Source organism: Schistocerca piceifrons, chromosome X (assembly GCF_021461385.2).
Source record: "Schistocerca piceifrons isolate TAMUIC-IGC-003096 chromosome X, iqSchPice1.1, whole genome shotgun sequence".
In the NCBI taxonomy this organism is placed as follows: Eukaryota; Metazoa; Arthropoda; class Insecta; order Orthoptera; family Acrididae; genus Schistocerca; species Schistocerca piceifrons.
This window is the reverse complement of record NC_060149.1, coordinates 721,222,167-722,375,599: the sequence shown is the minus strand read 5'-3', so window position 1 is coordinate 722,375,599 and position 1,153,433 is coordinate 721,222,167. Positions and strand designations below refer to the sequence as shown.

At 43.2% G+C, this 1,153,433-nt stretch overlaps 1 protein-coding gene, 3 non-coding genes and 3 pseudogenes across 4 annotated transcripts; 1 reads left to right on the top strand and 6 right to left on the bottom strand.

Moving 5' to 3' along the window:
• Positions 1–314,665: 314,665 nt before the first annotated feature.
• Positions 314,666–314,740, top strand: Trnas-cga. The gene has a single exon. It is a non-coding gene; the product is annotated as a tRNA-Ser (tRNA).
• A 219,834-nt stretch (positions 314,741–534,574) lies between these two features.
• On the bottom strand, positions 534,575–1,046,783 carry LOC124722674 (protein tipE). The gene is made up of 3 exons (XM_047247818.1): positions 1,046,419–1,046,783; positions 835,353–835,841; positions 534,575–535,304 (listed from the first exon to the last, which is right to left on the bottom strand). The coding sequence occupies exons 1-3, from the start codon at positions 1,046,781–1,046,783 to the stop codon at positions 535,253–535,255; spliced, it is 906 nt and encodes a 301-aa protein (XP_047103774.1). The 3' UTR covers positions 534,575–535,252.
• On the bottom strand, positions 637,902–637,976 carry Trnap-cgg. Its single transcript has one exon. It is a non-coding gene; the product is annotated as a tRNA-Pro (tRNA).
• LOC124723918 lies at positions 887,855–887,960 on the bottom strand. Its single transcript, XR_007006577.1, has one exon. It is a non-coding gene; the product is annotated as a U6 spliceosomal RNA (small nuclear RNA).
• On the bottom strand, positions 934,320–934,438 carry LOC124723834 (annotated as a pseudogene).
• Positions 982,468–982,585, bottom strand: LOC124723819 (annotated as a pseudogene).
• A 9,836-nt stretch (positions 1,046,784–1,056,619) lies between the features above and the next one.
• On the bottom strand, positions 1,056,620–1,056,737 carry LOC124723492 (annotated as a pseudogene).
• Between the last annotated feature and the right edge of the window lie 96,696 nt (positions 1,056,738–1,153,433).

Here is a 1,153,433-nt window from a genome sequence, read left to right as displayed (position 1 = left end):
GATTTCTGTGGCTTCCATCATGTGGTTAAGTCTTCTTGTTTCCTCTAGATGCTTCTGGGAGTTCTCTGCGTTCTTCACTTCTCTGGCACTAGCAATAACCACAGCGCCACCAGCTAGTGAACCCATCACTGAGAGACCTGCGAGGGCAGCAATGAGAAAGGGGATAATTGCACTTGAAGTCTTGGGTATCGGCAGAACCATGGATGCCTTAACCGGACCTTTATACTTCAGGGCACTTTTAGCTGCATACATCGCTGCCAGGATACAGTTTTTTAAACACCCCTTCTTCTTCTGCTTCTTCTACAATGCATGATGTTCAGCATTCATAACGTGCTTGAAATTCACACCGAAGCCCAACTTAATTTTAATATGCATGCCTTTATCAACTACAAATGCTGCAACGCGCTCTCCTGTACCAATATCGTTTCTCACACTTACTGCCTTGGCCTTATCAGCTAAAATTCGATCTGCAGTGTGACTTCCTGGGAGATCTTTATGTTTTGCATATTCAGTGTCATGTTCCAAACATGCCTCATCAATTATAACGCATTATCACCACAAGTCTAACCCTTTTGAAGCTTTATACCAGGTCCACGATAATTATGTCTTCGAATGAGCAGTTCGATGGGACGTTTGTCGAGAATACCACCACCTCCTATGATGTATCTCCTATCATGCATGTTATGGTACTGTGCTGGTCTGTGTGCCCCATTATATAGCCTATCATCAGCGTCACTCCGACTGTTTGTATTCCAGGTAAACCAAACCATTTAACTAGTGATCTGTTCCCTCTACGTCTTATGACACACTCTATGAGAAACATGTATGGTTCTGGGTCTTCTGCATTTGCTTGGTGTAAAAGTATCCTGAAATTTTGGTGCTTGTGCTATCATTTAGGATGTATGTTTCGGGATTTGTTCTCTGCGTCTTTAAGATGTAAGTTTTGGGATTTTTCTCTGTACTTTGGAAACTGTGAAACCCACTCGACCAGTTGAGGAAGCATAACTTCTCAAATACTGTATGTGTTTTGTGTTGATGTGGATCGAACGTTTTAATATGATAACACACTGTAAACGTGAGTTCAAAATCATAAACATCAATTGGTCTCATTTTTGTGGTGATATGTTTTATTGATTATTCTGTGCAGTTATTTCTGGGAGGATATCCGTCCATTTATATGAGCTGTGAAGATTAAAACAAATCTGCATTTGACCTTTCATTGTTCTGTTCAGACATACCACGATAGTCGCCGTAAGGTGGGTAGTGATGTATTCCACACCGCTGCATTACAATTTTGAAATACATTTGGAAAGCTCTACCCTGTTTGTCAGGGCGTCGATTCGTCCCTGTCTACAACCAACCATCAAACACTTTCGTGACATTTTTCCTCATTTTTGTTTTAACAGGTACCGCCAAGGTAAATTTGGAATAAGTATAAATACTCATTAATATATATTTGAATCAATTATTTTCATGCAAATATTCCCTCATCAGCACAAGATCTGCCTGCCATAAGTTATTCAAACCCTTAATTATAACATGCCTACAAGGATATGTTTTGTGTTGTAAGGCGTTTTACGGACCTTACATGAGCTTGATCCATAATGACAAGACGATACAGTATGAGATCATCACAAACTAATAATTATATTACATCAACAAAAGGCAACTGCAGTTAATCTCATATACCGAAAACTAACATAACAATATCCACCAATATATGGACTGGCATGAACAAACAAGTTAAAGTGAAACGCATTTTGAAGGCGAACCAAGCAGGTGGTTAATGATATCGTAAAAATACCATGTAGCAAGAGAACGGCGAGCTTCAGCACAGAAAGGGATAAGGCAAGAACAATACATTATTCCTTTTCATGTAAATAAGGCCGGAACCAAGGGTAAGTGGCTGCACGTCATTAACAGGGATAGGCTGTGACCCAGCAAGAAAGATAAAGATGTTTATTCACCTCTAGTGACATAGTGATTGGCTGAAGGCATACTTGGCGACACAGACATAACATGGTGGGGAGATCCCCATTATATAAAAGCATTTGAGACCTAAAATTAAGGTACTATCTCTCTTTAGGCTCGCAGTGGAGCACACAAGTTTGTGGAAATAAGCAGCGGAATTGAGAGCTTTGCTTTCTGCGAAGTGAGGACGATACGCTTCATGTATCGTGGTGACGGATAGCAAATTGGCAGTTAATCATTCCTGCAGGAATTTTTGTGGGCAAAGAAATTGTGCGTGTCGCTCCAACCCATAGGGAGTGTGCAATAGCCATTATTTCGACTAGGGAAAGATTAACATTCTTTGGAACGTAGGAAAGTGACAACAGAGTGAATTCAGTCAAAGCCACAGTAGGAAATCAGCGTTTCAGATCCAGAGACAACAACATTGCAGATGCCACTTTGTAAAGTACCATTGTGCATTAGGCCACAGTAAATGCCGAGTATTCATTTTGCGCACTACAACTTGCATACACTTTGAACATTGAATATCAATACCTAGGATACTAACATGCCCTCACATTGAGTACATTAGAGTTTTTTCACTGGTTGAAACAAGTAAACTTATTCTCCACCAACAGTGTGCATTGACCAGCAACGACAACATAGATTTAAATGAGCTAATGTGGATTTTTAATAATCATTCTTTCCTGTGATAAAAAATTTTCATGTGTAGAGATAACAGTTTCAATAATCGTCGTTTCAATATGTCCAAGAATTAAATATTTTGTTATTGAGTGTCAAAAGTAATTGAACATGATTGTGTTTTATCACTTGACGCCTCAATGAACAGTTGATAAATTATATGTAGTATAAAAAAGGGATTAGATGTTTTGTCATTCTATAATAGACACCAAACTTCCACTTTTATTGATTCATGCATTCTATATATGTGACAGCAGCATTTCTAATGATTTTTGTTATGATTCTCACCTGATATTAGCTGCCTTACATGGCCAGGATCTTATTTATTTAGAATGTCTGTTTGACACCCTCGGCTTGAGATGACAGTTCAGATGTTTTGCCCACTTGTGCGCTAAGTGATAATCTAAGTTTGCTCACGTTAGTACACTTACTTTGCAGATACAAAGGTCAGACATACGACAAAAGTGGCGACTCTGCCAGGATAAGAAATTATAGCATTCTGATAGATTGAGGATTTGCTTTTGATAGGTATTTAACACATAAACCTCCCAAACAATAAGCTGACGCAAATTGGAGCAAAAAAAAAAAAAGAAATGTAAATGTGACTTAACTGTGTAGTAAGTGTAGATAGAATTGTATACATGTATTTCTTATTACCACATCGTTAAATTGGATTTTGTTGAGTTCTGACTCAACTCCAGTAACCAAAAGGCTATATAAAAGACGAGGAAATGGGTTCAAATATTGAATATAGGACCGTGGAGGACAGTTTGGCGTAGAATCAAGTCTTATTATAAGATGTTAACGCACAGTCAGGTTCGGAAAATTCGCTTAGTAGAACACTCAAAAATGACAGAAAATAATTGTTTAAGACAAAGGGAAGTGATGGAAGATCTTAATAGGATCGAGATGGACACGCTACAGGTATATCAGCGTGAACAACACGAGATAGAACGCGTATAAATACCGAATGAGACCAAAAATGCAACACATGATGTTCAACATGGTCCACAGAACGGACATGAGGACGGCATTGTTAATCAATCAGGCACTGAGTCTGTAGATAGTGATTTACAGTATATTGAACCAAACGTAATCATAATGAATTAGTCAGGCTTGCAGTTGCATGAAAGAACGAGTGTTGGTGCTCCAACGCTATGGAAACGGTTCACGAAAAACGAGATAGGAAACGGTTTCATCAGATGGCAACTGGCGAAAATGGTGTAGATGGAAACGCCAAATATTAGGAATGTTGAAGCATTTATTACAACAATCTTAGGAATCAGAAAAGCGTATATAGGGGCACATAACACGTCAAAACAACACAGTTTCAAGAATCAGAAAAGCGTATAGAAGGGCGCATAACACAAGGGCAAAAAAAATTAGAAGGGCGCATAGCACTGAGGCTGAAAGAAACTAACAAGGAAATACATAAAACGCGTGATAATATTCAAGGCCAATTAGATCAAATACGAACTGAAGCTAAGGAAGCGCAAATCACGCTTCAAACGTTCGTTACAAGGCGCAAACAATTGAGAACAGACGTTGACACTGTCCAAAGAGACATGATTACGTTGCGTGAAGATACGCAACAAAGTGTCAAAAAGGTTAAACAAGAAGTCGAAACTTTTGCCATCAAAGCGAAGACGAAGGTGAAACATGTTACTGCTTAGACTACGTCTCATAAAAGAGCAACAAAAGCAGCATTGAAGAAATTCAATGCTCGTATTTTAAAAATACAAGAGAAAAACGAAAACCAATTTTAACGGCTGAGATCGGAAGTTTTACGTTCGATCGAAAGTCGTGGTGACATAGAAAGCGTTAGCGAGGAGCCGCAGACGACAACAGAATCTACTTTAGTGTCGGTAGATATTACTGTGAATACTGCAAAATCAACAGTTGCCTAGAATACGACAGAAACGGTAACCAAAATTACGTGTGACGTAAGACGTAAAGGCACATGTGGATGCCCGTGCGAAACCGCAAACTGCGAACGGGGAATTAGTCCAAAGCAGCGTAAGCCAGAACATCACGGTAACCGTAGGGAACAGTTTGGAATGCGACCACTTGACCAAGAAAGAATAACAGGTCACTCTGGAACATAAGAGCGTGGTTTGCAGCGAGGTTCAGTACGTCAAGCACAAAGCGTGACACACGCTGATGAAACCATAGAGACGTCTTACACAACGCCACATCCTGTAGGACGAATACCGACGGGTTACGGTTCGGTGCATAACGAGCCAGAATTGCTTGCACGTCAAGATACAGAGCCGGTAGCGGGCGTTATGCACGAGTATTGCGCAGTGAGACCTGCAAGTGATTCTAAGGCACAAATCTCGCAGAATGAACCAAGTTACACACGTTTGTGTAGATTTGACGCAAACCAAGGACAGAATTCAAGTCTTCAAAACCCATCAGATACATCACAGAGAGAAGCGAGAAGTTTTGATGATAACCACTTTCTTACAGTGCGGAAATACCAGCACTAGAAGGAAGATGCAAATATTCTCCACCCCGCACACTTATTGACCAATTTATATGAGAAATACCGACACATTCTCCATTGAAACATAAGTTAGATTTTAATTGCGCACATATGGAGGAATGTGTTCCTGAAACTATGCAGAAGATAGCAGAAACTTGCGATTCGTATGGTTCGTTTAGAGCTGCCTTTATAGCAAGGTATTGGTCTCCTGAGGCTTAGATGAGAATAAAATATGGATTATTACAAAATGTCTCATTCGAAAATTCGCGTGAGAAAACAGCAGTCAAATTCTTTGAGAATATGGCTAAAGAGAACCAATACTTTGATAATCCATATAGCGACGGAGAATTGATTCAAATATACAAAACGAAACTGCCAATAAAGTATCAACAAGCCTTGATATGACGTGGGGGCGATAATGTAGAAACTTTAAAAAGTATTTTGAGAGAAGTAGAATTCATGTATGAAAACGACGCTCAAAGACGTCGCGATTCAGGACGGAGTAATTCTAAAAGAACACGTAATAGTAAGGAGAATAACAGTAACGGTAGGGATGGTAGGCCAGTATTGGGATTAAATCTTGGACGAAATGGGAACAATTACAGAAATGGGAGTAGGGGAAACACTAGACCACAAGGTAATGGAAATGGTTTTAATAGTGGTTAGAACAGGTGGAATATAGACGAAAACAGGAATGGAAACTGGAGAACTCGGGATAACCGACAGACTGACTTTAATCAGCGATCTCCAGGTACCTGCAGAGAAAGCAGATGGGGGGATGGTGCGAGAACGCAGCCACAGGCAAATACTTCGGGTAATTACCAGAGAAACGAAACACAGATGGAGGTTGAGTTACGGCGCCAAATCCTGGGAAACGTGAGGATTGTCTGATGTTAGGTATTGCAGGAATTCAAGCAGATAACACACTTTCTACAGAAACGGATGACAAAGTGTCCACAGCAATAAATAGGCTAAGGTGTGACGTACAAGAGTCGGAATTGGGAACAGGAACGACAGAAAGATCATCAAAGGAATCTGCACAGATACTACAAATAGGGAGGAAGTCACAACTGAAGTGTTCGGACGAGATAGGCTGGATTGACACTGACGATGAGGATGAATTCCCATCATTACCTAGTAATGAAGCATTTGATTATGACGAAGCATTAATGTATATGGTGCATATGTTTGATCCTGCACAAACGAAAAATACCTACGAGGGTACGTTTTGCGTTGTAATGCATCCGGATTTTACGGACCTTACATGAGCTTGATCCATAACGGCTGGACGACACAGTATGAGATCCTTCGAAAATAATAATTATATCAACAAAAGGCAATTGCAGTTAATCTCATGTACCGAAAACTAACAAAACAATATCTACCAATATATGGACTGGCATGAACAAACAAGTTAAAGTGAAACGCATTTTGGAGACGAACCGAGCAGGTGGTTAATGACATCAAAAAATCCTATTTCGTAAGAGAATGGCGGGCTTCAGCACAGAAAGGGTTAACGCCAGAACAATTCATTATTCCTTTTAACATAAATAAGCCTGGGACTGAGGGTAAGTGGCTGCACATCATCAATAGGGCTAGGCTGCGACTCAGCAAGAAAAATAAAAATGTTTATTCACCTCTAGCAAGATTGCGATTGGTTGAAGCCTCCTTGGTGATGCAGGCGTGACATGGTGGGGAGATCCCCATTATATAAAAACATTTTGAGACGTAAAATTAAGGCTCTATCTATCTCTCGTCTCGTGGCGGACCGCACAACTGTGCGGAAATAATCAAGGGTATTGAGAGCTTTGCTTTCTGCGAAGTGAGGACGATACGCTACGCGTATCGTTGTGACAGATGGAAAAGCGGTAGTTAATTATTTCTGCGGGAATTTTTGCGGACAAAGAAATTGTGCATGTGGCTCCAACCTATAGCGAGTATGCAACAGCCTTTGTTTTGACAAGGGAGAGATTAACGTTATACGGAATGCAGGAAAGTTGTGACTGAGTGAATTAAGTCAAGGCCACAGTAGTAAATTAACGTTTCAGATCCAGCAAGGAGACAACGCCATTTCAGATGCCGCTTGGTAAAGTACCATTGTGCATTAGACCACAGTAAATGCCGAGTATACATTTTGATCAACTTGCATACGCTTTGACCATTGAATATCAATAGCTAGGATGCTAACGTACCCTCACACTGAGTACATTTAAGTTTTTTCATAGTTTCAAAAAGTAAATTTATTCTCCACCAACTCAGTGCACTGACCAGAAACGACAACGTAGATTTAAATGAGCTAATGAGGATTTTTAATAATCATTATTTCCTGTGATAAAAAATTTTCTTGTGTAGAGATCACGATTTCAATAATCGCCAGTTCAATATGTCCAAGAATTAAATATTTTGTTATTAAGTGTCAAAAGTTATTGAACATGATTGTTGTTTGTCACTTGACCCCTGAGAGAACAGTTGATAAATTATATGTAGAATAAATAAGGGATTAGCTGTTTTGTCATTCTAGAATAGACCTCAAACTTCCACTTTTATTAAATCATGCGTTGTAGTTACGTAACAGCAGCATTTCCAATGAATTTTGGTATGGTCCACACCTGATATTAGCTGCCTTACACGGCCAGGGTCATATTTATTTAGAATTTCTGTTTGGCACCGTGGGCTTGAGAAGACAGTTCAGATGTTTTGTGCATTTGCACGCTAAGTCATAAGCTAAGATTGCACACATTAGTGCACTCACTGTGCAACACTGTGATGGTTTGTGCAGTTCCTGAACTACTATCCCATACTCATTTGATTATACCTCTCTCTTTAAGCTCTGAAATTACTGAGACAACATCATTCGAATGAGTGGTACAGCTGGAAGCAGCTAATGCCATGAGCAGTCGTAGTCGATCTATTATCCCACTAGGGTCGTCGTAGTATATATACTGAGGGGGCTCATTAATCACTGTTTTTGCTAACTGTCAGTACCATCACCACTGCTGTAACGACTGTCTAATAATAATGGTTTTATAATGTCTCTGAATATCTATCCTCTCCGGCTGAGTGCCTGACATACATGCGAACTTGCTCATGGTATTGTGTATACTCGTTACTCTTTTCATGGCTATATATAAGTAGAAACTCCTGGAAGTACCGTCTATACCTATCATCATGAAATTTTCTTGATTAATCAATAACGAGGGACTCATACTGTTCGTGATTCCAGCAATCTGTACACATCGTTAGAAAATCGTTGAATGACATGTCAATTTTGTACATACACCTGGTAAATGTGTTGTAAATTCACATTGTCTTATCAGAAAGCTATAATGTGATTTGCATTATTTCTCAGCATCTGTTTTGTTATTCTGGAACATATCTGTCTCAAATAAAATACGTCAGTACACATGTAATGACCAAAGCACAAATATCATAGACTCTGATCTTGGTTTTCCACAGCGACATTCTCAAATATGAACACTGTGTTTAGATAGATAGTGTGTGAAATCTTATGGGACTTAACTGCTAAGGTTATCAGTCCCTAAGCTTACACACTACTTAACCTGAATTATCCTAAGGACAAACACACACACCCATGCCCGAGGGAGGACTCGAACCTCCGCCGGGACCAGCCGCACAGTCCATGACTGCAGCGCATAGACCGCTCAGTTAATCCCGCGCGGCCACTGTTTTCAGCTTTAGGTTTTCTAGCTAACGGTTTTTGACTGCTTTGGCTGAATGCCGTGTACGTTACACGAACTACACCCTGCAGTATATTTTGCAGTAGCTGGTACTTGGGTTGAAACAGCGTTTTTGAAAATATACATACGTGCTCAAAGCAGTCCTCATCCGTGTGTGTTAGTAGTGACATGACAAAATTTGTCTTGCCGCGGTTGGATAGATCCACGATTATAGCACTTATGCCTATTAGGGAGGAGTACCCCTTTCTTTTTCTTCTCCCAGTCATCTTCCACATCATCATGGGACCAGTCACTTTCAACAAAGTTCTGATGTTTCAACCACCCTGCCATTATGCCAAGTATACCAGCTCATGATGTGGAATAGTCTTTTATAGAAAAATGAACACTTGTAGTTATAACAATATGTGTAGCCACTTCAGTGTAATAATCTTACCGACTGAACTACCATATTTACATTACATTGAGCGGGTTATGAAGTACGAAATAGTATACAGGATTTGCGGATATATCTCCTATCGATATTTTTGACTATCACAACCACTATTGTGGGGTCGTCAGTGACCCCAAAACTCGCTAGTATCTCAATTTTTTATAGTGATTGTTTAATGCACATGCGTTTCAACTTGTTTAAAACTGCTTTAAACTAAATATGAGGTATAAGAAAGCCAGAACTCATTAACTCTACTTTTTTGCTTCATCTGCCTAGTTGATTAAGGTCCAAATTAATCTCTGAAAGGTGAAATGCAATTTTTAATGAGTAATAAAGAAATTAACAGCCATTACTTTGCATTTAAAAAAAATTTCAATTCCTAAAATATTGTTGTTCGTAATAAAGTTACTTTTTGTTTCATTGTACACATAATGTCTTCTGCTGAAAGTCGTTCTTTCAGACATATTTGTTGCGTCTTGAACACGTGATTGACACTTTTTTGTCATGATTTCTTGTGCAAAAGTTACATCTTTGGCGCTTTTTGGGCTCACATGAACTTGATGGATGGAACTGCTCTTCCAAACGAAATGCTGAATTAATTAATGTTTTCAAAGTTGATGATAGAGTTGGTACAGTAGCACGTTGTTTCATGTGTTTTTCAGTTACAATTGTCGACAGTTCTTTCATAAATTGACAACTTGACATCTTTGTGTTAGGATTGGAGTACTTCCATATTACGTAACTGTTAACAATAGCAACATCCATTACAGCCCACCATGTGGCTAGTGGTCAACTTTTACATCTTCTTCAACATTTATAGAGAGCACATTTCTGAACAAGAGCATCCACGACCCGCTTATAGAATTCTAAAGTAGAATAATATCAGGCTTACCACTCTGTTGATCAATGCGCTTGTCATGATGCGTTGATGATAGTTTAACTACTGATTTACTTTTCTTGGGGACATAGAGAATATTGTTAAACCTTTTGTGAAACAAAATTTTGTATGTCCCACTTCATATGATTTATTGGGCAAGAATTCTGCAAGAATTTCAAGTTTCTCTTTCCGAAGTGTACCGACGTATTGTTGTGAAGTCGAGAAATTATTTTGTGACATCAGGTACTATGAACATTACCCATCAGGTCGCCCCACGTTGGGCGCCAAAAATGTAGTGAACTGTGAATTCTACTCTCTGCTGTCTTACATGAAATGACGAGCAGATAACTGATGATATTGGCGCACGTTGGGCGCCAAAAATGTATTGATCTCGAGAGATTAAATGAAATCAAACACAAAGTGTACAAAATTAAGGGGTTCATGTAAGAATATAAAATATTGCTTATATGATCAAATTAGGGAAGAAATGCATTTATTTTCGTGCTGTTTACACAAACTAGAACAAAATAATTAATCTCAGGTCCGATTTGACTGGGCGTAGACACGACTCAGTTATTACGAGGAAGGAGGAGAGAACGAATCGTCTCGCCATTCTTCATTATCGTTCGTCGTATACTGCTGTCGACGGCATGCGCTGCGTCTGTGCGGCGCGTCGTGTCGGAGATGTGCTGCACGCGTTGGTTGCCCTCATCAGAAATTGTGGCTTTGCGGCGGGGCCCAGCTACCATCTCCGCGTTATCTGCCCGTTGTCAGTGGCGTGGCCGAAGCTGTGCTGTCGTAGTGTCGGAAGGCAGATGTCCCTCTGGATGAAAGAGGGCCCATGTCCTCTCACTTCCGCTGTATCTCCAAGACCCTCTCTTTTCGCTTCTCATCCATCTCTCAGCTCGACTCCTCTTCGAAATATTCCTCCTTTCGGCGTTGTCATGGGTGGACTAAATTTTCAATGCAGCCCATTGACAGATCGCTGTTTCATCGCCACGCCTCTCCGTGCCAGTTGGAAATTTTGTATCTGGCGTGGACTGGCGGGTGCCTCGTGAATCGGTATATTTCTCACGATTTCATATTCTTAAGATGTTTTCCTGCATTCCGAGGCTGTTGGGAGAACAGCTACACAACACTTCTTTACAACCATTCTCTCTGCATGAGCCTTAGACAGACTCACGTTTGGGCTCTGTCTGAAACCTGCCGGCGTCCGTCATTTACAAAGAATGTCCTCACTGTTGAGGAAAACATCTTCTTAAAAATGCTGGTTTCTTTCACATGCCTCCCTGCGCCAATTCACCGTGCTTTTTGCACGCTGCTCCCTGTGCCCGTGCGGTGCTGGAATTGTCGGCACATCCCTGCTTTCTAAGGCAGGTAAAATGCCGGCCCGCAGCGAGAAGAACTCAGATGATTTCGTGTGTACATTCTTGGCGTCCCGTCCTAATCGCTGCAGGTGTCCATTAATTCTGGGCACATTTCTCACTGTCAGACCGGCCCTTCGCATTGTGTCCGTCCTTGAGCGAGGTGGATGCGTTAGTCCCGGCTTTGCGCTGTGTCCTTGCAGAATGACTGCACCCAGGGCTCGCCCTAGGGTGTCCGGCTCGGCCGCTCGTGGTGCGCTGGAGAAAGTGACCGTGGTCGGACGAATTACACAGATCCTTCTCATGACTATTAAGCCTCTGATATGGGATGTTGAATGTCATGGCAGAGTGGCCCATCTATGTTCACTTGGCACGTTGCACACACACTCCAGAACAAAACGAAAGTCTTCACTCCCTAACAGCTACACTGACACTCATTCACTGATGTGGAGTACTGTGGGGATATTACGTTTTCAGTTGCGCCCTAGCGTGTCAAGCCCAATCGACCATTTACTTATATGGTTGCTCTTAGTAAAGAGGTACACGGTATCTACAGATATATAAATTTCCTTACAAATAAACTGTTCGTGAAAACCACAGCTACATTGAACTTCGCATATGTACACAAGACAAGACATGCACAAATAAATGAAAATCAAAACAAGTAAACAATACATGAGGAACACAAATAACATTGAACACAATGAACATGTTGATAACGACACAGAAATACGCAAGATGTATGCAAAATAAACATGTATTCAAGACGATTTATATCAAAGTAAACTGCTCACAATAATACTGTTCAATTACATCGCAGACGGGAATACTATACATCTATACGACACATAGAGTTAAGACATTTGACACTAAAATGCACTTTACATAGCAACAATGTTTATTAAAAGTTTATTTGTCTGAAACGTCAACATGGAAAATAAATAAGACAGAATTAAGGCAAGTGACATAAGAGTTGGTCTTAAGTGGCGTTGTTCATCGAAGAGCTCTATGAAATTGATACAGAATAGATGTCAGTTCAAACATCTGGTGACACAAAACAATAAATTTTCTAATGACACTCTTTGTTGAACTGATAAGGATATCATAGATAGGATGGGACGGGTAGCACCTTCACGTTTTCGTCAATCGTGCACGTGTTTTGTTACCTTATAAGATGCACAAAAATAAGATTTGTACCTTTCCTTCTTCCACAGAACCCACACACAATATGTATAAAACACTCATTACTGATCTTTGGGAGGCCTTCTTCTCATTTACTAGGCTGCATAGCGTCAGTTATGCCAGTTGCATGGACTGACTCTGATGTCAAGAAAAAAAATTGTTCATGTACTTAACTTTCTATTCCCTTAACTTAAGCACGCAACATTTTTTTTAAACTAAATTAAATAGTGTCAGCTGTGTGAGCCGTGCCGACGCCTGGATTGTCTACAACCTAAAAATAAATCTTTCGTGTATGTTACTTTCTACATCTACATGTACTTCCATACTCCGAAAGCCACCTGACGGTGTGTGGCAGAGGGTACCTTGAGTACCTCTATCGGTTCTCCCTTCTATTCCAGTCTCGTATTGTTCGTGGAAAGAAGGATTGTCGGGTTGCCTCTGTGTGAGCTCTAATCTCTCTGACTTTATCCTCATGGTCTCTTCGCGAGATATACGTAGGAGGGAGCAATATACTGCTTGACTCCTCGGTGAAGGCATCTTGGCGAAACTTCAACAAAAGCCCGTACCGAGCTATTGAGCGTCTCTCTTGCAGTCTTCCACTGGAGTTTGTCATCTCCGTAACGCTTTCGCTATTTCTAAATGATCCTGTAACGAAGAGTGCTGCTCTCCGTTGGATCTTCTCTATCTCTTCTATCAACCCCCTTCTGCTACGTATCCCACACCGGTGAGCAGTATTCAAGCAGTGGGCGAACAAGTGTACTGTAACCTACTTCCTTTGTTTTCGGACTGCATTTCCTTAGGATTCTTCCAATGAACCTCAGTCTGGCATTTGCTTTACCGACGATTAATTTTATGTTGTCATTCCATTTTAAATCACTCCTAATGCCCACTCCCAGATAATTTATGGAATTAACTGCTTCCAGTTACTGACCTGCTATATTGTAGCTAAATGATAAAGGTTCTTTCTTTCTATGTATTCGCAGCACATTACACTTGTCTGCATTGAGATTCAATTGCCATTCCCTGCACCATGCGTCAATTCGTAGTAGATCCTCTTGCATTTCAGTACAATTTTCCATTGTTGCGACCTCTCGATATACTACAGCATCATCCGCAAAAAGCCTCAGTGAACTTCCGATGTTATCCACAAGGTCATTTATATATATTTTGGATAGCACTACCCTGGGGCACACCTGAAATCACTCTTACATCGGAAGACTTCTCTCCATTGAGAATGACATGCTGTTTTCTGTTATTTAGGAACTTTGTGCACTCGCGATATTTTACCCAATCCTTAAATTCTGACATGCAAAATAATCCTAACATGCTTCGATGAACCTTTCATGCACTAATTTGCAAGGGTAAAATGTCTTCTTCGCCAACTGTTAGGTGCCTTTGTTATGCCTCTGTATGCTGCAACAGAAATCTCATCAAGTAATGGAGCGTTCACTAAACATCTTGCAAGGTAACTCGATAACACATAAATTCATCACACTGCATTCCAGTTAAATATATACAACAAACAAACAAACAAAAATTGAATGACATGGAAGTGGCAGTGCGCATGCGTGAGTTGCGTGATAATCCAGAGCTATGGGAAGTATCAATCAGTCAAATACGAGCGGCTCCTCTCAGCCGTGCGCTGCGACTCAGGTTTAATTTGGACTGTTCAGCAACTACATCTTCTGAGTCGGAGGGTCGGTAAAATGATCCTGTTAATAGTTTAGTCCGATTGTCAAGTATAACATCTACGCATACTATTTCGCAGGCACTATCTACTTCAGTTTCACTACAAGGCAAACTACTTCTGGCGGCAATAAATACTCCACCAAAAAAAAAAAAAAGTTCAAATGTGTGTGAAATCTTATGGGACTTATCTGCTAAGGTCATCAGTCCCTAAGCTTACACTCTACTTAACCTAAATTATCCTAAGGACAAATACACACACCCATGCCCGAGGGAGGACTCGAACCTCCGCCGGGGCCAGCCGCACAGTCCATGACTGCAGCGCCCTACACCGCTCGGCTAATCCACGCACGGAACCCAGGCACACCCACATGCAACCGTCATATCATCTCTCCACATTCACAGCAAGTGTCCCACGCTTTAGGTACACATAAAATGACTTTCTATGGTAAACATAATAATAAGTACTAATTACTACAACAGAACATCTATTCACAAGGTACAGTGTGCTGTTAACAGACATTTACAATTTTCTGTACCACTACTATTGCACAGTACTCTACTGAGCAACATACGCTAACAGGCTGCGGGCGTTAAAATATCAACCTCGTTTTAGTCATCATAATAGCTTTTTTTTCTCGCCACTTGGTAGCATGGAAACACCTGCGACCCTCCGAAAACCGTCTGACTTTTGCACATATTGCGACTGTGGAGGGAACAACATTATCTTCTACTACTGGCGAGTTGGCGTTAGTACTTCTGTGGAACTTCTCTCCAACTCTGCAATCACTTTCGCGTTTTATAGTCCACAAGAACTTCTGTGTTGCTGTGGGGGCTTCACTTTCAACCTGTTTCATTTTCTCGGCGCGCTCATCATTACGGTACTTGACTGTGGTCTCTCTGTGCGTACAATTACGTTCCTTTTGGAGCGTATCGTTCATACCCGCACGGGCGGGTTGCAGTGTCTCGGGAGCGTACTCATTTACGGCCTCTGGCTCTCTAAACCCTAATAGAACACGTGCGAGGGTCTCTAACCCACGACCAGTCGCATTATGTCCGTGAGATTCACTTTCGTTGGCTGTGTACGTGGAATTCTCGTCACGACTTGTGGACGGCAAACTGTCTTCATCTGGAACCCCTGTTCCCTCTAATAAATCACCTTTTAGCTCCCGTGGTCCATCTATGAAAATTTCCTCGTTCTCCCTACATTTTAATAAATTAACTGCGCCCTTTGTGCCCTCTGCGCCCCATTCGATCGGACCTTCGAACAAACTGATCACGGTTTTAGTGGTGCAATCCATGACCACCGCTCTACTCGAGAGCATGTCATTCCCGACTATAAAATCGAACGACAACACACAGATGACGATTGTATTCAACTAAGAGGTACTTCTGCCGTCACTTAACGACACCAAGACATGTTTCTCTACATTTTTTCTTTTCGCTCCAAAAGCGGCAATTAGTGAAATTCCATTTACGGGTATCTCAGCTAATGTACTACCACTTTCTACCAGCTTTCAGTAAAACGACGTTGAAAGTGCTGTCACTTTCTACCCAGAATCGAGACATGCTCTCGTCTTAATTCCTTCCACAGTTATTTGAATGAGGGGACACCGATTGTCCGCTTTTTCCGGCAACTCTGAGTCATCACCGTACTGGTCAGCGTCGTCTTGCGCTTGTGATTGCCAGTACCGCACACGGCGTATGTGCGGTGGTGCGCCGGGGCGGAAAATAAGTGTGGTTGCAGAGTTCACACGAATGTGCATATACAAATGTTCGTTAAGAAATGTTAGTGCAAATTTTGGCTTTCATGTAAGTCTCAGGGGATGATTTTCATACTCTACTTTTCCACACCCGCGCATTAGTTATAGTCTTTGAATCAATATTCACTCAGGCATGAATACAGTTTATGCTAGGGAACAAAAATTATTATTATAGCTAAATCATTTTTCACGACACAGCTCAATCACTATTTATTGGCGTCTTCCTTTCCTTTCACACAATGAAATTAGCACTGGTGAGACGGTTTACAGTTTCACTTTAATAATAATTTGACTCCGAGCCCCCAATAGCAGTAATGTAGGCTGCTATAATCGAAAATTACTCAATCAATTCGAACAGAACAACAAGTCCCACTGTCCTCCTTGATCTAACAGTTTTGGCGCGAAATCACAGGTGGACACATGTTCACTTACGACACTGTATACCTCGTAATTCGTACTCGCACAAATAATCGTAGCACTTCCAGTTCACCAAATATTTGCTAGCACACTTGCACTATTAAACAGTACTCTTTGTCGAAATAAATCGGCGCGAAAAAAGGCAGGATTCGAACCTGCGACCGTAGCGGTCACGCGGCCCCGGACTGAAGCGCCTAGAACCGCACGGCCACACCGGCCGGCGATGGTGGATCATGATAGCAAATATCCTTCAACTTTCCCCACAGAAAGAAATTCAGTGATGTCAGATCTGGTGAACGTGCGGGCCATGGTACGGTGCTTCAATGACCAATCCACCTGTCATGAAATATGCTATTCAATATCGCTTCAAATGCACGCGAGCTATGTGCCGGACATACATCATGTTGGACATACATCGTCATTCTGTCATGCAATGAAACATCTTGTAGTAACATCGGTAGAACATTACATAGGAAACCAGCATACATTGCACCATGCAGATTGCCATCGATAAAATGGGGACCAATTATCCTTCCTCCCATAATGCCGCACCATACATTGGCTGGCTCTGAGCACTATGGGACTTAACTTCTGAGGTCATCAGTCCCCTAGAACTTATAACTACTTAAACCTAACTAACCTAAGGACACCACACATATTCATGCCTGAGGCAGGATTCGAACCTGCGACTGTAGCGGTCGCGCGGTTCCAGACTGTATCGCCTAGAACCATTCGGTCACCACGGCCGGCGCACCATATATTAACTCGCCAACGTCGCTGATGTTCCACTTGTCGCAGCCATCGTGGATTTTCCGTTGCCCAGCATATTATGCCGGTTTACGTTACCGCTGTTGGTGAATGACATTATCGCTAAATACAACGCGTGCAAAAAATCTGTCATCGTCCCGTAATTTCTCTTGTGCCCAGTGGCAGAACTGTACATGACATTCAAAATCGTCGACACGGAATGCCTGGTGCATAGAAGTATGGTAAGGGTGCAACCAATGTTGATGTACATTCTCAACAACGACGTTTTTGAGATTCCCGATTCTCGCGCAGTTTGTCTGCTACTGATGTGCGGATTAGCGACGACAGCAGCTAAAACACCTACTTCGGCATCATAATTTGTTGCAGGTCGTGACTGACGTTTCACACGTGGCTGAACACTTCCTGTTTCCTTAAATAACGTAACTATGCAGAGAACGGTCCGGACACTTGGATGATGGCGTCCAGGATACGGAGCCGCATACATAGCATACGCTCGTTGGGCATTTAGATCACAATAGCCACACATCAACACGATATCGACCTTTTCCGTAATTGGGAAACGATCCCTTTAACACGGGTAATGTATCATGAAGCAAATACCGTCCGCACTGGTGGAATGTTACTTGATACCACGTAGTTATACGTTTGTGATTATTACAGCACCATCTATCACAAAGCGAAAAAAGTGGTCCAACTAAAACATTCATATTTCGTTACATACTACACGGATATGTAATAAAAAATGGGGGTTTCTATTTTAAAAAAACGCAGTTGATATCCGTTTGACCTATGGCAGCACCATCTAGCGGGCCAACTATAGCCCCACCTGGTTTCCCCCTCAAGCTAGACCAGTTTCATTCTGTGTAGTTTTTCGTTTGATGCTTATTTCATGAGATATATAGCCCACTCACTATCAATGGACCACCCTGTATATATAATCCATGAGATTATGGCTAAGCCATTTCACACAAATGTCTTTGCTTCGATGAATGTTAGGCACGAGTGGTGAGGCAAAGTTCATTCTGGCACATATTTTTTACCAAATATATATATCTTGGATACAATGCATCTGAAAAATCAACAGGTTCCTTCTTCACCTTGAGCCTTGTACCAAATAACGATTTCTTGTATGTGTGGAATTCAACTTGAATTTCTCTCAAATTTATTGGTTGTCCTTTAGTTACTTTTGGCACTCTATTGACACATTGGTGTAAATAGTCAGCATGCACACAATTTACTTGGATATAGCCTACAATAGGTTGGGTGTATTCATCACTGAGTGGTGTATACAACAACTCATTGTTGACTTGTTCCAGTATGCTGACAATGTGTTCTACAGGATCCTATGGTGCCAGTGCTTATGCTGGTCCTGACACGTTGGAATTCTCTGTAGACACTGACAAGTTGGTGGTCATTGCTGTTGCTGGTCTGGACACATCGGATGACTCTACTGAACAGAGAAGGTGATACAATAAGCATCCACTCAAACAAAGAAATTGGAATTGAACAAAGGAAGAAATGTTATTACAGAGAAGCTAAATAAATATATTTCAGCACACCTCAGCAGCACGATAGGAGAAGTTGCAGTTCCTCCTATTGTGCTGCTGTTGTGTGATGCATGATCTCGACTGCTGCTGGTGACACTTCACGATTCTTCTTCTTCCACAGACTGACTGAGACTGGTGAGCTGCCATGTTCGCCTTTTACCCTGTACATCACGATCATGTGACTGGATATAGCGTTCCTGAACTCCTATTCGTTCCTGAGGGATGTGGTGGGGCTGGACAACACCATCCTCTGGTGCTGATATTATGAACTAACTCAGCTGAGACGCAAATACCTTTGGCAATGTCAGGAAAGGTAGGCAATTCTAGCAAGAGCATCTATCTTTGTGACCTCTGAAATGCGTCTTCACCCCATCTCGTTGCATTACCATTTTTTGTTCAAAAGTATTCAACCTACGCTCATCCATTATCTTTTCATTCCAATCTTTGTATGGGAGGCTGTGGGGGCGGTCCTCAGTTCCATGCTTGCACGTAGTTCACTTACCAAGCTTCACTCTATTCATAACAAACATCTCCTCAAGTGAACACATTTTGCAAAAAAATGGTTCAAATGGCTCTGAGCACTATGCGACTTAACTTCTGAGGTCATCAGTCGCCTAGAACTTAGAACTAATTAAACCTAACTAACCTAAGGACATCACACACATCCATGCCCGAGGCAGGATTCGAACCTGCGACCGTAGCGGTCGCTCGGTTCCAGACTGCAGCGCCCAGAACCGCACGGCCACTTCGGCCGGCCGCATTTTGCATATAAGGGTGTTTGCGTCACAGTGGGTGAACGTTTTCCCTCTTGCACTTTGGAAGACTGATTGGGGTTTTCACGAGTGATCTACAGTTCCAGCTCAAACATTTATTTGTATGAGTTGTGAAGGGTAACTTCACCCCATCCTGCTCTATCTACATTATTTGATGAAGTGTATTCGTGTTCTTCATACGATCGTTAAGTATCATCACTTTCGAAGCAGTGTGTAGGGAGCTATGGGCACAGTCCTCAACTACATGATTACAGCGAATATAACTATTCAGCTCCTCCTAGAGCGACACAGACGTCTCACCCATTGAACCCATAGTACACAGTAAAGAATTATGTCAGTCCTGTGAGACAACTCAGCGCAGACTGATCCTCCCTCCCAAGTACAGGAGGGTAGGAGATGTGGAGTAGTGGGAGAGGTGTGGTGGTAGAGTTGGAGAGGGCCAACGATGTCCTCTAGTGATGGTGTCGTGAACTTGTTAAGTTGGTCTCCAGACCTCAAGGTGAGCATACAGAATTTTGATATTCCCGCCTATAAATATGAATTTCATACCAGAGTTTCAATTTCCCACTATTTCCAGAGGAGGGAGGAAGGGAGGGGAGGGGGGAGTGATCCACGTGCTAGCTGGGGAAAGCCTATAACATCGTCAAGGTTGGCGTCTTTATTTGATCACTTAATTAATTTGCATAATTAATTTTACATAAATTTGGTGCCAGAACGAGCTTTGTCTCACTACTCACGCCTAGCATTCATTGAAACAATGACAATGGCGTGACATGGCTTAGCCACAGCCTCATGGATTACTTCCAGAGCGATTATCTCTCTCTGCAGCGCACTTACAGTTGATATGTAGCTTCCTGGAGGGTTACAGATGTATGCCAGACTGATACTCGAACCCAAGACATTCCCCTTTAGAGGACTATTTCTCTACCATCTGTGCTACACAGGCACGACAGACGAACAGTCCTTGCAGCCAATACCTTATCTCCTCTCATCCAAATTTCACAGAAAATACTCATGCGTAATGTGAAAGCTTAGCATTCAGCGAAGCAACGACACTGCGGTTACAGGGCTTAGCCACAGCTTGAGAGATTTTTTCTAGAACGAATATTTTATTTTGCAGCGTAGAGAGCGTTGATACGCAGCTTCCTGGCGGATTACCGCTATTTCTCGCCTCGGTACTAGAAACCAGGACCTTGCCCTTTCGTGTACTTGTATTCTATGAACTGTGGTTTACAGCTCAACAGACCTCCCGTCCTCGCAAGTTAACATTGGCCATACCTCATCTCCCAACTTTGAGATATTGCAGCAGGACTCCTGCGCAATTTGAAAAAGTAGCAAAAACTGGTTCAAATGTCTCTGAGCACCATGGGACTTAACATCTGAGGTGATCAGTCCCCTAGAACTTAGAACTACTAACTAACCTAAGGTCATCACACACATCCATGCTCGAGGCAGGATTCGAAAGAATGAATATTGCACTCTGGAGCGGAGAGAGCACTGATATGTAAATTCCTTGCGGATTACAGTTGTGAGCCAGCCTGGGACTCGAACCAGGGATATTCACTTCTCATTCGCTAGTTCTCAACGCACAGTGTAACACAAGCACGACAAATGACCTGTCATCTCAGCTTTACATTCGCCAGTAACTCATATTATCCCTACTCCATATCAAAGATAAACTCCTGCATACTTTGCACACCTAGCATTCGTCGAAGCAATGACATTACAAAGACATTTCTTAGCCACACACTGGGAAATCGTTTCCAGAAAGAATGTTTCTCTCTGCGGCGGAGCGTGCCCAGCCGGATTACAGCTGCTTGTCGGTCAGGTACTGCAACCCAGAACATTCGCCTTTTGTGGACTAGTTCTCTACGAGCTGTATCACACCCACGACAAATTAGCCGTCCTTGCAGCTTTACTTCCACCAGTACCTAATCTCTAACTTCCTAATATCACATAAAGACTCCTGCCTAATTTTCACTCCTAGCACTCATGGAAGAAATTACATAGTAGTGACATGGGTTAGCCATAGCCTAGAGGACTGCTTACAGGATGACAGGAGAAATATTTAACTGTGGAGCTGAGGGTACGCCGGTATGTAACTTGCTGATGTGTGCCAGCGTAGGATTCGGTCCTAGGATCTTCCCGCTTTTGCGGTGTAGTTCTCTACGTACAGTGCTACGCAGGCACGACGGACGACATATCCTTACAGTTTTACATCAGCCAGTTCATTATCTGCTCCCTCTCTAATATCACAGAAAGACTCAAACGTAATTTCCACGTGTAACATTCATGGAGGCAATGACATGCTTTATTCACAGCCTGTAAGATTGTTTCGAGAACGAATATTTCACTATGCAGCAGAGGCAGTATATGTATCTTCCTGGCGGATTACTCCTGAGTGTCGACCTATGAGTAGAACCCAGACCCTTCGCCTTTTCCAGTATAGTTCTCTACGTTGCAAATTCACCCTGCTCGTACTAAACCTCGAGAAATTAAAATTGAAACAAATTAGCCCTCGGTCACAATTATTTTTAGTCTTATTGACCGGGTTTCAACACTTCTAAAAGTGCCTTCATTAGAATTAAAACAATTAAAATGGCCTATAACATAGTTACAAATTTACAGGAAAAGACATTTTTTACATAAAAAGTGTAAGTACTAACAATAAAAGACTGAGGCAGTAGTTACACGTCATATATAAAATAATTAACAGGCCAGAAGGGCTTTAGCCACAAAAGAGTCCCTTGCAACTTGTGGCTGTAAAAGTACAAGCAGCCCACAGTAGCTCGCTTTCACGCATTCCCTTTTTAAATATTTTATGACTAAAGCCCTTCTGGCCTGTTAATTATTTTATACGTGACATGTAAGTACTGCCCCTGTCTTTTATTGTTAGTCAGTACTTACACTTTTTATATAGTTATTATTTTCCTATAAATTTGTAACTACGTTATAGGCCATTTTAATTCTTTCAATTCCGATGAAGGCACTCTTAGAAGTGTTGAAACCTAGTCAATAAGACTAAAAATAATTTTGACCGAGGGCTCATTTGTTTCAATTTTAATTTAGAAACTGTCACTGAACCAAGCAGCCATGTTTAAAACTTTGCGACCTCGAGAAATGTCTAAGCTTAGCCGATGAGTCTGTAGCTGTGGTATGATGTGCGTACAGTATAACTATCCACGGTTTCCCACCCGAGTTTTGCGGTAATTAAGACAGTCCGCCCATTAAATGACTTAGTGAGCCGTCGCATATGAATTCTTCTTACCTGTTATGTGGAGATGCTCTCGTAGTTTCGTGTCCCCTTGCAGAGCGTTAGTGGCGCCATCGGATTTTGAAAGTGCAGTACTGCTGTCTATGTTTTACGTAATGAAGCGGTAAGAAGATTTTACACGAAATGCCATTATGATGCTTTTATTTAAGAAACACCGTAAAATGAACTTGTTCACACTTATTATAGGCTAACAATATTAATAGTCGAGTGCATGGTCTTCTGTATAAGTAGATAGAAAGGCAGCCTATCGACGACTGACGTCTATGGGGCACAATCTCTAACTCGAGCGTACAATCGGTATAGTTCGTATAAGATCGTAGATATAACGGAGCATTTACGATTTGTCGATGTTTGGTACATCACAGAACTGACACACTTATTTGGCGAGGTGCACTATTATTCGCTGGCCGAAGCTGTTGGTCTTAGGTGACGTGCTTGCATTGCTTGATGACTGCAGCCATTATTTGCACATATGCCAACAGCGTCTTTGTTTGCTGATAGATCATCAGGCCCAGTTACCAGTGCATTTAATCTGGGTAGATATTCTGAGAATTCCCTGTGTTCCTATCATCAAGACATGTAGTATGGATACATGAACTAAAACAAATATTTTAGAATAAACATAGTAATAATAAGTTACATTTCCCTAGCACTGGATTGTTTCTTCTAACTAACTCTACTGGCTCTGTCCAAGTGGTCAAAAATTCAAAATTTTTAATTAACTACTACCTCATGAATTAGACAATACCTTGCGAAGCATCATCATGCAACAAAGAGTTCTAAAGTTACATAATGTCTTTAATTTCATTAATTCTTAAAAAATTATCCTGTTTCAGTTACTTTATTCTTTAATTAGTTGATTCTTTAAAAACATTTATTAAGTCTTATTATTAAATTATTTAGGTTTACATTGCTGGTTTATTTATACTTCATAAAGCATTTCTATGTTTACCAACGCCGTAGTAGTGATGTGCCTCTGATTACATCACGCTGGTCACGTCACATAATGATTTGGCTCGGCTATTTCAGCCGCCAGTTGTGCTGTGCTCATGTCATTACCCTCTCGCTGCCTGTGCAATCCCTTTAATGGCTTTGCTGACCTCACAATAAGACAGCACACCACGTCCTCTCGAGGTTCATTTAACCACTACCTTCTGTTTATAAACAGATAAACTGGACGTACGTTGTTTCAAAATGCTTACAACTACTCTTTGCAATTAATTTCATGGTCATGTCTGTGTCTTTCACAAGGTATATTCTTTGTTATCTTACCAGAGAGATATTGCTTCTGGTAACTGATATTCAGATTCGTCAGTGTTTAGAGACATCCCTTTAATTACCACAGATCTCTTAATATCAACTACAGTGTATATGTGCCTTACTATATGGGACTCTTGATGTGGTACATTAATGTATAGCACCCTGCTAATTACATAAGGTACATCCTAAGTTTCGGACAATTTGTTTATTTCAGCATCTATTTTAGATGATTTCCTGTGCACCCTTATCTGTGCCAAATCACCCATAATGTATTCCTTAGGTGTTATAATCTTCTTATGCCTCGCCTTGAAAGACTCTCCCTTTGCTATTATCTTTTCCAAACTTAATTTATGATTTTCATTCAAACTCAAGTCAGTTCTTCGTTCGATCATACAGCCATGTTTTTCACCTGTCAACAATTCATATGGCCATATTTCTGTTGTTAAATGTGGAAGCTAACTAGGTATCTCCTCAAACTCTTTAAAATACATTCCCCAAGTTGCACGGTGTTCATAGTAAAAGGCTCGCCGTAGTCCTTCTAGCCCTTTCTTAATTAACTCCACAGGTATCAAGGATGGATGAAACATATATATATATATATATATATATATATATATATTTAGAATTTCAAAGTAATCTTCCAAGATTTTGATTAAAACAGGGGCCCATTATCACTAAGTATTTGTTTAGGTCTACATACTGTATACTAATTTAGTAGCTACACTACTGGCCATTAAAATTACTACACAAGACAAATGCAAATGATAAACGGGTATTTATTGGACAAATATATTTTACTAGAACTGACATGTGATTACATTTTCACGCAATTTGGGTGGACAGATCCTGATAAATCAGTACCCAGAAAAACCACCTCTGGCCGTAATAACGGCCTTGATACGCCTGGGCATTGGGTCAAACAGAGCTTGGATGGCGTGTACAGGTACAGCTGCCCATGCAGCTTCAACATGATACCACAGTTCATCAAGAGTAGCGACTGGCGTATTGTGGCGAGCCACCACTGACCAGACGTTTTCAACTGGTGAGGGATCTGGAGCATGTGCTGGCCAGGGCAGCAGTCGAACATTTTCTGTATCCAGAAAGGCCCGTACAGGAAACGCAACATGCGGTCGTGCATGATCCTGCTGAAATGTAGGGTTTCGCAGGGATCGAATGGAGGGTAGAGCCACTGGTCGTAACACATCTGAAATGTAACGTCCACTGTTCAAAGTGCCGTCAATGCGAACAAGAGATGATCGAGACGTGTAACCAACGGCACCCCATACCATCACGCCGGGTGATACACCAGCATGGCGAGGACGAATACACGCTTCCAATGTGCGTTCACTGCGATGTCGCCAAACACGGATGCAACCATCATGATGCTGCAAACAGAACCTGGATTCATCCGAAAAAGTGACGTTTTGCCATTCGCGCACCCAGGTTCATCGTTGAGTACACCATCGAAGGCGCTACTGTCTGTGATGCAGTGTGAAGGGTAACCGCAGCCATGGTGTCCGAACTGATAGTCCATGCTGCTGCAAACGACGTCGAACTGTTCGTGCAGATGGTTGTTGTCTTGCAAACGTCCCCATCTGTTGACTCAGGGATCGAGACGTGGCTGCACTATCCGTTACAGCCATGAGGATAAGATGCCTTTCATCTCGACTGCTAGTGGTTTGAGGCCGTTGGGACCCAGCACGGCGTTCCGTATTACCCTCCTGAACCCACCGATTCCATATTCTGCTAACAGTCATTGAATTTCGACCAACGCGAGCACCAGTGTCGCGATACGATAAACCGCAATCGCGATAGGCTACAATCCGACCTTTATCAAAGTCGGAAATGTGATGGTACGCATTTCTCCTCCTTACACGAGGCATCACAATAACGTTTCACCAGGCAACGCCGGTCAACTGCAGTTTTCGTATGAGAAAACGGTTGGAAACTTTCCTCATGTCAGCACGTTGTAGGTGTCGCCACCGGCGCCAACCTTGTGTGAATGCTCTGAAAAGCTAATCATTTGCATATCACAGCATCTTCTTCCTGTCGGTTAAATTTCGCGTCTGTAGCACGTCGTCCGCAGCTCGTGGTCGTGCGGTAGCGTTCTCGCTTCCCACGCCCGGGTTCCCGGGTTCTATTCCCGGCGGGGTCAGGGATTTTCTCTGCCTCGTGATGACTGGGTGTTGTGTGCTGTCCTTAGGTTAGTTAGGTTTAAGTAGTTCTAAGTTCTAGGGGACTGATGACCTAAGATGTTAAGTCCCATAGTGCTCAGAGCCATTTTTTTGTAGCACGTCATCTTCGTGGTACAGCAATTTTAATGGCAAGTAGTTATAATTTTTCCAGCACGTTTCCTCATAGGGTGAACCTAAACTAAACCGTTTCTGAACAGGCCTTGAAGGTCCAGCAGTCCAACCATCAACCGTCCCTTTCTCAGCCCTTAGGCGTCACTCGATGCAGATATGGTGGGGCATGTAGTTAGCACACCACTCTCCCAGCAGTTGTCAGTTTTTGTAACTGGAGTCGCTACTTCCCAATCAAAGAACTCCACAATTGGACTCACAAGGGCTGAGTGCACCCCACTTGCCAACTTGCCAACAGAGCTTGCCAGACTGGGTGGTCACCCATCCAAGTGCTAGCCAAGCCCAAAGTAACTAACTTGGGTGATTTGACAGGAATGGCGTTACCAGCGTGGCTAGGCCGCTGGCCCCTCATAGGAAGCAATCTTACAAATTTAGAAAACACGTCCATTATTAGCAATACATGTTTAAAATCTCCTATGGTGGTTGGGAGAGGCTCAAACACATCAACTGCCGCTAGCACACCTAATTATTTTGGTATGGTACAATACATATGCCCTTTACTGTTGTTTGTAGGTGTTTTCCTTTTCTGACAATTTTTACATCTTTCTAGTATTTATCCAGCCCTCTTTGACCTACTCTTAAAAGTGCAAGTTTTTTTCAACTTTTACGCATTTTTTCGGTCCAAATGACCACAACTCATGTTTATATACCATATGAACTCTTCCTTGGTATGTTCAGGTAAACATAACTGGCAATTTCCCCACACAAAATTTGTTCTGGGGTACAATACCCCCTTTTCCATCAAATAACATTCCCTTATTTGAGGTCCTGATTTTCTTGCCACTTCTGCTTTACCATAGCCAAATTTTTTTTCTTATTCTTTCTTTGATATTGATATTATATGAGGTCTCCACTGAAAAGGTTGATGTACCTTACTTTAAATTCATAAGGTTTTCCCTTCATTAATCCTGGTCTATCAGAAAATACTTCTCTATGCTTTAACAACATATTTTCTAGCTCTCTTTTCCCATCTGTATCAATAACATTAATATTCTTTACTTTATTCTTTATTTCCTTTACTATACCTGAACCAACCTCGCTCTGATTCTGATTCCCATTTCCCTGTGGACTACCTTCCTCTTTACCTACATGCCAGTGAAGACACTAATGCATTTTTTAGGTAGTACTTATCCTGCAATTTCTATTTGGGACCAACCATGTTACCAAATTTAATTTACCTCCAATAACATTCCCTGAAAATTTACCTCTAATAACACTTGATTCTTTATTTTCTGAATTCTTTCCTCCTTCTTCACCTGTAACTGTAACTCTTTGTATCAGCAATACTGATACCTCACTTCTGCCTCTTATTTAGCCCCTCTGTTCTAGCTCAAAATTTTGTCAATAACAGTAACTGCTTTAATTCCATTAATTTCCACATCTACAACTGCCTGGTATTCCTCATTACTATCTATTTCATCTTCTTCAAAATTAACTTCACTAATATCTCCAGGACTTTCCCTTTTCAATCTCTCCATGGTCAATGATCCGTAACTTATCTGAGCGTGTTTTCGGACCTGACACAAACTCCTTTCTTCCCTTTTGTGGTTCCTTTCTTTCCTGTCATCATTAAGTCTCTAATTTTGTTCTTGATATCGCCTGTTACTATATCCTCGGTTCCAGACTTCTCTGTTACGTCTGCTGAACCTATTGTCATGCCTCTCATCGTTTGTTCAATTCTGATTTCTGCTGTGTTCCCTCTGCTCATTATGGATTCTCTCTTGTTTCCTCCAATTACCAATTTCTCTCGCTCTCCAGTTTGCTCCTCTCCAACCATGGCTGTATACTTTCTCTCCACAAATTGCATCCAGCAGGTCTAAGGCTTGTGAAATATTTTCTGTTTTCTTTTTCAATATCCCTATTAATTCTTCCTGAACACCCACTGGTAGTTTTTAACAGTGCTACAGCAATAACGCCTTCCTCACTAACTGGGTTATCTAAATCTAAGTTATCCTTGCAGAAGCTGTGGAAATAATCTTTATAGCTATCATATCCACTTTCTAAGAAATTTCTCCTTTGGAAGATGCTGTTTGTAAAGTTGCATTCAATTCTGTTAGACCAGTACTTATCTAAGTTCTTTTTTTTTTAAATTGTCATACGTTTGACATGAATCGCCGGCTCTCTTACCACATGAAAGAGAAGCTCCTTCCATTCTACTTGTAACACATCCTATTTTCCTCCTCTCACTCCATTTTTTCTGGTAACAGACCTTGCATATGTTTCACAAAGGCTTGTGGATGAAGTTTGCCTTACGCCGAAAGATTATGAACAGCACAAAATTTAAAATAGTAGTCTTTATTCGTGTTGCTTACACTATTATTTTCAGTAATATTATCGTTTAGTTTCGAATCTAATTTCTTTTCAACCCTTCTAGCAAAGTAATGAGTGTTCTCTCAGTAAAATCACTTATCTATTTCTGAATACTACCTACATTTGTGAATAGTTCTTTAGTATTTGTTTGTAGTGAACATAGTCTAATAGGTAAAGCTGTCTCTGTTTCATCTACTTTTTTATTTACACTGGAGATCGACGAATTACATTTTTAATAGCTTTATCAAAATTGTTATGTAAAAGTTTAACATTCTGTTGTAATTCTTTAGTAAATTTACTGTGGTTTACTGACCCTACTTCCCAAGTGTTGAGTCTTTATTCCACATTTTGAGCCACTACCCGCTGTTCCGTGGTTATATTCCAAATGTGTTCATCTACCACTTTGAAATTTTAGTTAGTATCCCTAATACAGTTATCCAACATATCAGCTGTGTTCTTATTAATTTATTTCATAGTTCTTATGAACTGTTCTTTAGTGTCTGTAGCACTTTCCTCTATTCTCTTATTAGTTGCTTCGACTTTTTGGTTATTTTCTTCTAGTTTCTTGTTAGTCTTCCTAGAAATTTCTTCTATTTCGTTATTTGTGGTTTCCAGTTTAGCTTAGTTGTTTAGTTCCCCTAGCACTTTCCTTTAGTTTGATCACCATACCTGAAAACGTGCCTTGTATATTAAATACTAAACCATTAACTTTTTTGGGTTCATTATTTGTCGTCATACTTACATTAACCACTGTCTGAGTGTCTGACTCCAGCCGCATTTTCTGTGGTATCTAAAGAATTTAATGGTTCTTTCTGCTCCTCATTACCTACAATATCATTCCTCCCCAGTCCGCATACTCAGCTGAGTGGTAATGTGTTTGCCTACCATGCAGTGGGCCCCGGTTCGATTTCTCGCCGGGTTGAAGATTTTCTCCGCTCGTACACTGGGTGTTGAGTTGTTGTAATCATCATTTCATTATCACCGAAGCACAGGCCATGCAATGGGGCGTCACCGGAAGTAAGACTTGCAACCCAGCTGGCGAACCTAACCGGATAGAAGTTGTGTGAAGATATCCTGTTTTTCCAAAGTGAAACAGGTAAGAATCACTTCTCATCTTCGTTGATGTAGTTCTGGTACTCTGTTGCATAATTGTTCACAGGATGTACAAGCCATAACCTTTAATACCTGATTGCATTTTGAAAGGCTGTCTTGCAGTCTACTATACTGCGGCCACTTATTTTGCTCTTGCAGTCTACTATACTGCAGCCACTTATTTTGCAAATGTGACATGTGGTGCCATCTCTTGACTTCACTTGGAATTATTGATTTCGTACAAAAGAGCGCACATATGACGTCCCCAAAAAGTGTGTGCGTTACCATTAGGGCAAATCAGCATATTTGTACCTCTTGAGTCTGTTGAGGAGCCCGAATGTTAGGTTTCGTTTCTGAATGACTTCAAATTAGGTTGCCGCTGCTCTTGGTTTGAATGAGTCTGTTTTAAGGAAAAGACTGAAAGCTGTCAGTAGACAACATAGATTTTGGTATTTCCAGAGGACTTAAAAATTTTGGAAATTTGTGGTAATGTCTTGTGGGACTAAACTACTGAGGTCATCGGTCCCTAAGCTTACACACTACTTAATCTAACTTCATCTAACTTACTCTAAGAACGACACACACACCCATGCCCGAGGGAGGACTCGAACCTCGGACGGGGGCAGCCGCGCGGACCGTGACAAGACGCCCCTGACCGTGCGGCTACCCCGCGCGGCAAGAAGACTGGACAAATGGTTCAAATGGCTCTGAGCACTATGGGACTTAACATCTATGGTAATCAGTCCCCTAAAACGTAGAACTACTTAAACCTAACTAACCTAAGGACATGACACACATCCATGCCCGAGGCAGGATTCGAACCTGCGACCGTAGCGGTCACGCGGTTCCAGACTGAAGCGCCTAGAACCGCACGGCCACACCGGCCGGCTAAGAAGACTGGATTCAGTGCATTAAGTGTGGGAGATGGTGACACGAGGGTGATATTGTGTTCATTTGTGACGTTCGCTAAATATGTACGCTTTGAGCATATTTTGCGTACTCTTTAGCGCAGGTGAACGAAAGAGAGCGCATTTTCTGTTTTTTTGTATTTTTGAAAAGTTCAATAAAATTATTACCTCTCTGCTGCTGTACTTTTCTGGACATGACGTTTTTGTGTTAATAAATATAAACCTAAAATGATTTTCTTTTCCTATTGATAATAACACAGATATTTAATGGTACTCCTCGACTGCCACTCTTAGGTATGGATCCCCTAACGATATGCAACACTATTCTACCATTTTAACTTACTTTGAAAATTGTATATTTTAGCGAGCTCACTAATGCTCCGCTGCAATTCCGTGCGTCGTACTTCGGACCTCAATAAGAGCGCCCCAGTGCACCTCTTCTCTGCTACTGTGCTACGCTGAGTTGCTAACAATGCGATGCCGCTGCGTCGCGTTGGTTCTTCTGGTTACGCGGCTTGCCTTGCCACCATGGACATCGCTACCTGCTTTCTTCTGCTACCATGACTTCTCGGCAGTCGCTCGCTATTCTTCAGTCCCGACATGTTCGTACTCCAGTGACGGGAATTGCACATTTCGCTATGCGAAACTTATTACTTTACATGACACACTTCCTGCATCACTTGACTTCCACACTATTAATGTTACACGTTGTAATCATTTCTAACAGTTATTGTTCACTTTACGCTCCTTTTATCGTCTCGTTTTTCATCGAAATTGTACTTCCTATTTTGCCCATAATTTTGCAATAAATAGTTTCTTCTGTCGCAAGTTATTTCTCGACTGTCGTATTTCACTCACAAGATGGCAAATGCAAGACGCATCCACTGTAAATTATTCAAATTGCGACGAAGTGCAAGTATCATTTACTGTAATCTATCAAAATTTGCGAGAAATTGATCCCCACAAGGGATTCCAAATGTAAGAAACACCGACCCATCTCCTTACTAAACCTCTTGAAATGTCACAATATTTAGCCAGTCCGTCCCAGTGAGCCATCGCATAGGAATTCTTCCTATTTGTTATGCGGAACTGCTATCGTAGTTTTACGTTCCCTTGCAGAGCCGTAGCAGTGCCGTTGGATTTAGGAAGTGAAATACTGCTTCCAATGTTTTACGTAATGAAGCGGCAGAAGTTTCTTGTGCAAATCATTTTCACACGGGATGCTATCATGGTGCGTTTATTTAAGATGTTCTGTTAAATGAAATTGTTGATACTGATTATAAGCTATCTATTAACGATACGAGAGTATGGACCAGATCGAGAGGCGTCCCATCGACTACTGCCGACTATGGTGCACGGACTTTAACTTGAGCGTACAGTTGGTATAGTTTGTATAAGACCTTTCTTCGTCGGTTATGCCAAAGCTATTCAATTATTTGTTAATATCATCGTTTCCTGGCACTGTAAAATTACTTAGGGATAGTATTTACGGCACGTAGACTGCGCATACTCTGAATTTCAAAAGGAAACATTTGTCAGCAAATATTTAGTAATAACACTTACTTGTTTCGCGCCAGAATTAATTAACATTCCCTGCGTATCTCTTTACTGACGTCACGATCTATTTCTGCATCAGCGCCTTATTCCACTGGCTATGAAGGCGCCAAATGGCCAACCGCCTACGCTAGCCAGCGTGTCGAGCTACCACAGGCTCCATACACCGAACGTATTGCAAAGATGATACATTCAGTTAACGTATGTGACGTAGCAAAATTGGCAATAAATTAAAACACGCTCCTATCTGCAAGTCAGGGGTAGCTAACAAATTACTGTGCTACACAGGCACGAACAGACGATTCTCTAACGCAGCTTTACTTCCACCAATAGCTAATCTCCTGCCTTCCAGATATAACTGAAGGACTATTGCGTAATTTGCACGATTAGCATTCATGGACGCAGTGACATTGCGGTAACAAGGCTTAGCCATAGTCTGGGAGATTCTTTCCAGATGGAATATTTCACTATACAGCGGAATGAACGCAGATATGAAACTTCCTGGCGGATTACAGCTGAGTGGTGGCCTGGGAAACGAACACACGACCTTCGCTTTAAGCGTGATATTTCTCTGTGAACTGTGTTACTTAGGCACGTCATACGACCATTCTTCGCATTTTTGCTTCTGCCAACACTTAATTCGCTCTCTTCAAAATGCCACAGACCTCCTCCTAGTAATTTTCACTCCCAACCCTCATGGAAGCAACTACATTGCAATGACATGGCCTAGCTATGGCCTGCGGAACTGTTTCCAGAACCCATATTTCATTCTGCAGCGGAGCGAGTGGAGACATGTAATTTCCTGACGGACTGAAGTTGTGTGCTAGACTGGGACGTGAACCCAGGATCTTCACCCGAGCCGGCCGGAGTGGCTGTGCGGTTCTAGGCGCTACCGTCTGGAGCCGAGCGACCACTACGGTCGCAGGTTCGAATCCTGCCTCGGGCATGGATGTGTGTGATGCCCTTAGGTTAGTTAGATTTAAGTAGTGCTAAGTTCTAGGTGACTGATGACCTCAGAAGTTAAGTCGCATAGTGCTCAGAGCTATTTGAACCATTTCTTCACCCCCCATGGAATATTTGTTGGGTTCTGTGGTACAATGGCACGACACAGGACCATTCCTCGCAGCTTTGTTTCTGCCCATCCCCAGACTAGTCCCTTCCTGATATCACAGACGTCCTCTTGCGTAGTTACCACGCCTAATACTGAAAGCAATTACACTGCAGTGGGATGGCTTCGCTACAGGCAGGGGGATTGTTCGAGAAAGAATATTTCACTCGGCAGCAGACAGAGCGCTGATATGTAACTTCCTGGCGGATCATAGTTGTATGTTTGGCCGGGACTCGCACCAACTATCTTGGCCTTTCCCGGAATAATTCTCTAGGTTCTGTGGTACACAGACGCTACAGACGATTCTTTTAAGCAGTTTTACTTCCACCAGTACCTAATCTCGTGCCCTGAAAATTTTCGCGGAGGTCTGCCTGCGTAATTTGCACGGCAGGCTCCCATGGAAGGAATTACATTGCTCTGGCATGGCCTAAGGACAGCCCGGGGGTTGTTTTCGGGACGAATATTTAACTTTGTTGCAATAATATAATGCCACCCCAAAACAGCAGGGAATCTCCACATTGCTGCAAAAATATTCAAATGGCTCTGAGTACTACGGGACTTAACTGCTGAGGTCATCAGTCCCCTAGAACTTAGAACTACTTAAACCTAACTAACCTAAGGACGTCACACACATCCATGCCCGAGGCAGGATTCGAACCTGCGACCGCAGCGGTCGCGCGGTTCCAGACTGAAGCGCCTAGAACCGCTCTGCCACAACGGCCGGCCACATTGCTGCACTTGCTGGACAGTGTGTCTAAGCGTTTAACCTGGCCGGGTTGCCTCCAAACACATCTCCGACGATTCTCTGATTGAAGACATACGCGATAATCATCGGTGAAGAAAACATGATGCCAATCCTGAGCTGTCCATTTGGCATGTTGTTGGGCCCATCTCTACCGCACTGCATGGCGTCGTGGTTGAAAAATGGACCTCGCCATAGACATCGGGAGTGAAGTTGCCTATCATGCAGCCTATTGTGTACAGTTTGAGTCGTAACACGACGTCCTGTGGCTGCATAAAAAGCATTATTCAGCATGGTGGCGTTGCTCTCAGGGTTCCTCCGAGCCATAATCCGTTGGTAGCGGTCTTCCACTGCAGTATTAGCTCTTGTGCGGCCTGAGTGAGGCATGTCATCGACAGTTAGTGTCTCTCTGTCTCTCCTCCATGTATGAACAACATCGCTTTGGTTCATTCGGAGACACCTGGACACTTCCGTTGTTGAGAGCCATTCCTGTCACAAAGCAACAATGCGAACGCGATCGAACCGCGGTATTGACCGTCTAGGCATTGTTGACTCTCAGACAACACGAGCCGTGTACCGCCTTTCTGTTGGAATGAATGGAACTGTTCGGCTGTCGCCGCCCCCCCCCCCCGCCCCCCTTCTAATAGGTTAAAAATGTAAACAAGAACATAAACAAACAAAAGGTACATGTGTATTTATATATTCATACACGCCTTGTAAGTACTATGTAAATATATATATCAATGCAACATGTAGGTCATTAGCTTTTAAGTTTCCCCTGCCGCTTGCTGATTATTGTAGTTATTCAACCTGCGCTATTGGAACTGTATAATTTAGCTGAAGTAAAAAAAAAAAACGTATCTCTGCCTTAGTTTTTATCGTAGATTTACGTATCCTTTCATATCCTCACTAGTTATTGGCAAGGTAACGGTGTTTCGCCATTGAAAACCTGTAACAAAATTCTACCTCAAGAACTGAATTGTAATTTAAAATTATTGATTTAGCAGTAAATTATTCTCAATGTTTACTAGTACCTCTGCATTGAAATATTAGAATCAAACTGTAATTGAGATTATTTGTTTGCTGCAGAATATTCTCATTGAAATATCAGACCTATATTGTAATCCCAAGAAGTGAATTGTAATCTCTAGAACTGAAGTGTACATCAAGAACTAAATTGTAATATCGAGAACTGGATTTTTGCTTGCTGTAATGTATTCTCACTGAAATATCAGAATCAAATTGTAATCTCAAGAACTGAATTGTACTCTCAATAGCTGAATTGCCTCTCTGCGAATTTAATAAAAGAAGCTCTTCGTTAACATACTTCTTCGTCGTTATTTCACAAAACGCTACCCTCGCAAATGTATTTAAAGTCTGTGCAAGATGCATATTGTATCAATTTGAAGCATGAGGGAAGAGAAATTTAAAATGGAGAAAAACGAAATACATAAAATGGTGACATGGGACTTTGCCTATCGTGTTGCCTGTATTTGGTATGTGAGCAGATGGCACGTGACCGTGTCCATTTAAAAAGATGTGTAGCAAACATGTCTAAAGTTATATCACCAGTACTTGAGGAAAATCACAGGCGCAGTATTTGGGATAAACTACATGAATCAGGCTGAAATCAGCAAAAGGAAGCACACACATATCATGGGGTGAAGTCTGGTTTATTTCTTATCCAACTCAAAAGTAAATTTACATTTTCATGAGCAGACCCAACACTACGTTCACACATCTTCTTCTTTGTCTTGAGTCGATAGAGAGCAGGAAACCCATAGAACTGCAGGTCTTGAATAGCAGCAAGCTTGAGGTTTCGATGCATTCATGCGATCTTCTCCTTACCCTTCACGTTGATAATGGTAGTCATGTGGTCTAATAATAGAAACGAGGTCACCATATCTTTGTAGCGCATACCAGGATTATCCCAGTGAATTCCATGGTAGAAATGTGTTAACCGCTCTGCACTCCTCAGTGTTTTGGCACAATTCTCATCCTGGAAATACCTCAGTGATGCAATGTTTGGTGAGAATGTCTCAATTCTTCTGGCATCTTCTGTATTTGCTACAAATGCAACATCTTTAAATACGAACTGTCTACGCTCATCATCATAAAAACTGTGAGCATCCACAATGATGTTCACACACAGAGATACCATTGGGGAGTGCTCAGGGTATGCCGCTGTACCTGGTAATGTATACAGCTCATTCCACAATATCGGTGACTGGGCAGTACTTAACCACACGGTCATGTAAAACCAGAGAGTACACTGCAGTGTATTCCAGGAAATTTTCTGACGATTCAGATTCAATTCATACATCTATAGGTCCAGATTTTATTATTTCATTCTGTTTTTAGCAGTCTATTACGATGACTGGCGCCAGCTCCTTGACTTTTCGTGGGCAGGGTAGACATCCTTCCTCTTCCTAGTATGAAGCACAGAACATCGTGTACATGTCATATGCTAGACTTACACATTTTCATCCCATTGCTGGTTTAAGTTATCATACGGGTATCATTTGGAGTTCAGGTAGACTCTGGCATTAGTTAACTTGTGTGTGTAAATTCCTAAGGGATCAAGCTGCTAAGGTCATCGGTCTCTAGACTTACTTAATCTAACTTAAACTAACTTATGCTAAGAACAACACACAGACCCATGCCTGAGGGAGGACTCGAACCTCCGGCGGGAGGGGCCGCGCAGCCAGTAACAGGACACATCAAACCAAGACATTATACCGAACACCAATTACCAAATTTGGTGGAATTATTTGCTACATTCCCTCTTCTGTTGGTCTGAAATGCAAGTATGATACACCTGGGCGTCTCCAGTTGAGCAGAGGTTTCAATAGACCGCGTTTGTGTGCTTGCAGTTGGTAGCACTGGATAACCGAAAAACTTCCACGAACAGAAAGATAACGGTGGAAATACACCGGTATTCAAAATCTTTAATAGCTTCAAGCGCTGCTCATCTGATACTGTGATGTGTGGCATTTTCCATGTTTCCAGAATGAGATTTTCACTCTGCAGCGGAGTGTGCGCTGATATGAAACTTCCTGGCAGATTAAAACTGCGTGCCCGACCGAGACTCGAACTCGGGACCTTTGCCTTTCGCGGGCAAGTGCTCTACCATCTGAGCTACCGAAGCACGACTCACGCCAGGTATTCACAGCTTTACTTCATTTTCCATATTATTTTATTGGTGGTGATGTCGTTCTTCTCTTGAGCTCCTTGACTATATGAGTTGTTATCCGTTCCACTCTGTACCAGAATAGTTTCATATGTAGCATTCATCGTGGAGCATAACAATTCGCCGCATGTCTTCAAAGTATCCCACAAGCTATTTTAAGGGTATACACGCAGTAAATGTCTTGTACTCTTCCACTGTCCTATCGACTGGCTCGTCTATGCATTTTTTAAATTGTTCAAATCCGAGGGACAAACAGAGACATGACTTTTAAAACATGATGTTATGCCTACGTTGCACGTATGGTCAGTCTCGACCCCATTAAGTTCGAATCGTATCTCATGAAACAGGAACGTCGAAACATTACATGTAAGATTCGATGCTACTGTAGCAGTACTATCCCTTTTCGTAATGATCCTTCAAGACATACAGAATGAAACTCTTACACTGCAGGGTTAAAGCGTTCCGGTGTTGGCTGACAATCCTAATTTAATCATTCTTGTTAAATGTGGTTGATGCATAAGAAGTATTCGTGGCCTATAATACTTTCTTCATATTCCACTGGGCAAAGTATACCGAACGACGTCACTGAATAGCTTCAGACCCCACTGATTTAAGAAACACGTAGTTTACACTTGTTAATCACGTTGCTGTTCTGTCGTGAAGTGCCACGTGCGCGTTGTGCACTTTGGTTTTATATCTTACGTCCATCCTGTCTTCGTTGACAATATAGCGAGTTTTATTAGGATTCTTCTTCAAATCCTGTCCTTTTGTGATACCCAGTAGCCGTCCTATTGATCCTTTCTGGTTAAAGTCAATCGTTGCACTCGTTGTCTCTATCAAAGATTTGGGTTTATTGATGTTTGCATGTACTGGAATCCCTTTCCCCGACCTTTTCAAAACTACATTTAAATCATCAGGTTCAATTTCCATAATTTCATTTCCACCATTAATTTCCGGATGATGTTTACTGTTAGTTTCCGTGGTAATCGGGATGCTGTTGTAACTCATCAGTCCAATCAGACCATTACTCTACTCCCCGTTGCTTAAGTCAGTTGATGGGAAGTAATTCGCGCGAAATACTAACGATCGTTCTTTTAAAGTCAGAATGTATGACTTTGCATCTGAACTCCGAATGTGGATACTTCATGCATCTCCTTATACTGATGCTTCTTTGTAAACATGAGGAGGAACGTGATACACAGATGTCGGTGTAAGTAGGTATTAATGTCTTGGTGGTGATGAAAACTGTAGAACACACGTTTTATGTCGGTGAAGTATCTTTGTAGCTCTTCTGGTGGCTGCAAATCTCCAACTGAGGTGAAAGAGTAGAATTTATTTGTATCTTTCTTAACATACGCCATCCAGTGGGTTCTTGGTCCCCCAGCAACATCAAAATTCACCTTTCCACATTCTCAAGATTTCCAAATAGTCTTCGGTAGAGTATCCCGCATAACCACATCACGGAATCGTGGAAAGCTGAATTTTTTTCCTGACGGAATTGAGCAGATTTCTTTATTAAGTGTTTCACCCGGTAGAAATGCAAACAAGCTTTCTTTTATTTATGAAGAGACCTAGACTTTTTTTGAATGGTTTCAGGTGTAGTCCTTTTCCGATGGCTGCTGCTTCCATCATGCAATTGTGTCTTATTGCTTTCTGTAGCTGCCCTGGGAACTCTGTGCGTTCTTCAGTTTTCTGGCACTGCAATAACTGCAGCACCACCAGCTAGTGAACCCATCGCTGAGAGGCCTGTGAGGGAATGGGGAAGAAATAATTTCAGCTGATGTGTTGGGTATCGGCAAAACCCTGGGTGCCTTAACTGGTCCTTTACGCTTCAGAGCATTTTTAGCTGCATATATCACTGTCAGTATACAGTTTTTTGAACACCGCTTCTTCTTCTTCTCCAATGCCCTATGTGCAGCGTTCATAACATGCTTATAATTCACATCCAAGCCCAACTTAATTTTACAACGCATAGTTTTATCAACTACAAATGTAGCAATGCGCTGTCCTAAACCGATATCTTTTCTCACACTTACGGCCTTGGCTTTATCAGCTAAAATTCGATCTGAAGCGTGACTTTCTGAAAGATCTTTATATTTTACATATTCAGTGTCGTATTTCAAACACCCCTTGTCAAGCATGTTAATCTCCTTATCACCACAAGCCAAACCAGGTTCACAGCAATTATAACCCGGAATGAGCAATTCGACGAGAAGTTTGTGCAGAATACCACCATCTGCTATATTTCACCTCCTATCACGCATGTTTTGCTACTATGCTGGTCATGCGCTATGCACCCTATTATACGGGGGGAGTCACTAACTATTGCCACCTAGAATAACTCCGAAAGTATGAAAGGAGCTGAAAATTTTGTGGGCCAAAGGTTGCATGGGAAAACGTGGGCCATAATGTGACGTTGATTTTTTGTTGCTAGGTGGGGTCGTGTTAGAGAAATGAAGGTCAACTTTTTTTTTAATGGGTGCTGTAGTTTGGTACTTATTTTCTGGTAGCGGTTATCCAATGATCTGTAACAGTAATGTCTTTGAAGGTCAACCAAGGTAAAAAAGGTGGCATGAACGTTCATTTAAAGAAGGTGTTCGAAGTGATGACCATTGGTATCAATGCAGTGCTGCAATCTTCTCATCATGGACTGAGTGGTATTCCATACCGCTTCGTCACTTATCGAAGCACATGCTCTGACTATTCTCTCTTGCATATCTTCATGTGTAGTTAGAACCTCTTTATAAACAATGTCTTTTACGAATCCCCACAAGAAAAAATCCAGAGGCACCAAGCCTGGCGAACGAGTCGGCGTCCAATCCAACGATTTGGGAATTGTCTCTGCAACTCATTTCTGGTCATCAGCGAAAAATGTGCCAAACACCCATCGTGTTGATACCACCTCTCATTCCTTGTTCCTAAAGGTATTTCTTCCAATAACGGATGTAACGTTTCTTGCAGGAATGTGATTTTCTTCCTACCATTATGATTACCTTCGATGAAATAAGGGGCCAATAATTCCGTCCTCCAGAATCCCACACCATACATTCACCGACCACGGTTTTTGGTGTGCAACTTGCCGCAGCCAACATGGATTTTCAGTTACCCAGTAATGTATGTTATGCAAATTAATATTTCTATGGTTCGTGAATGAAGCCTCGTCAGTAAATAAAATAGAATTAATAAATGTGTCATCCCTTTGAATCTGAAGTTGAGCCCATCGGCAGAATTTAGTGTGACACATACAATCCGTAACATTTAATTCTTGGTGGAGACTGACATAGTAAGGACGATATTTATGGCGACGCAGAACACGAGCAAAACTACTCTGGCTCATGCCAGATTCCCTTGCGATTTGACTCGAACTAACAGAAGGATCTCGAACCACAGTGGCAAGAGTACCAATTTCCGTTTCCTCTTTAGTAACTTTCCTTTGCCGGATATGTTTCCGATGCCTTAAAGATCCAGTTGTTCTCAATTTATCATACACTGTTGAGTGGTACTTAAGTAAATAAATTAGTGAAATCAAAGTGATGTAGAAATTAGAACATAAATGAAAAACTTAGTTTAGTTTAGAAGAATTACACACTGGCAAACAGCGGGCAGAACAGCAGAGCAGAAGAGACAATGACCATGATGTCAGCAAGTTCCACATAAGCGGACGCTGTCGATTCAGCCGTCAGGGCATCGCCCGACTGGCTCACGTGCTTCTCATTTGTCACATATGAGCAAAGGCCCTCGCCTACATTCCAAGTGCCAATGACCGTCGTTAAGAAGATTCTTTGAGAAGCTTTTCAACGTGACAGAAGAGACAATGACCGGCTCACGTGTTTCTCTGTCGTCACATGTGATCAAAGGCCCTCGCCTACATTCCAAGAGCCAATGACCGACGTTAAGAAGATTCTTCGAGAAGCTTTTCAACGTGACAGAAGAGGCAATGACCGTGAAGTCGTTCACCTCCAGTAAACTGAAGTGAATAAACACGCGAGACGCAGTGGGCCCGACAGACGAAGGAAGAAGAGAAGAGTAGCAGTAGTTTTCAGTCAGTTTCGGTGCAGAAGACCGTCATGCAAGAAGAGACTACATCATGCACAGACGCACCAAGTCCACCGCTGTAATGGAATAGCAAGCAGCAGCCTCGGCGCCAGAAGACAGAAGTTAAAAGGTATTTGAAGTCTGATTTTTACGTACCCGTGTGACCCGTGAGGACGGGAAGGAGACGACCTCACATCAGCAGTCACCTGTGAGCTGGGATGAAGATCTGACAGCCGAAGACTGGCAAGCGGGAGTCCGTTGTTCGAGTCCGGGACACTGGCCTTCCCCCGCTGCGCCGCTCCGCTGGCCGACGCACAACACACGCGGCCGCTTAGAGAAGAGAAACACTGGGACACCATATCCAAGGTATCACCATCCGATGCACGACTTTGCTCCGCTGTTCGATCGTGTGTGTCGGAGAGCACCGAATTACGTAGGGAACGGTGATGGACCTTAGGTACAGAAGAGACTGGAACAGCACATTACGTCCACATGCTAACACCTTTTTATTGGTCTTTTTCACTGACGCACATGTACATTACCATGAGGGGTGAGGTACATGTACACAAGGGGTTTCCGTTTTCAATTACGGAGTGGAATAGAGTGTGTCCCGACATGTCAGACCAATAGATGTTCAATGTGGTGGCCATCATTTGCTGCACACAATTGCAATCTCTGGCGTAATGAATGTCGTACACGCCGCAGTACATCTGGTGTAATGTCGCAGCAGGCTGCCACAATACGTTGTTTCATATCCTCTGGGGTAGTAGGCACATCACGGTACACATTCTCCTTTAACGTACCCTACTGAAAGAAGTCCAGAGTTGTAAGATCAGGAGAACGGGCTGGCCAATTTATGCGTCCTCCACGTCCTATGAAACGCCCGTTGAACATCCTGTCATGGGTCAGCCTAGTGTTAATTGCGGAATGTGCAGGTGCACCATCATGCTGATACCACATACGTCGACGCGTTTCCAGTGGCACATTTTCGAGCAACGTTGGCAGATCATTCTGTAGAAACGCGATGTATGTTGTGTTTGTTACAACACGCAACTGAACGTCGGAGGTTTCAAGCGTCAACTTTAGGTTACAATATCTCCGGATGTAATTAACATTTTACAATGCAACAAACGGCGCTGATTACTTATTTGTTTATATGTTCAGATGTGCTAACAAAACTAACGTGGTTCCATTTTAAAAAACGTAGGTTTGTGTTAAAAAACATACTTCCGTGCATTTTTTTATGGTTTGTATTAACCAATTACACTAACCCCTCTCCTCACGTTCAATCTGTGGAATCGATTCGTCAGTATTTGATGTAGTTTACGAAATATATCCAGCGGTAACGTTAGGTGACTCATCCTGTATATATATATATATATATATATATATATATATATATATATATATATATATATATATACATGAAAATTCTGTATACTGTATCATAATTGGCCTACCCTAGAAGTAGCTAATTTATCTATCATATATATATATATATATTACTTCACAACTGTCTAATTCAAAAATCATACCGTGGATGAGTGGATGCAATCCATCTGAAAAATCAACAGGTTCCTTCTTTCTTTCTGCACCATCTCTGCTGTATAGAATATACAGACTAATGGTTTTATGCAAGTGTGGAATTCTGCTTGGATTTCTCTGAAACTTATTTTTTGTCCTTTAGTTTCTTTTGGCACTGTATTGATACATAGGTGTTAATCGTCTGCATGCATACTATTCACTCAGAGATAGCTTGCAATGTCTTTATACACACTTTTAACACAATGGAGATTACATTACAACAGACATGACAGTGCCATCCCTAGGCCGAACAATTTTGTAACAGTTTAGTATCACAGATAAACGATTGTGTTCCCTGATTTCACCTCAAGTACTGAGTCATCATACACTGTTGTAACTGACAAACTTAGAGTGTGGTACAAGTTAGTTTATACTGGGTGGTCATTTGCTGATTGATATACCGTAGGCTACAGCATGTATCATTCCATCCAATTTGTGTTCAGTTAGCTGCACTTTAACACACACCAGGCATTGGCATCTACAGCTGCTTATATAACGATATTTAAACCCTTTCAACCTGTAGATGTTAATTTGTATGTTAAAGTGAGAAGTATTAAAACGCTAGAGTGAACTGCTAAGTTGTCGTCCACATTATCTGCATCTCGTTCTTCTTGCAGTGGCATAGGAATCTTCTGATATGGCTCGTATGTTGGCAGCCAGTACAGATCTGTATTACGTAGGGTAAGACAACCTAAACTCTTGTGTGAGTCAGGGACAGGCTGAGTGTATTCATCACTGAGTGGTATAGACAACCGCACATCACTGTCCTGCTCCAGTATGCTGACAATGTGCACAGCAGGATCCCACTGTCCTGATGCTGCTGCTTGTCCTGACACGTTGGAGGCCACTGAAGGCCCTTGGTTGTCGTTGCTGCTGCTGGTCTGGACATCTTGGAGGTCGCTGCTGAATAGAGAAGAAGAAGCAATAGGCATCCACATAGGCAAAGGAAATGGAGTCGAAGACAGGCAAAAAATTGGAATTGCAGTGAAACTAAACACAAACACACACTTATTTTTACAGCTCTTCCTATTGCGCTGCTGAGGTGTATTACATGATCTCAACTGCTGCTGGTAACGATTCATGGTTCTTCTTCTTCCAGAGACTGACTGAATGTGGTAAGTACCCACATTCGCTTTGTATCCTCTACATCACGATCATGTGACTGGACGTGGAGTTTCTACACTCCTGTTGACTTCTGAAGGATGTGGTGGAGGTAGACAAGAGCGCCCTCGGTTGCTGAAATTATGAATTAACTCATTTGAAACTCATATACCTCTCGCAATTTCAGAAAAGTAGGTAGTTCCAGCACAAACACCTATCTGCGTGAGTTCTTCACCTCATCTAGCTGAATCGCTATTATTTGTCAGAAAGTATCCACCCTATGCTCATCCATTATCTTTTCTTTCCCGTCTTCATGTAGGTAGCTGTGGGAGCAGTTCTCAGTCTCATGCTTGCATTTAGTGCACTTATTAAGGTATTCATGGCGAACATCCCCTCAATTGAACAGATCATGCATACACAGGTGCTTGCGCCAGATTTTGCAAACGTCTTGCATCTTGTGCTTTGGATGACTGACTGGGCTTTTTTCGAATGATCTACAGTTCCAGCACAGACCTTTATCAGCATGTGTTGTGAACGGTAACCTAACCCTATCCTGCTGCATTTTCATTATTTGATGAAGCATATTTATGTTCTTCATACAATCGTTCAGTATCATCGCTTTCCAAGCAGTGTGTAGGGAGCCATGGGCACAATCATCAGCTACAAGATTAAAGCTAATTTAACCGTTCAGCTCCTTCTTCAGTAACACAGACACCTCGTCCAAAGAACACATCGTACACAGTGAAGAATTACGTCAGTCTTGTCGGACAGCCCAGCACACACTGAAGCTCCATCCCAAGTTCAGGAGGGAAGGGAATGTGGGGTAATGGGGGGGGGGGGAGGGGGTGGTAGGAGTGGGGAAGGCCAACTGCGTCTTATAGTGGTGGAAGTATTGTGAAATAGGTCAATTGGTTTCTGGACCTCAAGATGAACACACAATATTCTGACACTCCTGCCAATAAATTTGAATTAATTGACATTTTTAGAATTTCACACCAAAATTTCCATTTTCCACCATTTCTATAAGGGGAAGGAGCCCACGTACCAGCTAGGGAAAACCCACAAGTTCATCAGGGAGTGGGGCATCATCAACTGATCAATCATTAATATGAAAAATTAATGTGAAATCAATTTGACACCAAATGTGCACCACAACGAACTTTACCCTACTTCTCACGCCTAGCATTCATCGAAGCAACGATACTGCAGTGACCTGGCTTAGCCACAGCTCGGGGTATTGTTTCCAGCAGGAATGTTTCACTATGCAGCGGCGTCAGCGCTAATATGTAACTTCCTAGAGTGTTACATCTGTATGCCGGACCGGTACTCGAAGCCAGGGTGTTCGCCTTTCACGGACTTTTCTCTACGAACTGTGCTATACAGGCGCGATAGACGACTTGTCCTTGGAGCTTTACTTCTTTCAATACCTTACCTCCTCTGTTCCAATTATCACAAAAAAGACTCTTGTCTAATTTGTACGCCTACCACTCATGGAAACAATGACATTGCAATGACACAGCTTATCCACAGCGTTGGAGGACTGTTTTCAGAACGAATATTTCACTATGGAGAGGAATGAGTGCTGATATGTAACTTTCTGGTAGGTTAGTACTGAGTATCGGCCTGTGAATAGATCCCAGTACCTTCACCTTTCCCTGTGCAGTTCTCTGCGTTGGAGGAACCTTCGCTTGTACTGAGCCTCGAGAAATGTCTGAGCTTAGCCAGTGAGTCCGTAGATGGTGATATAAAGGGCGTAAAACATAACTATCCACGCTTTCCTACCCGAGTTTTGCGATAACTAAGCCAGTTCGTCCTTCAAATGACCTAGTGAGCCGTCGCATATGAAGTCTTCCTGCCTGTTACGTGGAGATGCTCTCGTAGTTTTATGTCCCCTTGCAGAGCGATAGCGGCGTTGTCGGATACTGGAAGTGCATTACTGCTGTCTATGTTTTACGTAATGAAGCTTTAAGAAGTGTTTTCTGTTAATAATTTGTTACACAGGATGCTATTATGGTGCGTTTATTTAAGACACATCGTAAAATGAACTTGTTCACAGTGATTATAAGTTAAATATTAACGGTACGGGAGCATGGTCTGCTGCACGCGTAGATCAAGAAGCATCATATCGACGACTGCCGATAATGACACACAATCTGCAACTTCAGCATACAATCGGTATAGTTCGAATAAGATCGTAGATCTAAATTTATGGAGCACTTACAACTCTAGGTCGATTGTTTGGCACATCAAAGAACTGACACATTTATTTGGCGACGTACACTATTATTCGCTAGCCGAAATTGTTGGTCCTAGGCGGCGTGTTTGCATTGCTTTATGACTGCAGCCATAATTTGCGCATATGCCAACAGTGTCGGTTGCTCTTGACTGGTCATCAAGCTTTGTTATCAATGCACTTCATCTGGGCAGATGTGCTCATAATTCCCCGTATTCCCATCATCAAGACATCAAGTATGAATACATGAAACAAAAACACGTATTTTAGAATCACCATAATAATAATTAGTTACATTTCACAAAGAATGGATTGTTTCTTCTAACTCTACTAGATCTGCCCAGGTGGCAAAAAGTCAAAACTTTTGATTAACTACTACCTTCATGAATTAGTGACTCTTTTAGAATTAGTATCATGTAACAAACAGATACGTGATGGTCTATCATCTACATAAATTATGGAAAAATTATTCCTTACTTTATTGATTCTGTAATAACAACTGTTAAGTCTTATTATTAAATTATTTATATTTGCGCTGTTTATACTGTATAAAGTGTCGCTATGTTTACCGGTGTCGTGATCAAGTCGCGTCTCTGCATACATCACGCCGCCCACATCACATAGTCAGCTGACTCAGCTATTTGAGCCGTCACTTCTGCTCTGCACATGTCATTAGCATCTCATTGCCTGTGAGATCCCTTTAATGGCTTTATGACGTCACAATACGCATGCACACAATGTTCGAGGTTCATTTATCCATTGCCTTTTCTTTAAAACATGTAAATTGGACATAACTTTATTTCACAATACTTGAAACTACTTTCTCTCCTAGCTGTTTAGTAGAACTGCTCTTTACAATGCATTTCATGGTCATGTCTGTGTCTTTCCCAAAGTATATTCCTTATCATTTTACCAGAGAGATATTCTGTCTTGTAACTAATAATCAGGCACGTCAGCGTTTGGAGACTTTCCTTTAATTACCGTGGAATCTCTTAACATTGACTACATTGTATATGCCTCTTACCACATGGCACTCTGGATCTGTTACTTCCACTACGTTATGGTCCTTCAATAATTTTGTTAAAAAATTTTATTTCAACATCTATTTTAGAAAATTTCCTGTGAGCCTTTCTCAGTACCAGATCACCCACAATGTATTCCTTAGGTGTTACACAGGGTGTTACAAAAAGGTACGGCCAAATTTTCAGGAAACATTCCTCACACACAAATAAATAAAAGATGTTATACAGACATGTGTCCGGAAACCCTTAACTTCCATGTCAGAGCTCATTTTAGTTTCGTCAGTCCAATTGAAGGAAGGTAATGTTGACTTCGGTGCTTGTGTTGACATGCGACTCATTGCTCTGCAGTACTAGCATCAAGCACATCAGTACGTAGCATCACTAGGTTAGTGTTCATCATGAACGTGGTTTTGCAGTCAGTGCAACGTTTACAAATGCGGAGTTGGCAGATGCCCATTTGATGTATGGATTAGCACGGGGCAATAGCTGTGGCGCGGTACGTTTGTATCGAGACAGATTTCCAGAACGAAGGTGTCCCCACAGGAAGACGTTCGAAGCAATTGATCGGCGTCTTAGGGAGCACGGAACATTCAAGCCTATGACTCCCGACTGGGGAAGACCTAGAACGACGAGGACACCTGCAATGGACGAGGCAATTCTTCGTGCAGTTGACGATAACCCTAATGTCAGCGTCAGAGAAGTTGCTGCAGTACAAGGTAACGTTGACCACGTCACAGTATGGGGAGTGCTACGGGAGAACCAGTTGTTTCCGTACCATGTACAGCGTGTGCAGGCACTATCAGCAGCTGATTGGCCTCCACGGGTACACTTCTGCGAATGGTTCATCCAACAATGTGTCAATCCTCATTTCAGTGCAAATGTTCTCTTTACGGATGAGGCTTCATTCCAACGTGACCAAATTGTAAATTTTCACAATCAACATGTGTGGGCTGACGAGAATCCGCACGCAATTGTACAATCACGTCATCAACACAGATTTTCTGTAAACGTTTGGGCAGACATTGTTCGTGATGTCTTGATTGGGCCCCACGTTCTTCCACCTGCGCTCAATGGAACACGTTTCATGAATTCATACGGGATACTCTACCTGTGCTGCTAGAACATGTGCCTTTACAAGTACGACACAACATGTGGTTCATGCACGATGGAGCTCCTGCATATTTCAGTCGAAGTGTTCGTACGCTTCTCAACAACACATTCGGTGACCGATGGATTGGTATTGGCGGACCAATTCCATGGCCTCCACGCTCTCCTGATCTCAATCCTTCTGACTTTCATTTATGGGGGCATTTGAAAGCTCTTGTCTACGCAAACCCGGTACCAAATGGTAGAGACTCTTCGTGCTCGTATTGTGGACGGCTGTGATACAATCCGCCATTCTCCAGGGCTGCATCAGCGCATCAGGGATTCCATACGACGGAGGGTGGATGCATGTATCCCCGCTAACGGAGGACATTTTGAACATTTCCTGTAACAAAGTGTTTGAAGTCACGCTGGTACGTTCTGTTGCTGTGTGTTTCCATTCCATGATTAATGTGATTTGAAGAGAAGTAATAAAATTAGCTCTAACATGGAAAGTAAGCGTTTCCGGACACTTGTCCACATAACATATTTTCTTTCTTTGAGTGTGAGGAATTTTTCCTGAAAGTTTGGCCGTACCTTTTTGTCACACCCTGTATTCTTGTTATACCTCACCTCCCGAGACTCTCCCTTTGCTATTATCTTTCAAAAGTTAATTTACGTTTTTCTTCCAAATCAAGTGAGTTTTTCGTTCGATCATAGTTTTAGGTCTTTTACCCATCAACAAGTCATACAGCGATATTTCTGTTGTTGAATATGGAAACTCATTAACTACCACATCAAATTCTTTAACAGAAGTACAGCGGTCATGGAAAAGAGTTTCACATTGTCTTCCTAGATCTTTTATAACCCTCCCAATGGGGTTTGAAGATGGATGGTATCTGGATATATTTACACTCCTGGAAATTGAAATAAGAACACCGTGAATTCATTGTCCCAGGAAGGGGATACTTTATTGACACATTCCTGGGGTCAGATACATCACATGATCACACTGACAGAACCACAGGCACATAGACACAGGCAACAGAGCATGCACAATGTCGGCACTAGTACAGTGTGTATCCACCTTTCGCAGCAATGCAGCCTGCTATTCTCCCATGGAGACGATCGTAGAGATGCTGGATGTAGTCCTGTGGAACGGCTTGCCATGCCATTTCCACCTGGCGCCTCAGTTGGACCAGCGTTCGTGCTGGACGTGCAGACCGCGTGAGACGACGCTTCATCCAGTCCCAAACATGCTCAATGGGGGACAGATCCGGAGATCTTGCTGGCCAGGGTAGTTGACTTACACCTTCTAGAGCACATTGGGTGGCACGGGATACATGCGGACGTGCATTGTCCTGTTGGAACAGCAAGTTCCCTTGCCGGTCTAGGAATGGTAGAACGATGGGTTCGATGACGATTTGGATGTACCGTGCACTATTCAGTGTCCCCTCGACGATCACCAGTGGTGTACGGCCATTGTAGGAGATCGCTCCCCACACCATGATGCCGGGTGTTGGCCCTGTGTGCCTCGGTCGTATGCAGTCCTGATTGTGGCGCTCACCTGCATGGCGCCAAACACGCATACGACCATCATTGGCACCAAGGCAGAAGCGACTCTCATCGCTGAAGACGACACGTCTCCATTCGTCCCTCCATTCACGCCTGTCGCGACACCACTGGAGGCGGGCTGCACGATGTTGGGGCGTGAGCGGAAGACGGCCTAACGGTGTGCGGGACCGTAGCCCAGCTTCATGGAGACGGTTGCGAATGGTCCTCGCCGATACCCCAGGAGCTCCCTACTAAAAGCCAGCGGCCTTGCTACATTGGTAACACTGTTCCCGTCAAATCACTAAACTTAAGCAGTTCAGGCTTGGCTAGCACCTGAATGGGTGACCATCCAGTCTGCCGAGAGCTGTTGGTAAGTGTGGTGCACTCAGCCCTTGTGGGGCCAACTGAGGAGCTACTTGACTGGGAACTTCTGGTCACGAAAACTGACAATGGCTGGGAAAGCGGTGTGCTGCCCACATGACCATCTGTATGCGCATCAAGCTACACCTGTGGGTTGAAGCTGATGCGGCGGGCGGTCGGTGCCGTTGGGCCTTCATGGCCTGTTCGGCCAGAGTTTAGTTTGTTTGTTCCCTATGAGGGAATGTACTGGAAAGGTAACCTCTAGTAAATTAGGGCAAAATTAGGTGCATACAGCATGCAGACCTAAACAAATACTTAGCGATAATGGTTCCCAGTGTTAATCAAAACCTTGCAAGAATATCTTGAAAAGTCTGATATACACTCCTGGAAATTGAAATAAGAACACCGTGAATTCATTGTCCCAGGAGGGGGAAACTTTATTGACACATTCCTGGCGTCAGATACATCACATGATCACACTGACAGAACCACAGGCACATAGACACAGGCAACAGAGCACGCACAATGTCGGCACTAGTACAGTGCATATCCACCTTTCGCAGCAATGCAGGCTGCTATTCTCCCATGGAGACGATCGTAGAGATGCTGGATGTAGTCCCGTGGAACGGCTTGCCATGCCATTTCCACCTGGCGCCTCAGTTGGACCAGCGTTCGTGCTGGACGTGCAAACCGCGTGAGACGACGCTTCATCCAGTCCCAAACATGCTCAATGGGGGACAGATCCGGAGATCTTGGTGGCCAGGGTAGTTGACTTACACATTCTAGAGCACATTGGGTGGCACGGGATACATGCGGACGTGCATTGTCCTGTTGGAACAGCAAGTTCCCTTGCCGGTCTAGGACTGGTAGAACGATGGGTTCGATGAGTGTATATACACTCCTGGAAATGGAAAAAAGAACACATTGACACCGGTGTGTCAGACCCACCATACTTGCTCCGGACACTGCGAGAGGGCTGTACAAGCAATGATCACACGCACGGCACAGCGGACACACCAGGAACCGCGGTGTTGGCCGTCGAATGGTGCTAGCTGCGCAGCATTTGTGCACCGCCGCCGTCAGTGTCAGCCAGTTTGCCGTGGCATACGGAGCTCCATCGCAGTCTTTAACACTGGTAGCATGCCGCGACAGCGTGGACGTGAACCGTATGTGCAGTTGACGGACTTTGAGCGAGGGCGTATAGTGGGCATGCGGGAGGCCGGATGGACGTACCGCCGAATTGCTCAACACGTGGGGCGTGAGGTCTCCACAGTACATCGATGTTGTCGCCAGTGGTCGGCGGAAGGTGCACGTGCCCGTCGACCTGGGACCGGACCGCAGCGACGCACGGATGCACGCCAAGACCGTAGGATCCTACGCAGTGCCGTAGGGGACCGCACCGCCACTTCCCAGCAAATTAGGGACACTGTTGCTCCTGGGGTATCGGCGAGGACCATTCGCAACCGTCTCCATGAAGCTGGGCTACGGTCCCGCACACCGTTAGGCCGTCTTCCGCTCACGCCCCAACGTCGTGCAGCCCGCTTCCAGTGGTGTCGCGACAGGCGTGAATGGAGGGACGAATGGAGACGTATCGTCTTCAGCGATGGGAGTCGCTTCTGCCTTGGTGCCAATGATGGTCGTATGCGTGTTTGGCGCCGTGCAGGTGAGTGCCACAATCAGGACTGCATACGACCGAGGCACACAAGGCCAACACCCGGCATCATGGTGTGGGGAGCGATCTCCTACACTGGCCATACACCAATGGTGATCGTCGAGAGGACACTGAATAGTGCACGGTACATCCAAACCGTCATCGAACCCATCGTTCTACCAGTCCTAGACGGGCAAGGGAACTTGCTGTTCCAACAGGACAATGCACGTCCGCATGTATCCCGTGCCACCCAATGTGCTCTAGAATGTGTAAGTCAACTACCCTGGCCAGCAAGATCTCCGGATCTGTCCCCCATTGAGAATGTTTGGGACTGGATGAAGCGTCGTCTCACGCGGTTTGCACGTCCAGCACGAACGCTGGTCCAACTGAGGCGCCAGGTGGAAATGGCATGGCAAGCCGTTCCACGGGACTACATCCAGCATCTCTACGATCGTCTCCATGGGAGAATAGCAGCCTGCATTGCTGCGAAAGGTGGATATGCACTGTACTAGTGCCGACATTGTGCGTGCTCTGTTGCCTGTGTCTATGTGCCTGTGGTTCTGTCAGTGTGATCATGTGATGTATCTGACGCCAGGAATGTGTCAATAAAGTTTCCCCCTCCTGGGACAATGAATTCACGGTGTTCTTATTTCAGTTTCCAGGAGTGTATATATATATATATATATATATATATATATATATATATATATATATATATATATATATATCTTGTAAACCAGACTTTTCAAGATATTCTTGCAAGGTTTTGATTAACACTGGGAACCATTATCGCTAAGTATTTGTTTAGGTCTGCATGCTGTATGCACCTAATTTTGCCCTAATTTACTAGAGGTTACCTTTCCAGTACATTCCCTCATAGGGAACAAACAAACTAAACTCTGGCCGAACAGGTCATGAAGGCCCAACGGCACCGACCGCCCGCTGCATCAGCTTCAACCCACAGGTGTAGCTTGATGCGCATACAGATGGTCATGTGGGCAGCACACCGCTTTCCCAGCCATTGTCAGTTTTCGTGACCAGAAGTTCCCAGTCAAGTAGCTCCTCAGTTGGCCCCACAAGGGCTGAGTGCACCACACTTACCAACAGCTCTCGGCAGACTGGATGGTCACCCATTCAGGTGTTAGCCAAGCCTGAACTGCTTAAGTTTAGTGATTTGACGGGAACAGTGTTACCAATGTAGCAAAGCCGCTGGCTTTTAGTAGGGAGCAATCTTAAAAATTTAGAAAACATGTCCATTATTACCAGTACGTATTTAAATCCTCCTCTGGTGGTTGGGAGAAACCCGAACACAACATCTACAGCTAGCTCACCTAATTGTGTTGGTAAGATACAGTAAATTTGCCCTTTACTGCTGTTTCAGGTGTTTTCGTCATCTGACACTTTTCACATCTTGCTAATATTATTAAAAATGCAAGCTTTTTCGATGTTTACGCACACTTTTTGGGTCCTTAATGACCATAGCTCATGTGTACATACCATATGAACTGGTCTATGGTATGGCTGGGTAAATATAAACTGCAGTCTTCTCACACTAAATTTGTTCCGTGGTACAGTACTCCTTTCCATCAAATAATATTCCATTATTTGGGCTTCTGATTTTCTTGCCACTTCTACTTTACCATAGCAAAAATTGAATCTTTTTCTTGTTCGTTTTTTAATATTGGTATTACATGTAGTCTCAACTTGAAAGGTTGATGTATCTTGACTTTAAATTCATAAGGTTCACCATTCATTAATGCCAGTTTATCTGAACATGCGTCTCTACGTTTTAACAACACATTTTCTAGCCCTCTTTTGCCATTGTATCAACAACATCAATATTCTTTACTTTATTCTTTATATCATTCACTATACCTGAACCAACCTCACCCTGATTCAGATTCCCTTTTCTCTGTGGAATATCTTACTCTTTACCTACATCCCACTCAAAACGCCCTTGCTCTATTTTTAGGTATTACTAATCCTGCACTTTCGCACTAACCCTGTTACCAAATTTAATGTCTGTCTGAGTACTATTTACTCTTAAGGTCATACCACCCTTTCCTAAATCCATAATTGCTGTGTGTTTCTTTATTTTCTGACTTTTTTCCTCCTATTTAACCTATAACCTAAAGTCCTTCTAACTTGGTCACAGAGCCCCTATAACACATAACATAACTCGCAAATTGTATCAATAACAGCAATTGCTTTAATTCCAATAATTTCCCCATCTACAACTGGTTAGTATTCCTCTTTATTATCCATTGTATCTTAAAAAAAAAACTTTTCTAATATCCCCAGGACTTTCTCATATCACTTACAAGATGGCAAATGCAAGACACATCCACTGCAAATTATCCAAATTGCGACGACGTGCAAGAAGCATTCACTGTAATCTACACAAATTAGTGAGAATTGATCCCCACAAGGGACGCCGAATGTAAGAACCACCGTCCCACACCGTTACTAAACTTCTGGAAATGTCACAATATTAGGTCAGTCCGTCCTTGAACTTAGTGGGCCGTCGCGTAGGAATTCTTCCCATCTCTTATGTGGAGCTGCTCTCGTAGTTTTACGTTCCCTTGCAGAGCCGTAGCAGTGCCGCTAGATTTAGAAAGTGAAATACTGCTTCCTATGTTTTACGTAATGAAGCGACAGAAGTTCCTTGTGCAAATAATTTCTACACGGGATGCCATCATGGTGCGTTCATTTAAGACGCTCTGTTAAATGAAATTGTTGACACTGATTATAAGCTATCTATTAACGATACGAGACCGTGGACCAGATCGAAAGGCGTCCTATCGACTACTGCCGACTATGGTGCACGGACTTTAACTTGAGCGTGCAGTTGGTATAGTTCGTATAAGATCGTACTTCGTCGGTTATGCCCAAGCTACTCAATTATTTGTTAATATCATCGTTTCCTGGCACTGTAAAATTACTTAGGGATAGCATTTACGGCACGTATACTCCATATACTCTGAATTTCAAAAGGAAACATTTGTCAGCAAATATTTAGTAATAATACTTCCTTGTTTCGCGCCAGAATAAGTTAACATTCCCTACGTATCTCTCTACTGACGTCACGGAAACCGCCAGATGGCCAACTGCCTCCGCTAGCCAGCGTGTCGAGCCACCACAGTCTCCATACACCGAAGGTGTTGCAACGCTGATACATTCAGTTAACGTATGTGACGTATCAAAATTGGAAATAAATTAAAACACGCTCTTATCTGCAAGTCAGGGGTAGCTAACAAATTGCTGTGCTACACAGGCACGAACAGATGATTCTGTAACGCAGCTTTACTTCCACCAATAGCTAATCTCCTACCTTCCAGATCTAACTGAAGGAATATTCCGTAATTTGCACGACTAGCATTCATGGACGCAATGACATTGCGGGAACAAGGTTTAGCCACAGTCTGCAAGATTCTTTCCAGATGGAATAATTCACTATGCAGCGAACTGAGCGCTGATATGAAACTTCCTGGCGGATTACAGCTGAGTGCCGGCCGCGCACTCGAACCTAGGGCCTTACCGATTCATGGACTATTCAGTTATACTACACAGGCACAAAAAAACGACTCTTCCTCGCAGCTTTACACCAACCAGTATCTTATTTTCGTTATACAAGTATCATAGAGAGATTCCTTTGTAAATTGCATGCACAGCATTCATGGAAGCAATTATATCGCTGAGACATGGCTTAGTCACAACCTGACCCATCGTTTTCAGATCAGTATTTCACTGTGCAGTGGAGCGGCTGCTGATATGTAACTTCCTGGCGGATTACATTTGTGTGCCAGGCTGGTACTCGAACCCAGAACTTGTCATCTCGCGGAATAATTCTCTATGTACTATAGTACGACAGACGCCTCTTCCTCACAGCTTTACTTCCCCAATACCTAATCTTGTCGCTACCGAACATCACAGATATACTCCAGCTTAGTTTGCACGACTAGCACTCACGGACGCAACACACAGAGTGATTTCACTGAAGTGGTGTTGAAAGCTCCTGACAGCCTTACCAGGGCACTTCTCTACCCTCGCCGTGCGATGTTCCGACTCGTCACCAGACGTACTCGGTGGGTCCATGCACTGGCCTGCAAAACAGACCACAGGCCCAAAGAGCGCACAATCGTAAGTTCTCAGGGTGTATAATGGTACCGTGAATTGGAAATCGTTTGGCCTCATTGGCCGTGAGGCCCCTTACGGGGCAGGCCTGGCCGCCGTGGTGCATGAATACAACACAACATCCAGTCCCTGAGCGGAGAAAATCCCCGCCCCAGCCGGGAATCTAACTCGGGCCCGTAGGACGGTAATCCGTCACGCTGACCACTCAGCTATTGGGGTAGACGTACCTTGAAGTTGTTATGTTGATTATGGCCAGCTTGTGCATGATCTTGGCAGCCCTGTCAGTCGTTATTCTGATGTGTTCGTCAAAGGACAGTCGTTAATCGAGTTGCACACCAAGATATCGTGTTTTCCGTTGTCTACATATGCTAATGTCGTGTAGTGTTATGGTTGAATTACCTTGTAGTGTTCCTCTGAGTAGAATAGAAACAGTTTGGTGGAGAGCCGTCTGAAGTTTATTATGTTTGCACCACTGATACTCGTGTGTAGCTGTGTTGCCCTGTGTTCGAGTTGCGCTCTTGAGTCCGTGCAGATCACCACCAGGAGGTCAACTGCGTATGCTATCGCCCCGTTCGCAATCCATTTGATGTAGGAGGAGTTAAAGGGCGATATCCTAAAAACTAGGCCACATACTGATCCTTGTGGGCAACGTTTGGTGATTCTTTTAATTACTTTCTGACTTCACGTATGCCATTCAACCACCCTGTTCCTACAGTAGCCCGAGAGGCTATCGTGGAGGGCATAAGGTACCTGCATCTCTCTGAGTCTTGCAAAAATTGCGGGCCAGCAGAGATTATCAAAGGCGCCTGAAAACTGTAATAACAGCACCCGTAGACTATAACAACAGCAACTGCGTGATTTGCTTTATGTTATTAACAGTGTTTAGTACCTTATTTAGAGCATCATCTACATACACTCCTGGAAATTGAAATAAGAACACCGTGAATTCATTGTCCCAGGAAGGGGAAACTTTATTGACACATTCCTGGGGTCAGATACATCACATGATCACACTGACAGAACCACAGGCACATAGACACAGGCAACAGAGCATGCACAATGTCGGCACTAGTACAGTGTATATCCACCTTTCGCAGCAATGCAGCCTGCTATTCTCCCATGGAGACGATCGTAGAGATGCTGGATGTAGTCCTGTGGAACGGCTTGCCATGCCATTTCCACCTGGCGCCTCAGTTGGACCAGCGTTCGTGCCGGACGTGCAGATCGCGTGAGACGACGCTTCATCCAGTCCCAAACATTCTCAATGGGGGACAGATCCGGAGATCTTGCTGGCCAGGGTAGTTGACTTACACCTTCTAGAGCACATTGGGTGGCACGGGATACATGCGGACGTGCATTGTCCTGTTGGAACAGCAAGTTCCCTTGCCGGTCTAGGAATGGTAGAACGATGGGTTCGATGACGGTTTGGATGTACCATGCACTATTCAGTGTCCCCTCGACGATCACCAGTGGTGTACGGCCAGTGTAGGAGATCGCTCCCCACACCATGATGCCGGGTGTTGGCCCTGTGTGCCTCGGTCGTATGCAGTCCTGATTGTGGCGCTCACCTGCACGGCGCAAACACGAATACGACCATCATTGGCACCTAGGCAGAAGCGACTCTCATCGCTGAAGACGACACGTCTCCATTCGTCCCCCCATTCACGCCTGTCGCGACACCACTGGCGGCGGGCTGCACGATGTTGGGGCGTGAGCGGAAGACGGCCTAACGGTGTGCGGGACCGTAGCCCAGCTTCATGGAGACGGTTGCGAATAGTCCTCGCCGATACCCCAGGAGCAACAGTGTCCCTAATTTGCTGGGAAGTGGCGGTGCGGTCCCCTACGGCACTGCGTAGGATCGTACGATCTTGGCGTGCATCCGTGCGTCGCTGCGGTCCGGTCCCAGGTCGACGGGCACGTGCACCTTCCGCCGACCACTGGCGACAACATCGATGTACTGTGGAGACCTCACGCCCCACGTGTTGAGCAATTCGGCGGTACGTCCACCCGGCCTCCCGCATGCCCACTATACGCCCTAGCTCAAAGTCCGTCAACTGCACATACGGTTCACGTCCACGCTGTCGCGGCATGCTACCAGTGTTAAAGACTGCGATGGAGCTCCGTATGCCACGGCAAACTGGCTGACACTGACGGCGGCGGTGCACAAATGCTGCGCAGCTAGCGCCATTCGACGGCCAACACCGCGGTTTCTGGTGTGTCCGCTGTGCCGTGCGTGTGATCATTGCTTGTACAGCCCTCTCGCAGTGTCCGGAGCAAGTATGGTGGGTCTGACAACCCGGGGTCAATGTGTTCTTTTTTCCATTTCCAGGAGTGTATTTTCCCGTCCTGGAAGTGAACCGGTGCGGACTGAAGCCAAGGTGTCCTTTGTGCGTTTGCAAGCGATCGCACAGAAGTCGCTCCGTGACCTTGGGCAAGGTTTTAATGAAGCATATACGTCTATACGTTTTTGGATCTGAAGGATCCTAGTCCCCTATTTTTTTTTAAAATTATTACGGCATTTGCTGTTTTCCTGACCGCAGGAACCGGTCCCAGCCGTAACGCTTCGTTGCGTAGATCGGTAAGGTATGGAACAGCCTGTGGAACGACAATTTTCAGTGTCTCGGAATGAACACCATCTGGTCCAGGAGGATTTTGTTCATTAATTTGACAATAGCAAGCACGACTTCCTCACATGCTAAGGGAATAATGACGGTACCATTTTCATAGCAAGGGTCCATTAAGGTTCGTTGTCCAGTATGAATCTTTTCATCCAACTGCGGTTCGTCACCGGGGAGGAGTTTGTTTAGCAAGAATTCTGCAGAACTTCTCCATCCCTCTGTTATGTTACCGTCATCTCGTCTCAGCGTTGCTAAGACTAGCAGCGTCTTCAGACACTCCGTTTGTATTTTGAAGGGTTCCCCCCCAAATGTTGGTTTGGAGCTGTGATTGCACGTGTGTGTTCCAATGTCCTTCTCCTGTTTTTTGTAACTCTTGTTTGCAGCGTTTTTATGCTTCCCTGATCTGTATAAGTCTGAAATCTCTGACCCTTGCCGTTGTCGCTTTTTGATACCATTTCTGTCTGTTTGTTTCTTCTTTGCGAGACCTTATTAGTCTTCTAGCCCATGGTATGTTTAGCTTTCGTCCTGTCTCAGTGGTCTGAATTGCAGCCATTTGCGCTTTTTATAGTAAGTCAGTAAAAATATGTGCTTTATAATCCACTGACCCATCAACTGCATGAAGGGGCAAGGCCTCAATCATCTGTTTTAGTTGTCCCCAGTCCCTTATGGTTCAAACTGGCGCTGAGCGCTATGGGACTTAACTTCTGAGGTCATCAGTCCCCTAGAACTTAGAACTACTTAAACCTAACTAACCTAAGGACATCACACACGTCCATGCCCGAGGCAGGATTCGAACCTGCGACCGTAGCAGCAGCGCGGTTCCAGACTGAAGCGCCTAGAACCGCTCGGCCACCGCGGCCGGCTCCGCCTTATGAAACAACAGTAGTTGATGTCTGTCCTACGTAGGTGCGTATATTTATGTGTCTATGTCCATGATAATAGCGTTGTGGTCGCTTTGAGTAGCGTCATTCACGACCTCCCACCCCGTTATAAGCGGGAGTGCATTTGCATTTGCAGTTGTTATGTCAATCCTGCTGCTGGCTCCCGATTGCTGATTCGGGCTGTTGACGATGTGTAGGTTGCCTTCAGTTAGCACCTCATGAAATTGGCGCTCACGGTCGTTCGTTGTGTCAGAGTGCCGTATAGTCGACCTAACAATTATGTCTGCAGCTACTAATAAGTACGGATACATTCGACAACGTCTCTGATGTAACTGAGATGTGGTTCAATGTCGTACGAGTACTGCACGTACAACGACGCAACAACCCACTTCTTACCTTCTTGCACTACTTCCACTCTCGCGAGATGTTCGGTACATGGGTGCACTATCTATGTAACTGTGAAGTCTCGATTTGTGACAACAATCGCAGCCTTCGTATTGGATGTACCTGTAACGATGATTTGTTTGTGGTCAAAACGTACTAGTTTTCCATTCCTGGTGTAGGATTTCTTCACGTAGACCACATCCGCGTGCCCTTCATCCACTAGTTTAGGTAGCTCCATACTAACTATTGTCTGGTTGTTTGCATTCAGTTGTAAGAGTTTCATGGATGTCAGGTACATACACAATATTTAGATCGCTCTTCATTGTGATCGAAGTATACTCCTTCGGGGGTCTTCGTAATGTCTTTTTATACATTCTCTAGAATGAACTTTTCGCCCCTTCTAGTGCAGGCTTTGTGTAGTAGCGCAATCAGTTTCTTAATATCTGTCGATATATTAGCTGATTTCAGCAAGAGGCTATCTGTCTTCTCGGTCGCCGGATAGCAGATTGTGGCACCTTTTGAGTTGCCAATTATTGTCACAAGTCGCAGTACTGTTCGGAAGGTGTCTCTGTTTTCCAGCCTCGAAGGGTTTATGCTTCTTCCAGCTTTAAAACGTCGTCTGTTCCCCAAGTTCTGCGTTCTTTGTCTGGATCAGATTGTTCTCTTGCTGTCTTCTCGGGCTACGAGTGTGTTGTGAGTGTCTGTATTTCCTGCTTTGTGTCGTATTCTTGCTTACGTTCGAGCTTCTGTGGTTGAAGTTGTCTTGGGTTGTCTGTTTGTTTGTGTTATTTTGGAATCCTCGTGTTTTCGCTTTCTTTTCCTTCAATGCAGTTCATCATAATGCGTTGTGATATTGCGTGCTGTGTTATTTGTGTTTGTGAACCCTTCCTGAGATGAATGTCACTGGTTTGATGTAGGTTTTGCACTTCTCTGTGTTGTTTACATTGTTGTGTTTCAGTGTGTCAAGTGTGCGTCACGGTTCTTCTGCCCATGTCTGTGTTTTGGGTGTATCCTTGGGTGTCTGTGAAAGTTTCGGAGTTGCCCAGTTGTTGGTACACGTTTCATAATGAATTTCGTGTTGTTTTTGTTTATGATGTCTGCACTTTCCACAATGATCAGAAACTAATTTTATTTCTAATTCTTCTATTCTTAACAATAAGCATGTCTGCACGATAGCCCATTGGTTCATTTCACATTTTAGGTTTCTATCTACCTCATAGTCCATGGCATTTTCCATGCACAGTAGATGATGTGCTCCGTTGTCTGTAAGTAATGACGCTGAACCGCGTCGCTGGCAAACGATGAAGGTGAGGATTTCAGTGTCATCAAATGTATCCGGGAGTAATCCCATTTCTTGCCGCCATACATTTTGTTTCCAGAACAAATATTACACGCTGCAGCAGAGTGAACGCTGATATTTAACTTCCTAGAGGGTTACATTTGTGTGCCGGGCTGGGACTCGAAGCCAGGATCTCCGCTTCTCGCGGAATAATTACCTAGGAAGTGTGGTACATAGGCACGACAGTCAAATCGCCACGCAGCTATACATCAGCCGATAAATAATGTCGTAACTATTAAAAATCACGACTGTCCTCCTGCATAATTTACACGCTACGAACTCATGGAAGCAACAAACTGCAGTGACATGGGTTAGCCACAGAGTGAGAATGAAAATTTCACTCTGCAGTGGAGTGCGCGCTGATACGTAACTTCCTGCCGGATTGGAGTTGCGTCTGGGCTGGGACTCGAACTCAGGACCTTTGTATCTCGCGCTACAAGTCTCTAGGTACTGTGGTACAGAGGCGTCACAAACAACTCGTTCTCGTAGCTTTATTTCCACTAACGCCTAATCTCTTCCCTTCCAAATATCACACATGTCCTCCTGTGTAATTTGCACGCGTACAGGTTGCTCTAATGAAGGCAATTACAGTGTAGTGACATGGCTTAGCCAGGGCCTGTGGCATTATTTCCAGAACGAATACTTCACTCTATAGCAGACAGAGCACTCATACATAACTTCCTGGGGGATTGAAGTTTTGTGAGCAGCTGCTGCTCACTCGCCTCCAGCACCTTCGCTTCTCGCGGAATAGCTCTCTAGGTATTGGAGTACACGGGCACGACCGACAACCCATCCTTGCATCTTTACTTCAGCTAATATTTAACCTCGTGACTTCCAAACGTCACAGATGTCTCCTTCGTAATTTGGTTCAAATGGCTCTAAGCATTATGGGATTTAAAATCGGAGTCATCAGTCCCCTAGACTTAGAACTACTTAAACCTAACGAACCTAAGGACATCACCCATCCATGCCTGAGGCATGATTCGAACCTGCGACCGCAGCCCTAGTGCGGTTCCGGACTGAAGCGTCTAGAACCGCTCGGCCACGCCTAGTAGCAATACAAGCAATGACACTGCAAAGGCATGGCTTGGCCCATCCGGGGGACAGTTTCCAGAACGAAAATGTCACTATGCAGCGGAGGGAGCGCTGATATGTAACTTCCTGGCGGATTATAGTTGTGTGTCGGACTGGAACTCAAATACAGGACCGTCGCCTACCGAAGAATAATTCTCTAGGAGCTGTGGTACACAGGCAAGACAGACGACTCGTCCTAGCACCTTTACTTCTGTCAATACTTAACTTCGTCCCTCCCAAATGTCTCAGATGTCCTCCTTCGTAATTTGTACCCTTAGCGCTCATGAAGGCGATTACATTGCAGTGACATGGCTCGGCCATATTATTGGGGACTGTTTCCAGAACGAAAAATTCACTCTACAACCGAGGCAGCGCTGACATGTATCTTCCTGGTGAATTACAGTTGTGTGAGCAGCTGGGACTCGAACCCAAGATCTTCGCCTCTCGCTGTGGTATAGAGGCACATAAGACGACTCGTTCTCGCACCGTTACTTTCGGCAATACTTAATACTGCCCGCTCCAAATACCACAGATGTTCTCCTGCGTAATTTGCAAGCCTCTTACTTATGAAGGCAATTCCTGGGGAACGAGATCCAGAATGAAAATTTCCCTCTGCAGCGGAGTAAGCGCGGCCATGTACCTTCCTGGGGGATTACAGCTGTGGGGGCTGGGACTCGAATAAAGGACCATTATCTTGCGCAGAAAAATTCTCTAGGAAGGGTGGTGAACAGACACGACAGATGACTCGTCCTATTAGCTTTAATGCCGCCGATACCTAATCTCGTCCCTTACGAATATCAAAACAACCTCCTGCGTAATTTGCGCGCCTAGCACTTATCGAAGCAGTTACAATGTAGTGGCATTTCTTAGCAACCGCGTGGCGAATTTTTTCCAGAACAGAATATTCCAATGCGCACAGGAGTTACATCTGATATGTAGTTTCCTGGTGGATTACATTTGTGTGCAGGGCTGGGACTCCTACCCGGGACATTCATCTCCAACGGAATAAATAGCTGAGTACTGCGAAACATACGAACGACGGACGAAACGTCCTAGCAGCTTTACTTCCGCCACTGCCTAATATCGTCCATATTAAATATCACTTGTGTCCTCTTGTATCGCGCCTAGCACTCATCGAAGCAATAATACTGCAGTGACATTGCTTAGCTGCAACCTGGTGGACTGTTTCCAGAACGGATCTTTCACTCTGCAACGGAGTCAGCTCTGATATGAAATTTCCTGACTGATTAAAGTTCAGATGCGCTCTGTTACTCGAACGGAGGACCTTCGTATCACGTGTAGTTGTTCTCTAGATACTGATGTGCACACGCACAACGGACTACTCGTACTAGCAACTTTATATCCACCGATACCTAATCTCGTCAAATCCTTATCACTCAAATGTCCTCCTGCGTAATTTGCAGCCCTAGCACTCACGGAAACAATTTCATTCCAGAGACATGGCTTAGCCAGGGTCTGGGTGGTTATTTCGAGAACGAATATTTCACTCTGCAGTGAAGTGAGCGCAGATATGTAAATTGCTGGATGATTACAATTGTGTGCTACGCTGGGACTCCCACCCAGAAACTTCGAATCTGGTGAAAAGTATGTCTAGGTACTGTCGTACACATGCTCGACATGGGACTTGACCTCGAACTTTATTTCCGTTAGTCTCTAAGAGTCGCCCCTTCGAAATATTACAGATGCCGTTTGCATACCTAGCACTCGTGCAAGCAACTACATTGCTGTAACATTGGTTTGCCACACCCTGAGGTGATTATTTCCTGAACGAATATTTCAGTCTGAAGTGGACTGAGCGCAGATATGCAAATTCCTGGCGGATTACAGGTGCATTGTGGGCTGGGACACGAACCAAGGAGCTTCACCTCTCGCGGAATAGTGCGCTTGGTGCTGTGGTACCAGGCGCGATAGATGACTCGTCGTTGCAGCTTTAATTCCGCAAATAGCTAATCTCGTCAGTTAGAAAACATCACAAATATCATCCTGCGTAATTTGCACGCCTCCCACTCATGGAAGCAAAGACATTTTAGTGTCATGGCTTAGCCGTAGCCTGGGGCTTTGTATCTGGGACAGATATTTCTCTCTGCAGCTGAGAAAGCGCCGTCATGTAACTGCCTGGCAGATTACAGTTGTGTGCCGGGCTGCAAATCGAGCCCAAGACGTTCCCCTCCCGCGAACTTGTTCTCTAGGTACTGTTCTACACAGTCAATACGTAGTGTCGTCCATTCCAAATATCACGCATGCTGTACGCAATTTGCACGCCTAGCACATATGGAAGCAATAACACTGCAGTGACATGGCTTACCCACGGCCTATGGGATCTGTTCCAGTACGAATATTTCACAGCGCAGCGGAGTGAGCGCTCAATGTAACTAAATGGCTCTGAGCACTATGGGACTCAACTTCTGAGGTCATTAGTCCCCTAGAACTTAGAACTGCTTAAACCTAACTAACCTAAGGACATCACACACATCCATGCCCGAGGCGGGATTCCAACCTGCAACCGTAGCGGTCTCGCGGTTCCAGACTGCAGCGTCTAGAACCGCACGGCCACTTCGGTCGGCGCTCAATGTAACTGCCTAGAGGATTACAATTGTATGCCGAGCTAGGACTATAAAATAAACCGTTACCTCTTTCAGAATCGTACTGTAGTATACAGCCACGACAGAAGATTGTTCCTCGCAGCTTTACTTCCACCAAAATCTAATCTCGTTCTTTCCAGATATCATAGAAACCCTCCTGCGTAATTGCCTTCCATTCACGGAGGCAATTACATTGCTGTCACATGGTATAGCCACAGACTGAGGGATTGTTTCCGGAAGGAATATTTCAATCTGCAGTGGATTGAGCACAGATATGCAAATTCATGGCGGATTACAAGTGTGTTGTGGGCTGGAACACGAACCCAGGACCGTCGTATCTCGCGAATTGTTTCTCTAGGTACTGTGGTACACACGCACGACAGAGCACTCGTCCGCACAGCTTTACTTCCGCCAACACATTATCTGATGCCTTCCAAATATCACACATTTCATCCTGAGTAATTAGCATATCCAGAACTCTCAGAAGCAATTAAAATGGAGTGACATGGCCTACACAAGGCCTGGGTGATTGTTTCCAGAACGAATATTTTACTCTGAAATTACGTGAGGGCTGATTTGTACCATCCTGGCGGATTACAGCTGTGTGCCAGGCTATTACCTTCTGAAGGATTAGAGTTGAGTGCACGACGAAAATAGATACGTAACCTTATGTGCGAGGCAGCGACAAGAACCAAAGACCTCCTCCTCTCCAGGAATATTTCTCTAGGTACTGTGGTACGAAGAACGACAGACAAATCCTTCTCGTAGCTTAACTTCCGCCAATAATTAATCTTGTCCCTGCCAGTAATCACAGATGTCTCCTGTTTAAAATGCACGCCTAGCAGATATGGAAGCAACGACAACAGAGAGACATGGCTTAGCCATAGATTGTAGGATTTTTTTCCAGAACGAGTATTTCATTCTCCAGCAGTGTTAGCGCTGGTATGTAACTTCTTGCAGGAATACAGTTCTATGATGGACTGAGACTCCAGCCCAGGATTTCGCCTTGCGCGGAATAGTTCTCTACGAACTGTGGTACGCAGGCACGAGATATGTGTCGTCCCCGCAGCTGTACTTCCGCCAATACCTAAGCACGCCTCTTCCCAGTATCACAGATGTCATCCAATATCATTTGGACTCCTACCACCCAGGGAAACAGTGGCGGTGTAGTCACATGGCTTAGCCACAGACTTCTGGACCGTTCCCAGAAGAAGTACTTAACTCTGCAGCCGAATAACTGCTGGTACGTAACGCCCTGGCGGGTTAGAGTTGTGTGCTGGAGGCGGGGGGGGGGGGGGGGGGGAGTACTCGAACAGAGAATATTCGATTTTCGCTGACGAGCCCTCGTGCTGTGGCAAACTAGCACTGCCGCTTGCTTTCGCCAATACCTATTCTAGACCCTTTTATATATCACTGAGGTCCTGCTTATATATTAGCACACCTATCATTCATGGAACCAATGACATTTACGGACATGACTTAGCCACTGCTTGAGGCATTGTTTCAAGAACAAATACTTCGCTCCACAGCGGAGTGTTGCTGATATGTAACTTCATGGTGTTTCACAGTTGTGAGATGGGCTGGGACTCGAACCCATACCCTTCACCCCTGAGGAATAATTCTCTAAATACTGTGCTACACAGGCACGACAGCCGAATCGTCTTCGCATTCTTTCTTCAGCCAATACTTAATACTGCCTCTTCCAAATATCACAGATGTCCTCCTGCGTAATTTTCACGCTAAGCACAAATGAAAGTGTACAAACTGCCGTGACATGGCTTCGCCACAGCCTGGGGAACTGGTTTAAGAACGAATATTTCACTCTGCAGAGGAGTGAGTACTGCTACGTACCTCGATATCGAATTACAGTTGTGTTGTGGTCTGGTTCTCGAACCCCGGATATTCGTCTCACGCGGAGTAGTTCTCTAGTTTCTGTGATACACAGGCACGGCAGGCGACTAGTACTAGCAACTTTGTATCCGCAAATACCTCATCTCGTGAAATCCTAGTCATAGAGATGTCATCCTGCGAAATTTGCACGCCTGGCATTCATGGACGCAATTACATTTCAGTGACATGGCTTAGCCACAGCCTAGGGGATTCATCCAGAACGAATATTTCGCTCTACTTCGAAGTGAACGCTGATATTTAAATTTCGTTCGAATTGCGGTTGTGTTCCGGGATGGAATTCGAACCCAGGACCTTCGCCACTGGTGGAATAGCTCTATAGGAACTGTGGTACACAGGCACGACAGACAAGTCGTTCTCGCCGTATTATTTCCGCCGGTACCTAATACCATCCCTTCCAAATGTCACAGAAGTCCTCCTAAGTAATTTGCATGCCTAGCACTCATAAAGACAAATACATTGCAGTCATATAACTTATCCACAGAGTGGAGGTTCGTTTCCATTAGATAAAGAATGATTATTTCACTCTACAGTGGAGTGAGTATTTATACATAGCTTCCTGGTGGATTACAGTGGTGTGCCGGGCTGGGACTCGAATCCCGAACCTTCGTCATTTTGGGAAAAATTATCTAGATATTGTGGTACACAGACGCGACAGACGACTCGTCCTAGCATCTTTATTCCCACCAATACGTAATATCGTCACTTACAAATATCACGTATGTCTTCTAGCGTAATCTGAACGCCTAGCATTCATGGAACGGTCTCGTAAACTGACATACGGCCGTGTTGGATTGTTGATCACTCGCCCCTCGACATCCGCATCTAGTGACGCCAGGTTTCTGAGGATGACGCGGTGGACGGTCGGTACCGTAGGGCCTTTATGACCTGTTCAGAAGGATTTAGTTTAACTTTATCACTCATGGAAAAAAATTACATTTTAGTGAAATGTCTTATGCACAGCAGAGGTTTATTTCCAGAACGGATGTTCCACTCTACTGCGCAGTGAGCGCTGATACGTAATTCTTGGCGTATTACATTTTTATTGCACGCTTGGACCTGAACCCAGGACCTTCGCATTTCGTGTAATCATTCTGTAGTTTCTGCGGCACACAAGTACGATATACGACTCGTCCCAGTAAGTTTATTTCCTCCAATACCTAATCTCCTCCCTTCCCAATACCACAGATGTCCTCCTGCATAATTTGCACGTATAGCACTCACAGAAGCAATTTCATTGCAGTAACATGGCTTAGCTACAGCCTGCGATGTTTATTTCAAAAACGAATATTTCACTCTGCAGGGGAGTGACCGCTGATAAGCAACATTGTGACGGATTACAGATGTGTGCCACGCCGGGGGTCAAATCCAGGAGCTTCGGCTATCGCGGAATACTTCTCTAGATTCTGTGGTGCACAGTCACTACAGACGACTTGTTTCGCATCTTTACTTCTGCCAATACTTAATATGGACCCTTTCAAATATCACTGACTTCCTCTTGCGTAATTTTCATGCCTAGCAGTCATGGAACCGTCTAATAAACTGACATACGAGCCGAGAGCGGTATGCTGACCACGTACCTCTCCACATCCTCCTTCAATGACGCCGTCCGCCCTGATACATGAGTGGTCAGTGCGACGGACTGTCATGTCAAGATGCTCGGGTTCGATTGCTGCCTGCGTTGGAGAGTTTCTCCGCTCCGGGACTGTAGTTCAATTGTTTTATCTTGGCGGTTCGCGCATGCCCGCCCAGACGCGGGAGATTGCTGCGTTGCCAGTTGTACGCGCCAAGAGAAGCAGCGCCATAGTATAGTTCGCAAACTTCCGTTTAGGGGGGAGCGCGCAGTTTATGAAGTAATGCCACCACGGCTGCATTAACCATTTCGCTGGTACAGAGACGTACTCCCCGCATCCCGCGATGTGCGCGATTTTGTCATCATTGCACTGTTCGCCTGTGCAGACACATGGTGTTTCGACTGCTTTGACACACTTTATCATTCGATTTCACAAAAAATATTTGGCCAAAAAATTTGATTTTTACACATCTTCTTGACTGATACCTTCCCTCCATAAATGACCTAATTTTGTTTCGATGTTCAACGCAGTTATTGTGCAGCATTAGATGTAGTAAACCATTGCACGAAATTTTGAAGAGTTTGCAGAGGTAAAAGTCCATAGCATATACTTTCCATATGGTCGATTTTAGTTGCCACTAGAAATTTCAAAAAATTACATTCAAATGAGTAAAATTCATGAAGTAAGACACTTCGATATTGTTTTTAAAATAAAGAAAATATTAAGCACCGATCAAGGTTTTTTTTTTCATTTTGTTCGTTGGTGATCGTTGTGTTTGTTCGTTGCGGACGTCACATGACATCTGGTCAAGTTCGTTTGTTGATCGTTTCACTCAGTTTTTTTTTAATTACAGAGACCAACCAGCTCTCTGACCGAACACACTGAGCTACCGTGTCAGCAAAGGTTTGAACTCAGAACCTTTCATTTAGCAGCCATACACTTTAACCATTACGCTAACGCAGCTCGTCATTCAATTTCTGTCCCGGAGGACTTTAAAATATCACGCAAAATACCGACAAACACTGTTGGTATGATTACGAATTACTCACGTTTCGTCGAAGTACAATAGGAAATAAACAATTACCGCTGTTCTTTATTGCGAAAAAGCGGTTAGTGAGAATGATACAAATACCTCTCCTTGCTATCGCCTTAATTAGGAGGCTTATTGCTCGTTTGGTTTAATTGATTAATAGAATATGAAGCAATTGGTATAAAGAAATGTTTTTTCCAAACTTTCTATAAAAGAAAGTCTGCTACCAAGACATTGCTTTTGTTCAATTACTTTATTTATGACTGAACGTTTCTCAAAACTGAAGACACTCGTCCGTGCTCTGCACTGCAGTCGAGCTCTGGCAACATCGTTCTCTGTTCATTGGCTGCCTGTGTTTTGTGACGTCAGATGCGCAGAGCGAACCTAAACTCGGCCGCCGTCATAAATGGCGCGCACTTTAGGTGTTGTGTTGTCTTCATCATCATCATCTCATCCCCATCAACGTGCAAGTCGCCGAAGTGGCGCCAACTCAAAACACTTGGACCAGGCGACCGGTAACCCGACGGGAGGCCATAGCCAGACGACATTTCCATTTCTATCCAGTGACGCTTGTTGTCTGAGGGTGATACGGAGGACGGTCGGAGCCGGTGGACCTTCATGGCCTTTTCCGGCGAACTTTAGTTTAGTTTTAGCACACATGGAAAGAATTACATTTCAGTGACATGTCTTCTCCACAGCCTGAGGGATAGTTTACAGAACGAATATTCCACTGTACTGCGGAGTGAGCGCCGATATGTAGTTTCTTGTCGTATTACAGTTGTATTCCACGCTTGGTCCCGAACGCAGGACCTTCTCATTTCGCGGAATAGTTCTGTAGTTGCTGTGGTACACAATTACGACGGACGATTCATCCTAGGACCTCTGTTTCTCCCAATAGCTTCTCTCGTACCTTCCAAAAATCACAGATGTCCTCCTGCGCAATTTGCACGCCTAGCACTCATAAAAGCAATCACATTGTGGTGACAAGGCTTAACAACAGGTTGGGGAACTGTTTCCAGAACGAATGCTTCACTCTACAGCGGCGTGGACACTGTTACGTAGTCTCCTGGCCTTTTACAGTTGTGTGTGGGATGAGACTCAAAATCAGGACCTTCGCCTCTCGTGGAGTAGTTCTATAGGTACTAGGGTACACAGGCACGACAGACAACTTGTTCTCGCAGTTTTACCGCCACTAACACCTAATGTTTTCCATTACAAATATCACATATGTAATTTACACTTAAATCACTTATCTAAGCAATAAACTGCACAGACATGTCTTAGCCACAGGCTGTGGAACTGTTTTCAGAACGAATATTTCACTCTGCACTATTGTTATCACTGACACGTAACTTCCTGGCTTATTACAGTTGTAAGAGGAGTTGAGAATCGAACTCAGGACCTTCGACACTCGCGGAATAGGTACTGGGACACACAGGCACGACAGATAACTTGTTCTCCCAACTTTACTTCCGCTAACACCTGATCTCTTCGCCTCCAAATATCACAGATGTCGTACGGCGTAATTCTTTTGTGCATTAACATACAGCCATAATCGGCGGTGGAAATATATTTGCAGAGAAAGACACATAATGATATATTGTATTCTAGGCCAATAGACATAACTAGTTATTGTAGTGGTTTTGAATACCATTACTCGTCATTTTACGCCGACTGCGTTAGGCTGTTTGTTGTTGAATCGCCTAATCAGTCAGAAGTTGCTTTGCAGATGATGGTGAATGACTATCGAAAGTATAATTGTTTTTGGATAACTCAACACGAATTTCCTAAGGGACAGATGTTTATCGTGCATTTACTAGTAGAATAAAGTGCGGAGAAAATATTTCGCCGTATGCGTCTTTCGTCCGATTTCGACGAAACAGTTCGTGACTGTAAACCATCAAACTTTGCAGAAACATAAAAGAAAATCAGATACATATAGAGTGAGCGTGTGGGTGCTGTTCTGTCATTCTGTGCAACGGATTAATCTGAGATGTACCCTTTGCCCTTTGACTCCTGCAAGATGCAATTTCCATCCCCACACTACTACAGAAATCAGACAGTCGCTCCTAACGTTCTAAAGAAAAATGCCAGAAACTTTCAGCAATAAATATCTTCTGGAGCCATCCGCTGTAAAGAAATGACATAAAAATTCACAAAATTTCTTACGTAACTGGTAGGATACTTGGGTACTGGAGTAGTGCTAGTTATTGTAAGAAAAACATGAAACTAACGAAAATTATTATTTATTTTGCTAAAGTTCTGAGAAATCGCAATGGCACCTTTAGTTATGAACTGAACAAGTTATTTCCAGGGTTCTTTTCGGAATGTGAAGTTACCTCTCAAGGATAGGATTCGCTAATGAAATTTCTACACTAAGTTTAAGTTGTTATTGACTTGGCAGAATGGCTGAGAGCCGCGCCTACTCAACTTGAATAATTATCTGTTAGAATGTTGCTAGGTACTGTCGAGGCTGTTGCGTGTGAAATGCAGTGAAGTGTACTGTTGTGAAGGAAATATGGGGCTCGCAAGAGCTGTAGCGCACAATACCGTAAACTGCGATGACTGCTGTCTGCGCCGCTCGCTGCTGACAAATAAGATAACTCTCGTTCTATCTGTATTGATCTTCGCCAATCAAACTATCCCTACGCCTTGGTGAAGTCAAGGACTCCTATTCGCCCCTAGTCTAACTATTGGCGTGGTACACCGGTCAGATAACCACTCCACCGCGATGCCCCTCAAAAATTCGCTCGCAGGCGTTTAACTATAACTCTGTCCGTTCACACTACACAATAAGTGTGGCGGCCAACACAGTGAACAGCACTTGATCCCAAGGACTCAATACAGAGTCGCACTCTGATTCGCTCTCGACAGAGGTGCTCTCCCAGTGAAGTACTGAGGAGAGACTTGTTCCTCGCTCTTTGAGTACACGTACGAGCGCGCACGCTCTTGTTACGTGTTCTCGCTCCAAGAGCGACAACGGAACGGCCCCTCTCCACGCCAGACGTGAAGGGGTATATCTTTCAGTCTCTTCCATTACTCCTTCAGCTCAAGGCGTCAGAAATATCATCTGCCAATCAGCATTGCTCTTCTAAAACGGGAGAATAACGTTTCGTTTAAGGCGACCAGTCCGGGAATCTGTAGCATCGGCGTTTGGCGTTTGCTGTCTCCCTGTGAAAATCTCTGAAACTGCGTGCTATATTTGTAAAGAATGCGTAGGCTGGGCACTCCCACACAATGTAGCGGAATTTGCTTTTACGCCGAACACGGGGTCGTCCTTTCAGTCAGGCAAACGCTGTCTGCTCTACGGTCGGTCACCGGCCGACGTAGATAGGTTGGGACCGGACTCCTTGCGTGCGGTTGCTCTCCTGAACTAAAAGCCCCTGCGACCGTCGTGTCTTGAATGTGTGTCTGTACGCCAGCCTCGAGTATTTCAATCTCGGTGCGCATTTGCGGTTTATTAGTTATTTGAATATCGTTTACATGAATTCATACAACATTGACCTTTATCTAATCGAGTTTGGGTTCGAATGAGGCGCCTTGATGTGCGGAATACGATTGTGAGGGCGGAATATGTAAGCAATGAACGTCAGGAGACCACGACATCTTACAATAGTCATGAAGTAGTGAGACATAGGTTCTATACTAACTAAATAATTCGTACACAAGTTCCATTTAATTTTGCATTTATGGCACTCAATAGATAACGAATTTACAGTGCTCCGAATGATTAAACATGGATGCCGTTTTAACTGACACTTCTCTTCTCATGATGAAAATAAATCTTTTGACATTTTCAGATATACGTCGCACAATATATCTTCTCACATAAATCTACTGCTATGCAGTATGGCACTTTCACATTACACTAAAATAGTATTTTTAAACAATAGTAATACGGTGGCAAGACATGCATGTCCGACACAAATTACAAGAGACAGAAGAGTGAGTAACTGTTCATCGAGAATACCTCGTACATCAAAAGAATGTGTAAGAGTGTTCTTCTTTTATCCGCCTTTCGCACAACAGCTTTCAAAGTCAATAGCTTACTGCATCTCTGACGGTGCTTCGACAATAAACACATCACGTCACAGGACGTTCGTTTTTTACATTCTCGCAACATTATTTGTTAACTGTAGCTGTTGCCGAGCGACTGCTCGGTTAGTGAATGATTTACAATGGTAGGGCAATCACATAATGTTACAAGCATGATGTGGTTATTTCCAGAACGAATATTTCACTCTGCAGCGGAGTGGGTACTAGTACATAACTTCGTTTCGGATACAGTTGTGCGAGAGGCTGAGACTCGAACTCAGGACCAGCCTAATTTGCATACCTTGCACACATGAAAGCAAATACATGGGAGTGACATGGCTTAGTCGCAAACTAGGCAATTGTTTCCAGAACGAATACTTTACTCTACATGGGAGGACAATGGAAACTTCGTTGTAGCCTAGGCCTCAAAACCAGGACCTTCGCCTCTCGCGGAATAATTCTGTAGAAACTGTGGTTCACCGACACGACGGACGACTCGTCCTAGCAGCTTTACTTCCGCTAACAACTAATCTCTTAACTTCCAAATATCCTGCGTAATTTGCACCCATGGCTCTCATGGGAGCAATCACATTGCAGTGATAAGTCTTAGTCACAGGCTGTGGAACTGTTTCCAGAACGAATATTTCACCCTGCACTGCTGTGATCACTGATACGTAACTTCCTGGCTTATTACAGTTGTAAGAAGAGCTTTACTTCCGTTAGCACCTAATACCTTCAACTCGAAATATCATAGATGTCGTACGGCGTAATTTGCACTTGAATCACTCATCTAAGCAACAAACTGCAGTGACGTAACTTAGCCACACGCTGGGCAACTGTTTTCAGAACGAATATTTCATTCTGCTGCAGCATGAGTGGTGATATGAAACTTTCTAGCGGTTTCCAGCTGTGTGGTGGGCTGGGACTCGAACCCGAGATCTTCGCCTTTCGCGGTATCATTGTCTAGGTACTGTGCCTCACAGACAAGACGGCATACTCGTCAGAGCAGCTTTAATCCCGCCGTTTCCTAATCTCGTCGCTTCCTAACATCACAAAAGGCCTCCTGCAACGTAGCAACTACATTGTAGTGGCATGTCTTAACAACAGCCTCGGGAATTTTTTCCAGAACAGAATAGTCCAATGTGCACCGGAGTTACAGCTGATAAGTAACTTCCTGGCAGATTACAATTGTGTGCCAGGCTGGGGCTCCTACCCGGGACCCTCATCTCCTGCGGAATAATTCTCTAGCTACTGCGGTACACACGTGCGACAGACGACACTTCTTAGCAGCTTTACTTCCAACAATACATAATGTCGTCCTAATTAATTTTTACTGATGCCCTTCTCCATAATTTTGACGCCTAGCACTCATCAAAGCAATTAAATTGTAGTGATATTCCTTACCTACAACCTGGTGGATTGTTTCCAGAACTAGTATTGCACACTGCAGCGGAGTGAACCCTTATATGCTAGTTTGGCGGAATACCGTAGTATGCCTGCCTGGGATGGCTGGCACTTGATCCCAGAACCTTTGCCTCTCGTGGAATAATTGTCTATGTATTGTGGTAGACAGGCACGAAAGACGACTCATCCAAGCATCTTTATTCCCCAAATTCCTACTGTCTTCTGAACCAAATATCAGAGATGTCGTTTTGCGTAATTTTCACACCTAGCGTTCATCGAAACACTTAAGTTTCTGTGACGTTAGTCACCACACAGAAAGTTTTTTTCCAAAATGAGTATTTCACTCTCCAGCGGAGTGAGCGCTGATATGGAAGTTGCTGGCGGACTAGAGTTGAGTGCCGGGTTGGGACTCGAAGCCACGACCTTTGAATCTCACGGAATAATTCACCAACAACTGTGTTTCAGAGACACGACGTCGTAGCAGCTTTAGTTCCGCCGACATCTGATCTCGTACGCCGGCCGCTGTGGTCTAGCGGTTCTAGGCGCTTCATTCCGGAGCCGTGCTGCTGCTACGGTCGCAGGTGCCAATGCTGCCTCAGGCATGAATGTGTATGATGTCCTTAGGTTAGAAAGGTTTAAGTAGTTCTAAGTCTAGGGGACTGATGGCCTCAGATGTTAAGTCCCATAGCGCTTAGAGCCATTCGAACTATAATCTCGTACATTCCTAATCTCAGGGATGTCCTCCTGCGTGATTTGAACGCCTAGAACTCACGGACGCAATTACACTGCGGTGATATGTCTTAGCGACAGCATGTGGGATTTGATTCCAGAACAAATATTTCAGTCTGCAGCGTAGTGAGCGCTGATATGTAACTTTCTGGCGAAATATTAGTGTTTGCCGAGCTGCGAGACGAACTCAAGTTCTTTTCTTCTCGCGGAATAATTCTCCAGTTACTGCGCTACACAGTCACGACAGATCACTCGTCGTAGTATCTTTGCTTCCACTAATAACTAATCTCATAGCTTTCAAATTTCACAGATGTCGTCCTGCGTAATTTGTACCCCTAGAAGTAATGGAAGCAGTTTCATTGTAGTGACTTGGCTTAGCCACACCATAAGAGATTATTTCCAAGTAAATATTTCACTCTGCAACGGAGTGAGCGCTGCAATGAAAATTTCTTACTTATTACAGTCGTGTGCCACGTCCCTTCCAAATATCACAGATCTCCAACAGCGTAATTTGCATGCCTATCATTCATGGAGGCAAAGACATTGCAGTGACATGGCTTAGCAACAGCCGCGAGAACTGTTTGTGGAACAAATATTTCAGTCTGGAGCAGAGACAGCGTTGATATCTAACCTCCTGTCGGAATAAAGTACCGAGCTGGGACACGAAACCAGGACCTTCGCCTTTCGCGACGTATCTCTCTACGTAATATGGTACACAATCACGTCAGACGACTTGTCCTCACATCTTTACTTTCGCTTATAGCTGAAATCGTCACTTCTAAATATCAGAGATGTCATCCTGTTTAATTTGCTAGCATAGCACTGACAGAAGGCATTAAAATGCAGTGATAAGCCTTAGACACAGCCTGGGGTTTGGTTTCAGAACCAATATGTTGCTCTGCGCGGAGTGAGCGCTGATATTTATTTTTCTGGTTAACAACAGTTGTGTGCCGATCTGGGACTCGAACCCAAGACTTTCGCCTCTCGCAAAGTAGTTTTCTACAGTGAAGCGCCAAAGAAACTAGTATAAGCTTGTCTATTTAAATACAGATATATGTTTACAGGCAGAACACGGCGCTCCGGTCGGCAAAGCCTGTATAAGACAACAAGTATCTGGCGCAATTGTTAGGTCGGTCACTGCTGTTACAATGGCAGGTTACCAAGATTTCAGGAAGTTTGAACGTGATGTTAGGGTCGGCGTACGAGCAACGGGACACAGCATCACCGAGGAAGCGTTGAAGTGAGTGTTATCCCGCACGACAATTTCACGTGTGTACCGTGAATATCAGGAATCCGGTAAAACATCAAATCTCCGACATCTCTAAGGCTGGAAAAAGATCCTGCAAGAACCCAACGACGGCGGAAGATAATCATTCAACGTGACAGAAGTGCAACCCTTCCGCAAATTGCTGCAGATTTCAATGCTGGACCATCAACAAGTGTCAGCATTCGAACCGTTCAACGAAACATCGTCGATATGTGCTTTTGGAGCCGAAGGCACACTGTTGTACCATTGGTGATTGCACGACGCAAACCTTTACGCCTCGCCTCGGCCCCTCAACATCGACATTGGACTGTTGATGACTGGAAACATGTTGCCTGGTCAGACGAGACTCATTTCAAATTGCATGGAGCAGATGGACGTGTACGTGTATGGAGGCAACCTCATGAATCCATGGACCCTGCATGTCAGCAGGGGACAGGTCATGCTGGCGGAAGCTCTGTGCGATGTGTGATACGGGACCCCTGATACGTCTAGATACGACTCTGGCACGTGACACGTACGTAATGGTTCAAATGGCTCTGAGCACTATGGGACTCAACTGCTGAGGTCATAAGTCCCCTAGAACTTAGAACTACTTAAACCTAACTGACCTAAGGACAACACACACATCCATGCCCGAGGCAGGATTCGAACCTGCGACCGTAGCGGTCGCGCGGTTCCAGACTGTAGCGCCAGAAGCGCTCGGCCACCAGCGGCCGACACACGTACGTAATCACCTGTCTGATCACCTACAGCCATTCATGTCCATTATGCATTCTGACGGACTTGGGCATTTAGAGCAGGACTATGCGACACCCACACTACCAGAATTGCGAGTTAAAACACTTCCGCTAACCACCAGACTCCCCAGACATGAACATTATTGAACATACCTGGGATGCCTTGCAGCGTGCAGTTCACAAGAGATCTCCACACCCTCTTACTCTTACGGATTTATGGACAGCCATGCAGGATTCATGGCGTCAGTTCCCTCCAGCTCTACTTCAGACATTAGTCGAGTACATGCCATGTCTTGTTGCCGCACTTCTGCGGGCTCGCTGTGGCCCTACACGATATTAGGCAGGTGTACTAGTTTATTTGGCTCTTCAATGTAGGTTCTGTGGTACGGAGGCACGTGAGACGACTCGTCCTCGTAACTTTACTTCTGCTAGTAACTAATCATGCCCATTTCAAATATCACTGATGTTCTCCTGCGTAAATTGCATGCATAGCACACACGGAAACAGTGTCACTGCAGTAATATGGCTTAGCTACAGACTGAGATGATTATTTCGAGGACGAATATTTCACTCTGAAGGTGAGTGATCACTGATTAGCAACATTCTAGCTCATTACTGATGTGTGGCATGCTGGGACTCCAACCAGGACCTTCGGCTCGAGCGAATAGTTCTCTATGTACTGTGGTCGGCAGGTATAACCGACTACCTGTTCTCAGATCTTTAATTTCATCAACGGCTTCTACCAAATGTCACAGATGTTTTGTGTTCGAGTCCTCCCTCGGGCATGGGTGTGTGTGTTTGTCCTTAGGATAATTTAGGTTAAGTAATGTGTAAGCTTAGGGACTGATGATCTTAGCAGTTAAGTCTCATAAGATTTCACACACATTTGAGCATTTTTTTCCTCCTGCGTAATTTGCACACTAAGCACACATTGAAGCAACAACCTGCAGTGAGATGGCTTCACCACAGATAAGGGACATGTTTTCTGAACGCATATATCACTCTGCGAAGGATTGAGTTCCAGTGTATACCTTCCTCTAGAATTACAGTTATGTACTGGTCTGGCACACGAACAACTTACTTTCGTTCTCTTGGAAAACTTCTCTATATATTGTGGTACACAGGTGCGACAGACGACTCATCCTAGTACCTTCATTTCCGCCAGTACCTACTCTCGTCGCTTCCAAATGGCACAGATATCCTCCTGCGTAATTTGCATGCATAGCACTTATGGAAGCAACAAATTGCAGTGAGATGGCTACGTCACAACCCAGGGAACTGTGTCCAGAACGAATATACGACTCTGCAGAGGAGTGAGTGTTGATGTGTACCTTTCTGGCAATTCAAATTGTGTTGGATGCTGGGACACGATCCCCGAGACTTTCACCTGTCGCGGAATACTTCTCTAGGTACTGGGATATACAGGCATGACAGAAACACATTTTCACAGCTTTACTTCCACCAACACCTATTCTCTTGACTTACAAATACCACAGACGTCTTCCTGCGCAATTTGCACGCCTAGCACTTATCAACTAATTACATTGCAGGGACGTGGCTTAGGCACATTATGGGGGATTGTTTTGAGAACTAGTAATTTATTTTGCAGCGGAGTGAGAACTTACCGCCGGCCGCGGTGGTCTAGCGGTTCTAGGCGCGCAGTCCGGAACCGCGCGGCTGCTACGGTCGCAGGTTCGAATCCTGCCTCGGGCATCGATGTGTATGATGTCCTTAGGTTAGTTAGGTTTAAGTAGTTCTAAGTTCTAGGGGACTGATGACCACAGATGTTAAGTCCCATAGTGCTCAGAGCCATTTGAACCATTTTTTTAGAACTTACATGTAACTTCCAGTCGGATTTCTCGCAGAGTAGTTTTCTATGTACTGCAGTACACAGGCACGACAGACGGCTCGTCCTCGCGTGTTTACTTACGCCAATGCTTAGTATTGCCCTTTAAAATATCACACATGTCCTCCACCGTAATATGCATGCCTAGCCCCCATGGAAGCAGTTACAGTGTAGTGACATTTCTTAGGTACAGCATGGGAGATTGTTTTCTGCACGAATATTGCACTCTGCAGCGAAGTTTGCGCTGATATGTAACATCCTTTCGAATTGCAGACATATTCGGGGATGGTACTCGTATTGAGGACCTTTGCCCCTCACGGAATAATTCTATGCCGCGCAGAGTAGCCGCGTGGTTTGAGGCGTCTTGTCATGGGCTTCGCGGCCACTCCCGCCGGAGGTTCGAGTGCTCCCTCGGATAATAGTGTGTGTGTGTGTTGTTCTTAGCATAAGTTAGTTTAACTTAGTTTAGGTAGTGTGTAAGTCTAGGAACCGATGACCTATGCAGTTTGGTCTCTTAGGAATTCACACATTTGAACATTTGAACATTTCTCTACGTACTGTGGTACACAAGCACGACAGGCGATTTGGAAACGTGGTCCCTTCAAAATCTCACACATGTACTCCTGCCCAATTTTCACGCCTAGTACTCACGGAAGAATTTACAGTGCATGGGCTATCGACAGCCTGAGGTGATTATTTCCAGGACGAGTATTTCCCTTTGTATCGCAGTCAGCACTGATACGAAATTTCCTGGTGGATTGCGGTTGTGTTCTGTGCTGGGACTCAAAGCCAGGACCTTCGCCTCTCGCGAAATAGTTCTCTAGGTATTGCGGTACACAGAAAAGAGAGACGACTCCTCCTCGTATCTTTACTTCAGCTAACACCTAATATCTTCCCTTCCAAATATCACAGATGTCCTCCCACGTAGTTTTCACGCGTAGCACACATCACAGCAATTACATTGGTGCAGAATTGCTTAGCTACAGCCTGGGGGGGAGAGGGATTGTTCCTAGGACGAATATGTCATCCTACAGCGGAGTGAGTTCTGATATGAAATTTCCTGGTGGATTACGGTTGTGTGGTGCGCCCGGAGTCGAAAACAGGACTGTCGTCTCTAACGAAATAATTCTCCAGTAACTGTGGTTCATAGACATGACGGACGACTCGTCCTAGATGCTTTAATTCCGCCGTTACCTAATCTAGTCGTTTCCATATATCACAGATGTCCTCCTGCGTAATTTGCACGCCTACCACTCATGAAAGCAGTGACATAACAGTGACATGGCTTAGCCACAGTCTGGGGGATTTGTTCGAAAACGAATATATCTCTACTCAGCGAAGTGAGCGCTGATACGTAATTTTCTGGCGGATTACAGCTGCGCGCCTGGCTGGGGCACTAACCCATTGCACTCGCCTCTAGATACTGTGGTGCAGAGGCACGATAGACGACTCGTCCTCACACCTATACTTCCGCCAATACCTAATATCGTCCCTATTAAATATCGCAGATGTCCTCCTGTCTAATTTGCACGCGAAGCACTCATGGATGCAAGAAATTACAGTGACATGGATTAGGTACAGCCTGGAGAACGGTTTCCAGAACAAATACTTCTCACTACGGAGGAGTGAGTGCTGATATGTACCTTCCTGACGAATTATAGTTAGGTGGTGTGCTGGGACTCGAACCCAGGACCTTTGCCTTTCGGATAATGGTTTTCTAGTTACTATAGGATACAAGCGCGACGGAGCTTTATTTCCAACGATAGCTAATCTCGTCCCTTGTAAATATCACAGATGTCCTTGTGCGTTATTTGCACGCCTATCACTCATGAAGGCAGTTCACGTACAGTGATATGGCTTTTCCACAGCCTCATATGATTATTTCGAGAGCGAAAATTTTACTCTGCAGCGGAGTGAACGCTGGCATGCATCATTTAAGTGGATGACAATTGTGTGCCACGCTAGGACTCAAACCCTAAACATTCGGGTCTCCCGAAACAGTTCTGTAGCTTCTGGGGAACAGAGGCAAGACCGCAGACCCATTCTGACATCTATACTTCCGCTAATACTTACACTCGAGCCATAGAGGTATCACACATGTCCTCCTTTGAGATTTGAACGTTTAGCACTCATGGAAGCAATTACAATGCAGAGCATGGCTTAGCCACAGACTGGGTAATAGTTTCCAAAATGAAAATTTCACTCTGCATCGTAGGGAGCGTTGATATGTACCTTCCTGGCGATATACAGATGTGTGAGCGGCTGGGACTCGAAACTAAGACCACCACCTCTGCTCGATTAATGATATAGGAACTGTTGTACACAGGCGCGGCAGACGATTCGTCCTCGCAACTTGACTTCCACCAATTCCTAATGTCGTCCCTTCCCAATATCACAAATGTCCCCCTGAGTAATTCGCACGCCTATTACTCATGGATTCAATTGCACTGCATTGACGTGGCTTAGACACAGGCTGGACACCTGTTTCCAGAACGAATGTTACACTCTGCAGTGGAATGAGCGCCGATATGTTGCTTCCTGTCGGATTTAAGCTGTGTGCCGGGCTGGGTTTCGAACCCAAAACCTTCGAATCTCGCTGGATAGTTCTCTAGGATCTGTGGTTCTCAGACGTGACAGACGACTCTTCCTAGCACTTGATCTCGTTCACTCCCAACATCACAGATGTCCTGCTGCGTAATTTGTACGCCTAGCGCTCATCGATATAATTACATCGCAAAAAACGGTTCAAACGGCTCTGAGCACTATGCGACTTAACTTCTGAGGTCATCAGTCGCCTAGAACTTAGAACTAATTGAACCTAACTAACCTAAGCACATCACACACATCCATGCCCGAGGAAGGATTCGAACCTGCGACCGTAGCGGTCACGCGGTTCCAGACTGTAGCGCCTAGAACCGCACGGCCACACTGGCCGGCCGACCTCCGCATCTCGGGGAATAGTTCTCTTGGTACTGCGGAACACAGGCATGACCGACGACTCTTCCTCGCATATTTACTTCCACTAATACCTAATCTCGGTCCTTTCAAATATCATAGATGTCATCTTTAGTAATTTGTAAGGCTAGCACACATAGAAGCAATTATGTTACACTGACATGGCTGATCTTCAGCCTGGGGGATTCTTTCCGGAACGAATATTCCACTGTACAGTGGAGTGGGCGTTGATATATAATTTCTTGACGAATTAGAGTTCTGATCCGCGTCAGGACTCGAAACCAAGACCTTTGCCTCTCGCGGAATAATTCTGTAGTTGATATGGTACATCGGCACCAAGGACGACTTGTTCTAGCAGCTTTATTCCCGCCGATGCCTAATCTCTTCCCTTCAAAATATCACAGATGTTCTGTGTAATTTGCAAGCCATGCTCTCATGGAAGCGAACACATTGGACGGTTAGGGCTTAGTCACAAAATGAAGGATTGTTTCCAGAACGAATATTTAACTCTGTAGCGAAGTGAGCAGTGATATGTAACTTAATAGCCAACGATTATATGCTTACTGGAGCATTGTTTCCAGAACTAATATTTAACTTTGCAGCGTTGTGTGCGCTGTTATGTAATTTTCTGGCGGATAACAGTTGTGTTGTGGGATGGGACTCGAAACAAGGACGTTCGCCACTCACAGAATATTTATGTAGGCCTGTAGTACAAAGGCACAACAGACGACTCTTCTTCGCAGCTTTACTTCCGCCAGTTACTATAATCGTTCCTTGCAAATATCACAGATGTCATCCTCCATAGTTCGCACGCCTAGCACTCACAGAAGCAACTAAATTGCAGTGACATGGCTTAGCCACAAACCGCGGAACTGTTTCCAAAACGAATGTTTCACTCTGCAGCGGAATGAGCGCTGATATGTACCATCGTGTTGCATTACGGTTGTGCGCCACGCTGGGATTTGACTACAGGAACCTCGAATCTCGTGCACTATATCTCTGCGTACTGTGGTACCCATGGACGACAGACGAATCGATCTCGCAACTTCCGCCAGTCTCAAATATCGTCCCTTCGAAATATCAGTGATGTCGCACAACATAGTTTGCACACCTAGCACTCATGGATGCAGCTGCATTGCAGCGACATGGTTCAGCCGCAGCCGAGGTGATTATTTCCAGAACAAATATTTCACTCTGCGGCGGAGTGAGCGCTGATGTGTAACTTCCAGGCTGATTAAATGTGTGCTGTGGGCTGGAACAGGAACCCAGCAGCTTCGCCTGTCGCAGGATAGTTCTCTAGCTACTGTGGTAAACAGACATGACAGACTACAAGTCTTGTCCTCGCATCTTTACTTCGGCTAATATCTTATCTCTTCCCTTACAGATATCACAGATATTTTATTGTGTCATTTGCGCCCCTAAAGCTAATGGAAGCAATTACATTTCAGTGGCATAGCTTAGCCACAGCATGGAGAATTTGTCCACAACAAATATTTCACTCTGCAAGGGAATGGGCGCTGATATGAAAATTCCTGGAGGATTACATTTAGCCACAACCTGGAGGATTGTTTTCAGAACGAATATGTAACTCTGCAGCGAAGTAAGCGATGATATGCAATTTCCTGGCGAATAACAGTTGTATAGTTGGATGGGATTCGAACCCATGTCATTCGTCTCTGGTTGACTGTAGTGTGCCACACATACACGAGAGACGACTCGTCCTTACAGCTTTACTTTCGTCAATACCTAATCTCGTCCCTTCCAGATATCGCACATGCCATCATGTACAGTGTGCACGCCTAGAACTCATGGAGGCCGGCCGCTATGACCGAGCGGTTCTAGGCGCTTCAGTCGGGAACCGCGCGGCTGCTGCGGTCGCAGGTTCGAATCCTGCCTCGGACATGGATGTGTGTGATGTCCTTAGGTTAGTTAGGTTTCAGTAGTTCTAAGTTCTAGGGGACTGATGACCTCAGATGTTAAGTCCCGTAGTGCTCAGAGCCATTTGAACCTTTTGGGTAACATTTCTGTGCAGGACTGGGACTTCAACCCAGATTTCCGCCTTTCGTGGATTGGTCCTCTACATCTTGTGATAAGCAGCCACAAGAGGCGAATTGACGTCCCGGGTTTATTTCCACCTAATCTCAACCCCTGTTAACATCAAAAGTGTCCTCTTGCGTAATTATTTTGCCTAGCAGTCATGAAAGCAATGACATTGTAGACACATGGCTAATACACAGTATTGGGTATTGCTTCCAGAATAAATATTCGTCTCTGCAGCGGAATGAGTGCTGATATCTAATTTCCCGGTGGGTAACATTACTGTTCGGGACTGGGACTACAACCCAGGATATTCGCCTTTCGTGGATTGTATTCCTACGTCCGTGATACACAGCCAAGATAGGCTAGTCGACCTCACTGCTTCATTTCCATCTAATCTCAACTCTTATAAATATCACAGGATTGTTCTTGCGAACTTCCAATTCCTAGCACTCACGAAAACAATGACATTTTTAACACATGACTAAGCCACAATTTTGGGTATTATTTTCCGCTCTCTGCAGCGGAGTGAGTGCTGATATCTAATTTATTGACATGTAACATTTCTGCGCGGGGCAGGAACTCGCACCCAGGACTTCCGTCTTTCGTGGATTGGTCCACTACATGGACCTTGCCGTTGGTGGGGAGGCTTGCGTGCCTCAGCGATGCAGATAGCCGTACCATAGGTGCAACCACAACGGAGGGGTATCTGTTGAGAGGCCAGACAAGCGTGTGGTTCCTGAAGAGGGGCAGCAGTCTTTTCAGTAGTTGCAAGGGCAACAGTCTGGATGATTGACTGATCTGGCCTGGTAACAATAACCAAAACGGCCTTGCTGTGCTGGTACTGCGAACGGCTGAAAGCAAGGGGAAACTACAGCCGTAATTTTTCCCGAGGGCATGCAGCTTTACTGTATGATTACATGATGATGGCGTCCTCTTGGGTAAAATATTCCGGAGGTAAAATAGTCCCCCATTCGGATCTCCGGGCGGGGACTACTCAAGAGGATGTCGTTATCAGGAGAAAGAAAACTGGCGTTCTACGGATCGGAGAGTGGAATGTCAGATCCCTTAATCGGGCAGGTAGGTTAGAAAATTTAAAAAGGGAAATGGATAGGTTGAAGTTAGATATAGTGGGAATTAGTGAAGTTCGGTGGCAGGAGGAACAAGACTTCTGGTCAGGTGACTACAGGGTTATAAACACAAAATCAAATAGGGGTAATGCAGGAGTAGGTTTAATAATGAATAGGAAAATAGGAATGCGGGTAAGCTACTACAAACAGCATAGTGAACGCATTATTGTGGCCAAGATAGATACGAAGCCCACACCTACTACAGTAGTACAAGTTTATATGCCAACTAGCTCTGCAGATGACGAAGAAATTGAAGAAATGTATGATGAAATAAAAGAAATTATTCAGATTCTGAAGGGAGACGAAAATTTAATAGTCATGGGTGACTGGAATTCGAGTGTAGGAAAAGGGAGAGAAGGAAACATAGTAGGTGAATATGGATTGGGGGACAGAAATGAAAGAGGAAGCCGTCTGGTAGAATTTTGCACAGAGCACAACATAATCATAACTAACACTTGGTTTAAGAATCATGAAAGAAGGTTGTATACATGGAAGAACCCTGGAGATACTAAAAGGTATCAGATAGATTATATAATGGTAAGACAGAGATTTAGGAACCAGGTTTTAAATTGTAAGACATTTGCAGGAGCAGATGTGGATTCTGACCACAATCTATTGGTTATGAACTGCAGATTGAAACTGAAGAAACAGCAAAAAGGTGGGAATTTAAGGAGATGGGACCTGGATAAACTGAAAGAACCAGAGGTTGTACAGAGATTCAGGGAGAGCATAAGGGAGCAATTGACAGGAATGGGGGAAATAAATACAGTAGAAGAAGAATGGGTAGCTTTGAGGGATGAAGTAGTGAAGGCAGCAGAGGATCAAGTAGGTAAAAAGACGAGGGCTAGTAGAAATCCTTGGGTAACAGAAGAAATATTGAATTTAATTGATGAAAGGAGAAAATATAAAAATGCAGTAAGTGGAACAGGCAAAAAGGAATACAAACGTCTCAAAAATGAGATCGACAGGAAGTGCAAAATGGCTAAGCAGGGATGGCTAGAGGACAAATGTAAGGATGTAGAGGCCTATCTCACTAGGGGTAAGGTAGATACCGCCTACAGGAAAATTAAAGAGACCTTTGGAGATAAGAGAACGACTGGTATGAATATCAAGAGCTCAGATGGAAACCCAGTTCTAAGCAAAGAAGGGAAAGCAGAAAGGTGGAAGGAGTATATAGAGGGTCTATACAAGGGCGATGTACTTGAGGACAATATTATGGAAATGGAAGAGGATGTAGATGAAGATGAAATGGGAGATACGATACTGCGTGAAGAGTTTGACAGAGCACTGAAAGACCTGAGTCGAAACAAGGCCCCCGGAGTAGACAATATTCCATTGGAACTACTGAAGGCCGTGAGAGAGCCAGTCCTGACAAAACTCTACCATCTGGTGAGCAAGATGTATGAAACAGGCGAAATACCCTCAGACTTCAAGAAGAATATAATAATTCCAATCCCAAAGAAAGCAGGTGTTGACAGATGTGAAAATTACCGAACTATCAGCTTAATAAGTCACAGCTGCAAAATACTAACACGAATTCTTTACAGACGAATGGAAAAACTAGTAGAAGCCAACCTCGGGGAAGATCAGTTTGGATTCCGTAGAAACACTGGAACACGTGAGGCAATACTGACCTTACGACTTATCTTAGAAGAAAGATTAAGGAAAGGCAAACCCACGTTTCTAGCATTTGTAGACTTAGAGAAAGCTTTTGACAATGTTGACTGGAATACTCTCTTTCAAATTCTAAAGGTGGCAAGGTTAAAATACAGGGAGCGAAAGGCTATTTACAATTTGTACAGAAACCAGATGGCAGTTATAAGAGTCGAGGGACATGAAAGGGAAGCAGTGGTTGGGAAGGGAGTAAGACAGGGTTGTAGCCTCTCCCCGATGTTATTCAATCTGTATATTGAGCAAGCAGTAAAGGAAACAAAAGAAAAATTCGGGGTAGGTATTAAAATTCATGGAGAAGAAATAAAAACTTTGAGGTTCGCCGATGACATTGTAATTCTGTCAGAGACAGCAAAGGACTTGGAAGAGCAGTTGAATGGAATGGACAGTGTCTTGAAAGGAGGATATAAGATGAACATCAACAAAAGCAAAACAAGGATAATGGAATGTAGTCGAATTAAGTCAGGTGATACTGAGGCAATTAGATTAGGAAATGAGGCACTTAAAGTAGTAAAGGAGTTTTGCTATTTGGGGAGCAAAATAACTGATGATGGTCGAAGTAGAGAGGATATAAAATGTAGGCTGGCAATGGCAAGGAAAGCGTTTCTGAAGAAGAGAAATTTGTTAACATCCAGTATTGATTTAAGTGTCAGGAAGTTATTTCTGAAAGTATTCGTATGGAGTGTAGCCATGTATGGAAGTGAAACATGGACGATAAATAGTTTGGACAAGAAGAGAATAGAAGCTTTCGAAATGTGGTGCTACAGAAGAATGCTGAAGATTAGATGGGTAGATCACATAACTAATGAGGAAGCATTGAATAGGATTGGGGAGAAGAGAAGTTCGTGGCACAACTTGACCAGAAGAAGGGATCGGTTGGTGGGACATGTTCTGAGGCATCAAGGGATCACCAATTTAGTATTGGAGGGCAGCGTGGAGGGTAAAAATCGTAGAGGGAGACCAAGAGATGAATACACTAAGCAGATTCAGAAGGATGTAGGTTGCAGTAGGTACTGGGAGATGAAAAAGCTTGCACAGGATAGAGTAGCATGGAGAGCTGCATCAAACCAGTCTCAGGACTGAAGACCACAACAACATCATGTAATAAGCAGACAAAACAGGTTAATCGTCCTTGCAGCTTTGTTTCCACCTAATCTCGACAAATATAAACATCACAAGTGTCCTCTTGCGTAATTTCCGCGCCTAGTACTCGTTAAAGGTTCAGATGGTTCAAATGGCTCTGAGCACTATGGGACTTAACAGCTGTGGTCATCAGTCCCCTAGAACTTAGAGCTACTTAAGCCTAACTAACCTAAGGACATCACACACATCCATGCCCGCGGCAGGATTCGAACCTGCGACCGTAGCAGTAGCGCGGATCCGGACTGCGTGCCTAGAACCGCGAGACCACCGCGGCCAACACTCGTTAAAGCAAAGTCATTGTAGACATGGCTTAGACACAATTTACGGTGTCGCTTCAAGAATAAATATTCGTCCCTGTAGAGGAATGGGTGCTGATATCTAATTTCCTGGTGGGTAACACATGTCTTTTGATGGGACTCAAACCAAGGTCTTCCACCTTTCGTGCAATGTTTCTCTACGTCCTGTGATACACAACCAAGAGAGGCGAGTCGACCTTACAGTTTCATTTCAGATTAATCTCGACCCTTATACAGATCGCAGGTGTCCTCTTGTGGAATTCCCATGCTTAGCACTCATGAAAACAATGACACAGTTGCCACGTGGCTAGGACATTGACAGGGTGAATATTTTCAGATCAAATATTTCTCTCTGCAGCGGCCTAAGTGCTGGTATCTAATTTTCTGTTGGGTAACAGTTATGAGCAGGGTTTGAATCAATCTCAGGACTTTCGCCTTTCGTGGACTGTTTATCTACGTCCTGTGACACGCAGCCAAAAAGGTCGAGTCGGCCTCACGGCTTCATTATCGCCTAATCATGACCCTTATAAATATCACAGATGTCGTCTTGCGGAACTCCCATGACTAACACTCATGAAAACAATGACATCGTTGACATTTGGCTGAGACGCAGTCTGGGGGATTATTTTCGGAACAAGTATTTCTCTTCGCAGTGGACTGAGTGCTGATATCTAATTTCCATGTGGGACTCGACCCCAGGACTTCCGCCTTTCTTGGATTGTATTTCTACGTCCGTGATACACAGCCAAGAAAAGCTAGTCGACCTCACTGCTTCATTTCCATCTAATCTCAACTCTTATAAATATCAGAGGAATGTTCTTGCGCACTTCCAGTTCCTAGCACTCACGAAAACAATGACATTGTTGACACATGACTAAGACACAATTTTGGGTATTATTTTCAGAACAAATATTTCTCTCTGCAGCGGAGTGAGTGCTGATATCTAATTTAATGATATGTAACATTTCTGCGCTGGGCAGGGACTCGAACCTAAGACTTTCGTCTTTTGTGGATTGGTCCACTACATCTTGTAATAAGCAGACACGACAGGTGAATCGTCCTTGCGACTTTGTTTGCACCTAATCTCGATAAATATAAACATCACAAGTGTCCTTTTGCGTAATTTCCGTGCCTAGTACTCGTCAAAGCAAAGTCATTGTAGACATGGCTTAGACGCACTCTACGGTGTTGCTTCAAGAATAAATGTTCGTGTCTGCAGCGGATCGAGTGCTATTTTCCAATTTCCTGGTGGGTAACATTTCTGTGCGGGCTGGGACTTGAACCCAGAACTTTCGCCTTTCGTCGATTCTTTCTCTACGTCCTGTGATACGCAGTCAAGAAAGGCGAGTCGACGTCACGGCTACTTTTCCACCTAAATTCGACTCTTACGAATATCACAGGTGTCTTCTTACAGAATTTCCATGCCTATCACTCTTGAAAACAGTGACTTTGTTGACACATGGCTAAGACACAGACTGGAAGATTATTTTCAGATCAAATATTTCTCTCTGCAGCAGACAGAGTGCTAATATCTTATTTCCTGGTGGGTATTATTTCTATGCCGGGCTGGGACTCGAACCCAGGACTTTGGATTTTTTTTTGGATTGGTTCTCTAGATCTTGTGACAAGCAGCTACAAGCGGCGAATCGACCTCGCGGCTTTATTTCCACCTAATCTCGACCCACATAAATATCACAAGTGTCCTCCTGCGTAATTCCCCTCCCTTGCAGTCGTGACAGCAATGACGTTGTAGACACGTGGCTTACACACACTTTGGGGTGTAGCTTCCAGAACAAATGTTCGTCTCTGCAGCGGAATGATTGCTGGTATCTGATTTCCTGGTGGGTAACATATCTCTATTTGATAGAACTCGAACCAAGGCCTTCTACCTTTCGTGGAATGTTTCTCTACGTCCTGTGATACACAGCCAAGAAAGGAAAGTCGACCTGACAGCTTCATTTCAGATTAATCTCGACCTTTATACATATCGCAGGTGTCCTCCTGCGGAATTCCCATGCTTAGCACTCAAGTAAACAATGACACTGTTGCCACGTGGCTAGGACATTGACAGGGTGAATATTTTCAGATCAAATATTTCTCTCTGCAGCGGACTGAGTGCTGGTATCTAATTTTCTGGTGGATAACATTTATGAGCGGGGTTTGAATCGATCTCAGGACTTTCGTCTTTCGTGGACTGTTTATCTACGTCCTGTGACACGCTGCCGAGAAGGTCGAGTCGGCCTCACGGCTTCATTATCGCCTAATCATGACCCTTATAAATATCACAGATGTCCTCTTGCGGAACTCCCATGACTAACACTCATGAAAACAATGACATCGTTGACATTTGGCTGAGACACAGTCTGGGGGATTATTTTCGGAACAAGTATTTCTCTTTGCAGCGGACTGAGTACTGATATCTAATTTCGTCATTCGCGGACTTTTTCTCTACGTGCGGTTATTCACAGGCACGGCAGACGATCCATTGTCGCAGCTTTAACACTTCCAGTACTTCATTTTCTTCCTCTCAAAATCATAGGAGTCCTGCGTAGTTTGCACGCCTAGAGTTCATGGAATTATTGACATTGCTTAGGCAGGCACTCAGAACAAAATACCACGCAGTTCCTCGTAGATTTAAATGAATGGTGTAATTGCAATAAACCTACAATTGCAGCTAATAAAACTGTGTACTTACGACTTAAAGGCGAGGCTAAAAGAAACCCCAATATCAAGCTAAATAGCACAACGTTGCAACACAAAGGAGCAACAGGGTACACTTTGTGATCTAAGGTATCCTGACACCTGGCTGAAAATGACTTAAAGTTCGTGGCGCCCTCCATTGGTAATGCTGGAATTCAATATGGTCTTGGCCTACCTTTCGCTTGATGACAGCTTCCACTCTCGCAGGCATGCGTTCAGCCAAGTGCTGGAAGGTTTCTTGAGGAATGGCAGCCCACTCTTCACGGAGTTCTGCCCTGAGGAGAGGTATTGATGTCGGTCGGTGAAGCCTGGCACGAAGTCGGCGTTCCAAAACATCCCAAAGGTGTCCTGTACGATTCAGGTCAGGACTGTGTGCGGGCCAGTCCATTACAATATGTTACTGTTGTGTAACCACTCCGCCACAGGCCGTGCATTATGAACAGGTGCTCGATCGTGATGAAAGATATAACCACCATCCCCGAATTGCTCCTCAACAATGAGAAGCAAGAAGGTGCTTAAAACATGAATGTAGGCCTGTGATGTGATAGTGACACGCAAAACAAGCGGTGCAAGCCATTTCCATGAAAAACACGACCACACCATAACACCACCGCCTCCGAATTTTACTGTTGTCACTACACACGCTGGCAGATGACATTCACCGGGCATTCGCCAAACCCACACCCTGCCATCGGATCGTTACATTGTGTGCCATGATTGGTCACCCCACACAACGTTTTCTCACCTCCCGCCTAACTGTCATAGTACTTGCAGTGGATCCTGATGCAGTCTGGAATTCCTGTTGATGGTCTGAATAGATGTATGCCTATTACACATTACGACAGACGAGGTCAGCTTGTACGCTTTTGTGTTGTACGTGTCCCTTCACGTTTCCACTTCACTACCACATCGGAAACAGTGGAGCTAGGGATTTTTAGGAGTGTGGAAATCTCTCGTTCAGACGTGTTACGCAAGTCACACCCAATCACGTGACCACGTTCAAAGTCCGTGAGTTCCCCGGAGCACCCCATTCAGCTCTCTCGCGATGACTAATGACTACTGAGGTCGCTGATATGGTGTACCTGGCAGTAGGTGGCAGCACAATGCACCCAATATGAAAAACGTATGTTTTTGGGGGTGTGCGGATTCTTTTGATCACATAGTGTATCTATGTTTACGCATTGACGACAAACTAAAGTTCACTGAATACGTCAGATTTACAACCGACAGATCAATAGAAATAATGGATAAATTAGCAAGACTAAATAGTAAAAAAATTTAGACTACCCATAAAAACAATACGTATTATCTCGTAATATTCGATTCTATAGTATGTTTTGAAGCGAGCGCCTGAGCGAATCGACTGAGACTTGCAACACATAAAATGATTGTGAGACGCGGCCAAAGAAGTGTTTGCTTAAGATGTTGGGGGCCTTCGGCACAGCATCGGCAGAGGCACTATGCGTTGTGACGGAAGTGTGTCCACTGACATTACTCTCCGTCAAAGAGCAGCAGCATACTGGTTGAACAAAGGCAGACAGAGCGAGGTATTTGAAATTACAGGACAGGACGGCATATATAGACTCCTACTAAACATCTGGAGAAATTGTACCTGGTAGAGAGAAAGGGAAGGGACGAATGAGTCTAAAACATACAAGTCCCGCACGTCGCATGGTCCATTTCCTCATGGGATGGGCCATGGCAGAGATCGATAACACATCCATCGGCTTGATCCCAGCCGAACACCCATGTGCGCTTGCGGAGAACTAGGAACTCCTGATCGTGTCACTTTACACTGTGATAGAGAGAGATAGAGAGAGAGAGAGAGAGAGAGAGAGAGAGAGAGAGAGATGGAGAGCCACACGATCTCGACTGATACAATAACATAGGGCAAATTATACGACAGTCGGACGATTGGGGAATACTGAACGTAAAATGGTTCGAATGCCCCTGAGAACTATGGGACTTAACATCTGAGCAGTGATTAGGACACTGGACTCGCATTCGGGAGTACGACGGTTCAATCCCGTGTCCGGCCATCCTGATTTAGGTTTTCCGTGATTTCCCTAAATCGCTCGAGGCAAACGCCGGGATGGTTTCTTTGAAAGGGCACGGCCGACTTCCTCCCCCGTCCTTCCCTAATCCGATGAGACCGATGACCTCACTGTTTGGTCTCTTCCCCCAAACAACCCAACCTCAACTTAACTTCTAAGGTCATCAGTCCCCTAGAACTTAGAACTACTTAAACCTAACTATCCTAAGGACATCACACACATCCGTGCCCGAGGCAGGATTCGGACCTGCGACCGTAGCAGTCGCACGGTTCCGGACTGAAGCGCCTAGAACCGCTCGGCCACCGCGACATAACGGATAATGTGTCACGTACGTTACACGAATCATACAACCAAGAACAAACATATGGACAAATAAGAGCAAACACACAAAAATGGGAATAGGATATCTGGAATGAAACAGACACAAACACAGAAACTGACTCAGATGCTGGAACAGATGGAGATTGTGGGATTAATACACAGACATACATGTAAAATAAGACTAAATTAAGGAACACAGAAATGGATCAACTGTCATTTCAACATGTGTGGAACCGTCTTGAGTTATACGTGAAATTTAAATGATATGATTGTTAGTAACTTAGGTAAAATTATGTCTGTAATGAAAATTATGTAATATAAGAATAACACAACACATGTCTGTACACATGAATTATCAAATGAGAATTAAAGATGTATTTTGCAATCTAAATCGAATGTGACAAGCTTGGTGATTTCCAGAGCCCTCACACCCGCAATTGCTTGATGGTGAGATCTTTAATACAAACCTACATACATTATTTTCCTATTATATTACTTTTCTCTTTCTTAAATGCAATGTTCTTGTTATTTTAGAATTTTTTTCAGAATTTATAACATGTCGTAAAGTTACCCACAGCTTGGAGAATTGTTTCCAGAACGAATATTTCACTCTACAGCAGAGTGTGCGGTGCTATGTAGCTTCCAGGTGGATTACAGCTGTGTGCCGGCCTGGAATTCGAACGCAGAGCCTTCACCTTTCCCGGACACGTTCCCTACGGACTGAAATACACAAGCACGATTTCATATCCGTCTTCGCAGCTTTACTTCCGCCAATGCCTCATTTTCTAACTTCTAAATAACAGAGGGGGTCTCCTGCGCAAATTGCAGTCCTAGCACAGATGGAATATATGCCATTGCTGTGACATGTCTTAGCCACAAAAAAATGTTCAAATGTGTGTGAAATCCTATGGGACTTACCTGCTAAGGTCATCAGTCCCTAAGCTTACACACTACTTGACCTAACTTATCCTAAGGACAAACACACGCACCCATGACCGAGGGAGGACTCGAACCTCCGCCGGGACAAGGCGCAGAGTCCATGACTGCAGCGTCCAAGGCCGCTCGGCTAATCCCGCGCGGCGTCTTAGCCACAACCTGGATGATTGTTTTCAGAATGAGTAGTTCAGTCTATTGTTCTCAGAATGAGTAGTTCACTCTACACAGAAATGTGCACTTATATGAAACTTACTGGAGGATCACAACCGTCTGCCAGTCGGAAACTCGACCTCAGGAACTTTTTCTTTCGCGAACAAGATCTACAATTGCCGAGCAACAGAAGGGCGACTCACGACTCGTCCTCGCAGCCTTAATTCCGCCAATAACTCGTCTATAATCTTTCAAGTGTCACAGAGGGTAACCTGCGTAATTTGCAGTCATTGCACGTGAGGAAGATATGACACTGCTGTGACATGGCTTAGCCACAGCCTGAGGGACAGTGTCCAGAACGAATACTTCACTCTACATAGGAGTGAGCGCTTATATGAAACTTCCGAGCATATTACAATTGTGTGCCGGTCAATGACTCAAACCAAGGACCTTCGCCTTTCGCGGACAAGTTCGGTAAAGGATTTGCTACACAAGCACATCTGACGACTAGCCCTCACAGCTTTACTTCCATGAATACTTCGTTTCCTACATTCCTGCGTAATGTACAGGCCTTGCACTCATGGAAGTAATGACACTGGGGTGACATGACTTAGCCACAACCTCGGGGATTGTTTCCAGAAAGAATATTTAGCTCTGCAGCGGAGTGGGCGCTCAAAGTAACTTCTCGGTGGATCCACTGTGGGCCGAACTGCACAGAAACCCTAGGTTCGGTGTGGAGCGGCGGTGGGGTGAGTGGACTGCTGTAGCCTGTTGTGGGCTTGTGGACCACTGCGGGCTACGGCGGGGACGAAACCTCTCCGTCGTTTCTAGGTCCCCAGTTCCGTACAATACAATACAATACCATACAATTGGTGACAGTATTATTAACATTAAGATACGATGGGTACATAATTTGGCTTAAAGGGTGAAGCAATTTATTATGCCAAATCTTGAGCCTTTTCTCTTGGTAAAGTAGCCAAAGAAGGTCCGTCATGTAGTAGTGGAATAACAGTCGGCTTACGAAGGATTTTCCAAGTGATATTCAAGACAGTATTTGGACCTGGGATGATCAGTTTATGTCCATAGTGCCATTCCCCGTTCTCATTTTGCTTTATTTTTTCGGTCAGTTCCCTAGATAGCCAATTTAATTCAGTATTTACTACTGGACTAAGCGTCCATTGTCAGAATTTCGTACATGATTCTTAGTCTTCCTTAACCGAAGAAATTCGGGATGAAATTCAGGGGCGTAATTTGTGCGAAGGAAGGGGGCAAGATACTGAGGTTACCCGCTGCGGTCAAAAGTTGGATAGATAACAGACCTTGCAGTTCGAGCTCTTCAACAGTCTTTATGTGAGGGACGTCAGTCAACGATTCAAATCGTGGCTTATATAGTTCCCGGTTAATATTCCTTGGCGGCTTAATTATCTTTCTGTCTGGAGACGTATCTCCGACGGATCCTAATAACGGGTTATGATCAGAATTGAGGATACAAAGAGATTCAACAGTTACAGAGGTCGGCACATATTTATAGAGCTCGACGTCCAGAACGTCTGGCAAGACCGCAATACTTGTGCGGTAAGTTGATTCATTTGGTGAAAGAATCGCTAAATTCGAGGTATTGTAATAGGTAAACAACATGTTTCCATTAGGTTTCGTGGTCCTTGAATGCCACTAGGGATGTTTGGAATTCAGATCACCTGATAGTGTTACGGGTTCACGAGGAGAGCCTGAGGCACTACTGAGATCGGTCAGTAGAAGTTTTCTGTGGGGGGCTGGTACACGGAGACTAATGTTATGTCACCCTGAGAAGTTCGTATCTTCACAGCTGTTGCTTCTACGTTAACCGTCTGGGGCAAAAGAATTTCCCAGCGTTGTGTGTTTTGCTGCACGAGTACGCCAGTGCCACCACATTGTCGGAGCTGTCTATCAGTGCGGTAGCATTTAAATCGTGATATCTTAAACGTTTCTGAATGGCGCAAGTGAGTTTCACTTAGTAAGATTAAATCCGGTAAGATTTCACTAACGAAAAGTTTTAGTTGAAGAACTTCGATTTTTATGTCGTTTTTATTCCAGGGCCGGATGGTGTGGCTGAGCGGTTGTAGGCGCTTCAGTCTGAAACCGCGCGACCGCTACGGTCACAGGTTCGAATCCTGACTCGGGCATGGATGTGTGTGATGTCCTTAGGTTAGTTAGGTTTAAGTAGTTCTAAGTTCTAGAGGACTGATGACCTATGGGACTTAACATCTGAGGTCATCAGTCCCCTAGAACTTAGAACTAGTTAAACCTAACTAACCTAAGCACATCACACACATCCACGCCGAGGCAAGATTCGAAACTGCGACCGTAGCGGTCGTGCGGTTCCAGACTGAGCGCCTAGAACCGCTCGGTCGCTCCGGCCGGCGTTTTCCATAAGATTGTACTTCATTACAGATGACTCCATCATCTGTCTCGTCTGAATTTACTATCAATAGTATTTGCCACGTCGTTACAATACAACATGAATATTATAGACCGCATCATGCTCTGCTCTGCATAACGTATCGACGAGATATACAGGGTGTTACAAAAAGGTACGGCCAAACTTTCAGGAAAAATTCCTCACACACAAAGAAAGAAAATATGTTATGTGGGCATGTGTCCGGAAACGCTTACTTTCCATGTTAGAGTTCATTTTATTACTTCTCTTCAAATCACATTAATCATGGAATGGAAACACACAGCAACAGAACGTACCGGCGTGACTTCAAACACTTTGTTACAGGAAATGTTCAAAATGTCCTCCGTTAGCGAGGATACATGCAACCACCCTCCGTCGCATGGAATCCCTCATGCGCTAATGCAGCCTTGGAGAATGGCGTATTGTATCACAGCCGTCCACAATACGAGCACGAAGAGCCTCTACATTTGGTACCGGGGTTGCTTAGACAAGAGCTTTCAAATGCCCCCATAAATAAAGGATTGAGGTCAGCAGAGCATGGAGACCATGGAATTGGTCCGCCTCTACCAATCCATCGGTCACCGAATCTGTTGTTGAGAAGCGTACGAACACTTCAACTGAAATGTGCAGGAGCTCCATCGTGCATGAACCACATGTTGTGTCGTACTTGTAAAGGCACATGTTCTAGCAGCACAGATAGAGTATCCCGTATGAAATCATGATAACGTGCTCCATTGAGCGTAGATGGAAGAACATGGGGCCCAATCAAGACATCACCAACAATGCCTGCGCAAACATTCACAGAAAATCTGTGCTGATGACGTGATTGCACAATTGCGTGCGGATTCTCGTCAGCCCACACATGTTGATTGTGAAAATTTACAATTTGATCACGTTGGAATGAAGCCTCATCCGGAAAGAGAACATTTGCACTGAAATGACGATTGACACATTGTTAGATGAACAATTCGCAGAAGTGTACCCGTGGAGGCCAATCAGCTGCTGATAGTGCCTGCACACGCTGTACATGGTACGGAAACAACTGGTTCTCCCGTAGCACTCTCCATAGAGTGACGTGGTCAACGTTACCTTGTACAGCAACAACTTCTCTGACGCTGACATTAGGGTTATCGTCAAGTGCACGAAGAATTGCCTCGTCCATTGCAGGTGTCCTCGTCGTTCTAGGTCTTCCCAGTCGCGAGTCATAGACTGGAATGTTCCGTGCTCCCTAAGACGCCGATCAATTGCTTCGAACGTCTTCCTGTGGGGACACCTTCGTTCTGGAAATCTTTCTCGATTCAAACGTACCGCGCCACGGCTATTGCCCCGTGCTAATTCATACATCAAATGGGCATCTGGCAACTCCGCATTTGTAAACATTGCACTGACTGCAAAACCACGTTCGTGATGAACACTAACCTGTTGATGCTACGTACTGATGTGCTTGATGCTAGTGCTGTAGAGCAATGAGTCGCATATCAACACAAGCACCGAAGTCAACATTACCTTCCTTCAATTGGGCCAACTGGCGGTGAATCGAGGAAGGTACATACTGACGAATCTAAAATGAGCTCTAACATGGAAATTAAGCGTTTCCGGACACATGTCCCCATAACATCGTGTCTTTATTTGTGTGTGAGGAATGTTTCCTGAAAGTTTGACCGTACCTTTTTGTAACACCCTGCATAAAGCAACGTAACTTAGTAGCCGGCCGCTGTGACAGAGCGGTTCTAGGCGCTTCAGGCCGGAACCGCGCGACCGCTACGGTCGCAGGTTCGAATCCTGCTTGGGGCATGGATGTATGTGATGTCCTTAGGTTGGTTAGGTTTAAGTACCAGGTGATCAAAAAGTCAGTATAAATTTGAAGACTTAATAAACCACGGAATAATATAGATAGAGAGGTAAAAATTGAAAAATTGACACACATGCTTGGAATGACATGGGGTTTTATTAGAACAAAAAGAAAAAAAAGTATTGCTAGACGCCTGAAAGATCTCTCGCGCGCGTCATTTGGTGATGATCGTGTGCTCAGCCGCGATTTATTCAGTTTTCAAATTTATACTGACTTTTTGATCTCCCAGTAGTTCTCAGTCTAGGAGACTGATGAGCTCAGATGTTCAGTCCCATAGCACTTAGAGCCATTTGAACCATAACTTACTAACTACTATGTGGAAATGAATGAAAGTGCGGGAGCATGTTGCCTGGAGTCTTCCAATTGAGTACAAGAAAACTGGATGTCATACTGCGTCATGTTAGCGTGACTGTTGCACTAAATGGGGCTGTCCCCGCGTCACGAGACCGTTGGATGAAAGGTGAAAGGCGGTATGTGTCAGTCAGCGAGCAGGTACACCGAGCAGTAGTGGTGCTCTTCATTACAACATAGCGTATAGATAACGTTAAGAGGACTACTCACGAGGAGCTGTCATCAGAAAACTGGAAGAAGGACGAAGTGTGGCGAATGTAACCCACAGCACTGTTTGACATGCATGGGCGTTTTGAACCACAGTCAGACCTACCAGAAGGAGAAGAGGGGGTTGAACACGGTCAATCGCAGCGGCAGATGACCTTTACGTTGTGCAACATGCAAGAAGAGACTCATGTCAAACACTGGGTGCAGTTGCAGCACATTTAAAGGGACGAGAAGGCACATATGAGGCTCCACAGTGGCACGGCGACTGCAGGGGGTGGTTTCTTTATCTAACGACCAGAATGTTGTGTTCCGTTGACACTCGCGTATCGCCGGCGTCGTCTGCAATGGTGCCAAGCGCGTAGGAACCGGACTAATGAGTAATGGGATCGCGTGCTCTTCTCACATGAGAGCAGATTCAGTCTGAATAGTGATCCTCTATGCACCCTCATATGGCGAGAGATGGGAACATGTAATGCACCCAGGAACATTGTCGATCATGATCGTTTTGGTGGTGCAGATTTTATAGTGTGAGGAGTCATAATAGTGCATGGGCGAACATACTTCCAAATCTTTAAACACGGTTTCTCACCGGTCAACGCTGTTGTCACTCTGCTCTGTCATCATGAACGTCTTTTCATTGGTGGATTGCGCACAGACTTCATTTTCATGGATGACAATGCGCGACCGCATCGTATAGAGCAGGTAGGAGGAGCTCTTGGAACGAGAGGATATTCGAAAAAAAGGGTAGCCTGAGCGTATCACCAGCTTCAGTCCCATAAAGTACGTGTGGGATGTGGTGCGGAGAGTTACTGCAGCACGTCCACATCACCAACGACCATCAGCAGCTGTCAACCACGCGGGTAGAGGAATAGAACTCCCTGCCACAATAAACCCTTGCCCTTCTTGTGGCCAGCATGTGAGCACGTTGCAGAGCATGCACTACTACCCGTGGTGATGACACAGTCTATTACGAACCACGTAGCGCATTTTCTAAAGTAGAGAGGAGCATGATTAATTGCGGTGACTTCAATGTAATTCTTATCTTTGAATAAAAGTGTCATTTCTATTCGTCCTGTTACGAATTTCTGTACTATATTGTAGCATTTCTCTCTGTGTATGGTCCAGGTTCCATCCAGCTAAGTTACGTGCTACTTCATTTTCTTAATCCATGTCCTTTAGGATGGCATGTGAGGAGCCCGAGTTGGATTTCACATAAATGGTGTTTTCGGAATCCATGTTGGTTTGCGTGGAGGAAGGCATTTTGATCGATTTGCCTCATTATATTTAGTCTAAAATTACATTATAATATTCTACAAGAGATGGATGACAGAGATATTAGACGGTAGTTTTGGGAACCACTTTCAACCCCCCTTTTGTAGACGGTTGTGACCTGTGATCTCCCATGAGATTTCCATATTTTTGGAGCCCTGAAGAAAGACATTCGTGGCAGTTGATGTGCTGCAGACGAAGTGACGCACGCCTTGGTACAGTAATGGTTCCATACACAACTACAAACAATTTTCCATGAAGGCGTTAACCGCTTTGTCTCACAGTGGGATAAACGTACCGGGTGATCAAAAAGTCAGTACAAATTTCAAAACTTAATAAACCACGGAATAATGTAGATAGAGAGGTAGAAATCGACACACATGCTTGGAATGACATGGGGTTTTATTAGAACCAAAGAAAACAAAGTTTTGCTAGACGCGTGAAAGATCTCTTGCGCGCGTCGTTTGGTGATTATTTTGTGCTCAGCCGCCGCTTTCGTCATGCTTGGCATCCCAGGTCCCCAGACCTCAGTCCGTACGATTATTGGCTTTGGGGTTACCCGAAGCCGCAAGCGTATCGTGATCGACCGACATCTCTAGGGATGCTGAAAGACAACATCCGACGCCAATGCCTCACTATAGCTCCGGACATGCTTTACAGTGCTGTTCACAACATTATTCCTCGACTACAGCTATTGTTGGGGAATGATGGTGGACATATTGAGCATTTCCTGTAAAGAACATCTTACTTTATTATGTTAATTATTGCTATTCTGATCAGATGAAGCGCCATCTGTCGGACATTTTTAGAACGTTTGTATTTTTTTCGTTCTAATAAAGCCCCATGTCATTGCAAGCATGTGTGTCAATTTGTACCTCTCTATCTACATTATTCCGTGATTTATTCAGTTTTCAAATTTATACTGACTTTTTGATCACCCGGTATTAACAGTTACGGCGATTACCTTTGAAATAATAAACAGTTTACTTACCCTTTTTCCACCTGTCTCGTTTTCATTTGACTACCCCAGAGATTAATTTTTTCAGATACGTATTTCATCTTATTCGGTTATTTCACGCTTCAGGTGACATCCGCGGCGGTCAGTGTTTTTCGAAACTTGTAGAATACATCACAAATGTCTCATCAGGTGGATTCATGTTATCTATTTGCAGCCCGAAAGGGCCGCAGAAAGATGGTGCAGTTTCAGTTCCGCCACTGGCACGTGCGTCGCCCGGCTTTAACAGCGCCGGCCAGGAAACGCAAAGCGCGGCTGCTGTTGTGTTACAGCGCTTGCGGCCCGCACGTGGGCGGCGGCGCTTCGAACGCGTGGGTGGCAGTCTGCCCGCAGGCGCGAGCCACGCCCTCGATAGCTGCGGATACCGCGTAACCGAAGCTAGGTAGTTAGAGCGCCAGAGCGGAAAAACGTGCCAGCGCCATGATTAAATTTTTGCGAGCAACTTTAATTGATGCCAAAAATGGCTAACTTTGGAATCAGTTAACGACGAGGGCAATCAGAGCGCTACCACTTAATCTGTTTATCCTGAAGCTAAAACCGGCTGATGTAAGAGCTTCTACACGTGTCGCTATCAAATAACTGGGGCGTAAACACATATTTTTATTTTCTTATTTTTTGCTGTTATTTGTAAGCTCGACGCTGTGAAAAACCACGCTTCGCTGATCTCAATATTGACAGATAAAAATGACCCACTCGCCGAGAGTCAGCGAAAACTGTGGAACGACTTTGGAGTGCCATCTTCGGCCTCCTTTTTTGAATGGTTGTAGTTATGATTACCCGAAATCCATTGCATTAATGGTCATCGATGACTGCCGTCGGTGATCAGTAGCATCAAGCCCTCCGCTCATCCCACAGTCGTAAAACTATGCACTGCGTGCTGGAAAATAATCGAGAAATTATTGCTATTCACACTAAAACAAAATATTTGAAAATAGTAGAACTGACAACATTTCAGTGAAAATGCTATATGAATGGGTGGTGTCTGTGTTTTTGAACATGTCCGAAAGAACAGACGGCTCGGGTTCATATAATTGATACGCCTCGATGGGCAATGAAACCACAACCTTCAGTGAGGATGTACATTTACGTTCGACCTCCAACGGGAATATAAAATTATCGAGCATGGAGGATATAAACGTGGACTGCGGATAGGTGGCCCTTGGTCTGAGTGTGTTTCTGCCGGGGAGCGTGCCTAGATGGTTCCGTGCGTTTGCAAGAAACAGTGTGACTGAGTGACGCAGTGGTTAGCGCAGCTGCGTAATACACAGAAGAGTCCAGTGCTTAGGGCACATTTTCACTCCTCACCACTGATTCCGCATAAAATCCCGGAGCAGCTGCCATCATTAGTTCCTTCCCTTTCATTTCCTTTTCCCCCTCCACGCTCAGTTAAAATAATAAATGAAGACGGTTTCAAGAATGTGAGAGAGGTCTAGGAGAGAAGAGAAGTTCTGAAGATAAAATAAATGACAAAGATATTTTCAAACCGATGATCATGGTCTAGTGGCTAGCGTTGCTGCCTCTAGATCACGGGGAACCGGGCTCGATTCCCGGCCAGGTTGGGGTATTTCTGTGCCCGAGGACTGGGTGTTTGTGTTGTCTTTATCATCATCATCGTCATCATCATCACCATCATATGTGACAGTCGCTAGATTCGATTGTGTAAAAATTGGACTGTGTAAAAGCTGAGACATTGTACGGGAGCTGATGACCGCGCAATTGAGCACCCCACAAGCCAAACATCATCATCATCATCATCATCAAACCGATGGGGAAGAGCTATTAGGGTATTGTGGGGGAATCAGAACCCAAAAGACAGATGTGATTTGAGAGATCAGAGGGTCAAGAGATATTTGCAGGATGTAAAAGACGGCTGACGAACAAGATCAAGATACTAGTAATGATATTGTTAACACGTAGTAGGTGCCGGCTGGTGTGGCCGAACGGTTCTAGGCGCTTCAGTCTGGAACCGCGCGACCGCAGGTTCGAATCCTACCTCGGGCATGGATGTGTGTGTTGTCAAAAAAATGGTTCAAATGGCTCTGAGCACTATGGGACTTAACATCTAAGGTGATCAGTCCCCTAGAGCTTAGAACTACTTAAACCTACCTAACCTAAGGACATCACACACACCCATGCCCGAGGCAGAATTCGAACCTGCGACCGTAGCGGTCGCACGGTTCCAGACTGAAGCGCCTAGAACCGCTCATTCACAAAGGCCGGCTGTGTGTTGTCCTTAGGTTAGTTAGGTTTAAGTAGTTCTAAGTTCTAGGGGACTGATGACCTCAGATGTTAAGTCGCATAGTGCTCAGAGCCATTTGAACCATAACACGTAGTAGGTCGGGGTTCAGTTCGAAATATAAATGAACATTTAAGTGTGAAACTAATGACATGTACATCACTATTTCGAAAATATGTCACATCGTAGGTTAGTGTAACGCTTTCACATAAATGACCATCATGAATAATTCTCTCCCTTCGGATAGATTTCGCGGTTTGGGGCTCTGCAGTTTATAGGGGTTGGGATTTCTGGATTCAGTGTCACTCTTTTTATACGTCTGTGGTCAGAAGCCGTTCCTGATGCCTCATTGTCATTTTACCCAAAGTGAAATAGGCGTGGACTGTTTAAATGGTGCCGTAGAGTAGCCATTTTGTCTTGATGTTATGGGTGCACAAGCTGGGCTATGGGACCTTCAGTATGAGGGCAAGTTCACTGTCAAGGAAGCTTACTCGACAGGAACATTCTTTATTACTTGGTGCCTTCTATGTACATGATGGCCAAAACAAAACATAACAACATAAACTTACAGACAATTCACTCGTTTACTGTAAATACAGAATTTATTGTAGTAAATTATTACTATGGAGACTTTTGCTAACCCTTCTCGTGTGATAACCATAAGCGACATGCATGAGTAACCATTCGCAATAGTATTGTCGTTGTGCATAATCCGTACATTTTAATGCTTGCATCACTCTTACTCTGTATGCTCGCAGATGTAACAGCTTCAGCATGTTCTGGCATGACGTTCGCGTGATGTTTAGATAGACGCCTAGTTGATTTCCGCGGACTTCTTACCATAGTCTGCCGGCCGGAGTGGCCAAGCGGTTCTAGGCGCTACAGTCTGGAACCGCGCGACCGCTACGGTCGCAGGTTCGAATCCTGCCTCGGGCATGGATGTCCGTAGATTAGTTAGATTTAAGTAGTTCTAAGTTCTAGGGGACTGATGACCTCAGAGCCATTTGAACCATTTACCATAGTCTCATGAACATGTTCAAGATTTTCCGGCGAACAAAATTTCTTTACACGGTAAAGTATGACGTTACGACTGACTCTGTTGTTCTAAATTTAGTGATAAATTTCTGCACAACGGTTTTTGCAGGAGCGGCTATTTCTGGATGTTTTATCATGAACCTTTCATTTACAGTTTAAACGATTTACATCTAAAAAATATTCACCAATAAACACTCATTGTTCGACTGAAAAAGCCATTCTGCAGAAATGTAATCACAATAATCTTCAAACTGACTACTGGCAACGCAGCACTGATCAGGAAATCACCGCGCGATGTCAAATGACATCACGTAACGCCGCTTGAGCGCCGCCCTAGCGTTAAGAAATAATAACACCAGTAAACTTCAAATATCACATTCAGCATAAAATGAGGCCTCTTTTGTCTTGCCTACCCCGTAGTAATTTGATAATAGCGGCCCAGCAGCGCATGTTACCTGATTATTAGCCAACCGGTAAGCCGAAACAGCTACCTAGTAGCCACGATCCGTTCCTGGGCCGCTATTTTCCAATAACTGTATGGAAGGCATCAAGTAATAAAGAACGTTCCTGTTGAATAAGCTTTCCCCGCTGTGAGCTCCATCCCGTACTGAAGAACCCATACCAAAGAGTTGTAGCTCATTTTGTGTACCACGAGACTGGAAGTTTTTACTGCTACTTAGCCGACTGGGGTGGCCTAACGGTTCTAGGAACAGTCTGGAACCGCGCGACTGCTACGGTCGCAGGTTCGAATCCTGCCTCGGTCATGGCTGTGGGCGATGTCCATAGATTAATTAGGTTTAAGTAGTTCTAAGTTCTAAGGGACCGATGACCTCAGAAGTTAAGTCCCATAGTGCTGAGAGCCATTTGAACCATTTTTGAACTGCTACTTACACTGTGCTTACTGTTTGTCTGAGCCATATCTTTAATCAATTTGACACTATTTTGTACTTGTGAATGAGTGTCTGGTGCACTATGAACGAATGAAATGAATGGATCCTCTAAATCAACCTCTGTCGAGTCCATAATTTTTGAGATTCCACAATAGACAGAACTGCATTTAAAACAGAATTTGGCACTTTCAGAATTTCAGCACGAATGCTTGCGTCAGAGATATTCTGATTGATAGGATCACGTAACGTGACACCACTATAACTTATACCACAAGAACACTTAAACTTACAGTGCCTTGTGAGAGCTCTGGGTTCTATGATCCACTGTTTTATTCTCTGAGAAGGCTGCTGCTTCAGACGAAAAAATTTAGAACTAGAAGCTGCTACATGGATCTGACTATAAAAATATTCAGTCCAGCAATTTAACAAGATCGGCGTATGTGAGTTTCTTGGAAACTTCCTGGACAGAGTTTCACACACATACGGTATACATCGTGTCCCACCGTAGACAAAAAATAACCACCACGCTTGGTTACGGAAGCAGTCACTGTAAGAGCACTAACAAGTTGCCCAGGTTCGAATTCACCTAGCTCCAGCAAAATGCACTCACAACTACGCACGACACTGTTTTGGCCACGACCGGCAGTTGCAAGTGCAGTAGCGCATCTTACAGGCTTGGATAGTATCGGCATTTCTGTTCGAGCATGCATTTCTCACGGAGTTTCCATAGTTTTGTCGAACACCTGTAAATGGCTGTGGAGATGCTGCTGTCTGCTAAACTACGTAAACTACCCAGTCATCCAATGACGGCAGAATGCAGTATTGTAGGGTGCTGCGCCAGCAGTGTTAAAGAACGCAACTGCAGAATTACGTTGCTGTCTGGCCCGCATATGTCTCTCGGGTGCTTGCGAAACCCTGCCTGGAACATATACCGCCCCAGTGGCTGTAGTAAACTGTGCATCGCCTCTGACTTTAAGAAGTCAGTACTGTTCAAGGCTTCGACGTGCTGTAATCAGGTTCTAAATCTCGTGACATGGAATCATGGTACGCCTAGATAGATTCGTTGGTGAGTTCATTTAACAAGATTTGTTCGTGATTCCAAAAGCATCGATAGTCTTTATTGGAGGACAGTGGTGAATAAGATAACCATCGATCGTATTCTACGCATAGATTTGCAACATGTCAGGTGAACATGTATTCCAGGAATGCAACTGTCTTCGAAGAAGGTCACCTATTCCTTGACACACATGAAGGTGTTGTTCCAGTGGCATGCCAAGTAGAGCTGCCTGTAAAACGGCTACCATTTCGGGCTCTAAAACATCCGTGTTGAGATGACTGCGTACGCAGCTCGTGGTCGTGCGGTAGCGTTCTCGCTTCCCACGCCCGGATTCCCCGGTTCGATTCCCGGGGCGGGTCAGGGATTTTCTCTGCCTCGTGATGACTGGGTGTTGTGTGATGTTCTTAGGTTAGTTCGGTTTAAGTAGTTCTAAGTTCTAGGGGACTGATGACCATAGATGTTAAGTCCCATAGTGCTCAGAGCCATTTGAACCATTTTTGATGACTGCTACTCATATTTCTGTCAGTGTGCAAGAGACAGGATCACACATCCAGTTATCCGACCAGTGTATCACTTAACAATACAAGTTGCTAAATTGCGGCCACTACGGGAGTTGTTGACCATCACTACAGAGCAGACTAATGCTGCACTGGTCGAAATATATCACATATTGTCACTAACCAGCCCAACGACGGAGCAGACGTCACCACTGAAATACATTTACAGAAAAAAGATCGCAAAATCTAGAAGGAGATGTGTGACATAAAACAAAGCTTTTAGGCGTGTTTCTACATCTTAAACATGATGCCTGTTCCAGTTTCGGGCCAGTCGCATAAAAACGGCGCTAGTAGCGTCACTGTGAGAATGAAAATCGGGTTCTGCTTTAAATATAATCTGTAAAGCACATGAGCGTTAGTTACCTTTGGGATTGGACATGGAGAGTTGATGTTAGCCAAGAATGTCTTTGAGGTGACAAAGAAACCTTATGAACACCTCGCTGAGTTTGAACGATGTCGTGTGATAGGGCTACGAGAAGCTGGATGTTCCTCCTGTCATACTGCAGGAAGTCTTGGCAGGAATGTAGCCACTGTACATGATGACTGGCAGCGTGGTCAAGAGAATGTGCGGTTGCAAGAAGAGTGGGCTCCAGACGGCCATGTGGCACTACAGGGAGGGAAGACTGTCGTGTTTGGCGAATGGTTCTGGCACATCGTGCGGCATCTGCAGCAACAATTTGCGCAACAGTTGGCACCACAGTGACACAACGAACTCTTACAAATCGGTTACTTCAAGTACAACTTCAGGGCTGGCGCTCTGTAGTGTGCATTGCACTGACGCCAAACAAACGCCGTTTTTGACCTCAGTTGTGTCAAGAGAGAACTTATTGGAGGGCTGGGTGGAGATCTGTTGCGTTTCCTGATGAAAGCTGATTCTGCCTCAGTGCTACTGATGGCCGTTGAGGTGGCTAGAAGGAGGCCAGTAGAAGGCCTGTAGCCAGCCTGTCTGCGTGCTAAACACACTGGATATATGTGAATCTTCAGGTTTTCGCGGCGCAAAGACTGCTCCATCAAGTTTCGGGAATGCAGCCGCATAAATTCTGCTTCTTCTTCTAATATTTCGGCTGTATACCTTTCAGCCATCTTCAGAGTGAGCCGTACGACTGACGCTCCAGCGCTCGCTCCATCCTTTTAAACTCGCGGACCGCGCCACTGCGCATGCGGCCACAGATAAACAAGGCGCCAGTGATGTTGATCGGCGGCAAAGACGTAACATATACATGAGTTACGTCTGTGGCTGCGCATTCGATCCATGCGGGGAGGTCGATGTATTACTGGGAGCTGAACTGTAGCGACGTCTTTGTAAGTTCAATATTGAAAGTGCCGGATTCCATGATTTATCTAATGTGAAACCGCTGTCTCTATTAATTAAATTCTTCGCCAAGCGGATTTCAGTGGCCTCTTTTACTACGGAGTCCCAGAAAGATGAAACAGAAGTCCGAATTTCGACATTTTCATATACCATAGAGTGACCACAATCATTACAATGCTCTGCCACAGCCGATTCACTGGGTTGTAAGAGCCGAGTATACCTGCGTTGTTCCGTACACCTCTCTTGGACTGTACGATTCGTTTGTCCGATATATGAAAGGCCACATTCACATGGTATCTTGTAAACTCCAGGCTTGCGGAGTAGTAAGTCATCTTTAACGGAACCCAGGAGTGCAGCCGTCTTCGCCGGTGGACGAAAAATCACTTTTACTTTATGTTTAATGAGGATCCGTCCTATTTTGGATGAAAGGCTTCCCACATACGGCAGGACAGCCATGGATTTAATTGTTTCCTCGTCATCTTCTGCATTCCTTACCGACACCTTAGGTTTTATTTGTAGTGCCTTACGTATCTGTTTTGGAGAATACCCGTTGTCCTCAAAAACTGTTTTAATGTCACGTGACGACTACCATGATAAGATATACAGCTTACTGAATGATAGTATGTACCGTAAGATCAGTAAGGACCCGACCAACAAGGTGGTAAGGAAGACGGCGTCGCTTTTGAATGCCTCCCCATTTCCAACGGAAGTCATACGAAGACTGAAACCAAGTGGTGCAGTGCCTCCAAGGCTTTATGGACTCCCAAAGATCCATAAGAAAGACGTTCCTCTACGTCCTATCGTGAGCAATATTGGTTCTCCCAACTACTATTGTGCCAAGCACATGGCGTCACTATTGAGGCCGCTTGTGGGAAAATGTGATCATCATATAAGGAACTCTGCAGATTTCATTGGCAAATTAAAATCTTTGAAACTGAACACCCCTGATCTATTAGTCAGCTTTGATGTAGTGTCGCTATTTACTAAGGTACCTCTCTCTGAATCTTTAGATCTCATTGGAAAAAGTTTTGATAAGAAGATTTTAGCTTTGTTTCACCATGTGATGACCTCCACATACTTTTTATTTAATAACGACTTTTTTGAACAGACTGACGGTGTTGCCATGGGTAGTCCTTTGTCACCCTTGGTGGACAATTTATTTATGGAGGATTTCGAGGAGAAGGCCCTGGAGTCTGCTAGTTTGAAGCCTACAGTTTTTTGGAGGTACGTTGACGACACCTTTGTAGTGTGGCCCCATGGCGAGGACAAATTGCAGGACTTCTTAAACCATCTGAATTCCATCCATGGACAAATTCAGTTTACAATGGAAGTGGAAAAGGAGGGATGTCTTCCATTTTTGGATGTCTTGGTTCGGCGCAAAGAAGATGGCACTCTGGGTCATGCAGTATATCGGAAACCGACCCATACGGACTTATATTTACATGCAAATAGCTGTCACCATCCTTCGCAGACGAGTAGTGTTCTAAGAACTTTGGTACACCGAGCACACATCATATCTAATGAAATTAGTTTAAAAGACGAACTTCTACATCTGAAGAGAGTTTTTGAGGACAACGGGTATTCTCCACAACAGATACGTAAGGCACTACAAATAAAACCTAAGGTGTCCGTAAGGAATGCAGAAGATGACGAGGAAACATTTAAATCCATGGCTGTCCTGCCGTATGTGGGAAGCCTTTCATCCAAAATAGGACGGATCCTCACTAAACATAAAGTAAAAGTGATTTTTCGTCCACCGGCGAAGACGGCTGCACTCCTGGGTTCCGTTAAAGATGACTTACTACTCCGCAAGCCTGGAGTTTACAAGATACCATGTGAATGTGGCCTTTCATATATCGGACAAACGAATCGTACAGTCCAAGAGAGGTGTACGGAACATCGCAGGTACACTCGGCTCTTACAACCGAGTAAATCGGCTGTGGCAGAGCATTGTAATGATTCTGGTCTCACTATGGTATATGAAAATGTCGAAATTCGGACTTCTGTTTCATCTTTCTGGGACTCCGTAGTAAAAGAGGCCACTGAAATCCGCTTGGCGAAGAATTTAATTAATAGAGACAGCGGTTTCACATTAGATAAATCATGGAATCCGGCACTTTCAATATTGAACTTACAAAGACGTCGCTACAGTTCAGCTCCCAGTAATACATCGACCTCCCCGCATGGATCGAATGCGCAGCCACAGACGTAACTCATGTATATGTTACGTCTTTGCCGCCGATCAACATCACTGGCGCCTTGTTTATCTGTGGCCGCATGCGCAGTGGCGCGGTCCGCGAGTTTAAAAGGATGGAGCGAGCGCTGGAGCGTCAGTCGTACGGCTCACTCTGAAGATGGCTGAAAGGTATACAGCCGAAATATTAGAAGAAGAAGCAGAATTTATGCGGCTGCATTCCCGAAACTTAGTGGAGCACACTGGATATATATCTGAAGTTATGGTCTGGGGTGCGATTTCATATGACAGCAGGAGAACTCTCTTGGTTATAACACGCACCGAAACGCAAGTGTGATGATTAGACCTGTTTTTTTTATTTAATCGTATGGCTAGGGGCCCCCGTCGAGTAGGCCGTTCGCCAGGTCCTTGTCTTTCAACTTGACGCCACTTCGGCGATCTGCAGTCGATGAGGATGATAGGATGATAATGAGGACAGCACAACACCCAGTCACTGGATGGAGAAAATTCCCCGACCCAGCCAGGAATCGAACACGGGCCCAAAAGATTGACAATCCGTCACGCTGACCATTCAGCTACCACGGTTGGACAGACCTGTTGTAATGCCATCCATAAAGAATGTATATTTTTCAATGGGTGTTTTCCAAGGGATAATACTCTCTCACGTACCGCTGTTGTAACCCACCATGCTCTACAGATTGGCGACATGTTGCCTTGGTCCGTTCCATCAGCAGATTTATCTTCAATCGAGCACATATGAGACATCATCAGACGACAATTCCAACGAAATCTACAAACAGCATTAATCGTACCTGTACCATGCAACAGGCATGGAAATCCATACCACAAACTGACACCCGTCACCTGTAAAACAAAATGTATGCACGTCTGCATGCTTGAATTCGACATTCTGGTAGTTACACCGTTTATTAATGTACTAGAATTTCACATTTTAAATAGATCATCTCGCGTTTTCAGTAACATGTGATCTTGCAATGTTAATCACTTAAATATGTTACCTAATCGAATGTATTCCCAAAATATCATTACCTTACATTATTTTTTTTGTGTAATTTTTTCCGTCATTGTATAAGGAGTCTATGGTTCCCAGAAAATAGTAGCAAGCTGCGAGACGCGTACCATTAGTCCAGCCGCGGGGTGCAGCGATACCTCAATCCAGACATAGGCTCACTGGTTGCAGTGCTCGCGTATCGAGTCAACAATGTAGACGAGCTCGTGCAGTAGGTTACGATCTACGTGCTTAGATGTTTCTCAATGCTGTGGTGCGTTAATTGGCCCAGTAACGGCCTGTCGCTGGGTTTGATCCTCTACTATCCAGATACTGAACACATCTACCTCTACATCTGTAACTGCGCAAGCCATTTTACGGTGTAGGGCTGAAGATACTTCTAGTTCCACAATATTTTGCCCCCGTTCGCTGCTTCGTTAGTGAATGATGCATAGGAAAATCAGCGGTATACCTCCGCATGAACCGACAATTTCTATGTGATTCTTCAGTTTCTCCTGGCGTGTTTCTTGCTCGAACAGTCCACGGGTGTACTGCCGGCCCGTAGTGTCCAACGGGCACAATATTTCGGCGATCAGACATGTCGCCATCGTCAGGTGCGCTGACGTACTGAGCTCCTGTTGGCGGGCGGTCGTATTAAATCCCCTCCCCTCGCGAGGCGTTGTCTTCGCGATCCGCGCCCGCGCGTCAGCGGTGGCTGAGACGCTGGCGTCGGCATCTGTTGTGGCGTCGGTGTACTTGCCTCGTCCACCCTAGTCGCCCGTTCGTTTCCTTTGCTAAGCGTCTTTTTAGTTAGACTCAGTGCTGGTTCCCATGCCCTGCTGTGATAGTAGCCGCAATCTCGGTTGATGAGTCCGTCCTTGGTACGAATTTCGATAGCCTCTGTAACGACGCTGCCATAGTATTTAGATGTCTGTGCCAAGGCCCTGGTATGTTGGTAGTCCATCTCGTGATTTTCGGACAAACATTGCTCTGCGACCGCCGACTTGTTGGGGTACCCATATCGAGTGTGCTTCTGATGTTATCGGCAACGATCTTCGTTGGTGCGCAATATGTCTTCCCACATTGACACAGAATCTGGCATATGCTGAACTTCCGCAAACCGAGATCGTCTTTGGCACTTCCGAATAATGCTCCTGTTTTATTTGGTTGGCAAAAGATAGTTCCTACTCGGTGTTTCCTCAATATTCGTCCTATTTTCCCCGATAGTGCCCCAGTATACGGTATATATGCAGTGGCTATCTCTTTCTCCGTGCCTTTTTCAGTCTCCACACGCTGTACTGTAGAGTTGGGGCTGTCTGATCTGCCATTCCGTCTTTCCTGAATACAGTTTTGAAGTGTTCCAGCTCTTGGGGCAGACTCTCTGCGTCAGAGATGGTGCGCACCCTGTGCACCAGTGTTTTTAGCACCCCATTCCTCTGGGCATGGTGGTGGCAGCTATCCGCAAGCCAATACAAGACTAGAGCTCCTCTCAAGGACGCAAATTTAGCAGAGGGTGTGGCCAAGACATTGACACCTCAAGGACCTGTACCGCCAAGACATTATGGACTCCCTAAAGTCCGTAAAGAAGGGGTGCCGTTACGCCCAATTGTCAGAAACATTAGGGCACCTACATTGCTGCTGGACAAATACCTGGCAGAATTACTAAGCCCTTATGTGGGTAAATGCCCGCATCACGCTCGTAATTCTGTGGATTTCGTAAAACGTCTCGGCAACTTCAAGTTGAAAGACTCAGATATCCTGGTGATTTTTGACGTTGTTTCATTATTCACCAGGATGCCTCTTCGAGAGTCAGTTGAGCTTGTTGCACAGAAATTTGACGAGAAGACGATCGACCTTTCCAAGCACGTTCTGACCTCCACGTATTTTCTCTTGAATGGAGAACACTGCGAACAAACAGACGGAGTCGCTATGGGCAGCCCAATCTCGCCTGTGTTCGCGAATTTCTATATGGAGTATTCGAGAAAGAACCTTTGGCGTCATCCAAATGGAAACCTACTTGTTTTCTACGTTATGTGGATGACACGTTCGTGATCTGACCCCATCGAAGGGACACGCTCTGGGACTTCCTTACACACCTGAACTCCATACATCCGAACATCAAATTCACTATGGAGACCAAAGCAGAAGGAAGATTACCATTCCTGGACGTCATAGTCAAAAGAAGAGCGGATGGCGCCCTGGACCACCGGGTATACAGGAATAAAACGCACACCAACCTGTATTGGCTTGCGGATAGCTGCCACCACCCTGCGCAGAGGAATGGGGTACTAAAAACACTACCAACATACTAGGGTCTTGGCACAGACATATAAATACTGGAACAGCGTCGGTAGAGACGCTATCGAAATTCGTACCAGGGACGAACTCATCAATCGTGATTGCGGCTACTACCACAGCAGGGCATGGGAACCAGCACTGAGTCTAATTAAAAAGACGCTCAGCAAAGGAAACAAACGGGCGACTAGGGCGGACGAGGCAAGTACACCGACGCCACAACAGATGCCGACGCCAGTGTCTCAGCGACCGCTGACGCACAGGCGCGCACCGCGAAGACAACGCCTCGTGAGGGGAGGGGATTTAATACGACCGCCCGCCAACAGGAGCTCAGTACGTCAGCGCACCTGACGATGGCGGCATGTCTGATCGCCGAAATATTGTGCCCGTTGGACACTATGGACCGGAAGTACACCCGTGGACTGTTCGAGTATAATTTCTAAAATTCTCTTGCCTTGGTCATTTCACAAGACAGAAATCGGAGTAAGTTATATGTTGCCCGACGCCTCATGGAGCATATGCTCTCAAAACTTCAACATTAAACCTCTCTGTGATGCGCAGCACTTCTTTTGGAAAGTCTACCACAAGAATTTGTGAACATTTCCATAATCGTCTCACGCCAACCTAACGATCCGATGTTGAAATGTCCCATTCTTCGTTGGAACCTTTCCAATTCCTCTATAAATCTGATCTGGTATGGGCGTCTGGCCGATGAGCAACGCTCAGGAATCGGTCGAGCGAATGTTCTGCAAGCCACTTCTTTCGTGGATGAATTATATTTGCTAACGATTCTCTCACAGAATCTCAGCATGGCTATATTTTTCATACAGTTCGCTTCATTTGGTTAATCCAGTTCAGGCCGCTCTGGATGGTTACTCATAGGTATGGTATGACACATTCTGTTTTGCGAGGTTGGTCTCCAATTTCGTAAGGGAATATCAGTGCATCTCATCACCTACTTATGGGCCATTCTTTATATATATTTATGTTCAGAGTCGGTTACTACTCCCCGACCAATTGTGGAACCTCTGCAGGAGTTCTTGCAATTTGCTACAACCTTTCTGGTTTTGGACTCATGTTGCTTCCGATATTAACAATCGATAATTTATATACACTGCCTGACAAAAATGTGAAGGATGTCATGAAGCTGTTGTATCCTCTCCTGACATAAGATGGCCCCAAACTGTAGTAACTGGACCTTGATATCCTAGATATCACCTCTAAGAAGTAGTTGAAATCCGAACTCGCTCTACTCATGTTCTCTCGGGGATGGATGTGGGCTTCTTGCTAGCCACGAGAGTACCTCATCTCCCGCAAACAATTCACACAGAACACGTGCAAGTTGTGGACAAGCATTTTCCTGTTCAAAAACGGCAACAGGGTACTGCCGCATAAAAGGTAACACATGAGTACTCAGAATGTCCGCGTTATAGTTCCATCACTCACTGCCAGCCGTGACCTGAAGCCATAGCCAACAGACCCCCATATCGTAACTTCAGGAGTAACATCGTTATGCCTTGCTAAAAAAATAGAAGCATGAAACCTCTCCCCACGTCGCAGCCATACTTATCGACTACGTTCATCCAGTGGAGTTGCCGAGAGTCTAATACTCGTTCTTTCATGTCAGGCACCGAAGTGAAGGGGCTACTATGTTCTTAGTTAACAATACTGCGAGTCTCCTTTGGGGTTAAATCTGGTCGATCGGAACCTTGACGACAAGTATGGCTGCTCTCACTTTCCCATGCAGTCCATCCACTGGGACACCGTCACACCTGAATCCAGTTCAATTCTGAATATTGCACGATTCAACCAGCTGCCCAAATGGAGACGCATACTGAGGCCATTTTTAAATTCTGCCAGTGCTCATGACGCTGTCTCATACGAGTGTCTGGCCTCTCCTTGTCCTTCACGGTGATGACTCAGCACCTGATGCCTTCCACTTTCGATTGTCATGTGGGAGGACGACGGTTCAAATTCGAGTTCGGCCATCCACATTTAGGTTTTCCATGATTTTCCTAAAGTACTCTCGGCAAATGCCGATATAGTTCCTGTGAAAGGTCGCTGCCGATTTCCCTCCCCATCCTTGAAACAATCCGTACTTATGCTTTGTCTCTAATGACCTCGATGTCGACGGGCGTTGAACCCTGTACTTGCATCCTTTATCTCGTTTCATGTCATTTATATATTCTACCAGTGCTGGTAGTGACAGTAAACCCGAACAACACTATGGGCACTGGTGGCCGTTCTCCCTTCACAGAGAATTGCAACTCTAAATATCTTCATGGTGTGAACGTCTCAAAGTTATATTGACATCCGACCATATCTCCTGGGTGCTTCACTGTTTTTGTTAGGCAGTGTATATCAAATGCCTTTCGAAAGTGAACGAACATGGAATTAATCTTGGCGCCATTATCTCTTGTACTGTGCATGGGTGAACAGAATGAGTTGCCTTTCGTAAGACCTCTGTTTGCGTAATCCAAGTTGGTTTTTAAATGTCAGATTCTGCCATGTGAACTGATCGTTCTCCAACGTTCTAACTGACTTAAATGATGAGGTTTGCCTTCGAAGTTGAGGAAGCGTTATGACACTCTCTTTCTCTTTTACATTTCATATAATGCCTTGTCACTGCCCTAGGCTGGTATAAAATATCTGGGGCGTGAACAAATTACCGTAATGTTTCTGCATATAATCGTCTTCTTGTATTTTCTCTCCACCTATTCCTTCACATGGATTTGGCTGTTTATCAATAGTGAGGAAATGAATAGGTTATCATTAGGCATACTGGGACGGTCAACGATCATGTCTCAAGGTCACTAATAGGGACTTTAAGTACGAGGTCACACTTGGGAGACGCATATATAGGACATCCCCCACACCTCTCTTCCTGGGAAATCGCTGGCAACTAATCAAAGCCATTCTGGGGAACGCCTGTCTTACACAATCACATTAGCCAATTGCGCGAAATATATTTAAGGGCACCCCGGTTAACCCCCGCACTACACATCCAGCTTAGCTAACTAACATAGGTCATGTTGTAGCTAGATACCAGTCACATGGTATAAAATTGGTGGGAAGCCTCTGGACCATTGTGAGAACTTTAAAATGGTGGATAACTGCCCCCCCCCCCCATCATGGACTAATAATATTCAAGCTCCCCGTCCCATTTATCAAACTTTATAGCCAATTCACTTGCGTTAGTCTCTTCAATTGAGGTGTGTGTATCACGTGGGGAGCTTCCAGTTTGTGGTACAGAAATTAACAATAATTCTGTAGAAGCAGGGTTTGAATATAGTAACAATGATGTAACAAATTAACTAATTGTAAAATATTAACAACTTTTTTGCAATAATGTTAAGAACAATTTTTGATATTTATTAACATGTTCTTCTTTTATAGCCTTATTTAAAAAGATGTTTGTTTCTGAGGACATGCACACAGTGGTTCTTTGTACAAAGTTTTTTATCCTTGTGTACAATAATATTTTTACAGAATTTTATTTGTGTATTTAAATACCCATTGTCTTTTCCTGCATTACATCATTGGCCTTATTTACAGATTGATTTCTTTTCTGATAACTTACAATTATCAGGTACATTTATTTACATTGTAGCTAGTACAGAGAAGAAGAACTTAAGTATTACGATTTCCATTTTGTATACATATACAGTATTTACATTATGGTTTTGATCATTCTGTGTAGATTATTTACAGTTTAATAATTCTACATACAGTATTTACATTTTAATCAGCTCTCTCTGCTCATTTTTTCTATATACAATACATGGGAAATGAGGACTAGCAGCAGCATATGAAGAAGAAACCACATGCACAGACAAAAACACTCACACCGAAATGTATGCACAATATTTACATACACACGTCGTGTGCAGTCGAGTATGTGGTAGACACTGTAAATATACGCACACATATGGCGTAGCCAAGTATGCGTAGTCACACAGACGCCGTGGTATTGTCCAAAGACCACGATGCCATGCCACAGTCGGCAACTCGCATCTATACCACAGAAGTGAGCGGTGTCTCGCTTAATCCTCACCGACGGATGAGAGAAGCTGGCCGACCCATACTCTCGCTCCCAGCTCCGCAGCGCCACCGCAATGAGGCTGATGTACAGTCGAAAAGAGGAGGGCTCTGTTCAGTTCGTGACCTCCGATCAAGAAGAAAACATCGACTAGCTAGGGCTCAAGTGTTTTCATCTCTTAGATGGAACTGTACTTCTGAACTTCGTCATCTGTATACTGCGAAAGGAGAGTTTAGTAAATGTATGCATCTAGTGACGCTTTAATATTCAAAGATAGTAGTACTTATTCGGCACATCCTGTGGCTACGGACTGTATGAAGTTAAGAAAATCTTTTTATCGTTCTTGTAATAATGTGAACTATTCTTTCATCTGTCATAGCTCGACTCCACCATCTCCCAGAACAGTCAAAGAACCCACAGCTATAACCGGACGACCGTAGTTTCGTCAGGTCTTAACAAAATGCGTCGAGAAATGGGGCCTAACTAGTTCGTGTTCACCTGCCGCTGACTGAGTACGAGTTGCACATATGTTTTTGATAATTACTGTTGCTCTAACTTTGTTCTTTACGATCAGTGTGTCCTAATCCATATTTCACCATGTCTGAGTCATGTCTGAGTCCCCAGAGTTCTGTAACAGACCTGGCATAGTTTCAGCAGGCCAAATGCCTACTGTTCAGTGTCAGACAACTGAGTCATTACTAAGTACACAAGCAGCTCCACCAAAGCTGTACCAAAATTTTACACACAGCATAGCCAGGAAGAAGAATCGTTGGACTATCGGGCGCAATTGGGGGCCCATTTTGCTGCCTACAAAATAACAGGTATGAGGCGCAATGCTTATTTCTTGTCTACGATGGGATCCGACGTATACCGCCTGTGCGGGAAACGGTCCAGAAATTGTTTCCCAGAAAGTCGGGTACGCGATCTGGTTAAATTACTGGATTGAACATTTTGACAGTCAGGTCTATGTAGCAGCCGCTAGGTTTAAGGTTTTCCGCCTGAAGCAGCAGCTTGCTCAGAGAATAAAACAATGTATCATGGAACCCAAGTCTCACAAGGTATTGCAAATTTAAGTGTTCTTGTGGCATCGATTAAATCGATGTCATGTCAGTCGATTTTATCACTCAGAATGTCAGACGCACGCATTCGTACTGAAATTCTAAAAGTGCTAAATCTTGATTTAAAAACAGTTACGTCTATTGTAGAATTTCAAAAGACTGTGAACTCAACAGAGACTCCATGTATTTCAGTTGTTCATAGTGCTGCAGAGACTCAGTCTCAGGTACAGTGTTAAAGTGATTAAACATAGGTCTCATACAAACTGTAACAACAGTATAAGTAGCAGAAAAACCTTTCAGTCTCATGGTACACGGCATGCGCTACGAAACTCTGTGAGGAAATATTGTCCGCAGTGCTGTTCGAAACATGATCGGAAAGACTTTCCTTGTAGTAATGCACAATGCTTTCAACGCAGGAGTAAAGGTCACAGTCAGTCCGAGAGGGTGCAATAGGACCGCAGCTCCGCTGTCAAAAAGTGCATACGATTCAGGAAATGCCAGTCACTACGGGACATGCACTTTGTCATCACGGAAATCTTCCGCCAATATAAACAGGCAGGGGGATGAACTTTTTGTTCAGTTACGAATCGAAAAAACGACAGTTAATTACAGTTGGTCACTGGTGCTTTTGTTTCCGTGATCAGTAAAGGCATATGACAGAATCTGTAGCAAGCTGCTGCAGTAGCCTACTCCTATTTTGTCTGCCTACAACAGACAAGAAATCCAAGTCCGTGGCTATGTAGTTTGCTAGTTTGCCAGTTACTTTCGTGGAGTGACAAAGTGTATTTCGTTTCATATACTGAATTCTAAAAACAGTGCAAACATTTCAGAGTTTCATTTATAAGGTTTGTTAAATCTGTGCATACAAGACAATTTGTTACAAATCAGTGTTTCAGTGTCTCACACGAATGTTTCTGACTTGCATGGCACATGTTTTTCTTGCGCGCCTTCCGTCTCCCATGTAATTCGTGGGCAGGTAGCGCAGAAAATGCAAAGATGGAAGGACAGTGGGTTACCCAACCCGACTCTGCAAACCAATAGAGGCTTTACCCTTGATAATTGTAAATAAACGTAAATAAACTTTCAGGTGGTTTACGTCTGTGTACTGATTTTCAAGCAACAGTAATTCCACAAACTGTCGTTCATTCTTGTCGCCTTCCACGTCCGGAGGAATTGATGGACGGACTGGGACAGAACAGATAATTTTCAAAGATAAATTTGTGGTAGGCACATTTACAGCTACCACTAGACGAGCAGTCCAAACAACACATTGGGACTCGGCAGACGCTTTTCAAAGGGAGATTTATGGAAGGAATATTTACAGTGCTGCTGGAAGAGCAGCCCAAGACACACTTTGTGATAAACACTCACGTAGGTTTGTTCCAGTTTCAAAGACAACCGTTTGAAAGTGCTTCTGCTTCTGCAGTTTTACAACGATTCCTGGAACAGACGACAGTAAAAATCCCTTCCTGTGCAACCGATACAGACAATATTGTAGTCTCGGATCGTACTCCGGAACCGCGCTGCTGCTATGATCGCAGGTTCGAATCTTGCCTCGGCCATGGGTGTGTGTGATGTCCTTAGGTTAGTTCGGTTAAAGTAGATCTATGTCTAGGGGACTGATGACCTCAGATGTTACGTCCCATAGCGCTCAGAGCCATCTGAACCATTTTTCGGGTCGTACGCCTGATGAACATTTATCACGGACACAGTGTTTGATTCATCTGAGCAATCGTGTTTTCAAATCTATACCCACGATTTTGAAAGTGTTCTAAATTTTCCTCTCCGTTGTCGGCGTGTTGTCGCTGCAATTTTCTCTGATACAGTTCTGCAGGTTTTTTTGTGGGGCTGGCGTGTAGTGCAACAAGGAAATGTGCTGCTTCTTCCAGGAAGAAATGAACTACTTAGGTCAGGTAATTAATGCACGGGACAGTCATCCTACTACTTTGCACTTGGCTGCTATTAGAGATATGCCAGCGCCCCGTAGCATTAACGAGCTCCAATCTGTCATGCGGAAGCTCACTTATTATGTAAAATTTATTGATAGGGCTGTGCCAAATTGGTGCACCGTTCAACGTTCAACCGGCTGCGGCCGAGAAAGTTTCCCTTTGTCTGGTGCAACGAATGACAGAACGCATTTCAGCAAGTAAAGGACACGTTGTTGCCACGCGGGATTAGCCGAGCGGTCTGAGCCGCTGCAGTCATGGACTGTGCAGCTGATCCCGGCGGAGGTTCGAGTCCTCCCTCGGGCATGGGTGTGTGTGTTTGTCCTTAGGATAATTTACGGTTAAGTAGTGTGTAAGCTTTTGCGTGAAGAGTCTGACAGAGCACTGAAAGACCTGAGTCGAAACAAGGCCCCCGGAGTAGACAACATTCCATTAGAACTACTGACAACCTTGGGAGAGCCAGTCCTGACAAAACTCTACCATCTGGTGAGCAAGATGTATGAGACAGGCGAAATACCCTCAGACTTCAAGAAGAATATAATAATCCCAATCCCAAAGAAAGCAGGTGTTGACAGATGTGAAAATTACCGAACTATCAGTTTAATAAGTCACAGCTGCAAAATATTAACGCGAATTATTTACAGACGAATGGAAAAACTGATAGAAGCCGACCTCTGGGAAGATCAGTTTGGATTCCGTAGAAATGTTGGAACACGTGAGGCAATACTGACCCTACGACTTATCTTAGAAGAAAGATTAAGGAAAGGCAAACCTACGTTTCTAGCATTTGTAGACTTAGAGAAAGCTTTTGACAATGTTGATTGGAATACTCTCTTTCAAATTCTGAAGATGGCAGGGATAAAATACAGAGAGCGAAAGGCTATTTACAATTACTACAGAAAGCAGATGGCAGTTATAAGAGTCGAAGGGTATGAAAGGGAAGCAGTGGTTGGGAAGGGAGTGAGACAGGGTTGTAGCCTATCCCCGATGTTATTCAATCTGTATATTGAGCAAGCAATAAAGGAAACAAAAGAAAATTCGGAGTAGGTATTAAAATCCATGGAGAAGAAATAAAAACTTTGAGGTTCGCCGATGACATTGTAATTCTGTCAGAGACAGCAAAGGACTTGGAAGAGCAGTTGAACGGAATGGACAGTGTCTTGAAAGGAGGGTATAAGATGAACATCAACAAAAGAAAAACGAGGATAATGGAATGTAGTCGAATTAAGTCGGGTGATGCTGAGGGAATTAGATTAGGAAATGAGACACTTAAAGTAGTAAAGGAGTTTTGCTATTTGGGGAGCAAAATAACTGATGATGGTCGAAGTAGAGAGGATATAAAATGTAGACTGGCAATGGCAAGGAAATCGTTTCTTAAGAAGAGAAATTTGTTAACATCGAGTATTGATTTAAGTGTCAGGAAGTCGTTTCTGAAAGTATTTGTATGGAGTGTAGCCATGTATGGAAGTGAAACGTGGACGATAAATAGCTTAGACAAGAAGAGAATAGAAGCTTTCGAAATGTGGTGCTACAGAAGAATGCTGAAGATTAGATGGGTTGATCACATAACTAATGAGGAGGTATTGAATAGAATTGGGGAGAAGAGGAGCTTGTGGCACAACTTGACTAGAAGAAGGGATCGGTTGGTAGGACATGTTCTGAGACATCGAGGGATCACCAATTTAGTATTGGAGGGCAGCGTTGAGGGTAAAAATCGTAGAGGGAGACCAAGAGATGAATACACTAAACGGATTCAGAAGGATGTAGGTTGCAGCAGGTACTGGGAGATGAAGAAGCTTGCACAGGATAGAGTGGCATGGAGAGCTGCATAAAACCAGTCTCAGGACTGAAGACCACAACAACAACAAGCTTAGGGACTGATGACCTTAGCAGTTAAGTCCCATAAGATTTCACACACATTTGAACATTTGACACGTTGTTAAGTCGTCGACGTTTGATTCATTCTGACCCAGTTAAAGCTGTCGTGTTAGCTGTAGATGTGGTTTGTTATGGTATCGGAGCAGTGCTCTCTCATAAAATTGGTTCTTCTGATAGACGTATTGCTTTTGCCTCATGAAATCTTAACAGTACGCAGTGTAACTACAGTCATGTTGAAAAAGAGGCACTCGCAATTATCTACGGTGTTACGATGTTCCACCATAAGTCATAGGTCGAAAGTTCTGTTTGCTGACAGATCACCGGCCTTTGACGGCCTTATTTAATCTTGTCAAGTCTGTTCCACCTCGGTCAGTGCTAAAATTGTAACTTTAGGTAGTGATATTATCTAATTATCAGTATGAGTTGTTATACGCGTCCACTGCCAAACTTTCGAACTCCGATTTGTTACTTGGTTCAAATGGTTCAAATGGCTCTGGGCACTATGGGACTTAACATCTGAGGTCATCAGTCCTCTAGAACTTAGAACTACTTAAACCTAACTAACCTAAGGACATGACACACATCCATGCCCGAGGCAGGATTCGAACCTGCGACCGTAGCAGTCCCGCGGTTCCGGACTGCAGCGCCTAGAACCGCACGGCCACCGCGGCCGGCTTGTTACTTGGTAACCGGTCGCTACGGACACAGTGTTTGATTCATCTGAGGAATCGTGTTTTCAATTCCATACCGACGATTTTGAAAGTGTTCAAAATTTTTCTCTCCGTTTTCGGCGTGTTGTCGCTGCAATTTCCTCTGACACAGTTCTGCAGGTTTTTTTGGAACAGTGCACCATGGGCGGCTATACAGTTTAAAAGACATTCTCCACCCAGTGGCGGCACGCTACTTTTCGCGTCATCACGCACTTTCTGCGCGATCAGGTGTTCTGCTGTTGCGTACAGAGAACGACGATATACGGGTTGTGATTCCTTTGATAACATTATTTTATGTTAGATTAGATTAAGATTTCTCTACCGCGAGCATCGGAGTCAGCTAAGGCACAACAATCTCTATTGGTTTACAGTATGTACAATAGACGCTCGATGGTGAGCGCTGTGACTGGAAGAATGTGCTCAATGCCCAGCACTCCCTACAGAAGGAAATTTTGTCTTTATGCAGCGAACGAAAGTTTGTACGGAACAGCTGTCAGCCACGCCGCAACGTTTGTACGAGTGGCCACGTCCGTTCGGACTGTGGCAACGTATTCATATTGATTTCCCAGATCCGTTCTGGAATACACGATTGTTGTTACTGGCATATGGCTACTGGAAGTTTCCTTTCGTTGTCCCCATCACATCTCCTACCATGGTCGACTCGCTGGATTAAATAACACCGTCTGTTGTACAGTAGCAGGTAAGCATTCAAAACGGTAGGTCATAATGTGTGCGGTGTGGCCGGTTAAGGGCTGAGGTGACTCAAAGCACTCCATCCTGTTACCTGTTTTTCCATAAACACGCAGCCTCTGGCGATAACGCTCCATCCTAACTGTACTCCGCAGTTAGAACACACGTCACGATCTCGTGACCGTATCCTTCCTGTGATCTACGGAAACTGTTGAACATAGCACAGTGAGTTTTTCTGAAAATTTTGAATTCTAAATATGATGAGAGTGTTAGGTACCTCATTTTACTGAATTACCATCTATGTTCGTTTGTACACTGATTGATTCCAAAATGTGTTCTCTGTGCAATGTAAGGTCTTTATAGTTACCCAAAGTCTTCATTGGTTGTCCTCTTTACAGAAACTTTTAGGTCGGTGTTGTGGCAATTTGCAAAGAATGTCCTAATATTTCAATATAACTATCACGTGTGTTGTTCACCACTAAAACAAAATCTCCAATGTAACTTCACACAATTCTGATCATTTCAGCAGTTTCATACAAGGCAGATGCACAGATTCCTTAGTACTGTAGTGGTGTTTTAGGTGCGTTAATCAGTGCTGTTTTTATAAGTAGATTTTTATGGGATCTTGAGGAAACTATCATACAAGCACAATACGATTAACAGGAAACTCTGAGAAGAAGTCTACCGAGCAATAATATGATGGTGTAACAGTAATACTTATGAATTTCATTTGCACATATGGTTCTAGCCTCGCTTCAAACCTTTGTTTCAGAACTTTTTAAAGAAACACACATAAAATAGGGCAGCATTTAATTTGACTTGACATTTAACATTAACTTTCAATATTGTGTGTATGACTGTTATAATTATTAATCTGCATCTAGATTTTAATGATTGACTTTAGCAGTTTATTCCACAATATTTTCTAGTACAGTGTACATTTTGTGACAGATTCCGATAAGTGATCACAAAGTTAGACGGGGCACCCTGTATACCTTGTGGTTAGAAACTATATTAATAAAAACTTCGGCAGCCTCTTACAAAACACGTTACTTACTATATTACTTAAAGCGCGTCTGTATAAGGCACTTTCACGAAACCTTTTGCTTTCATGCATCATTTTACCACATAATATGATAAGGACAAAGCGAGAAAGGTGTCAGGGATGTCGCCACCGATGGAGGTGAGAAAACTTCTTCTCCCCTCAGCTCTCCTCTCACAACGCGAGTACCTTTGCCACTTCCTCCTCTCCCAGAGCTCCGTGAGCAGCGGAGTCAACTGAAACACAACAAACTATTGTTTTGTGTACAATTGACGCATGGTGGTGAGCCTTGTGACTGTCAAAATATGCTCAGTGTTCACCACTAAAACGTTCAAGACAGTGGTGAACAGTCATCACGAATGGGCTCGAATCTGTAAGTGAGACTGAATCGTCACTAGGCTGACAGATGTGCCAATCATTCTAACATGTAATAAAAAATATCACCTGTGCTCTGTCAACAGAACAAAGAGAACGGTACATAATAATAATAGATGCGACGTTAAGGAACATGGCCGTACCTATCTTCAAAATTATTTTCTCCATTCAGAGTGCATGAGGAAAGATACTTCAAGCCAGCGAGGCAGCGAAGCGCTAATCAGTCTTCTATTCCACGAAGCAGTTGATGCCCTCTATTCCACGAAGCAGTTGATGCCCTCTATTCCACGAAGCAGTTGATACCCAATCCTCATGATACTGATTCCGAGCTTCTGAGTGAGAGGACCATACGCGTTCCTTGCAACCTCCTTCTTCAGTGGTGCCCTATGCCGATAATATCAACGCTAAGGAGGACGATACAGTTTTAATTGCAACCGAATATACAAATCTATTAGAAAACTGTAGTTTCAGTGCATCAACATCTACGGCCGTGAAAATTGCTGATAAATTGGTGGAACTTGAGCAAGTCAAGTCACAGGATTCAAGTAGCAGTCTTAGTGTTTCAAGCGATGTAGGGTAATTCATAAATAACGATATTAGCAAAAAATGGTTCAAATGGCTCTGAGCACTATGGGACTTAACAGCTGTGGTCATCAGTCCCCTAGAACTTAGAACTACTTAAACCTAACTAACCTAAGGACATCACACACATCCATGCCCGAGGCAGGATTCGAACCTGCGACCGTAGCAGTCGCGCGGTTCCGGACTGCGTGCCTAGAACCGCGAGACCACCGCGGCCGGCACGATATTAGCGATTACATGAAATATCAGTTACTGAAGCGTCCGTGGGTTCCACCAAAAACTTATGAGTACTCACATTCCATAAAGCAGGACGAGTGGGTCTTCTAAAGGCCGTCACTTGGTGGGCTATTTTGTAGATACTGCCCATGATTCGTAGTACGTCGTGTTGACGAAAACGTGACATTAAGAAATTTCGTCACACAGCCACTAAAATCTATTATAAAACCATCAGGGAGGATGGAGCTCTTTCAGTTCATGATTAGAATCAGTACGGTGGATAATCTGTTTAGGCAGAACATAATTTCTAGCGCATCTACAAATATCAAGGGGAGAACATTATTTGCAAAATTATCCAGAAGGTTGCCTCAGAAACAAAAGAAAGAAGGGAGGGTCTTAAGCCAACTGTTGATAGTATAATATTTTTAGGTCCTCAGAATATCCCGTTAAGAGGTCACCGATACAATGGACCTAACTAACCTAAGGACTTCACACACATCCATACCCGAGGCAGGATTCGAACCTGCGACCGTAGCAGTCGCGCGGCTCCGAACTGAGCGCCTAGAACCGCTAGACCACCGCGGCCGAGCTAGCAATGCACCCCATATATTCGTAGCAGTAAAGGATACCAAGTTTATAATATCACTGCTCATTCCGGGTGAAGTGCTACATTTGTCACTTCCTCTAAGTAGGTCGTTATAAGTAAAGTCATATACTCTGCAGGAAGTTTCGAGTACCGTATAGTCTCTCGTCTCAGTTTGGAGTACTAGTCGCGAAAAAACAAAAATTCGTTTCCAACATGTCTGGAGCAGAAAAGAAAGGAAGGCTTCTAGTCTCGGAGCTGTAATCACTGCAGCTCGTCTCTGTAGTAATTAGACACCGAGGTTTAACGATGCGGCTACTTCGGATGCAGAATATTTTAGAATATCTGTATGCGTAACAGTCCTTGTCAACCTGCTGGATGACACTGGACAGAGATTTCCAAATGCAGTTTTGCAATAGAACAGCATTTCAGCTCTTGTCCCAGTCGTAACCGCTGTATTGTCAGTTTAATTAAGTAGTTATATATAAGATCTTCAGATCATTGGAAAATTCCACGTTCGGAGAGTCCGCATGAGATACAGATAAAGGCGGTACTTTCCACTCCAGTTTATTCAAGACAGTTTCGTTTCTGTTGTCTGAAATTCTTGAATGTATATATTATTATCTGTAGGACTTCCAGTTCGGCGTTCTCAGTGACAGGTTTATTATTTTCAAAGAATGCTATCAGCATTTTGAGAGGATCGCACATACTAAAGTGATTACTTTTCGATGCATCAATCAAAGATCTTGTAATTTGTGGAACATTCAGGTCCAATTTGGTTTGGATGCGTAAATTTTGAGTGTTGATGTGACTCCAGTGTTTCTTGTGTGGTTGAGTTCGACAGTATTAAGTTCGTGTCGCATTTCTTGGAACAGAAAGGTAAACGCATTACATGCAAGTCGCGATGTTTCTGCTGCAGTACTTCTGCTGCAGAATCAGAATTCTTATCTTGTCATCATTATTTAATAACGTTGAATCAAAAGGTTTGTCAGAGATATATTCCTTATTCGTTCATCGTATTGAACTGGAGTTGTTGTATAGTGAATGACGACATTGCAGGGTTTCGTTCGTATCGACTTGGGTAAGTCGTAATTTTGACGTGTTATCACATTGGCTTCCCAATCCACAGTGGAGTACTGACTGGTGTGTGGGCTGGTGTTCCCATAATTCTACTTCAAATGAAGATGAACCACAATATCCTCTGCCGGTCGGTGTGGCCGTGCGGTTCTAGGCGCTTCAGTCTGGAACCGCGTGACCGCTACGGTCGCAGGTTCGAATCCTGCCTTGGGGCATGGATGCCTGTGATGTCCTTAGGTTAGTTAGGTTTAAGTAGTTCTAAGTTCTAGGGGACTGATGACCACAGATGTTAAGTCCCATAGTCCTCAGAGCCATTTGAACCACAATATCCTCTCCGCGAAAATCAACTAGATCCCTGTCCTGATCAACGAAGTTAAACTAGAGGTGGTCAAACGTCGCTAGAAAGTACATCAGACTGCTCAGCACCTGGCTGGGTTTGTATCCTGGTCCCAGTGTAGGAAAAAGCCATATAGAGTATGTATTAATCAGTCGTTGAGGTATGAATTCATTACACTATTACACTTGACACTGATTACGCTAACAGGTAAAATTTCCTCTGATTTATCTAACTCGTTAATTTTCTTCGTATTATTAACCAAAATTGACTCCTGGAGAAACCAGTTATGCTCCTTACTGAACCTTCCTGGTGTAAGTGTACTGTGTTTTGCCCTTAAATCTCTGTTCTGACCGTTTTAACGAATGCATTTAAGTCAAATCCTTTTACAGTTACTTTTATAATTGTATTTAGCTCGTCAAGGTCATACGAGTGCGGAGGAATCTCCACAACTTTGTCACTCCATAGATGACGTTTATTGTTCACCGTGGTGATATTTGAAATTCTGTTATACGTTTACAGACCGAACAATGGATTACGAGGTGCTAATAACTGGATTTTAGGCACTTGAGAGGGCCACCATGGAAAACGAGTGAAAGTGGGAGAATGAAACTTTGTGGAAATGCTTGTAAGGACATTTGGAATAGAAATAATGAATAAACCATTGGAAGAAAGACATTTTATTCTCCATATGAATGGGTACCATTTGATAATTGCATACCATTTTCAAATTCCAGGTTACAAACGTTGCTCGATGTGACAACTGTTCACAGCACTTACCGAACGGTGGACCGTGGAATTGTCGACTGTCATGACACAGCTTTCGTATTGCTTGCAGATCGCACAGTGCACTCAGCATTCTCAGCCGTGGAAACAGTAACTTCGTCAACAAGTTGTGGCACTATTGGCCATTAGCTTCTCCAACGAGAAATTCCCAAGTCGCCAGTTTGTTCGAACTTCTGAATCATGTTCTTCAACCCCAGCGTGGAAAGAGGCTGTCTCTGCATTCCTTTAATGTGTTGATACTCGTGAAGAAGAGCAGCTCCATTGCTTTTGATAAAACGGCTTTACGAGTAAAGCCCTGCTGACCTTTCCCAGACTCATGTTGGCTGTCTGAAACTTCAAGATATGCTGATGCTTGTATTTCAACCCTGTCACCATACTAGTAAAGGCGCCTAATGGCAAATCATGACACTGACACTACTAACGAGACAAATCCAGCAGGACACAGTCTGAACATAACTCCTATGAAGATGGATACTAATACAATAAATAATATCCCATCTACACTGGCTCAAGTAGCGAAAGTTTAATTATAACCACCCGCGCACTTGGATTTATTTGGAGGAAGTGCTTTGCACTTAATACGGACAAGTGCTCTTTTAAAATCACAGTGTGCGACATCATATTTAAAGTTCAACTGACGTGTCGATATGCCTGCTCCTTATTTTTATGCATTCATCAGGAGAAAAATTAGACACATGTTTCCACAGATACATGAATCAAAGTCTCTGTAGCATGGTAAATTGTAGAACACACTGTTGTTGACGTTGACGAAGCAGCAGCGCAATTCTTCTGGTGGATGTAAATCCCTGCATGAGTCATATTAGAGCACATTCTGTTTTCTTTTAACATACGCAACACAGTGTGTTCCATCTGAACGTCCAGATTTACGATTCCACATTGCTTCCATTTCCAAAATGTCTTCGTCATAGTATTCTGCATAAACACACCACAAAATCTTGGAGTTTTGAGTTTCTTGGGGAATTTAAGCAGATCTGTGTGGTAAGCAATCTGTCTGGTAGTAAAGTTAGGAGACGTCTTTTTAATACAGTCCACGTTGTTTCTTGCATCGTTTTAAATATAGTCCTTACCGACAGCAATTGTCTCCGTCATTCTATCATTCCTTTTATATTTCTATAGTTGCTGCTGAGCGTTTTGTGCATTCTTCACTGTCTGACTTATGGCAGCAGCTCCCCCTGTTAATGAACCAGTTCCCAATAGCTCCGCTAACACTGGCACTAGAAACGATATAATTCCACAAAATGTCTTAGACATTGGCAGAATCCTAGGCGTTTCATCATGACTTACTGTAAAATCTACTTCCATAATAAACTGCATTGTGATGGAGAAACAACAGAAATTCCAACTCGTCAGTTTAATTTAAAAACCTTAGAAAAATTTATTCAATTGAAAAATCCGAATATTCACATTAAAGATGACGAAATTTTAAATAGTGTTAGTATTGATAGTGATGTTAGGGTGTATATGGACATAAGACATGGTAATGTTGCAAGTGTGCTACGATTTAATAATCAAATTGTTGAAGCTATTAAAAGGATTGTTGGTAACCATGTTCCTAAAATTATTCCATTCGAATTAATAAATAAGTTTTAATCTGATGGAATGTTTGTTAAACATACTGATCATTTTCATAGAGAAACTAATATTATTGCTTCATTGAAACCAAATGCGGAATTTGGAAGACCAATAATTCACGATCCACATTATCCTGTAGCTATTCCTATTTTTGATCCTATTCAAGGTTTAGAAATCACTATAACTGATGAAAATGACAATCTGATTGACTTTAGTCTAACGATGTCTTAACAAATTTAATACTTAATAAATCATGAAGAAAATGAAGAGTTATCAGTTTTACTCATTCCCTTTGAATGAGAAAACAAAAAATATTTTAAATACACCCAACAAGGACACAGAGATTGAAATAAATGTTGGTGATGGATGGCTTCATCCAAATCTTTTTGAATTGTACATGAAGTTTAGAACTGTTATTGAGAATCCTGATGGATCACAATCAGCTCATCCAACATATGATGGAAAATTCAATAAAAAATTAATCGATAGTTATGTGGTAAAATTGTTTGATTTTGTGACCATAAAGAAAGGAATTAATATTTTATCTAGAATCGAACATCCTTTTGGTTCATCATTAGCTATGTTATATTTGTCTTCATCTCTTGCTGATAAAATGAGCTTACAAGGACATATCCTTAATAATGAAAAACTAAAGAATAAGAAAAATGAAGTGCTTTATCCATTACCAGTGCTTGGAAGATTATAAAGAAATAATGTGGGAAGGAGATTTAACTGTAATTTTTACACATAATTAAAATTCTGGAGATATGGTTCTTAGATGGCCTGCCTGTAATGATGCTTTAGTTGAAAGAAAAGGTACACTTCTAAAAGAAGGTAAAATTGTGATAGAACAGATGGAAGTTCGAGTTCCTGTTGTTAAACATGAACCAAATTACGAGTTAGAACAATAATATAGTATCTAAAAAATCTAAGAGCTCTGATAGATTTTTATGAATGACATGAAGTAGGAGTTGCAGGATTGAGTCTCAAGAAAAATTTTGGACTTCATATCACAAATTACTATAATTCTACAGAATATGATGTGTCATATTTGAAATTTGTTACATTTCAGATAAATCGTAAAAATAATCGGTTACTTGACTCTTCATTATTGGACCGCGTTAATCTACAAAATATACACTTGAAAAATGGAAGAAACGAAATTTTCCCACAGGAAATGTGAAATATTAAATCTCTAAATAATTTTCTGAAAGATTCAATGCATTTCTCGATTTCAAACGAGTTACAACACTCAAATCAGCCACTGACATAACTCCATATAATTTGATCTCAAATCAGCTGATTTATTAATAAACATGACTCATAGAAAGAATGTTGTAGCTTCACAGACAATGACTATGAAACTTTCCTCAATTATTAATTAAAAAATTCCTTCAGATACTTTAGTATATATAACAATGTATGACAACAAAAATTTAATTTACAATGCACAGCACAGAATAGTTACTGAAAATTTTTAACTATATAAATTAATAAACAATTAGAAAAAGTTACAAAAGACTTAACTTCCTGTTTGCACTTTCTTTTGAAGTAGGTTCAGAAAGATAGAGGAAATCAAAACAAACAACAAAAATAGTGTGTCAATTAGAGTATGTTATCATTTTGAATTTTCAAGACAGATTACTAATTACATGAAATCGATGTTTGTTCCCCCACACAACCACAGAAAACAACATACGTCTTGCCTGTGTAAGCCTTCCCACGCAACTGCCAGCTCTGAGATCTTACGGCTCGTATTTATTGGGCAGCTTGTGACCTCTAGATAAGACAATACTGACCAAGTGCAACACTTCTGTTGAGTGTTGGTGTCAGAGGAAATGAGATAAGGCTGTGCACTGAATGACTCTGCTTCCTCTTGCATACACACTCTCGCGCGCCGTTCATTAAGCAGTTCATAACTTCATTCAGAGATGGTACTATAGCAGTCGCCCTTTAGAAGAGCACAGGAATATATTTCGATTTTAACAGAATGAGAAACATGTTGTAAAGAAACATTACATGTTATTTACATTTCGTATCTTTAAATACAATACGTAAACGTGAAGAAAATAATTCACTTACATCCTAAATAAACTGATGAAAATAGCATTTTCAGAATGAACTTCGTCCATCGAATACCAGCTATAGATGCAAGCTGTGATCGAAAACGTTTGCTTCCAGAACGCTCTAGAGCAGGAGTGGGCTAACCATCCAAGCCATGGGGATAATTAATCATGAAATCGCTGCTGATCGAGCTCTGCCTCTCAATTAAAGACACCAGGACCAGATGAAAATAAGGACAGCTACCTGTACTTCGAGATGGACTTCGAAAAAACACAGAGGTTCGAAATGAAATAAAGACAGTAAACACTAAGGAAAGGTCCTGCGGGTTTCCTTCATCTGGCACCGAATGTTTTAGGACTTCTCGCGGACACATTTTTTATTTAAATTCATTTCAACTACCCAGTTAAATATTAAAATACACTAAACTGGAGAGCCGGTAAATTTTTAATATGAATTATTCTTTGTGATAATGAATTAAATCTTTTTCTTATGTGCACCCTTTACAAAATATGAGATTTATTTCCTTACATTCACCTTTTGTAGGAAGAAATTATTATTTTTACATAGGTGAAAATGATAAAAAAATATTCACTTTTATTAATTTTTCCAAATAATTTATACCAAAAAAGGCGTTTTTTAAATGAAAATACCTAAAAAGTGTACTGTAGTAGAAGTATTAAACTGGTCCTGCATATCTTGGGTTGGTCCTGGGGTGAGCCTGGACGAAGCCAGCTGAACTAGGGCTGGTTAAATACTTCTACTCATCTGTCACTTCTTTGTCATCCTGCAAAACTCTTTGGGCTCCTTTATGACAAAATGTCAGCTTCAGCAACTGTTGTAGGTATAACGCAATGTTTGATTTGTTTGGCGCCCTATTGTTCTGTTTTGCATGAACACCACTACCACTGAAGCACTGTTTTGAGTTACTCGTCGACTACGCAGTTAAACTGGATTCCATAGCCTCGTGTTGTGCTCATCACTGGCTGCTTTCAGTCTTGCCCCTGTTGCCATTAGCAGCAAATACTGTAGTTGCATGGTAGACAATATGTGGGGCGTCAAATGCAGTAAACATCATTGGCCTTTTGCGACCTCGCACTCATGGGGATCCATGTTAGTTGACAATCTACAGCATGCTTTATAGCATGCTGTACATGAAATTCATAAACGTGTGTTCTTGTAGATGTATACACTCTTAAGTTAATGTTTTAATTGTTCCAGGGAAATCAACCACTGCGACTTAAGATCCCCCAGCATTACTGATGGCGAGTCAACATTACTGTGAAACAAGGCAGAAATCGGCATTGACGTAACAAAAAGTCGAAACCATATATACGTGATAATACTACTTTAGCAACACTAAATTAATGATGGCTCCAGAGTTCTTTAAACTGTAGCTAACGACAAACAACATAATTACTGTATCATGTGGCTTTCCTTCACCTCACCTGCTATGCGCCTTGATATCTTCACGCATTGCTGGTTCATTACTGGGTGAACTGTCAATACGCATTATTTGCAGCAGTGTAGGCAACTTGAAACAACATCACTGTATAAACGACTAATAAACTGGCCTCTACTGCCAGATCATCATCACAATGATCAAGGTTATGATCATTTGTGAAGCAATGGTGCTACTGTTAACTTGTGGAAGTGCAGTGAGTGTCCACTGATGTGTTGGCCGTTACCTATTAAGGGTGAACAGTAACTGTTCAACTTTGGTGTATTCAAGAAAACGATCCTCTGGATATTCCTGAGTATCAATGACGATTCAGCTCGAGGATTACGGGTTTTTTATGATGATGATGACGAGCAATTTATGGCTGCCTGTTCCATGTTCGAATGGCTGACATCAAGAAATATTTGTAAAGTTGTTTTGAATATTTATAGGGAACTCACTGGAAGATGTTGTAATTTGTATGCTGTCGACTATTACTTGTTTCAGGCACAGCTTATATCATTGCTATGTGATATTTCACACAGATCTAACTGGCTGCCTCAACTGTTTAAGAATAATGTGCTCCTTTTTATATGTGAGCCCTGCTATAGTCCACAGCTCGTGGTCGTGCGGTAGCGTTCTCGCTTCCCACGCCCGGGTTCCCGGGTTTGATTCCCGGCGGGGTCAGGGATTTTCTCTGCCTCGTGATGACTGGGTGTTATGTGATGTCCTTAGGTTAGTTAGGTTTAAGTAGTTCTCAGTTCTAGGGGTCTGATGACCATAGATGATAAGTCCCATAGTGCTCAGAGCCATTTGAACCAAGCCCTGCTATAAATATTCTGATGCGAAAGCACGTTGCCAGATTGATCGAACGCCTCCTATTAAAATGCTCTGTATAAGTTGTAAAACGGAAATTAAATGATTTTTCTGCCCATTGCATTTTCTTTTTTGCAAATAATCATGCATGTAGATACGGCACCTTAGCAAGTATGTAATAATATTTAAGACCCTACCGGCTAAGCCGTAGTCGTTACATCTTTTATCATCTCTTATTTCGTATAATAGTGACAAACTGACTGCGTCTCACTCCAGCCTTTTGTCCATTCATCCATTATGAAGCTGTGCGCACTGTGTGTGGCTATTTACCAGATCCCCAGTATGCCGCGGCTGTGAACGTACATCCGTATCGGACACTCATCCACATATGTTTGACAAAATGGAACACAGCGTTGGAGGATGAGGTGGCGGCGACAGCGGAGGCGGCGGTTGTAGCTTTATTGTCGTTGGCAGTGGAAGCGGTGCCTCGGTGCTTTGTGTTTTTCACCGGTAGCTGCATAGGACATGAGGAGTGCGAAATAGCAACATTTTGTAGGAAATATATTGTGCTTTGTAGATTTTTGTACACACAGATTTCATAGCATACTGGCATCCCAGAATTTTTTTAAATTCTGCGTTCTGTAAGCCTTGTATTGCGCATTTATCACATTCAGGACAATAGGACGCGTTACCAACATAGGAATTCTGTCAGCGGATTCAGCCCCTACAAATTTGAGAGTTTCTGCGCTTACACATTTCGGTACAGGGGGAACAGAGGCATAGATGCACTGTTCTAATTGGTACATAGTAACACTATATTTGCTGAAGCAGTAAACAAGGTCATAGTATACCACTCTTAGATATTAGTGCCAGTGGCACAATCTTTTTGTGGCGCTTGATAATGTGGAATACAGATCACAACACATGAATGTTTTAAGTATACATTGGTGCTCCATGAAGTTAATTCTAGTATTGTCACGAAATACATATCATTTGAATGTCTGTAGGAGTGGGGGATGGGTCATATTCTATCACCATTTTATTCTGTATGTCCCATCATACTGCACAGATATTCGTAGCATGAAAAATGAAGTTTAGCATTAATGTGGTGTGTGTTTACATCTTCAACCACCATGGAAAAGTCACTATTAGTTGCCAAGCCGACATTTACACGTTTCTATCTACTCGCAGTAACGCTGTGTTGGCGAAAGATAGCACTCTTGGGGGACTTGCCTGCAGCTCTGCGAGCTAAGGTAGTTCCAATGGAATTGGCTTTGACAGTGATGCATTGTAGTCGAACGACATTATGCCCGATGAATCAGAAAGACCATTAGAGGGTGGCTGCTCTAGTAGCACAGACAACCGTATGTAAGTGTCCTCATCCAGCAGTTCTGTAACTACCAATTCAGGAATGTGTTCCACTGCTGAAATAAAAAAAATAACAAATCGTAAGTACAATGTAATATATATTTATTAATAGCAATATTATTAATGATAATATTAACAGGTACTTACTTTCAAATATAACAGTCTTATTCTTCTTATGCCTGGGGTCACTGGCTCGCCCCTGATGATGCTTCATCCTTTCACTATGAAGATCAGACCTCGAATAAGGGGGTCTCGGGCAGTTGGATTCATATTACAATAAAGGTGACGAGAAGGGAGAACTCGACTCCTATTGGTCTAATCGTCCTGTTGGTCCAGGCTGTGGGGCACGTGTGAAGAGGGATGGTTGCCATGGGTGACCGCCATCAACTGCCAGTGGCTCTTCGGACGGGGTGGAGAGAGGTGAGTGGGTGGTGACCCGAATTATATGTCGCCCAAGTGTGTAACCTGACATCGGAAGCCCTTCTCAATGACCATGAGATAAGGCCGTTATCTGTCCCAGTATGTCCAGTGATAACATACTTACGTGATAGTGGGTGAAATAATATGCAGTTGTTGAAAGAGGAAGTTAAGCAGTTACTAACAGCTAACACTTGGTCATAAAGAAGCAACTGCTCACGTTGTATTACTTCATTCTGAGTCGTGGTGCTGTGAATTAGTGGAAAAGAGTAGACCTAAAATACCAATATGATAATAGGATTAATACCATGGAAAACTGTCTAACGGACTTAAACACACTGTCAGAAATTTCAAGCCGGCCGGTGTGGCCGAGCGGTTCTAGGCGCTACGGTCTGGAACCGCGCGACCGATACGGTCGCAGGTTCGAATCCTGCCTCGGGCATGGATGTGTGTGATGTCCTTAGGTTAGTTAGGTTTAAGTAGTTCTAAGTTCTAGGGGACTGATGACCTTAGATGTTAAGTCCCATAGTGCTCAGAGCCATTTTTTGGAATTTCAACTTGAAATGTATTAGTGGCAGCGCGTCGTGCACGTTCTATTGTGAATCTTTGTGGGTCGCTGCATGGTAAATGATTTAATAAAATAACGTTCGGCAGTGAAGTGGGACGTTGTAAACAGGGACCCTTCTGATCACATAAAAATGTGTTCTACTAGACCTGCGTGCACATCACAGTGCAGCCACACAACACTAGAAGTAATAAAAGTAAGTGAGAAATAAAAGTGCTATAAACTAGGACTTGAGGAAGCAAGTAAAAAAGCCAAGCCTACAAGTAGTCGATGAAAACACTATAATTCGGGCACAAAAGGATTATTGCGGCAACTGAGTGGTTAAAATCAAAAAACGTAAACAATATTAAATAAGCGGTAGTATTACCGTTAAGACACTAAATATCATAATACACCAACGTAATAGTTAGGGAAAATTGCCTAAAAGGCAACATGGTAGAACACACAACAATAAAAAGAAAAAAGATAAAAATACAACTAAAACACAGGACACTGATAGCATACACAAATATATCTAAAAGTTAACCAGTCAGACGACGAGAAGTGATGGATGGGAAGAGAATGATGGCAACCGTTGAGATCGATAATCATGTATGGACTCGCCTTTGAGAGCAAAAACGAAGTCTTAGTATAAAAAGCTTGGTCGTGATTAAGAGGGGTTGGGGGGGAATGAGCCACTCCTCGTTCTTGTTGGGCTGGCTATCTACACAGGTGATTTGTGTTGTAAACGAGGCAGTTCAAGGCTGGCCTGTACCAGTATCGTACGTAACCACAATACATAATGTCCGCGCTATATTAGCAAGGCATGCGACGCGACTGGGCATTTCCTACTGGAGTGTTTTTTCAGATAGCTTTGGACACAGCCATCTGGTAGTCGATCGACTGCGACTTCTTTAACGTGATTTCAAGGCACAGAGTTACACTAAAATTAAATCTGCAGGAACTCACAAGAGTTACGTCGCTGATGAGCTTTAGATATAGCTTCCATCAAAGATGTTTCGAAAAATGGTTCAATTGCTCTTAGCACTATGGGACTTAACATCTGAGGTCATCAGTCCCCTAGAATTAGAACTACTTAAACCTAGCTAACCTAAGGACATCACACACATCCTTGCCCGAGGAAGGATTCAAACCTGCGACCGTAGCAGCTGCGCGGTTCCGGACTGAAGCGCCTAGAACCGCTCGGCCACAACGGCATGAAGCATACGTAGTTTAAACTCCTATACATACTGTTCGCTGTGTTATTCCGAAACAGCATTGTAATGCACCAAAAACCAAGACATAGATATGGCGTGCTTCACTCGCTTACTTTCATACGCACTCTCGATGCATACGCACCAGATTCTAAAAAAATGGTTCAGATGGCTCTGAGCACTATGGGACTCAACTGCTGTGGTCATCAGCCCCCTAGAACTTAGAACTACTTAAACCTAACTAACCTAAGGACAGCACACACATCCATGCCCGAGACAGGATTTGAACCTGCGACCGTAGCGGCAGCGGGGTTCCAAACTGTAGCGCCTAGAACCGCTCGGCCACTCCGGCCGGCTGCACCAGATTCTGAGTTTTCGACGTTACAGATCTTGCTTTCATTAACTGTTTCCATCTCGGACATTACCATCGTATTTCGGATCTCAGAATTAATAACAAAATCATCAGAAACGAAGAACCGTTGGAACCTGATACTAACCAGGTGGCAGTGATTGGCATCAGCAGATATGCAGAACGACTGATATGCAATACTAAGGGACGAAAGTAGTTCTCGCATGATATTTCGCTGCCAAGCCTCATAGCTCGATGAAACTTGATCCATACATTTAAAGAATTGGTACAGTACAGTACAGTGTAGTTCAGTACAGAAAGTACCTGAAAGAAATACGAACAGAAATATTACCTTTTAAAAACAGCCGGCCTGTGTGGCCGAGCGGTTCTAGGCGCTTCAGTCTGGAACCGCGCGACCACTACGGTCGCAGGTTCGAATCCTGCCTCGGGCATGGAAGTGTGTGCTGTCCTTAGGTTAGTTAGGTTTAAGTAGTTCTAAGTTCTAGGGGACTGATGACCTCAGATGTTAAGTCCCATACTGCTCAGAGCCATTTTTTTTAAACAGTTATCACAGAATATAAGAACGTAGGCTTCCGTGGCCGGTCTCCTAGTGATTAAAATTCTTCTGGGTATTATGCTGCGTCATTGCTAAAAACAAGCAACAATAATAAACTAAAACTGACGTTTCGGCCGAATTGCAACGGCCTTCCTCAGGGCACGACTGGTTTTGCATGGGGATAGGTGCTTCTGTTTATTACAGACCATCGATGTCTGACGTCACTGTTGTAAAACTTTTAATTGACCGTCTAATATGATTGGCTAGTCATGACATAAGGGAAGATGGAAGGAAAAAGGCTATTCGTGGATGTCCATGTCGCCCGCAGTTCGTGGTCGTGCGGTAGCGTTCTCGGTTCCAGCGCCCGGGTTACCGGGTTCGATTCCCGGCGGGGTCAGAGATTTTCTCTGCCTCGTGATGACTGGGTGTTGTGTGATGTCCTTATGTTAGTTAGGTTTACGTAGTTCTAAGTTCTAGGGGACTGATGACCATAGATGTTATGTCCCATAGAGCCATTTGAGCCATTTTGATGTCCATGTCGTCAACGATTGGTAGCTGTCCACCAATCAGCGTTCGGCTTCTGGTCGGCAAGTTTTCCTCCTGGTGTGCGCCGAAGTGGACTGACGGTTGCTCTACAGCAGTTTGTGCAGAAACGTCCGTGTCCCGTGTAGCTTCTGCCCCGGGACCGGTCGCGGCCATGTTGGACTGGGATGGCCGGCAGCCAGGACGCCAGGAGTTCTTAGCCATCTTCTTTGTTGATATTGTCAGGCTGCTCAATAATTTCGATCGCCTCCCGTATTTTGCGCTCTCGCAAAGAGGTCACAGTGATTTATGATGGTCCCATAAACAATACAGAACGCGGGACATCGTTTTCAATAGGGTGTGTGACCACTACAGACTGTTGTTCATGCTCTGCAATGCGCTCTCATGCTGGCCACAAGGTTGGTTAGGAGCTACTTTGGTAGGATGTTTCGTCCCTCCACCAGTGCGTTTGACAGCTTCTGGATGGTCGATGTTGCATGTTGACGTGCGACAACACGTCCCCCAACGCATCTCACACGTGCTAGATGATATATAAGTCGGGGGAAGAGGCAGGGCAGTCATCCGTCGAATATACTCTCGTTGCAAGAGCTCCTAGACCTGGGCTGTTCGATTCGGTCGCGCATTGTTATCCATAAAAAGGAACTTGTAGCCTATGGCACCCTTAAAAACGTACATGGGGAGGGAGTACAGTATTACAATAACGGTGTCGGGTAATTGAACGGTGTTTAAAGATTTTAAGGTGAATACATCCATGCAGCAGTATGCGTCCCCACACCACAACGTCTGGACCACTAAGACGATCTTCTTCTACCATGTCCATAGGTGCATTACGTGTTTATTCATACGTAAGAAGGTACGTCCAGAATCACTACTTATACTGAATCTGTCCTCATCTAGAAATCTACTCTGTAGGAATCAGCATGGGTTTTGAAAAAGACGAACGTGTGAAACCCAGCTCGCGCTATTCGTTCACGAGACTCAGAGGGCCGTAGACACGGGTTCCCAGGTAGATTCCGTGTTTCTTGATTTCCACAAGGCGTTTGATACAGTTCCCCACAGCCGTTTGATGAACAAAGTAAGAGCATATGGACTATCACACCAGTTGTATAATGACTTCCTAGATAACAGAACGCAGCATGTCATTCTCAATGGAGAGAAGTCTTCCGAAGTAAGAGTGATTTCAGTTGTGCCGCAGGGGAGTGTCGTAGGGCCGTTGCTATTCACAATATACATAAATGACCTTGTGGATGACATCGGAAGTTCACTGAGGCTTTTTGCGGATGATGCTGTGGTATATCGAGAGGTTGTAACAATGGAAAATTGTACAGAAATGCAGGAGGATCTGCAGCGAATTGACGTATTGTGCAGGGAATGGCAATTGAATCTCATTGTAGACAAGTGTAATGTGCTGCTAATACATAGAAAGAAAGATCCTTTATCATTTAGCTACAATATAGCAGGTCAGCAAGTGGAAGCAGTTAATTTTATAAATTATCTGGGAGTAGGCATTAAGGGTGATTTAAAATGGAATGACCATATAAAATTAATCGTCGGTAAAACAGATGCCAGACTGAGATTCATTGGAAGAATCCTAAGGAAATGCAATCCTAAAACAAAGGAAGTAGGTTATAGTACACTTGTTCGCCGACTGCTTTACCGCTGTTCACCGGTGTGGGATCCGTACCAGATAGCGTTGATAGAAGAGATAGAGAAGTTCCAACGGAGAATAGCGCGCTTCATTACTGGATCATTTAGTAATCGCGAAAGCGTTACGGAGATGATAGATAAACTCCAGTGGAAGACTGCATGAGAAACGCTCGGTAGCTCGATACGGCCTTTTGTTGAAGTTTCGAGAACATACCTTCACCGAGGAGTCAAGCAGTATATTGCTCCCTCCTACGCATATCTCGCGAAGAGACCATGAGGATAAAATCAGAGAGATTAGAGCCCACGCAGAGGCATACCGACAGTCTTTCTTTCCACGAACAATACGAGACTGTAATAGGAGAGAGAACCGATAGAGGTACTCGAAGTACCCTCCGCCACACACCGTCAGGTGGCTTGCGAAGTATGGATGTAGATGTAGAGCTGAGAGGAGCACGCGACCACATTCCTCATTGGTCCAGCTCCTGCGCTCTTGACACCCTTGCCGCCGATGTTCTGGTGTCAACGGAACACAGTGTACCGGTCGTCGGGCAAAGTCGCCGTGTCATTGTCGATCGTGATAAGGTGTGCCTTTCTGTCCTGTTAAATGTGATTGTAACTGCACCCGCTGTTTGACGTATGTCTCTTCTTGCAAGTTCCACGGTCTAACGTTCAGCGGGTACTGTAATAGACTGTGGTCGACCACCTACTCTCCTTTGGGCAGTTGTGCATATGGTTCGAAACGCCCATGCATGTCAAACAATTCTGTAGGGTACAATCGCCACATTTCGTCCATGTTCCAGTTTCCCGTTGATTGTTCCCGTGTGAATTCGTCCAGATGTTGTCTCCGCTCCGTGTTTTAATGAAGAACACCAATACAGCGCACTGTATTGGCACACACTGGCTTTTCCCCTTCCTTCAACTGCCTTGTGTTATGGAGCCAGCTCCATTTGGCGCTGTAGTCACGCTAACCTCACGCCATATGACATCAACTTTCTATGCACGATAGTAAGACTCTTGGTAACATGCTCGGGCACTCTCATTTATTTTTTATATTGTCTGTTCGGAACGCTCCCCGTGCACGTGGAACAATACTGTGAGCAATACCAGATCCTTAAGTTACGCTCGTCACACTTCGTCCTTTTCCAGTTTCCTGATGATTCCTCCCCATGTGAAGTCCTCCAGACGTAATCTGCGGTCCATATTGTAATGAAGAACACCACCACAGTGCAGCGTGACTGCAGGCTGGTTCACTTACAGTGTCTGTTACTGTTCCATCAAGTGCTAGGTGTTGCGGGGCCAGCACTTCACGAATCTACTGTCATGCTGATCTCACGCCATGTTGACGTACAGCTTTCAGTGTACGACTAGGAGACCAAAAAATGGTTCAAATGGCTGTAAGCACTATGGGACTCAACATGTGAAGTCATCAGTTCCCTAGACTTAGAACTACTTAAAACTAACTAACCTAAGGGCATCACACACATCCGTGCCCGACGCAGGATTCGAACCTGCGACCGTAGCAGCAGCACGGTTCCGGACTGAAGCGCCTAGAACCTATCGGCCACAGCGGCCGGCTCTCCTTATAGACTAGGAGACCTCTGGAACATTCTCCCGTACTTTCATTCATTTCCACTTAGTAGTTAATATGTTACGATACTTTATCTATCCAGTCTTTAGGTTGTGCAGAGCAGATGACGATTGCCGCATTCCATGAAGGCACCCGCCCGAGCACTGAGGGGAGCTATCTGAATCGATACGGATGAAAGGCTCTCGCACAGCAGTTACAGCTTTCCGTCCCTGCCGAAGTAGCCTGAGTTCTATTGTGTTACTGATTTTTGATTTAGGAAAATTTGTATGTAACCGAATAAAAGTAATATTTATTTTGCCAGACTCGTTTTAAGGTCTTATCAGGGGCCTGAAATATGTATACTTTTTTATTTGAATGCAGCACTTTCAAATTACATTTTCTATTACTGTGCATTTTAGTTAAAAATAGTTTCTACCGTATCACCTTTTGCTCATTTTGTGTTTAATTACTTACTCTGAGCTTTGATGTTCATCTGTATGTGCCCTTTATGTACGGATAATGAAGCTGTTGTTTTTCTTGTAGCACTAAAAACAATTTTTTGTACAGAACACAAACTGTACTCATTGTACACACACTCTTCCACCATGTTAACCTCTTCAATGTTACGCACTGTTGCCAACTGTGGAATGCATTTTGCGACGTCTGTGTTCAGATAATCTCAATTAGCTCAGCTCATAAAACAATCAAGACGCCAAGCTTCATTTGTAGTAAATCTTCGAAGTGGCGCTCACCAATTATATTCCTTATTTGTTGATATATAAACTCCTTCTTTCATTTTCGGTGGGAAAGTAAAGATCGGAGGTGGTAGTTTCCGCTCCATCCGCTTAGGTTAATACAGTTGGAGGACGAATCTTCTTCGTAACAAGTGACCATAGTTACTCTCATGAGCAAAGCGACCAATTCGTCGGTGTTTACAGTTGAAAATATTCCGACGTATACAAAAACTGTTTGTAGAGGATAGATTCATTAGAGTTCGAGCCAGGATTCCCAGACAATTGAAGGGTTCCATGAAAAATAACCAAGGACGACGAAAAATATCCGATAAACAGTGATCTATGGAAAAAAGCTTTGTTGAAACGTTCGAAACCTGGCGTGTTAAAGCTAACCGTTTTTCTGATCTGAAATCAGTATGAACAAAACGGACTGCAATAAGTAAAATTATGGGAGATATCTAAGCTTGTTTGTTGAAGTGTTAGTGCGTTTTTGAGTATTATCACCAGCTGCAGAAAACGTAGCCATTCTCTTCTGCCACAACATTTCTGCACACAAATTCGGGTGAAACACCTGATCACATACCGCTTGATTTATGGAAAGTGCTTCCATAACACACAATACGTCGCTTCTTCCAGACGGGTATGCTGACGTTTCTGTTTTGGAAAACAACAGGGTGTCAATTAGCAAATGGTCTATCACAGTCTTGGGGAAGGCACTAACAGTTAAAGTTAGAATAATCGTATTTGGCAACTCCGTACCAAATGACACTAACATATAATTTAATAGCTGCAAGTAACAGTAACAATGGAACTGTAATACTTGTTGCAATATACTTCATTAATTCTGAAGTTTACAGTTATAAATTCAGGTGGGAGAATAGAAAGTAACGTGGGAAGAAAAGTCTGTAAAACCGAACTAATTTAGAACCCAGTACAAATGAAGTATCGCGCATACTTAATGTTTCCCCTGATGCTGAGTTGCTACAGTAGCCTCGGCCGTCAGAGTTAGTGAGCAACTGTAATGGAGTGCTTGTTTCGTGTGATGGAGAGTGAGAACAGTGGAAATGGATAGCATCCGACATTTGTCTGATGAACTGTAATGGCACGCAATTAGAAGATACGACGCAGAACAAAGGCACGTTGCCGTTGCAATGAGGCTCAATACTCGTCATTCGGTGGTCTTTACGCTGTGGAAACAGTTAACGCAAAATACCTGTCGGAATGGTCGACAAACTGTAGCGTCAATCACCGATGACAGATACCTTTCAAACGCGCTGGAATCAGACTAACTGCATGCAGCAGTTGTCACGTAGCGGCCATACATAAGTCGAAAGTATGCGTTGTACACACCTTGGAACTAGTTGATACCAACGAAATTTTGTTTGTGTTATATTTGCACCTACTGAGCAAACCCGTAGGTGAATAACTGAAATGTATATTCTAATTGTGGAATAGTATTATTTCTACTGAGTTTTAAAGTGGTCACGCAGTACACATCCTTCTACTTGATCAGGGGTGTGTGAAAATGTCGTAATATTCATTGTCAACCAGCCAAGAGTATTCATAGATGGAGTTTTGTTATGATTCCGCTCCTGCTGTTTCAACAGTTAAGAAATGAGCAACTGAATTCATAGTACGCTATCGAAAACGGTCCACTCGAAAGAGACTCCAAAACTGCAACTGTAAATGAAAACACAGAGAAAGTACACAATATGCTGTATCATGGAATTGAAGGTATCTTAAACAAGGGTCACTTGGACCCAGTTTTTAAGTATTTCTGATACATGTTCTTGTAATTACCAAAGATTGGTACTGGTAACTGTACTGTCCTTAACTACAACTTCTATACTTACTATTTGTGATAGGTATTATCTTGTTTTTGCTAAATAGCGAAAAAAGTAGGGCAGCGAAAAAAATTTAAGAACCTTAAAACACTCTAAACATGATGTTTGATTGCTGGAACAGAAAATAAGCCTGTTTTGAGAAGTTTTGGAGAGTTAATTTTCTCCTTAATATTGCACCATTCATAATGTAGAATTTTTTGTTTGCTGCATACGCCCTGCGACAGCTCAGTTTTCGTCTATGATTTTCACAATGACAGGAAATTCAATATTCTCCCACAAAACGATTATAAAATTGCGTTCTTACAATGTCCGTTTACGACTACTCACTTTTCTAGCACTTCTTTTTTCTTACCGCTTTTTGCACTGCCCGTCTTAACTTGTCATATAGATTGCAAACCAAGGTCCCTCATGTTACACGCTTCATCCTCGCTGCTAAACAAATAAAATCACTTTTTCCTAAAGATTGCAGGCTGACATCATCAGCATTTTGTGATCTTGACTCAGTGTCATTTGATGCTGGACTTGCTGATTTTGGAAAACTTTCTGCTTGCCTTTGGGAGGATGCCCCTGACCTCATAGCGTTTAAGCATTTTTCCAGTTGTTCATCTGCAAAATCACTCTGCTTGCGGTTCCAAGGCAAACTTCTGTATTTAGACGGCATAGTGAGCCTTGAACCTGTATAGAAAAAACCTACATTGTTTCTAATATATTTTCTATCATACAGGTGTTGAAAATAACTTAAAGTAATCTGTAACAGGTGTTCGATTTTGATGTAAATGAGGAATATACTTATCTGAGGGTAACTTGGACCCAAGTCGGTCATGGGTTCCAGTAGCTCTTGTATTTGGTTACCTGTACACCAGCATACTCTTAAATGAATAACATTTTAAAAGTGATTTGTAGTTAACCTTTTACGTAGGAATTACACTACTGGCCATTAAAATTGCTACACCAAGAAGAAATGCGGATGATAAACGGGTATTCATTGGACAAATATATTATAGTAGAACTGACATGTGATTACATTTTCACGCAATTTGGGTGCATAGATCCTGAGAAATCAGTACCCAGAACAACCACCTCTGGCCATCATAACGGCCTTGATACGCCTGGGGATTGAGCTTGGGTGGCGTGTACAGGTACAGCTGCCCATGCACCTTCAACACAATACCACAGTTCTTCAAAAGTAGTGACTGGCGTATTGCGACGAGCCAGTTGCTCGGCCACCATTGACCAGACGTTTTCAGTTGATGAGAGATCTGGAGAATGTGCTGGCCAGGGCAGCAGTCGAACATTTTCTGTATCGAGAAAGGCCTGTACAGGACCTGCAACATGCGGTCGTGCATTATCCTGTTGAAATGTAGGGTTTCGCAGGGATCGAATGAAGGGTAGAGCCACTGGTCGTAACACATCTCAAATGTAACGTCCACTGTTCAAAGTGCCGTCAATGCGTACATGAGGTGACCGAAACGTGTAACCAACGGCACCCCATACCATCACGCTGGGTGATACGCCAGTATGGCGATGACGAATACACGCTTCCAATGTGCGTTCGCCGCGATGTCGCCAAGCACGGATGCGACCATCATGATGCTGTAAACAGAACCTGGATTCATCCGAAAAAATGACGTTTGGCCATTCGTGCACCCGGGTTCGTCGTTGAGTACACCATCGCAGGCGCTCCTGTCTGTGATGCAGAGTCAAAGGTAACCGCAGCCATGGTCTCCGAGCTGATAGTCCATCCTGCTGCAAATGTCGTCGAACTGTTCGTGCAGATGGGTGTTGTCTTGCAAACGACCCCATCTGTTGACTCAGGGTGAAACGTCCCCTTAGAAAAATTATACATGACTGTGCTTAACCACACACAATACTGTTAGCGCAACGCAATCTGACTTTCAAAAATCCCTACAAAAGAATGGGCCTGACTAACATTAACCTATACCTTTCACAAATCACTTACCACACCAAAAATCTTCGTTACTCGAACAACTGCAATACAGCGAGCGCCACTACTGCCAGCTAAATAAAAGATTCATACTACTAATGGCACTAACTACTAATAGGCATAGTTAGCAAATGAAAGATTTTGATACAGAACAAACAATGTATTTACCTCAATAGTGTTCAAAAGTCATAACGTATATAGCAGTTCATGACATCTAGTCTTACAAATTTCAAAACTCCGCCATCTCTCTCCCCACATCCACCACTGCTGGCGGTTCACCTCCAACTGCGCAACGCTATGCGCTGTTAACATCCAGCTGCCCAACACTACAACGGCAGACAACAATGGAAACTAGCCACAGACTGCACACAGCACAGCCAGTGATTTTCATACAGAGCGCTACGTAACGTTGCCAATAAGAAAACATAAACAGCCTACTTACATAGCCCCCATGCTCCCCACAAAAAATTTTACAAATTGTTTTGTGCAGTGACCAATAATGATTTGATACAATTTTCCATAATTACGATAACAAAGAAATCAAATGCACACACTTATTGATACAATGTTGGTCAAAAGCTAAAATTTTCTCACAGTCCATAAAGACAGTCCTGATCGTTCATCACAGTAAAATTGCCGTTTCTTTTCTCAAAGTCTGAGCAGTAAAAGACAATGCACACGGAAGTAGTGGGTTTCCATGCAGTCTTGAAGAAGTAGTGTTGTCCTTCCAACGGAAAGACAGTGCTTACTCTTGGCATGCAGATGCACAATCACCATCACAAGGATAATATAGCAAGTCCATAACCACCACTTGTGCACTCACAAAGTTTTAGGAATTGTCCTTAGAACAAGCAATGCTGTTATCCAGTCCCTTGCTGAATTATTAACACATGTGCAAACACTAACAGTCCCTACTTCTCACATATTGTCCATATACTATGACCAACAGAAATGTGTGCACTGTAATGTAACTTACAAGTTACTTAATTTGATGAACTGGTGTCAATTACAATTTTATAACATAAGAATACAATAACAAAGGTACAAAATACATAATTAAAAACATAACAATACAGATAACATTTGTAGTACAGGCTTTACAAAAGAATTGAAATAACATATACATCAGTGTTACAAGAATTATGACATAAGTACATACATAAAAGGTCTGAATAACTTTCGAAACATCAACTTCACACATGAGCATTAAAACAAAACGGAATAAATAATGTCTAAACATCTTTATAAAGTAAATAACATATTATTAGAAAAATTCTACAACATAACTCTTATTAGCTAAACACATAAAGACAGGAAAACAGAAATATACAAGAGTACACAAACACATAGGGGGATAACACAATGGAAAGGACAGGGTTCGTTTTCAGTGTAACATTTGGTACTGCAGTCCAACCCAAAACTTCATTCCATATCTTTCGTCTTATTTCAACATTTGCTTTCACCAAAACATCCTATCCAAGCATGCTTTCTGTATTTATATGTTCACATATTTGTTACCTCAATATTTATTTTCCATTATCTTACATCATTTATTTCCAAGAAAATCCTACCTAAACTTGTTGTCTCTAAACTCTACTTTTTTGTTCATCTCCTCTTTAAAAATACTTTTTTTTTGGCCAAACCATATTCTTATACCTTCTCAATGCATTTCTTCCAATTCATCACAACTCATTCTCTTATATAGTCTACCCCCTCTTAAGCTAACTTAAATCTACTGAGCTCAGATGCTAAACTAAGGGACGAAGCAATGCAGCAGCACAAAACAATTAATACAAATAGCAATGACAAAAAAATACAAATGGGCAAAGCAAACAGCACTAAAATAAATTAGAAGAGCAATTGCAAAATTACAACTAATATAAGGCAATGCGCAGCAAACAAGAAAAATAAATCCGTAGTAAGACTGGCTTAGCAGAGTAATACAAAGTCAAATTCAGTAACATTATGCCTGGCAAACAGCAGCAGCAAATGCTATAACTTATACCTAAACATGAGAAAGCTCAAGCAGAAAAAATAGTACACTAAAGACAACAATGCAGATAAGGGAAATGTCTATTCACATCTTAATGTCTATGTAATTAAAGTGGTGCACCACAACTTATTCTACAAAATAAATTACCAAGTACTTGAAAAGAAAATTATGAATGCAGTTCCTGTGAAGGTACATGTCTTTTTGTGCTCCCTCATTTTTTTGAAAAAGTTATTATTTACTCGATCTGTAGACAGAAAATGTTTATATTAGTATATCTATAAAATTTTATTTTAACCAATGCTGCAGTGCAGCTAGAAACTAGATATTAAATACAATAGGCAAAGCAAGGCATGAAACGTCATTCACTAGCCATATGACATTTCATAATGCAGTAAACAATCTTCCAACTAGCAAGGCAATAGATGTGAAATGTTTCTCATCATTTCATTAGGCATTTTAGTAAACATCATAAATTAAGAGCTCCACAGTATAATCATATGTTTTCAAGTTTGAGCGTTTCTTATTTGCGATGCTTTCTACAAAGGAATGTCAATAGCGAGGATAATGGCCTCCCTTTTTTTTTCTACCTGTGCCTCTGAAATGGCACACACTAATGGCTTTTTCTCCAGGCATCTGACACAGCTGGGTGCCCACGACGCATTACGTGCAGGTGGTCACTTAACATTCTTACGGAAATATTTACGACAGCAGTTTCCGCTACTGTGGCAGTCTCATATAAAAAATTTCACAGGTCGAGAATTTGCGTTGCAAATGTGTAGAAACAAAATCCTATGAATATAACAGTGTCCAAAAAATTTTCAGTGGCATTGTGATACATTCACACATGTACACACATTTCATAACTCTTAAAATACGATTCTTGGTTTCCAACAACCTTTTTCACAAACCAGAGTCCCTAACCACTACTCATTATTCCTTACCTTATTCGTCGACACTTTTTCAATATTTCATCATAACAGATACGTAGCATACTCAAATAACTCATATAGCATCAGCTTATTGATCATAAACATACCGCAACAGCATAATACACATAGTCATCGTAATAATAACATCATAACACCTCAGTCAACTCTCAAAATCGTCGTAGCTTCCTCCAATAATTAACAAATTCTCTGCTCATGTCAAAAGTGTCATCTGCCTCAAATGTACTTTAAAAATCGTGATCCCATACCAAATATATCATTCAAAGTTCTCATAATATCACAATGGGTCTGAAAAAATATGAACAGTTCACAAAGTACAGACAAAACACAATTTTGTAAGTGTGAAGTTATACAACGGTGTAATTATGTAAACATCTGTCACTGATGTAGTAAAAAAATGTTTGTCTCCCAGTTAAATGATCAGATAGCTGTGTAATTTATGTATTAGGGAAATATGGTACCGATGTGTAAAGTTGTATAAGCAAATATCATATTAGCTAGGGCTCCTTGTGCATGCCAAACACATGATACACAAAGTAGGCGTGTACACCCCTGAGGATTAATGTAATTATACCCTCAGGTGTTACAGATTACAGCAATGGAATGAAATGTATCACGGAAAACCCTTGTATCATTGTACTTCAAATATCTTAAAAAATAAATATTTTAAGTACGAAATTAATCACTCAAATACGTGTACTGTAGCGCTAAACTGTGCGTCATGTTGTAAGATAATCTCTGTGGAAGTCTCGTAGTTATCGTCCTCCGAAAGCTAAGTTCTGCAGAAGTCAATGTACTTACCTCATGATAAGCAAAATTGAAATGCTTTGTGTATAGATATCGTAGTTATTACGCTTATTGTTGTGATGAAGAAAGTACTGTAGTGTAACATATAGTTGTGTTACGGAAAAGGCTGTCTCATTGTAGCTATACCACAAAAGTTACTACTAAAACATGCTTTACTTTCCAGAATAAAACAGAAAACTGTGCAGATATAAAAAAGAAACACTGCAAAAGCAACATTATAAATTGTCACTCATTAGTAGCGTCGTGATAAAATCGTGTATCTGTCACATAAACTAACCACTATGTCATCTGGTATCTTACTGAAAGTACTTTAAATCCAGAATGTATTTTCAAGTAAACCAAAATGTTGCATTAAAATCTCATTATCAGTACCAGTATGTGTCCTAAGTATGTAAGCCTGATAGTCGTTACGTAATCGTGCAACTAACAAGCAAGAATGTACAAATACAACACTGTGTCGTCTGTTCACTATAACAATGCATTCGTAATTTCTGTTTAAAAATGTTCCCTAGGTTCTAGACTGGATATTTAACTTCAAACATTGTTGCATGTTAACAGTTTCTTAAGTCTGACAAAGCATACTAGAAAAGTGAAGTGAAAAGTTTTATGGCAAAGACAAAGTTAAAAAGCAGATTATCTTTCAATAAACGGTTTTACATGTGAAATGTGGTGCAAGCCTTTACTCTTACTACTGTGCAGAGCTCCAGCTTCAACGGAATTATCATGTGGTATATGGTACATCGGTAAAGAATGCTCAAATTTTTCTCAAGGTTAGCGTCTACGTTATTTTTCGCCGAGCCAGCTGGTGCACGAGGCTGCCTGCGATGCGAGTCATTGTCTGTCTCTTTGTTGGCGCGTTTCGTTATTGGGATTAGGAGACCTAACTTCTCAAATTCACCTTGTCGAGAGGGCCCTGCCCTGTTTGAATCCCGCCAGTTCTGATGCAATTCAGGTCTATCGTTACGATCATATCGTCTGTCGTCATGTCGGTAGATTCCATAGTTTCTTTCTTGTCGGTCACGTGGTGGAGAATTTCTCCCTGAATCGTAACTATGCGCTGGACCGTTGCGTCTGAAGTTATTCTGTCTCCCTTGATAATAATTATTTTGGTTCCCATATTGTCTGTTTCTCTGATTGTCTCTGTGATAGTCATTACCGCGGAGAGGTAATCTTTCCCTGTAATTATTACCACTCTGCCAACGGTTGTCGTATGGGTGTTGTCTCTTTTCGTCACTATTTGCGCTGTAAAAATAGCCTTGTTGTGTCCAGTTATCATTTCTTGCATCGCGGAATTATGACGGATGTGACCCGTAATTGTTATGCTCCTGTTTTCGCGTTCCGCGATTGTCAGTGTCAATTTCCAGTTCTTGTAAGAGTCCCTGAAAACCTTCAATTTCGTCTTTGCAACGTCCTGCCAAAATAGTATGTCGTAAATGTTCAGGCAATTTGATTAAGCAAATGCGGATGAGTTCTGAGGGTCTGTAAGGGTTTGACAGGTACTGATTCTTGTGCAACATGTCTTCAAAATATTTCACAAGACAGGAAAATTCAGATTGTTCGAAATATTTCATCATTATGATGCTGTGTTTTACTCGGTCTTGTGTGTCTTGAGACCAATATGTTGAGAGGAAGGCATGATAAAATTCTCCTTCACTGTGGCAATTGTGAATGACTGATCGCATTCTTACAGATGGTTCATTCTCTAAGTAGCCACACATAAATTCTAATCTGTGCTCTAATGGCCAGTTGGGAGGAAAACAATGAGAGAATTGATGAAGCCATGCTTGTGGATGAATGTCGTTGTCAGAATTCTTAAATGTTTTGAATTTACGTGTAGTAATGAACGGCTTATAGTCAAAATCATGGTGTCGGTGAGTCGCACATCCCTCATTGTTTACTTCGTTTCGGCGGTTCCATCTCAAAATCCGATGCGCCTTGCCCCTAGAAAAATAATACTTGACTGTGCTTAACCTGACACACAATATTTTTAGCGCAACGCAATCCCTACAAAAGAATTGCCCTGACTAACATTAACCTATACCGTTCACAAATCACTTACCTCACCAAAAATCTTCGTTACTCGAACTACTGCAATACAGCGAGCGCCACTACTGCCAGCTAAATAAAAGATTCAAACTACTGAAGGCACTAACTACTAATAGGCATAGTTAGCAAATGAAAGATTTTGATACAGAACAAACAATGTATTTACCTCAATAGTGTTCAAAAGTCATAACGTATATAGCAGTTCATGACATCTAGTCTTACAAATTTCAAAACTCCGCCATCTCTCTCCCCACATCCACCACTGCTGGCGGTTCACCTCCAACTGCGCAACGCTACGCGCTGTTAACATCCAGCTGCCCAACACTACAATGGCAGACAACAATGCAAACTAGCCACAGACTGCACACAGCACAGCCAGTGATTTTCATACAGAGCGCTACGTAACGTTGCCAATAAGAAAACATAAACAGCCTACTTACAAGGGATCGAGACGTGGCTGCACGATCCGTTACAGCCATGAGGATAAGATGCCTGTCATCTCGACTGCTAGTGATACGGGGCCGTTGGGATCCAGCACGGCGTTCCGTATTACCCTCCTGAACCCACCGATTCCATATCCTGCTAAGTCATTGGATCTCGACCAACGCGAACAGCAATGTCGCGATACGATAAATCGCAATCGCGATAGGCTACAATCCCGACCTTTATCAAAGTCGGAAACGTGATGGTATGCATTTCTCCTTCTTGCACGAGGCATCACAACAACGTTTTACCAGGCAACGCAGGTCAACTGCTGTTTGTGTATGAGAAATCGGTTGGAAACTTTCCTCATGTCAGCACGTTGTAGGTGTCGCTACCGGCGCCAACCTTGTGTGAATGCTCTGAAAAGCTAATCATTTGCATATCACAGCATCTTCTTCCTGTCGGTTAAATTTCGCGTCTGTAGCACGTCATCTTGGTGGTGTAGCAATTTTAATGCCCGATAGTGTACCTGAAGTACTGTTTATCTAATAAAACCGGACACTTATTGCAGTGAAAATATCGATTCTTCACTCGTTGGATAAAGAAGTTGTAAGACGAGAAAAACAGTACATGTGTCTTACTATTAAGATAACCTACGTTAAACGTTTAGCAGAGTGTCGCGAAAATGCATGGAGTGCTGCTACCTCGAGGATGAACTAAGAACTATTTCGTATATCCAATAAACTGGTAACAGGAATGGCTTAAATCACTTAAGCGTTTAGTGTTCAATGAACCCCTACGGGCCATGAAACACTGATTAGTGGTACACCAAAATTCACACCAGAGTGCGTAGTGACATTTATGTAACTCTTCAATATCACACCCTAAATCCTAAAACATAACATTTATTTAAAACTCAGCCCTAAACATAGAATTTTATTTAATAGTAAAAATGGTTCAAATGGCTATAAGCACTATGGGACTTGACATATGAGGTCATCAGTCCCCTAAACTTAGAACTACTTACACCTAACTTACCTAAGGGCATCACACACATCCATGCCTGATGCAGGATTCGAACCTGCGACTGTAGCAGCGGCACGGTTCCAGACTGAAGCGCCTAGAACCGCTCGGCCACAGAGGCCAGCTTTAATAATAACAACAGCCATATAGACTTCAAAGGCTGTAGTTAACATGCAATTCTCTAAACAGTTTCAACCTGTCAAAGTATTTTTGGAGCAGATGTTTAGCAGAGATAGTTCAGATGCAACTAACTAGTCCCCTACATAAATACAAAACAAAATCGCAATACCAAGAAAGAGCTGTGCAACATAAACGAAATTTGGTAGGCGTGTTTCTACGTCTGAAAGATGTCTATTCGAATTTCGCGCCAGTCGCATAAGAGTGGCGATAGTAGCGCCGCTATAAGGATACAAATGAGGTTTTCCTTAAATAAACGTTGGAACGGCCATGAGTGGTAGCTGGTTTTCAGACTGAGGAGATGAGTTAATGTTAGTGGAAAACGCCTGTTAGCCGACAACGACGCCATTATTAACATCTAACTGAGTTTGAACGAGTTCGTGTAATAGGACTACGAGAAGCTTGATGATCCTTCTGCAATGCTGCACAAAGTCTTGGGAGGAATGTAGCCACAGTATATGGTCACTGGAAACAGTGGCCACAAGAATATTAGGTCACAATAAGGCTGGTCTCCGGACGGCAACTAACGAGAGGGAAGACCATCGTGTTCGGCTTATGGCTCTGGCGCATCATACTACATCTGCAGCAGCAATTTAAAGTACCACAACGAACTTTTATAAATCGGTTACTTTATGGACAGTTCCAAGTCAGGCGCCCATTTGCGCGCAGTTCACTGACTCCAAATCACCGCCATTTGTGACTTGGGTGGTGACGGTGGATGTCTATTATGATTTCTAATGAAATCTGGATCTGCCTCGGTGCCAGTGATGGCTGCGTGTTGGTTAGAAGGAGGCCAGTTGAGGGCCTGCAACCAACCTGTCTGCATGCTAGGCCGCGAGGAGTGGCTGCGCTGTTTGAGGCGCCATGTCACGGACTGCGCGGCCCCTCCCGCCGGAGGTCCGAGTCCTCCCTGGGGCATGGGTGAGTCTGTTGTTCTCAGCATAAGGTAGTTTAAGTAGTGTGTAAGTCGAGGGACCGATGACCTCAGCAGTTTGGTCCCTTAGGAATTCACACGCATTTGAACATATTTTGCGTGCTAGGCACACTGGACCTACACCTGGAATTATGATGTGGCGTGCCACTTCGTATGACAATAGGTCATTTTGTGGTTATCCCACACATCCTGACTGCAAATTTGTAAGTCAGTCTGGTAATTCGACCTGTTGTGTTGCCATTCATGAACGGAATGGAGTTTCCAACAGTATAACGCTTGCCCAAATATTACTGCTGCAACCCAACATGTTGTACAGAGTGCCGACAGGTTGCCTTGGCCGGCTGGATCACCTGATCTGTCTCCAGTCGAGTATATATGGGACATCATAGGACGACGACCCCAGCGTCATCCACAAACCCCGTATTGACAGATCAAATGGAACAGGCATGGAACTCCAACCCACAAACCGACATGTGGCATCTATACAACACAATGTATGCACGTTCGAATAAATGTATTCAACATTCTGGCGATTACACCTGTTATTAATGTACCATTACATTAACCTGTGGCCGGCCGGGGTGGCCGAGCGGTTCTAGGCGCTACAGTCTGGAACCGCGCGACCGCTACGATCGCAGGTTCGAATCCTGCCTCGGGCATGTGTGTGTGTGGTGTCTTTAGGTTAGTTAGGTTTAAGTAGTTCTAAGCTCTAGGGGACTGATGACCTCAGAAGTTGAGTCCCATAGTGCTCAGAGCCATTTGAACCATCAGAGCCATTAACCTGTGCACCTGCAATATCAGTCACTTAAATATGTTACCTGATTAAATGTATTCCATAAATTTTTATTACTCTACATTAATTACTTTTCAGTGTTGCGATTTTTTCCGTCAGTGTATATGTGACACATAATATTTCAGAGAGCTTCCTGCCTTAATTCTGACTGCTTCCGAAACTTAATTACCAGAGTTCCATAAAACGTTATTTCTTAGTACTAAAGACACACATTCATTAATCATTTAAGAAACACCCAACACCCAACAGCATACAGAAGAACGACTGTTCCGAGCGATGATACAGTTTATTTCAACAGTTTCACCAACCAAATTTGTGTAAGTGCACTGTACATAAACCAGTCGCCAATATTGCTGTTCTGGAGAAATGCATATTCACTGAGGCAATTTTCTATTATAACTCTCATTTGCAACATATACACACTGTACACCTGCTTCGCTGTCTTACTTAGCTCAGCTTAGACGACCGCGAGGCTTATACATACATACACTACATGGGCGTAACTACCCGGAACCCAGTGACAACAAGTAGGTAATAACAATATGTTGTCCTGACACATGGATATTTCAGAACATACCTCTGCTATTCTCAAATGAATTTTACGAATGGCTCGACATGGCAGCGTGACAGTCGAATCCACCAAAGGATCCGATAAACCGATAAACACTGTTCAAAAGTAACAATGACGGCGAAGTACGTAGCATCCTCATAACTATCATGCTAGGAAAGACATATACGCTACACGTCCAAATCGGCCCAGAAGTACAAGTTCAGAATACAAGTTTACTTTCACATGCACTCACATCCTTCGCCGTTGGCACTACGTGGTTCACCACCCAACTGCCCATACCACCTGCCGCCTCAGTCCCTTCCGCAATTGACACTCAAAGCCGATCGATCCATACTCGCTATCGATTAGCAGACTCGTGCCAACTGGGAAAATAGTATCAAAGGCTCGGTAATCAAGGTAATATAAAACATCTGATGTGTAAGGTGTCAGGCAAATCCAACACCTTCCATGAGCCGCTGGGGCCGAGCGGTTCTAGGCGCTGCTGCTACGGTCGCAGGTTCGAATCCTGCGTCGGGCATGGATGTGTGTGATGTCCTTAGGTTAGTTAGGTTTAAGTAGTTCTACGTGTAGGGGACTGATGTCCTCAGACGTTAAGTCCCATAGTGACTAGAGCCATTTGAACCTTCCATGAAAACCCTGACATGATAAGCAAATCCAGTAGTATGTCACACAGCTCCGAATAAATCGTGACATTAAATTAACCAAAGTAATACGAGTAGCGAGTGAGCAAATGGAATACCACAGACTAACATAAGAATGCCTAAATGCATGTCATACCTTCCCACCGTGAGACAGACGCAGTTCCGAGGGGAGAAACGAGAACAGAAGCCGAGAGCAGAACCGTGTTAAGCTAGAAGGCCCTACGATAAGGGACGGACACCCACGTCGCCAGCTAACCGCTAGGACCACCCCCCAGCCCATGTTAAAAGCTAGAGCCCTCCAGAAGAACAGTATAGATCTTACAATAACACTAAAAGGACCACACCAGCTGCAAGTCCTAGCGTGAGACTTTTTCGTGTCTCTGTTACGTTGCAAACTTTAAAAACATTGCCCCATCACGAAAAGTATAACGTTTCTCATTGGATAGACTGAATTTTTGTAGGCAGAGCTTAAGGTTACATTGAGACCCTGATTGGTCAGATGAAAACACAGCCAGATAGTCTTTTTAAACCAACTTCGGTAAATTGTAGTAAGGAGAAGTTAGGTGAGAGTTGCTTCCGAGACGGCGAGGTGTGCGGAGCTGTGCTGCCCTTCCCCCCCTGACGAACACCGACAAGGTAATGAACGCACGCGATGCCGCATAACAGCGCATAAAGCTTCACTCGGAACTGCAGAAGTCTCATCTGTTACACCCTCTTTGTGCGTAATACTAGTGTCGATCGTCAATTAAAGCTCACGGTGTTCACAATTGCCACTTGAAGTAAAAATCTGAAACGCGTTGTTTTTTTCTGTTATATAGTTATTGAGAAGCCACATCATCCACTGTAATTTACAACAAGTTAGATAAGTAATTAAAGATAATTGAGGGTCACTGTAGACCATTTTGATAGTTTTCTCTTTTGTGAAACTTAATTTAAACCTAGATTATAGATGTGATATGGCATAGGTCATCCTTCGATCCATTGTAGAACTTGGAAACCCATTCAGGGAATATTCGTTCACACTTTTGTTGAACGCAGTTGGTTTTTACCATCCTGTATTAAAACATTTCCTTTTAACAATAGTGCAATTTATAAACAATGTTTTGTGAGTTGAATAAAATTTCCAATGGTAAACTTAACTGCTTTTTCGACGTTGTTTTACCAGCTAACTAAAAATAGGAAAGCCTTGAACCCCTTCCACTAAATTTAGTTAGTATTAAGATTCTTTTACAAGGAGTGCAGTGGAGCTGACGCTGAAATCATTAAGTATTTGGTTATATCATCGCTAGTCTCACTGAACTCTTCTGAACTCTACACGTCATGTGTGGTCTGGCGTCTCCTTACCAGTAACAGGTCCCAGGTTCAAACTAGTCAATTCCTTAAAAAACACGCTCAGAGCGTCGTTGCGCGAAAGTGGTAGGGAGACACGATATAGAACAAACAGACACCACGCAGAATGTTAGGGATGCTATAAGCATATGACGGGTTAGTGTAAAGTAGTTTTTATTTTTCAACACTACTTTACATTACTACGATGATTTGTTAAATACGGGTGCTGCAGTTGTTAAATGGTGATCAAAAGCAAGTGCGAAAACAGATTTCTCTGCATTGTTTGGACCATTCCAGAAATACCCCAACTGATAATGTGCTTCAGTCTGTACCTTTGAATGAGACGTGAGTCCGATATTTCATGTCAAAAAAAGAGATTGGAGTCAAAACAATGAGCACAGTTCGTTTGAAATGTGGAACGGATTTTATCTGTCCCAAAGGTTATGGCCCGTGTTTCCTATGATTCAAAAGAGATTCTTGTTGCTGATAGCATGGCAATAGATAATATCGGTAATGGGGGCTGAATATATTCTGGTGCTGTCTCCATTGTTACGAGATTTCCAATGATGTTATCACTGACGTCACTGTGAAACATTATCAGATTTCATCACCCTCACTCCCATATATCTCACGCTCCATAACATTTCCTATGTATAAGATGGCACTAAATTAAAAAATATGGTCAGAAATTCAAAATAGCCTATTTGGACTAAGTGTAAAATGGCCGGAAAATGAAAATCTATGAAGGTAGACGTAGACCAACGGTCCTACATATACAATCCAAGATGGCGGACCTTAGGACAGCTTCTGTGACATCAGAATCCAAGAAGATGGACCTGGAATACTGGTGGAGCCTGCATGGCTGTCAGATAACAAGTGCTACGTATAGAATGCAAGATGACAATCCACGATGCCAACTTGTCTTTCTGGCTGTTCTTTATCCCTACGATGTTAGAATTCAAGACCGCAGACCCTGGGATACCGGTGCACCTGGTATAGTTTTCAGGTCAGTTGTGTTAAGTAGAATCCAAGGTGGTGGATTTGAGGATACTGGTGCAGCCTGCCATATTTCGTGCACTCTATGTTTATAATCCTGTTGTAAGTACAAAATGAGTGAAAATTAAAAAATTCACTTCCTCCAAATCTAATGCTCATTCAGATAGCGTGTTGAAATAATTTCCTCAACTCCAGTTACCCTAAGTTTAAACAGAGTGAACAATTGCGTCTTTATTTTAACAAAATAGCGGACACCCCTCCCGTGGTCTGATCACAGGATGTTCAGAAACCTCACCCATGTTGGACTGTGGTGCCTTTCATTGTGTGGGCCAGCACTGGGGCCATGTGGGGACAGTACCTCACCCACGCCGTTGGCCAGTAGCGCTGTTCGTGAACGCTCTGTCGCCAAGGAAACAGGCAACATGCACTGATTAAGCCGGGACACATACCCGCGCTTACCAACTGTTTATGTGCTTTTCTGCAATTTTTTGGGCGTGGTTGTCCATACAGTGCACTGACATCAGAGCACCCTCCACCACAGCACCTCTAACGACAAGGCATAGATCGATGGCCCACGTGATGTCAGAAGCTCAGTGTCACCATCAGCTATCATCCCCGCTACGTGAAACCCACTACTACTTAGCGCAACCTGGCTTAAGCCCCTGCACTGCACCGAATGAGTGCACAGAGCGAAGTGGCGCAGTGGTTAGCGCACTGGACTCGCATTCGAGTGGATGATACTTCAAACCTGCGCCTGGCCATCCTGATTTAGATTTTCCATGATTTCCCTAAATCGCTTCAGGCAAAGGTTGGGATAGTTCCTTTGAAGGGGCACGGCTGACTTCCTTCCCCATCCTTCCCTAATCCGATGGGACCTATCACTCCACTATTTGGTCCCTTGCCCAAATCAACGAACCAAGCAACCGAATGAGTGCAGTATGACAAACAGGTGAATGCGACAGCCTTTGGAGGCTGTGAGAATCCAATGACAAACCTATCCAGACTGGATATTTGTGATTTTCCCTATCCTATTCATAGTGCAGACGGAAACCCTGTTACGTTTGTACAGAAATGCTATTTCTCACCAACTTTCCCTGCAATCTATCACTAATTTCAACTTGAAAATGGACTTTGTGGTGCTCTTATGCCTACAGCTAACACGAACATGTCTTCCGTCTACTGGCTGTGCATTCAGTCATCGTAGTGTGGTCGCTATTTATAGCTGAATTACTTTCTCCAGTACTATGCCAAAATAACGGAAAAGTGCGCAAACATATTATCTACTTGCCAGGAATGTGGAGACCTACTTTCAAGTGTCAGGGTTCTTCTGTATACACTGAGATGACAAAAGTCATAAGATACCTATTAATATCGCAGAGGACCTCCTTTTGCCTCACTTGGTGCAGCAACTTACCTGGAATGGACATAAAAAGTGGTTGGACGTCCCCTGCAGAAATATAGATCCGTGCTGCCTCAGCAGTCGTCCATAATTGCGAACGTTTTGCCAGTTCAGGATTTTGTGCTTGAACTGTCATCTTGATTGTGTCTTATAAAGGTTCTATGCTATTCATTTTGGGCGATTTGGGTAACCGAATCATTCGCTCGAACCCTCCAGAACATTCTTCAAACCAGACGCGAACAATTGTGGCCTGGCGACATATTCCAACATTGTTTGGGTGCATGTAGTTCATGAAGAGCTGCAAGTCAGTCAATGATCAGTGCAGTTTTGGCCAGAGGAACCAGTACATTCCATACGAACGCATCCCACACCAGTTTGGAGCCACGATACGATCGTCATACCTCCCACATTGATTTCTGCGGTTATTTCATGCAGTCGTGTTTGTCGGTTAGCACTGACATCTCTACGCAAACACCACTGCTCTCGGTCGTTAAGTGAAGGCCGTCGGCCACTGTGTTATCCATGTTGAGAGGTAATGCCTTAAATCTGGTGTTCCCGGCACACTCTTGATACTGTGGATTTCAGAATATTTAATTCCTTAACTCTTGCTGAAATGAAATGTCCCATGCATCTAGCTCCAACTATTATTTCATGTGTAAGTCTGTAAATTCCCGTAGAGCGACTATAATCACGTCCGAAACCTTTTCACATGAATGTATCGCCCCTTTTACGTGTACGCGGTACTAGCGCCACCTTCATATGTGCATATCGCTATCCAATGACTCTTGTCACCTCACTCAATATATATAGAGTTTCAAGTTACTCCGCACACAATGGGTAAGTATGTGAGTAATCAATGAAGAACAGGTTGCCAAAAACTAAATGTATCTACATGTTTTGAAGGTCACAAATCTTCGAATGTGATAACGAATAGCTGATGGAACTCAGTGAGCACATAAAGAAACTCGAAAATGATAGTCGTACATTAACAGCCCTCCTATTAGATCGTCATCCACTTAGAAGGTCTTAAAGAGTATGGATGGTGTGACGCGGCTCGTGTTCAAATGGTTCAAATGGCTCTGAGCACTATGCGACTTAACGTCTGAGGTCATCAGTCGCCTAGAACTTAGAACTAATTAAACCTAACTAACCTAAGGACATCACACACATCCATGCCCGAGGCAGGATTCGAACCTGCGACCGTAGCGGTCGCTCGGTTCCAGACTGTAGCTCCTAGAACCGCACGGCCACTCTGGCCGGCGCGGTTGGTGTAGTAGCAGTAGTTGTGCTAGTAGGTTCATTTCATGGACTGAAACAGTAGATCCCCCAATTAGCTATAGAGTAGCTATGCTACGCAGTAAGCATTCGACCAGAGACTGAACTGGGAACCTTAAGGCTACATAGGGGCGATCAAAAACTTTTCACCCGAGGACGTTGCTGGGGCAGATACGCAATGTAGCACGACTCCGATGTGGGTGTATAAGAACCGACATGTAGGCAAGTGATCAGTGTAGCATTCGTGTCTTTCTGACATGCGTGCCGTAAATGCGGAGACGTGAATTATAACGATGTTGTCACCATATACGTTCAAACAGGACCATCGAGTGTTATTCTTTTGCCGGCCGTGGTGGTCTAGCGGTTCTAGGCGCTCAGTCCGGAACCGCGAGACTGCTACGGTCGCAGGTTCGAATCCTGCCTCGGGCATGGATGTATGTGATGTCCTTAGGTTACTTAGGTTTAAGTAGTTCTAAGTTCTAGGGGACTGATGACCACAGATGTTAAGTCCCATAGTGCTCAGAGCCATTTGAACCATTTTATTATTCTTTTCTTCTCTGCTGAAGAACAAACATAGACAGGCATCCATTAGAGAATGAAGAATACGTAGGAGGCAGAGTGCTTCTCTAAAACCACCGTTGTGGAATGAAAACTGCGACAAGGGGTGCTGCTGATTCATAACGCATGTCAACACATCGCAAATGACGCTGCGTAAAAGTTACCCAGCTCAAGCGGGAGACACACGAGCACTCGCCCTATGGTACTCATCTCTCCCCATGCGATTATCAAGCTTCGGTCCACAAAATGCCCTTGAAGGGTTGACGATATCTGTCGGACGAAGATGTGCAGCAGGCAATTACGGAATTCTTCAGGTCGCAGGAGACGGTGTTTTACCAAAAGGGTATTTCAAACTGGTGCGTCGGTGGGATTGCCTCAGTGCTTACAGCAATTTGTCTGATTGGCATACCGATTCTGGACTGTAAGGTCTTCGAACAGAAAGTTTTCCAACGACCCCTATAGCTTTTTAAAAAAATTACGGACCAATTGCCACGGAAATTTCCTAATCCCACTAAAGAAAATGTATCTCCACATTTCGTCGTGCGTTACACGTCAGTACGTGAAACTATGTGTGAATTTAGTGCATTATATACAGGCATAGAACTGCGCTCTTATTTGAGTATATACACATACCCAGCTATTCAGTGTGTCCAGAAATGTTGCCACAAACTTCGAGGAATTGTAGAGGGTATCTTGAGGAAAAATCGAGGACAGGAACCCGTGTCCGAAAATGTCATTCATCGACGCAGCAGAGCGTCGAAGTTATAGGCACTGACGGATCGTAGGCTGAACGCCTCGCTATGTTGTCTGTTATTCAGTAATCGCAACTGATTGCCACTACAGCCAGTAGGTGCTGCGTAGACAGCCTTTGTCTTATTTGAGCGTAATTCTTCTATACCTTGGTGGATGACGGTTAATGACACAGGTATCTATCAGGTGTTTATTTTTCTCCTACCAGCCGGAGTGGCCGTGCGGTTCTAGGCGCTACAGTCTGGAACCGCGTGACCGCTATGGTCGCAGGTTCGAATCCTGCCTCGGGAATGGATGTGTGTGATGTCCTTAGGTTAGTTAGGTTTAAGTAGTTCTAAGTTCTAGGGGACTGATGACCACAGTAGTTAAGTCCCATAGTGCTCAGAGCCATTTGAACCATTTTTTTTTCTCCTTTGTACCGAAAAGCAAGTAAGATTGTAGGGGGTTCCAAGAGAAAAATAAACTGCGGATGGAAACCCGTGTCAGAAACTGTCATCCCCCGAGGCAGCAGAGCGTGGCGTTCATTGAAGACAAGGCCTCTCTACACCGCAGCTAGTTCCATCTTCTCCACTGTCGATAGAGACAATCAGTGCCGGTGCCTAAAACTTCGACGCTCTGTAGCATGGTCGAATAATGTTTCCGAACACGAGTTCCTATCCTCGATTTGTTCCTCAAGACGCCGTCTAGAGCCCCTTGACGTTTATCGTAACCATCCTCGGATACCCTCAGTAAGAGTTTATTAAAAGTAAATTAAATGAGTGTGTAACACGTGTGTTCTTTTTTCTCATCCTATAAAACAACATATAAATGATGTTGACGTGGATGAAGCACCCCCTCGCAAGGAATTTGCGATAACTCATAGATCTGAAAATACTCTTACTGGTCGTTCCCGATGTGTAGGTTTAAAAGAGCAAAACTAGCAAACTGGGAGAATACACCGCGCTGCGCATGGGCCGTACCAAGTTATAAACAGTGAGTGTTCTCACATTGAAACAGCTAAACCAATTGAAATCGTACACACGCAAGAAACGTCAACAGTGTACGTAAATACGTAGAAAGCGCAAACGGAGAGAGAGAGAGAGATACGCTAAACAAGTGTGTGGCAGAATATTAGCAGAACTGGTTTCTAAACTAGCGAACGCATCAAGTGAACTGAGTCTGCCGCCGCTTCCTCTTCTTGCATCGGTCACCAGATGCTCTTCCAAATACACACGGCATGGGTGCACCCTGATGGTGGCTACCGTGACCAGTTTTCTGGCTGCCAGCATCGTTGGTTCTGCGTCCTTTGTTGCCATGGAATTTTCGACAGGCGTGGATACCAAATTACTCAAAATGGTTCAACTTGCTCTAAGCGCTATGTGACTTAACATCTGAGGTCATCAGTCCCCTAGAACTTAGAACTACTTAAATCTAACTAACCTAAGGACGTCACACACATCCACGCCCGAGGCAGGATTCGAACCTGCGACCATAGCAGCAGCGCGGTTCTGGACTGAAGCGCCTAGAACCGATCGGCCACTGCGGCCGCCACCGAATTACTCCCGGCTCTAATGGGCACATAAGGATGATATTGTCCAGGCCTACGTCTCAAACCCTTAGGAAGGGGAGAAAGAGAGTCTGGAAACGTAGCCAGCGGCTCCATTGTGACGACAGTATGCTCAGGCGTGTCTGCTGGGCCAAAGGGCTGCCCAAAATACAACTCTTCCTCGCCGTGTTTAAATGGCTGCAGAGCTCGGACTGGAAGGAGCAGCTCAACTTCTATTGGTTGCCTCCCCCCCCCCCCCCTGCAGTGTGGGGGACGAATGTTACCGTGGCGTTAAGTAATTAATAATAATGGTGCACGGTTAGCCATTCCTGTTGCCTTATATGCTGATGGGAAATACTGACCTCGTTGCAGGCCCCAGGTGCCGGCAGTTGTGGCCGAGCGGTTCTAGGCGTTTCAGGTTCTAGGCGTCGCAGGTTCGAATCCTGCCTCGGCCATGGATGTGTGTGATGTCCTTAGGTTAGTTAGGTTTAAGTAGTTCTAAGTTCTAGGGGACCGATGACCTCAGATGCTGAGCCCCATAGTGCTCAGAGCCCCTACCCCCCCCCCCCCCCCTTTTGTAGGCCCCATAATAGGCTGGTTAGGGGGTTGCAAGGTATTCTCACGTTGTGGTTGTGGTTAGTTCTTGTGTCTTCTATATCTATTGTCTCCGGCCACGACCTCAAAATTTCGGACTCTGACCGACGCCCAAACGTTCATGACCAAACCAACACGACCTCCTGTAAATGGAGTGTAAAACGTGACTGCTGGGAATGGAGGTGTAGGACAAAAGAGATTCAACAATGTATGGGGCTGTCATCCATGCAGAATTTCTGCTGGACTACGTCCATTTACCGGGGTGGTGCAGTAGGTGGCTAAAAAATGCGAAACAGAATCATCTACTTGCATGGTTTGCACTGCCTTCCTCATTCGAGTCTTAAATGTTCTGATCATCCACTATGGCTCTAAGTTGGATGCCGGATGAAAAGGAAGACAGAATGCCTGATGCTGTACACAGGGGGCCTGGGGTCCATTTTCAGAGATGGGCGTGGGTGGTGCAGTATCTATTACAAATATGGTCGTGGTGGCCCTGATGGTGGATCTCGCTGTAGTGGTGATCATCTGTGCTACGTAGTGGCAGTCTGACAGGGCTTCCACCAGTATCACGCACATTTACCCGGAAAAGGGACCAGCTAGCTGGTTGTGCCTATGGCGAACAGTTCTGGAGAGGTGCCTCTTCGGTCTGCAAACAGCCTTGAGACCGCCTTAATGTACAGTCGATATGGGTGCTTATGGCAGGCCAATATACATTCCGCCGAGCTAACACATTCATGTGCAACATCCCCCAGTGAGTAGAATGCAGTAAGTCAAAGGCACATGGATGTAATGAAGGCGGAACTATAACACAGCACTCGTCATCCTCTATTGTACGTAACAACACTCCCTGATGTACACTGAGCTACTAGTTGATACTAAAATAAGTTCGAAAATCTGGATGGGCGCCCTTGCCGTTTGAATAACAGCGGAAGTGCTGTGCAGCACTTGGTTGTGGCATATGACTACTGAAGCTTCTGTGGGAATGACATTCTTGTAGCATTGTTTCTAAATTTTTGTCAATCGCAAAACAAACTGTTTCTTCCCTATCAAACTCCTTTATGAGGACCCATGGGCAATGTGGACAACGCATGAGAATTAGCATGCAGTGGGTCAATAATGGAAACTATAAAAATAATTGCTGAAAAATAATGCCCAATGCCGTAGTTTGTGAGCCGTCCTGTCAGGGAGTCTGGACTTAGGATTAAACAACGATACCAACATTCTATGATCCACGATCAAGTGAAATTTGAAGCTATACAGGAAAACGCGAAACTTTTTAAATACGCAATGGCCAGCGTCTCTTTCTCTATCTGGGAGTAATTCTTTTAGATGGGCGAGAGGGCCTTAGATGCGAACGCAGTCGGTTGTTCTGATCGGTCTGGATTTCTGTCGGATAGGACGACACCAATCTCATACTGCGGTGCGTCGGTAGCCAGTTTTAAGCTTTTCTTTGGATCAATGGAAACAAGGCAAGGGGAAGAGTGTAAACAATCCGTTAGTCGCAACACCAAAAGACAATCTAGTAACCTTACAGAGACCAAACTGTGTATTAATAACAAGCAACTGCTGTGACTTAGCATTGATGGGTAATCCTATCCACCAGCCACTCTCGTCAATAACTCCTCAGGGCGAGGAGCTGAATAAACTTCCACGTCATTCTGGCCATTGACTTTGACTTTATTTGCTGGTGGGACCTGGCAGTTCCGGCAGATTCTGTTTGACAGTACATAGCTCAGCAATCCATTAGATCTGTAGAGACGGAACGGTGCCATTCCATACAGTTTGTGCTTCTTTCGCTGGGTGTCAGCACAGCCTACACCCCATTCCCAAGCCTATACATCAGCCTGGTATGTGAGCAAATGTATTACAAATGGATGCTCGTTGCGTAACAAGGTTACTTAAATGAAAGTAAGGTTAATATGTGAACTGAGTTGAGATTCATGATGTAAATTAAGTTTTTTGGTCTACAGTTACTTCCCTGGTGATTCAAACCCATTGTAGATAATTGTGTACAAAGTATATTTCTTGTAAAAAATGAAAATAAAAACGGAATGGTATTAGAGTACCAGAAACAATTTCGTTCGTACAGAGAAAATTAAGGACTAAAAGGTTTAAAATCGCCACACAACTGGATTGCCCCACTTGGTCTTTTAACCACCACTATTAATGTTACTTTGTCCTCCACATTGTTATATTCTGCTGCAACTATCAGTTGACGTCTCAGCAGAATTCGTTGGCGACTATAGCAGACTATTGTTTCTTTAACTGCTTTTAATAGGGGACTACGAAGTTTATGACATGTAGCCACATTAATCAACAAGGCTGCAGCATCAGTATCGAGCTGAAATTCAACTCAGTATTCCAAAACAGACAATAGCAAAATATTATGAGTGTTTTGCCAGGTGTGTGAGCTTGGGTCAGAAAGCGCGTTAATATACAACAGGTCAGTACTGAAAGCATTATGCCGCATACAAACGGCAGCGATGTGGCCCCTTTGCTTACACTTGAAAGAAATATTTAAATGCAGACACTTCTGTTGGATGTGATGTGGCAGCCTGAGTATGCCTCATAACTAGGTCCCGTATTTTAATGACAAGTCATATTTTTTCTGAACTATAGGGTGAATTTTAGAAAAATGCAAATGTATTTTGATTGTGCATATAAAGTCATATTTCCACAAATTTTAGTAATAGGTCATATTGCGGCTAACGTTTAATATAATAGGTCATATTTGTCAAAAATGCATATACCGTTTTTCTCGTATCTTACGGGACACACGAATAAGAAAATGAATATGTTGCTCACGAGACAATATTTAACGTGCAATTATGAAAGATAAACAGATAAATTAGTACACAGCTTTATTTCTCAGGACTGTAGCAGAAAATCGGTGTACCACAACAGTCGTTTCACGAACATAAAACACTGTTGCGCAGAGTCGACAATACGCTCTCATAGCCAACAAAGGCGGCTTCTGCCGTAATAATCATCGCAGTCACGCAGGTGTTCCCAGTAACCAGTTTGAATACAGCCTTTGCCTTGTTCAACATGCCTAAAGCAAAGTGCTCCGACAGCGTGAAGTTGCGAGGATATGTTCGAGAGTTTGGAGAGAAGTTCTTTAGTACTGATGGGAAAATTTTATTTTCTAAACTGTGTGAGGTTAAAGTTAGTACAGAAAAGCGCTTTAATGTGCAACAACACTGTAATACAGCTAAACAGAGCAGCTGTGTGAAACGAAGTGCTGAAAATAACAGTAGGCAAACGGTGTTATTCGAAAAGATAGGTCAATCGTCAACCGTGCAATCAATCTGCAAGGATTTGTGTGAGATGATGGTGTCCTGCAACATCACATTGGAAAAGCTGAAAAATCCACACTTCAGACGGTTCTTGGAGAAGTACACAACACATCCAGTTCCAGATGAATCTACACTGAGAAAGAACTATTTACCCGTATGCTACAATGATGTGCTCAACAAAATACGAATTTCTATTGCTGAGCAAAAGATCTGGCTGTCGATAGATGAAACTACGGATAATAGTTGGCGATATATTGCAAATGTTGGAGATATGTTCCTACCCTGGAGATATGTTCCTACTAACGTGTGAAGCTCTCAATAGAGGAAACAATTCCACGATTGCTATTTTGTTTGACAACTCTCTGAAGCTAATGTGGCTGGATGGTGTGAAAAGAGACAACGGTTTGCTGCTTGTAACAGATGGCGCTTCCTATATGGCTAAAGCAGCCAAAGGGCTTAACAGATTCTCTACCCCAATATGGTGTACGCCACTTGCCTTGCACATGCGTTGCACAGAGTTGCCGAAGAGGTGCGATGAAATTACCCTGACGTGGACAAATTAATTTCCTGTGGCAAGAAAATCTATGTGAAGGCTCCGCTACAGGTGTAGAAATTCAAGGAACAAGCACCTTCAACGTCCCTCCCACCTAAACCTGTTCTTACACGATGGGGTTCTTGGCTTAATGCTGCTGAGTATTACCACACCAACTACACCCAAATAAAGACAATCTTCTGTGAGCTAGATAGCAATGAATCTAGTGCTATCAAAATTGTGAAAGAAGTTTTAACAGATATATTGTCTCGAAACTTGGCATACATCATCGCCAATTTTTCAGTGATATCAAAAGCCACAAACGATTGGAAGCTGTTGGCACTCAGCTATGTGAGGCGTTGAGTATTGTGCAAAAAAATGGCTCTGAGCACTATGGGACTCAACTGCTGTGGTCATAAGTCCCCTAGAACTTAGAACTACTTAAACCTAACTAACCTAAGGACATCACACACATCCATGCCCGAGGCAGGATTCGAACCTGCGACCGTAGCGGAGTATTGTGCAACATGTGCAGAGTGAGTTGGGTCGATCTTGTGGCCATGTGGCTGACAAAGTGAAATTCAAATTGCAAAGTGTTCTCCAACGGAATCCTGGATATTCTACACTGTGCAAAATTAGTGACAGTCTTTCAGGGAATGCCGCAACATTTGAAGATACTGAAACAAAGCTGAACTCCAGTGACCTGGCTGCCTTCAAATACGCTCCAGTGACGTCTTGTGAAGTGGAGCGGACATTTCTCAGGTACAAAACTATCCTCAGTGACAACCGTAGCCGGCCGATGTGGCCGAGCGGTTCTAGGCGCGTCAGTCTGGAACAGCACGGCCGCTACGGTCGCAGGTTCGAATCCTGCCTCAGGCATGGATGTGTGTGATGTCCTTAGGTTAGTTAGGTTTAAGTAGTTCTAGGGGACTGATGACCTCAGATGTTAAGTCCCATAGTGCTCAGAGCCATTTGAACCATTTGACAACCGTAGATCTTTGACAATGGAAAACCTGAAAATGCACTTTGTGATCCAGTGCAACTTCGCAGATACTGAAGATTGACACACGGTATAAGATAATGTGAAACGCTTTAAATACTATGTAGAAATAAAAAATTTGTTTTACTGTTTCGATAGATGATCTTTTCACTGTACTTTGTGTTTAGAAAATAAAACATGCAGACATTCAAAAAATAGGTGCAAATTAGCCATAAATCCTACAGAAAGAAAGAACTATACATACAATATTTTGAGAAGTGTATTTTGTATTACTTTATGGTGAATAAAAAATTAAATAAACAGAATGCTGCCGGCCGGAGTGGCCGTGCGGTTCTAGGCGCTACAGTCTGGAGCTGCGTGACCGCTACGGGCGCAGGTTCGAATCCTGCCTCGAGCATGGATGTGTGTGATGTCCTTAGGTTAGTTAGGTTTAAGTAGTTCTAAGTTCTAGGGGACTGATGACCACAGCAGTTAAGTCCCGCAGTACTCAGAGCCATTTAGCCATTTTGAAACAGAATGCTTTAGATAAACTTCTATTAAGTCATATTTTATTTTGTAAGGTCATATTTATGTAAGTTTTAGGTCATAAATGCTTGAATATTTCACTGTGTTTTAGGTAATTAAAATCCGGGCCCTAATTATAACAGTCGCAGGTTCGAATCCTGCCTCGGGCATGGATGTGGATGATGTCCTTAGGTTATTTAGGTTTAAGTAGTTCTAAGTTCTAGGGGACTGATGACAACAGCAGTTAAGTCCCATAGTGCTCAGAGCCTAATTATAACAGGCTCATCCAAGAATTGCGCCCTCCGGGTGCGGCCGCGCCCCGCGGGCGCGAGGAAGTGTAGTTCAGCGCCCCGTCCGCGACCGTGTGTCGCTACTGTCGGCACAGAAGCGAGAGAGAGAGAGGGAGAGAGAGAGAGAGAGAGAGAGAGAGAGAGAGAGAGAGAGCTGCGGAGTGGCGAGTGAGGCCGCAGAGCACTGCTCTGCGCTGGACTGTGCCGCGGTCAGGTCCAACGGAAACAAGGTAACAGAGGAAGCGCACCTCTGTAAAAGAGGTCGATGAGCGGTAAACAAGCGAACCATTTACTATTTAGGCAACGACTAGTGTTCGTGTGGCAGAATTACTACACAAAGCTTTAGAAAACCATATCCGAAACAAGAATCGAAGAACAACTTACCAGGAAAGTACTTGGGCACGAACAAACACAAATACACCAAAATCGTGTGAGAAATAATGTAAAGGCCTCTTATTGCACTAGTGATACTCCCGCATCTGCAAAACTCTGCAGTCGTCCGTTAGAGGCCTCTCCGTATGCCATGCCGCCTTGCACATGACCTGCCGGTACGCCAGTCGGGACCAGTAGGGACGGTACAGTGTGCCTTTGAAGTTGCGTTTTGGGACATTATTTGTGTATTGAAGCGTCAGATGGCTCGGAGATTGGTAATCAATCCTGCTAATGTATTGCGATTGGTTGAGATGAAGTTACGAAGAACCCTTCTTCGTGAAGATGGTATTGGTGTAGAAGACGAATCATTCGCATGTTTTCCGGTATCTATTATAGTGCAGAAATATGAGCATAAGTTAGAACCAGATACTGTTGTAACATTAACACATAATGATGATGATAAGGATGATAATGAGGAACAACTCGTTGCAAACGGCAGTGCTACGGCAAGTGAGGGAAGAGAAAATGGAAGCAGTGACAGTGAATATCAACCGTCTCCCAAGAAGAAGGTTAAAGTTGCAAGTATCATCACGGCGTTTGATGACAACACACTGGAGAACATGTACGATGATTATTACGTAAGAGGTTTCGTCGCATACGAAAACCTTCTGAAAAGATACCCGAAACTGAAGTCTAAAAGCAATATTAAAAACATACTGGATTACGTGGCAAAGAAAAGAGAAGGAAATTCAGTTTTCAAAGGATCGTACACTACTGTTCAAGACCATCAAGGAGCGTGTAATGGCGAAATTCGATGAAGCGCGAGAATGCGGTTCCGCCGTTCATTATTGGCATTTACAACATTGGGCATTGGACGTAGCCAGAAAACTCGGGTGTACAAACTTTACAGCTTCACTAGGATTTATTACTAATTTGAAAAAGGAGTTTAGGATAACATCACGCCGTATCACTATGCTCCAAGCACGAAAAGATAAGGATGACGAAGAAGAGCTGATTGAAAGAGCTCAAACGTTTGTTGCTGACGTCAATGAGCATATCACGAGAGAAAACAATGATATTACTTCTGTATGGAACTGTGATCAGAGTCAGTTCAAATATGAACTTTCTTGTGACAGAACACTATCCATGAAAGGGGAGAGAAACCCTGTCGCGATGTTGCAATCAGTTAACTTTGCAACACATAGTTACACGATCGATGTTGCTATATCAAAGGACGGACGATTGGCAGACAAACTCTATATTTGCCTCCAAGAATCCAGTAGAAATTTGGACCCCGCGTGTCAAGGCAAATAGAAACGCGTCGATGCAAATGTGAGTGGGAGGATGACGAAACAACATCTGAAGACGTTTTTTCTGTCAGTTTTGAATCCACATTTGTCGAGAAATTCATTAGTACTTTGTGACTCCTGGTCTGGACATAAGGATGAACGAGTACTACTGGAAGAATCTGGCGGAAAACATGTAGATTTAAAAATCATTCCGCCAAAACTACAAAATATGCACAACCTCTGGATGTGTATTTCTTCAGGCAGTATAAAATACATGCCAAGGGAATAACAGACTTCATTAAACTACGTTCCAGTAATATGCAGCAGAAATTGCACGACAGATTCTTTATCATGAATATGCATTCTGTCATTTACAAACAGTTATCTGCGGGAGTATACAGACCAACACTTCGTTACGCGTGGCAGAACGCTGGCTACGATATTGATGAACCAGTGAACAACTTCAAAAGTGTCATTGACGTGGCGTTCAACACTGATATTATAGAATGTGCAAATATGCCATGCGATCAACTTGCATTTCTTCACTGTGCGTTTTGCAGTCATTCGTATTGCTCGGAGCATTTTATTGACATTCTGCGTTTACATTTATAGTTAAGATTGCTGTATTGCTTATGGCGTCTACAATTACATCTACAGTGATATCTAGAGCATGACTGCAGAGTTTTGCAGAAAAACTACACCCACCAGCACATTCAGAGGTACATAATGGTCCTGTAACCAAACGTTCATACAGATCTGTTTGTTCGAGCCCAAATACTTTCCTGGTTAGTAGTTTTCTGACCCACAGGTTGATTCTATTAGTACTACATATGCGCAGTCGTCATATGTACAGTAGGCGTCTTATGAAAAATATATCAGTTTCTTAAATGAACTAGAGTCATAAATGTCGGCCAGTGTGGCCGAGCTGTTCTAGGCGCTTCAGTCTGGAACCGTGCGACCACTACGGTCGGAGGTTCGAATCCTGCCTCGGGCATGGATGTATGTGATGTCCTTAGGTTAGTTAGGTTTAAGTATTTCTAAGTTCTAGGGGACTGATGTTATGTCCCATAGTGCTCAGAGCCATTTGAACCATTTAGAGTTATAAATATTCTATTATAGAAATAATTTTATGTAAGGGATATACAGTCTCATTCTTACTGTTAGTAGTTAAATGTAAATATTTTTTTATTACTTCGTGCTACAGCTTTTTGTATCCCTTTTCAGAGTTTAGAAATCGGATCATTAGTTTGCTGTTTTGTACGTAATAATTTTATGTGACCAAGTTTGAAAACTAATAAAAAAAATAGAATTAAGGTTATAAAGCTCTTTAAATGTTTCAGTCAACATTGTTGAAGAAAACAATTAACATTTTACACTTTTTTTCTTTTTCGAGGAAACGATTTTGTCTAGGTTTGGTACAATATTCCGTGAGACTGGTAACCTTTAGTCAAATTTTTATTGCCAAGTAATGAACGGTTCTTAGTTTTAGCAAGCTTTAAAAGAGAGAAAAAGCATTAACAAATATACGTGGAATCAAACATTGAGAGAACTTCGCCCGCGTGCTTGCGCAAAAGAGGATATTTCTCTCGTGGAAGACAGCTGTAAAAGTCATCCAAAGTTTTACATGTAAGAAAGCGGTCCTTCAGGCGGATATCGCACTGCAGGTCAATCAGCTCTAGTTGAAGCACTTGTGAGACGTCCTCTGCCCGAAGGGAAAACGGGCGAACAAATATATCTAAGGCCTGTTGGAGCTCACTTATCTCCAAAACTCTGTTTTCAAACTGTTCTTGTAATTCGCAAATGATTTCAACATAATCTGAAAACTCCACATCTTCTTTAACGCTGTCTAGTGCAGGAAAGTGTCCACAATCCTTCTCGCGCAACTGTTTTTCCCACAAAATAAGTTTTCTTGAAATGCTTGAATCGTCTGCACTAAATCAACAACATAGCGATTTTCGCCTTGGAGTGAAATGTTCAAAGTATTTAAATGACCTGTAAGGTCACTCAAAAAAGCCAAATTCGCCACCCACTTAGGATCACAAAGTAATTCTTCTGGACGTCCTTTAATTTCCGAAAAGATAATTATTTCGCCCCTCAAAGAGAAAAACCGATGAAGCACCTTCTCTGCTCAGCATTCTTACTTCGGCGTGGTGGGGGATGTCCGGGTATTCCGCTTCGATATCAGCGAGAAATTCTTTAAATTGGCGATGTGTGAGTCCATGCGATCGAAGAAAATTAACCGTTCGAAGAACTGTGTCCATAATATTTTTTATGTTGACAATCTTCGCACAAAGTGCCTCCTGGTGTATCAGACAATAGACTGCCGCGAATAAGGAACAGACAACTTGAGCCATTTTTGACCTGACGTAACCCAGGAACATAGAGCGTATCCCTCGTCGCGCAGGGGCTCCATCCGTTGTTACACTGATCAGGCGTTCCCATTTTAAACCCATTGACTCTAACACGTTTTACACGGCTAGAAAAATATCTAAACCCGTGGTTGTGTTTTAATGGTATAAGGTCGAGAAATTCTTCGGTGACATGCAGATTGTCGTCGACACCTCGAATAAATATGACGAGCTGAGATATGTCCGCGTAGTCCGCAGACTCGTCAAGAGCGATAGAAAATGAAATTGAGTTAGCCGCTCTCTCCATTAATTGCTGCTCCATATGTGAGACATTATCTTCGACTCGGCGAGCAACAGTTTGAGGCGATAGAGCTATTTTTTCAAATTTTTCCATGAGGGCTGCTGGACAAATACAAGCCGTCGAGTCGACTAGGCAATTCTTGATAAGATTCCCAGACGCAAAGGGTTTCCCTTCTTTCGCAATTCTGAGCGAGCATTTGTAACTTGCGCGCACATTTTGCCCACCTGTATTCTGCTCCTACCACGGCAAAAAAAGAACATACAATTAATTTTGTAAATCCTGTTTTTAAAACACTTTTATCACTTTAATAATTAATTGTTTCATTCATTGAAACTCAAATAAAAAACTAAAAAAAAAGATTTGTTTTAGGTGCCTTTTCCCCCAATTCCTCTGAAAAGGACAGCGAAATGTGGTTGCAAAATAAATTTTTATCTATTGGAATATTTGCGTTTTAATTAATTGAAAACATAGATCAAACTACAACATATGTTTTCCCATCCATAAAAACACAAAAACCGAAAATTATTCTTAGTGACGCGTTGCTGCTCGAGACAGCGTTTGTGACGGCTTTTCATAAAGTGGCAAAGAAACTTTTTCTTATGTCTGTGCTACGCAGATATAAAAATTAACATAAAAGAAATGTTTCTTGTTGCTGACAATCTGGTATTCGATAACTGGCACATTGCTAAGTGAATATAAGAATATAAAATATAGTTTTATTTATCATCTTTATAAATAATAAAGAGTCATATGATAGGAAACACTTACTAATGCTGCTTGAAATTTTCTTTCAGTTGTTCAAGCTTTGACTGGAGTTCCTCTTGCGACAAATTTTCGAACTGATCTTTGCGACAGGTATTAAAGTGCCGTTCAGTCGAGTACTTTTTTTTAAATACGTGAGGTTCCGATGATGTAATAAACATTTGGCATGATTTTCGTCAGCAGTACAAAGGAAATTAATTTCCCACTCGGGTTTATATAGCGCGGACGCGCCGCTCCTCTTTCTTCTTGTCTGCTGCTGTTGACCATCCATCTCGATCCACTGCAGCCTTGCGTCTGTTGACCAACGGCTTAGTGTAGCTTTTGACCACTGCTGGCGCGGCGGTCTGTCGTCGTTACGAAGCGAGCGGGCATGGCGAGGCTCGGCGGGCGGTAATCACGGCCAGCTAAGCGACACTGCTCGGTCATTGCGACAACATACTATTTCGCCCGGGGCGCTGGTCGCGGGCGATCGCGTCCCAGGGGTACAGTTTGGAACAGCCTGCCTTATAATATAATGTAGTCTGTGATGCTGAGGAAAGGCGACCGTTATTGTCTGCATACTGGACCAAGAAATGCAAAGACCACTGAACGTGTTGTGTGAAGGCTGGTCCAAAGCGGGGAAGGCTTACTCCTAGTGTCTACCTAATTAAGTTGCTTAAAATAATGGCTGCTAAACGGTATTCTAGCACGTAAGGGTGACCTGGGCACTTGTGCCTCTAGTAAACGAGTTTTGACTGACGACATACTGCAGGAAGAAGTACAATCCACCTATTTTATGTGGCACTCATCGACAGAAACTCCCAGGGCCACCACAGACACCTCACGCGACTTTGCTAACTGTGCCACATCAGCTAGAGATGGGTCAGACGACTTTAAAGCCTTTACCTATAACGATTTATGTGGTGCTAATCGAATAATTATATTCTCGGTAAATGAATCTGCGTAAAATACGTCGCAATGATTACAATCAAATTTACAGTTGTGGTGTCACCGCCAGACACCACACTTGCTAGGTTGTAGCCTTTAAATCGGCAGCGGTCCATTAGTATACGTCGGACCCGCGTGTCGCCACTGTCAGTGAATGCAGACCGAACGCCGCCACACGGCAGGTCTAGAGAGACTTCCTAGCACTCGCCCCAGTTGTACAGCCGACTTTGCTAGCGATGGTTCACTGACAAATTACGCTCTCATTTGCCGAGACGATAGTTAGCATAGCCTTCAGCTACGTCATTTGCTACGACCTAGCAAGGCGCCATTATCATTTGCTATTTATCTTGTGATGCATGTACCGTCAGACCGATGTTCACCAATTATGGATTAAAGTTAAGTATTCCAGAAGCTACGTACTTTTTTTACTAGACTCAACTCCTTTAACTGTTCCAGACCTCACGCCAGCCTACGTGAGCTTAACGCGTGCCTTTCGGCTATCTCCTAGTGGCTTGGCTGTCTTGCCAAGTCACAACAACAGTCTCTAGAAAAACCCTGTAACTCCACTGCCAATTACGCACATGACTCGACAATCCTCTTTCGTCATTGATTTAACTGAAGGTGCACTGCCACAAAATGCAATTTATGCTCAAAATGTGCAGACATCACCACAGCAAATCATCAAATTCCAGGGAAGTGGGCCGGCCGCCGTGACCAAGCTGTTCTAGGCGCTGCAGTCTGGAACTGCGCGACCACTACGGTCACAGGTTCGAATCCTGCCTCAGGCTTGGATGTGTGTGATGTCCTTGGGTTAGTTAGGTTTAAATAGTTCTGAGTTCTAGGGGACTGATGACCTCAGATGTTAAGTCCCATAGCGCTCAGAGCCATTTGAACCATTTTGAACAAGCGAAGTGGGGGTCCATTTGCGGACAAAACATTGCACCAAATTATAAAGAAAGGAACCAGAAGAAGTAAGGAGCGCGCTCACATCCACAGGGTTGCTAACCTCGCTCACCTTGCGGCAGAGCAAGAAGCATTTCAGGTAGTTGTCCCACCTCTCCGTACTTATGTCGAAAGGTCTGAAAGCTGGATGAGGGAGGCTGGTTTCGCCTGCACCTGTTGCTATGGATGCTCTCAAGATGCCAACACTCTCAGAAGTTCAGTATGTTTTTGTTGTTGTACCTATTGCTTCTGTTGTATTTGAAGCTACGGCTGCTATAATTACATAAATCTGGGTTCCTTGATGATGCGCAATGGCTGATGCACACGTGCGTCAGATTCATAGCGACTTTTGCAGCTCATTCCGGATGTATGAGTTTAAAATACCAAAACTCCCAATTTGAGGGAGTACATCACATACTGTCCAGGCCATATCAAGTTGCCAACAGCGAGTGTTCTGACACCTGAAGAACTAAACCAGTCGAAACCTTACACAAGCCAGAAACGTCAACAGCATACTTAAATATGTCAAGAGAGAAAACTGAGCGAGATACCCCCAAACAAGCAGCTGTCTACGCGTGTTGAATATTAGCAAATGAATACATAAGTGAATTGAGTTTGCTGCTGCCTTACTATTTTGCCTCGGTCACCAGAGGCTCTATCCAACACACACAGCATGGACACAACCTGTCAGAAGCCACTATCATCAGTTCATTGGCTGCCTCGTTATTGGTTCTGCATCTACGTTGCCATGGCATTATCAGCAGGTGCTGATATCAAAAATATTGCAGAAAAACAGAATAAGAAGAAGCATAGTTCATTACCGCTAGACAATATATGCTGAATAATTGTAGCTCCAGCAGACAGTGGCAAGGCAAATGTTATTACGTTCCTCCTGATGCATCCATATGGAACTAGCCTTGAACAGAGAAAAGTATTTTCAGAAACGCTATTCCATCTCTGATACCAATAGTGGAGGAGATACTTTCGGGCATTGGCAGTATTACATAAAAGACTTCCACTGAATGTAGTACTGTTCCAGCATCTGAAGGAGTAAAAACGAATACTTTGTTTATGTATGATGAAGTTTCAGTGTAGAAGCAAGATGAAATTGGATAATATTCTGGTCTGGGCATCACATGGGCGTTTATGCCTCTTAATTAAATCAGACATACTCTAGGATTACAAAGCAATTGATAGGAAACTGCCAACATTGTTATTTTTTGAAACAAGATGGTGTGAATTTAAAACACTTTTATCAAGTGCATATAGGAACATACATGACATTTGACGAATTTATAATTTTTATGGAGATTGCTGGAATTATTCATAGTACAGCTTTTTTATGTATGTGGTGTCTGTGCTTTTAGACATACCCAAAAAAACTGATATCTGTTTTTGGCCATATATTTCACTAAATGTATTTGCCTCTGTAAGTTACAAAGTAATAGGCGCGGAAATATTTATTGCGGTAGGTCACCATAAGAAACGTTACACTGTCTGCGGAGCTATGAACATAGTTTATTGTGTTGTTATCTAATGAGTTACAGCAAAAAGATACAAAAGTGGAACCATAGTTGTTTCTATCATGCACTGGAATCATTAACACCAGCTGTGTATACGTCAATTTAAATTACATTCCTATCACTTTTAGTTTGGGAGCTACAACCCTTCAAAGTTTCTGGGGTAGACACCACACACGTTGCGCATAACGCAATGCGCGTTCTAAATGTGGTGCGGCCGAGTTGTAACGTCGCCGGTGTCACGGAGAGAGAAGCTTCCTCGATGCGCTGTTAGACTGCCTACAGTCACCGCACACGCCCGTATACCCGACAGTTCGAGCCACAGAAACAATCGGGGCTCAATATACCGCAGTTACTGACATCGGATGAGGATGGTATACACGAACAACGAATACGTTGACATGTTGCTGATGCTCGGCGAGTGCCGACACGATGCCACTGAAGCAGCCATGGCGTACGCCGTGAGATATCCTAGTCGAAGAGCTCCAGCAGCCATTGCGTTCTTAAGTGCCGAACAACAACTTTGGGAAACAGGCAGCTTGGAAATGCGCCGCAGTAACAGATGAAGAACTGCAAGAAGTGAGGAGACGGAGGTGTTTGTTTTAGCTGCAGTACACCACGACCCTCATGTCAGCTTACGAGCCGTTGCTGCAGTAGCTGGTGTCAGTCTCACATCCGTGTGGTGTACAGTACACGGCCACAAGTTTCACCCATACCGCTTGTCACTGACCCAGGAGCTGCATGGGAACGATTTCCGTGCGAAAGCTACATTCTGTGAATGACCCATGCGTAATTTCACTCTGGAGTCTTTTCAAGGTGTTATGTTCTCTGATGAATCCACGTTCACAAATTATGGTGCACTGAATCTCCATAACGTGCACTACTGGGCCGCAGACAATCCTCGGTGGGTACAAACTGTCGACCGGCAACGTAGGTGGTCTGTTAATGTATAATGTGGAATCCTTTGGGATGAAATCATCGGTCCACACTACTTCCCAGGTACACACCAGACACATAAATATATACTCCTCAACAGCAATGAATTATCTTTCAGTGCAGATTCATTCTACAACCATCCCTTGCTTGAATCAGCATAAGGCTGCAGACAATGAGTGCAATGGACGGTAGATGCTAAGTATGTAGTGTGTGACAAATTGGTGATTTGGGCTGGATGTGAAGAGTGCATGGACAGCAGAAGTGGTTAAGGCGACCACTTTCGTAAAGTTGGAAATCAAGATTCGAGGCCTGGTTGGACACAAAATTTTCTTATGTTGGCAGTGAATTTTTTTCAATGTCCAATTGCAGGTGATGTCGGAATTTCAGTTTTGTCATATATAACTGTAGAAAGTCTGATATCAATGAAACTCTCAGGATGTTTTTAATAGATGATGGCGTGTATACCGTGAAGCAACGAGGTAATTACGCCATTATACATTGTAATATGACAAATTTGCATGCAATCAGTCTGACAGTGTTAGGAGACAGAACGTTCAAGAACTGTTATTGCCGACGTGAGGTCATATGGAAAGAGACCAATCATTTAGAGCAGTATTTAGCACTTTTGCCTAGTCTGTCAAACGACCCCAAAAGGAAAATGGCTCTGGAGAAGATGCTATTGCTGATTTCATTAAGCATCACAGCGATATCCCGTTAGGTGAAGTCTGTGGAGAAAGGAGAGAGAGTATATATATTGGGTATTCAACCTATAAGTTTAACCAATAATACAATACAAATCAGTGATTGAGAATATCAAAGAATGCTTCGGTTACTTAATCTAATATCCTTCGAAACCTCAAATCTCGATAAGGAGCCATTGAAGATGTATCGTCAAATATTATGTATGACTGATGCATAGAGAGGCAAAGGTGTGGGAACAAAAAGTCTAGACAAATCGAAGTAAAGAGAGCAAATTATTAAACCGACATTAGAGGACACAGAAAGCAATTACAATAGCAGTGTTCAGAATAAAAAAATAACAACCTATTTCCACAATATATGTAGTTCGATGATATCAATAAAACAGCTGAATTATTGCTACTACTCACAGCATTGGTCATAGCTGGGATAACAGCAAATTCGAATGATACCATTTCAATAATTTCAGAGTTTCGGGAAAGGTGTATTAACGAATAATGTAGACAGTAGTTCGAGTTAAATATTCTTGTACAAAAACGACTTATAATTCAAGGTTTGGACTACTTAAGGCAAGAGGATCCCATAGATATGAGGCAATAATCACTGGAGAACCAAGGTTCAAATATATTTTAACGGTAACTGATATGCGCTCATAATTTTCTTGGGCATTTCCTTTAGAAACAAAGACTGATAAAGCAGTATTACAGGTGGCTGATCAGTTGCTGCAGATGGGAACCTGTCACATCGTAGATCACCTTCAAACAGACCATAGCGCAGAGTTTTATAACAGCTACTTTGGGGTGGTAATGGAGCATAATGTAAAACACCACTACTGGACGTTCTCCCAAATGAACAAGAGTATTATACAAAGTCTGAAGCAAACAATAAAAGTTCGAGTGCGGATGCGTTTTAATCATTGATCAGTATGCAGATGCCCCAATGGTGGCACGTGAAGCTGTCTTTGCTTTCTTGTCAGCTCCTCCAAAAGCATTGTTAGTCTTTTAATGTGACTAGCTGCGACTTTCAAAAGTGTTGAGCAGCATGTTCTATAGTGTCAGTGTACTGAATACATCAGCTTGCATACTGGGTACGTGTTCGTGTGCCATGGCACCTATTTTCTGATCTGCCTTGTGATGCTCTTCATTGGACGTATTTCTGATGAATGGACACAGGAGCCTTGTGCTTGGCCAGGTAGAGGGGTGGCACAAAATTTCTCTCCCCTTCAGCAAATCTGGTGTTTACAGGATTTCGACCTATTTAGATTTCAGAAAAATCTTAACACATTTCATGGTTTAACACATATATGTGGAATATTCTCTTTTTACTCTGATTCAGTATAAACCTAGTTGTTTATTGGCTGCTTACTAAGAAAAATACTACTTTCAATATGCACTGGGAGCTCAAGTGATGGGGCGGTTTATCGCCTAAAGTAGGTACAGGCTAAATAATGTAGAGTCGGAACCACAACAGTACTAGAAATCGAGACAGTGTCATGACTTTTCTGCGTTTTTAATCATGTTCTTACTGTACAAGATGGAGCATCTGCTCAGCGCTAATGTCTCCTTTTTGCGTAGCTATAAGTTCATCTAGTTAATGGAGAAGATCAGATTTCAAGGTGTTTTTTAGGTGAGTTAAGCTCTGGGTTGGTAGTATTTCCAATGGCTTATCCAGCTAACATTCCCTAGGGTAATCCTAGTGATAGTAGCTGGAAGACAAAAAGCTTTTTCTGCTATGTCACAGGTTGTACCATTAATCAGTTAACCATTATCTCTTTCTAGCCTCATCATCCCTGTAAGTCGACCCTGCTCGTAACTGTTTACTTTAAATCTGAACATCGAACAGATCCAACGCATGCTCGCCCTTAGGAAGTAAGGCTTTTTGTAACCTAGTACATTTGCTGTCCCTAAAAACAACTTTACTTCACAAGCCTTTGTGTCGGTCTAGACCATACGGATCTGGGCCTGGCGATGAGGGAGCTCATCGATGCTGATTATTATCATTGCAACGTGATATAAGAATGACAAGCTCTGCTCAGTTGGTTTACTGGTGTGTTGCATTTCCACTGTTAACTCCTCCTGGACCTTCCGTAGACCAGCCACAAATTGTTCTAGGAATAACACTGTACGACACAGTTGCCCATGCGCTGCGTGATGTGCAACCTCTTGTAATGCTGTAACCTCTACTCGTGCATTCCCTATGATATCAGCTAGCGATTGTAGAAGTCTCTCGACTACCACTCAGATATCTAACAGATCCAGGCGTGTCTACATCCCGTTCAGATCTTGATTCACAGTGTCGTGGTTTCTTTCACATACCCCACTATTTCTGTTGTCATTCCTCACAACACTCAAGTACCGTTTATCACACCCTGTCCCAAGTTTGATAGTTGTGTCGTATGACATTCACTAACATCTTTAGTTCTAGTTGCCACTTCTTTCGCTTGTCAACCATGTCACTCATATCTTGGACATCATCAGCACCTGCAACCTCGAAGCCTGTCTTTAACAGTTGACTACCTACATCTAACCATCCCCTCCTTTGATTCAGTAATGTGTATGGTACCAAATGTACTACATGGTGCAACTTTTCCCGTAATAGTTCGCAAGAAAGACGCAACCCCTGGTACTGTCCTTGCACTTTCTCCAGCCTCACGATGTAATTTGGCAAATGTCTCCTCCAACCTCTGTAGTTCATTCCTGACCTCCAGTACGTTGTGAGTCAACTTCAGTGTCCAGTTGTAACTGCTCAGAACGAGATCCTCTTGTCTGGAGAACAGTAAAACCTCTTCTTGTTGCTGTTTCTGCAATGCATATACTGAAGAGACGAAGAAATGTCAGAATTGTGGCATGCATCATGGTCTTCCTTCGTGGTAAGAGAAAGGAATTCTCAAAAGATGCTTGTGACTCATCGTTGCACACCAGCTGTGATAGATCTCATACTGTTACGCTAATATACCCTCGTCTCACGTATGCAACACACTCTGTACCATGCCTACTGCTACAGAATACTTGTAAGTGAAAATATAAATCTCCCTATACTTAAAAGAAGCTAGAAAAATAAGAAATCTACACAAATACAACCTACCACAATGCCCGCCTTGGTTATCATATTTCTTTCATAATTAATCACATGCAACAAATATCTTCAAATTACACATGTCAGCCTACCTACTTATTCGAATGACCTCAGTGCTAAGTTTCCTTATATGTGGCCTGCGATCTAGTTTCCATATCCTTACTCCTCCATTTTGCTTCCTGTCTTCTTCCCAGGAAGTGGCACTGTTATTTGTGGCAATGTATCTGGAGCATCCTTAAAAAGTCGAATGTGCCCACTCGGACAGTGGTTGCCAATGTAGGCAATTGTAACTTAATGTTTATTGGAAATCTTATTTCCATAGCTTGGTATAACCCCTAATGTTTTGTGATGGATTTGTATGTTTTACCCTTAGATGTACATAGGCTAGTTGACATCATCCATTGGTCAAGTCTGCACTCTGACCATTTAACAGTACACTGACCCATTTTCTCCTGCCACTCGAGTGTCTTAGTGTTTGCCTTCTGCACTCGTTTCCATGAATTTTCTAATGTTTCAGCACAACTGCATATGGGTTCCTCATTTTTCCCTACCTTAGGTATAATACCCTCAAAAGGTAATGGCATTTTTTTTCTATCAACCACCTCGTATGGCGACTCAGCAAATCCGTCACTCACGTTTAAATTACATGTAGCTATGACATAGCTTAGGTGACTATTGACGTAATAACTCAACAACTTGCCGATTGTTAAGAAAATGTGTACAGTCCTGCCATTAACTGGCAAATGCAGTGGACCAGCTCACAATTTTTGGGTATGTAACAGAAGTTACAGCTGTTTCTTTAGCTCTGTAATGAAGTTAGTGCCCCGAACCACTATCGTGATAGAACAAACTTCAATAATCAGCAATTGAGTATCGCCTGTGCGACTGTACTTGCTTGATGTTTTACATTCACTGTGACATATTGCAAAAAAAAAAAAAAAAAAAAAAAAAAAAGATTTACAATAGACAAAACTTAGCGGCTACCCTCTAGCACCTGGCCAAACAGACTCATGATATTAATCCCAGTCATTTTGAATTGTTTGGATACCTCTAGTATTTGCTGATGATGCACACTGTGAACACGGCACACATTCCCTCACGTACTGGTCGACATGTTATTTATACATTTTCCAACAAAACTGTTTGGCTATTCTGCAAACTATTGTACTGCGTCCTTTGTGTCTTAATAACATGTGGCCATATGTTTCCTTTAACACTTTGTCTCCTAGTGCAGGAGGTCCAATGATACATGGCCCAACCTTCGTTATGCTACGTAACAAGCCACTGTGAATAGTAAAGTGCGGCTGCGTTTTGAATAGCTCACCGTCTGCATCGGCAGAATGCGCGATCTGGCATTCTACAAGGCCATGACCTGGCACTCGTATGACAATAATCTTCCTGCTGCATCCATCTCCATTACTATGTTTTCTACTGAGAATCACCTCAAAACTGAATTGGCTTAATTTCAGTGCCTACTGAGTCAGCTTGCTGGAAGGATCTTTTAATCCTAATAGCCATTTGAGTGCTGCTAGGTCAGTTAATACTTGGAATTCCTAGCATACAAATAAAACTTGAAATATGTGACTGTATATCAAACTCAACGTTTCTTTTGTGTAGTGGAACAATTTTTTCATCTTAATTTAATTCTCTTGACACATAAGCTGCTGCATGCTCTTTCCCCTTCACTTACTAACTTAGAACACAGCATACACATTGTCGCTTGCTTCAAGGGATCACGTAAATTGATTTTCGTAATTTGGAAATACTAATACAAGGCTATTTGTTAGTTCCTCATTCGATTTGTCGAATGCAGTTTGACATAGATCCATCCATAGGAATTGTACACCTTCCTTCAATGACTGCCAACAATATCCGCAAATTTTCTGTAATAATTAGGTAATCCTAAAAATCGCTGTAGTTGTTAAGTCGTTTGTGGTGACAGAAAGACACATACTTCATGTGTCAACCTCTCGTTTTCATGCTGTCTTGGTTAGTCACATGTTTTAAATAGTCAACTTCTATTCAAGCAATTTTTCACTTCTTAATACTAAACGTTATGTGTTAGAATGGCACTTTTAAAAACCTTCTTGCTGTTGTGTGTGCTTCTTCATATGTTTGGGAAATATTGTAATGTCATCCAAGTACACCATGCACTGGCGTGGCTTTAAGTCTCTCAACACTCGATCTGAGAATCGACGAAATATAGCCTGCGCATTCTGTTAACTAAATGGTGTTCATTGGTATTAGCAGTGCCTCAAAGCTCTCTAAACACCATCTTTAGCCAATCCTCCAGCACTGCTCCCAATTGTTGGTAACCACTCTTCAGATATGTTGTTAAAAAGTATTTGCATTGATCCACGTTCTATAGAGTCTGTATAATATTTGCTACTGGATAAGCACGTGTATCCATTCTAGCTTTTAAATAACGCTAATCAGAACAAAATCTGCACTTTCTTGTACCACTCGAAGACTGTTCATGTACAATAAGGACTGACATACCCGGGGACTATTAATTTCCTTTATCATGCCATCATTCATCTCCTCCATTATTGGCTGAAAATACTGAGGTATTAGGTACAGTTTCTGATACGCAGGTGATCTGTTGCCAGTCAATATCACGTGTTGTGTCAAGCGTGTTGCAAGCTGTGGTATCAACGTTCAATACTACAGTCGAGTAGCGCCACTTGTGACAAGTGACTAGCGAGCTCTCGTCCACTCTTGCTCGGTACGTCAACTAAGAATGTAGCATAGCCTTCAGCTGATAGGAAGCAATCTCTAACAAGGAGCTTAGTCAAGTATGGCCTAAGTAATGCTTCTATAGATATCTGTTTGTAATTATATGTATGCTGCATATGAAGAAGCCTGTAACACTAGTTAAGTACAATATACAGGGTGGTCCATTGATCGTGACCGGGCCAAATATCTCGCGAAATAAGCGTCAAACGAAAAAACTACAAAGAACGAAACTAGTCTATCTTGAAGGGGGAAACCAGATGGCGCTATGTTTGGCCCGCTAGGTGGCGCTGCCATAGGTCAAACGGATATCAACTGCGTTCTTTTAAACAGGAACCCCCATTTTTATTACATATTCGTGTAGTACGTAAAGAAATATGAATGTTTTAGTTGGACCACTTTTTTCGCTTTGTGATGGATGGCGCTGTAATAGTCACAAACGTATAAGTACGTGGTATCACGTAACATTCCGCCACTGCGGACGGTATTTGCTTCGTGATACATTACCCGTGTTACAATGGACCGTTTACCAATTGCGGAAAAGGTCGATATCGTGTTGATGTATGGCTATTATGATCAAAATGCCCAACGGGCGTGTGCTATGTATGCTGCTCGGTATCCTGGACGAAATCATCGAAGTGTCCGGACCATTCACCGGATAGTTACGTTATTTAAGGAAACAGGAAGTGTTCAGCCACATGTGAAACGTCAACCACAACCTGCAACAAATGATGATGCCCAAGTAGGTGTTTTAGCTGCTGTCGCGGCTAATCCGCACATCAGTAGCAGACAAACTGCGCGAGAATCGGGAATCTCAAAAACGTCGGTGTTGAGAATGCTACATCAACATCGATTGCACCCGTACAATATTTCTATGCACCAGGAATTGCATGGCGACGACTCTGAACTTCGTGTACTGTTCTGTCACTTGTCACAAGAAAAATTACGGGACGATGACAGATTTTTTGTACACGTTCTATTTAGCGACGAAGCGTTATTCACCAACAGCGGTAACGTAAACCGGCATAATATGCACTATTGGGCAACAGAAAATCCACGATGGCTGCCACAAGTGTAACATCAGCGACCTTGTCGGTACCTACGTTCTGTATTTTAATTTAAAAAATCTACGTTTTAGCAACTGTTCGTCTAAAATTGTGAGCCATATGTTTCTGACTATTACAGCGCCGTCTATCACAAAGCGAAGAAAGTGGTTCAACTAAAACATTCATATTTCTTTACGTACTACACGAATATGTAAGAAAAATGGGGGTCCTATTTAAAAAAACGCAGTTGAGATCCGTTTGACCTATGGCAGCGCCATCTGGCGGGCCAACCATAGCGCCATCTGGTTCCCCCTTCAAGCTAGACAAGTTTCGTTCTTTGTAGTTTTTTCGTTTGACGCTTATTTGGTGAGATATTTGGCCCGGTCACGATCAGTGGACCACCCTGTATATTCTTTTTCACCAACGACTACTAATTACTTCAGTCATTGCAGATCCAGACTATGCAGCCAGCTCCTTACCCACTTCACTGTCAAACCTGCAGTATATGTTTCTGTGTAGCACTGGCCACATGTCATCATAACTACTGACGTGGAGAATCATACTAAATGGCGACGAGGATCGGATCCAGTTTTTTTAGGAAAGTTGAGCAGTGACAGCTGAGCTGATTCATCGATACATCGGAGAAGGCGTTTATTTTATTTGTGTTTGCAATATTTCTAGACTATGTAGCCGGCTGCGCCACCCATCCCCGCCGATTTGTATGAATGACGTGTGCACGAAGTTTTTTCCTGCTCCCGACTGTGATTGTTTGATTTATTTTTAATGGCAAATCCAAAGGAACGAAATGTACTGGCAGAAGTGTTAAGATTGCAGAATCAGCAGTCCGACGCACTGCTGCACGCCTTGGGACAGCTCGTCCACGGACAACAAGAAGCTGTGCCACACGTACCGGTTGCACCGGAGCCGACCGTCCAGCGGGTTACAGCACCGTCGTTTCGCGCCCTCGACGCCATGGTAGAGACCTTGCAGGAATGGCAGACGTAGTTTTCACTCCATCTGGCTGCATACAACGTTAAAGGTAAAACGAGGCCGCATGCGCTTTTATCTTGTGTTGGCGTGGCCTCGTACCGCATTCATAAATGGTTCAAAATGGCTCTGAGCACTATGGGACTTTATATCTGGGGTCATCAGTCCCCTAGAACTTAGAACTACTTAAACCTAACTAACATAAGGACATCACACACATCCATGCCCGAGGTAGGATTCGAACCTGCGACCGTAGCGGTCGCGCGGTTCCAGACTGAAGCGCCTAGAACCGCTCGGTCACACAGGCCGACTGTACCGCATTCTCCTCAAACTATTCCCGTGGATTTCGGCAGAACAGCACAGTTACGAAGTATTTGTTAAAGCATTGACCGATTATTACAAGGAGAATATAAACACTGTGGCAAAAAGGTACGCGTTTTTCCGCACAAAACGTGCACATTAGCAGAATTACCGTGAATGGGCAGCAAATTGGCAGGGCCTCACTCGCCACTGTGAATTTTCAAGTTCTTGTGGAATACCATATTCTGACATCATGGTACGGAACGCTACTGCGCAAAAAGTGTCAGACACACACATTGTAGAGCAAATTCTTAAATTATCCAATCTCACTTTAGAACAAGTGTTGGGCATTTTGGACAGACAAGACACTTAGAAATTTGCTGAATTGTCAGGTTAGCAAGCCAGCTTTGTGCGCATCTGATTTACATGCCGCTGTGCCGGCTCGGCGCACACCGGCCCAATTCATTTCCAGGAAACATGATCTGTTAAGCGCAGGCCTCAACCGCCCGCATTGCGATCATGCCCGCATTATAGTTCCAAGCACTCTCCCCAGAATGCCCATCGCGCAAGGCTGTGTGTCATATTTGCAACAAAGCGGGACATGTCCAGGCAGTATGCTTAAAAAGGCAGAACTCTGAAAAACAGTATCACGTTTCCGGACAAAGTAGCTTCCGCCGGAACGGTTCCCGCAATAAGATTTCCTATGGGAACGAGACACATGCAATAGAAATAAATGTTGTAAATTCGCCTCCAGTACCTGTGACTTTGCCCGATTGTGACAATTTTGCCTGTGATGTCAGTGCACGCTGATGAAAGAAGTCCCGCCGCGCCCGATCTGCCCATCAACATTTGTCAGTGAACATTGCTTCTCAGAATGACATTTCTCGCCGACGGCAGAATAAACCTTTCTGTCGACTTGCACATTCAGAATCATACGATTCCTTTTCAATTCGACACTGGATCGTCTGTTTCATTAATGAATCGTAAAACTTACGAATTTCTGGGTTCACCTCCATTGCGTAACGCAAATGTTACGTTAGCTACCTACAGTGGTCAAAGTATCCCGGTATTACGACTGTGTAGTTTGCCAGCGACATACCGTGGAAAAACTCAGTTGGTTTCTTTTCAAGTACTGTTTTAATCACCTGTAAATATTTTTGGACTTGATGTGATGTATTCGCCTTAACTGTGCGCGATGACGTACTAGCAGTCACTAAAAGTGTTCCGACAAACAGTGTTTCTGAACTATGTCAAGAGTTTGCTGACATTTTGTTGCCAGGTTTAGGTTGCGCGAACAGTTTTCAGGCGCATATTGAATTGAAGGACAATGCACAGCACCGGCCGGCGTGGCCGAGCGTTTCTAGGCGCTACAGTCTGGAACCGCGCGACCGCTACGGTCGCAGGTTCGAATCCTGCCTCGGGCATGGATGTGTGTGATGTCCTTAAGTTAGTTAAGTTCATGTAGTTCTAAGTTCTAGGTAACTGATGACCTCAGATGTTAAGTCCCATGGTGCTCAGAGCCATTTGAACCATTTGACAATGCAGAGCCTAAATTTTTCCTTGCCTCACTCGCTTCAAGACGAAGTTGCTAAAACATTGCATGAACTTGAGGATTAAGGGGTGATTGAACCGGTGACAGCATCACTATGGGCATCACCGTTGGTTATCTTAACGAAACCATCAGGAAAATTGCAACAGTGTGACGATATTAAAGCCACCGTCAATCCTCAACTTGTTGTTGCAACATTTCCTTTGCCACGTCCAGGAGACTAGTTTGACAAATTGTGTCCAGGCAAATATTTTTCTAAGTTAGATTTGCAAGATGCCTATCTACAGATTCCTATGGATGAAGAACCCCAGAAGATTCTCGTCGTGAATACGCATTTAGGTCTCTACAAATTTAAAAGGCTTCCGTTCGGATGTGCCGCTGCACTGGCACTATTTTAGCAGTACTCTTTGTGCGTCGATTCCTTCAGTGTCTAATTACCTAGATGACATCGCAGTTTCTGGTTCTACGCAGGAAAAACATTTGCAAAATTTGAGACAGTTGTTTGAAGTGCTCCGTGGAAACGGACTTAGACTCATTAAGGACCAGTGTACATTTTTTTCGGAACAGTTATCCTACTTTTGACATGTGATAAACTCTCAAGGCATCCATCCATGTCTGAGCAATATCAGAGCTACCAGCACCCAAGACGGTTAAGGAATTGCAATCAGTTCTAGGCAAGCTCAATTATTATCACAACTTTTTGCCTAACGCATCATCTCTTGCAGCAGCATTACATCGACTGTGTCGAAAGAACGTTCCGTTCATTTGGTCGCCTGAATGCGAACGTGCTTTTCAGCAGCTTAAATCTGCATTGTTATCTAGCACATGTCTTACGTCCTTCCATCCTGCAAAACCTCTTGTCCTCATGGTTGACGCTTCTGATTTCGGGATCGGAGCTGTTCGTGCTCACAAATTTGGTTTGTGCGATTGCCCGATCGCATTTTCATTGAAGCTATTCTCCTCTGCGCAGCGTAACTACTCGCAGATCGAGAAGGAAGCTCTCGCTTTGATTTTTGGAGTTACAAAATTCCACGACTTCTTATATGGTCGCAAGTTTACAGTTATCACCGACCATAAACCTTTGACGTCTTTGTTTCACCCGTCAAAGCCCGTGCCTCCGCGTACGGCTCAAAAATCTATTCGTTGGTCACTGTTTTTGTTGCAGTACAGTTACGACACCTTGTATCGGCCTACTGCCCGGCAAGGTAACGCCGACGTGTTATCCCGATTGCCAATAGCTAAAGGCACGCTGTTCGACTCTTTCGAACAGGCTTGTATGTTCATCGATGAGCAAAATTATGTTGTCGAAAATTTTCCTGTGACTTTCGTCGTATAGCCACAGCAACAGCTAACGACCCAGTATTAAGTGTTGTTTTGCTCTATGTCACTACGCAGTGGCCTTTGTCTAAAAATCGGATTGAAGATCCGTTGGTTCGTCGTTTTTTTTTTTTTTTTTTTTTTTTTTTGTGCACCGACAACGACATTTTGTACAACGTTCTCCGTGCGGAGCAAGAGGACACCAAGATCAGTCTCGTGTTATTGTTCCATGTTCGTTGCAGTCAGCTGTGCTACGACTTCATCACCATTGGGGTATAGTACGGGCAAAAGTTAACTCGCCATCACTGTACCTGGTTTGCAATTGATGTTGACGTAACCAAGATTGGTTCTTCTTGTTCTGTGTGCCGAAAACCAATCCGCATCATCGCAGAAACTTTTCTCTTGTCCTAAGGCAATTTTGCCATGGAATGGCTTCGATTTAGATTTCGCTGGTCCTTTTTGGGACGCACGATGGTTAATTCTTGTTGATTCTTTTAGCGGTTTCCCATTTGTTATTTGCATGTCATCAATGACATCGTCTGCTACCACCAAAGTCTTGTCTTCTATCTTTTGCATAGGAATGCCACAAGTCACTGTCACCGACAATGGACCTCAATTTGTGTCTGCAGAGTTCGAAACCTTTTGTGAATCTAATGGTATTCAGCACTTACCTTCAGCATCGTTCTCTTCTCAATCGAACGGAGCTGCTGAAAGATTCGTTCGGACGTTTAAGTCGCAAATGCCTAAATTGCGCGACTCTAATTCTCGCGAGGACGCTCTTTTGTTGTTTTTCTCTTCTTACCGATCTCAGCCCCGGTACGGTGCTTCACCGGCTGAATTGTTTCATGGTCGTTCTCACCGAACTCTGATGAATTTGTTGCACCCTCCGCACGGCGCTTCTTTGCCACGGCAGACCCACAAATTCTTGCCAGATGATATTGTCTATTTTCGTCATTTCCGCGGCAATCGCCGGGGGTTGAAGGGCGCATTCTTCACCATGTTGGCCGCGCTATGTTAGTCATATCAGGTCTGTCTGGTGAGGTGCGCAGGCATCAGAATCAGTTGCGCCTCTTTAGTCGTGGAGTCTCTGCCGCTTGCCCTGTGTTTCCCGTGTCGGCGCCGAAGGGGATGCCCCCGCGGGGACCTTTACCTTTTTCTCCTCGCCCCTGGGTGCCAGCGCCCGTAGCTTCGCCACTGCCACGCGGCGACGCGCCAGCGCGGACGGCATGTCTAGCGCTGGAGTCGCCAGCAGCGCCAGCATCGCTGCGGCGACCTGATGACCATACGGACCAGATGCCTTCAGCTGTGATAGGATGCAGTGACATTCCTGTTACAACGCCGTCCACCGCCGTAGAACAGTCTCCACTTCCTGGTTTCCAGTCATTGTTCCCGGTCGGGTGCCTCGACCCGATGGAGGCCGACACTTCGTCTCCTATCATTGTTGTTGAAGCGCAGACACCTCATGTTGACGTGCACCCTGGAGCAGGTTTCCAGGCGTTTCCTCTCCCCTCGGTCCGAATGGTAGGGTGCGGGTGGGCATGCCTCGCCTGTAGTCAGGCTCCCCACCTCCTCAACTACGCCAGTATGGGGTCCTCCACCCGGCGGTCGTAAGCCATATTCAACGGCCGTTCACAGATTTGTGGGGGAGGAATGTGGTATCAGCGTTCGATACAACACTTGTTAGGGGTCGCAGATATCGACCGCGGTCCGTAACAGATACCGCTGGACCCGCGAGTCGTGACTAGTGCCGCTAGCGCCGCTCCGCGGCTTGTGACAAGTGTCTAGGGAGCTCTCCTCCATCCTCGCTCGGGACATCAACTAGGAATGTAGCATAGCCTTCAGCTGATAGGAAGCAACCTCTAACAAGGCGCCTAGTCAAGTGTGGCATAAGTAATGTCTCTCTAAATATGTATGTAATTATATGTATGCGACATATGAAGTAGCCTGTAACACAAGTACAATATATACACTACTGGCCATTAAAATTGCTACACAACGAAGATGACGTGCTACAGACACAGGAAGACGATGCTGTGATATGCAAATGATTAGCTTTTCAGTGCATTCACACAAGGTGGGCGCCGGTGGCGACACCTACAACGTGCTGACATGAGGAAAGTTTCCAACCGATTTCTCAAAAAAAAAAAAAAAAAAAAAAAAAAAAAAATGGTTCAAATGGCTCTGAGCACTATGGGACTCAACTGCTGAGGTCATTAGTCCCCTAGAACTTAGAACTAGTTAAACCTAACTAACCTAAGGACATCACACACATCCATGCCCGAGGCACGATTCGAACCTGCGACCGTAGCGAACCGATTTCTCATACACAAACAGCAGTTGACCGGCGTTGCCTGGTGAAACGTTGTTGTGATGGCTCGTGTAAGTAGGAGAAATGTGTACCATCACGTTTCCGACTTTGATAAAGGTCGGATTGTAGCCTATCGCACTTGCGGTTTATCGTATCGCGACATTGCTGTTCGCGTTGGCCGAGATCCAATGACTGTTAGCAGAATATGGAATCGGTGGGTTCAGAAGGGTAATACGGAACGCCGTGCAGGGTCCCAACGGCCTCGTATCACTAGCAGTCGCGATGACACCATACTGGCGTATCACCCGGCGTGATGGTATAGGGTGCCATTGGTTACACGCCTCAGTCACCTCTTGTTCACCTTGACGGCACTTTGAACAGTGGACGTTACATTTCAGATGTGTTACGACCCGTGGCTCTACCATTAATTCGATCCCTGCGAAACCCTACATTCCAGCAGGATAGTGCACGACCGGATGTTGCAGGTCCTGTCGGGCCTTTCTGGATACAGAAAGTGTTCGACTGCTGCCCTGGCCAGCACAATCTCCAGATCTCTCACCAACTTAAAACGTCTGGTCAATGGTGGCCGTGCAACTGGCTCGTCACAATACGCCAGTCACTACTCTTGATGAACTGTGGTACCGTGTTGCAGCTGCGTGGGCAGCTGTACCTGTACACGCCATCCAATCTCTGTTTGACTCATTGCCCAGGCGTATCTAGGCCGTTATTACGGCCAGACGTGGTAGTTATGGGTACTTATTTCTGAGGATCTATGCACCCAAACTGCGTGAAAATGTAGTCACATGTCAGTTCTAGTATAATATATTTGTCCAATGAATACCCGTTTACCATCTGCATTTCTTCTTGGTGTAGCAATTTTAATGGCCAGTAGTGTATTATTTTTACCAACGACTACTAATTATTTCAGTCGTTGCAGATACAGACTATGCAGCCAGCTCCTTACCGAATCCACTGCCAATTTAGCATTGGCCACCTGTCATTATAACAACTGACGACGAGAATCATAAAACAAGCAACAAGCCACTGCGACCGAAAAAGTCAGCCAACTTCACCAACAGTTTCTCCATGGCTATCCCGTCTTCGACTCTCAAATGCTTAGCTTTTTCTCACAGTGGAACCATATTAATGGTTTGCTTATGGATGAAGTGCACAACTGACCTGTCTACATAGTTGTTATTCAGAATGTCCACAGTGGCAACTAACAACCGTTTTGCGAAAATCACTTCATTGGTGCCAAAATTACCTACACTGACAGTAATCACATTTCCCCCTCTATTTCTTGTATGCACCCAATGCTCCTACATACAAAACACTGCAATGTATTTAATTTCTCATCGTCTATCAATGGCTCTACCACATACAGGAGAATAGTAGGTGGATCCGTACCTATGATCACCCACAGTAATTTTCCTGTGCTCTGTTTCACTTTATCTCGAGAATCGAGTATTAATGGCTCTGAAAAAGTTAGATTGGTTCTATCATCATCAAAGGAAAATCTTGCGACATTGTGTTACTGACAGCAAACTCTCCCAAATGGACCAACTTCCCGCTAAGTTTGATTGCTTGGTGCAAAATATAAGTTTTTGCATGTTGTCTACTTCAGAAATCCGAGCCCAAGATTAGGCAGTATCCCTTAATCAGAAGAAATAAACTTCTCTACTCTCTAGAAAATGTGTTGTTCCAATTCTAAAACTGAGCGTCGTTGAACCTAGCAATGCCACATTATTATTTCCTACCTCATATAACCTGTGACAAGGAGGATTTAGTCTGCACCTACACAAGAGGTGGACACAGACGTGAGAGCCCTTATGTCGAACAATAATTTATATTCTTTACCATTTATCATGCCAACCTAGCAACAGTGCAACTCTGCATACGTCTTCGTAGCTGTGAAATTTCTTGGGACCGCCATGTGCCACATTCTGAGTTCCCATCGGTCTTTAAAGACCGATTATTTTACGTCGTTGCCCCTTCTGCTTCTTATTCGTTCAGTCTTGTTCACGCCTATTATATTGTGGCTTGCCCACTGCTCCCGAACGTAGCCCATGTGCTCACATGTCTAACGCCTTATATGTGTGGAAAATATACCCCATTTGTCTCTTACTGCCGTCGGCATATCTACCTCTTCTAACTCTGTTGCTATCCTGATGGTTGCTGCCAGGTCTTTGGGCTCTGGTTACGCACTCTCATTGATCCTTTAGGATGGAAGCCCTCTTAGAAAAGCATTAATGTTCAGTGCTCCACTTCCTGAAGAATAACGCTAATTTCCTCGTCATTTTCTGTCAACTATTAGGACAGAGCCACTATTATCCTTATCCTATCCAGAAAACATTCATCCTTTGAAACGCACCACTGAGCTATTCCCAGAAAAGCGTCATACTGTTCTATTTTTTAATTTTTAATTTTTATTTTTTTTTAGCGACGCAACACCCTTTCTTCAGCTGCTGAAGTGTTCATGCATTCTCAAATCCTTGATACATCACATATGTCGTCGTCTCACCTACTTAGCTTAGTTTGGCCACCTGCAGTAGCCTTTCGTCTGTCCTGACACCCAGCACTGAAGCTACTTCTAGGTCACTTATGAACGCCAACACCTCCTCCATTGTCTTGCCCGAAAAGGTGTAATCAGACTGACAGCAGCTTAATATAATAGAGGTGTCGTTAACTGGATGAAGATATTCCTTTCCTCAGTTCAGCTAGTTTCGCGATGATCTGTGTTTCTTTAGCATAATGATGGTGCCATCACGTACTATACTTAAGAGGCGCTGATTGCGCACATGATATGTTGTGGTCTAATAGACTGCAGTGACAAGGAAACGTTTCCAGGTGTAAATAACGATCTTGGTGAAACTTTGAGTGTATGTATTTTTTCGCTTTTGGCCAGTTCCACTTTTAAGCGTTAAACACACGCCAAAAGGTAATTGGGATGGTAGGTTTAGAGAGAATATCTTCGAAACCATGGCATATAAAAATGTTTCATGTAGAGGTTAAATGTAATTAACATTCTTGAAAACTGTATAATTAACTTTTGTAGTAATCTGAAAGTTTCCAGAACACAACACTACCGTTAATTAATTTTTGAAAACGAAAATTGTTACAACATAAATTAAAGAGACTTTGATGCCACATCCATCCATGAGCAATAAACATGGTTTCTGAAGTACTGTTTTTCTGAAATACTGTTTTTCTAAAATAATCTGAACACAATATACTGTCAGAGTATTTTCTACATACATAATTAAAATATTTAATAATTCATTATTATTATAATTATTTATTTTATTTAGTTTTGTTTTATTATTTAAATTACTATTTTACCTTTTACATTCATGTTTTTTTCTTAGTTTACTGTTTCACATACGTATATTTTGTTAATTGAAAATAGTAACTCATTATCGAGTCAGAATCATTGCAGTAAGGTTATCTGTAAAGAAACGCTTAATATATAACGACTTTTTACACTTCGAACCTAGAATGAACGAAATTTCTTCAGGTAATGGACACGAAGGACAACACAAAATAAAACAAAATTCAGCAGGATTACAGATTGTGGCGGGTGATCCTCTACATTTTCTGCTTTGTACCAGACGTATTTCAGTACACTGGAAGCCTTTGTCTAAGAGAACCGATTATCTACTAGTGACTACAGCTTTATTATATTGTTTCAGAAATGTGGTCTGATATAATCATTCAGTAGAACTACATCTGAAAATGTGCTCACAAAGTTCCACAAAATCGAAAGCTGTATACATCCAATGGCTGTACCTATCCCATCCAGCCTTTTGAGACCACCAGATAAACAAGTTCTTTCTCCTAAGGTACGAGGCTCAAAACGTTTTCTCTCTGTGATCACCCTATTTTTCATAATTGTAAAAGAAAGTAATGGGGGTTGGATCGAGAGTTCGAGAGTCTCTTTTTAAAGTCCCAGACTTTCTTGTGACGACACCTAAATCTGGTAAACTAACGTCTGATCACGTCACGTCACCCAGGTCAACTCATCTGTCCGTGTGCGATTACTTTGTGTGGTGCGCCCTTAAGTCCTAGGTATATCGCAGAAACCCTCATAGTCTGCAAGAACTGAAGCAGAACATTTCGGATGAGATTGCAATTCCAGGAGTCCAGCTTCGATTTGCCTATAGCAACTTAATAACCAGGGCCCAGAAGTGTCAAGAAATGAATGGTCATTTTCAACATCTGCTGTAGTCAAATTAATACATTTCCTTTCCTCTCCTGTGTTTCTTTGTACTCTGAAATACTGTTCTCTGGCCCACTTTTATTTGCCTCACCCTGTAGTTTATAAACTCTATGGGTAAGAATGTTTGCATTTCACTGGTCGATAAGACAGTTATTATATTTGGTTTATATTTTTTCTCATGAGTAGCATCTATTAAATTATGCAGTACTAACTTTTGTTTGTGACCATGGGACATCTTTATATATTGAAATTTAATTACTGCAAATTTAGAAATCTTTTATAGATTCTTGCTCAACAATAAGGGTGTCACAGGTTCCAGAAAAATCAGGCGATTAAAAGTATATCAAAAGATACCGAAAATTTACAGTGGTTTGGACACAACTGGCATTGAAAGCTTGGAGCACATGAAACCTTAATTATACGTAGAATTTAAATTCATTAAGTTTAGGCTAACGTAAATACATTACTGAAAAGTGAAAAAACACCTCTTTAATTTTAAAGTGGTCTGTATGCTAACACATAAGATGTTCCCTATAGCTAGATGTACGAAATGTTATGATAGCAATAACTTCTGATTGCCACCAATTCCGACGAAACTCATTCGCTAATTGCTGCCAGAAAGACAAAATGAATTATCTGAATAATAAAGTTTTGTGGGGAGCTTTGTTTTGAAATCTCCATAATTTGCATAACATGTGATTAATGTAGAAACTTTAGCATCAGAATTTTGAAAAGAAAACAAGTGAAAATTTTATATAGACCTTAATACTTGAAAGAGGAGTGCATAAAATGTAGTATTGTGGGAGCCAACCTGCTGTGCCAGGTGTGGTCGATATACAAGAACCGTTTAGAGTGTCATACTTAAGGACAAGGAATTTGTCTATCTGGTCATCCAAAAAGGCGTGACGGTACACGTACTGTCATTGGAAGTACGGGTACATGGCATTCGATGTCGGAGGAACTTTGTTACTACATCTTCAAATATAGTTGGATTATTGCGATCTGTCTGCAGTTCGGAACAGTATACGGAAGCTACAGTGTCACTACATAACCAGTTCTCTTCCCCAAGGTTTTCAGATGTACTGTAATACGCTTCATATAAATCATGATATTTGGAGGATCGCCCCTCACAACTTGCGAATACTATTGCGCTTCTTTTTATACTGTGTTGTCTACTTCGTGTTATGTGAAGAAATTTCGTTAGTTTTATGTGCGTGGTCGAAAAGAAACGCTATGCAGTAAGCATTTCTTTACAGATATGTGTCTCATAATAATGAGTTACTCATTTTAAATTAATAAAATACACATATGAGAAACGTGAAACTAAAAAAAACCAGATACATGAATTTAAAACTTAAAATAATTTAAAACACAGAAAATAAGCATACGAAATAATTAGAATAAATTTTAATGCTTGGATATTTCCATTAGATGTGGTGAAAATTCTGACAGCATACTGTGCGCAGCTGATTTTCCAAAAATGGTGGTTCACAAACTAACCTTATTACACGTTAATGGATGTGGTGTGAAAGCTCCTTTAACTTAATTTGTAACTAAAGTTTTCATTTTTCAAAGTTAATTAACGTTGGTAGATTATTTTGCGAAACTTCAAACTAATGCAAAAGTTGATTATACGGTTTTCGAGAACGTTAATTAAATTTCAGTTTTTTTGCCAAACAGTTTTCATATATAAGGGATTTGAAGACATTCCGTCTAAACTTAATATGCCAAATTATCTTTCGGTATGTTTTCCCCTTAAAAGTGAAATTGGTCAAAAGCGAAAAAAAATACGTATTGCATTACATCAAAATCACTTATTCACAACGGAGAATGTTCCCTTGTGAGTGCATGTCACTAACTGCATGACAGCATAATCTTCCCTAATATATGCCCCATGAAATGAGAAAAATCGGCAGATCCCTTAGTTCTCACAAATTGCACCTTTAAACATCTGTGGTATCCGTTTTGCCATCCATCCAAGTGCACATGGAGAGGGAAAACAGAACAGTAAGTCCACTTACTACTCTGCGTCGACGAAGTTACATACAAGCGCTGGCAATGACGTCCACGATCCAGCAGTTAGTAGTGGTACCAGTTTCTGATATCAAAATGCGGAGGTGTCAGAAATCAGTTTTTCACGGATGGTGGTTGGCGACATTGCAGCGACGATATCTTATACGAAAATGTAGAGGGCGAGCTGTACTACATCTGTGGTGACATGTGAAATTGGCTGTGATGTCAGGGTGCAGTGCAGTTCACCTTCCAGTTGGTGGGCGGAGTGGTGTGTCGGTAGGTGTTGGACGTCGACTCGTCTTGGAAACCTTTCTAGTTGTTTTTGTGTTTCATTCCTTAACAATTGCAGTGCTAGTATTTGGAGATGGAGAGGTGGTCAAGAGCCTCTGTGATGTAAGCAGCTATACCCAGTGATGTGTGCAAGTATCTGCAACAGGCTGCCAGGAGGATGGTGTGTGGCGTTTACCCATAGGCTATGGCAGCTGTCGGCAGGGGGTCAAACTTTGTCTTAAAGCCTGGCTGGTGCTGTCGTGTGCCTGCACTAGGCAATGGACAGCAACAGCGTGTACCTGTCCAGGGCGACGAAAGGCTAGCGTGTACCAACTCTGACAGCGCTGGCTGGGCAGGCAGATCGCCCTGACTCGAACCTATGGACCACCAGAAAGGCGGCCGTTTGGAGGTAGTAATCATCCATTGGGTGGCCCCACATTTACGAAGACGCCAAGTCGACTGCATTCAGTCCCAGCTCAGGCATTATCCTGCAGCTTTCGAGATATCATACGAGGTCGATTGGAAAAGTATCCGACCCTGAGCTGAGAAAAAAGAAACTTGCTAACCTGGAGCGTTGTACACTTAATCATCCTCAACGTAGTTCCCTTGTGACCCCCATATGCCCATATGAATCCAACCTTTGGCTGAGAAAAGACAAACTGGCTTGCCTGGAGTGTTAAACACCTAATTACCCTCAAAGTAGTTCCCTTAGGATTCCCATACATTTTCCAGTTATGCCACCATTGTTGGAAACATGCCGAGAGAGCGTCTTTCGGAATGGTGTTTAGCTCGGCTGTGTTGCTGACTGTGATGACTGAAATCTTGTTCCTTTCAACAGCCTCTTAGGCTGGGGAACAGCCAGAAGTCACAGGGGACCGTATGTGGAGAGTAAGGAGCCTGTTGAAGCACAGGAATCTGCTTTTTCACCAAAAAGTCTGAATCATGTGCGAGGAATGTACTGGAGCATTGTTGTGATTGAATCAGCAACTTCCTGTTGACCGGAAGTCCGGTCTCTTGCACCGCGCAGCGTCACACAGGCGACGGAAAACACTCCTGCTGTACTCTTTGGTGAATGTTCGATCATGTGGTGCTTATTCGTAGTGTACCACACCGCGGGAGTCAAAGAAAGCAGTCAGCATCACTCTGACGTTGCTGCTCACTTGGCGGACGTTCTTTGGTCTTGGTGACGAGGAGTACTTCCACTGTGATGACTGGTATTTAGTTTCCGGGTGGTACACGTACATCCAGGACACGTCACCACTGATTATGGTGTTGACGAAGTCGGGGTTCTGTTCGTGGAGTCCAGCATGTCCTGTGAGACTTCAACACGAAGTTGCTTTTGCTCCGCCGTCAGCAACTTCCTCACGAGTTCCGCTGACACCCTCTTCATTCCCAAATCTTCGGTCACAGTGGAATGTGATGAAAATGTGCTGATGCCCACCTCTTCCGCAATTTCTCTGATAGTTACGAAGGTCCCGCGTCACCACAACGCTGTCTTTGGTAATGACCTTGTCATTTCGGCATGTTGATGGCCGACCTGAGCGTGGCTCGCACTCCACCGACGTGCCGCCGTCTGTAAACCGGTTGTGCCACTGCTTATTCTGTGTGATGCCCACAGCATCGTCATCGAAAGCCGTCTGTTGGAGTACTGAAATAGCTGCTAGTTTTCACACTCAACAATTACAGAAAAATAGTGAATCGGATGTCTTGCTCATGGAACGTGTCATAAGGCGTCAGGGTAATAAAGCCGTTGTTCAGTCGCTTGGCTTCCTTTCATCACACAACGGTTGGGGGGATGCCAATGATTTGCTATAGACGGCTGCTCAAAATGAAGGAACAGATTTCAGTTGTTTGTCACAAAAAAATTATAAAGGGTAGAATCACATTGCGCCTGTTCCTGGGTGGAAGAAAGTTCAAAGTTTTGACATAGCTGCAGTGTTTGTAGCAAAATGGCGATTGCAGCACATGACATCTAATTTTATGCGTTGTAATTTGCGCGAAATCAATCCATTTTGAAGTGCAACGTACACTGCACCGTAGATTCAACAAGAAGCCGCCACTGCACAAGCATATTTACACTAAGGTGACAGAAGTCATGGGATAGCGACATGAGGCTATACAAATGGCGGTAGCACTGCATACAAAAGTTATAAAAGGACAGTGCATTGGCGAAATTGTCAATTGTACTCAGGTGATGCATGTGAAACGTTTTGCTAAGTGTTCACGGCCGCACAACGGGAATTAACAGACTTTGAACGCGGAATAGTAGTTGGAGCCAGACACATCGGACCTTCCATTTCGGAAATAGTTATGGAGTTTGATATTCCGAAACCCACAGTGTCAAGTGTGCCGAGAATCCCAAATTTCAGGCATTACCTCTCACCACTAACAACACTGTGGCCGACGGCCGTCACTTAACGACCGAGAACAATAGCGTTTGCATAGTTGTCAGTGCTAACAGACAAGCAACACTGCGTGAAATAATCGCAGACATCAATGTGGGACTTACTATGAATGTATCCGCTAGGACAGTGCGGCGAAATTTGTCGTTAATGTCTATGGCAGAAGACGACCGGCACTAGTGCCTTTTCTAACAGGACGACATCACCTGCAGCGCCTCTCCTGGCTCGTGATCCTATCAGTTGGACCCTAGACGACTGAAAAACCTCGATCTGGTAAGATGAGTCCCAGTTTTAGTTGATAAGAGCTGATGATGGCCGGCCGCAGTGGCCGAGCGGTTCTAGGCGCTTCAGTCTGTAACCGCGTGATCGCTACGGTCGCAGGTTCGAATCCTGCCTCGGGCATGGATGTATGTGATGTCCTGAGGTTAGTTAGGTTTAAGTAGTTCTAAGTTCTAGGGGACTGATGACCTCAGATGTTAAGTCCCATAGTGCTCAGAGCCATTTGAACCTTTTTTTTGTTTTGTTTTGGAGCTGATGATGAGTATGAGTTTGAGTGAGGCGCCATCCCCACGAAGCCATGGGCTCAAGTTGTCAACAAGGCACCGCGCAAACTGGTGGTGGCTCCATAATGGTGTTGGCTCAGTTTTTATGAAATGGACTGGGTCTTCTGACCCGACTGAAGGATAATTTACTGAAAAGAGTTGTGTTCGACTACTTGAAGACAATTTGCAGCCATTCATCGACTTCATGTTCCCAAACAAGAGTTATGTCCCATGACTTCAGTCACCTCAGTGTATTACTGGCATACAAAATTCTTGAGAGTTGTTTGCATATGCAGATGGAAGAGTACTGGTCGACCTGCACGTCTGAGGAAAATACTGAGTGTATCCAAGTGCGTTCACACAGAGTCGTCGGTAGTCAACAAGACGGGCAGGCAAGAAACTTCATCTTTTTAAAACAACGTTGTGGCATGTTCTGGTATGGCGCCTACATATGATACCTTACAAATTGCAGTTACTGCTGTAATTGCATCCTGCCGACCATTACAGAAGCTGGGTTATTCAAGAGATGGCAGGTGACAATTTTTCCGAATCACTCATCTTTTCGGATGAATCGACGTTTTATCTGTCGGGTAAAGTACACCGTAATGATATAAGAATTTGGGGTGACAAAATCCTGGCGTCGACGTCGAACGTGCAAGAGATTCACCCAAACTGAGTACGTTTTGTGCCTTTCCTGTTTACGACATTTATGGAACATCCTGTTTTTCGGAGGAAATTGTGACAGGAATGTCATACTGCGACATGCTGCAAAATTGATTGTTTCCTCAACTTCATGAAAATTCCAATGATTTTATTTGTTGTACACGAGAGCGCTCTGCCTTGCTTTCGGCTTGAGGTGAACCCAGCAACGTTGGGTTGGGAAAGGTTGATAACAAGATCTTGTTCCTTATTTTTGGCCTCTCATCACCAGACCTCACCCCTTAAGATTTTTGCTGCCTTTGTCCCACCAGTGGCAGTTACTCTTGAAAATCTGGGAAATTGAATTGTTGCTAGGCGCTCAGTCCGGAACTGCGCGACTGCTACAGTCGCAGGTTCGAATCCTGCCTCGGGCATGGATGTGTGTGATGTCCTTAGGTTAGTCAGGTTTAAGTAGTTCTAAGTTCTAGGGGACTGATGACCAAAGCTGTTAAGTCCCATAGTGCTCAGAGCCATTTGAAGCATTTGAAATCGAATTGTTGAAGCTGCCAACTGAATAAACAGGGATCTGTCGATTCGTGTGTGCAAAGAAATGAACTAGCATTTCGATGTTTCTTGAGGAACGCATGATGCTCGTGTTGAGTGGATATTATAGAGTTTGTGCGAAGATGAAACTTTGAACCTTTATCCAGTGACATGCGCAGTGTGTTTTGATGTTTCATATTTTGTCTGTAATAAATAACGGCAATCCGTTCTTTCTTTTTGAATCACCTTGCATAACAAGGCACCCAAATCCCGAACCGTGCAGTGGCGAATTTTGGAAATTTGTGGTAAGGTCTTATGGGACGAAAATGCTGAAGTCTTCGGTCCCTAAGCTTACACACTACTTAATGCAACTTAAACTAACTTACGCTAAGGACAACACACGCACACACTTGCCCAAGGGAGGACTCGAACCTCCTACGGGGAGAGCCGCACGGACTGTGAGAAGACGCCTAAGACCGCACGGCTACCCCGCTTGGCCGGTGCAGTGGCATAACACGAATGATAGGAAGTGCATCAACAGAAGTAGTGGTATTACCGGCTGCTTGCCTCTAGAACTGCACATCCCGATACACTGGGTATAACAAAAATCCGCCGAACTTCCTGGAAACATGCCCCACACTGAGAAAGAGATATATGGACGTGAGCGCGGAAACGCTTTTTTCCATGCAAGAGCACCGTTTCTACAAATCCCACCGAGCGAGGTGGCGCAGTGGTTAGCACACTGAATGCCGGGATGGTTCCTTTGAAAGGGCACGGCCGACTTCCTTCCCCATCCTTCCCTCATCCTATGAGACCGATGACCTCGCTGTTTGGTCTCTTCCCCCAAACAACCCCACCCAACCTCTAAAACTCCCAAACACATTAATCATATATTTGGAAACGTAGCCTCATCCATGAGTAGCACCTCTCCACTGAGTGTTGACCCGCTGTTGAATGAACCATTCGCTAAACTATAACGGTGCAGCAAAAACAGCTACTGATAATGCCTGCATATGCTGTACATGTTATGGATACAGCGGGTTCGCATGTAGTTCTCTCAAGACAGTGATATGGTCAACATTAATTGTTGCAGCCGATTGTGTTACGCAGGCGCTAGGAATGTCGTTAAATGTAAGGAGAATTTTCTCCTCCAGTTAAAGTGTCTTCGTCCTAGGATTCCCCCATTCACGAGTAGTTAGTTTGAACGTGCCATTCTATGTAAATTGACAATCAGCTGCTTCAAGCGTCCGCCTGTCAAGGTACTGTGGTGTTGGAAATCCCTCCCAGTACAAACGTCGCGCACCACGGCCATTACCATCTACTAACCTGAATACCAAGTTTGCATCCGCCAACTCTGCATCTGAGTACACTTTCATTGAGCAGTATTGAAGACAAAGTTCGTGATGAACACTAAACATTTATGCTACATGCTTGCACAGACCGTGATGTACACTGAACTGTTGATGCTACGTGCTCAGCGCTTGTAGGGCAATGACGTTAGTTGCGCGTCCAACATTAACTTTGTTCAAATGGGACAACAAACTTTGGTGGCAGACCTAAGAATTAGAACTTACTGTTCATTCTAGCCAAACATATTTGAAACATTTCATCTAAGGAAACGTTTCATGTAGTGCTGGTATACTATGTTTCTATTTGCTTCCCACGACTGATACGATTATGAAGAAAAATAGGAAATGATTTCTAAAATGGAAATAAAGTATTCCCAGACTCGTGTCCATACAACATACTTTATTTCTCCGTGTGTGAGGAATGTTTCCTGAAAGTTTAGCCATAGCTTCTTGTTACACCCTGTATAATTGTCGCAGGATGTAAGTACTGCGATGTTTGCGTACGTCTGGTTAAGGTTAACCATTTATACGCGCTCTTCTGGAGATAAATTGGGTCGAAAGTCGAACGAAGGGTAGCGGTTTGAAGGGCAGAGGGAAAAACGTGCCAAGGCAAGCGCCAAGGAAAAACACCGTCTGCGATATTTAGGTCGCGTAGTAAGAGCAGTAGCGGATGTCGTGCTGACTGCGATAGGTCATGCAAGGATGGATTATGTTAGAAGCGGGCATCATGGAATCGGATACCATGTCATGCCAAGTTTTCGTCAAAAGGGATCAGTCCTTGACGGCGCTGCAGCACGGTGTCTGCAGTTGAGCTGTGAGAGCCCCTGCCGCGTTGTCAGTGATGATTTCGCTAGGGGGAGGGCCCACGTCGTCCATCGGTGTCTGGTAGGCGTGCGTCGTAGCAAAGCGCTCGGAGGTGCGTGGTCGCGTAGCAGCACCACTTCTCACTTGTTGGCTGCACCGACAGGCTCAATGAAGGCCGCGGCAGAGTCTTCCCCTTGTAGCGGATGACGTATCCCATGCCGCTGAGCGTTCTGCTCGCCCTGGTAGAACACTCGTCGGAGCTGAGCTGCTCGGAGCCGGTGGACTTTGGCGTTGTTGCGGCTCATTCCGTCTTCTTCGGTGTGTCCAGTGTGTCCGCCGCGGTGTGTCCTTCCGCCCGCTGCTCCGTCAGGGAAGCGGCTGCTGCCGTCTTCTCTTCGCCTGCTGCGTCCACGCAGATGTCGTGCGCCATCTGCGAGCGCAGTTTCCGCAGCTGGTTGTGTTGTGACTTGGCAAGACAGCCAAGTCACTATGAGAGGAAGCCGAAAGGCACGCGCTTAAGCTCACGCAGGCTGGCGCGAGGTCTGGAACAGTTAAGGGAATTAATAGTAGCAAATAAAGTACGTAGTTGATATAATACTTAACTTTAATCCATAATTGGAGAACGTCGCTCTTGACGGTACATGTTTTATAATTTCAATATTAACTGGTAATGGCGCCTTGCTAGGTCGTAGCAAATGACGTTGCTGAAGGCTATGCTAACTATCGTCTCGGCAAATGAGAGCGTATTTGTCAGTGAACCTTTCCTAGGAAAGTCGGCTGTACAACTGGGGCGAGTGCTAGTACGTCTCTCTAGACCCACCGTGTGGTGGCGCTCGGTCTGCAATCACTGACAGTGGCGACAGGCGGGTCCGACGTATACTAATGGACCGCGGCCGATTTAAAGGCTACCACCTAGCAAGTGTGGTGTTTGGCGGTGACACCACAGGTTGCATGCCTCCTCCGTCTCTGCAGCCAGGCTGGCCTTGAGGGCTGCCCTATCCGCGTCAATGGCGGCTTTGAGGGCGCCGATCACCTCCTCCGCCGCGGCCGCCAGCATGGCACGCACTCCTGAATCTGCGGCGCCTGCTGCGCTACCGCCGGTGGGCGGTCCCACGCGCCACTCTCACCGCTGCGTTATTCCGGCTGCCTGTGGGCATTGGGAGTAGTCTTCTCTCCAGGGCCGGCGCAAGCACAAGTGCCGCCCCGTGCGAGCTGCTAAATTGCCGCCCCCCCCCCCCCCCCCCCCCAGTTTTTTTAACAACACGTTTGTGGAATTTTATTTAAACAATTCTGTAGGAAATGTAAGCAATCAATCGCAATTTTTCTTACGAAACGCAATGAATGTGCTTATGACCAATGTTGACTCCCTCGGCCAACTACCGAAACGAAGTCTGTAGTTTTCGTTGTAGAGAACGCAACAATACGTATTGCCTGGAAATGCGAAGTGGTGACGCGGCAGTGCCAGGAACTAGGTCACGTGACGAGGTACGGTTAAACTAGCGCCCAAGAAGAAGCAAGAAGCTCACAATAAGTATGTGACCGATGGTATGGATAAATGCATTATCAGGCAGCAATTTCTATGGCACTACGAGCAATAGAAAGAAATACGAAATTTGCGAAAACTGCACAACTTTAGTCAAACAGAAATGAGCTTCAAAGATAGCAAGGAAACCCTTAGAAGTAATGTTCTGTCTATGGATTTTCGTTTTAGAAGGTGTGAAAATTAACGTTTTGTTTTGTGCGGACGAGAGGACATTGTTGCTAAAAGATCATACTTCCTCAGGTTTTCATCAGAATCAAAGCGACCAGTAGTTTACTAAGATGAAACATGGATTCACACGCATTATACAGTATATAAATGTTGGCAAAGTGATAGTGTGCGAGTAGAATTGTCAAAGAAAAGTGCCGGTCAGAGTTTAATTGTTGTTCGTGCATCGGAGACAGGGGTTTCATGGCTCAAAAACCAAAACGTCCGACTATCACTCAGAAACGCATAGCAAAAATTTTCAAAAATAAGTCGAAACCCAAGCTATGCCAGGGTTATTAGCAATGTCTTTATCCCTTGTAATTACTCGCTTCGTGGTTACCCATTCGGAATACTTCTAGCCATTGAAGGTGTTGGACGTGTTTGACTGTAGTAATGTTCAATCATTTTTTTCCATAATGCGGGAAGAATAAAACACTCGGAAACTGCCATTGAAGGGCTTAGCAAAATTGCTTCAGGCTTAACATGTAACCGCAGTATCGAACATTCCATTCGAACTTCCAAAATAAATTTCGTCATCTGCAAAAGTAGTTGTGAGTAAACGCACGGCGCGTAACAGGCTGGTAGCGCCCCACTCATAAGAAAACGCCAGACTGCTTCCCCCTCTCTGTTCCTCCAGCGTAAACACGACGGTACTGCCACAGTGGCGAGGAAGAAATTAGTCCTCCTCCCTCCCCTTGTTTAACAGGGGCGGTCGGCAGGTAGTCGAGACGCCATGCCACAGTTCCAGAAGCCGCTCCCTCCGAGGTTTGGTTTCGAATCCTATCTTGGGCATGAATGTAGAGTTAGTCCTATATAAAAAAAGGGGGGGGGGGGAGGAGCGGCAGATTTGCCGCCCCTCGCAAAGTGGCGCCCCGTGCGGCCGCACGTTTCGCACGTGCCTTGCGCCGGCCCTGCTTCACTCCTTCCGGCTTCGTCTTCGTTCAGTGGCGCTTGCGGCGCCTTCGTCGTTGCCTCTCTGTTTGCGCCTTGTCTCTAGCGCAGCCGTCACTGGCGAAAGCCGGGCAGCCACGCCAGTTCGCCACGTGTGGCCCGCCGCAGTGAGCACAAGTCGGCGCTTCTTCTCTTCTTGTGTCACAGGCGCGGGTGTCGTGCGCGCCGGCGCACTTTACTTACCGCGACGAGCTTCGGCACTATTTGGCCACATGCCCTTCGGCTTGGCACCTAAAGCACTGTGGCTTAGGGTCCACGCTTAGGGGGAGAGCTACGGCGGTCACAGGGAAGTCTAAGAGCTTCCTTAACCCGAAGATATCGCTGCCATCCGTTGCAGTACCCACTAAGACGATGTACAGCGGAGGCCTCTTCTTATTCGTTCGGTTGTGCAGCTTAGCAGTTGCAACCCGGAATCCGGCACGTGACAGCCCTTCCTGGACCGTCTTCTCGTCACAATCTAAGGACAGCCCCCTGATTGCTTCTCCCGCTGTTTCGGCGCGGTCATCTTCTCCACAGTGGGTGGGTCAACAATGTGGGCGGTCACAGCGATCCTCAGTGCGCGGTGGTCGGCCGCACTCACTGCCTGCAGTTGAACGATGGCGTCTGAGTCAAGGGACTCTACGCCTACTTCTTCGCTGCAGCAGCCGCCTATGACACCGTATACCTCTGTCCACGACCCTCTACTGCACTGAATGTACAGAGGGGGGACAGGTAGGTAATGATGCTCTTCGCGCTTTCCATCCTCATTCCTGCTGGGTTGTGGTGTCTAAGGATTCTTCTGTCCATCTGTTTTCTTCTGTCCGTTTCTGCCCATACTGTGACGCGTGGACACGACAATTTTACTGTGCCGTAAAAACGACGCACGACAATTTGCGCTAACGTCACGCCACAGTCAGAACACAGCTTCGCAGGTCTTCTCGCCAAGCACAGGTAGCGCGCTTCACCAGTGATGCGCGCGCCTCCAATGCTCAGGCGCAACTGGTGCCTGCTTTCGTCTCTCCACCAGCACTGTCCCTCTGCCTGTACCCGGCCGCGTTTCCCGCGCCGAACATCCTCGCTCAACTGACTAGGGCAGTTCCCTCTCCCGAAGCCGTCCATCTGATTGGCTACAGCTTATTCTACATTATTTTACATTTTAACATATTTAAATAATCAAAGCTTGACCACTTTCACGTTCTAAATAAAGTAACAATAATATCCATTGCATAATAAACGTTAAATCGTTTTACATAAAACCAATCCAATTTTCTTCTTAGTTTTGAATGTCACGGCCAGTAGCCTTGCACCAACGTGCTTTCTGATAAATAAATACAGAACAAAAGTAACTATTATGCACTAAAAAAATGGTTCAAATGGCTCTGAGCACTATGGGACTCAACTGCTGTGGTCATCAGTCCCCTAGAACTTAGAACTACTTAAACCTAACTAACCTAAGGACATCACACACACCCATGCCCGAGGCAGGATTCGAACCTGCGACCGCAGCAGCAGTGCGGCTCCGGACTGGAGCGCCTAGAACCGCACGGCCACCGCGGCCGGCTTATTATGCACTAAACTTTAAAGAAATACCAATGATTCAATAAGGTGTCATGCTGCCACCGTTCAATGTGTTTTGTGTGGAGGAAATGATCTGATGCTTAACTGAAAATAATGATAAATTGAATTTACTATATATTTTAAACAAATACAGTTGCAAAGTTGACAACATTTGTCATTTTAATGATGCGCTTCTATATGAAATATCGATCTCTAAGATCGACCAAAACGTTCAGATTTTAGCATTCAGGTCTTTGTTACAAAACTTGTTAATTTCACTTTAACAGTAAATCCTAAACTATTATAGATATGATCAATATTCAATTTTTATTGGGATCACCATGAACATTCACGAAGGATGGTAGATTAAAATTACTGTTGCTTCGTTTCCTGAATTATTGTTGAATTAAACAGTTTTCATAAATGTTTCCCTTTATGGGCGATCTTAGGTCCGCCATATCTAACACCGCTACGTCTCCCTGGCCACAAACAGCTTCTACGGGGTTTCCCTATGACGTAGGTTCTCGTCTGTCTCACTTTCACACTACAGCGCTTAGGCCTCATTCAGCACAATAGACGCCTGTGAATTTCCCCATCTCGTGGCGAAGCTGCGCACTTTGTGGCACACGATCCTGGACGACAGAGTTCGTTTCTCAATTCCTGAAGGCTGACTCTTTCGTCCATATACTTAAATGAGAGCGAATTGCTCGTTAACTCACATGTTATTCTTATAAGAAGTTATACACCACCACTGAAAAGCTGCATAAGATCAGCTGAAGAATTTTGTTACAATTTAGCTTGACTCAGCTTATGTTCAATACCCCTATATCACTATGTTACGCTGAAAGAAAGCTGGTTGACAATAGCATGTTCTGTCTCGAAGGTCACATCGCAATATATCATTTATGGGTCATTTTTATTTTCTTGGCATTAAAACTGTAGTATTAACGTCCTATCAACACACAGGCTACAGCTTAAATGTAGTAACCGCTTTCAACTTTTCGCCCTTAAGGACTAATTCAGTCCTGCTTCCTTCCGTCTCGCGATTGTGTTTCCGGAAGTGTTAGTTTAACAGCGATATACAGCACTATGTTTTGATTTCCTGATGAAGAATGCGCCGACAGGCACTGGGGCATGGGTTCTCTGAATACAATGGAAGAGCGGTGCCAAGATTCAATGTTCGATCGTTTCGTAGTAAAGGCAACCCACATCTCGGTAGATTTGCATCTGTGCATTAATTTTAGTTTTGTTTGTGCGTTTTGACGGTTGCATGTTACCAATTTTTTCACAGTTGTGAAGGAATTTTCACGAAAACAGAGGTTACTGGGTCAATTATCCCAATAAATCATAACTACACTGTAAGGTGCTTGGTGAATAAGAGAAGTAATGGGTGCATAAAATTTAGAAGGCTATGTTGGTCGAATCAGTAGGGATAGAGGAACTAGCTCCCCGGAATGGCTCCTGCCTTTTAGGACGTTTAAAATATGCCTCTCCCACCAGATGTCGCCACTTTTGCAAAACTTCATTGGTCGTCCACCAAAAATGCAATGGCTATACTGGGTTCTAACAAATTTAAAAATAATCTAATACCTTAAGGAAAATGTTGTCAGTCTAACTCTGCACAAGGACGTGTTTGACTCGATACAACTTTATCGAGACGACAGTTTGGTTTTCAAATTAATTTTACATCTCAAAGATTTTTTGTACTGCCGGCTAAGACTGCGCTAGAACCGTGGACAAGATGATATAGAAAGTATATAGCAGGCTAGCAATTTTAATAACATTGAATGGATATTTTACATGAAATTTGAGTATAAAATTTTTGTGCAATGCTAAACAGTAGGAGTCCATACGAATTATTTGATGCAAATAAGTAGGCAGACAAAGCGATAAGCATGGTGTAGCTTTTGTGAACTAAGGGACTGGATTGTAAGCTTGGATGGATGATTAGCCATGCAGGTACCAGAATGATACGTTAAATCCTCGAAGGAGGATGACTGAAGGTGCAGATGCGTCATCGAAAATTTCTACCGAACAAGCATAGGTTGAAATGGGAGTGGCAAGGCTAGATTCACCGCGAAAGCTCGATCCTCCACTCTCGTACCCCTCACAAGACACGTGGGTCGCTAGAGGTATGTGCCCTTTCTGAGTATGTGTGTGTGTATGTGAGTGTGTGTGTGTGTGTGTGTGTGTGTGTGTGTGTGTGTGTTTGCCCATCCTGCCATTGCCCTGCGAAAGCTAACGAACTCTCTCCCTGTCCTCCTCCAGTAAGACAGAGAAGAATTTTGTCGCAACAAGCAGCTGAACTTACGTGTTTTCATGCAAGGCAGCGAACATGCACAGAGTAGATCATAAAGGGCATTCAAAATGACATAAAACACAGGTCCCACAGAACACTTCCTGTAGGCATCGATATGAATCAGTTGTAATAGAAACAGGCAGGAATAACAATTCGGTGCTTAGGGGAGATAACGAGTTCTAGTCTAATGAAAGAGGTACCAAAATCAGCGTACTCTGTAGCGAGCCACCATAGTCCATTGCTCTCAGCCCTCAAAATATTAGGCAAATGTCTCTGAAGCCGGACCGAATTGTTGTCGGAGATCTCTCAGTGTAACTGCACGAGTATGGGTGATAGAGGCGTGCGTCATTGACAAACATGGTAGTTTCGACGAGACTGCTCCTCTAAGTACCCTCATTTCGGAAACAACCTTGGTGCCAGCCGCTCACCTTTCTTGCGCACTCAAAATTGGTCCTGTGGAGAGAGACCCAGTGACTGGTTCCTAGGTGCCTATGTAACAGACATCCTTTTCGACACCACTGTCCTGCGTGTCTGTAAGGCAAACAACTTGCGCCCATGTCGAAAGGGATGCCGGTCACGTCGATACCTAGGGACCAGTCACTGACAGTCTCTGTACTGGAAAATTTTTTAATTTTCCAACAAACTTAAGCATGTTGCGCTGAGGGTATTGCCGAACTGAGGGCTCTTAGGAGTTCAAAAAATGTCTCTGAGCACTATGGGACTTAACATCGCAGGTCATTAGTCCCCTAGGACTCAGAACTACTTGAATATAACTAACCTAAGGACATCACACACATCCATGTCCGAGGAAGGATTCGAACCTGCGACTGTAGCAGTCGCGGTTCCGGACTGATGCGCCTAGAACCACTCGGTCACAACTGCCGGCTCTTAGGGGTCCCCTTTCCCGTTTCATTAACGCTTGTGACAATGTCGCACGCCCTCTTGGTTACGCCACGGCGGGGTGCGAAAGAGGAGGACTGAAAAGGCATAAGCACCCTTTACTGCTTCAAATTACGTCGAATGCTTTTGAACGGTCCGTAGTGGTTATACCCTGTATACCAGAGCAAAAATTGCGGTCGCACTACACTCAAAGATACTGTTGGTGGCACACGATGTCCTCAGAGAAGGGTTGAATCGTCCGTGGATGTCAGTAGTATCAAAAGTGGTCGAGAACGTAGACCTGTTGCGCACTGTACTGTCAACTGCCATTTGCGACAGTGAAATCTGTGTAATTGCACGGTCCAAGACAGGGAATCGTTTCATTGAGGCCCTTTATGTCACGTCCTGAGGTCTTTTCGTAACGTTTCTGAGCAGCTGTGTGTCTGAAATGTTTTCGAAGTCCACCTGTAAGAAAACCACTTGATTTCGACGCTGGGGAGCGCGTTTCTGACCTCCGTCGCAGAGACGTCAAAAGAAGGGACTGAATGTGGGTAAGAGGGTGTGTGACGAGTTCACCATCGTGTGATACGTCCATGTTGGCGTTGGGCAGAAATGTGGTGAAATTTGATGCCAACGTGACATCATTAGCCCACTTATACCTCGAATTGCCGTTCCAGAAGAACAATGACAACTGTTTAAAATCCTAACTAAACAACAGTAAAATTATCTGTGTAATTTAAATTTGAGCTAATTGTGACACTTACTGTTCCGTATACAGTAAAAAAAGATATTTCCGTCACATTTCGCCCTATTTATCCACTTACAACCTTTCTGCAAACTGTGTCATTCTTCTTCCAAACGTTATTAACCCAAATAACAAATACAGACAAAAAAGGTGTGTGGGAAAAATTTAAATTTTTTGTCAATCATTCTTTTATTTGGACATTCTTACCGAGCTTTAGTGTTGCATTGTAATTTTTATTATTTGTGTCTAATAAATGAAATGAAATAATACATTGACGGAAATAAAAGAACTTAAAAAACTTGCATGGAAAACAGTGTACATGCATATGGAAAGACAATAATAAAAATATTTCTAATATTTGGGAGTGAAATTGCTGTTAACCAAATTATGTAAATCTCAAATTTTGTTTTCTAAAAGGATGAACTTCGTAGTATAAACAGGGTCCAAATCCAAATTACTTGCATTTGAATTCCCTGTTAAACAATTCTCTCTACCTTTAAAATGAACTTGTCCCCACTCGGACTGTTCGTAGATATTCTTATACTGAAACACATCAGCTCTCTTTTCACATCGAAATAATTCAATTACAGACTCTCTGAAATATTCCCGTTAACGTCCTTTGGCATATAAGGAGCTACCTCGTTATGCAAATCCTTAATGTCCTTGACATCTGAAAAACCTATTTCTCTAAGATGTAGAGTATCTCCCTTCTTTTTTGCTTTTCAGATGACTGATATGTATTGATCAGGTACTAAGCTAATCCTGACGTCTTTGCACTTTTAACTGATCTCTCAATAGTCCTGTAAACTACAACTCTCTCGTTCTGGGTATTACCAGGATTCAAATAATTGTGCATAATTTACCGAACATCCAGCCGTTGTACCGCATGCAAATACGTTACTATCACATATCTGTGACAGAAAACGTAAATGTCGATCAATGTAATTTCTACTACAGAAACATTTTGTTAAATGATTTCTCCGAGCCAGCCGCGGTGGCCGAGCGGTTCTAGGCGCTTCAGTCTGGAACCGCGCGACTGCTACGGTCGCAGGTTCGAATCCTGCATCGGGCATAGATGTGTGTGATGTCCTTAGGTTAGTTAGGTTTAAGTAGTTCCAGGGGACTGATGAACTCAGATGTTAAGTTCCATTATGCTCAGAGCCATTTGAACCATTTTTTGATTTCTACGAATAATAATGTGAATTTTTAGTATTTACTTTTTCTTCTGCTGTCCTCCACAATTCCTGGGGTAAAATAGTACATTCGTCTCAGGGAAGTCCTTATACTCCGAGAGCTAGCTGCCATTATTAGTTTATTATTTAAAGAAGACTGACGTGAGACGTTTTGCTATAGTTCATTTCGTGTTGCTAATAAATGAAGTGGCCGTCAGCTTGCATAGTAGCGGTGGGTGTAACAGTGACAGCATACTACGCGTGCATAGTAACAACGAGAAAAAAAAACATTAAGAAAGCTGAGACTTCGTTGATACGTTTATTACGTTGTAGACACGGAAAAAGTAGTCAGACGACTTTTTTGTGGAGTGTTACACGTCAGCTTCACGATTACGTTGTAGACATACGGAAAAAGTAGTCAGCCGACTTTGTTGTAGAGTGTTACACGTCAGCTTCACGCCTAAACATGCGAAAAATATGCACTATGTTCAATGATACTAAGAAAGCTCAACTTTGGCTAAATAGTAGGTAACTATAACAGTTTAATGAAAAAAATAGTTCATTACGTTTTTATCGGTGGAAAAGTGCTCTCCTGACGACTGATAAACAAGGCGCATAGCCATGTCCGCGGCACGCTAGCATGACTGCGCGACGGCGGCCGTTTGGGAAATCCACAGCCTGTCCGATCGGCGCATTGGTCGTTACTTGCGTTCGCCTTATTCCCCACCCCTCTATCCATCCTTTTCTCGCCTTTCCTCTCACGAGGCTGTCGTCTTCTCCGAAATCGGTGTGGCCGTTAAACTCGAGAGCAATAAAGCGACTTCGAAAATGTCTAACGTTATATTGCCGACAAAAGTTAATAATTAACAGAAGTACCACAGTCAGTGCCATGCCTGTTTCACAGCCTTGCCGCCAGAACAGCGGATTACGATCCGAAATAGCAAGGTCCCTCGTTTTCAGAACAAGAGGAAATATTTATATAAATTTATTCGTAAATCGATTTTGTTTTCAAACCGTGTTATTATATCACGAAATAGTTAGCAAAACTTTTGAAGTAAAATGATTTCAGTCTTTATATTCGTGCATATTTCAATACCACGTATCATATTTAATATCATTATCATATATTATAACTAATTGTACATTATTTTTCAGTCAAAATGACAGTGCTCCTTGAAACGAGATTGCTGCTCAAGACGATGAATTCGAGACTACGCTTAAAAAAACTGAAAAGTATTTTTGTCGCCTTTATCGTTTTAAAATAATTAACAGTGTTAACGAGGCAAGAGTCGCTTGTGTTGTTGTGGTCTTCAGCCCAGGGACCGATCTGATGCAGCTCTCCATGCTAGTCTATTCCGTGCAAGGTTCTTCATCTCCAAGTAACTACTGCACTCTACATCCTTCTGAATGTGCTTAGTGTATTCATATCTTGGTATCCCTCTACAATTTTTACCCTCCAGCCTTCCCTCCAACACTAAACTGTTGATCCCTTGATACCTCACAACGTGTCCTACCAACCGATCCCTTCTTCTAGTCAAGTTGTGCCACAGATTCCTCTTCTCCCCAATTCTATTCAGTACCTCCTCGTTAGTTACATGATCTACCCATCTAATCTTCAACATTCCTCTGTAGCACCACATTTCGAAAGCTTCTATTCTCTTCTTGTCTAAACTGTTTAGCGCCCATGTTTCACATCCATACATGGATACACTCCATACAAATACTTTCAGAAACGACTTCCTGACACTTAAATCTATACTCGATGTTAACAAATTTCTCTTCTTCAGAAACGCTTTTTTTGCCATTGGTAGTCAACATTTTATACCATCTCTTCTTCGACAGTCATCAGTTGTTTTGCTCCCCAAATAGCAAAACTCATCTACTACTTTAAGTGTCTCATTTCCTAATCTAATTCCCTCAGTATCACCTGATTTAATTAGAATACATTCCATTGTCCTCGTTTTGCTTTTGTTGATGTTCATCTTACATCCTCCTTTCAAGACATTGTCCATTCCGTTCAACAGCTCTTCCAGGTCCTTTACTGTCTCTGGCAGAATTACAATGTCATCGGCAAACCTCAAAGTTGATTTTTCTTCTCCACAGATGTTAATTCCTGCTCCAAATTTCTCTTTTGTTTTCTTTACTGCTTGCCCAATATACAGATTGAATAACATCGGGGATAGTCTACAACCCTGTCTCACTCCCAACCGCTGCTTCCCTTTCATGCCCATCGACTCTTATAACTACCATCTGGTTTCTGCACAAGTTGTAAATAGCCTTTCCCTCCCTGTATTTGACCCCTACCACCTTCAGAAATTGAAAGAGTGTATTCCAGCCAACATTGTCAAAAGCTTTCTCTAAGTCTGCAAATGCTAGAAACGTAGGTTTGCCTTTCCTTAACTTATCTCCTAAGGTAAGTCGTAGGGTCAGTATTGCCTCACTTGTTCCAATATTTCTACGGAAGCGGAACTGATCTTCTCCAGTTTTTCCACTCGCCTGTAAAGAATATGTGTAAGTATTTTGCAGCTGTGACTTATTAAACTGATAGTTCGGTAATTTTCACACCTGTCAACACCTGCTTTCTTTGGGATTGGAATTATTATATTCTTCTTGAAGTCTGAGGGCACTTCGGCTGTCTCATACATCTTTCGCACCAGATGGTAGAGTTTTGTTATAGCTGGCTCTCCCAAGGCTATCAGCAGTTCTATTGGAAGGATGTCTACTCCTGGGGCCTTGTTTCCACTTAGGTTTTCAGTGCTCTGTCAAATTCTTCACGCAGTATCATATCTCCCATTTCATATTCACTTACGTCCGCTTCCATTTCCGTAATATTGCCCTCAAGTACATCATCCTTGTATAGACCTTCGATATACTCCATCCATCTTTCTGCTATCCCTTCTTTGCTTAGAAATGGGTTTCCATCTGAGCTCTTGATATCAATACAAGTGGTCTCCTTTTCTCCAAAGGACTCTCTAATTTTCCTGTGGGCAGTATCTATCTTACTCCTCGTGATACATGCCGCTACATCCTTAATTTTGTCCTCTAGCCATCCCTGCTTAGCCATTTTGCACTTCCTGCCGATCTTGTTTTTGAGACGTTTGTATTTCTTTCTGCCCGCTTGATTCACTGCAGCCGGCCGGAGTGGCCTTGCGGTTCTAGGCGCTACAGTCTGGAGCCGAGCGACCGCTTCGGTCGCAGGTTCGAATCCTGCCTCGGGCGTGGATGTGTGTGATGTCCTTAGGTTAGCTAGATTTAATTGGTTCTAAGTTCTAGGCGACTGATGACCTCAGAAGTTAAGTCGCATAGTGCTCAGAGCCATTTGATTCACTGCATTTTTATATTTTCTCCTTTCATCAGTTAAATTAAATATCTCTTCTGTTACCCAAGGGATTCTACGAGGCCTCGGCTTTTTACATACTTGATTCTCTGCTGCCTTCACTATTTCATCTCTCAAAGCTATCCATTCCTCTACAGTATTTCTTTCCCCTGTTCCTGGCAATCGTTCCCTAATGCTCTCTCTGAAACTCTCTACAACCTCTGGTTCTTTCAGTTTATCCAAGTCCCATCTCCTTAATCTCACCTCTTTGCAGTTTCTTCAGTTTTAATCTGCAGTTCATAAGTAATAGATTGTGGTCAGAGTCCACATCCAGCCCTGGAAAGGTCTTATAACTTAAAACATGGTTTCTAAATCTCTGTCTTACCATTATATGATCTATCTGAAATCTTCCAATGTCTCCAAGCGTCTTCCACGTGTACAAACTTCTTTCATGATTCTTAAACCAAGTGATCTCTGATTAAGTTATGCTCTATGCAAAATCCTACCAGGCGGCTTCGTCTTTCATTCCTTATCCCCATACCATATTCATCTACTACTTTTCCTTCTCTTCCTTTTCATACTATCGCATTCCAGTCCCCCATGACTATTAAATTTTCGTCTCCCTTCACTCACTGAATAATTTCTTTCATCTCATCATACATGTCTTCAATCTCTTTATCATATGCGGAGCTAGCTAGCATATAAACTTGTATTACTGTGGTAGGTGTGGGCTTCGTGCCTATCTTGGCTATAATAATGCGTTCACTATGCTGTTCATAGTAGCTGACCCGTGCTCTTTTTTTTTTTATTCATTACCGGGTGTGAAGCTGATTCCTGCACGTGGTGCCCCTACATTGGTACTTGGAATAGATTTTCCAGTACTGAACCGAGCATCAGCATTCCAGAAGTACAAGCAAATGATGCCATCTGTTGTACATAGGCCTTTCTTAAGGCCAAAGTTAACTATACTGACTTTTAAGGTAGAGGGACTGACGTCTTCCAAACAAGAGCTTTTGGGTGAACTCTGCCAAACTAACTGCTGCGATGTTCTGTGCCTACAAGAAACTCACAGAGATGATCAAATGTGTCGCACCAAAATACTTGGAATGAGACTTGTTGCTGAAAGACCTCATAAACAATATGGAAGTGCCTTATTTGTACGACCCGACCTCCACATTATGTCTACATCCATCTCTGAGCACAATGATGTTGAAATACTCACAGTAGAAGTTAATAACTGCATCGTATCGTCTATCTACAAACCACCTAATGCGAAGTTCTCTTTTGTAACTCCTGAGAACTTCAACAAACACCAAACCAAGTTTGTAGTTGGAGACTTCAACAGCCGCACTACAGTTTGGGGCTACTCACAAGATGATGGCACCTGGGAAGAAGTGCTGAAATGATCTGACACCTTCCAATCAACTCTCATCCACGATAGTAAACTTCCCGCATCTTTCAACAGTGGACGTTGGAAACGTGGATCTAACCCAGATCTAACCTTCGCAAGCGAGCACAGAGGCCAATAGTGTGTTAAGACAGTTGTCACCCTGTACCCAATTCTCAACACCGCCCTGTGATGTGCCAAGTTACTGCAGTATCCCAACCGAGAACCATTCCATTCTGCAGAAGATACAACACCCGTAACGCTAACTGGTAGCTTTTTAGTTCCAACCTGAATAAAATTTCCAGGCAACACCAGAAAACTATGTTAAGTTTGTGGATGGAGTGAAAAAGGTATCACGGTCATCTGTGCCACGGGACTGCAGAACACAACACAACACAACACTTCAACCTAGTCGGCAGCCCTAATGAATAAATACCTGTCGCAGTTTGAACAAGATCCATTCAATGAGCAAACCATCGTGGCTGGTCAAGAAGTAATGTCTTCCATAACGGTAAACAAAAGAGGAAGATGGGTTAAACTTATGGAGGAAACAGGTCCTTCAATTAGTAGCAAGAAGGCCTGGAAACTGCTGAGAAAACTAAATAACGATCCAACCAAACATGCCAATCACGCTTACATCACTCCAAATGAAATTTCTACACAGATTCTGGAGAATGCTAAACCAAGATCTCCTGTCAAAAAAGCAGACTTCAAATTAGAGTTTAAGGAACAATCTCAGAATAAGAATCTGACTAGACCAGTCAACCTAGGTGAACTAAAAGAAGCCATTCACAAATACAAAAATGGCAAGGCAGCAGGATTAGACGACATTTGTGTAGAGCAAATTAAACATTTTGGCACCGCAACTGGCTCTTAAACCTGTAAAACCACTGTCTGGCTTTTTTCAAGATCCCGAAATTATGGCGCAAGGCACGCGTGATTGCGATACTAAAACCTGGAAAGTCACCAACGGATCAGAAGAACTTCAGGCCAATATCTCTCCTTTGCCATCTCTATAAGATCCTACAGAGAATGATTCTTCACCGCTTAACTGCGGTAGTTGATCCACTTCTTATCTCGCAGCAAGCTGGCTTTAGACCAGGCAAGAATTGCACCTCACAAATCCTTTATCTTTCTCAGTTCATAGAAGATGGCTTTGAGCAGAGAAAGATAACAGGTGCAGCTTTTGTTGACCTTTCGGCGGCCTTTGACACAGTAAACCACAGTGTGTTACTGCACAAAATCTACAACCTGACTAGCCACTACGCGAAGCTTCATATATGCTGATGACCTTGCTCTTGCTGCCCAGGTTTGAAGATGTAGAGATAATGCTTACACACGGTCTACAACAGCTTGGTACTTACAACGAAAAGAATCAACTCACACCCAATCCTAAGAAAACGCAAGTGTGTTCATTCCACCTGAAACATAAAAAAGCTGACAGTAAACTTGAAATATTCTGGAATGGAGTTGCACCAGATTATTGTTCCCACTCCAGGTATTTGGGTGTCACTCTCGACTGTGCACTGACCTACAAGGAACATTGTCTGAAGCTGAAGCAGAAAGTATCCTCCAGAAACTGCCGTCTTCGGAAGCTGGCGGGATCGAACTAGGGTACACATCCACAAACATTAGGAACAGCAGCTCTTGCCTTATTCTATTCTGCAGGAGAGTATGCTAGACCAGTGTGGTACAATTCATTACATGCAAACCAGGTTGCTGTAGCCTCAAATGACAGCTGTAGGATTGTTACAGGCTGCCTAAGGCCAACCCCCATGGACAAAGTTCAATGTCTCGCTGGGATTGCTTCATGTGACATCAGAAGAGAGGTCGCCTCTAACATCGAGAGGCATAAATCAAATACAGTGACCTCATATCCACTCTTTGGACATCAACCTGCCAAGCCAAGACTGAAGTCCAGGAAGAGTTTCCTAACAACTTCACCGCCCTTAGAAGCATCAGCTGCGGCTACCCGACTCACCAAGTGGAAAGAAAGATGCCAACACCTGTCAAATTGGATGACACCACAAGAATACCTGCCGCCTGGACACATGGAAAAGTGGGTCATCTGGAAGTCCTTGAACAGACTACGGACCGAAGTCGCAAGATCGAGGGACAATCTCTTTAAATGGAACTGCCAACACAACACTGTACGAATGCGGTGAATTGCAGACAACCCGGTGTCTCTTCAAGTGTATCTCATACCCAACCAGCTGTAGCATGAAGGACTTAACGTCTGCAGCACCCAGTGCTATCAAAGTTGCCCAATGCTGGGTGAATACTGTATAGTTTTCTTTGTATGTATTGTGCATGTGCTCATTTTAGTGTACTTCTGACATGAATAAAGAAAGATTCATTACTAAACCTACTCCTGCATTACCCCTATTTGATTTTGTATTTATAACCTTGTACTCACGTGAGCAGAAGTCTTGTTTCTCCGGCCACCGAACTTCACTAATTTCCACTATATCTAACTATAACCTATCCATTTCACTTCTTACATTTTCTAACCTACCTGCCCGATTGAGGGATCTGACATTTCACGCTCCGATCCGTAGAACGCCAGTTTTCTTTCTCCTGATAACGACATCCTCCTGAGCAGTCGCCCCCCCCCCGCCCCCCCGGAGATACGCATGGGGGACTATTTTACCTCCGGAATACTTTACCCAAGAGAACGCCATCATCATTTAACAATACAAGGAAGCTGCATGCCCTCGGGAAAATGACGGCTGCAGTTTCCCCTTGCTTTCACCCGTTCGCAATACCAGCACAGCATGACCGTTTTGATTAATGTTACAAGGCCAGATCAGTCAATCATGCGGACTGTTGCCCCTGCAACTACTGAAAAGGCTGCTGCCCCTCTTCAGGAACCACACTTTATTCCGGCCTCTCAACATACCCCTCCGTTGTGGTTGCACCTACGGTGTAGCCATCTGTATCACTGAGGCACGCAAGACTCCCCACTAACGGCAAGGTCCATGGTTCATTGGGGGGGGGGGGGGGGGCTGCGCGATCCTTTTTAATAGGAGTGGCACATGTGTATGTTTATGACTCTAGCACGTTATTCCATGTCGCAATGTATCCCCCAAACCCTAAATTAAAAACTTGCATGCCACTCATGGAAAAGGAATTTTTTAACTGTGTTTTTTGGTTTATACATAAACTCTTGTTCCCTTACCACTCATAATGTACTCTCAACGCTTTCTTTTGCAACTTTCTTGTAATGGTTTTTGTACCTTTTGAATGTAAATCGCTAATTCACATTATGAACTGCCGGTCAGGCATTGTCCTTCCCTTCAACAAATGACCCTACTTTTACCATTGTGGCTTAGCAGTTTGCTTCACCCTTTGTGTACGCTAATTTGTGCTCTGTGCTCGCTGGTAGTACACCGTGTCCCATACTCATCCATCATGGCACTCGGTGTCACAACACAAAGTGTAAGTGACCTGGTGTTCATTGCACATTTCTTTACCCAGGTAGTCGTCCATAGTGTTGTCTGGTTCGCTTTGCCATTGACTAAGGATTTACCGCACCTAGCCCCACCGCTGTTTCTAAACTGTAACACTAGCGTGCTATATGTCACTCTTCCCTACCAACCAAACCTTTAGTCCAGTCACGGGAATAGCCACATACAACGCAAACTTGCCACGTATAATCCACAAGCGTACCGTGAAACAAGCTAATGTTACCTTGTGAGAGGATTTCGAAAATCGATCGTGTGTGTGTCTAATGGACAAGGGTATCGGACTATAATTTTGAATATGGTGAAATTAACAGAAAAACTAAACGGACTTTAACGAAAAATAGTTCAAATGGCTCTGAGCACTATGGGACTTAACATCTGAGGTCTTCAGTCCCCTAGAACTTAGAACTACTAAAACCCAACTAACCTAAGGACATCACACACATCCATGCCCGAGAAAGGATTCTAACCTGCGACCGTAGCAGCCGCGCGGTTCCGGACTGAAGCAAATAAAACCGCTCGGCCACCGCGGCCGGCAAACAAACTTTAACCTTGGGAGTTAATGAAAGTTGTAAAATCACAGATGAATGAAAAAAATGAACGGTCGCCAGCCCAATTAGGCACAATTAATTTGGAAATATCCGTTTAAGAAAATTTAGTATTGGTTATTGTAGTTACTTCCATGAATATTTCCCTTTGAGTAGCACACAGGATACAAACTGACACAGTGCACACTGAGCTGTGTGTAGCAGCAGTTACGAATAACGCACACACCAGTAATTATGGAAAGCAAATTTGCACCAAGCTCATACTAATAACAGCTACACTCCAGATCATTACTTAAACCAATACTGTAATATTACTGCATGAAGTGCAGAACTAAATTTGGACATGAGGGGCTTCTACCTTAACTGACATGAAAAAACACAAGTAAAGATAAATAATATCATAAATACACTGTTTATACTCCTCTAAATATATAATTTTTCCTTAGCAGCAGTATTAGTTCAATTTTCTTTCTAATATGTGGAGAATATGATGAGAACCCATAAACTAGTATAGTGTCATTAGTCAAACTCTATGATCATTTCAGTAAGAAAGACTCATTCAAACAAAGCTAATGCTTCACTTCACTTGAGTAGTTCATAATGTACTTTGCAAGACAGAAAATTCAACACTAAGCTTAATTAACTTCGAAAAAGGAATCATTCATGATAGGAATCAAGCCCACACTATTTTTAAAATGAGCTTACCTTGTTTGCCTTGTTTATCACCTGTGAAGCAGGTATTTTAGACAATAACATTTACACAATCTGGCACCGAATTCCTGCAAAACTATACTTTGCAATAAACTAAAAGTACTTTAGCAAAATCCTATGTAACTTCACTTTTGTGGTTTTAACTTTTAACTTTTACTATTCTTGCTTTGTTTGACACAAAATCACTTTGAAGCACTTGAATGCAAGAATTATTCATGTAAAACAGGATACTTGGTTTTAGTAGCACTTAGGTGAGGACCCTACATAGGTTCGTGATCAGGATAGAAGATGTGGTTCCGGACACAGATTTATAGCATTTGGATTATTATTAAAACCACACACAAATTAACTGGTCCATGGCCATATACATAGCTGCATGTATGACGTCAGTAAAGCAGTCGCGAAGTTTTTGGTGGCAAGCGACATGGTGGCTAATTGTACTCATGGCTCTTGATGTCCGAGTGCTCTAAAATATCTCTTCTTTTTGCCGAGAATACCAGATAATAGCCACATTCACATCCCAGGCAAAATTCCTTTGCAAAGCAGCTTCCAATTGCCTCTCTTAGCACCATCAAAGTGTACCGTGCTACGGCTAGCCACATACTGCCTACCGTTCACACCAAGAAGCCGCCCAGTTCGACCGCCAAAACCACCTTTCACATCGCGCCATGCCACTTCCGTTGCGGAGGGACTTATCTACGTCTTTTATATACTACAAATACAAGTGCCTTCAGCGTGAACCAGCTTTCAACAAACATTGTCTTTTTTATAATCATTCACATACTACAAAATTCATTACTTTTAACAAATCATTTTGCTTTTTACATATATACATAATAAAATTCTAAATTTCCTGTCACAAATTAGTGACTTTAACTAACAAAGAATACACTCTCCATAATTGCAGATACACAGTTATATCGATTAGACATAGGTTTATATTATATAAGTGTTACACGTTACATGGAACTTCTTTTTTGCTTTTTCATATATACTAGTGCGTGTAAAAATTATTATTAGCTTCCGTCTCTTGTTTATTTTCAATGTCACACCTGATGATGGGCACGTAAGAGCCCGATACAGGTTGTGCTTTAAGTACTGAGAAATAAGCACCTTGCAACTGAAGCAGTGTCTTCAACCTCTACTATAATGCTCAGTTGCTGATGTTCCTCTAGCGGGATTGTTTGTAATAATATATTGTATTGTATTTGGTCACAGATGACGAGGAACTGATAATCGACACAGACTGGAGCGATCACAAAAGCGTACAGGAGTTTGGGTACGGTGATGGGGAATCTTAAACCGTGTCTTTCAATCCTCAAATGTATTTGCAAATAATTTTTTAAAATAAATTCATTAAATGTAATTATATATTTTAATATCATCAATAGTATAATTTAGCCTGAGACAGAAAGAAGTGATGCAGTAACCTGGATGATACGCGTCCGTGAACATATACGCCTTATTAACATCGAAACCAGGAAAGCTGAAACTTCGTAATAATAGTTATCTATAACAGTTGCACGAAAACATTCTCCGCTGAGTATCTCGCAGTGGAAAAGTGCTCAGCTGATGTAGTGAAAAATAACACGCACCCGCGATGCGCCCTGTTCTTCCGTCGTCAGCTGAGTACTTTTCCACAGCGAAAAACTCAGCGGAATATTTTTTTCATTAAACTATTAAAGTTAACTATCACTTAGACGAATTTCAGCTTTCTTAGTATCATTGTACACAGTGCATATTTTTTACATGTTTACGAATAAAGCTGACGTACACCACCCCACAACAAAGTCAGCTGCCTACCTTTTTCCGTTTGTGTTCAACACAATAATCATATAAACAGTGTCTCAGCTTTCTAGATATCGTTTTTTATCAATATTATGCATATGTGGCAGGCTGCTGCGGCTACAACTCTTGCAAATGCATACGCTGAGGTTAATTTCGTTTACTAGCGATACCAATAAACCATAGTAAAGAACCGTAGCTTTCTTTCCTTTGGTCATTAAAGTGGCAGAAGGCTGTCAGACTATTATAAATTCTTCATGATATTGTAACACACAAGTTGGTATTTCTATCATGCCTCTGTTTCTAATAACCTCATGCCAAAAAAAGCAGCTACTGTTGTTTCTAATCTGTCACCTGCAACAACGGACAAAAATAAATGAAACAAACTTCTGTAGTACTAGTGAAAACAATGTATACAGGGCGGTCCATTGATAGTGGCAGGGGCAAATATCTCACGAAATAAGCATCAAACGAAAAACTACAAAGAACTAAATTCGTCTAGCTCGGCAGAAGCTAGAAAAATGGGGGTTCCTATTTTTAAAAAACGCAGTTGATATCCGTTTGACCTATGGCAGCGCAATCTAGCGGGCCAACCATAGCGCCATCTGGTCTCTCCCTTCAAGCTAGACAAGTTTCATTCTTTGTAGTTTTTTCGTTTGACACTTATTTCGTGAGATATTTGGCCCGGTCAGGATCAATGGACCACCCTGTATATGGACATTCACTATGAAATTGTAAGAACTGAGTCTTCACTTGTAGAAAACTGGAAACGTTTGTCCCTTTGGCACTAGCATGAGAGCTTGTAAACCATGCACCGCTAATTGTATCCTCTTATTCTGAACCAGCTCCCTGTCCATGTTACCCTCAATGCAACTCAGTTATTTTTCTTCCTCATGTTCTTGAAATGTATTTTGTAACTTGACCTTCACATCATAAGTAACGTTGTTTTAAGCTTCACACTGGTCGCACTGATCCTTGTTCGGCACAAAAATGCGATGTTAAATTCGGTATTGAATATGTACACGTAGCCGTCGTCATTCACATTAGGTAGGTTAGCGGAAGATCGTTATGAAGAGCAATTTTTGTGCAGTTCTGGGTTGGATGAGTCACCTTCGATTAATTTTCTTGCTCTGTCACTCCTTACATAATGGCTCTGAATACGGGGAAATGATTTACGTGATTCCTAACTGGCTGGTTATTGGTTTTTTTTTTTTTGGGGGGGGGGGGTTAGAGGGTCTTGGGAAAACACAAGATGGGCTTCAGTCACAAAGGGTGCAGGCTGAACACAGGAAGAACATAGATACAGGAACCATTGGTATAACAGTTGTAAATCGTCGTAGCTGTGTTAGGAAAGTACCAGAGCTCCAAGCGCTAATAGAAAGCACTGATACTCAAATCGTTATAGGCACTGAAAGATGGCTAAAGCCTGATGTAAGCTCAGCCGAAATTTTTGTGAAGAACCTAACGGTGTTCCGAAGAGATAGGCTGAACACGGTTGGCGGTGGTGTGTTTGTTGCTGTTAGCAGTAGTTTAAGTTGCCGCAAAATTGAAGTAGATACTTCCTGTGAGTTAGTATAGGCAAAGGTCATTGTTGGCAACCGGAATAATATAATAATTGGATCCTTTTTATCGACCTCCCAGTTCAGATGATACAGTTGATTCAAAGAAAATTTGAGTTTGATTTCAAACACGTACCCGACTCATATGATAATAGTTGGTGGTGATTTTAATTTACCCTCGATATGTTGGCGAAAATACATGTTGAATTCCGGAGGTACGCATAAAATATCGTCCGAAATTGTGCTAAACGCATTCTCTGAAAATTATTTAGGACTGTTAGTTCATGAGCCGACGCGAATAGTAAACGGTTGTGAAAACACACTTGACCTCTTAGCTACAAATAATCCTGAGTTAATGACCAGCATCAAAAACGATATATGGATTCGTGAACACAGGGTTGTCGTAGCGAGACTGAATATTGTAGTCCCCAAATGCTCGAAGAATAAGCGAAAAATATACCTATTCAAAAAAGCAGATAAAAATTCACTTGACGCCTTCCTGAGAGACAATCTCCACTCATTCCAAATTAATAATATAAGTGTAGACCAGATGTGGCTTGAATTCAAAGAAATAGTGTCGGCAGCAATTGAGAGATTTATACCAAATAAACTAACAAAGGACGGAGCTGATCCTCCTTGGTACACAAAATGGGTTAGAACACTGTTGCAGAAACAACGAAATAAAAAAGGCCAACTTTAAACAGACGCAAAATCCCCAAGATTGGCAATCTTTTACAGAAGCTCTAAACTTAGCGCGGAGTTCAATGCGAGACACTAATAACAGTTTCTACACCGAAACTTTGTCTCGAAACCTGGCAGAAAATCCAAAGAGATTCTGGTCGTATGTGAAGTATGTTATCGGCAAGAAACAATCACTGCCTTCTCTGCGCGATAACAATAGAGATACTATCGAAGACAGTGCTGCAAAAGCAGATTTACTAAACACAGCCTTCCGAAATGCCTTCACAAAAGAAGACGAAGTAAATATCCCAGAATTCAAATCGACAACAGCTGCCAACATGAGTAACGTAGAAGTAAATATCCTCGGAGTAGTGAAGCAACTTAAATCACTTAATAAAAGCAAGTCTTCTGGTCCAGACTGTATACCAACTAGGTTTCTTTCGGAGTATGCTGATGCATTAGCTCCATACTTAACAATCATATATAACCGTTCGCTCGAGGAAAGATCCGTACCCAAAGACTGTGCAACACAGGTCACACCAACATTCAAGAAAAGTTGTAGCAGCAATCCACTAAATTACAGGCCCATATCGTTAATGTCGATGTGCAGCAGGATTGTAGAACATAAATTGTGTTCGAACATTATGAATTACCTCCAAGGAAACGGTCTAATGACACACAGTCAACATGGATTTAGATAACATCGTTCCTGTGAAACACAACACGCTCTTTATTCACATGAAGTGCTGAGTGCTACTGACAAGGTTGATTCAGTATTCTTGGATTTTCGGAAGGCTTTTGACACTGAACCACACAAGCGGCTCGTAGTAAAATTACATGCTTATGGAATATCGTCTCAGTTATGTGACTGGATTTACGATTTCCTGTCAGAGAGGTCACAGTTCGTAGTAACTGATGGAAAGTCATCGAGTAAAATAGAAGTGATTTCAGGCGTTTCCCAAGGTAGTGTTATCGGCCCTTTGCTGTTCCTTATCTATATTAACGATTTGGGAGACATTCTGAGCAGCCGTTTTCGGCTGTTTAGAGATGACGCTGTCGTTTATCGACTAATAAAGTCATCAGAAGATCAAAACAAACTGCAAAATGATTTAGAAAAAATATCTGAATGGTGCGAAAAATGGCAGTTGACCCTAAATAACTAAAAGTGCGAGGTCATCCACATGAGTGCTAAAAGGAACTCGTTAATCTTCGGTTACACGATAAATCAGTCTTATGTAAAAGCCGTAAATTCAACTAAATACCTAGGTATTACAATTACGAACCACTTAAATTGGAAAGAACACATAGAAAATGTTGTGGGGAAAGCTAACCAAAGACTGCGTTTTATTGGCAGGACACTTAGAAAAGTAACAAACCTACTAAGGAGACTGCCTACACTACGTTTGTCCGTCCTCTTTTAGAATACAGCTGCTCGGTGTGGAATCCTTACCTGGTGGGACTGATGGAGTACATCGAAAAAGTTCAAAGAAATGCAGTACGTTTTGCATTATTGCGAAATATAGGAGAGAGTGTCACAGAAATGATACAGGAACTGGCCTGGAAATCATTAAAATAAAAGCGTTTTTCGTTGCGACGGAATCTTCTCACGAAATTCCAATCACCAACTTTCTCCTCCTAATGCGAAAATATTTTGTTGACACCGACCTACATAGGGCGGAACGATCACCACGATAAAATTAGGGAAATCAGAGCTCGTACGGAAAGATATAGGTGTTCATTCTTTCCGTGCGCTATACGAGATTGGAATAATAGAGAATTGTGAAGGTGGTTTGATGAACCGTCTGGCAGGCACTTAAATGTGATTTGCAGAGTATACATGTAGATGTAGATTGGTTGTTATGGGGAAGGGGACCAAACAGCGAGGTCATCTGTGCCATCGGATTAGGGAAAGATGGGGAAGGAAGTCGGCCGTGCTCTTTCAAAGGAACCATCCCGACGTCTGCCTGAAGTGATGTAGGGAAAACACGGAATACCTAAATCAGGATGGTCGGACACGGGTTTGAACCGTCTTCCTCTCGAATGCGAGTCCAGTGTGCTAATCACTGCACCATCTCGTTCGGTAAGGTTTCTGTATCAATCATACAATGTTTTCAATGTTGCCCCCTTTTGACCACATGTGCCATTCCCGTCCTAATTAGTTGAGCTTCGATAACTTCAAAATGGTTCAAATGGCTCTGAGGACTATGGGTCATCAGTCCCCTAGACTTGGAACTACTTAAACCTAAGTAACCAAAGGACATCACACCCATCCATGCCCGAGGCAGGATGCGAATCTGCGACCGTAGCAGCAGCGCGGTTCCGGTCTGATACGACTAGAACCGCTCGGCCACAGCGGCCGGCAGTATGGGCTTTCTTTTTGGTTATTTCCAAAGTGTATATTAGAAATTTTGAGCACACACGACTCTTGTGCTCAACTTTCGTCAAGTGGAAAGCGTTATTCGGCTTTCTAGGTTCTCGGGGAGTAATGCGACGGTATTTGAGAACGAACGTATGAGTGCATGTATTCAGAAAATCACATAGTCTTTGTAACGTTCTCATTGTCCAGTAATTCGTGAACAGCTGACTTCTATAGTCTTCCGATAGTTTCTTTGTACAGGAGAAGATATATTTATCAGTTATGCAGCACCTACTTTTTTAGCTTTGACAGTTTTACCCCTTCTTGACATATAACTTTTCCCAATGTTTCTCAACTTGTTTCTCTTACTCTGCCCGAACTGCTAATATTCCACATTCTTTTTTAGGTTTATTAATGAGAGATGTTCCCTTATGCGTGAGTATTCTTGCACTTGAATTTGACGATTCGTCGGTGGTTGATGGTTGATAATTGTCACTTGAACCAGAGGAAAAATCTGAACTGATTTTCGAATTGCAGAGAGGATGTTGACCGGCACTCTTTTCAACACCGACTCTTTCACATTTGCCTTTTCAACCAGATACACATTTGAAGCTTCTATTACTTATGTAACGTACAACTTATGTTTCGATGGCGATGTCTGTGGATCCATCGCATCCAGGTTTTTTATTATGTCATTGTGTAGGGTTGATCTACATGTGTTTGTGTGTCACTTATCGTGGGAAAATGTACCTCTCTTGGCCTTTTGCTATCCTCCATTACCCCTTGAAGAGAAAGGCTCATAAGCTATGCTCGGTCACTCATCATTGCCATTATAAAAAAGAAATGAATTTGACTTAAATGTATTCGAGCCATTTTGCTCATGACAATAATGACGCTAAGAACTGTTAGGACAGAAAGGTTAGTTAAAAGTTGAAAAAAGAATGGCGATAAGGAAAAATGACACTGACGATATGGAAAAAAATGACACAGTGTTTACTTTGTTCGTTATCACACTTAGGATTGCCGTTGAAATGATTTTCAATCGACCCTATTTAACTGCTGCGTCGTTATTTCACTGAACACGTTACTTCTCTCGGCAAACAGCAGTCGATATTTCTACAAAGACGCAACTACCCTCTAGCATCACTATGTATAACAACAGTTCTGAAGATGTTTCACTGCATGCGCCACCTTTTTCTGATGATACTGAAGCAATAAATTCGATTTGTAGAATTTTTCAGTTGCGTAATTTTTCTTCTGAAACGGCGCCCTCGTACTTGTGAGCTGTTTGAAGCGCCGCCGAGCCAGAGGGCGGCGTTGAAGGGCGCCACACTTTCGCTCCCTTACAGAGAAAGTTTGTATACACCTCTCAGCCAAATTTCAAACTTTTGCGACGCAATGGGAGACAGTTATGGGGTTTCGAAAAAGTGACCCTTTGATTGTGCTGCGCAGTGTAGTTTGAACAGTTGCACTGAAATGCTAATCATTTGCATATGCAAATATGTAGCATTTTGTGTTTGGTGGAGGCAGTTTAGGAAGCTGAATGAAGAATAACTGATAATTACTTTGGCTGTGCGCTATTTATGTTCCCCAAAGAATTGACGAAAATCTTCGACCCGGGCGGGAATCGAACGCGGGACCCCATGGTGCAGAGACAACAACGTTAACCACTTTCTTGTTTTTATCTCATTTTTATCGTTGAATTTTTTCGGGGTGACGTCCCATGACACCCGTTGAAGTTCATTGTTGATCGATTCACTTAGTTCTTTATTAGAGAAGGCCGCTAAGCGACCACTAGACAACGAGCTGCTGAACTGTACTAAGACAGAGTGCGCTGAGAGGTAGTTGAAATACTAACAGTCATGAGAATAGATGAAACCAGTCCAGGCAGGGGCGTCTGAGATTGCTTTCCGGGAAATATGATACGATTCCCGCACCAACCTTTTGGTCTACACGTTATTGCGTCGCGTCGGAATTATTACCGATTAGTACGCGGAAACTGAGTGCTGACCATGGTGTACTGTGTCGCGCGATCAATGGACGCTATCGACGTAACCAGCACGCACATTTGTGCCTAATGGCAGCTACTCACTCGCGGACGATGGTCACGAACTTCGACTAGGTTGTAGAAAGCGTCTCCCGTCACTTTTGTGTGCAAAGACCTAAGGACACTATCTCCGCCAACAGTCCGACGAACTCCGTGACCAACAGGTGAGCTTCTCACGCTTTCAGACATGTCCAAAAGAACAGATGGGCCTAGCTGGGCAATGGATCCACCATCTTCAGCGCTGATGCACAAATACTTCCAGCCTCCTGCAGGAACATCAGAGAGCGAATATGGAAGAAATGGACATGGACTGCTGATAGGTGGCGCTCGAGAGAAATGAGGATCGGTCTTGAGGCGTGGCCGAGATAATCTGCCCAATCGCGATAACGCTGTCTCCCTGATGGCGCAGTGGTTAACACTCCTGCCTAGTAAACAGGAGATCCTGGGTTCGAATCCTGGTCTGGTACAAATTTTCGCTCCTCGCCACTGATTCAGCGTCATGTCCTGATGCAGCTGACAGCAGTGATTCCTTCCCCTTCCTTTCCTTTTTTCGCCTGTCCACCTTCAGTTTAAACCCTCACGGTTGGGACACCTGGAATAGCGGATCTTACACACAAACGGCGGGCGGGCGTATGTGCCTCCGCCGGCAATGGAGAAGAACTGAAATACGAACCAGCGGCTACGTTAGCCTTCTAGCAATACACCATTTGCACCAACTGTATATTAATTAACACTGGTGTCAGAAAATTATACTCTCCTCACGAGTCGGGAGTCATGGTGTTAGGCCAGCCTACAGAAGTCCCTAATCGCCAGCGAAAGTTCGTTTCATATGATTTAATCGGCTATCAATCAACTCGACTTGCAAATTACTGGGTCAAGCATCCCGTGACTTATATCAATCGACTCGTAATCTAAAGTCAAAACTAAATCGATTATGAAGAATATTCATTAAATTTCATTAGGACACTCTCTTTGTCAGAGGGCTGGGGACTGATGATCAAGCAGAGTTTGCCCCCCCCCCCCCTCTTAGATCAACCAACCAACCAGAGGGATGGACTTGTTGCTACCTTGACTCCACGTTTTATGTGGCTGGGTAGCGACAACTTCACGCTAGTTCGTTTCTTTCATGACATCTTCATGGTTTGAAATTTGTAGGGCCAGTAGTTCATAAACTGCGTGAGAAATAAAACGTCTTAGTCTGCATCCTAAGATACCACAACAAATAGAGGAGGCAGTCAATGATTTACAAAAAAAAAAAAAAAACTATAGGACTCAACTTCTGACGTCATCAGTCCCCTAGAACTTAGAAATACTTAAACCTAACTAACCTAAGGACATCACACACATCCATGCCCGAGGCAGGATTTGAACCTGCGATCGTAGTGGTCTCGCGGTTCCAGACTGTAGCGCCTAGAACCATACGGCCACTACGGCCGGCAATGATTTACAGTCGTAGAACCAAGCCGGGAGAGCGTCTGAAGCATGCTGCAACGTAACTGTCCATTCCCGACTTGAGAAAAATCGATCAGCTGTGTCTTCTGCAGGTAGCTGGTGGAACAGGCGATCTCCTCGTCTGTCCCTTACCTTCGGGGTTTCCGTGACATAATCATTATACAACATGACGCAAGAACGCATGATATCCATGCTCTACTGACCTATTCGAGATACAGATATCATTTCCTTAAAATATCTCTCGTACTGAAAACGTCTACTCATGAAATACCAAGAGATTGGCAAACTACCCGAGTTTGTTGCTTAACACGAAATGGGAGGCGGCACTCGCGGAAATATTGCGCACTTAAGTGACATTTCCGTCAGATCGAAATTCATCTGATTTGTTGACATGTTCATGCTCGAGACTTTTACCCACAACATATGTACTATTTACTCATTGAAAATAATGAATGAAAGTAGATGACCGTACAACTTACGACACTATGAATCGGAAGGCGAAAGTTGATTTTTAGACTTTTTGGCGTATTGTATTTATTAAACAGAGCACAGCGCCAATAATTGGAAATAAAGTCCCTTGCTTCTTGACAGAGCGTAGGGGAACGATGCGGGAGACCCGCAGTACTAGACAAGGTCCTGGAGGTGGTTTGCCGTTGCCTTCCTCCGACCGTAGTGGGTAGTGGTGATGAATGATGATGACGACACAACAATACCCAGTTATCTCGGGGCAGGTGGAAACCCCTGACCCCCCCCCCCCCCCCCGGGAATCGAACCCGGGTCTCCGTGCTCGGGAAGAGAGGACGATACCGAGAGATCATGTGTGGTGTGCGTACTGTAAGAGCTTCGGTACACACACCATCAGATTATCTGACTTGTCGCTCTAATGAAGTAGGCAAGTGTCAGCAATATGTATCGTGGTCTTGTCGTGGCGTATTTATCTTCTGCCGTTAGGACAATAGAAATGCCATTTGCACCCTTAGAGTAGCAGATTGACGGTGACCAACTTTAAACAGAACTTGATTAATTTTCACACACATTTATTAAAATAATTACCAGCATAAACATTACTGTGGTATACACCACTTCTGACAAACACCGACCATCGCGCTCCAGTACGCGGCCGCCAAATACATCGCTGGCCGCACTTCTCTGGGCGGCCCGCTGCTTCCATCGCTGGCCGTCTTCACACGCACGCTCCCTTACGTGGCCGAGAAATACATCGCTGGCCGCACTTCTCCGGGCGGCTCGCGGCTACCATCGCTGGCCGCCTTCGCGCGCGCGCGTTTGTCAGCAAACAGCAATTGGCTACGCCAGGAAACATTGCGATTGGTTTTCCCTGGAAAACGACGACCCCAGCCGACGGCTCCATTAACTAGCAAGTCTTATATAAACCCGGCCGCCGCCGCAAACGACAGTTCTCGTCGGGAAGTGCAGTACGCCGTGTTCCAGCTGTTTGTGGATGACTCGCTGCACCACGCGAGGTTACCTGGCTGCTCGGCGGAAATCTTGCGACTTCACTTGGAGAGACTGAACTTCACTGGACTTGGAAATAATTACGGGACGTGCACCTCACCATGCACATTTGGACATTGGTATAACCAAACTTTAATTATGCATTACTTCTGAGTGTGAGCCTGGGTAGACACTTGGCTAACATAATTGTTAAAAAGTGATTTGTGATTTAATAAACTAGACTCAAGAGGTTATTGTTATTCCTGGTTATAACAATTATGTAACTTGATTCTGGATGCTATTTGCAATTGACAATCTCAAGTTCCTTTGGTCTTGGTACGTTAATCTTATTCTCGCATATCTCTGATACTTGACAAAGTGTCTATTCATTTATCTTCATGGGTATGTACAGGAATGTGGTAATCTTATTAGACGCAGACTGAAACTTGACTATAGACTGGTACAGACTAATGCAGACTCGTACAGACTGGTGCAGACAAATCCAGACTGACTAATCGGAAGTCTGTACACTCGTTATAATACCTCGTGCGTTCAGGTATCACTGCGCGAGTGTGATCCGCGAGGAGAAAAGGTTCTATGTTAGCAGCAATCTCATTGGCTGCGTTACATATTAATAAGCGGATCGGCGGAAGCAGAATTTGGTCCGTCTCTAAGTCAGCGCCATCTCGTAGTGCGGAGATGGACGAGCGCTGCGCCTGCGCTGTTGTGCTTAGTGGGGCGCGCTCTAGTGGGAAAGTTGTGTACGCGCTGACTACGCGGAACTATGTACACAACACCATGAGAGGCGTACAGTAATAATTACTGAGTGTAATTAACTGTGCTTGAAAGAACTGTGAAAATGATGTTCACTAAACATCACTGTCATTTCTATTGGATTCAAGATAATCATTATCATCGCTTGAGGGTGTGGTACTGATTATAACTCATCGATGGCCATTTCCATTATTTCATCTAGTGTCTAGTACTCTTGCTCCAGCTGCTGTACTTTCCTGTAGTAACCTTGCCAGTCCCGTGTAGTAACTGAAGGGGAAGCGGCATTTACAAGATTATGCAATCTTTCCTTCGACATGTGACCAGTGACATTGTTCTCCCTAAAATTGTGTTTTATTTTGGCCCATGTCAATTCTATTCGATTTAGACCGTAGTTGCAGGGCGGTAAATGGACTACTTTGTGGCCTCTTGTCTCAGCGATTTTATCCACGACATACAGTTTCACAGACGGTTTGTTTCCCTTTATTTTAGACAAGTTCACCCTTCCTCACTGAGTCGTTGCAGTTTAGTTGTCTGCCTCTAACTTCGTAATCCTGAAATCATGTTTATTAGGAATTAGATGTAACTTCCTGGTGTTGTACGGCACAGTTTTTCTCAAACTTACAGAAGCTGTGCGTGTCCAGTACCGGTGCTAAAATATCAATGCCGAAAAAAAGAACGGCACAAAGACAGATGCGCCGAAACAGATGTACCATTGGTCCCCCTTGTAAGTAGGCTGTTTAGGTTTTCTTATTGGTAACGCCACATAGCGCTCGTTATGAAAATCACTGGCTGCGCTGTGTGCAGTCTGTGGCTAGTTTGCATTGTTGTCTGCCATTGTAGGGCAGCTGGATGTTAACAGCGCGTAGCGTTGCGCAGTTGGAGGTGAGCCGCCAGCAGTGGTGGATGTGGGGAGAGAAATGGCGGAGTTTTGAAATTTATAAGACTGGATGTCATGAACTGCTATGTGTATTATGAGTTTTCAACACTATTAAGGTAAATACATTGTTTGTTCTGTATTAAAATCTTTCATTTGCTAACTATGCCTATCAGTAGTTAGTGCCTTCCGTAGTTTGAATCTTTTATTTAGCTGGCAGTAGTGGCGCTCGCTGTATTGCAGTAGTTCGAGTAACGAAGATCTTTGTGAGGTAAGTGATTTGTGAAAGGTATAGGTTAATGTTAGTCAGGGCCATTCATTTGCAGGGATTATTTAAAGTCAGATTGCGTTGCGCTAAAAAATATTGTGTGTCAGTTTAGTGTTTATCAGAATAGGTAAAGAGCGAAATGTCTGAGTACGTTCAGTTTTGCTCAGCTGTTTGAAAATCAAATAATGTAAGAGATTTATCAGCACAGTAATTCAATAATATCTCTAAGGGGACGTTTCACCCTAAACACATATAACTGGCCCCACTAGTCAAGGAAGTGAGAAACGAGTTTACCAGTCAATTTGTTTCACCAGAAGGGAAAGTAGAATGACGGTACAGACGTCTTTAAATTTTATGACTTTTTTTATATTACCATAACACAAATTCGTTACATTTGTGATAAATGTAATAAATACCGCTTTCAAAAATCGAAGACTAATTAAAAGGTAGTCTCTTGGTAAGATACTGCGCCGCATTTTTGCTTCCTTTTATTGAATATTTGATTATACAATAGACAAGAGATGTTCAAAATTTGCGTACGACATCTACATCTACATCCATACTCCGCAAGCCACGTGACGGTGTGTGGCGGAGGGTACTTTGAGTACCTGTATCGTTTCTCCCTCCCATTCCAGTCTTGTATTGTTCGTGGAAAGAAAGATTGTCGGTGTGCCTCTGTGTGGGATCTAATCTCTCTGATTTTATCCTCTTGGTCCCTTCGCGAGATATACGTAGGAGGGAGCACTATACTGCTTGACTCCTCGGTGAAGGTATGTTCTCGAAACTTCAAAAAAAGCCCGTACCGGGCTACTGAGCGTCTCTCCTGCAGAGTCTTCCACTGGAGTTTATCTATCATCTCCGTAACGCTTTCGCGATTACTAAATGATCCTGTAACGAAGCGCGCTGCTCTCCGTTGTATGTTCTCGATCTCTTCTATCAACCCTATCTGGTACGGATCCCACACTGCTGAGCAATATTCAAGCAGTGGGAGAACAAGTGTACTGTACCCTACTTCCTTGGTTTCCGGATTGAATTTCCTTAGGATTCTTCCAATTAATTTCAGTATGGCGTCTGCTTTACCGACGATCAACTTTATATCATCATACAATTTTAAATCACTCCTAATGCCTACTCCCAGATAATTTATGGAATTAACTGCTTCCAGTTGCTGACCTGCTATATTGTAGCTAAACGATAAAAGATCTTTCTTTCTATGTATTCGCAGCACATTACACTTGTCTACATTGAGATTCAATTGCCATTTCCTGCACCATGCGTCAATTCGTTGCAGATACTCCCGCATTTTGATTATACAATAGACAAGAGATGTACGGACTAAGCGTACGACATCCTCTCAGTTTTTAATCTAAGTGAATTCCTTTGATTTTTAGTTAATTGAATAGTGTTTCCTCTCAATAGATACTCCTCTGACATTAGTTTTCCTATTTTTGTGTTTCGTCTTGATTTTTATTCATTAATATTAATAGGCCGAAAACAGTGGCGACTGCTCTGGTTTTTGACAATTACCGCACTTCTGTAAAAAGTACCTGCAGTAAGTTCCAGAAGTAGACTTTCCCAAGGGTAACAAATCCTGCAGTATGTTACGAAAAGAAGAGAAGTGTTGTCACTCGTGAGACTGCTACTTTTTTATACGCTCACAGGTTCTTACTGTTACCTAGACACTGCAAAAAGGTGGGAATTTAAGGAGATGGGACCTGGATAAACTGACCAACCCAGAGGTTGTACAGAGTTTCAGGGAGAGCATAAGGGAACAATTGACAGGAATGGGGGAAAGAAATACAGTAGAAGAAGAATGGGTAGCTCTGAGGGATGAAGTAGTGAAGGCAGCAGAGCATCAAGTAGGTAAAAAGACGAGGGCTAGTAGAAATCCTTGGGTAACAGAAGAAATATTGAATTTATTTGACGAAAGGAGAAAATATAAAAACGCAGTAAATGAAGCAGGTAAAAAGGCAAACAAACGTCTCAAAAATGAGATCGACAGGAAGTGCAAAATGGCTAAGCGGGAATGGCTAGACGACAAATGTAAGGATGTAGAGGCTTATCTCAGTAGGGGTAAGATAGATATTGCCTACAGGAAAATTAAAGATACCCTTCGGGAAAAGGGAGCCACTTCTATGAATATCAGGGGCTCAGATGGAAACACAGTTCTAAGCAAAATGGGTCTGAGCACTATGGGACTTAATTGCTGAGATCATCAGTCACTTAGAACTACTTAAACCTAACTAACCTAAGGACATCACACACAGCCATGCCCGAGGCAGGATTCGAACCTGCGACCGTAGCGGTCACGCAGTTCCAGACTGTAGCGCCTAGAACCGCTCGGCCACTCCGGCCAGCCCCGTTGAATGTCTGCGACTATTTGGAACGGGGCGTGAAATGTAGCATCTATGAAATTTGACAGCTATGCAGGTTTTTACCCCTTCTAAGCAAAGAAGGGAAAGCAGAAAGGTGGAAGGAGTATAAAGAGGGTCTATACAAGGTCGATGTTCTTTAGGACAATATTATAGAAATGGAAGAGAATGTAGATGAAGACGGAATAGGAGATACGATACTGCGTGAAGAGTTTGACAGAGGACTGAAAGACCTGAGTCGAAACAAGGCACCGGGAGTAGTCAACATTCCATTGGAAATACTGAGGGCCTTGGGATAGCCAGTCCTGATAAAACTCTACCACCTGGTGATCAAGATGTCTGAGACAGGCGAAATACCCTCACACTTCAAGAAGAATATAATAATTCCAATCCCAAAGAAAGCAGGTGTTGAAAGATGTGAAAATTACCGAACCATCAGTTTAATAAGTCACAGCTGCAAAATAATAACGCGGTAGAAGCCGACCTCAGGGAAGATCAGTTTGGATTCCGTAGAGATATTGGAACACGTGAGGCAATACTGACCCTACGACTTATCTTAGAAAATAGATTAAGGAAAGCAAACCTACGTCTCTAGCATGTGTAGACTTATAGAAAGCTTTTGACGATGTTGACTGGAATGCTCTCTTTCAAATTCTAAGGGTGGCAGGGGTAAATTACCGGGAGCGAAAGGCTATTTACAATTTGTACAGAAACCAGATGGCAGTCATAAGGGTCGAGGGGTATGAAAAGGAAGCAATGGTTGGGAAGGGAGTGAGACAGGGTTGTAGTCTCTCCCCGATGTTATTCAATCTGTATATTGAGCAAGCAGTGAAGGAAACAAAAGAAAAATTCGGAGTATGTATTAAAATCCATGGAGAAGAAATAAAAACTTTGAAGTTCGCCGATGACATTGTAATTTTGTCAGAGACAGCAAAGGACTTGGAAGAGCAGTTGAACGGAATGGGTACTGTCTTGAAAGGAGGATATAAGATGAACATCAACAAAAGCAAAACGAGGATAATGGAATGTAGTCTAATTAAGTCAGGTGATGCTGAGGGAATTAGATTAGGAAATGAGGCACTTAAAGTAGTAAAGGAGTTTTGCTATTTGGGGAGCAAAATAACTGATGATGGTCAAAGTAGAGAGGATATAAAATGTAGGCTGGCAATGGCAAGGAAAGCGTTTCTGAAGAAGAGAAATTTGTTAACATCCAGTATTGATTTAAGTGTCAGGAAGTCATTTCTGAAAGTATTTGTATGGAGTGTAGCCATGTATGGAAGTGAAACATGGACGATAAATAGTTTGGACAAGAAGAGAATAGAAGTTTTCGAAATGTGGTGCTACAGAAGAATGCTGAAGATTAGATGGGTAGGTCACATAACCAATGAAGAGGTATTGAATAGAATTGGGGAGAAGAGGACTTCGTGGCACAACCGGACAAGAAGGGACCGGTTGGTAGGGTATGTTCTAAGGCATCAAGGGGTCACAAATTTAGCATTGGAGGGCAGCGTAGAGGGTAAAAATCGTAGAGGGAGACCAAGAGATGAATACAGATTCAGAAGGATGTAGGTTGCAGTAAGTACTGAGAGATGAAGAAGCTTGAAGAGGATAGAGTAGCATGGAGAGCTGCATCAAACCAATCTCAGGACTGAAGACCACAACAACAACAACAACAACAGTGTCCTCGAGTGGGAGAATCGTGAAACTCTTTTAATGCTGCTGCTTTTTTGTTTTCACTTATTTATTACGCTAACCACGAATCAGCTGTTTTGCGTTTCCGGATGTTGTGCTCTTCAGTCCTATACTCCCCTATATCCCTGACGCAGCCTCAACACGTCCGAATTTAATCTTCTACTAATCTCAGCTCAGCTGTGTGTGTTGTGTCCTTGGCGGTTGCGTCAGCCGCCTGCATGCGTGCAACAGACCTGCAGTCTCCGCCTGCATTTGGGTCCTTGACCCGCGCTGCGTCTTCCTCTTCTGAGCATCGTGATCTAGGCTACTGTCACGCACCAGCTGCCCTTACCTCTCTCACTCGTGAGAGTGCGTCGACAGCATAATTTCGTTCGCACTTTTATACTCTATCTCATATTCCTTCACCTTTAACATACACTTCATCAGTCTGGATGGCAAATCTGATATCATACCTGCCAATTTTAGAAGTTTATGGTGGGTACATATCCGAAACTTTCTGCCAAATATGTACAGTCAAATGTATTTTAGTGCCCAACAAATGGCCAAAATCTACCTCTAAATCGTGCTGTACCCCCTTTCCGCCTTATTCAACATTCTCGACGCTTTCCGACGGGAAAGCTGCTTCCGATTTTCCCTGGCTCAAAAATGCCTTACTAGACATGTGACAAGCGTTTGTGATGATTATGAAGTCCTTTCCAAAGCCCGGATACTGTAGTAACGGCGAACTGATCAAATTCTCTTTCAGAGGTCGAAAAGCGTTTTCCTGCTCGACATCCCAAGTGCGAGGGACTTCTTTTTCTAGTAATTCATGTAGTGGCTTCGCGATTTTGTTGGAGTAGATAATAAAAGGCCTTTAGTATTCCACAAAGCTTAGATACGCCTTTAATTTTTTTGTTTGTTTTGGCCTGTGGGTACTAGTTTATTGCTCTGACCTTCTGTGGGTCTGTGGGTCGGCCTTGAGCTACAGAATATGTCCCAAATAGCACACTTCTTCTCACAAAAATTCGTACATGTTCACCTGTAGTTTTAAATAGTGGAGCCTATATCCGTCATATACTTCCATCAGCTGCACAATGTGCTCCTCTCAGGACACAAATAATACCGCTTCACTCGTAGATGAACAACTTTCACCATGTGATCTTGTCAAATTGAGTTCTTAAACATCTTAAATCTACTTGGAGCTCTTTTAAGCCCCAAAGGCATTCGCTTGTACACATAATACCTGTACGTCGAATTTAAAGCCGGCTTTTCTCGATCCTGATCGTCTAATAAGACCTGATAATAGCCTTTCTCTAAACCGAGGCTTGAGAATTACTTCGCCTTTCCTGAACTATCAAGAATTTCTCCTACCTTTGGCAAGGGTAAACTGAATGTAGGGAGAAATACACTCGGAGACTATTCGTGACCACTGTTTTTCACTGGTATTCGTTTTCTTTGAGTCGTAATCAATGGAAAGTTCCAACCACTTGTACTTGGTGCTATGATGTCCTAATCTAATATATTTTCAATTTCTTGCTGAAGCACCTCTTCTTGTGCTTGCGGTATTCTGTAGGGTCACAAGCATATCAGCCCACGTTCGCACTCTGGTAGCAGCTTAATTTCGTGCGCAATACTGTCTGTATAAGAGAATTTCTATCTTGGCAAATGGAAAACATCGCTGTACTTGGTGCATAGCTCTATAACGGCTGCTTTCTCTACCGAATTGAACTAATTCACTCGGATATTATCTTTTAGTATACTTAAACTTGCTTTCAACTCTGGCTTGTATTTTCTGACACGATTCACTCTGAACGATTCCTGCAACCATGACTGCCCTGGGACTACTCCTGTTACCGATCATGGGTATTCTACCGACACACTCTAATCTTTAGTGCTTAGCACACATGTTAAGCATCCTCCTCATTCTATTTTTACTAACGCATCAGGTACATATACGCCCTTGGTAAATTCCTGTTTCGAAATGATACCCTCTCTCATTCAGTTCGCCTCTGTTCTTATTCAGCGCATCTGTCCATCTTCGGGTCCTACTGTCAACCTTGTTTCGTTTTGCTCGTGCCCTTTCTGCTTCTCTCTTGCAGTACCTATTACTTGCTTTGTTGTGCGTCGATAGTTTGCTTTCTGTCTCCACTAGCTTTCTACGTGTTTCTCGCTTAGTGCTGTAGCTTTTCTCCAGATAACTTTCTCTTTCCCTTCAATATACTGAGCAGAGCTCACTCTGCTTTCATTTCTCCACGCGCCTTTCGCTCGGAGTCAGAGCTTCATCTGAAAGGGTCTTTTCTTTCCTGTACCTGCGCAGCTGTATTACGAAGTCCCCGGCTTCTAATACCTAATTGCACTGTGCGGAGCTCGCTCTCTTGCTCTGTCTTCATTTCGATCCGTACCCCGCAGATCAACAAGCTTTTGGTGGCGTAACTGATTACGACTTCATTTTTCTTGAAGTCTTTGCCCATCACCCCGTCAAATAAAGATCCACATCTTCCTCAATTACGCAGAAGCAATGCGACACTTGCATTCCGCTTCCCGTCCTTAATCCGAAGGTTTTAGTTCCCTCTGTCTTGTAACCGTATTAGTGATTCCCATAAGCTTAATACCTCCGGCTGAGTTGTACCTGCCGCCGTTTCTCAAACTACTTGTCTGAACTAGGCTTAACTCCACTATCCAAGAGAAATTGCATGCGATTCTCCTTGCCTTTCATTTCTATAATTTCATTTAAGTTTCCGCGGCAGACAGTTAATCTCTTTCGAGGCTACTGCTTTCTAGCGACATTACCTAGTTTTCCTGGCTTTTATTTTTATTGTGTGAATTCTGTACATGGCAAGTACTGTCTGGGCGGGCTCTCGCACAGTGACCAGTTAAAATTGTGTTTAAACACTTTACGGGCTTTGGCTGCATCCATGTGTCTCTATGCCCTGGAAAGTTGCTTTGTGAACACCTTACTACTCTACTTACCATCGGTCCATTTCCCTACACTGTCCTGCTACAACTGGCCCTGTCTTCCGTGTTCTTTTACCTGTGCCACAACCTCATTCCTTGTTGCCAGAAGCCGAGAGTGACGTGAACACGACCTCTCGTTTTTCAGTCGCCCCCCTCGGTACGCAGATTAGACCGATGCTGAATTTATCATCCCAGATCACATAAAATGGTTATTACGGACACACAACACCGTGATTCCAATACAACATTAATTTATTTTCTCTCCAAGGAACGTACATCATGGATAATCAATATTTCCAGTGTGTCTATAATTACAAATATCAACCCGCAACACCCTCCCCACACTGGTCAACTTCTAGAGGAATGACCAGTTGAACGGGACGTGAGATTATGGATCCTTCTGAAGTTCGTAAGATTACAGTTCATATTTTCCCATCTCTTCCTTCATGAAGATCTTCTATCCGCGCCGTCCTCCACATGTGTCGTGGACGAACATCCTCTTGTAGAAGAACGACATCACCCAGCTGGAGTCTTCCTGCACCTGGCCTTGGTTGATGAGTTTCATGGAAGTTTTTGAGTAGGATCAGATATTCTTTCTTCCAACTGTTCCAGAAGTGTTCTACCATCTTCTGCAACCGTTGAAATTCCTTGGACAAGTCCTTTCTAACTGGTGATTCTGGATCAGTAGGTAGTGTTGTGAGTCGATCACCTACCAGGAAATGTGCGGGCGTCAGTGGCTCAGATTCATCTCCCCCTTGCGTAATTGGTCTAGAGTTTAGTGCTGCTTCTATGCTGACCAGGATTGTGTTGAGACCTTCTTCGTCCGACGGTGACTGTCCTAAAACTTTTCTCAGGCAGCGTTTGACAGGTCCCACCATCCGTTCCCAGAATCCTCCCCACCAAGGCGCGTGTGGGGCGATGAATTTCCAAGTGATGGCTTGCTGGGCGAGGTACTTGTGCGTCTTGGTTGCCATGAGAGCCTGCCAGAGCTCCCTCAGCTCTAAGTGCGTGGCATGGAAGGTAGTAGCATTATCAGTGTAAATTGTGCTGGGCACTCCTCGTCTTCCGACAAACCTTTGTAGGGCTTGAATAAAATCTGTCAGTTGACATATCTGAGCATAGTTCCAGGTGTATGGCCCGTGTTGTTGCTCATGTGAATAGAGCAATATACGCTTTCTTCGTAATATGTCCTTGCCTGACATATAATGGACCAGCAAAGTCACTACCTGCTACTGTAAATGGTTTCAGTGGTGAAACTCGTTCAGCTGGTAATGGAGCCTCAGTTTGTTGAGCAACGTGAGCTTCCACCATCTTACAAGGTAGGCAACGGTGTAGAACATGTTTAATTGCCTGTCGAGCTCTAAGGATCCAGAATTCTGTTCTCAGTTCAGATAACACTGTTTACTCCAAGGTGATGCAAACGAATGTGAGTCTGCTGGATCAGTAAACGTATGAAATGATGATGTCCATCAAGAAAAATCGGGTGGCGTTGATCTCTGGTTAACTCTGCAAACTGCAGCCGTCCACCGAGACGAATAAGACCATTATCCAAGAATGGGTTGTAGCGAGATATCTGAGAATTGCGTGGTAGAGGCATGTTGTTCTATAGTGCATGCAGTTCGAGCGCAAAATGTTGCTGTTGAGCAACTTGAATCTAGTAAGTGCGTGCTTCGCCCAAATCTGATGCTGTTAGTTCTGCAGATGTTCCGTTTTCTTTCAATAAGTGCCGTTTAAAGCGAAGTACCCATCCGGTAACTCTTAACAGCTTGAAGTAGCTACTGTACCGTGTAGCTGTTAAAATAGGAATCGTTGTTTGTACCATGGAGACTTCGTCTGTTAATTTCTTCTTTTCTGGCAAGGAGTGCTCTTCCGCCTGTAAAATTCGAGGCCACTGTGTTCTCTTCTTTGTTAACCACGCATGTCCATCGAACTATACAGAAGCATGGTGGAGTTTATCTGCTGTGGTACCTCTGGAGGTTAGATTGGCTGGATTTTCGTCACCAGGGCAGTGCCTCCACTGTGACGGATTCGTTAGTCGTTGTATTTCCGTAACACGGTTTGACACAAAGGTCTTCCATCGATTAGGGTCATGTTGTGTCCATCCTAAGGCTACAGTTGAGTCAGTGCACAATGTTGCACGACTTGCATTATAGCTCGTGGCCTTACAGAAATAATGAAGTAGTCTTGATCCAAGAAGTGTCGGTAGAAGTTTCAGACGTGGGAGAGTTTTTTTTTTTTATGGGAGCTAGTCGGTTTTTACTGCAAACTAAATGGACTGCTACCATATTTGTTGTGATGCACCGTACATAAAGGACTGCTCCGTAGGCCTTTTCTGATGCGTCGCAAAAGACATAGATTTCTGGCTCGGTGTTTTCAGATACACCGACCCACCGGGGCATTTTTATGTGTGAAGATGATGGCAATGTTGATACCCACATTCGCCAGCGTTTGCTAAGATCAAGGGGTAAAAGCTCATCCCATTCAATTCCTCTTGACCAAATTTCTTGAAAAATTATTTTTGCAGTGAGGGACACAGGCGACAACAAACCCAGTGGGTCATAGAATCTAGCAGTGTTTCGTAGTACTTCTCGCTTAGTGGCAGGATGAATTATAACATTGTCGGTAACATTGTTGTGAACAATGCTGAGCGTATCAGTCTGTGTGTTCCAGTGGACTCAGAGTACCTCCGTATCTGTAGTGTTTATGACACCTTCTGATTGCCATATTCCAATCAGTTGGCTTGAATTTGTGGCCCACTTTGCCATTGGTAGACTGATCTGTCCCATGAGTGATGCAAGCTCATAATATATGTTAATTACGGCATTGTCATCTTTAGCACCTGCTACAAAATCATCCATGTACATATTACCTTCAACAAGTAAAGCAGTTTGCGGAAAATTCATTTTTGTGCATTACAGCAAGTTCTTTCAGCGTGGCTGCAAGAAGAAACGGACTGCAGGTAAGTCCGAAAGGTAGCCGGGTGAAGCGGTATGTAATCCTTTCGTCAGTTGTAATATAGTTTCCTTGTTGATCTACGATTACTTTGTACCAAAAAAACCTCGGGAGATCTCTATATTTCCTGTGAAGAACTAACAGTAGAAATGATTGTTTGATATCGAAAATTAAGGCTACTCGATGTAGACGATATCTCACTAATATTGAAAGAATGTCAGGAAGTAAATTAGGACCTATTCCTAAAGAGTCATTCAATGAACGTGCATTCTGGTCGTGCGACGAACCATCAATTACAATCCTCCATTTGATGACACCTAACTTTTCTTTCTTTACTGCATGATGTGGCAGATAAAATGTGTCACGCAATTTCTGTCCAGAAGGGGTGACTTCCACATGTTTCTTCTTGATGTGTTCTATCATTTGCGCCTCGTAAATTTGTTTCAGTTTCTTGTCCTTCGTAAATTTTTTTCTCCAGTGAAGCAAATCTCTTCTCAGCTTGCTGAAGATTATTAGATAACATAACGTTGGGTTTTCTGGGGAAAGACACAACTCTTATTTCGTCTTCGATGCAGTAGGATTTTGAGAAATCTTGCAATAACTCCAATTCCTTCTGATTCAGAGTTGTTGTTTCATCTTCTGTGATTCCCATTGTTTCCAAATTCCAGAAACGTCGTAAAATATCGTATGTTATTGTCACTGTCTCTAAACTGATGTAGTTTGCCGTCACAAGGTTAGCCATGGTGCTTGATTTGCTTCCACTAAGAATCCAACCTAGAATGGAAGGTACCAGAACAACTGATGACGTTTGTCGAATCGGAGGGGAATCTCAACGATTTTCCAATAGTAATCTGCTCCGATAAGAATCTCTATGGGAAGATCTTCTGTACCATCCCTTAGGTCCGCAAACTGAAGTCCCCGTGTGCGTACATGCTTTCTTAAATCGGAAGGCACAGTTGGGTGCGCGGAAAACGAGCATGTGCTTTCAAACGCAGTCATAGACGTCTTGGAATTAGTCCATGTACCCTGTAGTGTGAATTCTACGACTCTACGATGCGTTAAAGTTGCGGATGGCATTTCAAAGGCGTTGACAGATAGATCACGATGTTCTATTGTTCTTAAACCTAGCTCATCAATGACATCCTGTTCCCTCATTACATGTCGGTTCCTGAAGTTGGGAGTGTGCATTGGAAGTGCGATCTTACCGTGAACGTCATTTAGGTGGCTGCCAACAAGTCGAGGTGCTCCGAACTGCGGTCGCTGCTAACTGTTGCTGGGCTGATCCAACGTGATGTGATTGCAAATGGCTGATCTCGTCATTCTCCTGATTACCCATCACGGATGTGCGTAAATTCAAAGTGAAACTTCGAAGACTTAGCCGAGGGCCGAAGTCAAGAAAAGCATGTCCGAGGGCGGAGCATTACCAAGTAGAGATTCGAATCAGAATACCCATACGAATCCTGAAACCGACTTCGAATTCTCACCCCCTCACCCCGCCCCCCCCCCCCCGCCGCCCCTTACCCACCCACCACCCTCCCCCCCCCTCCCCCCTCCCCCCTCCCAGGTTTTGGTAGCTTTCCTTCAGACCTCGTAAAGGAGTCTCACTCAGTCTTTTCTAGCCTATCGAAAACAGTGTCTATATCCTCTTGCAGTCAGGGATCTGGAAGTCCATTCCCTAGCTCCCACCATAACGTTAAAGAAATATCCGGAAATGGGATACGCTTATAAGGAAATGGGAAACGAGTATCATACAGTTCCCACTTACAGACTTCTTTGTTGGAAATTCTGGAAATTTTGTTCGGCTTCGTACAGCTTTCCGACAAGCAAGGAAAAGTTTGAGAATTTGCAGACGTTCGAGTGGCTAATTATTTTGCTTGAGGAAACATATCTGGAGATGACACACAGCAGGATAACGTCAATTCTACAGCTGAGGACCTTACCCAAAGTCTACTAACAAGCAGAACTCTCAACCCGTACACCAGTGATTTCCTGTTCTGCTAAAGAGGCCACCAGTCATCCATTTCGTCACTCATTGTCTGCGTGGGCTGAGCCGGGAGGATAATCCCTGAAAGGGTTGTCTGACTGACCGTGCAGTCTGTTGGCATAGGATCTGCCTCCTCAGTGACCGGCAGCGCTTCCAGAGCGTGTGAAATGTTCTCCTGTTTTCACCTAAGTGAGAATGAGTTCCCTGTGCAAGATCAGATGTATTTAATGAGAAAAATTACTACAAGAATGAAATGTGAAGTTAGGTACAGAGACATGGGTACCCCACGTTGCTAAAAGCTACCCCTAACCACTCATGTTCAAATTCAAATGGCTCTAAGCACTATGGGACTTAACATCTGAAGTCATCAGCCCCCTAGATTTAGAACTACTTAAACCTAACTAACCTAAGGACATCACACACATCCATGCCCGAGGCAGGATTCGAACCTGCGATCGTAGCAACAGCGCAGTTCCGGACTGAAGCGAACAGAACCGCTCGGCCACAGCTGCCGGCTAACCACTTATGTAATCAGCACCCAACACTAGTGAAAAGTTGACAAGTAAAAACTGATTCGGAAAGTAAATGAAGGAAGAGAGTCTCGTATACAAATTCATTATACAAACAGGATAAAATATGAGGAAGGCCTAGAGCAGGCCGCTGCTCACAATGTCACATAGCTTACCACACGTGAAACACTTTATGGCCTGTGTTCGTTCCGCAGTACTGCAGCAGCACTTCGGGTTATCAACTTTTCTCGCAGCCAAGGATATCGCACTCTCGATCTCTGCGGCCTCTGCTAAGGTTAACTGCTCCCCGCGCACATGAATTACGGTCTTTATCTCGTCATTGTAAGTCTCTTGGATAAACATAGCTCGGCTTAATATCTAAATGAGCTTGAGGCTGCCTTCGAACTCTGATTCTCGCATCCTACCTGTCAAAGCTTCTCTGAAGTAGTGCTGCATTGCATCCAATCTTCAACCCCACTATGCTATGTTTTGTCTACGTTCTTACCTACTTGCAAAAATTTGACACGAATAGAATCCCAATGTCCTTTGGCTAGCATAATTTTCTGCTAGTCCGGTACACATACCTCGCCAGATTGCGCTTATGTCTCTACTTAACAACTTTCTGTAGATGTGAATGCCGTGTGACTAGGGCCTGCCGGGTGCAAGTCTTTCGATTTGACGCCACTTCGACGTCTTGCGCGTCGATGTGGATGAAATGATAATGATTCTGAAAACACAACACCCAGTCCCTGAGCAGAGAAAATCTCCGACCCAGCCGGGAATCGAACCCGGGGCCTTAGGATTGACATTCTGTCACGCTGACCACTCAGCTACCGGGGGCGGGCACAACTTTCTATGTGCTGAGCCAACTACACTACCGGCCATTAAAACTGCTACATCAAGAAGAAATGCAGATGATAAACGGGTATTCATTGGACAAATATATTATACTAGAACTGACATGCGATTACATTTTCACGCAATTTGGGTGCATAGATCCTGAGAATTCAGTACCCAGAACAACCACCTCTGGCCGTAATAACGGCCTTGATACGCCTGGGCACTGAGTCAAACAGAGCTTGGTTGGCGTGTACAGGTACAGCTGCCCATGTAGCTTCAACAAGATACCACAGTTCATCAAGAGTAGTGACTGGCGTATTGTGACGAGCCAGTTTCTTGGCCACCATTGACCAGACGTTTTCAGTTGGTGAGAGATCTGGATAATGTGCTGGCCAGGGCAGCAGTCGAACATTTTCTGTATCCAGAAAGGCCCGTACAGGACCTGTAACATGCGGTCGTGCGTTATATTGCTGAGATGTAGGCTTTCGCAGGGATCGAATGAAGGGTAGAACCACGGGTCATAACACATCTGAAATGTAACGTCCACTGTTCAAAGTGTCGTCAGTGTGAACTAGAGGTGACCGAGACGTGTCACCAATGGTACCCCATACCATCACGCCGGGGGATACGCCAATATGGCGATGACGAATACACGCTTCACCGCGTTCACCGCGATGTCGCCAAACACGGATGCGACCATCCTGATGCTGTAAACAGAACCTGGATTCATCCAAAATATGACGTTTTGCCATTCGTGCACCCAGGTTCATCGTTGAGTACACCAGCGCAGGCGCTCCTGTCTGTGATGCAGCGACAAGGGTAACCGCAGCCATGGTCTCCGAGCTGATAGTCCATGCTGCTGCAAACGTCGTCGAACAGTTCGTGCAGATGATTGTCTTGCAAGCGTCCCCATATGTTGGCTCAGGGATCGAGACGTGGTTGCACGATTCGTTACAGCCATGCGGATAAGATGCCTGTCATCTCGACTGCTAGTGATACGAGGCCGTTGGGATCCAGCACGGCGTTCCGTATTACCCTCCTGAACCCACTGATTCCATACTCCGCTAACAGTTATTGGATCTCGACCAACGCAAGCAGCAATGTCGCGATACGATAAACCGCAATTGCGATAGGCTACAATCCGACCTTTATCAAAGTCGGAAATGTAATGGTACGCATTTCTCCTCCTTACATGAGGCATCACAACAACGTTTCACCAGGCAACGCTGGTCAACTGCTGTTTGTGTATGAGAAATCGGTTGCAAACTCTCCTCATGTCAGCACGTTGTAGGTGTCGCCACCGGCGCCAACCTTGTGTGAATGCTCTGAAAAGCTAATCATTTGCACATCACAGCATCTTCTACCTATCGGTTAAATGTCGCGTCTGTAGCACGTCATCTTGGTGGTGTAGCAATTTTAATGGCCAGTAGTATATTTTAGTTTTTAGAAATGTTAACGAAGTTTCCTGCTGCTCTGGGTCGGTGAGCTTAAATGTGATATCGCAATGGCCGATGAACTAATTTAGAGTCTTCTTATCACCATGGAATGACTGCGTTTTTAACTGTAGCGCTCCTGATAAAATAATGTATCGCCTATTGGGTGACTCACGAGCATCAGCACTTCGAACAGTACCTCTGTTGCGTGACGTGGCTGCTAGCTTTTTAACTCACGTGGGAACTCCTACTGCTGCTGTGAGCCGTATACTACGAAGCGCTGGGTCCGTTCCTCGCGCTGCCGTCTGTTGTCGCGCTGCTGGTGATGGTGTTTACCCTTCGCTGCCTCGCGCCCCACCCGCGACGCCGCGCCACCGTCGGCGCTTCCACCGCGGCCGCCAGCCTCGCACCGCTTGTGACTCTCGCTGCCGACTGTCGCCGCCCACGCCGCTACCCTGCCTTCGACCCGCGCTGCCTGCCACGGCTGCCGCTGGTGCTGGCTGCCGTCGCGCTGTCTGTGACCCGTGCAGCTGTCAGTACAACTAGACGGCCTCTGTGCACTGCCTGCTGCCTCAGCCACTGTCGTCTGCTCCTGGCAGTCTCCCGGGGTGTTCGCCTCGACTCCGGGCACTGTCTATCAGCTTGGTTCGTCCTGACCTCCACTTCTTCCCTCTCCTCCTGTTGTTGTTGTTGTTGTGGTCTTCAGTCCTGAGACTGGTTTGATGCAGCTCTCCATGCTACTCATCCTGTGCAAGCTTTTTCATCTCCCAGTACCTACTGCAACCTACATCCTTCTGAATCTGCTTAGTGTATTCATCTCTTGGTCTCCCCCTACGATTTTTACCCTCCACGCTGCCCTCCAATACTAAATTGGTGATCCCTTGATGCCTCAGAACATGTCCTACCAACCGATCCCTTCTTCTGGTCAAGTTGTGCCACAAACTTCTCTTCTCCCCAATCCTATTCAATACTTCCTCATTAGTTATGTGATCTACCCATCTAATCTTCAGCATTCTTCTGTAGCACCACATTTCGAAAGCTTCTATTCTCTTCTTGACCAAACTATTTATCGTCCATGTTTCACTTCCATACATGGCTACACTCCATACAAATACTTTCAGAAATGACTTCCTGACACTTAAATCAATACTGGATGATAACAAATTTCTCTTCTTCAGAAACGCTTTCCTTGCCATTGCCAGCCCACATTTTATATCCTCTCTACTTTGACCATCATCAGTTATTTTGCTCCCCAAATAGCAAAACTCCTTTACTACTTTAAGTGCCTCATTTCCTAATCTAATTCCCTCAGCATCACCCGACTTAATTAGACTACATTCCATTATCCTTGATTTGCTTTTGTTGATGTTCATCTTATATCCTCCTTTCAAGACACTGTCCATTCCATTCAACTGCTCTTCCAAGTCCTTTGCTGTCTCTGACAGAATTACAATGTCATCGGCGAACCTCAAAGTTTTTGTTTCTTCTCCATGAATTTTAATACCTACTCCGAATTTTTCTTTTGTTTCCTTTACTGCTTGCTCAATGTACAGATTGAACAACATCGGGGACAGGCTACAACCCTGTCTTACTCCCTTCCCAACCACTGCTTCCCTTTCATGTCCCTCGACTCTTATAACTGCCATCTGGTTTCTGTACAAATTGTAAATAGCCTTTCGCTCCCTGTATTTTACCCCTGCCACCTTTAGAATTTGAAAGAGAGTATTCCAGTCAACATTGTCAAAAGCTTTCTCTAAGTCTACAAATGCTAGAAACGTAGGTTTGCCTTTCCTTAATCTTTCTTCTAAGATAAGTCGTAAGGTCAGTATTGCCTCACGTGTTCTAACATTTCTACGGAATCCAAACTGATCTTCCCCGAGGTCGGCTTCTACCAGTTTTTCCATTCGTCTGTAACTAATTCGCGTTAGTATTTTGCAGCTGTGGCTTATTAAACTGATTGTTCGGTAATTTTCACATCTGTCGACACCTGCTTTCTTTGGGATTGGAATTATTATATTCTTCTTGAAGTCTGAGGGTATTTCGCCTGTTTCATACATCTTGCTCAGCAGATGGTAGAGTTTTGTCAGGACTGGCTCTCCCACGGCCGTCAGTAGTTCCAATGGAATATTGTCTACTCCGGGGGCCTTGTTTCGACTCAGGTCTTTCAGTGCTCTGTCAAACTCTTCACGCAGTATCGTATCTCCCATTTCATCTTCATCTACATCCTCTTCCATTTCCATAATATTGTCCTCAAGTACATCGCCCTTGTAGAGACCCTCTATATACTCCTTCCACCTTTCTGCTTTCCCTTCTTTGCTTAGAACTGGGTTTCCATCTGAGCTCTTGATATTCATACAACTCGTTCTCTTATCTCCAAAGGTCTCTTTAATTTTCCTGTAGGCGGTATCTATCTTACCCCTAGTGAGATAGGCCTCTACATCCTTACATTTGTCCTCTAGCCATCCCTGCTTAGCCATTTTGCACTTCCTGTCGATCTCATTTTTGAGACGTTTGTATTCCTTTTTGCCTGTTTCACTTACTGCATTTTTATATTTTCTCCTTTCTTCAATTAAATTCAATATTTCTTCTGTTACCCAAGGATTTCTACTAGCCCTCGTCTTTTTACCTACTTGATCCTCTGCTGCCTTCACTACTTCATCCCTCAGAGCTACCCATTCTTCTTCTACTGTATTTATTTCCCCCATTCCTGTCAGTTGCTCCCTTATGCTCTCCCTGAATCTCTGTACAACCTCTGGTTCTTTTAGTTTATCCAGGTCCCATCTCCTTAAATTCCCACCTTTTTGCAGTTTCTTCAGTTTTAATCTACAGGTCATAACCAATAGATTGTGGTCAGAGTCCACATCTGCCCCTGGAAATGTCTTACAATTTAAAACCTGGTTCCTAAATCTCTGTCTTACCATTATATAATCTATCTGATACCTTTTAGTATCTCCAGGGTTCTTCCATGTATACAACCTTCTTTCATGATTCTTAAACCAAGTGTTAGTTATGATTATGTTGTGCTCTGTGCAAAATTCTACCAGGCGGCTTCCTCTTTCATTTCTGTCCCCCAATCCATATTCACCTACTATGTTTCCTTCTCTCCCTTTTCCTACACTCGAATTCCAGTCACCCATGACTATTAAATTTTCGTCTCCCTTCACAATCTGAATAATTTCTTTTATTTCATCATACATTTCTTCAATTTCTTCGTCATCTGCAGAGCTAGTTGGCATATAAACTTGTAGTATTGTAGTAGGTGTGGGCTTCGTATCTATCTTGGCCACAATAATGCGTTCACTATGCTGTTTGTAGTGGCTTACCCGCATTCCTATTTTCCTATTCATTATTAAACCTACTCCTGCATTACCCCTATTTGATTTTGTGTTTATAACCCTGTAGTCACCTGACCAGAAGTCTTGTTCCTCCTGCCACCGAACTTCACTAATTCCCACTATATCTAACTTCAACCTATCCATTTCCCTTTTTAAATTTTCTAACCTACCTGCCCGATTAAGGGATCTGACATTCCACGCTCCGATACGTAGAACGCCAGTTTTCTTTCTCCTGATAACGACATCCTCTTGAGTAGTCCCCGCCCGGAGATCCGAATGGGGGACTATTTTACCTCCGGAATATTTTACCCAAGAGGACGCCATCATCATGTAATCATACAGTAAAGCTGCATGCCCTCGGGAAAGATTACGGCTGTAGTTTCCCCTTGCTTTCAGCCGTTCGCAGTACCAGCACAGCAAGGCCGTTTTGGTTATTGTTACAAGGCCATATCAGTCAATCATCCAGACTGTTGCCCTTGCAACTACTGAAAAGGCTGCTGCCCCTCTTCAGGAATCACACGTTTGTCTGGCCTCTCAACAGATACCCCTCCATTGTGGTTGCACCTACAGTACGGCTATCTGTATCGCTGAGGCACGCAAGCCTCCCCACCAACGGCAAGGTCCATGGTTCATGGGGGGGTTCCCGCTCCTGTTCTCTCAGAAAGAGGGCTGCTTGCTCTCCTGGGTCCTGGCCCCGGCTGTATCTTGCGCACTGGTTGTTCAAGTATATCAAATGGATTTTCAAAGCCGTTCTGTCGTTTTGCTTGACTTTCGGCTAAGTAGGTTCGATATTCCTAAGAAGAGTGACCTATTCAGATACACTGCCCTCAGTAAGTTTGGAAACTCCATGCTGCGTATTAAAACGGAGCAAGAGGGAAGTGATCTGTGAGTTATTGGTTAGAATACGAATAGCAAGCTCAAATAACGGTTAATAATATCACGTACAGTATTGTACACTTAATTATTGTACATATAAATACATGTTGGAACATGCTAGTATTGGTCCGTTTTTCGTAAACCGCCCGGTTGGCCGTGCGGTCTAACGCACGACTTTCAGGGCGGGAAGGAGCGCCTGGATTTGTGCCGAGGTCCGGTGAGCCGGCCAGTCTGTGAATGGATTTTAGGCGGTTTTCCATCCGCCTCGGCGAATGGGGGCTGGTTCCTCTTATTCCGCCTCAGTTACACTATGTCGGCGATTGCTGCGCAAACAAGTTCTCCACGTACGCGTACACCACCATTACTCTACCACGTAAACATAGGGGTTACACTCGTCTGGTGTGAGACATTCACTGGGGGGGGGGGGGTCTACCGGCGGCCGAACCGCACAATAACCCTGGGTTCGGTGTGGGGCGGTGGAGGGGTGAAATGGACTGCGGTAGTCGTCGTGGGGTTGTGGACCACTGCGGCTGCGACGGGGACGGAGCCTCTCCGTCGCTTCTAGGTCCCCGGTTAACATACAATACAATACAGTACAATAAAAACCGACGTTACCTGTCTAATCAGTTCTACTAAACACGCCAGGTGGTGCGAGTAGACCGCATGGCTATGTAGAGGTACGATGTTTACATTTCTGTTCACTTGTAGTTACGTTTGCATAAAGGTATGACACGCCGCGAAAGTAATTCAAAACTGGCTCAAATGGCTCTGAACACTGAGACTGAACAGCTGAGGTCGTCAGTCCCCTAGAACTTAGAACTACTTAAATCTAACTAAGGACATCACACACATCCATGCTCGAGCGATTCCAGATTGAAGCGCCTAGAACCGCTCGGCCACACCAACCGGCGCGGAAGTAATTAAAAATGGCCATTAAGTGCCACATTCCTTATGAATCACGGGTAATGATAATCACTTTGCACCAAGAAGGCAATAGTGTCCGACAAATAGCAAAGCAAATGATGATTTCCATCAGCGGAGTTGTCAAAACCATACACCGACATCGAGAAACTAGCTCCTATGGAGATCGTCCTCGCTCAGGAGCACCCAGGAAAATATCAGAACGCCAGGAAAAGTATTTGGTAGTGACCAGTAAACGTAACAGATTAAAAACTGTCCGTGAATTGTCTGCTGAACTAAACGCAACGAGGGATACACCGGTGAGTGATTCGACAGTGAGAAGACGCCTGGCAGACAACAACCTCCGAGGTTATGTAGCAACAAGGAAACCACTGTTACACCCTGTTAAAAAGAAGAAAATGCTTCAGTGGGCTAAGACACGCCAGCATTGGACAGTGGGGGATTGGGAAAGAGTCTTATTTACTGATGAATCCAAGTTCGAAATATGTGGAAGTAAACGCCGTCAACTTATACGCCGTTTACCCCATGAACGCTTGAATCCTCAGCGCGCAGCTCCAACTGTAAAGCATGGAGGGGGTTCTGTGATGGTATGGGGATCCTTTGGAGGGAATAAAGTCGGAGATTTGGTTAAAATAGACGGAAAACTAATCCAAGAGGATTATCATGCCATTCACCAGCGACATGCTAAGACATTTGGTTTGCGTCTGATTGGGAAAGGGCTTATCTTACAGCCTGACAGTGACCCGAAACATACGTCTCACTTGTGTCAGAAGTCTCTAGAGGTTCGTAAAATTTGAAGAACATGGAATGACCGCTCCAATCCCCTGATTGTAACCCAATCCAGCTGCTATGGGATGAATTGAACAGGAGGATCCGAAAACGGGAAATCACGAGTGGGTCACAATTGTGGGAGGTCCTGCAGCAAGAATGGAGATTAATTCCAACTGAAACGTTGGCAAAACTGACGCAGCGCATGCCTGGAGTGTGCAAGGCAGTGATGAAAGCAAAGGGTGGCTATTTTGAGGAATCGAAAATTTAATTGTTGCATCTTCCTGTGTATTATTTGAGGTTAATAAACATTTGGGAAACAACAAAATGCATTTTTATACTGTATTTCCTTTCCGTTGTCTATAATTACTAGGTGTTTCCAAACGTATGGTGGGTAGTGTAACTCTTAGCGTTAAAACAACCACACCATAACCCACAACCAACACATCCGACGCCAGAAAGTATACAGGGTGATTTTTTTCCACTGTTTACAAACTCCAGGGATTAATTGGTAAGAGGATACGGAATAAAAAAAGGTCTAATGAACTTCTGTTCGGAAGTGCATGGTTTCCATGCTAGAGACCATTTATTGAAGCATACTTTGTTACAAGGACTACGATCTAATACGCGCTATACCATGCAGCCACAGCTACCGTATGCATGGTTTCCTCCTAGAGAGAGGTACTGTTACTCATATGTCATGTCCTAGCGCCCTCTTCTGCTATAGTAAAGGGTAATGTTGTGTCCCATTCACTTCTCTTGATGACTCATCTTGTAGTGGATGTGATACAGTGTTGTAGATAATGGTTCCGTATTCGAATCGAGAGCTTGCCGACATGATGTTTACTTACGCAAAGGCAAATGGAAATCGGCAGCGGCCAGCAAAGTTGTATCATGAGACCTAACCCGCTCCCCCCAGGGGGTCCACAACTCTTTCGTGGATACGTGCGTGGCGAGCACGGGGCCTCGAGCCATTGCAGCCTTCTTTCTCTCCCGGGCTGCATTTCCTTTCCCTTCCCCTCCTTTCCCCTCCATACCCCTTTCCCCTCGCCCTCTCCTCTCCCTCTATTGGTGTCCTTGCTTATGTTGGCCCCCGCTATCCTCCTGGTTCTGTTGGTTTTACACTCTGGCTTTGTTGCGTAATCATCTCCTCCTTTTGGCATTCCTTGGTCCCCCTCTGGGGTTTGACCTCCATTCCAAAATTTCTCTTCCGTAGTGTGAGCCATTTGGGGAAGAGCACCTTACCTAGTGTCTCCGACGTGTGCCCTCCTAGTATATTCCACCTTTTCTTCTACGTCGTTGTCTGATGCTAGGGTGCATAGCCAGCACGGTAGCCAGCCCGTGTGGTGGGGTCGCTATGTACCCTTTTGGTTGAGCCCCCTGAACACACAGGGATCACACTTCTGATACCTGAGCTGTGACCTCCTCATGCATGCCTTGGAGTGGTTGCTCGTCATCCTGGAGCATCGGAACTCCCGGCAATGGCCGCCGTGCCAGACGGCCCTTGCTGTGGCTGGGTGGCGCCCGTGAGGAGAGCCCCTGATCGGAGTGGGTGGTATCAGGGCGGACGCTATGCAGATGAAACGCATAAGGGTCCAAACCTCTGGCCGCTCTTCTGCGGCCGTCTCTCTGCGTGGTACTGATTCCTCAAGTGCTGCTTCTCTTGCCCCTTCGGCCTTCCCTTCCGTGGCTACCCCCTGGGAGGAGGGTCAGGCCCGTCGTCTAGGGGCAAAACCTTTCCCCCGTTATCTAGTTTGCACCAGGACTGATGGAGATACTTTCACCAGTGTCAAACCTTTATTCTTTGTGGAACACATTGAAGACAAGTTCGGCGAAGTGGACTCCCTGAGCAAGATGCGGTCGGGTTCGTTACTGATAAAAACTGCTTCGGCTGCCCAATCTGCGGCCCTTCGTGCCTGTACCCATCTTGGCACAATTCCCGTGTCCATTACCCCTCACCAGTCTCTAAATATGGTACAAGGTGTGATTTTTCACAGAGACCTCATCCTTCAAACTGATGAGGAACTTCGGGACAATCTCGGACGGCGGGGTGTTCACTTTGTTCGGCGTGTTCAGAAGGGTCCTAAAGATAATCGTATTGATACTGGTGCCTTTATCCTGGCCTTTGAAGGGGATACCCTTCCTGAGAAAGTTAAGATTATGGTCTATCGCTGTGATGTGAAGCCGTACATCCCACCTCCTATGCGGTGTTTTAAGTGCTTGCGTTTTGGCCACATGTCTTCTCGCTGTACCCAGGACCCTCTCTGTGGTGACTGTGGACGTCCACTCCATGAGGGGAGTCCCTGTGTTCCCCCTCCTGTATGTGTAAATTGTCATGGTAGTCATTCTCCACGTTCAGCAGATTGCCCAGTCTATAAGAAAGAAAAAAAGATACAGGAGTATACGTCTCTTGATCGTTTAAGCTACACAGAGGCCCGTAAGAAATATGCACGATTGCACCCTGTGTCCATGACATCTAGTTACGCCTTGGTTACATCTTCATCCCTTCCTCCCCCTTCCTTACCCCCGTCCCGGACCCCTCTCCTTCCCCCCTCCCCTGCGGCTCCCACACCTTCTCCTCTGGGCCCCGCTCCCCCTCCCCAGCCGGAGAAGTGTCCCACTCCTTCGGCGTCTGCCGGTCAAGGGCGCCTCTCCCGGGATGCCCCTTCCCGGCACCTTCCAGGTCAAAGGTCTGCTGCAGCGCGGCGACCGCGAGAGCCGCGGTCTATCGGCCCCCAGGTCGCCCGGTCTCTTTCTGTTCCTGATCTTGCTGCAGCTGGCTCCATTATGCCACACAGCCCTCCTCGATCTCAGCCTGAAAAGAAGAAGAAACATAAGTCCCGGGACAAAGAGCCTCTGGTGTCACCGGAGGTCCCTTCCCCGGCTTCACAACCGGATTCTGACCTGTCGTTTATGGATGTCGCCCCCTCCTTGTCGGTGACGGGTGGGGACCCGGCGGTATGACTGGATTTAGCGTGTTCAGCCCTCATTTAAACCATCGTTCTGTGATTCTCCAATGGAATTGTAATGGCTACTATCGTCACCTTCCGGAATTGAAATCCCTTCTTTCGTCCTACTCAGCAGCTTGTGTGGTTCTCCAGGAATCTCATTTTACTGATGCTCACTCACCGACCCTCCGTGGGTTCCGTGTTTTCTGTCGAAATCGGGTCGGACCCTTGCGGGCTTCTGGTGGCGTTTGTACGTTGGTCCGTACAGACATTGCTAGCACGTGGATTCCTCTCCAAACTACATTGGAAGCAGTTGCTGTTAGGGTCCACTTAGACTCTGCAGTCACAGTATGCAATCTTTATCTCCCTCCTGACAGGACTCTTACACCTGCTGCCTTAACCACCCTTCTTCAGCAACTTCCTCCTCCCTTCCTCCTCCTTGGGGATTTTAATGCTCATCATCCTTTGTGGGGCAGTGCCTTTCCATCTAGACGAGGTCTTCTTATCGACCAATTTATTGCAGACTACGACCTGTGCCTTCTTAATGATGGCTCCCCTACTCATTTCAGTGCTGGTCATGGTACCTTTTCTGCCATTGATCTTTCTCTTTCTTCTCCCTCTCTCCTCCCTTCATTACACTGGTCGCCACACGACGACCTTTGTGATAGTGACCATTTCCCGTTGATTATCACGCTCCCTTCCCGCTCCCCGATGGAGAGGTTACCTCGTTGGTCTTTCCACCGCGCCGATTGGCCTCTATATACTGCACAGGTCGAGTTTTCTCCCTCTTTGTCGGGTTGTATTGATGACGTCCTACGTGACGTGTCTGACGCGATTGTTCGCGCTGCTAACCTTGCTGTCCCGCGCTCATCTGGACAATTTCGTCGTCGGCAAGTCCCGTGGTGGAGTACGGCCATTGCCATTGCCATCCGTGATCGCCGTCGAGCTTTGCAACACTTTAAGAGGCACCCATCTGTAGCCAGCCTTTCTACCTTTAAGCGCCTTCGCGCTAAAGCCCGTTATTTAATCAAACAGAGCAAGCGGATATGTTGGGAACGATTCGTTTCTTCCCTTGGTTCCACTGTCCCTCTGTCACGGGTATGGGCTACACTTCGCTCTCTCCAAGGTTGCCATCGGCAGTCCACCCTCCCAGGCCTTCACCTCCCAGATGGCATTTGTACGGACCCATTAGTTCTTGCAGAACATCTTGCGACCCATTTTGCAGTGGCATCAGCGTCGGCCTCCTATCCAGCTGCTTTCCTTCATCAAAAACAGCAGGCTGAAGCTGTCACCTTATGTTTCACCACTTGTGAGTCAGAATTTTACAACGAACCTTTCACTGAATGGGAATTTCTTTCTGCTCTATCTGCTTCTCATGATACGGCTCCTGGCCCAGATTCCATTCATAACCAGCTGCTTCAACATCTCAGTGCTCCACAACGGCACCATCTTCTTCGGGTGTTTAACCGTATCTGGCTCCAGGGTGACTTCCCTTCTCAGTGGAGGGATAGCATTGTGGTTCCTGTCCTTAAGCCTGGTCAGAACCCCCTATCTGTTGACAGCTATCGGCCAATTAGTTTGACCAATGTTCTTTGTAAGTTACTTGAACGGCTGGTAGCCCGTCGGCTCACTTGGGTCCTCGAATCTCGGGATCTATTGTCCCCTTACCAGTGTGGCTTTCGAGAGGGACGATCTCCAATCGATCATTTGCTTCGCTTGGAATCCGCAGTTCGGCAGGCTTTTTCCCAGCGCCGCCATTTGGTTGCAGTGTTTTTTGACCTTCGCAAGGCCTATGACACGGCCTGGCGCCATCACATCTTACTAACCCTTCATCAGTGGGGTCTTCGGGGCCCACTCCCGATTTTTATCCGCCAGTTCCTGATCCATCGGTCATTCAGAGTTCGAGTTGGTACTGCTTTTAGTTCTCCACGGACCCAGGAGACGGGCATCCCACAGGGTTCTGTCTTGAGTGTCCTTCTTTTCCTCATTGCTATCGATGGACTTGTGGCCTCTGTCGGTCCCTTGGTCGCCCCTGCCCTGTATGTGGATGATTTCTGCATTTGGGTTAGTTCCTCCTCGATGCCATCTGCAGAACGGCAGCTCCAGGTGGCTATACGGCGTGCCTCTGCATGGACCCTCTCCCACGGGTTTCAATTCTCTCCTTTAAAATCGCGGGTGGTCCACTTCTGTCGCCGTACTACGGTCCACCCTGATCCAGAGCTCTATCTCGCTGCACAAAGATTGCCTGTGGTTCCACAGTTTCGTTTCCTAGGTCTTCTTTTCGACAACAAGCTCACTTGGCTGCCCCATATCAGACTCCTGAAGGTAGGATGTTTCCGTAAACTCAATGTCCTTCGCTTCCTTGCCCACTCCTCCTGGGGTGCGGACCGTTCCCTCCTCCTCCGTCTTTATCGTGCTCTAGTTCTGTCACGTTTGGACTATGGTTGTCAAGTTTATGGTTCAGCTGCTCCTTCCACGCTGCACGTGCTGGATCCAGTCCACCATCGTGGTATCCGTTTGGCCACCGGTGCCTTCCCTACTAGCCCTGTTGATAGTCTCCTGGTTGAAGCTGGGATCCCCCCCCTTTCTGTTCGGCGGTCCCAGATTCTGGTGTCTTATGCCCTTACTATCCGTTCTTCTCCCGCTCATCCTTCCTATTCTATCCTATTCCCAGACCATGGACGTCGCCCGCCTGACTCCCGCCCTCGGGCGGGTTTACCGGTTGGGCTGCGCCTTGCGTCTCTTACCCGTGATTTTCGGCTTCCTTCTTTGTCCTGTCTTCCTCGCTCCCTCCCCTCCACCCCTCCTTGGTTAGTTCCTCGGCCTCGACTTCGGATGGATCTCCGCCGCGGACCGAAAGATTCCATCCCCCCGGTGGTGTTCCGTACCTTTTTCCGCCAAATTTTATGGGAGTTTCGGGATGCTGTTATTTTTTACACTGATGGCTCTAAATCTGCTGATCATGTTGGGTATGCCTTCACGTCCTCTGTTGGAACGGAAAATCATCTGCTGCCACCTACATGTGGGGTGTTTACTGCGGAATTGATGGCAATTTCCCGGGCCCTTACCTTTATTAAACAATCCCAACACAACCGCGTTTTGTTATGTACGGACTCGATGAGTGGCCTTCTTGCTATTGACCGGTGTTTTTCGCGCCATCCCTTGGTCTCTGCCATCCATGACCATCTCGCTGATCTTCACCGTGCTGCTTGTTCCATTGACTTCTTATGGGTCCCGGGCCATGTGGGTATCCCGGGTAATGAGCTCGCTGATCGTTTGGCTGGGGGAGCAGTTATTTACCCCCCGTTTTCTGTAACCCCTCCTGCAGCGGATTTACGGCTTCACATCAAATCCCACTTTGCACAGTCATGGGCCAATTCTTGGGAGGCTACTCCACTGTCTAATAAACTTCGTGCCATTAAGGTGAATACAGGCCCATGGCGTTCTTCCTTTAGCCTCTCCCGCAAGGACTCGACCACACTGTGTCGTCTCCGCATTGGCCATACCAGGCTGACCCATGGTTTCCTTTTGCGTGATGAGCCACCCCCGCTATGTGGTTGTGGAGCCTTCCAGTCAGTGGCCCACATTTTGGTTGAATGCCCCCTTCTTTTGGCTCTGCGTGCTAAGTACAGACTCCCCCACACTTTACCTTTGATGTTGGCTGACGATTCCCGGATGGTCTCTCTGGTTCTAGGTTTCCTCCGGGAGAGTGGTTTTTATTCTCAGTTTTAAAGTTTTTAATCTCCCTCTGGTGTTGGGGCAGGGCGGTGAGTGTTTGGGTGTCTCCCACTGTAGGCAGTGTTCAGAGATTCCCGATTCACCTCCCTGACCGGAATCCTCTTTTCTTTCCCTTTTACTCTGTTTTTACCCCTTCTTTTAAAGGCTTGGTTAGTTTTTCTATTCCCATACGTACTTTCTGCATTATAGCAGTTGTACCTTTTAAGTCACAGGTGGTCTTGCCTATGCTGTTTCAGCATAGTGTTGGGTTCGTTCTCTTGCCAACTTCCCTCATTTGTTTTTACTAATGACAACGTGACTGCCCTTTTACGTTTCCCCTTTATCCGTTTTATTTTTCTGACTATACTGAGATGTCCCGTTAGCAGAATGGAGTCTATTTGAAACAAGGGACTGATGACCTTGCTGTTTGGTCCCTTTAACCTCAAACAACCAACCAACCTAACCCGCTGACAACAACCACAGCATTCACTGTTCGCAACAGTATTTCGCCTTTTGCCTGAGACAGTATCGTTTCACGAAGCAGGAAATCACGAAGGACGTACCCAAAATGTTCGGATACTAGACTTGGAGGAAAATGTGATTAACACTGTGGAAGTCGACCGCCGGGTCGGTACCAGGCAGTTGGCTCGTCAGGGCAGGGTAAGCCAGACGACCATGTGGAACACTCTTCATGACAATTGTTATTATCCTTATCACTTAACGCTTGTGCGTGCCTTATTAGCGACAGACTTTCCACATCGGGAGCAGTTTTTTTCACTGGTTTCTTCACCATGTAACCAAGATTCCAGAATTTGTGTCATCCATCCTATTCACAGATGAGTTCATCTTTACGTGGTCCGCCCCTGGTAGCTGAGTGGTCAGCGCGGCGGAGTGTCATACCTAACTGCCCGGGTTCGATTCCTGTTTGCGTCGGAGATTTTCTCCGCCCAGGGACTGAGTGTTGTGTTGTCCTTATCATCATTTCATCCCCATCAACAGGCAAGTCGCCGACGTGGCGTCACTCGAAAGACTTGCACCAAGTAACCGGTGTATCCGACGGGAGGCCCTCGCGACACGGCATTTTCATTTTTACCTCTACGTGGAGTGGTATTTTATACTTTCATAACAGTCATTTGTGGGACTAATATGCGGAACCCTCATGGTATGGTGACATCGAATCATCAGCATCGGTGCAGCTGGAATGTGTGGGATGGGATGATTGGTGAGCATATTTTGGGACCAGTCTCCCTTCCACGTCGCCTAACAGGATGGAAATATCGGCGTTTCTTGCGGGTGACTTTGCTTCCCTTGCTGAAAGAAGGGTTATGTGGCTGCTACATGATGGTGCTCCAGTCCACTTCGCCGTTGACTTCCGGACGCATCTTAATCGTGTCTTCCCTGGTCGGTGGATCAGGCAAGGGGTCCTATTGCATGACCTGCTCGTTCACCGAATTTCAAATCTTGCGATTTCTGGTTGTGGGGCCATCTCAAAATTACCGTGTATGCAGAGCCCATTACGGATGTGGAGACACTGGGACAACTTATTCATGCTCCTTTGACATTATTCGGATGCAGCCTGGCCGACGTGAACGCGTGAGACAGACCATGCTACGTCGCGTACGCGCATGCATTGAAGCATGGCTCTGAGCACTATGGGACTTAACTTCTGAGGTCATCAGTCCCTTAGAACTTAGAACTACTTAAACCTAACTAACCTAAGGACATCACACACATCCATGCCCGTGGCAGGATTCGAACCTGCGACCGTAGCGGTCGCGCGGTTCCAGACTGTAGCACCTAGAACCGCTCGGCCACCCCTGCCGGCTGCGTTGAAGTACTTGGAAACCATTTTCAACACATGCTGTAACTGTGACTGCATGGAACAGCGAGGATTTAACCGCTGTCCCTGTAGCTATGTATGATAGAATAAATAGTCTAGCACGGAAACTGTGCATTTATGGACAATAAGTTCATTAGACCTTTTTTGTTCCGTATCCTCTCATCGATCAGTCCCCAGAACTTGTACACGGTGGAAAAAATCACCCTCTATATGTGTACTTCGTCGCATCCGTAAAGCAGTCTAGGCACTTAATGCCCTATGAGACTGAGGAAATTCCGCCCTGACTGTTTTCAAGGAATTACGGAACTCGGCCAGGTAATACACGAACAAAAGGTAAGACTTGAACAACAGTAATCTTCAATGCTTGTCTGAGCAGAATGTGAATGAAACACTCGCTAAAATTATACCTTAAGGGGTATCAGAAAGAATCATACAATTTAAAAAAATCATAACCATTAGTTTGTTTCAGGTATGTGCATGAATAACGTACTGTTGGAAAAAGCAAACTCTCGTGTTTTACACGGTACAACATGAGAGGGATTCTCCAAAATTTAATGTATTTTGTGAAGTTTACGGGGAAACGTGTATGGTACGTTTTTCTTCGCAGAGAATACTGTTACAGGAAGCACATATTTCGATATGCTTGAGAACTTTCTTTTCCCACAGTTGGAGATCGATTCGAACGACTTCATTTACGAACACGATGGAGCTGGAAGTGACCGAATTTTCCAACAAAGGATTACAGAACGATGGATCGGTCGCACTGGACCAAATGGTTCAGCCTTACATTACTGGCCTCCAAGGTCAACGGACCTGACTATATGTGATTATTTCTTGTGGGCTTTTTAAAAGGCTCCGTTTATATGCCTCCGTTACCAACAACAATGAATGAACTGAGACATCGCATAACAGCAGCTGTGCAAGCTGTAACTCAAGACATGCTCGGCGCGGTGTGGGAAAAATTTGAATGAAGTGTATCTCAAGGGGGCATACAGAACACCTATGAAAAGGTATGAAGAAAAGTTTTGAGTTTCCCGTTCATCAAAAAGCAAAATGCATTGTATATGTTAATTAGTTTCAGAAATGTAGAGGTGCCAAATCGGATGATTCTTTTTGATACACACCCTGTAGTTTTTACTATCAAGTTCCGCAGGAGGGAGGTAGTTGGCTGGTACAACCGTGAGCAGATCCAAAGTGAATACTACAAAGCCAGGACCGCGGGCCTGACTATACATAGGTCCCTCTGGGACGATTGAACTGTAACTCTCCTGTCGGGTGCTACCGCCTTCGTCTTTATGCTGTGCCGTAGGCCACGTATCCCCTCCCATATTGCCGTTTCCAGCCACCAACCTGCGAGGCCGCGTGTGACCATATGAGATCACTAACAACGCTCTGCCGCGCGTAGCGATCACGTGAGCTCGACTTCCACAGCCTGCTACAGCTACAGACGCCCTGCTGGCGGCGTTTTCTTTGCATTCATTCTGGCTCTGTTGTTTCACTTTCGTCTTTTGTATATTCTAAATATGTGACAGAATTTACAAATTCCAGGAGCCAAATCTTTACTTCTGTACTAGTAAACATAAGGCTATTTTCAGTTAAATGATTTTTCGGGAAACAGTGGGTTTGGAAAATTATTAAAGCAAATTAGGAGTTAGGGATTCGTGAAGGAGATAAATTACCGTGATGTTAGCGAAAAGCTGTGACACTGATTGGCTACAGTTTGTTCCAAACTATCATAACTGAGAACGATGGAGCAGTAGGGAAGGGAGAGAGATTTAGGTAGGTTCATGTCGAAGAGACATAATTCATCACTAGCTGCATGGGGACCTATGCTTCGATCTTCGTGTGATTTTGCAAAAACGCGGTGAGCAGCGGAGTTTTTGAAAATGCCGTAAACAAAGTTTCCGTAATATCTGAGAATTTTGGGGAATTTTATGATTGGCTAAAAATTCCACATTGTATGTCATGAGGTCATAGCTCCTAATTTCAGATTACAGAATTTTGGTGAACTGTGTTATAGTGAGCGAACAAGCAAAGCTGATAACACCCGCGTGAACTTCCCAACTGTTGACTGTATGTGTGGGGGTGATCTGGACAGCTGGTTACTAGTGCGAGAATGTCGTTTGTGAGTTAACATGACAGTACAGAATACCATTAAGTCCATGTGTCTACGTTAAGAAACATGTGTTGCAAGAGTTTTGGTAGCAGCAGCATGTGTATAGTTCAAATGAAAGTATAGGACAGAAGTTTGAGACAAGAACTTGTATTACTTAGTGGTCTCAATCACACCTGATTAATTAACCCTCTTCGTAGCAGGCAACATATTGTTCTATACACCCTGCTCACACGCACAATGCAGTCTGTCTTTCCCGGACTGAATCACATTATACAGTACCTGATTAAAAGGATCCAGGTGCCCCTATGTAACCAGATGTCACAACAGGCGTACCCGCCAGTGTAAAAGGAGGTGGGAAATACTGTTGCCAAAACAGAAGCGGTAATAGCAAAATGGCTCTGTCAGGTGACCTCAGTGAATTCGAACGTGGACTAGTCGTTGAATGTTACACGAGTAACAAATCCATCAGGGACATTTCAACTCCTCTAATGCTGGCAAAGTCGGCTGATGATATAATTCTGAAGACGGAGCGCGGAGGAACAACCACAACTAGATAAGGACAAGGCAGGCCTTATATACTGACGAACGGGGCTGTCTACCTTTATGGAGGGGTCACCTCAAATTAATTCGCAGTTTCGAATAAGGACCACCATCAGCTGTAGAATGGAAAAATGACAAAGAATATTTGTGCCGTATAGGTCAGACGTTGTACGGGAAAGTCGCTTGTCCGGTATCGGCAGATAAATACGATACTGCAGTGACTGTGTTATTCCGATTACTATGCAAAGTTCCTTTAGACATGCATGCATGTACATAATGTATGTACGAGTACAGGTCCTAGACGCATGGCTGACGACATATGGAAGTTTGGGTCTGGCTGCGCGACGTGCACGGATAGCCGAATGGTACCTGCCGGCACGGTAGCTCAGCGTGTTTGGTCAGAGGGTTACCTACCCTCTGTAATGAAAAAAACTGAGTGAACGGGTCAACGAAGAACCTGAACTGGTGTCTGGTGTCATCAGACGTTCGCCCCGAACAAATTCAACAAACAATATAAAACAAAATGAGATCAACTAAAAAAAAAGTAAGGCGACCGCCACTTGCGATAAGAGGGAAATCCGGTTTCGAGTTGCGGTTCGGCACAAATTTTTACTGTCGTCATTCAATTCTACACCATTCGACAGCCGACAGTGGTCCTTAATCGCAATTGCGAATTCATTTGATGTTTCGTAACGGCTGTGGTCGACCGCAGTGTCTGTTCCTTTGGAAACCTTTGTTCCTACATCGTAATCAGAATAACACAGGCACTGCGATGTCGTATTTGTGGAGGATGGTCGCAAAATAATCTTATGAACCTAATGGTAAGAAACACTCTTGAGTTCTAGAGCGCTACCAGAAGTCCAAAAAACTGATGGTTCAAATGACTCTAAGCACTATGGGACTTAACATCTGAGGTCATCAGTCCCCTAACTAACCTAAGGACTTCACACACATCCATGCCCGAGGCAGGATTCGAACCTGCGACCGTTGGAGCAATGCGGTTCCGGACTGAAGCGCCTAGAATCAAAAAAATGGTTCAAATGGCTCTGAGCACTATGGGATTTAACATATATGGTCATCAGTCCCCTAGAACTTAGAACTACTTAAACCTAACTAACCTAAGGACATCACACAACACCCAGCCATCACGAGGCAGAGAAAATCCCTGACCCCACCGGGAATCGAACCCGGGAACCCGGGCGTGGGAAGCGAGAACGCTACCGCACGACCACGAGATGCGGGCACGCCTAGAATCGCTCGGCCACAGCGGCCGGTAACGAGAAGTCCAACTAGGACAGTGATTGTACGTTAGGGCTGAAAGAAAAAGGAGTACAATGGACGAGTAGCTTTTGATAAGAAACACATTTCTGTAGTCAACACTAAGCGACGCTTGAGGTAGTGAAAAAGCGTCTGACAGTGCATGACGGGGTTTGGCGAATAGCTTGACACATTACCTGACATAATGCGTGTTATATGCGCGGTGTAACGAGGTGGACAAAACACTCTCGGACACATATAGTACTGTGGAGTGATTAAAATATAAGTGTGCTTATTTACAAAAGAATTGTGTGTGTTGTAGGTGTTTTGTAGTCGTATATACTATATATAATGGTAAATCGTAAATGTAGCTAAAAAAATTGCTGTTTTGATTTTAATGTTTTATTACAATGGGGTCTATTCTGTTATGCAAGTCCTTAATTTCAAATCTTATGCTCTTTTTAGAAATATTTTACACGGTGACTTTGAAAACTCTGTACATAGGTAACATTCTTATCACTGCTGGCTTCAATTTACACATATTTAAAGCTCAAAATTGATATTTTCTTTCAGTATTTGACACACTTACTTGGGAGGCGAGCGCGATGACTGCTTTACGGGTATAGGAGGCTACCCATACATTTTACGGTGCACTATATACTATACTTTGCTGTCATACAGGATAATATTTTTGTAAGTTGCTCATACACTACTGTTCTAACTATGTAACTGAAGTTTTTGATCAAACAATAGCGTGAAGGTGGTACCGTGTACCGAAACCGGCAGCCAGTCTACTACAGACTGCAACATATACTTTTTATTATTATATTGGTCGCGCTTCCATCGACAACATGTTGGAGATACGTGATATTTATTTATAGTAATTCGATATAAAATATATGTAACTTTCTATTCTGTAGTCTCTCTGTTCCACTAGTACTGGCTATCAGTATCGCAAGCTGTTTGAACAGCACTAGCGTCGTGCCAAGGTACACAAAATTCACTGGCTTCGTGTTAGGTTCTTAAGATCTCACTGCACTATAGTCAGCACTCTCGGTGTGGTCGGAGAGTGTTCTGGTGATAATATGAGAACAATCTGAGACGGACTTCTGAGTGCGGTGACTTAAAAGACGCACGGACCAATCACAGTTGCAGGCAGTTATGTGATGCGAATTCGGGGTCCTCTGGTGGCGTGTGGAGCGCCGTTTGGCTGAGTCTGACATATGTTCGCGGCGGACGATTGAAATGTTTTTTATGCAAAGAGCAGAACAATGAAGTAAGAAGGATGTCTTGCTACGGAATGGGGATTATTTTTCGTTGTCAGGGTTTAGTCCCTCATTGTGCTTAAAAGACGCTAAATGCTGAAGGGTATGAACACATTTTACAGTACTGTATAATGCTTACAGTACAGAAAGAGTTCGTAGGCGATGACTGTATCAGCGTGACAATGGACCTTATCTTAAAGTAACATCTGTGAGGCAATGTGCTGCAGACAATAAGACTACTGAAATGTCTTGTCCTACCCTCAGACCAGACCTGAATGGAATGGAACACCTTTGGGATTAGTTAGAACATTGACTTCTCTCCAGACCCCAGCGTCTCTGGTTTTGGCTCATGAGGAACAAAAGCTGCAATTTGTCTGCAGACTTTCAGACGCCTCATTGAAAGTGCCCCCAAAGAAGACCAGTCCATCATAAAGGCGAAGAGTCGACACACTCCATATTAATGTCTATTAATAGGTCCCCGGATGCTTCTCATCAGATGGTGTACGTCGGTTCAGTGCTGGCTGTGGTTTTAGGAAACTGACTAACGTAACTCAGTAAAATTGCAATAGATAGACCGAAATCCGTGCAGCTGCGTAGGCATTTGTCTTAAATGATTTAGAGAAACAACGGAAATTATAGCTCTGCTAGGTCAGAGTGCACTCTAAACCGTGCTCCTTCCCAGTGTGAATCCAGTGTCCTGTCACTGCGACACTTAGTTCGTGATAGGAGCTGGAAACTGGTGTTTGGTCGTACGTGGATGATGGTTAAGTTTGTAAGAGAGATCTAAACATTCATTTTGACCTCAAATCTGGTACAGAAATTCAAAAGACTGTGCGCTTGCAAATATTAGTTCAGATATAACACACTGTTCAGCTAGCGGTGGCCGAGCGGTTATAGGCGCTTCAGTCGGGAACCGCGCGGCCGCTACGGTCGCAGGTTCGAATCCTGCCTCGGGCATTGATGTGTGTGACGTCCTTAGATTAGATAGGTTTAAGTAGTCCTAAGTTCTAAGGGACTGATACCTCAGACGTTTAGTCCCATAGTGCTCAGAGCCGTTTGAACCATTTTGTTCAGCTAGCGAAGTGGAGAGTTATTGAGTGTTGTTCTTTGACTGGTGTGACATTTCAGAACAATGTACGCGGTCATGTGCCACGTATGTTGGATATACCATTAATTTCTTTCTTTGCGATTAAGATTTTTTTAAACGACTGTTTTGATTAATGTCATGAGAAATGCGCAAAGAAACAGCTGAATACTAATCAATATAACTGCCTAGAGGCATACCTATAAAAAGAAATATCAAAACCTGGATAGCCGGACAGGTACTTAAACCTCACCTATCCCAACTGCAAGACCGTATACATCTTAGGTCGAATGGCCACTTGACACCAGCCATGCAAATCGGCCTCCCAGAGACCTACGAATATGGCCATATCCTGCCGCAGATCAGACGGAAGCGAATTCTCTTCAAGCAGCCACCTCAAACACCTTATTTCCAGTAACGCTAAGAGACTCTCTTCTCCTCATCATTGCCGATGGACTTCGAGTGGAACATCGCTCTGTTCAGTTGAAATCTGTCGAAATCATTGACTCACCCTGCTGTGCTGACACGGGACTTTGCTTTATTTAGCTGTGCCGTGTCATCCTCACCAGTATCGTCATTTGGATGCGGTTTGGAGCTGTATGGGGACAGCACACCGCCCTCCCGGCTGTTATAGGCTTTCTCGACCTTGGAGCCGCTACTTCTCATTCACGTTGCTCCTCAGCTGGCATCATGAGGCGGAGTACGTGCCTTTCCTATTCTCCCACCAAGGAAATCTACATCTACATTTATACTCCGCAAGCCACCCAACGGTGTGTGGCGGAGGACACTTTACATGCCACTGTCATTACCTCCCTTTCCTGTTCCAGTCGTGTATGGTTCGCGGGAAGAACGACTGCTGGAAAGTCTCCGTGCGCGCTCGAATCCCTCTAATTTTACATTAGTGATCTCCTCGGGAGGTATAAGTAGGGGAAAGCAATATATTCTATACCTCATCCAGAAGCGCACCCTCTCGAAACCTGGACAGGAAGCTACACCGCGATGCAGAGCGCCTTTCTTGCAGAGTCTGCCACTTGAGTTTGCTAAACATCTCCGTAACGCTATAACGCTTACCAAATAACCCTGTGACGAAACGCGCCGCCCTTCTTTGGATCTTCTCTATCTCCTCCGTCAACCCGATCTGGTGCGGATCCCACACTGATGAGCAATACTCTAGTATAGGTCGAACGAGTGTTTTGTAAGCCACCTAATTTGTTGATGGACTACATTTTCTAAGGACTCTCCCGATGAATCTCAACCTGGTACCTACCTTACCAACAATTAATTTTATATGATCATTCCACTTCAAATCGTTCCGCACGCATACTCCCAGATATTTTACAGAAGTAACTGCTACCAGTGTTCGTTCCGCTATCATATAAGGATACTTCTTTCTATGTATTCGCAATACATTACATTTGTCTATGTTAAGGGTCAGTTGCCACTCCCTGCACCAAGTGCCTATCCGCTGCAGATCTTCCTGCATTTCGCTGCAATTTTCTAATGCTGCAACTTCTCTGTATACTACAGCATCATCCGCGAAAAGCCGCATGGAACTTCCGATACTATCTGCTAGGTCATTTATATGTATTGTGAAAAGCAATGGTCCCATAACACTCCCCTGTGGCACGCCAGAGGTTACCTTAACGTCTGTAGACGTCTCTCCATTGAGAACAACATGCTGTGTTCTGTTTGCTAAAAACTCTTCAATCCAGCCACACAGCTGGTTTGGTATTCCGTAGGCTCTTACTTTGTTTATCAGGCGACAGTGCGGAACTGTATCGAACGCCTTCCGGAAGTCAAGGAAAATGGCATCAATCTGGGAGCCTGTATCTAATATTTTCTGGGTCTCATGAACATATAAAGCGAGTTGGGTCTCACACGATCGCTGTTTCCGGAATCCATGTTGATTCCTACAGAGTAGATTCTGGGTTTCCAGAAACGACATGATACGCGAGCAAAAAACATGTTCTAAAATTCTACAACAGATTGACGTCAGAGATATAGGTCTATAGTTTTGCGCATCTGCTCGACGACCCTTCTTGAACACCGGGACTACCTGTGCTCTTTTCCAATCATTTGGAACCTTCCGTTCCTCTAGAGGCTTGCGGTACACGGCTCTTAGAGGGGGGGGGGGGGGGGGGCAAGCTCTTTCGCGTACTCTGTGTAGAATCGAATGGGTATCCCGTCAGGTTCAGTGGACTTTCCTCTGTTGAGTGATTCCAGTTGCTTTTCTATTCCTTGGACACTTATTTCGAAGTCAGCCATTTTTTCGTTTGTGCGAGGATTTAGAGAAGGAACTGGAGTGCGGTCTTCCTCTGTGAAACAGCTTTGGAAAAAGGTGTTTAGTACTTCAGAAAAGTAGCCTGCAGCACGCTAACTGTAAATCTGAGAGCTGCCATTGTCCGGAAGCAGTTAATCAATGCTGCGCCATACTGAAAGAGTGGCAGTACCGGGAATCGAACGTCTATTCTCCGTTTAGCAACCAGATACTATGAACAATGAGCGACGGAGGTGGACCTCCGGATACAAGGACGTGGCGATTTAACAATACCAAGGTTTGACGGCCAGTAAATATCGTAACTGTAAATGTGTTTATTTATTGCGAAGTTCAGTCATACCTTCTGTGCCAGCTCCCTTGTTATTTTCATTGCAATTGGAATACGAGGAATTCCCTTTCTGCTAACATTTTGAAAAAAATTCTGTGAAGACACGAGAAAGTATTTTAGCTTCTCAAATGTCGCACGATGCTGGATCGTACGAATCGGTGTGGGAAATAGGTTGCAGAGGCGATAATGGAGGAGTTGTTGGTGTTACAGGCAGTATACCAGTAGACCGGAGTGATTTGTGCCGTGTATAGCGACTGAGATGAGATTATAGGTACTAACTGATATCGGAATTCTAGTTGCTGAAGGGATTTCAGGCTTAATAATTTCCAAAAGTGATACAATGTCTGTCTGTAGGAGGCAGAGACGTGGTCAAGTAAGCAAGCCTTTTTGTCAATGCTTTCAGTTGAAAAGATAAAATGTAGACTGTTAACCAGTTGCTCAAGACAAACACATCCTTAAATATAAGAGTACGTTTAAAGATAAATTCATTAAGTAGTATAAGGAAGTCCAGTACCAAGTTACTGAGAGGTTTGCCTTCAAGCAGACTCACAACATCTTATTTTTGGGCCAGTGAAGGAAGGAAAGTAGCCTGCAGCACGCTAACTGCAAAAGCTGAGAGCTGCCATTGTCCGGAAGCAGTTAATCAATGCAGCGCCATACTGAAAGAGTCGGCTGCAACCGCAGCCTAACGTAGCAGACTACTCTGAACAGAATAAATTTGCATTTATTGCTGACTGTACACTCTCTGACGCTAAAATCCGTCGCTACAGGCAAGTCTTTGATCCATTGTTCTATTATGTTTCTATCAGAATTTCTGCGATTTTAAATTTCTTTCACTTCATTTTTTGCTAAAATTTCTCCGAGGTACGCATTAATTGGAAAAGCAGTAAGACTATCCCTGATGGTTACTTACCACGCTGCGTCAAAAACAGCAGTTTACACTGAGCTGACAAATCAAATGGCTCTGAGCACTATGGGACTTAACTTCTGAGGTCATCAGTCGCCTAGAACTTAGAACTACTTAAACCTAACTAACCTAAGGACATCACACACATCCATGCCCGAGGCAGGATTCGAACCTGCGACCGTAGCGGTCACTTCAGTGTACTTTACGTTTATGGAGATAAGAAATCAGTCGGTTTTAATCTGAGAGTCAGTAGCGGTGTACTCCTCCTTCTTGTTCATTTTGTTAGCGTTTGCAACGTGTGCTTATGGGCTCCTCTGAACTCAAGTTTGACAGATTTATATTACGAGGGTTATTCCAAAAGTAAGGTCCGATCGGTCGCGAAATGGAAACGACTATGAAAATCCGATAAAGCTTTGCACAGATGTGTTGGGTAGTGTCTCTAGTATAACCCCAGTTAGCATCACGTCGCTCTTCTCATTTCTGAGCTCTCAGTGAGTGCGTAAAGATGTCTAGAAAATAGTGTCTGCCGCCAAGTACGAGGGCCTGGTGAGAAATGTCGCCTGAAGCTATGCAACCAACATTACATAATTGTCGTGCTGTTTCGTCTTCACGACAATTCTCAGCCGCATTCTGCAGGGGCAATGAAGATGCTCCTGCATCGTTTTCAAATGGAAATGTTAGATTACCCACAATACAGTCCGCAATTGTCTCCCCCTGAGTTTCATCTCTGGTCACATGAACCGCTGTCTTTGACGACAACATTTTGACACAGACAACGAGGTGTAGGCCAGCGTGGAGAGTTGGCGGAAAGCACTGGCGGCTGCCTTCTATGATGAGGCTATTGAAAAGTTGGTACAACGCTATGACAAAAGTCTAAGTCAGAACGGCGACTACGTAGAGAAGTAGCTGAAAGGTGTAGCTAATTGTTACTAGTAAAACATTTCTGATGTTCACTGTGGTTTCAATTTGGCAATCAATCGGACCTTACTTTTGGAATAACCCTCGTATTTAACTTTGTCGTCGGACGCCCAAGTCAGTCATCTAAAGGAAGGAATGCAAGTGTGAAATGATAATTGAATCAAAACCCTTAGCTGCCGACAGGTGTTGTTGATGTATATCAATGGGGACAACTGAAAATGTGTGCCTCGACCGGGACTCGAACGCGGGATCTCCTGCTTGCATGGCAGACGCTCTATCCATCTGAGCCACCGAGGACACAGAGAATAGTCCGACTGCAGAGACATCCCTTGCACGCTTCCCGTGAGACCCAAATTCCCAACTATCCACAACCTACATTCGTAGTGTTCCTAATAGATATTTGCCCATGCACTCATTACTCGCGCCAGACTACCTGTAAGCTGACGAGTCCCGTAAGAGTTCAGGCACAGAGTGAGCATTCGCACAGAATGAGGTCAATGGCTGTGTAGCCTTTAGCTATATGAAGATGGTATCTGTTCCTGAAAATACATATACCATTGATGACCGTGCAGCTTCTATAGAATGAAATGATGATTAAATCGAAATCCTTAGCTGCCGACAGGTGTGGCCGAGCGGTTCTAGGCGCTACAGTCTGGAACCGCGCGACCGCTACGGTCGCAGGTTCGAATCCTGCCTCGGGCATGGATGTGTTTGATGTCCTTAGGTTAGTTAGGTAAGTAGTTCTAAGTTCTAGGGGACTGATGAGCTCAGCAGTTAAGTCCCATAGTGCTTAGAGCCATTATTTTGTCGACAGGTGTTGTTGATATGTATCAATGGGGACAGCTGAAAATGTGTGCCAGTGTCTGTGAATTATTCAAAATTTGTTTTTTATGCGATACTATTGCAACTGTTTGTGTACTGCGATTCATGACATAGAAAGTGGTATTCAGTCCAGAATTTGCATAAATGAGCGTGGGAAACCACCACACTTAGGCTTGCCATTGCCCCAGCCACAGTCTTTAATCCGTTACACGGATTCAATCCGTGTCTGGCTCACCTTCCTGTCTCATAAGCTGGCGGGCCAGGCGTTACGCTATACGAGCACCTCAGCTCTGTAATCCTTGAGAGAATGTACCTTATTTTTCTGCCAACTACTACAGTTATGGCACTGAATTTTTCGCATCCAGTTACTTCGTTCCAGGTGCTCAATGATTGCGTCTTAAAGCGAATATACGGCTGTATGCTTTGAATAAAATTGCAAATAGTCACCTTGTATACATTGTTTTTGTTATCTGATTTGCTAACCAGTTTCGAAGTGATCTACCTCAAAGTTTTAAGGTATGGCCGGCCAAGACGTGCCAAACTTGATGATTGCAGGGTGTGTGGAACGCGTGCTGTCTAAGGCCTGGAATGAATCGGCTTCGCTCGTTCCTTCTCGGAAATACCTGTAACACTGTGACATTTCATTTAGTTTTGCGTTGTGGCATTTCTGTGATGGCACAACTCTCTCCATTTCAGCAGAATTGTGGTGTCAGCGCTGATCGCCTTTCGGTATTTTTTGATGGTATGAAAGACGTTCATAGATTCAGTGGATGTTTACATAAAATGAGATAGTCTAGCGATCTATTGTCACAAGCCTTTAAAAATGAATGGGAGTAACAGAGGAGAAGGACGAGATTTCTCAGTATATATTATGCAGTCGCAAAAGCGACGAGTACTGCAAATTTGCTATGAAATGGTATACAATACCATGTAAAAGTAATTTAAAGATTTAGTTGACAATGAAACAGCAAAAAATTAGAACGAATGACACACAGGATTCATTGTTCTTCACATCTACGAGAACTTTGTGCTAAATTTGCAGGCACGCATCACGCAAAGGAATTCGTGGTACGGATTGCAAAATTTTTGTAGTCGAACGCTATATTCTAATGTCAACTGCAACTGTTTTCGATGGAACTGAGCGAAGAGTACGGAGGCTTTATGTGTTACTGAAAAGTACGTTGCTTAAGTCAAAACGCCTGGAACCGCTTCTAGATTTAAAACTTACTACTGCTGAATTTATAAGTGAAAAAGAAGTGCAGGAGTGAAATTTAGAAAATCCGGAACGGATTACAAATCTCGTATTTTAAATGGACTTTTTAAGTGGACTTGACTGCTCCCTGCAAACAGTACGGCATTGCAAGATGAGAAACAACTTCTTCCTGTTGTGATGGGGGTGCATTTAAAAAGAATATCACGTTGTAGAAGAAACTCAGTCTGACAAACTCTAGTGGCTCTGAGCACTATGGGACTTAACTTCTGAGGTCATCAGTCCCCTAGAACGTAGAACTACTTAAACCTAACTAACCTAAGGACATCACACACATCCATATCCGAGGCAGGATTCGAACCTGCGACCGTAGCGGTCTCCCAGTTCCAGACTGTAGTCTCTAGAACCGCTCGGCCACTCCGGCCGGCTGACAAACTCAGTCCAGTTCCATAAGCTCATTGACGTCAAAGAAAACGTGAGGTTTGAAGAATTCATTATAGCTTTGAAAGAATTACAGGGACAGTTTCCTATACTTTTTGGGGCACTGCCAAGCTTAAATCTGTTTTCGAGCTATTTTCGGGACCGTTTACCGGTTCAGTTGAAAGGGTCCCTGTGTATGAGCAGATGTAATTGATTGATTTGCAAAGTAATTCTCATTTAAAAGACAAATCCGTTAAAATGTCCAGGATGTGTATATTGCTTTACTCAAGGAGAGTTTCCACGTCTCCATAGTAAGGTTGCAAAAGTTCTGTACTATTTCGACCAGCGTATTATGTGTGTGGAAAGGCCTCTTTCCGGTTATGAAACTAAATAGGTCACGATAACGTGGGAGCCTGAGTGAGAAAATGTATGAAATTTTTAGCGTTTGTTCGTATGGTGACAGTCTGTCCCACATAAGAGCTGTATTAAGTCTTCAGCGTGCCAAAAATAATTAAATAATACTAAAACTTACTTTTATTTGTGATCTAAGTTGTTACGAAATGTGAGCTATAAAACCAAGTCATTTGCACTACGTTGTTGCGAAATGCGGGCTATAAAACTGGTTGTATGCAGTGCGACGGCACTGCAATTTAAATGCAGCGCTTTCGCAGTTTCCCCCTGTTTCCCTCCTCGCGCTCAGACAGCGTAGTGTGGCGGTGGAGGAAGAATGCCATCCAGGCTGAGCGTAGTGGCAATCTTGCCATGACACGACTCACGACCCCAATTCCTGGCCACCCCTGTTTTGAGGAAATACGGTACTTGTGGACCATATACTCTATTATCTCATACGGAATTACACAGTCCAATCACGGTAATGTGACCACTTCCTGTAATCGAAGTCTAGGTGCAATAATTACTCACAGATGGCAGGTGGCAGCACTAGCATGGAGAGTGTATAAAGCGTTTCGAAGGGTCGTGGAAAACAGCGCAGTCGTTTTGTTATTGCGATTTATCTGACATCGAAAAAGGGCATGATCATTGGCTTTCGGGAGAAGGGTGGAAGCATTTCAGAAACGGCTAAGTTTGGAAACTGTTCGCGTGCCAAAGAAGTCAAAGTTTACAAGTATCCCGTACATGACAAATTGGCGCTACCGAAAACCGGCGTCGACACAACTGTGATGCAGCATGGGCCATAGGTGACACAAGTGAACAGTGGTTGCGGTAATGTGTACAGGCGAACAGACGTGTAATTGTAGAGCAACTGACCTTGCAGATGAAACAAGGGACAACTAAAAATCTCTTTAGCGAGAGTTGCTGCTTATGGGCGTCTGCTGCAGGCACCTGGTTCATGCGCCCATGCTGACTGCTGCCCACTGGCGGCGAAGTCTGAAATTTGCACGCCAGAACCGGAAATGGACGTCCACTGACTGGTAATGGAAATGCCGTGTGGCTAATGCCTCCCGTCGGGTAGACCGTTCGCCTGGTGCAAGTCTTTGGAGGTGACGCCACTTCGGCGACTTGCGTGTCGATGGGTATGAAATAATGACGGTAAGGACTACACAACACCCAGTCCCTGCGCGGAGAAAATAACCGACCCAGCCAGGAATCGAACCCGGGCCGTTAGGTATGAAATACCATCGCGCTAGCCACTCAGCTACCAGGGCGGACCACTGACACGTGGCCTTTACAGATTAATAGCGTTTTATGCTCCATCGCCATATATGGCCGTTGGCGTGTACAGTTTGTAAGATCTGAAAGTAAGTAAAGGGGTAGTTTTTGGTCTGAGAAAAATCTTCGTTGCTTTCCCTGGATGATCTTGTCATTCTGGAAGGCACAATGTGTCAACACAAGTGTGCCCGTATTTCTGGGGTCCATGTCCACCGCAACATGCATCCTGTTCTCTCGCCATGATGGCATCAACCAATAGGACAGTGGAACGTGTAACATCTCACAGTGTACGTACATGGATCGAAGGGCACCAGAACCTGTTTACCGTATTCCACTGACCACAAAACTCCCCAAATTAAAACCCAGTCGCCGGCCAGTGTGGCCACGCGGTTAAAGGCGCTTCAGTCTGGAACCGCGCGACCGCTACGGTCGCAGGTTCGAATCCTGCCTCGGGCATGGATGTGTGTGATGTCCTTAGGTTAGTTAGGTTTAAGTAGTTCTAAGTTCTAGGGGACTGATGACCTCAGATGTTAAGTCCCATAGTGCTCAGAGCCATTTGAACCAAAACCCAGTCCAGAATCTGTGGGACCAACTTGATGGACCTGTTCATGACATGGATCCTCAACCGAGAAACTTAGTGCAGCTGGCCACGCCACTGAAGTCAGCATGGCTCCACATCTTTGTCAGTACCACTCAGGACCTCATTAATCCACGTCCTGTACGGCTCACATCGACCCGCGCTACAAAAAATAGTTATTCGAGCTTTTGGCAGGTGGCCATATTTACGTGATTGGACAGCGTATTTTGGGGCGGTTCTGTGATCTCGCCAACGACATTCTTAGCCCAAAAATTGACGGTCAGACGGCTTTACGGTGTTAGTTCGTGGACTTGGTGTAGACCGTTGATAACATGCCTCAGAATTCAAACTCTACCATCCGTGTATACATACTCCATCTTGGGTTTTGTTATTGACGATACTAACTCATTCATAAGAAACTACACCCTGGATAACAAAATGGTTCAAATGGCTCTGAGCACTATGGGACTTAACTGCTCAGGTCATCAGTTCCCTAGAACTTAGAACTACTTAAACCTAACTAACCTAAAGACATCACACACATCTATGCCCGAGGCAGGATTCGAACCTGCGACCGTAGCGGTCGCGCGGTTCCAGACTGTAGCGCCTAGAACCGCTCGGCCACCAACGGCCGGCACACCCTGGATAATACTTCATTAACCATTGTAAACATAGGTGTGCGCTTTTCAGAAAGTTTCATTTTCAGTAGGCTTCCAGAGGACCTTAAAAAGAGAAGCCCCGAGTCTTCAAACGTGAATTGAAACGTTTCCTTGTGCCTGACGCCTTTTATCCAGTACGAGTGTTTCTCGAATCAGTTCAGAAATTTTCTTTCTTTTGTGTTACTTATAATAGACTTCCAGTTCTTTTCCCATTGCTTTAGTTACGTAGTTGCTTTCGATAAAAATTTCCTAATCAGCGTTCTGTAAACTATGAACTCAATCGTTCCATGACCAAGTAGCTTTGGCTGATGGTGTCCCATAGACCCTGAAAAATAGATAAAAGAAAAGAAAAATAGAACTATCTGAATAGCGAAAAGTTACAAGAATTTATTATTGACAAAATGACAATAATTACTTCTCCTGTACCTTGCTCTGCATCAGAGATATGCCACATCAATAAGCTAACAGCTTAAAATTACGTCCCTGACTTCTAGAATACCGCTAGTTTTATCACATCTACCAGTTCCAGAGACCCTCCTTAGCTGCTAGCTGAAGCACCATCGTATGAACTACGGGAATTACCAGCACATAATAATATTTGAGATATTTTATTCACGCTCTGTCATGCAGACATGAAAATAACATCCCTCTGTTACGAAATCGGAACTTGTAAAAAATTCAAGAGAAGCCTGAAAGTTGAGGATTCTGTCACAGAATCCACCAACTGAAACACAGTGACTGTAAAATATTGTCGCAGTAGACGCTGAGTAGCGCAATCGCCGTAGTCTAGTACACTACTGGCCATTAAAATTGCTACACCATGAAGATGACGTGCTACAGACGCGAAATTTAACCAACAGGAAGAAGATGCTGTGATATGCAAATGATTAGCTTTTCAGAGCATTCACACAAGGTTGGCGCCGGTGGCGACACTTACAACGTGCTGACATGAGGAAAGTTTCCAACCGATTTCTCATACACAAACAGAAGTTCACCGGCGTTGCCTGGTGTAACGTTGTTGTGATGCCTCGTGTAAGGAGGAGAAATGCGTAGCATCACGTTTCCGTCTTTGATAAAGGTCGTATTGTAGCCTATCGCTATTGCGGGTTATCGTATCGCGACATTGCTGCTCGCGTTGGTCGAGATCCAATGACTGTCAGCAGAATATGGAATCGGTGGGTTCAGGAGGGTAATACGGAACGCCGTGCTGGATCCCAACGGCCTCGTATGACTAGCAGTCGAGATGACGGGCATCTTATCCGCATGCCTGTAACTGATCGTCCAGCCACGTCTCTATCCCTGAGTCAACAGATGGGAACATTTGCAAGACAACAACCATCTGCACGAACAGCTCGACGACGTTTGCAGCAGCATGGACTATCAGCTCGGAGACCATGGCTGCGGTTACCCTTGACGCTGCAACAGACAGGAGCACCTGCGATGGTGTACTCAACGACGAACCAGGGTGCACGAATGGCAAAACGTCATTTTTCGGATTAATCCAGGTACTGTTTAGAGCATCGTCATGGTCGCATCCGTGTTTGGCGACATGGCGGTTAACGCACATTGGAAGCGTGTATTCGTCATCGCCATACTGGCGTATCACCCAGCGTGATGGTATGGGGTGCCATTGGTTACGCGTCTCGGTCACCTCTTGTTCGCATTGACGGCACTTTGAACAGTGGACGTTACATTTTAGATTTGTTGCGACCCGTGGCTCTACCCTTCCTTCGATTCCTGTGAAACCCAACATTTCAGCAGGATAATGCACGACCGCATATTGCAGGTCCTGTACGGGCCTTTCTGGATACAGAAAATGTTAGACTGCTGCGCTGGCCAGCACATTCTCCAGATCTCTCACCAACTGAAAACGTCTGGTCAATGATGGCCAAGAAACTGGCTCGTCACAATACGCCAGTCACTACTCTTGATGAACTGTGGTATCTTGTTGAAGCTACATGGGCAGCTGTACCTGTACACGCCAACCAAGCTCTGTTTGACTCAGTGCCCAGGCGTATCAAGGCCGTTATTACGGCCAGAGGTGGTTGTTCTGGGTACTGAATTCTCAGGATCTATGCACCCAAATTGCGTGAAAATGTAATCACATGTCAGTTCTAGTATAATATATTTGTCCAATGGATACCCGTTTATCATCTGCATTTCTTCTTGGTGTAGCATTTTTAATGGCCAGTAGTGTAGTTAGCCGGCACGGTAGCTTAGCGTGTTCGGTCAGAGGGTTAGCTCCCCTCTGAGTTAATGGATCAACGACGAACTAAAACGGGTGTCTTGCGACATCCACCCCGAACAGATGCACCGAATGAAAACGAAGAAAATGAGATTAAAAAAAAAGTTATGATACTACATTGGGGCATGGAGGGTCGTGAGTTCAAAAGTCACCTCAACCGAAAAATTTTAATTCCTGTATTCGGGTCGAGTACATTCTAGAAGTAGCCACAAATGGCAAGAAGCATTGTACTGGAATGTTCTGTAGCTGTATGTATACCGTACGTGTTCTGGACGGCGGCAGTTCGCTCCGCGCTCTTGAATGTGCAAGTGCTGAATAAAGCTTCGTTAAGTGAAGTTAGTGTTCGTCATTGACCTACTTACACCTTCCTCTACATGACATTATAATGGTGGAGACTCTGGGTATTGGAACTTGTGATACCACTCATTATCGACGACACAGAGGCTCCCATCAGTCCACGACAGAGCCGCCGTTTACGTGGAGAGAATCCCGAGTTCGAACCATATTCAACAGATCGCAATCTATCGGAGACAGAAGAAGAAGAAAAGGACGTCACGATGACAGCAACTGTGTGCCACCACATGAGATATCCTTCCGGGTTGTCTGGTAAAGATGTTCAAGATCCAAATAAGTGGCTGAAGGTATATAAGCGTATAGCCAAATTTAACAAATGGGATTGACCACCTCGGACGATTTCCAACGTCTGCTAGTGGCAATAGACAGATTATTGTTTGCACTGACTATCTGACACGCTATTAATCGTGGAGGACATTGTACTACAACACGGTGCCCCAAGGTCGTTGATTATGGATCGAGGGAAAGTTTTTCAATCGAATCTTGTGACAGAGATTAACCATCGATGCAACATTACTCATCACATGACGGCTGCCTACCATCCGCAAACTAACGGGCTTACTGAACGCCTTAATAAGACCTTGGCCGACATTCTATCAATGTTCGTCAATGTTGAGCAGAGCAATTGGGATGAGGTGTTACCTTTCGTGACGTTTGCTTACAACACCGTCAACACAAGACACCACAGGACTTACGCCATTTTTCCTGGTGCATGGGCGTGAGGCGACGACGACGATGGACACTGTGTTTACGTTACATCCTGATAACGTGGATGACGACTGCATCGGCCAGGTGTTAAGCAGATCTGGGTAAACTCGGCAGTTAGCTTGACTCCGCATGCTGCAGGCTCAAGAAAACGACCGCCTTAGGTATGTCGCGAGCCACCGCCCTGTTATCTACCAGCCTGGTGACCTCGTCTGGATCTTCATTCCTGCTCGGAAGGTTGGTCTCTCTGAGAAGCTCCTCAGGCGCTACTTTAGACCTTATAAAGTTGTAAGACAGTTGTCTAATGTTACTTATGAAGTTGAAGATTTCGACCCCGACACAAGACGACGAATGATCAGAGATACGGTCCACGTCCTTCGAATGAAGTCCTATAAGGATCCTACAACCCAGGGTCAATTCGAAGCTCCACAGACAGGCAACAAGCGGAAAGGCAACGAAGAACGTAGCGGCAAGGGAAGTTCTAAGAAGATTACCGTCAGGGTGAGCATCAGTCATCGGGATTCGGAGTATGCAGGACCGATGACTCGTTTCCAGACTAGGAGGACGTAACACCGAGACACTGTTCTCTTAAGGAGGGAGCAATGTGCAGAATAAGCCGAGTAGCGCACTCGATGTTGTGTAGTGGTTATGACATTAGATAATTGCATGGAGGGTCGTAACTGAAAACTTTTAATTTCTATATTCGGTTCGAGTACATTCCAGAAATATTCACAAATGGTAAGAATCATTGTACTGGAATGGACCGTATGCGTTGTGGCCGGAGGCAGTTCGCTACGCGTCCGCAGCTCGTGGTCGTGCGGTAGCGTTCTCGCTTCCCGCGCCCGGGTTCCCGGTTTCGATTCCCGGCGGGGTCAGGGATTTTCTCTGCCTCGTGATGACTGGGTGTGGTGTGATGTCCTTAGGTTAGTTAGGTTTAAGTAGTTCTAAGTTCTAGGGGACTGATGACCATAGATGTTAAGTTACATAGTGCTCAGAGCCATTTGAACCATTTAGTTCGCTAGGCGCTCTTGTATGTGCAAGTGCCGAATAAACCTGCGTTAAGTGAAGGTAGTGTTCATCATTCATCAACTTCCTCTACCTGGCAATATAATATGGTTCTTCATGACTGAATGTGTTTTACAGCTTTTAGGCACTGCTGGTGGCCACACAGTGACTGAAAGTGATTTACTGTATTAAATGATTTCTAACCTCTTCGACTGAGACTGCCATTTCTCTTGTTTGCGGTATTAATACCTAACGTTGAAATGTGAATAGGCTTAGTCTGGTAAGTTCCATCTTCCATATTCGTTATACCGATGTATGGAAATCTGTGTGATGATTGAGCCAGTTTGCACAAATCTTTCAGTATCACGAGTAATGATAATGATGGCGACGAGTGAGCCATTGACACACATCTGATTTCATTTTACCTTTAGATAAGTATCTAGCTGCATGTTTATTTATTTAATGAGTTCCGCAACTCAGACAAGGATATGAATAGATCGGCAGACACGATCTGCCGACAATGCCGCTTTGTCCCTGTGGCGCCGGAAAGTCGCGCACAGCTCTAGGTACTTAACAATTATGGATTTCTTTTGTCACGATAGGACGAATTCTTAAAAAGCTCTGTTTGGGAAAAATGTTCTGCTCTGGCCAATGCGAAGTATATTATTTTATGAGCCACTATCAGTGTTAATAGGTGCCTCTTAGTAGTGCGTGTTTGCTACCGTGCTTTCAGAGAAAGCTACAGGAAGCTATCCTGGGCAAAACTTAGAAGTCTCGCTGTTTTCACGTGGGGAAGTAATGTGGCGGAGACTGTTACAGTTTTTCCCCTTTTTATGGGGCAGGAATGGCGCCATGCGGATATAAAACCAGGCGAACAACAAATTTCACTCTCGGAACTGGGGAAGACACCTCTTGAGTGGCTTAAAAATGCCTTAAATTCCACTGGACAGTCCTTGCACGAGTCTAACCATTGGTGGAGCGAAGTTTGTGCGGGCTTTTGCAGGAGGTAGCAGAGAGTAATTTAAAATATTGAGGGAGTTTCTTTGGGAGATGCGGAGGAAGACACTGTATCGGAAGACGCAGACAAGAGGCGTGGATTTCCATTCGAGAATCGGCTTGTCACTTCATGACAGATGAGTGGTTGCTGCCAGCAGAACGTATAGGAGGCAGGACTTCTTCTGAAATGTCGACTGTGGTGAGTATAGCTTACAGTGCGGTCTATTACGGGAGGAAAATAGGTGTTTTCGATTTGTTAGATGCTTGATTAGAGAAAACTACTTGGATTTTCGTCTTATAGCAGAGAACTCACCTGTGACCGAGTGCATTTAGATATTTGCATGTGAAGCCAATACTTTGGTTCCTGTATGATCGAAGCGATGATTATGCATCCAACACCGATTATGCATTTAAGGGGAAACCTGTCGTGATAATTGTAAATCCTGCTTTATCCATTCCTTGTGTGCCTGTCAGGTAGCTCTAACACTCCGTTAAACTGTCCCGATGCTCATGGTTTCTATTTCCTTTTGTTTCTGTATTTTATTAATCTCATTATAGTGTGCCTCCTTTCTGTGTGTGTGTGTTCGCAAACACGAAATTAAATTGGGAATTATTTGGCCTAATTTGTCAATTCAGTGTATAGAGAACCTTCACCGGTCATTACTAATTAATTATTTCGGAATAAATACACCTGTAACTCACGTGTGTGTATCTTTTTCCATTATATGATCCACTGCGTGACGAATACAATTATGTATCTGAATTCATGGGTAGCGATATGTCTCTCGATCAGTCCAGCCGGTACAGATCACAAAAATGCCCAAACGGTTTGTTATCTTGAGTCAGCATCTTGCAATATCTTTATTGATATATGTTATGAATCACTCACAGTTGTTGAATATCTTTATACGAAAGTTGACAAGAATGGAAATTTTATGGTACTTATTTATCACTGGGTTTCCTTCCTGACATCTTTTTCCTGTATATTCCAAACAGTAATGTACTCAAGAATAATCCCACACTTAGGTAGAAATAATTATTCAACACATCACAGTTTTGATTCAAGAAAGATTACTCGATTGCGAATGCTATTTATACATTCACTCACCAAGTATTGCTAACCTTAAATCACCAATTACAATTTCTTTTTTTGATCTTTCCAAGGCGTCTTATTGCATAAATCACGTTACTCTATTAGAAAAACTGAAGTTTTATTGAACTGACTGCTTTGCATATACCAGTCTGACCACACTAAACATACAGAACGTAAAAAGTTGTGCTGATTAATTGAAACGGTGTTGGAGAGGTAAAAAGCTTTAGCGACTGGGGAGAAATCACGAAGAGAGTCCCATAAGATTCAGTTAAGGTCCACTCTTATTCATTATACAGGGTGATCAATCCTTAACGCAATTGGATTTTGTTGCCCGGCCGGCAGCTAGCCGGTGGCGGCACGGGGTGAAGGGCGGGGGGGAGTATTTCCCCTCCGCTGCGAGGCCTTTGTTTGCGCAGGTAGCACGTGTTTGTTGGGCGACGCAATACAGTGTTCTGAGTGAAAGTCTTTCAAGTGAAATGGCGAAATACATGTATTCTATTCACCAAAGAATATTCATGTATGACTCATACGTTCGTACAGAAACAGCAGGTGCACTAAGGAGGTTATTTCAAGAGGAATTTCCCGTTGTTAAAGTTCCTAATCGGAGTATGATTCATCGATTAAAAAAAAATTCTTGAAACGGCAAGTCATCTTGACAGGAAGTATAAGCAGCCTCTGACAGTACTCAGAGAAGAAACTCCTGATAACATTTGGCATGCTCTGGAAATATCTCTTAGAAAATCAGTTCCACGTCTTTCTCAGCAAATGGGAATTTCCTATGGCTCTCTTCAAAAGGCTACACAGTTACTGGAGTTACAGGCCTATGAAATAACTGCAGTGCCAGAGCTTAAACTGGATGACACTGTAAAAAAGGTTGCGGTTTTGTGAATGAACTTTGAATAGAGCGCATCATGGAAAATTTGACCCTCGCCTAACATTTTTCGGACGAATCATGGTGCTACCTAAGTGCACACGTTAATTCACAAAATAATCTTTACTGAAGTTCTGAAAAGCCTTACGTAATACTCGAGGCACATTTGCACGATCAAAAAATAGGTGTCTGATGCGAAATTAGAGAGAATGAGAAACTTTAACTTTTTGCAGGAAGCAGTTAACAGAGAGGTGTTCGTGGAAACATTTTGCATCCTTCTTTTGGCCAATTAACTGAGAGGGAACGTGCTTCCGCGATCTTTCAGTAGCTCTCTGCGACGTTACATACAGCTAAATGCTCATTACGGGAAAATCGTGGTGTGTTTCGAGACAGAGTTATCACTAACAATATTTAACCCCCTGCTGTTATTATCTCTCGACGGATTAAAAGAGAAAGTGTACAAGTCAAATTCACACATTTTAGATGAATTTAAAATTAACATTCGTCAAGACACTGCTGCCATTTCTCAGAGGTAACTACACGAAAGGAGGCAGTTCCAGCATTTCCTTGCGTAATATACACCAGTAGTTCTCTTTTCTTTTTAAGTACAGATGTATGTTAGAAATAAGTGACGTAACAATCAGTCTTATATTTACCACATTCTTCCTGTCATCCGCGCAGCGGGCACAGATGTGGCCTCACCCGACCGGCCACAGTCGTGAAAGCGATAGCGTTAACGATTGATCACCCTTTGTATGTAAATTACCTTCCACTTAACATTCATCACACAGAAGTGGTACATTTTGCAGACGATGCTGTTGTTGTAACAATCCCGATTGGAGAGAAAATAACAGAATAGATTTTTCATGAGGTTTTTCAATGAATTATTAGCGGGTTCTCTGGACTGTCTCTGAAAAAAGAAACTTTAGTCAGTTCTGTACTATAAACAGATTATTGCCAACAAAAGACGCAGCGCACGAGCAGAAGTCGATAAATAGAGTACAATGCTCCAAATTCTTGAATGTATGATGAGAACTTGAACTGGAAGAAGGTTATCACTGACCTGCTCAAACAATTAAGTTAACCTTCTTCTGCGCTTAGTACACTTGTTAGTCTTGGAAACAAACGAGTCAACGATGGGACATATTTCGCATAGCTGAAAACCAGTAATATCTTGTGGAATATGTTTCTTGGGTTAACCATCATTTAGAAAGAAAGTATTGATTGCACAAGAGCGAGCAGTAAGATTTATACGTGGTTTTCACCCGAGGTCGTCTTGTAGGTAGCTCCTCAAGGAGTTAGACATTTTAGGTGCATAATCACAGTACATCTATTCGCTAATGAAATTCATGGTAAGTAGGAAGAGGATGAGGAGAGATTGGTGTATAACGTCCCGTTGACATCGAAGTAATTAGAGAAGGGCCACAAGCTCGGATTAGGGAAGGATTTGGAAAGAAATCGGCCTTGCTCTGTCAAAGGAACCATCTTTGATTTTGCCTCAAGTGATGTACAGAAATCACAGTCCATTATGCTTCATCATATGTAAACCATCGCATTTTGAGTGGAATAGTGACGACGAAACCTACAGCATTATATGAAATAATGACCTATATTACTTGTTATTAAACCTGTCAGTTGTACTGAAAGGAGTTCATAACACAGCAACAAAAGTCTTCATCATTTTTACAATAAACAGATTTTAAATATAACCTAAAATCATTTCTCCATGGATGAATTTTTATTTAAAACGTTGTAGCCGGAAAAAAGGAAACTAGTTTCTAGCTGTAGTTGCAAGAGCAGAACTAAAATCTTATATGCTACTTAATGTTAAAATTAATCGCGTATACATATGCTGTAAACTGACTCGTTCCACATCATTTCACACATCATTTCAACAAAAGATGTCGTGAAACGATGTGTGTAACATGTAATGACCTGATTAACAAATTAACAAATACACATAAAACTCGGCGCTCACATAACTGTAAGGAGAGGGGAAAATGTGCTCGGAGGGAGAATACCGATTCCGACTGTCAACCCGCCGTGTGGGATTCGCCACCCAATAATGGGCAACATTTAGATACTTATCCAAAAGAAAGTTAGACTCTTCCCATACTTACGTAATAATCTTATACACACATCAAACAATGTTTTTCATCACCCCGGTTCCCAGAACTCCCTTTGACTGCTCAGAGATGTCACTAAACCCGCCCAAAGATGTAAACAACTACGCATGAGCAGCGCCTATTAAACGTAGGGGGTCTGACAGCCGATCAGTTCCAGTCATTCCAACAACAAGGAAGTACACGACTCGTGTTGTCTGTAGTTCAACCATGCCTAGACGGTCAATACGGCGGTTCGATCGCGTACGCATTGTTTCTTTGTGCTACGAAGGGTCCTTAACAAGGGAAGTGTCCAGGCGTCTCGGAGTGAACCATGTCGATGACATGCCTCGCTCACGCCGCCCAAGGGCTACTACTGCAGTGGATGACCTCTACCTACGGATTATGACTCGGAGGATTCGTGACAGCAACGCCACCATGTTGAATAATGCTTTACTTGCAGCCACAGGACGTCGTGTTACGACTCAAACTGTGCGCAGTAGCCTGTATGATGCGCAACTTCGCTCCCGACGCCCATGGCGAGGTTCATCTTTGCAACGACGACACCACGCAGCGCGGTGTAGATGGGCCCAGCAACATGCCGAATGGACCGTTCAGGATTGGCATCAAGTTCTCTTCAGCGATGAGTACCGCATATGCCTTCAACCAGAAAATCGTCGGAGACGTGTTTGGAGGCAACAAGGTCAGCCTGAACGCCTTAGACACACTGTCCAGCGAGTGCAGCAAAGTGGAGGTTCCCTGCCGTTTTGGGGTGGCGTTATGTGGGGCCGACGTACGCCGTTGGTGGTCATGGAAGGCGCCGCAACGGCTGTACGATAAGTGATTGCCATTCGCCGATCGATAGTGCTACCGTATAGCCAGCATATTCAGGAGGCATTCGTCTTTATAGACTACAATTTGTGCCCCCATCGTGCACATCTTGTGAATGACTTCCTTCAGGATAACGACATTACTCAACTAGAGAGGCCAGAATTTTGTCAAAACATGAACGCTATCGAACATGCCTGTGATAGATTGAAAAGGGCTGTTTATAGGTGACGTGACACACCAACCACTCTGAGGGATCTAAGCCGAATCGTCGTTGAGGAGTGGGACAATCTGGATCAAAAGTGCCTTGATGAACTTGTGGATAGTATGCCACAACGAATACAGGCACGCATCAGTGCAAGAGGATGTTCAAATGGTACAAATGGCTCTGAGCACTATGGGACTTAACATCTTAGTTCATCAGTCCCCTATAACTTAGAACTACTTAAACCTAACTAACCTAAGGACATCACACACATCCATGCCCGAGGCTGCGACCGTAGCAGTACCGCGGTTCCGGACTGCAGCGCCTAGAACCGCACGACCACCGCGGCCGGCACAAGAGGACGTGCTACTGGGTATTATAGGTACCTGTGTGTGCTTCGATCTGGACCACCAACTCTGAAGGTCACGCTGTATGGTGGTACAACATGAAATGTGTGGTTTGCATGAGCAATAGAAAGGGTAGAAATGATGTTTATGTTGATCTGTATTCCAGTTTTCTGTACAGGTTCCGGAACTCTCGGAACCGAGGTGATGCAAAACTTTTTTTGATGTGTGTATAAGGCGACACACGCTCGTTAGAAAGTTATGGAAGTGAAGGATGCGAGGAAGACTAAAAGAAAAGAAAGACGTAGTCCGTCATAAGGACTAGACAACCGCAAAATACGCACGTATGCAGCAGGAAGTACGGTGCTGCAAAACCATACACCATTCACTGTTTGGCAACCAATTTGAAGCGCAAAAACCCTGTGCAAGGCTACGCAATAAGTATAGTCCATTATCCTGAGAAGTAGTTTCAGGTACATTAGCCTTTTAGTCCTTAATAACCAGTATTCCGATATCTTTTGAGCAGCAAGATTTCGGTCTAAACTGCTTTTCAGACATAATTACAAGAAAATAGGGCAACTAAAAGCACATACTTCAATTCCATGAGAAGGATACCAAAGGAAGTATACATAATTGCCAGCTGCGGAGATCAAAATGGCTGTACCGGGTGATCAGAAGGTCAGTAAAAATTTGAAAACTTAATAAACCACGGAATAATGTAAATAGAGAGGTAAAAATTGGCACACATGCTTCGAATGACATAGGGTTTTATTAGAACAAAAAAAACCGAAGTTCACAAAATGTCCGACAGATGGCCAGATGGCGCTGGACAGCAAAACGTCAGTAAATGCTACCGTGACGGGTGACAGCTACGCAGATATGTTACAGAATCGCATCATCCCCAGCCTGGCTGATAAACACCTGCTGGAACGTACAATGTTTATGCAGGATGGCGCTCCACACCACATTGCTAGACGCGGGAAAGATCTTTTGCGTGCGTCGTTCGGTGATGATCGTGTGCTCAGCCGCCACTTTCGTCATGCTTGGCCTCCCAGGTCCCCACACCGCAATCCGTCCGATTATTGGATTTGGCGTTACCTGAAGTCGCAAGTGTATCGTGATCGACCGACATCTGTAGGGATGCTGAAAGACAACATCCGACGCCAATGCCTCACCATAGCTCCGGACATGCTTTACAGTGCTGTTCACAACATTATTCCTCGACTACAGCTAATGTTGAGGAATGATGGTGGACACATTGAGCATTTCCTGTAAAGAACATCACCTTTGCTTTGTCTTACTTTGTTATGCTAATTATTGCTATTCTGATCAGATGAAGCGCCATCTGTCGGACATTTTTGAACTTTTATATTTCTTGGGTTCTAATAAAACCCCATGTCATTCTAAGCATGTGTGTCAATTGGTACCTCTCTATCTACATTATTCCGTGATTTATTCATTTTTCAAATTTATACTGACTTTTTGATCACCCGGTACATTAAAACTTAAAAACACACGAAATATTCTCGATTATAGGCACGTGGCTATGCAGATTATTTTTCTACTTTCCTACTAACACTGAAGGCACTCACTTACGGCGAAATTTAAAAACCAACATGGCTTGCCCTGTAGCGACGTATAATGTTCCTCAGCTGAGAAAGCTATAAAAAATTATCTGCTCAACACGTGTTGACAGGGTGCATAATCAATTTAATTTATCTGCTTTCTAGCAATAACTACTAAATGAGATGTTTTTGGATAGGAATTATGTTCTGTATTGTCACTTTGTCGAGCAAGATTTCACTACCAAGAGCAGCCTGGTATACAGTGAAACGTTTCCATGTGAGTCTTCTCATTGATTTTGGAAAGCAAGCTTCGTTTTTGCTACAGTTCTTAACGACCAAAAGGTTCGGTACGACTATGCCTGGAGAGGAAAATGGATGAGAGTGCGTAATATTACAGCAGCGTTTCAACGCCAAGGGAGAATGTCTTTTTTCAGTTTCAGTTTCGTTACTATGTTGTGTATGTACTTGTGTAATCCGTTACCATGTATTCATGTCACATATGTCCTGTCCTCACTGTCGTCTGCTAGTAGGAATGTGTGGTTTTTATGTAGATGGAACTTCGGGTTTTCTTAGTCGCCAGGAGGTTTCCTTGAGTGTTAACGGTATTTTAGCCGATCTTTGAATACGGCCACATTCAGTCAGAGAGGCATTAGTGACCACTGGCCAGCGAGCCCTGGCGGGTTTCTGTGTAGACACCGCCGCCGGAACAGGTTAGTTTTATTCTTCTCTATGACGCCGGTGAGTAAGGATGCTCTGAATAATATCTCTAGGTGCTAAGTTTAAATGTGTAATAGTTACCTTTGTTTGAATTTTCGGCGGTCACTCCGGGTGTGACACTCATAAACATACCGCACCATGTATTTCAGTTAGAGAACGATGTTAAATTCATTAGTGTTCAGTTTATTCGATGAGATATTTTGTGCGACTGGAACTTGGCGTAGACGAGTGGTTCCGCCACGTGATGTAAAGCTGTAACTACTTACGTGTATCATGTACGAATGTGTCATGTACTTTGTGGAATGCTTGCTATAAATCTCATTTAATTTACCTTCTAATATGTGTTTGATTTCCACGGAATTAGTAGCCCGTACCCTGCTACACCACGTGCGATTTTTTGCAAGCCATGAGGCTCCAATTCGACATAAACACCTCTAGTTTTCGAATTGAATACTCAGTTTCATCGCGGAATAGATGTTCTCACGTTTGGTAAATTATTTACAAAGTTACTGTGTTGGACGGAATTTCGGACATGGGCTTTGTTCTCTGGAACTGATCATTAAAGCCAGTCACACTCTGACCCAGCGAAGATACATGTGGAGTATGGAAGGTTTCTTCTAAATTGTCTCTTATGTGGTGTGTTCAATATGAAAGTGGTATGTGTCATCTTGATAATTTGAAATCAGTAATTTAGCAGACTTGACCCAATACGTATCGCTTCAGTTGTTGCTTTATATAATGTATCATGTGTTGAGATTCAGGCATCAGCATTCCAAGTAACTGTGTCTGAACTTAACATATGTGATTTTAATGAGCAAATAAATGTTAATTATTTCTAAATACATTGCTATTACATCTCACAGCGCCATTCCACTTCCTAGTCAGGATCCTTAAAATAAGTTAGTTTGCACCTCTCCTTAATAATGTTTCACAGAAATTTATCATGGTTATTGTATATATCCAATGTATGGATTGGTATTTTATTGAATCATAAAAAGATATGTGTGGTGGCGCCTTTTTATCACTTTAATTAATTTATACTTAAATAAATTTGGACCACTAATCAGAAATTTCGTGTTTGGTGGTTGTTCGAGGAAAGCGCTGGTAGGTATTTCGTACTTGGAAATCAGGAAAGAGATATTTCTCGAAGCTGATACTACCAGTACCTTGCAGTAGTACAAGGCGACAGGTATCATTCATAATGGCGACCCTCTGTTAGAATATCGGTTACGCTGAATGGGGATGCGGCGCTTTTGTTTCAGGCGGAAGAAGGAATTTGTTTCCACCTTGAAAATGGTTCAAATGGCTCTGAGCACTATGGGACTTAACATATGTGGTCATCAGTCCCCTAGAACTTAGAACTACTTGAACCTAACTAACCTAAGGACATCACACACATCCAAGCCCGAGGCAGGATTCGAACCTGCGACCGTAGTAGTCACGCGGTTGCAGACTGAAGCGCCTAGAACCGCACGGCCACACCGGCCGGCTTCCACCTTGAGAACTATATCATTTGCTAGTCGTGTTCTATCACGCACTGAGATAAACTAGTCTGTGACGGAACTCGAATGTCATGCGATAGTCTGGGCATTTACCAGAATCACTTACTTCATGTATGATCGCAATACTAAGGTATTCATGGTCCACCGTGTTCTGCAATTTTTTACGTCGGCGAAGCTAAGTCTTGGGAGACTGGCTTGCAGGGATCTATATTTACAAGAATATCAAAGCACGATCCAGTATATTCCGGATGAAAAGAATACAATTTCCGATGCACTTTGACGGGCATCTGTAGTGCTGCTGCACGGGGAAGATGATGATCGGGGGGGGGGGGGGGGGGGGGGAGGAGGGGCGAAACTTCAGCATCTTAAGAACGTAGCTTTCTACAATTTTATTATCATGTCCTTGTGAAATGTTAGTCGGGAGCAAGACAAGGACCCGATACTGAGAAAGGTGAAGGAAAGGTGGAGATAGGAACCAAGCGGTTATTCTACAATGTCATTTGGTGAAAGACAATATTCTTTTCAGAAGGCGGAGTCTAGAGGACTGGAGGTGGTTATTGGTGATACCAGACGAACTAGTGAATAAGTTAGTTTGGTACACTCACGTAAGTTACGGTCACTTGGAGCGAGAAAGTGGTTCCAAAACCTGCGTGACACAACCTATTTCAAAAACTCGTTGAAGAGGATACGGCGTATGTTAGTGTGTGCTAACCTTATCAAAAGATCAAACAACCCAGTGTGTCATATGCCGCATTGTCCAGTCATTCCAAGTAAATTGCGAGACTTCGCTGCGGTTGACCTATTCGGGCCAATAACGCGTACCAAGTCTGATTACTCATATACTTCTGTGGCAGTGGAACTGACGTCAGAATTTGTATGTCTCACTCCATTGCGAAGGACAACAGGGAAATCTCTTGCTGCGGCATTCGCTAAGAACTTCTTGCATAAGGTCGGGCCGGTGAAGCAAGTTATCTCCGATAATGGGCTGGAGTAACGGTCACAACGTTGGTTAAGGAAGCTGAGAAGGAGAAGGATAAAATCGACCTTCATCTAATTGTGGGTACGTAATGTAGGTTTTACTGCCTTCGAAAACAACACGTGGGATGTGTATCTCCAGTCTTTCTAAAAATCGTGAATGAAATGCGAATGCGTCTACGATGTTACTTCTTGTCTTCATGTAGAAAAGTGAGGAGCCAGCTAGTAGGATAAAAGAGACTGTACCTTGTCCAACAGAACGGAGACTCTGGCACAAGGCTGTCATTGAAGTGGCGGAGTCTTGGTGATGTGTGGTCGACATGAGCCACATCCAGATGGAGGACAGACGGCAGATTTAAGAAGGTAACTTACGTCGCAGATGAACAGGCAACAGTCGCTGACAACTGCACACAGTCCTCGCACTGTCGCCCAAGCATCTCACATGGAAGTCAACCCACATACCCCCACCCCATCAGTTTTCCAAAGTGCTACGAACATAGAATGAATCTCGTGTTTTTTCTTTCAACATGAGTGAAAATTGTCTAATGAAATTTTGTATAGTGTTTTTTTTATCATGTGATGAATTAACTTTAATCTACATTATTAACTTAGATGTAATGTTCGTAGAACGCTCTCCTTAAAAATTCTGTGTGCATGACAGCACGACTAATCAAAGATCGTCAGTGATTTACTTGTCTAACGTTCCGCTTGTAAAACACACGAACTTCAATCATTTGGCCAATTCACGTGACCACATTTTTAGCACTATTAACCCATAACTAGATGTCCCATTCTGAAAAATATTAATTCATCTGAGACTGAATGAGTTAAGGTTCTGGGATAACTCAAAGACAGCACTTTAATAAACATAACTCCCGGAATGTGAGGAAAGATATACTTTATGTCCTGCACACAAATATGTTATGACATAATGTGATGAGGGGATACATCGGCGTCTCATAAAAAAATATCAATCAAAATGAAAATATTTACCAAATGAGTGGTTACTAAATATCTGAAGAGGCACAAGTTTGTGCTTTAGACAGTAATCCTGATACAGATACAATCAGTAAAAGCAACAGACTAGGATTAAATAACAGTTCTCTGAATAGCTTGTCGTTTAGGGATTACCAGTTACACATCGGACGGCAGCAGTCGCTTTACGCTAATGCAGCTTTCATGGGATTATTGTACCATGATTAATAGTAGAATGATAGAGAACAATCGGTACACATCAAACGGTGGAAGCCAATTCACGTTAATGCAAAGTTCATGGGATTACAGTAATGCGATTAATATATAATGTTTTTGGAAGGTGACTTCCAACAGCCGTTAAGAAATGTATAAAATGTATATTTGAACCATCAGCTGTTTTTATTTTAAACCCAAATTCTACCAGTTTCGGTCTTGGGCCATATTCACGGATGAAGGGTTAAAATGGTTTAAGCCATCATATTGCATTAGTCATCACTTAAAATGTGTAGTGCATGCCATGAATGTAAATATATGACACAGGACTCTTAAAGTAAAATGTGTCACACATTTATTTGCATGAAAGTACTGATCTGTATACGTTTAGTATTCGGAAGTTCGTTTTTTTAAGTCCTCTGTCATATATTTACATTTATCACATGCACTATACAGTTCAAGTAATGATTGATGCAATATGGTGGCTTAAACCATTTTAGCCCTTCATCCGTGAAGATGGTCTAAGACCGAAACCGGTAGAATTTGGCCGGCCGAAGTGGCCGTGCGGTTAAAGGCGCTGCAGTCTGGAACCGCAAGACCGCTACGGTCGCAGATTCGAATCCTGCCTCGGGCATGGATGTTTGTGATGTCCTTAGGTTAGTTAGGTTTAACTAGTTCTAAGTTCTAGGGGACTAATGACCTCAGCAGTTGAGTCCCATAGTGCTCAGAGCCATTTGAACCGGTAGAATTTGGGTTTAAAACAAAAACAGCTGATGGTTCAAAAATGCATTTTATTACTACAATACAATACTTCGGTGTTAAGTATCTCGAGAACTGACTGAAAACAAACTTAACAGTGGCAAATTGACTTACAGACACTAAAAGACACGCTTGCCAAATGCATTCGTGACTGAATAAGTAGAATAAGCAACTTTAAACATATAAGTCTTATATATGGAGCACAATTTAGATAACGCCTCAAAAGGACAGGCAATAATTGCGTATGCAAAGATTCTTTTTAAATTTGACAACCTATGACCAGTAAACAACACTTATCTTATAAATATATCTGAGCTCCAGGCGCCAGGCACAGACACGAACGTCGTACACAGCAGGCAGTATGGACAACAGCCAGATATCGCGCTCCACGATCAACTGTCGGTCCGACCCATAGTGCGAGGCATATAAGTCTCAGATCGACTTTGTCTCACATACATTCCCTCAAAGAGTATTAACTTTAAAACAGACAACTGTTATTTGGTGTACATGGAGAATAAACGGAATATTAGAGTCAGTAGTAGGGAGTTGGTGGCAAGGGTACAATTTTGATATCAAATTGATATGTAAATTAATTAAATTGATAAATTAATCACCGCCATCCCGGCCCCCAACCACGCCCACCCCCGCCCCCCTGATATCACGTGTTTTTCTCAGCCTGCACGTGGGGCCCAGCCCCATACCCTCCACCATCCCTCCCCAAATCTACCCTATTCGCAGATGTTTCGAATTTTGGCGACAATTCGGAATTTTCGCTGCACAAATCAATTGTCAGTTCAGAGGACATAATATTAATGGAAATTGTTGATGGAAATTGTTTATAAAACGGGAATAAGTGGTAGTAATCGAAAAAAAGAACAATTCAGAGAACGAAAGATCCGAGAATTATGCTCTGAGAAGGACATAATTTGCGTTTTGGAGGACAGCGATACTCCTGTTTAGCTTCCGATTGCTTCATTGCTTCGTATATTGCGATCGCAAAGTCATTAAGACGCGCTGAGGTGCTCTGCAGGTCTCGAGTGCAGTACTTCGGTGGGTGGCTCTGTGCAGCCGCCAGACACCCCACCCCCCGCACCGCGCATCGGGTAGCTTTCCCTGGCTGATCCGTGAGGCGGCCTCTGACGCCCGCACCCTGACCAGCTGTGGGCCTTTTCACATGAATGGCGCCACGCCACGTGAGCTCGTAACTCTCAGGCGGCCTAAAGACACAACGGCGACACATGCACCGCTCGGCCACACGTCCGGCTGCCTACTGATGACCACTTGTCTGCCTCCGCCATGGAGGCAGCAGCCAGCAGTTGGAATTGGTGTACAATGCTTTACCACCAGCGACAGAGTTGTTTTCGAAGGTTAGCGTCTTCCCCTACAGCTCTGTTCTAAGGAAAACAGCAACATATATTTCGATGGATGAAACTGGTATTGGGTATGTCAGACTATCCACCGGTCTCAGACTGAACAAAGAGTGTTTCTCTAAAGCTAACAGCTGCATCCCATTCTCCATCCACTTATTGGCAAACACAGGATGTTTTCAGAAAGGGACCTCTGCTTGTTTCACAGATTTTTTTGGTCTCCTATAGCAACTGCCTGCACCAAGAAGAAAAAGAATGCAAGGTTAGTGTCTTCCCCCACAGCTCTGTTCTGAGGAAAACAGGAACATATCTTTCGAGGGAGGCACCTGGCATTGGGCATGTCAGACTATACATCTGTCACAGAATGAACAAAGAACGTTTCTCTAAAGCTTGCAGCTGCATCCAATATTACAGCCATTTGCCGGAAAATACAGCTTGTTTGTTTCTGATCTTTCGTTCTCCCCCCCCCCCCCCCCAGATGTACTATTGTCGAAATAAATCTAGGGTGAACAGCCTGGTATGAGGGAACGGTGATGGACCTTAGGTACAGAAGAGACTGGAACAGCACATTACGTCCACATGCTAACACCTTTTTATTGGTCTTTTTCACTGACGCACATGTACATTACCATGAGGGGTGAGGTACACGTACACACGTGGTTTCCCTTTTCAATTACGGAGTGGAATAGAGTGTGTCCCGACATGTCAGGCCAATAGATGTTCAATGTGATGGCCATCATTTGCTGCACACAATTGCAATCTCTGGCGTAATGAGTGTCTTACACGCCGCACTACAGCTGGTGTAATGTCGCCGCAGGCAGCCACAATACGTTGTTTCATATCCTCTGGGGTTGTAGGCACATCACGGTACATATTCTCTTTTAACGTACCCCACAGAAAGAAGTCCAGAGGTGTAAGATCAGGAGAACGGGCTGGCCAATTTATGCGTCCTCCACGTCCTATGAAACGCCCGTCGAACATCCTGTCAAGGGTCAGCCTAGTGTTAATTGCGGAATGTGCAGGTGCACCATCATGCTGATACCACATACGTCGACGCGTTTCCAGTGGGACATTTTCGAGCAACGTTGGCAGATCATTCTGTAGAAACGCGATGTATGTTGTAGTGCTCTCCGATACACACGATCGGACAGCGGAGGAGTGGTACAAAAGCGTCAACTTTAGGTTACAATATCTCCGGATGTAATTAACATTTTACAATGCAACAAACGGCTCTGATTACGTATTTGTTTATATGTTCAGATGTGCTAACAAAACTAACGTGGTTCCATTTAAAAAAACGTAGGTTTGTGTTAAAAAACATACTTCCGTGAATTTTTGTATGGTTTGTACTAAACAATTACACTACCCCTCTCCTCACGTTCGGTCTGTGGAATCGGTTCGTCAGTATTTGCTGTGGTTTACGAAATATATCCAGCGGTAACGTTAGGTGACTCACCCTGTATAAAGCCCAACCCCCACCACAATCATCATCACTCTTTGACAGTGCATACTTATAGCAGTGTGATTCCAGCACCATGAAACGCTCAGCCAGCAGTAACGCCAGGCGCAGTGGGGGGTGGGAAATGGCTAAACTTGGCTCAATCGCCATTAAGTGCTTATCAAGAAATTTATGAGTTCAAATTGCGACAGTTATAAAATTTGTTAGCGAAGTATTCAAAATTTTTCGAGATTGTGATACAAGTTCATAACAAGTGGTTATAAAAGTTCTTTTTTCTTACTTTTACAGCATTCATTTCCGAAATGTTGATGGAATTACAACGCCAGATGATAGCTGAAAGTCTCCAGCAAGCAGAAGAGGTTGTGCAACCATCATGTAAGTACATCTCAAAATTCTGTGTGTGATAGTGATATGTTCAGAAAACGTCTCTTAAAGTGTTCAAATAGTAACAAGTGCTTATAACATTTCTACTGTTGTTCTAGCATTAGCGCAGCAGCAGCTGGAAGCTGAAAGTCCCCATCAAGTGGAAGAGCTTGTGCTACCATCATTAAACATCTCCAAATTCTGTGTGGTAGTTTACATGTTCAGAAAACACCTCTTGATGCATTCAGATCGTAAAAAGTGTTTATAAAATTTTTGATCTCGCTGTTGCAGCATCAGAGCAGCAGCTGGTGGTCTTAGAGCTGTTGCTGCTGGAATCTGAAATGCAGCAAGAAAGTAAGTACAGTTATAATCTATTGACAACAGACTTTTTTTTCGTCATATACAGTTGCGTGAGGTATATAATTCATTGTTGTACATGTTGCTACTGCTCAAGAGGAAAACGAGATTTTGGTAGGGGTATGCGTCAAGAATGATGACCAGGAGTCACCACTGCCATCTGGTATGAACTTTTTTACTTACTTATTTTTTGTAGCTATAATCATCTCGCTGTACTCAAATCCAAAAAAAATTTTTGTTGTTGTTTTCTAATAATCAATATCTTATTGTAAACGACTTCTGTGAGATGGATCGATGGCGATGGTGATATGCTTCAGTGGGAACGTGAGATGGTGGCTACTGAAAGGCTGTGCGATCTCTCCCTTCTCGAACAGGGGATGGAGATATTTGGTTGGGTGGGAGAACTACCAAAAAGATCGACTGATCTGCTCAATCCTGGGGCCCAGAATGTAAAAGGTGATTATAATGTGACCATCATCGTTAAAGCATGTACCTATTATTCAGGGATGGTGATTTGCTGAATTGTCGTTGTTGGTTTACAGCATGTCTTAAAAATTCTTGAGTATTGTGCTTAATTTTTTCCCATTTTTTTGCATGTTACAGAGGTGACACCAACACTGCCATGACAAGAGCTTGCTGCGCCACGTGCACCTAGAGTGATGGTTGTGGGGGTGTCAAACATACACCCAAGTGGTGTGCACCACCGTGCAAAGCGCCACTCTTTGCCGCGCGGGAATGGGCTGCGGCTGCTGCAGTGTCCGTCTCTGAACCAATGCATATCATCTGGTATCCGTGGATGGTTCAGTCAGAGCAACGATCTCCCACCACCCAGGCTGGCGACGATGAAGGCTCAAATATGCAAGAGCATCAAGGAGCGCCCTGGCCGCAGTCTGTGTGCTCCCACAGTAAGTCACCGCCTCCCACTACTCACTTTTGGCTGCCCCCCCTCACCGGCGCCCTCATCCAGCAGCTGGACACAGTCGTCACCTAGCTGTAGTATTAATGATAATGAACCTGTGGCTAGCAGTAGACCTTTATCCCATCCTGATAGTGAAGGGCATCAGATTAGCGGCATCATGACCCCTTTAGAATACCCGTCGGTTGCAAGGGCCTTTGAGGGATGTACCTCATTTATTACAATTGAGAATCCGGCTCGGGGGTATCGTGACCCAGGCAGGTTTCTAGAAGCGTGTCCCTGGTGTTAGAGGCGGAGCTCCTGAAGGCCCTAGAGGATTCTAGATATATTGCGATGAAATGTAATGCAGTGTTCTGGTTCGAGCTGACTCACCCCGTCCAAACAGCAGGGTGCTGAGGAGAAAAACCTTGCACTACATCTGAGGTGATAATGGCGTTGTATCTCAGTGTACATCAGTCGCCGTGAGGTATCGTGAATCCTCCTTGGGTTGCTATACTGGCCCGATTTTCTGAGACGGAAGTACGAGGTTGACTGAAAAGTAATGCGTCCACCTTCGTAACTCTTCAACAGTTGGCAGCATTGGTATGCGGCAGGTACTGGCTTGTTCCGTAGCCTCTTCTCTACAGCTCCAGTTGGCGGGAAGCCTTAGCATTGACCGTTGTGTTGTTATAGTGCAAAGTTTGGAAACCCTGTGCAGACAGTCGGCCAGTGCGCTTTAATCAATGTACAGTCTTTTAATTCTAGACAGCAGAAGGTGTCACCCCAAAGGACATTCATCAGAGAATGAAAGCAGTTTATGGTGATTGTGTTGATGTGAAAGGAAAAGTGAAATGTTTACCTGCAGCATGACAATGCCAAACCACACACTTCATGTGCCACCACAGCGAACTTCAGAGACTGAATGTCACCATTGTACGGCATCCTCCATACAGTCCAGATTTAGCACCGTTTGACTTCCATCTGTTCCCGATAATGAAAAACGATCTGTGTGGACATCGTTATGCTTCTGATTAAGGCGTTGGGAGAACTGTGAGACTTTGGTTGCCGAAACAGGGTGTCGACCTCTCCCGCGACGGCTTCAGCAAACTTGTTCCTCTTTGGCAGAAATGTGTCCAATTGGCTGGTGATTATGTGGAAAAGTGGTTATTGGTAATTAGAGATCACATTCTAAGGATTATTTTTACCTTTTATGTACCAAAATATTCCTATCCAAACCCAATTAACGAAGGTGAAGGCATTAATTTTCATTCAACCCTCGTAAGAGGGTCAGCTAATGCACTCAGCCAAATATCACACCTCGACATTTATATTCATGTCTGTGATCCGTTAAATGGGGGGTCCAGTTATATTAAACTCCCTGAGGAAGTTAAGAAGAAGCAGGCTCGCATTAACATTAAAAATATAGAAGATAACACTTGTTTTGCATGGTCAATCCTGGTTTGTGAAAAAAAATTAAACAAAAACCAGAGCGCACATCTCGATATGGAATAGGTCTTAATATTTGTGGATGTTATAACTTTGAAGGTATCGAGTTCCCTGTAAAGATTCAGGACATAACAAAATCTGAGACACAAAATACCAGAATATCGGTTCATGTTTGTGGCCTGAAGAAGAAGCGAGAAAGCAAGCCAGATGACAAGCATTCTATAGTAGCACCACTCCATTTTTCGAAATATAAAGTTGAGCGTGATCTTCATTTAAACCTGCTGCTATTCTCTGAAGGTGTTAATCAGCATTACGTGTGGCTCAAAGACATGTCCCACCTCCTTCACAGCCAATTGTCGAAATATGAACATAAAAACACATTTGCTTTAGGTGTATAAATACCGTTTCAGGAGAAAAGTATTTAAAAAGACACCTGACGGACTGTGACTCCAAGAACCGGTACGTGTTGTTATGCCTACAGAAAAAAAACAAGTTCATCAAAATCAAGAACGCTCACCACCTGGAACGATGTCCGTTTGCTGTATATGCTGACTTTGAATATCACCTTGCCCCTCTCACCCACTGTGAATGGAACCCCCTAGCCTCACATACCACCTTCATGCAAAAGCACATGTCGTATGTGGCGGCGTACCAAATTTCATGTTCATATGATTCAATTCTTAACCGCTATGAATCTTATGTCGTGGATAATCCTGCAGTTTGGTTGCTCACTGAACTTGAAAAACTCTCATTGGATATTGATAGGAGCTGGCCGGTGTGGTCGTGCGGTTCTAGGCGATTTAGTCTGGAACCGCGTGACCGCTACGGTCGCAGGTTCCAATCCTGCCTCGGGCATGGATGTGTGTGATGCCTTTAGGTTAGTTAGGTTTAAGTAGTTAAGTTCTAGGGGACTGATGACCTCAGATGTTAAGTCCCACAGTGCTCAGAGCCATTTGAACCATTTTTTTTATATTGATAGGCTTTACGGAACCAACATCCCCATGACCGAGTTGGAGGAGGATAAAAAATTATTCAATGATGTGGTCTACTGCCATATTTGTAGGCTTCCGTTTGTTTAATTTCGGTAGTGAGAAAAATCAGGTCAGTGTTCTACCTGAGAGTGTTGAGAAGTACGTATATTTCATTCTCCAAAGAATGACGCCAAAAATTACGCTCTGCTTCCTTGACATGCTACGTTTTACGTAGGCGCCACTCCAGAAACTCGTTGGAACTCTACCTTGAGAGAGTATCACCCGATCTGCTTACCCTGACGAGGAAAAGTTTCAGCTTGTGACTAGGAAAGGAGTTTACCCTTATGAGTACCTAGATAGTAAGGCGAAACCGAGCTACCCGACATACCTGCAATTAGCAGTACTCTCACAAGAAATGCCATAACGATTGCAGATTGTGAGAATCCCGAGAATGTCTGGAGGGAATACAACATTACAAATTTGGGTGAATACGCAACACTATACATGGACACTGTTGTACGCTTACTTGTGGACACTTTTGAAAAGTTCTGGAGTGTATGTATGGCCACACACTCTGTGGACCCCGCCTTTTATTACAGGGCACCTTCTAACATTCTGCGTGGTGTCTGTTTGTTCTAAGTCATGTCTCCCTAGCACTTTCGCGCAACGACGCTCTGAGCGTGTTTTTTTAGGAAATTGAATAGTTTGAACCTGGGACCTGTTGCTGGTAAGGAGACGCCAGACCACACATGACATGTAGAGTTCAGAAGAGTTCAGTGAGACTAGCGATGATATAACCAAATACTTAATGATTTCAGCGTCAGCTCCACTGCACTCCCTGTAAAAGAACCTTAATACTAACTAAATTTAGTGGAAGGGGTTCAAGGCTTTCCTAGTTTTAGTTAGCTGGTAAAATAACGTCGAAAAAGCAGTTACGTTTACCATTGGAAATTTTATTCTACTCACAAAACATTGTTTATAAATTGCACTATTGATAAAAGGAAATGTTTTAATACAGGATGGTAAAAACCAACTGCGTTCAACAAAAATGTGAACGAATATTCCCTGAATGGGTTTCCAAGTTCGACAATGGATCGAAGGATGACCTATGCCATATCACATCTATAATCTAGGTTTAAATTAAGTTTCACAAAAGAGAAAACTATCAAAATGGTCTACAGTGACCCTCAATTATCTTTAATTATTTATCTAACTTGTCGTAAATTACAGTGGCTGATGTGGCTTCTCAATAACTACGTATATAACAGAAAAACCATCGCGTTTCAGATATTTACTTCAAGTGGCAAATGTGAACACCATGAGCTTTAATTGACGATCGACACCAGTATTACGCATAAAGGGGGTGTAACAGATGAGACTTCTGCAGTTCTGAGTGAAGCTTTATGCGCTGTTATGCGGCATCGGGTGCGTTCATTACCTTGTCGGTGTTCGTCAGGGGGCGACGGGCAGCACAGCTCCGCTCACCTCGCCGTCTCGGAAGCAACTCTCTCCTAACTTCTCCTTACTACAATTTACCGAAGTTGGTTTAACAAAACTGTCTGGCTGTGTTTTCATCTGACTAATCAGGGTCTCAATGTTAACCATAAGCTCTGCCTACAAAAATTCTTCCTATCCAATGAGAAACGTTATACTTTTCATGGTGGGGCAATGTTTTTAAAGTTTGCAACCTAACAGAGACGTGAAAAAGTCTCACGCTAAAACTTGCAGCTGGTGTGGTCCTTTTAGGGTTATCGTAAGATCTATACTATTCTTCTGGAAAGCTCTAGCTTTTAACATGGGCTGGGGGGTGGTCCTAGCGGTTAGCTGGCGACGTGGGTGTCCGTTCCTTATCGTAGGGCCTTCTCGCTTAACACGGTTCTGCTCTCGGCTTCTGTTCTCGTTTCTCCCCTCAGAACTGCGTCTGTCTCACGGTGGGAAGGTATGACATGCATTAAGGCATTCTTGTGTTAGTCTGTGGTATTCCATTTGCTCACTCGTTACTCGTATTACTTTGGTTAATTTAATGTCACGATTTATTCCGAGCTATGTGACATACTACTGGCTTTGCTTATCATGTCAGGGTTTTCATGGAAGGTGTTGGATTTGCCTGACACCTTACGTATCACCACCCTTCGAACTTAATTTTTGTAGTGAAGTTAGGCACTGATTGAATCGTTGTCTAAGCCAGTCAAAAATTATTCTATTATCTAAATTTTGTTGCCTACTGTTCAGCCACGTTATTCTGTTCTATGCTAGTTTGTATTACTAATTTATATTTTTATGTTCTTCCACATTATTATCAAAAATATGTTTATATTGACAATGGAAGAATATTTGTATTCTATTATAATTATTATTTTTTAATTATTTTCTTTCTTTATTTAATTGTGAAGTTTGTTTTTTAAAAAGTTTGTTATCGAAAGTGAGGAGTCTTTCACATCGATTTTCTTAGAAAATATCATGTGCAATTAAAATGATTTTGTTTCTTGACACTCATTTCAACATTGTTACACTAACAAATAAGAATTATTTCCAAGAATTGCTTTGACAAAGAAATATACATACACAAGTATTGAGATATTATTCTAACAAATGGTACAAATGTTAAAAAAAAAAAGGAAAACATCCAACAAGATAATTTTTTTTCTTTGGTTTTATAAGGAGTAAAATATAGTTATTCTTTTATTTTTATGAGGAGAAAATAAGTGGTATATAGTTTTAGTGTTTATTATGCCTTACTTTTGTTCTTTATATACTGTCCATTTCAGAACTAATGACTTATTTTTATCGATAGTCTATTTTTTACTTAAGTCCATAGTCAATGACTGTTATTTTGTAGTTTATTAGCTGTCTGGTGTACTTAACTTATTTAGTTTTTCACACGTTTCTTTTGCACAATTCCTACATCACATAATTTGATTTCACACATTCACACAATCCTATAAATGTTTAAGCATGAGGTTGGCGAATGTTTTTTGCACGAAGGTGATGGACTTGACCAAGATGGATGTGGGCAAGTATTTGATGTACAGCTTCGTTTGTCATTCCTTGTTGGCTTTGCAAGTGTGTGTTGCTGTTGTGGAGGTCCCATAATGGAATGGAGCTGTGAATGCAGAATCTCGTGGTTTACTGGCTTTGTATGCGTGAAAGTCATCGTTATGTGTCGCTGAAAGCGGTCGTTTTCCATTGTAATACTTCGAAGACGACTAGTTTACAACAGGATAGGGATTTGGGAAGGTATGTCGTCTATTCTTCACCATTATTTCTTCGTCTCAATCTTGCGAATCTTCAACTTCAGTTCTTCCTGCTTTTTCTCTGCTTCTTACTTGCTTCTTTGTTCGTCTCTGGGCAGGATATGGAAATATTTATTGATAACTAGTTGCTTTGAAGTTCTCCTCTTAGTAACAGTTTGATAAATTGTTTGGGCATGTCATTTTTACTTTGTGGAAGTTTTCTTCAGTTTCGTGCATCAGCGTGCTGTTTAATAGCAGTAGTGTGACTTTTACACATATTTTTTGCCAATGGTGGTTTGCCCAAGCCGTCTTCTCGTCGGGCCGTTTTTTGCTCGCTCCGATGAGTCGGGGCGTCCCAGGGTTTACGAGTGGTGAAAGTCCAGTGTTTGCTTGTCAGTCACTGTACTGGTCCCTTCAGCAGTAGATTTACAAGTGGCCTTTTTTGATCCCACTGTTCTTTCCCTTCTCTTGACACTTCTGCCTTGTAGGAATCGTGTCTTGCTAATTACGTCCTTTTCTTTCTTGATACTTCTCTCATTGCAACTTGTGGGTCGTTGCATCTCGTCCTTGCTGGAGTTTTTTGCAATGGTTCTTACAAAAAGTTTTACTTATAATCATCTAACATATGTCTATTACCTACATTAGAGAATACCGGGCGTGAGTCGTGCTTCGGTAGCTCAGATGGTAGAGCACTTGCCCTCGAAAGGCAAAGGTCCCGAGTTCGAGTCTCGGTCAGGCACACAGTTTTAATCTGCCAGGAAGTTTCATAGTACCTACATTTTGCAACTTTTCGTCGATTTCTTTATGGACTTCTAACACGAGTTGAGGCGATTCCCCCCTTTTGTGCATACCATTCTAACTCTTCATCATCTTTATCTCACATCATTCTTAATTGTTTGTTTATAACTGGTATTTCTTCTAATTTAGCTTTTGCTCAAAGAGAAGTGTGACATTCTCGAATGTTACGCTACCTTTCCCCATATCTATTATCGCTCGTCTCTCATTTAAAAAATCAGCACCTACAATCAAATCTACAGTTAGTTTAGGTATAATCACGAAGTTGGCTTCGATCTTTTGACCTTGACACGAAAGAGTTAACCCTGTTTGTCTCGCAACTTCCGCAGCATTGTTTCTAATAGGACCTCTTACTTTAATCTTACGTGTTTTCAGAACTGGCAATTCCTCATTGGCATTACACTGCATGAATAAATTTTCTGAGATCGCAGTCAGTTCACTTCTGCTATCAATTACAATATTGACTGGGATATGCTTTACCATGGCCTTCACAATTGGTTGAATTTGAAAGGGTTGGTTCTGTTCTTCTTCTTCTTGCATCAACGAATCCTCCACTGAATCATACATGAGTCGTTTTAGGAATTTCCCTTGTGAATTCGAACTTTCTGTAGGATAAGCTTCGAGTGCTACTTCTCTCTCTTTTATTTCCTCTTCTCTATTTCTTCCTTCATTTACGCTTCCTTCAACATCCTCTACTGTTTCCTCATCCTCGTCTATCTTCTCCTTCTTCGTCGCTACTTCCACATAATCGTATCTAAATGCTCTAATTATCGCTTCATAACTTTCTTCATTATATACGTTGGGTTGTGTGCCCCCTCGTAACTTATCGTCAGCTTCTGTCGACTGCGCATTATCCTCATTGAATTCGCTTTCCCTGGTTTCCATCTCAAATACCTCTGCAATACTGATTACTTCGTCCTTTCCTCCTACATTCGTTGGGCATGCCTCTGGTAATTCATGTTCCTCGTCAGTATTCTCCCAATTAATTTCATCCCAACACGATATTGTTATTTTCTTGTCTTCGTTTTCATCTGGTCCCTGCGGATTTGTGTCTTCCTTCCTCTCTTCTCGTGATAAGATTTTTACTTCTCTGTTCAAGGTGCTGCAATTGTCCTGGGTCGGTGCGTCATTCTCTTTGGCATGGGCGCTTAGCTATCATTTCGAACGTTTATCTGGGTTTGGTGGTCTTACCTCCACCTCTTCTATCTGTATTTTCTTTTCTTGTTCAGCTTGTTGATAGTGATTTCTTTGTTGATAATTTGTCGGTCTATTGGTTCTCCAGTACCTGTTCCGGTTGTCGTTATTCCCTCTGTAATAGTTATTGCCGTTCCTGGGTGAATTATAGTTATTGCCATATTCTCTTCTAAATCCATAACCGGTTCTTTGTTGAAAATGTGGTGTCACCGCCAGACACCACACTTGCTAGGTGGTAGCTTTAAATCGGCCGCGGTCCATTAGTACATGTCGGACCCGCTTGTCGCCACTGTTAGTGATCGCAGACCGAGCGCCACCACACGGCAGGTCTCGAGAGACGGACTAGCACTCGCCCCAGTTGTACGGACGACGTAGCTAGCGATGCACACTGATGAAGCCTCGCTCATTTGCAGAGCAGATAGTTGGAATAGCCTTCAGCTAAGTCAATGGCTACGACCTAGCAAGGCGCCATTAGTAGTTTATTGCCTGAATCTACAGAGTCTCACTTGTATCGTCAATAGCGATGTACAACAAGGATGGATTAAGGTTAAGTATTCCAGCAGCTACTTACTTTTCTTTATAGCATTCATTACGTATCCTGTTTCAGACCTATCTCTAGCCTGCGTGAGTTAACGCGTGCCGTTCGGCTACTTCCGAGTGGCGTGGCTGTTAACCTACGCCACAACAGAAATCTATTATCGTTTCTTGGTGCGAAGTTATCACATGGTTCGTAATTACTGTTTCTTCGTACTGTGTCTTGTGGATTCCACTGCTTTTTGCTTCCGTTTTCACATGCGCTTCATCTTTTTCTTGCGTCATCTTCCGAAAATATGAACTCCAGTTCCCTTAGAATACCTTTAAATGCTTCGACGTCATTGCCTCCGCGACCTACTAATGATTGCTGGTATTTCAATGGTAGCTTCATTGCGCATAATTTAATCAACTCTCCATCACTGTATGGTACATCTAAGCATTGATTTTTCTTTGCCATTAATTCGAAAAATTTCACGGGCCTCTTCTCTCCTTTTTCAAAATATGGGTTCTGTAATAATTCGTACTTTCCTCTGTTCTCTGCTTCGCTGGACCAATATCGTGAGAGAAACGTCTCTCTGAAATATACCTACGATCGGCATGTGGCTGCAACATTCTGCATGGTTTCTGCGACTGTTCCTGACATGTGTGCGCATATAAAGTCTAATTTGTGTGCTAGCGTCTCGGAGCTATGTGACATACTATTGGATTTGCTTATCATGTCAGGGTTTTCATGGAGGGTGTTGGATTTGCCTGACACCTTACAACCTGGGTTGTCCTGCGACACAATGCTCAAGAAAACGAGGCGCAGCATCGAACTTTCGCCTGATGCCGATATGCTTCTTTTCTTTAAGTGTGCGATCCGTGGAGGACATTGCCATTTTGTCCATAGACATGCCAAGGCAAATAATCCACATATGGGTGCAGGGTTCAATGCATACCTCGATTAAAGTTATATTCTGCATTTGGATGTGAATAACTTATACAGGCATGCCGTGGTGCAGCAACTACCAGTTGGTGGGTTTCAATGGGTGCCTGAAAACGAATTAGAGGGATTAGGTGGAAAAATATTGGATCTGGCGGCTGATTCTGATGTAGTGTATGTGGTGGAGGTAGACCTCATATACCATGTTAGTTTGCATGAAATGACAAGCGACTTGCCGTTATGTCCAGAGCAACAATTTCCACGAGGATCACAATCCCTAAACTGATGACCACTGTTGGAACAAGCAGAGGTATGTAATTCATTATCATAATCTCCAGCAGTGTCTCAGCTTCAGGATGGTGCTAGGTAGCCTGGGTGATTCTATCTCCTCCAATCAGTTCCCCTGGATGAAGGAGTAGATTGAATTAAATACCGAAAAGAGGGCGGGCGCGACTAGTGATTTCGACAAACAATTTTACAAATTGATGAATAATTCCATTTTCGGTAAAACCATGCAGAATGTGAATGTGATAATTTGATTAAGACCGAATGGGATGGGCCGTGGTTCATAAGGAAGTGCATTGCCAGACGAAATTTTAAACAGGTCACAATTTTCAATGAGAACTTTGCTGCTGTGGAGATGCTGAAGGTTTCAGTAGAGTTTACGAAACAAGTCTGTTTGTGTATGTGTATACTGGACACCTCCAGACTCCACATGCACCATTTCCACTATGAGTTTGCTAAAACTTATTTCGCGGAACCAAAGTTACTTTACATGGGTGCAGATAGATTCATCTATTGGGTGAAGAACTGCGAAGTAATTAGGTGTCACGGTAATGAATTCGACACATCGAGATACGCAGCCGATAATCCTCATGGTATTGTTCCTCATAACAAGAAGGTTGTCAGCTTAATGAAAGATGAGGTGGGTGAATTGCCAATTGTGGAGTTTGTGGGTCTAAGAGCCAAAATGTATGCGTATCGTAGAATAGTTGGAGCCACCAAGAGGGGGCTAAGGTTGTGTGGCGTACGTCATCACGCGTCCTCACGGTCGAAGAGTACTAGCAGTGACTTTATGATGGTGTTCGTGGTACTTCGCCACAACCGCCGCATTTGGTACAGCAAGCAAGTATTCGATCGCGAGGTCACGAGGTGTACACTGTGCTGCAATCTAAAGTCGGATTGTCACCTCATGACGACGTAAGAGCCATTTGCGATGACAAGATCGAAACCCTCCCGTACTTCTACTATTTAATTCAAGTGCGAGAGTGGGTGGGGGGCTCAGACAGTCAGTGTGAATAGAGCGAGTGAGTGAGTGAGTGAGTGAGTGACTGGCTGAGTGAGGGCTCAAATGGTTCAAACGGCTCTGAGCACTATGGGACTTAACTTCTGAGGTCAATAGTCCCCTAGAACTTAGAACTACTTAAACCTAAGTAACCTAAGTACATCACACACATCCATGGCCAAGGCAGGATTCGAACCTGCGACCGTAACGGTGTCGCGGTTCCAGACGCCGAGTGAGATCTTGTACCTAATAGTATGGCTGTTTTATGATAGTTTAAAGATTGTGTGTATGATGTATGGTGTGCCTGCATGTGTAAGTGCTTACGTACGTCTGTGTGTATGCTTGTGAGTGCATTTGAATGTGGACGTCCATGTCAATATGTATGCCTATGAGTAAATATATTCTGTTATCTCTTAAATAAGTACCATAATATTTAGGCACGACTATATAAGTAGTATCTGCTGGGGAAAACATTACAAAAATTATTACAAAATAAATAAGTATTTGTAATGTATATATGTATATAAAAGATTAAAAACTGAACCAAAATCATCAAAAAAAGTTGAAAAATGTAAAGGAAGGAAAAAAATAATTTACCACAGTTCTCCCTTTCGCACTTCATATGCTTGTGTGAGTGTATAAGTGCATGTGTGAGTAGATTAGTTTTTAAGTTTCACCTACCACTAGTTATCCAAGTCATACATTTTAATACAGTTATTTGTGATGAACATTTTAGGACCATCTGCTTCATTGTATTATTGAATTATTTCAGCTGTTTGAGGTGGAAAATGTTTATAGCCACCCAGTTCAAAGTATAAATAAAGTCTTCTGTTTGGCTGGAATTTCACTAGAAAGAGCATTAGTGTAAGAGGAGCTATACTTCTGAAATATCTGTAAACAGTAGTGCAATGTGAAGAACAATTTTTTTCAGTCATTAGTATTATTTTTAAAAACTATGAAGTGTAAATAACAAAATTTCAATCAGTTACAAGAACTGTGAATTTAAAAGCAGTATTACCTCGTGGATTACAAAAAAATAAGATTTGTGGATGTAAAGCTGTATTACTGCTGTGACTATTTATGACTGAATAGAAAATTGTGATTCGTTGCCATACGTCTTTGTTGTTATTTCGCAAATCCCTACCCTTACAAATGAATATAAAGGCTGTGCAAAATGCAGAAGATATTAATTTAAAACATGAGGGAGGTGACGTTTAAGATGGAGGAAAACAAAGTATATGCAATGATCGCATGGGATTTCGCCTATCGTGCTGCACGTATAGGTTTTTGGCAACAGGCGGTGCGTGATAGTGTCTGCTTCCAAAGACATATAGCAAACATGGCCGAAATTATATCTCCTGCGCTTGAACAAATCCACACACATAGGATTTGGGCAAAGATACGTACTATCTAAGTAGAAGCTTCTTAGAAACAAAGAAAAAAAAAGAATGTAAGGTAAAATTTATTTATTTTCATTAATCCAACTTAAAAGTAATCTTACATTTCTATAAGCAGATGCAACACTATTTTCACACATCTTCTTCTTCTTGAGCTGATGGATAGCAGGACACCCATAGAATTCCAGGTCTTGAATAGATGCAAACTTGAAGATCCGCTGCATCCATGTGATCTTCTCCTCGCCTTTGACATAGATGGTGGTCTCAGGATGATCAAATGTTCGAAGTGACGTCATTATTTCTTTATAAGGTATGCCACGATCATCCCAGTGGAGTCCATGAAAGAAACGTGTCAGCCACTTTGCACTCCTCCGTGTTTTAGCACAGTTCACATCCTTGAAAGGCGTCAGTGATGCAATCCTTTCTGAGAATGTCTCTATTATACTAACATCTTCTGTGTGTGCTATGAGTGCAACATCTTTAAGTACGAATTGTCTGCACTCATAATCATAGAAACCTTGAATTTCGGCAACGACGCTCACCTTTTGAGACGCGCGGTGTGGCCGCGTGGTTAGAGGCGCCATGTCATGGATTGCGCGGCCCCTCCGGCTGGAAGTTCGAGTCCTCCCTCGGGCATGGATGTGTGGGTTGTTCTTAGCATTAGTTAGTTTAAGTTAGTCTGAGTAGTGTGCAAGCAGTTTGGTCCCTTAGGAATTCACATACATCACACTGCAAGTTGTCACTGTGAGATGTTCTGTGCATGCGACAGCACTTGGTCATTTATACAGCACGCTGCACAACACTAGTAAGTGGGCAACAGTTAATCACACTGCACTGTAGAACTAGAGCATACGCTGGAGTGTGTCCTGGGGAATTTGATGAAGATTCAAATTCGATTCGAACATCTGTTGAGTCTGATTTAATTATCTCACTCTGCTTAGAAACAGTCTATCACTATTATTGGTGACTGAGTAGGCATCCTTCCTCTTCAACACCTTCATAGTAAGAAGGACGGAACCTCGTATACATGTCAAATGCTAGACTGTATACATGCTATATAGAATTCGGAATTCAAGTAGACTTTGGCATTAGCTAAATTACAGTTGAATTACAGTCGTCAATTACTGTGGAATCATTTGCTAAATTCCCCTTCTATTAGCCTGGAATGCAAGTATGATGAATCTTGGTGTTTCCGGCTATACTGAGGTCTTAATAACCCATGTTTGTCTGCACACTGTCGGTAGCACCGCGTACCCAAAAATCTCCCATGAGCGGAAAGTTAATGGTAGATATGTACCGGTATTCAGAACTTTTAAAAGCTTCAAACGCTCGTCGTCTGCCACAATGATCTGCGGCATTTTCCATATAATTTTACTGATGAGGATTTGAGTCTCCTTTTGATCTCGTTGAATGCATGAGTTGCTATCTGTAGCGCTCCGTACCAGAATAAGCTCCTGTTTAAAATTCGTAATAATTCGCTGCATGTCCTCAAAGTACCTCATAAGCATTTTAAGAGGTAAATTGACGGTAGTCTTCTGCTGTTCTGCCCACAGGCCCGTCTATGAACCATCCCGCATTTTCTAAGCCTTTCAAATCAAAGGGTGACAATGAGACATATGTTTTAAGGGTTGACGCTATGCCAACATTACGTGTACAACCAATCTCTACCCCATTAAGGTCATAACGTATTTCCTGGAACAGGAATGCCAAAACATTGCGTGTAAGACTTGATCCGACTGTATGAATTCCATCCTTTTTCTCAAAGGATCCATCCCAATATATGAAACGCCTGCATGGAAGAGTTAAAGTTTCTTGATGCTGGATGACAATCCTAATTTCATGGTTCTTGTTAACTGTCGTTGAAGCATAAGGTTTATGCGTGAAGTATTCATGAGGTATGATTCGCTCATCATATTCTGATGCGATATACTGAGCGATGACGTCATTACGAGGTTTCAAGCCTACTGATTTAAGAAAGTCGTAGTTCGCACGTGTTATCACCTTGCGGTTCTGCTGCAAAGTGCTATGCTGTGGGCTGTGCGCGCTGGTTTTATACCTCACGCCCATCATGTCTGAACTGTCTCTGGAAGGTATATAGCAGTGGTAGGAGTTGATGCCAATCTTATACCTTGTTCCAACTAATGGGAAGAATCCCTAAATTGAATGAACCAATCTATCGTTGAGGTATGAGTTCGTTGCAATTATACACTCAACACTGATTGTACTGACAGGAAGAGTATCCACTGTCTGATTAGATTTGTAAAATTTATTGGGATCCACATTCAAAACCTGTCCCTTTGTGAAAGTCTGTAGTGGTCCTGTTGAACCTTTCGCTTAAAATCGATCGAAGCATTCACCGTCCTTATTTCAGATTTAAACACGGTGCTCAATCCATTTTCCAGACTGTTTTAAAACTTCGTTTAAATTGGCAATATCGTATGCAGCAGGTTCAATTTCTAAAGTTTCTTCTTTAGTATTAATTTCCAGATGCAGCTTATTGTTAGCATTTGTGGTATGTGGGATGGTGTTTTATGTCTCCAGCCCAATCAGCGCGATGGTCCAATTTTCAACGCTTAAATCAATTGGTGGGAAGTAATTCGCACGTAGTAAAGACGATCGTTCTTTTAATATCAGAGTGTACGACACTGCATCTATAACATCGACAGGTGAATGGGTATTGTATACTATTCGTAACAACCAGGATAACATGATACATAGAGGACTTCATAGTAATGTACTAAAGTCTTGGTAGCGTCGAAAGTTGTAGAACACAACTCTTCTGCCTGTGATCTCTCGTAATTCTTCTGGGGGTTGCAGGTCGCCGAATGAGTCGAAATAGTGGACATTATTTGTATTTCCTCTTTTTAACATATGCTACCCACTGAGTTCCAGGTCCTCCTTCTATATCCAAATTCACAATTCTGCATTCTCCTCATTTCCACATAGTCTTCGGTAATGTATTCCGCATAAACACACCTCGGAATCTCGGAATGTTGAATTTCTTCGTAACAACCTTAAGCGGATCTGTATTTCTAATCGCCTTATGTGGTAGATCTGCTAAGGTGCTTTTTCTCTTTGTTTATGAAGAGACCTAGTCCTTTCTTGTATGGTTTTAAGCATAGTTCTTTTCCGATGGCTGCTGCATTCATCATACGGTTATGTCTTCTTGCCTCCTGCAGTTGCTCCTGAGAGCTTTGTGCATTCTTGACTGTCCTCGCAATAGCTGCAGCTACCCCAGCCAGTGAACCCACCGCTGAGAGCCCGGCTAAGGCAGGAATGAGGAAGGGAATCATTCCACCCGACGTCTTGGGTATTGGTAGAACCCTGGGCAGTCGGTCTATTAGCTCATTGGGGTCGTCGTAATATATATACTGCTGGAGTCAATTGGCTCTGAGCACTATGGGGCTTAACATCTGAGGACATCAGTCCCCCAGAACTTAGAACTACTTAAACCTAACTAACCTAAGGACATCACACACATACATGCCCGAGGCAGGATTCGAACCTGCGACCGTAGTGGTCGCGCGGTTCCAGACTTTAGCGCCTAGAACCGCTCGGCCACATCGTCCGGCTGGAGTCAATTGCTCACTCTTTTACGCTGAATGCCAATACCATCACCACCGCTATTTTTTTCACGATCGAAAACAGGTTTTATAATGGATTTATATATCAAATTGCTTCGAATTTTTGAATTCTTATGCAGATCAGCTGAAAGCAATATTTTACGACACATTATCAGGTCTTTAGGCGAATAATTAACAGTTTTTGTGGGTCTCAGGAAAATAAGGTGCAGTAGACCGGGTGTTCTTTGAAATTGTTTACCCCCGATCGGTATTGCTTTTTCATTTAAAGTTACAGGCTGTGTACCCAACGTATATGGTTTCTTACCACTGACACCGAATGTTTTGTCTATCCTAGCGTCGCTGTGACGGTTAATGAAATCTTCAATAACGTCATCAGCGTCTTGCGGAATTTCGCTGAGAGTTCATTGAGTGATTCAGTAACTTTTTTAAATATCTCTCTGTGTCTGCTTCCGCTTAAAATGCCCTAACCTCAGCAACCGTAACTTCTCGCGAACGGCCTTCCGTGCCTCGATGACTTAATACTTAGTCGACATCTCGGTGTATACTAATCGGACTTCTGTGCAGCGTGGTATTTTCCCTTCAGTTAAGTTGCCTGTTTTCTTTTCAGTTGCGTTAACCCGTTCGTGCAATGTCCCGTTCTCAATGACAGCTATTCCCCCTTCAGTGAAGCCGTTTACTTTCTTCTCTATTGCATTAACCCGATCATTCAGTGTATTGTTCAGTCTCAGAAGGATTTGACCACACGTCTCTAGTTCCTTGCTTATGCCACAAACTTTATGTTCGGGAGTTTGAATTTTCGCGTCCACAAACAAGCGAATGTTTCGTCTATGCACACCCATCCTCTCAAACTGAGCTCCCTGCATGCATGCGAATTTATCCATGGTGATGTGTATACTGATGTACTCACCTCTTTGCATCGCTATATATATAGGAACTCCTGGAAGTCCCGTCTGTACCTGCCATCGTTCAGTTTCTTGTTTCGTCAATAACGTCAAACCCATAGTGTGATTGATTCCATATCTTTACAAAATCATTGAACGACATGTCAGTTCCTACATGAGCCCAGCAAACGCGTTTTAAATTCTGATTGTCCTGTTTGAATGCTGTAATTAGGTTTGCTTTATCCCTCACCAGCTGTTTTGGGATACTGGAATATGTCTGACTCTGATAAAATACATCAACATCCATATGACGACCGAAACAGAAATATCGCCTAATTTGATCTTGATTTTCCACAGGAACATCGTCAAATATGAACACTGTGTATGGCTTTACTTTTTCCGGTGGAGGGATATCATTCCTCTCACTGAATGTCGTGTATGTCACACCATCTACACCCTGCAGAATCTCCCCTAATAGTTGGTATTTGGGCTGAAACAGTGTTTTTGAAAATACACATACATGCTCAAAGCGGAATCCATCCCCATGTGTTAGCAGCAACCTGAGAACATTTGCTTTGCCGCAGTTGGATGGACGTAAAATTACTGCACGTATGTTGTCGGGAAGGAGTACACCATTCTTCTTCTTATGGTCCTCTTGAGCACCGTCACAGCCTCAGTAGCTTACAACAAAGACTTGATGCTTCACCTACCTTGCCATGATAAGCACTACGTCAGGTACTGGTGCGCAACGGGTTTTTATAGAAAATAATGAACACTATGCCCTTTCCATGATACCGACCATTTGAAGTACTGACGTGCAATGGGCTTTTACGGAGAATTTATATAAAAGACATAATTTTCTGCTGTCGCGTGTTTCCTGTGAAAATACTGGGGCAGCAGGTTTAGTACTTGCAATATAATAAGAGGTAAGAAATACAAAACACTTACATGCTTATATACATTTTTTTCTTCAGTAATCATATACAGGACGCAGTACATCAACCGGTTCTTTCTTTATATTAACGCCAGTACAGACTATAGAAAATAAAGCCTTCTTGTAAGCACAGAATTCAGTATGTATTTCTCTCAAACTTATTGGTAGTACATCAGTTTTCGCCGGCACCATACTGGCCCACTGTTCGAAGCCGTCTACATGTGTACTGTCCATACTTAGATAATTTGCAATGTCTCTATACACAGCTTTAACACAAGGCAGCCATCCGTTCTGTCTTTCCAACACAATAGACAGCACAATCTGTAGCTCGAAAAAGGTTTGAACGGTGGAGTGCCGTAAATAAATGGGTGTGTTACCCGATTTCACACGGAGTGCAGAGTCATTGTACACTGTTGTAACGGATAGAATTGGAGCAGCAAGGTAAATGTCCGGACTATGACGGCTCGGATGGTACTCAGCTGTAAACAGCTGCTTGATACACGCTTTTGCACGACAAAATTCATCCCATTCCACCTTCGTAAATCGCACTTTCATTAGCTACATTCTCGATCTCTCTCACCATACGCCACTATGTGCATGTGGTTGCTTCTACACCAATATGTAAACGTTTAGAACCACTAGCGGTTAAATTATACACTGAAGGAGAAGAGTAGTGGTGAACAGGGCTTAACTGGTATCTTCTCATCCACTACATCCTCACTTTGTCCATGCAGTATCACTGGAATATTCTGCGATGGCGCGTACGATGGAGGCCAGTACCGACCTGCGTCATGCTGATTAGGAGCCCCGGTCCACTTCAGCGAGTCAGGAGCTGGCTGGGTATCTTAAGCCGACAATAACAGCTGATTGTCCTGCTCCATCAAGCTGACCAGATGCGCGACAGGATCCCAGGATACTACCGCTGCTGCGGTTCCCGACAGGCTGGTTCACGTCGCTGTTGCAGACCCCAACAGGCTGGAGGACGTCGCATCCGCTGATGAGCAAAGAAGAAAAATCTTTACAAGCGATGATCGAGACACAAAGACCCTCACACGGCAGTAAAGTCCGGCCCCGTTAGCTGAGTGGTCAGCGCTACAGAACGTCAATCTTCAGGGCCCGGTTTCGATTCCCGGCTAGGTCGGAGATTTTCTCCCCTCAGGGACAGGATGTTGTGTTGTACAATTATCATCATTTCATCCCCATCGACGGGCAAGTCGCCGAAGTGGCGTCTAATCGAAACACTTGCACCCGGCGAACGGTCTACCAAACAGGAGGCCTTAGTCACACGACATTTACATTTACGACAGTAAACACAGACATTAAGCAGGGGGTACTTACTTTTCCGCGGCTTCTTCGTATTCTATTATTCTGTTACTGCTGTGGCTGGACGGAGCTGGACGATCTCAACTGGCGCTTCATTCCAGGTGAATGCAACTGAGGCCGCAGAGCTGCTGTTCCCGCCTTATTTCCACGTTGTGATCGGATGCTGCATTCCTATTGGCTACTACCAATTTGAAGCACCTCTGGTGGTGTAGTTGTGTTATGGGGGGTGCACTTGGGCAAGTCAGGGTTCGAGTCCCGGAAACGGCACCACCATTTTTAATTTCCCGTCAATTCCAAGTGGTTTAATTGTCTTATGGCGGAGCATGTGGGCTTTCCGTCCAGGAGGACCAGGGTTCGGGTCCCGGAAAGGGTACCGCCAATTTTAATTTCCCGCCAATTTCTTGGTGGGGTGGGACAAAGAACTTCCCGCAAAAATTCGAAATTACCTCCAATAGGGTTAGTCCAGTGAAACTGTCAGAAAAAAAGCCTGAACCGTGCAAAAGGTGGGGTAGAAGATTTTATTTTTTTAACTCGTTCATATTGTTGGAAAGGTTAGAAAACCAAGTTTTGCCAACAAAATTTCTCTTGGGAAAACTTTCTGCAGTCAAAAAACTTCGAAAATTTCGGTCTTTTTTCAGTTTTTTCAAAATATCTCAGTTTCATTTGCTCCTATCGCTTTGACATCTATTTTCTTTTTTAAAGAGCACAAAATTCTCTACAAATTTGATTTTTACCATTTTTTTCTACTCCCAATATCTAAGGCGCTACAGCGCGTCAAAAAATACCAATTTTTCAAATTTCGAGCAAAGTGGCAAATTACCTAATTTTTGAACACTGTTATTTCAGTTTCTATTTGTGTGGTATAAACATATTACTCATCATGTTATTCACTGGAATTTACCATCTCACTCTGCTGCAGGGCCAGGACAAACAGCATCACATTCAGTAACTACGAACACATTCACGTCGGATTGCGTGAAGTTTATTTGTGTTACAATATGTAATACGATTGCATGCAGGTGCCGTACATTTTCTACAGTTGATTGACGTTAATGATCAGTTATAAGAAAAAGTATGTAGGAATTGTTCTTTGGCGGACAAAAGCGAATTTATTCTTTGGCGGGTGGAAGGCAATTATCTCTAGTGATTGTTCACAGCGCGATGACAGCTATTAGCACACAACAATAAGGGTACTACAGTTTGGAGTCGCTTCCATTCAGTATATGTTGTGGTGCTGAAAATGAGTATGTCTGACATGAATTTGTGTTTCATTTGCGAAAAAAATGTGGTGAGTGGTGGATGCAATGTGAAAAAGAAAGGACTGAGCACACTTATCGATTGTAGTGCTAAACGCAGGGAGTCTGCTCACTCCCGTTTTTTGAAAACGCTCGGTGAAGTTATGGTGCATGAAGCATGCTACAAGAAGTACATTAATGAGAGAATGATAGCAGCTAGCGCTCGACATCCTCAGGAACCAACAGGCGTGCTACGTCGGTCGCAGGAAAAAGGTCAGTTCAAGTTCAAAGAGAAATGCTTCTTATGTGCAAAAGGGAATTCTGATGACTTTTTAACCAAGCGGTTAAGACTGCCAAATGCCAAACGAAATTTTGATGGAGGGTACCTTATCCACAAAGTGACTTGGACTCGAAATGTTTGCTTCAAGTCAATAGCCCAAAGCTATGTTTCTTACCTGCAACGTCAATTTGGATCTCAATTTGCTATTGTATTTGATGGGTATCCATGTGAGGGAGACAAATGTAGCACAAAGAGTGCTGAGAGGATTCGTAGGTCCGAAAAACATTCTTCGGTTGACGTTGTGGTTGAATCACAGATGGTGAACCAAGTCCCTCAGGACAAGTTCTTGTACAAGATGCGTTTGATCACACTTCTTAAAAAGGAATTTCTGGAGTGTAGCGTTGAAGTGCACCAGCCACAAGAAGATGCTGACGTTATGATTGTAACATCTGTCATTTCAAGCACAAAAGATTTTGGAAGTATTGTCATTGTAGCAGAAGATGTTGACCTGCTTGTGCTCATGACCGGTTTGGGGCAAGGCATTGAAAACTTATTTTTCTTAAAGCCAGGAAGAGGAAATGCAGAAGACAAGTGGTTTTCCACTGCATCTTACAAGTTTGACAGTGAATATATTCTGTTCACTCACGCCTTTAGCGGATGTGATACAACATCCGCTTTTTTTGGTCAAGGAAAAATTAAGTGCTGCAATATTGTTGCGATAAATGAACACCTAACCACAGCGCTTTGCACGTTCAATAAACCACATGCTACCCATGAAGAAATAATAACAGCAACAAAACAGATTACTATCGAATTGTATAATGGAGGTGTCAGCAGTTCCCACACATCGCCAAGTCTGCCACAAAGAGCAAACTGAATCTTGCACGATTGCCACCTACACTAGATGCTGCACATCATTCGTTGCGGACTTACCAACAAGTCCAAAGTTGGATGGGAAACTGGAAACCTCCTGAGAAATGGGGCTGGAATCACAGTGACCACGTTCCAATACCCGTTATAATGAGCCAAGATCCGGCACCTGAAACACTTCTTCACATTGTTTCACGCTCATGCAAGCTGAACTGTGGCGGAGCGTGCTCCTGCAGAAAAGCGGGTTTGAAATGTTCTTCAATTTGCAAGAAATGTATTGGGGTCAACTGTGAAAACGTGCCAAAATTTTTATATGAAGACAGTGAAGAAGATGTTATGGAGGATGTTGAGGAAACCGCTGACGAAATCAACGAACTTGCTGAGGCTGACTCGCTGTTTAAAGAAGAGGTCAATCTGGGATCAATTCTAGGTACAGACCCTGAATCCATAACTCAAGGTATTTCTGGTGACAATGAGGAACCTGGCCCATCAAAACGTTGGAAGTGATGCTAATATCTGTCCCTAGTTCACTAATGTGCGATATTACAAGTATTACACACCCAGAACTGTCAACATTTTTTAGTAACTGACAATGCATTTTAATTGATTTTAATTGTAATAAAGCTACTTATTTTTAATGTCAACTGTGTGGCTTTTATACACAAGAATAATTACCTACCTAATTAGGTTGCCTGTTGCAGCTAATAATAGTTCAGTTTCCTGAGACTATTTTGCGTGCTTGTGTGTGTGTGTGTGTGTGTGTGTGTGTGTGTGTGTGTGTGTGTGTGTGTGTGTGTGTGTATATTTATAGTTTTACAAATACCAGGGCTGAGGTGGCCAATAGTGAACTTCAGGTAGTGATGTAAGATTCACAATAGTTGGGTGCCCAGCAATCCTCATGTTGCATACAGAGAAATTGAATACTTGAAAGTGAGGTGGTAAATTCCAACATATAACATGATATATAATGTATTTATACTACACGAAAAGAAACTGAAAAAATAGTGTTCAAAAATAAGGTATCTTGCCACTTTACTCAAAATTTGAAAAATTGGTATTTTTTGAGGTACTGTAGCGCCTTAGATATTGGGAGTAGAAAAAAATGGCAAGAATCAAATTTGTAGAGAATTTTGTGCTCTTTAAAAAAGAAAATAGACGTTAAAGCGATAGGAGCAAACGAAACTGAGATATTTTGAAAAAACGGAAAAAGACCGAAATTTTCCAAGTTTTTTGACTGCAGAAAGTTTTCCCAAGCGAAATTTTGTTGGCAAAACTCGGTTTTCTAATATTTCCAACCATATGAACGAGTTGAAAAAATAAACTCTTCCACCCCACCTTTTGCAAGGTATTTCTGCAATTTGACTGGACTAGGTAGGTTGGGGGAGGGGGAAGGTGGGAAGGGGGCGCAAAAGGGAGGGAGGGGTGCACGTGCAGGCTGAGAAAAACACGTGGCCTTATCTGGGTGTCGGGGGTGGGTGTGGTCGGGGTCGGGGTTGGAGAGGGGGTAATTAATTGATCAATTTAATTAATTTGCTTATAAGTTTGATGCCAACGGCCTTGCCCCAATGGTACCACCGGTTCCCGTCATATCTCGGAAATTAAGCGCTGTCGGGCTGGGCTAGCACTTGTATGGGTGACCATCCGGTCTGCCGAGCGCTGTTGGCAAGCGGGATGCACTCTGCCCTTGTGAGGAAAACTGAGGAGCTACTTGATTGAGAAGTAGCGGCTCCGGTCTCGGAAAGTGACATACGGCCGGAAGAGAGGTGTGCTGACCACATGCCCCTCCATATCCGCATCCAGTGACACCTGTGGGCTGAGGATGACACGGCGGCCTGTCGGTACCATTGAGTCTTCATGGCCTGTTCGGGAGGAGTTCAATTTAGTTTATAAGTTTGATATCAAAATTGCACCCGTGCCGCCAGCTCTCCACTACTAGTGTATACTAGATAATAAAGATATGCAAGGTTCCGAAGGCGTAGATATAACCCCCAACCCAGGCTCGGATACACAATAAGTCGTAAGAAATTATGATCCAATAAATCGCGCGCCCCAATACGACAACGAACACGCTACAACTTTAACATCTCAAACAAGCAGTTCAAATCACAGTAGCATAGGATTACATCAACAAAAGCCGTAAAAATATAGATTAGCCTTGCAATAATTACACGTCCTAGATGGGTCCAAACATTCAAGACTCCGCAGAAAGATCAGGCGGAATTACCATACTTTGGTGCATCGGTTTGTTCAATGATATACAATGCTTTCTCAAAAAAGCCCCTCCATATCCGCATCCAGTGACACCTGTGGGCTGAGGATGACACGGCGGCCTGTCGGTACCGTTGAGTCTTCATGGCCTGTTCGGGAGGAGTTCAATTTAGTTTATAAGTTTGATATCAAAATTGCACCCGTGCCGCCAGCTCTCCACTACTAGTGTATACTAGATAATAAAGATATGCAAGGTTCCGAAGGCGTAGATATAACCCCCAACCCATGCTCGGATACACAATGAGTCGTAAGAAATTATGATCCAATAAATCGCGCGCCCCAATACACCGTAGGCACCAAGGCTTAAATAGTAAACTAGAATATCGTCCTAATCAGACGCCTACACGAAATACTAGTCAGAGAGGCACAACAAGTTCGTAGCGGCGAACCACAAGACAAATTGTGCACAGAGTTTCGTGACTGAGAATCAACTAGTAATCTGTCTCAGGTTCATCATACTTTAAACAGGGAAGGCAGAAACTTTGTCTCCAGTTGTTGTTGTTGTGGTCTTCAGTCCTGAGACTGGTTTGATGCAGCTCTCCATGCTACTCTATCCTGTGCAAGCTTTTTCATCTCCCAGTACCTACTGTAACCCACATCCTTCTGAATCTGCTTAGTGTATTCATCTCTTGGTCTCCCCCTACGATTTTTACCCTCCACGCTGCCCTCCAATACTAAATTGGTGATCCCTTGATGCCTCAGAACATGTCCTACCAACCGATCCCTTCTTCTGGTCAAGTTGTGCCACAAACTTCTCTTCTCCCCAATCCTATTCAATACTTCCTCATTAGTTATGTGATCTACCCATCTAATCTTCAGCATTCTTCTGTAGCACCACATTTCGAAAGCTTCTATTCTCTTCTTGTCCAAACTATTTATCGTCCATGTTTCACTTCCATACATGGCTACACTCCATACGAATACTTTCAGAAATGACTTCCTGACACTTAAATCTATACTGGATGTTAACAAATTTCTCTTCTTCAGAAACGCTTTCCTTGCCATTGCCAGCCTACATTTTATATCCTCTCTACTTCGACCATCATCAGTTATTTTGCTCCCCAAATAGCAAAACTCCTTTACTACTTTAAGTGCCTCATTTCCTAATCTAATTCCCTCAGCATCACCCGACTTAATTAGACTACATTCCATTATCCTTGTTTTGCTTTTGTTGATGTTCATCTTATACCCTCCTTTCAAAACACTGTCCATTCCATTCAACTGCTCTTCCAAGTCCTTTGCTGTCTCCGACAGAATTACAATGTCATCGGCGAACCTCAAAGTTTTTATTTCTTCTCCATGAATTTTAATACCTACTCCGAATTTTTCTTTTGTTTCCTTTACTGCTTGCTCAATATACAGATTGAACAACATCGGGGAGAGGCTACAACCCTGTCTTACTCCCTTCCCAACCACTGCTTCCCTTTCATGTCCCTCGACTCTTATAACTGCCATCTGGTTTCTGTACAAATTGTAAATAGCCTTTCGCTCCCTGTATTTTACCCCTGCCACCTTTAGAATTTGAAAGAGAGTATTCCAGTCAACATTGTCAAAAGCTTTCTCTAAGTCTACAAATGCTAGAAACGTAGGTTTGCCTTTCCTTAATCTTTCTTCTAAGATAAGTCGTAAGGTCAGTATTGCCTCACGTGTTCCAGTGTTTCTACGGAATCCAAACTGATCTTCCCCGAGGTTGGCTTCTACTAGTTTTTCCATTCGTCTGTAAAGAATTCGTGTTAGTATTTTGCAGCTGTGACTTATTAAGCTGATAGTTCGGTAATTTTCACATCTGTCAACACCTGCTTTCTTTGGGATTGGAATTATTATATTCTTCTTGAAATCTGAGGGTATTTCGCCTGTTTCATACATCTTGCTCACCAGATGATAGAGTTTTGTCAGGACTGGCTCTCCCACGGCCGTCAGTAGTTCCAATGGAATATTGTCTACTCCGGGAGCCTTGTTTCGACTCAGGTCTTTCAGTGCTCTGTCAAACTCTTCACGCAGTATCATATCTCCCATTTCATCTTCATCTACATCCTCTTCCATTTCCATAATATTGTCCTCAAGTACATCGCCCTTGTATAGACCCTCTATATACTCCTTCCACCTTTCTGCTTTCCCTTCTTTGCTTACAACTGGGTTTCCATCTGAGCTCTTGATATTCATACAAGTCGTTCTCTTATCTCCAAAGGTCTCTTTAATTTTCCTGTAGGCGGTATCTATCTTACCCCTAGTGAGATAGGCCTCTACATCCTTACATTTGTCCTCTAGCCATCCCTGCTTAGCCATTTTGCACTTCCTGTCGATCTCATTTTTGAGACGTTTGTATTCCTTTTTGCCTGTTTCACGTACTGCATTTTTATATTTTCTCCTTTCATCAATTAAATTCAATATTTCTTCTGTTACCCAAGGATTTCTACTAGCCCTCGTCTTTTTACCTATTTGATCCTCTGCTGCCTTCACTACTTCATCCCTCAAAGTTACCCATTCTTCTTCTACTGTATTTATTTCCCCCATTCCTGTCAATTGCTCCCTTATGCTCTCCCTGAATCTCTGTACAACCTCTGGTTCTTTTAGTTTATCCAGGTCCCATCTCCTTAAATTCCCACCTTTTTGCAGTTTCTTCAGTTTTAATCTACAGGTCATAACCAATAGATTGTGGTCAGAGTCCACATCTGCCCCTGGAAATGTCTTACAATTTAAAACCTGGTTCCTAAATCTCTGTCTCACCATTATATAATCTATCTGATACCTTTTAGTATCTCCAGGGTTCTTCCATGTATACAACCTTCTTTCATGATTCTTAAACCAAGTGTTAGTTATGATTATGTTGTGCGCTGTGCAAAATTCGACCAGGCGGCTTCCTCTTTCATTTCTGTCCCCCAATCCATATTCACCTACTATGTTTCCTTCTCTCCCTTTTCCTACACTCGAATTCCAGTCACCCATGACTATTAAATTTTCGTCTCCCTTCAGAATCTGAATAATTTCTTTTATTTCATCATACATTTCTTCAATTTCTTCGTCATCTGCAGAGCTAGTTGGCATATAAACTTGTACTACTGTAGTAGGCGTGGGCTTCGTATCTATCTTGGCCACAATAATGCGTTCACTATGCTGTTTGTAGTAGCTTACCCGCATTCCTATTTTCCTATTCATTATTAAACCTACTCCTGCATTACCCCTATTTGATTTTGTGTTTATAACCCTGTAGTCACCTGACCAGAAGTCTTGTTCCTCCTGCCACCGAACTTCACTAATTCCCACTATATCTAACTTCAACCTATCCATTTCCCTTTTTAAATTTTCTAACCTACCTGCCCGATTAAGGGATCTGACATTCCACGCTCCGATCCGTAGAACGCCAGTTTTCTTTCTCCTGATAACGACATCCTCTTGAGTAGTCCCCGCCCGGAGATCCGAATGGGGGACTATTTTACCTCCGGAATATTTTACCCAAGAGGACGCCATCATCATGTAATCATACAGTAAAGCTGCATGCCCTCGGGAAAAATTACGGCTGTAGTTTCCCCTTGCTTTCAGCCGTTCGCAGTACCAGCACAGCAAGGCCGTTTTGGTTATTGTTACAAGGCCAGATCAGTCAATCATCCAGACTGTTGCCCTTGCAACTACTGAAAAGGCTGCTGCCCCTCTTCAGGAACCACATGTTTGTCTGGCCTCTCAACAGATACCCCTCCGTTGTGGTTGCACCTACGGTACGGCTATCTGTATCGCTGAGGCACGCAAGCCTCCCCACCAACGGCAAGGTCCATGGTTCATGGGGGGTGTCTCCAGTTAATGACGTAAATATAGTGGTATCACCTTATTAAGTCGGTTAATGTCCGTGTCCAACAGCATCGGAAAGATAGGTCACGAATCAGGAACCGCAACCAACATATAATCGGCTAACGACCGTCAAACTTCTTCGTTACGCAGTCCATCCCAAAAAGCGCCCAATTCAGCCGGCGCCGACCCGAATGGCCGTTTTCATAGCGACAGTATTCGCCGCCAAGGTTGCCTCTCGTGTCCACTGCCACCCACACGTCGTTACTAACTGCCCCTCACTCCGCACGTTCGCTCGATCGATTCTCTCTCCCCGTGCGTGCCACTATGCGACCGTATCACGAGCGCCGAAAGGGTACGATCTCTACCGAAGAATCGATAGGATCAAAGCCGGAACGGCTCATCATGGTTGTCCTTGTTTTATCTGTTGGTTTCATGGTACTTCATCTTGTCAACTTCGTATATTTATTTCTCTGTAAGTTGCATTTTATCGTTATTTTCTGTCTATGATGATTTTGTACATTTCAGTGTTCTTTGGCTTGTATTTGTTTCTAGATGATACTTATTTTTTATTGATGCCCTTAAGTGACTTTGTCTTGTAATTTTATACATTTGACTCATTTGCTTTTTAGCAAAGACTGAGTGCTCTATGATAACTTCGCAAATGGTGATGGACATGAGTTCACTGAAAGTCTATATTTTGCACTCACTTGTCTTACAGTCTGCATAAGACAAAATGTTTAGTTTATCATAAGATTCACACTGAGACGCTTGGCACAAAAATTGGTTTCTGATTGACACATGTCATTCTTATCTCTATATTGTGAAAATTTTCATTTTCACAAAAGAATGATTAGAAATTCCCTACTATATAAGGACACTCCCTGTTCATATTTTTTCCTCCAGAAGGAATAGGTTACGGAACGTCTCCATGTAAGCTGTTGCACTGACTTGGAAAGCATCCTTCGGTTTTGTTACAGTTCTCAACGACTCAAATGTTCAGGATGACTATGCCTGGAGAGAAAATGGACGAGAGAGAGCGTGCTATTACTGCAGTATTTCTCAGCGGCCAAAGGAGAATACCTGTCTCAATTTCTAATTCGTAACTGTGTTCTGAATATATCAGCTGCACCACGCGCGTTTCTTTGTAAACCATGAGGCTCCAATTCAACGTAAACATCTCTCGTTTTCGAACTGAATTCTCAGTTTGATGGTAGAGTACATGTGCTCACGTTTGCTAAATTATTTACAAATTTACGGAATTTCGGACGAAGGCTTTCTTCTCTGAAATTGACCGTTAAAGCCAGTCGCGCTCTGACCCAGTGAGTTTACATATGGAGTATCGAAGCGTTCTTCTAAATTCTATCTTACGCTGTGCGAGTGATCAGTGCGGACGTCGTGCATGTCATCTTGATCAATTGTAACGAGTAATTTAGCAGACTTGTTTCCACACGTGTCGGTTCAGTTGTTGCGTTGTACAATGTACCACGTGTCGAGATTCACGCTCCAGCGTACCAAGCAACTGTGTTTTAACTTAACATATGTGTGTATGTTACTTTTAATGAAGAAATAACCGTTGATTATAGCTAACTTCGTTGCTATTACATCTCACAGCGCCGTTCTACTTTTTAGTCGGGATCCTTAAAATCAGTCGGTTTGCACTTCCCCGTAATGTTTAAGTCAAACTTATCATGATTATTGTATGTCCAATATGTGGATTAGTATTTTATTAAATCATCAAATGATCTATGAGGTGGTGTTTTTTTATAAGTTTAATTAATTAATATTTAAGTAAATGTGTATCACTAATCAGAAATTTTGTGTTTGGTACTTGTCTGAGGCAAGCGAATGTAGGCTTTACTTACTCGTACATGGTCATTGTTGGAATTTAGGAAATCAGAAAAGAGATACTTCTCGAAGATCATCCTACCAGTACCTTGCAATAGTAAAAGGTATCACTCAGTAGTTCAAGAAAAAAAGTAAAAATGGACGTAGTTTGCACTAAACGATACACACTCACAGCACAGTCTCTCTCTAGTAGCTAACTTTCTTTTCACTCGGACCTGATAAAGAAATAACCTCACTTTTCATGAGTTGTTGAATGGTACGTAAAGACACACGTTGTTTAAGGGGTAACATCACTGTAGAATTTTCAGAACATCATTTGTTTTTGTTGGCTTAAAAGATGCTTTGAACCATCTGGAACATGAGGCAATAAATCCAATCCTAGAAAAAAATGTTTATTCTATTGAATTCCGAGCTCCTCCTCCAGCTCATCGAATTATCTGAAATGGCCCCCCTGCACCAACTCGATATCCCTTCTAGCGTCTGGATGTAGGTAGAAGCATTTCAAAACAATAATACTTTAACCTGGCGCCAGAAAACGTCAGTATGCATCCGAACAAGATAATTATTTCGCTTCGAATCTTGATTTTTTGTGTCCTGTACTGACTTTTGATGGTTTATTTGAGATCTTACAGTATACAGTTTTGTCTTTCAAGTAAGAATGAGCGGTAAGGAAGTGTACTCGTGCAGAAAAGTTACGAAAAATTCGTATCCAGCGCAGCTTCGAAGCAGTGTGTCATCAAAGCATCCAAAGAGTAGATACGAGAGGCTGAGAGCTGTTCTGGAAGAGTCAGTGCCTCTGGTAAGTAATTCAATATCATTGACCAGGATTTTCGTGTGAATTACGGCTTGACCTATGGGATTATAAATGTCCTCGTCGTTTTCTCTGTTATTTCTCAACCGTGAAATGCGAAACGTGCAACGCAGACGTCATGTTGCATGAAGTAAATCCTGGAGGCTTAGGCTTCACAATACTTATTGCTTGTATAAACTGCCCAGAAGTTGTTATACGAGTTGTATAACACAGAACGGGTATGAAATTAATAGTCGAATCGTCCTAGAAATTCGCCTGCTTGGAGTAGGGCTAAACGGAACAGTAAGGCATTGCCACGACCCATATTTCAGCCATTCTGTTATAAACCAGTGTATATGATTTCGATCGAAACGGCGATAGTACGAAAGGCCAGTATTGGGATCGCAGCTTAATGGTAAGAGTTTTCTAAAAGTGGGATATTTTCATTTGTTCATGTCTGTGATACATTTCAAAACTTCGAACGCGTTTTTCTTTGAATATAATTTTTCTAAACGACAGGCAGCATAGCTCTAACAATTCTCAGTCTTTCTATTTGAAAATATAACAGCTTTCAAATGACATTTCAAAGTGAACCACAGGAGATTTTCGATCAGTTACTCTAAAAAATATTTATTAACGGAAGACTGTCCTTTTGTTTGGTAAAAATTAAACGACTTCACTCAAACAATCACCAGTTACACAAAAATCGAGATTTCTAAGATATCGTACGTGTTTCACTAGCTACACTCATTTACACAGTTTTTTTCTTTTTTCCAGACTCAAATTGGCACCTTTTATGTGCGCCCCGCTGATGCCCACAAATTCAACATGCCTCGGGAGAATTCCTGTAGTTTCACCATTTAGTAATATTTTCCGACAAAAGTTTTCTGTAATGCTTTTAAATATGTACTAAATAACAACCCAAAGTATTATTCCTATCATTTTCCATCCACCCAAAAAAATTGTGAATGAAACTGAAACATGTAAGTTTGAAATAAGTGAAACATCTACGTTTGAAATTCAACAAAAATTACGTAACTGGCAGTAGTCTGAAACACAACTGTTAGAACGGGAATGGCATGTGAACGAGTATTTTATCTCGTTGCTTATGCGCTTTGCCCTGCACTGTTAATGTTCTGACTGTGAGAATGTTAATTTAATTTAGCTGCGAGAATATAAACTGTCAGTAACTTTAAACCAAACCAAAACTGCATGAATTTACGTAACACAAAACTGAGTGAGCTCCCTGCCGCCGTTGGATAAGCAGCTGCCAGCAGCAAGTCATATACTCTTAGGTCACTTATTTGTTACGTAGTTTAATTCCTAATTTCTTTGCGTGTTTTTGGGTACTTGCGTTGTTTAATTCATAAATTTCTGGCGTATTATAGTATTTGAGAGTTGTAGCATCGCGTTTTAGTACCTGAATAGTGTAAAATCACGTAGTCTCCTTCCGCCGCCGAGCAGTGTGTCAGCAGTGCGCAAGTACCAGCATTATTGCATTTACTAGGCAATCTTGTATTTTAATAACCGTTTAAATTTTGTGTCGAATTGTTTGTGCTCTCTGTAGATTAGTTCAGACGTTCTTTGCACAACAGATTTTAGCATGGATAGGGACTGCAACTGCTGTGTTCGGATGCGGGCTGAGTTGGCATCCCTTCGCTCCCAGCTTCAGGCAGTGTTGGCTTCGATCACACAGCTTGAGGCTGTTGCCAATGGGCATCACTGTGGGGGTCCGGATGGGGGTTTGTTGGGGACGGCCAGCTCGTCCCACGCATCCCCCGATCGGACGAAGGCTGTGGCTGCCCGGGATACTGCCCACATTGAGGCTGACTCCTCATCCGTGGTAGAGTGGGAGGTCGTCTCGAGGTGTGGCAGGGGGCGAAAGACATTCCGGAGGGATGAACGGAAGACCTCTCCAGTTTGTCTGACCAACCGGTTTCAGGCTCTGTCTCCAGCTGATACTGATCTTCGGCCGGACATGGCTGCTTGTCCTGTTCCAGAGGTTGCCCCTCAGTCTGCAAGATCCGGGAGGTCGCAGAGGGTGGGCTTTCTGGTAGTTGGGAGCTCCAACGTCAGGCGCGTAATGGGGCCCCTTAGGGATATGGCTGCAACGGAAGGGTGGGGGGCGGGGGGGAAGAAAACCAATGTGCACTCCGTGTGCATACCGGGGGAGTCATTCCAGGTGTGGAAAGGGTCTTTCCGGATGCCATGAAGGGTACAGGGTGCACCCATCAGCAGGTAGTCGCTCATGTCGGCATCAATGATGTGTTTCGCTGTGGATCGGAGGAAATTCTCTCTGGCTTCCGGCGGCTATCTGATTTGGTGAAGGCTGCCAGTCTCGCTAGCAGGATGAAAGCAGAGCTCACCATCTGCAGCGTCGTCGACAGGACTGACTGCGGACCTTTGGTACACAGCCGAGTGGAGGGTCTGAATCAGAGGCTGAGACGGTTCTGCGACTGTGTGGGCTGCAGATTCCTCGACTTGCGATCGAGGGTGGTGGGGTTTCGGGTTCTGCTGCATTGGTCAGGAGTGCACTACATGCAGCAGGCGGCTACACGGGTAGCAGGGGTTGTGTGGCGTGGACCGGTCGGTTTTTTAGGTTAGATGGCCTCGGGCAAGTACAGAAAGGGCAACAGCCTCAAAGGGTGCGGGGCAAAGTCAGGACATGCGGGGACCAAGCAGCAATCGGTATTGTAATTGTAAACTGTCGAAGCTGCGTTGGTAAAGTACCGGAACTTCAAGCGCTGATAGAAAGCACCGAAGCTGAAATCGTTATAGGTACGGAAAGCTGGCTGAAGCCAGAGATAAATTCTGTCGAAATTGTTACAAAGGCACAGACGGTGTTTAGAAAGGATAGGATGCAACTTGTGGTGGCGTGTTTGTCACTGTTAGAAGTAGTTTATCCTGTAGTGAAGTAGAAGTGGATAGTTCATGTGAATTATTATGGGTGGTGGAGGTTACACTCAACAACCAAGCTAGGTTAATAATTGGTTCCTTTTACCGACCTCCCGGCTCAGCAGCATTAGTGGCAGAACTGAGAGAAAATCTGGAATACATTTCATATAAATTTTCTCAGCATGTTATAGTCTTAGGTGGAGATTTCAATTTACCAGATATAGATTGGGACACTCAGATGTTTAGGACGGGTGGTAGGGACAGAGCATCGAGTGACATTATACTAAGTGCACTATCCGAAAATTGCCTCGAGCAATTAAACAGAGAACCGATTCGTGGAGATAACATCTTGGACCTACTGATAACAAACAGACCCGAACTTTTCGACTCTGTAAGCGCAGAACAGGGAATCAGTGATCAAAAGGCCGTTGCAGCATCCCTGAATATGGAAGTAAATAGGAATATAAAAAAAGGGAGGAAGTTTTATCTGTTTAGCAAGAGTAATAGAAGGCGAATTTCAGACTACTTAACAGATCAGAACGAAAATTACTGTTCCGACACTGACAATGTTGAGTGTTTATGGAAAAAGTTCAAGGCAATTGTAAAATACATTTTAGACACGTACGTGCCGAGTAAAACTGTGAGGGACGGGAAAAAAATCGTGGTTCAACAACAAAGTTAGGAAACCACAGCGAAACCAAAGAGAGCTTCACTGCAAGTTTAAACACAGCCAAAACCTCTCAGACAAACAGAAGCTAAACGATGTCAAAGTTAGCGTAAGGAGGGCTATGCGTGTAGCGTTCAGTGAATTCTAAAGTAAAATTCTATGTACCGACTTGACAGAAAATCCTAGGAAGTTCTGGTCTTACGTTAAATCAGTAAGTGGCTCGAAACAGCATATCCAGACATTCCAGGATGATGATGGCATTGAAACAGAGGATGACACGCGTGAAGCTGAAATACTAAACACCTTTTTCCAAAGCTGTTTCACAGAGGAAGACCGCACTCCAGTTCCTTCTCTAAATCCTCGCACAAACGAAAAAATGGCTGACATCGAAATAAGTGTCCAAGGAATAGAAAAGCAACTGGAATCACTCAACAGAGGAAAGTCCACTAGACCTGACGGGATACCAATTCGATTCTACACAGAGTACGTGAAAGGACTTGCCTTCCTTCTAACAGCCGTGTACCGAAAGTCTCTAGAGGAACGGAGGGTTCCAAATGATTGGGAAAGAGCACAGGCAGTCCCAGTCTTCAAGAAGGGTCGTCGAGCAGATGCGCAAAACTGTAGACCTATATCTCTGACGTCGATCTGTTGTAGAATTTTAGAACATGTTTTTTGCTCGAGTATCATGTCGTTTCTGGAAACCCAGAATCTACTCTGTAGGAGTCAACATGGATTCCGGAAACAGCGATCGTGTGAGACCCAACTCGCTTTAGTTGTTCATGAGACCAGAAAATATTAGATATAGGCTTCCAGGTAGAAGTTATTTTCCTTGACTTCCGGATGGCGTTCGATACGGTTCCGCACTGTCGCCTGATAAACAGAGTAAGAGCCTACGGAATATCAGACCAGCTGTGTGGCTGGATTGAAGAGTTTTTAGCAAACAGAACACAGCATGTTGTTATCAATGGAGAGACGTCTACAGACGTTAAAGTAACCTCTGGCGTGCCACAGGGGAGTGTTATGGGACCATTGCTTTTCACAATATATATAAATGACCTAGTAGATAGTGTCGGAATTTCCATGCGGCTTTTCGCGGATGATACTGTAGTATACAGAGAAGTTGCAGCATTAGAAAATTGTAGCGAAATGCAGGAAGATCTTCAGCGGATAGGCACTTGGTGCAGGGAGTGGACACTGACCCTTAACATAGACAAATGTAATGTATTGCGAATGCATAGAAAGAAGTATCCTTTATTGTATGATTATATGATAGCGGAACAAACACTGGTAGCAGTTACTTCTGTAAAATATCTGGAAGTATGCGTGCGCAACGATTTGAAGTGGAATGATCATATAAAATTAATTGTTGGTAACGCGGGTACCAGGTTGAGATTCATTGGGAGAGTCCTTAGAAAATGTAGTCCATCAACAAAGGAGGTGGCTTACAAAACACTCGATCGACCTATACTAGAGTATTGCTCATCAGTGTGGGATCCGTACCAGATCGGGTTGACGGAGGAGATAGAGAAGATCCAAAGAAGAGCGGCGCGTTTCGTCACAGGGTTATTTGGTAAGCGTGATAGCGTTACGGAGATGTTTAGCAAACTCAAGTGGCAGACTCTGCAAGAGAGGCGCTCTGCATCGCGGTGTAGCTTGCAGTCCAGATTTCGAGAGGGTGCGTTTCTGGATGAAGTATCGAGTATATTGCTTCCCCCTACTTATACCTCCCGAGGAGATCACGAATGTAAAATTAGAGAGATTTGAGCGCGGACGGGGGCTTCCCAGCAGTCGCTCTTCCCGCGAACCATACGCGACTGGAACAGGAAAGGGAGGTAATGACAGTGGCACGTAAAGTGCCCTCGGCCACACACCGTTGGGTGGCTTGCAGAGTATAAATGTAGATGTAGATGTAGATGTAGAATCTGATGCAACACTATTGATCTGAAATTGGCCCTTGTAATAAACAAAACTTGATCAGTTTGAGAATAATGGTCCCTGTGCTTAATGAATGCTATCCCTGAAATAATAAAATTTCTTACCTTTATCTGCGCAATGGTAACGCTCTTTGCACTGCTTTCTGATAGTACTTTAAATTGCACAGTTAACAAACAGCTATTCTGAAAGGCTGTTGCTTAGCATACATTTTAATTAAATCGAATATGACTGAGATAATGACGTCTTGAGAAAAATGTTTAATCAAAAATGACATCGATCTGGTAACCTGTATCGACTTGGGGTAAGCCACAGTATGGCACCAAATTTAGAACTTGTGTTTTGACTCTTTGAAAATTAATAATGCTCACATTAACACACTCAGTAAATCGATTATACAATAACAATTAGCTTTATAAAATCATTCGATATTAGTGCTATACATTGTCTCAGTATGAATACGCGCCTTGCATTAGTAACAAAACAACTCTCTTTACCTTAATTATTTCCAGCTTCTGTTGAGATTGCTTTTACAGTTAGCAAATATCATTGTATCTTGCAAATAAAGAAATCGTTACTGCTCGTAGCGAGTAAGTATATATCCAGCACATATCAGAAACAACACGTCTTTACACTTGCGAGTCCTCCATACATCTCTCGATCTAAAGTTATTCTAACCATTACCCATACTACCTTGAATCAGCGATCGCTGTTGAGCAGCGACGCTACTGCACAATAGATACTACATTTGACCATCTCTGGTTCAATATAACATTTTATTACAAAAATTTAATTAATTTACCTCGTGTATATAACTTTCAAACGCTTTCTATTGGGACATTACAGTGGTGTTACTGCTTAACATTGTTTATGAATGGTCCATCAAACATTATGCAAATCATCTCTTTTCGACCACAAAGTTCACAGTTGCGTCTACACAGCACGCCACACAGTATTATTGCACTCTGGAAGAAAGTTTCAGTTCTCACAGAAAAAATTCGATATTTCCGCGAACTGAATGTACGTTTGGCCTTAAACATGTTCTGTTAAATCACAATCTCCAAAAATTCCCTATTGCTTGTACTTAACAAAATTGTGTTGAACTCTGGGCTGCGTCACAACAACTGGCCGCTGACCTTTTTCTACTCACATACGAAATCCCTCTCTCAGTAGTAAAGCGCGAAAGACCTCTTCTCTGCCGAATATCACAGTAACCAATCAGATTCCTACTTCCATTCATATGACCTAATAATTCTCCCTCGTAAGACTAATCCCCGTTCCGAAATGAATTTCAATCCAAATACATAATAGTAAATTCACAAAACCGAGTAAATAGAAATTAATCGTATATTTAACTGACTGAAGGACTAACTGAAAGTTTATGTTTCTATAAGCCAAACACTGACTGCTTTACACGTTTCATGTCCCTCATGCAAGTTCCTCAGATCAGAGCCGCACAGTCAGACACCAACATAAACTCAAATTTACTTATTCACAATTTCAGCGATTCACACTTCATTCCCTCATTCGTTCCCTCATTCCTTCAGGAAACAAAACAGATGCATACATGTATGTCTGAAGGACACTGCATAGTAGACCATTAAACATAGACACTGTCCGTTTTATAAATGAAACTAATTTTTCCCTGTGGACCCATGTGAAAACTCTAGCTCTTGCTTAATGTGCATTTCAATGTACACTTTTGAGAAGAATGTCTAACACAGTATCTCTGAGTTTGTATCACGCCGTTGCAAACTGTCTTCGGCCAGCGCCTTATAGTGGTCATACCCCCTTTTTTTTTAAGTTGAGTCTCTAAGGGGAGAAATTCTCCAACCCCAGCCAGGAATCGAATCAGGCCCCACGTGCTTTTTATATATATATATATATATATATATATATATATATATATATATATATATATATATATATATATAGGGTGTCCCAGCTATCTTGTCCACCCAAAAATCTCTGGAACAATAATAACAGCTATTGGAAAACGACTTTCACCGGTATCAATGTAGGGCTGGGGCCCATGAATGTACATATTTGGAAACATTCTAAAACGAAAGCATATGTGTTTTTTTAACACAAACTTATGTTTTTTTTTTAAATTGACCTCCTATATTTTTTCTTCGGCAATCCATAGCATGACAAAGCACATACACAATGGCGTTGATTGCATCGCAATATTCCCATTACATCCCGAGGTATTGAGACGCGAAGTTGACGCTTGAAACACCCGACATGCGCTGCTAGCGCACGTCCTGAGGCTCAGGCATGAAACCCATGCTGCCCGTAATCGCGATGTGATTGACATGTGTAATCACACCTCCACACTTATCAAGAGGTCCGAAACGAATAATACGGTCTGCTGCCATCAACTCTCATAAGCACATAATGGTTTCTCTCTTGCACGTTTTAAGTATCTACGTACACAATATGAACCAGTACCGATCGGTGTACACCCGTCAGGTTGTCTTATTTATCCTGCACACCCAAAATAAGGTTTATCTAATGCGTTATATGACCCATTCCCATTGTGCCTGTCGCGCAGGGCCTGGCTCTACCTCGTCAAGTGTCCAACGTAGTTCCCACTACTGCCACAGTTACCACTTCGCCTTGTTTTTGATTTGCGACCCATGCAAACTGCTGTACTCCACCACCCTCCGAGCATCCCATTTGTTGTTGCTTTGGCGTGCAGTACACCGCTTGCCCGTGTAGTCGTGCATCAGAGTAATCTAGTGACGGCACGGAGGTAGTACACATTGTGAATAAACGTGTTGTGGAACTTATACTGTATAGTGTAATGTACACACATGAAGATATGGTAGAAATACTGCTGATCTATGGAGAATGTACGTTGACGGGAAATACGTTATGAGATTGCTTGTTTTGCTGGCCGCGGTGGTCTCGCGGTTCTAGGCGCGCAGTCCGGAACCGCGCGACTGCTACGGTCGCAGGTTCGAATCCTGCCTCGGGCATGGTTAGTTAGGTTTAAGTAGTTCTAAGTTCTAGGGGACTGATGACCACAGCTGTTAAGTCCCATAGTGCTCAGAGCCATTTGAACCATTTTTGTGCTTGTTTGTTGATAGTACTGTTAGCGAACATTATGTTTATTAAGTTAACATGTCTGTTTTCTACCCTACTCTACATACCTGTACTGTACCCTGTTGTAGGTGGACGAAATGCTGTTCAGGCAGAACGACTGTACAGAAGACGATTCCCTGACAAGCCATTGCCTTCGCGCCGGATGTTTGGTCGTCTCACATCTCTTCTACGTGAAACGGGAAGCTTAAATCCAAGACCTCGACATCGTCCTAGATCACGCACAGATGAACGTGCTGAAGTTGCTGTGCTCGCTACCATAGCTGTGAATCCTCAAATCAGCACACGTCAAATTGAACGTGAAGTTGGTGTGTCGAAATCAAGTGCACAGCGTATTCTTAAACGTCATAAATTTCATCCTTACCATGTTCATTTACACCAGGATCTTCATGGAAATGACTTCCGCAATAGGGTAATGTTTTGTCGGTGGGCTCAGCAAAAACTTCTGACTAATCCTAATTTTTTTGCAGATGTTCTCTTTACCGACGAGGCATCATTCTCCAACAAAGGAATTGTCAATATGAGGAATATGCACTATTGGTCCGCAGACAATCCAAAATGGCTCCGTCAGCTAGAGCATCAACGTCCGTGGAAAGTTAATGTTTGGTGTGGGATTATTGGAGATACCATTATCGGACCTTTCTTTATAAATGGCATCCAAAATGGCAGACAATACCCCAGATTTATACGACACAATCTTCCTGTTCTCTTGGACACCGTACCTCTGAACCGGAGAATGGTCATGTGGTATCAGCATGGCGGATGCCCTGCACATAACGCCTTACGACCCCGACGACTTCTGAACCGTAAGTTCCCTGGTAGGTGGATTGGACGAGGTGGCCCAGTTAGGTGGCCTGCCCGATCTCCGGACCTTACACCGCTGGATTATTTTCTTTGGGGACCAGTGAAGGATGCTGTTTACCAACATGAACCAACAACACCAGAGGACATGAAGCAACGCATTATTGATGCTTGTACAGCCATCAAAGAGGAAACAGTAGCACGAAGTAGGGCGTCCTTCATCCGCGGAGTGACCCTATGTATGCAAGCCAATGGGCATCACTTTGAGCATGAGATGTGAACACTATGTTTAGTATGTAGTGCTGGTATCACAGTGGAAGTTTCTACAAAGGGCCATTTTGCCCAGTGATGTTAAGAAACATTTGTTTGCAACAATTTGTCATTTAACGCATTAGATAAACATAACATTGATAATTATGTGATAATAAAACTAATTGGTTAAACATGTTTACATTCATCTTCTATGTCCTACCTGAACTTCCCAAATCAAAACATTTTTACCTAAACAACGGTAAAACTTTTAGTCCACTTGCTCGTTTCACTAAAACCATCAACATGAATTTTACTATTATGAGTGAATGATTAACTGTCACTTGCGCTAGATCTACAGTAAAGTAAAGTTTTAAAGTTGAATGGCATTACCTTTTTAGTAACGGATTAACGATAAGCGAAGTTAACTTTGTGACTAACGTTGCGGTACACAGATATGTTACAGAACCGCATCACCCCTAGCCTTTGGGATAAATACCTGCTGGAATATACGAAGTTAATGCAGGATGGCAGCAGACCGTATTATTCGTTTCGGACCTCTTGATAAGTATGGAAGTGTGATTACGCATGTCAATCACACCGCGATTACGGGCAGCATGGGGTTCATGCCTGAGCCTCAGGACGTGCGCTAGCAGCGCATGTCGGGTATTTCAAGCGTCAACTTCGCGTCTCAATATCTCGGGATGTAATGGGAATATTGCGATGCAATCAACGCCATTGTGTATGTGCTTTGTCATGCTATGGATCGCCGAAGAAAAAATATAGGAGGTCCATTTAAAAAAAAACATAAGTTTGTGTTAAAAAAACACATATGCTTTCGTTTTAGAATGTTTCCAAATATGTACATTCATGGGCCCTAGCCCTACATTGATACCGGTGAAAGTCGTTTTCCAATAGCTGTTATTGTTCCAGAGATATTTTGGGTGGACAAGATAGCTGGGACACCCTGTATATATGAGACGATTACCTTCATGAAATAAATATTTATGGGAAACGTAAATAAGTAAACTTTTCTCTTTACATAATGGTGTAACAATTAAAAAAAACATAAACTGCTTCTGTCAGTATAAAACAATAACGGATCACGTCCCTCTTCTCGGGCACGTTCCTCGCTAATCCAGTTGTACCTCGGGCTGGGGCCGGGTACGTCTTCACGTGTGGTGGTGGATCCTCTCCACTGTCCTGGTCCTTTCTTGTTCTCAATACTTATAGGCAATCATTACATTCTCCTACCCGGGACACACCAACTGGGTGGGAGATCAAGCAAGGCACTCCCTAAACAATTAGCGTCATATCTTCGATATCTCGGATGTCTCATAAGCTGTGAGTGATGTTCTTGAAGTAAGGCCCAAAAGTCAAGCACATTCTTACTGCCGTCTCGGAACAGGTAAAGAACAGTCAAACCCCGAATCCAAGTCACTGCGTTTGTCTTTGTTCGGGGATAATACGTGATATCTGGGATAAGTAGTATCCGTGGTTGTATTGCTTGCGGCAATACCCGAAGGAGGAAGGCGATCATTTTTTGGACCAAACACCACACGTCCGCCGAATGCCCGCATTTCAGGCGATGCTCCTCTGTGTCTATAACATTGCACTGCGGACACAGTGGCTCATCCGCCGTATGAATTGTATGCAACCTGGAACAAGTGACGTACTTCCCATTTACCACTTGATAGCACAGTGCGCGCGTCACCCTATCAACATGTGGGTGGTGCACTGTACGCCATACCACGTAACCGTTGGTTGTCAGCGCTCTACGGCATTATTCGGCCGTCGTCGAGTCAAGGCGCCATACATATCACGTGCCGTTGCCGTCCTGGTAGTCGGTAGTTCCATATGTTCATAACTGTGTTCCACAAAAAAGGTTCGCATATGGGCAAGCGATGGTGAGATGTGGGACACCGCTACCGGTGCCAAGCGAGAAGGTGGAGCTAGTTCGTCTATCAAGGTGCCCGTCAGGCTTGTCCGTTGTCGTGTTCACATCTTTATCATCGTGCTTACGTAAATAGCCACTGCTCGGTCGCGTACGTATAATAGCCCAAGACCTCCGACCTCCACGACTACTAGGAAGGGTGAGGGTTTCGTATCCGACCTTAGAAAGCAGACCTGCGCTCACAAAATATTCTAAAGCCGCCAGTATTCGACGCGCCAACACCACCGGCATAGGAAGAACTTGTGCCAGGTGAGGGATGCGAGAAGCTAGATAAGTGTTGGCAAAGGTGACCCGTTGTATCATGTCCAGAGTCCTTAACCTATGACTTCGGACACTCGCACGAATTGTTTGCGGAAGATGTCTGTAGCTCATTCCGTCGTGCATCGAACGTCCGTAGTGAAGATAATTCCGGGGCATTTCATCTTGTTGAACGGCTGTAATGGTACTACACTTTCCATCGGGAGTCCTTCCCCGATGTTCACCGCTCCCGACTTTGCCATGTTCATACGACTTCCCGTAGCCATACCATACAAATTAATCCAATGCAAGGCTGCTCTTGCCTCGTCGCCCGACCGTGCTAAAAACACTAGGGCATCCGTGTATGTTCTGCATATAAACTTGTTGTGCCTTATCGTCATTCCTTGGATTCGATTCCGGAGCCCGCAGAGCAGCGGCTCGACAGCGATGCCATACAATATCGTCGACAGCGGGCACCCTTGCCTGACCGATCGTGAGATGGTGATGGGCCCCACCAAGCGTCTGTTAATGAGCACTCTGGATGAGGAGCCCTGGAGTAGTCTTATAACGACGGTGACAAAACTTTCTGGAAACTCCATTTTCGTCATCACTTCCGTGAGATAGGCATGGCTCACCCTGTCAAAGGCGCGATCGAAGTCTATCGATACCAATGCACCCCAGAGACGACATATTGTTGCCAGCGCCATAACATCGTGATAGTCGCTGAGTGGCGTTTGTATATTGCTATCCTCTCCTAGCTGAGTTTGGTCGAGAGATATCACTTGGCGTAGTACGCGTTTGAAGCGTGCTGCAAGTATCCTGGTGTAGATCTTGCAATTAAGAATAGCCAGTGGCTGGTAGTCCTATATCCCTGTGCCGCAGGATGGTTTGTGGATAGGGATGATCATTCCTTCCACGAAGGAGGGTGGAAGAGGCACATTGGGAGACATCAATTCGCAGTACATGGCAGTCCATGGCGGAGTCATGAGATCTTTAAATGTACGATAAAACTCTAACGGAAACCCGTCGGGCCCCGACGATTTGTGCGACGCTCCCTTATCAAGCGCTTCCATTACGTCGTCAAGTGTGACTTCCCCTGTTTACTTCCGCTTGACCGTCTCGTCCAGGCGCTCGGATAGCGTTCGTCGGACCTCATGAAAGGCTGCCTGATCGTGTTCCGCTTCTTCATACAGATGACCATATTGTTCCACAAAGGCATTGGCAATGTCTTTTCGCGCTGTCATACGGCGACCATCCGGCAGTATGACCGTCTGTATTAAGGTTCTGCAACTACGTTGGTTTTCTCTGATAACGTGATACATCGACGGTGATTCTCCACGGACTTGGCCCTTGAGCGGATTGCGACACGCTCCAGATGGCGGGGCGTTATGGAAATTGTTTGGGCGTGAGCTCGGTTTATGGTAGCAATCCGATCCTGTGAATGCGCTTGTACAGAAAGTTGACGGAGCATCGTGAAATAAAATTCCGTCGTGTGGCGCCTCCACATCATCTGCTCTCTTCCGTATCCAATTAACGCTCAACGTAATGGAGGCTTAACGCATTCCAGCCACCACTTCAACGTCGTCGGATATTTCGGGAGGCGTCGTTCACACATGTGCCAAGTGTCTTCGATTAAGCGTCTGCACTCAGGTTCCATGAGGTGTGCTGTATTCACTTTCCAAACACTGCGACTCCTCCACACTCGTTGACGTCTTAGGGAGACCGTGCATATATATATATATATATGTATATATATATATATATATATATATATATATATATATATATATATATATATGCTATGTGATCTGAAAAGGCGACGGACTATAGTTCCGCATCGAGGATCGCAGATTCGAGACGACGTGTTATGTAAATTCGATCGAGGCGACTTGCAGAGTGACTTGTGACGTAGGTATATCCACGTCTGTCGCCATGTATCGTCTCCCATGTATCGATGAGATTCATGTCCTGTATCAGTTGCCGCAGCTCTGGGCATGAATTATAGCGTGGCTGTTGATCTTTTAGTGCGAGTACGCAGCTGAAGTCACCTCCAAGTAAGACATGTTCATACCGGCCTAGGAATAGTGGTGCAATCTCTTCCGCGTATAATCGGGATCGATCGCACAGTCTGTCAGACCCTGCAGAAGGACGATGTCGGCGTCTGACGCATGCAGCATGTATCTTAATAATTGTAATTTGACCAGCGCTCTAATTGTATTAATATTAATAGAGACTTATCGATACGCCTGTCGCTGTTCCTCAGTGCGTAAAGCGCACGTGGACACTTATGTTAACTTGTGTGCTGTTGCTCGTCGACATGCTGTCTGTGCGGCAGTCTTCTGCGTGGTTAACATCCGGTGGACGCCGTACTCGCCATTGCGAATGCGTCGTCGGTCTGTGGATCAGTATCGGATTCGTCGGGCCAGTTCCTGTGCTGGAGGTCCATCTCTCGTCCGGTTTCTCCAGCCGGGCTGACCGAAGGCGGAGGTGTTGCTGCGATTGGTGGAGGGACTTCTTCCCCCTGCCTCCTGTGATTCTCGTCGTACTGCTGTGTGGGAGGTAGAACCTCCCCTTGCGCATACGGATTCACTGTATCGTCGTTACACGGAAGCCCGTCTGGCATGGAATGCATTAAGCAGATGTCCGACGGCGCTAGCCGAGATTTCTTGTGGCGCTTCGGCGATCGTTGTTTGCGGGTGTGCGCCTCCGTGTCCAAGTACGGAAGTGATTCCCGGTGCTCAGGGACGAAAGCAGCTGTCGGCACAACCGTAGGATCAGTTTCGATACCCTCTACCGATCCTTTCAGGTCGGTTAACGGCGTCGTCGGTGCCGGAATGGCAGAAGTGTACGTCGTTTCGTCACAGGTGGCGGTCTCTGCTGCAGTCGGTTGCCGTAAACTGTCAGGACGTTGGACCTGGTCATTCTTCGGGATGGGATCTGTTCGAAACGCGTCCGCATACGTTAGTGTCAGCGGCGTCAACGTGGACGTAGACACAGGTTCGCTAATTGGAACTTGCTCCTCCTCTGCATACATTCGGAACGGACGTGACCCTCTTTTCTGCATCCAGAGCATGTTTTGGGTTGTCCATCGTAAATAGCTATTGCTCTGCATTCGCTGATGAACAAGTATGAGGGTACATGTTGTGTCAGTTCTATTCTGATTTGACACACCCTATTGAGAATGGGGTAGTTCGTGAATTTGGACCATTTTTCCTCAACGTGGCTAAGCACTCTTCCATATGGGCGTAGGGCGTCAATCACCAAGTCAGACGGAACGTCTAAGGGAAGTTCGAAAATCCGTATGCTTCTTAAGCCCAGTCCTGCGTAATCAATAGTTACTTCTCCAACATGTCCATCAGAGTGACGAAATGTGAGTCCATGTTTAGTATCTCGAATGATTCAGTTACACACTGCATCGTTAATCAGTTTGACATAAATGGCACTGCTCACTATGGAGAGGTGTATTCAAATACATTCCTGGAAATGGAAAAAAGAACACATTGACACCGGTGTGTCAGACCCACCATACTTGCTCCGGACACTGCGAGAGGGCTGTACAAGCAATGATCACACGCACGGCACAGCGGACACACCAGGAACCGCGGTGTTGGCCGTCGAATGGCGCTAGCTGCGCAGCATTTGTGCACCGCCGCCGTCAGTGTCAGCCAGTTTGCCGTGGCATACGGAGCTCCATCGCAGTCTTTAACACTGGTAGCATGCCGCGACAGCGTGGACGTGAACCGTATGTGCAGTTGACGGACTTTGAGCGAGGGCGTATAGTGGGCATGCGGGAGGCCGGGTGGACGTACCGCCGAATTGCTCAACACGTGGGGCGTGAAGTCTCCACAGTACATCGATGTTGTCGCCAGTGGTCGGCGGAAGGTGCACGTGCCCGTCGACCTGGGACCGGACCGCAGCGACGCACGGATGCACGCCAAGACCGTAGGATCCTACGCAGTGCCGTAGGGGACCGCACCGCCACTTCCCAGCAAATTAGGGACACTGTTGCTCCTGGGGTATCGGCGAGGACCATTCGCAACCGTCTCCATGAAGCTGGGCTACGATCCCGCACACCGTTAGGCCGTCTTCCGCTCACGCCTCAACATCGTGCAGTCCGCCTCCAGTGGTGTCGCGACAGGCGTGAATGGAGGGACGAATGGAGACGTGTCGTCTTCAGCGATGAGAGTCGCTTCTGCCTTGGTGCCAATGATGGTCGTATGCGTGTTTGGCGCCGTGCAGGTGAGCGCCACAATCAGGACTGCATACGACCAAGGCACACAGGGCCAACACCCGGCATCATGGTGTGGGGAGCGATCTCCTACACTGGCCGTACACCACTGGTGATCGTCGAGGGGACACTGAATAGTGCACGGTACATCCAAACCGTCATCGAACCCATCGTTCTACCATTCCTAGACCGGCAAGGGAACTTGCTGTTCCAACAGGACAATGCACGTCCGCATGTATCCCGTGCCACCCAACGTGCTCTAGAAGGTGTAAGTCAACTACCCTGGCCAGCAAGATCTCCGGATCTGTCCCCCATTGAGCATGTTTGGGACTGGATGAAGCGTCGTCTCACGCGGTCTGCACGTCCAGCACGAACGCTGGTCCAACTGAGGCGCCAGGTGGAAATGGCATGGCAAGCCGTTCCACAGGACTACATCCAGCATCTCTACGATCGTCTCCATGGGAGAATAGCAGTCTGCATTGCTGCGAAAGGTGGATATACACTGTACTAGTGCCGACATTGTGCATGCTCTGTTGCCTGTGTCTATGTGCCTGTGGTTCTGTCAGTGTGATCATGTGATGTATATGACCCCAGGAATGTGTCAATAAAGTTTCCCCTTCCTGGGACAATGAATTCACGGTGTTCTTATTTCAATTTCCAGGAGTGTAAGTTCGTCGTAGTCAAGTTTAGCTTCGTCTCGTAGGGACCATTCAATTTCATAGGCTTCCGGTCTCGCATATTCATTCGAAAAACTAATCTTGAGAGTCGACTTTTGGTATGCATGTGCCATACTATATGGAGTCGTCGAAACGTGCGAGTACGCCTAATAGGTAAACAACCGCTTGCGCCCGAGCTTCCATGGCAGGGACTTAAACAGTCGTCCGTACCGCAGCACCGGCAAAGGCAGACTGCCTAAGCTGTTCGTACTGGAGTTGTAAGCACAGTACGCCTGCAACAACCCGACATTGCGGGTCATAAGTCTTTATCATTTTAATGCGATTTTACTAAATGTGACGATGCTATTTGTTTGCTTATTCTGTTAACTCCATGAAGACAGGTATGTTTACTAACCTTTAATCCGAAGAAATAGAATCGAAAGCAATGGAGAGATTTATATAACGTGAATTAATGGTAGACTGAACATACCCCCTGCCACCCCTCCCCCTCCCTCTAACCTGTGGCACACAAAACAAGTCGAAGCACTTTGCGGAGCATGCGCTTTCAGCTTTAGTGCGAACTTCAATGCTCGTTGCCTTCAATAGCTTCCACAACGAAATTCTGTCTCAAAATTAACCAGAAAATACGAAGAGAATCTGGTCGCATATCAAGTACGTACCACCAGCAAGACATAAGCAATATCTTGACTACGTGATACTGAAGGTAATGTTACTGATGGCAGCGATATTAAAGTGGTCCGCCGGTGTGGCCGAGCGGTTCTAGTCGCTTCAGTCTGGAACTGCGTGATCGCTACGGTGGCAGGTTCGAATCCTGCCTTGGGCATGGATGTGTATGATGTCCTTAGGTTAGCTAGGTTTCAAAATGGTTCAAATGGCTCTGAGCACTATGGGACTTAACATCTGAGGTCATCAGTCCCCTAGAACTTAGAACTACTGAAACCTAACTAACCTAAGGACATCACACACATCCACGCCCGAGGCAGGATTCGAACCTGCGACCGGAGCGGTCGCACGGTTTCAGATTGTAGCGCCTAGAACCGCTCGGGCACACCGGCCGGCAGTTAGCTTTAAGTAGTTCTAAGTTCTAGGGAACTGATGACCTCAGATGTTAAGTCCCATGGTGCTTAGAGCCATTTGAACCATTTGATACTAAAGTGGGGTTATTAAACACAGTTTCCCTAAATTCCTTTACCAAAGAAGACAAAGTAAGTATTCAAGAATTCGAATAAAGAACTACTGCCAACACGAGTAACTCAGAAACAAACATCCTCGGTGTAGCAAAGCAGCTTAAATCGTTTTATAAAGGCAAGTCCTCCGGACCAGATTCTATACAGTTTGATTCCTTTCAGAGTATGCTAATATAATAGCTCTGAACTTAACAATCATACACAACCGCCAGCACGACGAAAGATCCGCACCTAAAGACAAGTTACACAGATCACTCCAATACTCAAGAAAGGAGGTAGGAGTAATTCCATGAATCACAGACCCATATCACTGACCTCGATTTGCTGTAGGATTTTGGAAGATATACTTTGTTCCAGCACTATGCAGGACCTCGAAAAAAGGATTTGTTGACACACATCGACACTGATTCAGAAAATATCGTTATTGTGAAACGCAACTAGCTCTTCACTCCCTCGAAGTAATGAGTGCTACCGACAGGTGATGCCAAATTGATGTCATATTTTTGATTTCCAGAAGGCTTTTGACATCGTTCCTTATAAGCGATGTCTAATCAAATAGTGTGCCTGTGGTGTATCGTCGAAGTTGTGCGACTCGATTAGTGATTTCATGTCGGAAACATCGCGGTTCGTTTTAATTGACGGAAAGTCATCGAGGAAGCCACAAGTTATATCTGGCGTTCCCCAAGGAAGTGTCATAGGCCCTCTGCTGTTCCTAATCTATTTAAACGACTTATAGATAATCTGAGCAGTCATCTTGGGTTGTTTTCAGATGATGCTACAATTTTTCGAGTAGTGAAATCATCGGAAGAACATAATTAATTTAAAATAGTTTAGAAAGGATTTCTGTATGGTGTGAAAAGTCGCAAACTGCGGTAGTGACTAATAATGTAACTGAAACGGTACTTTTGTTTCGCTTCATTTCATTACTTTCAATTAATAATATTTTTTATATCGATAACTGTGATGTCAAAAACCATTTCCTACTTCTCATTGATGTACTTCGCTTGGCGAAGGAAAAGTTAGACTCTTTTATTTTCTTCTAAGTGTCACATTCCCTTAGGGGCAGACCACAGGTAGACGATGTAGTGTAGAGGCAATACAAACTTAGCCTGGTGGACAAGTTCAGCAGAGGGAAGGTAGCCCCTAGGATAACTCATCTGGTAGAGTAACAGTCGTCAGGCTGGTCAAAGGGGTAGTCGTCATACCCCACCACCGAAGTTTGAACGGGAGAGCCGTTTTCGGGGAACACGCTGTGTCCTAGTCTATGGGGACCTGGAGAGATGAGCAGATGCAGCCGGCTGCAACGCTTCATGTGTGGGTAACAAAGGAAGGTATCAGAAAGTATTATTTCGTCGTGGAGAACTCGAATGATGTGGGTATCCAGCTTAATTTTGTCACGAAATGTTTTAATTTTTGATTAAATATCATGATTTTGCTGGAAAGTAGGGACGTCGTCTTGAGTTGACGTGGAGGGTGGACTTCAGTATACCCCGTTATGTCATTTGCTAAAAGCTTTTATTTGTTGTTCATTTACGTAAAATGTTTTTCTGTTGCCGTATCAGTATAATTTTGGTACATTAGTTAAATAATTTTAGGCCATTTCTTTGTATGATGTGCTTGGGCACACGTTGGCGGCATTTGTTGCATGCCTGCTAAAGTGTGGTTAAACTATATCTTTTCAATTGTGTTATAAACGCATTTAAAGCCAATAATAACAACTACAATAATTTTGTCGGGTAATTTTATTTCATTTACAGTGAATGGCCTAGATCTGTTGTATAACCTAATTTGCCAACAGCTGCAGGTCAGATTAATGAATGAACCTATGCCAATCCCAATGATAAGCTTACAAGCTCCCGATACATTTACGTGTCGTTTCAAGGTAACTCGCCCTATTAATGTTAGCCCTTGTGCATGTGATAAATTTTTTTAACAAATTTTGTAAAAGCTCGAGGTTGAGCTCTGTTTATAATAGTTTCATGGGTGTTCGCCTAGAACAATTCAAATCGAGTTCTTAACTGTGAGGTAAAACGTGTAGCGAGACTAGGAGCGAATCTATAAATAAAATAGCATTGAGTCATTTATATAAAGGAACCAGGCGATCGTACGTAAAGTATGGGGTCATCCATACGAGTATTGGGTGGAATCAGCTAATTTTCGGTTACGTGGTAAATCAGACAAATCCAAAAGGCTGTCAGTTCAACTAAATAGCGGGTGGTTGTAATTAGAGGCTAGCTACTGCCAGAGGTCCAGATTAGCTGTCATTATCGTACGGAGGCGAAACTTGGTAAACATGATGAAGCCGCGCGGGGTAGCGCGCGCTCTATGGCGTTTTGCCACGGTTCGCGCGGCTGCCCCGTTGGAGGTTCTAGTCCTCCCTCGGGCATGAGTGTGTGTGTTGTCCTTAGCGTAAGTTAGTTTAAATTAGATTAATTAGTGTGTAAGCCTAGGGATCGATGACCTTAGCAGTTTAATCCCATAGAACTTACCACATACTTCCAATTAAACATGATGATGCGTTATTGCGGAACCGACTTACAATGAAAAAATAACTTAGTTCCTATTGTGGCTACCAGGTGCAGATCTGAATCTGTTCGCTGTTTTTATGACGGTCTGACAACTATCATCTGACAAGTCATAACTTGAGTATGGCTATCGAGAAGAGAGACCGTGCGCTATTTGTGATACTGTTTTATGTGAATGGCAACAAGTTATATGCTGCATTCATAGAGTATTGCTAACTAAATATCTGAGAAGGGTCCCGATGTCATTAAATGGCTTAAAGAAGACGATAAAAAAATTCGAAAACAATGACGAGATTGGTGTCGAGTCTGGAAGAGGAAGGCGCCCTATCCCAAAGGAAGTTTTTGACGAGGTTGCTTTTGCTGTCACTGACCATGCAGCACGTGCCTCAGGTATTGGTGATGCAGGTACAGTGTCACGAGAATTGTCCATCCCATGGTCAACAGTAAGGGAAGTTTCGTTGTCTATTGTACACTGACGCCCGTACAAGATCCAGATGGTGCAGCATCTGAAAATACGTGATACACAGCAACGTTTTGAATATTCTTTTCGGTTTCTGGCACCGATCGAAGTTAATGACATATGGCCAGGTAATATTACATTGAGTGACGAGGAAGATATTAAACTGAAGAGTGCAGTGAATACACAAACTGCCAAATTTGGAATTCTGTTAAAACGCCGGCCGTTGTGGCCGAGCGGTTCTAGGCGCTTCAGTCTGGAACCGCGCGACCACTACGGTCGCAGGTTCGAACCCTGCCTCGGACATGGATGTGTGTGATGTCTTTAGGTTAGTTAGGTTTAAGTAGTTCTAAGTTCTAGGGGACTGATGACCTCAGATGTTAACTCCCATAGTGCTCAGAGCCATTTGAACCATTTTTCTGTTAAACCGTATGCTGTTCACGAAGACTCAATGAAGTCGCCATATATGGCTGTGTGGTGTGAATCCACAAGCACGTTTATTCTGTAGCCATTCTTCTTTGAAGATAATACACCCAGAGGCTTGTCAGGTAAACCGTGATGTCTGCATGTTATCGAGAGCGCTTTGTACAGCATGTGATTCCTGCTTTGGAAGAGCGCAACTGTGTGGAAACTGTTTTTTTCATGCAAGATGAGGTAACAACTCATGTCGCTCGCCCAATGAAGGAACTGCTTAATGTAACCTTCCACGAACGTGTTATCTCCAGCTGCATGGCCTGGGACATCACCTGATCTGAATCCATATGACTTTTGGTACAAGGGATACGTAAAACAACGCGTTTACCAGGGACACGTTCACTCTCTAGCTGACCTGAAATCCAGTATACAGGAGCACATTGCTCAGATTCCACCGGAAATGCTGGAGGCAAATGCTAATCACAGATTCAACATCCCGTCGACGTCTCTGGTGCTAATACTGAACCAACTGTGTAAGCGGTGGTTAATAATAAAATCAACATTATGCCTTTCTCACTTGTTTGACTTTTTCTGCCCAACTCCCGTTCCTAGTCCATTATATATGGGAACATTCCAGTACGTCTTTCTTGCATTCACAGCACCAAATTTGCATCTGGTGGCCAATTAAGAAACGTTTTAACGGTGTATATGGATTCCGCATTAACGCAATAAAATATCTCACAAGTTTCTCTGCCATATGATAATTACAGCTCTCTCTGGACCTGTGCACTTTAATTATAAGCACCCGGTACCTAGGAATTGCAATTATGAACAACTTAAAAGAAAACTATCACGTAGATAACATTATGGGAAAGACCAACCGAAGACTGCGTTTCATTGTGAGAACTCTTAGAACATGCAACATGTCTTTTATAGCGACTGCCTGCACTATGCTTGACCGCCCTCTGGTAGAGTATTACTGTGTGGTATGTGATCCTTACCAGATTGTACTGACGGATGACATAAAAAAAAGTTCAAAGAAGGCCAGCTCGTTTCGTATTATCCCAAAATATGGGAGAGAGAGTCACGGATGTACGAGTTGGGATGGTAATACTAAAAACGAGATGTTGTCACGAAATTTCAGTCTCCAGCGTTCTTCTCCGAATACGAAAACATTCTGTTGACACCCTCCTACATAATGAGAAACGATCATTGTAATGAAATGGGAGAAATGAGAGCTCACAGGGAGAGATTTAAGTGTTCATTCCTCCCGTGCGCTGTTAACGAATGGTACGAATGTGGCTCGATGAACCAGACGCCTAATTGTGAATTGCAGAGCCGTCATGTAGAAGTAAACGAAAATGTAGATCTATCCAAATAATTACGTAAAGAAGCACTTGCATAGGTGGTTTACCATTGAGAGTGAAGGCACAAAAAATGCTCAAATTAATTATTTTTCACACCTAAATTGTCGAGCATATAAAGGCAGGCTGGTCCTGGCAAGTCTTGTCTTACTGACATCCGTTCAGCATAATGTGACATGTATGGGACATTACAAAAACACATAAGGAGCGCTACTGGTGATCTAAGTTACAGCAGAAAGTGCTGCTGCCGATGAGACTAAGCAAAGTTATTCTCAAGTTCGCTACTCGTTCCATACTAATAATGTTACGGAGGTTCAGACGTCGAACTTATTTTGGAAAAGAACAGGTAAAACTCGCCTATATAATTCTCTGTGATTGGAGTTTTCAGACCTGTGCTAAACCATTAGGTTATGATGTAACATCATTAAGCACACACTAATGAAGGTTCATGTGTTCTAACTCAAAATGCTTTTCGAAAATATGTCTTGTCCTTACCTTGCAGACATTGGGTATATAAAATCAAACTCTGAAGCGGTTTTGCGGAAGACATGCGGTAAACATGTAGGAACACAAGTCTGACTACACAAAAATTAAGCCGGCCGGTGTGGCCGAGCGGTTCTAGGCGCTTCAGTTTGGAACCGTGCGACCGCTACGTCGCAGGTTCGAATCCTGCCTCGGGCATGGATGTGTGTGATGTCGTTAGGTTAGTTAGGTTTAAGTAGTTCTAAGTTCTAGGGCACTGATGACCTCAGATGTTAAGTCCCACAGTGCTCAGAGCCATTTGAACCATTTATGAACAAAAATTAAAAAATCACAAAACGATTGGACTGGAACGTATGTTAAAAAATTGTAAATCAGAATTTCGGCCAAGAAACACATGGATCAAGGCACTGAGTCTCAATACCTCGATTTTTTTCCAGATACTTCAAGAGAACAGCAGCCCATAGTGGGTTGTACTGAATTTTCAGCGTTAATTGAGATGTTTAATTTTTAAAATTACCTGAATTCAAGATCATTAACCTCACGTGACGGCACCAAGGTTGAAGGTCATTGATGACAAGTGATGGTTAACGGTTAAAGGTTAATGGGTACCAGATAAAGCTAAACGGTGAACGATTAATAGCTAATGGAGCTAATGGTAAACTAAAGTAGACTTTGCTAATTGACATGTCTGTGAGAGGGGACGTGTGGATCTGTGTCGACTCGCCGAAATATGACACCTCTGTAGGTCAAAGCAATGCGCATGCGGAGATGTCAACAGCTGGTGACTGATCAGGAGGACGAACATTAAAAGCGAGAGCAAGTGATTGATGCTGCAGCTATCTCTTTTCTCGTATGCTTACGTAACACTCTTCAGTATCAAATTCAAAGTATTAAGTACATTACTACTATTCGTCGCAATTATTATACATTCTGCACTACTGTGTTCGGACAACTTCCTTCTTCCTGATACAAAACATAACCAACGATATCACAGATATTAAAAGCAAGAGAAAGTGGTTGATGTTGCTGCTGTCCCGTGTGGCAGAAATAAGTAAAACTATAATAATTTCGGCTATTTATGACAAACATCCAGAGAGAGGCTTAACTTTTATGTCCAGTGAAGCAAATGACTGTGCATTAGAAGTTCTGAATTCAGAAAGGTTTTATTAAAGCATTAAACTCTTCCATTCTGTTACTTATAATGAAGAAAATCCACTGTAAAGAGTAAAATGTTCGTATTTTCACGGATTTTGATTCCCAAGATGTCTTAAATACTCTGAAAGAAGTTGTCCCTGAGGATGTCATAATTATGAAGCTAGAGGAGTATGAGTTTAACAGTGCGAATGAAGGGTTGCTGTAGATTGTAAGCCGGCCGGTGAGGCCGTGTGGTTCTAGGCGCTTCAGTCTGGAACCGCGTGACCGCTACGGTCACAGGTTCGAATCCTGCCTCGGGCATGGATATGTGTGATGTCCTTAGGTTAGTTAGGTTAAAGTAGTTCTAAGTTCTAGGGGACTGATGATCACAGATGTTAAGTCCCATAGTGCTCAGAGCCATTTAAACCATTTTTTTTTTTTTTTGTAAATTGTAGTGCTGCATATTTTTTGTTTGAGTTAATTAAATCAAAAAATATGTGTCAATTAATTTTTAAATTTTTAAGGCGTTTAGAGAAGAACATCAATATGTAAATGTTATTAAGTATTTTTTATTTCCAAAACAAATATAACCAAATTTTTGTGATTTTCAAATACCTTTCACAGGATGCCATTAGTCTTTCAGACTCATGACTTTATCTCTGAAAATCAACACTGTTGTGAGTTTTAGGACATGAATTAAAGTAGTAAGACTGGTGGTCAACCTCCTGTTAAACGGAACTATACACTTCGGAGAGTACATATTTTGCTCTAAATAAAAGACAGCTTAAATTATTATGAGTTTATTTTGTACACAGTAGAATCAACTATAGTCCTTTTTTCCATTATAGTTACCCAGTGATAGGATATTAACTTCACCTCCCAGTACAAAACGTTTGTCGTCACCTGCTGAAGATGGTAACTAATGCTGAGAGTAGCTAACATCTGCGCATGCACATTGATGTAATCGCCTAGTCTGTCATACTTCACCGAGTAGATCTAAATGCACATGTGCTCTCTCATAGACAAGTCGGTGAGCACATCCACTCTTAGATTACTGTCAATCATTAATTGTTTTCGACTAACGGTTACCTGTTAATCATTAACCACTAACCATTCACTTGTTCACACATTCATCCTACAGACCTGGGATCGGATCTAGAAGGCCTAGCTAGATGAACCGTTGAAGGCATTTGTGCTATGATGTCATTAGTGTCTACCCTGATGTCTTCGTGTGAGATTAATGACCTTGAATGCAGGATATGATCAAGATGATGGAAAATTTGAGAAAATAAAAATAGCGGTGGTCAAACTTGTGCTTCAACGAGAGAGATCTCAGTTAATTCCGAAAATTCAATATAACACTCTCTGGGTTGCTGTTCTCACAAAGTATCTGGAACAAAATTGAGGCTTCAAGACTCAGGGACTTCATCGACGATTTCTCTGACCTGAAGTCTAATTCACATTTTATTAGCTCCGCTTCCAGACCAGTTGTTTTGAATTTTCTTTTTTAAGTTTGGTGTTGTCAAACCTGCCTGATTCTACAGTTGATTTTTTCCTCAAAAACGCCCCTGAGTTTGATTTCATGTACCTGACATCCGCAAGGTAAGTACAAGAGATATTTCTCTACATGCATTTTCAGTCAAAACACATGCACCTTCAGTAGTGTTTATATATAATGCTATTGCATCGAAAGCTAACGCATTGGCACATGACTCAAACTACAGTAAGCGAGAATTTTGTAATAAAATTTTACCTGGTCGATTCTGCAGTACGTTCAACGTTCGAAATATGGGAAAAATTACAAGTGTGGAACGAGCAGCGACAGATGAGTTTCTAACATGAGAATAACATTGTTTACCCCTATCGACAAATGCAATTTTATCTGCATCTTAGATCATCAATAGCACTCTTGTATGTTTTGTAGTGCACCATGTGTATTATAGTGCGCCGACTCGATGTCAGCAAGTCAGAAGTGTTGGAACAAGCAAAACGCTCAATCGGTGAGTTCCATCTTGCCAACGTCTGCCTTTCTGCCTCGTGACACATGGTACCCATCATACGAGGGAGTGTAAGAATTTAATGCCTCCAAATTTCTTACGTGAATACTATTAAAGCTTCTTAAATAAAACTAACTTCATTAACATTCTAGATCTTTATTCTTAATTTCTGCATATTTATTTCTCAACATAGTGACCCTTGCCACGAATACATTTCTACCAACGAGAGACCAGTTTGTTGGCACCGTCACTGTAAAATGTTTGACTTTGTTGACGGCGCCACAACCTCATCTCTGTTTGCACCTTTTCATCACTATCAAAGTGAGCTCCTCAAAAGTGTTCTTCAAGTTTTGGAAAAATTTGAAAATCTGATGTGACCAAGTCGGGACTTAATGGACGATGATCGATGACAGCGAACTAAAGGCGTCAGATTATTGCAAATCTTGCAGCGCTCGTGTATGGTCTGTTGTTACCATGCAGAAGGAGAGGGTGTTTCATATGTGGACGAACTCTTCGGATTCGAAACTCGATAGCGGCACTTTTTTTCTCGCACACCAACACAGTTACACTACACTCCACCATACTAGATGTCCTCTAGCAGCAGAAGGTTGCAACTTACTTGCGTGACCAAACTGTTGTCAGAGATCACTAGAAACAATTTTTACTCTCTTATTAAGATTTTGTTTCACGTCGTCAAAATTTGGTACACTTCACGAGGACTATTTTCATGGTACGAGCACTGCGGCCTAGCATACATTTTCTGCAATCTTTGTAGTTTACTTTCTTCATAAGCTATTTCATGTTTTTTCCCCTGAACAGGAAGCAGACTAAATGTGGCATATGCGTTAATTTTTTACCGTTCATTCACTTTCTAATGGATATGTACTAATTTACCATTTAACTCCAAGAAGTTTCTTTAAATTTCCTTCTATATTCTTAAATTTATTTAATTTTTGCTTAATTTATTTCATGTAATTTTCAAATAATGTCCAATGGTTCAGCGTTTTTTCTGTATTAACAGAAATAGTTTGCCAGTATGTCAAAGAATATAATACTGTCAAAAGTGAGGAATGTATGAGACAGGCGAAATACCCTCAGACTTCAAGAAGAATATAATAATTTCAATCCCAAAGAAAGCAGGCGTTGACAGATGTGAAAATTACCGAACTATCAGCTTAATAAGTCACGGCTGCAAAATATTAACACTAATTTTTACAGACGAATGGAAAAACTGAAAGAAGCCGACCTCGGGGAAGATCAGTTTGGATTCCGTAGAAATATGGGAACACGTGAGGCAATACTGACACTACAACTAATTTTAGAAGCTAGATTAAGAAAAGGTAAACCTACGTATCTAGCATTTGTAGATTTAGAGAAAGTTTTTGACAATGTTGACTGGAATACTCTCTTTCAAATTCTGAAGGTGGCAGGCGTAAAATACAGGGAACGAAAGGCTATTTACAATTTGTACAGAAACCATATAGCAGTTATAAGAGTCGAGGGACATGAAAGGGAAGCAATGGTTGGGAAGGGAGTGAGACAGGGTTGTAGCCTCTCCCCGATGTTATTCAATCTGTATATTGAGCAAGGAGTAAAGGAAACAAAAGAAAAATTCGGAGTAGGTATTAAAATCCGTGAAGAATAAACAAAAACTTTAAGGCTCGCCGATGACATTGTAATTCTGTCAGAGACAGCAAAGGACTTGGAAGAACAGTTGAACGGAATGGACAGTGTCTTGATAGGAGGATATAAGATGAACATCAACAAAAGCAAAACGAGGATAATGGAATGCAGTCGAATTAAGTCGGGTGATGCTGAGGGAATTAGATTAAGAAATGAGACACTTAAAGTAGTAAAGGAGTTTTGCTATTTGGGGAGCAAAATGACTGATGATGGTCGAAGTAGAGAGGATATAAAATGTAGACTGGCAATGGCAAGGAAAGCGTTTCTGAAGAAGAAATATTTGCTAACATCGAGTATAGATTTAAGTGTCAGGAAGTCGTTACTGAAAGTATTTGTATGGAGTGTAGCCATGTATGGAAGTAAAACATGGACGATAAATAGTTTGGACAAGAAGAGAATAGAAGTTTTCGAAATATAGTGCTACAGAAGAATGCTGAAGATTAGATGGATAGATCACATAACTAATGGGGAGGTACTGAATAGGATTGGGGAGGAGTTTGTGGCACAACCTGACTAGAAGAAGGGATCGGTTGGTAGGACGTGTTCTGAGGCATCAAGGGATCACCAGTTTAGTATTGGAGGGCAGAGTGGAGGGTAAAAATCGTAGAGGGAGACCATGAGATAAATACACTAAGCAGATTCAGAAGGATGTAGGCTGTAGTACGTACTGGGAGATGAAGAAGCTTGCACAGGATAGAGTAGCATGGGGAGCTGCATCAAACCAGTCTCAGGACTGAAGACCACAACAACAACAACTTCACCCTGAATGATACCCAGTATAATGAGTCTCTGACGTAGGAAAGCACTCAGGAAGTGGAAAGCGTGAAAACGTTGTGCACGCGCCAGAGCTTACAGAGACAGAGACAAAGACAAAGTCTGTAGTGTACCGTCACTGAGGTAACATCTAATGAGTAGTCGTAACACAAAATTAGAACTGTGAGCAGTCTCACCGCAGTTAATGTAATATGCAGTATCTCAGTAAGAGACTGAGCTGTGCTCTGTGAATTTATTTTCTGCATTAAGGCTAACGTTTACAGGAGAAATGTACTGTGGCGTGTCCTGTCGCAAAAAGTGGCTAGTCTCCAATACGAGGCAAGAAGAATATTACAGCGGAGGCGTTATGGCGGGTTTTCTGCTTTAAATATCAATTACCAGCCTCCAACATATGGTTTACGCTGGGTGTCCAGCGAAGGAGTCATCGTAAAATATCTCAAAAACTAATATCGATAGACGAATGCAACAACAGGGTTTGTTTACTGGGAGGGCTGCAAGAATTTTATACAAATGATTCGAAACAATTCCATAAGCTGCTAACGGATGGCGCTGTAATCGTAACACGTAGCGCTTATAAATAGTCGGCCGCAGCTGAGAGCTATAAGAGAATGCGAGGCTCCCTACTACAATGTGGACGCCCTCCGTGACACGTTAAACTGCTTGCAATACACTGGCACCGCCACACTATTCTTCTTACCACCCTCGAAGACTCGGATTCGGACCATGGACAACGATAACCCGGGAGCGGCCATTCATAATGTGACAGTTTTTGATGCGGCCACTCACTATGTGCAAGCGTTGCTACGGCCACCGCTGTAACTACCAATGTAGTTGTATCTCGTCCTACCGACAAGACTGGTTTCCCTCCGTGAACTACAATGATGTAATTGTAACGATATGATTGTAAGGTAGGAAGATTGTTCTCCCGGACCAAAACAGTTAGTCCACTCTTGAGCAGTGACAGTGTACTGCAAACTACCACAAAAAAGTACGATCAGTCCCATCATTGAAACGTAAGAGGAGGTTAGCGTAGCTAAGGAAGAGGTTGAAATCATGTATTTCATTGAAAACTTGTGTTTTCTGTACTGGAATGCCACAGGCGACTACGCGCAATTTTCAGACATGATTTAATGTTCCAAAAGAGTCGATGCGTAAACCATTCGCAAACTCTCCGGCAAATTCCAGCGTGTTTGTTGATCAAGCTGTGAGTGTTGGGCCCAGAACTGTAGTTTCTCCTGAAAATGCCACCAATGTTTCTAGAATTATTAAACAAAATCTAAGGAAACCCGTCCAAGGAACTGCAGCAGAGACTGGTCTGAACCGTTGCAGCACACAGAAAATACTGAGAAAAAGCCAACACATGGTTCACCGATGAACCACTCTTCCACTTGAATGTAATAGTGAATAAACATAAAGCGGTTTTTGGGTCCCGAAAATAGCAGTTTCAGTGAAGCGAAAGCACCGTATTTTATCAAAGTTAATGTTTGGGCTGCGATGTGCAGGAGAGTCATCATTGGCCCTTTTTTCATGCCACAAACGATTTCTAGTAAACGTTACATTGCAATTTTGGAACAATTTGTCGCCACACAGCTAGCTTTGTAGGACCGACCAGACACGAAGCGGTTCGTGCAAGATAGGTCCAAAACACATCCCGCTAAACAGGTGTCTCGCTTTCTTGATAATACTTAGGGAACTGATTCATTGTGCTGCATCACTGCAAATTCATTGGTGCAAGGATGGATTGGCCTACATAGTCGCCGGACCTGACATATTGTGACTACTTTTTGTGGTGCACAATGTAAGACACAGTCTACTGGAGCCATTCCACCTCGCTGGATGAGCTTGAACCGACTATCTGTGTGGTATCTGAACCAATTTCCGCTGAGACACTGTAGGATATGATGGCAAATTTCATTGTTCATTTTCGCAACCTCCATAAAGCGCTGGATGAGGTTGAACCGACGATCTGTGCGGTATCTAAATTCATTTCCGCTGAGACACTGTAGGATGTGATGGAAAATTTCGTTGTTCATTTGCGGAGCCTCCATACAGCGAGCGGCGGACATTTCGAAAAGGCTGTGATGTGATTGCAAAGACTGCTAGCAATGGACGTATTTAACTATGCACGCTGATGCTGTACGAGTTGCATGACGAGCAGTGTCATCTGTTATCTGCTTTTCGAACTATTTCGAAACTTCTGTGTAAACATACCTTTTGTTGTAGTCGTGTAGCTATCTCAGTTTTCTAGATATTTAATTTCGGAATCAGGGACTCCTTCGTTGGACACCGTGTGTGATTTACATTAAGAGAAATTTGAAGCACTTATTAGTACTTCAAAAAGATAATGTGATCCATGTCAAATGGATCAATTTGATTACTCAACTAGTCGGTAATGACCATCGCAAGGAAAGATGTATGTCTAGTAATGTTACAGGATGAATTCAAGAGATTATGAGCATATTCGAACAATCCCCGGAGTTTTCCTTTTAATGGAAACAATCTTGTTAAGCCTTTCAAGTCAAGTAACCTCTATTTACGTTAATAACGAAGTAAATTTCTGAGTGATTATCAGTGTATACTTATACAACTGATTCAAACCCCAAAGTTCTTCAGTCATTCAGCATAATAACACCTATTAAAATTCATTAAAATAAACAGTAATTAGTTTTACACAACTACTTTCTCAGGCCGCAAGTCAAGTAGTAACTGTTTTGCTGAACGTATCTTACTGAAAAAAAATTTTCAAATGCATCACTGCTTTTATAGTACAGTACAGTGCAGGACAGTGCCTTAGTATACATTCTAGAAGATGGGAATTAAGATAGATACACAGTTAACTAAATAACATGTAATATCTGCTATGTTTGAAAGTGCACACCACACAGAGGGAATCGATTGGTTTTCAGCTATCCTATGAAGGTTAACAGTTAATATGAATATACATTTTAAAGTTAGCGTACATACCCATATTACAGTAAATATGGGACTGTAGCTGAGATTACAGTTGACAAATTACAGTAAATCTCTGTCAGACTACAAAGTTTAAATGTTTTTCTACTTTCGTATTGTTCACATAGCCAATAACAGCATAGTGTAAGTGGTTTATTAAATTAATGCTGAAAAACAACTGTAAAGTATGCACACTGTTTCGTTTGACATATTGTTGAACTTCATGTAAACAACAGCAACACGGGTTAACACGTTATAAGTAAACATGGCAGTTCTCGAAAGTTGTCAGAGCATATGCTTGTTTACACAAGCTTCTGGAGTAATTACTCCTTTCAAATCAGGAAATTTCACAGTATCTTTAGTTTAATCGAGCTTCCATGTGTGGGGATGCGGGTTAATAATAAGAAAGAAGAGATATTGTTCGACATCTTCTACGAGCTCCTGAAAACTGTTTTTTTGGTCAGCCAGAAAGCGATGGAGAACATACTGACCATAGTTCCAATCTGCAAGTCCACATTCTTCTTTTGTTAACTGAAGGAAATGTTTCTACTTTCTATTTACACAGCGGGATCAGGAACTATAATTATAAACAAAAGTTTTGAGTTGTAATTGATTCAATAATATTTAAGAAAATTTCACATGCACAACACAGTAATATTCCTGTTAATAATAGTAATAATAATAATAATAATAATCGGCTGGTCCCGGCGGAGGTTCGAGTCCTCCCTCGGGCATGGGTGTGTGTGTTTTCCCATAGGATAATTTATGTTAAGAGGTGTGTAAGCTTAGGGACTGATGACCTTAGCAGTTAAGGCCCATAAGATTTCACACACGTAATAATAATATCTCTATCATAAACAGCGCTATGAGCAGTTCACAGGCGACCTCTACGGTAAGTTCCGAGTAAATGGTCTTTCGCCCTGACTTCTAATAATCTAAGTTAACTGCACGCCACAAAAGTGGAAAATAATCTCACTACTTGCCACATGGTTTTGTTAACATTACGGGCGGCACACCAACAGTTACTTCCGCGAAATCTAAGCGATCCTGGACTGTGTACAGTTTTCACGATTTCACTTCATGTTTGTGTCAAAAACATACGTTTAGTTGTAGCCTGGCTGTGACGTTACAAGAGGCAGCGCATAAGCCGGCGTTTGATTGACGCGGACCGTCCTCTCAGGCCGTATTTATATATGGACGCAGCGAACGCCCGAAGGGAACAACTGCCGTCAACCGCTCTATCCCCAAGTAGCAGCATCTAAATAGCCGCTTTCTCGCACACATATCATTTTATAACACTGATGTGTACCAATTCACAATCTTCGTAATTTTTGTATGAATGGAGTTAAGTTGGCTTTTATTACAGAAATAGTTTTAGCTCAACTGCATTCAGATTTTGCCGTCTAGATTTTTTTGAACAGAACTCACAACGGAACTAGAAATTTAAGAGACCTTGTACTGATTGTTATTTACATCAAGGCCTTCAAACTTGGTATAGCTTAATTATCATCAGGTGCTGTAATCAAAACTTTCTATCATTAATATAAATGAAACTTACCGTACGAGAAACAATGACTTTTTGTTCGAAATTTAGTTCTCAGTAAATTACTCGAAAACTATTACAAGCAGCTAAATAGAGTCCCATAGTTAATGTTTTACTATCGAACTGAAGTTCCATACGAATTTTCATCTTTCTAAGTTTAATTTTTGTTGTTGTATGCCGTGCGGTTCTAGGCGCTACAGTCTGGAGCCGAGCGACCGCTACGGTCGCAGGTTCGAATCCTGCCTCGGGAATGGATGTGTGTGATGTCCTTAGGTTAGTTAGGTTTAATTAGTTCTAAGTTATAGGCGACTGATGACCTCAGAAGTTAAGTCGCATAGTGCTCAGAGCCATTTGTTGTTGTAAAAGGGCTATTTTTAACAAAGTAATTTTCCGATCAAGTTGAAACTTGTAACAGTTAATTTCGACGTACATTTGCGCATTCTGACCTATTTTTGGCTTTCTAGCTTTATTATTTAGCGTCATTTAATTTTTCTTAAAACAATATAATTAGGGAAACATATTCATCTGCTCACTCTGAGAGTTAACAATTTTAACATTAATATACTGAAACATACGTTGACAAAGTTTGGAAAAGCTACTATAATTTTTAGTTTCATCCTTAGATCATGGTGCAATACTAGTATGCTACGCACAGACGCGTTATGATGACGTATGTAGCAGTGAACTGGATTAACTTCCGGCACACTCGCTCGCCTCTGTATCTCTCAAACGATACAGCGCTTGTTTCGCCACACAGGTAGTAGTTTTAGTGGTAAGTACTGGCTTCTGGCGTAACACTGTGTACTGCACTGCCACAATTTGTACTACAGAAGAAGAAAGTAAGGTACGTAGGAAGTGATGATTTTTAATAATAGCCATTTTGAAGCGTGTTTGATGTCCTTGGAAACTGATTGCCTACGCTTTAACTAGGTCACGGTCTAGGCACAGTGTAATTATTTCCATAGTTATCTTGTTAGCTATTGTGTACCGAAAGAGCAACTCTCATCCGTTATTCATTTCGTAACCAGAGATAATTAATTACGTTACATGTCTATTAGCAACAAAGTGTTTGTACCATACTACTTCGTAAAGGAGACCGCGTATTTAAAATAAATGAAGTAATTAATGAAGTACACAAGAATAATTAGTTAACTGCAGCGATGAAACATTAAAGTCAGTTCCATGATTAACATAAAGGAGTGAGTAAGCGCTGTTATACTCATCTTCTGAGTAACGAAGCTTATCATAGTTCACATAAAACTTTTCAATTATGAATTTGCATCGCAGTATTGTGAATTAGGAAAGAAAATGTAAGGCTCTCAGAGCTTCGTCTTGATCATTAGAAATCGAATTAAAGTAATTCAAATTAGTCAACCGACTACTGTCAAATCTGAAACTACGTCCCTCCCACTGTTGCATTCGTTGTGTAACGCCCCAACGACCACCTTAAAGTCAATTAAGGAAGAACATGAAGTAGGGAAAGTTATCTTGGCAGTTACGACATCTTTGCCGGTGAGCTAACACGAAAGAGTTTTGTCAACAACTACATTGTACATCACTGAGCATATTTGTTAGCGAAAGAGAGAGAAGAAACATCGTATTTCAGCAATGGACAAATATCCATGTGACAAATGCGAAATTAATATCTCAAAAGTTAAGTCGAAAGTAATGTCATCAGAGATAACTTTTATATGGAAGAGAGTTGTAAGCGCAACGAAGAAATTCAATGCGCCTACAATGCTCTTCCACAGAAGAAGTCGCTTGCGAGAATTCATCCAGTGCAGACGTACGAGAGCAGTTCTGATCTGAATTATTGAGATTGCGAATCGTGACGAGATTGTTTTCGAGTTTAGAAGTGTTTGTTGCGTGACGGGATTCAAGGCTTAAGAAACTGATTTTATGAACTGAGACAGGAACAGGTAGACTCATTTAACCGTGCACTACGGGTTAATTGAAATCTAATAACGGAATTAGTGAACATGGGACTTGCATTTAAATTAGTTAGATCTTAAGGAGAAGTGAACATTCTATGAAAGAATACACGCAATTAGTCTTGAGTAGGACCCAAGTACACGACATCATGAAGATAAAACAATTACGCTAAAGTGTTGAGTTGTGGTAATTGCCAAGAAACTATAACTCAATCGGACTGACTTAACTAAGCTATTCCGTGTGCGTGTGTTGCGGGAGTTATAAGTATTTAGTGACAAAATAACAATAAACTGTTCGTTACCAGTTAAATATCCGGTGTGGACTACATAGTTAAATAGTTTGATAAATGACTTAATCAACGACTACTCATGAAAGACTATTTCATTGAAGTGCAAATATTCACGTCATTAGTTAAGAAGTGAACTTTAAAATATTTTCGGATTACGACGCAATCTTACAAAGACTGAATCAAAGAGTTTCTCTGGATCTCGCTGCATACCAGCACAACAATTCCATAGCAACGAGACAACAGCGTAATAAAAAACTGTTAACTAAAATGTTTCCTCGCAATCAGTGGTGTGTGCTATGCCCACGAAAGAAGAATTAATGACTACTGCAAATCCGGGCAATTAACAATACAATATTAATAATAAAAAAGCATCAATTATACGAGTTCGCATAAGTGGAAACGCTGCGGACTTGTAATTGAGATACAACGACTACGCGAGGAACGCCTTTTCGGAAGTTTTTCAGGTTTTTTTCTCCCGTTAATCTACGGGGACTGACGTTATGTCGCATCGTGTCTCTACTCTGCCGCGAGAGCTGTGGCAGTAGCAGCTCTACGGCGTCGACTACATCAGCACGCGTTTGGAGTCCGGGGGCACGCGCCACACAGTTCATGAACTATGTTGTAAGTTTTCCCCCAAAAATCCCTGACAGTTGCTTTATATTTTGAGTAGGAAACGTGTTGCTTTATATTTTATCTCCCTGTATTTGTCATGGAGTGCTGGCTTGACCTCTACGCAAACCGAAATATACGACACTACATTCGTTGACTACCAAAAAATTGTCGCTCGCTTTTGTAACGTCAAGTCTTTCAACGCCAGCAAACAGCAAACGAAATAAATTGAACATTTCCTTCGTTGTCTGTGGCAGACACGCCGTGTTGCCACTGCGGCTCCGAACGGCGCACGCAGCGACAATAGTATCCGAGCCGCCGCATGCCACCTCTCCCGTAAACTGTCAACTTTCCCTCCAGTCACACGTGCTGATTCGACGTTCCATCCTCCGTCTTGTAACTGAGACCTGACAGCCGCATCACGTCGTTGCGAACAAATTTCACCACGTTGTTATTTTTTTATTGTTATTTGCTCTGTGTACTTTACTCTCATTCGTCGACAAGGCTGTCGCGGCGGCCGCCGTCGTTGTCGTTCCTACGCTCCCATACGTTCTTTGACGTGAGTTTGATCCCTCGGGTCTGACAGGCCCGATCGCGTGACATCCTTGACTTTTCAATCATTTCGTGGCACCTGTCGATTGAGCGTTAACCTTCCGAAACCGGTCGTCCAATAAAAAAAAAAAAGGATCCAGCTTAGCCAAGCATTACAGGCCGATATGTCTGCTGGACGTGTTAGGGCAGCTGCTTGAAAAATTTCTGGCTGACAGACTGGCAGCACACGAAGTGACATGCGGGAGGAGAGACAGGCAATTAGGTTTTTCGGCCGGGACGATAGGGCTGTGACCCAGTATTTGGCTCAGTCCCACACAGGCACCTACTTGGCGTTATGGCGGACATTAGTGACGCCTTTGATCACCTCTGGTGGCCTTTGTTCTTTAACTACTTACGGGAGATGGAGTGCCTAGGGACGCTTTATGGTTGTCTCGGGGGCTACTGTCAGGGAAGGGACGTCTAGCTATCATCCCCTAGTGTAAGCATCAGTGAAAGGATTACAAAGGGGTGTCCACAGGGCTCTGTCCTGGAGTCACTGTTTTGAAATCTTGACATGGGCCGTTGCTGAAGAACCTGCAGCATAGTGATACCGTGCTAGCGGTATATCTTATTCTGACGACCTCCTGTTGGTCGGCGACCTTAGCCCCGAGGATTTTGAGCCTACAGTATGGAGGGGAATGCCCTAGTAGTTGAATCGGGTCGGAAAACCAAATGAACATTAATTCAAATAAGTCGACATACTTGCTAATAAAAGGTCCGCTGGTAAGGAATCCAATGGACAGAATCGAGGGCGCGCCAGTTTTTCTGCGTCATGAGGCCCAATACCTGGGCATCGTTGTTGACGAGCATTGGAACTTTGCAGCCTACATAGACACAGTAACTCAGAGATCGCTCGGGGTATTACGTAATCCGATTGGAATTGGACATAGAGGTTCCATCTACCGCCAGGCTTAATTAAACTAAACCGTAACAGACTGAATTCTGTTGAGGATTACAGTTTTATCGTCTGGGTACACAGGCTCACGGGTGTCATGGCTGTGAGGAGAGTGAAAAGACTGCCTTACACTCTGTGTGGCATACAGAACGTCTCTGGTTGGAGCTTTATTAATGCTAATGGGGTTCTACCCCTTATGATCAAAATAAGGGAACAGGCTGCATGATACTGGGACAAGAAGGGAAAAATTCAGTAGACGCCTGAAAATCTGGGGATTCAACTAGGGGATAAGATAACGATTAAGAGGCGGGGGGAAGAGCTTTGGCACGTATCTTGGGCAGCAGAGGAATTTGGGGGGACGACCTTTGATTGCTGCCAAATATTATGGAATGTATGGAATTAAAATACTCCCAACCAAGTAAGGGATTGCTGAAGTTCTGTATAGGACATGGAGCGTACCTGGCATATTTATGCCGATTCGAAAAGCAAGCTACACCTGCCTGTGTTTGTTGAGCGATAGAGAGCACTGACGACAATGTGGTCCATGAGTGTCCCTCATATAATGACGTAGCAGCCGAACTTAGACAACGATATCCTGAGCATTACAAGTATCACCTACATAGACGAGAGGTAAATTTTCATATATAAAGATATTGGCTAATGAAACCTCTCAGAAGATCTTGAGGGAATTCCTACGGGAAAACGACCACTAATAGAAGACAGAAGATGTAGCTAGGTCGCACCTGTACGTTGGAGCTTGGACTGGCCGTCATTAATGACGGAATCCGCCACGTCTCGGAAGAGAGGGAGATGCGACGATTCTCATGAATTTGACAATAGCGATTGGTTTAATAATAGTGTAGAATTAGATTTAGAGTAAGAAGGACATTTTCTGTAAAGTTATTTTTTCAGGCGCCTACAGCGAGTAATAAAGTTTTTAGGGCCAGCCCCGTGCCATGGGCACGTCCACTGGGATTAGCTCGGTGGGCATCGGCCGATAGACTGTGATAGGTTTGTGCACTTACTGGCATAACCTGTAACACTGCAGGCGGTAGATTGTAGATCGTGGTAATAAACAAAATAGTAGTATTAGTAGTGGTACTAGTAGCAGGATATTCTGTTTGTTTGTTTGTCAATGTAACTGAGAATTTTGCTGCTTGTAGTATTGCTGAAACTGTATGTATAATAATAGGACCTACCAATTAGTTCACGTAGGTCCAAGGTTGTAGGTCTGAACAGTATAGAGATTTTTAAAAAAAATATTACTTTTTTTTTTTTTTTTTTTTTTTTTTTTTTTTTTTTTTTTTTTTTTTTTTTGCTGCCGGAGGTGAAATTGTACATGTACAGAATGTGAAACTTATTTGATGTTTCTTATTTGCAATACAGATTAATAATATTGCAGCTTGAAATACTTTTAGACGTAAAAGTAATTGAGAAATGAAAATGATAAATTCATGAAGGAAGACAGATAACAGTTTATGACATATATCTTCATGTCACATTACGAATTTGAAAAAAATTATAAAATAACAAACTTCTTCAGGAATAAATGATAAAAGGAAAGCACATAGTTTTGTATTAGAGATCGCACCATGTAACTATCTTGGGAGTGAGGTCTCAGCAAATCATCGTGGCTGTAACATTCGAAGTAGCGCACAAAATATATCTTTAATATTCATTTGATAAATTTATGTGTAAGACGCGTATTTGTATTACTCTTATATTACGTTGTTACGGTCATATCTGCTTTACACGGGGCATAATCTCTACATTATTTGTACATCTTGGACTTCTTATTTCAGCGCGTTGTGTGCAAGGTATCTCTGTTGCCTGTAACATTAAAACTTATCTAAGCTTAACAACCAGTTACAATATTTTCATTACATGTATTGCTGTGCCTAAGCTTAATAAACAATTATATCATTTAAATTATACGTATTACTCAAGACATTTCTACATACATCAAAACAGTTTATAAAGCTGATCCATCTCTGTATCCAAGATATTTTATGACAGCTGATCCATCTCTGGGTCCAAGAATTCAGTCTTATCTTAAACCTAGGTCTGTATAAAAATTTCATTATCTACGTCTACATCTACCTGGATACTATGCAAATCACATTTAAGTGCCTGGCAGAGGATTCATCGAATCACCTTCAAAATTCTCTATTATTCCAATTTCGTAGAGCGCGCGGAAAGAACGAACACCTATATCTTTCCGTACGAGATCTGATTTCCCTTATTTTATCGTGGTGATCTTATCTCACTATGTAGGTCGGTGCCAACAAAATTTTTTCGCATTCGGAGGAGAAAGTTGGTGACTGGAATTTCGTGAGAAGATTCCGTCGCAACGAAAAACGCCTTTCTTTTAATGATGTCCAGCACAAATCCTGTATCATTTCTGTGACACTCTCTCCCATATTTCGCGATAATACAAATCGTGCTGCCCTTATTTGAAGTTTTTCGATGTTCTCCGTCAGTCCTGTCTGGTAACGATCCCACATCGCGCAGCAGTATTCTAAAAGAGGACGGACAAGCACAGTGTAGGCAGTCACCATAGTAGATCTGTTACATTTTCCAAGTGTCCTGTCAACAAAACGCAGTCATTGGTTAGCCGTCCTCACAACATTTTCTATCTGTTCCTTCCAATTTATGTTGTAGGTAATTGTAATACCCAGGTATTTAGTTGAATTCAGGGCTTTTCGATTAGACTGATTTATCGTGTAACCGAAGTTTAACGAATTCCTTTTAGCACTCATGTGGATGACCTCACATTTTTCGTTATTTTTGGTCAACTGCCAATTCTCACACCAGTCAGATATCTTTTCTAAATCGTTTTGAAATTTGTTTTGATCTTTTGATGACTTTATTAGTCGATAAACGACAGCGTCATCTCCAAACAACCTAAGACGGCTGCTCAGATTGTCTCCTAAATCATTTATATAGATAGGGAACATCAGACGGCCTATAACACTACCTTCAGGAATGCTAGAAATCACTCCTGTTTTACTCGATAACTTTCTGTCAATGACTACGAACTGCGACCTCTCTGACAAGAAATCACGCATGCAGCCACATAATTGAGACGATATTCCGTAAGCACGTAATTTCACTAAAAGCCGCTCATGAGGTACAGTGGCAAAAGGCTTCCAGAAATCTAGTTATATGGAATCAGTTTGAAATCCCTTTTCAACAGCACTCAGCACTTCGTGTGTGTGTTTCACAAGAACGATGTTTTCTAAATCCGTGTTCAGTGTGTGTCAATAGACCGTTCTCTTCGAAGTAATTCTTACTGTTCGAACACAAAATATGCTCCAAAATCCTGCTGCACATCGACTTTAATGATATGGGCCTGTAATTTAGTGGATTACTCCTACTACCTTTCTTGAATATTGGTGTGACCTGTGCAACTTTCCAATCTCTGGATACGTATCTTTCGTGGATCGAACGATTGTATATGGAAAATGGAAATGAGCGTTTGGAGTCATTGGAAGTGAGGCCCCTTGGGGGGCAGGTCCGGCCGCCTAGGTGCAGGTCTTATTACAATTGACGCTACATTGGGCGAGCTGCGCGCCGAATAGGGATGAAATGATGATGAAGATAGCACAAGCGGGGAATTTATCCCAGGCCCATAGGACGGCAATCCGTCACGCTGACCACTCAGCTATTGGGCGAACAACGGTTGTATATGGTTGTTAAGTATGGAGCTAATGCATCAGCAGACTCCGAAAGGAACCTAATTGGTATACAGTCTGGACCAGAAGACTTGCTTTATTAAGTGATTTAAGTTGCTCCAGTACTCCGAGGATATTTACTTCTACGTTACTCATGTTGGCAGCTGTTCTCGATTCTAATTCTGGAATATTTACTTCGTCTTCTTTTGTGAAGACATTTCGGAAGGCTGTGTTTAATAACTCTGTTTTGGCAGCACTGTCTTCGATATTATCTCCATTGCTATGGCGCAGAGAAGGCATTGATTGTGTCTTACCGCTAGTATACTTCACATACGACTAGAATCTCTATGGATTTTCTGCCAGGTTTCGAGACAAAGTTTCGTTGTGGAAACAGTTACAAGCATCTTGCATTGAAGTCCACGCTAAATTTCGAGCTTATGTAAAAGATCACCAATCTTGGGAATTCTGCGACTTTTTAAATTTAGCATGTTTGTTTCGTTGTTTCTGCAACAGTGCTCTAACCCGTTATGTGTACCAAGGAGGATCAGCTCCGTCGTTTGTTAATTTATTTGGTATAAATCTCTCAATTGCTGCCGATAATATTTCTTTGAATTCAAGCTACATCTGATCTACACTTATATTATTAATTTGGAATGAGTGGAGATTATATCTCAGGAATGCGACAAGTGAATTTTTATCTGCTTTTTGAACAGGTAAATTTTTCGCTTATTTTTGTATGATTTGGGGATTACAATATTCAATCTCGCTCCGACAAAACACTCAAAAGATGGAAATGAAATGATCGTATGCCATTGTTGGCCCTGCCGGGAATCGAACCTAGGCCCCCTGCGTGGTAGGCGGTACGCTACGAAGGTGGAGTCAAAAGAAGAAGGGATTAGTAAGACGAAATGCACACATCATCTTGTTTTCAAGAACTTGGTAATTTTTTTTTCTGTAGAATAAGTTATTGTGGAGCACAATGATAATGATGTTTGCTTTTTGGGGCGCTCAACTGCGCGGTTATCAGCGCCCATACAAATTCCCAACCTTTGGTCAGTCCAATCTCGCCACTTTCATGAATGATGGTGAAATGATGAGGACAACACAAACACCCAGTCATCTCGAGGCAGGTGAAAATCCCTGATCCCGCCAGGAATCGAACCCGGGACCACATGCTCTGGAAGCGAGAACGCGACCGCAAGACCGCGAGCTGCGGATGAGACTGTTTGTATCTGTTTCGGCATCTGAATTTCTGTGTGTGTGTGTCTGTGTGTGTGTGTGTGTGTGTGTGTGTGTGTGTGTGTGCGCGCGCCTCATTCCAAGTATCCTGTAGTTATCTGTGTTTGTGTGTCTGCTCTTAATTGTGTGTGTGATTGTTCTTGGTGTATAGCTCGTGTAATGTTGAGAGAGAAAAAGTTAGAGTATGAGCGAGTAACTTTTGCTGTCACCTATCTTTTCGTGTACAGAAAATTATGAAAAATTTTGTCACAACCTGACGCACCTTGGACAAGACTCTAGAAAGTTAATGGCTTGAGCAGACGTTGATGGAGCCTGGTAGGGCACTAAGAGCGTGAGGTATTTTTATGATTCTTAGCGTGTAGAAACAGCATGTTGGGAGCTGAAAGCAATTGGCGGCGATCTCATCCCTTTGTAAATCTTGCTGGACAGGTCCACAGCTGCACAGGGCAGACAGGGCAGCCCCTCATTGAGACAGGTCTCCAGCAGAACAATGTTGCACTACCTGCCATGGCGCCAGCAGAAGCTGGGGCTGGGGCGATGGTCTAAAGGAACATGCCTACACAGTGGAGTCATAAATCCGGCATCATGTGCAGTCACATGTAACAAAAATTCACAAATTTTGGTGTTCGCTAAGAGTGCAAATAGGCCAGTGAACCATTTCCCCAAGCCACCTCAGCTATATAAGAAAAATCCGGCGTCTGAGAAACGTTAGGAGATAGAATCATTATTACACTTCATAGCTAGGACTAACAGGCTCCAAGGCACAGGCGATTTAGATAAAGATCTTTGAGATTGTATCTGTTCGCTTGTTGCCACGGGAAGAGACGCCACTTGAGAGAGAAGCATCGCTTTCCTCTCTACGAAAACTTAAAAAAAAGTTATTAATTTGCGGCTTCCTTGTTTTCATAGACCCAAGTATCTTAAATCTTGCCCTGGATTGATATGAGTTTGTGCTGTCACGTGGGAGGGGAGATTTAGCGCCTCTAGAGCCCTATGATTGGCTCAAGATGGTGTGAAGGCAGTATCATTCGTGCACTTTGCGGGAAAACGAAATTTTTTTCTGGAGAGTTGCGAAGCACTCGGGTGCAGGACTTTGGTTTGGCAAGCACTTCTGGTCGAAGCTCTGGCATGTGTGGTTGGTACTTGGGACCTGTCCTGAGACTGTCTGTGTGGTGTCACCGCCAGACACCACACTTGCTAGGTGGTAGCCTTTAAATCGGCCGCGGTCCGTTAGTATACGTCGGACCCGCGTGTCGCCACTATCAGTGATTGTAGACCGAGCGCCGCCACACGGCAGGTCTAGAGAGACTTCCTAGCACTCGCCCCAGTTGTACAACCGACTTTGCTAGCGATGGTTCACTGACAAAATACGCTCTCATTTACCGAGACGATAGTTAGCATTGACTTCAGCTACGTCATTTGCTACGACCTAGCAAGGCGCCAGCACCAGTTACTATTGATACTGTAATCATGTACCGTCAAGAGCGACGCTCATCATTAATGGATTAAAGTTAAGTATTCCACCTGCTATGTCCATTTTTTTAAAGTCAAATTTCCTTGCCCTGTTCCAGACCTCACGCCAGCCCACGTGAGCTAAAACGCGTGCCTTTCGGCTTCCTCCAGTACCCGGTGTTGGCTCTCCTGCCAACCCACAACACTGGCGACGAGGCAACACCGCGTTCGTAACTATACTGCCCTGATTTGCTTGTGTAATGGCTTCGCCACCATCTCCAGATGTACTGTCCGAATTTTATCGCTTACAGAGTCAGCAGACGCAGGCCTAACGGGATGCCCTTGGACAGCTCATCCAGGGTCAACGTGCAATGCAACACGATGCGGCAGCCGCCGCTCCACCGCTAACGCAGCCACAACACGCAGTTGCACCTACTTTTCGTCCTTTTGATGCTGCACTGGAAAGCTGGACGGAGTGGTCACGCCAATTTGGATTCCATCTCGCTGCCTACAGAATTGAAGGTAACGAGCGGCAGTCTTTTTTATTATCTTCCGTTGGGGTGACCACGTACCATGTGATAGTCAAATTATTTCCCCGACGTGACGTAGCAACTCTGTCCTACGACGAAATTTTGTCTGCATTAGATGCATATTTCAAAGAATCAGTCAATGCAGTTGCCAAACGGTATACCTTCTTTCGTACAAAACGTACGGCAGGTCAGACTAATCGGGAGTGGGTTGCAACCTTGCAAGGCCTTACTAGGGATTGTGCTTTTGAGTGTCAATGTGGACTCCCTTATTCAGATACTATGGTGCGTGATGCAATTGCACAGAACGTTTCTGATGTTCGTATAAGGGAACAGATTTTGAAACTAGTCAATCCCTCCCTTCAACAAGTGATGGACACATTGGATCGGCAGGACACACTTGACTTTGCTCAGGAATCATTTGAAACTTCGCCACCCGTGTGTCAGGTTCACCGGCCCACCGGGCGAGCTGCATGGAACAGTAAACCGTCCTCGCGCCCGACCGCGCCACTGCCGCCAGGCTCTAAGCCACGTGTACCGCGCCGGCAAGCAAATGCAGTGCTAAAATCATGCCCTCGGTGTGCTACTAGACATTCGCGTGAGAACTGCCCGTCACGCCAGGCTATTTGCTTTTACTGTAATAAAAAAGGATATGTTCAAAGTGTTTGCCAGAAAAAGCTCAAATCGGAAACTCAAAATCATTCCAGGCCCTTTGCTTCACGCCGGAATCGGAATGGAACCAAGGATACTCAGGCTCGCGACACTTCGCCCATGGAAATTCATATAGTTCATTCCACTCCGCCCAGTGCCACTCTCGACATCGCCAGAACTCCCGTCAAGTCGCAAGTGATTTTGTATCAGTGTCAGTTCACATTGCACGAGACAGTCGCTCTTGTCGTCAGCAGGACAATAAACTTTTTGTGGACTTGGACATTAACGGCAAAGTGATACCATTCCAATTCGATACCGGGGCTGCAGTTTCACTGATCAATCAAGACACTTACAAACTGCTAGGCACACCTCCGTTGCGTGCCGCAACTGTTAACTACCTATTCAGGTCACAAGATCCCTGTGTTAGGACAGCGCAGCCCTCTTGCAACATACAAGGGAGAAACAAAACTTGTGTCATTTTACGTCCTTCGTTCTTCTGCAGTGAACTTGTTTGGTTTCGATTTATTTCAGTTGTTTAACTTGTCTATAGTAAATCAGGTCCTATGAGAGAACCAGACTGTGCCTTCAGACGGTGTTTCTCGTCTATGTCAAAAATTTGCAGACATTTTTGCACCAGGTCTCGGTTGCGCTAAGAACTATAAAGCACTTTTGGAACTGAAAGTAAACGCGCAACCGAAATTTTTCAGAGCGCGCAATGTTCCCCACGCATTGCGTGATGAGGTCGCAAAAACATTACACGATTTGGAATCACAAGGTGTAATTGAACGTGTGCAGGCTTCTCTCTGGGCATCACCCTTAGGTATTTTGCAAAAAACCTTCCGGAAAATTGAGACTTTGTGTGGACTTCAAGGCAACAGTGAATCCACAACTAGTGACTGCAACTTTTCCTTTACCTCGCCTGGAAGATGTTTTTGACGAACTGTGCCCAGGTAAATATATTTCGAAGTTGGACCTAGCAGATGCGTACTTGCAAATACCGGTGGACGAAGAATCCCAGCGCGTTTTGGTGGTTAACATGCATCTTGGTTTGTATCGATTCAAACGACTGCCATTTGGGTGTGTATCCGCCCCTGCATTGTTTCAGCAATATCTACAAACTGTTTGTGCGTCGGTCCCTACTGCAGCAAACTATCTGGACGATATTGTGATCTCCGGAAAGACGGAAGAAGAACGTATAGCCAATCTCAGAACATTATTTCAGGTCTTGCGACAAAATGGTCTTCGCTTGCGGAAGGACGAATGTGTGTTTTTTGCTCGTGACTTACCCTATCTGGAACATGTACCCAATGCCCAAGGCATACATCCCAGTCCAGAGCACCTCCGTGCCATACAAGACTTGCCTTCGCCGCAGAATTTGAAGCAGCTGCAGAGTGTGCTGGGCAAAATTCACTATTACCATCGCTATGTTCCCCACGCCTTTTCCATTTCAGCTCCGCTTCATCGCTTACGCCGTAAACGTGTTCCGTTCGTCTGGACGACGGAATGCGAAAGCGCCTTTCGCCAGTTGAAATCGGCGTTGCTTTCCAATACTTGCCTTACGCCATTCGATCCCCGGAAGCCCCTTTTGTTGAAGGTGGATGCATCGGATTTCGGGATCGGTGCTGTGCTTGCGCACAAAGATGGATCGCACGATCGCCCTATTGCCTTTGCGTCCAAATTGCTCTCGTCTGCGCAACGAAATTATTCACAGATCGAGAAAGAAGCATTGGCTCTTGTATTTGGTGTTACAAAGTTTCGTGATTTCTTGTATGGTCGTCATTTTACCATCATCACAGACCACAAACCTTTGACATCGCTTTTTCATCCGAATAAGCCTGAACCTCCACGTACAGCGCAGAAATTCATTCGCTGGTCTATTTTCCTCTCGCAGTACCACTACAGTATCTGGTATCGGTCCACTGCTAAGCACGGAAACGCCGATGCGTTGTCCTGTTTGCCTGTTGCTGAGGATAGAGCATTCGATTCCTCCGAACTTGCTTGCATGTTCATTGATTCGGAAACCGATGACGTGGTCGAATCGTTTCCGATTGATTTTCGTCGTGTAGCTACAGCCACAGCTGCCGACCCTGTCCTTGCTACCTTTCTGCGTTTTGTTGCTACGCAATGGCCCTTGTCAAAGTCATGGATCGGGGATCCGTTGGTTCGCCGATTTTTTGCTCACAAGGAGAGACTTTTTGTTCGACGTGGTGTTTTGCTGTTGCGTTCTGATAATGATCAGTCCAGAGTCGTGGTCCCACGTTCGTTACAGTCCTCTGTCTTACAGCTTCTCCACCAAGGACATTAGGATATGGTGAGAATGAAACAACTTGCTCGTCAGCACTGTACTTGGTTCGGAATCGATGCCGCGATTACGAATATGTGCTCTTCTTGCATGGTGTGTGCCGAACAACAATCAGCACCACCGCGGAAATTCTTTGCATGGCCAAAAGCCATTTCCCCTTGGCAACGCTTACACATCGATTTTGCTGGTCCATTCTGGAATGCTCGATGGTTGGTTGTGGTAGATTCATTTAGTAATTTTCCTTTTCTTGTCCGGATGTCTTCCACGACGTCATTTGCCACCATCCAAGCGTTATCTGCTATCTTTTGTATCTAAGGTCTTCCACAGACTATTGTTTCCGACAATGGCCCACAATTCATGTCCGCAGAATTTGTCATTCTGCAAGGCCAATGGTATTCAACATCTGACGTCCGCGCCGTTTTCGCCACAGTCAAACGGTGCCGCTGAACGATTGGTCGGGACTTTCAAGTCACAGATGTTGAAGTTGAAAGAGTCGCATTCTCGGGAGGACGCGTTATTGCTCTTTTTGTCCTCATATCGCTCTCAGCCCCGAGATGGTCGCTCGCCGGCTGAGTTGCTCCACGGTCGCCCTCATCGAACCTTGATGTCTTTGCTAAATCCGCCGCATCAGGTTCCTGTGCAGCGGCAGCCACCTGCTTTTGCTCCAGGCGACGTTGTATACTACAGCCACTATCGAGGTTCACGGCGTTGGCTCGAAGGGCGCATTCTTCGCTGCCTCGGCCGCGCTATGTATCTGGTTTTAGGGGCCTCTGGTGAGGTGCGTCGGCATCTCAATCAGCTGCGCCTCTGTCGTGGCACGGGATTTGCCGCTCCCCGTCTGCTTTCATCGACAGTGCCGTCCGGTCAGCGCCCCGGGGACCCATCTACTGGCTCGCATCAGCCCCAGGTGTTACCGACGCTGCCTTCCATTTTGCCCCATGGCGACGCGCCGCCGCCGCCGCCGCCGCCTGTTCTCCCACCGGCGACGCCCGCAGTGGACGCGTCGCTGCAACCGCCGGGCGCCTCCCTGGGTCACGCGCCGCCGGTCGCTTCCCGTGACCAATTGTCCTCCGACATGGAACTCTTCCCGCTCCGGACCATATGTCGTCTTCGCCCGTCGGGTGCCCCGGCCCGATGGAGGTCGACCCTTCGGCCCCTCCTGTCTCTCTACGGGCGCATACACCGCATGTTGGCGTGCAGCCTACAGCAGGTTTTCAGGCGTTTCCTAGCTCCCCACGGTCCGAATGGCAGGGTGCGGGTGGCACAGCCTCGCCTGTTGTTAGGCTCCCCACCTCGTCGCATACGTCAACATGGGGTCCTCACCACGGCGGACGGAAGCCTTATGCCACAACCGTGCGCCGATTTGCGGGGGAGGAATGTGGTGTCACCGCCAGACACCACACTTGCTACGTGGTAGCCTTTAAATCGGCCGCGGTCCGTTAGTATACGTCGGACCCGCGTGTCGCCACTATCAGTGATTGTACACCGAGCGCCGCCACACGGCAGGTCTAGAGAGACTTCCTAGCACTCGCCCCAGTTGTGCAACCGACTTTGCTAGCGATGGTTCACTGACAAAATACGCTCTCATTTGCCGAGACGATAGTTAGCATTGCCTTCAGTTACGTCATTTGCTACGACCTAGCAAGGCGCCAGTACCAGTTACTATTAATACTGTAATCATGTACCGTCAAGAGCGACGCTCATCATTAATGGATTAAAGTTAAGTATGCCACCAGCTACGTCCGCTTTTCTAGTCTAATTTCCTTGTCCTGTTCCAGACCTCACGCCAGCCTGCGTGAGCTAAAACGCGTGCCTTTCGGCTTCCTCTAGTACCCGGTGTTGGCTCTCCTGCCAACCCACAACAGTCTGCACCTGCGAGTAACTTAGAGTGGGGAGACTGTGGTCAAGTTCTTACTGTATCGATAGTGTCTTCAAACGTCTCGGCTTACTCGTTTGCTGAGGGCTAACTTATTCGTTTTTGGTTTACCAGTTTCGACGTTTGGTATCCTTGTGCACTCTGTCGTATTAGTGAGCCAAATTGGTCGTTGGTTTGACCAGTGAATGGGTGTGTCACACTCAAATCTACCATGATATCAGGGCTCTGGTAGAGAGTAAATTGCGATCTGTCTGCCTGATCGCTCGACCGTGAGATTTTTGCATTTCTTTCGTGGCCGCGATCGATTCACGGGTAACGCCTCCATATCTCAACTCCACCGCACACATCTCGCCAGCTGCAAGTTACAGCGCTGCACGGCACGAAGTAAACAGGGTAACGTACTGCCGCTCCGGCATTGTCAGGGCGTACAGATTTCAATTTCCACTGCTCTCAGCTGCACCTATGTAGAGAAACTTCAGCAGATTTGATCAATAAAAGTCTGCTCAGCGTCACATCAATTGAGCTTGTGTTATCCACATTTTTAGGGCCAGAGTACTTGACTCACTGATCACCTACTTAAACTGTCTCTGCCACCCAGGATCCTTGTCCAGTGTAGTCTTAAATCACCTGTTAGTTGTTTACGGTATTCAATCAATAACTTGTTTAGCATAAATTATGTCTATTTTGGGAAAATAAATGTTGTTAGTACACTAAATTTTGGCTACATTCTCAGTCAATTATATGGTCCCACCAGAGTTACCTTTCAAAGTACGTGTTGTATTATCGGTTATGCCATTCAGTAAGCATCAATACTCATGCTGTCATAGAATTCGTCCTACACTAAGGTTACAAAAGTCATCGAATATCTCCTAATATCCTGTCGGATCTCCTTTTGCTTGGGTAGTGCAGCAACTCGAGGTGGGATGTAATCAACAAGTTGCTGTAAGTCCCCTGCAGAATTCCCCTGCTTCTATAACGATCCATAACGCTGAAAGTGTTCCCGTTACAGGATTTTATGCTCGAACCGACCTGTCGATTGTGTCCCATAGATGTCCGATTGGTGGCCAAATCATTCACTCGAACTGTCCACAACATTCATCAAGGCAGTCGCGAGCAGTTGTGGCTCAGAGAAATGACGCGTTGTCATCCACAGAAATTCCATCATTGTTTGGAGACATGAAGTCAGTTATTAGCTTCAAATGGTCACCAAGTAGCCGAACATAAGAATTTCTAGTCAATGATCGTTTCAGTGAGACCAGAACATCCAGTCAATTTCATTAAAACACAGCCCACGCCATTATGGAGCCAACATAAGCCTGCACAGTGCCTCGTTGAAAGTCTGGGTCCATGGCTTCGTTGGGTTTGCGTCACACTCGAACTCTACCATCAGCTCTCACCAACTCAATGTCCCGCATTGCTTTCTACCGCTATTTCACGAAGTGTGTGCTTGTGTGTTAGCACTGACAACTCTATGCAAACGCCGCTGCTCTCGGCCGTTAAGTGAAGGCCGTCGGCGACTGTGTTTGTCTGTGGAGAAAGGTAATGGTTGATGTTTGGCATTCTCGGCACACTCTTGACACGGTGAATCTCGGAATATTGAATTCCCTAATAATTTCCGAAACAGAATGTACCATGCGCCTAGCTCCAACTACCATCCCGTGTTCAAGTCTTTTAATTCCCTTCGTGCGGCCATAATCATGTCAGAAACCATTTCACATGACTCACCTGAGTCCATATGACAGTGCTGCCAATGCACTGCCGTTTCATACCTTGTGTAAGCGATAGTACTCCACCGCCCCTTTGCAACTCGCTTGCGAAATCGCCCTCTCAACACAAAATCGCATTTAAAATCTCTTCTCAGACTGATCGAATACCACACTGGCAATTCAACTTCGTATTTCGTTTCATAAAACCCAGAATTCTCTCATCATTGACCTATCCCCTTTCCGAAATCAGTTTTGATAAAGTACATAATAATGCATTCTCAAAAAGCAAATAATAACAAATTAACCTTATGTATGGTTGTCTGAAGGACGGAAATCAATTTTATGTTTCTACTATAACGAGAACTTACCATTTTACACATAGCACTTTCCGCATTTTATGTGACTCACATCAGAACTGCCAAGACTCCCACGTTCAGGTACATATTCATAATTTCAATGATTTATACTTCAGATATACGTCACATTCATTGAATCATTCCCACAGATGAAAAAACATATGAAACTAACATTATCCAGCAAAAATAATAACAACGGTCTAAAAAAATTATTACATACATTTTAGTGTTTTCGTCACATTGGTACTTATTCCATTATGTTAATATTGGGTACTAAATTTACCTTCTTCACAGATCGCTACACAAAATATATTAACATGTCAGTTAGCTATTTACCACACAACACCATAAATTATGAGTTTTAGAAAATTTTACATACTTCGAAAGTTATTTTGAGTAACAACCTGAAACTGCTATTGCTGGTAACTATTACCACTAAAAAAAGACTGTAAACAGTTTCATAACAATTGGGTTATTGGAAGTATCTTTAATAATTCCTAGTTTAGTGTAGGCATGCGAGCAGGCTCACGTGCGTGTTCTCGTATGATACGTTACTCTGACGAGCAGCAGAGTCCTCTGGACTCCTGGCTCTTTGCTTGTGACCAGAAATTTCTTGTCAGATTCCCTAGAGAAGATGTATGTTGCTACGCCTCAGGTGTACACCAATTCTGCTGTTTCGTCTGTGAACGGCTGTGTAAGATCAAGTGGACAGTTAAAACATCACGGATGATAATTTTCATATATTGGAGTTTCGTCTGTAACGTCAATTAAATGATGGCTCAGTAACCAGTTAAACTATTTTAAGATAGTTTGAAGCCTCTGGGTAGTGGAAATGTTTCCGTCAAACGGCAACTGATTTCCTAATATACCAACACCACACTGAAATGCCACCGAGGAGAGGACAAAAATACTAATAATGATTCGTGAGGCAGAGTGAGTTGAGAAACCTTAATCCATATTTACCATAGATTCATAAAGTCCTACTATATGCAGCTCTATCATGGATGACCAACACCCATGTGATCAAATGGGGCCGGCCGGTGCGGCCGTGCCGTTAAAGGCGCTTCAGTCTGGAACCGCGTGACCGCTACGGTCGCAGGTTCGAATCCTGCCTCGGGCATGGATGTGTGTGATGTCCTTAGGTTAGTTAGGTTTAATTAGTTCTAAGTTCTAGACGACTGATGACCTCAGCAGTTGAGTCGCATAGTGCTCAGAGCCATTTGAACCATTTTGATCAAATGGGTCAGGACATAGAGTTCAGACAGGAATGCGAAGTAAGATAGCAAACAACCAAGCACGATATGAGGGGAAATATGCCACTGCTGAATAGTTCGCTACAATAACTGGTCAGTTGCTGTTAAAAAATTCTTATTTTTTAATGACGCGTTTCGGGCACAGTCAACCATCAGAACAGCTCCCAAGATAAAATATAAAGCCGTATACACAAGAGTAATTGACTAAAGTCATTTATAGTAAATTTCCTAAATATGTCACAAAGAAAGCTCAAAGAGTAGACATACCAAAAATAAAAGTCTTCACACAAAGCATGGAGTCATATGTGTCAGACGTCAGCATCAGAATTCATCTAATAAAAGGACATTGTTACAAATCTTAACCAACTGAACTTGTCACCAAATGGTGAGAGTGTATAGAAACAGTGTCGCTATATTGTCCATCAGAAATAAATGGACAACAAATTTACGCGACTTCATAGTCGCATGCCTGCCACGCAACTTCGTGTCGCACTGAAAGTTAACCAACCGCGATGTATACAACTGAGTCAAGCACGCAGTAATGTCAACATAGGATGAAACCCAAGTCTGCTAAGCATTCCAGTTGAACTATCAAGTACACGTACACGACAAAAATTATAAATCTATGTATTGCACTGTCTAAAGAACCGGCAGAAATTGAAAGCATACCGGAATAGTATGTACCAGTAAGATAACCACTGCAGACGTACAATATCAGCCAACAACAGGAACATATTAGTTAACAGCAGGACGAAAGCACAACGTTAAAAAACGAATTTAAATGACCCGGGCGATAGGGAGGTTCTGTGATCATTAGGGCGAAAGCCAGGCTCGGACAAATATTCTCCCTGCAGAACACGAACAGGAAAAAAACTAAACATTGTACATGAAAATATGTAAATGAGTAGAAATCATCATTGTAAAACAGTAGCTCATAAAAAATGCTCTACGACCTTATGTAAGACTCCCGTATAAGAGGAAATTAAATAGCAAGGAAAAAAGACGTTCGTGATATATATGTCAAGAGAGAAAGAAACAGAAAATATAAAAGTCATCCGGCAAGGAGAATCAGTTAAGGCCTCCAATATCTTGTGAAATCAATATTTAAGAAGTTATGTCAATACTTGGTATGCCGGAACCTCGTACCACTTGACAAATGATGCGTACGTTTGGTTTACATGTACGACTGACAAGCAGAACGTACACTCAGTGTTAGTAATAAAAATTATCTTGAATGATTAACTGGCCTCGACTTCATCGTCAAAGTCCGTCTGTAATCATTGACAATTCCAAAACGATGATAGCTATGTTGCAGAAGGTGCTAAAATATTTGTGAATTGGAGCAGGAAAGTGAGATAGCGTAAAAGGTTAAATTCAGTCAGCTTCCACCAGTTCACAATGTTGCAATGATTTCCGGTAATGAACGAAGGAAGAATATGAAATACTGTGTTATTATGAAAGTCTTGGTTTTGTTTCCAACATTTACATTTTGTAAAAAGAAAGCAACCGTTAACTGGTAAACAAATCTTTTTAATTCGATTTTTCGCTGATTGTTATTTTTTGGCAATTTGGGTAACCACCGTTGGGTAGCACAGGTATGCAAGCAAAAAGCTTCATAGATTTGTTACACATTTTCCTTAGTTTTCAACTTGGTAAAAACGAAAAGGTACCAACAAAATTACACCACGTCAGGTTTTTTGGTTACACTCAAGCTTGCATTTAGCATAAAATTCCTAATTAACTTAAAAATTATTATTTTTTATTAAAGATCAACCTTAAAACTTCTTACATTTATTCTACAAATTAATGCTGGCCCTGACAATGAATGAAAATAAAATTATTAATGATTGAAGAGAGTAGTGCTAGGGGAAGTGGGTAAAGTAGTTCCGGTGTTAGGAGGAAGGTCGCATAATCATTTGTAAACAGATTAAAGTAATTTATAAAAAAATGGCTCTGAGCACTATGGGACTTAACATCTGTGGTCATCAGTCCCCTAGAACTTAGAACTACCTAAACCTAACTAACCTAAGGACATCACACACACCCATGCCTGAGGCAGGATTCGAACCTGCGACCGTAGCGGTCACGCGGTTCCAGACTAAAACGCCTAGAACCGCATGGCCACATCGGCCGGCTGTAATTTATAGTACGTAATATTACCGGTGAGCTAGAGCATGTTCCAACGTTTTATCTGTGGTACTAGGAATAAATATAAAGAACCTGTTGTATTAGATCGTGTTTCAACAAGCAAAATAAGTTCAGTATCTCGCTGGCCATCTAACGCCACACTCAGTTTACATCCAGAATTGCAGTACTACAGTGCTTGTGTTTCATTTCCAAAATATGGCTGTAGAGGTTGTGCAATTTCTCCTGACTGCTTCTGTGAGATTTATGGCGAATAAACAGTGAAAAGTCAACAAAGAAACGGAAGAGAGTTTGTCAAAAAAGTTTATTTCGCGTATTTCAAATTGAAACTTGGAGATCAAGGTAAAGCTTAGGCTCCACATAAGGTCTGCAGAAGACATGAGGAAGATTTTCGTTTGTGGTTTAAGATTAAGAAAAACTCGTTTTGTTTTGGCATTCCAGTGATATGGCTTGAACAGGAAAGCCACACAACCGACCGCTACTTGTGTTCGGTGGATGTGAAAAGATTTAATAGAAAAAATAAAAATAAAATCTTACAGTAAGGTTGACTGAGCTACTTTTCCAGTGTCCTATGGCTTTAGAATACCGGTTCCATAGCTTGCCAGGATAAATCTAGCTCAGATATTTAAATTGACCAAAGTCTTCAACTTTTCCTCAGAGTGAGGTCAACCACATGCTAAGAGACTTAGATATTTCAAAGTATGCAGCCGAATTGAAATCAAGGCTAAGAAACATAAACCTGCTCTCATCTTGGACCTCATTGTTGTGGTACAGGCATCGAGAGGGAGAATTTACTTAGGTTTCCTTCAAAGACGGTAATCTGGTTTCTGTGATAATGTTGAATGGATCGTGAATTGTTTTGAAATAGAATATGATTCACCTGAACGGCGCATATTCATTGATTCTTCGAAAGCTAGCCTCAAAGCAGTATTTCTGCGTAATGTGAATGTATTTGCATTTCTTGCTATGGGACACACGGTTCACATGCAAGAAAACTACGATGACTTGGCTATGATTCTTGAAAAAGTCAAATATCGAGACCATCAGTGGATGATATGTGGAGTCTTAAAAATGCTAACCATGTTGTTGGGTCAACAAGGAAGTTTTATGAAATACTTTTGCTTTTTCTGTTTATGGGGAAGTAGAGGCAGACATTCTGCACCGGACAGAAACTGACTACACCACCAGACAGTTTAACCCATGGCGAGGAAAAAGTCATCAACACTGCCTCGGTTCTACCAGAAAAGGCTTTATTACCACCTCTTCATACTGAATTGGGGCTTATAAAGCAGTTTCTCACGCCACTGTCAACAGATTTGGATTTTTTCAGATACAATGTTCCAATTTTCCGAACCTGTCTGTAGCCGAGTTAAAACAGGAAGTTTTGCCCGGGCTTAAAAAAACTTTTATCTGATACTCTCTTGTTATAAACAGTGGGAGAGAAGGACAAGGAAGCGTGGCACTCCTTAAGGACCCTGACTACAAACCCTTCATTAAACTCATGATGGCAGCATATGCAGCTCAGAGATGTAAGATGCGCTTAGAAGCTCGTTTCTTAGACTTCCATACTGACCATTTTTCAGAAAAATAGAGAGCCTACAGTAAAGAACAAGGAGAAAGATTTCACCATGGTGTTCATAACATCGAGAGACGTTACGAAGGAAGATGGGATGTCTATATGTTAGTTGACTACTGTTGGCTGTTCAATGGAGGAACTACAGCAGGAATTCGGAAACGATTTCGGAGAAGCACCGGGGAGTTGAAGAAATTGATTCACAAGAAAAAAGAGTAGACCCGAAACTGTGTATAATTAAGAAAAAACTTTTTGGATTAGTTGTAAGAACATATGTTTAGTTCATAATAATAAAAATGTTTTTGTTAAATTTGTTTTCATTTTTCAGAAAACCTATACGTTTTGGAACGTCATAAAAGTCATTTTTAAAATCTGCTATCTTGAAAACATAATTCGGTGAGAAGATCCCACAGAGCTGGAAAAAGAAATTTTTTGCAGACTTGCGTAACTGACGTGTAGATGTTGTTCGTCTGCTGTTCCGTGGCATTTGAGGCGCAGTTAACAGTGCTACTCGCTTAGCCTACTTTTGTTTAACAAGCCTAAGTGAGACAATTTTGTTTGTCAATGCATTTAGGATTTTAGTGGTTGCACTATATATTTGAGGTGCAGGAATAGTTAGTGTAATATAAAATAAGATAATGTTTATTTTTTCTGTTATAAATATGAGCAGAACGGTAATGCAGATAGAACAAAATTTAAATCTCTCCAAGCGGCATACCGATTAAGTATTTTGGGCTAGGCATTGAGACGGAGCGGAAAGGAAGCGTGGGGAGATGAGAACTGTGCATGCGCGTCAGCAGAGAGCGGGCAAACAAAGTCCACGATGCCCAACTGCATTGTTGCGGACAACTGTCAGGCTCGTTTGCCTACGGTACATTGTATTATAAGTTCAAATCTATGAGGGGAATAATAAGTATTTAAACCAATTTCTATCAGTCGTCATGAGAGAAATATTAATTCACGCCTTGACGACGTTGCGCCCACTGCTCCACAGATTTACTCTGCGTAACGTCTGGAGGCGAGAACAGCTGACAACTTTTGAAGACGCCAAGTATAATTTTTCTCAAAACAACGTTTGTCTAATGACAAGGTGATTGAAACTGCTAGCAATAATTACCATTTCTTGCGATTTCAACTGAATTATCAGTAAAAATGTAATAAAAAAACTTACTTCAAGCACAAACCGAAATCATTATGTTTGCTTGACAACTGCTTCTGGTCAATAGAATTTTTAAAAATGTGTAGGGTGTGCGTGTGTGTGTGTGTGTGTGTGTGTGTGCATGTGTGATTGTAGTTACGTGTAATCAATGCATGTAAAAAAGAATTAGTGGTAGAAAAGATTAATGTAAGAGTCTATCGTAAAAATGGTTAGTAAGTTGTCATATTTTTCGTTGTTAATGGTCATTATGAGCGTAAACTAACACGTTCCATATTACAGCGAAAGACCGCATTTGCAACCCATTGAACAAGCAAACAATTAACCATCATCTACGAACAACTCCAGGGAACCTGACCGATAACATCGAAAGCCACCGATATCTCGACAAGTAACAGTAACTGTCATTTTAGGGCCTTATCCAGTTCCTGCCTTGAAAATGACACAGGTTTACAACATGGTGGAAGAAGCTTAACTTCTCCTTGGGCAATATATTGAACATTATAGTCTGCATAATTAAAAGGATCCTAAGTCTTAATCAAAAAGGCCAGGAAGTTCTCATTACAATGTAACACATTTTTTTAAAAAACCAGGAGTCTTTAAAAGTAAGAAATATTATTACTTTGTTCCAAAGTCTACATCGTAATACCATCGTCACTTCTATTTGAGTCTGTTTCCGAACAATCTGATGGTAAATTTATGATGATAGGTTCAAGGCTTATATCCATCATTACTTCTCTGTCAAATTCTTCTTTCTGAAACTTTTCAGCATGCCACAGAGACCATGCCCACGCTGCAGATGGGATGTCTGTTACCTCATTGTGTATTGCCTCATGCACAAGCGACTCACTGTATGTTATCTTGAATGTTTTGTATTTTACTCCCACATAGCCCTAAAACACTTTTCCCAAATTAATTTCATGGGGCTAAACTGACAGTGACACGTGGGTAAACGCAAAACTGTGTGATCCCATTTACACGCAAATAAGTCAAGTTTGTACGTTCTGTCACGTGATTTGTATAAATTAATGAGCTGCAGGGGATCGGCACGAGTCTGATTTATACGGTGCTTAACTTTTTTATTTTTAAGCCGGGGAAAAGTATCCGCTTTTCTGGTGTTTGTAGTTGATGTTATCTCTATAACAGTTGAATTATAACTGGCAATGACCGACTTCGAAGCAAGGTATGACAAGAACTGGGAATCACCTCACGAAACTGACAGATTTCACTGCCGAATGGTAATCACTGCTGTTTTTCTTAGACGAAAATACAAGATGATTCTCAGAAATAAAACCAGAAGAAAAGTCAGCATGCAGTAATTTATCCGAGAACCCAGACCTGTGAGAACTTTAAAACCGCCAGTACCATCACTCATTTTGCAGCAGATCTGGGAATGATTCTAATTGACCCATGTTTCATCAAGGTAATACACTGTTGAACTACCTCCTTCTCTTGTATCGTGAATCTTTATATGCAAAATATAGTTCATGCTGCACCTATGTCACTTCTGTGAACTAAAAACTCTCTTCCTAGCATATTTGGGACCAACGTCTTTTAAAATTCTTTACCTTGATGAAGCACTTACCATTGAAGCCTGCATAACTGTAACAAGTTTTTGTTACGTAAGGCATTTATCATTCAATGGAGAACTTTAAAACATCGTTGTTAAAACCATGCATTTGTGTTACAGGTTCTTGCGATTTCGATGCTTTCCAGGCTATACGAAACCAGCTGATTCTACGGTTCCTACATATCTGACACTTTCGTTTACAATTCTGTCTGGTTTGGTTGGTTGGGAAGGAGACCAGACAGCGTGGTCATCGGTCTCATCGGATTAGGAAAGATGAGGAAGGAAGTCAGCCGTGCCCTTTCAGAGGAACCATCCCGGCATTTGCTTGTAGTGATTTAGGGAAATCACGGAAAACCTAAATCAGGATGGCCGGACGCGGGATTGAACCGTCGTCCTCCCGAATGCGAGTCCAGTGTGCTAGCCACTGCGCCACCTCGCTCGGTCATTTACAATGCTGTTTAGAGTTCTCTTGCCGACACCACATGGTTCTGGAGTCCTTTCTTGTATTTTCCAATGTCAACAGTAGAAGACCTGCTTTTAAATTCACTTTTGAAAAAGTTATAAATGCGGTAAATAATCCGCCTAACCTGCTTGTGAAGCACTTCACATTTATTGCCGTCCCCTGACTGTTCTTTGAATCACACTTAAACATTTACAAGATACACATTCACAGCTACACTGCTGCAAGAAAGAAAAGGAAACAAAGAAATTGATAGCAGAATTAATAATTCGGTTGTCGCGAAGTACGTAGGAGCGAGAGTCTCGCTCTCTCTGCAAGCCGCTCGGACAGAGAATGCTAGTATTATTGGCCACCAGTGGCTAGTGGAAGGGAATGCACAGAACGGCTGAAAATTGGGCCGCCTTTTTACATGACACGAACTTTTATCTGATGGTAAAGGGTGGAAAGTAGAGGCTAAATAAGAAATTTCAAACATATGAACTAATTTAGCTATGGTGCTCTAAATGTATTGCATCTGTGAATATTATCGAAGAGAATGAATCACGTACATGTCCTTTACAAACAAGGTACCAGATAATGGCCTATAGGACGTAATGCAAGCGAATGCCCAATACGTGCCGCAACTGGATTGCAACGAAAGAATACGATGTGTGAAAGGATAAGCATTTACGAGAATGAAAAAAAATCTCTTGCGATCAGAGTGTGCACTATGTGTAGGATTGATTGATGGTTGAGAATGGAGTACACTATGGTTTGAAATTCGAGTTTTTTTCTTTTTTTTTTTTTGCTGACTCTAGTACACTAGGACGATGAGCAAAGACGTTGAAAGACAGCCTAATAGTACGAATGGATTTTGTGCACTGTTGGCCATTTAAATTGCAACCACAAACGTAATACACCTTTGGATATGAATATTATCGAACCACTGAGAGAGAATAAGAGAGAACTGATCAATGTTGAATTAAGTATTTTAATTTGATTAAATAGCAAAGCACAAGATGACAAATTATAATTAGTTTTTAATAGAGAAAAAAATGGTTCAAATGGCTCTGAGCACTATGGGACTAAACTGCTGAGGTCATCAATCCCCTAGAACTTAGAACTACTTAAACCTAACTAACCTAAGGACGTCACACACATCCATGCCCGAGGCAGGATTCGAACCTGCGACCGTAGCGGTCGCGCGGTTCGAGACCGTAGCGTCTAGAACCGATCGGCCACCTCGGCCGGCTTTTCATAGAGACTGTTGCTCTTTGATAGTAAGACGTGATTGTGACTAATTGTGCATACTTTTATAACTATTACAGGGTGGCGCTGAAATGTGTTATCATTTTGTTTTTGAATATAAACTTTATTGTCAATACAATCTGGAAGGAACATATACTACAATGAAGGGCCGTCCGTAGAGAAATGTTCTAACTCAGCACATGCTCAATATGTCAACCATTTCGTTTCCTAACTTCCTTCCAACGAGCACTGAAGTTAGTGATTACCCTACGGCACATGTCTTCCGTAATTTCACTGCAAGCTTGAAGAATAAGTCTTCTGGGTTCCACTAAATTCCACAGCTTCTTGCTACTGCCTTTCCCTTCAACACGCAGTGGTTCATGCAAGATGGAACCAGGCCACATACTGCAAACACTGTGTTGGAGTTTTTACATGAGCATTTCGACATGCGGATCATTTCACTCAGGTTTCGAGGTCGCTTCAATGACGGACAAAATTGGCCCCCCAATAGTCCAGACCTCAATCCATGTGACTTTTTTGGAGCTCAGAAGACTTATTCTTACCTATAACAGAGTTTTAGAATTTTTATCACGTAATTGTAATTGCTCATTGAGGATTAAATGGTCGTTACGGCAAAAATGTTTGAAAATTTCCAACTGTTCAAGAATATCAATCTGAAGCCTTTCTTTACAGTATGTAAGATACTAATATCATGAACATCTTTAGGTTTGTGTCCTGTGATAAGAAGGTGGTCAGCGAATGACGAATTATGTACGTACGTACCATTTTTCCCTAATATACTGTAGTTACGTGATAAAAATTTCTTTCATGGTGTAAAGCCCTTGTTTAAAATCACTTAACGCGGAATATTGCTATTATGCTTCCCGTACTGTAGCCTTAAATATTGTTCTCTCTCTCCCTGTTTTAGAGTATAATATTTTGTTCAACTTTCGATCTTTTGTATACTATCTGACATAATGTAATCAGCACATTACGTGCACTCCTGTTCCAATGCTTCTGACAGCTGTTGACACTGTAAATTACAAGCATTCAATACTAGATGGCGCGATCCAAGGTGCCGACTTGCTAACATCGACGGCGCGCGCGCCTGTCAGTCTGATGCTGCTTACAGTGCCGGCCGCACACGCGACCCTTAGCGGCGCGTCTTATTCAAGTTGTGCATTCCTAGGAAAATTTTATAATGTACAAATATATTTTTTCTTTAACGTGAGCACTGTTGCTCTAAAACATTTCAAAACTATTTACTCTATGTAAGTATGCTTTCTTTGTCTACTGTACCGTAGCAGTTAGCTATGATGTAATTTTATTACATATGTTTAATTTAATAATTTTTTATATTATTCTAAAACTCTGTTATAGGTAATGTAAAATTTTTTTACTTCTGGTGAAGGCTTCCTTAGAGCAGTTGAAACCTAGGTAAAGTTGAAAATTTTTTACCTGTGCAACCGAAGAGCTGTATTTTCAAGTAATATTATAAATGTTTTTTCTCCTGTTTAATGAGCGACGCAGAAAGGTGCTGGAGATAACGGCAGCCTCGGCCTCCCAGTCAGCCATACCAGCTATTGGACATGTTCGCCTCATCGTCGACGGCCATAGGACAAAGAAGGTTGAAGGGAGCATCGCCGGCCGGGGTGGCCGAGCGGTTCTAGGCGCTACAGCCTGGAACTGCGCGACCGCTACGGTCGCAGGTTCGAATCCTGCCTCAGGCATGGATGTGTGTGATGTCCTTGGGTTAGTTAGGTTTAAGTAGTTCTAAGCTCTAGAGGACTGATGACCACAGCAGCTAAGTCCCATAGTGCTCAGAGCCATTTGAACCATTTTTGAAGGGAGCATCAAATTCTCGCTGTGCCGATTTTTGGGAAACAAAAAATGAAATAATACATTTGGAACTTGCTTTTTATTCAGTCAGTCTCGTTGATTCTGTATCACGAACTGGAACTGTACAGTCGGATAGCATGTATGATGTACTTATACGCTACATGGTATTATCTTGAAGTTACGTGAGAAATATTTGTACAGCAAGATGTAAATAAAATGTTGTGAAGTGTTTTAAAATATATCTAACGATTTTCACTTGCGTTTGTAGGAAGTGTGTGAACTGAATACCTGTCTGAATTTCCTGGGAGCGTCTTATTATCTCCGAGCTTGGATGTTTGACTGAAAAGTTTACTATATTTCAAGCAGCTGGTAAAAATTCTCCTAAGTTTAATTTCACTCAATGTGGCAACTAGCCATAAATAAAATAAACTAACTACCCACAATTAAACTGCGAAGCAATAAGAACCTATATACATTGATGGACATCTTCAGATGCAAGTGTCTTACGATCAACGTAGGTATATCAAATGACTATTACGAGAGCCATCACGCTATATGAATTCGTGTTACTGGTCTCACAACGCAGTTATCATAACGAGTAAGATCGTATCACTCCGTACATGGTGACCGTTGAGAAGGGACATACAGCGTTGGAAAAGTGAGGACCAAAATACAAAATTTAAAACGTAAAGTAAAAGTTTTCATTCAGAAGTAATAGTTTGAGGAGAATGCGGTACAATCGGCCGAGGTGGCCGAGCGGCTCTAGGTGCTTCAGTCTGGAACCGCGCGACCGCTACGGTCGCAGGTTCGAGTCCTGCCTCGGGCATGGATGTGTGTAATGTCATTAGGTTAGTTACGTTTAAGTAGTTCTAAGTTCTAGGGGACTGATGACCTCAGATGTTAAGTCCCGTAGTGCTCAGTGCCATTTGAGCCAGAAGGAAGATGACGACCGGAAGAGACAGGAGGCAACAGAGGGGCTGAAACATAACACTTACTCGAAGACTTGAGAACGGGGGAAGAGGCCTTGGGTGATGAAACAGAGTATTAAATTTGTACAGATAAAGATTCGATAGCTCCTGGGGGTTGGTTCGAGTTGGCAAGTATCTGTCAACGCTAGGAGTCAGCGCAGTAGTAGTTCGCGGATCCTTATTCATTGGATCGAGCAGCTAACTGAAACAGTGGCAGTCATCAGAGAACACACTACAAATTATTAACAGTCCAGATGAGTTCGAGGTGTTGCTGGGAAATGAGTTTCCATGACCGTTTAATGTGTCTATATGAGGATAGATAAAGACACTAACTATCTGATACATACACTAAATCTGCAATCACTTATTGGAATAAGACAGTAGTTTTCGTATGGGTTGAATGTAGCTGGTAATCATGGCAACTTACGGGCGGACGACGGAGTATGTTTGCGTTATGAATGAGTAAAGGACATGCTTGAAACGTGTCTGACACTAATGAATGACATCCTGGTTATCAATAATGGTAAATTGGATACTGGTTTGAAAGAACTTAATGGTACATTTAACTCTTGATAATAATAGGATGGGTACTGGTTTGAAAGAACGTAGTGACAGTTTAGCTCTTAGTAACGCTAAAATGGAAAGCGGATTAAAAGATGTGATAGACAACTGAAGCAGAGGACAGGATATTAAGGAACAATTTACCAAAAACCTAACCAACATACACCAGCAATCAGACGTGCATATTCAGAAAAAGAGGCAATGAATCTGAAAATCGATAAATTAATTGTAAAGCTTAGCGATTTCAAACTCAATTCTAAGAGCGATCTGCAGATGAAGATTACAGAAATATTAAGAATGAAGTCCAAAATATAAGTACGATATCAGCACGGGTTTGGAGACTTCTAAGTCTGAGAAGTTTCAGTTACAGCTGGATAACTTAGAGAAATTAAGTGAAACATTAGAGACATAACAGGAACATGTAAATAATATAAAGTTGCCAACAGTAAGTGGTCGAATCGATTCTAAGTGCGTTAGAAATTAAATGAAAGGATAATATTTGTCTGTATCGGACAGAAACTGTCACCTGGAGGAGCAAAGTCATATCCACTGAAGTGCCAAAGAAACTGATATAAGCATGCGTATTTGAATACAGAGATATGTAAACACGTATAATACGGCGCTGCGGCCGGCAATGCCTATGTAAGACAACAAGTGTCTGGCGCAGTTGTTAGATCGGTTACTGCTGCTGCAGTGGCAGATTATCAAGATTTAAGTGAGTTTGAACGTGGTGTTATAGTCAGCGTACGAGCGATTGTACACAGCATCTCCGAGGTAGCAACGTAGTGGGTATTTTCCCGTGCGACCATTACACGAGTGTATCGTGAATATCAGGAATCTTGTAAAACATCAAATCTCCGACATCACTGCACGACACAAACATTTACGCCTCGCACCGACATTGGACTGTTGATGACTGGGAACGTGTTGCTTGGTCGTACGAGTCTCTTTCCAAATTGTATCAAGCGGATGGACATGTACGTGTATGGAGACGACCTCATGAATCCATGGACCCTGCATGTTGGCAGGCGACGTTTCAAGCTGGAGGAGGCTCTGTGATGTCGAGGGGCGTGTGAAGTTGGAGTGGTATAGGACCCCTGATACGTGTAAATACGGCTCTGGTAGGTGACACGCACGTAAGAATCCTGTCTGGTCACCTGTAGCCATTCATGTCCATTCTGCATTCCAATGGACTTGGACAATTATAGCCGGACACTGCGACATTCCGCACGTCCAGAATTGCTACAGAGTGGCTCCAGTAACGCTCTTCTGAGTTGAAACACTTCCGCTGGCCACCAAACTCTCCAGACATGAACATTATTGAGCATATCTTGGATGCCTTGCAGCATACTGTTCAGAAGAGATCTACACCTACTCGTACTTTTACGGATTATTAGACAGCCCAGCAGAATTCATGGTGTCAAGTCCCTCCAGCATTACTTCAGACAATAGTTAAGTCCATGCCACGTTGTGTTGCTGCACTTCTGCGTGCCTACGGGGCCCTACACAATATCAGGCGGGTGTACCAGTACCATTGGCTCTTCAGTATAGAAAGAAAGGGAACTTTGTTGCAGCAGTCCAAGTCACAAATACACTCCTGGAAATGGAAAAAAGAACACATTGACACCGGTGTGTCAGACCCACCATACTTGCTCCGGACACTGCGAGAGGGCTGTACAAGCAATGATCACACGCACGGCACAGTGGACACACCAGGAAGCGGTGTTGGCCGTCGAATGGCGCTAGCTGCGCAGCATTTGTGCACCGCCGCCGTCAGTGCCAGCCAGTTTGCCGTGGCATACGGAGCTCCATCGCAGTCTTTAACACTGGTAGCATGCCGCGACAGCGTGGACGTGAACCGTATGTGCAGTTGACGGACTTTGAGCGAGGGCGTATAGTGGGCATGCGGGAGGCCGGGTGGACGTACCGCCGAATTGCTCAACACGTGGGGCGTGAGGTCTCCACAGTACATCGATGTTGTCGCCAGTGGTCGGCGGAAGGTGCACGTGCCCGTCGACTTGGGACCGGACCGCAGCGACGCACGGATGCACGCCAAGACCGTAGGATCCTACGCAGTGCCGTAGGGGACCGCACCGCCACTTCCCAGCAAATTAGGGACACTGTTGCTCCTGGGGTATCGGCGAGGACCATTCGCAACCGTCTCCATGAAGCTGGGCTACGGTCCCGCACACCGTTAGGCCGTCTTCCGCTCACGTCCCAACATCGTGCAGCCCGCCTCCAGTGGTGTCGCGACAGGCGTGAATGGAGGGACGAATGGAGACGTGTCGTCTTCAGCGATGAGAGTCGCTTCTGCCTTGGTGCCAATGATGGTCGTATGCGTGTTTGGCGCCGTGCAGGTGAGCGCCACAATCAGGACTGCATACGACCGGGGCACACAGGGGCAACACCCGGCATCATGGTGTGGGGAGCGATCTCCTACACTGGCCGTACACCACTGGTGATCGTCGAGGGGACACTGAATAGTGCACGGTACATCCAAACCGTCATCGAATCCATCGTTCTACCATTCCTAGACCGGCAAGGGAACTTGCTGTTCCAACAGGACAATGCACGTCCGCATGTATCCCGTGCCACCCAACGTGCTCTAGAAGGTGTAAGTCAACTACCCTGGCCAGCAAGATCTCCGGATCTGTCCCCCATTGAGCATGTTTTGGACTGGATGAAGCGTCGTCTCACGCGGTCTGCACGTCCAGCACGAACGCTGGTCCAACTGAGGCGCCAGGTGGAAATGGCATGGCAAGCCGTTCCACAGGACTACATCCAGCATCTCTACGATCGTCTCCATGGGAGAATAGCAGCCTGCATTGCTGCGAAAGATGGATATAAATTGTACTAGTTCCGACATTGTGCATGCTCTGTTGCCTGTGTCTATGTGCCTGTGGTTCTGTCAGTGTGATCATGTGATGTATCTGACCCCAGGAATGTGTCAATAAAGATTCCCCTTCCTGGGACAATGAATTCACGGTGTTCTTATTTCAATTTCCAGGAGTGTAGGTAGGTCGCTGGTACAGGGGTCAGAAGAAAATATCAAAAATAGCAATTAAAGTACTATAAGGAGCTTAAAGGAGATGTTCCAAGACGATGATGTGTTGTTGTTGTTGTGGTCTTCAGTCCAGAGACTGGTTTGATGCAGCTCTCCATCCTACTCTATCCTGTGCAGGCTTCTTCATCTCCCAGTACCTACTGCAACCTACATCCTTCTGTATCTGTTTAGTGTATTCATCTCTTGGTCTCCCTCTACGATTTTTACCCTCCGCGCTGCCCTCCAATACTAAATTGGTGATCCCTCAGAATATGTCCTATCAAGCGATCCCTTCTTCTAGTCAAGTTGTGCCACAAATTTCGCTTCTCCTCAGTTCTATTCAATACCTCCTCATTAGTTATGAGATCTACCTATCTAACTTTCAGAATTCTTCTGTAACACCACATTTCGAAAGCTTCTATCCTCTGCTTGTCCAAACCATTTATCGTCCAGTTTTCACTTCCATGCATCGATACAAGAAGAAAAGAAAAACCGGTTGGGTGAGTGAAGGAAGTTATGGAAGTGTGGGAATTTGAGAGTGGAACTGGCTGTCCGTAGAAGATCCCTTATTTTAAACCGATGGGGTACATTCAGTTCTATTCGTAAAATTTTTCGTAGGGGGATTACCTTCCTAGTAGAGTGACATTAAAATGGTCGACTTTGCTATTGGTAAATTAGAAGATGAAGCCCCAGAGTGAGAAATCTTAAATAGGAATAAGTTTAGAAGTCCGAGATCAAAGAGGCATGCTGAAACACTGGGGATCAGGAGAAGCATGCCGTGAAATTTTCAGATCCTAAACAGATTGCAAAAATGGGGAAGTTATAAAGATTACTTTCAATGACATTTAGACAGGTCTAAATTTTTAGATAAAGACGTGGATGAACAACAGCTGATTCCTTTACTAACTAATCGTCTACCTTTTACGGTAGAATCAATGTTACTTGTCAAGTTGTGCAATAAAATAACCGAATTATTGCATTATCTTAGGCAACTAAATACTGTACATGAGAGGCAAGAGTAAGAATGGGCGAGGAGAAATCGAAAATGCTGCTCCAATTTACAGAAGAAATTCAAACAACAATTCAGATACTGTAAAAGCCAGTTCCGTGAAACAAAATGAACTTAACTTAATAATAATCGTGGAACTAGAAATCACAATAAATGCAACTACCAAGGGCAACAAGCTATTAGCTCATCTAATAATCAGCAGCGTGTAATAACCTGAGTGTACGAAATCGTGGGAAACGAAGTAGATACTACAGTAGAGGACATGTTGCATGACCAAGAATAATGAATTATCGTCCCAGGGGCTGGGTTTACAATCTTAGAGACGGGAATGACAGCTAAGAGAGGAATTTTTGGAAGAATGGTTAAGTGACAATGAAAAAGAAAATATGAAACTTTCAACGGTCAGAATAGAGTGGGAACATGGAGTAAATATGACTCTGGACTCAGGAACTGATTACAACGTTTTGATTAAAGAATTTGTTGAACTAACTTGGTGTAACAGAAAATAACTGACCTATCATATAATAGATGTCCACATTGTTCCAATCACTGAAGTTCGAGGGGAACCGACAGAGAAGAGGTATTATTACCAATATCAATAGGTCCTTTGAAGTGTTACTGTAACTTCCTACTAGTGCCACAATTAAACGTGGCAGGATTGTTCTGACTAGATTGACTCGAAAAGTATGATGCTATTTTGGATTTTTCAGGTGAGCAGTTGATTTTCCAAACAGAAGGGCGTAAATAAGCTTGTGGTCCATCATACTGAGGAAGGAGAAAAAGAAAAACAATTTATATTTCCTTGTACACTTGTGAGGGTAACTAATAAAAAGTAATTATAAATATGAAGTCAGGGATACTAGTGACATTGAACTTGAAAGGAAGTTAGTGGAGAAGGTAAAAAGCACTAATGTTTGAAGTACCCAGCGAAAGGATGACCTGTTAAAATTACTAAGAAGGTGTAAAATTGTGTTTTCAGATCAACTGGGCAGTATAAAAGGTTACAAATGTCAATTACAGTTTAAAGAAGGGAAGCCTTTCCTTGTGAAGCTGTATTCAATACTGATGGCGTTAAAAGAACCTGCTAGCAGAGAAATTAATAGAAGCATGTGTAATTGAGCAATCGAATAGTTCTTGCAATAATGTCCTTCTTGTGGTGAGGAAACTGCGTGGAAACATCAGAGACGTTCACAATGTTCGGACACTTAATTAATATGTAAAAATGCAAAGGGACAGACAATTTGTTTCGAAGAAATGTTAGTAAGATTATATGGGGTGAAATACATTAGATGTATGGATCTGACCTGGAGCTGTTGGCAAATTAGGTTATACAACAGATCTAGGCCATTCACTGCTTTCTTGTTCAGAGGATGGTCATATCAGTTTACAGTTTTACTGTTATGACTAAATGTCTCAGTAAGTATTTTCGTGCAGACAATGGACCAGGTTGGGGGTACATTTTTATTGCTAAGCATTCTGATATATGTAGATGATGTGTTCATTATTGGAAGTTCTTGGGTAGAACATAATGAAGTCAGTAGCGAGCCAGTGGGTGTGTTGGACCTTTCATTGAGCTACGGACCCCCTTGAAGATGTCTCCCGCAGTCGGAGACGAAACGTTGGGAATCGACACAGAATTCATCAACCGACCACGGCATAACAGCCCGGATAATTATAATGGACATGATATTTCCGGCCGTGAAAGTCTACATTTTAGTATATAAAACGTGTCGGGGAGACGTGAAAAACAGTGCAGTCGTTGTCGTAATGCAGAAACAGAGCGATTTACCTGACGTCCGAAAGGGCATGATCATTGGCTTCCAGGCAATGGCTGAGACTGTAAACTGTTCGCGTGTCGTCGTGGGTAAAATTGCGCTATTCAAAATCGGCGCCCAATTAACTGGGGCGCACCACGGTCTATAGGTGAGAGGGCTGCACGACATTGCGCAGATGTGTGTGGTGAATATATGTGCAAATGTTGAGCAATTTCCCATCCAGATGAACCAAGAGACTACCAACAGTGTCTCCTAAACGACCGTTACGCGAAAGTTGCTGTGTACGGGCCTCTGCAGCAGATGCCTGCTTCTTGCAGCCCTGCTGACTAGTGTTCATTGGTGACGACGGCTGGAAATTGCACGCCCCTACTTCACCTGGACGTCCACTGAGTGGCGACAGGTGGCCTTCTCTGATGCATCACGTTCAGACAGATGGCTTTTGTCGTGCACTGCCCTGAAACAAACACCGTAATGGTTCTGGCAGGAGGGAGCGTTATCGTCTGTGAAAACTAATCCAATCCCCTGGGTGATCTGATCATACCGGAAGGAACAATGGATCAACATAAATATGCACCTATCATTTTGGGCCATGTCCACACCTACTGCAGTTTGTTGTTTCCTCGGCACTATGGCATCTGCGAGCAGGACATTGCAACGGGTCACACAGCCCCCAGTGTGGCTGCTTGTTTCAAAGAGCATCAGGATGAGTTTACCGTACTCACCTGGCCACCCAACTTGCCGGATTGAAATCCAGTCGAGAATTTGTGGGTACACTCTCATCGGGTTGTTGGTGCTATAGATCCTCAACCGAGAGACATAGCGCAGCTGTCTATGGCACTGGTGTCGACATAGCCCCTGTCGGTACCTTCTAGAACCTCGTTCTTCTTGAACGCCCCCATTACAAACGGTGGTTATTCAGGCTTTTGACAGGTGATCACGTTAATGTGACTGAGTGTATCAATCCGCGGAGGCTTCGAGGAGAACGAACGTTGCCGAATTTCTCTTGTCAGCGTCATATGGGCCCTCCACCTGGCGGGATAGAGAAGAGATAGAGAAGATCCAACGGAGAGCAGTTCGCTACGTTACAGGATCATTTAGTAATCGCGAAAGCGTTACGGGGATGATAGATAAACTCCAGTGGAAGACTGCAGGAGAGACGCTCAGTAGCTCGGTACGGGCTTTTGTTGACGTTTCGAGAACATACCTTCACCGAGGAGTCAAGCAGTATATTGCTCCCTCCTACGTATATCTCGCGAAGAGACCATGAGGATAAAATCAGAGAGATTAGAGCCCACACAGAGGCATACCGACAATCCTTTCCACGAACAATGCGAGACTGGAATAGGAGGGAGAACCGATAGAGGTGCTCAAGGTACCCTCTGCCACACACCGTCAGGTGGCTTGCGGAGTATGGATGTAGATGTAGATAGTATGGAGTGCCATTTGGTACATCACAAGGTCAACAGTAGTTCAAATTAACATGTAATTTGGACAGTAGCTGTTACATTTCTGATTTGGTAAAGTCGGTGGCTATATTCTCTTTCGAGATCTCAGTCAACAAGATGACGCAAGACAGAATGTTGACTATGCTGGCCTAATGTATATTGATACAAAGGGTGTTCGACTTTTCCTCTAGTCAGTACGTTGTCCACATATCTCGCCCACTGAAAATATCTGGTCACCGTTTATCGAGAGACTGGCACACGACGACTCGGCAGCCACTACGATTCAAGAACTGTGGCACGGAGCTGAGAAGCGTGAGGTGACGTAATTGTCGTGGAAGCTCAGTTCGATTCGATGCCCAGCCGGATTTTAACAATTTTTGTTGCCAGATATGGCAGCTGTGTGTACTAAATTTTGCATTGTTAGTACCCCCAAATATACCTCAATTTAATGATATTTTCTTCCTAATATACTGTACCGTACACTGACTTAGCAAATGCCAGGAGATAGTGAGGCACGGGAGACACATGTGTGTTGTATGCCCACCATATGCCTCTGCGCCAGCTGCAATTGTATGGGAGACCTTCTGAGATGTGGTTGTGCTAGTGATTTATGTTCCGACGTAACCAAGCGCCGGCACGACGATCAAGAACAGAAGAGCAGAAAAGGCTGTGAGACGACGTCAGCCAATACTACGCTGACAGACCCCTCTCTAGGGTGACACCGAGACAGGAGTGGCATCTAGGCCAAGAGAATATAAGCGCCGCTCCGCCTGACCCTGGCCCAAGTTGAAGACGAGCCGTCCTACGAACGCTACAGCAGTGACTTATGAACTTTATTCTTTTGCTTGTATTGGAACTGTATATACTGAAAGACATTGATTATTTGCATGTCGCCATTTGCTTGCATCACACATTTGTGAGTACGCAAAGTTAAGTATTGTCATTTATCTTACTGTAATAAACTTCATTAATACGATTTGCTTGAATTGTTGTCTAGCGTTCCAAAAATGTAAATTTGTGGTAAGTTATATGGGACATAAATGTTGAGGTCATCGGTCCCTAGGCTTATACCCTACTTAATCTAACTTAAACTAACTTATGCTAAGGACAACACACACACCTATGCCCAAGGGAGGACTCGAACCTCCGACTGGGGCAGCTGCGCGAACCGTGGCAAGGCGCCCAAGACCGCACGGCTGTCTAGCGTTCCGAGAAAGTAGGTTTCTAAGGCACCCAGTAGTAGACGAGTGGACAAAATGCTACAATTTGTGTGACATGGAACGTCGGCGTGGGCTGACGCCGATCGAATGGGGTATGGTGCACGGTGCCCGGCGGTTGGGAATTGCGATTTTGGCAATCGTACAGGAATTCGGCTTCACATGTTTAACCGTGTCTAGGGCGTATCGTGAAAGTTTGAATGTGGGTGCCTCAGACCACAATAGACCAGGCGTCCAGTCAACCTCAAAGACTGTGATCGGGAACATTTGAGACGTATCTTCAACAGTGACAGAAAGGCAACAGTGCAAAAATTTACGGCTCAGTTCAACACAGAACATGCTAGACCAGTCTCCCATAGACAATCCGTAGGAAAATGGGTTCCATGGCGAATATGAGGCGACGCCGCACGCGTGTGCCACAGTTAACCCAATGTCATCGGGTACAACGGCTTCCATTTATCGTCAGTCACCAGGGATGGACAGTGGAACAATGGCGTAACGTGATATGATCTGATGAATCACGATTTCAACTGCACCATGCCGATGGGAGGCGTCGTGTGTGTGCATCCCACAAGAATCTGTGGATCCCGCCTGCCAAGGAGGTTTGGCCGTATGTGGTGGATCTTTGTTTGGTGTGGGTTGCATTTTCCTGGCATCGAATAGGTTCTCTAATCGTTCTGGGGCGGACTTCGAATGGTCCGTGGTATGTTGAGCTGTTCAGGGACCTTCTTCACCCATTTCTGGCCTTCCAAGGCCCTGACGGGTCTGAGGAGCTTCAAGATAATAACGCACCGCCACATCGCTCCCGCGTCGTTGGAGAATGGTTTTAGGAACATACAGAGAAGGTCCAAAGACTGAGCTGGCCACCTAGGAGACTAGATTTGAGCCCCATCGAGCATATGTGGAATGTTGTAGAATGCAGGCTTTGTGCCATGTATGCTTCACCCACGAAGAGACCAAAATTGGCTGCTTCTCTGCAAACATTTTGGCGTCAGTTGCTTCCAGAGGAGTACCGGAGACTTCCACGGCACCTCACTGCAGTCTACAGGGCTAGAGGAGGCCCCACGTGATATTAGGTGCCTATCCCACGGCATATAATAAGTCAGTTTATACACAAAAAAGTAAAATTTCGTTTTTTGCTGTCTTTCTTGGTGTTGCTATTTTAATGGCAAGCAGTGTAGCATATTACTTCAGGTCGTTCATTGATTGCAATCTATTGAATGAAGAACATATCGTCATTTTTTGACGTTATGGCTCTCCAATCGATATTTACGGGTCAACTGTAAGGAAGATGAACATTTCCTCTGAAGAGCATTTTTGTTGTTGTAAGATTTGGTTTAAAGGCCTTTTGATGAGCATTTGTTTTCCTTCATTTGGTTTGAATTTCGGAATCTGAAAATACTGGAAACGCTAAATAATTTTCCGCTATGCTGGCCTTCTATTTCAACAACATGATAGGCCGAGAGGTGCGCGGAACTGAAGTGAATGTAAGAATGGCGTTCCATATTAAAAGACACTTTATTTGTTACCATAACTCACGGTGCACCATTTGACTCATTATTACGCTTGCAGGTATGTACTACGTCGGTCTAACATAGCTGGCAGGATGATCAAAAGTGCAAACCCTGCACACTACAGTCCATTTTCCCAACTGGTGTCATTACGTGAGCGGACAATATGGAGTGTGATCATCAAGGAAGGATGGTGTAAACACGACCGATACTCATAGGCGACTGGTGACAATGTGTGGAGAGAAGACAACGTCGCGAAAACGACTCTTGCAACACGACAACGCTCGTGCCCATATGAATCGGAAAACAACAGCTGTCGTCGCTGAAATTGGGTTCCAGGTGTTGGCACGTCCAAAGTACTCTCCTTGGCGCCTTCCGATTACCACCTGTTTGTTGCTATGAAGAAACCTCTGCGCAGACGTCATTTAGCAGACTTCCAGGAAGTGCGAGCAGCTGTCCTACGGTGGGTGCGACAGTCTCCAAAAAAGTGGTTCCAGTGCCTAAGTAAAAGGGACCTAGTCGGCAGAATAGGTAGATGTGGCAGTACTTCGAACCACATTTCAACGATGCAGCCATCGTTTTCCGACTCTTACAGGCACGAGCGTTCTCGTGTTACAACAGCACGTTTTGTGACAGTGCACACTCCCTACACACTGCCACCAAGCGCCTGTTACGTCACGGTATTTACGCTCTTCTTCCACAGAGATCATGTTGTCTAGTGTTCTCCTTGATGATCACTCTCCATGTTGTCTGCTCACGTAATGACAGCAGTTGGTAAAATGGGCTGTACTGTGCAGGGATTACACTTCTAGCGACCGTCTTGCCAACTACGGTAATATGAAATATGATAGGTCAAATGGCGCACCAAGACTGATTGGAACAAATAAAATGTAAATCAGTATGGGACGCTCCTCGTAATTTAATGTCCAGTTGCATTCACGTGTTCTTAGTCGAGCGTGTCTGTGATCACTAGGCCAGTTGGCAATCAGTCCAGCTTTCCCCAAGAATGTCTTCACAAACATTCTCCACTGCCTATGTCCGAAGAAAGTAATTTAGATACACAGAAAGTTAGTGCTATGTTATTTCTACGGTAACGTACGTTGAAACAGCAATAGCCGGTGGACATGAACTATACCGAAACGGTAACTTCTCATGAAAAAAATACTACATATGTCTGGTCATAAATGGCAACATAGAAAGTTGGCTTCGACCTACAAAGACAGCATGAGTTAATCTGAGATTACCTTGATCTATATGGGTGAGAAACTTTATAAATCGTATTAAGTTCTACGAACAGGATAATACTCACATGTACTGTTCTCAGTAGGTAACAGTGTTTCAAAATCTTTCTGAGAACTATACCACGGACCAGTAGCAATTTCTTTTCCGTAAGATCGACAATAACGTATGAAGCCTGAATCGAGCACTGCTCGATTTGTACCGTAAGTACCAAACTTTCTTGAAAGTGTAATGTTTCTTGCTTTTAATTTGGCTGCTTTGTACTGCAGAGAATCAATTTAGTATAATTCCATGAGTATAAGGGAACACTGCTGTAAGAGGCAATAAGAGAAACTCTAAAGGACGAAACTGAGTTGTCATACTCTTATTATCAATTACTTCCCAGTCTATTCTTGAAGGAATAATACAACATATCACTGAAAAAGTGAAGGCTACTGAGAAATTAAAGGTGAGGTGGGTGTTGGGATTGTTAGAAATTAGAAGGAAGTATAAGAAATGTATCATGGAAGAAACTGAAGAGTAAGACGCAATTATGATACTAAATAAAAAGACATCGAGATGGGCAGAGCATGTAGCCATGCGAACGGCTGGTAGCGAACCAAAGAATTTCAATGTTAGATACCGAGGGATGAGAAAAGACCAATGCGATTAACAAATGGAAGGAAAGCAGATCAAAGTAATGCATGAGTCAGCTGCATATGTAATTAATTGATAAATGTGATCATGAGACGATACTCTCTTCGTCATTCCACTGCTCGTCGTGTATGGCAGCTCCTCACAGGCAAGGGTTCACCGCATGCCCTCGAAGGTCTCCAGTCCTGACTATTATCTACACTACTGGCCATTAAAATTTCTACACCAAGAAGAAATACAGATGAAAAAGGGTATTCATTGGACAAATATATTATACTAGAAGTGACATGAGATTACATTTTCACGCAATTTGGGTGCATAGATCCTGAGAAATCAGTACCCAGAACAACCACCTCTGGCCATAATAACGGCCTTGTACGCCTTGGCTTTGAGTCAAATAGAGCTTGGATGGAGTGTACAGGTACAGCTGCCAATTCAGATTCAACACGATACCACAGTTCATCAAGAGTAGTGACTGGCGTATTGTGAAGAGCCAGTTGCTCGGCCACCATTGACCAGACGATTTCAATTGGTGAGAGATGTGGAGAATGTGCTGGCCAGGGCAGCAGTCGAACATTTACTGTAGCCAGAAAGGCCCGTAAACGACCTGCAACATGCGGTCGTGCATTATCCTGCTGAAATGTAGGGTTTCGCAGGGATCGAATGAAGGGTAGAGCCACGAGTCGTAACACATCTGAAATGTAACGTCCACTGTTCAAAGTGCCGTCAATGCGAACAAGAGGTAACAGAGACACGTAACCAGTGGCACCCCATACCATCACGCTGGGTGATACGCCAGTATGGCGATGACGAATACACGCTTCCAACTTGCGTTCACCGCGATGTCGCCAAACAAGGATGCGACCATCATGATGCTGTAAACAGAACCTGGATTCACATCCGAAAAAATGACGTTTTGCCGTTCGTGCACCCAGGTTCGTCGTTGAGTACACCATCGCAGACGCTCTTGCCTGTGATGCAGCCTCAAGGGTAACCGTAGCCATGGTCTCCTAGCTGATTGTTCATGCTGCTGCAAACGTCGTCGAACTGTTCGTGCAGATGGTTGTTGCCTTGCAAACGTCCCCATCTGTTGACTCAGGGATAGAGACGTGGTTTCACGATCCGTTACAGCCATGCGGATAAGATGCCTGTCATCTCGACTGCTAGTGATACGAGGCCGTTGGGATCCAGCACGGCGTTCCGTATTACCCTCCTGAACCCACCGATTCCATATTCTGCTAACAGTCATTGGATCTCGACCAACGCGAACAGCAATGTCGCGATACGATAAACCGCAATCCCGATAGTCTAAAATCCGACCTTTATCAAAGTCGGAAACGTGATGGTACGAATTTCTCCTCCTTACACGAGGCATCACAACAACGTTTCACCAGTAAACGCCGGTCAACTGCTGTTTGTATATGAGAAATCGGTTGGAAACTTTCCTCGTGTCAGCACGTTATAGGTGTCGCCACCGGCGCCAACCTTGTGTGAATGCTCAGAAAAGCTAATCATTTGCATATCACAGCATCTTCTTGCTGTCGGTTAAATTTCGAGTCTGTAGCACGCCATCTTCGTGGTGTGGCAATTTTAATGCCAGTAGCGTATGTTACATTACACATTCCATGGTCTCAAAAAAAAAAAAAAAAGAAAAGAAAAAAAGTTCTGACCTGTGATTGACGTGCCACAAACTGCGTGAAACTACGATCCGTGCTTCTGGTGTGTGATATTGCTTTCGTGTTTTTATGTGTTATTATACGATGGGGCTTCTAGAAACAAGTTACTCATTTTTATGGTATATCAAATGTAACTGTTTTGAATGTTTCACTGCGCTTGAAAACGACAGACGTACGTTGTAATAGTTTCCAGCATATTCAAGTCTCTGTAAACAGTGGTAGGAATGTTGTACTAATTGTTTAATTCCTCAACTGTAGAAATCCGCTATTTGGTCATGGAGCCATTCGACAGCCGTTGTGAAAAAGTCCTCAGCTTGGAAAATCGGCGATTGCTGCGAATCAGTTTGTCGGCTGCCTGGACGTTGCCATCTATGCTCGATGTCGATGGGCTTCCTAACCGATAGGAACAGCCCACGCCTATGCGGCCTCGGACAAATTGTTGATACCACTTCACTCTGGTTGTATGCGAAATTTCATTTGGTCCGCATACCCCTGAAATGTCACGGTTAATCTGTGTACGTTTTCGACGTTTCACCGACAGTAATCATATAGCCCCACGTGCGTCAGCTTTGGAGTACATTTATAGATGCCGCGCCATTTCACTCACACACTGTGACGCATCTGTTAACCGTATTGCAGCAGAACTATGTCTGCGGGACACATGGAACATTCATTCTCTTCTGAAAAATCGCCACTCTTGTTGCGCAATGTTTTTAATGTGAGATAACATGTGTAACTAACTTTTTGAAGTCCACTCGTAGAAAAATAACTGCTGGAGATCTGGGTGAAGCAATAGGGATCACGTCGTGCACCCAAGTTAACATAGGGAATATTTCATGTTCTCACATCGCAAGCCAATAAGAAAGAGCTTACGAAAACAGTTCATGACTCTTGCACACTATCCGACGGTCTGTTCTCCGTCAAATTTTTGTAGATGGTAACCGCCTGCGGGATTGATCATTAATTACTCTCATCAATAAGAATTTATTGTTTCAGAAGCATCAGATGTGAGTCTGGCCTCACTCAACATTATTTTAGTAAATGTAGGATTCCAGCAACGGTGTTCCGGAAGACATGTTTTGGCTTGTTACCCCGCATTAGAGCCAGAGTAACCAATTTCATGATTTTAATAATGAAAAAAACTGCACCAGTTGCTTATTTTTTCGTCCTTAGCGTAACAAGTTTCAAAGATTTATTCTTATTTTCCAGTGTATATGTTTAAATAAATATTTTTTGTAACGTTTCCATGCGTGAATTTCTGCATCACTTACGTTAGAACAGGCTTTTTGAGATTATACTGCAGTCGGAAAATCGGAGAGAATGAATGTTGGAATGTTTTTATATGCTACTATTAGAGACGGTATTTTAGTTTGTCTGCCTATAAGCATTGTGCCTCCTTCATTACACATACTGTTACACACAGGCAAATCGTCACACACACTGTTTTTGAAATCAAAACACGAGACACAGGCATCACAATACTACGGTTCCACAAAAAGTTTGTACACATTCAGAAAAAAAAACGAGCAAACACCACTCATACAGGCCTAGATGGCCCAACGGTACAGACTGGCCTCCATGTCATGCTCAGCCATTAGGTGTCACTGAAACTTCCTGGCAGATTAAAACTGTGTGCCGGACCGAGACTCGAACTCGGGACCTTTGCCTTTCGCCGGCAAGTGCTCTTAACGCGGCGGGTCATATATCTTTTCATTGGTTTATATGCAGGGAAGCTGTTGCTTTCACATTTTCCATTTTGATATCTCCTGTCAATTTCATTGCTTCCGATGGTAAAACACGCTAGATGAGGGACCATATCTGAACACTGAGTAGTATTCGAATTAACGGACCGACAGACAGAAGGACAAGAAGGCTCCGCGAAAATACTGTTAACTGTTTTGATGGATCCTTAAAAATCTGACCGTTTATTGATACGTTATATACTTTAAAATAATTTCATTGAACCTGTACTTTGCTGATGAAAGATATCATTATTTGTACCTCCCTTTCAACTGTGTGTAGCTTTTCAAATTCTTGATTTATATGATTCATTAAGAGAAATCTTATCGTTGAAGTTCAGTTTTGTTTCCTTCAAGAAAGGATGAGCTCCATGCTGACAAGTTTGCTTGGACTTGTCGGCATGTCGCTTAAAATACTCACTGTAAAAAATTTGCTACAAATTCGTGTACACACAGTAAGGTTGGCTTTATAAGCGTAGCGGAATATCAAGACAGAATGACTGAACGACACGCAGTTGTTTCACTCGGCAGAGCAGGGTACTCCCTGAATGAAATCTGACATCTGTGCGGCACTTATTTAATGATGCAAAAGTCGACATAAGATTTTCATTGCCTCCCACCTTCCCTCTAAACGAGAGTAGGTTAGTTTTTGCGAAATCCTCTCTCCCCACGTTCTGAGCGCATGGGTGTCCTGTTTCTTATGTGCTGTGGACGCCATGTGACCTCGCGCCACAAGTCGTAGCCTCTGGACCTCCCATCTCGAGGCTGGCAGCCTGCGAAAATGTTGTAGTCGTCTATTGCACCACCGTAGCACTCGCACACAGCGCCGTTTGCGTAGGTGTGACGCTAATAGCTGGCCGTGGGCAGCAGCATATCGGGCGCATTCATCAATATCCACCCGCTGGCCGCCAACCCTCATCGCTCCCCACGCGCCGAACACTCCACTGATTGAGATGTTACCGCCACATCGCGACGTCACTGCCACATCGCGACGTCACTGTTTAGCTCCATCGGTTGTAATAAAGTGATTGAATTGTTAATCATGTTTTATTAAGTTGCCAAAGTGCATCCTCACCTCGACCCTCCGCTGCTCTGTAGCGATGGGAAGAAGTGGCCCGTCGCCTCTGGGTCGATATACACTACTGGCCATTAAAATTGCTACACCAAGAAGAAATGTAGACGATAAACGGGTATCCATTGGACAAATATATTATACTAGAACTGACATGTGGTTACATTTTCACGCAATTTGGGTGCATAGATCCTGAGAAATCAGTACCCAGAATAACCACCTCTGGCCGTAATAACGGCCTTGATGCGCCTGGCCATTGAGTCAAACAGAGCTTGGATGGCGTGAACAGGTACAGCTGCCCATGCAGCATCAACACGATACCACAGTTCATCAAGAATAGTGACTGGCGTATTGTGACGAGCCAGCTGCTCGGCCACTATTGACCAGACATTTTCAATTGGTGAGAGATCTGGAGAATATGCTGGCCAGGGCAGCAGCAGTCGAACATATTCTGTATCCAGAAAGATCCGTCCAGGACCTGCAACATGCGGTCGTGGATTTTTCTGCTGACATGTAGGGTTTGGCAGTGATCGAATGAAGGGTAGAGCCACGGATCACAACACATCTGAAATGTAACGTCCATTGTTCAAAGTGCTGTTGTAATATTCAGCCTGGTTTCTGTTGTTCTAAGTCGTGTCTCCCTACCACTTTCGCGCAACGACGCTCTGAGGGTGTTTTTTAGGCAATTGACTAGTTTGAACCTGGGACCTGTTGCTGGTAAGGAGACGCCAGATCACACATGACATGTAGAGTTCAGAAGAGTTCAGTGAGACTAGCGATGATATAATCAAATACTTAATGATTTCAGTGTCAGCTCCACTGCACTCCCTGTAAAAGAATCTTAATACTAACTAAATTTTGTGGAAGGGGTTCAAGGCTTTCCTATTTTTAGTTAGCTGGTAAAATAATGTCGAAAAAGCAGTTAAGTTTACCATTGGAAATTTTATTCTACTCACAAACCATTGTTTATAAATTGCACTATTGATAAAAGGAAATATTTTAATACAGGATGATAAAAACCAACTGCGTTCAACAAAAATGTGAACGAATATTCCCTGAATGGGTTTCAAAGTTCTATAATGGATCGAAGGATGACCTATGCCATATCACATCTATAATCTAGATTTATGTTAAGTTTCATAAAAGAGAAAACTATCAAACTGGTCTACAGTGACCCTCAATTATCTTTAATTACTTATTTAACTTGTAGTAAATTACAGTGGCTGATGTGGCTTCTCAATAATTATATAACAGAAAAATCATTGCGTTTCAGATTTTAACTTACGTAGCAAATGTGAATACCATGAGCTTTAATTGACCATCGACACTAGTATTACGCAAAAAGGGGGTGTAACAGATGAGACTTCTGCAGTTCTGAGTGAAGCTTTATGCGCTGTTACGCGGCATCACGTGCGTTCATTACCTTGTCGTTGGTTAGGCAGTGTCAGGGGGCGGCGGGCAGCACAGCTCCGCTCACCTCGCCGTCTCGGAAGCAACTCTCTCCTAACTTCTCCTTACTACAATTTACCGAAGTTGGTTTAAAAAAAACAATCTGGCTGTGTTTTCATCTGACCAATCAGGGTCAGGGTCAGGTTAACCTTAAGCTCCGCCTACAAAAATTCTGTCTATTCAATGAGAAATGTAATACTTTTTGTGTTGGGGCAATGTTTTTAACGTTTGCAACGTAACAGAGACGAGAAAAAGTCTCACGCTAAAACTTGCAGCTGGTGTGGCCCTTTTAGTGTTATCGTAAGATCTGTACTGTTCTTCTGGAGGGCTCTATCTTTTACCATGGGCTGGGGGGTGGTACTGGTGGTCGGCAGGCGACGTGGTTGTCTGTCCCTTCTAGCTTAACACGGTTCTGCTCTCGGCTTCTGTTCTCCTTTCTTCCCTCGGAACTGCATCTGTTTCACGGTGGGAAGGTATGACATGCATTTAGGCATTCTTGTGTTAGTCTTTGGTATTCCATTTGCTCACTCGTTACTCGTATTACTTTGGTTAATTTAATGTCACGATTTATTCGGAGCTGTGTGACATACTGCTGGATTTGCTTATCATGTCAGGGTTTTCATGGATGGTGTTGGATTTGCCTTACACCTTACACCGTCAATGCGAACAAGAGGCGACCGAGACGTGTAACCAATGGCACCTCATGCCATCACGCCGGGTGACACGCCAGTATGGCCATGACGAATACATGCTTCCAATGTGCGTTCACCGGGATGTCGCCAAACACGGATTCGACCATCATGATGCTGTAAACAGAACCTGGATTCATCCGAAAAAATGACGTTTTGCTATTCGTTCACCCAGGTTCGTCGTTGAGTACACCATCGCAGACGCTCTTGCCTGTGATGCAGCCTCAAGGGTAACCGTAGCCATGGTCTCCTAGCTGATTGTTCATGCTGCTGCAAACGTCGTCGAACTGTTCGTGCAGATGGTTGTTGTCTTGCAAACGTCCCCATCTGTTGACTCAGGAATCGAGACGTGGCTACACGATCCGTTACAGCCATGCGCATAAGATGCCTGTCATCTCGACTGCTAGTGATACGGGGTCGTTGGGATCCAGCATGGCGTTCCGTATTACCCTTCTGAACCCACCGATTCCATATTCTGTAAACAGTCATTCGATCTCGACCAACGCGAGCAGCAATGTCGCGATATGGTAAACCGCAATCGCGCTAGGCTTCAATCCGACCTTTATCAAAGTCGGACACGCATTTCTCCACATTACACGAGCCATCACAACAACGTTTCACCAGGAAACGCCGGTCAACTGCTGTTTGTGTATGAGAAATCGGTTGGAAACTTTCCTCATGTCAGCACGTTTTAGGTGTCGCCACCGGCGCCAACCTTGTGTGAATGCTCTGAAAAGCTGATCATTTGCATATATTTGCATATACACCCCTGGAAATTGAAATAAGAACACCGTGAATTCATTGTCCCAGGAAGGGGAAACTTTATTGACACATTCCTGGGGTCAGATACATCACATGACCACACTGACAGAACCACAGGCACATAGACACAGGCAACAGAGCATGCACAATGTCGGCACTAGTACAGTGTATATCCACCTTTCGCAGCAATGCAGGCTGCTATTCTCCCATGGAGACGATCGTAGAGATGCTGGATGTAGTCCTGTGGAACGGCTTGCCATGCCATTTCCACCTGGCGCCTCAGTTGGACCAGCGTTCGTGCTGGACGTGCAGACCGCGTGAGACGACGCTTCATCCAGTCCCAAACATGCTCAATAGGGGACAGATCCGGAGATCTAGCTGGCCAGGGTAGTTGACGTACACCTTCTAGAGCACGTTGGGTGGCATGGGATACATGCAGACGTGCATTGTCCTGTTGGAACAGCAAGTTCTCTTGCCGGTCTAGGAATGGTAGAACGATGGGTTCGATGACGGTTTGGATGTACCGTGCACTATTCAGTGTCCCCTCGACGATCACCAGTGGTGTACGGCCAGTGTAGGAGATCGCTCCCCACACCATGATGCCGGGTGTTGACCCTGTGTGCCTCGGTCGTATGCAGTCCTGATTGTGGCGCTCACCTGCACGGCGCCAAACACGCATACGACCGTCATTGGCACCAAGGCAGAAGCGACTCTCATCGCTGAAGACGACACGTCTCCATTCGTCCCTCCATTCACGCCTGTCGCGACACCACTGGAGGCGGGCTGCACGATGTTGGGGCGTGAGCGGAAGACGGCCTAACGGTGTGCGGGACCGTAGCCCAGCTTCATGGAGACGGTTGCGAATGGTCCTCGCCGATACCCCAGGAGCAACAGTGTCCCTAATTTGATGGGAAGTGGCGGTGCGGTCCCCTACGGCACTGCGTAGGATCCTACGGTCTTGGCGTGCATCCGTGCGTCGCTGCGGTCCGGTCCCAGGTCGACGGGCACGTGCACCTTCCGCCGACCACTGGCGACAACATCGATGTACTGTGGAGACCTCACGCCCCACGTGTTGAGCAATTCGGCGGTACGTCCACCCGGCCTCCCGTATGCCCACTATACGCCCTCGCTCAAAGTCCGTCAGCTGCACATACGGTTCACGTCCACGCTGTCGCGGCATGCTACCAGTGTTAAAGACTGCGATGGAGCTCCGTATGCCACGGCAAACTGGCTGACACTGACGGCGGCGGTGCACAAATGCTGCGCAGCTAGCGCCATTCGACGGCCAACACCGCGGTTCCTGGTGTGTCCGCTGTGCCGTGCGTGTGATCATTGCTTGTACAGCCCTCTCGCAGTGTCCGGAGCAAGTATGGTGGGTCTGACACACCGGTGTCAATGTGTTCTTTTTTCCATTTCCAGGAGTGTATTTCGCGTCTGTAGCACATCATCTTCGTGGTGTAGAAATTTTAATGGCCAGTAGTGTAAATAACGAGAACGCATCATAATGCTATGCTAACTACAATCGTGGGCTATTCACCAACATCCACATCTACATCCGCCCCGCCGGCCGGAGTGGCCGTGCGGTTCTAGGCGCTACAGTCTGGTACCGAGCAACCGCTAAGGTCGCAGGTTCGAATCCTGCCTCTGGCATGGATGTGTGTGATGTCCTTAGATTAGTTCGGTTTCATTAGTTCTAAGGTCTAGGCGACTGATGACCTCAGAAGTTAAGTCGCATAGTGCTCAGAGCCATTTGAACCATTTACATCTGCCCCTACATGATTATATTGCAATTCACAGTTAAGTGTCTCTCAGAGGTTTCATCTAACCACCTTCAATCTATTTCTACCGTTCTGCTCTCGCACAGTGTGCGGGAAAAACGAGCACTTAAATCTTTGTGTGCGGGCTGTGATTTCTTCCTAGGTAGGTGGAAGTCAGCAAAATATTTTCGTAATCATATGAGAAAGTTGGTGATTGAAATTTTCCTACAAGATCCTTCCTCAATGAAAAAAACGCATTTGTTATAATTATTTCCACCCCAGCTCACGAATCATTTCTGTGGCACGCTTTCCCCTAGGCCGAGATAATCTAAAACGAGTTGCCCTTCTTTGAACTTTCGCGATGTCCCCCGTCATTCCTTTGCAGCCTTATCGTGGTGGTAACAGAAGTTTGTGTCTGATCACAGAAGTTAGGTGCTGTCGGGCTGGGCTAGCACTTGGCTGGGTGACCATCCGGTCTGCCGAGCGCTGTTGCCAAGCGGGATGCACTCAGCCCTTGTGAGGCAAAATGAGGAGCTGGGGCTACTTGAATCAGAAGTAGCGGTTCCGGTCTCGTAATCTGACATGTGGCCGGGAGAGCGGTGTTCTGACCACATGCCCCTCGATATCCGCATAAGTGACGCTTGTGGGCTGAGGATGACACGGCGACCGGTCGGTACCGTTGGGCCTTCATGGCCTGTTAGGGCAGAATTAGTTATTCCCATCAGCACCATCTGATGAGTATCCCAAACCGCACAGCAACACTGCAGAAGAGGGCGGACAATCGTGGTGTAAGCAGTCTCTTTATATACCTGTTGTACTTTGTAAGTGTTCTGCCAATAAACCGCAATCGTTAGTTTGTTTTACACACAACATTATCTACGTGACCGTTACAGTTTAAGTTATTCGTTACTGCAATCCCTAAATATTAATTTCACTTCATAGCCTTTAGATTTGTGCCATTTATCGTATATCCGAAATTTAGCGGATTTCTTTTAGTGCTCATGTAGATGACTTCACACTTTTTATTATCTAGAGTCAATCGACACTTATCACACAGATATCGTATCTAAATCATTTTGAAATTGATTTTGATTACAAGACGGTAAATGACTGCATCATCTGCAAACAATCTAAGAAGGCTTCTCAGATTGTCTTCCATGTCGTTTATGTAGATCAGGAACACCAGATGGTCTATAATACTTCCTAGGGGAACGCCAAATATTACTGATTTTTCACTCGATAACTTTCCGTCAGTTACTACAAACTGTGGTCTTTCTGACAGGAAATCACGAGTCCAGTCATACAGCTGAGGCGATACTTCATAGACAAGCCATTTGATTAGAAGTCACTTTTGAGGAACGGTGTTAAAAGCGTTCTGGAAATCTAAAAATGTGTAATGAATTCTACATGTCCTGTCGATAGCACTCATTACTTCGATAGAATAAAAAGCTAGTTGCGTTCAGCAAGAGCAATATTTTCTGAATCCGATGGTGACTGTTCGTCAGTGCTTCCTTGTCTCATAATGTTAGAACACCGTTTATATTCCGAAATCCAACTGCAAATCGACGTTAGTGATATGGGTCTGTATTTCAGCGGATTAATCCAGTTTCCTTTCTTAGGTATTTGTGTGATGGGAACAACTTTCCTGTCTTTACGTACGGATCTTTCGAATACCGAGAGGTTGTATATGACTGCTACATACTGAGCTATTTTCATCAGCGTACTCTGAAAGGAACCTGACTAGTATACGATATGGACCAGAGGACTTGCCTTTATTAAGTGATTTAAGCTGCTTTGCGACACCGAGGACATCTACTTCTTTATTCCTCATCTTTACAGTTTTTCTTCATTGGAATTCAAGAATATTTACTTCGTCTTCTTTGGTGAAGGAGTTTCGGAAAGTCTTTTTAGCAACTCTGCTCTAGTGCACTGTCATCAGTGACATCACCAGTGTTATTGCGCTGTGAGAGTATTGACTGAGTCTTGCCGCTAGTGTGCTTTACGTATGACCAGAATCTCTTTGGGTTTTTTGCGAGATTTCGAGAAACTATTAAAAGCATCTCGCATTGAAATTCGATCTAAATTTCGAGCTTCTGTAAAACTTCGCCAGTCTTGGGGATTTTGCGTTTTCTTTTAATTTGTCCTTCTTTTTTTGTTACTTCTGCAACTGTTTCTTGACACGTTTTGTGCACTACGGGGGATCAGCACTATCTCTTCTCAATTTGTGTGGCATATATCTCTCAACTGCTGTCGATACTATTTCTCTGAATTCAAACCATAGCTCGACTAAGTTTACATAGTCACATCGGAAGGAATGGAAGCTTTCTCTTAGAAACGCATCAAGCGAATTTTTATCTACTTTTTAAGTAGCTGTATTTCATGTTTATTTTTGGTGGGTTTGGATCTCATGCTATTTAGTCTGACTCCAACTGCCTTGTGGTCACTAATCCCTGTATCCCTCATGATGCTCCTATTTGCTCAGGATTACATGTTAGTAAGAGGTCAAGCATGTTTCCGCAACTAACCATTCGAAATAATTTTTTGAGAAAACATTCAATACAATTTCGGATGGCGTTTAATGCTTGCCTCCAGCCTTAAACATATATTTTTGTCAGCATACCGAGAGCAGATTAAAGTCACTACCAACTATAATTCCACGAGTGGGAAACTTATTTGAATAAGACTCAAGTTTTCTTTGAACTGTTTAGCAGCTGTATTACTTGAATCAATTACTAATGTATTCTTTATGTCAAGTATGATCTCTACCCATACTAACTCCAGGAACTAACGACTCAGATTTCACTAAAATGTAAACTACTCCACCACCAATTGCATTTAATCTATCCTTTCCGACCAAAGTTAGGTCCTTTGAAAATATTTCGGATGAACTTATTTCCGGCTTTAGCCATCTTTCTGTACCTATAACGATTTGAGCTTCAGTACTTTCTATTATGGGTTGGACCTCTGGTTCTTTCCCATCGAAGCTACGACAGTTTACAACTACAGTACAGATTGTTGCTCGGTCTACTTACCTGTGATTGCCATGAAGCCTTTTAGACTGACGCACTTCCTGTAGTTTCCCGATATCCTCTAACCTAAAACACCTCCCAGCCATTCCACACAGCCCTCGCTACAAGTGCAGCAGCTTCCTGCTTGTAGTGGTCCCCTGACCTATAAAGTGGAATCCGGAAACCCACCACCCGATGGCGCAAGTCGAGGAAACTGCAGCCTACACGGTAGCAGAATCACATTAGCCTCTGATTCATACTTTGCACTCGGCTATGTACCAAAGGACCACAGTTAGTTCTCTCTGAGCTCCGCCTTCATCTCACAAGCAAGACTGGCAGTCTTTATTAGCTAGCTGCCTGACACCGGAGAGAATCTCTTCCCACCCGAAATGGCACATATCGTTGGTACTGACGTGACCACCAGTTGCCGTTGGCTGCACCCGGTGCTCTTCATAGCATCCTGAAGCACCCTTTCCACATCTGGAATGAATCATCCCGGTATGCGCACAGAAAGCGCATTGGTTTCCTTCCCTGCTTGGCAGCAATTTCCCTAAGGAGCCCCATTACGCGCCTCATGTTGGAACTCTCAACCCCGCCTTGGCGACTGCTTTGGATTACAGACTTGTGCTAATAACAACAGCACTGGCAGTTAACAGGGTGCAACGTGGACTGCATATGCGGTCGACGGGAGCTTATGGCAGTGTGTTAGTTGAGGTATTGCTAGTAATATTTGAAATATGTCCACTCGATCTGCAGATGCGAAAAAAAACCGGAGATGTATTAGCTGAAATAAGAACTACATCATGAGATGGAGAATTTAATAGGAATACAGGCCACAATCCGGCAACAAATTCACAGCCAGATCCTCCACTTTAGGCAGAAACGATGTGATGTCGCCCAAATAGCGAGGTGCATCTATGCTTTCCTCTCAAATATAAAAGAGAGACTGAGAATGGGGTACCTGAATGCTTCAAACAGCCTGACACACTTCTTGATGGGTCACGGGCCTTATGCCATCTACTGGCATTGAATCGATCGAAGACAAACCTGTGAATGTGGCTGTGGTGACGAAGGCACGTACTATCTCGGAATGTCTGTCGTATGTCGATGTTGCTGATACTGATCGGCAGCAGCTGAATCTGCATGCAAGACTCGCTCTCAAGGAGATACTCCGTTGTGAAACTGAATGGCATTTTCTGGACAAAACTGCTGACCCTACTTCAAGAAAGGCTTCGGTGGCACGTTACCTTATCAGCCAACTCCCGTCTTCTGCACTACAGGATGTTGCGAAAGAAGTTCGAGAAGAAACTCAGCGAAGACAGCCGAGGCCAACACTTGCGGCAGACGAACAGCCAACTCGGCGTGTATGGCAATCGTAACATCAGAATGGAAAAGCATTTGTGATCCATGTCTCGCCACACAAGCAATATATCAGGAGTGACGTGAGGAGCATGTGGCTGCACTTCCCACCGGCAGCAACGATGCCCCTAACACCTGTGAAGCCCTCGTTTCCAACCAGGGAGCCGACAGACAATGGAAGAGGCAGATAAACCAAAACGCCGTCCGCAGTTCCCAAGGAACCGGCACGTTATGCCTACGGACACGGGAACGATGGAGTGCATCGTGGAATGTGCTAGACAAAAACTGAGCCATTGACAGCTTTAGCTGTGGGTAATAAAGATCATCTTTCGCTGAAGTGTTGTAGTTACGGACATTATCTTTCCTCTCAAACTGTGATGGATTATTTATGACGAATATCGTTATCAAATATGTGTATTCTGACGACGCAGTTAAAATGCCTGGATCCTCGAAGAAGTACCCACATGACGTCCGTGGGTGAACACCACATATTAGTCTTACTGTACGCTTTTGTGAAACAATACTTTCTTTCTAAGTGATGAGTTACCCCAGAAAATTATTCCGTACGACATTACTGAGTGGAAATGTGACAAATATGTCAGGCGTTGATTCGTTTGTTTCCAAGATTAGCAATTGTACGGAGAGAAAAAGTAGCTGAACTTAACTGTTGGAGAATCTCAGTAATATGGTCCTTCCAGTTCAACTTGTCATCAATATGTACACCCAAAAATTTGGACAATTCTATCCTGCTTGCCGACTACTATTCGTGTGTTACGTCAGTTGTTGGTACCACTCTATTTGTTGTACATAACTGAATGTTGGAGTTCTTTCTAGATTTAGGGAGAGTCAATTTCCAAAGAGGCACTTAATAATTCTATGAAAATGTCATTTACCAATTCTTTTGTTGCTTTCTCTCTAATGTGTTTTATTACAAGACTAGTATTGTCCCAAAAAACTACACGTTTTGCTTGTTAAATCTTAAGTGGAAGGTCATTCACTGAAGAGCAAAAGAAATTGGTGTAGGCATGTGTATTCAAATACAGAGATACACTGTGTGACCAAAAGTATCCTGACAGTAGGCTGAAAATGACTTACAAGTTCGTGGCGCCCTCCATCGGTAATTCTGGACTCAATATGGTGTTGGCCCATCCTTAGCCTTGATGAGAGCTTCCACTCTCGCAGGCATACGTTCCATCAGGTGCTGGAAGGTTTCTTGGGTAATGGCAGCCCATTCTTCACGGAGTGATGCACTGAGGAGAGGTATCGATGTCGGTCGGTGAGGCCTGGCACCAAGTCGGCGTTCCAAAACAACCCAAAGGTATTTTACAGGATTCAGGTCAAGACTCTGTGCAGGCCAGTCCTTTACAGGGATGTAATTGTCTTGTAACCTTTCCACCAGAGGCCGTGCGTTATGAACAGGTGCTTGATCGTGTTGAAAGATGCAATCGCCATCCCCGAATTGCTCTTCAACAGTGGGAAGCAAGAAGGTGCTTAAAACATCAATGTAGGCCTGTGATGTAATAGTGTCACGCAAAACAACAAGGAGTGCAAGCCCCCTCCATGAAAAACTCGACCAAACCTAACACCACCGCCTCCGAATTTTACTGTTGGCACTACACTCGCTGGCAGATGACGTTCACCAGTCATTCGCCATACCCACACACTGTCAACGGATCGCCACGTTGTATACTGTGATTCGTCATTCCACACAATGTTTTTCCACTGTTCAATCGTCCAATGCTTACGCTCCTTACAGAAAAGCGAGGCGTCGTTTGGCATTTACCGGCGTGATGTGTGTCTTACGAGCAACCACTCGACCATGAAATCCATGTTTTCTCACCTCCCGCCTAACTGTCATAGTACTTGCAGTGGATCCTGAAGTAATTTAGAATTCCTGTGTGATGGTATGGCGGCGGTCTGTCAGTCAACAGACGAGGTCGGCCTGTACGCTTTTGTTCTGTACGTGTTCCTTCACGTTTGCACTTCACAATCGCATCGGAAACAGTGGATCTAGGAATGTTTAGTAGTGTGAAAATCTCGCGTACAGACGTATGACACAAGTGACACCCAATCACCTGACCACTTTCGAAGTCCGTGAGTTCGGCGGAGCGCCCCATTCTGCTCTCTCACGATGTCTAATGACTACTGAGGTCGCTGATATGGGGTAACTGGCAGTAGGTGGCAGCACAATGCACCCTTAAGAAAAACGTATGTGTTTGTGGGTGTCCGGATACTTTTGATCACACAGTGTATGTAAACAGACAGAACACAGCGCTGCGGTCGAAAACGCCTATATAAGACAAGTATCTGGCGCAGTTGTTTGATCGGTTACTCCTGCTACAATGGCAGGTTATCAAGATTTAACATTGTGTCGGGCGCGGTGTTTTTCGCAACGAGATTGGGCGTAGTGTATGAAATTGATCATATCGCTTATTCACCTGATTATATATTAAATTACATTAACAAAACATGCAATAAATTAAAAATATATTTAAACAAAGACAAAGAAGACATAAGAGCACAACAACAGTGTCGGATTGTGGTAACAAATAATAACTTCGCCTTTTCTAACTTGCTTCTTTATTACATTTCACTATTGAGACTCCTTATAAATGACAATTATCTTTTCAGAAAAGCAAAGATGAAATTATAGAAGAATAACAGTGGTAACATTACTTATTCAGCTGTATCATCGCCACTTCTAGACTGCGGTGACGTATGAGGAATTTTACCACAGTCAGAACAAGAAGATTCAATGTGCATGAAACAGATTGGCTTTTGACAGATTTTGCAACAGTATTTTGTCAGTCTTTTTTTTACTGTGCAGGTATTACACCTTTTCCTCTTGCTTGCAGTTGTTTTTTTCTCCTGTTCTGCTTCCATCTTCTGCTTTATCTTCACACATTGGCCTATAATGTTGTGGTCACAGTTGAAGATCCCTATGAACTCCTGTGTGCCACCCTGTGTGGCCGAGCGGTTCTAGGCGCTACAGTCTGGAACCGCGTGACCGCTACGGTCGCAGGTTCGAATCCTGCCTCGGGTATGGGTGTGTGTGATGTACTTAGGTTAGTTTGGTTTAAGTGGTTCTAAGTTCTAGGGGACTGATGACCTCAGAAGTTAAGTGCCATAGTGCTCAGAACCATTTTTTTCAACTCCTGTGGTGTCCAAACTTCTTCGAACCAAGTGAGGTAGAACTAATGCATGAGATAGTTGTTTCAGGAATCATTTTCTTGTGATACAATTCTCATTGTTGCCACAATATATTACTTGTGCATTGATTCCACTTACACTGATCACTGCAAAAAACATAACCATGGGCCAACGGCGCACGTTTCTTGCAACATTGTACAAAGAGATCTACTTGTCGGTAGTGACGACTCCACCTTTGATGCTATTATAATATGTTTCAATCGATGGCTTTAGTTTATCTCCTGTATCAGCATCTATCGAATTATAGTCAGGCAAACTTGATGCTAAGTTCTGACACTTACCCTTTCTAGGAACATAGGACACTAGAGCACATCCTTTCTTGAAGCTAATCAGTGAACTGTTGGCAGCCCTTCCTTTACTGGTAGCAAACCCCGGAGGAATCTCACGCTTGTTTTTCTTCATAGTTCCAACAAAAGAAATATTTTTCCTTCGTAACTCTTCTATCAAGCCAATACTAGTAACCGAGTTGTCTCCGGTCACATTTCGACCTGAGTGATAAAACATCGGAACTTTTATTGCTTACGTGGCTTAATCGTTCTGGTTACAGCCCAGCGTATATTTCCAAATTATACACATAACATACTCGCGAATCCATAAGAGCATATATCTTAATCCCATATTTTTTTGGTTTGGTAGGTATGCATTGGCGAAAACTGCACCTTCCACGGAATCCTTCCATTTTCTCATCCACTGTAATATTTTTTCCGAGGGTATAGGATTTCTGGCAGTTCTGTACAATTATAGAAAAGATTTCCCGAGTCGCTGTTATCTTGTCCAATCGTCTCCTTTCATCACGAGTTGCACGATTTTCAAATCTAAGAAACCGGTAATGAATTTGTACTTTTGTTCGCTCCATCTTAAAATAAGAGACCTATGAAGGCTTTCTTCAATAATGTCTATTTGTTTTACGTCTCTCTCACGCTGGAATGAAGCTTTGAAGCTCTCAGTATACAAAATACCGTTACCTATGAAGCAATCCCGGCATTCCAAAGGCGTTCTTACTGCTTTTGCCACACCTATAGGTCCAGGTAACTTCCCAATAATTTTGAGAGCCCTGAATCGTACTTTCTGCGATGGTGCAACTTTATCCCAGTTTGTCTCTTAGTCCCTTGCAATACAGTAATGGCCGTTTTTCTCAAGTAGTTCCTCGTCATCTTCACTGACGTCTTCCCCTATTTCTGAATCTTCCGGCTGGACTCCAACTACATCATCACCGTCAGTGTCCACTTCGTTTCCAAAATCCCCTTGTAATTAAGTATTACTTTCTCCGAATAGCATGTTTTGGATTTTTGCAACATAATTTAGGTCCTACTGTAGCCATCATGAATTACATCCCACTTAAAATCATTAAACTCCTATAAAAAATGCAATCGGGTCCGGAATATCAATTTTATACTTGATATTCAGACAACTGTAAAAGACGACTAAACGCTCCAGAAATAATATAAGTGGATTTTACATTCTAAATTAGCTTTGTACTGCTTACTAATTTATGTTGATAATCAAAGAAATGATCAGTTGAAATGTAATGGGAACGGGAACGGTATATCAAACTGAGCAATCAGCAAATATCTCGACAACAGAGCAGTAGCGTTGATACTGAAGCACACAACAATGGAAAGTGTGCGGAGGAGGGAAGTTACTAGCGAGAAGGCGCCAGTGCTGCCAAATGCTGACAAATAATTTACGGCAAATATCGACGTGTATCAATTTGAACAGTGGCGCCCGACGGAAGGTTAAGTGAGTTTGAACGTGGTGCTACAGTCGGTGCACAAGCGATGGGAAGCAGCATGCCCGAGGTAGCGGTGAAGTGGGGATTTTCCCGTACTACCATTCCACGAGCGTACCGGGAATATCAGGAATCCAGTAAAATATCAAATCACTGACATCGATGCGGTAGGAAAAAGATTCTGCAAGAACGGGACTAACGACGACTGAAGAGAATCTTTCAACGTGACAGAAGTGCAACCCTTCCGCAAATTGCTGCAGATTTCAATTCTGGGCCATCAAAAAGTGTCAGAGTGCAAACCATTCAACGAAATATCATCGATATGGGCTTTGGGAACCGAAGGCTCACTCGTGTACCCTTGATGACTGCACGACACAAAGCCTTACACCTGGCCTGAGCCAGTCAACGCCGCCCTCGGACTGTTGATTACTGGAAACATGTTGCCTGGTCGAACGAGTCTCGCTTTATATTGTATCGAGTGAATGGGCTTGTACGGCTACGGAGACAACCTCATGACTCCATGGACCCTGCATGTCGCCAGGGGACGGTTCAAGCTGGGGGGAGGCTCTGTAATGTTGAGGGGCGTGTGAAGTAGAAGTGTTATAGGACCCCTGGTAAGTCTAAATACGAATCTAACAGGTGACACGTACGTAAGCATCCTGTCTGATCACCTGCAGTCATTCATGTCCATTGTGCATTCCGATGGACTAGGGCAATTCCAGCGGGACAACGCGATACCCCACACGTGAAGAGTTACTATGTAGTGGTTCCAGGAACATTCTCCTGAGTTTAAACCCTGCCACTGGCCACCAAACTCTCGAGACATGAAACTTATTGAGCATATCTGGGATGCCTTGCAACGTGCTGTTCAGAACAAATCTCCATGCCCTCGTACTCGTACGGATTTATGGAAAGCCGTGGAGGATTCATGGTGTCAGTTCCCTCCAGCACTACTTCAGACGTTAGTCGAATCCATGCCAAATCGTGTTGCGGCACTTCTGCGTGCTTGCGGGGGCTCTACACGATATTAGGCAGGTGTACCAGTTTCTTTGGCTCTTCAGTGTATAAGGAATATCAGTTGACCCGAAATTGAGCCCTGTGGAAAATTATTTCTTATTTTTCTTTACAGTCACCAAAATTTTCTATCTTAGCGAGAGTGTCTGAGTTATTCGGCACAACCTTTTGCATTCCGTTTCTCGAATATGATTCATATCAGTTTTGTGTAAAGCCATCACTTCCATAAAACTTTAATTTTTGTAAGACTGCATCATGATCAACACAGTCAAACGCCTTGAAAAGATTACAAAATTAACGACTTGTCATTTGTTATTATTTAAGGCATGTACTGGTTGATGAGTAATTGTATAAATAGCATTCTATGCCGAGAAACACTTGTGGATCCCATCCAGAACCCTTCTGGAATCCTTCTCGAACCCGTATGATGTCTGTCTGAAGTTGCAACTCCCTTTTGTCAAAGACTGGTAATTAGTTCAGTTAGGCCACTTTTTGGCTCTGAGCACTATGGGACTTAACATCTGAGGTCATCAGTCCCCTAGAACGTAGAACTACTTAAACCTGACCTACCTAAGGACATCGCACACATCCATGCCCGAGGCAGGATTCGAACCTTTGACCAAAGCGGTCACCCTGTTCCAGACTGAAGCGCCTAGAACCTCTCGGCCACATCAGCAGGTGGGCCACTTTTAAAAAGATTGGTAATAGTTGGCTATGCTCCACTCCCCGTCACCAATTAATTTAAAATAGTTGTTTTTATAAAACTTTAACTGCACACACGTTCCTGTTGTCCATGGGTGTCAGTTAATTATCTTCAAACAGCTCTCGCTGTTATACTGTTGGTCACAGTTTCTAGGCCTACTCTGCCCAATTGGGACGATGTTTGAGTATTACTCCGCAGCCAATCTTGTTACATCTTCCCACTTTTACCCTCAGTGTAGAATATCATGATTTGTTGCTAGAATTGCCTCATTCTACAAATTATGGATCAATTACTGCCATAGAACAATTATTGAACAAAGATAAGAAGCAAAATTCCTTGGAAAAGGCGATTACTTGTACTGTTGATTTGAATCATCACAACAAAATACTAACGCAACGTAATTTGGTACCAAACATCGCAGTTTTATTTATCTTAGGAATTTTGAACATTGTTTGCACGGAAAGGATCATTGTAGAATAAAATATACCTCAACTTCTGGTGCGGCCTTGCTCAATCCACTTACTGAAAGAATTAATAGTCCCCAAGGATCGTTAGATACTGTTGTTTACTTACATATCATTAACCCAGTAATGTTTATGCTTTATGAATGTATATTACAGAAAAGTGATTAAGAGATTTATAAAGCTTAGAGACAAATTTCGATTTGACACTTTAAAGGTAAAATTTTCCTGAATAGTTGATTTTGTGATGTCATTCCTTAATTTATGTCTTTTCTGTTAAGGAACAGACTGTGCTGCATTACTTTTGAGACGCCTTACGCCATCTCGCTGCCGAACCTATTTGAGAGATGGATGTATGCCAGACTACATACATACTGCCTAATCTCCCTTACTAATGCGAGTTTATTTGGTTCCTTGTATATTATGTTTATCTCTTGAGATTTGAAATGCATTTGATGCTTAAATACAGACATCTACTAATGTCAGTAACTGGAGCGAAAGAAATGGAAAGGAAACGGGACTGGAAAGAGATAGGACAGGGCATTGCGGCAATGCGAAGGTGAGAGTTGAAAATTTGTGCCAGGCCAGGACTCCAACATGGATGCTCCGCTTCTCCAGAACCATACTAAAAACGAAGGCATTATACATAAAGCGATGCAATTTGACAAATAGAATAATCAAAGAATAAAATTCATTGTATATTTAAGGATCATTTTATCTTATACTAGCTCCTAACCATGGATAGCACTGTTGCTGAATATATTTCCCATATCATCCATCTCCATAAAAAGAATTTTAAAATTGATGTGTCATTCCGTACATCTATAATTTAATTTTACTTAAAAATTTGTGTTTTCATTGTAATGGTACAGCCAAGCTAATGTTCTTTGAAAGCTAGTAATCTTGTTCAATTATAATTTAAATTTGTAAGGAGTTCAGATACATATCCTGTTTGTATCATTATGTGACATAACTGTATCTGATAAAATGAACTTTGCCTGAAATCAGTAAAAGAACAGAAAGAAAATAACTTATGGCACGTCTTTAGACGAGTACACAGCAAAGCAGCGCAACGCGAGCAGGTGCAACACTGTCCAGTCACATGTCAAAAGCCTAAATAACACCGTTAGCAGCGTGGATCCCTGCAATACGTGAAGGACGAGAGTCAACGAAATTCTAGTAGATGCTGACAGGGATGTGGAGCCATGCGAACTACCACTTCCGCGTCAAGTTGCGCTAGATTTCACCATTTTCCGAACAACCGGATTGGGATGGTCCCACAGATTCTCGATTGAGTTTAAATCTTGGATGTTTAGTGGTCAGGGGAGTACGTTAAACTCATCCTGGCGATCTTCAAACCACGCACACACTCTCCACCCTGTCTGATACGCTTCGTTGTTCTGCTGGCAGATGCCATCGTGCAGCGGAAAAATAACCTGCATGTAGGGGTGGAGATAGTCCCCAAGGAGATATGCTCACTAGTGTTGATCCATCGTGACTTCCAGAATGACGGGATCACCCAAAAAAGGACACGATAACATTCCCTATACCGTAGCGCTCTCCCCTTCGGCCTGAACCCTCCCAACGATTGTTGCAGGGTGTTTGCTTCCAGACGTTTCAGGCCGATAGCATACACTGTATTCAAACATTATGAATCACCTCGAAGGGAACGATCTATTGATACGTAATCAGCATGGTTTCAGAAAACATCGTTCTTGTGCAACGCAGCTAGCTCTTTATTCGCACGAAGTAATGGCCGCTATCGACAGGGGATCTCAAGTTGATTCCGTATTTCTAGATTTCCGGAAAGCTTTTGACACCGTTCCTCACAAGCGACTTCTAATCATGCTGCGGGCCTATGGGGTATCGTCTCAGTTGTGCGACTGGATTCATGATTTCCTGTCAGGAAGGTCGCAATTCGTAGTAATAGACGGCAAATCATTGAGTAAAACTGAAGTGATATCAGGTGTTCCCCAGGGAAGCGTCCTGGGACCTCTGCTGTTCCTGATCTATATAAATGACCTGGGTGACAATCTGAGCAGTTCTCTTAGGTTGTTCGCAGATGATGCTGTAATTTACCGTCTAGTAAGGTAATCCGAAGACCAGTATCAGTTGCAAAGCGATTTAGAAAAGATTGATGTATGGTGTGGCAGGTGGCAGTTGACGCTAAATAACGAAAAGTGTGAGGTGATCCACATGAGCTCCAAAAGAAATCCGTTGGAATTCGATTACTCGATAAATAATACAATTCTCAGGGCTGTCATTTCAACTAAGTACCTGGGTGTTAAAATTACGAACAACTTCAATTGGAAAGACCACATAGATAATATTGTGGGGAAGGCGAGGCAAAGGTTGCGTTTCATTGGCAGGACACTTAGAAGATGCAACAAGTCCACTAAAGAGACAGCTTACACTACACTTGTTCGTCCTCCATTAGAATATTGCTGCTCGGTGTGGGATCCTTACCAGGTGGAATTGACGGAGGACATCGAAAGGGTGCAAGAAAGGGCAGCTCGTTCTGTATTATCACGTAATAAGGGAGAGAGTGTGACAGATACGATCCGCGAGTTGGGATGGAAGTTATTAAAGCAAAACGTTTCTCGGCGCGGCGAGATCTATTTACGAAATTTCAGTCACTAATTTTCTCTTCCGAATGCGAAAATATTTTGTTGAGCCCCACCTACATAGGTAGGAATGATCGTCAAAATGAAATAAGAGATATCAGAGCTCGAACAGAAAGGTTTAGGTGTTCGTTTTTCCCGCGCGCTGTTCGGGAGTGGAATGGCAGGCAGATAGAATGATTGTGGTTCGATGAACCCTCTGTCAAGCACTCAAATGTGAATTGCAGAGTAATCATGTACATGTAGATGTAGATAGGACGTAAAACATGCTTCCTCTGGAGAGGCCATATGTCGCCACTCAGTGGACGTCAAGTTGCAGTACTGGCGTACTAATTCCTGCCACCGTTGATGATGAACAGCAGTCATCATGCACGTGTGAACAAGGCGCCTGCTGAGGAGGCCCATATTCATCAACGTTGGATGATCAGTCGTTCGAGTGATGCTGTTGCTAGCCTCTTGGTTCAAATGGTTCAAATGGCTCTGAGCACTATGGGACTTAACATCGATGGTCATCAGTCCCCTAGAACTTAGAACTACTTAAACCTAACTAACCTAAGAACATCACACAACACCTAGTCATCACGAGGCAGAGAAAATCCCTGACCCCGCCGGGAATCGAACCCGGGCGCGGGAAGCGAGAACGCTACCGCACGTCCACGAGCTGCGGACCCTCTTGGTTCCTCTGGGCGTTCAGTTGGTCAACAGTTGCACGTGTATTCGCCGGTACACATCTCCGCATCCGTCGTGCAGACCTGTCATATAGCCCATGGTGCACCACAGTTACTTCGGGCCGGTTTTGGATAGCGCCATTTTGCCCAGACGCCACGCGATCAGTTTACGGACTTATTCATTTCAGAAATGATTCCACCTTTGCCCTGAAATCCAATGATCATGCTCTTTCGGACGTCAGATAAATCGCTCTTTTTCTGCATTACGACAACGACTGCACTGTTTTCCGCGTCTCTCTGACACGTTTTGTATATCTTCCACTGCTGATGCTGCCACTTAATGTCTGTGCGTTGTTATTGTACTTTGACGTCGAACATAGGCGGTGGCTTCATTAATGTGACTGGACCGTGTAGTACATCAAGGCGAGAGTATTATGTGTTCGTTTACGTTTCGTGAAGCACACCTTTTTCGGAAGTACCGATACTGTTAATTTACTGTATAGTAATTCCAAGTGCCACATATTGATAGATGGAACAGATATGAAAAAAATTTTGTTGCAGCTTTACTGGTATGCATCGTGCAACAACACGCGTCATGTGTTAACTAGCCATGCAGGATAGTTTTGGGTATACGAGATTTTAAAGAAGTCATACTTCACGTGTTTCTTTGAAACAGCCGAACTGCAGTATAGAGCGTTTGTCACCAACGGCGCTTTTTTAAAAATTTATTCCAGACACAATAAAATCATTATAAATCACAATTAACTATCTGAGCCAATTAGTGGGACTTATAATTAATACATCAGCAGTTACAGCTACACACTTTCATAAGTGGCTGTTACTATGGACAAGGTTAGTAAGTTTACTATTCTACCGTACAAGTATACAAAACTTTGAAGTTTCTGCAGCGTTACAGGTGCGCCAGAAGATGTTATGAATCTACTGTTACTGGCCTGCCCACCGAGTTAATCGCAGTGGGCGTGCCCCTGGCACTGGACTGGCCCAAATTACTTGAACTCGTTGCAGTCCCTATCGTGTTAGTGGTTGCTAATTGGTTGTTGTTGGGGTCTTCAGTCCTGAGACTGCTTTGATGCAGCTCTCCATGCTACTCTACCCTGTGCAAGCTTCTTCATCTCCCAGTACCTACTGCAACCTACATCCTTCTGAATCTGTTTAGTGTATTCATCTCTTGGTCTCCCTCTACGATTTTTACCCTCCACGCTGCCCTCCAATACTAAATTGGTGATCCCTTGATGCCTCAGAACATGTCCTACCAACCGATCCCTTCTTCTAGTTAAGTTGTGCCACAAACTTCTCTTCTCTCCAATCCTATTCAATACCTCCTCATTAGTTATATGATCTACCCATCTAATCTTCAGCATTCTTCTGTAGCACCACATTTCGAAAGCTTCTATTCTCTTCTGATCCAAACTACACTCCTGGAAATGGAAAAAGGAACACATTGACACCGGTGTGTCAGACCCACCATACTTGCTCCGGACACTGCGAGAGGGCTGTACAAGCAATGATCACACGCACGGCACAGCGGACACACCAGGAACCGCGGTGTTGGCCGTCGAATGGCGCTAGCTGCGCAGCATTTGTGCACCGCCACCGTCAGTGTCAGCCAGTTCGCCGTGGCATACGGAGCTCCATCGCAGTCTTTAACACTGGTAGCATGCCGCGACAGCGTGGACGTGAACCGTATGTGCAGTTGACGGACTTTGAGCGAGGGCGTATAGTGGGCATGCGGGAGGCCGGGTGGACGTACCGCCGAATTGCTCAACACGTGGGGCATGAGGTCTCCACAGTACATCGATGTTGTCGCCAGTGGTCGGCGGAAGGTGCACGTGCCCGTCGACCTGGGACCGGACCGCAGCGACGCACGGATGCACGCCAAGACCGTAGGATCCTACGCAGTGCCGTAGGGGACCGCACCGCCACTTCCCAGCAAATTAGGGACACTGTTGCTCCTGGGGTATCGGCGAGGACCATTCGCAACCGTCTCCATGAAGCTGGGCTACGGTCCCGCACACCGTTAGGCCGTCTTCCGCTCACGCCCCAACATCGTGCAGCCCGCCTCCAGTGGTGTCGCGACAGGCGTGAATGGAGGGACGAATGGAGACGTGTCGTCTTCAGCGATGAGAGTCGCTTCTGCCTTGGTGCCAATGATGGTCGTATGCGTGTTTGGCGCCGTGCAGGTGAGCGCCACAATCAGGACTGCATACGACCGAGGCACACAGGACCAACACCCGGCATCATGGTGTGGGGAGCGATCTCCTACACTGGCCGTACACCACTGGTGATCGTCGAGGGGACACTGAATAGTGCACGGTACATCCAAACCGTCATCGAACCCATCGTTCTACCATTCCTAGACCGGCAAGGGAACTTGCTGTTCCAACAGGACAATGCACGTCCGCATGTATCCCGTGCCACCCAACGTGCTCTAGAAGGTGTAAGTCAACTACCCTGGCCAGCAAGATCTCCGGATCTGTCCCCCATTGAGCATGTTTGGGACTGGATGAAGCGTCGTCTCACGCGGTCTGCACGTCCAGCACGAACGCTGGTCCAACTGAGGCGCCAGGTGGAAATGGCATGGCAAGCCGTTCCACAGGACTACATCCAGCATCTCTACGATCGTCTCCATGGGAGAGTAGCAGCCTGCGTTGCTGCGAAAGGTGGATATACACTGTACTAGTGCCGACATTGTGCATGCTCTGTTGCCTGTGTCTATGTGCCTGTGGTTCTGTCAGTGTGATCATGTGATGTATCTGACCCCAGGAATGTGTCAATAAAGTTTCCCCTTCCTGGGACAATGAATTCACGGTATTCTTATTTCAATTTCCAGGAGTGTAGTTGTCGTCCATGTTTCACTTCCATACGTGGCTACACTCCATACAAATATTTTCAGAAACGACTTCCTGACACTTAAATCAATACTCGATGTTAACAAATTCCTCTTCTTCAGAAACGCTTTCCTTGCCATTGCCAGTCTACATTTTATATCCTCTCTACTTCGACCATCATCAGTTATTTTGCTCCCCAAATAGCAAAACTCCTTCACTACTTTAAGTGTCTCATTTCCTAATCTAGTTGGTATCTACATTGCATTCTAAAATTACTAATACCTAATAACTACTATATAAGCACTGTTGTCAGATCGATGTTGGTGACACACCTGCCTCCCTAATCCAGGAGCGAGTCGGATATCCACCGAAACGGTGATTGGCCATTCCACACCCGGCGGTACTGGGAAAGTGCATTTCAGTCTTAATTGGTTCTTTCATTCAGGTATCATTGTGGTCCCTTATAAACTCCCTGAGATTCTTTCGTGATACCTCGTTTGCCAATGGTGTTAAGTATCTGAAAGATACCGTCGTGTCTTAGTAAGGAAAAGGTGTCACTGTTGGGTAGTTGTCGTAATCCGGTTGCAACATCGTTGTATATCAGGCACTCATAGATCACGTGATAACGGGTGCCTTCTTCAGCGCTACAGTGAGACGCGGCTGTAGCCCGTTTTCCAAAACGACATAAATATTTCCAATATGGTCCTTGCCCGGTAAGGAAGTGCAGCAGGCCCCTACTCGACTTTAACTGATCCATCTGTAACCTTTCCATAAAGTCAGGTGACAGTTGAATAACCCTCCACCCCGTTTTCACATTTGCCTTTGACTCTTGCCATAATTCCTACCCTCTTCTTCTAATTGCAAATTTATCTCCCTGCCGTATCCACATAATCTTCACAGTCTTTTCAATTTTTGCCTTGGTTACCCAATACCATGCTGCCTGTTCGCGGATTCTAATGTCTGGGACTACATAGCCCCTTTAACACCAGCAAAGCCTCCCCCTCCCCAGGGGTCTTATGTACGCCCCAACAGAGCTCGTAACACCATACTCCATAACACCCTCCTCACAGCGAGGGCATGCATCACCCTCATGGCCTTTGCGCCCAAACTCCTAAAGTCTGATTGGGTCGGATGGCAAATGGAATCTTTTACTCCCAATGTTAATTAGATTATTTAAAATTTCTAAAGATCGTTGGAGTACGGCATCTGTGTGGGCTGTATAGTTACATTTTCCGTCGATAATTACCTCTAAACATCGAGCCTCGCGGTGCACTGGTTTTCCCTCTATCCTCACAGTGGGATTCCTAACTAGGCTATCTTTCAGCAGCAAATATGTTGACTTACTTTGCGCAATCTTGATTTTGGATTTGTGGCACCATTCAGCAAATGATGTCATGGCCCTTTTCACTTTAGGTTCTAAGTCCTCGGGGCTACAGCCACCGACCAGCAGGAGGAGTTCGTCTCGTAGGCTATCACATCTAGCATGTCCTCACTATGCTGTAGTTTTTCCAGTAAGCGCTCCATATTTATATCCCAAAAGAGTGGCCCCAAAACAGAGCCCTGTGGGCATCCCTTGGTGATCGTTTTAAATATTTTTCCGCTAGTCTATGATAACCAGACCTCCCTTTCGTCACAATAGCTCCTCATACAGCCATAGAGTGGCCCTGGAACTCCTCCCGCAAGTAGGAGAAGAGCGAAAGCCACAACAGGGTGTCAAAGGAACCACTGATATCCACCATGTTACCCACCACATACGCATGCGGGGCTGAGCTGCAGACCTCGGCCGCCAGGGCGATTGCGTCATACGCCGATCGCCCCGGCCGCAAGCCAAACCACCTGTCGCTCATTCCACACAACATCCTGTGTGCCGCCAGTCTGTCAGCTAATAGCCTCTTAAACATTTTCCCCAAAACATCTACAAGACATATTGACCTATACGATTTGGCTTCCATTGGATCTTTATCTTTTACCTTCTTTATGATGACTATATTTGCCTTATTCCAGATTTTTGGAAACTTGCCAAGTCTAAGGCATTCATTATGGAGCCTAGTAAGACATGCAATTAGATGAGGGGCGAGGAATTGCAGCACCTCCGATTCAATGCTGTCTGGCCCAGTAGCCTTCCCCCTTTTTATGGATTTAACGTGTGCCACCACTCCTTCCCCAAAGAAGGGGTTCACCACGGTGTTGTTGGTGTACACAGCAAAATCATCCCTGCTGATCTGATGCTGCATTTCCGTGTCCTCAGGCTTTTCATCATCTGGCAGCAGAGTCCGACGGAGGACCTCAGCAGTCTCCTGCCAGGACTCAGTCACCCAGCCGCCATCCCTGATGTTCGACACAACCGTCGGAGATACTTTTTCCCTGACCAGCTGTTAGGAGACTCCCTAAGGGTCAGTAGCAAACTGATGCAGCACATATTTTTCCCAGCACTTGATTCTTATTTCCTTTAGTTCATTCTGGAACAACTCTTTGGCGTCACGATACCTTTGTAGCCTGAACTGCTTTTCCTCACAGACGACACTCCGCTGGTAGTACGTCCTCGCCCTTCTTACAGACTGACGCATGCGTCCAAGGTCGGCAGACCATGGGGATTTGGATGCCGCAATGGCTCTCCTCCTGGTTGGTACAGCAGCGTTCACGGCGCTAACTACTGATCCCACCAGCAACTCAACGTATCTATCCACATTTTCGTAACCTTCTGGCAATGAAAGAACTTCACACTCCCGAACTAGGCGTTCCCAATCGGTTTTATTAAATTCAAATTGAACCTCCTACCCAATGTCCCAGCAGCACTCCTCATCACTTACGGTGAACACAGTCTGGTTCTGGTCGCTTGTTGTAACCTGATCAAGGACTCTCCACTTCCTAATATTGTCAATGACACTAGGCGTCGATGGAGTTACATCTATGTTGGTTTCAGCTCCACCTCCACCCCTATAGATAGCGGGATTCCCAGTTCTATTTGCAACAACTAGTTGTGAGGCCATTATTAGTTCTTTAACTCTATCACCATTTGCATCTTGAATGCCACTGAACCATAAGGGGGGATTCTGCAGACATATCAGATGTTATAATAAACTTGCGCTCCCGCAACGTCGTGCTGACTTGTGTGAGGGATCTAGGTGATCTTAAAAATTACCTCCACATTGGAAGCACGTATTTACGATGTAGCCGAGTGAGGCAGGTGACTTAAGATCCACGACGTTGCAGTGGCTATCTGACAACTGCGACAGGACTGTGACACGTAATGCCTTATTAACTACAATTAGCGCTGCTTTTGGCTCATCCCCGATGCTTATTACCTGCCTAGTGGCAGCCATAAAGGAAATTTGCCAACTTGGGAGTATGGCTCCTGCAGGAAGATTGCATCCGCCTCCACTCCTCCACCACCCATCACTGCTCCTACAGATCAAATGGCTGTTGTGTATTTTCATTTGTCAAGTGTTCATTACGGGATACATTACGGGGAATAACTGTGTATATTGCACTCAGGCCGGTTCTATTTCCAGTCTAGCGTTAATGCGCCCATTACCTAGTAGGGACTGTATACAAATTTTGTCTAAGTCGTATCTTTTGCCTCTTCTTTCAAAACTTTTTTTAACAAGGTCACATAGAGCTCCGAAGTAAGTGGGGAGATTCATCGACTTTAACTGTATTCTGTCCACAGCTTCCATTGTCGAGGAGGTGACTTTCTTCCGTACTTATGTCCTACGCCAACGACATGTCTTAAGGCAGTTGTCAGGACGGCCGGCTGCTCCAAACGCGACAACTGCATGGCATGCTCTAAGTTGAGGTATACCCTTCTTGGGTCTGCACCCGCAGCTCTCCCTTGAATCACTTCCTGCATTGGCATCGTGCTGGTTACTGTGCAATCATGAATTCGTTGCTGTGGATGTTCCATGTGTGCAGGTAAGGTACTGTTGATTGTACCTGCTCGCGATCGCTTGTCTAATATTTCACTGCCCTGAATTACCACAGGCCGGCCAACTACCACTCACCGCCCCACATGTCTCTCATCTTCCTCTGTCTGTTTGTGCCCCCGGTTGAGGGAGGAGGAGACTCCAGGAGGAGCCTGAGCCACTGAATTCAAGCATCCACCATTATTGCTCTTAAAGCTCTCTCTTCTGACAGTAACTTCAGAAAATCTTTAAACTTGCGTGCCCTCTCAGCATCTCTCCTAGTTTTACTCAGGGACTTCCTCTTCTTTACTGTCCTGTTCTTGATGATGGTCTCAGCCATAATCAATAGGGGATATTGGGGATATTAGGCGTTGTTCCAACATTTTATATGTAGCGCAGGTTCTTCCAGTGGCACCGCAGGCCTTTTTGCCCCTGCACGTACATGGATTGCAGATACTGTACTTGATATCTTGCACTCCTTTCTTATTTGATCCTCAGCGCCGCACGTGGAGCAAGCCGACCACCTATTGCAGTGCTTATGAACGTGGCCAACGTCCCAACAGTTGTGGCAACGAGGTATCATAAGGTGATCTTTCAAGTTTATTGCATGGAAGCCACAGTCGTAAGTTTTTTCCACAGAGTACTCGAACCTCAGCATCGTGACGAACAACATGGGCCCAGTTCTGAACCCTTCTTGAAAGTGTCAGTTTCCATATCATCTAAGTTCTGTTGATACAAAGTCTCATACAAATTCTCTCCCTTTCAAGACGTTGGGAGGTCATACAATACTACTAATGGGTTACGCTTTTGAGGGGGGGGGGGTGTTCACATTTGACGACCTTACACAATTTATTTTTGATTACTTGTCATCTTCAAAAAATGGTTCAAATGGCTCTGAGCACTATGGGACTTAACTGCTGAGGTCATCAGTCCCCTATAACTTAGAACTACTTAAACCTAACTAGCATAAGGACATCACACACATCCATGCCCGAGGCAGGATTCGAACGTGCGACCGTAGCGGTCACGCGGTTCCAGACTGTAGCGTCTAGAACCGCACCGCCATCCCCGCCGGCACTTGTCATCTTCGGTGGCAACATCAACTATGACCACATTCTTAATTGCCTTTACTATGTTAAGTTTAATCGTTTCTCGCGCAGGGTTGGTTGTGGTTGGAAATATTTCCTGAACCTTTTGATGTCTTGGCCGGGCATGGGACTCAGAAAGACAGTCGTGTCAGGCCGTTTAGAAACCTTAGCTATCGTTTCTCTACTTGTTTGCCCTTTGGTGCCGCTTGTGCTGCCACGCCAGCTTTATGCTAAGTTGACCAAATCTTTCTATTCAGGCCACTCCTTCATTTTCAACAGTTAAGAAATGAATGGCAGAATTTCTAAACAGTCGTGGAACTTTTGGAGATGATCCACGTTAACAACGACAGATTAGATTAGATTAGATTAGATTAATACTAGTTCCATGGATCATGAATACGATATTTCGTAATAATGTGGAACGAGTCGAATTTTCCAATACATGACATAATTAGGTTAATTTAACAACATACTTAAGTTAATATAACAACTTTATTTTTTATGTTTTTTTGTTTTTCTTTATTTTTATTTTTTTAATATTTTTTTTCTTTTTTTTCTTAATTTATATCTAAAAATTCCTCTATGGAGTAGAAGGAGTTGTCATTCAGAAATTCTTTTAATTTCTTCTTAAATACTTGTTGGTTATCTGTCAGACTTTTGATACTATTTGGTAAGCGACCAAAGACTTTAGTGCCAGTATAATTCACCCCTTTCTGTGCCAAAGTTAGATTTAATCTTGAATAGTGAAGATCGTCCTTTCTCCTAGTATTGTAGTTATGCACACTGCTATTACTTTTGAATTGGGTTTGGTTGTTAATAACAAATTTCATAAGAGAGTATATATACTGAGAAGCTACTGTGAATATCCCTAGATCCTTAAGTAAATGTCTGCAGGATGATCTTGGGTGGACTCCAGCTATTATTCTGATTACACGCTTTTGTGCAATAAATACTTTATTCCTCAGTGATGAATTACCCCAAAATATGATGCCATATGAAAGCAATGAGTGAAAATAGGCGTAGTAAGCTAATTTACTAAGATGTTTATCACCAAAATTTGCAATGACCCTTATTGCATAAGTAGCTGAACTCAAACGTTTCAGCAGATCATCAATGTGTTTCTTCCAATTTAATCTCTCTTCAATGGACGCACCTAAAAATTTGGAATATTCTACCTTAGCTATATGCTTCTGATTAAGGTCTATATTTATTAATGGCGTCATACCATTCCCTGTACAGAACTGTATGTACTGTGTCTTATCAAAATTCAGTGAGAGTCCGTTTACAAGGAACCACTTAGTAATTTTCTGAAAGACAGTATTGACAATTTCATCAGTTAATTCTTGTTTGTCAGGTGTGATTACTATACTTGTATCATCAGCAAAGAGAACTAACTTTGCCTCTTCATGAATATAGAATGGCAAGTCATTAATATATAATAAGAACAACAAAGGACCCACGACTGACCCTTGTGGAACCCCATTCTTGATAGTTCCCCAGTTTGAGGAATGTGCTGATCTTTGCACGTTACGAGAACTACTTATTTCAACTTTCTGCACTCTTCCAGTTAGGTACGAATTAAACCATTTGTGCACTGTCCCACTCATGCCACAATACTTGAGCTTGTCTAGCAGAATTTCATGATTTACACAATCAATAGCCTTTGAGAGATCACAAAAAATCCCAATGGGTGGTGTTCGGTTATTCAGATCATTCAAAACATGACTGGTGAAAGCATATATGGCATTTTCTGTTTAAAAACCTTTCTGGAAACCAAACTGACATTTTGTTAGTACTTCATTTTGACAGATATGTGAAGCTACTCTTGAATACATTACTTTCTCAAAAATTTTGGATAAAGCTGTTAGAAGGGAGATTGGATGGTAATTGTTGATATCTGATCTATCCCCCTTTTTATGCAAAGGTATAACAATAGCATATTTCAGTCTATCAGGGAAAATGCCCTGTTCCAGAGAGCTATTACACAGGTGGCTGAGAATCTTACTTATCTGTTGAGAACAAGCTTTTAGTATTTTGCTGGAAATGCCATCAATTCCATGTGAGTTTTTGCTTTTAAGCAAGTTTATTATTTTCCTAATTTCAGAGGGAGAAGTGGGTGAGATTTCAATTGTATCAAATTGCATAGGTATGGCCTCTTCCATTAACAGCCTAGCATCTTCTAATGAACACCTGGATCCTACTATATCCACAACATTTAAAAAATGATTATTAAAAATATTTTCAACTTCTGACTTTCTGTTCATGAAGTTTTCATTCAATTTGATGGTAATACTGTCTTCCTCTGCTCTTGGTTGACCTGTTTCTCTTTTAATAATATTCCAAATTGTTTTAATTTTATTATCAGAGTTGCTGATTTCAGACATGATACACATACTCCTGGATTTTTTAATAACTTTTCTTAATATAACACTGTAGTTTTTATAATATTTGATAGTTTCTGGGTCACTACTCTTTCTTGCTGTCAGATACATTTCCCTTTTCCGATTACAAGATATTTTTATACCCTTAGTAAGCCATGGTTTGTTACAAGGTTTCTTACGAGTATATTTAACTATTTTCTTGGGGAAGCAGTTCTCAAATGCATTTAGAAAAATGTCATGAAATAAATTATATTTTAAATTGGCATCAGGTTCACGGTACACCTCATCCCAGTCTAACTGCTGTAGGCTTTCCCTGAAATTTGCAATTGTTAAATCGTTGACTGAACGTACTACTTTGGAGGACTGTTTAGTATTGCTGAATGGAGCTATGTCATATATTGTAACTAGCTGTGTACCATGATCAGAAAGACCATTCTCAACAGGCTGAGCATTTATCTGGTTAAACTTATCTTGGTCTATAAAGAAGTTATCTATCAGTGAGCTGCTATCCTTTACCACCCGAGTAGGAAAATCAATAACGGGTGTCAAATTGAAAGAACCGAGTAATACTTCAAGGTCATTTTTCCTGTTACCCTCTTTCAGAGAATCTACATTGAAGTTCCCACAAATAATAATTTGCTTCCCCCTGTCTGACAGATAGCACAACAAGGAGTCCAAATTTTTCAGAAATAGATGAAAATTTCCTGATGGGGACCTATATACAGCTACAATTATAAATGTCCCTTTATTTAATTTAAGCTCACAGGCACATGCTTCTATATGTTTCTCTACACAAAACTTTTTTGTGTCTATACTTTTTGCACAGTGATAACTTTTGACATATATGGCAACTCCTCCTTTCTCCATATTGTCTCTCATTACATGTGCAGAGAGCTTATAACCACTTACATTTACCTTATCCATATCAGTAACAATGTGATGCTCAGACAGGCATAGTATATCTATTTCATTCTCAGCTTCTAAATCTTCTAAACAAACCAGAAGCTCTTCTACTTTATTCTTTAAACTCCCAATATTTTGATGAAATATACTTACATTATTTTTAATTATACTTTTATGAGAACCTTTCCTTATTCTAACATTTGCAGTACTCTCCTGTCTGAGTTTCTCATTGGGCTTAGGTCTAGTTCCTATACCAGTGGTCACATGGTGTTCAGAGAGGCAGATTATGTCAACTGGGTTGGGTGACTTTAATTCATCAATGCAATTACCTAGGACTGAGATACAACTTGGTGGAGATAAAATTTCTGGTGATTGGTGAAAATTTAAAATTGGTAGCTGTGATTGGTGATCCAATGTGCTAGAATTGTGCTGTTTAATTTCTTTCCTAAACTGAAGATTTGTTTCAATCCTGACCTCTCGTAGAACTTGACATCTTTCTGTCTTACCTATCCTAAAAGAGGTGCTGCTCCAACACCTGTAACCACTGGTATTTTACCATTCATGGCAGTGCCTCCCCCCCTTAAATTTCCTGCTATTACCCCAGCCAGTTTCCCCTTCCCTTTCCTGTTGAGATGTAGGCCGTGCCTGGTATAGTCCCACCTACTGAGATAATCAACAGGAACCACACCAATATGAGCCCCCACACCCGACCCAAGCAGCCGTTCCAACTCCAAATTAACTCTCCCAACAGAAGAGTTCAAATGAGGCCGGTCATGGCGTCTCAGGACAGATACAAATTCAACATTGGTGTGTCTCGATGCCGACGCAATCTTTACCAGGTCACACTCTATACTGTACCCAGGATCTCTGTCGATGCTGTTCCCTGGCCCTCCCACAATAACCACGGTGTCTTCCCTGGTAAAGCCTTTACAGAGTGAACCTAAATCCTCTGTCACCTGATCCAGACTAGCACTTGGTTTGAAAAAATTTGTGACCTGGTATTCTGGTCCTAATTCCTCCTGCAGAAGTTGGCCTACACCTCTGGCATGAGAACTGCCTAACAACAAAACTTTCTTCCTTTTCGATGACTTTCCTACACTCTTTTTCAATTTCCTATTGAAAGTTTGTTGTGTCCTGTCTACACCTACCTCTGCTTGAGGCTCATCAGTTTCTAACTGAAGCAACAGGTCAAACTTATTTTTGACATTCACCACAAAACTGTCAGACTTAGTTCTAGGCCTGTTCCTTCTGCTACCTGTTGCCACTTCCCACCTCTCTTTGCCCTTCTCCCTCCTTAACCTGTCCAGATCTTCCCTAGCCTGATCTAGCTCAGCCTGAAGGGCAGCAATTTTCCCCTCCTGTTCCACTATCTTCCTATCTCTGCTGCAAATCCTACATAACCACTGATGAGCCTGATCCACTTTCCCAACACCCACGCCACTGCAGTCCCCCCAGTGAAAAAAACTACTGCATCCATCACACCAAACCTCGGAACTAACAATTCTACGGCAGGTCAGGCACTTCTCACTCATGGCAAAAATAATACTTTACCTAGAATAAATCAATTAAATTACCGAAAATCAAAAAAGACGTTACAAGAATTAAGCCTATTCACAAATGTATATAAGCAAGTTTCTGATTTAAAATTCCGCTGTTTTTCTGAGATCTGTATTAAAACAACGAAGGTATACGCTATTTATTATATATTTCACTCGATGGAATGAAAAAAAGGACAATTAAACGAGATACTTAATTTTATTCTCTGATACAAAGTTACGCTGTTTTTTCTGAAATCTGTATTAAAACAATGAAGTTATAGGCTATTTACGGTAGTTTACTTATTTGTTACCGAGAAACTAGTTAAATTACCGTGAAACAAGAAACAAACACGTTTACAAAATTGAAGCCTAAGCGCGACTTCGCGAAGTTACGATCTTTTCGTGTTTTCTGAAAAAATACGCAAAGAAAAGTCAAACCTTTAACGGCAAGACTAAACGATACACTAATGCACGTATTTAATTTGTTGTCGGCGTTAAACTAAATTATATTCCTGTCTAAATCACTTAACTTTCTGGAAATGGTTTCTGGCGTCACTTACTCGGCGGCCATCTTGGCAGACAAAAGCAACGATAAAATAAATACAATACAGTATAGAACAATTGGCGGTTAAAGACGTCCGAAACAGACACATATGTCTGAATAAAGAGTGTGGCTCCTTTTACATGAAGATTTAACTGAGATGGTACCTTCAGTGTCGCATAGTAGCCAAAAAAATGGGGAAAGGGCTTTCTCAGTAATGTTGGGACTATTAAAAAAATTATTGCTTGTCTTATTTGGCGATGTATTACTGTGTATTTTCATGGGTTCAGCACTTCACACCAACAACGAAACAGCAGTAAAATCGATGTGTGAAAGTCAGCATGGTACAAAAAGTTTCATTGGCCGGAAAATGAATGACTATTGTTTTCTAGGACGTTAAATGAAATCTTAATGAAAGGGGTCTGTTACTTTCGCACACTCTTCCACAACGTTTCCTTTCCGTGACTTACTTCTGCTATTCAATATTTCCGTCAGGTACATTTTTCTCTGTCACATGTCGACGTGTGGAGAACGATTTTCTGTTGGACATTTGATTGCATTTTATTTGTTCTATTTTGTTATGGGAATCAGCAGCCTCCTGTTCATATGTCAGGTCCCAGTGTAGTGACCCGCATGAGGTGATAACATGGCGACGTAATTGCAAGTTAGAAGCAGCTGCTTTCCTTCTTGCTCTGAGGAACCAGAGGAAAGTTCGTTGGCTTCCTTTATGCCTGCCTGGCGGGAAGAATTCTCAACCACAGAAGCCAGCCTTCCCGCCGTTTTAAACATCGGGTCCTTTGATTGACCCTGTCGAATCCCACGCAATTCCTTCTAGAACATTCTGGAACTTTTCTCTGTATAGAAAGAGCCTGGGGGTAACGATCATCCGTGCTTTTACAGCCTCCCCCCCCCCCTCCCCCCCACCCACCCATAATTAGCCTAGCAGTCCACGCTTTTTAACAGGCACTGGGGATTGGTCAGTTGTCGCTCCTCCATAAACAACTAGCTCTAGACACTGCGTCCGAGGACGATGTGGCATTTTTTTTCAAGAGGCACTCGGACACAGGCAGCCGGTGAGTACTCATGTTTCTGTTGGAATTTGATTGTTGATATGAAGTCGAGTCGAAATTTTATAAGTTAGGTAGTGTTTAAACCTGGTCGTATCAGCACTCTGCGGTGTAGGGAATGATTCATTTTACTTGTTTCTACTTTATGTGTGAATTTTAGTTCTTTAGTGTGAAATATGAAATGATGAATTCGAGTTGTTGCGTGGTCTTGCAATAAGTGGTCGTTATGCAGCCAGTGCTTAAGATGGCACTAGTTTTCATTCGCGATCGTCAGATGCTGTTAGGGGGCCATAGTACAAACTGTTTGCTCTGAATTTAGTGCTGAGCGAATTTTATGATTTTCCTCTCGCCATTGTGCCGGACCATCCACTATTCCAACATTGACTGTAATCTCCATAGCTGGAAGAATATCAGGTCTGCGAGTTTATCGATCCCCAGCGCTCATAGTATCCGCGGCTCCCTAGAATTTATTGTAGTTTGGGACGATGTGCCGCTCTCCGTCGTTAATTTCTTTCTCTCTGAAATCCCCGTTTGAGTGTATGATTATAGATTCATTCCAAATTAAATCATTGCCCGAAAGGTATGAAGAGGCTATTGGTGCTGAATTATGATAATATGACGTGATCAGGCCTTCCTTTCTCTGTATATAAGGGACTAAAGTAGGATAATTTTCAATATCAATAAAATTTGCTAAGGACTATATACTTTAAGATATTTTATTTTATTCTCAAAGCAACCAGTTTCGGCATTTCATTTTACCATCTTCAGGAGCCATACGCTTCTATCAAAATAAACGAACTTGTCGTATCGCATCATAAATCACTGGATATCATGAATTCCAATCGTTGTACAATTCTTCAGCAATTGTATAGGGAATATTTCATGGAACTTAAGATAGGCAACCTAAATTACATCATCCACCCCATGGAGCAGATAATGTAAGTTAGGTTGCCTATCTTAAGGCTCATGAAATACGTAGGAACTTCAGGTCGAAAGCTACACATATTGTCTCACATAAGAGCACTGCGCTACAGGAGTGGCACGTTGTCAGACAAGAATTTATGTTTTTGGTTTCCTGCAGACACAGTATGCTGTGGTACGACTACCAGGTGCATTACAATGTGGGAGTGAAATGGCATGGCAACTGGAGACCTACTCCAAAGATTTACATTTAAACTCTGATGGTGTGTGGACAAACTCCAATGTTGCATTCAACTATAGTGAAATGTTGGCAGCGAAAATTTCCCCAAGGCTACGTAGACGTGAGTGATGTTTATCCGCCAGACTGACCAGATCTTACACATGTGATTTCCACCTTTTCGGCAAGTAGAAACAACATTTGGGGCAAGGGATTTTTCAACACTGAGGACATCAGTGGCGGAAACATGAAAAGAAGGAGCAAGAACTTCGGTGACATCAGCATCATCACTTCTGGAATTGGTGCAATCAACATCAGCATTCCCGAAATCGCCGAAGCCAGCATCAGCATTTGCTTCCCTTCAACGTCGTCACCACCCCTGTGGCCAATGACGTTACACATTGAAAAACGCTGAGGCCTCAGAGCGCCAATGACTTGTAAGCTTGGTCCCCACCCTCCGATCAGTTTTAATTTTTATAATTCGATTCCGCAAGTGCTTTTATTTCTTCATTGTCTGTATGTTCGTCTACGCCGCACGTGTTCAACTGACGAGATGATTGCACTAAGAAAAGAAGTCTTCAGTGTCTCTTTGTTGTAAACACATGTCCAAGAAATGTGTTCTCAGCTTTCTGCATCATGAATGAAATATGGTGGTAAGGGAAGAGCGTATGACTGGAGAAAAGAGGAATATTGTTCGACAATTAATGGGAATGCAACAGAATGGCATGAAGGTGCGTTACCCAATTGGGTCCATGCTGCATTCACTGGAATTGTCTACCTTTCTTAAAATGTATATCCAGTCTCCCTCTATGAAAGACGCGGCCTGGAGCTGTGCTAAAAATACACACATCAAAAGAAGTTTAGCACGACCTCGGTTCCAAGGGTTCCGGAACCTGTACAGAAAACTGGAATAGAGATCAACATAAACATCATTTCCGACCTTTTTATTACTCATGAAAACCACAAATTGCGTGTTGTACCACCATACAGCAAAACCTTCAGAGTTTGTGGTCCAGATTGCTGTACACACCAGTACCTCTAATGTCCAATAGCACGTCCCCTAGCGTTGATGCATGCCTGTATTCACCGTAGCATACGATCCACAAGTTCATCAAGGGGCTGTTGGCCCAGATTGTCCCACACCTCAACGGCGATTCGGCGTAAATCCCTCAGAATGGTTGGTGGGTCATGTCGTCCATAAACAGCCCTTTTCAATCTATCACAGGCATGTCTGATAGGGTTCATGTCAAGAGAACAAGCTGGCCACTCTAGTCGAGCATGTCGTTATTCTGAAGGAAGTCACTCACAAGATGCGCTCGATGGGGACGCGAATTGTCGTCCATGAAGACGAATGCATCGCCAGTATGCTGCAAATATGGTAGCACTATCGGTCGGAGGATGGAATTCAAGTAACGTACAGCTGTTATGGCGCCTTCCATGACCACCAGCGGCGTATGTCGGCCTCTCATAATGCCACCCCAAAACACCAGGGAAACTCCACCTTGCTGCACTCGCTGGACAGTGTGTCTACGTCGTTCAGCCTGACCAGGTTGCCTCCAAACACGTCTCCAACGATTGTCTGGTTGAAGGCATATGCGACACTCATAGGGGAAGAAAAGTGATGCCAATCCTAAGCGCCGGCCGGTGTGGCCGAGTGGTTCTAGGCGCTTCAGTCTGGAACCGCATGACTGCTATGGTCGCAGGTTCGAATCCTGCCTAGGGCATGGATGCGTGTGACGTCCTTAGGTTAGTTAGGTTTAAGTAGTTCTAAGTTCTAGGGGACTGACGACCTCAGTCTCATAGTGCTCAGAGCCATTAGAACCATTTTTAACCAATCCTGAGCGGTCCATTCGGCATGTTGTTGGGCCCATCTCTATCGCGCTGCATTGTACCGTAGTTACAAAGATGGACCTCGCCATGGACGTCGGGTGTGAAGTTGCGGATCATGCAGGTTATTGTGCACATTTTGAGTCGTGATATGACGTCCTGTGGCTGCACGAAAAGCATTATTCAACATGGTGGTGCCGCTGTCAGAGTTCCTTCGAGCCATAATCCGTAGGTAGCGCCCATCCACTGCAGTAGTAGCCGTTGTGCGGTGTGAGCGAGACATGTCATCGACAGCTCTTGTCTCTCTGTATGCCCTACATGTCCGAACAACATCGTTTTGGTTCACTCCGAGACGCCTGGACACTTTCCTTGTTGAAAGCCCTTCATAGCACAAAGTAACAATGCGGACGCGATCGAACAGCGGTATTGACCGTCTAGGCATTGTTGAACTACAGACAACATGAGCCGTGTACCTCCTTCCTGGTGCAATGACTGGAACTGATCGGCTGTCGGACCCCTCCGTCTAATAGGCGCTGCTCATGCATGTTTGTTTACATCTTTGGGCGGGTTTGGCCGATGTGGCCGAGAGGTTCTAGGGCCTTTAGTCCGGAACCGTGCTGCTGCTACGGTCGCAGATTCGAATCCTGCCTCGGGCATGGATGTGTGTGATATCCTTAGGTTAGTTAGGTTTAAGTAGTTATAAGTCGAGGGTACTGATGACCTCTGATGTTAAGTCCCATAGTGCTTAGAGCCATGTGAACCATTTTTTTGGAGCGGGTTTAGTGACATCTCTGAACAGTCAGAGGGACTGTGTCTGTGATACAATATTCACAGTCAACGTTATTGCAGCATATATGCTGCAGTAATACCAACATTATGCAGGCATAACATGTTATGCTCTCTTATATACCCCAATTACGCCTCAGTTATGCTGTTGCTCACAGTACTGACTGAGTAAAAATGCAAACCCCATGTCGTGTGGACAGTGTATCTACTTGTCGAATTGGATCATAGATCTTGTGGAAACGAACAAATTTATCAAACGCAAATTATGATCTACTGGTCTATAGTTTTAATTATTTAATGAGCAAGTCGAGACATTGTTGTATAACGTCTTTCGGCGTGTGGTTGATCTATTTTGTATGTTAAACCTTGATGTGTAATTACAGTATAATGCACATGTGCACTGTTGGTGCACCAAAAAATAAAAGATGTTAGCATCTCTACACACAGTTCTTGTCAGGTGCGACCAGTTCTAAAGAGAGAGAAAATAGACCAAAATGTAGGCTGAAAGAAATTGATAGAATTAGTTGCCCTGACCTTAAGCCAACACACATACCTTTAAGCAGTTGCATGGCTGTCTTTAATACGAGGGTTGGTACTTGAATAGTGGGAACTATTTATTTACAGCTCTTACAAAATAGATACGTGTTTCAAAGATTTACTGACCTTCAAAGTAATCACAAGCGTTGCGTAGAACCCGTTGCCAGCGATGTGGAAGTCGTAGGATGCTCTTAGCAGTGCCAGTTGTGTTGACAGTTCGAGAGGCGCGGTCTATTGCCCGGATAATTTGTAGCATTTCTGAAGCGAATGCCGTGAAATGTTTCCTTCAGTTTAGAAATCGAGTTGAGCTCACGAGGGCTTAAGGCAGGGGAGTGCAGTACGTGGTATAGCACTTAGCAGCCCCATCTGTTAAACAAATCAGTAACAGCTTGCATTATACTGTTCATTTTCGGAACACAGCCTACGACCAGCTTAGAGACAGAAGTGATGACACTTTCTGCGGGACCTGATCATAAATCTGCAGGACAATGCTCGAGCACATACAGTGCAAGCTGTTACTGATTTGTTTGACTGATGGGGTTGCTAAGTGCTATACCACCTACAGAACTTCTAAAGTGACGGAAACACTTCATGGCATTCACTTCAGAACTGCTACAGTTTCGTCGGCCAACAGACCACGCCGCTGGACCTGTCAACACAACTGGCACTGCTAAGTGTATCCGACAACTTCCACATCGCTGGCAGCGGGTTAAACACAATGCTGGTGACTACTTTGAAGGTCAGTAAAACTTTGAAACATGTATCTATTTTGTAAATAAATAGTTGCCACTATCAAAGTTACAAACCTTGTATAAATGCCAATCCAGGTATGCATAAATTAAAAGATATAAAAGAAATTTTTTGTGAGCCAGAACTACAGATAACAAAATTCCTGGATATGTATCTTGTAGAAAAAGTTATAAGAATGGAGGTTAATAATGTTTACGTTAAATAGCATGGTTTTAATAATTCTGGTCAAAAAGTAATGTTATAATAAAATAATAATTGAAATTGATTTTCGAAAGTGAATTATACTAAAATTAAACTTTTTGAAACTGAATAATATTAGAATTAAGGGTGAATATAATAAAGGAATCGTTTTACTGTATCATGAATAAGCTGTTATGTTGTATGAAGGTATTAAAATAATTCTGATGATATTCAGTTCTTAATTTTCTATAAATCTTTCATAGAAATGAATTAAATTGTTATAATAAGCAAATCTTCATATTTCTTCACTATTAGAGTGCCTATTTGTAATTTCCTTTATTGTATTTCTAGTCATTTTGTTGGTATTACAGTAACACAGTAATTACACCTAAAGTTATCATCATACAAGATTAAAAATAGTAATCTTGTTATTAATTCTTTATCATTTGTTTGGGAAATTGTGTGAGACAATATTCTATTTATGTGATCATCTTTTTCATCAATTATTCCTTAGCAATATTAACTGTTTCTCTTAAAAATTCTATTTCCTTCTCACCCAAAAATTGCAGATCTGAAAAAGTGACTTGTAATTTTACTTTGTAGAAATCTACAAAAGATGGATATGAGCAATGTGCACAGCTTCTTATGGGTGTGAAAAATATCTTTCCAAATATTATTAAAAAGAAAGTATTCAACATATTCTGATTGACAAACACTCAAATATATTATTTTCTATTAAAAATGCTGTAAACATACATTAAAAAAATGAAGAAAATATAATTTAAAAATGTATAAATTTTCAAGAAACTAAAGAGTGAAATTTTTTTATAAGAAGCCTATATCTAATAACATATGCTCATACAAATGTAAAAAAGTATTCTATAATATAACAAAAGTAACAAAAGTTGTAATAATTCTTAGTTCTACCTCTCATTAAATATTTAAATATGAAATTTGTCAGTGACTAATTATTAATTTTATGATGGAAATTCTGAAATGTATCTATTATACAGTATTACCTAAAACATTTCTTTTATTATAATAAGGATGCATAGATTTTTTATTAATACACAGGTATCAAATTTCATGTTTAATGCTTGTATTAAATTCATCATCCTATATCGATCTTTGTTGTTAAACAAACAATCTTTTCCTACTGTAGCTCATATAAATTTTTTGGTGCTTTATATCTCTTTCCAAAATATAGCCTATTTTAGAAGTGAGTGAAATTTCCCTATTTTTAATCCAACGAATTTGGTTCAACCCTTTCGAAAACTCCACTCCGAAAATACTCACTCATAGCATAACCATATAAATCATTTGCAGCTGAATATATTAAAGTTAGATATCATACTTGTATCATTATGTTACATTAATTTATTATTTTCTTTAATATATCGTTTACAGCATTCTGAAATACCACATTTTATACATTTTTCAACCATTAAAATCATTTCATGTAATAATTCAAGTAATCAACATGCACTTCCAACATCAAATCAAAAGACAAACCTGGAGAAGTAAGATACCTAGAATGATCTACACCATAAGACTTAGCAAAAGTTTTTCTTATATTTTCAGAAACAAAAAATATTAATAAAAGTTTACTTTTAAATATAAATAATAACATTCTCCTACATTTGTTGTATTACCTGAAATTTTCCACAAATTTATTTGCTGTATTCATAATCTTCTTCAGTAATATCACATTAATTTATTTTCTTATAAAATTCTTCTTTAGGTGGGAGTTCTTTTATTAGTCTTTATCTCAACTTTGATTATAATCATTAAACTAAAGTCCTATTTTATTTACTAAATTTAAGTGACCTCTTGGGATATTTCTTACTTATTTTTCTTTAACTTCTCTTTTACATTTCAAGAAAATTTATAAACTTTGAAGTCATAGATTTAAATGTGTGAATAAATCTTACTTCCAAATTTTCTTTATGTTACTAAAATTAGTATGTCTGTTTTCATTATTTGGTGTCATAGCAATTTCTTTTTGATCATAACCAAGCTCTTTTACAAGTAAATGAGAATCATAATATAATGAATTATGTAAGGAAACTCATCCAAAGGTTGGATGGTTGTTGTAAATTACAATTACTACACAGTAGATCTATATATTTTTCGGTTAAATGATCCTGATTGCGAAAATTTTTGTTATTTTTATATAATGTTTACTACACAAAAACAAATTTAAAATTTACTATCTCTTCACTGAGCTTCAGAAGTTAAACATTTCATTCCTTTTCCTTCAGAAAAATTTTCCCTATTCCTTCAGTTTCTGTTTTCATTTAATGTATAATTTTTTTGACTTTTCGATCATCTATACACTATAGTGTCCATTTATATATTTTAATGTGATAACAAAAAAGCTTGCTTCATCTTTTTTATGTTTTGTATCATAAGGTTGGTTTTTAAATTTTGGTTATGTTTCATTTATTTGTCCATTCTAAAGTTTATATACATGTCTTTAAATTTTTCTCTACAAAAACAATCAATTATCTCATTTGCTGTTAATTTAGGATCTATTTCATGAGTTTTAATAACAATTTTTGAAAGTCTCCACAGAGAGTAAAAGGAGTTTATTGTGTAAATTTACTATTTTTATCGCTTATAAATAAGAATTTTTCTGGTAGTTTGACTTTTAATAGTTTATTAATTTAACAAGTTATTGAGTGATTATCTAATTTTTCGTTATTATAAAGATGTAATAAACACAAATGACAAATAAATTTTGCTCCTTTATGTTTCATTATTGGAGTTGAAACAAATCTAGATATATCATTTTTCCAACAGTAGTGTGAACTAATTTTTTCTTTAAAACACAATAGTTAATATGTTTCTCCTTTTTAGATTTTGTTACTTTTGATGAAAAGTTTTGATACTTTTCATCGACAGAGTAAGCATTACTAGATATATTAGTTATAGACTCGAGTTCTGAAATATTTTGAACTATAAATGGGTATTCAAAATTTTCAGGTTTTTTTTCACTCCTGAGACCACTATTTTAAGGTTTACTGTTTGTTGATGTTTATTTACGTGATAGAATGCTGATTTCATTGACCTAAAAAAAAGTTAGCCCATTTTTAACATTAATACAGGCTTGTTCTTAAATTTTTCCTAGTATTCAGTACATGATTATCCTCTTAATAGATTATATTTATTGATTGCCAACTGTATTCCAATAATTCTATTTATTGTCCATCCAGATCCATGTCTTTGAAAATTAGACATTTGAATTTTTTTTCGATGTAATACTGAGTGGGTTGACACAGTAGTTAGCACACTGGACTCAGTGTTCAGATATCCTCATTCAGGTTTTCTACAGTTTCCCTAAACTGCTTAAGGGAAATGCTGTGATGGTTCCCTCGAAAGGGCATGGCTACTTTCCCTCTCCATCCTTCAGTAATCCAAGTTAGTGTTATGTCTCTAATGACCTTACTGTCAATGGGTCCTTAAAAACTAATCTCCTCCTTTAGATATATTTTTTATCTGAAGTAATCATATAATTTTGAGTTTTCTTGAAAAGTCCATAACTTTTTTAGCGATCTGCGATCTGTACTCAAAATAAAATATGACATTTGTTTCCAAGTCAATATATAATATTAAATTTTCTTTAACTATATTCATAATTTTTGGTTTTGATGCATTCAAGAAATGCCCTCGGTGGCTCACATGAATTCAGCATCTGCCATGGAAGCAGGAGATCCCAGGTTTGTGTCCTGGATGGGGTACACATTTTCAACATGTCCCCAATGATATATAGTAACGCCTGTTTGCAGCTAGGATGTCGATTTAATTATCATTTTATTAAAAAAACGATTAGGCTCAACTCAGTTTATATTATTTTCCAAAATTGTAGTCCATTATCATTTATAAATCCTTTATTAACAAAATAATGATTAACTATTCTCCAATTTTTTTGTTGTCTGAAACACATATTAGTAGAAAAAGTAATATTTATTGTAATTCCTTAGCTTCATCACTTTTAAATACTTCATCACTATTTTCAGTATTAGAATAAGATAAATATTTCAGATTTTTTCTTTTGATTCTTCTCTGATTTATGATGATATAATTCATTATAAAATTAAGTAATTTGTCTTTCTTTATTTTATAATATACCTTAAATTATTTCTTTTACAATAGTCATTATCTAGAGCTAGAGTGAAATTGTTCTATTGCTCACTCTTTTGTATTGAAAATGAATCAATATATTTTTTAAAAAAATGAAGAATCTAGCCACTTCCATGAGGATGATGAAATGATGAGGACAACACAAACACTCAGTCCCCAGGCAGATAAAAGCCCCAACCTGGCTGGGAATCGAACCTGGGACCCCATTTTCCAGAGACAGCAACACTAGCTACTAGACCATGATCTGTGGACAGATGGCACAGACAATTGTTATACAGGAAGGATATTAGTCGCAAATGGGGAAAGAGTAAGATACTGCAAATGTATGGTTCAGGTTTACATATTGCTTTAAACATAAGACAGTATTTGGATTCACTGTAAACAGCGATCATGAGCACATTGGAGTACAGGTCCAAAAATGTGCCTGAATCAAACCCGTTTAGAGTATCAAGGGACACAAGAAAAAATATGTGTTTATAAAGCTTCAGTCACATCTGGATATGCTAATATGTTGTGCGTCTTGCACTGTAACAATCATTGGCAGAGAGTAAAACTGATGGAATAACAGCTTTTAATGGTAGTTCGTTTGAAACAGAAATTGCCAACTTTAAGCTCAACGCAGCTATATGACATTGTAACATAAGCATTCCGTCGGCCGCGGTGGTCTCGCGGTTCTAGGCGCGCAGTCCGGAACCGCGTGACTGCTACGGTCGCAGGTTCGAATCCTGCATGGATGTGTGTGATGTCCTTAGGTTAGTTAGGTTTAAGTAGTTCTAAGTTCTAGGGGACTGATGACCACAGCTGTTAAGTCCCATAGTGCTCAGAGCCATTTGAAACATTTTGAACCATAAACATTCCACAGCAGCCTGCTGTCATATTACTCCGTGTATACAGGGTTGTGATTAGCCATGTCATGCAGTTTGTGTGCTAGGCCAATTAGCCAGCAAGCATGGTTAATGTGCTATGTATCCGAAAAAAGGAAACCATGAATGGTGGCAGGCTGGTTGTTTCCATACCACAAAGTACCATGACAAAGTAATTCTTCTTTTTTTTCTTGTTGATCCAGCCTGCCACTGTGGCAGCTGGGCATGTCAGAAACTCGATCACATTACGCAGTACTCAGAAACCTCAATCTTCGTTCTCACAACTTTAGCACTGTCATGCAAGGAAGTGTGGGCCTGGGGCACGTTCTACCATCATCGTACATACTAACCACATCACATGTGCACGAACCTACCAGCACAGAGCATCTTCTGCATTATGGTCTTCTTTAAACGGTCACCAACTGCCTGGGTATAGCCTACTGGATCTTCTATTCCATATTATTACAGATTTTTTAAATAATTTATGTTAATGAGTTTTGTAAGCGAATTATAATAATAGGTTTTCTTGCATCAGTTTTAAACTCTGCAAAAACGGTTGTTATAATATTAAGAATACAACATATAGTCCACGAGATTTACAAACATATGTATGTGTGTGTCCATTAACGCAGTAGATGGTCTCAATACTGACATTTTTAGCCAGTTCTCCCCCATATGGGTACTAACCATTCCTATTCATAGTAGATGTAGTTACACATTTCTGTGCTGTCGTGGCAGCAAAAGTGTAGATACTTAAAGAGTCGATATGCTGAGCACAGGTAAAGTATTACCTATTAAGACATAGAGATCTAATGCTGCAACACATATATTTATTCGTGTAAATCTTCTACTGCTATGACAAGCTGCACTAATGTCAAAATGTATTCATAAAGATTCCCATGATTACCTGTCATTTTCAATCCAATCTGTAATTATTTATTTATGATCTGCATAACACATTTCAGATTTTTATAGTGAATTATGAGCGAAATACGGGATTTGTTCATCAGCCTGGGTCTCTTACCAGATTTAATTAATAGGTGTGCGGTATAATCTTCATGTTTTAAGTGGACTATGAGGCGATACCATCACAAAGAACATACTACGAACTACTGTCTTGCACATTGGATGTGTACTGAGAGTTTTCTAATTTGAGCATTAAATTTAGTTGTCATATACATGGCCTGATGCTTATAGTTTACGTCCTTTATGAATCACTAATTCAGAATGAGAGTACACTACATCAGTAAGCATGCCAGCTACACATGGGAACTGATACTCATTGTTGAGACTAGTGATGCCTCTGTGTGAGTCTGGCGAGTTGCGAGACATATTGAAGTTGCAGCACCTCTCAAAAGCATTCATTGTAAAGCTGGCTGACTGCGAGACATCCTTATGCCATGCACTCTCGGTCTATGTTAATTTTGTGGGTATGCATTAAGAACTGATGCTGCTGTGGTATCACTTCACTGTGCGAAAATGTAAAAATGGTTGGTGGTTGAGTTATGTATTGCTTACAGACAATGCATCAACTCTTTGACAGGTGGTAAAAGTTTGTCTTCCTTTTTTTTGGATGTAGTGTCTCTAATCATGTTAAAGGCAGCCACACAATTACTCAAAAATAGATGTGATATGTTGTGACTGACAATTCGCAATTTTTCACAAATACAACTTTTATTGATGTAAGTTCACAAAGTTGATGACTGAACAAAAAACTAAAGGTAACAGTAACTATGCCAGTAAAAGTCTCCTAATTGCAGCAAACAAAAGTTCACTTCTAATTTTCCAGAAAGGTTCGCGGTAACACACACACACACACACACTAGTAACAGTCCAATTCAGAGACAAAGACATAATCTTCAACGGTCGCAGTACGTCAAGTTGGCACCTGGCGTGAACTGAACTTGTGGGCTGGTTGTAGCCCCTAAATAGCTGTCTCCAGCCAATCAGGTTTTGGTGTAGTGATACTTCCTGCAGACCGTGGCTCGAGCTCCCCGTGCAGCAAGTAGTGCTCGAATGTCTGTTTCCATTATCTTGTATGTAAATAGCTGGTGTTTACCATGGTTTTTTTGGTACGCCTTGGGCATAGACAACCTCGTCCTCTGTGGTGTAATATGGGTTGCCGGCCCTCAGGGGCTACCTTTGCTCAGGTATAACATGATGTCTTAACTTCAGGGAGCTAATTATACCTTTGTTCTCTGCTTGCATGTTGGATGTTTTCCCTCACTTTTACAGCTGGATACACATGAAAAATGTGACAAGTGCACCTGCTAACATCATTTTCAGCTCCTCCAAAGTGGAATTTTATAATATCTTCTTTGTTGTATGTGTTGTATCCCGCCTTGTGGCATATAGGTGACCTATTATGTGTGTTAAGCCTCAATTTTGTAACTACTACGGTGTGGCTGCAACGAAATAAAATGACATTACCATGTCAACATGTCAGCCTTTTCAAATGTGTACAGTAGTTATGCATCAAATTTGAGCCAAAAAATAGATCAACCAGATGCAGCAAGATGAGAGACATAGCATCCACTCTTTGGTAGGTTGTAAAAATTGATCCATCTCTACATTGCAGGCAGTACCAATAATCTTGTTAAAGAGAGCCATGCAGTTACTCAAAAGGAAATGTGTTATCTTAATGTCAAACAGCTAAATATACCAAATATGTTACACCTCACTTTGGTCTATTCCCGTCTTTTTAATGGCTGGTGGCACTTGACAAGATGACATGCTACAGTCATTTTTTCTGCATGCACCCACATTGCAGTTGTACAACATATTGTAGTTATAAATCAAGGTTAAACACACACAACATGTCAGCAATATTCCATAAGGTGTGATATAGCAATGTCTCGATCTTCTTATTAAATTATTGAAACTATGGACAGCTGGACAACATTTTGCGTCTAATACATTGGTTATTTTCATGAAATTCGACAATCTGATTCGACCAACAGATGAACTTCCTGACAAACTGCAGCTTGCAAAAGTACTTAGTCAATACGACTTGGTAGAAACGCATATGTTTGGCGACGTGCTGAAATATGCAGAAATGCAAGTTCAGTCGAATATTTAATGTAGATGCACTCTAGTGCAAGATGTGTTTCCTTCTAACAATGGTTTTGATCCCGTACTTAGAATGATTATTTATTTAAGAAAGGAACAGATAAAATTACAGTAAATTACAGAATACACCCAATACTCTGTTGTTAATTGTGTAGAACGAGATATAAACCTGAAGGCAGCCATTATCTATTGTAGTGTTGGCCAGAATTTCTAGGTGGGATACAGCCATGTCACACACAGTTCACTTAGAAAACAAATATTTTTGTAGAGATTACCATGATGCCATACACAATGATGTAAAATCAACCTACGTTAATATTTACCAGTATTTTTTAGAATACGAGTATGCTATGGCATCATACGCCCTATAGTGTCCAAGTATTTCTCATTACCATTTTTTAACTGTGCTGCTTATGGTCTTCTCACGAGACTGAATGACAAAAATGCATGTATCTGGGATAATAATAAAACAATAATTTCTTGTAACACACACCCTAATCCTCTCACTGCAGCTCACAAACATAGAGCTGAGAGCAAATTCAATAACAGCAGTGAAGCCCTACAGTTATCGACTGAAAACGACAGCCATGATTTCCGGAAGGTGGATGATGGTTTGCGCCTGATACAATGCGTTTTTCCCCCTTAAGAACTACGAGACAACATTGCTTGACAGTAGTGTGGTGCAACTTAGTCAATAATTTTACCAGTGGCGTAATTGAGGCATAATTTTGATGTATTGGCTGGCATCACATGTTACATAAGTGTAATACTGGTGTTACTCCAGTGTATAAGCCACAATTACACCAAGTGTGTGTGTGTGTGTGTGTGTGTGTGTGTGTGTGTGTGTGTGTGTGTGTGTGTGCTGATGCTGTTATTGTTTGACAGGGTTGAAAATAAAGTAGTTTTTTGTAAGACATGTTCACTTATAAGCAGCAGTTACAGTAATAGGCAGTCTTTGCCTTGCTATGTATTTCTCCTGGTTGCTTGATTATACAAATAAACTTGATGTCAAAGGCAGTTGTGATGTTTGGGGGAGTAGTAGTCCTGCCATAATAATAATAATAATAACGAAGTCCTAAATACACTGAAATATGCACATAATAATAACAATAATATTTAGAAAAGATACTTAATGTTATGTATTTCCAGCCCAACTCATAACAGTTTTTGCATAATGGGAGACAAAACATGCGGTGCATTTGAAAATGGGTGTATGAAATTTAGCAAATGACCCAATCAGTTAATGCATCTTCTTCCCTTTCTGTTTCATCTCCATTATTTGTTGAACAATACTCCTATTGTCTACAGTCATATACTCCTCATTTATGAAGCCTTTCCATTCTTGATGTGAAAACTGTGAGCACATTCTTCTGATAGATGTTTACAACTGAAACACTTGTTAAAGCCTTCTTTGGTCAGTGCAAGTGTCTCCCCCATTGAACACATGAGGCCTAGTCAGTGAAGTAAGGATAGTACTCGCACAGTCGAATTAGAAAAATTACAGTGCTTGCACACCATTGGCGCTCCGGGGCTCTAGACGTGTTGCAAACTTTTAACCCCATTGGCCACAGGGCAAGGGGAGGAGTGTGAAGGAGAGGGGATGCTGATGCTGTCGTCGGCGATTATGGGAATGCTGATGCTGATGTCATCAAGTCCAGGAATATTGATACTTAAGTCAGCGAAATTCTAGTTCGTTCGCTCTTTTATCACCTGCTGATGCCCACAGTCGAGTTCTTGAATAGCTCCACCTCCAAGGAGTTTATTTCTATTGTAGAGGAACTGACCGATTTTTGGAGTATCATGGCAGTTGTTAATACATTTTGTGTCATGTACATGCGCCACTCTGAAGCATGCATCACTTTGAAGCAGAGGGTAACGTTCAGTAAAAGTTACTTGGCCTAGCTCAATAGTGTGTAACTTACTTTTGAAGTCCCCTTGCAATATTATGTCCATTTTTGTCTAACCCTACCCTGTATTTATTATGGTGACTCCTCATTGGGAGCTGTGTGAGCCGTATTGTGCGTCAACAGCTGAGCTTCCTACTTTGTCTCTAACTATACCTCTGAAGCTGGCATAGTGCATGGGTAGCCAAAGAATTACGTGGTAGACAATATTCTGCCAGGATATTATATATAGAAGATTCAAAAACAATTTATGGGAAATTTATTGTACTAAAATTTTCAGTTATTTAATTGATGACCAGTTTTAAGTGCTACACATTGCATATGTTCGGCGACGTAGACTGCTCAATTTGCAATACCGTTGATTCAAGCGTGCAGTATTATTATTTTGTCAAACATGTCTACGGTGCATAAGGAATGATTGCAGTGGGGTTTCGAATTTTATACAAGATGACAGCTTGGCCAAAAGCTCACTTTCGTTTGAACGTACTTTCCGCAACGAATTTGTGTTGAACTTCCTCTTGGCGAACTTACCCAGTACTGGAGATCTCGTTTTAACATCAAGCATAATGCCCACTCAATTCCCCCGTACGTTATTTTAAAACAGCGCATACACAAAGATTCGAAATGGGCAGTCACTAATGTGTATCCTGTCTTGGATTTGAATTAATGTAGTATACCAGTCCCAGCGATTGTTTCATATTGATTAGCTGGTGTATTTATGTACTAGGTCCTACCTATATGACTTATGTGTAATTTTGTTATTTCTCTTTCATCATATAAATACTATTAACAAACAATTAAAATTAGGATAGCACTACAATGACAGCAAATTAGTTTCCTGTAAACGCACCATTAGAGGGACGTTAGAACTGTTCATTGTGTTTATCACTTAGTTAAACTAACGATTTCCAGTGAATAATTTATTTAGTAACACTTTTTACTCCACTGTCCGGCAAGTAAACTGGCCACTGGCGTACAAAATGGTCTTCAAGTAGCTGAACATAACCATTTCAGTCAATGATTGCTTCATGTGGACGAGAGGACCCAGTAAACTCCACATAAACACAGCCCACTTCATTAAGGTGTCACCACTAGCTTGTACACGGCCTTGTTGACAAATGGTTCAAATGGCTCTGAGCACTGTGGGACTTAACATCTGAGGTCATCAGTCCCCTAGAACTTAGAACTACTTAAACCTAAATAACCTAAGAACATCACGCACGTCCATGCCCGAGGCAGGATTCGAACCTGCGACCGTAGCGGTCACGCGGTTCCAGACTGAAGCACGTAGAACCGCTCGGCCACACCGACCGGCCCTTGTTGACAACTGGGGTCCATGGCTTCATGGGGTCTGACCCACACTCGGACCTTACCATCAGCTCTTAACAACTGAAATCCACACTCATCTGACCAGGCGACTGATTGCCGGTATTCTATGGTCTAACTGATATGGTCACGAGCGCAGGAGGCGAGCTACAGTCGATGACGTGCTGTTAGCAAAACCACTCGCATCGGTCGTTTGCTGCCATGGCACGTTAACGCCACAGTTCGCACCACTGTCCTGATGGTTACGTTCGTCGTACGTCCCACATTGATTTCTGTGGCTATTTCATGCAGTATTGGTTGCCTGTTGGCACTGACAACTCTATGCAAACGCCGCGACTCTCTGTCGTTAAATGAAGACTGTCGCCCACTTGATTCTCCTTGGTGAGAGGTAATACCTGAAATTAGGTATTCTCGGCAGAGTCTTGACACTGCAGATCTCGGGATATTCAGTTCCCTAACGATTTCCGAAATGGAATATCCCTTGCGTATAGCTCCAATCATCATTCCGCGTTCATAATCTGTTAATTCCCGAAGTGTGGCTGTAATCGTTTCGCAAACCTTTTCACATGAATCACCTGAGTGCAAATGACAGCTCCGACAATGCATAGCCCTTTTATACCTTCTGTACGCGATTCGACCGCCATCTATATATTTGCATATTGCTATCCCATGACGTTTGTCACCTCAGTGCATAGCGTTATATTACGATGAGCCCGACAGAGATATTACAACTGTCACACGCTGATGCGCGTTGAAGAACGCAATAGCTACGTAAAGATTAACATTAATTGACTGATGACTACGACTGTACTGAACTTTTGACTTCAGACGTGTCTGTGTACATGCTTAACGCTGTAGTTTTGTGATAAGTCTCCCGTTTAGCCTGGATATGAAAATATAAATAAGTTACTGAATATGGTAATCCAGTGTTGGAGGCAGAAATGAATACTAACTTGTAAAGCATTAATAAATCTGAAAGTTCCCATTTTCCTTTTAGGAAAGAACTTTGCAGAATATTAGTTCCTATTCTACATGTCAATACTCTTCGACGCGAAGGAAAAATAGCGTGCATATCAGAAGCTGTACGCCATACTGATTTCGCTAGACGCAACATAATTTCGTATCTGAACATCAACAGAGGTTGGAAAACCGATGGGAAAGCTCTTAGTGCAGTAAAGAATAATGGACACTGTGTGTAGTTGCGATGGAAACAAGCCACTTTGGAAAATATGTGGTGTAGTTCACGCGAGATTACAATGAAGTTTTGAGTAGAATAAAATAAGGTGTAGCTTCAATTTAGGTGAGACTAATCATGTAGTCTCAGATAATTAATAGTATAGTTTGACCATATTCTTGCTGTCTACGGTACATTATGTTCCCCGCAATAGCTGATGATAAAAGATATTATGGCAATCTGATTAATAGCGAGCTGATACACCCCTGGCACGCAGTGCAGCGGCATCTCCGAAATTATGGGGCATCAGATGTCTACGTACAAGTCACGCGATTCCTGTCAATTATGAGCCGATGGATTGTGGTCCTGGGACTAGCGCTCGATAGTGTCACAGACGCCCTCTGACGGTTTCAGATAAACCGAATTTGATAGTCAAGTTATCAATTTTAGTTCATTATCATGCTCCGAAAGCCACATTATCGCGTTTCTAGATGTGTGACGGTCGTGTTTTTGTCATAATGTGGTACACAGCACAGAAAACGAGAAGAGATGGCTTCTACTTGAGCTTTTATTGTCAATAACCTATTCTTAGTCTAGCAGTCAGTGTAACGCAGTGCGAGAGAAAAGCTGTGATAACAAACACAGTCCCTTTCCTTTCTGTTATAAGCCATAAATCATTTGTCTCAAAAGCATCAGACTGACAGAAGGACAAAGGCAGTTTCGTTCATTTTATAACCAGCTAGTAACAGAAAAGTCTTGCAGCAATTTGAAGTACCGTATGGCTACTTCATAAGGAGGAAATAGTTGGTAAGCCATAACAAACATTATCTCAAACAATGGCCTCTATACGTCCGAAACATATTTTGTTATTGATATACATATGCTGGCACAAAGAAGGTGTCTTATGCTACGAACTGTTCAAGGAGCATGAGTCCTTCGTAGATATCAGCAAATGAGATTACTTGCAGTTGCACAGAAATAAATGCAACCTGGAAGGCAGCACAAGGGAACTTGGTTGGCAAGCAAACCTACCGCTCGTCTTCTAATCTGGCACTCACATGTGTTTTTGTTTCTCGCCATTTATCGATCAACCACCAACCAAGATTTTTTACCTCTGTTTTTTTTTTTGGCTATTACACTTTAAATGTTGCTTAACTCAGAATCAGCAAGTGGCTTCATACGTGGGATCGGAAAACTACCTGCACGTCTCAAACGGTTTTCGATAACGACGTGGAATATACTGTTGACAGTTTCTGTGATATGTGAGTCTATTTCGTTCAATAATCTACTGAGAAACGCTGTTGATGTGTACTGCACTAATACATCTGGTGCCCCATCATAGTACATTTCAATGATTGGGTATCTTAATTAAACGTGAAGTCTTTTGTCATATTCAAGTAGCTTTACCGGACTACAACGTAAACACGGCAATGTGGCTGCCAGAGTAGCTGCTGAATGAAACACAGTTAACAGAGCATTCAGTGATATGATTTCATTAACAGATTTCTGTTTTTTCAGCGGGAGTATTTTATCTTTCATACCTCTAGATCTACTGGTTGCTGAAATTAGTGAGACATCTTTCGATGACAAAGTTTCTAAAGATGTTGTTCTGAGTTCATTACACTGCTGTTTGTAGCTGTGTCTCCTAGGAAGTAGAATGTTACTCTTGCGCCAATTTGGAACTGAGAACTACTGCCTCTTATTCCTTAGAATGGGTCGACATTTTCATGGAGCAAGCGACCAGCTGCGGTGTTCATCGCCTCCTCATTGCCCTTGTGATGGTTGATAGAGATAATTTACGATTTAGACAACGAGACTACTTGTGGTTCCCGTTTGAATGTAATCTCCCCTGTCTGTAAACATACACTCCTGGAAATTGAAATAAGAACACTGTGAATTCATTGTCCCAGGAAGGGGAAACTTTATTGACACATTCCTGGGGTCAGATACATCACATGATCACACTGACAGAACCACAGGCACATAGACACAGGCAACAGAGCATGCACAATGTCGGCACTAGTACAGTGTATATCCACCTTTCGCAGCAATGCAGGCTGCTATTCTCCCATGGAGACGATCGTAGAGATGCTGGATGTAGTCCTGTGGAACGGCTTGCCATGCCATTTCCACCTGGCGCCTCAGTTGGACCAGCGTTCGTGCTGGACGTGCAGACCGCGTGAGACGACGCTTCATCCAGTCCCAAACATGCTCAATGGGGGACAGATCCGGAGATCTTGCTGGCCAGGGTAGTTGACTTACACCTTCTAGAGCACGTTGGGTGGCACGGGATACATGCGGACGTGCATTGTCCTGTTGGAACAGCAAGTTCCCTTGCCGGTCTAGGAATGGTAGAACGATGGGTTCGATGACGGTTTGGATGTACCGTGCACTATTCAGTGTCCCCTCGACGATCACCAGTGGTGTACGGCCAGTGTAGGAGATCGCTCCCCACACCATGATGCCAGGTGTTGGCCCTGTGTGCCTCGGTCGTATGCATTCCTGATTGTGGCGCTCACCTGCACGGCGCCAAACACGCATACGACCATCATTGGCACCAAGGCAGAAGTGACTCTCATCGCTGAAGACGACACGTCTCCATTCGTCCCTCCATTCACGCCTGTCGCGACACCACTGGAGGCGGGCTGCACGATGTTGGGGCGTGAGCGGAAGACGGCCTAACGGTGTGCGGGACCGTAGCCCAGTTTCATGGAGACGGTTGCGAATGGTCCTCGCCGATACCCCAGGAGCAACAGTGTCCCTAATTTGCTGGGAAGTGGCGGTGCGGTCCCCTACGGCACTGCGTAGGATCCTACGGTCTTGGCGTGCATCCGTGCGTCGCTGCGGTCTGGTCCCAGGTCGACGGGCACGTGCACCTTCCGCCGACCACTGGCGACAACATCGATGTACTGTGGAGACCTCACGCCCCACGTGTTGAGCAATTCGGCGGTACGTCCACCCGGCCTCCCGCATGCCCACTATACGCCCTCGCTCAAAGTCCGTCAACTGCACTAACGGTTCACGTCCACGCTGTCGCGGCATGCTACCAGTGTTAAAGACTGCGATGGAGCTCCGTATGCCACGGCAAACTGGCTGACACTGACGGCGGCGGTGCACAAATGCTGCGCAGCTAGCGCCATTCGACGGCCAACACCGCGGTTCCTGGTGTGTCCGCTGTGCCGTGCGTGTGATCATTGCTTGTACAGCCCTCTCGCAGTGTCCGGAGCAAGTATGGTGGGTCTGACACACCGGTGTCAATGTGTTCTTTTTTCCAGTTCCACTAGTGTATATTTGATAAGTCGATGACACACCATAGTGGAATTCATTGAAAATCTTTGATTGGTATGCCACGAATATATCAAGTGAATCTAGCAATATAAGCCCCTGTCATTCCAGGAAGTAACGAAACTATGACATCGTCACCATATATGTTCCACTAAGTTGTTATGACCCTATCATAGTCGTTGCAGGACGATTGTGTTTCTACAGGCCATGTCTTCCCTGAGTGGGCTAACAATTTAGGAGTCGATCTTGTGTATCAACGATGGAGCGGCTTAATTAATTATCCTAGGTCGTCATGAGGGGAATTCTAGTATTTATAGTGAGGGAGACGAAAGGAAAGTTCCAGAGACCACCGCAACACACACACTAAAGAAAATAAACGTAATCCATTGAGTTACAGATCCATCTCATTGACATCGACACGCGGCAGAACGTGTGAATTAGCACTTTGTTCCAATGTTGTAAAATACCTCAAATATATTACGCATTGACGTCAAGTTAGCATAGATCTGGGAAGCATCACTCTTGCACAACGTTTTGCGTACAGGTGCTGTGAAACTGATTCCGTACTTATACAGTTCCCAAAAATGCTTCTGATATCTTTCGTCATAAGCGTCTTCCAACCACATTGACTTCCTGTGGACATTTGTGCTACTGGGTTCGTGATTTCCTGCGTGAGAGGTCACAGTTCGCAGTAACTGTCGGGACGCCATGTAGTGAACGGGAAGTGATGAATGTGATTCTGCAACTAAAATAATGTGGACCTTCTGCTGTTTGTAATATATATAAACTGTTTAGCAGATAATCAGAGAGTTTCTCTTAGATTTGTGGCACGTAATGCTCTTGTCTAGTAACTTCTTCAGAAGAGCAATGCGAAATACAAAACAATATTGAAAATTTATCTTTGCGGTACAAAAGATGAGAATTGACCCTAAACAATAAATGTATGAGGTTCTCCACACGTTTGATGAGAAGGTTTGATCAAGCTTCCAGAAATCCAAAAGCAAAAGAAATTTGGGATTATAGATCAAACGGAGGCCCTATGGGTTAGAAATATAAACAACGTAACTGGGAAACGTGGCATGTTGTGGCGAAGATGCAAATGCTGGATTATTGACACAACCCTTAGAGACCCAAGAAGTCTGCTAAGAAGACTGCTAGCACTACAGCTGTTTTCTTCTTCTGGAATATTGCTAAGCACTGTGCGATCATTATCTGATGGGATCGATGGAGGACTCGAAAAACGGGCTACTGAAAGAAGGCAACTAATTTTGTAGTATATCAAATTAGGGGAGAGAGTCTCGTGGATGTTTTTGTTATTTTTTATTGGGGTTAGAACGGGGAGGAGGCAGAGGGACGAGTTGGGACACAGTATTAAAACCAACGCTGTTTCACTGCAGCATGTTTATTTCCACAACATTTCAACCAACATGTTTCTCCTCCGAATGCAAGCAATTTTGGTTGCCACCATGTACAAACGATGATGTTTCAACTGTAATAACATAAGACAAATTAGAACTGTCACATAAAGATTTTGGTGTTTGTTTTTCTCGAGCTTCATATGTGAGCATAACGGTTGAGAACTTGAATCGATTCTGTGAACCCTTGATGAAACACTTAACTGTGAATTGCAGAGTAATCTTGTATCATTGCGATGTAAATGAAGTGCCTCAGCAGAATGTAATTTCCGTCTTGCAGCATTTAATGTTTCAGAAACATTGAATACACTTTATAAGCTCTCAAAATATGAATGATATACTATGTATACACTATTATTTTGCAAGGTTGCCCCTAAAAATATTTACTTTTAAAATGCGAATAGTTAACTTGGCAGAATACACATTTCCCTAAGGCAATATCTAACGCAGAGCGCTTACAAGAAAGAATAGTTCCCTGCTCTGTGCGATTGTCAGCTAGAGAAATATTTTGTGGTAGCTGCATGTGTCATTAGTGTATTCTTTAGCTCATTTTTCCTTAAGTATTTGAACGAAACGTGAAAAGTAGAGGTGTCTGCTCATGTTATAGCAAAACAGCTCTAACTGCATTATTTTACACTACAGGTTTGGTTGGGGTAGATGAAATGTTTTATCCTACAAAGGTGAGCATGGCTTTGCGGCCTGGGTTTGTACTAGCAGCGGCTCGTTAAGTTACGGCGAGCTTGGCTGGGTGGCTGAGGGGCTGGCTGGCCAGCTACAGCGTGGTGCCGAGACGAGACCAAAGCGAGCGAGGCGGCAGGTGGGCCAACTCCCGCCTGATACGAGACAACACGGCCGCAGCGCAGGGCTTTACCTTCGCCACTCCTTTTGATGTACATATGTTAACTTCGTCTCCTGGCATCAGTATAAGAGCCGCAAGCATAAATACATATCAGGTCGTCTGTTGAAATGGCTCACTGGGAGAGATCAACTCGAGATAGAGTAGTCGCTCTTACTGAAGACGGTGAATGTTCCACCAGAGAAGCTGGCAGTTGGCAGCTGCAGCGAGATAGTTGAGGCACTACCTTGGAAGAGGCACTACCAACAGACGTCCTGGCTGTGGAACGAAGAGAGTGAGCTCACAGCAGGAGGAAAGGGAGCCTGTGTCTAAAAGCAGAGAACATCCCTTTCCGAATGTGAAGCAGTTGCGGTGGGAGAGCGACTTCCCCAGCTCCAGTGACATGATTCACCGAAGGCTGAGGGACGTTGTGAAAGAAGAGCTCAGCGAAGACACTGTTTTATACCGGCTGAAATTTGCAGAGCTCCATCTGAATGTGTCGTGGATGAACGTCATTTTCACTGACAAGAAGGTATTTTCCACCAGTAACGACGGTCCAAAGTCGTTTACAGGCCACAAGGGACTCCTCATCGACGCGAGTATGTAACCACGACGAGAAGAAGTTGGCAGCTATCAGTTTGTTGCTGGAGATGGATTTCTGTGAGAGGAGCGTAAATTATTCACACGGTAGAAGGAACTGTCGACAGCGAGCAGTATGCGCACATATTGGGATGTGAGATGCTTCTGTCAGTGCGGATGCTGTACGGTGAAGTGGACTTCACATTGCAGAAGGACAGTTCTCCCATTCCCTCAGCATTCCTTCAGCAGCTGCTCTCCACCACTGGCATCATCGTGTGCACTGGCTACCAAGAGCTGCTGATATGAATCCTATGGATAACATGGAATATGTGATGCTTCTGTCAGTGCGAATGCTGAGGTCGCCAGAACGTTAACAAAGAACTGGTCACGAAATCAACGAGCTACAGCTGGCTCTCATAGGGACTCACCAAAAGTAAACCCTTTTTGACAAATAGTGCAAGTTTCTGAATTTTTTTAACTGATTGCATCTTCTTTAGTAATTTTCATTGGAATATTTTGTTCATTTACTATAGCAACTTCTCTGGACTCTTCTTTTAAGATTTCGGCGAATCTTTTGCTGCATCTTCACCTCGATATGTGACAGGGATTTTGTAATTTCCATTACAATATTTAATACAATATCGAAATGAAATTGGTACATGGTTTAGATATTTGTTAATATAAGATTTATCAGGATTTGGTTGACAAGTTTGAATACATTTTAATAAACTTTCAAAATCTGCATAAATTTCAAAAGGAACTATGAGGAATTATTATAATTTTTAAATTCAATTCCTTGACCTTAAGAGGGTGCATCTATTTTTACGTCTTTATGTTCTTTAGAATTGTTTTCATGAACAGTTAATTTTACTTGTGAAACAAAATATCTTAAACATCTGTCACAAAGATATATTTTTCCATTCTGTTTGGTTGTTTGCATTTTGTTTAATCTAGAAAGATTTTTCCAACAAGAAGATGAATTATTTTCATTTTGAATTAGAAGAAGATTAACATGATTTTCTTGTTTATGTTCTTTGTGGTAAAGGGTATATTCAATATATCTTTTCTTCTTCTTTGCTTTCGTATGAATAAAAATTAAATGAATATTTGATTTCTTTTCGAATTTAGCGTATCTGTTAACTGAACAAGAAAATTAATATTCTCTTTTTCAAAAATTTCATAAAAATTCTATTCTAATATTTTCATATTAACTAACTCTTTCTGCATCACATTCTACAGGATATAATGCTGATTTTATTGGAAAAAGAAAACATTCTTATCCTCATTTTACTTTAATTATTGTTTTTTAATCTTTTATTACTTTTGATAACTCGATATAAGAAGAACCAAAATTGGATTGTCTTTACTAATATTAAATTCTAAACTATCTGTAGAAAATTAAGACCAATCAGATTTTTTCCTTTGCATTTCTTCCATTTAAGTTAATAATTTATTCATTGATTTTTGATAATAATCTTGTAAATCAGTTTTTCTTAATTAAACTTGGTTAGTTGTTTTAAAATTAAATTCATGTATTACATCTTGTCTTTTGCAATTAGAATAAAATTTCATAAATTAAATTCTGGTAATACATCTTCTCTTTTGTAATTACAATAAAATTTCACATTAATTTTAATTGCTCCTCTGTGAAAGAAAATATTCTTAATTTGGAGATTATTTCTTCTTTAATTTGATTAAAAATTGTTTGTGGTTAAACAATATTACCATTTTAGTTAATTCCATAAGTTATTATTCTTGATTTAAAAGCAGAAACTCTTCCATAGATTCGTTTATGTGATTTGTGAAAATTTTCATCATGTAGTAAATCGAAACCTGGTAAAGTTTTTTAATTTATTGATATTTATCTACTAGAAAATTTTGAAAATAATTCTCTGTATCGTTCTTTTAATGTTACTCTCACTATCGTTATTATTAATATTGTTCTCACATCTATTGATAATATTGATTAACTGCTGTTTATTAAATGTAGAACAATTTTTGAAATTTTTCATTTTACAAATTTTATGTAGATCACTTAAAGATTTTTTACTTAAATGTTTTTTATTCCATTAGATATCATTATAATTGATAATAATATTGCCAATAGGATTTATAATAAGATTGATTAATTTTTATTATGTTTGGAATAATTATTGAAATGTTCAGTTTTAGCAACTGGTCGACGGACTTTTAAAGTTTTATATTTTTGTTCTATCTTCTTTACTTCTTCATTCATTTGTTTACTATAGTATAATGAATACATTCCAGCAGATCTTCTCTAGTTACATTTGAATAACGATTTTCTTTACAATAATTTTCTAAATGTGTATTAATCAATCCATACATTCCTTTACTATAATGTTCTAAGTTTTCAAATAATTCAGGTTTGTTGATCATTTTTGTTTTCATTATGTTTACATGGAATGTTATTTGATTTTCTTTTTATTAAAATCTTTTCTGGTAAAATATACCTTTGAGGATTTATGTTTGATAGTTCTTTTTTAAAAAAATAAAATTTGTTAAATTTGAGATTTTTTAAAAGATAAAATGAGAATTTTTTTCAACAAATTCAGCTGAGTTTTCATGGTTATAACGAAAAAATTTCTTTGACTTTTAGTGAGAAAATGAGATTTTTTTTCAGTATAGAAAAATGAGTTTTGACAGTTCTTAATCATAACGAAAAAATTTCTTAGATTTGCAAAATACTTAAGTGAGAAAATGAGAATTTTCTTAGGATGAGGGAAATGAGACTATTTTGGTTGGGGAGAACTGTGAAATTAGAATTTGGTTTGCAGCCCAGAATTTTTACTCGAAAATGCTCTTTGCCTCAGAATTCTCATATATATACTACTGTTGTTCATCTTATTTCTTCTAGTTTGGGGGCTTATGTCGGTGATTATTGGAGGATAATGGGACTTTGTCGACTGACACCCTATACAGTAAATTTTTCGGTTACTTTTTCTTTCACGGCTTTGCGAGTTTCATTTTGGCACGCATTTATTAGTTCATGTAAGCCTCTCGTCTGTTTATATGGTTCACGGTCAGATTTTACGAAGCAAAACCAGGTTTGCACACTGCTTAACATGAAGCGTTAAACACAATGAATAATGATTCCGTTTTGTCTCTATCGTTAACACTTACGCTGCTACAAAAGCAACTGAAAATTATTGCGGATATTAAATGAGTTGGAAATTTGAGTGAACGATAACTGTGCATAATTGTTTCAGAGAAACTACCAGCGAAAACTGATTCGCTTTACAAATTACGATCGCGCTGAGTAATGTTATCTGTTTATCAGTGCCGCGTCAACCAAGAACGTTGCGCATGTGCAGTCTGCTACAGCTCCGATAGGGGTGTAGAACATTTCAGCAGCCCAAAGTGCTACGAATTTGGCAATTTTCAACATTTGTTCTTAGATACATTGAAACACGTACGTAACGTAGCAGCGATGGCGAGGCATTGCAGAGTCTGTGACCAGAGAGCCATTTATCGTAGTTAGTCTGCGCTTGACCGCGCGAGTGTTGCGAGCAGTAGTCTGTTAGTAGTCGTCGTGCAGTCTGTCGGTAGTCGTCGTGCAGTACAGTTGCGAGCAGTCTGTCAGTGGGCAGTCTGTGAGCAGTGCAGTATGTCGGTAGTAGCAGTCGAGTGCAGTTGTGTGTGAGGAGTCGGCGGGCGTCGACATGGCATTCTGGTCAAGATTCAGGATGAGGTATATTATTTTTAAATGCGCTCAGCTAATAATGTAAATCAACTGTAACTAATTTGTGCAATAATCGCCCCAATAATAATTTTAATTTCAAAGCAAATTTTTTTAAAAAAAACCATTTAATTGAACCAACGATCTCCTTCCATTTCCTTTAAAGAACAGTTTCAGTTAAATTTAAAAAAATATATTATTTGCAATGCAGTTCCTCCAAGCCGTGGCCAACAATAAGAGCAGAAATTTGACATGCAGTTATACTGAGGTAAGAAATTAATTCTGATTTTTTTGCACAGGGCCAAAGACCGATATCTCGGTTTAATTGAGTTTACATTGTCACTGAAGTCTCATTAGCATTAAATTGTCTTTCATTATTTTCGTGACATCTTACACCTTGAGTCAAATTGCGATTCAAACATTTAATTGTCATTGTCAATAGATTTTTATTGCAGGGAGGTTACGCTTGGCTCCCATTTCTATTAAAATAAATATTGTCTTTTAAATTTCTGTGAGGAGGTTACAACTTGCAGTGCGTCTCAGCAGCAAAAATTTTTACGCGGTGTATTCTTGTTGTATAAAAAGTTTCAGTGCGTGTTTTGTCATGTCGGATTGGCCCATTCGTTTGTTAGTTACACTGATAGGCGAAAACGTTATGTAGGACAGTGGAACTACCACTAGGCGCCAAATGGTTGAACTCCACGACTCTTCACAGTACATGGGGATCGGAGGCCTGTCTCCTCTGCAAAGTAGGATAGAAGTTTATCTGCGGCATCTCTACCGAAAGAGCACAACGCTGGCGCACATCATTCATCGTACATTGTTGAACATGGAGGTCCGCAACATATCTCCTTTACGTGTTCACATGTTGTCCCAACAGCATTGTCAATTTCGACAGCAGTGGGCACGGTACCATCGGGATTCAACCGTCGGGCAATGGAAACGTGTCGGGTCTTCGGGTGAATCACATTTTGCTACAAAAGATCGATGGTCGTCTCCATAAACATCGTCATCGAGGTGAACGACGGCTCGAAATGTGCAACACCCCACGGATGCGGACTGGTTAGAGCAGTACTTTGCTATGGGAGACATTCTCCTGCACCTGAATTTGGCCTGTGGTATTAATCAAAGGCACGCTTGGCTGCTGCAAACCATCGGCATCCCTTCGTGCAGGATGTCTTCCCCGACAGCGATGTCATTTTTCAGCAGTGTGATGGACCATACCTCTGAGCCAGAACCATGCTACAGTGATTTGAGGAGCATTATAGTGAACTCACGTTGACGTCTCGACGATCAAATGCGTCTGGTGTAAACCCTATGGAACACATCTGGGTCACTATCGAGCACCATCTCCGCGTACGCAAATCAGCGGCCCATTATCTACGCGGATTACATGATGACCTGTTCTTAGACGTCTAATGCCACATAACGCCACAAACCTACCAACGAATTGTCAGATCAACGATACTCAGAATCAGTGATGTATTTCGTTCCTAAGACGGACAAACAAGCTGTTAAACAGATGGTCGTAATGTTTCGGTTCATCAGTGTTTGTAGTGCAGGGGTTCATAAAGATTTTCCGTCACGTCCCGATTCTGAAACTTAAATAATCTCTATCTGTCTTTTCTCTGAACTTATACTTGGTATAAATACGGCCCACGATATCCACAATGGCACTCCGTCGTCAGGCCACAGGTGGCCCATCGGGACCATCCGACCGCCGTGTCATCCTCAGCTGAGGATGCGGATAGGAGGGACGTGTGGTCAGCACACCGCTCTCCCGGTCGTTACAATGGTTTTCTTTGATCGGAGCAGCTACTATTCGGCCGAGTAGCTCCTCAATTGGCATCACGAGGCACGATATCCACAAAGTTCTGTCTAATTATTGTAACGATTAGTTACAACATTAAAAATGATTAGAAAGTGTCCTTTGATCATACCAGAGCTAATTTTTTATTATCATACATTTCCATTATTCGAAGGTGTTGAAAGTTAACAATTACAACTAGTATATGAATAACCAGCTGCGTGTGCAGTTGTTGCAACAGCAAATATATATATTTCATTTCACATTGTTTTCATAAATTATTTCCATCTATATGGCTTTTAACTGGGCTGTAATGTTTTAATACGTGAAATATCACGACCCACAAATGACGATAGGACAGTAGTTAACATTTAAATGTTTAAAAACTGTTGCCTTCAAAATGATCTTCCAAGAAAAAGTAAGCTACAGCAAAAAGGCACACGATTAACAATTCTGAAAATTTCTGACATTTGAATCTGAGAAGAAAGCAAATCCAATCTTGAATGTATATTGAAATGGTGATGCCGGCCGGTGTGGCCGAGCGGTTCTAGGCGCTACAGTCTGGAACCGCGTGACCGCTACGGTCGCAGGTTCGAATCCGGCCTCGGGCATAGATGTGTGTGATGTCCTTAGGTTTAAGTAGTTCTAAGTTCTAGGGGACTGATGACCTCAGAAGTTAAGTCCCATAGTGCTCAGAGCCATTTGAACCATTTTTTGAAATGGTGACTTGTAGATCCCTTTCCAGTTATAGTCAAGACAGACTTCACTAAGTGTCATTAATGGTCCTTAAATATTTGGTAAGTAGTTTACAGCGCTGGAGGTCGGTGATAGGAGCTGTGTGATGAAGTATTACTCGCGACTTCTCTCAGCATTCCTGCTGGCAGGATCTGTGGTCACTTCTTGTGGAATGAGGCAGCAAGTTAACGATGGGGGAACTCCCTAAATTGGTTCATGGAAATCTGTGTCTGACGTTAGCAATTTGTTCATCGGAAATTCTTTCCTTACACTATATGAAACATACATCTTTCAGTGTAAGTCCGCGCCCCCTCTGTTACCGGCGGTGCTTCCCTCCCCAGGAGATCGCGCGTCCCACTTTGAGGACGGCTGATGTAGTGAAACGTCAACGCAATTAAATGAGTGCATAACATGAAATGACAGAGTTTGTTTGCCGTTAGGACTGCTGTCTGGGGGCGATTGACAATTACACTGTATCGTAACAATTCGTATCGGCGAGTATGCCAGGGAAATGCTTCTACCGCACACTGCGGAGGGTCGCACGGCTGAGGTGAAATCTAAGAAGGCATACGAATAGCACTTTCTCGGAACGTATATCCGCCTCACCCGGGAAGTCAAGAGAACTGGGATTTCACTATGGGCACAGTAGGTGTCCATAGTGTTTAATGTTTGACCGGCTGATGCCTTGGGAGCGCAGGTACGCGACGGAGAGGCGCAGGGCGTCGTCCTGAGCCTTGTGTTGAGATGCAGGACGTATTGTGCGGCACGGTCGACGCTTGCTATTTGCGAGATTAGGGTGTCGTATGCGACACGCTGGCACCTATTTAGGGGAGAAGAGCGTTGTCTGTCGCGTGGAGATATAGGTTTAGAACTCACTGGCGCCAGGCTAGCGTTGGAGCCCTAAACACCAAGACGAATGTTATGAGGGACGATCTCTAAGCGCGGAGTAAAATATTGCAACACAATAGGAGGACCGCCGTTGACGTAAGACCACGTTTTGTGGGGTGTCATAGTTTTTGGTGGCAAGAGAGAGAAATGGATTATGTTTGGTCAAGGAGCTAGCTACTAAGAATAAGCAGAAAAACAAGAAAGAGAACTCAAGATGGTAGAAAATGAGATATAAACACAAAATCACACAAAATCACCAACATTTTCAAAAGATATGGAATAAACATAATATACACAACAGACAGTTCAATACAAAAATACACCCCAAAACTGAAGAAAAACAGAAACATATACCAGATAGCAGATACATATCAACTACCGTATAGCTGATACATAGGACAAACAGGCATTTGATGTACATTTGATGTCAGATACAAAGAACACATGAGAGCCTGGAAGTATGGGACAAATCACTCCACATTTGCAGAACACCTAAAAGAACATAATCACAAACCAACAGCTAGAGAAGAGGACACGAAAATATTAGAATTAACAATAAAATGCACCTCCTAACCCTACAAGAAAAGAGAAGAGAAAATCTTGCTGAATTATGAAGCACACATTTCAAATAATCCATTGTTTACACTAATAGATAATATAATACAATTACACTCCAGAAAAGGATTATTATCATAATAATAATAATACCACGGAACACATTTTCACTCACTTGTCCATGAACCCTTCCACAATAAACTAAAGCTAAAAACAGTTCATCACCAAAGCTTTTAACCACTGTCTAACAGCTATTACATTCACATTCAACACACTTTAACTCAAACCACCAACACCCTTCCCCCACACAGTACACATAAACACACACACACACACACACACACACACACACACACAAAAGTATAATGAACTCACATTCTTTACGTCTTTAAAAGCACAGTTTTCGAAAAAATATCCATATCTCTGGCAAAAGAGTAATAGTGCACCACAAAAATAAAGGTAAACAACGTGAAGAAAAGTTCGGAATATAAAAATGTGCTTATGTTTCGGAAATGAAGTGGTAGTTCGACCTTCAAACTAGATGAGAGGAAACACTGATGCCATAAAACTATAAGTAATAACTTCTTTACATAAAAAACGCGACGTGAACTGTTCAATCATCTAAAAACAACTCATATCAAAACAAAACTGTATCGTTCTAGACCCCACGGAAGATGCCTTCGAGTAATAAAGGCGAAACACGTTTGTGAGAAATAAATTAGAGTGGAGCAAGAAAGGACGGTTTTATTTACAAAACAAATATTTCTGTGCTTGCTGCGGAGGATGGCCACGCAAACAAACTTGCATGTTGACTGTAGTTTCCGTCCCGTTCTGAGATGCTCGTCTGACATCTGAATTTTAACAGGAAGTAGGTTGAGAGTTGCTAAGGCAAAACGAGAAATTATGAGCTCTGTTAACGTGGGGAGAAATAACATTACACTCTGACGCCGCAAAGAAACTGGTACATGCTTGTGTATTTAAATACAGAGAAGTGTGAACAGGCAGAGTACGACGCTGTTGTCTGCAACGCCTGTATAAGACGACAGGTGTCGGGCGCAGTTGTTAGATCGGTTCCTGCTACTACAATGGTAGGTTATCAAAATTTAAGTGAATCTGAACGTGACGTGATACTTTGAATGACACACTAAAGAGGGTGTGGAGACTGTTAAGGATTGGTAGGGTGTAGACCTCCTGTTACCATCCCCAGTGGAGCGGAACATTGGAAAGATCACACCGAACTAGAAAAGAATTCTTGTGACACTATACAAACAGGGCTCAATCAAATTGGGACGAATGCCTTCCATTCGTGATATTCGTGTACAATACCACGCCCCACAGAGCCACGAATTATACACCACATGAGTTATTATTCGCTAGAGCATGCAACAAGCTAGGTATATTGTAGAGGGATCCCGTAAGTGTGACTTATAATTACGAAAACTATGTACTCGAATTAAAAGAGAAAATGAGACAGATGCACCAGTGTGTCCGAGAATATAGTAAAGTGTAAGGCGAAGAACAAAGAGTACTATGATAGAGTCAGGATCTGAAAGATTTTTAAAACAGGTGATGAAGTCCTGTTGTACGACTAGAACGTTAGAAGGGGCACAAGCCGTAAGCTAGACACACAGTGGCGTGGTCCATATACTGTAGTAAGGACAAAGGGTCCAAATTCTGTCATTCATTTAAAGAGAAAAAAATTGACGGTGCATGCTAATATGTTAAAGGAGTGTTACAGAAATAGAACTTGGCACATCGGAAACGAGGTTCCTTAAATTTTGTAGGTGAAATTAGTAAAATATTGTTTGGGACGCTGGATGAACAGGATGCCTTTTATTTCAAATCAAAGGTTAATTTAATTGAAAATGAACAGAGGAAATTGTTTCAGTTGCCTAAACAGCAAGTAACAGTAGTAAAAGCAACATTGATGAGTTTCAATCATACAGTAGCTAGCCTTGCACGAAACGAAGAAATGATTCTTAAAAAGAAGTGCATGCAGGCTTATGCTAATAGTACTTATCAAAAGATACAGCACTTAGCTGTGATCCCTACTGTTAATGAACATTTAATCAGTTGGTATCGATTTACACTGAGTTAGAAAGAGAATATGAGATGCTAATTTCTGCCATAGTAAATGCTCAGAAACTAATACTGGTACCTTACGTAATTAATCCATTACAAATAGTGAAGTGCTGCTAGTGTTCACTACATCCCCTTCCCCCACCTCCTCTTGTTCCTCCAACATCTCCGCATCCTTTACATTGTTCGCAGAGTTGATCCCCCCCACCCTCTGGTTTCCTCCTTCCTCTCCACCCCCCGCCCGTTGCCGCGCCTCTATCGCTGTATCCCTCCCTCTCTCCACCTCCACACTCTCCATCTCCTTCATCAGGGCAATTTCCAACGCCTCCCCCTCCCAGATGACGAACTTCGCCGTGACATATACCCTTCCTTCCAACTATAACCCGGCCTTGTTCCCCCCCCCCCTCCCCAGGGCCCCCTTCTCCTCTTTCCTCCTTCTCCCAGAGCGGATTTTCCTCCATCCCCCCCTCCCCTGAGACCCTGCACCCCATACTTGCCTCTCTCCTTCCCACATCCCTCCCTACCTGGCCCTCTTCCACGCGCCCCCCATTCCCCTCCCCCATCTCTTCCCCTCCCTCCCTTCTTCAGGTCTCCCTCATCTCCTTGAACCTGGCAGATCCTCTGTATTGATCATCATCAGTGTGCCACATCAGTGTTGTGTTTAGTGCTGTTTCTAGTGTGCGTCAAGAGGTGTGATTTTCATTGTGTACTGCCTTGAGGTTCGCCGTCAGTGTTACGTTGTGTGCTATGCCATCCGTCAACACCTTTATGCCCCAGTCATACTGTGCCTTGTGTTCTTTTAATCGTCGCAGTGTGTGACTTTTTGTGTGTGCTACTTTTAAACAGTTTTTTATCTCCATTTTACAGTCACCCCGTTTTTTTCTTTGTCTATTGCCTCCCATGATGTTATCCCTTTTTATATCTATGTTCGCCTTCTTCTCTCCTTTGCTGTTTTTAAATGTCTTCTATTGTTTTGTTCTATGTCTTTCGGCTGAAGAGCAGCGCATATGCTGCTGCCAGCCCGCCCCGATGGGGAATTGAAATACAATAAAGAAAAAAAAAAATTCACTACATCTGTTAGCACCTGTCCCCGTGGCTTCAGGTGCTGACTTCCGTTGTGCAACCAACTGCCTCCTTTGCTTTTCCTAATGTTTAAGGTTAGCCTTCTGTGTAGTAGTTAGTCTTGTCACAAATAAATAGTGTTCACCAGACCCCTGAATTCCATGAGTCTGCTTCTGCAAGTATCCTGTCGAGTCCCAAAATCCCCGTCTCTCGTAGATGCACTGTGACAGTGTTTAGCGCTGCTTCAAGTCGTCAACCTGCCGTCATGGGAATTTGTCTTCCTGCATTTAATCCTCACCGCTCGGAAATTACAGATAGACCTTAAAACCCCTGTCTTCTCTATACCCTGTGTTTGAACGCGACAGATTGCAGGATGAATTTGTTGATATAAATGAAAGACTACTTACAGTAACATCTGTAGTTTATTGTTCCATAACCCTACTCCTAAGGCATACAGTGATAGGAATTACTATGGAAACAGTTAAGTGCTGCAGGCAAACTGAGAGTCATCATGGCTGGCCGAAGTGGCCGAGCGGTTCTAGGCGCTACAGTCTGGAACCGCGCGACCGCTACGGTGGCAGGTTCGAATCCTGCCTCGGGCATGGATGTGTGTGATGTCCTTAGGTTAGTTAGGTTTAAGTAGTTCTAACTTCTAGGGGACTGATAACCTCAGAAGTTAAGTGCCATAGTGCTCAGAGTCATTTCAACCAAGAGTCATCATGGAGGAACTGGAAAACGCGTCTGTTTGGTAGCAGACCTGCTAGGCAAGATAGAGCTCCAAGAATACCGACGATTCCTTGCCGGCCCGCTCGGCAACGCCATGTGATTGTTTCTCTCGTTCGTCGGTTGCGTGTATTGTCGTACCCATCTCCGTGTCAGCAGTACTGGCAATAGTGTCCCGTTAGCGGTACCAACGTGAGGAGCTCCGTACATCATTTGAGCCTAGTTGTTACGTAAACTGCAACATTCGGTGTTGTACCAGCTCTAGCCTAGCTACTGTTCTGTAGCAGGGAGCTGCACTTTAAAACATTCGAACAAATTAAGAAACAGAAAGTCGGGATAAAAGTTTGAAAAAATAACTCTCTACCCTCTCAATTTTAACTGTTAACCACGCACGTCCCCTCTCCCCTCAGTTGGGGCCTTTTTACGGATCTTTGATTGATAACTGTTTACCATTTACAGAAAGCAGTATAAGTGGTTTTCCAGGAAGGTCCTGGTGACATTTAAAAGAATATAGGGGTCTGAATCGATTGAAGGATGAAAATAAAACTGAAAGAATCATTTTTTCACACAAGTTAGGGGGTTTAGTTACAATATTTATCAGTAATTTTTTTCATAAAGCATTAATAAGTGAATTTCATACCAAAATACACTCATGCTCATAAATTAGGGATGATTACAGAATGTCGCGCCACACAACGTGACACTAAACAAAACTGGCGCTAATAGCATAGGCACATAGGGAACACACACGGCACAAATCTGTAAGTCCACAGTATTGGTGATAAGTTTAGAAAACCATCCCAAAACACATGTGTTACAAAACGCCACTTTTCCCTGTGCATGTACCCCGACATTAATATGGGATATGATTACCATGCACACGTACACAGGCTGCACAACGGGTTGGTATACTCTGGATCAGGTGGTCAAGCGGCTGCTGGGGTATAACCTCCCATTCTTGCCCCAGTGCCTGTCGAAGCTCCTGAAGTGTCGTAGGTGTTTGAAGACGTGCAGCGATACGTCGACCGAGATCATCCCAGACGTGCTTGATGGGGTTTAGATCTGGAGAACAGGCAGGCCACTCCATTTGCCTGGTATCTTCTGTTTCAAGGTACTCCTCCACGATGACAGCTCGGTGGGGTCGTTCGTCATCATTCATCAGGAGGATGGTGGGACCCACTGCACCACTCAAATGGCGAACATACTGGTGCAAAACTTCACCCTATGAAGGGTCTTGCCGTTGGTGGGGAGGCTTGCGTGCCTCAACGATACAGATAGCCGTACCGTAGGTGCAACCACAATGGAGGGGTAGCTGTTGAGAGGCAAGACAAACGTGTGGTTCCTGAAGAGGGGCAGCAGCCTTGCAGCCTTTTCAGTAGTTGCAGGGGCAACAGTCTGGATGATTGACTGATCTGGCCTTGCAACGCTAACCAAAACGGCCATGCTGTTGTGGTACTGCGAAAGGCTGAGAGCAAGGGAAAACTACAGCCGCAATTTTTCCCGAGGGCATGCAGCTTTACTGTATGATTAATTGATGATGGCGTCCTCTTGGGTAAAATATTCCGGAGGTAAAATAGTCCCCCATTCGGATCTCCGGGTGGGGACTACTCAAGAGGACGTCGTTATGAGGAGAAAGAAAACTGGCCTTCTACGGATAGGAGCGTGGAATGTCAGATCCCTTAATCGGGCACGTAGTTTAGAAAATTTAAAAAGGTAAATGAATAGCTTAAAGTTAGATATAGTGGGAATTAGTGAAGTTCGGTGGCAGGAGGAACAAGACTTTTGGTCAGGTGAATACAGGGTTACAAATACAAAATCAAATATGGGTAATGCAGGAGTAGGTTTAATAATGAATAAAAAAAAAGGAGTGTCTGTAAGCTACTACAAACAGCATAGTGAATGCACTATTTTAGACAAGATACACATGAAACCCACGCCTGCTACAGTAGTACAAGTTCATATGCCAACTAGCTCAGCAGATAATGAAGAAATTAATGAAATGTATGATGAGATAAAAGAAATTATTCAGGTAGTGAAGGGAGACGAAAATTTAATAGTCACGGGTGACTAGAATTCGAGAGTAGGAAAAGGAAGAGAGAGAAACGTAGTAGGTGAATATGGATTAGGGCTAAGGAATGAAAGAGGAAGTCGCCTGGTAGAATTTTTCACAGAGCATAACTTAATCATAGCTAACACTTGGTTCAAGAATCATGAAAGAAGGTTGTATACATGGAAGAACTCTGGAGATACTAAAAGGTTTCAGATAGATTATATAATGGTAAGACAGACATTTAGGAACCAGGTTTTAAATTGTAAGACATTTCCAGGGCAGATGTGGACTCTGACCACAATCTATTGGTTATGAACTATAGATTAAAACTGAAGAAACTGCAAAAAGGTGGGAATTTAAGGAGATGGAACCTGGATAAACTGACTAAACAAGAGGTTGTAGAGTGTTTCAGGGAGAGCGTAAGGGAACAATTGACAGAATGGGGGAAAGAAATACAGTAGAAGAAGAATGGGTAGCTCTGAGGGATGAAGTAGTGAAGGCACCAGAGGATCAAGTAGGTAAAAAGACGAGGGCTAGTAGAAATCCTTGGGTAACAAGAAGAAATATTGAATTTAATTGATGAAAGCAGACAATAAAAAAAATGCAGTAAATGAAGAGGGCAAAATGGAATACAAACGTCTCAAAAATGAGATCGACAGGAAGTGCAAAATGGCTAAGCAGGGATGGCTAGAGGACAAATGTAAGAGGGTAGAGGCTTATCTCACGAGGGGTAAGATAGATACTGCCTGCAGGAAAATTACAGGGACCTTTGGAGAAAAGAGAACCACTTATATGAATATCAAGAACTCAGATGGAAACGCAGTTCTAAGCAAAGGAGGGAAAGCAGAAAGGTGGAAGGAGTATATAGAGTGTCTATACAAGGGCGATGTACTTGAGGACAATACTATGGAAACGGAAGAGGATGTAGATGAAGATGAAATAGGACATATGATACTGCGTGAAGAGTTTGACAGAGCACTGAAAGACCCGAGTCGAAACAAGGCCCCGGGAATAGACAACATTCCATCAGAACTACTGACGGCCTTGGGAGAGCCATTCCTGACAAAACTCTACCATCTGGTGAGCAAGATGTATGAGACAGACGAAATTCCCTCACACTTCAAGAAGAATATAATAACTCCAATCTCAAAGAAAGCAGGTGTTGACAGATGTGAAAATTACCGAACTATCAGTTTAATGCGTCACAACTGCAAAATACTAACGCGAATTCTTTACAGACGAATAGAAAAACTGGTAGAAGCGGACCTCACGCGACACACGTGTACTCGATGCCGCTGGTACACCTAGACCTAGCAGTATTGGTAGAGTACTTTGTTGCTCTCTTTCTAACCGAGAACTGGAGCCCTCCACGTCCGCACTGTCATGGTGACCATCACAAAATGTTATACTGCCACCTCTGCAGGATGCGGTTCTATGATGTCGTCCATACATCTGGGAGCAATCACCCACTGATACCAGCCCGTCTAGGAGCTAGACGGCTGAAAGTGTTTGAAGCGTAGCGGTTTTAAGGGAAGGGGGGGGGGGGGGGGGAATTGCTATGATAAAGGCCATGAGGAAAAAGAACCTCTGAGGTAGTGCGGGTAGGGTTTGTACCAGTTGCGACAGTTCGTGCTTGGGTCTTAGGATATGTTAGTGGAAAGATATTACCACTGTGACGGTATTTCCGGGGCCAGCTGTACCGTCACCGTACTCGTAACAAATCGTGTCGTCATCTGAGTGGTCAGTGGATTATAAAATTGGCCTTTCGTTGTGTGGACTTTGCGGGGTTCGTTTGTGTCTTGCGTGTACCACATCCATTTTTAAGCCATGTGATTGGCCTTATGAGTTCAGCTGGCAGTTGTGCCAGAGACGATCGAAGGCTTTTGTGAAGTCTAGATACGCAGCCCCTGTAACTGTGCTTGAATTTTATCCGTCTGTTATCTATTCAACTACGCCGAGGAATGTTTATGTTCTGAAGTTGTGATTCATGAATCCGGACTGCTCCGGTCTCAGGGTGAAGCTGTCTACGCAGTTCGAAAATGGTTCAAATGGCTCTGAGCACTATGGGACTTATCATCTGAGGTCATCAGTCCCCTAGACCTAACTAACCTAAAGACATCACAAACATCCATGCCCGAGGCAGGATTTTAGCCTGAAGCGCCTAGAACCGCTCGGCCACGTCTTTGCATTTATTTTGACCCAATGACCTAGCAAAACCCGCAGGTGAGGCGTCGTCTCTTGTTTGCACGACACACTAACAGGTGTAGTTATCTCCAACCTAAACACACCCAGGCATTTGAGACAACATTTCCATTCCGTTATACGGTCACTGAAAATACCACACATTCTACGACAAAATAAAGCAGCTACATCACTTTTAGCAGAAACTGAAAAGAACATGACTTACATCTTTGCGAGGAAAACTTAGGAAAAAGTATGCTTTATAAGTTTTCATCTGAGATATCACACGCGAATGAGAACAATTAAGATACGTTCACCGCTAGAAGATTTTCACTGTATACCCAGAGATCGTCGATGCATTGCGACCGAAAATGGAACCAGAAGTTATGTCAAAAACACATGAGCAGACAGTCAAGAAATTACACAGTTAAGGAGTGACACACATGACGTAAACTATATTCAGAAGAGATCAGTCACACACTGCTTATGTTACACCAGAAACTCCGTCAGTTATTATGAAGAGTGATTTGAGCGTTGCAAAAGAACTGAATGACTGAAACTTATAAAAAGCTAAAAACAGCTTCTGAAAAGTAAGATGCGAGGAGCAGCGTTGATTTCCACACCAATTTACGTGACACTGAACCACAAGTCATAGGTCGCGAGAGTAAAATGTTTGCGGTACCGTAACTCTGTTAGAAAGGTAAGAGGTAAATACGTGATTAATCTGACGTTAATAATGGTGGAATAACCATCCCAATGCTTCTCTGGCTATCTACTGTGTATATTATATTATGTTTAAGTATTGTACTGTGTTGGTCTAAGAATTGCTGAGCTCGTACTTTTCCATTTTTGTATTATTGATCGTTATTTGGTGTGTTCATGTGATGTCTTTGCTGTACTGGATTGTGTGTGTATTGGACAAAAGAACAGACAGTTCTTTCCCATATGCTAAACTAACTTAGTAAGTTAGGAGTAGTGGTACCACTGAAACTTACAAATGAGGGATTGGTGAGAGTTTGAAGTTCGGTAGAAGCTACTAAGATGTAGCAAGATAAGCTCATGGTGGTCATGAGGTATGAAGAAGATAGCTACAAAGTTTAGGAAAAAAATATTCTCTGACGTCCACGATAGTTGTTAAATTGAAAAGTATAGGATAATGGTATACGAGTTGCGCGCTCCATTTCTTATGCGGTTGATACTGAGAATTTTTGCTGAGCAATACTCTTGTCGAAACGTTATTCCTCTTAGAAATAAAATTTAGGTTTTTCTTTAGTGGGTAGCTAAGAAAGTACAGCCTATACCTACTTAAGCACATTACTTACCTGCAAGTATCCAACATAATAGAGAACAAAATTACCAGTCCACACAACTTTAGGCATATACAAAACAAATGTTAAAATCGCGATATATTTTACACAAGACAAACAGAAAGAAACTTGCGAATTACGTATCGGGAAAACAGCAGATATAGCGATACATATATATCCACTTTCAATCGTCACATGAAAACAGAAAATAGCAAAGTAGACCAGACAGAACGAGCAGTGGTAATATTACATATAATACGAAAGGGCATAATCATGATTATCACGGAAACGGAAATTAGTGTGCATGCATGTAACTACCCTCAAAGCATGTTAAATGAACAAACTGATACTAAATACAAACACTACCCTATAATGAAAATTTTATTGACAACCTAATCGTTCATAACGGATGATCATACGCAGGTAAAACATTTTACAAGCAATGGTAAAATTAACAACAAAGTTCAAAACAGTAATACACAAAAACTCGTAGATTAATAATTTAAAACAATATTCTAGCCTTCTGACATATCCGGGGTCCTATCAAAGCTATGAAAAGTAAAAAAAAAAACAACTAATAAACAGAACAAAAACGCCACAGAAAGTAAAAAATCTCACAATAACAATAATGACAGAGATTGGCCTTGTATCCGCCATAATCATACAATCACGCCCACTGTAAGATGTTGTTGTTGAGTGGACTTCAGTCCAGAGACTTGTTTGATGCAGCCCTCCTTGCTACTCTATCCTGTGGAGGCTTCTTCATCTCCGAGTAACTACTGCAACCTACATATTTCTGAATCTGTTTAGTGTATTCATGCCTTGGTCTCCCTCTAGGAATTTTACCCACCGCGCTTCCCTCCAATACTAAATTGATGAGCCCTTGATGCCTCGGAACGTGTCCTAGCAAACGATCCCTTCTTCTAGTCAAGTTGTGCCACAAACTCCTCTTCTCCCCAATTCTATTCAATACCTCCTCATTAGTTATGTGATCTACTCAACTAATCCTCAGCATTCTTCTGTAGAATCACATTTCGAAAGCTTCTGTTCGCTTCTTGTCCAAACTATTTATCGTCCACGTTTCACTTCCATACATGCCTACACTCCATACAAATACTTTCAGAAACGACTTCCTGACACTTAAATCTATACTCGATGTTAACAAATTTCTCTTCTCCATAAACGCTTTCCTTGCTATTGCCAGTCTACATTTGATATCCTCTCTACTTCGACCATCATCAGTTATTTTGCTCCCCAAATAGAAAAACTCATTTACTACTTTAAGTGTCTCATTTCCTAATCTAATTCCCTCAGCATCGCCCGATTTAGTTCTACTACATTCCATTATCCTCGTTTTGCTTTTGTTGATGTTCACCTTATATCCTCCTTTCAAGACACTGTCCATTCCGTTGTCTGTTTCTGACAGAATTACGAGATGTCATCGGCGAACCTCAAAGTTTTTATTTCTTCTCCATGGATTTTAATACCTACTCCTAATTTTTCTTTTGTTTTCTTCACTGCTTGCTCAATATACAGATAGAATAACATCGGGGAGAGGCTACATCCCCGTCTCACTCTCTTCCCAACAACTCCTTCTCTTTCATGTCCCTCGACTCTTATAACTGCCATCTGGTTTCTGTACAAATTGTAAATAGCCTTTCGCTCCCTGTGCTTTACCTCTGCCACCTTCAGAATTTGATAGAGAGTATCCCAGTCAGCATTGTCAAAAGCTTTATCGAAGTCTACAAATGCTAAAAACGTTGGTTTGCCTTTCCTTAATCTATTTTAAAGATAAGTCGTAGGGTCAGTATTGCTTCACGTGTTCCAACATTTGTACGGAATCCAAACTGATCTTCCCCGAGGTTGGCTTCTACCAGTTTCTCCATTCGTCTGTAAAGAATTCGTGTTAGTATTTTGCAGCCTTGGCTTATTAAACTGATAGTTAGGTAATTTTCACATTTGTCAACACCTGCTTTCTTTTGGTTTGGAATTATTACATTCTTCTTGAAATCTGAGGGTATTTTGCCTGTCTCATACATCTTCCACACCGGATGGTAGAGCTTTGTCAGAGCTGGCTCTCCCAAGGCTATCAGTAGTTCTAATGGAATGTTGTCTATTCCCGGGGATTGTTTCGGCTTAGGTCTTTCAGTGCTTTGTCAAACTCTTCACGCAGTATCATATATCCTATTTCATCTTCATCTACATCCTCTTCCGTTTCCATAATATTGTCCTCAAGTACATCGCCCTAGTATAGACACTCTACATACTCCTTCCACCTACCTTTCTGCTTTCCCTCCTTTGCTTAGATCTGGGTTTCCATCTGAGTTCTTGATATTCATACAAGTGGTTCTCTTTTCTCCAAAGGTCCCCTTAATTTTCCTGTGGGCAGTATCTATCTTACCCCTAGTGAGATAAGCCTCTATATCCTAACATTTGTCCTCTAGCCATCCCTGCTTAGCCATTTTGCACTTCCTATCGATCTCATTTTTGAGACGTTTGTATTCCTTTTTGCCTGCTTCATTTACTGCATTTTTATATTTTCTCCTTTCATCAATCAAATTGAATATTTCTTCTGTTACCCAAGGATTTCTACTAGCCCTCGTCTTTTTACCTACTTGATCCTCCGCTGCCTTTACTACTTCATCCCTGAAAGCTATCCATTCTTCTTCTGCTGTATTTATTTCCCCCATTCCTGTCAATTGTTGCCTTATTCTCGTTCTGAAATTCTGTACAATCTCTGGTTTAGTCAGATTATCCAGGTCCCATCTCCTTAAATTCCCACCTTTTTGAAGTTTTTTCAGTTTTAATCTACAGTTCATAACCAATAGATTGTGGTCAGAGTCAACATCTGCCTCTGGAAATGTCTTACTATTTAAAATCTGGTTCCTAAATCTCTGTCTTACCATTATATAATCTATCTGAGACCTTCCAGTATCTCCAGGCTTCTTCCATGTATACAACCTTCTTTTATGATTCTTGAACCAATTGTTAGCCATGATTAAGATATGCCCTATGCAAAATTCTACCAGGCTGCTTCCTCTTTCATTCCTTACTCCCATTCCATACTCACCTACTACGTTTCCTTCTCTTCCTTTTCCTACTACCGAATTCCAGTCATCAATGACTATTAAATTTTCGTCCCCCATCACTATCTGAATAATTTCTTTTATCTCATCATACATTTAATCAAACTCTTCGTCATCTGCGTAGGTAGTTGGCACGTAAAGTTCTACTGCTGTGGGAGGCGCGAGCTTCGTGTCTATCTTGGCCAAAATAATGTGTTCACTATGGAGTTTATAGTAGCTTACCCGCACTCCTGTTTTTTTTATTCATTATTAAACATACTTCTGCATTATCCCTATTTGATTTTGTGTTTACAACCATGTATTCACCTGACCAAAGGTCTTGTTCCTCCTGCTACCGAACTTCACTAATTCCCACTATATCTAACTTTAACCTATCCATTTCCCTTTTTAAATTTTCTAACCTACCTGCCGGATTAAGGGATCTGACATTCCACGCTCCGATCAGTAGAAGGCCAGTTTTCTTTCTCCTGAAAACGACGTCCTCTTGAGTAGTCCCCGCCCGGAGATCCGAATGGGGGAATATATTACCTCCGGAATATTTTACCCAAGAAGACGCCATCATCATTTAACCATACCGTAAAGCAGAATGCCCTCGGGAGAAATGACGGCTGTAGTTTCCCTTTGCTTTCAGCCGTTCGCAGCACCAGCACGGCAAGGCCGTTTTGTTAGTGTTACAAGGTCAGATCAGTCAATCATCCAGACTTTAGCCCCTGCAACCACTGAAACGGCTGCTGCCCCTCTTCAGAAACCACACGTTTCTCTGGCCTCTCAACACATACCCCTCCGTTGTGGTTGCACCTACGGTACGGCTATCTGTATCGCTGAGGCACGCAGGCCTCCCCACCAACGGCAAGGTCCATGGTTCATGTGGGGGGCACTGTAAGACATAACAACCTAACTGTTACACAATGTCAGCACGAATCGACGTTTTATGGGCGTCAGAAACAGCTAGACCCAAGTACTATTGTACAATCACCAAATAATGTCAACAGTTTCACATAAGAATAGAAACAAAGGGTTACGAAATCATGTATTATTTGCAGTCACCTAAAAAAGGCACTGCAGCCAAAAAGTACGTATCACAAACGATGCAATAGAGCACTAAAGAAACAAATTCCTTAAGATCGAGTGTGGCCATGTAAAATGAGTGTGTCATAATAGTGACACAGGTACTTTGATGCACAACAATTAGCAATAATTTACATCAAACAGAAAAAACCTAGGCAAAATGCCAACAGGTTATAATGTAACTGTCATGAAATTATGAACAAGATTCGCAAAAGAAAGAACATGGTTCCATAATAATTAATACACCCTTTCCTAAAACATAAACAAGCCAATGACAATTATGTCATAAACAGTAGTCAGATCATGGCCCTATGTATCAAGAATCAAAGTTGCCCTCAACCAAGTTTATATTACTCATTCACGTGTCACTTTTGCACTTCAGTCCTTTCAATTTCTCTGGAGAAGTTGTGTCAGAGTTTGGTGTCTCGTGCAGAGGTGTCGTGGTAGGTGGCTAGACGGGATCGGGTGGTTCTCGTCGTCGACATAGCAGTACATGACGTCAGTGAGAAGCGAGGCTACAATTGGGAAGGTAACATGGAAGGCTCAGTGTATGGGCTCATTGACTACATATCACATGACTAAGGGCTCGTTAAGACAAGGAAATAGGTGTTTCTGTCAGCTGCCATATGACAGTGAGAAAAATACACTCCTGGAAATTGAAATAAGAACACCGTGAATTCATTGTCCCAGGAAGGGGAAACTTTATTGACACATTCCTCGGGTCAGATACATCTCATGATCAAACTGACAGAACCACAGGCACATAGACACAAGCAACAGAGCATGCACAATGTCGGCACTAGTACAGTGTATATCCACCTTTCGCAGCAATGCAGGCTGCTATTCTCCCATGGAGACGATCGTAGAGATGCTGGATGAAGTCCTGTGGAACGGCTTGCCATGCCATTTCCACCTGGCGCCTCAGTTGGACCAGCGTTCATGCTGGGCGTGTAGACCGCGTGAGACGACACTTCATCCAGTCCCAAACATGCTCAATGGGGGACAGATCCGGAGATCTTGCTGGCCAGGGTAGTTGACTTACACCTTCTAGAGCACGTTGTGTGGCACGGGATACATGCGGACGTGCTTTGTCCTGTTGGAACAGCAAGTTCCCTTGCCGGTCTAGGAATGGTAGAACGATGGGTTCGATGACGGTTTGGATGTACCGTGCACTATTCAGTGTCCCCTCGACGATCACCAGTGGTGTACGGCCAGTGTAGGACATCGCTCCCCACACCATGATGCCGGGTGTTGGCCCTGTGTGCCTCGGTCGTATGCAGTCCTGATTGTGGCGCTCACCTGCACGGCGCCAAACACGCATACGACCATCATTGGCACCAAGGCAGAAGCGACTCTCATCGCTGAAGACGACACGTCTCCATTCGTCCCTCCATTCACGCCTGTCGCGACACCACTGGAGGCGGGCTGCACGATGTTGGGGCGTGAGCGGAAGACGGCCTAACGGTGTGCGGGACCGTAGCCCAGCTTCATGGAGACGGTTGCGAATGGTCCTCGCCGATACCCCAGGAGCAACAGTGTCCCTAATTTGCTGGGAAGTGGCGGTGCGGTCCCCTACGGCACTGCGTAGGATCCTACGGTCTTGGCGTGCATCCGTGCGTCGCTGCGGTCCGGTCCCAGGTCGACGGGCACGTGCACCTTCCGCCGACCACTGGCGACAACATCGATGTACTGTGGAGACCTCACGCCCCACGTGTTGAGCAATTCGGCGGTACGTCCACCCGGCCTCCCGCATGCCCACTATACGCCCTCGCTCAAAGTCCGTCAACTGCACATACGGTTCACGTCCACGCTGTCGCGGCATGCTACCAGTGTTAAAGACTGCGATGGAGCTCCGTATGCCACGGCAAACTGGCTGACACTGACGGCGGCGGTGCACAAATGCTGCGCAGCTAGCGCCATTCGACGGCCAACACCACGGTTCCTGGTGTGTCCGCTGTGCCGTGCGTGTGATCATTGCTTGTACAGCCCTCTCGCAGTGTCCGGAGCAAGTATGGTGGGTCTGACACACCGGTTTCAATGTGTTCTTTTTTCCATTTCCAGGAGTGTATCTCTTGTATGAGCAAATAGGAAGCGGATAGATGGAATAGACGAGAAGGTGTTGGGATGCTGTCCATATATTTTGATGGGTGAGTAGATACTGTTGATCAAAACAACCATTTTCGGTGATAACAAAAAGTTGTTCAACCAAGGAGCAAAACACGCTTTATATGGAAATTATGTCCCTTAATACAGATCAGCATAACGTGCGCAGACTGGCTGAATGATCAACTGCAACAACTCGAAGTGCAGTACGGTTTCGTTGTGGGTTTCTTTGCCTCATTCTAGCTGCTGTTCCTACAGTGGCCCCTTAGTGGAAATAAATACCTAATTAGCCCTAAGCCTTGCCACTGCTTCCAGCTCGTTTCCGTGGAGAAAGGGGTGGCGCTTAACACGTGAACCTAGCAGTCTCCCGACATCTCTCTTGCAGATAAATATCGTCCAGAAAGCCGGTTCAGAACACGCTCTTGTGGCATCTCTCAGGTAGCCCAGCCAGGAAGCACAGAGGTGCGTGCTCAGTCGCATGATACCTCTTGTTGTGGAGGCCGTCATCATTCGCCTCGACTGTTGATCACCAACCCTGTCTCAGCTGGCTAGTACGTGGAACCTGACCCACTGTGGCTGAGATGCAAAACCTACTCCACTCTCGAGTAATACGGATGGGTGTTGAGTTCTCGTGGCACCAATCTCCAGGGCTCTGTCTCAAAAAATCTTTCGCATACCACATAAGCAATTGGTCTGTACAGTTCATATGGATGTCATATGTAATACTCGTAAGAAGTAAACGTTACACACTAAATTATAATGAACAGTCTCCTGATGGGAGAAATGAAATACGTGCTCCTATGACTTTTTCTAATATTCATAAATACATATTACTGAGCAAATCTGGTATAAAGAATGTTTCACACATCATAGAAATAAACTTATTATGTGGAAGTAATTGAATGTGGTGTTAGAGTCCGTTAGTAGGTTAGTCCTAACTATTTTATCTTCAAGCCGAATCTGAGACAAAATGATTCCTTCCTTACATATCATTAGCATACCAATCAACACTGAAGCATTAGTACCATCACCATAAGCAAAAGAAAACTAATCTTTTTCTCTGAGTATTACAGAACAACTTAGCCTATCATACACGAAACTAATGCAAGCGTTATTGAGGCAGATTACCAAGTTTAGGTTTGGTAGCCTGCTTATGATCGTCCCTCGTACCAACTCATCGTTCCTAGCAGTGGATATCCTTGTATGGTTTATCTGGTCGACATGCAAACAATACAGAGTACACAACCGCAGAATCATATATCAAGCAGTGAAGTACAACTACTGGATGATCGGAATTATGCGAATTCTCGTGCCATAACAAGCCTCAATGTGTATTCAACATTCTACCCTTAGTATTTATGATGCAGTGCATAGTTACCAAATAATGTTGAAGTATAACGAGCCATGTGGTTTGACTGTCTTGTGGCTACATCGTAGATGTGTCCATTAGTAACGTTAGGTCTCCCTATCTCATTTCTTCAGATTTTCTCTCCCCCTCTCTCTTCTTTCTTCGTACATTAGGCGAAATCAGAGCTCATCAAGTCGTACACAGAGTGTGCAATAAATCACATCTACACATCTAAAGCGAGAGGGAGAGAAAGTGAGCGTTCGCCTCGCACACTTACTGATGTGTAGGGGTTCCGCAAATGTACTGCACATCAGCAAAAGTACAGCTCGACTGCTATCCTTGCCTGGACACAACCCTTTTGGCTCAATGAAAATAGTACATGCATCCAAAATATCCTCGAAATTGAAAGGCGCAGTACCTCAGTGGCATGGTCAAACACAACGATAGAAAAAAGAACACAAACATATCTCCCCTCGAACAAAACTCCATTCATTAACAATTAACACTAGTGGATATTTGCTTGTTTCTGGTCTTTACACTTTCGTTCCATTCTGAGCAACACAGGGACTCTGTCCTGCTCCTTCATAATAGATTCCACGTTATTGATTACATGTTTCACAAATGCATCTTTCCACAAATAGGATAGGCTACAATGGCCTCCCTCTACGTCATCACTGACATTTTCGACAATGATAAAAGATGAACGAGGGAGAACATACGAAATTAAGTTGCTATTGCTGGGTACACGTGAAATCATGACACCCAAATCGTGCATCTGGCGAACATTCCATGAGTCAGTTCTGCATTAAGGATAAATTCCACCACCTTTTTATCGGTGTTTATTATGGTTTTTCTGCCAAATGAAGGAAATCTAAATTACTGAAATCCCCATACAATGGCTAGCACTTTCAGTTCAGTAACCGAGCAGTTCTGCTCTGCTTTGGTCAAAATTCTGCTACCAAATAAAATCGTTTTCTGTACAACAGTCTGTTCTGTTATTCGAACATCGTTACTCCTACAACGGTGCAGCTGCTACCTGTGGCCATATTAAGTTCACAGCAAAACTCATGGTGTGCAAGAATTGCTGCATTATCTAGTGTTACTTCGAGTGACGAAAACTCTCCTTGCATGTCATTAGCTGAGATCCAAGTGGTTTTCTACCCTATGGGTTCATACAAGGGGTGAGGCGCTAAAGTGTAATTATTGATGAACTTTTATACAAATTTATAGTTACTATAAATCGTCTTAACTGGTTCTTGGTGGAGATCGGTTCAAATTAAGCAATGTCCTCAGTTTTCTCCAGATTTGGCTCCAAAACAGCTCTATTTTTGCCATCACATCATGCTTTTGGCTAGTTTGCAAAACATGCTGAAAGACATTGTTGTCCCCCCCCCCCCCCTCCCGAAAAAAATCTTTCAGCTATTAATATATCAACCTCATTTGATTCTTTGATAAAATCCATCAGTCAGAAGACCAAATAAACCATGAGTGCAATGAGTCACTGGAGATGAAGATACTTTTAATCCAAATGGGAAAGACTTAAACTGGTAACAACGTCCAAGTGCTATAAAAACGCTGTACTGGCTGCTCTCACGTTTAAGTTAGATCAGCCAAAAGCTGGACCATAAGTCTACTGATGAAAAAACTGGCACTCGATGGAAATTTTGCAATAACTCCTGCAGTTTCTCACGCCCAGTTATCTCTGGTTGAATGACTGTATTGATTTGATTGGAGTCCAATACCAGTTGAATGGCGCTAGTCTTCTTTTGAACAACATGCAGAGGGCTTATGTGCTGACCTTGCAGGCCCTATAAGTCCGTCTCGCAATATTCTCTGAACATTTAAAAGTGCCTATTATCTGTTTGCAGGCCATACGGTGTACAGAATCTCACTCCATGAGCATCTTTCAAATGATTTTTCCCCAATTGCAACATCAAGTAATGGATGTACATCTCGCTCCATGATCTCTTTCTCCTACAACAACAATCTTCCTATAAACTCATATCCTAGCAAGTTAATCTTGCTCAGGCCAGTGTTTTGCATGGATAAATTTTGAGCCATACCCACTCCAATGCTTCATCAGTCATCACATGTATTATCACTTTGGTCCTCGTTCCGTTGATTTGGAGTCCTAGTTTCGACAACCACTGCTGGAGTGTTAATCCTGTTCTGCTCATGCCAGTTTCTAACATTGCTTTTGTTACTGTTATTATGCCCACCACTAAAATCGTTGCATTTTTCCTGTCTTTCTGGTGCAGGCCCAAAGTGACTTTTTCGACCAGACGGGCCATTTCAAATGCCTCTGCAGTCATCGTTTCTCCTTGAAGACTCTCCCATTCTACTTTCCATAACGCACCTTTCCTCACTTACATAACAGCAGTTGTAGGTATTCTGCAGCTCTCAGAGTGCAATTTTAAATGCTTTAATGACGCTGCTCCATACACCCCTTGAAACTTGTTGGTAATGGATGGGAAATTTCATGTCACTTGAGGTCCATCGTGAATCCAGTGACTAACTCTTTTTAACGTTTGATTCAAAATTTTTCGCCTTAATTTGGAATCCCAATTACTCTAACCCCTCTCACATCATTATCTCTTCCTCAATCCTATCCTGCGTCTGTATTGAGCAGTATATTTCTAGGAATGTCTCTCTAAATTCGTCAGGTGAGCGACCGGTGATCGTAATATTTCGCATACTCATTGCCACAGAACTCTCTGTGTGTCTGCAAATAATCTCCAGTTTGTAACCTAATGAAGCAAGAGTCAAGGATTTGTAAAGTGAAGCTGTCTCAGCCTTGGGATGTAGAGTGTTTCGACCAGACCAAGAGTTTCAATATATTTCGACGAAATGGAAAGTTTACTGTCTAAACCAAAGTCTACAGCTGCATGTTCACTGATTCCTGTGACCCTTATGTGTTCGTTATTGTATGGAACTACGTCCCCCGACTATTACAGTGGTGCTACACACAGCTCCCGTCATTTATTTTTGTCGAATCTCTAATCGATTTCCAATTATGAGATGGTTCCGCTCCTGTGTCATACCTTGCTCCTTGATGTGTGCACACTCATGGTGGACAAACTTAAGTAGATCTCTGCTGTGGGGATTCGACGACGTTTACTGGCTCACTACTATCAGGGCGAGTGCTAGTATTGCTCGTTTCTTGTTATGTTCACGTTCGATGCTCCTCGTCCCACTGTTGTCTATTAGCAAACTGAACCTCCACTTTTTTACACATCTGTTGCTGTAAGCAACTTCCTTCTGAATCTCAACTTGCTGCCTGGGGACCCAGAATAGATTTAGCTCCACGTGTGACAAATTTGTCTGTTGTTCTTCCAGTTTCTTAGTTTTCGTGGTGTGCTCCAAAATCTTTTCTTGAGTCTCCTGTGATATCTCGCATCACTGTACCCGAATTGTGGTAAGAACTTTCCAAGTTTTATAGACGACACCTTTGGATGTCCTAGAATACATTTTGGTGACCTATATGTACTTCTGGCCAACAGTTGCCATCTCTCTATTATCACCAGCCTCTTTTTGTTTTGCTTCTGATGCAATCTCCTTCGCTTCGTCTGCAAGCACCTTGCCAGTAGCTACATCCCGTAATACATCCCAGGTACTTTGAATAAACTTATGCTGTAATTCTGCAGACGCTCTTCTTCTTTCTTCTGTATCCGTTTCCTAAATCCATTCTCCTGTGTGTAGTCACCAATTAAAAGTTGGAGGCTAGAGAATTTCTTTTTCCAAATTTTTACCCCAACTTTCTGTTTTTCAATTTCTTCGTATGAATTTTGTTGCCGTTCACTGCCGTGGAAAAGTGGCTGGGCCAGAGCTGATACAACGAAGAATGTTATAATTTATGTAGCAACAACGAATAGTTCACGCAAGCAGCTTTTCATGTCGGTATCCCTCACGAGAGATGCTACTGTCAGTACTGCTGACATGGAGATATGCTTCAGTATACACGCAACCCATCAACAAGAGTACAAGGAACGGTCACGTGGGGGTTGCCCAGCGGGCCAGCTAGGAAACACCGGTACGCTGGCCACTCTTTGTTGCCTACCAGATCTGCTACCAAATAGGTGTGTGCGAAAGTTCCCCTGCTACTAGGTGGGATGCCTCTCAGTTTGGCTGCAGCAGCCTGCTTTTTCCACAACAATTCCTACCACAGTATCCTTCAAGAATAGGGATCTGGAGAAATAAACTCCAGATGTGATTGTAAGCAGTCTTTCGTTTACATTTGCAAATTCATGATAACAAGCCCGTACGCCCACTCCCTGTCCCACTGTTTCAAAGCTAAACCATGAAAATAAAACGGGTATAAGAAGCGGGACTAAAGCCGCCATTAGGACCAGTCTGGCCACGAGGAAATGCATGCGGAGCGTACAACCATTGAACCAAGCCACAGTGGGTTCCACTTGCTGCGTAAGCGCGCTCTCTACTTCGCCACGTGCTGAGCTGCCTTCACGGGCGCAGCGCGTTCCAGTCTGACATACGCAGCCGGTTTCCCGCCGCCCTGAGGCCGCGACTAAGTAGTTCCTGCGCCGTGCCGTCGAGCGCCCACGCCAGCTCTCCCACCACAACTGCCTCCTCCCCCGCGACCGTACCATAACGCTGCCGCCTCCGACGTCGCGACGCCATGCGCCGAGCTGTTGAGGCACCAACGCCGCCCCCGCCTGACCTCTCCAGCCAACGCTGGAAAGACTGTAAGATTTTCGCATGTTTTCTACCTTTGTAAATAATTCTCCTTTACTGTACTGGCACAAGGATGAACGAGCGCGCTGCACGAGTAGTGAATACAGGATGTGGCGCTTAAATCCGGAAAAATGAAACGTCTTTTAAAATGCAAATTTATTAAGACACTACATGTAACTCCCTTCAGCAACAGCGACCGCCTAGAATAATATTCTGAAGCGAACGCTCGCACTCTTTAAAACAGCGCTGTCCTTATTCGCGAATGCTGCTTCGATAGCTGTGCTTGGAGATGCGACATTAGGGTGCCACGTCTTATTGGTAACATTTTCGACTACGCTCTAAACATCGTAGTCGTGGGGATCAGAACTTCTTTGACCAGAACATGTCAGCGTTATCCGAGAGACAGATTTGCACTAAATGGGACGTGGGAGGTCATCCTCTGCCATGCAACGCATTGTTCCCTCGGCGATATTTCTTCTGCGATTGTTCCGAGACTTCCGAAATCAGCGCCTGAGCCTCTTTCCTGATAGTCGCAGTTCGCGGCAAATGTTTCCTCGAATGAGGTTTCCTTACTACGTTAGCGGAATCTTTCCCAGACCTTTCCAAAGCGTTATACTGGGCCACAATATCGTAACGATTTCATCTCGGGTACAGGGAGAATCGAACTGTTTCAGTTACAGGTTGACAAATGCTTCAAATGGCTCTGAGCATGAGCACTATGCGACTTAATTTATGAAGTCATCAGTCGCCTAGAACTTAGAACTAATTAAACCTAACTAACCTAAGGACATCACACACATCCATGCCCGAAACAGGATTCGAACCTGCGACCGTAGCGGCCGCTCGGTTCCAGACTGTAGCGCCTAGAACCGTACGGCCACTCCGGCCGGCACAGGTCACAGATTGAGAGCCAAAAACCACAGGGTAGAAGAAAGGATTAGAAGAATTTTGGAAGAAAACAGAAAACTTTAAATTAAAGAAATAAATGTAACATTTGACAAATTTGAGATTGTAAGTAGAGAACTGCAAAAGAAACTTTAGCAACTGCAGCAGCAGTTATCGGCTCCGGAAAGCGTACATACCAGAGTACGGACCCTGTCTAAAGTGGAATTTACTAACACTCCCGATATGGACACCAGTCTAAGAGAATTACTAGATAAGATAACTGAGTTTGTGAGGGATAGAAGGAAGTAGAGTGACAGTTGCCCCCGCCTGCCCTGCATGTTGTCAGCACTCTGCCTGCAATGGATCCCTCTGTGTCTGTAACAAATCTTAAAAGCAATGGCTGCCCTCAAAAACAAAAGCGTAGCTATTCACAACGCAATGGTTCGTAAGGTGGTAGGCGAAATGAGAGGTTGCTGAATAAAGAAAAAAAACGATGGCCAGGGGCAGCTGCATCCGATTCACTTTAGGAAACGCCTCGTCAAGGTGCGGGTAAAAGGTGGAATAACTGTACAGAAAATGAAACTGCAACCCTCCCCACCCCCTGACCTCCGCATGTCAAACGACAATCTAAAGGGCTACAAGAGAAACGCCTCACCATCACTTGCTTGGTGTACGAATCCATGGAATAGTCCAAGACCATAAAGAAAAGCAAATGTCTTCCCACCGTCCGCTGAGAAAGGAAATGGTAAAACAGGAAATCAACCTCGTTACTGTCTACCTTAGAAACGAGGGGTAATATGGCGCAGGAGAAAGAAGATGAAATAAAAATTATAGAATCCAATGATGGTTGTACAAAGTAGAGATTTAAGGTTTAGTCAATCGGGTCGTACGAGGATGAAAAACGCCCTAACATTAAGTCAAACGAGAAATGGAACTTACACCCATAGCGCACTAGGTGCTGTGCATATACCTATGTAAATGAGAGGAAATGTGTCTGTTGCGTGTGACGTAAAGTCAACTGTAAACATTTAAATTCCCTCGCCGTTCCCACCTTGCCTCTCCACAGTGATGTCAAACCCCGCGTCTCACCTGCTGACGTTCCGGATTATCCAGAGTGACCAGCGATACTTCTTTTTATATAAGAAAAAGGCGCTGACTTAGTTGTCACGACGAAGTTCATCACTGGCCCCGAAAGACTCTTCAAAATGGTACAAATGGATCTGAGCACTATGGGACTTAACATCTTAGGTCATCAGTGCCCTGGAACTTAGAACTACTTAAGCCTAAGTAAGCTAAGGACATCACACATCCATGCCCGAGGCGGTATTCGAACCTGCGACCGTAGCGGTCGCGTGGTTCCCGACTGAAGCGCCTAGAACCGCACGGCCACCATCGGCCGGCCCGAAAGCCTCTGCCAAGGGTTATAAGGACATCAACCGTGGGATTGTGTGCTAGCCTCTAAACCACTCTTGATCTACGTGCAGTTTGTAAGTATGGTAATCGGGATATCCGACAGCTTCCAGAGCAGGAGGTTCAAGATAACAGAGTAATTCAGTTTACACTTGTGTGCTACAGTGTGTTAGGGTCCACTCCGTCGAGTCATGCAATTGAGCAATACTTGTGTATTTGTGTTTTCAAACAATCGATAACTACTGTCAGTAGTTGGGTCGCTATTTTACTTAGCGAGGCTATAAACGAAGGCAGACACAATGCCTTTAAGGCAACAAAGACATCGTTATCAACACCTCACTGGGTTTGAACGTGGCTACGTAAGATGGCTACGAGGAGCTAAATGTTCCTTCTTAGATACTGTCATCGGGTGACAACGCCAGTATTATCAGCAACCAGCAATAACCGTCCCTGTATTGACTGACCAAGTGCAACAGTCACGGAACTTTGTTCGACAAACTGACATCCGGCACTTGAACGACACGATGCATGTACGTTTGCCTGCTTACATTCAACATTCTGGCGGTTACACCGGTTATGAATGTACCAGCATTTCACATTTGCAATGCTTTATCTCGCGCCTAACTTGTTATGTTGCCATGCTAACCACTTAAATACACTCCTGGAAATTGAAATAAGAACACCGTGAATTCATTGTCCCAGGAAGGGGAAACTTTATTGACACATTCCTGGGGACAGATACATCACATGATCACACTGACAGAACCACAGGCACATAGACACAGGCAACAGAGCATGCACAATGTCGGCACTAGTACAGTGCATATCCACCTTTCGCAGCAATGCAGGCTGCTATTCTCCCATGGAGACGATCGTAGAGATGCTGGATGAAGTCCTGTGGAACGGCTTGCCATGCCATTTCCACCTGGCGCCTCAGTTGGACCAGCGTTCGTGCTGGACGTGCAGATCGCGTGAGACGACGCTTCATCCAGTCCCAAACATGCTCAATGGGGGACAGATCCGGAGATCTTGCTGGCCAGGGTAGTTGACTTACACCTTCTAGAGCACGTTGGGTGGCACGGGATACATGCGGACGTGCATTGTCCTGTTGGAACAGCAAGTTCCCTTGCCGGTCTAGGAATGGTAGAACGATGGGTTCGATGACGGTTTGGATGTACCGTGCACTATTCAGTGTCCCCTCGACGATCACCAGTGGTGTACGGCCAGTGTAGGACATCGCTCCCCACACCATGATGCCGGGTGTTGGCCCTGTGTGCCTCGGTCGTATGCAGTCCTGATTGTGGCGCTCACCTGCACGGCGCCAAACACGCATACGACCATCATTGGCACCAAGGCAGAAGCGACTCTCATCGCTGAAGACGACACGTCTCCATTCGTCCCTCCATTCACGCCTGTCGCGACACCACTGGAGGCGCGCTGCACGATGTTGAGGCGTGAGCGGAAGACGGCCTAACGGTGTGCGGGACCGCAGCCCAGCTTCATGGAGACGGTTGCGAATGGTCCTCGCCGATACCCCAGGAGCAACAGTGTACCTCATTTGCTGGGAAGTGGCGGTGCGGTCCGCTACGGCACTGCGTAGGATCCTACGGTCTTGGCGTGCATCCGTGCGTCGCTGCGGTCCGGTCCCAGGTCGACGGGCACGTGCACCTTCCGCCGACCACTGGCGACAACATCGATGTACTGTGGAGACCTCACGCCCCACGTGTTGAGCAATTCGGCGGTACGTCCACCCGGCCTCCCGCATGCCCACTATACGCCCTCGCTCAAAGTCCGTCAATTGCACATACGGTTCACGTCCACGCTGTCGCGGCATGCTACCAGTGTTAAAGACTGCGATGGAGCTCCGTATGCCACGGCAAACTGGCTGACACTGACGGCGGCGGTGCACAAATGCTGCGCAGCTAGCGCCATTCGACGGCCAACACCGCGGTTCCTGGTGTGTCCGCTGTGCCGTGCGTGTGATCATTGCTTGTACAGCCCTCTCGCAGTGTCCGGAGCAAGTATGGTGGGTCTGACACACCGGTGTCAATGTGTTCTTTTTTCCATTTCCAGGAGTGTACATCATATCATCGTTTGAGACATAGTAGTACCTTCACATCTTTTCCTCAAGTAATGGTGTAAATATGACAAGGATTGAATTTATACCTACTATTCAGTATTTTTACCACTTAGATCGTTTCTCTTACCCCGTATTTTTAACAGTACACTGTCATTCACCACTGCTCTAGTTACTGTCTTTTACACTATAACTTACAACAGAGCATTACACGCTTATACACTACTGCCCATAAAAATTGCTACACCAAGAAGAAATGCAAATGATAAACGGGTATTCATTGGACAAATATATTATACTAGAACTGACATGCGATTACATTTTCACGCAATTTGGGTGCATAGTTCCTGAGAAATCAGTACCCAGAACAACCACCTCTGGCCGTAATAACGACCTTGATACGTCTGGGCTTTGAGACAAACAGAGCTTGGATGGCGTTTACAGGTACAGCTGCCCATGCAGCTTCAACACGATACCACTGTTCATCAAGAGTAGTGACTGGCGTATTGTGACGAGCCAGTTGCTCGGCCACCATTGACAAGACGTTTTCAGCTGGTGAGAATCCTGGAGAATGTGGTGGCCAGGGCAGCAGTCGAACATTTTCTGTATCCAGAAAGGCCCGTACAGGACCTGCAACATGCGGTCGTGCATTATCCTACTGAAATGTAGGGTTTCGGAGGGATCGAAAGAAGGATGGAGCCACGGGTCGTATCAAATCTGAAATGTAACGTCCACTGTTCAAAATGCCGTTAATGCGAACAAGAGGTTACCGAGACGTGTAACCAATGACACCCAATACCATCACGCCGGGTCATACGCCAGTATAGCGATGACGAATACACGCTTCCAATGTGAGTTCACTGCGATGTCGCCAGACACGGATGAGACCATCATGATGCTCTAAACAGAACCTGGATTCATCCAAAAAAAATGACGTTTTGCCATTCGTGCTCTCAGGTTCGTCGTTGAGTACACCATCGCAGGCGCTCCTGTTTGTGATTCAGCGTCAAGGGTAACCGCAGCCATGGTCCCCGAGCTGATAGTCATGCTGCTCCAAACGTCGGCGAACTGTTCGTGCAGAAGGTTGTTGTCTTGCAAACTTCCCCATCTGTTGACTCAGGGATCGAGACGTGGCTGCACGATCCGTTACAGCCATGCGAATGAGATGCCTGTCATCTCGACTCCTAGTGATACGAGGCCGTTGGGATCCAGCACGGCGTTCCGTATTACCCTCCTGAACCCACCGATTCCATATTCTGGTAACAGTCATTGGATCAAGACCAACGCGAGCAGCAGTGTCGCGATACGGTAAACCGCAATCGTGATAGGCTACAATCCAACTTTTATCAAAGTCGGAAACGTGATGGTAAGCATCTATCCTCCTCACACGAGGCAGCACAACAACGTTTCACCAGGCAACGCCGGTCACTTGCTGTTTGTGTATGAGAAATCGGTTGGAAACTTTCCTCATGTCAGCACGTTGTAGGTGTCGCCACCGGCGCCAGCCTTGTGTGAATGCTCTGAAAAGCTAATCATTTGCATATCACAGCATCTTCTTCCTGTCGGTAAAATTTCGCGTCTGTAGCACGTCATCTTCGTGGTGTAGCAATTTTAATGGACAGAAGTGTACATAACGACATAACGGAGGCAGCTACCTACTGAAAATAAATACGGACTGAGACAGCGGCTGATTTTCACGACTTATATTTGGTGAACTTATGTGGATAGGACGTCAGTTTTTAAATAACTTTCTGAAGACGGTGTGAAAAAGGACACTATTCTTCATGGAAGCCGAAATTTAGCAATTTATCCAGCTTACCGTGTCATACTTCCTGCACCAGTTGTTAGTTCGAAATCAATCGTAACAGGTGATTTCACGGTTTTCCTGCGTCAAAATCGCTTCTGTTAGTAACTAACGTTCACAGTCGTGTGGATGTTAGCATCTGTGTCTGCCAAGTGTGTAACTGCAAACCCTAAGCCGTTAGCGGGGCTGTCTTTTGCGCGAGCTGATGGACAAAATAAATAGCAACACCAAGAATTATTAATGTAGTGAAATGAAATTTCTATTTAAGTGGTTAGCGTGGTAACATAACAGGTTAGGCGCGAGGTAAACCATCGCAAATGTGAAATGCTGGTACATTCATAACCGGCGTGTTCACCAGAATGTTGAATGTAAGCAGGCAAACGTACATGCATCGTGTCGTTCAAGTGCCGGATGTCAGTTTGTGGAAGAAAGTTCCGTGACTGTTGCATTTGGTCAGTCAATACAAGGACGGTTATTGCTGGTTGCTGATAACGCTGGAGTTGTCATCCGATGACAGTATCTAAGAAGGAACATTTAGTTTCTCGTAGCCCTTACATAGTCACGTTCAAACGCAGTGAGGTGTTGATAATGATGTCTTTGTCGCCTTAAAGGCATTATTCGGTAACAGCAACTCACCACGTCCAATCTCAAAGGTAACTAACGTTCACTACCGTTACATGGTGTATTTAAATCAAACCTGACTTGCATCCTTATAGTGGCGCTGCTACCGCCACTCTTATGTGGCTGGTGGGAAATTTGAATAGACATCATGTTTCAGATGTAAAATCGCCTACCATCTTCAGTTTATCCTTTTATGTCGCAAAACTCGTTCTTGGTTTTTCGATTTCCTTTTACGTCGGTGTATTTCAGCAGGTGTATTTGCAAAATGTGTCTGCCTTAATTTATAGCCTCGCGAAGTTCACATGGTTCAGTTGGCTCTGAGCACTATGGGACTTAACTTCTGAGGTCATCAGTCACCTAGAACTTAGAAATAATTAAACCTAACCAACCTAACGACATCACACACACCCAAGCCCGAGGCAGCATTCGGACATCGCGAAGTAAAATAGCGACCTAACTGCTGACAGTAGTTAGCGATGTTTGAAATCAACAAACTGGTATTGCTCCATTACATGACTCGATGGAGTGGACATTATCACACTTAAGCACACGAGTGTAAACTGAATTACTCTGTTATTTTGAACCTCCTGCTCTGGAAGCTGTCGGACATCCCTTATACCATACCTACGAACTGCACGTAGATCAGGAGTGGTTTAGTGGCTAACACACTATCCCGTAGTTGATTTCCTTATAATCCGTGGCAGAGACTTTCGGGGCTAGCGATGAACTTCGTCTCGACAGCTAAGTCAGTGCCTTTTTCTTATATATAAAGAAATATCGCTGATCACTCTGGATAACACGGAACGTTAACAAGTGAGACACGCGGTTTGACATCACTGCGGCTCACCTGGAGAGGCAAGGAGGGAACGGTGAGGGCATTTTAATGTTTACAGTTGAGTTTATGTCACACGCAACAGACACTTTTCCTCTCATTTACATAGGCATATGAACAGCATCTAGTGCGATATGGGTGTAAGTTCCATTTCTGGTTTGACTTAATGTTAGGGGGTTATTCATCCGCGTATGACCCGTTTAACTAAACCTTAAATCTGTACCTTGCACAACCATCAATAGATTCTATAATTTTTATTTCGACTTCTTTCTCCAGCTCCCTATTACCCCCCGTTTCTAGGATAGACAGTGATGGGGTTGATTTCCTGTTTTATCAATTCCTTGCTCAGCGGACGGTGGGAAGACATTTGCCTTTCTTTATGGTCTTGGACTATTCCATAGATTCGTACACCAAGCAAATGATGGTGAGGCGTTTCTCTTGTAACCCTTTAGATTGTCGTTTGACGCTCGGAGGGCAGGGAGTGGGGAGGGTTGCAATTTCATTTTCTGCGCGGTTACCCGCACCCTGACGAGGCTTTTCCTGAAGTGAATCGGATGCAACTGCGCCTTGCCATCGTTTTTTTTTTCTTTATTTAGCGATCTCTCATATTGTCTACCACCTTACGAACCATTCCGTTGTCAATAACTACGCTTTTGTTTTTGAGTACAGCCACTGCTTCCAACATTTGGTACATACACAGAAGGATCCATTGCAGACAGAGTGCTGAGAAAGTGTAGGGCTGGCGGCGGCAATTTTGACTCTGCTGTCTTCTATCCTACCACAAGCTCAGTTATATTTTCTAGCAATTCTCCTAGACTGATGTCCATATCGGAAGTGTTAGTAATTTCCACTTTGGAGTGGGTTTGTACTCCAGTATCTTCCCATTCAGGTGCCGATAACTGCGACTGCAGTTGCTCAAATTTTTTTTGTATTTTCCTACTTATAATCTCAAATTCATCAAATGTTACATTTATTTCACTAATTTCAAGTTTTCTGTTTTCTTCCAACATTATTCTACCCATTTCTTTAGTCCTGTGGATCTTGGTTCTCAGTCTATCAACCTGTGACTGAAAAAGTTCGGTTCTTCATTTACCCGAGGTCAATTCGTTACGATATTGTGGGCAAGTATAACGCTATGGAGAGGTCTGGGAAAGGTTCCGCTAACCCAGCGAGGAAACTTCATTCGAGGAACCGCTTGTCGCGAACTGCGACAGTCAACAAAGAGGCTCAGGCGCTGATTTCGGGGGTCTCGGGGCAAAAGCTGCAGAAATGTCGCCAAGGGAACACTGCGTTGGATGGCATTTAGTGCAAAACTGCCTCTCGGATAACGCTGAGATGTTCTGGTCAAAGAAGTTCTCGCCGCCTCGACTACGATGTTTGGAGCGTAATCGAGAGTGTTACCAACAAGACGAGGCACACCAATGTCACATCACCACGCACCGCTATCGAAGCAGCTTTCGCGAATATGGACGGCGCTGTTTTAAACAGTGCGTGCGATCTCTTCAGGACAATATTGCAGGCGGTCACTGCTGCTGAAGGGAGTTACATATAGTGTTGTAATAAATTCGCATTTTTAAAAAAAGTTGTCTTTTTTCGAATTTAAGCACCGCTCCCTGTGTTCAATACTCGTGAAGCGCGCTCATTCGTCCTTGTCCCAGTACACTAAAGGTGAATTATTTTCAAAGGCAGAAAACATACGAAAATCTTAGTCTTTCCAGCGTTGGCTGGAGAGATGAGGCGGGGGCGGCGTTGGTGGGTCAGCAGCACGGCGCGTGGCATCGCGACGACGGAGGCGGCAGCATTGAGGTTTCGTCGTGGGGGAGGAGGCGGTGGTGGGGGGAGGGCTGGCGTGGGCGCTCGGCGGCACGACGCGGGACCTGCTCAGCCGCGGCTGCAGTGCGGCGGAGACAGGCTCCGTATGTCAGACTGGAGCGCGCTTCACCCAGGAAGGAAGCTCAGCACGTGGCGAAGTAAAGAGCGAGCTTACGCAGCAAGTGCAAACAACTGTGGCCTGGTTCAGTGGTGGCACGCTCCGCACGTATTTCCGCGTGGCCACACTGAACCCAATGGTGGTTTTAGTCCCGCTTCTGATACATCTACATCTACATCTACGTGACTAATCTGCAATTCACATTTAAGTGCTTGGCAGAGGGTTCGTCGAAGCACAATCATACTATCTCTCTACCATTCCACTCCCGAACAGCGCGCGGGAAAAACGAACACCTAAACCTTTCTGTTCGAGCTCTGATTTCTCTTATTTTATTTTTATGATCATTCCTACCTATGTAGTTTGGGCTCAACAAAATATTTTCGCATTCGGAAGAGAAAGTTGGTGACTGAAATTTCGTAAATAGATCTCGCCGCGACGAAAAACGTCTTTGCTGTAATGACTTGCATCCCAATTCGCGTATCATATCTGCCACACTCTCTCTCCTACTACGTGATAATACAAAACGAGCTGCCCTTTCTTGCACCCTTTCGATGTCCTTTTTATGTGGATGGTTTGGCTTTGAAAGAGTGGGACCGGGAAGTGAGCGATCGGGATTGTTGTCATGAATTTGTAAATACACTCCTGGAAATGGAAAAAAGAACACATTGACACCGGTGTGTCAGACCTACCATACTTGCTCCGGACACTGCGAGAGGGCTGTACAAGCAATGATCACACGCACGGCACAGCGGACACACCAGGAACCGCGGTGTTGGCCGTCGAATGGCGCTAGCTGCGCAGCATTTGTGCACCGCCGCCGTCAGTGTCAGCCAGTTTGCCGTGGCATACGGAGCTCCATCGCAGTCTTTAACACTGGTAGCATGCCGCGACAGCGTGGACGTGAACCGTATGTGCAGTTGACGGACTTTGAGCGAGGGCGTATAGTGGGCATGCGGGAGGCCGGGTGGACGTACCGCCGAATTGCTCAACACGTGGGGCGTGAGGTCTCCACAGTACATCGATGTTGTCGCCAGTGGTCAGCGGAAGGTGCACGTGCCCGTCGACCCGGGACCGGACCGCAGCGACGCACGGATGCACGCCAAGACCGTAGGATCCTACGCAGTGCCGTAGGGGACCGCACCGCCACTTCCCAGCAAATTAGGGGCACTGTTGCTCCTGGGGTATCGGCGAGGACCAATCGCAACCGTCTCCATGAAGCTGGGCTACGGTCCCGCACACCGTTAGGCCGTCTTCCGCTCACGCCCCAACATCGTGCAGCCCGCCTCCAGTGGTGTCGCGACAGGCGTGAATGGAGGGACGAATGGAGACGTGTCGTCTTCAGCGATGAGAGTCGCTTCTGCCTTGGTGCCAATGATGGACGTATGCGTGTTTGGCGCCGTGCAGGTGAACGCCACAATCAGGACTGCATACGACCGAGGCAGACAGGGCCAACACCCGGCATCATGGTGTGGGGAGCGATCTCCTACACTGGCCGTACACCACTGGTGATCGTGGAGGGGACACTGAATAGTGCACGGTACATCCAAACCGTCATCGAACCCATCGTTCTACCATTCCTAGACCGGCAAGGGAACTTGCTGTTCCAACAGGACAATGCACGTCCGCATGTATCCCGTGCCACCCAACGTGCTCTAGAAAGTGTAAGTCAACTACCCTGGCCAGCAAGATCTCCGGATCTGTCCCCCATTGAGCATGTTTGGGACTGGATGAAGCGTCGTCTCACGCGGTCTGCACGTCCAGCACGAACGCTGGTCCAACTGAGGCGCCAGGTGGAAATGGCATGGCAAGCCGTTCCACAGGACTACATCCAGCATCTCTACGATCGTCTCCATGGGAGAATAGCAGCCTGCATTGCTGCGAAAGGTGGATATACACTGTACTAGTACCGACATTGTGCATGCTCTGTTGCCTGTGTCTATGTGCCTGTGGTTCTGTCAGTGTGATCATGTGATGTATCTGACCCCAGGAATGTGTCAATAAAGTTTCCCCTTCCTGGGACAATGAATTCACGGTGTTCTTATTTCAATTTCCAGGAGTGTATAAACGAAAGACTGCTTACAGTCACATCTGGAGTTTATTTATCCAGATTCCTATTCTTGAGGGATACAGTGGTAGGAATTACTGTTGGAGAAGCAGTCTGCTCCAACCAAACTGAGAGGCATCGCACCTAGTAGCAGAGGAACTTTTGCACACACGTATTTGGTAGTAGATCTGGTAGGCAAGAGTGGCCAGCGTACCGGAGTTTCTCAGCTGACCCGCTGGGCAACCCCAACGTGACCGTTCCTTGTTCTCTTGTTGATGGGTTGCATGTGTACTAAAGCACATCTTCATATCAGCAGTACTGACAATAGCATCTCTAGTGAGGGGTACCGACATGAGAAGATGCTTGCGTGAACTATTCGATGTTACTATATAAAATTATGCGTTGTTTCTGCTCAGCGCCAGCCACTGTTCCATAACAGGAAACGGTAACATATTTCATACGAGCAAATTGAAAACAGTTGGGGTAAAAAATTTGGTAAAAGAAATTCTCTAGTCTCCAACTTTTAACTACTGACCCCGCACAGCAGAAAGGAAGGAGGAAGCGGATACATAAGAAAGAAGAAGAGCTACTTCAGAATTAGAAGATAAGGTTATGCACGGTACCAGGGATGTATTACAGGATGAAGCTACAGGCAAGGTGCTATCAGACGATGCGAAGGAGACTGCATCAGAAGCAAAACAAAAAGAGGCTCATGATGATAGAGAGATGGCAATTGTTGGCCAGAAGTACATACAGGTCACCAAAATGTATGCTAGGACATCCAAAGTATGGTAATAGACAACAGTAGGACGAGGAGCGTCGAACGTAAACCAAACAAGAAAAGAGCAATACTGGCACTCGCTCTGATACTACTGAACATCGCTGAATCCCCACAGCAGAGATCTACTTAAGTTTGTCCAGCATGAGTGTGCACACATCAAGCAGCAGGGCATGACACAGCAGTGGAAAAATCTCATAATTGCATACCGATTAGAAGATTCGACACACAAATGTATGACCGGGGCTGTGTGGAGCATTACTATAATAATCGGTTGACGAAGTTCCATAGTTCCATAGGATGTCGAACACATAAGGGTCACAGGAATCAGTGAACATGCAGCTGTAGACTTTCGTTTCGACAGTAAACATTCCATTTCCTTGAAAATTTTTCGAAATTGTTAAATGGAGGAAACACGGTTTGTCCCAAGGCTCAGACAGCTTGATTTGACAAATCCTTGACTCCTACTTCATTAGGTTATAAACTGGAGTTTACTTACACACACTGAGAGTTGTGTGGCAGTGAATATGAGAAATATTACGCTCACCTGTCGCTCACATGATGAATTCAGAGACACAATCATAGCAACAAACTGGTCAATAAAGATGCAGGATAGGATTGAAGAAGAGATAATGATGTGTGGGGCCCTCTAGAGTCATGGAAATTCCAAATTCCGGCGAAAAATTTTGAATCAAACGTTGAAAAGTGTTAGTCACTGGATTCACCATGGACCTCAAGTGACACGAAATTACCCACCCTTTACCAACAAGTTCCAAGCGTTGTATGTAACAGCGTCATTAAAGCATTTAAAAATATACTCTGAGAGCTGCAGAATACATACAACTCCTTTTATGTAAGTGCGTAAAGGTGCGTCATTGAAAGTAGTACCGGAGAGTCTTCAAGGAGGAACGATGACTGCCGAAACGTTTGAAATAGTCCATCTGGTCGACAAAGTCACTTTGGACCTGCACCAGAAAGACAGGAAAAATGCAACGATTTTAGTGGTGGACATAATAACAATAAAAAAAGCAATGTTACAAACTGGCATGAGCAGAACAGGAGTAACTCTCCAGCAGTGGTTGACGAAACTAGGCCTCCAAATCCATGGAACGAGGACCAAAGTGATAATACATGTGATGACTGCCTAAGTATTGGAGTCGGTAGGGCTCAAAAATTATACATGCAAAACATTGGCCTGAGCAAGGTTAACTTGCTTGGATATGACTTTATAGGAAGATTGTTGTTGTAGGAGAAAGAGGAGATAATAGAGAGAGATGTACATCCATTAATTGGTTTTGCAAATGGAAAAAATCTGCTTAAGGGCATTTTTGACAGCAGAAGCCATATTAGCACATTATTGCAATCGACATTTGAAAGACGCTCATGCAATGAGCCTCTGTACACTTTCTGACTTGCACACAGATAACAGATACTTTTAAATATTAAGAGAATATTGGGAGATGGACTCATAGGGCCTGTAAGGTCAACATATAAGCCCTCTGCATGTTGTTCAAAAGAAGAATGGCTTCATTCAACCGGTACTCGACCCCCATCAAATCAATGCAGTCATTCACCCAGAGACATATGGGCATGAGAAACTGTAGGAGTTATTGCAAATTTTCCATTGAGTGTCAGTTTTTTCATCAATAGACTTATGCTCCAGCTTCTGGCAGACCTAACCTCATCCTAGGAGCAGGCAGTACACTGCCTTTCTAGCACATGGATGTTGTTACCAGTTTCAGCCTTTCCCATTTCGGTTAAATGTATCTTCATCTCCAGTGATCCATGGGTTAGATGGTGTCTTCTAAGTGACGCACTTTATCGAAGAACCACTAGCTATGTGGCTGATGTATTAATAGCTGCCAGCCGCGGTGGTCTAGCGGTTCTAGGCGCTCAGTCCGGAACCGCGTGACTGCTACGGTCGCAGGTTCGAATCCTGCCTCGGGCATGGATGTGTGTGATGTCCTTAGGTTAGTTAGGTTTAAGTAGTTCTACGTTCTAGGGGACTGATGACCACAGATGTTAAGTCCCATAGTGCTCAGAGCCATTTGAACCATTATTAATAGCTGAAATATTTTGGGGAGGGAGGACACAACTGTGTCTTTCAGGATGTTTTTCAAACTATCCAAAAGCATGGTGTGATGGCGAAAATAGAGAAGAGCTGTTTTGGAGCCAGTAAGTGCGGTTTTTCAGGAACAGCTTTTCCACAGAAGAAAATGTTCCAAATCTGGAAAAAATTGAAGACATTGCTCAATTTGCACCGATCTCCACCAAGAACCAGATTAGACGATTTCTAGGAACTATAAATTTGTATAAAAGTTCATCAAAATTTACACTCTAGCTCTTTACCCCCTGTATCAACCCATGGGGAAAAAAACCACTTCGATCCCAGATAATGATATGGAAGGAGAGTTTTGGTCACTGGAAGTAACACTAAGTAATGCACCAATTGTTGCTCACCATGAACTTTCCTGTGAATTTAATACGGCCACAGGTAGCAGGTGCACCGTTATATAAGTAGCGATATTCAAAAAATACGCAGACTAGACTGTTTACAGAAAACGGTTGCATTCGCTAGCAGAATTTTGACCGAAGCAGAGCACAACAGCTCGGTTACTGAACTGAAAGTGCTAGCCATTGTATGGGGATTTCACAAATTTAGATATCTTTCATTTGCCAGAAACATAATAATAAGCACCAATAAAAACGAGGTGGAATTTATCCTCAATACAGAACTGACTCATGGAAAGTTCGCCAGATGGATATCCGTCCTCCAGGAATTCGATATCATGATTACACGTGTGCCCAGCAATAGCAACTTAAGTTTTTACGTGCTATCTCGTTCATGTGTTATCCTTGTCGAAAATGTCAGTGTTGACGTTGAAGGAGACAAGTTTATCCTATACTATTCATGGAAAGCTGTATTTCAGAACCATGTAATCAATAGCGCGGAATCTATTGAGAAGGAGCAGGACAGAGACCCTGTGTTGCTCACAATGGATCGAAAGTATAAAGTAACTATCCAATAGCATTAACTATTAAGGAAGGGAGTTTTGTTCCGGGGGAGATACGTTTGTGTTGTTTTTGGCATCGTTGTGTTTGACCATGACGCTGAGCTACTGCGCCTTCCATTTTCGAGGATATTCTGGATTGTGTCCACGCCCTGGATGCATGTACTATTTCCATTGAGCCTAAAGGGTTGTATCCACGCAAGGATAGCAGTCGAGCTGTACTTTTGCTGATGTGCAATAGATTTGCGGATGCCTTACACTTCAGTATGTGTACGAGCCGAAGGCTCCCTCTCTCTCTCCCTCTCGCTATAGATGACATTTATTGCACACTCAGTGTACAACGTGATGAGCTCTGATTTCGCCAAATGAACGAAGAAAGAAGAGAGAGAGAGAGGGAGAAAAATTCTGAGGAAATGAAACAGGGATATCTTACGTTACTTATGGACATTTGTACGATGTAGCCACAACACAGTCAAACCACAGGACTGATGATATTTCCACATTATTTGGTAACTGTATACTGCATCATAAATCGTAAGGGTAGAATGTTGATTACACCTATTGAGACCTGTTATGGTACGTGAATTCGCATAATTCCGATCATCCAGTAGTTGTACTTGACTTCTTGATAAATGATTCTGCGGTTGTGTACCCTGTATTGTTCGCCTGTCGAGCAGATAAATTATACGAGAATATCCACTGTCAGGAACGATGAGTGTGTAAGAGAAACGTTCATAAGCAGGCTACCAACCTAAACTTGGTAATCTGCCTTAATAACGCTTACATTAGTTTCGTGTACAATAGGCTAAGCTGTTCTGTAATACTCAAAGAAAAAGATTAATTTTCTTTAGCTTATGGTGATGGTACTAATGCTTCAGTCTTGATTGGTATGCTAATGACATGTAAGGATGGAGTCATTTTGTCTCATATTGGACTATAAGATACAGTAGGACTAACCTGCTAACGAACTCTAACACCACACGCAATTACTTCCACGCTATGATGTGTGAAACATTTTTTATACCTGCTTAGTTCAGTAACATGTATTTATGAATATTAGAAAAGATCATAGGAGTACGTATTTCATTTCTCCCATCGGGAGACTATTCATTACAGTTCAGTGTGTAACGTTTACTGCTTTCGAGTATTACATATGACATGCATATGAACTGTACACACCAGTTGCTTATGTGGCATGCGAAAGATTTGTTCAGACAGAGCCCTGGAGATTGGTGCCACGAGAACTCAACACCCATCCGTATTACTCGAGAGTGGAGAAGGTTGTGCATCTCAGCGACAGTGGGTCAGGTGCCACGCAATTGCCAGCTGAGACAGGGTTGGTGATCAACAGTCGAGGCGAATGATGACAGCCTCCACAACAAGAGGCATCAGGGGACTGAGCACACACCTCTGTGCTTCCTGACTGGGCTTCCTGAGAGACACCACATGAACGTGTTGGACTATATTTATTTGCGAGCGAGATGGTTGACTGCTAGGTTCACGTGCCATGCGCCACCCCTTTCTCCACAGAAACGAGCTGGAAGCAGCCGCAGGGCTTGGCGCTATTTAGGCTTGTAGTACCACTAAGGGGCCACTGCATGAAGAGCAGCTAGAATGAGGCAAAGAAACCCACAATGAAACCCTACTGCGCTTCGAGTTTTTGCAGTTGATCGTTCAGCCAGTCTGTGCATGTTATGTTGATTTGTACTAAGGGACATAAGTCCCATTTAAAGCAATTTTTTGCTCCTTGGTTGAACCACGTATTGCTATCAGCCAAAATGCTGATTTTTATCAACATTATCTACTCCTCCATCAAAATATATGGACAGCATCCTAACACCTTCTGGTCTATTCCATCCATCCGCTTCCTATTTGCTCATACGAGAGATATTTTTCTCTCCGTCATATGACAGCTGACAGAAACACATATTTCCTTGTCTTAATGAGCTCTTAGTCATATGATATGTAGTCAATGAACCCATAAACTGAGCCTTCCTTGTTACCATACCAATTGTTGCCTCGCTTCTCAAAAAATGTTCAAATGTGTGTGAAATCTAATGAGACTTAACTGCTAAGGTCATCAGTCCCTATGCTTACACACCACTTAACCTAAATTATCCTAAGGACAAAGACACACACCCATGCCTGAGGGAGGACTCGAACCTCCGTCGGGACCAGCCGCACAGTTCATGACTGCAGCGCCTGAGACCGCTCGGCTAATCCCACGCGGCCCTCGCTTCTCACTGACGTCATGTACTGCCACGTCGACGACGAGAACAAGTCGGTCCCGTCTAGCCACCTTCCACGTACCTCTTACGCGTGTATCATAGTCTGAGATATAACCGCTGATAATCTGTGCTTCTGCCATGAGACCCGAACTCTGTACGAGACACCGAACTCTGACAACTTCTCCAGAGAAATGAAAAGGATGAAAGTGCAAAAGTGACACGTGTCGTGTGAGTGAGTAATACAAACTTAGTTGAGGGTTACTTTGGTTCTTGATACCTAGGGCCATGATATTTCTGCTGTTTATGCCACAATTGTCATTGGCTCGTTTACGTTCTAGGAAAGGGTGCATTAATTATTATGCATTTATGTTGTTTTGTTTTGAAAATCTTGTTTATAATTTCATATCAGTTACATTATAATCTGTTGGTATGTTTCCTATGTTTTTTCTGCTTGTTGTTAATTATTGTTAATTGCTGTACATCATGATACCTCTGTCACTAATGTGACACACATATTTTACATGGCCACACTCGATCTTAAGGAATTTGTTTATTTACTGCTCTGTTGTATCCTTTGTGATACGTACATTTCGGCTACAGTGGCGTTTTCTACCTGACTGCAAATAATACGTGAATTTGTGTGGACTGGTAATTTTGTTTTCTGTTATGTTGGATACTTGCAGTATTATTGATTTCTGGCGCCTTATTAGCAATTCCGCTTTATCAATTGCGATTGTTATTGTTGGTATGAGGCTTTTTATTGTTATGGTATGTGGTTTAGACTGTATATTATATTTTATGCCTGTCTAATAGTTTTCATTCGTTACCTGTGAATATAGCGTTCGTTAACTTCTTTGTTCTCATACAGAACTTAAATAGGGGAGTGTATTCTTCTACTGGTTTCATTGTGGGGTGTTATCTTATGATATCGGGTTTGGTAGTCTCATGTTAGTCCTGTGTTTTTCAGTAATGCATGTAATTTATCAGATGTATTTCCTACATGTGTTGAAGGTATGTATAAGATTTTGTTGAACTTGTGATTCTTTAAGTAGTTTTATGTCCTGCTGTATGTTACCGTGTGCTGATTTGGTACGTTTTTCATAGAGTTGAGTGATTATGTTTCGGTTCTGGCCATTTTTTGTACTGTTGATTGTACAATTCCTAGTTCCTTTTGTATTGTGTGTTCTTCTAGTAGATTCTCTGAATATTTCTAAGTTGCATGTGTTGTTAAGATTTTTTATTAATATGTCAGGGAAATTTATTGCTTTCTTAGTACTTATTTTTTCAGATGTAGTCTGATCAATGCTTTCTTTATTTGTTGAATTTCTGTGGTGATTGAGTCTGTTAAGAGCAAAGTAACCTGAACGTTTCTACAGTGGTATACAATTATTTTGTCTAACGGGCTGGCGGATCTGAAAAACATTTCTTATAAGGCGTTTAAAATTATGTATGCTATAGTGCTCTGTAACCCATGGCCATCCCATTCTCCTCTGTATAGTTTTCATTACCGAAGATGAAATAACTTTGTGTTAATATTAATTTTAGCAAATCGAAGCGGTCATATACACCGGTAATAGACCTTTTCTTGTATTGGGGTATGTTGTACTCTATAGTTCTTATGGCTTCCAGGACCGGTATATTTATGTAGAAGTTGGTGATGTCAAATTAAACAAATTTCACATTTTTGTATTTTTTATTTTGCTCTCCAGCTTTCGTGACCTTACGTTATGTATTTTTGATTATATCTGTAATGCTTAGTACCCAAGTTGTTCAACTTATTACTAATGAGGTAGGTGGGACTGTCTAGTTTTGGACATACAGGAATAATTTATTGTTGGGTCTTGGGTTGGACATATACTTTCGATGTATTTGGCTTCTTAACTATATTTGTTCTTTTCCCATAAACTGTAAGTATTGTATTGCAAGAATTTGTGACATTTATAGTCTGTGCTGCAAAATTTATTAGTAGGTTGCCTATTGATTTTTGTGATACTGTTAGCTGTAACGAAGTTGTTTACTTCGGTTACGTAATCATTTTCGTTTATTACAACCAAACTATTGCTTTTATCTGCCTTTATGACTATAGCATTGTTGGTGATGAGTTCGTGGATTATGCGATTTAGTACAATGTTACCTGTTCTCTCTTGTTTGACTTACATATAGATGTATTTTCCTGTCACGTTGGATGCTTGCACTGTTACTGAATTATGATGCCGTCTTGGCAATTCCACCGTATCAACTGCTACTTATAATGTTGTTATGAGGTTTTTCGTGTTACAATGTGTGGTTCAAATGCCTCTAAGCACTATGGGACTTAACATCTGAAGTCATCAGTCCCCTAGACTTAGAACTACTTAAACCTAACTAACCTAAGGACATCACAAACATCCATGCTCAAGGCAGGATTCGAACCTGCGACGGTAGCAGTAGCGTGGTTCCGGACAGAAGGGCCTAGAACCGCTCAGCCACAGCGGCCGACATAATGTGTGGTTCCGGTGTATATAATATTTTACGCCTTTGTCTAATACTTTATGCTCGTGTTGCAAGTAGTTGCTGGGCGTTATAAACTACATATTGGTCTGTGAATCTAGCTAAGTAGCCCTACATTAAGGGATTAGATTTACTGCTAAATTTTAACTGAGCTACATACTTACTTCGCTTTAGCTGTTTTTTGTGATAAGATTTGTCCTAGATTTCTCCCTGCATCTGTAATATTGGTTTAAAATTCTTAATTCTTGTCACAAGTATTGAGGCCACTTTGATTTTGATGTATACGTAGGTTCAAATGACTTTCTGATGCATAAATTATTTGCTGAATTGTACACTTCGTTAGTTTAGCCATTTTCACTTTCATGTGTGTGAAACACAGGATCGTCCCCTTGGTGTGGTCTGACGTGGACATCAATAATTAGTGTTCTTGAGGGCCCGGAGCACGGTATGTCTGTTACAGAGACATTGTAAGTAGAGAAACCCAAATCGCTGCTATTTTAAAATATCTATATTTCCACTGTCTGGTTTGCGATAGGCCTATTTTTGCTAAAGTGTCATTTTATTTCTGCTTGCATATAGTACATGAATTCGTTAACATTCGTTTCTATTCTTATGTATAACTGTTAACAATATTTGGTGAGTAGATAATAGTGCTTCCGTGGCCTTTGACGTCCATAGAACTCTGCCGGTGCTGTCACCGTCTAACGATTTGGCTGTTATACTTTACAGAGGGCGTGATTATATGATTTTGGCAGCGATACTGCGATACTGCCATATATCGAACAGCAATGTTGTTGTAGACGAGATTTTTTTTTTAACTGTGACCGTTTTGTTCTGTTTACTGTGTTTTGTACTTTTCGTAGTTTTATATGACAGGACACCAGCGACGTTATATGACTACAATTTTCCTTTAATTTATTGATCTTTGAGTTGCTAGGTATTAGTGAGTAAACTTCTGTTGTTAATTTTGTCATTGCTCCTATAATGTTTTGGTTATGAATATTTACCCCTTATTTAAATTTATAATGTCAATAAAAGTTTAAGTATACGGTATGTTTTTGTTTATGTCAGTTTCTTCGTTTAATGTACTTTTTTGGTAGTTATATGAATGCGTATAAATTTCTGTTGTCCAAGATATTCACGGTTAATGTCTTCGGAATTATGTATGATATTTGCATTGGTCATTCCGTCTGGTCTTTGTGGTTTTCTATTTTCATGTGTTTGAGGAATGTGGATGGATTTGTAATAGCGTTTCTGGTGTGTTTTCGGTATCTAATTCCGAAATTTCTTTCTGTTTATCCTGTATAAGGTTTATCGCAATCTCGATGCTTATTTTGCATATGCCTGAATTGTGTGGACTAGCAATTTTGTTTTCCGCGAGTGAACTTGTGTTACTATATTTTATTTTGTTTGGTAGGTTAATCTTACTCCTGTAGCTTTTGGTAACGCATTTAATTTGGGCTATAGTCATTTTCTGTGTTATATATTGCAGAATCGCTAGATCCTTTTGTGTTGCGCATTCTTTTAGCGATAGGTTGGTCAGACTGTTGATCATTGTATGGAATTATTCGTGTTTATGTGCTTTGGGATGACGTGATTTTGTACGTATGATGTCTATCATTGTGTATGGTTGTAACAGCACTACTAAATGGACTGTGTCTGTCAGTACAGCCTATCGGTTTTGCATCCACACCGGGAATTTGTAGATTTAATGGTTGGCAAAGATTTCTCCCATTTTTCCCTCATTAGTCAGAACGATCAAGGATGATGTTACGCCATTTATTTTTTTTTCATGTCACACTGCTGTAATCTAAGTGTAAGAAAATGTCTGCCAGTTGGGGAGGGGGTGGGAGGTACTGAAACTTACCTAAGGCTTTGGGTTCGTTTCCTTTCATTTTTCTTATTTAAATAATGTGTATGGAAGTATTATCGCCTCAGTAATGTAGTGAACCATCAGTGCGATTAAATGAATGGGTGACATAGAATGACAGTGTTTGTTTGTGACTAGTTTTATACACTCCTGGAAATTGAAATAAGAACACCGTGAATTCTTTGTCCCAGGAAGGGGAAACTTTATTGACACATTGCTGGGGTAAGATACATCACATGATCACACTGACAGAACCACAGGCACATAGACACAGGCAACAGAGCATGCACAATGTCGGCACTAGTACAGTGTATATCCACCTTTCGCAGCAATGCAGGCTGCTATTCTCCCATGGAGACGATCGTAGAGATGCTGGATGTAGTCCTGTGGAACGGCTTGCCATGCCATTTCCACCTGGCGCCTCAGTTGGACCAGCGTTCGTGCTGGACGTGCAGACCGCGTGAGACGACGCTTCATCCAGTCCCAAATATGCTCAATGGGGGACAGATCCGGAGATCTTGCTGGCCAGGGTAGTTGACTTACACCTTCTAGAGCACGTTGGGTGGCACGGGATACATGCGGACGTGCATTGTCCTGTTGGAACAGCAAGTTCCCTTGCCGGTCTAGGAATGGTAGAACGATGGGTTCGATGACGGTTTGGATGTACCGTGCACTATTCAGTGTACCCTCGACGATCACCAGTGGTGTACGGCCAGTGTAGGAGATCGCTCCCCACACCATGATGCCGGGTGTTGGCCCTGTGTGCCTCGGTCGTATGCAGTCCTGATTGTGGCGCTCACCTGCACGGCGCCAAACACGCATACGACCATCATTGGCACCAAGGCAGAAGCGACTCTCATCGCTGAAGACGACACGTCTCCATTCGTCCCTCCATTCACGCCTGTCGCGACACCACTGGACGCGGGCTGCACGATGTTGGGGCGTGAGCGGAAGACGGCCTAACGGTGTGCGGGACCGTAGCCCAGTTTCATGGAGACGGTTGCGAATGGTCCTCGCCGATACCCCAGGAGCAACAGTGTCCCTAATTTGCTGGGAAGTGGCGGTGCGGTCCGCTACGGCACTGCGTAGGATCCTACGGTCTTGGCGTGCATCCGTGCGTCGCTGCGGTCCGGTCCCAGGTCGACGGGCACGTGCACCTTCCGCCGACCACTGGCGACAACATCGATGTACTGTGGAGACCTCACGCCCCACGTGTTGAGCAATTCGGCGGTACGTCCACCCGGCCTCCCGCATGCCCACTATACGCCCTCGCTCAAAGTCCGTCAACTGCACATACGGTTCACGTCCACGCTGTCGCGGCATGCTACCAGTGTTAAAGACTGCGATGGAGCTCCGTATGCCACGGCAAACGCTGACACTGACGGCGGCGGTGCACAAATGCTGCGCAGCTAGCGCCATTCGACGGCCAACACCGCGGTTCCTGGTGTGTCCGCTGTGCCGTGCGTGTGATCATTGCTTGTACAGCCGTCTCGCAGTGTCCGGAGCAAGTATGGTGGGTCTGACACACCGGTGTCAATGTGTTCTTTTTTGCATTTCCAGGAGTGTAGTTGGGTGCAAATAATAATTTCAATGTAAATCTTTATCCATATAACCGAGTATGCGTGGGAGATGTTTACATTAGACTGCGCGAAAGGACGTACGGCCGAGATGAAAGCGAAGGGGCCGCGACAGTATTTTCTCGGAGGGTACGTCCAGCTCGACCCGTGAGTCACAGAAGCACACGGCGGCGTCCGGCGCCTTTCATGTTTGACTGACTGATATCTTGGGAGACCAGGTTAGCGGCCGGCTGGCCACAGGGTATCGTCTTCAGCCTTTCGTCAAACTGCGGGAAGTATTGCACGGCTCGGGCTGTGCCGGCCATTTACGAGTTCAAGAAGTCGCGTTCGACTCTGTGGTGTCCACTTAATATATCGTGCTGGGGAGAAGAGCATTGTCTGTTTCGTGGAGAATTTTTTGCCAGACATGCTGGCGTCGGACCAGCGTGGAGAATAAAGCTTCCCAAAACGTTTCTGATACGGGACGATCTCCTCGAGCACGTCAAAATATTGCAGCACAACAGGTGGACCGCCATTGACACCAGAGCACGTTGTGTGGGTGTGCATAGTTTTTGGGGGCAAGCTTCCTTATTTCGAGATATCTGGTGTGGTGTTATAATTACGCCATTGACGTGATTTAGGCGCTTCACTTGACAACTGGAGACAATAATTTTTTTGCGACGCTCCTCGTGTAGCGATGGCCTTGAGAAGAGAAGCAGGAGAGGATATTTCTTGGCATTGGGGAATATCCGTGCGAGAGTACGGTCTTGCTTATCAGCGGACGCCAGCTGGGATTCTCACCTCAAGTGATTGGAAGAGTACACGGTAGCAGTTTTAACACTTACAAATGTACGAGCAGGCTTCTTATCACACATTCAACAATACATTGATAACTATATCTGCTGTAAACGCACATTAGGGGCTTTTCCTTGAGAAGTTAGGCTTCACTTAACCATGTACATCCGATCTGAAGTACTTATATTTCGGGCAGGATATGTCGTACTGAATTGTCATCTAGAGATTCATATTTACCGTCAGTTCAAGGTATTACCGTCAGGTAGCGTTTACGTTACGATTAATTTGTGGGAGGCGTCGTGTTAACTTGACCGCCCACTGCCAATAGCTTTTCCAGCGGCCCATTTCCATCCGCGACAGTCAATTTTGATTTGTTTTATATATCATTTTAACCAGTTTCAGTTCTGTGTTTTCATGTTTCAAATCGTGATAAAGTAAGTCTGACGAGAAAAATTACTCATTTCAGTACCTAATTCAACCTGATCATTTATGAACTTATTAATTTTCTTGTGAGCTGAGGAGACTTTAAGAGAGCAGTTACAACTTAAGGCCACTCCTGGGTGCCATAGTTTGATCATTAGCGATGTGAAGTGTGTTAAGCGAATTTTATTAGTGATAAACCTTAAGGGTTGTTCCCTCATGAGAAGGAGATTCTGAGTGAGGTATTCCAGTAATGTAAATTGAACTTTACCTTTCACTACTTTCAAACTATCATGGGGATTTTGTAGGGTACCTGTCACTTGCATTAGCTTTGATTCGTTGAGACAGGTAGCACTTACGGACTGCCTTCTCCAACTCTGCATGGGCCTCATTGGACACTGATTTAAATGTAAAACAGTAAATTTCTCAGGAACTGCAGCGGCCAGAAAGAATCTCTCAATCTCGGTGGGTGTACACAACAGTGTACCAGTCATAGCTTGGTAAAATCCCAGGGAGAAGGAACCCACATATGTGGCCTTGCATGTGGCTGAAATGATCACTTACGCCAAGATGAGCTTGTGAAATGTGTCAAATGAAGAGGAAATATGAAAATATGAAAAAGAGTGGCAGCACTTCTCTTCGACGCCAAATAGTGCACTATCAGTACTAAGTGACTTCCATTGTCAAATAATGATCGAAGAGCAGGTAACTTCGTTTGTCATACCGTGACATTTCACTTCGTACAGAGCATGTAGCTATGAAAGTAATGTGTATGTACGTGTGCGAGTGTGTTAAATCTGTGGGTAGAAGTCGGTCATATGCAGCCCAGAAGCTGTTACTGGGCATAACGAGGTAGTGTTGATTCGAAGCTGGAACACTGCAGTCGGTGTTGAACTGTCTTTGTAGAGGGTTCGGTGATATCTTCTGTGGATTGCACTGATTGTACATATTTCATTGCATCGACTAACATTTACAGAAGTTACAAACACCAAAATCTGCAATCGACACGTTGAACGCTGTCATCAGCTTGCTGTGAAGCAAAGGTATGCTTTTCGGAGGAATCCTGCTTCAACGTGACGTGTAGTGATGCATGCAGATGAGTTAGACCCTATTCCTATGACCACTATCCGGCAGCCTGCAACATAGCGCGCAAACTCCAAAGTAATGGTTTGGAGTGACACTGGTCTCGTCATGAGATGTAAATTCATCTGAACATCAGTAGCTACATCAGATTGGTGTAGGAGATGGAGATACTGCCCCTCCTTCAAACAAACAGCAGCAAAAAACTTTTGACATAAAACAGAGTAGACTATATAAATGTCAGACGAATTTAATATTTAATATGTCTTTATACTTTAAGCTTGATTTCCTGTATCTTCCGTAATGAAGTGAGAGATGTACTTCTAAATCTCTTGGGTTCTCGCCTATTTTTTGGTGTACCTACAACTGGGATATCATTCTGGAAATCGAAAGTTATAATTTTACTACAGTGACATAGCGGACGAATGCTATAATTAACCCACTTTCTGAGATGTCATAAAAAACAATGAATGGCCAGTGGCACCTGCATTCCGCTGAACAATTTGTTTAAAGGTCACCTGTTATATACATTCCCATGTGGAACTTCGAACTTCGTACTTCCATCAAGTTTTTATCATTTCCGAACCAACAGTCCTCTAGAACGATATTAGAAAGATTTATGTGCAAATTTGTGTCTCAGTTTAAACGCACAGCTATCATGTTCGAGACTAAAGTGTTACTCGTCAGAGAGCCAGTATAACTCCATTCAGTGTGATCACATTCACCTTACTGGGACGCAAAGTTAAGGGGATGCACAAAATGTGTTTAGGTAGAAGCTTAAAGATAGCCTCCACGAAACAATTTATGATTGTTCTGGTTGACATAAGTCGCCTTAGTACTGTATGCGATGCTCACTGTCGTGAAATTCCATTCTACCTTCTACCCTAATTGATTGTACTTGTTTATAAGAATTCTCTCCTTATCTTCTTCGAATACTATCCATTGACTCCATACAATTGGCGTCACTCAGATTTAAGTTTTAGGACAATCCAACAGAAATTCATGGCCCATACTGCGAGTAAGGAGCTTCTACCTTACGAATGACCAGCCATATCACAGATATAGTGGATTGTATTGCTGAGCCATTGAACAAGCTCCACCTTTATGCTCCACTCCTATGGAATTATTCACTAGCACCAAAGAATCTGGGAACCCCAATAATTCATCATTTCACCCTATTCTTAGTCGTGTTTCAGGGAAATCAACTGCCTCTTTACTTCTCTTGTAGTAATATTGAATTATTTCTCTTTAACTAGCCCCAGAAAAAATATTTTCTTCTGCATGTATCAGGATGTGGTGACTGAGGTGATAATTAATTAAACAAAAATACGTAGTTAATACTCGGAATGTCTTCTTTCATACGTGATGAACACAAGAAAGAATACAGACACATAGAATATGTGATATTGTTTTCTTGTAGGAAATGGGTATTGATTTAAAAATAGACATTTAAGCAGAAGTTACTGTTCAGGGTAAAACATACACCACTTACTAATCAATGACTGATTGCAGAGTGTAAAATTGTCACTTCGTAAAACTGATTTATTACTACTGAAAAATACGCTTACAGCTTTTACAAAACTGATATAGAAACGTTTTGTACTAATGTGTATGCCATATGTAATAAGTTTCAGTGTGTAATTCGACTCTTTTGTGAAGGAATAAACAGAATGTGCTACACAGGGAATCAAAGCACGTCTGTTGCTGATTGTAACTGCTGACATTTATTCTACACCTGCCATACTTATAAATTGAGTGGTATGATATGAATAAGCCGCTGTCAGAGCTACAGAGAGAATAAAGGAAATAAGTTGCTTTAAAATTGAAATGAAGCATAGAAATTTAAAGCTCTTTATTCAGATTTCACGACATACATACATACATATATTCTGCTGGCTAAAATACATTATACAACGTTTACATATAGCCATTTAATTAAAAGGTAACATCTCTATGATTCTCAAATATTATATAAGTGTCACATATAATTCTTTCTTTTGAAGATAACATCTATATATTTTTGAAACATAGACATTCATAACATGCAAATATTACACATAGATAATAATTATTACATAGCGATGCCTTCAGGACACCTGAAATCATTACAATGGTGACTTTTACTCACAAAAAACAAAGAAAATAATAATAACGGATGAAATACCGGTAGGCCTCGTTTAAATTCTGTTTAGAACGTAGCGTTCGTTTACAGATAGGACATTTTAGTTAACTTTATAATATCCTTTTTAATATCCTGCAATAGGAGAGATGAGTGTTTTCATATAGAAAGCCGTAACAGAATAGATGAGTAGATATTATCTGCTTCGCTGACATGCTTCGTATTAATGCATTCAAATAATTCTAAAAATGTACAAATACATACCGATATTTATAACAGACAATAAAAATAAGACATTTATAATTAACGAAAAGTATTTATGCTTGCAAAACTACTCAATGTTCTTACTGAATCATTGCATCAAAAAAATGACATGAGTGAAGACGGTGTAAGTCAGTTCTTTTTTGTATATGACTTATAAATAATCTGTCATAGATTCGTTAATTACAGAATACGGGATCGGATGTTTGTAATTAGGCTTCAGCAAAAATTAGCATCCAGAAATAAATATTTGCATGGCATAATCTGACGAAATACAGTAGTTTTTCTTAGTTCTCTTGAAACATTCCATCTGAATTATACATGTACAAAAATAAAAAGTGGATTAATACTGTATGCTCTTTCTCAATCCTACACTTCTTCTCGCTATTCAATTTGCGCTACATTTCTCATAGAATTCTTTCATTGTGCGTTAGGACAAGGTCATGGTCCTTCCTCTGAGGTAATAACTTCACAATCCTGGAGGAAACTGTACTCATATCCAAGCATGGCATACAGATCGATCTTATTTCTACAAAGATATTGTCGTTTGCACCAAATATACGCCTACAGTATAATTACTGCAAAATTCCTCATGACAATATATATATACATATACATATGTTAGTTTTATGCACCATTGTTACAGGATTAAATGGCATCTTCGCACATTTATATTGCGAGTCACATCTACAGATATACATAAATAGAATATTTAATACTATTTTAAAAGCATTACAAAATATTTCAGAACCGCAAGCCAATAACTTAATTCAGTCATCTACCACATATACTTCTTTATATACGAAATTTTTTTTTCCATTCTAGTCTACGTCTAAATATCTTTATTACTATGAGACTATTTATCATAATATATGTAGTACTTCTCAGCATATTTTTCTTACATATAAAATCTAGATGCATATGTAAACAGAATATTAAATCCTGTATGATATATATGTATATTTGGATAACAAACCATAAAATATTTCAAACATAATTTCCATTTATGGAATCCCATCAGTTAATAAATAGATTTATTCAGAGAACTTTTCTACTTCTACATATTCATTTTGTTTTTATTTATTTATTTATTTCTGGGATTGTCCATAATAATATATAGATTAATATGCATGACACCTTAGCTATACATGGGTTCTGGGACATATAAATAGAACATTCAGCTATGTGATACACTTTTCTACTGTGTGGCTTTACCACATCATAAACATTTCCTAACTTTAACCACTTACAATAATAGATCAGTTAAACAGATACATCTTTGTGTAATATTTTTGTTATGTACATATGTACGTTATGTAGCAGCTCTCTTAACGAATAAAAGAAACGTAACTTGCGTTACGATACAAATAGCTTCAGTGAGAATCAGGTTATCACTGAAGAACACAGAGAAAAAGAAAATTCCAAAAGTTCAGTATTTACTTTCAATGGGTGACACTACTGTTATCAGCGCACGACACTGGAAATGGGAAAAAAATGATGTGTTATGTGTCGACCACATATTAACTTGTAGAATACGTGGAAACAGCAAATGGAGGTGATGTCGATTGGCACTTAATGATGATAGTGCCATCACCTTCGGTTACTTTCTCTTGGTTTAAAGTTGTTCACTGTTATATTTACAGTACTTTGATGCAAGCATTTACTTGAAAGGTCATGATTCTGAGAGGCGTACAAAAGGTGTAAGAGGCCGCCTTTTATTCTTGATAGGACAAATCTTAGTCGGTAGACGCCGCCGGCTACAGCCACCTTACGGATGTGAGGACAGCATGCCCACGTTCGAAGGTGACCGGTGGCATTCACTGAAACAGATAATGCCAGAGGTTAGGTTCGCAGTTATTCACAAAAATTCACTATAAAATTAGCCCAGAAAATATTCCATGTCCTCAAAGACAGGCAATTCAACTTACATCATCCAAAACTGCGGCAGATGAAATTGTTGCCACTATTAAGGTGCTTGAAATACTTTCCAGGCCAATTTTATTTTGTCCATTCTATATAAAGACTTATGAACGTAACATCAGACTTAATATAAAATATCGTACAATTCGTAATGCCTTTTACCGTGGGCTGGATCGTCTTGTAACCACTGAATAGGTAATGTTTCGAATGTACACACAAATTAACAAATAAACTGTGCAGGATGATTTCGTGATGATGGTACAAATTGTCATGGATGGTAGATTAGGGTAAATGTATCAATTTGGGGCAAGAGATCCTGGTCCGGAAATGACCGAGTCGAAAGTTGTAAGCGAAAATCGTTCTGTTGCCTCCGACAGTGGATCTCTTCTACTGCAAGCTTACTGCTTTCCATATTTTTGGAGAGGGTAGTACGGACTAGAACAATAAAACCTGTCTACAAAAACAGGCTATAAAACAGACATCTTAAGAGCCATGAGCACTTCTTTAGTAAAAGAGATGTGTTTCACAATAGCAAAGGTGAACGAGTGTTCATAGCTTTTCTGGTCATGTTTACTGGACTTTTTCGCTTGTTTTGATGCGTACCACCACCTCCAAAATATGTAAGCAAAGGGCTTCCAGCGGAGTAGGTCCACACTCGGATGTAGCGGAACGATTTTCGCTTATAACTTTCGACTCGATCGTTTCCAGAGCAGGGTCCCAGACCTCAGATTGATACATTTACTCTACAAGTTTTTAACATCGTAACTGAATCATTACGCAAATTTAGCAATCAAATAAGTCTAAAAATGCATAAATACGTATCGATATTTATAACAGGCAATAAAAATAAGTCATGTATAATTAATGAAAAGTATTTATGCCTGAAAAACTACTCAATGTTCGCTACTTTAAAGTTATAGAAGAACTGAGTGGGAGAGTACTTTGGTGACCAACAAAAGTGCTTCAGACATGGTGCTTGGCGTCTATATTTTTCGGGTGAAGATAAGCAGTCGGTGCCCACACAACTACCGAGATCTGAGCATTGAGCATCTTAAAAGACTATAAGATAGCTACTATGGACTCGCTGATAAAACAAAGTAAGGATCATACGTGATGGAGTTAATTCCGACTGATGTTATTCAACGTCGCAGATATGGTAAACATGAAACTTCAGATAAAATCAGGCGTCAGGGCAGTGGACACTATCGTTTGCCTGACGGAAAGGGTAAGCACTTAAAGGTATGTAGAGGAAATTTATACAATAGCTTTCCACATTTCTCACAAAGCAGTTAAAGTTCTCACTGAGTAAAGAAAATAGCAGACATGACCCATGTTGTAGCACGAGGAGGTAACAAACCTTTTAAACTGAGTGAAGAATTAAGGTTATCTAGTAAAGAGAACATCGAATTATTTCCATTGGTAGGAGTTCATCACAGCCGAAAAAGGTGCAGTAATAAGTTTTTGATCCCTAATTTGAGCATAAACAGAATGTTGATGGTTACAAGGAGAAAAACGTTGGTACTGGCATCACCTGCAGGGATTACTAGAGCATATTCACAAAAGAATATCCTCATCTACGCCTTGGGAGGCCAAGAACAAATATTTGTTCACGTTGTGAGCAGTTAAGCTCTCAGATGAAAACTGCTTCTAATTCCGATAAAGGAATATGTAAAACACAACTGATACTTCATCATCGTCAAGAATAACAGGCACAAGAACACATGAGAAACGACATACTTGAATGTTAGATACCGTGAAATAACAAACTTATTGCAGTGAACATATAGCAAATAATATTTCTACAACAATGACGCATTCACAGACGTTTTATTCTAGGCAGCTGTCCATCTATAATACACTCCTGGAAATTGAAATAAGAACACCGTGAATTCATTGTCCCAGGAAGGGGAAACTTTATTGACACATTCCTGGGGTCAGATACATCACATGATCACACTGACAAAACCATAGGCACATAGACACAGGCAACAGAGCATGCACAATGTCGGCACTAGTACAGTGTATATCCACCTTTCGCAGCAATGCAGGCTGCTATTCTCCCATGGAGACGATCGTAGAGATGCTGGATGTAGTCCTGTGGAACGGCTTGCCATGCCATTTCCACCTGGCGCCTCAGTTGGACCAGCGTTCGTGCTGGACGTGCAGACCGCGTGAGACGACGCTTCATCCAGTCCCAAATATGCTCAATGGGGGACAGATCCGGAGATCTTGCTGGCCAGGGTAGTTGACTTACACCTTCTAGAGCACGTTGGGTGGCACGGGATACATGCGGACGTGCATTGTCCTGTTGGAACAGCAAGTTCCCTTGCCGGTCTAGGAATGGTAGAACGATGGGTTCGATGACGGTTTGGATGTACCGTGCACTATTCAGTGTACCCTCGACGATCACCAGTGGTGTACGGCCAGTGTAGGAGATCGCTCCCCACACCATGATGCCGGGTGTTGGCCCTGTGTGCCTCGGTCGTATGCAGTCCTGATTGTGGCGCTCACCTGCACGGCGCCAAACACGCATACGACCATCATTGGCACCAAGGCAGAAGCGACTCTCATCGCTGAAGACGACACGTCTCCATTCGTCCCTCCATTCACGCCTGTCGCGACACCACTGGAGGCGGGCTGCACGATGTTGGGGCGTGAGCGGAAGACGGCCTAACGGTGTGCGGGACCGTAGCCCAGCTTCATGGAGACGGTTGCGAATGGTCCTCGCCGACACCCCAGGAGCAACAGTGTCCCTAATTTGCTGGGAAGTGGCGGTGCGGTCCCCTACGGCACTGCGTAGGATCCTACGGTCTTGGCGTGCATCCGTGCGTCGCTGCGGTCCGGTCCCAGGTCGACGGGCACGTGCACCTTCCGCCGACCACTGGCGACAACATCGATGTACTGTGGAGACCTCACGCCCCACGTGTTGAGCAATTCGGCGATACGTCCACCCGGCCTCCCGCATGCCCACTATACGCCCTCGCTCAAAGTCTGTCAACTGCACATACGGTTCACGTCCACGCTGTCGCGGCATGCTACCAGTGTTAAAGACTGCGATGGAGCTCCGTATGCCACGGCAAACTAGCTGACACTGACGGCGGCGGTGCACAAATGCTGCGCAACTAGCGCCATTCGACGGCCAACACCGCGGTTCCTGGTGTGCCAATACCGCGGTTCCTGGTGTGCCCGCTGTGCCGTGCGTGTGATCATTGCTTGTACAGCCCTCTCGCAGTGTCCGGAGCAAGTATGGTGGGTCTGACACACCGGTGTCAATGTGTTCTTTTTTCCATTTCCGGGAGTGTATTTGCCTCCATGAGTGTAATACAGTCAATAGCTACATTTGTCTTTGGACTGAGACTACTGTTGGTAGTGAAGGAAATGAAATGGGTTCGGTATTGTTACCATTATTAAGCAACTACTTTGGAGAACAGACTCATTTGAAGCTTTGGCGCGACAACTGCGTCGGTCAAAATAAGAGTCTGACGACCCTAATGACAACTATATTTCTCGTAGCAACTCACAAAATTCGGACTCTTTAGTTCGTTGGGGTTTGCTGTTTTGGAGAAAATGAAGGCAGTCATGAAGACTTACGTACCAGAAGACGTCAAGAAGATGACTGAGAAATTTCAACGTCATAAACATATTGAGACTGCAACAATCGGCAGGACTGATATCAAGGACATTCCTTCAGTGAGTCCATTGATGCTCAGTATTACTAAAATGAAGATCAGTAATATACCCCAGATCTATGTTGAGGATGGACTTCAAGAACGTAACTTGATAAAATTAAAGGAATCTCACAATCACCTCAGACCTTGGGAAGACGTTCGTGTTTTTGTAAAGGTGTTAAATGTACATATTACTGCAGCAATGGTATATCTGAAATTCAGAGAAGCAGGGAAAATAATCTTGAAAAACTGGAAAAACTTGAAAATATTGTATGCCCCCATACATTCCAGAAGAAGCATAAGGCTTTTCTCTGTACGTTATTAATAACGCAAGCCAATGCTAAAGACTATTGTTTAAGTAGAATATGATCAAAAGTATCCGGAGACCCCCAAAAACATACGTTTTTCATATTAGGTGCATTATGCTGCCTCCTGCTTCCAGGTACTCCATATCAGAGACCCCAGTAGTCATTAGACATCGTGAAAGAGCAGAATGTGGCGCTCCACAGAACTCACGGATTTCGAACTTGGTCAGGTGATTGGATGTCACTTGTGTCATACGTCTGCACGCGAGATTTTCACACTCCTAAACATCCCTAGGTTCCCTGTTTCCCATGTGCTAGTGAAGTGAAAACGTGATGGGACACGTACAGCACAGAAGTGTACATGTCGACCTCGTCTGTTGACTGACACAGACCGCCAACAGTTGACGAGGGTCGTAATGTGCAATAGGCAGACATGTACAAAGGATTTCCACACTGCATCAGGATCAACTGCAAGTACTATGACAGTTAGGTGGGAGATGAGAAAACTTGGATTTCATGGTCGAGCGTCTGCTCATAAGCCACACATCACGCCAGTAAATGCTAAACGACGTCTTGCTTGGTGTAAGGAGCGTAAACATTGGACGATTGAACAGTGTAAAAACCTTGTGTGGAGTGACGAAGTACAGTACACAATGTGGCGATCTGATGGCAGGGTGTGGGTATGGCGAATGCCAGGTGAACGTCATCTTCCAGCATATGTAGTGCCAACAGTAAAATTCAGAGGCGGTGGTGTTATGGTGTGGTCGTGTTTTTCATGGAGGGGGATTGCACACTTTGTTGTTTTGCGTGGTACAATCACTGCACAGGCTTACATTGATGTTTTAAGCATCTTCTTGCTTCTCCCTGCTGAAGAGCAATTCCGGGATGGTGATTGCATCTTTAAACACGATCGAGCACCTGTTCATAATGCACGGCCTGTGGTGGACTGGTTATACGACAATAACATCCCTGTAACGGACTGACCTGTACAAAGTCCTGACCTGAATCCTATAGAACACCTTTGGGATGTTTAGGAACGCTGAATTTGTGCCAGGCCTCACCGACCGACATCGATACCTTTCCTCAGTGCAGCACTCCGTAAAGAATGGGCTGCCATTTCCCAAGAAACCTTCCAGCACCTGATTGAACATATGCCTACGAGAGTGGAGGCTGTCATCAAGGTTAAGGGTGCGCCAACACCATGTTGAATTCCAGCATTACTGAGCGAGGGCACCACGAACTTGTAAGTCGTTTTCAGCCAGGTGTCCGAATACTTTTGATCAGGCAGTGTACGTTGAAACACAGAATATGAGTAGAAGGGGGTACAGTACACAAAACTGAAGAAAAATTAAATAATACCGTCACAACTTCAGAACCTTATGCTCACCACACATATGATATACAAATCTGGCATATCCTGCTGGTGCGTGAATGGTGTTATCACTTCACAATCCGGTTGCAAAAACTTATCCACAAAATTCAACCGTGTTTAGTCATTAGCATTAATAGCCAGTTCTGGATACACCACAAATTTGGCAAGATTGTGACTCTCATTCAACAAAACTTCCCAAACATCATATATGTGACAGTAAAAGAAAGAGTACTGCGGAGCTCTAATAGGAAAGAAATCCACAGACATCTCCAGAATCCCATAGTCACGAAGCACGTCACTGCTGGTTAGTATACATGTGAATAGTCATAAGACGCCTGAAGGGAACTAATCTTGGTAGCAGTTAACCAACTAAACGCGAGAATGATAAGAATTCACATACAATAAATCAAAATTTCCGGTGAAGCTACGTAATACACATACGAAGTCTCCGGATTTGGCTAAATGGTGTAGATTCCTGCAAGGGTAAGTAATCTAAAGGCTACAGATATCTTAAAAATTGAGGCTACATGATCAGTTACAAACAAGCGTTACCCTATCAGTCAATTTTCAGGAAAGATTTTCTGATAACAAAAGTGTCTCAGAAATTTCAATGAGAACAATAGTGCTTTAGCAAGCGTAATGGGATATTCACCAAAAATTTTCTCAATGAAACGGAGAATAGGTTTTAACCTCGAATAAGTTTGTGTTAATGAGTATACGTGTAATCAGCCTCATCTATTAGACGGAGCTCGTGCAAGACAATTTTACTTAGAAGTCGCTTGACCAGTGTCGGCGAATAAATACGGTATTCCAGTGCCTGTGTTGTTCCGAGTTACGATGCAATGTTCCCTCGGACACGCATTATAAATAACAAAGGCCCTGTAATACCGTATTTTTTGGATATAGTGTTATATTGATGATCTTCAGACCCGTTTGTAACTTTACAGAAGTGGTATTTTAATAATATACCCTACATGAATGTCTCACATATACTTTTCAGTACCTTTTTCTTATTTTCTACAAATCACGATTTGGGCACTTGGACCCGTATAAAACTAAAAGCATCATTTATTAAATGCCATAGACAGTTGAAAGAATTCAACACATAAACAAATATCGGAGGAGAGAGAAATATGTCTACTTTTATTTGATGATACGTCAACTCTCTCTGAGCAAAAACCAGAAAATGTGCAATTATATAATCATACACGTTTCGTCTTTTTAGTAAAAATAGTTGCCGGTGCTGGCTGGTACTCTGTTTTCGATTTCAGGAAGTGTCGTCTGCTTGCACGTTGCTGAGGTATTCCTCCATTTTGCACTGTCGTTTTCCGCCGAGTCTCATAATGGTGTAAGCCCTACACATTTCTTTATGTGAAACTGACGCAGCAGGGAACCACAACTGTTTTTTGCGACCTCCTGACATCATCATAGTGATCCTGGTCAATCGCGTGACAAATTTAGTTAACTAAAAGTACACGACCTCAGAGTTTGCCAGTAAATACTGCTACTGCTGTATTCAATCACGCGTATTATCAAGAAATGTGTAACGCTGCAAAACAACGTGAGAGTAGGCAAGAAACGTCAGTGCCAAAATTGTGCAAATATGAAATACGACACAATACAGCACAAATTATGTTCGTTTGCATACTCCTGACTAAACGTGTCTCTGAACAACAGAATGGCTCTATATTTTGTCGTATTTCACGTCAAGAAATGTGTAGTGCTGCGGACAAACCTGAGCGTGGTCAAAACACATCAGTTCGAAACGAGGGAGTGCCCCAAAAATATGCAAACAAACAACATTTCCTGATGCAACTCAAAATCGGCTTTAAAATACCACCATTGGCCTTGTTTTACAAAGCGCGCATTTTATTGTTGTCGCAAAGATGGAATTTAAATACCAGTAATAACCGTAAAGCACCTACGGAGGCTATTTACACTTTCCATTGCAGAGACTTACACAAAGTGAAACAGAAATATGAAGATAATGTCAGGGGAATTGTGGATATCGATAAAAGAAAAAATTCTTAGTCAAACAGCCTATATATTCTGGAGCTATGTGCATGTGTGTCTTACGCATCATGTTAGATAAGCTACACTATGCTACAAATAAATACAGTTATTTATTTCAGTAAGCCAAACAAATAGACTGCTGCTAATTTGTACACCATGTGTCTCCAGATAAATTTTTGCTACACTCATAATGACGTCGATGATGACGAAACGCTAAATTCAAAAGTTACATCCTGCTCTTTAAAGGACAGCTTAGAAACTGTTCAAAGTGTCTACCTCGACTCTAATTACGTTCATTATATCATCACGTTTGTGACATCACATAGAGGTATGCATTTAATTTACTCGAAAGTAACGATTATTAGCACGATCTTTATCTCTGAGTAATGAACAGGGATGTAACGTATTGCTCGCTGTACTCCTCATCGTGTGAACAAAATCAGGAATCACCGTAACAGATGCTTGCTCGAAACGGCCTCTGCAAGCTCAATGTACTACCGTTGTTTCCCGTTTATATGCACAGATAGGGCAGACGGAAAGGCATCGCCACTTTTCTCAGATACGTAAACAAAAAAAAGTCAGATTTAAGGTGTGTTATGAAAGTTACTGATGTACTGCCTGTCTAAAATATCTTTACAGGAGACACACACTACAACTAACTGCGTGTGATCTGAAGTGTCCGGTGTGGCCGAGCGGTTCTAGACGCTACAGTCTGGAATCGTGCGACCGCTACCGTCACAGGTTCGAATCCTGCCTCGGGCATGGATGTGTGTGATGTCCTTAGGTTAGTTAGGTTTAAGTAGTTCTTGTATCTCTTTGATATATGTACATTGAAGCGCCAAAGAAACTGGTATAAGCATGCGTATTCAAATACAGAGATAAGTAAACAGGTAGAATACGGCGTTGCGATCGGCAACGCCTGTATAACACAGCAAATGTCTGATGCAGTTGTTGGATCGGTTACTGCTGCTACAATGGCAGGTTATCAAGCTTTATGTGACTTTGAACGTGGTATTGTAGTCGGAACACTAGCGATAGGACACAGCATCTCCGAGGTAGCGATGAAGTGGCGATTTTCCCGTACGACCATTTGACGAGTGTACCGTGAATATCAGGAATCCGGTAAAACATCAGATCTCCTACATCGCTGCGGCAGGAAAAAGGTCCTGCAAGAACGGGACCAACGACGAGCTAAGAGAATCGTTTAACGTGACAGAAGGGCAACCCTTCTGCACATTGCTCCAGATTTCAATAATGAGCCATCAGCAAGTGTCAGCATGCGAACCATTTATCAATATGAGTTTCGGAGCCGAAGGCCCACTCGTGTACCCTTCATGACTGCACGACACAAAGTTTTACACCTCGCCTAGGCCCGTCAACACCGACATTGGGCTGTTGATGACTGGAAACATGTGGCCTGGTCGGACGAGTTTCATTTGAAATTGTATCGAGCGGACGGACGTGTACGGGTATAGAGACAACCTCATGAGTCCATCGACCCTGCTTGCAAGCAAGGGACTGTTCAAGCTGGTGGAGGCTCTGTGATGGTGTGGGTCATGTGCAATTGGAGTGATATGGGACCCCTGATACGTCTAGATACGACTCTAACAGGCGGCACAGTGAAAGCATCCTGTCTGATCACCTGCATCCATTCATGTCCATTGTGTATTCCGACTGACTTGGGCAATTCCGGCAGGACAATGAGACACCCCACACGCCCAAAATCGCTACAGAGTGGCTCCAGGCACACTCTTCTGAGTTTAGACACTTCCGCTGGTCACCAGACTTCTCAGACGTGAACATGATTGAGCATATCTGGGATGCCTTATAACGTGCTGTTCAGAAGACATCTCTACCCCTTCGTAAACTTACGGATTTAAGGACAGCCGTGGAGGATTTTTGGTGTCAGATCCCTCCAGCGCTATTTCAGACATTAGTCGAGTGCATGCCACGCCGCGTTGCGACACTTCTGCGTGGTCGCGGGGGTCCTGCACGATATTAGGCAAGTGTACCAGCTTTTTGGCTCCTCAGTGTAACTTGGTAATCTAACGTGATACAGACCCAACACGCCTTACAGTTATATTAGTAGACTGTCAGTTTCGTGAATCCGAACTGAATTTATTCAAAGAACTGCATTACGGAAGCCCCCAAAGCAGTTGTCATTACAACAACTCCTAGGTTTTCTGTAATATCGTTCTTCAGATACATTGAAGCTTGGCAGCACTGACTGCAGAAAATGAATTTATATCATTAGGATTTATTTTAAACTCCAACATTTTTAAATGTTTCAAATGGCTCTGATCACTATGAAACTTAACTTCTGAGGTCATCAGTCCCCTAGAACTTAAAAAAAAAATTCTTTTTTATCAAAACCATTATAATTATGCAAATTAACCCACTACCTTACTACATTAGTGGGTCCTAACATTTATACATTTTTATTGAAATGTTGCAGCTAGTTTAGTATTAGTTGGTGAGCTACAGTTAATATTAATATTAATAACAATGGACATCTAATACCTACATATACTATTTATTTCCTATTGCTATAACTAATTTAATTTGTATGTGTATTCTGCAGCGTCACATATGTGCCAGTAAAGATATAAACCTACTTGCATTTGCCTTGCTCTTCGAGCTAACCCCGAAGAGCATGCCCCTGGCACTGGGCAGGCCTCGATGTTAATTCGCTGCAGTCCCTATCTTAATTTCCTATAACTAAGTCCTACAAACTAACTTATCCTACGTCAGATCCGGTGTGTGTCACGATCGGTGGTTGTTCCCTACTCCCCCTAGTCCTGCACGTGGCGGATTCCAACTTAGATGTAGTCGGCCAGTCCACGCACAGGCGGCATGGGAATAGGGCTCCTGGACGCAAATGGTGGTTATTGTATCTCACCTAAATACTCAATGAGAACTTTTCGAGATACCTCGTTAGCCAAGGTGTTTAAGGTCTGAAATGTTCCCTCTTGTTTGAGTAGTTGGTATGTGTCGCGGTTGGGTAGTCTGTCTCGTAGTGTGTTGGCAACATCACTGAAGAGGGGACATTCGTAAACTACATGCTCGGGTGTACCCTCCGGATCACCACAGTCACACGCTGGTGTTGCCCTCTTCCCAAATCGACATAAATAAGTCGGGTAGGGTCCATGGCCAGTGAGAAAGTGGATCAACCCTCGCGTAGGCTCGAAGTACTTCAGTCCAAGTCGTTCCCTGACATCAGGTAGGAACTGGAAGGTTCTTCGTCCCGTCTCTTCTGCCTCCCAAGTCTCCTGCCAGAGCTCCTCCCCTCTTTTCCTTATCTCTCTCTTATCCCCCACTCTAATACCCATAATATCAGCAATCTTTTCATAATTTCCCTTCTTGGCCCAATACCATGCCGCCTGCTCTCTTATCTTTATGTCTAGGGGGCAGAGCCCCATTATGGCTAATAGGCCCCCCCCCCCCCCCCAGAGATGTTCTATAGGCGCCTACTGCTCTTAGTACCATACTTCTCTGGACCCTTCTCACGGCCATGGCGGTCACAACCCTCGTGAGCCTGTGCGCCCAGACTCCCGAGCCATAGCCCGCAACTGAGGTTAAAATACTATTGTGATAGAGTCTGATTAAGTGTGGAGGAAGAGGAAATCTTTTGTGACCTATTGAAATGAGATTATTTAGTATCTGAAGGGCTCTTTGGGTGACAGTATCAATGTGTTTTCCGAAGTTCCACCTCTCATCAATAACTCCCAGGTAGCGTGTCTCTCGTCGTCGGAGAACTGGTGAACCGTCTATTCTTACTGTCGGGTTTCTGATGAGTTGTCCTTTTAGTAGTAAGTAGGTGGATTTACTGGGTGAAATCGTCATTTTAGTCGTGTGGCACCACTGTTGGAGTTTGTCTAATGCTGTCTCTATTTTCGGTTCAATGTCTTCGCGGCTACGGCCACCGACCAACAGAAGGAGGTCATCTGCGTAGGCTATCGCCTCTAGCACCTCATTACTTTGTTTCAATCCATCTAGTAAAGGCTCCATATGGATGTCCCAAAAAAGGGGTCCTAAGACAGAACCTTGGGGACATCCTTTGGTAATTACCTTCCCAACTCTTTCGCTAGACGATGATAACCAGACCTCCCGATCCTTACAATAGCTCCTCAGGCAACCATATAGCGGCCCTGGACACTCTTTCTCCCGCAAGCAGGAGAAGAGCGAAGGCCACCACAGGTTGTCAAAGGCGCCACTGATATCCACCATGATACCAACCACGTATTTGTGCGGGGTCGAGCCACAGACCTTGGCCGCCAGGGCAATTGCATCAGATGCCGATCGCCCTCCCCTAGAACTTAGAACTACTTAAACCTAACTAACCTAAGGACATCACACACATCCATGCCCGAGACAGGATTCGAACCTGCGACCGTAGTGGTAGCGCGGTTCCAGACTGTAGCGCCTAGAACAGCTCGGCCACCCCAGCCGGCCAACATTTTTACTTCCATATGTTTGAGATAACGGACTCCACATATGATCATCAATACTACTGTCACAGCTAAGTCATTAAGCTATCGTTGTAAAATACACCTTTGAACCTCCTCATAAAGCGAGTTTCTTATCTTTAAAGTTAATTGAAATGTTTACGTTTTTGCCAAATATTTGCGTATTTTTCAACTACACCTTGTCAAAGGTAATAGCGTAGTCTTTGAACAGTTATATGTTAGTGTTAATATAACCGCCAAGCAATCAATATACCGAATAGCATGAGCAGTATTGGTGATATCACGCTTTCTTACATGTAAATTGATGGTTCTGTGCCCTCTTCTTTCGTCGCACCCTTATTTGATAGCCAGGCGTTCTTTATTGGCTTGTACTAATGTTAAACCACTTTGAAATAGGTGAAAATGATTGATGCGGTGTCTTTGTGTGTTCGTTTGGAATTCTATGTCATTTCTGGCTGCCAGCGTATCACGTGGAAGATCTCTTGATTGCTTCATTTATTACTTACAATGATGTATGGTGTTAGGGAATGCCTTCGTGTCGGGGAAGGTGGAGACTGCGTTGTGTGACAGTGCTGCGCCTAGCAGAAATGTTCGTCAATCTGTGATAGAGAAGAATCTACTAGCTTATTGGCTTCATCGAGGAATTCTGGAAGTTTCTCAGTGACTGTGATGGTTGAGAATGTGAATATGTCTGCATGTGCCTTGAACGTATCAGTTCGTTGCACTTAAATTGAATTCATCGTGTTTTTACCACAGTCAGATCAATATAAAGATTTTTACGTTCGTTTCGTCAGTGATGGAGACCATAAAGTAGTTAATAAATTCCATTAATTTCTTCCGTGACTGTCGAAAGAAATAACTAGATTAGTAAACAAAATCTCAGGGGCATGGGCCCTAATATCAATAGCACATATAACTTACGATCTTCCCGGTGGTCACCGAGTCGAAAGCCTGTCATGGATTTTAGTACTGAAATAGAAAATCGAACTGTGTAGCACAGAGTATTTCCATTTTGGTCTTTTAGTGCATCATCTTGCTTTAGCGATACAATTACAGACGCCCGTGTTCATATTAGTCATTTTTAACGATACTTTAAAATCCAAATTACTCGTACATATGTTACCTTATTACATGAGTGCAAAAGCTGGTATTTTGCTTGCATTTCGCAGGTAGATTCTTCAGTAATATGAGGTCAAACAAAACCTTGCGCCACCTTTCATACATGGTTATAAAAGACTTTTCCAGACTTCAGGGCGTATCACAATATTCAGCATGAAGCATCCAAGTTTGCTCCTTCTGATCTTCTGCCTACCTTATAATACACAGGACATTTCTTTCTTTAATGCATCTGCCTCTCCTCCCCCCTATCCCACCTTTGAAAACTTTAGTCAAATTCAGTAAGAGTGACTGTGACAGAATCTGTTCCTATCTTTTCTTTTGGCCGCCTATTTGTCTTACTGTTTCTTTTCTTTACTCACAGCATGCTTCACTCTGTATCATGAAACTTTTAATTTATCGTGTATGAAACGTTAATTCTTTACTGCTGCACAATGTAATTAGCAGGGTATTCGTATTGCAGGCTTACTGTTGTATTCATATCGCGAATTAATTTTTTAACAACATTAATTTTTGCTAAATAAATCAACCAATTTTTACTCTATTATTTTTGGCTTCCATGGTCGTCGTTTCCTGCTACAGTTAATACATTTACAAAAGGATTGTAAATTATTTTCTGTAAATTTTGTCACTTTTAAGTTACGTACTCTTACTACACCTAATATCCGCCTCAAGAGCCAAGATCGCTAACGTATGCCTGTGCTCTGGCGCTCGACTCAGAAGTAAGCTGGTTCGAATACTGGAGTGCATGAAATTTTCTATGCCAGTATTTGGCCAGCAATGGGAGGAGAGGTGGTGGCATAAGATTCCCGACCACCAGTATTTGCACCATTGTCCTGGATTAAAGTCCTACCTCTCCGCAGTGCCTCATGAAGTGAGGGCATGTGACACAGTTGATGGTCTCTCGTGATTGGGATGGGGACTTTAAGCTCGGGGCCCCTTTGTTGCTATTCGAGAAAAGTAGGCAATGTGCTGGCATCGGGTTTCATCTTCTCAGTTCTCATATCATCATCATCGCGTGACTCTACACTACACACGCATCGATTGCATTCTTCTACGCTCAATAAATACACGTACAAAGTAATTCTCATATATTCAAGGGACCAATGTGCAAGGAGGAAGAATAGCATTTCAGACAGGCAGTTGAACCACGGCCTGGGATATCCTAGCCAGCAATGTCATGCAACATTTACACTTTTACTTCATCTAATGAAGTTTTATGTTCTTTGCTTGATTTCTTCTCCATTTGTAAAAAAAATAAATAAGAAGCCCTCATCAAAAGGAGCTTGGTTCAGATTACATCCTTTGATGCACATTCCTTGCAGGGCTACAGAAAATACAAATATGAAAACCCGACGTGCCAAGAAGAAATTATCCGAACGGAATGGAAATCGGTAGCTATTATGTACATATACAGACAAACAAATTATTACCATTTTACACAAAATGGTTAATTTATTCAAGACAAAGATCTTCACAAATTGAGCAAGTCAATAAGGCATTGGTCCACACCTGGCCCTTAGGTCTTGGCATTAACTGACAGTGTTACTGGATAACCTCCTGAGGGATATCGTGGAAAGTTCTGTCCAATTGAAGCGTTATATCTTCAAAATCCCGAACTGGTTGAAGGGCCCTGCTATAACGCTGCAAACGTTCTCAATTAGAGAGCGACACGGGGAGAATGCTCATCAAGGTAGGGATTGGCAAGCACGACGATAAGCGTCAGAAACTCTCGCACTGTGCGGGTGGACATTATCACGCTGGCCAGGATGGCATGCCAAGAAGGAAAGCAAAACAGGGCGTAAAATATCGTCGAAGTACCTATGTGCCGTAAGAGTGCCGCGCATGACAGCCACCGGAGGCCTGCCATAAAAAGAAATAGCACCGTCTGCCAAGCACTTAAATGTGAATTGCAGAGTAATCATGTAGATGTAGATCATTCTTGGTTGTTGGGCCGTGTGGCGGATGACAGTCATCTGGTATCTCACCGCTGTTCGGGGCGTCTCCAGACACGTCTACGGTCTGGAATTCCATTGACTTCAGCGATGACTCTCATTTCAAACTGGGCCCCGGTGAACCAGCTAATGCGTTGTAAATTAGGAAAATGAAACTGGGTTTTGAAACCCGCATCTCCAGAATACATTCCCACAAGTAAACTAAACGCATGTATTAGCCTAACAGTAAGACCATTGTCCTCTTTGTAGTCAAAGGATTGCACTAAAGAAAAGAAGAATTGCCTTGGAAAATCAGAAATTGTATATAAATCTCGCTGTTGCCATTTGTTCTTATTACGCAGCTGGGCAGTATTATAGCAGTTCCATGTACGAGTCACAATAGAACATGAAAACAGTGCCACTGATAGTGATATAAGAAAACTATAAAAGTTTCAGATCAGTACGATTAAATAACGTAGTTTGTCATATTCTGCTCCAGCTGCAATACTATACTTCCAGCGACCAGTTTTGGCTGTCGACTAATCGATGATAACTTTGTATGAAAATCCTTTCCTCCATGAGGGATACAGTAATCACAATTTCTGTTAATATTTAACAAAAAGTTTAACAGAATGTATATGAAGAACACACTTTATACATAAGGTCTCCAAATAATGACTGGTTTGACGCTGTTGCGAAAACCATTACATGTTGCTGTGAATAGACAAAACTGTTCACAATACGAGTGACGATTAATTACATTACTCCAAAACCACTGATGGTTTTGTGGAATAGAAGGGATATGAAGTGATGCCCATTCACTTGTCATAAAGTAAAAGTATTTTTCTTCATTTATGTGGCCATGGTGGATTAGTTGCTTTATAATTCTTGAAGGTGTTTTTGGTTCTGTCGATGCAAAACCACTAATGATTTTATGGAACAGAATGCGTAGCAGGTGTTGTCCATTCACTTGTCATAAAGTAAAGTATTTTTCTTCATTTGTGTGGCAATGGTGGCGTAGTTGCTTTATAATTCTTGAAGGTACTTTTGGTTCTGTCGATGCAACTACAAAAATGTGTGATTTTTTTCACCAGGTGAGTTTTACTATTGTTGACGTAAAGCATCATCAATGGTGGTGATTTTCGGTTGTTTTCTGGCTTACATCTGGAAATTCCGTCTGCTAGCACATCGTTTTCTGCGTTAGACACTCATAATTTTGATCTAATTTTTAGTTGTTCTGCAGCACTATGCATTTTTATGTTTTTTCACAACATACTTTTATGCGGACCACTGTATTCTGTTTCTTTTTGTGCTTCTAAGAAGCTTGTGCTTAGAAACACAAAAACAAAGAGATGTGCTATCAGACGGCATTCCCGATGTAAGTGAGAAATCAACCGAAAATCACCACCACTGATGATGCTTTATCTCAATAAAGCGAAACACGTCTGGTGAAAAAAAAATCACGCATTTTTGTAGTTTCAACGACAGAACAAAAATACCCTCAAGAAAAACATTTTTAGCTAAAAATAATAAAGAAACAGATGCTACCTTAACTGAGTCATTGCAGAAACAGTAGTTCTTTTGAACAATTCTGTGTCGGCGTATGAGTACATAAGAACGTACTAGTGGGTAATGTTGAATTTATAACAGATACTCCGAGTTATTGGATCACGGAAGAAATATTTATGTAAAACAAATCTCAATACGTGCCGGGTCATTCAGGAAGAGGTGAGAAGGTAACGAGACTGGCTGGTCCAAACAGGTTGTGGAAATGAATGAAAATGGAACTGCAGGAAGAGGGGGGAGGAGAAGATTAGTATTTAAACCTCCCGTCGACAACGAGGTCATTAGTGACGGAGCACAAGCTCGGATTGGGGAAGGATGGGGAGGTAAATCGGCCGTGCCCTTTCAAAGGAACCGTCTCGCCATTGGCCTGAAGCGATTTAGGGGAATCATGGAAAATCTAAGTCAGGCTGGTCGGATGTGGATTTGAAAATGTAATTGGAGTCGCTGTTTGATTATAATACACTTATGCAGTTCGCTACGGTCGCAGGTTCGAATCCTGCCTAGGGCATGGATGTGTGTGATGTCCTTAGGTTAGTTAGGTTTAAGTAGTTCTAAGTTCTAGGGGACTGATGACCACAGATGTTAAGTCCCATAGTGCTCAGAGCCATTTTTTTGAACTTATGCAGTTGCTGCACACCGCTGAGTATTACAGTAAACATAGACGAAAGAAATTAGAGTATTTCATTAGTAGGATATCAAAGTAGACAGGTTTGTTAGATAATTTTGTATTACCTGCGAGACTACGTCTATCCAAGTAGATAGTTGTTTGGTGCGTAACACCGGAGTGAAAACAAACTTCAAAGATGCTGACAGGATCATAAAACGTATTCACATAGCATGCAGTGTCATGCTAGGTGGCAGAAGCAAATAGATATTGTTAACTTCACGACTGGAGTGTTATCTTGTTGGATAGTAATATTAGGAATGAGCGGAACGTATGCTATGGTTTAGGTCTGTACGTCATCCTTGTGCTATTGAAAACCCCTGAACTTCGTAAAAGACTTGATCACCTGTCATCAGCCAAGGTGACCTCTGAAAGCACGAGCAAGAAAGTTGAAACAGTGGACACTGGAATTTTAAAAACGAGGGCAGGTTTCATGTTCTTGTTTAGTTTTCCGTGGTTTCCTTGTTTTAAATTCTTGCAACGAAGACACGGTCGGTTCTTTCCCATGTTTGTTTAATCCGAGCTTATGATTGAGCTCCAGTGACCTAGACGATGACAATACGTTAGCTTCTAAATGCATATGTAAACCCAGATGCGTATTTCGTACAGAATTTTTTCGAAATTACTCGATTAGCTTGTTGTAACATAATCAAGGCACGCGCATTAGGTGTACACTATGCTCCAGCACACATTTGGGTTTGTAGTACCGGACACAACGCTCTGCCTAAGCAAAATAATAATTAAGTAAAAATTACTGAAATCCAGTAATAGCAACAATAACTGTAATGCTAAATATTGAAGTAATATGTGCCTGTGTTGGTAGAGATTAGCAGTGCACGTAACAGAAACTTTCGCATAGAAACAGATGAAACCTGAATGGATTTCCGCTAATAAATAGCACATGAAGCAAGAAACGAAGCTCGGAAACGGAAGGAAGACACGCTTAATAAATTATTCCAGAATTGTAGAAATTGTATACAATTGTAGAATTGTGGAAATTGTAGAAAACTTTAAGGAAAAACAGATACCATGCAACAGCCTTTTGTGCCACAGAAGATAAGAAGGAAAAGAGAATATAAGTAAAAACGCAACAAAGCGAAAGTCTTATAGGGTACAGATATCTCTATAAAGAATGTAGAGAATGTGTGAGTTCGAAATGTTACTGGAAGAAGCCAGTGTGAAGGGCACAATAAAACCTACAGACTGACACAAAACAAAAGATGTGGCACCTTAATATAACACGCAGTTATAATGCTTAGTACTGGGAGGGACGACACGGCCTTCTGGACTACAGTGAAAGTTCTATCTCTTGCAGATAAAAGCATGGTTACTTTTGAGAGCTTATGGTGGCCAATGGTACAATCTTTCTTCAGTGGAAACGACAGCACCACATCACTTCTGCGTGGAAACAAACTGAAGTCTTCTTTCTAGCAAAGAGCTGGCCATCGAGCTGGCGTTGTACGTTTCAGATTAATAACTCGACCCTGGAGTACCAAAATCACTGAACATGAACAAATTATTTGCGGAAGGTGATATCTGAGAAACAAAGCGTTCCTATGACTACCTTGCTGCCTTCACGTTAAGAACTCTTTTTTCAGTTGAGGTGGCAATACTAAGTGCCATATTTTTGTGGTTACACGAGACTGAAACTTCAATCATTTGTGAGAAATGTTTGTGAAAACTTCAACATAAAAAGAATTGCTCGAATTAATCCGATAGCAGAGGATGCATAGAGAAATGATTAAGATGGTAAAGAAACGGAGTACCGATAAGACTAGCTGTAATCGTACTTGTGTGACAGGAAAAGTCATCGTTTACCCAATCACAATCAATGAATATCCATTAAATGATGTGCCACTGTGATTTGTCGACGTCGAATAAATACGTTTGTCACCTTTCGGCTTTTATAGCGCATGCTGATAAGACAGCGAGCATGGTCAGAAACGAGAATTGTTTTTGGCTTATCTCAGTGTCCTGTTATGAGGGCACTAATGTTTCCGATGTATCTAAATTATTTGTTGGATAACATTTATAGCTCTATGAAGCTGTTCGCGGACGACTTACTTTATTTGATCTAAAGTGTCCGCATACCTCTATGGAATGTAAAATTCACCACCAGATGTCACGAGACGCGGAGCCGCTAGCATAAAAGAAGTGGGGAGTGTTGTGCTGTCGGCAGAAAAGCAGTAACAGCACAAGGGGTCGTTAAGGAGAGGTCTGTGACTTCGAATATGGACTAGTCATTAAAGATCACTTACGTAAGACATACAAGAGTGACATTTCAACGCATCTCAAGCCGTCCATATCGACTGTTGGTGATGTGACAAGTGAAAGGAAATGAGAAGCATCAACCAAGACCAGGCAGACCGCATGAACTGTCGGATAGGGACCGTTGAACAATACGGAATGTGGCTGTAAAACATCGCATAAAATCAGAGGAAGGATCCCCTGTTGAGTTAGAAAGTACTACCTGTAGTAAGCATAAAGGAGGACGAAAACTGGAGTAAGAATTGAAGTTCAGGGAAAACAAATGAAAACTTCGAGGCTTGGCGGACAAGAGAAATTTGTTAACATCGAATATAGATTTAAGTGTTATTAAGTCTTTTCTGAAAGTATTTGCATGGAGTGTAGCTATGCATGGAAGTGAAACACGGACGATAAACAGTTTAGAGAAGAAGATAATAGAAGATTTTGAAATGTGGTGCTACAAGATAGTGCTAAAGATCTGATGGGTAGATCACGTAATGAATGAGGAGGTACTGAATAGAACTGGGGAGAAAAGAAGTTTGTGGCACAGCCTGACTAGAAGAAAGGATTGGTTGACAGGACACAATCTGAGACACCGAGGGAACACCAATTTAGAATAGGAGGGAAGTGCGGGGGGTAAAAATCGTAGAATGAGACCGAGAGATGAATGCAGTACACAAATTCAGAACGATGTAAGTTCGAGTTGTTATTCGGAGATGAAGAGGCTTTCACAGGGAAGAGTAGCATGGAGAACTGCATCAGACTACAATTCGGACTGAATACCACAACGACAGTGTAGTTGTGTTCGAACCTTCGTACGAAGTCCTGAGAGACTTGCAGACAATGATCACGTGGTGCAGCGATTGACAGCCGAATTTCCATGTAAATAAAAGCATTGTAATGTGTGTAAATGGATGAATAGATCCGTTTTCGTTGGATTACGCGATCCGTAATCAGTCAAAACCTTAAATTATCTAGAATTTCTTTCCTGATTAATTTAAATGAATTTATCTATGAGAAATTGAGATGCTAAGCTCAGATTTTTCGGAAGATTCCCGAGGACGTGTAGTCCAAGTAAGAAAAGATCACCCACAAGACCCTAACACATTCAACTATTGAGTATTGATCGGCAGTCTAGGCACCTTACCAAGATTTATTTTGTCAGCTAGTGACTGTCTAGGGAATGATCAATGCAGCCATCGCAGATTTTACAAGAGAGACGAGGCATCGCAGAGAGCTATACTCACAACATTGCAAGAGGCCACGTTCCAAAATAAGTGGAGACACATATTGATTCCTACAACATACACTTTCGTAATAAACACGACCATCTAATAAAGCAGCTTATACAGAGGGATATCCACAGTATTTCTCCCCGTTACCGCTCTTGAATGAAACTGAAAAAGAGGAAACTTTTAGTAGTACTGGGTACAGTTTCCAGAGTGTACACTGGGTGGTGGCTTGGAGCGTACAGATGTAGATTTACACTGTAGGCCATCAGAACTGCAACACCATGAACGTGGCATACAACAAAAGTCAAAGTGATATAAAGTGAACCACATGTTTGGCTGTGCATATGATCAACATTTCAGTGAAACCGTACTAACGCCATATACACTTCGTACGTAATGAAAGATTACGGGGGGGGGTTCTCATTCAGAAATGGCATTTGAATGTTGTTAGTTTGTGAGAAAATGGTGTTATGCCTAGTACAACAAAGAAAACGTCGAAGAGCAGGTGACAGAATTTTACAAAATCGTGGTCTGTCGAGAGTGCAGTTTATTGTTCGGAGGTTCGGTATAATACGACCGTTATTTTCTATATACATAAATGATCTGGCTGACAGGGTAAACAGCAGTCTGTGGCTGTTTGATCATGATGCTGGATCACAACGTTGCAAAGCGATATGAAATGGAAAGAACATGTGAGGACTGTGGTAGGAAAGGTCAATGGTCGACTTCGGTTTATTGAGACAATTTTGGGAAAATGTGGTTCACCTGTAAAGGAGACCGCATATAGGACGCTAGATCGACCTATTCTTGAGTACTGCTCGAGTGTTTGGGATCCGTACCAGGTCGGGTTAAACGAAAACAGTGAAGCAATTCAGAGACGTACTGTCAGGTTTATTACCGGTAGGTTCGAACAACACAGGAACGCTATTGAGAAAATTTAGGGAATCGGCTTTTGAAGCTGACTTCAAAGTGATCCTACTGCCGCCACCATACATTTCGTGTAAGGACCACGATTATAAGAGATAAGAAATAGGGCTGAAACGGAGGCATATAGACAGTCTTTCCCCTCACTCTGTTTGCGAATGATACTGGAGAGGAAATGACTAGTAACGGTAGAGAGCACCCTCCGCCACGCACTGTATGTTATCTTGCGGAGTACGTATGTAGATGTAGGCGTAGAGTAGGTCATTTGATGCAGTATGGAAGGGTGTGATGTCAGCAAACCACTCTCCCGGTCGTTAACAGTTTGCGTGACATAGACTAGCTACTTCTCGGCCAAGTAGCTCGTCAGCTGGCATTGGGAGACTAAGTGTACCTCGTTCCTGTCCTCCTAGCAACGAAAAATCCCCAGCTATTCCGGGAACCGAACCCGGGTCCTCCGCACGGCAGTCAGCAGCGCTGACCACTTAGCCACGGAGGCGTTCTCATCCACACCATCCTCGACTCCATGCCTCGACTACAGGCACTCACTACAGCACGTTAAGGCCTCAAGTGCATTCTCATACTAAACCTTTTTTTAACTATAGTGATGTACACAATCTGTGCTGCATCTTTCTTAACACTGCAATTTTTACTAACCTTTCTGCGCATTACCCAAATATTTCACGAACTTTGTACTTTTTGAGACTTATTTTGACTGTTGCATCTTCATGCGTGAAGATTTCCTCAGGATTATCACATAACCTAGATAGTATGCCAGTTTTTTTCCTTATTTCAATTTTTGCATACGACAGCAAAAACTTTGGGAATTTTGACATGTATAACATATGTTCGACAAAAGAAATGTTTTCTGATTTTTGACTTATGATAGCGAAAGTGCACTAACACCGCGAACTACAAACATTAAAATGAAAACAGAATAGTAGTGTTTAGTCTCAATGCGCCCCTCTCAAGCGAAATTCGCTCGGCGTCTGAAAATGACCACAATCTCCTAGTTAATACTCGTGAGCTGTTGCGCACGTCAGCGAAAGTGGTTGTTAGCTTGTTTTTATCGGCTATTAACGTCCCATCGACAGCGAGGTCGTTAGAGGGTGGAGTGCTGAATCAGATTTAACAAGGTCGCTGCGCCAGCCGCCTCGTAGAATCTACTGAGCCACGTCACTTCGATTACAGTCCACTGCACGCTGTGACAGAGTATCAAAATGTTATTGTATTTTTCTCATTATGCTTGTCACACTGTAATTCGTACGCCAAAGTTTTCTCTATATACTTTACACGCGCTGCTCTCTTAGTCGGTAACTGCTACACTTCGCTACTTAGACAGTTTACAACAGTGCACAGCATGATTACTTTCATCAGAGCTACGTTTGTTCATTTGAAATGTGCACAACTTGCTACATCAACGTAAAAGTGTACCATCCATGATAGGTTTTGGTTAATGGGGTCTTAGTCGTAAGTAGGTCCACGACACTGTTACTCTCAGTATTCGAACCACACAAATTCTAGTGAAAGACTTTTCTGAGGTGAGAGCAGGATGTTAAAACAATTCACCATTAATTAAGTTGTGATAAGCGTTCTCAGTGTTTCATCATAATAGAGAAAACATTAGCCGCCATATACAAGAATATCTAAGTATGTTATTTTTCTTTGAAATCAAACACAGGGAGTAAATGGCTCTTAACTATTCCGTTAATGGAGGAAACAACGTCTCAAATATAATCGGAGAAAGTGTATGTAATCAAAAATGGTTCAAATGCCTCTGAGCCCTATGGGACTTAACTGCTGAGGTCATCAGTCCCCTAGAACTTAGAACTACTTAGACATACTTAACCTAAGGACATCAAACTCATCCATGCCCGAGGCAGGATTCGAACCTGCGACCGTAGCGGTCGCGCGGTTCCAGACTGTAGCGACTAGAACGGCATGGCCAACAAGGCCGGCGTAATCATACGGTCTTCAGTGATATGCTTCGATGATTTTCCCATTGAACGTTGAAAATATAACACGCTGTTCAGTGGTTGTTAGGATAATATCGACATGTCTCAGGAACTACTGTCAGTAACATAAAAATGACTTATGTTATGACAGTTTGACAAAAAGGAGGAGGACTGTCTCGTGAGGAACTCATTTGGCCAGAAAAATCTGATAATGGTCCAGAACTTGTATCAGATCGATTCAAAACATGTTTGGAGAATACAAGAATTCGACACATAAATATCTCGGCGTATTTTCCTCAAGAAAATATGAGCGACAGGATTATGCGTGAATCAGATGGATTATGTCAACCCTATTTTGCAAGAAAGCGTCCTACATCGGCCGATTATATCGAAAACTTTTAAGATTTCATCAACAGCCTCAAGCATGGAGCAACAGAGTTAGCTCCTTGCAAACCGATGTTCAGTCAGGAACAACATAATTTTGATTCAAGTGTGGTTGATTTTTCATTTCTGACTAAAATCTCCCTAGATTAAAAAAAAAAATACAGGACAGAAAAAGACGTCGTCATGGTGGTGGCAAGTTCCTATTGAACCAAACTGAAGAAGACTTCGGTCCCTAAGCTGACATACTACTCAATCTAACTTAACGCTAAGGGCAACACACACAATCATGCCCGAGGGAGGACTCGAACCTCCGACGGGGGAAGCCGCGCGAAAGGGGCAAGGCGCCTCAGATCGTGCGGCTACCCCGAGCCGCGACGCCGTCATGCAAATGCTGATGAGGACGTACAAATACATTCTGGAAAATAGACGCTAAGATACAGCCGATTGAACAAACTTCTTGTTCGCAAAAGGCAGAACTAAGAGCAGTGTTAACCAAACATTTCAGTATTCAAGAAAGGTAGTAGGAGTAATCCACTTAATTACAGGCCCATATCATTAACGTCGATATGCTGCAGGATTCTAGAACATATATTGTGTTCGAACATTATGAATTACCTCGAAGAAAACGCTCTATTGAAACACAGTAAACATGGGTTTACAAAACATCGTTCTTGTGAAACACAACTATCTCTTTATCCGCATGAAGTGTTGAGTGCTACTGACAAGGGATTTCAGATCGATTCCGTATTTCTGGATTTCCAGAAGCCTTTTGACACTGTACGGCACAAACGGCTTATAGTAACATTTCGTGCTTATGGAATATCATCTTTGTTATGTGACTGGATTTGTGACTTCCTGTCAGTGAGATCACAGTCCGTAGTAATGGACGGAAAGTCATTGAATAAAACAGAAGTGATTTCTGCCGTTCCCAAGGGTAGTGTTATAGGCACTTTGCTGTTCCTTATCTACATAAACGATTTGGGAGACAATCCGAGTAGCCGTCTTAGGTTGTTTGCAGATGACACTGTCGTTTATCGACTAATATAGTCATCAGAAGATCAAAACAAGTTGCAAAATTATTTAGAAAAGATATCTGAATGGTGTGAAAATTGGTAGTTGATCCTAAATAATGAAAAGTGTGAGGTCATCCACATGAGCGCTAAAAGGAATCCGTTAAACATGGGTTACACAATAAATCAGTCAAATATAAAGGCCGTTAATTCAACTAAATACCTAGGAATTACAATTACGAACAACTTAAATTGGAAGGAACACATAGAAAATGTTGTGGGGAAGGCTAACCAAAGACTGCGTTTTATTGGCAGGACACTTAGAAAATGTAACAGACCTACTAAGGAGACTGCGTACACTACGCTTGTCCGTCCTCTTTTAGAATACTGCTGCGCGGTGTGGAATCCTTACCAGATAGGACTAACGGAGTACATCGAAAAAGTTCAAAAGTTCAGCACGTTTTGTATTATTGCAAAATATGGGAGAGAGTGTCACAGAAATGATACAGGATTTGGGCTGGACATCATAAAAAGAAAGGCGTTTTTCGTTGCGACGGAATCTTCTCACGAAATTCCAGTCACCAACTATCTCCTCCGAATGCGGAAATATGTTGTTGACTCCGACCTACATTGGGAGAAACGATCACCACGATAAAATAAGGGACATCGGAGATCGTAGGGAAAGATACAGGCGGTCGTTCTTTCCGCGCGCTATACAAGACTGGAATAATAGATAATTGTGGAGGTAGTTAGATGAACCCTCTGTTAGGCACGCAAATGTGATTTGCAGAGTATCCATGTAGATAAATAATGTATTTTATAGTAAGCCAGGTACTGTAAAAAGTTATGAGTGTCATTTAAGTGTAAGACATGGGCAAGTCTTGTTCAAAATACCTTACCATGCACATGTTGCTAGGAAGGAAATAGTCAAGAAAGAAATTCAACTTACGTTGCATTGGGAATTATTGAACAAGCATTTAGTGAATTCATTAATCCCTTTGTTCTGGTACGGAAGTGTCACATTAGTGATGGACGCCCACTGGTAAAATGAAACAGTAGTGCGAGAGAGTGACCGCCCCAAAATATGCCCGAGTTACTGAGAAAATTCCGAGGCAGCAACTGATATAACGTGTGGATACTGGAATTTGCCTCTGGCAAAATAATCTCGTAGATATACGGAATTTTTATACGTGGGGGTATTCTATCAATACACAGTAGACCCATTCGGATTAAATATTTCTATATGTGCTTTTGTAAGAGTAATGGCTCATTTATTGGAGAAAGAAATGTTAGAGCAGATGACAGTTTAGGTAGACGATACACTGTTGGCCAATCCCACATTAGAAAAAAAGGTTAGTCTATGAAAGAAAGTGTTGTAAGAAATAGAAAAATGACTCATGAAGTTTAAGTTAGGGCATACCGAATGTGTTAAAGGTAAATTATATTTCTTGTGCCATGAAATTTGCAGAGAGGGAATTTTACTTGATCCTTCCAAAGACTGCAGATTGAGGTACCTAAGAACAAAAAGAAACTCATATCTATTTTTGTATTATTCTGGTTCTACCGACATTTTGAGGGTGGTCAATCATTTGACGCACTGTGCCTACGTCTATTACTGAAAAATGATACGTGTTGGGTTTGGACAAAAGAATGCCAGTCCGCCTCTGGAGAACTGAAAATAGGCCAATAGATCATCTTCCACAGATTGGGAAGCCCATTTCTATGTTTGTTGCCCGTATATGGAAGTCATTCGCTGCAATGAGCAGAGCATAATTATAGTATCTTGAAATTAGGGATCTAGCTATCGTATTTATTGTGTAGAAGTTTGATCATTACCTGTTAGGTCACTAGCTATAATATACAAGCTTGCAAATGAAGTGGTGCAAAACTCATAAGGTAGGCACTATATTTTCAGCTGCACAACCTTGGAATTAAACATATACAAGATAAGAACAGTCTTTTAAGACATGGGTTATCCATAAGTGACGAATTGCTCAAAGACTCAAGAATTCCTTTAACAAAGAGGGATGAAATACGTAATACTGCAATGCATGTAGTCAAAGAGGAAAGCTCCTTGAAGGAAGTCTGTAAGAATTCAAGGAGATAATACAATGATAGTGGAAAGCCATTAAGAGAAACCCAGTTAATCTAAGATAACCAAGTACTGTACACAACGGAATGTCATTCTGAAGGCAAAAGTTGAATTCACAAGGATGGAAGCTATGCTTCTCATCTCAGCATGTGGACTTGCTGATAGATTATGTGCAATTACGATATAGTCAATACCGAGATAAAAAATGCATCGCCAAATTAAGTGAAAAAGTTGTTTTCAGGAATATGCATCGTAGAATAGCAAAGAGGCTGATTTCCCGTGTTGTATATAAGAAGATACATGCAGTTAATATATTGCAGGGGAATATGCATATTGCAGAACGAAGTGAAGCCTTAGAGTTCCTGATCCCTTTTCCCCTCTAGAAGAGGGTGACTCATATTTTTATGTTAGTTGGTGGTTTTAACAAACAGTTTCAATAAACATACAAAATTTTGCCCAATAGTAAGTTCAAATGCCAAAGATATGGCAGACAACTGAAAACAGACTAAAATGAGATTTTCACTCTGCAGCGGAGTGTGCGCTGATATGAAACTTCCTGGCAGATTAAAACGGTGGCGTGGCTCTACAACGCGGTGCGAACACTCACCAGCGCCAGTCACCCGCCCTGCACCGCGCTTCTGCAGTAGGCGACACCCGTCACCATCGCAGCCGCTGTAGCTGCACTGCTGCCCGCATTACCATGCGACGCGTCGCAGTATGATTCTTGTTACACCCCGCTGGCAACACTCGTCGAGTTTAAGAGTACTTAAAATATTTGTTAACTGCTGCTAACCAATTGTCAAAGATGGAGCTTACTGGAAAGGGACGTGTAAAAAAGTGAAACAGAAGCACTGCCTGATGACAATGGGGCAGAAGCAGATATTAAATGTAAGTTAGAATCTATTTTGGGTGATGAGTTATCGGAAAAAGAGAGGCATATTACCGTAATGATCGAAACCACTTCTGATGTCGATATACTTGAAGCTCAAGTTAAGAAATATGTAGCAGAGTAGATGAAAGTGTCAGACAGTGACACAGAGTTACAGCCAAGTCAGATAATGCGAGAGAGTCCTTAGAAACCAGTTGTAACGCAAAGTTGAAAGTTAGGAAAGCCAGACTGAATCCATTCGCTGTTTGCTAAAATAGAGTCCCAACAAATTGCAAAGTAAAATTGATTCCGGCATTGTTGGTTTGAAAAATAAAAAGGAATCTACTCATAACGTACTAAGTGATGAATTAAAAATTAAATTTAAACACGGATTCTAGGATTTGAAAATAAAAGTTAGGCAACAGGTAACAAAATTGCTTAATGTTTATAAAAACGATGTTGATGAAGTTCGCAGTGGATTCAGAAGAGAGAATAAACAGCTAGAAAACACTATTTTTATAGGCAAGAAATCAGAACTTTCCTCTAGTCATTTGAAGAAATAGATACTAAAGTAAGCATTTCTCAAACAGAGTTCAGGTAAGTAAAATCTGATTTTCTTAATATATGTGATTAAACTGTAGGAAAGGTTTCTAAAAAAAGTATAAACAATAGATCTTCAAGGAGAGGATTTAAATACTAGCATTGGTAACAAAGAAAGTAGAATAATGTCTGTACAACATTTTGCTTCTGTTGACGCAGCTTTTATCGGACGCCGACAATTTCTACGTTTAGATCCAAATAAGCAAATACACCCATCACAGCTCTAGAATTATTCTGAAGGTGTGTTGTGAAATGTGTGGTTCAAACAAGAGAAAATCTCTCGAGTTGGAAGTCATTTGTCTGGGAATGTTTTGCGTTGATCAGCTGATACCAGGATAAGATGTAAAAAACTATCTGAATTCAGATATGCTTTCCTGAGTGGGTACTGGTCACACAATAAAAGAAACGATGTACTGAGGGAATTTTGGTGTGGTAAAAAGTACATTCCAAGTAATGAAACTATTAAAGAATTCTCTACAAATTTGGTTTCTCTTCTGTCAGATTTGACAGAAAAGATGAAACCGGAAATGATAATTATGGAGTCAGCAGGTAAACTGCCTTGCTATTCGAAGGAAAGGATCATTCTTGCATCTATGGACAGTGTAGATAGACCCACTGAATTCTAGGAACGAGTAAAGAGAATGACAGCTAATGAAGAAAAGGTACACACTAATAAAAGAGTTGCTGACACCAGTGTAAAAACAGAAATGGTCACGGGGGAAACGTAAACATATGGACCATACATGTTCGAAATATGAACTCAGACCCAAATTATCATGTCCGAGACAGAGGAAGAGAAGGAAGACTGACTCCACATTTTCACAGTTTTGACGAAAACAGAGAGAAATTTTAATTCATTCGCAGGAGGAAGTAACGAAGATGAGGTTAGACTTTATCTTTATGACAATGATGGAAATCGGCAGGCTAAAATTCCTCTGAAGGAAGTAGATTCAGTTTTGCAAAGTTCTGAATAGGAGTAGTTATTAGATGAAGGGCATAGCAATTATAATGAGGTCGAGGTACCTATGAGCCGTGATAACTTGCAAAAGAATTAGAAGCAGACGATGATATATAAAAAAATATGTGCAGGAATGCATTTGCTCAAAACTTTTAACTGACGTGCAGCAAACGTAAGTAGAAGAGATCATCAAGTGGTTTGATTTGAAACTGGTGGTTAGGTTAGAATCAGCAGCTAAAAATGTGTTTCGTGATGAACCCGTTAATCTTAGGGTAAATGTAATTGCAATTGGAGGTTATTTTAGCTGGAGGAAAATTATAAGAGATTTGCTTGCAAATGTCATGAGACACCTGTCCAAAGGGAAATACGTTACCCTATTATAGAATTAAATATTTCAGCAATAATAGTGTGCTGTTTACTGGACAGTGGTAGTGAATCTACTGCATTCGCTCAAGCTTTCTTTGATTCAGTTCCCAACAGGAATAAGTTAACAGTAATAAGAGTACCTGACTTAGTAATAGTGGATGCCAGTAGAAAAATATCAGGTTAGTGAAGCAAAAGGCACTGATATCAATCGGTATAAGAGAAGTTGTTATAGACCATAGCTGTTCTATTGTATTAGGTTTAAGTATGGCTATATTGAGTGGCACTGATTTCCTATTAAAGTTCCGGGGAAAGATTGAGTTTGATGAAAGCCAAGTAGGAATGACTTTGCCAAATTATGTTTTAATTACTGTGTCATTCCTTGGAAAGCACGATATCAATAATAATGAGATGTGGGCGCTGCGAATTAGAATAACGAAATATAAGAGGTACTTAGAAAAAGATACTGGACGCAGTGAAAATATGCAGAATGCTGTACAGGACCTAAAACTATGTCCTGGAAGAAACACAGGCTAAGATACAGTCGACTGAGCAAATTTCCTTTGAGCGAAGGGCAGCATTAAGAAATGTATTTTTCTATAAGCCAGGCGTTGCAACAGGTTATGGGTGTCATTTAAATGTAAAAAATAGGGAAGTCTAGTTCAAAAAGCCTTAACAGATAAATGTTGCTAGGAAGGAAGCAGCCAAGAATGAAATTCAGCGTGTATTTATTTGGTGTCCGCCAGCTTAGCTGGGTAGTAACGTGCTCGCCTCCCATGCAAGCGGGCCCGGGTTCGATTCCCGGCCGGGTTGGAAATTTTCTCGGCTCGGGGACTGGGTGTTGTGTTATCTTCATCATCATTTCATCCTTATCACCGGCGCGGAAGTCGCGCAATGTGATGTCGACTGAAATAAGACTTGCGCTTGACGGCCGAAATTCCCTGTATGGGGCCTACCGGCCAAAGATACCATACGCTCATTTCCATTTTTTTTCTTTGGTGGGGTTTTATTGTACAAGCAGTTAGTGAATTTAATTACCCCTTTGATATGGCACTTAAAAATTATGGAAATATCAGGTTGGTGGTGGACACTCATTGGTTAAATGAAATAGAAAAGAGAGGGAGTTTTCGCCCCAAAATATGGTCGATTTACTACAAAAATTCCGAGGTGATAAATATTTTACTTTAATGGATATAATGTCTGGATACTGTACTTCGCCTCTGGCAAAATAATCTCGTAAATATACGACCTTCTTATAGTGGGAGTATGCTACCAATATACAGTATTGCGGTTTAGATTAAATATTTATCAGTGTGCTTTTGTAAGACTAATTGCTCATGTACTGAGGAAAGAATTGTTAGCGCTGGTGACAGTTTATATAGACGATATACTCTTGGCCAGTCCCACATGGTAAGAGCACATTAGTCTATTAGACAGGTTGCTTTAAGCAATAGGAAAAGGTTGCATGAAGATAAAGTTAGAGAAGACCAGAAGTGTAAAAGATAAATTAAATTGCCTGGTATATGAAATTAGCACAGAAGATGTTTGCCAGATGCTTCAACACCTGCAATCAGTGAGAAGGTTGAGGCACCTAAGACCAAAAAGCCACACTTATGAGTGGTCAGTCATGTAATACACCGTGCCTGCACCAATTGTTGTGAAAGATGCCACTTGGGTTTGGATAAACAATGCTAGATCACTTTTGAAGAACTGAAAAACTACGGATTAAGTAGTCCAATATTCCATTATCAATATTCTGTAAAGTCCTATCGTATGTGAGTTGATCCAAGTGAGTACATAATAGCAGATGGATACAGGAGGTGTTGAAGTGTATAAAATTTTCGCACTGAAGGTGAAGCTTTGTTATCTGTTTCTCAGGCACATGGAGGCACCCTGTATTAGCAGCCTTGTATCTGCATGGAGAGAGTGGCGAGAAAGACGCCAACGAAAATCACTCCTCCCGTTTCTCTTGCATAGAAACGGAGCGGCGAGAATTCCCTCTTCTACTGAAAGTGTGTAGTAATTGGTTAATCTATAGTGCACCGACTATTGTGTCTACGATCTGTAAATTGATGAATGAATATCCATATTTCGTGTTTGTAGTGTTTACTGATTCTTTTCCTTCATGTGAATTAAACAACAGAGTAAAAAATTTTCAAATCTGATATCTTCTGAACGCAAAGAATTACTAAACAGTAAAAGTACCTAAAATTTTCTCACAAGTGTCTGTACATTTACGTAATGATACGTTGATTTGTGTCTTGATATGTACATGTAACTTCCTTTTGGTATGTATACTATCATATAAGAAAATTCCTGGTAAAAAGTTTCCATAGGGATACAAGGTCTTTAGTATGTTCTTGATTCCAATATTTGATTTTGTTCCAAAGACGTATTTTCACGAAATTACGTTCGGGATGATATGGGAAAGGAAGAAAACCACAGAGAGGACATGAAGACCTGATTTTTCCTCAACACTCGGCCAAGGTCGATACATCATAGCCTAGCATAATGTTATGAGCCAATAACGAAGAAGTAACACCACAAACGTATACAAAATTAAATGTTTAAATATGGTTTCAATACTTGGACAGATTATGTAACACTGTAGGAAGGTTAAATGTTTAGAATTCAATATGGCTAGTTAAATAGTTACTCCGAAAATTCACCTTTCGTAAAATTTTAGCAGGCACATAACCATAAAGCTATGAAGTTCCACTTTTGGAATTGGTATCAATTTGTGATTAGAAAAAAAAACTTGGCAAAAGTTTTCAGGAAGCTACCTCTTTCACTTTTTCAATCACTCTGCTTTTTTCGAAATTTTGGAAGCACATAAAATCAAAGTTAGAGAGTTCTATTGCAGGAATTTGGCTTACTTAATCATAAAAACGTATGTTAGAGGTTCCCATGAAGATATATTTTGAATTATTAAGAAAATTAATTGTTTTAGCTAAAAAGATGAGCTATCCTTTGTTATTAAGCTACAAAGCCAAGATGAGAGCTGTACCATGTGTCAAGTTAGTATAGTGACTTTACATAGGACAGAAATTACAACAGAGACAATTCAGAGGCCACAATCTAGCATCAGTTCCGTTGGAAAAATTGCAGAGTTGAAAATGTAAGTCTCAAATGCGCATGCTATCAACAGCTAACTTGAACTTGACTAGAGGAAGAAAGACCTCGCTGTGCACAGCCACAAGTGGCGCTGAGTACGGAGAGAGGTGTTGCATCATCGCGGGACAAGGCGCTGCGTGCACTCACCGGTGCCAGGCTCCCATAGCGCTGCTGCAGTAGGCCTCACACACCGCCATTACAATGCTGCTACGTGCGTTACATCGCTACGTGTCCCAACACGACGGCTAGTACACCGTGCTGGCGTCGCTCATTGAGTTCAAGCAGCTACCTTAAGTCAAGAGTACTTAAAATATTTATTAACTGCTGCTAACCAAAGATGGTGGCTACTGAATAGAGAAATGTAAACATTTAAACGGAACCACTTTCAGGTGATGATGAGGTAGAAACAGATAGTAAATCAAAGATAGAACCCAATGTTGAGGGAAAAAGTAAAATTAGAACCGAATTCAGGTGATGAGTTATCGAAAAAAGTTACAGTGAAGATACAACAGACATCAGATAATGATACAATAGGAGCTGAAGTCAAGAAAGAAGTAGAGTTTTTGGAAGTGTCAGACAGTGAGTCGGAGTTTAACATGTGTGAAATTCAGCCAAGTCAGACAATGCGAGTGACTCCTTTGAAACCTGCTGTATTGCAGGGTGGAAAGATGGGAATGCCAGAATGGATCCAGCTGCTGTTTGCTAAGAGTCTGGTAATAATGAATGAAACAGTAGCTTAAGGCAGTAACTGGAATCTAGTTAGAATAAACTGCAGATTAAAATTGTTTCTGGTACTGTCGACTTGAAAATCAAATGAAATCCATAACGTAATGATGGATGGATTAAAATCTAACACACAGAGATTAAATTTTAAAACTGACTCTAATCATAATGATGTGAAAATAAAAGTAAGACAACAGGTAACAAAATTGTGTAATATTTTAAAACCGACGTCGGTGAAGTTTGCAGTGGTTTCAGAAGAGAGTAAAGGGCTAGAAAAGAGTTTAACAAAAAAAAAAAAAAAATAGGTAAGGAATCCGAACTTTACTCTAGTCATTTGAAGAAATACATACCAAAATAAGCAATTCACAAACAGAGTTCAGATAAGTAAAATGCGATTTTGATAATATATGTGATCAAACTCACAGACAGACATCTAAATACACAGAACAGTGTAACTCCAAGTAGAGGATTTAAGTTCTAGTGCTGTAACATAGAAAGTAGAGTAATCTCCAGTAGTTTGTGTAACACCACTGTACAAAATATTGCTTCTGTTGACTCAGCTTTCATCTGGTGCCGTCAGTTTCTGCATTTTGGTCCACATAAGCAAATATACCCATTACAGTTCTGGAATAATTTTGATGATATGTTACGAAATGGGTTGTCTGAATGCGAGAAAATATCTCTTATTATCGTGGAGGGAGACCAAGATATGAGTACAGTGAGCCGATTCAGAAGGATGTAGTTTACAGTAGTTATTCAGTGATGAAGACACTAGCAATGGATAGAGTAGCATGGAGAGCTGCGTCAAACCAGTCTTCGGACTGAAGACCACAACAACAACAATATCGTATACTTTGATCTATATTAATTTTCGCTGTTCATTATGATAGTCCACTGATACTCAGTCAGAAGAAAATAACTTTCTTCTAGTAGTTTGCCGGAGCGTCTTTTTGAAGCAACAACCCTACGAGAAATTTAGTACAGGTTGTTTAGATATTTGTTGTGTACTGAGACAGCACACAAGAAAAGTTTGCGGCAGTTGGTACCAGAAGTACCGTGGACGTCCGTTCGCAGTAGGAACGTCGCTGCGCTCAAACCGATCACACTGACCGCGAGAAAGACGTCTCCGAAGCGGAAGCGCCACCAGGAAGAGAGATGGACGCTCAAGAAACAGCGCACCAGCAGAAGATTTCAGTTGCGAGTTGTAAGTCAATCTGAATCTTGCTAGGAAGTTCCTGCAGAACGTTCGTCAAGTAATCAAGTCGTCGAGTGAGACGGAAACTGTGGCCGATAGACAGACCGTGGTTAGTCTTCAGTAGAAGCAGAACAGTGACTAGAATTTGCGCGTATGGACCGCCTGCCAAGACGTCTAATTTAATGCTGTTAGTTTGAAACTGTTCTCCAAATAATACATCAAGACAGAAGATTACCTTTCTTTCACAGAACATTATGTAGATTGTGTTCATGGAACCGTAGTCAACGCAGGACAGATAGGCTAAATCTGCGTTCTACAACTGGTGTAACGAGCGTTACCGAAGTTGAATAACATATTTACTATTCCCTACTCTGCTTTACTTGTGTGTGTGCTGCCCTGGAACCGACGCATCCGCCCTCTCAGGACGCCTGTATTAATCTTTTTCAGCGACAGCGAGATTTTCATCAAAGTGGACACCCCCAGTCCACAATAATATTTAGCATGATGCACGTTCACTCCTCAAATTAACAGAGAGAAGCTTCTAATCTCAGTCAATAACGTAGTGGTAGCAATCAGTTTTCGTTGTTAATTACATACCCTATAAATGTATCTTCTCGAACAGCTGAATTTCTGCTACTTTTTGCAGTAATCTCAGTGTATACCTGTCCTACAGCAAACGGTTTTGCAGCAATACTCTGCTTAGAGTAAACGGATTAATTACCAGCAGAAAACTTGATCCTGTGGGTAAGTCAAATTTCCCGCTATGTTCTCATTTTCCGAGGTGCTTGTTTCACTCATTCGATTTCGGCAGTCATACCTGCGTGATAATGACTCCAAATGTTGGAACAGTACACCGGAATAGGTCCAACTAAAGTTTACTTAACGGTTTTCTGCACAAGTGCGCTGGGCTTCAACAGATGTGTTCCACTCGCCTTCCTTACATATGGTTTTGCGTATTTCTTCTATTCCAAACCGGTTTCAGTATTTTCCCTAAGTATTTAACGCAGCGCTGTGCTCCAGAAATTTGCCACTAATCTTGTAATGGGCGAGGTTCTTTCTCTCTATTATATCTATTTCCTTCCATTTATTTATACTTTCCGCAACACAATTACAGACTCACTTTCTAGAAACGCCGTAATTGTCTGCCATTGGAGAGGTATGAGTTTGAAATTTCGCTCAAAGGTGCCTAAAACCCTCCTCTGTAATGGTGCAAAAGCGTGGCGCCCTGCGACGTCACCCCGAGGCTAGACGACGCTTGAAACAGCACGGTGTCGACACATAAGAAAAGAAAGGCCACAGCTCAGAAGGTCATGTGATGTGTGTTACGCCTGCCACAGACGGCCCCTGCCAGGCAGACTACGCTCAAGACACCCCTATGTACCATATAACATACGCAAGCACTTGCAGGCGCAACCAAGATGAAAACAATTCTTCAAAACAGACAGAACTCGATAGAGACTAATGCGAACCTTTTTCTGCAGAGGTCGCCTCACAGATACAGGGAATGTTGGAGTACTCCGCCGGCTTTATAAGGCCAGCGCAGCAGCAGTACAGCCAGTTCCTTGCCGAGCTAGGACCAGTTCCGACGGACGTCACCGACGCTCTTGATGAATGTGTAAGGCTAATGGTGTCACATTGGCGCCAAATTTCATCACAATTTTGTCCAGTGCCACCGTTGACCTGTCACACGATGGTACGCTCGTCACACCACTTCTTAGCCACATTTCACTCTCTTCGGTAGAGATCAAAACCGCGACGCCCAGCGTTGAAATCACGCTGTTTTCTTATGGATGTCCTAGGAAACCATGTCAGAATAGGAACGAAAAGGCTTCAGGAGGTGGCATGAAGGGCGACAATGAAATTGTCCCTTTTCTTGAGGCATTAATTCCTACACTTTTCACGGTTCAAAAGAACGATTCGCGTTGTGATGAACAGCAGGATGACTTTTTAGACAACCTCTGACACTGCTGATACCCTTGAACGTTACAGACGTTCTCTGAGAACATTGTGGGGCTGCATTCCCACTGAACGTGATCGCACGCATTAGGATTGCAACGCGACCCAATTTTTTCTCTGATGTACAGTGTAGAACCATTAGGGGTCGGGGAGAACCAATCGACCAAACGCGATTCAAAGCAGCAAAAGGTGGTTATGCATTTTTAGTCGTCCTGCTTCGCGCCCTACAGTGTTGTGATCACGGATGTGTTGGATGTGGGTGCGACATTGATGCATGTCAATAAAAGTGCTAAGGGTCCCTGTAAGACCCCTCATTTCGTCAAAAGCCTCGCTGACACCCATCCACATATACTGATAAGAAAAGAACTCAACACGTCGCTCTGAACGGAACTAAATCGACAGATGTGAGGGTAATATCCAGAGTACCACAGGGAAGTGTGACAGGACCGTTGTTCCTTACAATATATATAAATGATCTAGTAGAAAGCGCCGGATGCTCTTTAAGGTTATTCACAGATGAAGCAGTTATCTATACCAAATTAGCAACGCCAGAAGGTGGTAAGAATTTGCAGAAAGAGCTGCAGAGAATTGGTGAATGGTGCAGGCTCTGGCAGTTTACCCTAAACGTAAATAAGTGTAACATATTGCGCATACATAGGAAAAGAAATCCACCACTGTACAGCTACACTATTGATGACAAACAGCTGGAGACAGTGTCTGCCGTAAAATATCTAGGCGTAACTATCCAGAGAGACCTTAAGTGGAATGACCACATAAAACAGATAGTGAGAAAAGCAGACACCAGACTCAGACTCGTCGGAAGAATCTTAAGGACATGTAACTCATCCACAAAAGAAGTGGCTTATAAGGCGCTTGTTCGCCCGATTCTTGAGTGTTGTTTATCTATCTGTGACCTCTATAAGGTAGGACTTATAGAAGAGATTGAGAAGATCCAACGAAGAGCGACGCGTTTCGTCACGGGATCGTTTAGCTAGCGAGAGAGCGTTACGAAGATGCTAAACAAACTCCACTGCCAGACATTACAAGAGAGGCGTTGTGCAGGAGAGCTATTCGATTGAAATTTCGGGACAGCACTTTTCAGGAAGAGTCGGATTACATATTACTTCCCCTACATACATCTCGCCTATTGACCACGAGGAGAAATTTCGAGAAATTACAGCCAACACAGAGGCTTACCGACAATCATTCTTCCCACGCGCTATTCGCAAGTGGAACCGGGTTGAAGGGATCAGATAGTGGTACCGAAGTACCCTCCGCCACGTGAGATAATTTTAAAAATCTGCTTTTACAGAGAAAATTTGCGAAGTAACCCTACACGTCTGCAGGTACGCAACCACTTGACACCCATCCGATGGCTAGGACTACTTCGCAGATGTGCTCTATAAAGGCACATTTTAAAATTCCCTATGAATGTGGACGGGTGCCACCGAATTCCCTATGAATGTGGACGGGTGCCACCGAGGCTGTTACCGAAATGAGGGTCTTAGAGCACCTATCTGTGGTCACACCACAGGAGAGCATGAAACAGGAAGGCTAAATACCCTAAGCACCTTTGCTGCTTCGGATCGTGTTCAGATTTCGTCGAATGGTTTTGAAAGGTCCTTAGTGGTCCCGCATTGTACAACAGAGCAGAAGTTGCGGCCGCATTGCACTCCAAAGAGGTGCGATCACGTTCAGTGGGGCTGCAGGGCCACAAAGTCCTTAGCCACTGCGTGGCGCGTCAGTATGGAGTGATAAGTGTCAAAGATTGTCAAGAACGTTGTCCTGTTACGTACTGCCGTCTTCGACCGCGAAATGTGTCAGAATCGACGCCTCAAGGGAAAGTGTAGTTTCATTGACTCCCTTTGTGCCATCCCCTGAGGCCTTTTCGTATCGATAGTGAGCGGTGGTGTATCTCAAATGTTTTCCTCGTCCACTAATAAAGAAATCGCACGATTTCAGCGCCGATAATCGAGTTTCTGGCCTCTATCGCAGAGGCGTCAAAATAAGGGGGTGACATGTGGATAAGATGGGATGTGACCACCTTCCCATCGTGACATGCCCACGGCGGCCTTGGACAGAATTGTATGTAATTTAGCGTTAATGTGACATCATTAACACACGGTAAACAGCACACGAACTTCTGACCTGTGGCCTTAATTTAGCATGTGTCGACACCTTGCTGTTTGCAGAGGCGTCGATCCCGGGGTTGACGTCGCTGGGCACCACGTTTGTACTCCATTACAAAAAAAATGGCTCTGAGCACTATGGGACTTAACTTTTGAGGTCATCAGTCCCATAGAACTTAGAACTACTTAAACCTAACTAACCTAAGGACATCACACACACCCATGCCCGAGGCAGGATTCGAACCTGCGACCGTAGCGGTTGCGCGGTTCCAGACTGTAGCGCCTAGCACCGCTCGGCCACTCCGGCCGGCGTACTCCATTACAGAAGAAGGTTTTAGGCACCTTTGAGCCATATTACAAAGCTATGCGTTGCAATGGGGCACAGTAACTGCGCTTCGAAAAACTGATCCTTTAACTGTACTGCGCAGAGTGTTTCTACAGAGCTGTCTTCATTACACCACTACAGATATTGCCTTTGTAACTTCTAGCTGATGTCAGATTTGATTGATTTACAGCTTCGCACCTACGTGCTCATCTCAGTACAAAGTTAGGTATTCACATTGTGTATTTAAGTTAATATTGTTGTGATATAGTAAAACCATTTCTAAGAGCAGTACCGAGAGATTTTTACCTCACCTGCTGCTACTCGCTTCCTACATTCGGCCTACCCTTCAGTTTACAGGAGCAGACCCACGCGCCGCCTACCAGGCGGGATACAAAACTAGCATAGCATTAAATGTTTCCTTATATGAAATGTTTAAAAAACCCTCTTCGTTACGCCTGGATATACTGTACAATAAGTTGTAACTCGGGTTCACGCCAGTGTTTATTGTTTCACTGGAACGAAGATAATGTTGACATGTGACTCACTTCACTGCTTGTGTTAACATGTGACTAACTTCATTGCTCTACTAACATCAATCATGTAGCATCAACCATCTCATCTCAATGTTAGTGTTCGTAGGCTTATAAATAACAGATTCTGTGTCGGATGGATAAGGAGAGGTGAACAACTTGCTTGGTCTTCACGCTCTCCGGCCCTAAGCCCAAAAGACTTTTATTTCTGGACGCGTTTGAAAGCTGTACGGAGTCTTCGTGAGCGTGTCGTGGAAGGCTGTGACGCAAAACACAACACTGCAGGTATATTTCAGTGCATCAGAGATTCAATGCGACGGCGGGTTCATGCATTTATCCTTGCTAACGGAGGTTTTCGGAACATTTCATTTAGAAAAGTGTTTCATACCGTAGTGATACGTTCTATTTCTATGTTTCCCATGGTTACTATGCTTATGAAGATAAGTAGAAAATGAGCTCTAACGATATTCGGACCCGTGTCCAAATAACATACAATGACAGAAAACAAAACCAAACACAAAGAAGGAGTTATGTTAGATAAACGAAATTTGGTAGGGTTGTTTCTACGTCTGAAAAATGACGTCTATTCAGATTTCGCACTAGTCGCTCAAGAGTGGCGCTAGTAGCTCCTTTGTAAATATGCAAATCAGGTTTGGCTTAAATACGTGCTGTAACAGTTGTGAGCGTTAGTTTCTTTGAGATTAGTCGTAGGAGATTGATGTTGGTCTGACATGCCTTTAAAACGACGAAGGTGCCATTACCAACAGCTCACTTAGTTTGAAAATGGTCGTGTAATAGGGCTACGAGATGCTGGATGTTCCTTCTATGATATTGTAGGAAGACTTCGCAGGAATGTAGCCAGCGTACATGACGGTTGGCAGCGGTGGTCACGGGAATGTACGGAAGCAGGAAGACGTGTTTGGCGTACGACTGTTGCAAGTCTACTGCGTCAGCAGCAGTAATTTGAACAACAGATGCACCACATCGACACAACGAACTGTTACCAATCGGATACTTCAAGGACAGCTCCGAGCCAGACGACCCGTAGGATGCACTCAATTGACCTCAAACCACCGCAGTTTTGTATTTAATTTGTGTCAAATGAGAGCTCACTGAAGATCTAAAAGGAGATCTGTTATGTTTCCAGATGAAACCCGGTTTTGCCTCGGTGGCAGTGATGGTGGTGTGTTGGTTCGGAAGAGGCCAGATGAGATCCTGGGACCATCCTGTCTGTGGTCTAGACACACTAGAGCTACACCGGGAGTTATGGTCTGGGGTGCGATTTCGTATGATAGCGTGAGTGCTGTCGTGGTTATCCCGTGCACCCTGAATGCAAATTTGTACTTCAGTCTGGTGATTCGACCTGTTGTGCTGCCATTATGAATATTATTTGAGAGATGGGAGGGATATCCAACAGGATAACGCTCGCCCACATACCGTTATTGTAGCGTAACGTGGTCTACAAAGGGTTGACGTGTTGCCTTAGCCTGCTCGATCACCAGATCTGTTTACAGTCTTGCACGTATGGGAAATAATCACTTCAGCGTCATCCAGGTTCAAATGGCTCTGAGCACTATGGGACAACATCTGTGGTCATCAGTCCCCTAGAACTTAGAACTACTTAAACCTAACTAACCTAAGGACATTACACAACACCCAGTCATCACGAGGCAGAGAAAATCCCTGACCCCGCCGGGAATCGAACCCGGGAACCCGGGCGTGGAAAGCGAGAACGCTACCGCACGACCACGAGCTGCGGACCCAGCGTCATCCAGAACCAACATTTACCATCCCTGTAAAGACCAAAGAAATGCCACAGGCATGGAGCTCCGTTCCACGAACGAACATCGGGCACCTTTATGACACATGCATGTACATTAGCATGCTTGCATTCCATATCCTCGCGGTTACACCGATTATTAATATAGCATCATTTCACATTTGCAATCGATTTTCTCAGGCCTAAATTTAACCTGTGAACTTGCAATGTTAATCACTTAAATACGATACCTGGAAAAATGTATTCCCCAAATTTCATTACTCTACGTTAATTATTTCTTGATGTTGAGATTTTTTTCCGTCAGTGCATTTTCTTCCTCTACGTGTGAGGAATGTTTCATGGAAATTTGGCGATACATTTTTGTCACACCCATTATACTGTGAATATTAGCAGTTGCTTTTATTGGGAAAATTATAAGACTAAATACTTGTGTATGGGACAATCTCTGTGTTACTTTTGTCTCTTTTGAACATTCGGTGTGCAGTATAGCGTACTGAGAGCTATGAATCAAAACTCAATTGTGCCAGCTACACACTGCGTGGCTCAGAGAAAAAGCGAAACATGAAGTTGACTTTGGCAGCCCTGCAGTGGTAGCAGAAGTATGAAAATCGTTTGGAACTGTGTATCTGTAGCGGACATTTAGTTACCAAGGAGCAGTGGAGCGATTCACGACCGTCGGTTGTTGTAAGTGCGTTTTACCGACATGGTAACCGTTCGACGAGAGTTTCGGAGTGACTCTCAGACCTTCAGGATCGACTTCCATCGCTACACGCTATAAACGTTGGTCTGGTATTGCGGAGAGACTGGCTAAGATTTGAAGCAAAATCCTAGTGAGCTGAATGGTCTGTACGTACCTCACATTGATGCCATGTGAGCTGCCATCGAAAGGAGTCTTCGTCGTCTGGTGGAGAAATGTGGCTCATCATTGGACCTCGGACTTCGAAGCATTCAACGAATGATCCACCAGCTTCAGTTTCATTCATAGAAACTACTGGTTGTACAAGAACTGAACCGTAAAGACTATCCTACGCCTGAAAATCTGTGAAGTACAGCTGGTTAACATCGGTGACGATACAGACTTAATTCAAAATCTTCGGATGTCCGATGAGGCCCATCTTCACTTAAATGGTTACACGAATAAGCAGAAATTCCGTACTATGCTCAACCTGCTCCACCTCACAAGCGTCGATTAAACAGTTCCAAAGTTACAGAGTGGTGTGAACTTTTCTGTAATAGAATGATATAACCTTTTCTTTTAATTCCGAGTTTTGTATAACATATTTTGAGCTTCAAATAATTTTTTGTAACATTCATTCATTTCTTCCTAGTTATTTCAAATTTTCCGTTTCTCTGCGCCACTCCTTGTGGTATCACGTATCGATACCACCACACAGATGCCCTAAACTTGGCAATGAAGTAGCAAGTTTCTATTTCTTTTTTCCTTTTTTCAAGATGAACAAGGCGCTGCTGTCATGGTAACATCTGAACGTTTCGTCAATATGATAGAGACGTTTCTGACTCAAAGACTATATACATTTCCAATTACTGACGTACAACACACGTAATTTCAACATTGTGCAGTCACTTCGCACACGGTCAGATAGTCTAAGAATGCTTGCGTCACTTGACAGTCCCAGTCTCCAGACCTTTCAGTCTGTGACTTCTATTCATGGGGATTTCTGAGGAGCGTCATGTACTTGACTATACCAAGAACTCTAGATCAGCTATAGACGCCGATTGTGGAGGGAATCGTCAACATACCAGATGACAAATTGCGCCCTGCTATGCCAAACTCATAGCAATGGCTTACTGAATGCGTGCATTTAAATGGGCCTAACGTAATTTTTTAAAAAACAGTTTGCATAATGCAATTTCGAGTTTTGTATAACATGTTTTGATCTTCAAATGAGCTTTTGTAACATTCCTCCATTTTTTCCTAATTATTCCAAATTTTCCAGTTTTTCTGCGCCACTCCTTGTTGTATCACGTATCGATGCTACCCCACAGACGTCATAAATTTGGCAATGGAACTGAAAGTTTCCATCAGATGACGATAGCGGTTGTGCAGGATCCGGCGGACCCAATGGTGCACGCGTGCTGAGCCACTTCTCCAGTGGCTGTGGCCTATGAGCGCCCTTCGCCGCCGCAATAAAGGACGGCCTGCGGCAGCCACACAGCCCAGTTGCGCTCGGAGCCACTTCCCTAAGTGGCGCTATGCAGACGCTACCTAGTCACGGCTCTGACACCGTCGTTCATGCTTTAGTTCAGAGAGCCTCATCCTTGTTGCTATTGTATCAGTTGAACTCTATTTCTTGCTGCATTATTTGTAATGAGTCTTCGTATGCTTGGAGAAATGCAAGTCAATTAAATCTCCTGTTCACTAAGTTAACTTGTTCGCTAATCATTTCTGCTCCTGTCCAGCTTTCCTATAACGACAGTTATCACACCACTCTGTAACCCAACTCCCGTTAACATTGTATACGAAATCGTACACAATACTCCCTGCTTGCGAAAATACAGTATTTTGCTTGTGAGCCGAAAATGTGATACAATATACAATATCTTTATGATGCTTAGGAAGACGAATCTACTTCTTAGCATGTTTCTTCCTTTTCCAACTTATCGTGTATCAATAAAGACAATTGTATTTCAAAAGACTGAATTTTCTCGGATCACTGTTATTTCTTTGGGAGAAGCTTCTCTTCCTTCAAGAACATCATAACGCTCGAGGTAAGAATATACTTTAGGATACTAAAACAGACGTACGTATGCGATATTGCTGTGAAATTCTGTGCGTCCGTTCTTCTGTAATGTTGTGAACAGAAGAACACGCAAACTTTTCCAGTAATTCGTATTATTCGCTGTATGAGATGGTTTGAGCAAAGAAATGATCTAATTATACAGAACTTTCTTTCTAAAATATGACAAGTTTACCTTCAGGGCATGGTGTAAGACTCACACTGAGTAGTCTTCATTGTTTCCAACTTCGAATTTCTTATTTCCGTAACTGTCACTTGTGAGTTTGTGTAACGCTCGAACTCAAATACCGTATTACGAACATAAGTGAATACATTTTTAGTTATGGAATACTGTATCTCCACTTTTTTTGGTCTGTCTTTCCGTTCATCTGATCAAAATGAGTTCTTATCTGATCGTTAACAGTATAAGGAATCAGATCTTCTTAGTGCTTTCTGATTGGTTTTCCACTCAAATCTGGCAGAAAACTGCTCTAGGCTTCACATATTGGCCTTCTTACAGATGCAAGAATTTCTATTAAGTTTTGTCTAAAATTACCATTCTTTTCTTACTTTGCTGCGATCTACGTGTCCTATAGAAAAATAAATACTCTCCTTATTTCTTAATGCATTTCGCGGCTTCGGGGACCATTATTCCTGTAATATTAAGATAATTTCCTTTTTCCTTGAAGGCAGTACAAAAAGAGTTTTTATAGCCACGAAGTATAAACTATTTCCTTAGAGTGAAGACTACTTGTTCGATGCAGTTATCTGATAATATGTTCGATATTACAGTACAAGATTGTTTTGTATTTACCACCGAACGTATGCGAAATTTTTGCAATCGATGCGCCGAAAATTACAGTTAGTCCATGCTACTACCATATGCTCGTGGTATTAATAGCTTATCGAATATATATTATATTCGAAAGACTCTGTCAACGATATCTGTGAATGTGGTAGCCGACAGAAACATCTAAGTCCAACGACACTGGACATTCTTTTTAGCCTGTTCCTATGAGCAATAGACAAGAATAAGTATTTCCATCGACCGTACTTCTCATGAACAACTTTGGCGGTATCTTGTAATACTTTCCGCTGATTGAAAGTGAGTTCTCAGTCGTGATGTATCAGTTATACATCCCACAATAACATTTTCTGTATCAAGCTTTGATTGACCAGCGTCTGTCTACCAATGCATTGCCAAATTTCTTGGTAAAATTCATTCCTGGGACATCGAACTATCTTTACTCATATGGAAGTTAACACTATGGCCAAACCACGATGGCATTTGCAGCTTCTTTAATTTATTAATACTCCCTTACCAGGACCGTGTATAGGTAAGCGGGGTGGTACGTTTCTTCTTACTATAGCAGTTATGTTTCCTGTGTAGTTGTTATCATAACAATTACGTTTCCAGAGTAATCAAATAGTCATTTTGAACTCTATATTCAAGCCAAAAGAAAAATTTATCTGCCCCAGGGATTTGGAAAAGTTCATTCTTGAAAAGTATCTGCAGAAGTCACCACATCCACTTCAGTTCTTTTACCGACACGGATTTTTATCCTGTTCAAATATCATTCTTAGCAGACTAATCATTATTTAGATCGCAGTGGATAGGTACACCATTTCATTACTTTCACACAGAACATTTATCGAAACCTCTGTTATCATCACAACAATTTCTTCTCAGTCGAGCATATCACTGCAACTACAGTATAATGAAACAAGTAATTAGCGCTCGAAATTCATGACTTTGGCCTCCGCAGTTTTTAGGTTCCTAAAATTTCGTCTGCAATGCAGTGGACATCCTCAAAGTCAACCGGTGACCTCCGAAATAACCTCTTCGGATGCAAATAGCAAACTACGATCATTAGGCTTGATTACAGCGCATCTATCTAGTGGCTCTCGTTGACTATTACCATCGAACTGCCATGCATCGGCTTTGATGTCCGTACTTTGTCTAGTGCTTCTCATTTTTCTTTCACGTCGTAATTTCTGGAGATCAGAAATAAGATTTGTTTTGTTAGAGTTCTCATTAAAATCTGTATGGAAGTATTCTAGCCATTTAGCTCAATCGTAATACATCCAGTTTGCTGAAAGCACTCTTGAATAAGAGAGGAAGGGGCGGTGTGGAGATGTGTGTAGCTCTCGCTATGCACCTGGTTTTCGTAAGCTAGATGTGAAACGTGGTTGAAACAAATAGAGAGCAAATCCGGCCACTTGGTCAACACTGTCTTCAAGAAGGCATTTATAAGTCTGCAAATCCTGTCCTCTGCACAACAGGGTCTCTGAGTGTTTCAGTGAGCAACTTACATTTAAGTGCAGTCGATGACAGAATTTGCGAGACCCCTCACCTTATCGTTATGCTGAAATGCACAGATTTACTGTCTGTTAAAACAGCGTAACATGCAACGATACGAAGTTCTATCACCGTATTATCTATAGACTCGTAGTTGAAAAACCATCCGAACACTGTCAGACTCTTTCAGATAATGAGGGGGACTACACCGTTCACAATTTATTTATTTCATATGTTTATCTGTTGTGTTCAGTCTAGTGACGAAATAATGCTATTTAGTATGGGCTGCACTGATACAAATGAATTGTAACTAACAAAACAAGTCTTTTTTAATAAAAAAGTCTCCCAATTTGTCATGAATTAGGAGGATTATACGCACTTTCGGCTTCGAAACGGTCTGTCTCTAAGTTCTGTCCACAGTCATACTGACTGTCGATCTGCCTGATAGTGGCAGAAGAAGGAAAAATATTGTCTCTGTGGAGATTATAACCAAAAATTAACACACTATTGGGCTTGAAAGGCGAACACTTTACCGCTAAGACAGTATAGAACTGCGTCAGGTACCACTGCCTTGTTGTCCCAAGGATGGCCACGACTGAGACTTCGCAATGTGAACGGTGAAGTAAGCTACAGGTTCTCTTGCAGCGAGCTTCCTGGAAGCCAAACCATAAATTTACTACCTCTGTGTCATCTCTTAAGTGAGAAGAGTTCAGAAAATATGATGTAAATGACAACAAAATATTGAGTGAATTTAACGGGATCTTTCTGAAGCGACACAGGATATAAATCGATGGTCACAGATTTGCCAAACGTATCCTACAATGTTGGAAATTCTCCATTAGGTTAACGACAGGCAGGCTACGTTAGCTCGGGCAATGTGAATCTTAAGCTTGTGAAGCCCGCACTTCATAGACGCGATGTTGCTAGCTGCCACTGCATTGAGAGGGAGGAGAAGTACCCAGTATAGACCAATGAGTTTGATTCGCATTTCTGTAACCATGATTTGGGTGTAAAGCATAGTTACGCAAAATATTTAGATGCACCTGATGTAACTCGAACATCGTAAATAAAGAGCAGGGAACACTATTTCTGCGGCTCTACTCTTCGATGGTGTCGTAGGTATATTTGTTTTTCAGCCTTAAGTGAATTGCAAACTAAAGATCTTATTCACTGGAAGCGATTTGCTTTTTAGCACCACCAGATACTATTAACAATATCAGTAAGTAACATTCATGTTAATATTATATACTTCAAAACAGTTTTTCGTATGAATGCTTGCACTGGTTCCAATTCTAATACATAATAACACAAATGAGAAGACAACATCGCACTTTTTATGGATGTTCGCGTTTTGTAATCAAATTTCATATGCTGCGAAAAACATATACTCATAGTTACGAATCACAAAAGTAAATCACGCAAGCGAATTTTTCACAACGACCGACAAATGTGACCCAATAGCCCCGAAGATAATTCAACAAGAGAATCCTTCCTGTGCAAGTTCGACTCCAACTTCTGATAATATGAAAGGTGGAGCAGTAGTGATAATAGTGTGAACTAAGGTACAAAAAATTCGAACAGTGAAGTGTCAAATACAGGATGGGTGTACTTAAACTTCCACTACTTCAGAGGTCAATGATCAATGGACAATGAAGCTTTGTGGAGATATTTGTAGGAACACGCGGAAGGGAAATAGCGAATGAACCACTTTAAAAAAATGGCTCTGAGCACTATGGGACTTAACTTCTGTGGTCATCAGTCCCCTAGAACTTAGAACTACTGAAACCTAACTAACCTAAGAACATCACACACATCCATGCCCGAGGCAGGATTCGAACCTGCGACCGTAGCAGTCCCACGGTTCCGGACTGCGCGCCTAGAACCACTAGACCACCGCGGCCGGCGAACCACTTTAAGAAACACATTTTAATTTCCACATGCGAGGGTAACATATGGTGATTTCATACCATGTTTGCGTTCCAGGTTACAAACGTTGCACAATCTGACAACCATCTGAACCCAAGACAGCCTGGAACTGCACTAGAGATTGCTTTACTGCTACTCCAAACATCTCAAGTGCGACTGTTCTCTACATCCCTCGCTATGCTCATCTTGACTTCCAACGTTTGTTACCATCCTGTTGATAAATACCGTCCTTCAGGCCACTCCACAGCCAAACATCTCATGGGTTCAAATCTGGTGATATAGGTGGCCCCGCTGTTTGGAACGATCGGCCAAATGGTTCGGTTCTCTCCAAATGTGTTGCGGAAAAACCGAATGGTCTCAAGAGCAGTATGAGGTTGAGCTCCAACATGCATCAAAAGCACTTTTCTCCAAATCAGTAGGTATCACATGATCGCGAAGCACTCAGAGCGCATCTGAGTGACATTTGCTGTTCACACTACACGTCCTTCGTCCTCGGGGATCAGAAATTTCTTCCCGGTACTGGCGTCTAACGGCAAGTCTTGATACAAACACTGCTAACAACGCGAATACTGCTGCACACAGTCCGCACTTCACACCTATAACAGTGGGCATCCCAATATAGCAAAAATTTTTCTGTTTACAAAGGCTCAAGTAGGGAGAGGGGAATTTTTACCACTCTGTACGCCATTCTTAAGCAAAACCATGGTTCATCTAACAGTAATGATTACAATATAACAGCTGGTGATGCTTTGTGAATAACAGTGATAAGCCCCTAATGAAAGAGCTTTTCAGTTTTGAGACAGTTTAAGACACAGAGCAGACAAAGTAAAAAGAAGAGGTTTCTCTAGGTAGGCGTGGGACGGAGTTACTGTGCTGTATCTCGCAGTTTGCTCGTAGTATATTTCTCCTTTGTTTCATATTGACAACACCTATAGCCTGCCACAACGCTCATATGTTATTTATAGAGATGTAATTGTTAAAACGGAATGCTTTAAAATATTACAGCACTTATGGCCCGATCTGACTCAGTGGCTAACGTTAATTGTAATTTCATCTCAGATTGCAGACTATTCAAAATGTTCAAATGTATGAGAAATCTTATGGGACTTATCTGCTAAGGTCATCAGTCCCTAAACTTACACACTACTTAACCTAAATTACACACCCATGCCCGAGGGAGGACTCGAACCTCCGCCGGGACCAGCCGCACAGTCCATGACTGCAGCGCCTTAGACCGCTCAACTAACCCTGCGCGGCTGCAGACTATTGGAATGGCTGCCTTCAATATACTTATTGTGCACAACAACTTGTCTCCTGAGACAGTTACACATCGACTCTTGTTTTACGAAAAAGTTGAGGGTTACATAAATACGGTAAAATCAGGAGGACAAATAGCCGTAGAGACTAGACAGCCCACTCCTTTCATCACTGTGGAATAACTTTAAGAAGTTTAAGTAGTGATAAGGCAACGAATTTAGGAGAATGAAATAAATTAAACATTTCGAGGTGATACCAAAATTATTTCTTCCGTAAGTATTTCCGTTTTGAAATCGTCCCTACACATCTAACGAACGCAAAATACGTGAAACTGAAGATCTCTTGGAGTCGTTTTAACACCTCGGTAACTTCAGGTCACAGCTCAGCAACGATGTAGTTTCAGGAAGAGAGTCAAAAGGACGGCCGGCCGTGGTGGCCGAGCGGTTCTAGGCGCTACGGTCTGGAACCGCGCAACCGCTACGGTCGCAGGTTCAAATCCTGCCTCGGGCATGGATGTGTGTGATGTCCTTCGGTTAGTTAGGTTTAAGTAGTTCTAAGTTATAGGGGACTGATGACCTTAGAAGCTAAGTCCCATAGTGCTCAGAGCCATTTGGACCATTTTTTTTCAAAAGGAGGGATTAAAACAACTCCATAAACTGCAGGAAATGAAACATTAGCTTGCACGGAATCATTACGGTTTGACCTGGTGATTAATTTCGATAGTGTCTTAGTTTCTCAAACACACACGGCCCAGCTATGTTTCCGGTACTGAAATGCTCTAAGAACTCAATGCTCCCAGCTTGGGCATGGAGTTAAATAAGCAATTTTCTGAAACGGTGTTCTACAAGGATGAACAGCAACGGGTCTCTCTCTGATATAATCGCAACTTCGCTTGGTGGTGGAACGGCGTAGTTAAATGGACATTTATTTCGTTTTAGACAGACAGACGATGACACAACGGGAGGCGATGTTCATATGTGTCCGTTGATCCTCTACCTTGGTACCGGTGTCTCATCACAAATTTTTCCTTGGTGACTTGATACCACGCGGTGGTGGGCAGGAAGTGTTGGTGTACCATCTTCGACGCTTGTGTCCAACGGGTAGTTGGGTACTTGGTTTCTACCACTAGTACACGGAACAACCACCAGTGGGGTAGTGTAAAAATATTTTACCTTCAGTGGGCATGTTACGTGGAGGTCAGGAATCACGTACCTGTATTCGAGAATTAATGTCGATATGTGTGGGAATTGTTTCGTGACTTGGGCCACCGACATTGGCGGGATGCGGGAGACCGGCGTCAGAACCTCCAATAAACGACCTGTGACGGAGTCATGTTGAATGGTCCATCGTTTCCACATACTGTTCATATAGAGGGCAGCTATCCGCCCCTGAACGTTAACAAGTGTCAGCCCTCCATCATGTGGGGGGATGGTGAAAGTACTGTAACATACCTTAAGTATGTGTCCTGTGGGCCAGTAATAACAGGAGGCTACTTGAAGTCTGCGACCTATCACCTCTGTTAAGAGGACGATCTGTGCCACGTGACTGAGTTTTGACGCCATTTGGACGTCCGGGTATACCACTGCATTGCTCGATCCAGTGTAGTACTCCGTGAACATCATCAGTGGCACGAACCAGTTGTAGGACGACATTGGTGCACACCCTATAGCGCAAGGTGATGCCAGATAACCAGCGGTTGAGACCACCGAGGAGTGGCTCAAGTGCGACTGCATAAAGGTAAGTAGAAAAGGGGCAACCCTATCGTAGAGACCTCTTAATGGGTATTGGGCTTACTGTCCGTCCGTCCACACATGACTGCTGCCGAAAGGCGCCGCAGTGTGCCGATGAGGCTCGAGGAAATTCAAAATGGTCCATCACTTGAGGCCATTATGGTGCACGCTATTGAATGTTCGATCGAAATTGATGGAGACGATCGCCACTCTCAGATGTAACGCTCAGGTGACCGCTGTTATGCCATACAGTCGCCCGTGACCATTTGTATCTTGGAACCACCCCCCTACGACATACGTTCTGGGGCGAGAATCATTGGTAGTGTCGTCTTAATGCCTTAATGCGACATGCCAAAAGCCTGGCGAGGTTTTTACAGTCGGAATTCAACATCGAAGTGATCGATAGTCGTTGAACGCACTCCCACTGGGTTCTGTACTGGTGTAAGAAGTCCTTCGACAAATGCACGCATTACAGTGCAGTCTGGGGACATGGGTTCATGGAACACTGAACCCAGTATGGCATTATGAAATCATGGAACTTCTGGTAAAAATCGATTGGTAACCCGTAGGGCCCTGGTGACTTATTCTATATCTGTATCTACATCCACATCTACATCTACATACATACTCCGAAAGCCAACATACGGTGTGTGGCGGGGGTATCCTGTACAACAATTAGTCGTTTCCTTTCCTGTTCAAATCACAGATAGAGCGAGGGAAAAAATACTGTCTATATGCCTCCGTATGGGCGCTAATTTCGCTTATATTACCTTTGGGCTGCCTACACGAAATGTATGTTGGCGGCAGTGGGATCGTTCTGCAGTCAGCTTCAGATGCCGATTCTCTAAACTTTCTCAGTAGTCTTCCTCGAAATGAATGTTTTCTTCCCTCCAGAGACGCCCACTTGAGCTCCTGAAGTATATCCGTAACACTTGCAGGCTGATCGAACCTACCGGAAACATATCTAGTAGGATTGTTTCGATGTCTTTTTTGCAATCCGATCTGGTGCGGATCCGAAACACTCTAACAGAATTCAAGAATATGTCGCACTACCGTCCTATATAGTATCTTCTTTACAGTTGAACTACACTTTCGTCAAATTCTCACAATAAACAGAAGTCGACCATTCGCCTTCCCTACCACAGTCCTCCCCTACCATGGACACATAGCCGTACCGTAGGTGCAGTCACAACGGAGGGGTATCTGTTGAGAGGCCAGACAAACGTGTGGTTCTTGAAGAGGGGCAGCAGCCTTTTCAGTAGTTGCAGGGGCAACAGTCTGGATAATTGACTGATCTGGCCTTGTAACACTAACCAAAACGGCCTTGCTGTGCTGGTACTGCGAAAGACTGAAGGCAAGGGGAAACTATAGCAGTAATTTTTCCCGAGGGCATGCAGCTTTACTGTATGGTTAAATGATGATGGCGTCCTCGTGGGTAAAATATTCCGGAGGTAAAATAGTCCCCCATTAGGATCTCTGGGCGGGGACTACTCAGGAGGACGTTGTTACCAGGAGAAAGAAAACTGGTGTACTACGGATCGGAACGCGGAATGTCAGAGCCCTTAATCGGGCAGGTAGGTTCGACAATTTAAAAAGGGAAATTGATAGGTTAAAGTTAGATATAGTGGGAATAAGTGAAGTTCGGTGGCAGGAGAAACAAGACTTCTGGTCAGGTGAATACATGGTTATAAATACAATATCAAATAGGGGTAATGCAGGAGTAGGTTTAATAATAAATAGGAAAATAGGAATGCGGGTAAGCTACTACTACAAGCATTATTTTGGCCAAGATAGACACGAAGCCCACGCCTACCACAGCAGTAGAACTTTACATGCCAACTACCTACGCAGATGACGAAAAGTTTGATGAAATGTATGATGAGAGAAAAGAAAGTATTCAGATAGTGAAGGGGGACGAAAATTTAATAGTCATGGGTGACTGGATTTCGGTAGCAGGAAAAGGAAGAGAAGGAAACGTAGTAGGTAAGTATGGAATGGGAGTAAGGAATGAAAGAGGAAGTAGCCTGGTAGAATTCTGCATAGAGCATATCTTAATCATGGCTAACACTTGATTCAAGAATCATAAAAGAAGTTTTAATATAATCCACTATGGATTCGAGGTAGCAGTTGTCGTTATACTAGTTATCACTGTTAGCATTCAACCGCGATTCTTATACATATATTTTAACAACGCGTTTCAAGAGACAATGGTCTCATCATCAGGTTGTAAAGTCTATGTCATGAAATTAAACGGACTAAAAAGACAAAATACCATCACAAATAGTTGCGAAGTCCATAGAGTAAAACAGAATTAAAAGTATATTGGACTGTGGGTCCTCGTCTTACATTGAAGTTGTTGACACAAGTCGATGGCCGTCCCATAGCTACCAAATATGCTGTCGCACTGTGGCGGCTCGGGAGCTGTTGTGGACTGACGTGTCTAGGTGTTGTGGCGAGGTTACAGTCGTGTGCTTGACGGTAACGCTATGCTATTGGGCGCCTTATTTCCTTATTGCATTGGTCTGCCATCGTTAGCCTCTCGCAACTCCGTCAGTGACATGCTACAAGTTTAAAGTTGCATACCTACCCTAAAAATCAGCTGTTGCGAACCATATATATGAAACAGGCCATCCCCTTAATAGCATAGAAGACAACGTAGAAATATTGCATGTAGAAAAGAAAGGGAGGAAAATTGATTTACTAGAGATAGCTATCCATGAAAAGAAACAAAGCAATATTCTAAATGCACAAGATAATTTTAAAGAAATGAGATTTTTTAGCGGGTTTTTAGAATTATTTTAGGGTAGGTATGCGACTTTAAACTTGTAGCATCTCACTGACGGAGTTGCGAGAGGCTAACGATGGCAGACCAATGCAATAAGGAAATTAGGACCCAATAGCATAGCGTTACCGTCAAGCACACGGCTGTAACCACGCCACAACACCTAGGCACGTCAGTCCACAACAGCTCCCGAGCCGGCACAGTGCGACAGCATATTTGGTAGCTATGGGACGGCCATCGACTTGTGTCAACAACTTCAATGTAAGACGAGGACCCACAGTCCAATATACTTTTAATTCTGTTTTACTCTATGGACTTCCCAACTATTTGTGATGGTATTTTGTCTTTTTAGTCCGTTTAATTTCATGACATAGCCTTTACAACCTGATGATGAGAGCATTGTCTCTTGAAACGCGTTGTTAAAATATATGTATATGAATCGCAGTTGAATGTAACACTGATAACTAAACTCATAAAAGAAGGTTGTATACATGGAAGAAGCCTGGAGATACTGGAGGGTCTCACATAGATTATATAATGGTAAGACAGAGATTCAGGAACCAGATTTTACATTGTAAGACATTTCCAAGGGCTGATGTGGACTCTGACCACAATCTACTGGTTATGAACTGTAGATTAAAACTGAAGAAACTGCAAAAAGGTGGGAATTTGAGGAGATGGGACCTGGATAAACTGAAAGAACCAGAGGTTGTAGAGAGCTTCAGGGAACGATTGGCAAGAATGGGGGAAAGAAATACGGTAGAAGAAGAATGGGTAGCTTTGAGAGATGAAATAGTGAAGGTAGCAGAGGATCAAGTAGGTAAAAAGACGAGGGCTAACAGAAATCCTTGGGTAACAGAAGAGATATTGAATTTAAATTATGAAAGGAGAAAATATAAAAATGCAGTAAATGAAGCAGGCAAAAAGGAATACAAACGTCTCAAAAATGAGATAGACAAGAAGTGAAAAATGGCTAAGGAGTGAGGGCCATAGAACAAATGTAAAGATGTAGAGTCGCATATCACTTGGGGTAAGATAGATATTTCCCAGAGGAAAATTAAAGAGACCTTTGAAGAAAAGAGAACCACTTGCATGATTATCAAGAAAAGAAGGGGGAAGGAGTATATTGAGGGTCTATACAAGGTCGATGTTCTTGAGGTCAATATTATAGAAATGGAAAAGAGTGTAGATGAAGATGAAATAGGAAATATCATACTGCGCGAAGAGTTTGACAGAGCACTGAAAGACCTAAGTCGAAACAAGGCCCCGGGAGTAGGCAACAGTGCATTAGAACCACTGACAGCCTTGGGAGAGCCAGGCCTAACAAAACTCTACCATCTAGTGCGCAAGATATATGAGACAGGCGAAATATCCTCAGACTTCAAAAAGAATATAATAATTCCAATCCGAAAGAAAGCAGATGTTGACAGATATGAAAATTACCGAACTATCAGTTTAATAAGCCACGGCTGCAAAATACTAACACGAATTCTTTACAGACGAATGGAAAAACTGGTAGTAACCGACGTCGGGGAAGATCAGTTTGGATTCCGTAGAAATGTTGGAACACGTGAGGCAATACTGACCCTACGACTTAACTTAGACAATAGATTAAGGAAAGGCAAACCTACTTTTCTCGCATTTGTAGACTTGGAGAAAGCTTTTGACAATGTTGACTGGAATACTCTCTTTCAAATTCTGAAGGTGGCAGGTGTAAAATACAGGAAGCGAAAGGTTATTTACAGTTTGTACAGAAACCAGATGGGAGTTATAAGAGTCGAGGGGCATGAAAGGGAAGCAGTGGTTGGGATGGGAGTGAGACAGGGTTGTAGCCTATCCCAGATGTTATTTAATCTGTATATTGAGCTAGCAATAAAGGAAACAAAAGAAAAAATCGGAGTAGGAATTAAAATCCATGGAGAATAAATTAAAATTTTGAGGTTTTCCAATGACATTGTAATTCTGTCAGGGACAGCAAAGGACTTGGAAGAGCAGCTGAACGGAATGGACAGTGTCTTGAAAGGAAGATATAAGATGAACATCAACAAAAGCAAAACGAGGGTAATGGAATGTAGTCGAATTAAATCGGGTGATGTTGCGGGAACTAGATTAGGAAATGAGACGCTTAAAGTAGTAAATGAGTTTTGCTCTTTGGGGAGCAAACTAACTTATGATGGTCGAAGTAGAGAGGATATAAAATGTAGACTGGCAATGGCAAGGAAAGCGTTTCTGAAGAAGAGAAATTTGTCAACATCGAGTATAGATTTAAGTGTCAGGAAGTCGTTTCTGAAAGTATTTGTATGGGGTGTAGCCACGTATGGAAGTGAAACGTGGACGATAAAGTTTAGACAAGAAGAGAACAGAAGCTTTCGAAATGTGGTGCTACAGAAGAATGCTGAAGATTAGATGGGTAGATCACATAACTAATGAGGAGGTATTGAATAGAACTGGATAGAAGAGAAAACTGTGGCACAACTTGATTAGAAGAAGGGATCGGTTGGTAGGGAATATTCTGAGGCATCAAGGGATCACCAATTTAGTATTGGAGGGCAGCGTGGAGGGTAAAAATCGTAGAGGGAGACCAAGAGATGAATACACTAAACAGATTCAGAAGGATGTAGGTCGCAGTAGGTACTGAGAGATAAAGAAGCTTGTACAGGATAGAGTAACATGGAGAGCTGCATCAAACCAATCTCTGTACTGATGACCACAACAACAACAACCACAGTCCTCACATTCTCATTCTGTTTAATATTTCTCGAAGGTACGCTACCATATTTAAACGATGTGACTGTGTCAAGCAGGACACTACTAATGCTGTATCCGAAAATTACAGGTTTGTTTTTCCTGTTCGTCCACATTAACTTCAATTTTTGTATATTAAGAGCCAGCTGCCATTCGTCACACCAACTAGAAATTTTGTCTAGGACATCTTTTATCAATCTACAGCCACTTATCTTCGACACATTCCTGTGCACCACAGCATCATCAGCGAACAACTGCAGTGTGCTGCACACCCTGTCTACCAGATCATTTACATAAATAGCAAATAGCAACGACACTATCACATTCCTCCTGTCTTCGGTGAACACTCGCCGTCGAGGACAACATAATCGATTCTATTGCTTAAGAAATCTCCCAGTCACTCACATATCTATGAACTTATTCCATAAGCTCATACCTTCGTTAACACCCTGCAATGGGCAATGTGTAAAATGCTTTTTGAAAATCTATAAATATGGAACCTGCCTGTTGTCCTTCATCCACAGTTCGCAGTATATCAAGTGAGAAAAGAGCAAGCTGGGTTTCGGAAGACCGATGCTTTCTAAACCTGTGCTGATTAGCGGACATGAGTTTTCCGTCTCTGGGAAATTTATTGTATTCGAACTCAGAATATGCTCTAGAATTGTACAGAAAACCGATGGTAAGGATGTTAGTCTGTACTTTTGCGGGTCCGTTCTTTTACGTTTCTTATATACGCTAGTACAAGAGTCACCTGAGCTTTTTTCCAGTCCCTTGGAACTTTGCGCTGGTCGAGAGGTTCGTGATAAATGTAAATAAATGTAAACTAAGTAAGGGGCCGACGACGTAGAGTACTCTTTGTAAAACCGAATTCGGATTCCATCCGGACCTGGTGACTTATTTGCTTCAACTGTTTCAGTTGTTTCTCTACGGCAGGAATGCTTATTACTATGTCATCCATACGTGACTCTGTGCGATGGTTAAAAGACGGTACGTTTGTATGACTCTCCTGCGTGAAAGATTAATTTAAAACTTCGGACATTCTTTTGCTGTCTTCTACTTCCAAACCAGACTGGTCAAAGACTGACTGGATGGAAGCCTTAGACCCGTTCAGCGATTATAAAAAGGACCAGAATATTTTTGGCTTCTCCACCAGATCTTTAGCTAACGTATGACGGTGGTAGCTGTTGTATGCTTCCTCATGGATCTTTTCACCGACGCACAAATCCCTACTAATCTCTGCCTGCCGTCATTTCGGCTTCCTCTTTTGAAGCGAGGGTACAACAGCCTTTGCTTCCTCAGCGTTTTCCGAATTTCGTTATTAAACCATGGTGGGTCTTTTCTGTCCTCAATCCCCTTACCAAGTACATACTTTTCCAGAGCACGATTTGCAGTCTCTTTCTGTGTCCATCATTCTGGAACTAAATAATTGCAGATCATTGTCTAAGTGAGATGCTACCAACTCCTTATCTGCTCTTCCTCGCAGAAACACTCTCCTAGCCTTGTGGACTGACCACATCGTTATCCTAAGAGTGCCCCACATCTTCAGGCAAGACATCCTCCATTAATGTCATCAATGATGTCATGTCGATAACGTGCATCATCTATTGTAATGCTTCTCCAGTGGCTTCATGATCTACGGTTCTGTTCTGGTACAGGTAACGAAAATGATCCTCCGTGGCTTTCAGTATGGTTGCTTGGGTTGAGTAGGCACGACCGTCTCTCATCATAAAGCCAGTGGTTTACCATCAGCGATATCGGCACATGCCCGTCACAACGTGGTGCATGTCGGGTACATCTGCGGCCGTTCGGTCATGTCGTGAGCGGACTATGGTACCTTCTAATCGGTGCTTCGTCAGTGATAGTGTATGAGCGTTGGTTTTGGGTCGTTCTCGTTATCTGTCTGGCGATGGGGGTTGAGAATCGAGGTCCTTGATTGCTGCGCTATAAAATTCCAGGTCTGCCAGTGACACGCATCTGCGTCCCTGCGAAACTACTTAAGTGTGTTGTGGAGTGCTGGTTTAGTGTAGAGCAGCCACCATGCTAAAGTGAGGGGTTACAGGAGTGATGTTGTGCTCAGCTGGTCCATTTTGAAGTGACTTGTTGAGGATGTTCCGAGCCCTGGGGGTGAGTTACGTTCGTATTCAAAAAGCAGTTACTGCACGAGACTTGTTCGGGTGGAGATCCATCATGCAAATGTAGACGGTATGATTGCAGAAGGCCAGAGGCCATCGTTTAGCGGCCACCACTCCCTGTGCAAGACCTTGTGACACACGCAAGCGATCCAGTCAGCTCGCCGACTGACTGGTAAGAAGCACGCGTCCAGATCTGTCGCCGTGTACATTTCTCCATGTGCCGCGCAAGTAAAGATCTTGAATCACCATACCCAGAGCTGGACAAGTCATGTATTGGGGGATTTGGCCCTTGGAATGAAGTATGCAACGAAAGTCGCTGGCAAAAATGCTGCTTTCTTACCGTCATAGAAAATGGAGGCATTGTCCCAAGAGTAGAACCTGGCCCAGTGATGTTTGGCGGTGCCCAATGGTGCATAAACATTAATGAATCTAATCCCTGATGAGAGTGTCACTAGCTTCAATAGCGTCACACACTAAAATAACCACATGAGTGACTACAGGACCACAAGGCGTCACATGCGCTACGTAACCATAAAAGCCTGGGAGTGCATTCGTTCACACTTCTTTCAGGAATGCAAATTCGACACCTGTGATTCCCATTGTTTCTCTCAGGAGTTCGATCTTGGTGAGGGAGTTAACCGTGTAGATATTAATCGTGGCCATGGTCAAGCATGGCTATGCAGTGGTTGGGCTGGCTTATCCATAGTGATGGTGGACCGAAGAAGACATGGCAAATGACGTCACACCTTGCCGACCGCGGCCCTCGAGGGCCGTTTGAAAAGTCTTTGCAAGGTCCGAGAGATGGCACCACCGGCGCGTATCAAGGTCATATTTAGTTAGCAGCCTCTTTGGAAAGAATGCACACTACGTTTCAGCCATATTGGTGTATTTCTTTGCGTCTGGCATTCGTGTGAATCAAGGAAGTCGAGTGACTGCCAAGAAATGGACGAAAAAGAATATCGTGTGGTGATTAAACACTACTTTATGAAAGGCAAAACGCCTCAGGAGACTAAAGAGAAGTTTGATAAACATGTCGGTGACTCTGCACCTTCGATTAGAACAGTTTATTAGTGGTTTCAAAATTTTCGGAGTGGCCAGATGGGCACAATTGATGCTGAACGTTCTGGACGCCCTGTGGAGGTTACGACTCCAGAAATCATTGATAAAATCCATGATATGGTGATGGATGACAGAAGAGGTAAAGTGCGTGAGATTGCTAGTGCTGTGCGCATCTCGAATGAACGGGTACATAGTATTTTGCATACACATTTGGACATGAGAAAGCTATCCGCAAGATGGGTTCCGCGATTGCTCACGCTTGACCAAAAACGGAATCGTGTGAAGTGTTGCAAGGATGGTTTGCAGCTGCTCAGGAATAATCCGCAGGACTTTAAGTGTAGTTTTGTCACTGTGGATGAAATATGGATACATTACTATACTGCTGAGACCATAGAAAATATGAACAATGGGTTACCAAGGGAGAATCTTCACCAAAAAAGGCGAAGACCATTCCTTCGGCCGGAAAGGTTATGACGACTGTCTTTTGGGATTCTCAGGGGATAATCCTCATCGACCATCTGGAAAAGGGTAAAACTATTACAGGTGCATATTATTCATCGTTATTGGACCGTTTGAAAACCGAGCTGCAAGATAAACGCCGGCGATTGGACCGCAAAAAGCTCCTTTTCCATCACGACAGTGCTCCAGCACACACCTCAGCAGTTGTGGTCGCAAAATTAATGGAAATAGGATTCCAACTCATTTCACATCCCCCCTATTTTCCAGACTTGGCTCCCTCGGGCTGCTATTTGTTCCCAAATTTGAAGAAATGGCTGGTGGGACAAATATTTTATTCAAACGAGGAGGTGATTGCAGCAACTAATAGCTATTTTTCAGACTTGGACAATTCCACATTATTCGGAAGGGATCAACAAATTAGAACAGATTTGGACCAAGTGTATAAGTCTAAAAGGAGACTATGTCAAAAAATAAAAAAAAATTTACCCCGAACACGTAAGTAATTTTTATTTTTGCACGGACTTATTAAACGCCGCTCGTACTAGACACCGTTCTCCACAAAGGTTCTACAGGTATGAAGTTAACAGCTATGGTGTCACCCTTATCCTTATGGAGGGTGGGGGAAGGGATCAGTTCTTCTTCCTCAAGCGAAAGGGGGAGCTGCTAGGTTCCAACACGATCGACGCTTTCGGCGTTTTGGTGAACGCTGCTTCGTGCGTGGTCTTCCATGTCACATGGTGGTGTCTCTCTGTACATTACAGACTTGGTTGGTGTGAAAAGCTATACCTCCTCATGCGATGGTCTAGTTGTCAATGAACCCGGAATATAGACGCGATCATTAAAGCAAATCCTCCACAGTGTACGCCGTTCTGTAAAACTTACGACGTATACTCACAGGTAAAACTTAGATTCACCCGTTACAAAACCGTTCTATTCTCATGGCACAGCAAACTGAAATCACAACCAGAAAATTTGGTTTCCCGCGAATTTATCACCAAATCGCGAGGAATTTAGAACGATAATGAAGGTGTTTTTGCTAATGATATTCACATTAAAGAATGTGACTCCGGACATTGCTGGTGGTGCTTTGTACGCTTTTATGATATATATCAGCCTTCGAAATAAACTCGTTCTCTTGTTGTATAAAAGCAAACGTAAAAGCAAATATTGATATATCAGAATTGATACGTTTTCATTTTCGGGTACTGTTAGTTACGCAAGTATATAAAGATTTGTGATGGTAAACCTAATTTAAATAAGATTTGAAATACTTATTTCGTAAGTAATTCCACTGTATTTATCGATATCATAAAAATACATATGTCATTGATCTCACATACTATGAGACAGCAGAATGAAAAAATAATATCATAAGGCTGAATTTGAACATGGAGCAAGAATTTTCGAACTTGTGCTTCTAGCCACTACGCTACCAATTCGCTTGGTATAACACCATGTGTGTGCAATAGCATCAAAACTTAGTCACTTTTTCCGAAACCATTGAGTATTGGCTCCCAACACAAAGTAAGTGTTCATTTATTTTCGACCTTCTTCCACAAAGCGAGGCTGCGACTATGTCAGAGAGCTATCTATTGTAGCTCCACCTGGGAAGATATAGTTTCAGAAAACTGCAGAAGTAACTCCACGTCTGCGCTGGGAGCTTTGAATTCTTGGAGCATTTCAGCCCCATAAACATAGCTCGGTCGTGTCAGTTTGAGAAACTAATATATTATCGAAATTAATCACCAGGTTCTCCATCCCTCAGGAATACTACAGTCTAATTTGGCATCTTAAAGTAAGATTAAGCCATAATGATTCCGTGGAAGCTGTCGTATCATTTCCCGCAAGTCGTTGAGTTTTTTTTATCTGTTTTTTTATTCTCTTCCTGAAACTATATCATTGTTGAGGTGTTCGATAAAACTGTCGGATGATAGTTGAGGTTGCACTGTCGCACTAGGACTAGCATGACGAAATTGTTGGGTGGCACATATGCCCTGCTCCGACCTCGGGTTACCAAATTGTTTAAAACCACTCGAAGAGATCTTCAATTACACGTATCTGGCGTTCGTTACCTGTGTAGGGCGATTTCAAGACGGAAATTCTTACAGAAGAAATGATTTTGGTGTCATCTGAGCAAGTTTAATTAATTTCATTTCACCTACATCCGTTGCCTTATAGATGCTTAACGTGTTAAACTTATTCCACATTGATGTAAAGGATGGGATGTCTAGTCTCCACGTATATTTGTCCTTTTCGTTTTACCGTATTTATGAGACACCCAATTTTTTCGTAAAACAGGAGCCAATGAGCAATTGTCACAGGAGACAAGCTGTTGTGCCCAGTGAGTATCTTGAAAGTATTATTACGCCATTCCAATAGTCATCAAGACCAGATGAAATTTCAGTTTCCGTTGCCGGCTGAGTCATACCCGCTTTAACAATTACACCTCACTAAATAATATATGAATGTTGTGATAACCTACAGGGGCCGTTAGTGTGAAAGAAAAGAGAAATAAACTTCCAGCAAACTGCGAGATACGACATAGAAATTCCGTTCCACGTCTAACACTGCTTTTTACTTTATCAGTCCTCTGTCTTAAGCTGTCTGAAAATTAAAAAGTTCTTCCAATAGGCTCATTTCTCTGTTACTGACAAAGCATCACTAGCAGTTATATCGTAATCATTGCGGCTAGACGGCACTCTTTGGTTTTTGTGAAATGAACGAAAGCTTTGCTTGAGAATGACATATTTGACACATTACTGTCGGCACGGTTTGTTCCTTGTCTCATATTTTCATCCCAACTGCTCCTGTTTTCATGTTATGGGAATCTGGGTTCGAACTTTCCCTGCAGTTATTCACTTCTTTAATTATCTTCGTAGCTCTTGAGTCCAGTTTTTCGTTCACTGCGAAAAATTCCCTTGCACAGTTTGTTTTTGTGATCTGAAAATATGAGCAAATGTTTCTCGCAGCATATGAAATTTGATTACAAAACGGGTACAACCACAAACAGTGCTTTTTTTTTTACTTGTGTTATTATGTATTAGAAGTGGTGCCAGTGCAAGTATTTATAAGAAAAACTCTTTTGAAGTATATAATATAAACATGAATTTAATTTACTGTTAATGTAGATAGCAAGTGGTGATGCCAAAACGTGAATCTCTCTCAGTGAATGAGATTTTTAGTTCACAGTTTGCTTAAAGTTGGAAAAAAGTATTTCCACGACACCCATCGAAGAGGAGAACCGCAGAAACAACTTTCTTTGCCCTTTATTTATGATGTTCGAATTACAGCACGTGCATCCGAATATTTTTCGTAACTGCGCTTTAATGTCAAGTCATCAAATACGAATGAAACTCATTGGCCTATACTGGGCATTTCTCCTCCCACTCAATGCAGTGGCACCAGCGACACTATCTTCGAAGGGCGGGTTTCACCAGCTTAAGATTCACATCACCCGAACAAACTTAGCCTGCCTGTCGTTAATCTACTGGAGAATTTCCAACATTGTAGAATACTTTTGGCAAACCTGCGACCATCGATTTATATCCTGTGTCGCTTCAGAATCATCCCGTTAAATTCACTCAGTATGTTGTTGTCGTTTACATCATATTTTCTGAACTATTCTTACTTAAGGGATGACATAGAGGTAGCAAATTTATGGTTTGGCCTCCTGGAAGCTCGTTCCTAGAGAAACTGTAGCTGACTTCACCGTTTACGTTACGTCGCGAATTCTCAGTCCTGGCTATGATTGGGACAACAAGGAAGCGCTGCTTGAAGCAGTTCTATATTATTTTTGCGGCAAAGTGTTCGCCTTCCAACCCGAAGAGTGGGTTAATTTTTGGTCTCATCTCCGCGGAGACAATATTTTTACCTCTTCTGCGAAAGAGCCACTATCAGGCAGATCGACAATCAGTAAAGAAATCCTAAGACATCTTCTCCCCCATAAGTTTTGTCGCTGCCTTGATTCTGTATCTTGTGGATCTAAAGGAGGAAATGTGCTTAACTCCACACTTGCCACTGCTTGTTTTTTCTGCCTCTGTCTGTTGAACTGTCACCACTGTCGCACTGAATAATTTGTTAACTGGATTCCATTATGTATCTTCCCCTACTGGTACGTTTGCATGCCTTCGTTGTAGTCTGGTAACTGAACTTGAGTATGAGTGTGGACCGAACGTAGAGACAGACCGTTTCGAAGCCGAAAGTACGTATAATCATGCTAATTCTTGACTGCTTGGGAGACTTTGTTTTATTAGAAAAGACTAGCTTCGTAGCGTTATCATTATAAGTAGCAGTCCATTCTTATTAGTACAGCGTTATTATCTTAGTTTACTAAGCACAGCAGATAAACATAACTGATAAATGAATCAGGAACAGTAAAGTCTCCCAAATTATCGAAAACTCTGACAGTGTTCGCATAGTTTTCCGACTTCACATCTATAGGCAGTATGTTGGTTGCCCTTCATCTCCTTGCATCTTAGGCTGTGTTAAAAGACAGTATAGCTGAGCAGTTGAGCATAATGATGAGACGAGGAGTCCCACATATTCTTTCACCGACTGTACGTATACTTTCTGTTCAATATACCACATGTGAAGAAACATCCCAGAATACAGAAAATATCATAAATCCACAATTCAAAATACTTATTTTGAAAAAGCCTTATGTTAATATTGCTTCTAGAGGCCCTAAATGAAATACTGGTCATAGATGTGAAAAAACGTAAAACATATATTAATTTTGGCACGTTATGCGTTGCGGAGAGCGGTTGGCTTCTTTGCATGCACGTCAAGAGAAAATTTATAGCATGCATAAGATAAAGACATTCACGTATCATGTATCGCAAGTGAAGTTCGAAGACAGTAATGACCTCTCTGTATATGTCTTCAGAAGGCAATTTTTTACTTCTTATTAATTCCACAGAAACAATATTTAAGAAACACATTTGTGTGTCTACAATGCATACATACCCCTCTTCGCCAATGTGCCAAATCTCAACACTTCGAGGTGTCACTGTTGGAGTTAAAACATTACTACCCACAAGTATGTGCTATAGGTATCTGCCACTGATTCCTTAGGCAGTCAAGCTCTCTCCACAGTTGCCCAGCCATTCGATCTTTTACGTAAAATATTTGAATAGAAAACTATCTGGTTTGATTAGGCACAGGGTATTTGCATTCCTACTGCAATATGGTGAATGGGTTAACATTCTGAAAAATCTTTATCACTTCACTTCGTTGTTTAATCGAAGAGTGCATTTCTTCTTTAGAATGGATCTCGTCATTAAATAATTTACTTATAACGTTGGTACTGTGTCTTTATTCTCAGCGAAGAGTATGGTGCACAAGTGAAATGTTATTCATAGATGTTTTGAATGCAGCTGGAATACACTCTGAGTAGTTTTTAACAACATTTAGTCTAGATTTGAACGGTATAGCCATATCAATATCCATTCTGACGTAGTATCCACCTAATATTTGCCACTTTAAAAATACTAATGAGATTGTATGGCACAGTACTGTTGAGTTTACATGCACTTCGAAGAGAATGTCGTTAGTTTAACAACTGAACCCAGCTGAACCGCAATTTCAGCACGAGTATGTAACTGATGCGCAGTATCCTATATGGCTACAGTAAAAATACTTTATAGAACCGAAGCAATTTTCTACATTGATGATTTCCACTAGGCAAGACATTATGTTTAATGAAGGGACATTTACAGAGAAATCTCTTCCAGTCACTGCGTCTAGGCGATTCCAGACTGTCTGCGCATTCGAATAACTGTGTTTTACTGAAACGGAGCCAATAGTCTGAGAGTTTTCGTACATTAATGACATTCTGCCGAGCAGAATTAATCTACTGAGAGAGTGAGCTTCGTAGTTACAGATTAGTTACACCACTATCCTTGCCTGATCCGCCAACGTCATTCAAACATCTCTGCACAGTAAGGAATTTTTGAACAGTCGAGTTATATCACTCAGCCAGGTTGCATCATCGGTTCAAGCCAATATATTCATTGCAACTACTCTGTTCGAAGTTTAATGTTCCAATTTTTGTATGTGAAGAGTCAAATTTAGTACGTCCTCAGCTTCACATATACCAAGAGCCTTTACAAAATATTCTGAACAGCTGTGCTCCAGTGACCGCTTGAGCTGCAACATACACCAGAGGAAATTCTATAAGATCTCGATGCATTTAGTTTTCCGTGGGTGTCTGCCAATAAATTCCAAACAGTGTTAACGCAATATCTCAACGCGACGTACGTGGACAGACACTACAAATCCTTCCATTCAAATACCTTTACACACTCCACCTTTTTCACATTGAAACGTATTGTCCAGCACTACTGCAGTGTTCATAAAATCTGCTGCGTTGTCTTGACACACACTTCCTGATCTCAGCAGTCGAATTTGTTGGGTTATCACTTCCGATAATCTATGCTTGTAATGCTTCACATTAATATTACTTACATGTGGGCTATTTTTTAAGAAAAAATTCACTAATTCTTGATTTACAAATGATATGCACAGTTTCCTGGACGAGATGTAAGTTGAATTGCAGTAATTACTATCGTTCAGGATCACATTGCTATCAGTATAAAGATCTGTTTTACTCACAGTTGTTCCCAGAAATTTTTTTCGTCTATGATACATTTCAGTTACTTTTGAAGACTCTAAGATGGTAAGTAATTAAGACACTCGACTGGAATTTGAGAGGAGAGCAGCTCAACGCTCCATCTAACCATCCAGCTGAATGTTTCCTATGCCTTCCGTGAATCAGCTGAGGCCTGTACCAGGTTGGTTGCTTTGAACAGGCCACAGAGGAATTTATTCCCCGTCATTGTTTAACTCAGGAATTGTTATGTTTCTACTGGCCACACTACTATCTGACCGGTAAACGCTAAAACTGCATGTTTTCTTTTTTCCATAAAACTCACTTTGGTCGTGGTATTTTGATGACTGAGTTTTGTCAAGTACTATGATGAGTCAGAAACAGTGTCTTGCATTTAGAAGATGCGACGTTCATGCCATAGGTTTTCTTTGTAAGATAAGAAAGTTCGCAGAACACGTCACCGAATTAAACAAAAATTGGTATTAACATGAGATAAATATTTTATGCTCTCATAAATTTCACACCTCATCCACAGTTAGAATGATGTACTCATTTTCTTGTTAACAGTTTTCGTCATCTGGGTATTGCTCATTGCATAAACGAAAGGAACTTTGGAAGGCACCGCAATTGTACAGTTGGTCACACTCTCTTTCCGTTTTGGATATGGCGAGTTCTGTGAATTTATACATTTTGTTATTTTGTAGTAGGTTCGTAATGAAACACCAAGACTTGTCACACGTGACGATTTTTTTCAGGTATTATTTTTCCGCGTTTTATAATTCAGTCAAGTCGCCTCAGACGTCCACGTGTCGTTGCTTTTGTTCTGGAGTTAAGATGTACGGTACAAACTTTGCACACTCTTCTTTCCTTCAAAACTTTCTGGAGAATGTCTTCAACATTTAAGTTAGAGATTTTGTTCCATTGCGATCTGTGGCACAACAACGTTGACACACTACGGTCTCACGTCCATTACTTGACACTGCCTGCTCACAACTGAGACGTGGAATGCACATCTGTAGTTTACAGTTTTTAGTTCAAGCTGCAATTGTAGTTACTGCGCCGACGTCGCTTATATGCCAGCAATAAAACACTCATAGAACACTTCGGACGGAGGTGTGTCAGCCTAGAAAGACGGTGTGAGAGGACAGAATGAAACAACATAAACGGAAATTCTGTCAGCTCGGCGTTATTTTAACTGTTTGGAACTGTTGTCCTTATAGATCAAAAAATCACTGTTAAGGCCACCGTTATTGTAAAGTTCACAAAATGTTTATTCTATGTCTTAATGTTCTGAGATTGAAACAAATAAAGAAATGCTAAATTTAATGTCCGATTGATCACATAGTCATTAGAGATTGGCCAAAACCTCGAGAGCATAAGAATGGTTGAGGGATTTCCCCACGTCGCCGGATTGAATTTCAGGTACCAGGACGCCCTGTCATGGATTTAATCCAATTTCATTTTGAATGCATCATTCATCCTCGTTCAGTCTTGATGTACAACCCAGCAAAGGTGGCTAATGATTATTATGAATCTTCCGTGCAAATTCGATAGTTAGTTTGCTTCTGTGCTTCAGTGTCCATAAGTTGACGGCAACACGTGGACCGTACTTTACTGCGCAAAGAAACGCTAGTTGGATTTTATACACTGTGTTCAATAATGCAGCTATGATCGCAGTAATCTACGACAATCATTGACATTCCTTTCTCTTGAGCCACAAGATATTAACATTACTGAGCTTTCTCTTTTTGTGAATTCGTGCTTGACAGAAGGAACGTAAGGGTGCAGATTACATCTTAGACCACTTCCCAGAGACCCTCTATTATTTCATTTTATTTTTCTGTTATTTGTACATATAACATAGTAAAATATGACGGCATACTGCGTGGGAGTTAAATTAATAACAGATGTCATTTAATATTCATGTTCCGTTTACTTGATAAGCTTGATTTGGCCATGAAACATGAGAACTATAATCGTTCTTCATATTCGAAGATTAATTCACTGAAGTGGTGTAACAGATGTTATTTACAATACTTTGGATTTCATTGTTTCTTTTGGTTGAATTAGGGAAAATAATTTAGCCATACATTAATACATTCATTAAAAATGCTTCTCTTTCTCCATTTTAGAGACGAACGCTACATGCGAAATGATATCTTCTCAAGATATTGATCACAAATTCATTGGCACTTGTTGCTAGTAAAAAGATAGATGCTGAGTTCCACAATATTTACTCGTGGCCACGAGTGCTCCTTATGTATCCTGTCGCCATTGTCGCTGTGGAGGTTAAATTCCCAGACGAGTATATCTTGCGAAACATGTCATCTAGAATATGTGCAGTGCTTAGTACTTGCCACATATAACAAGACGATAGTAGAACGCATGTTGAAGAATATTTTTTGTCTACTTGTGCTTCTGCAGGTACGACCTCTCTGAATATTGGAGTTTTTCAGTCATTTCTGTTTCACTTAGGCTTTGATTCCGTGAATGTTTGATCTGGTAATTTGAAAATCTGAAAGTTAATTCTAAGATGAAGAGAGAAATTTGAGTTACTCATGATAATGTGCATCGAGGCGACTTTTAGTCACGAAGACCAGTCCTGGATTTTCGACTATAAGTCTCATGTGAATTCCTGTAAGATCGGTGTTTTCATTTTTCTTTTGGAAAGAAAGTTTTTTTAGTTCGTGGAATGAAAATTAACAAATCTCAGTTTCACCTGGGCTGATATTTTCTAGCAATCAGTAAGAAAATCGTAAGCGATGGCGTTATTCATCAAACACTTGCGGCACTGAAATCCTCTCTTCATTTTTCAGATTATTCACAAACGTCTCTGTGAAAAGTAAGGATGGCTTGTTTTCTAATTGTTTCGAGTTTGACATCAGCTGGCAGCAAAATCATTTCAAACATGTTAACTCAACTTAAAGAACAGACGTTTCTGAGAGTTACCCTCTTTAAGCACTTAATAACTTACTGATTCTTCGTCATGGCACGTACTTTAGGGTTGCAGTAATTCTTGTCAACATCTTCTGACAATGATTATCACTCTGTAAGATTTCTTTTTGCGCTTAAATACACTACTGGAGAGCAGAACTCCGACACCAGGATCGACAGTTGTTAACGCAGTTTTCCTTTTTCTTATTCTTCTTAATACACTTTATAAGGTTGTTTATAAGTACCAGCGGGGTTTCAGAAGATATATGCTTGAAAACTGCAAGACATACAGTAAAATGACATTTAGCCTATAGGACTCAACTTTCGATTCGTTATACAAGCCGTGACTAGGGAAAAGGCATATCAGGGCGTGTATTATCCACACTGTATGTCGCATCCGATTAGTTCGCGCCTGCAGACAGGCAACCCAGCGAACATATTTACTAAGCGGGCTGCTGCTATTGCACCTTCCTGTGCAGCTGTGGCAGCGTGAATGGCAGGCACGGTTTTAATTTTGCTGCATCACGAGCGGTGCCCATTTTGTCAACCTGTAATATGAGAACTGCTGTATCCACAGACATGTGTGTTTTCAGTACGCCTTGTAGTTTTCATGCAGTTATCTCCTGAAAACACGGAAGAAGCATGATAGATACAGGCATATTTTTCCATTCTGTTTCAACTATATGCCAGTGATCATCAGTAGTAGTAGATTGCGATTGGTGTCTTTCCATGCTCTTGGCAACACGTGACCAGATGTTTTCAATGGGAGAAAGATCTGTAGAACTTGCTGACCAGAACACGATTTCAACTCCTACATCCGTGTAGTTCAGGACAGTACTGGCAACCTGCGGTCCTGCTTTATCTTGTTGAAACATAACATAACAGTGACTTCGAAGATACGGAATCGTCACTGGACTTGACACGTCAGAAACGTATCGCCTCTTGCCCAAGTCATCGACTGTGCGTGGTGTAGGTGATCGTTTTGTGTACCGTATGGCAACCCAAACCATCACACTTTGTGCTGGGTCCGCATGAGGATGACGCAGGCTATCTGGTAACGTCTGTCCTCCACTAACACTTCACATGTGAACACTTCCATCGTGATATTGTGTGCTGAACCTGGACTCGCAAGATAATGCGTCGTGGAGACCGTCCTGCGTTCAGTGTTGTCTATGGTCGCAACACTGTCAGTGTGACTACCTGCTGCTACGTCAACGGGTGCAGTAACAATAGCTGCTGTGCTGCCTGTTTGTGGTGTCTCAAGCGCTGTCGCATTGTCCATGTTTATACTTGTCTTGCTTCAAACTATTTCATTTTCTGACACATAGTTCTTAATGCGACTAAGTGTTCCTACGCGGCTGAGCGAACAATATATATGTCCTCTCGAGTGCTACTCTCGTGGGGCCATGGAGAACTTGCATGGCACTGAGCATGAATCCTCTGAAACTATCGATTCCATATTCGTATGACATTGCGTGATCCCGACGAATGCGTGCAGAAATACCGTGGAACGATAAATCACAGTCTTAATAAGCCACGGTCCTGCCATGTGCTGGTAGACGTTTCTGTTTCATACCCGGGACATAACATGATCTGTTGACAAACAACCAACATCCAAATGCGAGTTCTGAATGAGAATACCGCAGCGTAATCTTTGCTGATATACGGAATGTGAATAGCGTTATTCCTACCAATATTTCTGTAGTTGCGCTGAAATGCTGATCATATGAATACTCAAGCACTGAGTACACTTACGGCAAATTTACCACTTCATTCATACTGCCTTCGTGGTGTTACAATTTTATTCCTTACAGGCGATGGCTATCTGCGCCAACTTCTTTCATATGTGCCCAAGCGCTACACTTGACAGCTTTGCGTTAGCTTCCAAAATATAGTAGTTCTGAAGACTGTACTGCTTGACTGTGTGTGCCATTTAATTCTGTGTAACCGCAAATAGGGTGTCTTTTGGCGCTCAGGGACTTTCGACTGCAGGAGCCAAACAAGTGCTCGCCTCGAAAATTTCTGTTTTATGCAATGTGGTCACAACAGGAAGCCACTCTGCGCTCGGCTTTTGAGTTATATGGATACTCTCATTCTAGTTTTTGGAGTGAAAACTTCAACTTCTACATGCTTTCTCATAAAATTGGGTGAGGTCGCTATATGCTCTTGACTTAATCTATGTATTCCACATATTTCTTTTTATTGTAAATTGTATTGTTTTGCAGTCATGTTTGTAAATAATAAATGCTCATGTCAAATATTTGCACAAATTATAATGAAAATCAGCATTTCGCTATGATCAGCTCGCATCCATGTTCCCAAGTCGAAGGCAATACTTAGCTGTGAATAAATAACCATGAATGCCATTCGAACTTTCTCTCCCCTTCAGTCTCTCTCTCTCCCTCTCTCTCTCTCTCTCTCTCTCTCTCTCTCTCTCTCTCTCTCTCTCGCTCTCCCTTTCTCTCTCTTTCTCTACTAAAAATTCGGAGAACAGCTATTTTTTATTTTTTAGTCTTGTTAAATAACTATAGCGATGATCATTATTTTGCAGTATTTGAGACGAATCGTAATCCTCTACATGGGGTTGTCTGCCCCCTAAATAACGTATCGGAACATTAAAATATCTTTCTACAATAATTTTGGTTGGGTTTTTTCGTTGCATCAGCATGTATGCTTTGTTTGAACCTAAAAACACATGGCATTTTATCTGTGCAACATCACTAAATTTCCTTATGCAACCTGGGCTTCTTTAACAGTTTTGTTTCAATAACAAAAGCACTTGTTTTATTTCACGGCACAGTTTCCGCTGTCCTTTATATTAGTTACAGTTATCAGGTGAGTCAACGTCTTGCTGTCTCCTGATGCAAGCAGCTCTGAGCAGCGACGTCTTAAGATCAGTCTTCTCAACATAAATTTCGTCATTATCGTTAGGACTGGAAAACTTCTTTGCTGGGTGCTTAGTTTCACATTCTAAAGATGGCAAGTAAGTTGTCTTGCACGAGTTCTGTCTAATAAATGAGGTTGATTACACATATATTCATTAACACAAATTTATTCGAGATTAAAACTTGTTACTCTGTTTGATTGAGAAAATATTTGGTGAATTTCCCACTACGCTTGCTAAAGCACAACTGTTCACATTGAAATTTGTGACATAGTTTGTGTTATCACAAAATCTTACCTGAAAATTGACTGAAAGTCAGGGTAACACTTGTTTCGGAATTGTAACTGAGCATGTAGCATAAATTTTTAAGATATCTGTAGGCTTTAAATTACTTACCCTTCCAGGATTCTACACCATTTAGCCACATTCGGATACTTCATATGTATATTACGTATCTTCGCCGGAAATTTTGATTTATTGTTTGTGAAATCTTATCATTCTCGCTTTTAGTTGGTGAACAGCTGCCAAGGCTAGTTCCCTTCAGGCGTCTTCTGACTATTTACATGTATACTAACCACCAGAAACATGCTAGGTGACTATGGGGTTCTGGAGCTGTCTGTGGATTTCTTTTCTCTTCGTGTTCTGCAGTCCTCTTTCTTTTACTGTTATATACAGGATGGTCCATTGATCGTGACCGGGCCAAATATCTCACGAAATAAGCGTCAAACGAAAAAACAACAAAGAACGAAACTTGTCTAGCTTGAAGGGGGAAACCAGATGGCGCTATCGTTGGCCCGCTAGATGGCGCTGCTATAGGTCAAACGGATATCAACTGCGTTTTTTTAAATAGGAACCCCCATTTTTTATTACATATTCGTGTATTACGTAAAGAAATATGAATGTTTTAGTTGGACCACTTTTTTCGCTTTGTGATAGATGGCACTGTAATAGTCACAAACATATGGCTCACAATTTTAGACGAACAGATGGTTGCAGGTAGGTTTTTTAAATTAAAATACAGAACGTAGGTAAGTCTGAACATTTTATTTTGGTTGTTCCAATATGATACGTGTACCTTTATGAACTTATCATTTCTGAGAACGCATGCTGTTACAGCGTGATTACCTGTAAATACTACATTAATGCAATAAATGCTTAAAATGATGTCCGTCAACCTCAATGCATTTGGCATTCCTCTCAACAGCGAGTAGTTCGCCTTCCGTAATGTTCGTACATGCATTGACAATGCGCTGACGCATGTTGTCAGGCGTTGTCGGTGGATCACGGTAGCAAATATCCTTCAACTTTCCCCACAGAAAGAAATCCGGGACATCAGATCCGGTGAACGTGCGGGCCATGGTATGGTGCTTCGACGACCAATCTTCCTGTCATGAAAAATGCTATTTCAGTACTACCAGTACTACTTCAACTGCACGCGAGCTATATGCCGGACATCCATCATGCTGGAAGTACATTGCCAGTCTGTCATGCAGTGAAACATCTTGTAGTGACATCGGTAGAACATTACGTAGGAAATCAGCATACATTGCACCATTTAGATTGCCATCGACAAAATGGGGGCCAATTATCCTCCCTCCCATAATGCCGGACCATACATTAACCCGCCAAGGTCGCTGATGTTCCACTTTTCGCAGCCATCGTGGATTTTCCGTTGCCCAGTACTGCATATTAGACTGGTTTACGTTACTGCTGTTGGTGAATGACGCTTCGTCACTAAATAGAACAAGTGCAAAAAATCTGCCATCGTCCCGTAATTTCTCTTGTACCCAGTGGCAGAACTGAACACGACGTTCAAACTCGTCGCCATGCAATTACTGGTGCATACAAATATGGCACGGGTGGAATCGATGTTGATGTAGCATTCTCAACAGCGACGTTTTTGAGAGTCCCGATTTTCGCGCAATTTGTCTGCTACTGATGCGCGAATTAGCCCCGACAGCAGCTAAAACACCACCTACTTGGGCATCATCATTTGTTGCAGGTCGTGGTTGACGTTTGACATGTGGCTGAACACTTTCCGTTTCCTTAAATAACGTAGCTATCCGGCGAATGGTCCGGACACTTGGATGATGTCGTCCAGCATACCGAGCAGCATACATAGCACACGCCCGTTGGACATTTTGATCACAATAGCCATACATCAACACGATATCGACTTTTTCTGCAATTGGTAAACGGTCCATTTTAACACGGGTAATGTATCATGAAGCAAATACCGCCCGCACTGACGGAATGTTACGTGATACCACGTACTTATACGTTTGTGACTATTGCAGCGCCATATATCACAAAGCGAAAATAGTGATCCAACTAAAACATTCATATTTCTTTAAGTAAGACACGAATATGTAATAAAAATGGGGGTTCCTGTTAAAAAAACGCAGTTGGTGTCCGTTTGACCTATGACAGCGTCATCTAGCGGGCCAACGATAGCGCCATCCGGTTTCCCCCTTCAAGCTAGACCAGTTTCGTTCTTTGTAGTTTTCTCGTTTGATGCTTATTTCGTGAGATATTTGGCCCGGTCACTATCAATGGACCACCCTGTGTATGATGTCTGGGAAGTTTTGTTGAAGGAGAGTCACAGTCTTGTCAAATTTGTTGTGAAACCAGTACTGGCTATTAATGCTAATGACTAAACGTGATTAAATTTTGTGGATGAATTTTTGCAACCGGATTCTGAGGTGATAATGCCATTTAAGCACCAGGAGGATTTACCGAATTTGTATATCACGTGTGTGGTGAGCTTAAGGTTCTCGAGTTGTGACTGTATTATTTCATTTTTCTTCAATTTTGTGTACTGTACAACCTCTACTCCTATTTTTAGTCTCAGCGTAGGTGTTTTACTGCCGTATCTTTTAACTGAAAAAATTGGAAATTTTAGGTCTTTTGGGAAAATTTGGTATGTCAAAGATAAGCTTAAAATGATGAAGAAAGTTTATTATGATTCACGTTGTTCAGCCTGTTTGATAAATATCAGAGAAGAAACAGTCTGTCAATAAAATCCTCTGATGCAGGTCTCCAGTGAAGTTTTTTGTGTGGTTCTCGTTGTGAGTAAATTTTCCAGCATGTGGTTCTATTGAGTAGCATTTACTTGTGAAATGGTCAGTGGTAAATTGTGTGGTTTGTTAGTTCCCTCTAGGTGGAGGCAGTGACTCTGTTTTTGCTACTGTATTGAGTAATATTTTGCTGTAGGTTGATAGCAAACGAGTCTGTGAAAAGAGTGGTTCTGTTTTTGTTACTGTGTTGAGTAATATTTTACTGTACATTGATAAGAAACAAATTGCGTCTTATTGGTTCCCTCCAGGCGGAGGCTGCTGCAGGGTGAGTTTCCTTGTTATGGATGTTTCGGATAGAGTGGGGCAGTAGTCAGAGATATTATGCAGTGCTTAAACTTATTCCAGAAGTTATTGTGGGTAAAGAGTAACGAACTTAGCGACACGGGGGACTGCTAAATTTTGTTAGAGGAATTTGGTACTTTTACAGCGACCTGAAAGAATGGATTTACGCCAATTGTTGACATGTGTTTTGCTGATGTGATGAAGCTTGTATCCGATTAGTGGTAAAAGCGCGAAGTAAGGAAAACACTGTTAACCTAGTAAAGATAAAGCAATCCTTCTTTTCACGTTGCTCTTGACGAAACTTTTAACTCATGTGGCCTCTTGTAGATGGAAGGATATTCATCCAAGTTTTACAGGAACAATACAAGATACCTCGCCATGATTACGATTTTGTGATCTATTGGAATGGAAAGGCTGAGAAATTCAGCCAACCAGTTGCAAAACAAAGGTTTATTAGCTCTTGTCCAAGGTTTCGATATTTCTAAAAATATCTTCTGCAGAAGGAGTGGGCGTTGTTACATCACATGATGGTACATTAGATTAGCCGAAGCCAAGCGGCTCTTTTCATATATGAAATTGACAAAAAACAAGAATTGTACTTTATTATTATGCTTTAGATAGCAGCCATATTACTTTTAGCGTACTTCAGAATGAATGCCCACTGGTAAATGCCCACTAATAAGGGCTCTTGTCAACATAAACTTATAACAGGAGTCACAAGATAATATAATTTTATGTTGACAAGAGCCTCTACCAGGGGGCATTTACCGGTGGGCATTCATTCTGAAGTACGTCAAATGTGAATTGGCTGCTATCTAAAGCCGTGGCTTGGTATAATTTTTGCTTTTGTCAATGTTATGTACGACGAGAGCCGCTCTGCTCCAGCTAATCTAATGTACCATCATGTTATGTAATAAGGCCCACTCCTTCTGAAGAAGATATTTTCAGAAATATCGAAAGCTAGGCCAGGGCTAATAAACCTTTGTTTTGCAACTGGTTGGCTGATATTTTCAATCTCTTCAGGTTTCAACAGTTGCTGATTTGCAGCCATGTTTAAGAGTTTGATATTGAAATGGATGTATTAGCGGTTGGTTCAAATGTGTCTGAGCATTATGGGACTTAACTTCTGAGGTCATCAGTCCCCCTAGAACTTAGAACTGCTTAAACCTAACTAACCTAAGGACATCACACATATCCATGCCCGAGGCAGGATTCGAACCTGCGACCGTAGCGGTAGCGCGGTTCCAGACTGTAGTGCCTACAACCGCTCAACCACACCGGAAAGAAGCGGAAAAGAAGTGGTGACCACTGAGTAAATTATGATTAAAGTACAGTTTGGAGACAATAAAATAGATGAACCGAGAACGTGAATAAAAGGTATAGAGGTATTAAGATTCCCACTTCCCTGCGATTGATAAGTTATCAGATCAAAGCGAACAACCATTTAAAGCAACAGGGTATGGAGAAACGAAAAGATGAACCTGGGTATACAGTTCTATGATGAGCACTAGGATATATTAAGCTGATGACAGGCTTCCTTCTATGTTTTTGATGAGTATTATATTCTGTTAAGTGATTCCATATTTTGTATGATTCTTAGTTTTTGGTGTTAGTCTCCTCCAATACACCAGTGGATTCATGGACCATCTAGTGGTACAACACGTCAGAGTGGGTTTTTCTGTTTTTACAACCTTCCAGGAGTGGAAATGTGTTAAAATTTTGTTTAATTGGTTACCGTGATTCCCAAATCATGGAGACAACATGTGTGAAATAAGTTATGATTTGTACAAAATGTTGATTCTTTTTCTGTAAGAAGAGGTAGTGCTCTTACGTTGGATCTTAATGATGCTTTTTTTCGTGTGTGATATTTTAGTGTAAACTGCTTATTGCTGATGCTTGTATGGTTCAAATGGCTCTGAGCACTATGGGACTTAACATCTGAGGTCATCAGTCCCCTAGAACTTAGAACTACTTAAACCTAACTAACCTAAGGACATTACACACATCCATGCCCGAGGCAGGATTCGAACCTGCGACCGTAGCAGTCTCGCGGTTCCGGACTGAAGCGCCTAGAACCGCACGGCCACGGCGGTCGGCTATGCTTGTATGTTTATTCACTTTGTGTCTGATGTACTGTGAAGAGTTATTGATAGTGGTTATTTTTAGAGGCTGGTATCTGGCTGGTGACCCCTGAAAAAGTGACGAGATTTTTTAGTATTTCCTACTTGTGCCAATTTCTCCTACGGACAGGTAGTGGAATGATTTTTTACTTCTGCTGCTTATGTAATGTTAGATACATATTTATATATAGGCCCTGATTATGACGATGACAAAGTTTTATAATGAGTAAGAAAAGTGCCAACATGACCACTGAAGTGTTTTTGTAAATATTCAAATGTTTAGACGGTACAGAAATAGAGTAATTGAAGAATCTTAGAGCACTTGAATTAAAACCCAGTGTGTGAACTGGATCCATTAATGTAGATTTTCAAGTAATGAAACTCATGCATGTCTGTTCTAGATGAAAAATATTTTAAAGTCGATGTACTTATGATTATAAAGTATGCTGTCACTGTCATTGCACATGGGGCAATAAATTAAGTAAATAACGTGTGGAAAACAAAAGTTTTCTCCCAGGGTACGGGTGTGTGCGCCTAACTACCACACCATCTGTTGCCCTACTTTGATTTGTACCTAAGAATATCTGATTTGCATTGTTACTTCAGATTCAGGTCTCAGTGTTAGGAATTTATTCTACGGCTACATTATGAACTGTTGTACAGTCCCTAAAACAATGGCATCTTATATCTCTGTATTAGTAGTATCTGCGCTATACGAAATTAAGCATTTTACTTATTTTATTTTGTCCTTTCACCTAGAGTACTTCTAGAAGAGGAGAAAGAATGGTAATCCTATATATTGTGGGAAGCACAGGTAACAAGACAATACGTTGACCCTAACAAGTTGGATGTAATAAATAGCTCAGACAGGCACTTCTTGGGAATATTTCTGTACAAGAAAAAGACCGATATCAAACAGATAGGCTCCTAGAGAGATAACAAAAGAGTAGTGTACTCTCTCTTTGGTACCGACGTCATTCACTATTGCGGTGTGTCATAGGAAGGCGAGCTACTCCTATTCATAGTGGGGATGACGCCATGTCTTGTCATACAAATCTTCCAAAGCCCGTCTTCTGTGTGTGTACCAGAGTCTGTGAAATATAAAAATGCTCTTCCTTGTTTCTCAATAAAAAAGTCTATTCTATTAGACTCCCATACGTCTACCTAACAGACACATATCGTCTAATATTATAATGTCTTTTAGCAATCCATGTTTTCTGAACTGTGCGGAATATGTTGTTCAATCTTGTCTGCTTAACAGACGCAAGTATTTAAAGGTTAATATTTCTTTCAATTATTATTTAGCCGGAACTGGACAGAACACGTTATTCCATCTTGTTCACATAAAAGATGCAAATTTTAATATTTGTATAATTACAGTTGTATCAATGAATAGCATATAGACATAAGAAGTCTGTAGCTACATTTGTCTGCTGAACCGACACAAGTATTTTCAAGACATAATTTATTTTGTATCAATTAATATCTTTCTCAACTGTACATACCATTTTATTCCATTGTGTTTGTATAACAAACAGAATTATTTTAACGTTGTGATCCTTTTTTGTTACTAACAATTAATATCAAATGTCTTACAGTCAAATTTACTTCTGCCTTACAGATGTTAAATTCCATTTCATGTTTTGTATATAAGATGATCACAACTGATTGTTTTTGTTGTTAGTCTATATACGAGGCATTGATGTAACTGCCTATCTACTCATTTTAACCAACAGTTTTGTAATGTAAGAAGAGGAGTTATTAATAAAAAAGTTGCTGAAATGCCTCCTATCAAATATAAAATGGGAAAAATTCTCCGCAGTTATTTAAAACTAACTGCACAGACTTCTTACGTAAGTGCAAAAGCGTGATGCCTGCCAGTCGTCTGTTCCCTTCCAAAGTATACTTTTTCAGACAGGCTGCATTGCCTGGTCGTGTGTCAGAGGTTCATTACACATACTTTCATTAACACAGCTGTATTTGAGGTTGAATCTTATTACCGAAAAACTTTTTGACGAATTTCCCATTGTGCTAGCAAAAGCGCTACCATTCTCAACGAAATTTGTGAGTCAGTTTTTGTACTGAACCCACTATACTTCTGTACTATTTCTCAATGTAGGTCTTTTACTCCCATAACTTTTAAGTGAATAAATTTGGGAGATATAGGTCACCTGAGAAAGTTTAGTATGTCAATAATAAGCTTAAAATGATAAAGTACGATGATTATGATTCACTTTGTTTAATATGTTTGATAAATATTACAGAACAAATAGCCTGTCAATAAGGTCTTGTGATGCAGGTTTCCAGTGAAGTTTATCATCTTCTTGTATCGTTACACGGGTTTCCAGCCGTTGTGTCAGCCCAGTCTGCACATGGAGCCAACAGCATATATTATTGTGATACTGTCATATAGCTTTCGTAACCCGTTACGTGACCCACAGGACACGTGCACGTTTAAAATGAAGGAAGACAGTTACAATTAAAGTAACATTCAAATATACCCCAGGCAAATTAGTAAAAACAAAAAAAAAAGAAAAGAAAACAGCAAATATGGGACATAATCTATAAAGTTCTGAAACTTCGGGAAATTGCCCATATAAGTTATTGTAGTAAGAAACAGAAAATTCTTTTAGTCCCCTCCCCTCCCCACCACCTCCGCAAGGATGGTGCACCCGTCCATTTTTCACCTGCTCAATTTCTTCATTTTTTTTTTAAATTTTAGCACAAAATAGTTCATTTTTAGAAGAACTGTTATCAACAAAAGTATGAGTCTTGAAACTGTACGCAAGGAAGGTCAGACGAATAGTTTCAGAGATATAAGGATTGGGAGAATATTCTGCAATCGCATAACTTTTGCAGAATTTGTTGCTTATCAGTTATATAAATGAAAAAGCAATTAAGTAGATGGAGATATTTCGTTTCTTCACAACTTGGTGGAATTTCACCTGTGCTCAGTGCTGTTGATATAAGGATTTTGTGCCCACGAATGAAAACAGGAGGTTCTCCATCCCATTCACTCACCATTCCCCTACCATTGTCACTACCGGTTTTCCCTACACGTGACCAGTTTAGCTTAGTTTATGCCGTGAACGTATTAAAGGTGTGCGGGACAGTTTAGTTTGTAGTGTTATGTACTGTTTCTTCTTAATCGCTTTCCTTTTCTGTGGGATGAGAGAAGAATAACGGTGTACTTGTGATAAATCTGCTCCGGAAGTAGAGACGTCAGAATTGACGTCGAAATTGGAAACTTTGATACGTGTCAGCATGAAACGGAAGGATGAGGCACATTCTCTTCTTTAAAACGTTTAAATGATTGAAGGGCATAAAGTATATCGACGAGACCACACTAAAGAACGTAATGTGAAGAAACTATTTAACTAGAAAGTTGCACAACTGGACAATAGATCATTAAATCGTCTTCACCCTACCCATTCAACTAAAAGAAAAAGGGTTTTCTGATTTGTGCTGAAAAACGTGCCGTAAGGCTGAAAAAGAAAAAAAACAATCCATAAACGGCATGCAATGTTGAAGTTCGTTCTTTAGCTCTGAAACACGCATTGCTTGAGAAAGCAGAGAAACGTGATGATCATTTCTGTAGAAAGGTTGCCAAATACATCAACAATGTTTTGTGTTTAGTAGACGCAAAATCCCGTCATCGTCAAGACTGGTATGCCAAATTAGCGTCGAACCTCTCGTATTTTCGAAAAAGAGGCAGCCCTCTCTCGTCTGTTCGAAAAAAGATGCAGCCCTCGTTAAAATAACTTTGATGCTGCTTCCCAAGAAATATGCTATTTAGTGGATTCTTCAGAGGAATGTCTATTTTCAGTGCACAATTTATTGTAGATTCTCAGTTAATATCTTCCATAAGGTGATACAACGACCATTTAAACTCAAAAAAGCAGGCTGGCTGAATATTAGGATGATGGAGTTCTGATTGCCACAGAGCCAAAACCCCACCGTTGTTCATTTTCATGGCTGCAACCACAAACTTTTGAACCAGTGGTGGAATAAACGAGATGTCAATGAAAAAAAAAAAAAATGAGCGAACGAGAGTCGTGGAGGCAGCTGTAGACGTATCCGTGAAGATGTTAGGATGACAATTTACGATATTGCCGAATGTCCAGGTATCAATCACTTCACTGAGAATGCTGAAATTATGGTTCCTGGACTGTAAAAAAAAATTGTAATTGTGTGGTTGTGTCAAAGAAGGGAAGTCGAAAACAATTCCGTCGTCAATTACGAGGCCTCGTTCACTCCACCCCCCCACTACCTTTGGTCTTGCTGAAACTGTATCGAAAGTTGTTTTCTGCAATTTCTACAAAACTACAGAACTGTGGCTTTATTTGAAGCCTCTACTGCAAATTATTATATATAACAACATATATGTTCGACAGTTATTCTGGGATTTTAGTTGTTTAGGTGTCGTACATGTGACGATTGTAAATGTATTATACAGACAGTAACCGTTGTTAAATTCTACAATAATTCTCAATCCTCATGAAAAATGATTCTGATGACAATATAAATATTGAGTTGCATAACAATGAGCAAAAAACTGTATAATAGAATTGTTCTACATCAATAAATGTCGGTTTTAAAAGGACTTTCTCTCTCTCTGTCTCTCTCTCTCTCTCTCTGACTCTTTCTCTCTGCCTTATTTTTTTTACCTTCAGATTTTAGTATTAACATTTATGCTCTACATATTTATCTCTTTATAAAAGGCAGTTAGGAGGACCTGCTAAAATGTAATGCTTCCGAATTTTGTTTTTGAAACATCTTAAAGCTTTCTAAATAGAACAAACTTCTTTGACATCCTCTGTCTTTATTCTTCATGTCTACATATTTGTTTCTCTATATAGTCACCATGAAGACGAATACGTATCGCCCAAGGAGAGATCAGTTTGCATGTACCCTCACTGAAGAACGTTTGATTTTGTTTACGGAGTCACAAACTCACCTCTGCTTCCATCACTTAATCATTATCAAATGAAATCCTCGAATGTGTTCTTTAAGGTTTGAAAAGAGATGAAAATCAAAGGGGGCAAAGTCTGTACCGTATGGAGGGTGTGTGCGTGTGGTCTGGCATGTCATTGTTGTTTGTTGTTGTTGTGGTCCTCATTCTAGAGACTGGTTTGATGCAGCTCTCCATTCTACCCTGTTCTGTGCACGCTTCTTCATCTCCAAGTACCTACTGCAACTGACAGCCTTCTGAGTCTGCTTAGTGTATTCATCTCTTAGTTTCCCTCTACGATTTTTACTCTCCACGCTGCCCTCAAGTACTAAATTGGTGATCCCTTGATGCCTCAGAAAATGTTCTACTAACCGATCCCTTCTTCTAGTCTAGTTCTGCCACAAATACATCTTCACCCCAATTCTATTCAGTACCTTCACATTAGTTACGTGATATATCCATCTAATCTTCAGCATTCTTCTGTAGCGCCACATTTCGAAAGCCTCTATTCTCCTCTTGTCCAAACTATGTTTCACTATGTTTCACTTCCAAACATGGCTACTCTCCATACAGATTCTTTCAGAAGAGAATTCTCACACTTAAATCTATACTCGATGATACCAAATTTCTCTTCTTCAGGAACGCTTTCCTATCCATTCCCAATCTACATTTTGCATCCTCTCTACTTCGACCATCGTCAGTTACTTTGCTCCCCAAATAGCAAAACTGATCTACTAATTTAAATGTCTCATTTCCTAATATAATTCTCTCAGCATCACCTGATTTAATTAGACTACAATCCATTATCCTCGTTTTGCTTTTATTGATGTTCATCTTATATTTCCATTTCAAGAAGCTGTCTAATACGTTCAGCTGCTGTTCCAGGTCCTCTGCTGTCCCTGACAGAATTAAAATGTCGTCGGCAAGCATCAACGTTTTTATTTCTCCTCCATGGGTTTTAATTCCTACTCCAAATTTTTCTTTTGTTTCCTTTATTGCTTGCTCACATATAATAGCATCGTGGATAGGCTACAACCTTCCCAACCACTGCTTCCCTTTCATGTCCCTCGACTCTTCTAACTGCCATCTCATTTCTGTACAAATTGTAAATAGCCTTTCGTTCCCTGTATTTGACCCCCAACACGTTCAGAATTTGAAAGAGTATTCCAGGCAACATTGTCAAAAGCTTTCTCTAAGTCTACAAATGCTAGAAGCGTAGGTTTGCCTTTCCTTAATCTATCTTCTAAGATAAGTCGTAGGGTAAGTATTGTCTCGGGGTGATTTATTAAACTGATGGTTCGGTAATTTTCACTCCTGTCAACACCTGCTTTCTTTCGGATTGGACTAATTACATTCTTCTTTATGTCGGAGAGTATTTTGCTTGTCTCATACATCTTGCTCACCAGATGGTAAGAGTTTTGTCAGGGCTGGCTCTCCCAAGTAGTTCTAATGGAATTTTGTCCACTCCCGGGGCTCTGTTTCGACTCAGGTCTTTTAGCGCTCTGCCAAACTCTTCACGCAGTACTGTATCCCCCATTTCATATTCATCTACGTCCTCTTCCATTTCCACAATATTGTCCTCAAGTACATCGCCCTTCTATAGACCCTCTATATACTCCTTCCACCTTTTCTGCTTTCTCTTCTTTGATTAGAACGGACTTTCCATCTGACTTCTTGATATTCATGCAAGTGCTTCTCCCTTCTCCGAAGGTCTCTTTAATTTTCCTGTAGGCAGTATCTATCTTACCCCTAGTGATATAGTGTCCTCTATCCATCCCTGCTTAGCCATTTTGCATTTCCTATCGATCTCATTTTTGAGACAATTGTATTCCTTTTTGCTTGCTTCATTTACTGCTTTTTTATATTTTCTCCTTTCATCAATGAAATTCAATATCTCTTCTGTTATCCAAGGATTTTTACTAGCCCTCGTCTTTTTACCTATTTGATCCACAGCTGCCTTCACTATTTCATCTCTCGAAGCTACCCAGTCTTCCTCCACTGAATTTCTTTCCCCTGTATTTGTCAGTCATTCCCTAGTCCCCTCTCTCTGAAACTCTCTGCGACCTCTGGTTCTTTCAGTTTATCCAGTTTCCATCTCCTTAAATTCCTACCCTCTTGCAGTTTCTTCGGTTTTAGTCTCCAGTTCATAACCAATAAATTGAGGTCAGAGTCCCCATCTGCCCCTGGAGATGTCTTACAATTTAAAACCAGCTTTCTAAATCTCTGTCTTACCATTATATAATCAATCTGAAACCTTCCAATGTCTCCAGGCCTCTTCTACGTATACAACCTTCTATCATGATTCTTAAACTAAGTGTTAGCTATGATTAAGTTATGCTCTGTACAAAATTCTACCACGCGGCTTCCTCTCTCATTTTTTACCCCATTCGATATTCACCCATTAATTCTTCTTCTCTTCCTTTTCCTACTATCGAATTACAGTCCTCCATGACTATTAAACTTTCGTCTCCCCTCACTACCTGAATGATTTCTTTTATCTCATCATACATTTCTTCAATCTCTTCGTTATCTACGGAGCTAGTTGTCATATAAACTTGTGCTACTGTGGTAGGCGTGGGCTTCGAGTCTATCTTGGCTACAATAATGCGTTCACTCTGCTGTTCGTTGTAGCTTACCCTCACTCCTATTTTTTATTCATTATTAAACCTTCTCCCGCACTACCCCTATTTGATTTTGTATTTATAACCCTGTATTCAACTGACCAGAAGTTTTTTTCCTCCTGTCACCGAACTTCACTAATTCCCATTATATCTAACTTTAACCTATCCATCTCCCTTTTTAAATTTTCTAACCTACCTGCCCGATTAAGGGATCTGACAGTCCACGCTCCGATCCGTAGAACGTCAGTTTTGTTTCTCGTGATAACGACGTCCTCCTAGACAGTCCGTACCCGGAGTTTGGAGTGGGGGACTATTTCACCTTCGGAATATTTTATCCAAGAGAACGCCATCATCATTTAACCATACAGTAAAGCTGCATGCTGTCGGGAAAAATTGTGGCTGTAATTTCCGTTTGCTTTCAGCCGTTCGCAGTATCAGCACAGGAAGGCCGTTTTGGTTAATGTTGCAAGGTCACACCAGTCAATCATCCAGACTGTTACCCCTGCAACTACTGAAAAGACTGCTGTCTTCAGGAACCACATGTTCGTCTGGCCTCTCGACAGATACGCCTCCGTTTTGGTTGGACCTACAGTACGGCTATCTTATGTATCGCTGGGGCACGCAAGCGCCCCCTCCCTCCCCCCCCTTCCCCCTCCCCGCCCCGCCCTACCAACGGCAAGGTTCATTGTTATCTGACGGTTTTCTCTGATGACTTCATCAGTCCGATTCCGATGATTCTCGTCAGTTGCCGTACACGGTCGTCCACTCGAGATCTGTCACACATGTTGAATTTAGCACCAACGTTTCCGAACGTTCAATATCACTGATGTCGATAGAATCATCACCGTACGCAGCTTTCGTTCTTCTATGGAATTCAATTGGAGACGCGCTTTTAGCGATTAGAAATTCTATTACAGCGGGCTGTTTCAAATGCACCGACATAGTTACGATACACACCTCATGTCAAACTCTACAATTCGGAGTCACCTAGCTGCAGAGGGTTGTAGCTTGCGTCAGTGAAGCGAAAAAGTCAACCGAGTAACATGCATGGCATGTAATAACTCAACCAGTATTGAGAACAGTGTAAAAGATTCGAAGGTCTTACATTTCAGCACACTGTCGTAGTTGTGGTGCAACAGAAGAAAAATTAAACTGAATTAAAATCAAAATATGTCTCCAATTCATAGGCTAAAGGATATTTAATGTTCCAGATGAAATGCCTCGAAAACTGGTTATTTTGGTGAAAATATGCATATGACCTTCTTTACGTAGAATTTCAGTAGAAATATTTTTTTCATAATAGATGTCTTCGAAAAATAAAACGTTCTTCGTAATAAGTGAAGAAAAGATAAAAAAAAAGTGAAAAGTATTCAAGTAAGGATTGGTGGAGGTGGATGGTCATCTACTATAGCAGGGAACTTCTCTGTTTCTTACTACTACATCCCCTATGGTTATTTTGGTGAAAACATGCATATGACCTCCTTTAAGTAGAATTACAGTAGAAATATGTTTTTCATAATAGATGTCTTCGAAAAATAAGAAGTTCTTCGTAATAATTGAAGAAAAGGTAAAAAAGTATTGAAGCAAGGATTGGTGGAGGGGGATGGTCATCCACTATAGCAGGGAATTTCTCTATTTCTTACTGCTATACCCCCTATGGGTGTTCCCCTAAAGTTGCAAAACTTTAAACACACATCAAACAAAGTTCTGTATTACCTCAGTTCCAAGAGTTGCGGAACCTGTACAGAAAACTGGAATAGAGATCAACATAAACATCATTTCCGCCCTTTTTATTGCTCATGGAAACCACACATTGCATCTTGTTCCACCATACAGTGAGACCTTCAGGTGTGGTGGTCCAGATTGCTGTACACACCGGTACGTCTAATACCCAGTAGCACGTCCTCTTGCATGGATGCATGCCTGTCTTCGTCGTCGCATACTATCCACAAGTTCATCAAGGCACTGTTGGTCCAGATTGTCCCACTCCTCAACGGCGATTAGGTGCACATCCCTCAGAGTGGTTGGTGAGTCAACGTCGTCCATAACAGTCCTTTTCAGTCTAGCCCAGGCATGTTCGATAAGGTTCGTGTCTGAAGAATATGCTGGCCACTCTAGTCGAGCGATGTCGTTATCCTGAAGGAAGCCATTTACAAGATGTGCACGATAGGGGCGCTAATTGTCGTACATGAAGACGAATGCCTCGCCGACATGCTGCCGATAAGCTTGCACTACCGGTCGGGGGAAGCAGCGCGGTGTAGCCAGCCGGCCTTAGGCGCCTTGCCACGGTTCGCGCGGCTGCCCCCGTTAGAGGTTCGAGTCCTCCCTCCGGAATGGGTGTGTGTGTTGTCCTTAGCGTAAGTTAGTTTAAGTTAGATCAAGTGTCTGTCCTGTGGCTGCAAGAAAAGCATTATTCAACATGGTGGCGTTGCTGTCAGGTTTTCTCCTAGCCATGTGTGTTAGCCTAGGGACCGATGAGCTCAGCAGTTTGGTCCCATAGGAACTTGCCATAAATTTCCAAAAGTTTCATTCGGAGAATGGCATTCACGTATCGCACAGCCGTTAGGTCGCCTTCCGTGACCTCCAGCGTCGTAAGTTGGCCCCACATAATACCACCCCAGAACACCAGGGAACCTCCATCTTGCTGCGCTCACTGCACAGTGTGTCTAAGGCGATCAGCCTGACCGGGTTGCCTGCAAGCACGTTTCCGACGATTGTCTGGTTGGAGGCATATGCGACACTCATCGGTGAAGAGAACGTGATGCCAATCCTGAGCTGTCTATTCGGCATGTTGTTGGGCCCATCTGTAAAGCGCTGTATGGTGTCGTGGTTGCAAAGATGGACCTCGCCGTGGACGTCCGGAATGAAGTTGCACATCATGCTGCCTACTGCGCACAGTTTGAGTCGTAACACGACGTCCTATAGCTGCAAGAAAAGCATTATTCAACATGGTAGCGTTGCTGTCAGGTTTCTTCCAAGCCATAATCCGTAGGTAGCGGTCATCCACTGCAGTAGTAGCCCTTGGGCGGCGTGAGCGAGGCATGTCAGATACAGTTCCTGTCTCTCTGTGTCTCCTCCATGTCCGAACAACATAGCTTTGGTTCACTCCGAGACATCTCCTCCATGTCCGAACAACATCTCTTTGGTTCACTCCGAGACAGCCTGGACCCTTCCCTTGTTAAGAGCTCTTCCTGACGCAAAGTAACAAGGAGGACGCGGTCGAACCGCGGTATTGACCGTCCAAGCATGGTTGAACTACTGACAAAACGAACCATGTACCTCCTTCCTGGTGGAATGATTGGAAATGATCGGCTCCATCTAATAGGCGTTGTTCATTCATGGTTGTTTACATCTTTGGGCGGGTTTAGTGACGTCTCTGAGGAGTCAAAGGGACTGTGTCTGTGATACAATATCCACAGTCAACGTCTGTCTTCAGAACTTCTGAGAACTGGGGTGGTGCAAAACTTTTTTTGATGTGTGTATAATATTTATCCCACTTTTCGTAATTTGCCTGAGGTAGTAGTCGTGTTTTTCAACGCAAAACAAGCTTGTCTGGAAGAGGACGAAGAATAAAGAGGTCGCTACCTAATCAAATAAATTTCCCAGCATTTGTTTACAGACTTTTAGGGAACTTAAAAGGCAATTAAATGTGAATGGCCACTCCGACCGATTTTGAATCCAATGCGTTACCCATTGTTATACATCTTGTACTTTTTTAATGCTTCTGGTCACTGATATCTTCACCATGTATGAACTATGTAACCACGACCAGTATGGGTATTGTGATCAAAATCGCATATTTATACAATTAAATCCAGTTTACAGATTGAAGGAGATACCTTGAGGTCACTAGATTCTGCTGACGGGCTCTGATTGACGAGAAGTGAGCGCGGAATTGGTTATAAATTCATTCAAGAAAGAATCCAGTTTTTACCTAAATGACTTATGGAGACCAGGTAAACATATCTGAACATCATTATTCTTTGCTTTTCGATGCTCTTTCAGCAGTCGTGTTTGCAGACTGAGTTATGGGAATTGAGTTCCTCCTTTTCATGCAACCCACAAAATCTTCTAATTCCCGAAACATGTTTCGGAACATTAGCACCATAATCGATAGGTCATATTTTATGGAGCTCTACAGAATACTTTCTTTGTGAAAAAGTTGACTTAAAAACATCTTCAGAAATTGGTGTTTTTATCTCAGTCCATAGGGGATTACGTTTTGTAGGACGTACATTGGATGATCATGTAGCTTATCATCTGTATCAACACGATGCATCTGTGACGTTATTTGGCAAGTTAACAAAATCACCTCTTCCTTCACCATGTCTAAAGAGATTAGATAAAAGTGCTTTATACCTAAGGTTTCGATGAATAGTTACTCCGCAAAACATATATTATGAAATCTCCATAAATTATGACCCACTGATGATGGCAAAAATGTGATGAAATATGTTTGCACAATAGCAAATCTTGTGGTTTGCATAAACAAGCGAAACACAATCGCCATAGTATCTTCAGACGGGTGATCGTGTGACTAAACCAAATCCTTCCGAGTTCATTTTATTAATCACTGCCACGATTCCGTCCTGCGATATTGTAATTCCGTGTGCCAACATAAATTACTGACTGAAAATACACTTCTCTGAGTTTCCAGCATGATTGAATGCCATACTTTTAGCCAGATATCGATCACTAATAATTGCCTCGTAACACAAAAAGACTCGACGACGTCCCCTCAACCATTCCAACTTTGTAGACTGATATTTCAAGTGATTTAGAATTCATTTGGTGTATATGACTGCCTATGTATTTTGTCGCAGTAATCTTTTAGTGGCACTAATCATTTAGTGCTCGACTTTTTCGTATATTAAATAAGAACGCACGTTTTTGTTGTGCCTTTGGGCGTTCTATGTGATCGGAAGATGAGAGTGAAAATTGGGCTGAGATACGTTGTTGTACTTTAAACTATGTTTCAGTTTTTACAGAGATTCCTCTGACAGGTGCATATACTGAGACACGTAGAAACAATGGCCAAAAATTGAGGGTTGCTAGAAATTATCTGTAAGCACGGAATGCTTATTCTAATTTTGCTTTTGAATTAAAAAGTGAGAAAAAGAGGTACGAATCATTTACTCTAGTAACTTTTCTGTGATAATTTATAAATGTCGTCAACAGTAGACAGTAGAATAGTGCCTTCTTCTTCAGGTGATTTGATCACAAACAGCGGTTACGTACGCAGAGAATATATCAATTTCCATTTGACGTTTATTCCAATAAGAAATGCAAATTTTATTTTTCGTCCCAACAGTAATATGTGTTTGTATGGTTATCTTTTATTCTGTGAAGCTCTCCAGATGGAGAGATGGATAATCATTTGTGATATTTATTTACCAAAGATCAAAATCTCCAATGATCCTCCTCGGGACAGCGCTAGATGCTTCTGGACCAGAATGTCCCCTGTATCGCGCAATTTCTTCCGGGCGCCTGGCACGGTATCTATTACTTCGGACCACTTGAGGTCTTGGAGTGCCATTCTGGGCCGTTCCTGATCCTACGGACTGCGTCTGCGGGTTCAGGCCTTGTATAATATACAGGAGTGGGTCTGGCTTTTCAGGTTCCACACATTCTTCTCCACCTGCGGTCTTCTTATCTGGTGTAAGAGCTTTTGTCTTATCCCCCTGTTTCGATAAGCGTCTGATATTTTTAGTCACAACCGATAATTCAGGCTGAATTTTCTGTTTTTGGTCACAAGTGATATTTCCAGCCTCTACTGCAGTTTCACGTGGCACGTGAATTTCTGAGGCGATATGTGTAATTTCGTCCAGTTGTGTTGCATCGAGTTGGGTCCTTTGTCTGCGGGCATGTCTGTTGCTTTGGTTAGATTCCGACGTATCGCGTCGTCTCTGCGTCGCTGGGCCACTTCTGCTGGTACTAGGAACAGGTACAACCTCGGCCTGCACCTCGAAAGTTGTACTGTTGGGTCCGTTTTGTGGTGATTCTGGTGATTCAGACCGCTTCGGTACTTCTATATCAACTGTAAGTTTTCGTGGTTCCACAGCCGTTTTTTGTGGTGATTCTTGCGATTCAGGCCGCTTCTTTACTTTTGGATCAACTGTAAGTTTCCGTGGCTCCACAGAAGTTTTTTCTGGTGATTCTGGCGAATCAGGCCGCTTCTTATCTTTTGGATCATTTATAAGTTTTCGTAGCTCCACAGAAGTTTGGGGCTTCCCGCGACGGTTCTGACTGCCTCTACAGCATCGGGTCGCTTTTAGTACTCGAGACCCGGTCAGATGATCTGAACTCCTCTTGGCATTTCGCTTCGTAAGCGATGTTTCAGATTGCGTTTGGTCCTGTGAGTCACATCTTGTGTTCTGGGCGCCACGAGTAGTAGATGGACTTGTGTATTCAGTATGGCCGCCCCTGATGTTTCGGTGTGCCCGTGAAGACTCAGGCGACGGCCACGAGCAACGTCGAGCTTCCGGGGAGTCCGGCGGTGACTCAGGAATTCGCTGGTGTCCACAGTTGGGTAGGAATCTGCTGCACCTGATATAGATGGCAAAGGAAAGCCGCATATTGGTATGACATAAACATACAGCTTTCGATTCACAACATTGTGAAAAATGTGACTTCATTTTGTCTGTAGAAGTGTGGAAGAAGAGCCATGAGGATAAGTATCACAGCAAAAGAGAAGAAATTCTAGTAGACACGTGGAGAACACGTTTTTTAGCAGTCGTGAGAAAGTCCACTGAAGAAATTGCGAACAAAGGTCAGGATTAACAAAACAAAGGAGGTCTCGAGTTCTCCATGTGTGAAAATGGGGTATTTATGAGATTGTTAGATGTAGGAAAAGAAGAAGACAATAACGTTGTATTATGGGCAACTCAGAGAAGGACTATCTAAAGCAGAGTAAAACTGCTCCCGTGTATTTCGCTGTCCAGAAAATGTAGTTCAGTATACACTCTAAGACATAAAAAAGACGACGCACCACGAAGGAATAATCCGAATGCAGCGAAATCGGTATATGTGATGTACATGTACATACAAATAAATTATTACAGTTTCAGAAAAATTGGATGATTTGTTCAAGAGAAAGAGCTTCACAGATTGAGCAAGTCAATAACGCGTTGGTCCACCTCTGGCCCTTATGCAAGCAGGTATTCGGCTTGACACTGATTGTTAGAATTGTTAGATGTCCTCCTGAGGGATATCATGCCAGATTCTGTCCAGTTGGCGCGTTAGATCGTCAACATCTCGTGATGGTTGGACAGCCCCGTCTATTGTGCTCCAAACGTTCTCAATTGTGGAGTGATCCTGTGACCTTGCTGGCCAAGCACGAAGACGCGCGGTAGAAACTCTGGCCGTATGAGGACGGGCATTGTCTTACTGAAATGTAAGGCCAAGATGACTTGCCATGAAGGGCAGCAAAACCGGGCGTAGAACATCGTTGACGTATTGTTGTGCTGTAAATACACCACAGGTGACAACCAAAGGGGTCTATTATGAAAAGAAATGACATCCCAGACCGCCATTGCTGGTTGTCTTGCCGTATCGCGGGTGACAGTCAAGTTGGTATTCCATCTCTGTCCTGGGTGTCATCAGACACGTCTTTGTTGGTCAGCGGAGCTTAGATCCAAGCGGGAATCATCACTGAAAACAATTCTACTCCAGTCAGTGAGATTCTAGACCGAAGACTTGTAGCTGCGTCTTTTTTTTTGTCTTAGAGTGTACACTAACCATGAGTAGTGGCAAAATAGCAGACATATACATCGCTGATCAACGGTAGTAATAGTTTTCGTTTTGTCGTGTGTAGGGGAATAGTAATATAGTAATTATATTGCTAGAGATAACAATATTACTTAAACAAACACATGTTCTACACTAAGATAACCTAGAATCATTGTATTACATACAATTTAGAAGTGAAGAAGTAATTACTCAGAAACAGTTTGGGTTTACAGCGGAGAATGTTAACTTGCGTATTTGAAAATAGTCTTTGCTTCTATAGCACATGGGAACAATGACTTATGTCATACAAAAGTGGAATAAAAGGGGAGATATCAGTAGGTTAGGGGCGAAGCCTAAAAAAATAAATGACTGCTGGTCGTTACTGAGATCCGCGTAACAAACAATACAACCAGTTTCCAGAAAACTTAAGCTTATAGAATTTACCTTGTCTGATGTGAGATGTCAACTACATACTAACATAAAATGGGTGACACAGACAAACAATAATTTTTTTTTTACCTAGAGCTACGTTGACTGTTGGATCCTGATATATCTTCCTGGAGAGCCTTAACGACACAGAACATCAAGACGTGAAATTCTCTCCTTCTGTCATAAAGTCTTTGCATGTTTTCGAAGTGTATTCAGACACAAGACAAAAAAATTGAATATTGTTGTCCGAATACTAGGCTGTGGCCGGCCGGTGTGGCCGAGCGGCTTTAGGCGCTTCAGTCTGGAACCGCGCGACCGCTACGGTCGCAGGTTCGAATCCTGCCTCAGGCATGGATGTGTGTGATGTCCTTAGGTTAGTTAGATTTAAGTAGTTCTAAGTTCTAGGGGACTTATGACCTCATATGTTTAGTCCCATAGTGTTCAGAGCCATTTGAACCATTTGAACTAGGCTGTGTTTGCGATAGGATTAACTTTGCATTATATTTAGGGATAATGAAAGTATATTACAGTTAAAGCTGAAACAGGAATCGTGACAGAAAGTATGAAAAATTGAAATGAAGGTCATGAAGTGTAGCTCTTTGTATGCAACAGCAAGTTAATTATTATACTACATAGTTGTCATTTGTAGAGAAAGCATTAACGAAAAGTCAAATGAGATGTCAGCGTTGGTGACAGATGTACTGCTAATACACTGCGTAAATTAGTGTTTCCCTTTGTCTTTCGTTTGGAGAAAGCAAATTCTGTTCAGTAGCTCCTCTTTAGTTACGTGATTTACTCATTTAATCTTCAGCATTCTTCTGTCGCATCACATTTCAAAAGCTTCTATTCTATTTTCGTCTATACCGTTTATTGTTCATGTTTCACTTCCATACATGGCTAAACTCCATACACACACTTTCAGAAGAGACTTCCAGACACTTAAATGTATACTCGACGTTAACGAACTTCACTTCTACAGAAACGCTTTTCTTGCCATTGCCAGTCATTTTTTTTTTTTTGTAAGTATGTTGTGTACATAGTTTCGCGTAGTCAGCGCGTACACAACTTTCCCACTAGAGCTCGCCCCGCTAAGCACAACAGCGCAGGCGCAGCGCTCGTCCGTCTCCGCACTACGAGATGGCCCTGTCTTAGAGACGGACCAAATTCTGCTTCCGCCGATCCGCGTATTAATATGTCGCGCAGCCAATGAGATTGCTGCTAACGTAGAATCTTTTCTCCTCGCAGATCACACTCGCGCAGTGATACTTGAACGCTCGAGGTATTATAACCAGTGTACAGACCTCCGATTAGTCAGTCTGCATTAGTCAGCCTCAGTCTGCATTAGTCTGTAGTCAAGTTTCAGTCTGCGCCTAATAAGATTATCATATGCCTGTACATAGCCATGAAGATAAATGTATAGACACTTTGTCAAGTATCAGAGATATGTGCGAATAAGATTAACGTACCAAGACCAAAGGAACTTCAGAGTGTCAATTGTAAATAGCATCCAGAATCAAGTTAAGTAAGGTTTATGATTTTTATTATTTTAATAAATGTGTGTGAAAATTAATCAAGTTCTGTTTAAAGTTGGTCACCATCAATCTGCTACTCTAAGCGTGCAAGTGGCATTTCTATCGTCCAACCTAACGGCAGAACATAAACACGCCATGATAAGACCACGAGACATAATGCTGACACTCACCTACTTCGTTAGTGGGACAAGTCAAATAATCTGATGGTGTGTGTACCGAAGGTCTTACAGTACGCACACCACAAAGTAGCAGAACTCATTTACTACTATAAGTGTCTCATTTCCTAATCTAAATCTCTCAGCAATAGCTGATCTGATTCGGCCATATTCCATTATTCCCAGTTTGATTTTGTTGATGTTCATCTTGTATGCTCCTTTCGAGACACTGTCTATTCCGTTCAACTGGGCTTCCAAGTCCTTTGCTCTCTCCGATAGAATAACAATATCAATAAATAACAATATTCGTGTAAGACATGTTGAAGTACCACAAAGTATTGGTTACTGTGAAAACATTACCACATCAGACTGTTCCCGATGTTAACCACCGTTCTGTTCTTGTGTACACATATTGGCAATGTACTGCGTTAGGCACTGGCATAATAAATCCTACACAGCAACTGAAACGGACACGTTCAACATTTCAATAAATAGAAACAATGCCAAATGAAACAGATAACAAACTAGGACAGTGTTCTTTGTGATACCTCCGCTGGTGTACACTTTCGCCGACTTGCAGAGCCAACGGTCCAGCATAAGACGGAAGTCGGAGAAGCGTTCTGCAGACACGCAGTGTGTAGCGTAGCGGATGCCCTAGCCGCACTTAACCTTTGCAGTTCCAACGGGGGAGAATCTCCTCAGATACTTTACATTTTAAAATTTTGTAAAAAATATTTATTGGTTTTAATGAAGTCTTATATTTCGTTTAAGCTTAATCGGAAAATTTAAGTTTAAGGGAGGTGGTCATAAAGTCTTCCACCCCCCCCCTCCCCTTTGTAGTAGATGCGACTTCCCACAACAGTTGTCTTACTCCACAAATAATAGCATTATGTGACCTTGGAACACATGGACATTACATTTCTTTGGCTTGACAGCAAAAATGGTCTCAACAATGATTCATTTCCCTGTGGTTCTTTATTGTTTCTTGTTAAGTGGCACTTAGTTCAGTGTTAGATATAAATTTAGTTGAAAATGTATCCACAGTCTATTATTGCCAGAGACATAGAGATTTTGGAAGAATCTAAAGGTTTAATATTGAATTTGATGAAACTGACGATGTAGTGAGTGAATCTGAAGAGGAATGTGTTGTGCGCGAGGATGTGGACAGTGATAGAGTGCCTAACGATTTTGATGATGAACTGAAAGTACCTGAAACTGATGAAGACGCAGCTTGCGAGATTAGTGACAAGTATATTACAAGCACTGGAAAAATTTATAGCTTCAAACCTCCTCACATTAGCAGACGAGTAGCACAAAACATAATGACAAAAAGAGAAGGCATAAGAGACGAAGGTAAAGTAGGACCAATAAGAGAATCATTTGAAAAGTTTGTGTCTCCAGAAAGTGTCAACATGATAATAAAGCATACCAATTAAGAGGCATTGAGACAGAAAATACCCAAGACCGACTTGAATTCATGGCTTACATAGAGCTACGTATTACTATGGGGAAGGAAAGCGACAGTAAGTCATCTGTTACAGGTTTATGGTTCCAAAATTCAGGATAGTTTGTGTATACTGCTACCATGAGCCGAACCAGATTCCAGAGGCTTAATAAAATAGTAAAACTTGATGACAGAGAGCCGCGAAGCGATCGCAGGAAATGTGATAAGTCTGCTCCAATACGATACGTTTTTGATAAAATTAGTGAATAGCTGCCAAAAACTATTCTGTAGGAATGCACACTGTTATTGATGAAATGATGTCATCGATCCGTGGCAGGTACCCCTTCAAGCTCTTCAGGAAGGAAATAAGGTAAATAAGGTATACTTATACACTAATGGCCATTAAAATCGCTACACCAAGAAGAAATGCAGATGATAAACGGGTATTCATTGGACAAATATATCATACTAGAACTGACATGTGATTACATTTTCACGCAATTTGGGTGCATAGATCCTGAGAAATCAGTACCCAGAACAACCACCTCTGGCCGCCATAACAGCCTTGATACGCCTGGCCATTAATTCAAACACAGCTTGGATGGCGTGTACAGGTACAGCTGCCCATGCAGCTTCAACACGATACCACATTTCATAAAGAGTAGTGACTGGCGTATTGTGACGAGCCAGTTGCTCGGCCACTATTGACCAGACGTTTTCAATTGGCGAGAGATCTGGAGACTGTGTTGGCCTGGACAGCAGTCGAACATTTCCTGTATCCAGAAAGGCCCGTACAGTACCTCCAAAATGCGGCCGTGCATTATCCTGCTGAAATGTAGGGTTTCGCAGGGATCGAATGAAGGGTAGAGTCACTGGTCGTAACAAATCTGAAATCTAACGTCCACTGTTCAAAGTGCCGTCAATGCGAACAAGAGGTGACCGACACTTGTAACTAATGGTCCCCGATACCATCACGCCGGGTGATACGCCAGTATGGCGATGACGAATACACGCTTCCAATGTGCGTTCACACGGATGTCGCCAAACACGGATGCGACCATCATGATGCTGTAAACAGAACCTGGATTCATCCGAAAAAATGATGTTTTGCTATTCGTGCACCCAGGTTCGTCGCTGAGTACACCATCCTATCTGTGATGCAGCGTCAAGCGTAACGGCAGCCATGGTCTCCGAGCTGATAGTCCATGCTGCTGAAAACGTCGTTGCCGGCCGCGGTGGTCTAGCGGTTCTAGGCGCTCAGTCCGGAACCGAGGGACTGCTACGGTCGCAGGTTCGAATCCTGCCTCGGGCATGGATGTGTGTGATGTCCTTAGGTTAGTTAGGTTTAAGTAGTTCTAAGTTCTAGGGGACTGATGACCACAGATGTTAAGTCCCATAGTGCTCAGAGCCATTTGAGCCATTTTTGAAAACGTCGTCGAACTGTTCGTGCAGATGGTTGTTGTCTTGCAAACGTCCCCATCTGTTGACTGAGGGATCGAGACGTGGCTGCACGATCCGTTACAGCCATGCGGATAAGATGCCTATCATCTCGACTGCTAGTGATACGAGGCCGTTGGGATGCAGCACGGCGTTCCGTATTACCCTCCTGAACCACCGATTCCATATTCTGCTAACAGTCATTGGATCTCGACCAACGCGAGCAGCAATGTTGCGATACGATAAACCGCAATCGCGATAGGCTACAATCCGACCTTTATCAAAGTCGGAAACGTGATGGTACGCACTTCTCCTCCTTACACGAGGCATCACAACAACGTTTCACCAGGCAACGCCGGTCAACTGCTGTTTGTGTATGAGAAATCGGTTGGAAACTTTCCTCATATCAGCACGTTGTAGGTGTCGCCACCGGCGCCAACCTTGTGTGAATGTTCTGAAAAGCTAATCATTTGCATATCACAGCATCTTCTTCCTGACGGTTAAATTTCGCGTCTGTAGCACGTCATCTTCGTGGTGTAGCAATTTTAATGGCCATACATATGCTCACAGATGCTAAAACCAGGTATGTTATCAACATGAAGCTTTATCCTGGGAAAATAAATGACGGTACACAACGATCAAATTCCGCTGCGGCTGTGGTCAAACGCCTGGTGGTTCCTATACATGATTCAGGGAAAAATGTCACCACACACAGATATTACACTTCAATTGATATGGCCGAAGATCTATGGAGGAATCAAAAGCTAACTCTCCTGAGAACATTAAAAGCTAATGGGAAACATATTCCTCAAGAACTGAAAGATATCTCAAGACGAGAATTATGTTCTGATAAATTTGGTTTCAGTCATACTAGTAGTGGAAATACTCCAATCACAATTGTTTCTTATATCCCCCGTGAAGAACTCGTAACAAATCTGCTATTTCTATCATCTCAACATTATGACGCTGCAATTGGTTCACCTACTGACACTAAGAAGAAAACAATTGTAAATTTATGTTATAATGAGAGTAAAGGTAGTGTTGACATGATAGATCAAATGGTGAGGAAATATTCAACCAAGAGGGCTACAAGAAGGCGGCTGCTGTCAGTTTTCTCTACTCTTGTGGACATAGCAGCAGTAAATAGTTACACACTATTTTTGTTGAACTTCCTGGACTGTAATAAGAAAAAACCTAATAAGCGACGACTTTTTCTTGTATAACTGGGACTTCAGCTCACGAAAACATACATTGAAGAAAGGGCTACAAATGCTAAGGACTGCCAAAGCCTGTAGTTTCAAGTATGGAAGGTATTCTTGGGCGGAAAATCAAGTAGAACTTCGATGCAAAGAAAGCTCATGGAGGTAAAGGTAGGTGGCATTTGTGTGTTAGCGAAAGCCGTTCAAAAGTAGAAAAGTACAATGAAGTGAACAAAACAACAAAAATCTGTGGAAAGAGATACACCTGTTGCAAACATAGCAAAAAGTCTGTTATCTGTTATATGTTCCAAGTGTGACGTAGATTCCGAAGAAAGTGGTGAATAACTCTTTACACAAAACTATGTTACGTACCTAAGCTATTTGTATATTGCCTCTAGTTTTTGTAATACTTTTTATTTATAGTAAAGTGCACTTCAGTAGTACCAGGACGACATTTACTACTAATTTTTCTCATGATAATTAAACTTAAAAAAAATAAATGACGAAGTAAGTGAAAGATATGAAATGCATTTTTGAAAACAGTTTCGAAAGAAGTATTCAGGTTCTGGATCCTGATTAAGCATCAACAAATCTTTCAAAAGATTGTTATTAATGTAACTGAAGAACATTTAATGAATTTCATCTATTTTTTAAATTTTTTATAGATGGCACAAAGTACCCCCCCCCCCCCTTTGGTAATACACGTTCCTGAAAATGGCTTCGTTTTGCGAGGGTTAAGAAAGAACACCTTGCGAAGAGCCTGACGGACAATGAGGAGCATGCCCCTACTGCCACTGGGATGGAACATAGACACAAAAGCGTTAAGAATGTATACGTGGGGGCTTCTGAACCTTTTGTCTCGCAGCAACCATTTTTACCTGCTTTAGAAAGTATGAACGTATCGATAATTCCAGCACCCCACAGGCTCTGGGAAGGAGCGTAGACAAAGCGCTAAGTACTCGCACAAGTAGGCGTGTGAGACTAAAGAATTACGGAAGAAATTAGCCAGCTTAAAAGAAAAATAAAAAGTTTGTTGGACAGGAAGAGGGTTGCTTATAAATCGTGAACGCCGGCAGATTCTTCGATGAAGCGTAAACGTGAAACTGCCCAGGCCTCCCGCAGGGATAGCCATTACAAAGAAGTGTTGTGTGGCCACTTCCACAGCAACTTAGAAGTGCAGAAACACATCAAAACGATGTACGTGCAACGCTGGTAACATCCGTGACAATGAAAAATGGGAAAGTCGCTAGTTGACGGGTCACATACCAGGTAGAAAATTCCAACCGGCGCTGGGAGGTGTGGTCACGAAATGTTGATCAGTCATTGGGCGGCATTATAAATTTAGTCCACCAATGACAACGCCAAGCGGAGGAAAATTTCGAGGAGTCATTGAGCTTAGTAAGGTGATGAGAAGGGACGAAGTGAGGTGCGAGACAGTGCGGAAGTAAGAGGACATAGGGGCTCTTCCACCCATCGCCACCACCTGCCTCCCGACATCGCGAAACCGTTGCTTCGGCTGCGGCAGCACACGGCAGCCTGACACCGCTCCGGGGTCTCTCTGGACAGCCAGGTGCAGCCAAGGAGAGCAGCCGACTCGACACAACACAACTCCGAGACAACGCTCCGTCCCGATCCGGCGCCTGCCGCCGTCATGATCACAATATAAATGACTATGAAGAATGGTGAGATGATCCATGGCCTCTCAGTCCCCTTAATAACTGAATCGTGTCCACGCCCAGTTAAATCGCCCCTGAGATTTGTAGCTTTTGTGTGTGTGTGTGTTTGTGTGTGTGTGTGTGTGTGTGTGTGTGTGTGTGTAAAAGGTATTGAAATAAACGCAGTCACTTAATATTTCATTCATCTAAATAATCTGTTCGATTCGCTTGTCAATCCCTTAATTTCATGACCTTTTACCCTTATACTTCCTGATTTCACTTAATTATTGATGTCAATTTATGCAAGAGATCAAAGTATTTTCAGTTCACTACATTTTGGGGCCCAGCATGGGACGATCTCATTATTCATCTACATGTCATTTAACGTCACAGAGGAGAATTTCTCTATTTACTACATCTTATAGTCAATAGGTAACTGTAAAACAGAAAATTCCGTTGATGTCAAGGAGTAGGTAGAGTGCTGGACAAATTATCTAGACACCTTGCTGGGTGTTCAGCTGCCCCTACCGATGTTGTTTCATGAAATCCACCATGTTGTATCTGACCTTCAAAATCACGCACGAGATTTTCATGTTCTCTCGTTCGCTATCGCAAACTGTTACACCTACAGAAAAAATGAACAGGGCCTTTCTGTAGGAAATTTAATGTATTTCAATCTTGTAGTCGTAGATGCTTTTGACGAAGGCTGTAGTTGTCTAATAATTCAAGAAAAACGTAGAAAAGTGACCTTCAGATGCACCTCCACTCCCTCACTAAGGTCCACTGATCAGGATTCCTCGTATGTTAAACTTCCTGGCAGATTAGAATGTGTGTCGGACCGAGACTCGAACTCGGGACCTTTGCCTTCCGCGGGCAAATGCTCTACCAACTGAGCTACCCAAACACGACTCACGCTCCGTCCCCACAACTTTACTTCTGCCAGTACCTCGTCTCCTACTTTCCAAACTTTACAGAAGCTCTCCTGCGAACCAAGCAGAACTAGCACTCCTGAAAGAAAGGATATTGCGGAGATATGGCTTAGCCACAGCCTGGGGGGTGTTTCCAGAATGAGATTTTCACTCTGCAGTGGAGTGTGCGCTGATATGAAACTTCCTGGCAGATTAAAACTGTGTGCCTTTACCTTGGTAGAGCATTTGCCCGCGAAAGGCAAAGGTCCCGAGTTCGAGTCTCGGTCCGGCACACAGTTTTAATCTGCCAGGAAGTTTCATATCAGCGCACACTCCCTTGCAGAGTGAAAATCTCATCCTCGTATGTTGTTCATAGCATTACCTCCTACCACTGTACAAAATTTTCGGACAGCACGAATTATTTCCCACATTCGAACTCTTTTGGTCTTCATTTTCTGACCTCATTACGCCACCGCCTTAGTCAGCACTTTGAAATAGTAAAATTAACGTTTGTGTAAATTTTACTTAACAGTTCTGTGAATTTTGACAGCATAAAATAAACAATTACGTACTTGTAATCGCCAGGAATTCTGACTATGAAACTACTGTGCTTGTAAGGGTTAAGTTTGGATCGAATTGTCAACGTAATTAATTTTAGCGTAGCGTTTACAAAAGTCGTTTTTCTTTCATTAACTTCACGGGCTCGTCTAAATTAATAATGTTAACGAAATAGCCGACTATACCGGTGATGTAATAGCTCAATCAGTAGCGACCAAAGAAGATCGATTATCGGGAATAGTTTGCGAAGTCGGAAATTTTTGTACAGTGGTAGGAGGGAGTGCCACGAACAGGATACTATAAATCCTGACTAGTGGTAGGTGTGTGTAGGAGTGGAGGTGCGTTTGAAGGTCAGTTTTGTAATTTTTCTTGAATGACTTGAAAACGTGGCTTCCATCTAAAACATATTCCAGTACAAAATTTAAATACATTGAATGTCCTATAAAAGGGCCCTGTTCGTTTTTCCGAAGGACAGATAGTTAAATAGTTTTCGCGTAGCAAGCGAGAGAATATGAAACTCTCGCCCGTTGATTTTGGTGGGCAGATATATCATTGCGGACTGCATAAAACGACATCGGTATGGGCAGCTGAATCACCTACTGTAGTGAACTAATAGAACTAAGTCCCATTTTCAGTTTCCTACTAATTTCGCTTCGGAGAGAGTACTCAAAGGAGCCACGCAGCGTTAAAATTAACAAGGATCAGCGACGCTGGTAATAAAACGAAAAGTCAGGCTTCTTAAGAACATTTGGTTGAAATTTTGGGTTACAGTAAAAAGAAAGAAGGTGTACGTGGATGATTCAGAGTAGCTACGAAGAGTAGCACAGCTATTTTAGTCATATTCCCTGTCGTTTTCTGGGTCCTTAAACTTTACCTGTCATTAATCAGCTTACCCTCGTGCAGATAATGCATGTCTACAAGTAGAAATAATTATTGTATGATAGCACAGAGAAATTTCGGAGGTCTAGCACATACATGACGTTGATATAAGTGATTTCTCTGTTGCAGTTTTACACCATTTGGACACAAGTCACTTAAGTTTCATCTAATCTGCGGTGTCGTGGTTGTAACGTTTGCTAAAGTACATTTTTCTATATGAGTTTCGTTCAAATGTATTAAATGGGACACCGTCGCCAAAAATATGAACTGCTTTGAATGATCTATTGACAGTTTAAACACAAAGAAGTTTATATGAAAACCACTCATTCATTTTCAACACTTACGAAATGGCGGTATTCAAACAAGAGAGTAATTGAAGATAGCCCACGGGTAGAACGTCCAACATGAGCAAACACATATAAAGAAGTCCTTTGGAGCGCATTGCTCAGCCATTCAAGGTGCTTGGAATAACTGACGTCACTGGCGTCATACGAGAAAGTTCAGTATGTCTTACACAACACCGTAACATATCGCTATAGGTGCCATACCAAATTGGCACAGCCCATTGATAAAGCAGAGTGTTGTGAATCACTTCATTTTCTGAAGGGGAGAAACGCTGCACCAGTCGATGCTCTTATAGATGGAAGTATGCAGCGACAATGCACCATCCTACAACACGATTGTTAGTTGGCACATACATTTCCAGCGGGGCTTCAGTCACAAAGAACGAAGTGGCTGACCATCTGTCTGCGAAGAAGAGGAGAGTGAAGGTCCTAGTGTTCGAAGACTGGACTATGACGAACGAGGCGATAGTGGAAAGAGTGGAAAACTGTCATGTGTCAGATTTCAAAATCTTGTACGATACTTTGAAAGAGCCGAAGCTCTCCCCGCTGATTTCTGCGACTGCTCACACGCTTTCAAAATAGCTACCAAATCGAGAAAGCAGCGGAAACGTTGCATCTGTGTCACGTTAATTCAGATGACTTCTTTGACATCCTAATCGCCATGGAGGAGTGGTGGTTGTATCGCAATGACACCGAGGCAAGGGAGCAAAGCTAACAGCGAAAATTTTCGGATTCAACACCGCCGAAAACGGCGAAGAACCAGCCGTCATAAGGCAAGGCAATCTTGAGTATTTTTTGAGACTGTCCTGGCGTCCTGCTAGCAGATCATGCTCGAAAGAGTAAAATCGTGTGGGACCATATTACCGTACCTCCCGATGAGATTGCAAGAAATAAATTAGGCGAAGCGTCGAGGGAAGATGTCCAAGGGGATGGTTTCGCTCAGCGATAACACCCCGGTTGATTCTGCACAGTGCTGATATCCGATTTTCCTGGTAATAACGAAAACTTTGAAAATGACCCTCATAAATGAAAGATGACTGATAAAAAACATTTGTGTGAGATTCATGTGGCATTTGCTGAACACTGGCCAGAAGCAAATATGAAAACCAATTCCTCAATGACGTTCGGAGTATTTCAAGGGACTTTCTGCCGCAGCAAGAAAAAGGCATATTAATTTTTAAACTAGTATTTATGAACTTCCTGCACATAATGGCAACACCGTCGAATGTGTTAGGCTATTATCGATTTTGTGTGGGTCATTTCTTGTTGCCGATGAGACATGAGTGCCCAGCTTCAAATCAGAAACCAAACCATAATCAGAGCAGGGGTGAAAGCATTTCATTCGCCGGTAAAGTTGGGGCAGAATTGATCCGGCTGAAAAAAGATTCTTCTCACTGGTTACCTTGTAAGGAATAGAACATTAACTGGCGAATACAAGGCAAGACTATTAGACCAGTACGATGAGAAATAAACGGGATGAGACGTAGGTTTCAACATATCAATTCATCTTTTGTAATAACAGTGCACCTCCTCCAGTAACTGCGTTAGAAGATGTCCATGTCACAAAATATGGAGAAAATCACATGTGGTATCCATAATAAAGGCACGTAAACCATCAAAAGATGCTAAAATCTATATGCCAATGCAACCTTTGTGTCGTTTACTTAACATTTTTGGAGGAATGTTGCTGAATCGCTTATAGCGAGTGATGAAGCAGGCATTAATTCATCAGCAAGCAGGTTTCAGTACAAGAAGGAATCGCAGATCTCATATTCTTTATCTACCCAGTATATAGAGGAAGGAATGAAACACACTTGTTACAGGCGTATCTTCCATCTAAATGACATCTTTTAATGATACTGCAAATGATCGTATATTGATAAAAAAGAGCTATGAACATACCAAGCTTTACAGTTTTACTGAACGTATTGAATAGTTATTCCTAAAGAGAACGTTGTCTGTAGACTTTCTTGGAAAGATCAGGAGATAGAGAGATGCGAAAAACGGACTATCACAGGGAAGCTTATTGTTTTCTACGCCGGCCGTGGTAGCCGAGCGGTTCTAGGCGCTTCAGTCCGGAACCGCGTGACTGCTACGGTCGCGGGTTCTAATCCTGCCTCGGGCATGGATGTGTGTGTGATGTTCTTGGGCTGGTTAGGTTTAAGTAGTTCTAAGTTCTAGGGGACTGATGACCTCAGATGTTAAGTCCCATAGTGCTCCGAGCCATTTGAACCATTCGTTTTCAGCTGTTTTAAGCCTTTAGAGTGATAACCAGTCACTTCCACAACACACCAGGACGTTTCTTTACGCAGGTTATATGACTTTGGCAACTCATGCTTAGGACTTTGAAGAAGTGAAAGCTCGCCTGACATTCTTCGAAGAAATTGAGTATTTATGACAATAACAATCCACTTCGATCAGGCCCAGTTAAAAAAGGCATATCGTAAACTCATATCACGTGGCAAGGAATACAGTTAGATGTTACACCATATTCAAAGTATTTAGGTGTCGCAGTTGATCGCAGCATGACCTGCAACAGTTTTACACAATGCCTAGCTTAGTGCAGTGGATAGAATTATGCATTAGAATAATCGTGTTCGCGAGTTCGATTCTGGGTCCAACTGAATCCTTTTCTTTTTTTTTTTTTTTCTTTTCAGTCCCTAATTTTTGACTGTGTAATACATCATCTTGCTTCTTAATCGTAATAAGTCAATTATAGGAGGTATTATACAAAACGCATATATTACTTACAAGGGAACATCCCCATCGCACCCCCCTCAGATTTAGTTGTAAGTTGCCACAGTGGATAGACCTTGAGAAACTGAACACAGATGAATCGAGAAAACATGAAGAAGTTGTATGGAACTATAAAAAATAAGCAAAATATACAAACGGAGTAGTCCATGTGCAAGATAAGAAACATCAAGGGCAACGTGAGCTCAGGAGCGCCGTGGCCCCGTAGGTAGCGTGAGCAGCTGGGGAACGAGATGTCCTTGGTTCAAGTCTTCCCTCGAGTGAACAGTTTAATTTTTTATTTTAAGACAATTATTATCTGTCCGTCCGTCTGTCCGATGCGAGGTAACTGCGCCATAGTATGGCTACGCTACACCTAAACAAACATCGAAACACACGACGTCAGTCGACTACAGTACAAGTTAGGTGGGTCGACAACATATTCCTGTCATGTGACGCACAAGCCGTCACGAGTGTCGTATAGAATATATCAGACGTGTTTTCCTGTGGAGGAATCGGTTGACCTATGACCTTGCGAACAAATGTGTTTGGTTCCCATTGGAGAGGCACGTCCTTTCGTCTACTAATCGCACGGTTTTGCGGTGCGGTCGCAAAACACAGACACTAAACTTATTACAGTGAACAGAGACGTCAATAAAGGAACGGACAGATCATAACTTTACGAAAATAAAGAAAGTAAACTTTTCACTCGAGGGAAGACTTGAGCCAAGGACCTCTCGGTCCACAGTTGCACACGCTAACCACGGGACCACGGCGCTCCAGAGTTCGCATCATCCTTTATGTTGCTTATCTTGCGCATGGGCTACTCAGTTTGTATATTTTGCTCATTTTTTCCATAGTTCCACACAACTTCTTCCTGTTTTCTCGATTGATCTGTGTTCAGTTTTTCACGGCCTATCCACTGTGCCAACTTATAACTAAATCTGAGGGGGGTGTGATGGGGAGGTTCCCTTGTTAGTACCAACACAGAAATGACAATACTACCTTTTTAATTGGTTCAAATGGCTCTGAGCACTATGGGACTTAATTTATAAAGTCATCAGTCCCGTAGAACTTAGAACTACTTAAACCTAAGCAACCTAAGGACATCACACACATCCATGCCCGAGGCAGGATTCGAACCTGCGACCGCAGCGGTCACGCGGTTCTAGACTGTAGCGCCTGAAACCGCTCGGCCACACCGGCCGGCTCTTTTTAATTACTCCATATTTAATGGCTTATTTTGGTTTTAAACGAATACCTTGTTCTATCCCATTTAACACAACGCTTGTACTGCTGTGAAGGTCGGTACACTGTATCCGAATGATTGGTCTGTGTCTATTCACAATGCACCTCTCTGTACCCAGCAGAAAGTGACGATGAATTAGGAAACGCTGTCGTTAACACATTGACCTCATTCCCCGTGCTTCTGACTGATCAAATCGGATGTCACCGGGGGACGCAGAAATTACGGTCTACCGGTGGGAAGTCTGCACTCTAGAGACTTGTCCGCTGAGGTAAACACAAAGATCCGGTGTTTGCTTTGGCCCGTGGGGCAGCGCGATGTAGCGCGGATGTGAGGCACTAGCAGAACCGTGAGGGGTGGGCTGTGTTGGCGGTGGTGGGGGGAGTGCAGGGGAGGGACGGGTGGCACAAGCACTTCATTAGCGGGCGGCGGAGAGCCACCCTCCCGCTGCTAATAAAAGACTGGCCTCAGCGCTAGCGTTATCCGCGATAGCCACCGCGGGTTACGTGTCGCTCGCCTGCTCTGTCCACACCTATTCGCACTTTACTGCTGGAATTCAATACGCTCCTACCTCTGAGGTATAACGCGACAGCAAATAAGAGTAGCGCAGGAGATTTTGTAAATAAAATACGACGGAGATAAAAGAGACTTTGTGACTAACTGTAGGACTATAGCAATGTTTCGGAAATACATACGTAGGGTGCGTCGAGGTGTTACAGAGATCTACAATATAGACAAACCTACAGGGGTTGGACCAAAATATGGAAACACCGCGAGAAGTGCATGCTTGAACGTAAACGCAGATGCTTGCCTAGGGTGCAGCTAGCGCTGTTGTGTTTGACCACCAACGGAACCTCTTCAGTATCCACCATACGTTGCAAGTACCGGCAGTGATCGGAAGAGTGTTCTGTGTAGTAGTGAGTGCATTATACCGGAACTAAAGAACTGAAACGTGGGAACGTTTTTGGTGCTCGTATGGTGGGTGCTTCAGTAATAAAGGGAGACGTTTTGTTTGGTGTTTCAAGAGGCACTGGATTGAAGATTGATACAACATAGAGGGAAAAATGGAAAAATATCATCCGCTAAAATACAACGCGGGCGGAAGTGTGTGTTGAGTGATTGTGACAAACGGTCATCATAAAGCGGTTATTGCATCGATGAATTCAGCCGTAAATAGAAATATTAGAAAAGGTAGGAAAATTTTTCTGTTTAGCAAAAGTGACAAAAAGCAGATTTCAGAGTACTTGACGGCTCAACACAAAAGTTTTGTGTCAAGTACAGATAGTGTTGATGATCAGTGGACAAAGTTCAAAACCATCGTACAATATGCATTAGATGAGTATGTGCCAAGCAAGATCGTAAGAGATGGAAAAGAACCACCGTGGTACAACAACAGAGTTAGAAAACTGCTGCGGAAGCAAAGGGAACTTCACAGCAAACATAAACATAGCCAAAGCCTTGCAGACAAACAAAAATTACGCGAAGCGAAATGTAGTGTGAGGAGGGCTATGCGAGAGGCGTTCAATGAATTCGAAAGTAAAGTCCCATGTACTGACTTGGCAGAAAATCCTAAGAAATTTTGGTGTTATGTCAAAGCGGTAGGTGGCTCAAAACAAAATGTCCAGACACTCTGTGACCAAAACACTACTGAAACAGAGGATGACAGACTAAAGGCCGAAATACTAAATGTCTTTTTCCAAAGCTGTTTCACAGAGGAAGACTGCACTGTAGTTCCTTCTCTAGATTGTCGCACAGACGACAAAATGGTAGATATCAAAATAGACGACAGAGGGATAGAGAAACAATTAAAATCACTCAAAAGAGGAAAGGCCGCTGGACCTGATGGGATACCAGTTCGATTTTACACAGAGTAAGCGAAGGAACTTGCCCCCCTTCTTGCAGCGGTGTACCGTAGGTCTCTAGAAGAGCGTAACGTTCCAAAAGATTGGAAAAGGGCACTGGTCATCCCCGTTTTCAAGAATGGACGTCGAACAGATGTGCAGAACTATAGACCTATATCTCTAACGTCGATCAGTTGTAGAATTTTGGAACACGTATTATGTTCGAGTAAAATGACTTTTCTGGAGACTAGAAATCTACTCTATAGGAATCAGCATGGGTTTCAAAAAGACGATCGTGTGAAACCCATCTCGCGCTATTCGTCCACGATACTCAGAGGGCCATAGACACGGGTTCCCAGGTAGATGCCGTGTTTCTTGATTTCCGCAAGACGTTCGATACAGTTCCCCAAAGTCGTTTAATGAACAAAGTAAGAGCATATGGACTATCAGACCAATTGTGTGATTGGATTGAAGAGTTCCTATATAACAGAACGCAGCATGTCATCCTCAATGGAGAGAAGTCTTCCGAAGTAAGAGTGATTTCAGGTGTGCCGCAGGGGAGTATCGTAGGACCGTTGCTATTCACAATATACATAAATGACCTTGTGGATGACATCGGAAGTTCACTGAGGCTTTTTGTGGATGATGCTGTGATATTTCGAGTGGTTGTAACAATGGAAAATTGTACTGAAATGCAGGAGGATCTGCAGCGAATTGACGCATCGTGCAGGGAATGGCAATTGAATCTCAATGTAGACAAGTGTAATGTGCTGCGAATACATAGAAAGAAAGAACCCTCATCATTTAGCTAAAATATAGCAGGTCAACAACTGGAAGCAGTTAATTCCATAAATTATCTGGGAGTACGCATTAGGAGTGATTTACAATGGAATGACCATATAAAGTTGATGGTCGGTAAGGCAGATGCCAGACTGAGATTCATTGGAAGCATCCTAAGGAAATGCAATCCGATAACAAAGGAAGTAGGATACAGTACGCTTGTTCGCCCACTGCTTGAATACTGCTCAGCAGTGTGGGATCCGTACCAGATAGGGTTGATAGAAGAGATAGAGAAGCTCCAACGGAGAGCAGCGCGCTTCGTTACAGGATCATTTAGTGATCGCGGAAAGCGTTACGGAGATGATAGATAAACTCCAGTGGAAGACTCTGCAGGAGAGACGCTCAGTAGCTCGGTACGGGCTTTTTTTGAAGTTTCGAGAACATACCTTCACCGACGAGTCAAGCAGCATATTGCTCCCTCCTACGTATATCTCGCGAAGTGATCACGAGGATAAAATCAGAGAGGTTAGAGCCGACACAGAGGGATACCGACAATCCTTCTTTCCACGAACAATGCGAGACTGGAATAGAAGGGAGAACCGATAGAGGTACTCAAAGTACCTTCCGCCACACACCGTCAGGTGGCTTGCGGAGTATGGATGTAGATGTAGATGTAGATGTAGAAGAGAGTTGTGACGAAAGATAAGCGGACTACAGCTGTGAAAGTCACTGCAGAACTAAATGTCGCACTCGATAACCCAGTGAGCGCAACATGGAAGGAGCTCCATAAGCTGGGAATAGCAGGGTGAGCTGGAATCCCAAAACCACTAATCAGTGATGTAAATACCAGTAACAGGAAAACGTGATGCTGAAACCATAGAACCTGGAAAATGAGCAATGGAAGAATGTCATCTTGCGGGTGAGCCTTGTTTCATACTTTTTCGAACTTCTGGCCGAGTTTACAGTGAAATACGGCGGGGCATCGGTAATGATTTGGACAGGTATATCCTTGTATTCCATGGGCCCCATGGTTACTTACTAAGTCGCATTACTGCCTAGTATTATGTGACCATTGTAGCTCATCAAATCCATCCCATGGCAGTGCCTTCCTTACACAACGGAAATGCTGTGTTACAAGACGGCAGGGCCGCTACTCACACAGGTCGGATCGTCCAGGAGTAGTTTTATGAGCCCGAGGATGAATTATCGCATCTCTCCTGGTCACCACAGTCACCAGGTTTTAATCCTATTAAGCTTGGTTGTAGCCTCTCCCCGATGTCATTCAATCTGTATATTGAGCAAGCAGTAAAGGAAACAAAAGAAAAATCCGGAGTAGGTATTAAAATTCATGGAGAAGAAATAAAAACTTTAAGGTCCGCCGATGACATTGTAATTCTGTCAGAGACCGCAAAAGACTTGGAAGAGCAGTTGAACGAAATGGACAGTGTCTTGAAAGGAGGATATAAGATTAACATCAACAAAAGCAAAACGAGGATAATGGAATGTAGTCGAATTAAATCGGGTGATGCTGAGGGAATTAGATTAGGAAATGAGACACTTAAAGTAGTAAAAGAGTTTTGCTATTTGGGGAGCAAAATAACTGATGATGGTGTAAGTAGAGAGGATATAGAATGTAGACTGGCAATGGCAAGGAAAGCGTTTCTGAAGAAGAGAAATTTGTTAACATCGAGTATAGATTTAAGTGTCAGGAAGTCGTTTCTGAAAGTATTTGTATGCAGTGTAGCCATGTATGGAAGTGAAACATGGACGATAAATAGTTTGGACAAGAAGAGAATAGAAGCTTTCGAAATGTGGTGCTACAGAAGAATGCTGAAGATTAGATGGGTAGATCACATAACTAATGAGGAAGTATTGAATAGAATTGGGGAGAAGAGGAGTTTGTGGCACAACTTGACTAGAAGGAGGGACCGGTTGGTAGGACATGTTCTGAGGCATCAAGGGATCACAAATTTAGCACTGGAGGGCAGAGTGGAGGGTAAAAATTGTAGAGGGAGACCAAGAGATGAATACACTAAGCAGATTCAGAATATTGTAGGTAGCAGTAAGTACTGAGAGATGAAGAAGCTTGCACAGGATAGAGTAGCATGGAGAGCTGCATCAAACAAGTCTCAGGACTGAAGACCACAACAACAACAACAAGCTTTTGTGGTACTTTTTACAGAGATGAGTGCGTGACCGCTATTCACCTCCATCATCTTTGCTTAAATTTGCCACTATTTTGTATATGATGCCCTTGAAAACTATACGGAACCTCTATTTATCCAGTACGAGACGAGTGATATGATGTTTTGAATGTCAATGGATTTCCTACACAGTTCTAGGGATGCTAATGTGCTGTCTTTATTATGTTTACATATTTTTGTCCAGCCCCTGTATATGAAAACTTCAAAGGTCGAAGACATATGTACTGAAATGATCTTTACACTTCATATTCGGTATACTGTAATACGCAAATTTTTATGATTACAGAACTGAACATTATCTTGGACCAAGAATATTTAATATGCTGAATGTCCATATGTGCAAGAATCAAAGCCTCTAAACTTCGTGAGATGCAATCAAAGGTACAAGCGGATCTCCCTACATTCAGTTTGGCAACAAATTCGCAAAGCATTAACAGTGATGGCAAGAGAACTCTGATAGACAAGTTATCGATCAACCAGTTTCCCGACATGTTTGACAGGTGACATGTGAGACCGGGGTAGCAGTAGTACTTGTAGTTCTTCAAAGAGGGCTTTTAAATTGCTGCCGGCCGGAGTGGCCGAGCGGTTCTAGGCGCTACAGTCTGGAACCGCGCGACCGCTACGGCCGCAGATTCGAATCCTGCCTCTGGCATGGATGTGTGTGATGTTCTTAGGTTACTTAGGTTTAAGTAGTTCTAAGTTCTAGGGGACTGATGACCACGGCAGTTAAGTCCCATAGTGCTCAGAGTCATTTGAACCATTTTTAAATTGCTCATCATGAATGCCCAGGCTTTGTTCTTCTGGAATTCCACATGCATAGTTGCCTCAAGATGGGGTACGCCTCGGTAGCTTCACGTTCAGTGCGGGACATTGCCAACCAAATGAGCCTGGTCGGAGATTTTCTCCGCTCGGAGACTGGGTGGGACTGGGTGTTGTGTTGTCCTAACGTTCGTATCGTCATGACTGACATTACGTTACTGAGATGGCTGTGTGTTTACGTTTCGAAAGCCAATAAATAAACATAAAAAGCATTGTTCAAATTCGCTACAGTGAATCACATCTCATCGACTGAAGAAGTATTCATAGCTCTTAAGGTATACAATGTAGATCCCATGTTTACTCGACCTTTTCGCTTCGAATGATCATTCCTGTCAAGATCCTGCATATTGACAACTCCTCCCGGGACACTGTGTGTTATTATTATTATTATTATTATTATTATTATTATTATTATTATTATTTCCTAAAACTTAGAACATTGTACAAGCCCACCCAGCCAACATCACGTCGGTGACTTCCATGTTAGGTGCTTAAGTGTGACTGTATTAGTGTAAATAACCCAGACGCCTGTGCAGAGCGTAATATATCAAACACAATGACATAATGTCCTATCTGTATTAAACCGATAGCCCTCATGGCATGTTCTTCTAACAGTTATCGTATAGAACCAAAGTGGCATTCTTTACATTTGATTTTATAAAAGACATGTATCGCGGTAAATAGATTATTTTGCATTTCTAGACTTTAACAAAGAGGTGGAAAAATGGCTGCTAAAACAATACATATAAATTGAATCCATAGCCACTTTCGCGACTACAACGAGAACGTCGTCATTGACAAAATGCTGCAAGTTTTCCTGACTGGAGAAAGATCTTCCTATGGTTTATCTTTCAGGTATATAAGCTAAGAGGGTAATTATAATGTTTTAATTATCATCTCGTATAAATAATGCTACGTAACTAATTTTTTTCAATTATATTTCTGGAGTCCTTATTCAGATGCAAATTCCTGCGCCACAACACGGTAGCACGCCGGGAGAGCTACCAAAGAAAACTGTACAACCCTTCCTCGAAGTGGAGCATCAGACTTTAATCTATGTTTTGCATCTGAAGGAGAACAGAGCTGCAATCGATGCTGAGTAGGTGGATGTGTACCATAAAATTGAACCTCCATATGACACAGTGGTCAGATTGCGCAGACGCTTCCAAAAGGGTAAAAAAGTATGAATAATAAAGAATAAAGTGGCAGAACATCTGTCTGTGAAGCACCTTGAGCTGCAAGAGAAGAGGAGACGCTAGAGTTCTAACACCGGCGTATCACAAGCGAGGCTATAATGAGAAAAGTGACATTCTATCAAGGATCAGTTTTCAATAATTTGCACGACGTTCTGAACACGACAGAGTTCGCTGGCCGCAGGGTTCCGCGACTTATGACCCGCTCAAAAAGTCTGCCGCAGTGGGACAGCAGTGAAAGTGTTGTAGCTCTGTCAAGCCAATCCAGATGACCTTCTGAGCCGTCTAATTACAGTGGACAACTGACGGGTGGACGAAGGAACAAAGCAAGCAACGAAAACGTGTGGATCCACCCTTGCCCAAAAAGATGAAAATCCTGCCACCAATGGTCAAATTGATGCTGATCATCTTTTGGGATACACTGGTGTGGTGCTATCAGATTATACTCGGAAAAGGCAAACAATCAGAGGAGCACAATACTGAAATTTTCTGAAGAGATTACGAGAATCTGCCAAGGCGAAGCTGTCTGAGGGTGTGTTTTTGTTCTGTAACTTCTTCTACACTTGCTTCTTCTTTGCTGCCCCTGTTTCTCCTGGACTGGCGCCCACTGACTTCTTCCTCTTTCCTCAGAAGAAGAAATTTGCATGGCAGGTAATTCCAGACGAATGACTTCGCGATTACCGAGCTGGAACGTCTCCTGAAGAGCCCAAAAGGGGAAAATGTTTCTCACTCAAGTACAAATATGTCGAGAAGGATGACCACAATCACCAATTTCCGCGATCGCACCTTCATTTTTTCGAGGTGATCATTGAAACTCTCGATTACCTCTCGTAGTGCTGAAACACGACTAACAAGGGATAACGTGCACAGGCAAAGGGTGATAACACGAATGGTCACAGGATTTCTCCTCTGGTGGAAGAGTGCAGCAGAAATACTGATAGAAGATGCCTGAGTAATCTACGAACTGTCTCAGCACCTCTTACGTAGCGCAAACGTGAAAACGTTGGGGGTAAGTTAACACTAGAAATAGCTCGGACAAAGGCTTATTAGCCATCACTCTTAACACGACGCGCCCGAAAGTGAAGCAAGAGCAAATATGAACGCATAGAACGATGAAATCTATTACCTTGCACTCACGATATGCTGATCTACAGATTATTAATGTAAGATGTAAATATAAAGAGTAGGAAGTGTTTCTTTGAATTTTCCTGCGTTGAAAGTAACGGTAAACAGCTGAAGTGTTGCTATCTCACATGAAAATTTCATTTCCTTCTCCTCTGGTGTTACGTATTCCTTCGGTGGTCATTCACCTTTTTAACCTGTCGCTTTTTCTCTAATTTTTATATTTAGTTTATAAGCTACTGACCTTTTTCTGTAACCTTGCTTAAGGTAGTACAGGATGTCCCAAACACTCAAGGACAACACTGTACAGACAGCAAAGGATCTATACCTGAGTGTATTGAGATAAGTGCCAAGTAGTCGGAAATGAATATTTTAGGCTGTACGGAGACTTAAGTGACAATCTTTGTCAGCCACGTGTTCGTAAAATGTATTTTTCTGCATGAGTGACGATGGCACTACCTTGAAAACAATACACAATGAGCGGAGTTGTTTGAACGGTGGGTTTGTTTCACTATGAAGTTACATTTTACTGTTGGTGTATGGAAACCCAGCAGAATCCGGAAACAAAGAGGCCAGGTGACGCAGTCGTTAAGACACTCGACTTGGATTCCACAGAACGTCGATACAATTCCCATTCGTCCATTCGTATTTCCCTAAATCCTTTCAGATTTATGTTGACAGTACTCAGCGGATACGTACAACAAAAAGCTAGACAACGCTGGGCAAGTAGCTCTGCCATCCACGACCAAAACGAGATTGGGGTTTCCAGAGTTACGTTACTCCTTTGCTTGGTTCACAACTGAAACTTTTCAATCATTTTGCGACCGAAGTGCTTTATTTAGAATAAGTAGTTTGGTAAAAAACATTATAATGATATGACTGTAGGTATGAATCGGTTAGCATTACATTGAGGTGACAAAAATCATGGGATAGCGATATGCACATACAGGACGCATCATAATTAATGGCGTAAACGCATACAGTTGAAAGTACACGTTACTAGAATCAAAAAAGTCTCAGTAAACATAGGGTCGAAAATGCATACCTTAAGAGCTACAAGCAATTTTGCATCTTCGATTCTGTGAAGCAAATCTCTCCTACTGCAACCTCTTTGCTTTCCATATTTTGGGAAATGGTAATGTGGACCAAAACAAGAAAAAATGTCCAGTAAACATGTGCTCTAAAACGCATACCTTAAGAGCTATGAGCGCGTGCTCATCTTCGCTTCTAGAAAACACAACTCTTCTAATGAACAATTGCTCATAACTTTTAAGCTATGCATTTTAGAGCAAATGTTTACTGGACATTCTTCTTGTTTTGGTGCATACTACTACTACTTCCCAAAACGTGGAAAGCAAAGAGCTTGCCGTAAAAAGATTTGCTTCACAGTATCGAAGATTAAAAATTGCTCGTAGCTCTTAAGGTATGCAGTTTTGACCCTACGCTTACTGAGACTTTTTTTTTAACCCGCAAGGGTAGCCGAGAGCGCTAATGTGCTGCTTCCTGGACTCGGGTAGGCGCGCCGGTCCCGGATTGAATCCGTCCGGCGGATTAACGAGGGCCGCTATGTCGGCCAGCCTGGATGTTGTTTTTAGGCGGTTTTCCACATCGCGCTAGGTGAATACCGGGCTGGTCCCCAAGTTACGCCTCAGTTAGACGACTCACAGACATCTGAAAACGTTCGCACTATTTCATGACCTACACTAGACGCAGACAGTTGGGGTACACAGCCGGCCAGTGTGGCCACGCGGTTAAAGGCGCTTCAGTCTGGAACCGCGCGACCGCTACGGTCGCAGGTTCGAATCCTGCCTCGGGCATGGATGTGTGTGATGTCCTTAGGTTAGTTAGGTTTAAGTAGTTCTAAGTTCTAAGGGACTGATGACCTCAGATGTTAAGTCCCATAGTGCTCAGAGCCATTTGATTTGGGTACACTACTTCCGTCCTGGGGGGTTCGGGGTGGCGGCAGGAAGGGCATCCGGCCACCCTCTGCACTTAACACTGCCAAATCCGTCATAACAAAGCCGACCCCGCCTTGGACCGGAACAAAGGCCCGAGAAAGAAAGAAAGAAAGTTTACTGAGACTTTTTTGCTTCTAGTATCGTGTACTTTCAGTTGTATGCGTTTACGGCATAAACTATGATACACCCTGTATACTCATGGCGTTATAGTTGGAGTCACGAACGATGGCGGTCGAGTTCAGTCTTGTTCTGCGCACATACGTCATGCTTCCTCCGACAGCCAATGAGCGCTCGGTAGCACTCTGAGCGCTCTGCTGTTAATGCCGTAGCTAACGCGAGCATTAAACGTGGTCGTAGCGAGTTGTTTAGTGAATTTCTATTCTATTTGTTGTTAGTTGTCGTCGCTGATAGAGGTGGTAAGTGATAAATTCTGCAGAAGCAAGAGAGAGACGTAATTTGCAGAATGTACGCTTTCGTCAAGTGGAATGCAGGCGCATGCGCGTACCGCAACTGTCTTTTGAAATCATCAGTAGTGGAATCCTCGTCTGTGCCGCGATATGCGCGAACCGCCATCGTTCGTGGATCGGCCTCTAGTGTGGCATACACAAGGTATAAAAGGTCAGTGCAACGGCGGAGCTGTCACTTGTGCTCAGGTGAGTCATGTGAAAAGGTGTCCGACATCATTATGACCGCACCACGGGAATTAACAGACTTTGAAGGCGGAATAGTAACTAGAGCTAGACGCAGAGGACATTCCATTTTGGAATTCGTGATGTAATTCAATGTTCCGAGATCCACAACGTCAAGAGGTATTACCTCTCACTAGGGAGAACCCAGTGATCGACGGCCTTCACGTAACGATCGAGAGCAGCGCCGTTTTCATAGAGCTGTCAGTACTAAAGGACAAGCAACACTGCGGGAAATAACAGCAGAAATAAATGTGACACATGCGACAATCGTATCCATTAGGACAGTGCGGCGAAATTTGACGTTAGTGAACTGTGGCAGCAGACGACCGACGCGATTGCCTTTTCTAACAGCACGACATCGCCTGCAGCGCCTCTCCTGGGCTCGTGACCATATCGGTAGGACCCTAAACGAAAGGAAAACCGTGACCTGGTCTATAGGTAAGAGCTGATGGTACGGTTCGCTTGCGGTGCAGACGCCACGAAGGCATGGACCCAAATTGTGAACAAGGCCCCGCTGTGCAAGCTGGTGATGACTCCGTATTGGTGTGGCGGTTAATATCGAATGGACTGGGTCCTCTGGTCGAACTGAACCGATCATTGACAGGAAACAGTTACGGGCGGCTACTTGTAGACCATATGAAGTCATTCATGGACTTCATGTTCCCAAACAATGATAGACTTTTCATGGACGACAATGCTCCATGCCAGTGGGCCACAAGTATTCGCGATCTCTTTGAAGAATATCCTGGACAATTTGAGCGAAAGATTTGGCGACACTGATAGCCCTACGTACACTACTGGTTATTAAAATTGCTACCCCACGAAGATGACGTGCTACAGACGCGAAATTTAGCCAACAGGAAGGAGATGCTGTCATATGCAAATGATTAGCTATTCAGAGCATTCACACAAGGTTGGCGACTCCAACAATGTGCTAATATGAGGAAAGTTTCCAACCGATTTCTCATACACAAACAGCAGTTGACTGGCGTTGCCTGGTGAAACGTTGTTGTGATGCCTCGTGTAGGGAGGAGAAATGGGTTTTGATAAAGGTCGGGGTGTAGCCTATCGCTATTGCGAATTATCGCATCGCGACATTGCTGCTCGCGTTGGTCGAGATCCAATGACTGTTAGCAGAATATGGAATCGGTGGGTCCAGGAGGGTAATACGGAACGCCCTGGATCCCAACGGCCTCGTATCACTAGCAGTCGAGATGACAGGCATCTTATCCACATGGCTGTAACGGATCGTGCAGCCACATCTCGATCCCTCAGTCAACAGATGGGGACGTTTGCAAGACAACAACCATCTGCACGAACAGTTCGACGACGTTTTCAGCAGCGTGGACTGTCAGCTCGGAGACCATGGCTGCGGTTACCCTTGACGCTGCGATGGTGCACTCAACGACGAACCTGGGTGCACGAATGGCAAAACGTCATTTTTTCGGATGAATCCAGGTTCTGTTTACAGCATCATAATGGTCGCATCCGTGTTTGGCGACATCCGGGTGAACGCACATTGGAAGCGTGTATGCGTCATCGCCATACTGGCTTATCACCCGGCGTGATGGTATCGGGTGCCATTGGTTACACGTCTCGGTCACCTCTTGTTCGCACTGACGGCACTTTGAACAGTGGACGTTACATTTCAGATGTGTTACGACCCGTGGCTCTAGCTTCATTCCATCCCTACGAAACCCTACAGTCCTGTACGGGCCTTTCTGGATACAGAAAATGTTCCACTGCTGCCCTGGCCAGCACATTCTCCAGATCTCTCACCAATTGAAAATGACTGGTCAATGGTGGCCGAACAACTGGCTCGTCACAATACGCCAGTCACTACTCTTGATGAACTGTGGTATCGTGTTGAAGCTGCATGGGCAGCTGTACCTATACACGCCATCCAATGACCAAGCGTATCAAGACCGTTATTACAGCCAGAGGTGGTTGTTCTGGGTACTGATTTCTCAGGATCTATGCACCCAAGTTGCGTGGAAATGTAATCACATGGCAGTTCTAGTATAATATATTTGTCCAACGAATACTCGTTTATCATCTGCATTTCTTCTTGGTGTAGCAGTTTTAATGGCCAGTAGTCTAAATCCCATCGAAAATTTATGGGACATTATCGAAAGGTCAGTTCGTGCACAAAATCCTGCGCCAGCAACGCTTTCGTAATTATGGATGGCAGTATGGCTCAATATTTCTGCAGGAGACTTCCCGCGAGATGTAGAGCCCAAGTCACAGCGAGTTGCTGCGCTACGCCGTGCAAAAGGAGGTTCGACACGATGTTAGGAGGTATCCCAAGACTTTTGTCACTTCAGTGTATGTGCATCCGACATGTCGTTTGTGAGCTACAGAAGACTACCGATAGCTCTGTAAAAGTTGTTTTGCTTTGAAAATGGAACGTAACATCTCAGTTACATTCAGTGCTAGCAGTGCGTCATTAATTTTCCGTACACAGCAAGACTTTATAGTGTATGAGTTAAACATTAAAAATTTATGACAACCTGTACATTAAGTGCGTATTTTTATCGTGTGGGTGACTATAACGAGTGGTTCACCAGTGCAGTGTCGTGACTCTACTTTTCTGGATGATTATGGAAATGAAAGAAAGGCAGTGGGTGAAACATAGTAGGGTCAGATTTCGTTTTCATAGGAATGTAGCGAAGGTATCCACGAACTTAGACTGTGTCAACATGAGCAGTGTCAGAAGTTCTTACCCAGTGAAATGCCGTAGACAGGCTTAGAACTTAATTACGAATATCAACACCCGGATCAGGAGTCAGAGTCTGTAAGCCACCCTATCTCCTCAACTCACTGGCGAACTTCTTATAGTAAATATTTTCTCCATCATCAACGTTCGGACAGCCTTCCTCTACACTACAGAGCGCCAGAGCACTTGGTCATTTAAGTAACTCGGCTATTGAGCTTCCACTGACGTGGAATGGTGCTCAAATCCCTTGCAGCCAAGCGTATTTATGTTTACCGGAATGGTTTTCTTGAAAGGGCACGACCGATTTATTACCAATCGCAGCCTTGAAGTGAAAAATCTGGTGGAGCTGTGTTGGACCTTTTCAAGCATATCTTAACATCAACCTATTTCCTATGTGGAGGCCAATTTTATGAACAGACTGAAGGAGTGGCGATGGGTAGTCCCTTATCTCCGGTAGTGGCAAATCTGTTTATGGAGAGATTCGAGGATGAGGCACTTATGACCGCTGCCTACAAGCCGACCTGTTTCTTTAGGTACGTTGATGACACGTTTGTCATCTGGCCACATGGTCGGGAAAAACTGCACGAGTTTCTTGACCATCTGAACTCGATACACCCCAGCATTAAGTTCACAATGGAACTAGAAAATAATGGTCAGCTTCCTTTTATGGATGTCCTGGTGAAAAGAAAGACAGACGTCACATTAGGCAATAGTGTGTATAGAAAACCGACATACAGCGACTTATACCTACAGGCTGACAGCTGCCACCATCCGGCACAGAAGAATGGGGTGATGAGAACACTTTTTCACCGAGCCAAAACACTGTCCGACTCAGACAGCTTGGCAGCAGAGTTAGAACACCTACAGGAAGTGTTCGCAGACAACGGATACTCAACACGGGACATCAGCAAGGCGCTACATCCCTCCAGACTACCTGATACTGAGCGAGAAGAACAAGAAGAAGAGACCAGGAGTTTAGCCTTTCTTCCGTATGCAGGACCTATATTTGATATGATCAGCAGAATACTGAAAAAGTACAATATCAAGAGTGTGTTCTGCCCACCAAACAAGGTCAGGGCGCTTCTTGGAACGGTTAAGGATGATCTGGTATTGAGAAAACCTGGCATCTACCATATTCCTTGCGAATGCGGTATGTCTTACATTGGCCACACAACCAGGACCGTTGATGTTGTTGTTGTGGTCTTCAGTCCTGAGACTGGTTTGATGCAGCTCTCCATGCTACTCTATCCTGTGCAAGCTTCTTCATCTCCCAGTACCTACTGCAACCTACATCCTTCTGAATCTGCTCAGTGTATTCATCTCTTGGTCTCCCCCTACGATTTTTACCCTCCACGCTGCCCTCCAATACTAAATTGGTGATCCCTTGATGCCTCAGAACATGTCCTACCAACCGATCCCTTCTTCTGGTCAAGTTGTGCCACAAACTTCTCTTCTCCCCAATCCTATTCAATAGTTATGTGATCTACCCATCTAATCATCAGCATTCTTCTGTAGCACCACATTTCGATAGCTTCTATTCTCTTCTTGTCCAAACTATTTATCGTCCATGTTTCACTTCCATACATGGCTACACTCCATACAAATACTTTCAGAAACGACTTCCTGACTCTTAAATCTATACTCGATGTTAACAAATTTCTCTTCTTCAGAAACGTTTTCCTTGCCATTGCCAGTCTACATTTTATATCCTCTCTACTTCGAATATCAACAGTTATTTTGCTCCCCAAATAGCAAAACTCTTTTACTACTTTAAGTGTCTCATTTCCTAATCTAATACCCTCAACATCACCCGACTTAATTCGACTACATTCCATTATCCTCGTTTTGCTTTTGTTGATGTTCATCTTATATCCTCCCTTCAAGACACCATCCACTCCGTTCAATTGCTCTTCCAAGCCCTTTGCTGTCTCTGACAGAATTACAATGTCATCGGCGAACCTCAAAGTTTTTATTTCTTCTCCATGGATTTTAATACCTACTCCGAATTTTTCTTTTGTTTCCTTTACTGCTTGCTCAATATATGAATAACATCGGGGAGAGGCTGCAACCCTGTCTTACTCCCTTCCCAACCACTGCTTCCCTCTCATCTCCCTCGACTCTTATAACTGCCATCTGGTTTCTGTACTAATTGTAAATAGCCTTCCGCTCCCTGTATTTTACCCCTGCCACCTTCAGAATTTGGAAGAGAGTATTCCAGTCAACATGGTCAAAAGCTTTCTCTAAGTCCACAAATGCTAGAAACCTAGGTTTGCCCTTCCTTAATCTAGCTTCTAAGATAAGTCGTAGGGTCAGTATTGCCTCATGTGTTCCCATATTTCTACGGAATCCAAACTGATCTTCCCCGAGGTCGGCTCCTACCAGTCTTCCCATTCGTCTGTACAGAATTCGCGTTAGTATTCTGCAGCTGTGACTTATTAAACTGACAGTTCGGTAATTTTCACATCTGTCAACACCTGCTTTCTTTGGGATTGGAATTATTATATTCTTATTGAAGTCTGAGGGTATTTCGCCTGTTTCATACATCTTTCTCAGCAGATGGTAGAGTTTTGTCAGGACTGGCTCTCCAAAGGCCGTCAGTAGTTCCAATGGAATGTTGTCTACTCCGGGGGCCTTGTTTCGACTCAGGTCTTTCAGTGCTCTGTCAAACTCTTCACGCAGTATCGTATCACCCATTTCATCTTCATCTACATCCTCTTCCATTTCCATAATATTGTCCTCAAGTACATCGCCCTTGTATAGACCCTCTGTATACTCCTTCCGCCTTTCTGCTTTCCCTTCTTTGCTTAGAACTGGGTTTCCATCTGAGCTCTTGATGTTCATACAAGTGGATCTCTTATCTCCAAAGGTCTCTTTAATTTTCCTGTAGGCAGTATCTATCTTACCCCTAGTGAGATAAGCCTCTACATCCTTACATTTGTCCTCTAGCCATCTCTGCTTAGCCATTTTGCACTTCCTGTCGATCTCATTTTTGAGACGTTTGTATTCCTTTTTGCCTGCTTCATTTACTGCATTTTTGTATTTTCTCCTTTCATCAATTAAATTCAATATTTATTCTGTTACCCAAGGATTTCTACTAGCCCTCGTCTTTTTACCTACTTTATCCTCTGCTGCCTTCACTACTTCATCCCTCAAAGCTACCCATTCTTCTTCTACTGTATTTCTTTCCCCCATTCCTGTCAATTGTTCCCTTATGCTCTCCCTGAAACTCTGTACAACCTCTGGTTCTTTCAGTTTATCCAGGTCCCATCTCCTTAAAATCCCACTTTTTTGCAGTTTCTTCAGTTTTAATCTACAGGTCATAACCAATAGATTGTGGACAGAGTCCACATATGCCCCTGGAAATGTCTTACAATTTAAAACCTGGTTCCTAAATCTCTGTCTTACCATTATATAATCTATCTGATACCTTTTAGTATCTCCAGGGTTCTTCCATGTAAACAACCTTCTATCATATAAAGATATAAGATGTAAAGAGCACCAAAGGCATACCAGGCTACGACAAGCCTCTAAATCGGCAATAGCAGAACATTGCTTGGAACTTGAGCACACCATGAATTATGATAAAACCGGGATCTTATCTCAGACCCCCAAATTTTGGGACAGCGTCATCAATGATTAGATCGAAATCAAGATGACAGAGAACTTGATAAACCGGGAAGCTGGATACCAACTCAGTACGGCTTGGAACCCGGCTTTGGACCTATTACAAAAGCAACGGAAGAAAACGCAAGACCAGGAGAATGGCGGAGGCGCTGGAGAAAGTCGGAACGGTCACCAACAGCAAACGCAGCCTGTCGACAGTGCTAGGAACGCGCCTGGCGGGCGCGGAACTAGTACGGTACGCTTTTAAACGTCCACCACCGGGGAAAACAGCGGAAGCGGGCGCGGATGGAAGATGGAACATCTGGCGACCAACCGATACGGTCGCAGCGGGAGCGGACGGCATAGGGAACACCAGATACCGTCCAGACATAAATACGGGACACGGTCAGCCTGTCGTTCAATAACAGGAAACACCTGATGAAGACGCCGAGGTACGACGTCGAAATATTGTGTTAGATAAACGCAGACCACCGGCAGTACACCCAGTTCAACGAGATGTCACAAAATCACCGGGAAAGTCTAAGAAATTAAATCGCAGCCTTATTCGAGCAATTGCTCCGTCCTTAATGACCCAGTCATCGAAAATGCGTTAATGTCCAATCATCCTTTCGCTGCAGCCGTGAAAACGAATCATGGGCACATTATACCCACTATCATATTCATTATAATTTCAAATCCTTGTGCTTTTTAACAACGAAAGGATATTTGGCGAATGGACTGGCCTGCTCTTTCCCCCCCGTCCTAAATCCCATAACAACGTGTGGGATGCGCTAGGCAGACGTATTGCCGCACTGCCACATGCGGCAACGACCATACATCAATTGTCAACCGCGCCGGTGGAGAATGCAGTGCTGCACCACAAGAACTGCTGACCAACATTGTGGGCAGCATGGGAGCATGTTTCAGTCCATGACGTGCAATGACGACCGTGGTGATCACTCACTCTATTAAGAACTATGTCCATCTTTTTGCAATGTCCAGGACACCATAATAAATAGCAGTGACTTCAGTGTAATTATTGCCTTTGCATAAATGTGTCATTTCCGATAGTTTCATTACGCATTGTTTTCAGTTCCATTTTGTGGTACATGGTAGCAGTTATTTCAAAGTATGGTCCAAGTTTCAAGACACTACATCTACATCTACATACATACTCCGCAAGCCACCATACGGTGCGTGGCGAAGAGTACCTCGTACCACAACTAGCATCTTCTCTCCCTGTTCCACTCCCAAACAGAAGGAGGGAAAAATGACTGCCTATACGCCTCCGTACGAGCCCCAATCTCTCTTATCTTATCTTTGTGGTCCTTCCCCGAAATATAAGTTGACGGCAGTAAAATTGTACTGTAGTCAGCCTCAAATACTGGTTCTCTAAATTTCCTCAGTAGCGATTCACGAAAAGAACGCCTTTCCTCCAGAGACTCCCACCCGAGTTCCTGAAGAATTTCCGTAACACTCGCGTGATGATCAAACCTACCAGTAACAAATCTAGCAGCCCGCCTCTGAATTGCTTCTATGTCCTCCCTCCAACCGTCCTGATAGGGATCCCAAACGCTCGAGCAGTACTCAAGAATAGGTCGTATTAGTGATTTATAAGCGGTCTCCTTTACAGATGAACCACATCTTCACAAAATTCTACCAATGAACCGAAGACGACTATCCACCTTCCCCACAACTGCCATTACATGCTTGTCCCACTTCATATCGCTCTGCAGTGTTACGCCAAAATATTTAATCGACGTGACTGTGCCAAGCGCTACAGTATAATGGAGTATTCAAACATTATGGGATTCGTTTTCCTATTCATCTGCATTAATTTACATTTATCTGTATTTAGAGTTAACTGCCATTCTTTACACCAATCACAAATCCTGTCCAAATCATCTTGTATCCTCCTACAGTCCCTCAACGACGACACCTTCCCGTACACCACAGCATCATCAGCAAATAGCCACACATTGCTATTCACCCTATCCAAAAGATCATTTACGTAGATAGAAAACAACAGCGGACCTACCACACTTCTCTGGGGCACTGTATATGATACCCTCACCTCCGATGAATACTCACCATCGAGGACAACGTACTGCGTTCTATTACTTAAGATGTCTTCGAGCCACTCACATATTTGGGAAACAATCTCATATGCTCGTACCTTAGTTAGGAGTCTGTAGTGGGGCACCGAGTGCTACTCGGCAGTGACAAATGATGAGGAAGTTATTTTCGTCTCTAAATTTGCATATTCTTGTTATTATAAACTTCCCTGGATAGCAAAAGCACCGAAACTCCCTGGCAGATTAAAATTGTGTGCCGGGCAGGGAGTCGAAAACGGAATCCTTGTCTTCCTCGGGCAAGTGCTCCACCGACTGAGCTACCAATGTACAACTCAAGGCTCGCCCCAACAGCCGTGCATCCCTCACGCACTCTCGGATGCTCCAAAAACTTGACAGAAGTTTTTTTCCTACCTTGCAGGTCCGGCACACAGTTTTAATCCACCACAAAGTCTTAAATCAGGGCACACTCCGTTTCAGACTGAAATTCATTCTCGACCTATAGTATCATTTACGAATAGTGCAAACTGCAACTAATATTGCCCGCTCAACTTCTCTGACACGCGCAAGGAGCCGAGGGAACAGAGAAGCAGCACTAGAGAATCTGCGATTTCAGGACCGGTAGTGGTCCAATATAAGTTAGCAGCCACATCGTCTGTAACGCAGCCTCCAGCGACGTCAGACGGGACAGTGTAATCGATAGCGCGTGGTGCGGTCTGGCCGGCTGATTTCTCCTGGGGCGGCTGACACGTGCTCGCCTCGCCGTCTACTAACCCACTCCACACGTCGCCAGCAAAACAAAGTTAATTTAGCTTCAATGACACTAGTTGAGCTGCAAAGCGGTTCCACGAATTTCCCCTGCACGTGCCGAAAACCCGTCACCGAATCTAATAACGAGTAACTCAGTTTCCTGAGACCGTCTCCAATAACAGATGAATTCTACAACTCAGTAAAGTTTGTAATACGTGGTAGGGAACTAGTTTGGTAATATACATGGCGAGTCATCTAACAATGGCAAACTATGTTTCAAACTATAGAGACGATGTTTTCGTGAAACGTCAGAAGCCAAATGACCACGTAATTTTGTTGTACCGATAATACTGTTTAACTTTTGTATACAGTGAGACTGTGAAGCAAGTATGGTTTTCTTTCTTTTTAATGATAACATATATTTTTAACGGCATTCCAAGTCTCTTGACAACAGGTGTACAACAACATAAGCTCTTTAATACTGATATAGAAACGTTTCACAAAAGTATCCGAGAAATGCGCTAAAGTCGAAAGGCAGGTAGTTATATGCAGAAAGAAAACGTATTTCAAAAATGGTTCAAATGGCTCTCAGTGCTATGGGACTTAACATCTTAGGTCATCAGTCCCCTAGAACTTAGAACTACTTAAACCTAACTAACCTAAGGACATCACACACATCCATGCCCGAGGCAGGATTCGAACCTGCGACCGTAGCAGCAGCGCGGTTCCGGGCTGAAGCGCCTATAACCGCTCGGCCACCACGGCCGGCAAACGTATTTCCTACTCTTAGAATATAGATATAAGGCCAGCTACGACTGCTGTAAACTGAGATATCTGCTAACTTCTAGTTTATCAGAAGAGGCATAGGAAAACTATTTGAAGCGTGTGCGAGTATATAGTCATGTTTAGGAAAAAACATCATCGTTTCACGTTTCTGAACTAGTGCAATTTAAGTTTCCTATCTTGTTACTGAGACCTACCATATAAATATTCGAATGCTATAATCTTGCATGTCACGTATAGCCGACCGTGGTGACCGAGCGGTTCTAGGCGCTTCAGTCTGGAACCGCGCGCCCGTACGGGACGCAGGTTCGAATCCTGCCTCGGGCATGGATGTGTGTGATGTCCTTAGGTTAGTTAGGTTTAAGTAGTTTTAATTTCTAGGGGACTAATGACCTCAGATGTTAAGTCCCATAGTGCTCAAAGCCATTTGAGCCATTTTTTGTCACGTATAAATACTGATAATTTTGAGTAAAAAATGTTACAGTTTGGTGGGAGTACCTTCCTTCTACGGTGCATCATTCAAAATTTAAATATGCAAAGAAGCTAACACAATTACATTAATATATCAGCGTGAATATTAATGTCAATAGGAACTTTGGTGTGGGAATGAATTCCTCTCTCACTTTCATTGTAGGTGACCAGAAAATTTTCAGCAGATTGTTTCTCTAGCGGCATTTACTAATTTCTTCCACATTTGTATGCAGGAGGCTCTTCAGATAGAAAAGTAATCCCTCTCCACTAAAACAGACACACACACACACACACACACACACACACACACATATATATATATATATATATATATATATATATATATATATATATATATATGTACTACAGCAATACTTTCAAGAATGAAGAATACAGATAGGAATGTGAAATAAATTCCCCATGAGATATAACATTAGTGCTAGTTTGGAAGACAAGAACGGATGAGAGAGTCGGCAAGCACTGATTATACCAGAGGTCGGTGATTTCTAGGACATAGCGGTATTCGTGGTCCACCGTCTAAAGTTATTATTGGCAGTGATACATAAGTGAAGAAAAGCCGCGATGGTTTGGTAAGATAACTGCATTTATACTCCATTTCAGGAGATCGTATTGTGCTAAGGCGAGACTGATAGCACCGATATATGTGCAACGAATAGCAGGGATGAGAAGCAAGGGTATGACCGGAAGATTTACAGCCGTAACTTATCCTGACCTTGGAACGGACGCGTTCTTTACGAGAAAAGCTGGTCAGAGAATGACGAAATATTCAGTGTTTTATAGAAAAGAGTGGTCTGCTGACCACTTCTGCAGTCAACACATTTGCCGAATCATTTCACTGGCTGAGTGACGCGGTGATGAGCCAGAGACAACAACCTGCTCGCTGACCACAGCACCTTCTCATTGAACGTTAACGTCTTACGCTTTGGTTCAAATGGTTCAAATGGCTCTGAGCAGTATGAGACTTAACATCTATGGTCATCAGTCCCCTAGAACTTAGAACTACTTAAACCTAACTAACCTAAGGACATCACACAACACCCAGTCATCACGAGGCAGAGAAATCCTACGCTTTGGGGTATTGGCTTGTCCGCGCATATTCATGACTGTCGTAGTTTTTGAGCAATAAATGAATGTTTTTGTTTTGTTTTCGTGACCTCGGAGCACATCCAAGCATCCACTCTCTGCTGCACCGCTACCCTATACATCGTGGTGTACTGACTTCTTCACCTCTGACAACCTAGTACCACCACCCACCATAGAAGCTAGTCGCCGACGGCCTCTACAAGACTGCCGGGCTGAGTGACTGAGTACTCATTGAAAACCACAAACTATTCACCATAGAAAGAAAAAAAATACAGAAGTTTTTCCATTTGTGCGTTGTGCCGTATATGGTTTAAAATGTTGAAGCGCCAAATGCATTTGGGTTATCAGCATAAAGGAAGTTAGCACCTTTCTGTCCACTCCGTATACAAAAGCGCCATCCGTAAGAAAAGCCAAGTTTGTCGAAAGTAGAATATGGAGTGAAAGCCAATAACGAGAATAAGGAAGTCTAGGTAAAATGTAGAATCGAAATCCAATAAGCAGAACGGCATGACTGACAGCAGCTCATGCAATGGACTGTTCTAGAATGAATTATGGTTGTCTGCCAGGATGCCCCATTTCTGAGAGTGGCTCGGCCAAAGTGACTTGTCGCACGCGCTCCTCGTGGTAATCGTCCCCCGGACTCTATACAGTACCGCCTCTGAGCCTTGATCAATACTGGCTGTTGATGGGGAAATTAAAAGTGCCATCATTCGATAAGCCTGATGACGTATTTTTTAACCTAGTACCACATTACATATACAAATGTCTCGGGTTCGATCGCTGCTCAGTCGTAGGGTTATCACCTGTCACTTATTACTTCTTTTACCTACGACACTGCTTCTTGAAGCGAAAAATGCCGAGTTGCACAGCTGTTCGGTGTCCATTTTAAGCCGTAGGTTCTAATGCAACTACCTCTGTAGCTCAGTTCAAAGGTCGGAGGAAGGCGTTGGCATACCCTCTCAAACAGGACCATGCCTTACAAAGCACTGTAGTGTTCAAACCAACCTTTGGGCTTATTACAGGTTTATCTTGTTTGGTGACATGGTCGCGTATTTAGCGAAGAGGAAATCATTTCACGTTTTTATGAAACAGCACTACATTTGATAGTAACTCTTAATTTTATTTAAGGCCGGCCGCGGTGGCCGAGCGGTTCTAGGCACTTCAGTCCGGAACCGCGCGACCGCTACGGTCGCAGGTTCGAATCCTGCCCTGGGCATGGATGTATGTGATGTCCTTAGGTTAGTTAGGTTTAAGTAGTTCTAAGTTCTAGGGGACTGATGACCTCAGATGTTAAGTCTCATAGTGCTCAGAGCCATTAATTTTATTTAAGCCAGAATCGACATTTTGAGGGCGACTGGTGGATAGGTACCAGATGTGGGAAGAAGAGTCGCCGATCTGCATCTCCATTCCATGCCAGCCATATGAACTTATTTTCCCCGCCGTCATGATCTCCAAACTATTTACAGGCTACGGCAGGTTTCCTGACTACTGACATCGATTTCGGTATGGATTAGAAATGCACACTGGTATTTCGGACGAAGAAAACGTATGTAAGTCTTTATCGGTAGAAGGAAAAGGACAGAATCTGGAATTTTATTTCAACAGATCTTTACTATTTGTTAATAAACATGTGACGAATGCTTTTTGTATATTATTACGACGGCTATTCGGAAAGTAAAGTCCGATCGGTCGTGAAATGGAGATCACCGTGAAAACCAAAAATGTTTCATTTGCAAAACTTAGCTACATCTTCGAGCTACATAGTCGTCGTTCCGACAGAGGCATTTGTATTAGCATCGTACCAACGTTGCAATACCCTCGTCGTAGAAGGCAGACGCCTGTGCTTTCTACCAATTCTCTAGACTGATCTGCAGCTTACTGTCTGTGCCAAAGTGCAGTCTTCATAGCTAGCGGTTCATATGAGAAGAGATGAAAATCAGGAGGAGGCAAGACTGAGCTGTATGGTTGGTGACCAAACACTTCCATCGAAAATTCTGAAGATGCTGAAGAAGCATCCTCATTGCCCCTGCGGTATGCGGCCTATAATTGTCATGAAGAACGAAATGCTTTACAGTTACGTTGTGTGTTGCATGAAATCAGGTGCAATCTCTCACACGCACTCATACTTGACTGAGACAATATTTTCTAGGCAACTTTACGTGCTCATTGTGCACTCAGATTTGAAATCAGCGGCGTAACGCGATCGACAGGCAACTAGAGGCACTGTCCAACACATCTATGGAAAGCTCCATCGGATTTTCAGAATGGTTTCCATTTCGTAACTGATCGGACCTTACTTTCCGAATAGCCGTCGTATAATTGGTATTCTATAAAACGTGACGAACGTGGAGAATTCTGTGCTGATATGGCGTCAAAGAAGTATATCCTAACACTTTATTTTTGAAGTACCGTGTGGAAGCAATATTTTTACAGGCGTTGGACAAAGGAGTACGCGAGGTTCCCCCGTGTGGTTAATTTTCCACGGGTTACGCGAGTCCTCAGGGAGTACGTGAGACGATTACTCTATGTAAGCGCCTCCCACGAACGTTGCTTGGATTCTGCTGTTGAGCACATGTTATCTCGAGTCAGATGTGAAAACTGTGTATACCAGCTTAATTGGAGATCTCTAGGCCTCAAGAATATAGTCTGATTTTACCAGACTAGTTGGCTACTTATTACGCGACCTAACAAACCTCTTCTTTGCGTAAACATTTGTGCCAGCATAAAGCGCACGGTGTCGGATGATCTCGTCTAGTAACAGGTGAGCTCGTCAAGTAACAGACGATGTTACCTACGGATGCTTCACATACATTGATCATTCAGACTCGACAGTGGAGGAGATCTATTGAGAATAGGGTGCACCCTGTCCATGACGCACCATTAAGACACGACATGAGCCCCGGATGTGTCACATATTTCGGGATGGGAGTTTTTTACCGAGGATACCAGCAATTTCTGTGGGTAGAAAAATTACAAGATGAAGGCAGGAAATGAAATGTGTCCATTGAATCATGGGAGACGTGTAGTGACCCACCTACTTAAAATTGGAAGTAATGGTTCAGGATAGCAGAGGATGGAGAAGAAAACCAATCTTTGTGGCGATGATCGTAGACTGAGAAAGTTACTGAAACTGCGATTATGAACAAATTACTTGTTTATATCACTACTCAGCAAAGTCTATTTTCTTATGTGAGGGTTCATACTGTTTAACAATTGCTTGATAGTACACGTCGACTATCTGCAAAAGAGTATTTACGTTTCTCAACGCTCTCGGTCCGGTGGGAACTAGTGTTTTTTCTGGGGCGTTATCTGTCATAGATATCGGATAGTGAAAAACAGTGTGTGAAATCGTTAAGTAGCAGGACGCACTTGGTAGATTTACGTCGCATTGTAATATCTCTAACAGTGGAGACTTACAGTTATCGGCGAATGGGGTTTATTTTGAGATAAGGGGCAGTGTATATGCGGCAACATAGATAAGAAGTCGGGCGAGTAAAAGAGGGGGAGGACATATGACAGGTAAAAGAGAAATGCATGGTAACTTCAGGTAACAAAGAAAAATGTACATTACGTTTGTACGAGCGACTGACGAATGATTCACTACTGGTGAAGACAAGAGACAGTCAATAGGGTGTTCCTAACGGAAGGTAAGGTGGAATTATATTTCGCAGACTACACCAGATACACTATGTGATCAAAAGTATCCGGACACCCCCAAAAACATACGTTTTCCATATTAGGTGCATTGTGCTGCCACCTACTGCCAAGTACTCCATATCAGCGACCTCAGTATTCATTGCACAACGAGAGAGAACAGAATGGGGCGCTCCGAGGAACTCAAAATGGTTCAAATGGCTCTGAGCACTATGGGACTTAACATCTGTGGTCATCAGTCCCCTAGAACTTAGAACTACTTAAACCTAACTAACCTAAGGACATCACACACATCCATGCCCGAGGCAGGATTCGAACCTGCGACCGTAGCAGACGCGCGGTTCCGGACTGAGCGCCTAGAACCGCGAGACCACCGCAGCCGGCCCAAGGAACTCACGGACTTCGAACGTGGTCAAGTGATTAGGTGTCACTTGAGTCATACGTCTGCAAGCGAGATTTCCACACTCCTAAACATCCCTAGGTCCACGATTTCTAATGTGATAGTGAAGTGGAAACGTGAAGGGAGACGTACACCACAAAAGTGTGCAGGCCGACCTCGCTGACGGAAACCGCCGACAGTTGAAGAGGGTCGTAATGTGTAATAGGCAGACATCTATCCAGACCATCACATAAGAATTCCAAACTGCATCAGGATCCACTGCAAATATTATGACAGTTAGGTGGGAGGTGAAAAAACTTGGGTTTCATGGCCGAGCGGCTGTTCATAAGACACATCACAACGACACCTCGCTTCGTGTAAGGAGCGTAAACATTGAACGATTGAACAGTGGAAAAACGTTGTGTGGAGTGAAGAATTACGGTACACAATATGGTGATCCGATGTCAGGGTGTGAGTATGGCGAATTTCCTGTGAACGTCATCTGCCAGTGTGTGTACTGCCAACAGTAAAATTCGGAGGCGGTAGTGCTATGATGTGGTCGAGTTTTTTATGGAGCGGGCTTGCACCCCTTGTTGTTTTGCATGGCACTATGACATCACCGGCCTACACTGATGTTTTAAGCCCTTCTTGCTTCTCACTGTTGAAGAGAAATTCGGGATTGGTGACTGCATCTTTCAGCACTATCGAGCAACTGTTCATAATGCACTGCATGTGGCGGAGTTGTTACACGACAATAACATCCTTGTAACGGACTGGCCTGTACAGAGTCCTGACCTGAATCATATAGATTACCTTTGGAATTTTTTGGAACACCGATTTCGTGTCAGCTGCTTCAGCCCGGAACCGCGCTGCTGCTACGGTCGCAGGTTCGAATCCTGCCTCGGGCATGGATGTGTGTGATGTCCTTAGGTTTGTTAGGTTTTAGTAGTTCTAATTCTAGGGGACTGATGATCTCAGATGTTAAGTCCCATAGTGCTCAGAGCCATTTGAACCATTTGAACTTCGTGTCAGGCCTCACCGACCAACATCGATACCTCTCCTCAGTGCAGCACTCCGTGGAAAATCGGCTGCCATTCCCCAAGAAACCTTCCAGCACCTGACTGAACGTATACCTGTGAGAGTGGAAGCTGTCATCGAGGGTAAGGGTGGGCCAACACCATATTGAATTCCAGCATTACGGATGGAGGGCACCACGAACTTCTAAGTCATTTTCAGCCAGGTGTTCCAATAGTTTTGATCACATAGTGTATCAGGCTGAGAAAGTTGTACGCTAACAGAAAACGGAGTCTCAGAGGATACTATTTACTGGTCTCGAAATAAATCTAAACCTATCTTTGTCGGGAAAACCTCATTACCGTCAAATTACACTCAAATTTATGAGAACTTTAGAACCCAGAGAGAATGGTTCTAATTAGCCCAATGTAGGAGGATATGTACAGTATTTCATTAGCACTAACTAAGCGAGACGTGTGAAAAACACATGCTCCCTGCCATATGAAAGTAATATAAACATCAATTGTCGTTTAAAAAGATGTCCTTATCCTGAACGTTGATTTGAACACCGTATCGCCTAGCTAGGCGTGGTCGTATCGGGGGTGCAGTGCGCTTGCTTTCCTGCGACCTCTGAATTGACTTTCTCAACCAGTTACGTAGTGATTTACGGTTGAACTTTGATTTCAAGGCACGGCGTAACTTCGCATTTTTAACATACACATAACATTGCCAGAGCTGAAAGAAGTTGTAGGACAGACTACGTATTGAACTCCAACTTATCGATTTCTACGCTGAAATTTATTTGTTAAATCACTATGTATCTCACTTACAATTTACCTATAACAATTTACTATCTTTTTAACATTTATGTAAATCTGAATCGACTGTTATTCGTCAAAAATAGTACCCGCCCCTATAGTGGTGCGTGTAAAAGAGCCGATTCCGCGACGAGGAGGTGCGTCGGCCCCCGATCGAATCAACTACCCAAGTCCCGCCTCAGTTACACCATTCGCAAAAGTTTGGAAAACTTTCACTCACTTCCACATGAATAACAACTCTACAGGCAGACAGTTGAGGTACATGCGTTCACACAAGATGAATACAAGGAGGGCATCCAGGGACCCCTTCAATTAACAATGCCACATTCCGTTAGTAACCATGCAGACTCTGCTCCGATGCGAGACGAAGGCACAAGAAAATGATGATGGTGTTTTTATGAAGAATATTAATGTTTAAAATTTTATAATCAAGTGCAGTTGCATAGACAGCATTTCCAATCATAAGGTTTCGACAGTACATTCACGGCATTGCACGTAGTAAAAAACAATTATCAGAAATTGATCTTTGTAGAAGCGACTAGCTAATTCCACATGCAGTAATATATTTAGGTGTGGAAGTACTCAGGTCAGTGACGAAACCAGATGTCGGCAACCAGAGAATAGCTACGAAAGACCTCCATTTTCTTTGTACACATTTTATACGACAAAATTTTTCAGTGTTAACTAAAATATACTACTTTGATTACACACTGCTGCCATTGGTTCTCTTCTCACACCTAAAGGAGCAGTGTTGGATACACAGAAGGATATGAATCATACTCTTTAAGCTCTCCTATCGCAGTTGCCAAGAACAATGTCTGACAATGAAATATATAAAACTAAAGATGAGTGGCGGTAGTAGTGACTTGCAGTTCTTCCTTAAGAAATTAGAGATTCTGATTAATGTGATGTATTTAGGGGTTGTTGACATTCAAGAATTAGGAAGATGTACGTTTCTTAAGTTTATGAAGATTTCTCTTTCTGCACCAAATCTACGTTGTTTGTGAGAGCGTTTTCAGTAAAATGTATTTAATAAAATACAAGCACAGATACACATTACGCACCAGCAAACTAAATCTCTGTATGCCAGCATCCACTATATGCAGAAGAATACTTGAAACTATGGTGGCTTCAATTCGATCGTGATTGCTAAGAAACGTGACGAAAAGCACCTGGACAGCGCCGAAGGAAGAGAACGTCACTGCTTTTCACTCATAGTGAAGGCGAAACCATACGTTCGAATAATGAACTGAGGTATACGAAGAGAATATTCTACTGAAACGTAGTACATGAGTGATAGACATGAAATTTAACACTGACTAGGCATACGGTTCAAGCGGTACACTTAGAAGGATAATTCTTTTATTGCATTTTTTCAGCCTCGGGCCTTAAAAATGGTATGATGGTTTTCTAAGGATTCAAAACCTGTTACGATACCTTGCAATAACAAATTAAGTTATGTTGTAGTTGCGTTAAGGACTAATCACATCGTGATCATTGGCGAACGAAAATACCGTTTTGTCTTACTCGTTGCTACTAAGGTCATTTTATAATGACAATAGACTCTCTACTTAAAAATTAATTTCGGATTTCCTACTGTTTTGTGTTCGGTGAAATAAGGTTCTTTTGTGTTATCGTGGAGTTTTGAAGATTCCACAAGGTGGCAACACTGCGCGGCGAACAGTGAGGATTCTGCCAGTTGCTCGTCTCTCCCCGGAACTTACTCTCCAGGATTTCAACAGTAAACCTCTCTGTGACGCAAAATGTCTCTCTTGTAGCCTCTGCCACGGGAATTTATTGAGCACCTCCGATACGCTTTCTCGCAGACTAAATGGCCCCACGACGAAGCGCACCTCTCGTCATTGAATCTTCTGGGCCTCTTTCGTTAATCTAACCTGGTAGCAGTCCCATGCTGATGGGCAATACTGAAGAATTTTTTCGTGGCTAAATTACTTTTCCTTAAGATTTTTTTCAATAAATTTCAGCCTGGCATATAGTTTTTCCACAATTTGTTTTTTGTGGTCATTCCACTTCAGGTCGCTTCGGTCTGTAACTCCTAGGCATTTTACGGTAGTTACCGGTTCCATCGACTTATCACCAACAGTGTAATCGCATTGTAGTGGAGTTCAGCACCTATTTGTGTCTAATACGTTGCATTTATATACGTCCAGGGTCAAGTGCCAGTTCCTGTAACAATAATTAATCCTCTTTAGGTCTTCCTCCGATTCGCTACCCTCTTCTAACGTTGCTATCTTTTCTCAAGCAACTTAATCTGCGGAGAGAGTTATGGAGCTTCCGACGTTATGCACCATATGATTTAAGCATATTGTTAACAGGAGCTGCCCCAACATAAATCCTTGAGGTACTCCTGAAATAACTGATGACGGCCGACGTGGAGAGGATATAAAAGCCGGCCGGTGTGGCCGTGCGGTTCTAGGCGCTTCAGTCTGGAACCGCTTGACCGCTACGGTCGCAGGTTCGAATCCTGCCTCGGGCATGGATGTGTGTGGTGTCCTTAGGTTAGTTAGGTTTAAGTAGTTCTAAGTTCTAGGGGACTGATGACCCATAGTGCTCAGAGCCATTTGAACCATTTCTAAGGATATAAAATGTATACTGGCAATGGCAAAAAAGGCGTTTCTCCAGAAGAGACATTTGCTAAGATCGAATGTAGATCTAATTGTTAGGAAGTCTTTTCTGAAAGTATTTGTATGGAGTGTAGTCTTGTGTGGAAGTGAAACATGGACGATAAACAGTTTAGACAAGAAGAGAATACAAGCTTTTGAAATTTGGTGCTACAAAATAATACTGATGATTGGATGGATAGATTACGTAACAAATGAGGTTTTGAATAGAAATGGAGACAAAAAGAAATTCGTGGTGCAACTTGTCGAGAAAAAGGGCTCGGTTGATAGGACACGTTCTGATACATCAAACGATCACCAGTATACTAATGGAGGGAAGTGTCGGGGCTAAAAATCGTGGAGACTAAGGAACGAATACAATAAGCAGATTCAGAAGGATGTAGGCTGTAGTAGTTATTCGAAGAGAAAGAGGCTTGCACATGATAGAGTAGCACGGAGAGCTACATCAAACCAGTCTTCGTACTGAAGATCACAACAGCAACACACGAGCATAAATTAAAACACGGCCTTCAGAGCGCAGTATTAATAATATTGCGGTTTTCGATGCCTCGTGCCGAGTATTTACTGTTTTTTTTTTTGTTTCTTTAGTTTTACTCGTTAATTTACTCCTAACAAATTCTAATGGCTAATGATAATATACCCAGTTAAAATCAATGAATGATTTCCATTACGTAATTAGCCTTGGTCAACTTTGGCTGTTCAGCTTAAATAAATTACCTCCGACAATTTAACCAGTATCGGTGGTCTTTTGCGTGAAAATAATTCCAGATTGGCTGTCGATTTGTGGCTGTAGCTTCACGATAGATTCTTTCTATATTTTCACGTTTCATTTACGCTGTTAGTTATTTGTTTCTAGTTTCATCACGTTTGTTTTCAGTTTCCCGATTTGGAAACCAGCGTAATGTGAAATAATAACACTGGAATAAATAAAACCTCAAGGAAAGTGCCTAAGAACAGGCACGACTCAAGCGTCATGAATCTTAAAGGCGTTGCTAAAGCGTGCAGCAACGTGGATCCGGGGTTAGGGCAGTAAGCTGGAGGCCTTTTGTGTGTTTCAATGCCTATGCTCCGGAGGTGAAACAATGCAGCCTGCAGCCGGGAGGGTGAGTTTTGTGACACGTCGGGACAAAGCGCGCAACAGACAACAGCCACCACAAAGCGCCGCTTAGTGGCTCCACCGGAGCAGCCAGCTGATCGCGTCATGCATCAAACAGTATCGCCACAGTCTACTGGCGCACAGGGCGCGCTGTCGCGTCTCAGTCAGCTTCAGGGTTTCTGAACCATGTAGAAAGCGACTCTGATTGCGGGTTTAAGTTACGAGTCGTATAATCGAGAAGGGGTGCGTTAGATAGTCTCAAGTGAGCATGTGCATAGTACGAACTGCTACGATAAAGGAATATTTTACATCTACAGCTCTACTTCTCACCCCACCTTGCAGTGTATGGTGGAGGGTACTTCACAGTCATTTCCCCCTTTTTTGTTCCAGTATCGAATGACGCGGGGGAAGAACGATTGTTGGTAAATCTCCATGCGAGCTCGAACCTGTTTAATCTTGCCTTCGAGGCCTTTTCTCGAAATATACAGAGGAAGGAGTGATACAGTGGCTGACTCTTCTACGAATGTACTCCCTTCGAACGCTGACGGGAAACCACGTCGCGCTATGCAGCGACTCTCTTGTAGCGTCTGCGACTCTCTTGTAGCCTCGCACGGAAAGATTTATGCGTTCGTCTTTCCCACGTGCTATTCGAGAGTGGCACGGTAGAGAAATAGTCTCAAAGGGGTTCGATGAACCCTCTGCCAAAAGTTAAAGTTCGAATTTTAGAGTAGTCATGTAGACGTATATGTAGATTATTCACAAAATTTCTACAATTAAAACTAAGGTAAAACCTTTCCTGCAAAAGGAATGACTGAGATCAAATATCTGTATCGACGGAAAACCATTGGAAGACGTGTCCAATTGGAACTACCTGGGCTACTATATAACTTATGAAAAGACAAGATAAAAAAATAAAAATGCTATCATAGAATGTGCGAGCCACTTACAAGAACCCTCAAAGGAAAAGCAAGGAACGAGACGCAAATTAGGTTTCAAAGAGTAATGGCAGTCTCCAGAGCAGAATGTTGAGCTCTAAGAAAGAACAGTCTTAGGCAGTTGAGAACATCAGAAATGAAGTTTTTCAAATCCGTAGAAGATTCAAAAATGGAATATAAAATCAGGAGCATCTACACAAAGACGAAACTGGGTGCAAAATCTATAAAAGAACTAGCACACAGTCTCCAGTCCTTCCGAACGGACTATTAAGCGTGGAACAAATGTGATTTGAATTCAAAGAAATAGTATGGCGGTAGTTGAGAGATGTACGCCACATAAGTTAATAAGAGGTCAGAACAACGAGAAAGCACGCAAAATTTAAAAGGTCGAGAAAACCCCAAGACTGGTGAAGTCTTACAGAAGTTCGAAATTTACCCTGAAGTTCAATGCGAGGTGCTTTCAATAGCTCCCACAATGAAACTCTGTCTCGAAATCTGTTAGAAAAACCGAAGGAATTCTGTTAATGTGTAATGTACACCAGCGGCGGTACACAATCAGTACCTTCACTGTGCGATAACAATGGTGATGTCACCGATGACAGAGCCTGTAAAGCGGAGTTACTAAACGCAGTTTTCCGAAACTCTGCAACGAAAGGAAACGAAGCAAATATTCCAGAATTCGAACCTAGAGTTCCTGCCAACATGAGCAATTTAGAAGTAGATATCTTCGATATAGGGAGTCAGCTTGAATTAATTCATAACGGCAAGGCCTTTGGTCCAGATTCTATACCAGTCAGTTTTATTTCAGAGTATGCTCATAGAACAGATCCATACTTAGCAATAATATACAGCAGCTCGCTCGTCGAAATATCGATATGTAAAGAGAGGAAAGTTGCAAAAGTCACACCAATAACCAAGAAAGGAAATAGGAGTAATTCGCTGAATGACACACCCAAATCACTATCGTAGATTTGCTGGGGGATTTTGGAACATATATATTGTTCGTGCATTACGAATTACCTCGAAGAAAACGATTTATTGACAAATAGTCAACCTGTATTCAGAAAATATCGTTCTTGTGAAACACAGTTAGGCCCTTCTTCTCACGAAGTAGTGGATGCTATAGACAAGGGATGTCAAATTGATTCCATAATTTTAGATTTCCCGAAGACTTGTGACACTTTCCTCACAAGCGAATTCTGATTAAATTAAGTGCCTACGGAGTATCGCCTCAGTTGTGCAACTGCATTCGTAGGTTCCCTTCAGAAAAGTCAGAGTTCGTAGTAACTGACGGAAAGTCATCGAATAAGACAAAAGAAATATCCGGCGTTCCCCAGTGCAGTGTTATACGCCCTCTGCTATTCCTGATATAGATGAACGACGTAGGAGACAACCTGACCTGCCTTCTTAGATATTTGCAGATGATACCATCATTTACCGTCTTGTAAAGTCATCAGTTGGTCAAACCAAATTGCAAAATGATTTACACAAGATATCTGTACGGTACGAAGAGTGGCAATTCACTCTGAATAATGAAAAGTGTTATGTCATCCCGATGAGAATTAAAAGAAATCTTCTCAATTTCGACTGCACGATAAATCACACAACTCTACAGGATGTAAAGTCAACTAAATATTTAGGGATTACAATTTCGAATAACATAAACTGGAACGATCACACAGAAAATATTGTGAAGGAATCAAACCAAATACTGATTTATCGGCAGAACACTTACAAAAATTAACCGGCCTGCTAAAGAGACTGCTTACACCACGCCTGTGCGCCCTCTTCTGGAGTATAGCTGTGCAGTCTGGGATTCACGTCAGAAGGGAGTGACGGAGGACATCGTAAAAGTTCAAAGAAGGGCAGTTCGTTTTGTATTTTCACGAAGTAGAGGGGAAAGTTGTCACAGAGATGGTACTTAAATTCGGGCCCGCATCTCGTGGTCGTGCGGTAGCGTTCTCGCTTCCCACGCACGGGTTCCCGGGTTCGATTCCCGGCGGGGTCAGGGATTTTCTCTGCCTCGTGATGGCTGGGTGTTGTGTGATGTCCTTAGGTTAGTTAGGTTTAAGTAGTTCTAAGTTCTAGGGGACTGATGACCATAGATGTTAAGTCCCATAGTGCTCAGAGTCATTCAGTCACTTAAATTCGGATGGTAATCATTGAAACAAAGGCATATTTCTTGCGGCAGAATCTTCTCATGAAATTATCTCCTGACATTTCTATCAGCAACCTTGTCATACGATTGTGAAAATATTTTGTTGGCGCCCACCTACATAGGAAGAAATTATCATCATAATAAAGTAAGAGAAATCATAGCCGGCATGGAAAGATTTAAGTGCTCGATCTACCCGCGCATGTAAATGTAGATGTATTCATTCAATACCGTATTGTGCTGTACAATCTGTACACTACATAATAATTTAGAGAACTGACTGCAGAATATTCTACTGCTACCAACACACATTTCGCGTAAGGACCACGAAGATAAATCAGGGATCCGATGGAGGCATATAAACAGTCGTTTTTCTCTGATTCTGTTTGCGAGTGGAACAGGAAAAGAAATGATTAGTAGCAGTACAAAGTACCCTCCACCGAGCGCTTTACGGTGGCTTGCAGAGTATGTAGATGTACATGTAGCTGCAAACAGTTTCATCGGCAGGAACTGCAAATATACCTCACATGTGAGGCGTTGTAGATAGATGCCACTAAGGGGTCGCCAGTAATTCCCGACTACACAATGATGCTGTATCATGACATCGGCAATTTCCGCAGCGCAGAGATGGGTGTTGCGAAGGTTGTAAATACGAATCCTCGTAGCCACATCTGTAAATAAGATGGGTGACAGAAAATCCAACACTTTAGTGACCTCTGCGACGAGCCATCGAAGAAACTGTTGTCTTGGACGGAAGTCTGTAGGTAGTAAGCTGTCACGCGTTGTAACTGATACGGATAGTGCCCATTGTGGAGACTATTACACACGGTCGTTTGGCTCACTCTACGCTGGCAGGCCACCTACCTGACGCTGAAAACGGGGTGGCTTTAAAGATCGTTTATCCCCACCTTCAAATGGGAAAACCTTCCTTGGAACGCATTTACAACCATACATCTAGATGACCTTATTCTCTTAGGGGTCGTTTCCTTCAGTTAGTCCCCATTTACCAACATCACCCGGTGTACCAAACGGAATATAAGACTAAACTGCTGTTGATTTATGGTTTTAACCTGCGTTATGTTCCTAATATTATATCACTTTTATGACCGACATCAAATTTGTCCTAAAAAGTTACTAGTGAAAGCGGAAGACAACGGTAATAAAAAATTCCGACTTAGTTGTTGACTGCACCAATATTCTATCTCTATTTGCTACCAACATATGGATCGTTTTAGAGTGGAAAACCTATATTCCACTGTGCTTAATGGTGAACTTCAGAGTTACTCTTAAATTGTCACGTTTTTCAGTATAATAAGCCAGAGTAATCGATATGTTATAGGACAGATATTCGACTTCCTTCGGGAGCGTGGGACAATCATCATTTTAGAAATAATATGTTTTACGCTCATATGCAAGATGTGTTATAATTAAAACCAAACATTTGATTTGTAATGATCTCAATGTATAATGTCTGTTTGAACGGCTGTAAAAAATAGCAGTACTCCACTGGAGGTACTTAACAATTATTTTTGACCAATAATGAAAAGTAATTTATACTTCAAGCTCAGTGTAATCAGTTATCCATCAAGAAAGTGGAAGAGACCTTGAAGGAATTATTCTAATCTACACTTTCAGTAATTTTGGCAAACCCAGTTTAACTAATCAGTATAACTGGAACCAGTTTAGAATAACTGTCACCTTTCATGTCATAAGGGTCCGAGTCTGAATGCCAGTCAGGAAAAATCAACGTGAACATTGAGGCAATCATCCCACCGACGTACCAGTTCGACAATTCCCGTTTGGTAAAACACCCTGACCTGCTACGGGAAGAAGTCCGTAATACGAGTACCTACTGCACATCCTCGTCCGACAGGAATCATCGACCCTTCAAGGCCTGAGGGCTTCAAGAGGAGAGATCTGGACTACAGGGTCTGTTCTCGAGTGTCTCCCACTTAACGTTCGCTTTACGACTGGTATGGGCTATGATTTTGGTTCTGGGGCCGCATTGTGGAGACGGGGCCACACATTTAAATGATTGCATTCATTATTTAACGTTGCAGTTCCGAAAACGTATAAATTTTACCATGAAAATCAATAAATATAAATTAAATTGTTTATTGTGCTGATTTCATATCATCTATAGCTGCAAGCACATTTAATTTTAGAAGCAATAAAATGAGACTCATGTATCCTATTACCCATTTCTATAATTTTTTTGAAACCAATAGCGAGATTACTTGTTGAGATTCCAATCACAGCCTGCAAGATATGTCTGTCAAAGAGCATCTAGGGATCTATATATTTTCTCTTTTTGTTCGTCAAGCAAGAGTAACTTAGTTCACAAATACAAGTAAATCCAAAACATAGACGACATTTTCCCAGGAAATTTCTTCATACACAGAAATTTTTCAGCAAACAGAGATTTGTAAGTCTACTAATGTCATTGCATTAAATATGTCGTTCACAGAGTGATCAGAATGCAAGTCAATAAGTAAATTGAAAATACTTTTATGGTCGCTCCCGTGAGCCACTGACGCCGAGTTGCAACGTCCTTTGTGCGTTTAGTATCTACACAGCGCAGTGCGCATGCGCATTGACGCGGCCGTCCTAGTGGATATTCTGGGTCGCGCACGGGAAGGAAATTTCGGCTCAAGGCTGATTTTTCTGACTGTCTAGGCGGACTGCAGAAAAACCCTTAGCGGGCCGCATATGGCCGGATGGTAGCTATTTGCCCACCTCGTCGTTACGACTTTTTCGATATGGAGACGTGCGTTATCACAAAGCAGGAGCACCCCTTAGTGCACCATTCCACAACGATGGTATTCGACAGACATGCTGCGCCATACACAGTCTTAGTTCCCCGATGGATGTCTACCGGTGTTTGTCTTTCGGTGGCCAAGGAAAGAACAATAGCACGTTGGTCCTGTTTAGAAGGATTTGGTAACAAGACACGAATACCACACTGATCCCTTGCCTACATCTTAGAGCTTATATATCCGCACCGGAGTTGCGCTACGTTGCATTTACGCCGCAGCAACGCCCTCAGACGGATACTTTTGGGTCTACTACCCTTACGCTTACACTCTCGACGCGTTGTACGTCACTTAGCAGCTACATTCGCTGTTCCGCAGTTCATGTTGTACACTTCTTGAGGATATAGAGGGGACTTAGTAGATCAAGTTTTACATAGGACCCGCCGGCCATGGTGGCCAAGCGGCTCTAGGCGCTCAGTCCGGAACCGCGCGACTGCTACGGTCGCAGGTTCGAATCCTGCCTCGGGCATGGATGTGTGTGATGTCCTTATGTTAGTTAGGTTTAAGTAGTTCTAAGTTCTAGGGGATTCATCACTTCAGATGTTAAGTCCCATAGTGCTCAGAGCCCATGTCCGGGTTCGTTTCCATGCTACAAGGAAAATAAAGAGCTACTCAGTTGCGCACTAGATGTTTCTGAAGCAGGTTGCTTCAAATGGTTCAAATGGCTCTGAGCACTATGCGACTTAACTTCTGAGATCATCAGTCGCCTAGAACTTAGAACTAATTAAACCTAACTAACCTAAGGACATCACACACATCCATGCTCGAGGCAGGATTCGAACCTGCGACCGTAGCGGTCGCTCGGCTCCAGACTGTAGCGCCTAGAACCGCACGGCCACTTCGGCCGGCTAAGCAGGTTGTCTGTTATGGTACGCTACCCACATTCATGAATAGTACCATGACGAGATGTCACATGACGTCCTCTGATTCCATCAGCCTTCTTTTCACGCCTCCTGCTGATGATTCAGTTAACATTACGGTACTTCAGTGACCGGATGCCTGAGTGCATATCCGCAGAGTACATCGATATGTTATTAATTTACGATGAAGCTCGCCACAGTGGAAGAGAAGCTCAACAACTGTACCACGAGTACTTCCCAAACCGTGTGATCCATCTCATGCCATATAGAACAGCGGCTGCAGGAAAGTGGGAAATTCACAAGCGATAGAGGAAACTGTAGCTCCAAGAAGGCGGCGCACTGCCTTACTAGAAGAGGAAATGCTTCAGGAAGTTGAAGAGAACCCATCGACGAGTACTCGAGCCATTGCACATGACTAGCATATATCTCACTTGTCTGTCTGGCGTGTCCTGCATGAAAAGCAGCTCCACCCGTATCACCCTCAAAAGGCACGCACCATGTTCCAGGCGGATCTCGTGCTACGTATCAATTGCTGTACTTGGTTTTTACAGCATTGTGTGGATTTTTCTCATATTCCAGGACAAACTATGTTCACCGAATAAGTCCGTTTCAACAGGGAAGGCGATCAGAGCGGTCAAAAACGCTACATATGGGATCAAGAAAACCCCAAGAGCACGTGTACACGAAGAATTCAGCACACCTTTGCCGTCAGTGTCTAGACAGGTATCTTTGATGGTCGTGTGATTGAGTCGTACATCCTTCCTCCCCACCTAACGGGTGCCAGGTACTTGATATTCCTGGAGCAGGTGCTGGTGGAGTCTTTGGAAGATTGGACATTCCAACAAGATTGGACATTCAAACATGATGTTCCGGCAGTATACTTTGCAGTTCCTATCAGTCACCATCTGCACGTAGTATACAGCGACAGGTCGATCTTTTCCTTGTGGGGCCACCTGAAGAGTCTAGATTACGAGACTCTTGTCAAGTCGAAGGAAGATCATGGCCATGGCAGAAGTAATTAACCATAGACCACCCATGCTGGACAGAATTTATGCGAACGTACTGTACAGATAATCTGTGTGCACCGATCTTGGTGGTCCTCACATCGAACATGTATTGTAATATGACAGTAAATCTACATCTAAATCCACATTTATACTCCGCAAGCCACCCAACGGTATGTGGTGGAGGGCACTTCCCGTGCCACTGTCATTACCTCCCTTTCCTGTTCCAGTCGCGAATGGTTCGCGGGAAGAACAACTGCCGGAAAGTCTCCGTGCGCGCTTGAATCTCTCTAATTTTACATTCGTGATCTCCTCGGGAGGTATAAGTAGGGGGAAGCAATATATTCGATACCTCATCCAGAAACGCACCCTCTCGAAACTTGGACAGCAAGCTACACCGCGATGCAGAGCGCCTCTCTTGTGGGGTCTGCCACTTGAGTTTGCCAAACATCTCCGTAACGCTGTCATGCTTACCAAATATCCCTGCGACGAAACGCGCCGCTCTTCTTTCTATCTTCTCTATCTCCTCTGTCAACCCGACGGATCTCACACTGATGAGCAATACTAAAGTATAGGTCGAACGAGTGTTTTGTAAGCCACCTCCTATGTTGATGGACTACATTCTCTAAGGACTCTCCCAATGAATCTCAACCTGACATCCGCCTTACCAACAATAAATTTTATATGATCATTCCACTTCAAATCGTTCCGTATGCATACTCCCAGATATTTTACAGAAGTAACTGCTACCAGTGTTTGTTCCGCTATCATGTAATCATACAATAAAGGCTCCTACTATCTAGCTATTTGCAACACATTACATCTGTCTATGTTAAGGGTCAGTTGCCACTCCCTGCACCAAGTGCCTAAGCGCTGCAGATCTTCCTGCATTTCGTTGAAATTTTCTAACGCTGCAACTTCTCTGTATACTACAGCATTACCCGCGAAAAGCCGAATGGAACTTCCGAAATCTGTACATTTTCTTTTCCTTGTAGCATAAAAACAAACCAAAATATCCACGGGTGTACTGCCGGTCTACAGTGTCCAACGGGCACAATATTTCGGCGATCATACATGTCGCCATCATCAGGTGAACTGACGGACTGAGCTCCTGTGAACGTGCCAGCACGGAGATCCGTACGCTATGGCTGCTCAGAGGGAACTGGGTTCGGTCGCGGTGGCGGCCGATTTAAATACCCCCCGCCCGCGACACGCTCCCTCCGCCGTCCGCGCCCCGCGCCACGGTCGCGCGGTGGAACAGATTGCGACGCCGTCTGAGATGACGTCGGTGTGATGGCTCTGTCCGCCGTGGTCGTCAAAACTATACGTTTGCTCGATTTACTTTTGATTAACCCAGTCGCAGGTTCCCAAGCCTTGCTAAGATTATAGCCACAGTCACGGTTTATGAAGTCGTCATTGGTGCGAATTTCGATGGCCTCTCTAACAACGCTGTCCCAGTATCTCGACGTCTGTACTAGAATCCTCGTGCGTTCATACTCCATAGCGTGATTTTCCAACAAACAATGTTCAGCGACCGCCGACTTGCTCGGATACATCAGTCGAGTGTGCCTCTGGTGTTCACGGCATCGATCCTCGACGGTACGCATCGTCTGACCAATATACGACTTGCCACGCTGACACGGAATCTGGTACACGCCGGCCTTCCTCAAACCGAGGTCATCTTTGGCACTCCCCACCAGTGCACGAGTTTTATTCGGAGGACAAAACACAATTCCGACCTGGTGTTTCTTCAAAATGCGGGCGATTTTCCCCGAGAGTGCGCCTGTATATGGAATAAACGCAGTGCCGTCCTCCTCCCTCGTGATTCCATCCATTTCCACAGGTTGTGCTCTAGTGGTTGGGCGGAGAGCACGTTGAATCTGCCACTCTGAGTACCCATTTTTTCGAAATACAATTCTCAGATGTTCCAATTCCTGGGGTAGACTCTCTGCGTCAGAGATAGTGCGCGCCCTATGTACTAGAGTTTTAAGTACTCCATTCCTCTGTGAAGGGTGGTGGCAGCTGTCTGAGTGCAAATACAGATCAGTGTGCGTAGTCTTCCGATACACCCCATGACCTAGGGTGCCGTCAGCCCTTCTCTTGACCAAGACGTCAAGGAAAGGTAATTTACCCTCCGTTTCAGTCTCCATAGTGAATTTGATATCGGGGTGTATGGAGTTTAGATGTGTAAGGAAGTCAAGGAGTTTATCCATACCATGTGGCCAGATGACGAACATGTCCACGTAACGGAAAAAGCAAGTAGGTTTCCATTCGGATGACGACAGGGCTTCCTCCTCGATATTTTGATTATCAAATACGCCGGGCGAAACTCAAGAATCACATAAAAACAAACTGTTTCCGGACATGGATTCCTATGTAAAACTTAATCTACTAAGTTCCCTCTGTAATCTCTAGAAGTGTGTAACATGAAATGTAAAATACCCTGTACATCAATTTGCTGTAATAAGTATTTAGGTAGTACACATTTTATCGCGCTCTTTCACCAACGAATCGCACTAAAGGGGAATTAAACGATAGTGTGTCTACGCGCTGTTTTCCCTGTGGTTCTGTCACCGGCGGAATGCGGACGCAGGCGCAGAACATCATGAGGAAGGCGAGGCATTACGGGTAATGAGGCAAAGTAGGGTGGGCCGCCGTCTGAGGGAGCAGTGACGAACCGCAGTAGGCGTAACGAGGCGAAGCCGAGGGAGCGGGGAGCGGCCAGCGGCGTCCGGCAGCGGCTGACGGCGGCCGCCCGCCCGGGACAGAATCGATACTCGCCAGCGGCAGCGGCAGCGGCCTTCCTCGCAGCTGTATGCACTGCTGGTGGCCCATGTCAGCGCTTCGCGCCACCTCGGGCTGCCCCGACAGCTGACTGTCAGGCGCGCACGCGACACCCGGGAAGCACGGGAACTCAGCAACGCCCTACCTAATTCTATAAGCGGTCAACTCCCGAAGGCCCGAAACCACAGTTGTCGGCGCAGAATTACAGAAGTCAGCATTCGTTGAGCTAATCACTCATTGTAGTATCAACTAGAGAAGTTACCTCTTCTGAATGTCACTGTTGCCCCTCGTACCGTGGCTTATGCCCAAGTAAGATATTACCTATAGTAAAGAAGGATCCAGATAGCATCTGGTTGCAAGACTAGTAGTGGAAATCTTGAGCATACTACGCTATATAAGTATTTGCGGGTAATACTAAGAGGTGATATGAAATCGGACGCTCGCATACAATATTAGGGAAAGGGAATGGAAGACTTCGATTTGTTGGAAACGTTCTCCAAAAATTGGGGCGTCCGTAGAGTAAATCACATATAAGATGTTAGTGCAAACAATTATAGAGTATCGTTCCAGTGTTTTGGAATCCTTTCCAGGTAGGCATAACAAAAGCCATCGAACAAATTCCGAGATTGCTGCTAGGATTTTAAGGAGGTCGGTACACTTTAGACTTTAAGTTCGGCGAACCTAAATGAAAATCCTTCGAAAGACGACGCAGTTCTCGCGAAACGATGTTGGGTGAATTTCGAGTAAGTGTACTACTGGCCATTAACATTGCTACACCACGAAGATGACGTGCCACAGACGCGAAATTTAACCGACAGGAAGAAGATGCTGTGATATGCAAAGGATTAGCTTTTCAGAGCACTCACACAAGGTTGGCGCCGGTGGCGACACCTACAACGTGCTGACATGAGGAAAGTTTCCAACCGATTTCTCATACACAAACAACAGTTGACCGGCGTTGCCTCGTGAAACGTTGTTGTAATGCCTCGTGTGAGGACGGGAAATGCGTACCTTCACGTTTCCGACTTTGATAAAGGTCGGATCGTAGCCTATCACGATTGCGGTTTATCCCATCGCGACATTGCTTCTCGCGTTGGTCGAGATCCAATGACTGTTAGCAGAATATGGAATCGGTGGGTTCAGGAGGGTAATACGAAACGCCGTGCAGGATCCCAACGGCCTCGTATCACTAGCAGTCGAGATGACAGGCATCTTATCCTCATGGATGTAACGGATCGTGCAGCCACGTCTTGATCCCTGATTCAACAGATGGGGACGTTTGCAAGACAACAACCATCTGCACGAACAGTTCGATGACATTTGCAGCAGCATGGACTATCAGCTCGGAGACCATGGCTGCGGTTACCCTTGACGCTACATCACAGACAGGAGCCCCTGCGATGGTGTACTCGACGACGTACCTGGGTGCACGAATGGCAAAACGTCATTTTTTCGGATGAATACAGGTTCTGTTTACAGCATCATGATGGTCGCATCCGTGTTTGGCGATATCGCGGTGAACGCACATTGGAAGCGTGTATTCGTCATCACCATACTGGCGTATCACCGGGCGTGGTGGTATGGGGTGCCATTGGTTACACGCCACGGTCACCTCTTGTTCGCATTGACGGAACGTTGAATAGTGGACGTTACATTTCAGATAAGTTACGAGCCATGGCTCTACCCTTCATTCGATCCCTGCGAAACCCTACATTTCAGCAGGATAATGTACGACCGCATGTTGCAGGTTCCGTACGGACCTTTCTGGATACGGAAAATGTTCCACTGCTTCCCTGGCCAGTACATTCTCCAGATCTCTCACCAATTGAAAACGTCTGGTCAATGGTGGCCGAGCAACTGACTCGTCACTACTCTTGATGAATTGTGGTATCGTGTTGAAGCTGCATGGGCAGCTGTACCTGTACACGCCATCCAAGCTGTGTTTGACTCAATGGCCAGGCGTATCAAGGCTGTTATGGTGGCCAGAGGTGGTTGTTCTGGGTACTGATTTCTCAGGATCTATGCACCCAAACTGCGTGAAAATGTAATCACATGTGAGTTCTAGTATAACATATTTGTCCAATGAATACCCGTTTATCATCTGCATTTCTTTTTGGTGTAGCAATTTTAATGGCGTGTAGTGTATATTCGCAGAAAGCTAATGGCCTTGCCTCGTGAGTACATCGGTTCTCGTTAGATCACCGAAGTTAAGCAACGTCTGGCGTGGCCAGTACAGTAATAGACCACAGACTGGATGCACCACACCCTATTGGCAGGTTGGTGGCGTAAAGGTCCTGATCACCAGACTTTCCACCAGTCCTAGCTTCAATTCGAAACCTCTCCGCAGACTCTCACGGAGTGAGGGCATGTGACCCTGTTCACGGTGATCCGCGTGACGGATAGAGTCCTTAAGCTCGGCGGTTCCACTGGTTCCGGCACCGTGTTTCACACTCTCCCTTCTCTCATAATGATATATCATGCACACGTATGTTGTCAGGTGCATTTTCTCTGGTGTTTCGGCAGATATTTCCCATTTCGTGTTCGAAACGTGTACCTAGAGTCATCAGAAGCAAATACAGTTCATCACGTCTTTCATGCGACACCCAGCGTCTACAGAAAGCGTCGGTTTGTTTCCCGTCACAAATAAAATGATGGTTTAAGCATAATTTCCCGTACCCATTAGATAATGATCAGGTCCCATACTTCGAGGAGCGTAGGAGACGATGCGGGAGACCCGCACCGCCGACTAGGCAAGGTCCTAGCGGAGGCGGTTTGCCATTGCCTTCCTCCGACCGTAATGGGGATGAATGATGATTCTGATGAAGACGACATAACAACACCCAGTCACTTCGAGGCAGGAAAAGTCCCTGATCCCGCAGGGAATCGAGCCCACGACCCCGTGCGCGGGAAGCGAGAACGCTACCGCAAGACCACGAGCTGCGGACCCATTAGATAAAGTGGTCATAAAATTAGTCTGTTCTGGTAGTTGTTCTGTCGTTACGTATTATCAGGAACAGTAAAACTCGAATAATAACCGGTACTCCAGCACAGACAGAACTGACCTGGCCCCACTCTGACTACTACTACTATGTAGCATATGGACTATCAGACCAATTGTGTAATTGGATTGAAGAGTTCCTAGATAACAGAATGCAGCATGTCATTCTCAATGGAGAGAAGTCTTCCGAAGTGTGATTTCAGGTCTGCCGCAGGGAAGTGTCGTACGACTGTTGCTATTCACAATATACATAAATGACCTTGTGGATAACATCGGAAGCGTTCTCACTTCCCACGCCCGGGTTCCCGGGTTCGATTCCCGGCGGGGTCAGGGATTTTCTCTGCCTCGTGATGACTGGGTGTTGTGTGCTGTCCTTAGGTTAGGTAGGTTTAAGTAGTTCTAAGTTCTAGGGGACTGATGACCATAGATGTTAAGTCCCATAGTGCTCAGAGCCATTTGAACCATTTGAGCCAACATCGGAAGTTCACTGAGGCTTTTTACGGCTGATGCTGTGGTATATCGAGAGATTGTAACAATTGAAAATTGTACTGAAATTCAGGAGAATCTGCAACAAATTGACGCATGGTGCAGGGAATGGCAATTCAAACTCAATGTAGACAAGTGTAATGTGCTGCGAATACATAGACAGAAAGATCCTTTATTATTGAGCTACGATATAGCAAGTCAGCAACTGGAAGCAGTTAATTCCATAAATTATCTGGGAGTACGCATTAGGAGTGGTTTAAAATGGAATGATCATATAAAGTTGATCATCGGTAAAGCAGATGCCAGACTGAGATTCCTTGGAAGAATCCTAAGGAAATGCAATCCGAAAACAAAGGAAGTAGGTTACAGTACACTTGTCCGCCCACTGTTTGAATATTGCTCACCAGTGTGGGATCCGTACCAGATAGGGTTGATTGAAGAGATAGAGAAGCTCCAACGGAGAGCAGCGCGCTTCGTTACAGGATCATTTAGTAAACGCGAAAGCGTTTCGGAGATGATAGATAAAGACTCTGCAGGAGAGACGCTCAATAGCTCGGTACGGGCTTTTGTTGAAGTTTCGAGAACATACCTTCACCGGGGAGTCAAGCAGTATATTGCTCCCTCCTACGTATATCTCGCGAAGAGACCATGAGGATAACATCAGAGAGATTAGAGCCCATACAGAGGCATACCGACAATCTTTCTTTCCACGAACAATACGAGACTGGAATAGAAGGGAGAACCGATAGAGGTACTCAAAGTACCCTCCGCCACACACCGTCAGGTGGCTTCCAGAGTATGGATGTAGATGTAGCAAAGCTGCTCAGTCTCTGCTGGCATATTGGCTATCCTTCCTGTTTCGCTGTCCCCCTGAACACATATCGATAAAACGGATAACGGACTAGACTAAACTGGGATCGCTCTGTCAACTGGGCACGTAAAATTCGGCATTAATCCTTGAGCACTACAGGGGATAAAATTTTACATTTTTACTAAACAATCGTAAATCTTACTACTCCACATTTTGTTCAAAGAAAGCCATTATTTATATGTTATGCATTACTTAATTAACATAATTAGAGCTACAAGTGCGTGTTACATACGAAATTAAGTACAAAATATTCTGTTTTATACTGTATTGCAATCGTAAAATTTACGAGTGTTTAGTAAACTAGTGTTAAAATCATTTTCTTCGTAACTAGAAAAAAACCAACGAGTTACGTTGACACTGAGCGTCACACAAAAGACGTGATGAGTATTATTTGCGACAACGAAATTTCACATACCTGCTGGAACACCAGACAAAATGTACCCGACGACTCTTAGCAGGAACACCGTGTATATAGGAAAAAGGAAATCCAATGATCAGTTCCTGAAGACCACCCGATAGTCGATGGATTGCCACGTTTTTCTCAGTCATTTACAATCGGAGTCTGCTCCTTAGCTGAGCGATCAGCGCGTCTCACTGCCATGCAGCAGGCCCGGGTTCATTTCTCACCCAGGTTGGCGATTTTCTCCGCTCGGGAAGTGGATTTTGTATAGCCCTCATGATCATTTCGTCATCATCAACACGCAAGTCGCCCAATCTCGTGTCCACTGAAAAGACTTGCAACTAGGTGACCGAACATCCTGAGGTGGGGACTCCCGGCCATCAATGCCATACGATCGTTTTCATTCATAATCAGACGCGGTGTGTAGGGGCATGGGGTCAGCTCACTGTACTCCCGATCGTTGTCGACGTTTCGACCTTAGAGGTGCTACGTCTCAATCAGATAGCTCCTCAGTTGACATCACGAGACTGCCAATCCGGAAATCACATAAATATGTTATGGTTCAAATGGCTCTGTGCACTACGGGACTTAACTTCTGAGGTCATCAGTCACCTAGAACGTAGAACTACTTAAACCTAACTAACCTAAGGACATCACACACATCCATGCCCGAGGCAGGATTCGAACCTGCGACCGTAGCAGTCGCGCGGTTCCGGACTGAGCACCTAGAACCGCCAGACCACCGCGGCCGGCTCTCTTAGGTACTACACGCCGAATATGGACGTTCTGTTGAAGCATAGGTTTTTAATAGTGGCACTAAACCTTGGTTTGAAAATTCTAAGTTTAGATCTGATAATGGTAGTAGACGAAACGTAACAGTAATTAAAGAAATATAGCGGGTGATTGCAATTAAAGTGTACCTACACACGGAGATCCAGTGTGGGCTATAGTTATTGTATGGCAGCGGAACTTCGTAGATATGCCAATGCGTTAATGCGGAATAACTCTACGATGGGGGAAAAAACTTCCGAATTTTGGCTGCTAGGTGCAAATCTGGCGCTGTACAGCATATCATCGACGTCTCCGGTGCTCATATTGAACAAACTGCGTAAGCGGTGGTTAGTAATAAAATTATTACTTCCTCACTAGTTTGACAATTTCTACCCACGACCCGTTCCTAATCCATTATACACGGAAACATTTCTATGCGTCTTCCTTGCATTCAGCGCGCCAGCCGGCTGCGGTAGCCGAGCGGTTCTAGATGCCTCAGTCCGGAACCGCGCTGCTGCTACGGTCGCCTCGGGCATGGATGTGTATGATATAGGTTTAAGTAGTTCTAAGTTTAGAGGACTGATGACCGCAGCTGTTAAGTCCCATAGTGCTTAGAGCCAATCAGCGCGCCAGATTTGCACGTGGTGGCCAAAATTGGAACTAATCTTATTTCAGCCTAAACCGGTTCGCCATTATAGCATTACAATATCAACTAAGCTTCCCTGCCACACGAAAATTGTAGTCCACTCTTGACCTCTGTGAGTAGCTGCGTTTTATGTATAACCACCCGGTATTAAGCGATCTAGACGGTTTTAGTCACAAAATATTCACAATGAGCGCGGACTCATATAGGAAATTTATTTGCTTTACTACTCAGTATGAGCGCAACCTGCGGAATGCAAGGAATCGGCTTCTAGTGACGCTTCGACATACCGTTGCAATCGGTCAGAAAGTTTCATTGGACGTTGCTTGTTTTGGCATGTAACAACGCTGCAGCCGACAAGTCGTCGTCTGACCCAACTATTGTACTGATTTCCTGTACGATGTGTTCGTTGGTGAAAAATTCAGAACAAAATTTTGAGCAGTTAATGCGAATATAGCCGCGCGGGGTAGCCGCGAGGACTTAGGCGCCTTGTCACGGTCCGCGCGGCTCCCTCCCGTCGGAGGTTCGAGTCCTCCCTCGGGCATGGGTGTGTGTGTTGTCCTTTGCGTAATTCAGTTTAAGTTAGATTAAGTAGTGTGTAATCTTAGGACCGATGACCTCAGCAGTTTGGTCCCGTAGGATCTTACCACAAATTTCCAAATTTAATACGAATGTAAGTGAACCTATCGTAACTATAGAACAATACATAAGAAAGTAATATCAGAAAGTGCAAGCGAACAATGAAAGAGAAAGGAGAAATCTAGTGGCAGTGGTAGGTGTGAAAGAACTCAAGAGGACGCTTTGTATTCAGAGTGCAGCAACAGGCTTGCTTGCGTGACAGTCCCCCCGTGCGTTGTTCTTTAGCTGCCACCGGAGCGGCGGTATCAGTGAGACGGCGAAGGCGTGCTGACCATTCCTCAGACCCTCTACTCTCCCGACTTCATTTTCTATTCCTGTTCATGTTTCCCATGTGGACTACTTCCATGACGTGTACAACATATGATAAATCGCATACCTTGAAATTTAAGCACCACGGTCTTTAACGAGAGTCAGTGAGTTTCTTTATTCGTAGCACGATTTGTATCGCAATTTCCTGAAGTAAGTCAACAACCTTTTAACTCGTCAAATTGTTTGCATTCCATTTATGTTACAAACGTTTGTGAGCTAGTTACGCTATCAAACCTACTGTATATAGATGAGCTTGTATGGGACGAACCATCATTAACAGTAAAGTATCTCCCTCTTCGGCAGATGTAATCTTTTCCGTGTCGGAAAGGAGTAAATATTGTTCGCAGTCAGGTGTTATTAAGAGCTTTCTGACAGCCGTGCGCTAGTATTTTTCGTTCTACTGTCACCTCTATTATCAAAGACCAAGATTTCGAGCAGTTGAAACAATTACGGGAGAAGTAATCGGCCGTCACCATGCTGCAGGAACGGTTCCCCTGCACAAGAGTGGTACTGCCAGAAATGTTCCATATACGAGAATTGTTAGTGTTATTGGTACTTCACAATTTATAATTAACAGCTTTAAATTTCCAACCAAGTATGTCCTAGCTGTTTCCCCATCTCACCTTGCTATCACTCTTTAGGCTGTTGTCTAGATCATTTCTTTATCCTAAAGCTAGAGAATAGTTTTCCTTGCCTCATTTTCGGTCACTTGTTCTTTCTGCTTGACACGCCCGTATCCATTTCAGTCTCATAATAGTCGCTGTAGCATCCGAGCATCTCCTGTCCCTTCTCGTTATTACCAACATATTTCATTCCTTTTCATGCTAGGTAAATCTTAGAGTGATGATACCTGCTTTGAAGTACAATATCGCACGATGTTCATAGAAATTTCGTTTCAAGCACATTGGCAACAGATTTTTGAATTGTGTTAATTACTGTCAATTACCAGCAACTTACGCCTATAGTCCCGTTGATATATTTCAGTCGCCCTAAGTGATCCTATACGCTAAGCGATGAGTATCGTGATTGTTAATTTTCACTGTAATTCTCCCAGCATTCTGGTTATAAGGCTAAATCTTTTGGACGGGGTACACGATAAAATTTCAGTTTTAAGAGTTTAATTGTAATATAAATGCGACTTGTATGCTATTACCCTCACTATTACTATTATTATTGTTATTATTATTATTATTATCATTATTATCATTTGGGTTTCCTTTATAAGAGAACTCAGGAGACAAAATTCAGGTTGAAAATTTTCTAATCCCCGGTACACTTTCTTCGGTGCTTCACTCACTTATGTCGTCTTCCTTTGGCGCTACATTATTATCATTTGGGTTTCCTTTATAAGAGAACTCAGGAGACAAAATTCAGGTTGAAAATTTTCTAATCCCCGGTACACTTTCTTCGGTGCTTCACTCACTTATGTCGTCTTCCTTTGGCGCTACTGTTATTAACTGAAACACATTTGGCAACAAGTACAGAAATGCAGGAAACACTGACGAAATTCTGTTGCTAGCTCTCATCCAAAACCGTAAGAAATTTTGTCATGTACTACGGATGCTAGTGGCATAAAGGTTATTATGAAGATACAGTTTGATAATTTTGCGGCATGAAATCGACAACTGATATGTCGCAGCTCACAGATATCGAACGACCTGTTCGGGCACAGCTTCGAGGGTAGCGCAGTGTTGTTCTTTCCCGGAAGGTGACACCTGGAAATAGGCGTCACACGTGAGCGGCTACGTCTCTTGGGGCCCCAGATAAATAGCACTGTCCTGCCAGAGACTGGAATTTCATCTCGTTTCACAGATACTACCACGGCTACGTGCGTATCTTTTACCCGTTAAGGACCAATAATCCCGCACTAATCGCGTATACTCCAATGCCTCTGAAATGCAACCTACTTCAGGCAGTGGGTATTCTCAGCGGCCCAATAATGCATATTTCTTACTTTCGGCTTCCCGTGATTTGTGAAGATAGCTTCGTCGGTAAAGAGAATTCTTTGGTTGAAGGATCTATTATCCCAATGTCGCATCAGAACTGTGTGACAGACTTCCGTACGTCTTACGTAATGTACCCAGTTAATCTAATGGGGGCCGGCCGGTGTGGCCGTGCGGTTCTAGGCGCTTCAGTCTGGAGCCGCGTGACCGCCACGGTCGCAGGTTCGAATCCTGCCTCGGGCATGGTTGTGTGTGATGTCCTTAGGTTAGTTAGGTTTAAGTAGTTCTAAGTTCTAGGGGACTGATGACCACAGATGTTAAGTCCCATAGTGCTCAGAGCCATTTGACCCAATTTAATCTAATGGGGAAGCGACACACGATACGGTCGGAAGCAGTTAGCGCGTAAACAATAACGCAGGACTTTTTGACTACGGAGGCAATCGCATTTTCTACATCTACGTCTGCATATATATTTCGCAAGCCACCGTATGGTTTGTGGCGTAGGGTACCTTTTACCACCACTACTAGTTTATTTTACTGTTCGATTAGCAAATATAGCGAGGCAAAAACTACTGTCTATATGTTTCCGTACGTTCTATAATTTCTCTTATCTTATCCTCGTGGTCCTTAGGCGAAATATGTGTTGGTGGCAGTAGAATATTCTGCAGTCAGCTTCAGATGTCAGTTCTCTAAATTTTCGCTATAATGTTCCGCGATGAGAACGTTGTGTTCCCACCAGAGATTCACATTTGGGTTCACAAAGTATCTTTGTAATACAAGTGTGTTCATCGACACTACCAGTAATAAATCTAACAGGACGCCTCTGAATAGTTTCGATCTTTGACTTTAATCCGATCCAGTGTGGATTGCAAACATCCGAGCAGTACTCAAGAATGGGTCGCACTAGTGTTCTATACGCGGTCTCCTTTACAGATAAGCTAAAACTTCCTAAAATTCTCCCAACAAATCAAAGCAGACCATTCGCCTTCCCTACTACCATTGCCTTTTCCATTTCATATCGCTTTGCAGCGCTACTCCTAGATATTTCATCGACGTGACCATGTCAAGGAGTAAAATATCTTCCACGTCATTAGGCTGTCTGGTACCGCAACTTCATGGAGAATACTTGAATTAAGGGACAGACTTTATTCTTTTATTAAGGAAATTAAAAGGATAAATAGCAATCAAGACTGTTTTGAAATCAGTTATATGTCAAGGAGTACGTTACTTTTGCTGTTTTCGAACATCACAGGACTTTTTTTTCCTATTCATCTGAATTAACTTATTCTTATCTCTGGAGCTAACATGTGGAATATAAGCAACGTCTATATCTTTCTCGTGCCACGGTTTTTCCTTACTTTCTGCCTGTCCATTAACAATTTTGAACACTCATTGAATCTTTAGTCTTAACGTTGATTACAGGTATAACATGAATGAGTACATTACTTAGTTTGGTTTATATAGATAAACGTTGTAATTTACGAGGACTGAAACTTAAATAGTGGCAACTATTTATTCACAACCGATAGAAAAGAGTTACGTATTTGCACCTGTTACTGTCCTTCAAAGTAGTCACCAGAGTTGTGTAGAACCCGTTGCCAGCGATGTGGAAAGCGTAGTATACAGTTAGCAGAGCCTGTTCTGTTGATGGTTCGAATGGAGCGGTCTAAAGTTACGGTGATTCTCGTGTGCTACTGTGGTGGTGTTATCCTAATGCATTACGTTCCTCCACGGCAGACCGTCAATGCTCAGTATTACTCCAGAATGAGATTTTCACTCTACAGCGGAGTGTGCCCTGTATGAAACTTCCTGGCAAATTAAAACTGTGTGCCGGACCGAGACTCGAACTCGGGACCTTTGCCTTTCACGGGCAAGTGCTCTACCAACTGAGCTACCGAAGCACGACTCACGCTCCGTCCCCACAGCTTTACTTCTGCCAGTACCGCGTCTCCTACCTTCCAAACATTACAGAAGCTCTCCTGCGAACCTTGCAGAACTAGCACTCCTGAAAGAAAGGATATTGCGGAGACATGACTTAGCCACAGCATGGGGGATGTTTCTAGAATGAGATTTTCACTCTGCAGCGGAGAGTGCGCTGATATGAAACTTCCTGGCAGATTAAAACTGTGTGCCGGACCGAGACTCGATCTCGGGACCTTTGCCTTTCGCGGGCAAGTGCTCTACCAACTGAGCTACCCAAGCACGACTCACACCCCGGCCCCACAGCTTTGCTTCTGCCAGTACCTCGTCTCCTACCTTCCAAACTTTACAGAAGCTCTCCTGCGAACCTTGCAGAACTAGCACTCCTGAAAGAAAGGATATTGCGGCGACATGGCTTAGCCACAGCCTGGGGGATGTTTCCAGAATGAGATTTTCACTCTACAGCGGAGTGTGCGCTGATATGAAACTTCCTGGCAGATTAAAACTGTGTGCCGGACCGAGACTCGAACTCGGGTCCTATTTGGAACATCACCTGCGAGCAGCTTTGCGAAACAAGCGGCGACACGTTCTGCACAACCCACCCATCATTTTGCACGACAATGCGCGGGCGCATATAGCGCAAGCTGTGGCTGCTCTGTTCGGTGGATGGGACTGGGAAGTACTGTACCATCCACCATACTCCCCGGACTTAAGTCCTGGTGAGTTTGATTTGATTCCGAAGATGAAGGAACCACTTCGTGGCATTTGCTTCAGAACTATCTCAGAGATTCGACAGGCAGTAGACCGCTCCATTCACACCATCAACAGAACAGGCTCTGCTGACGGTATACTACGCCTTCCACATCGCTGGCAACAGGTTCTATACAACGCTGGTGACTACTTTGAAGGACAGTAACAGGTGCAAACATGTAACTTTTTTGTATCGGTTGTGAATAAATAGCCGACACGTATATTGCGATATAATAACAGTGTCTAACTCATGGTTTTATCATTTGAGGAAAACGATTTTCTATTTCGCCTACCATGAAGGTGTGAATACTTTTATGAATGTGATATGGTCAGTCGACCGAAACTGCCTATGTAAGTAAATAATTTTACTAAGAGAGTAAAGCGGCATTACGTCATTTTTAAACGAAAGATTATTGCTGCGCCCTTATTATAATTCTCTATATTTTCCATGAACAAAAAAGAGTACCTTACGTCTGCGTTTTAATAGAGCAAGTACTCATTTGTCATCTGGATGCACGTAGTGGAGACCGCATCATCACAGGCCCGACTAGGACCTCAGCGAACTTCCTCACGCCGTTTTAGAGGATGCGCTGCGAAGTTAGAACTTGGTCGTAGCTGCCAAAAGTTTGAAGCCGTCTGCAGCCCTGGGGCTGTCGTAAGCTTTCGTGACGCCGCTGAACTCAACCATCCCAAGGATCAATACGTTCTGTGATCGCTTCACAACTGATAGGCGTTGTATGATCACATTGTTGTTTTCCTGTCAAAAACTCGTTGATATTTATCCTTTTACAGCAATTTTGAAACTGAGAGACTCGAATATGAACAAACACCTACCTCACGTAGCCGCGATAGTAAGAAAACATATTCTGCAAGACCGAGTATTTAATAACAGTGACTGAAGCCTTAAAGACAGAGGTACCGTATTAAGGACTGTTCCTATGTAAGTATGAAGGGAAGAAAATTAAAACTGCTTACAGTCGACCAGTATCTAATAATCTCGTCGCTAACAGAACGTTAGAACCTAGTCTTCCTTTCTTCCCACATAAAGTCGAAGATACGAGAGCAAGGAGTTTCATCTTAACCACTTGACGAAAGATCTGTTTCTAATGACTGAAAAGTAACACAGGTCACACAAATTTTCAAGAAAGGAGATAGGAGTAACCCACTGAATTACAGATCCATATCACTGACCTCAATTTCTAGTAGGATTTTGGAGCATATACTGTGCTCGAACATTATGAATCACCTTGAAGAAAATGACTTATTGATACATAACCAACGCGGATTCAGAAAATATCGTTCCTGTGCAACGCAGCTACCTCTTTATTCCCATGAAGTAATGAGTGCTGTTGACAAGGGATCTCAGATCTATTCCATATTCCTAGATTTCCAGAAGGCTTTTGATACCTGTTCCTCACCAGCGACTATTAATCAAATTGCGTGCATATGGAGTATCGACTCAATTGTGAGACTGGATTCGTGATTTCCTCTCAGAGAGGTCACAGTTCGTAGTGATAGACGGTAAATCATCGAGTAGAACAGAAGTGATATCTGGCGTTCCGCGAGGTAATGTCATAGGCCCTCTGCTGTTCCTGATTTACGTAAATGATCTAGGTGATAATCTGAGCAGCCCCTTAGATTGTTTGCAGATGACGCTGTAATTTACCGTCTAGTAAAATTATCAGGCGATCATGTCCAATTTCGAAATGATCTAGAGAGAATTTCTGTATGGTTCGAAAAGTGGCAATTGGCACTAAACAAGCAAATTACGCGGTCATCCACATGGGTACTAAAAGACATCCAATAAATTTTGCGTATACGATAAATCGCACAAATATAAGGGCTGTCAATCCGACGAAGCACCTAAGAATTACAATTACGAGCAACTTAAATTGAAAAGATCACATAGATAATATTGCGAAGAAAGCGAAAAAAGGACCGCGCTTTGTTGGCAGAACACTTAGAGGATACGACAAACCCACTAAAGAGACAACCTACATTACATTTGTCCGTCCTCTGCTGGAATATTGCTGCGCGGTATAGGATCCTTACCAGGTAGGATTGACGGAGGAAATCGGAAAAGTGCAAAGAAGGGCAGCTCGTTTCATGTTATCGCATAATAGGGGTGAGAGTGTCACTGATATGATACGCAAGTTGGGGTGGTAGTCACTGAAACAAAGACGGTTTTCTTTGCGGCGAGATCTATTTACGAAATTTCAGTCACCAACTTTCTCTTCCGAATGAGAAAATATTTTTTTAACACCCATTTACGTAGAGGACCATCCGACCGCCTTGTCGTCCTCAGCTGAGGATGCGGATAGGAGGGGTGTGTGGTCAGTACACCACTCTCCCAGTCGTTATGGTGGTTTTCTTTGACCGGAGCCGCTACTATTCGGTCAAGTAGCTCCTCAGTTGGCATCACGAGGCTGAGTGCACCACGAAAAATGGCAACAGCACATGGCGGCCCGGATGGTCACCCATCCAAGTAAAGGCCACGCCCAACAGCGCTTAAATTCGGTGATCGGACGGGAACCGGTGTATCCACTGCGCAAGGCCGTTGCCATCATCACAATAAAATAAGAGAAATCAGAGCTCAAACGGAAAGATTTAGGTGTTCTTTTTTCCCACGCGCCATTCGAGAGTGGAATGGTAGAGAAGTAGTATGAAAATAGTTCGATGAACCCTCTGCCAGGCATTAAAGTGTGAACTGCACAGTAACCATGTAGATGTAGATGTAGATGAAGATGTAGATGTAGAACTAGACACTGAGATTGTGGTGACATTAGTGAAATATTCTTTTAGTCGTGTTGGTAAATCCTACAAACTAACATAACTACCATCTTGATCTGATGAATAGTTTTATGTAAATGACGTTTTAAATTAGTCGTGTCGTCCTTGCTTCTTCTAAATCGATTAACTGGAATATTGTTCATAATAAATTTGATTGTGTTGGACAGTTTTAAACAAAGAGTTATGAAGATTGTTCCCTTCCACTAAATAAAAAAATCAGAAATTGCACAGCTGAATTCAGACTCTGAAGGTGTTAACTAGAAGATCCACGCGAAAGACATTCCAAAACTGCAGACACAAGATAACACGCATAATATATCATTGCATGATCCCCGATGAAAGTCATCAAGCGCATGACGCCATTGGCATATCAGAAAGAAGAATATTCATTATCAAGTGGTTTTGAGAGAGTTTTGTGGCCAAAGATATGTGCGTCGAGAAATATTCAAGAAAGCTAGAATAATCTCCATGTCCAAATTCCGCAACTTGTCCGCCGTAAATGCCGACGGCTCTCACGTTGTGATTTGATGGATAATAACTGTTGGTGAGGACTAGAAATGATCTAACATAAATTGTAATGCCAAATTTTTTACAATCGAAAGTTGTAATTTATCGTCCCTCTCTTTCGCGGGGTTCATAATCTTATGTACTTCAAAGCGAGCGTCATCCGGAGCTCCGCACTGATGATCGTTTGAGTTAAGTACCTTATAATATTTAGTCTTAAGCCCTCGTCTGCAATAAGCCGATTTCTGTTTTGAACATCTCCAAATCACAGTCCGTATGCCTCGGTTCCCTTTATGATACACGGGTAACCTCTATAATGGCCACGTGACTTACCATGATTGGGCATTGCCATTTCCATATCAAGTCTATAAACAGACAAGCACACAAGGGGTACGAACAGAACACTATGGAAGTTGGAGTTGTAATGCGGGATGGACGAGGATTTTGGGAGTGTAGCTAGACCAAGGCTATTAGGGAGTGTTTCTTGGACACTCTCAGGTTGTAGGTAGACCGTGACTTGCTGAGCAGGTAGTTTCCAGTATGGCTGGACGCAAATTTCACACAACTTTGTTTGGGTGCAAATTACGCTGGCCGCAATTTTCATACATTAACTGAACTCAGTAGAAAATAGAATGTGAAAACGATTTTCTCTGCAAGGTTCGGATTATTTCAAGTAGAATCGAAGTGTTTTTGTGTATTTCTTTGTTACTCTGATATGAGACGTAGTTCTGCCACTTCACATCAGAAATAAAACAGCATCTAGAGCAGCTGTTGGAAGTCGGTGGTCTTGTATCAGAAAAATTTGAACTCGATTTCATCTTCTGGACCGCTTATTGCCAGTGCTTATTAGAACGCAAGAAGAATACATCTTACTGAATCCCTTGAAAAAGGAGACCCACAAATAGGTCAAAATTGCAAAAGTTTTCTGGGCCACCCAGATTAAACCTTACGTGAGAAGATACTTGCATTTCCAACTGAAAACAGGATCTACAGAAACGTCTTTGCCAATGGTAAGACTGAGGTATATAAACCACTAATTGTTGAAGTACTCATTTCGCCTGACAAGCAATCATTTCGACATCTAAGGAAACTTTGTTCCTTAGCCGAAAACGTGGTGATGCCACCCATGACTGATTCTGTATAGACTTTCTAAATTGTAGTTTCCGAATTAAATATACAGAATGCATAATAAAATACGCTGGACAAATGATATTGACCTAAAGTGGGACTAATTCTAAAAGTAAGCCCATTTTAGGTAAAAGGAAGACTATTTCATTGCCATACCAAGATACGCCTCCCAGCTCTCATAGCAATTAATAGCGTAGGACAGTCTAAGCATATGGAGTGAAGAAAGTAACAACATCAATTGAAACTATGTTAACGAGCACGTAATTATTACGGAATGCACAAGGGTTCAGTGACATGAATGACATTTTTATCAGCATATGTAAACAAAACATTGTTCTAAAAAGTTTCAACCACAAATACACAACAAAAAGTGTTTTCTTCTATTTAGGTCTCAAGGAGATAACAAAACGAAACACATCCTTTCTATGTGACTCAAGACAAGACACCAGCGCTTGGCCCTGGCTCACCAGACCGAAGAGAGAACACCTAAAAACGTTTCTATCGGAAGGGAACTGCAGGGAGAACATCTGGAACCGCAGCGGACCGAAAACATAACGCTAGCCCACAGACAAAAACTCAACACAAGCACACACACACGTTGACATCAGGTCTCTGGATCTTGTTTTGCGTAGTTTGAGCATACTTGATGTCTAGCCTACATATATGTTATGGACTGAAGAGGGAAAGCTAAAGGCGCTACTAGCGGGAAAGGACCGCAGACGAAACGCCTGGAAGTGACGATTTTTTTTTTGGGGGGGGGGGGGGGGGGAGGAAGAGCATAGGTACAAATATTCGACACGTTCCACTCGGCTAGCAGTCTCAGGTAGCACTTGATGAAGATAACAAGTCATAGTGTCGAAATATCAGGCAAGAACGTCACTGATATATGGCAGAATACCCGACGCCTTAAGATGTCAACATAATACTGAGAAAGTCTGAAGAACTACATCAAGAGACTGTGCGGTGAGAAATGTACCGCAAAACCTGGACAAGTTCGACAGAGGAAAGGGAAGGAGTTAAGTTATCTCAATTTCGTGTTGAGATGTCGAGATGGAGACCTTTACGGGTTTTCGCGAAGATTGAGCATCACATCAACTCCAGAGCAGCGAACAAGATAAAACGTCGGTCGACTATGGCACTTGTGAAAGGGATATGCGTCACAGGCTAGACACGGTATTCAGAGAGCCTTTACACCTTCACCTGTACATGGCAGCCTCCTTAGCAGCTGAAGATTGGGACAGGGTAGACAGTGTCTCTTAGTCTCTAGCAGAGTGCACTAAGAACAATACCCCAGCATGCCAGTCTGCGAAAATCGCCTTCATGAGTAAGAAAACGCAGCAGATGGAGAACACTCGTACGGTTTTAAGCAGTTTGATGACTCAACATTCAAGGTACTTTGTAGGAATCTCAATTGTGCAACGTCTACTAAGAACATGCCCCTTCCAGAGTTCATCAATGCAGTGGAACAAGTAGCCAACACATTTCCACCAAGTGTGGCAGAAGTTCGCCAAAGCCTCCAAAATCGAGCATCTCAAGTGATGACAGGTTTGCACTCAAGGAGCTTTGGGATGACAGCAGCATCATGGTGTTTCCAGCAGGCAGGGGAAACTCTACAGTTGTTTTGCAGCTTTATGATTATGATAAGAAAGTGCATCAACATCTGGAGGACACTGCATATAAACTTTTTAAATATGACCCTATGGACACAGTGGACAAGACGGCCAGGGTCTCCTGAAGGAAATCGATATGCCTAACAAGGTCATTAAACAATTACAAATGACTGTGCCAGTTCCACCTAGACCACATGGGCTCCAAAAAGCACAGAAACGGGGTATGACACTGCTCCCAGTTATTGGCACCTTTGGCACATCAATGTATTCAACAACTTAGTACCTGAAGAGTCTGCTGTTCCCAAATGTGAGGAAGTATATTCACCACATCCACGACTCAGAGGACTACTTACAATATCTCACGCAACTACGTACCACAGATCTGATGTAATAGTCAGTTTTTAAATGATATCTCTGTTCACTAGATTGCCACTGAATGACTCGTTAGAAATGATTGCCGAGAAATTTGACGATGTTTTTCTGGAATTGTTCAGACATATACTGACCTCAACTTATTTTCTGTATGTGGTACAATATTACGAGCAGCAAGAAGGTGTATCCATGGGCTACCTTCTGTCTCCAATGGTTGCCCATATGTTCGTAGAGAGACTTGAAGAGGAGGCGCCAGAGACAGATAGATGGAAACCCACACACTTCTTCAGGTGTGTGAATTACACCTTTGCGATCAGGCTTTACGGTAGGGATAGGCTCAATGAGTCTCTAGAACACTTGAACTCAAATCAGCCAGATATAAAGTTCACCAAGAAACTGGAAAAGGATGGCCTGTTGCCATTTCTGGAAGTATTTATCAAGAGTAGAGCACACGGCTCGTTTAGCCACAGAATGTATTGCAAACTTAAACTCACTGATTTATACCTGCAAGCCAGCAGTTGTCACCACTCAGTGCAGAAGAAGTGAGTTCAGAAGACGTTGGCCCAGAGATGACATTTCGTCGGACCTACATAGCTTTACTGTACAAATAGAACATCTGCAATCATTGTTATGCAAGATTGCATAGAAGACCAAACAGACTCAAGAGGTCCTTCAACCAGCCACTCCTTCACACGATGTACGATAAGTGCATGATGAGGCAAAGATTGTGGCATACTTGCCCTGTGCAGCATCTATTTCTATCAAATTCAGCAGGATTCTCTGGAAGCACAACATCAAGCGTGTGATCCATGTGCCTACCAAAATGAGAGAGGTACTGGAAAATCTGGAAGATGACCTGGCACCAGGAAAATAATGAATTTGGGATATGCCTATCCCGTGCGACATGCCGTACATTGGTCTAACAAATAGGACAGTGGACGTCAGAGGGAAAGAACATCAGACGCATATTCGACTAAGACAGACAACTGAATCACCCATTGAAGACTATGTCTGGGCCGCGGGGGATTAGCCGAGCGGTCTAAGGCGCTGCAGTCATAGACTGTGCGGCTGGTCCCGGCGGAGGTTCGAGTCCTCCCTCGGGCATGGGTGTGTGTGTTTGTCCTTAGGATAATTTAGGTTAAGTAGTGTGTAAGCTTTGGGACTAATGACCGTAGCAGTTAAGTCCCATAAGATTTCACACACATTTGACCAACTACTTCTGGAACTCAATAATTTCATGAAATTTGATGAAACGAAGGTCCTTGCGCAGATCCCCTGATATGGAGATAAAGTTTAATGGCGTGTACAGAGATGAAGATGACGAATTACTTGCTGAATCGTGACACTGGGTACCAACTCAGTAACAACGTCAGTTGTTTCCGTCGCTGCGGTTAGTTTACTTCTGGGCCATCTGAACTTGTCATTTCCTTGCCGTGCTGTCCAGATTGACAGTATCGCTGCTGGTCCTATTCTCCCATGCGTTTGTTTGATGTGCGTGTGATACCCCATGACTGAATGGCCTGATAGCCACACATTCATACGAGGGCTATCCACAAAGTACATTGCGTTTTGGAATTAAAAATAAATGAAGAATTGTAAATTTTTTTTATTATATACAGATGAAAGCCACACTTAGATATTACTTTTCTACATAGTTGCCATTTAAATTAAGGCACTTATCGTAGCGATGGACGAGCTTGGAAATTCCTTCGTCGTAAAGTTTTGCCGCCTGCGCCTTCAACCACGTGGTTACCTCTTCTTGAAGCTGTGCATCGTCGTCAAAACGCTGCATAGCCAACCACTTCTTCATTGCTGGGAATAAGTGGAAGTCGTTCGGTGCCAGGTCGGGACTGTACTCTCACTTAAAAGATTCGAGAACTTCACGAGTGGCATTTGCCGTGTGGGCCCGGGCGTTGTCGTGAATCAGCAAGATCTTTGAGCCCAACTTTCCCCTGTGCTTGTTTTTTATTGCTCTTCTGAGGTTGTGCAGAGTTTGGCAGTACCTTTGAGAGTTTATTGTAGTGCCTCTTTCCAGGAAATCCACAAAAATCACACCTTTTCTGTCCCAAAAGACAGTCGCAATCACCTTCCTTGTCGACATTGTCTGCATGCATTTCTTGGGTTTTTGGGGGGAATTTGTGTGCCCCCACTGCAGTGACTGCAATTTTGTCTCGTAGTTCACATGCTTAACCCATGTTTCGTCACCAGTATCGATGCGATCGAGTAATGAGTTCGGCCGTCACTATGCTGGGTCTTCCACTTCGCTCTTCGTCGTGAACGATAGTTCGGCCATTTTAAAATTTTATGACCCACTGACGCAATCCACCTCCAGTGATTATGTTGTCCCCGTACAGTTCACAAAGCTGCCGATAGATTTCTATCGGTGTACAGTTTCTTGCAGTCAGAAACCTTATTACAGCACGCACTTCACACTTCGCGGAATTTTCAATTAACGCTGACATTTCAAACTATCACAGTAACTCAACGGAGTACAGCACGAACCTCTCACTTGCACGGCAGAATGCCGTCTGAGCGGCGGAATGCCATGACACCAAGATGGCCGCGCTAGCCCCGCCCCTAACGGACACAAACGAAAACGTAATCTACTTTGTGGACAGCCCTCGTATTATCATAATTATTTGGTGGCACCTGAAGATGAATCTTTAAGCTTCGAAACCAGGCGTGGAATAAATTTAAAAAATTACTGGCATCTGAAGTAGATTTTTATTCTATAAACAACGAAATAGAGCCTGGAATCATGCACTGAAGTTGGTTAAAACGTAGAAGAACGGGCAGCAGCAAAAATCCACTGAAAGAACTGAGTCTGTGATCATCGGGACAGAGCCCCAGATACAGTACCAGGTTCGCTTCTAGTGGACATGAATCGCAAAGGGAACACCTGGAACTGAATCGGACCGAAAACGGAACGCTAGCCCACACACAGGCGCTCCGGCCCGAAGAGGAAACTTCTAAGGACGCTGCTAGTGAGAATGGACCCCAGACGCAACGCCTGGAACTGACGATGTAGGGGGAACAGCGCAGGTATCAACACTGGACATATTCCACTCGACGAGCAGTTTCACGTCGTCGAAATATCGAGCGAGAATGAGGCTGATAGCCGGCAGAATACTTGATACATAAGATCGCCAGGAAAGTCTGCGGAACTACACCAAGAGACTCTATGGAGAGGGGACGTACCAAATGTCAAGAAGCTAGACAAGCTTAGGCAGAGGAAAGGGAGGATTCTGAGTTATCTCAGATTCTTGTTGAGATGTCGAGATGGAGATGTAGTACTAGGATTCGCTAGTGTGAAGCATCACATCAGCTACAGAACGGCGATCAAGATAAATCATCAGGTGCGCATGGCACCTGTGGGAGAGAGCACCTGTAAAACGCACTTTACATTTACTCTACAGCGCTTCAAAAGAACTATGACATTTTTGTCCAAGGTTTTCCATTTAAGTTCTCCAAGCAGCTCTGTTAAACTTTCACAATGACTTTACGGCCCTGTTTAGAAGTCATCAGTACGTTTCTGACTTCGTTCAATGTCTATTGTCATATCTACTTGATAAGGACTCCAAACACTGGAACAATACTCTCTAATATGGTTGCACTAACGTGTTGTACGCGATTTCGTTTATAGGTGCATCGCTCTTGTGCAGAACCCGTCCGAAAGTTTTAAATTCACCTTTGATTTTCCCCAGTACTGAGTTAACGTGATTCCATTGCAGAAAGCTCCTTACTATTACTGCCTCTAAATATTTATAGGATATGACCTGCTCAAGGTGTTCACCAATAATATTCTAAAGGATGCTATCGGATTCTCTCTCTTTGTTTGAAGCGAAAGAGAAAAGAAGTGTGAGATATAATTAAGATGATTATGTATATCAGCAGCAGTAGAATTCACGAGAAGAGATAGAGAAGCGAAGAACATCAGTAAGAGCACTATGACAACATGTAGAATTCAAGAATATTTGGAAAAGAAAACAAGGTTCTTCTACGTCATGAGGCGGTTGCGAGAAGTCGTTCTAACAAACTAGATGAACAGTTCCGACGACCACATGGAGTGATTACAGAAGACCTGCCCAATGTGGCAATTAAAGCACCCAGAAATAAGCACATGCGAGTACGTGCAAATCGGTTGAAGCCTTATTATTAACGGCAAGAAAAGTCGAGAGGAAAGAGTAGCATGAGGAAAAGTTATACAGTAGCCATGGTCCAAGTGAAACTGATCTCATGGGGACTGTTTGTGGTAAGTGGATGGCTGCGCACAAAATCATGTGGAGAAGCAGTGGAGATCCAAAACACAGAAGACGCATCTGAGATTTACTGCCACTTTCAAGGCAAGGTAGGTTCAAATTTTTCAAATGGCTCTGAGCACTATGGGACAACTGCTGAGGTCATCAGTTCCCTAGAACGTAGAACTACTTAAACCTAACTGACCTAAGGACATCACACACATCCATACCCGAGGCAGGATTCGAACCTGCGACCGTAGCGGTCACGCGGTTCCAGACTGTAGCGCCTAGAACCGCTCGGCCAGTCCGGCCGGTGGCAAGGTAGGGATTACAAACACTGCATGCAGAGTTGTGACGTATGTGTACCTAAGGAAGTTTGACGAGAAATTCTATAGAATGGCGGGTCATAAACAAGACCATCCAATAGTGCAGAGGAAGATTAATGAAATTAAATATCAGTAGAGCACCATGTAACCTTCCCAACAATTAGGCTGATAGCAATATAGCCTCATTGGGACAAACTAACGGCTTAGTTCAGCAATTAACCAAACATAGTTCCAGACCCAAGAGGGAAGTTTTTAGTTTCGTAGCCTTATAGGTAACATACTATTCCAAACGTAAATCATATCGACGAAACGAAAGCAAGATCGGAGAGTTTGCTGAGACTGTCAAAGGAACAAGTTGCCGTAGTCCGAGCACGAGTGTCTGTGCTGATTCCAGTGGTAGATTATAATGGACTTTGATAACTTCGTGACGGGTAACGTATTGGAACGTGTCATTGGCATTTGATTAGTAGAAAGTAAAGAGTTCAATTTATAGAGAATGCTGCCACTCCCAAATGATACAGGGAGATTTATTTACACACACCTAAGATAAGAGTGTTTATTATTAGACAATTATAGTAAGTTGCATGTTCAACTATCAGTAGATCAATTAGAATGCAAAGAAACTGTTAAGGGAGCAAAGATATGTAAATAAACTTTTATACTGTTATACATGTCTGAACAGCATGAGTGCGAAGTCCAGTTGCTGGAAAGCAGGTTTTTTCCAAAGAATGGCGGGTGGGAGATAATGAACTTAGAGAAAAGTCTGTGGACACATCTTAGTGATAATGAATGGCTATACATAAGCTTTGAACGAAGAAACGAACAAGTCCGCAGGCATATTCATCTACAAGAAGTAGAATCGTTAACGTTCAATGCAAACTGCAGATGTTATGGCTCGCAGGTGTACTTCCAGTTCAATAGAATAATACAGACCGATATCACTGGAAGGGATATCTTCCAAACTATTACAATGAAAATTAGAGAAAAAGCTGAACATATCGGAAATACTATCAGAATTACAACTAAACTCGTAGTGACTAGACTGGACAACCTATGGGAACTTGGAAGAAAAGAAACTGGAGGATGTTGAGCAGCTAATTGATAAGCAGCAAAGTGAGGTTAAGAAGGACAGATGATGTGGTCATCATCCTGAAAAGAAATAATAGATGGTAGAAAATAAATATGAAGAAAGTGGAACTAGGTTAAAAGAAGAAATATGTAGAAACAAATGTATCATATACGTCCTGACAGCACCACGAATGCCACACCTTCATCGAAATTAGGTGGCAGGACCAGTGCCAGGACGATCACATTCTGCAGCATTTCTTTCTATGTATGGTCCATGTTCCTTCAAGATATGTTACTTGCAAGCGACACATCATGCGAAAATTGTTTCCGTCGTTAAGTTTAGCACATCAGTGTATCTTCAGTTTTCGTAGACATGTAAATATTAACAGTTGGGTAAATGGGTAAATAACAGCATCTAAACAAGCTGTTAAAATAAAACTGACATTAATTTAACATCTAGGCACTGATTCTAAAATAAATTCTGGAGATGGTACAGGGAATGACATAAGAAGACCTAATGGAACGAAGAAAGGCGCACATGTTAAACTTTTGCCGTTGAGCTAGCCGAAGATATCTCAGGGGTAGTAGCCAATTAAAAATGCAGTAGCTATGGAAGTGTGCCTAAAAGGGATAACGGAAGTGGAAAGAAGAACTGTTGACACGTAATCAAGATGGGTAAACTTTGTTGGGGTGCATATTAACACACGCCCGGGTTCCCGGGTTCGATTCCCGGCGGGGTCAGGGATTTTCTCTGCCTCGTGATGACTGCTACGGTCGCAGGTTCGAATCCTGCCTCGGGCATGGATGTGTGTGATGTCCTTAGGTTAGTTAGGTTTAAGTAGTTCTAAGTTCTAGGGGACCGATTACCATAGCTGTTACGTCTCATAGTGCTCAGAGCCATTTGAACCATTTTGCAAATTAACAGAAGCAGTTTCCGAATGCCTTACAGAGTTGTGACCGAAGTAATGTATGTAGCAATCACGACGGAAAGCGAGTTACTGATGACAAAGAAACAGATGAACTCATGGAGGAACACACTGACGAAAACCCGTCATTTAAGAAAATATTTATTAAAATCGATCACATATCAAATATGGACTGTGATGTATAAAAGTACTAGTTGTTAAGGGCCGAAACACTTGCAGTAAAGTCACTGAAAGTTCTCTGTGTGAGAGCAGTTCCCTTCAAATAAAACATAGAGCTAATAACTTTGTTGAAACTACTTAGACTATGAAGCAAATTCCAACAGATGAAACATATATTGGAAAGACAAAACATAGTCCTAAGAATATAAAGTATTTATAACATGTATATATTCTGACACGTCAGCCATAGAGTCATTTAATGATACTTTAATTCTACTACACAGTCCGCAGCTCGTGTTCCAGTACACAGCATCACTGCTTTTAGATCGCGCGGTCGCGGGTTCGATTTCCGGCCGGGCTGAAGATTTTTCTTTTTCTCAGCGACTAGCTGTTTTTGTTGTCCTAATTATTTCCTCTCGTCTTCATCTCAAAAACGCCTAAGTCGCTGAAGTGACGTAAAACAGAAATATTTTTACTAGGCAGCAGAATGACTCTCGACGGGACCTCCTGCCAGTGACGCCATGTGATCATTTCACTTTTGCAACACAGTAATAGCCCAAGCACTGGGTATTGGTGATGCTAGTAGTAGTCTACATCTACATCTACATGGTTACTCTGCAATTCAGACTTAAGTGCCTGACAGAGGGTCCACCGAACCATTTTCTTTCTACTTCTCTCCCATACCACTCTCGAATGGCGCGTAGGAAAAAGGAACACCTAAATCTTTCCGTTCGAGCTCTGATTTCTCACATTTTATTATGATGATCATTTCTCCCTACGTAGGAGGGTGTCAACGAAATATTTTCGCATTCGGAAGACAAAATTGGTGATTGAAATTTCGTAAATATATCTCGCTGCGAAGAAAACCTCCTTTGTTTCAGTGATTCCCACCCCAACTCGAGTATCATATCAGTGACACTCTCACCCCTATTGCGCGATAACACGACACGAGCTGCCCTTCTTTGCACTTTTTCGATGTCCTCCGTCAATCCTACCAGGTAAGGATCCCATACCGCGCAGCAATATTCCAGCACAGGACTGACAAGTGTAATGTAGGCTGTCTCTTTAGTGGGTCTGTCGCATCTTCTAAGTGTTCTGCCAACAAAGCGCAGTCTTTGTCTCGTTTTCCCCACAATATTATCTATGTGGTCTTTCCAATTGAAGTTGCGCGTAATTGTAATTCTTAGGTATTTAGTCGAATTGACAGCCCTTAGATTAGTGCGATATATCGTATACCCAAAATTTACTGGATTTCTTTTAGTACCCATGTGGATTACCTCGTAATTTGCTTGTTTAGTGCCAATTGCCACTTTTCGCACCATACAGAAATTCTCCCTAGATCATTTTGAAATTGGAATTGATCGTCTGATAATTTTACTAGACGGTAAATTACAGCGTCATCTGCAAATAATCTAAGGGGCTGTTCAGATTATCACCTAGATCATTTATGTAAATCAGAAACAGCAGAGGGCCTATGACACTACCTTGCGGAACGCCAGATATCACTTCTGTTCTACTCGATGATATACCGTCTATCACTACGAACTGTGACCTCTCTGAGAGGAAATCACAAATCCAGTCACACAACTGAGACGATAATCCATATGCACGCAATTTGATTAATAGTCGCTGGTGAGGAACGGTATCAAAAGCCTTCTGGAAGTCTAGGAATATGAAATGGATCTGAGATCCCTTGTCGACAGCACTCATTATATCATGGGAATAAAGAGCTAGCTGTGTTGTAACTTTAACTGGACTGATGTCTCCTGGAAAATCTACGTAGTGAGGAAATGCGTCTTGCCGAATGCATTACTAAACAACTGATTCCGACAAAAAATGTGACAGTACACACACGGCAGTTATATTTTAGACGTTGTGGTTCAAATAGATTCGAAATTTATGAAGGTGTTATCAAAGAGACGGGTATAAGCTGCGAAGCTGCTATTACAGCGATGGTGGTTATGAAGGTAAGAGTTCATCAAGAGAACTAGGACCGTTGTGCATTTCGTAGAATTTAGAAGTGAGAGAAGTGTTATCCTAGGTTTCAAGATTTGTTACACCTCAATGGGCATCACCGCAGTCACTCACACCCGCTTCGCAGATATTTATTTGTAACTGCAACAGACTCTGTCTAAGCAGTTAGATGGTTTAGCAGTAAAGTCAACCCGTGATCTAGTTTTGGCATACATTTCCGTTACCATTTTGAATTTTTTTCCTAAACATATGACTTATTGAGTATTGTGATTAGTTCAATTAAAGACACGAAACATATAGCGAGAACTATGAAAACACTATAAACTTCCAAAACCATGTGGTTCATAATTTCTAGTCCGTTCAAACGTCTAAAGACAATTTTCAAACCGAGATGGTCCACGTGAAACTTATTGCCTTCATCCATGCCTTATACTGTGACAAAGAAACAAAAACTGAAGTTTAAACCTATGTAGAGCGTGTACATTTTCTTTTATTGGCAGTAAAAAGAGATGTTCCTTCCATACATAGGATTAGAGTCCCAGAATTGTGTCAAAATACCGAAAACACTTAACCAAAGACTGTAACTGTGTGTAAGACATAGTGCATCCTATGAGGTTTTCAACAGCCGAGGTAAGACAAGATTCTTGTATAACAGGAAACTAGAGGAAATTATTTGTATATACAACGAAAAGCTTTAAAATGGTCATCAGGAGGAATTATAGCAGTCCGGCGTATTCAGCAACAGTGTAGTTAGACATTGCTGATACAAGAATCTGTATTTGATAAGTGTGTACATTACGGCAGTGTTATCTCCTGTGGGTTTATGAGACGTAAACCAATTGACAGGAAAAGTAAATACAGTCCGCTAGTAAGAGTTTGTGTTTATTGTTCTTTCAGAATATTTTCGTGTTGTCTGCTTGTCTTGTGGTGCAGCTTATGTTGAATAAAAATACAACCGTTGATGAAATTAATTTAAGAAAGAAGGTAACTTCCTAATCGTTGTATTCTGCAGCTACAGGGACTGAGAATACTTGCTTAAAACTGTTTTCTTCTTACGTTATTCGCAAGGGGACTGCATATCGATGTCTTACGCAACAGGCGTTTCTGCACTTGTTACGTAACAACTGCTGTTGAAGTCTATAACGCGAACCGGGAGTAGTGAAGGATAGGTAACTTAGAGTTCTTAAATTTGTCTGAACAATTGATTCCTATCAGAAGAAACTCTATAACAGTTTCCTGTCACATAATACATTCTACCAGACGGAAATATTATACCGCCGACATCCTAAAAGTACACTCGGAGTAAAAAAAGGCGTTGCGCCACTTACCATTTATCCGAATGGGACGAATATTTGTAGATGTCGCGTACAGGTATAGACCAACAAATAATTAAAATTTCAGAAAAAATGGATGATTTACTCAAGAGAAAGAGTTTCACAAACTATGCAAATCAGTAAGACGTTGATCCACCTCTGGTCCTAAGCAAGCAGTTATTCGTCTTGGCACTGATTGATATAATCGTTGGATGTCTTCCTGAGGTATATCGTGCCAAATTCTGTCCAACTGGCTCGTTAGATCGTCAGAATCCAGAGCCGGTTGGAGGGCCCTTCCCATAATTCTTCAAACGTTCTCGATTAGGAAGAGATCCGACGACCTCGCTGGTGAAAGTAGAGTTTGACAAGCACGGAGAGAAGTAGTACAAACACTCGCAGTATGCGGCTGAGCATTGTTTTGATGGAATGTAAGCCCGGGATCGCTTGCCATGAAGAGCAACAAAATGGGGAGTAGAATATCGTCAAAGTACTGCTGTGCTCTAAGGCTGCCACGGATGGTAACCAAGGGGTTCTGCTTTGAAAGAAATGTCAGTCCGTACTATGACTCATTGTTGTCGGTCTGTATGACGGGAGACAGTCAGGTTGGTATCATACCGCTGTCTGGGGCGTCTCCAGACACTTCTTCGGCCAGGAATTTCATTGACTGAAATAGAATTGTCGAAACGACTTACGGGTGAACTGCCGGATGTCAGTGTCCAACGGGCACAATATATCGCCAAACGACCACATTACCATCATCAGGTGCGATGATAAACTGACTGATGGATGACCGGCGCCGCGCTATTTATCTCCTCCCCTCCATCTCTGATGGGCTGCTCCATCGGCCATCCGTGCCCATCATCCCTAACCCAACTCCTTACACCGACACAGTGTTCCATCCTAGGTTCGCGGCTAGGTGGACGTGCTGACGCACCTCTGCTGTTCCTCCACCCGAAGTCATTCATTGTCTGGCACCTATTTTCTCTTCCTGGCCATTCTAATAGTGGGATCCCATGCTTTACTAAGGCAGTACAGGGTTCTTTGAAGACACCGTCCCAGATGTTGGACGTCTGTACAAGAACCTTGGTGTGGTCATAATCAATTCCATGCAATCCCGTCAGGGAATGTTATGTGACTGCTAACTTGTTAGGCTGCTGCAATTTGGTGTGACATTCGTGTCCTCGGCAGTGATCTTCGACAGGACTCACCGTCTGACTTACGCGTGTCATACCACAATGACACGGTATCTGATAGACCCCGGATTTCCGAGGTCGTCTTTCACGGAACCAAGCAGCGCCCGTTTTTTGGATGGTGGGCAGAAGACCGTCTTCACTTAGTGTTCCGGAGAATTTGTCCTATCTTCTAGGATAAGGCGCCACAGAAAGGATTAAATGCAATGGCTGTGTCCTCCTGAGAATCCTCTTCTAGTTCAGCCGGATGTACAGAAGGTATAAGACTTAGAGCCCGTCGAATTTGCCAATTCTTGCAGCCATTCTTCCGGAAAACCGCTCTAAGATGTTCAAGTTCCTCGTTGATACTCTTGTCGTCAGAGAGGGTGCCAGCCCTACGTAACTTCCATGGTAACACTGACGTTCTGCTGCATGGATCAGAGGTGTATGTGAAAATCATTCGGCTTGTCTATTTCTTGTAAACATATGCCAAATGTGTCACCTACATAAAGGAAGAAACAGGTAGGTTTTCATTGGGCTGATTCCAGGATTTGTTCCTGGAAATATTCCATATACATGTTGGGGGCAACTGGTGAAAGTAAGTTCCCCACGGCTAATCCGTCTGTCTGCTCGTAGTAGCCACCGTCGAAACGAAAATATGTCGCGTCAAGACGTGCCTAAAATGGTTGGTCACCTCAACATCAAATTTCTGGCCAAAAAGTTCTATGGACACTTGTAAAGGCACTCTGGTAAAAAGAGAGACAACGTCGAAACTTACAAGGATGTTTGTCTCTTTAAGCTTAAAGTTGTGAAGGCGTCCCACAAAATCCATAGAGTTGCGAATGAGACGTGAGTGCTTCCTGGCATAAGGGCTAAGAAAATCCTTCAGGTACTTAGCGAGTGACTATGTTGTAGCATCAGTTTTTGCTGATGGTGGGGCGTAAACGAACCTTGGGGGCGTAAAGGATCCCCATCCTTGTGAACCTTAGGCAGTCGATAAAGACTTGGTGGAAATGGTGCTCTTTATCTTAGCTTCTTAACAACATCGTGTGGAAAGCCGGATTCCTCAAGAAATGCCATGGCTTTCTTCACCACCTTCTTCGATGGCTCAGTGTCCGGTATGCATTGTCTTGTAACAGGTCCCGTATTTTCTCAATGTAATCCTGGTGACATAGGTTCACAACTGCGTTGCCCTTGCCGGTTGATGAAACCACAATATCACGATTTTTTCTTTTTCCCTTAAGGCTGTTCTCTCCCTGCTGTTCGGTTTCATAAGTTTTGTTTGCATGAGAGCGCAAGAGGTTTCACGATGTACTTCTTCAGCTGCTTCAAGGGGAAGTCATGCAGCTACCTGTTCCACTGAGCTAGTAATGTCCACGACAGGTGCGGATTTAGGAGTCCCATCTTAAAAAATGACACCGCCTCCTAACCAGTTGCCTGGCCGTGAGACTGATAATAGTCTTGCAGGGAGAATCATAAGGTTTCTTCTCTGACATACGCTCGAATTTCGTTGTTTGATATCCGGTGGTCTCCTTTTGGTGGAGTCAGTTGTGGCCCATGTGACACTATGAAACCAGTCCTACGTCCAGGAAATGAACTGGTTAGCCAGCTGTAGATGTAATCTGAAAAGTTCTTTGTTACTCGAGTCCAGCCACCATCGAGTAAAGCTGACTCTCTCCCGTACCAGGGCTAGACTAGCACGTATCTTGATTCTTCTGACTGCCGCTGGGTCGATGTGATACGTTACTTTGCCGAAGTTCGGTACTACGCGTTCTTCAGGGCATCTCACAAGTAATGCAAATGTACCCAGCAAACGACTTCTCCGGTGCGCAGCTTGACAAGTCTTTTCATGTTGTGATACATCTCCTCCCTGTTGTGGTATGTGATGTTATTTTTCAGCTTCTCCCCACGTACTTCACGTCGAAATAGTTCACGGGTGAACTGACGATGTCATTGGCCAACGGGAACAATATTTCTGCAAACGACCACGTCGCCAAAGTCAGGTACGCTGATGAACTGACAGATGTCGGTAAAACTGTCTGGGTTTCTACCAATTTGTCATAGGAGAATCAGCGCTCTGTGGCGCTCTGTCTTCTGCTTATTTTTGGTATTGTCTGGGTGAGCTTTTCATTCCATGATGTTTGATGGTGGTGGTGGTGGTGGTGGTGGTGGTGGTTGTGATTTATGTGACGGTGATGAAATCTGCAAGCCTTAGCTTACGCTGTTGAAGGTCTGAACTGACGACGGATGGTGGTGACGGGGCTTGGTGATGGGATGTTCCTCTCCACCAAGTGAGTTGATGAAGTGAAATGAGGGTTTGTGTCATGATTCGTATAGTGCAGTGGACTTCTGTTTAATGAGATGATAGATGGTTGTGTGAACTAGCATGACTTTAATTTCCTCATTGCTGCAGAACCTTCGTGCATCAGTTATCATGGGAAGTTCTTTATTTTGCACCCTTTCTATTCTGGTTAAATTCATGTTTGCCGCCACGCTCCATATTTCTGAACCACAGAGTATGGCTAGCAGTAAGACGGCTTTCCAGGGCAGGTTCTAATCTTAGCTGCTGTTGAGAGCCCCTGCCTTTCAGTAGTGGGTACAGCTGAAAAATTCTTGCACAGCATTTGTTACAAGCTTCCCTTACATTCTGGGTGAATATTAGCCGTTTACCGACCTTTAAGACGAGGTGGGTAATCGAGCCTCTCCAGGGAATATCTTGGTTGTTAACTTGAATATTTAGCAATAGGACTTAGCTTTGGTAGTAAATATGGTGGCTTGATACTTTTCTGCGTTGATTTTTGTTTTCCGTAACTTGTGCCACTCGATGACGTGTTTCATGTGGGTTGAGATTTCTACCTCTGTGGTACAGCGCAGAGTCGTCTGCGTAAAGGACTATTTGTTCCCCCGCTGTCCTAACACATCATTTGTATCTAATAGGTATAGGAGATAATCTGGTACAGATCCTTGGGGCACGACTGTTTCTATATTCCTGATGTGACTGTCCGCTCTGTCTCAAGACGAGTAGGAATTTCTGCTTGTCAGGATAGACTTGACAATTTTTACTATCTGAAGTGGACAGTTTACTAGGGACATCTTGTACAATAGGCCGCCACGCCAGACATGGTCGAACTCTTTCTTTTTATCTAGGAAGAAGGCTCCGGTACTGTTTCACTACTGTTTCTCCGAGCATATGTGATCTACCTGGCGAATTGCTCGCTGTATTGCGCTGTGTCCAGCATGAAAATAGTATTGTTCAGGAGTAAGCATATTGTTGGTAATAAGGAACTGTTTCAGTGGGATTAGTATTAGAGCCTCTAGGAATTTGGAAAAGTGGTTAAGAAGGGAGACGGGTATGTTGCTTTGTGAAAACAGGTATTTTTATTTGGTTTGGGGATCGAAATGACTTTTTCAACATTCCAGGCTGTAGGAGAATAGTTTAGTTTTCGGCAGTTGTTAAGGATGGTGGTGAGGTGAGAGATGGAGGTTTGGGGATGGTTCTTTAGGTAAGACGTTTTGATACGGTCGGGATCTGGGACTTTAGTATTGCCGAATCGCCTCGTAAGAGCACCTAGATTACGCTCGCCGACTTCTGCGAACCAGGTGTCCGGTCATTGCCGCACTTTCGTGCTAGATGTCGCTTCACTTTGCATTCATTCCTATCGGTTTCTTTCTCGCTTCATCGGTGAAGTTTCCTTGGAATTGACGTTCGACCGTGAGTGATATGGCGTCTGCCTTTTCTTGCGGTGGATAAACGATTCCGTTTTCACGCCGCATGTGCGCGTCCTGGTGCACAACTGCTACTCTTCCACCTGCCGCCGAAGTCAGTTCTATGTCTGGAATCTCTTTTCTCTTCATGACGATTCTAATAGCAGGGTCCCATACCTTATTAAGGATGTACCCGCTATCACGGTTTATCATAAGTTCCCTTACTTGATCTCAATACGAGACTCCTTAATGACATACTGCCAGAAGTTGTGGCAACCGCGCGCGGTAGTCGCACCGTTTAGGGCACCTTGCCACGGTTCGCGCGGCTCCCGCCGTGGGAGGTTCGAGTCCTCCCTCGGGCATGGGTGTCTGTGTTGTCCGTAGCGTAAGTTTAAGTTAGATTAAGTAGTGTGTAAGGCTACGGACAGCTGAACGCAGCAGTTTGGTCTCATAGGAACTTACCACCACCACCAGAAGTTGGACGTCAGTGTTGATTCCTCCAGGCAATATTCGGTGACTGCCGACTTGTTAGACTGCTACAATCTGTTGTGCCGTTCGTATTCTAGGCAAAGAGCGTAGACAGTACGCACCCTCTGACCTATGTATGTCTTACCACATTGGCAGGGTACCTGATAGACCGCGGATTTCTGCAGTCCAAGGTCCTCTTTCTCACTACCAGAGGTGGAACAATGATCGGCGGACTTACTCGATCTGTGACACTCTTTCTCTTGAATAGATAATTCAATTTTTCTGAAATTATATTCGTTTGTTTTTCTGTACATGTACATCACGCATACTGATTTCCGTCCCATTTAGATAATCCCTTTGTGGTGCACCTTTTTTTCCCCTTAGAGTGTATTCTACAAATTGCTTTCTGATTCTTCTGGTTTTCAGGGGAATGTCTCACGGAAATTCACAACGAATGATTACAGTGAGTCCTGCACGTCATTGGTGGTTACTTTACCTGTCAAGACGAGAGAGAAATCGGTGATTTCTGTCAGATCCAGTTGGAATACATTACCTGTCCTTGTTCATGATGCCATCTCTGATGTACCACTGACTGTCGTATTTCTCTAATAAGTTATGCTAAAAACAAATATTACAGACATGCTGGATTCGTAAGGGAAAAAAAGTGGTTTTTCATGCCACTACACAACCCAATGAAGACGACTTCTCCTCAGAGGACGTGGGTAAAAATAATCACTTACCTTAATCTAACTTATGGAGTTGTACTTCTTACCAATGGCTGCTGACTTTGTTGATCAGCTAAGTATTTAAGTGGACTGTGCAAACTATCTTATTGTCAAATTATCTTAAGCTACGCTAGAACTTACAAACTAAAATTATATTTCTATAAACACATGTCAGTCAGTCTGTATCACACCAGTAGCGTACTAGTATTTGCAGCCAATAAAAGGCAAAGCGTAGGATGCATGGAGGCAGTGCAGCATCAAGGTTCGGTATCGTGGCACAAAACACAGGTGCACTGCAACGGCCAACCCCTTCGTGGTGGTTTTCTCGGACTGAGTTGTGTACACTAAATCCTTTAGAACCATCCCTTGCAAAGTACTGGGCGCCACATCTTGAATGATGGTAAATACAATTTTGGACCTGCACAGACTTCATATACAGGGTGAGGAACATAAAACATGCCTGGAAAATACACTGCGAAAAAAAATTAAACGATCATTTTTCGAAACTCCATAATTGTCTTCCATCGCAACGCAAAACTTTGAAACTTGGTTCAAAGATGCCTACAACCTTCCTCTGTGAACGTACAAAAGTGTGGCTCCCTGCGACATCACCCTTGGGCTCGAAGACGCTTCTAACAGCAGGGCGTCGACACATGCGAAAGAAACGTCAAATTTCAGAAGTCCATGTGCTGTATGAGGTGGGCTGATGATGTCACAGTGGCACAAATTTCACGGCAGTTCTGGCCGTCATCACGGTGGACGTGTTACACAATGGAGAGGTCGCCATAACCCCTCTTACCCAAATTTCACCCGTTCTTATGACGCTTCTTCTATCAAGGTCAGAACTGCGACACGCAGCGTTCAAATCACGCTGTTTTCTTATGTGTGGTCGAACAAAATATTTCACGCACACTGCCAATCAGAACTTCCAAGAGAAGGCCTCAAGGGGTGGCCTAATGGGCGTCAATAAAACGACCCCATTCCTCGGGGCGTTCATTCCCCCACGTTTCGCGGTTGAAAACGACAGTTCCTAGTGCGATGAGCAAAAGGACGATGTTCTTGACAACCTTTGACGGTGCTGACTCCCCTGAGGCATTAAATCCCTTCTAAGGACATTGTGAGACTGCATCCAACTGAACATGATTCCACCCCTTTCGAGTGCAGCACAGCCACAAGTTTTCTTCTCGTGCACAGATTGGAACCGCTAAGGATCGCCGAAAACAATTCGACGAAATGTGAATGTGATCGGAAGCAGCGAAGGATGTTTATGCTTTCTCAGCCCCCAGTTTCATGGATTCCTGTGGCGTGATCACCGAGGGTTGCGACACTGACACGTGGATCAATACAATGACAAAAAGACCCTATATGGCACCCCTTTTCGACGATACCCTCGGTGGCACCCGTCCACAATTATTGAGAATTTAAAAATGTGCCTTTACTGAGAAAAATGGGGAAATAGCCGTATGTGCCTACAGGCAGGTGTAATTGGGCACCCTCCTCTAACATTATCTTTTTTTATTTATAGAAGTAGTCGACAACAGGAATAATCCCGGATCTGGTATAGGTGAACATTCTCGGCTGCTTTACTAAAAGAATTTCATTTGATTTTGTATGCAATGTATTATGTTTCAGACTAGAATTTACTTATAAAAACAGGCTAAGTTGTTGCAGTCGATATAGCTAAAATTATTTTTCTTTCAGAAATATCTGGAATGCTTAAAATTCATATTATTGATTGCACAATCTAGCGCTGAATATTAAATTTATTTCTGGATTTATTTATAAAATAATGTTATATATTGGTGATGATTCTTCTTTTGTCAAGAAAGTTTGTAAACTCTTTTGCTTTGTAGACTCTTTGGAGTATTGTCAGTACCGCTGAATGTAGTAGTAGTGGGCATTCCTCTGATGGAGATGGGCGTATTTATATGATCGACACTAACAATGTAATTTTGAATATTAAGTGGAAATTGTAAAAACGGCGTGATATTTAATAATGTGACAAAGAATGAAATTCAAGAAATATAAGGCAAATCTTCATCAGTTATTTAGTCATCAGGAACCCACAACGTTAAGCAAAAATTTCAGTCGCAGGAATGTACCACTAAACGTAAGACTTAATGTCAATAACAACAAGAGATAATGAAGACTAGTACAAAGTTTTTCTTTTGTACATCTTACTAGTCTCGAAGCCTGTGAAACTAATGAAGACACTAAGAAAAATTTAATAGTGATGTGTGGGAGAGTAAGATTACACTGGCAACTACTTTACAGCCCTCCGAGGGCAGTTGCTCGCATCCAGGTGTCCAGGGATACTTCTCAGGTTTTCTCTGCCAAGTCACATTTTTAAAATTATCAATAAATGTGGCAGGGTGCCACCGAGGATAGTTCCAAACTGGTGATCATGTCACTGGAGGGCGTAAAACAGTAGGAATGAAAGAGCATAAGCACCCTCTGCTACACACAGTCATCTTCAAATTTTGTCAAATAATTTTGAACGGTCGCTTGTGGTTCCAACTATTACATGAGAGAAAAAATTTCGGTCTCGCTGCTCTCCAAAAGGGTGCGATCACGTTTAATGGGGATGCAGCCCCACAACGTCCTTAGAGAAGAGTTGAATCGTCCGGGGTAGTCAGCAGTATCAAAGGCTGTCAATAACTTCGTCTTGTTGCTCATCGCACTGACAACTGTCGTTTTCAACCGCGAAATGTGGGGGAATCAAGGCCCCAAGGAAAGAAATGGTTTCGTCGACGCGGCTTATGCGACACCCAGGGACCGTTTCGCGTCGATTTTGAGCGGCAGACTGTCTGGAATACTTTCCTCGGCCAATCATGGGAAAATTGCGTGATCTCCATGCTGGGTGTCGCCGTTCTCACATCCATCGCAGGGGCGTCAGAAGAAGGGTTGAAATGTGTGTAAGACGACGACCTTTTCATCGTGTTACACGTCCAAGGTGGCGTTGGGCAGAACTGAACTTAAATTACTTTTAAGTTTGCATCATTGAGACACCTTACACGTTAAATGGGTTTCTGAGCTCTGGCCTTGTACTCGCATACGTCGACATCTTGCTGTTTGTAACGTCGCCGAGCCCGTTGGTGAAGTTGCAGTGCGACATGCTGTTACACCGTTACAGAGAAAGGTGCTAATCACCTTTGTAGCAGATTTCAAACTTGGGCCTCATAATGGGAGGCAATTACGGGGTTTCGAAAAAGTGGTACTTTAATTCTGTTTTGCATTGTATTCGACGTACCTTAAGATAGGCATCCAAACTCACATCATCCACAGCCAGGGCAGACGAAATATTTTCCAGGTCAGTTTTAGTTTGCTCACCGGATATATAAATATTTAATTTGTTCAGGTATGTTTTTTAATAACGTTAAGAGCGTGTTCATAAATGTTTAAAATTTTGTGTGATGTAAAGCAACATAGGGGCTATGTATTTAATGGATACGTGCTGCAAATTGAAATTCTGTGCCAGACCGGAACTCAGTTCTCGATTTATTCCTTATAGTGATGGTTGCTTCAACCATTAGGCTTTCAGAACACACATGCAGGCCAGTCTTAAGCTTTTATACCGCCACTGAAGTTTCGTCCTGTGATTCTCAAATATTAATATCAGAGACTGTGTTACGAGGTTCAAATGGTTCAAATGGCTCTGAGCACTGTGGGACTTAACTTCTGAGGTCATCAGTCCCCTAGAACTTAGAACTACTTAAACCTAACTAACCTAAGGACATCATACACATCCACGCGCGAGGCAGGATTCGAACATGAGACCGTAGCGGTCTCGCAGCTTCAGACTGTAGCGCCTAGAACTGCACGGCCACTCCGGTCGGCTGTCGGAACGTATCTTCCTACAATTTTTCATGCAGACTCTGGATGTAGGCAAAAAGTAGATCATAAAATATTCTGTGTTATTTCATCCATGTTGGATCTTGCGAACTTCCTGGCCGTTAATAATATTAGGTGAATGAAGTTATCAGCCAAGAATAATTATCAGCTTGTGACTCTTCAGTTTGTTCTGGCGTATTTGTTGATCAAACAGTCCAAGGGTGTACTGCCGGTCCATAGTGTCCAATGGGCACAGTATTTCGGCTATCAGACATGTCACCATTGTCAGGTGCACTACCGTGCTGAGGCCTGAGGCACGCGGCCGCCTTACATTCCTCCCACCGTAAGTCGTTCCCTCCACTGTCGACAGTCGAGAGCGCCCGTCAGCAGTCGCAGCGACGCTTGCGTCGGCGTCTGTAGTATCGTCGACACAGGTGCTCTATTCGACCTGGACGCCAGATCATTGTGTCTGCTGAGCGTCTTCTTAATTAGAATATCGTGTAATATCAGAGATTTGACGATATTCTTACGTTTTAGCACCCAGTGTGAGGCTTCGACTTGGTTTATTTCTCAAGTTATTGCCAGTGTGAAGACTTTTAAAGTTTCAGATACGACTCAGGAAGGATTATTAATTTCCCATAACTGTATGGAATATGTTAAAATCTTTGTGAGTGATGTGAGGCGCACGGAAGATGTATTTTTGTGTAATGAGTGTGTTGCAAATGAACAGTATGAGGCAGACATAGCAGTAGCTGGTGTACTGTGTACTTTGATTTGGTCTACAGAGCATCCTCCGTAACTTGTGAAGTAGTTGTAGATTGTGTAGTTCGTTTTGTGAACATTCTGTTTCGTGTTTCCATTGTGCTATTTTCTGCTACTATTGTTGATGTTAACGCTTATCTTTTATGTCAATTCGTTCTGAGCAGTAATTTTGGTTTGCGGTCACGTTTTTCATGTGAGTTATGCCTGGGAGATTGATAAATATGGAAACCTACAGTTCGGTTGAGGAACGTTCGGGGTGAGTGAGGAAACATAAATCACATCTTTGAGGGGTGCACCAAATCGGAGAACTCTGTAAACCGACAGACGAACTTATGACAGTTTGGAGGTAAGTGACGAAATAAAAGGCACGTCTGTGGAGTGCCTGCAAAGTAGGACTCCATATGATCGTATTTCGTTATATTGGAAAGAAATATATCTCAGTTAAACACCACTATGGAGCAACTAGCTCGGATGACGGAGGAGAATCAAGAATGGACGTCGAACTAAAACTTTGCAATCAAAAGATTGATGGCAAGGCTGCAGAAGTTAAGCGAGAATTGGGAACTGATTCTGCAAACATACGAACCGAGGTCGCCAGCATTCTGGGCAAAGTGAGAAAAGCGTGTGAAGCGAAGCCTGGCAACCTAGAATCGCGGGAAAACGCGAAGATGGCAGATGTCGCCGCCCGCGAGGATGTTAAAAATCAATCGTCCATGCAGACACGAGCAAGAGTGTTAGTTCTCGAGTCAGAAATGCCTGCAATACGACAAGGAAATGTTCTCGCAACGCAGGTCACGCCAAAGAATTTGCAGGCTGTATTCTACAGTAGACGCACGGTGTTAGCTTACCACCGCTTAAGTTCGGTCGAACGTGCAGTATTCACCCGAAGGCATACCTAAAGAATTTCGACGTGTATCTGCGTACGAAAGGAGAAGGATATGAGATACTTCATTTGTTGCACGGCAAACGCTCGACCTGGAGGAAGCTGCTGGTTTGGCGTAACAGTGTGTGAGAACAGTAGTTGTAAGGATTTCTGCACCAAACTTCCGGTGGATTACTGGAACCTGGACGAAGATGGAGAAAATGGGAACAGTGAGCGCCACAGTCTCGGCATTCCATAGCAACTTACACGACTCACATTGTTGTTCTGGCAGGATTCTTGGATGACAAAATGGCGGATGTGGAACGATGCAGCCGGATGAGCTCACAGTTTCCTGTTCATGTACAAGGTGCACTCATCGGGACACTGTCATGCTAACAGTTCCACGATATTTCAAGATCTTTGGATGGCACTGACCAGCAGAAGAAACAGAGGACGGCACACGCTAGCAAAATGAGGATGGAAAATAGGGCTCCATAAATGGTTTGGCTGCGTATTGACAGGCTGAACTGGCACAATAACGGGCGAAGGAGAAAAGAAAGAAGTGGGCAAGAGTGTGGCAAAGCAGGATCGAGGTGCCGGACTACGAACGCCGCTTCAGTTGTGTGCCAGCGTCACGTAATGAGAGAGGGCGAGAGAGTAAAGGAGATACACCACCACTGGCCCCACCTGTGAGGTCGTACAACTGAATGAGCAACGACTATGAAGAATCGCAGAGGGCCCATCAATAGAGAATGGACACCACGTACACAGTGTGCGGTACTGACAACCACAAGAGCAAAACGATATCAGTGACCAATATTGTGATGGCTCAGAGTTGCCTGGAAAGGCAGACAATCGGTGTACCTTCACTGAAATAAATGTGGAAGGAATTAATATTGTAGCATGTCTGGATTCTGTATCGGAAGTGACAGCACTTTCAGCATCTTTTTACGGTAAACTGGTGAAGAGTGATAGTAATTAGCTGATATACCCATAGAAAGAATCACACTGGTTCCCGAGTTTGAGACGAAAAGGCAGATGGTAGAAAAGTATGTTTTGGTGTCACCATGCGACGGAAGATGTGGTGTCCAGGTGAATGCAACAGTTATCGGTGGGTTGTAGCTAGATTTTATAATCAGTAATAACTTACTCTCGAACAGAGTTGCGAAAATGGGCTGACCCCTTAAACTTTAGTTAATTTTTTAAAGATCCTGTCGCATAGGGTGCAGAGTGCTCTCATGGCACAATTAATTTATTAAAATGTAAGGAGGACAAGGAAATTTTCATAGATGATCACATGAGCTGAAATATGATTTCTTAAACTGAACAAGGGTTGCAGATGAAGTCAGTTTGCTGTCCTGTGATTATAATTCCACGAACCTAGCCAACAAAGCAGAAACTGATAGGCATTATACGATTTCTCGTGGGCCAGAGTCTCTCACGATACCCTACGTCGTCCATACGAGTACGGAAGACACGTGTCAAAAGGAACGTAATAGTACGCAGTGAGATACTACAGTCAAAGTCAAGACGACAAGCACCCTTGGACAATGACAAAGACTGAAGAGGAAGCTCCCATAGGCACAGGGAAGCTCATGTGGAGCGGAGAATGTGAAAGAGCTTGCGTAGTGGCTGAAAACCACTGTGAGGCATGCCACTCGCCACTGGTAGGAGACAATGTTGTTAACTCCACAGCAGAAAAATATGCAAAACCTGGACAGTTTCTGGAGGACAACAGGTAGTTTCATCCGTCGATGTGGCGAGAAAAATTGATTACGCCTTACTCAGAAGCAAGGAACACGACAGATGGCGTCCAGTGCACAAACGATCAGCCAGAAGCAGATGTGGAGAACACAGAGGCAGAATAATTTGGAAGAGCATCCAAGATAACTCATTGTTCAGCGGGGAGCAGAGATAGGAGTTGGTGGAAACGATCACGGAATTTAGGGACACATTCTCGTTCCTACCGGGAAGAATTCGGGTAGCGGTTCACAAGTTTAGAGTAATGTGTAATCAGCCGCAAACAATGAGAGCGCACTCAGTCGCCTGGAAGCACCGAAAAGCTACCAGGGATGTGATACAGGCGAAGAAGGCAGACGGAATCAGATCGCGGGACGCGTCAGAATATGTGAATCCACTCACAGCTGTGTCTAGAAAAGACGGATCGGTCTCTTGTTGCCTCGACGCAAGGGTTTTAAACGAGAGCATTGAGACAGACAGAGCAAGGCCGGAACGGATCCAAGACGTACTGTGCCAATTGTCAGGAAAAATTTTGCTTCCAACGCTTGATATTATAGCCAGCTTTAATCACATTGCGCTACGCGCATCCTGCCGAATGTACAAGCCATCCTATTCGTGGGAGAATAGTACAGGTACAACAGAGTACCATTCAGGCGTAAGGACTCGACTTCAGTAATTGCGAGAGCCATGAATATCATACTCACACCAGAGATGATGTAGTTTAGTATTATCTACACCGGTGACATAATTGTCGCATCTGCAGCATTTCAGGTACAGACGTGGCACGTAAATCAGCTGGTGGCATCACTCGGGAGATCCAGGATGACGCTCGGGCCTGACAAAGAGAACCTGAGCGCAAATAAGCTGACGTATCTCGGGTTCGGTGTATCGACAGAAGATAACAGAGTAAACTACAGAGGTCATGTAATTGAAAAGGTCAGCGTACAAGAATTAAGAGAGTTCTTGGGCGTGGTTTCAATATACAGAGAGGACACTTCTCGCAGGTCTTGAGTCCTTCATATGTGCTACTAAAGAAGGACAAGAAGTGAAGCTGAGAAGGTAAGGAGGAATATGCTTTCGAGAAGGTACAGACTGGATTCTATGGCAGTATTTGTATAGCGCACCATGACTTCATGGCACCTTTCCAGCTGTTCACAGATGGAAGTGTGAAAGGTATTGGGGGATGTTCACAACAGGAAAGCAAAGATGGGAACATGCACATTGTTGCTATGTATAGTTGGAAACAACTAGATACAGAGGAACGGTATGTCACTATCGAACTAGAAATGCTGGCCACTGTCAGTGCAACAAAACGGTTTAAGGGTTACATGCTCAGCTGGAAAACTTGTTTGTGTGCAGATCACCATGCTCCAAAGTTCCTAAGAATTGTTAGGCACACGATTAACAGTTTGATGTGGTGGGCCCTGGCGATTCAAGAAAATGATCTTGAGATCGCTTATATTATCGGAATAAGCATAACAAATTTCTTGACTCGTTAAGCCAAAATCCTTAGCGGGGGTGGGGATGACGAAATCCAGTGAGAAAATAATGAAGTAATAATGGCGGTGTTACAACACTGAGACATGGCGTGCATTCGACAGCATAGATGGAAGTTAGCCGCAGCAGGAGACCAAAAGCCTCTTTCTGCAGTATGGCATTGGTTGAGAGGATGCACATACGAGAAATACTGGTTTATTGTGCATGTTCGAAGGGAGGGTATATTTCCACTGGCGTATGAAAGAGCGATGATAGAAAATTTGGCTCCCTGGCGCACTTTTGGAGAATTTAATTCAGTACAATGATTAGATTCTTGGTCATTGCAGAGCGACCAAGTTGTGTGCGACAATCGCCAAGCAGTGACAACATACTGTACTCAGATGGAAGGTTTGAGAGACATTTAGGAATTGTGATATGTGCCAGTATGTGAAACACCTGTGCACGATGTAAGAGGTGAAATGCATGCCATCACATCGGAAGTGTCAAGCGACCAGATGTGTGTGGATTATTACAGACCGTTCCCCAAGGGGTAGTTTGGGGTGGCAGTTCATTCTTATTGTCATGGACACATTTACGAAGCACGCCAGGTTTTATGCCACAAACAGCACCACAATGAGAGGCCGAGTAAAAGTTGTGATGGATGATTATGGCTGCACATGTGTGAGTGTGGTCTGAGACCATATGAAGAACTTCATGACCCAAACGTTGAAGGCGGGATAAGAAAGGAAAGGGATTATGGTGACCTTTCAATTAGAAACCCTAAGGCTAATCCTACGACCTGCTGCATGTGCGAACTGGGCGTGTTCTTTAGGATATTGGTTTCTAACAGACACAATGCCTTGGTCCGTACATACGAGAAATAGGTACTTCAATGAAGCCCTGTATTGAACTACAGTATACCGAACAATAAACCTAAGTTGCAGAAACCCGAGAAGTCTGTGGCTGATAGGACTGTCAGACCTCTGATGAGAGGAGAAGCAGATACACACCAGTAACATGCGAATGAGGCCTGGGAGTTCATGATGGAAAAGGGAAAAATAATAGAAAAGTGGGAGGGAAAAAGGATAAAGACTAACGAAGTCGAGAATCAAGTCCTTGTAAGAATTCATAGGTCGTTGGATAGTTATTTTGTGTGTGCGTGTAGTGTGGGACTCATGGCGTGAACGTGGAGAGGTAACATGATGGTCACATATGTGTAAACATGGGTTCAATGCAGCGTGAGGCAGCAAGGAGCAACCTACATTAAATAGCATGACACTTCCCACTGTGCCACTTTAGAACAGAGCTCATGCTAGTGCATTACTATCTCAAAATATGTTATTTTTGTTGTAAATACTTAATTTTAATTTGATGCGAACTTGTGCTATTGTACTGGCATACGATGTGTCGAGTTGAAGACAGTAGTATGTATTGTGAGCAACACTTATACACGAAAATTTGATGAGGTTTCTGTTGCATTTTACAGAGATGCAGCAGAAGTACCACGCTGTTAGCCGAGAAGACATTTCGGTTTCTGCAAAGCAACGCATGGAAAGTAGTTTTAGGCATGGTAGGATTGTTTTACTTGTTGGAAGTTAAGGGTAGGTTAAGATCGCTTAAGTATACATAGCTATGTGCATTCATGATTTTTTTATTGGTGACATTCCTGTAACTGAAGTTACGGGGATTTATCATATTTTATACAGCGCCGTGATTACTAGAGGCGTCTACCCGACACGGTAATGGATAGTCGCGGCTGCCGCTCCATATCAGCACGTAGCAGCGGTCAGTGGCTGTTACATCTCTGGTATTATCGTCTGTTTCCCTCAGCCAATTAGTATCAAAACTCTGCACATCGTTTCCTTGGCAACCAACTGTGTCTCTCTTGATTATCTTTTCTGTGGTTATACTGGATATACCGACACAATTTCACGAACTGTCTATAGAGGGCAGTCTTCTTTCTCAGAACCGACTGCTATTGGTCCGTTACCACACAGTGTTTCCTGATAAATTGCTTGCTCTAGCAGTTAACTTTAGTTGTCATTTACCTTAAAATTCAATGTCTGTACTTTATTTTATGCTAACACTTTGTCTGTACTTTACTTTTCTAACGTCTCACTGGCTGCTAATGACGTCATGTGGGGCCACACTATCGGACAGTTGACCTTCGTCTTTCAACAGATGGTACCTGTTCCGTTCACCACCGCCACCTGTCACCATTGGGTATATTCCTTTTAATTATTTCTTACGTTTATTTGTTTTAACTTGTCATTAGATTCTCTCTAAGTCCGTAAATGCACTTATATTTTAGAGAATGATCTGGAGATAGTCTGCAAATAGACTTAAACCGATCACCGCTGAAACAAATATTTTTATGCGACCAAGCCTGCTGTAATTTTTAAATTTAAATGTATCTGTTGACTATATTGTCCAAAAAACGTATTTTAGGTGCACGTATTTCACTGCCAGAGTTACCCAACATCACTATGGTTTGTAGCTTTCGACTCTGTAGCTTCTACAGCGGAGTAATTGTCTCGTACAGATACAGTTGCCCTTTCCCAGCATCCGTGAGACTTTGTGTAACTATCACAAAACGCCATATATACGTAACAAAGACGTGTAATTCCTTTATCAGAGTTTGCTAATTTAGTGTGGTCTACTATGTTACACTAATCAGCTGTTTGTATGTTGAATTCGATTTACTTTTTACAAGTAATTACATACTAAGATGGCAATTTTGGTTTAATGTGTTCACAAAATAGCGAATTAGAAATTACTTACGCCAAAATTAAACATTTAATTAATGCACCAGCTACACATACCTCTGTTAACAACATTTAAATCTTCCTGCACCCCATTCCAGCATGTTTCACTCAGCCGACCCTAACTACCAAAACAAATCGACCCGAGATAGCTATTTTCTTCCCATTCCTTCAGGCATAAGAAATGGCAGAAATACTTAAAGGATTATTTGTTTTCGGACAAGGTTTACAGAAAGAATGATGCAGGAAGACAGTTAATTCTTTTCTCGATTCAGAGACAGCAGCATCTCTCTGAATGCCTGAGGAACCAGTCTCGCTGCAACATCTGGCGGGAAGCTTTAATACTTCCCGTCTTCAGAACTGTGACAACCGGTTCATTATTTCCACCGCAATAAAGCGGAACTAAACGACTTGGAAGAATGCCAGAGCAGTTTTCAAGCGTGACTTCGGCGCAGCGACAGTAATTTCTGATAGACGCTCTCACCATCGGAACCGAAATTATTATTACGTCGCAGATCTCGAGAAACAGCTCACAAGCGTGTACACCCTGTTTGCAAAATTTATACAATACATTGTCATATCTGATTACATAGTTCCCTAAATAATCTTCCTTCATTATCATAAATACTCTTGGTTTCGGTTTCTTTAAATATAAGCCTGTGAAATTTACAGTTTACGTACTACAAACACTATTGTAGTGTGTATATAATAGTTGGTGAAATCGCTGCTCCACATTATAGGTATCTTTTGGCTTGGTGCGATACACTAACTCATCTGCCGAACCGCAGAAGATGAAGATTGGGGGTGAGGTTTCTATCTTTGCTATTCAAGAAGAGATCGACCTTACAACCGGCATTCTGGAAAATGTGCGTCGAATGACTCGCAGGTAGGGAGTGAGGAAACAGACTGGGCCCTACCTTGCGTAAAGAACACATCGCATGGATTGTCCCACTGGTTATCAATTACAGATATGTGATTCAGAGTTTTTAGCGACTAGAGTACAGTAAGATTACGAAAAATGAATCGAACGTCATGTAGGTCATATTTCCGCTGCCATCTGGATAAATATGTGTAATACACTGGAAGGTCGGGTACTATTGGACACGCAAGCTTTTCTGAAATTATAATATTTTCTACAGGCTGTATTGGAATGTTTTTCACACTAAACAATACAATGGTACTTTATTTACCAGATTTAAAGATCTCGCTGTCATAAGAAAATATGTTACGTAGTTTTCCATCTTTTGCTTTTTCATCGCTTGTATTTTTGGAGGGCTGCATCGAACTTGAATTTGTAATTTGCGAAAAAGTTATTTTTTTGCAAAAAGGTTTGAATTTGATTTTAAATGGTTATAAACTGGAACTAGTCCTTCAGTTTATCTAGTCTGTGAAAGAAGCTGTCAGCTTGTTCCTTGCTTAAACCTGCTGCCCGCTGCAAGCTGTTGCATTAAGCTGATACCAGACGGAACTCTTCATGTTTTTCATAAAATCGTAATAAAAATTTCTACTTGCTTTCATTTTTGTCTTACTGATCTTATCATTCATTTTTACTTGCTCTGCGTAATTGTACACTAGACTGTAGAATCCATCTTTACTTAAAGGCATAAGTAGGCTATCTAAATTTTTTATATGATCATACAATACTGTTCACTGTTCATCACTGAATGTTATCGAAAAACTTAGTATTTCCTAAGACAGATTTCATGGCTACCTCTTTCTTTTCCCGTAAAACTTTAAGTCTATCACTCAACGAGCTGAAAATTTCTCACTCGCTTCCATTACTGTAATTTCAAGAACTGTAACTTTTTCTGTGGCTTCCCCGATGTTATTTTCATACAATTTATGTCTTACTTCTCCATAATTGTCTGTTAAAAAATTCGAAACTGCTTTGATCGACACAACCCGAATCTATCGCTGTGGCAGTTGAACATTCCTATTGTTATTACTTGGGACAGACTTTGTTAAGCCTACAGTATAGACAGTAATATCAGTTTTATCTAAAGGTACAATAAAAATCTAATTTTTTTTTTACTTCCAAACAACACAAAACACTCCAAAACTTAGTGTGTGCTCCGAAAAACTCACTGGGAACAGGTAACTTCTGGGCACTCGGAGACTCTCTGTTGTTTTCATTCAAAATTGCTTGTGTGGTCTTGTTCTTTCATGATTCACACTGCAGCTTCGTGACAGGCACTATCACTAGCGCTACAGTTTAGAAAAGTATTACCCGATACAAGCCGCTGTCCGATACTACCCGACCTTCTTCTAATACATTCTTGTTGGACCGAAAATTGAAACTTGAATCGTTGGTACGTATTGAGGGTAGCGCTCGTACTGTCTTGATCCCGTTTCTAAAGACACAGGGACACATACACGTTTCTTTAAAGCAACGCTGGAGACAAAGAATCGTCACCTCAACTCAGCCTAAGGAGTAACTAGTCTTCCTGCACATCATTTACAACACCTGTAGCATCTTTCTGTTATTTATTGGTGTGTGTGTGTGTGTGTGTGTGTGTGTGTGTGTGTGTGTTTATGTATCCCTTCACGACGGTAACCACGTATACATACGCCAAACTGTAACTATGGAAAGAACACAAGGATCCTGCTAGAAATAAATACATTAATTTTTATACGTCTTCCGTTGGAATTCATCAGGATAGTGAGAATTTCAGAATCGAATGAAGAGTGATAAGACATTTGGTACCACCTATGTTATTCACAGAAGCCAGTGTTTTCAGACCCTCGGACAGGCAAAAAGTAAATAGAATACGTTTTACTAATACATCAGAATCATTATGCCAATGACGAAACTCTGGCTAGCTCTAGAACAGATGAATACCAACGAAGAATAGAACAAGTGAACAGAGCTAGTTTGAAAGTAAACTTGTATATTTTTTGAGTGCTTGGGATCCATACACGAAATGAACTTTACCCCACTTAACGAGCAGGAGAAATGCTTACAGGAGACGCAGAAAATTTTAGTTTCAATTATTTATAACAAGTCTTTGTTGATTGGATTACGTTGTAATGAGAAGTTGAAAACTTGTTTCGGTCCAGTTTTAATTTGGCCAATCTGTATTGGCCTAGGGTACAGTTAGAAGTACCCTCTTCCACATACTTCGTGGAGTATAGATATAGATGTAGACGTAGACAGAAGGCCATAATTCATGGATGTCAAGTGGCCGATGAGCGTGACGGTATTCATCACTAGAAGGTTGTTTGACATCCAGGGAAGTCATGCTACCAATTTTCCACTACTTGCACATCATATGCCGGTGGTAAATTTTCTTCCCATCACTAACATTCGAGCGAACTAGGTCCTCTCTGGCAGACAGCGCACATTCGTGTGTTAGTGGCCTCAGATATGGATATGGGAACACAGCGGTTTTGATCCTCGTTAATGACAAAAGCGGGAAGGAAGAGTGTAAAACGACGTGTCTTCGGTTTGTTCATCACGCAGTATTTATTTTGTGTTTATCTGAAGTTTAAATATTTGTGTAGCAAACGATTCCTAAAAATTCAGTGCCCAATGAGCTGTACTATAACACCTTTCGTTACTGAGATCATCAGATCCAGCACACTCACACTTTCTTGGATAAATTACGCATTTCATGAAATCTCTGTGTCTAGTTTCCGTATCTTCTGTTGTAATATCTAAAGCTTCTCAAAACAAGATCTCTTCCAACATTACTGCAGTTTACTGTCTATCAGTTTCACAGTAATAATTACAAGTTGCGTGAAGGTCAAATACCCCGCCTCTAACAGAAGCTCTGAAGACTTCAGTAATGAAGTAAAAATTTACAGTAGGTGTCATGGTTGACCGTGAAACAGCAGTAAAGCGAATTTCACTACAAGACTATTAAAATGAAGAACATAAAAATCCCGAGATATATTGTACAACGTGAATATGCACTTTGCTTTAAAAGGCGAGACAACTAACTCGTCAGTATCTCGCCGCTTTAAGTTGTCTTGAAATTCACTACAGCTGGGTTCAGAACTGCCAGATGCACATTATCCAGGATGCAGACGTTTCATATCCATTGACAAGCCATACCAATAATATAATCTGTCTGCGATGACGGATACGCGTTGGTAAAAGCTCCACGTGAAAGAAATTCCGTTATCGTCAGGAATGCAGTGTGGAGGGCCAGTGAACATAAACTGGGTCCGCCAGGTCGGAAAAGGAATTTACAGCTTAGCTCGGCGCCCCATCGACCGGTAAGAATAGAAGATTAATTTCCCCCCTTTTTTTTCAACACTGCTGGAATCTGAGCCCCGCTATCTAGATGAAAGGAAGGCTTTTTTATTGACTGAGCGCCACAGCAGTTATTTTACGCGGGTCGTAAACCGAACTAAAAAGTAGGTCATACTTTGCATTCGGTAGCCTCCCGTTGCGAATTAGGACGCAGGTATAAGCATCGAGAAGCTGTGGAGCAAAATTCACATTAATTTTAGCATTGTTAAAATGCATAGCGTACTTACGCATCTGATCAGTTACAGACTAATTGCATTTCGACTCATTTCTTATCCTCATTTATCTTTTGTCCGTTTTGCACTAAAAATAACTGCTCACCTGAGCAGATTTCGACGGTATGCGCTGTGTATCTTGTTTGGAAACAAACTTGTTACACTATACGATCAAAAGTATCCGGACATCCAGAAGAACATACGTTATTCATAATAGGTGCATTGTGCTGCCACTTACTGCCAGGTACTCCATATTAGCAACCTCAGTAGTCATTACACATCGTGAGGGAGCAGAATGTGGAGCTCCGCGGAACTCACAGACTTTGAACGTGGTGAGGTGATTGGGTGTTACTTGCGTCATAGGTCTGTACGCGAGATTTTCACATTCCTAAACATTCCTAGGTCCACTGTTTCCGATGTGATAGTGAAGTAGAAATGTGAAGGGACACATACAGCACAGAAGCGTACAGGTCGACCTCGTCTGTTGACTGACAGAGAACGCCGACCGTTGAAGAGGGTTGTAATGTTTAATCTATCCAGACCATCATACAGGAATACCAGACTGCATCAGGATCTACTGCAAGTACTATGACAGTTAGGTGGGAAGTAAGAAAACTTGGATTTCATGATCGAGCGGCTGCTCATAAGCCACACATCACGCCGGTAAATGCAGACGACGCCTCGCTTGGTGTAAGGAGCGTAAACATTGGACAATTGAACAGTGGAAAAATGTTGTGTGGAGTGACGAATCACGGTACACAACGTGGCGATCTGATGGCAGGATGTGGGTAAGGCGAATGACCGGTGAACGTCATGTGCCAGCGTGTGTAGTGCCAACAGTAAAATTCGGAAGCGGTGGTTTTATGGTGTGGTCGTGTTTTTCATGGAGAGGGCTAACACCCCTTGTCGTTTTGCGTGGCACTAGTAAAGTTCAGGCCTAAATTGATGTTTCAAGCACTTCTTGCTTCCCACTGCTGAAGAACAATTTGGGGATGGCTACTGGATCTTTCAACACGATCGAGCACCTGTTCATAATGCACGGCCTGTGACGGTGTGGTTACACGACAACAACATTCCTGTAATGGACTGGCCTGCACAGAGTCCTGAGTTGAATCCTATAGAACTCCTTGGGAATGTTTTGCAACGCCGACTTGGTGCCAGGCCTCACCGACCGACATCGATACCTCTTCTCAGTGAAGCACTCGGTGAGGAATGGGCTGCCATTCCCCAAGAAACCTTCCAGCACCTGACTTAACGTATGGCTGCGAGAGTGGAAGCACTCATCAAGCCAAAGGATGAGTCAACACCATATTGAATTCCAGAATTAACGATTGGAGGCGCCATGAACTTGTGAGTAATTTTCAGCTGGGTGTCCGGATACTTTTGATCATATAATGTATGTTCAGACTCGGTGCTTGCTGTTGACAACACTAAAGCCCAGGTTATACTTCGGCTTCAAGCCTGCGCTCGGTTCTGCTCAGTTCTGTCTCAGGTTCGGTCTTCCAGCAGTGTTAGCTGTACTGGTATGTTAACAGTGTTACATATCAGTATGGATAGTTTAATTAATGGAGATTTGGTACCTTTGCACCTCATCTAAGGGTTGTTTGAATGTAATGGAAGAGTGCCACAACGAAGCTATGCCGAACTGCTTACGCAACGACGGCAACGACAACATAGTACTTCTGCAACTGTCTAAGGCTTATTGCATTTATCTGCGTTTCATGTCGTACGATTTGGTAATTTCATATTAAAGGCTTTTTCACTGTAAAAGATTACAGCTGTAATTCTCTGTGAAACACAGAGCAGCCAGAAGGCGTTAGTGTTGTTCGTGTTTAGTGTTGTTACCAGGACTAGTAGGGAATATAAGGGGCATAAACAGCATCAGATTTTGAGTGATCACTGCGAAAGATACAGTGACGCGTGAGAGAGCGTTATCAGCACCTGACAGAGCTTGTATAGGGCCTCATTCTGGGTCTCCATTTGATCGCCGGGTCGAATCGTTCAGTATACAGATTTGTAGGATATTCGGATGCGACAGTGGTCCGATGTTGGACTGAACAGAAACGTGAGGGCCCACATACGGTGTGGTCTTCAAGATGTCGCGAATAACTGGGCAAAGGAGTGGTAAGGAAACGGGACGGGATAGAGATGGGAAAGAAATATGACTTCCAGCCGCACAGGACATTGCGGCAACGAAAACGGAGAGTGTTGACAACTTGTGCCGGGCCAGGACTCGAAACCGGATACTTCGCTTCTCTAAAACGGTTGCCTTAACGACCCAATCTAAAGAAAGCAATGATCCGCATCACTTTCCAAGCAACACATGCTGATGCATCATAAATCTTGTTTCCAGGTGGATAAACAAGCATTCCCGTAATTCGGGTAGTATCCCTATTGTCGGTGCCGACTATTTACTGGAACATTACGCGAGTCGTTGCAGCCGTCTCCCATCGTTAGCAGGATTCAAATCACTTCATGTGCCGACAGGAAGCGGCCAGTTGTCTTCTCAATGTGCAATATGTCAGCATGCATAAGCCGAGTACATTATCGTCTTTACACGTTCGGTCACACGAATCGTCTCATTCCTGAGAAACCCCAGTTGTCGGGCGGATTGTGAAATACACTTCCTAAATAGTTGACAAAGTAGGTTCTGTATTTAGTATGACAACGTATGAGTTCATGTTGTTCCTGTAGGTATATCCAATATACAGTCCAAGAAAATGCACCACGCGTAAACATGTACTGCGTCGCACGTCCAGCTATTCAGTCGACCACATAGGTCCCATGTTTGGGAAAGAACGTCGTGTACGTGCATCCGATGTGATCTCTGCATCGGTGGTGCGTCGAAGGAAGGCCAATATGTGACGCTTCATCATCCAGACATCCCTCGCCAGGCCGCACACTCGCACACTAAACCATGTCTTCCGTGTCCTACAATCCACAGGTTATGTAAACGGGAGAATCAACCATATGAACGAAGACGTACAACTGATCCGTGCGAGAGTTTTATCGTTGACGACGATATTCCGCGTCGATTGTGCAGCCATTGACGGTAGTGGAATATGCACTCCACCACAGTTATGATGCCAACCTCTCGTTGGATGTTTGAATTCCATCACGTTGCGGTCGTGCTGTCGTACTGACTCATCAAGCAGCGACAGATCTTTTGATTCGTGGGTGTTCTCATGGAAGATACTTCCGGACGAACATAAACATAACAAACGAAATATGAGGCTACATTTGCAAGAGAATCTAAGACGTTGTCCTCCGTTATCGGTCGTTCGAACTACGTCGGAAGAAGTTCTTCTGTCAGAGATAATGTTTTCGCTGTTGCCAATTCCGAACCGCCGTTCGCAGATAAAGTGCCAAAGCTTTTATGCGCACGTTGTTAGGGTTCAGGCCGCCGTTCCGGAACGGTAGGGTTAATGCGTCATTCGTAATCTTAAATAACATCACAGTACTAACGACATACCCAAAGGTAGCCATGAGGATATACGTGCTATCATTTGATACCGGTAGGATCTGCGCTAAATCTGAGAGTCGTGACGCAAGTAGAACTTTGCTGTACGCTACATGTTATACTATGTCGAGGGCTCTCTGCGACTTAATGCGTATGGAAAATCGAGCATTCTGAAGCAGAATCCGGTAACTCGCTGCTACTGACCACCGCAAAGAACGAGTAAATCTGATCCCTAAACGGTCATGCTACGTCTTCTAGACCTTCTCCAGTGTGTAGTATACTAGAATTCGTCATGTTGACGACACTATCTGCCACCATTCCGTAAGTGTTGAGATGTTGGACAGCCTGAGAAACGTCATTTTTTCAGGGGCTCAGAAGTATCTGGTTGTCCGCATGGCCATGACAGATTCTAGAGAGAGAGAGTGTCACACAACATGCATCAGCGGCTCGAGTGCTGTCGCAAAAAGCACCACTGAAAGCCGGCACCCTTTCGGATCGAGCTGTTAATGTGAAATGTGTCCGCTCCTGACTATTTACCATCACCTTTGATGTAGCCTCACTGATCAGTCCGTAACTATGGAGATAAAGACCGATGGAACCGCCATTTGGCTCATAACTGACGATAAAGAATCATGGTTTCTGACCCTAGGAAAGCCTAATCAGGGTTGATAGTCACCGAGATCGTCAATTTAAGACGCTAGCAGTCGTGGAAAGATTTTGTAGTCGTTGTTTAGCATAGTAAGCGGCCGATATTGATTTTCACTGCGACTCTCCTCCGACTTTCAAATGCGAGGAATAAAATCCGTCACGAAATCCGGCAGCACGCGCTTTGCAGCACGCATCAGCTCATTGTTGCATCAGCGTCCATTGTGGCATCATCGTTTCGGTGCATTCCCGATAAAATTCAAACATTATCCCATTTGGTTCCGGGGATTCACGTGCTCATCATTTCTGCAGTTCACCTTCTATGAGTGGCTCCATTAGTGCAGCCTTATCCATCTGTGTCAGTCTCGTGGGCAACTGTTGCAATATGTCCTCCCCCACCCGGTGGTCTGTCGGTGTGCTGGAAAAGAGGTGGTAGAAGTGCTCCAAAACTCCAGCCTCAATGTCCTTTTGTGTCATCAGCTGACGACCCACTGAGCTTTGGAAGGCTGTGACCACTGATAGGCGGTAACATTTGTGTTCTTCTGACACATGATGTATCGAGGTGCGTTCACCAGCGATGTTGTCTAGATATCTTGCCCGGGTCGGGATGCCTCACAGTAGACGTCGCGTGATCGATAGAATGTGTGTCTTGACGCGATGACTTCTGCGTGATGCTCTGGAGACGGATCCCGGTAGGACAACTCACGAAACATCGTCTAATAACAGTGAAAATGTTCCGTTATCCATCTCTTCTTATCCTGACAGAATTGTACAGGAGTTCTCCGTGTTATTGGTTCAGCACATGTAGTACTAATCACCAGTGAAGCACCAAGGCGTAAGCTGGAATCCAGGGTTGACACGTCGTCCACACCTCCTCGACTCGCTGCTCGCTGACGACATTCGGAGTCTTCTAACAGCGATGAATTGAGCTTTCATGTGCCTCGGCTTTTCCACACATTTTTTGAAGGACGGATGTGGTACACAGATAAACTACATGGTCAGTAAAGGCAGTGGGCCATCGTTCAGAATTGACCATCTTATCCTGTAGGCCAACAGAAACATATAACCGATAGAGTCGGCTCGCCGAGTGACTTGTCAAAAATGTATATCGCTCTCCATGTGTTAGATAATTCCATTTCCCGACATATCGCTTCCAGTTCACGACAGGTATTGTAATGTGGAGTTTGATCCTTTAGGGCTAATACACCGTTGAAGTTTCCAGCCATCAGCATATGATCGAATTCTTCGCTAAACAAAGGCCCACTCTCACAGGCGACCTAACATTATTAACTTTAACTGTCCCTATTTTGTATGCCTGGGTCAGAGTATGCGCCATCCTCGTACGATGGTGAACTGGCGAAAATCTACGAAGTCGGAGGTCCCATTACACGTCCTCAGAACGTTGTCCTTCCGATGTCTCCCGCGGCATTAGTTGTCCTGAGTTGTGGAAGAGGGGCGCGAGTCTCCATCAAGTGGAAAAGTCACATCAGTGATATCTTCGCCCTGCTGAGACTAGTCGGTGTCAACGAGGGTCCCTTCTACACTTGGAGATGAACCTGCATGTAGTGTTCGTGAACCATCTGCAGTATCACTCTCTCCTGCTGAAGGGTCGATGGACGTCATAGGGGGTGGATTATCGGAGCGACACGACTTCCTTTCACTCCGGTGGCTGTTAATCCATGTCAGACAGGTACTTACTCCTAAAGTCATCAGGCGTCTCGGGATGATGTGGGAGCGATTGTCCATAGTCGAGGCGGTGCTTATAGCCACTCTTTAGGTTGTTCACGCACGCTGATGTCGACGTCTGGTACTGCCGTATCCTGTAGCTCCTGTTGGACCACCGTTGCCACAGCAATCGTTGACCCCTCCACTTCAATTTCCATGCCTTAAATTGTGTGGTCGTCCTCGTGATCCATCACATGCAACATCTGAGGCTGGAGTGGAGTAGGAGCCATCTCATAGTCCCTGTGGCCTTCTGGCCACTCCGTCACCTGCGGTGTTGTTTCGAGTATACGCTCCAACCATGGCATCACCTCCCGGCGGAGGGAGCCACGTATGTCAGCGGTAGTGAGGTGGGGTGGCATGAGTCGGTAAGTCTCCGTTAGGTAGTTGCACGGGTCTCCTCTTCATACACTCAGATCGAAGATGTCGCTCCTTATATGAAGATGTAAGTGACGTAACGACAATGCAGGCGGGAAGACAGTGTCAGAGAACCAGTGTAAAGAAGACTTTTTATACCAAGCTAGGACAGTTGTAAAAAAACATTTTCCTTGAAAGATATACACTCCTGGAAATTGAAATAAGAACACCGTGAATTCATTGTCCCAGGAAGGGGAAACTTTATTGACACATTCCTGGGGTCAGATACATCACATGATCACACTGACAGAACCACAGGCACATAGACACAGGCAACAGAGCATGCACAATGTCGGCACTAATACAGTGTATATCCACCTTTCGCAGCAATGCAGGCTGCTATTCTCCCATGGAGACGATCGTAGAGATGCTGGATGTAGTCCTGTGGAACGGCTTGCCATGCCATTTCCACCTGGCGCCTCAGTTGGACCAGCGTTCGTGCTGGAGGTGCAGACCGCGTGAGACGACGCTTCATCCAGTCCCAAGCATGCTCAATGGGGGACAGATCCGGAGATCTTGCTGGCCAGGGTAGTTGATTTACACCTTCTAGAGCACGTTGGGTGGCATGGGATACATGCGGAAGTGCATTGTCCTGTTGGAACAGCAAGTTCCCTTGCCGGTCTAGGAATGGTAGAACGATGGGTTCGACGACGGTTTGGATGTACCGTGCACTATTCAGTGTCCCCTCGACGATCACCAGTGGTGTACGGCCAGTGTAGGAGATCGCTCCCCACACCATGATGCCGGGTGTTGGCCCTGTGTGCCTCGGTCGTATGCAGTCCTGATTGTGGCGCTCACCTGCACGGCGCCAAACACGCATACGACCATCATTGGCACCAAGGCAGAAGCGACTCTCATCGCTGAAGACGACACGTCTCCATTCGTCCCTCCATTCACGCCTGTCGCGACACCACTGGAGGCGGGCTGCACTATGTTGGAGCGTGAGCGGAAGACGGCCTAACGGTGTGCGGGACCGTAGCCCAGCTTCATGGAGACGGTTGCGAATGGTCCTCGCCGATACCCCAGGAGCAACAGTGTCCCTAATTTGCTGGGAAGTGGCGGTGCGGTCCCCTACGGCACTGCGTAGGATCCTATGGTCTTGGCGTGCATCCGTGCGTCGCTGCGGTCCGGTCCCAGGTCGACGGGCACGTGCACCTTCCGCCGACCACTGGCGACAACATCGATGTACTGTGGAGACCTCACGCCCCACGTGTTGAGCAATTCGGCGGTACGTCCACCCGGCCTCCCGCATGCCCACTATACGCCCTCGCTCAAAGTCCGTCAACTGCACATACGGTTCACGTCCACGCTGTCGCGGCATGCTACCAGTGTTAAAGACTCCGATGGAGCTCCGTATGCCACGGCAAACTGGCTGACACTGACGGCGGCGGTGCACAAATGCTGCGCAGCTAGCGCCATTCGACGGCCAACACCGCGGTTTCTGGTGTGTCCGCTGTGCCGTGCGTGTGATCATTGCTTGTACAGCCCTCTCGCAGTGTCCGGAGCAAGTATGGTGGGTCTGACACACCGGTGTCTATGTGTTCTTTTTTCCATTTCCAGGAGTGTAAAATGAAGGAGGGGCTTCACCACGGACAAGTATTTGCCACAGCAGGAAGTGTTCGGATGGAGAAGGCAGTTCATGAATCTTTTGATCTCAGTAACACAATTCGTCGTTCACATTAGGGAATTAGAAGTATGAGTCCACAATGCATAGCAGATGTAGAAACTCGGGTGATGGATGATTGTCGAATGGTACGATACTAAACTGTAGTAATTCTTTATTCATTACACCATATACATCATGATCTGCTGTACTGCTATAACGTGCCCGTAACGCCAACAGACTTTTAATCTCGCAGACTCACGTATATTACTAGGAACCAGAACGTGGTGGTTTCCTTGAAATGTCCATTACTGGGGACGGAATCTCAGTCCTTTAATAACAAAAAGAAACAATGAGAGCGATTACGGAGCTGTGGCTATGATTCAAATCAGAACTATTAGAAGGGAGATATGTTAGCTTTTTGACAAAATAGTCGTATTTTTGCAGCATTAGACTCCTAGAAGGACATACAATATTCCGATTTGAAATTTATGTGTGGTAAGCAATGAAATCAAAGTGAATCGGATTTTCCCTCTGAGGATGTCATTTTAGTGCTTAGTAATGCTGCCGTCATGCATTATCCTCGATGAATGGGTTTCCAGGTTGATTGGTATTCGATTTATTCAGCAGAACATGTCTTTATACCTTTCATTTCTTTCATGTGTTTGTAATAGTGATTGCAAGGAAGTTGATTGTTATGATGAAGATTTAAGCTAGGTGGTGCATGGTACTTGAACAGAAAATCAAAGCCGGCCGCGGTGGCCGAGCGGTTGTAGGCGTTTCAGTCCGGAACCGCGTGACTGCTACGGTCGCAGTTTCGAATCCTGCCTCGGGCATGGATGTGTGATGTCCTTAGGTTAGTTAGGTTTAAGTAGTTTTAAGTTCTAGGGGACTGATGACCTCAGATGTTAAGTCCCATAGTGCTCAGAACCATTTTTTTGAGAAAATCAAAGCATTTTTCTTCTCCGTCCTTGAGCAGTTTTATTGGAATAGGACATGTAGTATGCGTGGGAGGAACAAAAATGATAAACCTTTGTCTCGCTTTCGGTCGATGCAAGTAATTTAAGTTTCTATTTGTGTCAAACTCCGAAGTATTAATCTAAAAGTTCTTTAGTTAAGGTCTCTGGAAAAAGCAATCGTCAAGATTATGTTCTGCGACATGTGTCAAAGTCAGCTGCTTTTTCCAGAACACAGCTCGCGTACCATTAATTACATATTGAGCCCTGCTATTAGACGAAACTCAGCGGCATGAAATACGGCAAACATTCGTTTGCAGTGCACGTCGAGCTGAAATGCAAATAATTGTACTGCAGTACGGTTAGAATTTTTGTTGCTCCGTGGTTGCTGTGGCTTGCAGATTCTGCGAACACGCGAGGCGCTCTCCCAACACAGAACAGAGAGCTCTGTGCTGTGTACGGCTTCAGAGCTACCTCACATTTAATCGCGTGGACTACGAACCCTCAACGTATGCTCCAGTACGTATTCCTAACCAGTAACGAATGAAACGAAAGGGAATGCAGCAAATGAAAAGGACTGAATGCCGGCATAGCTCATGAAATTACACACCTCTTCCTGCACCGACGGAAATGGATTAGCTGCAGATACGTAAGCATTACAGTGTCAGTAGTTCCCTACAAGACTCTAGATTACTGAGGATACAAGACATAAAAGAAGTATGAGAGCTCAGTATCCATTGGGATGCGACTGATAGTAGTTTTCACTGATACTGATGGAATAATGTAACGTACACATTCAGACGGAAATGCGATCTATTGTTGCTGTATTAGTCGTTTTCTTTAATCAGAAAACTGATCTAATGCAAATTTCTACGTTCGTCTATCCAGTGCGACTTTTCATATCTGCATTACCACTACTGCAGCTCACATATACGTATTCAAACTTGCTCGCTGCATACACACACACACACACACACACACACACACACACACACACACACACACACACACACTCAGACACACACTTACCTCCCTATTCCTTGATGTCACGCATTTTGTCCTACTAATACGTCCTGTTCTGTTTGCATCGTAAACCTGATTTCTCCCTGATTCCATTCAATACATCTTCGTTGTACATTCGATTTACCCAACAAATTTTCAGCATTCTGCTGCAACACATTCAGTTCTTCTATTCTGTTCTTGTCTGAACTGTTTATAGTCCACATTTCACTTTTCTATAAAGCTACACTCCAGATAAATAGTTTCAAAAAGGACATTGAAACGCTAAGATTCATTACTCGTCGACAATAAAAGCGGCAGTCGAATGGAACTAGACAGATGGAAAAAAGTAAGTCAGTAAACTGGTTATTATTTGAAAAGATATCGCTGTAACTGATGAAAGATTTATCCCAATGTAAGAACAGACTGTCAGTACCTTCATGGAACCCTGATCGAACCCAGGCGTGCTCCCATTCGTCTGGAGCAAATCGATTGCCACGAATCTTTCTTCACGGCTCCAATAGTATGGAAATCGAATGGGGAGAGATCGGGACTGTATCGACGATATTTAAATGCTTCCCAGCGACGGTGCAGTCGCAAAAATTTCGGGTCCAGGTTTTGGCAGGGTTGATTCGAGTGCGCTGCAGAAGTTTCCCTGAGAAGCCCTGACACAACTTCCATACAGAAAAGAAGGGAGAAGACAATGTTACAGAAAGTGCAAATATCGTAAGTTATTGAAGCGTAAACTTCCCTTGAGAAGTACTTCCTCTTATCAAGATTTCCTAGATGAGTCAAAATACCTTATGATTAGTAATAAGGTGGTTAACAGAGAGACTGGCGTTCCTACGTCAAACGTTGGCCATGTCCTGCTTTTCTTGAAAGCCATTACATGTCTCTTCCGTTCTTCGTCTGTCTGTTCCTCGCATCTAAGTGCGCCGAGTGAAGTAATCGGTTTAAATCTATCCAGTTCGCGCAGATGGTCGCCTAGCAAGCCTAAATTACTGTTAAATGCAATTACGTGGCGGAACTAGAAGAGTAGAACAAGACCTCCACTCGGAGAATTCTAGGAGTAGTAGAAGGAAAGACACGTTTCTTCCAAGCCGTCGTCTCTTCATTTAACGGTAGAGAGATTACATGATTTTATTATGATGTTATTAAACCCCAGTTGAATTACTGTGATGACGGGCTGCCTCATTACCAGCTTTTTTAAACGTACTGTCAACATCTTGAAAATTTTTCACAGTGCTGAGTTACTGAAACGGTTCTGTGTTTTCCATGTATTTTTCAGCGATATGGTTCGTGCGCTTCATGAGAGGATGCAGCTTTGTAAAATTGAGTTGGTTTCCTAATATTCGGCTGAAATCGCGGAAAGCGGCAAAAATCAGTTGGAACTGTACAGAAAGTGTAGATGACACTATAAATCCGTGTGATATGAAAGATTACCTTGCAGTGTTGTGGTAGGTGTACTACTACAATTTGGTATGCACTGTACTGTGGCCAAGGGCAGAGGTCGGATAATTGTCTGTTGAGGTTATTGAAAAGTCAGACGTCACCTGATTATGATTTTACATTCCTCATTCTGTGAACCGAGCAATAATCAGTACTCGTTGTCCAGAAAACTGAATTACTCTAAGGTTTGTGAAAATTTCTGCACGATGTGACTGAAATGATTTTTATATCACTGATTAGGATGGTTGTCTTGCTCCATTCAGGTTTTTTTCAAAATATGTTGTGCCCGTTTAACACAATACAAAAAGGAGCCTTCGTCCACTGGAGACAGTGCCACAGGTTACCCAAAGGTAGTAACACAACTCATATGTATTCTATTATTCCACATAAAACCACCTGATGATGAAGATTTAAACATTCGAAATCCGTTGTGAAAGTAAATAAGTTATGCCTTGTAACAGCGAACTTTTGCTTCATTCGATATGTCATGTCAAAGCCTAACAAAAAATGTTCGGATTGTTGCTGTACATTGTGTTAATACAGAATTTGAACTGAAGATTGTTGACTTTATGACTGGTCCGCATTTTCCTTGAGTTTCCATTTCATTACTGTCAGTTCCAGCAAGTGGAGGAGTTACGTTACTCAACGGACCTGCACTGTCTGCTATTACAGGAGGGTCAATGTCAAATTTATGTCACTCTTTTAGTAACGTCATTTTTACGTCACTGATAAACTGTGAAACGACTATGAACAGATTTTGAGAAGATAAAGCGGGATACAGAATGAAAAATGCAGGGTAATATGTAAAATAAGAACTACTGCTGCTCATATACTCGTAGCGAAAAAGTTACCAGAAAGGCGATTAAGCTGGTTAATGTCCCTCTGGTAACCAGACAACAATTTTCTTGATGTATTTGTTATTTTGCTTCTGAACAAAAAGTTATTTCAGCTGTTCCACGGCCGCGGTCATCTAGCGGTTCTGGCAATGCAGTCCGGAACCGCGGGACTGCTACGGTCGCAGGTTCGAATCCTGCCTCGGGCATGGGTGTGTGTGATGTCCTTAGGTTTGTTAGGTTTAAGTAGATCTAAGTTCTAGGGGACTTATGACCTAAGATGTTGAGTCGCATAGTGCTCAGAGCCATTTGAACCAACCAGCTGTTCCAGATACACAGGAAACCTTATATGTATCATAAACAGAAACAGTCCACGCATCCAAAACACAGCAGAACTGCAGAGCTGAGTACTGATAATTACTACGAGGTGACGCATGGTTAACTGAAGCTCCTGTTAGTCACATAAATTATATGTGGTGCATACCTCTTGACACAATCGGATTTGGGATTATGCTGCCCAGTGCAAATGGTTGTTTATCGACGTAAATCGGACGAAGCTGTCTGGGAGTTATAACAAGGACGAGCTCCTAGTTAGACACTGCATTTTCATCCGCGGTACACGTGCAGCTTTAGAAAAATCGCCAGGCCAAGGGGATTACCTCTCCCCACTCCCACCCCAGCATTTCCATTCCCGCTATCTTTCTTCCGTTCTCCCACTAAAGATCGAAAAAGTGTTTCATAACATTAATAAACTACAGTACATCATGTTTCCGAATAAGCAGAAGTCAAATTCTGATTATCTGTGACATAATAGAGCAACGTAATCGATTACGCTCATTCTGAGGTTGTATAACAAAGAAATAAAAATCTCTCGTGTCATTTTTCTTTATTATGATACTGACATTTCTGTAGGTAAAAGTAGTCTTATTTTGAATTTTTTTCTGTAAGCTGTTTTGAAGCTTCTAAAAGTTGTTTGTAAAGCGTTTTTAGATATGTATTCCGTCAGGGGTACATTTTTTTTCTTTTTTATATTTTTTTCCTCTACCAGTTTCGAGCATGGAGCACGCTCACCCGGTACTTGTATAAACTCAAGTGGTCAAGTGTGCGACAACATCTGTGACATACAATACCATCGCTCCACTGAAGAACTTAGCACTGAACAGGAACAACATTATCTCGGGGCACCAGTGACACCACTACTACATGGCCTCCCGAAAATCGAATAGCAGAAATGACGACGTTCTTGATGCATTATCAACGTCGTAGCAAGGTGCTCATCGACCGCATTGTTACAAAGAACAAAACTTGTGTTTCATGCATTATACCGCACAGAAAAGTATCAAAAATATTCAAGTATTTCACGCAGCTAGACGTCGTCATCTGATGAAGTCGAAGCACAACGGAAAGGGAGCTACTAATGTGAGTTTTATGGTTTCGTCGGCAACGACGGCATGCTGAACTAGTTCGGAGTAGACAAGGATGGGACAAGATGCGAGTCAACCAATTTTTACAAGAATGATCCACGAATTCTCTTTAAGGGGAAGAATAGGACACGTAAGTCTGGATAGCCGGACAAAGAGCTCGTAAGGTTTGGTTCATGAAAGACGAGAGAGCCTGGAGACGCAGAATGAAGTGACTTGTGGGCATAATTTGTTAAAGGGGAGAAGAGAATCTCTTATGGAACAACTTCTGACTCTTCAGAGCCCACTGTTAAATTCAAAGCACAAACAAATTCTGTGCTCAGAACACCTTTTCATTTTATTTTTAAATAATATATGGCAAGGTCGAACAGGTGGAACTTGTATGCAGCTTAATTTTTATAACATTTTTCTTTACACTCTACAGGTGAATATTCGAAGGAGACGCAAAGATAATGCTGGTTTCTCAAATGATCGAATCGATGAAGTCTAAAATTTAGTCATCATCGTGCTGTGAATATCCCAATATATTATCTTTACTGGGGTTTCTCAGAGAATTTCATGATAAATGCCCTTCACGTTATGGATCAATCCATAAATGTGTTACTTAGAAAGAGTTGACATGACGCTCTAGCAACGAAGTTGCCAAATATTCAAGACTAAATTATTTTCACGCCACAGATTTATGCCATTGAGGTGATTAGGACCGAAGCAAGAACTCAACTTGCATTGGATGCAGGAGAAATTCGGCCATTGCACAATTGAAACAGTGACGCCAATAATCAGTTGAGAGAAACCACGAGTACCTGGCATCAGAATTCTCATGAATAAGAAATCAGTGTCGCAATACTTATGCAAACTTAAACAATTTTCTCGCTATCTTGTTCTCCTAACTAATTTGCCCCTAAGTACGATTCTATTACTACGGCAGATGTCAAGGGCTTTCATTCACAGTTTGCAACGCTGATATTCAGAGTACAGCTCCCTCAGAGGAATTTGCTTCTTGGTACTTGATATTTGAAATCCATATGATATACTATTTTGCCTGAAAGTAAGTTAATTTGTGCTTGCTGATACTGATACCAGTTTGTTACGCCGTGTTCGATCCTATCTCGTCTCCATTAGAGGCTGTGTTGCGTTAAAGCACTAATTCTCTTTGCCAGCTCATTTAAACATTTTCAATGTTATCGGATTTACTGACTAATAATGTGTGTAAATGTATTAATTACTCATTTAGACGGTTTTTACTCTGTAGAGAACTTCACATGTCATTAGTTCCCTGTTTTAGAGCCGCCGGGTGCAGATTTAGCAGGTATTTAGCATTCACATTTTTTTGATAGCTGTGTGGAATCTGATGTTGCAGTTCGCTGTTGATCTCTTTACATTTATACATGCAAATTTATACCTGTTATTATTTGTATGCAATTTGTATGCAATATTTGCATACTGTTTTAATAAGTAAACAGTGCACTGTCTGTATATGTTGCCATTACAAATTCTTCTGCAGCCTCTCTTGTGGTTTTTCCTGTTTATTCATTTCTACATTGCTGCGTCGGTGAGTAAAGCACGCACACAAACACACACACACACACACACACACACTGCAGTGAATAATACGATGATGATGCGAAGTGGTAACATGAAGGTATGAGTTTGGTAGAATGCTGGTGATGACGGGAAGGGATATTTCCAATCGTAAAAAATGTACTATCTTGCGTGAAGAATGCACTACTCGTATACATCTTGAAATGCACATTTGAAAATTATTCCGTATGATCAGAGGACATAGTCGTTGCCTGTATACCGTATTCAGCTAGGTTTCTAAAAGTACAAAATGTTGTTATGGTCTTCAACCGAGAGACTGCTTTGATGCAGCTCTCCATGCTACTCTATCCTGTGCAAGCTTCTGCATCTTCGAGTAACTACAGCAACCTACGTCCCTCTGCATCTGCTTACTGTATTCATCTCTTGGTCTCCCTCCACGATTTTTATCCCACGCACTTACCTCTAGTATTAAACTGGTGACCCCTTGATGACTCAAAATGCGTCCTACTAAATGATTCCTTCTTTTAGTCCGGTTGTGCCGCAAATTTCTCTTCTCCCAAATGCTATTAGTTCAAATGGCTCTGAGCACTATGGGACTTAACATCTGAGGTCATCAGTCCCCTAGAAATTAAAACTACTTAAACCTAACTAACCTAAGGACATCACACACATCCATGCCCGAGGCAGGATTCGAACATGCGACCGTAGCGGTCGCGGGGTTCCGGACTGAAGCGCCTAGAACCTTTCGGTCACCGCAGCCGGCTCCCAATGCTATCCAGTACCTCCTCATTAGTTACATTATCTACCCATCTAATCTTCAGCATTCTTCTGTAGCACCACATTTCAAAATCTTCTATTCTCTTCTTGTCCAAACTGTTTATCGTTCATGTTTCTCTTCCATACACGGCTAGACTCCATACAAATACTTTCAGTTACTTCTATGTGTGGTACAAGTTTCATCGAGTTGTAGTACTTGGCAGTGACATATCATGTGGAAATTTCTTTTATTCTTAAGTTTTATACACCAGGGCAGTAGTTTGAGTTACATTAATATATGGAAAAAAGTGAGTAAAAAAATAATAAAAGTATACGTGCATTGTCATGAAGATATCAACTGGTGAGTGCACCTGTCTTATTTTCTCAGCTTTCTGACGAGTGATATAATGAAAATTTCATCATTTTCACTTTTTATAACATGCATACGCCTTTCACAGTAATTACGTGTACGGCCGGACATCTTTGTCCTCTAGATCTACTACTATTAATTTTCAAAGACAGTGCGTCCTCCTTCTTTATGTAATTTTTTTTATTCCAATTTGTCCCCCTGTCTTTATAAACGGAGCATAAGCTGGGATCGCTCAAATGTAATGAAGGAAGCTAGCAGTCTCCATTTCACGGGAATCGTCACAGCATTCGACTTAATCGTCTTAACAATGTAAAATCTAAATATAGATGACAGGGCGGGAATTTGAAACCTGGTTCTCTCGAATGCTAGTGTCTTAAGCACTGTTACACCCTCTGCGTAAAATTATTTCAGACGCAGGGAATCTCGTAAATATGTAAGCGTGGGATCATAACGAGTGTTATGAGGAAGCTAGGCTGAGAAACGTATACACGTAAGCAGAAGACACAAAATTTTTGAAATTTTTTTACGGATTTTATTAATACAGAGTCATTTAGTGTGTCATGACGTTTTAAGAATTGCACAGTGTACGAAACTTTGTGTCTATGTGAATCTACATTTGACAGCAACGGTGACAGCAGTAACATTAGAGGATTTATACCAGTATAAACTCTGTAGAACAATACGATACTGAAGTGCCTGTATTTTTAGAAGTACGATGCGAGTTTCCTTCGTACAAGAATGCATGTCCGAACTAACTTTGCAGCGCACTTCTGAACAACACAAGCACTACAATATCGTATTTATCGTCTAAAGCAGGCAAGTTACTATCAATTAAAATATTTCCCCTGTACAAGAATGTACGCAATGGATGTATGAGGGCGGTTTATAGACACATGGTTGCCGACATATGGAAGTTTGGGTCTGGCCGCGAGTCGTGCTCGGATAACCTAATGCTGAGGCGACTGCTCGCGATAAGCGGGAAATAGGATTCAGGTCCCGGTCGGGCACAAATTTTCATTTCAGTCATTCCATTATACAGTTGATGGCTGTGAATATTCGCAAGTGCGAGTACACTTCATATATCTGTAAAACAATGTGATTACAAACTCATCGTAGGGCGGTGAAAGTGTTTTCCTCTACTGATGCAAAATATGTTAAAGGCCGTCATAATACAGAGAGGCGGCAATGTGTGGCAAGTAGAAAACGGTGGTCTTGATTTGTGATTTAACAGTGTAGATACTGTCCGCCTGCTTAGCTGAGTGGTAACGTGTTTGCTTACTGTGCCGCGGGCCCGGGTTCGGTTTCTGATCAGGTTGGAAACTTTCTCCGCTCGTGGATGTTGTGTTGTCCTCATCATCACAACATCATCACCGCCATGCAAGTCGCCCAATGCAGCGTCACCTGAAATAACACTTGCAACCCGGCGCCCGAATTTTCCCGGTTGGTGGCTCCCAACTATCAATATCACAAGATCATTTCATTTCAGTGTAGGTACAGGGACGAGGCAAAATATTGCGACCATCTGATTAATAGCGTGTTGTAACGCAATACAGCAGCCACTCTGCGTGGAATGGATTTACTTAGTCCATGGTAGGCTTCTGGAGCTATGTGGCAATTCCCGTCAGTTGCGGGCCAGTGGTTTATGGTTTGATACCATCCCAGATGTGGTTCAGGTCAGGGATATATGGTGACCCACACATCAACATAAGTTCACTATCGTGCTTCTCAAGCCACTCTAGCACGAGTTTGGTCTCCTGACACGGCCACTTATCCAACTGGAAGATGGCAACGTCGTCGGGGAAGGCACAAAGCATTAAGGGATGCAATTGTCCCGTAGTTATGTTAACTTATTCCACAGGTATCGTGGTACATTCGATTGCTACCGGAAAGCCAGATGGATGTTCATCAAAGCATAATACTGCCACTTCGGCCAGCGTCTGTGGCGCGGAGCATGTTTCGAGCAGTCAGTCGCATGTATGAAATAGTATCCGGACACTACGTTCAATCTGGTGTAAGAATATACGTGATTCATCAGCCTGAAAGAAACATTTCTATTGATCATCGGTGCCACCTCGATGAGCCCGAGCCCACTGAAACTGTAACTCACTATGTCGTGTCAGCATGGGAACCGGTTAATATTTCTGAAGGCATTGATAACCTCGCAGTTAAGCACCCATAACACACATACGCACACATCCACCCCCTTCCCCCCCCCCCCCCCCCCCACACACACACACACTAAAATTTCTGAGCACACTCGAGTTTAGTCGTAGTCTTTGTCAGTCATCAGGGCTTGGCGCATTAATCCATAGAAATATTGCTGAAAATGCAAATTATGATACTATCAGCGAGTATCAATCATTTGAGTGATACTGCTCACTGGTAAATGGATTTCACGGCCCATCGACGACGTATTTAGAGATGGAGAACGAATTCAGTTTGGAGAAGGATGAGAAAGACAGTCAGCTGTGCCCTTTCTATGGAACCAACCCGAAATTCGTCCTATTGAATGTACTGAAATCACGGAAGTTTTAAATATGGATTCCTGGAGTGCGATTTGAGCCGTCGACTTCCCGAATATGAGGCCAGTGTCTTACCAGTGCTTCACCTTGCTCGGTTGCTCACGGGTTTACTGCTTTCCTGCTGTTTATAGGATATCCCAGAATTCAGGGGCGAAATTATGCAGACAAAAATTATACAAGTGGTAGAGGACCATAAACTAGTTACCTACTTTGAGGTAAGGAACCAATAGTCAGAATGAATATTTGTCGTGGTATGACATCTTGAGTAAGTTTTTCACGTGCAGCACTTTTTTGAAAAAAAAGTTTAGAATATCTAAGAAGCGAAGTATGGGATGAAGGAAGGCTGCTCTGGTAAACCAGCGTTTTCCTAAATACGGAATGAGGAAGCTGATGTTCCGTCTATGTCCTCTTTCCGAAAAAGCTGAGAACGTATTTTGATATGTCTTTACGATTTGCAATATTTCTTTCACACAGCGTTCAATCAGAGCACTCTTCGAGTTGTATCGATAGGATACCTCAAGTCAAATTGCAGAAATAAAACCACTACAACAAAAGTAACCAACACAAGTCATACTCGTCATACTCGTGTATAAAGGGTGTCCCCAAAAATATCGACAAACTTTATCGCAGGTTCCTTAAACCAAAACAAGAAAAAAATATCCAAAACATAATGGTTCTAGAGTGCAAACCTTAAGAAATATGACCACTTGTCTACCTTCGATACTATGAAACACATCTCTTCTACTGCAAGCACTTTGCTTTTCACATTTTGGGAAGAGATACTATGTACCAAAAAAAAAAAAGCCTCGTAAACATAGGCTCTAAAATGCAGACATTCAGAGCTACCAGGTCGTGTTCAGTAGAAGAGATTTGTTTCACACTAGGAAACGTGAAAAAGTGCTCATAGCTCTTAGAGCATGCATTTTAAACCAATGTTTACCAGTCACTTTTTTCTTTGTTTGGTCAATACTTCCTCCTTCCAAAATATGGAATGCAAAGACTTTGCAGTAGAACAGATCTGTTCCATAGTATGGAAGATGAACAAGTGATCATACCTGTAAAAGCATGCATTTTGGAGCCTATGTATACTAGACGTTTTTTACTTATCTCTGTATATGATACTTGTCCTTAAAGTTTGTCGGTGTTCTTTAGGATATCTGGTATAAAAGAAAGTACTGCTTGAAGGAGTCCACTTACGAATTAAATATGATTCTTTTACACTTCCGACTATAATCAGAAAGACTGGTACACCAGTAAACGATGTAAGCCGCATTGTTTATCAAAAAAAAGTTACACCAGAAACTAATGTTTGGTGCTACTAATATGGCGGACGTAGGTTCCAAGTTTGTGACGTCATGAGAACGCCCGGCGAGGCCCACGAGAAAGACAAGCCGTGGCGCGGACACCACAGCACGTAATACTACAGGTCTTTCGAGCGCCAGCAGCCGTCTCCGGCGGAGAGCGACTAACTACTTCAAACGAGTTTAATAATTCTTGACTGCGTATTTAAATGCACCCAAGTTCTCGATAGCTCACGACAAAATTAAGACCTTTAGAGGGTACATTTCCTATTAAATATTGATTTCTCGTGGGCCCTGTAGGCAGCCGAGCGTTCGCGATGTGTGGCGGACAAGCCGACTAGCGTGGCGTCACAAGTTCGTTGCAGCGCCCGTATAACTCGCTGGCCACGAATGCCCAGTAGTATACCTCCATGTACGCTATCGATAGCCGGCCGCGGTGGTCTCGCGGTTCTAGGCGCGCAGTCCGGAACCGTGCGATTGCTACGGTCGCAGGTTCGAATCCTGCCTCAGGCATGGATGTGTGTGATGTCCTTAGGTTAGTTAGGTTTAAGTAGTTCTAAGTTCTAGGGGACTAATGACCACAGCAGTTGAGTCCCATAGTGCTCAGAGCCATTTGAACCATTTTTGAACGCTATCGATAAGCATGGTACAGCTGGATGGCGTTGGTTCACACACACATGGCTCTGAGCACTATGGGACTTAACTTCTGAGGTCATCAGTCCCCTAGAACTTAGAACTACTTAAACCTAACTAACCTAAGGACATCACACACATCCACGCCCGAGGCAGGATTAGAACCTGCGACCGTAGCGGTCACGCGGCTCCTGACTGTAGCACCTAGAATCGCTCGGCCACTCCAGCCGGCGGATGGCGATGGAACCTGAACAAAGCAGCACCACTAGCGGACAGTGAACAAACTTCAGACAGCTGCTCATTTAAGTGCGGCCGCGTCTAACGCCAAATCAGCTGTCGGGAACATGTCTCGTAGTGAGTCACTGCACGGTACACATGTAATACTGACTTACGCCTGCCTATAATCTTGGATACGGAAGGGATTATTCTGCCAGATGACGCCTCATTCCTTCCTGGTATTTTTCGTATGCACTCTGACAGTGAATTGCCTCATTCTCCACTATTGACGGCCTGGTTAGCTTACGTCTTATGCTTGTATTCCGTTCTGTGAAGATTTCTTCCAAAACGTACTTGTATGTGTGCATGTCAGTTATACACGATCCAATCACATTCATCTGACCACCGCCTATGTTCCACGTCAACGTGCAATAATCACTCACGGACGGCAGATGTCAGGTGTAGAAAACAACTCTGGAGGGGCTGTGTGTGTGGGGGGGGGGGGGGGGGGAGGGGGGAACAGTGCTGTCCTTGAAACTTCCTGGCAGATTAAAACTGTGTGCCGGACCGAGACTCGATCTCGCGACCTTTGCCTTTCGCGGGCAAGTGCTCTACCATCTGAGCTACCCAAGAACGACTCACGACCTGTCCTCACAGCTTCGATTGTCCAAGTACCTCATCTCCTACTTTCCATACGTCACAGAAGCTCTTCTGCGAACCTTGCAGAACTAGCACTCCCTTAAGAAAGCATACAGCACAGAATCGTGGATACTGTATTTGACAAATTTACGTTTCCTCCAGTCTGCATGTGTGAACATCATGCAGTGGTCCTAGCCAATATAGTAGAATTTGGATTATTTGTGTGGCCACATAAGACTGGCAACCTACGTAGGTCGAAGCCCTGAGTAGAACGAAACGAGAAGTACCTTTGAAGCCCACTGTATCCTCCATAGCACCATCTGTAGAAGATGAACTAGCAGCCATCCGTGTTTTTATCATCACATTTACAAATAATAAGCCGTGGTGGAATATGCAGGTTCCGTGATATAATAGATAAAATAAAAGAGATAATAGGAAATAAGAACAAGCTAAATAACTAGGTCGACAACGAAGAGCATCGAGTGTGGGATACGGCAAATCTAGGAGCATAGTTAATCACTTCTTTCCATACAACGAAGAACGGAGGATAATGAAGCAACCTTGATCATTTTCTTGATAACGAGCACGGACCACGTGCTAAATGCCTATACAGATTAGCCCGTGAGAGGTGGCTCAATTATTAAAACACTAGCCTTCCGGAGAAGAGGGATTCACATTCACTCAGTTTCAGATTTACATCTATTTTCCTAAATCATTTGAGGTTAATAACCCCTGAAAAAGGAAACAACCAATCACATTGCTCTGTACTGGTCCAGTTGGAGCTCTTCCTCCTTCTGTTAAGTCTTCGACGTCAAGGGGACCTTAAAACCTGCTCTTGCTTCTTTTCTACACAATTTAAACTGAAAGGAGATAACAAGTCTTACTGTGGTAATGCAGTTGGTCTTGAGCATGTAATTTGAGAGTACTGCGAACAACATATTAACGACGAAGTGTGAGACAATTTCTAAGAGTAAACGTGTGTAATGTATCTAAATAACAAGAGCTCTAGAAATTTTACAGGAAAAAACATAGGTATTCATTGACTGAATTGAAAAAAAAATTCATGAGTGAGCAGAAGATGGGAAATGTAAAGTGTAAATGAATATCAGTCGGTAAAATTGATGTAAATGTAGTTGTAAATTACTCATTAGGAACTAAATGTGAAAACCCTAATTTATTCTTTCTTCTCTCTGTGTCTCTCCCCTTCCTCCCTGTCTCTCTACACAAGTGTTAACTTGAGTTCCAGCAAAAAAGAAGTAGACAAACGAATTCTGCAGCGAGATGTGTGGAAGAAGAGAGTCATTGAGGATCTGGAAGGTACCGGGAGCAATGTGGAACCATGCAGACTCCAGAGCAGTGGCCAGCTTTGCTAGGTTCCTCGGTTGAGGATCCAAGGCGCATACAGCCCAATCGCTGTGGTCCCACAGTTTCTTGGCTGCGCATAAACACTGGGAGTTTAGTGGCCAGGAGCGTACAGTAAAATCACCCTGGTGCTCTTCGAACCAACCACGTACACTACGAGCAGTGTGACACGTTGCGTTGACCTGCTTTTACAGAGCATCGAGCTGAGGAAATCTAATTGCATATAGGGGTGTACATGGTCCCCAAAGATAGATGCATACTTGTGTTGTTCCTGTGTGCCTTCCAGAACGACGAGATTACCCAGGGAATGGCAAGAGCCGGCCGCGGTGGCCGAGCAGTTCTAGGCGCTACAGTCTGGAACCGCGTACCGCTACGGTCGCAGGTTCGAATCCTGCTTCGGGCATGGATGTGTGATGTCCTTAGGTTAGTTAGGTTTAAGAAATTCTAAGTTCTAGGGGACTGATGACTTCAGATATTAAGTCTCATAGTGCTCAGAGCCATTTGAATCATTTTGAATTCCAAGAAAATATTCCTCATATCAAAACGCTTCCTCCTGGATCCAGGGTGTCTGCCTTTAGATATGTCGTGCCGTACGCGCCATTTGACATCTCTCCGATGGAGCATGAAACGTGATCTGAAAACGCCACCTGTCGCCACTTATCGGACGTCCAGTAGCGCCACTGACGTGCAGATGTCAACCTTCGTCGCCGATGACCAGCACTCAGCGTCGATGCATGAACCAGGCACCCGCTGCGGAGGTCCATACGCAACAAAGTTCGCTGAACGATCGTTGGGGAGACACTATTGGTAGCACCTTGGTTCATCTGCGTGGTCAGTTGCTCAACAATTGAACGCCCATTCGCCCGTAAACATTGCCGCAGTCGTCGTTCACCGATTTAATCTATGGCTCTCGGCGCACCGCAGTTGCCACGGCGCCAGTATTGTGTAACGCCATTTTGCCATGTGCAGTATACTTTAACCACGATGGTACGCGAGCAGTTTACAAACTTATCCGTTTGGGAAATGCTTCCTACCGGCCGGAGTGGCCTTGCGGTTCTAGGCGCTGCGGTGTGTGATGTCCTTAGGTTAGTTAGGTTTAATTAGTTCTAAGCTCTAGGCGACTGATGACCTCAGACGTTAAGTCACATAGTGCTCAGAGCCATTTTTGAAATGCTTCCACATTTCGTCCTAAAACCATCAATGTTCATGCCCTTTTTACGTTAGATAAATCACTCCATTTCTGCATTAAGTCAATGAACGCACTGCTTTCAGCGTCCCTGCAACACGTTTTATCTACCCTGCACTGTTAGTGTTACAACCTTCCGTCAGTGAGTGGTTATTTCACATCGACGTGGAATGTAGGCAGAGGTCATATTAATTTGACTGTACCGATTATAATTCCATTTTTCATTTTGCTGTCTATCTTTGTATTTCTCCCTCAAACTGTTGAAATCAGTGGCTAGTGTAGGTATCGTAAAATAATTTAACTGTAATAAAAACAATAGTTACACTACTGGCCATTAAAATTGCTACACCAAAAAGAAATGCAGAAGATAAACGGGTATTCATTGGACAAATATGTTATACTAGACCTGACATGTGATTACATTTTCACGCAGTTTGGGTGCATAGATCCTGAGAAATCAGTACCCAGAACAACCACCTCTGGCCGTAATAACGGCCTTGATACGCCTGGGCATTGAGTCAAACAGAGCTTTGATGGCGTATACAGGTACAGCTACCCATGCAACTTCAACACGATACCACAGTTCGTCAAGAGTAATGAATGGCGTATTGTGACGAGCCAGTTGCTCGGTCACCATTGACCAGACGTTTTCAATTGGTGAGAGATCTGTAGAATGTGCTGGCCAGGGCAGCAGTCGAACATTTTCTGTATCCAGAAAGGCCCGTACAGGACCTGCAACGTGCGGTCGTACATTATCCTGCTGAAATGTAGGGTTTCGCAGGGATCGAATGAAGGGTAGAGCCACGGGTCGTAACACATCTGGAATCTAACGTCCACTGTTCAAAGTGCCGTCAATGCGAACAAGAAGTGACCGAGACGTGCAACCAATGGCACCCCATACCATCACGCCGGGTGATACGCCAGCATGACGATGACAAATACACGCTTCCAAGGTACGTTCACCGCGATGTCACCAAACACGGACGCTACCGTCTTGATGCTGTAAACATACCCTCGAGTCATCCGAAAAAATGACGTTTTCTCATTCGTGCACCCAGGTTCGTCGTTGGGTACACCATCGCAGGAGCTCCTGTCTGAGGTGCAGCGTCAAGGGTAGCCGCAGCCACGGTCTCCGAGCTGATAGTCCATGCTGCTGCAAACGTCGTCGAACTGTTCGTGCAGATGGTTGTTGTCTTGCAAACGTCCCCATCTGTTGACTCAAGGATCGAGACGTGGCTTCACGATCCGTTACAGCCATGCGGATAAGATGCCTGTTATCTCGACTGCTAGTGATACGACTCCGTTGGGATCCAGCACGGCGTTCCGTATTACCCTCCTGAACGCACCGATTCCATATTCTGCTAACAGTCATTGGATCTCGACCAACGCAAGCAGCAATGTCACGACACGATAAACCGCAATCACGATAGGGTACAATCCGGCCTTTATTAAAGTCGGAAACGTGGATGGTACGCATTTCTCCTCCTTATACGAGGCATCACAACAACGTTTCACCAGGCAACGCCGGTCAACTGCTGTTTGTGTATGAGAAATCGGTTCGAAACTTTCCTCATGTCAGCACGTTGTAGGTGTCGCCACCGGCGCCAACCTTATGTGAATGCTCTGAAAAGCTATTCATTTGCATATCAGTGCATCTTCTTCCTGTCGGTTAAATTTCGCGTCTGTAGCACGTCATCTCCGTGGTGTATCAGTTTTAATGGCCAGTAGTGTACACGTATTTTCAGTGTGGAACGTTATAAGGTCAATTATTATTGACAACATTTGTTGTAAAACTGGATATTTACTTGCCTCCAGGCTGCAAGATACAAAATGAAAGAAAGAATCAACAAAAATTATTGTAAGACATCCATGGCTGCTATTGTTAATGGTGTGGAAAACTATTGGAATAACCCACGTACACTCTCTTACTCCAACTGCTGCGATCAGCAGAGTACAGATTCAGATGTCGATCTGTATGTTCCACTGAGTACTTCAAACAAATTACACAAAAGCTTATGGTTTGAACCCTATCACTCTCCTTCACGTTCTTGATTGACAGGTGATGATGTAAATAATTATCAGCTCTTCTTTACGTAACGCTGCTTCCTTGGTGTGAATGCGCGTGATAGCAGAGGGAGAAGAACAGCAAGCGGAATTAACCGTTAATTTGAAGGTTATAAGAGCAGCGTTTGAGATATAAGGGCACTGGGACGGAGGGCGTCGGTAATTGCGAATGCACAACGCAGCTGCATTCAGCGGCTGTGAATTAGTGCGCTTTGCCTTTCGGCTGCTCGCTTTGACACCGGCGCACCACCTGCGGCTCTTATATTTCTTTTCCCGCCCGAGCCTCACTGGAAATTCGAGGCGACAGCTCTTCATAGGGAAAAAAGGCCTCATTGTCCCGCCTGCTCGCCAAGTGTTTGACGTTCAGAGGCGCCTCATTGCCTCTGTGGAAGTAAATGTGCAATCCTTCCGACGCTCTAACACCGTCAGGAGGCACTACCATTCATAAACACTTGACGCACCGCGAAGGAGAGGCGGCACGCTACTGCTTCACAGAGAATATCCAAGGCGTTTCAACAAAACGTTTAACACGTTTAACCATACATCGTTCTTTTCAAGTAGCTTAGAGAGTTGGCTGAGACCTTACTTCATACACTAAGCTCCAAAGACATGAATAGATTACCCTTTCAAGTCTAACGAGACGTATTTAGGCAAGCTGGTGAATGACAGACAGAACGCAACCTGTTAGCACGAATAAAGAGTCATATACCATAACCTACAATGGTCTGTTATCGCAGTAGCTAAAAATGGTTTCCGTTACTAATCATACGGCAACATATTCGCTCTCTGCAATCTATAAATGGCCTAAACTCTCCTTTGCATACCTTGAAACGATTGTGAAACGCCGCGCGGGATTAGCAGAGCGGTCTTAGGCGCTACAGTCATGGACAGTGCGGCTGGTCCCGGCGGAGGTTCGAGTCCTCCCTCGGGTATGGGTGTGTGTATTTGTCCTTAGGATAATTTAGGTTTAGTAGTGTGTAAGTTTAGGGACTGATGACCTTAGTAGTTAAGTCCCATAAGATTTGACAAACATTTTTTTTTTTTTTTTGTGAAACATTTCACTCATTAAGGCTTAGATAATTCACACTGTATTCAGTGTGTCCCAAGAGGAATTGTCAGTATTCAGGGATATGACAGCAATGATCATTCGAAGCAAATGAGTCTAGTAAACATGGGCTGTAAAATGTAAATCGTAATAGCTGTCAACCTTTCTTCATCTTGGATACTGTGAGACAAATCTCTTGCGCTAAAAGCTCCTTGATTTCCATATTTTGGTGGACGGAAGTATGGACCGAAAGAAGAAACCGTTGTTTATTAAATATGGACTCTAAAATGCATACGTTAAGAGCTATGAACACTCATTTAGTAAAAGAGATGTATTTCACAGTAGCGAAGCACACATAGTTTCTTAATGTATGCTCGCATTCGGGAGGACGACGGTTCAATCCCGTCTCCAGCCATCCTGATTTAGGTTTTCCGTGATTTCCCTAAATTGTTTCAGGCAAATGCCGGGATGGTTCCTTTGAAAGGGCACGGCCGATTTCCTTCCCCATCCTTCCCTAACACGAGCTTGCGCTCCGTCTCTAATGACCTCGCTGTCGACGGGACGTTAAACACTAACCTCCTCCTCCTCCTCCTTAATGTATGCATTTTAGAGCTCATGTTTACTATACGTTTTTGCTTCCATCCATCGTTCCTGTAATATCCGTGAATACGGGACATTCCTCCTGGCACACTTGTATTAATAACTAAGTATTCGTTGCTATTTCCGATCTTTAAGCAGCTGATATTGTTTCCTACGAGTAAGTGACAAAAAAATGGCTCTGAGCACTATGGGACTTAACTGCTGTGGTCATCAGTCCCCTAGAACTTAGAACTACTTAAACATAACTAACCTAAGGATATCACACACATCCATGCCCGAGGCAGGATTCGAACCTGCGACCGTAGCGCTCACGCGGTTCCAGACTGTAGTGCCTAGAACCGCACGGCCACTCCGGCCAGCAGTAAGTGTCACCTGACACACAATTATAGTAATATCTATGAAGATTTGGACAAACTATCAATATAGTTCAAAGCTGGCAACTAGCTTTTAAACTATAGAAGCAATTACTTGTGCGCCTCTCGAAACATAAAAACTTAGCGCTCTGTATGGAGTCATACATGTAATCAATAAGGACATGTAAATATCTGTGAGTAACAATGCCGGGGTATAGTACACCTCGTCTTCGAAGTACACTGGTTAAAAATAGCATCCTATACGGCTCATCGTGGAATACTGATCTAATGTATGTAAGTACATCAGTTCTAAGTAAACTGGAACATTAGGAGTGTGCAAACAAGGGGAACACATGTAACCACAAATTCACTTACTTCGAGTAAGTGTGTAACGGAAATTTTAAGAAATATCCACTAGTCATCGACTGAGCATAGACGACTAACGTCTTGTTAGAAACCTGTTTACAGAATTTAGGATTAGGTTTTCAGAACAGAATCCAGCATATTGCTACATTCTGTAGCGGATTGTTCATAATCTAGATGTTAAAAACGAGTGCGCATTTCTCTGCTTCCCCGTCTGTACAGACTCTACAGAAAACTTCAAGATAAAAGTTATAACTGCTAGTACAGATGAATACAAGCTTTCATTTTCCGCACGCTTCATCTGCGTGTGGAACGGAAAGAATCGTGATTGCATTTTACGATTCACATATTGTATATATGAACTGTATTTTTTGCCCGTAGTAATAACTCATCCCTTATACTTCTGCTCTCAATATGTTCCTTTTTCGAGTATCCATTAAGAACCGAGTATGTGTTTCATCTTCGCGTTATGCTGTAGCAAACCTTGGGAGTTTCAACAACCTGCAGCTGCTGCTACAATGGCAGGTTATCAAGATTTAAGCGAGTTTGAACATGGTGTTATAGTCGGCGCACGATCGATGCGACACAGCATCTCCGAGGTAGCGATGAAGTGGGGATTTTCCGGTACCATAATTTAACAAGTGCACGGGGAATCAGGAATCCGGTGAAACATAAAATCTCCAACATCGTCGCGGCCGGAAAAGAATCCTGGAAGAACGAGACCAAAGACGACTGAAGAGAATTGTTCAACGTGACAAAAGAGCAACCATTCCGCAGATTGCTGCAGATTTCAATGCTGGGCTGTCAATAAGTGTCAGCGTGTGAACCATTCAACGAAACACTATCGACATGGGATTCCGGAGCCGAAGGCTCACTCATGTACCCTTGATGACTGCAGGACACAAAGCTTTACGCCCACCTGGGCCCGTCAACATCGATATTGGACTGTTGATGACTGGAGACATGTTGCCTAGTCTGACGAGTCTCGTTTGAAAATTGTCTCGAGCATATGGACGTGTATGAAGACAACCTCATGAATACATGGAGCTTGCATGTCAGCAGGGGACTGTTCAAGCTGGTGGAGGCTCTATAATGGTGTGGGTCGTGTGCAGTTGAAGTGATATGGGACCCCTGATACGTCCAGATACGACTCTAACAGGTGACACGTACGTAAGCAAACTGTCTTGGTTCAATTGGCTCTGAGCACTATGCGACTTAACTTCTAAGGTCATCAGTCGCCTAGAACTTAGAACTAATTAAACCTAACTAACCTAAGGACATCACACACATCCATGCCCGAGGCGGGATTCGAACCTGCAACCGTAGCGGTCGCTCGGTTCCAGACTGTAGCGCCTAGAACCGAACGGCCACTCGGCCGGCAGCAAACTGTCTGATCACCTGCGTCCATTCATGTTCATTGCGCATTCCGACGGACTTGGGATATTCCACCACGACAATGTGACACCCCACACGTCCAGAATTGTTACAGAGTGGCTCTAGGAACACTCTTCTGAGTTTAAACACTTCCGCTGGCCACCAAACTCCCCAGACATGAACACTGTTGAGCATATCTGGGATGATTTGCAACGTGCTCTTCAGAAGAGATCTCGACCCCCCCCCCCCCCATACTCTTACGGATTTATGGACAGCCCTGCAGGAGTCATGGTGTCAGTTCCCTCCAGCACTACTTCAGACGTAAGTCGAAACCATGCCACGTCGTGCTGCGGCACACGATATTAGGCAGGTGTACCAGTTTCTTTGGCGTTTCGGTGTAGGTGTGTCATGAAAATCTTGATCCTATTGGTTAGTATACAACTTTTTATGATTAAATGAGCAAACTGTTTTCGCACTCTATAACAAAACGAAATTGTACATTCAAATATAACAAATGACGTTTTATGAAATATTATTCTGAAACAGGTAGGGGTGTTTCAGGACTGAAAAGGAAAGAAAAACAAAGTACAGTTTCAAATAACACTAAACAGCTGTTGAAGAAACTTGATAGAATTAACTGAACTAAACAAAAAATTTCTGATATGTACAAGAGAAGATACCAAAAACTGTAATGATACGATTACAAGGGAGACAATGTAGAAAAACTAAACAATAAAGAAAACGAAACTGATGCTTCTGCTGGGTAGACACCATATCATGCTAGTCAGAATCTCATATTGCACTGTTAAGACTATCTGGAAGACCACTGGAGGTGTTTGAACATTTCTTGTAAAATCTATGTACTGCATCTAAGGAAACCAGTACCCGGGTAATAAACTGCAAGAGCGAGTACACTCCGTTAGCACGTTCAGAATAAGTACAGAAAACCACTATAATAACAACAGAAATGATAAAAGTAGGGGGAGAGACGATTAAAGAAAAGTTTGCTCACCTACTCTCGCAATGTTTTTGTAGGAGGACGACACCGAATAGTTGTAACAATGCTGTCGTTGTTGTACTTCACAGGGAGGAGCAAGAAAGACGTGAAAAGCTATAGGCTCATTAGTCCCTTGTCTTGATATACAAAATTTTTACTAAAATATTTACTAATCACCGTGAAAAATCTTTAGACTATAAGTAGGGCAAAGAGCAGGCTGGCTTTACAAGTGAATGCAGAACAGTTAACCATCTACAGGTTGTCAACATATTTAGAAAAAGTAGCAACGAATATCAACCATCGCTTGTGTGGGGTTTATAGACTACGATAAAGCGTTTAATTCTGTCACAATATGAGATGCGCTGTCAGCACTTACAATCAGGGAATAAAACCTATCAAAAGGAATTTGTTGGAGAGTATATACAAAAGGCTTCAGCTTCTATTCGATTACATCAACAGAGCGAAAAGTTTAGAATTGACATAACGCTTTGCCAAGGAGACACCATTTCCCCAAATTATGTTTAGCCTTGGACGAGGTCTCCAAATAATTAAACTGCTATTGAAACGAAATACTCGTAAGCGGACCTTGTTTGAACCAGCTTCACTTTACAGACGAGAGCGGTTTGTTTGCTTCGAATCAAGAAAGAATTAAGCAAAGGATGGAGGAAAAGCTGAATGACGAAGTTATGCGAACAGTTGATGAGTGTGTATACATAGGCCGACTGAAAGCAATAAAAGGATTTGCAATTGAAGAAATAAACAGGATGGTAAAACATGGCCTAGCTTTTATCTGGGAAACTGAATGCTATACTTAGAAGGAAAGTGTCCTTGTGCCATAAAAGTGAAACAACCATGCATGAGCAGCAGACGGAGGGGTCCGACAGCCGATCAGTTCCAGTCATTTCTTCAGGAAGGAGGTACACGGCTCGTTTTGTGTGTAGTTCAACCATGCGTAGACGGCCAATACCACGGTTCGATCGCGTCCACAGTGTTCCTTTGTACCAGGAAGGCATTTCAAAATGGGAAGTGTCCAGGAGTCTCGGAGTGAATCAAAGCGATGTTGTTCGGACATGGAGAAGATACAGAGAGACAGGAACTGTTGATCACATGCCTCACTCAGGCAGCCCAAGGGCTACTACTGAAGTGGATGACCGCTACCTACGGATTATGGCTCGGAGGAACCCTGACAGCAACGCCACCGTGTTGAATTTGCTTAACGTGCAGCCACAGGACGTCGTGTTACGACTCAGACTGTATGCAGTAGGCTGCATGATGGGCAACTTCACTTCCGACGCCCATGGCGAGGTCCATCTTTGCAACCACGACACCATGCAGCGCGGTACAGATGGGCCCAACAACATGCCGAATGGACCGCTCAGGACTGGCATCACGTTCTCTTCACCGATGAGTGTCGCATATGCCTTCAACCAGACAATCGTCGGAGGCGTGTTTGAAGGCAACCCAGTAAGGCTGAACGCCTTAGACACACTCTACAGCGAGTGCAGCAAGGTGGAGGTTCCCTGCTGTTTTGGGGTGGCTTTATGTGGGTACGATGTACGCCGCTGGTGGTCATGGAAGGTGCCGTAACAGCTGCACGATACGTGAATTCCATACTCCGACCGATAGTGCAACCTGATCGGGAGCATGTCGGCGAGGCATTCGTCTTCATGTACGACAATTCGCGCCCCCACCGTGCACATCTTGTGAATGGCTTCCTTCAGGATAACGACATCACTCGACTAGAGTGGCCAGCATGTTCTCCAGAAACGAACATTATCGAACATACCTGGGATAGATTGAAACGGGCTGTTTAAGGACGACGTGACCTACCAATCACTCTAAGGGATCTACCCCGAATCGCTGTTGAGGAGTGGGACAATCTGGTCCAACAGTGACTTGATGAACTTTTGGATAATATGCCACGACGAATACAGGCATACAGCAATGCAAGAGAACGTGCTACTGGGTATTAGAGGTACCGGTGTGTACAGCAATCTGGACCACCACCTCTGAAGGTCGCGCTGTATAATGGTACAAAATGCAATGTGTGGTTTTCATGAGCAGTAAAAAGTGCGGAAATGATTTTTATGTTGATCTCTATTCCAATTTTATGTACAGGTTCCGTAACTCTCGAAACCGAGGTGATGCAAAACATTTTTAGAAGTGTGTAGATGTTAAATACTCAGAGGGTTCAAAACTAGACAGTTACCCACTTAGTAATGGAAAGATGCATTTTGGACAGAAAAACAAACAAATTAATAAAAGAAGGGACAGGAGTCGATAACATGATAGTGACTGTTACGAAACTGAAGTGGAGAATGGCTGGTCAGACAGTGCATAGAAATCATGGAAGATGAAGTAAGGAGATTTTGTGGTGGCTCTGAGCACTATCGGACTTAACATCTGAGGTCATCAGTCCCCGCGGTCGCGCGGTTCCAGACTGTAGCGCCTAGAACTACTCGGCCACTCCGGCCGGCCTGTTGGATTCCTAAAAACGACCAAGAGGACGACCTACCGGAAATTGATTGATGGTGTGGCTGAGGATTGAAGTCGCATGAAGACATTTGTTATATCAAGTGGTGAATGATAAATGGGAACTAGAAACATTTAAAACCCCTTGAGTACGCGGAATGAAATCTCCACATTTTCCGCTATAGCTCGGCGAAAACGCGCCAACATATATTTACATGTTCTGAATGCGTTGTAGGTGGCCTGCCTTAGCTGAATCTGACGATCCTTCATCAGAATATTCCATACCATCACCTCTAAACGAATCTCTCTCTTCCCCAGAAACACACTCTACGCTACCAACCCTGCTGTACTCTTGAAGTACAGAAGTATCGTAATTCATCATATCCTACTTCCTTTAGGCAACGCTGAATAGTCAGTAACGTATACTGCGGATGGAGCGAAGGAAATAAATGTTTAATGTCCAGGTAGATCACAAGCTGGCTTAGGACAGGGATGAAGAAAATAACTGATCGTGTCCTTTCCAAGGAAGCCATCATGGCAATTGGGCTTAATCGGTTTACGGAAACCACACAGAAATAATCTGCTTGACCTTCGAACCTCGCTCTTCCGGAATACATGTGCAGTACCTTAACCGCTGCGCCACCTTCCTTGGTGCAGATATAAAGAGGCGCGGTTAAAACTTAATTAACAGTGAAATGTGTTACCCACTTGTGTGGTTACCTTTCGCTTCATGAATTAGGACTGCGCACAAATAAGTCCTTTGGATGCTAGGCGAGACGAAATTGCAGGTAAGTTCTGACTAGCGAAGACGATTGTTTCGGCGACTATCCGTCACAGCAGACGGTGCTCGAGTTACGTAATCTGCCACGTGTTCCGCACTACACTGAAGGCACGTACTTATGTTCAAAAGCCGCTTACGATAGGACGTCCACTCGCAACAATAACACCCCCCACTGTGGGCTAAATTAATCCCATACTTGCTGTGAGCGACAGCCTCTGACAGGAAAGCGGCTTACAGAACTCTGACGCCCAGAGAGCACTGCTTTTATCGTTTACATGCGGCTTCAGCAGGTTATTCTCAAACGCGCGGCAGACGGTATTCAGAAGTAGTATTTGCATTGGGTATTTTACCAATGAACGCGAGTAGGAGGATGTATACAGCAGTATTTATGCTTTCCAGATTTTCCGTTGCGCTCTTCTTTGAAAAAATTTCAGTTGACTGTGGCGTAAGTACTAAGGCAATGCTGATGGTCTGTACATCACATTGCGCTACGGTTCCTGAACTCCTTGCCTCTTTTGGCCCTTAGCAATCGGTGCAATGTGTGCTACATGAGTATGAACAGGTATTAAAGTGCTTCTGAATTCTAATCCAACGACCATCAATTTACGAACAGAACATGGACTGCAGTGCTTTCATCATTTATTTGGCTCTTCAATTGTACAGAAGATTACCGAAGAGAACATGCAATGGAGTGATTTCGTGATTTATTTTGCTCTTCAGCTAGATGGAATATTATCTTTTTGCCAGCATATTTAGAGCTCTCATTGGAGGCCGCAGTATTTTCAGCCAGACACGTAACTTCGTTAACGATTTCTGTTGTAAAAAGGGTAATTACCTATCTTAAACAACCAAGAAACAATGCTAAAATGAATGAGCCATAACTCAAATCAAAACTGATACCGTGTAAAGTACAAACCTACATACAGAAAATATTTCGAACGAGTAAAATTGTAGCTCACAGAGAAGGAGAACCACACTAAAACGAACTGAAACCGCGCCTAAAAATAAGTAATTCCATAGTTTTTTAAGAACAAAATTACTCCCACCAAGTTCCACTAAGCAAACCCACTAAAACATAAATTAAGCTGTAGCGTAGTCAGGTAACTAAAAATGTCACGTAAAAGAACTTAAAGAATAATTTAGATTATCGGCCTGCGAGGCACAACAGTGCAAGTTCAGGAACATCAGTTTGTGAGGTGGCTGAATATTTGCTCAGACCTGGAACATCCGCCTGGGAGACGGTGTGGGTCTGGAATGGAAGCAAGTTTTGTTGGGTAAATCGGCACAAGGTGCTACGTGACGCTCACTGCGTTACGACTAAAAACCAAACGGGACCCTCGTAGCTGGCTAGAACCTTAGGGTGATTTTCAGCACCTCTAGTGACACAAACACAAATCATATCCGACTGTCAGATATATATTTCATTCTAAGTGTTAACCGATTAGTTGGTATCAGCGTCATTGATGGCGCACGTTATGAAGGACACCAGGAGGGGCCTATGGAAGTGAAACAGGCTGCGGAGATGACAGCGAATGTTACTGAAACTACCGCCGCAGAGTAAGGGAACGGAATGGAGAGAGGCGTAGCAGACAGTCACAGTAAATTAATAAGAGTAGATGAAGCTGTTGGCATCGTCATTGCGGCCGTACATGGTCAAGAACATCAGAATGCGTCTACGGAATTGGAAGAGAATCTGAAAGGGGCAGCAAGCATTAGTGAATGTAAAGAACCATTTAAACACAGTGAAACTAGATATTCTGAATACCCAGAAAACAAATACGACGATGAATCTATGACCGATGAGATCACCACGCTGAAAAGATCCGTGGAAAATGGATGCGATCCAGAAACATTTTCTACCCTGCGGCAGCCCGCAGCTCGTGGTCTAGTGGCTAGCGTTGCTGCCTGTGGATCACTAGGTCCCGGGTTCGATTCTCGGCGGGGTTGGGGATTTTCTCTGGCAAGGGACAGGGTATTTATGTTGTCCTCATCATTTCATCATCATCTTCTTAAGTAATAGTACCCAGTGCGTTGTCCTCGATGGTGAGTGTTCATCGGAGGTGAGGGTATCATCTGGAGTGCCCCAGGGAAGTGTGGTAGGTCCGCTGTTGTTTTCTATCTACATAAATGATCTTTTGGATAGGGTGGATAGCAATGTGCGGCTATTTGCTGATGATGCTGAGGTGTACGGGAAGGTGTCGTCGTTGAGTGACTGTAGGAGGATACAAGATGACTTGGACAGGATTTGAGATTGGTGTAAAGAATGGCAGCTAACTCTAAATATAGATAAATGTAAATTAATGCTGATGAATAGGAAAAAGAATCCTGTAATGTTTGAATACTCCATTAGTAGTGTAGCACTTGACACAGTCACGTCGATTAAACATTTGAGCGTAACATTGCAGAGCGATATGAAGTGGGACAAGCATGTAATGGCAGTTGTGGGGAAGGCGGATAGTCGTCTTCGGTTCATTAGTAGAATTTTGGGAAGATGTGGTTCATCTGTAAAGGAGACCGCTTATAAAACACTAATACGAGCTATTCTTGAGTACTGCTCGAGCGTTTGGGATCCCTATCAGGTCGGATTGAAGGAGGACATAGAAGCAATTCAGAGGCGGACTGCTAGATTTGTTACTGGTAGGTTTGATCATCACGCGAGTGTTACGGAAATTCTTCAGGAACTCGGGTGGGAGTCTCTAGAGGAAAGGAGACGTTCTTTTCGTGAGTCGCTACTGAGGAAATTTAGAGAACCAGCATCTGAGGCTGACTGCAGTACAATTTTGCTGCCGCCAACTTACATTTCGCGGAAAGACCACAAAGATAAGATAGGAGAGATTAGGGCTCGTACAGAGGCATATAGGCAGTCATTTTTCCCTCGTTCTGTTTGGGAGTGGAACAGGTAGAGAAGATGCTAGTTGTGGTACGAGGTACCCTCCGCCACGCACTGTATGGTGGATTGCGGAGTATGTATGTAGATGTAAATGTGTATGTAGATCATCATTCGTGACAGTGGCTAGACTGGATTATGTAAAAATTGGAGCTTTTTACGGGTGCTGATGACCGCGCAGTTGAGCGCCCCACAAACCAAACATCAACATCACAATCCGGCAGTCTTCAAAATATTCATTGAGTAGTTCCAAACCAATAACAGTACCTTGCTCGAAACAGTTACGGTAGACAGAAAGTTGGAGAGAAGAGTAATTCAAACTCCAGACTTTAATTTCAAGAAACATAAAAGAGTAAAGGAGGACAATGAAATCGCGCCAATCTCTGTGTCACATGCCAAGGCATTCCATGAGCTGCAAGAAAAGACTGGCGACATAATATTTTATCCAGGGCAGACGAACTACCCGACCCACCGGATGAAGCCTAACTTGGACAGTGCAATAGAGAATAATGATACTATGACGCCGAATCATATGTATAATATCGGGATGACTTGTTTTGTGAACCGAGATACATTGAACTTTAGTGAATGTGCGAAATACGGGCACACTTTTCTATTTAATGTGACTACTTCAATGATGAATGTAAGTGTGGATGGTGAACTGTTTATTTTCATTCTAAAAGGAAACGTCCTCCGGTCCATATTTTCTTTAGTAACAGTGTATAACTAATGATACCCCAATTTGAATCTCCACTTACAGACAATGGAACGAACATTTAAAGAATAAGAAGCACTCCGTCATCAGGCCACAAGTGGCCCATCGGGACCATCCGACCGCCGTGTCATCCTAAGTTGAGGATGTGGATAAGAGGGGCGTGGGGTCAGCACACCGCTCTCCCGGTCGTTATGATGGTATTCTTGACCGAAGCCGCTACTATTCGGTCGAGTAGTTCCTCAATTGGCATCACGAGGCTGAGTGCACCCCGAAAAATGACAACAGCGCATGGCCACCCATCCAAGTGCCGGCCATGCCCGACAGTACTTAACTTCGATGATCTCACGGGAACCGTTGTATCCACTGCGGCAAGGCCGCTGCCGTTTAAAGAATAAGATATGCCATTAATAACTTTGCTTAAAATATTTATTTTCATTGTGGCCAAACAGACATTTTGCTTGATGCTCAAATGTTTGATCATACCTTTGGTACATTTTAGTGGTTCTGATTCCATAAGAGGCCTAAATGTAAGCACATTACCTACGGCTGCATGTTTTTCTTATGTATGTAAACGTTGTATGAAATAATAGCTGCATGTCTATCCTAAAGTGTAAATGTTTTTAATATCTTAAAGAACAGAAGACGAATGAAATGGATTAAGTCCCAATGAAAAAAAAGTATCTCACGGACAAAGCGCCTGGTCGTAATTTATTGAACCAGAGTTCACTTCCGCCATCTAGTCAATATTCTTTTTTTATATTCACGTCTTGGTAGATGCCAGTGGCCGTTCTGTGGTAGGTTCCCTTGTCTTGATGAGTACTACACTGTGCCTATTATTTGTAGTCTTTAAAAGAACCGTTGTAGTGCGAGCTCAAAAATCTATATCAAAAAACTCAAAATTTTAGACAAAATTCATCCAAGTTATTTTAAGGGCAGTCGTTTTATAGAAGTGAGAGAATATTATTATGTTGATGAATAACTGATTTCTAGATCTGCCAAACTTCTAACAAAATTTTATCTTTGATTCCATTCCATAACGTTTAGCCGCTCTGATTGCTGAACACGAGGGCTTCATGCCACAGCGAATTTTCACAGACGAAATGAGGTACATAACTGCCATATTAATTAATTGTGCGTTATTATTTACCTAACCACTGGCATGTAGTTCATTTCATAATATTAGCTAATTATTAAGCCATAAAACACTGAGAAGCTAAATTTCAAAGAATAAATCTGAGGAGCCGGTTTTCAAACGCTGATAGTTGACCTTTTCGCTCGCAACACACGTGGTAATACTGTCATGTCAGTCCAGCGCTTCCACAGCTCTTTTTCATCAATAACCTGGCTCCACATTTTTGTTTAGGCAATCGGTGACAGAAGAGCGTAGAGAATTTTTGACCTTCAATTACTGATTATGCCAAGGAGCTTAGCTATAGTGACTTCCCAGTATATTAGAGACCTACACAATTTTCACCAATCATGTTTTACATTTGACATAGTTTCTCCTACGTAATACTTCAGACAGAGTTGCTCCACAAACATGAAAGTTATATTCTGTTTTCATAAGATGTGTGGTGTGAGGTGAATAAGCACGTTAATAGCGAAAGAAGAATCTTGTAATTGCGTTTTTAAAGCGATAATCTCGGCATTACCTGTAACTACTTTTTAAAGAAAAACAGAAAACAAAACGACCTGAATGGATAAGAATTGTAAAGAATAGTTTCCCCATTCATGGTTTCACTGTCGATGGACAACCGCACTGTGTCAAATTAAACACGGATGTACTATTAGTTCATATACAAGTAAATTTGTTCTTAGTTTCTCGTTACATTTTTCCACTTCCGCTCAGGTGATTCGCTCTACAAGCGAAACAGGGAAACTACATAGTTACTCTCTGCTTTCGCTCGAATTTATTACTTTCTCTACACTTTTTTTCGTCATTAGAATAGTCCTTGTTTCCTCAAAGCCCCTTCCAAAATAAAATGGACAGGCACACTTTTTGTGTTGAGCTAAATTTAAAACATGCAGGTATTAATTTCTGACGAACGAATAAGAAAGTTTCAATTCTAGATGAGGTTGCTGCAAATGGAAACTACAGTTACCGTACTCTAAAGCAGAGAGGCAGCTCATACGAAGCCACTAGTGCTGGCAAACAGTACTGCAGAGCTTAGAGTCTCAGCGACAATGAGATAATTAGAGACATATTAGCATACTCCGGGTCGCACCTACGCTCTACAGAGCTAAGCTGAAGCGTTATGTTACGGTGGGAGCGTGTACAAACTCTAGCACATGTATGGAGTGCCAGAGGTTCACCACTACGATCCTGCTGAATCATCAATGCGGGGTCGCCATTCTATGGCCATCAGAGTAATGACTTTAAATCTACTGCGGTCATCGAGACATAGTATATTGATAGTATAAGTTTTGAAACATGTATCATTAGTTACTGTAACTACGAGTCACCAGAGACAAAGGCTATAAATCAAGTAAAGAGGCACTTTTTTATCTACATGTAGATTATTCTAACAGGAATCGCCTATATATCAACTATATACTACGTTTAAATTAAATTTTTGTATCTTCGTTAACTTAAATAAACGTTAACGGAGGCAAACTTCCCTTCTTCAATAAATGCCTTTAGTGTTGTCGGAAATACAAAAAAAGGAGCATCTTTTATTGGATTACCCTGAAGAGATCTAGATCCTTATATAACCAGGGAGTTTCTCGTGACGTATTTGCTACGTAAAATAGTCTCGATGAACGTTTAGCATGTAACTGACATAAAAATCCTCATCTATGTACAATATAATCTTGTTAAATATTCTTTGGTGTTTTCATCCGTCCAACATCGAAAGATACGTGTGTCCGACGCAATGTATGTCCTCGGAATGCCCCACGTGCGTCTTCATCTTGATGAAGTGCGTTGAAGGCTACATAGAGCACTATCATTATCTCATCGCCATCTTTTCCCATTCTTGAATGATCAGTAGTGTCGATACACCCCGCTAGATGGAAGAGGCTTAAAATTAACGTCAAATAAATTGTGAATTACATGACCACACGCAGTAAGTTTCTGTGGCGTCTACGGATTTCTTGTAACGCCTCTTAAACGGTTCAATAGGCTAATCATGCAGATCGTGTCTGAACACTCTCTAACAATACGTGGATACAATCTCAGACTAACACAAAATAGTTAATTGGATGAGACCCTCCTTCTTATCGCTCCAATAAACCTCACACTGGCATTTTTCCCCACAACTAATTTTATGTGGCCTTTCCACCTTTAACCGCTTCTAACTGATGACTTTTCATATTTTACGATTCAGAGGTAACTGATTGCCAATGGTAAAGCTGTACCGTATCACTTTTTCTTCTCCTTAATAGCATTACTATACATCTGTAGTCATCGATAAACGACTAATATGTCACTCCAATAAGCGTCAATTACCTAAAGTACTTCCTCCATTTACAAACAAAATTTTAGTGATTCGAGATCCCTATATACAACTAGGTCGTCCCCGAAGGGACCCATTCCATGGTACACTCTATTTTTACAGTTTCTTCCCAATACCAATAACGTCGTAATTTCTCTTTCCCTTTGATAAGAATTTTCAAGTTAATCTTTTATCTGTTCATAAATATTGTAGTAGCCCGCCATGTTAGCCGAGCGTTGTAACACATAGCTTTCCGGAGCGGGAAGGAGCGCCTGGTTCAGAATGGTTCAAATGGCTGTGAGCACTATGGTACTTAACTTCTGAGGTCATCAGTCCCTAGAACTTAGACCTACTTAAACCTAACTAACCTAAGGACATCACACACATCCATGCCCGAGGCAAGATTCGAACCTGCGACCGTAGCGGTCGCGCGGTTCCAGACTGTAGTGCCTAGAACCGCTTGGCCACCCCGGGCGGCGGAATGCCTGGTCTCCGGCAGGACTTGTGTCGAGGTCCGGTGAGCCGGCCAGTCTGTGGATGGTTTTTAGGCGGTTTTCGAACTGCCTCTGCAAATGCTGGCTGGTTCCCCTTATTCCTCTTCAGCTACACTATGTCGACGGTTGGTGCGCAAACAATTTCTCCACGTACACGTACACCACCATTACTCTACCACGCAAGCATAGGGGTTACATTTGTCTGGTGTGAGACATTCTCTGGGGGGATCCACCGGGGGCCGAACCGCACAATAACCCTAGGTTCGGTGTGGGGCGGCGGAGCGGTGAAGTGGACTGCGGTAGTCGTCGTGGGGTTGTGGACCACTGCTGCTGCGGCTGCGGCGGAGACGGAGCCTCTCCGTCGTTTCTAGTCCCCGATTAACATTCATACATACAACATACAAATATTGTAGTCACTTCTTCTGTCTATTAGGCGGCGGGTGAGCAAGTTTACTAAAGGCCTCCCGAAAGTCAAGAAACACAACACCACTCTCTCTCTACGGCTTGTGTCAGTGCTTGAGCAATCCGCTGAATACTTACAGAAAAGTTGTTCAGGTAGCAAATATTTATTCCCTTGTAGGACTCGCTCATAATCAGCATATTTAAGACATTTTGTAGCATAAATCAGCCGATTATTTGTAGTCACTCGTTTGAGGATTCCTTTGTAGAATAATGTACAGTATAATCAGAATAATCTTTAAATTGCCTGACTGGAGTATTATGGGCAGAACAACGTTACCTACCACCAGACGATAATAACTGGTTGCTTTGTGGCGTTGAAAGCCTTCTACATTGGCCACAACAATAAGATAAGACCCGTGAAACAATACTTAACATCACATCTGCGACTTACGTAATGGAATCGGTAAGCGATGCAAAGTCTACCAGCGAAAAAATCATTCTTATCAACAAGAAACATTTCAATTCAAATTTTACTCAGAAACACAGCAGTTAATCTCCTTATTTGCTGGTTCTAGTAAGATTTTTCTTCATGTGTAATGGGTCATTATGTGACCAATGTGTTCACTTCAGTGTGTCTTATTACACTCAATTCAAAGAACTTACGCTATTTAGACAGCTTAACAAAACATCGAGCTATATTTACTCGCATTAAGTGAGATAACTCAATATTTACATTCAACTAATAAGGAAAGAACAGCAACTATAACTCTAATATTCCAACATAACCTGTTAAGCTATGAATGCGTAAACCCGTTGTTACCCTTAGTATGAAGAGAATACATTGTTACAATTCTATTTTTGAAGCCATGAGCTAATTTTAGGACTGGTTTTACAAACGAAGCTGTGGAACACTAGGAATTGAGTTGGTAACTGTTGGGAATACAACGAACCGATAGTGCTATACGTAGTAGACTCGGAGGGTACATCTATCTCGGCCACCTTCCGAGCTTCTGCGTTTCCTCGCAGAACGGAACTATTGGAAACCAATACCGGAAGCTCCTCCGGGCGTCCGCACTCAGTGCCTCTCTCTGGAGGAGAGAAACGTTTTGCTGCTCCACTACCATATTGATACAGTCGGTAAATAAGAGTTATCATCATTCATCATTACCAGTTTATTATTCTGTTGTAAAATGTCGTCTCATTACATTTAATCATAGTGGTTTATGCAAGGAGGGATGTCTCGTTGTGTTAAAATATGGTAAGATGCTCAAGGACTTCGAAAAGTAAGTTACACATGTCGTCCCATGCTAAAGCCATTGCACAACAGGAGCAGTGCATTCTCAGAGGAGATTACATATTCCGGGTTCCCTGCAGGCAAAGTTCTGCTGCGATACGGATAACCTGTGCCTCACCAGTGTGCGAGTGAAATGGCATGGAAACTGGAGACGCGCTCCAAAGCTGAGGTACGCGGGGAAGTACGGTTATTTCGGACAAAACGTCTAATAACACACAGATTCACCGTAAAATTCTGATGGAATATGGACCGAATGCAATGTCGCGTCCAGCTTTAGAGAACTGGTGTGGAAAATTTGACCAGCGCCGCACGGAGGTGGGTGGTGCTGATCGAGAAGTATGTCCTTCGACTTCGACCAAAGACGACAATGACCAGGCTATCGAGGAACTCATTCGCAGAAATAGCAGAGTGACCATCACGGACACTGATTGCTCAGCAGATGCGTGTCCAATAAGTAGTCCTTATTCCGTCAGCCGAGATCGTATGCGGTATCGGAAACTGCGCACACGTTGCTTTCTGCGATCACTGTCACCTCCACGCGAAGACGCAACATCTACCGCATTTCTCAACCTCCTTGAGCCTTACTCAGTGGATGGCAATGATTTCCTAAGCCGCATCATTACGGTCGATGTGACAGAGGTCAGTAATTTCACTCCTGCAACAAAGAGTGCGTGTATGCAATGGAGACACACCACCTCGCCTCCACGGAAGTAATACAAAATTGCGCCGTCGACAGGGAAGGTCGATTTCTTTAACAGCAACGGAGTTGTTTGCACAGAGTTTATGGCAAAGGGAAAATCATTAGCGCCGATTCGCACTAAGCAACACTGTCATCACTGCGCAAAGCCATAAAGAGGAACAGGAGTAAAATATTAAGCAAAGGCATTATTTTGTTGCATGACAATGCAACACCTCCTTGGAGGTTAGCTTCTTCGTCTTCAATGGGAGGTTTGTAACCATTCACTATACTGTTCAGACCTTGCGCCATGCGATTTCCATCTTTTTTCGCAAGCTGATAGAGCGTAAACAGATTTTCCAAAGGTGAGGAAGTTCACACAACGCTTCCCGATTGGCTCCTTGACCAAGGAGCGGATTTCTATCTTCGAGGAACTGAACGACTGGTAGAAAGTTCCGACGGTTGTTTATAGAGAACTGGTGACTACGTTGAAAAATAGTGTCTCGCATCTGCGTTACTTTGGAATGTAGTGCAACATTCAATAACATAATAATGTGTAGTTTACTTTTTTAAGTCTCCTCGTACTTTCGTCGCGTAGAAAATACTGCACAGAGAAATTCATTGTAGCTCGTCAGGCAGATTCCGATTATTTTTCGGGGTCGGATTTCTCATATTTACTGATATATAAATCTAATGGTTCAAATGGATCTGAGCACTATGGGACTTAACTTCTGAGGTCATTAGTCCTTTAGAACTTAGAACTACTCAATACTTACTAAGCTAAGGACATCACACACATCCGTGCCCGAGGCAGGATTCGAACCTGCGACCGTAGCGGTCCCGCGGTTCCAGATTGTAGCGCCTAGAACCGCTCACCGATATATAAATCACTATATATACTTTTCGGAAGCTTTGAACGTTACTAGGGTCAAAACCACCATGGACACGTCACGGAGAATCGGTGCTCCTGCTTGTCACATAAAGAATGTTTCTTTTTATCTCCTATAAATATTCTAAAATTCACGCCAGCGCCGATGGCACCTCCTACTGCAACGACAGCATACGAATGACACGACAACCTCCATCAAGTGTTAGGAGAGGCCATGGCACCGTGTGGACCGCACGCAGTCACTGACGAGTCTAACGCTCTGCCTTTCCTTCATATACAATAGAGTATTTCGGTTCGTAAAGGACTAACAGGGTGACCAGACAAAAACATCAGGCTTTTACGGATCAGTTGATACCGACCTGCACCATTTAACGCTCCACAACTGTATGTAAATGTGGAACGCGTTAATACATTTTGAGTGCGATGTTTAATATAGTTTTATTTTGCTCAGTATACGTGGGCTGTGTTTTGGCCCTGAAGGTAGACATACATGAAGGTCTACGTACATGAAGAGCGCTCCGTAGCCGCAGATCGAAATGGAGCTACGACCGGCTGATAACCTGCTAATGAGCGAAACAATGGCACTCGTCGTCTCGCGCAACACGAAAATTATCAGTCGCGTCGGAACAGACCATTGACAGTCAAAATAGCGCTGACGACCGCACTCTCTTCACTATGGTTACAACGCAGCTACGCTAATGAGCTTACCCATGTGGCTCCATTTCCCGAATGTGTCAATTGTGTTTCATTTCATATGAAATGGTTAGTCAGAATTTAACCTGCAGGTCACATTTATATTTACAATAGGAAGTAAAGCACAGTCGGTTGCCAGAAAGCTAGTCTTCCCAACGGAACGAAGGTCAGCATTAGCAGTTTGTGAATGTTGTAGCAGAGTATGAGTTAATAACAGTACATTCTTCAGTTCTGAAGTATTATCACGTCTCATCGTTTCAAATAGTAGCTCTACCTACTATAATTTCAGTCATCGGGATTTCTTTTTAGAGTGTTTTGAAACAACGAAAGTCGTTTAAGCGTTTAATCATTCCATTACAAGGCTAATCTACCTTTAACTTTGAAATATTCGCCAAATCCTTGCATTTTCCCTTCTATCAGGAGGTCTGGTGACGATGGGGAGAAAAAAGGAAATCGTAGTAGAACATGTACAAACTTTATCTAACTGAAAGTGATAACGTCAGTTATTAGTGAAGTTCTCGGTTTTATGCATTCGTACATGTTCCATAGTAACGTAAATCATACGTAAAGGAACCGCACTGTTTGTGATTCATTAAAACGTAAAACGTCAAATACCACGCTATCATAATGTTCCTTGATTTGGAGTGTTTATCGCTAACCAGAATTCATGAATTTTTCGTAAACGTTTATAAGGAGGGTGCTCTATTTTATTCGGGTGGTAAGTAATGAGGAATTTTATTATCCTAATCTCTTAATACGTAACTTAGCTTAGAGCTTCTAGGACCTGTAGAAGGGACTGAGCAGACAATATTTCGAATTGGAAACCATTTTCGGAAACGTACTGTTTCCGTGCTACAACCGTTTGAAAACATCTTTGGTAGGGCAATCATGGCCGCGCGGGATTAGCCGAGCGGTCTAGGGCGGAGGGAGGAGTCCTCCCTCGGGCATGGGTGTGTGTGTTGGTCCTTAGGATAATTTAGGTTAAGTAGTGTGTAAGCTTAGGGACTGATGACTTTAGCAGTTAAGTCCCATAAGATTTCACACACATTTGAACATTTGGTAATCATGGTGAGGGGGGGGGGTGCTTACGTCTGATTGGCTGATGTCATGTGACACCTATCGTACTTCTCTGATCTGGTTAGAGTTACGTGTCTGTGTGTGTTAGAGCAACATAGTTGAGTACGCTATTGCAGAATACACCGAAATGATCTTTGTGTATGCCGAAGCTCACTGTAATGAAACACCTGCTCGTCGCATTCATCAAAATCTTTATCCACAACGTTCGTCTCCGTCGTACGCCCTTTTCGCCAAAATTACGCAACGGTATGGTTTATGAGACTCCCGTAGAGACAAGAAGGCGTTGTAGCACGAGTTATGGTCTCTGCAGGACAGACTGCAGAGACACCAGGTGTGACAGAGCGTGTGTGCCACATCATTCTTAGGTGCAATGGTTGCACCGAACTTGGTAGTTGCCACATCGAAAATTACTTGTAGTGGATCAGAACGCTAACACTCCTTTGAAAAGGACAGAAACGGTTTAATTGTAAATAGCACTGTTTGTTAAAACTCATTAAGTTTCCTTTTAGTTTGTTTTTTATTGTGTGGAAGTTTGTAAGGGGGAATTCTGTATATATTCTGCTAGAAGGGGACCTGTAGTCGCAGCACGTAAATATATTTGTATTTATGAATAACGCACTTGCCTAATAATAGGTGACGACGATTAGGTTATGTCCATAGCATTCTGGAAATTTCTTAGCAGTGCACTTGGATCCTCATTGTACTGCACTTCCGCCAGAAAAGAAGCGAATTACATCTGCACTTTCCTGGCTGACGTCAATTATTTTAAACTGTTCTGATATTTTTCTTAGTAGATTCTTAATTCCAGATCAGACTAGCATCCAAGGAATACTAGGAAACGCTGCTGGCATTGGAATTATTTCTTCATACGCATGCATTATAAGGTTGGATCTGAGCACTATGGGACTTAACATCTGAGGTCATCAGTACCTTAGAACTTAGAACTACTTAAAGCTAACTAACCTAAGGACATCACACACATCCATGCCCTAGGCAGGATTTGAACCCGCGGCCGTAGCAGTCGCGCGCATTATAAGGTCTATTATACTAATAAAGCGTCAGGAAACAGAAATCAGATGGCAACCTTCGTAAGGAACGGAAAAAATACTCTTCAGTTTAAAGCACACCGTCTCTTACTTCAAGCGAGTCAGATTACACGAAAAGAGTTATTAATCAGAAGCTGTTTCATAATGGATGCATGCATTCGACTAGTCACTCCGAAGGTGCTCAGTTAATTTTATGAGCCTCGCTCCCATTATTCTTTTCAGCTATAAAAATTCAGCTGAACTACTCATCAGTGACAGCATTCAGCTCATATATATCTACATCTACATCCACATTTACACTCGCGAGCCTCCTTAAGGACTGGTGCGAATAGTACTTTATGTAACACTGTCGTGTCACTCCCTTTCTTGTTCCAGAGGTGGGAACACATGATGCACCTATGAACATTGTCCAAAATGATCGTTTTGGTCATTCAGGTGTTGTGGTGTGGGAGGCATAATGTTGCATGGGCGTAATGATCTCGAAATCTTTGAACCCGCAGCACTCACCAGTCAATGTTCAAAAAATGGTTCAAATGGCTCTGAGCACTATGGGACTTAACATCTGAGGTCATCAGTCCCCTAAAACGTAGAACTACTTAATCCTAACTAACCTAAGGACAGCCCGCCCGGTTAGACATGCGGTCTAACGTACGGCTTTCCGGGTGGGAAGGAGCGCCTGGTCCCCGCCACGAATCCGACCAGCGGCTTTGTATCGAGGTCCGGTGAACCGACCAGTCTGTGGATGGTTTTTAGGCGGTTTTCCATCTGCCTCGGCGAATACGGGCTGGTTCCCCTTATTCCACCTCAGTTACACTATGCCGCCGATTGGTGCACGAACAAGTTCTCCACGTACGCGTACACCACCATTACTCTACCACGCAAACATAGGGGTTAAACTCGTCTGGTGTGAGACGTTCCCCGGGGGGTCCACCGGGGGCGAACCGCACAATAACCCTGGGTTCGGTGTGGGGCGACGGAGGCGTGAAGTGGACTGCGGTAGTAGTCGTGGGGTTGTGGACCACTGCGGCTGCGGCGTGGACGGAGCCTCTCCGTCGTTTCTAGGTCCCCGGTTAACATACAATACAACTAAAGGACATCACACACATCAATGCCCGAGGCAGGATTCGAACCTGCGACCGTAGCGGTCACGCGGTTCCAGACTGAAGGGCCTAGAACCGCTTGGCCACACCGGTCAATGTTACTGCGACATTCTGCTCCTACCTCATTTTCGTTTTTTCCGGGTTCGGCCCTGACTTCGTTTTGATGGGTGAACTGCGCAGGTGGAAAACTCTTGAAATGATAAGATATTCGGCGATTAGACTGGCCTGCCCTCTGCCCCGTCTTAAATCACATTGAGCACGTGTGAGATCGTTAGGCAGACGAATTGCAGAACGTTCACATGCACCAACGACAGCAGTTGTCAACCGCGCCTGGGGAGGAATGGAAAGTCCTACCGCAATAACTCCTAAGGAAGCCTGTGGCCAGCATGGGAGCACGTCGCATTTACTGCGGTCCGTGGTCATCACACATCCCATTTAACACAATGTCCTGCCTTTTATGGCTCTGAGCACTATGCGACTTAACTTCTAAGGTCATCAGTTGCCTAGAACTTAGAACTAATTAAACCTAACTAACCTAAGGACATCACACACATCCATGCCCGAGGCAGGATTCGAACCTGCGACCGTAGCGGCCACTCGGCTCCAGACTGTAGCACCTAGAACCGCACGGCCACTCCGGCCGGCCTGCCTTTTATAATGTCCAGGGTACCTTCATAGATCGCTGTGGCTTCAGTACAGTTATTGTCTTTGAATAAAAGCGTTATTTCGGTTTGTTTCATTACGTATTTCTTTTAGCTACCTATAATCTACTATACTATATCACACTACACTGCAGCAGTTCTTTCTATGTATTGTCCACATTTCATCGAGCTATGTTGCTTGTCAGTGACACATTGTGAGAAAGTTAATTTAGTCCTTAAGTTTTCCACACCAGTGTATTTGCTACGTAATGGTCAAAGATCCCAAAGGTTTCAAGGTAAATACCGCCCTTTACACAACACTGCCGCCACCGATTTATCAACGACGCGCCCTGTACGAAGGCCACAATCTTCGTCTGTGAGACTACATAACACGAAAAAATAATGAGTCCATGTGAATCATCTTTCCACTCACTTCAATCATGTAAGTCTGCAAATGCTCAGTCATTTGGGATTTTTATTTTCAACACGGTGCAATTGACGGTATCAGGCCAAGCACTCTACCTTCGCCGGATTTTGCTGTCGTAACTTTTGTGTAACAGATTGCGTCATAATCTGCTTTATGGAAAAGCCAAGCCTAAATCACCTTGGAAGTGTATCAGCACTTTCATAATGATTCGCTCCTTTCAGGCAGTTACTACTAACGTCAGAATGTGAGCAACCAACTAACTTTGTATGTCCTTTGATACTCGGTCCCGTCTGATGAACTGTCACACTCTATAAGTTTTGGTGGCAAAGGTCCAGAGTTCGAGTCTCGGTCCGGCACACAGTTTTAATCTGCCAGGAAGTTTCATATCAGCGCACACTCCACTACAGAATGAAAATTTCATTCTGGAAACATCCCCCAGGCTGTGGCTAAGCCATGTCTCCGCAATATCCTTTCCTCCAGGAGTGCTAGTTCTGCAACGTTCGCAGGAGAGCTTCTGTGAAGTTTGGAAAGGAGGAGACGAGGTACTTGCGGAAGTAAAGCTGTGAGGACGGAGCGTGAGTCGTGCTTGGGTAGCTTAGTTTATAGCACTTGCCCGCGAGGCTAAGGTCCCGACTTCGAGTCTCGGCCCGGCAGACAATTTTAATCTGCCAGGAAGTTTCATTCATCGCCATTATTTGGCCATAAGGTAAGGAGTATGGTGAATTTATGCTCCTATCTCCGGACTCTACACCACTGCCCTCGGTTAAATATTAGACGTCACTTCTGCATTTTACATAGTAAATCTCACAGAGTGAGGTCACGTGCCATTGTTGATAGCGATCTGTCTGCCGGAGACGGACGTACCCTCAGTTCCTCAATTACAAGCCGGCCGGGTGGCCGTGCGGTTCTTGGCGCTTCAGTCTGGAACCGCGTGACCGCTACGGTTGCAGGTTCGAATCCTGCCTCGGGCATGGATGTGTGTGATGTCCTTCGGTTAGTTAGGTTTAAGTAGTTCTAAGTTCTATGGGATTGATGACCACAGGTGTTAAGTCCCATAGTGCTCAGAGCCATTTTTTTTTCAATTACAAAATGGTTAAATGACTCTGTGCACTATGGGAATTAACTTCTGAGGTCATCAGTCCCCTAGAACGTAGAACTACTTAAACCTAACTAACCTAAAAACATCACACACATCCATGCCCGAGGCAGGATTCGAAGCTGCGACCGTAGCGGTCACGCGGTTCCAGACTGAAGCGCCTAGAACCGCATGGCCACACCGGCCGGCTCCTCTGTGTGTTCGCACCGGCTCGCACCCTTCCCCTCCTTGATCCCGTAATACTTAACAACACCACACTCTTCACCATGCAACATTATTACTTATACGATCAAACTGCATTTAAAACATAACACAGAAAAGTGTACAACTGGAGTGAATGTCAGCTGATCTCCTCTGATGTTTTCAGCACCACGACACGTTTTTATAACACGGGATGCCCAGCACATGATCCACTAATGGTGTAATAAAAATATTCGATTAGATAACTGTCTGTCTCCAGATGTAGCCCTAATGATATACTATTAACAGAATTGCAATTCTCCTCATTTTATCGGCAACTTTCGTTTGTATTTAAGATAGTAAGCTGAATTATCTGTGGTCATTTTCAGGCTTTTGTTACATATTTTTCTCACATTTCTTACAATGTTAATTTTTGCAACTGGCAATTTAGCTTTGAGAAATATAAGTTGTACTTTCTGCGACGCCGTTGTAAGTATAACGCATGACATATGGTGAAATCATGGTAGTGTTGCATTCGTGTAGCAAGAATGATGATGAGGTACGTTGCGGCCTTAAGCCAAGCGCCGGCACGCTAGTCGGGAACGAGAGAACAGAGGGGGTTGTGAATAACACGCCAGCCAATTGCACACTGAGCGACCCCTCTCCAGGACGACAACGCGACAGAAATGCGAAGATAACATAAGCGCCGCTCCCGGCTGGCCGCGACCCAGTCGAAGAGAAGCCTCAAGACTAGCGACCTGAATAGAAGGTCAGCTGTGTTATTTCTCATGTATTGGAATTGTTATACTGAAGAAGCTTGATTATTTCGGATGTCACCCTTTGCTTGCGACACATCTATGTAATTCTCAAAGTTAAATATTGTCATTTACTTTCCGTAATAAATCTCATTAATACGATTTGTTTGGATTGTTTGTCTAGTGATCCGAGAAAGCAGGTTTCCTAAACACCCCACATTTGACGACTAGGCAGCATTCAACAAGGTACGCAGTAGTGACACAGTTCTCGTTTCACATTGATTCCGTTACAAGCATTCCTGGATCACAAAACGTAATCCATCTCTCTGAATTGAGATTTAGCGATACTGCTTTAACTTGGTTTCCTGCACGGAATACCACAAGTATAATAGCTAGCCTTCCTATCACTGGAACAGTCTACATGTCGCCAACTGTTGGGGACTTTCTCCACTCCTTCCTCTAAATCGTTTATATAAATTATAGTAATTTTATAATTATATTCATTAGAAATACTGGATTGATTCTCTTACAGATGATCCTTGCAAATCGTTTTCATTTCTATTTCCTGCATTATGGTATTACCTAAGTCCTGTATAGAGAAAGTGACATCTTGTCCATCGAAGAACAATTATGAAAAAACATTCATACTTAGAAACTTAATCAAATCAGAATTTTGGTAACACGTATTGGATTGCTTACTAGATAAATTGTTGTGCCAGTGTCTTTACAAGCACCACTGCACAATGGTTTCCCACTCCCGCGAACATTTATACTTCCCACTTTCACCAAAGTTACAATACAATATTTTTAAACAAAGAATGCATGAAATATAATTGAGTTGATTTGTGGAAATTGCATTTTCGTATACAGACATCACTGCACATGCGTTTTCGATTACGTGGAAAGGCCTGTGTAGCCTATGTGTAGTTAATTGGGTAAAGTTGAACCAATACGTTTCTCTGAAGGTGGTTTTGATGTCATGGTTGACGAATGGAACTGGCTTTCGCAGGGATGTTATGCAACTTGTCATGCAGTTACGTCGTGCGTATATTACAATTACGCAGACAGTATCTGCATTTACTTTAGCGACAGGAGTTCTTCGAACTCCTGAAAATGAGTCACTTTCCAGTTTAAACAGCTTTTTAAGGGTGCTGCAGCCTAAGTTGTGCGGAGAAATAGCTGCTAAGAAAAAAAAACGATACTTTGCGCTGTTTCCGAGTTAATTAGCGTTGAAGCTAGCCAATCATGCCGTTGCCCGCGAAAAGTCAAGCGACTCGCCAGATAATATTTGTGTCAATTGTTCTCATAGCGTAGATGATAGCGCACGAGACTGCTCAGCCTTTGGCTGAGGTTCGATGCCTCCCACGTCGAATTTTTGTATCGCTTTCTTGTTTGGTTTTACGAAACTAAACGAAGAACATCTTTGGCCACACCCTCTCCGGCGGGTCGCTTGAATTTGCACGCATAACGGCCTGATATGCAAACTTCAATGCTAGTTAACTCACAAACGTCTCCGGCCTGAACTACACCCCTCACACACTACGAATTAACCGTCTCATTTTTTGTCGCTGCACGCGCTGACTTGCATTATTTCAAAAGAGGCAGAACCACGATTGGTCGGACCACACTACAAGTTCAAATGTTCAAATGTGTGTGAAATCTTATGGGACTTAACTGCTAAGGTCATCAGTCCCTAAGCTTACACACTACTTAACCTAAATTATCCTAAGCACAAACACACACACCCATGCCCGAGAGAGGACTCGAACCTCCGCCGGGACCAGCCGCACAGTCCATGACTTTAGCGCCTCAGACCGCACGGCTAATCCCGCGCGGCCACTACAAGTCTCTGGTCAGCTATTGTAAGGTTTATGTGTTGTGTGGCCCCTAAAGACAGATAGCTCTAGGTGCTGCTATAATTAATATCCTTTTGCGAGGTATCGGACTCAAGTGTCCGTAGCATGCAGTTCCCTATTCAATTTTCTCTTTGAAACTGGTTGAGATGGATCTGCATTCACTGACAGTAGCAGTTATTGTCCGTTTTGTAACAGATTGGCTCTGACATGGCATGACACTCGTCTCCGTATCTTGTTGGTTACTATCTTTCTACGTCCACTGTTTTCATTCCGTCTTACACGGCTGCATGTCGTACACCATTCCCCGTACACAGATTGGACATTCCACTTTGATACACCTGAGAATTGGGAAACTTTCTTCACTTTGTGGTCATGGCCACTATAGCTGCTTTCTGTCATGTCAGCGCTGATTCCAAGTAACTGACTGACACGTACGCATAACTTCATTGCCATGACTTACGTCAGGATTTCAGGGTCTGACGTCTGCCTTGTACCAGATCTGTAGCGCTCCAAAGCGACTAATGTCATCTATTAAGTGGGTAGCTCACAGTTTATCCCGTGAGCTTATATAGTACAAAGGGCTGAACGACCATGCTGGAAATAGTGCGTTTTTCTGTGGCCCAGATATGCTACCATACGTCTTCCTGCTAGACTGCGCCACCAAGTGCTGCCTCGAAATCCCCGTGCCAGTGACTCTTAATGTAACTAACGTCGACAGCTTTGTTAAACTAGCCCAATTAATCTGTTATGTTTTGCTTCCTTGAAAGTTATAAGCACTACAAGGGTATTCGTCTGTTCTGTTACCGAAATGTGTACTCTTTTCTTTTCTTTTGTAATCTTAGCTTCTGACAAGAAGAAAAAAAGAATGTCATTTCGGTAAATGCGGACAAACAGTAGCTGAGAAGATAAGGAGCAAAAATGATCATGTGCACACATACCGGGAAACGTTCCAGGGGATATACACTCAGCTGAAGGTGGAGATAAAACAACTTTGATACTACCCTGATATCAGCACCAAGCAGGTGGCCCGCTAGCGTATGGTATGCCATGCGACCACGTAGAACACTCCCCACGAAAACTGTCATTATCCAGATCACTTAAAACGCATACAAGCCTTATTACGAAGAGTGCTAAAAAGTAGCGTCTTCGAATTTTTTACGTGAAAACTTTAATGTTTCGCATTTTTATGGATCGCTTTGCTAAATCACACAATTAAAATTCATTTGCATAATGTCGATTTCCTAAATTAACAAGTTTATATTTTTTTATTCAAATGACAAGTATTAACTTTAACTGACTTTTGTAAAGCATAAAAAACTAACTTCAGTAGCTGTTTCAAGTTGATGTCCAGATTTAACTTTAAAAAACAGAAGCGTCAAATTTCAGAATCTACTAAACGGTTCGGAAGAAGTTTGACAATTACATTAAATGTCAGTTAGGTACACACGCGGTCATCAATTAAAGAGTGCATTGTACTTAATTTCAGTGTTTAGCAAATATGGCTGTTGTTTGGGTTCTTGATTATGCTTTTAGACGCTACGTCAGTCAGACAAAATCGTATCAAGGTCGCACTGCTTCACAGTCCCGAAAAACAAACTCAGAGAGAACACTTTATTTTAGTATAGGAAAGAAAAGTATAGAGTCGTTATAACTGGACTCACATTCTGGAGGTTGCCGGTTCAGATACCCGTCCGGCCATCGATATTTAGCATTTCCGTGATTTCCCTAAATCTCTCCAGGCAAATGCCAATTTGTTTCCTTTAAAAAGGGCAAGGCCTGTTTCCTTCCTTACTTTTTCGCACTCCGACCTTGAGCTCCGACTCTAAGAGCTCACTGTAAGCAGGACGTCTTTGTTCTTTTCCTTCTGTTTTCTAGTGGCAGACGCTACTAGAGAGGCGTTCTGCATTACGGTGTGGTTTTCTGTAAAAATTCCGAGAGCGTATGTTCCTAAAAGAGGAAACCAATATATTGCCTTCTTCAACATATATCTCGCGAAAAGACCACGAACATAAAATTAGAAAGATTCAGGTTCATACGTAGGAGAACTAACAATCGTTCTTGTCCCGGACCATTCGCGATTGGAACAGGAGAGCGGGGAAATTACAGTGGTTAATAAAGTACCCTCCGCCAAGCACCAAAAGTGGGTTACGGAGTACAGATTTAGATGTAGATGCACTGAATAGTTTTACAGAACATGCCATTTTGTATGCCAACACCTTTTGTAGTGTATGAAGTAACAATGGCTACTGCAGTACATCCATCTCAGCGAAGCAATTAGGTTTTAGTGATGCAGCGTGACCTACATGGGATGGGCGCGGAAGGAAACGTGGCGAGGCGTCGGCTGACATTCTCGGCCGGGCTGGGGAACTTCCTCTCCTCTGCTCTCCACCCCTCGCCGGAAAGGTCGATAAAAGAACGCCTCATAACTGCCTCGACACCTCATATCGGAATCCGAGGACCACAGCTGTTTCTCCAGCACCTATTAACGCGGCGTCACGCGCTTCTCATTGTAGCAACTTTATGCACTCAATTTTGTGGAGTGTCAGCCTTCAGATAAACCGAGTGGCCCACACCCATCGTACGCGTCCTTTTTCTCCTAAAGGGCGTGTCCCAGTAGTTCCAGGTCAAATGCGTCCGTGATAAACATTTAAGGACGGGTCTGTCGGCGAACATAGCATTGCCTGACTCTCTTGGAAACAGGAGAAAGGGACGCTAACTTCAGAGTTTCATACGAAAAGATGTCACAAAATTAGCAACTCTGACGAATGACGTTTTGAAACCTTTACAGTAGCTTTGGTAATTTTAAATGTCATGCTTCAATTTCATTAATGCTGTCGAGCACAGCATATAGATATAATTACCAATTTTAGTATAATAGATTTCAGTCCACAAATCTGTCTATTTTCTTGTATAAAGATTTTATAAACTGTTGGGCCAGTTCGATAACGTCATCAAAAACTTTTCTTATTGCTGACGAGTTGAACTTAGCTTAAAGGAAGAAAACGAAACTTGTAGCGTTATGGTGCACTTTTCACATTCCAAACTGGAAATACCCTTCAACTACAGGCACATTTTGCCGCTTTAATTTAGGAGCTATTTATTTGTATATAGTTACCGAAGTAAACATTTAATTCTTTTCTTCACGGTATTTTGGGCCCATGTATCGATAGTAGCCAGGTATGCTTAAAAAGAAATAAAATACTATTAACGTTTATGGAGAATACTGAATACTGAATACAACTCGCTTTAACTAAATCTTTCAGTACGTTCATACTGTCAAACCTGCGCACGGGGAATGGTGTACGACAAGCAGCCGTGTAAGACAGCATGAAAACAGTTATCGTAAAAAGATAGTAACCAACAAGATCCGGAGACGAGTGTCATGCCATGTCAGTGCCAATCGGTTACAAAACTGACAGTAACTGCTACTGTTTTAAAACAAATTCCGTAGAAATACTTCGGCGTTCACAAAGAGCGTGAAGGCGAGACGCAGGTGTGCTTACAACAAGGCGAAAACTATTTCGAATACGTGATAAAGAAACCGGAAACAAGGCCAGTGTTCTCTTTGGAAGTAACATAGAAACAAGGGGATTATTCCTGCTTTAAATATCATGACACTTTTCCGTGTGAAATGAAAAATGTATTTTTATCTAAAATTCGAAATAGTAAACGTGTTACTTCCCGTCCACATCAATGAAACACTATTTTTATGTACGTCGGATAATATAAATATTGTTGCTCTCTTTAACCTCTACTTATATATAGAAGATGTTTTTGATGATATCGTTCAGTCGGCACTACATACCTCCAGTCATATCGTCTATGGAGGTTGCCTAAAATGTATTTCATATGAATAAGATCGGATGCATTGTTTTCGGTCTAAAGGAGTAACATAGTAGGTCTGAGAAACGTCACCTCACACAGTACCTCATATGTAAAAGGGAGATGAAGTCGCACGTCACACATTAGGCACAGCTGTCACACAGGGACTGAACAGTGCATATCAGGGGCTACATCATCTCTTTTCTTACCACTCCCTTTCCTTTTCTAGTCATGAACAGACCTTGATAAAAAAAACTGTCAGAGTACTGACACAAGCACTCCAATCCCGCTTACCATCCTCTTACGGCCCTTATACTAGAAGTATGAGGAAGATAATAGAATCGTTTCACAGTTTGTGTAGAGTATTAACTCACATTAGTACGTAACGAGGATTCGCGAAAAAACATGTTTCTTTCGGAAGAAAACTATGAGCGATGCGTACGCTTCTCCGTAACACGACTGAGTCTGCCAATTTCAACTTAACAGCAAGCTTGTGGATTGTTTCTGCATCCTACTTTACTCTAACATACAAAAACCTCAGACACTCGGTAAGAGCACGTTACCAGCTTGCTCAAGAGTCTAGTTTGCTGTTTACTTCGCATACACATTTCACTTTTCCAGAACTTCACTTCTAGCCCTTAAAACTGTGTTTAGGTGCTCGACTTCTTGTAGTCACATCTATACACTTTATTGATACGGCTGAGTACACTGACAAACGCAATCTGATTCTTTCTCGTAGCCGTACCTGTTACCTTGGAGTAAAGCAAATTGCCACTCGTTGAACAAAGTTCATATCTTGTCTATGGAGCATTAGTATAGTTAGCAAGAATGTATTCCTGCACTTAAGCTTTTTGTTCTTTTCAATTTCTGCTACGCCTCTCATGGAAGTTACAACTTATTTCTTAGAAAAATTAAGAAACATCACAATTCAACTGCAAATGTATAAGTTTTATAACATTAAACGTCCAGGAGGAACGAGAACTGTGGCTGTCAATTGTGATTGCACCCCACCTTGTTACGTGGTCAGGAATGATAGTGCGACTAGTAAGAGAAGCTCTGCGACTTATGGTGTGGCGCCGGCCGGGGGACCCGAGCGGTTCTAGGCGCTACAGTCTGGAACCGCGAGATAGGTTCGAATCCTGCCTCGGGCATGGATGTGTGTGATGTCCCTAAGTTAGTTAGGTTTAAGTAGTTCTAAGTTCTAGGGGATGATAACTTTAGAAGTTAAGTCCCATGGTACTGAGAGCCATTTGAACCATTTTATGGCGTGGCGTAAAAGTACATCAAACAATATTCTAATATAGGGATGTAGATGTTAACGAACCACATTCTTGAGTGTGAGTGCAGTGAGAGGTATAAGTATAGGCCATGTCCCATAATTAAACCTGTACCCACTATCGGAACTCTTTCACCTATTTCTTTAAGACCATATGGGCATTTCAGCTGTAACGTACGTAAACGCACCCATCAATCGTGTCAGTGCGATCGGACCATCATTATATACTGCATATGTTACGTTTAGAGTCAGTCTTTTGTGGTCCTATCGACCATGCTAGACAATTTTGATTTATCCACGCAAGAAGCAAACAAATGATTTTGTGAAATCTTCCGAACATGTCCAACAGAGAGACAAAGAAACCAATCACGAAAAGAGAATTAACGACCGTCGTACGCCTACTGGTTTCAGCTGAGTCTACTGCTCTAGAAGCTCACCGTCGACTGACAATCCTAAGACCAACTTTCAAAACAAACCTACCTCTCGAATGACTTGGTCCTAGATACCTTTTCTCGCTGTCATATGTGCGATGATACGCCCTCTCCAGACTCCACTGTATCATTTACTCGCCAATGAAATTGACTTTATCCAGTAAGCAACAATCAACCTGATATAATAAATTTAACAATACATTCAGCCCTCCAGTACCAAACTGAAATACATAACATTTGCACGCTAAACAAAGATTTTCGTCATGGCTGTATTTAAAAGCACACAATTCAGTACAAATTTCCCTTAGGTTGTCACTAATTTTCGCAAAGAATGGTATTGGTGAGGTCCGATATTTGCCCTTTCAAGACTTTATTATGTTATTTCAATGTTCAATTGGTAATTCGCTTCCAGTTTCCTAAATAAGCTACAGCAACCAATCGTTTTCACAATTTTTTCAATCGTTTACTTCTAATGGTGCACAGTCATTATTCGACATCAGAAGATTGGACGTCAGTAACGAACGCTGACCTCTTTATTGCTGTATATCAGAATCACTTTTGACAAGTAATGAATGAATTGCCTTGTGGTGTAGCCTAGCAGTGAAATATTATTTGGGTTATATTTAGTTGTTAATTTTTTCGCCAATCATGTCAATGCCTTTGGTGCGTATATGATACAGAGCATTCTAGAGGGAGAATATTATTACTAGCATGACAAGGACCATAGGTATCTGAAATAAGTATTAATGAGATTCGTGTTCTAAGAAGACAGCGGCGTGCACCGCTACGGTCACAGGTTCGAATCCTGCCTCGGGCATGGATGTGTGTGATGTCCTTAGGTTAGTTAGGTTTAAGTAGTTTTAACTTCTAGGGGACTGATGACCTCGGAAGTTAAGTCCCATAGTGACCAGAGCCATTTGAACCATTTTTGAGAACGCGGAATTGAAGTTTGCTTGAAAAGTTTTCACAATTGTTTAAAAAGGTTGCGACTGGAACAGGTTTTTTTTTTTTTTTTTGACAGCCCTCTATTTAATCTGACTTCAAATCATAGTATGTACTTTCTATTGGATGGTAAAATAAATTTTGTGTATAGGTTTAGGAAAGAAGCTTTATAATCATAAGTATTTTTTTAAATATATCTTCAGATTTTGCACGTGTCGTCCGTTTAATTCCTTACATTCGCGAAGGATATGTCAGCCATTTCCGTTTGTCAGCAGAATACGCGCATTTATCACCATATAGCGGTACGGTGCGGCTAAGATGCTTCACATTATATCAATGAAGCGTCCGTGATTTCGCAGTCAGTTACATATTTTCCTTCGAGGAAGTCATTAGAAAGGAAAATGTATACTATTTTTCAATGAAATGTGACGAAAGTATGCGAAACAACTGTTTGCTGTCTGAGCGATCTAGTATCAGTCCAAACACAGCAGCTAATTTTTTTTCTTTACTCGTGTAATTAACCTCTTATAGTTGTAAATACCACATCTTAATGTTATTCAAGGGTTGATACTAAAAAGACATCCATTTTTTCATCAAGCCTATTCGATTTCAATAGGATCATGCTATAGAAACGTTGTCCAACGTATTCAGTTACAGTGTCATTGACATGAAGCATGTAACAAGAACTTGGACTGCAGGAAATTTTTAGGGGGGTTTTCACCCCGGAAGGATTGCCAACAGTGAACAAAGAGCACTGTATCACGTCTGTGGGAGGAGGGAGCTTCCGGAGAAAGATCCAACAAAAGATGAAACTGATACTCCCTTCACACCAGTCACCTGAATGCAGCTATTTCTATCTAACAATTACTGACCGTCGCATCGAGGCATCGTCCGCTCTTTGTTGCGATTTTATGGTCAGGAGAGAAATTCATTAATCTGTATTAACCGATATCTGAAATGCAACCGTCGAAAGCCTATAAATCTCGAGTTATGTACTAGTGTGTTTCTTGCTGTTCACATGTTTATATCTTCCTTCAGTGGCGGTACGCCGGAAATAAATTTGATCCATAATGTACAAATTACATGAAGAAATTTCACAAACCGAAGACTAACGTTAAAGTTTCACGTGTTTTACCTAGCTTACAGGGAGGTGAACGAATATTTTATTAAGTGGTTCATACCAAATGGTCGATTTTGAAATTTTGTTGTGAAAATTCAAACACGATTTTCAAATCCCTATGGTAAGGAATACTTATTAATGTTAATATGTACTAGTGGATTCTAAGTGCTTCTTCGATCTATATACTACTACTTTAAGATCTGCGTAGGGATTGAACGAAACATTGCGAACAGTATGATACAAGTCTCATTCCTCGAGTTTTTGACTCATTAGCATCGCACTACCATTGTACTGTAACAGCTCTGGAAACGTTCTGAGTCATTACTATGTTTGTTATCATTGTTATATTGAGATCTGCTGCCATGTCGGACATTACAGACATTCACAGTAAGAAATCATCGATTCCTGATAATTTTGTCCGTAACTACAGTCGCTATGCCATGAGAGCGTCTAGAAAGAGTATTAAAGCGATATTGTACCTTTACTAAGTAGACCACTGCAGAAAAATGACTGCTGGGCTGATGTTAAGTCCAGAGAACCCTATATCATCGGAAACAACTGGACGGGGCTGCATAAAAAATTCTTGTAAAGCATGTGTATCTAAAAGGAAGATGCATTAGTGGCGTAGGAGAAACAAACCTTTCACTGCCTGACAAACTGCTATCCGACGACTACACATCTGTAATAATAGAATTACAGGGGAAATCTATAAGCCTGAATACTTAGAAAGGGGGACTCACAGTGGAAGCTATACAATTGGCTGGCCAGTTATATCGAAGCTTCCGACTGTTTTGTGTTTATATAGAAATTAATCATAACTGGTAAAGTCCATGAAACCATTTTAGATGACCATCCTTGTGGTATCACTTATCGATACCACACCACAGGCGTTGTAACGTTCGTAAAACAATTGCAAGTTTCCATTCGACGCCGATAGTGATAGCATGGTATCTGGGGGATCCAATGGTGCATGTCCCCTGAGCAACTGCTCCAGTAGCTCCGTACCACGAGCGCCATTTGCCTCTGCAGTATAGGACGGCTGGTGGCAACGACTCAGCCCATTTGTGCTTGCAGTGACTACACTTCACCTTCATCCATGCTTCATCCCTGTTGACATCAAATGCTGGACTCTGTTCCTTGTTGCATCATATGTAATGACTCTTCGTACATTTGAAGAGACAAAAGTTGAATAAATATTCTCTTTATTGTATAAACTCGTTCACTAATCAGTTCTGCTCTTGTCCAACTTTCCTACGACGACAGCTGACGCACAGGTGACAATCTTTGAACAGAATAGTGGCCATACTCACAGTGCAGGAAATGACTATGATCAATTTAAAGTGCATGAGGTTGAAATAACACGTCTTCCCTAGTGGCCATATTCTTCCAATTTAAATAGCATGAAGGCATTATATTTGTATCCCCCAGAGAAATTAATGGTATGTCACGCTCTCTGAGTAACTCTCGAAGAATTATAACAGTAATGTTGTAAAATCTCGTTGACCAACATTCAGTATTATGTGCACCGACTCTCAGGCTACCTTGAATGTACGAGAATATGCCCCCACAATTCTTCCCTCATGCCATCACCTAAAATCCATGTCAGTAGGCTGTCTTCCTCTCTGTCCGTTGTTAAGGATTTTCGACACAAATCACAGAGCGTGATGTCCAGTTGCGACATCTCTGGGTCTCAAATGGTTGCTAACGTTTTCCGAAACGAATCTTCTTTTGTCTGTGTAAGAATGTTAGCATGATGATACATATTCATGGGTTATTATTGCAACATCGCGACGTCGAGCACTGTGTGCGTGAGTTTACGGTACCTCTTCTGTGGATTCGGACATCAAATTGGGTATTAATTCTCAACTCACACGGTTAAGTTCGTGCAGTTATCAACAATTTTTCTTGACGGTGCTTGGGATTGAGCCCTCCTTCCAGCCATAAAGACTTTAAGAACTGAAAGTTAGTTTCCATCGACTCACTCACGTCACTAAACGTACTGTAGAGCACCATAAACTTCAGCGGTTATGTTATCCCGAGATAAGGTAAGATTCTTCCTGAGTACTGTCGTCATCTTCCTATAGTTAACCGTGTCTCTCGTTTCTCATCAATATCCCGTCATTCAACAAGTTAGAGTGAATGCCATAGTCTACAGATGGTGGATGTATTATTCGCCTTGAACAGTACAACTACCGTATCCAACAACAGTGGCACAGGTATATATATTTTTATTTTTGAGAATTGTAACATGGTCCAAGTGTTGTGTTTTATAAATATTTATAATTAATTCTTGTACACGTGACAAGACAGTCGTCGTGACGTATCGAGTCATAACTAGTTTCAATTTTAATGTCAGAATCCATCGGTAACGAGAACAGGGACACGACGTATCGCATCCATAGCCGATCGTGACTTCCATTTATCACATCAGTAAGCTGGGTACTTTAACCGATTCTTGAAATATTTCTTGAAATTATTGTAGTTCAAGTTGTCTTCAGTTGTTCCGAATACCTGCAGTATTTGCCAGCATTACTGTCATTTAATGATAACGCAATATTATTACACGATTCTGTAACTCCTTTTCTTATGAAATGCACTGGTCTTCCAAAATTATATATTCATCTTACAAACGACCGAATGTTTCGTGCATTGACCTCCAGCGTCAATGTCAGATGTGTAGTGTCTTCCTAACATTCCTGTACTAACATTGCACATGATACAGAGTTTCTAATAGAGCGTTTGCCATCAACAGTAATTGCAGTATAAATTGAAATGTAATGCCAAGACATGAGCTGCTCTAATGTTACTGTTTCGCAATGAAACATTTGTGGGCATATACGTTAAAGGAATACACACAGAAAGTACTGACGATTTTAATTAGGAGAATGAGGACGGTAGTGCAGGTACACTGAGTTAAGACGAAATTTTTTTTCCACAGGAAGTGCAGAGCCACCTGTCGCTTTAATTATTAATTACGAAATTTTGTTTCCCCGGGAAGTGCAGAGCCTGCGGTAGCTTTCATTACGAACTACGCAGCTACCCCTACACTGTGCTCCTCCCGCCTATAATTTCACAGAAAGGCAACCCGCCACAAGCCTTTGTTTCGCAGCTTTCCGAGTCAGCCAGGCGTTCAAATCACTTCCCACGAAACTGTTGTATTCGTCATCCCATTTGCGTCTTCAACCGAGAGCATCTCTATACACGCAACTTCCAAAATAAAAATAATGTCTACTGATACCTTGTCACTTCTTTACTTTCAGCAGAAAAAACTTCCTAATTTATTGAACTGATTCAGTTCGTATTGCCACGAACATTTTTTCATTCTGCTCTGTTATTAAAGATGGAAACAAATGTTGTGCTGGTAGCACCATGCACGAAGTCATGTCTACGAAAGATAATCACGTGGACGAATTCCGTCACTCAGAACTGAGCCTAAAGAAGAGGCCATCTGGGTGGCCCAGTCACTTAATAAGCTTCGTAGGCTGGTTTCCTTCAGAGTGCTCCGGGAATGGTCTCTAAAACTGACTTCGCATGTCTGAACCTGATGTCGACACATTAGATATCTGCATATATTCTCGGAGTCTTGCCTCGACAATTGTGGGCAAAACCTCGAACTTCCGACGGTTACCACAAATCATCTTTGTCGTGAATATCTGGCTGTTTTGGCTGCTGCTGTGGTAGTCTCATATAGATCATGGACGCCCCCTAATGGTCGTATATTACTCATGCTGTCACAGATGGTGTCAACATCTGCGCTTGTTGTGCCACTGCCCCCGTAGGTGTGTAAACAATGATGTGAAATTCTCTGCTTCTTCTCAGCGTCAAGAGCTCGCTTCCACGCACAACTAAAATTATTTAGGAGACAATCTGAGCAGCCCTCTTAAATATGATACTTTCATTTGCCTTATAATCAAGTCATAAGAAGGTCAAACTAATTGCAAGATGTGTTAAACACAATATATGTATGGTGCAAAATGTGGCAGTTGTCGCTGAATAATAAAAAGTATAGGGTCATGCACATTACTACGAAAATAAATCCGTTAAATTTCAGGTAGACGAAAAATAAGACAAATTCAAAGCCTCTCAATTAAACTAAATAGCTAACAATTACAATTACGAAGAATTTATACTGGAACGATCACATAGATGATGTTGTTAGGAAGGCACACCAAAGACTCCATTTTATTGGCAGAAAACTAAAAAGATGCAACAGGTCTGTTAAAGAGACTGCGAGACTGCGTAGACTTGGCTTGCCTGATCCCTGCCAGAGTATTGCTACGCGGTATGGAATCCTTACTGGATGGGATTGATGAAGGAGATTGAAAAAATCCAAAGAAGCGTAGGTCATTTAGTATTACCGCGATATAGGGGACAGAGTGCGACGGATAGATAAGCGAGTTGGAGGTGTCAGTCATTAAAACGAAAGCGTTTTTCGTTGCAGCAAGAATTTTTCACGTAATTTCAATCATCAACTTTCTCCTTTGAATGTGAAATTATTTTATTATTGCTAACATACATGAATACAAATGATCGTCGTAATAAAATAAGAGAAGTCAGAGCTCTTATCGGAAGATTTATGTTAAAATGATTCAAATGGCTCTGAGCGCTATGGGACTTAACATCTGAGGTCATCAGTCCCCTAGAACTTACAACTGCTTAAACATAACCAACCTAAGGACATCACACACATTCATGCCCGATGCAGGATTCGAACCTGTGACCGTAGCAGTCACGCGGTTGCAGAATGAAGCGCCTAGAACCGCTTGGCCACCATGGCCGGCTGAAGATTTAAGTGTTCGTTTCCACCATTTGCAGTAAGAGATGGGAATGGTAGAGAAATAGTCTGATGATCGTTCGAAGAACCTCTGACAGCACTTAAGTGTGAATTGCATAGTAGTCATGTAGATGTATATCCCGGAGCTGGCATGCTTGTTATTTGGACAACGCTGCAGAAGTTTCACTGAGAAGCCCTTACACATATTCCATAAAATACCAGTTTCTCCACTCACGTATTCATTGTTTTTGGAGCCCTGAAAAAAGGCATTCGTAGCCGTCGATTTGCTTCGTACGAAGAGGTGCACGCTTGGATACAATACCGGTTCCGCAGGCAACCACAACCATTTTTCCACGGAGGCACTGACCGTCTTGCCTCACACTGGGATAAATGCATTGCCAGTTATGGCTTTTACGAGGTGCATTCAAGTTCTAAGGCCTCCGATTTTTTTTCTCCGGACTGGAAAGAGATAGAAACACGCGCATTGTTTTAAAATGAGGCCGCGTTCATTGTCAATATGTCCCAGAGATGGCAGCACCGTACGGCAGATGGAATTTTACCGCCAGCGGCGAGAATGAGAACTGTTTTAAATACTTAAAATGGCGACGTTTTCCTTACTGGAACAGCGTGCAATCATTCGTTTTCTGAATTTGCGTGGTGTGAAACCAATTGAAATTCATCGACAGTTGAAGGAGACATGTGGTGATGGAGTTATGGATGTGTCGAAAGTGCGTTCGTGGGTGCGACAGTTTAATGAAGGCAGAACATCGTGTGACAACAAACCGAAACCACCTCGGGCTCGCACAAGCCAGTCTGATGACATGATCGAGAAAGTGGAGAGAATTGTTTTGGGGGATCGCCGAATGACTGTTGAACAGATCGCCTCCAGAGTTGGCATTTCTGTGGGTTCTGTGCGCACAATCCTGCATGACGACTTGAAAATGCGAAAAGTGTCATCCAGGTGGGTGCCACGAATGCTGACGGACGACCACATGGCTGCCCGTGTGGCATGTTGCCAAGCAATGTTGACGCTCAACGACAGCATGAATGGGACTTTCTTTTCGTCGGTTGTGACTATGGATGAGACGTGGATGCCATTTTTCAATCCAAAAACAAAGCGCCAGTCAGCTCAATGGAAGCACACAGATTCACCGCCACCAAAAAAATTTCGGGTAACCGCCAGTGCTGAAAAAATGATGGTGTCCATGTTCTGGGACTGCGAGGGCGTAATCCTTACCCATTGCGTTCCAAAGGGCACTACGGTAACAGGTGCACCCTACGAAAATGTTTTGAAGAACAAATTCCTTCCTGCACTGCAACAAAAACGTCCGGGAATGGCTGCGCGTGTGCTGTTTCACCAAGACAACGCACCCGCACATCGAGCTCACGTTACGCAACAGTTTCTTCGTGATAACAACTTTGAAGTGATTCCTCATGCTCCCTACCCACCTGACTTGGCTCCTAGTGACTTTTGGCTTTTTCCAACAATGAAAGATACTCTCCGTGGCCGCACATTCACCAGCCGTGCTGCTATTGCCTCAGCGATTTTCCACTGGTCAAAACAGACTCCTAAAGAAGCCTTCGCCGCTGCCATGAAATCATGGCGTCAGCGTTGTGAAAAATGTGTACGTGTGCAGGGCGATTACGTCGAGAAGTAACGCCAGTTCCATCGATTTCAGGTGAGTAGTTAATTAGAAAAAAAATCGGAGGCCTTAGAAGTTGAATGCACCTCGTAGTTTTGAAATAATAAACAGATTACTTACTTTTTTCCCCATCTGCCTCGTTTTCATTTGATTACCCCTTATATATGAGGGGAACAGCGACGAATAGCGAACCATTATAGTCAGGATACGGGGCTCAAATGGAGAAATTCACTGACATCAGTGGCTTTCACAAGGGCAGTTTGTTATGACCCCGCACGTGGATATAAGCATCTCGGAAACGGTGATGCTGATCAGCTACTTGCGCGTCTCTGTCGTGAACATCTATAGGAACTGGTTGAAGGACGGTGAAAGATTAGGTAACAATGTGTTAGACGTTGACATCTCGTCACAGAACGTGGAAGTCGGAGGCTTTCTCGCTGTATAAAGCAAGGCAAGTGGCGGTCTGCGCGAATCTGACGACAGAGTACAAGGTTGGTGGAATCACAGGAGTTTAGGAGCACACCATTCAGCGCACGTTGTTGGAAATGGGGCTCGGCAGTAGACACACACTACGTGTTCTTATGTTGGCCCAAAGGCAGCGACAATTACGATTGTAGTGGACATGGGACCACCGAAACCATCAGTAGTGTACCCGTCCGTGTCACAAGACCAGAATCGTGCTATAGTGGTTTGAGAACCATGATGGTGAACTCATGTTATTGTGTTGGCCACCAAATCCGCTTTATTTGAACCGGATTGGGACACACCTAGGACTCCATAGGGCGCCAGCTTGCCGACTGCAAACCAGCTGCCGATAATTTACGGGAACTGAGTGACCTGTGGGCAGACATTTGGAGCTACATACCTTCGGAATTCTATCAAGGACTCGTTGAATCCATGCCAAGCAGAATAACTTCTACATTGCGTTCCAAAGTTGGACTAACACAATATTAAGCAAATGGTCATGTATCGAATAATGTACGATTCAGATCCTGATCTAGGCTTCAGATGGCGGAGGCTGTGGAATGAGAGAAGCTTCAAGTCTCATTTATCTAGTTCCAGTAAGTGGTAAGTCTAGGATTATGGATGCATTGGAGTGACAATCCTACTAACGACAGGTGACAACAAAGAACGAGGGATGGCAACAAATACAGACCACTGGTGGATATTCGAGCAAGCAGGGTACCAGATTAAGTTTTTAATGAACTGAAATTCCCTTCCTGCTAAGAGGAGGTGAACCCTGAAATTCTTTAACGAATTAGTCATTTCGAGATTGTTCTCGTTTTTAAACCAAAAGAAGAAAGATGTTTCCCTTTGAGTTCCAGCTATGCAGTACATATGCTCCAAATAATCGCCAGCGCTTGCTCGTTTCAGCAAAGAGAGGCATAGCGCTTCATAGTCACTCAAGTCCTGGAATTATTGATAAGAACGCTGGAAATCATATAGCACACAATGAGGAATGCAGTTTACATCTCACATTTGTAATAATTAAGTTGTATCACGAAAGTCCACTTGTATCAAAGGTGGATTATAGTTCCACAGTGTGGGTTCACAGGCTGAGTCTTGTAAAAGATTCTACGGCAGTGAAAAGACTTCAAAGAAACATAACACTACGCAGCAGTTATGGTTTTGGTGAGTGTCCCACAGATGCTTTGCTGTTAAAATTAGGACTAACCCTTTGGAGAATACAATTAGACAGTTAGCTGCTATCTCCTGCCTAAGAAACAGGAACACTCAGAATATCAGACCAACTACCATTCGAAAAATTGAAAATGAGGAATATAATCTTTAATAAGTGGCAGGCACAACGAAAAATCTCTGAAACAACTTTGACAATGATTGTAGTATTTCCAAATGTGTGAGACAGATTAAAATTAAGATACTTTGAACCAGCTGAAGAAATGATACATTGTTCAGTTACTTATGCTCCCTATTAGATATGTTTGACTCGTATGGGAAGAAGACCCACATGGGGTTGTGAATGTGGCCTGCCTGAGCCAACGCCAGATCATATAATAATCGAATATTGGAAGTGCATACAAGTAGCTTCTGAGCGGCAGCAGGTATTATAACTTCTTGTTTTAGCACAAGACATGAAACGAAATGTTCGTGAGGCATAGTTGGCCGGCAACCTGGTGCCAGTCTTTTATTTGACGCCACTTTGACTACTTGTTCGTCAATGATGATGAAATAATGAGGACAACATACACACACAGACACACCAGGTCCTGAGCGCAAAATATCCCCGACCAGGCCGGGACTCGAATCCAGGGTCTTGTGATTTACAGTAAACAACGCCGACCAAAAGACCGAGATCTACTGACAGTACGACACGTCGGTAGCTCGAAGACTTTAAACAGCTTAGCAGGAACAAATTTCAAAAATAGCTTGTGAATATTTCATTTGAGAGGTAGATGACTTACAAATATGTGGTCAGAATGAAACAGCCATGGTGGTCGTCTTGTACGATAGTTAGAAACCGGTAGCAATGGACTGGGCCCGGCTAAAAGGATGGATAGCTGCCTGCAGTGGTCAGTTATTACCAGACGATATCAAGTAGGTTGAGGGTGAGATGAACTTGATGTAAAAGAGGGGCGCTGTGTGTCTGGATAGGCAGAACATGCGTTGTCTATGAATAGGCAAAATTATGGTTACCACCTCACCACTCCCATAACAAATCGTAACGTTTTATATAACACTTTATGGAAGTCTTGTGCACTCACAAAGATCGCAGAGTGTTAATCGCTTGATAGTGAGGTCATGCATACTTTGGAAATTGGTTTTTTTATGATTTCGGTTTTAATGATTAGAAAATGGTGGCGGGAAGTTTTGGGGGTATAGTAGTAGACTGAATAGAACTCGGTGGTGTTACTAGCAGAGGGTACTGTGGTGGCAGACATGCAAACCCTGCTTCTAAAAGGCCATGTGTCCAGAAGAAAGTTGTACGTATAAATTAGTTAATGAAGCAACAACGACAGAACGAATATTCAGTATTGTGTATACGTATACCACCAGCGCAACCCGTTTTCTGCAATTAGATAACGGACTGTATTGTAATACTAAAAGAATAAATGAAGTAGAAAATGGACGGCAACAAGTGTTGCCTCGGCAGCATTCCAAGTACTGCTATCTCTGCTTCCCATCTTTTTTCTTCCGTCCACAAATCCTCGACAATTCCAGAGAAAGCTGCGTTGAAAAAGCAAATCTACAAAGAAGGAGATACTTAAATCATGGCTAGAATATGATACCCTCCTCAAGAAGTTTGTCTTCGTTTGAGCAGGCTGGAATTTCTTACACGTCCGAACCCGAGGGTTGAGTGCGTCTGGCAGTGCCCCAGGAAGTTTACAATACATCAGACAGCTACAGCAGTGGGCCTACGCTCGTACATGTTGATAGTAAGAAACAGCTGTGTGAACTAATAACAGCATTCCGACACGGGAACCCGAGAAAGTCAGAAAGAATCAAATAAAAATCACAAGAAGTGGCAGAAAAAAATTGTGTTGAATATTATTTGAATAGATAAATTATAAGTCCCAATGTATGTCCTATGCACAGTATGAAAACGCAATTCCATATGATGAATTTATGATTTGCGGGCTACTTTGCAGTATGGCACTTCACAGCAGCATTTCTGTCTAATTCCAATTCGCGTACTGAGTGAGATAAAATGAGTCTAAACACTGTTATACGCTACCTAATCGGGCTTGTCTTGTTCTCAAGATCACTAAATCAAATATATGATGGTGGCAACAGGAATGTCACATAATCGTCTTTTAATGTCGGTTTTCTGAATCGAACCAACGAGGTTTCGCGAGAACAACGTCACCTTAAGCCAGAGATTACCAATTCACGTCCCCGAGAATCTCTATACCTTTGTACTCTTTATAGCATCCTGCTACAATACTAGTAGCGCATCTCTCAGTTCGTTATATGGTGTTGTTGTACATGCTTTGATAAGGACTCTAACTGCTGGAATTGGTCGCAGAGGCATTGTGAATGTTCTGTCCCTTCCAGATGGACTATACGTTCCCGCAACCCTTCCGACATAAATAAGCCTTCCATTAGCCTTCCCTACTACTGGTTTTACGTAATCGTCATATTTCATATCGCTTCTTAGTATTACTTCTCAGTATTTATGTGATGTGACACTGTCCAGAAGTTCACTACTAATCTTGTAATCGATACTATTCTCCTTTTCATGGCCATTATCTTACGTTTAACCTAATTTAAAGAGCGCTACCATTCATTACTTTAAGTGCACATCTTGTCCAGGTCTTTCGGTATTCGCTACCTGTCATCCATCGGTGACATTTTTCCTGTAGGCAGGAGCATCTGCAGCGAAGAGTGTCATGTGTGTTGGAACTTCGAATTTATTTAAAAAGTAAGTAACGGATCATTCAGCAGCTTTAGTACAGAGCATGATTACCTCTACCGGCACTATCTTTCACTACTTCTTCCTTGCATTTTCCCGTTGCTCTGCTCCATCGTCATTGTTCTTATATGGGCTATGGCGATGTTAGTGATAGTAGGTGCAAGATAACCTTCCTGACGCATCCCGCGTGCTCTGACGAGATGGAGAGAGGGCATCCAACGAAATGTGGGAGAAAATTGCTTCCACATGGCACAGCAAAGATCGCCATAGAAATCTTTCAACGATGTCTACGCCCAGCACCGGATATCTATAGTTGAGCATTAACAGGATTCGTTCCCTCACAAAACGAATTTTTTGTTGTTTGTTGTCCAAGAAATTAATCTTATATCGCTGTACGAGTTCGCTGGCTACCCTACTACTGGTCATGGTAATCACATTCCATATCGGCGTTATATCTGCTGTGCCGGATCGGCACATTCATGCATTCGTCAACTTCAAAATGGTCATGAATCCATAAAGGGGGTACTTTTTGGTAACAAATACTTTTGAGTTTGTAGGTATCGTTTCTGTGAAAAGCAATTGTGTGTAAAATTTGTCGATTTATACTACTTTCCCACTTATGATAAGGTCAACTCCAAAATATCTGCTTCTAAAGCGAGAAATCCTTTCCACACATTTCATAAATATCCTTATATGGAAAATAAAGCGTCTGCGTATAGTTAACGTTCATCACCTATCTGAGCTACGTCCTGTGTGATGTGCCATGGCTAAAAGTCATCTCATTCACCAAACACTTTCCTAACTTATTGTTAATCTTGTAATTTTTACCTGAATTATAAAACTCAGTAGAGTTTAAGATGTGCTCTAGATTGAAAGCTGCTGGTAGTTTGAGCGTAATGAGTCTATGTGCTCTAGATTGAAAGCTGATGGTAGTTTGAGCGTAATGAGTCTATTTTCCTAACTGATTGTTAATCTTGTAATTTTTACCTTAATTATAAAACTCAGTAGAGTTTAAGATGTTCTCTAGATTGAAAGCTGCTGGTAGTTTGAGCGTAATGAGTCTAGGACTTCACGCTAGGTGCCGCAGCGGGCCGTGGGCGGTGTGCGACCGCAAGCCTATCTGTGAGTAATCAATGTGGTTGTAGCGCGTGTGTTACGCCCACGCAAGTGATTGCTCGGCGGAAGCAGGTACAGAATTGCTTGTTGGGGATCTAGAGACTCCCTGAGTACAGGCTGAACCGCGTATCCGCGGCTTCAGAGGGTTGAAATATCTACTGGGAGCCCGTTCGCCGTTACTGCCTCGTGCGCTGTAAGTACTTCCACATCCACATTATTTGTGGCACTGTTAGCTTCTGTTACCTATTCTTCGTTTCTGTAGAAAAACAGGAGGGGAGTGTTAGAGGTTAACGTCTCGCCTACACATGGTATACTGCCATACTGGAGCAATTAGTGTCAGGATATCGTGAATTCGTTTTGATAAATATTTGATAAATATCTGAAAAAAATAAATAAATATTTGATAAATATTTGACCAACCGCTGTCACGGGTCCACAATGAAGCAACGGAGATTGAATCATTGTCGAGGCGTGGCGGCTTTCGTTCTTCCAGTAACGTATGATGTAGTGACTATACTAACAGAGACGTCAGACTTCCATCGTTTTCAACAGGCATAGAAGGCTACTCTCTTTTGAGACAGTTTAGTTGCTTCTCAGTTCTGCGCTCACTTTCTTATACATCTGTGCTGAACGTAGGAAATTCGTTGTGGCTTTCCTCAGTGAAACAATTTCGGAAGTGAGAAACTAGTATTTCAGCTTTCTTCTGATCATCATCTGTTTAGGGGCCACCGCGATCTGCACAGATTAATTTGAGGTTTTTACTTATTTACGTAGATCTAAAACGTCTGAAAAACGAATTCATTAAATTATTCTCGCATTGATTTGAATTTATTCAACTAACAAAGCACGCAAAATAATTGAAAGCTCTCAAACTGCCGTATATTACCTGAGAATCAGAAGAATTGGTAGACATTCTGGTACTGTCTACGGATAGTCACAAAAAAGGGCTAATTATAAAGATATGAAGGCGCTGTCTATCTGGTTGTGAAAACGTGAAGCGTAAAACCTTAGCTGTAGAAGACAAACAACCATCTAACTTACTTTAATTTCTCGCTACATCTGCTCTACAAAAAAAGCGTACCTAAACTGCGTGCAGAGAATATATACAGATATCAATAATAAATTACAGATTAACAATGAACATATTCAAAAGCCAGCAGCAGTTCATTATCATACATTAGCAAGTAGTAAAATAACTACACTAAATGCTCTACGCAGATGAAATTCTAGGGCTGCTATAGACTGCATTCGACTAAAAATGATCAAAAACAATAAAAAAAAGATAGAATAGAAAAAAGACTAAACAATATCAGTTTTTCGCATTAGTGAAGCAGCCTATAAGTGGCATGAAATGGAACGAATACACGAAATTTCTAGACAGGAAAATGAAATGTCTTCCTTTCCCTAAGGTCTATTCCGTATATTACGGGGGTATAATTTTTGAAGATTTGGCGCAGTTTACTCTATTATTTAACTTTGTAGGCAGATGACATTTCTGACGCCCAAGTCATCAAAGTAACAATGAAGTCCCGTGCGCCGTGTCTCTGTGAAACGTGGGAACTTTGTCCTGCGTGTGAAGTTACCAGAACCGTTAGTACATCGTGTTCTCTGAGGTGAAAACTGGAGACCAGCCCAACATTTTCCTGGACGAGCGTGGGAAAACACCCAAATATCATATTCCGGCTGGTCGAAGTACCAGGTCAAGGTCGTTAATGGGCCCCGAAAATTCGATGTGGGCTTAGCCCACCTCCCTGTCTCGCAAGCTAGCGCGCTGTGTGTTAACGCTACACGAGCAGGTCAATAGGCAAAATGAGTGGAATAACAAAATATCTTGGCATCAGGCGGGAAATTTCAGTGCTCTTGTTACAAGAGAAAATGAAAAGACTATAATTATTCTAAACTATTAGTCGAATGTTTCAGGATTATCATTAAGTCAGTCTCAGGTATAGGAACGGTTCGGCGTACCCAATACGAAACTGTCAGAGAAATATTTATAGCCCTTAAATGGGGAATCTTTGGAATAAATACGACACTGTTCTCGTAACACTCGTGATTCAATTTTGAGAACCGCTATTCCATGTAAACTGTGCAATAGTTCTGACGCTTCCATCGTATACCTTTCGTAGTGATCATCAGAATAACGTTACAGAAAACAGAGGCAGCCACTTTTCTCTCGTTCCATGCCTGAAAGACATAGAAAACGGAGTGGCTGATCTTAACACAAACTGTCCTTTCTCTACACCGTATAACGGCTTTCGGTGTATGTGGGGTGTCCTATTTATCTTGATCACTACAAATAACTTTTCGTGCAGAAGCAAACTAAAGAATCTGTCAAGAAAATGTTGTTTAGCTACCGATCATTAACTAGCATGATTGTCTTTCTTGTAACTTTGCTCTATTTTAAATAGCACGCTATATGTTTTATTCGATAGCCTACTTCCTCTCCTCAAGACCTTTTCAATAAAGTTTTACAGTGTACCATACACGTTAACATTACGTTATTAAAAACGCAACAAAACACTGACTTTGAGTCTCGTGCACTAACACAAGGTGGAGTAACATAATTCGTTCACTTGCTGGAGCTGCCACTAAACGAGTGAAAATACAAAGAAAATGCACAGCGGTCATTCAGGAAATGGTGTTCTATTGAATGTATGTGTGAGAAAAATGTACACAAAAGAAGGTACGGTGCAAATCATGTCGTTAAAAAGTACTGCAGCACTTTACTATGTGTTCTCGTACTGCAAATAATAAAGCTTATTGCAGTTACTGTTCTGCTGACCTAAATCCTTCAAAAGTGATTTGCAATTCTATCGTATCTTAATTGGCGTACATTATATTCTCCTAAACCTTTAAATGGAGTCGGTTGACTGAATGACTGGTGTGCATTTTTCTTGTGTTTCCATTTGTTTATTGTCAACTCCTGCAATGGACGAGTGGTAGTGTAGGAGAGTCATAGACAATTCTGTGTTTAGTTTTTAAGAGCGTCATGTTTATTACGTGAATGGTGCACTGTCATACGTTTCTAAACTGTTTTAAGTGGAAGAAGTTGATTACAGTATAAAAAATATGGGGCAGAATATGAAAAAGCGTACTGCTTTTCATATCGACGTAACGAACAAAGTTACAAGAAAGACAATGATGCCGGTTTATGTCTCGCTGGTAGCTAAACAAAATTTGCTTGATAGCTCTTCTATTTTGCTACTGAAAATTAATTACATTAGGGTGGTCAAGACAAATCTGATACGCCGTATAAGTAACAGTAGACGTAGACCTCTGACTCTCTACTGAAGAATTTGGTAAATGCATTAGGAATTTTGTTCCGTTATAATACACTGCTCGACAGAAAAATTCATCAGCACAAAGAGGTCATGATACCGATTTCACTTCATAATACTTTGTGATTGAGATTGTATGAACACCCAGCTAAACTGAAATATTTTTGCTATCAAAAATGGCTAACAGTAACATGTGGATCAAAGTATGAGGTTTTTAAATTGTAGCCAATTGCTTTTGTACGATTTCTCGTCAGGCAATTCAATTTTTGTGAGAGACAGAGCAGGAGAGAAACGAATTCTTCACTGTTTTTCTAATACTGACTGCATTTGCTCGCTAACACTAGAATCGACGATCATGGAGGCCAGGGAAGACGCGCTATTGTATCCTCATGTTGCTCATGTTCATAAAAGGAACCCATTTTTGTGTCGGACAGGAAGTAGCTGTGGGGAGAGGGGGCATTACCGTATCAGGAATTGTAGTAGTTTGCTTGGAACACCTCATGCTCCCCCAAATGCAATTTGTCACCAAAAAAGATTTCATAGACATTAAAAGCTGCTTGTTTTACAGCATGGCCATAGAATATATTTAAAAACGTGGTATGATCACGCAAAGCACTTGCGAGTGAGGCAACTCAGTCGCTAGCATACTGGACTCACTTCGGGAGGACCTCCATTCAAATTCCCACCCTGTTATTCAGATTTAGATACTTCGTTCTTACCCTAAATCGCTCCGGGTGAATTCCGAGATGGTTCCGTTGTAAAGGATATAGCCTATTTCCTTCCCCATCCCTCCACACCGCCGTCCGGTGTGTCCGAGCGGTTCTAGGCGCTTTAGTCTGGAACCGCGCGACCGCTACGGTCGCAGGTTCGAATCCTGCCTCGGGCGTGGATGTGTGTTTTTTCCTTAGGTTAGTTAGGTTTAAGTAGTTCTAAGTTCCCCTCCACACTGGACTAATGAGTACCAAGCACCTGCTACAGACCATTTTTGTAACTGAGGCATTTGAGTGGGAAGCTGGACATCTTTGCAAAAGGTCGTAGGCTGTGTGTATCTGTTCATAGAAAATCATGTTACGTTACATCACATGAGTTCATTTGTTAATAACAATTTAATACTACATCATACGAGGCAACAGGGAAGGCCACATCCGGACAGATATGGAAGTACTCTCATGATTTGTACGTAATATTCTATAATTCTTCATATTCTCCACAATTTTACGTATGCTTCACCCATTTTAGCGTATTTCCTAAAGGTGCAAAAATCTACGTTTTTTCCGATATTTTTAATATTCACGACAACTTTATACGTATTTTTACAAAATTTTACGCATTTTATACAATCACGCGACTTCGATAAACTACTCCGTACGTTGCATCGACGTCATGATGCTCTCAGTCAATCACAATGTACTACGCACCCGAATCAGTTATCAGTGATATCGAAGCACTCCTCCCCAACTCCATCTTTTATACCTAGGACACTCTGGAGCTGGGCATCATATGGAGAGGTTGTAGGCTGTCTCTATTTATTAATAACAAAATACGTTACGTCTCATAAACCAAGGTACGTTTCTACTAACAATTTGGTATTACGATATGTAGGTACTAAAAGGAGTTCCCTACACTTTCAGCTACCCAGTTTAAACTACTTTTCGAAGTCATACAACAATGCACATCCGCTACACATAGATCATCGTAAATAGTAGATTTTACAGGATTTTCGGCAGAACAGTGAATAAGAAAGCGTAATATATTCTCGTATACAAAATTTGTTAATTTTTGAAAATAGATGTGCACACAGATTCCAACTCTTGCTTAATTTTTAATGGTGTAGTTTAAGCAATATGTAAGCCTTGTCGTACATTTTCAATAGCTACCTCTTTTTCTAATTGCAGTTCATATTCATCCTTCTTTTGGCAGCTGTGTTCGGCATATACTTCAGTTTTAGTTTCTTGGCTTCGATCTCTTCCATTTCCAGTTTTCTTTTTCGTACACGCAACACATTAACTCCACGTCAAGGTGTAATTTCTTTTATGGGGAGTGGCTGAAGTCTATGCTATACATTTACTTTTTTCTTAGGTCTTGTAGTATAACATTGTTTGTGGGTACCAGTTCTAATACGACGATGTCTTTAGCTGACGGTATGTGGAGAACAGAGTCCTGTGTTAGGAGAAATAAGTTTCACATGCTTTAATACAGCACTTCTATGTGACCTCCACGTAAAACGGCCTATTCCTACTGTTTTATCGTTTTCCACAATCACATTGCTGTTTCCCTGGCGGCCTCCTTCCATGAAGAAGTTTTGGTTTGATATTAGCTAGACGCACACCTCGATTTTACTACAAGTCGAAGCGAAACATTGTGTTATGTCTAAATCCAAATAACAATAGTCATCTACACGTAACTTGCTATATTTCAGGCATCTCTTCCAGTAGAACATTCATTTTAACGTCAGCTAATTCCACTTTATATGATATAGTCACAGGGCTTTTATATTTCTCCGAAACGGTTTCCAGTGCTTCCTTGCCAATTTTATCCAATGTTCCTCTTGCTGTCACGCTGCTGCTCCCGTGTAGGAGAAATGGTAGTTTTTCCTTGACACTATGTCTCGCAGTGACGAAACTGGAGAATTTACTACGTAGGTTTGTAGGTTTTAAACGATCGATAGATCCATAGATCTTATAAAAAGTCCCGACATGTGACTACGGGGAATTTCTCCGTCTTTCTTGGCTAAAGAATATGGTATTACCTGGTTTGAGACTACAATATACAACTACAGAATGGATCGTGAGTTTGACCCTGTGCAAGACAGCTTAAGTGTTTTAAACTCTAACAAACAGCATTTACAATGTGCTCCAATGTACCCTGTGCCAATCACAGCCATGTGGTGTCAGATAACGATTAACTTACAGAACAGCTGCTGTGTGGAATTTAACAATATTCTGCAGTTTGTCTAATGGGCTAGCAAGAATACTCGAAAACTGACTGCTGTACGCATAATTCCTCCTGAAACTCACGACCGTGAAAAGCTTATAAATTATGTTCTGTCTGCATGCAGTTTTAATTATCTACCTCAAACCTACATTGAAGATCTTAACACTGACCCCAACAACGACGACGTAAGTATATCACAGAAGTGCTGTATTAAAGCAGGAGAAACATTTCTTCCTAATACAGGACTATGTTCTCCAAATACCGTCAGGTAAGGGCTAAGAGAAAAAGGACTAAGAAGAAAAGTAAATGTATCACATAGACTTCAACCACTCCCGATTAAAGAAATGACACCTTTAAGTGCAGTTAATGTGTTGTGTGCATGAAAAAGAAAACCGGAAATGGAAGAGATCGAAGCCAAGAAAGGGAAACTGTAGCATACGGTGAAGATAGTTGCCAAAAAGCACAGATATAAACTGCACTTCGAGAAAGAGATATCTATTGAAAATGTACGACAAGGTTCACATATTACTTTTAAAACAGTGTGTAGCGAAATCTGGCTACCACTGGGGACTATAAAATACCTACATTTACAGTAAACCTCAACGGAAATTGGTCATGTTGAAGTAGTGGCTAAATTCATTGGAAAGGATGTTTAAAACATTAAAGTATAGATAAAAAACTTTTTATAACCCTTTATTAACTTTTTGATCTGCTTAAAAACAATGCTTCTAATCTATCCAACTGCTATGTCCTGGATGTTGCGCACCTAGCAAGAGACCAGCCATTTGAGGAATTTAAAACAGAAGAGAAACAACATTTAATGGATATTCATTTTAAAGACTTGTAAACTTTAAAATCTGTACAGAAATTTTGAAAGAATATGGAGGAGGAGATTTGCAACGTACATCCAGGAACATGTGAAGGGTTTTAACAATAATGTTATTCAAGAGATAAAAGGCAAAATTAAAATCCGTAAATGATCGGGCCTAAAGAACAGCGCGAAGGACAGAGCTAACTGTTAAAACCATGAAACAGACATTTTACAGAAAACAAAATATGTACACCAAGTGAAGAATATGTTACTTTGCATTTTTCAAATTAGTGTCTGGAGAAGGAAATGGCTCAAACATCTGTATATATAAATTGTAAGTTGGATATTATTAAAACCACACCAAATTAAAACTAAGAAAGAGTTGTTTTCTGTGGGTAAATGTAATGCAAGAATTATCAAATTTGATGTACGAGAATATATTATGCTTGCTTATTCCGTGCCCTGACAAAAATCCTAAAAAGTCTTCTATTTGAGATGATCTAAATGTGTCGGACATCCGTAGTTGTATGACCTTGAAAAGCAGTTGAAACTAAGTAGCTGAAATCGTAGGGACTGCATTTCATACCTACATGACGTAATATTATTATTATAAATAGACCCTGGGTGACGTGACTTCACGTATTTTGTTATTAAAAAATAGAGACAGCCTACAACCACTCCCTATGCTGCCAAATTCCAGAATGTCTCAGTTATAAAAGACGAAAATGGGGAGAGTGTGCTTCAATAGCAACGACAACTAATTCGGCTGCATACTGCAATGTGGCGAGCTGACAACATCATGACGTAGCCACGAAAAGATGCGACCTGCAACATGACGCTGAGGGCAGTGGATCGGTGTCCGTATAATCGGGTAAAATGCGTAAAACTGCGCAAAACGGGTGAAAATACGTAACATTTGGGAAGAACGAGAGTACTTACATATATGTGTGGATGGAGCCTGTGATGGTGCCTCGAATGATGTAATAGTAAAATGTTGTTAACAATTATACATCGACTGAAGTGACTTACCGTAATTTTTTATTCACAAATAGACACAGCCTCCAACCTCTCCCTGTGCTGCTCAAGTGCAGAGTGAATTCCTCCCACTGAAGAAAACGTGACAAGCGTTTCCTGAGGTCGACAGTGGAGAGGGTTGAGCCCTTGATGCGCTATTCCTGCGGTACTCCTTGTTCATTGTTATTTTGTGCCTTTCTTTAAGGATTTTCCTATGGTGTATCTGGCGTCTGTGTCATCCTCAGTCTGCTGCATGGTGTGCTTATTCCCGCAACAGGTCAGGCCAACGCAAGGTCGGCCTGTAGTGTATTGGGTGGCTCAAGACTTTGATGAGCCTGTTGCTGGAATGTTCCGCCTTCTCGTAGAACTGATGCGCTGTCTGCTTGAATCTCTCCCACATCAGAGGGATGCCGGTGCCCTGGCAGAGCAATTTAGTACTGTAACATCTTGGTAGGTGCAGGGCGAGCTTCAGCGCTCCGTTCTGCACCCTCTGTACCGTTCCGAGATGAGTGTCGGCCGCATTGCCACACGTCACCGCTGCCTGTTCTAACACTGGTCTAGTCATTGTTAAGTACAGTGTGATGCCGTGGCGAGGAGGCAAAGAGGACAGGGTACAAGGGTACAAGGTGCGGAGTCGCCCTGCTTCTTTGCTCTTGACATCTTTGATGTGTGGCAGCCATGTCAGCCGTTGGTCCAGGTTAACCCCGAGGTGGAGGCCAGCCTTGATACATGGGGTGGGGCCTCCCGTTATAGTGATTCTTTGTGAATACTATCACCTGGCTCTTGGCGGAGTTGTACTTCAGCAGCCGTTTGGTTGACCACGCGACAAGAGATTCGTAGACAAGTTGAAGGAGTCTCCTTATTTCTGTAGCGTTCATGTTGCGCGCAAGCAGTAGTCATCGGTATAGAGTGCAAACCTCAAGCGCCCGACTAGCGGAGCGTCAGAAGTGTAGAGGGAGTATAGCAAGGCACTGGACGCTGACCCCTGCGGCATTCTCCCCCGTGCACAAAGAGTTTGTACACGAGGTCGTCATGCCACACTGAGTCAAAGCCCCTGAAGATATCGAGCAGCACTTCTCCAACAAACTATCGCATCTCCAAGGAGCACATGGCTTCATTTACCAGTCTTAGAAACTACTGGGAAGTAGAATCTCCCCTCCTGAGCCGAACTGCTCGTCGGGGTTGATGGGACTTCTTCCACGCGACGCAGCAGCCTCTTGATGTACAGCTCGAACACCTTCGAGATGGGCAGAAACAGGATGATTGGTCTGTAGCTGGTTGGTTTTCGGTACAGCCACCACTTCCGTGTGTTTTCATATGGAAAGGTAGATTGCTGATCATAGGTCTCTGTTGAATATGATCGCCAGAGGCCGGTGGACTCCTTCCGTCAGGTTGCGGAGTAGGAGGTTGTCGACGCCATCAACCCCCTCAGCGCCAGCAGCTGTTTCGCCACGTCTTCTTCAGCGATGGGAATGATTACATTATCTTCTTCTCTTGCTGCCAGGTACGTGGGCCGGTCCTCTTCCACTTGTCAGATGGGCTCCAGGTCGACGACGTTATCTACAGCTCCGAATTTTTCCACGAAGATGTCCACAAGTAGACTGGCCTTCTCATCTGGGTTGCAGACGACGTTCTGGCTGACCTGAAGTGACGGGATGCACTGCCAATGGTGAAGAAGACTCTTCACGACTCGCCAGGCCCTGCCATTTTGGGGGCTGAACGTGGCCACAGGCCAGCCCAATCACGATTTCTATAGGCCTCGACCTCCACCTTGATGACTCGCCTCATACGGTTTAGACGGTGCGTGGTGCCTGGTTAGCATGTGATCTGCCACTCTCGTAAATTCCTATTCTTCTCTCTGATGCCGATGTGGACGTACTGGGAAGGCTGCTTCAGCAGCTGGTAGTAGTTGGCGATTCAGGAATTCCAGTGTAGCGTCAGCCCCCACTGCGTCAGCGTCCAGCGAGTCTTCCAGCAGGTCGAGAACTTCGGTTTGGAAGCGCTCTCTGTTCATTTTCCTGTAGCTACGGTGGCCTACAGTATTCATCTCATATATCACGAAAGGACGAAGGGTTTTGTGGCGGACGTGTGTTGCTCGACGCATTTGAGGATGGTGATGTCAAGCACGTCCGGCTATCCTCGGGAAGAGTAGATCATCGGATGGTACGGCCCCAATATGTGGAGCCATTTTGCTGGGTGGGGCGCGGGAGGTGACGACAGCTGATATTTGTGAGGCGGGAGTTTCGCTGCTTGTGTTTTACATTGAAATCACCCGCAATGGAAGGCTGTCCCCTCGTTGCCAGCAGTGCGTCGATGTCGGCTGCTTCCAGGTTCTCTCTGTGCGGCCGGTAGGCTGCGGCGAATGTGATCTGCCAAACAGTAGTGCTGACAGCCACTCCTGTGCCTTTCATAATAGCTAACGCGGGCAGATGTACCACGTGGCACCGCAGCTATTTCTTATTGTAAATGGTGGAGCCGCCTCCAGCTGTCAGCTTGTCGTTGCTGTAACAGGAATAGTTTGCAGCCCGAAAGTTGACCCCCCTCGTCCTGAGGGAATTGACAAAACTCACCCTTCTGAGGGCATAGACTGTTTGCGTTAGAACTGTGATTCCATGAGTGTAGTGATTCCCCATTATGATTCTTTGTGGCAACCGTGCTGACCTAAGGGTAGCCTGACTGCTGCCTTCAGGACAGGTAGCTGCTGCAGGAGGTCGTCCAGCAATCACATCGGAGCTCTGCAGCTTCATCTCTCGGCGTAGGAGCAACATTTGGGCGGCTTCCGCAGTTGGGGAAGCATGCTGCAGCTGGGCAACGACTGTTCGCTGTATGCAGCACGTTCAGTGCGCGGTATAGTGGGGAATGAAGACGCTCTGTACGTCCCCTTCGCCCTCGAGGTACTGCTTGTGGAGTGGCTGGTACTCCATCTTAGTCAGCTGACTCATTCTTGTCCGCTGTCTTCTTTTGCTGATATCGTCCTGTTGTTTTCCTGTTGCCGTCGGGGCAGGGGGAGGGTGAATGCTTCCTCCTTGACAGCTTCAACGGAACTGGTGCCTATTGCACCTTCCTTGACGATGCTGCTCTTCGTCTCTGGTTGTTGTTGCGCTTCTTGAACACCTTGCAGCCTCTGTAGCTCACCAAGTGTGGTTCGCTACAGTTGCAGACTGTGGTGTGTCTTTTCAGGGTACATTCCTTAGTTTGACGCGAGGCCGCGCAATTTACGCAGCGGGGTGGCACTATTAACACTGAGCCCGACTCCACTTTTCTCGGAGTGGCTCAACAGTCGCGCGTACCTGGTTGACATGCTGCAACTGACAGGTCTTTCGGGTGTCGATGTTATCGACCAGAACAACACGGAATAGGGGCATGTTCCTGGGCGTTCTGGGTGACGTCATCAAACTTGTGGAACGGACGCCGTAGCCTAGAGCCTCCACTTCTTCTTTAAGGTGGCTGGGTTCCATCGTCATTGGAAGGCTGTGAATCACTGCCTTGAGGAATTTGAGGAGATCCGCATTGCCGTTGTATTAATGAAGACTCTCATTCCTTATCAGTTCCATCAGTTTCCGGTGGTCGTCGATATTGCTGAGTTTCACCTTGAGAAGGTCGTTTCCGGCAGTGGCAAATGTTGCCGACTCGATTAGCAATCGGCGTACCATCGAATCCGTTTGACGCGTGCAGCGGTTACACCGGTTCGAGCACTTTGGCCCTATCAGTGTGTCTCTGATTGGGGACGGCGAAGTCCTGTTGGTCCTTGTCCAGATTTGAATCGGGCGCACCGGCCGGTGTGGCCGAGTGGTTCTAGGCGCTACAGTCTGCAGCTGTGCGACCGCTACGGTCGCAGGTTCGAGGATCGAATCCTGCCTCGGGCATGGATGTCTGTGATGTCCTTAGGTTAGTTAGGTTTAAGTAGTTCTAACTTCTAAGGGACTGATGACCCCAGCAGTTAAGTCCCACAGTGCTCCGACCCATTTGAAGCTTTTTTTTTTTTTTTTTTTTTTTTTTTTTTTTTTTTTTTTTTTATCTGGCGCAGCGGTTTACTTCTACACCTTTTTCTTTGGTCGTAACCTGGTAGAGGCGGCCTGAGGTGAGGGGTCATCCTCATCACAAACAGTTCGGGATTTCCTTGATGACTTCAAGGTCTCCATTCGTTCTTCTTATGTGGCGCTCATAGGGAGAATTCCCTGTAAGTACGCCAGTGCGGCTGTAGCTTCCTGGGTCGCTAGGTCTGGCTCCGCGGCAACGCGCGAGGCAGGCGTGTTCTGTGCGGCTGCGAGCAACACAGGCGTTTCTATCTGCGCGGCGGCGGCTTGCTCTGTCTTCCAAGCGGTTACGATGATCTTTGCGTCTGCCTGTTGGCGGTAGAGGTGGCCGCCCGTGCCCATGCGATGCATGGCACTATTTTACACTTCAAGTAAGTGTTACGATTTTGCGATTCAAGTGCGTTCACAGATGAGTCTGTGTCCGCTTTTCGTGCCCGCGATCTTTCTGCAACATAGTGTGAGTGCCAGTAAATTGTAGGTCGCAGGCAGGATGGGGCCACCGGCAGAGCACGCTCTGTCGGACGACGATCCGCCGAACCACTCCCTTCTATAGCTGAGGCTGTGTCCGCATAACGACTATCACGTCGTCTGGTAGCATCATCCTATTCGTCCGCAGGTGACGGTGATGGGTAGGATGAGGCCGGTGGCAGAGCAAGCTGTGTCGAGTGGTGATCCGCCACATCACTCGCTTCCACGTCTGCATAACACCATCTCAACATTCTTTCAGTGACCGTCTCGGTGTCCGGTTACATGTGCTGATCCGTTGTACGTGGATGGGGCCGCCAACAGAGCAGGCTCTGCAGGGGGACGATCCGCCACTCTCTTCGGTCCATCACAGCGTACCTCTATGCTTGCCATCTCGGTAATGACTGGGACGCGATTAAATATCACCCACTTACGTTTCCCAGTTATAAATATTAAGATGTGGAGGGAATTCTTGATCCTCATTGATCCTGTGGGGTGGGTAGCAACTGTGGAGGGGGGAGAAGGGGATTCGCTGGTTCTTCCCTTGGGTGGCCTCAATCATTTTTCGGTGTTAACTAGGGAAGAGGAAGTGAGGGCAGCAAGGACCATCACACCAGATCTGATAACATTGTTATCTGTTTCTGAATGCTCACCACTAGCGTACTTTCGTACAAGCAACAACATCTACTATATTCCTGCGTAATTTCTGGCCTATTATATTACAGAATGGCACGTGTGGTGTCACTTTTTGCCTTAGGCATTACAGCTCCACTAGATACATGGTAGTTGAGCATTTTCCGGTCGCAGTGGCCGAGTGGTTCTAGGCGCTTCAGTCTGGAACCGCATGACCACTACGGTCGCAGGTTTGTATCCTGCCTCGGGCATGGCTGTGTGTGGTGTCCTTAGGTTAGTTAGGTTTAAGTAGTTCTAAGTTCTAGGCGACTGATGACCTCAGATGTTACGTCCCATAGTGCTCAGAGCCATTTGAACCATTATTTTAGTTAAACATTTACCAATAGCAATACGTGCATCTGAGCGAAGAAAAAAATGCATTTTCACCTTTCTTTGACATCGAGCGAGATTGTACGAGGCTTAAGACACTTTTCTATGTATTTTACAGATACTGTCTATGTCTACTCGCAGAGCACGTTTTCCGTGAATCAGGGGCTGGTGGTCTTCGGGCGCTAAGCTGGCGCCCAACATCCTGATACATAGGAATCAGATCAGGTGACTTTGGTGACCAAGATATCATCATAAGTCAGCAATATGCTGCTCAGTCCACTTTAGCACGATTTTGGTCTGGTGATATGAACATCGCTGCTGTACTGCATTCCAGTTGCGGATTCATACGCTATTAAGCAGATGGTCGTATTGCGAGGGGTCGCAATTTTATATTAGGCTGTAGAGTTTGTAGCGTAGACTGAAGGCCTGGCAGATACGTCCACCACAACCCTCCTCAGGCAGCTCCGTGAGATATTCCTATGATTGCTGTAACTGTAGTAGCGTATGCGGTAGTTTAAGGATCAGCCCATCAATGTACAATGATAATTAAGCTTTTACAATCCTGGTAACAGCCTCAAAACTAAAATTTAAAATATGCGATGTACACTTCATTAGTAGGTTTAACAAATTTTGCGTTTCGAACCTCAGCTCATCGTCGGGCGAGAATATACAACTTATTCGTATACTACTTCGTCTTAATCTTTGTATTGGTCCTGGAATAACTATTTATGTAGATGACACAGCTCAAGGCAAAACCTTTGAGGAAGTGTAATTGGAGTCGTCAGCAGCTTCTCGGCAAGTATTTTGTTGATGACCATCTAAGTCAATAGACCGGAAAGGTGCAGGTGTGTGCCTTTCATCTGAGGAACAGGGAAGTAAGAAGGAGGAAGTATTATCTGGAGAGAGCAACAGTTATGCCTATACTATACTCCAAAATACCTGTAAATGCAGTTTGATCGTAGTCTCACATTCAAAGCTCATTGCCAAGAGACACAGAAAAAAGTATCTCCCCTTAACAACATCATCCGCAAACTTATTAGCACCACGTGGGGTTCACAGCCGAACGTCCTCCGCACATCTGCCTTGGCACTATGGACCTCTGCAGTGGGATACGCAGCAGCAGCTTACCGAAATTCCACACATGCGTAACAAGTGGATACGGCATTAAATGAGACTGAACTCATTGTGACTTGCTGACTACGGGAAGGGAGATCGGGTAAGTGGAAAGAATACCTTGAAGGCCTCCACGAAGAGGAGGAACTGTCTGATGGCGTGATGGAAGAAGAAATGGAAGTCGATATGTAAGACGTAAGTGATCCAGTACTAGAGTTATAGTTTAATAGGGCTTTGGGAGACTTGCGCTTAAGTAAGGTGGAAAACATAGATAACATTCCATTTATCAAATTGTGGGTATAGAGCCACCTGATATCGACAGAAGAACGATTGCAGAAAAGGAGAAACAGATGCCAGATGCCAGACATCCTCCGTTTAGATATTAACCACAATATCCTATGTTGAGGTTAAGGAAGTGCTTTATACGCACGACTTCAGCAACTGCATTAACACTTGGAACCCGCCGAGGGGAGCTATGGCGAAATTGAGTAACCGAAGCGTTGGGGAAGCATGAAAGAGGAACCTGCTGCGGGGTTTCATCTCCCGTATGTGACATGGAAGGCACTAAACTGACTTATCAAAAGAGTGTCACGATTCAAGGTGAATCTCAGGAAGTTTGACTTCATGACTGAAGATGATTTCTGTAATTATGGTAATTTGTAGGACACACAAGATCGCCTTATCTGCAGAAACCCGCCAGATCCTTGTACCACAGAGGATCTATTCGGCGCAAATGTTAAATCCAACAAGACGACGGAATTCTGGAGCTTGCGGTCCATCTAACAGAAAATCAGCAGTGCCTGGCAGATCTTTGTTATTATTTTTATTATTGTGTATTATCTAAATCCTAGACACACAGTTCTACTCTAAAAATAATAAAGGAATGAGGCATAAGATTTAAGATTCAGTCGGTAACTAGGTCATCAGAGACGGAACACATGCTGTGTTGGGAGAAGAATGGCGAATAAAATCGGCCATGCCCTATTGAAAGGAATCAGCCTGTTGCTGACGTTAATAGATTGAGGGAGACCATATGAAGCTTAAACTGGATTGTGGAAAGGTGATTTAAACCGTAGTCCTCTAAGAGTATTTTAATTTGAGTAGCGTCTCTGGTCTTACAGTTTTCATTTGCCTAATTAATTCCACCTCCGCCTACAGATCCTAACGTCGCGTCTTCATCCTCTGCCACTGCCATCATTTGATGTAGTAAGGAAGGGAGATCGGGTAAGTGGAAAGAATACCTTGAAGGCCTCCACGAAGAGGAGGAACTGTCTGATGGCGTCATGGAAGAAGAAATGGAAGTCGATATGTAAGACGTAAGTGATCCAGTACTAGAGTTATAGTTTAATAGGGCTTTGTGAGACTTGGGCTTAAGTAAGGTGGAAAACATAGATAACATTCAATTGGAATAATTGAAATTGCTGGGGGAAGTTAAGAAAAGCCTGTGCAGATTGGTTTATAGAGCGTATGTATCTGGAGACATAAAAGCAGACCTTCGGCAAAATTTCAGGTACACAATGCCGAAGACAGTAAGGGCAGGTAAGTGCGAGATTGCACAAGCAGCTTTACAGCACGGGCAACGGTAATACACAGCATAATTGAAAATAATTGAAGATCTGATAGTCGACTATCAGTTCGACTTTAGGAACTCCAAAGGCATCAGAGACGCAATTCGGATGTTGCACTTGTTAATGGAAGCAAAACTTAAGAAAAATCAAGAAATTTCGTTAGATTTTTCGACCTAGAAAAATTGTTTGACAATGTAAAATGGTGCAAGAAGCTCGAAACTCTGGACAACTGATGTAAGTTACAGGGAGTAAGACTTAATGTATCACATGTAGAAGAACCAAAAGGGGAACAATAACAATTGGTTACTAAAAACGAATTGCTCAGGTTAGAAAGGGTACAAGACAGGGATGTAGGATTACACACCTACTATTCAGTCTCAATGATGCAAATAAAAGAGAGATCCAGCAGTGCGAATTAAATTCATGATGAAAAGATATTAACTGCAAAACTGGCTGATGGCATTGTGTTGTCGCACCACTGCTTCGCTAGAGTGATTAACTGTTCCTGCGCTAATAATCAAAAAGACGTCGTAAAGAGCGAAACGGTCTTCAGCGTGAAGTCCTGATGCCACTGAGCAAAAAGGAGCAGTGAAAGATCAAGAGTACCCATTCAGGACACCGACAAAGCGGAAGACGCAAGACAGTGCCACTGAGACCCAACGCTGCGAATTCTTATGGGCTCGGCAGGGCTTCTGAAAGAGATGACTGAACACGAAAATGGAGCAAATGCAGTCATCACTGCCCAATGGCCACTCAAACTTGCTATATGTTCTGAGGCGGAAGTGCTGCTATTTGGAGAAATAGTAAGTAGCCAGTTCACATATAACCCCACCCCCCACGCCTAAATCACATCCCCATTTTCAGATGTTTCTTACACCCAGAAGTATCCAGGTTCATAATGTATGCCATGTGATCCAGTCTGTGCCTACTGATCATTATGAGAAGGAGTCCATTTGCAGGACATGATAACACAGCCATCCACGATCCAGTGCTTTTGTCGCCAATAGTTTCAGGCTCCAGGCTGATCTGATGTATGCATGTGGTGAATTTGCTCTTTGTTCTGCTGGGTCACCTACTAGGTGAGTACCTATTGTTATCGGCAATGTCCTTGGTGTGCCATGAGTTCGAGCCTGGGATGGTTTGTTGCTCAGCTACACTGTCGATAACAGCTGGCATTTGTGGGCGTACGCTGCTGTGACCATTTCCCAGGGTAGTGTACATCTTCATCTTTGGTCAGGCTGGACAACACAGTTTAAACGCTAACTATCCCCCGGTGTGTTGTTGTTGTGGTCGTGGAGCAGTCGAGGCATGATGAGTTGCGATGGTCGTCCATCACCAACAGTGCGGTGCTTCTCTGACCATGCAGACGTCACCAGCTGCGGCTTTCCACATGCATCGCCTCCGCGGACACCTACGTCACTGAGGCCAATCACTTTTTCTTTGATTAAGTTCCGTCCTTGCAATTGACATAAATAAAAAACCATCATAACTTGAGCTAGTTTACTGACGGTTCGCCATATGATTCCAGTCACCACCACACCTGCTGCGCACTTTCGGTGGGGATTCAATGCTCCATCCTTTTTGCCACCATAGGAGTCACGTCTCGATCTCTACATTTTGGCATCAGAAGTGGAGGCTGCAACATCGACAGCTGCCATCTGTGGAGGAAGTATTGTGTCCTGACACTTATACAATTTTGTGTTGGAAATTTTTCATCATCATCAGTTGTCATTCGTCGAGAGGATGCTGTGTCTCCGACATCATTGCCAGCTCCGTTATGTAGCTTTTACGGCACAAGCGTGGTGAGTGAACTTCCTACTTTTCTAAGCTCCTGCGTTCCTATACATGCACATGGTAGGTAGGGAGAACTGACTGCCCTAGAAATCTGCACGTGTGGGTTGTGAAAGGAAAAGCCAACGCGTTTTGTCTCAATTCAAAGGTAACTATAGAGAATACTATTTTACGGCCAGTGAGATTCAAGCAGTGTACTGTGTCCTGCTACGAGTTACCCTGTACTCAGTCAGTATCTGTGACATGTAGTATTTGGATATGAGGGGCGCCAATGTACAGAGTCGAGGGGGCTGAGGGTTCGTCAGAAAAACTGAGAGCATGTTGTGTTGTGACGTAAGAGTGCCTTTAGTGGTTATTCGTTTTCTCTTGTGTGTTCCATGTTGTACCATATATTTTGGTAAGTACAGTTTTCACAGGTGCGAGGTCTTTTATTGTGTTTGTATGTTCAGTGTGAGGAAAGCGAATTCAGACGTTGTTCCAACAATGTTTAACGTGTGTGTTAGTTTATGCCATTTGGAATGGGCAGTCTCTCTTGTTGTGGGTAAGGAGTATGGCTGACTGTTGTGAAACATGTAAAATAGCAGACACGATCAGCATTCAGGCAAAAGGTTTATATTCTAATACGAATTATTATATTAATGGTATATTTAAGGGTTCTCCTCTTCGTTCTCTTTTTTCTCTTCTTGTTTGTTATTTTTTGCGTAATTGATAGAGGGTCAACAATGTCTTTTGCGGTACCACAGGGGACTATCCTGGAGGAAATGTGGCAGATTTTAGCATTCCAAGGATCCCAGCTGCCAGAAGACAATACAAACACTTCTAAGAAAGTAAAGGCTGTGTGAGTAGACCATGCAGATATGGCAGAGAAAATAGAGGCTGATGAAGAAAAGCAGAGAAGAGGCAACAAGAATTTGACGATTGGTGGGTTAAAAACATTCATCTCTTTGGTCATCTGACGGTAAGTTTGACTACTTTTGTGCGAAGTAGGTTAAAAGAGAGTAGTGTCTGCAAGGCAGCAGAAAATACAGAGACAGAAAATGATCGTGAAAGTTTAGTTGGTATGCAAAATATTAAGGTTGTGTAAGTTAAGGGAGTGATCTTGAATAATCAGCTCCAATATTTCGTGAAAACGTGGAGTCTGAATGATTTCTACTGCCAGATAAGATAAATGAGGGCTGCACTGAAAAAGACGAGATGCGAATAGCACCTTGGTTGATACTGACTTAGCTGCAGTAATATCTAACCTATTGCGTGACAATGGGTGTTATATGAATGCTGTGGAGCGTGAATCAGATGTTCAAGGAAGAATATGTGCCACTAACTTTTGCGTCGTGCAAGAGTGCAAGAGCGTTCATCCGTCCGGGTAACCACGCGATTTAGCATGACTGCTTCCATTACGGAGAAGTATACTGGCCTGAATCGAATCTTGTCTTCGAAAGAGACCGTAAGATGAATCACATCTAAAGGAAAACATTGGTGTCTTAATGCAGTCGAATCATATCAGGGGATGCTGAGGGAATTAGGTTATGAAATAGGCATTAAAAGTAGATGAGTTTTGCTATTTGGGCAGCAAAACAACTAACGATGTCTAAAGTGTTGAGGATATACCATACGGACTGGGAGAAGGAAGAGAAGTTTATCTGAAAAAGAGAAATTTGTTAGCACTGAATATAACCTTTAAGTGTTTCAAGACTTTTCTGAAAATATTCTTTTGGAGCGTAGACTTCTATGGAAGTGAAACGTGAACAGCAGAAAGTTCAGACAATGAAGAGAATAGAAACATTCGGAATGTTGTGCTACAGAAGAATGCTGAAAATTACATTGGTAGGTTGAATAACTACTGAGAATATACGGGATCGAATTGAGGAGAAAAAGAGTATGGCACAACTAGACTAAAATAAGGGGCTCTTTGACAGAACACATTCTGAGGTATGGAGGAATGATAAGTTTGGCAATGGAGGGACATGCTTGGTTGTGTGTGTGTGTGTTTGTGTGTGCGTGTGTGAGTGTCTGCCTGTGTGCCTCTGTGTGGGTTCGCGGGGACGGGGAGGCTAGTAACTTTTCTGCATGTCCATAGCTGAGAAATCCTTTGCTCCTCTCAAGCAGTCTAGAATTTCATCGATGTTCTGTAATGGGTATACATCTTCTTTCGTGATTTAGTTCAGTCGTTGGTAGCTGACGTACAACCTTCACCTTCATCCAGACCTCAGGAGAGGATCAAGGACTCTCTGAATGTTCAACGATGTCACCTTGCAGCATCTTCTCCACTTCATCCCGTATTTCCTGTCGTTCAACCGGCGACACGTTGAACAAGTGCTGACTAATTGGAGAGTGATGGAATTTTGATACAGCGTTTTAGCACGAGCCGCTTGGTCTGTCATTTTTCCATTCCGGATTTTAAAACATTGTAAAATTGGTATGGAATGGCTACCACTCGTCAACGAGTGGACTACCAGATCCTGTTGGCAGTTCGATAGCAGGTTTCTCACCTGCGTTATCAGTTATGGTAGCAGCGCATGATACTTTGTCTGCCACTGATAGTTACTCTTGCACTGCATGTTCCTGTCGGTGGGACACCTCATTTTCGACTTTCGGCATAACCTTTTTTGTATCAAGAACATAGTCGACGATGAATATCCGACGTTAAAGAAGTAAGCTCCTGAGTTGACTCGTGGCCCTACAGGTTGTCCGTCGATGATGACATCAGTGAGATTCCCTGGCGTCTTTGTGACTTTCTTTCGTGGGGGTTTCCATCTGCAAAAGCCTCACCTATTTAGATGTTCGCCTCACTTAGTTTTCCTGAATTCGTTGGGTAAAAGAGTGGGCAGGTAGGCAGCGACATGTAGGGGAGTGACCTCGTCCAGGGTACGGTGACGGGCTGCGTCCCAAAGGTCCACTGTATCGTCTGCTGTTGTCTGGAATGAGTTGGACTCTTGTGACGGTTGACGTTTGGCGTTGTAGAAGTCGGCAAAAACTCGTCTTCTTTCTCTGCAATAGCGTACATCGTCCTTTGTCTTCCAAACATCTGTATTGTGGGGCGTTATGCTTGACGGGGGAGTTGGTTTTACATTCGTTGGCCGCGCACTGGGTTGTAGTTTGATGGTTGCGGCATAGGTCCAAGTTGGCGGAGTCCATTCTTCCTGGTGCATTCGGATGCTGGTGGAGATTGGTGCCAAAGATAGACACCGCTCTTCTTCATCATTATCTATTGCCACCTGACGTATCTGCTGTCTGTTGCTTACTCTGTCCGAGAGTTCTGTCTACAATAAAATACTGTATCTCTTCTCTCACTGCCTGGGCGTATGATACACGCAAGGTCGATGCTCTGGCAACACTTCAAGGATTCCTCTATTGTGACATACATTCCCACAGTAGCTTGATACATGTGTTCTGCAACTCCAGCATCAAGTGTGGGATTTTCTCAGATTCTATCATATTTGGATTTAAAACACGGCATATGGCCACAAAATGTAGGACTGTGCCATTTCCCTAGGAGTTTGGGCTGTGATCTTCGACTGTTCTTCCACTCTGTAGACTTGTCAATGATTGTTGCCAAACGTTTCCTTCAGAGCGGTCTAAAATTTATCCCATTTACTGATCTCCTGTCTGTTGTTCTCGATCCACGCCTCAGCTATGCTGTCCAAGTAAAAGTACACATTTGCCACACACGTTATATAATTCTACCCGTTGTATCTGGCGACTCGGTCGAAATAGTCAGCCATTTCGTCGGGTCCTGGTCAGAGTCTCGGGAAAACACTGATGGATGGGAGATGTGCAGCTGACTTGCTGCTGTTTTGGGATCCATTGCTCTCCTGATTAAACGGAACGTGAGAACGATGAAAGATCATATTTCAGTTCCCGTCCGTGCAAGCGACAGCTCTTACGTTGTCTAATTCGAGGCACGGCGATGTAGCTGTTCTGAAGTACCCGTGTGTCCACCAATTAATCAGTGTCACGTCGTAGCCAGACTAAAGTCCAAATCCGGAAAAAGGTTCGTCAGTAAAGTAGGTTTACTACGAACATCAATGTATAGACAGAACTTAACTGTCCTCTTGGATAGAGAGTGCTGCTGTTTATACAAATATCCGATGTTCCATAATATGGAAACATTATAAACACAAGAAATTACGATAACTTTCCAGAAATAATAAATATTTAGTAAAATTAATTTGTGGTGGTCGGGTTTGAACTGAAGACAGGCAGCACGGCAACCTGCAACGCTAACATTTGCGACACAGTGGATGTAGCACATCTCGCGGAAATATAAACCACGAGATGAGGAAAAGGTGATGAAATCTGAGTTTGGATCACAGTTCTGTATGGGTGAAAATGGAGACAACAGACATGAAAGTCCCTGAAATGTGGTATTACAGGATTCTGTGCAGTATGAAGTGGATCGATCAAGTAAGTAATGAAGACGTACTGCAGTGAATCATCGAGAAAAAATTTATGTGGATGAAAACAATTACAAGAAGAAATAGAAACGTTGGGCTCATATTAGGAGACGAGTCGCTGCCAAAAGCAGGAGCTGATGGCGTGGTAGAGGGAAAGAATAGCAGGAGTAGATGTGCAGGAGACAGATTATCGATGAGAAATCAAAGCAGCTTCACTTCCCTTTCCTTTACCTGAAGAAGGCTTTTGATCGACTATCATGTGATACCATACGGACTGCCCTCTAACAGCATGAATTACCTGAGGAACTAACTGAAGGAGTCCGGCTGCTCTATCACAACCGTAAAAGTGGAGTTCATTCTGTTATTATAGTATAAGGTAACTTTTCCGTAGCTATGGGTGTCCACCAGTGATCTGCTCTTTCTCCCCTCTTCTTTAACTATAATAATGAACACGATCACCAGAGATCTTCAGAAATTAGCTCTTTGGACAATACCGTATGGTGATGACGATCTACTGGTTGCTGAAGATTGTACTGACCTTCGAAGACAACTTCAAGCATGGAAGAACCGCCTTCAACGTACCACACTACTCCTAAATACAAAGAAGGCTGAATACCTGTCAGCAGATGCAAATGATATTGGTACTATAAAGACCGACGCTATATATATGCGAATGACTGAAATCTTCAAGTAGCTTTGCTCAAAAGTAACTGATGACGGCAAATCCATTCCCTAACTCACAAATTATGTTATCACTGCATAGCCTGAATGGTGGCCAATAACTGGTGGGCTTTGTGATAAAAGAAATTCTGGACCAACACACATCGAAAATATACCACTCTTGAATTCGGCTAGTTACTTGTACTATGCAGAATGTTGACTCGCAACAAAAGAAACAGAGCAACGACTAGCTGTAATGGAAACTTAAATGTTTTGGTGAACCTATGGTCTGTCACTTTATGGCCATGGCACCAATGACGGCCGATGTGTCACCTATCGTTGAGATGACGAGTGAAAGCCGTCCTCGGTGGCATGTGTGGTAATGTCAACAATCGACACTCGCAGCAAGAGGTGTGTGCCTCGGGAGCTATTAGTAAGTTACCGTCGTTCAGTGAGTTCAGAGTACTGTTGTCATAATGGCGGGTCAAATAGTTTTTGTTGTGCACCAAGCCTACAGCTCATGACAGTGTTCGCTGTACTTACTTAAGATATAGTACTGTCTTCGAAATTTAATGATTGTAAACATTGCAGTTATTCATACACTTCTGTGGGGTGGACTTGCCAGACCACTGTTACCTCGCAGCACAGTTGTTATTTGTGTGATATGTACTTGAAACAAATTTTCCACCACGTATGAAACAACCACACACAATTGTAAACTACCACAGAAGGGGCGATCCATGAAAGTTAAGCTGTTCCTTTAATTAATAAAATGTTCGTGCTTCAATTGTGTACGTTATTGCGTGAGAGAGGCGAAATAGCTTCAGATTTGAAGAAGAATGAAGTAATTCCAACGCCATAGAAAGAAGTTGCTGACAGGTCTGAAAATTAACGCACTATCAGTTAAATAAGTCATGGATGCAAAATACCAACAAGAATTCTTTAAAAAGAATGGAAAAATTGGTAGAAGCTAACCGCGAGGAACATCAGTGTGCATTCCCGAGAAATGCAGGAACACGTGACGCAATAATGATCCTATGACTTCTCTCAGAAGATAGGTTAAGGAAAGACAAACCCATGTTTATAACATTCGTAGCCTCAGAGAAAGCTCTTGACTATGTTGACTGGAATACTGTCTTTGAAATTTTTAAGGTAGCAGGGGTGAAACACAGGGAGCGAAAACCTATTTGCAACTTGTGCAGAAATCACACTGCACTTATGAGAAGCGCCACACGGCAGTTGTGAGAATCGAGGAATATGAAAAGGAAGCAGTGGTTGAGAAGTGAGTGAGATAGGATTGTAGCTATCCCCACTGTTACTCAATCTGTACATTGAACAAACTTGGAGTATTAATTAAAGTTCCATGAGAAGAAATAAAGACGTTGAGATTTGCCGATTATATTGTACTTGTGTGAGAAACAGCAAACGAGCAGTTGAAGGGAGTGCATAGTGTCTTGAAACGAAGATATAAGACGAACGTGAACAAAGAAAAACAAGGATTATGGAATGTAGTCGAATTAAAGCAGGTGATGCTAAAGGAATTAGATTAGGAAACGAGACACTTAAAGTAGTAGCTGAGTTTGGATATTTGGGCAGCAAAATAACTGATGATGAACGAAGCAGAGAAGATATAAATGTAGATTGGCATCGGGAAGATAAGCATTTCTGAATAAGAGAAACTTGTAAACATTGAATAAATAAATTTAAGTGTTAGGAAGTAATTTTTTAAGGTATTTATATGGAGTGGGACCATGTATGTAAGTGAAACGTGGACGATAAGCAGTTTAGACAAATAGAGAATAGAAGATTTAGAAATTTGGTGCTACAGAAGAATGTTGAAGATTAGATGAGTTGAGCATTTAACTAATGATGAGGTATTGAATAAACCGATGAGACAAGAAATTTGTGGCACAACTAGACCAAAAGAAGTGATCGGTTGATAAGACACATTCTGAGACATTAAGGGGTCTCTAGTTTAGTAATGGAGGGAAGTATTGGCTGTAAAAAATTGTAGATGGAGACCAGGAGATGAATACATTAAGCAAATTCGGAAGGATGTATTTTGCAATAGACGTTCAGAGATGAAGAGGTACACACAGGATAGATGGCATGGAGAGCTACATGAAACTAGTCTTCCGAGTGAAGGCCACAACAACAACGCATTTTTCGATCCATAGCTGGTACAAAACTGTATGGACACGTACTCCGAGCAGATCAAGACACGATAGAAAAATGGGAGGTGGTAAAAGAACGAGGCAATGTTGGCTGGATACCCTCCATGTAGACATCAAGACAGTGGGTCTCCGCCTTGACCAAGCACAAAACCTCCCCAAGTGGAGACAGAAAGCCAAAAGCAGCGAACTCCGATACATCGCAGAATAAGTGCCGAGGAAGAGGATGAGGAAGGAGACGAGGAAGAAGAAGAAGGCTAGTTTACAAGCAACAGAAATGAGATGCTGCTTATAATCAACAGTAGCTGCTCTTCCTTCACCGCTTAGACTACAAATATTCTAGGAATACCGGGAATTATAAGTCGTCTATAGCCCGATATACTTACTACCACTGAAGATTATAAATTTTGAATACTCGTAATAGAGAAATGTGTTAATAAATCCATATTGTCAAACTATGATGGGCTGAGGTTGAAAATGCGTTTAAGCATGCTAAACCTACCGATGAAATGCTCGTTGCATAAATTAATCTACCAGTGATGTGAAACTTGCTTTTTATACTAGTCTCGGTTCTGTGCCAGAGACCGTGCCCATATTCTGCAGCTGCACATGTGTGGGTGTTTGCGTGAACGCTCTTCGGATGATACATGCTGACTGACACGGTGTTTGATTCTAGTACTAAGCTTAGGCTAGCTATGAGTACTTCTAATTCTAACTATTGTAGCCGCTACTAGATCAGGCAAGATCCAGGCGGATGGCAATGATAGTTACCTGAAGTCACGCATTGTGGCCCGAGACTTGAAGCGACGCAAGCGCTCAGTGGCCGAGCAGTCGCAGTGCATGGCGCACAGAACCAGCGACGACGCAATCGTGATGATCAGTGGTATAGCCAGGTAGTTGATAATGATGGACACATGGTGCTCGCGCTCGTACAGCGGGATGACCTGTGACTTGTTGACCCTGGAGAAGTAGCAGGGGTAGGTGGCGCCCTCGGTGCCGTAGCTTGCGGTGAAGTTGTCACACACCACCTCCGGCGGATAGCCGCAGCCCTTGATGTTGACGAGCAGCACAGCCTCCCGCTCGCACACGACGGGCCCGGCCGCAAGCACGGCGGCAGCTTCGCTCTCATTCTCTCCCTTGTACTCGTACAGGGGTCGCTTGTAGTTCACATACAGGTGAGTGCAGGAGTACACATCGCTGGTGCACCCCTCGCGACATGAGCTCCAAGTGCAGTTGTACAGCCCAGTCAGGTCCTCCCGCCTGCAAACAAACAATACACCCCGTCTTCAGTACAAACAGTAGTTTTTAATTTTATTTGTACACATTGGCAAAGAAATCCACTACTGTGCAAGTACACTATTGATGACAAATTGCTGTAAACAGTATCGCAGAATTTTGGACATGGCTGCACGTTCAGAGACCGTGAATAGTTATAATTGAAATAAAACAGCCCTCGGTCACTATTTTTGACAAATTAACCGGGTTTCGACACTGCTAGGAGTGTATTCCTCAAAATGTAAATCAATGAATGGTCTACAGGGTGGTACAAAAAGGTACGGCCAAACTTTCAGGAAAGATTCCTCACACACAAAGAAAGAAACCATGTTATGTGGACATGTGTCCGGAAACGCTTAATTTCCATGTTATAGCTCATTTTAGTTTCGTCAGTATCTACTGTACTTCCTCGATTCACCGCCATTTGGCCCAATTGAAGGAAGGTAATGTTGACTTCTGTGCTTGTGTTGACATGCGACTCATTGCTCTACAGTACTAGCATCAAGCACATCAGTAAGTACCATCAACAGGTTAGTGTTCATCGCGAACGTGGTTTGCAGTCAGTGCAATGTTTACAAATGCGGAGTTGGCAGATGCCCATTTGATGTATGGATTAGCACGGGGTAATAGCCGTGGCGCGGTACGTTTGTATCGAGACATTTCCAGAACGAAGGTGTCCCGACAGGAAGACGTTCGAAGCAATTGATCGGCGTCTTAGGGAGCACGCAACATTCCAGCCTATGACTCGCGACTGGGGAAGACCTAGAACGACGAGGACACCTGCAATGGACGAGGAAATTCTTCGTGCAGTTGACGATAACCCTAATGTCAGCGTCAGAGGAGTTGCTGCTGTACAAGGTAACGTTGACCACGTCATTGTATGGAGAGTGCTACAGGAGAACCAGTTGTTTCCGTACCATGTACAGCGTGTGCAGGCGCTATCAGCAGCTGATTGGCCTCCACGGGTACACTTCTGTGAATGGTTCATCCAATAATGTGTCAATCCTCATTTCAGTGCAAATGTTCTCTTTATGGATGAGGTTTCATTCCAACGTGATCAAATTGTAAATTTTCAGAATCAACATGTGTGGGCTGACGAGAATCCTCACGCAATTGTGCAATCACGTCATCAACACAGATTTTCTGTGAACGTTTGGGCAGGCATTGTTGGTGATGTCTTGATTGGACCCCATGTTCTTCCACCTACGCTCAATGGAGCACGTTATCATGATTCCATACGGGATACTCTACCTGCGCTGCTAGAACATGTGCCTTTACAAGTACGACACAACATGTGGTTCACGCACGATGGAGCTCCTGCACATTTCAGTCGAAGTGTTCGTACGCTTCTCAACAACAGATTCGGTGACCGATGGATTGGTAGAGGCGGACCAATTCCATGGCCTCCACGCTCTCCTGACCTCAACCCTCTTGACTTTCATTTATGGGGGCATCGACTACGCAACCCCGGTACCAAATGTAGAGACTCTTCGTGCTCGTATTGTGGACGGCTGTGATACAATACGCCATTCTCCAGGGCTGCATCAGCGCATCAGGGATTCCATGCGACGGAGGGTGGATGCATGTATCCTCGCTAACGGAGGACCTTTTGAACATTTCCTGTAACAAAGTGTTTGAAGTTACGCTGGTACGTTCTGTTGCAGTGTGTTTCCATTCCATGATTAATGTGATTTGCAGAGAAGTAATAAAATGAGCTCTAACATGGAAAGTAAGCGTTTCCGGACACATGTCCGCATAACATATTTTCTTTCTTTGTGTGTGAGGAATGTTTCCTGAAAGTTTGGCCGTACCTTTTTGTAACACCTTGTATAACATGGTCACAGAATTATGACTAAAAATTTATGATACAGAGTATAAGTACAGAATCATCGTGGAAGATTGGCAGTACTTATATGTCATTTATAAAATGCCCTTTGGGAATATTTATTATTTTACAAATGACATATAAATACTGCCAATCTTTCACGATGATTCTGTACTTATACTCTGTATCATACGTATTAAATCATAATTCTGTCACCATGTTATAGACCATTCTTTGATTTAAATTCTGAGGAAGACACTGCTAGCAGTGTCGAAAACCGGTTAATTCGTTAAAAATAGTGACCGAGGGCTGTTTTCTTTCAATTATAAACAGTATCTACCGTAAAATATGCAGAGAGACCTGAAGTGGAATGACTGCATGAAACTGGTAGCAAGAAAAGCGGATGCCAGACAGATTCATAGTAAGAATCCTAAGGGAATGTAATCCATCCACGAAAGAAATGGATTACAAGGTACTTGTTATACCGATTCTTGAGTATTGTTAATTAATCTGGGACCGTTATCAGACATTACTAATAAGAGATAGAGAAGATCCGTGAAGGGCAGTGCATTTCATCACGCGAATGTTTGCTCGGCACGACAGCGTTACTGACAAGCTCAACAAACTCCATTGGCAGACGACCAAGAGAGGCGTTATGCATCACGGAGAGGTTTTCTCTTGAAATTTCGGAGAATACTTTCCGGAAGAGCCGGACAACACATTACTCCCTTCTACATATACCTCGCGAAATGACCACGACGAGAAAATTAGAAAAATTAAAGTTAATACGTAAGTTTAACGACTATCACTCTTCTCACACGCCATTCGCGAGTGGAACAGGGAATGGAGAATCAGTTAGTCGTACCAGAGGTACCCTCCACCGCCCCACACACTGTCAGGTAACTTGCGGAGTACGTGTGGACTACTCGTGGTGGGTGCACGTCATCGTACCTGCGTGTAAAAAGGAAATGTGCATTTGGCAGTATTGGCCGAGAGACTGCATCTGGGCCGCGTGAGATTGGCCGAGCGGTCTAGGGCGCTGCAGTCATGGACTGTGCGGCTGGTCCCGGCGGAGGTTCGAGTCCTCCCACGAGCATTGGTGTGTGTGTTTCTCCTTAGGATAATTTAGGTTAAATAGTGTGTAAGCTTAGGGACTGATGATATTAGCAGTTAAGCCCCATAAGATTTCACACACATTTGAACAATTTTTAGACTGCATCTGGGATGTTCGACCACCTAGCGCGTGCCTTTTTATTTGACGGCACTTCGGCGACTTGCGCGTCGATGATGATGAAATGATAATGACAACACACACGCTGAATCCCGAGCGGAGAAAGTGCCCAACGCGGCGAGGAAACGAACCCATGGCGCTATGATCGAGAGCCAGCAACGTGAACTGCAAGACCTCGAACTGCCGATGTGCCTGAGTCTAAATAAGCCGCCAACTGTCACAAGTGGGCCAGTTGACTAAGTCAAATGTACAGCTCTAAAATCCTACAAGGCATGGATGCGTAGAGACAAGTGAATGAAGCGTCGTTTTCCAACATCGGAATTTACGTGGGGACTTCGGAAAGTAACACATTGCTATGATTAGTCAAGCAACTTCTATTGTATGCTGCACAACTTTTCAAAGTGACACAGATACATGACACCATATTTCAGTTTGGTCACCAAGTGTCCGTGAGCAACCGTAGTAATGGATTATTTATGACGAATTTTGTTAGAGAACATATGTACTCTGATGGTTCAGTTAAAATTCCTAACTCCATGAAGAGGAACATGACAACCGAGGGTGATCACCACATATTATTCTTACTGCTCGCTTTTGAGCAATCAATACTTCCTGTTCAAATGATAAGGAGATTCAGAAAATTATTTGATAAAGTGCTACTGAGCGTAAATGTGCAAGATAAGCCAGAAGGTAGATAAATCTTTCCGGTACTAGCAATTATACGAAGAGCAAAAATAGCTGAACTTAATTGTTTGAAAAGCTCAGTAATACGTTTCTTCCACTTCAAGTTCTCATCAACACATATATTCAAACTTTTGGATATTCTGCCATATTTTCTGTCTCCTGTTCATGTGCTTCATTAATTTTTGGTATTATTATTTATAGAACAGAATTTGGCACAGTGTATTTTCTGAAAATTTAAAACTACGTCTGCAGGAAACCCGAAACATTCCCTCGCTTCTGTCAATGCGCCACTCTTTTTGCGCAGTGATCTTAGTGTGGGACGACATGTGTAACTTACTTTTTGAAGTCAGTACATGATTTACTCTCGCAACGCTCACTCATGTTAGGGTAATGCCTTTTGTTGGTTTTGAGCTGATGCTGACATTATGTAGCGATTATGTTTCACTCAGGATGTGATGAATCTTTTTTAAAAATTTTGTTTTCATGGCAAATAATTGTGGAAGATAGTGGCACATAGACCACTCTTTGTTATAATGTCAGTGGGATGCCCAAATGGGGGAATGTTTCGGGAGCCCGCTTGCAGTGGGGGCAGTGAGTAAGACAATTTGAAATCTGGAAGTAAACGTGTAAAGAGATTATAAAAACTGCTTAGAAGAATCGAAGTAAGAAGCAAATTAAAAAGAGACTGTTAAATTATGCATATTATATGTATTTAAAGAGGATTACAATAATATCGAAAAATGCCTGTTGAAAGTCAAAGTGTAGAAGCAATCCAGGGTCGGTGGAAGGAACAGTCATCAGCCGAAGGGCCTTATTGCACAATATACGGAAGCGCGAGCAGGGTGTCTCTCGAGAGAACAGGCTGGACCGTGCTGACTGTGAGACGTGTCACCTCGTCTGAGGGTGATGTAGCGTCGTGACATAAACTTTATTAGTTGTATAGACAATTGATGTGAGAGTGATTCAACGATAGTAATTCACGAAAGTGCGTGTCAAAAAAAAAAGGTTTATAAAACTGGTGGGAATTGGTAAACGATGGAGAATGATCAACAAGTTGGGTATGTATGCCCTGACGTGGTGTGTCAAACGACAGAACAGAGACCTATTACGTAGCATCTAAAACCGATATTCTAAAACTGAAGTGTTACGCTTTTGCGGGTACAGGAGAATAATGCTGAATTCGTGCATCGACGGAAATATCCTATCGAGGACAGGGCTTATGTCTTTATTACTGTTACCATGTACCTGAACGGAGCCGTGTTACTTCGCAAAAAATTACGCCAAGGCATTTGATGGAAACAAGCCACTTCGTTTGTCACATCGATCGACGGATGTTGTTTTCGTATTGGTGGTGAACTGTACAAGAGAAGCAATGTACACTGCCGTGAAAAACATTGGTACAACTTCTTAGAGCTTTCCATTTCACTCAAAATCTATCGTTGCAACAGTGCATATGAAGTATATGAAATAGTTACATTCACAGACCAATAGCACAAGCGATTCTGTGGTACCACGTATCGACCCATGATGATACGCCCAAATCAGTATGTAGAGAAGACTCCACAGGCGGCAATGTAGGTGCTGTCTCATCCAATCGATCGTACAGATATCGAATACTGTCCTGGGATCGTACTGGCCAGGGAAGTTGCTGCACGTCTTGAAGAGCACTTTGTGTTTCACGGGCAACGTGTGGGTAAGCGTTATACTACACTATTTGCCATTAAAATTGCTACACCACGAAGATGATGCTGTGATATGCAAATGATTAGCTTTTCAGAGCATTCACATTTGGTTGGAGCCGGTGGCGACATCTACAACGTGCTGACATGAGGAAAGTTTCCAACCGATTTCTCATACACAAACAGCAGTTGACCGGGGTTACCTGGTAGAATGTTGTTGTGATGCCTCGTGTAAGGACGAGAAATGCGTACCATCACGTTTCCCGCTTTGATAAAGGTCGGATTGTAGCCTATCGCGATTGCGGTTTATCGTATCGAGACATTGCTGCTCGCGTTGGTCGAGATCCAATCACTGTTAGCAGAATATGGAATCGGTGGGTTCAGGATGGTAATACGGAACGCCGTGCTGGATCCCAACGGCCTCGTATCAATAGCAGTCGACATTACAGGCATCTTATCCGCGTGGCTGTAACGGATCGCGCAGCCACGTCTCGATCACTGATTCAACAGATGGGGACGTTTGCAAGACAACAATCATCTGCACGAACAGTTCGACGACGTTTGCAGCACCATGGGCTATCAGCTCAGAGACCACGGCTGCGGTTACCCTTGACGCTGCATCACAAACAGGAGCGCCTGCGATGGTGTACTCAACGACGAACCTGGGTGCACGAACGGCAAAACGTCATTTATTCGGATGAATCCAGGTTCAGTTTACAGCATCATGATGGTAGCATCCGTGTTTGGCGACATCGCGGTGAACGCGCATTGGATGCGTGTATTCGTCATCGCCATACTGGCGTATCACCCGGCGTGATGGTATGGGGTGCCATTGGTTACACGTCTCGGTCACCTCTTGTTCGCACTGGCAGCACTTTGAACACTGGACGTTACATTTCGGATGTGTTACGACCCGTGGCTCTACCCTTCATTCGATCCCTGCGAAACCCTACATTTCAGCAGGATAATGCACGACCGCAGTTGCAGGTCCTGTACGGGCCTTTCTGGATACAGAAAATGTTCGACTGCTGCCCTAGCCAGCACATTCCCCAGATCTCTCACCAATTGAAAACGTCTGGTCAATGGTGGCCGAGCAACTGGCTCGTCACAATATACCAGTCACTACTTTTGATGAACTGTGGTAACGTGTTGAAGCTGCATGGGCAGCTGTACCTGTACACGCCATCCAAGCTGTGTTTGACTCAATGCCCAGGCGTATCAAGGCCGTTATTACGGCCATAGGTGGTTGTTCTGGGTAATGATTTTTCAGGATCTATGCACCCAAATCGCGTGAAAATGTAATCACATGTCAGTTCTAGTATAATATATTTGTCCAATGAATACCCGTGGACGAATGCACTCTACAATACAGCAAGCACAAGTGACCACCATTTGCCTCCAGGCAGGATCTGCTTTCATCGCTGAAGACTACGGCGCGCCATTCCATATTCCAAGTGATCTGCTGACAACACCAGTCGGGTCGTACACGTCGATATTGTGGCATGAGTAGAAGACGGGCTGGAAGTGTGCGTGTCTGTAGTCTCATTGCTAATAATCGGTTCATAATTCCTCCTGTTGACACGTCTGTGATGACAAGCCCTTTTTTCTATGGTGTAGTAGCTGTAGGATCCGCCACTGCTGCCATTACAATACGACGATCCTGGCGAGCGTCTGCGCTGCGTGGACGTCCAGAACATCGTCTACAGGTGTGAGAAGGTTCACGTGACTACTGATACCAGCATCATTACAGAACTGACGCAGCATGTCCAACTTGTGCGGCAGTTCTCCAAAAGAATTATCCTGCCATTCGTAAGGTCACAATTCGATCCCTTTCAAACTTGTTCAGTTGGCTGTAGGGCGCACGAGTGCCTCTCCGTGGCATCGTTGCCTGCATGCTTCACACATCTGCACCACACTAATCCTTCTAGCTGTGAGCATTCCCTATTAAAGGTTAGACGCAGTGGCACTCTGCTAGCTATGCCACTATGCGATCTGTTGGCGGACGACGTTGAACCGCCGTCGTCGAATCAAAATCGACGTCCTCTTTCCAGGTGTACTATATTCTTCCAGCAGTGTACTAAAGATAAGACGCTGAATCCATTCTTTACTTGCCACAAACTTTGCTCCCGCGTCACTGAGAATAGACAGGATTCTGATGTATGCCACCATCCGCAACTATCGATAACGAGAAGACGTCATCTACGAGACCATGTAGAAGTGAGTAGCATCCAAATGACGGTCCAGCGCCTAGTGAAATGGCTCAAATGGCTCTCAGCACTATGCGACTTAACTTCTGCGGTCATCAGTCGCCTAGAACTTAGAACTAATTAAACCTAACTGACCTAAGGACATCACACGCATCCATGCCCGAGGCAGGATTCGAACCTGCGACCGTAGCGGTCACGCGGTTCCAGACTGAAGCGCCTAGAACAGCACGGCCACACCGGCCGGTGCGCCTAGTGAGCCCACACCTAATATATCGGTTCCTTACGAATGAAACATGTATTTTAATAGACTGGAATAACAACAAATTCCATTCCAAAACATGAAATATAATAGACTGTAATTTGAAAACAGTAATTCAGGTTTCATTCTAAAAGATACCAATCGCTTTGAATTTTTTTTTTGGAACCTTCTGAACAGAGGAGCACTTTGTACTTTACTGTGGCATAGCAGTCGCAGTATAAATGCATGAATATGGGCCCGAAGTACCAGAGGTTAGAGTCAATCTTTCAGCGGTGTTACTCCTCTGGTTAACGCACACAATTGACAGAGTGTTGTGATAATACTATTCCATCTAGGTACGAGGGATTATTAACTTTTGATAGTCAAACGCTTAGCGATTAAGGAGTGACCGGAAACTGTGAAGAAGTCCCGAGCCTCGGAAGAAAAATACGACGTAGGCCAGCGGCGCGTGTGGGGAGGCAGTGAAGTGAAAGTAAGAGCTCGCTATAAAACTAAACCGAGCGACACATCTGCAATGGAACAGCCAGGCAGTCGGTCAGAAGCAAAAGCGCTGACGTCTAACACTGCGTCGTATAATCCTGCAAGATAAAATTAGCTTACGAACACAAATCGAACACTTAATCAATACCGTTCGTATTATAACATACGCCAGTTAGTTAGCAACACGGTCCAAGCTGATTACATGCTAATGTTAAGTGTGCCGCCCTCTCAGCTAATAATTATTTGTAAAAAATAAAGTCCGATTAGCTAAAATAAAAAGCATAAGCTGAGAGCGCCACCGCATCGGTTTCAAATGGAATGAATGCTTAATCTTTTAATACCGGTTATGTGACGGACATCGTCACAGAGTTGATAAATACCGAAATTGTGCTTTATGATGTGACACTTCACATTTCCACGAGTGGCTGGTCGTAGCTATGTGTATTCATATTTGATTTTATATTCCATCACACAACAAATTAATGAGGACTTCCAGCTGGAAAAAAATTTATGCTTTCGCAGTACCGGAGGAAATATCGCAACAGTGTCCGTCAGCGGATATAATACAGTTTCTTTTGATGTAAAAGAAGTGCTACTGCTTCGTTCATAGGTGAATAACAGTATACCTTATACTTGTAGATGTTTCACTCTCAACTGCTTGCAGATTTAGTAGAATTCATTTACTCCTGTTTTATGGATTTCACGAGCAGATACGACTTTACGTACATCCGCAGCTGCATACAAAAATTGCAGGCCACCGTGTGGCTCCTATCAATACTATCCCTTTACTCTCCCGTTCCCCTCCCACATGGAGCGAGGGAAAAACAGCCGTAATTTCTCTTAACTTGTTTCCGCACTTCTTACGCGAATATTACGTTGGTGGCAGTAGAACTGTTCTGCAGTCAGCTTCAAATTCCGGTTTTCTAAATTTTCTCAATAGTGTCTAACGAAATTAACGTCGTCTTCTCTCCAGGGATTCCCACTTCGCTTCATGAAGCATCTATGACATACTTGCATCCTGATCAAACCTATCGGTAACAAATCTAACACGACTCCTTTGAATTGCCTTGATGCCCTTTAATCCGATCTAATGTACTCGACAATGGGTCGCACTAGTGAACTATTCCTTGACTCCTTCGTAGATGAGTTACACTTTTCTAAAATTCTCGCAATCAACCGAAGTTGACCATTCGCTTTCCCTACTAGCGTCCTTACATGTTCGTTCCATTTCATATCGCTCTCTTAACGTTACCTCTAGGTATTAAACAGATACGACTGTGTCAAGCAGCAAACTACTAACGCTGTATTCGGATATTACCGGATTGCTTCCCCTATTCATCTTCATTAGCGGATGTTTCTCCACATTTAGAGCACGCTTTCCGTGCACTACAGCATCATCAGAAACAGCCGCAGATTGCTGTTCACCCTGTCCGTCATATTATTTATGTATATAGGGAATAAGAGCAGTCGTACCACACTTCGCTTGGGAACTCCTCACGATACCATTGTCTCTGATGAGCACTCACCGTCGAGGACAACTTACTTGGTTCTACAACGTAAGAAGTCTTTGAGCCACTCTTATATCTGGAAACCTATTCCATATGCTTGTACCTACGTTAATACTCTGCAGTGTGGTACCGTGTCAAACGCTTTCCGGAATCCTAGGAAAGTGGGATCTTCATGTTGCCTTCATCCATGGTTCGTAGGATCTCATACGAGAAAAGGGCAAACTGAGTTCTACATGAGTGATGCTTTCTAAATCCGCGCTGATTTGTGGACAGAAGCTTTTCCATCTCAAGATTATTTATTATACTCTAACTCATAATATTTTCAGGAATCCGGCAGCAAATCGATGTTAAGGATATAGGTCTGTAATTATTCGGATGCGTTCTTTTACCGTTTTTATATAAGGGAGTCACCTGTACTTTTTTCCAGTCGCTTGGGACTTTTCACTGGAGGAGAGATTCGTGATAAATGAAAGCTACGTAAGTGGCGAATGCCGCTGCGTATTCTCTGCAAAACTGAGCTGGTCATCCATCCACATATGGCGACATACTTGTTTTCAGCTCTTTCAGGGAGCCTATCACTATCTCCTCCGTATGGGAGTCCATGCGACCGTCAAACGAAGGTATGCTTGTAAAATATTCCTGCTTAAATATTTCTTAAACATAAAATTTAACTATTCACCTTTCCACAGGCCACAGGTAAGCGTTTCATCTCCAGTGTTATACAGTAAGAAGCACTAACTTATACGGTGTACAATATATTTCTTGAAAATAGCACATTTCCGATTCCCTGCTTCACTGTAATTAACTGAATCATTGTACGATCAAAGAAAGCTGAAACCAGCAAATAAAATTAAAAAGTATCATTAAGTGTTTCTTTTGTTAAAAAAATATTCAAACAATCGCTTAATGTTCGCATCTGTTTAGTTACGGATCAGTTCAGCGTTTATCGTCAAAACTGTACATGGATTTTATGCTTTGTTTTATATGAGTAAGCAAGAATGTCTTTTGTCAAAGTTCTATCACTCATTCGAAAATAGTGAAGGAAGGAAGGAATTTAGTGTTTAACATACATCGAAGTCGTGGTAATTAAAGATGGAGCGGAAGCATGGGTTTGAGAATGGAGAAGGAAATATGTCATCTTATTTTCGAAGGCACCGTCCCGACATTCACCACTGTAGATTTAGGGAAGTACTGGACAATGTAGGTGATAGGACGAGGATTTTAGCCCCTATCCTCCTCAGCTCGCATCCAATGCTTCCTGTTGCAATACTCTTGTACTCCGCAAGAAACCGTACAGTGTCTGAGAGAAGGTACTGATTGTGCTATTGTACGCCTCTGAATTTATCAAATTTTACTGCGGCTCTCAAATTTTTGTGAATAAGATTCTCTGCGCTCAACTACATATTTCTTATAATGTCTCCCTCTGCACTTCGTTAAGCACTTCTGTGACACTTCTATGCAGACGAAACAAATCCATGACGAACTTTGTAGCTCTTTATGCAATCTATCTTCCGTTAATCAAATTGAGTAATGATGCCAGACTAATGAAACAGTACTAAAGAATTGGTTCGACGAGCATTTTCTAAGTGGTCTGCGTCGTTCCTGAATTGAATTTTCTTATGACTGTTCCATTAAAACTGAGTTTGTCATATGCCTTCCCCACTGCTAGATTTATGTCGTTGGTCAACTGCAGGATGTGCAAAATAAAAGTGGCCCTTACAATATTTCATGCAACTCAGGACAGGAAACCTGTCTAACACCATCTGCCCCAGCTGCGGATAATATATAATAAGTTGAGATGTATGGTGAATTTTAAGGTCCAGTTTTATTGTGTCCACACAGTATAAGTCTTTCAAAATGCTTGACGGTTGAGTCTGGTTCCAGTGATCCTCGAGATGTGATAGCAAACGGCAACTCCTGATGCAGGCGAAACAGCAAGCAGATATTACCGTAAGCAAAAACCAACAAATTGTTAACGAATTGTTTTTCTATTTTAAAAATAAATCAGATTGTAAATATCTTTAATTAGAGACCACAGCTGACGCTTTACTTCGATAAAGCGAAACTCGTCTGGCTAGGAAAACACGTATTTTGTCCGAAAATAACCTCAGAAAACGTTTCCTCGTTGACCAAACTCGCAAAATGATTAAAGAAAATGTTTATCGCTTACTATATTTTCGCTGCGAATGGAGTAAACTGCCGCATCAGGCATGACGTTTTAATTTACTACTTCTATACTGCTAACATTAACCGTAACACATTTTGCGGACAGTATCCAAATACACAATTGTACCGGGTGAGAATTACTGAACTATATAAAAAATAAACGTAAATTAGTTACAAACTGCAGTGTGCACACACTTCATTCAAAATGTAAGCGTCACTACAGATATTTGGATTTAGGTTATGACATGTTCGATATGCCTGCCATCCTTGGCGATGATGTGGGGAAGACAAATAGCGAAATTCTGCATGACACACTGAAGTGTCGGAACATCGATGCTGTCGATAAGCTCCTGAAAGGCTCTTTTCAGCTCAGCAACGGTTTTGGGATTATTGCTGTACACCTTGTCTTTAATACAGCCTCACAAAAATAGGAGTCGCATGTGTTCAGATCTGGAGAATATGGTAGCCAATCTAGGCTCATACCAGTGGCTTCTGGGTACCCCAGAGCCAGAATGCGAACCCCACAGTGCTCATCCAGCACATCAAACATTCTCTTGCTTCGATGGGGTCGAGCTCCGCCTTGCATGAACCACATCTTGTCGAAATAGGGTCACTTTCGATAATAGGAATGAAATCATCTTCCTAAACCTTCATGTACCGTTCGGTAGTCACAGAGCCATCGAGGAATATCGCACCGATTATTCCGTGACTGGACATTGCACATCGTACTGTCACAAGTTGAGGATGAAGAGACTTCTCGATCGCGAAAAGCGGGTTCTCACTCCCCCAAAGGCGCAATTTTGCTTACTGACAAACCCATCCAAATGAAAGTGGGCCTCGTCGCTAAACCAAATGATATTCACATCACAGTCCTGTCAGTCAGTTCTTTGGACAATATTGTTGGCGAAACACAACCGCTGTTCCATGGCCCTGGGGCTTAATGGGTGGTGGGTTTGAATTTTGTATGGGAAGATATGCAGGTCTTCAACAACAATTTGTCGCACAGTCTCCCGGTTGATTCTCACCTGTCGTGCAGTTCGTCTGATCGATTTCCTGGGGCTGGTTTGAAACAGGGCGTCTTCTCTATGTTTTCAGGCGTTTTCACCCTTTTTGGATGACCGACATTTCCAATACTGTCATCACGAACACTACCCGTTATCTCAAACTTGCGAATCAAATTCTTGATTGGATCGGTTGTCTTCAGCTTGAATTCGGTCACAAACATCCTTTGAGCCGCAGCTGCGCTCACATTGCATAGCAGACCTTCACAAGCGCCATACGCTCAGGCACGCTGTACAGTCACATTTTCACGCGCAAATGGCCGACAACAACAAGGCACGTGCGCATGCGTCAAGTAATTCCCGTCATGCCCCGCCGCCAGTCTTGCAGCTTGAACGTCCTAACGCAAACCGTTCAGACGTTATGACGATTTTATTTCATATAGTTCAATAACTGTCACCCTGTAACTGAAAAATTGTATAAATTTACGACGCAATGTTCAGAAGAGATGACATTATGATGATTGAACTGTGTGATAACAAATGTGCAAGGTGGGATTAGCTTCAGATACAGGTGAAATATGCGTACAAATATGTGTGAAATACGTTAAATGTATGTGAAATATATGTGACATGTGCGTACTCTGGCAATGCTATGTGTAAAAAGTTCCTCCTAAACCTCTGGACCGATTCCAACCAAGCTTGGTACACACATTACTTACCATCTGGAAAGAAATACTGTGAGGGTGAGAACCACCGGCCTCCTATTTACGGTGGGGATGACAACTTAGTAATGGTAAGAGAAACTGGGGAGGAGGGAAGCTAGAGGTGGACGTAGAGAGGGGGAGGAGGAAATGGACTGAGAGAGGGAAAGGGGAGATGGTCAGAGAGAGAGGAAAGTGAGGATTTTGTATTAGAAGTCGTGAGGAGATGAACGTAGTGGAGAGAAGAGGGAGGAGATGGATTTAGAGGGGGAAGAGGAGATGGACTTAAAGGGTGGAAGGAAGTGATGTACACAGAGATGGGGAGGAGCAGATGGACAGAGAGAGGGGGAGAGGGGAGATGGACAGACAGGGGGAGGGTGAGATAGACAGAGGGGGATGGAGTAATAGAAGATTGGAATAAATATATTCCCGGTAAATGCTGGATACTCTAACTAGTGACATAACATTTAATTATGTTTCGAGTCAACTGGCCATCTTTCCACCAGACAAAGCCGTTTTGCAACTTTTTTTGCGTTTACTAACAAATTTCTTACAGTGCACCTTCCTGTGCACCACTGTGACATCTGCGAAGAGCTTCATTTGGCTACATACGTTATTCTCCAGGCAAACAGATCTTATGCTCAGCTCGCTCTGTTCAGCCATTATATCCAGGCGCCACAGACTTCGGCGACCAGGTCGGTGCCGTGTTTCTTGACTTCGACTGGATTCAGGATTTCCTTGCAGATAGAACAGAATACTTCACTTTTAAGAGAAAGAAATGAGTAGATGTTATGGTAATTTCACGGAGGTGTGACTGGACCGTTAGTGTTTACAATTTACAGGCCTAACCAAAATTTGCACACACAGATGTCACAGCATGATCTCTTGCATGTTATTAGCAAAAAATGTCTCTTAAAAACCTTCTTCTCCGTGCATATTTTACCATAATGATCTTCCAGTGGTATCGATTTATTTTTGAAAAAATGCTACATTGTTTGTCTAGTTGTTTGTTGTTAATTAAGTTTTGGGTGTTGGTCATATATAATCTTTGTGGGCCTAACAGATAACGATGTCTTTCTACAAGACGAAAACTACGCTCGGCCACACGAGGCCAGATATCTTCACCAAATATATTTCAGCACACTGAGTGGCTATCTGGGTCTTACGACCTGAATCTCAAGGAGAATGTTTGAGATATTCTAAGAAAGCGTGCTGCTGTTCGTTGTCCTGCTTCCCAGACTCTTGGGAATAAGAATGGCATTCACTTAATAGACATAATTAACTCTATTATGCAATGCAGTAAGGGCTTCATTCCTATTGTAGTATCGTAACCTAGAATGAGATTACTTATTCCAACTGATGCTTCCTCTCAACTATTAGTTCTTCTTCTGTAACTATGTTTCTATATTTTTGTGCTGCTTCATATGTTATACATTTTGCATGTATTTCGTCTAATAGATCTCTAATTCTTCTGAATTAACGTTAGTCAGTGCTTTTCTTGATTTGTGGGAACTACTGCGTGTGACTCGGTGTATATGGACATTCCGATGCTGATACTGATGCCATTGTCTACAATGATTACAGCGACGAAGAAAATACAGGGTCATCCTGAAAGATTTCAACCGATTTCAAAGGTTGACACTTGTGACCAAATGTAGAGGAAAATGACCTTTTACATTTCAGTAAAAGTGGAAATGTAATAGGGATTGGGGACGAGACGGGCGACGCCCGACAAAAGTCAGTGATGAGGAACCTGAGAATAATTATAATAAATAATTAGTTATAATAATAATGCCGGAGAACTGTGATTCTCGAACAAGTGCTACACAAACGATGAACGAAACTACTCAGATAATTACATGAACCATTTTTCTGTGATGCAGGTAGGAATATCCTCTATTTCCTGATTTACTATTCACAATTTGTTAGTGAAGGTATAATTAAAGTAATTACACCTTGCATGGCTGCGTATAATTAGCCTTTCTTCATATGCTGCAGCTCAGGGTATAGAGGAAATAAACTGTAATATAGATGGTATAATAAGAAACTTCAGTCTTTTAGTTTAGTGTGACTTCAGTGTACAAGCCATTATTCGATATCCATTGGTGTCTCAGACATGTTACCTTTTGCACGATACCATTATTTCGAGCGTATCTCGCAGTAAACTATACACAATGTTTTTCCGAACAGAAGGTCCAATCACTGAGGGCTATTCCGACTGTAAGACGTATAAAGTGTTTGTTGCACAATGCTTAGAACTATACCTAACATAAAAACAGAGAACAATGATTTTCATGAATCGTCAAATGTTCATGCACTATTAAACCCGCGGTATTTAGTTTAGCTTGAGCTAAGGTGACAGAGTGGAATTAAAAGCGAATGCGTCTGTCTAAGAATAACAGAAATGGCTTCAGAAAGCATTCAAGTCTTGCGATACCTCCATTAGTCGATGACCTGAAGCCCTTTGGATCCCGCTTTTACGAGATCAAAGTGGCGTCGAAGGCTGGAAACCTTAACACTCCAGAAGTTGCAGGCAACTAGACATGGGCTTTCATCTCACAACGGCTACAAGGTCGTCGAATTTTTTTTTTATCAGTATCACGTTACGTTCATATTTAAGACAGTAAATAGCTTTTTCGAGCTCTTTGAAGTTTGAAGCATAAGGCATCCACAAAACTTAATATCTCGGCGAAGAGAATAAATAGTTTGCGAATATTGTCCAAGGTACAATAAATATGACAATCATTCTTTTGGCGAATAGAGCTAAACAATTTGTGTGTAGTAACATTACTGCTGGCCACCGTATGAATTATTATCGAAAGAGTGTGGCTTCAGATACAAATACGAAGTGTACAAAATAGCCACCCGCAGTGGTCGAGCGATTCTAGGTGCATCAGTCTGGAACCGCGCGAACGCTACGGTCGCAGGTTCGAATCCTGCCTCGGGCATGGATGTTTGTGATGTCCTTAGGTTAGTTAGTTTTAAGTAGTTCTAAGTTCTAGGGGACTGATGACCTCAGATGTTAAAGTCTCATAGTGCTCAGAGCTATTTCTACAAAGCAAGGTGTACAAAATAGCAAATATTCTTCAAACTCAAATTTTTCTTTAGAAGTTAAGAGGAATTTGAGCTGTGATTTTCGTTCATCCAATTTTCTGAAAGAAATCAATCTGGCTTTTTTAATGTCCAGTTTCCATGGTATTCTGTCTGGGACACAGAAAAACATAGAAAAACCTACTGCCTGTAAAATGTTGCTTATCCTGTTTTTAACATCACCTGTAAAAGGTAAACTACACCTGTTACTTTTCAGTCTGTCTTCGTTGTTCGCTGGGTTCAGCAGGGATCGCGCATGGAACAGGAGAGGGCTGGAATGTTAGTGGTACTCGAAACACCGTCCTCCACATTTGATAGTGTGGCTTCCCTAGCGTAAAATGAAGATGTTTTACGCAACACTGAATGTGCGATCTGCGGTGTGGATGCATGTTGCGGCCTCGCATTTGGCATACGTCCCACCCATTTTGTGAAAGTTTTAACAGAACAAATTGACATACGGTATACTGTTGCACTTCTCTTTTCCAGAGCTAGCGGATGCTCGTAATGATGTATATAGGTCATAAAACAAGCGTAAGCTGCATCCATTTCTCGTTACATAATGATGTTACCGCCATTGGCTACAAAAAACGTAGCCGCCCGCTATTAGCCGAGCGGTCTAGGGCGCTGCAGTCATAGACTGTGCGGCTGGTCCCGGCGGAGGTTCGAGTCCTCCCTCGGGCATGGGTGTGTGTGTTATCCTTAGGATAATTTAGGTTAAGTAGTGTGTAAGCTTAGGGACTGATGACCTTAGCAGTTAAGTCCCATAAGATTTCACACACATTTGAACATTTTTTTTTTTTTTTTTTTACCAAAAATGTACTAGTCTCTTCACGCATTATCACTGGTCATAAATGTGGTACGATATACTGAATGGATTATGAAACAGTTTGTCCCTCTATTCTATCATGGACACCCTGTAAATGGCACCCTTGCGAGTCATATAGATCGTTTCTAGCCATAAACTAGACATTTATTTAAGTATCAAAATTTTCTTCGAAGGGCTACGTTTTTGTGTGAGGAATGTATTTTTCATCCACAGCCTAATAACTGATGCATTGCATTTACATTACAGTACGAAAATGGTTCAAATGGCTCTGAGCACTATGGGACTTAACTGCTGAGGTCATCAGTCCCCTAGAACTTAGAACTACTTAAACCTAACTAACGTAAGGACATCACACACATCCACGCCCGAGGTAGGATTCGAACCTGCGCCCGTAGCAGTCGCTCAGTTCCAGACTGTAGCGCCTAGAACCGCATTACAGTACGGCTCAAGAACAAGACTCCAGAGAATAATATCCAGAAATATATGCGTCAGTATACCAGCAAACAAGATATCCAGGTACGACGTAGAAAAATAATCAAACAAACAGTACACAGTATGCTACATTTGCCTGACAGTGGGGTATCAAATAAGGAGCGTGTACGCAGCTAATGTGAATGACGTAAACGGCTACAAATAGTTGGGAAGAAGAGGTGTGGACGGTGTTTCAGAAGACGTGGCGTTAATATTGCAAATCGGAAAGGCTGCATCGATCTGTTTTGCCTGCAACGTGACACCGCACGGGCTGAAGTCTCGCCGGGTAGTCTAGGTCAGGGTTCTCGGAGCGCACGGCAGCTGGCCAGGAAGCTCGAGGCGCATGCGCGTGTTCTGATCCAATGACCGACTCGCGGCCGTGGGGATAGGGCGCTCGTGGCGGCATGCCAGCCAGTCTACAGGCGGAACGCATCGTAGCGAAAGAGGAAGTAGCAGTGGCTTGTAATGCCTGCTATGGTTATGTCTGTGCGCTAACCATTACAGAACGGCGTCTATTAACAAAAGACATAAGACCATGCTACACTATTTGCTCCTCAGAACCATCAGTTCATACCTAAAATAGCAGAGAGTGCGCAGATTGGCCATTGTTAACCAAATCGAGTTTGAGATGTTATCTAATTTAGTCTGTTGAAGTTCCATACTTTCCTTCCGCTTTTGATCACATATGTTTTTTGTTCTACCGTGCCCACCAGAAACATGCACATCCCCATTTTTAATTATTTCTACTTTTACTTTATCTATTGAAGGAACACCCACTTCCTCATCTGAACTGCTGACAAAAGATGATAATTGTAGAGACAGGTGATTTTCAGGTATATCTCGAGAAAGTGATCCTGTTGGTCAAACACGTTTGTTATTACACACAGCTGATTATTCACTAACACTGTTCACACAGCCTTCAGATTCTGTAAATCATTATACATCTGCCAACTCTCCTACGGGCAATATTGATTCTTTCTCGTTTTCTGCGATCTTTTAGATTTGCCCTCTTAATGGCATGTTCATTCCTCTATTCTATAGATAAACTGCGAATTTCTTCATTGCTGTGCACTGAACTATGACGTATGCCAGAATTCATATGAATCCATCGGGAGTCATGTATTTGTATCCAGTGAGAAGCAAGTGCACCATATGTCTTGCAAGTATGACGGCATTCGGGACACATTCATTTTGAAGGACCATGTTCTTCATGAATGTGTTCCCTTAGTACAGTCTTAAATGTGAATGACTTACGAAAAATGCTGCATATATATGGCTTGGCACCATGCTGAGTAAGATGCCATTTATCTCTGCAGACCGGCTATAGTAGCCGAGCGGTTCAAGGCGCTTCAGTCCGGAACCGTGCGATCGCTTCGGCCGCAGGCTCGAATCCTGCCTCGGGCATGGATGTGTGTGATGTCCTTAGGTTACTTAGGTTTAAGTAGTTCTAAGTTATAGGGAACTGATGACCTCAGATGTTATGTCCCATAGTGCTCAGATCCATTTGAACCGTTTTGAACGAACGAAAATTTGTGCCAGACTGGGACTCGAACCCAGATTTCTTGCTTATTGCAAGCGGTCGCCTTAACCACTTTGCCTACCCGAGAACGCTTGCAGGGCCGTTCCTCACTTCCATATATCCCTTATTCTCGCACAGGGAGACAGATATTATATCGTTGTATTAGCCTGTCGAGGCATAGATAGATCGTTGCTGGATACAACGCCTGTGTTAATAATGTATCTGTACCTTTTCAATACAGTGTTTAGTCATGCATTTTGTTTCGAGTCCCGTTCCGGCACAAACTATCGTGTGCCGCTGAGAGCTGACGTCAGTGTATAGTCGTAACATGAGATTCTATTTCGTCATGTCTACCACATCTGTAATCACCAGTGGCAGTCTACGTTCCTTCAGATATGCATGCATGTCTGAAGGATATTATACTGTGGAAGATACTGACAATGTATAAATTCTTCATTTGTGTGGCCATAGTGTCCGTAGTTGCGTTATAATTCACTCACGAAAGGACAATGTATAAAGACGGACATGGTAACTATCAAATATAATTGTATGTATCTGTATGACAACGCATTCTGTGATAAAGCAGAATCTGTAAGACAATGATTTCTGGAGTTTGTCCGCATGAAAGGACAATGCATAAAGACGGACATTGTAACCATGAACTATAATTGTTTGTAACAGTACGACAACGCATTCTGTGAGAAAGCAGAATCTGTGAGGCAATGATTTGTGGACAACGGCGTGCCTGTAACGAAATGGCCTGCCCAGAGTCTCGTCTGAAGCCAACTGAGTACCTTTGGGGTGAGGTAGAACGTCAACTTCGTTTAAGGCTCCAACATCATTACCTTCCATGGTTTTGGCTCTTGAGGAATAATGGGCTGCCGTTCCTGCACAGACTTTCAGATAAATGGTTCAAATGGTTCTCAGCACTATGCGACTCAACTTCTGAGGTCATCAGTCGCCTAGAACTTAGAACTAATTAAACCTAACTAACTTACGGACATCACACACATCCATGCCCGAGGCAGAATTCGAACCTGCGACCGTAGCGGTCATGCAGTTCCAAACTGAAGCGCCTAGACTTTCAGACACCTCACTAAATGTGTCCCTAGCAGAGATTAAGCCGTCCTAATGCCGAAGGGTGGACACACACCACTTTAATGTCGACTAATATGTATCCCGATACTTTTGGTCCGATAGTGCATTTGCATTATACCAGTTAACTCCAACGCATTAGTCGACGCTGTAAATTCACTTTTATAGCAGATGTTTCTTCTAACTCTCATGCTAACAGCCTAATACGACACAGAATGGTTCAAGACGCACCAGACCATCTAGCCCGGAATGACACCCTCAGGTTACCAAATTCTAGCCTGGAAAAAGTTCTAGTCATGGGACCATCATTTGAAATAATAGATAGCCTTGTATCGAACGTCTCCTCTGAGAAATGACGCCTTCACAGTTCCAACGTGTGGCCTACTTCGCTAGCGTGAAGGCATCTTCCATTCTGCATCCAGAACTTCCACCACCACAGTCGCGAAGCCTGCCACCGCCACACTTCTGTTTGTAGAGCTTGCGGTCGGATAAGCCACATCACCGCGTCCTGTCACAGCAGCAGAGGACGGACTGCAAAAGCCTCTGCCTACAGCCGCCCAAGCCGTCCACCACGGGCCAGCTCCATTCGCTTGCGTCGAAGGCAGCTTCCCTCCTTCCCCTAGAGCTTCCGTCGCCACACCCGCGGAGCCTACCCCCGCCGCACTGCTGTTTGTAGAGCTTGCGGTCGGACGGGCTACATCGCCGCCGCCAGTCACACCACCAGAGGAAGGGCAGCATAGCCCTCTCCACTAACGGAGATCGACATTGTCCATACGATGCGGAGTCTTAACACCTACGGATACACGTTTACAGTGCCAGTCACTGGGAGCATTTCAATTGTATATTGGTGTACAGCATATGTTGTTGTCCATAGGGACGTATAGACAATTACCGTATGTCCATTTTCTGTCATATACCATACCTCTGCTTCCGTATGGCCAAGCACCCATTCCATTTATAATAGGATCGAGCACTTTCACAGTGTTTAACCGCCGTCTTCAGTTAGTAATAGTCATTCATAAGAATGTCTCTAACACATTTCACTTACCGTCTTTTAATGGCTTTAGTTTCATAATTGGATACTTAACTGTAGAAAGGTGCAAAGTGAAAAATTTATGAACAGAAGTTATTACAAATAACTTGTCTGTAGTGCAGTGTTTTAATTATTTATTCCTCAAACGTTTCCATGTTACAAATGAGAGTATCTTATCATATATAGTGGTGGTTTTATGACACAGTTGGAGTTCTTTGGTGCTGAAGGCAATTCAGACAGAAACATTTATGACATGTGCTAAATCCCATCAAATTATTCTACGTGCTATGTTCTTAGTCACTCTCCACAGATCTGCATATAATATCCTTTATGCTCATTATTTTCCAGCCAAGGTATCATAGCCTTTAAATCTTTCTTCTTTTTATCTGTAACTGAATGGATTGCGGAAATAGATTCAAAGGTAGCAAATTGAATGTTTATTGCTTTTTTTTCTTTTTTGAGCGCATTCACCTTGCGGATCCTTCCCATGTCGGTGTAACATACTTTTATTGTTACATGTGCTACATCCTTTGAATCACGTATGATACTCATAGCATTTGGAATGTTCAGATTTTTTGTAGAGAATATCTCGTCTGCTACAGCTTTAATATTTAAAAAAAATTGGAAGCATTCATAGACATTACTCTGCAAGGTCTAACAACCTTTGCGTCTTCGACCATTTTGCGTAGGTCGCTGAGTACTAATGCCTTCATCACTGACTTCCTTCTCTCTGTCAAGGAAAAAGGGGAGGAAGCTGTGCCCACTAACAAGAAACCGTTGTTCTATTCGCGCGAACAACCCGCTTGCCACCAGAAAAAGAAAAAGAAATACCATTATTCGAATCTTTTTTTGTGAAGCACAGTTGTGACTCCAAACAATAAGGTTTCTCTTCGTTGTTATCCTGTTTTTCAACACCTTCAGAATGCATGATGCAATTTCATTTCCATCCCTACAGAGATATTCTCATCCCACATGCTCATGTATGGCTGAAGGGTGTCACGTACAGACACCGCCAAGTTGTAACAAGATAACTGGCGGCGATAAAACATCTCCGAGTGCGTTAGTGTTGGCACAAACATAACCTGCTGCACATCAATCGATATGCAGCGAATGTCACAATCAGGGAATTGAGAAGAACTGATGTCGCTCTTCAGAAGGCTCTGTGCCATCTCGGTCTTCCTATGGTGAATCTCTAAACGCACGTGTGACTGTGGTGAACCTGCTTTAGCTTCAATGTTCAGTAGGTCACATGTTTTCCAGGCATCTTTCCTAGGTCTGTGGAAGGAAAGATTGGGAAATTCCTTCAGAAAGACTCTGCGATAAAAACTGGAACTTATGGTCAATGCTATCCCAAGCTTAAGGCCTTCATGGTAAGCAATCCGGGCTTACATTCAGCAAGATAATGGCCACCCGCACAGGGTGAGACTTGTGGTGTCACCGCCAGACACCACACTTGCTAGGTGGTAGCTTTAAATCGGCCGCGGTCCATTAGTACATGTCGGACCCGCGTGTCGCCACTTCCAGTGATAGCAGACCGAGCGCCACCACACGGCAGGTCTAGAGAGACTGACTAGCACTCGCCCCAGTTGTACGGACGACGTATCTAGCGATGCACACTGACGAAGCCTCGCTCATTTGCAGAGCAGATAGTTAGAATAGCCTTCAGCTAAGTCAATGGCTACGACCTAGCAAGGCGCCATTAGTAACATTGCATGTATCTACAGAGTCTCACTTGTATCGTCAAGAACGATGTATACAAATGATGGATTAAAGTTAAGTATTCCAGCAGCTACGTACTTTTCTTTATAGCATTCATTACGAATCCTGTTTCAGACCTAACGCCCATCTGCGTTAGCTTAGCGCGTGCCTTTCGGCTACTTCCGTGCCGTGGCTGTCTTGCTACGCCACAACAAGACTTTTAACTGCTTATCTTCGTGCCTGAAAAACCACAACTTGGCCAGAAAGGTGGCCGGATCTCACCCCAATAGAGAACGTTTGGAACATTATGGGCAGGGCCCTCAACGAGCTCGGGATTTTGACGATATAACAGAATTTGCCACGATAACCCTTCAAAGGACATTTTTAATATGAGTCAACATTTTGGGGAACTATCTCAGATTGTGTAAAAGTAGGCCGCTATGTAAACCATCTGTAATAAAGCCGTACAAAATAGAAAATGGACGCAACAGTATACGCAGTCCAGTTACTGTTCCGTCCATTTTCTACTTTATACGGATTTATGACGGATGGGTTGCATTTCGAGCTACTTTTACACAATCTGATGATATCCCAAAAGAGTGAAACGCGCCTTTGATATTAAATAATTTCCCAACAAGACTGCTTTTATTCTTGCTGTAGCACATTGGCAAAATGGAATGCAATATTTTTTGTTACCATTTTGCTAATTAGGAGTTCTACTCTCAATCAATGCCAAGCCGAAGAACTGCTTGCATAAGAGCCAGAGGTAGACCAACGGTTTATTGACTTGCTCAATTTGTGAAGGGCTTTCTCTTGAATAAATCATCCGATTTTTCTGAACCTGAAGCAAATTGTTTGGCTGTACATGTAGATCACATCTACGTATTTTCATCCCATTCGGATAATTCCTTACCAATGCGTCTTCTTATTCTTTTTTTCATAGGGTACAATTCTGAATTTCGCGTGGAATGAATCAAACAGCTCCTTGCCCTAAAGGGAAATCTAAGCTTTCAGTATCTGCCACCCGGAAGCGCTAAGCTCTACGACCTGCTGACCATAGGTCAGCCGAGAGCAACCGATCGGCTCACCCGATTGGCACCAAGATTAGCTATCCATAGACACAAGTGTCGCGCACAGCTGTACCAGAAGAGGACGCTTGAGCTCGGCCAAGCCCGAGTGTCAACAGGGCTCGGTACAACAGGGAAACAGACAGCGCTGAGGACGGCGGAACGCAGCCCTATCAAAGACACAGAGGTAATTAGCAGCTGTTTTCGTTTTCTTCATAGTTTTTTTGGTGTGTCATAAATTATTACATCTGAAATAGGTGACAGTTATTGAACTATATGAAATAAAATAGTCATAACTTCTGAACGGTCTACGTTAGGACGTTCAAACTGCACGGTTGGCCGTGGGGCATGATGGGAATTAGAATGCGCTGTACATTTTATTTTAGCTACGAGGACCACTTTCATTTGGATGGGTTCGTCTAATTGGCGAGTTTGGGAGTTTGGGGGACTCAGAACCCGCATATCGCGATGGAGAAGTCTCTTCACCCTCAACGGATGACTGTGTGGTGTGCAGTGCCCAGTCACGGAATATTCGGTGCGATAGTCCTTGATGCCACGGTGACTAACGAACGGTACGTGAATGTTTTGGATGATGATTTAATCCCCATTATCCAAAGTGACCCTATTTCGACAAGTTGTGGTTAATGCAAGCCGGAGCTTGACCCCAACGAAGCAGGCGAGTATTTGATATCCAAGAGGAGCACTTTTGGGGACCGCATTCTGTTTCTGGGCTACCCAGAAGCCTATGGCGTGGGCTTCGATTGGCCGCCATATTCTCCGGATCTGAACAAATGCGACTCCTTTTTGTAGGGCTATATTAAAGACAAGGTGTACAGCAATAACCTCAAAACTATTGCTGAGCTGAAATCAGCTAATCAGGAGGTCATGGACAGCATCGATATTCCGACACTTCAGCGGGTCATGCAGAATTTCGCTATTCGTCTCCCCCACAACATCGCCAATGACGACAGGCATATCTAACATGTCATACCCTACATCAGAATATCTGTAGTGAGGTTTACATGTTGAATAAAGTGTGTGCATGCCGTAGTTTGTAACTAATTTACGTTTTTTCTTATAGTTCAGTAATTTTCACCCTGTAGATATCGAACTTCAAACGCCCTCCCCACGTTCAGAGATTATAAATTGTGATGGGGAGAAAAAAGTTTACCTGAAACTGGAGGAGGGTACCTACTCTCGTCTGAAGATATCAGGAGACATGGCAAAATTTTACACAGGTTGTAGAGTGTAGCGACTGTCGTAAGTTATCAGCTTTCCTCCATGGCAGCAGTACCAGTACCATGCTGTAACGCTTGAATACCTGCAAAGCTTTTATTAACAGTCATATCAATAGTATTAGCAACCTTCCGGTGTCATAAAAATCCATTGTCCTAGAGAAGTATGTAAGAACGTGTGCAGAAGGTCTGCGTTTATTCAGCGCCGTTGCAGAGGAAGGCTTTCAGGATGTTGTATAGTCACTGCTAGAAATCGGAGCATAGTACCCCACTGCAAGTGCAAGAGACGTGCTTCTTCGGCCTTCAATAATATCTAAAAATGCTATAAAAATAAATAAATAAATAAAACTGAAGATGAATACCGCGTCGCTATGGTCACCCAAGTATAGCAAGGTTATGGAGGATGGTGTGTGCGCATGTACAACTGACACCTGAACAGAAGTACACGCTACAATTCATTATTTCACTCTTTCTACGCACTGATTCTCGTAAGAGCTGCATTAGAAAATTCGAGTCCTGTTTCCTGCAAAGTTCCCGTCTGATATAGAAAAGTGCTACAAATATACGCGAGAAAATTGAAACTAACATGAGCAAGTTGAGGCTATTTAAAAGCAAACTGTCGAGGGTTACGTTAGTAATTAATCGGGAGGTACATGTGAAAATGTAGTTGAAAATTATTGTCACCGTCCATACAACATCCACTCTGTTAGCACTTTTCCACGCCACTGGTTTGAGAGTAAACCGTTGTAGGAATATTGTCCTAACGTTTGCACATTCTGAAGCAACGAAAAATATGGAAACTTATTTCGAAAGGAGTAGCCACAAGAAAGACTTGCTGTTGCGTTTTGCTCTAAAACAGTACGTTGATAAACGATGGAATACTTTGTGTATCATACTAAAATCCGTGTTTACGTAGCACGAACAAATTGTTGAAATATTACATGGTTTAGAGAAAATAAACGTGTCTGAAAGCTGACAGTACCAGGTCGTTGACATAATTAATCTAGTTTTACGAACTATTTCAAAAGACTACCAAGTCTATGGAAGCTGACATTTCTCCGACGCCGCAATTGCTCGCGCAATGGGTGTACCAGTTACAGGAACACTGTGCCAAATGCAGCTACGGGTCATAACATATTTATCCTTCCTGTGGGCATGTATTATTTGCAGAATATCATTCAGAGGACGACACTCAACAACAGAGTCTTCAACACGCTCAAAGACTGTCTTTGCATCGTGGGCAGGGGATGCGGAAATTGTCGATTACACTTCCATGTACATGGCGATAGTAGAACTAGATGAGGGACAGTGTCTTCTGGTGTGGTGGAAATCAAGGGTAACTAATTATCGAGACGGTCGCAAGTGGCACGGCAAGTTTCACGCGCACCTTCCTTTACTGCCTCTACAGAGACGGTAATTAGTAGAGCTGGGTTTGTAATTACCGATAGTTGTAATGGAATATCTACGGAAAACGTGAATGACCAGCTTATGACGCCCTGCACTACCACTCTACGTTTCAGATACGTTTCCTTAACATCCTAATTTAGCTATCATAAATCTCTTAACAAGCGTCTTAACTGCTTGTTTCAGGAATAAATTCCACCAGACGACCGGTATAGCTTTGCGAGAAGAACAATATTTCTTTATTAACTTGAAGCAAGATATATTTCAATAAACTTCATATGCCTTTCTTCCCTGCAGTATATGTTCCTTCATTAACTTAGCTTTTAATGTTAACAAATATATTTGCAAGCAACAGATAATTTAGTAGCCTTATGGTACAACTATGATGTCATGTAGACATCTTTGCAGATACCTAAGAGCAGTGGTTTATAAACTTTTTCGAACTATTATCCCTCTTTCACAAAATTCTGATAGGTGTGAACCGCCACATTACAAAAAGAGTACTTACTGTAACATTCAAGTAGCTGAATTCCATCGAATGACACAATAAGCGCACTGTTACCAGTCATTATCCATTTATATCCACAACGGGTCCAAATGTTTAAACCTCCATCATCAAGTGGATTTATACGTGATAATATGACATAGTGTGTTGTGTTAGGACTTTGGGGTAGCCTATGGCACTGTCTAGTGGAAAAAATAGCTCTTCTTCAGAAAATGGCTCTGCAGAGATCTCTGACTAAAACCCAAATGTGATTTATATGTGAAAATAAAACTAAAATAGAATACCTCCATTGATCACAGGTTCTTCCTCTGTTCTAATACGTCGCATACATTCACACATTATAAACAAAGATGGTGCCTAGAAACTAGCTGGAAAAGAACATATAGCAAAAACAGGAACAATATTTCAAAGTACAAAGAATATGTAGCAAAACAAAACCGTGATTTCAAAGTAAATCCTACCATCGTGGAGGTTGAAAACGTTAAGTGTAATAAATATGTAGCAATTAGTGGCGAAATTATACGTAAATAAGAATTTAGTCTGGGATTAAGAGATAGAGGATGAAAAGAGTGAAAGAACGAGAACAAAGTTTAATTTATGCAAGAAGTATGAGTTTGTTAAACTTGCATCTGTTACGCGTTATAGCTAAGTAAATGTTGAATGAAAATACTGATACGGAACTAAATATATACAGATCGAGAAAAATTGAACAGTATAAACAAATGTATGTAATATCAGGCTGACATGGGTACAGATTGCTGGTGCTTTGTTGCACTCGTGACTAAGACTACACCACTGTTAATTTGGGAAATACCATGGTAAAATAAGTAATTATTGATTATAGATGTGAAGGGGAAGCTACAGGCTATGTATATTCCAAATTTAATGTTCAGTTGGAGTGTTCCCAGGATGTCTACTTTCTTGCCTTTAGGTTGTATATGTAGGATGCTGATACTGGTAGTGTTAACATGATGTTTTGTTTCATGCAGGTGAGTGGCTATTGCTGATGTGTGGTCTTTTTTTTCTTTAGTGCTGCCATCTGTTCTTTGAATCGAATCTCAAACAATCAAATGAGCTACCTGTCTGTCCTATGTAGAAATATTCACAGTGTCAACACTCAGTTTCTACACACCCTCATGGTGCGTGGATTTCTTGTGATGCTGCTATAACTTCTGCCCAGTCTCGTTGTCGGTGGTGAAAATCATGTATATACCTTTTCGTTTGAAGACATTGGCAATGTGATACTACCCAGAAATGGGGTTTCATGGCAGATCTTATACTCTGTTTATTTTTTGTGCTGTGATTATTTTGCCATTATTAAGTGTTTTAGGGTGTCTGCTTTGGAACAGTTATAGCCCTTTGCAATGACTGTTCGTTTTATTGGTTCAATGTTCTGTTTACATCCATCTTCAGTGAGTGCTAGTTGGATTACTATATTTACTAAATGCCGGAATACTGCCATTTTGTGGGCTTGGGTCGACAAGAGTAGCTGTGGATGGTAGTGTGTGTTGCAGTAATTTTACGATAAATTTCGAATCGGTTTCCGTTATTCATAATTCTGATGATCTGGTCTAGAAAGTTTATGCTGTCATCTACTTGATGCTCAACTGTGAAATTCATATTTTTCATGGGAGCTTTTGAATAATTGGTTTAACTCATTGATATCATTTACATATCTGTAGTCGTAGATGATGTTTCGAGGACAGTGCCACACGTTAGCTCAACACACACGTCATATTGACACTTATAAATCCACCTGACGATGAAGGCTTAAAATTTTGAAACTCGTTGTGGATATACGTAAGCAGTGACTGTTTACCGTGAACTTGTTGTTTCATCCGATATCTCGTTAAAGCCTGACCTAAAATCTTCGCATTTACAGCCCTAATGTTTCTATATAACTACATTTCAAATGTATCACATCAAAAGCGCTGAGGAAGATTTTAGCACAATGGGTAGGTCTTATGTGTAATATTAAAGTATTTTACACTTTTCTGTTAACCTCCAAGATTTCGTTGTGGAAATATTGGTCTAAGCTACTCCTGGGAATTCAGTGAAAAGGATCCGCCTGATTTTCATGGCACATAAGTCTGAAGTCTGGGACCACAGATGTTAAATACAGTCTCCAGTTACTTTCGGCCAGATGTTTGTTTGTGTATTTATGAGTGTAAGAAGGAAAAGCCTTTTCGCAGAAATATATGGACCGGGCGATAATGAAACTGTTGCCACTTTATCTGATATCATTGGAAATTCCGCCTTTAAGGTTAAACAGAAACTTATCCGTGACTAAGAATTTGTAATGTTGTTGTATCTTCCAGTCACTGGAAATTTTCAGAAATTGCTCGTTTTAATTTGCAACTCATGTGGATTCCAAAATTAATGTATGTTATAAGAGATTGCGAATCCAGTTATTACTACACATAGCAGGGAAATACTCTGAAAGTTTTCACAAGTCTCTTCAAATTTTCTATAATTATGTTCTTCAGATTTTCGTCCGAAGAATGATGAAGTTCTACAAAGAAATCATGAAGGGTATCGAAACATTCAATCTGATTGGAACTGAAACAGATTTCCCAAACTGTAAGCTTTTTGTGAACGGTTCCTACGGTCTTACACAATACAAAAGTTTATCTTTGGCCAGTGAAGTAATATATTTGGACTGCTGATTTTCAAGAAAACGTGTGCCACATAAGCCACGGTCTGAAGCCAGCCTTTGCTTTGGGTAAGATGCAGCTGATGTGAGAAAGACAAACTTCATACAACACGAGAACAGTTCTACTACGCGATAACCACCTAACTTTCAGGTGTGCCAATAAAAAAGTTTTTTAAGTACACATGTTTTCCATTTCCTCGTACAGTATTGCAAAAATACCATAATTAGTAAGGTATGGAGATTTTTCACATGCACGTAACAGTACATTGATTTCACAATTACAAGCACCGGAGATTTGAGAAATCATCTTGTTTCTGTTGTTGCAGCCATCAGTAAATTTAAAATAGTACCGGAAGTGAAATACTGTATCGGTAAATAATATGCAAAGTAAGAAACTGATTTCAGTACCACTGAGATTTCGTTTCGCGTCTGTAACAGTGTGGTACCTGGAGGACGCGGCACCGCACGAGTCGAGGCTCGCCCAGCAGTAACGGTTACGGTCCCGCCTCTGAATACGACAGTGAGTTTATACAGGGAAACACTTTGGTGCATGCGCAGACTTTCTAGTACAAAGTTCTTTCTCGTCTTCCTGAAAAGTTGTCTCACCCCCAAAAAGCTATAACTTGATAAACAAGTTGAGTTGATAGACTACATTTCCAGGAAGAATGTTGATGAGGGCTATCCCAGTTCCTGGTAGTGACCTCGATAAGAGTGTTAGTGAGCACGTCTGTTGTACGGGCTAAAACTATGGGTCGAAACCCGTACAAATCCCGAGAGAAAATACACGAAAATACGGTTACACGGTAGTCTGAAGCAACAGCTAAGAAATATATTCATTTATCTTCGTCGTCTTGCATAATTCATTGCCAAATTGCAGCACTGGTTATTATCTTAGTCTGTTAGCATGACAAGAAAATTAGCTTCCTGTGTAAGAAAGTAACTGATTTGTGATATGTTTTCTTCTTCTTCATTTTCACTTCATGTATTAGGCAAACTACCTGTTACGATACCTATCTCTTGTATGGTCCTCCTACATTTCCTCTTCCAGTGCATTTATAATTTGAAGCCCTTACCAGGGATCTCTCTTCACCCATACAGTCTACATGGTCCTTCCATTCTCTCCTATTTAACTTATTTTTTTCGTTTTAGTTACATATTCCTAAATCTTTCCTTATATCTTCTTCACTTCATGAGACACAATGAAGAAGCCTGAAACTTGATTCAGGACACTAGCGCATGGAGTGGTTATTAGGAAATTTACATCACCCCTCTCCTCCGCTTTCCGACTACTGACAGCGAAAATTTCATCCACCACCAGGATTCGAACCAGTTTACCTACGCGTCGAGGGCCACCGCACCGGCGCGCGTCACCAACGTTTGCTATTGAGCAGTATAATAGACACTTTATTTCATAATTTTGTAAGTAGCCAGTTTCTTCCCCGTGGGCATTTCAGCTGTGAAGTTCTCGTGAAAAACAGAAAAAACTCAACCTTTGTGCGAATTTAGTCATTTTTGCTCTTAAGTTCGGTGACATGTATTCAATCTGAATTTGAGGCGCTGACTGTATCGAGAAAGGGGGTGAAATTAGCTAATTGCTAATTTATGAAAAAAATTGTTTATTTCAAAACAAAACAACAGCTCACATGGGAACATGGCTTATCTCGAGAAATTCACATTCGCTGTGGACCCATACACAGGATCTTTGCCTTCTTAACAATTTCCTTATATTCTGTCCTTTCGTTTTCTTTCCTTCTACCTCCTCTGATTCCTAGGACTATGATGTTCCGTCTCACGTCATCTAGTCATCGCTTACGTGTTCTCCCTTGTAATCTTATTCCTGTTTGTTTCCACTGAAAGGCCTGCCATGCGGTTCTTGTGTCCCTCGACATTAGCACAGCCTATTCTTTTACTTTTAATTAGTCTTACGATATCAGCTCGTTGTATGAGATAATCTGTACTGTCTGCCATCGGTTTCCCCTAACTGGTAGGCAGCACCGCATAACAGCCACGCTATGAGGGAAACAAACCAACAGCCAAACAGGCGAAGACATCAGGTAAACACGCCGAAGATTCCAGTCGATTAATAGGAACCTTTCCTTGCAGAGGTCGCCGCGACATATCCGGCCACAGATTCCTACGCCGCGTTTCTATTGGCTCCAGCTCACTATATAGGCCCGGCCGATCGAAGGCAGACCAGTCTTCGTCCACTGCTAATGGCAACCTCTATAGCAGAGTCTCCGGGAAGATATCACCGAAGCCGCTGTACTGCACCGCCGATTGAAGCACCAGCCGACCGAGAGGAAGCACATCTCCGGCTAGATCGACGGACGTCTACGTCTATTGTACAAAATGGCTCTGAGCACTATGGGACTTAACATCTTAGGTAATCAGTCCCCTTAAACCTAACTAACCTAAGGACAGCACACAACACCCAGTCATCACGAGGCAGAGAAAATCCCTGACCCCGCCGGGAATCGAGCCATATATTGTACAGCCAGCCATAGTATTGTAGAAGAAGTTACGTTCAATAAACAGTTGGAGAATACAACATAATCCAACTCATAATTTCAAATACTACTGACACAGTAGTTTTATAATTAATGTAAAGGATGATTAGAGGCAAGAGAGGGAAAGGAATACGTAGACTGAAATTCGCCAGTCAGGTTGGATATGATCTGAAAGCACGCTCAAGTAAGGAAATGAAGAGACTGACAGGAAACAGAGGGCAGTGCAGGGCAGTCCCAATAGGGCACTGTTAAGTGGGGCGGTCCCCAAGGGTCGGTGCTGGGGCCACTGCTGTTGCTTATTTATACACTGCTAGCCACCGTAAACGCAACACCCTGAAGGAAGCATCCGAATCAAGTGAAATTTACACCATGGGTTTGCAGCGATGAGATATGCAACTCATTAGAATTTCAACGCAGACGCACATCACGCGCGCCTGTGGCGCCACCTCATAGCGCCATTTAAGGCTTGGCGATTTCGACGAGTGTACGTTCGGCACGTGTGTTTACCTTGTGGTTGTTTCACAAGACGATCAGTTATGCCTCGTAGACAACAGCGAACATCGTTTGATCAAGTATCCGAGTTTGACAGAGGAAGGATAGTGGCTTACCGAGATTGTGGATTATCATACAGAGAAATCGCTAGTCGTGTTGGACGGAACCAAACAACTGTAATGCGGATATGTGACCGTTGGATGCAGGAGGGTACGACAGATCGACGTGGTCGATCGCATTCACCTCGGTGCACCACTGCATGTGCTGATAGGCAAATTGTGCGCATGGCAGTGACGGATCGCTCAGTGACATCCCGAACCATAGCACAGCACATTGCGTCTGTAACGCATCATCCAGTGTCTGCGCGTACCATTCGATGCCGTTTACAGCAGGGTGGTCTGTCCGCAAGACGTCCATTGCTTCGTCTACCACTGACGCAGAACCACGGACGTCTCCGTCGCCAATAGTGTGATGACAGACGGATGTGGACGGCAGAATGGAATGACGTTGTCTTTACTGACTAGGCACGCTTCTGTCTGCAGCACCACGATGGTCGGATTCGAGTGTGGAGACACCGTGGAGAGAGGATGCTGGACAGCTGCTGCATTATGCACCGCCACACTGGTCTTGCACCGGGTATTATGGTATGGGGCGGTATTGGATATTACTCTCGCACGCCTCTAGTACGCATTGCCGGTACTTTAAATAGCCGGCGCTACACATCCGAGGTGCTGGAGCCAGTTGTCCTTTCTTACCTTCAGGGCTCGGCCACAGCCATATTTCAACAGGATAATGCTCGACCACACGTGACACGCATTGTCCAAAGGTTCTTCGTCAATAACCAGATTGAATTGCTTCCCTGGTCGGCTCGCTCTCCGGATCTTTCGCCGATAGAAAACATGTGGTCCATGGTTGCTCAACGAGTGATCCAGATTACATCCCCAGCTGCCACACCAGATGATCTTTGGCAACGTGTGGAAGCTGCTTGGGCTGCTGTACCCCAGGAACACATCCAACGTCTCTTTGACTCAATGCCGAGACGTGTGGCAGCAGTGATCTCCAACAATGGCGGCTACTCTGGCTGCTGATTCTGGCAGGAACCACATGTCACAGACGTCTGTAAACGTAATCATTTGATACTTGGTCAACATGTTATCTACAAAACAAATTTTGTTGTGCTACCTCTTGTCTTTCTTGGTGTTGCTTTTACGGTGGCCAGCAGTGTATAAATGATATGCCTTCTAGTATTACAGGTGATTTAAAAATATTTCTGTTTGCTGATGACACCAGCTTGGTAGTGAAGGATCTTGTGTGTAATATTGAAACAGTAACAAATAATATAGTTCATGAAATAAGTTCGTGGCTTGTGGAAAATAATTTGATGCTAAATCATAATAAGACTCAGTTTTTACAGTTTCTAACTCACAATTCAACAAGAACCGATATTTTGATGAGACAGAATGGGCTATTATAAGCGAGACGGAACAGTTCAAGTTCCTAGGCGTTCGGATAGATAGTAAGCTGTTGTGGAAAGCCCACGTCCAGGATCTTGTCCAGAAACTAAATGCTGCTTTATTTACCATTAGAACAGTATCTGAAATAAGTGACAGTTCAACACGAAAAGTAGTCTACTTTTCATACGCTTATGTCGTATGGTATTATTTTTTGTGGTAATTCTTCTGATTCAAAAAGGGTGGGCTGTTCGAGCTATATGTGGTGTAAGTTAGAGAACCTCTTGTCGACCCCTATTCAATAGTCTGGGAATTCTGACATTGCCCTCACAGTATGTATTTTCTTTAATGTCGTTTGTTGTTAGCAATATTAGCCTATTCCCAAGAGTTAGCAGCTTTCGCTCAATTAATACTAGGCAGAAATCAAATCTGCATGTGGAATGCATTTCCTTGACTCTTGTGCAGAAAGGAGTGCAGCATTCTGCTGCATCCATTTTCAATAAGCCACCACAAGACTCAAAAATCTTAGCAGTAGCCCAGACTCTTTTAAGTCTAAGCTGAAGAGTTTCCTCATGGCTCACTCCTTCTATTCTGTCGAGGATCTCCTGGAAGAGCTAAAAAATTAAGCAAATTCCAGTGTTACATTGTTGATTTTCTTTATTTAAACTTAAGACTTATCGCCTGAATATGTTTTTTGTATTTCATTTTATCTGTTTCTACTATCGTGTTGTAATTCCATGTATTGACTCGTTCCATGACCATGGAGACTTGTCCTTAATTTGGTCCCACGGAACAATAAATAAATAAATAAAATAAAAAAGAATTACAGGCGACCAATCTTCAGATTGAGAATTAGAAAGTTGTGCAGGTCACGATCACAGAACTAGATGTCGTATGACGTATGTACCCGACGGTTACTTGGTCGGAACGCGCACATCTGAGTCTCTGACAGGTTTGTCTGCACGGAGTTCTCGATGTAATAACTCGACAGCTGTCGTCAACTCGTGTCTATATGAAAATGAGCAGCACCGTGGCCCGTCTACCTGACGAGGTACACGCGCTCGCTAGGGAACGTGTTTGCCTTATAAATAAAAATGAAGGGAAGCGCGAGAGAAATGTGCGTAGGATGTAGGTCGGCCGGAGCGGAGTGTGTTGTCAGTCCGGAGGGAGGCTGCGACCTGGTCACACACGTGCGGCCCGAGCGGGTCGGGTGAACGCCTCGGGAGCGGGCCAAGGCCCACAGAGGCCGCGCTGCCGGCTGGCTGTCGGCTCCTCCGCCCTTATTGACAGCCGCCGGCGAGGCCCAGGGGGCTCCTCTCCCGCTCCTATCTCCGCACCCAACACACAACCGACTGACGGATTTCAGATTCGCTATCTGACTTACTGCAGAGAGGTTTCGGAAAGATTCGTCGCAGCTGACAGTACATCTTCTACATCAACGGCAATAGCAACACGGGATCAATTTTAACGCACGTGTCGAATGAATACTGTTTTGTATATGCAGGTCAACACCGCTTGTAAAATTCGTGAGGATGTCATTTTCCAGCGTAGGCTATTTTATTTTGGATTAACCACTACATTTCATGATTTAGAAGTTAGCCGATTTAGTCCACTTGGAAACTATCAAGCTACATCTGTTACTTGCGTGAGAGACTCTTTTACTGTGATTCGAGTAACAGAAATCGTTTGTTAAAGGGGGTAGGACGTCAAACGGGCCGACTTGGAGGACATTTTAATTTCAACTGTCTATACTTTTACAAATGAATTCATAAAACTTTGTCAGCATGACCAGGAAGGATTCAGAATTTACACTCACAGCAGTGGAAGTTCGAAAACATAACAAAATAAATTTTTTTTTTTACATATGAAATTTCATCATTTTTTTCACTTACTAATGGCTGCATTTGTTGCTATACGTACACTTTTCTTCATAAGTAAGAGATATTCTTCGATGAATTTTGCACAGCTTACAAACCATACTCAAAGGTGTATGAAACTCTAGAATTTTACAAATCTATTAAAAACTGTGCTAAAAATTGAGGTAATTAACCGGAAAATTTGTGTTTTTTCTAAACATGAAGTTTAAAATATAACAGCCCATTCGTTTTTTCATAAATTAAATAAATTCTAGAGTTTCATACACCTGTAAGTATGGTTTGTATGCTGTGCAAAATTCATCGAAGAATCTCTCTAACGTATGAAGAAAAGTGTACCTATAGCAACAAATGCAGCCATTAGTAAGTGAAAAAATGATGAAATTTCGCACGTAAAAAAAATTATTTTGTTATGTTTTCGAACTTCCACTGCAATGGGAGTGAATCCTGAATCCTTCCTGGTGATACTGACAAAGTGTTATGAATTTATTTGTAAAAGTATAGACACTGGAAATTAAAATGTCCTGAGATGCCTCTCCTGCTCCAAGTCAGCGCATTTGACGTCCTACCCCCCTTAATACCCAAGTGGGTGAAATTAGCTAACTGCTAAAGCAAGAGATAAAGTAGTTATTTCAAACCAAAACAGCACAATGTAGGATAAAATCTTCCCTGAAGATACGCATCAAAACTAAATCTTTACGAGAAGCATTTTTCATTCGCGTATTCCTTGAAGCTGCAATTTATTGTTTATAATTTGTTTTACCTCTACTATTTTCGAGTATGGGTCGGTTTCAAGCTGAACGTTTTTGGGGTCTTTAACATTATTTGTGAACTATGAACTTGTTTTACTTTGTTACATCTATGATGTAAGTGCCCAATCATCATATTATCGATCAACTTCGACGTAACAGTAGAGCGATAACGTGATAAATGCGAGTTTACTTTATAAATGTACTCGTAACAAAGTAAAATAATGTAATATTTCACAAATAACGTTCAATACCCCTTAAATGAATGCTTGAAAACGAGCCACGCTTGAAAGTAATAGCGGAAAAGTTATACAAAAAGAATAAATAGCATGGCGGCCGGTGTGGCCGAGCGGTTCTAGGTGCTTCAGTCTGGAACCGCGCGACCGCTACGGTCGCAGGTTCGAATCCTGCCTCGGGCATGGATGTGTGTGATGTCCTTAGGTTAGTTAGGTTTAGGTAGTTCTAAGTTCTAGGGGACTGATGACCTCAGATGTTAAGTCCCATAGTACTCAGTGCCATTTGAACCATTTTTAAATAGCATGTCTGGTTGATTACGCCTGCAGATATAGTAATATAATTCAAAAATTTTTACGGAAGAACAGCATACACAAAAGTTTTACCTTAGTGCCTCTTATAAGTCACCAGTTTATACGGATGCCAACGGCCTAGCAACAGTGGTAACACCGGTTCGCGTGTGATGACCGAAGTTTCGCGTTGCCAAGCATGCCTAACATTCGGATGGGTAACCGTCTGGGTGTGCCGAGCACTATTGGCAAGCGGGGTGTACTCAGCTCTTGTGAGGCAAACTGAGGAAGGAGCTGCTTGACTGAACAGTAGCGGCTCAGGTCACCAAAAAGGACAACGGCCAGAGCGGTGTGCTGATTGCGTCCCTCCAAATGCGCATGCAGTGACGCCTATCGGCGAAGGGTGACATTGCCGTCGTCGGTACCGTTGACCATCCGAAGCCTGTTCGGACGGAGTTTTGGAAATTTTTAGCTCATACGTATGCCGGCAGAGTTAGTGGCGCAGCTAGCCTGCTCGCTCGTTCACTACCCGATGTGCATCAGGTCGAGACGGCGGAAAAAGAAATTTCATTTCATTTTGTTTGTTTATGTTGCGTTGTTAAATATGTTGCATTAACGTTAGTCTGTTGTCTGTTTGAAATCCGGAATTATATTGTTTATTCAGATGTTGTGATGTGTAAATTTCTGTCAAGTAGATAAACTGAAGCATTCTTTATTTTAGATCGGGTGTGTCAAACCTGCGGTCAGAAGCAAGTATCAGTGACGCCAAAAAAAGGGAGCATCTTTCACAGCATCGGTAAAAAACATTGCGTATACTGTTATTGTGTAGTATATTATGTACAGCCCAAAAATACTCGTCATCTTGCAATGTGAACCAGGTAAGCTAAAAGGTCTGACACCACAGTTTTAGGTGTTACATCATCATTGGCAATTAAATTGAAAGTTGAACAAAAGGAAATGAAAGTGAAAATTTCCCAGAGGTTTTCACAAAGCCTTTAAAAATCCAAGGAACTTTGTGTGTTCATTTGTTACTGTATGTGAGATGTTGGCATATGTGCACGCCGGCCGGAGTGGCCGTGCGGTTCTGGGCGCTACAGTCCGGAGCCGAGCGACCGCTACGGTCGCAGGTTCGAATCCTGCCTCGGGCATGGATGTGTGTGATGTCCTTAGGTTAGTTAGGTTTAATTAGCTCTAAGTTCTAGGCGACTGATGACCTCAGACGTTAAGTCGCATAGTGCTCAGAGCCATATGTGCACACGCCAAATACGAAATAGCGAAGCAGTCTGGGGATGCCGGTGGCCAAAATATGCTAAGTCGATTTCTTCTGTTAGAATGTTATGAGCACTGTTTCCTGGGATGTGAAAGTAATTCAGTAACTTGCCAACATAAAGAAGTCATTTTTCACCAGGACACTGCATATGCTCATAATGTCCCTGGCACTGGAATAACAGAGGGATTCGAAATACGATTTGTGATGACACCTCATTCCTCGGCTTTGGAGATCTGGTGCCACTGTACACGTATTCAAACATTTGATAGAAGACTTATTAAGTCTAGCAAGGGGGTTATAATAGCTAGAAATCAGTACTTTTCAAAACTCCAGGAATAGAAATTCATTAGTGGAGACAGAGGATTTTTTATAACTGCGATGTACACATGTCAGTGGTATCCATTGTAAAGTTAAAACGACAGCGTTCCTGAATGGACATTAAAATAAATCGTATGCTTCTACCAGCTCTTAATAAAATATTACGTGCGAGCTGTGACGGTCACAATTTGTGTGTTAAAGCAAATGAATAAAAGTGAACGCTGCTAATTGGTTACGCTTCCTGCCTGAAGCATCCGGTTTTGATTACTCATCAGACCGCCATCTACTCTATAAAGTGTCTTTCACTCTTCGGCTTCGGGATATCTGAATTTGGCAGAATTACTCAGAGATGTTTTAACATTACTTCTGTGTTAACTTTCTCTGCTCATGACTGGGTGGAGGGTGGGGGTGTCTGTATGTCAGGGACGCGGAAAAACTTGACCCAGATACAGCCAACAGAAGCAGGCCCGAAGGCGGGACGAAGTGCGGGCACGTGCCGCGAAGAGCTGTGGCCTGCCCCTGTCCGAGGCAGCGATAAGATTCCCGCGGGAGCCGCCTCTGGGAGTGCGATTGGAGGGACGCACCATTTGCGCGGAAGCGTGTGGCCGCGATGTCAGCGACAGGCGACGCCTGCGAGCGGCAGCGCGTGGGCCGAATCGATGCTCTTGTTGCCGCCGAAAGGCTGCACGACCCGAGCACCCTTCCCCTCCTTTCCACACATAATGTAATCAAGTGGCGACCCTTCCACTCTGATTCGGCAAGTGGTCGTCGCTTTCTCGTACTGATGCAGATCGCTACCGTTTCTGGCTGAACAATGTGGCGCACTGGATATCAGACTGACGCAAATTCGTAAGGAGTGGTATTCGAAACAGAATAGGGCCATCCAAGTATAAGTATTCAGTGGTTTCGATAAATCGTTTCGGTCAAATGACGAAACGGTTCATTCGAAAAGGACACAAATAATTGTATCTCCAGTATTGTCAAATACGAATTTTTCTCCCGTTTTCATGACCTCGTTAACGGAAACTTAAATTATAACATTGTCGTCAAAGAAACAATGTCGGTCAGGCGGCATACCTGACCTACTGAAACTGCTGTTACGGCAGAAAAGGTGAATGTTCAATTTTTTTTTTTTTTTTTCATTTGAAACGATATTACACCTTTGCGACATATGATCGGGAGTAGATGACGATACAGTTGTGTTAAATGGACCTATCGATGTTATTCTTTTTCTGGCGTGGTGTCTTCGAAATTTGCATACCTTATGCTCTAAAAGGAAGTTTCCTGGACCATAATCATATTTCGCGACCATTAATCATAATTTCATTAATCAAATTTTATGTTTTCCATTATATTTGAAAATCCGTTTCTTTACATGTTCACTTTGTCTCAGATAAGTTAGTTACCCTTTGAAATCAGACTTCTTAATTCTACCTTACTTTTTGTAATACAAAAATTATTAAAAATCCTTTGCAGAAATCATATTTATTATTTCGAAATCATTTATTCTTTACGAAACATGTTTGTATTTCGAGTAATATTTCTCACATGAAAGTTACCAAGGTCTGACTGCATTGAAATCCACGAAACTCTTTCTGTGTACTATGGAAATATTTTCTTCTTTTTGAAGGAGTTGGAGTGAGGGAGCCTGTAAGAAGGTGGAGAGTTAAGTGAGGGACTTGGTTCCGACGCAGCTATGCTCAAATGGTTCAAATGGCTCTGAGCACTATGGCACTTAACTTCTGAGGTCATCAGTCCCCTAGAACTTAGAACTGCTTAAACCTAACTAACCTACTTAAACCTAACTAACCTAAGGACATCACACACATCCATTCCCGAGGCAGGATTCGAACCTGCGACCGTAACGGTCGCGCGGTTCCAAACTGTAGCGCCTGGAACCGCTCGAAAACTCCGGCCGGCGCAGCTATGTTATCTACGCTTGTAAAGTTTCGACTATAAATGTAAAAGGTTTATATTCAAGAGTGATTTGATTTTGATTATGGTAAAACTTGATTATGGTGGGACACAGAAAAGTGGTTCTAAGAAGGAGTGTTTAATTTAAAAATTTACCCAGTTGCATTTTTACGAAAGTTAACGCAACCTAATTAGTGCCATGAGTGTTGCATGAATGCATTACGACGAATAATGGCGATCAGGGAAGACATTTTGTTCTTAAAGGGATCAAGACCTCGGCCTCCGCAGAGAACACACACTGTTTTCTTTTACAGGACCCGGATCTGACCCATTACCTATGACATGAAGAATTCAAGATGAGTACAATTTTCTACCTACTCTCTATTGCTACAGTCAACATAGGCGGTGCCCATCTATAACCACTGTTCCCATCGTTAATTGCACACGTTAATACGTCTGTTGCCTCTGACAGAAACGACATAAAAACTTTAATTTCTACTCTTCTAATTATTAGCGTGATTATTAGTCTGTGGGGGCGGGGTTGTTAGATAATCAGAATGATGTTGAAAAAATACCGCGTAAGTCGATCGAGATAAAATAATGTATAAATACAACTTAATTTCATAAGAATGAAATACGAGTAGCTGCAGGTTGGCATCTCAGTGAGGCTGATCACGGACGATGCTGCAACACGAGGTGGCAACACCAAATACTCATGCGAAATGCAGAGGGTAGAAGGTTGGCGCCCGTGGCTTGAAGCTGGTAACCACACAGATTCAAATTTCCACTTTTACGCCATTATTTCAAGTGGGAAACTATTTCTTCATGATGAACTTTCAGTCTTCAGCCGAGTGTGCGTTGATTTGAAACCTCCTGGAAAACTGAAACTAAGTGCCGGACTGGGACTCGAATCCAGGACCTTTACCTTTCTCGGGCAATTTCACTGTTGAATAAGCAATCCGATCACGACTCACGATGCACCCTCACAGCTTTACTTTGGCCAGTAGCACCTCCTACATCCCAAATTTCACAGAAGTTCTCCTGCATATTTTGCTGGAACAAAGGCAGAAGATAATTATTTCTTGGTAAAAACATTGTCTTCTAAAACGCTATCCATTTCTATTAACTGAAGCTTTGTAACTACTTAACGACACGGAGATATACATAACAAGTGTTCAAATGGTTCAAATGGCTCTGAGCACTATGCGACTTAACTTCTGAGGTCATCAGTCGCCTAGAACTTAGAACTAATTAAACCTAAATAACCTAAGGGCATCACACACATCCATGCCCGAGGCAAGATTCGAACCTGCGACCGTAGCGGTCGCCCGGCTCCAGACTGCAGCGCCTAGTACCGCATGGCCACTCCGGCCGGCAGAACAAGTGTTTAAAAATGTACTGTCACTGCGCATACTTCCGCATTTACGAGGCAAATCGAAACATTTACACGGCATTGTTTCTTCAATGATGATATTCATTCCTTCTGGGAGTAGAAGTAGCAGAAGACAGTAGCGCGTTAATCTGTACGGAAATAAAAATGAAACTTATCGTAGACATTACTTACTTGGGACTGACTGGGTAATTTCACAGCACTTTACTCAATTTCTCCAGGTGAGGATATGTGTTGCAATTGTAAAAACATTGGAATCACTTGGAGAAGAAGCGGCGTTAGTAATTTTGTCCGAACATCCACATGTGGGTTTACCAATGATTCCTCAAATTAGGCAACCAGACAACATCTGGAATAGTGTATTCTAAAAGGCCCTTGTCAGTTTTCTATCGTGCTAATCTCAACGGTCTAGTCATATACGAGACACTAACCTCCACTCTTCCTTCCACTACCCTTGCCTCTCTTCTACCTGTCAGTGATATATATGTGTAAATGTATCAAATGAGTGAGAGTACTGAGTGCTTATTAAAAGTATCATTGCTTTTCTGTTAATAAGAACATACGTGGAATAAAGGAAAGGACATTAAAATCTGCCTCTAACACATAGGCTATGCTGCTCTAAAAGCTTCAAGGTGGCTGTCGTGCTTAACGTCCCCATCCATCATACCGATCACTATCGGCAATGTCATATACCCTCACTCCACGAGACACTGAGGAGATATCGGAAATTCCTGATACAGGGATGGCGTACGCTTTTTAATCTTGTACTGAATGTCATTCAGACCACTGTCAGCGCCGATGTAGCCGCCGATTTCTAAAACATGATAATAATTTGAATTCCCGCCCGGGAATCGATAACGCGATCCAGAGGCAGCAAAGCTATCCATTAGACCACGAACTGCGGACGCAAAATGACTTAGAAAAGATACATGTATGGAGCGAAAATTGGCAATTGACCCTAAATAACGAAAAGTGAGGTCATCCAGATGAGTGCCAAAAGGAATCCGTCAAACTTCGGTAACACTGTAAATCAGTCATATCTAAAGGCCATAAATTGAAATAAATACTTAGGAATTACAATTACGAACAACTTAAATTGGAAGGAACACATAGAAAATGTTGTGGGGATGGCTAACCAAACACTGTGTTTTATTGACAGGACACATAGGAAATGTAACAGATCTACTAAGGAGACCGTCTACACTACGCATGTCCGTCTTCTTTTAGAATACTGCAGCTGGATGTGGGATCCTTATCTGTTAGGATTGACGGAGTACATCGAAAAAGGTCAAAGTAGGACAGCAGGTTTTGCATTAGCGCGAAATAGGGGAAAGAGTGTCAGTAAAATGATACAGGATTTGGGATGGACATCATCAAAACAGAGGCATTTTTCGCTGCGGAGGAATCTTCTCACGAAATTAAAATCACCAACTTTCTCCCCAGAATGCGAAAATATTTTGTTGACGCCGACCTACATAGGGAGACACGATCACCATGATAAAATAAGGGAAATCAGAGCTCGTACGGAAAGATGTATGTGTTCGTTCTTTCCGCGCTCTATACGAGATTGGAAAAAAAGAGAATTGTGAAGGTGGTTGCCAGGCACTTAGATGTGATTTGCAAAGTATCCATACAGATGTAGAGGCACATTGATAGTCGTTTTTCCCTCATTCTCTATGCGTGTGGAACAGTATGGGGAGGGGGGGGGGAGGGGGGAATGATAGTAGTATAGGCTACTCTCTGCCACGCACCGTATGGTAGCTTGTGGAGTATCTGTGTAGATGTAGGTGTACAATCTAGTCCATAGTCTAGCTGATAGTGCCAATGTTAGGGCACATAAGAGACGAGGGTGCTCTGAATAGTTCACGGCCTGATAGTGAAAGCGCCAATTTATGCTTTCAAAGAAGTTTTATTTTTCAAAATAATCTCCTCTGATATCAGTTCATTTTATACAGCGGTGTACCAATGCCATTATCTCCTCCCTGTAGTGTTCCTCTTGAAATGCTGTAAAACACTCATGTATCGCCACAATAGCTTCTTGCTTGAACGAAAAGTGCTGACCTGGTAGGAATCGCTTTAGTTTAGAGAACAGATGGAATCCTGAGGTAGCCAAATCTGGGGAATAAGGTGGCTGATCCAGCACTTCATAGAGCAAATCCCTCAATTTTCCCGTTGCCAACAAACTTTTGTGTGTAGGTGCATTGTCGTAATAGAAGATGATTCAAAATGGTTCAAATGGCTCTGAGAACTGGGGGACTTAACATCTGAGGTCATCAGTCGCCTAGTACTTAGAACTACTTAAACCTAACTAACCTAAGGACATTACACACATCCATGCCCGAGGCAGGATTCGAACCTGCGACCATAGCAGTTGCGCGGTTCCGGACTGAAGCGCCTAGAACCGCTCGGCCACGGCGGCCGGCAATAGAAGATGACTTTTCTGCTTTATGCCGGGTCTGTTTTCCGGAACGTTCAAATGTTCAAATGTGTGTGAAATCTTATGGGACTTAACTGCTAAGGTCATCAGTCCCTAAGCTTACGCACTACTTAACCTAAATTGTCTTAAGGACTAACACACACACCCATGCCCGAGGGAGGACTCGAACCTCCGCCGGGACCAGCCGCACAGTCCATGACTGCAGCGCCTGAGACCGCTCGGCTAATCCCGCGCGGCTTTCCGGAACGTTTACGTGCAGTTTCTGTAGAAGTTAGGAGTAGTATTCTCCAGTAATGGTTTTATCTTCGAAACATAGTTGATCAGCAAAATGCTTTTCCCGTTCCAACACACTCACCCCATGACCTTTGCCGCCGACGCCACTGTCCTTGCCTTCTTAGGAGTTAAAGAACCAACTCTGTCAGTTGCATAGACTGCTGTCACTTATTGATGCAAAAAATCACCTTTGTTTTTCTTAAAATGCACCAAGCCATTTTGCGAAAAACTTTTCCATGTTCAATTCCTGGGGCAAGATATGACCAACACGTTCCTTTGATATCCCAAGAGCATTAGCAAATTCATGCGTCTTTATTAGCCAATATTCCAAAATCATATCACGCGCTTTGTCGATGATTTCCGGTGTGCTTGGACTTTTTGGAAATCCTTCGCGTAGATCATCTTGAACGTTTTCAAGGTCACGTTTAATCTCGGCCGCCCATTTCTTCACGGGGGAAATTGAAGGTGAAGAGCAGCCATACACATTTAAAAGTTAAATCGAATTATTTAGATCGCTGTTAAATCTTCCATTACTAAAAATTTAATCACTGCACGATACTCGATTTTTTTCCATTGTCACCACCAAGCGCATCACAACTGCTTCATACCATTTCCTGCAGTCAACTGCTACCTAGAATGACTTCCAGTTTTACATGGCGTCTTCTGGCACGTGTACTAACAAAATGGTTCAAATGCTCTGAGCACTATGCGACTTAACTTCTGAGGTCATCAGTTGCCTAGAACTTAGAACTAATTAAACCTAACTAACCTAAGGACATCACACACACCCATGCCCGAGGCAGGATTCGAACCTGCGACCGTAGCAGCAGCGCGGCTCCGGACTGGAGTGCCTAGAAACGCACGGCCACCGCGGCCGGCACGTGTACTAACATGAGGGGGCAAAATGACGCGAGCAGTGCTGCGATCTCTGGACTAGGCCTAGGTCTTTTCAATCAGTCCTCCTAAATTTTAATCTGAATTACACTAGAAGTAACTAATGTTGTGTTATGCAACAAAGCATACTTCGTTACCTTTCTGCTGTCTAGTGGTGAAATATGGGCACAATGCCATTACTATTATAATTATATGGAAGGCGGTACAGTGTAGAAATAGCCTGTAAGTGCTTTGGCATCACTAATGTGAGTACAAAGGCTGAGATGTGGGAATCCTTCTACGATTAAGCTCGTTTCAATGTATCATTAACGTTGACTGAGTAGAAAATTCTAATCTTGAAAGCAACTGCATCCTTTTCCTGCAGGACGTTTTGAATACAGTCTAATATATCAAAATGATGAGGTGTTTCACCAGTCTAACTCGTAGCGAAAATAAATTTATTGTGGAAATGTGGTACTTGAGTAAGGCTCTCTACTAATTACATACTTATTACCGACATCATTACGTACATTTCGAGATATATGAAAGAGCTTCCTTTTTGTATATTAATGCTAAGCTATTGTACTACACTGTGAAAAACTTTCACAGTGATATCCCGGTTGATCCTCCAACTACCGAGTGAGATGGGACAGTTGTTAGCAAACTGCTCTCGTATTTGGAAGGACGGCCATTCAGATCTCTGTTATGCCATTTAGATTTAGATTTTCTGTAATTTCCCTCAGTCATTTAAGGTAAATGTCGGGATGGTTCCTTCGAAACGAACACGGCTGACTTAACTATATCAATAATAATTCGGGCACGATCAATTATTAACCCATATCGTCGAATTCCACCAATCAGAAGATAATCGGATCCAGGTGACTTCAGATAACAAAAATCATATAAAACATAGATATGATATTTAATGAACGATCCACATAAAAATGCATACCTAAAAATTCAAAGAAGATATAAGCATGAAATTACTAACTCGTGGTTATTAATTTAAATGAAAGAGGCAAAGCGGCAAGAAAAGCTAAGATTCTTAACGTTAAGTTTGATCTGTCAGATACTGACTAAGAAATGGGCTCTGAACTGTTAGACATTTTAAATTCATTTCATGTTTTCTGGTCCACTAGCGGTGGTTAAGAGAACGTTTGTCTATGTCAGCCTTCAGATACGCAACTGTTTGCGATACCAGCGTTTATGGGAGGCTTTTGTTTCCTCTGCCCCATTTATCCGTTCTGTTTGTAATGAGACCGGTCAGTTTCGCGTTCCCAAAGCCGAATTGTGCACGTAATACACCCGTAGGTATGAGTCAACCCAGAGAATGGTTCTATTGTTTCTTTGTTTTCACGATAATTGCTTTTCGTAATGACAAGAGTGATGGTTTAACTTACACGGGATTTGTAAAACACATACATACCCCATTTATATTCCATGAAGTGAGACATATACAGTACGTTAATATAGTAAAAGCGTATTAAGTTCAATCGATATATTTGTTATACTGTCAACATGTTTCTCTGTAAGTGAAAGCGTATGTGACTAGTATTTCTGATGCTGTAAAATTTTAAAATATTTTGCCGTTGTCATATTTTAGTCTTTCTAATGCTGTTCCGAAAACATGCATTTCTGTATTACAGACTGAAGCTTTCGTAGGTTGGTGTTTTCGGTTAAGAATTTCGTGACATCTAAATTGGTGAGTTTTGTTATCATTTGGTTTGATTCGACGATACGGTCAATGACATCTAAGTATACGAGATATAATAAACTTCCTAAACGCTTAGTATGCTGTGCACAGTGGTAAACTCGTAATTTTCCAAGAGGGAACTCCTCATGGAATGGACGTTATTTAGACGGTAGTCTTGTGCATTCGACATGGACACATTCGACCGACAGCTATCACGAATATGGCGAGATCTCAGCAAATGACGTATTTACAGGTGGTATTTACGTTGTTGACATTTACGTGTATTTTAAGGCTATGCATAATTGTGTTTCTTTTCGTGTTGTAATTTGCATAAGAACTAGCTGTTCTCTTTTTTTAACTCATCAGAACATGTGACCATCAGCACCCGTTTCTAATTTAACCATCTGCGAATTTAAGTGACGTACAAACAATTTCTTTCACTCATAACATCTTGTTCCAGAAGCCTGTAATATTCTTTTGAAGATTCTTTGTGCTATGATATCTGGGAGGTGGGGGGTGGGGGGAGGGGGGGATGTTGAACGGTTTGAACTGTTACTTTTTTCTTCACTCACGACATTTACGTTTATGTATGTTGTCTGTTTTAAAAAATTTTCATACGTTTGGCCTTCGCGAATTTACTATCTTGAAACTCGATAGGTGTCTCTGTTTAGCTTCAACTGTACGCAACGGAAACACCGTCACAGGAAGATCAGCTTCCGTATACAACAGGTTATATTTGTTATTTGTGGGTCGCCTCGTCATTGAAAAAACTGTAGGACAGTTACAGGACCTTGAAATCTAAGACAAATATGAGTATAACAGATATTTGTTTGCTATTTATGAAGGTCAGATTCACAAAAAAATTGACAGAAAAGTTCTCAATGTAAATTACGCAAAATAATTCTTAGACTGTGGGTGGTTGCGAAATAATATGGAAAACTATGTGGAAAAAACGAAGAAAGATTTCCTTATCGCCGGCCGTTGACGCCGAGCGGTTCTAGGCGCTTCAGTCTGGAACTGCGCGACCGCTACGGTCGCAGGCTCGAATGCTGCCTCGGGCACGGATGTTTGTGATGCCCTTAGGTTAATTAGGCTTAAGTAGTTCTAAGCCCTAGGGGACTGATGACCTCAGATGTTAAGTCCCATAGTGTTCAGAGTCACTTGAGCCATTTCCTTACCTACGCAGCTCACGAATTCGAAGTTAACGAGACAAAAAGTCTCGAAAAATTAGACTCAAATAGGCAATACAAATTGCATGGAAGCATAAGTAAGTTGCGAGCTGCTCAGAATATGGATTGCATTACCACAATTGTGACACATATATTTACCAAAAGCCAGCTGATGGCGGCCGAAGAGGAATAGCCCAGAAACTTCCTTCTCCACCCTCAACTCCCAACTAATGTGAAGATCAAAAATCGCTTACTTCACAAAAAACAGAGGAACGTACGAGAAACTACCCACACGTGGCGTAAAATACGCTCGTTAACAAACAAGACGTTGGTACTGGAGATTGGACACATCAAAAATATGGAGTGAAAGCAACCGGCTTCCTCATGTTGCTTACGTGGCACCATGGCGTCCTTTCCTTTGATGTCTGTGCGGATAAGGCGAAAATAACATGCTCATTTGCCTCTTGGGACGGTGAGGATAGGCACCGGCTCTGGCCAAAAAAAGCACAAAGCAGACCGCGGCCCCACTTACGTGAAACTGCTCAAATCCTCAGGGATGCTGATCCCTCCTAACGAGGTTCACTGACTGCCTTCTGCCGACATATATGAACAAGAGACTACATTGGGAGCGCATCCTCCCAGAAGGAAAAATGCAAATGTTCCCTTCCAAGGAAACATGCCCAGTAGTGTCAATAAAATAATGACTAAACAGTGGCAGAAAAATGAAACAGTATTGCACAGCGACATGTGACAATCACGTCACAGTCTTGCTACCTTCCTTTGTTCATGAGTTCAAGTATGTGTCCCAAATCTCTGAATGTGTATACTTGAGATAAGCTTCATACACTTTTTTGATATAGTGTAGTTCAGGGGCAATGAAGCACAAATACACAAACTTACAACTATCATACGAAAGAATTTTATAGCACCACAGGCAAGACTGAGTAATGCTTTCAGCGCTTTGAGATACGTAGTGGCAGAGATGGTGTCATTCAAACCTATTTCTTCCTCCACACCAGCTCATAGATTTACAAGTTTTTAAGCAAGATAGGTCACAACCGGCGAACATATACACATATAATATTGTGAGACCGAAGACACTGCTGTGTTCTTTTATATTATTTATTACAATAGGTTTATTTAGGAGTGATTGTCATCTTGAGGTTATCTGTGAAAAGTACATAGTTTGATACAATATATCAAAATTTTAAGTATATAGTTTAACCTATTATAGAAGTATGGTTTGCTACATACGTCAGTTGGTCTTGATATCTATATAACGTTGATGTTTCAGCTGCTGTCACACTATTTCCAAGTGTGCTCCTTTGATGCTGTTGAAGCAACAGTAGAGGTTACATTTTGGTTGGTATAGTTACTTATGTAGTGCTCGGATTATGAATGTTTTATTTCATAATGATGGTTTGTGACAGCTACATCGACAGTCAGCAATGTTACATCTTTACAGGCAGTTTGCGTCTTTGGTATTCTCCAGGTCATATCTTTTTTCTTAGTAGCTATATTATATTGCCTATATGATTTGTGTTTGTGTAGTTCTATAACCATCTGTCATTTAATCCTAGTGTTTTTCATGGAATCTTCTGTGCGACATGTGAGGTCTGCAACAATTTTCTGATGATGCTTACGTACATGTGTGTTTTACAGTGGTTACTTTTACTTTCATGGTAACATGCTTTCCGATATTTTTGTGGAACAGAGAATACCAAGGAAGTAAACTGCCTGTAAAAATGTAACATCGCTGACTCAACTGTCTGTCACGGAACATCATTAGGAAATCAACTTTCATAATTCGGCAATTATCCAGCTGATTTTGTACGTCGAAATATTACTCGAGGTGAGCTAGTGCCTAAATCCCACTCAATGAACGCTTTAACGTCATAGCAGAGAGTCTAATCTGGTGTACCTGCACAAGAAACGGCAAATTTGATTGCATCTTACGTAAAATTTATGTACAGTGTGTTCTATGATGTTAATTGCAGTAGAGAAACCAATAACTGACGTATATAAACTTTATATATTCTGAGCCAAATATGCGGACGAATATGTGATCATCTTTCATGATGATAATGAAACTCCTGCAAACAAGATTCTACGGTAATGGGATGACTGAGGGTATCGAAACAGATATTATGTTCTAACATCAGTCCTACTCACCACGTTTCTCTGCTTCTGACTTACCGCACATTAAAAGAAATTTTGAAAACTGAAATCGTGTAAGTTGAATGAAGAGGTTATAGAAACGGTAGTTTGGTATTTAGCAGACATTCTAGGGTCGCAGTTCACTTATGGAATGTACTCGGTAGAATAAAGTTGAAGAAAGTACACTGAAGTAAAAAAAATTTACGTCGAAATATCAATTGATTTTTTATGTAAAAGCTTTCTGTTCTGATCTCGTAAAGTTTTTAACCTTTCCCTCTTACAATCAGTGGCAAAAAATCATTCTTCAGTAGCTTTATGGCTTCTAAAGTTATTTGAAGTTAACAGCTCAGGTAAATGGAAATGAGCGTTTGGCGTCATTGGCCGGGAGGCCCCTTGCGGGGCAGGTCTGGCCAGCTTGGTGCAGTTCTTATTACATTCGGCACCACATTGGGCGACCTGCGCCCCAGATGGGGTTGAAATGAAAATGAAGACAGCACAACACCCAGTCCCTGAGCGGAGAAAATCACCGACCCAGCCGGGAATCGAACCCTGGCCCGTAGGACGGCAATCGGTCACGCTGACCACTTTTTTTTTTCTATGTCATCCTTGCGCAGGGGCCATGCTAATCTTCTCTGTATCGTTCCAATTTTAGTATATGTACTGCCGAAGCAAGTACGGCCACTCAGCTATCGGGGCAGTCAACAGCTCAGCTGAGTGATATAGTATAATTTTTTTTAGATCGTATCGCCGGCAAGGTAGGCATAGTTTGCATTTACTTTTCTCTGTATGTTAATAACGACTTAATCCCCAAGACAGAGTGAACATTAATAAAACCGACAAACCGAATTTGTGGCTGAAAATGGAGGAAAAAATGTCCTGTGAACATGTGTCTGGAAATGCACCGTTACCACGGTAGATGGCGCTGACGAATGAGAGTTCCTCTGGCCACGTACCGTGTCTGTATCCCACAGAGGACGATTATGCAGTTTGATGATTTAAGTTCAGGTAAAGTTGCTTCGTCGGTAAACAGGACTGATGACAGAAATCCCATAACAGTGATAGTTTGGTGCAAAAACCATCAAAAGAAACCTTCCCGTAGAGAGAAATCCGCTATGACAATCCTTGCACTCATTACAGTAGCGGCTATGATTTGGCTTACACTATGTTGGCAGGTCGCTTACTTGCAGATTGTACTAGGATTCGTCTCATTATGCTTAGAACCCGGTTCTCCAAATCTGGTGTACGCACAGTCCGCTGTCTCTCTGCACGTTCGTCTGTCTGAAAGGACTGATGATCACACAAACGGCCAACAAGCGCTTGAAAATTTGTGTGATGTGGTTGTGTCTGTGAGGGTATAGACGTGCTGCCTCTCGACCGTTTCAATCTGTTTGGCAGTACACAAACGCCATCTCGCTTTGTTCGCCCGCCTCTGTGACCGAGCGGTTCTAGGCGCTTCAGACCGGAACCGCGCTGCTGCTACGGTCGCAGGTTCGAATCCTGCCTCGGGCATGGATGTGTGTGGTGTCGTTAGGCTTAAGTTGTTCTAGGGGACTGATGACCTCAGATGTTATGTCCCATAGTGCTTAGAGCCATTTGAACCTCGCTTTTTTCCGGACGATTCGGCTGCTTACAGCCTGCAACACACAACGAACACATGGCTCGTGCTCAGGTGAACTTTCATTTGTCGGTGCCATCTATCGTAGCAACAATTCATTTCTGGACACCTACTCATAGGATTTCTTTTTTTCCATTTCCAGTCAGGAATCCGTCCCTGCAGTTTGTCGGTTTCATTAATTTTCACCCTATATTTAATACCGTGGAGCAACTATGAGTACTGAAGGAAAAAATCTAAAACAGTTACAAAAGAAACTATGGTTTATGTAGCTGACCTGAATTAAATTTATTCTGGCGCGGATAATCTCCAGAGCAAGCCCGCCATAGAGCGGTAACTATTCTGCGGTTTATTGAGTATTCCGTGCTAAATTAATAGGACGCGGCGACGCGCTGCTCCACCGTAGCTGCGGAACTACCGCCTCCATACGCCAGCCCCATGCACATAAACTCAGTACCGCTTGCTCGTTCCAGCATTCTGCGCACAAGCGTCCACAAACTCCTGCTCACGAGCTTTTCTCGACCACCCGCCTCGGTGAATCCACTAATAAGCGAACTCGGCAGTACGCTATTGTAACTTCGCAGTCCCGGTGTCCAACATTCGTCAATAGGGGTGATAATAAGCCGTTGCCTAGTTAGGGTACTCGCACTAGCAACAATGGAAACGTTTGAAAGGTTTTCATATCACATGCTGCGGCGTGAAGGTGTGAACAAAAATTTCAGTACTTTTAAAAATGTTGGAAACTTCAAATACGAGTTTATGCTGAACCTAAATAATGAGCTAAGGGAAAGATAAGAGTCTTGCTTTCGCTGCTGGCACACGTCTAGGGGGAAATGCGAAAAGTTTTCAACCTGGGAAGAATATTGTGGCTAAATAAATGATTTTCTGTTTTTGTTATATTGATATTAACGTAAACAAAATATCAGTTTGAACCACGTAAGAGTTTAGTTTACACTGGCTTTAAAGTTCGCTGAGTTGCATACGTTCCGTTGAAATGGATAAACTGGAATGCCACGTTCCACTCGAACTCTTTGTTTTTGCCAACAGTAATTCATAGGAAATTGGTGAAGGTTTACAAACAGTCTGTTACTTCGATTCTAACAGTTAAGAAACGGGCGAGGGAATACAAATATGGCCGTGCTTACGGTGAAGAAACAAAACTGTTATTTTATAGTAGACTTTCAATGGGTAAAATAATGTTGTTGTTGTTGTTGTGGTCTTCAGTCCTGAGACTGGTTTGATGCAGCTCTCCATGCTACTCTATCCCGTGCAAGCTTCTTCGTCTCCCAGTACCTACCGCAACCTACATCCTTCTGAATCTGCTTAGTGCATTCCTCTCTTGGTCTCCCTCTACGATTTTTACCCTCCACGCTGCCCTCCAATACTAAATTGGTGATCCCTTGATGCCTCAGAACATGTCCTACCAACTGATCCCTTCTTCTAGTCAAGTTGTGCCACAAACTTCTCTTCTCCCCAATCCTATTCAATACTTCCTCATTAGTTATGTGATCTACCCATCTAATCTTCAGCATTCTTCTGTAGCACCACATTTCGAAAGCTTCTATTCTCTTCTTGTCCAAACTATTTATCGTCCATGTTTCACTTCCATACATGGCTACACTCCATACAAATACTTTCAGAAACGACTTCCTGACACTTAAACCTATACTCGATGTTAACAAACTTCTCTTCTTCAGAAATGCTCTCCTTGCCATTGCCAGTCTACATTTTATATCCTCTCTACTTCGACAATCATCAGTTATTTTGCTCCCCAAATAGCAAAACTCCTTTACTACTTTAAGTGTCTCATTTCCTAATCTAATTCCCTCAGCATCACCCGACTTTATTCGACTACATTCCATTATCCTCGTTTTGCTTTTGTTGACGTTCATCTTATATCCTCCTTTCAAGACCATGTCCATTCCGTTCAACTACTCTTCCAAGTCCTTTGCTGTCTCTGACAGAATTACAATGTCATTGGCGAATCTCAAAGTTTTTATTTCTTCTCCATGGATTTTAATACCTTCTCCGAATAACATCGGGGAGAGACTACAACCCTGTCTCACTCCCTTCCCAACCACTGCTTCCTTTTCATACCCCTCGACCCTTATAACTGCCATCTGGTTTCTGTACAAATTGTAAATAGCCTTCCGCTCCCTGTATTTTACCCCTGCCACTTTCATAATTTGAAAGAGAGTATTCCAGTCAACATTGTCAAAAGCTTTCTCTAAGTCTACAAATGCTAGAAATCTAGGTTTCCCCTTCCTTAATCTAGCTTCTAAGATAAGTCGTAGGATCAGTATTGCCTCACGTGTTCCAACATTTCTACGGAATCCAAACTGATCTTCCCCGAGGTCGGCTTCTACTAGTTTTTCCATTCGTCTGTAAAGAATTCGCGTTAGTATTTTGCAGCTGTGACTTATTAAACTGATAGTTCGGTAATTTTCACATCTGTCAACACCTGCTTTCTTTGGGATTGGAATTATTATATTCTTCTTGTAGTCTGAGGGTATTTCGCCTGTCTCATACATCTTGCTCACCAGATGGTAGAGTTTTGTCAGGACTGGCTCTCCCAAGGCCGACAGTAGTGCCAATGGAGTGTTGTCTACTCCCGGGGACTTGTTTCGACTCAGGTCTTTCAGTGCTCTGTCAAACTCTTCACGCAGTATTGTATCTCCCATTTCATCTTCATCTACATCCTCTTCCATTTCCGTAATATTGTCCTCAAGTACATCGCCCTTGTATAGACCCTCTATAAACTCCTTCCACCTTTCTGCTTTCCCTTCTTTGCTTAGAACTGGGTTTCCATCTGAGCTCTTGATATTCATGCAAGTGGTTCTCTTATCTCCGAAGGTCTCTTTAATTTTCCTGTAGGCAGTATCTATCTTACCCCTAGTGATACTCGCTTCTACATCCTTACATTTGTCCTCTAGCCATCCCTGCTTAGCCATTTTGCACTTCCTGTCGATCTCATTTTTGAGACATTTGTATTCCTTTTTGCCTGCTTCATTTACTGCACTTTTATATTTTCTCCTTTCATCAATTAAATTCAATATATCTTCTGTTACCCAAGGATTCCTACTAGCCCTCGTGTTTTTACCTATTTGATCCTCTGCTGCCTTCACTACTTCATCCCTCAGAGCTACCCATTCTTCTTCTACAGTATTTCTGTCCCCCATTCCTGTCAATTGTTCCCTTATGCTCTCCCTGAAACTCTGTACAACCTCTGGTTTAGTCGGTTTATCCAGGTCCCATCTCCTTAAATTCCCACCTTTTTGCAGTTTCTTCAGTTTTAATCTACAGATCATAACCAATAGATTGTGGTCAGAGTCCACATCTGCTCCTAGAAATGTCTTACAATTTAAAACCTGGTTCCTAAATTTCTGTCTTACCATTATATAATCTATCTGATACCTTTTAGTATCTCCAGGATTCTTCCATGTATACAACCTTCTTTTATGTTTCTTGAACCAAGTGTTAGCTATGATTAACTTATGCTCTGTGCAAAATTCTACCAGGCAGCTTCCTCTTTCATTTCTTAGCCCCAATCCATATTCACCTACTACATTTCCTTCTCTCCCTTTTCCTACTACCGAATTCCAGTCACCCATGACTATTAAATTTTCGTCACCCTTCACTATCTGAATAATTTCCTTTATTTCATCATACATTTCTTCAATTTCTTCGTCATCTGCAGAGCTAGTTGGCATATAAACTTGTACTACTGTAGTAGGCGTGGGCTTCGTATCTATCTTTGCCACAATAATGCGTTCACTATGCTGTTTGTAGTAGCTTAGCCGCATTCCTATTTTCCTATTCACTATGAAACCTACTCCTGAATTACCCCTATTTGATTTTGTGTTTATAACCCTGTAGTCACCTGACCAGAAGTCTTGTTCCTCCTACCACCGAACTTCACTAATTCCCACTATATCTAACTTTAACCTATCCATTTCCCCTTAGTCCGCAGCTCGTGGTCGTGCGGTAGCGTTCTCGCTTCCCACGCCCGGGTTTCCGGGTTCGATTCCCGGCGGGGTCAGGGATTTTCTCTGCCTCGTGATGACTGGGTGTTGTGTGCTGTCCTTAGGTTAGTTAGGTTTAAGTAGTTCTAAGTTCTAGGGGACTGATGACCATAGCTGTTAAGTCTCATAGTGCTCAGAGCCATTTGAACCATTTCCCTTTTTAAATTTTCTAACCTACCTGCCCGATTAAGGGATCTGACATTCCACGCTCCGATCCGTAGAGCGCCAGTTTTCTTTCTCCTGATAACGAGTAATTAGGATATTCTATATAAGTCTACCGCTTCAAGTGGTTGAAAAATTTCTGGGAAGAAGCTTGGCTTATAAAAGAAAAACCATGGCGGCTGAGAGGCTGCAAGGATTAACACACCTGTTCCAAAATGTACTTTGACGATGGGAAAATTGGGGGATTTGAAATGAAAATTAATGGAATATCGACCGTGTTCACCAAATTCAATACCTACTGACACATCGAAAGGATTTGTGACTGGAATATGTTATGGAACCATGAGTACTTCGTAGAGAATTAAGAACCCTATTCGTGTATCGAATGTACTCACAAAGAAGATGTTGTACACAGTCCATTCACTTAAACGGAGAATACGCTGCAGACATGGCGTATGCCGGCCGCTGTGGCCGAGCGGTTCTAGGCGCTTCACCCCGGAGCCGCACTCCTGTGACGGTCGCAGGTTCGAATCCTGCCTCGGGCATGGATGTGTGTGATGGACTTAGGTTAGTTAGGTTTAAGTAGTTCTCAGTCTAGGGGACTGATGACCTCAGACGTTAAGTCTCATAGTGCTTAGAGCCATTTGAACCATTTGAACAATGCGTATTATTGATATGGTTAGCATCGTGTGTCATTGCCGGGTCGCTATATTCTCCACTCCACCCATCCACTCTTGTGATGTCGCACGGGGTAGATACGAGGTCTAGGGCGCGTTGCCACGGTTCGCTCGACTACCACCGTCGGATATTCGAGTCCTCCCTCGGGCATGGGTGTGTGTGTTGTCCTTAGCGTAAATTAGTTTAAGTTAGATTAAGTAGTGTGTAAGCCTAGGGACTGATGACTTCAGCAGTTTGGTCTCATAGGAACTTAAAACTACGACCCCTTGTGATTATATCTGTAAACTCAGAGCATTTATTTAGTTTCAATTACTGACGCTCCTATTTGCAAGAACGTCGTTATACACGATCCAGTCACACTTATATGACCGCCGACTATGTTCGACGTCAACGAGCAATAACTACCCACAGACGGAAAGATGCAGCACTAGCAACGGAACGTATGTAAAGTGAGTTGGTTCCGTGGGCGGGGAAGGAGGTGGGTGGGTGGATGACAAGAAAATTGGTGCAGCCGTTGTCGTAATGTAGAAACGGAACGATTTATCTGACGTCCAAAAAGGGCATGCTCATTGGCGTTTGTACCAAGAGTGGAGGAATTTCTGAAAGGGCTAAGCTTGTAAACTGTTCACGTGCAGTCATAGTTAAACTATACCGTGCAAGGCAAAATGGCGCTATCCAGAACCGGTGTCGAAATCACTACGGTGCACCACTGACCATAGATTAGATGACAGGAGCGAACAGACGCGCACCTGACCACCTAAATGAACCAAGACGCTGTCAATATAGTCTCCCCGCGACTGCTCAGCGAACTTTGCCTGCGCAGCAGGAACCTGTTTACCGTTGTTCATGGGCAACGAAGGCTGAAATTTGCTCGCCAATAGCACGACTGGACGTCCGTGGAGTGGGAACACGTTGTCTTTTCAGACGAATCACGTATTATACTTTATGTTTGTCGTACAGATGGCTGTAAATGTGTACAGAGTGAGAAACCTGAAAGCAAGCACCTTGCAAAAATCTTCGGAAGGGTCCAGGCTAGAGGAGGATGCGCTATGGTCTGGGTAACGTTTTCGTGGCATTACCTGCGTGATCTCGTCATTCTCGAAGGCACAACGGATGAACAAAAGTGTGCATCTATCCTCGGGGACTATGCCCATCCTTACATGGAGTTTGTTTTTCCTGGGCACGTTGGCATCTGCCAACAGAATAATGCAACGTGACACACAGCTCGCAGTGTACGTGCGTGGTGTCCTAAGACCACCATGGTGAGTTTGCCGTACTCTTCTGGCCACCAAACTTCGTGGATTTAAACCCAATAGAGAATCTGTAGAACCACCTCAATCGGGCTGTGCCCGCCATTCATCTTCAGCCAAGAAACTTAACGCAGCTGGCCATGGCAGTAGAGCTCCACATTCCTCTGCCCACCTTCCATAACCTCACTGACACACTTCCTGCACGTATAGCACAGGTCCGCGCTGCAAAGGCATTTGACAAGTGGTCACATGAATGTCACTGGACAGTGTACCTGAAAATAGTAAATCAAAGAACTTGTGCTCTTTAAAGAAACTTTTTGACGTTCTATTGATCTCGATTTTTTTTAACTATTACAGGCCCAAAATAAATATGGCCTTCTCTGGCCATGTAAAGGATAGCCGCCGTGGACAAGTGGTTTTAGGCGTTTCAGTCCAGAACCGCGCTGCTGTTACAGTCGCAGGTTCGAAAATTGGTTCAAATGGCTCTGAGTACTATGGGACTTAACTTCTGAGGTCATCAGTCCCCTAGAACTTAGAACTACTTAAACCAAACTAACCTAAGGACATCACACACATCCATGCCCGAGGCAGGATTCGAACCTGCGACCGCAGCGGTCGCTCGGCTCCAGACTGTAGCGCCTAGAACCGCACGGCCACTCCGGCCGGCTGCAGGTTCGAATCCTGCCTCGGGCGGGGTGTGTGATGTCCTTAGGTTAGTTAAGTTTAAATAGTTCTAAGTCTAAGGGACTGATGACCTCATATGTCAAGTTACATAGTGCCAAGAGGCATTTGAACCATTTTGCCATGTAAATTTGAATCAAGAAGTAAATTTTAGAGTACATTTATTTGCTAGGTAGTACTATTTGGGTACGTAATGAAAGAAGATTAAGGTTAGCATCACGTCGACGATTATGGTATTAGAGGCATAGAACAAGCTCGCACTGGAAAACCTAACTGTGGACAGTCAGGTTGAGATACGAACTACCGTTCTCCCGAATGTGAGTCCAGTTTTCATTGAATATGCTATCTGCAAATACCATCAAACAAAAAAACAAAACAAACAATCTCACAAGGTACGGGATAACTCAGAACGTAGGCTTTCTGGCGAATTCCACTATTGAAGTTTTCTTAGGTTGTCAGCCATATGACAGCGACATCTTGAAGCTGCATTTCGAGTCACCTTCAGACTAAATACTGTAATTATATTGGAAATAATATTTCATAGCCTCTGGATCGCATCTCTCGCCTGCCGTATGAGTCACATGCCTTTGGATGAGTGTCCGAGCTGGCGCTGAAGAATGGGACACTTGGGAGAATTGCACGTCGTAGCCTGGTGTTGCAAATTCGTCCATGCGCTTACCTACGTCGCTTTAAGACGGTGGCGATTTTGCCAGTTCTGTGGCAATGCAGCACCATATGTCATACTTACGGGGAAACCGCTATCCTAAATAGCAATATAGTCATTAGATCCTTGTTGCCAGGAGCACTTTGATAAGGATACCTTAATCCACCAATTTGTTATTCAAAGACGGACGTGTTTCCTCCGTTGATTACGCTCCCTGCCACAGTAATTTTATCTAACTGAAGTCAGAGGCTAAGATTTGTTATGTGCGCCACACCACGGTAAGAGATACAGCGATGACTATGGTCGATGTAATTCGTGCCGCACTCGTGACCTAAATTGTCAACCACAGTTAAATGAATGCAGCATTTTAGTCTACGTTTATTTAATTTTCTTCTTCATGGCAGGGTTAGTTTGGGAGTTTTAAGCCACTATCAAGTGTTTGATTTAAAATAGTGCTATACGAATGAAAGTGGTAGCGTATTCACTCTAGGTGCTGCCATTTTTATACGTATCGCATCGTTTTCTAGCTAAAAATAGGATAATGGTTTTAAAGGCCGTAACTGGTATCGAACGGAGCAATAATTTAAATAAATGCAGTCTAAGTGGGAAAACGCTGCATTGATTTAACAAATGTATGGCTGGGGTAGCCGCTACTTCTGTGTCAGTATCTGTTGAGGTCACAACATTACGTGGAGATCAGCTTCACGTCGTAGGTGGAATTAAGTAAAAAGTTTTATTTGTGCATCATGAAACCGCTGTTCAGTGGCCTAGGTTATTCCGTGCTTTAGCCGTGTTGCTGAAGTAGAAATGAAAATCAGCCTGAAACCGACGCAAACAGGTTTGAAAAACCGCCTGCAGCCAGTATTATGCAACGCAGAACCGAGTGGTCGCCACACTAGACAGCAATTCGTTGCTGGACTTTGCGCTATTTGATAGCTTCCTCGTTCGTACGCCAAGTAGTACGGATTTCATAGACTAACCTTTGGTGGCTGGTGCACCAGAACTACGGTCTTCAACGTAGGAATGAATTCAATGAACCTCCGATTCATCTCTTACAATCAGTCTCAATAGCTAATATCTGTTGCACTACACATTCATGTTTAAATTATAAATAGATATAATTTATTAATCTTTTTATTTTGTCAGATTCTTTTATCTAATAGAACCATATTCTGAACGTTTCCTTTTTAATGACAGCCAATGACGTTTCATTCAGACTATTGGCTGTTTCTGTGCTGATTACTGAAACATTAATTCATTTCATAACCAGATTGCCTGTTGCCTTTAATCATCGGTGTGTAATAATGTACTTGTTTTTTGCACCAAAAGAATAAATATCTATTATCTGCTTCATTAACCTGTACATGCTGAGAATTAAAAGGCACATATTATCACGATAAACAGCACTGACTATATTTAGGTGACTTCCTCTTGCGTTATAGCCTTCTTAGGATACGGCACAGCAGAAAGGAGAAGTACAGTACTACGCCAGTGGTTTGCATATGAGCCTGAAATCAGGATTCCATAAAAGATATTTGTACAAGAATGTTCACAAAATGGTTCAAATGGCTCTGAGCTCTATGGGACTTAACTTCTGAGGCCATCAGTCCCCTAGAACTCAGAACTACTTAAACATAACTAACCTAAGGACATCACACACATCCATGCACGATGCAGGATTCGAACCCGCGACCGCAGCGGTCGCGCGGTTCCTGACTGTAGCGCCTAGAACCTCTCGGCTACTCAGGCCGGCCAAGAATGTTTACAAGGCGAAGTATGTCCGTGTTGCGTGTTGGTCAGACTGTCTTCTATGATTGTCGAATTTTTTCGCCTCGATGAAGATGCCCTCAACGTAACTAGGCCTTCCCGTTGCGTAGAGTATCACGAAGGGTTAGCTCTCAAAGTTCCTTCTTTAACTAGCTCTGTTTTTCTAATTGTTCATTCTTTTTCCATTCTTTCATCGATATTGCTTCCTATGTGTCATCTCTCGATAATGGCTGCAGAAATCTTCCGTACAGGTCTTCACGTTGTTCGCCTAGCCCCGTTCATTGCAGAGGTTTACACTGAGATGAAAAAACACCATGGGGTGCGTCATAATACCGTCTCCGAAGGCCTTTTTATCGGTGTAATGCATCAGCTCGACGTGACATAGACACACAAAGTCACTGGAAGTACCTTGCAGAAATACTGAATCATGCTGCCTCTATAGCCGTTCATAATTGTGAAAATGTTTCCGGTGAAGGATTTTGTGAACGAACTGACCTCCTGGCTATGCCTCATAAATGTTCTATGCGATTCATGCCGGCCGATCTGGATGGCAAAATCATTCGTTTTTGAACCTAATCGCGACAATTGTGACCCGGTGACATGGTGTACTGTCATCCATAAAAATTTCATCATTGTTTGAGAACGTGGAATCCATGAATGGCTGCAAACGGTCTCCAAGTAGCCGAACTTACTCATTTCCCGTCAATGATCGGTTCATTTGTACCAGAGGATCCAGTCCATTTGATGTAAAAACAGCCCACACGATTATGGAGCACCGAGCGAGGTGGCGCAATGGTTAGCACACTGGACTCGCATTCGGAAGGACGACGGTTCAAACCCGTGCCCGTACATCTTGATTTAGGTTTTCCGTGATTTCCCGAAACCGCTCCAAGAAAATTCCGGGATGGTTCCTTTCAAATGGCACGGGCGACTTCCTTCCCCATCCTTCCCTAACCCTACAGGACCGATCACCTCGCACTTTGGTCCCCTCCTCCAAATCAACCAACCAACCATTATGGAGCCACCACCAAACTGCACAGTGCCTTGACGACATGGATCCATGCCTTCGTGGAGTCTTTGGCACTCTTGAACCCTACTAGCGCCTTTTACCAACCGAAATCTGGACTCATCTGACCAGACGATGACTTTCCAGTCGTCTAGGGTCCAATCGATATAGCCACGAGCCCAGTAGAGGCGTTGCAGACGATGTCGTGTTAGCAAAGGCACTCGCGTCGGTCATTTGCTGCCAGAGCCCATTAAAGTCAAATTTCATCTCACTGTCCTAAGGGATATATTCGTCATACGTCCCACATTCATTTCTGTCGCTATTTCAAGCAGTGTTGCTTGTATGTTAACGATGACAACTCTACGCAAACGCCGCTGCTATTTGTCGTTAAGTAAAGGCCACTGCGTTGCCCATGGTGACAGCTAAAGCCTGAAATTTGATATTCTCGACACACTCTTGACAATGTGGAACTCCGAATATTTAACTCCCTAACGATTTCGTACATGAAATGTCCCATTCGTCCAGGTCCAGCTACCATTCTCCGTTCAAAAGTCTGTTAATTCCCGTCGTGGAGCCATAACTACGTCAGACACGCTTTCAGATGACGGCTCTGCCAATGCGCTGCCCTTTTATACCTTGTGTACACAATACTAGGGCCATCTCTATATGTGCATATAGCTGTCCCATGACTTTGATCAAGTCAGTGTATAGCACGATGCAGTGAACGGAGGCAGTAAGGCACTAAAATTGCCAATTACTTTTTAGGTGCCGGCCGGTGTGGCCGAGCGGTTCTAGGCGCTTCAGTCTGGAACCGCGCGACCGCTACGGTCGCAGGTTCGAATCCTGCCTCGGGCATGGATGTGTGTGATGTCCGTAGGTTAGTTAGGTTTAAGTAGTTCTAAGTTCTAGGGGACTGATGAACTCAGATGTTAAGTCCCATAGTGCTCAGAGCCATTTGAACCATTTTTGGAACTTATTAGGTGATGCTTAGCGGCTTGTTTCGGACATAGCGTATTTTATATTTCTATATAATCTTGCGTCGTGTCGCTAAGTATATTGTCTACTTTGTTCATCTGTCAGCCTACTTAGATGAGTAGAGGGTTAGCTGCCCTCTGTGATAAAAAGACTTAGTTATTGGATCTACGACTAACTTGAGCAACAATCATGGGATGTCCGCCCGGAACAAATTCAACGACCAACAACGAACAAAACGAGATACAAAAATTTGGTAACATGTTTGCCTCCCATGGAGCGGGACCGGGTTCGATTCCCGGCTAGGTTGGAGATTTTCTCCGCTCATGGACAGAGTGTTGTGCTGCCCTCATCACCATCATCATCACCGAATCGCGAGTTACCCAATGTGGCGTCACCTGCAATAAGATGCAATAAGACTTGCAAAAATGGTTCAAATGGCTCTGAGGTCATCAGTCACCTAGAACTTAGAACTACTTAAACCTAACTAACCTAAGGACATCACAAACATCCATGCCCGAGGCAGGATTTGAACCTGCGACCGTAGCGGTCACGCGGTTCCAGGCTGAAGCGCCTAAAACCACTCCGCCACACCGGCCGGCTAAGATGTGCAACTCGGCGGCCGAACTCCCTCGGCCATTAATGTCATACGATCATTTCATTTCATTTTGTTCATCTGTTACGTTGTGAATGACGAGGTTATCCCTTTAGAATTTTTAGGAGGACAGCGCACTGTGCTATAAAAAACACTTCACTTGGCGAGACAGTGCGCACACGTAATCTTGAAGATGCTGAGAGTTGGTTCCCGCACGAAACGAAGAATGAAAGATTAGGGTTTAAAGTGCCGTCACCGATTAAGTCATTAGAAGCGGAGCACTATTATGCAAGAATGGCATCGTGTCATTTTCAAAGGAATAATCTCGGAATTTGCCTTAAGCGATCTAGGAAAGCTACTGGAAACCTAAACCAGGAAGGCCTGAAGGTGAACTGATAGGCTGCCTAATGCTCTGATACGCGAGTCTTAACCAGTGCGCGACCCGCTCAGTTTGGTTCATATACTAAAAAGCGACTTCGTAAAACCTTAAACGCAACTTCAGTACCCAGAGACAGCAAAAAAGCGATATAATCTATTTTTGACCATTCTTTAGGTTACCGATCTAACTTGAAGATGAAATGAAATGGTCATACATCAATATTTACCGGGGTTGTTTGGCTATCTGTTGCAAGTTTCTTATTCGAAGTCACTTCGCTGACTTGAGTGTCTCGGTATGGAGTATGTAAGTATTTCAGTGGATTGTCTAGAAATGTTAATGAATCTTTCCGCTGGAAGTAAATTGACATGGTACGCCTAAAGATTTACTTTTTTTAAAGACTGATAGAAATGGAAGTTTGTGTATATTTTTAAATTTGTCTGAACTGTATATTCAAAGTTATTCGGAGGAATTAGTCGTCAGTGAAAATAATTAAATATCCTGTTATCAGATAGCGTGACTCATCGTATGTGGCTTTCGGCGTATTCGCAGGCTGCCATGGGCGAGTACCAACGCATACGGAAACTCATTACAAAGAGGGAGAAATAGTTCTGATACAACTTCCATCAGTCAGATAACAAATGTAGAACGCATCATCACGCTTATAGTTAGGCTGCAGAAACGGTGGTTTACTGAGCTCTCAGGCGACCCGGCGGCTATGACCTGGATTGACGTTAAGTACACAGACGTGTGGCAGCCAATCACAGACCGCCGACGCTGACAGTCCCTCAAAGCGGAGAAAATGCGCCTGCCGTCATACACCAGTCACCGATGCCGTCCAGCGACAATCAATCATCTCCATATACGCTTCGACAAAGCCCTAGGAATCCAAATGCGCCTTTGCAACTCCACAGGTCACTGGTCAATTATCGGCTCGGTGACACTGACAACGAGTTTCATTTAAGTTACACTACTGTGATTACTTTCCGATCGCATCAGAACAGAATGTCATATTTCGATGTTTTTATTCCGTAACTTACTGACGTCATTGTTTTATCCACGATCACAACTCTTGCTGTTCATTTGGCCCAATACGGAGGTACAGTGCGTAGCACTGGACTTAGAAATGTTAAATCATCTACATCTACATCTACATCTATTCTCCGCGAGCCACCTTACGGTGTGTGGCGGAGGGTACTTATTGTACCACTATCTGATCCCCCCTTCCCTGTTCCATTCACGAATTGTGCGTGGGAAGAACGACTGCTTATAAGTCTCCGTATTTGCTCTAATTTCTCGGATCTTTTCGTTGTGATCATTACGCGAGATATATGTGGGTGGTAGTAATATGTTGCCCATCTCTTCCCGGAATGTGCTCTCTCGTAATTTCGATAATAAACCTCTCCGTATTGCGTAACGCCTTTCTTGAAGTGTCCGCCACTGGAGCTTGTTCAGCATCTCCGTAACGCTCTCGCGCTGACTAAATGTCCCCATGACGAATCGCGCTGCTTTTCGCTGGATCATGTCTATCTCTTCTATTAATCCAACCTGGTAAGGGTCCCATACTGATGAGCAATACTCAAGAATCGGACGGACAAGCGTTTTGTAAGCTACTTCTTTCGTCGATGAGTCACATTTTCTTAGAATTCTTCCTATGAATCTCAGCCTGGCGCCTGCTTTTCCCACTATTTGTTTTATGTGATTATTCCACTTCAGATCGCTCCGGATAGTAACTCCTAAGTATTTTACGGTCGTTACCGCTTCCAATGATTTACCACCTATGGCATAATCGTACTGGAATGGATTTCTGCCCCTATGTATGCGCATTATATTACATTTATCTACGTTTAGGGAAAGCTGCCAGCTGTCGCACCATGCATTAATCCTCTGCAGGTCCTCCTGGAGTACGTACGAGTCTTCTGATGTTGCTACTTTCTTGTAGACAACATCTGCAAATAGCCTCACGGAGCTACCGATGTTGTCAACTAAGTCATTTATGTATATTGTAAACAATAAAGGTCCTATCACGCTTCCCTGCGGTACTCCCGAAATTACCTCTACATCTGCAGATTTTGAACCGTTAAGAATGACATGTTGTGTTCTTTCTTCTAGGAAATCCTGAATCCAATCACAAACCTGGTCCGATATTCCGTAAGCTCGTATTTTTTTCACTAAACGTAAGTGCGGAACCGTATCAAATGCCTTCCTGAAGTCCAGGAATACGGCATCAATCTGCTCGCCAGTGTCTACGGCACTGTGAATTTCTTGGGCAAATAGGGCGAGCTGAGTTTCACATGATCTCTGTTTGCGGAATCCATGTTGGTTATGATGAAGGAGATTTGTATTATCTAAGAACGTCATAATAAGAGAACACAAAACATGTTCCATTATTCTACAACAGATTGACGTAAGCGAAATAGGCCTATAATTATTCGCATCTGATTTATGACCCTTCTTGAAAATGGGAACGACCTGCGCTTTCTTCCAGTCGCTAGGTACTTTACGTTCTTCCAGCGATCTACGATAAATTGCTGATAGAAAGGGGGCAAGTTCTTTAGCATAATCACTGTAGAATCTTAAGGGTATCTCGTCTGGTCCGGATGCTTTTCCGCTACTAAGTGATAGCAGTTGTTTTTCAATTCCGATATCGTTTATTTCAATATTTTCCATTTTGGCGTCCGTGGGACGGCTGAAGTCAGGGACCGTGTTACGATTTTCCGCAGTGAAACAGTTTCGGAACACTGAATTCAGTATTTCTGCCTTTCTTCGGTCGTCCTCTGTTTCGGTGCCATCGTGGTCAACGAGTGACTGAATAGGGGATTTAGATCCGCTTACCGATTTTACATATGACCAAAACTTTTTAGGGTTCTTGTTTAGATTGTTTGCCAATGTTTTATGTTCGAATTCGTTGAATGCTTCTCTCATTGCTCTCTTTACGCTCTTTTTCGCTTCGTTCAGCTTTTCCTTATCAGCTATGATTCGACTACTCTTAAACCTATGATGAAGCTTTCTTTGTTTCCGCAGTACCTTTCGTACATGATTGTTATACCACGGTGGATCTTTCCCCTCGCTTTGGACCTTAGTCGGTACGAACTTATCTAAGGCGTACTGGACGATGTTTCTGAATTTTTTCCATTTTTGTTCCACATCCTCTTCCTCAGAAATGAACGTTTGATGGTGGTCACTCAGATATTCTTGCTAAGGAAGAAGTTTTTCGGAAGAGTTAGGAATATACGGCCAAAATCATAAAAGATCTGACTGTATTATGAATGGATAACCAGAAATTTCTTCAGTTCCTTCAATTTTTAATTATTAATATCGCCATAAAATTTTCTAAAACAAAAACTAAACAGTGTACTGTGAACAACAAAAAGTTCTTCATTGGACATTTCTATCAATCTTTAAAAGTTAAACGTTTAACTTTCATCACGATCTCGGGTAGGAAAAGTAAACGTTGCAGGAATGGATGTCAGCCGTAAAAGTATTCCATCACCGTACCACTCTGTTCTTTGGTACATACGATCCAATCTCTCAGCTGATATGACGTCAGATATAAACATCTTGTCCTTAATCTAGTTTATGATTTAGCATGTCACCCATCGATGAAGCAGACCTTTGTGTTGTAATGTATAAAGTAAGACCTTCCTCAAGTTGCATAATTATCATATATAGACCTTCAATATAACGCAAAAGCTTTCGTAAACTAAAAGCTCACGAATTTTGTGTTATTATAGGATAAACATGTGAAATTTGTACGGGAGTTACTTGCTGCCGACGCACGATAAACCTAGGCTTGAGACTGGTTACGGTGATATAGGCCTAAATCACTCTTTCAAAAAGTGTGGCTAATTGATTTTTTTCCATCAGAGACTATGCCTGTACTTAGATGGAACTTATGAATATGCCAGGGATCTGAATAAAACTCGCCAGTAGCCAATTTTATCACATTTTTAGGGCTTTTAGAATCTTTTGGAACATGAAGAGATGCTGTATGTTATTTCTGTACTCTTCCTGCTTATATTTCCTCGTACACGTTTCAATGTTCGTCTCTTCTATTGGCGCCCGGCATTGCACCAGTCCCTGTGTCAGTTGTCCCAGTAGATTTCTTTTGGTGATACACGCATTTCGATCTTCTGTTGCCTTTTCTGTAATGTTGGTTGCTTTTGGGGGTAGTCTGCTCATTACGACCAATCGCAAAATTTAGATTAGCACTTGCTTTTCCCTAATTTTTGTTAATGTCGCTCCATTCGTCAATTGTCCGAAGAGGATGTGAAACCATGTGTGCCATCTGTCTGTGAGTCTTCCGAACTTTAAGGTTCCAGCACTAAGAACAAATGGCTCAATTGCATAGGACCTGAGAGGGTGCCGTTGGGGGAAGCAATTGAGGCTTTCTCCCAGCCGTCACACAGCCGACAGGTCTTTCAGCTCTCCGTGCCGAGAACATAGCCATCGTGCACTCATTTTAGAGGCGCTAAAGAAAGGTTATGTCGTAAATATAATGTCGTCTATGCATGGAACGTACCAGGGAAGTGTGTTTTACAGTGTTTCTTCAAAATTAAAAATGTACTCGTCCTTTTGGATATTCTGACCTTTTTCGATGTTTTCTGTCCTCTAGGAAATGGCGTTATAGAGCTGTAATTCAACAGTATCGTTTATTTTTTTCAAAGCAAGTATTCCCTGTACCCATTCAGAAACATCTTTCCATTCAGTCAAGTTATTCTCAAATCAATGATTTCACTAAATATGGAAAAACATCTTCAGATTAACTACCCTTCGTTTTAAGTCCTCAGTGTACATATTTACATTTATTGTACGTTATATAAATTTGTAAGGATGTGTGGTTTTGGAAGAGTATAAAGTTATTAGTAGACCCACACCACGTCTTTATTAAGTCACTCCGCTTTTGTTTTTCAAACTAGGGTAATATTTTGGGCTGAGTTGCACTCAGAAAAAGTATCCGGAAGGTAAAAAATTATAAAGCCATGGTAGATACCCAAATGAGGACGCTATGATTTATTTATCCGGTCTGATGGACCATATTTTGCTCGGGGAGAAAGAAGCCACTGTACCCTTCACCGTCCGCTCCTCCAGGTTAAAGCTACTCCCCTCACCGGCCACTGTTTCTCCTGTAATGTCATAATATTCTACTGAGTGGCGAGTGGATTCTTTTCATATTAACGAACTTTAATTGAACCTTATGTTTTAAAGAATCCACTTTACGGCGAGCTATTAAATGATTTTTCTGACATAAATTGCAACTTCTCCGTCAGTTTGTAAGGCTATGGGTAGTGTGCACTGTGAACGTCACTGTGAACGTTAGCAGTGAGAGGAGAAATCTGTTGTATTGTTGTCTGAACTGTTGTTGAAAGAGAATTGATTGCGTTGCTTTTTTTCTGCTCTCTGTGGACTGGTGTGAAAGCAAGAGCAAAAATGCCTCTTCGATTTAAAACTTCGCAATATCAGCATATGAATGAGCCAAAAAGGAGCAGAATGATCAGTCTCCAGGAAGAAGATTCCCCATACCGTGATTTTTAGGTCAGTTTAGCGCTTGCTACTGTTATAGAAACAATCTAAACTGAAACTGCTACATAAAGAAAACCTTTGAGCACGTGGTTCTGCTGTTCCTTTGAGTAATACCACATGTGATATTTCAGCAGCGCAGCTAACGACCACAAGTGGCGAGGAATTTGTGAGCGACCGATTCCCACTGATTCCCTTACCTGCACATTTACCTAAGATGTCGCCCACCGGAACTATCTGTGAATTTCTCGGTCGGTATTCGTTTGCCATTTCCCAAAAGTAAGCACAGCTGCTGCTTTTTGGATTCAAATTCTAATTTTACACAGGAAAAATCCTCCACTTACATACCTACGCCTACTTTATTCCATCCCTCGACTTTTAAATGCTCTGTTTGAAGGTCGTGGGGTTTCATACGACTATGAATTCTCAAAAAAGGGGGACATGTACAGTTCAGTAATCCTACTCATTTTTGTACAGTCATGTATATAATCGATTCTTTCGAGTTTTAGTCGTTCTAATTAAATTATTTTAGAAACCGATTTTAAGTATTATTCCTGAGATACATTCTACAAAGCAACTGGTGATACACCTTTCACGAAAACAACTTGGGGCGATGATGTATCGCTATCATTTGCGCTTGTCTCCTGATACATGCGCTTAGTGTGGTTCGTAAAGAACTCGTGCGTTTAGTTTGAACTTGGATTTTCGCAATATAGCACTAAAAGCAGAACTAGTCTAATTATTGTTGCATGAAACAAGTGATTATTGAAGTCAGGCCAATATAAATTTACCCTGGAAAAGGCTACGTTAAACTGCATATAAAACGACTGTTGAACTGTCAAGAAACAAATATTTCTTCATTGATTACAGTGAGACAACCTTGCGAACATAAATCTGAATCGCTACCTGCTTAACCAAACGAATTTCTTAGTTCACAGTTCAGTACAGAATTTTCTTGAATTCATGTAGATAACAACGTATTCGTTTCTTATTTCTCGAATTATATCGGTTTCACCAAGCGAAACGTTTTTCCCCAAACATCTTTCTGGACAAATCTGCCTCTTGCTCATTTCTGACCGTATCACTCTCCTTCACAGTTGCATGAACCGTGAACGCATCTCTATTTTCCGGTAAGTATTTTTGCTTGAACATGCTTACCGAATTCGTATAGTTTTTTTCTTAATAAATACATGACATAATTTTTTTCTTTTAATAGTTTAAAACTGCCCTTTTGGGTCATTGTTTTCTGCTCAATAAATCTCCATGCACTTACTACAGAAATTTTTACGTTCCTGACTAATAAACGTCGACTGCTGCTGCTACTAAGGAAGACGTTGCTGGTATTTCGCATCAGTTGTACTGCACACTGCACGTGGGATTTTTTCCCCATAGAAGTTATAAATGTAGCGAGATTTTTATATCATGTTTTTGTCTTTAGTTAATTGGATGCATTCGAATCGTATGCATTTATATGTCTGTGTGTGTGTGTGTGTGTGTTTGTTTGTTTGTTTGTTTGTGTGTTTCCTGACAGTTGGGTCTTTGTAGTGCTTCCCTCTTAGGTTCGCACCTTGATTCTTTTGTATGGCAGTCACGAATATATTATATTGTACGAATAGGTAATTAAGAATCATATAATGGCTTTATTGAGTTTTTTCCAATAATTATACTACATTTAGCATGTACACATAAAATGAAAGAACGGAATTTGATAAGCTGAATCGTCAAATTCAAGAAATAAAGACAGATTTTTAGCAAGTTTATCTCTGCTTGTTAAACAGAATTATAGTTTCAACGCCACTAATTTGTAATCTTTCAATCATTGGCATAAAAATTTAAGACCGCACAAATACGATAAAAACAGAGGATACGATTTTCAAACCCACTGCAATTTGCTGAAAACGTGTTGTTTGAAACAAGGCAGTTTAATTAAGTAGTAAAGCAAATATTGTTATGGAAAGTATTTTTAATGCTCAGCTACTTATAGAATTTGGTAGTATGTATACGTAGAGAGAAATTCGTCAGCTACGAAGAGTGTGTACGATTTTAGGTCAGGATGACATTTTGATGGCGCTGTAAAAGAATGCCTTGTGTGCCTTTTTGTGACCTACTGTCTGATTTATCGGCGAGTTCATGACAGGTGAGGAGGAGAACTCTGTTGTCTACAGGTCACGTTTGACTTTACTGCAACCTACCTAGCGTGGGAAAATCTGTTTCTCGAAGGCTGTTTTCTGTCTGCCTGGATGAATAATTTTGTGGTAATACATATGTTGATTTTTTCAATAAATTCCTGTAAAAAGCCCTCGAATAATTTCAAAGGTCTTCTAGCAGTTGCAATATGAGGCAAAAAATATCACTCGATTTCCTTGTCAGCAAAATCTAGACATACTGAATTTACTTAAATTCATTGTACCTAGTGTGTAGACTGCACGCACTGTCACTGCAGTATTAGCAAGTTAAAACTCTTCTGTGGAGCATTAGAATAAAGTGAATGATTTCTGGCTATGTTAATGATTTTAAAACAATTTTAGTTTCCTATCGACAAAAAAGTTTAAAGATACAGACTAAGTAGCTGACAATGGAAGTAATCTTTCGTCACAATGATACGCTTATGAATATTACTGTTGTTTTGAGACTGAGACTGCTCGTTAATCAACAGCTTTATAAGTGATACGAGGATACATTACGACACTGCTTTTAATGCGTCCATGTATCAAAATTTTTCCTTCTGAGAGGATTCTAGTCCATACATCAAGTGTTGTTATTTGCTCTGTGCAATCAATATCACCGAGACAGAACGATATGTTTAATGAAGGAAGATAATAAAAACATATAATGTGTCTCGAATGGGAGAAAACACCACAGCGCGTAACGATTTTCCGTTCCTGATACTTACACACACGAGCCGAAATATGAGATATTGGTCTGGAGATGAATTCTTCGAAACGAAACATGATTAATATTTACAACGTCTACTGATTATACCAAATTCTTGTCGCTTTAACAAATTATTTTAAACCAAACAAAAGTATAAAAATACTTACCGCAGAATTCCTTACACATCATCATATATTGTCGTTATTACTACTAATACTTGCATTGTTTTTTCAATAAACCAGAATGTACCTGTTATTTTCTACTAAACGATTACTCCTTTAAAAAGAACAGTGTCATATATTAACTCTACTATTAAGGCATCATTGGTTATTTTAGCTGCATTACTTGCATCATCACGAAAATGAATAATTTTTTCCATGCTCTATAAGCTACGAAGTCACTTAGACGTCACAATATCGATATCGGTAGAGTGTTGGTAATGATTTTGCAGCCGTTCGTGTGGACTGATCCCTTACAAAGAGTAACGGATCTGTCAAATACGACTTTATGCATCCTGTTACCTAATAAATGAATAAGCCAGTTACCAGGTTGTAACTTTGACTGCATAATATTTTAGGTTTTCCTCAGCTCTGTTTTCATTTACCGAATTACTTTTGACCAATCACAGAAAAGCATTATGGAGTTGCATATATTGCACAAATCGAATGGATTAGGCGACACCATAGATCAGGTGAGGCATTTTCAATGTTACATTTCTTAATGTTTTCCGGATATGTGTCACTTATCACACACTACATTATAGTGAAAATGATCAACATTATGTTAATTATTCGTAGTGCCTGCATGTCCCGTCTCAACACTCGTGAAATTTCTGTAATATCCTGCTATCATGAAACTTCACTAATCGTGTGGGATGGCGATTTGTACCTAGCTAGCACACACTGAAAACGACAAAAAACAGTTATTTCTTTAAAGGGTCGGGTTTTGGAGGAGAGCTCATTTAGTACCAATGAAAAATGACTGCGACTGGGAACGCTCTGAATTTGATTCAGTACTGCCATATATGTTTGTAATTAATTACAGATTTTGGATCTTCCGGGAACAACGCTTTATTCCACAGAACACACTGAATTTTTAGGAGAAAATTAGTGCCAATAAATTAGAACAACGACTGTAGTCGATGCTGTACAACCCCTACGTTTCTCCATATTCTGAGTCACGTCTTAAAACCTGAAAGCGTTCTGCGTTTCAGGAGTGATTTATTGCCGGCCGAAGTGGCCGTGCGGTTAAAGGCGCTGCAGTCTGGAACCGCAAGACCGCTACGGTCGCAGGTTCGAATCCTGCCTCGGGCATGGATGTTTGTGATGTCCTTAGGTTAGTTAGGTTTAACTAGTTCTAAGTTCTAGGGGACTAATGACCTCAGCAGTTGAGTCCCATAGTGCTCAGAGCCATTTGAACCATTTTGAGTGATTTATTACCGCATTATGTAAATAACGTCGTATGAAAGTTTTTACATATCAAGTCATTGCACGACGTTTAAAAGCTGAAACATCTTTAAGTGATTTCCCTTGGTCCACGCATAAAAATATCGTCTTCACAGCGCGCCGTTTACTGAATGTAAATAAATTTTGCGATCCGTATGGTACTCCGACATCAAACGGCCTGAATAACTCTGCGCCTCTCTACATATTCATGGCCCGCTAAGCCCTTCCTCTGTCGCGAACATCGATCGCGTTCAACGCAGCTGGTTCTTTTTACGCGTGTTATTATTCAAGCTGTAGAGTGCGACGTGGAATAATAGACGTTTCTTAGTTTTTATGGCGGCTTTGTTACGTTCTTTAATTTTCACCCCGTAATCATGGAATGGAACCCTATCAAAATGGGCGGATTATAAGAGGATTTGTTACCAGCTCATAGAAATCCGTGTACAGTGCGATCTATGATTCGGTCACTAGGAGTTTAGTATGAAGTTCCTTGAAACTATGCGAAGCACGAATACATGGGGACAATTTCATCCTCACGCTAGTTCTCCTACATAATCATCAATAGGAAAAAAGCTCTATCATTAGCATAATAGCTTGCGTAAGGGAAACCAACAAAGCTCTCGAGAATTGTGTTTACTTGAAATGTGAATTTTAGTATTTGCCAGTATTTTAGATTTAATTTACAGAACAGTACGGTAGAACCAAAAATTTTCTCTGCCTAACGTAGTGATACTGTTTATATCAAAGAAATTTCGTTTATGTTATGTTCGTATACGTTGCGGAATAAAATTAGCCTAGTTTAAACTCAATCTGCGTAAAAGTTTCGATTATGAAGCTTTATAAACTATTCTCATGTTTTCACTTCGAATAGAAGAACTAGATTTCCCCAATTTCTCAGTTCAGTTTACTTTCTACGACCTATGCCAATCAAACTAGTCCAGTTTTATAACGAGTCTCTTATCTCGGTTTCAACAGTGAACAAATCAGCAGCTAAATTAAAACGTGGCTAAAAATTTCTTGATTATTATCCACATGAAATGTCTGAAAACAACAATTGTTCATGTAAATGTTCACAGTTTGGTTCTGGGCGGTCAACAGTGTCCGACACCATAGGTACATCAGAAAAAAAAGTAAGCTACTTTACGCATGAAAAAGTAAATATAAGAAAGGTGAGCGTAGTATCGGTGCCATATTTACTGTACGATAACTAATGGTATAAGTGGAAAAGATTATTTGAATCCTGTTAGGAGCATTCTGAAAATAATACAACTGATTTTGTGATTCATTTTTCTAACTACGGATAAGAAGGGCATTGTCCCTCAACTTCACATTTGAAACGAATGAAAGTAACATTCTATGTTAAAAGCATTTTCATTAGTGCGCAAGTTTTCTCATAGCCCTAAAATTACACAGATAAGAAGGGGAACGAACCAAATAAGCTACACGTCACTGTAGAGCACTGGGTACTTAACATCAAAACATTGACTCCTAACACAATCAGCCGGCCGGTGTGGCTGAACGGTTCTAGGCGCTTCAGTCTGGAACCGCGTGACCGCTACGTCCAGGTTCGAATCCTGCCTAGGGCATGGACGTGTGTGATGTCCTTAGGTTAGTTAGGTTTAAGTAGTTCTAAGTCTAGGGGACTGATGACCTCAGATGTTAAGTCCCATACCTAACTAACCTAAGGACATCACACACATCCATGCCCGGGGCAGGATTCGAACCTGTGACCGTAGTGATCGCGCAGTTCCACACTGAAGCGCCTAGAATCGCTCGGCCACTGCGGCCGGCAGTAAAATGTCATTTATGACTATATGTACGTAAGGACAACACTACACCCAGTCCTCGAGCAGACAAAAGCTCCGATCCGGCCGGAATCGAACACGGACCCCTTCGGTTCGCAGTCCGCCGCGCTGACCACGCAGCTACCTCTTCGTTTTTGGTTAAGTAACTAAATTCTTCTTATTTATATAAAACTAAAAACTTCCAGTTCCTCTTGAAATCAAAACCTTCCTCTTCTTAAGCATGCGTTACTATTTAATTCATTGTGGCATGTTATAGAAATTACAATTTGCTTCTGACTGTATTTGAAATAAGGGAACTAAACTATTCTTCTGCGTAAACTCGAAACCTCCTCTGAAAAGTAATTATTTGGTATTTTCCTTTTTAAAAATCTTTGTTCTCATAAAAAGCTTACAAAAGGGCCAAATCTTTCCTTTTTTCAGTTGCTTCTGCAAATTTTGTCCCTTTCTTGGTGCAAGCACATTTCGAATTCGATTAAAGACTCACTCCAGCGAGGCGGGCAAAATACAGCCTTTTGATGCTAAATAGAGAATTTTTTCCTTGTCCTAGAAATGTGACAACACACACACATACACACACGCACACCCGCACACACACACGCGCACTAATTAATCAAAACATTCTGACCAACTGCTTAATAGCGTGTTGGTCCATGTTTGGAATGCAATACAGCAGCGATTCTGCATGGCGTGGACTCGACGAATCCTTGGTAGGCTTCCGAAGGTATGTAGCACCAGACTTTTACGTACAGGCCGCGCAGTTGACGTAAACTATGGGACTGTAGTTTGTGGGCGCGGAGGTTGCGCCCAGTAGCGTCCCGAATGTGTTCGATCGAGCTCAGATGACGCAAATTTGGTGGCCAAGACGTCTATGTAATTTCACCGTCATGCTCCCGAAACCACTGTAGCACGATTCTGGCCTTGCAACAAGGACTGTTATCTGATGGAGTATCCCACCGCTGTCGGTTCAAAAACGTTCAAATGTGTGTGAAATCTTATGGGACTTAACTGCTAAGGTCATCAGTCCATAAGCTTACACACTACTTATCCTAAATTGTCCTAAGGACAAACACACACACCTATGCCCGAGGGAGGACTCGAAGCTCCGCCGGGACCAGCCGCACAGCCCATGACCGCCGTCGGTAAAGACATCAAGAATGGAAGGATACAGGTGGCCGGCAATAATGCTGAAGTAGTCCAAAGCCGTTATGGCGGTTTTATTAATCCCGTGCCCACTGCAGTCGTAATTGACGATGTCGTCAACGTTGGACCCACTTGGAAAAACGTAGCAGTAGTCTGCTGCAAACTGGCATATTCGACAACGTATGTCCAAGAGGAACATTTTTACCTGCACTATCATTATACTCTGTCGGCGTATCTACCACTGATCGCCGCCCAAGGTGCTTTCCAAAGGGGACAAGTCTCCGACCTCCACGGTCTGTGGTGAGACTCCTCGTTTCAGGTCGTTCAATCAATTCCCACAGATGATCACGACAGCGGCACACAACATCCGGCCATCTTCGCCGTTTCCAAAATGCTCGTACCAAGGTGACGGGCCTTAACAGTCCGCGTTTTCTCAAAGTCGCTAATGTCACCGTATTACTCCGTTTGTGCCCCGTATTGTTACTAGAATGGCCTACATATTTTCCTTGCCGCGCCCCGTGCGTGCAACGCCACCAGGCGCCTCTTAATCTCTCAGTGGGCAGTGCTCATATTTTGCCTCATATGTTTATTTCAACGCACCAAGCGCGAATTGTCGCCACAGTAAGTCGCTTTACAGCAAGAATGATTGTATTTTAGTGGCGTGCTAAGAACGTTAAGTTCTTACATTTCACTATATCACTTGCAAAATCCGGTAGGAGCTGAAGGGATGGAAGCGACAGCGAAGCTTAAAATGTGAAATTCCGAGAAAGAGGGCGTTTAACGATAGGTTTGGTTCGTAGTTTCAAGGTAAGTTGTAAGAATGTTACGATACCATTAAAAGTAAGTAAACAAAATTACGTCGAACTTAATTTTTTAAATAATGTTTTTTATTATGTCGATTGATATTATTTGCTCGTGAAAACGTTAGTAACTTTCCTCCAAATACGTCAATTACTTCTCTACTTCCTCTGTTATAAGGGAAAATGAAGTGCTATAAACGTGATAGAGAAATCATTAAACAGAGTACAATGATGAATTCTATGTCTGTAACTTGACTCACAAGCGGCAGACATGCTCCAAGTCTAATTACAGTGAATCAGTGCAGTAACAAAAGCGATGCTTCAAATGCCTGAAACTGGACAAGAAAGGAGAAATCGAAAGAAAAATAACTTGTATTAGAGTAAATATAAGAGCGTTCAAAGGAGGTACCTGAATACTTAAAAAGAATGAATTGAAAATTTTGTAATTGAACTGAGAAACTTAAAGCAACTATTCCTATCAACTAGTGGTACAGGGTGTACTCCGACACGCGCCCTACGGTGTCTTGCGGGATGTGTATGTAGACGTAAATGTAGAACTACGAAAAAATTCAAAGGTATATTTTGTGGTCATATAGCCTAAATGAATAAGAGAAAACTGTGCAAGGTGATAGACGAAGTAATCCTCACACCAATAAATACAAAAAAAATTCAAGTGGTCAGAGAGGTAAGGATTGTGGGCAGTAAATATAGCTTTGGAAACTCATCACACAATGTATTCAAGTGGAGTGTAAAACAAAGTATGCTGTTTACGCTAGTGTATATTTAATATGTATCAATTAAGTTTACATTAAATAAATGAGAGCTGTGAGAATTGGGTTGTGATAAAGTAACCGCTGCGGCATATCACTCTCGGCTATACCGTGCTTACCGTAACTGTTCCTGCCTAGTACAGTACGATAGTAAGTTTAGTGACCATACAAGATAATTTCAAAAGAAAGTTTAATCTTTTTTAATACATTTACAGAGTGAGTGAAGGCCGATTAACGAAACAGACACTCCAGGTTAAAAAATGTCGAATAGACAGTGGCGTGTGTTAGAGAAAAAATCTGTAGAAAAATAATAAATAGTAGAAAAACCCTTTTTAGTAACAAAGTACTAAATTTGGAATAATAAATACAAAGAAAAGTAAAACAGGAGTGAAAGGAAGAAAACCATACTATTGGCAGACGATGAAAGTCAATTAGAAGCGTGATAAAATACAAGGACGACTATGAACTGACGTATGAAAGAGATCTACATTGGACACTGCGGAAAAAAAAACAACTTCTATAGGTATCATAATTTCGCGGCTATGTTTTCCAGAGGGAACAATTACAAAACGTATTATGTTGCCTGATGCATTTATTTACCCTTTAGACCTGATAATATCCTGAGATAATCCCAAGAATATACATCTACCAGCGATAGTATTTGTAAGAAGTACCGTACTCACTATTTGACATTATTGTGTGTGTCAGTGTGGCTTATAGAAGCACTTAAATATTCGTAATTAGTCCAAACTGCTACATGGCGACAAAACAGGGTAAAAATTTGCCTCTGAATTTCCGTCTTTTCTGTGTTTCTCCGTGATATTTAATACATGCCATGTGTAACATTTGTAATCTCATTTGGCACAGTGTAAACGAAACGGAATAATAATTATTTGCAACTGCACTCTTTACACACCGACTGTAATTTGTGTTGACGGGTGAAATAAATTATTAAAACCTGCCCAGCTTCCGTAACGCTCTTCAGTAGACGTGTTAAGTTTTAAAGCCGAAAAACCGTATAGAGTTTAAGATATTGGGCTCTTATTCTGATCGTCTGGACTGGTCACCAGTACATATGTCGCAGCTGGTGAGATAATAGAATCTTTCACACCCTACCTGAACGGTGCGACTAATTTTAACTGATCTTCCTCGAGCTCACTACAATACTAAATAGAATTCCGTTTCATTCCTCACTCTAGTGACTTCAAAGTTAAATGTGTCCTGATGGTGACGGGGATGGGACCCGCCAGGTTAGCCGAGAGCGGTAATACGCTGCCTTCTGGACTCGGGTAGGCGCGCCGGCTCCGTATCGAACCAGCCCGCCGGATTAACGACCAGGGCCGGAATGCCGGCCAGCCTGAATGTGGTTTTTAGGCGGTTTTCCACATCCCTCTAGGTGAATACCGGGCTGGCCCCCACGTCCTGCCTCAGTTACATGACTCACAGACATTTGAAACACATCCGCACTTTTCCATGATTTACACTAGACACAGACAGATGGGGTACTCTGATTCCATCCCAGGGGGTACGGGGTGGCGGTAGGAAGTGCATCCGGCCACCCCTTCAACTTAACATGCCAAATCCGATTTAACCACGCCAACCCCACGTACAATGCGGGACAAAGGCGCAAGCGATAGATAGATAGGTGACGGAGATGAGTATTTATACAACGTACGCAATGTATATACATTCAGCAAGCCACTGAACAGTGTATGATAGATTAATGTTATGTGACCATTCTTATTTTTGTTTATAAATATGAAAGGGACGTGGGGATGGTGGCTGAGAGTCACTGCCGACATCCACAGCCACTCCACAGACCACCTAAAACAGAACTACTTGCTCTCAGAGGCGTTCCAGTGGGCTTTGCGCACTGCCTGCTGAGCAGGATCTGCACACTAAACCTCTCTTTACCTTTTCTTTACCTCATCAGCCGAGTTCTGGCGTTTTTGGCTAGAGTACTGTTTTACTTCTTGTTTTGTGTTCCTCCATATGTTTAATCCCTATTAAAACAATAATCGAATCGAATACTGCTGTTGATATAAGTTGGAAAGGACAGTAGCTGTCGGGGTCAACAGGGAACATAACAAGCAGTCAAAAAAGCTGATTAGCTGTCCAGTGAACGCCACAAGCTTTCTTCCGTTAGCAATGCTTTCCTTCACCCACAATAAAACCCAAATGTAGTGCATCATCTTGTTCATTAGTGAAACGTGCACTATAAATAGTTAAGCTAAGAGGAGATTAGAACCTTCTGAAATATGGTGCTGTATGAGAATGATGAATGTTAGATAGGTAGAGCGAACAACTAATGGCAAGGTTGTCACTCGAAACAAGGAGAATAGAAGTTTATTGCACAATGTGACTACAAGGAAGAAACGGTAAATAGGACACATCCTGAGTCTTCAAATAATCGTCAGTAAATTATTGGAAACAAGTGGGAGAGGTGGGAAGACGGGTTTGAAATTGTTCACGAGATAGAAGTGTGAAAACAGTAAACAGATCCCAATGGATGTAGGTTGCGGTATTTATCACGAATGAAGAGACTTGCACAGAATAGATACGCATAGAGAGCACAGTGAACTTGCTTTCGGACTACAACAGTAACAACCACTTTACAGCTAATAATTATTGTATAACACGCATATGCCAGGAATGCTCTTCATCTGTCATTGTTTTATGGGGATGGGTAACGCTAGACTCGCACAGTTTGCATTAGCAAATAAAACTTTGATTCTCAAAATTTTTGATTAAGGTGCAAAGTCTTTTATGTAACGTTTCCCCGTACAGTTGGTTGAGTACTTCACACGTTTGCTAAACGAACACGTGACAAGTTGTGCAGCTGTTGTTGGAAAATTTTCTCTCTCTTTCATTAATGCAACTTGATAGGGGTCCCAGGAAACATTCTCGAAATTGTAGAACGAGGGTTTTCCAAACGACCGTTCCGTGCAGGAATACTACCTTCTTAAGATTCTTCCAATAATTCCGAGTCTAAGTTTTCCACAGTCAGACTGCTGTGTTGATCTATTTTAAATTGCTCCAGTCATATACTCCTACATGCCTGAAAACTGACACACGCTATTGACCTTTCACCCTATTTACGAGCCTTTCATTACATTTAGTGCGAAGGAAAATGATCCACAACTTACAGAAGTTTATAGAACCACGTAAATAATTTATTCTGTTGATTTTAAAAGTATATTTCGTTGATCAGTTGCCGAGAAGGAGAAGTAATATGCCCTTTTTTTCACAATCGAATTATGCCTATCGCCCGTACATAGTGTCATTCTTAGCAGATATTTTACTGTGAATTTAATTAACAAGACTCAACTAGCAAGGATATAGTTAGAAGGAAATATTTCACGCTGGCCTCGACTTAGATTAAAACGATATTATACGTATAATACAATCTCGAACACAATGAACTCCCTTCCAATGATAGGAAACTACTAATGTGGGCGATATTAGAAAGAGATCTTCTGCATAAGCATAGTTTTTGTAAACGTTTTTGTTGTCTTGTGTCTGTTGAATGAAAATAGAAGCTGATTCACATCTGATTTTTCATTGCTCAGACACATGTTGGAGATTCCGTCAATCCCATTGGAAGCACCTGGGTTAGCAATTTTAAATGATTGAAATGCAAGTGTTTAACTGTTATGTATCGCGTGCTCCTGGTAGATGCATCTATTAACTTCTAACAGATGGCGAGAAATCTTTACGTTGTTATCTGGTGGTTCATGTACATTACAGGTTATATCTACATAATGTAAATGTAAGATCCAACGTTACATGCGTGTATGTGGTAAAATAAGTAGCGTTGAACTAGTGATTTCATGTATGACTTCGATGCAGAGAAACTTTGAGCGAGTTGTAAAGCTGTAATGCAACACATTCTAAAAGTGAATGCAATACTTTTATTAAGCAGGTAGGAACTCATAGAAGACGTTTCAGCATACACCGGCTGTAGAACAATTTCCAATAGAGCAATAACGAGAGAATCTCATCAGTGAAACCACGAAACTGGAAAAGTTAAAGAGCCCGCTGCGTCCACTTCAACACTAAAAAGTAAACAATGTAAACCTCGGAATGAGATAACGCAGCTCTCATCCAATCGGACGAGGATACAGTTCCACAGAGAAGACTTTTCCAAGTTATCGCAGAAAGTGAACGTGGTTGGTGGACTCGGGATCCGAGTGGTCATTCCGGAACACACTTTCGTCGAAGTCTACGGGGACCTACAGCCGGTGATTCGGGGAGAAATCAACTGACACGTGCGGAGGAAGTCTCCAGGAAACTGGGAAGAGCGGGTGTGAGGCCCAAGTTCCGGCCGAGGTCAACGCCCGATGCTCGATGGTCTGCTACAGCCCCACCGAGAAAACAACAGCCGACACGGCAGAGTTCAAAAACCTACAGAACTGAGCTCCTCCGGATGTAAAATAACTGCAAATGACGCCGGTTATGCTTTGACGTAGGTAGGTATACAACAGGGAGGCACTTTCAATTTTAACATTAATAGTCAACATAATATTAGTATTAGTAATAATTACGGCTCAGAAAATTTTGTTTTCTCAAGCAAGAGTTACGTGGAGTGAGGCACATGTGTGACGCTCTGCCTGGCGTTAGGAATATAGTGAAGTGTGTCACAGTGATTTCTTTAAAATACATGTGCTGCTTGCAATGCAGCATAGTATACATCGCCTCGGATAACCATAAGGACAACAATGAAACAAATCGCCTCCCACTGGAACACCTGTAAGTGTATATCACTATTTCACTTCATATGTAAAGAAATTCAGCAACATTAGCATGTTTCTATTGACGAAACAACATACGAAGTGGCTCTTAATATACAAATATTATTTTGCAGTGCAGGAGCAGATTACATACTACTGCCCAAAACATCAGTATATCTGGAAATGCTAATCATCTGGAGGTGGGCTTGGTAGCCCGAACCTGATTATTGTACTAAAATATAGCTTTTCAAAAGTATTTGTGGTTTGTTGCGTTATTCACCAACAAACCTTTAACCACCACGGAGTTCACAAGTCCAACAGGGCCAGAAAGACACGTAAATATTTATTACTATATGCCAGTGTCTGTGTTATTCGAAATTACGTCACAATGTTCCTTCGGACAAGCATGCATGTGGGGGAGAACATTACATCATAATTTGGAATAACACAGCACTGGAATATCTATTTACCGCCGACACCTGGCAAGCGACTTTCAGGTAAAAACATCTCACCTGTACGAGTACAGGTTGTAGACACATGGTTGAAGACATAAGGAAATTTGGGTGTGGCCGTGAGTTGTGTCGGATAGCCTAATGGACCCGGCACGGCAGCTCAGCGTGTTCGGTCATAGGGGTAGCTGCCCTATGTAACAAAAAACTGAGTTGATACGGTCAAAAAAATGGTTCAAATGGCTCTGAGCACTATGGGACTTAACATCTATGGTCATCAGTCCCCTAGAACTTAGAACTACTTAAACCTAACTAACCTAAGGACAGCACACAACACCCAGTCATCACCAGGCAGAGAAATGATACGGCCAGCGATGAACTTGAACAAGAGTCATGGGACGTCCGCCAGAACAAATGGAACGAACAATGACGGACAAAGGATCAAACAAAAAAAGTAAGGCGACTACTCGCTTACCCGGGAAATCTGGGTTCGCGTCCCGGTCAGGCACAAATTTTCGCTGTCGTCATTTCATTATACAGCTGACGGTTGTCCATATTCACAACTGTGAATACATTTCATTTGTAAATATTTATATGTCGAATGTTACTAAGCCTAGCCAAAGTTATACAGCTCAATTAAAACATGAAATCTCCGTTACATCCATTAAACATACGTTGAAAATTGAAACATAATTATTCTGCAGCAAATCATTAACGGCCGTGGAGTTCACAATGTCCAACATGGGAAAAATAATTGGTAAATTTTACTAAGCCTAGCAAAAGTTGCAGAACGCAATAAAATACTAAATCTCAATCACATCCAATTAACATATGTTCAAAACTGAAAATTTTTAGGGAATGTGAGTTATTTCTCCTACCGTCAGCACCGTTCTTACAGAAATGCACAAATTCGTTAACTATAGTATTAGCGACCTCTCCAGGAACTATTTTTCTTTTAAGTCCTTTCATACAGCTGCAAAATATTGGGCGTACCGCCTCTGGGGAGCTGCATTTCAAATGCTCATCTTGGGAAAACAGTGTGGGCAAGCCAAACACTGAATCGTTTGCTGTTGAAAATATTTTTGTTTCGGAAACGAATCTTTTGTGGATCATAATTATCCTCTCCAAGTATGAAATTACAATGTGGTGCAGCGATGCAGTTTTGTTAATTTTTTTATTTTTCAACTCGCGTCCGGTCATCCTGATTTAGGTTATCCGTGATTTCCCTAAATCTCTCTAAATCAAAGTATTACTATTATTATTATACAGAACATGGATTCATACGTGATTAGAAAATCCTCCTCTTGCTTACCCAATCCGAGATTGTGTTTCGTCTCAAATAATCTCACCGTCCACGCGACATTAAATTCTAATCTTCCTTCCTTCAATTGACCTGCATTCCGATGTTTGTAGATGTGCTAGTATATAGGCAAAAGTAGATATATTTCATTGTTGAGTGGGTTCAGCTGCCTAGCTGGATGATAACAATACGATATTACAGTGTCTCCCCTGTATGGAAATATGCATAACGAATAAACGAATGCAGGTTGAAGACACATGGATGTTTCGATCGGCCCGTGAGTTCTGCTCGGATAGCCTAAAGGTAAGGCGACCGCTCGCTATAGCCGGAAAATCGGGTTCGAGTCCAAGTCCAGCACAAATTTCCATTGTCGTCATTCCTTTATTTAGCTAAATGTTGTTCATATTCACAACTGCGAATACATTACATGTATAGCCGAAAGGGCATTGCTAGTCCGTGTCCATAGCCGCTATCCCTTACGGATTTGTGTGAGGTTTGCAGTATGCGTATCTGTGAAGTGCAGGTGACAGTAATGCATGCGTGTATAGTGTAGTGTTGTACTTGTGTTGCATGGTGATGATGAGAGAAGGGAGAGGACGAAAACGCGTAGCCTACTCCTACTGTACAGCACCAAGGGGGCCTATGAGCTTAACGTCCTCATCCGACGCACGGTACACCATCAACAACTTCACATGGTTTCATTTTATTAGAAACTGCGGAGAGGTTTGGAATTTAATTCAGAATTTTGAAAAAAAGTCTGTTGATCGAGAACTTCATGTCACCACTTCCCCTCCGCTTGCCGACCAAATACTGACAGTGTAGAGTTTCGAGCCAGTTTACCTCCGAGCCCAGAACCAAAGCACAGGCGGGCGCCATAATAAATGATCCCATATGAGACGCGCTGTGAGTATTACGCGCATTGCTGATTTCCTCCTCTTAAACATAATATTTATGAAATTTTCTGTACTACATACATGAGGATATCACCTTTCAGGAGATTGCACTAAGATAAGAATGTGTAAGTGCTCAGTGTGATGGCGTTCTCTCATTGCTTCGACTGCATAAAAGCATATACATTGTAGGATATATTTTAGGTCATCGGAGTGTACTGTATTGTAGCAGTCCGTCGTCAGTGTCTGAAGTACCTAGGTGCAGAGTCCACAGTCAAGCAACTTTACCACTGTAATGAAAAATAGTATACTGGTTTTATCGATTTACGCACCTCTGCAGCGTACTTCGACTAGTAAATAATGCCTCGAATCTATTCGAACAAAATAGCTATGCTAGTCGGCTTCTGCCTCTAAAACAGGAAACAGCATGTAAGAGAATTTACTATCTTCGCGTTTTTTTTCCCTCGCTTGCTGAGCAATTTCTGTTACTGATGGCCATAGTAACTCACCAGCAGCCCTCATAAATTAGTGTGAAGTTCGGCGAAAGGAAATCATAAGCAAGATATTTGCCGTTGAGTTTCTTCGGCTTCTAAATCAGTTTTCTCATTTCACCATGGTAGCACTTGAATTTCGAAGCGGAGATAGTAAAGATTGCGGCTCGTCAAAGATGAATTAATTGGCCATGGAAGAGGATAGAGAAGGGAAACGGCTGTGCCCTTACGTAGGAACCATCGTGCTGTTTACCTTTTTCGATTTAGGGGAAGCTCGGAGAACTTACGTCTGGTTATCCGGACAGGATCCTGAGTACCGCTACTTTCGCATGGAGGTCCAGTGACCTAACACTGCGCTACTTCGCTCTGTGACTTGAGTGGAGACCGCTCAGATCCCTGTCTGGCCTTTCAGTGTTAGACTTCCTGTAGTCTCCATCGATCACCGGTTGCAAATGCTACAATGATTCATTTATAAGGCTGCTGCCTCTTTCCTTTCCCTTCACTGTACATTGCACTCAGTAATCCTTCTGTAACTACTGCGTGTCCATCTGCCAGTCTGTTGTTTACATTAAGAAACAAATTAACAGCCCTATCCATGATCATGGAATAAACCCTGGACTTACTTTACGTTCGGAAAAGCTCAAAATTTCTACCCTCATGCAGGCCAGTCCGTCACTGATACTAAAATTTTTATTATTTATTCAGTGGTACAACATAGAAAATGTTAACAGTTTCGGTCGTCATCGTTATCTTCAGATCATAGAGAAAAAGCACTCACTGAAAACGGTGATTAAATCACACTGTCAAAGAAGATAGCCGATGACAGATGAATCGAATAATTCCTTTTTAAATTTTGTGTGACCCTGACAAACATAATTTTTTAACTGCCAAGATTGCTAAAATCATTCATTCATATAGATGATCTGTTTCGACAATTCTGTGTTGTCCTGTCCGGATCTGCAAATGATGTTACCGAAAATGCAGGGATAGAGCAACTAACATAAAAGCACACATAATTATATCCAAGATGTGCAACGCATGGAATAGCAACATACCTATGTTTACATCATTATACAAAAAACAAAGATTCTAATGGCTCTGAGCACTATGCGACTTAACTTCTGAGGTCATCAGTCGCCTAGAACTTAGAAGTAATTAAACCTAACTAACCTAAGGAGATGAGACACATCCATGCCCGAGCCAAGATTCGAACCTGCGTCCGGAGCGGCCGCTCGGCTCCAGACTGTAGCACCTAGAACCGCACGACCACTCCGGCCGGCACATTATTATACACTCTTCTCCTTTAGTACTGTAAGCGGTGCTATACAACGTATGACCATTTTGGGGTCGTGAGCTGTACTAGAAGTCGGCATATCAGTTTTAAAATAAAAGCTATGTACACACATGTTCTTGCGCCGATTACCAGTGCTCATATTTATCACCACTTGTAATCGATTCAATAACATGTATGTACATTACTGTAATTTTAAAACTGACACGCCGATTTCTATTATAGATCACGATACCGACATTGACATACATTGTATAGTACCACCTACTGTAATAAGAAAAATAGTTGGAACTAACGTATTTAAACAGGCTCTTCAATCATATCTCTTAAGTAATGCACACCATGCCATCAAGGACACAACAGAAACAGTTATCAGAGTGATACTTGCTTAGAATTTTCTTACTCCGACTTCTCCATTAACGGGATGTTGCGGCAGGAACTTTGTTCCTCGAGCAGCGAAATGACAAAGTTTCCACTGAGCACCTGGACTGATATTTCATCGATAATGCCCTTGAAAATGTCAGTGAGGTTCGGAAAGGGCAGGGAAACCAGGGTACCGTCGAAAGAGACTTCGTTGCAGATGACACACATCTCGCTGCATCCGGCCAGGCAACAGCAGGTCAGCAACAGATCGGAATGGGGCAATGACAAACTTCCATTAAGACTTCACTGGGACTGCGTGGTCCATGGTCAACAAATGAGGAAGGAAGGGGGAAGAGTGACGAAGAGGAGAGAGAGAAAAGAGCGGAAGAGAAAGGGGGAGTGTAATCTGTGGCACAGCAGAGAAACGCAATATCGGCCGCTCGGGAGGGCGGTGCGCGGGTGGCGCGTTATGCGCCGCCCTTGCGAGATCGATAGGCGAAGCCGCCGCCACCGCCGGCCGTTGCTCCCGCGCATTGTTGGCCCTGAAATTAGATTCCTCGGCGCGCCCGCAACCTCTTCCTCCTGGCTAGGGAATTGCAGACCTCACACATCGCAATGATGCCGTGGCCTGCGGCCAAATATTTTGAGAATCCTCGTTACCGACTGACTTACGGGTCTCGGTGGCAACTTCAACCAGGTCGAAGAGAGCTCCTTGCGAGAGACATCGCCAGCAGGACTTCCTAAATCGATGCTTGCTACTCTGCGATGCATAAGTGAACGATGTCTTCAAACAACAATGTCTGCCCTTGCCGTATAGCCATCCTGTGGATGTTAGCAGCATCCCGGTGGCGGTGTCAGGCCTGGAGCGGTCACGCATGTTCAGCCACTGTTACGACTGGGTTGTGATTCGGCCACTCTGGACACTTGACGTCCCCATACAAAAGGTTCTATCATTTTAAGAAATAATTCATAGTAAACAATTTTTTTGTTTACACTGAGGTAAGCCGGTCGGTGTGGCCGAGCGCTTCTAGGCGCTTCAGTCTGGAACCGCGCGACCGCTACGATCGCAGGTTCGAGTCCCGCCTCGGGCATGGATGTGTGTGATATCTTAGGTTAGTTAGGTTTGAGTAGTTCTAAGTTCTAGGGGACTGATGACCTCAGATGTTAAGTCCCATAGTGCTCAGAGCCATTTGAGGCATACACTGAGGTAAGACATGGGATAGCGATATGCACATATACAGGTGGCTCTAGTATCACGTAAACAAGGTATAAAAGGGCAGCGCATTGGTAGAGCTGTCATTTTGTCATTTGTACTCAAGCGAATCATGTGAAAGGGTTTCCAAAGTAATTATGGCTGCACGATGGGAATGATCAGACTCTGAACGCGGAATGGTAATTGGGTCTATACGCATGAGACAGTCCATTTCCGAAATCGTTAGGGATCTCAGTATTCCGAGAGCCACAGCGTTAATTGTGCACCGAGTTTACCTAATTTCAGGCATTACCTCTCACCACAGACAACGCAGTGGGTGACGACCTTCACTTAACGACCGAGAGCAGCGGCGTTTGCGTAGAGTGGTCAGTGGTATCAGACAAGCAACAATCCGTGAAGTAACGGCAGAAATCAATGTGGGACGTACGACGAACATATCGGTTAGAACAGTAAAGCGAAATTTGATTTTAGTGGGCTATGCCAGCAGACCATTGACGCCGCGCGGGATTAACGGAGCGGTCTGAAGCGCTGCAGTCACGGACTGTGCGGCTGGTCCCGGCAGAGGTTCGAGTCCTCCCTCGGGCATGAGTATGTGTGTTTGTCCTTAGGATAATTTAGGTTAAGTAGTGTGTAAGATTAGGGACTGATGACCTTAGCAGTTAAGTCCCATAAGATTTCACACACATGTGAACATTTTCAGACCATTGACGCCAGTGCCTTTGGTAATAGCACGACATCGCCTGCAGTGCCTCTCCTGGGCGCGTCACAATGTCATTTCGACCCTATAAGACTGGAAAACCATGACCTGGTCAACTGCGCCCCGATTTACGTTGGTAATAGCTGATAGTAGGATTCGAGTGTGGTGCAGAGCGCACGAAGTCATTGAACCAAGCTGTCAACAAGGCATCGTGCAAGCTGGTGGCGACTCCACTGGGTCCTCTGGTCCAACTAAATCGATCGTTGACTGGAACTGATTACGTTCGGCTACTTGGAGATCATTTGTAACCAAACAACGATGGCATTTTTATGGATGACAGCGCGCAACGTCAAAAAGCCACAGTTGTTTGCGATTGGTTTCATGATCATTCTGGACAATTCATTCGAATGATTTGGCCACCCACATAGCCAGACATGGATCTCATCGAACATTTATGGGGCTAATCGAGAGGTAGAATCGTGCACAAAATCTTGCGCCGTCAACACTTTCCCAGTTGTGGACAGCTATGGAGGCATCGTGGCTCAGGCTTTCTGCAAGAGTCTTCCAGCAGCTTGTTGAGTATTGTAAACGGGTATTCATTGGACAAATATATTATACTAGAACTGACATGTGATTACATTTTCACGCAATTTGGGTGCATAGATCCTGAGAAATCAGTACCCAGAACAACCACCTCTGGCCGTAATAACGGCCTTGATACGCCTAGGCATTGAGTCAAACGGAGCATGGATGGCGTGTACTGGTACAGCTGCCCATGCAGCTTCAACACGATACCATAGTTCATCAAGAGTAGTGACTGGCGTATTGCGACGAGCCAGTTACTCGGCCACCATTGACCAGACGTTTACAATTGGTGAGAGATCTAAGGAATGTGCTGGCCAGGGCAGCAGTCGAACACTTTCTATATCCAGAAAGGCCCGTACATTACCTGCAACATGCGGTCGTGCATTATCCTGCTGAAATGTAGGGTTTCGCAGGGAGCGAATGGAGGGTAAAGCCACGGGTCGTAACACATCTGAAATGTAACGTCCACTGTTCAAAGTACCGTCACCGCGAACAAGAGCTGACCGAGACGTGTAACCAATGGCACCCCATACCATCACGCCAGGTGATACGCCAGTATGGCGATGACGAATGCACGCTTCCAATGTGCGTTCACCGCGATGTCGCCAAACACGGATGCGACCATCATGATGCTGTAAACAGAAACTGGATTCATCCGAAAAAATGACGTTTTGCCATTCGTGCACCCTGGTTCGTCGATGAGTACACCATCGCAGGCGCTCCTGTCTGTGATGCAGCGTCGAGGGTAACCGCAGCCATGGTCCCCGAGCTGATAGTCCGTGCTGCTGCAAACGTCGTCGAACTGTTCGTGCAGATGGTTGTTGTCTTGCAAACGTCCCCATCTGTTGGCTCAGGGACAGACGCGTGGCTGCACGATCCGTTACAGCCATGCGGATAAGATGCCTGTCATCTCGAGTGCTAGTGAGACGAGGTCGTTGGGATCCAGCACGGCGTTCCGTATTACCCTCCTGAACCCACCGATTCCATATTCTGCTAACAGTCATTGGATCTCGACCAACGCGTGCAACAACAACATGATACGATAAACCGCAATCACGATAGGCTACAATCCGACCTTTATCAAAGTCGGAAACGTGATGGTACGCATTTCTCCTCCTTACATGAGGCATCACAACAACGTTTCACCAGGCAACGCCGGTCAACTGCTGTTTGTGTACGAGAAATCGGTTGGAAACGTTCCTCATGTCAGCGCGTTGTAGGTGTCGCCGCCGGCGCAAAACTTGTGTGAATGCTCTGAAAAGCTAATCATTTGCATATCACAGCATCTGTCGGTTAAATTTCGTGTCTGTAGCACGTCATCTTCGTGGTGTACCAATTTTAATGGCCAGTAGTGTAGGTACGGTCATGGTTCCGTAGGCAATCGTAAACATTTTTCCATGAAGGAATTGTCTCATAGTGGCATAAACGTCTTAACAGTTATGGCGACTACTTTTGAAATAATGAACAGCTTAGTTACTTTTTTCATGTGCCTCGTCTTCATTGCACTGCCGCTTACTGTAACGGTTCTACCACACTCTCTTACTCTATGCTGGGTACTGTTTTCATTTCTGACGGTAGCTCGAACTAAGATATCTTTCTGTTATAAGCTTTTCGGTCCAGTTAAATTATATTCCGATATTTCTTCGCACGTATTTTGTTTTCTACGTAAATATGTGGAACTGTAAACAAAGGTTCAGAATGGTTCAAATGGCTCCGAGCACTATGGGATTTAACATCTGAGGTCATCAGTCCTCTAGAATTTAGAACTACTTAAACCTAACTAACCTAAGGACATCACACACATCCATGCCTAAGGCAGGATTCGAACCTGCGACCGTAGCAGTCGCGCGGTTCCGGACTGAAGCGCCTAGAACTGCTCGGTCACAGCCGCCGGCTTTAAACATAAGTATTCAGGGACGTAAGAAGTGTGGTTTTCAGCTGAGTGCCACTGTCCTATTGACAAATGAACCTCACAAATGAACTGAGCAAGCAGTCTTCTGGTGAAAGTAGTTGTGGCGTGTAGGCGTGATTACGAAGAGTTTATATGCTATCTTCTAAGATCACCTGTTAACTGCTGTCAGTAAACTGAGATCATTTCGCCTGTTTTGTCTTAAGTTGTATACATGTTTTAGCTATGCCACTCTATTTTTTTTTTAAAAAAAAGAGTTGCAAGTGGAGGAGGTGCCGGCCGCGGTGGCCTCGCGGTTAAGGCGCTCAGTCCGGAACCGCGCGACTGCTACGGTCGCAGGTTCGAATCCTGCCTCGGGCATGGATGTGTGTGATGTCCTTAGGTTAGTAAGGTTTAATTAGTTCTAAGTTCTAGGGGACTGATGACCACAGAAGTTAAGTCCCATAGTGCTCAGAGCCATTTGCAAGTGGAGGACAAGGTTTCGATGTTTTGCAATGGTCATAATGGCGTTCATGTATGCTACCCTACTCAACGCGATATTCACTCAACACAGTCAAATTTTAGGCGTCACCAATTATTTTCGAGCCAACTCATTAATTTCATTCGTTGAGCATAAGAGAAAGCATAATAAAAACATTGTTTTCCCAGATCGCGTTTCACTTATACTGCAATAAAAGATGTTGAAGAAAATTCAATTTCTCTCGATCTTCCAGGGATAATGACAGCCAAGACCAGGAGTTAAAATCAGTTACACTGCTCCGTCAGAAGGAAAAGGAGAAAAAACAATTTCTTATTTGACGGCCTCTCGTAAAGTGAATTTACACGAGTTTTACGGCAGTGGTTCCCCCCGTGAGCTTCCACGTCAGCCCCAAAATAAGCGAGTAGCAGTTTTACGAACGCGCAGGGACTGCCACGATGGCTATTACGTGAAATGTTAAGCACAGATTTTGTGTCTCTACTCCAAGGGAGCACGATCCCTCCTGGCGATGACATGCTATCGCCATCTTCAAATTTCGGGCAATAATGAGCAACGTTGATAGTGAATAATGATTGCAGCACACTTTCAAACCAACTTTGGGGTCTTAACATGTTGCGTTCACACTTATGAAAAGCAAGGGAACGAAGATAAGTGCTTAACATCCCGCTGACAGCCAGCTCACCAGAGAAGGAGCAGATGACTAGATGGTGGAATGATTGGGTAGGAAACTCGTCGCATCCTTTTGAGAGGAATCATCCCTTATCAGCGAATTGGACTGCCGTTTCCGTGAATGCGAGTCGACTGTCGCTCAAAACAAAATCTTATGAGAGAGGGTGACGAACCATACCCGGATCGAATTACTAGTGTGAATGGGTAGTCTGAACGTCAAACAGAGGACAAGTAAGAAGACTGCAATTGACAGAGCACTCAGACAATTTCTTCTGGATACAACTTGGCAGTCAGCATGGTAGAATGAAACATATGTAATATCAGCCAGATGAGTGTCATTCATAGCTTTCATCGACTTAAATTCCATTCCTTTCAACTGCCATTAAATCAGACAATCGTAGACCTTATATATAATGACGAATAGAATTTTGTCAGTTTACCCTTCAAAGCCTGGGCGACTGGACAATGTTTTGAAACGTGCCCTCTTTACCAATAAAGTAACACTTACTAACAGGACAACGTAAATTTACTGAACATGCTATACAGGGCAGAAGAAAACGCACCTCGTTCTAAGTTGCAACAGCAATGACTGTGCAGCGTAAATGTCAGTTGTGGGTCCTTACTTCATCCCCAGCGTGTTAAATAGAAGTATATACATGCACTTTCTTACGATCTCTCAACCTGTAGTTCCAGCAGAGATATCAGTACATAAGCGACAGTGACATAATTCTAACACAACAGCTCCCTCTATCGCTCTTCCACTCTTGCTATGCAAACATTGAATGAAAATTTCCTGACCATTCGACAGGATGGAATGCTGCAGTAAAATGGCGTGTCAGGTCCCTCAAGTTGCCTTCTTTTGAATTTGTTCTGAGAGTAGCGCTGAAACGGGCCGCCTAACGTGAAGCCCCAACCACATCGGATATGTGCCGACGAATCGCCACAGCATGCAACGCCGTATCATCCACTGATCTCTCTTATATGCATTTATCTCTCGAACTGCGATTTCAGATGTGTCTTGCAGTCAATGGGAAACAGTTTGAGTACATGGTTAAGTCAAGTTTAAAGCTGTGTTCTGTTGAGAGAAGTACAGTACCTCCCAAAATAAGTCAAGTACCCATAAGGGGAGGAGGAGACGAAATGAAACTTTACGGGTTGAAAGGGTATTTGGTCAATTCACTTTAACGATGAACATGTCAGTACGAGCCCACATATGTAGAGTGGAAATCAATAACGGGCTATGTGCCAAACAGTCAAACAGCTGATTGCGAGTTATCCAGCTATTTTTGTTTTAACAAAAATATTTTAACGAAAAACATCAACAATGTTTTTTATTTGCAGTCTACAGTAAGAGTCACACAACTATTGCAAATTTTTTTAAGTTCCCTTTCTTTTGTCAATGAAAATAAATATTTTATTCTGAAAAGCGCAGAATGTACTAAATGAGACACATATTATAGACAAAGAACGAGGTAAGTGCCAATGAAAGAAATCTCAGCCATCATCAGTTTTTTAATAATAAATATTTTACAGATATATTTTACAGGAACACTATCCCCTGATTATTTTCAATCCTTCTTTTAATTTTGTAGAGGGCAAAACCATTTTAATTGATTAACTTTTCTAAAAATGGTCTGTTAACCACTATCAAACACGGCAGCATCTGTTGGAGATACTTTTTCTTTTCAGCTAGCAATTTGTTTTTAAACTGTTGCGACGGTAAAACAAAATTATTCATGATGTTAGTGGTAACCCCTTTCTTGAAAATTTGTAAGTACTCCAGTTCTCAAGTTCGTTAAACACTGTTCTCGTCTTGACGCCACCATGAGCATTTTTTTTTTTTTTTTCACTTCAACGCAACTACGTTTGAAAATACTTATTTTCGTTGTGTTAATATTTGTATCGGCTGCTTATTTACAATAAGAGTCCTCTGGCTAAAGCATAGTAACCACAAATGGATTGTTAGGCCCGGCTGCTGTGGCCGAGAGGTTCTAGGCGCTTCAGTCCGGAACCGCGCTGCTGCTACGGTCGCAGGTTCGAATCCTGCCTCGGGTATGGATGTGTGTGATGTTCTTAGGTTACTTAGGTTTAAGTAGTTATAAGTCTAGGGGACTGATGACCTCAGATGCTAAGTCCCATAGTGCTAGGAGCCATTTTATTTTACTGTTAGGTGTTGCGTTCTCCGTAAGTGTTACTAGGTCCTTAGGTATTTGATACTCTGACATTCATTGAGCCTCTTACGTTTCTCAGTCTGGGTAAAATGTCTGTCACACGCTGCAAATAGTTACCAAACTTCGTGGGAATTACTCGCTTTAGCCTCACCGGTGGTCCGTTACATACGCCTCATGCTATCTTTCAAGCCTTATATCCTCTACTAGAAATGATCATTGTGCTTAGCCCGCTTTTCAGGTTATTCGCAACAGCACGTAGCTTAGTTTTCCGGGTCTCGCTAAAAAAAAGTACTTAACCAGTTATTGATTTCCACTCTCCATACTACTGCGACACTGCATCGCAGTTCGCCTGGATGCATATTCCGATTCTGTTTGGAAATGTGTAATAAAGCCCCTGTACCCTCTCCTGAGGCAGGCCGGCCCACAGATGTTGTAACTGATCCCTGATATCCAGGACATTGGCAATGGGACGGAGTTGTGGTCCGAGCTGGTCGCACACATGCTCTGTCTGGGATAGATGTGGGGTTTTCGCTGGCCACGGGAGGACCTCAACAGCACGCAGGCGGTTCACTGAGACATGTGCCATATGTGGACGAGTATTTTCCTGTTGAAATGATACTGTCATATGAGAAGTAACAGTTGAGGACACGGGTTGTCCTCGACGTACCAGTGAGCCGTCAGAGTTCCCTCAGTCAGTCCCACCTGTGACCTGATGTCATACTCGATGGCTCCGCACGCCATGACGTCATGAGTAACATCGTTGTGCCTCTCCCAGGTCGCCGCAGTACTCGCGACGATGGTCCTCTGCGATAGTGCAGAACCCCGATTCGTAGATGAACACAATACGACGTCATTCTCAACAGTCAGTGCTTCCCTGTCACAGCTTAACTCCAAACTCAGCCCAGTTTGTTTTGGTTTTAGTGGCCGTCTTCACATCTGAATTCCCCCCAAATTAGGATATTGTACGATTCAACAAGCCAGACTAGTGGAGACCCAGAATGCGTTCCCTTTCAAACTCTGTTAGGTGCTAATAACATTGTCTCACATTAGCACGCGGCATCTCCGTATCATACAGGGATCACTCAACAATTGACGCTATTCACGCTCCTTATATTTCCTACCAGGCCTGATAACAAAACTAAACACGAACAATGCTGATGTGCTCTTTTGTCCATACTACATGTGACATAAATTTCAGCTTTAATTATTTTTCGTAGCCGCTGATGGAGAGTACGTCTAGGAAGTAACAGTACATTCACATCCGAACATGTCATATGGGTACTTAACGCTTTTTTTCTCTTTTGTTTGTAACGTGTGATCACCAAATCATTTAGAGCAATGGATTCAGTTCATTGAAGTGTGCATTGCATTGAGCTGCAATTTCAAGTACACTGAAAAATTTGTTATTGGCGATTACTCGAGACGTATTGCAAAGATGTGTGATCATCTGTTTAATATAAAGCACTCCGTCTTCAGGCCACGAGTGGCCTACCGGGACCATCCGACCGCCGTGTCATCCTCATGGAGTATGCGGATAGGAGGGGCGTGGGGTCAGCACATGCTCTCCCGGTCGTTATGATGGTATTCTTGACCGAAACCGCTACTATTCGCTCGAGTAGTTCCTCAGTTGGCATCACGAGGCTTAGGACACCCCGGAAAATGGCAACAGCGCATGATGGCCTAGATGGTCACCCATCCAAGTGCCGACCACGCCCGACAGCGCTTAACTTCGGTGATCTCACGGGAACCGGTGTAAACCACTGCGGCAAGGCCGTTGCCGATATGCACTAGCTAATGTTGACCACACACTATTCACTCCTGTTGCTGATCAACTAAAGGTGATCGAATCAGTTTGATAAAAGCTCATCAGAACATATTTTTGAAATACGTAGGCAATCAGGTGCAGTGCCTGTAGTTGACACTAGCAGCTGACAATGGTACATGACCACAACTGCATTGAAAAGCTATATAAAGGAAATTATTCTGCCGATCAAGCGAACCATGGCCAATCCTACGCAAAGTAAATGTCAACGGACTCCCCCTCTTTGAGCCAAACATCCGTCTTGAGCATTGAACAAGCAACAGCCCTAGATTCTGTATCCATCCTTTGGTCAAGGCTCCGATACCTCTCCCAGCCTCCTGGTCCGCCCTCGCTCTTTCCTCTCACAGCCCAACAACATCAGCCTCGTCCACTCTCCCACACATACCGATCCATCTATCTGCATTACTCTGTTACCTCCTATTCTTCTAATCCTCCCTCCAACCGTCACATCATTTACTCGGTGTTTCCCTCGAAGGACTTACAAGGCGGCCGGCCGAAGTGGTCGAGCGGTTCTAGGCGCTTCAGTCGGGCATTGATGTGTGTGATGTCCTTAGGTTAGTTAGGATTAAGTAGTTCTAAGTTCTAGGGGACTGATGATCTCAGAAGTTAAGTCCTTTAGTGCTCAGAGCCATTTGAACCAACTTACAAGGCGCACCATCGTCATCATCTAATTAACACTATCCGGCATCACCTTATGTGCTTCTATAGAAAATCACCGAAATACATCATCTTTATTGGCTTTTAACACCCTTTAATCATTCTAATTATAAAAAGACTAAGTTTGTATTTTTAACATCATTTTACTGATGTGGAGCGAATGAAATAATCAGTGAAGGCGAATAATTGTGGACGGGAACAAATTCCATTTCCAAGTAACACTATTTCATTTTAAGTATGATTAAACACACGCCGTCGTTATGTATCTGCAGTTTGAAGAGGCCACAGACGAAACTGGCTAGTTACGCAAAATCAGTTTTGACTTGAAAGTTCAACTTGTTTCAATGAATTAAACTGGATATGGTGGACAGCATGATTTATAATTCCAGAAATAGTAGGCAGTACTCAGTGAGACTGTTCGAAAGAGGTATTGGCAGTCAGTGCCACTCCTGAGAAAGCGCTGTGCAGAGGTCCGGAAGAGTTGTCTGTTAAGCCTAAATCTCAGGCCTGTTGAGTATTTACTCTTCATCGGCCTCGTACTGAACTACGAAGCAGGAAATACCCGTTTTCCCAACAGAATCATTTCAATTTTTTGGGAAATCTTAAGCGACATTTATAACGACTGCTCACTTTTATCTTTCCATTTACATCTTCTGCCGACTATGCATAACTTGTGCACAGTTGTACACTTTTTACTGCTGAAGCGTTTACAAAAGGTATGAACTTTTAATAACTTCAACTAACTCCGATCGCAACTTCCCGTAAACAATATGAAGGCTATCAACTTCCACAAACCGTTACACATTACAACAACCGTTTGACATTCCTAACAAACGCTAACATGCTGGTTCACATCAACTGTTTCAATGACATAATGCGAAAAATTACCCCCAGTGAGGGAACAGATTCCGTAATACCTTATAGATATCAAAGAAGCCCATGAACAGTAAAAAATAGAGTAAATTATTTGACAATCGGAATGCTTGAAATAAAGTTCGCATTGCGGAAGGATCTAGTAATAAATAAAATTCCGATATCGCGCGCTTTCGTTAAGGTGGCATCAGAACGAGGCTACGCCCAATTTACGTATGTTAAACCAGGAACAATGCACAGAAACTCTTAAAAACGAGTGAAAGTCAAACTGAAATACACGTAAGTAATTTGGTTGTTCGTATGAATTAAGTGAACACCAACTTCAAGTTCCACACAATACAGGCGCAGTGGTAGCACACTGGACTCGCATTCGGGAGGACGACGGTTCAATCCCGCGTCCGGCCATCCTGATTTAGGTTTTCTGTGATTTCCCTAAATCGCTCCAGGCAAATTCTGGGATGGTTCCTCTGAAAGGGCACGGCCGACTTCCTTCCCCATCCTTCCCTAATTCGATGAGACCAATGACCTCGCTGTTTGGTCTCTTCCTCCCAAACAACCCAACCCCACACAATACAGCCAGAATTACTTAAACTAGAATCCAGGGAATGAATGAATAACGTGACAAGAAATTGTCCTCAAACTGATAGTGACCTCACAATCAGACCTGTTTGGGGAGACTGTAAGTTCAAGGCAAGTTCATGACCTTGGGGCGTAGACCAGTCTCTCAGGTAGAAGTGTTATCATTAATGTAAGGCATTGGGATGCGGAAAGAAATGAAAAGCATTATAACTAATATATATGTACTCTTCAAATATAGTTTCTTAAATTAATGTTACCTTCTTCTGTACGTAATTCCGACAAAAAGTATTCCCTCAGACTTTCAAGTGCGCAGCGTCAGGTTAACTTTCATCAAATGATGATATGACGTACCGAAAATTAAAGCCATTATAAATTTTATGAAAGCATGGAACTAACTACACTATTATGAACAATGCAACAATAGAGTTATTTTCCGGTCAACACAGATTATCACTCAACGAGTTGACATCTCAACCTTAAGCACAAAAGGTAGTGAAATAGAGCCAAAACACGAATGAGTTAATACGTGACATTATATTAAAGCTAGTTCAAAATTGACAGTGATGAGGGACTAACACTACTTCGTAAGGGGAAAATAAGGATTAAATATTTCCGAATGTGTTAAAGGAACTGAAATAAATTATGAGAAGATTTCATGGAATTCTGAAGTTCGTTATTCCAAGTAATAGAGAACATAGTTTTCTAAAATCCCAAAACGATGTGGTCTAGTGAGAGTCACCACACTCTTCTACGCCGCTGAACATTGTGCCCCAGTTTGGCGAAACAGCCCATATTCGCAAAAGAAATACGTCCATCTAAATACCCGTACCACCATGAGAATGACTGCTAGTGTTATCATATCAACACTATGGAATGACTGCCAGTACTAAGCCAAATTCCATCCTCTCAACTATGACGCATACATGCTCTCTCGAACGAGTACAAAAAGACCATGGATAACAGAAATCTTCCAATAAATCTAGATATCTATGACGCAAACCATAATGGACTCTGCGATAGACGACCACGCAGAATAACAACAAGAGTTCAAGCTTTCTAATGCATGGACTCAAGAATGGACTGGACAACAAAATAACAATATGCCATGTATCACTCCAAAACCACCGGGATTTGACTTTACACGGAAAACGTGGTCATTACTAAGCATAATGAGGACTCAACATGGACACATTACAGTAGAATGCCATACGAGGTCATGCAATGCTAGACCAGAAGACTTCCTGCTGTCAATTCCAAAGTCGAAAATTTACATAAAATGCTCAAGATGCTTGCTTTTAAGATTTTATATTGTATGTGTCATGTTCTACACACTATTTTTTCCAATGTGTCAAAAAGCCATACGATATATGAATAATAAACTTACTACAAGTATGCTTTAATAAGTAATACCCCATGGTGTCACTATCATCGTAGTATTAACAGCTGCTTATTTCCTCTTTATTAAAGCCGACTGCGAATGACACAGACTGCTCTCTTCGATCTCATAACGTAGACCCGCTTTTATGAATGAAATAATTCATTCCAGCATTTCTACCCTACATACCAACAGCAACGTGAAGCTATGTGGTGCACAGAGCGCCACTCAACTCCGTCTCAAGAACTCTCATTACATTCTGCCATTGTCTTTATAGATGAGTAACTTCTCTTGCCTTGGGCACCAAACACTTCACTGCTGTGGCCTAGTAAGGTATTAATAGGGCGAAATGTAAACAGTCCTTTTACAAGAACTTCGATTAATTGCTGCAAGACAGAGCAAGTAATTCAAACTAATCTACGTTACAAATTCTGACACTGTCTTTTCGACTTCTGTTGACAAAATTATGCACCAATAACATGTTTGAAAACTGGTGACGTTGATTAATAATGCCATGGGTTGTTACCAAGAGGCGACGGACACCACACAATCTTGGTAGAATCTTAAACCGGTTAGTGACAGAATTGGTCCCTAGCCATGTTGGTGAAAGTCGTGGATCTCAGAATAATAATTCTTTCAATAATACTCGATTACTGAATTTCAGTTGAAATAATACTGCTTTTTAATTTTAAAACTTTATTGGTTGGGGGAAACCATTGATAATAGGTATGAGTCAGTGGCCTCAATTTCTTGTAAAATTATGGAAGCATTGAACTCTGTTTCAAGATGACGTTTTTAGAGGTCGAATAACTCAATTCACTTCACTCACTCACTCCATTCAGGGCACCGTATTTAACACGTGCATACGAAATATCTCATCGTATCAATGATGAAGATAGGATGTCTTAATTTCTTCACTGTGATGTGATGCCGCATGAAAAGGTTTCATAGCAGACAAGACTTCTGTTGTTTTGAATGAAGTAATTATGTATATGGTCAGATGTCCATCCTCACCTTACTCTCAGACGAGGAATTTTGTTCGTACTATCAGTGAATCTAATAAATTCTGTTCTACATGTTTTCGTGTTTTAAATGTTTAGCTGTCGCGTTGTTGGGCAGTGTGAGGAACCAACGTGGTACTGGCTTGAATAGGTGTGGGAATCTGCCTAAAGTCTCAGCTATCCCAGGCAGCTTAGCAGAACAATTATCGTTAATAGGGTATACCTCCCAATCTTACAAACGATCTCTATACGTGCTACGAGTTCGTACATCACAACAGGGAGTAAGGTAACTTGCGTAGAAATGCTGCCCGCTGTGACGAGATAACAGTGCAGTGTAAGAACCCAGAAAGGGCGCCCTGTTGAGCTGAATAACTTCCAGCGTGATCAGAATGCTGGCTGTGAACCGCACAGGTAAGGTGTAGATGAGTCCTTCAAAATATACGCTAGAGGATATTTTAGATTTCACTATAACGTTTGGACATTACATGTAACCACTTGCGTGGACTTCCGTAGACCATTAATCAATCAGTGCCTCGCTCAGAGCTATCGATTATCTTCCATCGTCTCTCTAGCGTAGTGGCACCAAAAAGCAATTATTGCTGATGAGAGTAGTCTATTTCATCTTCCCACGTGTCATTAACGCTTCCATCCTTCCATTAAAGCGCCATTAATTTCTACCTTTCTAAGCCTGTGGCAACTAACGCACTGATGCATTAAGTTCTTTCATGGGAGAGTGCTGCGCTGTAATAAGATTATCTTTGACTATTGCTGCAACGGTCAGCTATAAAGGAACACGTGGCGTGTCATATTGGTTTCCGGAGTTCGGTGGGGTCGCATTAGCCATCGTGCTATGGACTGGAAGCTACTGCACAAAAAGCTAATTCATTTCGTTCGTTTTGTAGTTTTCAGTCCGCCAAATTATAATGTAATCTCTATTCTGTCGAATTTTCTACAATTTGTTAAATCGAATTTGATTTGTTAAATTTTGGGAATATCTGACGTACAGTGTGAGACAGCGAAAAAAGCATGTGCGTCGACGTGCGTTGGTCTTGCTTACTCTTCTATTCAAGTCACATGATTTACTTTGGACGTACGTAGGCGCTTTATGCCACACTTTTCTTTGTTGGTACTTATTATTATTGGATCAGCCCCTGTGTTGGTAAAAATTACAATTTTTTGCGTATTTTAGTGCTCCAATATGGACCTTTCGTAAATGAAACTTTTCTTGACCTTTTTCCAAGTCTTGTTGTTGTCGTGTGGACCTCATTATTAACTTGAAAATTATCTAATAAATGTCTACGTTTAACGTTTGGCAGCATGTTTTGAAAACATTTAATATTGTTCAAGTGTGCTATAACTTGCCACTGTAAACATCGACTAGACTTCATCCCACCTTTACCACATGGGTTTAAACTCAGCAGAGGAAAGGACATACTTAGGCCTAAAGCTCTAAACCCCACAGAGCTATAATAGCAGCACGTAAAACGACAAAATAGCTGCAATGGTACGTACTACGTTCACTGTCATCACTACTGTATAAATAATGTCTTGCGCCTCACAGCCCTGTGCAGTGGTCACTGAATCATCGATATCGGGCATAGGATCAACGAAAACTAGTTAACTGGTTGAATTAATCACATTCCTTGTCACTTTAGATCGATGGTCACGTCCGGATACCCTGTTATCTAGGCGAACGGCTCATCGAAACATATATCGCGCTACGGACGCAGGTCGTTGGGGGCAGTATTATGCTACGGAAGACACTCACCTGGGCATCCACGGGACCTGTGGTAGAATCGAAGTCGCCGTGGCAGCTGTAGACATTATTGTTGGCTACTAGCATCTCTTCATGATCGATGTCTTCTTCGAGGTTGATGGCATAATCTACAAGGACAATTGTCAGTGTTACAGTGCCAGAATCTTGCCAAAGTCGTTAGAGGAGCGTGATAGTGGACTCACATTAATGATCTGTTCATGAAATTCGTTTGATCTGAACCTCACGGAACTCATACAGGACTCTGTCGGTCACTAGATCCACGCCCACAAACTTACGGTAATTGCGTGATCAGTGCTTAGACATCTGGTGACAGAATCCTTCGGAAGCCTACCAAAAAGTTGTCAAATCCATGCCACACAGAATCGCTCCTTTATTGCGTTCCAAAGATGGACCCAACGGTATTAAGCAGGTAGCCATCGTGATTTGGCACATTAATGTATACATCTCAAAATTACGTTACTTGATGCAAAAACCGTCCATATTACGATTTTTACTGTATGTTAGTGTACTGCGTGCTGAATCAAACAATATGGGTAGAAGCGTCTGTGAGGTGTTTGATCATTTTCCGTGTCAATCTGAATAGTTAAGAAATAAATAATTTGCATTTCAGAATTTTTTATTTTTTTGGGGGGTGGGGGGTGGGGGGGGGGGGAAGCACCCTCTCCTCAGATAAAACTTGCTAATAAAACATGAATATATTATCAGAAAATGGTCGTCTTAGACACGAGGCAAAAGTAATACAGTGACAGAAGCCGTGAATTTGCATTCCAAATGCCGGTATGGTGCAAACGTGTCGCATCCTTGTTTGTAATGTGACGACCGCAATAAAGCGACATACGTTGGGATGACCAGTCGACGCTGTGTGTGTGTGTGTGTGTGTGTGTGTGTGTGGCGCTCACGCGAAACAGGACAGCAGTCAGCAAACGTCCCGCAGGGGATAATTCTCTCCCGTTCCGAGTATCGCATTATGTGAAATCAATTACGTGCTCACCTAATGGCATCAATGTCTGTAGTGGCTGGCCTCTGCACATGCACGCACCGGAATCTGGAATCGATATATATATCAAATATGTGGTGCATCAAATTAAACCAAAACACGAAAGCAGCATTTCCATAGCAATTTAAATTAACTATAACTAAAATAACTATTTTTTGTCAATTTAAAATTAATATTTGTGTGTTATTCCTGCTGCTTCCTGTGCTACTCATCTGATTACAAATAATGATGAATAACCAACCCTGCGAGTACATGTATATGAATATCAGCGTCATTTTTTAAAGTACTGAAGCATGTTAAACGAAAATTTGTTCTTCTTATTTTTTCGAATAACCCATTTGGAAGGTACGATGAATCAACTTTGGCTACTCTTCATTGTATTAGATTTCCTTAGTTTCCAAATTTCCTTCATCCTTTTAGACCGTTGTCCCCTTTCTTCTTGAGTCCACTTTCGTCTAGTTATTTTCTTTCTCTCCCGAATTTCTGCCTTTTGAACTGCCATTCTGAAATGTGTTCTGTTTTCTGTTGTGTCTATTGTAATTCCAGCGTTTTTCATGTCCTTTTCAGTCTCTATGAACCATGCGGGCTTGGTTATGTAGCGATTGAGTAACGTGATTAACCGCTTGGTTAGTCTGTTGTTATCCATTCTGAATATATCTCAGCTGGCCATAGTGGCCGTGCGGTTCTAAGCGCTACAGTCTGGAGCCGAGCGACCGCTACGGTCGCAGGTTCAAATCCTGCCTCGGGCATGGATGTGTGTGATGTCCTTAGGTTAGTTAGGTTTAATTAGTTCTAAGTTCCAGGCGACTGATGACCTCAGACGTTAAGTCGCATAGTGCTCAGAGCCATTTGAACCATTTCAATATATGTCGAAAACACTGTAGTCTTCTCTTCCTTATTACATCTGTTAGTTTTTCAGTTTTCAAGTATAGATCTCTGTTTGGTCTTAACCTGTATTCAACATTATCGTTTCTTTTAGCTCCCAGTATTTTCTTTAAAATTCTACTTTCGACCGTCTCTAGTTTCTCAAGATCTCCATTTCTTGTTAGTTTAAGTGTTTTTGTCGCATACAGAGCTTCAGGTCTGACCAATGTTTGACAGTGTCTTAATTTCGTGTTCCAGGACAAGCATTTTTTGTTATAAACGTTTTTGGTCTTATGAAACATTCTTTCCATTTTGTGCTCTCTAGTTTCTACAGCTGTCTTTTCTTTTGCATTGTATGTAATCCACTCTCGTAGGTATTTAAGGGAATTTGTTTTGTGTATTGTATTGTTGCCAACTGCAATATTTTGAGGAACATCACAGATGTTTGAGATGAACTATGTATTTTCAAAGGATATTTACAGTCCTACTTTGGCTGCTTGATTTTGCAGTTCTCTTATTTGTTCTTTGGCATTATCTAGCGAATCTGCAATCAATACTATTTCATCTACGATGCTAAACAGTCGACAATGTTCTTGCTTGGATTTCTTCCTAGTTGAATCCCTTTAGTATTGATGGCCCTCCTCTATTATCGAACTACCTTCTCTAACACACAATGAAAAGCAGAGGTGACAAACCATCTCCCTGTTGAACACCTGACTTTATTTCAAACGATTTTCAAAGCTCGCTACTAAATTTTAGTTTCGATTTTGTATTTTTCACAGTTGCTTTAATTATTTCAGTTGTTTTAGTATCGACTCCCAATTATTTTAATATATCAAGCAGTGTATTTCTGTCAATTGAATCACAGGCATTTTTAAAATCCACAAAATTACTTACACATTTTATGTTCCTGATGCTCCTCATTTCTATCATGTCCTTTAAGTTTAATATTTGTTCTGCACATGATCTTCCCCTCATAAATCCAGCCTGATGCACTCCTAGCTGTTTGTCGAGTATTTCTTCTGCTCTTTTTAAAAGCGCCTTAGACAAGATCTTATAGGTAACTGGTAAGAGGGAGATTCCCATATAATTGTTGGGGTCTGCTTTCTTCCGTTTTTTATGTAGTGTATGTATTAGTGCAGATGTCCATTCTGGTGGCAAAATGTGTGTTGTCCAGATTTCTTTGAGTATTTCTGATAGACATTGTATCATGTTGTCACTAGAGTACTTCCATAGCTCAGCAGCTATATTATCCTCTCCAGGTGTTTTATTATTTTTAAAGTCTTTTGTGATTTCTTTTATTTGTTCTGTGGTTGGCGCTTTGAGTCCGGGGTGTTGGGTTTACAATATCGAAAATAAATTTTTTTTCGGTGTATAACTGTTGTGTAGTTCTTCAAAGTATTCAGCAAGTATTCTACAGTTCTCTATGCTACTGTATGCAGTTTTCTGCGTTTTTGGGTCAGTGAAAATTAGACTAGGTGGGGTGTATTTCTTTAAGTTACTTTTGGAAGTTTTGTAAAAGTCCCTAGCATTGTTCCGTTTGAAGTTGCAGTCTATTGATGCTAATTGGTCTTTCATGTATTGTACTTTGATCTTTTTAAGGCTTTTTGATGCTTGCTTCTGGGCTCCTTTTAGGGAGTTCCTAATTTTATCATTTTTATTTGCGTTTCATATGTCCCATGTTCGTTGTCGTGTTAGGATTAGTTCGCCACACTCATCATTCCACCAGGCATGAATGAATCTAAACCTGCACTCTTAGTAACTTTTACATTGAGTATCTCTGTAGACTGTCTGCTTATAGCAACATGGTCAAGCTGTTTCTCCCCACAGACTGAATTCGGAGATACCCATGTCTTTTGTTTCCTACGGAGTTTTTTGAAAAATGTAGGGTTTAGAACTATGTCATGTTCTCTGCATAAGCAAATAAGTCTTTCTGCATTTGCATTGGTTCTTTTATTTGCCTACTATGGATCGGTGATGACGTTCTTTGGAAATTTGAGCATTAAAGTCTTCCAGCAATATTATTGTGTTTTTGTATGAAATCTGGTCTAAGGTGTTTCCAGTTCCTGCCAGAAAAATTCGGTTTTTCTCATTTGTTGGTGCATGTGTATTTACAATGGTATAGAGTTTGTTTACTGATATGAATGTTAATGTTGAAAGTCTTTCATTGATAGATTTCAATTCTACTATCGAGTTTAATATATTTTTGTTTACAATGAATCCTGTTCCAAATTGGGGTACATTCTCCATAACTCTTTTTCCCTTTGACGATTCTGAATCCCTCTGAATCAAATGAATCTTCATCAGTATACCTTGTTTCTTGGAGTGCTGTTATCATTATATTTTTCTGTTTTATAAAATTTATTAACGTATAAGTTTTCCTGTTTTTAGAAGGGAGTTCACGTTGAAAGCTATCAAATAGTTTATATTTTTGTGATTAGTTTTATTTGTTGCTTTTTAAGGCAGGTTTCAGAATGCTCCGACCCATCCCTCGCACATTGCTGTAGACCCCCCAAAATCCGAAAGCCTACTTTTAATTTCCTTAGAAATTGGAGATTGGTTACTCCCTGGGTTAAAATCTGTTACAGGGTGCGTATCCACTGTTGATTGTTTGTTGGGTTAGGGAAGCAAATCCCCTAAGGATTCTACTCGAGGTTGTTAGCTCCGAGGAACGGTTTTCAGCCTCAACAGTGGTGGACAGTCTCTGACCACTTAGCCACTTGTTTCAGGACGAATGCCAAGTGGAATTTTTTTTCTTTGGTTGCCTCTTTCACTAGCTCCGCCGTACCGAGAACTATTCCCTCCACCTTCACTACCGTTGAGGTCTTCACTGTAGTCCGAACAAGTAGCACTTACGAAGTACTATCACCGGGCCAGGTGAACATTGGTTTTTTAACGAGGTTGTTACTCCTCCCCCTCCTCCTTCCTCACGTCTTGTATGGTGAGGCCCCGGGCTTGGGACCGGCGCAGGGGAAAATTTGTTCAATATCAATATGAGGCAAGGGTACAATATAAACCACAAACAACGTTATGTGAGTGTCCTGTAATAAAAGTGAAAAGTAAATGACAAACGTGACAACCACAACTTAGTATCGAAGGAAGTCAAGTGCATAGGTAAACTGATTCGGAATCAAATCTTTCAGCCATGTAAATGAAAGTATAGAGGACTACTAGCTATTACCCTGCTATTAAAAGCCGGCCGAAGTGGCCGTGCGGTTAAAGGCGCTGCAGTCTGGAACCACGAGACCGCTACGGTCGCAGGTTCGAATCCTGCCTCGGGCATGGATGTTTGTGATGTCCTTAGGTTAGTTAGGTTTAACTAGTTCTACGTTCTAGGGGACTAATGACCTCAGCAGTTGAGTCCCATAGTGCTCAGAGTCATTTGAACTATTTTTTTTTCTATTAAAAAAAATTAATTATCGGAATTTTCCGCAAAGAGAAAGGAAGGTAAATATTCTTATCACTAGAGCGGGAACCGGTGTTCTAGACGGGATGTCAAGATTCCACGCAATGTGTCATTAAGTGAACTCTATCGAGACGGTAGATGATGGGACATTAGACGAATTGCCATTATAGTAATGTCTTGTCATTCCCTTGAGTTCAACATCTTGCTCGTCATGGGGGATTCTGACTCAACTTTTCAAGTGGAAGCAGGGGAGGGAATGAAGACGGAAACGGGGAATAGTAGCATGTTCACCTGTCTCGAGTCGGTTTTGTGAATGAACAGAAGTCTGGTTACCGAACGCGTGAAATTATGTTTATATCAAAAAATATTTTGAAACGGGGACCAACCGTATAAAGTGCTTTCCCCAGGTCACTTCAGGCAAATGTCGGGATAGTTCCTTCATCAACGCCACGGCCGCCCATCTGTCCCAGCCTCTCAATGCATTCTCATATATTCTCTGTGTATGTATATTTTTGAGCTATTTATTTCCGTTGTATTATGATGACCAATTTCGCCCCCGGTAGCTGAATGGTCAGCGTGACGGATTGTCAATCCTCTGGGCCCCGATTAGATTCCCGGCGCGGTCGGGGAATTTTCTCCACCCAGGGACTGAGTGTTGTGCTGTCCTCATCATCATCCTATCATTCTCATCGACTACAGGTCGCCGAAGTGGGGTCAAACTGATAGACCGGGACCCGGCGAACGGTTTGCCCGACGGGGGACCCTAGCCATACGAATAAGTAAAAAAATGATGACAAATCCTATATCATTATAAGACGATTCCCAGATTAATCAATAAATAAATAAACATGGGTGTCAGTTCTTTGTTTTCAGTAATTTAGACGAACTGCCAGCACCGCGTTGAAATTTCTGCCTGCGAACTCTGTTGTCTTCATAAACGTTAAGAGGAAAAATACTAGGCTTTAGATGCCCTCATCTGAGTTGTATAGTCTTAAGATTTTCCCTTAAAAAATGTCTTTTGTAACTCTCGAAAGAAAAACGACAAGTTATCGTCGTCGTTGTCGTTGTGGTTCGGCGTTAACTAACATTGCGTGTCTCCACAACGAACATCACAGAAAACTTTACTTTTGATGACAAGTGAAGTAAGATATTTTTGATTTCGATGATGACTAACATGACGTGTCTCCAAGAGAAACGTTTTGCAAAATTTTACTTTAGATGGGAGGGACAAATACGATCGATGTCATTATTTTATTGTATAATGTCCCAACTAACTGTGTCTAATGATTTATACGTAAGAATACATCCGCATTGGGGACTTACTGGATAATTTTAAAAGTAACTTTGAATCTATATCATCTGTATACTCCCCATAATTCATTTAGGGAATCCACTGAAACTGTGTTTGAACTCTGGTCCTCCCTAATTCGAGCTCAGAGTTTTAATCACGACAGTCCGCAATCAGTGAAACATAATATTCATTATACAACAGCGCTCCACCTCAGTACTATCATAAATCCAAGATAATGATGAATTTCAGACAAAAATACATTTTTAATAGTTATTCGCATTGAGTATTTTTGTAATGCGCAGTGAAATTTGAGCGTCGATGTATGTGAGATTTGGCTGCCTGGGCGACAGCTCACTCCGCGGTAATTCAAACACTGTGTCACGCGAGGCATGGGAAAGCTGCGCAGTCGATACCACCCGGCGTTATGTTTCATTATTAACTAGCACGCTGTTCACTGATTTACACAAATTCTAAAGTTAACAAGTTTGACAACCACATGTTTATTTTATTACGTCCCACTTATTTAAAATGAATAGTCAGACTTGATTCCGCGTGATCTCTGTAACGCTTTCGTACCTTCGAACCAACTTCCATAACCTTAAAAATCATCTCACTTAACTTTAATACTGAAATCAGAACGAAAGTACTGTACATATAATTTCCGCGAATGCGGCAGAGTAACGTCATCGACATTCGCCGATAATTCGACGGATAACCATCCCGTCAATTCCAAGCCATAAATGAAACGAGAGATCGTTTCATTGGCGCCTTCTAATTCATAGGGTATTTATTCGTCGAATTAACGAATATTTTCAACGAAATTAGCTAGTTGCATTCCCGTAAGTTATTTGAACACTTGATAAGCCGGGAGATGCTCCAGTTTCACAGTAGAATTTTATTCAGAAGTGTAACATTACGTGGCCACTACCAGCATGTGCGAACCTTTTATTTGTTAGGTCGACGCATAAATTCGAATCCTTTTTCCATGAGATTAATAAACACAACAAATACACACAACAGAGACTTTTGTCATCAACAATACAATCTCCTTCACCATCTACAACAGTTTACCAATGCTGGGACAACTTTCCGTCTCTGCGACTGCAGAAATCACGCGGTTTTGAGGCGACGAACTCGTCGAGCCATGTTCGGTACGTATTTTCATCCGGAAACGAAGTCGCTTGATGGATGTTCGATAGAGAGGGAGAAAGGTGAAAATCTGAGGGCGTAACATCATGTGAATACTGTGGGTGTGGAATGACTTCCCAACCCAACTCCTGTATAGTGTTTTTTTCTGAGTCTAATGGAATGCGGGCAGTTGTTATCCTGGAGTAGCATAATTCCACGCAGTCTTCCTAGTCGCTATTCTTGGACTGCATCTGCGAGACATCTCAGTTGACAATTCTCGAGTACACTGTCATTTCTTATATATTTTTATTTACACGTCAAGCTCCGTAGGACCAAATTGAGGAGCAAATCTCTAAGGTCATGGAAAGTGTAAGTACATGAAATTACAAAAAAATGGTTCAAATGGCTCTGAGCACTATGGGACTTAACTTCTGAGGTCATCAGTCCCCTAGAACTTAGAACTACTTAAACCTAACTAACCTAAGGACACCACACACATCCATGCCCGAGGCAGGATTCGAACCTACGACCGTAGCGGTCGCGCGGTTCCAAACTGTAGCGCCTAGAACCGCACGGCCACCCCGGCCGGCCATGAAATTACAACATAAAAGAAATAACAGATAAAAATAAATGTTTATGAACCCGAAAAAAGTCAGTGCATAAGTTTAAGTAAACGCAGTCAACAATACAACGAGCATCAGGTTCATTTTTCAAGGAACTCCTCGACAGAATAGAAGGAGTGACCCATGAGGAAACTCTTCAGTTTCGATTTGAAAGCGCAAGAATTACTGCTAAGATTTTTGAATTCGAGTGGTAGCTTTTTTAAAAATGAATGCTGCAGTATACTGCACGCCTTTCTGCACAGGAGTTAAAGAAGTCCAAACCAAATTCAGGTTTGATTTCTGGCGAGTATTATCTGAGTGAAAGCTGCTTATCGTTCGGAATAAGCTAATAATATTGTTAACGAGAAATGGCAGTAAGGAATATATACATTGAGAGGCCAGTGTCAAAATAACCAGAGACGTGAACAGGGGTTGACAAGAGGTTTGTGAACCTACACTACTTACTGCCCGTATCACCAGTTTCTGAGCCAAAAATATCCTGTTTAGAATGGGAAGGGTTACCTCAAAATATAATTCCATACGACATAAGTGAATGAAAATAAGCAAAGTGTCGAACGATCACTCACTTCAGATACCGTTAGAACAGTAAAAATGGCAGTATTAAGTCTTTGAACAAGATCCTGGACGTGGGCTTTCCACGACAGCTAACTATTTATGTGAACACCTAGAAATCTGAACTGTTCAGTTTCACTAATCATATGCCCATTCTGTGAAATTAAAACGTCAGTTTCTGTTGAATTGTGTGTCAGAAACTGTAAAAACTGAGTCTTACTGTGATTTAGCGCTAGTTTATCTTCCACAAGTCATGAACTTAGGTCATGAACTGCACTATTTGAAACCGAGCCAATGTTGCACACAACATCCTTTACTACCAAGCCAGTGTCATCAGCAAACAGAAATATTTTAGAGTTACCCGTAATACTAGTGGGCATATCATTTACACAAATAAGAAACAGGAGTGGCCTAGTTCCTACATAGTTGCTAATTAAATGTGACATTTGTTTGAGTACTAAAGCCCTTTAGTGTTAAAATTTGTGCATGATGGTCTGAAAGGCCATTCACCCTTTTACGAATAAAATGCCCATCTAGTAATGAAGAATGTATAAAAATCTTGTCTATGGCTATGCTACTGTCCCCCTGCACTCTAGCTGGAAAAATCAGTCTGCATCGGATCATATGAATTTAGGAGATCTACCAACATCCTTTTTCTTGCACCATCATATACAAAAATTAAATTGAAGACACCACATATAACTAATTTCTGGTACTCCCCACAAAGTGCATGAAGAACCCTTTCAAGTTTGGGCAGAAATGCTCTGAAGTGAGAGTTTGGGGTCCTATAAACAACAACAATTACAAGTTTAATTTCACTACATTCAACTGCTCCTGCACAACATTCAGATATTTGTTCAGTACTGTGCTGTGATACATGTATGTTCTGAAGAAGCCACTCCCCCATCCCGCAAGGAACTCCTTGAAAAACAGCCAGCTAATCTCTATCCTGGTAAAGGAAGCCTCTGAACTGTAAAATTATTTAAGTGGTGCTCCGATATATCAATAATTTCAGAGTTAACATCTATAAGCGGTTCACTAACTTTATCTCTAATACCTCTTATATTCTGATGAAATATTCTAATTCCTTATCTACTTGGAAACGTTACATCCTCTGAAGGTGAGCCCTTAGTTAGAGGGACTAACTATAAGCGGGTATGTCGTGAGTCATTGTGGATTAATGCATTTAAACGATCTTCATCAAACCCCCAAAGCCTTCCTGATCGTGGATAGTCACTAATGTCAACCCTCCTTAAAACGAGAAAATCATTTCCTTGCCGTGTTTTGCCCAATAGCATTATTGGCATCACCATGCTGGAAGTTGATTAAACGGCTGACTTTCTTCGATCTGTGGTGGCAAGAACTTCTCTAGTATGTCCAGGTAAACATTTCAGGTTGTGGCTTTCACCATATCGTGCATTACGCCACACAAAACATTTAGCTTCATGCTACCACGGATGTGTTCACGCGTGTTGGGAGGATTTTCGGAGGCCCCCTATTATAATATTGCTACGTTTCACATGTCTGGAAATGTAGGACGTTGGCTCATCTTTCAGGTAGTCATTGTCAGCATCTGTGGAGCAAGCATGGACACGCGAACGCATTCCGCAGGGGACGATCGCTTGGCTGCAGAGCTTCGAACGTTTGCACTTTGTGCACGAAAATGAGTAATCGATTATCTAACACTTCATGGATAGTTGATATTGCTGTCTGCAGTTTCCGTGATGCACCACGAGTTGACTTCTGGGAGTTGCGTTGCAACGCAGTTTGCACTCTGTCAACATGTGCTCGAGACACAAGGTACGTTCACGTAGAAGAAGGTCTTTGACACTGCCTGTCTCTTAAGGATTTTCATCCAGTTCATGATGCTTGTTTTTGCCGGTGGCGGCCTCACGTATCTGCTTCTACAATTGCACAGAGTCGTTGTATTCGTGCTAAACATTTACCAAAACGTTGGATGAGCCAATTACCCAAATTTCATACTAAAAACGCCTACCTAATGAACCATAATTGTACAAATGACCCATTTAAAAAGCGGGTGCGGGGGCAGACTGATGTTTAGGGCTAGGAAAAGTCTCAGTGATCAAAAAGATGAGGCTGCCCATGGCAATGAATATCGCCGCATGATATACACAAAAAACAGTATTCTCTGGGCACACAGTCATAAAGACTGCTTCAAACTAATCGTGAAGACTGTCGACTGAAAGAAATGTGCCTAAGAGCAATGCAGTGCTAGATAAGTGCCGTGGTGGGGAGAGAGGAGCGAGAGAATGAGGGAGGGATAGAGAGAGGGGAGGGAGAGAGAGAGAAAAAAAAATAGTTTAGCGTGTCATGTGACAGGAATGTCTTCAGGCGATGGAAAAATGAGCAAGGCATTTGGTACGAGAAAGTCTGATCACCGTCACTTCTTGGGTATGCGATGCATAATGTATGCACAAAGATTTTTTCGTGGGACTGTGGCCAGGGTTTACAGTCAGTGTGTCGACTGAGGAGAAACAGCAGCCGCCAAAGTCAACTGGTGACACAACACTGGGTTGACGGAAGGAGATTGTAGCAACGAATAGATGGATCATAGCGCCACAAATTATTCACAAATTGAGCGGTGGATTACACAACAGAGAAACAGCCATACTACCGGCAACCACACCTGCTTTAAGGGCTACAGATGTAACTCTGCCCGCTGTATGGCGTATATCAAAGGAATTAGATCTGGACGCACAAAAATAGTCATAGTTTACTCGAAGCATAGGATAATGTAGCGTGGACTGATAATTCACGGTGCGTGCCCAAGGCACGTCTGGGATGTCCGTTCAACTCCGGCTGTATGCACACGCAGAGCTGCGGCAGCGCAGCGGCCGCGTGTTTCCCAATGGTCACCTTATAACACAACAACGTAGTGCCACATAAATTTTCAATTTATTAATTCCTTAATATTAAAATAATTTCATGTGTATTTATGTATTTTGTTAATTTTATCAGTCTTCAGAAAAATGGTTCAAATGCCTCTGAGCACTATGGGGTCCGCAGCTCGTGGTCGTGCGGTAGCGTTCTCGCTTCCCACGCCCGGGTCCCCGGGTTCGATTCCCGGTGGGATCAGGGATTTTCTCTGCCTCGTGATGACTGGGTGTTGTGTAAGTAGTTCTAAGTTCTAGGGGACTGATGACCATGGATGTTAAGTCCCATAGTGCTCAGAGCCATTTGAACCATTTGAACACTATGGGACTTAACTGCTGTGGTCATCAGTCCCCTAGAACTTAGAACTACTTAAACCTAACTAACCTAAGGACATCACACACATCCATGCCTGTGGCAGGATTCGGACCTGCGACCGTAGCGGTCGCGTGGTTCCAGACTCTAGCGCCTAGAACCGCTCGGCCACTCAGGCCGGCTATCAGTCTTCACTATTTAAAAACTGTAATATAATTTTGAAAAAAAGTACTGAAAAATAATACTTTAAACTTCGTAGTAGAAACGCTGGCGAAGTCAGAGAAGTTCATATAGTATAGAATCTAGAGAATCTACTTCAAAGTTGACAATAATATGATTAGGCGCGAGCTCGCGCAAGAGGAGTAACTGAGAGAATCGTTTCAATTCTGTGGTGAGCTCTCGACTCAAGGTGGCAGTGTTCAACTGTTTAATGCAGCATACTTTGGAGATGCTGTTTAAAGTACGGCTAGGCGTTATGAATCGATGAGCAAGCACATATCTGGATACAGCTCGAAGCATGTAAGAATAATTGGTGTTTGCAGAACAGAACTGTGTGGCTAAAATTATTAGAAGTTCGACATTGGTAAAGAAGAGGCCACTGCCAATAAAGACTATTAAAGATGTATTACGTCACACCATCCGCAGCCGAGGCCTACGAGAAAGGCAGGCCGCGGCGCGTACGTCGCGAAGGTAGTCCTGCGCTCGCTCGCTCGCTCAAAGCCGCAGACAAACTACGTTTCTACACCTGTTAACTAGGCGTGTCCATACAAACGAAAACTGAATCTTCTACTGGAATCCGCTATTATGGAATCTTACTGTTATTAGTCCTATAATGATGGAAAGTCCATGGGCCTACTTACAATTTATGGCTGTACTTGAGTACAATAAAATAAAACCATGCTAAAATTATTATCAGCTGCATAAGGCACCACTTCCAGCAAGTAATGAGTACTGTTAAGCAGAAGAGACTAAATGCTATTAAGAAGCTGTTCTACCATTTATATCGAGTACTGATCTTAAATTAAATTTTGCAGTAGTACTGTTAATCAGTAAGTCTTCATAATAGCAGATTCCAGTGGAAAATGCAAGTCTCGTTAGTACTTATACGCTCAGCTGCGAGTTAACAGGTTTAGAAACGCATTTTGTTTGGTGAGCTGAGCGAGCGAGCGAGTTCAGGCCTACCTTCGTGACGTACGCGCCGCGGCATGTCTTTCTCGTCGTCCTCGATCCGCAACTCACCACAAAGTAAGATCAATCCAATTATATTTTCGTTATCTACACGGCTTTCCAGCGTAGTACTTTCTGCACTTTGAACATTGTAGTGCTTTTTAGTTGAACTATAAATATTGTGAGCGCTACTGATTATCTCAGCTCATTAACCATCTGCAGGGCCCTATCCATTCATCATTATAACCGAGGAAGTCACTACTGGAACAGATAAAGTTATTACAAAAGAGAGAAAATTAATTATATTTTGAGTTAACTTCAATTAAGTAGTTCATGAAACTAGATGAGTAATATCTAATGTTCTCTGTGCATTTTGAACACACTTCATATGATTTTGACTTTTGTAACACTGACATTGCAATGATGTTTGTTATTAGTTAACGAAGTCCTTAGGAACTTTTCTGTGGTAACATTGACTACAAAACAGTGAAGAGCAGGGAGTACTTTCGCTTTACAAAGCTTGACAACAGAGAGCAGTACAGTGAGTGGCGTCATTCAGTACAACTCGCCTGACGCGTTGCTAGCTAGCTACCATTACTGGTTTTCGTTAATTGCGGGTAATGTCAGTGTATTTGTGATTAACTTAAAATCACATTGTCATACATGTCTTTTACATTGAAACTAGCGCATGTGTATCTTTGCCCATCTACAGTCTCTCTCTCTCTCTCTCTCTTCTTTTTTTTTTTTTTTTTTTTTTTTTTTTTTTTTTTTTTTTTTTTTTTTTTTTTAATGACGTCCGAATAAGCCTTGGAGTATCCAACGGTACCGACCAACCACGTGTCATCCTCGGCTGCTACACATCACTGGATGCGGATGTGGAGGGGCACGTGGTCAGCGTATCGTTCTCTCGGTCAGTTTTCGTGACCGGAGCTGCTACTTCTCAGTCAAGTAGTTCCTTAGTTAGCTTCACAAGGGCTGAGTGGACACGACTTGCCAACAGCGCTCGGCAGTCCCTAACGATCGCCGATCTCAGTGCTATCCGAGCCATATTCTTAACTTCGGTGACCTGACGGGAACCGGTGTTACCACAGCGGCAAGGCCGTTGACCGTACTGCCTATCTAAAACTTGTAATTGTTACGTGATACCATTTTCAATTCAGTCATTAACAGTTTTTATCTTTTACTCACGTTTGACGTGGCCACCGTACTTTATTAATCTGATTTCGAAATTTCTTATTATTTCAGTTACTTATTGAAAATCATTGCTGACTTCAGTGAATCACAGAATTCCTTATAATATTTATTTTCCGATCGTTGCCGTACATGCTCGATAGCTGTACGATAAAGTTCGGTTATAATCACGTTTCCGTTATTTCGCTTAGCGTTATTCTTCGGAATCGATACCATTTCCTGTTAAAAAAGGAACATTAGGTAACACGTTTCATTGAAATCATTAAGATGCCGAAGAATGTAGTCACGTTATAGCATGCTGACAGTTTCTCCCTCAGGGTGAAGATGTTTTGATTTAAAAAAATGGTTCAAATGGCTCTGAGCGCTATGGGACTTAACGTCTGAGGTCATCAGTCCCCTAGAACTTAGAACTACTTAAACCTAACTAACCTAAGGACATCACACACAGGATTCGTACCTGCGACCGTATCGGTCGCGCGGTTCCAGACTGTAGCGCCTAGAACCGCTCGGCCACCCCGGCCGGCGTTTTGATTTAAGCAGTATTTGCAGGCAATGGACTCAGTGTTTACGTGCGCCTGATTTTCACTCCTACAGCGTGTCTGGGATTCCCTGTGAAGACGCATAGTTTCATAGCAGCCTCCAGTGAACCACAATCATGAACCGACACACCATGTGTTTCAAGCATGGCAATAAATTCCTCAAAATGACAACATTCAGACGCTTTTGGCTCCCAAGTCTCAAGAGTGTATTTTTGCCCGTGGGTGTCATTTCTCAAACTGATTTTTGTAATTGACACCAGTTTCGATTGTCATGGGAGTTTAATGACTCAATACCCATTATGTTAAGAGCATATCTGCTAATTTTGATAAATATCGGCATACTGCTCATGGAATAACACATCCCGTTTATGTCAGTGTACTAGGCAAAATTTTAATATTATTTCTTTAGTCGAGTCCTCAGACACTCACATGAATATTTCTTGATTGAACGTCATGTTTCAAAGATAATCACCGATTTTCCAGATCAAAGACTAGCTGTCGAAGGACAAATTTGGGTTTTTTGAGACTTTACAACTAAACGTATGCAGTGGTAAAGTTAACGTCGATTATGCCAAGCATGGTTATATTCGCGCAGTCGGTCTGATAGTGGGATACTTGGCAGCTCTGTGAGACAAAGCTTAGCAAGCCATTAAGATAACAGCAATTTAATGCAAAACATAGTCATACAGAATATGTGAAAAGTAATGAAAACTGTGACGCGATAAAGCTACAACAAGATACCGCTGAAATATTGACGTAACTCGATAACATCCTTTGTGCTGCTAATTCCACACAGTTTTTGAACAGTTGGACTGCAAAACACCTATATTACCTTTGTTTGGTATAGTATCCTCTTTGTAACGGAAAATAGTAAACAGTTCAAAGTATATGTAATGTTTTATTAATCTAGTAGCGACTGAAGGCTAATATCGGTGTGGAAATGCACCAACCGTATAAACCCGAATAATTGAGCTCAGTACCGTCCGCGCCCCTCTGACCCTTCCATTAACGACTTTGACTTTCGGTTTCACATGTGTTGGTTCATTTATTAATTACATGACAGCAGTACGACGCTGAATTTGCATGACGTATTAGCAAACACGCACATCGTGAGATGCCCATTATTTGTATAACTGTGCGTAATTTGATACCTCTAGCACAGTATTTCAACAAAGTGCACGTAAGTGTATGCTGTGCGGAATATGCATATGCAAATAACGCATGGCTGCGCAGTACCGTGAATGTTACGCGTTGAAGGCTCACCTCAACATAACTTATGCTTCGTCGTATTAAACTTTTTTCTCTCATGTAATCTCTTTCACATTCTCTGTAGTTAGTAATCTTACTAAAATTCAATTAGCGTGAAGGTAAGGTACACTTTCTTCCTTTGTATGCTGACCGATAAATGATATTTTTACTCAACATTTTTTCCACGTCTGTAGCTTATCTCGTTACACACTGTGTTGATCGCATTTAAGTTGTTTATTTTTAAATGACAGGGCATTTAAACAAAGAACAATTATATATGTACAAACGTAACGACATAACAGGCAAGTAATTTACGTAAAATACGCATTACATAGGTGTATTACAACAGCTGAAGATCATGTTCGCATACGACAGTACTCATCGATCCCTCATCGTTTCCGTGGTTACTAGTTGGCGTAATTCATAACATCTTTGACTCATGGTGGAACGTATATCGTCTCATTAGCTATAAAGCTGGCATCCTACCGACCATCTTTAGTACGTTTACGTTTACGAAAAGGCCCTGCAGAGGGCAGCCCATGTTTTATGAGCACTCTCATTGGAAGGTGACTATCTTTCTATTTCGTTTCTTTTTATAGCATACGTTCTTCTTTATAATACAAATATACTTTGCTGTTTTTCAAGGACCAAACTCCTAGTAACTTTACATCTATGTTCTTTGTGCATTTTAATCGAGTCTCACGGCCACTGGCTGCCAATGGCGTTATGCCACAGACAATGGGCGGGGCCTCCGCTAGTTAGCTACGGGCAGCTGAGCCGTATTTGGCAGTGTTCTCCACGTCTACACAGAGGGACCTGCTCCATACCAGCGCTTCCTACTGTCATCAAGGGTACATCAGCTGCGCTTTTGTACTACATTAATTTATTTTAATGTCCGTTTCGATTCTAACGGTAGCATTATGTTCTATTCCTCTTCCCAGAATGTAACATCTGAAGATGATCCCTTAGAAGATCGAAACCGGTCTTCTAAAACTAAAAATTAGCACCTTAAATGCGATCACGACTGTGTGTATTGGAATAAGTTGTAATATTGTAAGGGTCGCTGTTTTTCCTATAACAATGCTCCAAAAAATTTTCCATGCTTATTTCAGCTGCTGAATCCAGTCTATCCAAGTCCTGACTTAGCTTTTCCGCGGTTCCTCTAAATGATATCTGGTGAATGTCACCATGATCTTGAACTCCATCTCTGATTTTATAGGTATTGACTGGACTCTGAACTTTCACCTTCTTTCGTTTCCTTCATTCAATGTCCGTTCATTCAATGTCTTCCCGTTGAGACTGCATTATAACATCCATTCTACTATAAATACAGTTGTAGATACGTATCTCTACAAAACTATTTACCATAAAATTATCGGACACACTGACTTAAGCCTGCCGGTGTGGCCGTGCGGTTCTAAGCGCTTCAGCTTGGAACCGCGTGACCGCTACGGTCGCAGGTTCGAATCCTGCCTCGGGCATGGATGTGTGTGATGTCCTTAGGTTAGTTAGGTTTAAGTAGCTCTAAGTTCTAGGGGACTGTTGACCTTAGATGTTAAGTCCCATAGTGCTCAGAGCCATTTTGAACACTGGTTTAAAAATGTCTATACACTGCCGCAGGAAAATATTACATAGAGAAACAAATGTCGTGCTTAGTTATTGAGACCTCTGTTTCACGAACGTAAGACCTGCAGTAAAAGTGATATTTAATTTTTACGTAAGATTTCATTAAGACCGATATTCTGCTGTAGACTTTCCTTTGATTAACTGTAGTATCTGTGCTTATTTCGTTGAATTTATAACCCGTATTCAGTATGTTTAGTACATATTCATTTCTCCTGTGAGGACTACCAAATCGTCCGCAGCTCGTGGTCGTGCGGTAGCGTTCTCGCTTCCCACGCGCGGGTTCCCGGGTTCGATTCCCGGCGGGGTTACGGATTTTCTCTGCCTCGTGATGACTGGGTGTTGTGTGATGTCCTTAGGTTAGTTAGGTTTAAGTAGTTCTAAGTTCTAGGGGACTGATGACCACAGATGTTAAGTCCCATAGTGCTCAGAGCCATTTGAACCATTTTGAACTACCAAATCCTCTTTTACTTTCATCAACGATCAAAGAGAAAATCACGCATTGATCGCATTCATTTCAAAATATACAGGGTGTTTCACAGTTCATGTTACACGCTTCTGGAGGATGTAGAGGAGACTTGGAAGATCAGGTATTACGTAGGAATCCATGCCTGGAAACGTCATCCAACGACGCTACAGAGGGTGAAAGTTCAGGGAGCCAGTACCTGTAAATGTTTATATACACAGGGTGATTCTGTGATGATGTTACAAACTTTCAAGGCTGATGGAGAAGGATAAATGTATCAATTTGAGTTCAGCGTCACTGTACCGGAAATGAATGAGTCGAAATGCCGGTATGGTGCCTCTGACAGTGGAAAACGTGTGCCAGTGCTGTTGTTGCTAAGATTGTAGGGCAGACAACTTTCAGAGGTTGTAGTGAAGACCAAAACAACAAAAAATGTCTACTAAACACGGGTTATAAAATGCGTACCTTAAGAGCTGTGAGCACTTTTCCCATAGAAGAGGTTTGTCTTACACAAGCGAAGATAAACAAATGCTCATAGCTCGGCAGGTATGCATTTTAGAGCAAATGTTTACTAAACTTTTATTCTTGTCCCTGAAAGTTGCATACCCTACAGTTTTAGCAACAACAGTACCGGTACATCTTCTCTACTGTCAGACGTATCGGCCGACCGGTGTTGCCGATCGGTTCTAGGTACTTCAGTATGGAACCGCTTGACCGCTACGGTCGCAGGTTCGAATCCTGCCTCGGGCATGGATGTGTGTGATGTCCTTAGGTTAGTTAGGTTTAATTAGTTCTAAGTTCTAGGTGACTGATGACCTCAGATGTTAAGTCCCATAGTGCTCAGAGCCATTTGAACCATTTGAGCCATTTTGTCAGAGGTATCAGAATGATTTTCGCTTGTCACGTCAGACTCGTCCGTTTCCGAGCCCGGAACCCTTACCTCAAACTGATAAGTTTATCTGTCTCCATCATCCTTGAACGCCTGTAACATCATCAAGGAATCACCCTGCATATACATACATTTACAGGCGTCGTCGCCTACAACTTCGGCGCTCTGTAGCGTCGTTGGATGATGTTTCCGGACATGGGATTCTATGTTAAACTTGATCTAGTCCCCCGTACAACCTCTAGAAGCGTGCAACACGAATTGTGAGGACCCTGTATAAGGGACCTGTGGCATGTTTAAGATCCGTGACCAAGGTGCAAAGGTGACATTAACACGTCTTTCATTTGAGTTATTATTAAAATATTCACACGTGAATCGAGACCTGATGACGTTGTATTAATCGCATAGAACTGTGTGAGGAGTGGATGTGGTTTCCTTTGCTCCAGTCTGCAACAATATTCTAGACAGCTAGCTGTATAAATCAGATTGTCAGCTCTCGGATTAGGAGAGTACTAGCTTAATATCAGCACAGTTTTTCTCCATAATGTTCCTTAAAGTTCAAAGACCAGAAAGCACGAGGCCATTCTCAAAGTCCCTGTTTCATTGGGGGATCACCGAGCCCTTAGCTCGTACGATACCATCGAGAAACACTAAGTACTGACACACGGCTTGGTAACTGACTACTGTAAGTCAGAGATATTTTCCTCTAGCCTTCCTAATAGGAAACTTTATTCTGACACACTACGTTCTAACGGAGAGTCACGGTTTAACAAACTAGGACGTGCACCGAGAAACGAGGTGATGTATTGTTCATGATGTTGAACTTGTATTCGGAAGTACCGTGGTTGAAATTTCCACCTCACTATTCTTATTTAGATTTATAGTTGCATCCATAAACCTCTCATGAATGACGGGATGAGTATTTCAAACAGGATTCGATTTTTTTCACCATGCTATTACGACTGAGGGCGCTGTCTGTAGTGACAGGACATTTATTTTTGTTTACTTCCATGGGTAACAGCTTTAGCAATGTGACATCTTTCGGAATGAAACCGGGTAAGATAATTTCTTCTCGAGTTTGGAGGGATTGTGTGTGTGTGTGTGTGTGTGTGTGTGTGTGTGTGTGTGTGTGTGTGTGTTCGTGTCTGTGGAGAGCGCGGGAGGGGGGGGGGGGGGTAACAGCGCAAAATGCGGAACTTTACGAGAAAAGAATTTTAGATACGTTTACGCTCACAATTTTAGAATGAGAGTCCAAATAATGAACCGATACAGGAAGCTGTATAGAACAGTGTAGAAAAGTGTACTACCAATAGTTGATCGAAATTGCAGAGTGATGGTTTGGATGTAGGACGAGCAACGGAATGGTCAGTTTTACATCAGTCTCACAAGGGGACCACGCCTCATCATCATCAATGATGTCCAGATTTGTGGCATGTGTAGTGCATGGGCCGAAATGAAAGTGGCAGGAGTAGGACCTCCAGATGGCTACGTGTTTAGAAAAATGACTTTTTGACGTAGGTCGGGCTACGCATGAGCCATTTATGTTAGTATGGTTTCCAGGTACCGATTGACGAAGCGGAAATATTACGGAACGTTAATCTGAGAGGATCTTGGGCCGTGGAGTCCTTAAGCGGAAAATTTAACCTTTTTTTACTATCAATTTTCACGTTACTTACAGTATATACAAACCTAAATAATGTCAGTATGTTGTATTTCTTAATATTTCCAAAATAAATTTCCAAGAATGGCTTTTACTTAGAGCATCCAGGAAGACTCTGAGAATAACAGTTCAAGAAGAATTTAATTAAGCGTGCAGGACATTGTATTCTGTTAGTTTCATTTTCATCTTGTAGAAGCCCCCATTAGAGTACATTCCATTGTACATCACCAGATATTTTCGCCAATTTTTGACTATATGATGCGTTGTGCGTGGTATGCTGCCGAACTGTGCGATGAGAGAGAAACTTTTACGAATTTAAATTAGGTTTGTTTTTCTATAGAAATTTTAAAACAACCGCGTAGTCGTAAAAATGCGGTGTTTACAACGGGCAAGAGATGTCGAAGAAATTACTGCTTTTCCTGTTTCTGTGATGAATATAACCACAGCACGAGTAATTCATCAACTGTAAAACAATAAAAGTTCCTATTTTTTTGACGAGGTTCTTGTATACGCACTATAATCCCATCCTGGAAATTTATTTTCAACCGCAAATTTTCATTTGCCTTTTGTTTTCATGCGTTTTGTGGAAATATTAATAAATACATTATATACTGAGCATTATTTCGGTTTATTTGTAGTGTAAGCGACATAAAAATTGAAAATATAAAACAAACAAAGTTTCCTCTTAAGGACTCGATGCCACGACCCTCGAATTACCGGTATATTATCTTTACTCTGCTCCAATCACTGCCTAGAAACTACATTAAGAGAAATATCTGACGCTTCGACCGACCAGCTCCAAAAATGCTAGTTTTATTCTAAACCTTTGGCCATCTAGAGCTTCTACTCTTAACACTTGAATTTCTGGCAAAACCCTGCATGTGCAATAAAGTTGGTCGAGGTCGGTGATGACGAGTAGACACAGTCCTCTTGTCAGTTAACGAAACGCCGACGAACGAATAGGAGACGTGCAAATAACTAGCAGTAAGTTTAGTCGACGTAAAGTGAGCAATATCAGCACGTGAGTGAATTAGAGAAAGGAATTTCGTTTGTCACACCTTAACATTTCGGTGCCCTATTGGTGTGACAGTTATGCTTGTGTGGAACCAGTGGATTGAACAGGACTGTAGGCAGCTATAGGCCGGTACTCTGCCACCCACTTCCCGTCGACATGGCTGTAACGGACCGCAAAACGTCGTCTGTACAACTAAATAGACGTCGCAGCACACAGCAGTAGGTAGTGACCTCTGCAATGTCATTTCAACACTGATAGACGTGTCTGGACTAAGAGTTCCCATGACATTATGACGACTTCTACTGTATAATCTTCGTAAGTGCCACACACAGCAAAGGACATACGAACACCATAAAAATGGCAAAATGTATCATCTCCAAAAGCAATCAGGCAGGCGGCGATGGCCATGTGCGAGTTATCTGTGTTGGTAACTACAATCTGGAAGCCCTGTGGGCAAGCTTTACTTCCATTGTTTCGGAATATCATTGCATGGAACATGTAAGCTATGCTTCAGGATGCGAGGGCAAATTAAACAGTAGCTGATTCATCGGGAATAGTTTACAGTCTGAAAAACCCCCTGCTTTCGTCCGCAGCTCGTGGTCGTGCGTTAGCGTTCTCGCTTCCCGCGACCGGGTTCCCGGGTTCGATTCCCGGCGGGGTCAGGGATTTTCTCTGCCTCGTGATGACTGGGTGTTGTGTGATGTCCTTAGGTTAGTTAGGTTTAAGTAGTTCTAAGTTCTAGGGGACTGATGACCATAGATGTTAAGTCCCATAGTGCTGAGAGCCATTTGAACCATTTTGAACCCCTGCTTTCAATGAACTCCATTTCAAGGCGGATATCTAGCCACATGAAGTGAGTCATGTGCAACCACTATACGTTCTTCTGAAAAATCTCCAATTTAACATATCTGCAATATCGTTAGCCAACCGCTTTTTTGTCACGATCTTCCATCAACCATCCTTAATATTTTCTGGACTGACACACTAATTTTGGTAAGGAGGTATCCCCAGGAACATAGCCAGAGAATATTTCATTTTTGCTACGACGTTTACAAGCTGCACTTGAGCAAATGGATGAGGACATTATCCTCGACAACACAAACTGACATACTTAAGTGCCGTACTGGACCGATCACTGACGTGCAAAAATCACTGCAGGAAAACCCGTGACAAAGCCACAGCAAGAAATAACTGACTGCGAAAATTAGCAAACAGCAGCTGGGAAGTTAGACCAAAGATGTTGAGTACTACAGCGGAGGCACTATGCTTCTCCACGGGAGAATATGCTTACCGGTGTGGTCAAGATCTGCACGTGCCAAAAAAGTCCATGTTAGCTTATATGAAACAGTCTGACTATAACCGGTTGTATGAAACTCACGCCGTTCTAGTAACTATATGAAGTGGTCAGATTTACGCACCTCAGCTCCAGAACATTCGGTCATGAACATACTGAGAAGCTTGAGCATACTATTGATGAACGACGCTCCTTATTTGGAGCATCCCGTTATAATGGAACCGGTAAGTGAAACTACTTTCGCCATGTATTGAGCATGCAGTACATAATTACATTTACAGCACGACCCAGGAGTAGAGACATTGTAACTATTCATATAGTGTAATTTTGGTTACCTAATTAAAATAGTCTTATATATTTATAAACAGAAAGCATGAATTTAACATAAAACCATTATTCTTCAGATAACGTAATTATTTTTACATTTTCGAATATGTCAAGATTTTAATTAGGTATGAAGTCATTGAGATTTAAAAAATGGCTCTGAGCACTATGGAACTTAACATCTGAGGTCATCAGTTCCCTAGAACTTAGAACTACTTAAACCTAACTAACCTAAGGATATCACAGACATCCACTCCCGAGGCAGGATTCGAACCTGCGACCGTAGCAGTCGCTCGGTTCCAAACTGAAGCGCCTAGAACCGCTTGGCCACCGCGGCCGGCTGACATTTAAAATTATTATGATTTCATTCACTGTTACCGTAATTGTTTTAAATATAATTTAAACACGTTTTTTTATACTTTTGTTTGAACAATTATTTATGTGTAAGATTCTCTGGTTGTAAAGAATTGATATATGTAATTTTGGCATGTCTGAGTAACTACGCGTTAGTTCTATCGCTGGTCACTTTGCTATGAAGTGCTGAGTTGTAATGTTGTTGAGTTATGGCACTAACAACTGGCCAGATTATATCTTTGAAATTTGGTAAATTATGACGTTTGGAAGAAATGTAATTTATTATGTTTATTGAAATTTGATGTGAAGACAAAGTTGTTGCCTCCAATACTACATTATTTTGTCGTACATATTTCCTCTCACAAAAAGATGAAATTTACCTCTAGACAGTCAGCCAAAAAGAATTCATCAATCTGCTAATGAGTGCTACAAGTTAAGTACAAATCATTAACTTTGTCATTCTACTTGTGTTTTATCATCCTAATATGCGTCTTTTACGCATATATAATCAAAGCAAAATTTTGCGAAGTTTGTAAAGGTTTCACACTACCAATGTTGTATTCAACAGAGCAAGGGAGCTGGTTGGTCTGTGGATGTGGAAGACTTAAATTCCGCGACAGACCGCTGGACAAAGAAATCACCGAGCCTGCACACGACTGCCCTCTAATACAGGAGATGTCTAGTGGTAAGAACTCTAAGATGGAATATTTATAGGAGCCCGAACCGCATAGCAAAGACTGTAGCACCAGTGAAGGCAAACCGTATTAAATGGGGCCTTACAGATGAATATGATGACAGTTGCGACCGTGGCGAATATCAGGATATGGAACGTCACCTGACTTGTCATAGCTGTCCAAGTAGATGTATGCTCAATGAATTGCGGCAAGGAAGCATTGGATATAGCCCAACTTCAGGCTGAAAAACTGTGACCTTTGGACGCAAAAAATGTGAAATAAAATAAGTTCACTTCATTTGCGTATATCGTCACTGGTGCTATAATTTTCACAAGTGTTATGTTAATTATTAAATTACTTGATGTTTCTTGCGAGATGTATCCTAGCTAAATCGAAACAGTGGTGTAGTCACTGGCGTATAAAATCGACTACCGAGCACTAGGGACGTGCGCTTCGAGCAGCTAGGCCCTTCAGCCCTGCCATCTCCCCGTTTTAAGTTAGAATCGACCCATTGGCAGCGTGACCTATTGATGGAGCAGTACGGCGTTGCGTGGTACTGTTGCGACCTACCGGTTGTGTGCGAGGAAGCCGGCCGAAGTGGCCGCGCGGTTCTGGCGCTGCAGTCTGGAACCGCGAGACCGCTACGGTCGCAGGTTCGAATCGTGCCTCGGGCATGTATGTGTGTTATGTCCTTAGGTTAGTTAGGTTTAACTAGTTCTAACTTCTAGGGGACTAATGACCTCAGCAGTTGAGTCCCATAGTGCTCAGAGCCATTTGAACCATTTTGCGCGAGGAAAGTAGCGCTCCATCACTTGTAATATTTATCCTCTGTTGCTCCTCTCTAGCAGTTATTGCTGTACACGTAGCGGACTGAATGCACAAGTTTCGTATCTGCATGCGCTAGTTTCAGAGCTGAAAAGAACGAGCTTGGTGCTGTCTGTGCAAGTGTCGTTAAAAGTTTGCTGGCGATATAATGCGTGAAGTATAACAAGTCAGTAGCAGATAAGTTATGCTGAAACTGCTGAGGCGTATTACGCTACCTAGCACTTGTCTGCCGTTTTACCTCGAGAAAAACCTTCATCGACTTTACTCAGTACTTTACTGTATATCTCCTAGAATATTTACAAGCTATATGGATGTACAATACTATGCAAAGATTAAGGGCGAACTTACCTTTCGCATAATGTGTCACTGGCAAGTAAAATAGCTTCATGAAACTTGCACCATACAGAGAAATAAATCCTACGATTCATTATAGAAGTTGACTGATAGAAAAACACAATGAGACGAAAAGCAATTACCCCTTCAGTGAAAGAAAATGATTCCACCATAAAGTCCACGATTTACGATTGGCTCCTGCTTCGGACATTACAAAAGGCCGGACATGGTTCTCAATAGAGTGTGTGATCACCACTGTTAGCGCTGCATGCTTTACAATGTGCTCCCATGTTAGCGACATGTAACCAATGGCACCCATACCATCACGCCGGGTGATACGCCAGTATGGCGATGACGAATACACGCTTCCAATGTGCGTTCACAGCGATGTCGCCAAACATGGATGCGATCATCATGATGCTGTAAACAAAACCTGGATTCATCCGAAAAAATGACGTTTTGCCATTCGTGCATCCAGGTTCGTCGTCGAGTACACCATCGCAGGCGCTCCTATCTGTGATGCAGCGTCAAGGGTAACCGCAGCCATGGTCTCCGAGCTGATAGTCCATGCTGCTGCAAACGTCGTCGAACTGTTGCTGCAGATGGTTGTTGCCTTGCAAACGACCCCATCTGTTGACTCAGGGATCGAGACGTGGCTGCACGATCCGTTACAGCCATGCGGATAAGATGCCTCATCTCAAGTGCTAGTGAGACGAGGCCGTTGGGATCCAGCACGGCGTTCCATATTACCCTCCTGAACCCACCGATTCCATATTCTGCTAACAGTCATTGGATCTCGACCAACGCGTGCAACAAGGTCATGATACGATAAACCGCAATCACGATAGGCTACAATCCGACCTTTATCTAAGTCGGAAACGTGATGGTACGCATTTCTCCTCCTTACATGAGGCATCACAACAACGTTTCACCAGGCAACGCCGGTCAACTGCTGTTTGTGTACGAGAAATCGGTTGGAAACTTTCCTCATGTCAGCACGTTGTAGGTGACGCCACCGTCGCCAACCTTGTGTGAATGCTCTGAAAAGCTAATCATTTGCATATCACAGCATCTCCTTCCTGTCGGTTAAATTTCGCGTCTGTAGCACGTCATCTTCATGGTGTAGCAAATTTAATGTCCAGTAGTGTATTTCTGCTATTTATTTTTTGTATAGCTGTTGTTCCACAGTGCAAATAAGGAAGTGCATAAAAGCAAGTACAGTGAGCGTCAGCACTTCTTTACTGCCTCATGGTAGATAAAAATAGCTTTGGGAACGAGAAGGAAAACTGGCAGTGCCGCGTTTGGGAGATGGCTCCCGCGGCTACCGGATCGAAGATCCTTGGACGGGCCGGCCGCCGGCGGCCGTCACCTTGCCCGCTGCCACCCATGTAACACTTTGCGTCATCGCGCCAGCCTACACACTCGATTGTTCCCACATTAAAGAAATGTTGCTTCTCTGACGTGCTAGCAAGTATCAACACGATGCGCGTATTTCCGGAAATACAGATTTTTCAAACTTGCTCACTTAAAAAATCGTAGTGTTCTTCACAGGGAATATGGGACTACAAAGCGCTTGCAGATACACTCATATTAGGTAACACGAGTCCACTGATAAAAGGTTGTCGTCGAATTTAATAAAGCAAAAATCGGTAAATCTTTTCTGCCAAAGAACACATTTAAAAAAAAACTTTTTTGGGATTCTGGGATTACAGTATTATTTTGTCCAGCATGCTCCTCGTCTTGGATATGGGGCATGCGCAGTTGTTTATATCAGTCTGATTAAATCGTAGTTTTAGTTGAATAAAAAGATACCTATTTTTCGAAAAAGCATCCTTTTTGCCTTGCAAGCTAAACTGGTTGTTATCCGCGCTGGACAAAATAACAAAAAAATGCCTGTATAAGCAAGAATGTTATTTTTTATAAGAACAGATAAGTTTCATGCACTCGGAGCTGATATTTAATAAAATTAATAACAGCAGTGACACATGTTCTACGTTGAAAATGAAGAGCATGTTGAACAGAATATCACACCATTCCTACAACAACAAAAACGTTTTAACGCAACTGGAGCTGTTGTTTTACAGACTAATGGAAGAAGGAACGGTACATATTTCAGAAGGTTACTGTATTGTCGATGAACAATTGTAAGTCGCCGTCAGTTCCATTAAAACTGCTGTCTGTCAAGGTACTTTATTACGTGGTAGTGTTAGCTGCACCGTGTGATGTAAAACCACATACCATTGGAAAGACACGTGTTCAGCATCGCTTCGTTGTACATGTGTGGTGCAGTGCAACTCCTCAGTTCCCCTTGTTGTCTTTCCGAAGAGTCTTGCAGAACTCGTTTGTTGAAACCGTCCGCAAAATTAGTTGCGACTCTTATTAAAGGTGCTGTGTTTGACAAGTCTAAACATCTTCTTTCAGCATGACAGAGTAAGTGTGGACTCTACTTCTCATATAATATCATTCTGTGGACTGGACATAATCATTGGCCATCAAAAACAAAAGACTCGACTTTATTAGAGCGTAGTCTGGGAGTTGGGTGAAAAGCAAAGTCCGCACAGAAACTTCAACAAAATAGATTAATAAGTCGCGTGCGTTAAGAACTATGCTATCCTCCTAAAATTACACCAAAACGTCCTCAGAACAGCATCCCACTTTTTTGCGAAAGAACTGATAAAGTATGTTGAAACTGCTAGCGGAAGTTAAGGAATTTTACTTTCAGGTGGTGTAAATTTATTATGGGTTCGGATACCGAAAAAGTGCTTTCAACAAATTATTTGTTTGTTTGTGCTCAATTGTCATTTTTCTCTATTCAAAACTTTTGACCCGTTATAATGCTTCTTTACTATTTCATTTAGATGTCTGTACGGCTGATAACGGATCTCCAACTCAAAAACGGGACACACAAACAATTACACACAACTACAACTAACATGATTCATATACAGAAAGTGTACACAACATCTGTTCTTTAGGTTAAAGTGGTTAGTGGCGTCAGGAGGTGCCTATGGCCATTGGGTTGAATACCACCCTTACAGTGAACAAAGACTCGATAAGTGTGAAGAAGTAAGTAAGCACGTCTAACGATATGCCCATAGAAAAGCAAATGTCTATTATTATCAGTTAAACACCCGCTTAAATAAACTATTTAAATTAAAACGAACGTACAATATGTCAGAGTGCGCGTTTCGAGGATAACTAATCAAGTAATTAAGAAAGAGGAAATTGACAATTTTGAATAAAAGATTTCCCTCCTTAAGAGAAGATTTCTGTTAACAGACGAGAGTTTATATCTACAATGAAATTTTCCTCGTCATTCGTTGTAGTATTATTTTGTCAGGGTTGCTCTGACATTTATGATATGGTCATAAAATAGAACACGTTCTGTTAAGATATGGTTTTATAAACTTTGTGTGCTACAGTCATAGGGTGACTGAAATTATTGACTCATACCACTTGAGAGTCTGTAACTTTGTCAAGATTGATTCATCCTGCCTTATGCATGGAGGGAAGTATATGAACTTGAGAACTTGCAAGGATGTGAAATTAAACAAATTTCAGCCGTCTATTTTCCAAACTTATTTTATTTGGCTACCACTTGCAGAATTTTACTACGCCATCTGCAGGCCCTGACCGACGTGTAGGAGGATTTTGTCTCGGTTCTGATCAAAACAGGGGCCAGCAATACTGCTGTTAGTAGAGTTTTGCTATAGCAATCACTATGTAGGGAAGCAGCGTATTCACACCTTATAAAATTCACATCAGTCTTTCCATTGTGTGCTAGCCTAGTCAGCTGTAACTAGCTCTGACGTTATAAATATTGCGCAATACTTTAAAATGAAGTAAATAACCTGAAACGTTTCTAGCATGTCAGGAGTAATACAAAATCAATATGTGTTGGATATCAGTTCAATAGCTTTAACCATTTTCGAAATTTGGATGTTTTTCTGTAAAAATCATTGGCGCAACAGAAAAGAGCTAGAAACTTAAAAATTTATATTTAGATTCCTTTTGCATAATAATTTAGTAGAAACAGTATTCTGGATCTCAGAAATTAAAATTATAGTTGAAATTCATGATTTTCTGGTTTTTGTCTTAGAAATTAAGGAAGCAAGATAGATTAAGTAGACGAATAAATAAAGCTAGGATGTTCAAATTTAAGTAGAAGGGAGATCCGCTACAATTATAAAAATGTGAGAAGTTTCAACAGAATAACTATAAAACTATAGCTATAGCATATCTCCAGAGAGCAAGTTCAGAGCTCGTCTACTGCGTGTAGTGTAATTAAATTAATTCTCTCGCCCAAAATATTTGACTTAGCCATGTCAGACTTTTATTATGATTACTTACGTGTGTGCTGATTGCACAATTAAATTGAAAGCTTCATCGGCCATTACCAAAGGAAGCAATGATTTATTCGATAACTTAAAGTGGTGCATTATTAGCCCAGCGGCTAGTCGGGAGAGCAGATTTGATCAGGCGTTCCCTTAGCCGTCCGCCCCGCGGCTTTATATGTAAGAACGCTGCGCAAGAAGAGGAAGGCCCCAGTTCTCTCCAGACGCTGATTAGCGCACCACCTGTGCCGCGAGTCGAGTCGCATCGCGTCGGTATCGTTGATATAAACAGCTTCAGATGCAGTAATAAGTTACTCGGGATACGCGTAACCATGAAATCGTTTTCGAGTGAAGTGTTAATTTTGGGATAACATTAATGATCTATCTTTAGTTTGCGTATGTCGTATTTTCACGTGCCGCCGCAGGACAGACATTCTACCATTATTAGCCTGGCGTTTGATGAACATTATCATCAAATTATGGCGAGCATTCACTTAAACATTTAATTTGAACAGTTATAGTTGCATCAGCGCATTAGACTCTGAACTGCTCTGGTAGTTGGATTGTGTGGATTCTTTTTGGTCTGTGACTTTCAGAATATAGTGAACATTTTAGAGAGAATAGTTTTTGATTATGAATCCCAGACAATCTCCTAATTCCTCAGAGCTATAAGCTGTAGCTATAAATGTATTTCTCAGATGAAGTGGGCACAGGCTTCACGTTTTGCTAATCAGTTTATGGTTGCCAATATAGTAGTTAGAGAACTAGTGTTGAGAACAGCAAACAACAGCATTAAATAAATAATAGGAACATTAACAATTATTCCACCCGCCACCCAACAACTTCACCCATAATCTTGAGATAAATTTAGCTGCCAGTGTGGAAGCCCATGTCAGCTGATCTCAATGGCATCGATTTCATCAGCAATGCTATCGAGAGACATGTTGGCGGCTTGTGCTCAACGCTTACTAGCCACTACTGTGGGCCAGCATGGAGCGGTAGCGAACCAGAATGGCCCTACAATGTTGTTGGTGTCTCCTGGTCTCCTTGCCACGACGTCATCAGTCGCTTCAAGATAGTTACCTTGATGTCAATTGTTCGTGAGTAACTAATTATTACCTGAGTGCTCTCTGACGGTGACATTTGGAAAGTAGTATGAAATAGTATTTTTGTTACATTTACCAGAGAAATATGATAATAAATCCCACAGATTGCTACTCATATCTTCGCAGAACTTGTAAAATATAATTAAATTCAATATTCACAAACACAGTATCTGCCTTCGATTGTTTTTGAAGATATTTCTGTCGCAATTTCAAAGTTTGCGGCTCATCTGTCCTAATGTGTCTCAACTGTGCTGTCCTGCCGCTGACTGCAGAACAGCAACTAACGCTCAACCCAAAAACCGTTATCTGGATTCTGATCAGTAGCGGGTCATTTGTGAGATCCTTCTAATCTATTTATGTTAGAACAAAGGGCTAGGATTAGAGACAGAACCGCTGACTGTGTGAAAGATGGTTTATATGCTCTGTGTTCTGAAGACATAGTTTTCCTGATAGAACATTTCGGAGACAGAGCTGTTTCGCGTACATTAGACCCTACAAAGCAAAAGAGCAAAGCGTAGTTTTATAATGTGGTTATTGATTATCTGTTGGTAAGTTTCAGTATTTTAATAGATTATTACCTCGTTTATATTGTGTATCTCAGCAGCAACATATTACAGGACAGGTACTGCGATGACTATGCTATCAACTCACGCTGCGTTCTTTAACCACTGACGTCGCAGATAAATCAGATGCCATGGCAGTGACGTTACTGGTTTAAAATGCGCTTCTTATCGCCTCGCAGGAGGGATAAGTTGGGAATGTGACAGTTCCAACCCTTTCCGGTCAACCAGATTTCTCTTCTCCATGGTTTCCCCGAGTCGCCTCAGCCAATCTCCTGGATGGTTTGTTTGGAAAGGACACCGTCGTCTTCCCTCCTTATCCTTAGCAGATCCGCACCTGTTCTCGACGGGACATTAAACCCTAATTCTTTTATTCTGAACATGTTTGTCGTGTGGCTCAGAGCCCTGCGCAAGCCTTTCGGTTCGACGCCATTTCGGCGGCTTGCGTGCTCTGTTCGCTACTTATTTATTCATGTAGCATCTCATTTGGCCTCGCGAGGCTGAGCGTATCCAATTGCAGACTTTCCCACTCCAGAAAAACCGGAGGTCGTCGCCAAAATTCAGTCCTTCATCGACATCTGTAGCCAAAGACACGTGTGGAGATTTTTCGAAATTATGGATTGTTATTCAAGAACTGCGAGATAAGTTGTCTGAAGTATTAACTTCTATGTGGTTTCTTTAAACATTTACAGGTGAAAACTCGGATGGTACTTAGAATAAGGCCACAGTCATCCTATACATCACGAAGCCGTCTACTGCTTCGTCTCCAGTGTGTCTGCTGTCGATGGTGCATAAGACTCTTACTCAATTCCTACTCCTTGTTCTCATAGCAGTCACATAATTCTACCGGTCGAGGTGAATCATATCACTCACATAATTCTACCGATCGAGGTGGATTGCATAAGACTCTTACTCAATTCCTACTTCTTGTTCTCATTGCACTCACATAATTCTACCGATTGAGGTGACGCAGTGGTAAGACAGAACGCTGATTCGGGAAAACCAGTTTTCAGATCATGTACGGTCAACCACATTTAGGTTTCCCATAGTTGCATAATACCTTATAAGGCGAATTGCAGGACGATATCTCTGAAACGGCGAACGTACTTGGCCCAACGCTTACGGTTCAGGACGGACTGGAAATTGCTCATCTGCACCTGGAAGAATCTCTCTGTTGTACCCAAAATGTTTTCCATCGGCACGTTTCTTCACAGCTGGTAATAAGTGGAAGTCAGGGAGTGCCAAATATGGTCAATAGAATAGATTTTCCAACAATCTGTGTTTCGTATCCCTCAGTTTTACCATTCTCAACACCTTTGTAGGCAATTGCATTGATACAACAATAAATTCTTTTCTTTATTTTGACATTCAGGGCTCTTCTTAAGTAGTCTACTGTCAAATGTGAACATTCGGACAGCTGTTAGCTTACACTTTGCAAGATAACAAATAACTCAATTTTTCTGGGACTGGTAATTGAACCTACCCTACAACAATTGGACGATGACAGTGAAACAGAAGAGGGCAGTTATGTAGTCACTGATTATTGCCAGTAATATTGGAGAATTCTAGCGTTCATATGTCTTTCATGCTGTCGTTCTGCACGTTCAGTAAGAGTAGGATGCTGCTGGTGTAGCTATTAAGCATGCTACCAGGAGAAATTGTCATACGTCAGGAATGCAGAAATCCGGCTAGGTGCCACCTCACTTCGTAGATGCTTAGGAGTAAGTTTAGCTGAAAATATCTTAAAAATACTAAATATTGGTGCTTTAATTACGAATTATTACATAAAAATGTCGTAGAATAAGAAATTGGATAAAGGTACCGTTATTGTACAACAATTTAGGACCATTACAGTAATAATTGGTAGCATTCGACCGTAATTTTTGTCCTGCACATAACTCAATACCGCGTTTCTAGAGACAGTGCTCTCATGATGAAGTTGTAAAACTTAGTTCATGGGGCTAAAATGCTAAGAAGCGTACCAACATAAGTGCGGCATTACAAAATGTAATTAAATAAAAACACAGTGAACAATAGGTTCTCGTCTTACATTAAAATTGAGGATCTCTGTCAGTGATCATCCCATGTCACACCGCACACTTCATTATGCCGGGTCCCGGTGATCTGCTGTGGGATCTAATGCCGTCGATTTGATCCTTCAAATGACTCTGAGCACTATGGGACTTAACATCTGTGGTCATCAGTCCCCTAGAACTTAGAACTACTTAAACCTAACTAACCTAAGGACATCACACACATCCATGCCCGAAGCAGGATTCGAACCTGTGACCATAGTAGCACCGCGGTTCTGGACTGAAGTGCCTAGAACAGCTCAGTCACAGCGGCCGCCTAATTTTACCCTTATGCAGAGCTCCGGGTGTCGTTGTGAAGTGATATGTTCGCGGTGTCACTGCGTAAGCACAGCTCTTGGCTCAACCACACTGCTGTATTATTGGTCGCCTACATTTTCTTAAGTCTACAGTCGTCAGCTTCTGGCTACTTTGTCAAAGAGGCATTGCAGATTTATAATTACTCATCTGCCTTAAAACAATTCTAGAGAGGCATTAAAAAATCTCATTCCGTTGTTGTCACCTTGTTGATTCACAACATTGCCAGGTTTCTTTCCATGATTGGCGATCTCCAATTCTTCCAGCAATTCGAGTTTCTCCCCTCTCTTTGCTACGTGTAAGATTTCCAAGTCTTTGTCTACTCATTAAGGGAATAAAGGAAAACTTGGAAATCTTAAGTGTCCTTTTCAGCACGCTCTCGTTTGCCGTACGAGTTTCATTGTGTTCCAGCTGTTACAAGCATTACGACAGTAGCTTGCGACCATGAGTTCGGAACATTACCTCAGACTCAGGATTATGCTGGTTTCTTTCAGTATTTAACTGGACCTGGTCGAAGAAAAAAATCGTAGAGTTATTCTGCTCACCATTCCATCCAGTGAACAAAGAAAACAGAATCTCAGCTAAACGCAAATACAAACCTGCTAGAAATCCATTATGGTGGACTGTGATTAACTGCTGCAGTAGACTGGAGTATTTAGTGCACTAGAACAATAAAGTTGGTGTAGAGCTAAGTAGAATGTAAAAAAACACGTGGTTGTAAATATAGAACAAAAATGCAATCTAGTTAGTGAGTACAAGGTGGGCAGAATAGAGCTGGCCCGTGCCAGGTTAATTTTCTAACCTCTTACAAATAAGATATGAAGTCAATAAGCGAAACTAAATATCAGATATGAGTTATAACAAGTGGCGAAACTGAGCAGTGCAAACATTGGCCCTCCACCCACTAACGGAAACTGCAGAGATCTTGAGAGTAGGTGGCACGGTGGCAATGCCGGCTCTTGATATTGCCCGCTAGGAGGAAATGAAATACCTTCCGCGGAGCAATAAGAAATTGTAACAGAGCGTTGCCGGACACGTGGCTGTAATAGAAATCCGAGCAAACTATTGGACACGGGTGAGTGCTGCCCTCCAGATGAAAACGTCATACAACTGGAGCGCAATTAAGGTCTGAGTAATATGAGGGGCAGTCAAACGAAAACCGAACTCCCATAACAACGGGGCCAAGGAATGGATCCATTCAAAAGTAATCACTACATTTGTTAAGACAATTATCCCACTGGGAGACGAGATGATCACTTCCTGTTCCGTAGAACGCGGTCGGCCACTGACTGACCTACAACCGTACCCATTCTTGCACTCCCTCATCCAAATGAAACCGACGTTCACGAATGTCTTTCTTTAGGTCGCCAAAGACGTGAAAATCACACGGCAAAACAGTCGGGCTGTATGGAGAATGTTGCAGTGCTTCCCAAATAAATCGCTGAAGCGTAGCCTTTGTGCGATTAGCAGTGTAGGGACGGGCGTTCTACATCTACATCTACATTTATACACCGCAAGCCACCCAACGGTGTGTGGCGGAGGGCACTTTACGTGCCACTCTCATTACCTCCCTTTTCCGTTCCAGTCGCGTATGGTTCGCGGGAAGAACGACTGCCGGAAAGCCTCCGTGCGTGCTCGAATCTCTCTAATTTTACGTTCGTGATCTCCTCGGGAGGTATAAGTAGGGGGAAGCAATATATTAGATACCTCATCCAGAAACGCACCCTCTCGAAACCTGGACAGCAAGCTACACCGCGATGCAGAGCGCCTCTCTTGCAGAGTCTGCCACTTACGCTTAAGCCGTAACGCTATCACGCTTACCAAACAACCCTGTGACGAAACGCGCCGCTCTTCTTTGGATATTCTCTATCTCCTTCGCCAACCGTATCTGGTACGGATCCCACATTGATGAGCAATACTCAAGTATAGGTCGAACGAGTGTTTTGTAAGCCACCTCCTTTGTTGATGGACTACGTTTTCTAAGGACTCTCCTAATGAATCTCAACCTGGTACCTGCCTTACCAACAATTAATTTTATATGATCATTCCACTTCAAATCGTTCCACACGCATACTCCCAGATATTTTACAGAAGTAACCGCTACCAGTGTTTGTTCCGCTATCATATAATCATACAATAAAGGATTCTTCTTTCTATGTATTCGCAATACATTACATTTGTCTATGTTAAGGGTCAGTTGCCACTCCCTGCACCAAGTGCCTGTCCGCTGCAGATCTTCCTGCATTTCGCTACAATTTTCTAATGCTGCAACTTCTCTCTATACTACAGCATCATCCGTGAAAAGCCGCATGGAACTTCCGACACTATCTACTAGGTCATTTATATACACTCCTGGAAATGGAAAAAAACACATTGACACCGGTGTGTCAGACCCACCATACTTGCTCCGGACACTGCGAGAGGGCTGTACAAGCAATGATCACACGCACGGCACAGCTGTCACACCAGGAACCGCGGTGTTGGCCGTCGAATGGCGCTAGCTGCGCAGCATTTGTGCACCGCCGCCGTCAGTGTCAGCAAGTTTGCCGTGGCATACGGAGCTCCATCGCAGTCTTTAACACTGGTAGCATGCCGCGACAGCGTGGACATGAACCGTATGTGCAGTTGACGGACTTTGAGCGAGGGCGTATAGTGGGCATGCGGGAGGCCGGGTGGACGTACCGCCGAATTGCTCAACACGTGGGGCGTGAGGTCTCCACAGTACATCGATGTTGTCGCCAGTGGTCGGCGGAAGGTGCACGTGCCCGTCGACCTGGGACCGGACCGCAGCGACGCACGGATGCACGCCAAGACCGTAGGATCCTACGCAGTGCCGTAGGGGACCGCACCGCCACTTCCCAGCAAATTAGGGACACTGTTGCTCCTGGGGTATCGGCGAGGACCATTCGCAACCGTCTCCATGAAGCTGGGCTACGGTCCTGCACACCGTTAGGCCGTCTTCCGCTCACGCCCCAACATCGTGCAGCCCGCCTCCAGTGGTGTCGCGACAGGCGTGAATGGAGGGACGAATGGAGACGTGTCGTCTTCAGCGATGAGAGTCGCTTCTGCCTTGGTGCCAATGATGGTCGTATGCGTGATTGGCGCCGTGCAGGTGAGCGCCACAATCAGGACTGCATACGACCGAGGCACACAGGGCCAACACCCGGCATCATGGTGTGGGGAGCGATCTCCTACACTGTCCGTACACCACTGGTGATCGTCGAGGGGACACTGAATAGTGCACGGTACATCCAAACCGTCATCGAACCCATCGTTCTACCATTCCTAGACAGGCCAGGGAACTTGCTGTTCCAACAGGACAATGCACGTCCGCATGTATCCCGTGCCATCCAACGTGCTCTAGAAGGTGTAAGTCAACTACCCTGGCCAGCAAGATCTCCGGATCTGTCCCCCATTGAGCATGTTTGGGACTGGATGAAGCGTTGTCTCACGCGGTCTGCACGTCCAGCACGAACGCTGGTCCAACTGAGGCGCCAGGTGGAAATGGCATGGCAAGCCTTTCCACAGGACTACATCCAGCATCTCTACGATCGTCTCCATGGGAGAATAGCAGCCTGCATTGCTGCGAAAGGTGGATATACACTGTACTAGTGCCGACATTGTGCATGCTCTGTTGCCTGTGTCTATGTGCCTGTGGTTCTGTCAGTGTGATCATGTGATGTATCTGACCCCAGGAATGTGTCAATAAAGTTTCCCCTTCCTGGGACAATGAATTCACGGTGTTCTTATTTCAGTTTCCAGGAGTGTATATTGTGAAAACGTTATCGTCTAATAGGATGATCCCATCCGATAGCGTACCTGGGCGTTTTGACCTTGCACGTCGCATTTTCAGCAAAGTGTCTACATAGCGCTGCGCATTGTCTGTGGTTCCACACTCGAGAAACTCGATGAGCACAGGACTACTGCACTCAAAGAAGGTCATCATGGTCTTTACCCGAACTTTTGTGAACAGTTTTGGTTTTCTGTCGCGTGGGAGATGTGGGATGTTTCCACTGATGGCATTGCCGTTTGGCCTCGGACTGTCGGAAGGCTGTTAGATGGAATCATGTCGTTGCACTATAACTCCCCAAACCTCAGCGGTTTGGTTGGGAAACACTGCAACATCCTCCGCACATCCGGAAATTGCACTTTGTGCTCTTCACATCGTTGGCCATCTGAAAAAAGATATGTGAGGCATAAATGATAATTAATTGAAACCCTCAGCTGCCGACAGGTGTTGTTGACATACCTTGATGGGGACAGCTGAAAATGTGTGCCCCAACCGCGACTCGAACCCGGGATCTCCTGCTTACATGGCAGACGCTCTTTCCATCTGAGCCACCGAGGACACAGATGAATAGCGCGACTGCAGGGACTTCTCCCTTGCACGCTTCCCGTGAGGCGCACATTCCCAACTGCTCACAATCTACATCAGCTGTCCCCATCAAGGTATGTCAACAACACCTTTCGGCAGCTGAGGGTTTCAATTAATTATCATTTATTCTAGAGAAGCTGCACGATCATCAATGGTATCTGTTCTTTCGAGAACAGTTACTATCTTCATAGATATGTGAGGACGTCTTTTTCCGTAGGACGAAGAAGTGTAGAATGGGTGCAGTTGTGGAACCCAGTCTACAGCGTTCTGCGAAACAGGCAATGAGCGTTTTGTCTCCCAGTAGGGTAAATGTCTTACCGCCTGTGGTGACTACTTTTCAGAAGACCCTTTCCATGCACCCGTTGTGAAGGGTGTTCGGTTTTAATTTGATTATCCCTTTTAATTTTGAGAAATATTTTCAAAGCTAAAAATCGAAAATTACTCTTCCTAGAACGTCTTAACAAAGACGCAGCTTTCAATGAGAAACTAAATTGGCAGCATTTTGTACTGCTTTTGTGTTTCTGCAGGGGTATTTGCGTAATACGATCTTCATAAATATCGCTTCATGATTCATTTTACTGAAACTGTACAGTGAAAGCCAGCGCACAGTTTTGTCCTCTCGATAAAATTGCTAATGACAACACGATCACGAGGATGAGAGGTTTCAGATCCCTAAAAGTCGAGTTTGTGGGCGTTTTTAAATAGCTTTTTATTTTTTCCTTTCATTTGCATAACTGATCAGTGACATATCTCTGACTAGCAATAATAGAGAGCAGCTCGATTACGTTGCACACGGCTGGCAAGGGAGTGGCAGCATCTCTCATCTGTTCAATACGGAGCGGTTCGCAGAGGTGATACGGTTCAGCTTGGAATGAAATAACGCTGATTCTGACAATTCGAGTGAGCGTTATAAATATGTTGTAACTAGTTACAGTCACTTTAAGTTTTTGAAAAGCCCTGTTTATGTCTGGTCCTGTATAGAATGAGTCTCAATGATGATTTGAAAACTGAATCACAGTCGTTGGCTGTGACAGGGATATAGTTAATATAGTGCTATTTAGCTTGTAATAGAGGTCGGTAGTGTAATAAGCAGTTTAATTATAGACAGCTACTTGACAATGCAGAATATGCCACCATAGTTAGCATGGGGGAGCCACTTGCTTAATGACCGTTGAACCGCCTGCGTCTAAAGCGTCCCACATGTTCCCAGTGCTAGCGAGAGAAGGTGAACAAGTATGTCCACTGAAGTACCTCCTTCCCAGAATGAGTTTCTCAGTTTACAGCGGAGCAAGCGCTGATATGAAACTTCCTAGCAGGTTAAAACCTTGTGCTGGACAGGAACTAGCGCGGGTAAGTGCTCTACCAACTGCGCTGCCCAAATGAGAGTCACGACCCTTCTGCAAATCTTTACATCATCCAGTACCTCATCTGATACCTTCCAGAATTCACAGAAGTGATTCTGCGAACTTGCCAGCGAAAGGCAAAAGTCCCGAGTTCGAAACCCGGTCCAGCACACAGTTTTAATATGGCAGGAAGTTTGAAGTACGGTGTTCCTAAAACCATTCCGACTCAGTCTGAGAGTAGGAGGATGACGCGCCGTCTTGCTGAATGTACATTTCGCCTTGTGGAGTGTTGTAGGCGAAGGAATAGACCCACAAGATAGAACACCTGTTTTCCATATGGTTCGCGTTGAATAAAAAATGGAAGGCGTATCAGGAGTCCATTTCATCGCGTGTAAGCATTCCGCCGATTATAATGCCTCCACTACCTGCCTGATCGGTATCCTGTTTGCCATTGACTTAGTACGCACTTCTAGTTTTATAGCGGGCTGAGTTTTACTCCATGGCAATACTGGCGCTAGAAATTTTCTAATTTTCAGGTACGAGACAACAGTTCATCACAGAGAGAATGGATGCTACTCTGGTATTCAAAGTAACACAGTTCTGCTAGACTTCTATTTTGAAATGTTACTTCATTTGGCTGCATAGTTCACATACCAAAATAAAATACACATTATATATGTCTCTCACAGCTGTATCGCACAAGTCTAGTGACTCATTTCTCGTGAGCATAACGATATTTCCTCCTTCGCGATAACCACTCAGTTCAGCTTCGGATATCACGATAAGATGTTCGCAATCAGCATATATCGCACAACGCAATACTTTCGCGCTTAATCCTTGTGGTTGAGGTCACAGCTTGATGCGCGTAGTGATGTCAGCCCGGCTCGCCAGGAGCTCACGAATGTAAATCACTTCCCTTACGAACTATTTTCAGATAAATATGGAACTGCATTGACCGTCCCGTTCCGTGTCATATTCATAAACGCACTGACAACTGATTACTGATTATCGGCAATTACACTGCTCAACTTAGTTAAAGGATCACTGCCCCGAAATAGCATAATAGTCTCCCACTGCGAGACAGAAGTTTGGAATTTGGCTCAATACAACCGTCGTCTGCAATGATGAAAAAGTGCATCTTATATCCTTGTTTCACCAATGATATGATACTACGTACTATGTATTCTACGTGACTGCTGACAGCCAGTGTACTTCCCGTTATGCTGGCGACCCCTGTAGGTCTGTAGGACACTAGTTGCTGACAGAGTCGCTCCCCTTGGCCAGTAGGTTGCCCGCGCAACCTGCCATGCTAGAGGGAAGGCTAGTCTGTAGTGAAGTAGCCACAACGCGAATCGCGGTCCCAACAGAGGCGGCCACTTTTCGAAATCCTGTAACAGTTTCCCATTGCGACGCACGAGTTTTAAATTTGTGTCAAAGGTACCTGAAACCTCCCTCTGTAGCAGTGCAAAAGAATGACGCCATTGCGACATCACTCTCCGGATCGGCAATTACCAGTCGTCCAAATGGAGATCTGCAGGGGTGGAAACCCAATAACACATTACCAGTCCTTATACGGCGTGTGAAAGATGTTGGCATTCAAAACACCTTCCAGTCGTCTCAGAATGCATAAATTCGGACACTGTGTGGTTTACAAGAAAATCTTATACCAAATACTGACACGTTCACGTAATGATGATGGAGCTGAATAGCGACCACGCACCCATCTCTCCAGCTTAGAGCACAAAAAAAAGCACTCCGTCTTCAGGCCACAAGTGGCCCATCGGGACCATCCAACCGCCGTATCATCCTCAGCTGAGGACGCGAATAGGAGTGGTGTGTGGTCAGCACGCTACTCTCCCGGTCATTATGATGGTTTTCTTTGACCGGAGCCGTTACTATTCGGTCGAGTAGCTACTCAATTGGTATCACGAGGCTGAGTGCACCCCGAAAAATGGCAACAGCCCATGGCGGCCCGGGTGGTCACCCATCCAAGTTCCGTCCACGCCCGACAGCGCTTAACTTCGGTGATCTGACGGAAGCCGATGTATCCACTGTGGCAAGGCCGTTGCCTCAGAGCACAAAGGCTCACTAATATTGAGATCTTGTGATTGTGGTGTTCAGGGGACATGGGACAATTCATCCTTGAGTTCAAAAAACCAGTCCTGGATGCGAGCTGTGTGAACAAGGGTCCTTGTTGTCTTCACCGTCGAGGCACAAACATTATACCATGGGCTGGACCCCATCAGCCAAAACTGTCACTTAATCTTTGGTAATAATGCGGCCTTGGGGACTAACTATGGGGCTCAATAAGTACCACGATATGCCTGCCGAAATTATCAGCAAACCCCCGCCATGTTTCACTCTTGGGACGCAAACTCAGCCAGAACTTGTAATTAGTGTACAACAAGACACATCTGACCAAATGACATATTTCCATTATCCACAGTCCAAATTTCATGTTTTAGTAACTACGTTTTCTTGTTACGGGCATTTGCGTCACTGATGTGTGGTTTTGGAAGTCCAGCATATGGAGCTCTCTTCGCGTTCTTTCGGTGCTGACAGGATTTACGAGTGCGATATTCAATAATTCAGTGAGTTCTGCAGCTGTCTTCCTCTGATTTCCTCTTCGATGACCGTCTGTAACGATTACTCAACACACACTTTCGTCCGCATTGTGACTTAGCGGATTATGTTTCTCCGCTTTCAATGTATGTTGTACAAATACAGTTCCTTCTGAGACACCAAACACTTCGGCCACCTTAGCTACAGAAGAAGCTACCATACGAACACGAAGAATTTGCCTTCGTTAGAACCCACTTAGCACTGAAATAATGCACTCAAAACTACGCAGAAAACTGCTCTGACCACGACGGACACTTGTAACGTATTGAGGACACTGCACAGTTGCCGCTCGGGGTTAAAAACTGCAGAGCAGCCTTATGGCTCCGCTAACATCTGCATTTATGTTCAAGCACTCACTTCTTGCGTCGTTTCTATATTTGTGTCCGACACCTGTAAAATGAGATCCTTTTACAACTCTGTCAGTTGCTGCGTACGCTGTCTCACACGAGTACGCGGAATCTGCATGTCCTTCACAGTATGATGCTCTAAGCACTATGGGACTTAACATCTGAGGTCATCAGTCCCCTAGACTTATAACTACTTAAACCTAACTAACCTAAGGACATCACACACATCCATGCCCGAGGCAGGATTCGAACCTGCGACCGTAGCAGCCGTGTAGTTCCGGACTGACGCTCCTAGAACAGCTCAGCCACAGCGGCCGGCCCAGGAACAACACTAATGCACACTGGTTGCTTTTCTGCCTGTCACGGACGATTGCAACTCTGTTCATTTACATACGTGCAGATGGTGTGTGTGTGCATGAAATTACACTCCTGGAAATGGAAAAAAGAACACGTTGACACCGGTGTGTCAGACCCACCATACTTGCTCCGGACACTGCGAGAGAGCTGTACAAGCAATGATCACACGCACAGCGGACACACCAGGAACCGCGGTGTTGGCCGTCGAATGGCGCTAGCTGCGCAGCATTTGTGCACCGCCGCCGTCAGTGTCAGCCAGTTTGCCGTGGCATACGGAGCTCCATCGCAGTCTTTAACACTGGTAGCATGCCGCGACAGCGTGGACGTGAACCGTATGTGCAGTTGACGGACTTTGAGCGAGGGCGTATAGTGGGCATGCGGGAGGCCGGGTGGACGTACCGCCGAATTGCTCAACACGTGGGGCGTGAGGTCTCCACAGTACATCGGTGTTGTCGCCAGTGGTCGGCGGAAGGTGCACGTGCCCGTCGACCTGGGACCGGACCGCAGCGACGCACGGATGCACGCCAAGACCGTAGGATCCTACGCAGTGCCGTAGGGGACCGCACCGCCACTTCCCAGCAAATTAGGGACACTGTTGCTCCTGGGGTATCGGCGAGGACCATTCGCAACCGTCTCCATGAAGCTGGGCTACGGTCCCGCACACCGTTAGGCCGTCTTCCGCTCACGCCCCAACATCGTGCAGCCCACCTCCAGTGGTGTCGCGACAGGCGTGAATGGAGGGACGAATGGAGACGTGTCGTCTTCAGCGATGAGAGTCGCTTCTGCCTTGGTGCCAATGATGGTCGTATGCGCGTTTGGCGCCGTGCAGGTGAGCGCCACAATCAGGACTGCATACGACCGAGGCACACAGGGCCAACACCCGGCATCATGGTGTGGGGAGCGATCTCCTACACTGGCCATACACCACTGGTGATCGTCGAGGGGACACTGAATAGTGCACGGTACATCCAAACCGTCATCGAACCCATCGTTCTACCATTCCTAGACCGGCAAGGGAACTTGCTGTTCCAACAGGACAATGCACGTCCGCATGTATCCCGTGCCACCCAACGTGCTCTAGAAGGTGTAAGTCAACTACCCTGGCCAGCAAGATCTCCGGATCTGTCCCCCATTGAGCATGTTTGGGACTGGATGAAGCGTCGTCTCACGCGGTCTGCACGTCCAGCACGAACGCCGGTCCAACTGAGGCGCCAGGTGGAAATGGCATGGCAAGCCGTTCCACAGGACTACATCCAGCATCTCTACGATCGTCTCCATGGGAGAATAGCAGCCTGCATTGCTGCGAAAGGTGGATATACACTGTACTAGTGCCGACATTGTGCATGCTCTGTTGCCTGTGTCTATGTGCCTGTGGTTCTGTCAGTGTGATCATGTGATGTATCTGACCCCAGGAATGTGTCAATAAAGTTTCCCCTTCCTGGGACAATGAATTCACGGTGTTCTTATTTCAATTTCCAGGAGTGTACATTGATATCCCACCGTATAATCAGGGCGCTTTATCGGTTTACGTTTTTTGTCAGCCAGCGTGTGTGGTATCTATCACATTGCCCTGGTGTTGGCAGATGACTTCCGTGTGCACTGAAGGCTATAAAAGCAATAGCGAAGTACATCAAATCGATCCCTTTTATATGCTTCAATTTGTTTGGAGTGAGGGATGTGAAAAAAAATAATCGGATTAAAAATACGACAAGGCTGGAGTTATAAGTGCTTGAGGTTGTGGCGGTGGCTTTCAGGGGAATTACTCCTAGAACTAACCAGCTGCGTCCTCTTGTCCCTCCACTCCGCTCCACGTGAATTTAAAAACGTCTCGTCATAATAGCGCCAGTATTTGCCGAATTTTTGCATGACATCAGTTCTCAGTGCTACGTTGCTTCTGCAGATCCGTCAAAACTATACATTAAGCTTGTGGAATAGTGCGAATTCCGATTCTTAAATTAATATATTCTTCTGTTTGTGATGTTACATCATTATATCGCTTTCAGTACGTCTACGTATTCACTTTGCAGACTCCTCAAAATATTAGGTTAAATGCGAATTGTGTGTGTCAGTCGCTATTCCAAACGGCAACACAAGATTCCATGTATCCTCTATGGAATAACGAGACGATACTTCAGTTTTACGCAGCTACTCGCTGCTGGTTGTGTGGTTACAGTTTCTAAAAAACTACTAAGGCTGCTATTTCACTGATGATTTTTGTCACAGTATGCTTACGCGGACAGTGTTGATTATTTTTATTTCGCCTCCCCTCTTTATAAAACATACATGTTCATTGCCCTCGGTGCAGATCAAGAACTGTGTACAAGAAGAAAGATTGCCTAGACAATACAAGTTCTGCACTTGTCATAATTTTTGTTTCATCTCTTAATCAACTTTTTGCTTCATCTCTTAATCTACTCCCATTAAGGGACTGAGACTGAATAAGCTGTTCTCTATAAATGCATTGATCATCTGTACAATATCGTGTTGATAATACTAAAGAAATAGTGTTGAAGATTCATTAGTGATATAACCCGTGAGCAAGACTTTTTCGATTTGCTACGGAGCTCTTAGTATCTACAAGGGCGACAGACGACTGTGAAGTCTGTATCATGTCAGTAAGGATCTGCACAGCAATTTAAAATAACAACATATTGTGAGATATCTAGTAAGACATTGGTATGAAAATAAACATTTATGTCTTCCTGTATTGGCTTTCAATAGGCCGAATGCTGCTACTAGGTTTCCGCTGCATTTCACAGAACCCTTCGCAAGATAAGCGGCGATTTAAAATGGAAAAAGGAAAGTAACTGATCCCTTCATAACAGCGATCTCTTGCAAGAGCTCTTGAAAATGAGAATGCTTTTACTACTAACGTTGCTATTTTCCCTCAACATCTCTGTTTGTATAAAGTTACATTAAAGAATAGATAATCAGTGACTTCTGAAGTTCATGTTATTGGGTTTCTTTATTACAACAAGTTAGAGATAAATATTTTGATATTAGGTTATATAACGTCGTAAGGAATAAGAGAAGACAGCTGCATGCTCTGGAGACGCGTATTAGTCAAGATTTCAGGTTCGCTAATTTGTGATACACCTCGAAGTTCATTACTGTTTTCGTGCTTGTTTTCAGTCTTCAGTGAGACGAGTATCGACGCAACATTAAACAAACTCTAGCTTTACATTCCACAATAACTACAAGACAATATTTAGTGGGGAAATAATGGACGTAGCTGATACTTCGCAGGTGCCATCTTTAGGGCAAACATATGGTCGACTGCTGGTGAAGTCACGTCTACAAAGGTGTGGCACACCTTGGTAGACATGACGCCACCTGCAGTCGACCATATGCTCGCCCTGAAGATGGCACCTGCGATGGGCTGAAACATGTCGGCACTAAATAAATAAAAAACGCGATTAAGACTGTTTTCTTAATACTAAGTTAATAACTGTAATGTCTAACTGTGAATGAAAGATGCACTACTAACTTCCATTTTTCCATATGGTCTTCACTGTTAACATCTTTGCGTGTTACATGAACTGTTTATATGAATGTTTTTGAGTAATATACTTACATTATCCTTCACTGTTACTGCTTATGGAACCCTGATCAATAATATTTAGGTTGAGCAAGTCAGTCGCTACACTGAATGTAAATTAATAAGAATAGAATATACACAGCCTTGGGCAACGAACAAAGTGCCACTTCTCTCGACATCCCCCACCGTCGGGGGAGGTGTCTTCCTTTGTTGTTTCGCGACGCCACTTCTAGACACTTCAAGGCTTTATTCAGCGCAGGGAGAGCTCTCGTCAGAAGCTGATTCTTCCTGGTCGGTATTGTCGCTGACCCAGTTCACTCTCTCCTTCAGCCGTTCGTGCACTGAGAGTCCTTGTGTGCTATCATCCATACCGCAAATATTCCGTCAGCCTTTGCTTGGGCTCCACTATCTATCATACATTTGCGACAAAATACGAGACTATGAAAGCAGGAGTGGACGGTCTCACAATGTCTTCTAAATCCTTTCTATCTTTCTCTCCATTCGCGACATAACCTACCGAAACGAATAGTTTGCACCCATGTAATCTAATAACAAAAATGAACGTTTCTAGAAGGGTTGAAATGTCCCTGATGGATTTGTCGCTCAGGTGACATCCAATGACTAGTCCTTTAGGGGTCAACGAGCTCTCCTGGCCGATCAATTCTGCTCCGTGGCTGCTTTAATACAGGCTGTTCTGCGTCTCGTGGCACCTAGGCCTTTACTTAGCATTATGTAGTAATTTCCGGATACTTTTGATCAGATAGTGTATTTCAAAATAGATTATTGTGAAACAGCTCTCAGTCACTCAGTTGGGGAGATATTTCAATCAGTTTATTATTCAGTGCCATTACTAGTTCCAAATACTCAGTCAAGCATCTACTTGAGGTTGCACTGATCGTCTCCTACATATTGTTATTCGCGTTACGGTGGTCTAAAGTAAAGGAATAAATTAAAAAGTCCGGAAGAGACTCTGAAGCACATTTATACACTCAAGGCGAAAGCACAGATCCACCTCCTCCATGCACATGTATCGTCTTCAAAGCACTCCATTACGAGTCATCCACTGTGCCCCCTGTCCTGATCTCAGTCCCTAGAATTACTCGTTAACATATCGTCACACTATGGACCGATACCTTCACATGACCCAGAGGAAGCACATTTCGCATTACGTGGTATGGCACCACCTAGGTGAGACTCGCATTGTCTATGCCTCAAATGGACCGTTTCTCAACGTCTTTGAGGCAACAGGAGTGAAGCTTGCAGTGGGAGCTGGCTAGCTGCGAGCACTGGTGCCTGACAACGACAAAAAGTCGCCTGCTAGCCCCGGTCGTCGATTTCTCGTATGCAGACCCGAGAGCGGCTTTCCGATAGCAGGAGGAGTTTGCCGTATCCTTCAGTGAGTGTCAGCTGCAACACTAGCCCGCTGCTGACGTCCCATCACCTGGTGTGTTCTGTGGCTGTAAAGGGTGTTTATGTCTCACAAGTACAGGGGGTAGACATTTATAACGAAACAACGAAACCATATCACTTATCATGCCTAATACGATGTAGGAAAACCGTTGGAATTCAAAATATCTTGGATTAGTCTCTAAATGGATAAATACAGGTTCTGTATGGTTTTCAAGGGATTCTTACATGATTCTTCTTAAAAAATAGTTGAAAATTCAGGTGACGATGATGGAGGCGACTAACGATCGCGCACCCTCCTCTCGAATGTAAACCATGAGTGCTCAATAATATTATGATCTAGTGACGCGTCTCCAGGGGAGATGCGACAATTCATTCTCGTGCTCACAAAACTAGTCCTGGACGATGTGAGTTGTGTGAACAAGGGGCCCTGTCGTCTTGGAACAGAGCATCACCACTGGAGGACCAACATTAAGCCATGGGGTGGACATGATTAGCCAAAATGATCATGTGAAAGTTGGCACTTATGCGACCTTGCTGAGTAACCATGGGACCAATGGAATAGCACAATACGGCACTCTTGGGACGTAAAGTCGGCCAGGAGCTGTAACTGGTGTGAAATAAGAGTCATCCGACTTCGTGCATTTCTTCCAATGCTCCACAGTCCAGATTTTGTGGTTTCAGAACAATTTTTTAAATAATTTGTGACTATATGGGAGCGAACCGTAGTACGTAAAGCTGCCACCCTGGCAGTCACAACGGCTCTAACTCGAATGGATGCCGAGAGAACTAGGCTTGGATGACGTACCTGTACGTCATTCTATGGTGCCTCAGTTCTAAGATAGAATCCATCAGTCGTCGTAGCTACTGACTGGTGTTGTGCGAGTCTCGTAGTAGCCCATCATCAGATATTTTCAATGAGTGCGAGATCGAGAGAATGTGACGGCCAGAGCAACATTATAGAGATCGGTCATGACACAACGGGTAACATGCAGTCTTTTGTTATCTTGTTGAATGATAATTTCATGGAGACTTCCAAGATAGAGTACGGCTACCCGTCTTAACACATCTGAAATGTAACTTCCGCTGTCTCAACTACTGACTACGCGATCGAGAAGTATTATGTACCCATTGACGCCGCATAGCATGTGGGGAAGTGCTGGAGCCGTATGACATTGACGAATGCAGTCAGCCAACGTTCGTTCTCCTCGGAGCCTCCATACATGGATGTGTCCATTATGGTGCTGTACACAGGACCGGGGCTCATCTGAAAAGACGACGTAGTGTCATTCCCGTCGGCACTGGGCATACCACTGGCGGTGCAATTCTCTCTGCTGCCACATCAAGGGAACTCACAAAAATGGTCGCCATGCTCACAGTCCATGGTGGTCCAGACAATGTCAGAATGTTCGTGTGGATACTTTTCTTGGTGCAAACAAGCCCATTTCCTGACACAAAGTATCTGACGTGACTGTATTATCCTGCGCTGCCGAGCGAACAATATGTCTATCCTTTCTGGCGCTAGTCGCGTGGACTAGCTGAGATCATACACAGCTTTGGGTATGGTTCTCCTGAAGCCATCTATTGCACATTCTCATGATACTAATGGGATCCGGACAAACGCGAGCAGAAATATTGCTGATCGAAGGGAAGATCGAGGCAAATCTTTGCGGAGAGCTCCTTAAAAGACTTTACAACACTTATAATTGTATTTTGTTAATATTTGTATGCTGGCTTCAGATGTTCATTCTGACAAACTACAGTATTGATAAGAATTCGTACTAACTTCAATGGGAGAACCTCTTTTGTGATGCCAACGTTAACACATACATAGCTCGTCCGTCTGTGTGTTGCTTACAGCATGCACTGCATGTCTGATGTTAGCCACGATCTGCCTTCTTTTCTGTATATCTTATCATCGGGAGCTCGACCCTAGTTCTCTAAAGGCACTATTGAAACTGGTCTGTAACTAAAATAGCTACTGGGGGCACAGAAGATCATTCAGCTACTAGGCGATTTAGTTTGTATCTATGTCACATCACAGTGTGCTTGTCACCTGGAATAATTCCATTATCATAGCGTTATTCATGGAAAAACTAAAAAAAAAGAAAGTTAGTCGTTTCTTTCCTTAACGAAAAATGATATGACATCAGGCCACTCCACCCACACACTTTAATAAATTATCGGATTGTTACTACGCTATTCATTAAGGGGATGCCTGTTTTATTGAGTTCAAACAGACGGAAAATTTTACGAGGATGTAATAGGACAGCTTACATGCTTTTTAAGTCAGATTGGACTATGAAGCATGCTCTAGGTGCTATATCATGAATTTCTCAAACATTTTTAATTCTTCACGGGCCAGTAAGTAACGTACAGGAGAAGGATTGGCGTGAAGAGATAAGTGTCCTACAACTGTCCTGGATTCCTCTCGTCACTATTACAATCAATAATCGTTAGGACAACACTCACTGTATCCCCCATTTTTTTCATTGTTTCTCTCAGTGTTTCCAGCTGCTCTAAACACATCAAATGACGCCTTTTATGCAGATTTGAGATGAAACAGCATATGCGTGACTACCGGGTTGACAGAATGAAATGGTCACGAAGCTCCCAGGCTTTCCGTCAATCCGCTCGATTTAAAGGGTCAGTTTCACCTGACGCGATACAAACTGCAAGCATTAAGACAAAAAAAATTACTGGCGCTAATTTCCATGTATGAAACAAATAACCTTCTCTATTTTCTGTGGCAGTCATAGGTTACAGATTCTATAATCAGCTTAACGGGCATGTTTCACTCATTTCGAACTGTTAGTATATATAAAAACCATAAAGTGATAAAACCTTACTGTGTCTTGTTTACTAAACCTGCGAACATGGCTATGATAAAATACGTTGCTAAAAATAACATTACAAGGGATCTTACACTAAGAAACATTTTATGTAGACATGTCCTGACCCCTTTGGAGTGGAGCGCGACCGCAGTTTTTGTTCTTGTATTCAAGGTGGAGCCACTAGGGCCCGCTAAAAACCGTTAACGAAATCTGAACGTGATCCGAAGCAGTAGTGGGTGTTCATTCGTTTTCGACCGTCCTGTTTCGTGCCTTCCTATGGCATGGTCACGGAGCAGTGCTACATTCACTGGCACATAAACAAAAGAGCAAATGGTCCCACTTACGCAACATTGAAGGACATTTGATAAATATCCCTGTATAGAGATATGCATTCACCGACGATTATGTGCCAGAGGGATAGTGAACCCTATCGACACAACCTCAGCTGAGTGTCGCTATATCGCTGCGTTTCCGGCTGCTGGCTGGATGTAAACTCTGAGGTGTCAAAAGTGTTGCATATCCCGGCGGCAAGTAGTCGTCGCTGAGTTCATATGTCTGTACAGGGACTTTTTATAGCGCTCATCGAAGGTGAGCGGGTGGCGCCATGGGTACTGCCAAGCTGAGGAGGGTTTTAGAAGGATCCTTTGCAATTTTATTGATGAACGTGTCGATATAATACCACAGGGAGGCGCGAAATAGGTGGCCTGAAGAACCGTAAACACACTTTGCTCCTTCAGCTTTGAACGGTTCCTAGTAGTTCCACTCTGTGTATCAGAAAAGAATTGCGGTCGCTCTACTCTCCAAATTAGTCACATCTCGTTCGAGAGGGTTGCAACCCCATGATGTCCTTAGTGATGGATTGAATCTTCTGGGGGATGTCATCAATGTCAAAGGATGTCAAGACCAATGTTCTGTTGCACATGGCACTGAAAACTGTCGTTTTCGAACGTGGAATGTGTTTTAATCGACGCCCTAAAGAAAGGGGTGGATTACTTGGCGTCTTCTGTGTCACCTCTTGAGGCCTTTTCGTGTCGAATCTGAACGAAAGTGTGTCTGAAATGTTTTGTTCCGCCAGTTCTGTACGATTTACGTGGCAGGTCGTCAAAATCCCAATCTGGTTTGAGGGTCCTGCCTCCACACGTGGCACACTAGCGCTGAGTGACATTTGTTGGTTTCTATACATGTGGCTGAGATCCAGTGTATAGGATCAAGTTTGGCAGATGGATTGAATGGGCGCAACGTGGACGCTTGGAGGAAGGATTCTGATGGTCTGTTTCATTAGAAAGCTTGAGTTTTGTATCACCGATCGATTGCGTTACATAATGATGCTATGTATTCCTTTAACGCAGCTAGTATTTTTAATAAAGCTTCTAAAGCTTCTTTCCCTACTAAATTTTATTACATAACATATAAGCACAGTAATCCGCGTTTTCTGATTTATATGCACTAAATTATGTGGGAAAGATTTGGTAAAATTAATTAAATGGAGTATTTCTTTGAAGTAATGTGAACTGACGTGTGGCAGCGACATGTAGCGTGTCATAGTGAAAGCACTTCACTCTTCGCTGCACGGCAGTATACCACACTTTAAACTGTCGATATAACTGCCGTAATGGTTGCCATGGTTTTCGGAAATTTTTTTACATTTTGTGACGAAGAGTGGAAGATTAATGTGACTGTACGATCTGTTTCTTCAATGACACGGATTATGTAATGTACTATATTCACTCAGGTACGGAAATGCTGTCATACAATGATTTCTAATTCTATATTTTATGTAATTTGGCGACATTTTACATCAAGCTACCATCTTATTTTTTAGGTCTGCTGGTGATCATAGCTGACAGAAATTAATTACCTGGTTGGAAAGGTTTTTGTGAAGCATGACTGGATTTAGAACAAAACAAAAACTCGTAATGAAATCGGATTAAAAATCGTTTGAGCTTTGGCCACAGTTCTTTTTCATTGTCAAATTTGAACTCAATGACATCAATTTTGTCTTCTGGAGGGAACTGATCACTTTACCACTTTACCGAACTATCAGTTTACAATTAGCACGGAGTAAACCGCCGCTCACCAACATTTTGATCGTACTCGTGTGCATACAAGCTTCATGTGACATCAGAAGCCACAAGCTGCTGCTGAGTAAGAATGAATAAAGAATCTCAATCACGCGATATGAATTTTATAGCGTATCAGACAGACTGGTTATTATGCGCCTTTCTACTGATGTCTCCCGCCGGCTGTCGGCTCTGAGCAATGAACTTACTGATAGTAGGAATAACATACTTTCATTGTGGTGTCATCTGACACAAATTGCTTACACACTTAGTGACTATAAAAGGATCAGAGGTATTATGCGGATAACTTTCAAGCCGGTAGCTGTCCAGTTCCTGTCGGAGACCATTTATTATGGACACCACTCGTGTTGCGCTTCCTGCTGCTCATAAGATGATAGCACGAAATGTGGATGTTCATATAACTATCTCTATGTTGATGCTTAATAGTACCATGAATCGAAGCCGGATAATTTTGAAATCATTGTAAGATATGCTCATTCGTAAGTTTGTTCCACACTGTGCATTTCTCTTAACTAGCAAAAACACTATTTAGTCTTGTTCTGGGTGAAGGACCCTACCGTGATTCTCAGAGATTCGTTTTGATTGTCACGTTGTATTTTGTTAGATCCCATCGAGTGAGGTGACGCAATGGTTAGCTTACTGGACTACGTATGGTTATTTCTCACCATAGTCACCTTGACGATGAACACATTTCTGTCAACGAGAGACCATTTTGTTGATACCGTCACTGACGCATGTTAGACTTTATTAATAGAGCCACACCCACACATATGCTTGCAACGCTTCATCATTATTAAAGTGAAGTTCTCGAATGCGTTCTATAAGTTCTGGAAAAACATGAAAATTAGATGGGACCCAGTCGGGACTGTATCGAGGATGATTGATGGCAGTCAACCCAAAACGTCGAATTGTTGCAGATGTCGCAGCGTTCATGTGTAGTCTGACATTGTCACGCTGAAGGATAGCTTGCTCCATGCGTGGACGAACTCTCCGAATTCGAAACTCGACACGCAACGACGCAGTTATGTTACACACCGCCATGTTACACGCGGCAGAGGGATGCAAATACGTAGATATGAATAATAAAGATTCAAAATGCTACTAACGTTTGTATGTAAAAGTTTTCTCATAAAAAAATAGGAGGCATTACTTTTCAGCAAGCCTTCGTATATTTTTGGCGAAATAACCGAAGAACCACTGACAGCTTAAGTCTGGAGTAATTGAGGTAATTCTTTTCTCCACGTCTTGTAACTGCGAAACTTGTCATTATTTTCAAATTTTGATGCATTAATTACGATAACTTTCATTAGCGTAGAAATATCGGGTGTCCCAGGAGGAATGGTCGGTATTCAGGGTTATGACAGGAATGATTATTCGAAGCAAAAATATCTGGTAAACATGGACTTTCAAATGATTACCTTAAGAGCTATAAGCACTTGATCATCTTCACTAATGTGAAATATATCTTTTCTGCCGAAGTCGTGGTCATAGCTCTTAAGGTACGCGTTTTAGAGCCCATGGTTACTTGACTTTTTTGCTTCGAATGATAGTTTCTATCACATCCCTGAATACTGACTATTCCTATTGGGACTTCCTGCTTGCCGCGCGGAGCAGCCGTGCGGTTTATGGCGCCACATCACGGACTGCACGTCCGCTCCCGGTAGCTGAGTGGTCAGCGCGACAGAATGTTAATCCTAAGGGCCCGGGTTCGATTCCCGGCTGAGTCGGTGATTTTCTCCGCTCAAGGACTGGGTGTTGTGATGTCCTCATCATCATCATTTCATCCCCACCGACGCGCAAGTCACCTAAGTGGCGTCAAATCGAAAGACTTGCACCTGGTGAACGGTCTACCCGACGGGAGGCCCTAGTCACACAACAGTCTTTTTTTACGGACATCGCGTTCCCTCTCGACAGAGGTTTGAGTCCTCCATCGCGCATGGGTGTGTGTTTTGTTCTTAGCTCAAGTTAGTTTAAGTAGTGTGTATGTCTAGGGACCGATGATCACAGCAGTTTGGTCCCTTAGGAATCCACACACACTTGAACATTTGTTTGAGCTTCCTGCAATTCATGGGCAATTGAAACTTTCTTTCATTTGTCAAGCGTTTGTGCCGTATAATACGGGGTCCCCTTTTTCCGGATTTAGCAGTTATTTAAATTATTATTTTTATGTAACAGTTTGGCCAGATGCTCTTCCTGACTCCACAGTTGTCAATGTTACTTGAGCGAGGAAAGTTCTTGCGCCATCGGTTTGTCAATCGTAAACATTTTTCTGTATGGCATCGTATTTTAAATGTTTGCGTATCGTATCCTTTGTGGTGAAAGTTTGGGACCAGCCCAGCACTTGCCTAAATGAAGGTGGAAAACTGTCTAAAAATCACACTCATGCTGGCCGGTGTACGAGCCTCTGTACGTTAATACGCCTCGCGGTTCCGATACAGGACTTACTCACTTCCCTGACTCGCACATTAGCGTGCTGCGCGTTACGCTATACAACAGGTAATACTAATGGGCAGTTTAATGAGCAGTATTTAATCGTTTACTTGTATATCAAATATTCATATCAATTCTAAATAATTTAGCATCAGATCTACTACTCGAAACATCTGCTTTAAGGAGAAAACATAATGAATAAAAGATTGGACAGATGTACCTTGTTTCAGGTACACAGTGAGAATATAATTTTGATTATAATGCTTGGTCGCGCTCACTCACTTAAAAATTTTTATTACTAGTCTACTCAATTAGCTAATCTAGCTGTCTTTAACCAGGAAAAAAAGTCACGAAGTTTCTAGATTCTGGTCTATGATCTTAACGGGCCACATCAGTGGCCTCTGGTAAAACAGTCTTTATTGTAGTGAAGCGTTCAAGGAATGAAGTAAGAAATTTTTATGTCTCATACCGTTATGAAAATAGTAGTATTGGTTCTCCTTGAGAAGTTGCAGCCTTTAAACGAGGAAGTAGTTCTCACAATAGCGTAAGAAATTGCCGTATTGACTTCTGGTGTATTCATTCTTCTCGCCATTCATACACAATTCTTCACGCCAGACGGCCATAAAATTATTTGTGTGGAAGCTTCAGATTTAGCTGTAACTGATTTGTTATTCAGAAGAAAATGTCCGAAACAGTTGCACTTTTCTGTTTATTCAAAATCACGATCGGTTTCATCCGCCAAGGCCTTTATCTGTTATCATCGACATAGTATCAAACAACAGAGTACAACAGAATTGGTCAAATGGTAGGCTTCGTCAACAACAATTAAAATCATAATTGCTTTATTGCTTTTATAAATGTTCACGACAGTTCGTCCACATACTTCATCAAACAAATAAATATAATGTAGTGTGAACTCCTGTGTTATTAAAATGGATGTAAGTTGAAAGACAACTTGTCTACATCATAAAAACACTATAACAACATAAAGATTGTAAGCAATCGGTTACGATCTAGGAAATCAACATATGTGTCTTGAAATTAATTGTCAGGTGTCCTGAGAGGGCAGAGGACAAGTGCTGAGCCGTGCCAGTCCTGGAGTTTAAACAGAGGAGAGGCAAGTTACAAGTAGGTAAGTAGGCAGAAGCAAGACCTAAGATTAAAGCTGATAAAATGATTTTACAGTTAAATAAAATACAAAACAAATTTGAATTAAATGACTGACATGGATACATAACAAAAAAGTTGGCAAAAAGTATTACTATGAAACGAGAAAGCAAAGCAGACGACCATCAGAAACCCTATGATGAACGAAAAGTCGATTTGTGAACCAACGATAGTAAACGAAAGGAATCAGCAAAATATATCTTTGCATGCAAACACGATGTTAATTTGACATGTAGCCATAGGGAACTGAGCATGGTCTGCTGTTTAGAATAAATGAGCCTAGTGTACTAAACGCAACAGCGTTAAAATTAATTACATTTCAATACACCAAACCCATTATGAAAGGCATCTAAGCAAACAATATTTTTCAAGCGTTTTTTTTTTTTCGTCAAGAACATCACTTATATTGTGGTGCACGTGACTGTACACTTCACCTTTCTCAAAAAAGGCCATATGGGTACCTTTCTCAGCTATATGTAAAATTGTGAAGTTATGGCAGTAGTGGTGACACTGCGTCGTTTTGAAATTAGTCCGGAACCGTACTGCTGCTACGGTTGCAGCTTCGAATCCTGTCTCGGGCATGGATGTGTGTGATGTCCTTAGGTTAGTTAGATTTAAGTAGTTTTTAGTCTAGGGAACTGATGACCTCAGATGTTAAGTCCCGTAGTGCTTAGAGCCATTTGAACCATTTTTGAAATTAATTGAGAAACAAATATAGATCTGGCTTCTGCATTATTCCTCCCCACTTCTGTTTGCTCTTTGAACCTATTTTAAAGTTTCTGCCTGTTTGGTCAATACAGAAGGCGTCGCAATCAGTGTAGCAGATTTTATAAATGCCTTCACTAGTATGTTTGTTGATTCTAGTTTTGATGTTGTGTGCAAGTAGCTAACCTAGTATGTTACCGTGTTCTAAGTCAGTCTGCAAAGCAATGAACTGAGTTTATGAGAAACGTTTCCATAAAAGGGAAACAGGATTAACTTTATCTTTTCGGCCACATCGTCACTAGCTATGTTGCCTCAGTTTTGAAGAAATTCAAGTGTAGAATTATATATCTTGTCAACTGTGGAGACATGACAGCCGTTTTTGGAGGCAATTTGGCACACTATATTCTGTTGTTTGTTAGTTTCTGTATCAAATGGTTCAAGTGGCTCTGAGCGCCATGGGACTTAACATCTGAGGTCATCAGTCCCAGAGACTTAGAACTACTTAAACTTAACTAACCTAAGGACATCACACACGTCCATGCCCGAGGCAGGATTAGAACCTGCGACCATGGCAGCAGCGCGGTTCCGGACTGAAGCACCGAGAACCGCTCGGCCACAACGGCCGGTTTCTGTATCATTAAAAAGTAATTTACGTAATCCGCTGATCATTGCTTGAAAAAAAAAAAAAAAAAAAGCTTTCTTTTGCTGCTCTGGGTGGCAAGAGTCCTGAGAAATAATGACATCAGTTTCCGTAGGCTTACGATAAATGCCAAATGCATGTCTTTGATTGGTGTTAGAAACGCCTAAATCCGGAATATTAATTGACATGTTTTGCTGATGTGCAGCATTAAAAATATTTCTTTCAAACCCATTACCACATCTCTGCAATTAAGACCGAGATGTTCCATCTGCTGGACAAGAAATTATGCGTTATTTATTGCTTCCTGTGACAGTTCATCAAGCTTTTCATTGCAAGTTATTCCAGGATGACTTTTAACAGAAGCGAATTATTTCATTGTTGGACATTCTACATTTTGTAAGGTCTTATACAGAATTTCTAACGAAAAAGTTTACTCTCTTCCTCCATTTCGTGGCATCATGACGTCTGATACCGACACCGTGTTGCTCAAAATCGTTGCTGTAGTAGCAGCTTTAATTATATTTCATTCCTCTATTGTACCACAACTTTCAGTTATAAATAATGTCGAATAGTTGAAAATTAACTATAGTAATGAGGAAATACAATACTACGCGTGCAAGAACAAATTGGTTTATGATACCCGGTTTTGGGGAACTGGATATCGTAAACTGAATTGGTCATGTAAGAGCTGCACTATCGATTCTGGAAATGAGTTTCAAGATGACGGACTTCCTCTTCTACAATCTATTTTCACTCCCATATAAAGGCACAACCGATTTTGAAAGGTGCTTCGGTTGTAAGGTTGCTTCTCGTTCTTAATTTTTCCGGCTAATTAGACGGCGTGGCTTTTCGTGCAGAGAAAGGGAAGTAGAAATATTGGACTGAGCATTAAGTTGTTTGTCTCCGATATTTGACTGAAGAGAAGCTGCCATAGTGCTAACTAAATTAGAAATCGGAAACGAAAGGCTACTTGTGGAAAACAACTGACGATAGGAAAACCGATATTTGAGCCGTCTCATTCAGGTTGTAACATGTAAACACGACAGCGAATAAGAATATCATCCCCTTCTAGAAATTCTCTCTCATGCAGACGCTGGAATTGTGAGAAGGAAGGACGTAAAGACGATGCTCGTGCCTTTGTGTACTGAGTCGCAGAAGTCATCAAAGCAAGACATCCTCCTGACCCGATGGCGCACCCGGAAAAACACATCCTCGCATTGACCAGGCTGCTTGTTTGTCAAATACGATTTCATAACAAACATGTTTTCCAGCGAATGTCGCTGCCGTGTAAACGGCATTGTTTGCCTTACCAGCTCCCAATTTGCTTTTAAAATTAAATTTTTCGACATTGCAGGTGTACGCAAGCGCATTCTCCTTCAAATATTTTCAATATTACGTGATTGCCTCTTGATATTAGATTCGTATCGATGTTCCTGCATAGAAAATACACGCAGCGAAGACTGTAAAAGGGACTGAGGTGTCTAAAAAATTTGATGGTTGCAGTGTTACTCGCAAGACTTAGAAAAGTGTACGACTTCAATATTTGGCCATTCTCTGACGTGACGTTTTCCTTAGAGCATTTCAGAATATAAATGCCTAAGGTCGAAATTGGCTTAAAGGGAGAGGATTTACAGGATTAACAGAGATATTTTCAGCCGTTTATGTTCCGTTTCTAACTTTCCTCATCTGAGAATGAGGGATTATATTCTGAATTTTAAATAAACGTCGGATATTGTGGGCTTCACATTCGAGTCCAAGCCTATCTGGTTGCCACACCTTAGAGACTTGAAAGCACGGTCTTTAAATGCACTGAATACTTTAAAATTAATTAGTGATAGGACATGGAGATGTGTCCCAGCCTCTCTGCTCTAGTTTAACAACACGTTCGTTCTAGATTGTGGATGCATGGTTTAGGGGTCTGCTAGACCATATTATTTAAAATATAACACGTGTTGCACCTCGAGAGAATTACAATCGCCACAGGTACCTTTAGAATCTGCCCTTTTCCCAGCCTGTGTTCTGTGGCTGGTGAATAGTTACCTAACATCAAATGACGCCTTCTTATCGTGCGGATAGTTTATGTAACGCTATACACTCCAAAGAAACCCGCGTACCGTACCGTTACTCGCCTACCGTTGAAACGACATTTTATTAATCGTCCGCGATCATTGAGGTCTTTAAGGTTTTCACGTTAAGAATTTCCATTTAGGGACAAATGTGTTTCCTATCTATATTCTAGCCCAAGATTAGAATAGATAACCCTTACGGTTACATATAACTAAGATTTTTCTTAATAACAAAAGCATCACGATTGACGCTTCAAAACTATGTTCAGCCATGGCTTAATGATTTTCTTTCCCTGCAAGTATACCGTATACAGCACAGAATCACATGCAGTGCTGAACACAGACGAAACGCTATTACAGTAAGAATTGTCTCAATTGCTCAGATTCACCTAGTGCATTTGAAGCAGTACAACAAATGTTCTCAGAAGAGAAAATAGTTCAAAAGATACATAACTCCCTCATGTTGCCACAGAGACAGGGAAAATATGATTCATATTGTTGGCTATAGGACACAGACGAAACAGGGGAAACGAGCAGTAAGGAAGATCCTCACAGTACAATGTATCATTCCCTTTCAGGTTTTCAGTTCACTGATGGTTCAAAGAGCCACGTAAGTATGGGAGAAGAAGAGACTGGTGAGTTAGTAAAACCGTGGTCTTCCTCATGCCGGTCAGTACGAAAGTACCACTCACTCTGAGCCATCTCCAAAAGGGAATGTGTCCTTTCACACATGGATTCATACTGCAGGAAGAAGGCCGCCCCTAGTATGTGGAGCTTGTAGTATATGTATCACTACACATCACATATTAACGAATGGCATTTTACTCTTTGAGAAGAGGGTATACGCAAAGGTAAGTGGTGACCTCTTCTATAGTGGCCAAGCGGTTCTAGGCGCTTCAGTCTGGAACCGCGCGACCGCTACGGTCGGTCGTAGGTTTGAATCCTGCCTCGGGCATGGATATGTGTGATGTTCTCAGGTTAGTTGGGTTTAAGTAGTTCTAAGTTCTAGGGGACTGATGACCTCAGCAGCTCAGTCCCATAGTGCTCAAAGCCATTTGAACCATTTTTTTTAACAATTAATGGACTCCATGGAACATTCTGTGCCATCCCAGATCGTTAGTCGGAGACTAGCAGAACCCGGTCTAAGGAATTACCGTCCCATAAGCAGGTTCTCGTTAACACCACAACATAGACGGTCGCTTTTGGAATGGTGTCGTGACTGGGAGGCATAGCCTGCTGATGAATGGGGACACATTGGGTTCAGCACTTGCCCGGTTGACCATAGTCGGCGAGTATGGCGAACACTGGGCGAGAATCACACTCTTCGAATGACTTGAACAGGCATAGCAGCGTTACTTGTGGCATAATGGTTTGTGGAGCCATCGGGTGTGACTGCAGCTCAAGACCGGTAGTGACAGAGAGAGAAAACTCTGACGGCACAACGCTACGTCTTGGACATCGTGAGTTCTCATGTGTAACCTCTGAAGCGACAGTATCTTTGTGCCATTTTTCAATAGGACAATACACGTCCATACATGTTACTTCTGTCTGCGAACTGTCTTCGTGATGTCGAGGTACTACCGTGGCCTGCAGCCGAGCGGGATTAGCCGAGCGGTCTTGGGTGCTGCAGTCATGGACTGTGCGGCTGGTACCGGCGGAGGTTCGAGTCCTCCCTCGGGCATGGTTGTGTGTGTTTGTCCTTAGGATAATTTAGGTTAAGTAGTGTGTAAGCTTAGGGACTGATGACCTTAGCAGTTAAGTCCCATAAGATTTCACACACCGTGGCCTGCAAGATCCCTTGTTCTGGACGTGATAGATCACGTGCGGGATCAGCTCTGACGTCACCTCCGTCCCAGTGCAAGTATCAAGTATCCCGGATATCAAGGAACAGTTACAATAGTTGCAGACCATCTTCCCTCAGATGAAAATAAAACAATTTTATGACACTCTTCACAACCGAATAACTGCATGCATCCTGCGCAGAGGGAGTTCAACGTCGTATTAAAGTTGAATCATACTGCCAAGTTCCCTGTACATTTCACTTGATGATGCAATCACCGAAACAGTATCACATTCTCTCTCAAACCGTGTAGCTTCTTTGCGCTATCTTCTCGACTCCTGAGTTCTTCATATTTTTGTCAAGCATTATTATTCCATGTCAATCGACGGTGCGCCGTCATACTTCTTTAATTCCCAAACTTTCCTACGGATTCTCATAAGTAAGTCGTGTGATGCTGTTAAGGGAGATCTGTTATTCGGATTGCGATTATATACTTGGAGATCACTATGGAGCTAGTACGTGCCGACACCTTTTACCTGCCTTCCACTTCAAAAAAAATGTTCAAATGTGTATGAAATCTTATGGGACTTAACTGCTAAGGTCATCAGTCCCTAGGCGAACACACTACTTAACCTAAATTATCCTAAGGACAAACACACACACCCATGCCCGAGGGAGGACTCAAACCTCTGCCTTCCACTTATATGGCCATCCACAACACAACGAAAACAATACTACACACCACGTGCTCTCGTCATAGACACAAATCTATTAGGAATCGTTTTTTTTCTGGTGAGTGTTAATAGTTATTCGTATGGTGTCGAATAATTCGCTACCACGACTTCAGGGGGCCTGCCGTTCGAAGGCTGCGTGCAAACATTTGCGGGAGATTCCTTTGACGCTGAAAACACCGACGGTCCCGGCTGCACAGGGTGCATAAGCATAAATCGTTGTATGTGTACTGGCAACAGGTCGTGTTTACGTACGAGTTCGGCTTTGACGTAGGAGACAATGGTAATCCGTTGCGTATTAAACGGAACTGCGGTAGCCACCATGCTACGGAACACGTTCTGCAGCGTCATACGCGATGAGCGGGGTGCGAAATATTGTGGAACGCCTTTGGATACCGACGGGTAGTGTTAATTGATATTCACATAAACGAAAAGCTGCTACTCATTGAAACTGTTAACAGAAATGTCACAGTCATCCTTCATCACGTTCCTGTCGATGTGTTCCAACAAAATAATCTGCTCTGTAGCATAATATGTTGAACATAACTTGACATAAAATGACAGTTTGCAGAGCAATCATGTGATGTTCATAATATTTTTTTTAACTTTCTCGATCACAAAAGTGTGATAAGGTTCATGTAAAAGAAAGTTTTACGTTATTAAAAAGAAGCACATTTAGAAATTAATAATAGTTGAAAGAAAGGTGAATAATTCACGCATATTTCTTATAATGTAGCAGCTACAGCGAGAAAATGGCGGTCCAAACAGACGTAGACACTAATACCTCGCGATTTTTCAATCCGTTTCGGAGGATTTTCCGATCTTTATCAGTTTACGTGAATCTGTCTGATTACATATCTAGAGTGAATCTCTACAACAAAAGTGACTCATTATATATGTTTATGTATTTTGAATAACAAAATGAAGATTGCAGAGCGGTTCTGGGGCTACAGTCTGGAACCGCGCAACCGCTACGGTCGCAGGTTCGAATCCTGCCTCCGGCATGGATGTGTGTGTTGTCCTTAGGTTAGTTAGGTTTAAGTAGTTCTAAGTTCTAGGGGACTTATGACCTCAGCATTTGAGTCCAATAGTGCTCAGAGCCATTTGAACCATTTTTTTGAAGATTGCAGGGCAGACAGCTATTTAGCACTAGGAGTCATTGCGCTAATTCCATGATAGTCCATCTTTTATTTTGACAATGCCTCAATCTGACAAGCAATAGAATCCATAACTTCTTCCTGGTATTCTAAAGCCAGCTGAAGTCACTCATGCATAACTATGTCCCGTGGAGCTACCAAGTTACGGATATGTTCATGCTACGTTTCGCCTGCTGTTCGAAATTGTCCCAGACATTTTCAGAGGAACTGAGATCGGCTGATTTAACCGACAAGTAAAGGTGTGATACTACCCGCCAGGTCAGCCGAGCGTTATAACGCACGGCTTTCCGGAGTCGGAAGGAGGATCTGGTCCCGGGCACGAATCCGCCCGACGGACTTGTGTGGATAGTTTTCAGGCGGTTTTCCATCTGCCTTGGCGAATGCGGGCTGGTTCCCCTTATTCCGCCGCAACTACACTATGTCGGCGATTACTGCGCAAACAAGTTCTCCACGTACGTTACACCACCATCACTCTACCACGCAAACATAGGGGTTACACTCGTCTGCTGTGAGACGTTCCCTGGAGGGAGGGGAAGGGAGGTCCACCGGGGGCCGAACCGCACGATAATCCTGGGTTCGGTGTGGAGCGGCTGAGAGGTTAAGTGGACTGCGGTAGTCGTCGTGGGGTTGTGGACCATTGCGGCTGCGGCGGGGACGGGCCATCTCCGTCGTTTCTACGTCCCCGGTTATGATACAAAGGTGTGATAGGATGCTCGAAACGGGAACGTATAAGTGCAGCCCTGTGAACAGAGCTGTTGTCATCCTGGAAGACAGGAACGTTGGCAGCATACTCATCACGAAGATGTAGACTAAAGGGCAAGACTTTGTCACCGAGAATGTTGACATAAACGTTCTGGTGACCTCAGTGAGTTATCTCAAGCTATGGTACGAAAGACGCTCCCAGAGTATCATACACTGTCCAGTCATATTAATGTGATCCCTTGTCAGAAGCTTAGGCAACGGCCTTGCCTCAGTAGATACACCGGTTCCCGTCAGATCACCGAAGTTAAACACTCTCGGGTGTGGCCGGCACTTGGATGGGTGACCATCGGGGCTGCCCTGCGCTGTTGCCGTTTTTCGGGGTGCACTCAGCCTCGTGATGCCAATTGAGGAGCTACTCGACCGAATAGTAGCGGCTCCGGTCACAGAGAACCATCATAACGACCGGGAGAGCGGTGTGCTGACCACACGCCCCTCCTCTCTGCGTCCTCATCTGAGGATGACACGGCGGTCGGAAGGTCTCGATGGGCCACTTGTGGCCTGAAGACGGAGGGCTTTTATGTCAGAAGGTTGGATAACCACCTTTTGCAACCCGGACCTCTATGATACGTGCAGGAAGAGCGCCAGTATGATCCTGGAAGGTACCGACAGGGATGTGAACCCATACCGACTCCACTGCCGTGGCCAGCTAAACCAGATTCCTCGAACATGGCACGAACACCTTCGATCGCAGTGATCCCAAGGATTCTAGATTAGGTTTAATCGGGGTAGTTTGGTGGCCAGGAGAGTACGGTAAACTTATCCCTGGTGCTCTTCGAACCACTCACGTACACTGAGAGCTGTGGGGCACGATGCATTGTCCTGCTGGTAGATGCCATCGTGCCCAGAAGAAACAAATTGCATGTGGGGGGGGGGGGACATGGTCCCCAATGATAGATGTATATTTGAATCTGTCGGTGGAGAAAGGAACTATATCACTTTTCTTATTTTTCAGGACAGACAAGAAACTCGATTATTGTTAAAGTATTTGACAGAATGCATTGAAATTTTCGACATACTGTGAATGAAAATAATTTTCATGTATATAAATAATATCTTCTGAAAAAAATTGAAGATGTATAGCCGGCCGAAGTGGCCGAGCGGTTCTAAGCGTTTCAGTCTGGAGCCGCGCTGCTGCTACTGTCGCAGGTTCGAATCCTGCCTCGGGCATGGGTGTGTGTGATGTCCTTAGGTTGGTTAGGTTTAAGTAGTTCTCAGTTCTAGGGGGCTGATAACCTTAGAAGTACCATAGTGTTCTGAGCAATTTGAACCATTTTTTGAAGATTTGTAACATATGATCGAAACAGACGAAATGAATTAAAATTTATGCTGCGGTCAGGACTCGAACCCGGGTCTTCTCGCTTGCTAGGCATAAATGCTAACCATTACACCACCGCAGTACGATGGTCAACATTGCTGCACGAACTACCTAAGCAGAGTGCCCTCCCCAACACAAACTCCAATTCATTTGTCCCTTACATATTGTCAATACTGTCAATATTGCCAGGGTTTTCCGATATTGGCAAGCACCCCAGCATTGGACGTAATGGGACGTCCTTATACCCAGAAAAACATTCCCCAGACCGCAGCGTCCCTCCTCCAGCCTGAAAGCCTCCGACATTCCATCTGTACGATGGAGCACAAAATGTGATTTTCTAAATAGGCCACCTGTCGCCATTCAAAGGAGGTACAGTTGCATTATTTGCTTGCAAATTCCAGCCCTCGTCGCCGATGAGCGGCAGTCAGCATGGGTGCATGAAGCGGGCACTTACTACAGAGTCCCGTGCGGAGCAACGTTCGCTAAACGGTGGTTGAGGATACACTGTCGGTAGCCCCATAGTTAATCTTTAACCACGGCGGCACGTGAACAGTTTACAAACTTAGGAATCTCGGAAATACTTCCACCCTTGGCCAGAAAACCAATGATCGTGCCCTGTTGGACATCAGATAAACGTCTCCGTTTCCGCATTGCGACAACGGTTGCACTGTTTTCCACGTCCACTGACAGACTTTACATAACCTTCACTGCTATTGCTGCCACCTTCCGTCTGTGAATGGTTACTGCTCGTTGACGCTGAACATAGGCAGTGGTCACATTAATGTGTAAAACATCCTCCTGCCTTAACTACACCTTCGCACACTGTGGGTTAAACGTTTCTTTTGGCCATTGGTGTACTCGATTTCTTGTATCGTTTGAAAAAATAAAAAAGAATAAATAAACATATGAATAAATGAAAAAATATTTAAAATCTCAACTGCAGGGTCCACTCTACACGAAATCAATCACCTACTGTCCCGTTTGTGTGCACCAAACGTCTACTGTATGCAGTTTGCTTCTCAACGTTCCCTCGAAAACTGGTTGCCATCAGTCTGCGTTAACTGACAGTTGCAATACCTGTAGGCTAGAGAATCAAGGAGGCTGGAGTTCACGGGTTGCCATATAATAACTACAGTGGGAAAGCAGTTCCTGCAAAATCTGTCAGTGCTGGTTGCAGGTAAGGTATCAGTACTGACATTTACCCAATCAACAACTTCAGTGTAATATAAATCCATAGCACGTGCTACATGCTTTGCGATTACATAATAAATTCCAGACGCCGAATGGAATGTTTCCGACGTATCAGAGAGGATGAAAGCGATTTGCGTTAACAAAGTGTGTGTCCAAATAAGATAGCTCCTTTGTGCCTCTCTGTCACGTCCACCCATCTTACTGCGCTGATTCCTAACAACCGACCTCAATGCCATGACTTACGTCATCAGTGAGGCTTATATAATGGCTTGGTACTAGTTGCAAACCATCTAGAGTTCTCCGAACGACCAGTCAGCTCTGTTAAGAGGATTATTACTATTTCGTCTGGTGACCTGTTAGATTTTTATCCCATTGACAAGTAAATCGTTAGGCACGATTCCGCTTGCGATAGAAGAAGAAACTGTCCTCGCTTTGCTGAATACAACGCCCTAAGTAGTCACATACAATAATCTTCGAGAATCAAGAAAACTGTAACCCGATGTCGAATGTGGCTCGTAATTTGTTTCATATATCTTTATCCCTTTACGTGGTTTCCGAATTCTGTAGTTAAGCGAATCAAGAGAGGGAAGAACTCACATCCGTTCCTGGTTAGTCTTTTCAGCCTATCTCTTTTATACTGAAGTTTGCGTGTCAGAAAGTAGTGACGTCACAATGAGAGTGAAGTGTTGCTCCAGCGCGCCGAAAGATAGCATCTGATTTGTACTGCAGTGCCTTTTGCGAGCTGCGTTTACAGCTTATCATTCATGTCGTTTGTTTCCAGTAAGAAGCAACCAGCGTTTAGATTTCGCTTATTCTGTTTGTAGCTCTTAGTCGCTCCTTGATAATATTTATGTTTCAGACCACTGTTTACTTCTACTTTCTTAATTTTTTTTATGTAAGAAATGACCAAAACCATACCTAGGCACCTAGGTTTCTTTAGGGCGCTACAGTCATGGACTGCGCGGCTGGGGCAGGCCGCGGTGATCTAGCGGTTCTAGCCGCTCAGTCCGGAACCGCGCGACTGCTACGGTCGCAGGTTCGAATCCTGCCTCTGGCATGGATGTGTGTGATGTCCTTAGGTTAGTTAGGTTTAAGTAGTTCTAAGTTCTAGGGGACTGATGACCATAGATGTTAAGTCCCATAGTGCTCAGAGCCATTTGAACTGCGCGGCTGGTCCCGGCGGAGGTTCGACTCCTCCTTCGGGCATGGGTGTGTGTGTTTGTCCTTAGGATAATTTAGGTTAAGTAGTGTGTAAGCTTAGGGACTGATGACCTTAGCAGTTAAGTCCCATAAGATTTCACACACATTTGAACATTTTTTTTTAGGTTTCTTTACTATACAGTAACGAACTTTACCAAATTCGTGTTTAAAACAGCTGGTGGGATAGGATATGGGCTAGATGCAGGAGCCGATCATCACAGGAGAAATTGACCGAAAAGACGCACTGGTTAACGGGGAGGAGGTACTGTTTGTTCAGGTGCTGATGCGTGTGTCAGGAGAGTATATATTCGAAAACCTTGCTAAACACTAAGGTGAGGCAGATGCGGCAGTAGGAGGTTTTTGTCGTTTGAAGAAATGTAGGATTTTGTAGGTTTTCAGTAGTTGAGGACAGTAAAGGGTGTGCAATATAGTGGCGTAAAAGGTTGCAAGAGTGAGTAGAAAGTAGAGGGCGCATTCTTTCAGGTGTCGATAAGTAATGTAGTCCTGACTGGGGAAAGTGTTGTCATGGATGGAGAAGATGTCAGAGACATAGGCTGCAAAGGTTGTCAGGTAAGGGATGGCTCTTATGAAGGAACAGGTATTATGTATGGAATTGTTTCCAGTACTTGGAAGAGTTAACGGGGAATGTAGTGTTGAGTCTGGTGCGTGTGTGGGGCCTGTCTCGGCGTTTTTGGCATTTAATAAATTCCTTATGTGTATTTGTTTTTTCTCGTGATGTGTGTGGGTGTATCCCAGTCAAGAGCACAATGAGTAGTGCTAGAAGTGACAGAATTCTTGGAGGAGGAGTAGGGCTTGTTGGGGGAGGGTGGGATGGTGAGGGTATGTGATCCTGGTCGGAATATGGATAGATATAGCATCTGCCAAGATCTGTTGCAGGAGGTATGTAGCATGAGCGATATTCTCAGGTTACTGTAAAGTGAGGGACTGGCTGCCAGTCTGGGTTTCTATGGAGTCCCAGTACGCATTCCAGCTGTTGTGGTTGTAATGTTGGATAACTCTTGACTGGATATTGAGATGGGATGTACAGGGATGAGGTTGTTTGTAGGAGATGCTGAGGGGTACAAGTATGTGGTCACTTTCAATTGGATCGAGGACTTATGCAGTGAGGTGTCCAAAAGAGGTTTGAATGTGGTAGGAAAAATCTGGGGTAGTGTTCGTTTTATGGTCGGCGTGGAGTTGGATGGGAACAATGTAACCTTGCAGGGAGTCGATAACCTGATGCCACCGCTGGAATTCCGTGGGGGATGTACAATGGACATGGTCAACAGCAATAGTATAGATCGAAAAGGTACAGTCTATGTGGGTAAGGAAGTCATAGAGGCGTTAGATCAGCTGTAGATGGTGGCACAAGTAATGTTTGGGGTTTAGAAAAGAGGGTAAGAATAAGGTGTTTTTTGGAAGTATTGTATAAGGGCTGTGGCTAAACAGTGATTTTCTTGACGTGGCCGCCTCTGGACGGGGAAGGGGATTATATGTGTGGCAGAGAATATAAGGAGAGGTTCAGATTTTATGATAGGGCTGGAGGAACGTTTTATCAACTATGAATGTCTGGACACTGTGATGGGATGGGGTATGCATTAAAGGAAGTTTGTTGGTGGGAATGGAATGGAGTTTGTGGTATAGGATTTTAAAGTGCTGTCACATCAGTATAAAGGATAAGAGTTGTTTGGTGGGTAGGACTAGAGGAGGTTTAGACAAGGATGTCGAGGTGAGTGAAGGTGAAGTGAACCTGGTTGTTGCAATAGGTAGTTTGGGTGTTGAGATTTAAAATGGAGCAGGCAGCAAGGGAGATTTAGTGGAGGGTATGTGAACATTGGAATGGATGGATGTTTTGGAGGCGACTGCCTCGAATTTGATAATATCTTCAGCAGTGGCTATAGAATTTCCACACAAATGCATCTCTTCCGTTTTCGCGTAAACTATATCACCTTTCCGGAGTGAGATTTTCAATTTGCAGCGGAGTGTGCGCTGATACGAAACTTACTGGCAGATTAAAAACTGTGTGCCGGACCAAGACTCGAACTCGGGACCTTTGCCTTTCGCGGACAAATGCTCTACCAACTGAACTATCGAAGCACGACTCATGAGACGTCCTCACAGTTTCGATTCTGCCAGTACCTCGTCTCCTACCTTCCAAACTTCACAGAAGCTCTTCTACATACCTTGCAGAACTAACGGTCCTGGAAGAAAGGATATTGCGGAGACATGCCTTAGCCACAGCCTGGGAGATGTTTCCAGATTGAGATTTTCACTCTGAAGCGGAGTGTACGCTGATATGAAACTTCCTGGCAGATTAAAACTGTGTGCCGGAACGTGACTCGCTCTCCGAGCACAAGTGCTCTAACAACCTTTTTTTTGTTAAATCTCATTTTGTTCTACATTGTTCGTTGAATTTGTTCGGGGCGGACGTCCGATGACACCCGTTCAAGTTCTTCGTTGATCCGTTCACTCAGTTTTTTTTGTTATTACAGAGGGTAGCTGACCCTCTGACCGAACACGCTGAGCTACCGTGCCGGCGAACCAACTGAGCTACTTAAGCAAGATTCACGACCTCAGAAGAGCTTCTGTGAAGTTTGGAAAGTAGGAGACGAGGTACTGGCAGAATTGAAACTTTGAGGACGGGTCGAGAGTCGTGCTTGGGTAGCTCAGTTGGTAGAGCACTTGCCCGTGAAAGGCAAAAATGCCGAGTTCAAGTCTCGGCCCGCCACACACTTTTAATCTACCAGGAAGTCTTATATCACCTTTCTTCCAAGAAGTACTATTTAGGTTCCACGAGCACCTATGTTACACTTTCCCACGAGCTATACCTACCTGTTACGATCCTCATCGTGTCTCTATATTCGTTCGATGTCTGTAACCGTGCCTAGTTGAAAATGCTCCAAACGCCTTGAAAATACTCTTGTACTGATGGCACTATATAGTCTTGTATGCAGTTTCCCTTAGGATGGATTGCACTTTCCCAGAATCCGTCCAACGAATCTAGCTCTTCCTTTCGACTTCCCTAACACTCTTTTAACTGATCGTCCCATTTCATATCGTTTTTAAATATTACCCCCAAAATATTTACACTACACTTACGATGTGTTCAAGGTGGGTTCTCCCTCTTTGCTATCGTCTAACCACTGTTTTCGAACACACACCATTGTCGTTGCAGTACGTGATCTACCAGCCGAAGTCACAGATGTAAAACCCAATCCTGGGCCACCAAATGACGATATTGAACATTTAGACGTCAATTCTCCCAAGTCTTACGGTCCCAGTTTCTTCTACGGCTCTTTATTGAATCAATTACGGATAACACTGAACTTCCCGGCTACGGCAGAAAGGATCGTCCGCCTGTGCAGCTGAGCGATCAGTGTAGATTGCTACCAAGCGGAGGACCCGTGTTCGATAATATGGACTTTTCTTTAGTCAGAGGACTGGTACGGGGTACTCTCAGTCTCGTGATACCTCCTAAGGAGCTACTTGAATGTGAAGTAGCGGCCCCACCGTCTGGTATGTCGGCAAAGCAGCCTGGAGAGCGATATACTAACCACATGACCCTCCAAACCGCATCCGCACAACGCCGCAAGGCAGAAGATGATACGAAGGTCGGTACATATCCCTTCGGTCTTCAGGGCCTGAGCCAGCAGTCCTTTAAGTAGAGAAGGCCGACGTTCACGTCATATATATCTCACCTTAATCTCATTAATAGTACACTACTTAGAACATACTCCGAATTTTGTTTCGCTCTAACCACCCGTTCTCTGTGTTACAGTTTCCACAAACTTTAGTTTATTCTGAGAAATACATTTCTCTGCCGAGGAACTTCAGTATCATGAATGTAGGAAAAATAAAATGATGCTCACATACTGATGACGTGTTCAGCAGAGTCGAAAGTGAAACATTACAACTGTTTTCTGTTACGATTTATGACAGGACCAGAGACGGAAAGTACCTCACAGATATGCTAATTTTGTTCATTTCTATTTCGTTGATGATAAGACCTTTCTAGACTCTGAGAAGCTCATCTGCAGAAACCAGCACGGTTTTAGGAAAAAGCGGTCATACGAGACACAGCTGGTCCTCTTTGTGCATGATATGCAACAGGCTCTAGATACCTGCTCCCAGGTTGATACCATATTCCTCGACTTTCGAAAGGCGTTCGACTCAGTTCCACACTGTCGCTTTCTTCAAAAAGTGCGCGCTTACGGTCTATCCACTGACATACGTGATTGGTTAGAAAGTTTTCTAACAGTATGTCGTCCTGAATGGGGAGACTTCAACAGAAACAAGCGTAATATCAGGTGTGCCCCAGGGCAGCGTAATAGGCCCGCTGCTTTTTACAATTTATATAAACAATCTGGTTGATGGTATTGAGAGCGGCACTAGACTGTTTGCCGATGCTGTAGTCTACAGGAAAATAGTATCACATGAAAGTTGTGAACAAATAAATGAGGATTTGCAGAAAATAAATGCGTTGTGTAATGACTGGCAGTTATCTGTCAATATTAGTAAGCGCAACCTACTGCGTATAACAAAGCGAAAATCCCCCATAATGTACGAGTACAAAATAATTGCCCAGTCTTTGGAAGCAGTAACATCCGTCAGGTATCTGGGTGTGACTATTCGAAATGATCTCAAATGGAACGATCATATTACACAAGTAACGGGTAAGGTGAACTCTAGATTGCGGTTTATTGGAAGAATCCTGAAGCGATGCAGTCATTCAACAAAGGAAATTGCTTACAATTCTTTAGTTCGTCCAGTCTTAGATTATTGTCCCTTACCAGTTGGGACTGATTCAAGAAATAGAGATCGTCCAAAGAAGAGCGGCAAGATTCGTGACTCGTACACTGAGCCATCGCGAGAGCGTTATAAATCTCATAGGAAGTTTGAAGTGGGACACACTTGCAGATAGACGACGTGCTAAGCGGAAGAGGCTGCTCACTAAATTCCAAAACCCGATCTTCGCGGAGGATGTGGAGCGTATATTATAACCACCAACTTTCATATCGCGCAATGATCACCTTTCAAAGATAAGGGAAATTAGAGCTGGTACTGAGGCGTTCAGAGAGTCGTTTTTCCCTCGCGCGATCCGCGAGTGTAACAGAGGATGGGGATATGGCTTTGGCGCGAATAGTGCCCTCCGCCACACTCCGCTTAGTGGCTAGAGAAGTATATATGTAGATGTAGAAACGAATAAAAATAGAAAAGAGTGCTGATAGTCTACGATAAAATACACCTCTCGCATCTCCAGAAGCGAATACTTAGAGAGGTACCCTAACGTTAAGCTGATGAACGCAATAAGGTCAGTCTTTGGCGTCAGCTCCGACATCTTATAATCATACCCTAACTTTTCATACAACACAAAACTATGAAGCTCGACCTTCACAATTATCATATCGTGTCGGAACCGATGTCTGTGCATATGCATACATTGTTTAGCCTTTTACTATTTTTTCCACACTTATGTGTGAACAACGTTGCAGATTTAATCTCTCAGATGCATCTATTTCGACAAATGTTACCCATCCGGCGAAAATGAGTCAATATTACTGTTCTCGAATCAAGCATATGTTGCTAAACAATATTTCTTCACGATATCAGTGAATAGAAGTACTAATTTCCAGTGCCTCAAAAGTGTAACTAAAGTATTATTACACCAAAAATCCACCACAGTTCAATCCATTTTTAAAAAGATTTAAACGTCACGAATATTTAATAACTACGCATGAAAATAGTACATTAAAAATAACTGAGTCGACAAAAGAACAAAGTCCAGTTACGTCTGATTTCAGGAGGTAAATACTAAATCAGCATTATTCCTGAAAACTGGTGAGCTTAGAGAGACATTACTATATTAGAATATAACCAAAATGTCATTCAGTCCAAGTATTTCCTCGTTGGGATAACAACTAACCTACGTTTATTAACATTATTTTGCCACATCTATTCGTCCCATAAAAATAAATTACCTAAAAAATTAAAAAGCCCAGTAATATGTTCATCTACTTATCATGCGATTTATCTCCAAAAATCTTTTAATAAACGTGATTCTTACTCGTTTCCCTCCAGCTAATGTGAAATCTCACCTTCGAGCATCAGCAACCTAAATTCTTAATAATTTTCCCTGTTACCGCTGACGTTTTCTACAGAAGTTTTCCAGCATTGCAGTCATTCAGTGTTTTACAGTTGTTCAATCGCGGAACTGTTTTATTGTATATTTCCTGCTTTTACTCCCTTTGGAATGAAGAAGCACGGCGGCTATGTTAAAAGTCTTATAATCCACCCACCCTTGACCTCAGCAATAAAGTTACTGCGTGAGGAAGAGAACGAACTGTCTGTCTATTACGTGCAAAGTACTGTGGCTAAATACTTCAGTTAATAATTCATCTGCATATACCGCTCAACACCAGAGCGTAGGAAACAACAGATCGTAAAATATTACGTAACCGATACGGTTTAACTACACCCTATCAACTTTCAATAGCAGTCGGGAGTCTACAACTATGTCGCTAATGCTTTGAATGAAATCAAAAATTGATACTACAATCAACTTATTGTCCTAATGTGATACGTTTCAGGCTCTGATGCGCATTTCCATTTGCTTTTCATAACGGATTCTTGGAAATGGGTATCGGCACCTCTCACGAAAATAATGTGTAACTATAAGAGGGAGTTAGTGATGTGATTTAAACCATTAGTGACAATTTAGAAGTGTGCAAAATGCTCAGAAAACAGTGAAACAATGACATGAATATCTGAAAAAGAGTTGAAATACTATTTACCGGACATTATAAGGCGAAATTACTAGTAGGTACAGGAAATCGTTTAAAATTTCGTTTTCCTGGTTAAAGAATTAGTAGCAGAACCGGTTTTTTACTTGGTAGTATATATTTAATACTTTGCGTACGGTTTCCTAATCAGTTGATACTAAAATACTACATAATTTCCAAACAGAAGTATCTTGCTAAGTATTTTCAACATTTCGCGGCCCTGCCAGCAACTGTATAAATATTAATTTTAATTTTAATAATCAACAGCCTCAGTTGCACTGATTACCTAGAATTTACCTAAGTTTCAGTCAGGATAACCCAACCTTCTTCAGAATAACAGTAACTACCGTTTGTCCATAGTGGACATTGTCAAGCTAAAACTATAAATCCAAAAATTATTGTCAGACTGTAAAACTTATCTGGACCTGCCTGGGCCCCATTTAGCGACAGCCACGAGTGCTGTACTGGAACTATAGGCTATGAGCACTTCATCCTCGATACACGTGAAACACGTCTCTTCTACTGGACAAGTGCTCACAGATCTCAAGGTACGAATTTTAGTGCCAGCATGTACTATACAATTTTCTCTTGTTTTGGTCCGTACTACCTCCTCCCAAAATATGGACAGCGTAGAGTTTGCAGCAGAGGAGTGTTTTGTTTCACCGTATGGAAGACGAAGTAGCACTCATGGCTCATAGCCCACTTTACTAGACTATTTTGCTTCGAATGATCGTTCCTACGATGTCGATGAATATTTACTATTCCTCCTGGGACACCCTGTAAGGAACTGAGCACAATGTGCGCCAATAATTTTATATCGCTAAGTGTATTAACAAAAGTACACTCAGAACATGACAATTGTACATTGCGTGAGAGAAATGTAAATCATCCATCAGAAAACACGAAACTAGCGTTAGTTTTATTTCCACAGTCTAATAACCACAGCCGACTGCGTTAAACCAAACATGTAGAATGGTGCTTCAGAAACCACCTATATGCGAAAAGCAATCTCCTTGTTGTAAGAGAACGCCACTAATTTTGTTAACGTAGTTAAGCGCCAGAGTTCACTGGATACTACCTGCAAATGCCGATTTAGAAAAGTGAGAAAGTTTGCTGCTTACTAGCTAATGAAGAACGGCTTCTGACCTAATCTTCTAACGGTTTAGCTTGACGAGGAGAACTACGTAAATGCTCATGTAGATGAAGAGAGTAAAGCAGTCATAAAGCCCAAGATCGGTTTGAATACAACAGTGCTCTCCTTACGGGGCATAAGTGTGCGGGAGATCACGTACACTTTTCTTACATCGACTGTTCAACTGATGTATCCAGCATCTTACAGAAGGACATACATACTAATGTGAACTCCCAATCACAGCGTGGCTTCCCATTTTTCCCATTGGTGTTTAGGCTGCCAGAGTGAAAGAAGTGATAAATGACAGAGGAGATCCCAGAACTGAATAATGATTCAACTCCAGACCTCTGGATTTGTAGAGTGATGCTTAGTCACTTAGCTACCGAGCAACACAATTGCAACATATGTCTAACTTTTCCTTAATGGTCATTTCGGGAATGATACGTAGGAGGCTATATGTAGCACACTAAAAAGAAAATGTTAGGATTATTCAAACAAGGTGTCGGCTAAACATAGGCATCAGTTCTCAAGGCCTGCCTGTTTTAGGCCCACCAACTGAAAGTCAAAAAACATGTGAACACACGCATTGTTCGATTTTGTATGCATTCGATGTATCATATTAGTGGACCCTGATTGGAAATTGTGCATTCAATAGAACACCAGAACCGTTCTAAAAGGTATCTTGTAAGTATTAACAGAATGAACGTTAGTGTGGTGTATCGATATGCATTGACACTTAAGAAGCTGTAAGATTGCTCCAAGTGGCTCCGGGAGTCTACAGCACGCGTTCCATTACTACGGAGCCGCCGTTTGCTGTCTCTGTGCTCGCTCGCCTGTGTCAGATCTAATCACGCACTTATGCTTTGCAGATCGATTGAGTTAGGTGCAAGCCTGTTAACTAATTAACTGTTACACGAGTTTCATTTCTATACCTGAAATAATTTCGGGGATATTTTAAATTACATCAACGCGCAAGACGTACAAGTTTCCATTAAAAACACCGTTCTAACACTTTGATATGTTTCTGTAAATACATCAGAGGATGACTGAAAGTTATTATTTTGTCACTAAATTATTAATTATTCAGTATTTTTACAGCAGTAACAGCTACGTAATGTTTCAGGTTCCAAGCAATAATTACCCTTTTCGATTTTTTGATGTTATTTTCGCTTGTTACGCCGTCAGAGTTAGAGAATGAATGTTGCATCTATGTGAAGTATGCATATTGAAATCTCTCAAAATTAATGATGAACGAGTACGTGAAACGTGTTGTGTAATCTTCATCTGTTTTTACATCTACATATATACTCTGTAAGCCACCGTACGGTGTATGGCAGAGGGTACCTTGTACCACTACTATTCATTTACTTTCCTGTACCACTCGTAGATAGAGCGAGGGAAAAACGACTGTCTGTAAGCATACGTACGAGCTCAAATTTCTCTTAACTCTGTGGGAGAACGACTGTTCAAAGCCTCGTCCGTCCATCTTGATTTAGGTTTTCCGTGACGTCTCTAAATCGTTTGAGGCAATCGCTGGGAAGTTTCCTTTCTGTGTTTACATATACATACATTCTCCGCAAACCACCATACGGTACGTGGCGGAGGGTAGTTTGTGCCACTAGTAGTCTTTTCCCCTCCTGTTCCACTCGCAAATGGAGTGAAAAACGACTTCTATATGCTTACGAACGAGCCCTAATATCTCTTATTTTATGTTGGTGATCCTTACGCTAAATATACTTTGGCAGCACCAGAATCATTCTGTTGTCAGCCTCAAATGCCGTATTTCTAAATTTCCTCAGTACTTCCTCGCGAAAAGAACGTCCTCATTCCTCCATGGATTCCCATTTGAGTTCACGAAGTTTCTCCGTAATACTTGCGTGCTTATCGAACATATCGGTAACAAATCCAGCAGCACGCCTCTGAAATGCTTCTATGTTTTCCTTTAACCCGATCTGGTAGGGATCCCAAAACAAGAACAGTAGTCACGAATGGGTCGGATTAGTCTTCTATACGCCGCATCATTTACAGATGAGCTACACGCTCCCAAATTTCTCCCAACAAAAGAAAGTCGACCATTCGCCTTCCCTACTACCAAACAGAGGTTCTCGTTCTATTTCATATCGCTTTGCAACGTTACGCCTAGCTATTTATTAGATGTGTGTCAAGCTTTATCCTAACTTCAAAGGATTATTATTCCTACTCATCCGCATTAATTTACACTTTGACCAAGGTCCCATTCCTCACACGAACTAGAAATTCTAAATCATCATGTATCCTCCTACAGTCCCTCGACGTCGACACCTTCCCTCACACCACAGCGTCATCAGCTAACGGCCGTAAATTTCTGCTAATTGAGCAATGAGTGACACACACGGTAATGTGTGCTTAGTATAAAGTAGATATTTTAATGGGTTACACAAGAAAAATCACTAGTCCTATCCTTAAGGCAAGTAAAGATGGGATTAATTTCAGTTCATTTGCTCTCTGAAGTTTGAAAAATGGTGAAAGTAAATTCGTAGTTGGGGATATGATCAAGGAAAGAAATTTCAAAACGCCATGAAGCTGATTGGCTACAGCTTTAGTCAGTCAGAATCGACAACGTTCGAGAGCTCTGGTAGGGAGAGGTATTTGTGCGTCATCCTCTTGAGAAGTCATAATTCAGCTCTACTACCACGTTCAGACGTACCAGTGATTTTATAAAAAGGTTGTAATCCCCAATCTTTAAGAAGGAGAGTGTTTCGAAAGAATGTTTGAGATCTGTCATAAACAACGATACTGGGAAATTCAAGTATTTTAGAGAATTCTGTCTTTCTTCCGATGGGTTAGAAAATTCCGTGTGGCATGGTGTGCAGTCTTATATCGGAAAACTTCAGATTACTGGTTGGTTAATTATTGGTTAACTGTGTAATACTGAACGAGCAACGAAACTGGTAGCCGACGTTGAGATTTACAACTGTTCACAGACTGTTACAAGTTGTAGCTCTTCAGAGAGCAGGTCACCAGCTCTATACTAATGCTGGCTGCTTTTAAGAGAATGTGCTAGTGCGTGAACATATAGTGCAGACTATTTCATAATTTATTTAGCTTGTAACTGGTTTTTGATAATACTTCTGCTTAATTTGATTTCATTTACTGATTATTGGTGTACATTAGAGCAATAACATAACAGATAGACGATTAAATATAATACTGATACGACTTTCATTATTGCAACGGTTTTAAAGTTAAATAGAATATTTTTCCAAGGTACCTTAGAACATGTTTTCACTTTTCGAATATCCTTCACCTTTCAGAGTAATTTTTTTTATTCCTGCAAAAGGCTGCACCACATAAAAAATAAATGCTATAATAAGAAAATATATTAATTTTCTATTACAAGGCGAAAGTCTGAAAAAATGTACCAAAGTACAACATTCTGCCCTACCAACACAACAAAATTCAAATGGCTCTGAGCACTATGGAACTTAACATCTAAGGTCATCAGTCCCCTAGAACTGAAAACTACTTAAACCTAACTAACCTCAGGACAGCACACACATCCATGCCCGAGGCAGGATTCGAACCTGCGACCGTAGCAGTCACGCGGTTCCGGACTGAAGCTCCTAGAACCGCTCGGCCACCGCAGCCGGCCCGGCACAACAAAAACGTTACTGTGAGCATATGTTGTCTTTGTGCCAGGATGTGAAACTTTATCCTTTCCTCTTCATGTCTTAAAGTAGCTTCTTCTTTCAAGTAGCTGCTTCTGTCATGTCCCAGAATAATGATTAATCCTCCTGGAACACTCTTTATGTTACGCGTGGGACAGAGTCGGTAAACGTCGGGGGAGTGCTCCGGATGTGCTAATTTTTAGCTGAGAATTGTCCACATCCCTCAGTGAAGGCTCTCTCCCGGCGCTTGTGCTTCTCCGGAACAGAAAATAGCCTCGGCACGTATTTTGTCCCTCGCGATCGGAGCAGCGATATGAAATTACGTTCCCGCAGCGAGAAGTTCTTAAACTGTTTACGCGGTTGATCGCAAAATCCTGTTAGCTAAGTATGTTTCATCACAAAAACCTCAGAAACGTGTTCGTTACTGCTTAACTCAGTAATGTGAGACGCAGAACGTTCTAACTTCGGAACTTGATTTCCAGTCGCACGGGAGGAAGGTCGGAAGCACACATTCCGGCTCTAGTACGTATTTGATATCACTGTAACTTAGTTTTCATAATATTGGTACATGGTGCCCAAAAAGTGTATTGATCTGCGAAATATTTTTTTTTATATATAACTCAGTAACGCGAGAACCAGAACGTTCTAACTTCGCAACTTGATTTCCGGTAGCACGGGAGGAAGGTCAGAAGCACACAACCTGGCTCAAGTACGTATTTGATATCACTGTAACCTAGTTTATATACTGTTGGTAGCCGGCTCTGTGGCCGAGCGGTTCTAGGCGCTTCGGTCTGGAACCGCGCTCCTGCTACGGTCGCAGGTTCGAATCCTGCCTCGGGTATGGATGTGCGTGGTGTCCTTAGGTTAGTTAAGTTTAAGTAGTTCTAAGTCTAGGGGACTGATGACCTCAGATGTTAAGTCCCATAGTGCTTAGAGACATTTGAACCATTATGTTGGTACATGGTGCGCAGAAAACTAGAATGATCTGCCAAATAGTTTTTATATCGATTTTTAAACTAGAAGTCTTTCGTTTAACTGTACAGATTGGAACACCGTGTCTATGTAAAACTCTTTGTTTGAGTCATATTACAGCGGAAGGAAATTCACGCAAATTTGCTGGAGTTTTGAAAGGCGTCTGCTCCTTAATTTCGAAACGCTATAAATAACATCGCGAAAATCGGCCATAGAGTGTTCATTAGACGATGACTAAAGCTTTATGAAGCATCTGATACCATAAGCAAATCAGAAGAGAAAGTACGAGATACTTTAAGCTAGAAATTTACTATAGAAGCCTCAGAAACGTATTCGTTACTGCTTAACTCAGTAATGCGAGACTCAGAACGTTCTAAATTCGGAACTTGATTTCCCGTCGTACCGGAGGAATATCAGAAGCATACAGTCCGACGCTATTACGCGTTTGATATCACTGTAACTTAGTTTTGTAGTTAGGAATTTACTAGAAAAGCGTTCATCCAAGGTCACTAACACGTTTTTAATGATGACGTGAGATAAATCTGACACTTTAAATAGCATTTGTCACAGATGTATTGCTGTGGAGGAAATTATGGGTTCACGATTTCACGCCAGAAAAGTAGCAGAAATAAAATTATTGAGTAGAAGCAGGTGCTGCTCGACCACAAAACGCGATGTTGTTATCATCTTCCTGGACGCACACTCCCGGAGTTTTATAGGATGCAAACGGGATTATTTCATTGATCAGGCTGTGATGGAAACCACAGCGCACCCAGATTCCGCAACTTTGCTCTATCAAATCAGTAAGCGACATCCTTGAGAACATACACTGCGCAACAGAATCAAAACATCAATTCATCAGAACTCCGCAATTGCCTCTCATTGCTACATATAAGTTTCAGATTTGGCTCAAAAATCCCTGCAACCTCCCTCTCCATCGGTGCAGAAGAGTGGTACCCTGCGAGGGCACCCTCAGGAACAAATAGAAATCTGGTGATTTTTCTCTGATGAATTCGATGTCTTCCTTTAAGGAGCACGACCCATGAGTCAGAAGCTTCAAAATTCAAATCAGAAAGTTGATTAGCAGCAACAGGAATCCACTGCTGCATGTTTCTCGTCGTCATCTTCTGACTGAGTTCTCGAGCTTCTATATGATCACAGATCCACGAATCAATATTTTAAGTGTTTCATTCTTATTTCCAACTTTTTTTGTATGTTCTTCCCATCAAATCTTTCATGATTTTGAGGCGTGGCGCTCCCCTTTTACGAAGAGTGGCCGAACTCCATCCTAGATGCTCTCCCGCTAGACTGACAACCCTAACCTTGTAATGTTGCGGAAGGTAATCACTTTTCATTTTCGCCTGTTTCCCTTCGGACTCGTAATCATCTGATGAAGATGAAACGACTCCTTCCGTTTCTTCAAACAGACCTCCCTCGTCAGTTTGTTGGTCGGCAGTTAGTATTAGTTCGTCTTGTACTACGAGTTGTTTCTCCGCTAGCATTTCAGAAGCATTGCGAAATATTTCTTCTCAAATTTCCATTTGTTCTTGTGTTATTAATGCAGAAGGATTCGAAGCGATGAGATTGTCCTGGAGGAAGAGCTGTTAGCTATACACAAATTTCGCTTTTAATTGCACTTTTGAAACTTCACTATAAAGCGATTGGGCTACACAATCAGATTCGCTTTATCTTGCTGTCGAGGTACCAGGCACATCACTACATTTACTCGTAAAATCAGACATCTTGCAGCGTTGGCAAGTAGCTGCCTCGGGGGGCTAACAGATAAATGTAGTATTTTCCGGGTTTGTAAACGCTGTTCCTTTCTCTCTCCTCCAACCAAGAGTCGTTTGTGCTCGTGCAGCTCTTTCTAATGGGTTAATCCTACACTCGGGAATGCCGGGAAAAGGGGTTCATTCGGTGAGCCGTGCCGTTCTTGGACATACGGCCTGTACGGAATAATAGTCTCAGACTGGGTCGAAACGTACCTGCACCCATACCGGAATAAACGTCTTATGGCGAGCTGAAGCGTAGCTGCAGGAATACGGATATAATGACAACTCCTTCAAAAATTGTAGAGAAAATAGTGATTTATCAGGGTAAAGTCTACGATAATAATAAATGATTCTTTATGTGACGTTAATTTGCACAGTTAAAATAAGTCAGTTGTTGGAATTGCGTGAGAATTTAAAAAGAAGTACCTACTACGAGGTTAAATCTTGATTTCTCGTGGTTACAAAACTAGGTGCTTAGTTCCTCGGTTCCGGACTCCTCGAATACAAGTAACCATGCAAAGGATAGAAGCACTTCCACAATTTCAGACTCCATATTCTCGAAAACTGATGAAAGTTGCATCTTCCTGTCTAAATAGCTGAAGTGCTAGCCGTGCCCTACACACTTAGTCAATATGAATGAAATCGCTGAAGGGAGGAGTTGGTACGGGCCTCTTGTGAATAGCGCTGCCGTATGACGGCAGCAATCAGCACACGGCAGCAATAATTTTGTTTGTAGCGGGAAATAAACAGTCGTTTTCTGTCGACAGTGGGTGTCAGCTAAAGAGTGTGAAAAATAAATTGTAAATATTGCTGAAACACCCTATACATGTGTACTATATTCGACAGCATAGTCGTGCTCCTAAAACAGTTCAAGCAAATTACGATCCTTGTTATTTATTAACATTATTATGTACCTCTGAGCTAAATTTGAAACTTATGCATCACTATAGGAGACAATTACCGTGTTTCAAAAAGTGACCCTTCAGTTCTGTTGCTCAGCGTACCTGAATCACGAAACCTTTAAAGAAAAAAATCATGGTTCCTTAGGACACTGCACCTACTTACAAAGGTGCTTCAGCAATGGGTAAACTGAAGCACTTATTTCTGGAGCACCAGTCCCAGTCACCAGATTTTGTCATCTCTGATTTCCAACTGTCTCCATATCTAAAGAAAGAATTTTCGTGTGACTGGATAGCCAGGACACCAGCAGTGACTCGCTTGCGGACCTTGGCTGCGCTGACTGCTGCAGTCAAACAGCAACCCTATTCACAAGAGAACGGTACAGACTCACTTCAGCGATTTCAATTCATGCTTACAAGATGTGTATAGCACGACTGCACGACTAGCTCTTCGGTATATATAAACAGGAAGACGCAAATCTCAACAGTTTTCGAGAAATTCGAATTTGAAAATTGTGGGCATGCTTATACACTTCGCACAGTTGCATGTATTCAATGAGTCCGCAGCCGAGCGAGTAAGCACCTAGTTTCGTAGGAACGAGGTCGCAGGATCTAACCTCGTTGTCGGTAGTTTTTTTACATTTCCACGTAACTGTAACAACAGATTTACTGTAACTGTGGAAATTATCAATATCTAAAGAATGATGTGTTATTTTCGTAACCTTTATCCAGAAAAATCGTAATTTTCCCTAAAATTTTTGAAATAGATCTCATTATATCCGCATCCCTGCTGGCGTGTTTCAAGTTGCCTTGAGACGGTTTCCCCGGCGTCGGTGCAGGCACGTTTCGACCCAGCATGACAGTATTTCTCCGTATAGGCCGTATGTCCAAGTGCGGGAGACTAACCGAATGAACCCATTTTCCCGGCGTTGCTGAGTGGTATATTTACGCATCACAAACAGTTGCATGCGCACAAACGACTTTCGGTTGGAGGAGGGAGAAAGAGAACAGCGTTTACAGTCCTGAGAGTACTACATTCATCTGTTAGCCCCCTGAGGCAGCTACTTGCCAACGCTGCAAAATGTCTGATTTTACTAGTAAATGTAGTGATGTGCCTGGTACTTCGCCAGAAAGACAAAGTAAATCTGAATGTAAAGCCCAATCGCTTTATAGTGAAGATTCAAAACTGCGATTAAAAGCGGCATTCGTGTAAGATAACAACTCTCCCTCCAAGACACTCTCATATCTCCGAATCCTTCTGCAGTAATAACACAGGAACCAATGGAAATTTGAGAAGAAATATTTCGTAATGCTTCTGAAATGCTAGCGGAGACACGACTCGTGGTGTAAGACGAACTATCTACTAACTACCCACCAAGAAATCGACGAAGAAAGTCTGTTTGAAGAAACCGAAGAAGTCGTTTCATCTTCATCAGACGATTACGAATCCGAAAAGAATCAGGAGGAAATGAAAAGCAATTACGAACCGCTAGACTACAAGATTAGGGTTGTCAGTCTAGTGGGAGAGCATCTAGGATGGAGTTCGGCCGCTCTTCGTAAAAGGGGAGCGCCACGCTTCAAAATCATGAAAGATTTGAAAAGATGGGAAGAATATAGAAAACAACGTAGAACTAATAATGAACAACTAAAACAGTTGATTCATGATCCTATGATCGTTTAATACAAGTTCGATGAGAATCTTGCAGCAATGGGCTCTTGCTATTAACCAATTTTCTGGTTCTAATTTTGAAGCTTCTGACCCGTGGGTCGTGGTCTTTAAAGAAAAACATCGGGTTAGTTAGGGAAAATCATCAAATTTGTATTCGGGAGTGAATACTCGTCGCTGTAGAATATACTGAATGCTGCACCGAACTACCGAATACCGACTCGAACCCTTTGGCCAAAGCACGACAAGGGTTTATTTGAACAGTTATCAAACAGGTATTACAGAGAAATCTACTTTTATTCATTCATAATAGATAGAAATGCAATTTTTAAAGACCATATGGTATTAATTTCCAACACCCTTGCCGCAGTGGTAACACCGGTTCCCGTCAGATCACTGAAGTTAAGAGCTGTCGGGCTTTGCTAGCACCTGGATGTGTGACCATCCGGTCTGCCGAGCGACGTTGGCAAGCGGGGTGCACTCAGCCCTTGTGAAGCAAACTGAGGAGCTATTTGATTAAGATGTAGTGGCTCCAGTCTCGTAAACTGACATATGACCGGGAGAGCCGTGTGCTGACCACATACCTTTCCATATCCGCATCCAGTGACGCCTGTGGACTGAGGATGACACACGGGGCGGCTGGTCAGTACCGTTGGGCTTCCAAAGGCCTGTTCGGACAGAGTTTAGTTTGGTTTTATATGATATTAATTTGTGGACTATGTTAGTTTGAAGGTGCCAACCAACTTATGTTGTGAGTTTCACGAACCCAGGTTTCTACGGCGAAAGTTTTCAAGATGGAGACGGTAGACCAACGTGCAGTATTAAAGTAATTCCTGCAGCCTTGGATGTTTACTTTTACAGGCAGTTGGAGTACCATATAAAACGATTAATTTGCTGATAAGCCATCGAACAGAGTAGGGAGAGGCTTTCTAGAGTAGTCTGCATAAATATTATACCAATCATACACCATCAGTTGTATAAAGCAATATTTGGTGATATGCTTCGGTATACGTCGTTCGCCGCTAAATTGTACGATACTCGAGAACCATGTACTAATGAAATGCAGGACTGTTTTCCAGTAGACACCCTGAAAAAGCTGTGCACATGCAAAAACTCAGTGATCATTATATAATCTATATGTCACAGTAATTATTGTTATTGCCAAAATATACTGGGGAGGATAGTTGGTTATGTATACTCTTTGACATAAAAATCTGTCATGCGGCATGTCACCGCAGTCTCTAAAGCCGCATCTATCGCCACGTGAGTGAAAAATGTTCAAATGTGTGTGAAATATTACGGGACTTAACTGCTAAGGTCATCAGTCCCTAAGCTTACACACTACTTAACCTAAATTATCCTAAGGACAAACACACACACCCATGCCCGAGGGAGGACTCGAACCTCCTCCGGGACCAGCCGCACGGTCCATGACTGCAGCGCCTTAGACCGCTCGGCTAATCCCGCGCGATGCCACGTGAGTCAAATAACTTGGCCACGCTCTTCATTCTGCAAGTCCGGCTGTCTGCACAATCAGGCAACACTGTAGGCTGTAGAAGTTCCTGGAGGATGTCTTTTTTTTCTATTCCACACGCTATTCTATGTATATGACCATGGTCGTCTGATTACAAAGCATCGAACTCAGAAACCGCTGGGTCCAGATTTCTTATAACGCCTTTCGTCCCAATGCTGAAGTCCTTAGAGTAATGATAGCCCAGCTACAATGTAATATACTTCCTCACACACCGGTAATAGCAGTTCCATCCAACAGCATTATTGTGAAAGACTGATTTGCAGACTGCCTTCTAACGCCGCAAGCGCCAGAGCTCTCGGGGCCCACTTGCAGGCAACTGGCAGCGGCTGCTGCGGCGGTATGGGTCAGTGTCAATGATATAGTTCTTTAACCAATCAGAACTCCAAGCTGAGCTGCTTAATGTTATTATTAATACTTTATATCTCATTTGTTTTCGTTTCAGAAGCGATTTCTCGTGCAATTTTATTCAGGAAATCGTATTTTTCCGGCAGGTTACAGTGAGTAACTATGGTGTTCTGAGATTTCCTGTCGGTTGATTTCTTACGGTAGACGTAACGACAAACTAGGTGAATACCTTGCAGTGCATGCTGTATAGCAACGCAGGCACACAACACATTTTGAGTTCCACGCCTTGTTTCCTGGAGAACGTAACGCTGATCGAAAGTAATATCTAAGGTATTCAATTAGATTTAAACCAACAGAATTGCCCATTTTGTAAGCTACCCAGAGTGGAAGGAAACTGGTAACTCCGGTGTAACCAGACGCTTACAGGGTTGAATAATTGCTATTACCCTAACTACGTACAAAGGGACTGTATTCCAGAGCTTATCCCCTGAAATATGAGATCTACATGATGATCAAAAAGCAAATTCATGTCATTGACGGCCGAATCGAAGACCTTTAGAGACATTTGTAAAGTGAAGAAACTTGGTATTTAGTTATTGGACACGTATGACTATCAACACAGATGTCTGAGTCGAGCTTGTGAAAAGACGATATGTCTGTACTTTTTCTGCAGATTTTGTTAAAGAGTATCTTCTAGCAATCTAAAGCTTCATTAAATAAAAGAAAAAATAAGAACTTAGACTGTACTGGCCTAGTATCTGAGGATTTACGCTGCCCCTGCATCACAAGACATGTGTGGAACCACTGAGGCACCGAGAAAACGCGGGAATCAGGTCGCTATCATTGAAAAATTGGTTGCTGAGCCTCATAACGAAACGTTAAAAATAAGTACTCATGTTGGTTATGCAAGGTACGTCCCTCCTGGGGTCCAAAAAAGTTTGTTTTTTTTGTCCCAGTGTCTCATCTTACATAAGTAATACACAGTGTAAGTCATCGAAGGGAAAAAAGTATACCAAGCGAATACAGCGGAACAACTCAGGACCCCATGCGGAAGTAAATGTTCTGTCACAGGGTTGCCAAATATTTGAAACGATGTTGTTAAGTCATAACTGTGTCAGGGTCAGCTTTCTACTGAAATGCTTGTCGCGCTCATCTAATACAGGTTCTAAGAGGTGAGACGCTAGGGCGTTTGGTTTCTATGCAGTATTTCTCCTGGTACGTTTTAACGTCACATTTCATGTTATGTATGTTGCAGGTATTCAGTTAGATTTAATACAGAATTCCTCATATTTGAAGCCATCCGGTGTGAAAGGCGTTTCTTAATGAAGGTAATATATAATTTCAGTGCAGGGGCAGAAAAACTAGAGATATCATTGAGGTGTATAATTTTCCATCGCTGCTACTATTTCCCCAAATACAAACGAATACAACAGTTACATTTATGGTTGTAACGTATACTTCCTTCAGCGAAGTAAAAAGTAATTGCAAATCAATTTTTTCCCATGCATCAGGAAACAGTAAGATATCAAACACTTCACAACTCGAAATCGACTGCATCTACGTGCAGTCGTGTACCACACACGAGTACAAACAGAATTTCACGACTACCACGAGAATGTAGGATGGCGGTGGAACAAGAAGGAACACAGTTAACTAATAATTCGATGTCACGCAGCAACCAGTTCATTTGAGGATTCATATGAGAAGAAACTGAAAATTTAGTTCATTAACAACAAAAAAAAGCTAAACTTAAATGAGGGCAACGTGTAGTCCTGGGCCTTCATAAGCTCTTCACCCTATACATATAGGACATACTCACTAGCTTACTCACTGCTCCTGTAATGTTCCCTCTTTTAGTCCCTAAATGAGAAAAGAATTCAAATGCACGTCACTGAGAATCATCCAGAGACGTTGTTGTGTGTATGTTGGTTGTTGCACGATAAGCAGACTAATATGGCCGCTCCCACGAGATAATGGATGGAGGTTGCCAGAAACCTTAAGAATTGTACTTGAAATCTAATGTCACAATTGAATCAAGCACTTGATTATTCGGAAATTCCATGTTAGCTTACACTACTCTGTAAATAAACGCACGAACGAGCACTGACTTATCCATTCCCATAGCTCATTTGAACAGTACCTGAATAAAATTATCAAACACAGTCACCCCATTATCGAACACAGTCATCGAACACTATTAGTGGTAGCTGAGCCAATGGAAAACCATGGCCGTGGTAACAAATTCGTAGCTACTTGCAGCAGTGGCGGACTCTATACCGCATATTCGGTTTTTGGGAAATATACTGTGACACGAATTCATCTTCCGTCACTGTTAAATCAACAGAAACTGTTGCGGAGATGCGCCTGCCTGGCTTGTCGTTCTTATTGGAGTTTTTCGTTTTCCTTGGAAACGGGAGGCCGAGATAAATGTGAATATTCAGCGGCCGGAAATATCGTATATGCCATTCTTCCAAATTCACTGTCACGTGCTTTGGTGCAAAATATGGACAGGAAAGTTCTTTCGACTGAACGAACAGAAATAACAGTTCTAACAACAACAAACCAGTAAGATTGGTTGGTTTGGGGGGAGGGGACCAAACAGCGAGATCATCGGTCCCATCGGATTAGGGAACGAAGGGGAAGGAAGTCAGCCGTGCCTTTCAAAGCAACCATCCTAACGTTTTCCTGAAGCAATTTAGGGAGATCACGGAAATCCTAAAAAAAAATGGTTCAAATGGCTCTGAGCACTATGGGACTTAACATCTGTGGTCATCAGTCCCCTAGAACTTAGAATTACTTAAACCTAAATGACCTAAGGACATCACACACATCCATGGCCGAGGCAGGATGCGAACCTGCGACCGTAACAGTCCCCTGGTTCCGGACTTAGCGCCAAGAACCGCTAAACCACCGCGGCCGGCACGGAAATCCTACATCAGGGTGGTTGGACGCGGGTTTGAACCCTCGTCCTCCAGAATGCGAGTAGAGTTGCGCTACCCGCTCCGTCACCTCGCTCGGTAACCAATAAGGTACGGTATTAAGTTTCTTGCATTACAGAAGAAGGTTGGAGATTAAAAAAAGTAAATATAAATAGACTCATCGTTCAGTTAGCGAGATACAAATGTTTTCTTAGCACACTGTTACTCAAATCCCTTCTGTAATTTGCAGAGGGAAAAGAAAGAAAGCTGAAGTGATACACATCGGTAGTCCAACGAGGTCTGAACCAGTAATTATTCTTGCCTTACGTCACGCGACGAGGATGGCACCAAGGAGCAAACGCGACACTGCTTCTCAAGCTCTTGCCACTGCTCTGGTAATAGTTAACGCAGACAGTTCACAACACTACGTACGCAATCTTTGAAATTTAAGCGTGGAATTACCTACTTACAGTCGAAAAATTAAATTTACGATCTATATCTCATATAAACGCCATGACTATTGAGATTCCTTCGTCAGTACGGAAACAAGACATTACGAGAATTTAGCAGGACCACTCAGCACCAGCGCCAAAAGTGAGTGAGCCTTCACGAGGTGTCGAACATCGCCAGGAATACAGCCAAGTCTCAACAGGACTTGCAATATGCAAAACTTCGTGGACAGCCGCTATACGCAGCGTGACCCAGCCAGCCCTGAGTGGAACTGCGCTACCAGGAGTCGGTCTAACGGACGGCTTTAAACCGACAGCAAACTATACCACTGAAAAATACAAATCAGAAGCACACTTATGCTGTTGTGCCTGCGGCGAAAGCTTATTTTAAACAAACTAAAACTGTGTGCAAAACCTATTTTTCTAAAATGTCAAGAAAGTGTAAGATTCTACGCACTGTTGACCTCGAACGGATTGCCTCTACCTCAGGTCTTCTGAAACACGCAAACAGAATTAGTGAACACCAGCAAAATGTGGAGATACTATGGGAAATAAACTTATTCGCTGGTTTCACAGAGAAGTAAATCAGATTGTGGACTCGGTGGAAAAACTGAATATATGATTACTGAAGCAGACACAAAATAGAAGAAATAGGCAAATGCGCATTTGCGCACTTTCAAACGGTTTTCACTTCCTGGTCTACGATAGTTCGTGCAGATTAACAGGCTTGCTCAGTGCTGCCGTGTTTTATCACGTCTTATCTGATACTGAGCTGATGAATTAAATACAGTTTCGTATCACTGATAAATGTTTCGAATCTGTTCAGAGACCTTCATTTGTTTTCATTGTGACGTAACTCGGTATCTGATATTCGCGAAGCAGACGACAATGGCTACCCCTGCGAGGATGGCAGGAGATATATGAAGTGTAGCGTTAAGATTTGTCAGTTACTTGTGACAGTTAGCAGCTCAATTAAAGTAGTAGATAAAGGAAGTGATAAGTCAAAGCTTTATAGAAAAAACTGGAAGTGATTTCGAAACCAGCTACCGTTTTAGAAACTGAGCGTTTTACGACTATGCAAAGTAGACTACAGTAAACACTCTCTCACTGACATAATAATAGCTGAGGTAAAGAGCTCGTAGAGTGAAAGATGAGATTAGTGTTAGCTTATTCAAGAAACGGCTTTCATAATGAAAAAGCTTACTTTAGTGACTGAATGTGATATCTTAAGTGGGAACCATTCGGAATATTCCTTCAAGATGACATGAAAAAGTCAAGAGAATTTAGCCGGATCAATCAGTCCCACACCCGCAAAAACTCTGTGTTGACAACAGAGTTGCCAATCAATTTCGACAACGTAGCGAAGTCTTGAATAAGCTATTGGCAAGAAGAAAGTGATTACGTAGTGATTTGTGGATGTGGGTCTGATTGATCCGGCTAAATTCTCTTGAGTTTTTCTTGTCGTCTTGATGGAATATTCCGAATTATTCCCGCTTAAGACATCACATTAAGTCAATAAAGTAAACTTATCCTTCTGAAAGACGTTTCATGAACAAGCTACCACTAATCTCATCTTTCACTCTACGAGCTCTTTACCTCAGCTGTGAGAGAGTCAGTGTCAGTGAGAGAGTGTTTACTGCAGTCTAGTCTACATAGTCGCAAAATGCTCAGTTTCTAAAACGGTAGCTGGTTTCAAAATCACTTCCAATTTTTTCTACAAAGCTTTGACTTATCACTTCCTTTACCTACTACTTTAATTGAGCTGCTAACTGTCACAAGTAACTGACAAATCTTAACGCTACACTTCATATACCTCCTGGCATCCTCGCAAGAGTAGCCTTAGTCGCCTGCTTCGCGAATATCAGATATCGAGTTACGTCACAATGAAAACAAATGTAGGTCTCTGAACAGATTCGAAACATTTATCAGTGATACGAAACAGTATTTAATTCATCAGCTCAGTATCAGCAGTGAGCAAGCCTGTTAATAGGCACGAACTATCGTAGACCTCAAGGTGAAAATCGTTTGAAAGTTCACAACTGCGCATTTGCCTATTTCTTCTATTTTATGTCTACTTCAATAGTCGTACATTCAGTTTTTCCCGCCAAGTCCAAAATTTGATTTACTTCTCTTTGGAATCAGTGTATCAGTTTATTTTCCATAGTATCTCCTCATTTTGCTGGTCTTCATGATATTCTAATAGAGTGTGACACAAGACCTGACGTAGAGACAGTCCATTCGAGGTCAACAGTGCGTAGAATCTTACACTTTATTGACATAAGCTTTCGCCCGCGGCCCAACAGGATAAGTGTGCTTCTGATTTGTATTTTTCAGTGGCATAATTTGCTGTCGGTTTAAAGACGTCCGTTAGACCGACTTCTGGCAGTGCAGTTCCACTCACGGCTGGCTGGGGCAGGCTGCGTATAGCAGCTGTCCACGAAGTTTGGCATATTGCTAGTCTTGTTGAGACTTGGCAGTATTCCTGGCGATGTTCGACACCTCATGAAGGTTCACTCACTTTTGGCACTGGTGCTGAGTGGTTCTGATACATTCTCGTAATATCTTGTTTCCATACTGACGAAGTAATCTCAATAGTCATAGAGTTTATATGAGATCTAGATCGTAAATTTAATTTTTCGACACTAGGTAGGTAATTCCACGCTTAAATTTCGAAGATTGTGTACTTAGTGTTGTGAACTGTCTGCGTTAACTACAACCAGAGCAGTGGCAAGAGCTAAGAGAAGCCGTGTCATGTTTGCTCCTTGGTGCCATCCTCGTCTCGTGATGTAAGGCAAGAATAGTCACTGGTTCGGACCTCGTTGGACTACCGATGTGTATCACTTCAGTTTTCTTTCTTTTCCCTGTGCAAATTGCAGAAGGGATTTGAGTAACAGTGTGCTAAGAAAACATTTGTATCTCGCTAACTGAACGATGAGTCTATTTATATTTACTTTCTTTAATCTCCAACCTTCTTCTGTAATGCAGGAGACTTAATACCGTACCTTATTGGTTACCGAGCGAGGTGGCGCAGTGGGTAGCGCACTCTACTCGCATTCGGGAGGTCAATGGTTCAAGCCCGCGTCCAGCCATCCTGATTTAGAATTTCCGTGACCTCACTAGATCGCTTTAGGCTAACGCTAGGATGGTTCCGTTGAAAGGGCACGGCTGAATTCCTTACCCATCGTTCCCTAATACGATGTGACCGATGACCTCACTCTCTGGTCCCGTCCCACCAAACCAACCAACCTTGTTGGTTTGTTATTGTTACTGCTGTTATTTCTGTTCGTTCAGTCGAAAGAGCTTTCCTGTCCCCGTTTTGCAGAATGGCATATACGATATTTCCAGTGGCAGAATATTCCCATTTACCTAGGCGTCCCGTTTCCAAGGCAATAGAAAAACTCCAATAATAACGACCAGTCAGGCAGGCGCACCTCCGCAATAGTCTCTGCTGATTTAACAGTGATGGCAGACGAATTCGTGTCACAGTATATTTCTCAAAAGTCGAATATGCGGTATGGGGTCCGCCACTGCTGCAGGTGGTTCCGAATTTGTTACCACGGGCAGGATTTTACATTGGCTCAGCTATTGCTTTTAGTGTTGGTTGACTGTGTTCGATAACTGGGTGACTGTGTTTGATAATTTTGTTCCGCTACTATTCGAATGAGCTATGGCAATGGATAAATTAGGGTTCGTTCGTGCGTTTATTTGCAGAGTAATGTAAGCTAACATGGAAATCCCGAAAAATGAAGTTCTTGTTTCAATTGTGACATTCGATTTCAAATACAATTCGTAAGGTTTCTGGGAAACTCCGTCCATTATCTCGTGGGTGCAGCTATATTGGTCCACTTTACGCGCAACAACCAACAGCACACAAAAACGTATCTGGAAGATTCTCAGCGACGTGCTTTTGAATTCGTTTTCTCATTTAGAGACTAAACAAAGGGCGAACATTACAGAAGCAGTGAGCAGGCTAGTAAGTATGCCCTATATGTATGGAACTCATGGTGAAATACAAAGGAAAGGTGGAGCTACACGTTGCCATTTAAGTCCAGTGTTTTTGTTAATGAACTAAATTTTCAGTATCTTCTCTTCTGAATCCCCAAATGAATTGATTTGATGCGTGGCCTCTAATAATTAGTTTAGTGCTTTTCTTCTTGTGTCCAACCCCACTAACCTTCTTCTATATACTTGTCGTAGTCGTGATTTTCTACCTGTATTCGTATATGGTACACGACTGCACGTAGGCACAGTCAATTTCGAGGTGAAAAGTGTCTGATATCTTACAGTTTCCTGATGCATGGGAAAAAACTGATTTGCAATTACTTTTTACTTCGCTGAAGGAAGTATACGTTACAACCATAAATGTAACTGTTGTATTCGTTTGTATTTGGGGAAGTAGTAATCTTGATGGAAAATTATGGCCCTCAATATTGCACATACCCTACGCTTTATGAACGGATACTATTATCACCGGCTTTGCTACTCCTGCACTGGAATTACTTATCACCGTCGTTAACAGGCCTCTTCCACGCGGAAGCTTCAAAAATAAGGAAGGCTAGATGAAATATAACTGAATGCGTGAAATGAAGATATTCTAAAATGCGACGTTAGAGAGAACCAGGAGATAATGATGCATAGAAACCAAACGCTCCCGCGCATCTCCTCTTAGAACGCGTATTATACAAGCACGACAAGCATTTCGCTACATAGCCAACCCTAATACAGCTAAGACCTGGCAACATCGTTTCAAATATTTGAAAACCCTGTGGCAGAGGTTTTACTCCCGTATGTGGTCCTGAATTGTTTCGCTACATTCACTTGGAATTCTCCTTCCACTTCGATGAATTACGCTCTGTAGTACTCATGTAAGATAGAACACTGAGGCGGAAAAATTATTTTTTGGACTTCAGGACGGCTGTACTTCACATAAGAAATAACAGTTCTTATCTTCAACGTTTCGGGATGAGGCTCAGCGACCAATTTTGCAATGAGAGGGACGTGCTTATAGCATCTTCTCGTTAGCTCAGAGGTTCCACACCTGTCGTGTGATGCAGGGGCGGCATGAGTTTTCAGATTTTCAGATGTTATCCCAGTGCAGTCCAGTGCACTCTAGGTTTTTAATTTTTTGTTTTATTCAATGGGTCTGCAGACTGATAGAAGAAGTTCTTTAACAAAATGTGAAGAAAACTTTTACACATGAAGTCTTCTCAGAATCTGGACTCGGTATACTGTCTTAACAGACATAGATGTCTCATTTGTGAATACCAAGGTTCTTCACTATACAAACGTCTCTGAAGAACTTCAACTCGACCTTCAACGATACGAGTTTGAGTTCTGTTCGTCACGTAGAACCCATATGTCAGGGGAATATTTATGAAATGAATATAGTTCCCCTCTGTTTAAACAGAGTAATAGCAATTAGGTATCCATGTAAATGTTTGGTGACACCTGTGTCAGTAGTTTCGTTCCACTCTGGGTAGCTTCCAATATGGGCAATTTTGTTAGTTTGAATCTAACTGCATAACTTAAATATAACTTTCGATCAGTATTAAGTTTCCAGAATGAGATTTTCACTCTGCAGCGGAGTGTGCGCTGATATGAAACTTCCTGGCAGATTAAAACTGTGCTAGTTCTGCAAGCTTCGCAGGAGAGCTTCTGTAAAGTTTGGAAGGTAGGAGACAAGGTAATGGCAGAAGTAAAGCTGTGAGGACGCTGCGTGAGTCGTGCTTGGGTAGCTCAGTTGGTAGAGCACTTGCCCGCTAAAGGCAAAGGTCCCGACTTCGAGTCTCGTTCCGGCGCACAGTTCTAATCTGCCAGGAAGTTTCAGTATTAAGTTCTCCATGAAGCCATTCGTGAGCATCAAAATGTTCTAGGTGCCTGCGTCACTAAAGCGCATGCACTGCAAGGTATTCATACATTTTAGCTTTTACATTTACCGTAAGAAATCTAAAACGAGATGAAAACTCATCAGAGCGCAGTTACTCGCTGTGGCTAGACAGGAATATACGAATTCCTGTTTAAAAATTGCTCCAAGCACCGCATCTGAAACAAAATCAAACAGTATGTAGAGCACTAAAAATAACAGTGAACTCCTTAATAAGATATTTTGATTTAATGAAACAATGTAATTTATTCTCAGCCGTACTCATGTCTTGCATATTAGTGTAATACGACAATCATCATATATTGACGGGTCATTTGCCTCCGTTGCTATCGAGCGTGAAATGCGAATGATAGACATTTTTGTGGAGAATCACACAACAACAGTAAAACATTTTATGCTCTTCAAACCGATGATCGCGAGCCGGAGTGGCCGAACGGTTCTAGGCGCTACAGTCTGGAACCGCGCTACCGATACGGTCGCAGGTTCGAATCCTGCCTCGGGCATGGGTGTGTGTGATGTCCTTAGGTTAGTTAGGTTTAAGTAGTACTTAGTTCTAGGGGACTGAGGACCTCAGAAGTTAAGTCCCACAGTGCTCAGAGCCAAGCCGATGATCGGTATCTGACGCTTTCGGCGAAGGTTTATGAAGAGCATGAGCGCCGCAGCAGCCGCTACCGGGTGCGAGCAAGTGGGCCCCGGAGAGCGCTAGTGCGTGCCGCGTTCGTAGGCACACCGTCCGAGAAGAAATCCTTCGTAAAAATGTTATCGGACGCAACCGTTATTACCAGTGTGTCAAAAAGTGGAATCACTATAGCTGTGCTACTATTACACTCAGGACTTCAGCATTCAGACAAAGGGCGCTAGAAACGATTTGACAACTATTGGGTTCGAAACCGAGATGTTGCACTCTGAGGACAAGCTGTTTACCGCTTTTTGTCTTCTCATTGTCTTTGATATTGTTCTCGTCATGTGACCTGCGTTTACGTCACATGATATCCCTTCAATTTCATCACTAAATACCTTATTCAGTCTTTTTATTATTATTACAGAGTACACCTAGTCCTCTGACCGAACACGCTGTGCTACAGTGCCGGCAGTTTAGACCATGGGCATGTACATAGCGTATCGTCTCGAATAGTAGACAAGACCTCCTCCAGGAACTGCCGCAGCCTACAGTGTTGCCATCCGGCCGGGGTGGCTGAGCGGTTCTAGGCACTACAGTCTGGAACCGCGCGAACGCTACAGTCGCAGGTTCGAACCCTGCCTCGGGCATGGGTGTGTTTGATGTCCTTAGGTTAGTTAGGTTTAAGTAGTTCTAAGTTCTAGGGGACTGATGACCTCAGAAGTTAAGTACCAAAGTGGTTCAAATGGTTCAAATGGCTCTGAGCACTATTCGACTTAACTTCTGAGGTCATCAGTAGCCAAAACTTAGAACTAATTAAACCTAACTAACCCAAGGACATCACACACATACGCGCCCGAGGCAGGATTCGACCCTGCGACCGTAGCGGTCGCTCTGTTCCAGACTGTAGCGCCTAGAACCGCACGGCCACTCCGGCTGGCTAAGTCCCATAGTGTTCAGAGCCATTTTTATAGTGTTGCCATGTTGTTTGTCCCACGTCACGATCGTCGCGGTTTTGGACGCAGCTGCAGCCGGCTGCCGGCCAGGTTTTATGTCAAAGAGTGTATAGAGGAACGAATTTTGATGCGCTCTTCTCCAGATGTGAATTCTTGTTCTCTCTCGACGAGATAAGGATAGGCTTCAACCTTTTTGATCAAATTCTTTAGCTGAGGATGAAACTGGGCACCCTAGGTTTGCACTAGAGGAGTGCGTTTGAGGGAGGACATCTTTAATACTGCACGAAGGCAATCATTCATCATTGTGAAAAATCTCGTCGTATAGTTGTGGATTTGTTTGTAATCCCCATGAGTCAATCAAAGGAAAAAAAATTATCGTACTCATAGGACTTCATCACATCATATACAATATATTGAGACTCATCCTTCTTCCATTGCTCTATAATCTGTTTTACGGTTTTGGCCCAGAATATCCTGTTATTTGCATCTGAATCACTAATATAGGATTTTGAATTCCTACTCCACTTTAAATTCCTAGCTTATGGAGCTCCATTCATGTCGATTTCGTGCTTTCGGAATTCGAGAATAAGTCAATCAGTTCCGCACTGATTTTTTCTGCTGCTATCCTCTTATTTTTCATCAAAATACGCTTCAGTTACCGTCTGTCAAGATCTCTCATTTCTCACTTTCGTACGATTTGTGGTTCAGCGTGTGATGTTTCTCCGCTTCCCCTGTATGATGCGATATAACTCTTCGATACGGTGCCTCTTGAAACACCAACAACTTCGGCTACCCTGATTGCAAAACACCCACCATACGAGCAACAACGATTTTCCCACGTTCGAATTCACTTAACTACGACTTAATGCACACAAATCTACACAGAATTCTGCTGGGTGTTTTCCTCTATCTGTCTTCCTCTACAGTTCTTATCTTCTACAGCTCCGCCTAGTACTACAGAAGTCCTAACGTATTTCCAATGATCCTGTGTCTTCTTCTTGTCAGTGTTTTCCACAATATTCAATTTCTCGTCAATTCTGCGGAGAGTCTCCACATTTCAGTTATCTGCTGGGCGTGTTCCTCTATCCGTTCTCTACAGTTCTTATCTTCTACACCTCCGTCTAGTACCACAGAAGTCTTTACGCATTTCCAATGATCCTGTGTCTTCTTCTTGTCAGAGTTTTCCAAAATATTCGATTCCTCGTCAGTTCCGCGGAGAGTCTCCACATTTCTTATCTTATCAGTCCACCTAATTTCCAACATTCGTCTGTAGCACTACATTTTAAATGCTTCGATTCTCTTCTGTTCCGGTTTCCCCACAATCCATGTTTCATTACCATATAATGCTGTGCTCTAAACATGCATCTCAGAAATTTCTTCCTCAAATTAAGGCCTATGTTCGATGCTAGTAGACTTCTCTCAGCGAGGCATGCCCTATTTACTTGTTCTATTCTGCTTTTTACATCCTTCCAGCCGCGCGGGATTAGCCGAGCGGTCTGAGGGGCTCCAGTCATGGACTGTGCGGCTGGTCCCGGCAGAGGTTCGAGTCCTCCCTCGGGCATGTGTGTGTGTGTGTTTGTCCTAAGGATAATTTAGATTAAGTAGTGTGTAAGGTTAGGGACTGATGACCTTAGCAGTTAAGTTCCATAAGATTTCACACACATTTGAACATTATCCGTCTTGCTCCATCCGACATGGGTTATTATGCAGCCTGGTTAGCAGAATGGCTTAATTTCATTTATTTCGTGATCAACAATTCTGATGTTAAGTTTCTCGCTGTTCTTCTCATATCTGCCAATCTTATTACATTCGTCTTTCTTCGATTTATTCTCAATCCACATTCCGTACTCATTAGACTGTTCATTGTACTCAACAGATCCTGTAATTCTTCTTCGCCTTCGTTGAGGACAACAATGACATCAGGGAATCTTTATCATCGATATCCTGTCACCTTCAATTTTAATCCCTCTCTTAAACCTTTGTTTCACTTACGTGATTTGCTTCTTCGAGTGGCCGAGCGGTTCTATACGCTTCAGTCTGGAACCGCGCAACTTCTACGGTCGCAGTTTCGAATCCTGCCTCGGGCATGAATGTGTATGATGTCCTTAGGTTAGTTAGGTTTAAGTAGTTCTAAGTTCTAAGGGACTGATGACCTCAGATGTTAAGTGCCATAGTGCTCAGAGCCATTTGAACCATTTTTGCTTCTTCGATGTGTAGACTGAACGGTAGTGGCGATGACTGCATCCCTGTCTTACATCTTTTCTAATACGAGCACTTCGTTCTTGGTCTTCCAGTTTTATTGTTCCATCTTTGTTCACATACATATCGTATATTACCCGTTTTCCCTAAGCTTACCTCTGTTTTTCTCAGAATTTCGAAGACGTTGCAGCATTTTACATTTTCGAGTGCCTTTGCCAGGTCTTAGTATTCTTCAGTCTTGCTTCCATTATCAACCTCAACGTCAGAACTACCTTTCTAGTGCCTTTACCTTTCTTAAAGCAAAACTGATCGCCATCTAACAGATCCTCAATTTTCTTTTCCATTCTTCTGTACATTATTCTTGTCAGCAAGTTGGATGCGTGAGCTGTTGAGCTGACTGTACGATAATTCTCGCACTTGTCGGCTTTTGCTGTCTTCAGAATGGCGTGGATGATGTTTCTCCGAAAGTCTGATGGTATACCACCAGTCTCATATATTCTACACACCAACGTGAATAGTCGTTCAGTTTTCGCTTCCCCCGATGATTTTAGAGGTTCCAACGGAATGTTAGCTACCTCTGGTGCCTTATTTGATCTTAAACGTCAATCTTTGGTTTTCTTGCTGCAGACATCATACTATCACTTAAAACAGTCAGTGAATAATTTTTTAAAATATATTGAGCTGTGCGTTTCGCATATACTTTTCAATCTAGGCATTTACGTGGTTATAAAAACAGAAAGAAAATGCGCAACACAATTAAGGGATCACTTCTTCGGATCCTCGTAATTGTCTCCAGCTGCGACGCATAGGTTTGAAATTTCGCTCAAAGGTGCCTGCAACCTTCCTCTGTAGCGACGCAAAAGCGTGGTGCCCCACGACGTAACCCTCGAGGCGGCGACGCTTCAAACACTAACGTGTCGATCCGTGCGAGAAGAAGGCCAGAGCTCAGAAGTTTATGAGATTTGTAAGGTGGATTATTAATGTCACACTGGCACCAAATTTCTCCATAATTTTTCGCAATGCCCCCGTGAACGTGTAGCACGATGGGAAGGTCGTCACGCCCCTTCTTCAGAACATTTCACCCCTTCTTTGACTCCACCGCGACTGGGATCAGAAAAGTAACGCCCTGCGTTGAGTTAATTCGGATTTCATACGGGTGACAGCCGAAAATATTTCAGACACACCATCGCTCAGAATCGATACGAAATATTTTCATGGAGTGGCATAAACGGCGTCAATGAAAACAACTTTGCTTCGGGCGTTGATTCCTGCACATACTGCGGTCGAAAACTTGAGTTCGCAATGCGATGAGTAACAGGACAAAGGTCTTGGCAACTTTTGACTCTGCTGACACCAGCCGGACGATCCATCTCTTCTCTAGGGACATCGTGGGCCAGCAACCCCATTCAACGTGATCGCACCCATTCGAAATGCAGTGCGACCACAAATTTTGCTCTGGTGTGCAGGGTGGAAACACTATGGAGCGTTAAAACTATAGGACGAAATTTGAATGTAATCCCAAGCAGCAGCAAAGGATGCTAATGCTTTCACAGCGCTCATATTTCGTGCCCTCCTGCGCTGTTATCATGGGGGGTTGGGGTTGGTACATTCACACATGTGTGAATAAAACGGCGAAGCATCTCTCTAAGACCACCTCGTTCGGCAGCACGTTTAGTGCCACCCGCCCTTCCTTGTTGAGCATTTGAAAAATCTACCTGTAAAGAGACAAGCCATGATGTAGTCCTAGGTGCCTGCAGGCAGGCAACGCCCTGCCATCCCTTCGACCCTACCAGCCCGCTGGCAGGGGCTAGAGTAGTATGATGCAGGCGTCTAGGACTCCGTCACGGCTTGTCTCTGCACAGGTAGATTTCTCAATTGCTCACCAAAAGAGGGCGGGTGGCACCAGGGGTGTTGCCTAACTGGATGCCTTAGAGGGACACTTTGACGTTTTATTCACGCATCTGTCAATATTGCTTTCCCTCCTCCCCATGATCACGCCAATGGGAGTGAAACAGGAGGGCTGAAAAGCATAAGCATCCTTTGCTGCTTTGGATCAAATACAAATTTCTTCGAATAGTTTTAGACGGTCCTTAGTGGTTCCACCCTGCACACCAGAACAAAAATTACGGTCGCATTGCACTTCAAAGGGCTGCAACCAAGTTCTTTGGGGTTTCTGGCTAACAATCTCCTTAGAAAAGGCTTGAAACGTTCGGCGGGTGCCAGCAGTGTGAAAAGTTGTCAAGAACGTAATCTTGTTACTCATTGCACAGCGAACTGTCGTTTTCTACCACGATTTGTGTGGGAATTAACGCCCCAAAGACAGGGGTGGTTCCATAGACGCCTTTTAAGTCATCCCCTGAGGTTTATTCATGTTGATTCTGAGCGGCGGTGCTTCTGAAACGTTTTCTTCGGTCACCCGTATGAAATCCGTGTGATTTCAACGCTGGGCATCGCGGTTCTAACCGACCGCAGAGGAGTCAAAAAAGAGGGGCTCAAATGTGCAGAAGAAAGAGTGTGCCGACCTCCCCATCGTGTGACACGCCCACGGGGCGTTGAGAAGAATTAATGGTGAAACTTAGTGCCAATGTGACATCATTAACCCACCTTACTACTCACATGAACTTCTGAGCTCTGGACTTCTTTTCGCATGTATCGATACATTGCTCTTTTGAAGCTTCTCCGTCCCGTAGTTGACGTCACAAGGCACCACGCTTTTCCACCACTACAGAGGAATGTTGCAGACCCTTTGAGCCAAATTTCAAACAGACTTTTCGCAGTGGGAGACAGTTAAGGGGTTTCGAAAAGTACTCCTTTAGTTGTGTTGTGCAATTTAGGCCTGTTTTTTAGACTCATGTAAATGACTAGATGAAACAGTAAGTGTGAAACGCACAGTTTAATAAATTAAAATAAATTATTCACTCACTGAACTGTTTTAAGTAATGGTATGATGTTTGCAGTAAGAAAAACAATAATCCAACCTCCAAGTGACGCCGATCTTATTAGAGATTAGCTCTAAGTGTAGCTTGGTTCACATATGGTAGAGACTGGTTCCATTCACAGCTTGCTATGCCTTCAGACGTGTTTTATTACAATATCGAAGACATGTGCATCGTAATGTGATATATGGTAATTGAAACAGTTTTTCTGTGTTCGGATTGAAGCATCACGCAACGGTGATTCTCCGAAAAAAAATAAATAGCAATCTTGTGGCACACTTAAAATAACATCCCATTGTATGGAAAGAGTCGACGAAGAAATGTGCGAATCGTTACAGCCTTAAAGGTGCACATGACCACATCCGATGTTAACTTTAATTGTATCATTTTTGCTGATAGGCTGCGCAGTATTATAGAATTAAATGAAAAGTATAAATCAAAAACCGTAGCTTCGATCGACTAGACTCTTTCACCGTCTGATGCGGCCTAATACCGAAATGATTTTATTCAACATTTCGTTTCCATTTAGTTACAGCAAGAAGTTACCGAAAACGTTCTACAGATAGGGGTGGGTAACTTCAGCCGTAGCATTCCTTATATACGAAAGAGAAAGACAGAGTCCATCACGGGAAGTAGTTTTTCCTCAGATCTCGAGTATTCAAATTCGAATCTGAGCCTAGGAACGTATTACTTCGTCTCTGGTAAATCTCGCACACTGAAAATGTGTGTGCAACGAGAGAAATGCAGGCAAAAGACCTTGGAATGACATTTATGAACATGATAAAAGTAAATGAAGTGAGACTCTTACAATTACGTGTTGTCTTCTATACGACACACACCGGCATGCGAAGCACAAATGCAAGTGAACCAACTGTTCCACGCTACCTATCCGTAGATAGGACAAATGCGAAAAAGAAGGAAGATTAAAGTTTAATGTTACGTCGATGACGGTGTCATAAGAGACAAGGAATAAGATTGGTCTGGATGAGAATATGGCCATTCAAAGAAAGTACATGGCGCTAGTCTTAAGTGATTCAGGGAAACAACATGTAAAAGAAATCTGGAAGACCAGCCGGCTATTTCAGTCCCGTCTATCTCATATGCGAGTCTAGGCTTTTAATGGAGTGAAGGGTGAATTCTACGATGAAATAACACATTGAAGTGATAGTTTATGACATTTCTGCCTTTTGTCTTAAATGCTGAATTCAAGATAATTCTTGGGCGGTTGTCAACAAAAGATGTTTCGAAATTTATTCTGTCGTATTCTCGTTCAATGATGGCAAAATTTCTTACTTCTTTACACATCTTGTTGATGGCAAGGTTAACTGTTTCATAGTAACTGTGACAGAGCAGTGAATTAGCTACAGATTCTCGGCGGTGGAGTGGAAATCAGAAGGAAAGGAGCGCAGCTTTTATTAATGAATAGATTGCAGAGAGGATTGCGCGGTTGAGGACCAAACTCGACCGGCTAGTGTCACTACTTGGCAGATGGTTTGAAGCCCTGAAATGTGATATGCGTTATTCTTAGTTTAACATGAGAGATCGACTGTGCACCAGCTGTATACGCGGATGAAGAAGTATTTCTGGCTTGGTTTTCCCTCCCGAATTGAACCAACGGTGCAGACTTTTTCTGTTGTTGTCCGTAGACTACCTTCTTGTAACTCCCGGTTTTTTTTCTTCAGATACGTTGTATATACAACATACTTTACATCACGGCACTGTCACATACCCATAAAAATTTTATAGATAGTGACAACGACCGAGAAAGCCACCGCTTATAGAAGTGATAATTTTGACGATCTTTCGGAGTAGAAGTTAGCGTTGATTGATAGTAAATTCCTAAAAACTGGAGCAACAAACGTCTTCTCCTGCACCCCGACGAGGGCTGTCATTCTGCAGACAGTCTCGCCGATCTTCAACATAAATATTACGACTAATGGTCTTTCTTTGTAGTAAAGACAGGTAAACAGCGTGTTCATCAGAGTTACTGGCTGTCATCTGTGCCACACCTCGTTTTCAAATTCTAATCTAATACCTAATTACTGCAAATCGCAGTCCGTCATCGGGCTGGAACTTCAGTTTTAATTGAAGACCATGAACTGTGATTTGTAGTAATTTCATACGGATATCAAGATGATTTATCACTGTGGTCAAAACCGGTGATTCGAATAAATGTACGGAGTGACTCAGAAGCTGCCCGTCTTACTTTATAAATTAAAAGTGGGCACGGCGTCCTCGGACGTTATATCTTCGGTTGTTTGTTTCACCCGTGGAAAAACTTTAATCGTTGATCCTGTAGGTCTGCTGTCCTTACAAGAGCGAACGTTGTACTAAGAACTAGAATTTGTATTGTGGTTCAAATGGCTCTGAGCACTATAGGACTTAAGTTCTGAGGTCATCAGTCCCCTAGAACTTAGAACTGCTTAAACCTAACTAACCTAAGGATATCACACACATCCATGCCCGAGGCAGGATTCGAACTTGTATCCGTAGCGGTCGCGCGGTTCCAGACAGTAGCGTCTAGAACCGCTCGGCCACCTCTGCCGGCAATTTTTATTGTACTGAAGTGTCAAAGAATATCATAGTTGAATTATTCATAATGTACCACATAAAGATGTTGACTTCAGAAATGCACTGTAAACATTAAAAATGAAACAAACAGTGAGTGGTTATTGTGAGTTGTTCATTTACGGGACGTTATAGTCCCAAGTTTTCAAGTTCAATAAAGTCACTGTTTACTCTACAGCTAAAATTTAATCGCCGGACCAGAAGCCGAAGTCCGTCCGCTTAGGAGGAGGCGCAGCATACTTTCACTGGGCAGCAGTCCTGTAAAAAAATTAAGTGCGTAGGCGGAATCGGCACTTACCGTACGGTGACACATTCAACTGGGAATGGGTAGAAGTCGGCAGCCAAAGTGGAGATGGCAGGATCGACGTAGAGCGGCACCAGGAAGAGCAGGGCGCAGCCAGAGAAGACGAGTGCGGTAGACAGCACCCAGGTGCCGTACCACCATATGTGCTGGCGGCAGGTGCGGGTCGGGGGCGGCAGGGGGGGCCCTGCCAACGGCAGGGCCAATGTTCTGCGCGCCCGTCCCGCCAGCTCGCCGAGAAGCAACTCCGAGCTGCCGCGACTCCTCATGGCTCCGGCGCGCCAGCCCAACTGCCCCACCACCGCGGACCCCCGGCGCCTGCGGCCCAGCGCGCCGAGCTGCGCATGCCTTACGCGCTCCATTCACAAACGCCGCCGCCCCTTCCCGACCCCTGACGCCTACATTCGCTGAAAGCCGAGGAAAAACGCTCGCCGCTTCGCTGAATGGCGTCCTCCGGTGCAATACTGCGCACTCGAGCCAACTCGCGCCGCATAAATGATCTCCGCGGGCTCGCGCCGCCGGTGTGACGAGTCGAGGTGCTCTTCTGGCTAGTGTCGCCATTAATGTTAATTTTTAGCGCCTATTTGGCACGGGGAAAAGCAGTTACCGTACTAGGCTGCGACAGTTTCCGTTCGTATTACTCCTTTGAGATAGATGGGCGTACACGAAATCACGTAATGTATTTCAAATCCGTCCTCGCAACTGCTGAAAAATGTGTATTTACCGGGTGATCAAGAAGTCAGTATAAATTTGAAAACTTTATAAACCACGGAATAATTCAGATAGAGAGGTAAAAATTGACACACATGCTTGGAATGGCATGGGGTTTTATTAGAAATTTAAAAAAAATAATTCACAAAATGTCCGAAAGATTGCGCTGGACAGTAAAACGTCAGTGGCTGCGCGTGACAATCGTGTATAAAAGGAGGTGTAATGAGAGAGAGACCTTCTGAAACTCCTGTCTGGCCGAACATGGGGATTGCATCCTTCTACCATCCTCCACACCTACAAATCCCTCATCCGTCCTATCCTCTGTTATGCCAGCATTGCCTGGATCTCCGCCCCCACCCGCTTTCACAAGGCCCTCCAAATCCTTGAACGCCATGCGCTCCGCCTTGCCTTCCATATCCGCCTTCCTTCCCCCACACGGCTCCTGAATGAACTGCTCCCCTTCCACCACCTCCTCCTGTTCTTCCAACATCTCCGCATCCTTTACATTGTCCACAGGATTGATCCCCCCCACCCTCTGGTTTCCTCCTTCCTCTCCACCCCCCATCCGTTGCTCTATCGCTGTATCCCTCCCTCTCTCCACCACCACACCCTCCATCACCTTCATCAGGGCAATTTCCAGCGCCTCCCCCTACCGAATGATGAACTTCGCCGTGACATATACCCTTCCTTCCAACTATAACCTGGCCTTGTTCCCCCCCCCCCTCCCCAGGGCCCCTTATTCCTCTCCCCTCCTTCTCCCAGAGCGGATTTTCCTCCTTCACTCCCCCCCCCCCCCTGAGACCCTGCACCCCATCCTTGCCTCTTTCCTTCCCACATCCCTCCCTGCCTAGCCCTCTTCAGCGCGCCCCCCCACCCATCTCCTCCCTCCCTTCCCCTCCCTCCCTTCTTCCGGTCTCCCTCATCTCCTTGCTCCTGGCAGATCCTCCGTTTTGATCATCGTCAGTGTGCCACATCAGTGTTGTGTTTAGTGCTGTTTCTTCTGTGCGTGAAGAGGTGTGATTTGAATTGTGTGCTGCCTTGAGGTTCGCTGTCAGTGTGTTGTTATGTGCTACGCCATCTGTCGATACTTTTATGCTCCGGTCATACTGTGCCTTGTGTTCCTTTAATTGTCCCAGTGAGTGGTTTTTTGTGTGCACTACTTTTTACGGTTTTTATCACCATTTTACAGTCGCCCCTTTTTTTTCTATTGTGTTCCATTATGTTCCCCTTTTTTTATATCTATGTTCACCATATTCTCTCGTTTGTATGTTTTTAACTGTCTTCTATTGTTTGTTCTATGTCTTTCGGCTGAAGAGCAGCGCATATGCTGCTGCCAGCCCGCCGCGATGGGGAATTGAAATACAATAAAAAAAGAGAGAGAGAGAATCAGATGCACCAGCAGTCGCAGCATGTTGACGCTACCTGAAAAGGCGCTTTTAGTGAATCTGTATTATCAGTTCAGCGTTACGATCCTATCGCCATAGGAAGGGGATTCGAACAGGTAAAGGTCCGTTGACAAATGCAGCTGTGGCGAGAATGATTTCGAAGTTCGAAGCCACGGGTTGTTTAGACGATAGACCCCGTAGTGGCCGACCGAGCACAAGGCGTAATGCTGCTGAGACATTTCAGGAAGAAATGGAGACTGTAGCGAGTTCGTCTATGCACGGGGAAGTCAGCGCTCGTGCAGCCGCGCCGGCCGGTGTGGCCAAGCGGTTCTAGGTGCTTCAGTCTGGAACCGCGCGACCGCTGCGGTCGCAGGTTCGATTCCTGCCTCGGGCATGGATGTGCGTGGTGTCCTTAGGTTAGTTAGGTTTAAGTAGTTCTCAGTTCTAGGAGACTGATGACCTCAGATGTTAAGTCCCATAGTGCTCAGAGCCATTTTTTCGTGCAGTCGCACGTCGTACCGGCATTCCATACACTACTATTTTGTTGGCACTTAGGCGTACCCTCAGACGCTATCGGTACAAAATCGATCGGCATCGTGAACTGTTACCTGGCGATTTAGTGAAGCGTCTCAAAGATGGCGGAAGATGACGATTGGTCGAGTAACGTGTTGTGGACCGACGAAGCTCATTTCACGCTCCGAGGGTCTGTCAACGGCCACAACTGCAGAATTTGGGCTACCGAAAATCCTATAACTGTCGTGGAATCTCCACTGCACGACGTGAAAGTCACGGTATGGGTTGGATTTACCACACCGTTATCGGTCCTTTTTTCTTCCAGGAAATGCGTGATTCTGGTTTTGTAATTGCTACCGTGACGGGTGAGAGGTACGCCAGTATGTTATAGAATCATATCATCCCCAACCTGGCTGATAAACACCTGCTCGAACGTACGATGTTTATGCAGGATGGCGCTCCACCCCATATTGCTAGACGCGTCAAAGATCTCTTGCGCACGCCTTTTGGTACTGATCGTGTGCTCAGCCGCCACTTCCGTCATGCTTAGCCTCCCAGGTCCCCAGACCTCAATCCGTGCGATTATTGGCTTTGGGGTTACCTGAAGTCGCACGTTCATCGTGATCGACCGACATCTCTAGCGATGCTGAAAGACAACATCCGACGCCAATGCCTCACCATAACTCCGGACATGCTTTACAGTGCTGTTCACAACATTATTCCTCGGCTACAGCTATTGTTGGGGAATGATGGTGGACATATTGAGCATTTCCTGTAAAGAACATCATCTTTGCTTTGTCTTACTTTGTTATCCTAATTATTGCTATTCTGATCAGATGAAGCGCCATCTGTAGGACATTTTTTGAATTTTTATATTTTTTTGGTTCTAATAAAACCCCATATCATTCCAAGCATGTGTGTCAATTTGTATCTCTCTATCTATATTATTCCGTGATTTATTCAGTTTTCAAATTTATACTGACTTTTTGATCACCCGGTATATTACTATACGCAAATCGTTTAATTCATCTAAAACATCATCAATGGTCTGGTTGCTGTATCTCGGCATTTTTGACAAAGAACGAACCTACCCATTATAAAACTTTACGAATGCGGGAACTAAACAAAGGTACTTTCAGCTTATAAAGGGAAAGACCTTCAACAATCAGCTGAAAGACAAGTTAGGAAAGTATTGACATACAGTCTGTTTCCGATTGGGTGTTTTTCTCTGTAGCTTAAAAAACAATAAGTGAATAGATAGGTAAACGTCAGAGTCATTACTCTTTCTCCTGAGTTATGAACATAGTTCGGTTATAAATGTCGGGAGAAGATTAGTGTCCAGCCGGCCGGGCTGGCCGGGCTGTTCTAGGCGCTACAGCCTGGAACCGCGCGACCGCTACGGTCGCAGGTTCGAATCCTGCCTCGGGCATGGGTGTGTGTGATGTCCTTAGGTTAGTGAGGTTTAAGTAGTTCTAAGTTCTAGGGGACTGATGACCTCAGAAGTTAAGTCCCATAGAACTCAGAGCCATTTGAACCAAGGTTAGTGTTCGACGTCCCGTTGACAAAGATTGAGGAGGACTGAGAAGGAAACCGGCCGTGCCTTTTGGAAGGAACCATCCCAGCATTTGCCTTAATCGATTTGTGGAAATAACGGAAAAACCTAAATCAGGATGGCCTAATGCGGATTTCAGCCATCAGCCTCCCGAAGACGAATCCAGTGTGCTAACCACTGTGCAATTATAAATGATGTCGGTGCTTTTCCAGCCCGAGTGCACAGACCAAAGCACCTTCTAAACGATTGCGGACGGGATGCACAGCCGCTGATGTCACAAATAACTAAACCAAATTCTCTTCATAACCCAGCAGAGAGCGTAATATTTTTTAGTTTTCGAAGGAAGGCTTTCTCGACCGGATGACATAGCTACTGGTAAACCTTCTGGGATGTGAGGGCGTGGTCCAAGAAACTCTTCTGTTCCTGACGTTTCGTCCAGGACTGCGCCTCTGAGGATGTCCAGCGCACTTCTGGACGAAAAGTCAGGAACAGAAGAGTTTCTTGAACCAAGACCTCACCCGGAAAGGTTCACCAGCAGCTATTTCTTGGTTTTACCTATCTCAGTAAATACTTACTTCACTTATTATTTTGCAAGCTACAGAGAAAAACATCTAAACACCCTGTACAAAACAAATAATCACTATACACTGATGACCCAAAACATTATGCCCACCCACATAAAACCGTGTTGGTCCACTTCTGGAACGCCATTTAACAGTGAGTTTGCGTGCCATGGATTCGACAAGTACACTACTGGCCATTAAAGTTCCTACACCACGAAGATGACGTGCTACAGACGCGAAATTTAACCGACAGGTAGAAGATACTGTGATATGTAAATGATTAGCTTTTCAGAGCATTCACACAAGGTTGGCCCCGGTGGCGACACCTACAGCGTGATGACTTTTAAGTTTCCAACCGATTTCTCATACACAAACAGCAGTTGACCAGCGTTGCCTGGTGAAACGTTGTTGGTGGTTCAAATGGCTCTGAGCACTATGGGACTTAACTTCTGAGGTCATCAGTCACCTAGAGCGTAGAACTACTTAAACCTAACTAACCTAAGTATATCACTCACATCCATGCCCGAGGCAGGATTCGAACCTGCTACCGTAGCGGTCTCGCGGTTCCAGACTATAGCGCCTAGAACCGCTCGGACACCCCCGCCAGCGAAACGTTGTTGTGATGCCTCGTGTAAGGAGGAGAAATGTGTACCATACGTTTCCGACTTTGATAAAGGTCGGATCGTAGCTATCGCGATTGCGGTTTATCATATCGCGATATTGCTGCTCGAGTTGGTCGAGATCCTATGACTGTTAGCAGAATATGGAATCGGTGGGTTCAGGACGGTAATTCGGAACGCCGTACTGGATCCAAATGACCTCGTATCACTAGCAGTCGATATGACAGGCATTTTATCCGCATTGCTGTAACGGATCGTGCAGCCACGTCTCGATCCCTGAGTCAACAGATGGGGACGTTAGCTAGACAACAACCATCTGCACGAACAGTTCGACGACGTTTGCAGCGCAATGGACTATCAGCTCGGAGACCATGGCTGTGGTTACCCTTGATGCTGCATCACAGACAGGAGCGCCTGCGATGGTGTACTAAACGACGAACCTGCGTGCACGAATGGCAAAACGTCATTTTTTCGGATGAATCCAGGTTCTGTTTACTGCATCATGATGGTCGCATCCGTGTTTGGCGACATCGCGGTGAACGGACATTGGAAGCGCATATTCGTCGTCGCCATAATGGCGTATCACCCGGCGTGATGGTATGGGGTGCCATTGGTTACACGTCTCGGTCACCTCTTGTTCGCATTGACGACACTTTGAACAGTGGACGTTACGTTTCAGATTTGTTACGACCCGTGGCTCTAACCTTCATTCGATCCCTGCGAAACCCTACATTTCAGCAGGATAATGCACGACCGCATGTTGCAGGTCCTGTACGGGCCTTTGTAGATACAGAAAATGTTCGACTGTTGCCCTGGCCGGTACATTCTCCAGATCTCTCACCAAATTAAAACGTCTGGTCAATGGTGGCCGAGCAACTAGCTCGTCACAATACACCTGTCACTAGTGTTGATGAACTGTGGTATCGTGTTGAAGCTGCATGGGCAGCTGTACCTGTACACGACATCCAAGCTCTGTTTGACTCAATGCCCAGGCGTATCAAGGCCGTTATTACGACCAGAGGTGGTTGTTCTGGGTACTGATTTCTCAGGATATATGCACCCAAATTGCATGAAAATGTAATCACATGTCATTTCTAGTATAATATATTTGTCTAATGAATACCCGTTTATCATCTGCATTTCTTCTTGGTGTAGAAGTTTTAATGGCCAGTAGTGTACTTACAGGTTTCCCGAGCTTTATGGCACCAAATTGCTATACACCTTTCACACATTTCCCCTAATTTACGGGTGGCTGGTTTGTGGGCGCGGAGATGGTGCCCGATAGCGTCCTAGTTGGGTTACAAGGGATTCAGATAAGCCGAATTTGATGGCCAAGACAGCAAAGTGAGTTCACTATCATGCTCCTCAAACCACTTGAGCACAATTCTGGCCTTGTGACACGGATAGTTATCCTACTGGAAGATGCCATCACTGTTGAGGAAGACATAAACATAAGGGGTAAGGTGGTCCCTAATAATGTCCACAGCTGTCATGATGGCTTCGATTATTACCGCAAGTCCCATGGAATCCCGAGTGAAATGTAACGTCCTCTGCTGTCGTGCATTATCCTGCTGAAATGTAGGGTTTCGCAGGGATCGAATGAAGGGTAGAGCCACGGGTCGTAACACATCTGAAACGTAACGTCCACTGTTGGTTTGTCTCGTTCCCTGCTCCCACCTGCCTGCGTCCGTGTCGCGCTGCATGTTTCGAGCAGCCGTTTCCCTGGATGGCGCCGTACACAAGACCTCGTTTAACAATAAACGGGTTTCATTCTTTCAGGCGACATGATTCCACTGATCCGCCATCCAATCTCGATGATCCCGTGCCCACAGTAATCATAGTTGACGATTTTGTTGTGTCAACATGGGAACACGTAGGGGTCCTTTGCTGCGGAACATCACTTTCGACACTGTGCGCCAAACGGTGTGCTCCAAAACACTTGAGCCTGTGCCAGCACTGTACTTCGTTGTCAGATGTACCACAGATCCCCCGCCTATCCTGATCTACAGAGCGGGCAAGCATCTGATTCTTCTTATGTTCTGCAATGAGGTATGGACGTCCAACGTCTTGTCGCCTACTGTAGTTTCAGCGTTCTTCAACTACTGTCCATAGATGATCCCGATGGTAGCACGCGAATAGCAGACTAGCTTCACCGTTTCTGAAATGCCCACTCCCAGGCACAGGACAATCTGGCTTTTGTCAAAGTTGCTTAAGACTATGGATTGCCGCATTAGCGTCGCTCGTCGTCGCTAGAATGATTCCCCATTCGTCTCTACTATACTTCTCTTACGGCGTCACGTGCCCTCAGCGCCACGAGGCAGTATATAATTTCGCGATGGGCAGCAGTCATATTGTTCTGGCTCATCGGTGTATTTTGTAGCGTGCACTAGGCAGATAGGTATTCGGATAAAACACCGTAGCCGGCCGGAGTGGCCGTGCGGTTCTAGGCGCTACAGTATGGAACCGATCGACGGCTACGGTCACAGGTTCGAATCCTGCCTCGGGCATGGATGTGTGTGATGTCCTTAGGTTAGTCAGGTTTAATTAGTTCTAATTTCTAGGCGATTGCTGACCTCAGAAGTTAAGTCGCATAGTGCTCAGAGCCATTTAAACCATTTGAACCAGAACACCGTAAAACGTAAACACTAACGCTATGCAAATGGAGCCAGACCCTGGGATGATGGGAAATACTGTCACGCGGGCAACGACACGTACTCAGACACACGTACGGAACGTTGTCACATGTGCTCGTCGAATAACATCTGCCAAGGTGACTTACATCAGGGAGGGTGGTGGTTTGTATCCCCGTCATTCAATCCACATTTAGGTTTTCTGTGGTTTCCTTAAATTGCTAAATAAAAATTCGGGGTGGTACCCTTGAAGAGGATACAGCCGAATTGTTTCCCTACCCTTCTTCAATTCGAGCTTCATCTCCGTATCTTAATAACCCTGTTGTCAACAGAACGTGAAACCTTAATCTTTCTTGTCCTATGACGTAGGGCTCAGTCTAAATTCAGAGCTGTTACTGCGGTTCACCCATTTTCTACTCTTTGCACCATACTTCTCAACGAAGTCTGCAGGAATTTGTGAGACTGACCTTGACTATGTGACACGATCTCCGTAACCTACTACAGACTCATTAGATTGCTGCTTTTGGTGAATGTGTGTTGATCTACTGAAATTGAACATAGCTTCATGTCTGTTGCTTACGCCGACCGTGCAATCATTGATCACTGAATCATTAAATGGGTGTTCGCGCCTAATATGTCCTCAACCAGTGATGAAACAAATCTGTGTCCAACACATGCCCAAACATCTTCTTTTGGCACACAAGTTAGTAAAAGACTTTATTCAGAACTCGAATTTCTTTCATTTTGCAAAGCTCCGTTGCAATTGAAATGAATGGAACAATTATTCGGCATTTACCATATTCCTTGTGTTTCAGTTCGTCATTCGATGGCTCTGTTGTCTGTAGCTGCTGCACAATTCCCTATGTATTTTCAAATTCGAGTCTTCAAGTACTGGAAAATGCGTATTTACTCGTATTTTTTCATATGCGTTTCCAATTATTCGTACAAAACATTATCAGTGCTTTCCAATAAATAGTATTTGTCTCTAGATCTAAAGACAGTTCGTGCCAAAAAATACTGAAGTATGGTACTTACTGCATTTACGTTTGATTTTCACCTACATCTGCAAGTGTCGACTGCACGTACATTTTGTGATTAATCATACGTTTGGTACGTACGTTTTTGACCTCATTTCAAGTCGACTGCCGGCCGGTGTGGCCGAGCGAGCGCTTCAGTCTGGAACTGCGCGACCGCTACGGTCGCAGGTTCGGATCCTGCCTCAGGCATGGATGTGTGTGATGTCCTTAGGTTAGTTCGGTTTAAGTTGTTCTAAGTTCTAGGGGACTGATGACCTCAGATGTTCCCATAGTGCTCAGAGCCATTTTAACCATCAATTCGACTCTCATTACTACACCCTCCTGGCGTAAAATACGACCAAATACTGTGTCACAAATGTTTATTCACTTTCTTCTCAGAAGTATTGAGATCCTTCGGAGAATCAGCCACAGTTTGTGTAATAAAGTCATTTTTTTCCGGCTACATGACGTTTTTGAAGCGATATATTCAGCTCCAGTGCGGTACTACATTGTAAGACACGTTTAAGTTGCAGCACTTGCATATTTATATGCACCGCCTCCTCATCATCTTATGAGACTGCAAGGTGTAGTTATTACCAGGAATTTTGAAAAGTTTTCGCTCTTACAACGATTTATCCTGACTTCCAATCATCCGTCTGTCTTCTAGCCCTATATTGTTCATAAGATACATCAGCTTAGTCGATTATTAGTATTTATCACTATCAGTACTAGTCCAAGTTAGACATTTTATCAGTCGGAGAAACAATCTATTTTATTTCATCCATCAGTTTTAAATGACAAAAACTGACATCTATTACCTTAATAATTTCCTGTAATGTAAAAAATTTTCTGTTTTCCCAGATTAGGTTAACTGACGGCGCGTATAGTGACTATTCACATACTTACAACCGCAAACGTCATACCGCTACCGTATTCTAACGTTTGCATTTTTTATATTTTAATAACTTGGCGGAATCTTGATCTAGACAGCATTGGCGGGTGGCTTTGTTCCCATAAACACTCCATCTTCAGGCACATCGGGACCATCCGACCGCCGTGTCATGCTCAGCTAAAGATGCGGATAGGAGGGGCGTGTAGTCAGCACACAGCTCTCCCGGTCTGTATGATGGTTTTCTTTGACCGGAGCCGCTACTATTCGATCAAGTAGCTCCTCAATTGGCATCACGAGCCTGTTGCACCCCGAAAAATGGCAACAGCGCATGGCGGCCCGGATGGTCACCCATCCAAGTGCCAGCCACGCCCGACAGCGCTTAACTTTGGTGATCTGACGGGAACTGGTGTATCCACTGCGGCAAGGCCGTTGCCTTTCTTCCCATGGTACACAATAAAGACAGAGAGAGTAAGTTCCACGTGCTTCTTCAAATTCCTGCTCTCATTACTCCGCAAAACTAAGTCTGTAACAATTACAGGATGATGTGACAGATCACTTGAAATCAGAAGAGTTTTTTCGGGACACTGCATTCATTCATATTTAAGTTCGTAGAAAAAGTCCCTAGGATTTACAAAATTTTTTCGCAGTACATCGGTATACACACAATTCCACAACTCAACTCCAATTAGCATTTACATTGGCGATTCAATCTGGTCACCACAGAATATTGTACACTATGTGACCAAAAGTATCCAGACACCCCCAAAACATACATTTTTCATAATAGGTGCATTTTGCTGCCACCTGCTGCCAGGTACTCCATATCAGCGACCTCAGTAGTCACTAGACATCGTGAGAGGGCAGAATGGGGCACTCCGCGGAACTCACGTGTGTCACTTGTGTCATGCGTCTGTACGCGAGATTTCCACACTCCTAACCACCCCAAGGTCCACTGTTTCCGATGTGATAGTGAAGTGGAAACGTGAAGTGACACGTACAGCACAAAAGCGTATAGACCGACCTCTTCTGTTGACTGACAGAGGCCGCAGGCAGTTGAAGAGGGTCGTAATGTGTAATAGGCAGACATCTATCCAGACCAGCACACATGAAATCCAGACTGCATCAAGATCCACTGCAAGTACTATGACAGTAAGGTGGGAGGTGAGAAAACTTTGATTTCATGGTAACGCGGCTGCTCATAAGCCACACATCACGCCGTTAAATGCCAAACGACGCCTCGCTTGGTGTACGGAGCGTAAACATTGGACGATTGAACAGTGAAAAAACTTTGTGTGGAGTGACGAATCACGGTACACAATATGGCGATCCGATGCCAGGGTGTGAGTACGGCGAATGCCCGATGAACGTCATCTGCCAGCATGTGTAGTGCCAATAGTAAAATTCGGAGGCGGTAATGTTATGGTGTGGCCGTTTTTTCATGGAGCCGGCTTGCACCCCATGTTGTTTTGCGTGGCACTATCACAGCACAGGCCTATATTAGTGTTTTAAGCACCTTATTGCTTCCTATTGTTGAAGAGCAATTCGGGGATGATGATCACATCTTTCAACATGATCGAGCTTCCTGTTCATAATGCACGGCCTGTGGTGGAGTGGTTACACGACAATAGCAACTCTGTAATGCACTGGAATGCACAGAGTCCTGATCTGAATCCTATAGAACACCTTTGGAATGTTTTAGAACGCCGATTTCGTGCCAGGCCTCACCGACTGACATCGACACTTTTTCTCAGTGCAGCACTCCGTGAAGAATTGGCTGCCATTCCCCAAGAAACTTTCTTGCACCTGATGGAACGTATGCCTGCGAGAGTGGAAGCTGTGGTCAAGGCTAAGGGTGGGCCAACACCATATTGAATTCCAGCATTACCAATGGAGGGCACCACGAACTTGTAAGTAATTTTCAGCCAGGTGTCCGGATACTTTTGATTACATAGTGTATGTTGTCTCATTTCACACAAAAATAACGTGAATAAACAATTATTAATGTTCACGTCTACTTTCCCCACTACGATGGGTGATTGTCTACACTGCACTAACCTGCGACTTCCTCTCCAGACTTCCTAAGACCAGTTGCCTAGAGTCAAACGGCAGGCGCCAAAATGTTCCTTTACTCTGATGATGCAGTATCCTTGCGCCACCGGTGTACCCCGGTTCGACTGAGACGAATAAGGGCAAGATAAGATAAGTGGGAACTGTCGATATCTGCACCCTTGCAATTTTGATGAAGTCTTTCACAGTGGCTGCATTTTCTGTATTTGAATTGAATTGATTCTGGAGATATGCGTCATATCATAGGCCCGTATGTGATTTGCAGTAGTGCTATGAGTAATATTGTCGCGTTTAGATATCGTTTAATCATTTTTTGACGTCTCTTTGTAACATGCATATGTTTGACGTTGATATACTAAAAGTTTGGTAATGGCGGGTGGGGTTATTTGTGAACATGGCTAGACTGTCAATAGTGATGATACGTATCGGACAGCTGTCGGCCCAGCTCAGAGAAACTGTCGTTTGCACAAGCTAGTGTGAGACCAACGTCGGCCCTTGTTTATATTTTGTCATGGCCATTTCCGAGTCTAACTTACCTGATTTACTCGTTTATTTTGTATGGTAATTTTTCATTCTTTTATTTTGCAATTACTGTTTTATTCTTTGCCGCCATTTTACGTTTGTAGTTATTTTCCCTTTTTTGCCTTCTCTTCCTTATCTGTGTGACATTTCGCTCGTACTCTTGCATGTTTTCATCAGACTGCATTGCTGACGATAATTTACGTAGGTGTTCCTCCATTACACTACGTGTGTATGTGATGTTGGATTAAATTCAGTTCTTATACGTCAATATACGCGGCCGTTTATAAAGCCTATATCAGTGTTGTCGTATGCTGATGGGTATTCCACTTAAATGCTTATTTTTGTTGGTGAAATAAGTTTCCTGTAGTATAAAGCTTGACGATTTTGACTTTTCTTTCCGGTACGATGCTTGGCATTCCTGACTGACTCTCCTGTCCTCTATTAGTAGCTGTATTTATATTTTCTCGTTCATCGTTTGGGTGGTTTGTCTCTGTGGCTACGTTTCCCCCTACTAACATCGTTCCATGCGTTTGCCACATACGCGACGGGATCTGTGTACCCCCTGGTGTTAGTTTCATCGCCAGTCTTTCTTATAGATTCCAGAATTGGCTGCTATTGTTATTGCTGACGCAGGTTCGTGAGAAGGGATCCGTTGGTTATCGAGTGCACGTGATATAGTTTAATGGCATTTGATCACTTGGTTAGAAGGATATTCCACCGGAATGTGTTCATGGCATAGAACAGTGCACAGCTGCACAGTTCTCCGTCGGATATCATGAGAACCCTGTTTAAATCCATTGTTCTGTGGGCTATTAAACGTCCATTAATTTCTGTTTTGACTATGCTGACACCGTTTTTTTTATTTTATTTTGTTTTTTTATATTATCATTGGCTTTCTGGAGGTGTTCATTAAGCCAGATCAACAACGGAATGTCAATTATGATGGTACGAACATTAGGACGACACAACACCTAGCCCCTTAGCTGAGAAAATCTCCGAGCCGACCGGAATCGAACCCGGGCCGACACCGTTGTTCAATTTATATTGCACGTTCCCTCCCCATATGTCAGTTGATGTGTCATGAACGTATCAATATGTTTTCAAAGATAATTTCACTAATTCTTCACTGATTTCAAAAGATATACACTCCTGGAAATGGAAAAAAGAACACATTGACACCGGTGTGTCAGACCCACCATACTTGCTCCGGACACTGCGAGAGGGCTGTACAAGCAATGATCACACGCACGGCACAGCGGACACACCAGGAACCGCGGTGTTGGCCGTCGAATGGCGCTAGCTGCGCAGCATTTGTGCACCGCCGCCGTCAGTGTCAGCCAGTTTGCCGTGGCATACGGAGCTCCATCGCAGTCTTTAACACTGGTAGCATGCCGCGACAGCGTGGACGTGAACCGTATGTGCAGCTGACGGACTTTGAGCGAGGGCGTATAGTGGGCATGCGGGAGGCCGGGTGGACGTACCGCCGAATTGCTCAACACGTGGGGCGTGAGGTCTCCACAGTACATCGATGTTGTCGCCAGTGGTCGGCGGAAGGTGCACGTGCCCGTCGACCTGGGACCGGACCGCAGCGACGCACGGATGCACGCCAAGACCGTAGGATCCTACGCACTGCCGTAGGGGACCGCACCGCCACTTCCCAGCAAATTAGGGACACTGTTGCTCCTGGGGTATCGGCGAGGACCATTCGCAACCGTCTCCATGAAGCTGGGCTACGGTCCCGCACACCGTTAAGCCGTCTTCTGCTCACGCCCCAACATCGTGCAGCCCGCCTCCAGTGGTGTCGCGACAGGCGTGAATAGAGGGACGAATGGAGACGTGTCGTCTTCAGCGATGAGAGTCGCTTCTGCCTTGGTGCCAATGATGGTCGTATGCGTGTTTGGCGCCGTGCAGGTGAGCGCCACAATCAGGACTGCATACGACCGAGGCATACAGGGTCAACACCCGGCATCATGGTGTGGGGAGCGATCTCCTACACTGGCCGTACACCACTGGTGATCGTCGAGGGGACACTGAATAGTGCACGGTACATCCAAACCGTCATCGAACCCATCGTTCTACCATTCCTAGACCGGCAAGGGAACTTGCTGTTCCAACAGGACAATGCACGTCTGCATGTATCCCATGCCACCCAACGTGCTCTAGAAGGTGTAAGTCAACTACCCTGGCCAGCTAGATCTCCGGATCTGTCCCCCATTGAGCATGTTTTGGACTGGATGAAGCGTCGTCTCACGCGGTCTGCACGTCCAGCACGAACGCTGGTCCAACTGAGGCGCCAGGTGGAAATGGCATGGCAAGCCTTTCCACAGGACTACATCCAGCATCTCTACGATCGTCTCCATGGGAGAATAGCAGCCTGCATTGCTGCGAAAGGTGGATATACACTGTACTAGTGCCGACATTGTGCATGCTCTGTTGCCTGTGTCTATGTGCCTGTGGTTCTGTCAGTGTGATCATGTGATGTATCTGACCCCAGGAATGTGTCAATAAAGTTTCCCCTTCCTGGGACAATGAATTCACGGTGTTCTTATTTCAATTTCCAGGAGTGTATTTAAAGTTCTTATGATTCGTATGCTCACTGCTGAGTTTGTGCCGGCCGCTTTTGTAACAGTGCTTCCCGCTTGGGTGAACTCTATGAAGCCAGAACAATTTTCTATAATTAATTTTTCAGTGCCCCTGATTATTTATTTCAACAGAAACATAAGCCTGGAATGACTCTATTGGAACTCACTACATTGTCTGATAAGCAGCTGGGCTGTAACGTGTGGCCATTCAGAAACTTCGTAATCTGAGGGCAAAGAAAACTAATTTCACTCTCCTGCTTTCCCTAACTGAGCTTTCCGCCGTTGCAGCACTTACATTTCATTGATATTTTGTTGAGATAGTTTAGCATAGCTACCGAGTGCTCTACCCCAGTGGTCAGTACACTGGAACCGAATTCTCACAGAATGGCCTCAGTTACAGGTCCGGGCGTTTATATTCAGGTTTCTCTGAACGACTTAAGGCAAATTCCAAAACGATGGTGGCCATTTTCTTTCACATCGTTCCTTAATCCGGGCTTGTGCTTCGTCTCTAATGATCTCGTCGTCGACGGTATGTTAAAGTCCAGCCTTCCTCCTGCAGCAGAGTAACAAATCTCTGTCAACAGCAGTCGGCATTAACTGCCGTCCGTTGCAATTGACATTGCGCAATATACATCACTTGCTCTTTTGTTGCGAACCATTAGCTTCCGACTTCAGAGCGCAATCACGAATGCACTCTACCAGAGCCGGTATCGAACTGGGATGAGTTATCCATGCACGTTTCACGACACGCCTTCTCAATTTTAAATCTCATAGTACCTGTCTCCTACACGCAAACTCCACCAAAGTTTTTCAACATACCTTGCTGGAATATCTCTTCTACGGAAGGATGTATCAGAAGAAGGTGTTATCCATAGCTTAAGAGTCGTTTTCAGTATTAATGTTTCACTCTGCAGCAGATTATGAGCTATTTTTGAAACATCCTGATTGATTAAAAGTCTGAGCCGAATACGGATTCGAAGAGTGTGTGAAAGATAACTTTCCGGACAAAATATTAGGCACCCTCACGATACATCCGGTTAATATTATGTAACTCCGCATCTAGCCTTGTAATGGCGTAAATTTGGCAAGGAGAAGAGTCCACACGTTTCTTCAGGTATGCATTATCCAGCTGAAGCCACTCATTAATGATAATATGGCTCGCCAAACTGCTGGGGTGTTGATAGCTCTTTCCACACAAATTCCGAATAGTCACAAACATTTTTAAGATCGACTGATTTATATGATCAGGTGACATGCGATAAGGTGCCTGACTATTCGTCAAACCAGGAACGGGACTGCTTTCATCTTGGAAGACAGAAGTGTCCACAGTGTACTCTTCATAAAGATGTAGAAGACAGGGCACCACTTGGTAACCGAGAAGGCTGAAATAAACATCGTGGTTACGTTCTCAGTAAACTAAATGAATGGGCACAAACTTCGCGGTTAATGTACACGGTAAGTTGAATTAATGGGCACAATACATCACAGAAGCACCTCCGGCCTGAATTGCACCCTCCATACACGGTGGGTTAAATTTCTCATTGGGCTGTCGATGATCTCGGTGCCTCGCATCCAGTACAAAAAGAGGCAAAATCGTGTAATTTCGGACCCCACTACATGCCTCCAGTCAACATTTGTCCAGTTTTCTACATCTACGTCCACATCTACATACATACTCTGCAAGCCACCCAGCGTGGTGGGGCAGTGGTTAGCACACTGGACTCGTATTCCCGAGGACAATGGTTCTAACCCACGTCTGGCCATCCTGGTTTAGGTTTTCCGTGATTTCCCTAAATCGCTTCAAGCAAATGCCGGGATAGTCCCTTTGAAAGTGCACAGCTGACTTCCTTCCCTAATCCGATGGGAGCGATGACCTCGCTGTTTGGTCCCCTCCGCCGAATCAATCAACTCGGAAAGCCACAGCAAAGTGCGTGGTGGAGGGAACCATCTACCACTACTAGTCATTTCCTTTCCTGTTCCACTCTCAAATAGAGTGAGGGAAAAACAGCTGTCTGTAAGCCTCAAAATGGTTCAAATGGCTCTGAGCACTATGGGACTTAACATCTGAGGTAAACAGTCCCATAGACTTAGAACTACTTAAACCCAACTAACCTAAGGACATCACACACATCCATGCCCGAGACAGGATTCGAACCTACGACCGTAGCAGCAGCGCGGTTCCGGACTGAAGTGCCTAGAACCGCTCTGACACAACAGCCGGCCTGTAAGCCTCCGTACGAGCCATAATCTCTCTAGTCTCATCCTCGTGGTTCTCACGTGAAATGTACGTTGGTGGCAGGAAAACCTTTCTGCAGATAGCCTCTAATGCCTGTTCTCTAAATTTTCGCAGTGATGCCTCTCGAAAAGTCCGTTGCCTTCGTTCAACGGATTCCAATTTGTGTTCACGAAGCATCTCCGTAATGCTTCCGTCCTGGTCGAACCTACCAGTAAGAACCAGGCCACAGCCTGGCTAAGCCTCTCAACTGTTTCGATGTCTTCCTTTAATCTCAGTGTTTTCCTTTAAACTGAATCACTCGAGCAGTACTCAAGAATGGGCTGCGGTAGCGTTCCATTCGCCGTCTTCTTTATAGATGAGCTGCACTTTCACAGTGTTCTCTCAATAAAACGATGTCGATCATTCGCCTTCCCTGATGTCAACCTGAGTTGCTCATTCCATTGAATATCACTTTTCCGCCATACACCTAGATATTTAATAGATGTGACTGTGCCAATCATAACACAACTAATGCTGTATTCAAACGTTACAGTATTCTGTTTCTTACTCATCCACATTAACTTACATTTTTATAAAACTTCCTGGCAGATTAAAACTGTGTGCCGGACCGAGACTCGAACTCGGGATCTTTGCCTTGCGCGGCCAAGTGCTCTGCCATCTGAACTACCCAAGCACGACTCACGCCCCGTCCTCACAGCTTAACTTCCGCCAGTACTTCGTCTCCTACCTTCCAAAGGCAAAGGCAAGGCAAAGGTCCCGAGTTCGAGTCTCGGTCCAGCACACAGTTTTAATATGCCAGGAAGTTTCATATCAGCGCACACTCCGCTGCAGAGTGAAAATCTCATTCTACATTTTTATAGTTTAGAGCAAGCTGCAATTCATCACATAACTGGAAATTCTGTCTAAGTCACCTTGTATCCTCCTACAGTCACTCAACGACGACGCCTTCCCATACACCACAGCGTCACTTATGTCTGTGGAGAACAAGAGTGGTCCTATCACATTTTGTTGGGGTACTGTTGACGATAACCTTGCCTCTGAAAAGAATACTCGCCGTCGACAACAACGTACTGGGGTCTATAACTTAAAAAGTCTTCGATCCACTCACATATATGGAAATCTAATACATATGCTCGGACCTTCAACAGTGTGCAGTGGGACACCGTGTTAGACTCTTTCCGGAAATCAGTTTTTGTGTTTTTTGTCCCACTGAGGATGTACAACTTTATGTGCCGCTGCGAGCATTATTGTTTTGCAAGGTACCCGACTTCAATCGCAATTTTCTTCGCAGTGTTCATTCTGAAACTAGTTGAGAGAGTCCCCCATTCGCCGAAAGGAGTAATAGTTTGGCTTTTGAAACCGACTGCTGTTGTAAGCTACGATTCTCGTCTGCAGTTGCTGATGGATAGCATCTTTTTATGACCACTGTTCTTAGGCCGTGTTACTTGCTAGCAGAGCGCGAGGACTCATACTCGCTCGCCGCCTGGCAGTGAGCGCTCGCGGTAAAATGCGCCGGTCAGACGTCTTTATGTAACGCAAGGGAAGACCAAAATGTGTGCAGTTCTTTAGAGGAATGGCCGTGTGTTATGTCCGCTGTAGCCTTAGACACAAGTGTATATACTCTTACTTATTGACGCAGTGCTTAAAGTGGAGAGTAGGTCTTTGTAAATCGACGAGAAGCAGCATTATTGCTTGGCAAGGAACTTCAAAGTGAACGGCAGACAGATCAACACCAGTTACAAGATGTCAGTGCCGGATAGATAGCTACAGTCATAAGTTGCAATCCTACAGAGTGACAGGCAGTTGCGTGATAAATTTCGTAACAAAATAACTCTTATAGACTCATACAAAATTTTCTTCGTCATATATTTCCACGACTTCACAACTCAGCAGCTGCTATTATGTCCGTTCGATCTACGCATACCTGTGACCTGCTTTTTACTGCAGTGAAGGGAATTAAATGTACACACAGAAAGTCACTCACGGACAACAAATAAAATGTAACCACAGAAACGAACTCACGGACAGCAACTTAAAAGTTGTCTTTGGTTTAGCGGAGTTCGGAAAGCACTAACAGACAACGATGCTTTAATGAAAAGCAAAATAGGTAGAATTCATTGACATCAATTGCTGTATGTTTAACGCACGAACAGTCACGAAATACAAGTTGATGTCAGTTTAAACGTGTATCGAAAGCGGCATTCCTCATAGGGCTGAATCAGTCGTAATGAATAACGTGTTTCGTGCTTAGCTGCCTCATGTTCTTCACCTCATCAGTTAGAAGAAATATAAGTTTCATTCCATTGTCATCTCACATCAGTGCAACAATCTTAGGAAATCGGTTTGCCACGAAAGGCACTAAATTCGCCGTAGCGTAACGATCCATCTCCGTAGTATTAACATTCGCCATCACAGAATGGATTCGTTGACAATACTTCCTCGTACCGAGCTGCCTTGTTCCGATTCCACATATCATTCCCTCCACTCCCCGTCCCAACCACCACCATTACTATCAGTGAGTCGCCCAGTGACTCACTGCCGAGCTACGGTGGCAGGTTCGAATCCTGCCTCGGGTATGGATGTGTGTGATGTCCTTAGCTTAGTTAGGTTTAAGTAGTTCTACGTTCTAGGGGACTGATGACCTCATATGTTAAGTCCCATAGTGCACAGAGCCATTTGAACCATTTTCACTGCCGAGGCGCGATCGCAAGCCAGTATACACGAGCAGATGGGTTGACGGGCCTGATTTACAGTGTGGTCATGGGCACGTCGAAACACATGAGCTCCGTTCGCCCACTCTATCACGAGTCCGCTTCGCTCATCTTACTGTAAGGATTCCATACAACCCACAGACACATGCCCACCTCTTCAATACCACAACGGTATCAGTTTTACGTCATTTAAAGCGCTCCAGAGCCATCAGTTTGCTCTTAATGGGGGAGGGGCTAATATTTTGTATCGTGAACTTAGATCGCGAAAACAACTTACAGGCTGTCGCTAGCACATTTCTTCGCTATGCACTATCTTTCTGTCTTGGTTCAAAATGGCTCTGAGCACTATGGGATTTAACAGCTGTGGTCATCAGTCCCCTAGAACTTAGAACTACTTAAACCTATCTAACCTAAGGACATCACACACATCCATGCCCGAGGCAGGATTAGAACCTGCGACCGTAGCATCCGCGGTTCCGGACTGCACGCCTAGAACCGCGAGACCACCGCGGCCGGCTTCTGTCTTGGAATTAGGTGAACAGATAACCCGTGGAAATCCAGATAGATAAAATTTAATGAATCTGGAGGTTTTCAGGTTTCAAGTGCTATGAAATCGCTTTAGATATGTCATCGCTTTACAATATTGCAGTGCCTGTGTTATTCGGAATTACGACGCAATGTTCCTTCGGACAGACATGCATGCCTGAAGGAACTTTGCACCGTAATTCGGAATAACACAGGCACTGCAATATCATATTTATTAACGGACATCAGGCAAGCAACTTTCAAGTATAATATCTCCCCTTTACGGGATTATACATAATGAATGTATGTGTTGTAGACACATGGTTAACGCCATATGGAAATTTCGGTCTGGCCGTGAGTCGTGTTCGGATACGCAAATGGTGAGGCGACCGCTCGCAATAAGCGATAAATCCGGTTTCTACTCCCGGTCTGGCAGAAATTTTCATTGTGGTCATTCCATCATACAACTAATGATGGTCATATTCGCAACTGCGAATACATTTCATGTACAGGGTGTTTCAAAAATGACCGGTATATTTGAAACGGCAATAAAAACTAAACGAGCAGCGATAGAAATACACCGTTTGTTGCAATATGCTTGGGACAACAGTACATTTTCAGGCAGACAAACTTTAGAAATTACAGTAGTTACAATTTTCAACAACAGATGGCGCTGCGGTCTGGGAAACTCTATAGTACGATATTTTCCACATATCCACCATGCGTAGCAATAATATGGCGTAGTCTCTGAATGAAATTACCCGAAACCTTTGACAGCGTGTCTGGCGGAATGGCTTCACATGCAGATGAGATGTACTGCTTCAGCTGTTCAATTGTTTCTGGATTCTGGCGGTACACCTGGTCTTTCAAGTGTCCCCACAGAAAGAAGTCACAGGGGTTCATGTCTAGCGAATAGGGAGGCCAATCCACGCCGCCTCCTGTATGTTTCGGATAGCCCAAAGCAATCAAACGATCATCGAAATATTCATTCAGGAAATTAAAGACGTCGGCCGTGCGATGTGGCCGGGCACCATCTTGCATAAACCACGAAGTGTTCGCAGTGTCGTCTAAGGCAGTTTGTACCGCCACAAATTCACGAAGAATGTCGAGATAGCGCGATGCAGTAATCGTTTCGGATCTGAAAAATGGGCCAATGATTCCTTTGGAAGAAATGGCGGCCCAGACCAGTACTTTTTGAGGATGCAGGGACGATGGGACTGCAACATGGGGTTTTTCGGTTCCACATATGCGCCAGTTCTGTTTATTGACGAAGCCGTCCAGGTAAAAATAAGCTTCGTCAGTAAACCAAACGCTGTCCACATGCATATCGCCGTCATCAATCCTGTGCACTATATCGTTAGCGAATGTCTCTCGTGCAGCAATGGTAGCGGCGTTGAGGGGTTGCCGCGTTTGTATTTTGTATGGATAGAGGTGTAAACTCTGGCGCATGAGACGATTCGTGGACGTTGGCGTCATTTGGACCGCAGCTGAAACACGGCGAACGGAAGCCCGAGGCCGCTGTTGGATCACCTGCTGCACTAGCTGCGCGTTGCCCTCTGAGGTTGCCGTACGTGGTCGCCCTACCTTTCCAGCACGTTCATCCGTCACGTTCCCAGTCCGTTGGATTTTTTCAAACAGATCCTTTATTGTATCGCTTTTCGGTCCTTTGGTTACATTAAACCTCCGTTGAAAACTTCGTCTTGTTGCAACAACACTGTGTTCTAGGCGGTGGAATTCCAACACCAGATAAATCCTCTGTTCTAAGGAATAAACCATGTTGTCTACAGCACACTTGCACGTTGTGAACAGCACACGCTTACAGCAGAAAGACGACGTACAGAATGGCGCACCCACAGACTGCGTTGTCTTCTATATCTTTCACATCACTTGCAGCGCCATCTGTTGTTGAAAATTGTAACTACTGTAATTTAAAAAGTTTGTCCGGCTGAAAATGTACTGTTGTCCCAAGCATATTGCAACAAACGGTGTATTTCTATCGCTGCTCGTTTAGTTTTTATTGCCGTTCCAAATATACCGGTCATTTTTGAAACACCCTGTATGTCATCGTTTTAGCTCCCGTCTAGCTCGGCGCCTGCCGACGGATGCGATGCAACCCGCAGCACTCTTGTGTTCTGCGCGAATATAGGCGTTCGCCGTAGCTACATTTTGCTTCGTTTTACCTCTGTCACAAACACAATACGCGAAGCATGCGCGCTAGTCCAACGTTTCACGGAATAATTAATGAAAGCATTCTCAGAACAGGCCGGTATTATCGGTCGACGAATAAAATAATCTCAGGCAGTTTCAGTGCTGCAGGGCCGTTAGTATTAATGAAACGTACAAATGATGTCTTTCAAAACCGAGACAGTTGTGTCCAGTTAAAGCTGCTGACAAGAGACGCCCTGAGACCTCTGCTGAAACTGCTAGCGAATTCACGCCATTGGTTTTAGCCAATCGCGTGCGTGGTATACAGGTCACGTGTGTGGACGCAGGAGTGTTCTGCGGTGCGGAACACAGTTGCCTCTCTCTCTTGTAATCCAGACCTCGAGCAAAACAGAAGTCTTTTCGGAAAGCAGAGCCTCTGGCTCTGCTTTTAGTGACCGACCACCAACGTAAATTAACATGAACCGCTTCTCCTTCCGCTGCCCATTTCAATTAATTGTTCGACCACCTAGACTGGTCTAAACCTGGTAACTTCCGACCCTAGGTGTGCCCTTTGTACACTGTACATTGAAATATATCCTCTTTATTGTACCTAATTTCCTGTTTTGTCATTTAACGGCATCTCTGGATGCCCACTCTCAAATCCTGACCGCTCGACCACCTGCACACCATCGTCACGAGGCATATGTAACAACCTTCCCCCCCTTCCCTGCCCGTATTCGTAACATTGGTGACCAGAAGTGGGATCGTATACTTTAACAGTAGACAACATCGAGAGCTTTATGAACCTGTTTAAGAACGATACTGTTGTAGATAGCAATGAGAGAGAATTGTAATGAAATGGCGAAAGTCAAGGCGTTAACCGACGCTTGTTGTTGACATTCGCCAGTTGTTGACATTCGCTTTGAATAGTTGTAACATATTGCTCGAAAGTACACGGAAATGCCTATTCCTGTAAGATTACCCTACTGGCGATAAATTACTAGACACATCGACTGTACAATATCTGGGACTCTAGAGAGACCTAAAGTGGAACGTCCACAAAAATCTAACAGTTTATTTATTTATTTATACGTGTCCAGAACATAACATATTAAATATGATGTATCATACATGTATATTACAAGTATGACAGAGAATATGTGCATATTTATATTCCATGTGCTGCCCAGAATTCCGCTGCACAGACTGCCTTATCATTGGCGATAATCAGATCGTCCATGGACACAGGTTCTGACAGTTTCATGCACTTCAGTAGTTGCTGATGGTCTTGAGGTTCACCACACTCACATAGTTCGTCCCCTGAGATGTATCCCCATTTCTTCATGTTATCCTTACACCGAGATACTCCAGTTCTCAGTCTATTGAGTACCTTCCATATTGTGTATGGGAGATGATGACCTGTGCCAAGTTCTTCCTTGGGGTTGTCCCAATATTTCTCTGATGATGAGCCACGCCACAGTTGTATCCTATGGTCTGCAGGTGATGTCTGGAATGGTTGCGTTGTCCGGAGCAAATTTTTTCTCGACTTGAGTCTTGGTGTTTGATGTTCGCATCCAAACAGGGGGTGTCTCTGATCCGTGTCCTGCTTCTTTATTTCCACGTCAGCTGCTGTTCTCCTTCGGATGTCTGGAGGTGCTACGCCCATGAGGTGGTAGATTTTGTCAACAGTAGTGAATGCAGCTGACAGGTTGGGGTTCAGTGGAAGCGCCCTAATGAAATTCATCCACGGAATAAGTGGCTTACTAAACACTCATTAGACGAATTCTCGGTTACTGCTCGTCAATCTAGCACTCTTGCCGTACATTATTAATGGAGACGATGAAAGAGATCCAAAGAAGAGCGGCACTTTTCGTAAATGGTACGTTAGTGAGGGTGAGCTAGTCACTCATCAAACTTCAGTTGTGGACTTTGCAAGAGTGACTTTGTGAATACGAAGAGGTTCACTGATAAAATACAGACAGTACACGTTCTAAGAAGTGTCCGCAACGTGATACATCCTTCCACATAGTTCTTGCGAAATGACATCGTTTGGAAAATCAGAAATTAGAGGTCATATCGTGACCGACCGTCAGGTGTTGTTCTGTTCCTGTTAGCGAAGGAAACAGCAAAGATAAAAATGGTTCAAATGGCTCTAGGCACTATGGGACTTGACATCTCATGTCATCAGTCCCCTAGACTTAGAGCTACTTAAATCTAACTAACCTAAGCACATCACACACATCCATGCCCGAGGCAGGATTCTAATCTGCGACCGTAGCAGCAGCGCGGTTCCAGGCTAAAGCGCCTAGAACCGCTCGGCCACAGCGGCCGACAAACAGCAAAGAGGAAAATGATATTAGTATCACACGATTTCGCCGCTGCACATCTCGAGATGACTTACAGAACGTACAAGTACACTGGTGTGCCAAACTTAAGGATGAAAGTAACTTTCTCATAATGTGACACAGACCAGTAACATAGCTCTATGAAACTTGGGCCATACATAGAAAGAACTGCTACACTACAGTACGAAAGGCAACTGAAAGAAATACGTAACGCTGCGAACATAAATGACACTTTTATTTAAAGACGATATTTATACTGAAGTGACTGCGATTCGTGATGGTCCACTAGACATTAATTACAAAAGGCGGGACATGTTTCTTAATGGGGTGCGCCACCACAGTGGACGGCAGTTCATGCTCTGCAACGCGCTCCCATGCCGACCACGTTGTTGGTAAGGAACTCTTGTGGTAGTGCGTTCCATTCCTCCACTATCGCGGATGAAAACTGGCGGAAGGTCGTTGGTGAACGTGGCCGTGTTACAATACGTCCTCCCAACGCACTTGGGGAAGCAGTATTGTGTCACAAAAACGTTGACCTGTGAGTCTACCGCGTTCGAAGATTTGAAGATCACTACGTCCATGCAACATTATGACTCCCCACACCATAACACCTGAACCACCAAAACGATCACTAACTACAATGTTCATGGGTGCATTACGTATTGGCACCTCTCGCCATATGAGCGTACGTTCAGAATCACAACTCAGACTGAATCCGCTTCATCCGAGGAGAGCACAGGACCTCTCTCACTGCTGGTCCAGGCCCTATGGTCTTAGCACCATCGCCAACGGTACCACCCATCTGAGGGTGTCATCGTAACCCAACTTAATGGTCGTTGGGCAAGAGACCACCTCCATGCAGTAACAGTGTTACTGCGTAGGGGGAGACTGTGTGCCTTGTAGTCCTGTTAAATGTGGTAGCAACTGCAACCGCTGCTTTGACATGAGTCCCTCCTCACTGTTGCACTATATTGTGGTCATTTGTCGTTGTAGTATATCGTAGTCGATCACCTTCTCTTCTTCGGACGGTAGTATCTGTGCTTCGGAACGCTCTCCATAAACGTGATGGCTCTGACCTCTATGGGACTTAACATCTGAGGTCATCAGTTCCCCAGACTTAGAACTACTGAAACCTATTTAACCTCAGTACAGCACACACATCCAAGCCCGAGGCAGGATTCGAACCAGCGACAGTAGCAGCAGCGCGGTTCCGGACTGAAGCTCCTAGACCCATAAACGTGAAATAATCTGGTGAAAAATACCAAATTCCTGGGCTACACTCGTCACACTTCGTCATTCTTCCATTTTCCCGATGATTCTTCCCAACGTGAAATCATCTAAAGCTGTAATGAACACCACCACAGTGCACAATAACTACTTGCTAACTAACATGCACTACCTTTTCATGTTTCGTCAACTGCTTCGTGTTGTGCGCCAAGCCCCATTTGGCGCCTTAGTTACGCTGACCTCACACCAAGTATGTCCAGCTTTTTCTTCTCGAATGAAAGACCTCTGACAGCATGCTCCCTCTCTTTCACACGTTTCCATAGAGTACTTAGTATGCTATGTTACTATATCTAACTTATCCTTAAGTTCTGCATGGCGATATACTCGTATACAGGGTGGTCCATTGAACATTGGTGCGAACATTATGGAAGGCGAACTACTCGCTGTTGAGAGGAATGTCGTTACACGTATTGCCAAATGCATTGAGGTTGACGGACATCATTTTGAGTATTTATTCCATAAATGTGGTATTTACAGGTAATCACGCTGTAACAGCATGCGTTCTCAGAAATGATAAACTCACAAAGGTACATGTATCACATTGGAACAACCTAAATAAAAGGTTCAAACGTACCTACGTTCTGTATTTTAATTTAATAAACCTACCAGTTACCAACTGTTCGTCTAAAATTGTGAGCCATAGACTTACTTCTATTGCATCGCCATCCATCACAAAGCGAAAAAAAAGGTCCAACTAAAACATTCATATTTCTTTACGTACTACACGAATATGTAATAAAAAATGGTGGCTCCTATTTAAAAAAATACGCAGTTAATATCAGTTTGGCCTATGGCAGCGCCATCTAGCGGGCCAACCATGGCGCCATCTAGTTTCCCCCTTCAAGCTAGACGAGTTTCGTTCTTTGTAGTTTTTTCGGTCACTATCAATGGACCTCCCTGTATATACCTAGCCTGACAAAAACAATGAGGAACACAAAAGACGAGGAGGAAACGAAATGAAACTTCGCGGGTTGAGACGATATGTGAAGTTACTGTAGTGCTTACAAAATCTAATCAGACTGGCAAAGAACTTGACAGTGTGAACCAATTAACATTATAAAGTTGTACCCTCTTTAACCTGGATGCAAACATCTAATGGATTTGAAAGGGTGTCATAGAGCTTTTGTATCTTCTCCGGAAAGCTGGCCCACAACTGTTTAACTGGTCCTTGATATCTTCTGTAGTAAACCTTGCATAGCGTTGATGTCCGGGACGATACCACACATTTGCCATCGGGGAGAGATGGTTCAAATGGCTCTGAGCACTATGGGACTTAACTTATAAGGTCATCAGTCCCCTAGAACTTAGAACTACTTAAACCTAACTAGCCTAAGGACATGCCCGAGGCAGGATTCGAACCTGCGACCGTAGCGGTCGCTCGGTTCCAGACTGAAGCGCCTAGAACCGCTCGGCCACTTCGGCCGGCACGGGGAGAGATCTGGGTATCTTTCTGGGCACGGAAATTAGCGAATATCACGCAGGCATTTCGTAGGCAAACGTTACATGTGTGGAGGAGCATTGTCCTGTTCAAAATGGCACCATGATGGTGTCGCGTGAATAGTAACTCAAGAGGAAGAAGGATGTCAGTGACATACCGTTGTGCTGTCAAGTTCCCTCAGTCAGTATCAACCTTCGACCAGAAGTCACACCTGATGGCTACCCACACCATGATGCCAGGAGCGACACCACTGTGCTCCCCTAAACATTTGCAAGAATGCGACCTCTCCCCAGGCTACCGTCCTAGTAGTCGATGACACTGCAGAACCACAATTCATCGCTGAACACAGTACAACGCCATTCATCAGCAATCCATCTTTCCGGTCACGGCATCACTCCAAAGGCAGCCATTTGTGTAGTGGTGAAAACGGCAGCCGACGCACGGGATAAGAGTTCTTTACTCCGGCTTCTGCTAGTCCCCTGCCAAAAGTACTGGATGACAGAATGTTGCAGGGAGTGTATTACTTGTTGTCAGATGGCAAGGGCAGATGTGAAGCGGTCAGACGAGGTCGATCGGAACCTTAGCGACGAGTATACCTTGCCTCAGACTCCAAAGCAGACCAACTTCGAGCCACTGTCACATCTCAGTGCCCCATAACTCGAAACTGCACGGCTCGACCAGTGAGCCAAATTCAGTTCAACAACCAGACCTTTCACATCTGAATGCTTCCAAAATCTGCATATTGCACGATTCGACCAGTCGGGCATAAGGAGTCCCACAATGAGGCCTTTTTAAAATTGTCAGGTTTTGATAACGCTGTCTCACGCGCGAGCTCGGCATCAACATCTGACGCTGTTCACGCCATTTATATACCTTACCAGGTCTGATAACAGGATCAAACACGAACAACATCACTGCTCTCATGACGCCGGTCTATCTCTCACAAAATAATCAAATGGCTCTGAGCACTATGGGACTTAACTTCTGAGGTCATCAGTCCCCTAGAACTTAGAACTACTTAAACCTAACTAACCTAAGGACATCACACACATCCATGCCCGAGGCAGGATTCGAACCTGGGTGGTTCCAGACTGTAGCGCCTAGAACCGCTCGACCACCCAGGCCGGCTACCTGTCACAGAAAGCTGTACTAGAGAATCATTTACACACCCGCCGTGCTTTGTAAATGTACGAAGTTTCTTTCACAACCTACTACGTCTTCTGGGTACATCATTTATTTATTTAGTGTATTATTATTTATATAGTATATTTATTTTCTGTTCTTTATCTCGGTATATACATAACAATAACATACTTCGTATGTATTTCTAACACTTATTATTTCTAGGCTTATAATTTCAATCCTGTGAATTTAAAGTATTTGAGAAATCTGAATCCCTGCCACCAAAATAACTTTTGCATTTCATTTTTAATATTTTCGAAAATATTTGGTGTATGTTATAACAGCTAAAGTTTGCTGATTCTGGACCAGCTCAGGATTCTAAGTAAGAAAAATAATTAACACGAGTTTTTACGTTGGATTCCGTTTCATAACTCATCAAAATTCAAAAGTAAAATGTTTTCTGCGTGTGTAAATTAATTATTACGACTATATCATTACAGACAATTACCGACAAAAATGCACATGAAGATAGTGAAACATCATCTACTAATTTCGGAAGACGCGTTTCCTTGTTTCCTACCTTATAGATTAGCCGCGGCAGTCTTATAAACCGGCCTCCGCCGGTCACTCCATATTAAGCATGTAGACATAGCTTTGTGAGGTTTTTTGAAGAGAGATCTTTTTCAGTCTTGAATGAAGGAAGCCCTGTAGTAAGACATTATACTTCTTACATGCTGCACTATGCGAATACTTAGGACTGTGGAAGGTATATTCCAACAAGGGTTCAGGATCAAAATTTACGTCAATGGCAATACCTTTGAAGTATGTTGTGAGATATGCTTAGGTATCTAGCTACTATTACTACAAATACAACAGTGTAATCAGTTCATTTTATATCCTATTTCATTTCGTAAAAATACGCTGTGACTGGTCCGTAATTTTATAAAAACATAACAGTCGATTGTTATTAGAAACAGGAATCACAGTAATACGAATTTTTTCACTTAGCTTCATCTATATTATAATTTCGTCCAACATACCACTCGTAACGCTGTCTACTATAAAAAGTAATTAAAGTGAAATAAAAATGTATTCACAATTTCTGAAATTATATACTTTAAATGGTAACAGACTAGGACATGTATATGTTAGGACTAGAAAAATGCAGATTACACTGAGAAGCGATTTTCTTCTTTGTTAATATGATGACGTGTATGTGATGGAACGGGCACGATGTCTCGCGGTCTCCAAGGAGAACTGGCTGGCTTCTCATTGTCTGGTTCCACATGCAAACTCGTCGTTATGACTTCCACAACTCCCACATCGCAACGCTGTTCCACATTCCTCGTCCCAGGGTGACAGCAGAACTAACATATTCATATGGAATGAAACTACGGCCACAGTTTGCACTGTTACCTGACAACTAGTGGCAGAAACACAACACGGTGCGGTAGTCGTTAAAACTTTTCGCATTCGGAAATAGTGGATCGCTGCGACATTGTCTCGCGACAAGGAACACGTCATTACATCATTTGAGTAAGTAATAACTGAATACTCTAAATGCAGACATGATCATAACAAATATTATTATTGCAATGGGCATCATTGAAAATACTTCGGAGATAAAAGTAACCTTTTCTTTCTAATTTAAGGGAGCTGATAATGAATATGACATTAGTTTCGTAAGACTGGTTCGGGTTTCGAATAAATACATTATCGCCGTATATGCCCACGTGCACAAAATAAGGGTTCATGACAACAATAATTGTCTGATTATTTTATAAGGATCCATTGTTTGGGAGTCAGCTACATAGTTATTGTAATCGTAGGCACTACAACACTGACAAATAAAAATCAACAACCTCATCAGTCTTGCAAATTTAGTAGTTGTGCCGCTAAATTCAATGGATTTAGTATATTATTTAGCGGGAAAAATAGTCCAGGTTTTTATATAGTAGTTTAGCGGGTTTCTAAACCACTGCAAAGGGGAAAAATATATTTTTTTACGTTGAAAACATACAAGTAAGCGAATTTTTTCTCGCGTTTAGTGACTTTGCTTCAAATTAATTAGCAACATTGAATATCATGCTTTAGGTTCTATCAAAAACTTTGCCAGGGAAAATGAGTTGTCATGAGTTCTCGCATTACCAGAGGTGGTCGTGGTGAGGTATTGGGTTACTGTGTTGTGCTATATCTCGTTTCTTTAACTGAAGTGCCTAATTTGACACACATCGCCTAAATTTGTTAACAGTGTAAAGAAAATTCATGTTTGCGGTGACGCGACGTCTGACCATCAAAGTAATTTCGTGCCCATCATAAGTAAGTAGTTTCCAGTGGTCGTAGTGAGAATTTGCAATCGCGAATGTAATCGTGTTGGCATACTGGTTGAGTGTGTGGTGTTTATTACCTGTACTGACCAGAAACATGTCGTGTAAATGTGTGAACAGAGCGGACAATTTTTGTTACGTTTGCCGTTAGGAAACATATGCCAATAACGAAAGAACTTTCACACCAGTTATCAAAAAGACTACTAGTTCTATTTTGGTTGTAAAGTGGAAGATATGGACAAGCAGTGGGCACCATACATTTGATGTAATACGAGTTCTACAAATTTGCGATACTAGCTACACGGAAAAAGACCAACATGTCGATTGCTATTACCATGGTTTGGAGAGAGCAGTCATATCATTCTACAGACTACTATTTTTACATGATTCCTCCAATTAAAGGAATATACAGAAGGAAATTGACATTCTCTTATCTCAACATCCCTTCAGCTATTTGTTCTGTGTGGAATTCTGAGGAACTACATGTTTCATAACATTCCACATCTTACTCCAGTGGTTCATCCGACGAAGAGCAAGATCTGGACAAACTCGATACAGGTATGCCAGATGCGGTTGTAGATTCGTCGTCCTTCTCTAATCCTGAGTTTACAACCAACATCTCATTATTTAGTCGCCATATGATAACGCAACATGAACTAAATGATCTTGTGATGGACCTGTGGTTGCCGAAAAGTAGCGCCAAACTGCTGTCATCTAGTCTCCATCAGTGGGGAGCTCTTGCTCGAGATGTTAAGGTATGTGTTATCGGACACGTCAGAAGACTCTGAAAGATTACTTTTCAGTGGCAAATGATTTAGTGTATTGTAAAAATGTAGCTGGTCTTATGAGTAAACTTAGCATAGATTAAAATGCAGATGACTGGAGACTGTGCACAGACGTATCAAAACTAAGTCTGAAAGCTGTGTTAGTGAACAATGGAAATGTGTTGTCATCAATTCCAATCGGTTATGCAGCACACTAGAAGGAAGCATATGCCAACATGGAAAAATTGTTGAGAGCTATAAATTGTACTATTTTCTGTGTGTGTGTGATAGCCGAGATAAGGCTTCCCACAAAAAAAAAAAAAAAAAAAAAAAATGGCCATTCCGTAAATCCTTGGAACTAGGAAAAAATAACGTTCAACACGTTCCTTTGATAGGGTTTTACTTCCTCTTTTACATATTAAACTACGTTTAATCAAGGAACTGGTTAAGTGCATCAACCAAGACAGAGGCGCATTCAAATACATTCTGAGTAAATTTCCACGAATCACTGAAAGTAAAATCAGGCAGCGAATATTTATTGGATCCTAATCTCGAGAACTCCTCAATGATCCTGAATTCAAAGCACTGTTAGAAGATAAGCGTAATATTGCTTGGTATACTTTCCAAAACGTGTCACAAATTTCTGGGTAAACTTTGCGATTCAGATCTATAAGGACCCAGTGGAGCACTTTATATCATTGTATCAAGCAATTAGGTGCCGTATGTCACTAAAAATGCGTATTTTACACTCCCACATAGACTTCTTCTCCGAAAACTGCGGAGCAGTCAGCGATGAACAACCGGATCATTTAATTTTCGTTTCCGAAGCATGAAAAAATTTCAATTTTGTTACCCAATGTTATTATTATATGACAGTGTAAGATGGTGATTTCTAATTAAGATGGGACAATCGCTTATTTTTTGGATCCATCCCGACATTCTCCCGAAATACTTTATAAATACCATGAAAACCCAAACTGGGATGTGTCGACTAGGAAACAAACATATTATTAGTTTGTTACAGGATCCGTGTAGCCTAAATTTCGTTTATTTTAGCAACAATCACGTTCAAGTAGGATTTTAAATACCAGGATGAATCTTTCACTCTGGAGCAAAGTGAGCAAAGTTTTGAAACTTCTCGATTGGTTAAAGCCGTGCGCTGGACAGGAAATCACACCCAGAGCTTTGCTTTCGCTGGAGTTGCTGTTGCCAACTGAGCTATCCAGGCACATGTGGAACGGTATCGGCAGCCAATTTCACTCCTACTAACCACTGGATAATAATTTACGGGGACTGAGTGACCTGGGCATAGGCATCAGGAGGCAACTACCTCCAGAATCCCACCAGTCCATGCCACGCACACTAGCTGCTATATCTCATTCCACAAGTGGACCAAAACGGTAATAGGCAAGTGGTCACAGCGTTTTGGTTCATCTGTGTCGAAACCAACACACAGAGAAAGACATACTTATCATACACATAGCATTCATCTGCATTGTGCTCTCGGACTGTATGCAGGTTTTCCTTCCATATACAGGATTGTTAGAAACAGTCCGAAAAGCTGATAATGGTGTTGTAGGATAGGCTGTACTGAAAAATAATGGTTAGCAACAATATTCTATATGTGGCGATGTTTCCGAGTTCATTGGCACTGAAGTTAACCAATCAGGCCGATGGCGCGCAAGTTTAAGTGATACAATTAGTGTCAGCTGTTGTAGCGTAGATGATAGCGCACAAGAGTGCTAAGCCTTTGGTTAAGGTTCGATCCTTACTACCTTCTTACTCCCAATGTTTGTATCTCTCACTTGTTCGGTTTTAGGAAACCAGACGAAGGACACGTTTGGCGACACTGTCTCCGGCGCGCGCAACGGCCTGATTGACTACCTTCACTGCCAGTTAACTCGGAAGCGGCACGGCGTATAGAATTATTTTTCTTAACAATTATTTCTCAACACAACCTACCCTGCAATATCCTTACATACTTTTCAGACTGTTTCTGACCAGCCTGGATATGAGTGTTGTCAACAATTCAGCTCATTAGAGAATATTCATCATTTGGACTTGCAGCTCTTGCAAGTCTTCCGTGTTTGCAGTTGAAATTATTGGACATAGATTCCGCTTTTATGCAAAACACTGTTTTTCTCGTTGACCAAACACGTTTCAGCATCTCTGTGCCGCCATCAGTTGGTTTTGTTTATGGGACAACTTGATTTTACATTGTATGACTTTGCAGGTACATCTATATGGCGTTCTGCACTCACAGCTTGTGTTTTGTTGTGACTGATCCTTCTTTCTCGTTCCGAGGGCACTGCACACATATATTAAATGTACTTTGCGTATTTTCGGTTTTGCAATCTCCTTTTCAATTCGCAAATTAAACGGAAATTGCAAAAGCAAAAATACACCATACATATGGTTCTGCAAAACCATATAATGTAAAATCAAGTATTCCTATAAACAAAGCCCACTGATGACGGCGCAGAGCTGCTGAAACATGTTTTGGTAACAAGAAAAGCAGTTTTTGCACCAAAGGCTGTTTCAAAATACCCATTTTATTCAGTGTTGGCCAGCATGAGATTTCTAAACTAACATGACACGAGTGGCATGTTTTGCATCTAAAATGATCCTTTCTGCCGGGACTGAATATCTAAAACAGGGGTGGCCAAGATTTCGACCCGCTGGCCGTGCCTGAGCCTGAATAAAAATGGCTCTGAGCAGTATGGGACTTAACATCTGAGGTCACCAGTCCCCTAGAACTTAGAACTACTTAAACCTAACTAACCTAAGGACATGACACACATCCATACCCGAGGCAGGATTCGAACCTGCGACCGTAGCGGTCACGCGGTTCCAGACTGAAGCGCCTAGAACCGCACGGCCACACCGGCCGGCTGAGCCTGAATACCAAAGCTCTCAGCCTCACTATATATTTCCACGTCACGCAGTCTGAAGGCGAGGAGGGGAAAGGGGGAAAACTGAGAACGCGCCACATTTAAATGGCAGAGCAGTCACACTACATACGACTTCGTTTTTCATTTCACATTTCTTAACAACATAGATCACAAACAAATCTCAGTATTATATAATTATTCTTGGTGCGCTGAAGACATAATATAATTTTTATCTGGTACAGACCGTCGGCTCACGGACAGATACAGACAGCTTCACCGATTTTTGAACTCCAGTGTCACATAGTCGTGACTTATTTAGTTTCATACTAGAAAAAGTTATTTCGTACAAACGTGTCGATCAAAATATTGTAGCACTTCTGAAACCTCATTGTGGAGACGTGGCAATTCTACCTGAAGAAAGCAATGTAGACGCCCTGTACAGTTTTAATGTAAAAGTATTTGTCATTAAAACTGGAACTGCAGGTCAATCAGTTACACCCGCGCATGCACACAGGTGCTTTAAACTGAAATGGCAAGCGGTCTCGAAAACAGATGTTAAGACTGACAGTGTCCTCAAAACCTTCAGAAAGCACAATTCTTTCAAGGTCACAATGAATTCTTCAAGTCTGGCGTTTTCTTTAACAGCAGTGGGCTTAGGGAACAGTTCTGGTGCGGAGTGACCGCGCTGTTTGAGGCGTTATGTCATGGATATTGCAGGGCCCCTCCCGCCGGAGGTTCGAATCCTCCCACGGGTATGGGTGTGTGTGGTGTTCTTAGCATAAGTTAGTTTAAGTAGTGTGTAAGGCTAGGGACCGATGACTTCAGCAGTTTGGTCCCTTAGGAATTCATACACATTTGAACATTTGAGCAGGTCTGCGTTTGTCAGAATGTGTCCCTCCTATAATGCAATTTCTTTAATGAATCCGCATCAAATCAGAAAGGAATTGTTTCTCACTTTGCAGTGTCTTACTGTGGGCAGTATGCAGACACGTCCACTTAAAATGCAAGGTCTGCAGTCCATTCTGGATGTTCTACTTTTTGTCCCTGCACTCCTTTTTCCATTATAAATTCAACAATAGCGGGTCTTCGATCGAAAAATCATCCCAGGCATGCCCCTTCCCTTAAATAAAGTACTTTGCAGTAATGTATAAATGCTCCATACTGTTCGTATAGTTCCATCGAAAATTGTTGCAAATGACTGTGGAATAATGCAGGCGACGTCATGAATTTTACTGTTCATAATATTAGTTTCTTCACGTGCTACATGCCTGAAAATTTAGCACTAAGTGCTTCTTTATGTACTGAACAACGAATTCCGTCTGCTGATCGGGTTGTTGTAATTTTTTCTCTTTCAGTATCAACTAAACCTTTAAATTTATTCTGCGTGGTATTGTAATATCGTTTCATTACAGATTTGCGGCACCCGTCGCTTATTCAGCTGCATAATAGATACTGAGAACTCTCATCCCTCTTGTCTGTCTTCCCTATTCACTTTTAAATGCTTTTGACGATTGATCGCTAGACTGCCGTATTTTGCGCAAACATCCACTGAACCTGTCATTGTCCGTCATACCACGAACAAGCAGTGAAGCATTAACAGCGTGACACGACTATTCTGCCGAAGTGAAGACAGTTGTGCTGATCAAAAAATGTCATATCGCAATGCTAAATGAAATATCGCACTGTACCAAATACTTCTGCGACGGAACGAGCAACGCTGAGAAGGGCCAAGCCTTCACCCGTACGCACCCTCACACTCAGCTTCTTGGAGAGCATTTGTATTTATTGAACTTATGTCGCGAAACAACGATCGCACCGGGACACAGCTGTTCGCGATTGGTTTGTAGAACGTTCTGGACAATTCGATCGAATGATTTGGCCACCCATATCGCCCGACATTAATGCCATCGACATTTGTAGGACATAATCGAGAGTTCAGTTCGTGCATGAAATCCTGAACCGGCAATTATGGACGGTTGTAGGCACCATGGCTCAGTATTTCTGCAGGCTTCCAAAGGCTTGTTGAGTCAATGCCAAGTCGATTTGTTGCACTACAACAGGCAAAAAGAGGTAGGACATAGTATTAGCAGTACATCCCATCACTATTGTGGTAAGGTATGAAAATATTTAAAGTAAACCAAACAAATACTAGTAGTGGACAATATTCCGATCGTGATAATAGCTGCGTTCAACCTCAGCAGGAGGACATGAATACGTGCGCTCCATGAGAAATTCTCATCCAGCCCCCACAAAACTTGTAATCATCCTGTTCACATATGGTAACGCTCCTAGCAGACTTGTGCGTTAGAAGAAAAATTTATTGTGCGCTGTTGCAATTCAGATTCAGTCTATTAGATGTGAACCAGGTAATTGTCCCTTCAATAAATTATTGGCGTTATTATTCAGTTATGGCTCTGAATTTTTAAGAAGCATGATTTTCATCAAACGAAAATAAAACAGATCGACAATGGTATGACGTATTCATAACCAAGTAGGTCTTTGCGTGAAGCCTACAGTAATTTCCGCAGTCATATGCCGATGAAAGATCTATCAAAACATCCTAGAAAGATCAGATCATATGTCAGTCTCTCGTGGACCCGCCTGGCGTTGAAACTGAAGACAGCAGATAGAAATTAGAAACGTTACATTGCGCATTTAAAAATGGATTGGTGTATAGGGTGATTCCAAGATGATGTTACAAACTTTCAGGGATGATGGAGAAGTGTAAATGTATCAATTTGAGGTAAGGATTCTATTCCGTAACGACCAAGCGAAAATCGTTCTAATAAATTTGACCGTGAAATACATGTACTAGCTTATCGGAGACATACAACTCAGGTTCCTGGAACATATCCCACTTGTTGTTCGTCAACGGATGTGGCTCCAACATGATGGAGCCCACCTCACTTTGGACTGATGGTTCGCGACCACTTTGATCAGACATTCCCCGAAAAGTGGATAGGCAGAGGAGGTCCTGTTTCGTGGCAAGCACTTTCACTTGATCTCACCCCACTTCATTTCTTCTGGTGGAGCCATGAGAAAAGTCTTGTGTGCGAGACTCCTGTCAAGAATGAAGAAGGTCTCCTCGCACGAAATCTCGCTGACTGCGATAATGGGAATGGTTCTGAGCACTATGGGACTCAACTGCTGAGGTTATAAGTCCCCTAGAACTTAGAACTACTTAAACCTAACTAACCTATGGACGACACACATCCATGCCCGAGGCAGGATTCGAACCTGCGACCGTAGCGGTCGCGCGGTTCCAGACTGTAGCGCCTAGAACCGCTCAGCCACTCCGGCCGGCGACTGCGATAATGCTCAAACGACACCGGGAATATGAGAGCTGGTACGACAGAACTTTGAGGGATGATGTCATGCTTACATTCATGCATAGAGACCCCATTCTGAACAGCTCTTGTAAATGTAGCGCCTAGTGAGACTTGAGCACGTAAATGAAATTCACTATTACTGTACTGTAAACTTATGATTTTCGGTTTGTCTGACATCAAATTACCTGCGCCATTACAAATCCGTCAACAGGGGAAATTATCTGAGGATATTGGGAAGTATTGAGCGTGAATTCTATACGTCATGATCAGGGTTCGTAAGTTGGTCCCTTAGTTTGAGTACTACGTGAGTCTAAGGCAGAGATTGAGTAGAATTTGGCTTATACCCTTAGACTCGCTCGTTCCCGATCTACGGTGTCTTACCTCAGACTGATACATTTATTCTCCTCCAATCGTCTATGACTGTGTGTAACATCACGGAATCACCCTGCATGAGTATACTACCGTATCAATGACTGATCGCCGCACAGGTTCACAATTGAGAGATATTTGTATTAGAACCCCCGGTATTGAAAAGCAATTAAGACTACATTAAGCGAACAAGGCACCAGGCCTTCATGGTATTCCAATGAGATTTTAGATTAAATACGTTGCGTAATCAATTATTTTTAAAGCTGTTATTTGTCTAGAATCTCATGCGCAGAGAATAGTGTGACTGGGACAGAGAGCACTGCTGCTTACGAAAAGAATAAGAGATTAGATGTACTGAATTACAGCCCAATATTGAAGAAGTTTGCTTCCAGGCTCCAAGAGTGCACTCTAAGACAAAACATAATGTTGTTGGAACAAAGCAAGTTCCTCTCAAAGAATATATTCTAGAAAAACCACTAATCTCAAAGACAACTCTCCTTATTCATACACGATATCTCGCAAACAGCAGATGCAGGTGAACAGTTATTTTCCGTATCTTTCCTTTCCCAGGTTTCGAAACTGCGTTCGACACTGCAGCACAACGTCGGCTAATAACAAAGAAACGATTATATGGAGTATCTACGCAAATGCATGATTTAATATTATACTAATAGAATCCACTGTGTTATATTGGAAGCCGAAAGATCAACAAAATCGGATGTATGGTCGGTTGTGGCCCAAGTATGCAAACTACGACCTCTGATGTTCCATTACACAAAAACGATTTATCAGCTACGATCGACAGAGCCGTAAGTCTGTTCGCTGATAGTGCTGCTGTCTACAAGAAAATACCATTATTGGGCTATTATAAGGAAATGCAGAAGGACTTAAATAAGGTTTCCGTTTTGTCGAATGAACAGCAGATCTGTTTAAATGTGGATAAAAGCAAGATAATGCCTATAACTAGGAAAAAGAAGCCGATAGTACAAGATTACGAGATCAAAAGTCAACATCGTGAGCACTCAGGTAAAGTGAAATATGGGGTATTTATAATTAAACTTTCCCTATTTTATCTAGTGTAGACAGAAACCTATTTGAATTAAGAGAAACCAATGACGTCGGCTTTGAAATACATGCGATGACGAGATGCGAAAATTTGTGCCGGAGTGGCACCCGAACTCGGATTTCCTGAGCAAAGCGGGTAATCGGCTTGACAGCCTCGGCTAACCTGACACGATTCCCATTCCTTTCATGTCGTATGTAAGTACCATCCATATCCATTGTCATCGTGCTGGCACCTCACCCTGATTCCCACAGGCGGCTCAACGTAATATGCATCTGCACTGAAACAAATTGTCAGAGCCGTCTTGCTCATAGCCAATCGCTCCACAAATTATTGAAGAAGCTATTGTCACTACGACTGAAAATGCTGGACACAATGTGCGATCTTCAAGCTATGTACGAGCTGTGTCACGATAGCTGGACATTCTATAGTCCGCCGTTCAAAATTGGGGTGAAAAGTTATGAAATGGTATCCGTAAAAACATCCAGGCTGTCGTGATAATCATCACACTGAACAATGTTTGTAACTTGAAATGTAAACATGGTACGCTGTTAACAAATGATAAGATTAAAATGTGTTTCCATCAGTGATTTACTATAATTTTCCTTCCACATACGCTTAGAAATATTTCCACAAAGTTTCATTACCCTACGATCACTCATTTTACATGAGGACCTTCTCAAGTAGCGACAGTTTAATAACAGGCGCCCTGTGCTACGAAGAGATATGAAATAGCACGATCACGTTAAATCAGTGTTCTTCTATTCGTGAGCGTTTACTCCGCCTAATTACGGATTCCGCTGCACTCAAATTTTTAAAAAAATATTTTTTTTTTTAACTCTGCGGCCGTATACGCTTCCTGTTGCCGCAGCTGTCAGTTACCCAAGGGAGGGAATCCCTGTGCTCCCCATGTCTCTGAATTGTGTAAACTTTATTTGTGTGTGTGTGTGTGTGTGTGTGTGTGTGTGTGTGTGTGTGTGTGTATGTGTCGGTGGGTGAGTGGGTGGGTGGGTGGGTGGATGTGTGGGTAGGTGGGTGGGATTCTGCTCAACACGTCTGCATAAAGTTCCATCGGGTTTTCACTGTAGTTTTAACGTCCCACCCAACCAGACTTTGAAAAAGAAATAGCCCTCATATGTATAACGTACGCACATTGTCCTCAACAACGCCCTTGAAGACATCTATGGGAGTGACGTCATGTGACATTGTATGCTAGTCAAGTATACTCGTGACCGTTGAATGTAACACAATTCGGAAAGACAGAATGACGCATTTGTCTTGATGAACGCCTATTCATCAAGAGGGTGCTACAGTCAAACAATGTATATGACCGGCCAATTTCCCATGTGATGGTATCACCATAATCTTTAAATATACCTTTATGGTAAAAAATATCCACCGTTTCACATGCTTTGCAGCACTTTTATAGCAAATTATCAACCCAACTCATTCTCAAATATCTCCACCACAACACACAGATGCAGCACTCCCCCTGAAGTAGTCAGTTTAAATCCTGGTGATGTCAGTTTTAATCCTGATAGTGTGAGAAATAGACATGACAATAATCTGGTCTGTGACGAAAAGAGACGGAGTTGCTGCTCACGAACCATAGTATCTCCCAATGTCTACACTTAACCTCAGTATAACAAGGAAACTAGCTGAGTACCCGGAATTTGAAGGCTATGTGCCGGCCGATGTGGCCGAGCGGTTCTAGGCGCTTCAGTCTGGAACCGCGCGACCGCTGCGGTCGCAGGTTCGAATCCTGCCTCGAGCATGGATGTGAGTTATGTCCTTAGGTTTAAGTAGTTCTAAGTTCTATGGGACTGATGACCTCGGATGTTAAGTCCCATAGTGCTCAGAGCCATTTGAACCATTTTGAAGGCTATGTATTTATTCCAGTCTTCTATTAGTTCATCTCCTCCTTCCTCCTACGCACATGCTCTTTCTTTCTCCTTCACCTCCCTCTCCCTGTCCATGTCCTCAAACCTCGACACTGGCCACCTCCACCTCTCCACACCCTCTGTGCACATCCTCCTCCTTTCTTTCTCTATCCATTCCCCCCTACTCATTTTTATCGGTAACGTAAATGCGGCTCCGCCTGCCCTCATCACAGTCATCTACACGAAGTAGTTACACCCTCCTTCTTATCGTGTTCAGAATAAATGTTAAAGAGAGAATTTGAAATATTCCATCTCAGTGGTGGCCCTCTTTAGAGAACCAGTATTTGCAGCTGGCTGCACAACGACCCCACTGCTGCCTAGGTGCATTTCACGTAAGGACCACTAACATAAAATAAGAGAAATTACGGCTCGTACGTAGGCAAATAGACAGTCACTTTTTCCTCACTCTGTTTGCGACTGAAACAGGAAAGGAAATGACTAGTAATGGCGCAATGTATTCTCCGCCACACATGGTACGGTGGTTTACAGAGAAACAAAACTACCAGGCGTTTGCCTTAAACGATTTAGGAAAATCACGAAAAACATAAATCAAGATTGTCGGACGAGGATTTAAACAGTCGTCCTCCCGAAATAGAGTCCACTGCGCTACCTCGCTCTGTGTGTCGAACGAGCTTGAAATTCTAGAACTGGATGTTTATTGGATGCCAACTGAACAAAGGCGCCGCAGTATCCATTCACCGAATACAAGCGAGCATATCCTCGACAAAAGTGCGCAGCGTTTATTCGCAGCGCGTTTGTAAAAGAGTAGAGAGCTGTAGGTAAAATCGGAGGTTTTAAAACCCAAACTGAAGCTCTTCTGCTGGAAAACATGTTTTATTCATAACAGAAGTACTCTAACTCAATTTTATTGTGTTGCGGGAATTTAATTCATTGAAATCAGTGGGGCAGTAAATACTGTTAGCCACTAATATGCAGTGATATGTACGACAACTGTTCGTGGGAAGAGGATACAGACTCGTTTGTCCTACCCGCGATCCCGATTTGAAATTTTCATGGTTCTCCCGAACCATTCACATCGAATACCAGAATGATTCCTACTATCGGACTAAGGCCATTACCTAATCCTTTACTTTCGTGTTGTTCAGGCTTGCAAAGTGAAATAAATTCTTATATTGTATACTTATTATTATTGTCATTATTGATATTGTACTTATAATTACTATTATAAAATACAATACCAAAGACAGACAAGGTGGATACTATGCTGTATTTCGTATGTTATCATAAGTGGGACACTTCCAAAGCGTATATATAGGTGACCTGTTGGCGGAGAGTCCGATGGCTTCCTATTAAAATTTCTTTTGGTAGTTTCAAAATAGGTATTTTATTAGCTGCTATTGTTTTCTGCCCAGTGCGCCGCAAGCTCGATATTCAGGTGTCTGTAAGTTGTACGCTTTTACAGGTGTTTGTAGTTCATTCGCCGGCCGGTGTGGCCGAGCGGCTCTAGGCGCTACAGACTGGGAGCGCGCGACCGCTACGGTCGCAGGTTCGAATCCTGCCTCGGGCATGGATGTGTGTGATGTCCTTAGGTTATTTAGGTTTAAGTAGTTTTAAGTTCTAGCGGACTGATGACCTCAGAGGTTAAGTCCCATAGTGCTCATAGCCATTTGAACCATTTTTGGAGTTCATTCCACTATCGCCTGTAATACTTACATCAACGGTCCACACATTTTATCGATGCTTCTGTTGTTTCACGTCTTGGGTTCCAGTGTTTGATGAGTCGGAATTTCGAAATCTCACTGTAGTTTGGCTTTTTCATTCCCGAACTTTTTTTCTGGATTATGATACCATAAGTTATAGCCCCTGGCATTCATTCGAGTGCATCAATTGCGACAGGACATAATGCCTCTACTGGAATTCGTCTGCGCGATCTTTCTGCAGCAGGCAAGGTAGTGGTCGACTGTCTCTAAGCTTCTGTACAAAGTTTGCACTTCGGGTCTTCTGCTGATATCTCATGCCTGGCTTGGATAGCATTCGATCTAACGGCTTGCTCTAAGGTTGCCAGATTCAATCCTGCTATTCCTTTTTTCAGCGTTAGATTAGTTAGCCACAAACAGTTCATGTTTTTGCATCCTAGCCTTACATCTTAGTACAAAATACTCTGTGCAGTGATTTAATACAACAGCTATTCGTCCGACTTTGTCTGGGTGTTTTCCGGTATTGTAATATTGTTACACTTTCGGCAGCCTCCTGGTGTTGACTTCAACCGCAACTGTTTCCTCAACTTGTTTCACGCAGTCAGCTAGCGCACATAAAACTCTCTGACACCATCTGTTCCGGAAAATGCAACATGTTGCATCACAGCGACGGTGTAATAGCATCTACATTACATACACGTCTACATCTATACTTCGAAAGCCACTTTACGGTGTGTGGTGCAGGGAACTTCTGGAATCACTATCGTCCTCCTTCCTCACGCCCACCCCCATCCGCCTCCCCGCAACCCCACCTTTTTCCCTGTTCCATTCAAGAATGGCGCTCGGGAACTCGGAAAGAACGATTGTTGGTAAGACTCTACTTAAGTTATAATTGCTCTTATTTACTCATCGCGGTCATTTCTTGAGGCGTATGTGCGAGAGAGTAACATACCGCCTTGAAACGTACTCTCTCGAAATTTCTACTGTATACTTCCCCATCGTGCACAATCCCTCTTTTGTAGCATTTGCTTCTGGAATTTGTTGAGCATCTCCTTAAAGTTCTCTCACCGAGTAAACGATACGCTGACGTAAAGAGTCGCTCTTCAAAAATGGTTGACATGGCTCTGAGCACAATGGGACATTTGAGGTCATCGGTCCCCTAGACTTAGAACTACTTAAACCTAACTAACCTAAGGACATCACACACATCCATGCCCGAGGCAGGATTCGAACCTGCGATCGTAGCAGTAGGGCGGTTTCGGACTGAAGCGCCTAGAATCGCTCGGCCACAACGGCCGGCAGTCGCTCTTCGTTGCGTCTTCTCTCTCTCGCTCTCTCTCTTTCTCTCTCTCGCTCTCTCTCTCTCTCTTTCTCTCTCTCGCTCTCTCTCTCTCTCTCTCTCTCTCTCTCTCTCTCTCTCTCTCTTTTTTAATCCTACATGGTGAGGGATGACAGCCGGCCGGTGTGGCCGAGCGGTTCTAGGCGCTTTAGTCTGGAACCGCGCGACCGCTACGGTGGCAGGTTCGAATCCTGCCTCGGGCATGGATGTGTGATGTCCTTAGGTTAGTTAGGTTTAAGTAGTTCTAAGTTCTAGGGGACTGATGACCTCAGATGTTCCCATAGTGCTCAGAGCCGTTTGAACCATTTTTGAGGGATGACAGCCGAATAGTACTCCAGAATACATCGAACACATACTTGTAAGCCACTTCATTCTTGCATAAACTAAATTTTGTTGAATTTCTCTCACTGTATCTCAACTTGGCTTTTACTTTTCCTCATATTTGTTTTTTGTTGTCATTCCACTTAAGATCGCTTTGGATGGTTACTTCTGGGTACTGTGCGGTAGGTCCTATTTTCAGAATGATGAATCGTTATGAGTTCTCAGTGAGTGCTTACTGCTAGAAATTTTACGGTACTTGGTGTTTCAAGAATGGTGAAGCGTCATCTATATTCTCCTTTTCGTGTTCCAGTAGTTCAGATCTACTTCAGTCCGGTACACAGAGCCAATAGCGTAGCTAATGACAGGTGTGTCCCAGGTAATCACAATGTTGACAGTCTTGCCGCCGTTCAGTTTGCTTTTCTAAATTTTCTGGCTCTCTAGATGTTCCCTTTCCTGACCACAGTCTTGAAATACCCATATGGAGGACCAACTGCAAAATGCGCTAGACTTAGGCTGGTGGTACGTACTTATATGTCCTTTCGAACTTACAGTGCCTTCACTTTTCCGATTTTTCCCTTCTCTACTAGCACTGGGGTACATTTGCTCTGAGACTAATTCCCTTCTACAGTAGTAATAATAATTACATGTGGCTCAACGGCCTAGTACAAGTCTTTCAACTGGACGTCACGTCCGCGACTTTCATGTTCCCAGCCTACACCGGCATTCCTGCCAGGGAAAGTGGGCCTCAAGTTTAATGTCGAATTCGAACGGCGTATCGTCCATGGCGAATCTTCATATTATTGAGAGGTGAAGGCTAAGTTAAAGGCAAACTGAAGTAAACCACGGTCCAATCGGGATTCGATCCTGCTACCTCCGCTTGCCGCAACAAATTCGAATAAAATTCCTCCATCATCTGCGTCAGGGACTAAAACTCAGTCAGTTTTATTTGGCCATGCGGGGTAGCCGCGTGGTCTCGGGCGCCTTGCCACGGTTCGCACAGCTTTCCCCGTCGGAGGTTCGAGCTCTTCCTCGGGCATGGGTGTGTGTGTTGTCCTTAGCGTAAGTTAGTTTAAGTTAGATTAAGTAGTGTGCAAGAATAGGGACCAATGACCTCAGCAGTTTGATCCCATAGGATCTTACCGCCACCCAAAGTTTTATTTCACGTAGCGAGCGAACCGAGAAATTTTTATGCAAGAAATAACTGTATTTTACCCAAAAAATGTTATGTATTCCAGTAGTGTAGATATTAAACAAATGACGAGTTTACAGGTAATCTGATCTGCTTTGTAACTGCATTCAGAACTTCCTAGCATACAGAACTCAACGTATCTTTCTCACTGGGGAGAAATTAGCGGACATAAAAGTAATCTGAGGAACACTCCAAAGACGTATTATAAAGCCGTTACTTAAATTCCCTGGTGGATATCGTGGGAAGCTACGTTAGGCTGTTGCCGACTGTACTTTTGTGCGTAGGAAAGTAGCAACGCCGGGAAACCCTAGAGAAACTCAGAAAAACCTACGGAGGATCGACGCTATGCGGAGATACTGGCACTTGATTCTGAACAAAGTAAACATAGAACATTATTCGGTTGCAGTATTACTGATACTCACTGTAAAATATGTTGGAGTGCTGATCCAGAACTAGTAGTAGCAAAAACAAATGACTGGTTGATACGATGGAAGAATTGCCAAAGAAACGCAATACAAATGCAGAAGAGCTACTTTCAAAATCCCTGTTCGATCGGTTCCTGGGATCTATTCGTCAGGCTGAGGTTTCTACCAGGAAGTATTAACAGAGCAGATCCAAAGAAGAGCGTCGCGTTTTGTCACGGTATGTTCACGCTAGAGAATCAGTAAAATGTTCAACTTTAGTGGCAGACGCTACAAGAGAAGCGAGAGGTTTACTGCAGAAATTTCGAGAGATTACTTTTGAGGTAAGTCAGGTAGTGTATTACCTTCTCCTACGTACACCTCTTGAAACGACCATGATGTTACAGTCGTGTAATTTCGACCTCTCACAAAGGACTACCGGTTGCCGTTGTTTCCTCGCACTACTTGATACTGAAAGAAGAAAATGTGAAAATTACAGGGTTACCGATACATCCCTAGTCGTGTACTGCTACTTATAGACGTGATGCAGATGTCGCTATGAATTGCATACAAATATATCCAAAGATATATGCTTTTAAGCATAAGGAGGTCGAATCTTTGAACTTCTCGCAATTGTTATGCAAACTTCAGTCTTTTACTTTTATCACAGTTATATTGCATTGTAGATTAACCGGGGCCCTAGAAATGACGGAGAGGCTCCGTCCCCTCCGCAGCCGCAGTGGTTCACAACCCCACGACACCCCTCCGCCGCCTCACACCGAACCACTCTTTCAGAGTTATTGTGAGGTTCGATCCCCGGTGCCCCCCCCAAGGGAACGTCTCACACCAGACGAGTGCAACCCCTATGTTTGCGTTATGTTTGCGTGGTAGAATGGAGAACCTGTTTGCGCAGCAATCGCCGATATAGTGTAGCTGAGGCGTGCTAAGGGGAACCAGCCCGCATTCGTCTAGGCAGATGGAAAACCGCCTAAAAACCATCCACAGACTGGGCGGCTCACCGGACCTCGACACAAGTCCGCCTGGTGGATTCGTGCTAGGGACCAGGCGCACCTTCCCAATACGGAAAGCCGTGCATTAGACCGCACGGCTAACTGTGCGGGCTTTGATCACAGTTAGTAATATGTGGGATCAATTTCCATGCTTTCTCTGTTACGATCTTGCAGGGTTTCACTAATTTCTTTCCTTCTCTGGCACGTTATATTCTGGAGGAACACCGCAATTTCCATTGTACTAAGGCTAAGAAATGTCTTCTATGAGCTTTTTGTTTAATTAATCAATATTTACGTGAAACAATTCCAGCAATGTAAATTTTTAATTGAAAAGAATTACTGTGTAGTACAGCTTTAGAATCGTAACCACCACTCATGGGAGTCAAGTGCCTTTTAATCACTTATTACACTAATGTCACAAAAGTCATGGGATGCCTCCTAATATCATGTCGGACCTCCTTTTGCCCGGCGTAGTGCAGCAACTCGACGTGGTATGTAATTGAGAAGTCGTTGGAAACCTTCTGCAGAAATACTAAGTTAGGCTGCCTCTATAGCCGTCCATAATTAAGAAAGTGTTGCCGGTGAAGGATTTTGTGCACTAACTCACCTCTCGATTTGTCTCAAAAATATTCTATGGGTCGCAAAATCATTGGCTCCATCTGTCCAGTATACCCTTCAAACCAATCGCGAACAATTATGGCCCGGTGACATGAAGCATTGTCATCCACAAAAATTCCATCGTCGTTTGGGAATCTTAAGTCCATGAATGACTGCAAATAGTTTCCAAATGGCCGAACATAACCATTTCCAGTCAGTGATTGGTTCAGTTGGACCAGAGGACCCAGTCCATTTATCCTAACCACAGCCACACCGTTATGCAACCACCACCAGCCTGCACAGTGCCTCGTTGACAACTTGGGCTCATGGTTTCGTGGGACCTGCGCAACAATCGAAATCCACCATCAGCTCTTACCAACTGAAAACTGGACTCATATGAAAGGCCACGGTTTTCCAGACGTCTAGGGTCAACCGATGTGGTCACGAGCCCATGGGATGCACTGCAGACGATGCCGTGCTGTTAGCAAAGATACTCGCGTCGGTCGTCTGCTGCCGTAGCCCATTAACGCCATAGTTCGTCGCACTGCCCTAACGGATATGTTCGTTTTAAGTCCCACATAGATTTCTGAGGTTATTTCACGCAGTGTTACTTATCTGTTAGCACTGACAACGCAACGCAACGCAAACGCCGCTGCTCTCGGTCGTTAGATGAAGCCATCTGCCACTCCGTTGGCCGTGGTGAGAGTAATGCCTCAAATTTGATATTCTCGGTACACTCATGACACTATGCATGTCGGAATATTGAATTCCTTAACAGTTTCCGAAATGGAATATCCTAAGGTTCTCGCTCCAACTACTATTCCGCGTTCAAAGTTTGTTAACTCCCGTCGAGCGGCCATAATCACGTCTGAAACCCTTCCACATGAATCACTTGCGTGCTAATCACAGCTCCAGCAATGCACTGCCCTTTTATACTTTGTGTACGCTATGCTACCGCCATCTGCATATGTGCATATGGCTATTCCAAGACTTTTGTCACCTCAGTGTAGATAGTGAGACAGGTACACAACTTTTGATAGTTATCATTAGCAAGTAGTTCACTTCCTTATTCAAAATGTATTTATGAATAAAACAGAAAAGATGTTGTCCGAAATTATTTGTTATTTCACAATTGCACACGTGGCTAGGTATGATATTAACTGTTTCTACCGCGAATTATTACTGTCAAGTGTTTGGGATTATAGATGTCCCACGGGTTTCAGTTCATTATTTTCGACGTTCTACAAAATTATTAGAAAAAAAGTGATAATGTTATTAGTTCGAAGAAGCAAAGCACCCCACTCAGCAAATTCCAGGAGTCCCCTTTCTCATATTTTCAAGTGCGAAGTAATTAACAGACTGTAAGTTCCAGGAAGACTGCCTTTTTTTTCCAACTTTCCCGTAGAGCTAATTTCCAGACAAAGATAAAGAAAACATGTTGAAAAGAGAAGAAAAAGAGACAGTACATTCTGTGCCAAAAAGTTTTATAGAGGGAAGAACGGTTGGTTCTACATTGTGACTGGTCAATGGTAGGTTGTTTGTTTCTATCTGTGCTGTGGTAGTAGTACTGGATTCTACTAATTTTTCTTTTGTCCGGTTATTTACTCGTGTCAGATACGAACTTTAAGATGATGTCTTTCGTTAGATAAGAAAACTCGTATTTGAGAAGATAGGCTCACATACTTTTTACACAACCAATAAATGAGGACAATCTTTTCAAATCATAATAATTTTACATTATGAATGAAAACAAAAAGGACACAGGTGTAATATTCTACAACATTTATTACGTATTTTACAGATCGGTTTTACACTATTATGGCATTATCAGATATAAAGTTAAATATGTGTGGCAGTGAATTTTTTTTAAATCAAAGATTTTAAAGCAGTACATATACAGAGTATGTCGGTTTTCAAAGACAACAGTTGTTAATGAACGATTTAGGAGTGAAACGATAGGAATTATTTCAGTGGAAACGTGTTATAATATGGTTTAACTTAGATGAAATAGGTGACACATTAACTAATGAACTCTATGACAAATTACAATTGTTCTGAGAAGAAATTAAATTGAACAAAAAATTTGTTACATCTTCCAATAGAGTGGCTGAACAAAATAATTTTGGCTTTAACAAGTCCAACTTTACAAACAGATAAAATATGCTAGTAGGATTAAGCAGGTAAGTGAAGTAGATGTGATTGTACGAAATTTAACAGGGTAAGTGAAATTATAGTAACTGAAATAAAGGAGAAAAGGCATGTGAGTAGGAGGGGTAATTTAGAACATGGTCTGGATGTGGTCATGAGTACTGCCCGCAGTTAAAATCGGCGAGTAAGGGAACTTTGCACCTAACGATGACATAACAGCCGATAACCGGTTTGTAAAATGTATAATAAATATTGCAAATTTTTACACCAGTGTCGTGTGCGTTTTATTTAAAATGAATAAACTATACTACCAAGAACCGATGGAGCAGTCGATCAACGAGGTATATTTTACAGGAAAAGAGAGATATGAATAGAAACCTTGCCTACCATCAGGTAACAACTTACATGTATTTACAAGCCATAATGAACGTAGGTACAGTTAAATTATTAAAGCTCGGAAGAGACAAGACGTAAGTTTATTTTGAAAAGCTGTGTGACGCGGCTGATAATATCATTGTCGAGCACTTGCAGTTCCCGAGGGCGTGGCATAGATGCATATGCTATTGGATATGGTGGAATGGGAAATTCATCTCAGCTGTAGCCGAAGGATCAAGTGTTTCGTAGGTTTAGAGTGGAGATGGGACTGTGTAAGGTACAGAGGTAGAGCTGTGATGATTTCCATTCAATGACAAAAGTATATTTCGTGGTACAGGCACCGCCCTCGTAAATTCCGTCCGGCTACAAATAAAACGTGGTAATAGCTTAAAAAATAATTAGAAAAACCGTAAAACCCCACTTTACATCACTAGATAATTACAATTCAGTGTTCAGCATTTATCATATCTATTGACGAGTTGACAAATTCCCTCTGCGTAAAATTGTGCAACTTGAGATCGCAGACAGCAGGCGACAGCATGTTCAAGTTCTTCGTCGGAGTCAAAGGGTTAGGAGCTAAGCTACTATTTCATGTGCATGAAGAGTTGGAAATTATTTGAAACCAAGTCTTGGCTACCGGGTGGATATTAAAATCTGTTCTACTTCATCTGATGCAATAATTCTTTTCTTTGTCAATCAGAATGTAGCAGAGTATTGTCGTGCAAAAAACACTACAGTTGGCGCCTAGAGCCCACGTCATCTGTTTTGAATAGCTCCTGTCAGTTTTCTTTCTCACACTAAGCTTGAGAACTGTTTATTCGTCTACGTTCCATAAAATACAGGAAGAATATTTCTTCAGTGTCCCAAGAAACGGCAGTCATAATCTTTACGGCTGACAGAGGACTTTGATTTTGCGTTCCAAGTGATCCCACACCTTTGATTACTGATCTGTCTCCATGTTAACATAGAAAATCCGTGTGTCATCATCGATAACGATTCCTTTCAGCAGTCGTTTTCATTCCACATCGTAACAAAAAAGAAACTTCCGTGCTTCACAACAGGAGTTTTGGAACCCATTGGGAACGAAACTTGTGATACACTGCTTAGTCACGATATCAAGTAAAATACTGCGATAAATCTGGTGGAAGTTGCTTTACTGTTGGGATACTGTACAACGCAGATTTTCACCACTTGTTTCGTCAATTTTCTGTACCATTTCGTAGCTGACTGCATACGAGTGTTCACTGCTTTCACATTCGTTCTTCCACTCCTAAACAAATGTCATCATTGATGTACATCTTCCATCATCACATTCGGTCCGTATTACGGTATAATTTTATAATCAATTATAATAGTCTGAGCGAATTCCATCGTGACACTTAACAACAAAGTACTTTGAACCTAACCTGAAATGTCATACCATGTGAATTCCATTTTTATACGTAAGATATATTTATGAAAACCGTATAATATTTTTATTGCTTCCTGATTTCACTGATGCGGTACAATCCTTCCTAAATTGTATTTTAGAATTTCTGTAAGCAATGCATATTTAGAATATTGAAACAGGTTTAATTCATTAACCCACATATTGTTACCATGAAATGACCGATTGCAACTGAAGACCATAATAGGATAATTTGGTTACTCCAAAATTCTATTCGAGTAAAGGATGCGGTTGCATAATATTCACATTCTATGAAATTACTGTTGTAAAAAGAAAATATTCAGGATATGGTGGAGGACCAAAGACCATGAATTACACATAAAACTGGGTAACACAGTGATCTTTCTCAGAACCTTCAAACAGGGAGACGATCGCAAGTGCGGCTGCACGAGGCCGCAAACAAAGAAACAGTCAGGTAGCAATTAATAAACAATCAATCAGGTGACAAATTCAGGACCCTTTGATAATGAACAATCTACTGGAATAGCCACACTTCCTCCAGAAATTGTATTTCGAGTCACTTGAAAATTCAGTCGTTATTTGAACCACTAACAAAATTTATCAGAGAAAAGAAACTTCATGATAATGATTCGTAACGCACTATGGAACAGAACTCTGGAAACAGATTTAGGACGCAGTCACTATTAAGATGATTTGTTAATTCATTCAAAATTTTGGCAATAATTTAAAACTAGTCACATCTTAAGTGGTCAGCTTCTTCCTCTTGTAGGTGTAGTGAGGCAGTGGAAACCACATTCCTGATGGTTCCGACTGTGCCAGTCAAGGAAATCACTGTGGGAAAAAGAAGTTGGTTAGCAGGTAGCCTGCAACCACTGCCGTCCTAAGTAGTTTGCAACGGCTCTATTTTTTGATGCCGAAAGACAGTGAGGAATGGTCATCAGCACTTCATTCCCATTCACTTTGAGCATCCAGACGGACTAGCAGCTTTAGCCGTCGTCACCGTCGTGACCACGTCTTGATATAGGCATTTACAGCGATACAATAGTAGCAGTTTAGCTGTTAATTACTTTGAACAAAGCACAGTAATGTCGCTGGCATAAGTATACTGTTTCGCTCGTTCAGAGTGCTCCAGTACATTGCGCTGTGACTGCGAACCAATCGCGCCAGCAATGTGGTAAGCTTCGCCGAAAACGGCCCCTTTGCCATCTTGATCTGCTCTTCGTGGTTCAGCACTTTCTCTCCTATTTGATCGTAGTTCTATGTACCTAATTATGGTTTCAATTCGTTTACAGTCTCGTTTTCCAATTTCTACATCTACATCTACATAGGTACTCCGCAATTCAGAATTTAGTGTGTGACAGAGGGTTCACCGAGCCACCTTGAGGCTATTTCTTTACCGTTCCATTCTCGAAAATCGTGCTGAATAAACGAACACTTAAAATTTTCTGTGCGAGCTCTGATTTCTCTTATTGTTTATAACGTTCATTTCTCCCTATGTAGGTGGCAGCCAAAATTTATTTTCACAATCGTAGGAAAAAGTTGGTGATTGGAATTTCGCGGAAAGATCCTGCTGCAATGCGCAGTACCTATGGTTTAAAAATTTCCGTCCCAACACGCATATCATATCCGTGGCACTCTGCCCTGTTTCGCGATAATGCAAAACGAGCTACCCTTCTTTGAGCTTTTTCGATGTCCTCCGTCAATCCTATCTGATGTGGATCCCACACCCCATAGCAATGCTCCTGAAGATGGCGCACAAACGTAGTATACGCAGTCTCTTTAGCAGCCATGTTGCATCTTCTAATTATTCTGCCAATAAATTGCAGTCTTTGATTCGCTTTCCCCACAGCATTATCTGTGTGATCATTCCAAATTAAGTTATTCGTAATTATAACCCCTAAGTATTTAGTTGAATTTATAGCTTTTAGATTTGCGTGATTTTTCGTGTACTGCAAATTTAACGGATTCCTTTTAGTACTGATGTGGATGACTTCACACTTTTCTTTATTTAGAGTCAATTGCCACTTTGCGCACTATACAGATACCTTGTTTAGATCATTTTACGATTGGTTTTGATCATACGATGACTTTACAAGATAGTAAATGACAGTATCATCTGGAAAGAATCGAACAGGGCTCATAAGTCGTTTACAGTATTAGAAACAGCAGAGTGTCTACAACACTTCCTTGGGTATCGCCATATATCATTTCTCCTTTACTCCATGACTTTCGGCCAATTACTACAAACTACGACCATTCTGACATCAAATCTCGAATCTGGTAGCAGGACTTCACGGATACGCCGTAGGCACGGAATGTGATTAGAAGATTCTTGTGACGAATGTTGTCTAAAACCGTGAAATATAAAAATGTGGAATAAATCGGAGATCTCTTGTCGATAGAACTTACTACTTCGTGTGATTAGAGAGCGAGTTGCATTTCACAAGAACGATATTTTCTGAATCAGTGGAGGGTGTAGGAGAGTATTGTTTAACGTCCTCTCGACAACGAGGTCATTGGAGACGGAGCATAAGCTCGGATTAGGGAAAGATGGGGAAGGAATTCGGCCGTGCCCTTTCAAAGTAACCGTCCCCACGTTGGCCTGAAGCGATTTAGGAAAATCACGGAAAATATAAATCAAAGTGGTCGGACGTGGATTTCAACCGTCGTCCTCCCGAATGCGAGTTCTGTGTGCTAACAACTGGACCAACTCGCTCGGTTTTCGGAATCCGTGATGGCTATTGGTCTATAAATCGTTTTCTTCTAGGTAATTCATAATGGTTGACCTCAGTATAGGTTCCAAAATCCTACTGCAAATCGATGTTAGTGATATGGGTCTATCATTCAACGGATTAATCACATTTCCTTTTTCGAGTATTGGTGGGACCCGTGCAGCTTTCCAGTCTTTTGGTGCGAATCTTTCGTCGAGTGATTGGCTGTATATAATCGCTATGTATGGAACTATTGTTATCATACTCGGAAAGGAACGTAACTGATATACAATCTGGACTTGAGACCTTGCGTTTATTAAGTGATTTAAGCTGCCTCTCTGCACCGAGAAACCTAGTTCTAAGCTCCTCGTGTTGGCAGTTGTTCTTGATAAGAAATTTCGGAAAACTCTGTTTAGTAGCCCCGCTTTAGTGGCACTGTCATCTGTAATATTTACATCGTTATCGTGCAGTGAAGGTATTGTGAGACCTTAGTTTCTCCCGGCGTAAGAAATATTCAAATAACTTACGGGTGTGCAGCCGGTTGACGTCGTCGATAAACGGCGATATTTCGATAGGAACACATCGTGCCATTTTTAAGGCACATTTGCTATTCTTTTTTCGTTGCTTCTGCAATAGTATTGTGACCTGTTTTTGTGTGCCGTGGGAGTCAGTACTGTCTCTTATTAATTTATTTAGTACATGTCTCTCAGTCACCGCCGACACTATTTGTTTGAATGTGCTGTACCCTTACATAGTCATCCTGGGAGTGGAAACTGTCGCTTAGGAAGGCATCAAGCGAATTTGTATCTAACTGCCTTGAAAATGGCAGGGTGTGCTCCTGTCGAAATACCGGTGGTTGACGACGACGTCACCCAGCTGCATTCCCCTAAGTTATTTCAATATTGAAGGTATTGATTGTGTCTTTGCCGGCCGGTGTGGCATAGCCGTTCTAGGCGCTTCGGTCTGAAACCGCGTGACCGCTACGGTCGCGAGTTCGAATCCTGCCTCGGGCACGGATGTGTGTGATGTCCTTAGGTTAGTTAGGTTTAAGTAGTTCTAAGTTCTAGGGGACTGATGACCTCAGATGTTAAGTCTCATAGTGCTCAGAGCCATTTGAATTTGATTGTGTCTTCCCGCCGATGTTCTTTACGTACAACCAAATCAATTTTATACGTTCTGCCAAATTTCCGGGTAGAGTCTCTTTGAGGAAATAATTTAAGGTATCTCTCACTGAAATGCGCACTAAATTTTGGCTTCAGTAAAACATCGAAAATCTTGAAGATTTTGCATTATTTTAAATTTAGTTAGCTTTTCTCGTTACTTCCGCACCAGTGTTCTCACCTGTTCTGTGATCCATGGGGGATCAGTATCGTCTGTTATTAATTTATTTAGTATACGAGGCCTGTCTAAAATGTACCCGAACTTTGGCCAGAAAAAATATTTCGAATACCTGTCGGGGTTGGTACCCCAATCCCCTTCAGAGTAGGCCCCTTGTGCTTGCACGCACTTAGCCCACCGATCCTTCCACTGCTGGAAACACCTCAGAAAGTCTTCTTTTGGGAAGAGGTTCAGCTCCGTCGTCGTGAACCGCATTATCTCTTCTCTACTCTCAAAGCGCGATCCTTTCAGTGGCGCCTTCAGTTTTGGAAACAACCAGAAGCCGCAAGGAGCCATGTCTGGATAGTAGGAAGGTTGGTGAACGGCAGTAATTCCATGTTTGGATCAAGTGGGATGAATGTGCGGGGGCGTTGTCGTGATGCAGTTGCCAGTTTTTCGCCTTCCACATGTCAGGTATTTTGCGCCGAACAGCGCCACGGAGTTGCCGGAAAATATCTTGATAGTACTCCTTTGTCACTGTTTGTCCTTCCCTGTACGTATTCGTGATGCGCAATTCCACATACATAAAAGAAGACAGTCAGCATCACCTTGATTTTGCTTCGCACCTGCCGCACTTTCTTCGGCCTTGGAGACTCCGGATGCTTCCATTGCGACGACTGTCTTTTGTCCCTGGGTCGTAGCCGTACACCCATGACTCATCTCCAGGTATCACGGTGTTCAGAATCCGAGGATCAGTGTTGGTGGTGTCCAAAAGGTCCTGTGCAACGTCATAATGGAGGTCTTTTTGTTCCGGCCACAACTTGGGCACCGATTTCGCAGCCACTCGGTGCATGTTCAAATCATCGCGCAAAATTGCAAGTACAGAATCCTTACTCACTCCAACCTCTTGGTCAATCTCCCGCACGGTCAAACGACGATCTGCCATCACCCAGTTTTGCACCCTCTCAGCAACAGCTGAACTCCGAGCAGTTTGGGGCCTGCCAGAACGCTGGTCACTCTCCGCTGATGTGCGACCATCTTTGAATCGTTTGAACCACTGCTTTATTTGTGTTACACCCATAGCATCTTCTCCAAACACCTGCTGAATCTTACGAATTGTTTCGCTTTGAGAATCACCAAGCTTTTGACAAAATTTGACCCAGTATCTTTGCTCAACACGTTCAGTCATCTTGAGAGAATCGGTAATCCGACGAACACGTTATGTAGCACCTCACTCAGCGAACGAAAGGCAGCGACCGACGCGCTGGAAGGTGGGGACAAAATTCACGCATGCCCATAAAGGTCTCTTTTTTTCTGTGTACAGTGGCGCCGCGCTAGCGTGTCTATTTTGCGTGGGAAAATCAAAGGTCGGATACTTTTTAGACAGATCTCGTATGTCTTTCAATTGTGGTAGATACTATTTCTCTGAATCTGCTATTCCCTTACATAGTCAGTGTGGAAAGAATGGAAACTGTCTCTTAGGAAATCATCAAGCAAATTTGTATTTTTCTTATAAAGATATATTTAGCGTTTAATTTCGATAGATTTGGATGTTACGGTATTCACCTATTTCTACAACGACTTTGTGGTCACTGATCCCTGGATTCAACATGATGCTCCCTCTTTGCTCAGGATTATTTGCTGATAAAAGGTCAAGTATGTTTACACAACCATTTACACTTCGATTGTAGCGTCAGTGAACGCTACCTTCGGCTTAATATCGTGTCTTGCTTAATTCTGAGTTCAGAATGTATCTTAGTATCGTTCTAATTAATGTTGTGATATCTTCCCACATGGATCAGTACTCGAATAAATCAAGAACCCTCTGCAAGCAGAAACGTTGGTGAGTCTACCACGATTGGATACTGGATAGTTAATTAATTTCAATTCTCGCCTGCCTGTTAATACCTACCGCGCCTGTAAACTGCGTAAGCTCTTTTCACTTTTTCCGCTTGAAAGTAGAAGAGCTGTGAAAGACAGGTGGAAATCAACATCTTAATATAATTTCACGCAAAATATTTATCATGGTGTTAACTTCTTCATAACTTTGAATATATTACAGAATATAAGCGCAGTTTTGCAATCGGAACGAAAGTTTCTTTAATATGAAACACTTTACACTTCTATGGGACTTAACATCTGAGATCATCAGTCCCCTAGAACTTAGAACTACGTAAACTTAACTAACCTAAGGACATCACACACATCCATGCCCGAGGCAGGATTCGAACCTGCGACCGTAGCAGTCGCGCTGTTCCAGACTGAAGCGTCTAGAACCGCTCGGCCACACCGGCCGGCTTTACACTTAAACCAGACTTTATCCGAAAGAGGAGACATCATACCTATATAATATACGCTCCATACGGGATATCGATCTTTCATTGCAGACGCACAACATTGTCCTACCTTTTGCGGAATACAGTAGGGTTGCTTGCAGAGAGGAATAATGGACAGGGGAGGCCACTCTGCAGTGTGCGACATATGGAGATTTGGTTTGGAAGTGAGACGTGCTCGGGCAGCCGAAGCAACAATTCCACCGTGGGCGCCGAGCGAGCAGGTAGTTATTTACTTTCAGCTCCGCCGCAGCGTCGCAAATGTTTGGGGGTTTTATCGCTTCTGTGATATTTGTGCCTCTTTCCGTGTGACAGCATCGTTGTTTTGTCTCGTTCTTCGCTGGGTGCGTCTCTGACTGCGGCCTAGTTTGCTCCTGTTGGTTTCTCATGGCGCCCAAGAGTGTTCCACGTAAAGGTATTGTCAGTTTTTTATTCTATATGTTGACACTTAACGTGTAGCTCGAATCTTTAGTAATCCATTAGTACTTAGCACATACTTTTCATGTAACCTCGGATCAAGGGCATACCACCTATTGCGACACAGCGATTTATGTGTTCTTTGGGAAATTAGTAGATCAGCTTAAAATAGACAAGTTCATATTTAAACGTGACAATCAGGTTCGCTTCCGAGAACATCATTTTTGTGAAACATAACTAGCTCTATATTCTCACTAAGTACTGAGTCCTATCGACAGGGGATGTCCAATTCATTCCATATTTTTAGATTTGCAGAATGCTTTTGACACCATTCTTCACACGAGACTTCCAATCAAATTCCTTGCCTATGGAGTACCGCCGTGGGTTCCTGTCAGAAAGGTCACAGTTCGTAGTAATTAACGGAAAGTCGTCGAGTAAAACAGAAGTAATATATTTTGTTACCCATTCCATATTTTTATGTTTCCAGAAGCCTTTTGACACCATTCCTCACACGAGACTTCTAATCAAATTCCTTGCCTAAGGAGTATCGCCTCATTTGTGTGACTGGATTCGTGAGTGCCTGTCAGAAGAGTCACCGTTCGTAGTAACTGACGGAAATTCATCAACTAAAACAGAAGTGATATATGGTGTTCCCCATGGAAGTGTTCAAATGGTTCAAATGGCTCTGAGCACTATGGGACTCAGCTTCTGAGGTCATCAGTCACCTAGAACTTAGAAATAATTAAACCTAACTAACGTAAGGACATCACACACATCCATGCCCGAGGCAGGATTCGAACTTGCGACCGTAGCGGTCGCCCGGTTGCAGACTGTAGCGCCTAGATCCTAACGGCCACTCCGGCCGGCAATGGAAGTGTTATAGGCTCTCTGTGGTTTCTGCTCTACATATACAACATAGGAGTCAATCTGAGCAGCAATCTTAGATTGTTTGCAGATGATGCTGTCATTTACTGTCTTGTAAAGTCATCAGATGATCAAAACCTATTGCAAAATAATTGGGCAAGATATCTGTATGGTGCGAAATAATATAAAGTATGAAGTAGATGAGTACTAAAAGAAGTCTGCTAAAATTCGGTAACACGATAAATCACACAAATATAAAGGCTGGAAATTCAACTAAATACTTAGAGATTACAGTTCCAAATAATTTAAATTGGAGTTAACATATAGATAATGGTGTTCGGCCGAGCGGTTCTAGGCGCTGCAGTCCGGAACCGCGCTGCTGCTACGGTCGCAGGTTCGAATCTTGCCTCGGGCATGGATGTGTGTGATGTCCTTAGGTTAGTTAGATTTAAATATTTCTAAGTCTAGGGGACTGATGACCTCAGATGTTAAGTCCCATAGGGTTTAGAGCCATTTTTGAATAGATAATGGTGTGGAGAAAGCAAACCAAAGACTGCGATTTATTGACAGAACACTTAGAAAGTGCAACAGATCTCCCAAAGAGACTGCCTACACCACGCTTATCATCCCTCTTAAGCAGTACTGCTGTGCGGTGTCGGATCCTCATCAGATGCGACTGACGGAGGACATCGAAAATGTTCCAAGAAGGGCAGCACGTTTTCTATTATCGCGAAATAGGGGAGAGAGTGCCACAAACATGATACGTGACTTCGGGTTGCTACCATTTAAACAAAGGCGTTTTTCATTGCGGCAGGATCTGCTTATGAAATTTCAATCACTAATTTTGTCCTCCGATTGCAAAGATATATTTTTCGCACCCACCTCCATAGGGAGAAATAATCATCATAATTAAATAGGATAAATCAGAGCTCACAGGGGAAGATTTATGTGCTAGTTTTTCCCGTGCGTTGTTCTAGAATGGAACGGTAGAAAAAAGGTCTGAAGGTGATTCGATGAACCCTCTTCCAGGTTCTTAGTTGAGAACTGCAGAGTAATCGTGTAGATGAAGAGATGGTTTGGTCAGTATGTTGCTGCTTGCGAATGCGGATACTGAATATACCAATCTTTGAATATTCAATCGGCCTCTGGAGGTAGAGGGTATTCATCTTAAGACAGTTCCGCCTCCGTATGGTGAGGTGAGAGGCATTCGTCGTGTACGTTTTTAAGTCAACACAAGCTATAATATACATCTACATCAACGTGATTACTCTGCTATTCACAATAAAGTGCGTGGCAGAGGGTTCAATGAAACACCTTTAAGCTTTCTCTCCAGCGTTCCACTCCCGAAATGCGCGCGGGAAAAACGAGGACCTAAATTTTTTTGTGCGGGCCCTCATTTTTATCGTGATGATCATTTCTCCCTATGTAGGTAGGTGCCAACAGAATGTTTTTGCAATTGAAGTGAAAACTGGTGATTCAAATTTCATGAGAAGATCCCGTCGCAACGAAAAACGCTTTTGCTTTAATGATTACCACTCCACTTCACGTAACATGTGTGTGGCTCTATCTTCTCTATTTTGCGATAATAGAAGACGAACTGCCCCTCTTTGAACTTTTCCGATGTCATCCGTCAGTGCCACCTGATGCGAATCCCTCGTTGCACAGCAATACCCCAGAATAGGGCGGACAAGCGTGGTGTAAGCAGTCTCTTTAGTAGACCTGTTGCACCTTATAAGTGTTCTGCCAATGAATCGAAGTCTTTGGTTTGCTCTACCCGCGACATTAGCTACGTGGTATTTCCAAATTAGGTTATTTGTGATTGTAATCCATAAGTATTTAGTTGAAGTTACAGCCTTCAGATGTGTGTGACTTTTCGCATAATCGAAACTTGGCGGATTTCGCTTAGTACTTATGTGAATAACTTCACACTTTTCTTTAGTCAGGGCCAATTGCCACTTTTCGCACAGTACATATATCTTATCTAAATCACTTTGCAATTCCTTTTGGTCATCTAATAACTTTACAAGACGGTAAATGACAGCATCATCTGGAAACAACCTAACAGAGCTACTCAGATAGTCTCCTGTGTCGTTAATATAGATCAGGAACAATAGAGGGCCTATAACAGTTCCTTGGGAACGCCGGATATTACTTCTGTTTTACTCGATGACTTTCGGTCTGTTACTACGAACTGTGACGAACTGACAGAAAATCACGAATCCAGTCGCACAACTGAGGCGATATTCCATAGGCACGCTGTTTGGTTAGAAGATGCTTGTGAGGAACGGTGTCGAAAGCCTTCTGGAAATCTAAAAATATGGAATCAATTCGACATTCCCTGTCCATAGCACTCATTACCTCATGAGTGCAGAGAGCTAGTTGTGATTCACAAGAACGATATTTTCTGAATCCGTGCTGACGATGTGTCAATAAATCGTTTTCTTGGAGGTAATTCATAATGTTCGAACACAGCATATGTTCCAAAACCCTACTGCAAATCGATATTAGTGATGTGGGCCTGTAATTCAGCAGATTACTCCTATTTCCCCTTTTGGGCATTGGTGTGACTTGAGCAATTTTCCAGTCTTTAGGTACGGATTTTTCTATGGGCGAGCGGTTGTATATAATTGCTAAACATGGAGCTGCTGTATCAGCACACTTTGAAAGGAACCTGACTGGTGTACAATCTGGACCGGAGGCCTTTCCTTTATTAAGCGATTTAAACTGCTTTGCTATACCGAGGATATCTACTTCTATGTTTCTCATCTTCGCAGTTGTTGTTGATTGGAATTGTGGAATTTTTACTACGCCTTCCTTGGTGAAGGAGTTTCGGACAACCGTGTTTAATAACTCCGTTATAGTGCCACTGTCTTCAGCGACTTCACCGTTGTTATCGCGCAGTGAAGGTTTTGACTGCGTCTTTCCGCTGTGGTGTTATATGTGTGACAAGAATCTCTTTGGGTTTTCTGCCATATTCCGAGACTGAGTTTTGTTGCGGAAATTATTAAAAGCATCTCGCATTGAAACACACGTTATATTTCGAACTTCTGCAAAACTTTGCCTATCTTGGGGATTTTACGTTCTTTTTTTCGTTACTTCTGCGACAGCGATCTGACCCGTTTTGTGAACCATGGAGGATCAGTACCACCACTTATTAATTTATGTGGTACATATCTCTCAATAGCCGACGATACTATCTTTTTGAATTCATTCCACATCTTTTCTACGCTTACATGATCAGATCGGAAGGAGTGGAGACTGTCTCTTAAAAAGGCGTTCAGAGCATTTTTATGAACTTTTTTAAGTAGCGTTTCTTTTTGACGGTTGTGTGTGTTACGGTATTCAGCCCAGCAGCAACTGCCTTGTGGTCGCTAATCCCTGTATCCGTCATGATACTCCATATTTGTCTACGATTATTTGTTGCTAAGAGGTCAAGTATGTTTTCGCTACCATTTACGCTCAGAGTTGGCTCATGAACTAATCGTTCAAAATAATTTTCTGAGAAAGCATTCAGTAAATTTCGGATGACGTTTTATGCCTGCCACCGGCTTTAAAGTATAATTTTTCCAGCATGTCGAGGGCAGATTGAAGTCACCACCGACTATAATTGTTTGAATGGGGTACCTGTTTGAAATGAGACTCAAGTTTTCATTGAACTGTTCTGAGTCGGGGGGAGGGGGGGGGCTGTAAAACGATCCGATTAATACTTTATTCCGACTGTCAAGTATAATCTCCACCACCAACTGGATTTAATCCATCCTTTCTGAAAATGTTAGGTTGTTTGGAAAAATTTCGGCTGAACTTATTTCCGACTTTAGTCACTTTTCCGTGCCTATAACTCTTTGAGCTTCAGTACTTTCTGTTAGGGCTTGGAGCTCTGGTTCTTCCCAACACAGCCACAACAATTTACAACTACAATACCGATTGCTGCTACAGCTACCTTACTATGTTTTACCTGCCCCCCTTCAGACGGAAGCCCTTTCTGAGGTTTCCTGAAACCCTCTAACCTAAAAAACCGCCCAGACCTGAGACCCTCTAACCTACAAAGATGTGGTATCTGAAAGAAAATGGTTCAAATGGCTCTGAGCACTATGGGACTTAACTTTTAAGGTCATCAGTCCCCTAGAACTTAGAACTACTTAAACCTAACTAACCTAAGGACATCACACACATCCATGCCCGAGGCAGGATTCGAACCTGCGACCGTAGCGGTCACGCGGTTCCAGACTGTAGCGCCTTTAACTGCTTGGCCACCCCGGCCGGCTCTGAAAGAACAGACACCATCTCGTCTTACAGCTATTATGGATCAAGACAAAAAAGAATTAAAGACATTAGCTGCCAGTGAGCATTGATATAAATTAATGGAGAAAGTTGAAAATTTGTGCCCAACGGGGATTCGAACTTGAGTCTCCTGCTTAGTAGGTACAAACGCTGACCTCTGCGTCATCCAGACACAGGGTTCATTGCAACTGCACGGACGATCCCAGCATGCCTCCCATCAGACCCAAATTCTCAACTATCTACACACTACTGATGTAGTGATTCTCATTACTCGCGGCATTACACCTATTCCCGTAAGAGCTGGAGCTTGATGTGCATCCGCTCTGAAGGGGTCATTGGCTGTCCTATATATGTGGTGTCTATTCTTTGCGACACCCTTAACAACGGACACAACATATATAATTAAGGCGAGGACGGCCAGTGATTCCTTCAGTACAGATCCACACCAAGATATGACTTCTACAGGAATGTGCGAAAAGCCGCGAGTAATGAGGATAATGGACAATGGGCACTACATCTAGTAGTGCGCGACTGAGTTGAGAATTTGCGTCTGACGGATGGCGTGGTATGGTAGTTCGTGCAGTTGCGGTGACCTCTGTGTCTGGATGGCGCAGTGGTCAGCGCATCTGCCAGTTAAGCAGGATCACTGGTTGGAATACTAGTGCAGCACAAGTTTTCAACTTCCCCCATTGACTAAAATCGATGTCCACTGGCAACCAATGCCTTTAATTCCCTTGTGTCGTGACAAGCTACAATGTTATAGTGGCGTACGTTCTGTAGAAATGCAAATCAAAAAGAACATTCCGTCTCAATTGCAAGTTTGAGTCTATCGTGTTCATGTTACGTACAGCGGACGTACGCGATTTCTGTGCAGTGAGAGTGGCCGTCTTCGAACCAACTGCCCGCCGAGAGGTTTTGTTTTTCGGTCTTCCTAGGAACAGAACGTAATTTACGGTTGCTGACGTTGCCATCCCTGGAAACGTACTCAGGGCTATATTTTACCTCGTTTCTGATGATCATCCGGCAGTTCCCACTATCACTGCGAGTGATTTTCCACCGTTGCAAGCAAAGCCTGATCTGCGGTACTGCTTGGACGGCGGCGTGCGCGGTTCATAAGCAGCGTAGGATGGTGACGAATTACTTGTGTCTTCCGCTGTCTCACCTTCCTCCGAGCCGTGTTTGTGTATCACTCCTTTCATTATTGCAATACCACAAAGTCCTGGTGAGGTGGAGATCAGGGTGGCAGACTCTGGCATTCCTGCTGCTGCAGAGATGGCTCCTATTGAGCAGCCCTGGAGGGAGCGTGTGTCGGAGTCGTCTCCTTCACAACCTCTACCACAAGTACAATTGATAATACTATAATGCCCTCATACTCATCTTCTGCTGTCTACGATGTGGACTGTGATTTTCCGCCCGTTGTGGAAGTTGTTATCCCATATTGTCTCCCGCTGTCTCTGAGACACACTCTAATTGACCCCCATTTAGAGAGTTGGCATGCCTTGCAATGTGACTATCCTGTCAGGCAAGCCTCTGACCCTGGGAAGTCATAGACTGACATGGAAGTGCTACAAGATCCGCCAACGCCGCCGACTGTAGGGGCTATTATGCCTCGTAGCTGGGTTAAACAGCATATACAGCCAGATCCTGCAGCGGGGCGGAAAACAACCAAGGGTAAAGTTTCAGTTGAGGCCGGTACTGTCCCCCCGCTCTCGAATTCGTTATTGGACTGCGCAATGGACTGTGACGCAGACGAGCAACTCGAGGAATATTCGTTTTTTCTGTGTTTTTCTTTTGATTGATGACTGATGCATAGACATCTATTATACTACATGTTTACCGAGTGGTATCAGAGCTACACCTAGCTTCGCTGCGTCCGTTTATACAGTGTTTCACAATCCGCGTTAAACACTTCTATAAATTGTAGAGGGGACTTAGTAGATAAAGTTTTACATAGAAATCCATGTCCGGAAACAGTTCGTTTCCATGCTGCAAGAAAAACTAGATGCACAGTTTCCACTTCCACGTAGTGTGATATTACAACTGTTCGATATGACGACCAACATGTTCGATGCACACAGTGCATCTGCGCAGTAAGTTCCATAACTTCTGTCCAACATGCATGGTGTATGGTTAATCATGTCTGCCGCAACAATGATCCGTGCAACCATATGTTCCTCCGACTGGACAGAGGTCTCGTCACAAGACTCTTTATGTGCCCCATAAGAAAAAGTTCAAAGGGGCTAAATCTGGGGATCTTGGTGGCCATGCATGTGGTTCATCTTGACCGACGCAACTGTCCCCATCAACTACGTTCAAATAGTTTCGGACGCGAACTGAAAAATGTACTGCTTCGCCATCACGCTGGGACCATATTCTTGCTGAATGTCCAATGACACATTTTCCAAAAACTCCGCCAGCACTCGCTGCAGGGATATCAAGTACCTGGCACCCGCTAGGTCAGTAAGAAGGATGCACGGCCCAATCACACGACCATCACAAATAACTGTCCAAACATGATGCTGAAGGTGTGCTGAAATCTTTGTGTACACGTAGCTTTGGTGTGTTCTTGATCCCAAATATGGCTATTTCGAAGGTTCAAAACGCCTTCCCTATGGAAATGCGCTTCGTCGATGAACAAAATTCGTCTTGGAAAGTGAGCAAAATCTACGCAACTGCGTAGAAACCAAGTGCAGAAATTGACACGTGGCACGATATCCGCCGGGAGCACGGCGTGTCCTTCTCGGCGTGATTTGGGTGGAGTTACCGTTCATGCAGAACAATCCAGACAGTTGAGTGAGGCACATGCAAGTCACGTACGGTGGCTCGAATGCTCGTTGATGTTTTCCCTTCGCCCGCATCTCGTGGTCGTGCGGTAACGTTCTCGCTTCCCACGCCCGGGTTCCCGGGTTCGATTTCCGGCGGGGTCAGGGATTTTCTCTTCCTCGTGATGGCTGGGTGTTGTGTGATGTCCTTAGGTTAGTTAGGTTTAAGTAGTTCTAAGTTCTAGGGGACTGATGACCATAGATGTTAAGTCCCATAGTGCTCAGAGCCATTTGAACCATTTTTTGTTTTCTCTTCAACATGACGAACCACTTCCTCTTCCAATACGACAATGCACCGCCTCCGTGGAGCACCACAGATTGCTCTGTCGCTTGTGAAATTCCCACTTTTCGCAGCCGTTGTTCCACATGGGATAAGATGGAGTCACACGATTTGGAAAGTACTTGTGCTACACACGTTGATCTTTTCCATCATAGCAAGCTTCACCGTAAATTAACAACATACCGGTGTACTCTGCGAAAGGGCACTCAGGCATCCTGTTAATGCAGTACTATTCACCGTAATGTTGACTGACGCGTCAGCAGGAAGCACGAAGACAAGGCAGATGGAAACAGAGGGCATCACGTGACATCGCGTCATCGTACCATTCATGAATGTGGGTAGCCTAGTGTAACAGGTGAGCAGCGTAATGAACATCTAGTGCGTGACTGAGTAGCTCTTGATTTCCTTGTAATGTGGAAAAGAACCGTTTCCGGACATCAGTTCCTTATTTACTGAGTCCTTCTACAACCTCCAGAAGTGTGTAACATGAATTGTGAAACACCCTGTATATGATTCCTGTGCGGATATAGTGTTGCTGCAAGAAGTTCTATTTAGCAGTTTCCTTTTCCCTGGATTTCGAACTGTTTTTAATGTCGCGCCAGAATTTTTGACGGGAACTGCCTTATTCTTTGGGGCAGGCATTCCTGTTCCTGAGGTACTTGAGTCTGGCAAAAGGATAGGCTGTAGACTTTTTGAGATAATCTTGTTAGTTTTATATGGTGTATCTGGTTTTGGTCTCACAATGGAACATTCGCATTTTGATAAAGAAGAGATTATTTATCTTTTACGTAGGAGTCCTCGGTTTCTACTGCTGGGTGGTGATTTTAACTGCGTTTTGCGTCCTGTTGATCAGCCTCCCCATTTTAATTATTGTCGCGATTTAAATGAAATGATACACTCTATGATGCATGGAAGATGTTTTGGAGTGTCAACATCTGACGTTGGTCACATTTACGTATTTTACTGCGATTTATAGTAGCAGGACTGGCGATCCTACTTATCAGACCGGATGCGCAATCGACGTTACCACTGCTAGCTTTTCTGATCATTGTGCGTTGGCCGCCACTCTCCTACTTGACCGGTAACCAGTGAAACTGTTTCGTTCTTCGTCGCTGTTAAATGGCAGATTATTTTCTCGATGATGTGATACACGATGTATGGAAGCGTATTTTTCGATCCGCTGGAAGATACTCTACCACTCTGGAATGGTGGACTGCCTTGGCTAAACAGAAGCTCCGTCTAACTTTGATCACTTATTGTGCTGCTAGGGTGAGCGATTTTCGAAGAACGCAACAATTTTATTATTCTCCGTTGCGCATCTTGAATGACTGTCCAGATCGTGCCCCAATGCGGAGCGCAGATTTGCGATGTATTATAAGCAAAGTTGTTGCAGTTGAAGCAGCGAGAGATGGAAGGATTGTGGGTGCTATCGAAACGACGATCAACAGTTGTATACTGATCGACTTCATTGTACCATCTGCTTCGTCATCAAGCTCGGTGTCGTCACTCTTGCGTTATTTCTTTTTCAGCAGCTGACGGCCGTCAGCTGACAACGCCAAGTGACTGTTTTACTCCTTACATCAGTACTTTGTCGATCTCTACACGTGGATGCACCTAGCGACTTTCCCTTCGACCCGGCTGCTATGACCTTAGGTAAGCCACTCTCGCCTGAATAGAACACCAAATACTTGACCGTCTTTCACCCAAATGACATATGATATTATTACTTCCCTTCTCAGAAATCAGCACGTATGGGAGGGCGTTTTTGGCCTCTCTTGGACGTAAAATTTACGACCATGGCTCCATTCAAGGTTGGGAAAATTGTGGTGATACCTGAACATTCTGGTCTTAATGCTGCTGATAATTTTCGTCCTCTCGCGTTACTGAATTTTGATTATATGACAACGGGGAGGGTGATAAATCGCAGGATGGCTGCCTTGCTGCCGATTGTCATCGGCGAGTATCAAAGTTGTCTTCCCGTTCGCTCTATTCTTACACTGTGGCAGGATACCGTTATAAGGTTTGGGTTGCTCCCATCACTTCTGTCCATTGTACCTTTGCCTATTTTGGCTTTAATAAGACTCTCAATTAAGTTTAATCATGATTTTCTGCTTCGGATTTTGAAGATGATCAGGTTTACTGTTTAGGCTTGTGGAGTGTGAAGTGTTATCAAAATTGTTCACGGGCTTTGCAGCTTCGGTAGTTGTCAGAGGGCAACAGGTGCCCCAGATTACCATTAATCTGGGATTGCCACAGCAGAGCCCACTCTCGATGTCTTTGTCGTATCTCTGGAGCCACTGCTTCCAAAGACTGCGTCAGCTGCAGAATTGGACGCTTTGTGGATCGACCTCGCTGTTCGCCCTTAGAATGATACACTGACGATGTAATGGTTTTACTCCTTCGATGTGCAGATCTGTCTCTACAGAGGGCAGCATTGATGATAACTGCAGTGTCTCGGTATCGCGACTTGGCGAGGAAAAAAGTAAACTTCTGAATTTCTGGATTTCGATGACACAATCACGTGGCACACTGCTGTGGATCGACGTACGTCACTGGAAGCTTTTGTTGATCGTTGTACGCTCCGAATGACGATACTCAGTTAGGAATCGGTTACTTGTAAAATCCAGGAGGAAATACTGGAAGGTACGAATTTTGGAAACACATGTGTTGTGGAAGGCATATTAGGTAGCACAACTTTCTCCGCTTCCCTCCATGATGGCTAATAAACTGAAGCAGTTGTCCGGTCGCTTTTTATGGAAGCGTCTTACCTTCAGGTTGCTATACGAGATTGTGACGAAGCCATTTTTCCTGGGCGGAATGGGCGTTTCTGACATTAAGAGGAAGGCGCTTGTCCTACATGTTCGGAGCACCGTTTTGACGATCCATCAGAAATTATATACCGTTACGTTTCGGCTGTTCAACTTAGTGCATCCAGCGAGTGTTGGTCCCCCTGCTAACTTTGGCCGTCTTAATTTTAAACTAAGACACATTCACCAGTTTTACGTAACTGTTAGCCATGACATATGTAGCAAGCGGTGCTCAAAATTTTGTTGGCTGGGAAGGGATTCCCTGCCACAATTTCGTTGAACAATTATCACCTCAAATATTTTCGAAAATTGTGTGGACTGACATTAGCCTCCCAGTTCTATCAATGGCAGCGGCTTTCTCCTGGTACAACAATTTGATTTTCATCAACGAGCGTGTATGTCGTATCGGGATTAGTGACACAATTGTAGTAGGTGTGCGTCCCAGTTAAGTGACAGCACTGGGTTACTTGTCGTGGTCGCCTGTCAAACTGGTCCTGGCTCAGGAAGCAATTGGCTTTCCTCACTCGGTATGTCGAAGCTGCATATTCCTGTGATATAGTCCTGCCAATGGCTACTTCTTTTTTAGAGGACAAAGACTAACACGATCATATCGTTGTTGGTTGGTCTCTTTTGTACATTTTGTCGTTACTGGTGCAAATGGTTCAAATGGCTCTGAGCACTATGGGACTTAACTTCTGACGTCATCAGTCCCCTAGAACTTAGAACTGCTTAAACCTAAATAACCTAAGGACATCACACACATCCATGCCCGAGGCAGGATTCGAACCTGCGACCGTAGCGGTCACGTTGCTCCAGACTGCAGCGCCTAGAACCGCTCGGCCACTCCGGCCGGCCGTTACTGGTGAAAGTGGGGATGACCATCTGGATTTTCGCCAGTTTATTGTCTATAGCTCTCAGAAACAGGAGCTGATTCCCTCATTGTGCCATTGTTTTCTCTTCTGTGTTTTTCCCTGAATATTCCTTCCTTTTACACTCTTGATACTGCTTTTGGAAAATTTAAGAGATGGAAACAACCCATGTGAGGTAGCATCTTAGTAATGAGGGAGACGGGGGAGGGAGGGAGGAGGGGGTGGCGTCGCGGCCAGGTTTCGGAATTTGATCCTATCCACCTTGTCGTCTCCACCAGGTCGAGACTGACTGTAACCATTATTGATTACTTTTCGCAATATGTATTTCCTTTTTGCACTAATATTCAGACCCTTCTGTTGTGCTTTTTCTAATTCTATTTTCATACACACTAATAAGGTAAAACATTATGACAACTGCCCACCACGACATTGGATGCCGCCTGGTGGCGTTGCGGGCGCGTGACACGGTAACAAAAGTATGTAAGCCGAGCAGACACGCACGGGGATCACTCCAGCGACGATATGGGATACAAATGAGGAAATTCACTGAGATAGGCGACTTTGACAAACATCAGATTATTAGTACGCAGAGCCTGTGAACGATTATCTATCTCGAAAACGGCGAAGCTGATCGAATGTTCACGTGCTACTGTCGTGAGCTTCTACGGAAAGAGGTAGGACAGTGAAACTACCACTAGGTGCCAAATTGTTGGACGTCCACGATTCTTCACAGAAAGAGGGGTTCAGAGGCTTGTCTGCTCTCTAAAGACACATGTTGTCACATGTTGACCCAACGACATCGTCAATTACGATTGTAGTTTGTACAGGACCATCGACATTCGACCGTCGATCAATCGAAACGTGACGGCTCTTCCGCTGAATCACATTTTTGCTACACTAGGTCGATGGTGGTCTCCAAACGCCGTCATCGAGGTGAACGGCGGCTCGAGACATGCAGCGCGCCACGGACACAGGCTGGTGGAAGCAGTATTCTGCTACGGGACACATTCTCCTGTGCTTGTATGGGACCTGTGGTAGTAATCGTAGACATCCTGACAGCTGCGGACCACCTACATCCCTTCATGTTTGATGTCTTACGCGACTGTGTTGTCACGATCCAGCAGTATAATTGTCCGTGCCTCGGAGCCGGAAACATGCGACAGTGGTTTGAGGAGCATTATAGTGAATTCAGGTTGATGTCCCGGCGACCAAATATGCCTGATAAAATCCTATCGAGCCCATGTCAGTCACTGTCAGGCGCCATCAAAGTGTACTCAAATCAGCGGGGCGTTATTTGCGCGAATTACATCTAACGCCACATACCTTCACAAACCTACCATCAAACTGTCTGATACGTGATAACCAGAATCAGTTATGAATTTTATTCCAAAGACTGACAAACAAGGAATGAAGCAGATGGTTATAATGTTTTGGCTCACCGGTGTATGTAAACTGTGTCAGGCAAATGCTTATTACCTTTATTTCAGTATGAATTAACTGAACATGTAGACTTTTCAATATATCAATGTTATGAAAAAATGTGGTACCTTAAAAAAATTAGAGAGCTGTTAAGGCGACCGCTCGCGTAAAGCGGGAAATCCGGGTTCGAATCCTGATCGGGTACAAATTTTCAAATGTTGCCACTGAGTTAGTTCAATGCTAGAATACAGCAAAAGTTGGAAATTTCTTTCGTCAAACATGCATATGTGTCACACATTCCACTCATATCTGCCTGGTCCTTCACACCTTTCCACCATGTAACTTCTTAGGGGATGTCAAAATTATCAGTGGTATTCAGCAAAGTGTCTTGATTTTAGATCCTGAAATACGACAGCAAAATTATTCACTCGCTGCAGTGCTCATTCTCCTCTCCCAGCTGTCACACAGAGCAGCACAAGTGAGAAACAAAATTGCACTTCATGTTTTTAAAAGTTTTGTAAGTCAAATAACTGTAGGGAATATATACCAACAAATTGTTTTCGAATATTTTTATGCCACTCTATCCCATCCACATCCCCACCTCTAGAGGTAGTGGAGAACCTAACTTCTACAGTATTTTTAAACAAAAGCTAAGTCACGTACTTTTTCGTTACAATTTTTCCATTTCTTCCTGAGCTATGTTTTAGTGTCATCACTCTTCAGTCCCACTCCTACACTCCTGGAAATTGAAATAAAAACACCGTGAATTCATTGTCCCAGGAAGGGGAAACTTTATTGACACATTCCTGGGGTCAGATACATCACATGATCACACTGACAGAACCACAGGCACATAGACACAGGCAACAGAGCATGCACAATGTCGGCACTAGTACAGTGTATATCCACCTTTCGCAGCAATGCAGGCTGCTATTCTCCCATGGAGATGATCGTAGAGATGCTGGATGTAGTCCTGTGGAACGGCTTGCCATGCCATTTCCACCTGGCGCCTCAGTTGGACCAGCGTTCGTGCTGGACGTGCAGACCGCGTGAGACGACGCTTCATCCAGTCCCAAACATGCTCAATGGGGGACAGATCCGGAGATCTTGCTGGCCAGGGTAGTTGACTTACACCTTCTAGAGCACGTTGGGTGGCACGGGATACATGCAGACGTGCATTGTCCTGTTGGAACAGCAAGTTCCCCTGCCGGTCTAGGAATGGTAGAACGATGGGTTCGATGACGGTTTGGATGTACCGTGCACTATTCAGTGTCCCCTCGACGATCACCAGTGGTGTACGGCCAGTGTAGGAGATCGCTCCCCACACCATGATGCCGGGTGTTGGCCCTGTGTGCCTCCGTCGTATGCAGTCCTGATTGTGGCGCTCACCTGCACGGCGCCAAACACGCATACGACCATCATTGGCACCAAGGCAGAAGCGACTCTCGTCGCTGAAGACGACACGTCTCCATTCGTCCCTCCATTCACGCCTGTCGCGACACCACTGGAGGCGGGCTGCACGATGTTGGGGCGTGAGCGGAAGACGGCCTAACGGTGTGCGGGACCGTAGCCCAGCTTCATGAAGACGGTTGCGAATGCTCCTCGCCGATACCCCAGGAGCAACAGTGTCCCTAATTTGCTGGGAAGTGGCGGTGCGGTCCCCTACGGCACTGCGTAGGATCCTACGGTCTTGGCGTGCATCCGTGCGTCGCTGCGGTCCGGTCCCAGGTCGACGGGCACGTGCACCTTCCGCCGACCACTGGCGACAACATCGATGTACTGTGGAGACCTCACGCCCCACGTGTTGAGCAATTCGGCGGTACGCCCACCCGGCCTCCCGCATGCCCACTATACGCCCTCGCTCAAAGTCCGTCAACTGCACATACGGTTCACGTCCACGCTGTCGCGGCATGCTACCAGTGTTAAAGACTGCGATGGAGCTCCGTATGCCACGGCAAACTGGCTGACACTGACGGCGGCGGTGCACAAATGCTGCACAGCTAGCGCCATTCGACGGCCAACACCGCGGTTCCTGGTGTGTCCGCTGTGCCGTGCGTGTGATCATTGCTTGTACAGCCCTCTCGCAGTGTCCGGAGCAAGTATGGTGGGTCTGACACACCGGTGTCAATGTGTTCTTTTTTCCATTTCCAGGAGTGTATGAGATGTAGGTGATACTTATCTCCACAGTGCTTTTTTTTCAGACAGTAAGTAACCAGTAAGCCGCCGATTCTCTAAAGAATCGAACACCCTGTATAAAACATCTTCTGGCTGTATGGCGTTCAGGCCAACAGTCAAAAGAAATGAACTGAAAAGACCTTCAAGAAACTTCATTTCTTATTAATGAAATTTTAATAGCAATTTCACATCTTTGGAGTGTTCACTCTTACAACCCAAAATTATTGGGCTGTATTTGATTTACAAGTACGTCTAATAAATATATGACATATGGACTGCACAAGGGGCCGTGGCATACTGACAGCTGCGTAAGTGGTCAAGATAATACCTGTCTATCAGAGACTCGCATCTGATGCAATACTGCCAGGATGCGCTAATGGCAAGGTATAAAATGAAAGTTAGCACAGTATTATTTGGTCCACGTGTCCGAAAACAAAATAAAGAATGGAAAGATCCTCTTGGGAGTTATAGAAGCTGTTTCACAGTTCAGTGTGTGATGTTTAAAGAGTGAAGAAAGTAGGAGTCTTAGCACACCTTCATCACCCTCCCAGAAGATTTCCTAACTGGAGATCAGTGACGGATCAAACAGTTCACAAGATGCTTCCTGGAGAAGGAAAAATTTAAGAAACAGGCTACCTTAGTCTTGAAATTACAAAAAGAAGCGTTAGAGGGCAGGAACAGAAAACGTACGGTGCTGTTGAATCTTAATTGGTATGTGGCTTGCTCTAGTATTAATTTCTTAATAAAATTTTAAAACCGTTTTCCCGTAAGCGTTATTCTACGTTCAATGCCAAATTTTTTATCCTAAACATTAATCAGTCTCAATGAAATTCTTTCATGAACTGGTGTTGAGGTATTTGCATAGTTCTATGAATTAGTATTATAGAAAATACAGTTTGTCTATTTTATTATTACGTTTGTTTACAACAAATAAAGAAAATTTAATTTTGAACCCTGAAAAAATTCTGAAAGTGAATTTACGACATCTCATAAAATGAAAGCATAGAACTGTTGAAAAACATATAGTGAATGTATCTAAAATACCTGGACTGTGACAATTGAGGTCTGAGCACCAAAAGTTGATTTTCGGAAATATTATTAAAATCATATTAAAACTTAAAAACTCAGAACCAATAAAGTTGTGGAATTCAAAGGTTGGGTATTGCTACATCTTTACATGATATACCAGATTTTAAAATTTGTTTGAAATCGGCAAAGTAGAAGAAAAGTAAAATTTTTGGTGGAGTCTTCCCTTAGGCATGTAACAAGAAAAAGTTTAGAAAAGGTTTTAAATTATCTTCAAAGTTTGTCCAAAGTTGCTAAGTGCTCTGATTATCAAATACCCGACGAGTATAGCGGGGGTAACTTGAGCTTCGTTTTAAGAAAAAGCTAGTTTTCCACGCAAACGTCAAATCTCCTGAACTATGTCTTGTACAACAATAAAATTTTGCAGGTACGTTTAGCATAGTATTTGGTTACCATCTACGAAATTTGTTGCGAATAGAGTTAGTAAAGAAGAAATAAACCGAAATACATCTGAAGCGGCAGATTTTCGCATCACTAAATGCTTATGACGCCATATCTCCTGAACTATCCGCTGTACAATGACATAATACTGCAGGCACAGTTAGTTGTACATGTTAATACTTTCTACAAACGTATCGCAAATACAGGTCGTATTAACGAAGTAATACATCAAAAAGTCAGTCTTGACATTGAGGTTTGACAGCATGAACAACGCCAATGTGGAAACGACAAGCTTTTAAGCATTCATCGATTTGTGGAGAGTATCAGAGAGTAAAAGTTTCTTAAAGATTTGAAACTATGTTTAATGCTTGTTGACAAATTGTCGGCAATTATGGTCCAACAAATCGCGTGTGCTGACGCAGCAACAACACGCTACAACCAAATGTCTCAAACAGTGCTGTGTTAATAAAATTGAAATCAATCACTTAAAACAACTTTTAAAAAAGGTTAACAGCAGTATCGCAAGAGTTAAAACAAATTACGACTGCTAAATTTACTTAACAAGTAACAATTAAACTCAGGGTTGAGATATTTTAAGTAACCGGAAGAGCTTACTCCCCCTCCCAAAAAAAATCACCAAATGATATTTTTTCTCCTTACGATAATCGAGCCCTTGGTTGATGCTGACATTCAAACCTCCGCACAAGTGTCTCACAAAGTTAGAGTACTTCAGTACATCATATAGTTCAAGATTCACAATACTGTCTGGAACAAACTAAACACTCAGTTTTAAAACATCACAACAAGCCCCACGGCGTGGTTGGTTGGCTTAAAAAGGGGGTAGGGGGACAAACTGCGAGGTCATCAGTCCCTGTTCCCAGTAGAACAAGTACCCAAGGGGAAGAAGAAAACAAAGAAGACATACGGCATAACAACAGGAGAAAGGAAGACTCAGAAGAATGAAACAAGCACAACACACACTACAATGAACAAAACAGAACAAGAAAACCACAGATAGACGCAAGAAATAGGGAGAAGAGATTAAAAACAAGAAAGCAGATGACCATGGCTGGCTGACCGTGAGAATAAAAAAGGAGAAGTCAGCCATTCTGCAACACATTATAACATCCACCCTAAAAGCCATAGGGTGGAGGACACAGAGGGACAAAGGACATGCGCTAAAATTCAGATCAGTTGATAAAACCCACCCTCACGAATAAAACGTAAGACTAAAGCTGCTGTTGAGGCATTGTCGACCTACACCAAAGGTATGGTGCTGGGACTGTTAAAAGTCCACCGCAGAGCGGCTAAAAGTGGGCAGTCCCGCAAGAGATGGACGACTGTCATTTGGGAGCCACAGCAGTACTGAGGTGGGTCCTCGTGACAGAGGAGGTAACCATGTGGGAGCCACGTATGGCCAATGTGGAGTCGACGAAGGACAACTGATTCCTCGCGAGAAGCCCGAAGGGAAGACTTCCACACATTCGAAGTCTCCTTAATGACACGCAGTTTGTTGTGCATACCAATATGCCACTCCGTCTCCCAAAGTCGAAAAACCTTGCGGCGTAAGACAGAACGCAGGTCAGTCTCAAGAGATGCCCATCTCCGGGATTCCGACGTGTCCTGAGGTCCACACAAACACCACTGAACGACTTGATCGTTCCAGGGCAGAGATGGACTACTGGATGTTCGCTGTCAAAGGATGGCGAGGGTAGCACTGGTCGATAGCTTGTAAGCTGCTCAGGGAGTCAGAACAGAGAAGAAACGACTCACCAGAACAGGAACAGGTGTACTGAAGTGCACGAGATATGGCCACAAGCTCTGCAGTGAATACACTGCAGCCAGCAGGCAAGGAATGCTGTCCAATATAGCCTCTGTGGACACATGTGAAGCCAACATTACCATCTGCCATTCAGAAGATCCAGACGAAGCTTAGTCCGAGGTGTACACCATGGACGTGTACGTGAATGGACTTCAAGTAGTGGTGGTAAAGGGAAGGACTCCTATTCGGGGAGCAGGGATCGCACGCGAACCGCAATCGTAAGCCCTGACCTGGGTCGCCGATGCGGGAGATGAACTGCCGTTGGTGGGAGAAGGAGACGGTAATTCGGATGCTCAGGGGAACTACGAATTTGTGCAGCACAACGGCGAGCAGTTGCGCACGTCGGATCCGCAATGGAGGAACTCCGGCCTCCACCAGAACACTAGTCACCGGACTCTTCCTAAAAGTTCCCGTCGTTAGGCAAACGCCACAGTGGTGCACTGTGTTGAGTAAACGCAACGCTGAGGGCACCGCCAAACCATAAACCAGACTCCCATAGTCAAGGCGGGATTGAACAAGGGCTCTGTAGAGCTGCAGCAGCGTAGAGCGATCTGCACCCCAGTTGGTGTTGCTCAGGCAGCGGAGAGCATTGCTGCCAGCATTCCCGCTAAGCTGACAAAGGTGAGGTAGCCAAGTCAATCAGGACTCGAAAACCAGTCCTAAGAATCGATACGTCTCCACTACAGTGAGTGGATCGTCATTAAGATAAAGTTCAGGTCCCGGATGAACGGTACGACGCCGACAGAAGTGCGTAACACTCAACTTCGTGGCTGAAAACTGGAAGCCGTGGGCTAGAGCCCATGACTGCGGCTTGTGAATGGCTCCCGCTAGGTGCCTCTCAGCAGTTCCAGTACTGGAGAAGCAATTCTAAATGCAGAAGTCATCCGCATTCAGAGAAGGGGAAACCGACGGCCCTACAGCTGTTGCTAGGCCGTTAATGGCCACTAAAAATAGAGATACACTCAATACGGAGCCCTGTGGAACGCCATTCCCCTGAACCGTGGGAGGCACAAACTTTGACACGGTAAGTACGGAGCGACAGTAAGTTTTGGATAAAAATCAGGAGAGGGCCCCGGAGACCCCACTCATACAATGTGGCAAGCATATGATGTCGCCAGGTCGTGTCATATACTTTACGTAAGTCAAAAAAGACGGCAACCAGGTGTTGTCGTCTGGAAAAGGTTGTGCAGATGGCAGACACGAGGGACACAAGGTCATCAGTAGTAGAGTGACCCTGGCTGAAGCCGCCCTGACATTAAGCCAGTCCTCCACGTGACTTCAGGACCCAACCCAACCGGCGACACACCATACGTTCCAGCAGCTTACAGAAAAAGTTGGTGAGCTGATGGGCCGATCTCTGTCAACATCAAGCCGATTTTTACCGGGTTTGAGCACTGGTATGATGGCGCTCCCCCGCCATTGCGATGGCAAGACGCCGTCGCACCAGATCCAGTAGAATATAACGAGGAGATATCGCTTACAGTCAGACAAGAGATGTTTAATCATCTGTCTGTGGATCCACTCCGTCCCAGGAGCTGTGTCAGGGCACTGTGCAATGGCGCTGAGAAGCTCCCACTCTGTAAATGGGGCGTTATAGGGTTCACTGTGGGGTGTAGCGAACGAGAGGACTTTCCATCCGCCGTTTGAGGGTGCAAAAGGTTGGGGATAGTTCTCCGACGCAGAGGCTCCAGCATAGTGCTCGGCAATCGTGTTTGCGTCAGTAAAGAGCACGACATTGATGTTAACCCCAGGGACACCTGTTGGGGTTGCTTTGTTGGCCTAAAAGAGAGGGTAAGGGACCAAACTGCTAGGTCATCGGTCCCCTGTTCCGAATAAGACAATGTCACAAGGGTGAGAATAAAACAGGTGCGACTGACAACACAAAACTGAGAGAAAGGAAAACCACAAGAACGACGGAAGGGCAACAAACATTTAAATGGACAAAAGGGGACAAGAAAACCACAAACGTAAGAAACAGGTAGAAGAGATTAAAACGACAAAACAGATTACCATGGCTGGCTGACCATGAGAATGAAAAGCAGAAGCCAGCCACTCTGCAACACATTAACACCTCCACCCTAAAAGCACTGGGGCGGAGGACACAGAGGGACAAAGGAAATGCACTAAAACTTAGATCAAATGATAAAATCCACCCCCGCGAATAAAACGTAAAATTAAATCAGCCGATGAGGAGTTCTCAGACAAAATTAGCGGCAACGAGTCCGGTAACCGAAGATTAAGTCGCAGGGCGGTCAATGTGGGACAGTGCAACAAAATATGGGCCACTGTCAACCAGGCGCCGCACCGACACTGAGGGGGGTCTTCATGATGCAGGAGGCAGCCATGGGTCGCCCAAGTGTGGCCACTGCGGAGCCGGCAGAGAACCACAGTGTCCCTGCGAGAGGCCCGCATGGAGGACTGCCACACATTCGTAGTCTCCTTAATTTCACGCAGTTTGTTGTGCGTGCTGAGACTATGCCATTCCGTCACCCAAAGCCTAAAAACCTGGAGGCGTGAAAACGAACGCAGGTCAGTTATCGGAATGCCGATCTCCATTAGCGGTTTGCTTGTAGCTTGTTTGGCAAGCCTGTCGGCAAGTTCGTTGCCTGGGATTCCGACGTGTCCTGGGGTCCACACAAACAGCGTTGAACGACCGGACCGTTCCAGGGCATAGATGGACTCCTGGATGGTCACTACCAAAGGATGACGAGGGTAGCACTGGTCGATAGCTTGTAGTCTACTCAAGGACTCTGTACACAGCAGAAACTACTCCCCAGGGTATGAGCGGATGTGCTCAACAGCACAAGATATAGCCACCAGCTCGCAGTGTAAACACTACAGCTATCGAGCAATGAATGCTTTTCACTGTTCTCCATGGACATACGCGAAGTCAACATGACCATCAGCCATCGAGCCGTCGGTGTAAACCACTTCATGACCTCGGTCCATGTCAAGAATCGATAGGAAGTGACAGCGGAGAGCTTCGGCGTGAACTGAGTCCTTTGGGACATGTGAAAGGTCCAGACGAAGCCGCGTCCTACGTATACACCATGGAGGTGTACGCGAATGGACCTCGAGTATAGGTGGTATAGGGAAGGACTCCAGTTCAGATAGAAGGGATCGGAAGCGAAGTGCAGTTGTAAGCCCTGACCTGGTCCGCTGACGCGGGAGATGAACCACCGTGGGTGGGAAAAGAAGACGGTAATTCGGATGTGAGAGAACTACAAATATGTGCAACGTAACTAGCGAGGAGTTGTGCACGCCTGACCTGCAATGGAGGGACTTCAGCCTCTGCCAGTACGCTGGTCACCGAGCTCTTTCTAAAAGCTCGCATCGCTAGGTTCCCAGGTTGAGTAAACGCAATGATGAAGGCGCCGCCGAACCATAAACCAAACTCCCATAGTCAAGGCGGGACTGAACAAGGGCTCTGTAGAGTTGCAGCAGCGTAGAACGATCTGCACCTCAGTTGGTATTGTCAGCTGCCAGCACTTCAACTGAAGTTGACGAAGGTGAGGAAGCCAAGTCAATCAGGCGTCAAAAAACAGTCCTAAAAGTCGATACGTCTCCACTATAGTGAGTGGATAGTCGTTAAGGTAAAGTTCCGGTTCCGGATGAACGTTACGACGCGGACAAAAGTGCGTGACACACGACTTTGCGGCTGAAAACTGCGCCCTGTAGATGGCTCCCTGAAGGCGCCTCTCAGCAACACCAGTACTGGTGGAGCAGTACGAAAGGCAGAAGTCGTCTGCATGCAGAGAGGGTGAGACGGAAAGCCCTACAGCTCCTGCTAGACCGTTAATAGCCACTAAAAATAGTAGCACACTCAATACAGATCCGTGCAGGACCCCATTCTTCCGGATTGGGGGGGAGGGCTAACTAAGTGAGGCACCAACTTGGACACGGAAAGTACGAAGCGACAGGAAATCTGGATAAAAATCGGGAGCGGGCCTCGGAGACCCCACTCGTATAATATGGCAAGGATATGATGTCGCCAGGTTGTCTCATACGCTTTTCGTATGGTTCAAATGGCCCTGAACACTATGGGACTTAACATCTGAGGTCATCAGACCCCTAGAACGTAGAACTGCTTAAACCTAACTAACCTAAGGACATCCCACACATCCATGCCCGAGGCAGGATTCGAACCTGCGACCGTAGTGGTCACGCAGTTCCAGACTGCAGCGCCTAGAACCGCTCGGCCACAACGGCCGGCCGCTTTTCGTAAATCAAAAAAGATGGCAACCAGATTTGGCGTCTGTAAAAGGCTGTTCGGATGGCAGACTCGACGGACACAAGATTATCAGTGGTAGAGCGACGCAGGCGGAAACCGCCCTGGCACAGAGTCACTAGGCCACGTGACTCCAAGATGCAACCCAACGGGCGACACACCATACGTTCCAGCAGCTTACAAAGAACGTTGGTGAGGCTGATAGGCCGATAGCTATCCACATCAAGCGGATTTTTGCAGGATTTGAGCACTCGTAGATGGTGCCCTCCCTCCAGTGCGATGGGAAGACGCCATCACACCAGATCCGATTGAAGATCACATAGAGATGCCACTTGTCAGACGAGAGATGTTTAATAATCTGACTGTGGATCCGATCTGTCTCAGGAGCTGTGGCGTATAGTGAACGAGATGACTTTCCCTTCCATCCGCCGTTTGAGAGTGCGAAAGGACGGGAAGGACGGGAGGGGGGGGGGGGGGAGGTAATTCTACGACGCAGCAGAGGCGCGAGCATAGTGCTCAGCAAAGTGGTCGGCAGTTCGGGAATCGCGTTTGCGTCGGTAGATAACACGCCATTTATTTTAACACTGGAAACACCTGTTGTAGCCTGGTACCTAAAAAGACGTCTGATATTCGTCCAGCCGCGTGGGATTAGCCGAGCGCTCTAAGGCGCTGCAGTCATGGACTGTGCGGCTGGTCCCGGCGGAGGTTCGAGTCCTCCCTCGGGCATGGGTGTGTGTGTTTGTCCTTAGGATAATTTCGGTTAAGTAGTGTGTAAGCTTAGGGACTGATGACCTTAGCAGTTAAGTCCCATAAGATTTCACACACATTTGAACATTTTTGATCTTCGTCCAGACTTGGGAAGGTGACGTATGGCAGCCAATGGTCGACGTGTATCTCTCCCAACACTCCTGTTTTCGTCGTTTTATAAGCAGGCGAGCGCGGACACGAAGTCACTTAAAGGATATTAGGTGCTCTAGGGCAGGGTGCCGCTTATGTCGCTGTAGAGCTCGCCAACGCTCTTTCATTGCCTCAGTGACTTCCGGCAACCACCAAGGGACTGTCTTTGGTTGGGGCACCCTAAAGAACGAGAGATCGTTTTTTACACCGCAGAAAGTACCGTTGTAGTGACCTGCTCAATCACAACATCGATGGCACGACGTGGGAGTGGTTCAACGGTGACAGCAGAGGTGAAGTCTACCCAGTCTGCCTTGTTTAAAACCAATCTTGGTAGGCGTCCGTGGGCGGGACGCCAGGGGAGTGACAGGAAGATGGGGATAGGTCACTACCACACAGGTCGTCATGTGCTTTCCAGTGGACAGCTGGGAGAAGTCCTGGGCTGTAAATTGGTAAATCAATGGCCGAGTAACTACCATGAGCCACGCTGAAATGTATGGCGGCCCCAGTATTTAAGCAGCAGAGGTCGAGTTGGGACAGTAAGTTTTCGACATCCCTGCCACGGCCAGTAAGCATGGTGCTACCCCATGAGGGGTTATGGGCATTAAAATCTCCCAAAAGTAGGAAAGGTTTAGGGAGTTGATCAGTCAGTGCAGCCAATATATTCAGGGGTACCGCACTATCTAGAGGAAGATATATGTTGCAGACAGTTATTTCCAGCGTCATCCGTATTCTGACAGCCACAGCTTCAAGAGGAGTTTGAAGGGGCCCTAGATACCGATTTCAGGACATGAACGCAAACTCCACCCGACACACTATTATATTCACTGCAGTTCTGTAGCTGTGAAGGGCAGGGTTCCGTATCGCCGGAACCAGGTTTCCTGGAGGACAATGCTGAAACCAGGCGTAAAGCTTAACAGTTGCTGTAGCTCAGGCAGGTGGTGGAAAAAACCGATGCAATTCCACTGGGAGATGACGTCATGGTGAGACTGGGAAGGCATGAAACACTCAATGAGGCAGTCTACACCTCAGGGTCACCTGCTGGCGGGCGCCAGTATCTCCACCTCATCCTCAGACACAGAGCTTGTAGGTAGTGGTGGTGTGGGTGCCACTGCAATTCCTTGGTCTTGGGCGTCTTCTTTCTGGTTTTCTCTTGCTGATTTGTTCATGAGACCCAGAAAATATTTGATACAGGCTCCCAGGTAGATGCTATTTTCCTTGACTTCCGGAAGGCGTTCGATACAGTTCCGCACTGTCGCTTGATAAACAAAGTAAGAGCCTACGGAATATCAGACCAGCTGTGTGGCTGGATTGAAGGGTTTTCAGCAAACAGAACACAGCATGTTGTTATCAATGGAGAGACGTCTACAGACGTTAAGGTAACCTCTGGCGTGCCACAGGGGAGTGTTATGGGACCATTGCTTTTCACAATATATATAAATGACCTAGTAGATAGTGTCGGAAGTTCCATGCGGCTTTTCGCGGATGATGTTGTAGTATACAGAGAAGTTGCAGCATTAGAAAATTGTAGCGAAATGCAGGAAGATCTGCAGCGGATAGGCACTTGGTGCAGGGAGTGGCAACTGACCCTTAACATAGACAAATGTAATGTATTGCGAATACATAGAAAGAAGGATCCTTTATTGTATGATGATATGATAGCGGAACAAACACCGGTAGCAGTTACTTCCGTAAAATATCTGGCAGTATGCGTGCGGAACGATCTGAAGTGGAATGATCATTTAAAATTAATTGTTGGTAAGGCGGGTACCAGGTTGAGATTCATTGGGAGAGTCCTTAGAAAATGTAGTCCATCAACAAAGGAAGTGGCTTACAAAACACTCGTTCGACCTATACTTGAGTATTGCTCATCAGTGTGGGATCCGTACCAGATCGGGTTGACGGGGGAGATAGAGAAGATCCAAAGAAGAGCGGCGCGTTTCGTTACAGGGTTATTTGGTAACCGTGATAGCGTTACGGAGATGTTTAGCAAACTCAAGTGGCAGACTCTGCAAGAAAGGCGCTCTGCATCGCGGTGTAGCTTGCTCGCCAGATTTCGAGAGGGTGCGTTTCTGGATGAGGTATCGAATATATTTCTTCTCCCTACTTATAGCTCCAGAGGAGATCACGAACGTAAAATTGGAGAGGTTCGAGCACGCACGGAGGCTTTCAGACAGTCGTTCTTCCCGCGAACCATACGCGACTGGAACAGGAAAGGGAGGTAATGACAGTGGCACGTAAAGTGCCCTCCGCCACACACCGTTGGGTGGCTTGCGGAGTATAAATGGAGATGTAGATGTAGATCCCTTGGTTTCTCTGGCTGGGAGGACTTCACTCATTCAGTCTCTGGGACTGAGGATGATCGTGAAGGCCTACAACCAGCTGCTTTTGGGCACTTCAGCCACTGGTGGTTGTCATCTTTCCCAACAGCAGAAACCTGGGAAGGGAGTGACCCAAGGGACCCCTTCCTAGCGAGGAGATGAAGACTTACACTTCTCCAGGGAAGTTCTCCCCCCCCCCCCCCCCGCACCCATGAAGGGGGGCAGGTGTAGTCTCCCGGCTCTGAGAGCTGACTGGAAGTCGTGGAACTGATCAGGCTACAGCTGTTCTTGTAGCAGCAGCATAAGAGGAGGTCATACCACAGGATGTAGGTGCTCAAATTTCCTTTTGGCCTCAGTGTAGGTCAGTCAGTCCAGATCTTGTATTCCACAGATGGAAGGTGGGGCACATTGAGTACTGGGATGGGATGGACTTCAACAATCTAGACTTGTGATGCTGGAAGTACAGTGGGAAGACATATGCCCAAACTTCCAGCACATAAAGAACTGGGGGAGAGATATATGGCTTGACATCACAGCAGTAGACCATCACCTTGACCTTCTCAGGTAACGTGTCACCCTCGAAGGCCAAGATGAAGGCACTGGTGGCAACCTAATTATCCCCAGGACCCCGATGGATGCGCCAGACGAAATGAACTCCTCGTCGCTCTAAGTTAGCGCGCAGCTCGTCGTCAGACTGCAAAAGAAGGTCCCTGTGGAATGTAATACCCTGGATCATATTTAAGCTCTTATGAGACGTGATGGTAATGGAAACATACCCCAGCTTGTTACAAGCGAGTAATGCCTGTGACTGGGCAGAGGATGCCGTTTTTATCAAAACTGACCGTGACCACTTTTTGCACAAGCCCTCTACATCCCTAAACTTGTCCTCTGAATGCTCTACCAAAATCTGTGGCCTCATTGAGACAAAGGAGACCACATCTGCTCTTGTACATATGATGTACCATGGCGAATAAGGTTGACTGCCATCCTTAGCCTGGCGTTCCTCCCATGGTGTGGCCAGGGACGATACTTCCTTGCATTGTACAAGGGACTTGGAACGCTTAGAGACTGCTGGCGTTTTATCGCCAGCAAGTGATGACGTGGTACGCTTCATCTAGCGTCATCCGACTTGATGCCATCCACTCCGACCAGGGGTCCTCCTCACGGGCGCCACCCAGCCGCAGCAAAGGCCATCTTGCAGGATTGCCATTGCCGAGAGTCCCAATGCCTCAGGGTGATGAGCATCTACACCTTGGCATACGTGGGGAGTTAACAGCGCAGGCATCAGCAGAGCGATCCCTGTGTAGTTAGGGGACCACAACCAACATGGTACATGGCAGCCCCACCACAACGGACTGGCTACCGGGCTGGAAATGAAGTGCAAAGAATTCTATGGACGTCGTCGGCGCAGAAAAACACATCCAGAGGAAAACACATCCAAAAAGGTGTCTTCGCTCAAGAGTTGGAGGATGAGTGGGACTGCAATGCCACGACGTGAAAGTGGGCAAAAGATCTCAATGCACGATGGACATGATGCACCATGTAAGGCGCCCTTCCCCAATTGGCTCGCTCTTCTGGAAAATTTTGAAAAATGGAGGTCAGACCCTACAGAAAAATGGAGGTCAGACCTTAAAGGCTGAAAGGTGTGAGACTCCTTTTAGTCGCCTCTTACGACAGGCAGGAATACCTCAGGCCTATTCTAACCCCCTGGCCCACAGGGGGGCCCACAGCTTGGATGGTAAGGCAAAATGCCGACGCTTCTGGACACCAAGCAACAACATTTCGATCAGAATGGTGCAACATATTGCATGGCGTCCGGCCACAACATGGATTACTAACGGATTTTGTTAATTGAGCACTCGCTAATAGTTTGTCTCAGGTGAGGTACACTTGCAGTACGGAAGGAAGAAAGTGCATGGCCAGTGAAAGGCAAACAGAATGGTTTCACCTTATCAGGTCAGCGAAATAATCGCCCAGCAGCATCAGAGAAGTAGGTCGCCAGTACGATCTCCCAATTAAATGCAATCGGTTAACGGTCACCAAGGACTTGACTGCAAAGTCGGCATCGCTCAACCTCCCCCACCAAAGCCACTCGCTGGCCAGGAGAAGCTAAAAAACCAAACTTAGCCACCTTCCTTAACCTGTCTAACATGCACCCTGGATGTTTACCCGGTGGCCAGGTTACGTACTAGAATATTCGCAGGACTCATGAATGTAATCACTCTACAGGGCCCCGGAAATCGGGGACTTAATTTCCCGGAAGGAAGGTCCTCTTGCTTTGACCCGGTACCAAAATTCCGCAACAAAACACAATCACCCATTTTACTCCTAAAGGGGCGCCAACCGTGATTATAGCGATCAGTCTGCCTTCTATGCGCTAGCTCGATATTACGTTTCACCCGTTTCCAGTTACGTTGGATAATGTTGGGACTGATCTTGTCAGGCAGAATTTCGTCCAATGACCACAAACTAGCTACCAGGTAGTTAAGCGAATACACGAACATTAAAGACGCTGGCCTAGCCTTGATGGCTTCATGCCGAGCTGAGTTAAATGCGGAATTTAGCCAGGGCACCGAAGCATCACCCCTTTTTTGGGCTTTTGCATGATAAATGATCCATGTGGATTTGAGGTTTCGGTTGACTCTTTCAGCAAATGAGGGCTGCTGATAACACGGGGTGGTGGTTATATGGTGCGCGGCGTTTCCAAAGCCAAACTTCTTTGATTACCTGGAAGTAAACGTCGGGGCATTGTCGCTGACCAACGAGTTAGGAGGACTAAATACCGAAAATATCCTCATGAGATATTTAATCGACAAGGCAGTGGTAACCTCATGGTTGGGAATCAACCAAGTAAAAACGGGAAAATTCATCGATTACCACCAGAATATAACAGTTACCGTTTTTGGTGCGAGGAAGAACTCGCGGAGTGACCGCGCGTTTTGAGTCGTCATTTCACGGATTGTGCGGTCCCTCCCGCCGGAGGTTCGAGTCCTCCCTTGGGCATGGCTGTGTGTGTGTGTTGTTCTTAGCATAGTTCAGGTTAGTTTATGTAGTGTGTAAGTCTAGGGACCGATGACCTAGGCAGTTTGGACCCACAGGAATTCACACACATTTGATTATTTGAATTTTGTCCGAGGAAGGCGTCCGATGTAATCAGTGTACAATTCATGCATAGGGTGTTCCTCACGAGTGGAATTCAGGAATCCTTTTGGCGAACTCTGATTCGGTTTCACCATCTTACATTTTTCGCACTCCCCACCAAACGTCTAGCATCTCGATATAATATAACCTGTTGTTTGATCTTGGTGATAGTTTTGTACACCCCTAAATGTCCACCCACCACGAAAACGTGGAAATAGCAAAAGACGGCAGGTATCAGCTCCTTCGGTAAACAAATAACAAATCTTAAGGTCTTTACCTTTATTTTCCTCACGACACACGAGCCCCTTGTGCAACAAGTATCGCTCAACCTGCTTCCCCCCCCCCCCCAAGCAATTCGCGCTTAATTAGGTCATATACCGTTTCAAGGTCTTGTGACTGCTTGAGATCGGCAAATAAAGACGGTATCTCATTCAGAACGGTACCAACGGAATCTACAGACCGTGCTTCAAAACAGCTGTAACCGGAAGTATCCTCCTCAAACATGCGACTTAGGACGTAAGACAGTTTGGTTCTCGGTACCCCTTATATGCTTGACAGCAAACTGAAAGGCGGAAATACGGACAGCCCAACGTGGGAACCTTCCCGTCTTCCGCAAACGCCCCAACACCCAGCTCAAGGCCTGGTTGTCCGTCTCAAGTAGAAACTCTCTACGTCCAAGATAAATCTTAAATTTGTCCAACGCGAAGAGGACAGCAAGTGCCTCCCACTCATAAACAGAGTATTTGAGTTCTGCCGCCGACAGTCTCTTAGAGGCATAAGCTGTCGGGCGCCGCTGCCCATCAAATTCTCGTTGAAGCATCGCCGCAACTCGAGAATTGGAAGCATCCGTCTGCACAATAAATAGCAACTCAAAATTAGGAATGGCCAAGACGGATGGATTACTTAATGCTTCTTTAATCGCTTCAAACGCGGCTTGTTCGCTTTCACCCCAAATGAAAGCTTCTCCCTTCTTACGTAATTTATTAAGAAGGGCCGCCAACTGAGCGAAATTGGGTACAACTTTACGAAAGAAATTAGCCATGCTTACGAAACGGGCTACCCCGTTTCCGTTTCTGGGAGGAGGAAACCTGCGCAAATCGCGCGTACGCTCCTGAAAAATCGTAATACCCGGGGCAGAAATCAAGTGCCTTAAGAAGGAAATTTGAGAGCGAGCTAGACTAACTTTAGGTGGTTTGTGAACAGAGCTTCCCTCATACGACACAAAACTTGTTAAAGGTGCTCTAAGAGGTTATCAAATATGGCACTATAAACGACCACATCATCCAAATAATTATAAACACATTTTAACTTGAGATCTTCCAAAACGTTACCTAAAAGACGAGACAAGATAGCGGCTCCAGTCTAAAACTCGAAAGGAACTATTAAATTCGTATTAATTCCAGTCAGTGCAGAAAGCAGTGACATGCTTGGAATCTTCAGTTAATGCTCTCTGGTAATATGCTTGGTTCAAATTTTAAACAGTAAAGAAAGGCGTACCGGAAAACCATGTAAGACAATTGTAGAGATCTGGCGAAGGGACAGACTCCAAGATAGCTTTCTCATTCAAAAACCTATAATCCACACAACAGGAGGGTAATCTCGCCCTTGCTGCTTAGGTACCAAAAAAACTGGAGAGGTATACAGAGACGTAGAGGTCCTAATTACCCCATCTCGCATCATACCATGAATCAACCGCCTTAAAATTTTCATTTTGGGAGTCGAGAGCCTATACGAAGATTGTCTCACCGGGACATCATCTTTCAAACGGATTTTATACTCTACCTTGTTAGTGACACCCAGTTTGTTAATCAAAACAGCAGGAAAACGCTAGAGAAGGCTCAACAATTTTCTTCCCTCGGCAGACACCAGATGACGGACATCAAACTCTGAAGTTTGGCCTTACACGGCGTTAACTGTGGCACGTTTTTGGCAGCAACATAACGCTATCCTGACACTAGAATTAAATTTAAAGGAAATACTGTCACCAGCGCAATCCAAAACAAGTCCGGTTTGTCATATGAAATCACAACCTAACAACAAAGTGACTTACAGATCCCTGACCACCAAAACATTAACCTGCCACGAAAATCCCAGAATGCTTAATTTCCCCCGCATTTCACCTACCAGAGGTAACATCTGGCCGTTAACAGCTCGACATCTGTTAGACGACGCACGCAAGGGAGGCATTCGACAAATCCCCTAAATTCAAGATACCATTGATAGTCTAATAACTAAACACCACTACCAGAGTCTAGCAAGGCACACACAGGCTCCTGGTTTAGTTGCGCACAAACATAAGGTAGCCTCTGTCCTATAACTGCCCTAATATGGCCACAATGTTTAGGCGGTCTTGGCTGGCGAGCTACTATCTGTTTCTCATGGCGTCAACTGTTCGGGCGAGGCCCCCTCTTTACCGGAAAATCTCACACTAAATACTGAGGACTACCAAATCGGTAACAGGACCTAATTTTAAACTGATTGGACGAAGGGCTACCACACCCTTTGGAGCTCCCTCTAGCGCCAGGTTCTGGCTCAGTGAGCTTATTACGACATACGTCAGCAAACCGCAACCCCTCAGTAGCAGCCACCAGGTCATCTAGTTCCGCAAGGGACATGGGTGTACTAGAAAACATGACCCTGGACCTATCTTCCGGTCTCATTCCCTCTAAGATATTATGCACGATATCGTTTTCAGTGACCTGAAGTTCTAAGGCGCTAACTGCTTCTCGAACTCTTTCAGTGTAATCAGCTAAATTTTCCTGATACGATTTCACACGCTAGAATTGTTTGTTCTAGCTCCCTTTTAACCCACAGTGGCAATTTAATCTGGATCACTCGGTTCCTCAAATCCCGCAGCGAACCTTGGTTTTCCAAGTCTTACGAAAAAACTCTACTCAATCTTCCTTGACTTAAGGGTTCAATAATTGTATACCAAACCGCTACGAAACACCTTAGGAATCTTCGTGATGCTGAAAACGAACGGTAGACCACAGGAAAAATTCAACTTGAGCGAGATTTTCTATAGAAAGTACGTTAATTCCTTGCAGTACATGAACAATGGGATTAGGCAACCCGTTAAAGTGTTCAACTAGCCCACGGCTCTCTCCCAGTCCAGCTACAGAATTAACGTTCTCCGTCATCTGACTAACAGAGTACTTCACCGCTTGCCTCACCTTGAGCTAACCCGAGAATAGTCACGATCACCTGTAACTCTTCGACCTGATTAATAAGACGGTCCACTACATTAATCTGCTCTGCATTTACTTGTAAATGCTTAAAGTCCTTAAAACGATTACTCCAGTGCGTAAGTTGAGCCTGCACACGGTTTAACAGTTTACGGGTAGGTTGACTATCCTGAAGGAAATCCACGGATTGACCCAGCTCAAGAATACTAGAAGAATAAAACTGAATCGTAGGACCTACCTCACCAATGCAGTCAGACGTGAGACAAAGTGGTTGATCAAGAACAAGACGTAAGCAAGCTGCCAAACCAGCCACGCTTCCTTCACTCGACTGCTGTCGAACCTTGAGATTTTACAGCAAATTTTCTCGCCGCAAGAAAGATATTCCCGGACACGTTCTGGCCGCAATAATAGCAAGATATGTACCTGAAACAGCGTACAAATTAGTAAGACTGTATTTATACCAAAAGACAATTCAGGAAACAATAAAGTATGAATGACATTAATTACTAGGGGAACGAAATACCCGCCGATCCGCTAAACCAGTTGTTACCGGTACTACCTCGGCATATTATAAAACGCCCATAGAACTAACAGGAAGGACTGGACCTTATGGCGGGGGAGCATTCACCTTTTATTGTTTACAAGATTTATTGAAGTCAATCAACAGAAATAACAATTGTCATGAACTTCAAATGAGAGAACATTATAAAATGAAGCCCATTAGTTGGTTTTCAATACCAAAGAAAGTACAACAAATTTTCAAATGAGAAAGATAAAACCTGAAACTTCCTGACCGATTACAATTGTGTGCCGAACCGAGACTCGAACCCGGGACCTTTGCCTTTGCCGGTCAAGTGCTCAACCATCTGAACTACCCAAGCACGACTCACGCCTCGTCCTCACAGCTTCACTTCGCCAGTATATCGTCTCCTACCTTCCAAACTTCACAGAAGCTCTCCTGCAAACCTAGCAAAACTAGCAGTCCTGGAAGAAAGGATATTGGGGAGACATGGGTTAGCCACAGACTAGATGATGTTTCCAGAATGGGATTTTGACTCTGCAGCGGAGTGTGCGCTGAATTGAAACTTTCTGGCAGATTAAAACTGTGTGCCGGACCGAGTCTCGAACGCGGGACCTCTGCCTTTCGCGGACAAGTGCTCTACCATCTTTTTTTAAATTAATCTCCGAAAATAAAAGAAACTAAACCAAATCAACTCCTACGTGGCACCGCCACGTTATCTCTGCCATAAAAAAAGAAATGAACTGATTCTGTTCAGGCATTGTCCCTAACTATTCCCTCACTTTTTCATTTTTATTTTTTTATTTATGTATTTATATATTTTTTTATTTTTACATGATCACATTTAGGAAACGTGTACAAATGAGAATTCTAGTAACTGGGTGTTACAACAACAAAGGTGGCATTTAAAGAATAAACAAAATAAATAAAAATGTTAATCACTGATGCAATTCCAGCTAAAAGGTTCTTCAATAAACCTAACTGGTTTCAGTTGGTGCTTCGCCATCGTTATCTGATATCTCCAACAGCGCCTTTGAAGGGTATCTGCAACGGAGGCATTCTGTTTCGTTAGTGCCTCAAGGAAAACAGCATCCTTGCAGTAGCGTGTCTCTTCCTTCTCTCATGGTTGACAAGGCAGGAGGTTCAGCCGTTAGTGTGATGCGGCACAGAACATTAAGCGCAGCTCGGCACTCCCCAGCTAAGTGGGGGGTTAACGAAAACGCTGCGTAAATAATTTGCGAAGAGCGTACGGTATCTCGATGTGCGTTCGAGGGCATTGTGAGCATTTTGTAGGAACCACCAGTAATCAAGCTGCTCTTTCTCTTCGTCGCTAAAGCTATAGGCGACCGTAATTCCTTTGAACCATGTAAGCGCATGATATTTTGCAGCAGGAAAGTAAGATTCATCTGGACAGAGTAGGGTCTGAGGGTCAATCATATCAGGCGTGACCCGGAGGTAACAAGCCAATATCTAATGTGTTAGTCGCCAATCTCCGGACGACGATGCACATGTAAGACGATGTTCATCGGTATCCAAGAGGTGACAATCTGGGCAATAAGGCGAGTCTGCCAGTCCAATAGCATGAAGTCACTGTCGTGTGGCGTATTTTTTGTTGGCGATCTGGTACCACGTCGAACGCACCGTGGACGACAGGAAGTTGTGGTGTATCGTTTTCTACACTCTTGACCAGTGAACCGTAGGGTTCGATTCCCGGCGGGGTCAGGGATTTTCTCTGCCTCGTGATGACTGGGTGTTGTGTGATGTCCTTAGGTTAGTTAGGTTTAAGTAGTTCTAAGTTCTAGGGGACTGATGACCATCGATGTTAAGTCCCATAGCGCTCAGAGCCATTTTTTGAACCGTAGGGTACTTGTTTTCCACCACGTTATGGAGAATAGCCCGCTGAAGGATGGTATAAAAATCTTTCACCTTTGGTGGACGTGTGGCGGAGAGGTTCGAGCTGACGTAGCTGTAATCAAGAATGAAGGTCGACTCATGGGAGAGCTGTGGTGCGACGTGCGCAACAGCCACCGCCGGGACGTGAGAGACTGGCATCAGAACCTGCAGTAAACGACCCGTGAGAGAGGTATGTTGACTTTTCCATCGTTTCCTCATGTTGCTCATGTAAAGGGCAGCTGCTCTCGCCCTGACGTTGACCAATCCCAGCCCCCATTTGTGCACTGGGAGGGTAAGAGTGTCGTATCGTACTTTAAATATATGACCTGCAGAAACGTAGTAACTGAAGCCGGCGACCTATCTGCAGCTGTAGTGGGAAGACTTGTGCCACGTGGTTAAGTTTTGATGCCACGTAGAGGTTCAAGTATTCAACACGTTGTAGCCGATTCAATTCCCGGAGCAGGTTCTGTCGCACCATTGCGCGTATGATCTGTAGCAACCGTCAGTAGTTTGCTGCAGTTGTTTTAGGTACGAATACATCCTTCGTGAACGTGATTCCCAAATATCGCAGATCAGAAACTGGTGGGAAGGGAGCGAGGGCTTCCGGTCCGAGACCACGCCCAATATCCAACGCCGCCGACTTGTTGATGTTCAGAAGACTGCCTGCGGACTCTCCATATCGCTCGATCCATGTTAGTACGCTTTGAACTTCGTCATTGGAACGAACCAGCAGTAGCAGGTCGTCAGCGTATGTGCTATAGCGAAAGGTGACATCCCGCAGCGTGATGCCAGATAGGCGGTGGTTAAGGCCCCCTAGGAGTGGCTAGAGTGCGATTGCATAAACGTAGGTTGAAAGGGGACAACCCTGTCGTAGAGACCTCTTAATGGGTACTGGTCCTACCGTCCTTCCATTGACCTTGACGTGTGAGTTGGCTGCGGTCCAAAGACGCCGTAGGGTGTCGATGAGGCCTGGACGGAATCCCATACGGTCCATCACTCGTAGGAGGAAGTTGTGGGGCACTCTGTCAAAGGCGTGGTTGAAATCGATGGAGACGATCGACTCTCTCACACGGCACGCAGAGGCGATCGCTATTAAGTCCCTGGAGTCACCGGTGGCCATGTGTATGTTGGCTTCTCCCCCCTGTGACGTCTGTTCTGGAGCGAGAATCATCGGCAAAGTCGTCTTAATACGGCCCGCCATAAGCCTGGCGAAAATCTTGTAATCGGCGTTCATCATTGTAAGCGGTCAATAGCCGTTAATCGATCGGCCTCCACCTGGCTTGTGTACCGGTATGAGAAGTCCTTCTACAAACGCTGGAGACATAAGTTCGCGGAACATTATAACCCAGCGAGGCATCATGATGTCACGGAAGGTCCGGTAGAATTCGATGGGCGGTCCATCAGGCAGCACCTTTGTCCACGGCGTCTTCGACTTCTTCGAGTGAGACTTCCTCTCTTAGTGCATTCACGGTAGCCTCGTCGATAGCACGTGTTACCTGCTTTAACACTTCAGTAGTGACCTCGTCATCTACGGTCCTTTCCTGTTAAAGATGACGAAAATGATCTTCCACCGCCTTTACTATGGTTGCTTGGGTCGAACAGAATCGATCGTCTTGTGTCCTGAGTTGTGTGATTAACCATTTGAGATACCAAAGCATCCTCACTGCTTTACTTCTGCCAGAAGCAGTGCTTGGGTAGCTCAGATGGTAGAGCACTTGACCACCAAAGGCAAAGGTCCCGAGCTCGAGTCTCGGTCCGGCACACAGTTTTAATCTGCCAGTAAGTTTCGTATCAGTGCACACTTCACTGTGGAGTGAAAATCTCATTTAAGATAATACCTTTTTATAAAAAATAGAATAAACTGAACGCCTAAAGGGCTACCTTAAGTTCACTAACAGACAGTTTCAAAACTCTGCCCAAATATATTCGTTTAAAAGAAACAGCAACCTTACATACGGACTCCTAACTAGACATGCAATAATATACATCAGTCACTTATCTTACAAATAGTTCCCAGCTCAAGGCATCGGTCAAGTGCGGACATGAACGTCCTGCGGAGCGGCCAACACGGGCCACACCTGTTTGTGCCGCTCGGGTCCGATTTATCGGCCCGACCGAGGGCGCGAAGTACAGAAGGTGCGTCCGATTTCACTTCCCGGATGCCCCACCCCGAAACGGTTAACGCAGAGGGCTGTCATTGGGTGTGCCTGGGCCTTAGCGGAACGTCCAATTTCGTCAGATGCAATAACAAGCGAGAATTCGAAAGTGTAGCACAGACCCACCACCTAGGCACAGATGTAGGACAAACTGTCGACAATTATGGTCCAACACATCGCGTGTGCTGACGCAGCAACAACAAGCTACAACCAGATGTCTCAAACAGTGCTGTGTTAATAAAACCAAAATCCATCATTTAAAATAACTTTAAATAATAAGGCTAGCAGCAGTATCGCAAGAGTTAAAACAAATTGCGACTGCTAAATTTATTTTACAAGTAACAATTAAACTCAGGGTTGAGATATTTTAAGTAACCGATAGAGCTAACTTCCACACATAATTACACTGAATTCACAGCGATTCATGATGGTCCCCTGGACATTACAAAAGGCGAGATGCAGGCAGCTGTCGCCGAGCGGTGCTAGGCGCTTCAGTCCGGAACCGCGCTGCTGCTACGGTCGCAAAAAAAAAAGGTTCAAGTGGCTCTGAGTACTATGGGACTTAACTGCTGTGGTCATCAGTCCCCTAGAACTTAGAACTACTTAAACCTAACTAACCTAAGGACATCACACACATCCATGCCCGAGGCAGGATTCGAACCTGCGACCGTAGCAGTCGCGCGGTTCCGGAATGAGCGCCTAGAACCGCTAGACCACCGCGGCCGGCGCTACGGTCGCAGATTCGACTCCTGCCATGGGCATGGATGTGTGTGATGTCCTTAGGTAAGTTAGGTTTAAGTAGTTCTAAGTCTAGGGGACTGATGACCTCAGATGTTAAGTCCCATAGTACTTAGAGCCATTTGAACCAATTGAAAAGGAGAGACGTGGTTCCTAATAGTGTGTGTGATCACCACGGATGGCAACGCATCCTTTGCAACGTGCTGTCATCCTGGCCACCTGGCCAAAAAGTAGGTAATGAGTTCTTGTGGTAGATCTTTCCATTTCAATACCAGCTCTGTAGATAACTGCTGAATGATCGTTGATGCATGTGGACTTGCTGGAGTACGTGACCTCAACGCATCGCATGATGGGATATCGGCTGCGGAAACGGGCGGGCCACTTCATTCGCCGAAGATCCTCTCGTTCCAAGAGCCCATTGAAATCTATGCCATATCTATACCAAATCGAGATCTGTTCATCTTGATGTCGTTCGTATATAGGTGACTATCCAAGAAAAACTCATTCTTCTTATTTTATACAATGGAATTAATTGCAACCGCAAGCACTATTTCAGTGTTTTATTGACGTTTGTAATTGGTTTCTACTTTAGAATGTATTACTCCTGTATTGTTTTACACTACATTGACGTATGCATTTTACTGTCAATATGCAGACATCGTCGATAATAAGGAACACTATCACAAATTTAATTCCTTAAATTAATTACCTCGTTTGTATATCTGCAGGTAGTGGGCAAGCGATAGCCCTGCATATCAGAATAGTTACTCTAGTCACACCTGCGATATTGTGGCACTGAAAGGTGAGTACGTGGATGATATACACTTCTTGCCAATAAAGTTGCAAAATCAGGAAGCAAGGTGTTGCAAAGACTGGCCACTTGCTTTAAATGTTCAGATATCTGAAATTATGCACATCACAAAACGAAAAAAACACAATAATGTAATCTTTCTGATTCAAATCGTTCAGGATCCAGCTCAGCACATTAAAGAGACCACTCAAAGGTTTTTAATTTGAACGGAATGGACAGTGTCTTAAAAGGATAGTATAATGAAACGTAGATTAATTGAATCAGGTTATATTGATGGAATTAGATTAGGTAATGAGACTCTGGAAGTAACAGGTGAGTTTTGCTGTTTGGGTAGTAAAATAACTGATGATGGTCGAAATAGTGGATATATAAAATTTAGACTGGCAATGGCAAGAAGAGCGTTTCTAAAGAAGGGAGATTTGTTAACAAAGAATATAAACTTATATTTAAGAAGCCTTTCGTGGAGATATTTCTCTGGAGTGTAGCCATGTATGGATGTGAAACATTAATAACTTATGAGGAGGTGCTGAACAGAATTGGAGAGACAAGAAATCTGTGACACAACTTGACTAAAACAAGGGATCCTTGATAGGACACATTCTGGGATATCAAGAGATCACCGGGTTAGTACTGAATGGAAGTGTGGGGGTTGAAATCATAGAGGGAGACCAAAGAAGTTTTCACAGGACTGAGCAGCAGGGAGAACTGCATCAAATCAGTCTTCCGACTGGTGAATGGATCGACGTGACGCTCTGTCAGCAGCCATTAGTCAATAAGGGTAGGGGGTTGAAAATAATTGTTTATCCATCAATTGATAACTTAAGTATTATTAATCATTTATAAAAATATATATTCGTTTATACTTACTATGTTTTTTTTGTTTTATTGCAGCAGCATGGCGAGCCAAGCGAAAGTGCCGGACAAGGATAATCTAGTGTTCAGTGTACCATCGTCAGCGCTGGCACAGCACCAGCAGTCCACAGACGACCTTCCAATTTTATCGGACATACTGTCATTCAACTATTCTGCACCAACACCGGAGCCTCGTCGACTCGTCGAGCCTGAGCTAAATTTCACAAGAGTACTATTACTCACCAGCAAAGAAAATGTGGAAGTGGTTATAAACGTCTGAATGTAGGCCTAGCACCTAACAGTGGCTTTGGTGTGGTTATAGAAGTAGAAAATATTCAACGCTTTTGTGCTAAACTGTAATATTCAAGGTATGAAGGGAGTATAAAGGGAAGTAAATGACGACCGAATATGATCCATCTGATACTCCTATTAAAATTCATGTTTTTGGACATTCAATTTCAGTTGTTGATATGTACTGTGAATCAGTGCTTCACTTAACTTCAGGGAACACACGCATTTACCTAAAGCGTTAAGTGTTCTGAATTTGGATGACTTATACCGTGCAGTGGCAGCTGCAGTGTATAAGATAAAACGCTGGTGCCGATAGCTGTATGAGAGCTGCACACTGTGATTTTGTAGTGTATTAGCGCGTAAATAGTGTAAATATAATGCAGTTTGAATAGTACATAAACTCATGGATTCAATTAGATTGAAACAATGAAAGATTTTACCTGAAACTGTAAAATTTGGGGAGACAGATTTTACTTAAGGAACGCCTAACTATGTAATTGCACCTACAGGTTTGTATACGACTCAGGCTAGATTCCAAACATTTAGAAAACAATTATTTGGACAATACTGTAAAAATCTGAATGATCTATTGGACCTATTGTCAGTCAACTATTATATATATATATATATATATATATATATATATATATATATATATATATATATATCCTAACTCGTGCCGGCCAGTGTGACCGTGCGGTTAAAGGCGCTTCAGTCTGGAACCGCGTGACAGCTACGGTCGTAGGTTCGAATCCTGCCTCGGGCATGGATGTGTGTGATGTCCTTAGGTTAGTTAGGTTTAATTAGTTCTAAGTTCTAGGCGGCTGATGACCTCAGAAGTTAAATCGCGTAGTGCTCAGAGCCATTTGAACCATTTGAACCTAACTCGTCCACCTAAAAACGGTTTTCATCAGCATGAATGTACGGCAGGTGTTTGGGAAACCAAATACTATGCGAAATTTTAAAATGTAAGCAAATGCTATTTTGAACACTAACCTAAGTATTTTGCAATGCACACCCCCTATTATTTCGTATGCAGTCAGTAGCATGAAAAATCACAAAAATAATGGCGTTGGGTCCATCGCAATACGTCAATTACATCACGAGAAATTGCAAAGCTAAGTTGACGCTTGAAATAAATGAAGATCACAGCTATCGCACGTCCTCAGACTCAAGTATGCACCTCACGCTGCCTGTGTCAGGGGCTCACACTATGGGAAGGTATGGACAATTAACAAAAATTAACAAGTAACACGTCCAACGCAAGATTACGTTTTTCAAATTGTAAATGTATTTTTATTCTAGCGAAATGGCAACTAGAGCTACAATTAAACACTAGTGCCCTTCGCCCACAGAAACTGTATTGTTGTACATTACATCCAGCATAGAAAATACACCAATGAAACTGTGTCACGTCAACATATGTTCGAAGTGCCCTCCGTTTGCATCAATACACGTGAATTGATATGGGTCCCATAAGACCTTACCACAAATTTCCAATTCTTTTCGGAGACTTGACTGCTCTGTAAAGTAGGGTAGGTGGCGATCTGTGGCATCTCTGGTGAAAGAGCACAGTGCCGGTGGACGCACATGCGTTTCGGAACACACCATTCAGAGCTCATTGTTGAACAAGGAGCTCCGCAGCAGACGACCCCTGCATGTTCATATGTTGGCCCAACGAAGTCACCAATTACGATTGTAGTGGGCTCGGCATTATCGAGATTGGGCTGTGCGTCATTGGAAACTTGTCGGCTCGTCGGATGAATCACTTTTTGCTACACCAGGTCTATTGTCGTCACCATAAACTTCATCATCCAGGCGAATGGCTGCTTGAAACGTACACCACTCCACGGACACTGACTGTTGGGAGCAGTATTATGCTATGGGAGACGTTCTCCTGCGCTTGCATGGCACCTGTGGTGGTAATCGGAGAAACACTGACAGTTACGCACCACCTGCATCCCCTCATGCTTGATGTCTTTCCCGACGGCGAGATCATCTTTCAGCAGTATAATTGACCGTATATCGGAGCCAGTACCGTGCTATAGTGGTTTGAAAAGCGTTATAGTGATCCCACGTTGATGACGCGGCGACCAGATTCGTCTGGTTCCCATCGGGGTAGCTATCGAGCACCATCACCACGTACTCAAATCAGGGGCCAGCTATTTTCGGGAATTACGTGAGTTGTGCGTAGACACCTGTTGCCACATAGCCCCACAAATCTACCAACGAACTGTAGAACTGGCTGGCTCTGAGCACTATGCGACTTAACTTCTGAGGTCATCAGTCGCCTAGAACTTAGAACTAATTAAACCTAACTATCCTAAGGACATCACACACATCCATGCCCGAGGCAGGATTCGAACCTGCGACCGTAGCGGTCGCTCGGTTCCAGACTGTAGCGCCTAGAACCGCACGACCACTCCGGCCGAAACTGTAGAACTGATGATACCCATAATCGGTGATGTATTACGTTACAATGATGGCCCAGCAAGTTACACACATCAGAAAAATTTTGCATCACTTCCGTTCCGAGAGTTACTGAACCTGTACGGAGAATTGGAATAGAGATCAACATAAACATAATTTCTGCCCTTTTTATTGCTCATGAAAACCACATATTACGTGCTGGACCACCATACAGCGATACCTTGAGAGGTCCCAGTAGCACATCCATTTGCATTGATGCATGCCTGTATTTGTCGTAGCATACTGTCCCCAAGTTCATCGCCGGCTGGAGTGGCCTTGCGGTTCTAGGCGCTACAGTCTGGAACCGAGCGACCGCTACGGTCGCGGGTTCGAATCCTGCCTCGGGATATGGATGTGTGTGATGTCCTTAGGTTAGTTAGGTTTAATTAGTTCTAAGTTCTAGGCGACTGATGACCTCAGAAGTTAAGTCGCATAGTGCTCAGAGCCATTTGAACCATTTTTAGCCCAAGTTCATCAAGGCACTGTTGATCCAGATTGTCCCACTACTCAACGGCGATTCGGCGTAGTTCCCTCACAGTGGTTGGTGGGCCACGTTGACCATAAACCGACCTTTACAATCTATCCCAGACATGTTCGACAGGGTTCATGACTGGAGATCATGTTTGGCCACTTTAGTCGAGCGATGTCGTTATCCTGAAGGAAGTCATTCACAAGATGTGCACGATGTGGGCGCAAATTGTAGCCAATATGCTGCCGACATGGTTGCACTGTTGGTCGGAGGATGGCATTCACGTATCGTACAGCCGTTACAACGCCTTCCATTAACACCAGCGGCCTATGTGGGCCCCATATAATGCCACCCCAAAACAGCAGGGAACCTCAACCTTGCTGCACTCACTAGACAGTGTGTCAGAGGCGTTCAGCCTGACCAGGATGCCTCCAAACACGTCTCCGACGATTGTCTGCTTGAAGGCATATGCGAAACTCATCGGTGAAGAGAACATGATACCAATCCTGAGCGGTCCATTCGGCTTGTTGTTGGGCCCATCTTTACCGGGCTGCATGGTGTCGTGGTTGCAAAAATGGACTTCGCCATGGACGTCGGGAGAGAAGTTGAGCATCATGCAGCCTGTTGCACACAGTCTGAGTGCTAACAAGATGGCCTGTGGCTGCACGAAAAGAATTATTCAACATGGTGGTGTTGCTGTCAGGGTTACCTTCGGGCCACAATCCGTAGGTAGCGGTCATCCACTGCAGTAGTAGCCCTTCTACGGCCTGAGTGAGGTTCCTGTCTCTCTGTATCTCCTCCATGTCTGAGCAACATCGCTCTGGTTTCTCGCCGAGACGCCTGGACACTTCCCTTGTTGAGATCCCTTCCTGACACAAATTAAAAATGCGGACACGCTCGAACCGCGGTATTAGCCGTCTAGGCATGGTTTGAACTGCAGACAACATGAAACCCCCCCCCCCCCCCACGTCTAATAGGTGCTGCTCATGCATGGTTGTTTACATCGTTGGCCAGCATTGTGACATCTCTGAACAGTCAAAGGGACTGTGTCTGTGATACAGTATCCACAGTCAACGTCTATCTTCAGGAGTTCTGGAAACTGCGGTGATACAAAACTTTTTTTGATATGTGTATTAAGTACGTGGTCATAATGTTTTGTCTCATCAGTGCATACAATAACTTGCTGAGTATACAGAGTTGTTAAGGTATATATTTATCCCAATTCTATAAGTCCATCACATCCTTCCCTCTTTCTCTGTCTATTTCCTCCGTCCCTCTCTGTTTCAATGTCTTACGCCTCCCTCTTTTCATCTGCTCCTTCCTCTTTCTCCATCTCCTTCTCCTTCCTCCTCACAACTTCATTTCCTCCTCCCCCTTTCTATGTCTGCCTCTTTCTCCCCTTTCTCCCTGTCAGTCTCCTCCTCCCCTTCTCTCAATTCATCTCCTTCTCCCTCTCTCTCCGTCCCTTTTTCTGTCCGTTTTCTCCTCTCCCTCGTTCTCCATCTCCTTCTCCTTCCCCGCCCTCTCTCAGCCCATTCCTTGCTCGACCTTCTCTCCATCCGTCTCCTCTTTTCTTCCTCTGTCTATATCCTCCTCCCGCATGTCTGTGGCCATATAATACAGGGCCGGCCACGGCATGCCAGACTTCAGAAGTGCAGCACGTGCGAACCACGGGCGGCCAAGGCGCGAACTGTCACTTGGCTTCTCTCCGTCCCTCTCGGAAGTACCCAGAACAGCGCTACATTTCATTTGGCAATGCGATGCTGAATCTTGCGATTGGCACAACTCTCTGAGTTCGGCAGAATCGTGGTGTCAGCGCTGTTTATTTTTCGCTATCTGTTCCTGGTATGAAAGACGTTCACAGGTCCAGTGGTTGTTTGCCCAAAAAGAGAATAGCGATCTATCGACCCAATCCTTTAAAATGAACGGGACTGAGTGAAGAGAAGAATGAGAATTCCCAATTCGCAAGGGGGGGTAGGTACTTCTTATTTGCTAAGAAACAGCATTATACACTCCTGGAAATGGAAAAAAGAACACATTGACACCGGTGTGTCAGACCCATCATACTTGCTCCGGACACTGCGAGAGGGCTGTACAAGCAATGATCACACGCACGGCACAGCGGACACACCAGGAACCGCGGTGTTGGCCGTCGAATGGCGCTAGCTGCGCAGCATTTGTGCACCGCCGCCGTCAGTGTCAGCCAGTTTGCCGTGGCATACGGAGCTCCATCACAGTCTTTAACACTGGTAGCATGCCGCGACAGCGTGGACGTGAACCGTATGTGCAGTTGACGGACTTTGAGCGAGGGCGTATAGTGGGCATGCGGGAGGCCGGGTGGACGTACCGCCGAATTGCTCAACACGTGGGGCGTGAGGTCTCCACAGTACATCGATGTTGTCGCCAGTGGTCGGCGGAAGGTGCACGTGCCCGTCGACTTGGGACCGGACCGCAGCGACGCACGGATGCACACCAAGACCGTAGGATCCTACGCAGTGACGTAGAGGACCGCACCGCCACTTCCCAGCAAATTAGGGACACTGTTGCTCCTGGGGTATCGGCGAGGACCATTCGCAACCGTCTCCATGAAGCTGGGCTACGGTCCCGCACACCGTTAGGCCGTCTTCCGCTCACGCCCCAACATCGTGCAGCCCGCCTCCAGTGGTGTCGCGACAGGCGTGAATGGAGGGACGAATGGAGACGTGTCGTCTTCAGCGATGAGAGTCGCTTCTGCCTTGGTGCCAATGATGGTCGTATGCGTGTTTGGCGCCGTGCAGGTGAGCGCCACAATCAGGACTGCATACGACCGAGGCACACAGGGCCAACACCCGGCATCATGGTGTGGGGAGCGATCTCCTACACTGGCCGTACACCACTGGTGATCGTCGAGGGGACACTGAATAGTGCACGGTACATCCAAACCGTCATCGAACCCATCGTTCTACCATTCCTAGACCGGCAAGGGAACTTGCTGTTCCAACAGGAAAATGCACGTCCGCATGTATCCCGTGCCACCCAACGTGCTCTAGAAGGTGTAAGTCAACTACCCTGGCCAGCAAGATCTCCGGATCTGTCCCCCATTGAGCATGTTTGGGACTGCATGAAGCGTCGTCTCACGCGGTCTGCACGTCCAGCACGAACGCTGGTCCAACTGAGGCGCCAGGTGGAAATGGCATGGCAAGCCGTTCCACAGGACTACATCCAGCATCTCTACGATCGTCTCCATGGGAGAATAGCAGCCTGCATTGCTGCGAAAGGTGGATATACACTGTACTAGTGCCGACATTGTGCATGCTCTGTTGCCTGTGTCTATGTGCCTGTGGTTCTGTCAGTGTGATCATGTGATGTATCTGACCCCAGGAATGTGTCAATAAAGTTTCCCCTTCCTGGGACAATGAATTCACGGTGTTCTTATTTCAATTTCCAGGAGTGTAGTAACAGGCAGAAAGAATTTAAATTTTCAGATGACAATGAAAGAGCAAAAGATTACAACAATCGACAGACGGGATTAATTTTTCAGTACATCACGAAGCACTGTGTGCTAATGGATCACTTGAAGAAACTGATGGTACGAAAAATAAAATTTCTGACGTCGCACCCAACATTCCATTTTCAGGTGCAACAGTTTTCAGTGGAAATGAACAGAGAGTATAGATACTCTTACTTCATATATTATTGCCAAGTATGTTGGTTAAGTAAAGGGACATGCTGAAAATGATTTTTCGGTTTAAATCTTCCTGTTGTTGAATTTGTGAAGGAAGGTAGAGTGCAGGATCCAAAATTAGAATATCAGGAATGATTTGCAGATTTCACATTTTTGAGTGGCCTTGACTACACACTTTCCCCAGTAAGACACTGCATGGTAACTTCTTTCCGGTTTGATGGAGATGCATTTAAAAAGAAAATCTGAAAAAGACAATCCAGTTCCTTTAGCTCACTGGCGTTAAAGAAAGCGCGAGGTTTGAAAAATTCATTGTGGCCATGAATGAATTACAACAATAGTTTTATAAAGGTTTTGAGGGCACTGTCAGTCTTACATCTGTTTTCGAGACCGTCTGTCGTTTCAGTTGAAAGCGCTCCTGTGAATGGGCAGACGTAACTGATTAACCTGCAAGATAATTCCGGTTTTAATTACACATATTTTTACATTATAACTGTCCAGGGCGTCTACATTGCTTTTCTCAGGTAGATTTTCAAAGTCTTCATAATGAGGTTGATTAAGGGCTAGAACATTTCGATCGATATATTTGTGTTTCTGAAAGACTTTTTACGATTATGAAACTAAATAAGTCACGATTACGTGCAGTTTGAGAGCGAAACTCAGTAAAATTGTCTGTGTATGCTGACAGTTTCTATGCTGACAGTTTGTAGTAGACAAAAATTATATTGTGTCCTCAGCGCGCCAAAAATAATTAATTAATACTGAAACTTATTTTGTCTGTGAACTATATTGTTGAGAAATGTGAAATATAAAACAAAGTCGTATGCAGTGTGACTACATTGCAATTTAAAAGCGGCACGTTCGCTGTTTTTCCCTCTTCCCTCTCCTCGTGCTCAGATAGTATGGCATGGCGATGGGGGAAATGTGAAGCGAGGCTGAGCACTTTGCCACTCGGGCCCAGGCATGGCCTACGTGCCGAAATTTTGGCCACCCCTGAGATAATCCTCCCCCATCTCTGTCTATCTGTCTCTTCTTCTACCCATTCTCTTTTCACGTTATCACCCCCACCCTAATAGGAGGTTGCTGATCCTTATCCTCACTGTATTTCTTTCCTGATAGTAAGTAATATATGTGTCAAGTTTGGTTGAAATCTGTGGGGCTTAAGAGAAGCGTTTTATCCGTTTCTTCGCCTGTGTACTCACAAGTCACGTATTTTTCACGTATATTTAACATATTTCTCACATATTTGTAGCTATATTTTACCTAAACCGCCAGCGAATTTCGCCCTGTAATTTATTTTTCAAATGGTTCAAATGGCTCTGAGCGCTATGGGACTTAACATCTGAGGTCATCAGTCCCCTAGAACTTATAACTACTTAAACCTAACTAACCTAAGGACATCACACACATCCATGCCCGAGGCAGGATTCGCACCTGCGACCGTAGTGGTCGCGCGGTTCCAGACTGTAGCGCCTAGATCCACTCGGCCACCCCGGCCGGCCTGAAATAGGTGTAGTGGTTTAGGAAGAGATGTGAAATGCATACACACACACACACACACATATATATATTGTTATAATATGTGTAGATGCAGAGGTACATTTTTGCTTTGTTTTTTTGCACTAATAGTACTATGGGTTTTTCTGCATTGTTTATAAACACAGCAGTGAAGATGGGAATATACTCTATATACAGGGTGTCCAGAAAAGGGCTCCCTGATTTCAAAATTAAATATCTCGAAAACAAAGATCGATAGAGGAATGCAGTAAACGGTATCTTTATTGTGAAAGCTGTAAGAAGTTTATAGA

What these genes read in the sequence shown, in the direction of transcription:
- LOC124722674 (XM_047247818.1), bottom strand. Translation starts at nt 1,046,783, where the DNA reads ATGGAGCGCGTAAGGCATGCGCAGCTCGGCGCGCTGGGCCGCAGGCGC. An exon ending in GTTGAATGTGTCACCGTACG is followed by an intron (nt 835,842 to 1,046,418) that starts GTAAGTGCCGAT and finishes GTTTGTTTGCAG; the next exon opens with GCGGGAGGACCTGACTGGGC. An exon ending in GCCACAATGCGTGACTTCAG is followed by an intron (nt 535,305 to 835,352) that starts GTAACTATCATT and finishes TATCTGTTTCAG; the next exon opens with TGAATGCCACCGGTCACCTT.